At 47.0% G+C, this 1,118,071-nt stretch overlaps 45 protein-coding genes, 9 long non-coding RNA genes, 1 other non-coding gene and 2 pseudogenes across 154 annotated transcripts in view; 28 read left to right on the top strand and 29 right to left on the bottom strand.

Moving 5' to 3' along the window:
• The window catches only part of LOC116594000, a 34,295-nt gene extending 21,374 nt beyond the window's left edge, over window positions 1–12,921 (bottom strand). For both annotated transcript variants that reach the window (XR_004287026.1, XR_004287027.1), the window contains exons 1-2: window positions 12,862–12,921; window positions 12,348–12,430 (exon numbers count right to left, since the gene is read on the bottom strand). This is a non-coding gene — a long non-coding RNA (uncharacterized LOC116594000). The remainder of the gene's footprint in view (window positions 1–12,347; window positions 12,431–12,861) is intronic.
• Window positions 12,922–68,876: 55,955 nt separating this feature from the next.
• ATP23 (ATP23 metallopeptidase and ATP synthase assembly factor homolog) lies at window positions 68,877–84,480 on the bottom strand. 4 transcript variants are annotated; one of them, XM_032348816.1, is made up of 6 exons: window positions 84,044–84,480; window positions 80,607–80,652; window positions 79,853–79,934; window positions 76,176–76,313; window positions 73,536–73,619; window positions 68,877–69,518 (listed from the first exon to the last, which is right to left on the bottom strand). In XM_032348816.1, exons 1-6 carry the CDS (start codon window positions 84,255–84,257, stop codon window positions 69,315–69,317), a joined length of 768 nt encoding a protein of 255 aa, XP_032204707.1. In that variant the 5' UTR covers window positions 84,258–84,480; the 3' UTR covers window positions 68,877–69,314. The 4 variants fall into 4 exon arrangements, with proteins under 4 accessions (XP_032204707.1, XP_032204708.1, XP_032204706.1 ...); XM_032348817.1 differs by having other exon boundaries at window positions 84,071–84,480; XM_032348815.1 differs by lacking the exon at window positions 73,536–73,619 and having other exon boundaries at window positions 84,044–84,367.
• Window positions 84,481–88,457: 3,977 nt separating this feature from the next.
• Window positions 88,458–124,658, bottom strand: LOC116593999. Its single transcript, XR_004287025.1, has 3 exons — window positions 123,051–124,658; window positions 94,394–94,506; window positions 88,458–88,770 (listed from the first exon to the last, which is right to left on the bottom strand). It is a non-coding gene; the product is annotated as an uncharacterized LOC116593999 (long non-coding RNA).
• An 855-nt stretch (window positions 124,659–125,513) lies between these two features.
• On the bottom strand, window positions 125,514–131,537 carry LOC116593998. Its single transcript, XR_004287024.1, has 4 exons — window positions 131,084–131,537; window positions 129,625–129,698; window positions 127,751–127,906; window positions 125,514–125,583 (listed from the first exon to the last, which is right to left on the bottom strand). It is a non-coding gene; the product is annotated as an uncharacterized LOC116593998 (long non-coding RNA).
• An 8,186-nt stretch (window positions 131,538–139,723) lies between these two features.
• On the top strand, window positions 139,724–157,152 carry LOC116593598. The gene is made up of 3 exons (XM_032347880.1): window positions 139,724–139,744; window positions 155,663–156,210; window positions 156,918–157,152. The coding sequence occupies exons 1-3, from the start codon at window positions 139,724–139,726 to the stop codon at window positions 157,138–157,140; spliced, it is 792 nt and encodes a 263-aa protein (XP_032203771.1). The 3' UTR covers window positions 157,141–157,152.
• Window positions 157,153–173,191: 16,039 nt separating this feature from the next.
• Window positions 173,192–196,329, top strand: CTDSP2 (CTD small phosphatase 2). 2 transcript variants are annotated; one of them, XM_032348813.1, is made up of 8 exons: window positions 173,194–173,557; window positions 186,955–187,103; window positions 188,677–188,715; window positions 189,133–189,234; window positions 189,787–189,843; window positions 191,829–191,921; window positions 192,064–192,249; window positions 192,447–196,329. In XM_032348813.1, exons 1-8 carry the CDS (start codon window positions 173,494–173,496, stop codon window positions 192,570–192,572), a joined length of 816 nt encoding a protein of 271 aa, XP_032204704.1. In that variant the 5' UTR covers window positions 173,194–173,493; the 3' UTR covers window positions 192,573–196,329. The 2 variants fall into 2 exon arrangements, with proteins under 2 accessions (XP_032204705.1, XP_032204704.1); XM_032348814.1 differs by lacking the exon at window positions 189,133–189,234 and having other exon boundaries at window positions 173,192–173,557.
• A 367-nt stretch (window positions 196,330–196,696) lies between these two features.
• AVIL (advillin) lies at window positions 196,697–215,836 on the top strand. The gene is made up of 20 exons (XM_032348802.1): window positions 196,697–197,293; window positions 199,434–199,518; window positions 200,820–200,894; window positions 201,588–201,784; window positions 203,209–203,317; window positions 203,407–203,517; window positions 203,815–204,017; window positions 204,605–204,683; window positions 204,790–204,888; window positions 205,566–205,719; window positions 205,829–205,929; window positions 206,431–206,568; window positions 206,674–206,832; window positions 207,847–208,026; window positions 209,429–209,574; window positions 209,803–209,947; window positions 211,335–211,523; window positions 212,160–212,228; window positions 213,748–213,864; window positions 215,227–215,836. The coding sequence occupies exons 2-20, from the start codon at window positions 199,453–199,455 to the stop codon at window positions 215,338–215,340; spliced, it is 2,451 nt and encodes an 816-aa protein (XP_032204693.1). The 5' UTR covers window positions 196,697–197,293; window positions 199,434–199,452; the 3' UTR covers window positions 215,341–215,836.
• A 701-nt stretch (window positions 215,837–216,537) lies between these two features.
• On the bottom strand, window positions 216,538–228,915 carry TSFM (Ts translation elongation factor, mitochondrial). Its single transcript, XM_032348805.1, has 6 exons — window positions 228,786–228,915; window positions 228,318–228,491; window positions 227,566–227,694; window positions 226,065–226,187; window positions 219,120–219,207; window positions 216,538–217,116 (listed from the first exon to the last, which is right to left on the bottom strand). The coding sequence occupies exons 1-6, from the start codon at window positions 228,840–228,842 to the stop codon at window positions 216,710–216,712; spliced, it is 978 nt and encodes a 325-aa protein (XP_032204696.1). The 5' UTR covers window positions 228,843–228,915; the 3' UTR covers window positions 216,538–216,709.
• A 214-nt stretch (window positions 228,916–229,129) lies between these two features.
• On the bottom strand, window positions 229,130–236,390 carry EEF1AKMT3 (EEF1A lysine methyltransferase 3). 2 transcript variants are annotated; one of them, XR_004287022.1, is made up of 4 exons: window positions 236,104–236,390; window positions 235,869–235,980; window positions 230,561–231,034; window positions 229,130–230,230 (listed from the first exon to the last, which is right to left on the bottom strand). XR_004287022.1 is itself a non-coding variant. In XM_032348819.1 (3 exons), the coding sequence occupies exons 1-3, from the start codon at window positions 236,278–236,280 to the stop codon at window positions 230,643–230,645; spliced, it is 681 nt and encodes a 226-aa protein (XP_032204710.1). In that variant the 5' UTR covers window positions 236,281–236,390; the 3' UTR covers window positions 229,130–230,642. The 2 variants fall into 2 exon arrangements, 1 of the variants encoding a protein (XP_032204710.1); XM_032348819.1 differs by having other exon boundaries at window positions 229,130–231,034.
• A 49-nt stretch (window positions 236,391–236,439) lies between these two features.
• Window positions 236,440–240,161, top strand: METTL1 (methyltransferase like 1). 4 transcript variants are annotated; one of them, XM_032348811.1, is made up of 6 exons: window positions 236,440–236,529; window positions 237,747–237,910; window positions 238,868–239,052; window positions 239,143–239,256; window positions 239,427–239,528; window positions 239,692–240,161. In XM_032348811.1, the coding sequence occupies exons 2-6, from the start codon at window positions 237,766–237,768 to the stop codon at window positions 239,845–239,847; spliced, it is 702 nt and encodes a 233-aa protein (XP_032204702.1). In that variant the 5' UTR covers window positions 236,440–236,529; window positions 237,747–237,765; the 3' UTR covers window positions 239,848–240,161. The 4 variants fall into 4 exon arrangements, with proteins under 4 accessions (XP_032204702.1, XP_032204699.1, XP_032204700.1 ...); XM_032348808.1 differs by lacking the exon at window positions 236,440–236,529 and adding an exon at window positions 236,699–237,007; XM_032348810.1 differs by lacking the exon at window positions 236,440–236,529 and adding an exon at window positions 237,095–237,522.
• A 108-nt stretch (window positions 240,162–240,269) lies between these two features.
• Window positions 240,270–245,973, top strand: LOC116593989 (25-hydroxyvitamin D-1 alpha hydroxylase, mitochondrial). Its single transcript, XM_032348804.1, has 9 exons — window positions 240,270–241,540; window positions 242,187–242,377; window positions 242,894–243,096; window positions 243,175–243,375; window positions 243,462–243,634; window positions 243,841–244,013; window positions 244,215–244,293; window positions 244,577–244,774; window positions 245,092–245,973. The coding sequence occupies exons 1-9, from the start codon at window positions 241,325–241,327 to the stop codon at window positions 245,203–245,205; spliced, it is 1,548 nt and encodes a 515-aa protein (XP_032204695.1). The 5' UTR covers window positions 240,270–241,324; the 3' UTR covers window positions 245,206–245,973.
• Window positions 245,974–247,866: 1,893 nt separating this feature from the next.
• On the bottom strand, window positions 247,867–253,147 carry MARCHF9 (membrane associated ring-CH-type finger 9). Its single transcript, XM_032347879.1, has 4 exons — window positions 252,023–253,147; window positions 250,846–251,001; window positions 249,965–250,157; window positions 247,867–249,702 (listed from the first exon to the last, which is right to left on the bottom strand). Exons 1-4 carry the CDS (start codon window positions 253,145–253,147, stop codon window positions 249,368–249,370), a joined length of 1,809 nt encoding a protein of 602 aa, XP_032203770.1. The 3' UTR covers window positions 247,867–249,367.
• A 2,497-nt stretch (window positions 253,148–255,644) lies between these two features.
• CDK4 (cyclin dependent kinase 4) lies at window positions 255,645–258,577 on the top strand. 2 transcript variants are annotated; one of them, XM_032348806.1, is made up of 8 exons: window positions 255,645–255,864; window positions 256,316–256,552; window positions 256,703–256,838; window positions 256,955–257,122; window positions 257,257–257,366; window positions 257,613–257,663; window positions 257,799–257,934; window positions 258,181–258,577. In XM_032348806.1, exons 2-8 carry the CDS (start codon window positions 256,335–256,337, stop codon window positions 258,271–258,273), a joined length of 912 nt encoding a protein of 303 aa, XP_032204697.1. In that variant the 5' UTR covers window positions 255,645–255,864; window positions 256,316–256,334; the 3' UTR covers window positions 258,274–258,577. The 2 variants fall into 2 exon arrangements, with proteins under 2 accessions (XP_032204697.1, XP_032204698.1); XM_032348807.1 differs by having other exon boundaries at window positions 255,647–255,864; window positions 256,418–256,552.
• A 20-nt stretch (window positions 258,578–258,597) lies between these two features.
• On the bottom strand, window positions 258,598–261,505 carry TSPAN31 (tetraspanin 31). The gene is made up of 6 exons (XM_032348820.1): window positions 261,281–261,505; window positions 260,634–260,801; window positions 260,297–260,377; window positions 259,842–259,973; window positions 259,422–259,535; window positions 258,598–259,322 (listed from the first exon to the last, which is right to left on the bottom strand). Exons 1-6 carry the CDS (start codon window positions 261,341–261,343, stop codon window positions 259,248–259,250), a joined length of 633 nt encoding a protein of 210 aa, XP_032204711.1. The 5' UTR covers window positions 261,344–261,505; the 3' UTR covers window positions 258,598–259,247.
• Window positions 261,506–263,814: 2,309 nt separating this feature from the next.
• On the top strand, window positions 263,815–281,172 carry AGAP2 (ArfGAP with GTPase domain, ankyrin repeat and PH domain 2). 3 transcript variants are annotated; one of them, XM_032348799.1, is made up of 19 exons: window positions 267,022–268,953; window positions 270,601–270,659; window positions 271,239–271,326; window positions 271,507–271,592; window positions 271,742–271,889; window positions 272,873–273,007; window positions 273,285–273,394; window positions 273,822–273,980; window positions 274,146–274,232; window positions 274,494–274,598; window positions 275,263–275,425; window positions 275,611–275,730; window positions 276,967–277,095; window positions 278,022–278,081; window positions 278,313–278,461; window positions 278,569–278,659; window positions 278,781–279,003; window positions 279,126–279,381; window positions 279,564–281,172. In XM_032348799.1, exons 1-19 carry the CDS (start codon window positions 267,786–267,788, stop codon window positions 279,804–279,806), a joined length of 3,579 nt encoding a protein of 1,192 aa, XP_032204690.1. In that variant the 5' UTR covers window positions 267,022–267,785; the 3' UTR covers window positions 279,807–281,172. The 3 variants fall into 3 exon arrangements, with proteins under 3 accessions (XP_032204692.1, XP_032204690.1, XP_032204691.1); XM_032348801.1 differs by lacking the exons at window positions 267,022–268,953; window positions 278,022–278,081 and adding an exon at window positions 263,815–264,125; XM_032348800.1 differs by lacking the exon at window positions 278,022–278,081 and having other exon boundaries at window positions 267,023–268,953.
• Window positions 264,506–267,936, bottom strand: LOC116593997. Its single transcript, XR_004287023.1, has 3 exons — window positions 267,831–267,936; window positions 266,878–267,002; window positions 264,506–266,073 (listed from the first exon to the last, which is right to left on the bottom strand). It is a non-coding gene; the product is annotated as an uncharacterized LOC116593997 (long non-coding RNA).
• A 3,147-nt stretch (window positions 281,173–284,319) lies between the features above and the next one.
• On the bottom strand, window positions 284,320–317,440 carry OS9 (OS9 endoplasmic reticulum lectin). Of its 4 annotated transcripts, none has more exons than XM_032348795.1 (15): window positions 317,243–317,440; window positions 316,650–316,826; window positions 315,742–315,805; window positions 315,536–315,612; window positions 315,253–315,351; window positions 289,216–289,426; window positions 289,008–289,112; window positions 288,704–288,804; window positions 288,474–288,519; window positions 287,705–287,793; window positions 287,213–287,506; window positions 286,773–286,965; window positions 285,664–285,828; window positions 285,379–285,491; window positions 284,320–285,105 (listed from the first exon to the last, which is right to left on the bottom strand). In XM_032348795.1, exons 1-15 carry the CDS (start codon window positions 317,402–317,404, stop codon window positions 284,980–284,982), a joined length of 2,022 nt encoding a protein of 673 aa, XP_032204686.1. In that variant the 5' UTR covers window positions 317,405–317,440; the 3' UTR covers window positions 284,320–284,979. The 4 variants fall into 4 exon arrangements, with proteins under 4 accessions (XP_032204686.1, XP_032204687.1, XP_032204688.1 ...); XM_032348796.1 differs by having other exon boundaries at window positions 289,008–289,109; XM_032348797.1 differs by lacking the exon at window positions 285,664–285,828.
• A 38,294-nt stretch (window positions 317,441–355,734) lies between these two features.
• Window positions 355,735–362,115, top strand: B4GALNT1 (beta-1,4-N-acetyl-galactosaminyltransferase 1). Its single transcript, XM_032348789.1, has 11 exons — window positions 355,735–355,913; window positions 356,333–356,551; window positions 357,086–357,250; window positions 357,361–357,467; window positions 357,931–357,971; window positions 358,114–358,294; window positions 359,272–359,370; window positions 359,509–359,699; window positions 360,179–360,319; window positions 360,595–360,835; window positions 361,447–362,115. Exons 2-11 carry the CDS (start codon window positions 356,334–356,336, stop codon window positions 361,662–361,664), a joined length of 1,602 nt encoding a protein of 533 aa, XP_032204680.1. The 5' UTR covers window positions 355,735–355,913; window position 356,333; the 3' UTR covers window positions 361,665–362,115.
• A 101-nt stretch (window positions 362,116–362,216) lies between these two features.
• SLC26A10 (solute carrier family 26 member 10) lies at window positions 362,217–369,199 on the bottom strand. 7 transcript variants are annotated; one of them, XM_032348781.1, is made up of 18 exons: window positions 368,810–369,198; window positions 368,193–368,303; window positions 367,435–367,592; window positions 367,112–367,276; window positions 366,696–366,848; window positions 365,882–365,964; window positions 365,594–365,741; window positions 365,371–365,484; window positions 364,401–364,478; window positions 364,215–364,310; window positions 363,778–363,884; window positions 363,603–363,672; window positions 363,414–363,530; window positions 363,242–363,275; window positions 363,080–363,108; window positions 362,928–362,982; window positions 362,640–362,809; window positions 362,217–362,386 (listed from the first exon to the last, which is right to left on the bottom strand). In XM_032348781.1, exons 1-18 carry the CDS (start codon window positions 369,150–369,152, stop codon window positions 362,348–362,350), a joined length of 2,070 nt encoding a protein of 689 aa, XP_032204672.1. In that variant the 5' UTR covers window positions 369,153–369,198; the 3' UTR covers window positions 362,217–362,347. The 7 variants fall into 7 exon arrangements, 6 of the variants coding, with proteins under 6 accessions (XP_032204672.1, XP_032204670.1, XP_032204669.1 ...); XM_032348779.1 differs by having other exon boundaries at window positions 362,703–362,809; window positions 362,921–362,982; window positions 363,080–363,162; window positions 368,810–369,196; XM_032348778.1 differs by having other exon boundaries at window positions 363,080–363,162; window positions 368,810–369,196.
• On the top strand, window positions 363,157–364,705 carry LOC116593984. Its single transcript, XR_004287021.1, has 2 exons — window positions 363,157–363,437; window positions 364,410–364,705. It is a non-coding gene; the product is annotated as an uncharacterized LOC116593984 (long non-coding RNA).
• Window positions 369,200–371,116: 1,917 nt separating the features above from the next.
• On the bottom strand, window positions 371,117–378,692 carry ARHGEF25 (Rho guanine nucleotide exchange factor 25). 4 transcript variants are annotated; one of them, XM_032348785.1, is made up of 16 exons: window positions 378,313–378,521; window positions 377,914–378,028; window positions 375,445–375,659; window positions 375,218–375,313; window positions 375,068–375,144; window positions 374,359–374,425; window positions 374,061–374,164; window positions 373,807–373,876; window positions 373,603–373,692; window positions 373,426–373,518; window positions 373,233–373,283; window positions 372,963–373,040; window positions 372,569–372,769; window positions 372,244–372,424; window positions 371,798–372,009; window positions 371,117–371,493 (listed from the first exon to the last, which is right to left on the bottom strand). In XM_032348785.1, the coding sequence occupies exons 1-16, from the start codon at window positions 378,409–378,411 to the stop codon at window positions 371,383–371,385; spliced, it is 1,860 nt and encodes a 619-aa protein (XP_032204676.1). In that variant the 5' UTR covers window positions 378,412–378,521; the 3' UTR covers window positions 371,117–371,382. The 4 variants fall into 4 exon arrangements, with proteins under 4 accessions (XP_032204676.1, XP_032204679.1, XP_032204677.1 ...); XM_032348788.1 differs by lacking the exons at window positions 375,445–375,659; window positions 378,313–378,521 and adding an exon at window positions 378,612–378,692; XM_032348786.1 differs by lacking the exon at window positions 372,963–373,040.
• Window positions 378,693–378,805: 113 nt separating this feature from the next.
• DTX3 (deltex E3 ubiquitin ligase 3) lies at window positions 378,806–382,204 on the bottom strand. Of its 4 annotated transcripts, none has more exons than XM_032348794.1 (4): window positions 382,124–382,204; window positions 381,030–381,784; window positions 379,841–380,058; window positions 378,806–379,509 (listed from the first exon to the last, which is right to left on the bottom strand). In XM_032348794.1, coding segments are annotated over exons 1-4 (1,050 nt in total). In that variant the 5' UTR covers window positions 382,125–382,204; the 3' UTR covers window positions 378,806–379,433. The 4 variants fall into 4 exon arrangements, with proteins under 4 accessions (XP_032204685.1, XP_032204684.1, XP_032204683.1 ...); XM_032348793.1 differs by having other exon boundaries at window positions 381,030–381,765; XM_032348792.1 differs by having other exon boundaries at window positions 378,806–380,058.
• A 248-nt stretch (window positions 382,205–382,452) lies between these two features.
• LOC116593983 lies at window positions 382,453–384,899 on the top strand. 2 transcript variants are annotated; one of them, XR_004287019.1, is made up of 3 exons: window positions 382,453–383,697; window positions 384,419–384,465; window positions 384,809–384,899. It is a non-coding gene; the product is annotated as an uncharacterized LOC116593983 (long non-coding RNA). The 2 variants fall into 2 exon arrangements; XR_004287018.1 differs by lacking the exon at window positions 384,809–384,899 and adding an exon at window positions 384,647–384,732.
• Window positions 384,900–385,249: 350 nt separating this feature from the next.
• Window positions 385,250–396,790, bottom strand: PIP4K2C (phosphatidylinositol-5-phosphate 4-kinase type 2 gamma). Its single transcript, XM_032348790.1, has 10 exons — window positions 396,465–396,790; window positions 393,519–393,616; window positions 392,749–392,845; window positions 392,261–392,404; window positions 389,311–389,457; window positions 389,087–389,125; window positions 388,413–388,526; window positions 387,591–387,858; window positions 387,313–387,416; window positions 385,250–387,128 (listed from the first exon to the last, which is right to left on the bottom strand). The coding sequence occupies exons 1-10, from the start codon at window positions 396,636–396,638 to the stop codon at window positions 387,048–387,050; spliced, it is 1,266 nt and encodes a 421-aa protein (XP_032204681.1). The 5' UTR covers window positions 396,639–396,790; the 3' UTR covers window positions 385,250–387,047.
• Window positions 396,791–400,097: 3,307 nt separating this feature from the next.
• Window positions 400,098–431,290, bottom strand: KIF5A (kinesin family member 5A). The gene is made up of 29 exons (XM_032348777.1): window positions 430,835–431,290; window positions 418,318–418,405; window positions 418,134–418,207; window positions 417,621–417,725; window positions 417,332–417,380; window positions 416,619–416,674; window positions 416,289–416,376; window positions 415,884–416,008; window positions 415,289–415,393; window positions 414,987–415,135; window positions 414,732–414,880; window positions 414,228–414,403; window positions 412,862–412,930; window positions 412,295–412,501; window positions 411,852–411,998; window positions 410,890–411,078; window positions 410,422–410,539; window positions 410,009–410,073; window positions 409,808–409,917; window positions 409,342–409,443; window positions 408,557–408,617; window positions 408,248–408,319; window positions 407,972–408,076; window positions 405,236–405,452; window positions 404,821–404,974; window positions 404,430–404,512; window positions 403,994–404,021; window positions 403,443–403,557; window positions 400,098–402,373 (listed from the first exon to the last, which is right to left on the bottom strand). The coding sequence occupies exons 1-28, from the start codon at window positions 430,961–430,963 to the stop codon at window positions 403,479–403,481; spliced, it is 3,099 nt and encodes a 1,032-aa protein (XP_032204668.1). The 5' UTR covers window positions 430,964–431,290; the 3' UTR covers window positions 400,098–402,373; window positions 403,443–403,478.
• Window positions 431,291–434,445: 3,155 nt separating this feature from the next.
• On the top strand, window positions 434,446–448,415 carry DCTN2 (dynactin subunit 2). Of its 2 annotated transcripts, XM_032348773.1 has the most exons (15): window positions 434,446–434,650; window positions 435,586–435,654; window positions 437,544–437,549; window positions 443,837–443,933; window positions 444,107–444,168; window positions 444,490–444,588; window positions 445,066–445,226; window positions 445,420–445,570; window positions 445,893–445,958; window positions 446,172–446,210; window positions 446,374–446,451; window positions 446,541–446,612; window positions 446,833–446,935; window positions 447,053–447,144; window positions 447,962–448,415. In XM_032348773.1, exons 1-15 carry the CDS (start codon window positions 434,615–434,617, stop codon window positions 448,046–448,048), a joined length of 1,218 nt encoding a protein of 405 aa, XP_032204664.1. In that variant the 5' UTR covers window positions 434,446–434,614; the 3' UTR covers window positions 448,049–448,415. The 2 variants fall into 2 exon arrangements, with proteins under 2 accessions (XP_032204664.1, XP_032204665.1); XM_032348774.1 differs by lacking the exon at window positions 437,544–437,549 and having other exon boundaries at window positions 434,447–434,650.
• Window positions 448,416–448,571: 156 nt separating this feature from the next.
• Window positions 448,572–457,744, bottom strand: MBD6 (methyl-CpG binding domain protein 6). 9 transcript variants are annotated; one of them, XR_004287014.1, is made up of 15 exons: window positions 455,647–455,957; window positions 454,554–454,617; window positions 454,241–454,377; window positions 453,839–453,941; window positions 453,546–453,708; window positions 452,270–453,319; window positions 451,432–452,093; window positions 451,003–451,156; window positions 450,652–450,827; window positions 450,112–450,525; window positions 449,953–450,020; window positions 449,678–449,741; window positions 449,372–449,541; window positions 449,045–449,108; window positions 448,572–448,786 (listed from the first exon to the last, which is right to left on the bottom strand). XR_004287014.1 is itself a non-coding variant. In XM_032348760.1 (13 exons), the coding sequence occupies exons 3-13, from the start codon at window positions 454,351–454,353 to the stop codon at window positions 449,467–449,469; spliced, it is 3,042 nt and encodes a 1,013-aa protein (XP_032204651.1). In that variant the 5' UTR covers window positions 454,354–454,377; window positions 454,554–454,617; window positions 457,699–457,744; the 3' UTR covers window positions 448,572–449,466. The 9 variants fall into 9 exon arrangements, 5 of the variants coding, with proteins under 5 accessions (XP_032204651.1, XP_032204650.1, XP_032204654.1 ...); XR_004287013.1 differs by having other exon boundaries at window positions 449,045–449,541; XR_004287012.1 differs by having other exon boundaries at window positions 448,572–449,108.
• Window positions 457,745–457,903: 159 nt separating this feature from the next.
• On the top strand, window positions 457,904–461,915 carry DDIT3 (DNA damage inducible transcript 3). 2 transcript variants are annotated; one of them, XM_032348775.1, is made up of 4 exons: window positions 457,904–458,024; window positions 460,309–460,356; window positions 461,082–461,239; window positions 461,330–461,915. In XM_032348775.1, the coding sequence occupies exons 3-4, from the start codon at window positions 461,102–461,104 to the stop codon at window positions 461,696–461,698; spliced, it is 507 nt and encodes a 168-aa protein (XP_032204666.1). In that variant the 5' UTR covers window positions 457,904–458,024; window positions 460,309–460,356; window positions 461,082–461,101; the 3' UTR covers window positions 461,699–461,915. The 2 variants fall into 2 exon arrangements, with proteins under 2 accessions (XP_032204666.1, XP_032204667.1); XM_032348776.1 differs by lacking the exons at window positions 457,904–458,024; window positions 460,309–460,356 and having other exon boundaries at window positions 460,363–461,239.
• Window positions 461,856–479,348, bottom strand: MARS1 (methionyl-tRNA synthetase 1). Of its 2 annotated transcripts, XM_032348765.1 has the most exons (21): window positions 479,127–479,348; window positions 478,279–478,369; window positions 478,040–478,118; window positions 477,827–477,961; window positions 477,366–477,441; window positions 476,947–477,119; window positions 476,696–476,802; window positions 475,098–475,214; window positions 474,749–474,952; window positions 473,749–473,950; window positions 470,448–470,522; window positions 465,963–466,133; window positions 465,697–465,792; window positions 465,453–465,570; window positions 464,857–465,070; window positions 463,684–463,815; window positions 463,464–463,568; window positions 463,203–463,389; window positions 462,503–462,574; window positions 462,173–462,265; window positions 461,856–462,073 (listed from the first exon to the last, which is right to left on the bottom strand). In XM_032348765.1, exons 1-21 carry the CDS (start codon window positions 479,233–479,235, stop codon window positions 461,927–461,929), a joined length of 2,703 nt encoding a protein of 900 aa, XP_032204656.1. In that variant the 5' UTR covers window positions 479,236–479,348; the 3' UTR covers window positions 461,856–461,926. The 2 variants fall into 2 exon arrangements, with proteins under 2 accessions (XP_032204656.1, XP_032204657.1); XM_032348766.1 differs by lacking the exon at window positions 479,127–479,348 and having other exon boundaries at window positions 477,827–477,930.
• A 4,242-nt stretch (window positions 479,349–483,590) lies between these two features.
• Window positions 483,591–491,634, top strand: ARHGAP9 (Rho GTPase activating protein 9). Of its 5 annotated transcripts, XM_032348767.1 has the most exons (17): window positions 483,591–484,377; window positions 484,674–484,897; window positions 485,849–486,073; window positions 486,250–486,363; window positions 486,554–486,658; window positions 486,887–486,948; window positions 487,081–487,171; window positions 487,373–487,468; window positions 487,614–487,712; window positions 487,971–488,112; window positions 488,212–488,319; window positions 488,649–488,747; window positions 488,928–489,005; window positions 489,148–489,201; window positions 489,473–489,607; window positions 490,503–490,608; window positions 491,189–491,634. In XM_032348767.1, exons 1-17 carry the CDS (start codon window positions 484,062–484,064, stop codon window positions 491,358–491,360), a joined length of 2,226 nt encoding a protein of 741 aa, XP_032204658.1. In that variant the 5' UTR covers window positions 483,591–484,061; the 3' UTR covers window positions 491,361–491,634. The 5 variants fall into 5 exon arrangements, with proteins under 5 accessions (XP_032204658.1, XP_032204660.1, XP_032204659.1 ...); XM_032348769.1 differs by lacking the exon at window positions 486,250–486,363; XM_032348768.1 differs by lacking the exon at window positions 488,649–488,747.
• GLI1 (GLI family zinc finger 1) lies at window positions 491,616–502,340 on the bottom strand. Of its 9 annotated transcripts, none has more exons than XM_032348753.1 (14): window positions 501,952–502,340; window positions 501,516–501,737; window positions 498,752–498,875; window positions 498,428–498,520; window positions 497,940–498,135; window positions 497,548–497,692; window positions 497,127–497,216; window positions 496,902–497,039; window positions 496,417–496,566; window positions 495,591–495,755; window positions 494,885–495,115; window positions 494,396–494,548; window positions 493,996–494,263; window positions 491,616–493,583 (listed from the first exon to the last, which is right to left on the bottom strand). In XM_032348753.1, exons 3-14 carry the CDS (start codon window positions 498,846–498,848, stop codon window positions 491,839–491,841), a joined length of 3,471 nt encoding a protein of 1,156 aa, XP_032204644.1. In that variant the 5' UTR covers window positions 498,849–498,875; window positions 501,516–501,737; window positions 501,952–502,340; the 3' UTR covers window positions 491,616–491,838. The 9 variants fall into 9 exon arrangements, with proteins under 9 accessions (XP_032204644.1, XP_032204643.1, XP_032204645.1 ...); XM_032348752.1 differs by having other exon boundaries at window positions 501,588–501,737; XM_032348754.1 differs by having other exon boundaries at window positions 501,588–501,717.
• A 1,462-nt stretch (window positions 502,341–503,802) lies between these two features.
• INHBE (inhibin subunit beta E) lies at window positions 503,803–506,685 on the bottom strand. The gene is made up of 2 exons (XM_032348745.1): window positions 505,814–506,685; window positions 503,803–505,573 (listed from the first exon to the last, which is right to left on the bottom strand). The coding sequence occupies exons 1-2, from the start codon at window positions 506,109–506,111 to the stop codon at window positions 504,816–504,818; spliced, it is 1,056 nt and encodes a 351-aa protein (XP_032204636.1). The 5' UTR covers window positions 506,112–506,685; the 3' UTR covers window positions 503,803–504,815.
• On the bottom strand, window positions 505,862–524,742 carry INHBC (inhibin subunit beta C). Of its 2 annotated transcripts, none has more exons than XM_032348742.1 (4): window positions 524,524–524,742; window positions 520,405–521,111; window positions 506,696–511,388; window positions 505,862–505,904 (listed from the first exon to the last, which is right to left on the bottom strand). In XM_032348742.1, exons 2-3 carry the CDS (start codon window positions 520,718–520,720, stop codon window positions 510,643–510,645), a joined length of 1,062 nt encoding a protein of 353 aa, XP_032204633.1. In that variant the 5' UTR covers window positions 520,721–521,111; window positions 524,524–524,742; the 3' UTR covers window positions 505,862–505,904; window positions 506,696–510,642. The 2 variants fall into 2 exon arrangements, with proteins under 2 accessions (XP_032204633.1, XP_032204635.1); XM_032348744.1 differs by lacking the exon at window positions 524,524–524,742 and adding an exon at window positions 521,470–521,536.
• Window positions 523,848–687,032, top strand: R3HDM2 (R3H domain containing 2). Of its 31 annotated transcripts, none has more exons than XR_004287003.1 (30): window positions 523,848–524,166; window positions 568,176–568,241; window positions 641,252–641,451; window positions 643,988–644,011; window positions 646,231–646,272; window positions 648,882–648,968; window positions 649,727–649,853; window positions 650,759–650,837; window positions 651,493–651,552; window positions 652,112–652,252; window positions 652,653–652,761; window positions 655,521–655,598; window positions 658,494–658,525; window positions 658,624–658,677; window positions 662,888–663,120; window positions 665,250–665,425; window positions 669,229–669,330; window positions 671,892–672,134; window positions 672,676–672,802; window positions 673,056–673,216; window positions 673,691–673,845; window positions 675,349–675,449; window positions 680,728–680,897; window positions 681,509–681,656; window positions 682,594–682,691; window positions 683,030–683,114; window positions 683,898–684,163; window positions 685,841–685,951; window positions 686,356–686,480; window positions 686,854–687,032. XR_004287003.1 is itself a non-coding variant. In XM_032348724.1 (29 exons), exons 3-29 carry the CDS (start codon window positions 641,287–641,289, stop codon window positions 686,404–686,406), a joined length of 3,243 nt encoding a protein of 1,080 aa, XP_032204615.1. In that variant the 5' UTR covers window positions 523,849–524,166; window positions 568,176–568,241; window positions 641,252–641,286; the 3' UTR covers window positions 686,407–686,828. The 31 variants fall into 31 exon arrangements, 15 of the variants coding, with proteins under 15 accessions (XP_032204615.1, XP_032204617.1, XP_032204616.1 ...); XR_004287002.1 differs by having other exon boundaries at window positions 655,503–655,598; window positions 683,036–683,114; XR_004286995.1 differs by having other exon boundaries at window positions 523,849–524,166; window positions 655,503–655,598.
• Window positions 686,967–694,011, top strand: STAC3 (SH3 and cysteine rich domain 3). Its single transcript, XM_032348741.1, has 12 exons — window positions 686,967–687,055; window positions 687,777–687,843; window positions 688,107–688,374; window positions 689,019–689,116; window positions 689,329–689,401; window positions 690,300–690,397; window positions 692,007–692,073; window positions 692,258–692,307; window positions 692,595–692,680; window positions 692,857–692,908; window positions 692,998–693,135; window positions 693,567–694,011. Exons 2-12 carry the CDS (start codon window positions 687,778–687,780, stop codon window positions 693,663–693,665), a joined length of 1,095 nt encoding a protein of 364 aa, XP_032204632.1. The 5' UTR covers window positions 686,967–687,055; window position 687,777; the 3' UTR covers window positions 693,666–694,011.
• A 6,516-nt stretch (window positions 694,012–700,527) lies between these two features.
• On the top strand, window positions 700,528–702,798 carry NDUFA4L2 (NDUFA4 mitochondrial complex associated like 2). The gene is made up of 4 exons (XM_032348748.1): window positions 700,528–700,654; window positions 701,023–701,111; window positions 701,903–701,963; window positions 702,065–702,798. The coding sequence occupies exons 1-4, from the start codon at window positions 700,598–700,600 to the stop codon at window positions 702,119–702,121; spliced, it is 264 nt and encodes an 87-aa protein (XP_032204639.1). The 5' UTR covers window positions 700,528–700,597; the 3' UTR covers window positions 702,122–702,798.
• Window positions 702,799–702,978: 180 nt separating this feature from the next.
• Window positions 702,979–707,932, bottom strand: SHMT2 (serine hydroxymethyltransferase 2). The gene is made up of 12 exons (XM_032348740.1): window positions 707,827–707,932; window positions 706,634–706,831; window positions 706,054–706,133; window positions 705,675–705,875; window positions 705,321–705,402; window positions 705,063–705,185; window positions 704,796–704,935; window positions 704,284–704,449; window positions 703,996–704,095; window positions 703,751–703,906; window positions 703,562–703,669; window positions 702,979–703,448 (listed from the first exon to the last, which is right to left on the bottom strand). Exons 1-12 carry the CDS (start codon window positions 707,857–707,859, stop codon window positions 703,321–703,323), a joined length of 1,515 nt encoding a protein of 504 aa, XP_032204631.1. The 5' UTR covers window positions 707,860–707,932; the 3' UTR covers window positions 702,979–703,320.
• A 2,583-nt stretch (window positions 707,933–710,515) lies between these two features.
• Window positions 710,516–719,933, bottom strand: NXPH4 (neurexophilin 4). Its single transcript, XM_032348746.1, has 2 exons — window positions 719,710–719,933; window positions 710,516–712,103 (listed from the first exon to the last, which is right to left on the bottom strand). Exons 1-2 carry the CDS (start codon window positions 719,764–719,766, stop codon window positions 711,249–711,251), a joined length of 912 nt encoding a protein of 303 aa, XP_032204637.1. The 5' UTR covers window positions 719,767–719,933; the 3' UTR covers window positions 710,516–711,248.
• Window positions 719,934–724,125: 4,192 nt separating this feature from the next.
• Window positions 724,126–802,926, bottom strand: LRP1 (LDL receptor related protein 1). The gene is made up of 89 exons (XM_032348723.1): window positions 802,373–802,926; window positions 793,715–793,837; window positions 791,102–791,239; window positions 788,859–788,978; window positions 787,556–787,684; window positions 787,168–787,431; window positions 777,884–778,046; window positions 777,580–777,802; window positions 776,387–776,576; window positions 775,778–775,921; window positions 774,377–774,613; window positions 773,035–773,215; window positions 771,946–772,168; window positions 770,395–770,596; window positions 770,015–770,140; window positions 767,684–767,824; window positions 767,440–767,565; window positions 766,638–766,754; window positions 766,201–766,281; window positions 764,429–764,596; window positions 761,238–761,420; window positions 760,598–760,798; window positions 759,164–759,409; window positions 758,755–758,952; window positions 757,338–757,542; window positions 756,992–757,156; window positions 756,111–756,355; window positions 755,748–755,879; window positions 755,222–755,449; window positions 754,799–754,973; window positions 754,620–754,714; window positions 754,274–754,423; window positions 754,014–754,154; window positions 753,555–753,689; window positions 751,970–752,101; window positions 751,589–751,723; window positions 751,257–751,386; window positions 750,989–751,115; window positions 750,410–750,561; window positions 750,194–750,318; window positions 749,531–749,908; window positions 748,046–748,235; window positions 744,361–744,565; window positions 743,798–743,990; window positions 743,054–743,179; window positions 742,718–742,846; window positions 742,317–742,436; window positions 741,982–742,095; window positions 741,616–741,765; window positions 741,405–741,527; window positions 741,029–741,145; window positions 740,749–740,877; window positions 740,387–740,509; window positions 740,143–740,283; window positions 739,875–740,065; window positions 738,975–739,158; window positions 738,785–738,870; window positions 738,512–738,631; window positions 737,809–737,996; window positions 737,467–737,672; window positions 736,773–736,961; window positions 736,086–736,234; window positions 735,555–735,648; window positions 735,319–735,435; window positions 734,914–735,033; window positions 734,435–734,557; window positions 734,189–734,314; window positions 733,670–733,786; window positions 732,889–732,995; window positions 732,652–732,784; window positions 731,687–731,806; window positions 731,455–731,577; window positions 730,966–731,106; window positions 730,717–730,851; window positions 730,521–730,640; window positions 729,454–729,722; window positions 728,722–728,900; window positions 728,097–728,203; window positions 727,733–727,849; window positions 727,082–727,258; window positions 726,819–726,959; window positions 726,526–726,699; window positions 726,018–726,179; window positions 725,448–725,622; window positions 725,227–725,328; window positions 725,009–725,073; window positions 724,806–724,896; window positions 724,567–724,711; window positions 724,126–724,425 (listed from the first exon to the last, which is right to left on the bottom strand). Exons 1-89 carry the CDS (start codon window positions 802,437–802,439, stop codon window positions 724,285–724,287), a joined length of 13,635 nt encoding a protein of 4,544 aa, XP_032204614.1. The 5' UTR covers window positions 802,440–802,926; the 3' UTR covers window positions 724,126–724,284.
• Window positions 784,932–795,653, top strand: LOC116593961. The gene is made up of 3 exons (XR_004286994.1): window positions 784,932–785,234; window positions 792,760–792,910; window positions 794,617–795,653. It is a non-coding gene; the product is annotated as an uncharacterized LOC116593961 (long non-coding RNA).
• A 15,587-nt stretch (window positions 802,927–818,513) lies between the features above and the next one.
• Window positions 818,514–831,465, top strand: STAT6 (signal transducer and activator of transcription 6). 3 transcript variants are annotated; one of them, XM_032348718.1, is made up of 22 exons: window positions 818,514–818,605; window positions 821,470–821,609; window positions 822,006–822,144; window positions 822,450–822,533; window positions 822,971–823,109; window positions 823,236–823,288; window positions 823,499–823,647; window positions 824,511–824,642; window positions 824,768–824,956; window positions 825,283–825,370; window positions 825,488–825,610; window positions 826,179–826,271; window positions 826,618–826,824; window positions 828,029–828,123; window positions 828,218–828,354; window positions 828,684–828,830; window positions 829,045–829,108; window positions 829,214–829,324; window positions 829,519–829,602; window positions 830,580–830,645; window positions 830,737–830,865; window positions 830,956–831,465. In XM_032348718.1, the coding sequence occupies exons 2-22, from the start codon at window positions 821,494–821,496 to the stop codon at window positions 831,143–831,145; spliced, it is 2,535 nt and encodes an 844-aa protein (XP_032204609.1). In that variant the 5' UTR covers window positions 818,514–818,605; window positions 821,470–821,493; the 3' UTR covers window positions 831,146–831,465. The 3 variants fall into 3 exon arrangements, with proteins under 3 accessions (XP_032204609.1, XP_032204608.1, XP_032204610.1); XM_032348717.1 differs by lacking the exon at window positions 818,514–818,605 and adding an exon at window positions 818,625–818,792; XM_032348719.1 differs by lacking the exon at window positions 818,514–818,605 and adding an exon at window positions 819,526–819,550.
• Window positions 831,466–831,963: 498 nt separating this feature from the next.
• On the bottom strand, window positions 831,964–838,389 carry NAB2 (NGFI-A binding protein 2). Of its 2 annotated transcripts, XM_032348720.1 has the most exons (7): window positions 838,037–838,389; window positions 835,753–836,626; window positions 835,164–835,297; window positions 834,777–834,828; window positions 834,554–834,686; window positions 834,144–834,335; window positions 831,964–833,143 (listed from the first exon to the last, which is right to left on the bottom strand). In XM_032348720.1, exons 1-7 carry the CDS (start codon window positions 838,117–838,119, stop codon window positions 833,034–833,036), a joined length of 1,578 nt encoding a protein of 525 aa, XP_032204611.1. In that variant the 5' UTR covers window positions 838,120–838,389; the 3' UTR covers window positions 831,964–833,033. The 2 variants fall into 2 exon arrangements, with proteins under 2 accessions (XP_032204611.1, XP_032204612.1); XM_032348721.1 differs by lacking the exon at window positions 834,144–834,335.
• Window positions 838,390–838,485: 96 nt separating this feature from the next.
• On the top strand, window positions 838,486–840,576 carry LOC116593959. 2 transcript variants are annotated; one of them, XR_004286993.1, is made up of 2 exons: window positions 838,486–838,844; window positions 840,446–840,576. It is a non-coding gene; the product is annotated as an uncharacterized LOC116593959 (long non-coding RNA). The 2 variants fall into 2 exon arrangements; XR_004286992.1 differs by lacking the exon at window positions 838,486–838,844 and adding an exon at window positions 839,839–840,203.
• Window positions 840,577–847,093: 6,517 nt separating this feature from the next.
• NEMP1 (nuclear envelope integral membrane protein 1) lies at window positions 847,094–872,300 on the top strand. Of its 2 annotated transcripts, none has more exons than XM_032348716.1 (9): window positions 847,094–847,192; window positions 859,633–859,757; window positions 860,937–861,156; window positions 862,927–862,999; window positions 864,295–864,388; window positions 864,857–864,971; window positions 865,899–866,124; window positions 866,909–867,082; window positions 867,822–872,300. In XM_032348716.1, exons 2-9 carry the CDS (start codon window positions 859,656–859,658, stop codon window positions 867,997–867,999), a joined length of 1,182 nt encoding a protein of 393 aa, XP_032204607.1. In that variant the 5' UTR covers window positions 847,094–847,192; window positions 859,633–859,655; the 3' UTR covers window positions 868,000–872,300. The 2 variants fall into 2 exon arrangements, with proteins under 2 accessions (XP_032204607.1, XP_032204606.1); XM_032348715.1 differs by lacking the exon at window positions 847,094–847,192 and adding an exon at window positions 847,201–847,377.
• A 4,158-nt stretch (window positions 872,301–876,458) lies between these two features.
• MYO1A (myosin IA) lies at window positions 876,459–896,589 on the top strand. 2 transcript variants are annotated; one of them, XM_032348712.1, is made up of 28 exons: window positions 876,459–876,688; window positions 878,399–878,532; window positions 878,657–878,772; window positions 879,058–879,152; window positions 879,362–879,466; window positions 879,676–879,722; window positions 879,860–879,923; window positions 880,334–880,432; window positions 882,426–882,529; window positions 882,645–882,792; window positions 883,268–883,386; window positions 883,464–883,550; window positions 884,991–885,056; window positions 885,217–885,321; window positions 887,713–887,775; window positions 887,985–888,185; window positions 888,355–888,581; window positions 888,927–889,127; window positions 889,380–889,473; window positions 889,906–890,055; window positions 890,175–890,243; window positions 890,680–890,754; window positions 893,902–894,036; window positions 894,733–894,839; window positions 895,236–895,368; window positions 895,471–895,623; window positions 895,802–895,929; window positions 896,223–896,589. In XM_032348712.1, the coding sequence occupies exons 2-28, from the start codon at window positions 878,419–878,421 to the stop codon at window positions 896,344–896,346; spliced, it is 3,129 nt and encodes a 1,042-aa protein (XP_032204603.1). In that variant the 5' UTR covers window positions 876,459–876,688; window positions 878,399–878,418; the 3' UTR covers window positions 896,347–896,589. The 2 variants fall into 2 exon arrangements, with proteins under 2 accessions (XP_032204603.1, XP_032204604.1); XM_032348713.1 differs by lacking the exon at window positions 876,459–876,688 and having other exon boundaries at window positions 878,342–878,532.
• A 5,318-nt stretch (window positions 896,590–901,907) lies between these two features.
• TAC3 (tachykinin precursor 3) lies at window positions 901,908–909,667 on the top strand. Of its 2 annotated transcripts, none has more exons than XM_032345683.1 (7): window positions 901,908–902,131; window positions 902,689–902,807; window positions 905,895–906,000; window positions 906,189–906,218; window positions 906,711–906,764; window positions 907,158–907,232; window positions 909,399–909,667. In XM_032345683.1, exons 2-6 carry the CDS (start codon window positions 902,694–902,696, stop codon window positions 907,229–907,231), a joined length of 378 nt encoding a protein of 125 aa, XP_032201574.1. In that variant the 5' UTR covers window positions 901,908–902,131; window positions 902,689–902,693; the 3' UTR covers window position 907,232; window positions 909,399–909,667. The 2 variants fall into 2 exon arrangements, with proteins under 2 accessions (XP_032201574.1, XP_032201573.1); XM_032345682.1 differs by having other exon boundaries at window positions 901,912–902,131; window positions 905,892–906,000.
• Window positions 909,668–915,739: 6,072 nt separating this feature from the next.
• Window positions 915,740–922,729, top strand: ZBTB39 (zinc finger and BTB domain containing 39). The gene is made up of 2 exons (XM_032348711.1): window positions 915,740–915,868; window positions 917,365–922,729. The coding sequence occupies exon 2, from the start codon at window positions 917,409–917,411 to the stop codon at window positions 919,542–919,544; it is 2,136 nt and encodes a 711-aa protein (XP_032204602.1). The 5' UTR covers window positions 915,740–915,868; window positions 917,365–917,408; the 3' UTR covers window positions 919,545–922,729.
• A 2,200-nt stretch (window positions 922,730–924,929) lies between these two features.
• On the bottom strand, window positions 924,930–928,425 carry GPR182 (G protein-coupled receptor 182). The gene is made up of 2 exons (XM_032348710.1): window positions 928,217–928,425; window positions 924,930–927,671 (listed from the first exon to the last, which is right to left on the bottom strand). Exon 2 carries the CDS (start codon window positions 927,653–927,655, stop codon window positions 926,510–926,512), a length of 1,146 nt encoding a protein of 381 aa, XP_032204601.1. The 5' UTR covers window positions 927,656–927,671; window positions 928,217–928,425; the 3' UTR covers window positions 924,930–926,509.
• An 8,902-nt stretch (window positions 928,426–937,327) lies between these two features.
• Window positions 937,328–945,906, top strand: RDH16 (retinol dehydrogenase 16). Of its 2 annotated transcripts, none has more exons than XM_032348707.1 (7): window positions 937,328–937,427; window positions 938,171–938,269; window positions 940,443–940,777; window positions 942,584–942,842; window positions 944,328–944,491; window positions 945,024–945,259; window positions 945,637–945,906. In XM_032348707.1, the coding sequence occupies exons 1-6, from the start codon at window positions 937,369–937,371 to the stop codon at window positions 945,239–945,241; spliced, it is 1,134 nt and encodes a 377-aa protein (XP_032204598.1). In that variant the 5' UTR covers window positions 937,328–937,368; the 3' UTR covers window positions 945,242–945,259; window positions 945,637–945,906. The 2 variants fall into 2 exon arrangements, with proteins under 2 accessions (XP_032204598.1, XP_032204599.1); XM_032348708.1 differs by lacking the exons at window positions 937,328–937,427; window positions 938,171–938,269 and adding exons at window positions 939,380–939,580; window positions 939,926–939,984.
• Window positions 945,907–945,971: 65 nt separating this feature from the next.
• Window positions 945,972–958,854, top strand: SDR9C7 (short chain dehydrogenase/reductase family 9C member 7). The gene is made up of 4 exons (XM_032348706.1): window positions 945,972–949,268; window positions 952,582–952,840; window positions 953,505–953,668; window positions 956,828–958,854. The coding sequence occupies exons 1-4, from the start codon at window positions 948,968–948,970 to the stop codon at window positions 957,043–957,045; spliced, it is 942 nt and encodes a 313-aa protein (XP_032204597.1). The 5' UTR covers window positions 945,972–948,967; the 3' UTR covers window positions 957,046–958,854.
• On the bottom strand, window positions 954,772–956,280 carry LOC116593949 (annotated as a pseudogene).
• Window positions 958,855–963,467: 4,613 nt separating the features above from the next.
• LOC116593951 lies at window positions 963,468–995,075 on the top strand. 3 transcript variants are annotated; one of them, XR_004286990.1, is made up of 6 exons: window positions 963,468–963,600; window positions 963,988–964,089; window positions 980,950–981,104; window positions 984,715–985,401; window positions 993,075–993,253; window positions 994,478–995,075. It is a non-coding gene; the product is annotated as an uncharacterized LOC116593951 (long non-coding RNA). The 3 variants fall into 3 exon arrangements; XR_004286989.1 differs by lacking the exons at window positions 993,075–993,253; window positions 994,478–995,075 and having other exon boundaries at window positions 984,715–987,475; XR_004286988.1 differs by lacking the exons at window positions 984,715–985,401; window positions 993,075–993,253; window positions 994,478–995,075 and having other exon boundaries at window positions 980,950–981,311.
• A 15,412-nt stretch (window positions 995,076–1,010,487) lies between these two features.
• Window positions 1,010,488–1,011,775, bottom strand: LOC116593948 (annotated as a pseudogene).
• Window positions 1,011,776–1,035,674: 23,899 nt separating this feature from the next.
• HSD17B6 (hydroxysteroid 17-beta dehydrogenase 6) lies at window positions 1,035,675–1,070,838 on the bottom strand. Of its 3 annotated transcripts, none has more exons than XM_032348702.1 (5): window positions 1,070,712–1,070,838; window positions 1,046,210–1,046,542; window positions 1,044,358–1,044,616; window positions 1,039,277–1,039,440; window positions 1,035,675–1,036,115 (listed from the first exon to the last, which is right to left on the bottom strand). In XM_032348702.1, the coding sequence occupies exons 2-5, from the start codon at window positions 1,046,520–1,046,522 to the stop codon at window positions 1,035,898–1,035,900; spliced, it is 954 nt and encodes a 317-aa protein (XP_032204593.1). In that variant the 5' UTR covers window positions 1,046,523–1,046,542; window positions 1,070,712–1,070,838; the 3' UTR covers window positions 1,035,675–1,035,897. The 3 variants fall into 3 exon arrangements, with proteins under 3 accessions (XP_032204593.1, XP_032204594.1, XP_032204595.1); XM_032348703.1 differs by having other exon boundaries at window positions 1,046,210–1,046,539; XM_032348704.1 differs by lacking the exon at window positions 1,070,712–1,070,838 and adding an exon at window positions 1,060,128–1,060,132.
• LOC116594576 lies at window positions 1,062,665–1,062,769 on the bottom strand. The gene has a single exon (XR_004287290.1). It is a non-coding gene; the product is annotated as a U6 spliceosomal RNA (small nuclear RNA).
• A 25-nt stretch (window positions 1,070,839–1,070,863) lies between the features above and the next one.
• PRIM1 (DNA primase subunit 1) lies at window positions 1,070,864–1,093,973 on the top strand. 2 transcript variants are annotated; one of them, XM_032348701.1, is made up of 13 exons: window positions 1,070,864–1,071,066; window positions 1,071,725–1,071,882; window positions 1,076,715–1,076,821; window positions 1,076,893–1,076,966; window positions 1,078,529–1,078,665; window positions 1,079,034–1,079,092; window positions 1,080,075–1,080,184; window positions 1,080,899–1,080,987; window positions 1,081,153–1,081,294; window positions 1,083,918–1,083,987; window positions 1,085,343–1,085,434; window positions 1,091,758–1,091,856; window positions 1,093,780–1,093,973. In XM_032348701.1, exons 1-13 carry the CDS (start codon window positions 1,070,964–1,070,966, stop codon window positions 1,093,797–1,093,799), a joined length of 1,260 nt encoding a protein of 419 aa, XP_032204592.1. In that variant the 5' UTR covers window positions 1,070,864–1,070,963; the 3' UTR covers window positions 1,093,800–1,093,973. The 2 variants fall into 2 exon arrangements, 1 of the variants encoding a protein (XP_032204592.1); XR_004286987.1 differs by lacking the exon at window positions 1,083,918–1,083,987.
• Window positions 1,093,974–1,099,389: 5,416 nt separating this feature from the next.
• On the top strand, window positions 1,099,390–1,113,575 carry NACA (nascent polypeptide associated complex subunit alpha). 5 transcript variants are annotated; one of them, XM_032348698.1, is made up of 10 exons: window positions 1,099,390–1,099,502; window positions 1,100,379–1,100,450; window positions 1,103,478–1,106,960; window positions 1,107,330–1,109,381; window positions 1,110,594–1,110,679; window positions 1,110,861–1,110,938; window positions 1,112,027–1,112,173; window positions 1,112,599–1,112,727; window positions 1,113,140–1,113,262; window positions 1,113,450–1,113,575. In XM_032348698.1, exons 2-10 carry the CDS (start codon window positions 1,100,381–1,100,383, stop codon window positions 1,113,462–1,113,464), a joined length of 6,183 nt encoding a protein of 2,060 aa, XP_032204589.1. In that variant the 5' UTR covers window positions 1,099,390–1,099,502; window positions 1,100,379–1,100,380; the 3' UTR covers window positions 1,113,465–1,113,575. The 5 variants fall into 5 exon arrangements, with proteins under 5 accessions (XP_032204589.1, XP_032204587.1, XP_032204590.1 ...); XM_032348696.1 differs by having other exon boundaries at window positions 1,103,478–1,107,263; XM_032348697.1 differs by having other exon boundaries at window positions 1,099,394–1,099,502; window positions 1,100,289–1,100,450; window positions 1,103,478–1,107,263.
• The last annotated feature ends 4,496 nt before the right edge of the window (window positions 1,113,576–1,118,071 follow it).

Below are 1,118,071 nucleotides of genomic sequence, written 5' to 3'. Positions count from 1 at the left end.
CATTGAGGAAAGCATTATTGGGTTTCTATTGAGCTTTTTGTTTCCTGAGTTTGTTATGGTCTGTTTTTATGAGTTAAGACCTTCTGCCTTAATTGAATCTATTAAGAGAATAGATTCAAAAAATTCAAATTAAAATTAAAATTAAAAAAAAAAAATCTGAATTTTACATCAGGAAGCCAGAATTGGCAAGTATTTTAAGGCCTTCTACCACTGTGCCATTGGCATATGTGGCAACGAGAGATTCCCCCAAACTTCAAGGTAAGTCTGAACATGAAATTGCAATCAATCAACCAATAAAATAAAAGTTCAATAACTAAAATAAATTGTCAGAAAAGGTAACCCACCTTAACCAGTATTCTGAAACAAATGGCTGAGAAATTTGAGTACACCCAAATTCCAGTCATAATTTCAGAAGCAGGGAACTGTTAAAATTACTGTATTATAAATCTGAAAATAATGTAACCCTGCATGTTAACTAACTGGAATTAAGATAAAGACTTCAAATAAAAAGTAAATAAGCAAATAAATTAAAAGTTTAAAAAATTATTTATACCAAAAATACACCAGAAACCTACGATTCTATTTGCAGCACAATCAGTTGAATGGTGAAAGAAAATGTTAGTGGAAGAATGAGCCTGATGCTCAGAGAAAGTAAAGGACCAGACCCATACAGACACTTCCTCAGAGTCAAGATGGACTCATCAGGATCTCATGATTCAAAGACATCAGAAGCCAGAATCACCCAACCACCTCCCAGGCTCCAATTCTATTCTAGTACCACCTCCAGAGTATAATTTGTCTTCCCAGGTAAATTTTCAGCAGAAACACTGTTAAGCCATAGAGATAACATTCCAGTCCCCTTGGCATTCATTTATTCAACAAACAGTAATTGAGCAACTTCTGTGTATCAAACATCTTGCCAAGAACTGGGAGATATGGTAGTGAACTACTGCCCTGTGGATGAGAAGTCTAGCCAGAGAGCAGACATTAAATAAATTAACATACAAAGAAATGTATAGGGACAGCTGTGTGGCTCAGTTGGTTAAGTGTCTGCTTTCAGCTCAGGTCATGACCCCAGGGTGCTGGGATCCAGTTCCGTATCTGGCTCCTTCCTCAGCAGGGAGTCTGCTCCTCCCTCTGCCTCTGCCTGCTACTCCCCGTGCTTGTGCCCTCTGTCTCTCTCTCTCTCTCTCTGACAAATAAATGAACAAAATCTTAAAAAATATATATATATAATTATACATTTTATTAAGTGTTACAAAGAAAGGATAAGAAACAATAACTAGAAGGACATAATTTGATCTGAAGGTCAGGAAGTCCTTCTGTGCAGAAGAGATGTTTAATTGATATTTGAAACATGCAGTAACCTGGCAAAGGGTAGGAACACCACCCACAGAGGGACCAACAGGCCTGAGGACCTGGAGGCAAGAAGGGCTTGGAGCATGTGAGGATTTCCATCCAAGAAAACACCAGTGTGAATAAGGTGAAGGGGGATGGAGGGGCGTGGTGCCAAAGACAAAGCTGGAGAGGGAGAGAGGGCTCAGACCCTCAGACCAGGCAGGGCCAAACTCCTTAGAATTTGGACTTCATTCTGATAGTAGCCAGACACAGAAGGATTTCAAGCTTGAGAGGAACATGATCTAAATGATATTCCTTAAAGATCACTCCAGTCATCCTATGGAGCAAGAACTAGAAGGGATTGAGAGTGGTGGTGGGGAAACAAGTTGGGAGCTCTTGTGGAAATCCAGACAAGAGATGCACACTGTGACTAGGATGCAGCAAGTCCTCGTGAATTATAAATTACTAAAGTGGCATTCAATTTAACCATCAGTCTCTTCTTATTTTGGCCACAGGGTTTCCATGCTCGGCTCTGGCTACAATGCCAACATATAGATTCCACACCACACCTGGTTGATGGCTGCCCTCTGGTTCTGCTTCCCCAGACTGCGTCTGGGTCACCAGCTGGGCTCCTCCTTGGATGCCATCCTTATCTCCTCTCACCCCAGATGCAACATTTGAACAGGACAAGTCCTTCAGTAATGAACCTTGGGAACAAGGATGTATAAAGAACCTGAATTAGAGAGTTTGCCACTTGGTCTTCCTATGGTGAACAATGGCCCCCCTTTGTAGCTATAACAAATGACTAGGGTCAATGTTAAGAGCTCAAGAGCTCCATCTCCATTAGAAAATCAGTCATTCTTGACTGATAATAGCAGTTACTGAGCACTCAGCATGTGCCAAACCTATTCTAAGCACTTTACTTGAATCCACCCATCTCCATGCATTTAAACATTGGAATGTTCCAGGACTCAGCCCTCATCCTCTACTCTATCTGGACTCACTCCTTAAGTGAGCTCATCCATTTCCATGGTCTCAACGCCATCTATATACTGACAACTCCCAAGTTTCTGTCGCCTCTCGCTCTTGAACTCCAAATTGCTATACAGCTGTGTCCTCAACATCTCCACTAGGCTGGCCAGTTGTTATCCACCTTCCCGAACTGAACTCCTGATTCCTCCCTTCCAAAAGTAAAACATTTCCCATAGCATTCCCCACCTAAGTAAAAGGCAATCCATTTTTCCTATTGGAAATCTCTTGTGGAGAGAGAAGATGAGGTCTACCTTTGCTCTCTTGTTCCATCTCCTCACCAGGCTGGGCACACAAGGCAGATAAAGGTGGAGAAAAGGCCGTATGATGGGTATTCCTGTCTTTGGAGGCTGGTACCTTCTGATGGGCAGCACACATTGCTGTGTCTTTCTTTTAGGAGGCATATTTGGGGTCTTCCACTCCCTCTGCTCCAACAGCAGTTTCTGGAAATAGACCTCACAAAGACTCTCCCTATTGAAGGTATCTCATCTTCTTAGGTAGTGACCCCACCTTCTATAGAGTTCTCTCTAGCCCAAAGGACACCCTCTTGTCAAACTCGGGCTGCTCCCATTTTAGTGCTTTATCCTTGCTCTGTGGTCAGGGGCATCTCCAGCCAGTCTCTCCTTTTACATTTACCAAAGAGAGCCAAGCACCTATTTCTGAGTCTCACAAATTCAGAGAACATGTCACGTCCCAGGGCAGTCCTCCTGAATCCCCCTTTCCTTGACTTGAAGCAGGTGGGGGAAAGGGGAGAAATGGAGAGAATGTGGACAGCTCTCTCTAAAGAGATTCTCTTGCACCAATCCCTTTTCTCATCATTCACTTCTGTTTTAATATAGAGTCTGGGGGCACCTGGGTGGCTCAGTCGGTAAAGCGTCTGCCTTTGGCTCAGAACATGATCCCAAAATGCCAGAATCGAACCCTGCATCGGGATCCCTGCTCAGCAGAGAGACTTCCCCCACCCCTCACTCTACTTGTGCTCTCTCCCTCTCTCTACTGTTTGCTCGCTCTCTCTCTCTCTCTCTCAAATAAATAAACAAAATCTTTAAAAAAAAAAAACAGTCTGAAGGTAGGCTATGTAAGACTTTTGGGCCACTTATTAATACATCCTATATAGATACTCTTTCATAGAATATCTCCACTTCCAGAAAATTTTCTCATCTCTGCTTCTCTCTCACTCTCTCTCTCTCTCTCTCAATCTATACTGTCCAATACAATAGCCACAAGCCACATGTAGCTATTTTAATTAAAATTAATAAAATTTAAAATTCAGTTTCTTGGTTGTCCTAGCCACATTTCATCGCAAAAAGTTCTGTTAGATGGCCCTGCTCCAGATCCTGAGCTTGCGTGACTTCCCTCTAACATGGCTTCTGTAGATTGTCCATAACCCAACATGGCTGCTAACCCCAAGTCTGTGGGACTTTTCTCTAAAGAACAGCCCCTCAAATGCCAACAGGCAACAGGCACTGAATATCAAGGAGCAAATAAGGTCAAGTGTAAAGAACAACAGCTGTGGAAGTTAGAGAGTATCCACCATGTTTAAGGGGTAGGGACCCAGTACCAGCCGTTGTTGCCATGTGAAAATGTGAACCCAGCAATGCTGGCCCTTTCAAATTTCAACTGTAGCTAAAAATACAGAGATTTATATAAAATCCTAATGATTAAAATTAAAATAGTTTTTTTTTTCCTAGTTATATGTGCTCATTTTAAAATAGTCAAGAGACACATAAATCTATGTGGAATAATAGCTATCACCTGAAATGCCATTACTCGGTACTGACCACCACTAACATTTGGTGACCATATTGTTATGCACCAGCCCCTCCTTATACCTATGCACAAGCAAGTGTAATTATACCTACGTGGAACATTATACATGCTACTTTTTCTCATGGGCAACATTTTGTGATTTTTCCCCTTGTCTTTCCCATGCTTCTTTTTTGATTTTTCACTCTTGGTTCGGCCAAACAAAAAGGTACAGCTCAAAAATCGTCAATTTGTAATTTTTTGCCTTTCACATACCCTAACTCTTTTCATATTCTGTTTCTTGGCTTACATTTTCTAGAGGAAAAAAAATCTAATATTCTGCTGTGCAAACCACTGACCAGCCTACCACTAGTTTAATCAGTTTGAAGGAGACCTGAGTCCTACTCCTTAACATGCACTAGGGATGGAGGTAGCACCCAGCTTCTTCAGCTCTCAGGGCAGCTGAAAGCTGAAGAAGACTCAAAAATATTTCTGCTGCATACTGAGTAGTCTAGCACAGAAATTAAAAGCAAAATTTCTGAGAAAAACTAGATTTAAATTCTGAATTCACTACCTTACTGTGTAACCTTGAGTCATCTACTTAACCTCTCTGTGCTGAATTTTCCCTATCTCAGAATTAAGAATCATAATAGTACCTAACTCTTAGGGTTGATCTGAAGATATAAGTGTTAAAGGCTTAGAACAGTATTTGGCCAATGGTAAATATTAAATAAATGTTAGCTAATGATAATTTTTGGTTATTTTTCCCCTAATCTGAAGAGTGTACAGTTGTCAGAGCTTCCATTCAACAGGAACACTGAAGAGAAAGGCTCTTTTCTACATGATAGGTATTTCTGTAATTCAACAAGAATTTTTTTATATTTTAGGAAATCATAAAATCCAAAATATCTACTGTGCTTCTGTTTTCAGTGGTTTCAGACTAAACAAGTTTCTATCATTCATTTATAAGACCTTTAAAGAATGAGCTTTCCTCTCTCTCCCTTTCTTGACCATTGTGGTGTGTGCAGTTGACACTGCTCCTCACCATGTCTTCTCACAGACTTTCAGGATCAAGTGATTCTTGGCCAAGAAACAAAAGCAGAATCATCCCACTCCCCCAATGATCTCACTCCCCCAATCATCCCACTCCCTCTCTCCAATGAGAGGAGACACTGGAAAAGAATGAAGCCGGGTCTATATAAGGAATTATACATGAGATGCCACACATATGTCTGCTGTATCAAGGTCACCAATGTCTTACCATATCATGCTGAAAACACCACTACTTTCTGAACAACTGGACATGTTCTACTGGGAAATTGATTTTTCTCCTGTTTCTATGCTTCTGTACTAGTAGACTGGTTCACTAGTAACTATGTGAAACTTTGGAGTGCCTGGGTGGTTCAGTCAAGTGAGCAACCAACTCTTGGTTTCACTCAGGTCTTATGAGTCATGGGGTCGAGCCCCATGATGGGCTCCACATTCAGAGGGGAGTCTGCTTGAAAATTATCTCCCTCTGTCCCTCCACCGACTCACACACATATACACTCTCCTTCTCACTCTAATAAATTAATAAATCTTTTTAAAAAAATAACTTGTGAAACTTTTTTGGGGGAGGGAGAAGGAGTAAGTTTCATTCAAAAATGGAGACCTGCTTCTCATCTTCAAAGAATCTTCAACCTAGTAGAGGAAGTTATATACATCACCAATCACTATAATACAAGGAGAAAATAATAGGGTCATAAAAAGGGAGTAAGTAGGCCCTTAAATTATTGCAGAAACTTTGGCCACATGGTCCCCCTTTGTTTCGGAATTTAATCCAGCTGCTCTCTTCAGCAAATTACAGATAAATGGTGTTGTATAGACTATGTCTTGGGGATAAAATTTTCACACTGTGTATTGGTCAGAAAAGGCAGTGTATGTTGTAGTGACAAATAAGCCAAAAGTTGAATTAGAAGAATGTTTACTTCTTGCTCATCATAAATTGACAGGCTGCTCCGCTTATCATGGTTGCTGAGGAGTCCAGGCTAATGTGAGCTCCACCTCAACACATGCATCCACCATAGTAAAAGGTAGTTTGTTGGTTTGGGGTTTTGTGTTTTTTTTTTAAACATGTCCAGTTATGTTTCTTAGCATTTCTGCCTAGAAGAAACACTCTTCATTTCTGCTCACATTTTATTTACCAAAGCAAGTCACATAGCCTCACCAAGTTCACCAGGTGAAGGATGTCTAGTCTTCTCACCAGAAGGACCCCTGCATGCTTGTAAGCAGTGATCAGTCTCACCACTCTCTGACCCAAATATGCACACACACACACACACACACACACACACACACAAAGTATCTTTTTTTTCTGGGACTGATCTCAACTCCCTCTGTATCCTAACTCCCAGTGATGTGCAAGAATCCTGTTCAGGATTTCCCTACAGACCTTTGATTACTTCTAACCCCCATTCCCTAAAGCTTTCAAATGTAATGGGAGAAGTTGGATCAAGGCCCTCAGACCAGTCCTTTGCCTTGTCCTCTCCCAATGCCCTGCTCTTCCTGAGCTCTAAGCTCAGGCCTCCAAATTTGAGAGTTTTGTTATTTAAAGGAAAGCTTTGGCTACCCTACAACCCAGCAATTGCACTACTTGGTATTTATCCTAAAGATACAAATGTAGTGATCCAGAGGGGCACGTGCACCCAAATGTTTATAGCAACAATGTCCACAATAGCCAAACTATGGAAAGAACCTAGATGTCCATCAACAGATGAATGGTTAAAGAAGATGTGGTATATATATACAATGGAATACTATGCAGCCATCAAAAGAAATGAAACCTTGTCATTTGTGGCAACATGGATGGAACTAGAGGGTATTATGCTTAGCGAAATAAATAAATCAAAGAAAGACAATTATCATATGATCTCCCTGATGAGGAAGTTGAGAGGCAACGTGGGGGGTTGGGGGTAGGAAAGGAATAAATGAAACAAGATGGGATCAGGAGGGAGACAAACCCTCCTGAGAGGGTTTAGCATTAAAAGACTCTTAATCTCACAAAACAAACTGAGGGTTGCTGGGGGGAGCCGGTAGGGAGAGGGTGGTGGAGTTATGGACCTTGGGTAGGGTATGTATTATGGTGAGTGCTGTAAAGGGTGTAAACCTGGCGATTCACAGACCTGTACCCCTGGGGCTAATAATACATTATGTGTTAATAAAAAGAAAGAAAGAAAGAGAAAGAAAGAAAGAAAGAAAGAAAGAAAGAAAGAAAGAAAGAAAGAAAGAAAGAAAGAAAGAAGGAAGGAGAGGAAGGAAGAGAGGAAGGAAGGAAGGAAGCTTTGGGAATTCAGAAAGACATGTTCTTTTCAACAAAGCCTGGCTTTCAATAACTGCCTCACTGTAGATTTAACAAATCCACTATAAGTGGTATGAATTGGACAATGACAAATCAGCTATGTGAAAACGTGAAACTCTTTATTTTTATATCTGCACACACTTTTCTTTGACAAGCTTCCACTCTTGCTTGACAGTAAAAAAAAAAAAAAAGAAAGAAAAAAGAAAAAAAGAAAAAAAAAGAAATTTAGTCCAATCCACCAAAGTTGGCCCAGCCCAGAAGCATCTTTTGATTCACTTCAAGAATTACTATCTCAGTCAACATCATCCAAATCTCTTCCCAGCTTCCTTCTACTCCTTCCCTTTGACTCTACAGCTTGGGGGAAGGGCAGGGTTGCAAACCATACTGCTGCCCCACTCAATTCTACAGGTGGGTTCCGGGCACACAGGGAAACTCAGGCATCCTTGCCACGTCATGTGGTGAGGACCCAGATACACGCCATTCCTCTCAGCTGCACCACTCCATGGTTTTTTCATACCTAGTTGTGGTAAAGCACATCTGCCAGCCCCACAACTTCATGGGAATTCCTAAAGAAGGCACCAGCTTCATGTTCTAAAACTGCCTTTCAAGGACCCCTGAGGCTGGTGAAAGATGCAGAGAGAGCAGGTCAAGGACCCTTCATACCCCAAAAGGAGAAAGGGGAAAGGACCAGTAGCCTAATATAACACCTCATAAACTGGTCTTCTCTAAAGGTCCCTTCTCCTCTCCAAGATCGCTTTATATTTTCTCCTCTATGCAAGAAGATGTTGAACCAGTTCTGGGATCACAGTCATTTTCGTTCAACCATGACAAGCTGTCATTGGTTGTGGACTTGGTTAATGCAAGTATGAGTAGTCACCAAGAAAGGAAGCTGACCTTGTGGTCCAATGTTTTAAGTTATTTCCACATGTAAATACTTCATAATTGATCCCTCTACAACTTGATCATTGAAGGTCAAGCTTGTAACTTATCTTTTGTTCCCCCAAATGTGTAGTGCACAAAAGCCTAATTAATATTTTTAAATAGTGAACATACAATATGTAACCGATACTTTGAAAAAATTTTCACTATCATCCCCTCATATTTCTTCTGCCTCTTTGGTCACAGGTCCTTACATAGAAGAATCCATTGACACCTTCTGCCCAAAAGTCAGGAGTAATAGAACCTGGGGGTGGGTTAAGGTTCACAGGTGCTGGATTCAGACCAATTGGAGCACAAACTGGCTTTCCAAGGACAATAAATCAAGAATTGAAAAGAAGTTGGGGCGCCTGGGTGGCTCAGTGGGTTAAGCCTCTGCCTTCAGCTCAGGTCATGATCCCAAGGTCCTGGGATCGAGCCCCACATCGAGATCTCTCCTTGGTGGGGATCCTGCTTCTCCCTCTCTCTCTGCCTGCCTCTCTATCTACTTGTGATCTTTGTCTGTCAATTAAATAAATTTTTAAAATCTTAAAAAAAAAAATTTTAAAGAAGCCAAGAATTGCGTCAAGCCTAAAGAGTCAGAGTTGGGTTCTATTTCTTATTTTATTAGGAAAGATTATCTATTTATCTTCAGGTCAGTCGAAATGAAGGTCTTTCAAGTTTTTACACTTTTTATGTTGTTTCCACATACTGAGTAACAGGAATAGAACGTTCTATCACTCTCCCTTCCTCTCACTCCCTCTCAAACACACAAGTCTTACACATAGAGAGGGTATTCCCCAGTTATTTTAGTGGTCAGTGAACCAGTATGTGTAAAAAGTTTTGCAATCTGTAATAGGCTTTGAAACTGTAAGTTCGTTTTTGTAGAAAATGACCATTTTTATTATATCTTTTGAACAGCATTCATGGAGTGTTAAATCCATGGAGTTGCAACTCTTATCATTGCAACAATAAAACACGATAGACATGACTATAGCAACTGGCATCACAAAGACATGGTTTGAACATGACTTGGTCACCCACTAGCTGGGACCCTGAGCAAGGTTCTTACACTCACAGAGGGTTAACTACACCATCTGTAAAATGGAGATAATACCTCAGAGGAATATGGTCAGGATTAATGTATATTTAAAGCACTTAATGAATATGTAAAGAGCTCAGTAAAGAGTCTATTATTACTTTTCAGTACTTTATTTGATTTTTTTAATTTTTCCTACCTTTTTTTCACTTTTGTCAATGTTCACTTTGCTTCTCTTGGACTCTTACTTGATAGTGCAAGAGAATATACATTCCTGGGTCTGCCTTCGGCTCAGGTCATGATCCCAGAGTCCTAGGATCTAGTCCTGCATCAGGCTCCTTGCTCAGCAGGAAGACTGCTTCTCTCTCTCCCACTCCCCCTGCTTGTGTTCCCTCTCTCGCTGTCCCTCTCTCTGTCAAATAATAAATAAACAAAAAATTTTTTTAAAAAATACACATTCTTAGGAAGCTAAGAATAAATTTAAAAAATACACATTCTTAGGGCACTTTCCTTGGTGAGCATCCTTCCACAAGTGTTGTAGGAGGCTTACTTGGTAAATAGCAAAAACAGGGCCTCTCTAAATCTGAAGCATCTTATCTTATCTTGGAGAGCCATTAGAAGCTAAGCAAAAAGCAGAGGTAATTCTATTATGCCAGCTCACAAGGGGTCCCGAGCACCTTGAGCAACCTTTGCTTAAGTATTTGGCAGTTCCCAACCTTATTATACCCCCTGCATCATATCTGATGAACTACATAAAAGGGCTTTGGCACCGATGAAATATGTTGAAGATTATATACAATTCCCCCTTTTCCAGCTCTCTCTCATCCTCGAAGGTTCACAGAAATGCTTGAGTCCCATGTCCTTGGATGACCTCATTATACAGATCACTTAGAGTTTCCTCTAATTTCTGGTGAGTAATTCATTTTAAAACTTTGGTCACCACTAGTAATTACAAATTACTTGTGACACACCTCACAATGGACATATATCAATTAAGAACAGCTGCTCCTAGTGAGGGCTACTGGAATTAGTCAAAAAATACTGATGTGAAGTGACAGCTATTAGAATTTGCAGCAATCCAACCTATCTTATCATCTATATTCAGTTATATGTTAAATTTTATAATTCACTAAGAAAAGCTTTACTTCATTACTTATGTTTATTCTTCAATGATCCGAAGTGTTTAAAAGGACACCTGTTTTAGAAATGGTTGTTACATTTTCTTATCTCAAATATTCTTCATGAAGCTGCTCATGGTCACTTGGAATATCATGAATTGACTGTCACCCAACTTTTATTAAACCGATTTAATAATGCAAGACTTATAAAACAACTTGTGTTGAAACATGTTTCTATTTTTTTCATGTAGTATAATTAAGAATGAAATATTATATTTGTTCGCCAGCATGTGTACTCCTGTATAGTTCATAATTGTGACTGTTTCTAGAATAATTAGATGGAAAGCAAATAAAATTAAAGATACTTAATATAAATGTTTACCCTCAAGATACATGGCCCATATTAAAGTGTCTGTAGATCTGGTCCTTATCTCAATGGGCAACCAACAGATGGAGTGCTCTGTTTGTCACATTATTTTGGAGCTCCGAAATGTGCCTAGTGGGAATTCCATTACTTGTACCAGCTGTACAGGTGACCTCCTTGCCTTCCACTTGCCAGATTCAGAATATATGAGGCAGTTTTAAGCATGATTTTAAAATACAACATATGCAAATATGGCCATACTTGACATATTTACTCTGGTGCAAAAAAAGAAAAAAATTCTGTCCTTTCTGCTTTCACCCCTGGAATTATGGGATGTATAGTTTTCCATCTTCTGAATCTTTTTGCAAAAAGGTAATTTGACAGCCTTCTACATAAGGAGAAATTTTAAAGTCTTTTTTTTAAATACATACAGAAGGGAAATACGATTTCTCTTCTGTGGGAAAACTTTATAAAGAGTTCTTATTTTCTTATCAAAGAGAATTAAATAATTAAAAGAATCTGAGAGACATCTGGAAGGTACACTCAACCTGGAAATATCTTCTTTCCCAATGCCTGGAAGTTCTCCCTTAATGATGCATTATTTGCAATTCAGCAGTCTCTGTCCAGGCCCCCTTTTTATAACATGCAAAAAGCAGAGCCAAGATTGAAATCAAGTTTCACTAGCTACAGTGGTCTTTCAAGTCTCCCCTACAACATACTGCTTCCCTTGGAGAATAATCACTTACAAAGTCCAGTTGACCCTTGAAAAATATGGGGGTTAGGGATGCCAATGAACTTACACACTCAAAAATCCATGTATAACTTTTGACTCCCCCAAAACTAATACACTTCCTGAGCCTCAAATTCTGCCTCTATAAAATAGAAGTATTTATAGTTCCCAGGATCTAGACCTGCCTTTAGGTCTCAGAGTCTTTGGGGGTTTAAAAACAGACAAGAGGGGTGCCTGGGTGGCTCAGTGGGTTAAAGCCTCTGCCCTTCGGCTCAGGTCATGGTCTCAGGGTCCTGAGATCGAGCCCCACATTGGGTTCTCTGCTCAGCTCGGAGCCTGCTTCCTCCTCTCTCTGTGCCTGCCTTTCTGTCTACTTGTGATCTCTCCCTCTCTGTCTCTCTCTGTCAAATAAATAAATAAAATATTTTTAAAACAAAATAAATAAATAAAATAAAAACAGTCAAGAATGTTTGGTCAAGAAGAATCTTAGATTTTACTGGAGGAATGAGGTCCAACATTAGGAATAAGGTCATGTTCCAGTTCACACCTGACTCAGAGGTTTTATAAGCCAGAATGTTACCATATTTTCTCAGTCTTCTCTGAGAAAACACCCCCTGCAAACACCCACATACCAAGGGGTTATCTTGTCTGTGGACTGTATTTGTTATGATAGTCCATGATTTAAGAAAACCAACTCAGGTTCTCCATTGTTCTTTGAAGAAGGCACTTACCCGTGTTTTCGTATTAGTAAACCTGGTTCCTAACAGAGAAATGAGAGAATGAATCACCATTCTGCTGCGATCCTTAGGGGAAACTGGAGAAAATAAAAAAGAGAAACTTTCCATCTGTCAGGTTCACTTCCTATTTTAATTTCAAATTAAAATTCCTCATGATTAATAACTGTAATATTCATAGCTATAACAGGCGAAAAGGTTATTATAAGGATTACTACAATGACTTACAAGGCACCAAAATGTAGGAGATGCTCAATAAATGCTCAGTCCCTTCTTCCCTCAGTGCCCCAAAGTCAATTCCGTCTGCAAGTTTTTATATCCTTCAGCCTTCTCCTGTATATCCCTATACTTGCACGCGCACGTGCGCGCGCGCACACACACACACACACACACACACACGCCTCTTAACCTGGTGGTTTTGAAGAAAACAAATAAAAGAAGCCTCCACCAGGAAATTCTATGAGGTGAGGGATTTTCAAGGGGTGTGTCATTTCCCCACAAAGGAACTCACCAGAAATTGTGTTCTCTCCTTGGAGACCTAAATGGCTCTGTCTCTCTGGTCTAATGGCTAGATTTGGCTCAGCTGGGCTGTCCAGCACTCTTCCCTCTGAGGTCCCACCCCCTTAGGTCCTGACGTGAGCAAAACATCCTCAGGCACCCGGCCTGCACTGCATGTCCAGGTCCACAACGATATGATTTATTTCAACCTGTCTTCTTCACAATGCCTCTTCAGGAACACAGAAGCCATTGAGCCTGGATTCAAATCACATGGTTCAAACCCAAAATGACTTTAACATTTGTTTCTTTCAGAGAACTTGACAGAGTTTTATAAGCTGATGGTTTATAGAGAGCAGGATTTCAGACTCCATATCTTCTCCCTTTTTTCTCCTGGCAAGGAAAAGTTCTGGAAACAATATATATTTGTTCAGCCCAGGAAAAAGAGGGGGAATGGAAATATATTTATTTCACTTTAAAAAAAAAAAGGAAGAAACACTTAAACCCAGCGCTCAGTATACAGAGAGATGCCTCCAGAAACTGAAAAGGGATAAACCTGAGCACATTTAATGTTAGAATCTGGCCAACAGTTCTAAGGATTGGTTTCCAAATCTCAACCCTAGAATCATTTCTTTCTCTCAGCGCACAGATACCAGGGAGCCAGTGGACCAAAAAAGGTGGATGGATAATTGGGCAGCAGCACAACTCATTTCTCAGTTGGCAACCTTTTAAAGCCTTTTAAATCCTAAATAGCCTTTTCCTCCTTCTGGCTGATGCCTGTAACAGACTTTGCTGCCTCTGTTCTGATGGGCCTAAAAACTCTGTCTACTGCCTATATCAGGAAAAACACCCAATGCAAACCATCTGAAGATAAATAACCAGCCATTTAATAACACGGAATGTTTCCTGGTATCCAAGCTTCTGCCTAATAGTAAAATCCTGTTTTCAGCTCGGGCTACAAAAAGGGAAGTTGTTCATCTCGTGAAAGATGGTGAAATAAACAGTCTTTCCTTTGGTCAGCAAATATACAAAGAAAGCAGAACCTATAACCAAACCTCCAGCAGATCAGCACTGGGGAAAGGCAGAACTATGGTGCTACACAAACCAAGTAAGAATTCTCAGGTTCATAAGGATTTATAGCAAGCTCTTTGAAGAGCCATTTTGGGGGAAACAAATCTTAGCAACACCAAAATGAAAAATTTTGTATTTAGAACATTAATTCTCAACATGAGAATCAATCACCTGGGGAGATGTTTTTAAATATAAATGCTTGGGTCCCACCCCCAGAGATTTTGTACTCTTTAAAAGAGAAAAACAAAAACAAAAAAAAACACAACTTTACCAGGAATTCTGATGTGCAGCCAGGACTGGCAATCACTGACTTACAATGGAGAGAAACTTTATAAGCAGACACCAGAGATCAGAACTCTGGTTTCAGAAACATCCCAGAGCAGATCCACCTGACAGATGAAGATCAGCAGGACCTGGACAGCAAAGGCAAAGCAACCTGCATTACCTCCTCGACCTGCAATAGCCCCATATTGGAAAATTCAGTTTTTTTATCACGTAATATATAGTACGGTCATTGGTTAGTAGAGTGTCCAGCTGGGCCAAAACTGGAATGCAAAGTCTAGTTCCTCACTACTCAAAACATAGTCCTTAGACCAGCAGCGAAGGCATCACCTGGGAGCTTGTTAGAAATGACATTCTTGGGGATATCCATGGTGGCTCAGTCGGTTAAGCAGCTGTCTTTAGCTCAGGTCATGATCTCAGGGTCCTGGAATCGGGCCCCACATCAGACTTCTTGCTCCGTGGGTAGCCTGCTTCTCCCTCTCCCTCTCCTTCTGCCTGCCGCTCCTCCTGCTTATATGCTCTCTCTCTCTGGCTCTCTCTCTCTCTGTGTCAAATAAATGAACAAAATCTAGAAAGAAAGAAGGAAAGAAGGAGGGAAGGAAGGAAGACAGGGACATCCTCAGCCCCACCCCAGTCCTACTGCATCAGAATCTGCATTTTAGCAAGCTACTGTCAGGTAATAAATTCGTTCATTCAAGTTTGAGAAATAACGGTCTTGCTGTTTATGGAACTGACAAGTAAGTGATCCCTCCAGAGGCTTGTTTTTATGAAGTGATAGGAAGGATGGACCAACAATAAATAAATAAATAAACAAATAAATAAATAAATGGAAGAATGGATGGGAAGTTTGTTCTGTTTGTTTTGTTTCTGATTTGTTAAACTAGTTAAATAATAAGGGTTTTACAGTCCTCAAAAAGTTAAAAATAGAACTACACTACAACTTAGCAATTACACTGCCAGGTATTTAACTGAAGAATACAAAAATACTGATTCAAAAGGGTACATGCATCCTGATGTTTATGGCAGCATTATCAACAATAGCCAATTATGGAAGGAGCCCAAATATCTATTGACTGATGAATGGATAAAGAAAAGGTGGTATATTGGACTATTGGACTATTACTCAGCCACAAAAAAGAATGAAATCTTGCCATTTGCAACAATGTGGATGGAGCTAGGGAGTATTATGCTAAGTGAAATAAGTCAGTCAGAAAAAGACAAATATCATATGATTTCTCTCATATGTGGAAGTTAAGAAATGAAACAGATGAACATAGGGGAGGAAAAGAAAAAAGGCAAACCAGAAAATGGATTCTTTTTTTTTTTAAGATTTTATTTATTTATTTGACAGACAGAGATCACAAGTAGGCAGAGAAGCAGGCAGAGAGAGAGAGAGGGAAACAGGCCCCCCGCTGAGCAGAGACCCCCCCCCCCCGATGCGGGGCTCGATCCCAGGACCCTGAGATCATGACCTGAGCTGAAGGCAGAGGCTTTAACCCACCGAGCCACCCAGGCACCCCAGAAAATGGATTCTTAACTATAGAGAACAAACTGAGGGTTGCTGGAGGGGAGGTGGTTGGGGGGACAGGCTAGATGGGTGATGGGTATGAAGGAGGGAACTTGTGATGAACACTGTGTGTTATGCATGTGATGAATCACTAAATTCTACACCTGAAACTAATACTACACTGCATGCTAGCTAACTACAATTTGAATAAAAACTTGAAACAAAAAAGAAGAAGAAGAAGGAGGAGGAGGAGGAGGAGGAGGAGGAGAAGAAGAAGGGATTTAGTCCATGGGTGTTTGAAGAGAAAGGAGGAGACAAGGACAAAGGATGATGTGTTCTAAGACCCAGGAGAAAAATAATGATGATGATGATGAAGTCAACAGATAATGATGATGAAGTCAACAGATAAATAATGATGATGATGATGAAGTCAACAGATAAAGGAGTGCTTTTCCTAAAAGTCTCAGTGAGAACCTGGTCACAAAGGAGTACATTTCCAGAACCCAGATGACAAACCAAGACAGGAAGGAGAAATCTCCCCACTGCTGTCCATAACCCAGGACTGCGCTAATACAGCCATGATTGCTGGGTGGGAAGGACTGGCCAATAGCAGTCTTGGCACATGCACTGGCATTTTCAAGATGCATATCAATCTGAGAGGCAATGGTAAGGCTCCTTGTCAAGGCAGCCAGAGTACTACCAGAATGACTAGAATTGTTCATGAGTACATGTGCCGGGCATGTAGCAGGCATTCAATAAATATCTGTTGAAAAGATGGATGGATGCAAGATACTACCAGGAGACTTTAGAAATAATTAGAGGGGGAAACCTGCAGGGGAGCTGAGTACTACAGAAATGGAGATGGCACAAAGAATCATCCAAGTGTGAAGATGAATTTATGTGACCTCATTTGTACCTATAGACAGTGCAGTATACATGTCATTATGAGGTCCATATCGAAGAATTCCCAGAGGTATCATATCAAGAGATTCTTAGAGTAGGTGGACCCTCTCCCAACCATTACTACAAAAATAATGGTCCCCCAAACTTGTTGTTCTGAAAATTGGTAAAGAAAAAAATAATGAAACATTTATTCTGCCTGCCTGCTCTACATGTACAAGTAGCCAATTGGTCAATGAAAGGTCTATTAAGAAAATCCCAGTGTTGGGAAAACTAGGTTTCCACAGAGAGAAGAATGAAACTGGACCCCTCTCTCATACCACTTACAAAAATTAACTTGAAATGGATAAAGACTGAAATTTAAGGTCTGAAATCGTAAAGCCCCTAAAACAAAACAAGGAAAAATCTCTTTGAAATTGGTCTCGGCAATGATTTTTTGGATATGACACCATAAGCACAAGCAGCAAAAGCAAAACTAAATGGGTGAGACTACATCAAACTAAAAAGCTTCTGTATAGCTGAAGAAACCATCAACAAAATTAAAAGGCAACCTACCAAATGGAAGACAATATTTGTAAATCATATATCTAATAAGGGATTAATACCCAAAATATAGATAAGGAACAATCCAATTTTCAAATGGGAAAAAGACCTGACATTTTTCAAAGGAAGATACATAAATGGCTAACAAGTACATGAAAAGTTGTTCAACAACACTATCATCAGGGAAATGCAAGTCAAAACCACAATGAAGCATCACCTCACATCTGTCAGAATGACAATTCATCAAAAAGGTAAGAGATAACAAATGCTGACTCAGATGAGAGAAAAAGGAACACTTGCATACAAGTGTTACTGGGAATTTAACTGTTGCACCCACTATGGAAAACAATATGGAGGTTCCTCAAGAAATTAAAAATAGAACTATCATATGATCCAGTAATCCCATTTCTGGGTATTAATCCAAAGGAAAAAAAATCAGTTATCTCAAATAGACACCAGTACTCTCATGTTCATAGCAACATTATTCATAATAGCTAAGGCATGGAAACAACCTGTCAGCAGGTGAATGTCACACACACACACACACACACGCACACACAGTGGAATAGTCTTCAGCCTTGGGGGGAAAGAAAAGAAATCCTGCCATATACAACAACACAGATGAAAAACTGGGGTATTACAGAAGTGAAATAAGGCAGACAGAGAAAGACAAATACTGTATGCTCTCCATATACATAGAATCTAAAAAAAGAAAAGATAAAAGAACTCAGAAACAGAGAACAGGTTGGGGTTGCCAGGGGCAGGCGGAATGAGAGAAAGTGGTCAAAGGGTCAAACTTCCATCCTCAGATGAAAATGTTCTGGAGATGTATGGTAACTATATTTAACAATACTATTCTATATACTTGAAAGTTGCTAAAAGGGCAGATATTAAAAGTTCTTTCCACACACAGAACAGTAGCTATGTGAGGTGATGGGTGTGTCTAACCTTATTTCGGTAATCATTTCACAATATATATGTATATCAAATTTTCTTTAACACTTCAAACTTATGCAATGTTATATGTCCATTGCATCTCAGTTAATCTGGAAAAAAAGAAAGGCTCAGCTAAAACATAGTAAAAATAGCAGAATGTCACAATAAAGAATTTAAGCCAGCAGTTCTAAAGCTTGACTGCACTTGGGAATCACCTTTGGGAGCTTCAAACACACTAATGTTGTTGGGATCCCACCCCCAGAGATTCTGATTTAATTTACCTGAAGAGGGGCCTAGGAATGACACTGGGCAGGGTTAAAATCTATTAAAATCTATTAGAATCTCATGATTCTAATGAGCAGCCAAGGTTGAGACTATTGATACAGGCAATGAACATCAGTGGCCAACAATCAGGCAGAAGGCTGTTGGTCTACAATATACAGATCAGGTGGATAACAGCAGTTACCACTGGTCGGTCCTAACACCATTAAAAGATGTGATGCAAATGGAAATACCCAACACCTACTATGAAGGAATCTCATAAAAATGTCAATCTGCATCAGATCAAGTCTCTTAACTTTTACTTACAAGAAATATAAGAGACTTGTGGGAAATAAAGGACACCCTCAGGATGCAGTCAGCAAAACCCAGAATGCAGGAAGGTCTACAAGACAAATAACGAACCCCCTTTCTCCAACAAGTAAATTATAAGAAAATAAAGGACAGGGAATCTATAAAAGAGTCGTAAAAGACTTCTCAGCCAATGCAATATGTAGACCTGATCCGGATTTTGATTGGAATAAGCCAACAGTGAAAAAAACTATGAGACAATCAAAGAAGTCTGAATATTGCTTGATGTTTGTGCTGGGGTGCCTGGGTGGCACCATCGGTTAAGCATTGGACTCTTTGTTTCAACTCAGGTCCTGATCTCAGGGTTGTGAGATTGATCCCCAGATTGAGCCCCATGTGGGGCTCCACACTCAACGCAGAGTCTGCTTGGGATTCTCTCTCCCTCTCCCTCTGCCCCTCCCACTCCTGCTTTCTCTCTCTCTAAACATAAATAAGTCCTTTTAAAAAAGAAATTGCGTTAAACTTTTAGATCGGTACTTTTGTCTATAAAGGGTCAGATAAGTGTTTTAGGCTTTGTGCTTCTACAGTCTGTTGCAATGATTCAACTATGTCATTGTAGCCTGAGAATTATCAACAACACATATCACATGGCTATGCTGTATTCCAATAAAAGTTTACTTAGAGAAACGGACAACAGAATGGGTTTTGTCAACCTCTGCTTTAGAGATACATTCAGAAGAGCTTGTAGATGAAAGTATATGATGGATGGAATTTGCCTCTAAACTCTAAACCTTCCTCTGGAGAGGAGGGGAATGAGTGAGTGGTATAAATGAAAGAAGGTTGGTCATGTGTTGATAATTAGCTGAGGATGAGTACTTGGGACTTCATTATACCAGTGGTTCTCAAAGTGTGGTCCCTGGATGATCCATGTCCACATCATCTGAAAATTTGTTAAAATGCAAATTTTAGGTCCCACCTAAGACTTACTGAACCAGAAACTCTGAGGGTAGATCCCAGCAATCCATTTTAACAAGCCCTCCCAGTGATTGTAAAGCACACTAATGTTATTCTCACTCTCCTTGTGGTCTTCTGTATGTTTGAAATTTTTAATAGTAAAAAGTTTTTTTCATCTGATTCCCAAAATGGCCGTACCAGATAATCAGTCCCTTTTAGGAAATATCAGTTGTTTTAGATAGAGTATAAAACATTGCTGAAGCAGGGGAATTTAAAAATGCAAAAGAAACCACCTTTTTTGAAATGCTCATTAGACCTATTACCTAATTCAAAACAAAGAACACACATGGGCGCTCGCGCGCGCATGCACACACACTTTTTTACAGTCCTAGGCTTTTTTTTTTTTTTTTTTTAGTATTATTATTAAAACAGCTCACTAAAAGTTTATTTTATATGTACCATCAGCTAAACATCTACATCAACTTTTCAGGGAAAAAATAAGTTATTTGATCTGAAAACACCTCTATTATCAAGAGCATATTATGTTTCAGGGCGCCTGGGTAGCTCAGTCAGTTAAGCGACTGTCTTTGGCTCGGGTCATGATCCCAGGGTTCTGGGATCGAGCCCCATGAAGGGCTCCTTGTTAAGCGGGGAGCCCGCTTCTCCTCTTCCTCTGTGGATCCCTCTGTTTGTGCTTTCTCTCTCACTCTCTCTCTCTCTCTCTCTGTGTCAAATAAATAAATAAAATTTTTTTTTTAAAAAGAACATTATGTTTCAATATACACAGATCGCAAATCATTACATCATAAACCTGAAACTAATGTCATATGTCAATTATATCTTCATTAAAAAGAATATATTTTCCTAATACTCTACTATGTTTTTATCAGATATTATTTTCCAGATTTTGTGAGATTTTTACAGTATTTATTATTATGATGTCTTGAATTAATTTGAATGGAAAATGTGCCAGATTTCTCAACCTCATCATCAACGGATTTTTTTTTTTTTAACCTTGTGATTATGCCAGTAAATAGTTTGCTATTGTTTTGGAAATAAAGTATGCGGAGAATTTCTCCATTGTTCTTTAAAATTTATTCTAGCTATTATAGAATAAAGGTGCTCTCTGTATGGCAAAACAGTCTGCAATTTGCCATTTTGTTGTGTAAATTTACTACCTCTGTAATTCCTCTGTAAGTAAGCCCTTCTTTGCCAGCATCTAAATATATCAATTACAATTTCTGAAGCTATTGATGGGAACAAAGAATCTAGAGGAAGCATCTAAAATAAAATATGTTGTATCTAATATAATGTGAGCAGAGGTTACATCCTTTCTATTTCTTGATTTGATTTGCCTAAATACCTTTAGCCTATAAGAATTGAAATATATTGCCAGAAGTTGTCATTTTTATGTTATAGAGTCAGTATCTTAAAAAGCCTATTTCCTACAGAACAACTGATCCAGGCATATTGTATCCGACCCATACAAGATACAGATCCTACCCTCATGATAAAATAAATTATTTTATTAGTTAAGATGCTCTGGTTACAAGAAATAGAAACTGCCTAACTTAAGTAGAAAAAAAAAGAATGTGGGAAGAAGATAGAGTAACTCACACGACGAACAAAATGTGGACCAGACTCAGGAAGGGCAGAGACTAGAGCAACCCCAGAGAAAAAGAGAAGCAGGACCTACCTGATGAATGGTCAGTTGAGGGAGTGCTTGCAGAGATAAAGAGTGCTAGCCATGTGAGGTCTCTATATCACTCTTCCCATGAATATAAATGCCTTCCAGCCACCTGGCTTAGGTCAAGAGCCATCATGTCCCTGACTGGTAATCCCATCAAGGCAAAACTGGGGTGCTGTTAAGAAGGAGGCCAGCTGGGCACCTGGGTGGTTCAGTCCTTTAAGCATCTGCCTTAGGCTCAGGTTGTGATCCCAGGGTCCTAGGATCGAGTCCTGCATAGGACTCCCTGCTCAACGGGGAGTCTAGTTTTCCCACGCCCTTGGCTATTCCCCCTGCTTGTGCTTTCTCTCGCTGTCAAATAAATTTTAAAAAATCTTAGGAAGAAGGAGGAGAGGAGAAGGAAATAAAGGATAGCCGATGGGAGGTAAAAATGATACATTTCCACTGAAATTAATTTTGTTTTTTTAAAAGATTTTATTTATCCATTCGACAGAGATCACAAGTAGGCAGAGAGGCAGGCAGAGAGAGAGGGAGGGAAGCAGCCTCCCTGCAGAGCAGAGAGTCCAACGCGGGGCTCAATCCCAGGACCCTGGGATCATGACCTGAGCCAAAGGCAGAGGCTTTAACCCACTGAGCCACCCAGGCGCTCCCTGAAACTAATTTTAAAAAATGGGCAAAAAACCACTTAAAACATGTTAATTATAGGAATTCCTCATTCAAGACACAAAGGCAAACATCTCTTTAATTCTGGTCATGTAACTAGACACACACACACCCAAAAATATAAATTAAAATTTTGATAAGGTACATAAGCTTGATTTATATTCAGCCCTAGTTATATAAGGGGTTCATTCATTCTTTCATCCATAAGTATTTAAGCATTAGTCTAGATACAAAGGAGATAGCACTGAAAAAAATGTTCTCAATTCCTGACTCATGAAACGTATTTTAGTCAGAAAGTAACAAACAAGAGGCAAAATAAATGAACAAATTATGTAGCATCTTAGAAGGTGCTATGGAGAAGAATAAACAAGAGAAGACTGATAAGGGATAGGGAGTACAAGGTCAAGCTCACAAATTTAAAGAGAGTGATTACAGGAGGCCTCACTGAGGTGACAATGGAGCAAAGACCTATAGGGTACATCAGTCAGGCAGGTATATGGAAGAAAACCTTCCAGGAAGAAGGAGCAGTAGGTGCAAGGCATTGAGGCAGGCATATACCTGGGGTGGTCAAGGACATTAAAGAGGCCAGCGTGGCTGGAGCCCCTGAAGTGAGCAATGGGAGAGGGATTGGAAGTGAGGTCAGAGGTCAGAGGTCAGAGGCTGGTCAGGTCATGACAGGCCTTATAGGCTACTGTGAAGTCTCTAACTTTTTCCATAAGTGTGATGGGAAAACCACATTACAGAGAATTTTTTTAATTTAAATTCAATTAATTAACATATAGTGCATTATTAGTTTCAGAGGAAGAATTTAGTTATTCATCAGTTGCACAAAAGACCAGGTGCTCACTCCATCACATGTCCTCCTTAATGCCTATCACCCAATTGCCCCGCCCCCCACCCATCTCCCCTCCAGCAACCCTCACTTTGTTTCCTATGGTTAAGAGTCTTTTATGGGGGCGCCTGGGTGGCTCAGTGGGTTAAGCCGCTGCCTTCGGCTCAGGTCATGATCTCAGGGTCCTGGGATCGAGGCCCGCATCGGGCTCTCTGCTCGGCAGGGGGCCTGCTTCCCTCTCTCTCTCTCTGCCTGCCTCTCTGTCTACTTGTGATCTCTCTCTGTCAAGTAAATAAATAAAATCTTTAAAAAAAAAATTAAAAAAAGAGTCTTTTATGGTTTGTCTCCCTCTCTGTTTCATCTTATTTTTCCTTCCCCTTCCTTATGTTCATCTGTTTTGTTTCTTAAATTCCACATATCAGTGAAATCATATGATAACTGTCTTTCTCTGACTGACTTATTTCGCTTAGCATGATACACTCTAGTTCCATCCATCTCATTGCACGTAGCAAGATTTCATTCTTTTTGATGGCTGAGTAATGTTCCATTGTATATATATTCCACATCTTTTTTAATCCATTCATTTGTCGGTGGACATCTGGGTTCTTCCCATAGTTTGGCTATTGTGGACATTGCTGCTATAAACATTGGGGAATGCATGTGTCCCTACAGATCACTATGTTTGTATCCTTTGGATAAATACCTAATAGTGCAATTGCTGCGTCATAGGGTAGCTCTATTTTTAACTTTTTGAGGAACCTCCATGCTGTCTTCCAGAGTTGCTGCAGCAGTTTGCATTCCCATCAACAGAGTAAGAGGGTTCCCCTTTCTCCGCATCCTCACCAAAGTCATGTTGTTTCCTGACTTGTTAATTTTAGCCATTCTGACTGCATACCACAGAGAACTAATGCCCCACCTAAGAAGTCATCCTTCTCTTGAATCATCTTTCTATCCCAAAATCCATTAAATATCAACACATTCTTTTCCCTCTGTCTCTCCAGGCCTATCTGTACATTTCCTAGATGACTAAAGATGTCGGCAACTCCTAGGCATTGTCTAACTCCCAGGACATTACTGCTTAGCTGTATCAGTCAGTGTCCAACCAGGAGATAGAAATCACACAGCGAGGGGGCGCCTGGGTGGCTCAGTGGGTTAAAGCCTCTGCCCCTTCGGCTCAGGTCATGATCCCAGGGTCCTGGGATTGAGCCCCATGTCAGGCTCTCTGCTTGGCGGGGAACCTGCTTCCTCCTCTCTCTCTGCCTGCCTCCCTGCCTGCTTGTGATCTCTGTCTGTCAAATAAATAAAATAAAAAGAAAGAAAGAAAGAAAGAACAAAAGAAGGAAAGAAAGAAATCACACAGCGATTTCTTTTTTTACATTTTTTTTTTATAAACATATAATGTATTTTTATCCCCAGGGGTACAGGTCTGTGAATCACCAGGTTTACACACTTCACAGCACTCACCAAAGCACATACCCTCCCCAATGTCCATAATCCCACCCCCCTTCTCCAACCCCTCTTCCCCCAGCAACCCTCAGTTTGTTTTGTGAGATTAAGAGTCTCTTATGGTTTGTCTCCCTCCCAATCCCATCTTGTTTCATTGATTCTTCTCCTACCCCCTTAAGCCCCCATGTTGCATCACCACTTCCTCATATCAGGGAGATCATATGATAGTTGTCTTTCTCCGCTTGACTTATTTCGCTAAGCATGATACGCTCTAGTTCCATCCACGTTGTCGCAAATGGCAAGATCTCATTTCTTTTGATGGCTGCATAGTATTCCATTGTGTATATATACCACATCTTCTTGATCCATTCATCTGTTGATGGACATCTAGGTTCTTTCCATAGTTTGGCTATTGTGGACATTGCTGCTATAAACATTCGGGCGCACATGCCCCTTCGGATCACTATGTTTGTATCTTTAGGGTAAATACCCAGTAGTGCTATTGCTGGGTCATAGAGTAGTTCTATTTTCAGCATTTTGAGGAACTTCCATGTTGTTTTCCAGAGAGGTTGCACCAGCTTGCATTCCCACCAACAGTTTAGGAGGGTTCCCCTTTCTCCGCATCCTCGCCAGCATCTGTCATTTCCTGACTTGTTAATTTTAGCCATTCTGACTGGTGTGAGGTGATATCTCACTGTGGTTTTGATTTGTATTTCCCTGATGCCGAGTGATGTGGAGCACTTTTTCATGTGTCCATTGGCCGTCTTGGATGTCTTCTTTGCAGAAATGTCTGTTCATGTCCTCTGCCCATTTCTTGATTGGATTATTTGTTCTTTGGGTGTTGAGTTTGCTAAGTTCTTTATAGATTTTGGACACTAGCCCTTTATCTGATATGCCGTTTGCAAATATCTTCTCCCATTCTGTCAGTTGTCTTTTGGTTTTGTTAACTGTTTCCTTTGCTGCACAAAAGCTTATGATCTTGATAAAATCCCAATAGTTCATTTTTGCCCTTGCTTCCCTTGCCTTTGGTGATGTTCCTAGGAAGATGTTAATGTGGTTGAGGTCGAAGAGGTTGCTGCCTGTGTTCTCCTCAAGGATTTTGATGGATTCCTTTCTCACATTGAGGTCCTTCATCCATTTTGAGTCTATTTTTGTGTGTGGTGTAAGGAAATGGTCCAATTTCATTTTTCTGCATGTGGCTGTCCAATTTTCCCAACACCATTTATTGAAGAGGCTGTCTTTTTTCCATTGGACATTCTTTCCTGCTTTGTCTAAGATTAGTTGACCATAGAGTTGAGGGTCTATTTCTGGGTTTTCCATTCTGTTCCATTGATCTATGTGTCTGTTTTTGTGCCAGTACCATGCTGTCTTGATGATGACAGCTTTGTAATAGAGCTTGAAGTCTGGACTTGTGATGCCACCAACTTTGGCTTTCTTTTTCAATATTCCTTTGGCTATTCGAGGTCTTTTCTGGTTCCATGTAAATTTTAGGATTATAAGATGGATGGTACTTTGATAGGAATTGCATTAAATGTGTAGATTGCTTTAGGTAATATAGACATTTTCACAATATTTATTCTTCCAATCCAGGAGCATGGAACATTTTTCCATTTCTTTGTGTCTTCCTCAATTTCTTTCATGAGTACTTTTCACACAGTGATTTTAACAAAGTTTAACAGAAGATTCAATAATGGGGCATAATCCAGTAAGAAGTAAAGAAAACTCTAAAGAATATAATTAGCAGCTACTATCCCTGGGGCTGAGATTAAGACCCCAAGGCAGAGCTTCCCTCCTCCTAGTGCTGAGATCCATACCTTATTGGAAAGAGCACCATCATAGCTCAGTGATGGAACTTGCTGGAAATCCACCCTCCAGATGCAAGAGAAAGCCATTGACGGAGAGGTACCATGCCTTGGAACTGGCTGTTAGCTGCACAAGGGGTTACCAGAGGAAAGCTCTCTAGAGAGAGGCTGGATGCTATTGGTTGCCACGCACTGCAGGAGCCAAGCATTCACTAAAGAAGCCAGATGCTGGAGATACCACACACTGCAGAAGCCAAGTGGTAAAGAAAGCCGTGCCTTGCACTACCGGCAGTACAATGAGGCTGAAGTCACACTCAGAATGGGAGTTTGCCAAGAGAACACCCTGTAACCAGGACCAAAACCAAACCAAACCAAACTTTCTGCTCCAGTATCCCTCTAGACAAAGCTGACATCATGCCAGCTGGCAAAGGAGAAATGTTTCACGGGCCCAATTCTTATTTTCATAGAGCAGGAGATAATGGATGGACTTGAAGTGGAGAGGCAATAAATCGATCACTGGCATGGCAACGTTTCCTGTTTAGATGCAATATTCACAGCATAAACTGTTGATGAACTGCAAGATTATACTCTTCGTAGAGTTGCTACTTTCTAATGCAAGATGCACTCGTACCCTCCCCCCAGAATAACTGAAACCATGCCCAAGTGTGAAGATCCATGTTCTGAAAAATAAAATTTAGTCTATTCATTCCGTAAATTCTACACTTAGAAAATGCCTGAATATCTGTTTAGGGCACTGGAGAGTCCCCTTGTTAAATAATGCCCAGGGTAGGCCTGGGTGCATGCTGTTTTATGTAATGAAAAATTTAATTGATTTTATTCCACTTTAAATACTTGCCTCCTAGTATTTGCCTTTGTTTTTCCCAGAAGAAGCACACAATTGTTGTCTTCTTCTACTTGGATGTATTATGAATGAATGGCCCAGTAGATCATGATGGAAAGAGCATGGGCTCTCTGTCAGGCAAATGTGGTCTTAAATTCTGACTCCACCACTTTCTGGGTATGTGACCTTCAGCATACCACTTAATCTCTATGAAGTACAGCTTCCTCATCTCTAATTGGGACAATAGCAACCACTTGGCTATTCGAAGTGTTTGAAAGAGTTTGAAAAGACTGTCTGGAGCACCTGGTAGACTACTTGCCCCAGAGAAGTACCTAATTTTTTTTTTTTTTTTGAGAAGTACCTATTTTAAAAGATGGCCTGGATTTGTGAATCTCATTGCTCTTTTATCTGCTAGGAATTTTATTCCGTCGTCCATGGTGAAAACTGTAAGCACGCCAAGTTAATTCAAACTTCCATTCCAAAGACAGCCAGAGAAGCATAAAATAAAATTTCATAAAATGTTCCACTAATTACCATAGAACTTCTAAATAATATTCCAGTGTTGTTGGGTATAAAAACATTAATTGACACAGACCCCAAAGGTTAATAGAGATTCTCAGAGACATTAACTGTCCCCATTGCTGCCTCTTCCTGAATTTTGTCGTTCTTCATATTGAGAGGCCATTTTTTAAAAGTATAATTTTCTTTCCTCTTAGAAGTATCTTGCTATAATAATTCTATAATAATTGAAGTTCTAGCTGAACTTCAAAAGTTCAGATAGCTACCTATAAGAAAACAAAGCACAGGCTTACATAAAATGTGGCTGTTGATGACAGTTCACCAAACAGAATAAGAAACTACATTAAAGGATTGTAAAAATAAAACTCCAAAATATCAGAATGACCTCAGACTCAAGGTTCCCATCACAATAAACAAATTTCTAGAACTTTCATGTAGTCTAATCCCAATTTCCAAAAACTGATATGTACTTTCTAGACCATATGTTCCTTTGGTTCATTTCATATCACTAATGTTTTTCATATTCAAATTTTACCTGATGCCAAATATTTTTTTTTTCTACTTTGTAAAGCAGATGTAGCCAGAGAGGAAAGTAACTCTTCCTTGGCAAGAGGGTTCTGAAGTTTCCTGTAAGCCAGTTGAATTTTCAACACAGGATCAGACAGACAAGAATATAATGGAAACCAGGTGTTAGACTAATTACTAATTTAACCATAAATGAAGAAAAGGGAAATATTAATCCTTGATGTGGGTTGCTGTGTTAATACAGAATCCATCATTATGAAGGAATGACCTCACTTGGCTCCGAGGTTAACGGTATGAAAGGTGCTGTATTGACCGAATGTTAATCAGTTGTATGTGTGGCAGCAGGCAAGCAGGAGATAGCAGAAGGAAGCTATAGTGGTAGCTGTGTAATTACAATGGAAGTCGTGTCTTGGGTAATGAACACAATTCACATCACATCTTCTCGGTCACAGCACAATTCTCCAGCTCTGTTTATAGTAATCGGCGGGATTATTTGACAGCAAGATGACATTTTGACTTTGGAACAAATTTTTCTCATAGAAAGCACAATTACCCACTGATACTGTGATGTGTAATTAGACACAGCCATGCCAGGCAACTTAGATTTTTTTAAACATAACAGATAATGGATGTGTTGTTTGTCGGCACACGACAGTTTTCAATCCTTATACATGGGCTTCTTGGCCTAAATGTCTTGGTCATATGCAACGAATGCATTCTGAAATTTTTTAATTGCCTATTATTTAAATTAGAAGTTTCAAATTTTAAAATTTAGAAAGGCCCTGGCAGCTAAAACTAATACCTGTGATGGATCAGATCTTTATTGTATGGAGAGACTGTGTTTCAAGGAACATTATTTGGCTCATATTCTATCTTAAGGCATTTAACCAAAAAATCCATATTATAAAGGAATTTTATTACAGTATAAAATGTAATATGCTGGAAATATGTATGAATTCTTATGAGTCCAGTTGTTTTATTTAAACTCACTGAGGCATCAGTAATGCACCACACTGAGTATGGGAAAGAGAAAAATCTTCCTTTTGTAACCTTTCCACGTTTTGCCAAAATCAGAAAGGGAATTCTTTGTCTGAGGGTGTGTGTGTGTGTGTGTGTGTGTGTGTGTGTGTGTGTGTGTGTGCATTCACGTGCATTCATATTTGTCTACATTCCACCACCTCCCAATTACCCGCATTAAAAATGGCCAAGTTTTTCTACTTTCTGATATCCCCCGGCATCACTTCAAACCATCTTCTCTTTCCTCAAAGTGTATTCAGGAGAAAGCAGTATGTTTTAACATTAGCACAAACAAAACATACTTAAATGGAAGTGAAGTGTAAAGGAGCTATTTGTTGTATGTCATAATCAAATAAATTAGAATATGTTTGAAATCATGAAAAATAAGATAAACATATTTTCCTTCTGTGATATAAATGATATTTAAAATATACTCAGGAGGGGCACCTGGGTGGCTCAGTCAGCTAAGTGTCTGCCTCTATCTCGGGTTATGGTCCCAGAATCCTGGAATTGAGCCCCACGTTGGGCTCCCTACTCAGTAGGGAGTCTGCTTCTCCCTCTGCCTCTCCTTCTCTCTCTCTCTCTCTCTCTCTCATATAAATAAATAAATAATCTTTTAAAAAATAAAAATAAATAAAATACACTCAGGAAACATTGGAAACTGTATTGTTCTGTTATAGATTATGAACTGTCATTAGTCAAAAGCAAAAAAAATCACACTAACTTCTTGATGTGATATTATCCAATTGCCAAAGATTAGCAGAAATATCGTGGTTCCCCCCTTATCTGTGGGAAATAAGTTCTAAGACCCCCAGTGGATGCCTGAAACCACAGATAGTACTGAACCCTCTATGTACTTTTTTCCTATACATACATATCTATGGTAACATTTAATTTCTAAATTAGACATATAGATAATAATAACTAATAATAAAATGCAACAATTATAACAATATACTGTAATAAAAGTCATCAGAGAGGAGAAAAACCATGAGAGACTCTTTTTTATTTTTCCCAGAGGGCCCATGAGAAGGAATTTTTTTTAATTAACATATAATGTATTATTTGCACCAGGGGTACAGGTCTGTGAATCATCAGGCTTACACATTTCACAACATTCCCCATAGTACACACCCTCCCCAATATCCATCACCCAGCGACCCTATCCCTACCCCCGCACCCTCCAGCAACCCTCAGTTTGTTTCATAAGATTAAGAGTCTCTTATGGTTTGTCTCCTTCCTGATCCCATCTTGTTTCATTTTTTTCCCTACCTAGCCCCCACGACCCCCCACCCTGCCTTTCAAATTCCTCATATCAGAGAGGTCATATGATAATTGTCTGTCACCATGAGAGACTCTTAACTCTATGAAACAAACTGAGGGTTGCAGGAGGGGAGGTGGATGGGGGGGATGGGGTAATTAAGGGCATTAAGGAGGGTATGTGATGTGATGAGCACTGGCTGATAAATTATTGAACACTACATCTGAAACTAATGATGTTGGTTAATTTTAAAAAATTTAAAAAGCTATATGAATTGGGTTTCTCTCTCTCTCAAATAGCTTCTTGTACTATACTAACACTTCTTCTGATGATGATGTGAGATAGTAAAATGCCTATGTGATGAGATGCAGTAAGGTGGATGGGGTAGGCATGCGTCATAGCGTTAGGCTACTGTTCGCCTCTGACAATATGTCGAAAGGAGGATCATCTGCTTCCAGACCGTGGTTGACCACAGGTAACTGAGACCACAGAAGGCAAAACCACGGGTAAGGGGGGACTTCTGTACTAAACTTCTTCAGTATTCACCTGTAACATGGGATGATGTAACTACCTCATGAGGTAAACTGTGAAGACTTAATGTGATAAAGCAGGGATCAGCAAACTATGGAACATGAGCCAAATCTGGTCAACCACCTGTTTTCATTTTTGCTTTTGTTTTTTACATCCCACCACATAAGAAGAGTTTTCACATTTTTGAATGGTTTTTAGAAAGCAAAAGAATGAAGATACTTCATGACATGTGAAATTATGTAAAATTCAAATTTCTGAGTCCATAAATGCAGTGATATTGGAATACAGCTACACTCATTCATTTCGGTATTGTCTGCTTTTGTATTTGTATGGCTGATTTCACACAACTACAGCAGCATTGAGTAACTCAAGCAGAGCCTGCATATGACCTTCAGCACCTTAACTGTTTACTGTCTGGCCCTTAGTAGAAGAAATTTGCTGACCTCTGAAATAAGCATGAAAATCATTTAGCACAATGCCAAACATGTGGCAGGGGCTCAATAAATGATATTCATTTATATAAGTACAGCCTTAGCATATTCATATATATTACATGGACTAAAAATATTTGGTCCCTAAGTGCCATTCACAACTATAATATCATATATGGAGAGACCCATAGGGCCACACTGCACCACTAAAAGACTTTCTCCATCCCTCCCCAACTCCTCAGGACTTGCCTCCGAGCTCCTCCTGCTCAGGAGATCAGGAGATAAGGCTGACAGGCATCTTCTGTGTGCCTAACCCATTGCTTTCAATGTTGGTTTAGAATATTGCTCAGAAACACTCCTTTCCTTCTCCACCATCTCCATGGATGGAGTATACTTTGGGAATGACCAAATAACTTGCTTTGGAATGGAATATGAACAGACACATTATGATCTACTGGAGTCCTCATTACCAGAAGATTCATTCTAGACCTCAGTTACAAGGGAAGCAAAACTCATTAGAATTAGAAACAATCCACTAACAAACAGGTCACCTAAAAAATTAGTTCCCATTTCAAACTTTCATAGCCACTGGGGGCATGCCTGCCCATCTGATCAGAACCTTAATCTTCCCTTTCAAATGAAACAGTATATCTGCCTGATTAGACCCAAAGTCCACCCAGCTAGCCCAGATATCTGCAGCCCAAACAGTCGTTGAGGTTCCATTTTTGGTCTAAATAATACTGAAATGGATGATTCACAAATATTAAGCCTCAGTAAAATTTATTCTTTCTGCCAGCCACATGGAAAAGAAAAGTTCCAGTGCAAATATAAAACGCAGTCATCTGGGGTTACAGCTCATTTTTTGCGTGGGATCAGCTTCAGATTTTTATCTAGACTAGGTTGTTTCTAAATTCATATGTTTAAAAGTGAGAAATTGAGTTTGTGGTCATTTTAGCAGTAAAACGTCTATGGGCCACATTGACACCATCTTGAGACACTGAATCTCTCAGCTACTAAGTAATTTGGAAGAAAAAAAAAATGGATGAATGGGTCATCATTTATTGGCCCACTGAGGATTTGCACTAAGTAAAATATCTTCCAGGAGCAGGCCCAAAAAACATCACTCTGTGGGTTTCCTACTGGGCAGGATATGCTTCTCACTATCATTCTCTAACTGCATAAAGAAAGGATTCATGTCATCAAAGAAGCACAGGGACTCCGACTTAGCAAAGATCTTGCCTCTGAAGCCACACCAGTAGAATTCTTGGCTCGATTATGTAATGAAATTATCCAAATGCTTTTCTATTAATACAATCCACTCTGCCCAGATTTCCTTCATCCTGGGTTCATTATTTTAATAATGTTTTTAACTTTCAAAAAATTTCCTGGTTTTAAAAATCTTCTTATGTAAATATTCAAAGCCAATTCAAGTCCTATTTTAAAGTTACCTCTTGGGGAGAGGAGGACCTGCTTCTTTGCCAAGGGCACTTTGATTGCTATTTTCTATTTACAAGAAAGGGTATATTTCCATGTCTTAACAGTAAGACAGGCATAAATGAATAAATTACCATTTCCTACATTTAAATCTTATAACCTAAACTATTGGACAGCTGACTCCAATTGATTTATTATTGCTCAGAGTTATTGTCTGCCAAAAGAAGCCAAATGTTAAGGTAAAGGACAAGTTACTAACCAAAAAATGATGTGTTGGTGCCCTGGTTTTTTTAGTTCAGAACTCTTCCTGTGGCCCATGACTGAGGACTGGGAGGTCCTGATTTTCTTCTGCTGCATGCTTTTATATGTCTATTTGGTATGCACAGTCCATTCTCAGCCATCTATCTGAGGCCTTGGGCTTTCATAGATTGTGAGGTTGGGTCTTGACTCTAGTTTATCTCATTATCCAAAAACCAAATATACCTGAATACATTTAGCCAGTACCCAGAAGTCCCAGCAATGTTTCTGTGGTTTCTGGGAGTAAAAACCATCATCTCTCACATCACAGCCTCCACCTATAGGCAGAACCCCAGCAGCCTAAATATTTATGTTACTTTGATAGACATCATCCAACCTCATCCGTATATAGATTTACCTTTCTTACTAGATATTCAGAAAATTACATCACCCAGCACTCTTGCAGTTAGAAGGGGCCATATGACTGGTTCTAGCCAATGAAATTTGAGAAGTGATTTGCATCACTTGTAGGTTGAGGAGGTAAAAAGACACTATACAATTCTTCAGCCTTTCCCTAGTTTATCTCTTGCCCAGCAGGGACAGAGGCATTCCAGATGGTGGAGCTGCTGTCAGGCTGGTCCCTCAGTGACTATGTGGGCAGAAAGCCACCACCACCATACCTTACACTCTGTGCCTCACCACCTGCCCACTCAAATTAGATCTACAGCCTAAGCAAGAAAGGAAGCTTTAGGGTGTGGGCCCTGGAGATTCCAGGACAATATTTTCCTACAACATAGTATAGCTTATCCCGACTAACATGGTAGCAGTTGTCTCAATTAAGTGATGTATATCTCAGAGAAATTCCTTTTGCATGACTCCTATGTCACTGTTGCTGATTCTCACGGAAAAATCACCTTCATTTATTCCCTCCCATTCAGGAGTTGAGATTGACTTCAAAGGGTAAATAGGATTTGGTAAAATGAAGAAAGGGTAGAGAGCATCCCACACCAGAGAAATTGGTTGTTATTCCAACCATTACAGAAAATAGTATGACTTAATAAACACATTTCTTTGGTGAAAATAGTAGACAAACATGAAAGATGCTCAGTTCCAATTCAGCCCTCCCCTAGTGGGTGGGGGCATGAACAATCACAAAGGACAGGCCCAGTCTCTCTATAGATTTGTAAATTTAAAAGAATTCCTCCTGGGTGCCTAGATGGTTCAGATAGTTAAGGATTTAACTCTTGATTTCAGCTCAGGTCTCAATCTCAGGGTCATGAGGTCAAGCCCCATGCTGGGCCCCATGCTGGGTGTGGAGCCTACTTTTTAAAAAGTATTTAAAATAAAAAGAATGAGTTCTCCCTTCCCACACATGGGCATTGGCGCGACTATGTCAAGCCAGCTTCTTGAGTATTTGTGTGAATGCATAGTTCCCAAAGGGACTTGAGCTCAACCAAGAGCTGTTTCCAACTTGGATTGACCTGCCCCTGTGCCCCCACCACGAAAATTTCTGACACTTTTGAAAGTGGAACTAGCTTCCGTTGTAGTTACTGGAGAAAGAGGGAGTGTTAAGGGAGGAGTTAATGTGTCTTTGCAATTTTTATGTTTGTATTATGTGTGTGTACATGGTGGGTGGGTGTGAACATACATGTCTTGAGAAACATCATTTATATTTGCCACTGTCCAGAGAAGGACAATAGCAAGAAAGGTAACATAACTTCTGAATTCCCTTAGGGAAAACAATTACTCAAGGTAAGTTTTTTTAAAGTAGAAAAGTATTAGATTAGATAGAAATATAGAATTATGAATAGAAAAAAAAATACTTTTTAGCATTCTAGTATATTCCTAACACTACTGAAAGTATCTTAAATGAATTCCTCATAACAACCATGTGAGGTAGGAAAAATTACGTTTATTTTATAAATTTATAAAACTGAGACAAAGAGTGGTTAAAGAAGATCTCACAGCAAGTGGTAGAGCCAGGGTTTAAATACAGAAGCCCAGCTCCAAAGGTTATGCTGGTGTGGAGATTGATATATACATACTCTGAGTTTGATTAATACACAGGAACAATTGAGTTTCCCTTTGGTAACATCAAAACTCTGGAAATCCTCTTCCTTGGGCTTTGGTCAGCCTCTCTCCATCAGGCAAAGTCTTGAGTCTTCCAACCCACTAAGGGTTTCTGCTATTTCTATCATGTGTTCAATATTTTGGAGGAAGAGTAAAATGTTTTTTATACTTAATGATCTTTATTTAAGTCTTTCTTCTAAAAATTTTATTATGAAATTTTCAAACATCCAGAAAAGAAGGGAATAGTACAGTGAACTCCCATATACCCATCATCAACTATCTCTTCACAGTCCATTTACCCCCTTTAGTACACACACACACACACACACACACACACACACACACACAAAATTCTGGCTTCTGTGTCCACCATGCCACTGAAGCTCATCAAGTTACCATTGACCTCCTTTGAATCACAGTCTAAGGGATGTCTTCCAACTTTCTTTAATTCTTTGAGAACTTTCCCTATGCTAAGTACAATCCTGAGCACTTTTTATACATTATTCCATTTAATCTTTAAAACAATATTAAGATGGGTACTATTATAATCCCCATTTTCAAAATGAGGAAACAGACTGTCAAAACTTCTTCATTTCAAAGGAAGAAAATGAGGCATAGAGAGAGTAAGTAAATTTGACCTGGATCACACAATTGGTAAGGGGTAGAACTTGGACTGGAAACAAGGTCTGCCTGATCTGAAGCTCATATTATTTACTACTACCACCATATACCAGATCTCTCTCCTCTCTGGCTTTCAGTACACCACTATCTCCTAGAACTACTCATCTTCTCACCTTCCTTTTTCTCCTGTATCTATCTTCTTGTGTAAATGTGCTCTATGGTGTTGCCCTCGATGCTCTTCTCTCTTATACTCACTCCATCTGAAGGACCTCACTTGTGCCTGATGCTTCAGTTGTTATTTAATGCTAATGATCTCTGATCTGTGATTCTGACTCATATCTCTGACAAAGTTTCCAGTCCCAACATTCTCGCTACCTACTGGGCATTACCTCTTGACTGTACCACAGGAGCTCCCGCCTCAGCATGTCCATTCATCCTATTTCCCTTGAAATCTACTTCTCCTGTTGTTGTTGCTGTCACACAACTGTCCACCAAATCCTATATATTCTGTCCCTGAAATCTTCTATGAATCTCCCCCCTTCTCTCTGTCCTTGTTAGCTCCAGTCCATACCATTTTTCCTTGACATATGGCAAATATTTAATTATTACCCACCTTGTGTCCTCCGATTCATTCTCCAAAAATGTTTCAGATTGGATTCTTAATACAGATTTTATCACATTACCTTCTTGTTTAAAATGCTTCAATAATTTCCCATAACCTTCCAGATAAATTCCAAATTCCTTATGATGGTCTACAAGACCCTTCCTAATCTAGTCCGGTCCTAAAATATCTGTCAGATTTGCACCTCACCACAACTCATTTGCACTCAATTCTTTAGCCACATTGTATTTCCCTGAAATTATTCTTAAGTGCTTATAGTCTACTATATTTCCACTTCAACTACATAATGTCTAAATTGTCCTTCTACTCAACCGTTTCCTTGCCCCCTGCCACCATACACAAATGTAAGCTTACATATTTTCTACTTAGTTAATTCTAAGTCATCTTTAAAGACCTAGTTCAAGAGTCATCTTCAAGGACTTTCTCTGACCACCCCCTCACCAACCCAGTCCACATTTGGGGTCCCTCCTTCATGCTCCCCAGGGCTCTCTGGAGTTCAGAGGCAGAATCTGTAAGTTTTGTTTTGTTTTGTTTTTATTTTTTTATTTTTTATAAACATATATTTTTATCCCCAGGGGTACAGGTCTGTGAATCACCAGGTTTACACACTTCACAGCACTCACCAAAGCCCATACTCTCCCCAATGTCCATAATCCCACCCCCTTCTCCCAACCCCCTCCCCCCCAGAATCTGTAAGTTTTTTACTCAATTATCTTTCCCCCCTTCTTTCTTACTAACAGTACTCCAGTTCTGTTTAGTGTACAATGTGTCCAGTTAAAAAATACTCATTTTCCCAGGCTCCTTTGAGCCAAGGGAGAGCATGTGACTTACTTTGGTCAATGATATGTCAGTAGAATTCTGTTGGGTGGGTTTCTGGAAAACTATGATTTTCCTAATAAAAACAGATGGACTTAGCTGGCTCAGCCCTATCATTTACCCTTTCTCTGTCTTCCTGCCCAAAACATGGTCAGAGCAACCAGAACTAGAACAATCATTTCTATCTGTGAGGATGAAAGTCACACACAGAGGATGGAAGAACAGGAGTTGGAAAGAGCCTAGTATTCCACGACTTCCTTGAACATTTGGATGAGCCCTGGACTGCAGGGCTTGTTGTAAGAGAAAAATATACCTCTGGACTTGTTGTAAGAGAAAAATACACCTCCATTGGGTTGAGTTGGGTTTCTGTTGTCTGTAGTCCAACACAGTTCTGGCTGATAAACTCTCCCTTTTTCTTATCACTGATCACATTTAATTGTTTGCAATTACCTATTGTCTGAGTCTATCAGCAGATAATAAGATTCATGAACACATGGCTTTTTTTCATCAGACTCCTCTTCTGCCTTATCTCACATCCTCTTGGCCCACTTTTGAATCCAGCTTTGGCCATGCCAACCAGCAGATGAAAACTGACAGTGCATTCTCTTCTCTTTCTATGGGGGTTTCTTTGCCTCTGCTAGACAACTTCAGGAGTCAGCCAATCATTCTGATTCTTACACAAACTTAGAAGCAAAGGGAATTAACACCCTCAAAGATGATCCCTATTCAAGGGATTGAATATTACTCACTTACGTATTTCAAGGAGGTAATATTGAGGGTCCTCCCAGACAGTTCTCAGGGGGTCCCAGAGGGACTGAACCCTAGATAACCCAGGTCAATAACACGTAGATTCTTTCCCTATTTCATTATTTCTAGTTCCCACTTTTGTTTATTTCCAAACTAAACTTCCTACCAGCAAGCCCTTCTCAGTCTCTGCTTTTGGAGGGAACATGAACTAAAATAGCTGTGACTTTCATATCTTAGCACACCACTTAGTGTGATATCCAGTTCTCAACAAATATTTGTTCACTGATGCAAAACTAAATGAATGGACTTCTTTTCCAATTTTTGAAATTGTTTTTTTTCTTTGTGAAAGAAAAGTTTTCTTTTCTTTCTTTCAAAAAGAAAGTTTTCTTTGTGAGAAAACTGCTTTGTATTTCATTAAAACACTATAATCATTTGAAATGTTAGGGGTAGAGTTTAATAGCTGCTAACCTCTACATAAAATACTAGCCACAGAGGAGACAGAGAAACATAACAGCAGGATCTACCCAGATTTCAACCAGTGAGGTTTCACAGTTTATTTTGATCAACCAGGTAAGGATCCCTGAATTACAGATATGAAACGTATTGTCCCAAACACAATGAGCCTTAAGCCCTAAGCCTTGGCCTAATTAATGATATGAACATTTAAGTAGATAAAATTCTTAAAATATTATCAAAATTAAAAGATTTAGTTAGGAATACAGCAACAGCTATGACCATACAATCATGTTTTCCCAAATGATATGACCCCAGTCCCAAAATAAATCTTCAAATCTAAAACAGCTATAATAATGTGCCAACCAATCATTTTATATTATCATATAATCAGAAAAGAAGAAACTAGTTTTTAGGATAAAAAAAAATGTTAGTAATAAAGCATTATTAGAAAATATGGGGCAAGATTCTGCTACCATGGGCTTTGTTTTTAGATCGATGATTTAATAAAAATTCATGTGTCCCTTTCTATTTATTTTTAAAAAGAGATAAAAACCTACCACATAAAATGCCTCCAGGTCTATGCACAGTGCCTTAGAAATTTAAAAAAAAAATTATTATCAAAAGATGGCTATAGCCTCACATCATCCAAAGAGCTCCTCCTACTGTTTTTGTTTTTGTTTTTGTTTTTGTTTTTGTTTTCAAAATATAAAAGGAGTCTGAATTCAGAGAGGAGCTTTCACTGAAGAACCAGAGCATGACAAATCAAGGAGTAAGAACCAACAGAGTTAACACTTTCAAGTCAGAGCTGGGTCTCTGATGCCCTGAGCCAGATTAGTCAACGGCTACACTCTGGCACCAAAGGGCTTCCCGAGAGTCTCAGGGCTCTCCTTCCCCATAAACCGCCTTGCCCAGGAACTGTGCTTACTTGAAACTTTGCAGGGGCTTTCTGGCAATAATAGCTTAAGTTACAAACTTCAGCTCTATCCAGACAATAGCTTGGAATATAGTAGGAGAGAATTTTTGAAGAAGGCACCGTTTCTCCTTGTCTAAACACTCCTTGAAAGGCAGTCTCTTTACACACAAATCATCTTGAAAAGAAAACAAAAGGTTTAACTCAGGGGTAAAGCAATTGTTTAAATGAGTGGTTAGTAGCAAATTTCTAACTTAGAATCAATTTTAATTAATTTTAACTAATTTTTAATTACTTAAGTAATCTCTGACATTTTTGGTGAAGGGACAATAAATTTTCTTTTTCTTTTTTTTTTTATTTTATTTATTTATTTGACACACAGAGAGAGATCATAAGTAGGCAGAGAGGCAGGCAGAGAGAGAGAAGGAAGCAGGCTCCCCACCAAGCAGAGAGCCCGATACGGGGCTTGATTCCAGGACCCTGAGATCATGACCCAAGCCGAAGGCAGAGGCTTAACCCACTGAGCCACCCAGGTGCCCCTAAATTTTATTTTTCAATCTATGAACATGAGGACACACACCTGAGCCACCAAGAGGAAACTGTAGATGCAGAAAATAATAAAGGTTGGAAAGCTACGTACTAAATTTACTTGTAGTATATGTGAGGAAGTGATGAATTAGGGAAAGAGTGGGGACTTTTTTTTCTTCTTACTTGATAAAATTCTCTATTGTTTGGATCTCTTTTTTTTTTCCCAGATTTTATTTTTTAACTATTCTCCACACCCAATACACCCAATGTGGGGCTCAAACTTACAACCCCAAGATCAAGAGCAAGATCAAGATCATGCTCTACTAACTGAGCCAGCCAGACACCCCTATTTTTTAGATCTTTTACAAAAAGAATATTTTTATGTGTAACTTCTGAAATTTCATTCGTTTTAGTATTTTATTTGTGTGTTTGAGAGAGAGCAAGAGAGCATGAGGGAGTGTGGGGGCAGAGGGAGAAGCAGACTACACGTGGTTCAATCCCAAGAACCTGGAATCACAACCTGAGCCACCTAGCCCCTAGAAATTTTATTTTTTTAAAGATCATCTACAATAATATTATTATCTGTGCTTTATTTACCCATCTAGGCAGTAAGCCATGTTCTCTGTTTGGTCACTTTGTAGAGTCCTTCCAGACTAGCTCCCTTAGAGAGCCTACCCCCAAATCAGGCACTGCAGAGGCTTCAGAGACCATTCTCCCAATGACAGACATCTATGGAGTGCTGATTACAAGCCAGGCACTGCTCCAGAGTTTTATCAGAACTATTAATTTAATCCTCACTCAAATTTTTCAGTATCAGGATTACACCCATTTTTCAAATGAAGAAACAAGGCACAGAGAGATTAAGTAAATTGCCCAAGACCTGCCAGCTGAGATGGAGCTGAAAGTCAAACCCAAGCAATCTGGCTTCAAGCTACACCCCTAATCACTATGCTATTTTATCTTCCTGAAAATGAAAATACTTCCCAGTCTCCAAAGGTTTACAATCTTTTTATTTCTTAGAGAGAAATTAAGTGACCAGTCACAATGCCATGTGCTACATGGTAGGATGTAGGTACACACTAAGGAAAATAGAGGAATAAAACTTGTGTGATCAGGAGGAAAGGAGAATGTCAAGAAAGTTCCCCCAGAGGAAGCCCCCAGCCAAGCCAAGAGCTGGTCTCACCATGGAACTAGGGGAGGGAAGGGTCTTGAACATCTACTGTGCACCTGCTGTTTACCAGGCATTTGGTGAGTGTTTTACACAGACCATCTCATTCTGCCCCCATAATAACCCTATGAAATATGTGGTGTTGTCCCCCATTACTAATCAAGAGGCCAATACCCAAAAAGTAAACTAGTTTGCCTAAAACTGAACAGCTACAGGTGCCAGAGTCAAGATATGAACCTCTGTCTATCTAACTCAGAAGCCCATGCTCTTTCTACTCCCCACCACCTCCCCACCACCCCCAAACACACACAGTAGAAGGATAAAAGGGAGAAATAGCATGTAAAGACATACATTAAAAAATCCTGGCATGATAAACCTCCATGCCCTCAGAAACCAAAGCCATCCAACCAGAGACTGGACTCTCTTATAAGATGAAATTCCATCCCCAGAAATGTTCGTGCAAATGTTGACAATTGTCTGCACATTGAAGAAGGCCTAAGGTGAAAGTTTAGCCTACCTGACCTCTAGAGGCCCTTAAAGCTAGAGAGAGCAATAGTCCACAAACAACCTGGGTTTCCACAGTAACACAGGTACTCAGACGTTACATGTCACCACAGAATGGAGTGCTGCTTAGGACTAGTTTTGTTGTCTGTGACGGCATCATCAGTTCTTTAAAGAAAAAGATCAAGTCTCACTCTCTCTCTCATTCTGATCAAGGAAGGTCATGCATAACCTTTAAGAGACAAATGTAATGATCATTTCTCTTCCCTGTTGACCTCTTAATGTATCTCTCAGCATTAGTACACACTTCCTTCCTGAAACAATTTATCTTTTGGTTTCTATAACACCAGATTTCTGCAGCTTTCCACCTACCATGCTGGCTATGCTTTCTCCATCTCTTCTGCTGGCTCCTCCTTCTCTTCCCAACTTCTGAATTGCTGTGACAATTGGGATGCTGTTCTGGACCATCTTCTCTTGGATCCACACTGTCTCCTAAGGTCAGTTAGTCCAGCCCCTGGTTTTCACATACCATCCATATGCATATAATGCCCACAATTATATCTTCAGCTCTGACAGATCTGATTTTGACATCCAATAAACATGTGAAACTAACCACTTTTGAATCCAATTCTAAATTTTTACCCCCTAAAATCATTCTTTCCCACCTCAGTAGATTGCTTAGAACAAGTACCTACCTCTTTCCCTCCAATCCCCACATCTAATCCACCAATATATTCTATTATTTCTCCCTCCAGAGTATATTTTAGAATCAACCACTTTTCTTACACTTCCACTATTTCCACTTTAGTCCAAAGACCCTGGGCTTACCTGAAATATGCCAAATTGTCTTCCTGTTCCCACTCTTGCTCCTAGTCATTCTCCTCACAGTGGCTAAAACCATTCTTTTGACTCTTCAACAGTTTCTTGGCTACACATAGAATAAAATCCTGACTCCTCACCAGGGCTCTACAATATCTCACAGAGCCTATCCCTACTTGCCTCTCCTTCCTTATCTTTCATTCTCACACCTTTACATACTACACTCCAGCTTTAAGAGTTCCTTCCAGTGCCTTGAACATTCCAAATTTGCCACTGCCTCAGGGCATTTGCACTTGCTGTTTCCAGTGTTTAAGATGCTCTTCTCCTTTACCTTCTTATAACTGACTCCATCTTATTGAACACTCCCTCACAGAGGACTTTTCTTACCCACACCCCTCACTTTTTTTTTTTTTTAAGATTTCATTTATTTATTTGACAGATAGAGATCACAAGCAGGCAGAGAGGCAGGCAGAGAGAGAGAGAGGAGAAAACAGGCTCCCTGCCGAGCAGAGAGCCCAGCATGGGGCTCGATCCCAGGACCCTGGGATCAGGACCCGAGCCGAAGGCAGAGGCTTTAACCCACTGAGCCACCCAGGTGCCCCCCTCACTTTCAACCACATTACCTATTTTATCTTTTTTACAGACTCTATGTAAACTTACTTATTGTCATTATCCCCACTGAAAAGTAAGCTCTAAGATAACTGGGACTTTGTTCCTCATGTTCACCATATCCCAGTGCCCATAATGATGCCTAGCACAAAACAGGTACTCAATAAATACTTGTTGAAGAAACAAACACAAGTATTGGTTTTTGGTTAACTGAATCTAAGAATGATTTTATCCCACAACTAGAGTTATGGGTGTTGAAAACTTGACACAGACAAGTGATTACAGAGTCTTCAGTTGCTTACGTTGTCCTAACAAGTTTATATCAGATCTGTGACTTACCAGTGGTGCTAGGAGAGATTGCAGCCAATAACTCTCAGATGCAATTCCTTTTGTTTTGCATCCTCAATTTCTTAATGTAGGGAATTTTAATGTTTAAATGATGAACTGATCTGTTTCTTTCTGGCACAGTGTTCTTATATGAAACAGAGAGATATCAAGGCAGAAAGCCTGAAAATGATGACAATTTAGATCAAGACACGAATCATCCTATTTGTATTGTCAGATATGTGTCTTGTTCACCTAGGAAACTATCCAGAGTAATGTCATGAGCCACTTCCAGTTTCACGTGAAAAACACCCATGTGGACATTCTCTGCAATTCCAAGTGAGTTCATAGTTCCATTGCAAGCACGTTTCCTGAAATGTCCACTGTTATTCGATATTAAAGTGAAACTCATAAAGAGGATAAGATTAGGCATTATCAATATAAAGAGAAAATAATCATTCTTAATCACAACTGCATTATGTGGGGAAAAAAAAGACTTCTTTCGTTGGATTTTGGTTTAAAACGTTGTACTGAAATTGGCTTCTGAAAAGTTGTCTCAGGTAAGTTATTTACAGTCATGATGTGGAAAAACACAATTTGCCACCAGTATCCTATTATTTCTACACTGCTCGGTTATTTGTGACCTGAATAAATAAGGCCTGTTGGTTTAATAGGATGAGAAGGCTGCTAAGATATGTAGAAGAAAAGATAAAGCCTCTTGTCTATTCTCTCCAAGAAGATGAATTTGGCAGATGGAGGTCATAATAGTCAGAGGTCATAGGTTATGACCCAAAGCAGGGCTGTGTGGCCAGGGCCTTTCCTTGCAGAGTCCTACTTCAAAAGGACACATGGGGTGAAGTCAGGGGACTGGCTTACATAAGGTGACTCAGGAAGAAAAATCTATTTTTTGTTATAGGCATCTGAATGCCTCAGAAAAGTATATTTCAAGATAGAATTATCTGGATTGTATTTCATCATTTTCACATTTCCTTTTGCATATCTAATCACAACTGAATATTTCATTTCCAACTCCTCTATTAGTGGTATAACTATGAATTAATTTCATTTTCCCTGTTGGTAGCCTGCTACATTGCTTGATAAGGCTTTAAAAGGTTCTCAGAGAAGAGGTGCCAGGATCAGGTGAAATACCACATCTCTAGAGAAGAAAGGCTGCAGATTACTCTGGCTTAGTGAGAACTTCCCAGCCATCAGAATTACTGAAAAACACCTCCAATTCTTCATTCTTCAAACTCCAAATCCTTTGACCAATCCCTGACATAGATATCCACATCCTTCATTTGCTTTTGTTCATCTAACAAATGACATGAAGATATGATGCACTGATGAGATGAAATTGAGTGTGTGTGTGTGTGTGTGTGTGTGCGCGCGCACATGCAGTTGTGTGTGAAAAGGAAAACATCTGTTTTCCCAGGGTGTGTGAAAGATGTATGATTCTTAATGATTTCTATCTAGGATTTACTCATAATCAAATGTTGAAATTTCTCATCCTCCAAGTATCTGAGCCATGCTAAATTAATGGAAGAAAAAGGTAATTGTTCACTAGGGGGAACAAAACAGAATGCCGCATTAAGAAATCATTGGAAACTGTACTACCTGCTAACATCACCCAACCCTAAAAATTAGAGGAATGAGATTACAGGAATTAAAGTTACATTCCCATCCAAACAGCATTTTTACCTCTTCATTGGAACCTTAAAACTTCTACAGTAAGACCCGTGTCATACCTCTGGGTCCTAACCCAATTCCCGACAAACAGAAGGAGCTGAATACGTTTTGGGATGATGAGGATATTAATAATGAAACAATTTCCTTAATTCCTACATGAAATGTATTTCTTATATGTAGTCATCAGACCCATGTTTCTCAAACCATGTTCCACAAAATGTACAGCATGTCTCACAATACTGAGGGTGTTCTATTAAAGATGGAGAGAGGGGCGCCTGGGTGGCTCAGTGGGTTATGCTTCTGCCTTCGGCTCAGGTCATGGTCTCAGGGTCCTGGGATCGAGTCCTGCATCGGGCTCTCTGCTCAGCAGGGAGCCTGCTTCCCTTCCTCTCTCTTTCTGCCTGCCTCTCTGCCTACTTGTGATCTCTGTCTGTCAAATAAATAAATAAAATCTTTAAAAAAAAAAAAATGGAGAGAAGGCTCATTAGCCAATCAAGATTAAGAAACCTGAGTTGTACAAAGTTCAATGTTTCACTGCCACAGAATTTCTTAAGAAACTTTAGCACATTTTTGTGTGTTGTGAAATTCTAAAAGATGATTAAGGTTTGCAACATTTTGCAAAAATTATATAAGGAAAACTTAAGAAACCTTGAAGGGCATCAGTGTCTTTCAGAAGAAAGTTTGGGAAACATTGTATTGGACAAGTGTTAAAGCAATACACTGTTTGCAAGAACAGTGTCCATGGAAACATGTCCTTTCCCACAGCTTCAGGGTTTTTGTTTTGTTTTGTTTTTATCTGTAAACAGATGAAAATAACACCTACCTCACAGGGGTTGTCATGAGCCCAAAGTGAAATCAAACATAGAAGCTGCCGAGCCTTGCACAAAGCAGGCCACGACGAATGCTCCTTCTCTGTCCATACAGGCGTACTGTGGAGAAAATAAAATTGTCCTGCATTGAACTAGACCTATACATATCTTTGAGGACAGAACCATGGCACGTGACCCTCTGTTCTTTGGTTTAAGAGTCAAGTCAGGCCAGCCACAGTCTTCTCCCACCCAAATGGGATTTTTACTTCCTTCACGTGGTAAGACTCCACTGGCCAACGCCTTTGCTCATTGGACCTCTGATCCCTCCCACAGTTGCACCTACTTGCAGAGAGATCCAAGCATCCCAGACCAACCCAGAAGCACAGCGCTTCCAATGGCCAAAAGGGAGTAGGATCTTGGTTTGTAAAAGAAATCCATTGTTTGTGGCAATAGGAGTGCTCAACAGCACCCTGGAACTGTGTTTAGTTTCTGATCTGCTTTAACGACACTGCATGGTGAGGTCGACTTAATAAATATTTTAATAAAATCTAAGTCGCACAAAGCATTGCAAAAAGGAGGCGTTTGTGACTCAAAATTCATCAGTGATACATTGGCACCCTCTGCTGGCCAGATTTTCCAGCAGCTCAGATTGTTCAATTCTGCCTTTCCTTCTTCCCTTTGTTTTGTTTTTGTCTTAAGAGGCAGTGTTATGCTTTGGTTCCATTTTTTACACATAAATTAGTAATAATTATCAGTAGAATGGTCATCAGAATGCACAGAATTGTGTTTTAATCCTCACCTTGAAGAGGTGTTCTGGGTAAAAAAATGCAATTTTTCTATTGAGATGTAATAGGGAGCGTGTTATCACTCTTTAAATTGTAAAATATTCCACAAACGGCGTTTTACCTAAACATCCTGCAAGCAGAAAATATAGGTGCCAATTTTTACTAATTATAGATATAATTTACTCCTCATTTTACATGGTCTATTGTTAGAGTTGCCAGATTTAGCAAATAAAAGTATGTCTCAAGTATTTGCGTGGGATATACTCATACTAAATACTTATACAAAAAAATTACTAAACTATTGAATAAAAAAGCATCCACTGTTAATCTGAAATTCAAATTTAACCGGGTTTCCTATGTTTTATCTGGCAAACTTACCTATTTTCACTTGTACACTGAATTTTATAATCAAAGTTCTTTTCTCTTGTGATAGTCAGTGTTTACTCTACCAAAATAATAAATAAAGCAAAAACTCCTCTTTCTCTGTTTTCTATGTCTTCCCTCACATTTTGGGAGACACTGAATAGGTCTTACTATATCAAAGCTTAAAGCAAGATTGAAATAGCTGGGACAGCTAGGCATGAGATTTTAAAAACATCTTCTTTTAAAAAAAAAAGTTATTTAATTAATGAATGGATTGAATGAAAGAAATCCTGAGTTTCTAGGCTTCCTTTATGCAGCAACAAAGATATTATATGAAATATATTAAAACTGTTCTGTTTTGTCCTGTTTTGTTTTTAGGATGGTAAATTTGAAAATAAGGGCACCTAGACACATTCAGCTTTTAAGGCAGTGAATCTCAAGCTTGCAGAGTTGAGTCCCCAGCACAAGTTTTGAAACTCAAGGATCCCCAGGCTCCACCTGCAGGCCAATTAAATCAGAATCCCTGAGGTTGGAATCCCAAGGAACCTAAGGGCTTAAAAGCAGCCCAGGCAATTTAAATATGCAGCTGGGGTGGCCAACCACTGTCCTGAGGCCATCCAGTCCCTTCAGGGAATGCTTCTTGCTTTTGATGTGCCAGTGAATCAATATAGATTAATTTAGTAAAAATCTGGGCTTTTCTAAGTAGCTCTCAGTTGATACAGTTACTGGTGGGCAAAGGACCACCAGTCCTTTGCTTTGAGGAGCAAGATTTTATGAGAAGCCAGAAAAGAAAAGGCAATTTGGGGGTGCCTGGGTGGCTCAGTGGGTTAAGCCTCTGCCTTCAGCTCAGGTCATGATCCCAGGGTTCTAGGATTGAGCCCCGCATCGGGCTCTCTGCTCAGCGGGGAGCCAGCTTCCCTCTCTCTCTGCCTGCCTCTCCACCTACTTGTGATCTCTGTCTGTCAAATAAATTAAAAAAAAAAAGAAAGAAAAAGCAATTTGTTTCAATATGGGTGAAATGCAGCTCACTTACAACCACATTGCTATAATGAAAACTGCTGTAGAAACAAAGGAGGAGAGGGACAGTGAAGGAAGAACTTGTCTTAATGGGTTAAGAACTTGTCTGCAGTGGGTTACTCTCTCCTCTCCCATTATCTTACTGTTTTCTGCCACAATGTCTTTCAGAGGCCAAAAGGAATTAATATTTGCTCCCCGGCTACTTTTTCAAAAAACAGCCTGAGATTTGCATTAGATCATTTTAAATGCAGCATCTCAAATATGCCATAATTTAAAGCAGACACACTTAGATCGTATTAGAATTTAGTTCATAGTTCATTTCCATCAGACCTTTTTTAACCACTGTAGTCAGTCGGAGCTAAAGGCAACAATATGAGGACTGTGCAACCATGTGAAGCTGATCCAATCAAGCCTTGGAAGTGTAATTGGTAAACCTCCTCATGTGCTTTTGAAAAATTAATCAAGACAGGTTGGGTGAACCTTTGCTGAGAGAATCTCTTTAGGACTAATGATTTTGTTCCCAATGTATTGTCATAAAGGCAAACTCCAGCTGCAAATCCCAAGGTGACCCATTTATCTCGCTTGGTTGAAGCATAATGACTTCTTGAGCTCTGCAAATAATTCTGCAGGTTTAAAATCAATTTGGTTAATACAATTAAGTGAAACTATTTGATCCTTCAGGTTCAAAAACCATCCATTTGACTCATACATTAATATTTCAATGTGGAAACAGCCATCATAATCTTCCAATGTCTTCTAAAAATGTTCTATAGGGATATGTTCTAGAAAACAGTGCGTAGAGTGTCGTCTTTAAAATCTCTGCCGAATTAGACATGAGAATCAGTATTAAAATATTTATTCCTCCAGTACCCATAAAGCAACCAAAGCTAGTGCCTACCTAAGGCCTTTTGCATGTGTTCACCAGAGAAGGCAAAGGAGCTACAAGTGGGGCCTCAGTTCCATCAGGTGGTCAAGCTCCACCACTGCCAAAGATGCAAGGCCTCCTTGGAACACATGGTACGATCAATGGTATTTTCAGCTCTCAGTGTATTGACTCAGCCAATGGTACATAACACAGGTGGACCACTCCCCTCTTGGAACTCTCTTCTGCTTTTCTTACAGGACACCGCCCCTTCTGGACTCTCTGACAATATTTTCTCCATCTCTCTTTCTCTGACCAAACCTTAAATGCTGGTATTCCCCAATTTCTAATCCTCTGCCCTCTTCCCTTCCCATTTACTTATGCTCCTCTCTTTATGGCTTCAACTATCACCCATAAGGCAATAACTCCATCTGTAACTTCAGGCCTGGCCTCTCCTCCAAGGTCTAGTTCCATGCTGTTCAATAGAGGAACTACTAGTTACAGGTGGCTAAGAAATGTAGATAATTGTGTCAAAAAATGGGCAGAAGACATAAACAGAGACTTCTCCAAAGAAGACATACAAATGGCTAACAGACACATGAAAAAATGTTCATCATCATTAGCCATCAGGGAGATCCAAACCAAAACCACATTGAGATACCACCTTACACCAGTCAGAATGGCCAAAATCAACAAAACAGTACACAACAAGTGTGGGAGAAGATGTGGAGAAAGGGAACCCTCTTATACTGCTGGTGGGAGTGTAAGTTGGTGCAGCCACTTTGGAAAACAGTGTGGAGATTCCTAAAGAAATTAAAAGTAGAGCTACCCTATGACCCTGCCATTGCACTACTGGGTATGTATCCCAAAGATACAGATGTAGTGAAAAGAAGGGCCATATGTACCCCAATGTTCAGAGGAGCAATGGCTACAATCACCAAACTGTGGAAAGAACCAAGATTCCCTTCAACAGACGAATGGATAAAGAACATATAGTCCATATATACAATGGAGTATTATGCCTCCTCCATCAGAAAAGATGGATACCCGACTTTTGTATCAACATGGATGGGTCTGGAGGAGATTATGCTGAAATCAGTCAAGCAGAGAGAGTCAATTATCATATGGTTTCACTTACTTGTGGAGTATAAGGAATAATATGGAGGACATTAAGAGAAGGGAAGGAAGAGTGAATTGGGGGAGGAAACCAGAGGGGGAGATAAAGCATGAGAGACTGTGGACTCTGAGAAATGAACAGGGTTTTGGAGGTGAGGGGAGTGGGGGGTTGGATAAGCTTGGTGGTGGATATTAAGAAGTGCACATATTGCATGGAGAACTGGGTGTGGTGCATAAACAATGACTCTTGGAACATTTTTAATTTAAAAAATTAAATTAAATTTGAATGTCCTCAGTCACACTAACCACATTTCAATACTCCACCACATATGACTAGTGTACACTACATCGGGTGGTTCAGAGAAAGCACATATCCATCATCTCAGAGTTCTACTGTACAGTTAGATTTCAACCTCTAGTCATACATGTACCAGGTTCTCTGGCAGGTCTTTCACAGGTTAACTAATTTAATCCTCACATGGAATCCTGAGGTACTCACAGTCGTCAACATTATAGAGATAGGAGATAGATTGTAGGTTGCTGGGGGTGGTCGGGGGTGGAAATTGGGGAGTTACTATTTAATGAGTATATAGTTTCCATTCTGCAGGATAAAAATAGTTCCAGAGATGGAGGGTGATGACGTTGGCACAACACCACAAATATACCGAATACCACCAGACCGTACACCTAAAATGGTCAAGATGGGGAATTTTGTGTGTATGGTGGCACAATAACAAACAAACAGGAAGCACCTGGGTGGCTCAGTCATTAAGCATCTGCCTTCAGCTCAGGTCATGGTCCCCAGAGTCCTGGGATCAAACCCCACATTGGGCTCCCTGCTCGGTGGGAAGCCTGTTCTACCTCTCCCACTTCCCCAGCTTGTGTTCCTTCTCTTGCTGTCTCTCCCTCTTTGTCAAATAAATAAAATCTTCTAAAAATTTTTAAAAGAACAAATAAACAGGACAGATACAGTGTGCACTGCAGGAAAAGAGATATTTGAGACTCCTCACTATCCCAGCTTATGCCAGCACTGAGCCTTTTGAAAGAGAATCCAACTAAAATGGAAATTTAGGGTAGATAGTTAAAGGAAGGGGGGTGCTGGGTGGCTCAGTCTATTAAGCGTCTGCCTTCGTTTGTCAGGTCATGATCCAGGGGTCCTGGGATTAAGCAAATCCTGAGCCCCAGTGGCCTCCCCACTCAGCAAGGAGTCTGCTTCTCCATCTCTGTCTGCCTCTCCTCTGGCTTGTTGCACTCTCCCCTGCATGTGCTCTCTCTCAAATAAATAAATAAAATCTTAAAAAAAAAAAAAAAAAAAAAAAGATGTGTCCTGAACTATGGCTTGAAAAGCGAAACTAATCTGATGGAAATAAATTTATCGTATATTTAACAACATCCAGGTTAACACTGTAACTATTTGTTCAAACTTAGAACAAAGACTCATTGGTTATTTAATGCAACATTTTTGAAAAAACTATGAAGAAGAACAGTAAGTGTATGGAGTTTTTTGTTTGTTTTTTGAGTCCACATCCAAGTGAGATCAGACAGTATTTGTGGTTTTGGTCTGATTTATTTCACTTAGCATAATACCGTCAAGATGGATACATGTTGTTTCAAATAGCAAGATGTCATTCCTTTTATATGATTAAATAATACTCGTGTGTGTGTGTGTGTGTGTGTGTGTGTTATTCCCAATATACACCAATTACCCTAATTATGTTCCCACCAACAGTGAACAAGGTTGCCCTGTTCTCCATGTCCTAACACTTCTTATTTCTTGCCTTTTTGATGATAATAGCCATTCTCACAGGTATGAGGTGGACATCTCATTTAGTTTTGATTTTCTTTTCCCTGATAATTAGTGATATCAAGCATCTTTTCAAGTACCTGTTGGTCATCTATATGTCTCCTTTGGAAAATTGTCTATCCAAATCTTCTGCCCATTTTTTAAATTTTTAATCTGATTATTTGTGGGTTTTTGCTGTCGATTGTATGAGTTCTTTATATATTTTGAATTGAAAGTTAACCCCATATATATTTTTTTTCTCTCACTCAGGTTGCCTTTTTATTTTGTTGATAGTTTCTTTTTAGTTTAATGTACATTATGTTTTTGACTCTTGTAATCTCACAAGTGAAAACATAGTTTCATGGTTTACACATCTCTTATTCTAAGATCACATAAGGCTTATGTTTTAAGAGGTACCCATTTGTACTTTCTATTCATGTCATTTGTTCATTTTTCTGAGTTGGGTTTTATATAAATATAAAAAATTATAATCATCATTTTATTATGAATGACATCAAATCTTTCATGATATATTGTTGAAAACATTATCTTTTATTTAACTTTATTTTTTGAAGATTATAAAAATACCATTAAGGATATCAATATCATTTTTTATGGTGTCATGATTTTTGTGTTGCTTTAGGCTTTCCCATTCTACGATGATAAAAAATTCTCCCATGTCCTGGTATTTTTATGGCTTTCTTTTCTATTAACATCTTTGATATCTCTGGGATTTGTTTTGGTATAGGAATGATAGAGGGATTTAATTCAATTGTTTTCAGATGTCTCCAGTTTTCCCCAGACCATTTATAGAATATTTCATTCTTTTGCACTGTTTACCTTTTTGATTTGGCACTCGGGTCACATAGCTTCTCCTCTCCCTGGGAACTGGGTGCAAGTTTCCTTGGGGACCAGATACATTGTTCAGCATTATCCCTTTCTGTAGACCTTCTCCCATCTTCCCTGCTCCATTCTAAAGCCCTAACACAAAGGGTCTCCTCTTGCCTGGAAATCTCCTTCCCCACCTCCTTGACTTGATACCCCTCTTCATACTTCAGGCCTCAGTTATATGTCACTTTCTCTGACCTGGATGCCATGTTAAATATCCCCAAATAACCCCACATTTTTTTCTTTTGTGGTGCAGCTGTGCCCTGCCATGATAAAAGTCTAATCCGTGTTGGTCACCTCAGTGTCCCCACTGCTTACATGAGTGCATTATAAACAGTGAGTGTTCGATAAATGTTTACCGAATCAATGCGATGTTTATTTTTCTGCTCAGATTGATTCTCTTCTTCATGCAGTGGTTACAGAATGAGGAGCAGCTGTGGTTGCCTCCAGGGGCCCTGAGGCCAGCCTCTGGACTCTTCTGAGGCTCCTCAACACCTCCTACTGAAAAGAGGCCACTCCAGCAGTCTGCCTGACCCCTCCACACATGTCTGACTTTGACCTTACAGATCCATGTATGGAGGGTGCATACAGCTTTGGCTTTTGCACTAGGGGTCTGTGACTTACTAATTTCCAGAAAAAGAAACATATAGCAGGAGAGTTTTCTTGGCTCAGTTTGATCTTTTTCCTCTTATTTTACCACATTGAATGTGAGGCAATATGAATGCAGTTAGCACTCAGAAAAGCTGTCATTGGCCACTTGGGAGGTTATGTGATTTTTTTTCTTCCTTTAAACTTAACATTGGTACTTGCTGAATGAACACTGTTGTCCTTACAAGATCCCAAATATTCTACTTGGTGATTTCTATAGAACCAGATTCTGCTTTGGGAGATTCTAACACTCACATTATAAAACTTAGAAGCAGAAATCAGCAGGGAAGTGAAAGAAGAAAGAGAAAAATATAGGTTATTAGCAAAATGCTTGGCTCTTGCTTCTCAAATATTTTAAACCCAGAAAAAAAGTTTAAAAATTCAAGTGCAACAGTATCATCAACATAAATTAACATTTAATTAATTATACACTCAGGGTATTGCTCTGAAGTGAGTTTAATTAGCAAATAACTAGGATTGGTAATATGTTGGCTGGATATCTCTATCCCCTTGAGAAGGAGAGGTTGAATAGTTGAAATAGCAGGTCTGACTGCTGCAGACTAAGATTATCCTGTTTCATTCTTCAGTCTGCCCTTCCTTCTCTCTTCCAAGGGCAGAAATGTACAAAACAATGGCTTCCTAATTGTTTAGCATTCAGTTTTCTGCTATGTGGTTATACCAGTTCTCACATATTTTTAAGAAATGTTATTATATTTAGAATTCAGTGCATACTAATCTTTAACTTATTTCCTCCTTAAAAAAAAAAGACTTTATTGTAGAAAATTTTAAACAGTTACTAAATACGCAGAACAGTATAATGAATATCTTTGAACCCATCGCTCGGCCATGCTGCTTAATCTATCCCTCTACCAACTCTCCACCTGCCCAAATATTCACGGTACAACATTGACAATGACTATATCTATATAGCCCATATCAAAATGAAAATATAGAACATTTCCTCCACCCCAGAAAACTACTTCAGTCCTCCCATCAATTCTTTGTCCTTTCCCCAGTCCTCCAGGCAACCACTCTTCTGATTTTTTTTTCAAAAACATATTCGTTTTTGCTCATTCTATAATTTCAGGCACATAGAATCATTAAATATATACTATTTTGTATCTTATGTTTCTTTTAATTAGCAAAATGTCTGAGCTCCATTCACCTCATTACAGGTATCAGTAATGCATTCCTTTCTATTGCTGAGAAGTACGATGGTGTGAATATATCACAATTTGTTTTTTCATTCTCTTGTTGAGAGATAGTGGTTTCCCTTTTTCAGGCATTATAAATAAGGCTGCTAACGTTCTTATGCAAGTCTTTTTGAGGATTCTTTTTTCATTTCTTTTAAATAAAATGCTTAGCCTGGAATAGGAGAGTCAAAGGATAAGTGGATGTTTAACTTTATATAAAACTGCCAAACCTTTTTCCAAAGTGATTATAGTATTTTACATTCCTACCAGGAATACATTCCTACAGGAATACTGTTTGCTTCATGTCTTAACAAATATTGTTAGCAGCCTGTTAAATTTTTTTCTTTTCTGGAAGGTGTATAGTGGTTTCTCATTGTAGTTTTAATTTCCTTTTTTTTTTATGATTAATGATATTAGGCATTTTTACATATTTTTTGGCCAGTTATGTATCTTCCTTTGTAAAGTGTCTGTTCAAATTTTTTGTCTACTTTTTTTATTTGGTTGTTTGTCTTTTTATTATTGAGTTAGAGAAAGTCTTTGTATTTTCACATGAGAGTCCCTTGTCAGACAAATGAGTATTTTCTTCCAGTCTGATATTTGTCTATTCATTGTTTTAATATTTTTCAGTGAGAAGTCTTTAATTTTGAATGAAGTCTAATTTAGCAATTAAAAACATTTTATGATTTTTACGTCCTTTGTCTTTAACCCAGTTTGATTCAATTTGAGTTAGTTTTTGCATATAATATTAGGTAAAGGTCCAACCATTAGTTTGCATGTGGATATCTAGTTTTCTCAGCACCAAAAGGTCATCTTTTCCCCCATTACATGGTCTTGGCACTCATGTAAAAAATCATTTGAGCATATATATGAGTTAATTTCTGGGGTCCTTATTCTATCCCATTAGTCTGTAAGACCTCAGTTTTGTTTGTTCATTTTTTCCAAGATTATTTTGGCTATTCAGGTTGCCTTGAGATTCCATAAGAATTTTAAGAAAGGTTTTTCTAACTTCTTGCAAAATACAAGTCACTGGAATTTTTTAGACATTGCAATGAAGCTGTACATCGCTTTGGGTAATATTGACATCTTCAAAATATTAAATTCTTCCAGTCCGTGAGCCTGGGATGTGTTTCCATTTAGTTATGTCTTCTTTAGTATCTTTCAGCCATGATTTGTTGTTTTCATTGTACAAGTCTTTTACCTGCTTAGGTAAGTCAATTCCTGAGTATTTTATTCTTTATGATACTATTATAAATGGAATTGTTGTTTTTAATTTGGGGGGCTATACTTTTCAGATTGTTCATTCTTAGTGTACAGAAATGCACCTGATTAGTGTCAACCTCATATCCTACTACTTTGATGAATTTGTTTATTACTTTTAAGTGTGTGTGTGTGTAATCTTGAGAGTTTGTACATTCAAGATCTTATCATCTGCAAACAAAGTTAATTTTATTACTTCCTTTCTGATTTGGATGCCTTTTACTTCTTTTTCTTGCCTATTGCTCTGGCAAGGACTTCCACTTATATGTGAATAGAAGTGGGAAAAGTAAGCGTCCTTGCCTTGTTCCTAACAGTAAGGAAAGAGTGGTCAGTCTTTCGCTATTGAGTATGATGGTCACTGTAGGCTTTACAGATAGTAGCGTTTATTATGTTGAGGTAGTTTCCTTCTATTCTAGTTGTTTTATCCTGAAAGTGTGTTGAATTTCATCAAATGCTCTTTCTGCGTCCACTGAGATGACCATGTGGGATTTTCCCCTTTATTTTGTTGACGTAGTGTATTACATTGATCAAATTTCACACGTTAAACTATCCTGGCACTCCAGAAATAAATCCCATCTGGTCAGATATGTATTCCTTTTAATATACTGCTGAATCCAATTTGCATTTTTCTGAGGATCTTTTCAGCAATGTTCATAAGGAATCTTGGTATGTATTTTTCTTTTCTTGTCATGTCTTTATCTGGTTTTAGTATCAGGATAATTCTAGTCTCAGAATAAGTTGGGGACCATACTCTCTTCTTAAATTTTTTTGGAAAAGTTTAATAAGAAGAGGTATTAGTTCTTCTTTGAATGTTTGGTAGAATTCACTGGTGAAATCATCAGGTTCAGGGCTTTCCTTTGCCTGAAGTTTTTGGTTTTTGTTTTTTTTTTTTCACTCCAAAACTATCATTGTTTTAGCTTATTTATAACCATTTCTTTCAAGACAGCTATTTTAGTACTTCACACAATATTAAGAAACAAATCTTCTCTTAATTTATATAATATCTTTCATGGACTTGATGCAATTTATAAACAGTACTTTATAAGATGGTACGATAAAGGTATCTGCAAAAGCGAGGCAGGGGTGTGGTGCTCCTTGCTACATGTCGGAAGTTCAGCATCTTCATTGAAACAGCCATATTCATTTGAAAAACTAATGGTTGGGCAGAGATATGGAGAGATGGATGCTAATTCAAGTCTTCTTGGGCATCTTCTGCAATACTGTGGTAGACGATGTGGCTCAAATATTCCTGTTTATCTTTGTTCTTGGTCCTAGTCCATTTGAGCTCCTGTAACAAAACACCACTTTCAACTAACAGACATTTACTTCTCACAGTTCTGGATGCCAGAAGTTGGAGACCAGGGTATCAGCATGGCCAGGTTTTGCTGAACACTTTCTTCTAGGTGGTGACCTGCTGACTTCTCACTGTGTCTTCACAGTTAAGGGATCTTGTGCTCTCTAGCATATTGGCCAGAAGATCAGTCACAAAGTTTTCTTTCCAAGATAATTCTAATTCATGTTCACTTGTTATACCAGAACTTTGGGGAATATAATTATTATTTTTAATATTTTTCTTTGTTAATTTATAAGAGGTGGAAATGAAATATATAGTATTTAAATTGGACTGTAATTATTTATCTTGGTTCCAACTGATCTCTGCTCTAATTATCAACAGACAAGCAGCTCATGTTTGGTGTCCGTGTTGGTCTCCCACTTATACTCTGCACTCTTTCTGTGCGGCAGCCAGGGCCACCCAACCTGGGGTAGTTTGAGGACACATGTATCCCAGGCTGACAGAGTGGTGTCGGTGGGACAAATAAAACAGTAAGTCTCCAATTTTCACTTGTCTTGTATTAAGAAATAAGGAAGAAGTTATACCTCTGAACCTCTGATATTTACCTGGGAGAACAATCATACTGTTTATGTGTGAAATGTGCAGTATGCCAGGCTTAAAGAAAGAGTGGAAGTTCACTGTAATGTGCAAATTTTTTGAAGTGATCAAGAGAACATCAAGATTCGAATGTCTTCCATTCCACTTACATTAGCTCCATTATGACATAAAACAGGGGTCTAATCAGACCTGATGTATAATCTGCAAAAAAAAATTGAAATTGCCAAAGGCTATGTCATTATTACCACAGACTTCATAGTTCTGTGCATATTTTGTAACCTACATAATATGTCTGCATAGTGCTACATATGTATAATTTATGTATTTGTATAAATATATTGGATGTTTACTAAAACATGCCATTTTTAAATTTTTTTCACTTGTATTTTTGTATTTAAATTCAATTAATTAACATATAATGTATTACTAGTTTCAGAGGTAGTAGTCAGTGATTCATCAGTCTTATAGAATACCCAGTGCTCATTACATCATGTGCCCTCCTTAATGTGCATCACCTAGTTACCCCATCTCCCCACCACTCTCCGCTCCAGCAACCCTCAGTTTGTTTCCTATGATTAAGAGTCCCTTATGGTGGGGCACCTGGGTGGCTCAGTCATTGTCTTCCTTCAGCTCAGGTCATGATCCCAGGGTCCTGGAATCAAGCCCCACTTTCGGCTCCCTGCTCAACAGGAAGCCTACTTGTATTCCCTCTCTCACTGTTTCTCTCTCTGTCGAATAAATAAATAAATACAGGGGGAGGGGGCCTCTTATGGTTTCACTCCTTCTCTGATTTCTTCTTTCTATTGTTTGGCTATGGTGGACATCCTGCTATAAACATTCGGGTGCACGTGCCCCTTCAGATCACTACATTTGTAGCTTTGGGGTAAATACCCAGTAGTGCAATTGCTGGGTTGTAGGGTAGCTCTATTTTGGACTTCTTGAGGAACTTCCATGCTGTTTTCCAGAGTGGCTGGACCAGTTCACATTCCCACCAACAGTGTAAGATGGTTCTTTCCCCTTTCTTCACATCCTCACCAACATCTGTTGTTTCCTGATTTGTTAATTTTAGCCATTCTGGTGTGAGGTGGTATCTCATTGTGGTTTTGATTTGTATTTCCTTGATATCAAGTGATGTTAAACATTTTTTCATGTGTCTGTTGGCCACCTGGATGTCTTCTCTGGAGAAATGTCTGTTCATGTCTTCTGCCCATTTCTTGATCAGACTCTCTGTTCTCTGGGTGTTAAGCTGATAAGTTCTTTATAGATTTTGGAGACTAGCCTTTTATCTGATAAGATATTTGCAAATATCTTTTCCCATTCTGCCAGTTGTCTTTTGGTTTTTGAAGACTGTTTCCTTTGCTGTGCAAAAACTTTTTTATCTTGATAAAGTCCGAATAGTTCATTTTTGCCTTTGTTTCCCTTCCCTTGGAGACATGTCTAACAAAAAGTTGAAGTAGCCAAGGTCACAAAGGTTGTTGCCTGTGTTCTCCTCTAGAATTTTCATGGATTCCTAGCTCACATTTAGGTCTTTCATCCATTTTGAGTCTCTTTTTGTGTATGGTATAAGGAAATGGTCCAGTTTCATTCATCTGCATGTGACAGATGAATGCAGATAAATCTGCATGTCCAATTTACCCAACACCATTTGTTGGAGAGACTGTATTTTTTCCATTGGATAGTCTTTCCTGCTTTGTTGAAGATTAGTTGACCATAGAGTTAAGGGTCCATTTCTGGGTTCTCTATTCTGTTCCACTGATCTATGTGTCTGTTTTTATGCCAGTACCATACTATCTTGATGATTACAGCTTCGTAATAGAGCTTGAAGTCCAGAATTATGATACCACCAGGTCTGGTTTTCTTTTTCAACATGTCTTTGGCTATTTGGGGTCTTTTCTTGTTCCATATAGATTTTAGGATTATTTGTTCCAGCTCTGTGAAAAAAGTTGATATATTTTGATAGAGATTACGTTGAATGTATAGATTGCTCCAGGTAGCACAGACATTTTAACAATATTTGTCCCTCCAATCCCAAGCACAGAATGTTTTTCCATTTCTTTGTGTATTTCTCAATTTCTTTCATGAAAGCTCTATAGTTTTCTGAGTACACATCTTTAGCCTTTTTGGTCAGGTTTATTCCTAAGTATCTTATGGTTTTGGGCACAATTGTAAATGGGATCAACACCTTAATTTCTCTTTCTTCTGTCTCATTGTTAGTGTATAGAAATGCAACTTATTTCTGTGCATCGATTTTGTATCCTGTCCCTTTGCTGAATTCCTGTATATGTTCTAGTGATTTGGGGGTGGAATCTTCTGGGTTTTTCACATAAAGTATTATGTCACCTGTGAAGAGTGAGAGTTTGACTTCTTCTTTGCCTATTCGGATGCCTTTTATATCTTTTTGTTTGATTGCTGAAGCTAAGAGTTCTATTACCAGGTTGAACAACAGTGGTGATAGTAGATATCCCTGCTATGTTCTTGACCTTAAGGGAAATGTTTTCAGTTTTTGCCCATTGAGAATGACACTGTGAACTTTTCATATATGGCTTTTATCCCTACACTGTGAAGAGTTTTAATCAAGAAAAGATGCTGTACTTTCTCAAATACTTTTTCTGCATCTATTGAGAGGATCATATGGTTCTTGTCCTTTCTTTTATTAATGTATTGTATCACATGAATTGATTTGCAGATGTTGAACTGCACTTGCAGCCCAGAATAAATCCCACTTGGTCATGGTGAGTAATTCTTTTAATGTACTATTATATCCTATTGGCTAGTATATTGGTGAGAATTTTGGCATCTGTGCTCATCAGGAATATTGGTCTGTCATTCTACTTTTCAGTACAATCTTTGTCTGGTTTTGGGAATCAAAGCAATGCTGGCCTCTCAAGGAATTTGGAAGTTTTCCATCATTTCTATTTTTGGAAAAACCTTCAGAAGAGTAAGTATTAATTCTTCTTTAAATGTTTGGTAGAATTCTCATGGGAAGCCATCAGGCCCTGGACTCTAGTTTGTTGGGAGTTTTGGTTTTGTTTTTTTTTTTAAGATTTTATTTTTTTATTAGACAGACACAGATCACAAGTAGGCAGAGAGGCAGGCAGAGAGAGAGGAGGAAGCAGGCTCCCTGCTGAGCAGAGAGAGCCCTATGCAGGGCTCAATCCCAGGACTCTGGGATCATGACCTGAGCTGAAGGCAGAGGGTTTAACACACTGAGCCACCCAGGCACCCCATGTTGGGAGATTTTTGATTATCACTCCAATTTCCTTGATGGTTATGGGTCCGTTCAGGTTTTCTATTTCCTCCTGTTTCCATTTTGGTAGTTTATACATCTCTGGGAATGCATCCATTTCTTCCAAATTACCTAATTTGTTGGCATACAGTTGTTTGTAATATGTTCTTAAAATTGTTTGTATTTCTTTGGTGTTGGTTGTGATCTCTCCTCTTTCATGCAGGATTTTATTTATTTGGGTCCTTTCTCTTTTCTTTTTGATAAGTCTGGCCAGGGGGTTATCAATTTTATTAATTCTTTCAAAGAACCAGGTCTTAGTTTCATTGATCTCTTCTACTGTTCTTTTCCCTTCTATTTCATTGATTTCTGCTCTAATCTTTATTCTCTTCTCCTGCTGGGTTTAGGCTTTATTTGCTGCTCTTTCTCCAGATCCTTTAAGTGTAAGGTTAGGTTGTATATTTGAGACTTTTTGTTTCTTTTTTTTTTTTTAAGATTTTATTAATTTATTTGACAGACAGAGATCACAAGTAGGTATAGAGAGGAGGAGGGGAAGCAGGCTGCCTGCTGAGCAGAGAGCCGAATGCAGGGCTCAACCCCAGGACCCTGAGATTGTGACCTAAGCCAAAGGCAGAAGCTTAACCCACTGAGCCACCAAGGCACCCCACCTTATTTTTTGAGGACCCCCTACATTGCAATATACTTCCCTCTTAGGACCGCCTTTGCTATATCCCAAAAGTTTTTAATAGTTGTGTTTTCATTTTCATTTGTCTCCATGAATTTTTTTTAATTCTTTTTTAATTTCCTGGTTGATCCATTCACTCTTTAGGAGAATGCTCTTTAGCCTCCATGTACTCGAGTTCTTTCCACCTTTCCTCTTGTGATTGAGTTCCAGTTTCAAAGCATTGTGGTCCAGAAATATGCTGGGAATGATCCCAATCTTTTGGTACCCTTTGAGACCCAATTTGTGACCCAGTATGTGATCTATTCTGGACAATGTTCCATGTGCTCTTAAAAAGAATGTGTATTCTGTTGCTTTAGGATGGAGTGCTCTGAATATATTTGTGAAGTCTATCTGGTCCAGTGTGTCATTCAAACTGCTTGTTCCCTTTTGAATGATCTGCTTAGATGATCTGTCCATTGCAATGATTGGGTGTTAAGGTCCCCTATTATTATCATATTATTGATGTGTTTCTTTAATTTTGTTATGACTTGATTTATAGAATTGGCTGCTCCCATGTTCAGGGCATAAATATTTACAATTATTAGATCTTCTTGTTGGCTAGACCCTTTCATTATGATATATTGTCTTTTCTCATCTCTTATTACAGACTTTGGTTTAAAATCTAATTTGTCTGTTATAAGGATTACCACCCTAGCTTTCTTTTGATGTTCATTAGCATGATAAATGGTTTTCCACCCCCTCAGTTTAAATCTGGATGTGTCTTTGGGTCTAAAATGAGTCTCTTTCAGACAGCATATCAATATCAATGGGTCTTGCTTTTTTTATCCAATCTGATACCTTGGATCTTTTGATTGGAGCATTTAGCCCATTTACATTCAGAGTAACTATTGAAAGATATTAATTTAGTGCCATTGTATTACCTGTAAAGTCACTGTTTCTGTATATTGTCTCTGTTCTTTTCTGGTCTATGTTATTTTGGGGCTCTCTCTTCACTTAAAGGATCTCTTTTAACATTTCTTGCAGGGAAGGTTTAGTGATCCAAAATTCTTTTAGTTTCTGTTTTTCCTGGAAACTTTTTATCTCTCCTTCTATTCTGAATGACATCCTAGCTGGATAAAGTATTCTTGGCTGCATATTTTTCTCACTTAGCACCCTGAATATATCGTGCCAGTCCTCTCTGGCCTGCCAGATCTCTGTGGATATGTCTTCTGCCAGTCTAATTGTTCCTACCCTTTTAGGTTATAGACCTCTTGTCCTGAGATGCTTTCAAGTTTATTGCTTTGTCTCTGAGACTTGCAAGTTTCACTATGGATGTAATTGTCTACTTTTATTGATTTTGAGGGGGTTTCTCTGTGCCTCCTCACTTGAATGTCTGTTTCCTTCTCCAGATTAGGAAAGTTCTCCACTATAATATGTTCCAGTATACCTTCTGCCACTATCTCTCTCTTTCCTCTTCTTCTGGGATCCCAATTACTCTAATATTGTTTTGCTTTTGGTATTACTTATCTCCTGAATTCTCCCCTCATGATTCCAGTAGTTGTTTCTCTCCTCTTCTTAGCTTCTTTATTCTCCATCATTTGGTCCTATATATCACTAATTCTCTCTTCAGCCTCATCCTAACAGAGCCTCCATTCTTTATTGTATCTCATTAATAGCCTTTTTTTGTTTATCCTTGATTAAATTCTAGTTCTTTTATTTCTCCAAAAAGGGATTCCCCATTGTCTTCTGTGCTTTTTTCAAGCTGAGATATGATCTTTTTTTTTTAATATTTTATTTATTTATTTAACAGAGATCACAAGTAGGTTGTGGGGGGGCAGGCTCCTTGCTGAGCAGAGAGCCTGATGTGGTGCTCAATCCCAGGACCCTGAGATCATGACCTGAGCTGAAGGAAGAGGCTTAAGCCACTGAGCCACTCAGGTGCCCCACCCATATATTATCTTTATGATCATTATTCTGAACTCTAGTTCCAACATCTTACTTATATCCATACTTTCTAGATCTCTGGCAGTCAGCACTGCCTCTTGTTTTCTTATTTGAGATGAGTTTTTCTGTCTTGTCATTCTGTCCAGAAAAAAAAACAGTGAATGAGAGAACAAAATGCTAAAATGACAACAATGATCCCAGAGAAATATACATTAAACAAATCAGAAGAGACCCAAAACTGAAAAAAAAAAATTTATTTACATTAAAAAAGAGAGAGAGACTGTAATCAGACAGGTGAACAGAACAAAGCAATACATTGGAATCTCTGTGTATTTTGGTCTGTTTGTTAGAAAACTAGATCCCAAAATTGTAAAGAAAGAAAAACGTATACATATGTACAAAAATAAATTAAATACAATGAAAGGGTAGACTGTGACTGTAAAAATGAAAATTAAAAGATTTTTTAAAGGAGTTGATAAAATAAGAAATTCAATGAAAAAGGACAGAGCGGGGCACCTGGGTGGCTCAATGGGTTAAAGCCTCGCCTTCAGCTCAGGTCATGATCCCAGGGTCATGGGATCAAGCCCCAATTCAGGCTCTCTGTTCAGTGGAGAGCCTGCTTCCCCCTCTCTCTCTGCCTGCCTCTCTGCCTACTCGTGATCTCTGTTTGTCAAATAAATTTTTTAAATCTTAAAAAAAAAAAAAGAAAGAAAGAAAGAAAAGAAAAAGGAAAGAGAAAAAAATAAATTTGAAATACTAAAGAATTATGGGGGAAAAAACATGAATTCTATTTATATTTTTCCCTAGTGCTGGAGTTTTGCAGTTGTGTGCTTGGTAAACTTGGTCTTAGCTGGATGTTCTTGCTGGGAGGGAGGGGCATGTTGCACTGATTTTCAGGTGTCTTTGCCCCAGGCAGATGTGCACTGCCCTGGCTAGGGGGCCAGGTTAAGTAATCTGCTCTGGATTGATCTCTGTGGCTTTTGTTCCCTGAAGGCTTTGCGAGCTGCATTAGAGGATTAGAATGAAAATGGTGGCCTCCCAATCTCCAGCCCCAGAGCCAAAATCTCAGGGCCCCACTTCTCAGTGAGCCCCCAGGGAAAAGTGTTCAATCACTCCTCTCTCCCTGGTCTCTGTCCACACTCCATGCTCACCCAGCCTTTGACCAAGTGTTTCTATCTCAGGCATATAACCCCATTTTAAGTCTCCAAACCCTGCAGACTCCTGTGGTGTACTCCCATGCTGTCCTCTTGGGGGAAGAAGGGGAGTCTTGCTGCAGCTCTGCCACTTGCTGGGCCTCTGCCTGGAAAGCAGTCATATGACCATGCTGCAGTTTGAGGTATAGGGCAACCCCTAGATGAAAGCCCACTCTTGGGCTTGCTAGTTGCATCCAGCTTCCCCATTCCAATGCCTAGAACTCTGCTGTACTCAGGCACCCCCAGTCTTTCTGTGACCCTGGAGATCCTGACACCACATTGTCCCACCTAGGATTCTGCCCGACTTCACCACCTGAGCACCCCTCATGGAAGCAAACTTCTAAAAGTTCTGATTTTGTGCTTTTCTGCTTTATCACTTTCCAGTAGCCAGCCTACAGAGGCTCCGCCACCCCATGGTCCATCTTCCCATATATCACCTCAGATTCTCTTCTCCACACCTCCTACCTTGCAGAAAGTGGTCGCTTTTCTGTTTGTAGAGTTGCAGTTATTCTTTTCCTAGCTCTCTGGTTGAGTTTGCAGGTGTTCAGAATGATTTGATAACTATCTAGCAGAATTCCTGGGACTGGATGAAACTAAGATCTCCTACTCCTCTGCCAACTTGAACTATCTCCCCCAGAAGATTTTTTATTAGGGATTCAATCTCCCTATTAGTTTTAGTTCTTATAGATTTTCTATTCTTTATGGTTTGGTGCTGCATTTCTAGGAATTTGTCCATTTCATCTAGGTGATCTAATATGTGTGTGTACCTTTGTCCACAGTACTCTCATAATTTTTTTATTCCTATAGTTTGGTAGTAATGCTCCCACTTTCTGATTTTAGTAATTTGAGGTCTCTTTTTCTTAGTCCATCTAGCTGAAATTTTGTCAATTCTTTTGACCTTTTGGTTTTATAATTTTCTCTATTATTTTTCTATTCTCTATTTCACTGGTCTCTGCTCTAATGTTTATGGTTTCCTTCCTTCTGCTGGTTTTGGGTTTAGTTTTTTCTTCTTTGTCTAGCTCCTTACATTGTAAAGTTAGGTTGCTGATTTGAGATTTTTCTTGTTTTTTAATGTAAGTATTTACAGCTATAAATTTTTCCTTTAGCACCACTTTTGCTGTGCCCTATAATTTTTGGTACTTTGTGGTTGTTTTCATTTGTCTTAAGTATTTTCTAACTTCCCTGTGATTTCTTTTTTGATCATTTGTTGTGTATGTTTTTTAATTTCCACAAATTTGTAATTTTTCAATTGTCCTTCCGTTATCAATCTCTACTTTCATCCCTTTGTAGTCAGAGAAGATACTTTATATGATATCTTTTTAAATATATTGATATATTAGTTTGTAGCCTAACATATAATCTATATTAGAAAATATCCCATGTCACTTGAGAAAAATGTGTATGCTGTTGTTGTTGGTTAGAGTGTCCTGTGTATGTCTGTTAGATCCAGTTGGTTCATTTTGTGGTTCAAGTCCTCTGTTCACTTGGTTATCATCTGTCTTGTTGTTCTATCCATTATGGAGAGTGGGGTAGTGAAGTTTCCAACTATTGTTGTAGAACTATTTCTCCCTTTGATTCTCTCCCCTTTGCTTCACCTACTTCGGTGGTCTGTTATTATGTGTGTAAATGCTATGTCTTCTTGCTCTATTGAAGCTTTTTTTTAATATACAACATCCCTTTTTCTCTTATAAACTCTTTTGATTTAAAGTCTATCTTGTCCAGTGTTAGTGTAGTCTATCCTGCTCTCTTTTGGTTAGTATTTGCAGGGAATATCCTTTTCCATTGTTTCACTTTTAATCTATTTGTGTTTACATCTTAGCTGAGTCTTTTGTAGACATCTTATAGTTGGGTCATTTTTTTTTAATCCATTCTGCCAATCTTTTCCCAATCTTTTGTTTGGAGAGTTTAATCCATTTACATTTAAAATAATAACTGAGGGGCACCTGGATGGCTCCGTTGATTGAGCACATGACTCTTGATTTCAGCTCAGGTCATGGGATCAGGACTTGCCTTAGGCTCTGTGCTCAGCATGGAGTCTGCTTGAGAATTCTTGCTCCCTCTCCCTTTGCCCCCTCCCTGTTCATGCTCTCTTTCTCTTTTTAGAATAAAAAAATTAGTACGTTAAAATAATAAAATAATTACTGATAGGAGGACATTTACCTCAGGCATCTTGCTACATATTTTTCTATATACCTTACAGCTTTTTTGTCTCCCATGTACAGAGCCGTTCTCTTCTTTTGTGTTTACTTGATTTTTTGTAGTGAAATTTATATTCGTCATGTCCTTTTGTGTATATTCTATAACTATTTTCCTGTGGTTACCATGGAGATTACATTTAATATCAGAAAGTTTTAACACTCTGTTTTGAATTTAGACCAGTGTAACTTTAATAACATACAAAAATTCTGCTCCTTAAAAAAAAATTCTGCTGTCTTCTTTCTTTTCAGTTGTTGGTGCCACAGAATTACATATTTATATATGTGTGACCCCAAACATAAATTAATAACTTCTTTAATGTATTAAGTCTCTAAAATCATGTAGAAAATAAAATATGTAGTTACAAACCATTATTTCTTCAAATATTCTGTGTGTCCCTTTCTCTCTCTTCTCCTGGGACTTCCATAATGCATACACTGGCCAACTTGATTGTACCCCTCACATCCCTTAGCCTCTATTCCATTTTCTTTTATCTTTTTTTTTTCTGTCCTTTAGATTCAGTAATTTTCCTTTTCTTCAAGATTACCGATTCTTTCTTCTGCCTGGTCAAATCTGCATTTGAATCCCTCAAGTGGATTTTTGTCATTTGTCATTGTACTTTCCAAGTCTTTTTGGTTTTAAGTTTTTTATCTCTTTATTGATATTTCCATTTTGTTTGAACATAAGTTGTTGACTTTCTCCACATTTGCCTTTAGTTCTTTGAGCGTCTTTAAGGCAGTTGTTTTAAATTCTTTGTCTGCTAAACCCACCATCAGGTCTTTTCAGGGAAAATTTCTGTTAGTTTATTTTCTCCTTTGAATGGGCCACACTTTCTTGTGTATGTCTTGTGTATCCTTTGTATGCCTTGTGATTTGGGGGGTTGAAAACAGGACACTTGAATCTAATAACTTGGTAGCTCTGAAAATCAATCAGATTCTTCTGCTTCCTCAGGTTAATTAGTGTTAGTTTTTGTTTCTGCTTTTAATTGTTGCAGGCTGTCTCTGTGCCAAGGATCATCCTGAGGTGTAAACTTGGTCTTCTTGGGTTTTTCTGAGGCTATGCCTTTCCCTGAGCATGCCTGATGACTTTCTAATTCCCCCCTGCATAAGCCATTATTTTGGGGTTTTTTATTTGTTTTTTTAAGATTTTATTTATTTGAGAGAGAGCATGAAAGGGCACAAGCAGGGACAGTGGCAGAGGGAGTGAGAGAAGGAGGCTGCCCACTGAGCAGGGAGCCCAATGTGGGGCTCAATCCCTGTACCTTCAGACCTGATCTGAAGGCAGATGCTTTACCAACTGAGCTACCTAGGTACCCCTGCCATTGTTTTTGAATGGCCTAGTCTTCAAGGTCTAGATACCAAAAGGGGAAAATGAAGGACAACAAAAGGCACCAGCCCTTTGAAGACCCTTCAGCTGTTTGGGAAGCACTTTGCAAAAATGGTGCAACAATGCCACCATCTCTATCTCCAAACCTCTGTGTTCAGAAGCAGCAATCAGAGCAGGTCCCAAATATATGGAAGACAGGGTACTTCTTGCCACTGTAGCTCCACAATCTGTGTACAAGCTACTCCAGGAACACATATATAACTGTCTGCCACAGGGCAGAGTGGTGGGAGAAAAGGTAGCTACTACAACACTAAGAGCTGAAATTGATCAAAATTAACTGCAATTTACCATCCGTGCCTTTCCTTGGAAGTTAGGAGCCTTCAGACTCGAGTTTCAAAATATTTATATAAGATTCTGCCAGTGCAATTTTGTCTAGGTGGTGACACTGATTTCTGTTATTTCCTACTCTACCATCTTCCCAGAATCCTCAAACCTCTTTTTAATGTTTAATAAGTTATAAAGCTTGGGTATCACTTTATAATTAAATCAAATGTTAATTCACAAGAAATAATCCTAACTTCATTGTCTTTAAATTCTTAATTAGCCACATCTACATACAGGTATCACTGTCTTTAAGTCTGGACATAGGTCAAGAAACATTTGCCAGAGATAGGTGGAAAATGCAGCTACCAGTTAAGGGGAATAGACAAGATGACCTGTTTTCTGAATCTAAAACTCAAGACACAGGGCCTGACAAAAGATTTGAGAATAACTATATGAAAAATCTTATAAGTACATAAAAATTAAGTTCAGAAAAAAAATTAAATTTAGTTACATTATAAACTTAATGCACTGCCTTTACAAAAGAAAAATCTAATCAGAACTTATCCCTGGAAAGTTAAGCCAAATAGTTCCCACATACAGTTGAAAGAAGAAGAGGGAAAAGGAAGGCATTGACCATTGAATGACCATTCCCAACTTTAATTCTTTGCATATTTTGACCATGATAACATCTCAATAAATGTCTTTTAATAAAATCAGTACATTTTCTTTACATTTAATGTAAATACCAAGTGGTCACATATCAACTTCATACAAGGACACACTTCATGGGTTTCATAATCAGATTTTAAAATATTCACATGTAACAAAAACAAATCACAATCTAAAAATAACATAAATAATAAAAAACAAAAGTACAACATAAAAAATACAAAAATGTAATTTATTTACCTTACCTACCAAATGGTTAACTATAAAGTTACAATTTTTGCCTTGGAGTTTAAGGCAGTTTCACTTTTACCACAGTTACTTTTTCTGATCATATGCTAGAATCAGTACCTTCTCTCTTTTATCTGTATTTAATTGATCACATACATTTTACATTTATCCACTTAAGAACTATATTTTCTTCAGATCACAGAAGTTCCATTTATAAAATGTCTTCATATATTTGAGTAATACCGATCACGGTTTTGAAAGTCTCTATGAGCATATCTTGCATAGGTCTTGTTATGTGGGATCCTTCCAAAAGGTTCATGGTCATTGAAACAAGATTCAAAAACTTCATCAACAGCCTTTTGGGCTACCTCTTTGCTGATATTCCTAACAGCCAGGATAGAAAGAATGGCTCTGTCTCGCACACAAGTCTAAGGAGAAAGAAAAGTATATGGCTTTAATTTAAATGACAATTTAAATCATGAAATAATAACATTTTATATAATGTCTGACCACAGTCAGACTTAATTCCCTTTCAAACCCTCTTACCCTGTTGGTGGGAATGCCAGCTGGTGCAGCCACTCTGGAGAACACTATAGAGGTTCCTCAAAAAGCTGAGCCTTGGTGGCCTCTGCCTTTGGCTCAGGTCATGATCTCAGGGTCCTGGGATCAAGCCCCACATTGGGCTCTCTGCTCGGCAGGGAGCCTACTTCCCCCCCTCTCTCTGCCTGCCTCGATGCCTACTTATGATCTCTCTCTCTCTGCCAAATAAATAAATAAAATCTTTAGGAAAAAAAAAAGTTGAAAATAGAGCTATCCTACAACCCAGCAATTGCACTAATAGGTATTTACCACATTGATACAAATGTGATCTGAAGGGCCACCTGCACCCCAATGTTTATAGCAACAATGTCTACAATAGCCAAACTATGGAAAGAGCCCAAATGTCCATTAATAGATGAATGGACAAAGAAGATGTGGTATTCATATACAATGGAATACTGCTCGGCCATTAAAAAAAAAAAAAGAAATCTTGCCATTTGCAAGGACATGGATGGAACTAAAGGATCTTAAGTGTTGGGAGCCTCGTGCCTAGAAGGGGTTAACCCAATAGAGCAACAGTTCTTGGGAACCTCTTCAACCAAGGACTTCCACAGGTAGCGAGCTAGAGTGCCACTGTGTCTCCCTGGTGATTGTTATGAGAACATTGTAAGGTTTGGCTTGTTGCCATTGCAGCTGCTGTCTCAAGACTAAGCTAATAAGGCTCCTGTGTTTTGAGAATATTGAATTATGGCCTAAGTGTCCAAACCACGAAGGTCAAGGCTGTCTGATATCTCTGCATGGCCAGCTACTGTCAGGCCAAAAGAGAAAGTAGATGTACAGAAGGCGATTCTCTTACTGTGTGGTATAAATCAGAACTCTGCAAAATAAACTTTGGCACTTGCTTGATACGTTCGCCAGTGTCCCTCCTGTTCCCCACATTCCCTTTCTTGATTCTGCTACCCTTCAACCCTGCTCCCTCTTGTCGCGCCGGCGGCGACGCTTATGCTAAGTAAAATAGGTCAATCAGACAAAGATAATTACTCATATGTGGAATTTAAGAAAAAAACGGGATCATAGGGGAAGGGAGGGAAAAATAAAAGACAAAATCAGAGAGGGAAACAAATCATAAGAGACTTCTTTTTTGTTGTTTTTTTTAGGATTGATTGATTGATTGATTGATTTCAGAAAGGGAGAAAGAACACAAGCAGGGAGGAGGGGCAGAGGAAAAAGGAACAGAGGTCCGCCTGCTGAGCAGGGAGCCCAAGGCGGGACTCAGTCTCATGACCCTGGGATCATGACCTCAGCGGAAGGGAGAGGCTTAACCAACTGAGCCACTCAGGCGCCCCACCATAAGAGACTCGTAATCACAGGAAACAAACTGAGGGTTGCTGGAGGGGATGTCAGTGGGGGGATGTGGTTACTGGGTGATGGACATTAAGGAGGGCATGTGATGTAATGAGCACTGGGTATTATATAAGACTGATGAATCACTGACCTCTCCCTCTGAAACTAATAATACATTATGTGTTAATTACTTGAATTTAAGTTTTAAAAATTCATGGAAAAAGAAGAATTAATCCCCTTTCATATTATTTTATTCATTTCTATCATTCTAAAGTAGAAACATAACTCTTAAATTATGGAATATGTTTAGCTTGATCTAAAATTATTTAGGTATAAATAAGACCTCCTCCATTTTTTCATCTTTTCCAATAATACAACCAGATGTCATTCTCTGCAGTCCAACAAACAGTAACTCCCAATTTGCAAAAATCAAAAAAACTAACAAACAAACAAACAAAAATCTATAAATAAGGTTCTGGTTGGATTTTTGGTAAAATTTCAATAGATTTAAGATATACTTTACTTCTATGTCTTTCTCTTTCTTTACTTTCCAGTTGACTAATACTAGATAATCTTTCCTTCAAGAGGGGCATCTCCCATGGAGGTAATAGGAAGCTACACATATATATATACACAAAATTTGAAGGTGTCTCAATTTTTCAGGAGAAAAAAATCAAACAACTTTTTTTTTTCCTGAGCGTTCTTTGCATGGGTATTAAATTCTCTACTTAAGACAACAAATTATCTAATACATAGTAATAGGCTAGATTCTCTCAGTATTCTAAATATGTTACAAAACAGACGGTCCTGGGGCGCCTGGGTGGCTCAGTCGCTTAAGTGTCTGCTTTGGCTCAGGTCATGATCCCAAGGTCCTGGGATCGAGCCTCTCGTTGGACTCCCTGTTCAGCGGAGAATCTGCTTCTCCCTCTCCCTCTGCCTGCCGCTCTGCCTACTTGTGCTTTCCATCTCTCCGTCAAATAAATAAATAAAATCTTAAAAGAAAAAAGAAACAGAAGGTCCTGCCATTCCAATTCTTGGAGCACTTTAAATCCATTTATTTCTCCACATGCACAAAGTAAAGTTCAAAAGAATGGCACACTTCATGAAGAATAACCAGGGATGCCTGGGTGGCTCAGTAGGTTAAGCATCTGCCTTCAGCTCAGGTCATGATCCCAGGGTCCTGGGATGGAGTCCCATATTGGACTCCCTATTTGTTGGGGGCTTGCTTTTCCCTCTCCCTCTGCCTGCCACTTCCCCTGCTTTTACTCGCTCTCATTTTTTCTCTTTCTCTCTCTCAAATAAATAAAATCTTTAAAAAAAAAAAAAATACTGGTCCTTACAGCTGTGCAATATGTCAATCATTCATCTTCTGTGTTTATTCCTTGTTTTACTTCACCCTGGTCAGTATGCCTGAGCTGGAGATGCTCACTAGCATTAGAATATAAACCAGTGCTTCTCGACCTAAGTTACACTAAACACTGATTTAAAAATAAACCCCAGGCATAAAGGAAGAAGAAAGAAAGGATGAACCATATGGAGCTATGACAGCAACTGCCAGAAGAAGACATTTCTCCCTTCCAGGGGAAAAAAAGATAGCAAAAATTTGTCTCCTAGAGTTAAAGGTTTGGGAGGCACATGTATAGACCACAGTTCAGGTTTATCTTTCCAAATGTAATGCATTCCTGTTAAAACTGGCGATATTGCCACATTTTGCCATCGGTTACTGTCATCAATGTCAGTGTCTCTTGGGTACATGCTGTACAAACACAGGGACTCCACTCTCTAAGACTGCTCTCCCTCAACCAGGCTCCCACTACCTCCCTGAACTTTCCCTCCTGTTGCTAGTTTATTCATTTTCAGCGACTACTACCCAAGGGAAAAAGAGGAGAGAGAGCATTGTCAGGGCTGTGCTGATTCAAAGCTTTGCTATCATGGCCCACAGCCTGTAAAGATGCCCTACTACTCAGCCCTAACCTGTGCTGTGGGGCAGCCTCTGTTCCAAAAGGTATGACTGTTTTATCTCCAGAATACAAGTCCCAGACTCTGGAGAGCACAGTCCGATAGACTGTGATTTTGCATCCATTCTTCATCTACCTGCTTCCAAAAGGATCCCAAGAACAAGACTGTATGGTTCTTTTCACTATTAAAATCTCTCACTGAGTCACACAGCTTCCCATCATTAAAAAGTAGAATTCGGGTGCCTGGGTGGCTCAGTTGGTTAAGCAACTGCCTTTGGCTCAGGTTTTGATCCCAGAGTCCCGGAATCGAGTAGTGCATTGGGTTCCCAGCTCCACGGAGAGTCTGTTTCTCCCTCTGACCTTCTCCCCTCTCATGCTCTCTCTCACTGTCTCTCTCTCTCTCTAAAATAAATAAATAAAATAAAATAAAATAAAAAGTGGAACTCAACTCCATCCATTTGGCTTCCACGGGACACATTCTGTATTCTCCCCACAGAAGTAGTTCTTTCACATTTCAAATGCAAAATGTACTTCTCATTTCTTTGTGCGTTATTTCCACTCCTAGCACTCTGGAGGGTTAAGTGATTCATATGTTAGTTTTACCTGATGGTGTTGTTTCAGTCCAAAATGCAACCTGAATATTTCATTTATGAGTGAGCAGTCTCCACTAAGGTTAGCAGCTCGAACCTAACACAGAGACAGAGGCAAACAGAAAGAAAGTGAGTTCTCCTGCTCTATAAAAAGTTTTATAAAAGAATTTAAAATTAGCATGTCTTTCTGAGACTAGAGTATCCACTGGACCTTTTTCAAGAATGTCTTGAACTCTGACATAAGACTATTTTAAGTTATTCTTACATTAAGAAAAAGAGCAGATATCCATGAGCTGGGCTAGACAATGCAAAATAAACTGGGGGTTGGGGGAAGGCCAATCGTTTATCAAAGGAAATTTTCAAAACTTCACACCATAACCTTATTGAAAGAACTAATTTCTTTGGAAACCAGAAGCCAGAAAGTTGGACCTCAGAGTTAAAGTCCATGCTCTCCACAAAAAACAACATTTCTAGAAATTACCAAAAGGACTGCAAAATTGCATTCTTTCAAAGATCTACAAACTGAATTTCAACGTAAGCTTAAACTTAAATGCATCAGCATCTAAGATACTTTGAGAATAGGAACCTCCTGCCCTTGGCCCAAAACAATGAAACTCTCTTGGAACCTCCCTTAAACTTGTATAAACTCATGCCTTCCTCCAGGGCCTCAACTGTCCTTTGAAAACTTAAGTTGTGGAAACTGAAGCAAGAACATTCCAAGCACAAGAACACACTGGAGCTAGCTGACAGGCCTTCATTCCCCTAGCACCCAAGGGAGAGACCTATTTAAAAACTCGGGTTTCACCTCTACTCTCCAAAGAGTAGGAGGTGTAATTAGATGCAGTGGGACTGCTTACTAATTTCAAAGGAAAAAGAAAATAATCTAAGTTACAAAGTGTACACTTACATTTATATATATATATATATTTTTACTTCTCAGCACATTGCACTCTTCAATTACTGAAATGCAAGTATTAAATACATATGTCTCTCTAAGAGCATAAATATATTGCACTTCTGAGAGCAACCCAAAGTGCTTAGCAGTAAAAAAACTTTTTATGTCGTATTTTTGAGACTAAATGTTTTACTCGAGGGCAAGCAAGGCGCTCCGCCTATGGAAGGCAGCACAATAGGCCGGTTAAGAACCCTGGTTGTAATCCTGTCTCTGCCATGTACTAACCACGAATCTCAATCAATGCCTCCCTTTCAACACGTGTGACATGCTGATCATAACATCTACCTGGATGGACTGTTCAGTAGACTCAGGGAGAATGCACAAAAGGAACAGTGTTCGGCACACAGTCTTCAGCCAGAGTTAACTAGCATTAGTTTTTATATTATAGAGTTGATTCCACAGGGGAAAATGGTTATTTGGTTAAGTGGTTAAAAATTATTATTATATACCACATATAATAATATATGTCATATATTATTATATATGTAAGATATATATTGTTGGGTCAGTGGGCTCCGGGAGTGCAGGAGGAACAATAGAAATGACCGTCGGCTCCGGAGGTTCCGTGCAGGAAGAGCAATGGAAATGACCGCCACGGTGTCGCCACCAGACCCCCGCGGGGTCTCACCGCTGTCTTCTAGCCTACCCCCGCCTCCTTAACCCTTGACTCTCCCGCCAAAAGGATGTATGCCCAGGTCACGTCTCCATAGGTAACCCTATACCTATGCAGGAGACAGATAAAAGACCCCCGCCAACTCCCTCCCAGCGCAACTTCCACCACTGCTTTCCAGAGTCGTGGAACCTCCCCCGGGAGTGCCCACCTCCTCCCGGTGCAACTTTCTTGGCTCCCTGTCTTCTGAGCCCTGAAACTTCACCGAAGAGTGCCTTTAATAAACCTTGCCTTGATCATATGGTTTCACTTATTTGTGGAGCAAAACAAATAGCATGGAAGACATGGGGAGATAGAGAGGAGAAGGGAGTTGGGGGAAATTGGAAGGGAAGGTGAACCATGAGTGACCATGGACTCTGAAAAACAATCTGAGGGTTTTGAAGGGGGTGGGGGTCGGGGTACCAGGTTGTGGGTATTATAGAGGGCATGGACTGCATGGAGCACTGGGTGTGGTGAAAAAATAATGAATACTGTTATGCTGAAAATAAAAAATAAATGTTAAAAAAAGAAATTTTAAAAATAAATAAAAAATTTTAAAAGAAAGAAAAAAAATAAAAATAAAATTAATTAATTAAAAAAAAATAAACCTTGCCTTGCACCCACTTCGCCTGGCGTCATGTTTATCTCGCCTATAAAACCTTACATATATTATAAACTAATGTATATGAAATATATGTATTATATACTAAAAATGGTTATTATATAGAGTCATTACTATCACTAGGACTTAAAAGTTATCATTAAGATAATTCAAAGAAGATACTTAAAATATCTCTTGTTGTGTCTCAAAGCTGTGTTCAGGAATTAAAACTGGACATCTAAGAGTGACATGGAACCATGACGGGAGAAAAAGGAGTATGTTTAAGTAAATTATACTTCAACTAGTTTTTTTATTTGTTTTAAGATTTATTTATTTGAGGGGGGAGTGAGGGGCAGAAGAAGACAGAGTCTTAAACATTATACTTCAATTAAATGTTCAAACCCAGATGTTTCAGGGGGAGAAAGTATCTTTTTATAATAAAACTCACTTCAGAGCAGGCCAAATGTCTGACGTCAGTGAACCAGTTGACGTGAGCGCGACAGTGATCAAAGGCATGAATGAGCTCATGGGTGACCACTCTGTTCATATGGGCCTGATTACGGATGTTGTTCTGGCACAAAACAATCTAGGAGGGACCAAAATAAGAGAAGTTCCATTATGTCTAACACCTACTCACCTTCTGTAACTCCCATCTTCTCTCTGGTATGAGATGGCTCGGCAGCTTAGAGAGCCTCCACCCAGTATCCTCCCTCAACCCCACACCTACCCATCCATCAAGATCTGGTCCTAACGTACATGCTCCACTTAGCGCTCCCAGTAACCAACTTCTCCCTGTGCTCTCTGAACTACAGTAGCACTTAAATGCCATCCTTGGCGAGCTACTGGACTCCACAGCATCATACTAGGAGTGGGCTTTGGAATGAAGCAAATTCAAACACCAGCCCCACTCCTTACTAACTTGGTGACCTTGGGCAAGTTTTTTAACCACTATGCACCTCAGTTTCCTCAACTATAAAAAGGAGATAATTAGAGCACCTACCTCATAGAATTGTGAGAATTAAATGAGAATACATGTAAACTGCTTCTTACCAAGTTTCTGAATGAGCAATGAATCAAGAATGAATGACCACCACTGTCTCATTCTACTAGAATTGCCAGGGAAAATCCTCAGAAAAACCTTCAGAAAGAAGTGCAAAAAGCCAACAGCACACAGAGCAGGACCCTATAAGAGTAATAAAGACATGAGAGGGATCCTAATAATGACAGTTACCATTTATTGTGTACTTCCTATGAGCCAGACACAAGGATACGTGCCCACTATTTTATATACATTCATCCAACACTCATCTTTCAACTAATATTTCTTGAGACCTACTAGATTTATAATCTATAATTATAATTTCTAATGTATAATCTATAAATGGTGCTAGAAATTAATCAACTATTTACCAAAATCTTTAAATATATGACATGACAGCTGTCATGAAGAAGAATCCAGGATGTCATGAGGACATACAATAAGAATGCCTGACCTGGTCTAGAGGATTGGGAAAGGGATCTCTGCAGAAGGAATTTTTAAACTGGGATCTCATGGATGAACAGGAGTTAAATTTGAGAGGTGGGGAGGGGAGCATTCCAGACAGAGCAACCTTCTAGAAGGTCTGAGAAGCTGAAAAGCAGGCCTATACTGCTGTAGCACAGAGCTATAGGGGATAGGCACAGGATAAGCCTGGTGAGGTTGGCTAGAGCCAAATCACTCTTTATCCTGAGAACAGTGGAAGTCACAGAAAGGGAGGAGTGAAACAGGGTGGTGCTTTTGTTTATCCTTTTGACTACAGTGGGGAAAATAAGCAGAAGATGATCAAAACTGGATGCAGAGAGACTTTCTGAAGGTTAAAGAGGTATTCTAGGCAACAGGTAATGGTATTTGAGCAGGGATAGTGAGATGCCTCCCCAAAAAATACTTAGGAGATAAATAGGACAAAAAGTTGGTGATGGATGTAAAATATGGAAAAGGAATTGGAGATACAAAGATGATCTCTGTATTTCTGGCTTGGGTAAGAGGTTGGAAGGTAGTAAAATTCACTGAGATATGCAAAATTACAACACAAAGTTGGATGGGGATAGGGGATAGTATAAACCATCAATTTGGACTTGGGCAAATCTGTGAGGTCTCAGGTACCTTTAAGACATCCAAGTGTAGGTGTGAAGTGCCATTTGGATATATAGATGTTAAGTGCAAAAGAGAGCTCTGATCTAGGGAAATAAATGAGATCCCCTTGGCAAACTGTAGAGGAAGAAAAGAAGGGAGTCTAACATCAAGGATTAAGAGACTTCAACATTTAGCAGCTGATAGAGGAAGGTGAGCTAGCAAAAGAGCAACCAGAAGAGTGTCACATACCAGGAACCAGGGGAAGAGAGTGTCTGGCATTACCCACGAAAGCGTCTGGCATTACCCGTGAAAGCCAAGGGTACGCATGCTATATGACCCAGCAATTCTGCTTCTAGACAAATACCTAGGAGTAACTTCTGCACATGTGTCCCAGGAGAAAAGGTAAGAAATATTCACAGCAGCATTGTTCATAATAACAAAGTCAGAAACAATATTAAGTATGGCTAACTGCTGTATACAGATACAGTGGAGGACTATGTAACAGTCCAACTAAGGAAAAGAGAGCTGTGTACAACACGAAAGAATCTCAACAAAATAATGGTTACAGAAGACTCTGTGTTGTATGATTTCATCAAACTACAAAGTATTCCATGCATAAAACTTAAAAGCCAGGCAACTAAATAACATATTGTTTGACTGTACATGTCTATGATAAAACCATTGAGAAAAGCAGGAAATGACTATCACAAGAGCCAGAATAAGAAAGGGAGAGGAAATGTAATCCAAGAGTGGGGCGCATTCTCCTGAAGTCCTGGCAATGTCCTATTTCTCAAGTCTGGGTGGCAGTTACAAAGGTACTCATTTTATTACTACGACCAAAAGCATGCACACAGGTTTCTTACTCTTCTGTATGAATGAGACAGTTCATGATACAAATTAGAATTTTAAAAAAAATAAAAGGAGAAAGTACCCAACTATGCTCAACACTGCTGAGAAGTAAGCTAAAAGTTCAAAATGTCCACTCTATTTAGCCCCAAGGGAGAAATGAATTCATCAAGACCCATTTTGAGAGCTGCAAGTATTGTTATTATCATTTTACACATGAGGAAACTGAGAATAAGGCAAATAACTTGCCCAAGCCCCACAGCTAATAAGCAGGGGAAGTAGATTTGAACTCAACTCTACCAGACTCCAAAACCCAGACCTTTCACACTTATGTTATGTTTCTTTTTCTCATGATTACTACAAAATACCTATAAATAACCAAAATACATATAAAATTCCCCAGGGGGAAACAACTAAGTGTTATCAAACAGGGTTGTATCTTCAAGATGGAAGGTGTTACTTATAAAAACTTCATCTACCCTCATCACATGCCCTAATTCTTCTACCATCTCCAAGATGCTGTCAAAACCCTCTGATTACTTAAAACTTTTATTGAATGCTCTCTATGCCTACTATGATAAGCACCTTACACAAGGTATCTCATTTAATTCTCATAACTATACTACAAGATAGATACAATCACTACCCATATTTTCCAGATGAGAAAACTTACTCCCCTAGTCGCAAATGTTCTAAGATGTATCAGCTCAGCATTCAAAGCCTCCCACCATATGGTTTTCCTTTTCTTCCAATCCTATTTCCCTGTATTCTCCACACATTCCTGTCCCCCAGCTATGTTAGACAACATGCCACTCTCCAAATACACCTTGTCCTTTCCCAACACACCACCTTTGCTCATGCTTCCCCTTCTTTGGGTAAGAGTCTTCATCTTCTTTGCCACAGAAGCAGCTTTATACACTCTAGCTGAATCTGTAGGTGTCTTGCAATCACCTTACCATCCCATGGTGGTAATAACACCCCCCTAAAATAGTTTAACCTGCCTAACTTTATCATTGTCTTATCTCCCCTATGAGAGCATAAGCTCCTGAAGAGTAAGAACCATAACTATTCACTTTTTCAATCTTACATAAAGCCTACAGAATGGCCAGCATGCCAAGGTCCTTAGCAAATATCAGGAAAGAGAACAACTTGGCAATAATGCCTACCTGAGATGTTGACGCATCAAAGCCTCCGCTGACATTGCCATTACAATCTTCACAAGAAAAGTGTCTTTCTCTGTTAACAGCACTAAAAGGCAAGAAAGCATTAAAGATAAAATGTCCAAAAGCAGTGTGCACTCAGTGCAGGGTAAACAGCCCTGGGCAAGGAGTCAGGAGCCCCTTGTCATAAATCCCCTCTACCACTAACACACAGGAAACCTTGGGAAGCCTTCAGGACTAAACTGTCTCACCTATGATATAAGAAAATCATCCCTGCAAAATCTACCCTAGTTCAAATTCCATGACATGGTTCCATAAAGCATTTGGTCCACTGATTAAGACCATATTGGGAATACCCTGGAGTTGCTCCCCTCGGGCCAGAAAGTCACCTCCCTAATCTCCTCCAAGTTAAACAACCCCTGGAAGGCTCCTGCATAACAAGCTGAGATTTCTTCTCCAGGAAGGACAATGCTGGAGCTGGAAGAGAGGAAAAGCCAGGTTTGGCAATTACTTACAAGACTTTATGTGTGGTCTTTACTAAACAACGGAGATGAATGGTAAAGCCAGAGATGTACAGTTAGGCCAGAAGGTATATGCAGAGATCAAGACCTATCTGGAAACAATACAGCCCATCCCCACCACCTACCACATGGAAAAGGTTTTGTGGTCTGAAGTAAAAACCTATAAGTAGTTCTAGTATGGGGTTTTTATGTTTTTAGCAGCCTGAATAGAGACCAGCACTTTAAAAAGATTTACTTACCAACCTGAGTGCTTCATGGCATCAAGCAGAAGTTTGACATATGGATCTAAAAAGATATTGATTCAATTAAGCATGCTAATTGGAAAAAATAGCACCAATTAAATTATCCAAAAAGCAGTAAATTATCAAAAAGTAACTCACAAATCTTAATGAAATAATACTATCTTAAAAGTGGTACAAATGGATATGAAAAGACAAGCTTAAATTAACATAAAAACAAATCTTCAATGAGCTAAAACACTGATACAAATACCAAGATGGGTACTACTGAACATCTTCAATAATACCAAAAATGATTTGAAAGCTCTTTTTTTAGTTAAATGATCAAAAACAGCATACTAAAGCACATATCAAAAGAATGAGGGAGTTTGGGGCCACATCCATAGAAAGGAACAGTAGCACAGTGTCCAGATTAGAAGGTAGTTACAGAGCCCCACTGGCATCTTTCCTGGTCAGACCACAGGCTAACAGAATCCCATTCTGAGTACCACACTCTAATCAGGACCTGCCAACTGAAGCTCTCCACGAGAGAAGGCAGCCAGAACAGTACAGGACTTTGTTCAGTAAGAAGCAAGAAAGGAGTTGTGGATTTGGAAAGAATACAAAACTGAACTAGGACCACAATGGCTTCAGGTTTTGAATGAGTGCCACGTGGAAATAGATCCAATCAATAGTTCTCCAGAGGGCAGAACAAGGACCAAAGAGCTGAAGTTACAGTATGAGAAAGGATTTTTCCAACAATTAAAGCTGTTAATAAAAATACAAGTGGCCTCAAAGAGCCTCAAAGAATCGGTAACCTGTTCCAGCAGAGGTCTATAAGCTCTCTGGTCAGTGATGGCTCAGAGGTTTTCCTATATGGGGTGGAAAGGCCTAGATGACTCCCGAGGGCCCTTCTACGCAGCCATAAGCCTGTGATAATTGCAGGAAAGTACAACAAACCCAAATGCCTCTAATATTAACTTCTCACATAGGGGTCTCGACTGAGTGTACAAATGGGCAGAGTATTATATGAAGTAAGCGAAAAAATTTAAAAAGAAAAGAAATCAAGGTTGGTTTTTTTTTAAGGGTTGAAAGCAAAAACAAGTGAGTAAAAAAAAGTAATGAGAGATGAAAAAGGCATAGGTTACTACTTTAGTAACCTGCCCCCCTCTTAAGAGTGTTAACAGTAATACAATTATTAGTAATAAGAATTGTGTGTGTGTGTGTGTGTGTCGTGTGTCAGGAACCGTATCAAGTGCATTATTATTCAAGCAACTAAGAGAGCCTTACAAAGTTAAAGTGGATTCCAAAATCTATAGTCCTCTTACTAAAAAATAATCATAACAATAATAATTGTAGGGAGGGTGGGAGGGGTCTGATACTTAAAACAAGACCTGCAGTATTTAAAATGGATTTACGGGGCGCCTGGGTGGCTCAGTGGGTTAAAGCCTCTGCCTTCGGCTCGGGTCATGATCTCAGGGTCCTGGGATCGAACCCTGAGTCGGGCTCTCTGCTCAGCAGGGAGCCTGCTTCCCCCTCTCTCTCTGCCTGCCTCTCTGCCTGCCTCTCTGTGTACTTGTGATCTCTCTCTCTCTGTCAAATAAATAAATAAAATCTTTAAAATGGATTTACTGTGGGGCACCTGGATGGCTCAGTGGGTTAAAGCCTCTGCCTTCTGCTCAGGTCATGATCCCAGGGTCCTGGGATCGAGCCCCACATCGAGCTCTCTGCTCTGCAGCAAGCCTGCTTCTCTTCCTCTCTCTCTGCCTGCCTCTCTGCCTACTTGTGATCTGTCTGTCAAATAAATAAATAAAATCTTAAATAAAGTAAAATGGATTTACTTTAAAGAAAAAGGGAACAAAGATCTCCCTGAGGCTCAGTCCTAGGAACAGCATAGTTAAGTTACAGGTTGACGCTTTAATACCACTAACACTTCTCTCAACATCGCTTCAGGGGAGCATTGAGGCCTGTAAATTCCTCCTGGGGCTCATGGTCAGCCCACCACCACCTTCACATTCTACCTCCATATCTCCTCCACTGTTTGTCTCTTCCACTGTAAGCAGTTATCCATTACTCAGCTCCTGAGTATGCTCACACTTACCATTCATAAAACCTATTCCTCACAATCCTAAGAGAGGCTTTTTATCCCTACCCATTTGTGTGTGTGTGTGCAGATGAGGATAGAGGGGATCGGAGAGTTAAGTCAGTCTTCTACACCTGATAAGGAGAGGGACCAGGATTTGAACCCACGTCTAACTCTGCAGTCCATGTTCTTTCCACTATGTTCCACTTCACAAAAGGTACTGTCCTGGTCCCTACCCATCTTTGTATTTCCCCACACCAGAACCTAGGAGGCATTCAATATACATTTCCAAGTGAATACAACCTCATGATTCCATTACCACTCTTCTTCCCACCTCCCTGAGTCCCAAATAAGAAGACTGGAGAATCTTCAGGTGGTTGACTTTTGAACTATAATGGGCAGCTATGAGATAGTAACCTTGCTTTAGGACCAACAGGTTTAAGATTTTTTGTTTTCTAAATATACCTGAAGTAAACTTAGAAAATCCATATATCAATGTAAAGGAGTTAAGAAATCTCTAGTGCAATGTCCCTGGGACTAGAGAAATTGGTCAGCAGGTAGGTGTGTCCCCTATTTAACCCACAGCAGTAGTTCTTGACCCTTTGCGGGTCGGGCCTTTTTGAGAATATGATTAAGTTCCCCAGAAAAATGCATTCAGATGTATACACACAGGATTTCATAGCCTATTTCAGAGGTTTCCACACTCAAAAGCCCATCTATGTATGAAGGTTAAGAACCCCTCGCAATGAAAAACGGTTTGCAAAACTGCTTTTGTGCCCTCAGCAGTCATGCCTTAATTAACGTGACTCTTACAACTCTGCTTCACCAGGACTATGAAGTCCTCACACCACTGCATAATTTATATAAGAAATCGAAGGACCTGGGGCGCCTGAGTGGCTCAGTGGGTTAAGCCTCTGCCTCCGGCTCAGATCATGATCTCAGGGTCCTGGGATCGAGCCCCGCATCCAGCTCTCTGCTCAGTGGGGAGCCTGCTTCCGCCTCTCTCTCTGCCTGCCTCTCTGCCTACTTGTGATCTCTCTCTCTGTCAAATAAATAAATAAAAATTTTAAAAATTTCAAAAAAAAAATCAGAGGACCTGTCAGATCAGTGCCTGTGACTGAAAAAGGCAAACTCCCATCCAACTCCTTCCTCATTCCACAAGCAAGAGTAGGGCTGAACACGGCCTCAACACCTCCTCTAATAAGGGAAACTGAGGCCCAACCTGCTGCCCCCCGCCCCACGCCACCACTCCCGCTCCAAAACGCTGAATCTACCTAGACCCTACGCAGAGGTGCCTGAACTCTGCTCATGGGGCTGAACCCAGAGACCCCTGCCCTGCGGGTCTCAGACACCATCCGGGCCCACCCCCGCCAACCCCAAGCACCCGAGCCACGGCTCCTACTTGTCTCCAGAGTCTTCAGGAGCATAAGCTGGCACTTCTGGTTGTTGGTGAAGAAGCTGGAAAGGAACCCTTGCCCGGGCTTCCCCTCAGCCAGCCGCTCGGGTAGAACCTGGCACGCGACGTGTTGCTGCTGCAGCTGTTCCTCCGCCGCGGGACCCGGCGGGCGCTCGTCCGCAGCTCCTGCCATGCCGCCCGCGGACCTCGCTGCTGCCTCACCTCCCGCCTCGGGCGGCTGGGGATGAGATCCGGGAAAGGTAACAACCCTCCAGCCAACCTGGCCGCGCCGAACCTCCTTCCGCCCAGCCCACCCGGCCCCAGGTAGGGCGACGGCGGCAGAGCTCGCAGGAGGACGTTGGGGCGGCTGGGCCTCCGAGCCCTGCAATGGACGCGGGGCGGGGCGAGAGGAGCGGGGCGGGGCGAGAGCGCGGGTGGGGCGGGGCGAGAGGCGCGGGAAGGAATGGAGGCGGGGCTCCAAATCCCTACCGAAGGAGTCAAACCTGGGCGCTGCACTGGCTGGCGTCTATCTCCAGGGCTGCTGTGGGCTTCGCTGGGAACCCTCGGCGTGGTTGGCCGATCCTCATAAGCATAGTTCCGCAACCCACCTCCTCGTGGACACTCAATCCTCAGTACTGGCCACTAAAGTCCCCTCACGCTCCGAAGGTCTCAGGCATCCTCCCATTCCCTTACTTTTCCACCAGCAGGCCAGTTGCAATCTGGCCCACCCATCTGATGTCCCAAGCCATTTCGAAAGCAGTGCTTTTCAGAAACGTTTGAAAGCTGCCATTATAATTACTGGTCATATCAGTATCTTCAATTTTTTTTCTACCTCACCTGGGCCCAGTGGCCCACCCTGCACTCTTGTCACCCCAAATAACTTTATGCTAACAAAACACAACCAGTTTACTTCTACCTCCAACCCTTAATTCACTTCCATTTTCAAGCCCCTTTACTCAGTCCTTATAATCCAGGCCCTGATCAAATCTACCTATCCCACAGGGCTTTCCCAGATACCTTAATCAAAATTATTCTCTCCTGATCTCCCAAGGTACAAAGTACTCTGCATCTTTTATCATTTTCATCACAACCTGCCAGGTTTTAACTAATTTGTATTTCTCATTTTCCACTAAATTTTTTTAAGATTTTATTTACCTATTCAAGAGAGAGAAACAGAGAGAGACAGAGTGCACAAACACAGGGAAGGGCAGAGGGAGAGGGAGAAGCAGGCTTCCCACTGAGTGGGGGCTAGATCCCAGGTTCCTGTGCTCTCAACCGGAGCCAAAGGTACACAGTCAACCAACTGAGCCACCCAGGCGCCCCTCTTTTTCCACGAAATTACTCAGTTCAGCTCACGCATTTATTCAGCACCTACTAAGATGGCCCAAACATAATGGCAGAGACTGAGGAAACAATAATAAGAGAATTGATGAGGTTGAAGAGGAGCATATGATTTATGTGAGAAATGTATAGAAATAATACAGGCTCAAGAGACCTTGAGGATTATGAACAATGCTTTATGTGTCATGGATGCTTAATAAATATCTTGATTGAATGCAAATCAAAACCACAATGAGATATCACCTCACACCTGTGAGAATGGCTAATTATAAAAAAAGACAAGGGGGCGCCTGGGTGGCTCAGTGGGTAAAAGCCTCTGCCTTCGGCTCAGGTCATGATCCTGGGGTCCTGGGATCGAGCCCCACATCGGGCTCTCTGCTCTGTGGGGAGCCTGCTTCCTCCTCTCTCTCTGCTTGCCTCTCTGCCTACTTGTGATCTCTGTCTGTCAAATAAATAAATAAAATCTTTTAAAAAATTAAAAAAGACAAGAAATAACAAATGTTGGTGAATAGGTGGAGAATAGAGAACACTTGTGCACTATTGATGGGAAGGTAAATTAGGGAAGCCACTCTGAAATACAGTATAGAGATTCTTCAAAAAATTAAAAATAGGACTACCATATGATCTAGTAATTCCACTTCTGGGTATTTACCCAAAGAAAACAAAACACTAATTTGAAAAGATAACATCCAACTCATGTTCACTGCAGCATTGTTTACAATAGCTAAGATATGGAAGCAAACTAGGTGTCCATTGATGAATGAATGAAGAAACGGTGGTATAAAAAAAAAATGGAAAACTGTTCAGTCGTTAAAAAAAAAAAGAATGAAATCTTGCCACTTGCAACAACATGGCATTCGTATTGATCAGGAAGTGGTAAAAGCACTAATTTGTAGTGGACTTAATCAAGGATACATGCTGTAATCACAAGGATAACCATTAAAAGAACAGCATTAAAGGGCAAAACTAATGCATTAATGAGGGGGGAAATAAAAAATAAGCAAATTGGATGGGATGCTAGGATTATTCATCATTTGAAATTTGAAATATTACAAAACTACAAACACCTCCTACATACAGATTGCTAAAATTATAATAGTTTTCTTAAACCACTTTTTATTGAGTTACCTTGGATACATTACTTCTAACCTCCACTACAACCCTATAAGTATTAATATCACTATTTTGCTGATCAAAAAAAAAAAGTGGGTTTCAGCCATATTGAATAATTTATCCAGGACCACACAGCCAATTTTTAATCTATTTAAGGAACTAAAACATAAACATATAGAAAACTACACTATTACAGTTATTGTAATGGGTCCATAATACTCAGGAAAGGCTAGATGGAGAAGATGGGCCCTGACATTGACCATATCCTGTAAGCACATGAAATACTATTTGAAATATCATTCAGCTAAATGAATAAGAAAATAAATGCAAATTAAAAGCTGTAATTTTGGGGCGCCTGGGTGGCTCAGTGGGTTAAAGCCTCTGCCTTTGGCTCAGGTCATGATCCCAGGATCCTGGGATTGAACCCCGCATCGGGCTCTCTGCTCCGCAGGGAGCCTGCTTCCTCCCCTCTCTCTCTGCCTGCCTCTCTGCTTGCTTGTGATCTCTGTCTGTCAAATAAATAAATAAAATCTTTAAAAAAGAAAAAAAAATAAATAAAAGTTGTAATTTTGCCCTACCAAATTAACAAACTTTTTTTTCAATATTCATCACTGAAGGCAACAAAGAAAACTAGGGAAAAATATGCCAAAATATGATCAGTAGTTGCCTAGGTATTGGGATATTTTTATTATATTCTGAATTTTCCTAGTGTTCACAATAAGCATGTATTACCTTTGTATAAGAAAAGTAAACTTTAAAAAATTGAATAAGCTTTCAGCGCAATTTGTGTAACTTCATCCCTTTATAGTATAAAGACATAGAGTGGAATGGAAAGGTGTTAGGAGAGCTATAACGAAGTGCAAATACAAAGGACTAGGTTAAAAAGAGAAAAGTAATGACCACAAATAAGAGTATGGGCAAAGATTTAGCTAACGGGATTTTCATTTCTCCACGGCAGCACTAATTAAGAGCAAAAAGGATAGAAAATTTCAATGTCAGAGAGATACAATGGAATACATGAAACCGTGTTGTTGTAGCCTTTTTAGGTGTATTCATAAAAATTAAGTTACAAAACGACATAAATGTGATTCCATTTTTAAATCTCATTTACTATATGCATGGAAAGGGTCTAGAAGACTGCTCCAGTGTTCACAGTGGTTATTTCTATGTGGATGAGATTTGGGTGTTTTGTTTTCTTTTGTGCTTCTGTAAGTTTTCTAAAGCAAAAACTGTTGCTTTTTTATTGGAAGTTTTTAAAATATATCATAGCTATTCATGAAGTTGCTATCATTTTAAAGTGCTTTCCATCTTTCAGCTTTTTAATAACATTTAATCTATTATTCGAGGGCCAACAAAAATTCGGTAAGTTTCTAGCCTTTCCTCAGCTTTCCAGTCATTTTTGAATGTTGAGAAAGAAACAAAACAATCCCCACAGCCCTCGGCGGGAATACACGACACCGCCCGCGGCCGCCAGCGACTGACCGGAATCTACTTCCGGAAGGAGTCCGCCCCGCGAACCAGAAGCTAAAGACAGCCGGCGCGCAGCATTCTGGGAAGACCTGCGGGAGCTGGGGTGGGCGGGGCTGCGGTTGCTGGCTGTTACCAGGACAACTGGAAGCGATTGGCGGTTTTCCGAGGTTTGCAGCCGTTAAGCTGCAGAGGCTGAGATGCTCAGAGGTTGTTTGGGATGACGAAAAGGGCAAGAGGGCTTGTCTAAGAGAAGACTGTCCTATCAGGAGGTTTTCTAGTCGTGACCCGCAGCGGGAACACCTGCCCTGGGGCTGTGGGTCGTGCCCACCTGCTCTTGCCCCCTGCGGTGAAAGTAAGTGTGGTCCAGTGACTCCTGTCATTTCTCTGATTTTCTTCTGCCTTGTAGAAAATGAAACTCGGTAATTGCAGTATCACATCGCATTGTGTTTTAATAGCAAGGTAATTTTTTTTTCAGTTGAGGAAAATTACAAGAAAAGGAAAAAGAAAATTCACCAGTCATTCCAACTGTCTGGCAGTGACTTAAATTTTTCATTTTATTACCTATCACTTCTTTTCCCAGCATAAATGTTTTTTACACAGTTAACCTTATTTGAGGAAAATCATCTTGTATCCGGCTTTATATCATATATATATGATACAATTGTTGTTAAAATCTTAGCAACAAGGAAGGCTTTGAAGATCTTAATGTAAATCTATTTGTAGTGAAGAGACAGAGATGAAGGGAATGCAGCAGGTGAAGACAATTCTTTCAAGAAGTTTGGCTGTAAAGGAAGAGAGAAGGGTCAGTAACCAGAGAAGAATGGCAAATAAAAGAAAAAAGTTGGGGTTTTTCCTGAAGAAGAGGACATTTAGTGATATTTATTATTACAAGAGGAAAAACTAGTAGTCAGAGGTTAAACATACTGCCGAGAAAGCAAATAACTGAATAATTCCCTAAAGAAACAGAGGAGATAAGATCCACACTTCAAGTACATAAATTAGTTTAGGAGGTGGAACTGGGTAGGAGGATGTCAAGGTGGATTATGGATGTTAGTAATTTTAAAACTATTACAAGTTACAAGTTGGCAAGAGTAAGAAAGATCTAGATACAAATGGCCAACAATAGGTATGCTCAGCCACATTAGTAGTAATATAAATGGAATATTAAATACCTATTAAATTGGAAAAGATTAAAAAGCAGATAATATATGTGTTGGGCAAGGGCTCAGCTAAACAGGCACTGCAGGTGGGAATAGAAACTTGTACTTCTCTCCCCTCCCCCAGGCACTTTAGAACTACATAAACTTAAAATGTGTATATACTTTGTCTAAGCAAGTATACTTCTAGGAAGTTCTCAAAAGGAAATAATCACAACTGCATACATCTATTAAGCTAGATGGAGTTCACTTCAGCTTGTCCACTAATGAAAGACTGGTGAAATATATTACACCAGTACATACTTCTTAGGCATGGATAACATGGTTGCAGATAAGAGAGGTTCACTTATATTAGTTTCAGTAAGAACATCTTCAGGTTTTACTGCTTTTTGATGGAATCTCTGTTATGGAGGGGAGGCTCCTCAGAAAGTCAATCTCTTTAATTACCTTTCTCATTTGGAGGCAAACAGCACAGTGTGGGGCCCTGGATAAGCAGCAGGTGACACTCTGGCTTGAAGATAGGCATATAGAAGGGCTCTTGGGTGGCTCAGTCCCTGAGGTATGTGACTCTTAATCTCAGGATTGTAAGTTTGAGCTCCATGCAGGGTGTAGAGATTATGAAAAATAAAATCTTTTTTTAATATTTTAATATTCTAGAATATTAAAATAGAAAAATAGAAATAAAAATAAATTAATAATAATAAATAAATAAATAAAAATAGAAAATATTTTTTAAAAAGAAGAACATCTTCAGGTTTTATAGGAAGGGAATGTAGAGTTGCAGTCTGATTGGCTGGCCTGATACATAATCAGCGGGATGCTTTGAACCATTAAAAATTATTTAGAAGACTATTTAGTGATAAGGAAATATATGTAAAATACATTGTTATGAGAGAAAAGTGGGATATGAAAGCAGCAATATGTAGGTTCTTAACCACATGATGGTTTTTTTGTTGTTGTTCTTTAGGTATTCTGCTTTCTGCTTATCTGTATTATACATGATATATATTTTATAAGGACATATAAAATGTTGCTCATTTAAAGATGTGAATAACTTTACAAGTAAGGAAAGAAGTTGGGGAAGTTCTCGCCTGATAACCTTGAAGGTGATTATAACTCTCTGTGAAGTAGGAGATCAAAAGAAATTAGATGCTTTAAAAACCTGTAAGACCTGTTTTTAAAATATATTTTATAGATACTTATTATTTATCAATGCCCCACCAGTCTCAAAAAAGATTGAGCATGCTCAGAAAGAGATATATGCTATAGTAGAAGAAAATGACCAGAAGAGGCAAAAGATAACTGGAAAACAAACAAGATCAAAATAAAGGCAAGCATATGTTAATATCCAAAAAAATCATGCCAAAAGGTCCTTTGTAATTGCTAGAGGGGTGCCACCACAAATTAGTCTCTGATGTTCCTAGAAACTAAAACAAAAGGAAACGTAGTTCTAAGTGTCATATGATCTATTAGAGTTTTTCTTAAGTTGCTTAAAAGAAGTATAATTTGGTATAAAAACCTGAGAAAAAATTCCCCCTAAGCTCCCTATAAGGCAATAATATGAGATTCATCTATTACTATTTTTATTTGTGTTTATTCTGTTTTTATAGAATTTAGGAACATCTCAGAAAGGCCATACTCCTCTTTACTAATTCAGTAATTACAAGCATTCATTAAGTACTGTAAGATACAGAAACTATGTAAGACAAAGTACCTGCCCTCATCTATTGTGAAAGAATAAATATAATATATAATAGTATGTTTACAATATATAATGAATAACTAGTAAGATTAATAATGAGTATAATGAGTAATAGAATAATTAATGTGAGTAACTATAAATCAAGGCACTGTTTGAAGCAAAAAAGTGAGATCGGATTCCTGTAGTATATAGAAATACTTTCAACCAGTGAGAACATGTTTAACCATTTGTAAAAGGGAATGATATTCCCCCCCTTTTTACAGAGATTTGATAAATTGTCCAGGGTCACATGGCTAGTAAAGGACAGAGCCAGGATTTCAAACCAGACCTCTCCCATGCAAACCACCTTCTTAACTGCTGCACCTTATGGGAGAGGTAGCATTCAAATAAACTTTAAAGGATGAAAAAAGTTATGTCAGGCAGAGTCTGGGCAAAGAGAATCTAGGTGGAGAGAATAGCACTAAACAAAATCAGAAGGTTTGGAAAGCATAGGGTCTGTTTTGGATAATACACACATACACCCCAGACAAGGGAGATAAAAGTAGGTAAGCACTAGAAAAGACTAAAAAGGTTGGGACAGATTTTTTTAATTTTTAAAAATTAGGGCATAGCTTACCTGATAAGAGAGTCAGGTCTCGGGGCCTGATAAAGCAAGAATTTTAAGCACAGAGACCTTGAACCTGAAAATTCTATGTGAGGGCTCTGAATGGAAAATATGAGAGACATTAGGTCTAGGCTAAGGATTCTCCCCACCCAGGTGAGGAGCGGGTCTAAGGCAAATAATAGAATCCTGCTACACATTAACTGTGTAAAATTGCCCAGGAATGTAAGTTATTTGGACCTCAATTTTTTTTTAATTTCTTAAAAGAGGAGGAAGAAGACTGTCAGGATGATATCTTAATATCTCTTCTAGTACTAGCATCCTGTGATCACATATGCCAAAGATTGCAAATTCAAATGCCTAAATTAAGGATCAGGAAGGTTTGATAAATAAATAAATGAATTTGAAGTAAGAAAAATAAGGAATGGTAGAGATTAGAGTGGTAGTTTAGATGCCTCATCTAAAATTCAAGCCAATTTTTTCATGAATGGGGACCCAATGTTGCCAATTTTCTAATTTTTCATGAGAAACAAGAATACCATAATTTTAAGAATATGATACAGAACAAACAAAACACCTCTACTGGCTAAATACAGTCCATGAGTCACTAGTTTTCAACCTCTGCTACAGATAAAAGGGCCTAAACAAGAATACCAAGTGTTTGAATGAAAAGAAATAAATATGAAGAAAGAGGAAGGAATCAAGGAGAATACCAAAATTTCCCCTAGGTAATGAGGAGGAGGTGGGAGCATTAAGATAAATGTTAAAAATCAGTAGAAGGTTTGGAGAGAAGGTGCTTGGCGGTGATTTTTTTGAACACAGGACAGACTTCTCAGTCATAGGTGTCCACAGCACACAAACAAATTAAGCTGTTGAGTTTGAGAAATCTGTGGGATTTAGCAGGTCAAATGGGCACAAGAAATGTAAGACAGGAGTTTTGGGAGAGAGGATGAAACAGGAGTTAAAGGTAAAAGATTCATTCTCTCAAAGTTTTATTAAACATACATCAAAATATGTATTTGTTATTTCTTAAGATTCTATATTCTATGAGGGCAAAAATCACATTTTTTTCACCACTTATCCAGCACCTAACATAATGCATGGTAGATGCTTAATGTATGTAGATTTAAAAAATTAATAAATACACCATGTGCTTCACAGTATATAAGGTACAGTGTTGAATTAGGAAATGTTCTCAAGTTTATAGACTAGAAAGCAAGTCAACTCTTATATATATAATTAACTAATCTCAGTTTGAAAGCAGTACCATTAAAAAAAGGCACCATGGAATTCAGAAGACAAAAAAAATGTTTAGAAGAAGTTACACTGGGCTTTGATAATAGATAAGATTGGATCATGCAGATGTTGGGAGGAACTGGTCAGAAGCATCTAAGTTAAAGGTGCATACTTTTCTTCTGAAAGTAGGGAAGTGTTTGAGACTGCCAATATAGTGAATTAGAGAATCAGTTTGAAGCCAGAGCCTTGAGAATGTAAATGTAGCCACATGTAAAGGTAAGGAAGGAGAACCAACAAAGTAAACAGGGAAGAAGTCATCAGAAAGCTAAGAGAAGCATCAGGAGAATGAGTTACATAGAAACTAAAAATCCACATTTCGGGTGCCTGGGTAGCTCAGTAGGTTAAAACCTCTGCCTTCTGCTCAGGTCATGATCCCACAGTCCTGGGATGGAGGCCTGCATCAGACTCTCTGCTCAGCGGGGAGCCTGCTTCCCCCTCTCTCTGCCTACTTGTGATCTCTCTCTCTATCAAATAAACAAATCTTTTAAAAATTAAAATTAAAAAAATTAAAATCCACATTTCAAGAAAGAGAGGTCAGTCAGTATTGTCAAATACTACAGACAGCAGACCAGCAAGAAGGAGGATTTAAAGCCATTGGATTTAGTGATTAAGGAAATAATTGATGACTTTCAACTAAACAATTTCTTTATAGTTGACCAATGAATAAGAGGAGAGGAGCATAAAAGACCAGTAGAATTTTGATTTGCTGAGGGTGGAAGAGAATGGAGTTACTTAGGAGCAGGGGGGGGAATTAGAAGAGAAGAAGACTAGGGTGCAAAAAAGGATAAATTCATAAAGCAAAATTTTACAGGATCTAAACAGTAATGAGAAAAACTAGAAAGAGAAAAACTAAAAGAAAAAGGGAAAGAGTCCTTTGTCAAGAATCAGCATTATAATTCTAACAAATATATCTCAATAACAAAGATAATATTTTAAGTAATCTCTCAACATATTTTTCCTACTTGGTTACCTCATTTCTTTTTATCCTTATGGCCCAAAGTAACTTCTGATATACTGAAAAATAGTATTAGAACTTTAACTTAATAATATTTCTTTTTATTGGGGAGGGTATGTGCTATGATGAGTGCTGTGAAATGTGTAAACCTGGCGATTCACAGATCTGTACCCCTGGGGATAAAAATACATTATATGTTTATTAAAATAAATAAATAAATGTAATTTTAAAAAATAATAATAGTAATATTTCTTTTTTTTAATCTTTTTTTTAAAGACTTTTTTTATTTATTCATGGACAGAGAGAGATCACAAGTAGGCAGAGAAGCAGGCAGAGAGAGAGAGAGAGAGGAAGAAGCAGGCTCCCTGCTGAGCAGAGAGCCTGATGCGGGACTTGATCCCAGGACACCGAGATCATGACCTAAGCTGAAGGCAGAGGCTTAACCCACTGAGCCACCCAGGTGTCCCAACTTAATAATATTTCTTAATGATTTCTTAAAATCCTCTTTTTATAAGTGAATGGATATCACAGTACATAACTCCTGCATTTTTTGTTATTCACATCCCTTCAAGAATCCACTCCTCTACAAATGTAGCTTGTGTAGTTCAAGTGGGGCTGATTCCCAAATCCCCACCCAGCCCAGATTTGAGCCCAGATCTGGCCAATGACAACCATCACCAATACTTTCACTTACACTATAAGGAAAAAGACTGTCTTTCTCTGACGTTGCAGGAGCTAAGGACCATGTAAGCCTGGAGCAGATAGGCCACCTTTGCCACCACATGGAGGCTTGTGTAAAATTGGAACCTGGAAGATAGAAACCAAATCCTGATGATGTTATTTAGTCCAGCAATCCAGATATACCTCACGACTAGTTTGACCACTGGACTTTTCAGTTAAATGAGCCAATTAACTCTCTTTTATGCTTAAACTCGGGTTTTATCTGGACTTCTGTGATTTACTACTCAAAACATCCTAATACAGGTATCCTTCATTAGGTCAGCATCATTTCTGTTTCTTCTATGCCTTTATTTTTTTTAAGATTTTATTTGTTTATTTGACAGAGCAGGGGGGCCAGCAGGCAGAGGGAGAGGGAGATGCAGGCACGTCACTGAGCAGGGAGCCCAGTGTGGGGTTCAGATCCCAGGATTTGGGTATCATGACCTGATCCAAAGGCAGATACTTAACTGACTGAACTACCCAGGGGCCCCTCTATGCCTTATTTTAAATTTGTTACTCTAGAATGTACTCTGTAATGTATTCCACAGTTCTCACTAAATTAATCCACTAAATTTAGTATAATTTGTCCTATATTTAGTACAATCTCAATCTTAATCCCAGTGGTATTTTAAGAACTTCTTGTTGTTGTTTGCCTGTTTGGGAACTAGGCAGAATTACCCCCAAAGTTCACAGAGAGGGGGAAAAAAAGCATTTAAATACCAAGAAAAATAGGGGAATATAATCAATTACTGAAACATATTATAAAGCAAGAATAATAAACATAGGGTCGTGATAGAGTATGACTGAACAGTCATAGAACAGAATCCAAAACTTAAGTATATATATATATATTTAATATATTTGCCATATTTAATATATGGTAAATCAAGAAATGGTTAATTCAATAAAGTATTTAATATTTTAAGGTCAATGAGCCAGATTTAGGGGGAAAAATAATCAGATCTCTACCTTATTCATCACTCTAGAATAAATCTCAAATGGGTACATGACTTAAATGTGAAAATTAAAGCAAGACTGATTCTCAGTATATATTGGTTGGTGTATAGTTGATACAATCTTTAACAATATCTGCTAAATTTTTAAATGTGAATACCTTTTGACATAGCTTTTCAATTCTAGGTATTTATCCTAGAGAAACAAAATATATGTATAAAGATAAGGATGACAATAGAGCACTGGAATATCAAAAATAGTATACACATGTGGAATAATTAAGTTATGGAATATCTATACCATGCAACCTCAAAGAAGCAATATCACAACCAAGAGGTGAAAATTGATTCTGTGGAGGGGGGGACAAAAAAAAACTTATTTTTTACATACAAAGCACAAATATATACATAAAGTACAGTTTGTATGTGGTATCGAAATTTCATGGAAGGGATAATTAAGAAAAAAAATGTCTAAACAGGCTTCATGGAACAATAATGAAAAAAAAGACTGAGAATAACTGATCTATAAAATTCATTACAGTCTAACTGTTGAAAAGAATGAGGTAGATGTATATTGACAAAAGAGGATGCCCAAGATGCAGGATGTTTTAAATGAAAAAGAAAGAAACCAGTGTAGATAGCCTTGTGGTGAAAAACGACTTCTTAAACATGACTCTAAAGCCCAATACTATTAAAGTTTAGGTTAAACTACACAAAAGTAAAGATTGGGGGAAAAGATCATGGGGAAAAACCCTACCCACCCACTACACTACACACACACACACACACACACACACACACACACACGCACACATTAGAATTCAAGTTGAAACAACAACCCAAGATAAAGTATTTGCAAAATACATGAAAAAGTATATGCCATTAATAAACAAAGAGCTCTTGTATGTCAATAAAAAGGTTTAACACCCTAACAAACACATCTGCTAAAGACCATAAATAAGCAAATCACAGACACACCAAATAAGCATATGAAAATAGTTATATTCTTGCTAGTTAAGAAATACAAATAATCCCAGATTCCTGAGTGGCTCAGTCAGTTAAGCATTTGCCTTCAGCTCAGGTCATGAGCCCAAGGTCCTGGGATCAAGTCCGGAGACAGGCTCCTTGCTCAATGGGGAGCCCGCTTCTCCCTCTGCCTGCTGCTTCCCCTGCTTGAGCTCTCTCTTCTCTCTGACAAGTAAATAAATAAAACAATTTTTAAAAAATTTTTTAAAGAAATACAAATAATCCCAGCAATGAGATAACATGTTTTCATTGGATTAGACAGGTTTGCAAAGATTGGTGTCAGCAGAGATATGAGATAGGGCTCTGTCTGAGTATAAATAGGTTCAGCCCTTCTGAAGTACAGTTTGGCAACATGTATCAAAATGTTAAATACAAATACCTTTGAATCAGCAGTGATACTTCTAGGAATATATCTAAAAGTGATCATCAGATAGTCCAGAAAATATGCATGTGTAAGAATGCTCTTTATAATATTGATTAAAAATTGGAACCAACTTAAAATTTTATGAGTCTAAATGTACTTTTGAGTGAAAAGAGCTTGTTACAAAGCATCATGTTCATTGTAATGCTATTTATATAAGTTATGTATAAGTACACATAGAAACAATATTTTTTAAATGTTAGTGGAAATTTCTGTGGAATTTCAAGTGAGTTTCAAGCTTATGCAAAAATGAGAGAATAGTATGAACTCCTGTGTACCCTTCTACTCACCTTCAACTCTTATCAAATCTTAGTTCATCTATATTCCCACCCACTCCTTCACTCAACCCAGTTTTTGAGGTAAATCCAAAACATTTTATCTGTAAATGGTTTAATATATACCTCTAACAGATAAGGATGATTCTGAGACAATGTCAACGCTATTACTAACAATTCATTTATGAAATAAATTATATCCAATGTTCAAATTTTTTTAAAGATTTTATTTATTTGACAGACAGAGAGGCAGGCAGAGAAAGAGAGAAGGGGAAGCAGGCTCCCTGCTGAGCAGAGAGCCTGATGCCGGGCTTGATCCCAGGACCCTGAGATCACGACCTGAGCTGAAGGCAGAGGCTTTAACCCACTGAGCCACCCAGGCGCCCCAATTGTCAAATTTTTTATTCTTATGCATTGTTTTACAGTTAGATTGAGGTCCATACATTACAATTCATTCATATATTTCCTAAGCTATAGGTCTTTCTCCTTTCCTTCCTCCCTTCCTCTCTTTCTCTCTCTCTCTACCCACCCTCCCCAACCCCCAGCTCCCACCCCTAACCGTGGTTCCCTCTCCCAATTTACTTGGGTAAGTGACTGGGTTATTTGAGCTTAGGAGTTTTGAAAGTAGACCTGACCTTGACATTTATGGACCTGGGACAACAGTACAAATAGAGCTCAAATACCACAGTTAAGATAAAATAAAATGCACAAAACTTAACTGTTCAGTTAATTTTAACAATTATATACATCCATGTAGCTTGCTCCCAAAACAAGGTAAAGACTATTTTCATTACTTCAGAAAGTTTTCTCATGAGTCTTTACAGTTAGTTCCCCTCTACCCACTGAGCCTGGGGTTACTATGAATAAGGCTGCCATGAACTTTCTTGTACATGTTGTCTTGTGGGCATTTTCATTCTTCTGGGTGAATACTTAGGAATGAAAATGATAGTTTAGCTTTAAAAGAAACTACCAAACAGTTCTTCGAAGTGGTTTACTAGTTTACATGTCCAGAAAGAGTGTATGAAAGTTCCAGTTGCTTTTTGTGCTGTTAACAGATGTTGACTATCATTACTTAGACACATTAATTAGGGTTTACAAAATAGCGTTATTCTAGCATTTATTTATTTGCTGAAATGCTTCTTTAAAGAGAAAATTCCCTTAAAATGCATTTGGTTTCCCTGAAATACAACTCAAACAGGAAAGTCAGGATTAATGTGTAATTCTTTATTTACCAATTTTCAAAATGATGAGTTCTCTCACATTCATCAAAGACTGACAGATAGTGAAAAGGGTTTTTTTCAGAATTATTATTAACTCATTAACTTAAACATATTTGATGTGCTGAATCCATTTCAATTATCATCGTTACTGATGCTCATATTGTCCTATCTTTAGCCAGTGGGGAATCTCTTCAAATTAGCTTCTGTTTTCTTTCACACAATGCTCTAAGTCTTTGATAACTTCCTTCCCTTCGAAATGACAAGTCGTTCCAGACTGATCTTCAACCTTTCCTGCAGCAGACACAGAATCAGCCATCTTCCCAAGGAATCCTGGTTTTTTTTAATGGGAAATGGTATCTCAGAGGCCACAATCTGGTAGGGTGTTTATTGGTAGTGGATGTTCCTGGTTTCTAGACCTTTAGAGTGGGTGAAGTTATGAAATGTGTCATTGTCGTCATTGTTGTGTAAAGATTGTATTCATTTATTAAAGAGAGAAAGAGAGAACATGCATAAGTCAGGGAGGCGCAGAGGAAGAAGGAAAATCAGACTCCACGCTGAGCAGGGAGCCTGATGGCAGGGCTGCATCCCAGAACCCTGGGATCATGACCTGAGCCAAGGGTAGATGCTTAAACAACTGAGCCACCCAGGAGCCCTGAAATGTGTTGTTGTTTTAAAGACATAACCCATATGTCCAGTTGAAAGTTAGGACTACCCTCATAAGCCTCACATCTGTGTCTCCTTTTTCCCATGCCTAAAATCAACATAATTACTCATTTGCTTTATAACACCATGTACAAATAACAGTCTCAGAATACAATCTTGGCACTACAACCATAATATGATTACTGAAAACTGTTTTGTTTTTTGGTGTTGTTGGGCTAGGGGGGCCTTTCTTTAAGCCCTTTGTTATTAGGGTATATTTCCTTATGGATGTGTACTCTATTACTGTGTTTTAAAGCCACTTGGAAAGTTTCCACATGTGTGGTTATGTCACCAACTCAATACATAGTTAGATTAATTTGTTTAATCTTGATTGCAATTTTTAGAGATTGCATTTTTAATGTAGCTTTGCTTTATACAAACACAAAATATTTACATGGTTCTAAAGTGAAGTCTATAAAACAAGAGCTGTCAGAGAAAAATCTAGCTTCTACCCCTCTCCAGTCTGTGTTGTCCTTCCTTCACTATATAAATAACCATTTATTTTTATTATTTATCCTTCCATTTTTATATACATAAGCAATTATAATCTTCTAAAACAAATGATAGCATACTATGCACTCAGTTCACTCATTTAAAGTGTACAATTTAGGAGTGCCTGGCTGGCTCAGTTGTTTGAGCAACCGACTCTTGGTTTTGGCTCAGATCATGATCTCAGGGTTGTGGCATCAAGCCCTGCGTCAGGCTCCATGCTGAGGGCAGAGTCTGCTTGGAACTGTCTATTTCCCTCTCCCTCTGCCCTTCCCCACCTGCATGCGGGCTCTCGGGCTCTCTCTCTCTAACAAATAAATCTTTAAAAAATATATAGTATACAATTTAATGATTTTTAGTATATTCTCAAAATTATGCAACACGACTACAGGTTTAGACCATTTTCATAATCCCCAAATACCCTTCATGCTTTAATTATCTTCTTATGGCCCCCCAATTCTCCCTACCCATAGGCAACCACTAATCTACTTTCTGTCTCTATAGTATAAATTTGCCTGGTCTGGATATTTCATGTAAATGGAATCATACAACATGCAGTATTTGAGTCTGGCTTTTTTATTTACCAGATGTTTTCAAGTCCGTTCATGTTGTATATGTATTGGTACTTCATTACTTTCTATTGCTAAATATGTTCCATTATGTGGGTATACCACATGTTATTTATCCATTTATCAGTTGATGGACGTTTGGGTTGTTTCTACTCTTTAGCTAGTGAGAATCATGCTGTTATGAACATCTGTGTAGCATAGACTTACACTTCCATTTCTCTTGAGTGGAACAGCTAGGTCATATGGTATCTCCATGTTTAACACTTAGGGGAACTGTCAAACTGTTTTCCAAAGGAGCTTGCACTATTTTACATCCTTTCTCCCCAGCATTATGGTTTCCAGTTTCTCCACATTCTTGTCACCACTTGTTATTGTCCATCCTTTTTCTAATAGCTATCTTCATGGGAGTGAAGCGGTATCTCACTGTGAGTTTGGTTTGAATTTCCCTAATACTAATGATGTAGAGCATTTTTTCATGTGCTTATCAGCCACTGGTATATTTTTTTCAGAGAAATGTCTGTTCAAATCCTTCACCCATGTATCGATTGGGTCATTTGTCTTCAGTTGCTATTATAAGAGGTTTATTTTATATGTTCTGGGTACAAGTCCTTTATCAACTTGTGATTTGAGCATGTTCTCTCCCATTCTGCTTTCTTTTCATTTTCTTTTCTTTTTTTCTTTAAGATTTTGTTTCCTTATTTAGTTAACAGAGAGTAAGCACAAGCAGGTGAAGTGGGAGGCACAGGGAGAGGGAGAAGCAGGCTCTCCACTGAGCAGGGAACCCGACATGGGCCTCAATCCCAGGACCCCGGGATCATGACCTGAGCTGAAGGCAGATCCTTAACCCACTGATAAAACTATTCTATTTTTTTTTCTGATTTAATTGTGTTGGTACCCTTTCGAAAATCAATTGACTAGGGTCACCTGGGTGTCTCAGTCGTTAAGCGTCTGCCTTTGGCTTGGCCATGACCCCAGGGTCCTGGAAAGCCTCCTTCTCCCTCTCCCCCATCCCATGCTTGTGTTCTCTCTCATGCTGTCTCTCTCTTAGTCAAATAGATAAGTAAAATCTTTAAATTAAAATAAAATCAATTGACCATAAATGTAATAGTTTATTTCTAGATTCTCAATTTTATTCCATCGATCTATATATCTGTTCTTTTGCCAGTACCACAATGTCTTGATTACTATAACTTTACAGTAAGTATGAACGCAGGAAGTATGAGTCCTTCAACTTTGTCCTTCTTTTTCAAGATTATTTAGTTACTCTTAATCCCTTGCATTGCCATATGAATTGTCGATTTCTGAGAGAAAGCCAGCTGGGATTTTGATAAGTATTACATTGAATCTACAGATCAGTTGGAGAGTATTGTCATTCATCTTAGCAATATTAATTCTGCAATCCATCAGTATTAGATGTTTCTCTATTTACTTATGTCTTCTTTAATTTCTTTTAACAGCATTTTGTAGTTTTCAGAGTATAAGTTTTATACTTTTGCTAAATTTATTTCCAAGTATTCTTTTTGATGCTCTTGTAAAGGGAATTTTTTTTTAATTTCAAATTTCTCCTTGCTTTTTTTTCAGGATTTTATTTATTTATTTGAGAGAGAAAGAGAGACAGAGACAGAGCATGAGTCGGGGGGAGGAAGGAGTGGGAAAAGCAGACTCCCCACCGAGCAGGGAGCCCAACACAGGAACTCGGGTCTCAATCCCAGTACCCTGGGATCATAATCTGAGCTAAAAGCAGATGCTTAACCAACTGACCCACCCAGAAGCCCCTCCTCCTTGCTTTTTTAATTTACCAGTAGACCTGAATATCACTCCGTTGTAGTAAATATACATATTCTTCATTCCTCTTTACAACTGCAATTATTTTCTTAGTTTACGGTTTAAATTTTTCACAAGTATTGTATATGCATATAATATAACAAAAAATATTATTTATCAAATGAAATAAGTAAAATAATGTACCCATCAGATAATTACCGTCATCGCTAGTTAAGAAATGTGGCAAAATTAACATCTGAGAAATGCCAATAATTACTTGACAGCTCACGTCTTCTAAGAAAACTTGTTTTGTGCAGATTTCCTTTCCCTAAAAGGCTGTTTACTGGACAATATAACTACCTACTATCATAATCACTGATTGGGCCAAGGAATGTGGCAGTATATTCGATATCAGTCCCCTTTTCCCTTTTTTCATTCAAATGGAAAATTTATGTGTTTAGATATCTGTGTCCAACTACAATGAAAATTGTAGTTAGCCTTAAGCCTTAAGAGGATTAATCCTGATCAGTTCAAGTCAGTTGTGATAACTGCCATTTCCCTTGCCAACAGCAGCCAATGAGATACCAAAGGGTAGTCTGCTGAACGCCTTTTGTGAAAGTTGTTCCTTGCTCTTAGACAGGAACGCAAGATAGGATAGTTCATTTTCTGTCTCCTGGTCCTGTTATCCCCTGAAGCTGTGGCAGCTTTCATGACTCCAGAGGAAAAGCCAACATGCCGAGGATGACAGAACAAAAAGATGGAAGGAATCTGGGCCATTGATGAGGTCACTGAGGATATGCCCTATCTCCATTTTATTGTTACATAAGATAGCAAATGTTTAAATGACTTTGAACTGGATTTTCTATTACTTTCAGTCAAGAGTATCATGACAAAAGTACATGCCTGATTCAAGAGTAGCCAATCGCGGGGTGCCTGGGCGGCTCAGTGGGTTAAAGCCTCTGCCTTTGGCTCAGGTTATGATCCCAGAATCCTGGGATCGAGAAATCGGGCTTTCTCCTCAGCAGGGAGCCTGCTTCCCGGTCTCTATCTGGCTGCCTCTCTGCCTACTTGTGATCTCTCTCTCTCTGTCAAATAAATAAATAAAAATCTTTTAAAAAAAAAAAAAAAAAAGAGTAGCCCATCCCTAGGCTGACTAGTTGGACACAGATAAGTGTAAGGTATCACCCAATCACATTGATCCCAAGCACAGAGCTAAGGCCCACATATTTCTGCTTAAATCCACAGCCACTCTTCAGCTCTGGCCTCTCTGAGGCCTAATCCCAATATGTGTCCTATGTGTAGCATGCCAGGAAATTTTGTGTCCCTTGCTGCAATTATCACTTTAGCTTGAATGTCTCTCTCTCTCTCTCGTAACCAAGTGAGTCTGACTAGAGTCAGACTAGAGTCTGACTAACTTTGGAGAAGTTAGTACCTTGGAAAATGTCCCATTTCCTTAAAAAAGGATATAGACTTTATTACCTTTAGCCTAAAAAGTATAGTAGATGCATTATACTACATTTTACTTTTCTATCTACCCCTATAACTGAAGAAGAAGCCAAAGAAAATCCATTTGATGGGAAAATGTGGGGTCAGGCTTCAAACCTCCATAGAAATGTCTATAGTATTTTATATTTTTCAAGAAGAAATTATAGTCATTTGGAAATTTTCAGGTTTTATTTTGATTCGAGAGTTAGTTGCAGAAGTTTATGACCCTCTTTTCCAAGTACTTCAACATGTATCTCCTAAGAACAATGGCATCCTCAGGGTGCAGGCAGCTAAGTGGTCTGACTCTTGATCTCAGCTCAGGTCTTGATCTCAGGGTCGTGAGTTCAAAGCCTACATTGCGCTCCATGCTGGGTATGGAGACTATTTTTTAAAAAAGGGAAAAGAAAAGAGAAAAAAAAAAAACAGAATAATGGCATTCTCTTACCCAAACACAAAGCGATTATAAAAATCAGAAAATTCACATGTAGACAATGTTATTATCTAATGTCGTCCATACTCAAATTTTACTAATTTTTGCAGTATTGTCCTTTAGAGAAATCTTTTTTCCCATTCCAGAACCACATATTTCATGTAGTTATCACATCCCTTTTCTTTTTTTCTTTACTTTTCTTTATTTTGTTTGTTTGTTTTTTAATAACATCTTTGTGTGGAGTTTTTCCTTTTTTTTTTTTTTTTTTTTTTAAGGTAGGCTCTATACTTAGCATGGAGCCCAATGCAGGGCTCGAACTCATGACCCAGAGAACAAGACCTGAGCTGAAATCAAGTTGAGTGCTTAACTGACTGAGCCATCCAGGTGCCCTTGTTTGTTTTTTTATAACATCATTATCATGTCTCTTTAGTCTCTTTAAATCTGAAACCATTCCTCAGCCTTTCTTTGTCTTTCATGACAGTAACATTTTTAAAGAATACAGGACCACTGTTCTGTTCCCGTTACTTCCTCATGACTCCATTCAGATTATACATTTGGGGCAGAAACACTACACAAGCAATATATGTCCATCACTTCAAGAGACACCTCAGCTTGTATTATTTGTGATGATGTTTTCAATCTTGATCTCTCAGAGGAAGTGGTTTTCAGCTAGATTTGTCTTGTTTTTCTGTTTCTTTTTAATAAATAATGGTAGATATATACTTTGAGGCTATATAAATATCCTGTTCCCCAGTAAATTTTCTACAACCAACTTTTAGCACCCACTGATGATTCTTGCCTAAATAGATTATTACTATGCTAAACGCATAAATGGTGATTTTCTAACTCTTGCCGTTCCTCCTACATTGATTACTTGGCATTCTACCATAAAAAGCCTTCCTTCTCCCTGCCCTTTGTGATATTTACCTGCTTGTTTTCAATGTCAGTATGAATTCATGGAGTCTTTTTTGTTCAAGGAGATCTAGTCCGTTCACATTACTGCTTATTTTGATGCTCAAATTATCCCTGGTTTGGCCAGAGGAGGCCCATCAACTGGCTTCCTTACTTCCTGGCATAGCAAGTGCTCCAGGCCCTTGTTGCATTTCCTTGCCTTAGCCACAGAATAGTCAACACTTCAAGAAGCCCTCAGTTTCTTTTAGAAGGTAATGTTCTTAGAAGCCAAGGTTTAGGGGCACTTGGGTAGCTCAGCGGGTTAAAGCCTCTGCCTTCAGCTCATGGGGCTCTCTGCTCAGTGGGGAGCCTGCTTCCCCCGCCCCACCCCCCAGCCCCTGTCTGCCTGCCTCTGCCTACTTGTGATCTCTGTCAAATAAACAAAAAAATGTTTAAAAGGGGTGCCTGGGTGGCTCAGTAGGTTAAAGCCTCTGCCTTCAGCTCAGGTCATGATCCCAGGGTCCTGGGATGGAGCCCTGCATCGGTCTCTGTGTTCAGCAGGGAGCCTGCTTCCCTCTCTCTCTCTGCCTGCCTCCTGCCTACTTATGATCTCTGTCTGTCAAATAAATAAATAAAATCTTTTTTTAAAAATGTTTTAAAAAGAAAAAAAGAAACCAAGATTTAGGAAGCAGGTCTCTTCATTGCTCCACACTCTTTCACCAGATATACCTAGGAAGTAGCTTTCGTTTTGTTTTAAAGAAAGAAAAAAGCCGGAATTTTTACCAGTCCAGCACCTAAGTGTCCGTCCTCCTTCCCAAATTCCATATTGGTATATCCTCTCTCCAAAACTGAGAACTCTGGCTCCCAGCAGTGTCGGCATGGTTTCTTATTTGCTCGATACTATATTATATACAAAATAGTTCCAGAATTGCTACATCTGTGCCACTAATAGCAATAAACCTGTTAAGTGGAGTTCAGGATTTCTTTGCAGGTTTTTTCTGTATTTAGACTGAGGAAATATATATATAGATAGATATCTATATATATATATACTCAAGGTACTACATTCAAACATTACTTGAATAAGTTCTTTTTTATTCTATTTGATTATCCATTTGATGTGCAACTCAGTTTCCTTGTTTCTGTTTGTATTCAGTTTTAGAATTTCTCCCCCAAACTTATGGATTTTACTTTATTTTATAAGTATGTAAAATATTAGCATGGTTCCACAAGTCAAAGCTATATACAAATGCTTATCCAGAGAATCGTCATTCTCTCCTGTATCCCTTCCATTCTGTCCCCTCTCTCCTGTAGGCAAATTTCATTAATTTTTGGTTTATTCTTCCAGTATATATTTTTGTAAAAAGTGAGCAGATGCATGTATATTATTTATCCTTATTCCTTACCCAAAAGTTAGCATATGATACACTCTTCTGCTCTTTGCTTTTTTCACTGAGCAGTAAATCCTGAAAGTCACTCTATAAAAGCTGCCTAGTACTTTATTATGTGAATATTTCTCTATTATGAATATTCAGTCTCTCTCCAATGTGTACATATTTAGATGATCTCCAACATTTTGCAATTTACTCATTTAAAAAAAAATACAATCATAGGGGCACCTGGGTGGCTCAGTGGATGAAGCATCTAACTTCATCTCAGGTCATGATCCCAGAGTCCTGGAATTGAGCCCCACATCAGGCTCCTTGCTCAATAGGGAGCCTGCTTCTCCCCCTCCCTCTCCCTCTGCCTACTGCTCCCACTACTTGTGTGCTCTCTCTCTCGCTCGCTCTCTCTCTGTCAAACGAATAAATAAAATATTTAATAAAAAATAAAATCACAACCACCATATATATCCTAAAATTGACTCTTTTCCCAAAAGAAGTGTAGGTGAAAACACCCCTTGCATTTGTGGTTTTTATTATGTGGATTTTCTATTTGGCCTTTGCTGCCGCCCCCTTTTTTTGGCAGATATGCTTTGGAACAGTATGTTTGGTGGAACCTGAAAAAAGCATGATGCATGCCTAAAGCCTGTAGCTGGTCTGGCTGTCACTAAGTGGCAGGCCACAGCAGCAATATTCTGCCCTGAGGATAACCAAATCAGTGGCCACACACGTCTGTCCTTATCATTGTTTCAAAGACTGGTGTGGTGCTTATCTTCCCTGCAGAGTGTATCTTTGTGTCATTCACATGTTTTCATCCTGTAAGAAAATAATTTTCCACTTTGGGAAACTTTAGCACAAAGAAAAAGGAAAGGCTAAACCATGAGTATGAAACGAAACATCAGCAAGAGATATATGCAGGGAGAAGACAGCAGATCCCAGAGGTTTCTTGGGTCTGACTGAGTGTGTGCTGCAAATTGCAAGAGGCTCAAGGACGTTGCATGGACGGAGGGCACAAGCCTTTAGCCCTCACTTTATTCTTAGCATCCTCAGAGTCCCAGGCAGGAAAAACACATCAGGCAATGGGCAAAGATTATGTGACCAGCCATAACACCACTCTTAAAAGGAGTCAAGCACCTCACCAATGCCGTTCTCTTCCACCTCCTCAAAGCCCACTTGTCTGGCTGGCTGTCAAGGACGGGCATCTGAGCTGATGGAGGGGGAAGAAACCACCCTCTCAGCTCTAACATCTCATCTGACCACATTTCCTCGCTTGGGCCCCACCTCTCCTGTCTTTCCTCTGCTCTGTCTCTTACCCTTCAGCCCTCTGTCCCTTCACCCACGAGTACTTCGGACTTTGTGGTCCTCTCCTTCCCCACCCCGACAGAGGCTGCATGGCCTATTCGAAACCACAAGGGCTTTGGACTAAAAAAGAGTAGTTTTGCCTCTTGGCTCTGTAGTAATGAGTTTCCTGACCTTGGGCACATTACTATGAGACTTCTAGTTCTCTGTTTCCTCACCTGTAAATGAGGAAAATAAGATCTACTTTGTAAAGTTGTTGTAGGATTAATGATGATTTTAGTGTGACACATTAGTAGCTCAATAAATAATAACTAGAACATAAAAACCCCATGTAAGGAAGGCCAGAAAGTTATCTTTATTCTTTGTTTTTTTTTTCCATCTTCTAACCTGTGCTTCCTCACTTTATTTTTTTATTTTTCTTTTTAAATTTTTTTAAGGATTTTATTTATTTGACAGACAAATCACAAGTAGGCAGAGAAGCAGGCGGGGGGGGGGGGGGGTAGATAAGGGGTGAGGGGTAGGGGGAGGCAGGCCCACCGCCAAGCAGAGAGCCCCATGCGGGGCTCAATCCCTGGAGCCCGGGCCCATGACTGGAGCTGAAGGCAGAGGCTTTAACCCACTGAGCCACCCAGGTGCCCCATTTTTTAATTTTTTTAAAAGATTTTATTTATTTATTTGACAGAGATCGCAAGCAGAGAGGCAGGTGGGGGGTGGGGAGCGGCGCGGAGCAGGCTCCCTGCAGAGCAGAGAGACCCATGCCAGGCTTGATCCCAGGACCCTGAGATCACGACCTGAGCTGAAGGCAGAGGCTTAACCCACTGAGCCACCCAGGCTCCCCATGCTTCCTCACTTTAAAAAGTAAATGATTTTAGAAGTCTTTTCCTATACTAAAATTCTATTTTTAATGGAAAAAAATAACCATGTGTATTTAAGACCTGTTATGAACAGAGAAGGTCACATACTATTTCTTTGGGTCAACCAAATAAATGAAAATTTGCTGAAAAAATATTTCTTTTTCTTGCTTCATATATTATTGCCAGGTGGTGTCACTGTGTATAGATCAAAGGGAATAGCAAGTGACAATCATTCCTCTACTTAGTAAGAGTCTGAGGCTTCTCATATATATATATATACACATACACACACACACACACATATGTATATATATATATATTTAATTACATAATGTTTACACCTTAAAAATTCAATTTCAATGCTTCCTTATTCTCTGCCTGGGCCATCTAATATGGTCACCACTACTCATGTGTGGTCAGTAAGAATTTGAAATATGACTAGTCCCAGTTGAGGATGCACTGTAAATGTAATATCCACACTAGATTTCTAAGACTTAATTTGACCAAAAAAAAAAAAAAATGGAATATATGTCATTAACATTTTTATATTGATTGCATGTTGAAATAGTTTTTTAGATATATTAGCTTATATAAAATGTATTATTAAAATTAATTTCACCTTTTCTTGGGGCACCTGGGTGGCTCAGTGGGGTAAGCCTCTGCCTTCGGCTCAGGTCATGATCTCAGGGTCCTGAGATCGAGCCCCGTGTCGGGCTCTCTACTCAGTAGAAAGCCTGCTTCCCCCTCTCTCTCTGTCTACCTGTCTGCTTACTTGTGATCTCTGTCTGTCAAATAAATAAATATTTTTTTAATTAATTTCACCTTTTCCTTTTACCTTTTTTGATGTGACTATTGGAATTTCCTAAGTGGCTCACATTATATTTCCATTGGACAGGACTGCTCTAAACAAATGAGAAGTCTACATAACATTAATATTCTCCAAAACAGTGTTGTCACTGACTTTTAGTAAATTAAATTTACTAAGAACTATGGGGGTTTTTTCCTGTGCATATTCTCTGGGGAGAAAATCAATACCTACTCTTAGTGACTTTTACATTTTAATTTTTTGGAGTGATCTTCAAATCACTAGATATCAGTAGCTGTCTGGTGAAAACTGCCTGTCATACTCAGTGCTGTGACCTCATTTCATGGAGCCCATCAGTAAAAGATCAGGCTGAGATGATTCATTCAGTTTCACTATCTAGGAAATTCATATCATTAAAACTGAATTAGCTCAGTACAACCTAGCTAAGTGCTCTCCCAGGTTCGGGGATAGCTTTTGGTGGGAGATGATGAGACTTAACACTAGGAAGCCTCCTTTTACCCTGCTCGTCTCCTCTGAACATTATCATCTGCAAAGGGTTTTCACCTGGGTCCATAAGACGTGCTTTGGGGCATCCATGAACAGCTTGAAATTGTATTCAGTTTTGTGTGAAATTGTATTCAGTTTTCTCTCTCTTCTAGAGAGAAGATCTGTAGCTCTCCTCAGGTTCTCCTCAGGGGCCCATGGCGGTCCAAAAGTAAAGGGCCACAGACATGAGCAATTAAGTAGTGTCCTAGCTGCTGTAACAAATGACCATAAACTTAGTGAACTTAAACTTGTGTATTATCGTATAGCTCCATGGGTCAGAAGCCTGACACAGTCTCACCAATGTGTGGGCAGGGCTGCATCCCTTTCTCGAGGCTCTAGGGGCCACTTGTTTCCTTGCTCATTCAGGCTGTCAGAAAAATTCTGTTTCTTGCAGTTGTAGAGCAACAGGTCCCCACGTCCTTGCTGGCTGCCATCTGAGTGCTACCCCCTGCTTCCAGAGGCTGCCCACATTCCTTGGCTCATGGCCCCCTTCCTCTGACTTCAAAGCCAAGGTTTGAGTCCCTCTCAAGCTTCGTCTCCCTTGCCTCTTCAATCACATCTCTCTGACTCATTTTCCTGCCTCTCTCTTCCACTTTGAAAGGCTCATGTGATTACGATGGGATTACATTAAGCCCATCTGGATAATCCAGGATAATCTCCCTCTGTTAAGGTTCATAACTTTAATTCCCTCCACAAAGTCTTTTTTCACTGTATGATTTAACATACTCACAGATGCCAGGGATTAGGGAGCCATATTCTACCTGCCACAGCTTTCCACCCACGTTTGTGTGACTTGCTCCATTCTGAGCACAGAGAAGATGAGGCTGGTGACTAGCCCCCGTGCAAGGTGTCCCTCAGCAAAAAGTGTGGGAGTCCATATTTGTCAACAGCTTCCGCAGTCTTCCTTCTGTTACTCATTAGTCAAGTGCCACTCACGCTCCCCACTTAAAGGCTTGATGTACTTGGGCCGCAGCAGCACCTCACTTCTCCGGCTCCTCAAGCCAGACTGTCATCTCCCATCACTCTACCTTTCTCCCTTTTTAAAAAAAATTAAGTCCCACAGCTACCATCCAGAAGGGATCTAATAAAATAAGTTGCTCTAAGTTGCTGAAGTCTGATAGGTAACAACCTGCTGAAGTCTGATAAATACATTCACAAAATTGATTAAAACGTATAGATGTGTTACTCCATTTCTGTGAATTGCAAGTAAGCTGTGTCCAAGGCTTATTAAATTTGTCTGCTCACACATGTCTTCTGTTTTCTTATCATCAATCAACTCTGTTCATGACGTTTTATCAGGAGGACTATCATTCATCCCTCTCCCTTCTAAGGGATTTCCCCTTTTGTGCCAGACCTTCAGTTCCAGGCAGCTCACGGGTCTCCTAAGAGAATATCAGTCTGCCTATCATTAAACATAAAGACACGCAGGGAGGGAGGTTGCACTACAGAGGAAAAGGTTAGGCTTTTCTAGACCTAGACCACCTTAAACTGTCTGCTTTGTAAAGGCAACCTGCCCTAGATATTTCCTCATAACATCCTTGGCTTTTAGAGAAATAACCAAATATAAAATGGCTTTTAGAATAACTGTCTTCATCAGTATAGGTGATTTTTTTATATTTCGTTTAAAACAAGATTTAGCAGCCAACCTAAAAAGTTACAAGGAAAAAATTACTCAGATAGTGAACCCTGGCTTGCTTACAAGCTCTCTGTTCTCTCTCTCCCTCTGCCTCTGCCTCTCACAGGTACACAAATGACTTTTTCTTCTATGTGTTTGCAATAAAGAAAATTAAAAGAGTAAAACTGTTGCTAATAGACTAATTCATGTTCAAAACTCAGAGTTTCCAGGTATCCCTTTCATTAAACCATCTCTGTGACTCTGGAGACAAGATGGTGGGGCCTCTTCAGCCCAACACCTACTCAGCTACTTGAGCTCACCGTGGTGGGAAGGGAGACACCACGCTTAAGCACAGCTGTTTCGATGTAGTGTTTGTTGTTTGTTTGTTTGTTTTTTTACAAGATCTGAAAAATAAAACATCATATCTCCCCGTACTCTGCCCCCACTCCCTTTATTATTTATCCTTAGGCAATGTGTAGAATTCCTTCTTCCAATCCTTGTATCTCAACTCTGATCTGTACCGTACCATCACCCCACGCCCTAGTCACCTCCAAAGGTGATTCACAGGGAGGCTAACAAAGCTGCAGCCTTTGGACCCCTTACTTGCAGGCCCGTGGGAGGTGCCAGAAGCTGTAGAGGGATCTTGGTGGGGAGGTGAACCAGGTTCCAATCAGAAAGGATTTGTCCGTGAAGTTCTGGAAAACTGTCTGAAATTTATCAGAAGAAAATATTCTGAATCTCCAAAGCATTACGAATTGGTTGTGATTTAACAGGTATCTAAATGAGCAATTTTGTACATAACTTTGCATATTTTTTTCTTAAAGGATCCCCAAACTGTAAATGCTTCAGCCCCCAAAAACCTGGTTCTGCCTCTGCTCACCTCATCACAGTTCCTCATGGCGTCCCCAGGTCTCAGCCCACTCTTCATTCCCAACCCCCATCCCATGATCAAGTGGGATTTATTCCAGGGAGGCAAGAATGGTTCAACTTCTGTTAATCAATCAATGTGATATACCACATTAGCAAAATGAAGGGAAAAAATCATATGATCATCCCAATAGATCCAGAAAAAGCATTTGATAAAATTCTAATAAAAGTTTTATTCATGATAAAAACTCTTAACCAAGTGGATATAGAGGTCATGAACTTCAACATGATAAAGACTATCTATGACAAGCCCACAGCTAGCATTATACTCAATGATGAAAAGGTGAAACCTTTTCCCCAAGATCAGGAGCAAGACAAAGATGCCGCTCTTGCCACTTTTATTCAACATAGTACTGGAAGTCCTAGCTGAGCAATTAAGAAAGAAAAAGAAATAAAAGGCATCCAAATTGGAGAGGAAGAAGTAAAAGTAACCTCTATTTGAGGGTGACATGATATTCTATATAGAAAACTCTAAAGAATCCACCCAAAAAACCTGTTAGAACTAATAAACAAATTCAATAACGTTGCAGAATAAAAATCAATATACAAAAATCAGTTGTGTTTCTATACACTAATAAAAAACCAAAAGAAAGAGAAATTAAGAAAAGAATCCCATTTACAATTGCACCAAAAAGGATAAAACTCCTATATATAAATTTAACCAAAAAGATGAAAGATCTGAATGTTGAAAACTATTAGATACCGATGAAAGAAACTGAAGAAGAAACAAGCAAATGGAAAGATAGTCCATGCTTATGGATTGGAAGAATATTGTTAAAATGTCTATACTACCCAAAGCAATCTACAGACTCAGTGCAATCCTTATCAAAATTCTGATGGCTTTTTCCACTGAAATACAAAAAAAAAAAAAAAAAACTAAACTAAAATTTGTATGGAACCACAAAAGACCCTGAATACCCAAAGCAATCTTGAAAAAGAAGAACAAAACTGAAGGTTATCATACTTCCTGGTTTCAAGCCATAGTACAAAGTACCCAGTAATCAAAACAGTATGGAACTGGCATAAAAGCAGACACATAGAACAATGCAACAGAATAGAGAATCCAGAAGGAAACTCATGCACACTAAGTCAAGTAATTAATGGCAAAAGAACCCAAGAGTATACAATAGGGAAAGGATCTTCAGTGGTGTTGGAAAAACTGGACAGTCAGATGCCAAAGAATGAAACTGTACCACTTTCTTACACTATCCACAAAAATCAATTCAAAATGGACTTAAAACTTGAGTGTAAAACCTGAAACTACAAAACTCCTAAAAGAAAACATAGAGGGTATGCTCCTTGACTTCAGTTTTGGCAATGATTTCTTTGGATTTGACAATGAAAGGAAGGATGACAAAAGCAAAAATAATCCAAGTGGGAGCCCATCGAACTAAAAAATTTCTGCAAGGGAAGCCATCAACAAAATAAAAAGGCATCCCATGGAATTAGAGAAAATATTTGCAAACCATATATATCTAATAATATATATATCTAATAATATATATATCTAATATATAAAGAGTTCATATGACTAAGTAGCAAAAAAATTTTTCTCTTAAAAAATGGGCAGAGAGGGACGCCTGGGTGGCTCAGTTGGTTAAGCAGCTGCCTTCGGCTCAGGTCATGATCCCAGCGTCCTGGGATCGAGTCCCACATCGGGCTCCTTGCTCCGCAGGGAGCCTGCTTCTCCCTCTGACTCTGCCTGCCACTCTGCCTGTGCTCGCTCTTGCTCTCTCTCTCTCTGACAAATAAATAAATAAAATCTTAAAAAAAAAAAAATGGGCAGAGAAACTGAATAGACATTTTTTCCAGGGAAGATATATGAATGGCCAACAGGTACAAGAAAAGATGCTTAACATCACTAATCATCAGGAAAATGCAAATCAAAACCACAGTGAGATTTCGCCTCACACCTGTTAGAAAGACTATCATCAAAAATACAAGAGCTAACAAGTGTTGAGGATTGAGTAAAGGGAACACTTGTGCACTGCTGGTGAGAATGTAAAGTGGTACGGACACTGAGGAAAACAGTATGGAGGTTCTCCAAAAAATTAAGAAAAGAACTACCATGTGATCCAGCAAGTCCACTGTGGATATATACTGAAGGAAACAAAATCACAATCTCAAATATCTGCACCACAATGTTCATTGTAACATTATTCATAATAGCCAAGACATGGAAACAACCTAAGTATCACGGATGGATGGATGGATGAATGGATAAAGAAATTGTGATACACACACACACACATACACATACACAATGGAATATTATGTAGCCATACAAAGAAGAAAATTCTTGTTACTTGCAACAACATGCCCTGCAGGCATTATACTAAGTGAAATAAGTCAGGCAGAGAAAGACAAATACCATGTAATCTCACTTGCATGTGGAATCAAAAAAAAAAACCAAAACTCATAAAAACGAAGATTAGATTGGTGGTTGCTGGTGGGGGGGGGATGAGGGGGAGGGAATTAGGTGAAGGTGATCCAAAGCTACAGATTTCTAGTAATAAGATAAATAAGTTCTGGGCATGTAATGTACAGTATGATTGTAGTTAACAATGCTGTATTATATATTTGAAAGTTGCTAAAAGAATAGCTCTTAAAATTTCTTAACACAAGACCAAAAAATTGTACTGTGGAAGGTGATGGATATTAACTAGATTTATTGTAGTCACCATTTCATAGCATCTACACGAATTACTATGTTGTACACTTTAAACTAATATAAACTTATATGTCAATTATATTGCTATAAAACTGGAAAAATAAAAAATATAAATAATAAGTAGTACTCAAACCCATTCTTCCCTCAGTGTTTCCAATTCCACTGTCTTCAGTGCTCATCACGGTACACTGAATTATTATAGTAGCCCGCTAATTAGTTCTCTGCCTCCTTCTTACTTCTACCCAAATTCTTTTAAAACCAGAAGTCTGATCTTCTAACTTTGCTGCTTAAAACTTTTAGTGGCCCTCCAGCTCACCCTCCCTCAGCTCTCAGAGCCTCACGGTCCCATTCCTTAGTGTTATGACCTGCCCACCACCTAAGCTCGTCACCCTCCTCTCTCACCACGCCCACCACCACCATCATCATTCATGCATGCATTCACAGATTTAGGGAGCAGATACAGTGCACCTCGCACCATATGCTACAATCATATTTGCAAGTACCTGGACACCCAGCGCAACCCCACCTTCTTGGATGAGCTTTCCAAATGCCTAGGCCATCCCCATCCTCATCCAGCCTACCTGTAAAGCTCCCTATTCTGCAAGACGAAGATGAAGTGCTTCCACCTGTCTTTCAAGGCCTCACAGACTTCCAAGTAGAGGTGGCCATTCTGCATCTGTGTCCTCACAGCATGCGTGCTCTTCCACTGTTGTTGCACACTGCATGGCATTTACTTATTTAACTATCTTTATCATCAGACTTTTAACCCTTTAAGGACAAGGCTTACACATACCTAATTCATCTTCAGTCCCTAACATCACTAGTATAGAAACTAATAGAAAAAATTCAATAAAATTTTGCTGACTAATATCTAAAATGTTTTCCAGCTTTAAAGTTCTGTGATTCTGGCACAGGCTAAAGATCAAAAATTAATAATTGAGAATACATCATATATTCACACCCCATTTCACACAAAATTGTAAATTTGGATTTTCTGAGGGCAGTAGGCAGCAACCACGGATACCGTGCCAGTGCCAGTATTCTACTAGTTTACCTTTGAGCTCTGTCTGCATTATAGGTGTTACGTAAACTAACTGTTAACTCACTTCTTTCTGATCTTACCATCATTTCGCTAATCCTAAGGCAAGGGGAGGATTCTTATGGTGTCATACCAACTCTGGCCACAAGAGGGCAACAAGAAGACACGGCTTGTGGTAAGCCCTTCTGGCCACCAGATGGACCCCAAACACCAGTTTAACCGGGGCAAAGACTTAATTTAGATCAGGTGCACTTTAATATACATCAGTTTTCCTTTATTTCCTCTTCCTGAAAAGTAAAATCTCTCTGACAGGTGACTAGCCAAAAACCTGGAAATTGTCTAGAGCTATAAGTTACTTTGCTTATCAAGAGGAACTAGAGGGAAAAAGAAGAACCACTAAGATTTTTTTTAATGGTCAGAAAGAGAGGTCCTCTTCAAGCCCAAATAAAAGAACCAGCAATTTAACAGTGGATTGAGAATTTAGGTGAGACCAGAGAATTAGCGTTAATTTTTGTAGGTGTGTTGGTGATTTTTTTTTTTAAAGAAAATAATATATTTAGAAGCCAAGCACACTAAAAGTCCCCCCTCAAAATATCCCTGAAGATAGATGGGTGGTGAATCCTAACCATGATCATCAAATTACATTCTTGAAAGCCTGGCACTGTCATCATGGCACTAACAACCAAAATGAAAGTCTTGTGAATGAAGACAGTCCCTGCAGGAGACAGGTTTGCTGGACCAAGAAAACATTTATGCCATGTCCTCTTCCCTGGCCTTTGTCATTCATAGACGAGCATGTGGGCAGGGGAGTGGCAGGTGTGATATAGCAAGCAAACCCTCCAAACCCACTGAGGAAGCTGCTTTATCTTGAGGGGCAGCAAACTCAGGAGAGGGATTTTTCATGTTGGTTCTGGACAGACCTCTGGAATTTAAATTCTCCGTGAAGGCTTTCAGGCCCTCCCATTAAAGTTGAGTGGTAGTTATTTACCCCAAGTAAGAAATTTCCATCAAAAACCATGATTCCAGGGGTCGCCTGGGTGGCTCAGTGGGTTAAAGCCTCTGCCTTCCACTCAGGTCATGATCCTGGGGCCCTGAGATGGAGCCCCAGCATGGGGCTCTGCTCAACAGGGAGTCTGCTTCCCCCTCTCTCTCTGCCTGCCTCTCTGCCTACTTGTGATCTCTCTCTCTCTCTCTCAAATAAATAAATGAAATCTTTAAAAAAAAAAAAAAGAAAGAAAGAAAGAAAGAAAGAAATCATGATTCCGGGGGATTTGAGTGGCTCAGTTGGTTAAGCATCTGCCTTTGGCTCAGGGCATGATCCCAGGGTCCTGGGATTCAGTCCCACACCGAGTTCCTTGCTCAGCGGGGAGTCTGCTTCTCCCTCTCCTTCTGCTCCTCCCCTACTACTGTTCCTGCTCTCTCTTGTTCATTCTCTCTTGCTTGCTCTCTCTCTCAAATAGAATCTTTAAAAAACAAAAACAAAAAACAAAACAAAAAAGCATGGTTCACACCCAGACAGTATAAAAGACTGCATTAGGGGCATGTGGTACTTTCGTTCAGAAGAACTAAACAGGAGAGGCTGTCCAGGGAACTTCATCCTTATTTTAATTTTGTAGCCCCCAGAAGAGATAATTCCATGCCCTGCTTTTCTTCTTCATCGACTGGTGCTGTTTCTCCTGTGCTAAAAGAAAACTGTTTGGGGGCACCTGGGTGGCTCAGTCAGTTGAGCGTCTGACTTGATTTCAACTCAGGTCAGGATCTCGGGGTCCTGAAATCAAGTCCCACAACAACTCTGTGCTCAGCACAGAATCCGCTTGAGATCCTTTTCCCTCCGCTGCTCACCAAGCTCATACTGTGTCTTTCTCTCTCTCTCCCTAAGATAAATAAAATTTTTTTTAATTGTAAGGAGGCTGATTACAGGAGGTATTTTTAACCAAAAAATATATGTTAGTGCCCAATCATCCACAAAATGTATGTGACATTCCCTGACTCCCCCATCTAAAGTCAGTCTCCATATTCACAACACCTGTATATGTCCTCCATAGTACTTGGGACAGTTGGTGGGGGGTTTTTTGTTTGTTTGTTTATCAATTATCCTCTCTACTAGACCTTTGGCTCCATGAGGACAGGACCTGGTCTATTCTGTTCACTCTCTCAGCTCTTAGCAAAATGGCACAAAGTAGGCCTTTAGTGAATAGTCATTGAATGAAAAAATGAGTGAAGAGAAAGTTTAATGTCATCCAAATTCTACCAATCACAAAAGGAAGGAAAACAGAATCTTGGCTGGTTTCTATGTTGAACATTCTTTCAGGAATGAAGAGAACTATTAAGACTATTGCTCTTTTTCAGGGCGCCTGGGTGGCTCAGTGGGTTAAAGCCTCTGCCTTTGGCTTGGGTCATGATCCTGGAGTCCTGGGATTGAGCCCTGCATCGGGCTCTCTGCTTAGCAGGGAGCCTGCTTCCCTTCCTCTCTCTCTGCCTACTTGTGATCTTTGTCAAATAAAATAAAATTTAAAAAAAAAAAAGGCTATTGCTCTTTTTCAGTAGAGTCCAATTACAATTACTGTTCATTTACCTGTGTCCTCCTGGAAGGACTACTTAAGCCAATTACTAGCATTAAAACATAGAAATGTGACATTTCACTGTTGAGATGACAATCTATTTAAAATATGTCCTAATTTTACTCTCTTGTTAGAAGATTCTGACAAATCTCTTTATAAAATCCAAGTCCTCCCCTAATTGAGCCTAATCACAGTAGGACCATTAGTATACTGCCTAGCTGGACTGGGGAGTGAGCTGGTCCCGAGCTGGATTCTAGCTTGGCCGATTATTGCCATGTGACCCAGACCAGGGTAGCTTTCCAGAGCTTTCTCTACCCCACCTCATAATGCCTCCCCGGGACTGTGCCTGGCCCATGCTAGACCCCCAGAACTATTCAATTCCCTTACTTTCCCTACCAGCCCAGAGGAGTCACACTACCCAAAACACCTGGACTTACCCATCCAGGCATTAGCAACATTCAATTTGAGAAACAAGATTATAAGCCCCACCACAGATGCCCCAACTCAAACTTCCTCCCCAGTCTTCATATTTATTATGCTTCCCCATCAGATGAACACCCACAGGAGCACAAGCACACACACAAACACACACACACACACACACACACACACACACACACACACACACACTACCTCAGTCCTCCCTACTTAACACAGAACTGCACTGGCTTTGAGTCTCCAAAAACAGCTTTTTACTTTGTTGCTCAATATGGCCAAGTGTTCAAGGGCCAAAGATGGTAAATGTGTTATACAGGCCAAGGTTTCCCCAATTCGTCATCAAAAGGCTGCATGCAGTTGAGGGCACACAGCATCCAACCACACACTTGGCGGAACAGAGGCAAATTTCTTTAACATTCAGAAACTCCTACAAATCCATCAGGAACATCAATTAAGAAAAAGCAAACTACCCATTTGAAAAATGAAGACTAAAATGAGCAAAAGGCCAGTACCCCCCTGAAAATATACTCAGGTTCACTTAATTAAGACAAAGCAAAACAACCAGACACCAGATTAACAAATATTAAATAAATATCAGATTAACAAAAATTAAAACCAATAATATACCCAGTCATCAGAAGCGGGAAGAAACAGGCAGTCATGTACACTATTGACAGAAGTATAAATTGGGCGATTAACGATACTGAAAATCTAAATACAAAATTCAACTACATTAAGTCAATTTCTGCCCATCAAAAATCTCCATTTAAAAAGTGAGAAAACAATACATGTGTCTGGTTGGCTCAGCCAGTAAAGTGTAGGGCTCTTGATCTCGGGGTTGTGAGTTCGAGCTCCACAATGGATGTAGAGATTACTTTAAAATGGGGTCTTTGAGGGACGCCTGGGTGGCTCAGTTGGATAAACTTCTGCCTTCGGCTCAAGTCATGGTACCAGGGTCTTGGGATTGAGTCCCACGTGGGGCTCCCTGCTCAGTTGGGAGTCTACTTCTCCTTTTGCTCCTCCCCACCTCATGCATATGCACTCTCTCTCTCTCTCTCAAATAAGTAAAATCTTTTTTAAAAATGGGGTCTTCGAGAGGCACCTGGTTGACTCAGTCGGTTAAGCATTCGACTCCTGATTTCAGTTCAGGTCTCAGGGTCATGGGTTCAGGCCCCCAAGTTGGGCTCCATGCTTGGAATGGAGACTACTAAAAAGAAATGGGGGGGGTGGATCTTTGAAAAAAAAAAAAAGTGAAAAGACACATACTGGGAAAAAGATATTATTTAATTCATAACAGACCAGTAAGCACAACATATAATGAAACTCTAAGTCAACAAGGAAAGGACAAACACTCCGACAGCAAAAACTGGGCAAAAGCAACTTACAAAAGAGGAAACATGCACAGCCACAAAATATATGAAAGACGCCCAATCTCACTAGTAAACAGAGAAATATAAATGAAAACTATAGTTCACAGCTATCAAATATGCAAAAATTAAAAGGCTGGACAATACCAAGTGTTAGTGAACATGTGGAAAAACTGAAGACAAGGTTAAGAGTGTAAAACCATGTTGAAGAACAACTTCTGAAATCTTCGAAGATTCTATTCCCAGAACTAACCATTCCCTCCTAGGCAAATAAATACCCGACACAAGTCCCCACCTACTGACAACAGAGAGAGACACACAGGAATGTTCATAGTAGGGGCTCCCAGCTGGCTCATGGGTTGAGCACACCACTCTTGTTCTCGGGGTTGTAAGTTTGAGCCCTATGTTGGGTGGAGATTACTTAAAAATAAATGCCTAAAAAATGTTTATAGCAGGAAAAAAACTGATACAGCCTTACTGTCCATTAAGAAAATGGATACATCAGTTGCGGTATATTCATGTAATTTGAAGTTATTTGGTACTGAAAGGGAATTAACTCAAAAATGGTATACAGATGGAAGAATGTCAGAAATATAATACTGAGGAAAAGAAGCAAGTCTCAGAAGAATATATACAGCAAAGTACCTTTAATATACCGTGTAAAAACATTCCAATCATTGCATGAAAATAATAAATACCAATTCAGGATCCTGGTGTCCTTTTTGGCATCCTTTTTGGAAGGGATGACAAGCAGGACTGTACAAAGGAACATTTCCCTGTGAGGACAATGCTGTTTTTTAAGTTCTTTTTATTCTTTATGTCTTTTTCTTTGTTTATGTTTCAAGTAGTACAGAATAAATTTTTTTAATTTAATGTATATATATTTTCACTTAATTCCACTGCTAGGAATTTATCTTCCATATGTACTAGCACATGCACAAGTGTGCAACCATATATACAAAGATGCTTTTTGTAGCCGCTTATAAGGGGGTGAAATGGAAGCAACACAATTTGGGAATATTATATGCAATATTCAATGAAACACCAGAGCTAGACGATCATTAAAAATGAGATAGGCCTGTATGTCAACATATATATTTTACGTGAAAAAAAAAATGTAGGACTAAACAATTTGTGGAAAAATATTAGATTAGCTGTACACATACACACGTTTAACAAAAAATTTCTGGGTCACAAGAAACCATTAACTTCAATCATCTCAGGGGAATAAGAATGGGTAATGAGAGGGGACTTTTCGTTTTACACCCTTCAGAATGATTTCCATCTCTATTTTTACCATTAATGTGTATTACCTTTGTAATGCGAATAAATAGATAAAGCAGTGGGAAAAATAAATAACAGCATAAGATTAGGATGTTGGTTTGCTGAGATTTTATTTTAATGGTAAAAATCATACGAAATTCTTTTAATCATTTTTATAATGCTTATCTCCTGGGGAACTGATACCACTCAGAGAGATGACTCTTACCGGACTGGTGGCTGCTTTGTACAGGACAATAATTAGTATTGCAGTTAGAGTACATTATCTGTGGCTCTTTCACAGCTTTACATAACTATCTGCAGCTCATGTCACCAATATTTGATTTATTTCAAGTCAACATTCTAAAAACCATAAACTGTTGGGGTTTTTTTATACCAAAGAGTTTGCCTTTCAAGAAACACACTCAAAGAGGAAATAAAGACCCAAAGCACATTAGCAGAGCAGGCCAGTACACCCCAGCCAAGGTAGTTCCCAAGCCCTGGTGACATGGGATGCTGTTGTTAGGGTCTGACCAGAGAGGGCAAACTGGCCCTCTGCCTCGGAGCCGGAGCCGCGCTGGTCCTGCTAAGCTGGCCCACACCCCCAGCCTCCAAAACGAAGGCAGGGCCAAGCTGCCGGCATCGCCATCAGAGACTACATGTGGCTCACGTGATGAGCACAGCCACAGGTCCACAAAGCCTTCTTGGGCTCCAGCCTGGCCTCTGAAGTCAGGAAGTTTGTAGCTAAAAAGGAAGAGAAAGAAGCTGTGTGTAGAGAAAGAGGCTCTAAGTGCTTCTGGGTTGTCCTAGAAGCAAAGTCCCATTGCCCAGACAGGCCCAGGGGGCCAGGAGTGGGAGCAGAGCCGAGCCATGGACACTCAGAACCTCCCCCACTCCACTGAAGCCAGAACTCTAGTTTTTGTATCTGTTTTATTTGACTGCCAGGTAAAATCTACTTCCAAAAAGAAGAGCCTAAAAATAAAAGTTCGGAAATCTTTGACCTAACCGTATAGATAGACAGGTGTTTCTCTAACATAACGACAAAACTTTTAACAACCATTCTATTTTTTCAGCTACATGTGTGGGAAGGGACCTCATAATTCCTACCCTCCTGAAACTTGCAGGCTGCTGGAAAGATCAAATGAGCTAATAGTCATCTTCAGCTAAGAGGCCCTTAGGAAACAAATTTATTATTTCCTTCCTTTATTAATGGAAGGTATATCCGGTTCAAATAATTAGTCATGCAAGCAAAACTGTGTTTCTTCTAGAAGGAAAAGGAGAATCAGCAACAACCAGAGGACAAGGACAGGTGGTGGGGGGAGCAGAAGGGGGGCAAAGAAGAAGAAAAACAACAGCAACAGCAACCCAATTAAATTTTTTAAAGAGAGAACTATACTCTGTTCCAGTGCCTGCCACTTCAGGGAAATGAGGGAGGGGCCAAGAATGGAGAGAAGTGCAGAGGGCAGGATACTTGCTTTAAGCACTTGCAATGTGCCAAGCACATACCATGTGTGAGATGCTTCCTAAGTTTCCTTTAATCCAAACAGAATACGATGCAGGTATTATCATCCCCATTTTACAGATCAGAAAACTAAGGTTTAGAGAGAGTAAACAACCGAGTTCAGGTAGAACCTCTACTCACCCAGGTGAGGGCATATTCCCTCCACCGCCTGGCCACCGGCTCCTCCTCCCAAACGTGGGTGTTCCCGGGCCTCTTTCCCTTTTTCCCTTTCTGTTAGCTTCCTTTCAGATCTGTAGTAGCTCTTTCATCCTTTCGGTTATTTCCTCCGTGCTGTTCTTCTGTCCTGATTTCCAGCCCCCTGGACAGTTCCCAGTTAAGATCCCACTGTCCTTACAAATGATAGCTCTATAGAGCTATAGGGTAGCCTGTAGCTTCTCCCTGCCTCCCAAGCTCAAAATCGCCATCACTTTTGGTCATTTCTTTCCTTCCCAAATAAACAATCGCTCGACTACCTTCATTCCTTCTTAAAAATATCTCCTACCTCTCACTTTTCATTTCCACTTTTTCTCTTAACATCCTAGCACTGTGAACCTTTGTGTTTGCCTGGTTTCTGCAGAAGCTACCAGCTGGTTCCTTCAGGGCTTCCAGATTAGGCTGCCTACGCCTGGCACCATCTACCTGTCCTGCACCTTCAGAGGATCCCACAATGCCTTTGTCAAACCACATCTGCCCAGGCCTGCACTCCAGGCTGTCCGCATCTGACCCCTAGGGCTTTCCAGCCTCTGGCCCTACTTCTCCATTCTCCAGTTCCTCCCTTTATCCAAAGGGATTGGCCCCTGTGCGACATCCTAACACCACGCTCCTTTCCTCCCAGGCCCACCCATGGCCCCCCGGGCTCCCACAGGCTGCGCCTCTCCTTCCTCCTCCCTCCTGCTTTCTCCCAGCCCTCCCTGGAAGCCTGCACCACTCATTATCTGTACTATTCAAGGGGCAGTAATTGCCTACTGCCTGGAACAGCACTGAAATGGACCAGTGCTATTTCAAATCTCCCAAGTCTGTATCTCATCGCCCAAATAGTATACAGCACTTGAAGGTGAAGACTAACAGGTCTTGGTTTCTCCCTGCAGTGCCTAATACTTAGATAGTAGGTGCTTAATACCTGTGTTGATTTTTTTCCCCCACATATGTTAGCCTCAAACAAATAGCCAGGGCTGGTGAGAATAAAAAGCATCAGCCTTAGAAGCCTGATTATGGCCACACAGATCTCCCACAAGCCAGCTTCATCTTAACCCCTCGGCTCAAGATCCCTCACAGGCATCCTGGGCGTCAGCGCTCTCAGGACCAGCTGGTCTCCAGAGAGGTCTCTGACCGACCTCGCCCGCCCGGGACTGCCGGCTCATTGGGTGATCGAATTTCCAGGTCCTTCCCCGGTTTCCAGTTAAAACGACACGTCCTCGGGGTGGTGATGGATGGGGGGGTGCTCCCCAAACCGGGAGCCCTGGCACCCTCGCGGGTGAAGCCCCCTCCAGTGCATCTCAGGGGCCGGCAGAACCGCCTCCCGCCCCCCGCCCCGGGGCACCCGGCCCTGGGGAGAGAAAGAAGACACTGCACCTTTAAGTCTGCAGCCAGTGGAGAAAAACAAGCTGTGATTTATATAAGCGGGAAAATCATGTGATTTGCGGGAACGCTCCATCCTCCTCCGGCCCCCTCCCCGCGTCGTCTCCAGCCCTTCCCAGAGGGGCCCGGCCGCGGGACTCCCCCCCCCGGCGCTCCCTTCCCGCGGCGCTGCCCCGGGGGCCCCCCGACGCCCGGACTGACCGGCGTCTGGCCCGGCGGGGCGGGTCGCGTTGGGCAGCGCGGGCGGGAGGCGTCCCCGCCCACACTCCCGCCGCCCGCGCGTCCCCTCCCGGGGCCCCCTAGGCCTGCCACCCGCCGCCCAGAGCGTGCGTGGAGAAACTGAGGCTTCCCCACCAACTTCTCGCAGAGGGGGCAACGCCGGGTCCCCCACGGCCGGGCTTCTGCGTGCCGGAACGCCCAGCACGCGGGGGCGGGGGGCGGACGATTGAAGAAATAATTTGGTAGGGACGGCGGGAAGAAAATCAGCCATTTCTAGAGCGGAGAGGTGCTTGAGTTTAGCCCGGAGGACCTAGCTTTGGGGGGGTGGGGGTTACCGATGTGCCCTTTTCAGACAGAACCAAGGAAAATAAATACAAGATCTAGAGGCCGTAAGAACCAGCACAGATTTTTCAAATATTAGGAGGGTATGTAGCTACAAGGAGATCACGCCCACGCGGAGTTAACTCCGACTCCGACGGCCTCTGAAGAAAAGGAAATGTTTAGACCGTCCTGAGAAGCACTAACGGTGAAGAGGTCATCTCAGCCGTCCCTGTCTCTGGAAGACTGTACCAAGCCTTCCAGGAAGGGCTTATAGTGGGAGAATAAGGTTAAAGATCACTTCCAAAACCAAGCCCAGGAGAGGCTGGGGGGCTTTCTGGGGGCGAAGAGCTGGGAGTAGAGGTGAGATTTCTCTGGGCGAAGCACCCTTTCCACAACCAGGAAGACGGGCTCTGAAATTGTCCAAGGAAGGCAACCCGTAGCTTCCCGGAGTACCCAATTTCAAAGATTAAACCTTGTCAGGGGTACGGTTTCAGTTCCACTTTATTTCCCTCCATTGGTCATCTGCTGGGTTGGGACACAAGCCCCGAGCTGTCACCTAGAGGAAAAACCCAGTGCAGTTCAGGAGGTTACTAAGTATCCTCTCGTTCTGACCCCTGCCACAGTGGGCAGAGCTGGGCGAATTCCAGTCCACCCTCTACCCTCTGCATCCCACAGCCAGGTGGGCCCTCCTCCGGCCTCCCTTCCTCCCCAGATGGAGGGTCTTTATGCTGAGATCATTTCCAAAACAGTGCCTCAGTGCCCTGTGGTCACACCAACAGAAGATCCTTCCCATAGGGGAAAGCACAAGGTAGGCAAATATTCTCCATTAGTTTTAAATCCCAACGAAGAAAAATTTCAGATAACTTGGGGATTCAAGAGAAGAGCATTCCATGGGTTCATTCAGTTAAGTAATGAGTGCCTTCTGTGTGCCTGGTGCCCAGACAGGGAACTAGAGGCACGGAGGGAACAAGACAGACACTGCCCCCCACCCCACAACGAGCCGGAAGCCCTGACTGTCTTCTCCCCGACTCTGCCTCCCGGAGAGACCTGGGTCTCCTCCACCAGCATGTGTATGTCCCCTCCCCACTCCCCAATTAGCGTGTGCTGTCCCCAAGTCCAGCTGCATATGTCTCAAGAATCAAGAGCTGCTTCTATCAGAAGGCGCTAACTCTCTGGTGATTGGGTGGCGGGTTTAAGAAGTAACCCAAAGGCCTGTCCAGAAAATGAGATCAAAGTTGGCAGCGTCCTGGGCCCCTCCCCAAATTTATAACTTAATTCAGGCCCCACCTCAGTGCCACTTGCTTTCTCTCTCTGTCTCTCTGTCTGTCTCTCTGCTCCTTTTCTGCTAGGCTGGCTGACCCCTCTTCTAGGTCTGCTCTTCCCTAAGCTTCCAGAGCCCTCCCTGACGAGCCCAGGTGCCTTCGTCCTAAGGCAGCCTTAGCTGCTTCTACAGCGGGCCTGAGCCTTCCGGCAGCCCTGCCCAGACGCCCAGCCCAGGTCTTTCAGCAGTGAGGCTCCCTGTGCAGGGACTCAGACATTCACCCTTAACCACAGGCCTGTTGACCACGACCTCGACCTTCCAACCCTCCCAGACCACACCAGCCCCTGCCTTCGCACAGGCTTTTCCTGAGTTTTCCTGTTTCTGGCTTCCCTCAGCTATTCACAAGCCCAGCCTGATAACGTGCAAAGGGAAACCTGGCAATAAGCCTGTGGTGAGCGATCATTTTAGATGAACAAACAGAAATTATGGCTCCAAGCTGAAAACACCCTGCAAACCGCACGCTCTGTTACTTTCAAAGACGCCAGATGAGACCCCTGAGTTTTCTTTAAAACGCACCAAGGAGTGCAACGAGTGAATGGGTAAAATCGGACACTCTTTCAGGAAATGGGGCCTCTGAAGAAAAAAGGCATCCCAGCCCCAGCCAGATTCCATTCTGTTTCAAATTAGCCTTCCAGCAAAATGGGGGGGGGGGGGTTGCTAAACTAGCCCGTCTCTAAGATCCTCCACACGCTGAAGCTCTGAGCCTCTATGGTGCCCCCCCCCAACCCCAAACAACCTTTTAGAACACTCCACGTTCTTCTGAGTAGAAAATGCATTTGTACTCCAGGCCTAGGTCGGCAGCTGAAGCTCAGAATTGGGCTTTCACTGCCGCTTTTTTCAAGCCCGTTTCCTCTTTCTCCTTTCCCTGAAAGGGCCTCTGGTCTTTCCCAAGCTGCCAGAGGAGAAGAGAACACACAGCTCCCCCAGAGCAGAGGGGCCCGCCAGAGGGAAAGCTGGCCCAGCCCCAGCACAGGCTTGCCTCGGATTCTGCAGGGACCTTCCTCGCTCCCAGTGGGCAGGGAACTTCTGGAACTTCTAAAGAGCATATCCTCTGGCCAGCCCAAGCCCCATGGCATCCTGCACCCTAGTTTGCAAGCTTTTAGTGGCAACTAACACATTTGGCAAACATTCCTCAAGTGTGAGCCAAGCCAGGCCCTTTTCTCCAGGACCCACTGATGAAGGGTTACTGGGCTGGGGCTAAAATGAGGACCAGCCAGACAAGCAGTGAGCCTTGGTTCTCTGGGCCAAGACTGGAGAGGACCGGGGGGTGGGGGCGGGGGAATGTCCTCGGTCGGCCTCACCGCCACCACGCAGGCTGGTCCCAAGATCTCAGGGCGCATCACTAATTCCAGGCAGGGCTCCACCCCAGCCCACACTCAGCCCAGGACCCGGTTAGGAAAACTCCAAGCGTTCCCGGCAACATGAAGCTTGCTCTCCATGCCAGGCTTCTCTGGGGTCTCTGGGTGGGAGCAGCCAGACCCTCTCACTGGGCTCCTGCTGTGTCTAGGAGGTCCAGAAAGCATCCATCTCCATCAGAGCTGGTCGCAGCCCCAGCTCTCTGCTTTCAGATGAGTTTAAAGAGAATGGTGTTTTGAAAGCTCAAGACATGTTCTGGGCTGGGCTTTGGTTCTAATTCCATCTCCATCTTTCAAAATACAATAGCTTTCCCCATGCATACAGAAATCCCAAAGGCAGTGAGCTGAGCTGAGGGGGCCTCAGAGAGCCCCTGCTTCGTAAATTACCCAGCTGTGCCCTGGCTAGATCTTGCCACTAGGTTCCCAGGAAGAGAAGATCCACATCCACACCTTCCTTCCAGTTGTCTACCTGGAATGCCTGCCACCTAGTACTCAAGGAAATGACCTGAGCCCCACCCCACTTACTGTAGGGACTCCATCATTGTGTCCCCCCAACCTCGCGATCCTCCTAGCCTCCTGCTCCCAACACCATCTCTGTCCCCAGAGTTCGCAGAGGGTCTGTGCTTCCTCTGGTGACCTCTGGCTCTGATTCCCTGCTTTTTTGTCTCCATCTGCGTCTCACCTGCTGCAGCCACTGTCCCTCCCTCCCTCCTGGCACTGCCCCCTTGTTCCCTTCCTAATCCCACAGCTGCCCCTGGACCTGCAGAAGGCTGAAGGATGCAGAAGCAGATGTTGACTCAAAGTTTGGGGTAACGGAAGGGGACCACAGCAAGCACATTCGGATCCATGCATAAACATTACTCCCCTAAAACTTCATCAACCATTCCCCTGCCTCGAGATATTTCTCACTTCATCCCAAGTCCCAGCATATCCTATCTTCTCCAGCCTCTTCTCTTCCAGACCCTTCTACCCAAATTCCAAGATCCTGTGGATTTCTCCTGCAGAACCATTTGTATTGCCTTCTGCATGGTCAGAGGACCACACTGTTCTCACTGGAGTAGCTTCCCCATCAGGGTCCATCATAGCATAAACCTCAAAAAGGAGGCATCTACCTCCCAGGGACAACGCTACCCCTCCCCTGGGATGATAAAGCTCAGCACTCTGTTTTCTATGTAACACTTTCTTCCTATCCATCCGCCACCACCGCCCCCTTACATCTGGTACCCCTGACAGTCAAGAAATCCACCCCAAATCACTCCTGTTCTTTCTCTCCCTGTTTTGTTCTCTCAGTTTTGTTTTTGTTTTTTTACTCCTCTCTGGGCATGGGGTGCTACTCACCTGCACCACCTCTGTTGTCATTGAAAGTGATGAGCCAATTAAAAATAAGCATAAGGCAGACACAAAAGGGCAAATATAAGATTCCAATTACAATATTCCACTTACACAGATTCCTCTGGGTTCACATAATGAACCCAGAGGAGTCAAATTCCCAGAGACAGAAAGTAGAGTAGCGGTTCCTGGGGGCTAGGAAGAGGGGAGAATAGGAATGACTGTGTAGTGGGTATGGAGTTTCAGTTTAGGAAAATGAAAAAGGTTTTGAAGATGGGTAGTAGTGAGGTCGCCCAGTGTACTTACTGTCAATGTGAATGTACTTACTGTCCCTGAGCTACGTGCAGAATGGTACATTTCAGGTTACATATATTTTACCACAATGCCTTTGGCTTGGGTCATGGTCCCAGGGTCCTGGGATCAAATTCCGCATCGGGCTCCTTTGCTCAGCAGGGAGACTGCTTCTCTCTCCACCTGTCTGCCATTCTGCCTGCTTATGTGCGCGCACGCGCTCTCTCTCTCTCTCTCTGACAAATAAATAAATGGATATAATCTTTAAAAAACAATAAATAAATAAAGGGCGTGCCCTCACCTGCTCTCGGACTCAGTGGTCAGCGTCTCTGCTGACTCCGCCCATCTTGCTGGAGGCATACGCTTCCTTCTCAACTAGGGGGAAAACAGAAGAATCACAAAGGGGTTACCACTGGACCAGGAGGCTTTAGACTTTGGTTCTAAACCTAGTTCAATCATTCATTAGCTGTGCACTCTTGGGCAAGTTATTTCATCTGTCTCCATATCCTTAGAAAGAAAGTGGAGAAGACCAGAGCCAGCCTTGAGTGAGATAATGGATAGGAACACACCTTGAGAAGTGTGTGCAAGCTGGTCTCATCATCTCTCATTTCACGCCATCAGACTAAAAACACCTCAGACGTAAGAAGTTGCTACTTAAAATAAGGAGGTATACAGATAAGCCCAAAATACTTCGATTTTCAGTCAACATACCAAAATCATCATCCTCATTCAACGTACAATGGAGCAAATCCTTCATGGGCTGCTCGTCTGCTACGAAAGCCCCCTTTTACTGAAATAATGTATTTTCTCCATAACTGGCCTTTATTCCGAGCCAGCCTCCAGCTTTGCCCACAGGATGCGTGTAGCATTGCCTGGATGAAGCGTGGAATGGGGTTCCAAGTGGGCGCACAGCTGGGGCGGGGAGTAGGAGAGACGCCAGGGAGGAGAAGGTGTAGCCCATGAGCACACATTCGAAAATGGCACCTTTTATAATAATGTTCAAAACACTCTCGGTCCACTGACATGGCTGTCGAAAGACTGATGGAAAAGGGCCAAAACAAGTAGGACTACCACAGACCACAAACCCCATGAAGAAGGTGTTCCAAAGGTGGCCTCAGTTGGCCGAGCTGGCTGCCCCTCAGTCTGACCACCAGCTGGCTTCCCTGTGGCTAGAGGCCCCCCAGCCCTGGCTCGGCTTGCACCTGAGGTAAGAGGCAGCTTGCTCACCCTTTCTTCCTTTCCATCTTTCTTTCAATATTTTATTTTTTTAAGTAATCTCTACACCCAGCATGGGGCTCGAACCCACAATCCCAAGATCAAGAGTTGCTCACTCCACCGACTGACCCAGCCACGAGCCCCTAGCACTTCTTTCCAATAAATTCTCTCTTTCCCTCAGGCCTGAGGAGGACATTCAGGTCACCCACACCCCAGGTAAGGCCACACCTGACCTTCTCCCTTCCTTTTGCCACTCGGCCTCATACAACCCTTTCTGGTCCTCCTCTCAGCCTTCCCTTCCCTTTGAGAAGAGACTCAGGGCCCCTCCCCACCTCCATAGAACATCCTAAAGGGAGAGGTCCCAGGACTCCCGGTCTCCGGCCCCTGCCGTGCCTCAGGACCAGCTCCGGCGCTTCACAGGGACCCAGCTGAGCCCAGATGGAAGTCATCTGCTTAAGGCTTCATACTGATTTCACCAATAATTACGTTATGCTCATCCACACCCATTCCCACATCACCTCCTCCCGAGTCCCCTTCCCACTCACTCAGGCAGTGCCAAGAAGTGAAAATGGAATCAGGCCTGAAGGAACCCGGGCGGGCAATCCCGGGACACAAACAGAGCCCCGGGGTTAAAACCACGTCCAAGTGCAGGCTTCCCACCACACGCCACCCGGCCTCCTGTGCAGCCAGGGCGGCCCAGCTGCAGTATCTCTACCGCCAAAAAGCCAATGTTCCTTTAAAGCACAGGAAGGGGTGTGCAGAGGTTTCCGGGGAAGCCGATTCCCTCTGGAGTGGCCTGTTTCCCTTCCCTCCTCTGGGCCTTGTGGGCGCTTGGGGTGACTCTCCTTGCCGCTGGTCCGGAGCCCTCAACCCACAGCCAGCCAGAGGCATCTGCGGGTCTCCACCCCTCAGATCCAAGGACCCCAAGGGGCAGGGGGTTGTTGTGAGATGCTCAGAATGTCACCAGGAATGCCAAAATGATCTTTCCCATTTTTTGGCCTTTTACCTTTTCTTGTATCCAGGCAGAGCAGACTAGGGGGACTCTGATCCCAGTGGCACCTAGCAGAGTAAGTAGGGCCTCATCCCAGACTCCTCTCCACCCTTCCTCTCCAAGGTGGCCTGTGTGAGAGAGAGCTGCACCACAAGACCACACCTTCCTGGGAGCTCAGGAGCAGCCAGGGTGAGTGGGGAGAGGGGACCTGAGCAGACACTGAGCGAGGAGCTTTCTGGTGGGGGGAGGGAACTCAAGAACACCCCCACCCCCACCCCCCGCACGCCCCTTCCAGAAAGAGCTAGAGTGGTTCCTCACAAGAAACCGTGACGTGTTGACAACGTGACACTAGCCCAGCCTGAGATGTCTGAGCCACGGGCTGCCTCTCGACTCCTCCCTGGAGGCTCGGGGTGGCAGGTGCGGGCGGAGTACTGCCCACCCCACCAAGAAGCAGGCCCTTTCGCACCCCAGCCTCCTCTCCCGGGGCTTTGAGGAACCGCAGCTTCAGCTTCCCCCGTCTTTGCCCTCACAAAGGCACCCTCTGTCACAGCCTCCCCGAGAACAGGCCTCCCCCTCCTGCTACCCACTCGCGCCCACTCCCCCCACCACACACATGCACTTCCTCCAGGAGCAGATTCCAAGCTGAGTTAATGTCGGATACTGTCTCCCAACAACATGCTGGAACAAAGGCTGCACATGACTAACCGCGTTGGGGTGCTTGTCAGGGCTCAGGCAAACGTAATTATAGGGAGGGCAGAGCTGCTCTCCGCAGCCACACCTGGCCATACAGTAAACAGCACTTCTCCCTGTCGAGCTGGGGGGAGCTGAGAGACAGGGAGGCGACAAACCACAATTTGAATCATTTGGAGAGAAGCTATAAATATAATAATGAGTCATTTGTAAAATATAATTTCATCCAAAAGCCTGGAAAAAAAAAAATGGGAAAGAAGTTCTTATGCTATTTCAGTCTAAATTGTTCAAGGGTGTTCTGCCAGAACCTGGGGAGGGGCCCCAGCTGCCCACCAAGAGCGAGGCTGGGCTTCACATCCGGGCCTTTCCGAGCCCTCCTCCTGGCAGGGTGCTGCCTTCCCTTCCCCGGTTCTCACCTAATATTCTGGGATCGGAATGCTCGCCATTCAGAGCTCTCTGTCGGAGAGCTGATAAGAATCACCGACAAGCAGCCCAGCGTCCGGGCTGTGCAGCTGAGAACAGTTTAGGGAAGGCTTGCTGTTGTTTTTGGCAAACTCTCCCCCAGCCTTGGGGCCCGAACAGCCCTTCGTGCACAGGGTGGCTTTTCCAGCGTGGTTCCAAGGTCTCTTCCAGAGCACCAGGAAGCCTCCAGCCCTGAGCCCCAGCTGGCCTGCGGGGGAAAGGAAGAGGCCGCACAAAGCTCGGTCTGGGGAGTGGGCTGACAGTGGCCTTGCCCCAGGTCGTTGCCGCTGTTCAGGGGAGTGGCAAAGAGCGTGAGCTCTGGAACTAGATTTTCCCTAGGTTCAGTTACAACTGGGCCACTTTCTATCTGTGTGACCTCAAGTAATTGACTTCTCCTCTCTAGGCTGTTACCTCATCTCTCTGATGGGTTTAATAACAGTAACTTCCTCAGAGGGTTGTTGAGGAGATGAAATGAATATGTAAAACACCTAAAAGAGGGCCCGGCCTAATGAGTTACCATTAAGCTCATAAGATTCTTGTTGTCTCTCACTGAGCATGCGGTGCAACAGTGAACCACAGAACAGGGGCCCCTTGGTGTCTGTGGTCAACCCTGCGTGATCATGGGTAAGCCAGGGTCAGGTCCCCTGGCCTGTCCTTCAGGCATTTCATTACGTCAGCTTTCTTGTCAACCTAAGCAAACTCTGTAGTCTCAGTGGCCAGAGTGTCCCCTTTCTCCATCCTTTTTCAAAGCTTTGCCCTCCACCCAGCCTTCAGGCAGCATGAGAGGAGGAGGGCAGCATGCCCCTCAATGTTTAGAGCCTGAAGTCAAGCGGCACTTTGAAGGCCCCGAATGCACACTGAGCTCTAACCCCAGCCTTTGGGGCTCTCCTCCCTCCTTTCTTTCCTCTTCTTCTCTTTGCTCGGTCTCCCCATCTTGGTCTTCTCCCCCCGGGGCAGACCTGGGAGGTGGGGTTGAGGTTAGGGCTCTCAAAGCCTCTGTCCCACCCACGCTGCTCAGTCCTTGTCCCTTGTTGCTGAGAATGGCCTTGACAACCCTCAGGACTTCCTCTTAAGGCAGCCTCTACACCCAGGAGGCCAGAAAACATTGACATAAATAGTCTCCATGTCAATTACTCGGTCTTCTCCTAGCTCCAAAACCAGAGCAGCAGAGCCAGCCCGAGCCTAGAGGTAAGAGAAGACGTGTATGCAGCAGGAAGCTGACAGATTGCTCCCCGCTCACTAAGAGGGCACGCCTTGGCCCTTGCTGTCCCCACCCTCTGGAGTGAACTTCCTCCTCTCCTGGCCTGGCTCACTTTTTTTTTCCTCCAATAATTCCTTCATATACCTGTCAGTGTTCACATTCTCCTGAATGCCATCCAGTTTTTCCCTTTGCAGTTAGAATTAGGGATCTAAATAAGAACCACATATTGTGACCGACTGATATGTTACTTAAGTCCCTTGCTGTCTACAGATGCCCCTCCATGTAACTGTCACTCTCTCTCGTTCTCTCTATCTCCTTGCAAGTTTGTTTGTTTGTTTCCTTGTTTGTTTGTTTGTTTGTTTTGATGAAAAAAAAATCTGGTGGTTTATCCTACAGAATTTCCCAAATCTGGGTTTGTTTGTCTACTAAAACCAACTGGTGTCACTTAAATGTTTTCCTGCCACTTATACATCCTGTAAATTGGTAGTTAGATCTAGAATCAGGTTTGACTATTATGACCTCTTTTTTTCTGCTTTTTGGTCAAGGTTCTTTACGCAGATGGTGAAGTTTGTCTCTATTGATGCATGTGATATCTGGTTGTCTCCCTTTTTGTGATATTGTCAACCATTGTTCATGCTTGCCTAGATCCACTATTCTTTGGGGTTTCAAAATTGTAATACCCTAATGATACTACTCCTTCTTCATCTGTTAGATGAAACACCTCAATTCTAGTGCTCTTAATTGCCTCGTGTAGATCCAGACTTTGATCCAGTATAATTTTCCTTCTGCTTGAAAGATTTTGTCAACATTTCCTATAGTGTAAGTCTGATGATGATGAATTTTTTCACGTTTTGTTTGAAATTTCATTTTCATTTCTGAAAGTTATTTTTGTTGGGTATAAAATTCTAGAGTGACCTTTATTTCTTTCAGTACTTTAAAGATGTTGTTCCATTGACCCCTGGCTTTCATTATTTTTAAAAGAAGTCTGCTGTCATTTTTATCTTTGTTCCTTTATACGTGATGTCTTTTTCCCTGTGGTTGTTTGTAAGATATTCTATTTAGTATTGCTTTTAAGCAGTTTGATTATGATGGGCCTTTATACAGCTCAGTTTCTTGTGCTAGGGGTTCTTTGACCCTCTTGGGTTTATAGTTTTCATGACATTTGGAATATATTGGGTCATTTTTAAAATTTTTATTAACTTATTTACTTTTAAGTAATCTCTACACCCAACATGAGGCTCAGACTCACAACCCTGAGATGAGCAGTCTCATGCTCTTCCAACTTAACCATCCTTATTTTTTTTTTAAGATTTTATTTATTTATCAGAGGGAGAGAGGGGGAGAGAGCAAGCACAGGCAGACAGAATGGCAGGCAGAGGCAGAGGGAGAAGCAGGCTCCCTGCTGAGCAAGGAGCCCGATGTGGGACTCGATCCCAGGACGCTGGGATCATGACCTGAGCCGAAGGCAGCTGCTTACCATCATTATTTTTTTTATTATATTTTCTGCCCTCCTCCTTTTTCTGAAACTCCAATTACACATATGTTAGGTCCCAGGAGTCTTCTCAGAGATTATTGATGTTCTGTTTTGTTTTGTTTTGTTTTGTTTTTTTCCTTTCCTTAGTCTTTTTTCCCCCCTGTATTTCATTTTGGATAGTCTCTATAATTATGTCTTTACATTTACCAGTGTTTTCCTCCGCAGTGTCTAATTGATGTTAATCCCATCCAGGGTGTTTTTGCACTTCATATTGTTTTTCATCTCTAGAAGTTTGATTTGAATCTTTTTTTCTTTTTTTTTTTAAGATTTATTTATTTATTTGACAGACAGAGATCACAAGTAGACAGAGAGGCAGGCGGTGGGGGTGGGGAGCAGGCTTCCTGCTGAGTAGAGAGCCTGATGTGAGGCTCAATCCCAAGACCCTGGGATCATGACCTGAGCTGAAGGCAGAGGCTTTAACCCACTGAGCCACCCAGGCACCCCGATTTGGATCTTTTTTATATCTGCCATGCTTTTACTTAACATGTTTAATCTTTCTTTTACTTTCTTGAACATTATATGTCTTTGTCAACTAATGTCTACTGATGTCCTTATTCTAACATATATGTCATTTCTGGGTCTGCTTCCATTGATTGATTTCTTTCTTTTGTCACAGGTCATATTTTCTTGATTATTTGCATACCTAGTGATTTTGAACTGAATAGCAAACATTGTGAATTTTACCTTGTTAGATGCTGGACATGTTTGTCCTGTAAATTCCTATAAATACTCTTGAGCTTTGTTTTGGGACACAGTTAAGTTACTTGAAAGCAGTTTGATACTTTTAAGGCTTGTTTTTAAGTTTTGTTAGTTGGAACCAGCATATTCCTTAGTCAAGAGTTAATTTTGCCCCACGACTGAGGTAATCCCCTTCTGAGTATTCTGTCTGATGTCTTGTGATGTATGAGGTTTGCCATTCTGGCTAGTGAATACAAATTATTCTTTGCCTTGTGTGAGCTCCAGAGATTAATTCCTGTGTTCCTTTTCTCATGGTTGTTTCCCTCACTCAGGTGGTTTCCATATACACATGCTCTGACCAATACTCAGCAAAAGACTCAAAGGAACCCTCTGCAGATTTCTGGATATCTCCTTTCCTATCTCTTTCTCTATTTCCCTCTCTCCTCTCATCCTTCCCTCCTCTGTGCCTCACTCTTCTCTGGTATTCTGCCCTGAAAACTATAGCTGCCTTGGCCTCCCTAGATTCCCTGGTCCATCTCCTCAACTCTGAGAAACTGTTGAACTTCACCTGTGTCCTCCTTTTTGTGCTACACCCTAGGAACTCTCTCAAGACAGTAGGCTGAAACAATTTCAGGGCTCACCTGGGTTGTATTCCCTCTCCTGAGGACCATTGTCCTGTGCTAATGTCCAAAACCATTGTTTCACATATATTGTACAACTTTCTCATTGCTTCAGGTGGTAGGGTAAATTCCACCCCTGTTATTCCATCTTGGCCAGAAACTGAAGTTGGCCTGGTTAACTTACTTCAGTTTATATATTCAGCCCAAGACCCTACTCCCAGAAGATTTTCCTATGCCCTTCCATCATCTCCACCACTCCAAGTTGTATATCCTTCCTTAGTGAGCTTATAATACCCTGCCTGTGGGTGTGATTATTGTTCATGAGTCTCTGCAGGACCACTATGTTCCTTTCTGGTCTGTGAGCTCATTTGGGGTAAATTTGTGCCTACACATCTTTGTATCCTCCCTGGTGTCTGGCATACAGTAGGTGCTGAATTAAATGTTTAGGAGAATGAATAAAGAGAAATCTGTGGTCACTTGGCAATCACCAACTAGAACTAAATAACAACACAGCCATACCCATAACTGCTGCATGCTGTTAGACCTGCCATAAACTGTGGGCACTAACCCTGACAGCTGTCCTCTGGGCACGTCTCTCTTCCTGAGCTGAGCTGGCAGTGTCCAGAACACTCCCAAGAATGTGGTTTTAAATATCCTGACCTTGACAATTCCAAGGCCTTTGATGGTGTGTGAAGTTGAGACACAAGTCACCCAACATGCCAGAAATGTATAATTGCTTCACTGAGGCTCTCAGAACACTCCCTATCCTGAGGTGTGGTGGAAGGAAGAAAATAAACATGAGAAACCCAGTAAACACTCTCTCCAGTATTTGACACATTCCTCACCCCCACAGATGTATGCAGAGCTCTCTGCCTCCATAAGGGGCACTGAGAAAAGATACAAGATATATTCTCTGCCCACTTAGTGTCTGGATATGGCTGCCCCAATAGGTGCAAAGAAGAATCAAGGAGCAGGAGGCAGGAATTCAGGGAGATCAGTCTTTGGAGTCATAGTCTACACACTTCCCAAAACCACCTTGGCTCTGGAAACCCAGGCTTTTCAGGTTTAGTAGACAAGACCCTGCCAAGCTCCCATTCTGTGTGCCCTACACAGTGCAAGATACTGTGAAGACAAAAGAAGTCCTGCTGCCTGTCCATAAGGAATTTAATATTACCCTAAATGCAATGTCTCCCAAAGTGAGGTTCCCTCGTCACCTGCTGATGTGAATCATCAGGGACATTTATCAATAATGCTTATTCCTGAGACCAATCTCAGAGGAAAGGAATCATATTTGAGGGGGATGAAACCCAAAATTGACACCTTAGATAAAATTCATATGTACATATAAACTGTAAGAATTACAGTTCTTTAATGTTTTATTTCTATGAAGGTTGATTCACTGTGTTGGGGGATCTAAGAGTTGAAAAGTCTTTAGACACTCATCTGGGCATAGAGTTTCTTTGGCACTACAACTCCATTGATAGGCTTCTAGTCTATTTGCTTCTGACATATTCTATGAGCAAGTATATAAAACCAGAGATCTTGCTGAGACTAGTCTAGGTCTGGAGTCTGGTACGAAATGGGCCTTAGCGTTCCTCCAGACATTCAGCCTTACATTTAATTTTGAACTATACCTTAGAACAACTGGGAAGGCACCTTGAGTCTGGTCCTTACCTGTAGCCTGATATCCCACCTACATCTCTGATGGGATTGATAATTCCCTTTGGAGGTGTAGAAAACAGGAGGTGCTGAAGAAAGGGCTAGGGAGCCGGATTAATCCATATCCCAGTCTTATCTCATGCAATGTATTCCCCCACCCCTGTTTCTGCTTATCGTAATGTACCTGGAGGCAAAAGTTGGGGGATTTTCCAGTCCTGCCAGTTTCCAGAATCTCAGCTACAGCTACAGCAGGCACATGATCTGCCTCCCAAGATATAATAGGAAACCGTATAACTAGCTATATCAGATTACCAATTTCTCAACCCAAGATACAGGGGTTCTTACTGCTCTTCATCTTGCCTCCTTGGTTGAACCAACTTCACTTTGGCGGGGGGGAGCTCCTCCCTCTTGAAATGCCTCCACACTCGTGTTACTGATTTCTGTACTAGTGAGGACTCTTTAGGTGGCAAGAAACAAAAATCCAACTCAACCAGCTTAAGCAGTAAGGAGAAGGTATTGGTTCACATTACTCTGAAGTCCTGAGGAAGAGCTGGCTGTGAGCAATGCTTGATCCAAGAGTTCACACATGTCACCAAGGAATCTGTTTCCTCCCTGTGCCACACAGCCTTTCATGGTGGTTTCATCACCTTGTTTCCTATGGTGGCCTTCTAGCAGTTCCAGGTCCTCCCACGGGAGTCATCAAAGGGCTCAGCAATTCCAGACTCACATCTTCATACTCGTACCTGCTTTACAAGTCCCAAGACTCGTGTTCTCCCATTTCCTTAAAATGGGTCAAGTACCCATCCCTGAACCAGCCACTTAGGTCGATGTATTGATTAACTGAGGGATAGCTGGGGTCAGGAGTCCATCCTACCTGAATCCCTTCGCTGGGAATAAGTGAATCCTCTGAGGGAACCCGTGTACTGTGGCAAGGTGTAAGGAATAGCTACTGAGTAGACAACAAATAAGGAGTTTAGAAGCCACATACAGAGGGAAACATACACCTAAATGCTATTATCAAAATAAAGTCAGGACTGTCATAGAAATGGGGATAACATGAACCAGCGGAATAAAAGAAGGTGCACCTAAGTCTGCCTGGAGGAATATAGAAAGGCTTCTCACAGGAGGAATAGAAGCTTTCCAGATGCGTAGGGAGGCAAAGAGGGAAGGAGGGCATTCCAGGCAGAGAAAAAAGCACGCGTGAGGGTCTGGAGGCTGAGAAAGTGAGGCATATTCAGGGCACTCTGAGTCCTGCTGGAGAATAAAGGGGGAGAAGGTGGCTGGGACAGAGAGGAATGCCAGCAGACGGAGCTGGGCAGGTAGGCAAGTGCTAAGACCCTTGACCGCGCTATGGGTTTACACAGCTACCAGGTAGGGGAGTGGGATTTGGATTCTAAAGAGATTTGAAAAGAGAATGACATGAGACTTTTGTTTTGGGAAAAGGATTCTGGCCACAGAACGCAGGATGTGTTGGAGAGGTGCAGGATCCCAGAACTGGTCCTACCCATTTCCGCATCTCAGTGAATAGCGCCGTCACTCTCCATCCGTGGCAGTTCCTGGTGTCACTCACCTGACATGTCCAATTCCCCCCCTGCCAATCCCATGGTAGGACTGCATGTCCCTGCCCCCCTTGAAATGAGGGGAGGCCATGAGACTCGTTTTGGCTAAAGAACACTGAGTATTAAATTTTTTTTAAGATTTTATTTATTTGACAGTGAGCACAAGCAGGGGAAGCAGCAGGCAGAGGGAGAAGCAGGCTTCTCACTGAGCAGGAGCCCAACACAGGACTCAGTCCCAGAAACCTGAGATCATGACTTGAGTCTAAGGCAGATGCTTAACCAACTGAGCCACCGCGGCCCCACTGAGTTTTAATTTTAAAGGATTGGCCACATCCCCTTTTGCTGCCTTCAAGTGACTATGGAAGCATGTACTGAGACACAGCCTCTGTCACACTGGTCCCTGATAACAGGAAACTCTCTTTACAATCTGTGATGGCTACACAGCAAGAATGAGAAGTAAACCTTTGCTATATTAAGCTACTGAGATTGGGAGCATGTTTGTTGCTACCATAGAGCATAACCCATGCTAACTGATGCACCACCCATTTGCCAAGCCATAAACCTGGGCATCACCACAGACTTCTCCCATGCTCTCATTTCCCACCTCCATGTCCTTCTGAGCCTACCCCTAAATATCTCTACAATTCATCCATTTCTCTCCATCCCCACTGCCACTGCCCTAGTCTAGAACTCCATCCTCTACTGCGTGGTCAACGGCCACCCTCCCCCAACTGCTCTTTTCCTCTAATCTTGTGTGATGCACTTACTTCTTCCCATACTTAAAGTATTCTTACTAAAACTCCAACTCAGTCCCAACACTCTCCTGCTTCAATCCTTCAGGTTTCCCATTTTCTTTAGAATAAAGTCAATATTCTTAAATAAGGTTTTCCAGGTTCTGCATGATTTGGCCACTGTTTACCTCCAATCTATCTCGCTCTCTCTCTCTCTCTCTCCTTCATACTTGAAATGATCCAACCTCCCTTCAGTGTTTTAAATTTGCTTGGCTCTTCATGAATTTTCACACTTGCTCTTCCCTTTGTCTGAAACCTGTAAGCTTGGCTAATTCCTACCCAGTCCTCAGAGTCCAGCTTCTTCATCACTCCTTCCAGAAGTTTTCCCTGAGCCTCTGGTACTGGGGGGTGGGGGGGATTCCCTTCTGTGCGCTCCTTTGTGCTTACAGCACCGTGAACTTTTCATAACACATCATTTATCTGGTATCCCTGTACTTAATAAAAGGTGAAGAGGTCATCATCATGGTCCTCAAGGAATGACTATCTGTTCTAAGGGGGTGACGGTGGCAGCAAACAAGGACGAGGGTGCTAAGAGAAGCATTTAGAATGACTTCCAGGTTTCAGAACTCGGTAAGAGAGGGAGGCCAGTGTCACAATAAGGAGTTCAGATTCTGTTGTGCAGGTGGCAGGAGCTGCAGGAGACAACTTTAGACTAGCTCCACACTATGTGTCCGTGGCCCACCGTGGATTGGGCTGTGGCTGCAGCAAACAGACCCCCATGCACTGACAGCAGCCCCCCTCAGCAGCCACCGCATCTCCGGCTTTCTGCTGCATGAACCTGGTGCATTCCCTCAGCCAGCATGCAGAGCAGCCCAGAAATACAGGAGGGTGATGTTCCTGGCACAACCCTCCAGAAATGGGAGTGAGAGTCCACTGAATAGAAGGCCTAGCCTTCTGGGCTTCTGAGGGACAATTTGAGATACCTTCTACCTAGGAACTTCTCAGGTTATGGTCAGCCAGTTTGAGCCCCAGTTACCCACAGTGCTGACCAGCTCAGTAACACACTCTTCATGCTTTTGCTCCTTCCCTGCCTCACTCCCCTTGCTCCCCGATTACCCTCCAGATAAACTCCCTGAATGCCCCTATCATTCCCCAGATGAACTCCATGAACCCCTAATCACCCCCCAGATAAAACTCTCCAAACCCCTTGCTATCATTCCCCAGATAAACTCCCTGAACCCAGATCCAAACCTCATCCCCGGCTCTCATCCATACAGTAGCCACTGAAGATCGTCTGAAAGAGGAAACAGGGGACACAGGTTGAAGGGAAGCTGCCCGCACATAACCACCATGTTCGCTGTGTCACTGTGGGGTCCCCATGGATGGGGATGTATGACCCCTGCTAAGCATACACAACCTTTCTGCCTTAATTCCCCACTGATTACCTCTCTCTCTTTCTCTCTCTCTCTCTGACATGCTTCATGGACACAGCATTTCCCTGGTTTTCCTCCTTCCTTCCTGGCTACTACTTTCAGTTTGCTTTGTAAAATTAAGTTGATGGTGTTGAAGATGGGTGATGGGCATGTAAGAGGATGTGGTAGTATTTTAAACTTGTGTATGTTCTACACTTTCTAGAACCACTTTTTTTTTTTTTATTTCCAGCATAACAGTATTCATTATTTTTGCACCACACCCCGTGCTCCATGCAATCCGTGCCCTCTATAATACCCACCACCTGGTACCCCAACCTCCCACCCCCCGTCCCTTCAAAACCCTCAGATTGTTTTTCAGAGTCCATAGTCTCTCATGGTTCACCTCCCCTTCCAATTTCCCCCAACTCCCTTCTCCACTCTAAGTCCCCATGTCCTCCATGCTATTTGTTATGCTCCACAAATAAGTGAAAACATATGATAATTGACTCTCTCTGCTTGACTTATTTCACTCAGCATAATCTCTTCCAGTCCCATCCATGTTGCTACAAAAGTTGGGTATTCATCCTTTCTGATGGAGGCATAATACTCTATCCCCAGGGGTACAGGTCTGTGAATCACCAGGTTTACACACTTCACAGCACTCACCAAAGCACATACCCTCCCCAATGTCCATAATCCCACCCCCTTCTCCCAAACCCCCTCCCCCCAGCAACCCTCAGTTTGTTTTGTGAGATTAAAAGTCACTTATGGTTTGTCTAGAACCACTTTTTTAAGAATAACTTTGGGGTCTCCTGGGTGGCTCAGGTGGTTGAACATCTGCCTTCGGCCAGGTCATGATCCCAGGGTCCTGGGATCGAGCCCCACTTGAGCCCTGCATCCAGCTCCCTGCTCAGTGGGGGGGTCTGCTTCTCCTTCTCCCTCTCTCACTCCCTCTGCTTCTGCTTTCTCTCTGTGTCAAATAAATAAATAAAATCTTTTTTTTTTTAAAGATTTTATTTATTTATTTGACAGAGAGAAATCACAAGTAGATGGAGAGGCAGGCAGAGAGAGAGAGAGAGAGGGAAGCAGGCTCCCTGCTGAGCAGAGAGCCCGATGCGGGACTCGATCCCAGGACCCTGAGATCATGACCTGAGCCGAAGGCAGCGGCTTAACCCACTGAGCCACCCAGGCGCCCTAAATAAAATCTTTTTTAAAAAATAAAAGAAGAAGAACTTTGAAATGGAGTTTTTTTCCAATGCCAAGTTCTCTTTCTCCATCGTCCTCAGTTCTCAAATGTGTGCAAAAGCCTAAGTAAGCATCCCTTGGGGATTTGATGAAAACTTGCTCACGTTGCTGTACTTGACCTGGCTCCTGCCATTTTTCAGGTCTTCTCACACACACCAGGCTACCTTGTGCTGACCTTGCTCCCACCACACTGACCTTCCTTCTCATCCTCAAGCGCACTCGTAAGTTTGTGGCCTTCACACTTGCACAGCCGCAGATGACAGACACCACAACATGTGGACCTCATTTTATTGCACTTGGCTTTGCTGCACCTGGCTCAGATGGTTGTGGCGTTTTTTACAAATTGAAGGTTTGTGGCAAACCCACATCAAGCAAGCCTGTTGGTGTTGTTTATCCACTTCGTGTCTCTGTGTCACATTTTGGTTTGTCATGATGATCTGTGCTCAGTGATCTTGGATGTGTTATTGTGATTGTTCAGGGGTGTCATAAACTGCAACTATATAAGATGGCAAACTTGCAGCACCTGGGTGGCTCAGCCGTTAGGCATCTGCCTTCAGCTCGGTCATAATCCCAGGGTCCTGGGATCGAACCCTGTGGGCTCCATGCTCAGCAGGTAGCCTGCCTCTCCCTCTCCCACTATCCCTGCTTGTGTTCCCTCTCTCATGCTTGCTCTCTGTCAAATAAATAAATAAAATCTTAAAAAAAAAAAAAAAAGATGGCAAACTTAATCAATAAAAGTTGTGTGTGTTCTTGACTGCTCCACTGTCTGGCCGTTCTCCGGTCTCTCACCCTCTCCTCCAGCCTCCATATTCCCTGAGACACAACAATATTGAAATCAGACCAATGAATAACCCTGCAATGGCCTCGCGGTGTTCTAGTGCAAGAAAGAGTCACGTGTCTCTCACTTTACATCAAAAGCTAGAGATGACTGAGCTTAGTGAGGAAGTCTGGTCAAATGCCACGATGGGCTACAAGCTAGCCTCTTACTCTAAAGAGTTAGCTGAGTTGTGAAGGCAAGGAAAAGTCCCTGAGGGAAATTAGATGTGCTACTCCCGTGAATATACAAATGGTAGGAACGGGTAACAGCCTTATGGCTGATAATGGAGAAAGCTTGGTGGTTTAGATAGAAGATCAAACCGGCCACAACATTCCCTTAATCCAAAGCATAATTAAGAGCAAGGGCCTAAGTCTCGTCAATTCCATGAAGGCTGAGAGAGATAAGGAAGCTGCAGGAGAAGAGTTGGAAGCTAGCAGAGGTTGGTTCATGAGGTTCATGAGGCCCAAGGAAAGAAGCCGTCTCTGTAACATCAAAGCACAAGGTGAGGCGGCGAGTGCTGATGGGGAAGTTGCTGCAAGTTATCTAGAAGATCCACCTAAGACCATTAATGAAGGGGGCTACACTAAAGAACAGATTTTCAATGTAGATGAAACAGCCTTTATAAGAAGATGCTATCTAGACTTTCATAGCTCAAGAGGAAAAGTCAATGCCTGGCTTCAAAGGACAGAATGACTCTGGTTGGAGCCAATGCAGTTGATGACTTGAAGTTGAAGCCAGTGCTCCCTGACCGTTCTGAAAATTCCAGAGCCCTGAAGAGTTATGCTGAATCCACTCTGCCTGTGCTCTGTAAATGGAACAGCAAGGCCTAAATGACAGCACGCCTATTTATAACATGGTCTAGTGACTATTTTAAGCCCACTGTTGAGACTTACTTCTCAGAAAAGAAGATTCCTTTCAAAATATTACCCTCATTGACAATGCACCTGGTCACCCAGGAGCTCTGATGGGGATGCGCAATGAGGTTAATGTTGTTTTCGTGCCTGCTAACACAACGTACACTCTGCAGCCCACGGATCAAGGAGTCATCTGGGCTTTCAAGTCTTATTACTTGAGAAATACATTTGAGGTGTTTGTATTTTATTTATTTATTTGACAGAGAGACATACTGAGAGGGGGAACACAAGCAGGGGAAGCGGGAGAGAGAGAGGCAGGCTTCCTGTTGGGCAGGGAGCCCAATGCGGGGCTCTGTCCCAGAACCCTGGGATTATCACCTGAGCCAAAGGCAGACGCTTAATGACTGAGCCACCCAGGTGCCCCTAAGAAATACATTTTGAAAGGCTATAGTTCCCATAGATAGTGACTTCTCTCATGGATCTGGGCCAAGTAAATTGAAAACCTTCTGGAAAGGATTAATCACTCTAGATGCCATTAAGAACAGTCATGATGCATGAGAAGTCAAAATATCAACATGAACAGGAGTTTAGGAGAAGTTGGTTCCAGCTCTCAAGGAAAGCTTTGAGAGGTTCAAGACCAGTGGAGGAAGTCACTGCGGATGTGATGGAAATAGCAAGAGAACCAGAATTAGAAGTGGAGCCTGAAGATGGGACTGAGTTGTTGCAATTTCATGATAAAACTTCCCTGGATGAGGAATTGCTTCTTACAGATGAACTAAGAAAGTGGTTTCTTGAGATGGAATCTACTCCTGGTGAAGATGCTGTGAAGACTGTGGAATAAGATAGTTGAAGAGACTTAGAATATCGCATCAACTTGGTTGGTCAAGCAGTAGCAGGCTTGAGAGGATGGACTCAAACTTGGAAAGAAGTCTGACTTTGGGTAAAACGCTATCAAGCAGCATTACATGCTACAGAGAAATCATCCATAAAAGGAAAAGTCAAATGATGCAACAAACCTTATTATTGTCTCATTTTACCATTTCCCAAATTACCATAGCCATCCTAACCTTCAGCACTCACCAACCTGATCTGTCAGCAGCCATAAACATTAAAGCAAGACCCTCCACCAGCAAAAAGATTATGATTTGCCTAAAGTTCAGATGATGGCTAGCATTTTGTATCAATGAAGTAATTTCTTTAAAGATTTTGTGTATTTATTTGATAGAGAGAGACACAGCAAGAGAGGGAACACAACTAGTGGGAGTGGGAGAGGGAGAGGGAGAGGCAGGCTTCCAGCTGAATAGGGAACCCGATGCCAGGCTCAATCCCAGGGATCATGACCTGGGATCATGACCTGAGCTGAAGGCAGACAGTTAATGACTTGAGCCACCCAGGTACCCAGCAATAAAATATTTTTAATTAAGGTAAATACATCAGTTTTTTTAAAAACATAATCTTATTGCACACTTAATAGACTACAGTATAGTGTAAACACAACTTTAATATGCATGGGGAAATAAAATAATTCATTTGACTCACTTTATTGTGGTATTCCCTTTTTGCAATATTCTTTTTACTAAGGTGGTCTGGATCTGAACCAGCAATATCTCCGAGGTATGCCTGTACTAGATCTCTGCTCAAATGCTACCCCTGTAAGCAGTCACTGTAAAATAGTGCAAACACATGCACACACAAACTCTGTCACATTGACCTGTTTCATTGTCTGTGTAATGCTGATCACTATCTAAAATTATCTGGTTTACTTACCTATTTGAATTTTGCTTATTAGCTCTCCACGTTGTCTAGCACTCCTAGAAGGTGAGTTCCTATTTACTGCTTTATCCCAACTCCTGGCATATTCAAACTGCACAATAAATATTTGCTAGATAGATAAATAGATGTAAGCCTGCAGAACTCAGGAGAGAAAGTTGGGGGGTGGGGGTGGATTTGGGAGCTGGCATCACAATAGAAACAGATGAAACCATTTCATGAATTGATTTGCCCAGCAAGAGTGGGCAGAAGTGGGGAAGACCAGAATAGAATCCAGGAGACTATCCACAGAGTGGAAAAAGGAAAAGAAGCCTGGGAAGGAAATCAAAAAGACATGGTCAGAGAGGCTGCAGAGAAGTATTGGAAGGAGACCAGAAGAGAGTTCAGGAGCAGGAAGTAGGGGACAACACAGCAAAGAAGGAATTAGATGAAATGTGCCCAATTTCTGGCCATTGAGAAGTCACCGGTGAACATCCAGTTCCAATATAATTAGGGGCCACTGGCAACCAATGAAAGTCATTAGATAAATGCCCTGGCCTCCTGCCATTTGGAGGGACAATTCTGATGTCCCTCAGTGGACATCCAGCAGGATCGAGCCCCAGTGGAACAAGTTCAGAAATGCACCCTTTGTTGGCTTGTCTTTCTCTCCTGTTTCATCCTCTCTGCATTGTCTCTCCTGCTCCTTGGGGTCCCCTCCCACATAAACTATCAGCATTTGAGTCCTCTCTCAGTCTCTGCTTTTGGGGAGATCCAAATTAGGAGAGACTAGGTGCATTTCTCATCCCTCTCTGTTTTTCAGGGATGGATTGGGACTTCCCCTTACAGCTCATCATCTGGAACTAGACTGTGTGCCCACGTGTGAACTAATCATAACCACAAGGGAAGGGAATTATTGTGACTGCCTTAGACCAGTATTGATCCATCGCCTGGGGCTGGGCATACCATCCATTGAGAATATCCAAGCCAGATTCCAGCTCTATCTCCAAACCATCACAGTTTCATGACTAATGCATGTGGGGGCCCCCTCACAAGAATGGGACATCTTAACCCCTACACATCCCTGCCTATACCCATCCCAACCACAGACTGCCAGGTACTCAGTTCATGCCTCTGCTCTGCACGGCACCATGCCGAGTGCCAGGGACTGGAATGCAAAGACCATAAAATAGAATTCCTTACCCCCAGGGCTGTATTATCCAGACATGTTACTTATACAGGATGATAAGGCAAAACTATTCAGAGAATAATATTCAGAGAATAATAGCACAGTTGATTCCAAATCAGAGAGGGAAGCAGTATTAGTCAGGATAGACCAGGTTATGCTGAAGAAACAAATAACCCCTCAGACTAATTTATTCCACACTACATAGACCTCGTGGTGGACAGGAGTTTCTAGTCCGTGGCATCATGCTCAAGCCAGAACCCAGCCCGAGGGAGCAGCTGATATCTGGATATTGCTGAGCCAGAGAGAAGGAGAGCTCCAGAGGGTTTTGAATTAGCAACTGAATTCTTGGCCCAGGAATGAAATGTATGACTTCCATGTATAACTCATTGGCTGAAACTGGTCACATGGCCCCATCCATCCTCAGAAAGCCAGGAAGTGAGATTCTACCAGAAGATATGCCAGAAGGCAGAGAGGCAGAGATATCTGGTGAAGAGTGTAAAGACTTCCAGAAAGCATGAAGACGAATAACGTTTGAACTGAGCCTTGAAAAATACTTTGGTCTTCAAAAAATGAAGCTAGGGTCAAGGGAGAGGACCCACCGAATAGAGAGCCGTGTAAGAGAAGTTCCGGAGGTCAGAGAATGCCTGACCAGTGTGAGCACAGCCAGGCTTCATGAGAGGGTGACAACTATACCAGAATAGGAACTGGGCAGGAACGCTGAGTTTACTCAGTGAAATCATAAAATCATAAGGATTTTAGACTATAATAGATGACTGGCAATAAGGAGCTTCCAAAAGGTTTTTAAGCAAGGAGGTAACTTGATCTGATTCGTGTTTTAGGAAGGTAGCTTGGTGGCAGAATGGGAAGGAGATTGGAAGGGAGAGAGACCCAAGTCTGGGAGGCGATCGGAGGCTGTCGTCACAGACAGTCCAGGCACGGGTAAGGCGGCAGGAGCCGAGGGCGGGGCTGGGAGGATGCCGAGGAAGAAACAGATGGGAGAAGACACTTCCCGTCTAGAAAGGATCACTGCCTTTTTTTTTTTTAATGAAAATATTCAAACATATACAAGATGAGAGAAAGTAGTTTAACAAAACCCCATCTACCATTACCCAGCTTCAGTTGTTTATCCACATGGCCAATACCCACCCCCTCCTCGCTCTACTCCACAGCATGACTTTAAAGCAAATCCCAATCGCTGTTTCGCTTAATCTGTCATTTCTTCTGTATGTGTCCTAAAAGATAAAGACTTTTTAACTGCAATCACAATACCATTATTACAGCTAAAAAATAATGACAATTACTTCATGTTACCAAATACCCAGCCATTAGCCCCATTTCCGTACTAGTCTCTTAGTTTTTCCCAGTTGGTTTGTTCAAATCAGGATCCACACATTCCATTTGGTTCTCCCTCTTTCTCTCTCATGTCATTTACTCGTTGAAGATTCTGGGTCATCTCTCCTCTGGAATTTCCCCAATTCTGGATTTTGCCATCTCCCCTTGCCTGCTGACATTTGACATGCTTATCTTCCTCCTGCATTTCCGGTGAACTGGTGGCTGGATCTGAACCTTCCCTCTGAACAGAAGCAGAGGGAGGAGAAGGGAAGGGGAAAGAGGGCCATTACTGACACAACAACTACCATTTGCCAGGCACCATGTGGATTCTGAGTTAAGAGGATCTCATCAAGCCCTTACCACAACTCTTTGAGGCAAGAGCGCATGATCACTGTTTTGTCAGACGAGGAAACTGGGATGGAGGAAAAGCAACCTGCCCAAGCCAAAAGAAGAGGGAGATGGGGTCGGAACCTAGTTCTGTCTGACCCTAAGCCCCTTCTCTTTCCATGCTGTGGCGGGGAGAAGGGACATGGCCCATGAGTGGCCATGCCAGGAAGGAAACCAAGCTCTCCTGACTCCCAAGACAGCTTCAATATATTAATAATAGACATTGCTACTTCCCACGTGGCACACATCCCAAGGACAGTAAATGATGCATCATTGTCCCCATTTTACAGATGGGAACACCAAAGTCCAGAAAGGGTGAGTGGCTTGCCCCGGACCCTGCAGTTGGTGCACAGAGCCAGGATGCACCCCCAGGTCTGCCGGACACCAGAGCCCATGCCTTGCACCACTGCCCTACGTGGCCTCTCCTTGTGGGTGGCTGTCATCTTCCTGGTGGCCATGGGAGGATGGGGTTGGGTGCAGAGATGGGAAGGAGGAGGCTGGATTTTCTGGCTGGAGTTGGAAAAATGAGCTGTCACTGTTGACCCAGAGTGGATCTGTTTCTTCCTACCACATTCCCCAACCAAGCACAGTATCCACTCAACTCACAGCAGTGAGGCAGCGAGGGAGGGCCAGCCCACGCCCAGCCCCATCAATCTTGGTGGCAGGGACTCCCTCCTCTAGCTTTCTCAAGAGGCCGCACTCCCTGCTGCAACAGGGCAAGAATCCAGGAGGACCGCACTCTGAGGGGAGACAGAGGCAAGTCTCCCCCTGCTCGGAAGCCCTATAGCAGCTCTTCCTCCTCAGAGCCGCAGGGACAATTGCAGAGAAAAACCAGGACATTCCCCCCCACCAGGATATTTTGTATGCTTTGCACTTGCTGCTGTGTTTCCTTCATCTAAAAGCTCTAAAATTTCAAATAAAAAGGTACAATGAAAGCAGCAGCAGGATAAATAGCCCCAGTGATCTGAGCCGAAACCCTGGAAGCTTTATTCACATCTTTAGAAAAACTCTGAAGGCTCCTAGTAGCAGCTACAGTACAAAGCCTCACACTTTAATTCTAAGGCTGCCAGAAATAGGTCTGTCAGGCCTGAAATATCACTGCATTTCATTACTCTTAAATGTGCATTACCATCTCTGCCTCATTACCAGCTGGGGGGTATTCTCCAGACCAACTCCAGAGAGAACCGGGAAGCTAGGAGCCATGGGGAAGGGGAGAGGCTGAGCTGGGCCAAGAACACGGGAATGGGAGGGGAGACCGCGAAGTCTCCCGAGGCCTGGGGACTAGCAGGAGCCCCACAGACATGGGGGATCAGCTATTAATACGTCCCCAATGGGCAGGCCCTCAGGAGAGTCTGATGTCACCAGCTCAGGCAACGAAGCCAGAAAGAGACAAGGAAGAGGCAGGACTGCTGGGGTGGCGGGGAGGATAGTCTCTGAGCAAAGAATGGGGTCCGAAGAAGTGGTGGGTAAAGGGCACGAAGGCCTTCATGCCTGGCGGCAGGTAGGAACCAGTCAAAAGCAAATTAGGCCCGCAAGACCTGGGGAGTCTCGAGTCGCAGGCACAAAGCAGCCAGGGAAAGATCCTGGAAGGAGCTGGAGCTGGAGGGTTGGAAGTTTGGAGCCCAGAGCAATCTGCATGTTTACAATAAAACTGACACCCAGGGCAGCTCTGAATAATTCAGTAGGCGCTGTGATCTCCTTACAGTGCGTGTCCCTAGGGTACAAAGGGAAAGGGGCGGCTAGCCCAGGCCGGCTGCCTTCTCCTGGCGCTCTGAAAGGGCGTGACAGATGGGCCTGTGCTGGCCACCACCCAGTCACGCTTTGCACGGTGATTGGTTTTCAAAGGAGGACAGGGTTTGTGAATGGAGCCAGCTTGTTGCTTGCCGCCTTCAAATGGACGCTGCTGGGTCGCGTGGCCAGCCTGGGCCCCCTTGTGAATGGGGCATCACCAGTGGGTGGTGAACAAGCCAGCGGTAGCTTCCCATCCCCTCCCCCTGTCACGGCTGAGGCTGAGGTGAGGGGAAGAGGGAAAAGTGCCCCTGACCCTTCTCTAAGCTGACAGGTTTAACCCTCTGTTGGTCCTCCTCTGTGCTAGCCCTTTGCATCGGTTAGAATCAAATTCAGCTGCATAAAGTAAAAAAAAAAAAAAAAAAAACTGAAACAAGACGGCTGTTTACGTTTCCCTCATGTAAAGAAGTCTGAATACAATTGGCACAGACCTAGTTTGTAAGTTCCAGCAGTACCATCAGAGACAGGGACCTCCTGCATCTTGTGGCTCTGCCATCCTCAGTCTTCACGTGCCACTCCTGGCCCAACACGGCTGTTCACACTCCAATAGTATGTCCACATTCCAGCCATCAGGAAAAAAGAAAATGGGAAGAAGGAACCCAGGGTACATGCAAGCCATTTTTGGCAATCTCCCAGAAGCTGCCACACAAAAGCTTGCACTTCATAGACCACGACTTAGATGGTTACACCTAGCTGCCGGAGCAGCTGGGAAACGTATTGTTTGGTGTCCCTGGCCATGTGTTTGTCGGCAGAAAATTCTCCACGGTTCTAGTCCATTTCTTCACGTCTTACAATTGAAACACTGACTAGTCCTTAGTTCCAGCCCATCCTTTCCGGGATCGTCGACATCCACAGAAGGCATATGGTGCCTCCCTCCAGAGCAAAGGACAGGCATTCTGCCCATTATAAAAGATTCGGTTTCCCCACGCTTGCGTCCCTCACCTGAAATACAGCCCACGTGTGTACAGACCTCATCTGGGCCCCTCTGTGAAGCCTTCGGGGAACCGAGGCTGCCGCTGTTCTTCTGCTTCTGCTGAGAACAACAAAATGTCCCTCATCTCTGGCCCAGGAGCCTCAGCTCCTGCCAGCAACTAGGACGTGGGCCAGTTTGTTAGCTTATAAATAGGACAAAATCACAGATATTCACAATTCTTGACAGTGTCCAGCTACAAATCAGGGCTTCCGCCAGGATAGTTCCTAAAAGTTTGCCACAAGTCCCTTCCCAGCGACTTGAACTGTGCCCACAGGTGTTTTCTGGTGCCTCTGCCCCTCCCACAACCAGAGGGAGCGCTCTTCAGGCGAACTTCAGCCACTTCCAGAATCCCAGCAGGTCCTGAAATGCCCAAAGGCAGGGGAGCCACCGCACCTGCTCACCTCTTCACCTCTGAGTGTTTACTCCGGGCCCCATGGACCGCCCAGTCCCCACCTAGTCAGTCCCCACGTTAGAGGGTGCTGAGACCTCCTCCGGCTTCTCCATCTGGAGTGACTCGGTGACCTACTCCTCAGTTCCCGGAACCAAACCGCACCCCTTCTCTTTCCCCACCCATCTCTTCCAGATCCCCCCCTCTCCACTCCCCACTTTCCAACCAAGGTCTCCCAGGTCAGATCCCCCTAGTACAACAACCCTCAGCTGGCTCATTCTGCAACTGCCCCCGTGGCCCCAGACGGGCCTCCTCTGGGCAAGGAGGCCAGGGCCTGGCCAGGCCCACCCTCACCCTCACCCCCACTCGACACGCTCATGTGTGCGTGCACCTCCCACCACCCCGCCCCATCCCTCTCCTCTTCATCCTGCAAACCAGAACTCCTTCTAAATTCACCCTAACTCCTCTTACCCCTTACCCTACTCAACTATCCAATCACGGGCGGAGCCCTGCCTCTAAGTCTCTCTGGTGTCTGTCCCCTCCACCCCAACTCCACTGCCCTGTTTCAGACCCCGTTACCTCTCACCAAGAGTCCAGGCTCCAAAGAGGAACACAAGTGACCATTCTAAGAAGTAATGAGCTCCTAGCCCTCAATAGCCACCAAACCAAGTTTAAACTCCTAACTGCGGAACCTAAGACCTGATTGTTCTATTTATCCAGCTTGTCTCTCTCCTGCCACCTCCTACACACCCCCATGCTCCAGGCACACCGGGCTACTCCGCAGATCCAACAAGCTTAGAGGCATCTGCACTCTCACACCTGCTTTCACGTCTGCTGGGAGGGCCCTTCTCTCCTCTCCTCGACCCCTTCCTCAGCACCTACCAATTTCTATCCATCTTTCAAGACCCAACTCAAGCATGACCTCAGGAGTTGTCCCAATGTGCCTCCACCATCCAAGCGGCCAGGCTCTGTCCCTAAGTGTGTATGCACATTGTTGCTATAAAGACGTGTCCCCTGATTATTAGTTCACATTGCCTGCCTCTTCCTCGAGACCGTAAGATCTTAGAGAGCAAGGATCAGAACTGTTCAACTTTGTGACTCAACCAGGCTCGATAAATCCTTGTCAACTGAGTAAACGAATTGTCCCTCACTTCACTCATCTCCAGTCCCAAGGCTAGCTCATCGGTGTGCTGTGAGCAAGTAACATAGCCCCAAAGAGAATCCTCAGCTGCTTCCCTGAGGGTTTCAGGCTAGGAGAGGATTCCAGGATGGGGGAAAAGGAGAGGGAGGCTGTGCAGAAGTGAACGGGGTCTATCCCTCATGAAGACCAGCAATGAGGGGCACAGGGAAGAGACAGGTCCCAGAGGAAATACAGACCCGGGTCAGATCATCTGGAGCAGCATGTCCATCTCCTTTCTGGTATAAGCATGGTGGGGGTAGAGGGGCAGGACCCAGGGCAGGCCTCTGGGTCTAGATTTGTACCAGATGCTCCCAGAGCCAGCAAGCCGACTCAGAAGGAATCCCTTAATATCACTCTCAGGAAATCCAGGGCTCAAGGTGTTTCCTAGGCCCCCAAGACAAGAAGCTCAGTCCCGTGCCAGGGACTCTGCCTCCTGCATCATTGCCCTACATGACGAGAGGAGAGAGACCCTACATGATGAGATCTGGATTACACATTAAAAGGCTTCCAGCCCCCAATGCAAGGAGATATCCCAGACCGGGTCTTGGAACAGAAAAAGGATATGAGTGGAAAAACATGAAATCCAAGAAAAGTGTGTTGTCTGGTTAATAGTATGGCACCAATGTTAATTCATTTTTGACAAATGCACCAGGGTAATGTAAGATACTATCTTTGGGGGAAGCTGGGTGAAGAGTATATGGGAACTCTTTATACTATCTTTGCAACTTTTCTGTAAACCTAAAATTATTCCAAATGAACTAAAATAAAACACACACACACACACACACACACACAGAGACTTTAAAATGTAACCTCAAGTTTTAAGAAGCAGGAAGAGAAAGAAAGCATGAGTTTCAACGGAAGGTAAAGGAGCGAGAAGGAAGGATACATATTTCATTCTTAAGAATCTGAAGACCTGGACTATAGTCATTCATCCATTCAACAAATAATTACTGAGCATCTACTATGTACCAAGCATTGTTTTCAGAGCCCCGGATACTGCAGTAAACAAAACAGGCAAATCCCCACTGGAGCTTGTATTTAAGTGGGTTGAGAGCTTAATAGTATCTCCTCCCACTCTAGCTTCAGCACTCAGCATCTTAGTGGCGAAAGGTGAGCCAGTTCCTGGTCACATTACCGGACAGGAAGGGCTTTGCTTGACCTGAGAGCTCAGCAGACCTGAGGTGGCTCCCGAGAGGGTTCCCCATTGGGCTAAATCCTTCTGGGCTTCTAACTAGTCATGAAACTAGAAGTCTGGGCTTTCGAGTTCCTAAAATAAGAGAAATAGTAAGAAATCCCTGAAATACGTTGAAACTCAGTAGGCATGAGAGTGTATTTCAAGTGCCTGTACTAATACGACTGCTGTAAATATTCACATTCAGGCCAAGAACTGGGTTAGGACCTCTCTCTGTATTTACTCCAAACCCTCCTCTCTCCGTCGTCAAAGAATCCTCAGAATTGGAGCAGAAACTCGAAGCAAACTTTACTGTTCTCCGCGTGCAGGGTGCCAGACAGGGAGGTCAGCGGGCACCAGCAGTTCCACCATCAAGGCCAGGGTCAGCCTCCCCCCCCCCCCCCCCCCCCCCCCCCCCCCCCCCCCCCCCCCCGGAGCTCAGGCAATCCCGCCACAGCCGGCGGGAACTCGGAGCTGCACCCCGGGCCTGCGCCCCGCTCCTCCCACCCCGTAGCAGCCTCGTCTCCCGGGGCGGGGGCGAGGGGGCAAAGACTGGCGGCCCGCGCCTGGGGTGCCGCGGGAGGCACCGAGGCCCGGGCTGTGCCCCTTTGGCCGCCAGCCCAGCCGCCCTCGGAGGGAAAGTTGTTGCTCAACCTTGAGGAATGCGGAGCCCAAGCGGCGGCGAGAGGAAGTGGCGGGAGATTACGGCGACAGCCGCCGGGGACCGCGCTGGGGCGGCGCGCGGCGAACTTCGCCCAAGTGTAAACAGCCGACCGGGCAGGGGAAGCGGCGCCACCCGACGCCCGGGCCCGCCCGCAGCCGGGAGGTGACAACCACGCGGGCGGCCGCCTGCGCAGCGCGGGGCTGCGATGGCCTAAGCCGGGCGCCCGCCCCCAGGGCCGCTGGGGAACGCGGGGCAGAGGCAGGCCCCAGGACCCGGCAAGAGCCATCACCGTCCTCTGAAGGCGGCAGGGAGTTTTGGATTTTCTGTTCACGATCGGTCTCCCACGCCGAAGGGTGCCTCGTGAACATAGTAGGCGCTCAAGAAACATTTTGGAGAGAGTGAGCCAACTCCCATCCCCCACCCCAGCCTCAAGCTTCCTCCTATGTACCAGGAAAGGTGGGATCCCCGAGGCCCCTGGCCACTCTGAAATTCTAGGATGCTGAGATTAAATCCCATGTGTACTGCTGTGGTTTTGCTTTTAGTTTTTCAGGGACATTTTTAGTGCTACCCTTTATGATGTGCCAGGAGTGAATTTGACACCAGATGGCTTTTTTTTTTTTTTTTTAAATAAGAAAGAAGACAAAGGGAGGGAGAAAAATATTTTCCAACTGGCAGTGCTGACAGCATTTTGGAAGAGAATCCAGGGAGGCAAAGAGGAGCTGTTTCAGCTTGATTTTTTCCTCCTCCCGCACACTCTGCTACCCTGGACTCCACCATAGATGGGGTAGATCATACTGGAGCTTTTTATAGAAGAGGCAAAGGGAACATATCACAGGAAACTCCACCCGGAGTTGGTCCTTGCTTTGTCCTCCCTGGCTCTCCCAGAGGACAGACAGGTCTCTGAGCCACAGGGTTATGGACCGCAGCTATAGGCAGGGATCTGGTGGAGGCGGACTCTGGTGTTAATTAGAAGACCAGAGAGACACCTGCCAAATCAAAAGTCAGAGCTCCCTGCCTGGGGAGCATTAAGGGAAAAAAGCTGATATGGCAGTGTCTTTTCTGGATTTCCTCTTCTCTCGAATCCCAACTCCCTCTCTTCACACAGGGAGGAGAGGAACTGGTCCTCGAGCAGAATGGCCTCCCGCATGGTTCTTAATGTTGTGGCAAGAAGGGAAATTCCCAGAATGAGCCAGTTTGGCAGCACGGGCAACGGCGTCAATCGGGGATGCTGCAGACGGCTTGGGTTTGCACCAGTTACTAGCTGGTTGACTAGCTCACGTGACCTTACTTCTCTGCTCCTTAGTCTCTTCTACTGTTATGTGGAATAAAGTCCCCACCTACCAGGATTGTTGTGTACGTTTAATGAGATAATACAAAGAAAATGCTAGTGGTCTGCCTCTTCAACAGACCAACACTGCAAGCAATCAGCATTTTTCTTACTCGTTCAGCTACAGGACCCCCAAAACTAGGACCCAAAACCTCACTGGAGCAATGTCATGGGCAAAGGAGCCCTATAATCCAGCCGACTGGTCCCTCCCTCCTCCTCCTCCACATCCCCAGAAAACTAGAGGAAGGCCGCAGAGAATAAGCAGAAATCATGTGTCAGGCTCCAACGGGATGAATTACCCCTCAAGGGGCTTGGGGGGTGCTCAATCCCTTAGCCCTAGGGGAAGAAGGGAGCAGTGGGCCAGGAGAGGAGGGCTATTGGTGCTGGGCTGGGAGGTTGTAACCAAGTGAGGGGCTTGTGATGGCCACCCATGGTCTCTAACCCTATGGGGTATCTTGATTTTCTGCTGATAAATTCTTCTCTAATTGCTTCAGAGACAGTATTCTCTAATCCTTGACTGGTAAGCTCCATGAGGCCAGGTCTTTCTGTCGCGGTATCCATCCCACGCACGCTCCTAGCAGAAGCCACACAAAACACTCTGGAGGCGCTTATTGATCAGGTTGAGCTGTTTTTTATGGCCTGAAGGTGTCTCCATGAGATTCATATGTTGCAATCCTAAACCCCAGTGTGATAGTATTAGAAGTTGGGCCTTTGGGAGATGATTGGGTCATAAGCCCTCATGAATGCGGTTAGCGCTCTTATAAAAGGGACCCCATAGAGCTCTCTCACTCCTTCTGCGAGGATGCAACCTGAAGACAGCCCTCTCTGAACCGGGAAGCAACCCTCACCAGAATGAAACCGCTGGCACCTTGATCTTGGACTTCCCAGCCTAGAGAACTGTGAGAAATACATTTCTCACCTAGTCTATAGCATTCTCTTACAGCAGCCCAAATTAAGACATGTTAAAACAGGGGCCCCTGGGTGGCTCAGTGGGTTAAGCCTCTGCCTTTGACTCAGGCCATGATCTCAGGATCCTGGGATTGAGCCCTGGTATCGGGCTCTCTGTTCAGTGGGGTGCCTGCTTCCCCCTCTCTCTCTGCCTGCCTCTTTGCCTACTTGTGATCGCTCGCTCTCTCTCTCTCTCTCTGTCAAAGGAATGAATGAATCTTTTAAAAAATAATTTTTTTTTTTTTTAAAAAGGACATGTTAAAACAGGGGAACAGGCTGGAACTCCAGGCTGGATGGGCAAGGGGAGACAGAAAGTAACTAGGCCCTCAGAGACCAGAGGGTCATCTGCTAACCCAAAGTGTCTTTCCTTCAACCCACAGGCTCCAACCCTCCAGATACTCCATTCACACTTTTCAAGCCCCCAGAAAGTCAGTGACACTGAAGTTCCCAGCCTGTCCTGCCCCAGGGGAGGTCTCCAGCTACTCTGTCACTTCCAGCCCGCATGAGCCTCCAAGGCCAGCCCAACTGCCACCCCTTCCGTTTCTGGAATGGGCACTGAATTCTCAGCCAGGAGAGAGCCGACTGCTGCCCTGAAACATTCGGGAAATCTCTGTGTGGTTACTCATGCGTCTGGCTCATTGTCCCTTTGGGTCTCTTCTTCTGAGGGGAATTCCTTGACTGCCATCTATCAAAATTAACACCCTCCTGGAATTACCTTACATTATCTTATCCTGCTTATTTTGTTATTTGCCCGTTAGTGGTCTCCCCACCACACGTGGGCTGAAAGTTTCACAACAGCAGGGGATCTTGTCTTCTGCCTATCATTATGCTCATCCTCGCCCCTTTCACAGCACCCGGTATACAGCAAGTGTCTACTTGATGTGTGGTGACCTCCTTCCTGAGTGGTTCCCCTACTCTCGAGCATCATCCAGCCATTCTCAGCTGTTAGGTAATTCTTGTGTGTCTAAAAGATGCATCAGCCTCCTTTATTTTAAAATCTTATTAGTGCTACTCTTTGAACCAAAATCAGTTTCTTTTCCCTCAGTCACCCCACCAAATACCCAGGGAAGATACCTGGTATTTATGTGATAATTAGAACCTTTTGGTTGAAAGCCACAGAAGACCAACTAAAAGTGACTTAAACAATGAGCAAGTATACCATTTTTCGGAGGCAGAGAGGGTTAATTCCATCTTCAGTAAAGTCAAGGCTCCCCTCAAACTTCCAGACAGCTTGAGGCTCTGTCAGGACCCCAGCCTAGCTGGCTTCCCCTGTGTCTCATTGGTCAGAGCCACCCCACATGCCTGGGCCTAAGCCAGGGGCTGGGAGGAGGCAGAAGCACCCTGACTGGGTGCCTACACTTAACCTTCCTTTCCTGGGCTGATGGGGATCTCCTTCCCTGGGGACAGGGCTTTGTACATTCAGGAACAAAATCAAGGCTTACCAGCACAGAAAAAAAGATAGGGAGTGCTGTTGAATCCATGAACTGCCTGCTAACCTTCCACTCAACTGTCTTCCTGCTTCCGTTAGCCAGCATTGGTTTCTGAGGCCTGTGACCATGGGATTCTGACTGATGCAGATCTGGGGCCATGCAGCGACATGAGCATGTGACAGGAGCAGCATGTGTGGCCAGGAGGATCTCAGCACACGTCCGAGATATAGAATGGCCACACAGAAGAAGAGATGAAATGGCCCTAAGACCCTGGAAAATGCCTGGTGGGTTCTGAAAGCGAAAGCTCAGAGACAGAGGCCCAGACTACATGGGCACCCGCACTCTCTGTGACCTGGCCAAGGCGCTCCATGGATGTTCAGCATGTACTAAAGTAGACTAAAGTGATTGCCCTCCCTTTTTAGAATTCTCTCCTTCCTTGGTGTCCAGGGGGCCATGCCTCTAAATGACTGGCCTCTCCCACCCATTGCCTTTCCTTCGGAAGATGTGAGCAAGTGCACTGCTCAGCGGGAAGCCTGCTTCTCCCTCTCCCACTCCCCCTGCTTGTGTTCCTGCTCTTGCTGTGACTCTGTCAAATAAATAAATAAAATCTTAAAGAAGGAGGAGGAGGAGGAGAAGGAGGAGAGAGCTCAGACTTCTAGTCACAAAGTGGTGGAGTAAAGCTCTTTCCATCTCCTTTTTCTCCTCAAAAATCAACCCCCCAAAATCACATGGAGAATAAGAAATAGAAAAACAAACTCCATATTTAACCAAACTAGGAGACATTTAAAATCCTGAACTACATAATATGAAAACAGAAAGTGGATGCAAAAATGGCCAATAACTAAGAAAGGCAGGCCCACATTTGCAGCCACGTGGATGGAACCAGAGGGTATCATGCTTAGCGAAATAAGTCAATCAGAGAAAGACAATTATCATATGATCTCGCTGGTATGAGGAAGTTGAGAGGCAATATGAGGAGTCTGGGGGGTAGGGAAGGAATAAATGAAACAAGATGGGATCGGGAGGGAGACAAACATAAGAGACTCTTAATCTCACGAAACAAACTGAGGGTTGCCGGGGTGAGGGGGGTGGGGGGTGGGGGGGATAGGGAGAGGGTGGTTGGGTTATGGACATTGGGGAAGGAATGTGCTATGGTGAGTGCTGTGAAGTGTGTAAACCTGGCAATTCACAGACCTGTACCCCTGGGGCTAAAAATACATTATATGCTAATTAAAAAAATAATTTTTTTTTAAAAAGAGCAAAACTGCAAGTCAAAGTCCAATTTTATGTTTTACTGCTCAGTTTTACCATTATGTTAAAAAAAAAAAGTTTGTAAGCAGTTCAGATAAGTAATATTAGAAAAGGAAAATGGTGAAAATATGGGACAGAAGGATAAAGGTCATTATTATTTTATTAAATATGAGTAATACTTGTCTAAAAAAAAAAAAGGCAGGCCCAAAATGTCCAGAAGCACAAACCCATAAGAAGCAAGCTGCTAGAGTGCCTATGTGGCTCAGTCCTTCAGGCATCTGCCTTTGGCTCAGGTCATGATCTGGGATCGAGCCACATGTAGTGTCTTGTGTAGTGTCCTGTTGGACACTCTGGTCAGCGGGAAGTCTGCTTCTCCCTCCCTGTCTGCCCCTCCCCCCATCATACTGCCCCCACTTCAAGTAAATAAATAAATAACCTTTAAAACAAACAAACAAAAAAGGCAAGCTGACTCTTCCCTCAGAATCCCAGAGAAGCTTGGGAATTGGAAGTTGGAAGTAAACTAGAAGACAGGGGTTCTAAAAACCTGGGGGCCTCTTCAAAGATCTATTTAAAGAGCAATTCGATATTCAGGAAAGTCAGCTGTACCCAACACAATCAAGTGACTTATTGTGTCCCCTTCCCTACTCCTGCAGGAAACAGGAAGATGGATTCTGGAGATATTGAACTTTCCTGGGGGAGGCGGTGGAGAGAATGAGTGGGAACAAAAACTGAGTGAAAGTCAGCATTCTGAATTGTGTTACTCAGCCGGCTTGCCACACATGGCTCCCCACTTTCCATGCTACACCCAGCTCTAGGACTCTGGGCAAGCAGCCTTATACCCTTCTAGCTGGAGATTAGACTAAAGGATCCTATTCTGGAAAAACCAGACTGTGCCACTGCTACTGACAACTGGAGCTCCCCAATGAAAGAGTCCAGCCAGCCACCTGACTGCCCTACCAGGAGCCCACACTGAGACTTTCCAACTGCGCCCAGTGCCTCCTTTTCAACTATGAATGGATGGCCAAGGAAGAACAGACATCTGTGGAAAGTCTACAGTGTGATACATAGCAAAACAACAGAAAATGTGAAATTGGAGGAAACAAACAACATACAGAGAACATTTCAAATTAATATCTTCAAAGAGATGACACTGCATATGCATCCAGAGAACCAAGAACATGAAACCATTTGAAAGGAAAAGAAAAGAACAAGGAACATGAAAGCACTCTTGAAAATAGAAGAAGGAGGAACGCCTGGGTGGCTCAGTTGGTTGGACGACTGCCTTCGGCTCAGGTCATGATCTCGGAGTCCCGGGATCGAGTCCCGCATCAGGCTCCCAGCTCCACGGGGAGTCTGCTTCTCTCTCTGCCCTTCTCCTCGCTCATGCTCTCTCTCCCTGTCTCTCTCTCAAATAAATAAATAAAATCTTTAAAAAAGAAAATAGAAGAAGGAGGCGGAGGAGGAGAAGAGGAAGATGAAGGAGAAGGAGAGGGAGGGGGAGGGGAAGAAGGGAGAGAGGGAGAAAGGAAAGAAGGAAAATGTTCATGAGAACATAGTAAGTGGATTGGAATCTAAGATTAACAAAATCTCCCAGAAAATAGAAAAAAGAGACGGCCAATAAGAGAAATAATAAGAAAATTAAAGGATCACTCCAAGAGGTCCAGTATCTAAATAAGAATTATAGATGCTTCAAAGAAATAACAAAGAAATTCCCAGAAGTAAAGACATAAATTGATAAAACAGAGGTTCTTAAACCTTGGCAGGCACAAAAACACCTAGAGAGCTTATTAGCTTATTTTTTATATATATATATATATATATAAAATCTATGTTCTAATAAGCTTTCTAGTAAGCTCTCTCTAATAAGCTGTTCTATATAGCTTTCTATATATTTTATATATAATATATATAAATAATATATATTATTTATATATATTTTATATTTTAATATAATATATAATATTATATTTAAAAATATATATTTTATATATAATATATAATATATAGATATATATTTATATAATAATAGTAATATTTTATATTACTTAATTATATATTATATAATTATATATTTATATTTATATTATATTATTTTATATATTTTTATATTTATTAAAATATGCATATATTTTAATATATAATGTATATATATAAAATATTACTCGGTGATAAAAAAGAAGGAAATCTTGCCATCTGCAACAATGTAGATGCATCTTGAGGGTGTTCTGCTAAGTGAAATAAATCAGACAGAGAAAGACAAATACTGTCAGATCTCACTTATATGCAGAATCTAAAAAACAAACAAACAAACAAAAAACCAACCTCGTAGACACAGAGAACAGACTGATGTCTGCCAGAAGTAGCAGTAAGCCAAGTGGGTAAAGGGAGTCAGGAGGTACAGTCTTCCCAGGGATGCCATGTACAGCAGGGTGACTACAGTTAATGATACTGCATTGCATATTTGAAAGTTGCTAAGAAAGTAAAAGTAGATCTTAAAAGTTCTCATCCTAAAAAAAATGTGTCCCCCTGTATGGCGACAGATGTTAACCAGACTTAGTGCGGTGATCATTTCCTAGTGTGTACAAATGTCAAACCATTATGTTGTACACCTGCAACTAATACCATGATATATGTCAATTACCTCTCAATAAAGCAAACAACAAAACCCAGGCTGCAGGAGCGCCTGGGTGGTTCAGTTGGTTTAGCATCTGTCTTCAGCTCAGGTCATGATCCCAGGGTCCTGGGATTGAGCCCCACATCGGGCTCCCTGCTCAGCGGGGAGACTGCTTCTCCCTTTCCCTCCGCCTGCTGTTCTGCCTGCTTGTGCTCACTCTCTTTCCCCATCAAATAAATAAACAAAATCTTTTAAAAAACAACAACACAGGTTGCTGGGACCTAAGGAGAGTTTCTATTCATCAGATGTGGGGTGGGGCTCACGATGTGCATAGATACCTATCATGTTCCCACAGGTGATACTGATGTAGCTACCTGGGGACTACACTTTGAAAACCACTGTCAGATTAAAGCGTCCTAGCATGTGCCATGAAAAATGACCCATGCGGTTACATTATCATGGTTTCATATATCAGGGATAATAGAGAAAATCCTAAAAGTGGGGGTTGGGGAGGGAGATGAATTCAAAGTCTCAGGAATCAAAATAGCATGAAACTTCTCAACTGCAAAATTTTCAAAGCCGCAAGACAAAGGAGCGATGTCTTCAAAATTCTGATGGAAAATGATTTCAACCTAAAATTCTATACCCAGCCCAAAACTATGAAGCAAAAGCGAGGGTGGGAATGAAACCATTTCAGGTAGGCAAAATGTTATACCTCCGAGGCACTCTCTCAAGAAGCTCTTGGAGGATGTGTTTCATCCAAACAAAGAAATACAGAGAGAAAGAAAGACACTGAGTCTTTGAAAGAGGAACAGGGCAAAGGGAATCCTTTTTTTTTTTTTTTTTTAATTTTATTTACTTGCCAGAGAGAGAAAGAGAGAGCACAAGCAAGGGTAGGGGCAGAGGGAGAAGCAGGCTCCCAGCTGAGCAAGGAGCCCAATGTGAGACTTGATCCCAAGACCCTGGGATCATGATCAAAGCCAAAGGTAGATGCTTAACCAACTGAGCCACCCAGACATCCCAGGGCAAAGGGAATTCTTAACTACTGGCAATGAGAAGTCCCAGGGTGACAGATATGCCACAGACCTCAACCAGAGAGCAACGCACCCAGAGAAAAGCAGAAGGAGGCAGCTAGCTCCCCAGGACAAATGTCTCCTAGGAAAAACAAAAAAGAACCGGTAAGATTATATGACACGTTTGGCCATATGCAAAATTGTACTGAGAAGGCGTTTTATAGAACTGTTGAAGGGTGTGGGAAGACAGAGCCAGAGATTCAAAGAAATCCAAGCAAAGAAAAAAATGAGGCAATTAACTCCAGGAAAAACAAGAAAGTTGTACAAGAAAGGAAATGTAAACAGAGCATCCAACAAAAAGTTACATTAGAAGAGGAAATGTAATCCAGAATACTTGCCTCAAAAGTAAACAATATTTTCAAAGTCAATAATGAAATCACTGAACAAGGATTTAACCATAAATTATGATCTAAACATCAAGGGGGTGGAACTGGGGAAGAGGGGAGCAAGAATCAAAATCCCCATCCACCAAAACAAGTCAACAAATGAACTGGATGAATCCAGAATGGCAGTGCATAGATTATTTGGAAATAAGGAAGGAAATACCAGAAGAAATAGCTAAAACAGTTGAAAGTGGTTGCCCCTAGGGAGTAGGATAAAGATTGGGAAAAAGGCCAGGGGACTTCTGTTTTTGTTACAGCCCTTCAGAACTATTTGACTTTTTAAGCTGTGTGTATGTAGTATCTTGATAAAAATAAATATTGATTTTATAGAGCAACTATAAAAGGAGCTATCCCATCCTCTGTTACAGCTCTCCTGCAAGACCCTAGGTGGGACTCCAAGGGGCACCTTCCCGGGCGGTATTATTTATCAGCTCAGCCCTCTTCCTCTCCCAAATGCAATCTCTCCATCTCCTCCTGTTTTGTCAGCCAGCAACTGCGTGTGGCTCTGTGCCAACCCGACTTCACTGGCAGTTTCCAGAATGTGCCTCTGGGACTTTGCACACACTGTGCCTTGTACCTGGAAGGCTATTCATTCTTTCCTTCTCTACTGTCACTGGGCCCAACAGATTAAGGATGGTTTGTACTTCAGGCCTCTAACACTTTGTCTTTAGCCAGCCTCCTCCCCCACCTAATCTGGGCTAAGTGCTCCTCTTTCCCACAGCCCCCATGCCCCATGGGTGCTCTCAGCACTGTGAATGCCCCTTGCACGTTTGGCTTTCCTATGAGACTTCGAGCTCTATGAGGGCAGCAATCCTGTTTTACTCATGGGAGCCTCAGGACAGGCTAATGATTATGCAAGTCAATGATTACACAAATGACTGAATACACGAATGGCATTTAGTAAGGGCTCAATAAATGTTTGAATGAGTGAATTAATGATTCACCAAAAAATGCAGACCTCTCCCTCTATCCAAAATGTGGCTCCCTTCCGCCATCTCCATTCCATCATCTACTCTCCTTCCTACAGGGTCATACCTCTCAAGCAGGGTGGCTGTGGCTGGTACCGCCCCCCCTTTCAATCCGCTCAATCGCACCTCAACCGAAATAGAAGCCAAAGCTCCTTGGTGTGGCCAGGGTCAGCTCTCCAGTACAGGGCTTGCTAAGTATCTGAGTTGGCACCAGAATGGAGGAAGCCGTTTCAGGACCATGCCCGGCCCGGAGAGAAAGCAATCCCTTTAGCTTCCCTATCTCCAGCCGTAAAGTACAGCTATAAGAAGTCTAGAACCCAGGCTAACCAGAGGGAACATGGTTAGCTCTTGACTTGGCCTAGATAGAGTCCTGAACTAAGAGATGGGCTCTACCCAGTCCTCCCACCTCCTTGTCCACTTTGCAGGCAAGAGCAGAGATTCTAGCCCTCTGAGCTGCCTCGGTGACTCCCTGCTAGTGTCTGTCTTCCAGCAGGTAAAGGTATGCACCTGGCCTGGGGTGCAGAGGGAGCTGGAGGTAAGAAGCCTGAGTGTTCAGCATGAGCCAGACACACAGTAGGGGCCGGATGTTAAAAACCCGCCCGTGCATCACTCCCAGGGCTCCAGAATCCAAAGCGAATCTGGCCTACGCTGGGTCTGGCGAGAAGGGACCAAAATGTGCAACCCTGGAAAGCCTCTAGGTCGCCATCCTGGATCAGGGGCATCCTGCCGCTCCCCCACCCCCCACAAGGGCCGGGTTACCTCAAAGACCCGCCAGGGGTTTGGAAAGTGGTGACCCAAGCTGTGCCCCTATGGGGGCCCCGCAGATCGGTGGTGGAGGGAGGGGCCGCACCGGCCGGAATGACTGGAGGGCTGGGGGTGGGGCACAGGAGGGGCCCCTTCTTCCCTTTCCCAAGGCGCCAGCCGTTGGCGTTGGCGTTGGGGATGGTGGTGGAAGGGGGTGGAAGCAAGGGAAAGAGAAGGTTTGGCTTCATCTGAGGAACCTGGAAATGCGGCCCAGAAACTCGATCCACTCCAGTCGCTTATTTAGAAGGGCTGTAGCCCAGCGATTAGTGGCTGCTGGGGGGCGCAGATCACATGGCCACCTACGGCTAATTGGTGGGAAAAAGGAGGGGAGGCTGTGCATGGGAGGAACCCGGATTGAGGGTGGCGGGAGTCTGGGCACCCGCCCTAACAGCACCATTTGTCTTTATCTTACACACTGACTATGGGATGGGGAGGTCTAGGGTCTGCTCTGTTGCAGGTTCGTGCACGCAATGAGTCCTTTGGGAATGCCAGGGTGAGGCGTGTCAATTGGTTTCACCAAGCCTCTGTTGGCTTCAGCCTAGTTTCCAAAGCCCTGGGCAGAGAGGACTCCCCGGTTCCAGGCTGCCATGTTCATGCTGCCGGTTAGGCTCCCAGGTTCCACTCTGGGTCCAGGACTCCCACTTCTTGGGTGGTAGAGAAAGTGCCTAGGATGCTGGCATCCTGCCTCCCAGTCTTCCTGGCTCAGTGCCCCAGGAGTAGAGCAAGAAGGAAGATGCCTACTGGGACTGGCTTCTGACAGAGCCTACTATGTGCCAGGCTCAGCGAGGGGCATTAGCAGTCCGGAGGAAAAAAGATACAAACTGCCCTCAAGGAACTTATATGCCGGGGGGGGGGGGGGTGCACGCATCCAGAACAACCAGATATGAAAATAGGAACACAGAGAAGCATCTCAGAGAGACCTAGAAGGATTTGAGGAAGAAATGGCAATTGAAATGTATTTGATAGGATGAGGAGTCAGTCACAGAGAAGAAGCAAGGCATCCAGGCAGAAAGAACTGTGTGTGCAAAAGTATGGAGGCAAAGGGTGTCAAAGAACCACAGGTGTTTGGTTCCTCTGGACAGAAGCATGGGTGGATGTGTGGAAGGTGTGGGAGACGGGGTAGGTAAGCTAACAGGAGCCAGATCTTGGAGACCATCTGTGCCCAGCTAGACATCTGAGCTTCATCCTGAAAGTTCCACAAAGACAGGATGAGATCTGCATCTTCTAGGAGAGCTAGGATTTGAACTGGGGACCTAGAGAAGGAAAGAAGTTGGTTAGGAGTCTGTTGCCAGCCTCCCCTGAGGTAGCAGCAGGGAAGGTAAAGAAGGACAAGGCCTGACTAATAATACTTGGGAGGGGAAGAGTCCCTGGTCCTCAGGACTGATTGGGGGTGGGCATGTGAAGGAAGAGTCTTGGGCGACCTCAGGTTTCTAGCTTGGGGAACTGGACACACACGAAAGGAACAGTTCTGGAGGAAAGGCTGATGATGGTGAGAGGAATGTTTACTAAACACTCCCAGTGTTTCAGGCACTAACTCTTCATATATGATCTCAGTTAATTCTCACAATAACCTATAATGTGGGTACTAGTGTTCTTCCCATTTTACTAGGAGGAAGGTAGTCAAAAGGTTAAGAAACTAAGTGGTCGGGTTGGGGTGATCAGCATGCCTGCACCTCACAGAAAGCATCTTCCCAAATCTGAGGCCCCAATGAGATGTCCCAGGCAGATCTACAGAGAAGTTACACCCACTCCCATTAGCTCCTCCCCAGCCCCCAGTATCTGGCACCCCCACCCACAGTTCACTCACTGTAACTCATTCCCCCTTCCTCATTCGGACCCAACCTACCCCCGCCACCCCCTCAGCACCTTGCCCCAGGCAGCCAGGACAGGACTGAACAAGCCTTGTGACAAGAGGGCACAGGGCTCTGGAACCACGGCACTGAGACCCCACCTTCCCATTATAACACAAAACGGAACTGAGACTGTGAAGGGACAATCAGAGAAACCAAGAAAATGAATGTGTTCCATTTGTAATAAAAATAAATATTTTTTGGGTGCCTGGGTGGCTCAGTGGGTTGAGCCGCTGCCTTCGGCTTAGGTCATGATCTCAGGGTCTGGGGATCGAGTCCCACATGGGGCTCTCTGCTCAGCAGGGAGCCTGCTTCCTCCTCTCTCTCTCTGCCTGCCTCTCTGCCTACTTGTGATCTCTCTCTGTCAAATAAATAAATAAAATCTTTAATAAATAAATAAATAAATAAATAAAATATATATTTTTTTAAAAATGGAACATTTCAGTGACATCAGAAGGTCAAGGAAGGTGTCCCTTGGCCCAACCCTGTGTTTATTTTCTGTGGTGAAAGGGGCAGGATTCGGGAGCAGCATGCGTCTCCCTGAGTGGAGGCCCCTCCAGCTATTACCCTTTCCCAAAGCTTAGCTCAGGTACACCAGGTCCAGCTGGAGCAGCTGCGACAGACAGGGATAGCAGCTCCTTTGACCCCCCTACCCTCACCACCCCCATGTTCTGGCACTTGGTGGGGGAGGGAGGGTGCTTCTGTTTTCATACTGTCTCTCACCAACCCTCCAGGTGAGGTAAGGGTGAGGCAGGGGATGAAGCAAATAGGTAAGCTTTCCCTTGGCAGAGCTGTCAGGCCCAGAGAGCCCTGGCTTCAACGGTCACTTAAACCTCATTAAACAGCCCACCCGACGTCACACAGCCAGCAACTGGTCTGGGGCTTGGAGGCAAGAGGTTACTGAAGAGGCTGTTTTAGGCAGAAAAGGGAATGTCGACGTTCTTCCCACCTCCACCACCCCCATACCCCCCCATAGCTGGTGGAGACCTAGAATCTGGGAGAGGAAGGCAGAGCAGGAAGAGGCCTGTGGCCTGTCTGTGTTTGGGGGTTCCAGGCTCCAGTAAAGCTGGCATTACCTTTTAATTTCTGGAGGCACAAAGATTCCCACCAGGCTTCTCAGGGACCTTCCCTCCTTGTCTGTTGCCCCCCATCCTGGGTTCTATTTGCACCCTGTGCCTCCCTCTAGTCTTGGAAGGGTTCTATTTTTTTATACATAAGCCTTGCTTTCACCTCAGAACAGGTACTCGAGTGCCATCTTCTCTGCATCTCTTATGGCCAACTAGACAGAGAAGGCCTCTCCCACAGACAGGAGATTAAAGCAGTGTCCTTCCAACTATAAGTCACTACCTGTGGGTCATGAAATCAATGTAGGCAGTCATGGCCAACACCTTGAAAACATGAAATACAAGAGGAAATATCAGGTGGCTCAGTCAGTTAAGTCCAACTCTTGGTTTTTTGGCTCCAGTCATGATTTCATGGGTTGTGAGTTGGAGCCTGGGAGATGGGCTTCGCGCTCAGTGGGGAGTCTCCTTGAAGGGTCTCTCCTCTGCCCACAATCCCCACCCCCACCCACACACTTTCATGCCCTCCCTCTTTCTTTCTTTCCCTTGAATAAATAAGTCTAGGAAGAAAGAAAGAAAGAAAAAGCTTGTACACTTAAAAAAGAAAACATTGGAGTGCATGATAGCAAGGGTAAATACTGTCCTGTAAAACTTGTTTTAGTTATCCTACAATGTAAAATGTGTTTCTTGCTGTGACTCTCCAAACTCCTGGACAAAATAGCACTGGTTAAGATGTACAGTCAAGACTGATACCAGCAAACACAGAAGGCTGCCTGCCCTTTGGCAGGCAACACACTAGGTACAAGAGACACACTAATAAATAATACATAATTCATTAGACTCAATAATCTCAATCTATCTTCTGGTTGGGAAGCCGATAAGCAAACTGCCAGTTGCAGGGCAAAATGTTAAGTGCTTTAAGAGAGTGTGTAGGAGGCTATAAAGCCCTGATGTGAGACTGGATATTGGGAGGGCTTCCCAGAGGAGGTGATGCAATTAGACTTCTTAGCAAGAAAAGACGGTGACTAGATTCTAGTATTTCCTCCATTCTATACAGAGGAAAGGAACTACAGGAAAGGTTCAGTTCTAGTCTTAAAATTCTAAAGACAAATTCTAGTCCTGCCTCTTCCTCTTAATAAGCTAGTGAGAGAACTTAGGTAAGTCAATTAACTTTTCCAGACCCTCTTTCCTCATTGACAAAATGGGCATGAAACTGCTCTGTCGGTCTCAAAGAAATGAGAGATTAAATGAGACAGAGTGCATGTGAAAGTACTTTGTAAACTATAAATAGGGGAGGGATTGTCTCCATGGATAAGGAAACAGAAACAGAAACAGAGATGGAGTGTCCTGCCCACCGCTACAGAGCTGGGGGGAGCAGGTGTCTCTCAATCCTCAATTCTCAGCTCCTGCCTGCACTCTTCCTCCTGCCATCCCAACCCAACTTACCTGGCAAAGGGGCAGGGGGCAGGGCCCAAAAGGGCCCCCCCCACCCAGTTGAAGATTTACCTTAAGAATCCTATTGGTTTAGTGATTCTTTTAATAATGAGGGGAGGGGCGCCTGGGTGGCTCAGTGAGTGGGTTAAACCCTCTGCCTTTGGCTCAGGTCATGATCCCAGGATCCTGGATTCAAGTCCTGCTTCGGGCTCTCTGCTCAGCAGGGAGCCTGCTTCCTTTCCCCCCTCTCTGCCTGCCTCTCTGCCTACTTGTGATCTCTGTCTTTCAAATAAATAAATAAAATCTTTTAAAAAAAATAAAATAAAATAATGAAGGGAGAGATAAGTATGTAAAAATGCTTTCCTCGGGCTTGTGGGTGGCTCCATCCCTGAAGTGTCCCACTGAGTGTTCCTCTCTTGATCTTGGCTCAGGTCATGATCTCAGGTCGTGAGATCAAGCCCCTGCCTCAGGCTCCAAACTCAGCACAAAGCCTGTTCGTCCCTCTCCCTCTGTTCCTCACCCCACTGGTGTGCTCGTGCTCTCTCTCTCTCTCAAATAATCTTAAAAAAAGAACTCTTCCCTTTCCCCTTCCGTTAATGAATTAAGATCTACCCAAACTCAGTTTTTAAAGTTACATAAGCATCATTCAGATCTTCTGTAACAGCTTTCATTTTGGAAAAACAGCATTTCCATTAATATGGTGTTATATAAAAAGGTTCTGTGTATGTGTGTGTAAGAACAGAAGAACCAGTCACGCATGAGCACTATTAAGACACACAGCCTGATACACATCACAACCTCACCTCTCCTTGTGAAGGAGGGACTGGGGCGGGGGGCAGGTATTTGATGGTACCTGGAGATTTAAGATGTGACCCACTTGTCCTCCACCCCTCAGTGAGGCCTGGTGTAAGTTGGGCCATGGAAACTGCAGAGGGAAAGCCATCAGCTACTCCCACTTGCCAGGGACCATAGAAGTCCTGACCCGCTGGAAGGCCGTACCTTGGTAGGTGAGTTCCATTAAATCATTGACTGTTAGGGCTAGAAGCAGCTCAGAAATCAGCTGGTGCATTCTATATCACTCCTGCCAGCCTTGAACAGTTCCCTTCCTCTGAAGGCAGCCCATGTCACCTATGGACAGATGTAGCTCACTGGAAAGGGCCTGATATTGAGCTGAAACTTGACCTTCTGGAATTCTCACTTCTTGGAAGCAAATGTGTGTGTGTATATCCCTCACCCAAAGCCTTGAGTCCAGGAGCCATAGCCTGGGGACGGTGCCTGAGGCCTAAGAGCAAAGACGGAGGGGTGGGAGCATTGAGTCCACCAAGCAAAAGCTCTTCCCTTGGAGACCTCTATCCGTCTAATCTGAGGCTGGGACTATAGGGGAAGAGGGGGAGGAGATAAACCCTGAATGGGAATGAGTGAGTGGCTTTGAGGAAAGCCCTGCGACTCATGTCTCATTTGGACAGTAGGTCAGACCGTACCGAGGTCAGTTCCAGTTCTGATATTCTGGGGTCCCGAGTCCGCCCCCCACCCACATCCCTTTCGAAGATTCTGTGGTTGTACTTTTATGTGAAACTGTAGGCCCACGATTCCAGGGCCAAGCAGGAAGAAAACAGTCCCGAACCCTCCCATCCTGGCCGGACCTGGGTTAGGACTCGAGGCTTGCCCTGGTTATGTGAAGGGCGGAACCGTTTCACCTTACCCGAGAACAGACACACAGACGTGAACACACCAGCACCGAGTACAGAAACGTGAGCTTTGGAGTGTCTTTTTAAGTAGTTGGGAAGGGGGTGTGGCCGAGGAGACTGGGAGGCCTCAGCCGGACGAGGGGGGAGTGGCCCGGGGGCGTGGCCGTAGCGACTGGAATGTTGTTGGGTCCTCGCACCGCATAGTAAGGAGGGGCCACGCCCCCTTTCTCCGAGAGGGCCAATAGGAGCGCCGGAGCGGTTTCAAGTCTCCCCCGCCAGCCTGCCCACCCGCCACCCCACCCCCCTTGGGGATTCGCTTTTTCCGTAACAAAATAGGAAAGCTTGGGATGTTCCGCAGCCCCGGCGGCTCACGGGTGGAGGGTCCTGGGGCCTAGGAAGGTGCTCTGGAGAGGGAGGCGCTGGCGGGCCGTGGAGAGGCCGGGTCCGGAGCCGGGAGGCGCGCGGGGGTGGGCGCTGCAGCCGCGGGTTGTTTATCCGGAGTACGGAGGGGAGGGGGGAGCCTGGAAACCGCCCCGTGTCCCATTTCCTCCTCTTGTTTTCGCTCCGGATTCTCCATGTTGGACCCAAACTGAGGAGCCCGGAGCTGCTGCCGGGGGATCGGGGCCGGGGGCACCCGGGGGAGCCGCTGCCCGGGCCGCCTGCCCTCCGTATAGGCCGCCTCCCTTCCCGGCCCTGGGAGGAAACGAGAGCAGGGATGTGAACAGCTGTGGGAGTCCGAGTCTTGGGAGCCGGAGCCGGAGCGGGCCCCCGCCCAGGCCCCCCAGCCCAGCCCAGCCTGCGCGCCCGCCGGTCCTCCCGCCCAGCCAGCCCGGGTCCGTGGGATTGTTAGATGGAACACGGCTCCATCATCACCCAGGCGCGGAGGGAAGACGCCCTGGTGCTCACCAAGCAAGGTAGGGGCAGCAACTTCCCAAAACTTTGCGTCGCCCCCGGCCGGGTGCGGGGCTAGCACAGCCCGGAACCCGAGTCCGGGTCCCTGACCTCCCGGGGATCAGAGCCGGCGATTCCGACCCGACTCCCTGTTCCATCCGCCCCCGCGTCTCTGTCCGCACTCAGACCCCCGTTGGGGCTGCGCGGGGCCCGGGCTCCTGGCGCCCGAGGGGGAGGGGCGTCATCGCGCAGCTGTCACCCTGTCCTGCACACCCTCCCTCCGTACGGAGAGACTGAGGAGTAGCGCTCGAAGAGCGGGTCACCCGCGTCGGTCTTCCTCCTGAGTTGGGAGGTGGGGTCGTCACTTTCCCACACGACGGCGCGCAGCCGCCCCAGGGCCGTGGGGAGAGGGACGGAGGGGTCCCGAGCTGGAATGGAGCCCGAACTGGAGTCCAGCACTTCCCAGCGCCCCCCTCAAGCCCGAGGTCGCTCTGGCCGCGGGCGGTGACGGCGGTCCTGCGCGACTTGGGACCAAGTACACCTCCTGGAGGCGGGGGCGGCCGCGGTGGGGGAGGGGCCGAGCCTGGGGGGCCCAACTGGCCCGCGCGAGGCCCTGCGCTGGGCCGGGGACCTCGGCGGCTCGGCGCTCCGGCCCGGCTGCCTCCTGCCGCGTTCTCTGATCCTCCGAGCCGGACCCCGAGGCCCGGTCGCAGCCCCTCCCTGCCCCGGTGCGCTTCCCCGGGGCCGCGGCTGCACACACAGAGCCGCGTTTGTTTAGCCCGGGAGCGGTGTCCCTGGTTACATAATTCGCCGAATGGCATCAGACCCGGCGTGTTTCTGAATCGCGCAGCGAAAAAGTGCGAGTTCTCCGTGGGCAGCAGTTCGCGGCCCCCGCCTTCCTGAGGGTCAGGTGGAAACGCAAGGGGGTCGCGGGCCCACCCTGGGGTGGTCTTGGGAACCGGAGCGGGGTTAGGCCGAGGCCTTTGCCGAGGGCGGGGAAAGGTCTCGTGGCCCGAGGGTGGAATCTCTCTTAGTTTGGTCACTCGAAGCCCCAAACTCTTTTTCCCCCTCCCCCACGTTCCTCCTCGAGGCTTGAGGAATGTGTTTAAAATAGCGGACAGAATTTCCTCGGGGAGTAAGGACTAGGTCGGGTTTTTTCGTGTTTTTGTTTGTTTGTTTATCTGTTTTGGTTTTTGTCTTCTGGGTTTTTTTTTCCTGGAGAACTTCCCCGGGCTGGGGCTACCTGGCCCCCCTGCTCCTGGAGAGAGCACGCTCTGCGTACCAAATAGGAAGCATTCCTACCCTTCCCTCGACCACCCAGAATAGGACATGCAGGGCCACTACTGCACTTGAACATATTGAGGCCTAGACCCCAGTGGGGGGCCAGCTGTGGGTCCTCAGCGTTGGCCACATTACCCTGTTTGGAAACATTACTCAGCAGGTCACTTATTCCTGGGGTTTGCATTCCCTACTAACTCCCCCAACTTGCCTAGGGGCAAGCTGAGCTGCTGGTGTCAGCCTTTCCCTAATTCCTGGAGTGGAATGGGGTGGAGGAGCAATGTATGCTTCCTGCATTGAGGGTCCTTCCTTAAATAAGCGTGCCCTGAGGAGGGAGAGAGCTAGCTTTGCCTGATAGGATCCCAAGCCCCGCAAAGCCCCTGCTCCCTGTGCCCCTGGCCGCATCACTAAGAAGGCTGTGTGACCCCATGGGCCACTTCCCCTCTGCTGGCTGCCCAGCTGTGCTGAGGCCTGAAGAGGGGAGGCTTTCTGTGTTGAGAACTTAGCTCCTGCCTGTTCGCAGTCTCATCCCAGGAAAGGACTCCAGGAGGTAGCCAGAAGTGATGAAGAGATTTGGGTGTGGAAGGATTCCATAGGGGTCCCTTGTAATGACGAGTGAGAAGAACCATCCTGTGCTCCCTTCTCTGGTCCTGCTCTTGCAGAGGCTCTGGAGGGTGCCTTCCGGAGGTGAGGGAAACACCAGGAGTGAGAGGGAGCAGGACTGCTGAAGGGGCGGCTTACGTATCAGAGTTGCAAGTTTCAGCCACCAGGGCCAGTGGCAGGGAACAGAAGAGATGACAGCAGGAAGCAGAGCAGCTGGCTTCTTGACAGTGTTCAGTTGCTGAAGTTGGTTGGATTTTCTTGGAGTTAACGCTTTTTGTTTTCTTTTTTGTGTGTGGTTTGTCCTTCAGACTTATCCCTGGAGGAATCTGAATTCTCAAGCCAGGAGCCATGGCGCTCTCTCTTTCTCTCCATGTAATTTGACTGCATTCCGGAGAAGACATACTATTTTCCTGGGCTGCTTGGGCACCCAGCAACCAGCAAGCCAACTTTCTGAGTCTCTCATTATTTACAAATCCTGCATCCTTTTTTTTTTTTTTCCCCTCTTTTAAGCGGGGGTGGGGAGTAGATGTTTTAATGATATCCTTTAGGAATTCCTTGCTGTCCCCTCCCATCTCCCCAGCATCCCATCTCTGCCCTGCCTCCCTCTGGAAAAAGGGGAAGGGGTGTGATACAGGTTATTAATAAGTTAGTTTCTAGAAAAAAAAAATTGTTCCCAGTTTGGGTGGCTTTTTAGTGAAGTTGTTTGCCATTACGGGGTTGTTGGGGTTTTTTTTGTTTTGTTTTGGGTTTTGGGTTTTTTGTGTGTGTTTTTTTGTTGTTTTTCCTCTTTAGCATTCAGTTCTTGGAGCCTTAAGGCTGGCTGGGTGTGTTGATGATTCAAAAGTAATTACAGTAAAGGAAATAGAACAAAGTTACTGAAAGCATTGATGATAAAAGGACCAAAATTGGATCATCTTCCCAGACAGATGGGTGAAATGGCTTCCTGATGCAGTGGGGACAGGGTTGTGTGTAACATCAGAAGTCGAAAAGAAAAGTTGATATCATTTTGGCCAGAGAATGGCCATTTATTACAGCCCCGTATGAGGGTATAGCCCCACTACTGGGAGGTTATGCCCTGGGCTTTGGAGTTAGATGGGGGAAAGCCAAAAAAATGAGATCAAGCCAGAGTGAGGTGAGAGGGTGGAGGCAGTCTCTGTTGGAGTTTGTTGGGACCCATGGGTCCTGTGGGGTAGTCGGGACCTTTTTCTTTTTTCAGGAGACCTAGTGACCCTCTCAGTGAGAGATGGTGGTGTGGTGAGTTGTCTTCTCACTTGAGAAACTGCGCAGGTGCCAGTAGCTGACCCTCCGTAAGAGTGAGGATGCCAGTGAGGTTTTTCCAGCTCTCGGCTTTCTCCCCATAAGGAATATATTCTGCCTTATTTTCTCGTGGAAAAGCTCAAACACCTTTCCTTGTAGTTGTAGGAACAGGTGTTACCGGAGCTTTCCTCCTTGGTTGGCTCTATGTGGGCCTGGGGTGCACGTGTGCCGCCGACTCTTCCTGCCCTCCTCGTCACTCTCCTCTCCCTGCCCCAGCTCAGCCTTGACCTCTTTGTGGCTCTGAGGCTCCCCCCAAGTCTGCTTTGGAGATGCTTCCTCCATCTTGGAAGTCACCTGTTGTGGTGACTTAGAGGCTGGGTTTGCTCCCTCTGGAAGCCCCTAGGAGAGTGCTGCTAACTGAGCAACAAAGTTGGTGGATTTCTGTCCTCCCAAGCTGGGAGCTGGAGCTTCTGCTCCTTCCTGTGGGTTTCCAGTGGAGCATGACTTTGGAAGGGCCAGGAAAAGCCCCTCAGAGCGGGCACAGGGGCTAGTGTTCTGTCTCCTCCCTTCTCAGCCATCGAGGCCTTATAGAAGCTGGCAGTGGAGAGGCCATTGCATCCTCCGTGGGGACATCCACATCCATTATGGTCATGGACTTTGTCAAAATGGTGACTGCTGTCAAAGTCACACCTCTAGCCAGGGTGCATTGCTGCCTTTCCGTGGAGAATTAAATCACAGCAGTGGATGGGGTTGGGGGGGCAGGGAGGAAGGATGGCATGTAAATGTGTACATATGTATGTACAGATGTATATCCCTTCCTCTTCCTCCTGGGCCTTCTTCCAGCCAGCTTTTGGGTAATTTAGGCTAGTGTCTTCTATTCCCATCTTGGGAAGTTTGGTGTTTGATTGGGTGAAGTGGGAAGGGCTGGAGGGCCAGGCCGGGCAGCAGTTAAAGTGTTCCTTGTTTCAGAGAACTGTTCCAGGAGCAGTTAGTTGCTTCAGACCCGGATGCACATCCCTACTTTTCCTATTCACAGTGAGACTTGACAAATCACGTTAGTGTTTGGAGTGACTTCTTTGTAAAATAGAAATATTGGTATTTACACCTCCACAATGCCTCATACTTAGGAGGTGACTGAGAGATGTTAATGCCCTTCTTTTTTACAGGGCTGGACCACACTCTGTTAGTTCCTTCTCCTTTCCCCAAAGGACACGGTGCAAACAGCACGGGATCATGTTGGCTTTATTGTTAAAGACAGGTGGCTGGGGTCAGAGGGGACACTGATGTGGGGGCTTGGGCCTTCTGGAAGGATCAGCCTCCGAGCCTCGCAAACACTGTTGCTGCACAGACCCTGTCTTTGTACCCATGTGACTTGGGGTGGGATTTTATCTGCACTAACGGGAGCAGCCTGTGCCTTGGGGCATTTGCCGCTCTGCCTGGCGCCTGGGCATCTGGGGGTGGGAGGAGGGCGGGGGGGGGGGGGCATGCACCTCCTGGGAAGAGTCTCTGGAGTCTAAACCTTCTGAGCAGTACTCAGCCTCTCAGAAATGGTTATCGTGAACGCTTGAGACAACTGTGTGCTGTGTTCTGGCCCCGGCTGCGTTTGCTTTGAGAGTTAATGGACCCAGTGAGAATCACATTTCTTTTAGGGAATTCTGGTAATAAAGAGAGAAATAAAAAGCTGGGGTTTTGAAAAGAAATAGATGTTCTTAAGCTGTGTCTTTGCTGCCTTGGTTTTGGAGTACAACACTGAGAAAGCACAAAAGCAGCAAGAAAATTGTTTTTTGCCCTGTCTCAGGCCAGCCTGCTTGCAAAGCACAGAATTAACTCACTCCTCTTGGGGTCACGGGACTGGGTGTGGCCCTGACATGATCCCCTCCCTCTTCTGAAATGGAGGCATGGTTCCCAACTGGGATATAGATGAACTCGTTAACATGTAACTCTTATGAAGGAGCTAGAAATCAAAGTGGAGAAATTGACTTAGAACTGGAAGGCGCTCTGGACTAGAGGCCAACTAGAACAGGGTTTCTTTGTCTAGCAAAGTGCCCAGCCCCTTCAGGTTTGTGTGCCTGCCCTAGGTCTGTTGTAACAGAATGGGTACTCCAGGGAGCACCCAGCTTCCCTCTAGGCAGGAGCTGTGTATGTCTTGTTTTATGGGTCAGCTCTTCTAGGGGTTATCCTTGAACCTGATCTCTAAGTAGACTTCCTGACATTTCCTTTCCCTGTCCAGATGCTCTTGATCCTCCCCCTCTGCCCCGTAAAAATCAGACTTGCTCTTACTCTCATTTTATTCTATACCTTTTTTTCTTAATCTCTTGACGTATGAATAGCTTTTGCATCCTGTAGAATTTGCTCTTCCCCACCCACACTGTTCTCAAGGAACAAGTGTGGCCCCATTCCCAGTGACAGCCAAGCAGATTCATGGGAAGGTCCAAATCGCCTAACACAGGCTTGTGGAAATGCCTTCTCAGTGTGGTAGTTCCCAGCTCTTCTGTTTCTGTAGCAAAATGGGGCTGGGGCCCCTCCTTCACAGGAACAGGGGCCTGTTAGAAGAGACAGCAGGCTTGGGTCTTTTGATTCAGTGATAGAGCAAGTACTCCTAGAAAGGAAAACCAGACCCTCGGGTACAAGTCCTCCAGGACATGCAGAAACACTGAGCCAGTGAGATATGGTGGGGAAAGGGACCCAGGGGACACTGGCTGAAGCACTCTCCAGTCCTGGAAGGGTTAGTCAAGGACCACTGGCAACCTTTAGGCATTGGCCCTCAGCCAGGGACACACATCAGGATCTCCTGTGACACTTACTAAAAATATAGACCCCACCTGGATCCTGCCGAATCAGAGCATGAGCAGGTGGGCCAGGCATGTGTGTGTTCCAAATGCTCCCTATGATTCTGACAAGTGTCCCTGGAGAAGAGCCAGGTAAACACAGCAGTGGCCCCAACTGCCTACTTAGCCCTGAGCAGAAAGAGTCCCCTGGAGGGATCCAGTTTTGCTGTTTATTAAAGATCTTGTGGCTCCTAAAGGGGAGTCCTAAAGTTTTCTGAGTGTGAACGGATAGAATAATGATTCTCACCCAGTAATGATCACAGACTATAGAGCATTTACCATGGGCCAGGGAGTGTTCCTAGCATTTTATATCTAGTATCTTACTTAATCCTCACACTGACCTGTGAGGTAGAAGTTAAGCTGTATTTCACAAATGAGCAAAACCTCAGCTAAGAGCCAAAGTACCTCATCCAAGGCTACATGGCTGGTTAGTGTCAGCCAGGACTCCGACTCCAGGGTCCGGTCCTAACCGTGAACTGCATGGCCTCTCGTTTGCATTGTGCATCCCACTTTTTAAAGTAACCTGGAGCCACCTTGTAAGGGACCCTGTCAAGTAGACCTTTTCCCATTGACCTGTGAGGAAACTGAACCTCAGAGAGGTTGTGCCTCAGGTGAGACCACAGAGCTATTGGAGACGCTGAAGTGGGGGAAGCGCTGGGTTGCTTGACTTCTGCCTGGGTACTTTCTCAAGCCGACACACTGGTACCGGTTGGCTGGTCCCCGGAGCAACTGAAGGGTGTGGCCAGAGCAGGCGAGTTTCCATGGAGGTAGGACAGACTCTCTGGCAGACTCCTTCAGTCCTTCTGCAGAGGCCAGCCACTAGAAGAAGAAGGAGCTGGTTGGCCAACCTCCGTGAGTGAGAGAGAGGGAGAGGGAGAAAGTGTGTGTGTGTGACAGAGACACACTGTGATTGGTTTGTGGAGTTCCAGAAAAGGCCTATTTCCAGGCTTGGCCCTGCCACTACCTCTGTGTGACCTCCGGAATGAGAAGATAATCTCTGTGGTCTCCTCCAGTGGAACATTTTGAGATTGCGACTGAGATTAGGTTATGACAGTACCTTGTCCTTAATGACTAGCAGTTGACACCAGAGCCAGGACATACCCTGAGGTCCCTGTAAATCTCACAGCTCTGCAGAATAGGTAATGTTAGTTTTCCCATTTTACAGATGAAGAGACTGATACCCAAGACCACACCTTACATGTGGCAGAGCCAGATTTAAATCCAAGTCCATGGCACTCTGTGTGACCACTATATTGTTCACTGGTTGGAGGAGAGGTGGTTGAGGGTCCCTTTGTCCTGTGCCTCCACTGCCTCATCTGCATCTTACTCATGCATATGTCCCCAAAAGCAGGCTTACAGAGCTGGAGGGCAAAGAGGCACTGGATTCTTCATGATTTCCACCAAATCGGGCATTCCAGGAGTCAGCCACACAGCTAAAGCATGGCCAAAACAGCCACCGAGAAGGTGTTTGTGTCCTGCCTGCAGGTTTCCTTAGCCTCCCAGCCTCTAGCAGGGGCCTGCTCAGCACTTCCTCCCAGGGAGGTGGGCAGGTGTGGTTTCCAGTCCCCAACAAGGACAGCTCTGCCGTCGCTGGCATGTGTGGGGCAAGGCCTCCGGCAGACACAGGAACGGGATCCAGCCCTTCAGGTTCTCCGGTCTATCTCAGCTGCCACTGTGGGCCATCAATCACTTCCTGACATCTACTGAGAGCCCTCTGGCATGGGGCTGGGGGCCAAGCCTGCTGCTAACACTTGTGTGAGGAAACGGCCCCTCCATCCCAAGTCCAGGACCTGTTGCTCCTTCTAGGAGCCCTGCCCCCACCCCAGCATGTTTTTGAAGTATTATTTTGGTTTTTTTTTTTTTTCTTTTTAAGATTTATTTATTTATTAGAGCACAAGCAGGAGGGGCAGAGGGAGAGAATTACAAGCTGACTCCATGCTGATCATGGGGCCGATGGGGTGGCTTGATCTCAGAACCATGAGATCACGACCTGAGCTGAAACCAAGTCTGTCACTTACCTGACTATGCCACCAGGTGTCCTGAAGTAGGATTTTAAAGTATGTTAGAGTGACCTAGGAGGATGTTTTGACAATAACTTACATAAAGGCTGATGGATAAAGTATCTCGATCATGTTTTAGAAGTTGCCAGGAATCCCCTGCTCCCAAACCAGTCCTTCTCAAGGGAACATCCCTGAAATTGAAGCCATGTGTTGAGATCAGTGACCAGACTGCTGAGGGGACAGGGAAGGGGTAGGAGACAGGTAGCTAGTGACCTGTAACACACACGCGCGCACACAAACACACGCACACACACCGATACAGGCTGCATTTAAGACCCAGGACTGAGAAAAAACCTTCTGTCTTAGAAGAAAGGCAGATGCAAGGAGCCCTCCGGCCCAGAGGAGGGCTGTCAGAACACCCCTCGAGTAAAACAGCCTGGATGCCAGCCGCAGGAAGGGCCCCAGTAGAGAATGTGCTGGTGTGAGCTAAACAGCATGGCTAGAACTACTTTTAAAGGTCTGTGTGGTCAGATTCACAGCTGTGTTTGGGGAATTTTGGGAGCTGGTGCTGAGCTGATTGAGGACCTGTCTGTCTGCCTTGTCACCTGAAGAGAACAGTGTCAGCAGTTGGGCATTGTGGGAACTGGTATACCCTTCCCATTGTTTCCAATCTCTTCTGTGGGGAGGATGTCTAGGCATCTCTCAGCCTCTTGTACTCCTGCCGACTCACCTGCTGGTCCAAGGAGCCCTTCCGTCCACCTGGCGCTTCAGGGCTATCCTTAGCCAAGTCCCAGATGCCCCTTGCTGTGGACCTGGGAGGACTCCTCTCTGTGGGGAGCCCCAATCAGACGTGTCTTGGCTGCAGGGCCCAGGCAGCTGGCCAAGAAGGGCCGGAAATGCTCCAAATACTCTCCTTCCTCCAATTGCTAAGGGGAGGGAGGCCCCTGAGAGAGGCCATTTTACAATGATAGCCAGACTAAATCCTTTGCTATGGGGGGATGGGAAATGGTGGGGAAGGAAGTACTTCTGAGGGAATCAAGAAAGCATCCTTCTACGTGAATGGGCTTGTTAAAATCCAGTTGCCTGAGAGCTTGCCTTCTGCCGGCTCCCAGGCGGATGTGTGAGGAGTTCCTTCACTGGGATGCGAAGCTGTGTTGTTGGCAACAGTGATATCTGAACCTGACCTTCAGAAGAAGGTTAAAAATAGTGTTGTCCTGGCAAAGCCAGTCTCCGTGTGTGTTGGGGGGTGGGGTGTTGCGCGTGCGCAGCAGACCTGTACACGCACAAGTTTCTGCGTGATGGAAGCAAATACCGTCCTCATCTAGTGCTTCTTGGGGGCAGCAGTGGTCGACAGAAGGGGAGAGGGCACTGTTCATCTCAGGTGGAACAGCCTCACTTGCTTTCCTGTTCTTGAAGAATATCAGCCATGGTGTTTGCAAGCTGGAGAGCAACTTTCCTAGTGGGTTTAGAAGTAGGTATAGGGGTTGTTTTGACTTTTTGAAACCTGCTCATGATCAGAGTTCCTTTGACACCTTCCTCACATCTCCCGGGGCAGGAGGGCCCCCAGTGTCCAGTTGCAGGGCTCCTGCAGCGAGGTCCGGTGTTGCTCAGTGGTGGTCATCGCCCCTTAGATAATTCAAACGAGCACAGCACTGAACCTTAGAATCTGCACAGCAAGTTCTGTTTCTCTCCATTCAGGAGAGGTCTTGGTGTTGTCCCAGGTCATGGATGCAGAGACCAAGGCTCAAAGAGGCTGTGTGTCACAGTCAGTCACGGCAGAGTCTAGCCTAGACCCAGCCCAGGTGACCCTCAGAGCAAGGGGTATGTCCCGCGTCCCACCTCGTCTTCACCCCCTGGCTTGGTGGGAAGGCTTGCAGTAGTGAACTGGAGGTGAGGCCCGGCTTCCTTGTCCTCAGCCACCTGCTCACTTTCTCCTTAAGCCAGAGTTCCTGTCATTAGGTCTGTGCTGTTCTCTGACACTGAGCCCCGTACCAGATGTTTGGAGCAGAGAGAGCAGGTGTGCCTCAGCAGCTGGCCAGGAGAGGAGGAGGGCTTCCACAGAGCGTGGGGAGCAGGAAGGGTGAAGGAGAGAGAGCAGCTGGTCATAGGGCTGCATGGCACCCATTGGAATCCTGCCCTCCCTGGATGGGAAACTGTACAACGAAATCCCCAAGGGCCTGTAAATCCTCTTGTGCCTGGTGTTCCTGTCTGTGAGGGGGGACAGGTCCCCTCGCTGTCCCATGCAGAGGGGTTAGGGGTGGCCTGCCCCTGGCTGTCAGGGACACAATACTGAGTGCTGGCTTAAAGGGGACCTTTGAAAGGTTCTCTGACACAGGTTTCAGATCCCACTCGGATGAGTGTTCCCCCTCACCCTTAAACCCACTCACTGAACAAAGCAGGTTTGGGGCCAAAGCTCCTGTCTCCAGCCCCTCCCCCTCTCCTTCCCCCATTGTCCTCTTGATTTCCCAGAGGTATCTGTCAGTCAAAGCAGGTGCAGGGCTGGAATGGGGGTGAAGCAAGCCCTGCAGTGGAATCCCAGAGCCTTGTACTGTTCACTCCTTGCAACCTTTCACGGTCTGCACAAGGGAGCAGCTAAGAAGGGGGCTGGGCCCCAGACTAATCCTTTACCATCCTACCCTAGAGAGGAGTAGAACAAACCTTCTAAGAGACTGAGAGGGCCCCACCACCTGGCTGGTGTTGTAGGGATAATGCACGTGATACCCCTGAGCCCGTCAGGGTGAGGAGTGGGTAAGAACTCTGGCCCTGGGTTAAGGCAGGTCTAGCTTCAAATCCTGCCTCTGCTGTCCTTCTCCCTGTGTGATCTCTAGTGGTGTGACCTTTCTGCTTCAGTTTCCCTTCTGTAAAATGGGGAATTCGTGCCTACAGTTGGGTCTGTACTAAGGATTAAATGAGGTAATGGTGTCAGAGTTGGCACAGCATCTCAGTAAACATTCCCAGTAAACATGACTGAGGCCCAGAAAGACTAAGTGGCTTCCTGTAGGGGCTCAGCTCCTTCAGTGGCCACCTTCCTGTCATTCCTTAAAGGATGCTTTTTTGTTTGTTTGTTTCTGCCTCTTCTGGGCTGTTGCACACCAGTGAAGACTTCCACAGGTCCTGGCTCTGTACAGGGGACAGGGCCCTGGAGTTCTCAGAGTCATTCACTCCGCCAGTGACAGTCACTGAGCTCCTGCTGTACACAGAGCCAGAAGCTGGGGAATGTACTCAGCCAAGGCCATTGGAGGCCCCGTCAGGAGGCAGCCATGTTGAGGGGAGGCTGAAGAGGCTGTGATGGATTCTCAGAGACAGTGTTCATAAGGACAAGGAGGACAGAGAGCCTGGAGAAGGATTGAGGGCAGTGGGGCCCCAACAGAGGGACATGTGGAGTATTGACCTTGCTGCCATGGGCTTGGGGCACCCTCCACAGGCGCCACAGCTCTGTGCTCTGCTCAGAGCACCTGCCCCCAAGGTCAAGGCATTTGCGGTCTCTGAGGCCCAGGGGCTGCCTGGTTGCATTGTGTTTTTGAGAAGACCTCATCCCCTGCTGAGTCCAAACCAGGCTGAGGAACCCCTACCCCCACCCCGCCAGGCTCTGTGTCTGAGGCTGAAGTGCGTCTGCCTGTTGGGCCTCCCGCAGTGGGCACCAGCGAGGCCTCTGTTTGGCCCCAGCCAGCTGCCCCTTTCACCCCCCTGCCTCTCAGGATTACTTAGCCTTCACAGCGTCTGTCACTAAGATGCTGAGTGCGTTCTTGACGGCCTCTCTTCAGGAAAGGCCTGGGCTGTATGGCCTTTTAAAAAAGGCTCCAGGCCTGGGTTAAGCCTCTGATTGTGGTTCTGTGTGAAGAAACCATAAACCAAAGGAAGGGTGATGGTTCAGCTTTGGTCTTGGAGCTTTGTGTCAGCGTCTGCCTGCGTGCCCGGTCTCGGAATTGAAGGTGGGCCATGAAGGCAGGTGGAGAAGCCATCCTTTGCCTCTGGTTGCTGCCTAGATTATTAAAAGTCAGGAAAAGTCCAAGGAGCCTTTCTCATCCTGCTCTTTAGGAACTCGGCTCTGCTCTGAGGTGTGTCTCTTTGATACAGGGACCTTGCCAGGGGATGAGGGGGCCCCAGTACATCCGTTGGTTTTCTCTCCTTCACTCCAGGAGCACAGGCAGCCCGCACTTGGCTATTAAATGACCCTCTCCTCACCTCTTTTCAAGGACCTCTGGGCTCTGAGGACTGAGCCCTGCCTTGGTTCTGGGTGGGTCCCACCACATTGTCTTCCCCTTCCCTTCCTAAAGGGAACAACTCAAGGCAAGTCGTCCTTAGTGCCACATTGTTTGCCTTTTTAAGCCCCACAGTGACAGGTGTTTCCAGATTTATTTTCTATTTCCTGCGCTGTTAGCCTGCATTGTACGGTGAAGTGGGCGGGTTAAAACCTCAGGCCCCTCCCACCCAGGCTGAGTCCGGGGCTGGGGACCATTTGGGCTGCAGTTGCGTGGCGCCACCTCCTGGCCACAGTCCCCATCATTTCTCCCTACACTTGCTCCACAGTTGCCAGAACAGTTCCTGTAAAAGCAAAAGGCACTTAAAGATAACTCTGAAGTCCATTTCTGGTTGATCCCATAATGGCCATAGCTGTTTGTATCAGTTTGGCTTTTCTGGGGCTGCCTTACCAAGCCTCCTATTCAAATGGCTAAGTATTTCTGGAGCCTGAATTACCAAGGTAGGAATGAGCCCCTACAGTCTAGAAGCCGGGCCATCGGTCTAAAACCCAACACCAGGTGTGTTTCCCTAGGGTTTGGTGTTCCTGAGGTGTACAGGTTAGGCCTCCTGCCTGTGAGGGGAGAGAGTAGGAAGGATAGCGCTCTGGGGGAGTGGAGAGAGGGTGTAGCTTCTTCCTTGGGCTGCAGCTGTCTGTTTTCTCATCTGTTGGCTGCAGCCTGGGCTGTTCTGCTGCTGCTGCTGCTGACCTGGCCTCTGGGGACACTGACCCAGCACAGCCCCACAGCCCCACACTTAGCCCCAAAAGGGTCTAAGTGTCTCCCTTGTCTGGAGCAGCTAGTTCTTCTGCAAAGAAGAGAACCAACTAGGGCTGGTCAGGGACTGGGGGTTGGCCTTGGTAACGTTTACTGTTGAGGGGACCTTTGGCATGCTACCAGAGTGATGGGACCCCTGGATTCTGTGTCTAGCTCCATCTTTGGGTGCCTCTGCTCGAGTGCCTGTCCCCTGCCATGAAAGGAAGGCCAGCTTCTCTACATATCATTTCCCAGACCAGAGAGTGGTGATTCCTGCTATTTCTGCTCTAGAGAGATGCTGGACTAAAGCCGCACCCTCCACTGTGGACTGTACTTGGTGACCGGCCTGGCCTATGCTGTGGGGCCCTGCTGGGGTTTACAGCTTGGAGGGAGGTGGGTACAGGGTGCTTGTGGCCACAATGGCCCTGTAGCTAATGCCTCATCATTCCCTCTGCTCTAGGCCTGGTCTCCAAGTCCTCTCCTAAGAAACCTCGTGGACGGAACATCTTCAAGGCCTTTTTCTGCTGTTTTCGCGCCCAGCATGTTGGCCAGTCAAGCTCGTCCACTGAGCTCTCTGCATACAAGGAGGAAGCCAACACCATTGCTAAGGTAGCTAGAGGAGGGTGGCGTGGTGCCAGCAAGGAGGGGGCTACTCGTGGGGGCCCCTGCAACTGTGGCATGTGGGCAAGGTAATCTGCCCTGAAGTCTCAGAGATCTCTGGCTCAGAGGCCCCTCTCTGTCACTCCCAGACAGGCCATCTCCTTTCTCTTGGCTCTCGTTGTGATACAGGCTGTGTGACTCTCCTTGTAGTTTCTGAGGGCCCTTGCACTCCAGACCCTTCCAGGTGCCAGGAACATGCAAGGCGTTTGGTGTATATTGTCTCATGTGATCCGGAAGTTCATCAGTATTGCCACTTACGCACCTGGAAACTGAGATCCAGAGGGTGTGTGTAGCCCCCGAAGAGTTATTGGCTAATAAATAGAGTTGGATCTCCAAGTTCTGTGGCCATGTACCATACAAAGCTTGTCTTCCAAGTTACTTGACTCCCTGGGAAGCAAGGAATTGAAATTCTGCCACACTCTCGATATCCTTTTCTAGCTCTCTCACCTGTCCTGGGGAGGGGGGGTATTGGGAAATGTCTTTGAGCCTCACAAAGAGCAGAAGGTGTGTCTGGCATTCCAAGGGTGGGGACAGCCCAGACCAAAACCCCATCTGCCCCCAATGCCTTTGGTCACTTCTTTCAGGAACACCAAGGTCTAGCTGTTTTTCTCTCTCAAAATCAGGCTGAAGATACGTGCATCAGCGTGTTAGCCAGTGGGGGAATTGGTAAATAAAGTGCAATGTGACAGTATTACTTAGCAATTGACTTTTACAAAGTTCATGATAACACGGAAAAGTAATGAGTTGCAACATTAGGTTGAAAAGCAGAATGTGAAATTACATATTATGGAGGGGAACTGCTAAAACAGACTTGAAATACACTAAAATGCCAACGTTAAGATTTTCATTTTTCTTCAGGGTTTCTATTAAGAACAGATACCACTTTTTACAACCCTAACATTTTTATTACTGGCAGAAGGCCGGGGAAGCTTTCTGACCTCTCTATACTCCACTTCCCCTCATGTTTTCGGACTCGTAGTGTAGGTTCACATTGGCATACCTGATGTTTTATAGGGGCTCTGCTGCCCTCCCCACACGGTGTACCCCAACCACCCACCCACAACAGTGTCTAGAAAACACACCACAGGGGGGAGTTCCGATTTGGGTTCTGCCTCCGATTCCGTGTCCCGGCATCAGCAACTGGAGTTCCTGCTACTCCAGCTCAGAGGCAGTGGCAGCTGAGAACAGAGAGATACGGCCGCCTCCGTCCTTCATCACATCTGATGTCGAAAGGCAGCTCTGGCCTTTCCCCTTTCCTGTCCAGCTCTTAGGAAAAGTCACTTTTGGGGTTTCTGGCTGGCTCAGTCCGTAGAGCATGAGACCCTTAATCTCAGGGTCATGAGTTCAAGCCCCACATTGGGTTTAGAGCTTACTCTAAAAAAGTCACCGTTTTATGTCAGAACCTTCCCAGGGTCTGGGGTTTTGCTACAAAAATAACCCTCTGGGCCTGAGGCAGAAGCTGTGGGCTTGAGCTGGGATGGCGTTGGCTGGTGGGCACTGACTGCCTCCTTTTCCCCCACAGTCGGATCTGCTCCACTGTCTCCAGTACCAGTTTTATCAGGTAGGTGAATTGGATAGGGGACATGTTCAGAGGCCCCAGACCTGTGATCACATCGGGTGACACCCTCGTTCCTCAGTGCCTGGCTAGTGCCACTGCCTATGGAAGCCATTTGTCCCAGAGATTGCAGAGGGCCCACTCGGTACAAGGTATTAGGTTATGGGGAGATAGCTGACCTCCATCCCACACCAGCCCTAGCCTGCATCTCAATGTTCAGATCATTTCATAGTCCCATGGGAGGCTGGAGCTGAGGAGCCAACTCTCTTTCTCTATCTCTTGGCCTTCAAAGGGCACCTCTTCTGGGTTGAAGTTGAGGGTCTTCTGTGTCTTGCGATGACCCCAGTACTTCTCAGAATTCTGCTGAGAAGAACACTTGGGCTTTCTTGGTGGCAGACCTCAGCCATCTGGCTCTGGTTTCAGATCCCGGGGACCTGTCTGCTCCCAGAGGTGACAGAGGAAGATCAAGGAAGGATCTGCGTGGTCATTGACTTGGATGAAACACTTGTGCATAGCTCCTTTAAGGTAGTTCCCCATTTGGAGTTCTTCCTACATGCCACTCTGGCTGTCTTGTGTGCCTGACTGCAGGTGCTAGGGGGCAGCCTAAAGCTGAGGGCAGGCTGGGGGCCTCTGGCATTTTGGCCATACTGGCATCACAGATGCTCAAGAGGCCACACTGAAGAACGTGGAGTAGGAATCCCTGCTCCCCCCGGTCACTGCCCACAGTCTTCATCTGCCCCTAGTCACATAGCCCGGAATCCCACCAGGGCTCTAGACAGGACAGGCCTGTGAGAGGGTTGGATTCAGCCCAGCACCTGGCCTCCCTCCATTCTGTCAGGTCTGTTAACTCAGGCACTGAAGCTGTCTCAGCTTCAGTGCCTGAAGAATTGGGGTGGTGGTAAGTAGGGAAAACTAGGAGAGGCTATTGTGCCCCTTAATGGGGTGGTAGGAGCAGCTTCCTGGAGTGTCTGCGCTCCGTCCTTCCCCAGCTCTCCCATGGGATGGTGCAGCAGCTGTGGCAGAGGTTTCTTGTCTCCTTCCCCTTGTGCTGACCTCATTAACTTTTCTGCTTTCCAGCCAATCAACAACGCTGACTTCATAGTGCCTGTAGAGATTGAGGGGACCACTCACCAGGTGAGCTGCCTGCCAGGACGCAGCTGGCCCAGAGGCCTCGGGCTCCTCCGCCCCTCTGATGCGCACCATCACGGGGCCCTCTCCTGCAACTTCAGCCCCTCCTTTCTTGCTACCTCTCACCCTCTGGGCTTTCTGATCTTTGAAACGGTTCAGCCTCTCATCACCCTCTAGCTGTCAACTTTTTTTGCTTTGCAGCCAAGCTGTTTAAAATTAAATATTTCTCAATATGAGTAATAGGTGCTATTTACTGAACACCATCTCCCAGCCAAGGTAGCCAGTGCTGTTAAGTGGCGTCTTCTCTAATCCTGAAGAGCTGGTTGTCTGCCCCTTACAGGCAAGGAAGCCAGGGCTCTCCCTTTTATCTCCTCCCCATGCCCACTGACTCCCGTCTAGCAAGCGGATTTCTTCCTCCCCTGCCCCAGCATCTCGTCCTCCGTGACCTCCCTTCCCTGACGTCCCCACCCTGGATTTCGCCCCAGTAAATGCTGTCAGAGAGCACTTAAATCCAAGCAAGCCCAGCCTCTGGCCCTGCATAACCTGCTCAGTCCGGGCTCGTGCAGTGTTAGTAGTGAAAAAGCAGTTACTCTGAACACTTGCCCAGAAGGCCTGCCAGCCGGCCTGAGAGGCAGAACCATCAGGAACAAGGCCTTGTTAGCCCTGAAACTGTCCATACGGCCCGGTGGGATAGAAGACTTACCTGAGGCTTCCCTGGGGAGTCACCACTGTCCCGTGTCCCTTCGAAGCTTTCGTCCCCAACACCACCGGCCCTTTCATCTGAGGTGACATCAGGCCCAGCACAGCCCCTGCTCGGAACCAGGGTTGGCTCTGGACTGCCCAGCGTCTGCCCAGCTGAGCTTTACATCCATCTGAGGTCATGGAGATGCAGAGAACCTGCAGAGAGAAGAAGGCGTATTTTCAGACAGGCAGATCTGTACAATAAACTTGATTGACAGGGAGAACCCTGCCTCATGAGAAAGGGCTGAGATTAAAATTGGGCGGCTACCTCCGGAAGGCGGGTTTTCAGCAGAGAGCAGGGAGGGGATGCCAAGCTGGATGAACAGCCAGGAAGAGGGAGGGACCTGTTCGAGGTTGAAGAAGTGGCACCTGCACGGTTGCCAAGCTGTGGCTCCTCAGCACAGAGGGGTCCTGCTGCAGAGCCACCAGGGATCTGGTGAGTTGGTGGCCAGTTCAGGCCACCACCAAGTAGGGAGAGGCATGGCAGGCCTGTGCCAGTTGAGAAGGGAGTGACATGGATAACAAGCTTCAAAGGAATGCTTCTTGTAACATCAAGGCTGGCTGAGAGGGGGAGATCCTGGAGGCGGGGAGGCAGTTAGATGCGGAGTGGTGAGGGACATGTAGTTGACGAAACTTTGAGGCCAAAATGTGCAAGACTGTGAGAGGTGGACATGAGAGTGAGGGGTGGCCGGCTGGACCAGGCGCAAACGGTGGGACACAAGAGCAGGACACGCAGGGTATCTGACCCACAGTCCCTGAGGAGAAAGAGTCACTTCTCCCCGGCACATTCCCAAGAACTGTGTCACGGAGAGAGGTTTCACGAGTGTCTGCAACCTTGCCTGATGGTGACCTGGACACTGTCCCGCCAGAGCCAAGGACAGGAAGCTCCCACAGAGGCTGTGGCTGGATTCAAGTAATCCAGGATAGGCTGTTTCCGTCTGTGAGGCCTATTCTTGATTACTTGTTTCTGGAGGCAGCTGATGGTTCGCCGCCTGAAACCGAGATGCTTCTGGGACATAGGCTTGTGCGTTTTTGCCTTAGCAGGGTCATGGGTGGGCTGCCAAGCCCACAGAAGCCTTGTGAGGAGGGGGTAGCAGTCTGTGGGGCAGAAGGTTTCCAGGGTATAGGGGCCCGACAGAGTGAGGTGTGATCCAGTTGGCCATTCTTTGTGGAAATGGGGACAGTGACCCATGCTGCATGCTTCCTCACCAACGGGGATGCCTCCAACAGGCTTATCTGCTTTTCCTCAGGTGTATGTGCTCAAGAGGCCTTACGTGGATGAGTTCCTGAGACGAATGGGGGAACTCTTTGAATGTGTGCTCTTCACTGCCAGCCTAGCCAAGGTACGGGGGGGGAGGGGGGAAGCAAGAGCACCTGTGGTGGCTGCATGGGTAGGGGGGCGTCTAGCAGCTCCTTTCTGGTCCGCGGGCAGCCCCAAGGGGAGCCAGGACTGCATCTGGACAAAAGCATCTTCTCTGCTGCTAGTATGCCGACCCCGTGACGGATCTGCTGGACCGGTGTGGCGTGTTCCGGGCCCGCCTGTTCCGGGAATCCTGTGTGTTCCACCAGGGCTGCTACGTCAAGGACCTCAGCCGCCTGGGAAGGGACCTGAGGAAAACCCTCATTCTAGACAACTCGCCCGCCTCTTACATCTTCCACCCGGAGAATGCGGTGAGTGGTCCGGACACACCCACATGCAGGGACTGGGGAGTCTCTACCCCAGTGCGAGGGAGGGGCAGGGCAGTGGAAACCTGGGCTTTTCCAGAGGAGTGTACCACCCAGCTGCTCCCAGCTAGCCTCCTCAGGCTGGGGCCAGGGAGGGAAGAACTGGCGGTCGGGAGACTAACGCTGCCTTTTCCCCATCCCAGGTGCCCGTGCAGTCTTGGTTTGATGACATGGCAGACACTGAGCTGCTGAACCTGATCCCGATCTTTGAGGAATTGAGTGGAGCAGAGGATGTCTACACCAGCCTTGGGCAGTTGCGGGCCCCTTAGCCTTCCCTGCTTCCAAGCAGTGGCCATCCCAGTAGGGGACTTTCCTACACTGTGCCTTTATGATCAGCCTGACGGAGCAGAAGCTGAAGCATCTCACCAAGTGGGGCCTGGAGGAGAAGTGACTGGAAAGGGCTTTAGGACAGGATAAGGTGCCAAGTGGGCACGTAGCAGACCAACGACTCCCAGAGCTGCCTGCTCCCTGAGTTGGGTTCCCAAGTGAGAGAGAGAGAGAGAGAGAGAGAGAGAGTGTGTGTGTGTGTGTGTGTGTGTGTGTGTATGTCTGGTCTCTGTGTGTCTGTGTCTCACCCTGAACTGTGGCCCCACGATACATGTTCAGGTTAAGGGAAAAACTGAAAGATCAAGACTCCCCAGGTTAGTCTGCCTCCTCTCCAGCCCTGAGAGCCCCCGTGCTCGGTAGGGATGAAGACTGTTGAAGGCTCTGTTGCCAAACTCATGACCTTTCCTTGGTGTTAGAAGGCTCATGCCAAGGAGAAAGGGCAAATCAGAGGCTGCCTTCAGGTATCCCAGGCACACGCCTTTCTGATACTTTTCTCCAGCCAGCTACTGCAGACAGAACGACAACATTTCTGAAAAGAAAAGCTTGTTTCCAGAACCAGTAGCCCCAGCATCCATCAAGTCCTGTGGTGTGAGGGCTGCACATGCCTCCAGCCAAGTGCCTGGCATGGACCCTTTCTGTGTCTCCCCAAGGCTTGGGTGCTGGGCCTGCCTTCCTCATCGCCTAGCCATAGTCTTGAACCTTTGGGGAAGGAGGTCTTCTCCCTGGCCTGGAAGAGGACAAATAAGGTTTCCGTTCTTTTGACTCTCTTTTAAAATTCTCTTTCTAAACATGGGAGTGTTGGGCCTGTTTTGTTTCTGACAAAGCTGCAGTCCTGGGCCCGAGATGAATGTGGGAGGCCCTGGGGGTGCAGGGATGAGGAGAACCCCCAAACCATGAACGTGTGTGTCCCCTTGGCTTGTAGATCAGCTGAGCATGGGACCATGTCCCTAAGTCTGCTCTTCAGGGATTCTCTGCTGGTGCTGGTGTGAGGACTTCTATTCCAAAGTCTGGGAGGGTCGCTTGGAGCCCACGCCCGCCCTGCTTCCAGGGCTGTTTCCTGTGTCCCCCCCCACCCCCGCCCGCCCCCCGGGCCTGGCCTGTGCCTCTCACTCTCTGGTTCTGTCTCATCCCTCCTGTGCTGTTGCTTTTTTGCTCCAGGGCCTCAGAGGCACTCCTGCTTTCCCTAGCTGAGAAGAGGGGCATTCTCTTCATTCTCTTCATTTCCTTTGCCACCCTAATGCACATGCCTCCTGCCTCCCATGACAGGTGTGAGCGAGCCCTTGACACACCTCGGCTTTGCGTGTCTCTCGCTTTCCAAGTTTCTTAGTAGCGAATGCTTTTAAAAATTGCCACAAAATGGAAGTTTCCTGAGGATGGAGAAGGGGAAGTGCTGCTGTAATTGGGAGCACAAGGGTATCCCAAAAGGGAGCCCCACCCCAGCATCACTGCCTTAATTATGGCCTCCCCTGGGGCTGGCTGGGGTTGTCTCCTGTTCTCCCTTCCTCCTTCCGTCCCTCCCTCCTCCTGGGGCAGGAGGCAGTTCCTCTCCCCATCTCTGCTTTCCCTGGAGGCAGGGGGTCACAAAGCATTTGAGGACACCCCCCTCAGGACTCTTCCCTATTATCCTTTTCAGTGTCCACACACTGGGTTCAGCCTGAGGAATTGGCCAGTTTTGAGCCAGCCAGGTGGTGGGGCAGCAGCTTGGTCTTCTGAGAGGTAGTGGGCTGACTGGCATCATTCTCTAAGCATTTGGTATCAGCCCCCCTCCTTGTCCCAAGGTTGTATGGCCATGTCTTTCCTACTGGTGTCACAAAAGTGGAACAGAGTCCCTGGTGATGTGTGGTCATTTCCCCCAGTACCATTCCCCAGTGCCCTTGGGGTCCTACAGGTAAAGGAGGAGGGGTCCGGTGCTAGCCAGGAATGAGACCTCCTGAGGGGAAATGGGACTTTCTGATTCTAAGGCCCTCTCTGGGCCTTTATCCTAATACTGTGGAAGGGGCCTCTCTCCCAGGCCCCACCCTGAGGGTTAGCCTCTGGGCCAAATCTGCCACCAGGGCCCAGCCAAACTTTTCTAAGCAATAAGCAGCTCTAAGCTGATCCAGTTTTAGGACCCTTCCTGCCCTCCTTTGGGTCTCCCATGTTTTTGCCAGTGAGGGAAGAGCCTGTGCCCCCCCCCTTTCCTAACAGGCTCATCCAAATGCTCCAAGTGTGACTCATGATTACAGCCCAGGATATCTTGGTGAGGGGTGTCCCTGCCGCTTCTGCATGAAACCTCTGCTCTCTAGGCCTTGTTCCCATCAGAACCCTGCCCTGCCCTGCCCACCTGCAGGTCCTCAGCAGGAATATCCCATTCCCTCTTTCCCCCTTCTCCTGCTACTGGCAGAGAAGGAACTTGGCCAAATAAACCTAAACAGGGTCCATCCATGTGGACCAGAGCCAGCCTGAAGTCATTATTTACTGTCTGGTTTCCAGTTTCACAGTGTGTTAGGGGCGAGTGATGATTGATTGCCAAACGCTCCTCAGAGGGATCAGCCAGCCTCTGGGGGGGAGAAGGGCAAGATTGGGAGGGAAGCAGTTTAGCCCAGAATCTGTTCTGGGGCTTCCCGTCAGCCCTTCCTGTTGGAGGCTGTCCTCAAGAGGCAGTAGGCCACTGTGCCTGGTCAGCCCCAACTCGAGCCATACCCAGAATCTGCCCACCTGCCAGCTTCAGTTCTTCAAGGTGCCTCTTCAGGGACACAGTGTGTGTGTGTCTCTCTGATTGGGCTTCTAAATCAAAAGCCTGATGTTCGTGTCCCTCTCATAGGGGGAGCTTTGGACACAGGACCAGTCTGGAAACAGTCAAGGGAAGAGTTTCCACTCTGCACATTGTAGAGGGGATGCTCTGTAGGCCCGTGGGTCCTTTCCTCTAGAGAGGTTGAGTAAATTTGCCTTCAGTTAACCCAGGACCTTCTGTTTAGTTCCCTCCTGCCTCCCAAAGATTTTGACCATTTTGTTAAGTGTTTCAGCTCACCTCTGTGAACAGTGGCCAAGAAGCATCTTTGTGCTAAAAGCATGAGAAGTCTATAAAGGCAGTTGTTCCCTGGGAGACAGATCCTGTTCAGATCTGCTGCCCCTGCCCTGTTCTTGAGGCCTCCTTCAGGAGGGCAGCCCTCCATGTAGGGCTGTCCTAAATCCCATGTGCCAGCCAGGCCAAGTGTCTGTGGAAGGTAAGCCCCTTTTTCCCTTCAGGTCTTCTATTGGTTACCATTGCTATTCCTCAACCACTTTTTGTAAAATGGGGTTAGTTTTGTCTTTTTTTTTTTTTTTTTTTTAATGCCAATAATTACTTGCATTCAAGCAGAGGAGGGAAGGCGGGGTGACCTGCTGTCCTACGCCCTGCTCTAGGTCCTGCCCCTGGAGCAGACCATCCTCTTTGGGCCCTATGAGCTTCGCTTATAGTTATGCCAAGTTCAACACATTCCACGTCCTGCTGCTTTCCCCCTCAAGATGCCATGTGGAGGGCAGAGGATCTGCTTCCCACTGTGACTGGGCTGTGGGACTCTGACTACCTTGCTTACATATTCATGGTTTGATAAATTTGTTGTATTCAAAACTTGAAATGTAGAACGCCATTAAGTGTCTGTTTATATTTTTGGAATATTTGTATTACTTACAATTAATTAATAAAAGCGGGTTTTAAAAACCCATCCAGAAATGGGAGCTGCTTTCTGTCCCTGCTGTTGTTCATTTGGGCAGTCACCAGCACATGCTTCTTCCCTTGCCACCCCTGGCATCGGATAGAGTTGGCGCCCCCAGGCTGGGTGAGCCGTCGCCTCTGGCTGGGGACCAGCCACACACTCAGCACCTCAGTGCTGCTCTGCTCAAGGTTACAGAAGTTGGACTCTGTCTCGCCCTCGTTTGGAACCAATTCCTTTGCCATCCAGGTGCTTAATAAGCATACATTTGGTGTCCTATTGACTTCTGGGGGATGAACCAGAAGCCCTGAGAGACTTCATTCTCCCAAACCGGGATCCCCAGAACTGAGAGCCCATCAGGGATCTTGGCACATAGTAGACACTCAGATTTTGACAGGACTGCTGTATGGACCCCAAGGAAACCCTCAGGAGCAAAACAGGATGACACAATCCTGGCCACTCTCCTAGACTTCCCTCCTCTGAAAAATGCCCAGAAGCTTCTCAAGGAGGCACTTGCTGGCCTAGACATCCCAGGCACTTAGGGGCAGCTCCAGCCTCTGCCTCCTGTCATCAGCATAATGCATCCATAGCTATAATATGGCAAATTTCCTATCCTCCCACCCTCTTTCCTGCATTATTGATGGGCTATGCACTTTTAAAAAAAATCAATTAGATCAGGGCGTGGAGCTGGAGTCAAAAGAGAAAAGCCTTTAAAGGTTCGCTCTTCTTGTTTCTGTTGTTTTGGATAGTAGATAAAGCTTCCCCTCTGGTTTGAATAAGTCAAGCCCAGGGCTAGGTTGGCTGTGATTGGCCAGGACTGGGAAAATGAGGTTAAGATGCAAACACAAGCAAATATAACCCCGTGTCTGTGCAGCCATTACTAAGCTAAGGCAGCGGGACCTGGCGCCTCCCGACTTGGGGTGGTTCTCTGGTAGCCGCTGCTGCTCGCTGGAAAACAACTCGAAAGGCCCTGCGGGAGCGAAGACAAGGTACCGTGGGCTTGGTGGATGGGTGTGCATCAGTAGAGCAATCCTACTGAAGGAGGAAGGAAGGAAGAGGAGGTTGAAATTTCTGTGCCTTTGTCTTCTTGGATGATACTTTTAAAAGATTAAACCAGGAGTTTGTAACTAGTTTTGCAGACTTCCTGCTGAGCATTTAAGGCCCTTTTTAGAAACCACTGAGCAGATAGGGCACTTTTTCAAAAGCTGGGAAATAAGGAGACGGCCCCATTCACCTAGCTCAGAAAGATGGTGTGGGGTAAGATAGAACCAGCTTCCTCTGCTTGGGGTCCATTCGCAGAGCTGTCTATAAGAATTGAGGGCCACTGGCTTTTATTTAGCCTGGGATTTCAGAACCCCACCCCACCCCAAAGGTTTCTGGAGTGCCGGGGAATTAAATAAGGACTTGGGGAAGAGGGAGAGAGAAACAGCTTTGGGGGACTTCGATGTCACAAATGGAGTCACATTTTCCAGTGTTCCACTGAGGCAGGAAGTGCCGCCTTTGAGCGTGTCCTTTCCGATCCATCACTTAAGTCCAGTCCCTGCAGGGAAATGGGACTGCTTTTGGCCTCGGAGAGTCACAGCCCTCATTAATGCCAGCCGGTTGGGTTTTTAACCAGGTTGAAACTTCTCATTTTTAATAAATGAATTCATTGGCCCTTGTCCCCTTCCCCTGGTTGGGTCACAGCATTTGCCTTTAATGAATGAAATCTAGGGTCTGAGGAAAACCTGAACAAATATTTCCTGGCAGTTGGGAGCTGCACAGGGGAGGGTGGGGCAGCACAAGTTATCAAATTAAATCCTCAAACATTGGCTGCTCCGGAGTCACTGCCCTGCTTTAGTCTTGTTATGGTGGAACACAAAGGGAGTCTGGTTTTTTGTGTTTTGCCAAAGTCCATGCTAGATAATGGCACAAACTCTCCAGAACTGACTTCATCCACCAGGGCTCAAGGATCAATGGCCAGACAGGCTCCTCTTAAAAGCGCTTTATGCCTCTGGATAGCAAAACTCGGTGCAGCCCTTTCTGGGTGGGTTGTGTTTTGGGTTTTGTGTTTGCTTATTTACTTTATGTAAATCCACTAAGCACATCTTTTTTCCTATGCCTCTTGAGAGCCTTCATCAGTTATAGGTATTACCGGAATGCAAGCTCCTTGAGAGCAAGAACCAGGCAGGCATTTTGATGATACAAAGCCGCTCCGTGAGCATGAATGCGTAGAAGTCCTTGCTAAGCCTAGACACGCCTTGAACACAGATGGTGCCCCATCCTCCCGCACTTCTCTCCACTTCCTCCCTCTCCCCACCCTGCCTTGTGGGCGGCCATGGCCACCACCAGCTCCTGCAGGTCTATGTGGGAGGGGACCTAGGGGGTGCCCCAAACTCGGTCCCACACCCCACTCAGCCATGTTACTTTCCCTCTTCTGCGAGGCACAGGGAATATATTTGTCAGAGGACAAAAGCAAGATGGGCTATTTGACTTTTAGGACAGTTTCCTTAAAAGAGAAAGTCTGGAAAGTAAAAGCCTAAAGAGGAAATCAAAGAGTTGACAGCAGACCTGGTAAGTGAAGACCCTGGGCAGAGCTGGACTGGACGAATGAGAGAAGGCAGCCCCGCTTGGAGATACCCTGATACAAGCTTTTCTTCCCGCGTGCTACTGCAGGCAGACAAGTTTAGGAAGGGTTACACAACTTCAAAGTGACTAAAAGCGCAGGTTTTAGGGCCAGATACAGATTTCACTCTAGTGTGTGACGTCAGGCAAATTATTTAACCTCTCCAAACCTCAACTAGCCTATGATGTAAGCTGAAAATCTACTCAGTTTATAAGAATTAAATGACGTAACATAAAGTGAACTCGCACAGTAGATAACCATGGCTTTTACCAGAGCTCTTGACAACGGAAGTGGCAAGGGAGAAGCCGACCTTCTTTCTGGGAGGAGCGCCCCCCAGTGCAGTCAGACTTACTGTGGGAACTTGGACAAGTCATTTCCCCCACTGCCATGAAATGGTGCAGGGTGTCCCACAAGGATGTGGCAGGATGACTGACAAGAGACTAGGAAATGACTTAGGGGAAAAGCTGGAGGGATGCCTGATGCAAGAGGCATCATCTCCCGCCCCTCACTCTGTGATGTTGCAGTCCTGGAAAGACGCGCGCCATGTCTCTGAGCAGCGCCTTCAGGGCTGTGGGCAACGAGCCTGGGATCATCACCTGGAGAATAGAGGTGAGCTGGGCTGCAGTCACACTTTCCTGCTCACACAGGATCTGGGTGGGGGTGGTCTCTGGTCACCCCAGTCTGCTAAACGACAGCCCTGGTACTCCCTCAGTCTCCTGCCTTTGGAAACAGCAACGGAGCAACATCAGAGTCAACTTTTCCTATCCTTGACCCCTCCTGGGTACTTGAAGCAGGTGGTGACAGGTGGAGGAAATGCTTTTAGCCCTGGAAAGCAGGGCTCCAAGCAAAATGAAGCTTGCCCTTTATCCTGCCATCTGCTCAGTGAGTGAGTCTGCACTTCCAGTAAATGCCCTAGAGAAATGGGTGGGGCCTGGGCCCACCCAGGAGACCGAAGACTCCTGGCTGTTTCTGTCCAAAAAAGGGAAAACCTGTCTTTCACAGGGTACCCTGGCTCCTGCCAAGTGTTAGTGGGGGGGGGGGGGCATGGAGGTTACTGCATAGATCAGGGTGCCACTCATCGCTTCCCCCACCTGGGCTTGAGCTCCTCCTGCTGACCTCGAGTTCCCAGCAATCTAGCTGGGAACAGCCCTAGCCTGGGCAACTCCAGCTGTCAGATGTAAGAAACCCCTCTCCCCGCACCCCTCCTCTTTGCTCTGAGGCCAGGGATGGGTGGCTGCCTAAAACCCAGAGCCCTTAAGGCTCCCTGTTTATTTCAAAATAGGAACTAAAAGTTACTTATGGTATATTTAACATTGTTACATTTAACACACGTGTAGAATATACATAAGCAAGTATGACTACAGAAATCCCTGAGGCCATGTGAATGGCTCTCCTGAGACAAGCCATATGCGCAAGGGACGCATCAAGTCCTCACCCCCAGACTCCAATGCAGAATGCTGGGCATGGAGCCCCACACACCGCTGGCACTCACCTCTCCTAGCCCCCCAGAACTCCCACGTTCCATTTACAGCCATAACCCTTGCCCGGCTCTGGGAGGTCAGGGTTGGAGAACTGTGTTGGAGACACTGGTGCGCTGCTCAGAGTGGGATTTGACAAAGCTCTTCTCCCTGCAAAGGGCTGGAGGAGCTCACAAGGCTTCTCCCAGTATAGTGAGAGCAAGCAGGTGGTGGGGAGGGGGGTAGGGTGAAGACAGGGACCCAGATTCAGCCCTGGGGCCACGCAGGCCGAGCTCAGCAGAAGCTAGAGGGGTGGGCCCACTAATCCTGTGGCTGGCCACCATGCCCCATAGGATCAGCAGGGACATCTTCCCTACCTCTCCCCAGCCACCTGTGCCAAATGATGGAGGCTGGGGGGTGGGCAGTGGACTATCACAGCCCTTGTCCTTCCAGAAACTGGAGCTGGCGCTAGTACCCCTGAGCGCCCATGGCAACTTCTATGAGGGGGACTGCTACGTCATCCTCTCGGTGAGCCCCCCCACCCCTGGTTCCCATGAGCTTCTCCCCTGAGAGCCATTCCTGGGTTCCACCGAGGCCTGTTGCTGGTGCTAATCCGTTTCCTGGTATCGCTCTTGACTCTCCCTCGGTGTCGTACAGAACAAGCCCCTATTTTGACTATCAAAGGCCATTCTTAGGGCATGGGGCCCTTGGTCTAAACCTCAGGGAGGACTGGGCAAGCGGCACCTCTCCCTCCCGGGGCCCAGCCCCCACGGTAACGTGGTATGGAGGCCCACCAGGTAAATCCAAGGCCACGCCTCCAAATGCTCATTCTAGTAGAGGGAACAGTATCACCCAGGAACGGTGCCGGCAGAGCCAGGCAGAGGGACAGCTCGGCTCTGTCAGCACGGCAGTGCAGGGCGTGAAGGGCCAGCAAGGCCTGTCTGTGGCTCAGCTTGGAAAAGATGCCCATGGGTCTCCATGTAGTCGGAGAACAGTAAGCTGTCAACTCTCGCCAAATGTGGGAGGACATCTGGGCCCCTGCCAGAGCTTGAGCCACATACCAGGTCTGGACAGAAGTGCTGCAGAGAGGGAGAGAGACCCAGAGCCTGCCTGCGGTGGGCCACGAGCCACCATGGCCGTGTTCTTCCCACGCCTGGGGGCCAGCAGCAGAGCAGGGGCTAGGTGAGCTGGCTCCTGACCTCATCTCTCTGGACACCCCAGACACGGAGGGTGGGCAGCCTCCTGTCCCAGGACATCCACTTCTGGATCGGGAAGGACTCCTCCCAGGACGAGCAGGCCTGCGCAGCCATCTATACCACGCAGCTGGATGACTACCTGGGGGGCAGCCCCGTGCAGCACCGAGAGGTCCAGTACCATGAGTCTGACACCTTCCATGGCTACTTCAAGCAGGGCATCATGTGAGTAGTTCCATCAGAGCCCGGACATAAATGGCAGTTGACTAAAGAGGAAACCAAAAAGGCTAAGGTATACGAAGAATCAGAGAAACACAGATTGAAATAAAGCTATCACTTCACCTAGATCAGAGCAGGGCAGACTAGAGGGCAGGGCAGAGGCCAGCAGCGGCAAGGCTGTGGGGAAAGAGGAGCCTGAGTGCCCCTCAGGGCGGCAGGGGTGGGGGGCGGCCTGAGGTGGGTGGAGGGGTGGAGGATGATCACGGCCTGCTGTAGGGCAGTCTGCTGTCACTGAAGCCAGTCCCCCTCCAGTTATACACCCTCCAGGGTGTATAACTCAGGGGACCTCTCATGCACCCAGCTCCACAAGGGCTCATGAGCCAGAATGTTCACAGCGGTGTCAGGACTGGTCGTGTGAAGCCCTAAGGCCCCCTCACGGGGAGACAGGACGGGGAAAAGTACTGCATGGGTCCAGGCAGCAAAGGGAGGCCGTGAAGCAGATGCCCTGCTGAGTAGTGGACAGCCCTTAAAAACATGGTACTTAGTGACCAAAGTAAGAAACGGGCCTGAAATATAGAACAGTGCCAACTTCTGTTTTAAAAAAAATACACACCCACAAAACAACAGGAAACATTTATGCGAATGAAAATAAAAAGGCAGTTGTCCTATGGTTGGAGGGGGTGTCTGTGGCGGGGGGGGGGGGGGGGAATGGCAGAGTATACGCAGAGAAGAGGGAATGCATAAATACTGACAACAGGAGAGGGGTCTTGGAAAGGACAGTGATAATGTTCCACAAACTGAGGGGTTTAACTCCAAACTTTGCACGTGAGATTGAAAACAAAAAGGAATTCCAAGGAGCTCGAGAGATCTGAGGCTGGTCCGGGGCGCTTCTTGCCGGTTGGCAGTCTTACTGACTGAGGACCTGCTGGGCACAGCATGCCCCATGAGTCACCAGAGAGCTCACAGACCAATGTCCCACTGGATTTCTGCTCGTCCTGCAGGTGCAGGGCATTTGGGATGGATGCGGGGGTTGGGGGAAACTTGGGGGCCAGGAGATCAGACTCCCCAAGCAGGTTTGTCTTTAGGCCATAGTGTCATGACTGCTTCCCTGTGCCCCCTCTTTGTCCCATGCTGAGATTCAGACAGTTGCTAGAACCAACGAAGCCCATGCTACGGGGTCCTCACCCTGTAGTGCTGGAACACTAGTCCTCCTAATATGTTAGCTTGAATGTCAGTCCTCTGGAGAGGACTGCCCAGACCACTCTGTCAAAAAGGCTGTCATGGAGTCTCCTTCTGGGGTGGCAGTTACCACCTTCTCTGTTTCCCTTGCTTATTTACTGCTGCCCCAAGGGCAGAGGCTATGTCTATCTAACCAGTCTCCCCAGTCCCTAGCACCTAAGTAACTGGGGGTTATCTGGATATCCCCTCAGCTACAAGAAGGGGGGTGTGTCCTCTGGGATGAAGCATGTGGAGATTAACACCTATGATGTGAAGCGGCTCTTACATGTGAAGGGGAAAAGAAACATCAGGGCCACGGAGGTAAGCCCTGCCCACTGTCGGTCCTATGCTGGGAGCCTCCCCACCAGGTACTTCAGAATTCCTCCTGAATGATGTCTCCTTGTCCGCAGGTGGACATGAGCTGGGACAGTTTTAACCAAGGTGATGTCTTCTTGCTAGACCTTGGAAAGGTCATCATCCAGTGGAATGGCCCAGAGAGCAACAGCGGAGAGCGACTCAAGGTACTGTTCTTCCCAGTCTCGCCACCTTCTCTCCCTCAGGCCCACTCATGGGGCGTGCACTCTCTCAGTTGCCTCTTCCGTCATCCTTCCTTGCTGACTCCCATGAGAAGACAGACCCCTGCCTTGGAGCAGAATCTTTTTTAGAGACAGGCCAAGTGCCTAAGTCTGTGACTCACCCCGGGGTCTTAAGCGACAGAATAACTCCTGTGTCTGGGACCCAGGTCACTCCCCGACAAAGCCAGCAAGTGTCAGAGGGTACCCAGGGGGACTGAGTGCTTCCTTGGGCTTCTTTGACAGGCTATGCTTCTGGCAAAGGATATCCGCGACAGGGAACGAGGGGGCCGTGCTGAGATAGGTGTGATCGAGGGAGACAAGGAGGCAGCCAGTCCGGAGCTGATGAAGGTCCTTCAGGACACCCTCGGCCGGCGCTCTGTTATTAAGCCTGCCGTGCCTGATGAGATCATAGATCAGCAGCAGAAATCAAACATCATGTTGTATCAGTGAGTAACTAAACCTGGCTGCTGGCTGGAAGCTGGGGTAGCGGGTGCTTTGGCTCCTCACTTTGGGTACAGGCATCTGGCTTTATCTTAAGATTTTATGTATTTATTTGAGAGAGAGAGCATGCATGCACACACACGCAGGGAGGTGGCTTGATCCCAGAACCCTGAGATCCTGACCCAAGCAGAGCCGAAAGCAGACTGAGCTACCCAGGTATCCCCAGGCATCTGGTTTTCCTTTAATCCTTTTCAAATGCGGCTTTCAGAAGAAGCTCAGTGTTCCCTACTCAAGGAGGCAGCTATCTCCTGTTCTTGTCAGCAACCCTTCATGGTCTCTTGAGGACACTCTTCCTTTACTTGGGTCTATCCATGCCCAGGGATGTGGAGGAGATCATGTTCGGGAGAGAGATGCACCCAAGTGTCCTCCCAAGAACAGAATCCATCACACTCCTGTCTGCATTCAAGCCATGCCTGTCATAAGAAGTCAAACTTCATCCAGAAACTACTGAAATGAAGCCAACAAAATACCAAATTGACTGCAAGACGCTTTGCAGAAAAGAAGGCACAGGCTAATTTCTCCTCTTTTCCAGTGTCTCGGACTCTGCTGGGCAGCTGGCGGTCACAGAGGTAGCAACAAGGCCACTGGTCCAGGACTTACTGAACCATGACGTGAGTAGAGTGTGGGTGGGTGCGGCTTCTGCAGCCAGACCTGGCTTCAGAGATCTTCCTTACGGTCCTGATTGGCTGTAACCACCTCTACCCCTGCCCACTTCAGGACTGCTACATCTTAGACCAATGTGGAACCAAGATCTATGTGTGGAAGGGAAGAGGAGCCACAAAGACCGAGAAACAGACAGCCATGTCTAAAGCCCTGGTAGGAGCTACAAGCTGTGCGATATGTCCACAGAATTCTGTCAGGACCATATCATATGAGTTCAGAGAGCCAGACGAGGCACTTGGGCTTACAACCTCACCATTACATACACAGACTTCAGTCAGATCCACAACCTGGGGATAAATCCAGGTTTGAGAGACAACTCCTGGGTTGTTCTGAGGGGTCAGTAACGTTTGTGGGGCACTTAGAATGGTACCCGGCACCTACACCTGCTCAGTAGACATGGCTGCTGCTATCGAAGGGGATATCACCTCATGGGCAACAGCCCTGTCCTCAAGGGGCCCAGGACACTGTCCAGACCTACGCAGGTGAACCCAGCAGGATGCACTTACACAACAATAAATGAACAAATGGATGTGGCACAGAATCAATGGAGTGCATGAGGGCGGCAGGAACACAGTATAGAGGATCTTGCAAAAAATAATAATAATAATAATCATGACAGGCCAAGCCAGAGATAGGCAAATGTTCCCCTCAGTCCTTTCCCTGAGGCAGATAACTTGGTGCCTAGACATGAGTGAGTTAGCATCTGACTCTGGCTCCCACAAGGGGGCAGTCCCACCAACTGGCTTCCAAGGGGCGAGTCACCAGACAAGCAAAGAACCCAGTGCCTTCCCTGACTGACCTGCCTTTCGGGGTGTGGGGGGTGTCTTCAGCACTTCATCCAGATGAAGGGCTACCCCAGCAGCACCAACGTGGAGACGATCAACGACGGTGCTGAGTCGGCCATGTTCAAGCAGCTGTTCCAGAAGTGGTCAGGGAAGGACCAGACCGTGGGCCTGGGGAAAACTTTTGGTGTCGGTAAAATCGGTGAGACTGAGACTGCTCCCCTGGTGGCCTTCCCACGGCAGGGACTTTCTAGAAAGGCAGGCACAGACGCTCTTCACTCACCTGGCTTCTCCCAACCCCTCCTCTGCAGCGAAAGTTTTCCAGGATAAATTTGATGTGACTTTGCTGCACACCAAGCCCGAGGTCGCAGCCCAGGAAAGAATGGTGGACGATGGCAACGGGAAAGTTGAGGTAAGTCAGGGATGCGCATCTCAGGGCGGGCAGCTGCGGCCCTCCTAGCCGTGTTGCTGGAGAGGCCAGAGGAGCCGGTGACTCTGCTCCGCTTTGCTTTCGGTTTCACCTCTGGGAACTCAGGAGTCCTCTCTCAGGGGTGGCCACAGTCTGCCACGCTTTCCCACAACCCCTCAGGGAAGTGAGAGGCTGCCACCCGCCCCCCCCCTCCCCCTGCCACCGCAGGCTATCAATGACTCCACTGGCAGAAACAGTCAAATTACCTCAGAGCCACGGCAGGGATGCAACTGAGCTGGAATGACCCAGTTCTCCTCAGGATTCAAATCATGCAAACTGCAAACGGGAAAAGCCCTCACAACTGGGAAAGAAGAACCAGAGGGGGAAGCTGTGCTGTGGGTGGATGTTAGGGCCTCACCCGCCTGGATTCCCATTCCCTTCGGGCAGCCATCTCTTCAAATAGGGACCCCATCTCTGGGAAATTGTGTCTTCTTCTGTGTCCAGGTCTGGAGGATTGAAAACCTGGAGCTGGTCCCTGTGGAGCATCAGTGGTACGGCTTTTTTTATGGAGGAGACTGCTATCTGGTTCTCTACACGTACGAGATTCATGGGAAGCCACACTACATCCTGTATATCTGGCAGGTAGGCCTGATGCAGGCTCTGAACTTGGGATCTCCATGCTTCCTCCGGGCACCAGGCAGGGGCAAGGGGTAGCCGGGACCCACTACTCCCCTCTCACCCCTGCAGGGCCGCCACGCCTCAAAGGATGAGGTGACGGCCTCAGCATACCAGGCAGTGGAAGTGGATCAGCAGTTCGATGGGGCGCCTGTGCAGGTCCGAGTTGCCATGGGGAAGGAGCCCCGCCACTTCATGGCCATCTTCAAAGGGAAGCTGGTTATCTTTGAGGTGAGACCCCTCAGATAAAGTGATGCCAGGAGCAGAAATACTCAGATGAGTAAGTCAGTCTGCGTATAGGAGAGGAGGGACGGAGACCAGGGCCAGGGATAGACACAGACGAGAAGGTTAACCTCTCTGAGACATTCCCGGGAATCCCAGCTGCCCAGGGCTTCAAGTTCAAAATCTGCCTAGTTAACGTTCAAGTCTTTCACAGTCTGACCCGTATTACCCATGCAGGTGTGTTACTCTCAGAGCCCTAACGCACACTCCCCACCCTAGTGAAGGGGATCTCCCCATTAGTCCTCACGTGTGCCACAGCCCTGTCCAACCCTGCCCCTGGATGTGCCCCCTTTAAATTCAAGTCCCAGTTCTTCCATGGAGCCCCTTGCGGAAGCAATACCAGGAATATGTAATGTCATATGCTTGGTATCACACAGCCTGTGGGTAAGTCCTAGTCTTGTCATTTATTTACCAGGTTGCAAAGCCTCAGTTTTCCCATCTGTACCATAGGATAAAAAACACTTACTTCAGGGGTGCCTGGGTGGCTCAGTCAGTTAAGGGGTCTGACTCTCGATTTCAGCTCAGATCTTGATCTTGGTCCTGGGAGACTGAGCCCCACATCAGGCTCCACACTCATCAGGGAATCTGCTTGGAATTCTCTCTCTTTCCCTCTGCCCCTCCTCATGGTCAGGAGCACATGCACTATCTTTCCTGCTCTCTCTCTCAAATAAATAAATAAATCTTTAAAGATAAATACCTATTTCACAGTTATTATGAGGTTCCACAAAATGATATGGGTAAGGCACCAGCCACAGAGTCTAGTATACAATAAAAGTCTCAGAATGAGAGTTAATATTATTGGTACCATAATTCCAGCTCACCTGACCTCTCCCTGTTGGCATGGGAGCTCCCCAAGGTCAAAGGCAGGGTTAAATTCATCCATAATCTCTACAATGTCTAGCCCAGTGCTCTGTACACACGGTGCCCCTTAGAACAAGATTTGGCTTTTCTCCTTCTCTCTAGGGTGGGACTTCCAGAAAAGGAAATGCTGAGCCTGATCCACCAGTCAGGCTCTTCCAGATTCAAGGAAATGACAAATCTAACACCAAAGCTGTAGAGGTTCCAGCCTTTGCCTCCTCCCTAAACTCCAATGATGTCTTTCTGCTACAGACCCAGGCAGAGCACTACCTGTGGTATGGCAAGGTAAGACAGCTGGGCCTAGGGGACACATCAGTCCACTGGAGACCGGCCCTATGCCCACCTCCCTGTCAGCAAGGGTGAAGGAACTAAGGGCAGGCTGGAGCAGTCCTCAAGAAGATGAGTCTTTTCCTAAAGGATCTGCCAGCGTTCCCCAGGATTAGAAACTCCCTGACAGCATTGCTCATGCCCAGGAGGTGCTCCGTAAACTTCTACACAGAGGGAGGCTGGATAAGTCAATCTTCCACACCAGTTTGCTGGATTATAATGGGACAGGCATTAACATCGAACACAAACACTAAAAATGTGGTTTTTTTCCACTCAGAGTGCATCTGCACTAAACACCAGAATTGTTTTACCAAAATTGTCTTACAAAAGAGAACTGGACAGGGAAAATGCTCTGCACCATAGTCATCAGGTCAATGCTAGTGAAAACCACAGAGATGCTGTCATATGCCTAGCAGAATGTCTAAAAAAAAAAAAATTGACAATATCAAGTGCAGGTGAGGAGGCTGGGACTCGTGGGCATTGCTGGTAGGAACGCAGATCCAGCCTTTGGAAAACGATTTGATGGTTTCTTATAAAACACACACCTATGATCCAGCAATCCATGCTTAAGCATTTATTTACCCATGAGAAAGAAAAATCTACCTTCACACAGATATACATGGCACCTTTATTCATCATGACCCAAAATTGGAAGCAATCCAAATGAAGAATGAACAAAACAGTGGTATATTGCTGTGGTAGGCTACTACTCAACAACACAAAGAAAAGAGCTGTTGATCCTCACAAGGGTGAATCTCAAATGTCCTCTGCTAAGTGAAGGAAGCCAAACTCAGAGGCTATCTAGTGTATGATTCCAATTATAGCATTCCAGAAAACGCAGACTGCAGTGATGGAGAACAGATTGGTGGTTGCCAGAGGTTAAGGATTTGGGGAGGGTCTGAAGACAAAGGGGGAGTAGCCTGAGGGAATTTTGGCAGGGCTGAGGCAATGTTCTCTAGCTGCATTTTGATGGCGATAATGTGATTCTCTGTGTTGGTCAAGACTCGTAGAACCGTATACCAACAAGAGTGAATTATTTTTAATGTAACTTAAAGAATAAATTTAAATTTTTTCTCTTAAAAAAAAAAGTCAAAAGGAGGTGCTGAGATTCCAACCGAAGGTGAAACAAAGGGGCCTCTGACCAACATCCACTGTGGGTTTCAGAGTCCAGTCCTGTTCTTTGCCACCAAGCTCTTTTCCTCTCCCTATCGCTCCTTTCCCAGCACTAGACCAAACCCAGCTCCCTATCCTGAGCCACTGTGGCCTGGTAGCTGATCCAAGTACACTCAGGGTCCTCCCTCCCCAACATCAATGTGTCTGTGTGCGACTAACACGTGTGCTCTCCTCATCCCACTCTCAGGGGTCTAGTGGAGATGAGCGGGCAATGGCCAAGGAGCTGGCCAGCCTTCTCTGCGAGCGCACCGAGGACGCTGTGGCCGAGGGCCAGGAGCCGCCTGAGTTCTGGGACCTGCTGGGAGGGAAAACTGCATATGCTAACGACAAAAGGTATGGAAACGCAGGGTCACCTCCTACGGGCTCCCCCTGCCGCCCGGGTTTGTGAGCTGCACAAACTCTAGGATGCCTTAGAGTTTGAAAATCCTGACTTCTGGGTGAACCACCGAACGCTACCCCTGAAACCAATACTGAAGTGTGTGTCAACTAACTAGAATTTAAATTTTAAAGAAACACATGATTTCTCAGTAGCTCAGTTCCTCTAAACAGACTGTATTGCAGACTACAGCAGGAAATCCTGGACGTGCAGCCTCGTCTCTTTGAATGTTCCAATAAGACTGGGAGGTTCGTTGTCACGGAGATCACAGACTTCACCCAGGATGACCTGAACCCAGGTGATGTGATGCTCCTGGATACCTGGGACCAGGTAAGACACAGCCAGAGAGCTTGGAACAAGTGACAAACCAAACATCCGTCAGTGGTGACCGAAGGAAGAGCCCACTTTTTGCCAGGGATAGGGAGAACAGAGTGTTGTTTGAAACTGACCACCCTGGGGAAATCAGTCCATCTTCTCATCATGACTTCTTTTTCTTAGAAGAGACAGCGACAGGCTCCACACTCAGCGATGGGCCTCTTAGGGAATATAGGGGCCTAAAGGGGAGATCTCCAAGGCAATTGCTCCCTAACACCCTATTTTCCTCAGCTCAGCTCAGCAAACATACTCAGCACCTCCTTCGTGCTCCAGTGACCGTGGGTAGGGTCACCAAGGTGAAGGGGCCGTGCTCTCAGAGTCGACAGGCTGATGGAGGAGCTGGACAGAAAAATCTCATTTTGCTATGATGGAAGTATGGTGCCATGGGAGCACAAATTAGGGGCACTCAACATAGTTTAGGGGTTCAGAGAAGAGTTCCTGGAGGAGATGGCTTCCAGGCTGAATCTCAAAGGACAAGTGGGCATTAATCAGGTAGAGAGAGCATCCTGGGCAAAGGAAATCGCACAAGTAAAAAGCAAGGCATGGAATAGACTAGTATTCAGGAACTACCGACAATATCATCAGACCATAAGATAGAGTAAAAGAGTTCGAAATGAAGCTAAGAAGTACGTATAAGCCTTACCTACCATGTCAAGTTTGAATTTTATCGTGGCAAGCTATGGAAAGCAGGTGAATGACACGGTCCCTGTGCTTTCGACAGATCACCCTGCAAAGTGTGGGAGAGGAGGGACGGGGGGAAATGACAGAAGAATATGTACTGGGAGGCCAGTCAGGAGAGCACCGTGACAGTCGAGTAAGAGGAATAAGGGCCACCTCGGGCTGCACAGGGGCAGTGAGGCCAGGATGGAGGGAATGGTGATACATTGACAAATGTATAGGAGGGAAACAGCTAGCCTGGTGACTCACTGAGTACAGCGGCATCGAGGATAGCTCCCGGTTACTGCCCTCCGTGACTGGGTGGATAGCACGGACCAAGAATGGATGACACAGACACAAGTCTAGAAAAGAAGAGCTACATTTGGGGGTTCTGTTTGAACTTCCTAGAGACAGCCAGTAGTGGGGGGAGGTGGTATCTTGCAAGAAGCTGAGTTCAGGAAGCTGAAGTTCAACGAGAGCTCAGGACTGGACGTGTAGATTTAGGAGATACATGTTTAATGAACATCATGAACACCAAGCTGATTCTGGGAAAAACCTTTCTCTGCTGAACAAACGAGGCTGGGAAAGTTCTCTGAGGCTGTGGTTCACTGAGCAGGGAAAGGAAGGGCACTTAGTACTTAGTCCTTGCTAAAAGCCCATTAAGACGCCTCCTCTACCACAACAGGTGTTCCTGTGGATTGGGGCTGAGGCCAATGCCACAGAGAAGGAGAAAGCCCTTGCCACGGCCCAGGAGTACCTGCATACTCACCCCAGCGGCCGGGATGCCGACACACCGATCCTGATCATCAAACAGGGTTTTGAGCCTCCCATCTTCACAGGCTGGTTCTTGGCCTGGGACCCTCATGTTTGGAGCGTAAGAACAGAGAGAATGGGGGAGACTTCCCTACTGCCCGGGAGCTCAGCACGGATAGCTCAGTGGGAAGGCGGGGTACCTCCTCAAAGGCTGAATAAATCCAGGGCCACATTTCCCCCACCCTTCTCCACTCCCTTGATTTATACTTTTCCTTCTCTTTTCTGCCCACCACGGCACTAGGTCCAGTTAGAGAATTCCCAGCTTGTCTCAGGACTAAGCCATGTGCGGAAGTAACCAAAGCTTGAGAGAGTTTATCCACACACATCTCCTTTCTGAGCTTTACAACCACCCTGACAGCTGGGGCAAACATTGCTTCCCATGTTAAAAAGGTGGAAGCTTAAAGGAAAGGGGATTTGTCCAAAGTCACTATTAGGAAGAAGCCAGGTTTTCTGATTCCTATTCAACTGCTCTGTCTTCTTCGGTCTTGTATGGAGGATTAGGGAACACCAGCAAAGAATGCAGATCAGGTTGAAGGACCTGACCTGGTGTGGACCCAGAAAGGGGTATTTCTTTTCTGCTTAGCTCTGCAATGTCTTCTGATTCCCCAGCTACTTTGCTTTCCTCAAGGGTAGACGAGGCCCGAGATGTCCCTCCCCCTGAAAGCAGCACCTCGTCTTGTCTTGTCTCTTGTTTCAGGCAGGAAAATCCTATGAACAGTTAAAAGAAGAGCTGGGAGATGCTGCTGCTATCACGAGAATCACTGCTGTGAGTTGCATTTGCTCTTGGACAGAAGCAAGTCACACAGGCAGCTGGAGCCAGGGAGAAACTGTAAACGCTACAGACACAGCACAGGCGAAACCCTATCGTGTCCTCCTTAGTATCACTTTAGTGGGCTATTCGGATTTGAGGTCGTTTTAATCAATAGCAAAGCAGGCCTCAAAGCCAAATTCCTCATTTTACTGCCTTCCAGAATTTAGAACAGACTTGCTGCTTAAAAATATATATCTATCATATACATATATAAACATAAATATAAATAGTTATGTATCATATATATATTTAAACATAGATATAAATAATTATAACCTAGGAATCACCTGTTATTATGGACTGAATGATTTTTGTCTTCCAAAATTCATATGTTGAGCCCCTAACCCCTAATGTGATGGTATGAGGAGGTGGGGCCTTTAGGGCAGAATTAATGCCCTTAAAGGGAACGCTATGAGCACTTGCTGTCTTGCTCTCTGCTATTTGAGGACACATTGGGAAAATGCCACCCACAAGCCAGGAAGCAGACACCTTAATCTTGGGCTTCTAAGCCTTCAGAACTATGAGAAATGAATGTTTGTTGTTTAAGCTAAAAAACAAACAAACAAAAACTACAAAAACTAATTTTATTATTCAGTTCCATCATTCAGGACAGACTAAACTGACTAGTAGTATTTTTCATAAATAAGAAGCTTCTAGGGGTGACAGGCTGGCTCAGTGGGTTAAAGCCTCTGCCTTTGGCTCAGGTCATGATCTCAGGGTCCTGGGATCGAGCCCCAAGTTGGGTTCTCTGCTCGATGGGGAGCTTGCTTCCCCCTCACTCTTGCCTACCTCTCTGCCTACTTGTGATCTCTCTCTCTCTCTCTCTGTCAAATAAATAAATAAAATTGAAAAAAAAAAAAGAAGCTTCTAAGCCAAACGATGTGCTTACCAGTTTCTGACTGTGAAGTCCACAAAAACTCATGCCATTGCCCCTATTCCAATGGTGAAAAGAAGTGCAGCCTCTGGCCAGGAAGCCAACAGCTCTTTAGCGTTAGGATGAACGCATTGTAGTGGGCTCCAAGCCGTCTGCGGCTCCATCCTTTGTGCTCTACAAACTCCAGATTCCAAAGCTAATGGCCAGGTAGCATCTTTAAAATGCGTTTAACAACAGGATGACTTCTATTTGAAGTCATTTAAAGGCTGGAAATGGGAGAGCCTAAACACCAGGCCAAAAGAAGGTCTGTGATCACAGTACTGAAATGAGATTTAAGCACAGCGTTAAGCCCAACTGCTTATACAGGATTTACCCTAGACTCACTGAATTAGCTTTCCCAAGATCTGACCCCCAAATCTGAATATTTTAGATTCCGAGAGGATTCTGACAGGCAGCCAGCTTTAGGGAATCATTGCTCTAAAAGATGATCACAAAGGGGGCAGCGGTATCAGCTGAAATGTTAAATATTATGCACACAGAACTTGAACTGCACAGACCCTGAACAGTCTTTCATCCTGCCTACGTTCTTATCTTACCTAGGACATGAGGAATGCAACCCTCTCCCTGAATTGTGAGCCAAAATATTACCCTCTGGAAGTCCTATTGAAAAATCAAAATCAGGAGCTGCCTGAGGATGTGAACCCTGCCAAAAAGGAGGTGAGTGGCTAAAGGAATTGTGTCTACTGGGAGTGGAGCTCTCCACAAGGGAAGCACCCGTCTCAGCACATAGCCTAGGACAGCTCTGGCACATTGCTGGCCCCTCAACAGACATCTGAGCTACCCAGTAGCTCAAGACAAAAACCCAGGACTCCTTTTTTCCTCACCTCCCACATCAGTCCATCAGCTAGCCTCTGTCCATTCCTCCCCGTCTCTCTGCTGTCCAGCCATCACAGACTACTGCAGTAGTCCCCCAAGCAGCTTCGACCCCTGTCCCAACCATCAGTTCTCCCCCTGCATAACAGCCAATAGGCTCTTAAAGCAGACAAAACTGTTCTGTTCAAAACACCTCCAAAGGCTTCCCACTGCAAACAGAAAAGAATCTAGAATCCTTTCTGTGGCCTCTATGGCTCTACACAATCTGGCCCGCACCCACCTCTCTGATGTCATCTCAGACCACTGGCCTCTACTCGCCACCCTCTAGCCAGGGGCTCCCTTTGTCTTAAACACGCTCCATCCCAGCCTTTGAGCCTTTACACCACCTGAGACCCTTCTTCTCACAGATCATCACAGAGGTCAGGTCCTGGCTCCGAAGCTGCCTCCCTCCAGACAGCCCTCCCTGACCACCCTAACACTGCTTAAGAGCAAGGACCTTCTCTGTCTTGTTTACCTCCACGTTCTTTGCTTTTCAGCACCTGAAACAGTGCCTGGCATATAGTATGCTCTCTTGAAGTTTTGGTTAAATGAATTAGCACTTTGATATTGAATGAATGCACTAATTTTCCCCTTGAAGGAATTGATTTGGGAAGGATCTCTGGATTTTGTACAGTGTCTTAGCTAACCAAGTCTTAAGGATCTGGACTACAACTTTCTTGAAAACAGAAGCCATATCTTAATAATTTTACTCAGATAGCAACTATGCAGTAAGCTTCAGTAAATAAATGTTAGGAGAATTTTATGCTCTGAACAAGATCCACGTGATCATGCATTTAAAAATGTCTGAATAAAAAATGGTTAGATAAGGGCACAAGGCAAGGAAAACCAACTCTCAATTTAGTTCTCCATTCAACCAAAACCTGATGTCTAGGATTCATCATATATAACCCAATTCTTGTTGTTCTGGCAAAAAACGGGTACCAGGTGGGATACGAGAGCAACAAATCTGGTCAGCTTCTACTCAGGCCAAAATGGGACTCCACAACCCAAGAACCCTCCAGTGAATAATTTAAGTGCATTACCCCCTTTCTGAAAAATTCCTTCTCCTTCCCCCTTCAAAGATGGTCTCTTGGCTCCACCTTCCCCCACCCTGTTGTCATTGATGGGTGCCATGTCTTCCTAACTAGAGACTGTTTTCTCTCTTAGAATTACCTCTCTGAACAGGATTTTATTTCTGTGTTTGGCATCACAAGAGGGCAATTTGCTGCTCTGCCTGGCTGGAAGCAACTCCAAATGAAGAAAGAAAAGGGGCTTTTCTAAGGCAAGAAGGTATATGCCTATTGCAAGACCACAGAAGAGAGCAGAAAGAGCCAATAACAGGAAAGAATTCATCTACCAATTTCTGCCTAATAGCCAACTACTTAATTTAGATACAGTAAGGTCTGCAAATCACAGCATGTTCTCCATCTTTCTCACCGCTGCTTCTGTAGTCGTTATAGACCTAAAATGTTAACTACCCACTTTTTGATTTTTGTGGCCTTCCAGCTAAAGTCTCAGCAGAAAGCACCAAAACTGCAAGAATCCAGAGAAGTCAGAAAAGAAAAAGAAAAAAAAAAAGCTAAGTTTAAAGTGTTTAATAATGGGGCAAGGACATAAGGTTGTTTTAAATTGTTAAGATCGGTGTTTGCAAAATCTGTTTAACCCACGAATCACTGAAGGTATTTCTATCATCTACCCCAAGCGCAAAATCCAAATGCCCAAATCTGTATGTACCAGAGATTTTTAACTTTTCAAATAAAAATATCTGTATGAGCAACGTAGTTCAGTATTTGGGGTTTGCCTGTTATGGTAATTATTTGGTGATGCAGGGAGAAACGTCTCCATACTGGGGTAGGCAAGAGGCACTGCTGAGTGAGTTCTCTGGGTAATTGGACCACTGTGAAGTCCTGTTTCTGGCACAAGAATGCCAAAATCTGTCTTACAGCTGTCCAGGAAACCTCAGTCCCCACCCATCTCTACCCCATTATCCAAAAGAGAAATAGGGCCATGTGTTATTAATTTCAGTAACGAGGCCAGAACCAGTGTGCACACCACAGCAGAGAGCCTTCAAAGCACGCCATAGACAGCAACACATGAACCACATTTTCCAGACAGCTCAAAGTTTGAGTCAACAACTCCCAAGGAATCCATGTGGCAGAAGTAATGTACTGGGGAACACACCAGGAGAGAAGCGCTGTCCAGGGCATCACAAAGTGTGCAGGAGCACTAAGTGTACAGTGTACTGTACACTTAGTGTACTAGTGTACAGAAGCACTAAGATCAATGGGGTTCGACATTTTAGGGTTACCATAATAGGTCTTGGCTGAAGGAAGCAGCAGCCCAACGGCTTACATCTGTCCTTCCAGATACTGGCGGCCCCTTCAGTAAGGCCCCCCTGCTGTTTTCCACAACCTGGCACAAGTCAGGCACAAAAAAAGCTAAATCCAGCACTACACAAACAAGGAAAAGATTCTACTCTTCTTAATTATATAGCAATTTTATTTAAAGCTTTACTCATCGAGTCTATCATTTCTTTATAAACACCAATGAAAAACAACTTCTGGGTTTGAAGAGGCTTAGGAAATAACTTCTCTTCATAATGATGTCCAAAGCTGAGGAGAAACCTTTCCTCCAGCCAAGTCTTTGGAACCTATTCAGCTTCTGCTGCCTCTTCGCCTTCTCCACATTCAAACCGCACGAAGTCCACGACACACACCCCTTGAGGCTGCACATACTGTCCCAGCGTGATGGAGGGATCCAGCAAGTATGGCTGGGACAGCATCTTGGTTTCTGCCTCCCCACCAGGCTCATCATCCAAAGAGCCAACAGAGAGGGGGGCCATGCCCACCACATGCTGCCCCAGGCGGCGGCCCAGGTCCTCCAGGCCTGCTCTGCGCTCAGATGTCTCGCAGATGACCAAGGCCCCATACTTCCCCAGCACCAGGTTGTGGAGCGATGGGCTGTGTATTTCTCCATGGACGTAAGAGCCAACGTAGAACCCAGCTGGCACCTTCACCCAAGCGGCTCGTTTAAGAGTCATGTTTTCTCCCAGTTTCCCTATGAAAAAGAAAAAACAAGTAACACGCTTCTAGAACATGACACCCGTGGCAATTACCAAAATATGCATAGAAGTGGCCGAGTTTGGGAGACAGTCCTCTCTCCCCACATTTACACTATGAATATGGAGAGATACCATTTGCCATTTAAGAAAAGGTATGTGGGAGGAGTGGGCAGGGGTGGGAGAAATAAAGAACACCCTTATGGAACACCAACAACGTGCCAGACTGGTACTTAAAAACATAGGCTATGGTGTCCCACAGACCCTGAACTCGGGTCCCAGTTCCGCCCCTTACCAGCAAGTGACATAACCCCATTTATGAATTTATCAAGCCTTTGTTTCCTCTTCCACAACATGGAGATGACATCACTTAAAATAATCTGAAAGCAGGGTTCTTAGGAGACATAAATAAAGTAACATATGTAAATGCACTTAATTACATGATCTAGCACAGAGAGCACACAAATGCTGGCTATCATTACTATGTTTGATGTAGGCTTAGAAAGCTCAAGCTACCGCCCAAGCTTACACAGCTACTACATGCCAGAGCTGGAAGCAAAGCCTGCATCTCACTCCAAAGCAATTAGGTGTTTTCTTCCCCTGAAATTACCATCCCTCCCGAAAATCACCATAACTGACACAACTCTTCGTCATCCATGATAGCAGGAAAAAGTCCACAACTAAAAGCCCCAGAAAACCCAAACCCCATACCATCAGGTAGTTTCAACTTCCTCTCAGCAAAAATAAATTTTTTTTTTTTAAGATTTTATTTATTTGAGAGGGAGAGGGAGCAAGAGCAGGGGGAGGGGCAGAGGGAGAAGTAGGCTCCCCACTGAGCAGGGAGCCCGATGTAGGGCTCGACCCCAGCATCCTGGAATCATGACCTGAGTGGAAGGAACTTAACCCACTGAGCCACCCAGTTGCCCCCAGCATTATTTTTAAGAATCAAATATAATTCCAGGTTTCCCTGTCTCCTCAGGATGCTATTCTCTCTAACATAAGTCCAAATAAGCCAAAGGGTAGGAAAGAGGTTAGGAGACCCCAAAAGGTCTAGGTAAATATCCCTGCATTAGCCATAATTATATCTAAAAGTCTTAATAAGGAGAGAAATCAAAAGATATCTTAAAACAATTCAAAGCATTTGAACAGTAGTTAATTCTCAGAAATTGACAAGGCTGAAACACCCAGTTCTTCCAGAATTTCTTAATAAGTCCCATTCGCAGCTGTCTGCCTGGCTTCTCAGCCATGACTCACTAAAACATCATACATATTTCAAGATAACCTGATAAAAACAGAATTGATGCCTTGACTGGAAACGATGGATGAGCAGTAAATTCCCAGCAAGCTCCAACCCAGCCCTACTTCCCTCCTTCCATCAAGGACACGCAGGAAGAAAGCAAAATTCCCACTAGTTCTGGCACAATGATCCAGCTATGGTTCCTGTGCCCAGTGGTTCTGAAGAAATAAACCTTCACAAATTCAGGATCAGATTTTTCTTAAAAAGAGCTCAAATTCCTACATGATGCCCCCAAATATTCCTGGATCCCTTTATAAAGAAGGTGAGATGACTTCTGATGTAGTGTATCTCCCACAGCGTATAGAGAGGTAGTCAACTGGAAGAAGTCAAAAGCCATCCCTGCCTAAAGACATGCTTTGGTCAGCCCGCAGATTGAGGAAAATCATTTTAATCAGCTGCAAACATTAAAAACTGAAATTTTTAAACAGAAAGCTAAATTCTTTTGAAGGAATTTAAAAATTCTGACCACGCAAGGTAACAACTGGCTAGAGCCTGGTGGCAGTTTCCTTCACCAGTGTGAAAGTCTCAGGGACCCTACTGCTCACTAATGTCTAACGCACAACACAACCCACTTCTCACATTCATATATCCTGACCCTTGTGGGCACATGAACTTGCAATTCCCGATCAGGTGTGGAGGAATATCAAAGATACCAGGAGGTCCAGTTCATGATTTCCAGATCCCATAATCCTTACAAATACTCACCAATTGCTAAGGCTAGCTGATCCTTGAGACAACCTTCTCTCTCAGGCCCAGCTGGAAGTTCAGAAAGCTCAGAGGAATTCAAGAAGCCCTAAGTGCACACATACACAAAAAGAACAAATCTGTTCTGTCCCACTTAAATTACAAAGAGACTAGGCAAAAATAGTGTGTTTCTCAAAAAATGATTTAAGACAACTAAGTATAAGTGAATATTTCAGGTCTTTTTTTTTTTTTTAAGATTTATTTATTTGAGAGAGAAAAAGCATAAGCGAGCAAGCCTGCACAAGGGAATGGCAAAGGGAGAGGAAGAGACTCTCAAGAAGACTTCCTGCTGAGTGCAGAGCCCAACACAGGGCTTGATCCCAGGAACCTGACATCATGACCTGAGCTGAAACCAAGAGTCAGACACTTAACCCACAGAGCCACCCAGGGGCCCCCTAAATGAATGTTTTCTTTTTTTTTTTTTTTTTTTTTTTTTTTTAAAGATTTTATTTATTTATTTGACAGAGAGAGATCACAAGTAGGCACAGAGGCAGGCAGAGAGAGAGAGAGGGAAGCAGGCTCTCTGCTGAGCAGGGAGCCCGATGTGGGGCTCGATCCCAGGACTCTGAGATCATGACCTGAGCCGAAGGCAGCGGCTTAACCCACTGAGCCACCCAGGCGCCCAATGAATGTTTTCATTAAGCCAAAGATGTTACAAATTTATAAGAGTTCTATTTTTATCTCTATTATATTCTATCACTGTATCACCCCCAATTCTATCTCAATCCCATCCTCTGGCCTAACTTCTTTGACTGTAGTTTCCAAGAAATCAAGAACAGTATTTTCAAACAATCATAAAATGTTAAAGCTAAAAGACTGGTTGGATAAACCATGGCACAGCCACATAATGGAAAAACTATGCGCTGGTAAAAAGAAAAGATCTGCATGAGCTGCTACAAAGTATTTCCAGGTTATATTATTAAGTGGAAAAAAGCAAATTAAAAGACTATATATCTAGGGGCAGCTGCATCGGGCTCCACACTCAGTGAGGAGTCTGCTGAAGATTCTCTCTTTCTCCCTTTGCCACTTCCCGTGTGCGTGCACACTCTCTCTCTCAAATAATAAATCCTTAAAAAAAAAAAAAAGAGTATGTGGGTGTGTATATATATATATATATACCTTTAAAAAATCTTTAAAAAAAGTATATATATATACACACACATTTTTTTTAAAGATTTTATTTATTTATTTGACAGACAGAAATCACAAGTAGGCAGTGAGGCAGGCAGAGAGAGAGGAAGGGAGCCAGGCCCTCTGCTGAGCAGAGAGCCCGACACGGGGCTTGATCCCAGGACCCTGGGATCATGATCTGAGCTGAAAGCAGAGGCTTTAACCCACTGAGCCACCAGGTGCCCCAAGAGTATGTATATATTATGCCATCATTTGTGTAAGAAAGATTTATATAAACATGCTGTTTTTGCAAAAAAGACTTAAAGGATACCCAAAACCAATGAAACTAGTTATCTACTAGAGTGGACAAGAATAAGGTAGAAAGGAGAGAAAGAGGAGTGAGACTTCTTTGTGTGTACACGTGTGTGCATGTATATTACAGCTTTAACTTTCAGAATCTTGTTAATGTTTTACATTTTTTTTTAAAACTTATTTGACAGACAGAGATCACAAGTAGGCAGAAAAGCAGGCAGAGAGAGAGGAAGGGAAGCAGGCTCCCTGCTGAGCAGAGAGCCCAATGCAGGGCTCGATCCTGGGATCCTGGGATCATGACCTGAGCCAAAGGCAGAGCCACCCAGGTGCCCCAATGTTTTACAAATTTAAAAACAAAATTAGATTAACAAGAATTTGGGGGTAAAACCAAAATTAACTACACAGAAACACAAGACTCTAACTGTATTAATGTAACTTCACAGAAGGGGTAAAAACTAATCTAAGTAACTTTGAATATGGTCCTTTGACCATGTAACTCCAATGTAAAGACAAAAACAACATCCAAGGAATCTTAAACTCCTTAACAGGTTTGTTATTTGCAGCAGTCAGGTATAGTCACTAAAACGATTTAGTGTGTATTGGAATGATGAGAAAATAAGTAAACACTGAAGTTGCTAAGAGCCAGTGTACTGACAGTGCAAGAGGGAAGATACAAAAATAGAATAGGGGAAGGAAAGGAAAAACCTGGGATGCAGGATTAGAACTGGAACACACACACACTTCCTGCATCTGTCTGCTGAAGGAGCAGAGCAGCAGTAGAATGCCAACTAATAAAATGAACACAAGTAAAAGAAATTTTAAGAGATAGAAAAGTAACCATTATGTAAATATCAGTCATAACTGATAATTAACAGTCATAACTGAACCTGACAAAGAATCATGGATGGATGCTAATACTTTCAGGTAAAAGTTTTTTGATGAACTGGACACTTAAACAGTCTCAAAGAATCTCCCATACAGACTACTGGTTAATTATAAAGAGAAATAGAGTAACTTCACAGTGGAGAAACCTGGAAGATACTACCCTGACCAAGAAGAGACCAAAATTAACATCATCAGGGACAAAGGGTGACTCAGTTGGTTGAGCATCCAACTCCTTTTTTTTTTTTTTTAAAAGAATTACTTATTTATTTATTTATTTGACAGAGAGAGAGGGACAGAGAGAGGGAACACAAGCAGGGGGATTGGGAGAGGGAGAAGCAGGCTTCCCGCTGAGCAGGGAGCCCGATGCAGGCCTCGATCCCAGAACTCTGGGATCATGACCCAAGCCAAAGGCAGATGTTTATCGCCTGAGTCACCCAGATACCCCTAGTATCCAACTCTTGATTTCAGCTCAGGTCATGATCACAGGGTTGTGAGATCGAGTCCCAGGTCGTGCTACTCGCTCAGTGCAGAGTCTGCTTGAGATTCCCTCTCTCCTTCTCCCTCTGCCCCTCCCCTGCTTGCTCCAGCACAAGCTCACGCTCACTCTCCCTCTAAAATAAATAAATAAATAAATAAATAAAATCTTAAAACCTTAGTACCATCAGTGCTGCCTGGGTGGCTCAGAGGGTCAAGTGTCTGCCTGTGGCTCAGGTCGTGATCACGGGGTCCTGGAATCAAGCCCTGCATTGGGCTCCCTGCTCAGTGGGGAGCCTGCTTCTCCCTCTTCCTCTGTCCTTCCCCCTCCTTGTGTGCTCTCTCTCACTCTCCCTCTCAAATAAATAAAATCTTAAAAAATAATAAAAAAATTAAAATTAACATCATTAGTAATGAGACCAATGGTCATCACATACCTCCTGATGCACCATCCTGGGAAATATACAGGATAATTTATTTAATATTCATGCTAAAAACCCAAACTCTAACTATGATGAAATATCAGACAAACCCAATTAAAGGACTTTCTACAATACTGTCCTCTACTCTTCAAAAATGTCATTGTAGGGGGTGCCTGAGTGGCTCAGTGGGTTAAAGCCTCTGCCTTCAACTCCGGTCATGTTCCTGGAATCGATCCCCGCATCAGGCTCTCTGCTCAGCAGGGAGCCTGCTTGCCTGCCTCTCTGCCTACTTGTGATCTCTGTCAAATAAATAAATAAAATCTTTTAAAAAAAATTCAAAAGGAGCTTATTGAAAAAAAAAAAAAATGTCAGTGTGGGGTTCCTGACTGGCTCAGTCAGGAGAGCATGTAACTCTTGATCTTGGGACTGTATGTTCAAGTCCCACCTTGGGTGTGGAGATTATTTAAAAATAAAATCTTTTTAAAAAAGGTCATTGTGGGGCGCCTGGGTGGCTCAGTGGGTTAAAGCCTCTGCCTTCGGCTCAGGTCATGATCCCAGGGTCCTGGGATCGAGCCCCGCATTGGGCTCTCTGCTCAGCGGGAAGCCTGCTTCCTCCTCTCTCTGTCTGACTCTCTGCCTACTTGTGATCTCTGTCAAATAAATAAATAAATAAATCTTTAAAAAAAAAAAGGTCATTGTAATGAAAGACAAAGAAAGGCTGTGAAGCAAAGAAAGGACACTAAACAAACATGACAACTAATTACAACACATGATACCGGACTGGATCCTGGATCCGAAGAAAAAGTGCTAGCTGGCAAAATATGAATATATGTCCTATATTATATAAATTAAAATACTGTATCAGTGTTAAAATTCTTTATTGTGATTATTGTACTGTGGTTACATAGAAGAATGTCATTTTTAGGAAATAACCTATTCAAGGGAATAACGGTCCTGTTGTCTGCAACATACTTGCAAAAAATTTCTTTAAATAGTGATGGGACACCTGGCTAGCTCAGTTGGTTGAGCAAGAAATTCTTTTTTTTTTTTTTTTTTTTAATTTATTTGATAGAGAGAGACACAGTGAGAGATGGAACACAAGCATGGGGAGTGGGAGAGGGAGAAGCCGGCTTTCCGCTCAGCAAGGAGCCCAACACGGGGCTCGATCCCAGAACCCTAGGATCATGACCTGAGCTGAAGGCAGACACTTAATGACTGAGCCACCCAGGCGCCCCTTGAGCATGCAACTCTTGACCTTGGGGTTGTGAGTTCCAGCCTCAAGTTGGGGTGCAGAGGTTACTTTAAAATAAAATGAAAGAGTGATGGTAACAAAAAGTATATAAAAAGTAATACAACAAATGTGCCAAAATGTTAACAAATGGTGAATCTAGATAAAACTACAATGTAGCTTATTCCAGAACACTGGCAACTTTTCCATAAATTTGAATTTTTTTCAAAATAAAAGTTAAAAAAAAATTAAAGGCCAAAAGGGAAAAAATTAAATGAAGCTAAAATGAACCAATATTTGTTACAGATAATGAAACAGAGACAAAATAAGTGAATGGCTCAGGGTTACAGACTTATAGGCAGTCAAGATTAGAACTTCTAGGTGTCTATATGTTGACTAATTGAACATAATAAAAAAATTTAAATTAAAATTTAAAATTAAAAAAAGAAAAAAAAACTGGGTGTGCCTGGCAGGCTCAGTTGGTAGAGCATGCGACTCTTTAATCTTGGGGTCATGAGTTCAAGCACCCCTTGGGAGCAGAGTTTACTTAAAAAAGAAAGAAAATACATTAGAACTTCTAGTTTAAGTAGCTCATCTTTGAACATTTACCACAAGCTCTCAAGAGAAGGATACAAAGGAGAGAAAAGGTAGTAAAAACACACATAAAAAAATGAGTAGTTGGTTCATTTTTGTCTTGACCTTAAGGATGAACCAAAGGCAGACTAATATAATTCCATCCTGCTTCTCCTATGGACAAGAATATACTAGTTTTCCTAAACTGTGCCTTCTCCAATATCTGTATTTACAAATCCTTTCCTTAAAAAAGAAAGAGAAAGAAAGAAAGAAAAAAAGAAGAAATCCCTTCCTCAGGCTATTCTAGATTTCTGAATACAAAGAAACGTTCACCTGATTAGGGTGCCTGGGTGGCTCAGTCAGTTAAGTTTCTGGCTCTTGATTTCAGCTCAGGTCTTACTGTGGGATTGAACCCTGCACCCAGCTGTACCCCCATCCCCCACCCCAGGGGAGCCTGGAGCCCTCCATAGGCCTCCACCCTTGGCAGGGAGTCTGCTTGGGATTTTCTTCTGCTCCCTCGTCCCCTCCCCCCCCAATTCCGGATCCCACTCTCACTCTCTCTAGAATAGGTAGGTCTTTAAAAAAAAAAAAAGAAAGAAAGAAAAGGAAAGTGGGGCACCTGGGTGGCTCAGAGGGTTAAGCATCTGCCTTTGGCTCAGTCATGATCCCAGGGTCCTGGGATCGAGCCCCACATCAGGCTCCTTGATCAGCAAGGAGTCTGCTTCTCTGTCTCCCTCTGCCTCTCTCTCTGCCCGTGCTCTCTCTGTATCTCTCGGTATCAAATGATTAAAAAAAAAATCTTTAAAGAAAAAACGCTTCCGCTGATTTGAAGGACTCTACACCACTGGCATTCATTCATTCATTCAACATTTAATGAGCCCCAACCAAATGCTGGGCCCACTCCTCTTTCACCAAAGACACAGTAGTGAAAAGACAAATTCTCTGCCTCATGAAACTCACACATTCTATTGGGGAAGACAATCAATATATAAATAAATAAAAATATAATAAATACATAGTATTATAACAAAACTTTTTCAGTGAAGCAAAATAAGGGGCTAGAACAATAGGAAGGATGTTTCTCTCCAAAGAGATAACATTTAAGCAAGGACATGAAGTAAGAGAGTGAGCCATGAGGATGTCTGAAAAACAGGGAACAGCGAAGAGCCTAAGAAAGCAGTGTGTCATGGTGCCTGGGTGGCTCAGTTGGTTAAGCCTCTGCCTTAGGCTCTGGTCATGATCCCAGAGTCCTGGGATCAGGTCCCTTACCAGGCTCCCTGCTCCAAGGGGCGCCTGCTTCTCCCTCCTCCTCTGACTGCTGCTTCCCCTGCTTGCGTGCTCGCACTGTCAAATAAATAAAATCTTTAAAAATAAAAATAGAAAGGGCGCCTGGGTGGCTCAGTGGGTTAAGCCGCTGCCTTCGGCTCAGGTCATGATCTCAGAGTCCTGGGATCGAGTCCCGCGTCGGGCTCTCTGCTCAGCGGAGAGCCTGCTTCTCTCTCTCTCTCTCTCTGGCTGCCTCTCCGTCTACTTGTGATTTCTCTCTGTCAAATTAATAAATAAAATCTTAAAAAAAATAAAAAATAAAATAAAAAATAAAAATAGAAAGGGCGCCTGGGTGGCTCAGTGGGTTAAGCCGCTGCCTTCGGCTCAGGTCATGATCTCAGGGTCCTGGGATAGAGTCCCGCATCGGGCTCCCTGCTCAGCAGAGAGCCTGCTTCCCTCTCTCTCTCTCTGCCTGCCTCTCTGCCTACTTGTGATCTCTCTCTGTCAAATAAATAAATAAAATCTTTAAAAAAAAAAAATTAATTAATTAATTAATTAATTAAAAAAAAAAAATAGAAAAAAAGAAAGGGGTGTGTGCGCAAATCCAGCATATTGACAGATAATCCCAAAACTCACTTTACTGTACGTGGAAAGTTGATCCTTTAGGTTCTGACAATGCAACAGGGTTCCCAGGGCAACTTGCTGGACCAACTGTTGAAATTTCAAATTTCTGGAAACAAAATCTGTCTCACAGTTTACCTGGTGGGAACAAATTGATGTTGTTTATAGGCTGTTTATGGACAGTTTGCAAAAGTGCCATAAAATTGGAGAGTAAACCAAGGTACTGCAGAACAAGCTGCAGATTCAATAAAACAGAAATAAAAGACCCTAGAATTTTAAGGTTGCGGTTCCTCTCCTAGCTTGAGGCCAGAAACTGAATGAAGTGATTCCTGCTCCACCAATGAGTTGGCAATGACTCGCACTTTCAAAAGACGGTTCCATAATGTCCCCCAAAGGACTCACTACAAGTTCACCACTTGCCTGTGGCTGCAGGCCATGAACACATAATTCTCCAGGCTCCTCCAACACCAAGCCACTTTTGCTATCAGCATGCTTATCTCCTTTTCTCACTCTAAACCAACCCACATCTGATTCTTCACCAGCTGAGGCCCCTAAACCTCCTCTAAAACAGCTACATGCTATCCATCAACTAATATAATTCCTAGCTTTAAAATGTGTTCCAGGAGGGACGCCTGGGTGGCTCAGTTGGTTAAGCAGCTGCCTTCAGCTCAGGTCATGATCCCAGGGTCCTGGGATCGAGTCCCACATCGGGCTCCTTGCTCGGCAGGGAGCCTGCTTCTCCCTCTGCCTCTGCCTGCCTCTCTGTCTGCCTGTGCTCGCTCGCGCTCTCTCCCTCTGTCTCTGAAAAATAAATAAAATCTTTTAAAAAATAAATAAATAAATAAATAAAATGTGTTCCAGGAAACAATCAGTGGCAAGTTATAAGGCTATACGAGTCTCACATGTAGAAGCATAGGTTTGCTCCACCATCTCAAAGCAGAATATTCCTATGAAACCTTTTGTTGGCCGAAATGGCATAAAGCGAAAAATCAGTTATCATTCATTTAGATGGACGTGGGTGCACAAAATAAATCGACCTAAAATACAGATGCTCACAAAGTTCAAAGGTATGGCAGCTTGAGGCTGAGTGTAGTTTGGGCAGGGAGTAGTTTGGGGGCACAACTCTTGCTGTTAGGGTGCCCCTGCCTCTAAAGCAACTCAGGGCAAAACCAACAGGGAATGCTATTTTCACTTTTTGCCTTTTGTTTTTTTTTTCATAAAAGTGAAAGTACTCTTTGAATTTCTTTTGGTTAACCAAAAACAAAACAGGTACGAATGTAGGTCTTTTGTAAATGTAAAGTGCGTAACTCAAACTTTCGAAAAGTGGGGGATATCTGTAATCTTTTTGACTTCTAGGCCTTTATTCAAAAACATATCTGTGCATTTCTATACTTAAGTGAATTCATAACTGTGGTCTCACTAGTTTAATTTCAACAACCTTTTGCTGTTCTCAAACACCTCTTCTTTCCACCCAAGGGGCAGCTGTTCCTGGTTATCTGGAATTCTGACAACTCACCTCTACTAACACAGTTGTGTTTCCCTCCTGAAGTAGCCCAATCAGACCTTCTTTGGTCTTCCTGCCATGGAGTTTGGCAGCTCTGCTCCAGCCTTCCTTCTGGGCCTGTTTGTGGAGCCAGCTCTCTGCCTATAAATTAAAAATACAGCAGATGACAAAGTCATAGAATTTAGAACTGAACGGAGCTCTAAAATATGTTCAGGTTCCCTAATTCTTTCTGCTTCCCTTCAGTCCTATAATGGAAACGAAAGCATCTATCGTTTTCTGGCAGCCTACCACTGAATGCCAAATACCAGGCATTGTGCCTGGTGCTTTGGATAAATTTCATCTTCACAACAACCCCATGAAGCAGACAGTAGTATTTCTATTATACAGACAAGAACAATTCAACTCTGAAAGAGTAAGGTGTCCTAGATCACAGGGTTAGTGTGAGGGCACCACAGTTTGAGTCCTGATGGTTCTCATTCCCAAAGCCCACACGAGCCCTTTGGGCTCCAAGCAGCAGGGAAACAGCATAGAAGTGTGCTTGGAATAGAGTTTGCTAACCATGGGATCCTGAGTTAAGTGCTTCCAGAGTCAAAACACCGTCAAAGGGTGAGGTTGTCATTTAAGTCAGAATCCTACCCAGAGTTCTGCAGTTATGGGTCCCTGGGTAGCAGGTCTGATTCACTGCTCCCTAGCAGCACCTCCCTGAGAGACTGAGTTCGGGCCCTAGTACCCCGCCCCGCTCCCCTCGCCCTCCTCCCCCACACCTGTTTGAGATCCCCGCCACAAGTCTCCAGAGCTTTCTTGCAGTTTACAAAGGAGTAGCCTGTTTTTCGCCGCAGCTTCATGAGAAGCTCCTTGCTGGAGGCCGCAGAAGAGAGCCAGGGCCCAGTGTGAAATGTGTGCCACGGCTGAAGCGACTGAAGCCGAAGGGGTCCCGCCTGCAGAGGAAGAAGAAAGGGATGAGAAGCAGGAAGCAGCCAGGAACTCCGGCGAGTGGAGAGCACGTCGGTGGGAATGCCACCTTAGGAGGCCACCTTAGGAGACACCTCCTCCGGGGGTGGGGGAAGGCAGCCAACTGGGGACTGGACCCCACAGAGAAAATGAGGTTGGGGGCGTGGGGGGGCGGGGAGAGGAGGATGGAGTCGAACGGGGAACGGAAGGAAACACTGCGTTCCGAGCGCTCGGGAGATCTGCAAGGAAGGCGGGACGGTGGGAGGACCCAGACCCCTCACCGAACAGCTCCCGGCCCGCGCGACCAGGTGGAGACTCAACGACCGCAGCAGCGACATCTCCCTTGCCCCAGAGTACGCTGCCGCCGTCCGGCGCACCGGTGAGGCCACCAGCCTACGGCGCCGCGGCAGGGCCAAATCTCCTCACCACAACGCGCCGAGCGAGGACTGCGCCACCTGCTGACCGAGGTGGGCGCACTCGCCGCTTCTACCTTGCTTTTGGAGACGATTTCACAAGGGATATATCCCCCCCCATCTCCTCACTCCCACCATAGATAAAATAACAGAAACCATGGGACAAAGTTGTCGCAAAATAACAATTCAAGACATGTGGCAACATTTTATGTTTCTTTATTTCCGTTCATCTTTCAGAGTCATCCATTTAGGACTCACGACAAACTTGTGAGGTAGGTGGATAGGTTCAGAAATTTGGCCAAGGGCACCTGGGGAGGTAAGAGTGGAGTCCTTTCAACAAACCCTGTAAATATTTGTTGAATGAGCAAAGTCTTTATTGGACATCTACTGTACGCTGGGAGCTGTGCTAGACTTCAGGGAATTAGAGAAGAGTAAACCACAGCCCTATCCTCCAAAATAATCTAATGGTGAGAAAATAGGGAACAGGCAAGTAACCACGTAAGATCATGTAAGTCCCATAAGATGAACAAACAGTGAAAGGGTCTCCAGGGAGAAAGAAATCACACCCAAACAGGAGGCTCTGTAAAAGTTTTTTTCAGGAAAGAGGTGAAGAGTAATCAAGATTTTGACAAGTAGACATAGCCCTTCCAGGCAGAGAATCACCAAAAAGAATGAAGAAAACAAGGAATTTAGGTGTGGAAATAGGGAACAAAGAGTAGACATCTGGAATTTGTCCAGAGGTTGCAATACACATAGGAAACCAGTTGAAAATGAAAAGAGTAATTTGGGATCACTCAGGTTGGACTGAGTACCAAGCCAAGGGGTGTACTCTTGCTGTAGGCATCCGAAGCTAATCAGAGCTGATGTGGGAAGATCAACACAGTTTGATAAGTGGCTTGAATGGGAGGGAATGGAGGCCAGGAATCCAGAGGAGGTGATATGTGTGGCCCAAGGAGTAAAAGGGAGCCCCAAGTAGAGGTAGCTCAGTGGGAAGAAAAAAGAGAGGAAGACAAAACACATTAGCAAGGAAGGACCAACAGGGCTTGGAAACCTGAAGAAAACCCAAAGATGAGAAGAACCTAGTACTTAGTGATCCCGGTGCCAGCTCCAAAAAGGATGAAGAAGCCATAGTCCAAAGGACAGCTTGCTGCCTATTTCCCCAGCTTTAGGGCAGGCAGGATTTGACCTAGTTAGGGCCATGGTCCCACCAGACTCTGTCTCCAGAAGCAAGAAGTGGGTGGTCTGAGGTTCATTCCTTCCTAGTCCCCCAGCAAAAGCCTGAATTCTTTGGATGCAGAGATGATCTTCTTTCCCTTTAAAAAAAATAATTCCATTCAAATCTGGCAGAGAAAAAAATCCATTCTGTATTTAAAAAAAACAAAAAAAACAACACAGCAGGACTGGAAGGGTTCAGGGACAGTCTATCTGCAACCACTGTTCTCACCTCCCATTTGTCTCCCCTATCCCTAAAATTCTTCATTTCATCCTCTGGGAACAGGAACTGGGAACTTCCTTTGTGCTCTAACCCAGCGCTATGAGGGCTCTAAGATTCCTACCAAGCAGGCACCTCCCAGCACCAGCCCAAGAGTATCTAGGGGAACAAAGAGGGAAGGAGGAAAGAGAGAGGCAAAGGAAACCCATACTTCTCTTCCTCATGCTTATGGCTTTGGAGATATGGCAGTTCTTTTCTTAGGACAAGGGGTTCAGAGGAGCAGAAGGGTGTTGTCAAGCAGGTCTTGGTTCCCTTTGCCTGGCTCTATAGATGTTGACATTCTCATCCTCATCCCGCTGGGCCAGCTCCAGTTGGAAGTGCTGGGGCAGGAGGTGCTGAAAGAAGCTCTCTGTGCCGTGTTCCTCTCTCATCTTGGAGGCCAGATAGATGGTGCCATGGGGCCCGCATAGGTGTTGGAGGGTGCCCAGCAGCAGTGGGAAGGTGGGCTCCAGGTACACGATATCAGCCCCCAGCACCAGGTCATAGTCTCCAGGGAAAACATGCTGGTCAATCCCCCAGGACAATGCGCGGACCTGGGCCTGACCTCCAGCCGGCACATTGGCCTGGACGTTGGCCTGGATCTGCTCTAGGGCCAGGGGCAGGTCAGTGATGGTAACATTGCCCCCTGAGAGAGAGGAAGGAGGAGAAATGCAAGTCAGACAGACCAACCGAGGGGTCTCGGCTCCTACCCAGAAGGCCCAGAGACCGCAGGGCCTAGAGAACAGTGTCTTGCCAGCCCAGAGTGCACACTTGGGCTTTTAGTTACCCTAACCTCCATCTCACCTGCTGCTGTCCTCATTGCTTTACATTCTACAACATCAACATTGTCTTTGAGCTGATCTTCAACTTCTCTGTCCAACATACAACCACTGGCGTCACCAGAAGCCTGGGCAGGACCGAGCTGGAGAAGGGCTATGTATGCATCCAGCCCCTACTGACCCACACCAAACTTCACGGGTCTGGAAAGCTTCCCAGAAGACATGGCCTCAGCAAGCCCCAAAGGACAAGCAGGAGTTAGTTAGGTGGAGCTTCCCAGACAGAGAACAGAGAGTACAAAGGCCTGGGGATGAGAGCATCACAAGTTCAAGGAAGGCTGAACCTTAGGGCATGTGGAAGGAAAGAGAGAAGTATCAAGACCGGAGAATAACGATGACATGCTAAGAGACTCGGGTTTGATTCTGAGGGGGCTAGGTTTTATAGGTAGAAGCAGAGGGTGAGGATAATCAGATTAGCACCTCAGAAAGCTTCATTCATGCAAGAAATACATGTACTGAGCCCCTACTAAGTTCTGGCAGCACAGTGGTGAGCAAGATAAAACCTCAGCCTTCCTTGAGTGTTGTGAGAGAGGTAGAGACACACAAGATACTGCGAAACAGATCCTGACCGTGACAACTGTTACAGACAAAGGAAAAATTCCTTCCTTCATTCATATTTATTTTGTGCCTCTATGCCAGGTGCTGAGAATACACCAGTGAACCAATCAGACAAGAATCCCTCCCCTCAGAGGGATTCTGGTCTAGCGGCAAAAAATGGACAACAAACAAAACAAATCAAAGAAAATACACTGTACACCAGATGCTATGGCAAAGCATTAAGCAGAGAAGGGGGGTAAGAATTGCTTCAGGGATGGGGTGGGGCATGTAATTTTAAATTGAGTGGTTGGGAAATGGCTCGCTCAACAGATATGTTTGGGCAAAGACCTGGAGGAAATGATGGAACAAACCACATGGACCTCTCAGGCTAAATGTACCAAATAAGGGACTAATACGTGCCGAGACCTTGGGGCAGGAGTGTGTCAGTAAGTCTGGGGAAGAGCAGGAAGGCCAGTGGCTAGAGCAGAGTCTGTTGAGATGCTCTCTCTCCCTCTGCCCCTCCCCATGCTCTCTTAAATAAAAATTGAATAAGTTAATAAATAAATATCTTTCAAATAAACAAGTGAATAAAGGATCACTCTGACTGCTGTGATGAGAAAGGATGGCAGGGGGACAAGTTCAGAAGTGAAGAGACCAGTTAGGAGGCAGCTAACCCAGCTGAGAGGTGATGCTCATTTGAACCAGGGCGGTAGCCACATCTGAGAAATGGTCAGATCCTGAATGATTCTGAAGGTAGAGTCAGCAGGATGTGCTGAGAGGCTGGACATGAAATACTAGAGAGAGGGGTCGTTTGAGCTGACTGACTAGAAGACTGAACTGCTATTTACTAAAAGGTAGAAGGCTATAGGAGGAGCGGGACTGGAGAGGAAGATCATTAGTTCCTGTCTATGTGTGAGGTGCCCACCAGACAACCACATGAAGATGTTGGGTAGGTATGTTCCACAAACAAATCTGGAGATGGAAATGGGAGTTACAGGGTCATGAGCATAGAAACGGGATTTAAACCCATGAGGTGATGGGATTGCTTGGGAGTGGGGAGTATAGACAGAAAAGGGAAGCGGGCGTGGCACCCGGGGTTAAGCGTCTGCCTTTGGCTCGGGTTGTGATCTCAGGGTCCTGGGATGAAGCCCTGAATTGGGGTCCCTGCTTAACAGGAAGTCTACTTCTTCCTCTCCCGCTCCCCCTGCTTGTGTTCCCTCTCTCACTGTGTCTCTCTTTGTCAAATAATAAATAAAATCTCTAAAAATTAAAAAAGAAAAAAGAAAAAAAAAACAAAAGGGAAGGGGTCAAAGGACAACTCCAGTGCAAGTGAGGTGGGCAGAAAGCAGAAGTGTGGTACCCTGGAAATGAAAGGAAGCATTTCAAAGAGGAGGGAGAGTCAAATGCTGCAAAGTCAAGTCAAGTGGGCTCATAACCAACTCCTGTACTTACAAACATGGAGTTGGTTTGACTGCTGCAAATAAGGGCAGAAACGTGGAATGGGCAGAAACAGGAACTACAGATGAAGAAGATTAACTCTTTTGAGGAGTTTTGTTATAAAGCAGAACAGAAAAATGGGGTGGTAACAAAAGAATATGTAGGACCAACAGTTTTTTTCTAAGAGAAAATATGGCATATTTATATATGTAATACGTGTGTGTGTGAGTGTGTGCATGTGTGCGTGCGTGTGCACGTGTGTATAGAATGTTCCAGAGAAAAGGAAAAACTGGTAATGCAGGGGGGACAGGGGATGGGGAGGAGGTTTGCTGAACAATGTCTTTGAGTAGATAGAAAGTTTGGGGTCCTGTTGACAAGTGGAGAGCCTGACTTAGCTAGGAGCACAGTGTGTTTATGGATGGTAACAGGAGAGAAGGCAGCACTTAAAACGGACACAGTTAAGTGAGTAGACATTGTGACATGAACGTGGAAAATTTTCTATAACAAAATAGAAGCAATCAGAAGAGATGGGCAACAAAGCCATCAGCTGAGGGTGAAGATGGGATGGAGGCAAGTAGAGATTTGAAGGGAAAGAAGGTAAAACAGATGTTTGGGAGAACAGAAGAATACGTGCACAATGGAAGAACACGTGCACTGCCAGTAACAGACTAGCTGGGCAGTGCTTAAGGACTTAAGTTTAGTAATGACAAATTCAAAACGAAACCAGTCAGCACGGTTGTGTATATACTAGGAGGCCTAAGCTAGCCTGGAGAAGGGGATACCAAAGAGACTTTCCCTTGGAAGTGATGTTTGAGCTGAGCACTGAAGGATGCATCTGAATAAACCAGGTGGTTCAAGAGTACAGTCTGTATGAAGGCTCCATGGATGAGAACATCAGGACAGACTTAAGGCACTGAGAGAAGGGTAACTGACAGCATGAGGAGCACAAGGGAGGGAGAAGCACAGAAAGAGGCCAGAGAGGGAGGCAGGACCGTGGAAGCCATGCCAAAGTTATTGGTTTGATTTTGAAAGAACAAGAACTCATTGAAAGATGGGAGTGAGAGGTGATTACAGGTGCATCTTGAAAAGATCACTCTGCTGGGTAGAGTGGGCAGAGGTCTGGGAGGGGGCAAGGAGTCAAAGCAGGAAGACGAGGTGGCCTAAATGCAGCAGGGCAGGCAAGTGCCCATGGTGGCATGGACTGGAGAGACATCAGTGTCGATGGGAAAACGTGAGATTTGAGAGATTTTTAGAAAATAAAATCAGTAGGACTTGAGTAATGGCTGTGGGGGTGAAAAAAAGGGACATGTCAAAGGTGATATCTAGGTTTCCCATTGGGTAGATGATGCTTTGGTTCACTGAGATGGGGACACCTGAAGGAAAAACAGCCTGGGTGCAGGAAGAACACAAGATCTACTTTTGGCATGCTTACCTTCCCATGGGCAAGCTTGAAGACACCTGTGAAAACCCAAGGAAGAAACAACAGTGGCCTGAACTGGAGATGGTAGGAAGAGGAGCAGACAACTGGGGAACTATTAAGGACTTATGACCCACAGGTTTGACTGATTGCCGAGATGTGAGCAGGAGAGAGCAAAGGACAAGATGACACCTAGATTTCTTATTTGGCAGCTGGAAAGGGGCAAAGGAGGAGAACCCAGTCTTGGAGCAAGTGGAAGCAGGTGTTCCCATCCATATTACACACTTTTTTTCCATTTTAGCATAACTGTATATCTCTCCTCTGTTCTTCCTTCATGGAAAATTGCTTTTAACATCCCTTGGTTTTGTGAGCCTGCTGTGTTCGAACTGTTCACCTTCTCACTTCACAGTGCTTCTCTTTGAATTCCCAGGGATCAAGGGACACATAGCCAGAGCATGTCCACTGGCTCTGTGCATACATCACCATAATTCCAGTACCATAACATCTGCCCCCACCTTCCCCACTAGACCATAAGCTCCTCAAGAACAGGAAAGGTGTCTCACTCACTGTTATATCCCAGTACCTGGCACGATAGAAGGCTCCAAACAGATATTGACTGAATGAACACAAGAATGAATGCCTGTCTCTGGGAAGACTTCCCTGAATGTGACCTAGTTGTGTTCCCAAGAACAAAGACATTTGCATTACTAGGGAGATGACATCATAAGTGTTTTAAATGAGTGTTTTGGGTGTGAGGTTTTGCCTGCCCATTAGATTATAAACTTAGGAGCTGTTTCCTTTGTAGTTTTGGATCCTTGAAACACCCTAACCCTCAAGAATTCACGCTTATTTCTCCCAAGCAGTTAAAACCCTAAAAAACCTAATATCTGCTCTCCTTGGGTTTAATACAAGCAGATTGCTCCCCCTACAGAAAGCCCCCAAAGATGCATTTTGACAAAACACCATGTCAAAGCAAAGGCGGTTTTAAGTGACGGTATTATTCATGAAATCACAAAGAGCAAAAAAGTAGAAAAAAGTCCTACTCCTTCTAAGGCCTGCCCCCAAATCAACCATCCTGGGTGCTTTCTCTGGCACACAGAAAGAGGATGCGCGCACGCACACACACACCCCGTTTGTTAAAAAGAGACTGGTCGGGTCGCAAATCACTCCCCTCCCAAGAATCCAGGGAGTGACAAATTTCTCCACGACCCAGTCCCCACCCCCACTCCACTCGTATAACAAAGCTCACGCACCCTGCAGCGCGGCCAGGATTCCCACGATGCCCGTCCCTGCGCCTAGTTCGATCACTTTCTTGCCTCGGAAATCCACATTTTGACTTTCAAAATAGTTGCACAGGCTCAGAGCCTACGGGGGGAAAGAGGGAGAGAGAAAGAAAAAGGCTGTCGCGTGGATGGTTCCATATGGCAGAGGGAGAGTCCAGAGTCCTGACCTCCCGGGGGCCCTCGTCCAGAGCCGCCCACTCCTCACCGCGTCCCACACGCGCGCCGCCACCCCGAGGCGGGACCCGAAGTTCTGTGTGATGCTCAGCACGTGCCCACAGAAATAGAACCGGCTTTTCTCCGAGTACGAGTCCGCGAAAAGTCCGACTTCCCGCGGGAACACGTATTCGGAGTCTGATTCACGATCTGAGCAGGGGTCGGCCATCCGGATGAGAGCGCACGCGGACCCCCCCGGCCAGCGCTGGTATCCCGGATCTGGGACCGGCTGGGGGTGTGGGGCCGCGGATCGCCTGGGCTTCTCCGTGGCACCGAGCCCCGCCTCCCCGAGTTTGCCCTCCTCCGTCCAGTTTGACTTCCTGGAGATGGGATGAGAAGCTGCCCCTCCCGCTCCGGTCCCCAGCGCACACCCGACGGGGGCTCACGTCGGACTTCGTGGGGCAGACCGGGCAGACAGGTCTGAGACCCGGGGAGAGGGGAGAGGAGTGAGAATTTTACTGTAGGAAGAGGGAGTCCTGGGACTCCTCTCACCTGCGGGATGCACAGGTACCTGCAACTAGGAAAGAAACCCAGACCACGCAGAAGCGGGCTAACGAAAGGGGTAGGGTGCCAGGACTGACTTTGCCAGTCCAGCTGGAGACCCGCGCAGCGAACGCCCACCGCTCCGGCCGCCGCCCACCCTCGCCGCGCAGGTCCGCGGAGTATACTGTTGGGTCTTTAAGAGGCGGGGTTGATTCGCAACTTGCCTGATTGCGTCATTATCCTGCGCCTCGAGCCTCGGTCTCCACGTGTGTTCAGTGGAGAAACCCCGGACTGGGGATCATGGCGGGAGCTGAGAGTGGGGACGCGGCGGGAGCGGAGGCCCCGCAGCCCCAGAAGCGCTACTATCGGCAACGTGCTCACTCCAACCCCATGGCTGACCACACGCTGCGTTAGTGAGTGAGCAGGGCAGAGGGGCGGGAGCAGTGGGAGGCAAAGGAGGGCGGAATGTTTGCAGCATCCCGCAGCAATTCGGAAGGGCTGTTCCGGGACGGTCGGTAGGGTCACAGAGGCACCGGGAGGCTCGGCTGAGGCTCGGCTGGGTGACGTCAGCGTTAGAGGTGGATCGGGGAGATTTAGGAGAGGGCGGAGTTGGAGGGCTGAGTGGGGGCGTGGCGTTCTGCCCCAAGTTTCAGTTGTGGGGTAAGTCCGGAAAGAGTAACTTAGATTGGAGTGTTGCAGGCGGAATGTTGTTTCCATCTTTCGGTTTCGTTTATCGGATTTAATAAAAAGCCAAACATAAAAACACATCCCACCCACACCTTAATCCATCCTCTTCCCATAGAGCACATAAACAGAGTAAGGTCCCAGTGCCTTAGGCAGCCAATCTCTGGGGGAAGGGAACTTGTGACCCAAGAAGGAGAGCTGCCTGACCGGAGTCACATCAACTCCTAGAAGTGGAGATGGGCAGGTCAGCAATCATGAGCCTCATGATGGGCCTATGATTCACACTGGGGTTTAAGGGTGGTTTCCATTGTGTCTGCTAGAGACCACAGAGCCCAACGTTACAGAATTTTTGAGAATAGCTCTTCCCATTTACCTCCCACCCTTATCCATCTGCCCACACACATGTAGTACCACTTCCGCAATGGCTTGACCAACCTTCTCATGTCCCTCGTGTCTTCTCTCCAATAGCCCTGTGAAGCCTGAAGAGATGGACTGGTCCGAGCTATACCCAGAGTTCTTCACTCCACTGACTCAAAATAAGAGCCACGATGACCCAAAGGATAAGAAAGAAAAGAGAGCTCAAGCCCAAGTGGAGTTTGCAGACATAGGCTGTGGCTATGGTGGCCTGTTAGGTAACACTCTGGCCTTTTCTCTAGGACATGGAGAGGCAATGTCTAGGTTGTGCTACCTCAGCAGGTTTGGTGGGGGCCATAGTTGGCCTTTCCCCTTCGGACCAGACACCAGTGCTGTGACATCAGTGTGGAGAACCTCTGCTTTCCCCGTACTCTGGGTCTGTGGCCTTTGTCCTGGAGAAGGGAGGGTGTTGACTCAAATGCCTCTTAGAACTTGGGTTGTTCTGTCTGGCCCCAACCCTGGCCTCGGTCCCTCCTTGAGCCGTTTCACCTGCAAGGTGCCGGGTCAGTGAGCTGGTCAGCACAAGCGTCAGAGATAAGTCACTGTAGCCAGTGATCCTGAACTGTCTTTCTGAGGGATTCCACCACTCTCCCTCTCTGCCCCACTGCTTCACCAAAACTCATTATTTCTGTTCTACTCTCGTGTTTTCAAGTTCCTTCTGTATTGTCTGATTGTCTGTATTGTCCCAGCCCTGCATGCCAGGCCACTTCTCTATTTTTAGATCTTCCCATAGAGGTAACAGTATGACAGAGAGAGGAGAAACATGGTACTTGGGGGCAGAAGAGCTCGGTTCAAGTTCAAGTTCTGCCTCTTCTTAGCTCTGTGACCTTGGGCATTTCTGACCTCAGTATCCTCATCTTCTCAATTTACACAGAGTGTTAGGAGGATTAACTGAGTCAGTGTGTGAAAACACTGAAAACTTGGAAGCACTTGCAAATATACATGTATTCCCAGGCCCTCCCACTTCCAGTCTCGGTAATAGTCTTTGGATCTAAGCCTAACCCTAACCTTAACCCTCTTCTCCAGCATAGAACCAGCCATATACATATCTCTCCAACCACATTTGCCATTCGTGATTTTGGCAGTTGCAGATTGGCAGTTCCTTTCTTTTCTTGACCCCTTTGTACTTCCTGTAAGTATGAGGTTGACGATTCCATTCCTATTTCTGTGTCCAGTGGAACTGTCACCGTTGTTCCCGGACACACTGATCCTGGGTCTGGAGATCCGGGTGAAAGTCTCAGACTATGTACAAGACCGGATTCGGGCCCTTCGAGCAGCTCCTGGAGGTGGCTTCCAGAACATCGCCTGTCTCCGTAGCAATGCCATGAAACACCTTCCTAACTTCTTCCGCAAGGGCCAGGTGGGGAGGGGCTCCGGTGGGTAAGGCTGGTAGGCAGGTATGGCACTGAAGCCAGGCTCTCAACCCTGTCAATGCCTGTCTGTCTCACAGCTGACAAAGATGTTCTTCCTCTTCCCTGACCCACATTTCAAGCGGACGAAGCACAAGTGGCGAATCATCAGTCCCACACTGCTGGCAGAATATGCCTACGTGCTTAGAGTCGGGGTGAGTTGGGAGTGGGAGGGAGGGAGGGGTGAGCGGCCTATTCAGAGACCTTCCACTAAGAATTCCACTTAATTAATAAATTAAGCATTTAGGACTCACGCCACCACTCCCATCATCACCCTGCTCAGCTGCATGCAGCCCCCCATCTCGGGTGATTTTTGCCTCTGCAGGGGCTCGTATATACCATAACTGATGTGCTGGAGCTACATGACTGGATGTGCGCCCACTTTGAAAGGCACCCCCTTTTTGAGCGAGTGCCCCTGGAGGAACTGGTAGGTAGGGGCCCTGAGGGGAGTTGTGACAATGCAGGCCTTTTCCGGAGTGGTTCTGTATTCTTTGAACCCAGCTCAGTGCCGGGAGGATTGGGTGAGAGTCTCAGGGCCAGGGGCTGTCTGAAAGGTGGGCAAGGACTTATAGAATCCTTCTTTTTCCCAGAGTGAAGACCCCATTGTGGGACATCTGGGCACCTCAACTGAGGAGGGAAAGAAAGTCTTACGCAACGGAGGCAAGAATTTCCCAGCCATCTTCCGAAGAATACAGGATCCCACCCTCCAGCCAGTGACCCCCAGTCCTACCCCTCTTGGCCACTGACAGCCTACCTTGCCTTAGCTTGATCACAGGACCTTCCTAGCCGAGACTGCCAGGGCCAAGAGGGAACAGTTTTTCAAAGAAGTTGGGAGAACTTCCCAAGCCAGAAGCCTGACCTCTCATCTTCTTGCCTGTCTACCACCAGCAGAAAGCAAAAGAAGCTAACTGGGAAGGTCAAAAGACCTTGGACCAGATGGGATGTTTGGAAGGGTGTGGGGTCTTGCCCTTCCTTAGCACTCCCTTCTTGTGGGATCTCTCCTTCTCAGCGAAAGTGAGGAATGCAGTTCTCCACTATCCATCTAAACAGCTTGCTAGACTCAAATTGCCTGTCCACTTGTGTTTACTTTGCAGTCCTGGAGATAACGTGTGTGCATGTGCCCCTGCCCATGCTGCTATTTCTTGGGAAAGGCTAGAGCATGTATCACGTGCCTTCTCCCATTCCCAACCCCCAATCCTCTCCCTGCCTGAAACTTGACCTGAGGAATCTGCTGTCTTTATTGTTGCTGTCTCTGGAGAGTCCTGGGTCGGGGTGGTGGAGACCCTCTCCTTTTTCATGTTGACCTTCGATTCCAGAATTTCAGAGCTAACTGACTGGCACAGATCCCAGTGGCAGCAGGGTGGAGGAGTAAGGAGCAGAGAACTAAACTGTGCAGGATTCTGAGGCTAAAAGCAAAAATGGACTGCTGACTAGAAATCCCCCCTCCTCTCAAAGACGACTGAGTCAGCTGGAGATTCAGAGCACTCACGTAGCCCTTCTTCCATCTAGGAGCCCAGAGAAATCTCTCAACTTTTCTAATTTGTGAAAGGTTCCTTTGTTTCTGCTCCTGAAGCCCTAGGTTCCCATGGCTAGAAAGACAGGGTTTGTTGACCTAAAAGACTAACCCCTTCTCAAGGAGCAAAGATGAAGGCTCCTGGAGCCATTTTAACCCATTAACCTACCCACCATCTGCCCAGTGTCAGGTACAGGAGGTGGGAAAGCTGTGGGAGTGCCAGCAAGTTCTGCCTAGCTATGGAGAAGGCACAGCCGCATACACCAAGAATATGGAGACGGCTACAGCTGTGCCTCTTCCCTTCCCAAAGGCTGAAGGATGGGGAATTCCTGACAATGGTCCCAAGAGGGCCTGGCTCCCTGGGGAAGTAAGAATACTAGAGACTGACTCTGTACCTCAATATCCTAAACCTCACCAAAGAGCCTTTACCAGGAAGATATCTTTAGGCAACTGGACCAGGGCACCAGCCCAGAAAGGGGGAACCAAGGCAGACCTCCCTTCCCAAGAGGGTCATTAGGAACAAGAGATCCAAGAGAGCTGCAAGGTAACCCCAGCCCCGCCTACTGTGCCTGGGTGCTAATCTTCAGCTCAACCACTTAGGAGGGGATTGGCTGAGGAGCTTGAAGAGGGGGCGTTGCCACTCTCTCACCCAAAGATTAAATAGGGGCTCAGGAAAGCAAGCAAGATGCCTGGGAGAAGTCCTCTCCTTCATGGGTTCCCTGAACCAGACCATGACCCAGACCCTCAAGCTGGCCTCCAGAGTGTTCCAGCGCATCCACTGTGCTCCCAAGCTGGGCACCTCACTGGGTTCCAGAGGCTCCGACTCAGCGCCCCGGAGCTTGGCGGACATTCCAGGCCCCTCCATGCCAGTCTTCCTTGCTGAACTCTTCTGCAAGGGGGGTCTGTCACGCCTACACGAGCTGCAGGTAGAGGTGGACGTTCATGGGAATGGAATGCTGGGGAAACGGGCTTTGACAACACCAGAAAAGACGGACTAGTACGCAAAGTAGGAGGAGGGCCAGTGACAACAGATACCCATGAATTAGAAAAGTTGGAACTGCGGGTGGTGGTTGGACCTGCGTGGGGTCCAACCCCACACCCAGCAGAAGAGTGCGCTCAAAAAGCGCCTTCTCACGGTACTGAAGTGGAGGCCAGGTAGGTCTAGAACAAGTGCCGGGAGGTGGAAATGCACAGTACCTTCCCCGCGCATCGGACTTAAAGCTACAGGCGCTCCTCTTCAGTTACTAGGAGTTTGTTCTGAGATAGTCCACGTGAGGAGCCTTCAAGGATTTCTTCGCCTCGGCTCAGCCCGGGTGACCTAAGAGAAGTCCTGAGTATCTGCTTTGTGCAGAGTCCCTCCGTTTTGCCCATCGCACCCAAACTTCTAGGGATGGGAAGTGGGGGAAAGAAAAGGAGGAAGGGTTTGCAGCATCACGGCTATATACTAGCTGGGAGCCGGTGAAGAAACAAGCTCCCTCTTGCAAAACCCAGCCAACACCCTTGATGTTGACAGGGACCAAGCTGGAGGGCCCCGGCTGGGGTCTCCAGTGTCCTCCATGCCGGTTCTCCCAGGTGCAGGGCGTTTCGCGCTTTGGGCCGGTGTGGTTGGCCAGCTTCGGGACGGTGCGCACTGTGTACGTGGCAGCCCCCGCGCTCGTCGAGCAGCTCTTGCGACAGGAGGGGCCCCGGCCGGAGCGCTGCAGCTTCTCACCCTGGGCAGAGCACCGTCGCCGCCAGCAGCGGGGTCGCGGACTGCTCACCGCGTGAGTCTTCCCTGGCCCCAAAGCCCTAACGCCCGGCTGCTGCGTCCCTCTCCTGTAGCTGGTCTGGGAACAGTCTGTCTCGGGGTGTGGAAGGAGACTGGCCTCTCCCCCACAACCGTCTGGCACACTGTGCTTCCCACCCTAGCCTGTTTCCCTCAGGCTCAGGTAGAACCCCGCCTTGGTCCCCCACCCATCTCCTTGTCTTTGGAGTCCGGAATCCTGGAAATCTGTTGAAGGGGCGAAGGTACCAGGACCTAGATGGAATGTAAGATTCCGTGACTCAAGTTACCCAGGAACGCAGCCCTCCCTGCCCCCCAGCCAGGAAATGAGTAACGAGGAAGGGGGACGGAAAGCAGGCGCAGGCAGGAGCAGGGTTTTGTACCCCAAGGGAGCAGCTGCAATCCTTTTCCTGGCCACCCCAGCCGAATACGCTCCATCTTCACCGCAGCCAGCCCGGTCGGCCGCCTCCACACACCCCCATCCGCCCTGATGCGCCCCCTCTCTGCACACCCGCAGGGAAGGCGAAGAATGGCAGAAGCTCCGTAGCCTCCTGGCCCCGCTGCTCCTCCGGCCTCAGGCGGCCTCCCGATATGCCGGGACCCTGGACGACGTGGTCCATGACCTTGTGCGGCGACTGCGGCACCAACGGGGACGCGGTGCTGGGCCGCCCACCCTGGTTCGGGACGTGGCTGGAGAGTTTTACAAATTTGGACTAGAAGGTGAGTCCCAAGACCGGGCAAGCGTGGGAGGCTCCCGCCTGATCTCCGGGTGCCCTGACAGCGCCCCCTCCCGCCCAGGCATAGCGGCGGTGCTCCTGGGTTCCCGCCTGGGCTGCCTGGAGGCCGAAGTACCTCCCGACACAGAGACCTTCATCCGCGCGGTGGGATCGGTGTTTGTGTCCACGCTACTGACCATGGCGATGCCCAGCTGGCTTCACCGCCTCGTGCCCGGACCCTGGGACCGCCTCTGCCGAGACTGGGACCAGATGTTTGCATTTGGTAAGGCCCGGAAATGAAGTGGGGATAGGGCAACATAAAACTGTTTATGGATGGTGAGGCATCCCTGTACCTTCTCCCCCACACAGCCCAGCAGCACGTGGAGAGGCGGGAGGCTGAGGTAGCCTTGAGGAGCAAGGGAAAGCCTGAGGAGGACTTGGGATCTGGGACACACCTGACCTACTTCCTGTTCCGGGAAGAGTTGCCTGCTCCGTCCATCCTGGGCAATGTGACGGAGCTGCTACTGGCTGGAGTGGACACAGTGAGTTTCTTCTCCATGTTGGGAGCCCCACTTCCAGAGCTTAGCCTCTCCAGTTTCAGGGGCCACTTTGCCGCTGCAGGGGATCCACTGTGACCCTTTTGTCCAGCTTGGCTTAACATTTCCCGAACTCCAGACGGCCTCATATTCTGCCCCCTTTACTATCTGTCCACTCTCAAAACCTCTGAGACTCTCAGCTTTCCCCCCAGGTATCCAACACACTCTCCTGGGCTCTGTATGAACTCTCCCGGCACCCTGAAGTCCAGACAGCTCTCCACTCTGAGATCACAGCGGCCCTGGGCCCTGGCTCCAATTCCCACCCCTCTGCTACTGCTCTATCCCAGCTGCCCCTGATGAAGGCAGTAGTCAAGGAAGTGCTAAGGTGAGGGGACAGGAGAGGAGAAGCTAAAGAAAATGTTGGGAAGGGCTGGGGAAGGAGATGCTGAATGGGAGTGGGGAGGAAGTGCAAGGAAAATGCATACTCCTGACCAAGAATGGCTTTGGATGTCAAGGGCTTGGGGTCAAGAGGAAGGCTACAGCCCCCAGCCTCACCTTGCTATTCCCCTCTTGTTCTGCAATCCAGATTGTATCCTGTGGTACCTGGAAATTCCCGTGTCCCAGACAAAGACATTCGCGTGGGTGACTATATTATCCCCAAAAATGTGAGTAGAGCCTATGGGCCCCTTTTGTTAAGCCATCCCTCACAATCTTAGGCCCCATCTTGTTTTCAAACACTCCATATAAGCCCTTCACCTTCCCTTTGGCCTGAATGCCTCTCTCTGGAATATAATGGGGCAGTGGAGCAGTCATTCCAAAATTAGCCCCAGAAAACTTACCCCATCACCAACCAGCACCTGCCTTTTCTCCAATCCATATATCCTCTTTCTATGTCCCTCCCTGCTTCCGTGGGCCCAAACTGACAAGTTTATGTTCCTTCCCCATCAGACGCTGGTCACATTATGTCATTATGCCACTTCAAGGGACCCTACCCAGTTTCCAGAACCAAATTCTTTTCGTCCAGCTCGATGGCTGGGGGAAGGTCCAGGCCCCCACCCATTTGCCTCTCTTCCCTTTGGTTTCGGCAAGCGCAGCTGCATGGGGAGACGCCTGGCAGAGCTGGAGCTGCAGATGGCTTTGGCTCAGGTGAGTGATCTGGACATACCTTCCCCAGACATGAGAGACTCTGACCCTCTAAAGCTATGAGGTCTTCTGACAAGCATAGCAAAATGTATGAATTGGTAAACCTAATCCTCTGAAATTTAGCAATCCTGTTTTAAGTCTAGAGTGAGCAAGGATATTTGGACTATTTTTTTGCCCTGCCATAATCCCTTAAGAAATTCCCTACTGACCACGGGTGTCATTTCAGATTTGACCAACCTAACACTAATAATACCCTTTAGCAATCAAACCCACCATTATAGACCCCTCCCAAAGTGAGAGCCTTCTTCTTCTCTTTCCAGATCTTGACCCACTTTGAGGTAAAGCCTGAGCCAGGTGCTGCCCCAATCCGACCCATGACCCGGACTGTCCTGGTACCCGAGAGGAGCATCAACCTACAGTTTGTAGACAGATAGTCCTGTGGAAGGAGGCTATCACCATCAACCTTTCTCTCATTGTAGGGATTTATTAGCCACAAGACCAAGAGATATGGATTCCCCCTGAGACCTATTTGACTAGACTGGTTGGAAGGACCCTAGCAAACTGCTTGAGGCAGCCCTGACCAAGGTGTGAAATATGCCTTGACCTGACCCTTCGGGTCCTGAGAAAACCAGAGTCCCTTTGCCTACTCAGCTTTTCTCCTGGTCTCAATCATATGCATCCTTCAAGGGCCAGCTCAGATCTGAACTCATAGTGTTGGGTGGCCTGAGGAGGGATTCCACCACTGCCTTTTTGGGCTTCCACAGTGTTCAGGAGCTGCTGGGTAAGCACTTACCACGACATGAACTCAGTTATGCATCTGGTCTGTACCTGGTTGGTCTTTTCTTGTTGTATGTGAGCTCTTTGAGAGGAAGAATGAGACCTTATTCCATCTTTATATCCCCTGAGTGGGTGGTGCCATACAGGCTCTCAGACTGAATCTGGACCATGTGGCAGAAGGGATAAGCAGCTTACCAGGAACTGTCTACTCTCCTTTTTCTTCATCTTCTCTCTAGCAAGGTGAGTCAGCCCTCACCTGCTTTATGATGTTTTAAAACTCTCCTTGACTCTCTGGTCACCATTAGAGGTTGGCTTGTCCCACCACTTAGTTCCTGGGCAGAGACGCCTTTGGGCCTCTAAGCCTTCCTTTTATATATTGGTATTTTTTAATATTCACAGTTTTGAAATAAAAGAATCAAATGTTCCATCCTTGGTTCTGACTTACTTCTCTTCCATTTCTACTTCCTACAAGTCCAGGAGGCAAGACCCTCACCCAAATCCGCTGCTTTGATTTCTCTTGTCCTGGCAGTGACCTCCATAACAATGGGAGGTCTAGACACCTGGGAGAGTGGTTTGCCTCACAAACCCAATACGTTTCTGTCTGTACTGGGAAGAGCCAGAGTTTGGCTCCCTGTAAGAGATTAAGGGGGTGGTGGTGAAAAGTAATGCCAGGGTTAGCCTGTATAAATGGGTTGGGGAGCTAGGGATTTGCAAAGATGGCCAGAGGCAACTGACTCTGTTGGAAGTACTTCTGGAACCTGGACTGCTAGGACCAAAGAGTATCTGCCCTCTCTGGAAAAGTTGCTCTGAGGTAATTTTCTTCAGAGAAAGACAGGGATACATGCACAGAAGTGAAGTTAGACAGACAGGATGAAATCTGAGTGTGGAGGCATCCAGAAGCCCTGGGGCCCTGAGGCAGAAGCAGGTAGGGCAGAAGGATCCTCTGTTTCCCTGAGTCAGCATTCTCTGGCCCCCCCAGAGGCTGGGCACAGTTCTCCCCTTGCAATGTATACAGATTAACTCATCTTCCATACAAATAAATCTCTCAGCACACTCCCTGCTGCCCCTCTCTAGCCTAGATTACCCTCCCCATGTCAGGACTTGCCCCCCTGCCTCCTGCTCTTCTCCATTCCAATTAGCTGGATGGAGATGGAGACACTTCCTCCTCCACCAGCTTGGCCCCCTGCCCTAGACAGGGCTCCTTGACTACAGACACTGTTTGCCACTGGGCCTTCTGAGGGCATCTATCTTTGTAAGATCTAGAGAGGGGCACAGTTTACCCGAGGCCTTATGCAGAGACCAAGGTTTTTGTGCCTTCACTGCCCCACCTCTCGACTCTTCTACTGTATCTCTGTCCACCCCCACTCCCCTTGACTAAGCTTAAGTTGAACCTGAGTGCCCTTTTAGCAGATCTGAACTTTGAGGGAGAATAAGCCCAATTTCCTCTCACATTCTTTCCCCCTGGAATCAGTGATGAGAATTCTGTACACCCACATTCCTCATCGGGCAAGTATGACTGATTTACTTGAGGAGGATAGCAGTTCCCATCATCCCTTCGTGACAAGAATCTCTTTAGGTTGGAAAAAGGGAAGGAGAAGGGACCACCATACTGATTGCTGGTCCCAACCCCCATACCAAGCAAGACCTCCAATGGTACTGAAAGGGAGGGAAACATCCTATCTCGCTTGGCCCAGTTTTAGGACACAGAGTAGAATTGGAGAAGGTGTGTTTGTATTTGTGTGTTCTTCAGTACATCTAAGCTTCCATGGAGGGCCATCATGAGGGACAGTCTGGGCCTGGCACAAGAAACCCCACCTGTGGCATACCTACCAGTCATATTTGCCAGGATAGATTACTAGTAGTCACTCTGATTTGCTCTCTCCTTTCTGACCTCCACCAGCTATTTTGTGAACAGCAAATCAGGAAAGTCTGGCACTTCTGTCTTCCCAGGTGGAGAATATGGAAGGTTGTTTCTCTACAGAAATAATATCCCACTGGAAAAAAAATGGGGCAGTTGCCTCTGTCCCCTCTTTCTGATCTCCTCAGAGGTTAGAAGTGATATACCTCAATACTTCCAGGTGACTCAAACCTGAGTCTAGTTTCAATGAGAACATTCCCAGCTAAGTCTTGGTGCCAGCACCATGGACAGCAGCCAAGACCCTTTTAGGGAAGGACAGGGAAGACCATTTCCAAGGCAAGGATGTGTGACCTTTAGTAGAGAAGCATTTCCCCCAAAACATCCCCAGGGAGCAGGCAGAACAGAACCTTCCTGAGAAAAAGACCAATAATAGGAAAGGCGTCTGGATCTGACTTAACAATGTATGAAGTAATTTTTTTAATTGCTGATGAATAGTTCACTTAAAAGACACCATAATTCATATAATACACAGCCCCAAGGCCTCAGGAGAAAGGAAGCAGGCCTCAGGCTGACCCACATTTTAACCAGTCCTTCCCAAACCCTTTCTCTATAACAACAGCCCTCTACACTGCTGCCTCCAGGCACAACACCTTCCAGTGAATACCACTAGCTGGGGCACACGGTCAGACCTGTGACCCTGAACTGCCATAGAAGAAGCTTAAGCCAAGGTTGGAGATCCATAACATTGGGACATTCTGTCTCACTCCAAATAAGTCCAGATTCATTTCACACCACTTCCCTGGGTGGAACACATTATCTTGGAAGGACTGATAGAACCCACAAGATCCCCAGAGCAAGAAGGATACCTCCATCCTTCCCCAGCTCCCAGTGTTTAGGGTGTTGTGGGAGCTCTTATTTTTTTTTGCAAATAACCGCCATCCTTCATATTTGCAGTTTCTATTTCCCCCCATATTTCCATTTGTATTATGACAGTCAACACAAATTTCCAAGGCTCTGTGAGACTCCAGGTGAAAAACACATTCTGGAATTTGTTAACCAGCTACTATTTGAAACAAATGGACCACCAACTAGTCTAGAAATCTTTTTACGCCATCATTAATTTTCTTTGCAATGGCTTTCAACCTGTCCCTCATTTATCCTCATTCCAACCCTATGAGGTAGACAGGAAAGCCACGGTGGAGAGATTTTTTTTTTTTCCTAAATCATACAACTTGCAGGTGGCAGTTCCACCCCTTAGACACCTCTGAGCACTGCCACCTAGCAGCCACTGTGAATTATTCGCCAGCAAGTGGGAGTTACACCTCCAACTCAGAACCCACTGCTGCATTTAGGATTTGCAACCTCTGCAGAGAAACCTCCCCACACCTCCCAACCCTCCAGAAAAGCCCCAGATGAGAAAGGAGTCTCCACGTGCATATAAATGATTCTTTATGCCCTCCCCCCATGCAATGGGGGGGTGGAGCAGGGCGAGGTCCCCCCCCCCCCCGCCCTCATGCAGGGAACGGGAGGTCAATGTATACTAGTCTTATTGCCAGCTGCCCTGTGGCCATAGGGTGGGGAATAAGGGGTCTAAAACCCCTTTCTTCTGGCATTGGTCCCCCTTCACCAAGTCACCATGGTGGAGCTGGGGACTGGAGGCCCTAGGAGCTGAGGTAAGGACGGTTCTCTAGGGAAGAAAAGATGCTCTCCCCACCTGCCAACTGGCTGCCCCAAGATGAGTGTGAGGAGCTATGGGTGGGGGCTGGAATGTCATCCAGGTGTCTCTACCCAGTGGGTAGCACAGGCCAGACAATGTCTCCAGCTTGAGGTTGCCCCCAGAGATCCTCAGTGGTGGGGGCAGTGTGCCCTAAACACCTTGTCCAGGAGGTACCTCCAGCAGCCATGACAGCTCATCTCTGGCCAATGCATCGACTCAAGATCCCTGCTCCTGGAGTTCAGTTTCAGACTGTGGTGACTCTCATGACAACCTCTCGGCCAGAATGGGAACTGGAACGGGCATCTGGTGGCCGTAGCTGTCCAAGGAGGTGCAGGATTGTGTAACCACAGCGCTGAGGCAAGAGCGTCCGCATGCGCTGGGCAGCCGGGGGGCGGCTGGTGGCCCCAGAGGGGGGGCCCGTCCGTGAGGTCCTGGGGCCCGGCTTCCCTGCCGTCCCTCCCCCTGCATCTCCTCCAATGTCCTTGGTCTTGTCGTAATTCAGGACCTTCCACTGCTGGTTCACTGCCTGCCAGCGCTTAAAGATGCGGTAGACAGAGGAGCCTTCGTGGACGATGAGGCCTGAGCAAAAGGGATAAGAAATCCAGGGTCACCTGCTGCCCAGACCTAGGCTAGAGATACTAAAGCAACTATTTCTCCAGAGTAAGGAGATGGGGTCTGTAAAAGGCCTGAAGAAGCAGGGGAGGGAGGGGCACCAAGATAGCCCTCAAGGCTCCCAATGGTAGAAAATGTGGCTGTGGAGCTGAAGGAATGGGCAGGGAAAGTCAAGTATGTGAGTTGAAGGAAAACACTGAGCAGATAAGGGGGAGAGAGGTGCCCTCACCTATGCAGACGACATCCATGAAGCCATACATGCCGTAGCAGATCTGAAAGAGCAGATCCTGCCGTTGCCACTTGGCTGAAGGGCTGAGTGAGGACCAGATGAGCCAGGAGATGCTGGCAACGAGGAAGAGAGAGCCCAGAACTATGGCTGCAATCTGGACCTTCTCGATGACCGTCAGGGAGATGGCCTGCCACTGTGTGGGAGAAAGGGCTCCAAAAAGTCACAGAAAGAGAAGGAGGGCCAGGTGATGAGTGGCCCTAAAGAGGAAGATGCTGCAGAGCCCTCCTGACACCCCTTCAGGCAGGATTAGCAATCTGTCTCCTCTGCCCTGATCAGACCTAGTACGGAGCACTTTTCCCTTTGTTTGAGACCATTTCCCATCTTATTTTAGAAAGGCAGGTTCAGGCAAGTGCTCTGAACCCAGACCATCTAGGTCTGAATTCCAAATCCTAACTCCATCACTTACTGGCTGCGTAACTTTGGGCAAGCTTTTAAATCTCTTTGAACATCGTTGTCCTCATCTTTTAAATGGCATAATTTTATAACTAACAGGATTATTATGAAGATAATACTATACACCAAGAAAACCATAGAAAACACTACAGGTTTGCTATCATCATCACCATCTTCCGCTGCAGCTGCTTTTTTTTTTTTTTTTTCTATCTCAGTGCCTAAAACAGTGTCTGGAATATAGGTGGCACTCAATAAATGTGAATAAATGAAGGAAGGGAGGATTTACAGGCAGACAGGAGATTGTGGTAAGGGTGGGTAGGAGTAACTGAGGAAAGATGAAACAGATAAATAGGCTCCCTGGAGAGTCCCTGATTCTGACTACTCAAAGGCCTTTGCCCCCGTATGGAAGTTCTCTCCTCGCACCTCACCTGCAGTGGGTTCTTGGTGCTGATCGCCAGGACCTGGTACTTGAAGTAGCAGAGCTCACAGCTCCAGGAGCCCCTCTCACTGATCCAGCGGATGAGGCAGGGCTGGTGTGTGCAGCGCACTGAGCCGTCGCAGCGGCAGGGGCTCAGGAGCTCCCCCTGGAGGAAGAGTGAGGAGGGTCCTCGTCAGCTGTCACCACCCCACTCCTGTCCACTCTAAGAGAGGGAAACCTCTCCAGGTCAGTCATTCTCCAACGTTTAAAAAAACCTCAAACCTTTCACCCAAAACAGGGCAAGAGGCTAAGACCACAGCAAAAAAGAAACAACTTAGAGCTCAAGGTAAACTTCCCTGACCAAACAGACGAAGGATAAAAAGAAATGGGGTGGGAGAGTGACTGAGTCTCTTCCTCTCCTCAAATTTAGGGAGGGTGCTCTTTAAGGCTTCCCAAATGGAAAGCTACTCCTTAGGATCTGAAGGGACAGGAGGGTCAGAGCTTCTGAGCCATGCCTTTCTCCTCCTTCCCATCGCTGTAAAGTATTTCACACATGTGGTACAGACTGGGATGGGTTATTGTCGTCAGTTTCCAAGTATCAAAAGGGGGGGGGGTTCCGGGTGTGGGATTCCTTGATTCCTTTAATCAAGGAATATTTTTCATTAGGTAGGTACACTCCCAGCACTATCCCGGGACAACTTTGTCCATAACATTTAAACAAAGAGTACTCTTTGGAATGAGATGGAAAGTTACGGAATGGGAAGTGAAGAAAAGTGCCCCATGGAGAGAAATACTGAGTAAGGCAAGGGCGTTAGCAGGGCCCCTCCCTTCAAAGGGGGAACAGAAGCACTCTGCCCACTTCAGAGTGAATAGGCCCCTCAGCCTACAGGGACCCCGGGGTGAGAGAAGTTGGGCAAAAAGGCTCTCCCCGTTGATGGGTGAGAGGGATTTTGAGCCCTCCAGGAGAAAGCCCCACCCTTTCCCTGGGAACCCGGCCCCCTCCACCCCAAATGTGCGCTCCTCGACTCTCCAGCCAACACCCCCCAACCCCAGACGCACCCGGTACCCACTCTGGGTCCTGGGTCCCGCCCAGCCTCCTCAGGCCCCGCCCCCTGTTCCTGGTCGGCCGGGGCGCCCCAGGTGCGCGCCCCCACCCCTCCCCGCCCGGCCGGGTACCCAGGCCTGACCTGCTCCGGGCCCTGGAAGCAGATTCGGCACTGGGGGGTTCGGAGCCCGCTGTCCAGGCTGCTGCTGAGGGACAGGGCGTCCAGCGCTCCCGGGGGTGGCGGCGGCGGCGCGGGCGGCGGCGGGGGTCCGACCCGCGGCTCCTTGTCGCCGGCCAGGCCCCGGGCCCGCGGCTCCGACCCGTAGTACTCCTCTTCGTCGCCGTCGCCGTCCCGGGTCGAGCAGCCGGCGAAGGGCGCCCAGCCGCAGCCGCCTCCCCCGCCCCCCGGGGGCTGCGGCTCGGCCCGGGGCCGCCCCCCGCCCGTCAGCACCAGCAGCTTCAGCTCGTTCAGGAACATGCGGAGCCGAGACTTGAGCATCGTCCGGGCGCCGGGGGGCGGGAGGCGGCGTGCAAGGGGGGCTCTCGGGCGGCGGGGGAAGGGAGAGGACAGGGCCGGGAAGGGGGCGCGCGCTGGAGAGCCGAGCCCGGCTGGGGTCTTCGGGGCCTGAGAGCGCCGTTCACGGCTGCCACAGCCAGGGTTCCGGGGCTTGCGGGGCCGAGAGGGCTGGTGGCCCGGGGGCGGCGGGGCGGGCAGCCATGGTCGGGGCAGGGGGCGGGGAGGGGGGCTCAAGGTGCCGCGCCCCACGGGTCCGGGTCTGGAGCGGGCCGGGCCCCCGGGGTTACGCGCCCCAGTCCTTCTGCGGCGGGGCCGCCCCCCATCGCGGTCCTGCTGGCTCCAGTCCCGCTCCGGTTCCCGGCTCCGACTCGGCTCGGCCCGTGCGCTCGGCGGTGGCAAATGGCGGCTCCTTCCGGCGGCGGCGGCGGCGGCGGAGACCCCCCCGGAGCGGCGGGCGGGCGGGCGGGGCGGGCGGGGCGGGAGCCGGGGAGCCGGTGAGGGATGGAGGGAGGGGCGGGGCGGGGAGCGGGAGAGGAGAAGTGGCCGCGGCTGCGCATCCCCGCCCTGCCCCGCACGAGCAGGTGTCCCCAGAGGCGGGGGCGAGTGTGCGAGCCAGGGAGAGGGTGTAGGGAGGGGAGTGGCCAAGGAGGGGGGGTGTGCACACGGGTAAAGAATAGGTGTGTTAACGGGGGTCGGGGGAGGGGTGGGAGCGGCTGAGGATGGAAGGTGAGTGGTCAAAGACAGGTGCATCAAGGAGGGAGAAGCTTGTGCAAGATGGGAGTGTGCAAAGAAAGAGCTATGCAAATGTCTGAGGTGAGGAAGGTGAGCAAGAGATGGACTCAAGCAATAAACGCTTTTACACAGAAGACCGACGGCGGAAAATAGATGAGTGTGTAAGGGATGTAGTTGGATTGTATGAAAACAGAAGAGTGTAATTGTAATGTGTAATGAGTGAGCAAGCGAAACGAGTGCTTAAGGGATGAGAGTGTCTTTCCTGGTACTCTCCTGCCCCACCACCCTACACTGAAGTGAATACCACACACACACACCTACACACAAGCAGCTCTTTGGTTTTGCTTTTATGGAGGTCTTGACCCTGAGAACCAGTTTTTCCCCCTCATCACATTATTTCTGCCTTACACTGATATCCTTCCTCTCTAAGGCTGAGGGAAAAGGGATTCCAGAGTAGCCCTTTGGGTCAAACGCACTGGAAAAAAATTAATTAGTAAAAGAGTAATTAACAGGAGAAGGGAGGGTATGGAACCAGGGACAGACTGCCAAACTAAGTCTCCTCAATAAAAGTGATTAAGGAGAGTGATGCTTTAATGAAGTATTCACATGTTTTGGGTGGATGGATGAATGAATCACAAAGGGGGCTAGAACTCCAGGCAACATAGAGGATGACTTTTATTCTAAAGAATATTCTAAAGGTGAAGCCTAAGTAGACCTTGCAGGGGTAGGAAACCTGCCACAAGGTTTATAAACCAACCAGTCCCAGTAAAAGAGCCAATAAAACATTCACCTCAGGTCAGAAGCCCCTTAGCCAGTTTAGACCTTGAGGTTTTTCTTTCCAGTGTCCCAGCTGCACTTGCCTGCAAAGGCCCAGAGCTACAACTATCAGAATGCAGAGAAGGGGAATCTGTACTGACATGTATTCCATGTTGCCCTGGAGCGTGGTTTATAGTCATCTCAAGCCTGAGCTGTTACATCCTCCACTAGATGGTTAGGGAGAATAGAAGTTAAGGTGGAAGAAGTGGCCAGCGGAACCTGGGTAGCTCAGTCATTAAAATGTCTGCCTTTGGTTAAGGTCACGATCCCAGAGTCCTGGGATAGAGCCCTGTGCCAGGCTCCCTGCTCCCAGGGACTGCGCTTCTCCCTCTGCCCCACCCCCACCCCCATTGATCTCTCTCTCTCTATCTCAAATAAATAAAATATTTTTTTAAAAGGTGGAAAGTGGCAAATAGAGCTATAAAATGGTTTTAGATTTTAGACAATTTCTTGCAAATGAGATACTGATCCCTTTCTTCTTTATTCTCATTCCCATAAAGGGTTAGGAGATCAGAAAGGAAGCTGGAACCAGTAACCAGTAAGACAAAGAAAGTCAGAGAAACCTCTCTGTTGTCTATCTTAAGTGTCTGTGAACAGAAGCTATTTAGAAAAGTCTGTGTTCTGGGCAGGAGCAAGGGCTAAGAAAGCTTGCAATGGGGAAGAGAGAGAAGCAGAACCACCCCAGACGGGTTTGTAGAAGAGCACAAATGGTTCTCATGCAGTGCTAGGTTCTGAGGTGGTGGTGGAAGTAACTTTCTTGCACATGCTCACTCCCGTATCTATCCATCTACATATAATGTGTAAAATACACATATATACACATGTACAGATACACATATATCATAGAATCTTAGTGTTGGAAAGATCCTGAAAGGCTAAATATTCCTGTCTCTTGCTCATTGATACCTTCTCTGCCAGAAAGCGTTATTTTAACACTACCAGGAAGGGGTGGAAGTTAGAAGAGGGGAGGGCATTACCTTGACACTCTTCCTGTTGGATTACTGCATTAATCTACCGTCCATCAATCCTTTAATCCTAGTTTTGCCCTCAAATGGGTATTGTCTACTCTCTTATACGACCACACACACTGTTGGCTACATCTTTACAGACAGCCTCATCACTACTTTAAAGGGCTAGTGACTGAGACACCAAAAAAAAAAAAAAAAAAAAACACCCGCATGCACACAGGAAGCAAGCATTCAGTAAAAATTTATTGAATGAGTGAATGAATGAAACAAAGACACAAATGAGAATGTTTTCCCACGCAGTGAAGCACAGAGGCGACAGCAGCACCTCTGGCTCCCCGTCCCATCCTTCGGATCCCTAACCAGCATATAGAGAATGAGAGACGTGTAGTGTGTAGTGAGACTGGAGCAGCGCTCAGGATCGGCCTGCAGCCCTGAGTTGGGAATCTGGGTGGCCCAGGTTGCCATGGCACCGCATTGGACTCCACCCTCTCTCGTCTCCTCCGCGGCCCGCTCCCCCAACCCCGCCACGGTCTGGCAGTCAGTCACGTGTGCCGCCGCGTAACCACACCTCTGCTCCTCAGAACTAAGTCAAGGGGTCACGTGTGGTAGCAACAGATCACGTGGTTGCCATCTCCCCACTCCGCCCCCTTCCCCTCCCCGCCCCCTTCCCGGTCATAGCCTCTCCTGGGTACTCCTCTGCGCATGAGTGGCTTGTCACGTGCCCCGAACGTCCGGCTTTCGCCCCGCCCCGCCAGTTTCCGCGCGCCTCTCTGGCACCTGGTCACATGGTGAGGGTGGGGGTAAGGGGGCCGCTCTAGCTTGCGGCCTGTGTCTATGGTCGGGCCCGTAGCGTCCTGCTGACCCGTCCAGAGCTCGAGTGTATGGCGCTGCAGGATCTGGCTCCGCGGCCCCGATAACGGGCCGCCCCCGCAACTCCCGGCACGGAGTGAGGTAAGTATATCCCCTTCCCAGGAATGGAGACGGTTTTCGCTCTCCACGGCTGCCTACGCGGACAAGTTATGGAAGGGTCGCTCGACGGCGGGAAGTGGGGCAGGGTTGTAATTTGTTCCTTTGTGGTCATTTGGAGGTGTCATTTTGGGGCCTGGATGTCGGGTCTTCGATGCGGGGGGTGTGTCTTGTGAGATGGAACCCTGTGCGGGGCGCGATGGTCCGTCCCAAAGGAAAAGGAATTTTTTATTTTAGGGTTTTACGTGGCTGGAGGGGTTGGGGTTAGAGTCCTTGTGTTGCCTGAGGGGCTAGCCTCAAGGAAGATTGGAGAAGGGACGAGATGGTGGTGGGGTGTCTTTGTGATGTCTTTTGTGGGAGTCACTTTATTGCTGTAGGTTCATACCATCTGAACTCTGGAAGGGATTTTCGGTGGCAGGGGTCTTTGTGATTGTAGGGTCTTCTCTGTTCTGAGAATGGCTACTCCTCGATATGAGCCAGTGGCTGAGATTGGTGTTGGTGCCTATGGAACGGTATACAAGGCCCGTGATCCCCACAGTGGACACTTCGTGGCCCTCAAGAGCGTGAGAGTCCCTAATGGAGGAGGTGCTGGAGGGGGCCTTCCCATCAGCACAGTTCGTGAGGTGGCCTTATTGAGGCGGCTGGAGGCTTTTGAGCATCCCAACGTTGTCCGGTGAGATGGTGGAGGGTTAGAAGTGGGTAGTAAAGGGGAAAAGACAACTTTTGGTGGGGAGTGGTGGTCAGAAGAGAAATGGGGATCCTGAGAAAATAGGGGGTCTAAAAGGATTGATCAAGTAAATGAGTGACCATTTGTTCTGGCCAGGCTGATGGATGTCTGTGCCACCGCCCGAACTGATCGGGAGACCAAAGTGACCCTGGTGTTTGAGCACGTGGACCAAGACCTGAGGACATATCTGGACAAGGCACCCCCCCCGGGCTTGCCAGTGGAGACCATCAAGGTGAGTAGGGTGGGTAGACATAGAAGGTACATTGAGACCTTTGTAGTAGAACCTGTTCTGATTTCAGGTATGGTGCCTAGATTCCAGTTCCTCTGTTCCTTCCCCTTCCAAACCAGGATCTCATGCGCCAGTTTCTAAGAGGCCTAGATTTCCTTCATGCCAACTGCATTGTTCACCGAGACCTGAAGCCAGAGAACATTCTGGTGACCAGTGGTGGGACAGTGAAGCTGGCTGACTTTGGCCTGGCCAGAATCTACAGCTACCAGATGGCACTTACACCTGTGGTCAGTAGAAAGATGGGGGTAGGAGAGTGGTTGACCATAGCAGTTGAGAAGTCATGGGCTTTGTGATTTTAGTCAAGCCGTTGTGGTTCATCGTAACCCATAGGGTCCTCATGTACTTTTCCGATTCCTGTAAGGTTGTTACACTCTGGTACCGTGCTCCAGAAGTTCTTCTGCAGTCTACATATGCAACACCTGTGGACATGTGGAGCGTTGGCTGTATCTTCGCAGAGATGTTTCGTCGCAAGTATGAGACCCAAGTATCCTGAATTCTCTTGAGTTTCCTAAATCTCGTAATCATAAACCACATCCATTCCCTGCCTATTCTTTAAGTATCACTGACCATTTTCTTCCTAACCAGAAACTGAAATGTCCTGGATTAGGAACTTCACATCCCTCTCCTGTCTGTACCCTCCGTTTTGAGCCACTAGCAAAAATGACTCCACTACCATATCTTTGAGAATGACTGCTACCTGTGTTTTTCTTACTTTAGGCCTCTCTTCTGTGGAAACTCTGAAGCTGACCAGTTAGGCAAAATCTTTGAGTAAGTGACCAGCATGGGGAAAACTTTCTATTCTCAATCTTTTTTCTGCTGAGCCCTGGGTAGCAATTGGCTCTGCCTCTGGAGTTGTGGGCTGTAGAAGGACCCTCTTGACCAGAGCTTTCGTGTTACCTATAGCCTGATCGGGCTGCCTCCAGAGGATGACTGGCCCCGAGATGTATCTCTACCCCGAGGAGCCTTTTCCCCCAGAGGGCCCCGTCCGGTGCAGTCAGTGGTACCTGAGATGGAGGAGTCTGGAGCACAGCTAATGCTGGTACTGGGCCTGGGCATGGGCACAGGGTGAGGTTGGGGTGGGAATGAAGCAGTATAAAAAGGACCCAGATCGTCACGGTAACTAAGACTTGGTTGGTTCATGGGCGAGTTTTTACTGTTGCTGTGAATAGGCCACCAACAAAGAAGGATGTAGAAAACAGCCTATCCTGGGTATTGTTGGGAGTGAGCAAGTCTGTCTGTCTTTTTTTTGTCTTCATGGTCTTTGATCTTTGCCTCCCCTTCTCAGGAGATGCTGACTTTTAACCCACACAAGCGAATCTCTGCCTTCCGAGCCCTGCAGCACTCTTACCTACAAAAGCCAGAAGGTAACCCAGAGTGAGCAGTGGAGTGGCTGCGACAGGACTGAGAGAAGAGAAGCTGTCATTTCCCTTTCTTTGAACACTTGAGTGGAGAGCTCCCCAGTTGAGTAAGGCCATCTTGGCCATCATCTCTGAGGCTATGGAAACAACTCCTCCCACTTTTTACTGAGAATATTTGGCTGCCTTAATGACATTCCCCTCCTTCCCTGCCTTTTGTGGCTTATCCTTCTCCTCTCCCCTTATTTTCATACACCAAGGGGTATGTCCCTTGTTCTCCCCTTTCCTATCTTGATATTGGGATCTTTTTTTATACAGGAAAAACAACAAAACAAAGAAATACGGTCTTTTTTTTTTTAAATATTTCTTTCTCTGATGGGTTTTGCCATTTGGGGATTTAGAAAAACCATTTGGAAGATGGAATTTCATAGAATCTTGTAAGAGTCTCCCTAGGTCACAGGACCTATATAGGCAAGCAGAGAGCCCCTCAATTGGCAAGAGAAGAAAAGGCACTTAAGTTGTTTCTTTGAATATGGAGTTTAAATGGCTTTTATTTTTATATTCATTGAACTTCCCCAAACCGGGTCCTGCATATTGTAAGAAAGAGTTCTTGGTGGATTTTCCCCCTGGTTCCATCCCTGATTTACCCTGGAAGCCAGGCCAAGATATGTTGAGGTGGTCTGGCATGTGGAAGGGAAAGGAGGGGAAACAGAGCCAGGAATGACTCCAGACCTCATCCCATTTCATGCATTCCAGGAGCTTCCCATATTCTCTTAGGGAGAGAGGGAGGAAGTTGTTCTTTATTCTTTATGATCTTGTTCCTGCTAAACATGTCAAGGCATACAGCCTGGCTGTTCGATCATCTTTGGGGGATGTGGCAAAGGGTCTTTCCTTTTTCTCAAACAAAAAGGGCTACAGACCCTAGGTTTTCCCTAAGGGAGGAAGAAAAGCTTAGGGAGAATAGAGAGCAGGAGAGATGTCAAAAGGATCTAGAGTCTTATAGAAAGGCACTGGGGTTAGCTCGAGGATCCTTCTGATTCCGAAATCTCATTGCTAGCCAAACGCCAAGAACCTGTAAAAAGCAAAGGGAAAGAGATTATCAGCAATTCCAAATCTCTGGAGCAAAGCCAGACAGAGAAAGGGTATATATGAGAGAACTGAAGAATGTTACCTCTGTAAAGCTAAAGAAGAGTCCAACACCTCCCAGTATTTTCAGGGCTTCATCTGAATGCTTAAGAAACTTTTCTCCACACATCTGGCATGTGGAGCTCCGGCTCTTACAGATCTGAGGATAAAACACGTATGTGTGTTTAGAGGATGCTGAGTTGCTAGGCTGCCCTGTCCCAACACCCGTGGTGAAAGGTCCCAGAAATTATTTGCTAGTTTGTGATCAGTATCCTAAGACTGAAATCCCACTTGACAAATTCTCTAATATTTGTATCCATACCTCCCTCCCCCTACCAGCACGTGGCCTCAGGGCAAGAGAGCTGCTAAGGAGAGATAATCACATTCAAACTCTTAAGTCTCCCCATTTGGGCATTGTCCTTAACTAGCTTTCCTGCACCACCCCCCCATCTCTGCACCAACTCACTGCAGTGCAGAAAGCGTAATCCTGTTGATACAGGGTTGTAAGGTTGAACAAGCCACAACAATCAAAACTTCTTTCCAGTTCATCCCGGGTCTTGTTGCTCATGACCCACCAAGAAGCATTGATAACATCTGTCTGGAGAATATAGGCAGAGGGAAATCACTGGATGCTGCTGACCTTAAGAATGCTCGTACATCTTGCTCTTAGTTCTGTATCCCAGCAAAGTCAGCATCCCTCAGAAACAAAGGTGTATTATACAGAAAATGATAAGAATCTACCTTGGGTTCTTCTGGAAAATACTCATGGGAAATTGCCCAGGCTTCCCAGAGGAAGAAAACAACTGAAGAGTCTGGAAGCAGCGAGCCTACTAAGAGGTCCAGACTGGATGGGGGGCACGGAAGGGGGGGCAATTAAAAGGGTAGAGGGGAAAACAAGTACTTGAGAGGGCATGCACGTACCTGTTTGCTTCGGTTAATAGCCAGACATGAGCAAGAGATTCCAAACTGGAAGATGAAGACCAAACCAAGGATGATCATGTACTGAGAGGAAGTTATGGGAAAAAAAAAAAAAAAAGTCCTAGATTCCTTTATGTTGCACCTATAATAACCATCTGATGTCATCTGTTCATAGAACTTACAAAGCCATGTTAGTTGAAAACAAAACCATCAGCTCTGTTTCATGAAGTATGGTAAAGGGCAGGGCCAGGAGACATGTCCCCAAGATCCTCCAAGTCTACCTCTCAAACATTCCTAGCCAGTTCAGCCCTCCCAAGAGCCCCACTTAAGGTCAGGATACAAAGAATAGCAGTACTTGGTGGTGGTTGACAGCGCCCACCAGTCCAGCCACAGCGATGAGAAGAAGGAAGACTCCCACGGCAATGACTCCTCCGATGATGTGGATGCTGGATACCAGACCCAGACCCTTACCCCAAGCAGCCACTCCAATGAGCAACAAGCCTACCAGCTACAAGAAACAGAGTAGGTTATTTCTCCAAAGAACTCTAGCACAGCCAAAAGCCATACAGGGAGTCTTGGACAAAAAAGAACTGAGTGTGTGAAGGAGAGGAGGTGTATGCGCCCACCAGAGGTCGAAATGGCTGGGATGGGAGTGGGGGCAACAGGGATAGTAGAGTGTGTGAGCATAAAAAAGGAACCTTTAGCTTCATGCATCACTTCTATACTGGAGAAATAAATTCAGAGGAGGGCTGAATGGGGCTTTATTCCCTCAGCCCTCAGTTCATTCCCCCCGCCCCCAGACAAACCCTGTGGTCGCCGGAAGTCTCCCCTCTTCCCACGGAAGTCCCCTGGAATTCCCTCTTCGCCGGAAGTTCTCGGGAATCTTCCCGGAACCCCCAGTACACCCCTCTTCCCACCGGAAGTCCCCTAGAGATTCTCCCCACTCCTCTTTCCGCCCCGAACCTTCCCCCACCTCCAAAACCTCACCATGTAGACCACGTTGAGAGCGCACAGCGCATTCTTGGAGCAGGCAAAGCCACCGCAAACCATCTCCCCAGCTTTGGGGACCCAAGTGGTCCCAAGGACTTGGGGGGAGGGTCTTGGGGACTGCCTTCTTGGACCCCGACAGCTTCTGTCTCTTTAAATCGAGTCCAGCCAAACCCAATCCTCTGCGCCTGCACCGTCCCACCCCTGCCTGTGGATTGGCGAAACTCTGGGCTAATCCAGGACGTCGGTGGCCTGAATGCCAATCAGTCTGCATTGCGTCACTGACCCGCCTGCTGGCCCCTCCTTAAGATTCTTTATTGGCTGAAACTTAAAACTGGGGGTAGGGCTTCCATAGACTCTCCTAGGGACCTGAGCCTAAACTTCCAAACCCCGGATTGAAAGCTGAGCTTTCGGTTGTCGCCCCTGGGAGGGGGCTGATCCGAGGGAGGAGGCTCAGGAGATCGCTAGTGGAAAAGGGAGAAGGTGCCGCTTCCAGGGCAGGGTGAAAGGGCTCCTCCCCTCGAGGGAGCGCCCTTCCCCGCCCCTTTCCCCTTGTCCTGCAGTGATCTCATGATGACGCCATTGTTTGTTGTTATTGCATCACACTCAGGAACACCCGAGGAGCAAAACATCGAGCTTCTTAGCCCGGCCACGGAGGCCCCGGGTTGGGCACAATAACATCCAACAAATCGTCACTCATTTGCAGGTGTGTCCACTAGTACACACATCGTTTTTCATATCCCCTCCTAACTGGGTGTTGAATATGCTAGAAGTTCAGTGTGAAAAACAGCTGCCTCGAGCCAGGGCATTCCTATATGTGACAAAGCCACAAGCGCAGGTGCTCGGTATCTTCAGAGTTCGTACCTGATCCGGGGCTTGCAAAAAAAAAAAAAGTAAAAGGGAGGGTTCTGGAATATGAATAGGGGAAGGAAGAGTCTCCGCATTTTCACTCTGGGGATGGGCATAGAGGTTGATCAGTATGCTTATTATTGAATAAATGCTTTTCATGAAGATGGGAAAAGGCATAATTCCTCTTTCCCTCAAGAGAAACAGTCGCAATGGGAACAACAACAAAAAAAAAAACCCTCCCTTCAACCCCACAGGATGATTTCAGTTTAATTTTAGTTTCTATGACTGCCGAGGCAGGAGAGTCTGCCAGTCAGACTGCATGGGTTTCAACTCTGCCACTTACCTGCCGCCTAACCTTTGGCTCCTGGTGGCTGCTTCCTCATCTATAAATAGGGATAAATAACAATACACCTGCCTCTTGGGTTGTTGTGAGAATTGAATGAGTTGATACATGCAGAAAACTGAGGACAGAACCTGGCACACAGTCAACACTCAGTTATCTTTCATCAGGCTCTAAGTTCCAGTGGGTAATCCTAGCCTCCAATTCCTTTATCTCCAACTGTACGAAGAGTCACATAGGTATAATCCCCTATCCTTCATAAATTAGCATCAAGAACATATGCAGAAGAGACATTTGGCAGGGCCAGAAAGGTTTGAGTCCTGAAACAAAATGATTAGGTCAAATTAGCCACCCCCCCCCCCCCATATACACCCTGCATCTTCATTCTGTCCTTTAATTCCTCATTCACCCTCTTCTCTTTCAGGTCCTAAATCAAGGGCAAGACAATGGTATTAGGAATAAGGGGAACTGGTTGGCAGGCATCTTGGTTGGGTGGTATAGTGAAAAAGAGTATCAGAGTTGAAATCAGAAGATCTAGACTCAACAAGTGTGCCTGGAAGCTGGCTCAGTGAAGGGAGTGTGCAATGCTTGATCTCAGGGTGATGAGTTGGAGCCCCATGTTGGGTGTAGAGATTACTTAAAAATAAAATCTTAAAAAAACAAAACAAAAAAAGACCTTGACCCATAGATTTGTTTCACCTCTTATTGGCCTCTCTGAGCTTTGGTTTCCTTTCCTGTACCCCTTGGGCCTATCATAAAGACCATATATTTGAAAGTGTGTCATAAACTATTGTTATAGACAAATATTATGAAAGTAATTGAGAGAGCATGGTGGTTTTTTCAGGTTATAGTTGCTGTTCTCCTCCATAACCTGCTCTCCCCATAACTACCTGGCCTTTTGGAGCAGGAGGTGGTTACAGTGGGGCAACTGACTGAGGAAGTGTTATGGAGCAAGATGTAGGTACACGAGCTCTTTGGATGTGGTGGGTATAGAGTGGGTGGTGAGAGTACAATTGCAAGCTGAAATGCAGGACTGTTAGGGTGAGAGACCAAGTGTGTATACATTCCTGCCGGAGTTTGAGACTGAACAGAAATCCGTAGGTCACCAACAGTTTGGGATTGCACCCAAGAGATTGGGACCTGGCTTGGCACATTTTCCTAGCACCAACACCCATCTTAATTAGCCAACTCCCACAGGAGGCTCTAGGATGTTTGTTAAGGTCTCTCCAACCACCTGGCTGAGGAATCCTAGGGGCAGCCTGGCAGAGCTCATGGGCCAACGCTAGAGGGGGTGGGAGGTGCAGCAGGTAGTTGCTGTCCCAGGCTGTGGGTTTGAAACTCACCAGTCAGGAAGTGAGGCCGACAGACGGAAGGGCGGGCAGGAGCAGGGAGTTCTGGGGCACAGCAGAAGGGGCCTTCTGGTGTTTGGGGACTACGGGGTCATGGGCCTCAAGGCCAGAGGTTGCTGTTAGCCGGGCAAGACAGGTCTGGGCAACATGCATGCCCAGAGGCAGCTGGCTGTCGCTGCAGTGAGAGCAGAAGTCAGACGACACGAGGTGGCCAAGCAGTCTCTAAGCCGCCTCAGGAAGCTGGCAGAGAGGGTGGGCGATCCTGAACTTCGGGACAGCATCCAGGCCTCACTGGACAGTGTGCAAGGTAAGAGAAAGGTTAGCTGCCACCCTGGGAGTATTGAGGACCAGCAGGGGCATAGAAGGGTCTGCTGTATCACACATCACTTCCCAACCAGCCATTTCCTAGTCCTCTAGATGGAGCTGGGACTCGGGGGAAGAATATATTTGGACAGGATGGAAAAAAGATATGGGAGGTGTTGTTCTTCCTCTTTCCTCAACTCTGATCCTTCTCCCAGGGGATAAAAAAACAAGTCAGTGCTGAATTCAACTTCTTGGCAATGGAGAAGTGGGTGAGCATGGGGAAGAGAGGCCGTGACAGACCCATGGTAGACTTGGACCCTGCCTGGGGAGTCCAGGGCAGGAAGCAGTGTGGGGCAGGAGGTTCTGGGACTGGATAATGTGTTCATTCCCAGGACCCACAAAGGATCGGTGACCTCTTGTTCTCCAGCTGTAGAGAGAAACACACACACACTGAAATACACCATGCAGAGAATCCCAGGCTCTCAGGCACATGCTATCGCTCAGACTGTATGCTTTGCATAGCCAAAGTGTAAAGAAGTCCCTAAGACTCTTTTCGGTCCCCTCTCTTCCCCATGCTCCTGTTCCTGTCCTTCTCCCCACCCCCAACACATACACCTTCCGCTCTACCTCCTTAGTGCCATTAGAGCAAGTGATGACAACACAGGGAGGAAGTGCTGCCATGGCAACACCATCCGCCACATCCTCCTGCCCACCCCAGCCTTCAGCCCTGTGGTGGGGCCCCAGCAGGAACAGTTTCTCTCTATCCACAGGGCCCCAGCACTAAGGAACTGGTGGAACTGAAAGTCATCTCCAGCCTACTTTCCTCTCATTTACCTCTGAGGTGGCAAAGAGCTAACAAAAGCCAGCTATGTTGTTCCTGAAAGGTGTCTGGGAGAAATACATCCTTCATCATAGCCTGGTCTCCCAGCTGCTCCAGTCTTAGTTGCCTACCTGGGGTGTGGTGGTGGTTCAAGAGGCCATTCTCTCCAACAGGGACACCTCCTGCCAGACCTCTCTGAAGGTAGAGGCCCCCAGACCATAACTTGGGGAAGGAACATTTGGATTGGGATCCTAAGGGGACAGTCTGATCCCCTTCCCATTGCCTTTCTGAGGCTAGTGTCCTTCTCAACTCCTGTCCCCACCCTTTGCCAAGAACAATGGCTGACACCTTTCCTACAGCCTCAGTGGGAGGAAAGGCAGACCTAGGGGGAGTGGCCTTATGGGGCCTCCTAGGGAGGAACTCCAAGCCCCATCCCTGTAGGAAAAAAAAAAGAGGGGGAGGAAAAAGGTTTGGTCCCAGTGGAGGAGTTCTGCTTAGCTCTGGAGGAGGGCGTGAGGAGGGGGGAAGGCTGAAATCTCCCAGAAGACTCCAGTCTTCATAAGTGATTTGTTCCACTCCTTCTCTAAGAGTCAGGATTCTGTTCCCCCTGAACAGAAAGGAAAACTGAGGCCACCAAAGGAAGGAAGGAAAATTAAGGCAGAATTAGCAAATCTCCTTCACCTTCTCTTCCAGAAAATTCAGAAAAAGTTACTGAAGGGTCCCCTGTCCTGGGAATGGTCTTCCTTGAGTGGGGTGGAGAGGGGGCTGCTGACCTCAGGACAGGACCTGAGAGGGATTGGGTACGGGTCCCAGGGAAAACAAAGGGCATCCAGCATCCTGGTTCCACCCCCCCCCCTCACCCCCTACCAGGCCAGGCACACTGCGGGCTCCTGCCTCCAAGAGCCGCCCACGACAGCACTTATTATAGTCTCAGCTGCGTCAGGAGGGTGGGATGCCAAATTAGGGGAATGCTGAGACTCCCTGAGTCCAGGGAGGGGTCTCCAAGCCTGCGGGAAGCCCTCCCACCACTCTGGTCCCTCCCTGACAAGTCTCAGCCTCCATTCCCCATTGGCCTACCCCCTTCAACCTTCTCCCCAGGATAGAGGACAGTGAGCCTTGAATTCCAGGGTCCCTAGAAGGTGGTGAACACAGAGCAGACAGACGTTTTCCATTCTATCTCCTCTTTAACCTTCTAAAAGAGCTCCACCTGGAAAACCTCAGGAGACAGAATCGGAACCCAAAAGAGGCCGGCTCCCACCACAACTGAAGGGGTCCTTATATTCAGGGGTACTAAATACCCTACATGTGGCTAACTAGATGCGAGGATGGTGCCTCCATTAACCCCCAATACCCTGGCAGGTCCCTCCACCCACCATACACACCGATTCTCCTCTCTGCTTATCCCTGCTGATTCTGAGGCACTCTTGGAGCTACGGTTGCTATGGAGACTGGATGCATTTTGGTATGGGGGGTGTCAATCTGTAGACATATTTTTTCTCCTTCCACCTCAAGCTGGAGCCTTTGACTCACTTTTTGGCCTGGGCTCCTGGAGTTCTCGGATCTCTCCCCTCCTAAGACACCCCCCTCCTTCCTACCCTGCTAAGTTCCATGTTTGTCTCCATCCCCAGGGAACACTTTACAAGTTCACTTTGGGACAGTTGAGCTCAAGTCGTGGCCCCATCAATATACTGCGTGTGGGGGGTGGAGTGGGGTGGTCAGGGCGGCTGGGTGATGGGAAAAAGAATGCGTGCAATCACCTGGGGGAGACAAGGGGTCCTGGGAAAGGGATTTGAGGACTCCTCATTTCCTCACTTGAACTTCCCCATAATTGGCGGTGACCGCTAAAATCACGCCGTTTTCCCTGCGGACTGTCCATCCGTGTACGGATTTTTACCCTTATCCCTAAACGCCATACCCGACAGTCGCGTTCCCTAACCGTGGTGCGCTAGGGGAGGGGGCTAGATTGTTGGAGTAGGTGAGTCCAAGTTCTAGGAAATCCAGCCCAGGATTTGGGAGGGAAATCCAGTCCTGGATTTTGCACCGCCTTCTCAGACAGCCGAGCTGGTGGAGAGAAGGTGGGGGGGAGATAGGGTGGGGGGGGGCGGGGGGCCGCCTCCTCCTCAATGTGAGGGGAGCGCCCGGACACAGCGCGCATCCGGACCGAGCCGAGCCCTGGCGAGCCCCCCGGACCCTTCGCCCGGATCTCACGCCCCTTCCTTCCCAGACCCCAGACCCGTGGGTTCCCACCCCCTAAGGCTTCCCTCCTTCCTCCCCCGCTGGCGCCTGTATCTCCATCCCCAGCATCCTCCCCGCGCCCCTGCGAATCCCCCGCACGACCAGCCTATTAGCTTCCCACCTTCCTACAGACCCCCTCTCCGACCCCCACCCACAGCCCCTGTCCCCTGAGTCCCCATTCCCCGCCCCTGCCTCCCCCGCACCGGTTCTTCCTCTACCCCAGCCTCGGGTCCCTCTTTTCTGCCCCCTTTTCCTCCCTCTCCCCTATTTGCCCCCACTACTGTCCTCCCCGCCCTCCTCCGCCCATCTCGGCGCCCCCACCCAGGCCGGGGCGCAAGGTCCGGCGCGCCTCCCTGGAGCAGCACCAAGGTCCCGGGGCTCCAACGGGGTGGGGGCGCAGGGCGGGGAGCATGGGGAGGGGGCGCCCCGTGTGATGGGAGGGGGGCGCAAGCGGAGGCGGCGGAGGCGGCGGCGACAGCGGAGCCGGGCTGGGGGCTCAGCGGGGTCCGGGGGCTGGGGGCAGCGAGCAGGGCGGCCCCATGGCCGGGCCCCCCTGAGGCAGTCCAGGGGAGTCCCCTCCCCTCCCCAGCTCGGGGGTCTCGGGGCCCCATGAGCCGGGGCGCGGGCGCGCTTCAGCGCCGGACAACGACCTACCTCATCTCGCTGACCCTGGTCAAGCTCGAGTCGGTACCTCCGCCGCCGCCTTCTCCGTCTGCGGCCGCAGCCGGCGCCCCAGGGACCAGAGGTGCGGAGACCGGGGATCCTGGCAGCCCCCGAGGCGCGGAGGAGCCGGGCAAGAAGCGGCACGAGCGTCTCTTCCACCGGCAGGATGCGCTGTGGATCAGCACGAGCAGCGCGGGCGCCGGGGGCGCCGAGCCCCCCGCCCTGTCCCCGGCTCCGGCCAGTCCGGCCCACCCCGTCTCCCCCGCTCCCGGCCGCCGCCTCTCCCTTTGGGCCGCCCCTCCGGGGCCCCCGCTCTCCGGGGGGCTAAGCCCTGACCCCAAGCCCGGGGGCGCCCCCACCTCCCGGCGCCCCTTGCTCAGCAGCCCGAGCTGGGGGGGCCCGGAACCTGAAGGCCGGGCGGGCGGCGGCGTCCCGGGCTCGTCCTCCCCGCATCCTGGCACCGGCAGCCGGAGGCTCAAGGTGGCGCCTCCTCCGCCGGCCCCCAAGCCTTGCAAGACCGTAACCACGAGTGGCGCCAAAGCCGGCGGGGGCAAGGGCGCGGGTAGCCGCCTGTCATGGCCCGAAAGCGAAGGCAAGCCCAGGGTCAAGGGGTCAAAGAGCAGCGCCGGGACTGGAGCTTCTGCTGCTGCCGCCGCCGCCGCCGCTGCCGCCGCCGGGAGAGGAGGAGCGGCAGCCCCGACCTCTGGTGGGGTCGGGGCTGGGTCGGGAGCTCGAGGGAAGCTGTCCCCTCGGAAAGGCAAGAGTAAGACCTTGGACAACAGTGACTTGCACCCCGGACCGCCTGCTGGCTCTCCTCCTCCGCTAACCCTCCCAGCAACCCCGGCTCCTGCCGCTGCTGTCACCGCCGCCTCCACGCAGCCCACTGGGCCTGCACCTCCCATCACTCTGGAGCCTCCAGCTCCAGGGCTGAAACGGGGCCGGGAGGGGGGCCGAGCATCCACTCGAGATCGCAAGATGCTCAAGTTTATCAGCGGGATCTTCACCAAGAGCACAGGGGGGCCTCCTGGCTCCGGGCCCCCTCCTGTTCCCCCGGGCCTGTCTTCTGGCAGCGGGTCCAGGGAACTGCTGGGCGCAGAGCTCCGCGCCTCCCCTAGTGAGTAGGACCAGGGCCTGAGAACAGGGAGGGGAGGGCACGTGGAATGCTCAGCTTGGGGTGGAGGAGAGGTGTGCAGGGTTGAACTAGGGAAGCTTCTCTCTTGGGTGGGTGGATGAACCACAATCACTCTTCCGTCAAGGCCTAGGGCAAAGACTAAGCAGTCCTTAGTCCTTTTCACCTTAGGGTGAAAAGGGGGTGGGTAGCTACAACGTGCAACCTGAGAGATGACTTGATTTCAGGGGGAATGCCCTTGGCCAGAGTGACTATAGGAAATTACTCCCAGAGAAGCCCCAGACCCCACTTCTAGCCTCAGCTGGACTCTGGGATCAGGGGAACACAGCTTTGCCTTGCCTAGATAAACAGTGAAGGTGAAGAGGATGAGGAAGCCTCAGTTTCTCCTGAGCACTTGGAGCAGGTGGCATGAGAGTGACCTTGCAGGGGATAGTCTTCTCTGGGCTGAGACCAGGCTAGTGAGGCAGCGGGAAGGGACTCTTGTTTCTTTCCATGCAGTGAAGGTGGTTGGGCTGGACGGGAGTGCGCGGGGGCTGGAACGTGATGAATACTTGAATGTGAAGTGAGAGGGGGCGGATAGGAGGCTTCACTTCCCCCACTGCCCACCCCGGCCCCACAGCCAAGTTGAAACCCCCAGGGGGCTGCCCAGGAGTGACTCAGGGGGACGAAACTGCTGCAAAGGCAATTCTTAACCCCGGAGACTTGGGAGGGGGTACCGAGAAGGTAGTTTTTGGGGGGAGGGGGGAGGTGTCTTTTTTTTCTGGGAGAAAGAGTCTAGGGACTCTTGGTGCAGCTTACACTCCCCGGAGGGGAGGCGGGTTCGGAGCGGGGGCGGCCCCCGGGGTTTGGCTCTGGAGCGGGTGGGAGCAGATGGCTCCGGATCCCAGAGTTCCCGCCGCAGCTGCGGCGCCCCGGGAACGTCCGGCCAGTGTCAGGCGCGGGGGCTGGACCCGGCAGGCGGAAGGAGCATCATACCCCCCGCCCCCAGGCCTGTGGCTTCTCTCGGCCAAGGAATGGAGCCCTTCCCCACACTTGTTTCAGAGGGTGCTTGTGGGGAGGATATGGGAGAGGGAAGCTTAGGCAAGTCCAAGCTCCATTGCCTGGGCTGTGGAAAGCGGTCAGGGCCACCATGCTGTTGACCTTGAAAAGGGGGAGGGATATCCCTCACCTCAGTTTCTCTCATGTGAAATGGAGATTGAGGAAGACCCATTCCCTCCCCTGTCCCAGCCCCTTCTCCCAGGATCTGCCTCGGAATCCAAGTCAGACTGGTAGGAAAGAGACCCTCTCCCGTTCTTCCAGAGGGGAAAAACCCGCCACTGTCAGAACCCTGGTCCCTGGTCTGGGGCAGACTTACGTTTGGGGATGTGCTTTAAGGGAGATGCCAACTGAAGTATTTTTGTCTAGCTGGTTCCGTTGCTAAGCAACCGCTGAGCGGCAGCAACAGCTGTGGGGAGAGCGGCTAGGATGGGAAGACTGGGGACCACTCTCAAACCTCGCCTTTCCACACTGTTCTCCAGTCCAGGCAGAGTCCTGGGGGTTAAGGGAAGCTGCAAAAGGAGGAGGGGTGGCTGAGGGATGAGGGGTGCTCCTGGGCTGGGAGCATCCTCTCTTACGGCTCCTTTCCTATTGCAGAGGCTGTGGTCAATAGCCAGGAATGGACTTTGAGCCGCTCCATTCCTGAACTGCGCCTGGTAGGTAACCCAGTCCCCTGGTCTGTATGAAGGCTGAACTCCCACCCAATCGCACTCTCAACTCTCTCCCCTTCACCTCTTCCCTTCCCTCTCTTGTGGGAATGGGGGATGATTTTCTAGTACTACTGAGAGTCTATCTTCACAGCACATTCCTGGGGTTTGATAAATCCTTACCATTTTTCCTTCTGTTTTCCTGTTTGTTCATGGTCCTTGTCCGGGCTTCTCTTTATTTCTGGCATCTCCCCTTTAGTCTTTCATGTTCTATTGCCTAGAATTGAGTAAAACTTTCCAACCAGTGTCTAGGGCTCTGATGTTACGCCCCTCCCCCCCTCCCCCAAGCACGGACTGGGTTGCTAAGAATCTTCAGCCTGTGGTCCACTTTGAGCTTGGGATCATTTCTTACCCCACTCACCTGATCTTCCCAAATGCTCTCTTCTGACCAACCATCATCCAGTGCCTTCAGGATCCAGCTTGAATGATTTGACACTGCCAGTCTCTTTGAGTTCTCAGGAGTGTTCAAACCTAACCATTCGGCCTCCTTTTAATTCTCACAATCTCTGCTCCACAACCTGTTCTCAGGGTGTGCTGGGCGACGCCAGGAGTGGGAAGTCATCGCTCATCCACCGATTCTTGACAGGTTCCTACCAAGTGCTGGAGAAGACAGAAAGTGAGTTCTCGGGAGCCATAGTAAGCTAATGTTTTGGGTCGGGAGTCCAGGATCAATGACTAGGCAGCTGTGGAGAACAGAGGAAAGGATAAAGCCACAATAGTTTGAAATACAGGGAGCATAGGGAAAATTGGTGACCTGTGACCTCTGACCTACTACCACTTCCACCTCTCTGGACAGGTGAGCAGCACAAGAAAGAGATGTTGGTGGATGGACAGACTCATCTGGTGTTGATCCGAGAGGAAGCTGGGGCACCTGATGCCAAGGTGAGGAGTGAGATGTTGGGATAGGCAGGCTGGCTGGGGTCAGCGCTGGCCAGGGGAGAAAGCTCTGGTTTCCCAGAACTCCCTGGTCATAGTGTCCGGAGGAGTAGACTTGTCTGACCTCCCCCTTTTGCTCCCTCACCCCCCGCAAGTTCTCAGGCTGGGCAGATGCTGTCATCTTGGTCTTCAGCCTGGAGGATGAAAACAGTTTCCAGGCCGTGAGCCGTCTCCATGGGCAGCTGAGCTCCCTTCGGGGGGAAGGACGAGGAGGACTGGCACTGGCACTGGTGGGGACACAAGGTAAGGAGGGCCTGGGAAAGCACTGCTTTCAGGGGGAGTCCTTGAGCTGACTGCTCTCACCAACACAGGTGAGAGCTTGGTAAGGTGTGGAAATGGTCACTTGGATTGCAGGAACCCTCCGGAAGGAGCCTCTGTCTCCAACAAGGGAGTCATTAAACCAAAAAAACTTCCCAGGGTCTAAGCAGAGAAAAGAGGACCCTCCAGGAAGACGGGGACAGCTATAGGAGCAATCTCCATTCCTCGGAGATGTCACCTACCTTGCGTTCTCACACCGCTATTTCCTGTCACCACCATGGCAAACACAGAAAATCTCAGGCTCTAGTGTGGATAGAAAGCCTTCTATCTTCCCCTTGCTACAACTGGGTCAGGCTGACACCTTTCAAAGGAATGTATCTCAAAAAGAAAACACAAACGAAACGATGGAGAAAATACAGAGGGCAGAAAAGTTTGAGTTCTCAAGGAAGTGATTCAGGGGCTCTCAGATGCCACCAAGTCCAGGAGAAGCTTTTCCAGTACCCACCTGTATGGAGCTGGCTCGACTTTCTGTCTGGATGCCTATCCTGCAGGAGTCTGCTTCCCCACGCCACTTGCCTCCTGGCTCCTTGATGCGGAGTGGACAGTCCACCTGTTACCCGTGGACATTCAGCCTTTTCCAAGGTGAACTTCCACTCAGCTCAGGGGTCATTGGATTTGCAGGGCAAGGTGACGGGCCCTTGTGAGTCTCAGCCATTTCAGACCTGGTCAAGAAATTCTGCTCCCCTCTTGGGTATTCTCTGAGGACACATATGCAGAGCTCTCCCAGCCTACTCCTCCTGCAGCTGGACTTGTGAGCTGGGGCCCAGTCTTCAGAGAAGAGGGGGATATTCTCTCTTCGCTTGTCCTTGGTGTGCCCAGCCTGGGACTGGAGCCGGAGGGAAAAGCAAGTAGGAAGAGTTGGGGAAGTGACGTCCTTGTCCATTCCTGCCCCTCTCCTGTCCCCTCAGACAGGATTAGTGCTTCCTCCCCTCGAGTGGTGGGCGATGCCCGTGCCAGGGCTCTGTGCGCAGAAATGAAACGCTGCAGCTACTACGAGACGTGTGCAACCTATGGGCTCAATGTAGACCGTGTCTTCCAGGAGGGTGAGTATGGTGACTCCCTGCGTGTGTGGGGAGCAGGGAGCTAGGGGCCTGCCTGCGTGGGAGGGAGGAGACATCAGGGAGGTCAGAGAAGGTTTGCTTAATAACCCCGTGGTCTTTCTGGGCTGGATGAGCTGCCAAGACTCCAGGTGCACAAAGGCCACGGTGACAATGAAGTTGGGGCCATGTTATCTCCTGGGAAGTTCTCAAAATTGGGCAACAGAGGGTGGTCTTGGGTATCTGCCCTGTTCATGTGTCCTTCCCCTCCCCCTTCCTCCAGTGGCCCAGAAGGTGGTGACCTTGCGAAAGCAGCAACAGCTTCTGGCCGCCTGTAAGTCCCTGCCCAGCTCTCCAAGCCACTCGGCTGCTTCCACTCCTGTAGCTGGGCAGGTGAGTCAGGGTTTCAGGGTCCACAGAGGGGCTGGTAGGATGCAGAGGAGGGGCTGGTGATCCAGGAACAGGTATCGAGTACCAACCAAGGAGGTCGAGGGTGTGGGGCGGGGGGTGAGCAAAGGGAAAGGGCAGTGACACCATTTGTAGAAAGTTCATTGGACTGGAAGTCAACCAGGTTTGAAATGCTGTTCGGAATGTCCTCGAGCAAGTCACCTAAACCTCCCAAGGTTTCAGGAAAATTGTATGGCCTGATACTTGCAAAATGGAAAGCATATGACAGTGAGGAGTTTTATTATGAACGATAATGCAATCAAATCGCGATGAGATCAAGGAATGTCTGGAATTCCTCCTAACTAAATGTAACTATAGCTTGGTGGGGTGGGGGGATCTCAGCTGTTCTGCTGACTCCTTCATCTATCCCCAGGCTAGCAATGGGGGCCACACTAGCGACTACTCTTCTTCCCTCCCATCCTCACCCAATGTTGGTCACCGGGAGCTCCGAGCTGAGGCAGCGGCAGTGGCTGGATTGAGCACCCCAGGTTCCCTGCACCGGGCAGCCAAACGCAGGACCAGCCTCTTCGCGGTATTGGACATGATGACTCCCCCATCCTCTGGCTGGCTGTTACCTGCCCATCTTCCCCGGTCCCTAGACCCCACCGTTGGGCCCCTTTTCATTCATTGCCTTCCCTGTCCTTCCATCAGTAGATCCCTCTCCTCATTCTCTAACTGATGCCAATAACCATTCTAGAATCGTCGGGGCAGTGATTCTGAGAAGCGGAGTTTGGACAGTCGAGGAGAGACAACAGGGAGTGGACGAGCCATCCCCATCAAACAGGTGGGTGGTTCAGGGGCTGGGGGGCAGGCTGGACATACCTGGTCTTTTTTTTTTTTTTTAAAGATTTTATTTATTTATTTATTTGACAGAGAGAGATCACAGGTAGGCAGAGAGGCAGGCAGAGAGAAAGGAAGGGAAGCAGGCTCCCTGCTGAGCAGAGAGCCCGAAGCGGGGCTCGATCCCACAACCCTGGGATCATGACCCTGGACATACCTGGTCTTGACTGGGCTTTTCTCCCACATGTCTCTTTCCATCCTCCAGAGCTTCCTACTGAAGCGAAGTGGCAACTCCCTGAACAAAGAATGGAAGAAGAAATATGTGACCCTGTCCAGTAATGGCTTCCTACTCTACCACCCCAGCATTAATGTGAGTGGTCGAGATTGGCTGGGCCACACTGGCTGGCCTTGGACCCCCTTCCACCTATACCAGTCTGTGTCTCTGACAATATTTACCATCACTTCTGGGGAGCCCTAGTCCCATTTTCTTAGGTTCAGCAAACATGTGTTAGGCACCCACTATGTACCCATGCTGGAGAGGGGAAAATAGAGACATCCCCTGACAAACTTGCAGTCTAGTGGGAGAGAATGGAGGAAATGCTTTCTTCTTCTTCTTCTTCTCCTCCTCCTCCTCCTCCTCCTCCTCCTCCCTCTTCCTCTTCCTCTTCCTCTTCTTCGTCTTCTTCTAGATTTTATTTATTTATTTGACAGATCACAAGTAGACAGAGAAGCAGGCGGGGGAGGGGGAGCAGGCTCCCCACTGAGCAGAGAGCCTGATGCGGGGCTCGATCCCAGGACCCTGGGATCATGACCTGAGCCGAAGGCAGAGGCTTTAACCCACTGAGCCACCCAGGGGCCCCCAGGGAATGCTTTCTGGAGGAAATAGTACTGGGCCAAATCTGGGGAACCCATCCCCTAGAAGCTCATCTGAATTCAGTCCTCTCCATGTCCTCTCTAGCCCATACTACTGGCTGCTTCCCAACACCACCAAGGATCTCAGATTTCCCACACTCTCAACCTCTGTACCCCTCCAGGATTACATCCACAGTACCCATGGCAAGGAAATGGACTTGCTACGAACAACTGTCAAGGTCCCTGGCAAGAGGCCCCCAAGAGCCATCTCTGCTTTTGGTCCCTCAGCCAGCATCAACGGGTTGGTCAAGGACATGAGCACTGTGCAGATGGGTGAAGGTCCTGGTGAGTGGGGCTCATGGCAGAGAGGCAAAAGAGTTGCCAGAGCTGGGGGATGAGGTGGGGTAATAGGGAGGTGGGGGCTGGGACTGGATAAGTGGGAAGGTGGGTGATAAAGAGGGACTACATCAGAAGTGTGTCCCATAGACAGAGGGGCTCACTGAAGCTTTATCTTGTTCCCCTTCCAACAGAAGCCACCACACCCACCCCAAGCCCAAGCCCCAGCCCCAGTTCCCTGCAGCCACCACCAGACCAGACATCCAAGCACCTGCTGAAGCCAGACCGGAATTTGGCCCGAGCCCTCAGCACCGGTCAGTGAGGACCCACCCTCCATCTACTATCTTCCAGATGAGAATGGGATGTGGGTGGGAAAGGAACTTGTGGTACAAGCTTGGAGGCTGGAATCAGTGCATGAGCAGACACACTGAGCATCTACTGGGGGCCAGGCACTAAGCTCAGTCATACCGTGATTATCATAATGGTTAACACGAGTGGGTTTTAGAGCTAAATGGATAGAACTTAAATCCTGGCTTGCCACTGGGCAAGTTACTTGATCTCTCTGTGCCTCAGTTTCTTCCTCTGTAAAGTGGAGATAGAGGTTGCTTTGAGGATTAAACAAACTGAGAACACTGTCTAGCACATAGTCAGCCGTCAGTATTTGGAGTGTTTGAAGATATATATATATATGATATATACATACATATATATACACACACATACATAGATAGAATATGTATATACAGTTGCAATTTACAGTTTACTTACTGTAAATATTTATATACATATGTTTGTGTACATTTTAATGTTTATATACAATTATTTATTTATATACAATTCATATTTATATACAACTATAATTAAATGCAATTACTTTATATTTATATACGGTTTTATATTTATATATGATTTATATTAACATTACAGTATTTATATATAATTACAATTTACGGGGTGTCTGCGTGGTTCAGTGGGTTAAAGCCTCTGCCTTTGGCTCAGGTCATCATCCCAGGGTCCTGGGATCGAGCCCCGCATCAGACTTTCTGCTCAGCAGGGAGCCTGCTTCCCCCTCTCTCTGCCAGCCTCTCTGCCTACTTGTGATCTCTGTCTCTGTCAAATAAATAAATAAAATCTTTTTAAAAATTACAATTTACAGTATACTTATGCCAATATACTTATGCACACACACACATACACACACAAATAAACTGTAACAGCAATTCTCACTCACAGCAACCTAGAGATAGAATGGAGAGAACGTCACTACAACCACAGGTGTAGATTATTATCCCCATTCTAGGGATGAAGAAACTGAGGCTCAGAAGATTAAGTGACTTGCTCAAGGTCTCAAGGCCAGTTAGTGACAGAGCCAGGATCTGAGTGCAGATCTGACTCTAAACCACTCATCTGCCCACCTCCCCAGGCATGATCGAGGGGGACCTCCTGGAGAGGAGGGGAACCAGAGCTAGTTCAGGGGAGGAGACAGGCTTGGAGAAATCAGGAAATCTGTGGAGGGGGCAACTGAGGCAGCTGTGTCCCCCCTTCCTAAGACTGTACGCCATCTGGAGACCTGAGCCCCCTGAGTCGGGAACCCCCTCCTTCTCCCATGGTGAAGAAGCAGAGGAGGAAAAAATTGACAACACCGTCCAAGACTGAAGGCTCGGCTGGGCAGGCTGAAGGTGAGGCCCTGGTGGGCAGTTTCATTCCCACCCCGGACCCTCACCCCCAACTCCAGATCCCTGGCCCAGCTCCTGCAGGAGGAGGACAAGTGCCTGAGCTGAGTGCTTGACTATCATTATCATTCTGCACATAACTTAGTGAAAAATAAAAGAATCCCTCAGCTCCTGTCCTTCCTCCCATTCCCCAGGCAATGCTTTTTCCCCCAGTAGTTCCCAGTCCTGCCATTCCCACACCCAATGACTACCATTGGTCTGTAGCTCCTGCTTCCTCTCTTAATGACCCACTAGTTTCTCCTCTTGCCCTCAACCCCATTTATCATCCCAGGCCCTGCACCCAGAACCCCCTGTGGCCCTCAGTGACTCAGCACCTGACTTCAGTGTCACCCATTGACTCCTCAGCTCCGGGACCCGGTGACCACCAGGCCCCCATTCCCAATAGCTTCTCATGATCACCAAGCTCCCCCAACAGCCCTTGACCACAGTGATCCCCATTCCTGCCCTCAGTGACCTCCCCAGGCCCCTGAGACTCCTCTGGAACCCCACGACCCCCTTGTCCCAGGCCCCTGACTAAACTTCTGTCCCCTTTACCTGTGTTCACTCGGATCCTGACCATCCCTTCCCTAGCCAGAGACCTGGCTCCTCACTGGTCATGAAAACTGGTCCCCACACCCTGCTCTCTGCTGGGTGCTCAGACCCAGGTTCCAGATCTGCCTACTCTCATGGCTCTTGGCTTCCGCTCTACTCTGCTCCGGGGCCACTGACTTTAGTTCTGCTTTCTCTCCCCATCTGTCTGTCCTGCTTTGTCTCTGGCACTCTGTCACTATTTCTCTCCATCTCTCCATCTGCCTCTCTTTTTCTCCTTTCTTGGTCTCTTTCTCTGTTCTGCTCTCCATTCTATCTCTATCTCCTTCGCTTCGGGAAACCAGCCAAGCGCAAAATGTGGAAACTAAAATCCTTTGGTAGTTTAAGAAATATTTATAAAGCAGGTAACAAGCCGGGAGCTGGGAGGGGCGCTCAGCTGGGGTGCAGAGGGGTGGGGGTGCCCCTGCCTTCCCCTGCATGTGCTCGGGCTTCCTGCTCTCCCCCACCTTCTGCTTCCCCAACCCCTCTGCCCCACTCCCAGGGGCTTGGGATGGACATCAGGGGGGAAGGGTTTGGGGAAGGCCACCCCTGTTTGAACTCCATCCCTCATGACTCCATCCCATCCCCCCACCCAGAGGAAAACTTCGAATTCCTGATCGTGTCCAGCACTGGTCAGACGTGGCACTTTGAGGCCGCCAGTTTTGAGGAGCGAGATGCCTGGGTCCAGGCCATCGAAAGTCAGATCCTAGCCAGTCTGCAATGCTGTGAGAGCAGCAAAGTCAAGGTAATGGGTGGGGGGTGAGGGTCGCGGCGAGCAGAGGTGAGTGTCTTGAGTCTGGAGAAGGGCTCAATACAAGGGAGAGTCAATACAAACCCCAACCCTTTCTGCAGCTGCGCACAGACAGCCAAAGTGAAGCAGTGGCCATCCAGGCGATCCGGAACGCCAAGGGGAACTCTATCTGCGTGGACTGCGGGGCCCCCAGTGAGCGCAAGGGGGCAGTGGAGGGGTCTGGGAGGGAGTGTGGTTCGCTGGGGTTGGGGAAGCCTGGGGCGCCCATGCTGCCTGCACTGCAGGGAAGCTGACCTCTGCACTCCCTCCCCAGACCCCACGTGGGCCAGTTTGAACCTGGGCGCACTCATCTGCATCGAGTGTTCTGGCATTCACCGGAACTTGGGCACACACCTGTCCCGCGTTCGCTCGCTGGACTTGGACGACTGGCCTCGGGAGCTGACCCTGGTGCTGACGGCCATTGGCAACGACATGGCCAACCGCGTGTGGGAGAGCGACACGCGGGGCCGCACCAAACCCACGCGGGACTCTTCGCGGTACGTAGTAGGGAAGCGGGGCGTTTAGGGTGTGCGGATCCCGAGAGGTTACCCGAGTGAGGGGCAGAGGTCCTGGGGGGGGGGGCGTCTAGAGCCCTTCCTGTTCATCTCTGGTCTTGTAGGGAGGAGCGTGAATCATGGATTCGCGCCAAGTACGAGCAGCTGCTGTTCCTGGCACCGCTGGGCACTTCCGAGGAACCGCTGGGCCACCAGCTGTGGGCCGCGGTGCAGGCCCAGGACGTGGCCGCCGTTCTCCTGCTTCTGGCCCATGCGCGACACGGGCCGCTCGACACCAGCGTGGAGGACCCGCAGCTTCGCTCCCCCCTTCACCTGGCAGCCGAGCTCGCCCACGTTGTCATCACGCAGCTGCTGCTGTGGGTGCGTGAGTGAGGATTGGGGTAGGGGGTTTTGGAGGGCTCCCGCTGGGAAACAGCCAGGCGCGGGGGAGCCTGATGTCCCTAAAAGGACCCTGGAAGCGGGCCTGGAAATTCTGGGGAGACGGCGTGCGGGTGTCGGCCCTATGGGGAGTCTTGGTGACGCGGCCATCTCTGTCCTTCTAGTACGGCGCGGACGTGGCCGCCCGCGACGCACAGGGCCACACGGCGCTGTTCTACGCCCGCCAGGCTGGAAGCCAGCTATGCGCCGACATCCTTCTCCAGCACGGCTGCCCGGGTGAGGGCGGCAGCACCGCCACCACCCCCAGCGCAGCCACCACCCCCAGCATCACCGCCACGCCCAGCCCCCGCCGCCGGAGCAGCGCCGCCAGCATGGGTCGCGCCGACGCCCCCGTCGCGCTGGTATAGTTGCCCAGCGGGAGAGACTCCCCCACTCCCACACGGGCCGGGCACGACCACATCGGGCGGACCGCTGGACAGATGCACCCACTCACCTCTCCAATCCGCACCCCGGCCCACGGGAGCACTTCTTTCCCCCACGAGGGCACAGCCCCCACGCCTCCCAGAAGACACAAACTCACCTCCCTCTCCCCAACGAGGCATGGAGACCCCAGCTCAACACGCCCCCTCTCCACCGTTTCCACACTCGGATTGCTATGGGTCTACCCGCTGGGTGTCTGTGGAAGCAGACCCCCAGTCGCGGTACCGGCTCCTGGGAGCTTGGATTTACCCGCTTGCGCCCCCTAGGGGTGGAGTGGGGAAGACCCAGTCCTGCTTGTGCTCGACAATCCCAAGGCGGGAGCACATACCCAGGCTGGCTCCTGGGGCGACGCCACGCCAGAGGGAGGGGTTAGTACGTGGGAGAGCTAGCCCTGGGACTTGGGGCCAATACCGGGGACCCCACCCCTTCCATGCTAATCTCACTGCCCAGTGAAGGGGGAAGGGCAGCGAGGGGCAGGACCCCTGCTGCCCAAGGGGGTAGGGGGGTCCCCAACCCTTTCCGTGAAAGGGACCATGAGGAGTGGAAATCAGGACGTCCCCCCACACCCACCCATGGATGGAAGCTAAAGGGCCGGGGGAGCCAAGAGCCTGGGTCCCTCCTCACTATTATCTCGGGAAGGAGAAGAGATGGAGCAGAGCGGGCTAAGGGGACAGGGGAGGGACCTTGTAATTTATTGCTTTGTTCCCCAACAAGGGGGCGGGGGCGGGCAGGGACTCGGGGAGGGCGTTTCAGGGTAGGGGAAGCCAGGGGTGGGCAGAGGGTGGGGTGGGGTGGGGGTGCTCTCGGGTTGTGAGTGTCTGTGACCGTGACTGCGTACCTGTGACTGTGCAGCGCCCGTGGTGATCTGGGGTAGGGGGCACCCCTGCAATGGGACCCCTCCCCCACTATTCTTCCTGTCCAGCCCCTCCCTCCCACTGGAGCAGCTCCAGACCCTCAACCCCATGATCCCTCCCAGCCAGGGCTAAGAGGATGTGAGGTGGCTGGGAGGGTTTCCAGGCCTCCTTCCCCATCCCCAGGAAGGGGGTGGTGGGGTGGATTTACCTGGCCCAGCCCTGCCTCCTTTAATCAATCCAGCCCTTGGACCGTCTGTGTCAGTGGTTTCCGGTCTTTTTTTTTTTTTTTTTTTCTCAGCTAAAATATTTTGCAAAGGACCAGGTAATTGGGGAGGGGAGAGGGACGGGGGCAGAGGGAAATGCCCTCATCTCCTCTGAGGCAGATGGTGTGAATCTTCTTCAACAGCAATTAAAGAGGAAGTGATTTTTGTCTAGGGGGGAGCTGCTGGCTTTTTCTTGAAGAGGCGGGTCAGGGAATGGACTTGGTCAAGGTGGGAAACTGGAGGTGGGAGAGGGCTCGCAGGGGGTGCCCCTGCTGGGGCTGGTGGCAGGACATCAGCTGGTAGGTCAGATACTTCCCCCTGTAGTGAAAGGTCAGAGCAAAAGTAGGGATCCAGGGAGCTGAAAAGTCCATGACTCCCAACATGACCCCCTTTCTGGGAAGGAGCTGGGGTGTGAAACTTAGAGGAGATGACAGGGGAGGGGGCTGCTTGGAGAGGGGGAGAAGCTGGGCTAGCTTTGGTTGAGAGGAGGATCTTTGGAATCAGATCTGATTTTAAAGCCGGGCCTTCCACTTCATGGCTAGGTGGCCTTGGGCGGGTCACTTTGGTGGCACCTGTTTATTGGTAATCTGAACCATCTGTTCAGAGGGACCTGGTGAGGACTCCAGCACTGGCCATGAAGGACTGCCCTAGGGACCTGATACCAGAAGTAGAGCTCATTATGGTAGGAGCTGGGAAATCTCACAACCACACAGGTCCCTGGTGTTCACATACTTCATGCCCAGCTGATGGAGTAGACATCTGCCCCCCTCCATGTCCTCTAGGCCACTGAAACCAGTGGTGCCCCCAACAGCTGCAGTGCTTCCTGGTTCAGCATGAAGCCCATCCTGCTGTTTCTCGTGGGCAGCAGAAAGTGTTTGCTCCAATAGAGGGGCTGGCTGGAGTGGCACTGGCCAGCAGCCAAAGCAGGCTGGGCATAGCCACATGTCATTCAGTCAATGGCCCTGAGTCTTCTGGTAGAGCCTCTAGGAGAGGCTCAGAACCTCCCACCCCACAACGACAGACAGCTGCCGGTGTGCCATCAAGCTAACAAGGCGCGGTGGCAGCAGTGGGCCCAGGTCCCAATCACGTGGAGGCCCTCATTACCCAGGATTCTAGGATAGGGACCACCCAGCACAGCAGTCTGACATAGGGAAAGGTGAGCTCAGGGATGCAGGTGTAGTGACATGTACAGAGGCAGGTGTGTATTCTGGGAGGGCAAATCAAAAGAAAGGGGGAAGGGAGTGGGGGTGACACGCCTGGATGGCTCAGTCGATTGAGCGTCCGACTCTTGATTTCAGCTCAAGTCAGGATCTCAGGGTGGTAGGATTAAGGCCTGTGTGGTGCTCCTTGATGGGCATGCAGCCTGCTTGAGATTCTCTCCTCTCTCCTCCTGCTGCCCCTCCCCTGCTCCCTCTCTTTAAAGAAAAAAAAAAAAAAAAAAGGAAGAGAAGGAATTAACCTCAGGTGGAACACCTGGCTATTCCCTCTTTCAGCTCAGAGACCCTGGACTCCCGCAATCCATCTCCACTCTACTTCTTGGTGGCAAAAGTTCACTATCTTCCTCAGAAGCTCGAGTGTGAGAGAGTTTGTAGAGGAAGCAAGGGCCCCAGAGAGCACAGAATTACCACAGGGAACCGCACGCCAGTGGGGAGTTCCTTTCCTTTCAGCCAGTGAAGGGTGGTCAGGGTGTCAGCAACCCCATCGCAAATCCCAACACTAAGTTAATCCACTGGCTGTTTTTTTTTTTCTTTTTTTATCATTGGCTCCCTCTTGGGCTTTGTGGGAAATGTGAAGGGTGGAGTGTGTGGGATCACAAAACGCCACGCTCTCCGGGTTGTGCACAATAGGACTCTAGAAGGAGACTCCTGGCGAGGGCGGGGGAGTACTGAGGAGAGCTGCTGCCCTTTCACATCCATGCCACCTTCCCAGTTCACCTCAGGTGTCCTCACCTGGATTCCTGCTGCCCCGCCTCACCCCCACTCTTGCCACAAACCGTGGCCACACACCCTGCTCCCCTCTTTTTGTTTGCCTTAGCACAGCTGGGACAGACCAACTTTCTCCATGGGAGTTTCACTAAAAGCTAAAGGAAAGCAAAAAGGAATTTCCTATTGAAAGTACAAGATTATTCCACTTAGTGAGGTTTCCAGAACTCCATGTCTATCCTCATCAAATTCCAGTGTAGCTTCAGATCAGCTTTCGAGATGCCTTTAAGACTCTTGCCTCCAAGGACCATCTAGTGTCTTCAGAACTCAGGAGCTGGTTCGTGAGAACTTACCCAGTACTTTCTGTGGGCCTGGTGCTGTGCTAAGAGCATGAAACACACAGTAGGTTCCGCTCAGTACTCAAAACCACCATCGGAGACCAGCGTGATTATCCACAACTTACCCGAGAGGAAACAGCACTTGAAAAGATAAATAACTCTTCCACAGCCCCGCCAAGTAAAGAGAGGAGTGAGGATTTGAACCCAGCACCCCAATTACAGCTGCCCATGAGCCATGTCTCTTGCACTGGGGAAGCATTCCTTCCCTGCAAGACCCCCAAATGGACCTGAGGAAGCAGGGTTTCACAAGTCTTCCCATTTACAGTTCTCCATAAAATAATGTAAGCATAACATGCAAAATAAGCACCCACTGACATTCAGAAAGAAGAGGGCGGGTCTCAGACAACTTTCTTCAACAACAAATGAATCTCACTTTGACTTCTAGAGACCCAAGAGTTCAATGGGCTCCAGCTTACCTGTGAGTCGGTGCCATCTTCAGCAGAAAAACTGTACCTCTCAGAGATCGAGAGCAAGACGAGAAAAGGGGGAAGTGAGGGCCCCCGTGTCTGCATCTGGCAACAGGGAGGAGATGGAGAGACCTACCCAGACCCACCTGGCCTGGGCACAGTCACAGCTGGAGTAGACAGGCACTGGGCCTAGTGAAATGACTCCGTGTGGCAGGCAGGCATGGGTGCAGGAGGCCAACAGAAGCTGCAGCGCACTGTGGTGGGTGGCACACGAAAAGTTACTTTTCAAATGGGGTAACTCCATGCTGTGCACCCCACTTTCCGGATGTGAAGGGGGAAAGAAGGAATAGAAAGAGGAGGAAAAAGAGGGACAACGGAACTACAAGTGCTTCAGTCCTTGGCAGGTCAGTGGGCTTTGTTTCTCTGTCCTGGTCTCTTCCTGTGTGTCCCAGTCCCCGCTGGTGCCACCTGGCAGGGGTGGGGGTGGAGCACAGAATGGGATCAGAGAGTGTGCACCCCACCCTGAGGAGAACACGAAGCCTCAGGTCTACTAGAGCCCCGGCTCCACCCACCCCTCAGAAGAAAACACAGATTGATGGATTGATGGTCCAGTTCTTTATTGAGAAACCTGATTGTTCAAGAACATCGTGGGTGGTTCTGTACCCCACCCTTTCAGTGGGATCGTGTCAGAGGTGGTGGGCAACTTTCTCCCATTTCCTCAGAAACAGAGGTGAAGGCACCTCAAGTTGGAAGCCCGGATTGTAGGGAACAGTGTGGGAAGGGAAAGGAGTAGGGCATCCCGAGCCGATCCAAGGGTAGGTGGTGGCCCCAAAGAGCAGTTCAGGCAGGGTGTGGGGGGCCTGCTGGACTGCCCCACTCTTCTTGCTCTCCCCACCCTCCTTCACTCAAAAGATCTCATCAACTGTCCAGGGAGGGAGGGGAAAGGAACCGACAAGTTAGGGGACGGGTACCAGGGAGCCAGGAGAAAGTAAGGGGCTATAGGGAGAAGCCTGGGAGAGTAAACTCCACAGGGCCGCGAGGTCTTGGGTGGCTCTGAGCAGCAGCAGGGGTGGGGGGGCGTGCTCACGCCAGGGCCTCTCTATACTCCCCAGGAGGGAGGCAGCTGGAGGCCAGGTCCCCAGCTCAGCTCTACTCTGCTGTTTGGCCTTCAGAGCCCTGGGCGCGGGTGAGGGGAGGAGGCAGGGCCAGTCTAGGCAGGCTCTGGACTCCCTGGCCAGCCTATGGCAGAGGTGGTCTCAGAAGTCAAACTCCTCCAGGTCTCCTGTGCCCTCCCCACCTCGAGAGCCCCACACCCGGCGGTAATTGCTCTCCAGCTCCTTCTGCCGTTGCCGCTCTTTCTGCGCCTCCTCTGCTCCCTGCACCTGCGGGGAGGATGCGTGGTGAGGGGCTGCTGGTGGTGAGGCCAGGGCGCGCAGGGTACTAGAGCATCCGGGGACTGGCCATGTGGGGAGGGCAGGGACCTGGCACCCGCACTTCGCAAGGGAATATCCATCCAGTTGCCAGAAATTCCCGCAGCGCAGAAGGTGGTGAGGCTGGGGCTGGTCAGGATGCCCCTGGCCATGCTCTCCACTCCACTGCACCAGAGCGGGGTGAAGGCCTGGAGCTCCAGGGCTGGGGACTAGGCTGCCTCTCACCAAGATATTGAAGAAAATCTCCTTGAGGTTTCTCGTGTCCTCGTCGGTTAGCCAACGTGCGTCCTCCTCTGTCCCTTCAGCCCCTGGTCGCACGATTTTGATTTCAATTTTCCCTGGAAAGGAGCCGTGAGGGTAGTGAGGGGAAAGGACGGATGGGCGCTGCTGTGCAGGGCCCTCTGCCTCCCAGATCCCCAACGAGGTTTCCAGTCCGCCTTGACCCAGCCCCTCCACCTCGGGCAGCAGGCCCTGCCAACAGCTCTGAAGCCAGCCAGCCCCAGGGCCCACCTTCCGCTGTGAGCCCCTCCCTCTCCAGCAGCTCCTTCACCAGCCCCTCGATTTGTTTCAGCTGTGGGTTTTCCCGTTTCATCTCGAGGACAGTCAGATCCTGATTGGGGCCTCCGTGACGGAGCTTGGTGACCCGGACCCGGACTCTGTGCTCAGGATCCTCCTCTTAGAGGGGGAGACACACAGGGAGACACAAAGCAGAGCCGTGACTCCAGGTTAGGGGCGGTGGTGGTCACCTCACCCCCGGCCATCCACTGGTTTGGGCAGTTTTCCATCACAAACACAGAGAGGAACTGGGGCTCAGAATAAATTAATGCCCTCCCCTCGGGCCTCTACAGCTTGCTCCACCAGCGGCAGCCTCCCTTTCCCCTTCTGGACTGGGAAGTCTCTGCTTCTCCCCCACAGGAAAAATGACTGTGTTTTCTGAAGCAAAAATCAGGCCACCCAAGCCAACAAAGAAGTTTTGTTTCTTAAGAAGCAGGTTGGAAAACTGTGGTTTGGTACTCCACATGCTGCTACTCGAAAGACATTCCAATGTTTATAGAGATAGTGGGATGGACGGTTTGAAAAGAGAATATTCCATTTGGAATGTCTGATCTCATATGACCCTGTGGAAGGGAGATCAGGGAGTGCGAGAAGCAGCAGTAACTGCAAGTCTGTCCAGGAAGTCAGTTTAGGAATAACTGGGCTTGCGTGTTCACACCCCACCAGCTGGGGCCTCCCCCAGGACACAGGGCTCAGTGTGGGTAAGCTGCCTCCTTCCCCCATGTGTGGTCTTCAGCACACAGGCCTGCTTGCAGTCATTCCCTTACTGTCTCCTGACCACCCACTATGCGCCAGGGAAGTGTTAGGCGCTGGGTGCACAGAAGCAAGCCAGAAAACAAGACAGATACACTCCAGAAGCTGCTTCCCAAGAAGATGAATGAATAGGAGGTAACGAGGCAAAGGGATGGAGGCCGTGGGAAGGCAGGTGTGAAAACAGTGTTCCAGAAAGAGGGAAGGGAGTACGCTTTCTCTGAAGGGAAAGAACATGATGCCCTCCAGAGTCCACCAGCTGAGGGACAAAAGACAGTGGGCTTGACTGCCCCTCCCTGTCTGACAGCTCCTACCTGCTGTTTTGGGGGAGGGGGTAGGCTTTTGGGGGACAACCCTCCTTTTCCTGTGCTTCTTCTGTGCCAGCTCTGGACTCTGTTTTTCCTCCAGCCTTTTGATGAGTTTGTTGAGAGTGGATGTCAGGGCCAGCATTGCCCGATCGCGCTCGGATTCCTTCTTCAACCCGTCTGGGTCCAGCTCCTTCTCTGTCTGGAATGCCCAAAGCAGGAGTGGAGAGTCAAGGGTCTGGGGGGTCCAAGTCAGTGGTCCACGCTCTACAGGAGAGCACTAGTTAAGTTTCAGCCCTCTCTTGGGTCCCCCTTCCCTACTGTCCCCCTTTCATCAAGTAAACAACCTCCTGGAGGCTGCTCTGTGCTCCCTTTGGGCCCCTCTGCCCACCCCGCCTCAGCCCACAGGGCAGTGGGCTGGCGCACACGGGAGTGAGGGCCACGCGCACCTCCTGGATGATGTTCTCCAGTTCCCGCTCCATGCCAGCCTTCACCTCCGACCGGAGCCGCTCTCGGTCAGAAGGGAGCAGTATCCCTTCCAGTTCCTTCTCAAACTCTCCCAGTAACTGCTGTTCATCCTCATCTTCATCTTCCTCCTCCTCCTCTTCCTCCTCTTCCTCCACCTCGTTCTGATGGTCCGTGTTACTCTTTTCCTTCACCTCTGCTTCCCTCTGAGGGCCTTCAGCGGCATCCTCCGCATGCTGCTCTGGGCCTCCGTTTGGCCTCCCATGGGTGGACGGGGACTGGAAGAAAGAGGTGGACAGTTGCGGTTTCAGCAGAAACACAGTGGCCAGAGCGCAGTGGCGGGGGTCTCGGGAGAGGGAAAGAAAGGGAGTCACCCCCACTGGGCTCACTGCAGGCCCCAGTCAGGGGCAGTTGGCTAAATGCTCCCTACAGGGAGGTGAGGCGGGCTCTCTCCCTCCCTTAAGCAGGGCGCATACCTTTTTTGCGCCACCTTTCAGCTCCTCTATCAATCGAATCAAGTCCGCAGGACTCCGGATGACTTTGACCTGCACATTGTTCTGAAAATCTGCAATGAAAGAGCAGGAGTGATACCAGTTGTGTCCTAAATTCTATTTTGATTTCCTAAGGAGAGGAGAGGAGAAGACCATGGAAGGACACGGTCCCAGCCTTCAGGAGCCACCTGTCTGGTCAGTGAGCTAGGGGCCAATGTAACCCCCTGGAGAGCACTCTCCTAAGGGGGACCCACAGGTGAGAGAAGGAACACTAACAAGCTGCTGGCGAGTGCACCACTGAGCCCTGCTTGTAATGACTCCAGTTTTTAGGACTACAGAAGAGATTCTGAGGCCACAGGCTCCTCTTTCCTGGATACTGTTCTCCTTTTTCCACAAATATAAACTATTGTCGACTCTGTTCCAAGCACTGTGCTATGAGCTACAGACTCATTCTCATTTAATCTCACAACCACCCTGTAAGGTAGGGGTATTACCCACTGTTGGGAGTGAGGAAATTGAGGTTAAGTGAAATCACCCAGGATTACAAAGTTAGCAAGCTGTGAAACCACTGTGTCCTGCTATCTCCCTAGAACAGAACTGCTGTCTGCCAACAGTATTACCTCCTGTAAAAATGAATTTGATGATGGCCTGGCAGCCCAAACTCCCCAACCAATGTTTACCTCCACCCCACCCCCACTCCCGCCAACTTCAGAATACATGCAACCAGGAAAGGAGACAGGGACGGTTCGCTCACCTTGGGGAGGGCCGGGAGCTGGATCTGCTGTCTCAAGGTTGGGTTCCTGCTCCCGATGAGGAGAAAAGGGCAGAGTCAAGTACACAACCGTGTTTATGCCTACCACACTCTTAAGGTGGTGGTTCTGGGTAGATCCTGGCCTCCCTAGACCAGTATAGGTCATCTCATGATGACCGCAGCTTGCCCAGGGCCAGCCTCATCAGAGCAATGGCTGGGAAGCTGGCTCTCACCTCAGCCTGAGCTTCCTCCACCCCAGGGTTCTGCTCCTCTGGCTCATGAAGCATCTTCCAGAAATCTGATTCCTTACTCTCGTCCTTGGTGGGGTGTGCACCTGGGACACACAGAACAGGGAGGAATTGGGAAGGAAGGGAGAAATGGAAGGGACCAAGCAGAATAGGGTCCATTCTCCTTCACTATTGCTAAGGAATCAGGACCCACTTCCTCCCCACCCCCAACAGTCAGTCCAGGACAGTAAGACTGGGGAAGGGAAGGACCAGAGAGAGGTGTCATGGAACAGGGCTAACAAGGTCCTACCTGCTCTCTTTGAGGGCCCTGCTCCCAGCTGGACCTCGCTCCACATGTGCGGCTCCAGGTCTTGCAGCTCCTCGAGGACTTTATCCCCGTATTGCTTGGAGTCTACTGAGAAACAGCGTGTGGGCAGGACAAGGCCACAGGCCTCTGGGCTCTCAATCCCTTATCTTCTGCCGGTCCCTACCCTTATCTCACCCTTCTCATTACTCACCAGCTTGCCTCTGAACGTAGGCCATGTACTCCTCAGGCTGCAGAGCAGGGTGACAGAGAATGGCCTGGGGAGCGGCACTGGGTGGGGGCCGGAGCAGAGGGTGGGGGCACAGCCGAGGTGTCCGAATGGTCAGCACATAAGAGCAGGACAAGGGCTCATCCACACGATCAATGTAGTCCCCAGAAATACCAGCACCCTCGTCACAGAGGAACTGCCAGGACAGAGAATGTGGACAGACAGTAATGACCGCTACCCGTGAGCTTTTGTTCTTGCAGCAGCCGCTTGTTCCTGAGCACGAACTGTGTGTCTGGCGCTGTGCCTACACCGTGCGAATGACACTTTACAGACACCAGCTCTGTTAATCATCACAAAACCTAGCAAGGGACGGATTAGTATCTCAGGTTTGTGGCTCAAAAAACTGAGGTTTGACTCGGATAAGGGACTCGATCAGGCTGACTACTGGTAAGTGGTAAAAACGGGAATTGATTTCAGGCAGCTTCCCTGTGGATAACCAGCCAGTTTGTGTTTCCCATTCTTCCTCTATATAAATACAGTGTATATATCCTTGCATGCATTTGAGATACAGATACGATACAATTGACCCTTGAACAATGCAGGGGGTTAGAGACACTGACCTCCCGCTCCACAGTCAAACATCTGCCCCGAACTTCCCACACCGCCCCCCGCAGCTTCACTACTAAGAGCAAGAGCCATAAGAGCTCACTTTTTACTGCGATCTACAATTTACTGGAGACACACTGCTCCTGCAGACCGATGAGCATCCCAGAGTTTTGAGCAGACACCCGCAACACTTGAGCTCATCCCAACAGCAACAGGAGGTGGCTTTGAAAGCGTTACAGTCATCCAGTATGTCCTGTGGTTTTATGCTGTTATGATTTAATACTGCATCCTTGTTTGTTTACACCTCTCTATACTGTGGATGACACCATATATGGTCTGTAAGTTTGTGCATAAGTTTTGATAAATTTTAACTTCTGTAATAGATTCGTATATATTTTATGGTAGCAAATGGTAAAATAGACTACTACCTACATATATTTCATGCATTCATGACATACCTAACTTAATTTTTTCAATCCTTCTGAGATACATGGTTCATCTGGGAGTTTCTTCAAATTGTCACAAATCTCCAAAAAAAATTTCCAACATATTTACTGAAAGTAAATATAAGTATGCCCACACAGTTCAGACTTGTGTCTGGGTTGGTCAAGGGTCAACTGTACTTATATGTATTTAAAATATATATATTCTTTTTTTGTGTGTACTCATGTAATATGTGTGTGTAAATATATAAATGTATATATAAAAATATATATAAATAAATATATAAATGTAAATATATAAATGATTAAAATTTTCCCTGCAAAAGACAAGAAAGAAAAACAGACCTCAAATCAGTAACTTAACCTTCTACCTTAAATCACCAGAAAAAGAAAAGCAAACTAAACCTGAAGCAAGCAGAGGGAAGGAAGTAACACAGATTTGAACAAAAGTAAGTGAAATAGAGAATAGAAAAACAACAGAGAAAGATCAATGAAACTAAAAGTTGTTTTGAAAAGATCAGTAAGTGACAAAACTTCAGCTAGACTTACCAAGAAAAAAAGAGAAGACTCAAATTAGTATAACCAGGAATGAAAGAGGGGATACTACTATTTGCTTTACAGAAATAAAAAAAAGATTGTAAAGAAATACTATGAACATCTACATGCCAACGAATCAGATAACTTAGATGAAATGGACACATTTCTAGAAAGACACAACTACCAAAACTGATTCAAGAAGAAATAGACAACATGAATAGGCACATAACAAGTAAAGAGATTAAATTAGTAATCCAGAAACTAACCACACAGAAAAGCCTGGGCCAGATGGATCTACTGGTGAATTCTACCAAATATTTAAAAAACAATAAATACCAATCCCTACTCAAACTCTTCCAGAAAAAAAGGAGAGGAGGGAATATTCCCCCAACTCATACTACAAAGCCTGTATTATAACTGATACCAAATCTACACAATTATAACCCTGATACCAAATCTACACAAATATATCACAAGAAAAGGAAATTGTAAGCCAATATCTCTTATAAATGAAGACCCCCCAAATGGTCAACAAGATACTAATCAAATTTAGCAACATATAAAAAGGGTTACACACCAGACCACATGGATTTATCCCAAGAGTGCAAAGTTGGGCTAACATAAAAAAAAAATCCATTAATGTAATGAATACATCCTATCAACAGATTAGATGACAAAACCCACATGATCATCTCAATGGATGCAGAAAAAGCATCTGATAATATGCAACACAGTCTTCATGATTAAAACATTCAACAAACTTAAAATAGAAGAGAATTTCATCAACCATCTATGAAAAAAAAGCCATCTATGAAAAATCCAAAGCTAACATTATACTTAATAGTGAAAAACTGAATGTTTCTCCCTAAGATCAGAAATGAAACAAGGATGGAGCCTGGGTGGCTCAGTTGGCTAAGTGTCTAACTCTTGATTTTTCGGCTCAGGTCATGATCTTGGGGTCATGAGATCAAGCCCCTACTGGCTCCAAACTGGGAGTGGAGCCTGCTTGAGACTCTCTCTACCCCTTTCCTCTCCCCGTTCCTTCCACTCCCAGCTCTCTCTCATGCTCGAGCTCTTTCTCTCTCTCTCAAAAAAAAAAAAAAAAAAAAAAGGGAGGGGGAATAAGACAAAGGTGTCTGCTTGTGCCACTTCCATTCAGCACTGGGGTGGAGGTTTTGACCAGGCCAATAAGGCAAGAAAATGAAACAGAAGGCATCAATATTGGAAAGAAAAAATATAAAACTATCTCCATTTACAGATGATTTTATATACAGAAAATCCTAGGGGGCATCTGGGTGGCTCAGTCAGTTAAGCATCTGACTTTTTTTTTAAGATTTTATTAATCCATTTAAGAGAGAGACATAGCAAGAAGAGAGCAAGAGCAGGGTGGAGAGGGAGTAGCAGGCTCCCACTGAGCAGGAAGCCTGATGTAGGGCTCAGTCTCAGAACCCTGGGATCATGACCTGAGCCAAAGGTAGATGCCCAACTGACTGAGCCAAGCAGGTGCCCCAGCATTTGACTTTTTAGCTAATTCGGGTCTTGATCTCAGGGTCAGGAGTTCAAACCCCTCTTAATATTAATACTTAATATTAAGATACCAATCTTCCCTCAAACTGATCTTTACATTCAATGCAATCCCCACCAAAATTCTAGCTGGTTTCATTGTAGAAATTAACTAACTGATCCTAAAATTTATATGAAAATTCAAGGGACTCTAAATAGCCAAAATAATCTGGGAAAAGAACAAAGTTGGAGAACTTACCCTGATTTTTAAAACTTGCTACAAAACTACAATAATCCAGGGGCACCAGGGTGGCTCAGTGGGTTAAAGCTTCTGCCTTTGGCTCAGGTCATGATCCCAAGGTCCCAGGATCGAGCCTCACATCAGACTCTCTGCTCAGCGGAGAGCCTGCTTCCTCCTCTCTCTCTCTGCCTGCCTCTCTGCCTACTTGTGATCTCTGTCCAAAGGAAAAAAAAAAGACTACAATAATCCAGACAGTGTTAGTACTAATATAAAACAGATACAAGACCAATGAGATAGAATTTAGAGTCCAGAAATTTATTTACCTTTACTTTCATCATCTTTTTTTTTTAAGGTAAACAAGATAATTCAATGGGAATCATCTTTTCAACAAATGGTGGTCAACTGGATATCTATGTGCAAAAAAAAAAAAAAAAAAAAAAAGGAGTTGGACCCCTACCTCCTACTATATACAAAATTAACTCAAAATGGATCAAAGTCCTAAATATAAAACTATAACATTTTCAGGAAAAAATACAGGTGCAAGTCTTCATGGCCTTACATGAGCTAGCTAATGGTTTATTTGATAGGACATCAAAGGCACAAGCAACAACAACAACAAAAACAGGTAAACTGGAATTCATCAAAATTAAAAACTTTTGTGCTACAAAGGACACCATCAAGAATGTGAAATGACGGGGCACCTGGGTGGCTCAGAGGGTTAAAGCCTCTGCCTTTGGCTCGGGTCATGATCCCAGAGTCCTGGGATCGAGTCCCGCATCGGGCTCTCTGCTCAGCGGGGAACCTGCTTCCTCCTCTCTCTCTGCCTGCTTCTCTGCCTACTTGTGATCTCTGTCCGTCAAATAAATAAATAAATAAAATCTTAAAAAAAAAAAAAAAGAATGTGAAATGACAACTCAAAGAATGGGAGAAAATATTTGTAAATCATTTATCCGATAAAACTTGTATCCAGAATATACAAAGAAATCTTCCAACTCAATAACAAAAAAACACATAATGCAGCTTAAAAACAGACAAAAGATCTGTAGACAACTCTCCCAAGAAAACACACAACTTGCTAATAAAGCACATGAAAAGATGCACCACGTCTTTTACCATGGGGGAAATGCAAATCAAAACCACAATGAACTACCACTTCACACTCACTAGCATAGTTATAGTTTAAAAGAGAAAAAAAGCAAATATTGGGGTGTCTGGGGGGCTCAGTCAAGTTGAGAGGCTGCCTTTGGCTCAGGTCATGATCCCAGGGTCCTGAGGTCAAGCCCCGCATGTGGTTCCTTACTCGGCAGGGAGCCTACTTCTCCCTCTCCCTCTGCCTGCCGCTCCCCCTACTTGTGTTCTCTCTGTGTCAAATGAATGAATAAAATCTTAAAATAAATAAATAAATAATTTTAAAGAGAAATAAAAGCAAGTGTTGGTGAGGATGTAGAGAAACCCTCATATACTACTCAAGGGGCTGTAAGATGGTTGCTACTGCTTTGGAAAAAGTGTGGCAGTTTCTCCAAGAGTTTACCATATGATCCAGCAGCTCTACTCCTTGGTATCTACCAAGAGAAATGAAAAGCTATGTCCCCGCAAAATCTTGTCCACAAATGTTAAAAGCAGCATTGATTTTAACTAAAAAGGCAAATAACCCAAATGTCCACCAAGTGATGACTAGATGAACAGAACATGGAACAGTTCTTGGCAATAACACTTGAGAAAGTACTGGTGATGCTACCCATAGATGAAGTGAAAGAAGCCAGACACAAAGGTCACACACTGTATGGTTCAGTCACATGAAATATCTAGAAAAGGAAAATCTGTAGAGACAGAAAGATGAGACATTGTCTAGAGGTCTGGAGTGGAGGGTGTGGTCACGGGGACAGTTTGATGGAGAGTAACTGCCAATGAGTAGGACTTTCTTTTAGGGTAAGGAAGATGATCTGAAGGTAATTGTGGTAATGATGGCACAATTCTGAATATACCACACACCACTAAATCACACGCTGAATTGTATGGCATGTGACTTATATCTTTATAAAAACTCTTACTGAGAAAAATACTACTAACTTCTTACTCAAGTGAAAGAAAAGATGGCATGATTAAGACAAAATGAAAGAAAATAAAAGAAAGGAAAGAAAAAGAAAGAACAGATAAAACAAAAGAAAGCATAAAGTAAAATGTTAGATGTAAATCCAAATTTATATATATATATATTTATATATATACATATATTTATATATATAAAATAAATGGTTAAAATTTTCTAAAAACACAACTATATGCTGTTTACAGAACACATTTAAGACATAAGAATATAGAAAGGTAGGGCGCCTGGGTGGCTCAGTGGGTTAAGCCGCTGCCTTCGGCTCAGGTCATGATCTCAGGGTCCTGGGATCGAGTCCCGCATCGGGCTCTCTGCTCAGCAGGGAGCCTGCTTCCTCCTCTCTCTCTCTCTGCCTGCCTCTCTGCCTACTTGTGATGTCTCTCTGTCAAATAAATAAATAAAATCTTTAAAAAAAAAAAAAAAAAAAAAGAATATAGAAAGGCAAGGAGCACCTGGGTGGCTCAGTGGGTTAAAGCCTCTGCCTTTGATTTGGGTCATGATCCGAAGGTCCTAGGATTGAGCCCCTCATCAGGCTCTCTGCTAGTTGGGGAGCCTGCTTCCCCCCACCCCCCCTGCCTGCCTCTGTGCCTACTTGCAATCTCTGTCAGATAAATAAATAAAATCTTAAAAGAAAAGAATATAGAAAGGCTAAAAGTAAAAGGATGAAAAAATAGAGTAAACAACTCAATGAAAGCTGTTATATGGTTCTATTGCCACACAAGAGACTATAAGCAAAAAAAATTAAGATAGAAAAGGTCAATTCATAATTTTAAAAGTTCAACTTATGAGGAAGATAATCTAAATTGTATGTAATTCTTTATCTTCCTTATTGCCTGTCTCTCCCAACTAGAGCAGGAATTTCTGTCCTTTTTTGTTCACCAAAATATCCCTAGCAACTACAACAGTGCTGGCATGTAGAAGCCCTTAATAAACATTTGCTGAGGGTACCTGCATGGCTGTCATTGAGCATCTGCCTTTAGCTCAGGTCATGACCCCAGAGTCCTGGGATTGAGCCCCACATTGGGCTCCCTGCTCATAGGGAAACCTGCTTCTCCCTCTCCCACTCCTCCTGCCTGTGTTCCCTCTCCAGCTGTTTCTCTCTCTCTGTCAAATAAATAAGTAAAATCTTTAAAAACAAACAACAATTTGTTGAAGAAATTAATACATTGCCCCAATATACATAAAGCAATAATAGACAGAATAAAATGAATAAATTTAAATTATAAGGAATAACAGACAAATCAATAATTACAGCAAAAGACAAATCAGTAAAGATACAAATGACTGAACAGCACAATTAATAATCATGAACCTGAAAGACATACAGAAAACACTGTACCTAACAACAGAGTACACTTTCCTCTCCAGCACAAAGAAACATTTAGAGAAACTGACATATACTGGACCATTCAACAAGTCTCAGCAAATTTAAAGGACTCAAATGGTACAACTATCAAATCATCTACGTAATTTTGATATATATAAGAAAATCAGGGAAACCTGAAGATACTGAATATTTGATAATAATGAGGAGTTACTGTTAATCTTTAGTGTATTGTAGTTATGTTTTTAAAAGTGGGGTTTTTTTTAAAGATTTATTTATTTATTTGAGAGAGAAAGAGAGAATGAACATGTGAGAGGGGGTTGGGGCAGAGGGAGGAGAGAGAGAATCTCAAGCAGACTCCATGCTAAGCAGAGATCACGACACGACCTGAGCGGAAACCAAGAGTCGGACACTGAACTGACTGAGCCACTCAGGGGCCCCTAAAAGAGCTTTAACTTTACAGGGATAAATACAGAAATATTTATGGATGAAATGATATCTGTAATTTACTTCCAAGTAGTCTGAGAGTAGAGGAGGTAGTGAAGAGAGGTAGGCAAGAAGATAGATAAAATGAAACTGGTCCTATTTGTTGAAACTAGATGATCACAGGGGGTCATTGTACAATTTTCTATGATTTTATATGTTTCCAACTTTCCAAAATAAAGGTTTTACAAGGACAATCTTAAATACATTTAATCTGTACCCAGCACTTATATGTTTTCAAGATATATTTACACATGAATATATGTATAATGTAATAATCTGTTAATAACAACAAAAAGTGGATGGAAAACTATTTACTCAGTACAGCTATGATGACAAAATAATGGAACATTCATCCAGCCATACAATATGCATATGTAAAAATTTTTAAAAAGCTCTAGATATGGGGGCGCCTGGGTGGCTCAGTGGGTTAAGCCGCTGCCTTCGGCTCAGGTCATGATCTCAGGGTCCTGGGATCGAGTCCCGCATCGGGCTCTCTGCTCAGCAGGGAGCCTGCTTCCTCCTCTCTCTCTCTGCCTGCCTCTATTCCTACCTGTGATCTCTCTCTGTCAAATAAATAAATAAAATCTTTAAAAAAAAAAAAAAAAAAAAAAAAGCTCTAGATATGAGGCCATTGAAAGATCTCTAAGAATTATTGTCAAGATATGTAAAAACAAGGTGCAGAACATATGTTTAATATACTGTATGTTGTGTATAAAAAAAAGAGAAAAAGAAATAAGATTCTCTAGTCATAACTGCTTGTGAACCACGAAGAAAGGCTGGAAGTATGCATAAAACACTAAGAGCAAGGTGACCTGTGGGGAGTGGGTGGGCACTATGGGAACTGAGCAGGTGGGAGGTTAAGTTTGGGAGGGGGAGTTTTCCTACTACAAAAATTTCTATATTTTCTAAGTTTTGAATCATGGGAAAGTATTATCCGTTTAAAATTTAGATAAAGATACAAATCAAAACCAATGAGATACCACCTCACACCAGTCAGAATGGCTAAAATTAACAAGTCAGGAAACGACAGATGTTGGCGAGGCTGTGGAGAAAGGGAAACCCTCCTACACTGTTGGTGGGAATGAAATGCAAGCTGGTGCAGCCACTCCGGAAAACAGTATGGAGGCTCCTCAAAAAGTTGAAAATATAGCTACACTATGACCCAGCAATTGCACTACTGGGTATTTACCCCAAAGATACAATGAAGTGATTTGAAGGGGCACGTGCACCCCAATGTTTATAATAGCAATGTCCACAATAGCCAAACTATGGAAAGAGCCCAGATGTCTATTGACAGAAGAATAGATGAAGAAGATGAGGTATAGACATAGTATGGACTACTACTCAGCCATCAAAAACGGTGGCTCAGTGGGTTGGGCCGCTGCCTTCGGCTCGGGTCGTGGTCTCGGGTTCCTGGGATCGAGTCCCGCGTCGGGCTCTCTGCTCGGCGGGGAGCCTGCTTCCCTTCCTCTCTCTCTGCCTGCCTCTCTGCCTACTTGTGATTTCTCTCTGTCAAATAAATAAATAAATAAATAAAATCTTTAAAAAAAACGAAATCTTGCCATTTGCAACAACGTGGATGGAACTAGAAGGTATTGCACTAAGCAAAATAAGTCAAACAGAAAAAGACAATTATCATATGATCTCACTCTTATGTGGAATTTAAGATATGAAACAGAGGATCATAGGAGAAGAGAGGGAAAAATAAACCAAGATGAAATCAGAGAGGGAGACAAACCATGAGAGACTATTGATCATAGGAAATAAATTGAGTATTGCTGGAGCGGAGGGAGGTTGAAAAAAAAGAAATTTAGGTAAAGAAATTTAAAATAGCCATAAAAATTTATAATAACTAAAGTAGTGCTTGGAGAGAAACTTATAAGAAATGTTTAATAAAAAGGAAAAGCTGAGGGTGCCTGGGTGGCTCGGTGGGTTGGGCCGCTGCCTTCGGCTCAGGTCATGATCTCGGGGTCCTGGGATTGAGTCCCACATCGGGCTCTCTGCTCAGCGGGGAGCCTGCTTCCCTCTCTCTCTCTGCCTGCCTCTCTGTCTATTTGTGATCTCTCTCTGTAAAATAAATAATTAAAATTTTTAAAAAAAAAAAAAAGGAAAAGCTGAAAATGAAGGAGTTAAGCATTCATTTCAAGAAGTTAAAAATGGAATAGTAAAATAAACTCAAGAAAGCAGAAGGAAGGAAAATAAAGACTGGACATTAATAAAATAGGAAGCAAACGCAATACAGAAACTCAACAGAGCCAAAATAGTTGGTTCTCTAAAAAGAGTAATACAACTGACCAACCTCTGGTGAAACTGACCAGTAGCAAAACAGGCAAACAAAACAAAACAAAACTGCTGAGGAATGAAAAGTGGAACCTAATCACAGATGCCACAGGGATTAAAAAGATAATGGAAGGGTATCATGAACAACTTGATGACAATAAATCTGAAAAATCAGATGAAGTGGATAAATTCCTAAAAAATGCACATTACTATAACTGACACAAAGAAATAGAAAACTTTGAATATTCCTAAAATTATTAAAGAAAAACGAGTTGAAAGTCTTCCCACAATGACAATGTAGACCAACACGATTTTCCAGGTATATTCTAGCAAATGCTCAAGGATTAAAAGACTGCAATCTTGAGCCACCTGTATGGCTTAGCCAGTTAAGAGTCTGACTCTTGGGATGCCTGGGTGGCTCAGTTGGTTGGACAACTGCCTTCGGCTCAGGTCATGATCCCGGAGTCCCAGGATCAAATCCCACATTGGGCTCCCAGCTCCATGGGGAGTCTGCTTCTCCCTCTGACCTTCTCCTCGCTCATACTCTCTCTCACTGTCTCTCTCTCTCAAATAAATAAATAAAATCTTTAAAAAAAAAAAAAAAAAAGACTCTGACTCTTGATCTCAGCCCAGGTCTTGATTTCAGGGTCATGAGCTCAAGCCCCATGTTGGTGTGGGCCTACTTTAAAAAAAACTGCAATCTTATACATTCTTTGGAGTATAGAAAAAGTAGAACATTTTTTAACTCATCTCTTTTGAGGCGAGCATAACCTTGTTACCAAAACTTGATAAGGATGGAACTAGAAGGAAAAACTACAAGTCAGTCTCCCTCAAGAGATATATATACAGAGTCCTTTAAAAAGCAGCAAACTGAATCCAGCAAGTTTTTTTTAAAAATATTTTATTTATTTATTTCACAGAGAGAAATCACAAGTAGATGGAGAGGCAGGCAGAAAGAGAGAGAGGGAAGCAGGCTCCCTGCTGAGCAGAGAGCCCGATGCGGGACCCAATCCCAGGACCCTGAGATCATGACCTGAGCCGAAGGCAGCGGCTTAAACCACTGAGCCACCCAGGCGCCCCTGAATCCAGCAAGTTCTAAAAAGAATAGTCAAGAATAATATATATGACCAAACTGGGTTCATATCAGCAATGCAAAATTGGTTTGACATTAGAAAATCAACGGAGCATTTAATTTCAAATGAAGCTTTGGCTTAATATTAGGATATCAATTAAGTACACTAGTTTAAATCAGTTCCGTATTAATACATTCTTGAAAGAATGATCAGTTCTTAGGAACCAGTGAAAGGCGAATTAAATTCATCATGAGGTACCATGACACAGCCAATAAATCAGTAAAAATTTGAAAGTCCAGTAATAAAGATTGGCCAGGACGTGGAATGCTGGGAAGTCATACTGCAGTAAGAATATGAATGGGATGGGGTGCCTGGGTGGCCCAGTGGGTTAAGCCTCTGCCTTCGGCTCAGGTCATGATCTCAGGGTTCTGGGACCGAGCCCTGCATCAAGCTCTCTGCTCAGCAGGGAGCCTGCTTCCCCTTCTCTCTGCCTGCCTCTCTGCCTACTTGTGATCTTTCTCTCTATCAAATAAATAAATAAAACCTTAAAAAAAAAAAAAAGAATATGAATGGGAACCAAAACTCAGGAAAATATCCTGCAATGCCAAATAAAGTAGAATAGGGGCTCACCTTCATATCCTGTGACCCGGCAATGGTTCACCCAGACAAAATTCTCATTCAAGAGATCCTTGCACTTCATACTAGGAGACACTTAAAAGAATGTTGTACATAGCAGCAGGTTTTGGATAGCAGAAAACTGGGAAAAACCCAAATGTCTGTGAAAGGTAATCCGGATGAAAAGATAACGAACTACACAAAGGAATATGCTACAGGCCTGTGAGCGTGGGCACCGCAGCTCCCACCCTCGACGGGGCTGGATCTCAAACCCCAGATTTCCTTGTGTGCACTCTGCATGTTTTCATACAATATGATACCATTTATATAAAGTTCAGAAGAAGGAGGCTAAATTAAATGAGATGCATACACAGATGGCAAAACTCTAGAGAAAAGCAAAGGATTTCTCCTCACAAAATTAGGAGAGCTGTTAGCTCTGTGGTAAAGGGAGAGAGAGGGATGTGTTGTGTGGGGGCACAGGTGAACTTTTAAGGTGCTCTCAGCATTCTTTCATAATCTAAGGCGATTGGATGGGTATTTCCTTTATTCATCCAGACACGACAGATGCATGTTTTATACCATTTTATGTATTGTGGTATATTTCAGGTTTTTTTAATGTGATATGGAAAAAAATGACCACAACATTAAGGACAAATGACCACAACATTAAGGACAAGAAGAATAGAAAAGGAATAATTTACCATGAAGATATCACAATTCTGAATTTATATGCATCTACCACAGCCTCAAAATGGGGAAGGAAAATTTAACAAAATCGCCAAATCCACCATCACGGTGAAAATTTTAATATACCTCTTTCAATAACTGGCCACCAGAACAAAACAAAACTAGTAGAAAACTTGACCAAAACAATTAGTCTTGAACTGAACAGAGAAAACACATGGTTTCAAGTACACCAGGACAATTTTTTAAAGTTCACCAGAGGAAGTCAATAATCCCCAACGAATCACTGACACAACAGCATAAAATGAGAAATCAATAGCAATTATATAAAACAACAAAAATAAAACACAGCTGTTTAGAAATAGCAGCCTCTTTGGAGAACAGTGTGGAGATTCCTCAAGAAATTAAAAATAGAACTTCCCTATGACCCTGCCATTGCACTACTGGGTATTTACCCCAAAGATACAGATGTCATGAAAAGAAGCACCATCTGTACCCCAATGTTTATAGCAGCAATGGCCATGGTCGCCAAACTGTGGAAAGAACCAAGATGCCCTTCAACGGATGAATGGATAAGGAAGATGTGGTCCATATACACTATGGAGTATTATGCCTCCATCAGAAAGGATGAATACCCAACTTTTGTAGCAACATGGACGGGACATGGAAGAGATTATGCTGAGGGAAATAAGTCAAGCAGAGAGAGTCAATTATCATATGTTTTCACTTATTTGTGGAGCATAACAAATAGCATGGAGGACATGGGGAGTTAGAGAGGAGAAGGGAGTTGGGGGAAATTGGAAGGGGAGGTGAATCATGAGAGACTATGGACTCTGAAAAACAATCTGAGGGCTTTGAAGGGGCAGGGAGTGGGAGGTTGGGGTACCAGGTGGTGGGTATTATAGAGGGCATGGAGTGCATGGAGCACTGGGTGTGGTGCAAAAATAATGAATACTGTTATGCTGAAAATAAATAAAAAATAAATTAAAAAGATAAGCATAAATCTAAAATAAGTTCTCAAGCAAAGTGCAAGTAACAATGAAAATGGAAACACTAGATATGGACAGCTTTCTCCATGCATGATTAGGAAAAGAGAAAGTGAATGAAGCATCCTGCAATTTCTATTATACAAAGAGTTCTTATAAGTTTAGAAGAAAGAGAACAACAATCCATTAGGAAAATGAGCAAAGAAGTTGGGTGGTTGAAAGAAGAGTAAAGGCTGAAAGAGAAATGGCTCTTAAATAGGAGTAAGATTATTTACCTTTTCCTAAGATAAATGTAAGTTAAAATGATACCAAGAAAGCACTGCTTATCTGATGCCTATTTGATGACTGGCCAAAATCTACAAGTTTAAAAATACTCTGGGTTGGCAGAGCTGTAGGGGAACTGGCATTCTCATACATTGCTGGAGGCAGAGTAATTTACCTAAGCAGGGTAACTTGGCAGTATGTATCAGAATCACACACGTCTACTTCCAGGAATTTAACCTACATCTATTCTGTAGGTACAAGGTTATTCACTGTAGCACTTTTGTGTTAGTAAGACTCAAAACAACCTAAATGTCCATCAACAGGGAACTATTTAGTCAAATGAGAGCACAGTGTATAAGAGAATAATAGCAACTATAAAAAAGAACAAGAGTGGGGCGCCTGGGTGGCTCAGTCAGTTAAGCGTCCTCTTCTTAATTTCAGCTCAGATCATGATCCCAGGGTCCTGGGATTGAGCCCCAGATCCGGCTCCAGACCCTGCAGAGAGTCTGCTTGAGGACTCTCTCTCTCCCTCTTCCTCTGCCCCTCCCCCTTCTTGCACTTTTTTCCTCTCTCTCAAATAAATAAATAAATCTTTAAAAAAAAAATAAAAAGAACAAGGGAGTGATGGGCAAAATGGGTGAAGGGAGCTAAAAGGAACAAACGTCCAGTTATAAAATAAATAAGTCACAGGGATGTACAGCATGTGATTATATTTAATGATACCATATTACATATTTGGAAGTTGCCAAAAGAGTAGATCCTACAAGTTCTCATCACAAGAAAAAAAAAAATTGTAACTGTATGGTTGACAGATGTTAACTAGACTTATGGTGGTGATCATTTTGCAATACATAAAATACTGAAATATTATATCATATACCTGAAACTAATATAATGTTATATGTCAGTTATACCTCAATAAAAAGAAAAAAAGAAAAAAAAAAACAAGAAACAGGGAGGGAGGTAGGAAAGGAAGAAGAGGAAGCTATTTATATATGTATTTGGAAAGAGCTCGAAGATAAATGTTTGTATGAACATTGAAAAAAATCTCTGAGTCAGGGCACCTGGCTGGCTTAGTAGAGCATGTGACTCCCCATCATGGGGTCATGAATTTGAGCCCCACGTGGGGGGAGTTTACTTACAAATAAAATCTCTGAGGAGCACCTGGGTGACTTAGTTGGTTGAGTGCCCTAACTCATCCAGAAAAAGACAATCATCATTATGATCTCACTCATATGTAGAATTTAAAATAGTGGATCAAATAAATAAATAAATAAATAAAACAGAGGATCATAGGGGAAGAGAGGGAAAAACAAAACAAAATGAAATCAGAGAGGGAGACAAACCATGAGAGACTCTTGATCATAGCAAACGAACTGAGCGTTGCTGGAGGGGAGGAGGATGGGGGGATGTGGTAACTGGGTGATGGACATTAAGGAAGGCACATGATGCAATGAGCACTGGGTATTATATAAGACTGATGAATCACTGACCTCTACCTCTAAAACTAGTAATACATTATATGTTAATTAACTGAATTCAAATTAAAAAATACTGAAAAGAAAAAGAATTTTTTAAGTGTGGAAAAAAATTCAAGAAGCTTGGAAAAGAAACGAATAAACATAAGGAAAAAAGAAAGAAATAATAAAGATAAAATAATGATGTTATTGAAATAGTAAACAGAGTGGAAAAACAAAGTCAAAACGCAGCTCTTGGACTAACAGACAAATCTCTAGCAAGACAGATCAACAAAAAGAGAAAAGGCAAAGTCAATATTAGGAATTAAAAAGGGGACAGATCTATAAAAAGTGATTATTAAAAATAAAACATTATAATTTTATGTTAATATATTTGAAAATTTAGATAATTAAATAATGTCCTATGGAACTGTAACTTGTTAATGCTTCATGCATTAATACGAAAAATTCTTACCATTTAATAAATTAAATCAGTAGTAAAAACCATCCGCACAATACACAATATACAGTATTGTGGTATACTGGGACAAGGTGGTTTTAGAGAGTTCTCCCAAACTTTTAAAGAATAGATTAATTAAAAAAAAAAAAGAATGACTAATTCCTATCTCAGCAAACTGTTGCAGAGAACAAGGAAAGAGAGAAGCTTTTCAAGACATTTATGAAGCTAATATAACTTGATACAAAGACAAGACTAAAACAATACAAGAAAATTGTAGACCAATTCACTTATGAAAACAGCTATAAAAATCAATTAAAATATCAGGAAACTGAATATATCAAGGTATTAAGAATATTTCGAGGGGCACCTGACTGGCTCAGTTGGTAGAACACGGGATTCTTAATCTCAGGGTTGTCATTGGAATCCCATGTTGGGTGTAGAGATTACTTAAAAATAAAATCTTAAAAAAATACTTTATGACCATGAATTATTCCATAAATCTAAGGGTAAAAAAAAATTTAAGAAAATGAATTAGCTGAATTCACCATATTAAAAAATAAAGATGAAAAGCCATTTAACCATCTTGATACAGAAAAAACGTATTAAAATTCCACACCTACCCATGATGAAAATATTTCCCAAACTAGGAATAAAATGGATCTTTATTCACCTGATAAAGGGTGACTACAAAAAGCCTACAGGAAAACATCATTTTAATAGTGTAACTTCAGGAATACTCCCTTTAAAGTCAGAACAAGCCAAGGATGCCCACCATAGCCACTTCTATTGTACTGCAGGTATAAGAAAAATAAAATATATAAGGATTAGAAAGGAAGAAACCAAAGTCTTGCTATTTGCAGATGACATAATTATTCACAGAGAAAATCCATGAGAACCTGCAAACTATTAGGAATGAGAGTCCAGTAAAGCTGTGAACATAAGATCAATATATAAAATTAATAATGTGACCATACCCCAGCAATACTCAATCAGAAAATGCAATTTTCAAAAGATGCCATTTACAGGGCACCTGGGTGACCCAGTCAGTTGAGCATCTGACTCTTAATTTCAGCTCAGGTCATGATCTCAGGGTCCTGGGATTCAGGCCTACATCGGGTTCAATGCTCAATGAGAGGTCTGCTAGAGATTCTCTCTCTCTCTCTCTCTCTCTCACTGCCCCCCCTCAAATGGATAAATCTTATCCATTTAATAAATAAAAAATAAATAAAAATAAAAAAATAAAAGATGCCATTTATAATAGCATCAAAAACTATAAGGTACCTGTATGCTTGAAACATTTGCCTACACACAAGACACAAATAAAAGCTAAAAGATATCTAGAACTAACCTCACATGAGATATACAAAAGCTATCATAGAGAAAATTAAAGTCTTACTAAAGTACAAGGCAATAAGTAAATAGAAGTATACATTACGTTCATGGTGAATGAACAGTCAATATCATAAAATACCAATTCTCTCCAAATTAATATAAAATTCAGGGTAATTCCAATTAAAATCCCCAAGAGTTTTTTCACAGAACTTGTCCAACAATCTCAGTTTTGAAATCTGAAGGGAAAAAATGCCCATTATCAGATATCAAGACTTACTAAAAAGCTATAGTCCTTAAAACAATGTGGTATTGGTATAAGAATAGACAGACTAATGAAACAAAGGAGAAGCCAAGGAAATGCATATACACATATATGGCAACCTGATAAATGCCTGATGTGGCACTACAAAGTATGTGCTGCTCAATAAATGATGCTGCGACAGTCAGTTATCCAGATGAAAAATAGGTATATTTAGGTTCCAAGCTGACATGATAAATTAAATTAATTTATTGAATTAAAGTCCAACATATGAGAAGAAAACTTCTATAATTTGAAAAATATAAACAGGACCTTTCCTATTAACAAAAGACATAAAATATACAAACTTTAAAGAAAAAGATTGATATTTTTAATCATATTGGAATTTTTAAAATTTTAAATTAAAAGTACATTGGCAATACTATGAACAAAAGAAAAAGACAGCTAAGATAGAGAGAATGTAGATGACCAAGGAAATAAATCTGGAATACATAAAGAATGCCTTCCTAACTCATTCTGTAAGGCTAACACTACCCTGATTCCAAACCCAGACAAAGATATTACAAGAAAACTATAGACCAAGATCCCTTGTAAATACAAATGCAAAATTTCTCAGCAAAATACTAGCAAACCAAATTAAGTACCATATTGAAAGCAACATGCATCATGATTTATGTGGGTTTTATTCCAGGAATGCAAAGATGGCCCAATATACAAAAATCAATCTGCATGCCACAATACATCACATCAAGAGAATGAAGAAAAAAGCCTTATGATCATCTCAATTGATGTGAACAAAGCATTTGACAAGAGCCAACACACTTTCCTGATAAAAATCACTTCATAAACTAGGAATAGAAGATGATATCAACACAATAAAGGCCACGAAAGAAAACCCACAGCTAACATCATAATCAATGGTGAAAGACCAAAAGCTGTTCCACTAATAACAGGAACAAGATAAGGATGCTCACTTTATGCCACTTCTTTTTTTTTTTTTTTAAGATTTTATTTATTTATTTGACAGAGAGAAATCACAAGTAGACGGAGAGGCAGGCAGAGAGAGAGAGAGGGAAGCAGGCTCCCTGCTGAGCAGAGAGCCTGATGCGGGACTCAATCCCAGGACCCTGAGATCATGACCTGAGCCGAAGGCAGCGCTTAACCCACTGAGCCACCCAGGCGCCCCCACTTTATGCCACTTCTATTTTACACGGTACTGGAAGTTCTAAGCAGAGCAATTAGGCAAGAAAAAGAAATAAAGGGCATTCAAATTGGAAAGAATGAAGTAAAATAAAATCGTCTCTATTCATAGCGATATGATATTACACATAGAAAATCCAAAAGAACATACACACACAAAAAAACTGTTACAGCCAATAAATGGATTCAGCAAAGTTGCAGGATATAAAATCAACCTGCAGGGCGCCTGGGTGGCTCAGTGGGTTAAGCCGCTGCCTTCGGCTCAGGTCATGATCTCAGGGTCCTGAGATCGAGTCCCGCATCGGGCTCTCTGCTCAGCAGGGAGCCTGCTTCCTCCTCTCTCTCTCTCTGCCTGCCTCTCTGCCTACTTGTGATCTCTCTCTGTCAAATAAATAAATAAAATCTTAAAATAAAATAAAATAAAATAAAATCAACCTGCAAATATTAGTTGTATTTCTGTATATTTGTAATAAACAAGCTAAAAGAGAAATTTAAAAAAAATTTTCACTTACAATAGCATCAAAAAACAAACTACTTAGATAAATTTATCCAAGGAGGTGAAAGACTTGCATATGGAAAATTACAAAATATTACAGAAAGAAATTATAGAAGATACAAATAAATGAAAAGACATCCTATGTTCATGGATTAGAAAACTTAAGATGGCAGTACTATACAAAGTGATCTACATATTCAATATAATCTCTATCCAAATCCCAATGGCCTTTTTTATAGAGAAAAACCCATTTTAAATTCATATAGAATTTCAAGGGATCTCATACACAGAACAATCTCAAAAAAAGAACAAAGTTGGAAGACTCAACACTTCCTAAATTCAAAACTTACTGCAAAGCCACAGCAATCAAAACAGTCTGTTATTGTCATTGGCATAGACAAACAGACCAATGGAGTAGAACAGAGCTCAGAAATAAACCCTAACATACTTGCTCATTTGATTTTCAACAAGGGTACTAAGAACATTCAAAAGGACAAGGATAGATTTAACAAATGGTGCCAGAAAAACTGGATATTTACATGCAAGTGAATGAAGTTGGATCCTTATCTTACTTTGTATACAAAAATCAACTCAAGGGATGCCTTCCTGGCTCAGTTGGTTAAGCACCTGCCTTTGGCTCAGCTCATGATCTTGGGGTCTTGCAATTGAGCCCTGCATGCGGGTCCTTGCTCAGGGAGCAGCCTGCTTCTCCATCTCCCTCTGCCCCTGCCCCCTACTGGTGCATTCTCTCTCTCTCTCTCTCTCTCTCTCTCTCAAATAAAGTTAAAAAAAATTTTTTTAAATCAACTCAACCATGACCTTGAAATAGGTAATGATTTCTTAAATATGAGGCCAAAAGCACAGGCAATAAAAGAAAAAAACAGGCAAATTAGACCTCATCAGAACAGAAAATTGTTATGCATGAAAAAATACTATTAACAGAGTGAAAAAGCAGGGGGTGCCTGGTTGGCTCAATTGGTAGAGCATGTGACTCTTGATCTCAGGGTCATGAGCTCAAGCCCCACATTAGGCATGGAGCCTATTAAAAAAGAGAGAGAGTAAAAAAGAAACCCACAGAATGGGAAAAAAATACTTGCAAATCATGTATCTGACAAATGATTACTATCCAGACTATATAAAGAACTCCCCACAACAATTTTAAAAAAATAGCCCAATTAAAAAATGGGAAAGGATTTAAATGGACATTTCTCCAAAGATAAACAAATGGCCAATAAGTACATGGAAAGATGCTTAACATCATTTGTCATTAAGAAAATGAGAATCAAAACCACAATGAGATACCACTTCATACCCATTAGGATGGTTATTACAAAACACAGTAATAATAAGTATCAGAGAGGGTGTTGAAAAACTGGGAGTTTTTGTGCATTGTTAATGGGAATGTATAGTGCAGCTGCTGTGGAAAACAATTTGGCAATTCCTTAAAAAGCTACACAAAGAATTACCATGAGGTATATTTCTGTCCTAGGTATATACCCAAAAAGAATTTCGAGCAGGGACTCAAAACACATGCTTATACACCAATGTTCATTGCAACATCATTCACAATAGCCAAAAGGTGGAAGCACCAAAATATCTACCCACCGATAGATGAACAGATAGGCTAAATACCATATACACATACAATGGAATATTACCAAATGTTCCACAAAAGGAATATGCTATAAAAAGAAATAAGATTCTGATACATACCACAACATGGATGAACTTTGAAAACATTATGTTCAGTGAAATAAGCCAGACACACACAAAAGGGCTAATATTGTGTGATTCTACTTATATGAGGTACCCAGAACAAGCAAATTCATAGAGATAGAAAGCAGAACAGAGAGTGGGGAAGGGGGAGAAATGCAGAATTATTTCTTAATGGGTATAGAGTTTGGGATGATGAAAAAGTTACATAAATAGTGGTAATAGGTGTATAACATTGTTAATGCAGTTAATGCCACTGAATTGTACACCTAAAAATTGTTAAAATGGTAACTTCCATATCCATTTTGCCATAACCTAAAAAAATAATAAAAATAAATGAATACCTACACATTAAAAAGACATTGAAAAAATGGGCAATGCACCAAACTCACCAATAAAATATGCATTCCTGATAACTCCGTTATTCTACTTCTAGGTTTTTACCTCAGACAAACTCTTGCACACTCACAATGACCTACATTGCAGCACTGTGTGTAAGAGCATTTGAGTTGAAACCCAACCATTCCTTAGTAGAGGGATAGTAAGTAAACAATGAAACACAACACAGCCATCAAAATCATTGAACTAGATCTCCATGTCATGTCACAGAATAGCAAACATTGATTAGTGAAAAAGCAAGTTTATACCACTAACGTATAATTTTAAAATACAAAACAATATGTATTGTCTATGATATGTGTACAACTAATAAAAGTACAAAGCATGCATGGGGATGGTTGTGGTTGTTTCTGGCAAGGAGGGAGAGGAAAGAAATGAAAGGGAGGGCTTTAACTGTATCATTAGCATTTTGTTCCTTTCTGATGGCAAAATGTTAACATCTGTTTCCCTTGGCAGTGGATATATGGGTCTCTAGGACATTATTTTCTGTAAGTTTGAAATGTTTCATAATTAGAAATTAGAAAAGGAAACATCTTAGATCTCTGTGAAATCTTAACATAAGAATTGAGATGGGGATTCAAGTTTGTTTAATTCAAGGTGGCTAGTCATTCCCAAACTCCACCGGGACAGCACTTTTACCAAACACCATGCACACTACTCCTACCCAGGAGACATTGGGAAGCTGAACTTCACAGTGGTTGGCCTGGAGGGGGGAGGTTTACTCAATCACGAAGGCAATGAACTTGGGTGGTCTATCAGGATATAAGAACTAAAAAATGAGAAACAGCCAAACAGGAATGCCCTCAACTGTCTGCCACTAAAACCTCCAGATTCCCCAACAAGTCATTTCTGTGACGACCCTACATACGCTCAGGGTAACTGCTCCTGTGTTCCCTATCCCGGCCCTGCCCACATTCTCTTCCCTATCATTCTCCTGTGACTCAGTCTCTCCTTTCTGCCAGGTCCACCCAACAGCATTTACATATGCTCCCATCTTTAAGTGGTACTTAAAACAAAGTACCACTCTCCCCAACCTCATAATCCCTCTAACTAGGGCTCGCCTTTCACTTCCCCTTCACACTCAGACTTCTTCCACATCTTCACCTGAAAGTGCTGTAGCAAAGATCACCAATGACCTCTGCTCTGTAGCAAAGATCACCAACTGCTGTAGCAAAGATCACCAATGACCTCTGCTCTGTAGCAAAGATCAACAATGACTCTGGGAGTAGAGGACTTAAACTTTTCATCTGGTTCCCATGCCAATGGTCTGAATTTTCATTTCCTTGTGCATGCATACTTTGCTTTTATTAAAATTCCCATGATCACCTACAAGCAGTTTTTAATTCTCTTCCCTGAAGGTTCAGATGCAACTGTTGCCATGGACCAGTCCCTCCTTGGGTTGCATCGCTGTATCTCCTTTGTGACCCCTTCTTCTCGGCAGAGCCCCCCTTCGGCCCATGCTTTCAACAATGGCTTCCTTAACATTCTGTTCCACTTTTCTCACTATTTACTGTTTCTTTGGGAGGATTTTACCCAGACCCTGACTCCAATTATAGCCAGTATGTTGATGACTCCCAGCCCCCTGGGTTCAATTTGGATCTGTCTCCTGTGATCCAGACCCACAGATACAACAGCCTCCTCAGAAATCTCTTGAGTCTTCAGCCACCAAAATCATCATACTCAACACCAGAACCATCCTTTTCCTTCACCAGACCTATCCTCTTTCTACTATACCTAACTCAGTAACAGGAACCACCATCCAGTTGCACAAGCCAGAAACCCAAGAATCCTACTCTATTGACTCTGTCCTCTAAATCTCCTCTGGAGTTCACATTTCTTCATTCCTGGGCCACCTTCTTTTCTCACCTGGATTGCTGCAACCACCTCCTAACTGGCCTCCAACCATTTGCTACACTCCAGCCAGAGTGAACTTTCCAAACCAAAATTGGATATGTCATCATTCTGCTTCAAATATTTCCCTGGCTTACCCCTTGGTTCTCAGATTGTCCAAACTCTTCAACATAGCTACAGAAAGTCAGAGCTTTCTGACGTATAAACTGTCCCCTAACATTTGCTTAGCCTCACCTCCCACACTCCCTGCCTGCAATTCTCTCCAGTCACCGTGAATAGGAATCAATTGCCCCTTGCCTCCAGGCCTTTGGCACCTACCATACCTGCCACCTTCAATGCCCTCTTCCCTCTCCCACTCCTCTACCACTGCTAGACTAACTCCTTAGCCTTCAACTCTCAGTTCAAAGGTTACATTCTCCAGAAAGCTTCCCCTTTACCTAGACTTGGTCATTTCCTTTACTGTGTGGCCTCCTACGATATTTACTTCACCAGACAGTCTTTATCCTGCTTGTTGTGGCTGCTTATTTAATGTCTGTCTCCTGAGAGCAGGACTCGGTCTCTCAGTCACCATTTTATCCCCAGTTTCTATTACAGTGCTTGGCACAAGACATCTCTTCAATAAATGAGAGGAAAATGCAGTCTTTGCCCTTGGTTCTTAGCCTACTGAAGCTACAAATAATAATAAAGAAAGAGGGGAGCATGGGTGGCTCATTTAAGCATCTCACTCCTGATCTCAACTCAAGCCTTGATCTCAGGGTTGTGAGTTCAAGCCCCACACTGGGCTCCATGCTGGGAATGGAGCCTACTTAAAAACAATAATATAAAGTAAGTGCTATAATAGATTATATACGTGTGTAAATGCTTGTGGGTTGTATGGTCTGAATGTTTTTGTCCCCCTAAACATCTATGCCCAATGAAATGGTATTAGAAAGTAGAACCTTTGGGAAGTGCTTGGGTTATAAGGGTGGAACCTTCACGAATGGGATTAATGCTCTTATAAAAGAGTTCCCTAGCCCCTTTTACCTGTGAGAATAAACAAGTCTACAACCTGAAAGAGGGCCCTCACCACACCACAGTGGCACACCGATCTCTGACTTCCAGGTTCCAGAACTGTAAGAAAAAAATTTCTGCAGATAAGTTACTCAGTCTGCAGTATTTTCTTTTAGCAGCCCGAATAGATTAAGCCATGAATATATGTGGACGTAGATATATGTATATGAATGCTAACTAGAGGCGCCTGGGTGGCTCAGTCAGTTAAACGTCTGCCTCAGGCTCAGGTCATAATCCCAGAGTCCTGGGATCGAGCCCCGCATCAGGCTCCCAGCTCAGTGGGAGGCCTGCTTCTCCCTCTCCCACTCCCCCTGCTTGTGTTCCCTCTCTAGCCGTCACTCTCTCTATTAAATAAATAAAATCTTTTTTAAAAATGCTGAAGAAACCATCTGGATTAGCCAAAAAAGTTCACATGAGATAAATGACATTTGAACTGCCTTATCACTTGTTCAACAAATAATTTCTGGGCACCTTCTTGGTGCCAGGCACCGTTCCAGGCACCAAAGATATAGCAGAAAATAAGACAGACAAAAAAAATCTAAAAAAGTAAAGTCCCTGCCTTCCTGGAGCTTATTCCAGTTGGGAAGACTGAGAGAGATATTAAACTCAAACAAATAAGATAACTTCAGGAAATGATACATGCTTTCAAGAATATAAAACACTGGGGCGCCTGGGTGGCTCAGTGGGTTAAAGCCTCTGCCTTCGGCTCAGGTCATGATCCCAGGGTCCTGGGATCGAGCCCCGCGTTGGGCTCTCTGCTCAGCAGGGAGCCTGCTTCCCCTTCTCTCTCTGCCTGCCTCTCTGCCTACTTGTGACCTCTATCTGTCAAATAAATAAATAAAATCTTTAAAAAAAATTAAAAAAAGAATATAAAACCCTGTTAGGTGTTTACCAGTAAGGGGACAGAAGGATGGGTGTGTTCTGTGTGCCTACTTTAGGGCTCCCTGTGCAGGTGTCACAGAGATATATAACCTTAATGAGGGGATGGAACCAAGCACCTGCAGATCTGGAGGAAGCTTTAGGCAGAGGAAACAACAAGACCCATTGATTCACAGAACAGAAAGTAGGCCAGCGGGGCAGAAGCACAATGAGTATTTATAGCTCCAGCCCAGACCTCATCCCTGAACTCCAGAATCACAGAGCCAACTTCCAACTGGACATCACCACTGAAGGTTTATATCATTTTGACTTTTATATGTCTAACACCTACCTGCTTTCCCCTCCAAACCCATTCCTTCCCATTTTAGTAAATGACAGGTTGCATTGTTCCAGCTCCTCAAACTAAAAATCCTGGAGTCATACTTGATTCCACCCCATATCTAATCCATCAGCAAATCTTTTTTTTTTTTAAAGATTTTATTTATTCATTTGACACAGAGAGATCACAAGTAGGCAGAGAGAGAGAGAGGAGGAAGCAGGCTCCCCGCGGAGCAGAGAACCCGATGCGGGACTCGATCCCAGGACCCTGAGATCATGACCTGAGCCGAAGGCAGCGGCTTAACCCACTGAGCCACCCAGGTGCCCCTCCATCAGCAAATCTTATTGGCTCCACCTTCAAAATATATCCAGAATCTGAGGTCTGCCCACCACCTCCACGGCCACCCCAGTCTTGCTGAAGTATTTGGATGTTAGCCTTTGTGCAAGGCGGAATCACTGAAGGTTTCCCAAGACTGGACAGAGAAGTGACACTTGCCATAGAGGTGTTATGGGAGTCAACTCACACCAGTTCACAACAGCCAACTGGTAAATGTTTAGGATATGTTGCAAGATGGTTGACATCAGAGTGACAGCATGAATTTGGCCATGGTAGGAATATTTATACCACAGATATTGGCAAACCTGACAAATCAAGGCTCCCCCCTCCCCACCCCCAACTCTATCCTGGTGACCAGAGTCTTCAACAACTACCAGAACACAACTGCATGTGAAAATCTGTATTACAGAAAGATAATTCCTGTGTGGTCAGGTGCGTAATTCTGTTCTCTGTAGGTGGTTATGTTTGTGAATACACATTAGAAGCACCTGAAGAACCTTTCCCACCATACATCCACCTGCTTGCCTGAATTCAATTCAGGACCACTAGATCAGGAACACCTGTTAAGAGGCTGCTGGCAGTGATGCAGGTGAGAGATGAAGGTGCCAAGCACAGGAAAGAAGAAAGTGGTCAGTGAAATCTAAACAGAGAATGAACAGGCTTTGTCATTTATTCTGAGAAAACTAGATTCCTTTCCTTCACACTGCTCCTCAGTTTGTAGTTACAGACATTTCTGAAACTACATGTCTTAACATGTCTTCCTGTCTAGACTGAGGTCAGGGGCTGCATGTTTGCTGACCACTGTGTGCCCAGAGCAGAGCCCAGTGCCTACACCAGTACCACCTCACTGACAAGTCCCTCCAGGAAGAAAGGAAGAGTCAGAAATGACGCTTAGGTGATAAGGGAAGAAATATGGAAAAAACAAACAGGCGTGGCTAGGGGATCCAAGGGAAGGATTTGGGAAGTGTTGACTTTAAGTGCCTCAGACTATCCAGCTACCAGCTGGAAAAGGAGTCTTAAACTTAAGAGTTTTGGGTCTGGAGGAGACCTTCTGGAGTCTAACATGCAACCCTGCCCTCCTCCCTTAAAATCTAAATTGTCAACTTCCCTCCTGAGACTCACCCGAACCTCAGCCTCCCGTGGCCTCCCGTTGAGGTCGCACTTGGACCCATTGCCATAGGTCTGGCTGTGGTAGCGTTTCAGGCGATGCTGCTTGGAGGCCTGGGGAGGACATTAAGAAGGAGGGTGGGGGCAGAAGAAAGACCGCAAAGAGGAAGAATGGCACTTTGTCCTAATGGCCACCAAGCCCCAAGCAATATGTCAGCTAAGTCCGCCCCTCCTCTTCTGATCAGGGTTTAGTCTACAGCCAGGACCCCATTCTCTCCCAATCCCAGACCCCTGCCACCTTGGCTGTCTCATCATCCCAGTCGAAGGCCGATTGGTAATAGCCGAGATAGAGGACTTCACCTTTGATCTCTGAATCTACAAGAGAAATCACAGTGGAGCACCATTACTCCCTTCTAAGAGGACCAAGAGGGAAGGGGACTGGGAGGGCAGGTCACCTTCCATGACATGGTGCTGAGGGCTTAGGGAAAATGTAGCGTGAGTCACCTTCCATGTGGTACTGCTGGATGTGGCGTCCATAACAGAATTCATACGTCCACCAGTCCTTGGTCTGACAATAAAAAATGAACAATCAAGGGGATAGAGTGCAGATGTCTCTGCTTGGAACCTGAATCTCTCCTGGCTCCAAGACACATAACCTTACAACTACTTCTCCTCCCGCCTACTTCCGCACTCCATTCTCCAGATTCTCAGAGAGGAGCAAGGGCTGCTTTCCTTCTGTGACTGGAGAAATACCTCTAGGGTATGTTTTATACCTGTAGTCTTTCCACTCCCTTTCTAAAAATTTTTTTTAAATCCTCTTTCTTATCAAGATAAGAAATCGTGATATCCTTGAAGCACTCAGACCAGGAAAATACAGAATATTCAAATACTAATTGAACTTCTACAACATTCCTTGTGCTGTTCTAGCCACTGGGGATACAGCCATGAACAAGATAAATTCTCTGACCTCATGGACTCACATTACAGAGCAAAATTAAATGAACTGATGATTCAGTTGGTAAGATGATTTCAGATCATGAAAAATGCTATGATGAAAATAAAATAGGATACTGGGCAGAGAGTGACAGGGGCAGGGGGTGACTTTACCAGAAAGGCATCTCTAAGACAGTATCCTTACTACCCACACTGACTCTCCTCAGGCACCTCAGTCTTGGCTTAACTATTACTCTACAATCTTCTATCCTAACCCTCCTCTACATTCAGCAAAGTGTCATCAGTAGTTGCAAGATTCTTTGCTTCTTTCCTGTCTGTACAATATGTCTGCTCCCCTAATGGCCTTCTTAACTCTCCCGAGGTCCTCTCAATCCCTCTTCATTCATGGGCACTCTGGCTCCCAGATAGATAGCCAGCTCCCAAGCCCTCATTCCACCCCCGCCCCCACCCCCTTTCACCTTCAGCAGGCAAGGAGCATCTTTCATTGGGCTCAACAACTCAGGGATCCCAGGCCCTCGGTAAGCAGGTGCCTCCTCCTCCCTTTCACGCTGGAAGTGAATAGCTCCAGCTGGCAGGCGACATTCATAGCGCTGTTTGTACTTAGAGGAGACAATCACCACGTCGGAAGCTTGGCTCTGGGAAAGAAGGGAGGATGGGGGGTGGGCAGGGAGGCAAACAGAGGCTGGGATTAGAGAGAACAACGAGACCCCTCTTCGGATCCTGGGGAAGAGCCCAGTCAAGTCAGAATGAGCCACCAGTCCTCCAGCTGTGTTTGGCGGGTGAGGGGAGAGAGCCCTCCCACTTCTCGCGGGGCGGAGTCTGGGTGCTCTGATCAGGAACTGAAGCTGACAGCGGGAAGCCCCACCCCTCCCAGTCCCTAGCCCCAGGGGAATGGGTCTCAATCAATGAGCCTTAAGAGTCATCGTAAAACTCCTACCTACTCTTCCCGATTCTTCTTAGGCTACCGCTGCAGACTCCACAGCTGCCCTTCTTCCTCCACCTTTTCCCTCTTTCCCTTGCCCCAGACCCTGGCCACTCCACGCCTCCTCACCTGCCCTCCCATGACAGGCAATGGCAGGATCTCGATCCCATAACGCATCTCACTCAGCTCCTCTAGATTCAGGCTGCCGACACCGCCAGTCAGACTTGCGGGTAATAGGATCCCCAGAAGCAGCAGCCACAACAGACTGGACAGCAGCGTTTCCGCCGCCATCTTTCGTTCACCTTCTTACCCAGAGCAGCTCCTTCCGCCCTAAACCTGGCAGCGGCCTCACCCCGCCCATGAACGCCGCAAGGTCTCATTGGCTGGACAGCCTATCGCTCTCACCTACTCTGTTCCTATTTGTAAACAGGGTCACGAAGCCCAGGGGGAGGCGGACCACGACGGCAAGCAAAACCGCTTACTGCTCCTGATTGGTCAGAGAGGCCAACCAATTATCGCCGAGATCAGACCCCCTCCCGGCCTCTCCCGTAGCCTGAGAGGCGCGGGCTAATGCTCTGGCTCTTTGAAGTAATTTTTCTCTCTTCGCCCTACTGTCTTGCGCGTCTCTCTCTCTCTCTCTCTCTCTCCCTCTCCCTCTCCCTCTCCCTCTCCCTCTCCCTCTCCCTCTCCCTCTCCCTCTCCCTCTCTTTTTTTAGACGTTTCTTGCATTGTAGACTGCTTCCGCCAGGTGGAGGATTGAAGCCAATGGGTGAGAAGCCAATGGGTGAGTGCACGCAAAACCCATGAAAGTTACTTAATACTTGTTGCAAAACAATTATGTAAAAACATTCCTCTTTTCACATATGCATACAGCTTTAGGGCAGTCTGGTAATCAGTGTCAAAACCTTTCTACGCGATCCTATACTTGTCTTCCAAAAAAAATTACCCTAAAGAAATAACAGTGGCATCCAGTTAAAGACTGGGGTTGGGGTGGGGGGAAAATTCCCGTGTTATCCTCCAGGCCCAGAAAGGGAAAGGAGACGACAGCAGCAATATTTTAGAAACTAGAAAACAAATGGAGGAATGGTAACAGGCTTAGCAAACCCGAGAAATTTATTCCTAAACAAAGAGCATGAATATACTTTTGGAAAAACTCCTCTGGCGAATGTGACCAGTCCAAAAGACAAATCCCAAAGATACTTTCATCAGGGTTCTCTTAACGAAATAGACGAAAGAATCCTACAGTTAGGCCCTTGGCCCGCATGTCCCAGCTCTCATAGGTCTTACCAACTTTTTACTGTCCCCGCTCTAAAATAAAAGCAGGCTGCCAAGGATCATTAGACATTTAAGGAAATCCTTTTATATACAAGAAAAAAACCAAGCAGACAAGAAAAAAAAAAGCAATTTAAGATTTTATTTATTTTGACAGAGATCACAAGTAGGCAGAGAGGCAGACAGACAGAAAGGAGGAAGCAGGCTCCTTGCCGAGCAGAGAGCCTGATACGGGGCTGGATCCCAGGACCCAGAGATCATAACCTGAGCTGAAGGCAGAGGCTTTAACCCACTGAGCCACCCAGGCACCAAAAAAAAAAAAAAAAAAGCAATTTAGAAGAAACAGAAATTACAAGGGAAAAGGTCCTGGGTGGCTCAGGTGGTTAAGTGTCTGCCTTGCCTCAGGTCATGATCTCTGGGTCCTGGGATCAGGCCCCACATGGGGCTCTTTGCTCAGCAGGAGTCTGCTTCTCCCTCTCCTTCTCCCTCTCCTTCTGTGCACTCTCACTCTCACTTTTATTTATAAATAAATAAAATCTTGGGCGCCTGGGTGGCTCGGTGGGTTAGGCCGCTGCCTTGGGCTGGGTCGTGATCTCGGGGTCCTGGGATCGAGGCCCGCATCGGGCTCTCTGCTCGGCGGGGAGCCTGCTTCCCTCTCTCTCTCTCTGCCTGCCTCTCCGTCTACTTGTGATTTCTGTCTGTCAAGTAAATAAATAAAATCTTTAAAAAAATAAAAAATAAAATAAAATAAAATCTTAAAAAAGAAAGTGCAAGGGAGAAAAACTTTAAAATAAGACAAACCAAAAAAATGCATCATTAATATCCTCAGAGAAATAATATATTATATCCATAAAATAACAACAGGAAGCTATTTTATTTTTTTTAAGATTTTATTTATTTATTTGACAGAGAGAGATCACAAGTAGGCAGAGAGGCAGGCAGAGAGAGAGAGGAGGAAGCAGGCTCCCCGCGGAGCGGAGAGCCCGATGCGGGACTCGATCCCAGGACCCTGAGATCATGACCTGAGCCGAAGGCAGTGGCTTAACCCACTGAGCCACCCAGGCGCCCAACAGGAAGCTATTTTTAAAAGTAATTACTATGACCTGGTGATTCGTTGACCTGTACCCCTGGGGCTAATAATACATTATATGTTAATAAAAAAGAAAAAATTATTTTAAAAATGTAATTACTATGAAGATAAGCAAAAAGAGCTCTTGGAAATCAAAACTATGATAGCAGAAACAAAAATTCAATAGAAAGAATAGGGAGTAAAATTGAAAACAAATTTCCTCTACCTAAGGAAATCAATAAAAATTAGAGGATCAGCCCAGAAGGTTGAATATCTGAATAATGGGAGTTGTAGAAAGACAAAGAATCAGAAGGGAAGAAACAATTAAATCAGTTATTCAAAAGTATGCCCCTGAAATGAACAACTGAGACTCTAAATTATAAGGGCACACTATCCAGCAAAACAAATCAGACAAGACAAGACAAATCACTATTCAGCAAAACAAATCACACCAAGACACATCATTATAGAATTTCTGAACACTGGACACAGAGAAATAATTCTAAAAGCTTCCAAAGAGAAAGAACAAGTTGCATACAAGGATCAAAAATCAGAGCAGGGTGGTTTGCCTGAGTGTCTCAGTAGGTTAAGCATCTGCCTTCAGCTCAGTTCATGATCTCAGTGTCCTGGGATCAAGCCCTGCATTGGGCTCTCTGCTCAGCAGGGAGCCTCCTTCCCCCTCTCTCTCTGCCTGCCTCTCTGCCTACTTGTGATTTCTCTCTCTTTTGAGTAGATAAATAAAATCTTTAAAAAAAATCAGAATGGGGCACCTGCGTGGCTCAATCAGTTAAGCATCTGACTTCAGCTCAGGTCATGATCTCAGGGTTTGGGAATCAAGCCCCACATTGGATTTTGCCCTCAGCAGGGAGTCTACTTATCCCTCTATTCTTCCCCCCATCTCGTGCTCTTTCTCTCAAAAAAAATAAATAAAATATTTTTAAAAAGTCAGAACAGCATTAGGCTTACCAACTCAACCAAACTGTAAGGTAGAAGGCAATGGAAAAATGCCCTAAGGACTACAGATATTGTAATTGTCTGACACATATTATGAAATAATCATGCTTACTGAAAGAAATAAAAGAACACTGAAAGTACGTCAGAAAACAGAATGATCTAACATTTAAAATAGAGTTTCTAGAAATGAAAAGGCAAAGTTTTAAATTAAGAATTGAATAGATTAGGGCGCCTGGGTGGCTCAGTGGGTTAAGCCGCTGCCTTCGGCTCAGGTCATGATCTCAGGGTCCTGGGATCGAGTTCCGCATCGGGTTCTCTGCTCCGCGGGGAGCCTGCTTCCTCCTCTCTCTCTCTCTGCCTGCCTCTCTGCCTACTTGTGATCTCTCTGTGTCAAATGAATAAATAAAAATCTTTAAAAAAAAAAAGAATTGAATAGATTAGTAGTTTTAAGAAGCAATTATTCTTCATAGAAGAATTCCAGCTAATAAATGCAGAAGGAATAATAAACTGTCATTACGTTGCAGTTCTAATGAATTAATTTAGGCAATAGTCATTAATGACTGTCAGAAATATTATGTAAGAAGCTTATAGGTGAATCAAGCCCATACCATGTGCATACACTGATAACTTAACATCATGAAAAGAGAAACAATAAAACATTATGTGCTTTCTTAATGGGATACAATAGGAACCACAGAGCATTATCTAGGAAGGATTCTTGCAAAAAAAAAAAAAAACCCAAAACTGTAAATATAACTATCAGCTTACAGAAGTATAAGAAGTAGGAGATTATATTAAACAACACCATTAGGAATAAAATAGAATCAATGCCTCAGTTTCTTCAACAAAAACATGCAAGGAAAAATGGGGAGAGGGGAGAACTGTTATGGAATAAAAGAGGCTTAAGAAATATATCAACTAGGGGGCCTGGGTGTCTCAGTTGGTTAAGTGTCTGACTCTTGCTTTTGGTTAAGGTCATGATCTCAGGGTGATGAGACTGAGCACCATGTTGGACTCCACACTCAGCAGGGAGTCTGCTTGAGATTTTCTCCCTCTGCCTTTCTCCCTGAGCATACATCTCTGGCTCGCTCTCTCTCTGTCTAGTAAATGAATAAATCTTAAAAAAAAAAAGGAAATATATCAACCAAATGTAATATAGACTTTGTTTGTGTTCTGAATCAAATTATCTGTAGAAAAACTTTTATGAACTCATTAGGAAAATTTGGACACTTGTTGGATATTATATAATAGCAAGGTATCATTGTTAATTTGTTGGATGCAATAATGATGTTATGATTTTTTAACTTTTTTTTTATTAACATATAACATATTATTAGCCCCAGGAGTACAGGTCTGTGAATCGCCAAGTTTACACACTTCACAGCACTCACCATAGCAGATGTTATGGTTTTGTAAAAAAAAAAAAAAAAAATTGTCCTTATCTCTTAGAGATACATACTCATGTACTTACCAATGAAATGGTATAATGTCTAGCATTTGCATTAAAATAATTCTCTGGGAGTCTGAGAGAAACCGTTGGGGGAGACATGAAATAAATTGACCGTATTTTATAATAGTTGAAGCAGGATGATAAGTACATGGAGACTCATTTTACTTTACTTTTGATTGTATTTTAAATTTTTCATTTAAATTTTCTTTTAAAAAACTCAAAAAGCAGGCACCTGGGTGGCTCAATTGGTTAAGCAGCTGCCTTCGGTCAGGTCATGAACCTAGGGTCCTGGGACTGAGCCCCACATCGGGTTCCTTGTTCAGCAGGGAAAGTCTGAGATGTAAGAAAGAATGAAGTGGAGAATAGGTAAAAATCTTGCATGATCATTGGCAGTAAAAAACAATACTAAAATCTTCTGGGAGTATAATAACTATTAAGATAGAATGAAAACACATCAAAACAATAACCTATACATTGGGAGGTCAATGATTAAAATTAAATTGATCAGACAACAAAGAGAAATAAAAGGTATCCAAATTGACAATGAAGACGTCAAACTTCCTCTATTCGCAGATGACATGATTCTTTATATGGAAAACCCAAAAGACTCCACCCCCAAACTACTAGAACTCATACAGCAATTCAGCAATGTGGCAGGATACAAAGTCAATGTATCAGTGGCTTTCTTATACACTAACAATGAAAATACAGAAAGGGAAATTAGAGAATCAATTCCATTTACTATAGCACCAAGAACCATAAGATACCTGGGAATAAACCTACCCAAAGAAGTAAAGGATATGTACTCGAGGAACTACAGAACACTCATGAAAGAAATTGAAGAAGACACAAAAAGATGGAAGACCATTCCATGCTCTTGGATCGGAAGAATAAACATTGTTAAAATGTCTATACTGCCTAGAGCAATCTATACTTTTAATGCCATTCCGATCAAAATTCCACCGGTATTCTTCAAAGAGCTGGAGCAAATAATCCAAAAATTTGTATGGAATCAGAAGAGACCCCGAATGGCTAAGGAAATGTTGAAAAACAAAAATAAAACTGGGGGCATCATGTTACCTGATTTGAAGCTTTATTACAAAGCTGTGATCACCAAGACAGCATGGTACTGGCATAAAAACAGACACATAGACCAGTGGAACAGAGTAGAGAGCCCAGATATGGACCCTCACCTCTATGGTCGATTAATCTTCGACAAAACTGGAAAAAATATACAGTGGAAAAAAGACAGTCTCTTCAATAAGTGGTGCTGGGAAAACTGGACAGCTATATGTAGAAGAATGAAACTCGACCATTCCCTTACACCGTACACAAAGATAAACTCAAAATGGATAAAAGACCTCAACGTGAGACAGGAATCCATCAGAATCCTAGAGGAGAACATAGGCAGTAATCTCTCCCATATCAGCCACAGCAACTTCTTTCAAGATATGTCTCCAAAGGCAAAGGAAACAAAAGCGAAAATAAACTTTTGGGACTTCATCAAAATCAAAAGCTTCTGCACAGCAAAGGAAAGAGTCAAAAAAAAAAAAAACAAAGAGGCAACCCACAGAATGGGAGAAGATATTTGCAAATGACAGTACAGACAAAAGGTTGATATCCAGGATCTATAATGAACTGCTCAAACTCAACACACACAAAACAGACAATCATATCAAAAAGTGGGCAGAAGATATGAACAGACACTTCTCCAATGAAGACATACAAATGACTATCAGACACATGAAAAAATGTTCATCATCACTAGCCCTCAGGGAGATTCAAATTAAAACCACATTGAGATATCACCTTACACCAGTTAGAATGACCAAAATTAGCAAGACAGGAAACAACAAACAACACATGTTGTTTGTGGGGAAAGGGGAACCCTCTTACACTGTTGGTGGGAATGCAAGTTGGTGCAGCCTCTTTGGAGAACAGTGTGGAGATTCCTCAAAAAATTAAAAATAGAACTTCTCTATGACCCTGCCATTGCACTACTGGGTATTTACCCCAAAGATACAGATGTCATGAAGAGAAGGGCCATCTGTACCCCAATGTTTATAGCAGCAATGGCCACCGTCGCCAAACTGTGGAAGGAACCAAGATGCCCTTCAACGGACGAATGGATAAGGAAGATGTGGTCCATATACACTATGGAGTATTATGCCTCCATCAGAAAGGATGAATACCCAACTTTTGTAGCAACATGGATGGGACTGGAAGAGATTATGCTGAGGGAAATAAGTCAAGCAGAGAGAGTCAATTATCATATGGTTTCATTTATTTGTGGAGCATAACGAATAGCATGGAGGACATGGGGAGTTAGAGAGGAGAAGGGAGTTGGGGGAAATTGGAAGGGGAGGTGAATCATGAGAGACTATGGACTCTTAAATACAATCTGAGGGGAATGAAGTGGCGGGGGGGGTGGGAGGTTGGGGTACCAGGTGGTGGGTATTATAGAGGGCATGGATTGCATGGAGCACTGGGTGTGGTGAAAAAATAATGAATACTGTTATGCTGAAAATAAATAAAAAATAAATTAAAAATAAATTAAATTGTTCTAGTTTTCTTGTATTGTCTACAAGGAGGATGTGCTGATTATCCTATGTCTTCCAAGCTTCACATCCACCATTCTATCACAATCCACTGTGATTCTATATATCACAGTGATGCTGGAATTACTATTCTGAAAAATGTTTTATTTTTTTAAGTAGACTTTACTTTTTACAGAAGTTTTAGGTTCACTAAAAAATTGAACGTGAAGTACAGAGTTCCCATATAACCCCTGTTCTCACACGTGAACAGCCTACCCTACTATCAACATCCCACACCAGAGTGGTACACTTGTTACAGTGAACTCATCTGACACATCACTATCACTCAAAATTCACAGTTTACACTGGTGTTCACTCTTGGTGTTGTAAATTCTATGAATTTGGCAAATGAATAATGACATAAATTTACATTAATAGTCTCATGCAGAATAGATTCACTGTTCTAAAAATCCTCTGTGATCACTCTATTCATCCCTCCTTCCCTCCTAACCCCTAGTAAACCCTGATCTTTTATTGTTTTCCCAGTTTTGCTTTTTCACAATGTCACATAGTTGAAATCATACAGTTTGTAGCCTTTTCAAATTAGTGATATGCACTTAAGTTTTCTTCATGTCTTCTCATGACTTGATAGCTCATTTATTTTTACCCCTCAAAAATAGTCCATGTCTGGGTGTACCACAGTTTATTTATCCACTCACCTACTGAAGGACACCTTGGTTACTTCCAGGTTCTGGCAGTTATGAATAAAGCTGCTATAAACATCCATGTGCAGGTATTTGTGTGCACATAAGTTTTCAAGTCATTTGAGTAAATACCAAGGAGTGCAATTGCTGGTTTGTATGTTAAGAATACAATGTTTAACTTTATAAAAATATGCCAAAGTGTCTTCCAAAGTGACCATACCATTTTGCATTCCAATCAGCAATGAATGAAAATTCCCGTTGCTCCACATTGGCATTTGGTGTTGACAGTGTTCTGGATTTTGGCCATTCTAATAGGTTTGTAATGGTATCTGATTGCTGTTTTAATTTTCAATTCCTTTATGACATATGATGTGGAATATTTTTCATATACTTACTTGTCCTATATTTATCTTCTTTGGTGAAGTGTCTGTTCATGTCCTTTTCCCAATTTTTAATCAGGTGTTCATTTCTTATTGTTGAATTTAAGGGTTCTTTGTGTCATTTTGAGTAACATCCTTTTAATCAGATATGTCTTTTGCAAATATTTCTCCCAGTATATGACTTGTCTTCCTTTTCTCTTGATGTTGTCTTTCAAAGAGCAGAAATTTTTTATTTTAATGAAATACAGCTTATAATTATTTCTTTCATGGATGGTGTCTTTAGTGTTGTATCTAAAAAGTTATCGCCATACAAGATCACCTGGATTTTCTATGTTATTTTTTAAAGATTATTTATTTATTTATTTGGCAGAGAGAGAGAGAGAGATTACAAGTAGGCAGAGAGGCAGGCGGGGGGGGGGGAAGCAGGCTCCCCACCAAGTAGAGAGCCCTATGTGGGATTTGATCCCAGGACCCTAAGATCATGACCTGAGCCAAATGCAGAGACTCGATCCACTGAGCAACCCAGGCCCCCCCCCTTTTAAAGATTATTTACTTATTTATTTGGCAGAGAAAGAGATCACAAGTAAGCAGAGAGGCAGGCAGAGAGAGAGGGGGAAGCAGGCTCCCTGCTGAGCAGACAGCCCGATGCGGGGGCTCGATCCCAGGACCCTGGGATCATGACCTGAGCCGAAAGCAGAGGCTTTAACCCACTGAGCCACCCAGGCGCCCCTGTTGAAAATATTCTTGATTGTGTTGCCTTTTCTCCTTTCTCAAAGGTCTGTTTAACATATTCTTGTAGGTCTATTTCTGGGGTTTCTAGTCTGTTCCATTGATCTCTTTGTCCTTTCAGCATTATCACTACATTTTGATTACTATTCTTTTATAGGAAGTCTTAAGTAGTGTTAGTCGCTGACTTTGTGCTTCTACTCTAATATTGTGCTGGGCATTCTAGTCTTCTGCTTCTCCATGTAAACTTTAGTATCGGTTTGTCAATATCCACAAAATAACTTGTTGATATTTGGAGTGGGATTGTATTGAATCTATAGATTAAGTTGGGAAGAACTGACATCTTGAAAATACTGTGTCTTCTTATCTATGAACATGGACTATCTCTCCATTTATTTAGTTTTCATTGATTTCTTTCATCAGAGTTTTATAATTTCCTCATAAAGATATTATACACATTCTGTTAGATTTGTACCTAAGTATTTCATTTTGGAGAGTGGTAATATAATGGTACTGTGTTTTTAATTTCACATTTTACTTGTTCATTGCTGCTATGTAGGCAAGCAGTTGACTTTCTTTTTTTTTATTGTATTAAAATTCAGATAACATGAGACTCCTGGGTGGCTTAGTTGATTAAGTGGCTGCCTTCAGCTCAGGTCATGATCCCAGGGTCCTGGGATCGAGTCCCACATTGGGCTCCTTGGTCAGCAGGGAGCCTGCTTCTCTCTTTCCCTCTGCCTGCCACTCTGCCTGCTTCTGCTCTTTCTCTCTCTGTCAAATAAGTAAATAATATCTTTTTTAAAAAATCAGATAACATGCAATTTACCATCTTAACTATTTTTATGTATTTTTAAGATTTTAGTTATTTTATTCATTTTATTTATTTTTTAAGTTTTTATTTATTTAATTGTCAGAGAGAGAATGGGCAGAAGCAGGTAGAGTGGTAGGCAGAGAGAAGCAGACTCCCTGCTGAGCAAGGAGCCAGATGTGAGTCTTGATCCCAGAACCCTGGGATCATGATGTGAGCTGAAGGCAGACACTTAACCAAATGAACCACCCAGGGGCCCCTATCTTAACCATTTTTAAATGTACTGTTTAAATCAAAACCACAGTGAGATACCATCTCACACCAGTCAGAATGGCTAACAAGTTAGGAAATGACAGATGCTGGCAAGGATGCAGAGAAAGGGGAACCCTCCTACACTGTTGGTGGGAATGCAAGCTGGTGCAACCACTCTGGAAAACGGCAGGGAAGTTCCTCAAAAAGTTGAAAATAGAGCTACCCTACGACCCAGCAATTGCACTACTGGGTATTTACCCTAAAGATACAAATGTAGTGATCCAAAGGGGCACATGCACCCGAATGTTTATAGCAGCAATGTCCACAATAGCCAAACTATGGAAAGAACCTAGATGTCCATCAACAGATGAATGGATGAAGAAGATATGGTATATATATACAATGGAATACTATGCAGTCATCAAAAGAAATGAAATCTTGCTATTTGCGATGATGTGGATAGAACTAGAGGGTATTATGCTTAGCAAAATAAGTCAATCACAGAAAGACAACTATCATATGATCTCCCTGATAATGAGGAAGTGGGGATACAACATGGGGGGGTTTGGGGGGTAGGAAAAGAATAAATGATACAAGTTGGGATCAGGAGGGAGACAAACCATAAGAGGCTCTTAATCTCACAAAACAAACTGAGGGTTGCTGGGGAAAGGCGGGTAGGAAGAGAGTGGTAGGGTTATGGACATTAGGGAGGGTATGTGCTATGGTGAGTGCTGTGAACTGTGTAAACCTGGCGATTCACAGACCTGTACCCTTGGGGCTAATAATACATTATTAATATGTATTATGTATGTATGTTAATTAAAAATTTTTTTTTTAAATTTCTAAAAAGATAGGTACTCTGTAGCTTGCTTCCAGTAGGGATTTTCTTTTTGTTTTTCAATAGATTTTCTAGGTGTTTTCTCAGAAACACCTGCCTCATGCAAATCAGTTCCTTTGACTTCCAAAGCTATTGTTTCTATAGGGCCTTTGACAGCCTCTATTAAAAATCAAAAACTGAAAAAATAATGTACTGTTTAATGGCATTGAATACATTTCTATTGTGGTAAAGCCATCACCACCGTCCATCCCATAAACCCTTTTCAACTTGTAAAACTGAAACTCTATACAGTTTTCTCTGCTATCTGAAAGTAGAATGTTCTTATAAACCTTTCATAAACCAAAGCACTGTAAGGCGAAGAAGCAATTACCATTAATTTGTGTGGAAAACTTTTTGAGTGTTCCCAGATCCAAAAAATAACGTACCAAATCATACCAAATAACATGTGAAACCTAAAATAACACTAAAAATATAGCAACAGCAAGAATGATATGATAAATACACAGCCTATATAAGGTGGAAGTAATACATGTACAGTGTAGTTTTACTCAGAAGTAACGGGGAAGTCAGCAAGCACACTGGAAACTGAGAGGGGCTGATTATGGCTAAGTCATTTATTGTAGTCAGGATGGTGGAAGGTACAGGATCCTAGGGTATAGCAGAGCGAGAAAGAGGTTCATCTATGAATATCTTATCATTGTCTGAATACATCAGGGCAGGCAGATTACTATCATCTACACCTTCTTGTCTGTCTGCCTTGATGTCAAAGTTCAAGGTTTGTCATCTGCTGTGATTGATATGGCTGATGTGGAAGGCTTGAAATATGACTGTATGCTTCACTGCTTAGCCTACACATTTTTGTATCCTACAATTCTTGGTAGGCACTCAAAACATCCTACAAACCCGTCCTAAACCTATATGCCCTTTCAAAATGAAAGGTATATTTTTCTGCATTTATTGCAGCACTACCAATCATAGTGAAAATCTCACATGTGCTTCACTTTCAAATCCTGGATGACTTCACTTTCAGGCAGTTTGCTATTGCATTCACTTTGGAGTGGTATCCTTTCCTCTTATGGTTGTATCAGCTTTTCGTCTGTCAGCTCTCGGTCAGTGGATGCCAAAAGCTCTTATCACCTTCATTAACTTTCACAATATCACCATATTTATGGTTGGCTTGAAGGCCTTAAAATCATTGACCTCTTTGGGACACAGTTTTCTCCATATGCCATGTCTCATTGAGATGGCTGGCCTGTCCCTAGCATCTCCACGGTCGGCAATGGCCAATTTTATCCTGTAGTCTCCAGATCTCTCATAAAGATGCTTCAGAGTTGCCCTCCCTATCAGCGGCACTTGCAATAAAATGCATCACATTTTGCATATTGTAAGCAAAGCCTTAAGTGTGGCTGTCAGGCAGGTCACACAGTTGCAGCAGTGATGTCATATTCAGTGTAAGAACACAACACAAGTGTTGCCACAATACTCAGCAATGACAGGTGGATGAGCAGCATACCTAGCAACAGAAGACACTTATTATCAAGGTTATTTTCTCTATGGTATATGTCAACAAAAGGACTACTGTATGCACTCATGTACTCAGAAATACATCACCTGGGTATTACAACCATTTCAATGTGAACAAAACACAACAGAAAGTGTATTCTTATCAATGCCTTTAGGTGCCCTAGGATTTTCTGAATGCTACACTAGTAGAGGCCTGAGGACAGCATATCAGTGGTATTAATAATAGGCATCAGGGTCAGCCTGTCCTTTGATGCCTTGTGTCCCTTAGCCTGCTTTTCTTCCGTTTAAATACATGTCTTGCTCAGCAGTTTTTTCCTATACGTTGCATTTGTCACAGTTAAACATTTGCTTACACAAATAATCGCCTTGTAACTACCATCTTCAGTTCTTCTAGGAAATTTTTGGTGGCTTCAGTATCAGCTGAAGCACCATCTTCAGTGACCTTTAAGCTGGGAAACTGTCCTTGCCTCAAAAACCAATCAAACCACCTATGACTATCTTTAAATTCCACTTTCTTTTTTTAAAAATTCTATTTATTTATTTATTTGAGAGAGAGAGAGAGAGAGAGTGAGTGAACAGGGGTGGGGCAGGGAGAGGGGCAAAGGGAGAGGGAGAAGCAGACTCCCTGCTAAGCAGGGAGCCCAGCTTGTGTTGATCCCAGGACCCAAGATCATGACCTGGGCCTAAATCAGATGTTTAACCAACTGAGCCACCCAGGTGCCCCTAAATTCCACTTTCAAAACACTTTCATCACCATCATCTGTTGCTTTCTTTTTCAGTGCATAAGAAGACTGATTTATTTCTTCTTAAGTGTAAGATAACTGAATGCCACACTTTGTACACCCATCAATCCACTCAAGCAATAGATTCCATCTTATCCATTACTGGATGCTGACAAAAAGAGACCTTTGCTACTAAGAATCGATAGTAACTTTGGCACTTTTCAAGATTCTTTCTCTGTGTGTACATAGTATGGATGGTGGATGCATGTGAGTTCAACACATACACAGTGTGTTTATTTTGTTCGACATAACCAAAACTCTCTTGGATTTTATTTTTAAGTAATTTCCTTTTCTTAAGATTTTATTTATTTATTTGACAGACAGAGATTACAAGTAGGCAGAGAGGCAGGCAAAGAGGGGGGCGGAGAGGGGGACGGAGAAGCAGGCTCCCCACCAAGCAGAAAGCCCGATGTGGGGCTCGATCCCAGGACCTTGAGATCATGACCCAAGCCAAAGGCAGAGGCTCTAAACCACTGAGTCACCCAGGCACCCCTTTTTAAGTAATTTCTATACCCAGTGTGGGGCTTGAAATCTCAGCCCCAAGATCAAGAGTTGCACACTCCACTGACTGAGCCAGCCAGGCACCTCCCCATCCTTTTTAAAGGAATATTTATTTATTTATTTATTTATTTATTTAATAAGATTTTATTTATTTATTTGACAGAGATTACAAGTAGGCAGAGAGGCAGACAGAGAGAGAGGAAGGGAAGCAGGCTCCCTGCTGAGCAGAGAGCTCGATGCAGGGCTTGATGCGGGACTCGATCCCAGGACTCTGGGATCACGACCCAAGCTGAAGGCAGAGGCTTTAACCCATTGAGCCACCCAGGCGCCCCTTTTTATTTATTTTTTAAAGTAGACTTCATGCCTAACATGGGGCTTGAACTCATGACCTTGAGATCAAGTGCTGCAAGCTCCACTGACTGAGCCAACAAGGCTCCCCTCAAAACTCTTAATTACATCTAGTTCTATGCTAAGTGTAACACTCTTATGAGCTCTCTCAGGTTTTCCTGATACCTTAGGACACATCTTACTAACAGATGCATAAAATAAATTGAGATAAAGCACAGATACTCACAGACACAGTCCATGATATGACAGCTTGATGCTGAGATGCCGAGTGTAGTTCCTGAGGAAAGAGAGCTTGGTGGGGGCATTCTTGCTGCTAGGTTGCATCCTGCCTCTTTAACACCTTTCCGCAAAATGAACACTGAATGCTATTTTCACCTTTTGCCTTTTAACTTTCAAGAAGTGGGGGATGCCTGTACCTATTAAACAATAACTCCCTATTTTCCCTTCCCCCAGCCCCAGGAAACCACCGTTAAACTTTCTGTCTTTATGATTTGACTATTCTGAGTAACTCATATAAGTGACCTCATTCATAGTGTTTGTCCTTTTGTGGCTGGCTTATTTCATTTAGCATAACGTCCTCAGGGTTCATCTCTGTGGTGGCATATTTTAGGACTTCCTTCCTTTATGAGGCTAAATAATATTCCATTATGTGTGTATGCCACATTTTGCTTATCCATTTATCCTCCCATAGATACTTGGGTTGCTTCCACATTTTAGCTATTGTGAATAATACTTCTATAAACATGAGTGCACAAATATCTGTTTTCAATTCTCTGGGGTGTGTACCCAGACTTGGAATTCCTGGGTCTTATGATAATTCTATCTTTTATTTTTTCCTGGAACTGTTTTCCAGAGCAGCTGTAGCATTTAACATTCCTACCAACAGTGCACAAGGGTTCCAATTTCTCCACATCCTCACCAACACTTGTTGTTTTCTGTTTTTTTTTTTAATAGGCTTATTTTATTTTAAGATTTTACCTATTTGACAGAGAGAGAGCAAGAGCACAAGCAGGGGGAGTAGCAGGTAGAGGGAGAAGCAGACTCCGCACTGAGCAAGGAGCCCAATGAGGGACTCTATCCCAGGACCCTGGGATCGTGACCTGAGCCAATGGCAGATGCTTAACCAAATGAGCCACCTGGCCTCCCCAACACTGACATTTTAACAAAATTACTATCCATGAACGTGGGATGTGTTTTCATCTATTTACGTCTCCTTTAATCTATTTCAGCAATGTTTTGTACATTTCATTGCACAAGTCTTTCACCTTCTTGGCTAATTACTAAGTATTGTATTCTTTATTCTTTTTTATGTAATTGTGAATGAAATTGTTTTTCTAATTTCCCTTTCAGATTGTTCATTGTTCATTTATTGAAATGTAACTGGTTTTTGTGTGTTGACTTTGTATGCTGCTACTTTACTGAATTTGTTTATTAGGTCTAACAGCTTTCTTTATAGAGTCTTCAGGACTTTCTATATATAAAAATCATATCATCTGCAAACAGAGATAACTTTACTTCTTCTTTTCCAATGTTTATGCCTTTTACTTCTTTTTCTTACCTAATTGCTCTAGCTAGAACTTCCAGTACTGTGTTCAATAGAAGTGATGAAAGCAGGTATCTTTGTCTTGTTCCTGATCTTAGAGGAAAGGTTTTCAGTCTTTCACCATTAGGTATGAAGTTTACTGGGGTTTTTCATATATGACTTTTATTGTGTGGAGGCAGTTGCCTTCGATCCCTATTTTATTTAATGCTTTTATCATGAAAGGGTATTAAGTTTTGTCAAATTCTTTTTCTGTATCAATTGAGATGATCACTTTTCCCTTTATTTTGTTGATATGATGTATTACATTGATCAATTTTCACATGCTGAATCATCCTTACATTCCTGGAATAAATCCCACTTGGTCGTGGTGCATAATAATCCTTTTAATATGCTGCTGAATGCTGCTTGCTAGTGTTTTGTTGTGGATTTTTATATCATGTTTATAAGGAATATTTGCCTGTAATTTTCTTTTCTTATAGTGTCTTTGACTTTGGTATCAGGGTTAAGAGACTGGAAGTGGAGTGCTGCTGTTAAAAAAAAAAAATTGAAACATGTGGCATTCACATAGCAATCAGGTGGCAGGCAATGAGAAAATTATGTCAGAGGTTCAAAGGATGGCAATCTATTTGTGTTTAGTAAACAAGACAGTAAACATTGTTCTGGTAATAAAACAGCAACAATTCTGGGTATTTCAAATAGAAGGAATTTAATACAGATAATCATTTACAAAAGTGTCACAAAGGATGGAGTAGCAGAAAGAGGAAGCTAAGATTACTCAATGATTAGCAAATGCCGGAAGTCACTAACTCTAGGGCCAGTGGAGCAGAAGGGAACTGGTATTGCTAGGAGTCCACACTGCTTGGCTGCTGTGGCTGCTTCTCTTGAAACTATGCTGCCCCAGCAGGACTCAAGATCACATTGCTACCTCTGTCCCACTGTGTCTCCCTCTACCACCATCAGAACCTAACAAGAAACCAGGTGGTTAGCAAGTCTGAGACACATAGTTAAAATATTCCTTCTTGACATTAGAGAAGATGTTCTAAAAGGCTAAATGTGGAGTTCAGAGGCCAAAGACTATTGGAACATCATGTTATGCGATGACAAAATACTTGGTAAAATGTGCCTACAATAATGTGGACAGCGGGACGCCTGGGTGGCTCAGTTGGTTAAGCAGCTGCCTTCGGCTCAGGTCATGATCCCAGGGTCCTGGGATCGAGTCCCACATCGGGCTCCTTGCTCGGCAGGGAGCCTGCTTCTCCCTCTGCCTCTGCCTGCCTCTTTGTCTGTGCTCGCTCACTCTCTCTCCCTCTGTCTCTGACAAATAAATAAATAAAATCTTTAAAAAAAAAAAAAAAAAAATAATGTGGACAGCACAAGAAATATTATGAAGCTCTAAGAGAAGGAGTTGGAAAGAATCAAATGGCCAGCGTGCACTGGCAAATTCTGACTGTATTACAAGAAAGCAAGGAGCTCAGGAAAGAATTGGCCTTTTATTTTTGCAAGCAAATGGAAATGGAAATCATATGTCCAGAAAAATCAGGCCTTGAATTGCTGGAAGACTAATGCTTCATGACTCACTATTGTGAGAAATAGAATTGAGAAGGCCCTGACCAAAAAGGCTCCCTAATATCCAGCCTTGTGGCAAAAAGCAGCATATGTATGGGGATGCAAAGAAATAAGCAAGCTTAAGAACTATGACTAGGAGGGTGCCTGGGTGGCTCAGTGGGTTAAAGCCTCTGCCTTCAGCTCAGGTCATGATCCCAGGGTCCTGGGATTAAGCCCCGCATCAGACTCTCTGCTCTGCAGGGAGCCTGCTTTCTCCTCTCTCTCTGCCTGCCTCTCTGCCTACTTGTGATCTCTGTCTGTCAAATAAATAAATAAATAAATAAATAAATAAATAAATAAATATCTAAAAAACAAAAAAAGACTATGACTAGGAAAGAACTCTGAATATGATTACTAGGAGTAAAATGGAACTGACTCAAAGTATATAGGCCAGAAACTAAGGTTTGTTTATTTGTTTGGTTTGGTTTTGTGTGAATGCATCTGTGTGTGTATGCATGTGTTTTTACAATCTTTTGTAGGTATAATTAGCCTACAACAGACTAAACATACTTAATGTTTACCATTTGAATTTTAACATATGTATAAATTCATCACCACAATCAAGGGAATGAACAGATCCATCACTCCCAAAAATCTCCTTTAAATTTTTGAAGTACTGCATTTCAAAGAAACCACAAACTGTCTTTGACAGCTTAAATGTAAAATCACCATAAGGCTTCCAAATTTCTACATATTGGGAGTGGGCTCTAAAATTTGTACAGCACCAGGGAGGAAATGTTTTCCAAAGCCCATTTGAGATGTGATCATGCAGGATAGGGAAAAAGTAAGCTACCACCCACACCGAAGGTGGATCCAGAGGTCTTGGAGAAAATAGACAACAGTGTTCATTCAAGTAACAGAACCAGAGTCCAATCAGAGAAACTCTCCACGGAACAGCAGGAAACTTCACTCTGTCTGCCCTTCAGAACCACTGACTGCAGCTTTGGTTTTCTGAGTGTGAGCGTCTGTTGCAGCTTTCCCACACCTGTCCTACCACGTATGAGGTACGGTGGGGAGGAGGCAGAGAGACGTCACATCTGCAACTCAAGAAGAGGACTTGGTTTTTTAGAAAATTTGTGTTTATTTATTTATTTAGAGAGAGAGAGAGCAAGTGTGCCCAAGCGGGGGTGGGGGAGGGGCAGAGGGAGAGAGAGAGAATCCTAAGCAGGCTCCATTCACTACAGAGCCCAACCTGGGGCTCAATCTCCCAACCCCGAGATCATGACTGAGCCAAAATCAAGAGTCGGATGCCCAACTGGCCGAGCCACGCAGGTGCCCCTAAGGAAGAGGACTTCAAATAACTCTGAGGTTTGGGTTTGAACTTGATGCAAGGACTAAATGGGAATTTGAGTTCTCTCACTTGGCTGTGAGTGTGTTGTACCTGTGTGAGTAAAAGTAGAATGTCTATGATATGAACAAAAGGGTAGACTTCAGTAAAGGCCATATCATGTGTTCACCAAACTCATTTCATTTTCCTTCTGAACACACCTGCAGCTAAACTACACTTGCTAGTCTCTGCTGTGGTTAGCTGCAACTGTGTGTCAGTGCTTTGTCTAGCTGTGGGTGGAGTGATGTACAACTTTCAGGCCTGACCCTATAAATATTCTGTGTGATCATCCATGTTCCCTCTTATCATTCATTTGTGAACACCATGGGTCAAAGCAGAAATCATGATGTAGTTAGAAAACACAATTGATTGATAATGAAAACATTGTTATATCAAAATTTTTTTTTGTGGGATCAATGAAAAGAAAAAAAAATCCAAATTTAATCAAGATCTAACTACTGATTTACAGAAAACACAGAGGGACTGGAGCACCCAAGTGGCTCAGTCAGTTGGGTGTCTGACTCTTGATTTCAGCTCAGGTCATGATCTCAGGGGTCGTGAGATGTAAGCCTGCACCCTGCTCCATGCTCAGTGCAGTCTGCTTGTCCCTTTCCCTCTGCTTCTCCCCCAATTCATGCAAGCTCTCTCTTTCTCTATCTAAAATAAATAAATAGGGGCGTCTGGGTGGCTCAGTGGGTTAAAGCCTCTGCCTTTGGCTCAGGTCATGATCTCAGGGTCCTGGAATCGAGCTCCACATCTGGATCTCTGCTCCACAGGAAGCCTGCTTCCTCCTCTCTCTCTACCTGCCTCCCTGCCTACTTGTGGTCTCTGTCTGTCAAATAAATAAATAGAATCTTTAAAAATAAAATAAATAAAAAGAATAACACAGAGGTCCCAAGGAACACATTAAAAGACACCCTGAAGATGCAATCAGCAGACTATGGAAAACAAGGGGGCAATCATCTAGTTTCTTCAACTAAACTGTAAGGAAATAAAAAATGACAGTGAAACTGTCTATAGATTAAAGGAGGTTTAAAGAGCCATAATAATCTAACGGAATATATGGACATACGGACTTTATTTGGATTGTGATTCAAACAAACCAACCATAATTTTCTCATAAAAGAATTATGAGAGCCAGGGGTGCCTGGCTGGCTCAGTTGGTTAAGTATCTGACACTTGGTTTCAGCTAAGGTAATGATCTCAGGGTCATGAGATCGAGCCCCCCCTCCCAAGGGGCTCCACGCTCAGTGGGGAGTCTGCTTCAGATTCTCTCCCTCTCCCTTTGCCCCTTCCCCTGCTCTCTCTCTTTCTCTTTCAAATAGATAAATAAAATTGTCTTAAAAATCCTTTTCAAAAATTTTTTTTAAGATTTTATTTTTTTATTTGAAGGGGAAGAGAGACCAGGAAAGGAGGGGAGGGGCAGGGGGAAAGGGAAAATCAGGGAGTCCACCCTGGGGGCTCAATCCCAGGACCCTAAGATCATAACCAGAGCCAAAAGCAGACACTTAACCAACAGGGCCACCCAGTTGCCCCAATAAATGAATCTTTTTAAAAAGTTATGATATAATCAGGAGAATTTAAAAATACTGAATATTTGATAATACTAAGAATTATTGTTGTCTTTTTAGCATGATATGGTATACAGTTATGTTTCTAAAGAACCTTTATAAATATAGAAATACATTTCGTATATGAATGAAAAGATACAATGTCTAGGATTTGCCTCACTACCATTTATGAGTGATAGAATGGTAGTGCATGGAGATGAGCATGGGATAAATGAAACAGGTCTAGACATAACTGTTGAAGTTAGGTGATACAGAGGGAGTCATTATAATATTTCTAACTTTACATATGTTTTGAATTTTCCATAATAAGACACTTATTTATTTATTTATTCATTTATTTATATTTAGGTTTACTTATTTAAATAATCGCTACAACCAGCAAGGTTCTCAAACTCACAATCCTAAGATCAAGAGCTGCACACTCTTCCAACTGAACCAGCCAGGTGCCCCAATAAAATATATATTTTTCAAAGATTTTATTTATTTATTTGACAGAGAGAGACACAGTGAGAGAGGGAGCACAAGCAGGGGAAGTGGCAGGCAGAGGGAGAAGCAGGCTTGCTGCTGAGCAGGGAGCCCAATGAAGGGCTCCATTCTAGGATCCTGGGCTCATGACCTGAGTCGAAGGCAGACGCTTAATGACTGAGCCACCCAGGCACCCCCCTACAATAAAATATTTTTTAAAGCTATCTTTAAATAAATACAACTTTTGCCTAGCAATTATACTTGTATGGATATATTTACACATGCACACATGTATAATGTAATAGTCTTTTGTAATAACAAAGGATTGGAAGGAAATAATTTTAATCAGGACAGTGATAGTGAAAAAAAAATGATGTAATGTTCCTAGCTGAGATAATATGCAACCACAAAAACAAAGGCGAAAGTTCTATATTTGCTGCCATTGAAAAGTCTCTAAGGGGAATAGAATTCTCATTTATTAAGGGGAATAAAAACAAACTGCTGAACAGTGCATTTACTATCCTATATTTGCGTGTGAATAAAGGAAACAGGAAATAAGATTCTCTATCTAGTCTTGTGAACCACAAAGAAAGGCTGGAAGGACACACAAAAAAAACAAGAGCAAGGTTATGTATCGAGATGGGAGCAAGAGGGACGGAAGTTCAGGAAAGTGAATTTTCATTGTGCACCTTTTTATATTTCCTGGGTTTTGAATCATGAGGAAGTATTAACCATTTTGAAATTATATAAAGAATTTAAAGTAGCCATGAAAAACTTCTGATATCTAAAGTAGTACTTGGTGAGAGATTTATAAGAGATGCATTATGAAATAGGAAAAGCCAAAAATGAATGAGCTAAGCCTTATTTCAAAAAGTTGAATCCAGGGGCGCCTGGGTGGCTCAATGGGTTAAAAAGCCTCTGCCTTCAACTCAGGTCATGATCTCAGGGTCCTGGAATGGGCCCACATCAGGCTCTCTGCTCAGCAGGGAGCCTGCTTCCTCCTCTCTCTCTGCCAGCCTCTCTGCCTACTTGTGATCTCTGTCTTTCAAATAAATAAATAAAATCTTAAAAAAAAAAAAGTTGAATCCAGTTATAAAATAAGGAAGTCCAATAAATAAATAAATAAACAAGCAAGCAAACAAGCCCTGGGGATATAATGTACAGAAGGGGAAATATAGCTAATAATACTGTATTACATATTTGAAAGAAGCCACGAGAATATATCTTAAAATTCCCATCATAATAAAAAATTTGTAACTCTTTGTGTTGATAAATATTATAACTAGACTTGTGGTGGTCATTTCACAATACATACAAATATTAATTCATTTTGTTTCATACCTTAACTAATATGTTATATGTCAATTATATCTCAATTTAAAAAGTTGAATAAAGAAATCAAATCAAGCTGCCAAAAAAAAAAAAGTAGAAGGAAGGAAAATAAAGTTAGAGTGGAAATAACTCTAAAATGTGTATGGAACCATGAAAGGCCCTGAATAGCCAAAGCACTCGTAAAAAAAACCAAGCCAGAGGGGTCATGCTTTCTGCTCTCAAACTATATTGCAAAGCTATAGTAATCCAAACAGTTTGGCATAAAAATGGACACACAGATCAATGAAACAGAATATAGAGCCCAGAAATAAATTCACATATATATGGTCAATTAATTAATAACAAAGGAGCCAAGAATACACAATGGGATAGGACAGTCTCTTCAATAAATGGTGCTGGGAAAACTGGACAGCAACAAATAAAAGAATGAAACTAGGGACACCTGGGTGGCTCAGTCAGTTGGGCATCCAACTCTTGGTTTCTGCTTAGGTCTTGGTCTCAGGGTCATGGGATTGAATCCCACATTGGGCTCCGTACTCAGTGCAGAGTCAGCTTGTCCTTCTCTCTCTGCTCCTCCTCCTCCCCCTGCTCTCTCTCTCTCAAAGAAAGAAAGAAAGAAAGAAAATCCTTAAAAAAAAAGAATTAAACTAGATAATTATCTTACACCATTGTCTAATAGTTTAGACAATTATCTAAACTAGATAATTATCTTACACTTATCTTCCCTTGATAAAGTGGATGAAAGACTGGAACAGAACCTGAAATAGTGAAACTTCTAGAAAAAAGTTTGGGTGTTGAATTTTTGGATCTGACTCCAAAAGCAAAGACAACAAAAGTAAAACTAGGGATGCCTGGTAGCTCAGTTGGTTAAGAGTCTGCCCTACATTGTCTGGCCCCCTACTCAATGAGGAGTCTGCCTCTCCCTCTCCCTCTGCTTGCCGCTCCCCTTGCTTGTGCTCTTGCGCTCTCTCTCTCTCAATTTCTGTGTCAAATAAACAAAATCTTTAAAAAAATAAAATAAAATAAAATAAAGGTGGGGCGCCTGGGTGGCTCAGTGGTTTGAGCCTCTGCCTTTGGCTCAGGTCATGGTCCCAGGGTCCTGGGATCGAGCCCCGCATTGGGCTCTCTGCTTGGCGGGTAGCCTGTTTCCCTGTCTCTCTCTGCCTGCTTGTGCTCTCTCTCTGTCAAATAAATAAAAATCTTAAAAAAAAAAAAGTAAAGGTAAAGAAATGGGACATATCAAACTAAAAAGCTTCTACACAGCAAAGGAAACCATCAACAAAATGAAAAGACAACCTACTGGGTGAAAAAAATTGCAAATCATGTATCTGATAATATAAGGAGTGTTGACCTTACAAATAAAAGTCATTTTACCAGCAACAAATAAATAAATAGGCTTATTCAGGAGATAGCAGAGAATTGCAGTTCGGAACAAGAAAGCCATGGCATAAACTGTATGCTAATCCAACAAAGGAGAGAAATGTTATTTTATGGAGAAAAAGAAGGAAGTTGGGAGAGGTTGTTTTGAACAAAAATCCACTGGAGAAAGGCAAGAGTTCAAGATGATGCTGGTTTCTCATTGACTGAGCTTCTGGGGTGTCAATTTCTTGTAGGAGATACAATTTATATATGTTTCTGTTGGGTCCTGTAATTGATTTTTCTTTCCTAGTGGTTTCTGTTGGGATTCTATAATGGAGGTGCTTGAGGTTGACAGGTATGGCACGAGAGCTCCCCCTTCTGGTCTCCCAACTCCATTTTAAAGTTTCCCTTGATTAATTGTCACATTTCTCCCATTTGATCATTATCTTTCTCTAAACTCATCACTGATAAAGTCAGGTTTTCCTAGCTAAGTGGCCTGTTGCCCCTCAATGGCAGGAAGGGCCTTTCCTGCCTGTCATGTCCCACGGTAAAGGGAAACCGTACAGATATTTTTTTTTAAGATTTTATTTATTTATTTGACAGAGAGAAATCACAAGTAGGCAGAGAGGCAGGCAGAGAGAGAGAGAGGAGGAAGCAGGCTCTCCGCTGAGCAGAGAGCCCGATGCGGGACTCGATCCCGGGACCCCGAGACCATGACCCGTGCCGAAGGCAGCGGCTTAACCCACTGAGCCACCCAGGTGCCCCCAGATTGGAAACCTACTGAGGTCACATTCAGGTAACAAGCACAGGTAGGAGAGCGAACTCTCAGGCATTTCCCATCTATAGTCCATATACATCACAAGCCCTGGAAATCACCTCCTCATTGAGTACACCATTTCTACAGTGGCTTAACAGGCAGCAAGTACGGAATCGAGAGTAACACAATTCCAAATTGTATGATGGTTCTAAACCAGGAGCCTAGGACTAAAAGTAGCCAACCAGAAACATTTATTGGCATTTATTCCGACTTGGGGGACAAAAGCTCTCCCTACACAGGCAAAGTTGGAGTCCTGTATGCCTCCTGAAATTCCCTGCTGAACATGGCCACGAACACAGAAGAGTAAATATTTCGAGAGCACACTGAAAGAATTAACCCAGTGCATTTGGTGAGAGACAGTGTAGGTATACATATGAAGGAATAACTGATGAACTGTTTTTGCAAAACAGCAAACTTCAAAGATGTTTTAAACAGCATTGTTATCTCAAAAGAGTCCTTTGGAACCAAATGTGTTATCAGATAATGCAATCCCTAAAGTTGTAAATTCAGAAACCATGAAGTTGGTAAAGAATCCAGAATCAGCTCATGGTCTGGGTGAGAAAAAGAGGCTTCTGTGAATCCTGAATCTTCTAACTGGCCTGGTCCAGACATCTTGGGAAAGCTGTCATCCGATGCGGTCTGCTTCCATTCTAGGACATCTTTCCTTTCGGGTCACCAACTCACGCGCAGGACTGGTCAGAGTTTGGTGGTGCTTTCTTTAGATAATGTTACACGAGTCAAAGAGTCTGTTCCCTCAAGTTTGGTGGCACAAGGTTTGGTTAGCAGTCCCTGATAGGAGCCTTTCCATTGAGATTGAAGAGAATCTTTTTGGAGGCATCTTTTCCAATGACAAAATCTCCAGTTTGCAAGGTGTGGTGCTCAAGGTCTTTGTCTCCTGGGAGTGCACTGTGAAAAGGGTGCTCTACCAAAACATGGTTGTGGTTTTCTTTTTTCACACCATGGTTATTTTTAATAGAAGCAATTAGGCCTTTATAATATTAAAGTATATATCTTTTTTAAAGATTTTATTTATTTATTTGAGAGAGAGAGAGAAAGGATGAGCAGGGAGGAGAGGGAAAAGCACGCTCCCCTCTGAGCAGGGAGGCCAGGGAGCCCAGGGATTATGACCTGAGCCAAAGGCAGACACTTACCTGACTGAGCCACCCTGGTGCCCCTAAAGTAGATCTCTTTTTATCAACTGTGGGTCAAAGGAGGCAGAGGCCAAGTGCATTGGACATCCTGTGACCATATCAAAGGGTGAGAGTCTATAAATTCCAAAAGGGATTAGATCTGAGTGTTAGAAGAACCAATGGCAATGCTTCCAGCCAAGGTATTTGGAGGGTCTCTAAAAATGTTGCCAGTTAGATCTTAATAGTGTTGTTAATGTGTTTGACTGACCATGAGGACTGAAGATGGTCTCACAATGAAAGCGTTGTAAACCCAGCCAAGCAGCACAGACTTATCAAAGCACCTGACCAATAAAATGGATTCCCCAATCACTATGAAATTCAGGAGGGGTTCCCCAGGTAGACAGCATCTTTTCTAACAGAATTTTAGCTACAAAAGAAGTTGTGTGGCCTGTCTAAAAGGGAAAACTTCAGTCCTGTGAGAAAACATACAAAGTATGACTTAAATATATTTATAACCATGAGAAGGGGGAAGCTGTATGAGATCCATCTGCAAAAACTCAAATGGTCCATCGGGTGGTTCAAAAGATCTGGAAGCAGGGTAAAAAAACCAGTTTCCCTAGATTGTATTTTGGACAGGTGTGACAAATGAGGCAGACACATTTTCTGGCCTTATTAATATTTCCCCACCAATATTGGCTCATGAATGCTATCATTTTGTCAGTAAACATTAAGATATGTACAGTGGTAAATAGGGGGAATTTTAGATTTCTGGTGGGGCCTGATTATTATTTGATCCAAATCAGAGTTTTCTTTTTTTATCAAACCAACAATTCTTCTATTTCCAATATTGTTTTTCCTTTTCTAGTGGCAATCACTGGGCTTCTCTGGTCAATTTTTCTAAGTTATCATTTGGGAAAACATGCCTTTGGATCAGGACAGAGGTTTGGCTATTGGTTTCCTTGAGTACAGCATTTTTGGTAGAAATATCAGCAAGGTGGTTTCCCTTGACCTTCAAGGATTTGAGTCTGGAATTTCTGGGAAATTTAGTAATAGAGCAGCTGCAAAGGCATCTAATAAATTTTAGTCATAGGGCCCATTTTTAATTTTACCCCCATTGGATGTAAGGAGACCTTACTACTTCTGTAACATTTCAAAATCATGAGCTACCTCAAGGCATACTGACTATAGGTATAAATGTTTGCAATTTCATCCTTGGCTAAGGCACAAGCCCAAGTCAAGGTGTATAAGTCAGCTTTTTGAGCCAAAGTAGCCAGAGGTAAATGTGCTGCTTCAGTGACTTCCAAAGTAGTTACAATAGCATACCCAGCACGATGCTTACCATTTTCATCCTTTACTTAAGAACCAGCAGTAAAGGGACACCAGGGTGGCTCAGTCAGTTGCCTTGGGCTCAGGCCCTGATCCAGCCCCACATTGGGCTTCTCGCTCAGTGGGGAACCTGCTTCTCCCTTGGCCTGATGCTCCTCCTGCTTGTGTGTGCACTCTCTCTCTCTGACAAATAAATAAAATAAAATCTTAAAAAGAAGAAAAAGAGGGGCGCCAGGGTGGCTCAGTGGGTTAAAGCCTCTACTTTCGGCTCAGGTCATGATCCCAGGGTCCTGGGATCGAGCTGGGCTCTCTGCTCTTTGGAGAGCCTGCTTCCTCCTCTCTCTGCCTGCCTCCCTGCCTGCTTGTGATCGCTCTCTCTCTCTCTCTCGCTCTCTGTCAAATAAATAAATAAATAAAATCTTTTTTAAAAAAGAAGAAGAAGAAGAAGAAGAAGAAAAGGGAGGAGGCGGTGGAGGAGAAGAAGAAGGCGAGGAGGAGAGAGAAAAATAACCAGCCGTAAACCATGAAAAATCTGCCCGAGAGGAGTTTCCTGTAAGTTGTCCCAGGAAGTTGAAAGGCGATCTGTCAGCATTACCATTGGTAAAGGAGGGGAGAAGAGCAGAGTTAAGGTTATTGTGGCAAGAAAGAGTTTCACGAGGAGCTGTTGGCAGGAGGATGTCCCAGGAGGTGAGATGACAGAAGGGCTGGGTGTGAGGAGAATTCAGGACGGTCTCTACTGCATGAGGCACAAGGTTAAAGGGGACCCTGTGATGATTTCCTCAGTGATCTTAGCTGAAAGAACAGTGACAGGAATATCTCTGAGGCAAGGGAGATGTCCCTGAGCTGCAGGTCCCAGCTGTTGATTATGATACCCTCTGAAGCAATGACGGTCCCGTGTTTGGGGGTGAGTACCCCAAGAGCATGCCCTTCCCTCGCACACAGAAAGAAGGAAAAAGGGAAGTTGATAATTTAGGATGTCTGAGGGCAAGGAACTTTGTTAAGCTTTTATCAAAGTCCCAAAAGCTATGTCATTCTGGTCCTTCCAAATAATAAGGTCAGGTTTGTCTTTTTTTAGTAAAGCATATAGAGGTTGAGCCAGAAGAGAGAAGTTTGGAATTTGAGTTTGACAATAACCAGTCCAATGAAACTTCCTAATTGGTGCTTGGTTTTCGCTGTGGGGAAGTTCAGGATGTCATGAAGTCTACCTAGATCCTTGCTCAGGGAAAGATTAGATGCCCTAAGCATCCAATCTGAGTGTGAGGAAACTGATTTTTTCTTTCTAGACTTTATGTCTGTTGAAGGCCGAAAGTTTTAGCAGGTCAGTGCCGTCTCCTGTGAATAGGTTGGAGAGGGGCAACAGAGAAGAAAATAATCTATATATTATAGCAAAGTAGAGCCTACAGAAAACTTTGTATTGATCAAATCCCCACTTTGAAAAGTGAGCACTCTCTGTGTGACCCTGGGCCATCACCATCCAGGTGTACTGCTGTTCTTCCCAAGTGGAAGCAAAGACATGTCGCTATCCTTATCATTGGAATACTAAAAACTGCACTGCAGAGATCAATTATAATAAAAAATTGTGCTTCCAGGGGGGCTGGGTAGCTCAGTTGGTTAAGCATTTGCCTTTGACTCTGGTCATGATCCCAGGATTCTGAGATCAAGTCCCCCCCCACCCCTGCAACCTGAGTCAGACTCCCTGCTCAGTGGGGAGTCTGCTTCTCACTTTCCCTCTCCCTCTACCCCTCCCCCCATTCATTCTCTCTCACTCTCGCTCAAATAAATATAAAAAATTTTTCTTAAAATATTTTATTTAGGGGCACTTGGGTAGCTCAGTGAGTTAAGCTTCTGCCTTCAGATCAGGTCATGATCTCAGGGTACGGGGATTGAGTCCCGCATCGCTTCCTCCTCTTTCTCTGCCTGCCTCTCTGCCTACTTGTGATCTCTGTCTCTGTCAAATAAATAAATAAAATCTTTTTAAATATTTATTTATTTATTTGAGAGAGATAGGGCCAGAGAGCATAAGCAGGGGCAATGGCAGAGGGAGAAGGAGAACCAGGCTCCCCACTGAGCAAGGAGCCCAACTCAGGGCTCTATCCCAGAACCTGGGATCATGACCTGAGCCCAAGGAAGATGCTTAACTGAGCCACCCAGGCTCCCCATAAAAATCTTTCTTTAAGGGACGCCTGGGTGGCTCAGTTGGTTAAGCGGCTGCCTTCGGCTCAGGTCATGATCCCAGCGTCCTGGGATCGAGTCCCACCTTGGGCTCCTTGCTTGGCGGGGAGCCTGCTTCTCCCTCTGCCTCTGCCAGCCACTCTGTCTGCCTGTGCTTGCTCTTGCTTCTCTCTCTATGACAAATAAATAAATAAAATCTTTTAAAAAAAAAATCTTTCTTTAAAAATTTTGCTTCCAGGGGCGCCTGGGTGGCTCAGTGGGTTAAAGCCTCAGCCTTCGGCTCAGGTCATGATCCCAGTGTCCCGGGATCGAGCCCTGCATCGGGCTCTCTGCTCAGCAGGGAGCCTGCTTCCTCCTCTCTGCCTGCCTCTCTGCCTGCTTGTAATCTCTGTCTGTCAAATAAATAAATAAAATCTTTTTAAAAAATTTGCTTCCAGTGAGAATGGATGTCAGCAGTATGTGGGAGTTAGGAACAACAGGGTGTCATAGGGTAACAATGCAATTTATTGCTCCGAGGTCCTGGACTGACATCCATCATCAGCCCTTGCGCTTTCTCACAGGTAAAATGGGGGTATTATAGGGACGTATACCCCGTATAGAGAGGTCCTCAACCTTATAATCTTCCATTACAGGCTTGATGGCTGGAAGAGTTTCTTTATTTATAGGCTATTGATTTATTCTGGGGATAGGTTTTGAAGGATCTGTTTGAATCTTGATAGGGTGTGTACTATGGATTTTGCCAATTATCAGTTAAAGATTTGCCCATAAAAAGCACAGTAGCTGATCAGTGTCCCCAGACTCAGCTATAATGTTGACAGAGACAGAGCAAATAAAATATGTCAAAGAGTCACTTAATTTACCTAGTTGGCAATTTTGATTACTAGTGTTAAGTTCTAGAATTATTTCCCCTTTTGGGAGAAAGATATTCCAGCATGATATTTTTCTAAGAGATCTTGGCCCAATAAATAAATAAGGTTGGAGGAACTAAGAAGTAAAGAGTGGTTATCTCCCAAAAGGAGATCCCTAAAGAAAAGAGAAATAGGTTCAGAGACAGGAACCCATTGAGGCTTAATAGAGACCCTTCTCACCCACCCCCGTTTGAACTAGTTTAGTACTCCAAGGCAAGGGTTGCTTAGCAATACAGGTGAGCACGAAGAGTATAGCTCTAGTGTCATTAAGGGCAGAGAAAGATTTGTTCCTAACCTGGGGAATGGTTTCTCCAAGCCCACTAAGAGGGGGGATTGTGAAAAGCCCCAGTAGATCCTCAGAGCCCCATCATTAAGAATTAGGAGGACAAGGACACCTGGGTGGCTCACTCAGTGAAGCGTCTGCCTTTGGCCCAGGTCTTGTTGCCAGGGTCCTGGGATTGAGTTCTACATTAGGCTCCCTGCTTGGCGGGAAGACTGCTTCTCCATCTCCCTCTGCCATACCCACCACACACACACCTGCCTCCACTTGTGCTCTCTGGCTCTATCTCTCTGTCAAATAAATAAATAAAAACTTAAAAAAAAAATAGGAGGACATTGGATAGGCGGGCTAGAGGGCTAAAGCTACCCAGAGTGGTTAAGTTTGTAACAATATTCTTCCCAGTGCCTAGCTCTTTGCAATAATAACAGAGACTATGGGATTCTTGTCTTGCTTAAGAAACTTCATTTTCCAGAGTTGAGAATTAAGAATCTTTTTTTTTTTTAAGATTTTACTTATTTATTTGAGAGAGAGTGAGACAGAGCACGAGAGCAGGTTGAGGGGCAGAGGGAAAAGCAGACTCCCTGATAAGTCAGGGCCTGATGCAGGACTGAATCTTAGGACTCTGGGATCATGACCTGAACCCAAAGCACCTGAGAATTAAGAATCTTAAGTAGTTGGGGTGCCTTGGTGGCTCAGTGGGTTAAGCCTCTGCCTTCGGCTCAGGTCCTGATCCTAGGATCAAGCCCCACATCGGGCTCTACTCAGAGGGAGCCTGCTTCCCCTTCTCTCTCTGCCTACTTGTGATCTCTCTCTGTGTGTCAAATAAATAAATAAAATCTTAAAAAAAAAAAAAAGAATCTTAAGCAGTCTTCCTTTTAGATATCCAGGATGTGAGTGAGCTGGTGTGCTGAAGTAACTAAATCTGGAGTGGATACAGTTTCCCATTCCATTCTGATTCTTTTAACTGAACGCAAAAGTTCCAGGTTCAACCCACTATATAAATATGGCATTGGTGGCTACCAGAATGGATTCAATATCTAAAGGAAGACCAGAATTTTCTCTGAAAACAATCTGAAATTGATTTTTTTTTAAGATTTTATTTATTTATTTGACAGAGAGAGGTCACAAGTAGGCAGAGAGGCAGGCAGAGAGAGAGAGAGAGGAGGAAGCAGGCTTCCTGCTGAGCAGAGAGCCCGATGCGGGACTCGATCCCAGGACCCTGAGATCATGACCTGAGCCGAAGGCAGCGGCTTAACCCACTGAGCCACCCAGGCGCCCTGAAATTGATTTTAAAAGTCATAAACAGGTTCATCAGGTTTTGGAGTGCAGGCCTGAATTTTGTTCCAATCAATGGCCTTAGGAGAAACAACTGCAGTTGCTCAGTGGAGGTTTTCAGTGTATGTTCTAGCATTTTACGCAAAGTTAGGGTCTTGTTTTTCTACATCTTGTTCAGGGTTTTCCCATTGGGCAAGTTTTAGCCAGTGTTTAGGCCGGCCCTCACCAACAAGCCTATGGACTTAACTGATACAAATCTGAGAAACAGGGTTGGTAAGTCTGAGTAACTATGACGAATTCTTCAGCAAACATGTGAGGGTTCTCAGTCACTTAAAGAAACTCCTTGGGGGGTGCCTGGGTGGCTCAGTGGGTTAAGCCGCTGCCTTCAGCTCAGGTCATGTTCTCAGGGTCCTGGGATCGAGTCCCGCATCGGGCTCTCTGCTCAGCGGGGAGCCTGCTTCCCTCTCTCTCTCTCTGCCTGCCTCTCAGTGTACTTGTGATTTCTCTCTGTCAAATAAATAAATAAAATCTTTAAAAAAAAAAAAAAAGAAAGAAAGAAACTCCTTGGGCACCTGGGTGGCTCAGTTGGTTAAGCGACTGCCTTAGGCTCATGTCATGATCCCAGAGTCCTGGGATAGAGTCCATTAGACTCCCAGCTCCATGGGGTGTCTACTTCTCCCTCTGACCTCCCCTACCATGCTCTCTCACTCTGTCTCTCTCTCTCTCAAATAAATATATAAATACAATCTTTTTTTAAAAAGAAAGAAAGAAACTCCTTAACTACAGCTTGCAATTCGGCCTTAGTCCAGGGAAACATAAGAAATTGGGGGCTTATCTGGAACCTCAGAAGAGTTAACTTTAAAAGGACAGATTCTGATAAGTTCAGAGGAACAGGAAGGGGAAGAGTTCTTCAGGGAAGAGAAGAAGAAAGCTCGGTGAAATATCTGAATGGGGAAACCGAGTGTCTAGAGGAGGAGGCGGTGGTGGTGCGGACGGGAAGGTAGGTGACAGCACCTGCAGGGGGCCTGGGCACATGGTGGCTGCAGGGTGTTTGGAGATAAAGAAAATGAGACGTGGGGGGAAGACCTCAGAAGCCTTTGGTCTTTCTCCAAGTGTTTGCCTCAGTTAAATAGAAATGGTATTTTACAGAGAGGCGATTTTAGATTCCTGGTCACTATTGGAAGCTTCAAAAAAAAATCAAAGCAGGTGTCCCATTCAGTTTTGACCATTTTATTTTTAAAAAGATTTATTCATGTCTTCTGCCCATTTTTTGACGTGACTATCTGTTTTTTGAGTGTTCCATTTGAGGAGTTCTTTATTGGTCTTGGATATCATCCCTTTTGTCGGTACTGTCATTTGCAAATATCTTCTTCCATTCTGTGCGTTGCCTCTTTGTTTGTTGACTGTTTCCTTTGCTGTGCAGAAGCTTTTGATCTTGATGAAGTCCCAAAAGTTCATTTGTGCTTTTGTTTCCTTTGCCTTTGGTGACATGTCTTCAAAGAAGTTGCTATGGCCAATGTGGAAGAGGTTACTGCCTATGTTCTCCTCTAGGATTCTGATGGATTCCTGCCTCACGTTGAGGTCTTTTATCCATTTCGAGCTTATCTTTGTGTGTGGTGTAAGAGAATGGTCGAGTTTCATTCTTCTATACATAGCTGTCCAATTTTCCCAGCACCATTTATTGAAGAGACTTTTTTCCACTGTATATTTTTTCCTGCTTTGTTGAAGATTATTTGACCCTGGAGTTGAGGGTCCACATCTGGGCTCTCTACTCTGTTCCACTGGTCTATGTGTCTGTTTTTGTGCCAGTACCATGTTGTCTTGGTGATCACAGCTTTGTAGTAAAGCTTGAAATCAGGCAACGTGATGTCCCCAGTTTTGTTTTTCTTTTTCAACATATCCTTAGCAATTTGGGGTCTTTTCTGGTTCCATAAAAGTTGTAGGATTGTTTTTTCCAGACACTTCTCCAAAGAAGACATACAAATGGCTAACAGACACATGAAAAAATGTTCATCATCACTAGCCATCAGGGAGATCCAAATCAAAACCACATTGAGATACCACCTTATACCAGTTAGAATGGCCAAAATCAACAAGACAGTAAACAACAAGTGTTGGAGAGGATGTGGAGAAAGGGGAACCCTCTTACACTGTTGGTGGGAATGCAAGTTGGTGCAGCCATTTTGGAAAACAGTGTGGAGATTCCTTAAGAAATTAAAACTAGAGCTACCCTATGACTCTGCATTTGCACTGCTGGGTATTTACCCCAAAGATACAGATGTCGTGAAAAGAAGGGCCATCTGCACCCCTATGTTCATAGTAGCAATGGCCACAATAGCCAAACTGTGGGAAGAGCCAAGATACCCTTCAAGGGATGAATGGATAAAGAAGATATGGTCCATATATACAATGGAATATTATGCCTCCACCAAAATGATAAATACCCAACTTTTGTATCAACATGGATGGGTCTGGAAGAGATTGTGCTGAGTGAAATAAGCCAAGCAGAGAAAGTCAATTATCATATGGTCTCACTTACTTGTGGAGCATAAGGAATAACATGGAGGACATTGAGAAAAGAAGAGGAGAAGGGAGTTGGAAATCAGAGGGGGAGATGAACCATGAGAGGCTGTGGACTCTGAGAAACAAACTGAGAGTTTTGGAGGGGAGTGGGTGGTGGGTTGGGTGAGCCTGGTGGTGGGTATTAAGGAGGGCAGGTATTGCATGGAGCACTGGGTGTGGTTCATAAACAATGAATTCTGGAAAACTGAAAAAATAAAATAAAGTTTTTTTTAAAGATTTATTTATTTATTGAGAGACAGTACACAGAGGGAGAGGGAGAAGCAGACCTCCCACTGAGCAGGAAGCCCAATGTGGGACTCAATCCCAGGACCCTGGGATCATGACCTGAATGGAAAGCAGCTGCTTATCCAACTGAGCCACCCAGGTGCCCCCGGTTTTGACCATTTTAGAGCCACAGCTGTCCAATTCTGTTCTGAGAAAAGTAAGTTTAGGGAGATAAAAAGTTCCCCATAATGGCCATTGGTGTTCCTTAATTACTTTTAATTAAATTGGTCCATTTAGTTAAATTGGTCCATTTACTTTTAGTTAAATGTACATGAGGAAACACCAGGGTTTTCTCGGGGTTTTGATTTTTTTGTTGTTGTTGTTGTTTTTTAAGTAATCTCTGTGCCAAAATAGGGCTCCAACTCGTGATCCTGATATCAAGAGTCACATGCTCTTCCGACTGAGCCAGGCAGGTGCCCCAAAACACATTTTTAACATAAAAACAGCCAAGGACCAAGAACTGGGGGGGGGCCCTCAAAATATTTTGATGACTGGGATCTCTCATTTCTTAGAGGTTTTTCTGTAAAGCAAAAGGAAATATTCCTAAATAGTCCAGTTCCAGCTAAAAGAGTCAGACCAATGGACAAGAGTACTCTTAGAAAAGACAAAGCCCAAAAACACATCCAGAATAAAGCCTGAGAGATCAAAACACAAAAAGAGCAGAGTCTGAGATGCAGGAGAGACTCACCCTCAAACTCCAGGGTGGGCAAGAAAGCAGAGATCTCAGTTAGCTCTGGGGACACCTGTTTGCTCTCCCTCCTTGGACTTGTTGGGGTTCTTCTCTGGATCCCCCTTCTGGTCACCCAGTAATGTTGACCTTAAAAATAAAACAGTTATTTTACCAGTGAGGATGGGTTTATTCAGGAATAGCAGTGAAATGCAATTTGGGACAAGTAAGCTCTGGCAAAAGCCATAAGCTGGTCCAGCAAACAAAGGAGAGGAAAGTTATTTTATGGAAAGAAGGAGGAAGTTTATAAGTACAGTTTTTATAGAGTCACTTCCCATCATAGGACTGAGTGAACTCAAGAGAAAATCCTCCCTTCCCTCCAGATAAAAATGACAGATAATATATTCCCAATATGTAACAGAGATAATATGATAAAAGAGATAATATGTAAAAGAGAACCCATGATCAAAACCAAAAGAAGCATCTCCTCGAACTGGAAGTGGAAATATGAGGGCTGAGGGCTGACAGCATGGAAGAAAGAACTAGCAGCCCAGGAACCAGCTCCTTGGAGAATTCGCTGGATGTTCTGCCATATGACAGGTGGTTGTAGGAGGCTGTGACCCTGTCTGGGCTCTATCTGTTTTGAGCTGCTTGCCTGGAGTGACAGCAAAAAGACTTGGGCTAGCCAGCTCTCTAGGCTACCATGCTGAGTTAGACAAGGCCTGCCATTGGCTGGGGACAGGATCAGCAACACACCCTTGGATCAGATCCCTGTGTGTTCAGTATAAACCCTCATTCTGGACAGGGGAGACAGTCACAGAACCGCTCAGTATGGGGAGATGCCGCAGGGAGAGAGGAAAACTTACACCTCCAACCTGGTCTGGCGTATGGAGGGCCCATCACAGCCCCGTCCTACTGCATCTGGGCCTGCAGCAGAAGCTGGAGTGCTAAACACCATTCCTCTGCATTCTTTGCAGTTAGTGTTCCTTTATTAATCAAACGCCTGCCTAGGAAACATGAATTGAGATAGGCCTTAAACTGGAAGAGAAGGGATGACCCTGAATGGCAGGTGTCCACTTTGTGGGGTGTAAGTTGTAGTAGAGGCCAAGGGGTTCTAGTTTGTAGCTTCCTGTTTTCGGAAGTTTGTTGCAGCTGTGACCTCAGTTTTGCTGATAGCAAAAGAGTTGTATGATTCTGGAAGCCGGGAGGTGTTCCTAAAAGTTCTGCCTAAAGCAGTGCTTTCAACTGGGTTTCTATTGACATCTGGGGAAGGGCAAGCCTTTGTTACACAGACTTGTCCTATTCACTGTAGGACATTTAGCTTAGCTAACACCTGCCCACCAATTGCCTGCAGCCTCACCAGTCACTGAGACTGCCAAAAATGTCCCCACAGGGGCGCCTAACATATGCCTTTGGCTCAGGTCATGATCCCAGGGTATTGGGATCGAGCCCCACGTAGGGGCTTTTTGCTCAGCAGGGAGCCTGCTTCTCTCTCTCCCTCTGCCTGCTGCTCCCTCTGCTTGTGTGCTCTCTCTCTCTCTCACTCACTCTCTCTGTCAAATGAATAAGTAAAATCCTCTTAAAAAATGCCCCCACATATTTCCAAAAGCCTATGGAAGATACTATTACCCATACAGAAACCAACTCCCAAAACCATTTGTATGCCCCATTATTCCCAGTAAGAACCCCCTAGAGTAGTGTCTGTCATCCACAATGAATCCTAACCAAGACACACACATGAGAAAGAAACTCACAAAAGACAAACTAACAAGCTAAAACTTCAAATCTCATCCTGAAAAGTAACACTGTAACAGGTAATCAAGAAGCTCAAGAGAATTCACTCTAGAGTAAATGGAAATAGAGCAATCCCCCCCAAATTTTTTAAATAAATATATTTAATATCCTTCAAAGACAAGAAAACTAAAGAGGCATGAAAACTAAATCCTTAACTGGAATTATTTTAAAAGCTATAAAAGACATCATTGAGACAACTGGAGAAATTTCGACATGGACTGTGTATCAGACAAGGGTTTGTATCAGTGATAAATATCCTAACTTCGACAATCATATTGTTTATTTAGAAGAATACCTTTTCTTTCAGGAGATAGATACTTAAGTACTTAGGAGTAGAGAGTCACAATGTCTGCAATTAATTCAAATGGTTCAGCAAAAAGAATGTGTGTGCATGTGTGTGTGCGTGTGTGTGCTCGCACGCACGTGCGCATGCACACATGAGGTGCGTGTGCACAGTTGGAGAGAGAGAGAGAAAAATCAGCATTCGGCCAAGGCTAAATATCACCATCAAAGAAGGAAATGCTGCAGATACAAGAATTAGTATAAGTTCTGTTAGAAATTCTAGATTATGATTATAATTTCATTATTAAAATTTTTACTTGTCTATTTTTATAAATGTGACAGTAATGTGCTGAAACAATTTCTCAGACCATAACTGAGTTACTAAATAGATGCTTACTTTCCACTAAAGTAGTGGAGAAGCAAGACTTTTTCTTTTTAATTTTTACTTTGAAATAATGTCAAACTTCGGAACTTGGAAAACACAGTGCTCCCACATACCTTTTAACCAGCTTCACCAATTTTTGACATTTTGTCACATTTATCATTTTCTCTCTCCCTCTCTGTATATATGTGCATATAGACACATATAAGCCCTACAGTTCATATAAAGAGTGTTGTGACGAGTTATTAAATGAATAAAATACAAATTCTGTATTATGTATACCACATGTACCCATATATATACAACACGTACACATTGTATCATTGTATCATTTATTTTTTCCAAGCAACTTGGAAGTAGATTGCACACATCCAGCCACTTTATCCCTTAACACTTGAGGGTAGTCTAAGAACAAGAATACTGTCCTGAATCCTGCTGTAGGGAAGGGAGTCTATGGGTCAAAGGCTTGCATGCAGAATTACAGCCAACCTAGCCACTTCCTCCAGCATCTGCAAAAGGAACAGTTAGGGGAAGCAGGCCTTTGGATTACTTCCCGAGTGTTTGTTGGATGATTGGGATAGGGGTGCCACGGAGGAGGAGAGGATGGGAGGGAGGGTGTGAACCTGTCTTTGTTAGCCAGGCAAAATCTTATTTTTCAGGATCTAGTCTGGTTTCTTGTATCCCACTCTAACCACCCAAACCTTCCTTGGAATGGGGTTATAAGAAGCCCTCGCCCCATAGTCTCCCAAAGCCCTTATTCCCTATCCTCGTGTACCGCCTGGATGACAGGGAGGCTCCACACGACTAAGAAATACAATGGGACTGGGGCAGGCCCTTGAGATCCCAGGTTTGCTTGAGAAGGGCTGGGAGGGTCGGGAGAAGGACCTTCTCGAGGCGCCCCCGCAATGTCCTCTGCGCCCACCAGAAGGCGCCCGGGCGCTCGCTTTCCCCGCGCGGAGCTGGAGCCTCCGCCGCACCGAGCCCGGGAGCCGAGCCGCGCGGCGCCGCGATCTGAACAACCGGGCGGCGGCCTGAGCCCTCCCCTCCCGGCAAGTGGGACAGGGTGCCGGGGAGCCCAGGCTTCGTTTCTGGGGCTGGGATGCACCGTTTCTCAACTCCGTTCTCCACCCCCCACCCCACCCCCCCGCAGGAAACGCCCAGAACCACCCCGCGCCGCGGTCTACAAAGCCCCGAGCGTCCGAAGGCGGGAGGGGTTGGGCGAGCCCGGGAGGCAGGAGGATCCCCACGACACAGGCTCACGGCTGGCTCCGCGATCAGGCCGCCTCCAGCCCCATGAAGACCCCCAGGCCGGGGCTGAGAGCCTGGAGCAGCCCGGACGGAAATCTTGTGGCGGCCTTGGAGCGTTAGACAGGTCAGTGCCCGGGCGGGATGAGGGGGCCGAGCTGGAGGCGGGAGGCTGCGCGCTCGCGGGTCCCCCGGGTCCTCCTCACAGCTTCCCGAGGCCACTCGCGCGGTCACCTCCGCCGGGGGCACGCAACAGCGCGGGCGTGATTCTGCATTTTTCATGACAGGCAAGGTGTGGAGCCGCCCTGTGCAGCCCACCGGGGCCCAGGTGATGCTCGGACCGCGGGGTGGGGGACACGCGGGCGGGGGGCGGTGGGGGCGGGAATGGGGGAGTCCGCTGCTCTAAGAAAGCGATGCACTCCTACTTATTCGCGGCCCCGAGGAAAGCCCCGCATCCAGCGGTCTCTCGCATCAACATGCCGGGCCTGCGGGCGTGAGAGGAAACCGAGATGCGGGAGAAGGCTAGAAGAAAGGAGGCCGGGAGACCCGAGGCCCGGGGAGTGGAGGGAGGAGGGCCGGGGGAACGATTCGCTGTGCAAATGCTAGCGCGCCGAGATGTAGAGAGCGTCCTGGGGGCGGGGGGGGGGGGGTTGCTGGCAGGAGCCTCCAGAACCTCCCGGCTCTAGGGTCCCAGCCCACGCCCCCCCCCCGCACCTTTCTCACCCTCCCACTCCTACCGCCCACCAGGATGCGGCTGGGCCGCCGGGCCCTCTGTGTGCTGGTCCTGCTGCTCGCCTGCGCCTCGCTGGGGCTCCTGTACGCGAGCACCCGGGACGCGCCGGGCCTCGGGGCACCTCTTGCGCTGTGGGCGCCCCTGCAGGGCCCCCCCAGACCAGAACTGCCAGACCTGACGCCCGAGCCCCGCTATGCACACATCCCAGTCAGGATCAAGGAGCAAGTGGTGGGGTGAGTGCCAGGGGTGGTGGCGGCAGAGCGGCACTCGCTGGGGGTGGCTTGGGGAGCTTTTGTTTCCAGCACTGCTGAGCTCGGATCTCTGGGTTCTCCTGACTAGTTGGGGAGTGGGGGTAAGGCAGGGGGAGCTTCTGAGTCTTGGGCTGGCGGGGAGGGGGAATCTCTCCTCCCTGAACCTTGTCATGGTGATGGGGAGGAGAGGATGTGCAGGCATAGGAGGGCCCTAGAAAACTTCCCAATGTCCTGATGATTCTACTTGAAAGGGGAGTCCATGTGGGGTCCTAAATGGTGGGTAGACAACTCTGAAATTCTAGCAATTGACCCTATTCTAGGGCTCTGTAAAATCCAGATTTAGGGGACAAGTCATGGTGGTCTCTCCCCCTGGAGACCATCTGAAAAGCAATGTTTAAGGGGACAGACATTGGATGGGCAGGGTTGAAAGGCCAAGGTGTGGGGCACTGTGTACATGTTTCATGGGGTGAATGGAGTTGGATGGCTGGGCTCTGATGACCTTCGTCCCCCCTCCAGGCTGCTCTCTGGGAACAATTGTAGTTGTGAGTCCAGTGGAAGGAGCTTTTACCTCCCCTTCCAGAGGCAGGTCCGAGCCATCGACCTCACCAAAGCCTTTGACCCGGAGGAGCTGAGGGCTGCCTCTGCCTCCAGGGAGCAGGAGTTCCAGGCCTTCCTTTCAAGGTACTATCTTGAAATGAGGGTGTGTCTTTGCAGTGGGAGGCCTGGAGGGAGGGTGTGACTGGAAGGAGAGCTCCTCTGCCCGCGATTCCTTCTCTGTCCTCCACTGCCAGGAGCCATTCCGCTGCTGACCGGCTGCTCATAGCCCCTGCCAACTCCCCTCTTCAGTACCCACTGCAGGGTGTGGAAGTCCAGCCCCTCCGGAGCATCTTGGTACCAGGTGGGGAGAATGAGCCTCAGGGATGACCTAAGGCACTGTGGGGGTGTCAGAGCTCAAAGTTGGGTGAGGAAGAGTGAAGCAAGATTGGAATGGGAAGTGGGGAACTTCCAGTGAAAGGGGGACTTGAGGTCAGAAGGGGGCTCACGAGATGGGAGGTGAGGACAGAAGGGACTCTACGTTGTCAGGAATTGCAGAAGGCTGTAACTGGAGAGTTTTGGGGGAAAGAATCTATTCTTTGCTGACTGACCAAAGATTAGTGGGTAGGTGGGGCAGGCCATAAAGAGCCATTGCTTTGATGGAAAGGAGTAAAAAAATCAGTTACTCTAGGCTTAGTCCTAACAGGTACCCTGCCATGGCCTCAACAAAGAGGGATGGGTGAGAAGGTCCCTGCGGTGGTGAAGAGAGACGAAGTGCAGAAGAATCAAGGCTGGGTGTGATTCTGACTCTCTCTCCTTCCTCCTAGGGCTGAGCCTGCAGGCAGCTTCTGGTCAGGAGCTTTACCAGGTAAGAGGAAATGAGGCTGGGAAGGCCAGGTGGGCAGAGGATGCTGGAGGGAGGCCCCACTGCCAAAGGAGGGATGAAGCTACCAGGGAGGTAGGAGGTAGGTGTGAAGCCTAACCCTGTACTCTCCATCCTCCTCTCCCAGGTGAACCTGACAGCCTCCTTGGGCACCTGGGATGTGGCAGGGGAAGTGACTGGAGTGACTCTCACGGGAGAGGGGCAGCCAGATCTCACCCTCACCAGCCCTGGGCTAGACCAACTCAACCGGCAGCTTCAACTGGTCACTTACAGCAGCCGAAGCTACCAGGCAAACACAGCAGACACAGGTGTGAGGCCTGGGCGGAGGCAGTGGCTGGCTGGGTGAACAGAGAGCCCAGAAAGGCTGGAGCGGGCAAATGGCAGAGGGTGTGGGAGACACTAGGGCAATGGCCAGAGCTGCCCAGTCACACAATGGGCATTTCAGCTAGGCTAGCAGGACCAGGGAGAGAGAGAAGGGGCCTTTGTTCATCTGGGGCCAGAGCAGGCCAAAGGGAAACCCGAGCTTTGGGTGTGTCCCCCCTTCAGGCCAACCGTGGGGGCCCCAGGAAGTGACCTGCCCCAGGAGCCAGAAAACTCAAACTCTATTTCCAATCCACCACTTCCAGGAGGGCAAGGGGCTTTATCTCCCAGAGCTCCCATTTCTCTAGCAAAAAAGGCACAACACAGCCCTCCTGCTTCTCTCCAAGGCTTGGTACACCAAACCTGCTCCCACTCTGGGGCTTTTGCATTTGCTGTTCCCTCTGCCTAGAACGCTCTTCCCCTAGATTTTTGTACAGCTGGCTCCTTCTTGTCATTTGGATCTCAACTCAACTGGTTCCTCTTCACTATCACATTACTTGTTTTTTCTCTTCAAGGCTTACCAGTCTCTAAATTTCATTTACTTAGCCTGGAACGACTGACTAGGCTCCTAACTCAGTTTTGTTGCTTAAGAGTTCTGTAAATGAAGACAAGTTACTTAATTTCTCTGTCTTTTTCTGTAGTAGAAATCTACTTAATAGGACTTGTGAAGATTAAATGCGTTCCTATATTTAAGGTAACTGAAAAAGTACCTGCCACATAGTAAATGCCCAATAAACGTGTGCTTTTCATTAAATCTCCTTTTAAAATTAATTTCCCACCCATTAGAATGTTAGTGCCATGGCGGTAAAAATCTTAAATTCTTGTCCATCAGGGCCCAGAAAGAGTAGGCATTTAAATACTGATTTACTGAAAAATGAATATTATCCCAGCCTTAAGCACCACGGCTTGTGTCCTTTCTTCCCAGTCCGGTTCTCCACAGAGGGACATGAGGCTGCCTTTACCATCCGCATAAGACACCCCCCCAACCCTCGGCTGTACCCATCTGGGTCTCTACCCCAGGGAGGTGAGGCCGGTGCCTGCTGCGACCTAAAATCGAGGTCTAGTGGGGAGAAGGTGGAGGAGGGAAGCCTTGGGAGAAGATGTTTTCCTGCTCCTAATTTCCCATTCTCCTTCCTCTGCACCTAACCCTCCTCCTCCCCAGCCCAGTACAACATCAGTGCCCTGGTCACCATTGCTACTAAGACCTTCCTGCGTTACAATCGGCTACGGGCACTCATTGCCAGCATCCGTCGCTTCTACCCAACGGTCACCGTGGTCATCGCCGACGACAGCGACAAGCCAGAGAGCATTAGCGGTCCCCACATCGAGCACTATCTCATGCCTTTTGGCAAGGTGCGCAGCCAGCGAGGCTGAACCGCGCGCCAGAGCGCGCGGAGGAAGGCGCGCCCTCGGTCTGAAGTCTCCGGAGTAGTGATTCTCAGGACTACCTACCTGTAATCAGAATTACTGGGGTGCCTGTTAAGCATGGCAGTTCCTGGAACGTAAGCTCCATGGGACAGGAATCGTGCCTATGTTGTTCGTCCTGCGTTCTTAGAAAGTGCTGAGCACTTGGGGAGCGCTCAGTAAATAGGTGATGAATGAATGAATGATGAATGAATGGATGAATGGGGTGCACGGTTAGATGCGCTCTAACACCTTCTCCCAGAACACTGACTCAGAACCCCTCGCCGTGGAAAACTGCCTTTTTTACCCAGGCCTGAGCCATTCGTGGGCACTACTGTTAAGAGAGGCGTCAAGAAAGAGAAGGGAAGGCGGGAGAGGGGTTAGGTCCTCTCTCTCCAGCCTCACTGACCATACATACTCTCCCCCAGGGCTGGTTCGCAGGCCGGAACCTGGCCGTATCCCAGGTAACCACCAAGTACGTCCTGTGGGTGGACGACGACTTCGTGTTCACGGCGCGGACGCGGCTGGAGAGGCTTGTGGACGTGCTGGAGCGGACGCCGCTGGACCTGGTAGGGGAGGGCCTGCAGGATGCGGGGTGGGAGAAGGAGGGCCTCAGCAGGCTGAGGCAGCGGCGGGGGAGCCCCGGCCGAGCGCGAGCGCGGACGGTTCTGGGACTGACAGAAGACGCGGCGGAGCCTGGGAGACCCCCGGGTCCTGTAGGAGTGGAGCGGAGGAGGACCGGGCCCGGGAACCGAGCGGGGGAGAGGGAGCACAGATGTGGTACCCCCACCCCCAGCCCCGGCAGTCCCCGTCCCTCTTGGGGCTATCCTCCCACTTCCCGCAGGTCGGCGGCGCGGTGCGCGAGATCTCCGGCTTTGCCACCACCTACAGGCAGCTGCTGAGCGTGGAGCCTGGCGCGCCAGGCCGCGGGAACTGCCTCCGGCAAAGGCGCGGCTTCCACCACGAGCTCGTCGGCTTTCCAGGCTGCGTGGTGACCGACGGCGTGGTCAACTTCTTCCTGGCGCGCACTGACAAGGTGCGCGAGGTCGGTTTCGACCCGCGCCTCAGCCGCGTGGCGCATCTGGGTGAGTGACTCCCGCTCCCGGCCTGGCCCGGCCCGTCAGGGACCCGCGGGGCGCTGGGTGAGGATCCAAGGGCGCTGGCGACTCCTACGCCCACCCCACCCCCTCCCCCGTGAAACCCACGGATGGCACCCGGGGCTCTTGGGGCAGTTCTGCGAAGATTTACCAAGATGTGAACCTTGGCAAGACACAGAGCTCCCACCCTCCTGGCCCGCACACCATTTGAACCTCCAGACCCAGTACTGCCCCTGGGTCTACGTTTGACTTCCCCACCGCTGTCACCGCCACCTTTCCTCCACTCCCAGCCGCTCCCCCTGGTTCAGACCACACTCCTGGAGCAGCCCATTCAGTATCTGTTGAAACTTTAGGTGTTGGGGAGGGTGGACAGTTGTGGTATGTTATCCAAGCACAAGGTAAGTATGTTGACTTTATTTTACAGAAGAGTGAAACTGAGACCCTGGAGAATTAATTACTAGCCCAAGGCCCTCAGAAACGGGGTCCTTGCCTATGCACCCTCCATACCCCAAATCTTAGTTCTCCCTTAAGGGTTGGCCTTCTACACCCTTCAGACCCTTCAATGTGTACTCCCCTTCCCTCCATGCCCTCCCCCCCAGAATTCTTCCTGGATGGGCTTGGTTCCCTTCGAGTGGGCTCCTGCTCAGACGTCGTTGTGGATCACGCATCTAAGTTGAAGCTGCCTTGGACATCAAGGGATGTGGGGACAGAGACTTATGCCCGCTACCGCTACCCAGGATCACTGGATGAAAGTCAGGTGGCCAAACACCGCCTACTCTTCTTCAAACACCGGCTGCAGTGCATGACCTCTGAATGAGGGCCACTAGGGGCCTTCAAACTGTCAAGCTGGGCCTGCCTCCTTGTCCCTGCCAGGAATTTCTAGCAAACCCCAGCACCCAGTGACCGCTCCACTGACTCTCCCTGATCCCCTTCAGAAACTGATCCCAAGCAGGGGCTTGTCCTGGTGGCACTCCTCCTTTCTGCGAGTGCCCAGGGATGTGATGGAGCCATAACTGTCTCACAGCCAGTGCCAAGTCCTCCCGCCACCCCCTTTGTCATGGGACAGGAAGTGGGGGGGGGGTCACTTTCCAAGTGCCAAAGAGCCCATGGAGACTCTAAGAACCTAAAGTGGAAATACTCTCCTCTCATCTCCTTGGGACTGAGGGGGTGGGGAAGTCCCTGCGTGTATTCCCAGGGCTGTACCCCCTCCCCCATCTCTGGATCCAGGACTCTGTGCACAGGCTCCAGCCCCACCCCCCATGGAGAGAACTGGAGACTTCTGGAGTGGGGGGGCGCTGGTGAACACACAAGTGAAAGTCATCTTTAGTTGTGTCTGCAATGCTGTGAGCATGGAGAAGGGCACCAGGGATCAGTGTGCGGACACCCAGAGGTTCACTTCATGAACCCCAGAGGTGCTCAGCCTTGTTTTATTAATTATAAGAAGTAAGAGGACTCCTCACGCACATATTGTTGGGGCCCTCCACGCTGCTGATGACTGTGTCAGACCCACACTGTGCAAGTCTTCGGACCCGTAGTCTCCTGGAAAGAGAGAGGACATGTCAGGAATAGTTTCAGTGCCCTCCTCCCTCCCTCAGCATTTGGCAGTCTTCTGAGGGCACACCACTCCACTCCTTAGTTCTTAACTCCTTAGTTCTTCACACAGAGCTGGTCCCCGTCTCCCTGGCTTAGCCTTAAATTGACTCATCATTTCATCCCCCACTCTCCCTCCCCTAGTCTCTTTCTCAGGCCTTTTCCCAGAACCCTCTGCATAGATTCTCAGCCACGGACTCACATGTGATCTGCTATATAGCCCAGCACCTCCTGGGTTTCCCTCCTGTTGCTCCTGCCCCCTCACCAGTCTCTCCAGGGCATGAGCAGCTGCATCCTGGACACTGACGAACAGCTGTTCTGGGGTCACTCTGTTCAGGAGTCCTGCCTGGGTCAGTGTCCCCAGTACTGAGGCTGTGTAGAGAGGCAGGCCAGGCCTGTAGGTCTTAAATCCATACCACGTCCTTTTCCCTCCCCCACGTCTCTGGTCACTCCCCAGTCTCCAGGTCCCTCCAGCCTCCACACCTCTCACCATTACACTGAGCCAGGAGAAGGTGGATCCCAGCATCGAGGCATCGGCTGGCCAGCTGCGGAGAAGGAGAGGGGGGTCAAATCCTACGTCAGAGGGTATGCATGGGATGCTAACGGGACTTTCTCCTCGACCTACCTGCCCCAATCCCTCACCTGTACCACTTCTCTGGCTCCAGCAACATCTGCAAAGGTGAGACCACTGCAGTCTAAGACCACCACCCTGACGGGCTCAGCAACTAGGATGGGAGAAGGCAGGAGTGGCCAGATGCCCCACAGGGCACATGCCCAGTCTCCCTCCTCGTCATCCCATCTCACCTGCATCGGGTGGGCCATCTGTCTTTGGAGCCTCCTGTGAGTAGAGAAGGGCATTTACCACCTCCAAGACACCAGCATGAACGTGTGCCCTGTAAGCAGTGATCTCCTTCAGAAGACCCACCTGCCTCCCTCTCCCGGAGAAGCCACCCTCCCCTCTGACCAGGTCTCTCACCTTTCCTCCTTCTCCAAGCCCCAGGTGCCACTCCAGGGTGCGGCGAAACTGCCCACGGGTCCCAAAGTAGAGGGGTGCTGGGTAGCTCAGGATGCAGAGCCCCGGGACCTTGCAGAGCTAAGAAGGCAGAGGGTCAGAAAAACACCCGGGGCTGGTCTTCCCTTCCCTCGTTGTCCATAGTCAACCCACCTTGTGGCTCTCTCTGAGTGGCCTGTAGAGCTCCGTCCCCTCAGCAAGTCCAAGTGCCAGGCACTGCACCCTGGGTGGGAAGCTGGGGTCAGATTCCCAGCCTGGCCTGGCTGGAGAGTCACCCCAAGCACCTGTTCTCTCCCCACTGTGCTTCCCGGCTCATCTCCACTCGCACCTCTGGGTACGGCAGATCACAGTCATCATGGAGAAGACCACACCTATGGCCAGGCCTAGGTCCACACTCAGGATCACTACGGCCACCCATGTGACCATCCATACAGCCTGCGGGACAGGGGTGGGAGTGAAAGGCCAGGCCGTCACTGCTAGGGAAAGAGGTGTGGTGCCTGCCAAGGCAAATGATAGGAAGGGATGGCCCAGGAGAAGGTAGAAAGAATGACAAGAGGAAGGGACAGGATTGACTCAGCGGGGAAACCCCACCCTCCACCCTGTGTCTGGGTAATGGGATTAGGAGGTAGGCTTGTTGCAGTGGGGGGGGGCATGGGGGGGGGCTACAGAATGTAGGACCAGGACAATTAGCTTCAATCGAGGGCAGAGGCTGGGGATGCTGGGAAATGGGAGGGGGCAATCTGGAGTAATGTTGCCACTTCTCACAAAGTCCATGCGGCTGATGCGCCATAGCTGTGGCAGTTCCTGCATCTGGAAGAACATCTGGCGCATGCTGGAGATGTTGATGCAGGCCAGGACAGCCTTGGGGCAGAGAAGGCAAGCTGACTGCCTCAGTGTCCTGGAATATAGCCACCCCTCCTGGCTACCCCCAATAGCTCCTCTGTTCCTTACCTTGGGCAGATAATAGAAGAAGGGCCCCAGCCACAGCAGCACTGAGAGGACAACTATGCAGGAGAAGAGGCCTGCCAGCTAGAAAGGAGGAGGGATGGAAGCCGAGAAGCAAAGGGATCTCATGCACCACTGTGAGGGAGCTGGCCGCCCTGCCCACTTTACCTTGCCTTCCCTGGAACTCTCCCTCCTTCCAAATCCCTGTCCATGAAGATATTCCTCAGTCTTCCACTCTCTTCTTGCTACTTTGCATCTCACATCTACTTTTCCCCTCTCCCAATTAAATGCCTCTCATTTGCCGGTCTCTACGTAGATGTAGTTCAATTTCCCTATTTTTGAAGCCCATGTCCATCTTAAAAGCCACTGTTGGATGACCCTAAAAGCAGGCTCACCACATTCTTAGGGGACCAGCAAAGTAGGAAACCAGAAATATTAGGGGGAGACTTTCATGTGTGATATGTCCCATGGGGGGGGGGTGTGGAAATCAGAAGTTTGTCTCTCAATTTTATTTCACAGTTCAGTTTTGTTTTTATTTTGAGTTACATGTGGGCACTGTAAACTGAGTGCTTAGTGTCTACAAAGGTCTTTTTTTTGTTAAAGATTGTTATTTATTTGACACAGAAAGATCACAAGTAGGCAGAGAGGCAGGGGAAAGCAGGCTCCCCGCTGAGCAGAGAGCCCGATGGAGGGCTCCATCCCAGGACCCTGGAATCATGAGTGAGCTGAAGACAGATGCTTAACCCACTGAGCCACACAGGTGCCCCAAGTCTACAAAGGTCTTAATGGAACTTAGTTATCTTCTCTCCATCTCCTACCTAGAAATTCCCACCCCATCCCTCTCCCGCACAGACTCCTAACCGCCTCTCTATGGCTGCCCTCTGGGGAATCTACCCATCCTCCACCTGTTTGTTCACCACCACCCATCCCCCTGGATACCTTCCCGCCCTTCTCCTCATCCAAGACATGCTCTTACCTGTGTGTTCCCACCAGCATCCACTAGTAGGCTGGTGGTGGCCAATGTGGCGGAGTTGGGAAAGCAGGAGAAGAGGGAGGAGATGAGGTTGGAGACACCATGGGCCAAGAGCTCCTGGAGGGATGCAGTGAGATGAAGAGGAGAGAGACAAGGGCATAGGGAGGGCACATCAGATTAGGGGGTTGTGTCCTGAATGAATTGGGGTCCTCAGTCCGAGTCACACCTGGTTGGAGTCAATAGTGTAGCTATACTTGTCTGCATAGATGGAGGCCAGGGAGGCGGACACAGCAAAGGCAACCAGCGCGATGGGCAGCGAGTCAACCAGAATCCTGGGCAGCTCAGCCAGGTTAGGGAGGCGAGGTTGGGGGAATCTGGAGAGAGAGGGATCCAGGGTGAGGATGGGTTGGTCCTAAGAAGGATATGGGGAAGACAGAGAAAACAGGGTGGGGTGGGTCAAGGGGAAGTGCTGGGTGGGAGAAATGGGAGAAGAGCAGGCTCTCGATTCCCTTACCCTCCAGGCAGCAGCCCCACTATCTGGACGTTGTATCTTGTGTCCAGGGAAGAAGTGAAGCAGAGCACAGAGGCCAGAAGCACCTGGGAAAGAGAGCAAATTAGGGCATGACAGGAGATGGGCTTCCTGGCAGAGACTAGAAAGAGCCTCACGGAGAAAAAGGATTCTAAGGCAACTGTTAGTTGTTTTTGGAGGCCCAGCCCCTGGCGGCTCTGGGATGTGTTTGGGTTGGGTGCCTGGCCGCCCATTTAGAGTGCAGGACGGTGGGGATGGGAAAGAGGAATGATGTATATGCGAGGTTATAGAAAGAGATGGAAGAAGAGGGACTCCCAGGAGGAATGGTAGACATCAAGAAGTGTACCGAGCCATTCTAGGTAAGAGAGCTGGGATATGTCTCAGCATAGATGGCATATGGGTGGAGAGGCAGAACACTTATTTAGTCGGGGAGAGAGAGAAATGTAGGTGGGCGTGGGAAGGTAGAGAAACTGAACAGTGAACAGCGAAGGACCGGGTGAGGGCAGAGATGTGAGTGGAGAGTGCCGTGGCGAGCGACACCGCAAGGGAGCGCTGTAAGCAGGAAGAAGGCTTTGTAAGAGGTCCAGGAGAGGCTCCGTGCGAGAAGTGAGTGGGGGATTCCAGAGGGTCAAAGTGTTCTGGGAAGAGGCCTGGAAAGGGATACGGATGCGCAGGACTTCTCCTCTGTAAACTCGCTGCATTCCACGAGGGGGCGGCAGCGGCCAGCTCCTTCCCGATGGGCAAAGGGCTGTGTGGTGCAGGGTGCAGGGCGCACCCCCGACCCGGGAGCCATCCTCACCATGACGATTTCGCCTGGGATCGGGGTGGGTAGCTTGTCCCGGAATCTCACGTTCAATTCTTTGACGGGCACGAGCAGCGCCAGGCTGAGTGCCGAGATGGTCAGTTCTGCCGGACTGCTCCGGGGCAGCGCGGTCAGCACAGCGGCCAACGTCTGCGGGCAGGGGCGGTGAGCGAGGGCCGGGTGCCGGGTCTACTGTCCCCAGCGCGGACCCACCCGGCCGAGGCAAGGCCTCCCGGCTCCCATCGGGGCTTCCACCACCGCAGCGACCCTCTTTCAGCCAGTGGTTCTAACTTCCTTCCCTCCGCCCCCGTCACCCTCTATCCCTCCACTCGCCGTCCTTCCTTCCTTCCTTTCCGGGTTTCCCTCTTCCCAAGACCGCCAGAAGCCGCTTCTCCGCTGTTCTCCACCCCCACCTTGAAGAGAGCGAAGCAGCCAATCTGGCGCGGGAGGGGCAACCCTAAAAGGCTGGGCAACTGGGACACGAGCACGTGCAGCGCGGCCCCGCTGGTCAGCGCTTTGACCACAGGCTCCGACAAAAAGGTGGACAGGACGCCGAGCTGCAGCGCGAACATGCCCAGCTGCAGGGGAGGAGATGCACAATCACTACCGGAGTAGTAGCGGACCCGCGGGAGCGCACCTCTCCCGCCTACGCCCGCGCAGGACACGCGTCCCGCCCCCCTCTCCTGGCCCAGTTCCCCAGGGACCCCAGCGTGGATCCCGCAGGATCCTCCCTCACCATCAGCGCCCCGCTCCCGAAGGCTAAGGCTGCAGCCGCCCCAACCCGCTGAGCGTCCAACTGTTCCCTCTCGATTTCACTCAGGTTACCCCCGAGGGGTTCCGGCACCAGCCGCTCCACGGCCGAGCCCGTCATGAGGCTGAGTACCGCGAAAGTTCCTAGGGCCGGGGAATTCAAACGCAGAGATCACCAGCCCTGCCGCCTAGGGTGCGGCGACCGCTGAGGCTCCGCGTCCCCGGTCAGGCTGCTGCGGTCAGATCCCGCTCTCCTGGAAGGCTGCTGCGCAGGTGAAGGCCAGGGGGCCGAGAGCTAGTGCAGCAGCCCGGAACGTGCCCGGAGGGAGGCTAGGAGAGCGCGCCAGCCGGCAAATACTGCCCCCTAATGCATCACACTCCTCCTGCAAACGCCCCGCGGACCTCGCGCTCCTTTGGGTAACCGCGCATCTCTGTTCCCCTCTTCCATCTCCCGGAGATGTTCGTTTAAACCTAATCTCCTGGGGGTGAAGTAAAGTCCGAGGGCACTCCCTTCTCTTTGCACACACTCAGCACCAACCCCCACCCCCTACCCCCCAATCCCCGCAATGGCCCAGCAAACTTTGCTTAGGTCCCAAGTTCCCGGCAGGAAAACGGCAGAGGCTGGAAGGGAAGCAGGGGAGGGGAAGAGGGGAACAAGAGCTAAGGAGCTCACAGGAACCCAAGCCTCAAACCCCTGTCCACTGGCACCCCACAGAGAAGGAGAGGAGTCACCGGGTCGCTCACCAGTGGACAGATGTCTCCCAGTACCCAACAAGGTGTAAATGAGGACGGGGAAGAAAGAAGTGTAGAGTCCGAACACTGGAGGCACAGAGGTCAGGAGGGCAAAAGCCATGCCTAGGGGAGAAGTGGAAGGAAAGATCATCGGGGTGTGTGGTGTGGGGGAGGGGGTGGCTGGGGGAAGGTGACCAGCCTCCAGAACGCCACCCTTCCTGTGCACACTCTCAGAGGCTGGCATGGAGACGCTAAATCATGCCACATGAGGGAACCCAGGGGTTAACAGGCCTCCGTGGGAGGTCTTGGGGCGGACAAGGTCACAGATCCGTGTCGGCCTAGACGAGGGTGAGGGGGGTGGCGAGCGTGGGGGAAGCCAGTATTGTGCCTCTCCAGTTCCCTGACCCGGAACGTGTCAAAGACTTCTCGAAGGATTGCGCAAATGAAGGAAGCTGGGGGTAGGGATCTGATGCAGCTCGGCAGTCCTTACCCGGTACTTGGTCTCAGATCCTGTCTCCGAACCCTCAGCCACATTACCCAATCTCTCGCTCCTGGGTTTCCAGCCTCTGCACCTTCCCGACGCCCTCCAGAGCTCGGGCCCCAGACGGGCAGGTATTGGGGCCGCTCACCCTGGGGCACGTGCACGATGCCCACGGTCACTCCGGCCACGGCATCCCCGAGCAGCCAGGCCCGCCAGCGGTAGTGGGGCAGCCAGCGCAGAGGAGGCAGCCGCGCCAGCAGCAGGCGCCACGCCCCCGGTCCGGAGCAAGCGCCAGGCAGCCGCCTCCACTGTCTGCACAGCCGGGACCAGCGGGGCTCCGAGAGTAGGTCCGACTCCTGCTCTGCGTCCCCGAAGAGTTGCTGGAACCGAGCTTCGGTGAGAGGTTCCCTGAACTTGGCGCCCAGAGGGAACTTAAGGTCGGAGGCCTCTCCCAGGCCTGGGCAGGCCCTGGCGTCCGGTAGCCCACTCATTTTGCCCTTGGCCACCTCCAACCCCGCCTAGTCTTAAATACCCCTCCACCCTCTAGCCCTGAGTCCCGCCTCCCTGAAGCAGGGTCCAATCCCGCCCTGCAGGGCGCCCTCTCTTGGGGACCATCAACGGCCCAGAGACTGCAAAGACTTGGGGAGAGGGCGTCTCTATGTTAGGCGTTTCCTGAGACAACCTCGGCGGGATCGCTCACTCTTGAGCCTACTGGGGTGGGACGAGGGCGGGGTAGGGGTGGCGCGGGTGTATGGAAAGGTGTAGGGACTAAAGACAAAGGCCAAAAGACCAGCGCATTCTGAACACCCAGGTCGCACTTTTTCCCACTTCTAAGCCTTTTGATTCTGGCCATCCGGCTGCTGCTCCTTTCTGCGTTGGCCCTCTGGGAGGAGATAGCTTGCTCCTCTAGAGTGGCCCATCATTCCTAGAGCCTCTGCATTCTCCCCAAGAAAATTCAGCGTGCCCCCCTCAAAACACACACATGCCTCTCCGCCAGACCCAAATCTGCATGGGGTATACAGCTTGCCCCAAGGAAATGGAAGGGGCTCCATTGGCAGAGCAGCTTTGAAGCCTGCTAAGATGGGACTCGGCTACAGTAGAGCCCGGGGATGACGGAGAACTACCACCCACACCTCTGCTGGGAGCCGGGCCTAACTTCCCAGTTCAGGGCCTCAGGGGAAATACTGAACTGAGAGCAAATTTTGATTTTGCTTCTTAAAAGCCAAAAAACAAAACAAAACAACAACAACAAAAGAACTTGAAGTGCCATTTATTACATTCAAGTGCTATTTACAAAGTTGGCACTCAAAAACACATTTGTGGTTAAATTAAGTTCAAAAGGGTCATGCACCCACCTCATGAACCTCTGTGGTCCCTCAAGAGATACAAAAGTTCTGAGCTCCAGCATCCTGCTATTTTCCCCATCCCCTCCTCCATTTACAAGAATACTTGGCATCCCTCCCCATCACCCTCTGGTCCCCAGTCCCTGACCCCAAAGCCCTGGGTGTGGGGTATAGTGAGGGTGGGTCTCCCCTCTTCAATTCCTCCTATTGTTCCCCAGAAGTCTTATCTGGGCTGTACGTCCTGTCCCCCCCTGAAGAGGTCCCTCCCCCCATTGTCGGCCAGAGGGACCTCAGGCCCACAGGGAGGCTCCAGCTCCTCCTCACCCTCCCACACCAGCAGCCTATTGTCTGCTGAGGAAGCCCAAGTACACGTGACCAAGCCCAGGGGACGAGTGGACACGGTGGACACACCGATGCCCAAGGACCCAAGACAGGGTGTCTGGATACGGAACTCTGCATGTTTGGCTTTCTCCATCCCAGGGGCTATCCCAGAAATTGGGAGGGATGAAGACCCCTTTGAGCTGTCCACTCTTGGGTCTGTACTTGAAGAAGACTCCCTTCCTGCTCACTACGGATATGCCTTGTGACCTCGCAAACTGCAAAAAGAAGGAGATCCAGGGCCAAAGAGGGCCACAGACCCCAGCATCCTCTCCACATCTCCCTTCCCACTCAGCTGAGCATGGAGGCCTCAGAAGGAAAGGTACTCGGGCATTTAGTCCTTTAGAATCTGGATGTTGGGGGAATGGTGGGAAGTCACACTACACTGGGCTTTCCAGTGGAGACTAGAATGGAGGCCAGATGGGAGAGAAAGCAGCCTGGGAAAGAGGAGGATATATCACGGATCTAGGGTTTCCCAAGCTCCAGGTCCAGACTGCCAGATGGCGCAGCTGCAGGTGAGGGACAAAAACAGCGACACCTTTTGTCTTCCACCCTGTGTCCTCCTCTCACCAGACCATCCACAGGCCCAGCGGATTTCTCCCCATCACTTCACTCCTCTTCCCCTTCCCTCTGCCAAGACAGCAGCCTTAGTGGTATCACAAAACCTTTAATCTCAGAAAACTGGAAAAAAAATCAAAATCAAAACCAATCATTTTTACCTGGCCCCTGCCCCAGCCCTCCCACCCACCCACCCACATATCCTTCTTTGGGGGGGACCCATGACGCATGCATAGGGGTGGGAGCTGAAGGAACCCATGTTCCTTAAGCAGAAAGAAGTCTTTTTGAGTCTAGGTATCCTGCGCCAAGTCAACACCACTCCCAGCCTCGCTGCCCCCTCCAGGCACATCAAGAAGGAATTCCAAGGTGGTGCCAGAAGGACTGCCCTGAAGTTCTCAGGAAATAGGGTGGCTGGGTCAGCACCACCCCAGGCCTTCACCACTTAGAGCTCATCTTCATCCAGCTTGGCAAGTCTGGCTTGGCAGGGAGGGGTGTCTGGAATTGGTGGAGCTGGAGGAGAGTCACGAGGGGCTCGGGGGATGTCACTGTGGGCCTGAAGAAAGATTCATGTCAGAGGAGGAAAAAAGTCTAGGAATCCACCCTCACTCCTTTCTTTTCAGTGTATGCCCCTAGCTAAGCCACCTCCTCTTGCTAGCCATCTTAGATCATCTAAAACCATCAGCTTCTCCCAGGATTAAACTGGAGGGGGTAAGGTAAAAGCAGGGAAGTAGGAAAGGGCAGAAAAAAGGCATGGGGTAGAAGAAAGGACTGGTATAGGGAAGGGGGATTTAGGGATCCCAGAATAAAAGAGGCCCTCCCCATTCTGCCCCTATAACAGGGGACTCCGTTCCTCATACCTGTGTGTCCAGAGGCAGGGGGGCTCTGGCCACTTCCCCTTTGGGCAACAGCAGCAGGGAGGGGAGAGAGCCATTGATGGGTGTATGTGTGCTGACCTGGGCCCGGTTTCCAGGCCGAATTCTCCCAGGACTCCCCACCCCAAGGCCTCCTGGCCGCCCCAGGCTGTTGGTCTGGCTCTCTCGTCTCTGATACTCAATGGGTGACTGCAATGCTGGGGTAAGGAGAGGAACAGGAGGAGGGTTACAACAGGTTCTTTCCCTAAAGGCTCTACACAGACCATCCTCTCACTTTGCCCTCTTCCCATGAACTGTCAGCCATTGTAAATTGCTGGGGAGGGGGTGAGAAGCTGGGGTCAAGAGGACAGGGACTAAATTTTGGGCAGAGAGGGATTTGGGAGGTCAAAGGGCTGAAGGAGCATGTCAAGGAGGGAGGGTAAGAGCTTCACCATTGAGAAAGTCCCGCTGGCTTTCCAGGATCTGAGCCACTTGCTTGATCCAGGCCTGACTCACTGCGGGGTCTGCACTCTGCAGGACATAGCGCTGGATCCCACCCTCTGGCCCTCTGGAGGTCAGCGCAAAGCGGCAAGGGTCACCTTGGAGGTTCCCCTCCAGTCCTAGGCAGCTCACCTGGATTGGCAAGTAGGAGAGAGCCCCCAGATTCTTTAGGCTGTCTCTGGTTCCCATCCCTTCCAACAAATCCAGGAGCCAGGTGTTCTCTCAGAGGCCTCACCGCATCCCAGCCAGACCCCTCCCTTGTGGCCTCCTCCCCACCTTGATGCTGCTCTTGTACACGTATCCAGCCTGTGATCCTCCTCGGACTCCCCCTCCCAGGGCCTCACTGAAGATGACAATTTGCTCGAAAAGGAAGACACGTCGCTCTCGACCCCGGGAGGACAGCAGCCCCCCAGCCTCGGGCTCTGTGACCCAGAATGTGTCCTGGCCCAAGAGCTTCCCCTGAGCAGTCAATTTGCCCTAGAACCAAAGGGTAGTGATTTTGAGAAAAAACAAAAACAAAAACAAAAAGAGAAAAGGGACTTCCTCTGATTCTCCCAACAACCGTGGAGTTGGTCTCAGGGGAGGGACAGGTCCCCCATGAGGACCTCCCAAGTACTCAGACTGGGGCCAAAGAGCATTGGGCCTCCAATTGCCTGTTCTATCCCCATACCTCAAAGCCCCGAAGTCTCCCCAGGGTCATCATGTCATTGCAGCGCTTGGGTACAAAGCACATGACCTCCACAGCTTGCTGGGTCACAGGTGAAGAGAGGAGCATTGTCATTGTGGAGAAAGAGGCCTCTTCAGAGCATGTTTCAACTCTCAACCAGCCTCCCCCTAAAAACCAGACAGCTCAACACCACCCAAGTTGCTGGGGTATCCCAGGAGACCAAAAAAATAAGGGGTATGTGGTGTGTGTCCTAGCAGAGATGGAAGTCCTCACCTCCAGCTCTTCTGTATCCATTCCAGCTCTACTATAATATTTGAGAAAATCCTAAGATGTAGAAAAGAAATACTCAGGACAGATGAAGGTGCCCAGGAAGTCTGGGGGGAGCCTTAGGAACGCTGAGGAGAGGAACGAGACAAGCAAGGGCTGTCCCAGCCAGCGGAACCCTCAGGAAATAGGTGGTCCTGACCTTGAGCAGTAGCTGGTATTTCATGATCCTCTGCACTGGTTTGATGAGCAGGTCGCTGAGCTGCAGGCGGTGCCCTAGCTGCTGCCGGAGCTCCTGGCGACAAGGACGGGGTAGTTACGAAGTCTGGAGAGCCTGATGATTCTGTGCCCCTTCCCCCAAGGTACCTCAGCCACTGACCTCAAAGTAGCTGTCCCCAAATTCTGATACCACATGCTCTGACTTGGGCTTATTCTGACAGTACACCACGTACATATGCAGCCGGCGCTCCTAACAGGGGTCAAGTTTAAGGAGAACAGGACGGGTGAGGCGAGAGAATACTTCTGGGGAGCCCCGACCCACTCCCGAGCCCCCCTCCTTCCAGGCCGCCCCCTTAAGCCTCACGTGTTTGATGAAGAGCTGAGCCAGCCAATCAGGATCATTCAAACACCGCTGTAGCTCCTCCAGGAAATAGCTGGAGGGGTTGATGAAGAAAAGGCTGGTCAAATACCCCCACCCCACTCAACTGAGAGCTGTCTACCCTAGCTGGGCCATTAAACCACTCCAGACGTTGCTCAGGAGACTGCAAGCCCATGGCTAGGTTACAGAGACAACAGAGGTATGCCCTTCCAGCTCACTTTCGGGGATCCACCACTCACTCTCGATGCCACTCATAGATTTGCTGAACGTTCCCGAACACAATCCTGTCACGGCCTCGAAGACTCTCCGGGACCCCCTGAGCAGCCATGGTGGCCATGTAACCCTATGAGATGGGTGGGGTGGGAGCATGAGTGTGGGGGGGCCAGCCTTTACGGGGGGAACCCCCACCCCCAAGAAGTCCAGGATGTAGAGGGGACTGGGAAGGTGGGACAGAGGAGCACTAAGGCATCCCCTAAAATTAGCCTTGAGCATAGGAAAAGGGCTGGGCTTAGGGCTGGGGAGAGAAAAGGGAGCTACCTCCACAATCTGCCCCAAGTCCTCCACGTACATTTTCTCTGTCTCTACCAGTTCACTCAAGACATACCTGGGAAGAGAGCAGGAGTGCACATCCTTGGTTTAGCCACTACCTCTTTCCTGGACTAGAAGCTCCTTATTACCACAGCCAACCTCAGAGGAAATTCCAAGTATTTTTTTTTTAAGATTTTTTTTTAAATTTATTTATTTGACAGCGAGAGATCACAAGTAGGCAGAGAGGCAGGCAGAGAGAGAGGATGGGAAGCAGGCTCCCTGCTGAGCGGAGAGCCCGATGCGGGACTCTATCCCAGGACCCTGAGATCATGACCTGAGCCAAAGGCAGCGGCCCAACCCACTGAGTCACCCAGGCGCCTGGAAATTCCAAGTATTAAATCTAAAATGTGAGGGACAGGGGCGCCTTGGTGGCTCAGTGGGTTAAAGCCTCTGCCTTCCGCTCAGGTCATGATCCTAGGGTCCTGGAATCAAGCCCCACATCGGGCTCTCTGCTCAGCAGGGAGCCTGCTTCCTCCTCCTCCTCTCTCTTTCTCTCTGCCTGCCTCTCTGCCTGCTTGTGATCTCTGTCTGTCAAATAAATAAATAAATAAATAATCTCTAACAAATAAATAAATAAATAAAATGTGAGGGACAGTTCTCTGGAAGTTGCACAATGGTTGGGGAGGGCAAAGATGGGGGAGTGTGTGGGGACACTTACATACTCCTTTCCAGAGCCGCCTTCTTCTGTTCCTCCTCACTCTCAGGGGCTTGGGACAGAGTTTCCTCCTCAGGTGGCTGGAAGGACAGAACATCCTAGAGTCAGCACATGGATGCTTTTGGGAAGCCATACAGACCCGTTTCTTCATACCTGTGTCTTATCTCCAGGACCCTCCAACAATGTGGTCAGCAGGGTGAGTTCTGGAAGCTCCTCTCCTGTGGTGAGAGCTGGTTCCAGCATCCAGTTCTGGGAGCCAGAGGTCAAGTGTCAGAGGTCATGGGCTGTGTCTCCCCAGCAACCAGTGGCCCCCAACCTGCCCTCTCTCCCAGTGTCCTTCATGGATTGTCCTACATGCTTTTGTGGTGCCCCTTGCTCACCTCATATGGTCCAGCCTGGCCACCGTCTGCCTCAGTTTCCACACTGAGACAATGTTTGGAATGATCCAACCATCTTCTCAGGCCACTGACTGGCCCTGGGGGGCCCGGGGAACAGGGGCCAGAGCTGAGGCCAGAGCTGGGGCCAGAGGGGGCAGCCAGACCCGAAGCAGCTGAAGCTGAGATACTCCCCTCACTGCCAGCAATGGAATAGGACTCTAATGGGGAGTGGGGGAAGAAAAGGGGCCATAGATATTACTCCAGCTCTAGATTCAGGGCTCTAGGGAGCTCCCAGAGGCTCTTCTTCATAATGCTGAGCCCTCCCCCAGGGCCCACTCTCTTGTCATTCTCATTTGATTTGGCCAGGATAGAAAATTGCACCTGGGCACCCTTGGGAGGGAGGACAGTAAACACCCGGGCTCCCAAAGCTTGGAACCTCCAGTTTCATGTGGATGCTCCCCCATATTCAGAGCACGCCACAGATATGGTTGGGCAGGCATCTGGGCAGACAGGGGAAGCTGGGGGTGGCCATCTGCTCTCCTACAAGCCACCCCCTTCCAATGGGCACAGACCATTCCCTGAGAAGGTGGGGGGGGGGAGAGCTGAAAGGCCATCTGCCACCCCCAGACCCCTCCTGCACCAATTGCTGTAATCACTATAAAAAGAAAAGACTTCTGCAGCCCATCTCCCCAACACATGCACAAACCCAACTGGGAGGGGGGAGGCAAGTGAGGAGAACTCATTAGGGTTATCTTTGTCCTGGGTCAGGAACAGAGGATCAGAGATTTGTCATAAAGCCCCAGGTAGACCCTCATCCTCATTCCTCCTCTCTGGCCCTCTTCAGATCCTTAGTAGATTCTCAGCAAAAGGATTTAAGAATGATTGGTTGTAGGCCCAGGGGGATTGTGGATGGGTTTTTCTCAGAACCCAGTTGACTACAAGATGGAGAGAAGAGTTTGCTGCCCCTTCCCCAATTTCTTTAACTTGAACTGATTAAAAATTTGGAGGCAGAAGGGATCTTGGAGATCTACTAAGTCACTTTCCTGGAAAACACAGGTACAAGTCTCCAACCTCTGAATCCCTAGGACCAGGTCTGTCTGACGCCCTGAACCATCAGCCCGCCCCCCACTCAACGCTGGGCCCTTGCGACCTCGCACTCACCACGACCCCCCCGGGCGAAGCAGCAGCCGCATTTTGCCAGCACTTTTCGAATCACGTGGGGACAGGCACAGCGACCCCCCTTGTGCCCCCCCCGCATGGCGCCCGGGCCCCCCCGCACCCCCCACCCGGGCCGGCCATGCAGGGGGAATCACGGGGGGCGGGGCGGGGACGGCGCAGGGCGCACACCCCCCCTCCCTCCTACCCCGCTCCAGGCTGGGGGAGGAGGGGAGGGAGGGAACTGGGAAGGGGCGTCCAGGGGTAGGCGGAAGTCTGGTCTGGGGGAGGCCTGGGGGCTCCGCAGAGCGGGCGGCGCGAGGCCGGGCAGCCGAGCTGGGCGGGGAGGGTTTCCGGAACCCAGTCGGTGCGGGGCCCAGGGTCCAGATGTCCAGCGGGGCGGGGAGGGATGGTGGGGGAAGCTGGGCCGGGATGCGGCAGCCGCTCCAGCTCCGTCTCTGGCCTCTCGGGTTTGGGGTGGTTCTAGGCCCGGGCAGGGAGGAGGCGGGGGCCGACTCCCCGAGTCACTGGCGCTGCGCGGGTCCCGGCCGAACGGCGAGCCGAATAACAGGCCCGGCCGCGGTGCCGCCGCGGGGAGGGGCCTCTGCGGCCCAGCTCCGCCCTCTCCCTCTGGTTTCCCCCCTTCAGCCTGTGCCGGCTCCAGCCCCAATCCTCCTCCCCCAGGCACCACCACGTTCCCACTCCACGTCCCCACCGCCTCCGCCTCTCCTCTCCAGCCTCGGATCCCCGCCCCGGGTTCCCCTCCCTACTGCCTCTCGCGCTCGCGACTGCGGAGCGCTGGGGTCGGGGGCGGGATCTGCCCAGGTCGCCCCTCCGCCTCTGCAATGGGGAAGGGTGCGGACGGATGGGCCCGGGCCTGTGCGAAGACGTCCTGGGGGCTGGGACTGTCCTTAGCCGCGCAGGGTTAGACAAGCCCCCTACCCTTTGGGGACGCGTGAATGGGGAGCTCTGTGGGGAACACAGCCCAGGTGCCGCCCTCTCTCGCCAGACCCTTCTTTCCTCCAGGCCCCAGGACTCCAGCTGAGGCTAATCACCAATTAAGGCGAAGTCCGGGAGCCCGGGCTGGCGAGGAGCCAGGGGTGGGGCGCGGGGACACTCCGCCTGTGGGGGCTCAGGGCCGGCTGATGTGGGGTACACACAGTGCATTAGAGGGCGAGAAGCGTGGAGGTCTTGGCAATTAAATGGGTCTCATGCAGATTAGATGCAAGCCTTTATGCTAATAAGAGCAGCGTTATTTGAATTCGCCACTTTGCGCAGGAGGGCAAACCGTGCCCCACCCCACCCCCAGCGTCTTACCGGGCAGAGGAGCCCAGGCGAGGACCTCACGTTCGCGCTCCCCTTTCTGGTCCCCCTCGGTACAGTCAGACTCTGTCTCGGTCCCTCCTGGCTCTAGGGGGCTTCCCTTCGGGGGCTGTGGGGAAAGACTGGTGGTAAGGAAACCACACTCCACGCCCAGCCTTGACCTCCCGCTTCTCCTTCTTCCTCCTGTCAAATCCACATTGTTGTGAAAGGGTCGCCTAGGCTGGGTTGGAGGGACGGGTTCACCCAGACCAGGGCCTTGGCCCTCTTTTGGAACTCATGGAATCCTGCGACTGCCCTTCAGAATTCCTATTTGCTGGTAAATTGAGTTGTAGGGTGCAGACCACCTGAAGCCCCCTAAAGATTCCCAACCTCACCGTGGTCCCTCTTTCTTACCCACTCCTGCCCGGGGAGGGCGCATGCGCGCAGCATGCCCCCCATGACCCCCAGTATCCGGTCCGTGCGGCCAGGGGCGGGGCGGTCCGGGGGCTTCATGCTGGACCCCTACCCTGCTCCAAGTTTCAGGGCGGAGGGGGCACGGAAGCTTGGGGGCTCGAGGCCTGCTCTCGTCCGGGGAGTTGCTGCTGTCGAATCCGCCCCCTGCCCGGCTCCGCCCCCACTCCCACCCCAGCCAAACTTCTCAAAGGGGTAGGGTTTTTGCTTTCTCTACAACCAAAGTTCAATAACAAACAAACCTCTCTTAATCCCGATCCCGACGTGGATGCGTCAGGAGCCCACTAAATCGTGCCGTTTCCCCAGGCACTCTGAAGGCAGAGGCAGGGGAGACACACAGGGATTTCCCCGATCGCCACCCCCTTCCCCTTCTCAGCAGGTTCCGCTCCCCACCCCACCCCCACCCTGGTCCACAGAACAGAGCGGGTGTGGCAGAGAGAGTTGCATATTTTACTTTATTTTTATTAAATTAAAAGCTACAGTCTGGCGGCGATTCCAGAACAGGGTAAGGAGGCTCCTTATAGGGGGCAGAGAAGAGCGGGAGACTGACGGACAGAGAGGGAGACACAGGAGAGAAAGGACAAGGTTAAGGTAGAAGGGGGACTGTTTCTGAAGAACACAATAGGCCGGCTTCTCGGGGGCACACCTCGGCCCCATTCCTCCTCCCCTACAGCGAAGTTCAGCAGTGGAGCAGTCTGTGGGGGCAGGGGCTCAAGAGACCCTCCTTCCCCACCCAGGTCCTTTCTCAGCTTAGTCACTGGAGCACAGCACATACCAGAAAAAGCCAAGGGCAATGGAGGGGGTAGGGAAATTGGGAGTATGTACAGGGGGAGGAGGGGAGAAGAGCCTGGGAGATCCCTCCGCCAGAAGGGAGTGGCTCACTGCACTGAAGCGCTTGGCCTGTGGGGGACAGGGGAAGGGATTGCCCCCTCCCTCTCTGAACTCCTTCTCCAGTCAGACTGATCCCCTGTTTGTGTGGTGTGGGGGGCAGAGGGAGAGAGGAGAACAGAGGCTTCCGCTGGGTCCTATGGAGAAAGACAAGGGCTTGGCAAAGGGGATGTCCTTCAGTCATCTGTGATACCCTTGGCTCTCAGCTCTTCTTGCACCCGGGTCAGGTAGGTGGGGTCCGGGTACCCAAACCTGGGAGCAAAAAGGAATGAAGGATTAGCTGTTGCAGCTTACTCCTTATTAGCCTCAAGCTCACCCTCATTCTGGGTGCCCCATTCCAGCCCCTCCCCACCTCCCCTAAGGATATCCAAATGGGAGATAACTTAGCCCAGTTCTCCTTATTTTTGTAGGTTAAGCTGGGCATACTGGACCAGGCTGAATGTAGAGAAACTGGGATGGAAGAGGCGGTTGAATAGTTTGGGGGTGGTCCTCTGCAGTGAGGAAGTTCCCACAGAGAGAGGGGAATATTGGAAATGGAGAGAAGGGGAGGGGCCAAGGGAAAGGAAATGAAGGAGGGTCGCACAGCTGGGGTCCCCCTGTGCAGCTGGTCTTGTGGTGGATGTCGTTCCAGGTGATGACATTCGGTCTCCCTGTGGTCATGGACGTGCCGATAGTGAAGGTGAGACGCTGGTCAAATGCTTTGCGGAACAGGGTCAGCACCTTGTTGCCCTCAGGGCAGTCCGGGAGGTAGGCCACCCTTGTGGTGCCAGGATACCGAACTCCTGGGTTTGGGTGTTCAGCCTGGGAGGAGGGGGAAGCAGAGAGGACAATGAGCAGCTGGGCATCTGAAGGCCCATGATGCCCGTGGAGGGTCCCGCTGGCCAGCTGTCTGTCTGCGCACCCCTCGAGGATGCTGATGGGGCAGCAATAGGCTGACGGCCTCTCAAGGAAGGAGAGGCTTCTTTGAAGGGTTTGGACAGCAGGAGCCTGCTTTTGGACAAAATCCTTACAATTAAAGAAGTTTTTTCTGCTGCCTCAATCCTTCAAGCTTCAATGCCGCAGCGAATGGATTCTTAAAAGTGATGGAAAGTAGCTGGTCCTTACTCACCAGATAACTCAGCAGAAGCGTGAAGACTGAGAATAACCTATCTTCCAGCCTTCCCTTCTCCACCTGAAAACGCTCCCAGTGTTTCTCGGCCTGCCTAACCTGTCCCACTTTCCCATTACTCTTCGTCAGAGCTTCCGCAGCCCTCTGCAAACCAGGACCGAAAATTACTCTTGCTTCATCGAGCAGGAAGACACTGGATAGGCCCCTGACCTCTCCTGTTTTAACCTTCCACTGTCATCAAGGTTTTCCTCTCATCAGTCTGGACCGAAGTAACATTCAGTGCTCTGTGAGGAGGGTCGGATCCCTTCCTGCTATGCCTGCCTGCCCCCGGGCCACCCCCTCCACAGACCTCACCGCTGCCCAGAATAGTTGTCGATATCCAAGTTCACCACAGAAATAGTATGCAATTCCTTTCTCTCATACCTGATATTCCCGTGTACTTTGGAGTCTGGGACAGAAAAGCTGGGCCTGAAGGGCACCTCCTAGCTCGGGGGCCCTGAGTGGGAGGGTATACTGGGAGACAGCAAGACTCCCTCTTGTCTAACAAACACACTCCCGTTCACCCAGTTTCCCTAGGTCGGAGAACACACTCGGGGTGGGGCAGGGGTGCGGGGGCCAAAGTGGAGGAAACCAGAGGGCAAAGGCAGGCCGTAGGTCTTCTTACCCCCTGGACACCGGGCGGGAAGACGTACTGGATGACGATGGTGCCGTACTTCTCATAGCTGGGCAGTAGGAGTGTGGCGTCCTTAGAGACCAGCATCCGCCCATTCTGCGGCTGGTTTCCCACCAGCTGCCCATAGAAGCGGCCACACATGGGACAGGCCTTTTTCACCTGCAGGGCCCGGGTGATGCAGCCCTCACAGAATGAGTGCCGGCACTTCTCCAATGTCTTGGCATTCTGGATCTCCCCCAGACAGATGGGACAGGTGCTCTCCTGTTCTTCAGCCTCCTCCCGAAGACGGGGAGGAAGGGGAGGGGGGAGGGGAGGAGGAGGGGGAGGAAGCCCCCGAGCCCCAGGGGGCAGAAGGGGGGCTGCTCGCAGAGGGGGAGGGGGGGGCCCTGGGCGATGCAACTCAGGGTGCTCCCCACCACCCCCCAAAGCCAGGCAGCCCATAAGCTCGCCCTGCCTCTGAGCTTTCTTCAGCTCTTTCTCAGCCTCTTTTAGCAGCCCCTTGAGAGCCTTCCGGGCCAGGTAGAGCCCATTGGGAGGGGCCGGAGGAGGGCCCTGCGGGGAAAGCTGGAGGACATAGATGTCAGAGGTCTCGCCATCTATGAGGATTGACACACGGTGCTCCTCCCGAAGCCGGGCCAGCCGGGCTGGGGTCTCCTTGCTCAGGAAGTCCCACACAGGCTTGGAGACGGTCACTTTGTTCTTGCAGGTGCCTCCACAGGCTGCCATTCTGGACAGGACGAACGACACTGCCCCCAGGGTGAAAGGGACTCAGGGTAGGGGTTCCCCATTTGACAAAACCAGTGCCTCCTACTTCAGGTTCCTTTCCAACCCTCTATTACCTCTACTATCTTAAAGTCCAACCCCCAACTCCTCCCCAAGCTCATTTTCTGTCTCCTCTTATCTTTCAAAACCCAGCACCCACTGAAGAGCAAGAAAGTTTCTATAACTTTATTACTATCATCATCTGAGGCAAGCACCAGTCTTGGTTCTCTTTACACTCCTCCCAAGATCACAGAAACCATCCCGCCCTCCTCCCTCTGGGTGAAAACTGGCTTCTTTAAAGGAAAGGGAGAACTTTTGCTCACTTTGATCCTGAAGAGCTTAGAATTGGCATGCAGGCTCTCTCTCACTGTCCCTGCTCCCTACTTGTAGGTTGTGTAACCTGGTGGGTGGAAAGGAAAAGGAGGGAAAGTGAGAAACCCGTACCCCCTTCCCACATGCCCCAGCTCAGCAGCCCGTGTAACAGAAGACTGGGAACCTGGGTGTAAATTACTGGGAATGGGATTACTTGGCACACGGAATGGAGGAAACCAATTTAAAGGGGAAAGCTGAGTTTCCCTTGGGAGGCAGATACCTGGAAAGCCCATGGACAACGAGAGCAGCAGAAATCCCTCTAGTTCCACACTCAGCTGACCAGGGCTAGGGGGGAGGGGGAGAATAGAGGGTAGAAGCTCCTGATGAGAAATGTTACCATATCTGCCTCACCCCGACTCCACCAGCAGGCCAAAAACAAAACAAAAACTCCTCTTCCATTTCCTCTCCTCTTCTGGAGAACTGCCTCCCCAGCCTCTTCCAAGTTGCTAAGGAGGGAACTTCAACATGCTAACTTTTCTCTTTTCTTCCCCAGCTCTGAGGCTCTCAAGAAAGCCTAGGGCACAGATAAGAGAAGTCAGGAAGGGAAAAGCCCACACAGAAGGAGGTCTTTCTAGCCACCTCCCTCAGATCACATGAGTAAGACTGTTCCCTCTGATCCCCAACTCCTCACCCTACCCCATATTCCCAAATAATTCAGCCCCTATTTCTAGGGAGCTTTCTTTGAGAGCTAACCCAGTCCCTTCTGCTGAAGTCTGTTTGGAAAGCGAACAAAGTGGCCGCAGCCCCTAAATAACTTCCGGTCACCTTTTAAACCCTGCCCAGGAGCAAGCAGTAAGCCTGTCAGCAAGTCAGTCTGCATTTAGGGAGGGGTGGGGCTCAGCAGGGGCTCAGCTGGAGGAGACTTCTGTTTCCCCTGAATCTTACCATGTTCAGCTATAGAGCTATACCTACAACACCTCCAAATGTAGCTCAAATAGAAAGAGGGGCCATTAGTGTGACCTCAATTCCTTGACTGATCCAAAGGGGAGCGGCTCTCTGTTTGTGCCTCCATCATAGTCCCCTCAAGGCCAGATGCACCTCTAGATTCAGAAAGTGAAACGAAATCCTAGAACCTCAGCTCATTCCCTCTATCCAAGGTGGAACACCCCCTCTCCATCAGAGGGAACCCAGGACCTAGATGTCCTTAGCCTCAAGTCCTGCTGGCACAGAAGAGGTAGGCGGGGCCACAGCTTATGCTGGGTCTCTGATTCCTCTGGGGCTACCCAGGCCGGACACCGGGCCAGTCCCTCTCTCCAAACAGAGGCCAGACGGGGGCAGCCGGGAAGGGCGAGGGTCTCTGGGGGCATCAACTGAGTCAGCCCCACCCCATCCCCCATGACCTCCTGCAAGATCCAGAGCCAATCCCCACGTCCCCCTCTCGCCGGAGCCCCCAGAGCCCCACCACTGGGTGGGGGTGCATGTCGGCCGATCGCGGTCCCCAGAACCCCCAAATGGAGGCCAAGGCAGAAGGGTGATAGGAAGAGAATCGCCCAGGCGTGAAGGGGGTCCCCGGCGCCGCGCGCGGGTAAGGAGGCGGAGGAGGGGGCGCAGGGGTGCAGGGAGGGCGCGCGGGGGGTACGAGCGGGGTCCGGGGGGCGCGCGGTGGGTGTGGGGGGCGCCGGGCTCACCTACCTCCCGTCAGCGCCGCCATTGCCGGTCACATGACTGAGGCTGTTGCTGGGATGACGGTCTGGGCCTTAGCAACAAGGGGGGGGGAGACCCCGAGAAGGTGGGGGGGCAGTTTGCAGAGGGGGGTGCAGATTGAGAGAAAGGGTAGAAGAACGGTACCCGTTTGCCCCGTACAGGTGATAATCACCGTTTCCCTTGACCCCCTTCCATCCACGAGCCCCTGCCCTTCCGCCCCAAAACAAAAATGGAGGCGCCGTCCCAGTCTTTGGAGGGAGGGGGTGGCGTGTGGAACCGAGGGTAGGAGGTTAAATCTCTTAGAGACGCCACCCTTTTCGCTTCCCCCTCCCGGGAGGGGCCCTCTCCCTTTGCTTTTCCAGCCAGCTGCGTGGCAGCTTGTGCAAGCTGGTGGTGGATGGGTGGGCGAGGAGTGTCGGTTTAGGTAGGTGGGGAAGGGGACAATTTTTTTGTGATCCTTATGCTATTGCTAGAAGGACCTTTGAGGAATAATTTGGGATGGGAAGAAGAGTCATAGTAAGAAAAGCACTGGTTCTAAAAAATAAACATACCCCAGAACTAAACTATTTCAACCCCTTCCCTCCTTGCTTGCCTTTTCCTAGATTGTTACCTTCTGTGACCCCCACAACCTGCTCCCAGATGGGTGTTGGTAAGTGCCTCTGACTTTTGTTTCCACAAACAGGGATATTGAGGCTATTGCAAAGTGGGAAGTGAGTGCATCTTTCAAAAAACGCCTTGGGGTGGGGGCTGGGGGTATTAAGTCTATGGTTCCAATAGAGTTAAAAACTCAAATTAAAAGCGGCTCTGCACTGTTCTGCTTCCCACATCAGAGAAATCTCCGCCCCCAGTCCAATTCACTTCCCTGGGGCCACATCAAGCCAGGTTTTTCCACCAGCCAGAAGACCTCCTGGCCAAACAGTACTGGATCTCCCAGGCTGGCAACTCCCCACAACTCTGGGCTGGAGGATTGGTCTCTTTCTTCACTTTCCCAGGACCCTGCTGTACTCTTCCTGCTCTCCAGACAGAAGACATCTTTCCCAGGAAGCCTGGGGAAACACCCAGTTCCTTCTTTTAGCTCCTGCCAGTGTGCTCTGAGAGGTTCAGTCACCTCTCAGAATGGGTGTGTGACCAAGCCCAGAACCCTGGGGGAAAGGGGAGCATCACGTCAGCTGTTCTCCATGGCCCCCCAACAGAACTCCCACAAAGCTGGGAGTAAGTTTTCCATTCCCATGCACACCCCTCACAACCTTTTAAGTTCACAGCTATCTATCTAGAAACCCACATTCTTAGTTAGGGGTCCAACATCTTAAAGGTCGGATCTTGTCTCCACACCCGTAAGCACAGGGCTCCTCAGAAAGGGGGTGGGGGGAGGCACGTCTATGAAGGAATGTGGATTCAATAACTTATTTCCTATATAGTGACAGCAGTGGGAGTAAATACACAAGATCTTTATTAATTAATAAAACAAAAAAGAGGAAAACAGAAGCAACAAAAAAGACCATACTGCTCATGATACATCAGCCACATGGTCAGAAAACCAATTTCTAAAGAGCAACAGCTGCTGGTGTCATGGAGTTTTATTGCATTCAACAGGGGAAAGGTAGACAGTTGGAATGAAAAAGATGAGCAGGCCCCTGATGGGAAGATATTATAGGGGCTCTAATCCTTAACTGTGGACTCCTCTTGTTATTTCCTTTGGAGCAAAAGATGGAGAGGAGAGAGGAATTCTCCTTTATGACTATATGACTTCTTGTGAGACAGATCAGTCCACCTAGATACAAAGAATCCTTGCATCCCCAAAGGCCAGTTGCTAGTGCTCATCTTTATGTTAAAATAAAGTAAAATAAAGTGTGGAAGCCATAGAGGGGATAGAGAGTAGCAAGAATGGTTGCCTTAGCCCCAAAGGCATCAGGGGATGGGGAGGACACTATCTGGGTCACCAGAGTCATCTACATTCTGAGACTACCACATGGCACTTCAACTCTTTGGAGGGGGCTGGGTGATTGAGTTATGGCTCTGACTCCTCTCTGGGGGTGGAGAGTGAAGATGACAAAGAAGTCCATCTGTCCCCTGGGAGACACAGTTGCAGAGATGAGACAGAAAAGAACAGAATAACAAAATCCAACTAGAAAAAAGGGTCTGCGAAGGGCCTGGGAAGGCAGTATGCTAGGTGCACACCTCCAAGGAGTAGAGGAGAGGAGGGTCCCACACTTGAGTCCTTCATCCCCTTGAGATGACCAGAAATGACCCAGGGAGAGAGATTCCCTTCCGCTGGGAATAAAACCTCAGGGATGGCTAGACATGAAGAGAGGAAATTTAGCACTGGGATGAACCTTTTACCCTGGCCCATCATCCCAGCCTCCAAAACTGCCCACACCCCCACTGAAGGGTTCCAGCCCCAGGAGGGGTATGAGGTCCTGGTAGAGAGCAGCAACAGTCAAATGTCTTCACCCAGGCTTGAACACTTTGGCCATCTCTGGACTCCTGTGCCCAGTACAGGGGTGGGGGCTGAAAGGAGGGTGAGGGAAGAGATTGGAGAGTAGTCAGATCTTCACAGGCACCTTTTCCCATTCCCTGCATAATTTCAGGTGTCCTCCTGGGTCCCACCTCTGTGAGGTGTCAGCCGGTTTGCCCCTCCCCACCCCAGTAGTGTATAAGATGAGTCATATCCCATCACATGTGTGCACGCCAGCACCCACAGCTGTAGTATCTTGGAGGTCCTCCATCCCAGGGCCTACTGGGAAGGAAGCAGGCCACAGCGAGGTCTGTAAAGTTATCAGCAAAATTCAGGCCCTCCCAGTTCATTGCACACAGCACAGCGCATCTGGAGTAGCTGCCTAAGCCAGATCCATTCATGCAGTCGGGTCCTGAAGACAGCAAGTAACCCCCTGCCCCTGTCTCCTCCTATGTTCTAGAAGCAACAGGACATTTACAAAGATCAAGGCACTTGGGAGTGAGTCAACAGTAACACTCTAATGAAGCAAGCAGAATGGTTGGAAGGGAGGGAGAAAAGGAAGAAAACCGGACAGGGGGAGACAGGATAACGTATTTTTGAGGGTCAGGAGAGCCTACTCGACAAGATGGAGTGATCTGGATGCAGGGAGCCTGTAGCTAGGATTTAATAAAGGGGGAAAAGAAGTAGTGGTCAGCATATCCACAATTCCCCCAAGGCTCTCAGAACCTTGCCACCTTGAACAAAAAGCAGCAGTCAGCACAGAGTCAGGCAGTCTCTTAAGCGAAGATGTTGGTAATAAAATCCAGGAATCGCTTAGCATACTGCTCAGGATGGACAGTGGAGATCTCTGCCCCAGCCTGTGAGAGGAGGTATGGAACACCATGTCAGATCACCCCCCTACCCCACCCACCCCCATTCCACTACACACCACTTCCATACCCAGCCCTTCGTGCTTTTGCCACCCCACTGCTCTGGCACAGAGGGCTCCCTCTTCCCCAAGAGTCAAAAGACAGGATAGCAAAGGCTTTGGGGAACCCTCACCCCATGCTTGACAGTTTTGGCTGCATGAGCTGCTTTCTTCTTGGCATCATACTGTGTCAGGATGTCGATGAGGCCCATGAAATACACCTCCTTCTGGGGAGCCCCTGGGGACAGAAACCAGCAATGAAGAGCAAGTACAGTCCCAAGTCCCTTCCCCCAAGAACCATTCAGATCTGGTTTGAAAAGCTAACCAGCCTCTCTCCCACCACCCTGATTTCAGTCCCCCACGGCCAACCCTCGCCCCCCCCCACCATTAATATTCCCATGATCTCTCTTACCCTCAGCACTCCGAATGGCGTAGACGTCAATGAAGGACTCAAACTCTCCAGGGCCCAGGGGCCGATGAGAATGGATGTAGCCGCCGATACCCTCAGGGGAGGTACCATAGGAGCCCACCAGAGCAGGTGGTCCTGTCAGGCCACAGTCCCCATCCCCTTCCGACTCCTCCTCCCGTACAGGCCCCTCCTCCTCTGGGTCAGAGCCCCGAATGATGTCGTGGATGCCCAGCAGAAGGCTATAGTCCATGATCTTCAGCTGCACTAGGAACTGAGACCCCACTGACAAATCAGATCCCTCAGACCTCCTTTCCCACTCCCAGGCACCACCCTACGCCTCCACACCTGAGTTTCTGGGGCTCTCCTGGGGAAAGGAGGGATGAAATTGAGGGTTGGAGGGGTGCCTGGGTGGCTCAGTGGGTTAAAGCTTCCTGCCTTCGGCTCGGGTCATGATCCCAGGGTCCTGGGATCGAGCCCCACGTCGGGCTCTCTGCTCCGCAGGGAGCCTGCTTCCTCCCCCACCCTCTCTCTGCCTACTTGTGATTTCTCTGTCTGTCAAATAAATAAAATCTTTAAAAAAAAAAAACTGAGGGTTGGAAGGGAACCACTGCCCTTTAGTACATCAATGTCCTGGTATCTGAGGTCATCCTTTTAGCTGATTCTAGCCACTCCCTCCATGGGTCACCTCTAAGGGTTTTTCATGTCCCATACCCAACTCCCCTACCTGCAGAGAACCCAAAGAATAAAGGGAAAGGGAGAAGTTCCCTCAGACTAGGAATGGGGAGCCAAAGGAACACCCTGTTTCCCAAGCACCCTGATCATCACCTCCACATCTCTCTTTAGCTTCTCCAGAAATACTTTCTTCTCCTCTTCACCAATATAAACCTTCTGGTTCTTGTTGAGAAAATCCATATCTTTAAGGGTGGGCAGTTCTTTAACCTGAAAGTAAAGGGACATCTTAGGAACACATCCCTTCCCCCAAGGTCTCAGAGAAAAGAATGCTCTCTCTGGGGCTCTATGCCTAACTCAGTGGCCTTGAGGGGTGAGAGCTCTTCCAGCCCCTCTCTGCCTCCACACTGCCCCAGAGGCTGCTCTCAGTTCTAGCAGCTTCTCCAAACTCAGTCACGGCCATGGTACCCCACATCACATCCCACCACCTTCTACTTATGGTTTTCAGTCAAGACCCCTCCTGCTGACTTTTCTTTCTTCTCCTTAAGCAAAAATAGCTGCTTGAATACAAGAACCCAGAGTGAGAGCTAGAGGGTAAGCATTTCTCTCTTGAAGTCTGTCATCTTCAACCATCATCGAACCTTCCAGATGGGACAACCCACACCAGTGAGACAGCAGCTGACCCCTACCTCGGCACCAGTCCACACCTCTCTTCCCTTCGGTGGTTTCAGATTAAGAACAAATAGCTGGTGACTCCTACCTCTATCCTAAGGACATCCCTTCATCTGCCCTCCCTCACCCCTCACCCTATCACTTAATATCAGTATCACCTTTTCCTTATCGCTGGCTTCTCGGGATACTAGGGAGCCCTGTGGAGAGACCCAAAGACCAAGTCAGCACAGGTGGCTAAAAGAATAGTTAGGACCCAGCTCCAAAGATGAGTACTCAAACCCAGTCTTCTTTCCTTTGACATGAACTAAGTGCCCTCCCAGGCCCTTCCCCACTCTTGGGCCAGCAGGAGCCTCTCCCTCAGCTCTAGCTGACCTCTCCTTACCTTGAGGTCATACTTCCTATGCACAGGAAGACGGTGGCTAAACATGTTACGCATCACGAGCATGTAGCTGTCCTCGTTGTCCACGCTGACCCGGTACATCCCCAGGAACTGGGGCAGCAGTGTGCTGCCGTGGCATTTCACAATGTACTGGGGTAGAAGGGAGGAAGGAATGCGGAGAAGCTGAGGCCTAAATGCCCCAACAGCCCAGGGAGGGGAATGCAAATACCACCATTCCAGGGTAGGCCAGACAACTTCAGGGAGAAAGGTTAGCAGGTCAAAAGTGGTGGGGGAAGGGGGACATCTGGGTGGCACAGTCAGTTGAGCATCTGATTCCTGGTTTCCACTTGGGTCATGATCTCAGAGTTGCGAGATCAAGCCCCGCAGAGGGTGGAATCCACTTGGGATTCTTTCCCTCTTCCTCTCCCTGCCCTTCTCCCCCTCTCCAAATGTATCTCTGCATTCCTTCTCCCTCTCTCTTCCTCACATAAATCAATCAATCAATCAATCAATCAATCAATCTTTAAAAAAAAAAAGTGGTGGGGACTTGTTAAAGAGGGCTGTTTCTGAACCCTTCTCTACTCTGATTTATTCCATCTGTATAATGTCTCTCAATTTCAAAGGTTTTATTTGGAGGGGGCACAAGCATAAGGAGGGTGCAGAGGGAGAGGGATGAGCAGACTCCCTGATGAGTTCAGAGCCTGGCTCAATCCCAGGACCCTGAGCTGAAATTAAGAATCCACTGCTTGGGGCGCCTAGATGGCTCAGTGGGTTAAAGCCTCTGCCTTGAATTGAGTCCCGCATCGGGCTCTCTGCTCAGCAGGGAGCCTGTTTCCTCCTCTCTCTCTGCCTGCTCGTGATTTCTGTCTGTCAAATAAATAAATAAAATATTAAAAAAAAAAAAAAGAATCCACTGCTCAACCGAGCCCCCCAGGCACCCCTAGACCCTCTTTAAGTACAAGTGGTCACAGAACCGGGGTTAGAAATTACATCTGCTTACCAATGAAATGATTTTACCTAGACTAATGTTTCCTGGCGGGCTAGATTCCTATAGTAAAAATGTTTGCATGATGGCTTATAATTTGGATTCTTAAAAAACGATTCCTCTTTCAATGCAGCTGTCTCAGTACTGCTGCCTACTTCTCTCCAGAGCTAGCCTTCTCAGGAAAGCAGTCAATCCACTTTCTCTCCTTCACACCTCAAACCAGTGAAATCAGATTCAGACCCTTATTTTTCCTCTGAAATCTACATCCCCCTTTCTCAAATCCCTCAGTCACCAAATCCTATGGGCATTCATTATAGTTACTGTATTTCAACTTGGGGGCACTTGATAGTCCTGACCAGTCTCTCCCTAGAACTCTCTTCGCCCTGAGCTTACTTATTCCACTCTTCCAATTCTCCTCCCTTCTCTCCCCAAATCCCACACAGAACAAAGAAGGGCATCCAGTGACTCAGTCTCCTTTATGGGCTCTCCTCTCTCCTTGCTTTTTTCATTTCTTCTTCACATACTTCCCACCAATAATCTAGTCTATATTTCTGGTTTTAATCACTATCTATTCACCTGTGACTCTCAAACCTACACTTCTACTTGCCTGAACTCCATTCCCCAACCACTTACGGGACATCTGTATCTGGAGGAACTGCAGAAACCCCAAGTTCAACGTATGTAAATCACAACTACCTTCTCCCCAAACTGGTTTCTTTTTCTGCTTCCCCAATGTTCATGAATGGACACCCAGTTATCCCAAAGCAGGAATCTAGAGGCACCTTGGCCTCAACTCGCACAAATCTCCCACAGGTCTTCCTCTGCATCTCGGCCGCCAGGGCTCCTCCAGCCTTGGTCCTTGCTCACCGAGACTGTTCTCCTTCCCTCCTGCCTGCTCACTCTTCACTTCCGGGAGCTCCCTCTCCAGCCCAATCTCGAAAATACAGTCGTGGGGCTATTTCTAAATAACATACCTCTCTCACAGCTCTGTGCCTTTACAAGCTTTCCTTTGCCTAGAATGCTGTCTTCCACCTTGCCTAAGGAGTCCATACCAGTCTTTCAATCATCAATTCCTATGATACCCTCTCTATAAATCTCTCCATTTGTAAGAAAAAATAAAATAACAACAACAACTCTCCATGAACCTCCCAATGCACCCCTTTCCCAGGTAAGTTAGGACGCTCTTCCCCTGCACCCCCACAGCTCTCCGTCCGTGCCCCTGCTACTGCGCACACCCTGCTGTGTGCTAATGCTGCTCTCCTACCCTCTGCCATTGGACTGAGAGATCCTCCAGAGCCTCTTTCTCATCCACCTCTTTCTCTGCTGCCCACTGGAGGGCCTACTGGTAATGGACATTCAGTGTTTGTTGAATAAACCAGTCATTTTTCCAGCCATTTTCGAGTCTCATTTATTCCTTGCTCATTGACCTTGGGGAGATATATTTTTTTAGTAGGAAGATATTCAGGTTGTGTTTTTCTCACCAAAATATTCCAGAAACTCCACATTCCAAGTTAATCTGATCAGACAGAAGAGCCTCCCTGACCCCACTTTGGACTGGATTTGATCATGGCTTCTCCCCTCCGGTTTATCCCCAGTTGGGCACTTATCCCGATTTCCTCCTCAAAACCACATTAACTCCTGACAGTATATTTGGTGTTAACACTTCACCTAATTCTGGCTCAGTCTATAGTTCATACTTTACTCTACATGTGCCTTTATGTAACAATCCACAGCAGTTCTAGATTGTAAATACCAAATGAGAAGGAACACTACCATATCCCATTTAGTCAGACACAAAGAGGTATGCAGAGGCTTTTTCTGAAATTCCTAGTTTTAAAAAACATGATGTCAAGTGCTTCTTGGGCAGCAATATGGAGGAGAACAGATAGGAAGTTTCCTGACGTACTCTAGCAGCTAAGCTATGAATAGAGAGGAGAGGGCAAGAGTGAAGCTGGAGAGCCACCTGACCTGGTGGTAGTTGGAGAGGTTGCTATGCATGTCAGCAATGTCCTCACTGGATACTTCTTTGATGACCAGAGTTCGATCGTAGGAGATAAGGAAGCGACCATCACTGCCTTCACTTTCACTCGGGGGACTCCGGGTGAGGGACACCTGCAACACAGGCCAGAGGCTCTTTTCCTCTTTGTATGGAGATTCAAGTCATAGGATAACGGCCAAGTGACTGTGTCTGAAAGTGGATAAAACCCTTGCATAAAAGATTGAGCAGGGGTTCTTCATCTGGACTGAATGAAAGTGAAAGCAAAAATTTTAATGTAGCTACATGTTTCTCCAAGGACAGGGTTAACAGCTTTCATCCGATTTTTGAAGATGCCTGTGACCACAAACAGGTAAAGAATCAGACTCGCCAAAGCTCTCATTTCTCCAAACATGACTGGCCCAAGGATTCCCCGGATGACAGAGAGAAAGGACTCCCCTCACCCAAAAAGGACTCTCACCAGGTAGTCCTGGTCATCAATGCCAAATCGATCACGGAGGTTCCTGAAGACCTGGGGGCAATACTCCTTGAACTTGAAATGACTAGGCAGATTTTCTCTGAAATAGGGGTTTTCAAGGCAAGAAGACAAAGTTAACAATATTACATTTATGTAGGGTTTGACGGTTTATAGAGCACTTTCACACATTTTACCTTATTTGATTCTCATAAAACTCTTGTGAAGTCCTTTAAAGGTATATCATTCCCATTTTATAGTAAGGGAGACTGGGGCTCGGGGTGGTTCAGTGACCTCCTTCAAACACACAGCTGGTAAGTAGCTTAAGTAGGACCAGGATTTAATGCCCGTGTAAATAGCATTGTTTCCCAAATCTGAGGCAAGTTCGAGACATCCTAAAATAAGCAATAGGTGCCACTGTTTTGAATGGCATCTTCTGATACCAGAAGCACTAGGAGACTCAGATATTTCTTTCAGGGACTCTCTATCAGACATTAATGGTAAGGCCATCTAAATGTACTTACTCTGTGGTATCGCCAGGCTAGATTAGAAACAAACTATTACAAATATATGAAGGTGTACAGAGCACAGTAAGTTATTTTAATGGTTTCTTTGCACGGTGCTGAATTTCTGCACCAGGAATGGGGTTAGAACACACAACTTGTAAATTGTCTTCCAAATCTAAAACCTTCAATTCACTGAATCTTAACTCTTAAAATTATGTATTACTTTCTTCTAAGAAGGTTGACAGGAGAAGAGCAGGGATCTCCACATACCTGTGGAAAAGATGATTGTTGACCTTGATCTTGGAGCTAGCCTTAAAGTCGTCTGGCAGCAGCATCACGGGGGGAGGCACCTGGCTGAGCTCATTGATCTGATAAGCCAAAACAAGAATAGGGAGCTGAGGAGGGGTGTAGAGAGCTACTTCTACACTGTGTCCGGTAAGAGTCAGAGAATGGCAACTCAAACCTCATTCCTTTAAGAACACCATTATGCATCCACTTGCCAGGGGTGAGAGAATGGGTCAGACCTCTTCTGCTGCCCAGCAAGGACTGAAGTAAGCAGCCCCCACACACAGCCCCTCACACTCCACCCCCGTGGAACTTCATGCTCGCAACAGTCATTTTATATTAGGCAAACCCTGTGAGCAGCTCAGGGCTATTTTTAAAGCTGTGAGAAGTTCTAAAGAAAAAAAATATCTTCAGCAGACTTAAAACACTCAAGACAAGCAGTTCCATGCTCCCTGAAAAACAAAACAAAAGACTTTTTTTTTTTTTTTTTAAAGTAGACAAGAGAGGCACCTAGGTGGCTCAGTGGGTTAAAGCATCTGCTTGCGGCTCAGGTCATGTTCCCAGGGTCCTGGGATCGAGCCCCACATCGAGCCCCACATCAGGCTCTCTGCTCTGCGGGGAGCCTGCTTCCCCCTCTCTCTCTGCCTTCCTCTCTGCCTACTTGTGATCTCTCTGTCAAATAAATAAATAAATAAATCTTAAAAAAAAAAAATAAAGTAGACAAGAGAGTTAATGGGACTCTGAGGAGTCCACAGCAAGAATGAAATGTCCACCTCCTGCAGGAGGTGTCTCCTTACAAACACGACCAGGCCTTCCAGACCACCCTGACCCAGGTCTCTCGAGAAGGTCCCCACCTGCCTGGGTGTAAAGTTAAAGAAGAGCAGCTGATTTCAAAGGGAATGTAGGCAGGTAGGCAGAGGATATGAGCTCATTAGTTATCTGTTCCTGAAGTCAAGCCAACCCACAGCCCAAAGGATGCAAGCAACACATGCTCGCTTGGCCCCCCCCAGAATCAGCCATCTGCTAATTCTGGGTGGCAAGGGAGTTCCTGTATGAAGAAATCCCGAAGAGGTGTGTTTTCTCCTCAGCGTTGTCACAGTACTGCTCACCCACCTCTAACAGTACACTTATCATATGACTCTAATGGCTAGTTTATGTAAGTTCCCCATCTACACTGTGAGCTCTTCCGTGGCAAGAACCAGTTGTAGCTGTCTGTGTCTCTCAAGTTCAAAGCTAGCATTCAGAACAAGGGGTCCTGAGGTCTCACCGGAGACCTCACCACCACTAACTGAGGTGTTTCTTAACTGAATAAATGGATGCCTTCCCTATCTTTACTTGATCATTCAACAGAAGTTATGAAGTGCAGTTTAACCTAAATCCCACAGATTGCAGTGAAATTGTGCTCCTCTCACTCTCAGTAAAAAAGGAGGACAGACATATTCCTCCGGGGGGGGGAAAAAAAAAGTCACTTGAGATTCCCAGCCTACAATTCAGCTATAGTTCTTCATGCACCCTCCTCGCCACCTGCTGTTAAGCGGGCTGAATCATCACTAAGACATATGTTCAAGGAATTCTCCATTCTAGACACTTGAAGTAAATGTGGGTTGGCTGCAAGGTGGGGTGTTAAAGCTAAAGTATATATACCTAGGGAAGCTGAGGCAGCTCTCATGTGTAACTTCCTCAACCCTCACCAAAGAAAAATCCTCCCTGTTCGCTTCCCAAAGGGATGGAAGGGTCACCCGGAAAACTGACATGAGAGGCAGCTCTACCTCCATCAGTGTTGTCCATACCCAGCACCTTAGCATGGATACTATGGGAGCAGTCCCCAGAACCACAAATACAAATACAGACCCTCCCCCCAACGGCATTCTAAACCATATATTAAGGGGACAAAAAATTGTATTCTTCCTCACCCTCGTCCATCTCTACAACCCTGCCATGACTGTAACGATTCAAGGAAACTGTTTTATAAAATATTGCTTGTTACATTCAGGGTCACTGCATCCCTCCCACTCCAAATCTGAGGGAAGAGGAGCAATGGCTGTGCTTCCTTCACCTGAGGGAAGGAAAAGAGATGTACTGGTCTCTTTGGCCTCCTCCTGATTCCCAGGTCATACCCTCTACCTATTTCTAAAGTTCACCATCATAGTGTCCTCAGGACCAGAGCCGCTCAGCTATCTCTTTGGTCAAAGATGACCCCCCCACCCACCACACACACACCAAACACCATCACTCCAGCCAGCAATGGGAATGCAGTTAAGACCAAAGGCATATACCATACATAAGTCTTAATGAGGTTCAGGGTGGATGGCTTCTCTGAAATGCTGTACCTCTGGAAGGGAAAGGACGGAACAAGCAGGATTAGAAGGTCCAGGAAAGCCTGGAGCTTCCCCCAAAGCCAAGGTTCCAAAATCAAGGACAGCTGCTAGAAAGAAAAGTGAGCTAACTATCCCCCTCATTCAACTACCGTTTCTGCTCCCCTCCCCTTCCCACACATAAACTCTCACCGGAGACCTCACCACCACTAACCCCTTAGAGCCACTCCCACTAATGTCCTTCCAAGCGAAGCCGGGTCCCGGCCAGTCTCCGTGGCCTGCAGCAGAGGCCGGACCTGGCAGGAAGGAGGCTGCGAGCTGGATATCAGGTGGAGAAGGAGGAACTAGAGGGGTGGAAGAGGGGGCGGAGGGGGAAACAGAAGTCTACATTTCAAAAAAGAAACAATAACAACGTCTAGAGCGAGAAGATACGCCGGGAACACCGGAGGTTTGGTGGGCAGGGACCAGGACAGCCGCGGGGGGGGAAAGTGGCAGCGCAAGGGGCTCCGGACGCGGGAGCCTGGAAACAGGGACGCCCGGAGGAGCAAGAGCAGCGCCCAGCGGAGCAAGAGCAAGCTCGGACAGGGCTTCTGGGGAGGCTAGTGCCGGGTCTCACCGAGTGGGCTACGCCCCACAGGAACACGCCCACCAGCGGGTCGGCCGCCCGGAACACCTTCACCTTCTGCTGCACGAAATGCTTCTTCTTGGTTTTGGAGGCGAAGCCGAAACCCGGGCCCGGCGCCGCTGTCGCCGCCGGTACAGTGGCCGGCGGGACAGAGGAGGACGCCATAGTCTCCCTCTCCCGCGCACCCGACGGAGTGGAAGCCGGAGCCGGCGGCGAAGCAGGCTCCCGACCCCGGAAGCGCTGCTCACCTGGGCCGCCGTCACGTGACCGGAGGCTGGCCCGCAGGCGCGCGGCCGGACGGTGCGGGGCTGGCTCCGCCCCCTGGCGCCCGCCCGCCCTAACGCCCGCGCGGTGGGTGGGCTCACCTGGCGCAGGGGCGGGCGCACGCGAGCGGCGTTCCCTGCGGGCTGCGGGCGGTCGGCCGGGCGGGGACCTGCCACCGCGGCGGTGGGGGTGCGGCCTGGGCTGGCCCGGTTCACTCCCACGTCGGCGGCTCGTTTGCGGCAAAGTCGTTGCCTTCCGGTTTTGCCCGGTTTCTAGGAGTAACCTCTCGCCTGATGCTCACCCAAAAGCATTTCTTTACCGAGTAGGAGATCCCCGAAGTGGTTTCAGTGGATTAAATGGGCTTTTACAAGGACCACTCAGGCATCATTCTGGAGGGTGACTGGAGTATTCCCAAAGTGTAGGCATGAGGTGGTGAACTAAAACAGTGGCTGTTGGGATGGACAGAAGGGAATGGCATCTAAAGTTAGGGTTTGATGTCATTTTGGAAAATTCTTCATGGATGTGCGACTTGAGGGAAAGGGAGACCTTGGGATTGAATCCCTTGGGATTGGCTAAGGTGAGGAGACATGGTGGTGGTGACATGAAATGGGGCAGTTTGGTGAAAAGTTCAGTTTGGGTATGTGTTTGAGGTACCCGAGGGCAATTGAACATATGAACTCAGAGCTCAGAATAGTCTGGGCTGGGGATACAGACTAATTGTTACAGAATCTGGGGGAGTGGGTGGCACCTTCCAGAGAAAGCAAGAACCCTGGTATAGTCCAGCATTTAAGAGGCTAGTGGGAGGGCGCCTGGGTGGCTCAGTGGGTTAAGCCGCTGCCTTCGGCTCAGGTCATGATCTCAGGGTCCTGGGATCGAGTGCTGCATTGGGCTCTCTGCTCGGCAGGGAGCCTGCTTCCTCCTCTCTCTCTCTCTCTGCCTGCCTCTCTGCCTACTTGTGATCTCTCTCTGTCAAATAAATAAAAATTAAAAAAAAATACTTAAAAAAAAAAAAAAAGAAGAGGCTAGTGGGAGAGGGGCACCTGGGTGGCTCAGTGGGTTAAGCCTCTGCCTTCAGCTCTGGTTATGATCTCAGGGTCCTGGGATCCAGCCCCACATCGGGCTCTCTGCTCAGCGGGGAGTCTGCTTCCCACCTCCCCACCCCCACCCCCAACCCCGCCCCCCGCCAGCCTCTCCGCCTCCTTGTGTCTCTCTCTGTGTCAAATAAATAAATAAAAATTAAAAAAAAAAAAAAAGAGGCTAGTGGGAGAAAACTGAGAGGTAAAAGGAACCAGGAGAGCAGGGTCACAGAAACGAGGGAGTAGAGTTTCTAGAAGGAAGGAGTGTAGAGAAGTGTCACGTGTTGTGGAGAGGTGAAGCAAGACAAGGATGGAGAAGTGCCCATTGTATTTGGCAACTAGTGACCTTCAGAAAGCAGTTTCAGCAGAACAAGAGCCAGTTCACAAGGAACAAGGAATGAATGGGAGGTGAAGAAGTGGGGAGGGGAAGCTTGGGACTTTGTCAGGAAATTTGGCTATAAGAAAACAAGTTGGGGGGGGGGGACCTGGTTGGCTCAATGTTAAGGTTAAGCCTCTCCCTTCTGCTCAGGTCATGATCTCAGGATCCTGGGATGGAGCCCCGCATGGGGCTCTCTCTGCTCAGCAGGGAGCCTGCTTCCCCCCCCAACCCCCGCCTGCCTCTCTGCCTACTTGTGATCTCTGTCTGTCAAATAAATAAATAAAATCATTTAAAAAAAAACACAAGATGGTCTAGATGGGGAGTCACTTATAGAGAAACAGTAAAAATACACTTCTCAGGGCACACACTTGGCTGGCTCAATCAGTAGAGCATGTGATTCTTGATCTCAGGATTGTGAGTTTGGGCTCCACATTAAGCACAGAGATTACTTAAAAAAATAAAATAAAAAAATAAAAGAAACACACTTTTCAAGGAAACCTTACAAGGCAAAGGGGAATAATCACAAAGAAGATGCAAACAGCCTGTCTGCATCACTTTCAGATCTTATATTTTTGGGGTCTGTGTTAGTATCTCAAGAATGAAGGATCTAGAAGGGACTTGATTTAGTCTGGAGAAGAGAGATTTATCGCTTGTTAAGAGCAAGAAAGGAGAGGATCGGTGCAGATATAGGTAGGTGTGTAGGAATAGACGGCAGATGAAGAATTTCATGCTCAGTTGCCTTCATTGTTTGCCTAGGAGAGGAGGTGAGAAGGGATCTAGAGGAGTTTTGATCAGCTGCTCTGGGAAGCAAGGGAGGAAACCAGAGGGATACACAGAAGCGGGAGCAACACCAAAGAGCCAGTTAACTTCCTAGGCATTCATTTGCCCCAGTGTTTTGGTCATGCACTTTTCTCCATTCATCTCAGAAGCTCCAAGGTATGAGCGAAGAGGACACATAAGGGTATGCTCTAAAATGAGGGTCAGGGGTGCTTGACTGGCTCAGTTGGGAGAGCATGTGCCTCTTGATCTCTGGGTCATGAGTTCACAGCCCACATTGGGCATACCAGTTGCCTACATTAAAATTAAATTAAAATAAAATAATTAAATTAAATTAAAAAATAAAATAAAATGGTAGGGGTTAGAAGGGTGAATGTGGTAGACCATCTTGGGACAAGAGAACTGAGCTGTTGGCAAAGCAGCAGTGGAGTCCCACAGGAGAACAGAATTGTCACTGGGACTGAGGTGGGTCTGGGGGACAAAATGAAGAGAATGGCATACCATTTCTTGTTAAAAATTACAACCTAGGGGTGCCTGGGTGGTTGTTAAGCGCCTGCCTTTGGTTCAGGTCATCATCCCAGGGTCCTGGGATGGAGCCCTACATTGGGCTCCCTGCTCCTCAGGGAGCCTGCTTCTCCCTCTCCCACTTTTCCTGCTTGTGTTCCCTCTCTTGTTGTGTCTCTGTCAAGTAAATAAATAAAATCTTAAAAAAAAAACAACTACAACAACCTAGATTGATGTCTACCAGTAGTAGAATGGTTAAATAATAGGATAAGTTTATAAAAAATTATATCTATATTTTAATGAAGTAAATTTTTTAAAGACTCATGCTGAAAAGGCCATGCTGAGCGCAGTCCAACACAGGCTCTATCCCATGACCTTGAGATCATGACTGGAACCAAAATCAAGAATCAGATGCTTAATCTATTGAGCCGCCCAGGCACCCCTAATTTAATGAAGTATATCTATGTATAATGACATGAAAAGATCTCTAGAATAAATTGTCCAGTGGGGGGGGAACAAATGTGTAAATATATAGAAGAACATCTGGAAGGGTATGTACCACAGTATCAAATGCAAGTTAGGGAGCGGGACTGGGGAGGGATAAAGATTGACAACACCACAGAGTCATCATTGCATTTATTTTATTTTCAAGGTATCTATGTACATCAAGTAAATACACACTGGGGTTTGTGCGGTTTGGTTTGTCTTCCACGCTGGCATGCAACATTTTGGCAGATGTGAGTGGGCAGACCAGGTGCCCCTGGGAGTGACCCTGGCTCTCTGGAAAGGGATGCTGGGGTGGGGGGGATGTAGAGTGAAGTTTCTGGTGAAGGCCTTGTGTGTGTGTTCTTATTTATGTAAGTGAATTAGATTCCCCTTACATCTCTCTCCTCATCTGCCTGACACCTTCACGCTCTCTTATGTGTTTTAAAAGAATCATTTGGTGGCAAGATTACCTAAAGCCCACTGGCTTCTCAGGAGCCCTGCTGGCAAATCTTAGCTCAAGTCTACAGGTGCACAGGCGTCTTCCTTCTTCTCCCATTGGGCCTTTCCCTCTCTGCTCTGATTAGGGGTTTGGGGCAGGGGAGCCAGGCTGAACCCCTTTCCCTCAGAGCTGTGGTTTGCAAACTACTGTACAGAGCCCTCGGGTTCTGAACTCTTAGGACCATTCAAGAGCTCCTCCACTAATGAAGCATTTTTCCAGCAAATAAAGAAAATGTAAACTGCTCAGGTCTGCGTCACTTTGGGTTATATTTTTCTATCAGGATTCTATATACGATTTACTTTTAAAAAGGTTTGAATATCGCTGCCTTGGATTTACTCTACACCCTTCTGGTCGATTTTTTTCCCTGCATTTTTCCGTAATTGCTAGGAGGGGCCCAACAGGTAAAGGAAGAAGGAACTTTTTCCCTTGAAGGAGTCCCAGGCCAATACAGCCTGTATTTATAAGCTAGCACTCATCCCGAGCTTTCTTTCCTGCCTTCGAAGCTAGGTGATGGTTGCCCTGCTGCTGGGGGATGCTGTTCTTCCATCCTATGTAAGACTGGGTATGGGGACGCCAGACTTTCTTGACTTGGACTTTCTTGATTTTGGCCTCCACGCTCCATCCCTGTAGTTACCTAGAAAACCACCTTAGCACCATGTGGAAGGAAAGGATGTCTGAAACCAAAGTAACAGTCCTATCAATTACATGGGGCAGTGAGAGTGAGAGCGGCGGGAGAGAGCTCTCCTCTCACCACCCTCCCCCAGTCTGGGAACTCTGCTCTGCTCCTTTCTTTAAAGTGCACTTAAAACCAGATGGAGACATTATCAAAGGAATTCTGTCAAATAAAATTTGTTTTTTATGCATCATGGGGAAAAGTCAGGCTCCAGCCTGAAAGGAAGACATCTTGAGATAGATATTTTGCCAATGAACTGGAAGGTCCCAAACCAAAAGGTGGAGATGGGAAGAACATGCAGCCCAATATGGGACAGAAAAAGGAATCCAGCTCATCGCTGTGGCAAAAATACTTGGAATTTCCCAGCCTGTTCATCCCCGAACCCAAAGAAACAATCAGTTGACTACACTTGCCTACAACTATCACCTGATAGATGAGCAGCCATTGACAGACCGTTGGGAAGGGTCTGCCTCCTCAAATTTTCAAAATATTTTAAAGCAACTCTAGGTTTTGTTCACGAGTTCTGGGGCAGAGACTATCAAAAGGAGTTTTGAGGAAAAATGGATATGGTCCCTGGAATAATCCATGTCCTTGGTCATTGGGGTGGGGGATCAGGGCACAGGAAGAGGAAGGCAAAAGGTAGACTTTGGAGGGTGGAGTTGCACACCCACACTCCCTCGGTTCAGTTAAGGGATATATGAAGAAAATTCTATGCGTAATTTAGCAGTTCTTCCATGTTACCCTCCTCTGTGCTGTCTGTGAAAGAGGAGGGGGGAGGAGTCTATTTCTGTATCTTCTTATGATGCTAAGACATTCTTCTGCTTAAGGCTTTGTGTGCGTGTGTGTGCGTGTGCATGTGTGTGTGTGCATGCGTGTGAAGGATCACAGCCCTCTAGCTCCCATTTTTCCTTTTATCATCTCCATGACTAACACCACTCAGTGTGAGAGACGCATGTTTGAAAAAAGAAACATTCACCCTCCTCCCTATTGCCCCAAATGAGGAGAGTATACTATGCTTAGAAATTGCTAAATACATCATTAGATACTTAGAGAGTACGACAGAGAGAAGAGAGAGACATAGCAGCAGCTTTTGATATATAGATATAGAGTACAAAGGGATACAGAGTAAGAGAAGACATCAAACAGTACAGTTGAACAACGAGGGTTGGGAGGGAGTTGTTAGTGTCACAGACCACAGGTTTGCAGCATGCTGAGAGGAGAGGCCTCAGTCCCTCTTAGAAACTGGGGAAGAAAGAGAAAGAGCTTGTGAGGCACCACCTTCTCGCCCAGCCACTCAACAGGAACAGGGTGGCATTTGTACAAACTTTGGTTTACGGTCTTGTTCCTTTACTACCCAACAACCGGACAACACTCTCCGAGCGCCTGCTCCTCTACGCCAGCCCTTCCTCTTTCTTCCCCACCCCTCTTTCTTCGCTCTTCATGCCTTTTTGCCTATGGGTGTCTGGCCTACCATCCCGGAAAGCCCCAGAGAGGGCCTGGCTTGGATGCAGCCCAGCAAGCGATGGGCCATATTCTCTCATTTCTAGGTCTCCAGAGATGCAAAGGGGACAATAAGACAGGCTCCTAGTGTCCAGCTCTGGGTCCTCAAGCAAGTGAGAAGCCTGGGGACACACAGACACCAGGAAGGCACCTGGCCTGCTGGAAGAGAGGACCTGGGGACAGAGGTGGGATAAGGAGTCTGAGAGGGGAAACACAGCTATTTTCTGCCTCTGCCGAGCAAGGTGGCAGGGGGTGCTGATGCTGCAGTATAGAGACAAAAAGCGCTCCTGGGGCATTTCCTAATGCTTCTGGGTGACCTACACAGTTATGAGATGTATGGGACACAGGTACAGGAATGAAGACGACACCTCCTTTACTGGAAGCAAGTTGGTTAAGAAAATACCTATCCATCCTAAATTATTTTAGGGTGGAGGCAGAGAGGGGGTTGAGCTGATCTCTCTCAAGATCTCCTAAAATCCCCTACATTCCCGAAACTGGAACTGGGTGTGGCTCTAGACCCGCACCGCCTCTGCTCACCCTTTTTGACGTGTGGCAGTGACCCCTAGTGGCAGAAAGGCAGTACTGTGGCTACTGCTTTGGCCAAAAAGGAAGCATCAGCGGGGGAGGGGAGGTCAGTGTCCAGAGCCTGGGGGTCAGTAGGGACGTATCCCCCAGGCAGGGAAAGCAGGAGCTGAGGGACAACTATATAGTAAAAGTTTTGAGATGATGAGAGAAAGCAGGAGAAACACAGAGGCGGAGGGCAAGACAGGAGGCAACCGGAGGCTGGTCAGAGGAAGCAGCCTGAAGCTACCTGAAAGTGCAGGTTTGCGGCAGTCCATGAGGGAGATTAGCTGGCTGCCGTCTCTTGGTGGAGAGGGAAAAGCTTGGCCTGCTCCTCAGCCTCATAGCCGCATGGCAGGTCACTCCTAGAAGAACAGACCCAGCATGGTCAGCTTCATATAAAGGAAAACATTCCTGTCACTGTGTTCTCATAGCATCCCTATGAGACAACAAAAGGCAGGGACTACTTGAGGTTTACAGGAATACAAGGAAAACCGAAGGTGGAGAGATGGAGCCGACTCGCCCAAAGGAAGGAGAGAAAGCCAGGTCATCAGATGGTCATGCCATTCCCCCAGACCACAAAACAGAGTGGGGAGAAGCCCCAGGTGGGATTGGAGATGTGCTCTCTGCACCAAGAGGCAGGGAATGAATAGATCCTGGGGACAAGGTGATGGAGAGGAAGGTTCTCATTCCCTCCTTTCCCTGCAGGCTCCAGAGAACCTCTAAGTAGGGCACAGGGAAAACTTAATCATTTCTTCGGGTCCCACCCAGAGAACTCAAGAGCAACAGCGACTGGTGTACCTGTTGTCATTGATATCTGTGGCATTTCCTGAAGGCATCATCATCGAGAACATAGGATTAGGAGAAGAAAAAAGAATATGGCATGTTAGAAGCCATCTCCCCAAACCCTCTCTCATCCTGACCAATTAGAGAAAAAGGCAAGACTTCGGAGTATAGCTGCCACCTGGGTCTGTGGCTCTTTATTTTCAAATACCCCAAGCTGCCTGCTCATTTTGTTTGAGAAAGTTCTCCCTGATCCCTTCTGAAGGAAAGGAAAAGGGGAAAGGGAGGGGAGGGTGGGGACAGGCACGGCAATAGGAGGAATCCACTTCTAAGGTCCAAGACCCTGAAGTGATGGGCTGTGTTCAAGCTGTAGGTACAGCGTCACTGACTTTTCTTCTACTTTCCAACTTGCCCTGGGGATCCCAAAGGCTGGTCGCCCATATTTTTCACTCACCGTTGTCCATGTTGGCCTTCTGGTAGGAAGCCAGGGGCCCGCCAGAAGATGGGGCCGCACTGCTGGTACAGGAGTTTGCAAAGCTGGATGGAGCAGAGGAGAGAGATGCTGCCCCTGGCACCCACCCTCGAGGACCCAAAGGACCCAGAATCCCCAAGAGGAGGGAGCTGTACTCCCCTCCCATCCCCAGAGAACACAAGGCAACAAACAGGGCCACAGGCTGAGAGGGCAATGCCCACCTTCTAACTGTAGGTGTGAAGGTGAGAAAGGGTTCAAAATGAAGCTACTTAGGAAAGGAATTAAGTGTCAGCCAAAAACTGACCCAAACTATGCCCTGTGGAGAGCAGAGAGCCTTAGGTGGGGACTCCAGCCCATGCCCGGGGCCACTCACTACATGTCCGAGGTGGAGCTGGGCGCAGCCTGCAGGTACAGATTCTGGTAGTTCTGGAAGAGGCTGTTGGTGTAACTGATGCACTCAGGGCTCCGGGTGCCACAGGGGTTGGTGGGTGAAGACGCTGGGTAGTGGCCGGGCCGGACGGGTTTGGCTGTGGTAAAGCAAGGAAAAGGACCATGAGGACGCTGCTTCCTTGCAGTTATCCCAGTCCTGGAAGTCATGGAGCTGGAGCTGGACCAAGCTGCTCAGGACCTCACTCTCATTTTTATACACTTTTGGGGGGAGGGTAGTGGGGTGGTCCTCGGGGGGAGGTAGGCGAAAAAGCAATCATCTAGTTGCCTGACACTTAGGAATGTGCTGATCTCCCCCAGAGGTAATCCCAGCTCATCTATAGCCTCTTACCCCCACTCACCGATCTGAGCAGAGTGGCCCCGCTTGCCGGAGCTCTTGTATCGGACGGCCTCCTTGATGCGATCCACCTCCTGCTGGTACCGGCGCTTGTCCTTCATGGCGCCCTCCTTGGCCTCCTTCAGTGCACCCTCCAGGGCCTTAACTCTCTCAGCCGTAGCCCTAAGTCGTTTTTCCAATTTAGGAAGCTCACAACGCAGATCTGCATTGTCACGTACCAGCTGTGGGGTAAGCCCAAGGGAAGAGGCCAAGGCAAAGCCAGCGACCCAAGAGAGAGCCAGCAGTAGGGGTACGGGGGTGCAAGGCAGGGAGACAGAATAAAGAGAAATCAAGTCAGAGAAGATGGAGACCGCGCTTTTTCCTCAAAAGACCTCGTTGCCTTTACCTAATTGCTCCTCTGGCCTGCTTTTTCCTCCTCCCGGAGCAAAGTGGTCAGGCATGAAAAAGTTACATCATTTTCTGAGCAGCAAAATGTGCCAGCTCCACCACAGCCCCAAACTCTTGTGACAGTGCCCTGTCCCAGTCTTTTCCTGGCCTCAATACCCACGCCCCCAGACCTCACAGCTTGCGCCAGGCCTACAGCCCCAAGGCAACCATGTGGGTGAGGCAGCCCTCACCCAGAGATGGCTTTGTCGGCATGCATAGGGCAGGCAGCAGGAGACGAAGCACCGTCTGGAAGATGCGTATGGTTTTGAGTACTGGTTAGGTGCAGTGCAAAGCAGAAGCTGGAACGTGGGAGCCCCCGACTCACCACCCCCCCACCAGCACACATTCACACAGCACCCCATAGGAAGGAAAGAAAATGTTTGAGGGCTCACAAACATTTGGGCTCATTACCTTTACATTCAAGGATTTCCCGGACTGTCCCTCCCCCATTTAATTTAAGCAACCACCTTGCAGCCAGAGAAGACTTCCTGATCTTTTTTATAGGGTTCACACAATAACGGGGGGCCCTCCAGCCTGTGGGAGCCGGCTTTGAAAGATACCAGGTGAACTGGTAGAGCACATAACCCAGGAGAAAGGACAGAGCTTGGAAATAAATCTGTGCCCCTTCCACTTTGGGCAACTTAAAGATTATAAACAATGGTTTGCTGTGACAAGAGTCCAGCTTAGTTAGGAATAGGGCTCAAGGCCTGGCTATTTAAGATTCTGTGTAAGTTTCTACATCTCCCTCATTTCCCTATCTAGTCTTGTGTCTGCTGAAGTAGGACATTGTGAGGAGTCCTCCATCATTGAGGTGAGTTGTTTTTGGTGTTTGTGACTTCACACAGAGAGAAGCAGTGGCTTCAGCGAGGAAAAAGGAAACTAAGCCTGGAGGGTGTGATGCTACGTGCAATAGGCCAGGACAAACCTTGCAGGCTTCCACTTATAGGAGGTACTTTGAGGAGTCAGACTCATAGAGAACAAAAGAAGAATGGAGGTTGCCAGGGGCTGGGAGGGAGGGGGAATGGGAGTTACTGCGTAGTGGGTATAGAGGTGCGGTTTTACAAGACGACAGGGGTGGGGAAGGACGGTGGGGGAGTCACACAAAAGTAGGAATGCATTTAATACCACTGAACTTAAAGATCATTCTGGTGGCAAATTTTATGTGTATTTATCACACTAAAAATATTGGGGAAAAACAAGCAACAGGACACACATTTGGACAGGGAAGGAAAGTGAACACAGAAAGGAGAAGAGGATGGCAGAACAGATTGCAAATGTTTCTTCCCTGAACTTTCAACTTTTCCGGAATGTTGTTACATTGTTATACTGCTGTATGTATAATGAGCAAGGGGGGAAAGATAATAGTGCAGCCCTATGCAGGCCCAAATAAAATAAATATACCCTCCAGATTATCACTGGGCCACAGTTCTGGGATTTTTCCCCTCCCATTATATATGTTTAAAAAGAAAAAGTACCAAGTATTTGTTAAATATGCTGGGCATTGCGCTGAGAAATTTAAGCTCCAGGTTAGTGAGAAGATGAGTCTAAATCAAATGTCCAGGTGGGATTGAAAGAAAGGGCATGAAGTATAGATCAGGGTTTATTTCATGTGTCAGTTAGAAGAGCCGGTTGACACATTGGGGCACCTGTCCTCAAGGCTCAGATATTTGGTGCTGGCGAGGGTATTCCTGCCCTGTACGCACCAAACATTTCCTGTCCTGACTCCTTTGCACTGCCCCTTCCACTTCCCCACCCCATACCTTTGAAACCCAGTCAGCCACCTAAGGAGCCACAGCAGCAAGGAGGGGGACAGAGAGGCAGCAACTTAATACAATGGGTTCCAACCAGCCCCTGTGAGGGGCTGGTTGTGCCATCTGGAGGACACCTTTTTAAATTAATTACCCCGCCTGCCTGCCCCAGGCCTGGGCAGATGGAGTTCTCTCTATGAGAGAAAGCCCCACTTCCCTGGCTTTTTCCTCATCTCTGACCAGTACCCCTCGTCTGTAGTTACAGGCCCATACTTCTGAAACATCTACCAGTTTCAACCTCTCCCTCCAAATCCAGAGGCCTGGGGCATTTTTCCCTTTGAACGGGGGCAGGTTGGTAGCTTTGAGAGGGGAGAACAGGGATGGAACAAAGACCAGGGCAAAAGTGGAACCAAAATGGTAAGGAAGGGATCAGCAGGAAAAGTAAAACGGAAAAGGAAGGAAAACATGCAAAAGTCCATTTTCCTAAATCTGAGGGACCTTGAAGGATTTGGGTCTCCCAGGCACCTGGCCTCAAGAGTTCTCTTCACCCTGTCCCCTACTCTTACCTGTTTGTGAACCTTTGTAAGCTGTTCCAGGTTGTTCTCAAGAAAGGAAATCTTCTGCTTTTGGGAGTGAATCCCCCCACTGTCCTCGGGCTCCATTTCTGCACTCTGATGAAAGACGGGGGCGGGGCGGGGGGGGCGGAGATGTGGCTGTCCCAAGGTCAGAAAGGTCTCACCCACACCCATCCAAGCCAGCTCCACTGGCAGCCACAGGGGTTGGAGAAAGCTGTGGGCAGGGGACAGTATGGGGGCTGGGAAGTTTCCAAGGATGGAACTCACTTTCTTGACTCGAGTCGTGACGTCTTGAACGAACAGCTTGCGAAGGTTGTGGAGGGTCTGGAGTTCCCGGGCCTGGAAAGAATGATGACAGATTGGGGATAGCCAAATCCCAGGTTAGCCTCTTGGCTCCCAAATTATAGGAACCATCAGTCTATCTGGGCAGGTGAGTCACTGATCCTTTAGGAAAGGATATGTCCTGATTATGCCACAGACTGACTCTGTGTAAGGAAAGGGGTTATGGAGAAGTCAGGGAAAGAAATGAAGCCCCCACCTCACCCTGTTAACTTGGCCCAGAGGGAAACCACTCACAACTGTCTCCTCCAGACCCTTGAGGTCCTGCTTGGACTGTTCATGTCGCTCATACAGAAATCTGGGGCAAGAAGAAAACACAAGAGTCCCTCAGGACTTCCCGTCCTCCCTCTCTCCTCCCTCTCCACTCCCTTGATCCAGACTCTGTTGTAACTAATTATACAAGTTACCCATGTTTGCTGTGCAGAAATTAGAAAAGAAAAAGAAAGTATGATGAGTTTCATAAAAAGCCCATAATTTGGGGCACCTGGGTGGCTCAGTGGGTTAAAGCCTCTGCCTTCGGCTCAGGTCATGATCTCAGGGTCCTGGGATCAAGCCCTGCATCGGGCTCTCTGCTCAGCAGGGAGCCTGCTTCCTCCTCTCTCTCTGCCTGCCTCTCTGCCTACTTGTGATCTGTCTGTCAAATAAATAAATAAAAATCTTTAAAAAAAAAAAAAAGCCCATAATTTGACTACGTACAGATCAAACCACCATTAACATTCTGGTGTCTGTCTTTCTGCACTCTTACTTCTATGCAGGTATATCCCACTAAAATTGTATGGGATCGTACCATTCATACTGTTTTGCAGCCTGCTTTTCACCCTTAGCAGAACATCACCCACATCTTTCCAGGCCAGGGCAGCTAATATTCAATAGAGGTAATCTCTGAACGTCTTTTTTGGGGGGGTCCTTCCCCACACCATCTGATGATTCTTCCGAGGCATTTGCCGGCCGGGGGCCACCGTTTCCCACACGCATGGCACCCGGCTCTGCAGGTGTGAGTAGTGGGCTGGGCCAACACTCACGTCAGCTCCTGGAGCTTGCTGCTCTTCTCGTGTTCTTCATTCTTCAGCTTCTCGTAGTCGGCCTGGAGCTTCTCTAGCTCTAACTGCAGCTTCTGATTCAGGCTGCCGAGGGCAAGGAGGTGTGGGAGAGAACAAAAAGGTTATTAATGAGAGGAAAAGGGAAGACCAGCCCTGGAAACGTTTCCTTCTGGTACAAGTGGGTCTGGTTAGGACTGAGGGACGCTTCTACCTTCAGATTAGCAGAAGGAGATGCAGGCCTTGGCTTCCACAACAGCGTGAGGAGCCGTGGGCTATCTAATCATAAGAGCTCAAGGAGAAGAACTAGTCCTCACTGCTGTGCCTCCTGGAGTTCGGCTGCAAAGTTGTGGCATGGTTGTGGGGGGAAGTGGCCCATGGAAATGAATAAGCCAGACCCCGGGCCAAGAGGGAGCCTAGAGGCCAGAGCCGGCCAGGGGGGGACTCTTACTCTTTGAGCTCATCAATGGTCTTCTGCTTCTCGTTGATCTCGTCCCGGAGCCGGGCCAGCTGCCGGTGATGGGCCTCCCGGTGACTCTCCAGCTGCACCTCCAGGGCCTTCTGCGAAGACCCCCATCCCACGCTCAAAGCCAGACTCCCAGGCACCAGATGGGAGAGGGCCCCAGCTGTGCCCTGCCCCTTCCCCACTCACCTTCACATCATCTGCATCCTGGGTGTCCGGCTCCTTGTCCTTTAGGGCCACTTCATGCACAGTTTCTGAGGGAAAGACGGGAGAGCAGCTTACTTAGCACCCACCTCCTCTGGAAAGAACTCCACTTTGTGACCAGAGTTCCAGGAGGACAGAGGACAGTGACCCAGTGTGGGCCCCTGAGGATGTGCTGGGTTAGGACAGTGCAGTTTGATACGGCAGGGAAAGAGGTCCCTGGAGGGTTTATGGCTCGTGTACAATAAGCTATGGGCCCAAGCTTCCATGGTCTCAATCTCATGCGTGGGATGACCGTGCTGTTAGGAGGTGTATTTTGGTGTTCATGCCTTTTCCTCCCTGCCCCGCTCTGGGATCTCAGGTCCCAGGATGCGTGGTTTAGAGGTTGAAGAAGGCCTCACCCTGGGCCTGGAGCTTGGCCAGCTCATCGCTCAGGGAGTCATAGGACTCTTCCAGGTGCCGCTTCTTTAGCTCCACACTCTGCATATATTCTGTAAGTGAGCGGATCTTGGCCTCGTGCTAGTGGGGGGAGGGTTGGGGTGGGGAAGAAGAGGGATGGAGTCAAGGACACAGCTGGGCAACACTGACCTCTGCAGCTCTTCTCCCAGGGCCCCCCCTTATGCTGCACCGGCCTGTAGACAGTGGGCCATGGGCCATTTCTTTAAAGCCCCTTCCTTGAGACCCCATCAGCTCAGAGGGTGGTACCCCCTCTGAACCTTCCCTTCCCCTGCCCGGCCCCTCTCCGGCTAGCCCAGGTGCTTCTGTTCTAAACATTGGCTGACCCTAGGCCCTTGACATGAAGGGTGACATAGCTGCAGAGCCGTACTCCTTCCCATAGCATGCAAAGGCTCTCAGTGCCCGGTGCTCACCTGGGAGATGAGGAGCTGGCAGGATGAGAGTTCCCGCCCAGTCACCTCCATCTTGCGGTGACATTCGACCTGCAGGTTCTCCAGCTGCCGGCAGCGCTTGACCACTGACTTGACTTCCGACTTGATTTTGCTGATGTAGAGTCGGGCCACTGTGAACTCCTCCTCGATGGCTCCGCTGATCTCCACTGGCTACAGGGTGGGAGAGGGCAGGAAGAGGTGCTTCTGGGCTGCAGGGAAGCCTTTTCCCATTCCCAGGGATCCGGCCCATCCCCGCATACGCCCTCCCACATGGAGACTTGGGTGGCACCCGTATTTTCCAAACAACTTTCAGAGGCTATCACCTGACATTTCATACTAAATCCTTCTCCCTGCACTTAAAGATCCAGCTCTGACAGTCGCCCTCTTCCATCTTATAGAGCAAAGTGATTTGGAGTCGCACTGATCTGCTCGATGGGCACGGCCATGGACTTGCATATCTCATTCCCAGCTCTGGGCCTCACCCCTAACACCCGTTATCATATGCCCATCTCCAGGGCCTCTTTTTTAATTTTTTAAATTATTTTTTAAAGATTTCATTTATTTGACAGATACAGTGAAAGAGGGAACACAAGCAGGGGGAGTCGGAGAGGAAGAAGCAGGCTTCCCATAAAGCAGGGAGCCTGATGTGGGGCTCGATCCCAGTATCCTGGGATCGTGACCTGAGCTGAAGGCAGACACTTAACGACTGAGTCACCCAGGCGCCCCTCCGTGGCCTCTTTATTCAGCACCCTCTAGAAGGTGTATTTACGCAGAGTCTATGCAAAAGTCTACATGTTTTCCCGGGTCTAATTTAAAGGCGTGTTTCCTGGCTCTTTGGCCCACCTTCCTCAGTATCCCTGAGGGCCTGGTGCCCCGCTGCCTCTTCCACCAGTGCCCAGGGCAAGAATGACCAGAACAAGACTGCTGCCTCCAGTCCCACTCACCAGCTTAATCTCCCCGTTGCCGACGATGACACTGAACTCACTCAGGTCCTTCATCAGCCCGTTCAGCACCTCTGCAATTCGTTTCCGCTGGTGTCCACTGACCTCTTGTAGCCGCTGCAACTCAGACTCCAGAGCCAGCATGGTGGCCTGGGGACAGCCCCTCACGTCACCCCATGGCCATCTTCCCACTCCCCTCCCTAGCCCAGGCGGAGCCTCTGTCTCAGATGTGACCCCGAAGATGGCTACAGAGAGAACACAGGCCCTGCCAAAGGGTCTGGAAGAGATAGGGGTCAGGAGGGCGAAGGGTGGTGACAAGGCGGGAGAGGGTCCCCTTGCACACTGCACAGTGGGGCAAAGGCATGAGTGTGATGTGCCCCCCATATACAGAGGTCCCTGGTGGTGTCTGGAGGCCGGGGGCGCCTGGACCCCAGTCAACCACTCACCACCTTCTGAGACAGCTCATCCACCAGCAGCTGGTTCTGCTGGCTCTTCTCCTCCACCTCCTGGGACTTCTGGTCATAGTTCACGGCCAGCTCCTCCAGGGCCTGCAGCACCTCCTTCACCTCCTCCTTAGCAGCATCATTCTCCGACTGCAGGTGGCTCAGCTCCCGCTGGACCTTCTCATTGTCTCCCCGAGTGGACACCAGCAGCTGGGAGCAAGAGGCAAGGCACGTGAGGGGGTCTGCCACCAGTGACTGGCCCCCTGGTCAGGGGAAGCCAAGAGCACTGCCCCAGACGGGGCTTCTCTGCCCCCTAAGCCTGGAAGGCAGAGCTCAAGGAGAGGGGCAAGGGTCAAAGTGAGAGCAAGAGGGCTGTAGGCATCACAGAAGGAAGAAACACCCAAACTCCCAAACCTGTGTTTTACACACAGTCCCAGTTAAGTCCTGAGACTTGGAAAGTTTGGGGTTGGGGGGTGACCAAGTTCTTCTTCCATCTGGTTGTAAAAGGTCTTTTATGCCTTTTAGGGAACACACTGCCCTCCTCTCATGTCTGGTCCTCCTTCCCATTACCTCTTCCTGGTCCAGCATCTGCTGCTTAAGCTTCTCTATGAGCTGACTCTGCTGGTTGATCTCATCATCCTGTTGGAGGCAAGGGGGAATGGTCGGGTGAAGGGAATCTGCTCTGTCTAGTCAGGACTTACGGGGGTGTGGGCAGAGGAAGGATCCTGACAAAGCTCCAGACAGTTCAGGCTTTGAGTTAGAAACCCCATATCCTAAAAAGAAGTTTTTCCCTCAGTCTCTTGCCTCATTCCTGTCCTCACTTTCAAATTCCTTTCTCCCTAGAAGGTGGTATAACCTTGACAATACACCGCAAGAGCCTTTAGGTTAAAGCGCATATCCTCTAACCTAGAAATCCCACTTTGGGCTCCTGGGTGGCTCAGTGGGTTGGGCCGCTGCCTTCGGCTCAGGTCATGATCTCAGGGTGCTGGGATCGAGTCCTGCATCGGGCTCTCTGCTCAGCAGGGAGCCTGCTTCCCTTCCTCTCTCTCTGCCTGCCTCTCTGCCTACTTGTGATCTCTCTCTGTCAAATAAATAAATAAAATCTTTAAAAAAAAAAAAAGATTTTGGGATGCCTGGGTGGCTCAGTTGGTTAAGCAGCTGCCTTCGGCTCAGGTCATGATCCCAGCATCCTGGGATCGAGTCCCACATCCGGCTCCTTGCTCTGCAGGGAGCCTGCTTCTCCCTCTGCCTCTGCCTGCCATTCTGTCTGCCTGTGCTCGCTCTCTCCCTCTCTCTCTGATAAATAAATAAAATCTTTAAAAAAAAAAAAAAAAAAGAAATCCCACTTTAGTGCTCCACATTAATCAAATCACTCAAAAGCAAAAACACGTTACTAAAAACAGAGAAGACTAGAAGCCCTGTAATTAACAGTTCGATGCATTTCGATAAATGGACGGTTAGGTAGCCATTTAAAATAAAATACTTCTGTAAGGAATCGGTAACAAAGTGGGAAATTGTTCCTTATACGATGTGGAATGAAGGAATCAGATGCAAAATTACATATACAGTGTATCTCAATTCATGCTCTCTGTGTGGAGAAAAGCAGAATGCTAAAGGTACTATCTCTGAATGGTGGGATGATGGAGGACTTAAATTTTCTTCTGTATATTTTTAATCATCTTCTAAATTTCTTAATATAATTTTTATTAAGTTCAATTTTAATTCTGGGATAGTTAACACACAGTGTTATATTAGTTTAAGGTGAACGATGCAGTGATTCAATAGTTCTAAATGTTACTCAGGGCGACATTCCACATGTTCAATAACAAGCATATGTCCCTCTTAAAAAATTTAAAAAAAGAGGTAGTACAAGTGAGTTCCTTCATCCCTCACTTCTCATGCCACTGGCTGCCCCCTGTGCCCTGGGCATCCTCACCTTGTCATCAAGCTGCTTATAGAGGCGGCGGATCTCCTCCTCATATTTCTGCCGCTCCTCAGGGGCGATGCGCACCACAATGGAAGAGTTGTCATTCACAGGCGTCTCCTCACAGAGCTCAGTTCCCAGGGCCGCATCGTCCCCAGCCAGGCGCTCCGTCTCAGGCACATTCTCTCCTGGCCAAGGGGCAGAACAAGAACAGGGATGGGAGAAGATCCTTCAGGACTCCTTCCTGCCTCCATCCTCAACACTGAGACCTCCGGGCAGGTCTCCATCTCTGTTGCCAAGTGCATGCACCGCCAACCTTTTCTGGGGGGTGGTGGGATAAGGGCTGCCATCAGCCCCCTCTCCCCTTCCCTCATCACCGCTGGACTGCACCCCTCCAGAGATGCAACCCTCCTTGGAGGTTGGCCCGCCCTGAAGCCCCACACCAGACAGGGCCCCTCTGGTCCCCTCAGCCTCCTCCTCCTGCCGCCTCTCACACCAGCTCGAACCCTCTCTAACCATTGCGCCACCGGCTGAGCTCAGCCTCTAGCTTGGCAATTGTCTCCTTCTGAGCCTTTGTCTTCTCCTTCTCCTTCTCATATTTCTTCTTCCACTGCTCAGCAGTCAGCTCCAGATTCACCGAGGCAGTGTTCTTAATGGTCTTTGCCCTGGGGGAGGAGAACAAGGAGCTGAGACCTCCATGAAGGCTGGTGTGACACGGAGGGGTGAGAGAGCAACAGGGGCTGGTTCAGGAGTGGGGACCCTGCCACTGACCGCTGCCCGAACATCAGGGTGGACTTGGTCTCTGCGTCATTGTAGCTGGACGGTGAGCAGCAGATGAACATAGTCGTCCGGCAGTTTCCTCCCAGAGAGTCCTGGAGAATTCGTGTCATTTTGCTGTCGCGATACGGGACATAGCTTTTCTGGGGGAGGAGGGAGACCATGAATCAGAAAAATATTCAACAAGGAAATCAGAAAGGACAGTGATGCTGACAAGGGATTGCACACCCCATGGATCAAGCATGATGAGATGGCAGCAGTAGAAGAAGATGGGACAAGGCCTAAGGGACACTCACCGTGCCTTCAGCCAGCGCAGAGATCACGTTCCCAAGGGCTGACAGTGACTTGTTGATGTTCTTTGCCTCATCAAGCACAGCCCCCTCTGCTCCGGTCTTGCTGACCTACCAGAGCATTAAGGAAGGAGCATGTCACGAGAGCTGCAGGGGAAGAGAGGGCTCTCACGGCCTCTTCTCCACTCAGGAGGATTCAGTCCAAGGACGGGAGGGGACAGGGGAAGAGAACAGACAAGGCCCTTCCTCTATTACCCTAACCCTCTTGCCAAAGCCACCCCTTCCCACCCACGTATTGTACTACCCCATTTATAGGAAATGTCCAGAAAAGGCAAATCCACAGAAACAAAAAGTAGATTAGTGATTGCCAGGGGCTAGGGGAGAGGGGAATAGGGAATGACTGCTAACAGGTGATGAAAATGCTCTAGAATTAGTGGTGATGGGTGCACAACCTTCCAAGAATCCTAAAACCCATGGAGCTATATATTTCAAAATGGTGAAACTTTATGGTATGTGAATTATATCCTAAAGAAAAAGTTATTTTGATGAAACCAAGTCCCCAGACCTCCTCCCCTGCCCACCCCACCGCCAGGTCCCCAACCTTCTCACTCCCCGCCAGGTCCACAAGATACAGCTTCCCACTGAGCTTCTGCTCCGTCTCCATGTTCTCCTGCTTGATGTTGATGAGGAAGATGCTGTGGCTCCGAGAGCTGTGCTCGTTCATGTCTGCAGGGCCAAGGCAGAGGCAGTCCTTGTACCGATACCTGTGGAGCTGAAGCCCGAAGCCCCCAGTCTCACCTGACCGCTGGCCCACCCAGAGACAGAGGGCACCTGCTAGGACCAGCCCTGCCACTGCACCTCCCAGGCAGCTGGGTGGCACATCCAAGAGGGGCCCCTTCTTCTGGAGGACACAGTCCGTCCTTGCTCCCTTCCAGTCCCTCAGCCCCAGAGGACGCAGAGGAGTAGCAAACTCCCAGACTCAAGAGCCCCGTAGATCCCCACTCACTGGTGACAGCCACATGACGATTTGATTTCCCCTCATCAATCACATCTAAAATCTCCTCGGGACTGGACACAAAGCGTTCGGTACAACCCTGCAGGAGGCAAATGGACAGTGACCCACGAATGTTGATCTGCAGATTGTATTACCTGCATGCTGACCAGACGACCTTTCAAAACTGTCTTTTCCAAACCCTCAGACTTTCCCTAGCACTTGGCACATCTCACTTCTCTAAGACATCTGCCTTCCAACTTCCGGGTCTCTGGTCTACACTCCTGCCATGCCCCCACTCTCAGGACAGTGACCCCCGCCCAGATGCCCCATCCCCACTCTCACCTTGACAAATGGCACCCGATTCTTGTCCTCATGCACAGACAGATTTGTCTTGGTCACTGAATCAAGACAATGCAGGGTAAGCAAGGCCCGCAGTCCTTCCCCCAACCCTGTACCCTGCAGCCTGCTGAGACAGTAGTTTCTTCTAGGTGAAAAAATGAGGGGGTGTCTGGGTGGCTCAGTCGGTTAAGAGTCCATCTCTTAATTTTGGCTCAGGTCATGATCTCACAGTCATGAGATTGAGCCCTGCGTCGGGCTCTCTGTGATCAGTGAGAAGTCTGCTTGTCCCTCTCCCTCTGCTCCTCCCCCACTCCCGCCACCACTCACACTTGCTTGCTCTCTCAGATAAATAAATAAATAAATATATATATATATAAAAATATATATATAAATGCTAAAAAATAGAAATAAAAATAAAGGAGAAAGACTTCCCCGTGAAGTTTTAATTCCCTGCACACACTGAAAGCTTAGTTTCTTCTCTTCCAGGATTCTAGCCTCAAGGTTCCAGCTGGTCTCAGGCCATTTCTATATAGGCCTGGTTGTCCACACTCATCTTCTGACCCTTTTCACTTTTGGAAACTTTGGGGAATGGAGGGAAGGGACATGGGTATGAGTGTGTGTGTGTGTGTGTGTCCTCTGCACAAAAGCAATGTGATCTTTCTTTTCCTGGCCCTCCTCACACCCCCACCTGCCCAGTTGGGTTAAACACCACTCACCATCCAGAAGGTCGCGAATTTTGTCCAGGTAAATCTCAAAGTAAGAAACCTGGTCAGGGAGAAAGTGAAGAGGCCTATCTTAAATCTGACCCAGGGATCTCACGTGACTATGACCTGCTCAAATGGTAGGTGGAGGGGAGAAAGAGCAGATGAGAATATCTTAGCAGAGAAGAACTGAAGTAACCAGAGCAGAAAGTAAGTTGGGCTGCCCAGGTACTCAGCGGGTTCGAACTAGTTCTTCCCCTCCCAGGCCCCATTTGAGGATGCCCAGCTGTCATGCCGTGATCACCTTGATGTGGAACTCAAGGTTCTCATCCATGGAGTAGATGTGGTTGAAGATGTCTCGGGCAATTCGAGGAATGATTCCCATCAGCTGGGGGTCATGAAGCTTTCCCTGGGGAGGAAGGGTATTCCAGAATGAGGCTGAGAGTCCGAAAGAATGAGACAACTCAAGAAGTATGCAGGTGAACCCAGAGGTCAGAGTGGGTAAGAAGACCATCTTGAGGTAGGAGGCAGTCACTGCCATGTCTACCTTTAACTCGAACAATGACAGACCTGAGTGGCCCTCTGGACTTTTATGGCAGCTGCTTTTCCAAATCAAAAGAAGAAAACTAGAGTAGTGGAAAGGACGGAAAACTGCAGCAGGCTGGGGGGATTTCACTACACTTCCACTATCATCCTGCCCCTCCACTCATCCTCCAGACCAAGCAAGCTTGATTCCTAGGTCTTGCCCTACCGAGATTCCTGGGCCTCCCATTAACACTCCCAGCTCCTCACCCCTCATGGAAGTCAGAACCCTCACCTCCATGGTATGTGTTTTCCCTGAGGATGTCTGTCCATAAGCAAAAATGGTGCCATTGTAGCCAGCAAGGACATCTGGAAGAGACAGCAGAGAAAGAGCACTGGTGGAAAGAAGTGGGGTAAGGAATGGCAAACCTGAAAACATACATTCCAAAAATATATCTTACAAAGATAATACATGTTACCTTTGACAATCTGCATGGCACATGCATGATAAACTTGCTCCTGAGTCGTGTTTGGGGGGAACACACGGTCAAAGACATATGGCTTCCCCTAGAATGGGAATAAAACATGGCAGACATAGGCAGTCAGGATGTGAGGGAGAAGAAATACCACGGCTCCCTTCCATTAGCCTGAGAAGGTCCCTGTTTTTCAGCCATCTGTATCCACGGGTGGTTTGGGGGGATGACCCGGACTAGAGAAAGAGGAGCAAAAGTTAGTGCTGACAGCAGGAGCTGTTCCCATGTGCTAGAGAGTGCCATTGAAAAGTGTCACAGCATGAGACTGTGTGAGGGGATCTCAGTCTTGGTGTAATGATTTAGCACTCCACCACTCCAGGCCCCTCCCTGGGAAACCTAACAGGTAAAGACAGTAGGTCCACAGGCCATGGAGAGTGAAAAACAATTCATTAACATTAAAAATCTAGGGATGCCTGGGTGGCTCCGTCGGTTAAGTGTCAGCCTTCGGCTCAGATCAGGATCCCAGCGTCCTGGGATCAAGCCCCACATCCGGTTCCTTGCTCAGTGGGGAGCCTGCTTCTCCCTCTGCCTGCCACCCCCCTCCCACCCCACAGCTCTTGGTCTCTGTTTCTGACAAATAAATAAATAAAATCTTTAAACACATTAAAAATCTACCTCTAGGTTTAAAAATATCATCCTCAATAGATCCAGATCCATATGTCCTGATAAGGAAGGATCTTCAAGCTGCAACTAAGTGACAGACGCCAAGTTAGGGACATATGTATAGTGTGTTGCCTATTACGTAAATGAAATCCACACATAGCAAGCTGCTGAGCTGTTGTACAAACATTAGCACAAGTTCTCTCTCTGTGAAAGAAATATATGAAATCAGAATTGTGGGTTTCCTTTTAAGGAACCAACTTCAAATAAAGAGAAACTGAAACAAATCACAGACCGACAAGTACTTTGTTTCATTTACGTGGTATGTTACAATCATGAATGCTGATACCATGTTACAGATACAGAATATTTACAACCTGGGGAGCCAAAAAATGTATTCACTCTCTAAGGATACTAAAGAGAAAATCTCTGGTAAGATTAAATGGGAGAGCACCTGGGTGGCTCAGTGGGTTAAGCCTCTGCCTTCAGCTCAGGTAATGATCCCAGGGTCCTGGGATCAATCGGGTTCTTTGCTCAGCAGGGAGCCTGCTTCCTCCTCTCTCTTTCTCTGCCTTCCTCTCTGCCTACTTGTGATCTCTCTCTGTCAAATAAATAAATAAAATCTTAAAAAAAAAAAAGATTAAATGGGACTATGCTTGTTCTCCATCACAAGCGACGAATTTCTCAGTGGTGTTTTCCTGTCTTTCAGTATAAAGAACCTACTGACTTAGTTGTCAAATTGTTTTACTACAGAGCCCATCTTTATCCAGCTGAAATGTAAAACTCTAAGGTGATGGTCACCAGAGTTTGGGAGACATGTTTTAACTAACTAAGGAAAGTCATAAAACTTTTAATGGCCAGAACCAGAGACAGCGGCTCTAGGACTATTCACAATATTCCATCTATACATAGAATTTTTTTTCTAGATGAATTTTCTAGACAAAAATGTTAACAGTGGTTACTCTGAGGAGAGGCAAGTCTTTTATTTTCTCATTTTGTATCCTGGATTACATATATATATATATATTTTTTAATTTTTTAAATTTCGGGGGCACCTGGTTGGCTCAGTGGGTTAGACCTCTGCCTTCAGCTTAGGTCATGATCTCAGGATCCTGGAATCGAACCCCATATCAGGTTCTCTTCTCAGTGGGAAGCCTGCTTCCCCCACCTCTGCCTGCCTCTCTGCCTACTTGTGATCTCTCTCTCTCTCAAATAAATACATAAAATCTTTTTTAAAAACTCTTATTTAATTTTATTAGTAATCTCTACACCCAGTGTGGGGCTCAACCTCACAACCCTGAAATCAAGACTTGCATGCTCCTCTGACTGAGCCAGTCGGTGCCCCAGGATTGTTTATATCTTCAAACCATGTACAAGTGTTTTATTTTTAAAAGTTTTTACTTCTTAATGTCACAGAGAGTGGGACAGTAGTATATTATTTTGTTTCTTTTTTCTTCTTTGCATGAGGGAAAATTAATAAATATATCTTTTAATATTTAAAAGATTTGAAAAGTCTGGCATATGGGGGGGGAAAATCTACCTGAAATATTTACCTGATCTCTCTTTGGTGAAAGCGTTTGAAGCCCCCAAACCAGAATCCTCAAAGAGAAATAGGTTGTGAAGATGCTGTCTACAATGAAGGGAGTACTGTAAACTGATCAAGCCCCTCTGGAGGACAATTCTATTAAATATTTAAATGTCCATACTGTTTGTACTCTATATCAGGGATTCCAGTGTTAGGAATTCATTTTACAACACTTACTTAAGCACTTAAATATTTATGTAGAAGGATGTTCAGTGTAGCACATTGTATTAAAGTAAAACTAGAAACAATTCAAACATCCATCAACAAGATGTTTGTTATGATACCTCCATATTCTATTCCCCTTAAAATGAGTGAGGTTGGTTTACATATATTGACATGTTCAAGCTCAAGTGAGTAAAAAAATAAAAACAGTGTATGTAATGTGATTATATATATTTTTTAAAGCACATGGACAGAATAGCCTTAAAAAAAAAAGACATGGAAGACTTTCTGCAGACCTGCTAATGGTGATTATCACAGAAGGGCAGAATAACAGGCTTGCAACATTTTTTCTGTGATCTTTAAATGTTTTACAATGATAATATATTGCCTTTAAATTAAAATAGTAAAATATTATAGATGATGTTATAGAAAAATATGTAATCACATGACAAGGTATATACAAAATACTGTTAATAAAAATAGTATGCAAAAAATAAATACATAAAATAGTATGCAGTATAAAAAACAAGCACAAAGGGCGCCTGGGTGGCTCAGTGGTTTAAGCCTCTGCCTTCAGCTCGGGTCATGATCTCAGAGTCCTGGGATCGAGCCCCACATCGGGCTCTCTGCTCAGTGGGGAGCCTGCTTCCCCCTCTTTCTCTGCCTGCCTCTCTGTCTACTTGATCTCTCTCTGTCTATCAAATAAATAAGCCTCTGCCTTCAGCTCGGGTCATGATCTCAGAGTCCTGGGATCGAGCCCCACATCGGGCTCTCTGCTCAGTGGGGAGCCTGCTTCCCCCTCTTTCTCTGCCTGCCTCTCTGTCTACTTGATCTCTCTCTGTCTATCAAATAAATAAATAAATAAAAAATCAAAAAAAAAAAAAAAAACAAGCACAAAGGGACGCCTGGATGGCTTAGTGGGTTAAAGCCTCTGCCTTCGGCTCAAGTCATGGTCTCAGGATCCTGGGATGGAGCTCCGCATCAGGCTCTCTGCTCAGCGGGGAGCCTGTTTCCTCCTCTCTCTGTGCCTGCCTCTCTGCCTACTTGTGATCTCTGTCTGTCAAATAAATAAATAAATAAAACTTAAAAAAAAAACAAGTACAAAAAGTAGGTAAAAGATGATTCCATTTCTACAAAAAAATGTATATGTACATATGTACACCTTGCTTAGAAAAACAAGGTAAGGGGTATCTGGGTACCTCAGTTGGTTAATTGTCTGACTTCAGCTCAGGTCATGATCTCAGGGTCCTAAGATCAAGCGCCACCTCAAGCCTCCTGTGTCAGGTTCTGTGCTCAGCAAGGAGTCTGCTTGTCCCCTCTCCCTCATCCTCTGCCCCTCCCTCTGCTCAAGCTCTCTTTGTCTCTCTCTCTCAAATAAATAAAACCTTTAGCAAAAAAAAGAAACATGTTAATGGTAGTTATACTTGGACAGTGGAATTTTAGGAGTTTCTCTTCTTTTTTTTAGATTGAAGACTTTTCTGAAATTAAGGGCACCTGACTGGTTTGGTTGGAAGAACATGTAACTCTTGATCTCCGGGTTGTGAGTTTAAGCCCCACACTGGGTGCAGAGATTACTTAAATAAATAAACTAAAAAAACAAAAACAAACAAACAAACAAAAAAACCACACACACACAAAACACTTCAGAAATGAAAATGTGTAATTTTTAAATAAGAAAATTTTAAGTTTTTAAAAATTTTAAGTTTTTCATTCTTAGCATATAAAGAACTTTCATAAATTAGTAACAAAAAAGATAAACCTCAACAGAAAAAAAGTTGACAAGAGCTAGGTACTAACAACAGAAAAATAAACACAAATTCAAGCTAAAACAGTAATGTTGTTCGTCATTTATCAAACTGAAAAACACAAACTTAATTGGAATACCCGATGTAGATGAGCATTCAAGAAAGTATAATTTCCTTGAAATAAGCACCTTCATCCTTTTCTACTAGGAGAGTAAATTCATACAACTTTTATGGGAGCAATTCATAATACATAATCAAAAGTCGTGAATTGCACATATCTGTTGATTCAGATGTTCTACTTCTAAGAATTTATACCATGAAAATATTTGTAGCAAATATTTAGTTACAAGAATGTTTATTATCACACTGTCTTATAATAAATTGAAAACAACTGAAAGGAATAATATTTAGAGGACAGATTAACATAAGGAATTGATTAAATAATGGCATGTGTATATTTTTATTCTTTATTGCTATTTAAAATTATGTCATAATAGAGGCACCTAGGTGGCTCAGTCAGTTACATGTCTGACTCCTGATTTCAGCTCAAGTCTCAATCTCAGGATTATGAGATCAAGCCCCTCATTGGGCTCCAAGTAGGTATGGGGCCTACTTAAAGAAATAAAATAAGATAAAATAAAATAAAATGATGTCATGGGGAGCCTGGGTGGCTCAGTGGGTTAAAGCCTCTGCCTTTGGCTCAGGTCATGATCCCAGGGTTTTGGGATCGACCCCCACATCGGGCTCTCTACTCTGCAGGGAGCCTGCTTCCCCCTCTCTCTCTGCCTACCTCTCTGCCTAGTTGTGTTTTCTCTCTGTCAAATAAATAAAATATTTTTTTTAAATGATGTCATAATAGAACATCAATAAATCTCAAAAGTGTGATAGTAAAAGAACTCAAACACAAGACAGCACATACTATATTATCCCCTTTGTATGAAATTCAAGAAAGGACAAAATTTAGCTAGTGACAGAACTCAAAATGGTGGATGCCTGGAGTCATATTGAGAGGTGGAGGCAAAAGGGAGCTTTCAGGGGTGATGAAAATACTCCAAATTTCTATCTGGGTAGTGGTTACACAGGCGTCGAAATATGTTATAAAATTCATCAAATTGTTTGCATAAGATTTGTGCACTCAATGTAGGTGAAGTATACCTCAGTGCTCTCATAAAATAGAACATCATAAAATGATGTTATAATGGCACTTAAAAATGGCTGGTTGATGCACAACCTCATTATTAATAAGAGAAATGCATACTAAAACTATGAAATACCGGGGCACCTGGGTGGCTCAGTGGATTAAGCCACTGCCTTCGGCTCCGGTCATGATCTCAGTGTCCTGGGATCGAGCCCCGCATCGGGCTCTCTGCTCGGCGGGGAGCCTCCTTCCCCTTCTCTCTCTGCCTAACTCTCTACTTGTGCTCTCTGTCAAATAAACAAATAAAATCTTTAAAAAAAAACTATGAAATACCATTTTAATCTATCAAAGTGGGCAAAATAAAATATTTTGACAATGCATTGCATTGGAGAGGGCATATACAAACACGGGGCAACTCCATGAGAGGCAGTTTGGAACCAGTTCTTAAATTTTTAAATGCATATACTTTAAGACCTTAACTTCTAAAAATGTATCTTACAGACATATGCAATACACACACACACACACACACACAAGGTCATTCAATTGTTTGTAATAGCAACTTATTAGGATAATCCTAAAAGTCCATCAATAGGGACCTGGGTAAATAAATTATGTCATATCCCTACAACAAACTATACAGTTGTTAAATAGAATGAGATATATCTTCATGTGCTGATAAGGAAGACTCTCCTAGACTCAATGTTAAGTTTAAAAAAAAAAAAAAAAAAGCAAGGTACAGAACAGTATGTACACTATGCCACCATTCTTCTTAAAAAAAAAAGAGAGTATATGCCAGGCATCTGGCTGGCTCAGTGAGAAGAGCATGTGACTCTTGAACTGGAGATTATGAGTTCAAACCCCACATTAGGTATAGAGATTGCTTAAAGTAAATTGAAAAAAAAAATTAATATATGAACATATATATGTAATTGCTTATAAATATATGGTATGCTTTTAGAAAGACCCATAAGAAACTGGTGAAATGGCTGCCTTCTGAAAGGGGAACTGGATGGTTACAAAAGAAAAGTAGGGAAGAGGCTTACTACTCATCGTATACATTTCTATATATAATTTGAATTTTGTCACATGTGCATGTTAAGACATGCAAAAATTAAACATTTTTTAAAATACATAAAATTACATAATATTTAGTAATGGTAAATAGTAATGGTATTATATTAGTGAGAGAGCTAACCTACAAAACAATATATAGTTCATTATATACTTTTATTAAAATTTATATATATATATATATATGCAACAAAAACTCAGTGGAAACAAATATATTAAATTGTTAACAGTGTTTTTCTTGGGGTGGTAGCAATTTGAGTGATTTTTAGTTTCTCTTTGTTTCTAATTTTGTCAACAGTTAAAACATACTAGTATTGTTATCAGGATATGTTTAATAGTATTTTTTTTTAAATCTACTTTGAGGGGTGCCTGGGTGGCTCAGTGGGTTAAGCCTCTTGTCTTCAGCTCAAGTCATGATCCCAGGGTCCTGGGATCGAGCCCACATAGGGCTCTCTCCTCAGCAGGGAGCTACTTCCCCCCCTCTCTCTGCCTGCCTCTCTGCCTACCTGTGATCTCTGTCTGTCAAACAAATAAAATCTTTTAAAAAAATAAAAATAATAAAGATAAATAAAAATTAAAATCTACCTTGATTTTTTTTAAAGGTTTGAGTGAGTTTATGAGGTATTCATAGGGCTTTTGTGAATTTTTCATCTTTGTTATCTGAACGGTTCATCATTATACTGCATTATAAAAAACAATATCTTTCTTACATAGAATAAAATCACACAGTGTTAGAAGAAAAGAGCTTTAAAGTGGTATTGATACCTGTCCTCCTCAGTGGTAATACCTTTCTTTTTAAATTTGATTAATTTATTTTTTGTTGAAACTTGATTCTTGAATTGTAATCTAACTCAGTGTTGCCTCTATCCAGTGGCCAAGAAACAGAAACAAACAAAACACGTCTATCTCAGCCCAATGACTCCCGCCTCTTCTCCACCAGTGATGTCTATCTATGCTTCTTGAAGCCAGGAATGCAGCCAAAGGGGACTAAATATAACTCTCAAGCCAACTTTGCCCCTCCCTTCTTCCCTTCTGGGAACATGGGCACCAACTCCTTCTCTGCCTTTCCCTTGGTCTTTCTCCTCCTCTCTCTCTCACAAACATTCCCAGCGGTAGGATTCCAGAGAAGCCTCAGGAGGCATTAAGATGGAGGGCGCTATCCAAGTGCTGAAGGCAATTCTGGCCTGAGGAACTCAGCCTAGACTGGGGAGAAAGAAGAGACCAGAGAGAGTAAAAGGGTGTTCTCAGTACTGTGAGGATAAAAGATACCCAAGAACTAAAAATGGGTTAACTTTGTAAACTCGTGACCATGGAAAGCTACAGACACAGATGATAATTTCAGAGGTTCTGGAAAGTCCTGCTACCACTTCCTGACTCTTGACTAGGTCCTTAAATTCCAGCTCTATCTAGTTTGTTATTTCATCTTTTTATTTTTATTTCTGTTAAATTGTGAATTTCTTTTTAATTTTCCATTGATTATACTCAAGATGAATTTGTTCATCAGATCTTTTTTTTTTTTTTAAAGATTTTATTTATTTATTTGTCAGGCATAGAGGGAGAGCGAGCGAGTGAGCACAGGCAGACAGAGAGGCAGGCAGAGGCAGAGGGAGAAGCAGGCTCCCTGCCGAGCAAGGAGCCCGATGCGGGACTCGATCCCAGGACACTGGGATCATGACCTGAGCCGAAGGCAGCCGCTTAACCAACTGAGCCACCCAGGCATCCCTGTTCATCAGATCTTTTGATGAGAGTAACTAGACCAGTGGTTTTCTACTTTTTCTGCCTCTAGACTGCTCACATGGGAAATATCACCATTATTTATTTATTTCTCATGACACACAACTACTTTGAGTTGGACTGTCAGATGTTGTGGGAGATTTCCTACTAGAATCTGTGTGTGTATAGATTACAAAAGCCACTTTTTTTTTTTTAAGCTGTTTCTGATGCCCCTCCTGGGCCTCTGCCCAGACCACTCTATAGTCTGTATCACCAAGTAGACCAAGAGTTTCTTGAAGGCAGGGATTCCCTGTAAATCTCCAACATCAAGCACGTCCTTGGCCCACAGGATGTCCTTCATAAATATTTGTCAAAAACACAGACATTGATGGAGGAAGAGAGTAAGAAGATATTAGAACCCTGGGTGTTTGGATGAAACAACCAGTAAGAAGGGGAAAGGTTAACTCCTTCCCAGTGTGTCAAAGGCTAGCTTATGGAGAGACAGCATATATTAGAAATAATAATAACATCTAACTCTTACCAGGAGTTTATTACGCACCTGTCACTGTGCTAAGCAATTTACATGCATTATCTCAGTTAATGTTCACAGCAATTCTAGAAGGTACTATTGTTATACCATTTTATACCTGTGGAGACTGAGGTTCAGAGAGGTAAGGTAGCTTGCCCACAGACACACACCTGAGAAATGGTAGCACACAGTCTCAAACCCAAGCAATCTGAATCCAGATCCACAGTGCCACAGTAATCCAAGGACTGAAGTGCCTGAACACTGAACATGGTGTCAAATCCTTCTCATGGCTTTTTCCACATGACCCCCACCCCCATTTGGACATTTCTCCAAATGTTTTCTGACAGAACTGGAGCCCTCCATCACTCCCTTTTTTCAACCTCAACCCCATCTTCAGAAGCCTGCAGTTCTCCCACCCATTCTCTCCCAGGAACCCCCTCCCCACCATGCCAACGTCAGAGACTGGAAGACCAGTTTCATTAGAAACACTAAGGGAGACACACCACCTTTGAGGAACTTCCCCTGAGATCCACTCCCCCTTCCACCCACCGCAATCTAAGCCCTCCTCATAGCCTTCTCCAGAGAGTTCCCTTTCAGTGTCCTGCAGCCCAGGGCTCCAGTCTCCCTGAACCCACCCCAAGCCTCCTTGTTGTTCCCTTGTCCTTTTGTGCTTCCCAGCACCTTTCGGTAGTTTTCCATTATGCTAGCTGACTAAAGCTAATGGGAAGGCCAAAGACCAGGGTCCCAAGATGACCAACCTTTTCAACCCTCAGCAAAGCACTTGGTAGAGGCTGAACTTCTGAGCACCAGGCCTGATTTCCATGGTGACACCCCTGGGGATTGTTGCCATGGTAATGCTAGAGAGACACTGGCCATGGTATATACTCTCTGTTTTCCTTTATGAGACTCCCCCAAAGCTAAAGGGAGACCTGCTCCCCCTCTTCAGTTTTCAAAGGAATCCTGCACCACCCCACACAATATTGACTCTGGTCCAGTAATCCTGCAGGTCCCAACCTAGCTTTTCCTAATGAGGTATTTGACAGGCCTGGATTTTTACCTGCTCAAGAACCTGCTAACCCATTAGGAGATCTGAGGGAGGAAGAATAGTGGACACTTGAATGAATGAAGGAGAGGAACTGGGAAAGGGGGAGAGAATGTATGGGTCTTCCCTCACTGTCATCCCTCCCATGTCTGGTATAGAAGTAGCAACCCAGACAGCAGGCACCTGGGCACTCTGCCCACAAGACCAAGGCCGAGAGACACTTAAATGCATACAGTGAAAAAGTCACTCTGGATTCTAAGTGACATAAGAGCAAAACAAGGTACACAGCACACAGACAGTGACCCAGACACCCCTCCACTATGACTCAGGCCATTAACTTTGGCTAAACCCCATCCCCCAGATTCCTGGGAGAAGTCAGAGGAGTTGGGGAGGGATGAGGTTGAAAGAGCTGTCTTTCCAGCTTATTCTCCTACCCTCTGCCAGGCAGAAAAAGCCCAGGAACATCTGAGACTCTGAAGCCCTGGGGTAGCCGCAGTGCTGCAGAGGCAGAGAGGAGAGCCACCAGAGAAAGGAGCAGGGGCTAGGTTTGGAGAGACTATTGTCTGCCCCTTCCCTCTTCCCTCACCTTCCTGAAGCAGCTTTCTCCATTAATTCCTCAGATGCTGGGTCCCAAAGGGAACGGGAGGAGGAAAGAGGAGAAGGGGTAGGAGATTTCCTTCCCTTTACGGTACCCTCAAGGGTTGCCTCCAAATCCCTTCTCCTAGAGCCCTCCTCTTTCCAAATGAGCAATGAACAGTCAGGCTGGGAAGGCAAGTTCCAAGGACACTGCCTGAGACAAAATGGCCCCCCACAAGCATCTCTCTCAGCTGGAGAGATTGATAGGAAGGGCTGGGGCAAAGGAAGATACACAGAGAGACAAAGGTGCAGCCCCGCAAATATCAGGCAAGACAGGCAAGGAAGGACCAGCTGTGGAACTAAGATAGAATCTGAACTGGCAGGGGGACCTGGGCCTCTCTCTCCCTCTCTCCCTCTCCCCCTTCTATGGTGTCTTTCCTGTTTCACCAACTGGACAGATCAATACCACCACTCCTTCTCCCAACATCACCCCATCCCCCATGCCCATCACACCAGGATGGCCTGAGAACCTAAAGGAGTTTGTTCAGACTTACCTGAAAGAACTAAACCAAGGAAACTAGGCTTCAAAGTAGAAGCCTTTTGTGGATGTGCTCCCCTATGACCATCTCCCTCCTGTTTCTCAGCCTTCGTGTCTCAGGGGAACCTCAAGCTCCAATTCTCACAGCTAATGCTTGCTGTCCAGACTACTTGGAGAGGAGCCCCCAGGACCGATTATTTTAGCCAGGTGACACTGACCAGGGTGTAAGGTCTAAGGTCCTTGAGGCCAAAAGAGACAGGGATCCTCTAGATGTGGCGAACATGCACATATGTAAGCACCCACAGAAGGCAGAAGCACCCATTTGAGTTCAGTGGGTGAGAGCTCAGCACAGTGACAGACTGGGGCCCTTGGGGATGGGACATGTAAGCAGGCTCTTCTTAAGGCATGTTTACACAAAGTCCCATTCTCATTGATTCGGAGGCCCATGCTCCCTCCTCATCTTTCCTTCATTCGTTTAATAAGCATGCCTTATGTCAAGCACTATGGACCAAAGATATATAAACAGTGCCCCTGACCTTGAGGACAACCATCATATGTGCTGCTCCCTTCTCAAATTGGCTACAGTTTCCTGGCCAGCACCCCTCAAGCCCTATAGGACTCAACCTCAGGTCCTTTCACCCTATAGCCTAACAATCCCTACCAAACTGGAAAAGGAGGGTTGGGTGAAGAATTCCCTTTGGGCACAGATAATGGTCGAGAAGAGAAATCTGCAGAGGCAGTGTGATATAAAGGAAAAGCCATGAGCTTTGGAGTTAGAGATTTAGGTTCAGATCCATGAATTAACAGGGTGACCTTGAGAAAGTCATTCAACTTCTTTGGGCCTCAATTTCCTCATCTGTAAAATGGAAATATTAATACCTACTTCAGAGAGTGTTGTTTTGAGATTAAATAATACATGTCCAGTAATAAACACACAGTAAATACTAGTTCCCCTTCTTAATAAGATCTCCTCGTGGGTAGAGCTATCATGATGAGGTAGAAGCAGCTTGATACTTTTTACTAGATCATCAAAAGGAAGGATGAATAAGCAAGTACCTATTAAAACCTCAGGATTTGGTTATTTTTATTTATCAGGGGAAACTGGGGTGTCTGAAGCCTCTTCCTACTGTACCTGGGAGGGAAAGGCAGACATTTCCTTAGGACCCCAGAGCCCCCTTCCCAGACTGGGTGTGGCATCAATGCATTTCTTTCCCAGAAAACCCTTCATCAGACCTGTGCCCTCAGCCCAAGTCTAGGCTGTGACTACTTCAGGGGTTGATGGAGGGCTTGGTCTTAGAGCCCACTCTCATTCATACCTCCTCCCGCAGAGACCCTGGACTGCCCACCTCCCATCTAGCCGATCCACTAGTCTACCCCCTCCCGTCCTGAGAGGTCGGGGTAGAGATCTGAGCCAATAACAAAGGGAAGATGCGCTTTCCCTAGGGGAGAGGGAAAACATCAGAAAAACACGGGACTGGCTCTAAGGGGTGGGGACGCTGCAGCGAGCAGCAAAGGGGAGTTTGGTCCGTTGACTGCGAGGAAGTAGCCCCCTCCCACTCTGCGGAGACTTGGCCGCCTGCCAGGCCAGGCCACACCCAGCCATCCTGATGCAGGGGAGAGGAGGGGCTGCGGCGGGGAGGTTGGAGGCTGAGCGGCGGGGAGGGGGCGCAGAGTGACAGCCAGGGGCGAAGACACGGCGGGGGCGGGGAAGATTCATCTTTCCGATCCCTCCCCGAAATTCCCTCCCGGGGCGACACTCACCCCAATAACGACGCTGTCGTCCCCTTGGAAAATGGGGATGAACTTGTCTCCCCGCAGAATCTCGGCCTGGTTCAGGGGCCGAAATCGGCAGAGCACCTTGATGCTACACTCGTTGTTGGTCTCCGCCATGGTGGTCGCCGGCGACGGGCTGGGCACTTCTCGTGCTGCAGGGGCGGGTGTGCGCTCCGGAGGAGGGGTGCTCAGCCGGGGCCGAGGCGGAGGACAGGTGCTCGGTCTCTGGAGCCGAGAAAGCAGGTGGGGCGCCCGGGCGAGGGCTGGAGAGCGGGGCCGGGACGCGCTTGCTCGCTCCTGCGGCACGGGGATGCGGGCGACCTGGGCGTCTGGTCCTCTCTCCGTGCTCTGCCTCTCCGCCCCTCGCGCTGCAGCGCCGCGCTGCGGGCCTGGGCGGGGCGGCGGCCGCGGGTCGGGCGGGGCTTCCTTCGCGGGGGGCCTCCCGCTCGGCTTCCACCCGCTGGGGCACCTTTCCGTTCCTCTCGCCTCCTCCCCCACCCCTGACGCTCCTAGCTAACCTCGCCCTCACCCCTTCCCCACCCAAGTCCCTCTTCGCATCCCACCTCCCACCTCCACGGCCTGCCCCTCCCTCGGACTCCACCCCTCTGGAAGGGGTAAGCGGGCTGAGGTGGGCCAGTCGCCTGGGTAGGGAAGAGAGCCGACAGCGCTTCCACCCCTTTTATTCCGGGACACCCTCCTCCCCCACCCCCGCCCCGCCCCTGTCACCATCCTCTCCAAATTGAGAGCACACTTCTCATTCCCCATCCCCAACCCCCTCACACAGATTCCCAACCCACTCAACTTTCAAGGGCGGCTGCCAGCAGTGTCAGGGGAAAGGCTATAATTCCCTTCCCCTTTTAGGTCCAAAGGTGCACCATCTCCCCAGTATACACACCAGGTCCCCAATGTGAAGGAAGGCAAACTCGGATTCTGGGCTATCAGAATTCAGACACAGATAAAATTCTCATTTTGCCTGATGGGTCGGGGCTGCAGATGCAGGTGGGCAGGAGATTTTGCAAGAGAAAGGGAGTCAGAAAACAGTGAAGGGGAGTAATGGTGGGGATGGGGAAGGCCACAGGGGCTTTGAGAGAGAATCAGTAGGGCAGACATCTGCATTTAGGTTTAGGTTTCAGACAGGTTTCAGCGCCTAGGTAAGTGTGTTTCCTGTCCAAATTACCATTGGACAGAGTCCCAACACCCCAGCCCCTTTCTCAGGGCTTATTTTGCTTCTCCCTCTTCCCTAGCAAAAAAAAAAAAAAAAAAAAAAAAAAAGAAAGAAAGAAAGAAGAGAAAAGAAAAGAAAAAGCCAAGCCTTAGAGATTCTTTGTCCTTCCTCCCCTCAGGTCAGACTCCTGCTGCAGACCCTGGGCAGAACCACCCAGAAGCTGGCCAAATTGATTTTTTTCTTCACGTCACAGGCCTCTGCTGGCTAATAGAGAGTTGGACTGCAGAAGTTGAGGCTCTAGGCCAAAGGAAGAAGCATGATGATGGAAGAAGGGAGGAGGGGATGGAGGTTCTGCCTAGCAATTGTGTAAGGTCACTTGGACACTATGAGGCAAGAGTGAGAGAATGGTGGCCTGACCAGACAACTAACCACTCAGAACTCAGATGAGGGCTTCCACACATTGGGCCTATACCTCTTACCCACCTTGAGTTTTAAGGAAACTGAAGGAAACTTGTCCAGAATAAGAAACTGGATGGGAAGTGGTGCAGGGGTGCTTAACCCCTCAGTGGGTTAAGCCTCTGCCTTTGGCTCTGCTCAGCAAGGAGCTTCCTCCCTCTCTCTCTCTCTGCCTGCCTCTCTGCCTGCTTGTGATCTTTGTCTGTCAAATAAATAAAATCTTAAAAAAAGAAAAGAAACTGGTTGGGAAGGCAGTAAGACTCTATAGGAAGCTGGATAGAGGCTTGGGGAGGAGCCAGGGGAGTATGCATAGAATGACAATGAGTTCCAAACTCGGGAACGCAAGCATCTCTCCAGTCACTTGGTCTGGCACTATTTCTAAGTGTTGCAGCATCCTGCAAGCTCAGGAAACATTATGGAAAACATCCCAAACTCGGGCCCCCAGGGGCTCCAGGGTGGCAGCCCTAATGGACTTTCAAAATATGCTTGTCTTAAGAAAGAAAAGAAAGAAAAGAAAAAATCTTGCCTATGGAGGGTCAGGGAAAAAATCTTACTGGGTGTCCCCTCCTCTCAAAAACAAAAAATAAAAAAACAAACAAAAAACATCCATACACAATGTGGCAAGCTTTTCATAAAGCTAGATTTATTAAATTTCAAAAGATTGTCTTTCAATCTTGAGAGTATGTCCTTCTTACTTTTCTAGTGAGAAATGATGGCTATAGTAAACAGTAGGCTTTCTTTTTCTAATGCACTTAGTTGGCAAAAAAAAAATAAGATTTTATTTATTTATTTGTCAGAGAGAAAGAGAGAGAGAGAGTGAGCACTGGCAGAGGGAGGCAGAGGGAGAAGCAGGCTTCCTGCCAAGCAAGGAGCCCAATGTGGGACTCAATCCCAGGACGCTGGGATCATGACCCGAGCGGAAGGCAGCTGCTTAACCAACTGAGCCACCCAGGCGTCCCTTAGTTGGCAAAATTTAAAGGTAGCAGTTCTACGTCCATCCTCAAAAAGGGTTGCTGGGTTTGTTTGTTTATTTGTTTTGTTTTTAAGATTTTATTTATTTGAGAGTGAGAAAGAGAGCATGAGCAGGGGAGGGAAGGCACAGAGGGAGAAGCAGACTCCCTGCTCAGCAGGGAGCCCCAGGTGGGATTAGATCCCAGAGTCCTGGGATCAAGACCAGAGCTGAAGGCACAGGCTTTATCATCAGCCACCCAGGCGCCCTAGGGTTGCTGTTGTTTTCATTTTATTGAACTGTGTAATTCAGAAGCCTGAAAACTATTAGTGCGGTTGTTAAGAGCACAGAGGGTGTTCCAACAGATATACAGTCACCACTTACCTACTTTTGAGCTTGAAATAAGAGTGCCGGATTTGAAAAACAAAAACAGATGCCCCATTAAATTTAAATTTCAGATTAAAAAGCTAATAATGTGTGTGTGTGTGTGTGTGTGTCTTAGTATGTCCCACATATGATATGGGGCATACTTATACTAAAAAAACCTTATTAGTTGTTTCTTTGAAATTCAAATTTAACTAGGTGCTCTATATTTATTTGATAGCTCTAACTTGAAGATTACTTAACGTTACTTAACGTTTTCATTCCTAACATGACTAAGCCCTTACTAAATTTTACTTGCAATTATTGTTTTTGAATTTCTTTCTGTGCCACAGCACGACAGGCTGTATTATCTTTACCTAGTCATTTAATTTCTGGAAGCCCATACGTATTCACCTGAAAAACAGGAATTACAAGATATTTTTTATAGACTTGATGTAAAAATGAAAGAAAATAAGTTGTGTGAAGTAACTCCCAAGGCGCGTTGTTGTCGTTCTCCGTCCAAGCCGGAGTGGGCCAAGACTACACATCCCACAATCCCAGGCGGCGTCCCCCCAGCCATTACCTCATTCCCTGGCAGCAGTCTCGCCAATCCAGGCCTCTCCAGGGGTGTGGTAGCGGGGTGTTCTCGCGACTTTTGCCTTACCCTTCTCGCTCCTGTACGATTCCTGTCGCGAGACTTCCTGCTCCTCCACCTCCTCCGCCGCTCCCTTTGCCGCCGCCTAAGCCCGGGACCCGGACCCAGCCTCTCCCCTACCCGAACACCGGCCCCGGCTCCACCGAGGCCCCGGTCCCCCAACCCCGCCTCGCCGCCGCCATGGCGGACCCTAAATACGCCGACCTTCCCGGCATTGTGAGTACAGGGCCAACCCCGGCTCCCCAGGACCGCACCCCCGACCTACTAAGGACCCCCAACAGACACTAACCCTTGACCCCTCCCGCCTGCAGCTCCTCCTCCGCCTCAGGGCTCTAGCTTCTGGCTCCCCGACGGGCCACAGCATCCTCCGGATTCTTACGACCTGACTTAGCCCGGCCGCGGAATGACTTACCGGGCCTTTTTCCGGCAGTCGCCGTTTCTCCGCCCCAAAATCGTCTCTGGGCGCTTAGCTCTTTAGCCCGAGTGTTTCTACCATCCATGTCAGCACCACCCGTATCTCTCCTATCTCCCCATAAGGCCCCTCCCCCCACCATCCCAACCCCAAACACACATACCAGGCCACTTGGGGATGGCCTTCACCTTGCCAAAGAAGAGGTTACCATGGCAGAACCCTTCTAGTACCAGATAGAGAACTCTGCCCCCGGGAAACCCGCCTCCGCCCCCCTGTATCTCCCCCCCCCCCCCCCCGCCCCATACATGCCGGCCTGTACCCTCCTTTTGTGCTGCCTTGCCTGAATTCTCAAGGGTGGGGGTTGGGTCACAGGACCTTGTACTGAGTCACTCTCAACCTTTGTGCCAGGGTAGCGGTGTATAGGGCCTAATTGGAAGATAACGCTCTCCTACTTCGAGCATAATGATTGCCAAGAGCCCGCACCCTTTCAGATTCAGGGTCACATCTTTGTCATCACTTACAGTCACCACTTACCATGAGGTCCCAACTGTGCCCTCTGTCATTCTCACCCCTTTAAGACATGGGAACTATTATACAGTTCACTGGATAGGTAGAAGAGAAGCGACAGAATCCTGGCCTCACAACCTGTCTTCTCTGTTAGCTTACTGAAATGGAGTGGGTCAGGAGTATTGGTGGATGCTGGGTAATGAGGTAGGGTGGTCACTGCTTCTGTCTGCAGGCCAGGAACGAGCCAGATGTTTATGAAACCAGCGATCTGCCTGAGGATGATCAAGCCGAGTTTGATGCGGTAAGACTATGTGCTGCTTCAGTACTCTTACAGACCCTGACCTCTCTCCCCCAGGCTGACCCTTTCCCTTTACTGGGGAGCCACAACAATAAGCGGGTATGCCAACCCAGCCTGGGAGGTATGTAGGTTGCAGGCGTACAGCCACCAGTGAACAATGCTAGGAAGGAGAGCCCTGTCTGTGGAATCACAACTAACAAGACCTGACTTGGGTCTTTTTAAATAAAAGTTGAAATATCTCAAGACAGTCTTGTTTGGAGCCAGTGATTTAGGGAGGCCTCTGGGTACTAGTCTATAGTAATGAATCCTGAAGCCTGAGCACTTATAAACTCCTTGAGGTTAGGATGTAAGCCTTCAGTTTCATAAAATATTTCACTTGATGCATGTTCATCAGTATCCAGCAGGAGCTAGATTTTGAAGTATAGAGGAATAGTCTTTTTCCTGAATACCCAGTATCCGTTGAGCAAGGAGTGAGAAAGTGATGTGGAGATTTTAGAAAGATAAGGGATCCAGTCAGAGCAAAACAAATTTTTTTTTAAGATTTTATTTATTTATCAGAGAGAGAGAGCGAGCACAAGCAGGCAGAGAGGCAGGCAGAGGCAGAGAGAGAAGCAGGCTCCCCACTGAGCAAGGAGCCTGATGTGGGACTCGATCTCACGACCCTGGAATCATGACCCGAGCCAAAGGCAGTGGCTTAACCAACTGAGCCACCCAGGCGCCCCAGAGCAAAACGAATTTGAGGAAGAATGTAAATATTTCCTACAGCAAAAGAGAGTGAGTCCCTTAGCACTTCAGGACCTAAGAAGAACTCTAAGGAGGAAATGAGCTGTGGACACATTTTAACCATGAGGGGAACCACTGAGCATGTTGATTGAATGTGTTCATTCTATGTTGGTTTTTGTGCAATGCAGAGGAAGAAATGTCCCTGCCTTTAAGGATGCCCCAGTCTAATGGTGGAGTTAGGATACATACAGTTTAGGAAACATGGAATAAACAAAATGGAGTGAATAGAAATCAGCATGGTAAAAACTTGTATGTAAGTGTCAAGGGGAACAAAGGTCTGTTAGCATTTTTTACAAGATGTGTTATAGGTTCTATTCCAGAGAGAGCTGGGCTAAGATCACATTGATGAAGCAGGCTCCGTATGTGTGTCTCCAAGTCCTGTGGCTATGTCTGGTGGGGCTGGTTAGTCCTGGAGAATGCTGGCTGCTGGCTTCTAATGTATGGCTTGGCGTACTCACTTATTCCTTATTTGATTTCCCCCATGTGGAAGTGGTTCCTATTCTGTGGGAACACCTTCCCTGTCTCCTCTCTCAGTGGTGTGTTCCTTGTGGCTTCTGTACTTGCTGGCATGTCAGTCTGTCCCCCAGCTTGAATATCTGGAGATAATGCAGATGTTGTCATTGCTCGAGGACCTGGGAGTGCACCTGTCAGTCTAAGATGTATGTTACTAGGAAGCTGTCTTTGACCTCACAGAGCATGAGTGTAGAAGCTGAGGACTTCAGTCCTCTGACCCATTTCAGAGACTGTTCAACTCTGGCCTAGGCCTCTGCCCATAAAGTGTCACAACTTCATGGTGAGATAATTAACGGCAGGTTGTCTGTTTGTCACTGACTGTGATACGAATGGGCAGTATCACAGCAATCCCCCTCCCAAAAGAAAAAAATAACATGCGTAGTTTTCCTTTTGAAAGTCCTGGGATGTTTCTTAAGAAGAAGATGACAGGCATGGATGGGAGCACCTGAATGTGCAGCCCTGATTGGCTGTTTTTCCCTGCGGTGCCTGAGCAGCCTATTTCAGTAATACCTAGTGGGATGGCTGATAGGGAGGGATTCCAGAAGTGTTCATTTCCTGCAGCATATTGTTCAGGATGATGGTATAGCAGTGCATAGGAGCTGGTTGGTAAATACAAGAAGAGTCGAGTTTCCTCCATCACCTAAGACACAGCTAAATGAATCTTCATCACTAGGTGGGAGGGAGAAGGGTGGGGAGACCTTCAGCTGCTTCAGAAGGAGGGGGGCGCTGAGATATTTACTGATGTCAGCTAATGTCTCTGGCCTCTGGGTGTCCCTGTAGGCCTTAGGAAGGCAGCCTTCGGGAAGTCAGCTGAGTAATGGTCCTGTTCCTGCTCTTAATATTGATGTAAATGTGCAGCTTGAAGAGAAGTGGGTTGTACTTAGTCCAGAAACCTCATGTCTGTGAGGCCTGAATTCTCACTAGCAGCCTGTCCCCTCCCTTCCCAAGACGTAGCACTGATGACAACATGTAACCAGCATTGTGGCTGAACTGTGAGGTTTTCAGTCACCTTAACTCCTGGCAACAGAATGTTTTGCCTTAGTCTCCAGATTATTTTCAACTTTAATTTGATTCATTTCTACATAGATAATATATGTGCATAGAACAAAAGTCTCTTCCCACCCCTGCCTGCCACCACCCAGGTCCCTTCCCTGAAGACAAACAATATGATCATTTTCTAAAGGAACCTTTTGGGGGATCTCCAGATTTTTATTTAAAGGAATAATCAGAGTGTTGACCCTCACTGTCTTTTAACCTTCTTCCTCTGATTGCTCCACTGTGGAAAAAACTGAGCTGCTGAAGGAAATAATGTCCCTTAAAGATTGTCATTGCTAGTTTAATTTAATCATAAAAGCATTGCAGTTCCTATAGTGGAGGGGATGGTGGAGGAAAGTAGTATAAAAGGTTTTAGTTTTGCTAAAGATGATCCTGATTTTCCTACTATTCCTTTAAAACAATTTTAGCAGGAAGGAAAATACTCTAAGGTAAATGGGCCAGACAGCAGCACACGCTAGCCCTTTCCTCTTCAATGTAAGAGAATCTCGTCTCTGCATTTCAGACACTCCTAGGTTGATTTGGACGATGGGCTTACTTGGAGACTTTTCTTAAAATGTCTTGTCAGGAAAGCTAATTCCCGACTGGAATTTCCTCCCTGCTGGACCCCCAGTCTACCTTGGGTCTGTGAGGCATTCTGCTTCTGGCTTTTGAACTGCTGGAGCAAGGAGAGTAAATTTAGAAAATCTCCCTAGAAACAGGCTATAGTTTCTCCCTTGATGACTTACTGATCTCCAGTGCCATGTGAAAGGGGAGAAAATGACCTAGCCACAGTCTGACAGGGCCCTGGCAGAGGCTGTTCTCCAAAGGGAAGATACTGCTGGACACTCCACCAGCTTGAGATGAGAAACAGTATGTTGTCTTCCTTACAGTTTGAGATACCATAGAGTTTGCTTGATTGTGTTCATTGACTGTTGGCGCTCTTGAACTTACCTGAGTTTTTCCTAATGCTTCCCCCATCCTCCCTCCTCACCACCTTGCCTGGACACTAGTTTGCACAAGTAAGACCATTCGATGCTTCTTCTCTGCATGTTTTTTTTTTCATCTGCCATCTCGCATGCAATGCTCTGTCACTGTACTATTGTTGTAGCTAATCGTTTTGAATTCTGTCGAGTCCCTAGCTGGGTCATTAAGGGGCCTATTGACCTTATGTTTAAAAATCATTAATCAAGGTTTGGAAGTACAAGTCTGATTCATGAGTCATTGTCTCTTTTCCTTGTGAGGTCTGCAGAATAAAACTGTCCAATGGAGGATGGAATAGAAACATGGAGGCTAGGAATGCTTTTGCATATGAGGCATTTAGGGGCTGGAGTTAGAAGGGGTTGGCTTTCTCCTCCTCAGACTGAAATGAATTAAGAGAAAAGAAGTAACTGTTAGCCATTCTAGACAAGGGTAGAGAACAAGGGGGACAGTCACAGTCCTCACTTCTTAGCTGTGTGTAGACTATCCCTGGGAAATACTCATTTTAATGTTCCCTGTGTTAAGCCTTTAGATAAAAGTAAATGGGATGGGAAAGGAGTGTTACATGTAATTTTAAGGTAGTAACTTGGATTATTTGTGCTTTCACGAGTCTTTTTGTTTCTGTACCCCTCCTTTAGGAATGGGTGGATGGTCAGCATTATGTTGATCCATCCTGGACAGTTTTCTTCTACAGCATTCTCTAACTTCCTTGTCAGCATGGTTCTGAAGTCCCCCTGGCTGCAGTGTTGGCAAGGAGCCTTAACGGGCTCAGAGAGCAGCAGTGGCCTCTTTCCCTGTCTGATCTAGACCTCAGGTCTTGCCCTCTGAGGCACAGCCATTTAGCCAAACAGCCCTGGGGAGTCAGGGGGTCCATTAGTGAGAGGGACTGGGAGTCATGTACCAGGTAAACTGGTACCTGGGATCAGGGCACTTGGAATTTTTCAGTCAAGGTGGCTGGGTGGACTGTTTCTGTGATGACTGTTAATACTCCAGGTTATAGGAATTATGCCTAAAAGCTCATCATCCCACAGTGCCCCCAAAGGACAGACCTGGAGGTGGTGTATACGGTTTACAGACTAATATGCCACTTTTCCTTTTCTTTGGTTTTCTATCCTCCCCCACTCTGCTTGTTCCTCATGATTTGAATTTGAACTTACAGCTCATTGTCTCTCTCTCCTTGAGTTTCTCCCAGGCTGGTTTTAGCTTGGTGGGGCAAATAAGAGAAAGGTAGTGTGTGTGTGCCTCCCCTTGTGTGTTCGCCTGTGTGCACCTGTGAGTGCTTACACTCCCTCTGTGCAGAGACCTCCCAGTGTAGACCCACAGGGTCTGGATCTGCCTTGACCCTGATCTGAAGTAGGAGTCTTGGCTTAACTGGGCCCTAGCATCAGACAGGGGATGGAGAGGTGGAGGCTCAGGCGTTTCCAGGTGAAATCTCTGAGGCAGGAAGCACTTGTCTTTGTCCCACCGCGCATTGTCATATATACATAACCATCTTTAAGCTTCCACGATTCTGCGTGCCCATCAGTAGAGCTCCTGGAGAGGCAGGGCGTAACGCTAGATTTCCCTCCTGGTCGTTCTGTACTCGTCTTGCCTAAAAGCGAGAGCCTTGTCTGTGTATCTGGACTAAAAGAAGGCCTCTTTGGAGTACTCTCACCTTTCCCCCTTTTCCACGCTCTAACCTCTGTGAATCTTGTGAGCAGAAGGTGGAAGAAACATATTCTGCACATGGGCTGGGACCTATGAATCTTGGTATCCTCTGGGTTCTTTGTGCTCACACGTCATAGCAGAATTGCTCTGGTTCCCCTGGGGCTGTGGGGGTAGTACCAACTAATCAAGGTGGATGCAAACACACTGGACTTTCCGAGGGGCCGGGACGTGCCCTGCCTCTCCTCTGGCAGTGGAGAGCGAGAACGGGTGCTTCATGTTTCCTGACACTCACCATCTCCTGACATATTTTGTTCTGCTTAACCTAAAGTCCTGTCACGCTACCCTTACGGGCACCCTCATTGCAACCAGTTCCACCATCCAGACATCTCATTCTTCAAGACTAGAGAAGCCAAGAGACAGACTTGAACCATGAAGTCCCCCCTTGAGAAGGACTAAGAAGCCCCTCAGTCAGCTTCGTGTCCTTAGAATCACCACAGCCTCTGCTTCACATTCTGCCTTGTCTGCCCCCACCCCCACTTTCCTGTTCCTGCCACTAGCTTGCACCATCTCACTAGTTCTCAGATAATCTTACATTGCTTCTAATGGCAGAGTTTCATGACATTCTCACCACCAGAGAGGAAAGGGTCCCAAGGTCTTCTTTCTCTTGGGGTGTGTAGTGGCTCCAGCTGAAACTTCTGGGCCCCCAAATTTTGCTAGGCTCCCCTGGGCCCTATGGTGCAGTGTGTTTGAAGCTATCATATAGTGCATGTGACAATTTGCTAATAACAATTTTGTCTTTTTTTTCCCCCTCCCTCACCCCCATTTCCCCACTCCCTTTCCTTTTAACTCTTTTGATTTTCTCACCTCTGGGGAAAACCACCAGGAGCTGGTAAGAAGCCTGACCTTTCATCTGCTTTTTAATGGGGTGTGCTGTGATGGGCAGTTGTTTCTCTGTCCTTTTGTCTCTGCTAAATCTTTAATCCCTCTATCCAGCCCCACCCCCCGGCGACAGCCTTTTCCCATCTTATGAATCACTGTAGTGACACTGCCCCCAGCCCATGCCCCCAGATCTCTGAGGCACTGGTGGAATGGGTGCCACTGGAGGACAGAAGGGTGCTGGCCATCTGAGTCTCTGGGACCACATCCTTGGAGAGGCTCTAAGGGGATGCCAGTGTCGGGCAGCTCTCCTGACCCAGACCATGACCAAAGTGGAAAGAGTGAGATGAAAGTGCTATTAATTCCCGCCACTGTCCAGGACCTCTGAGGCCCACACTTTGTACATTGACCCTTTTCTACTCAACCAACCCCTTACCTACTTAGGAAAGTAGGTTCTCATCAGCAAAGTGCCTGGCCCATAATGAGGGTATTAATAGATGGCAGCCATGATTAATTTCCTTCCTTGGTCTATAGACTATGCTTCCCATTTGTCTTTTTAAGAGGATTTTTTAAAATGGATTTCTACCTCATTGGCCTTGACTGGGGCAGTCACAGGGAGGAGTGTGAACTTAAGAGAAGGTGGTCCTCTCTCCTCATTGGGAGTCCTCAGACACTTTGCAGAGGCCGGAGACCGCACAGTTATTTGGCCTGTGGGTGCTCTGGCCATACATTTCAGAGAAGATTAAAGACAGAATAATTTGGGGCTCAGTTGTTTCTTTACCCTTGCACATAGGATGTTGAGCCCTTTGGTTTTCCCTTAATCTTTAGCTGCTCAGCACTTCCCTGAAGAAGAGGTAAAGGTCAAAGTTGATGTTTTCTCCTTACTCCCTCCCTTCCCTATTTTTAAAGCTGCCACTCACACTGATTCCTTCTCTAATAGCAGATCAGAGATGAAGGATGGAGCTTCTGTCTGCTGCTCTTCATGATGCCTCTCCATTATCATTCCCTGCTCCCACCCTCAATGCCCACACACAGGCAGAGACTCTCTGACCAGTCTTGGCTGCATGTTAGAATCAGCTGGGTAGCTTTTCAGCCGGCCTACTCTCCTGACCCTACCCCAGAACAATAATGAAATCAAAATCTACAGAGAACCCAGGCCTTTTTTCCACTTTTTTTTTATTTTAATTTATTTTTAATTTACATTTTGTAAGTGGTGCAAATACATGGGCAGGGTTGAGAACTGTTGTTCTAGTTAAAGGCAAGAAGACTCACTTTGCCAGCTGCCTTCTATAGAAGGTGGAGCTGTCGTCCCCCAAGAGCACAAGATCCTCTGGCCTCCCTCCCCCTCTTTCACGAGGACAGTGAGAGCTGCCGGACTGCTGACAAGGGAAGGAGATGTGTAGTGTAAAGTGCCTGATCTTGGTGTAGTTACTGGAATCTGAACAGCCAGTCAGTATCTAGTAAGGAGGGAACCACTCTGCTAGGGTAAACTCTCTTTATTACACTCTTCCCCATGCTCCCTGCTAAGGAGAGAGCTTCAGTGCTTGATACAAGAGCAGAGGGCGCAGGGAGAAGAGGCGGGTGCTGTGGCTTCTCTTCGAGAGGCTTCTCTCTGAGAAGCTGCTGGGCTACTTCCATGTCAGGATATAGGCGTGGCCCTCACCCGGGCGTCCTTTTGGCAAGCAGGTAGTGCTTATGCTTATTGTTTCTAAGACATCCCTTAAAAAATATATAGTAATCTTTTGCCTCTTCTCTCTGCATCCTGAACTCCCCAGCCTAATGGCAGCCTTGGCACTGGACTGCTGGTCATGTCCTCTCCCAGCCTTACTTTTGTATCTCAGAGCTGGTATCTTCCCTTCAGCAGCATATTCACCGTCAGAGTTAGCAGCTGGAATGTCTGCCACCCTTCCTCTTTCCTCCCAGCAAGGATGGGAGGTTAGCTTGAAATGTCCGTCCTCAGCAACAGGGAGATTTACTTTTGGGAGGGGGGGTTCAAAGAGGTCAGGCTAGTTTCTTGGCCTGAGTGCATGGTGTGTGCTAGGTAACTGGGAGGGCCCCAGTGGGTGGGGTGGGGGTTGAGGGGGAGGCTTATGTACAGAGTGGGTGGGGAGGTTATGCTACCTCTGTTCCTTGAATCAGGGTGTTAATATTTATACAACTGAGACTTCCAATTTACCAGGAAGCTTCCGTTCCCTAGGTTGAGCCTGGGTCAGCAACTTGGAGTGGAGCCGCCCTTCTCTTCTCTTGGGAATGTGGGGCCCAATCTCCTCTAGTGGCTTGGGGGTTTTGTGGGGTCAGGGAAGTCTAGGGTGAGAATGAATCTGCCCCTGGCCTGAACTCCCTGTTCCTGCAGGAGGAGCTGACGAGCACAAGTGTGGAGCACATCATTGTCAATCCCAATGCCGCCTATGACAAGTTCAAAGACAAGAGAGTGGGGACAAAGGGACTTGGTGAGACTGGGCTGGAAACTGGATGGGGGGAGGTCTGTCCTTGGGCCATAGTGGCATGCTTTGGGGGAGAAGGTCTTCATGGAGATCTTTCATGGTAGCCCCGACAGTCACCTGAGACCGTGACTGCCCTGGGCCTAGATCAGGCCCTCAATTCCATCTTCTTTTCTTGGCAGATTTCTCAGATCGTATTGGAAAAACCAAGAGAACAGGATATGAATCTGGAGAATATGAGCTGGTTTGTTGTGTGTGTGTTGATGGTGATGGTGCCGTGAACCTGGTTAGGAGGGACATCAAGGGACACAGTCAGACTTCTGGGTTTTTCTCTCTTTGGGGTTCCCGGGAAATCCAACAGGACACAGTTGAGGATGCTTAGGCCCCCTGCTGTTTGCTCTGGAGAGTCTCCAGGCCTCCAGTTTTTCTGTACCAGGGTGTTCTGTACCAGGCATTCTGAGTTGGATGGGATATCCTTACAACCTAAGCTCAGGGTTTGGATAAATTCTTGAGGAGGCTCCCTGTACCAAGGGATTTAACTTCACTATATGTGCTTGCTGTCTAGCTTGGAGAGGGCCTGGGAGTGAAGGAGACACCGCAACAAAAGTACCAGCGACTATTGCACGAGGTCCAGGAGCTGACAACTGAAGTTGAGAAAATCAAGGTACTTGTAAACTCCCTTCTCTTCTTTGTGCCCTGACTTACATAGCAGAGTAGGACCTCACAGCAGGAGGAAAAAGGTTCCCAAGGCTCCTTGGTAAGGAAGCTGGGGTTCCTAGGTTTAGGGGTGTAAATAGATCTATATTCAGTACCATAGGTGGGTAAGAACCATCCAGTAACTTCCAGCCACAGCCATTCTTAAGGGCCTTGATCCTTTTTTCTGTTGTTGTTGTTGTTTTTAAGATTGTATTTATTTGAGAGAGAGTGAGAGAGCAAGTGCGCGCATGAGCAGAGGAAGGGGCGAAGGGAGAAGCAGACTCCCCACTGAGCAGGGAGCCAGGCTCGGAGGTCAGTCCCAGGACTCTGGGATCATGGCCTGAGCCGAAGGCGGACACTTAACTGACTGAGCCATCCAGGCACCCCCTTTTTCTGGTCTTGATTCCCCTGGCCACCCCTCATTGACTGCTTCTTCTCATACCAGGCAACGGTGAAGGAGTCCGCCACTGAAGAGAAGCTGACCCCCGTGGTGTTGGCTAAACAGCTGGCTGCCCTGAAGCAGCAGCTAGTTGCTTCCCACCTGGAGAAGCTGCTGGGACCAGATGCAGCCATCAACCTTACTGACCCTGATGGAGCTCTGGCTAAGTGGGTGTCCTGCTTTGTTGGGAAATCATTGCTGCCTGGGGCATAGGGACACTCAGCCAGGTATTGGCCGGGATACTAAGGGGAGAGGTACCCTAGCTGTTCCTTAATGCTGAGCGCAAGGCAGAAATGAGAGAGGGCTGGGCTTGCCCACATCCTTCAAGTTCTGGTCTTATTACTTGGTCTTCTGTCCCAGGCGCCTGCTTCTGCAGCTGGAGGCAACCAAAAACAGCAAAGGAACCTGTTCAGGGGGAAAGACCACCAGTGGAACTCTTGTAGATAGTAGCCTTGTCACTTACGAACTACATTCTCGGCCTGAACAGGACAAGTTCTCTCAAGCTGCCAAAGTAAGTATGTATGGTTGGTTGGGGGGCTGGGGTAGCATGGCCCTGAAGACTTTCCTACCTCCCTCCAGGGGATCAGATATCAGGGTGCTGGGAATGCTTCCGATTCCTCTTGATGTTTCATTCTCCATGTTTCCCTCACCCATCTACTTTGAAGATTTTAAGAATGTGATCAGGTTGTGTTCCAGAGAAAGTGGTCCCTTGGCAGAGTGGAGAGGAGGAGGGAGGGGAATGGCAAGCGGACAAGCAGAGAAGAGTGGGATGTTAGTGCCTGCTGCAGCGGCAGGCAGGCGGGTGGCGAGTTTCACTCCCTTCCTCATCCTAGGTTGCAGAACTTGAGAAGCGCCTGACAGAGCTGGAAGCAACTGTACGCTGTGATCAGGATGCTCAGGTTAGGTGCTCTCCTTTACTGAGTCTGACCTTGCATCCTGCGCCCTCTTCCCTGACACTCAGAGCATTCCACAGAACCCCGGGGAGAGTGGGAAGGTTTTCATTTATCAGATCAGCCAGTGGGTTGCTGGCTAGACCCGGGAAGGATGGGAGACGGTAGTAATTGTGAGGAGACACAAGAACCACTGATTTCTTTCCTCCTCTTCTCCGCCAGAATCCCCTTTCAGCAGGTGTTCAGGGAGCCTGTCTCATGGTGAGTATACAAGGAACCAGAGTGTTGGATTACAGAGGAGATAGTGAGGTTGGGTTTGTGGGTCCATAGCTGTATATTAATCACCTCCAGTGGAATACGTGGTGGTGTCTTCCTAGTCTGATCCTTTCCCCTCTATGAATTTTGTCCCAACCTCCACCCCCAGGAGACTGTAGAACTGTTGCAAGCAAAGGTGAATGCCCTGGACCTTGCAGTTTTGGACCAAGTGGAGGCTCGGCTACAGGTATTAAATGGAGGGCAAACTGGATTACAGGTAGCTTGGGACTTCAGAAACCCTGGGTGCCCTATCGACCTTGAAGTCTGTGTTTTCAGAGTGTCCTGGGAAAGGTGAATGAGATTGCCAAGCATAAAGCTTCTGTAGAAGATGCAGATACACAAAGCAAGGTCAGGAAGAGCCCTTCCCCCCAGTTCTGTATCCTTTCCTGTTCCCTCTTGTTTTCTGAGTCCTTCTGGTGGTCTTACCTGAGCTTGAGAGGTGCTGTCTTCGTAAGCTCTTACCAGCTGAGACAGTGAGGGGCCTGCCCTCACCCACCCCACCCTCGCCAGGTGGTCGTTGTGTACCTCACTTGGCCATCCCCTTAGGGCCCTGTCCTGTCCCCACCAGGTGCACCAGCTATACGACACCGTACAGCGCTGGAGCCCCATCGCCTCCACCCTTCCAGAGCTGGTGCAGAGACTTGTCACCATCAAGCAACTGCATGAGCAAGGTGGGAGGCCTGCTGCCGGGGGGTGGGGGGGGGGATTGGACAGTGGGCAGCTTTTGTTTCCTCCCCTCTTGTTGTGGATTCTGACGTCATCCATATCTTCTCTACCTTCTTTTGTAGCCATGCAGTTCGGTCAGCTCCTGACCCACTTGGACACCACACAGCAAATGATTGCTAGCTCCCTCAAGGACAACACCACCCTCCTGACCCAGGTGTGTGCCCCTTTATTGGTCTGTTGCTTCTGTTCTCTAGCAGCCTGGGTTCTGCCTTGGCCCAGGTCGTAACGGGACGTGGCAGGGGCTTGGTTTGAGTCTCTACTGTTTGTCAGTGGTTGTGGGACCTTTGACAACTTACTTAACCTGTGAACCTCCATCTTACCATCTGGAAAACTGTACCTACCTCAGGGTTGTATGGATTAGGTGAAATACTGTGAGTGAATTGTTAGAGTTCCAGTGAACCTGTTTTTCCTACAGCACCTACCCAGTCCCTCTACAGTCTCAGCTTAGCTTTCCCCTCCCTCCCTGGGTCCTCAGCCAGATGTGCTTGTATCCAGAGCACAGCACACTGGGAGGAGTATGGACTCTGAAATGAACAGCAGGCTCCAACCTTGTTTTGCCGCTTCCTCTTCTCTGACACTGGGCAGTAAACTTCACCTTCATTCTTAGCAGTGCCCAGCACATGGTCCTCAGTTTCTCTTGGAGGCACTGTTTTCAGTGCTGAGGGCAGAATTACAGCGGAGAGACCCAACACCACAGGACCATCAAGATGAATGAAGAAATATATAAAGTATAATATGTTCTGCCTCTAGAGCTGTTTTCTAAAGTTTTGAGCCAGTAAAACTCTCATTCCAGTAAAATCATACCTGTTCCTCATTATATAAAACAGACCAAAACAGCTACTATAACATGCCCACTCTGGGGCCCGTAAGCTATGCTTCCATTTCTTGTCTTCTCCAAAAGCATTTCTTCAAGTGCTCACCCAGGCAGGCACCTGGGCCTGATAGAGTAAAACATCTCTGTGACTTTCTAGGTGCAGAAAACCATGCGTGAGAACCTGTCCACGGTTGAGGGGAATTTTGCCAACATTGACGAACGGATGAAGAAGCTGGGAAAGTGAGCACCTTTAGGAGATGGAGAATGGGGGTAATCCCTACCCCCTTGAACTCTGTTAACAGCTTACATAGGGTTTCCCCTTAATTATAACTCTTGCATCCCCATACCATTTGACACTGGGGGCAAAGGGGTTCTTCTTGCATGTGGGGTTTACACCCCTCCTCCGAGGAATACAGAGTGGTAGCTGGGGGACATTAGATAGTGGTCTCCCCTCAGGCCCCGGGGATGTGGGCCTTGCCACATGCCAGCTCCTGTCCAGTACTGCTTTGCTTGGGGCGGGGCAGGATTGGGTCCTGTCCTCCAGCACAGCTCCCCTGGCTGGTTGCAGTTCTGTACAACTGTTTCTGACCATTAAATGCTGTTGTACTCTGTGTGGCCCCTGCTGTTGTTTCCTGGGGAAGAGGCAGCACTGAGACAGACCTCCACAGCCTAATAGGCAGCCTCAGCCCCTCTCTGCTACGAGAGGATTTAAACTGTAACCTGCTCTTACTAAAGAACTAAGGAAAAAATGAGTACAGAGTCAGAGCCAGAGTTTCAAAATATTCTCATCTGTTAAATTAAGAGTGTCTCCCATAGAAAAGCAGTGGAGGCCCCACAGGGCAAGTACAAAACAGAATTAAAACTCCCAAGGGTCTTGTCTTTACAAAAGAAAAGGCAGGAGGCAGCCCCTGGACAGCGGGTCGTGCTGGCCGCTCCGGTTGGACCACGTTGCATAATCCTCGGTCGCATCATCACAACGTCTCTGAGCATTCCGATGGGGGAGAAGGGGCAGTGTAGTGTGTGTGGGAGGAGAGGCCCAGTGGGCTCTCTGTGCCCCCTTACCCCCTTTTAGATCCCAGAGGAAAGTAGAGGGAAGCTGGCTACACCTTGAAATGAGGCTATGTGTTTCAAACCTGGGGACAGGGGTAAGAGGGGGATCTGTGCTTTGAGCAACCTGAGCCAGAGGCAGAGGGGTGTTGGAGGGGTGAGGGGGGAATGCATGATGCTTATTGCTTTGTACCTTTCACTGGGAAGGAGGGCAGCAGCCAACAGTAGCTCACAGGTTTGTAAACTGAGCCTGCTGGCTTCAAGAAGGGAGGCAATGAAGTCGAATTAAATATAAAAGAGTCATTTGTGCAAAAATAACTTAAACAAATAAAAGACCTGGGGAAGGGGGTGTTCCCCTTAGCCTGGTGGGGAGAGGGCCATATACCACCCCCCCAGGCCTTTTCAGTGACATGGCTTTGGGGGGGAGGGGGTGAGCTTCCCTACCCCCTGCAATGGCTCAGGATGGGATTGTAGGGGAAGGGCTTGCATTTGTGCTCTGAGTGGGGAGTAGTGCCCCCACCCACTGTCCACAGGTGCAGGTGGCTGGCAGGGGCTCCCAAGGCTCAGCACTCAGCTCTCCCCAATCAGGGTCAGATCCAGCTCCAGGTATGGCTGCTAAGGGGCCAGTTTCCTCCTCTTGTTTTTGGCAGGACGGCCAGGGCGGGCCCGGGGAGGCAGAGGGACAGCCGCCTATACAAGAGGGGAAGTTGAAAGAAGTGATCAAACAGCTAGGTATCAGGAAGTCTTTTATTTTCTCCCCACTCCCTCTACTCCTCTTCTGCCTCATCCCTTACAACGCCCCCCGCCAACCCTGACACACACTTACGCGGGTTGTAGGGCTGGGGTCCAAGGTAACGTCCTGGCGGGAGCTACTGCTGTTCCGGGTAGGGCTGCAGTAAGGGCACGGGTGATGAGGAACGCTTCCCAAGCACCACGTGAAGCTCAGAGTTTGGGTGGGAAACCTTCTACTTTTGGATAATAAAGGCATAATATCCCCATCCATATTTAAGTTTGTGCCTTTTTGAAAGTCAAGCCACTCTAAACATTTCTATAAACCATCAAATAGCAAAAGGCCGGGATTGGGGTAGGCCCAACACTCACTTGTATTTTCTCCTCCGGCCACGACGAGACTTTCTGACTACCCCTGGGGGCACCTGGGAAAACACAGACTGTATGTGTAGGAAAAATTAGGAAAAGGAACCGTGTTCCCAGCCTTTCCTCAGAACCCTTCAGCCCAAACCTCCATCACCCCACACTCACCTTAAGGTCCTCAGAATGGGGTCCAGGAGGGGATGGATCCTTGGGCTCAACACCCCCTTCAGCCAGCTCCCCATTATGCTGCCAGTGGTGGGTCCTTCTTGGGGACCGTTCCATTTGTCCATTGAAGCCACCACGTGCCCCCCATTTGAGGGCCAGTCGGCCAGGCTCTCGCCGGCTACCAGGCTTTCGGCCCCGGCCTGGCCTGGCCTCACCATTAATGCCCCTAAGACCCCCTCCTCCCCTCCGGCCCCGTTTCCCTGACCCCCTCCCAGTGAGCAGCTCAGGGACTGGGGGGTCAGGAGAACTGTGGGGTGGGGCTAAGGCACTGAGGGGAGGCCGGGCAGGCTCTGGTTCCAGGGCTGAGGTGGGGCTCTGAGGGGGCAGACAAGGGGCTTCTGGCTGCTCTGGAGGAATCTGCAGGCAAAAAATAAAATCTTAGTCCCAAATATGGTTCCTTGGCTACTGTATCTCAAAACATCCACTTCCAATTTGGGAAAAAATTCTGTCCGCAACACCCCACCCCCCACCCCCAACACATACCCTCACCTGGAGACTCTGTAGCAGGCAGGCTAGGGGACTAGAAGCCTCTGAGAGGGGTGGAGGAGCTCCCCCCCCAGGGAGGAGCTGCAGCCCCAACTGGCCAGAGAGAAGAGGGCCAGGAGGCTGCAACAGGCTGGGGAGGGCTCCAGGGCTGCTGGTCAGCGAAGACAGATCACCTATGGAGAAGCTGTAAGGTCAGGCATCTCCCCCCGCAACCCAACCCGGCTAGGCTGAACAGACCCTATTTACCTCTTAGGTTTAACCCCAGGATCAAAAACTCCTCCCCAAGTCATCCAGCTTCTCCTCTACTTCCTTTTTTTCTCTTTCACACCAGTTTTCCCTCAGACTCACCCAGCAGGCTGGCACTCAGCAGAGGGCTAAGGAGTTGGGGGGGTCTCCCTGAGTTGGAGGGGGCCTTGCCCAGAGAGGAGGCCCCCGGGTCAGTAGTTGCCGTGGTGACACTGGAGGTAGGTGGTCCAGGTTGGGGGGCACTCAGGACACAGGGCTAAGAACAAAGACCAATTATGACACTATGTGAAGTAGTTCATAAACATACACTACTTTCACATATACGATCTCACTGAAGCCTCACGTGAAGTAGGCCACGCTTATTAAATACAGACCCAGTTCCTGCAGCCATCCTACCCCCAGCCAAGAACTAAGCCCTCCCCAAAGGCCCTGAGGAAGAGCTCAGGCATGAAACCGAAAGCCTTTGATTCCCAGCTCCCATCCCTGATTCTACCTCTTGTTCTGTCCCACCCACTCACCCCCTATCCTCACCTGGGGGGGTGTCCCCGAGGGGGGATCCAGGCTGGCAGCCAGCAGCGCAGAATTTAAAGCTATGAGGGTGGGGGGTGCTGAAAGTGGGGGGAACAGTAGCGGGGGCAGGTCTCCCAAACCTGAAAATGTCTCCCCACTTGGACCCCCAGCTCCCTCTGCAGATCCCTCCCCATCCCCAGCTGTGGGGCCCAGGGCCAACAGGGGCAGGAAAGAGGCAAGGAGGTTGCTAGGAGGTGCAGAAGGGGGTGGAAGAAGGTCTGAAGGGGCTGGTGGAAGCAGTGAAGCCACCAAAAGCGAAGGCCCTTCAGGCTCGCCTGGGGCTAGGGGAGGGCCAGGTCCCCCTGGTGGGGGTAGCAGAGGCTCAGGGGGAGGTTGTCCCCCTCCCCCAGCCAGCACACCAAATAAACTGTGGCTGAGCAATGGAGAAGGTGGAGGCTGCCCCAGACTCAGAGGGAGAGGCAAGGCCCCTAGCATCCCAGGAAAGCCGGCTCCACTCAGCGCCAGGCCCTGCTCAGGACTAGGGAAAGGGAGAGCCTCCCCACCAGCTAGGGGAGGCAGAGGGCAGGCTGGGCCCGCCCCCATCCCAAGCCCTTCAGATGGGCTTTGAAGCACAGGGCTGGGGACCAGGGGGGCTTTGGAGGCAGCTGGTGGGGCAGGGGCACCTGCAAAGGAAAAGAGAAATTCAGCTCAAGGGAGGACCTTTCTCCCAGCATCCAAAGAACCCAACCTTCCTGCCTCCAACCCAGAAAACCACCAAAGAGCTCTCTAAACTCCCCTAAGTGCTTTGGCTGCCTTTTTCCACCGGGAGAGGAGGAAGAGCTCTACCACACTCACATACCTGGCACACTGCTGAGGCTGCCACTGGTGGTCCCAGGCAGGGAGGGTGGGATAGGGTGCCTGGGCTGGGGAGGGCTCCCTGAGGAGAGGGTTGGGGGAGGAGGAAGGTGTGCATCTGACCCCAAAAGGTTAAAGCTTCCATCAGAATGGGAAGGGCCAGGGGTGGGGAGTCCCAGCAGGGACAGCACAGAAGGGAGAATCGGTTGGGATGGCTCAGGGAGAGGAAAGGGTTGGGGGACAGGAGCAGGGGCCCGAGGACGGCTCCTTCTAGGGGCTTGAGGGCCTCCCCCTTCTAGCAATCGCAGTACAGTTGGGGGTCTGCGGGGACGACGCTGAGAGGGACGGGGTGATGAGGAGTGGGAAGCGGAGGGTGTCTGGGCACGGGGCCTTCGGCCCTGTAAAGTGCTGGGAGGGGGGAGCGGGGGATGCTGTGCCTTGGCCGCTGCAGAGAGTAGGCTGCTAGCAAGGAAGGGAGGTGCCCCGGGCCCCTCCACCGTGGGGGCCCCTCCTAGGGGTCCCAAGACCAGGGGCAGGTGCATAGTGGCTGAAGACACTGGTGGCTGAGTGGCAGGACCAGGGGGGCCAGGGGGACCAGGGAGATTATTGCTTGGGGGCAGAGGAGGGGGCGTTAAGGCATCACTACAGTGGAAGAGAGAAGGGTCCGAAGGTGGTGAGGAGGAGGCATGGGGGGCTGGAGAAGAGCCCAGGTCAGGGGGCACCAGGCTGGAGCGGAGGGCAGCTCCCCAGTTGTAGGAGGGAGCATTGAGGCTGATAGCAGGTTGAGGAGGTGGGGCTGGAGAGGGAGCATTGCCCCTTGGGAGGAAACAGGGGCTGCTGCCTCCAGAGGGGACTGGGTCAGGAAGCCTTGGTGGTGGGAAAAGCCCCCCAGGGCCTGCTAGAGGGGGGAAGGCCTGTGGAACTGAGGGTGGTTCTGGGGGAAGGGAGCCAGGACCCCCATTGAGTGGAGTTGGAGGAGGGACTCGACAGGGAGGGAGGGCAGAGGGGGGCCCTGGGGACACAGTGTGGAACATCTGGGGGCTCGCTCCCTCTCCTGCAATAAATGAGAAATGAAGGATCAGCCTGTGGCTACCCTTCCAACAACTTTCTTTTGTCTTCTCCATCCCATATCCCATAAACTCCCAACCTCCCTGTGCCTTCCTCTCAAGCAACTCCCCACTCCACCCTTCTCCTTGCTCCCTCTCATAGAGCTCCTCCCACCATCCCTCTTCCAGGCCCTTAAGCCTTCCTCAGTTATCCATAAAGTGAAGAAGCCTCACCAGGAGAAGAGTGTGAGCAGGTGGTCTCCATGCTGCGGTACAGAGTTGCCATGGCAACGGCTTTCCGCCGGTGGTTGCACAGCTTGGTCATGTCCTCCTCTGATGCGGGCCCCACCCCGGCCCCACCCGGGGTCACCGGGGCCAAAGGGTCAAAGTTGAAAACCTGTAAGGTGGGAGTCATGGGCAGGGCCCCTGAGAGAGTGGAAACTGGCAGAAGAGCTACCACGGTCGGTGACTTGTATTAAGTCTCTTGGCTTATCCCTGTATTCTCTGACACCCCTCACCACTCTGACCTTGGGGACATTGAGTGGACACTCCAGACCGCACTTGCAGGTCCCATCGCTGAGGAGGTAGCTCCGGGTTTGCTCCAAGGAAGACAGCTCTGTGCCACTGGGGCTGGGAGAGCACAGGGTCAGAAAAGACGGAGTTAGTTGACACTGAATCAGAAAACCATGCCTAAAGGACAGTTCCTTATTCAAAGACCTTCCTAAGAAGGACACAGGATAAAGAATGTGGAAAGAGAAAGAGGGAGAACATAGTTAAAGGGCCAGACATACACAGAGCAGAAAGGCTGAGGAAGGAAGAACAGAGGAGAGCAATAGGGTATCAGCTGGGCACTAAGAGGAGAAGCGGGAGAGAAAATGCAGGCACTGAAGGGCCTGGGGATAGAGCTCTGGAACTCTGAGGAGCCATACCTAATATAGCGCACAGCACCCTCTCGAACACAGCGCTGCCAGCCGATGGGGACAGATGTGGCCACAGGGCCCCCAGCTCTGTCTGCTCCACTGCTCTCATTGCCCCCATTCATTGTGTGTAATCAGCTCCCACGTGCCTGATAACACAGACATCCATGTGGGCATTAGGAGGATTAAACTGCACTGGGTACCTGAGGGAGTACTCCAGGAAGGCAAAGATTGTGGGGGGACCCAAAAGAACTCAGGGGCATGGAGAAACCCTTGGAGAGCTGGGAGAGAAATGAAGAATTCGCTGCCATCCCACTGTGGCTACCTGAACATCTCTGCAAACATTGTGGGGTCCAGTCTAAAGCCGGGGCCTCCGGCTTAGCCCACACCTGCAACACAGGAAAGAGAAGAGACTGTCAGAAACCTGCCCAACGCAGAAGAGAACCAAAGCCCAGGACACTCTCAAGGGTAAGATCCTTAACCCTCTGAGGTAAGTGCACACACAGATCTCAGGGATCTGCTGGCTGAGTCCACAACCATCCTTTCCATATACAGGCCCTAGGAAGCAGAGGATCAAAGCCTCAACTCCCAGGGACCAGGGAATCAGAGCCCAATCCCTAGACATAAAGGGCAAGGCCCCTTTGTCCCATCAGAGACAGAAGACTTCACCCTGGAGTATGGGCAAATTCCCATAACGCCAAGACACTAGGAAGTTTCCTAGAGTCTGGGCCCCTACTGTTCCCTACCCCCAGGAAGATCATATAAAAAGTACAGATTGCCCCACAGGTCACCAGGCAATTGCCCAACTGCCCTCTGGGGTGGTACCAACGGAACCCCCCATGCCTGCTCCATTAGACAATCACTGATCTAGTTCATTTGGATTTTCTTAAGAAAGGTTGGAATTATAGCTGTCTTCTCCCAGAGTCGAGAAGCTCCTGATTTCTCCCCAAGCCTCAGCAGGGGGATTCAGCACCTCCTACCCCACTGGCTTCAGACTGGCTCCCAAAGGGACTCTCCTCTGATATGTGGGGACGCCCCCCCCCAACCCTGCAAGTATCCTCTCCAACCTCACCATCGCTCCTACCCTACACAGGCGGCTTCTAAACTTTCCCTCTCATAACAAGGCGCCCTGTCACCCAGCCTGCTTCCCTCAGCTTGGGGAGGAGGGGAAGGCGCACGAAGTAGGAAGGAACTTGGGGAGAGGGCGGGCGGAGGGTGGGCGAAGCACTGTGGGGAGGGAGGTGAAGAAGGCAAAAGTCAAGCATTGAGAGGGAGAAACGGCGGGGGCAGGTGAGGGCGGGGGAGTGGGGATGAGGCCAGGGAAAGGGGCCGAGAGGACGCGGAGGGGGCAGAGGGTAGGGACTGGAGGGGAGGGGAGGGGGAGGGGCGGGGTGGGGGGGGCCGGGCCCTGCACTCACCGCGGCCCATGGTTCGGCCGGCCCCGCCCTGCGCAGTCGCGGCCCAGAGGGTGAGTGGGAGGGAGTGGGAGGAGGGTCGGTGGAGCCCGAGCCTCCGGTACGGCCCCGGCCGGTCCTAGCAGGAAGCGCCGCCGCCGCCGCCGCGGATCACCGAGCGGCCTCCCGCGCATGCGCCATGGGGGCCAGGGGCAGCCCTGGGGATTCCGTTCCCAGAAGGCACCGCGCAGGCTCCTGCCGCCGCCGCCGTCGCCGCCGCCGCCACCGCCGCAGCCGCCGCCGCCGCCGCCGCTGCCCGGACGGGAGAGGGGCGGGGCCGGGCCCCCGCCCAGCGGACAACGACGAGCCAACAGGAGGGGCCGCAGTGCGCATGCGGGAGCGCGCCTACCCCTCCCCCACAACCCCCCATTAATCCCCAAGAGAACAAACACCCCACGCGGCCCCCCCCTCCCTCCGCGGAAGGATCTGAGCCTCTTCCCAGGCCACTGGTGGCCAATCCTAGCCCTCCCCGGGGAGGGGCCCCTTCCAAAGCCACAGTCTGTTGGGGGAGCCAGGAATGTCAGGTCCGGGAGGGGCCGGCCCCAAAAGATGAAAGTCGCGACTTGCCCTGCCCCGCCCCAAAGGCTTCCCGGCTAGTGTGCTGGGACTTGACCCGCCTCCCCAGGTCAACATGTCACAACACGACCTCAGCCTGTCAAGTCACATGACCTTTGCCTGTCACTGACAACCTGGTCATGTCTTCGGGCCAGGAGAGACCATCTGGTCCAACACACCCCCCACCCCCATTTACAAAAGGGGAAATGGAGGTCTGGAGCAACGGAGCAGGCCTAGCCAAGGACCTGTCACTGTCACACCACCACCTAAACCTGCCTTCCAGCCACAACCGACCTTGTGACAGATACTATTTAATTCTGGCTGCCCCCACGAGGGTATGACAGTATATGTAACTGGCCGCCACATGGCATCTTTTTTCTACCTAATGGCTCAAGAAAAATACTTTGCATTTTTTTAATACTTTGCATTTTAAGTGGTGCTTTTCACTTTTGTTGAAGCACCCTCCAAGTTCATACTTCTCCCATTTTACCTTCACAACTCATTACTTTTATTTACAAACAAGAACGGCTGAGGCAGAGAGAAATTAGGTGGCTGGCCTAGGATGCCTGGGCAAGTGGGGGGGGGCAGGTGAGGCTAGAATCTGGGCTCCTGACAACCCAGTCCAAGGCAGTTGTGCGCGCAAGTGCACCCAATGTCCCAAGCAACAGGGCGCTAATGCAGCCCAAGCACCTAGGAGGCAGGAGGCTTGAGCACTGGCTCCTCACGGCAGGGAGTCACAGGAGTTGCGCGTCTGGTCCAGTGAAAAGGGCGGGTCTTGATCTTTTGGTGAAGAGCACCAGAGAACGCTGGGGTGGAGGGGATGACGCGTGGGGAAACAGTGCGAATCGCATCCACTGGGCAAGGGACATGAATTCTGGCATGCTGAGGGCGCATTAGAAACTTCACCAAGATAGAAGTTAAGGGTGCTTTTCTGCGAGGAGCTGAAAATGACTATCAAAAGTATTCAAGTTCCTCGGTCCCTCTGGGGGATTTAAGGGGCTAAAAGACCTCGAGATTCTCAAGAAGAATACTCGAGAAGACGTTAGGCAGTCCTGTGGCTGGATGCAAACTTTCAAAGGAGGCTGGTTTAAAAGACCTTGTGCCTATTAAATGGGAGGGAACCAAGCAAAATGGGAGTCCCTTATGGAGAAGGTGCAACAGGGGCTAATGCCAGGTGGGCGTAATAAGAACTCCTGAGCAAGACAAGCTGCCCTGAGGCTTCTTAGGCAGCAAAGGGGCAGCCGCGGTTGATAGCCGTTGAGGCCGTTGGGAGCCGGGCGCTGGCGCCCCGCCCTCTCCTCTCCCCTACACCACCACCACCCCCCGCGCCTCCCACCACCCTTGTAGTCCCCTGCGCGTGCGCGCGGAGACACCGGTTGCCAAACATTGCATCATCCCCGCCCCCCTTTCCTCCCCTCCCCCTCCTGCTCTCCCCTCCGCGCGCGCGCATGACTCACTCACCTCCTCCGCGAAGCCTCGTGACCCAAAGCCACTTCCGGGTCCAACACAACGTCTACCACCAAGCGGGAGGGAGCGTTGGGGGCGGTGCCGCGCGGGCTTCTGAGTGGCGGATGTAAGGGGTGAGGCGGGGCCAGCGCCGGCGTGCCGCGTTCTGACTGGTAAGCTTCTGGACCCACCCCTGAGAGGAGGGCAAGACCTTCTTAAAAGATCAGTGTTCGGCGCTACCGAGGTCAGAGGCTTGAGTCTGAGACCCAGTTAATATCATGTTGAAGATGAGCGGGTGGCAGCCACAGAGCCAGAATCAGATCCGGAACCTGAGGAGAGAGGCGAGTACTGATCCCCCATCTACTTTTTACCCTCCTATTCTTGGGGAACACTGGCTGGCCCCTCAAAGTTGGGGCATATGCTTTTTAGGATGTGGCCCCACCCCTTCCCCGATGAAGTCAGCGACAGTCCGAGGGAGGGATGGGGAGCATCCTTTATTTAGGAGTGGTGCTCACAGACCTCTCTTCCTTCGGACGGTAGTGTCACCCCCACCCCTGCCCGGAGCATGGGCCTTGCTCGGTGCCGTTGGGCCAAGGGGTCCGGATGCCCTCGGAAGGTTTATCATCTTCCGTTGCTGACCCCAGCCCTCCTCGTTGGGCCTGTCCGGTGGAAGGCGGAGCAACAGGACACTCCTCCACGCCGAGAGGCCTGGAAGACCATAGTTCATGACTCTGACTCCCGTTTACCACCACCAAATGCCACTACCCCTACCCCACCTCCAGTCCTGTCTCAGCCCTAGCGTCTCAGGGCCAGAGTGGCCACGTCGATAGCTGGGGCTCCTGGATCCTCCACAGGACAGCCATTCCACACCCTAATGAAGAAGAGAACCTTAAGGAGACTGACCCAAGACTGAGGGGAGGGGTGCCGATGGATAGGGAGCGGAGATGGGTTTTCCCATTCCCCCAGAGGTCCTTGGGCCTCCTGCACAAGAGAGCATCCTGAATTTCTTAAGTGTGGGAAGCCATTTGGGGTCTCCCCAGTGTACGGTCCTTCCCCTGAGATAGGTCCCTGCCTCTTTCCCCTTGTCCTGTCTCCAACTAATAATCTGTGTGTGTAACCATTGCATCAGGCCAGCCCCCTGTTTGGCTTTGCAGCCCTCTGGTCTGGGACTCCAGTGCTGATGAAAGCAGCATCCCACACACTGGAAGGCAAGGAGGGTTCCCCAGGGAGGACAGCCCTGAAGAGAAACACTCTGGGCGATATTGCATCTCCAGTCCCTAGGGATAAGCAGCTGCTGCTCTGGCTTCTGGGCTTCCTCCTCCCTTCCCTGTAAGAGACCAGGGAGAATTTGTCCGTGCTTTTCTTACAAATTACTTACCATGCACCTACTGTGTGCCATGCATTTCAGGCCCAGGATATATCCATGAACAAGAAAATCTCTGCTCTAGCAGAGCTTACATTTCAGTGGGAAAAGGTTCACGGTGAACAAATACAAGTGCAGTGGAGAAAACCAAAGCATGGAAGGGTAGCCAGTGCTCAGGGTGGGGTTACAGTTTTACCTTGGATGGCTAGGGATTCTCTCGCATTTAAATGAGGTGACATTTAAAAGATCTAAAAAGAGGCAAGGGAGTAAGCCGCGCAGGTATGTGAAAGGAAGAGCTTTCCAGGAGAAGGAACAGCAAGAACAGAGGTCCTAGGTTGGGAGCATGGGAATGGGAAGAAACAGGAGGCCAGGTGGCTGGACTAGAGTGAGTTAAGGGGGAAAGTGGTCAATGAGAAGAGTAGATTGTGTGAGGTCTGCGAAGCCATTTTAAGTACCTTAGCCTTTAATATTTGTGCAATTGGAAGTCATTGAAGGGTTTTGAACATGACAGGACCTGACAGGTTTTTAAAGGCTCATTCTGGCTTTTTGTTGGGAATGGACTTGGGGAGGTGTGGCAAGAGCAGAAACTGTGTAATCCAACGGAGAGGATAATAACTTGATCCAGATTGAAAACAATGCAACTGGGTTGTGGGTTTTTGAAGAATAAGTTTTAAAATTTAGCTGGTGGTTTGACTTGTGGGATGTGACTGAGGAATCAGGGACAGTGCTAAGGCTTTTGGCTTAAGCAAGTAGAGTTGCCATTTACTGATTTACTGACCTGGGGAAGACCATGGAAGGGAAGATGACCAGAATTTGTCTTTGGACATATTAAGTCTGAGACGCCTTTTTAGATACCCAGAAGGAGATTCAAATAAGCAATTATGTAACACAGTTGGAGGTCCCAGGAGACACCGAAACTGGAAATGTGCATTTAGAATATGTCAGGGTGTGAGTGGAATTAGAGAAATACCACTTGATTTTTTCCCTTCCCTGTAGTCCAGTCCTTACCCTGGCAGGTTTGAGGCCTACCTTGAAGCCATGGAGTTGGCCGTGACTTTTCTATTATGTAATTGGGACTACAAATGTCAGCCACTAAAAATAAAGGTCAGGCTCTCCTCTGTCCTTGGAAATGACTGCAAGGACCACTGACCGTCCACACCCTCAAAGACAGGAAGTAAGGAAAGACCAGCAGGAGGCTGGAAATAAAAAGAGCTGCCTCTCTCCTTCCAAAAATGGCTAACATCTGTCTTTGATCCCCACAGTGTTCCAGAAGGAAGTGTATCTTCATACATCACCACACTTGAGAGCAGGTAATTTTACCATCCCTTTCCCAAAACCAATTCTTAAGAGATGCTGCTTAGGGTCCCTGTACTGGGGCCCTACTAAGTTATGAAAACAGCTAAAGAAAACAGGAGAGGAGGATTTGAATCTGAGCAGACATTTGCTGACAGGCCACATCCATCTTCCTGGCCTGCCCCTATCTAGGTGACCAAATCACTATTCTTAGAGCATGTCCTAATTGAAAGCTGGCTGAGTGAGCAGTCATCCCCAGCAAAGTTAATTTTTTGGTCTTACCACACCTCAGCCCCCATCAAGATTAGACTCACCCAGAGGACTCCCCTCACAGGAGGAGAAAGGAACACAAGATGGTCTGATAATCGCCCCCTGAAAACTACCAACAGAGTTCCTCAAGGGAGGCTCAGGACTTTTACCAGGATCCCATAAGAATGTATGTGGTAGACCCATGCTTCTTCAAATGCCAGGCAAAAAGCAGCAAAGAGGGAATATTGATACAGACCAATTGATACATTTGACAGGGCCAAACAGTAAATATTTTGGATGCTGAGGTCTTCACTCTTACAGCATGAAGGCAGCCATAAACAATATGTAAATAAATGAATGTAGTTATGTTCCAGTAAAACTGTATCTGCAAACAGGTACCAGGCAAGTTTGCCAACCTATATAGACTATCTGATTGCTTTATGGAGTTGTTCCTCTCCCCCCAACCCCTCATCCTGAGTATGTCCTTTTCCAGAACGTGATCAAACTGCAGAGATGGCAGCTGAGTCCTTGCCTTTTTCCTTCGGGACACTGTCCAGCTGGGAGCTGGAAGCCTGGTATGAGGACCTGCAAGAAGTGCTGTCCTCAGATGAAAATGGGGGTACCTACATTTCCCCCTCTGGAAACAAGGAGGTGAGAATGTGATGACTAAAGCTAGGTGGGGGGCATTGCCCTTCGCTTCTCAACTAATACCTATCCTACCTTTTCCTCATTCCCTTGAAGGAAGAATCAGAAACCTTCACCACTCTTGACCCTGCCTCTCTGGCTTGGCTGACTGAGGAGCCAGGACCAGCAGAGGTCACAAACAGCTCCCAGAGCCCTCGCTCTCCAGATTCCAGTCAGAGCTCCCTGGCTCAGGAGGAAGAAGAGGAAGACCAGAGAAGACCCAGGAAGCGGAAACAGAGTGGTCAGTCCCCAGCTGTGGCTGGAAAGCAACGCATGAAGGAGAAAGAACAAGAGAATGAAAGGAAAGTGGCACAGCTAGCTGAAGAGAATGAACGACTCAAGCAGGAAATCGAGCGCCTGACCAGGGAGGTAGAGGCGACTCGCCGAGCTCTCATTGACCGAATGGTTAATCTGCACCAAGCATGAAGAGTTGGGACCATCATTTCCCCCTCGGGCCACCACCTACCTTTCGCAAAAGTGGCCGCTGACCATCTTTCTCCAGTGCCAATGATGTGACCCTCAACCCCATCTATTCAGGAGGCGGGAAAGCTTGGGGTAGACAACAGGAAAGGGTCTGAGCATGTATATAGAGATTGTAAATTTATTTATTACTGTCCATATCCATTAAAGTAACTTTCTATGAGCCAGCCTCTTTCACTTTTTCTTCTTGCCTTTAGGGGTTTCAAGGGGTTTCCCCTCAGCTAGAGCCAACTGTTTCTTCAGATCCAAGAGCTTAGCCACCTCAGCAGCAACCTGGTTCTTGTCTGCCTTCTGCGCTTTCAGTTCTCGGACAATGTTGCCCTAAGAGCAGAATAGGTGGGGGAAGAAGAGTAGTGAGACCAGAGAGAAGTTTTTGAGGAGTCCGTGTTTCCGCAATCCCTCGGGGCTTCTGCCGAGTACCTGTCTTGCCACTTCATCCATGAGCACTTGTACCTGCCGCGGAGCAGCTGTGGCCGCAGCCTCTACGACAACTGGCATGGGGGGCACTTGGGCCTGGAGAAGGACAACTGTTAGCACCTGCTCTGTAAACAGCCCTGGCCTCGAGTTTCACCTCACAGCCCAGGGGTGGGGGGTGGGGGGGGACAGTGATGACATTTCACTGCAAGGGCTCTTGCTGTTAACTCCCAGGAAGGAAGCAGCAGGCCCAGAAGAGGGAGAGTACTGAGAGCTACTTAGGGACCCAGACACTGTGGCTCTTGCTGGGGGGACAGCGCAGTCTGGCTTTCTCACCTGGCCTCCGCCAAAGCGCTGCCTCAAACTTTCAATCTGGTCATTTTCCAGTTTTTGGAATAAGGGACTGACCTGTGAAGAAAGAATTCCATAATCATTCACTGATGAGGGAGAAACCCTGCCAGACCATACAGAGGGCCTCTCTGTCCCCAATCACTGGCATTCTGAGACTCTACATATGTAGTTTTAGAAGAAACAAATGAGCAGATAGCTGCCGACTTGAGTAAAGAATCCAGATAAAGCACTGGCACGCACTCTGAAAGCCCAAACTATCAGCAAGGTCTAAGACTGAGGATGCTGGGATGACAAGGGTACAGAGGTGGACTTTCTCCTCTTGTATCAAAGGGGAAACGGCTATCCTGTATTTTCTCCCTGCTTACTGCCTATCGGCATTATGGAGACCAGGGGACTGTGATGTTTCTTCCAAACACCTACCGAAGACCAATTAGTTTACATGCCAGGTCCTGAGCTCTGGTGTGAAGAGCGATGATGGCACGTGGGCTAGCTGATACTGGGCTTGTGAGCAATACCAAGGACTTTCTATCAGAAACAAGCGTAAGTGCAGAGTGGGGAGGCGTGGGGTAAGGGTTCAGAGAACAGCTATGAGAGTCCTATGTCCAAGTTCTCTGACCTCAGCCCAAAGGCTGCACGGCAAAGGCAGGGATGCTCAGAGGCCAGCCCCTCCAGCCCTTGGACCTACTGTGCCAATCTGGTGTCCAGCTGGTAGGGTGCACAGGAAGTTTGTGAGCAGGATGCTGCAAGCCGGCAGTGGCAGCTGCAGCTGGGCCTGGATGGTGGCACTGACCGTGGGCATATAAGGCTGCAGCATGACGGACAGCAAGGCAGCTATGTTCACTGCCAGGCCTGTCACGGTCCCGGCCCGCTGCCTGCAGAAGAAGAGATGTTAGACTTTCCAGGAGGACATGGCCCACTGCCATGTTATTCCTGTAGCCAAACTTACCTGTCAGCCTCACTGCCTTTAATCCGCTTCCAAGGCTCATTCACCTGAATGTACTGGTTGCCATGGCGAGAGATGGTTAGGATACTGCGGAGGGCCTCCCGGATCCTGGGAAGGGAGGGGCCAGGCCACAGTGTAAAGCCTGAGAGTGACCAGCGGGGGGCTCTCACCGGCTGGCACAGCTCAGGGAAGATGAGTGAGACCCAAATGCCTCCTTGCTTACCGGACCTTCTCCAGCAGCTGGTGGTAGTGCTGGAGTTCCAGGGTGACATGTGCCACCAGGCGCCGATCATCCGAAGTAAGCACCATCTCTGGCACATAACCCCCAAAAAACTTAGACACAAACATCCCAGCTCTGGGAGGGGAGTAAGGAAAGGGAAGAGAAAAAAGGAATTACTGCCCAGTCTCCTCCTAGAAATCTGACCTGATTTTCCTAATTCTCCACTCTCCCAGGACGGACGCCTCTTGGCTCCCTCCAGTTAGAAAGCAAAGCTTAACAAATCCATTCCTTGTTCTCTCTCCCCACTAAGAATAAGAAACCTGATAAACTGAAGCAACGTCCATCTGATTTTTAAGAAAGTGATGCAAAGAACGATCAAGTTGAAATACAGGTAACTTGCTATCCAATACTCTCAGAGACGGTCTACGCAATACTGCTGACAGCCAGATGTGAGAGGGCGGGGGCCATAGAGAATGGGAACCAGCCAGCAGAAGAGTAGAGGTGGGGCTGCTGATGGAGTGTGAGCCTCGAGTAACAAAACCCCCAAAATACAGGAAGCGTCTCCCACCTCTACACTAAAATAACCCTTTTCTTCCGCCAAACTTGTCTAATGGTCTGCAAGTGAATTTTTTTGCTAGGAGAGAACACATTTCCAATTCTATAAAGAATATTAAAATGATACCAGTTTTCAAAAATTCACTTTATGGGGGCACCTGGGTGGCTCAGTGGGTTAAAGCCTCTGCCTTCAGCTCAGGTCATGATCCCAGGGTCCTGGGATCAAGCCCCAAATCAGGCTCTCTGCTCCACGGGGAGCCTGCTTCCTCTTCTCCCTCTGCCTGCCTCTCTGCCTACTTGTGATCTCGGTCTGTCAAATAAATAAATAAAATCTTTAAAAAAAAAAAAATTCACTTTATGACCAACTTTGCTAAAGCACACCCATACAACTGACTTCACCCAAGCAAACGTATCCTACTATGTTCCAGGATGGGGTACGATTTGCTAGAAATCCACTTTCCACATTGTCCACCCAATCCCTCACAGCTCCTGCTCATTCCCGCCTCGTCACCCCCATCTCTCCCATCTCTCCCGCCTAGTGGAGCAGAGCTAGCCACCACTCCACCCTGCTCTGCCCACAGTTCATCCACTAACTCTGACACACCCCCACCCAAGTCCCACCTGTTGATGAAGTTGCCCAGGTTGTTAAGCAGTTCAGAATTATTCTTGAGCAACATGTCTGTCCAAGAGAAGGCACTGTCCTGGCCCTCAGGCCGAATGTAGAGCAGATAGAAGCGCCAGATGTCAGCAGGGATCCCTGTGTCCTGGGCCATGTCACCAAACACTCCCACGCCCCGGCTCTTGGAGAATTTCCCATCCTCATAATTCAGGTACTCTGGACAGAGAAGTAGAATGAGAACCATGTGCTCAAATCACACCTTTCCCTCTCTGACCCATTAACTCCTCCTCTCCCTCAACCTCAACTACGGGTGTCCAGCAACATTTCTTGAGTAGCAGGCCTGCAAAGAACTTGGGGATCCCTTCCTCTCCATTTTCGACTTTTTTCCCTTTGCTTTTACTCACTACAGAATTTTAGCTTCAGACTTATGCTTTCTTTAGGTTCCTGTTCCCTTCTTTTGGGTTAAGTTCTCATGTTCTAACTTCCTGTATCATTTCACCTCCAAACTCAAGATCGAGGACCTCTCCAGGATCTTCATTCTGGAAGGCCTCAGCCCTCATTCCCTAGGAATCCCCCCATCTTCAGTCTTCCAGGGTACCTGTAGCAATGAGGTGGCTGACCAAGGTATAGTTGTCCTCAGCTCCTAAAGCTGAACATGGAAAAACTAAGCCGTGGAAGGGAACATTGTCTTTGGCCATGAACTGATACAGGTTCACCTACAGAATACAGTTGGGAAACAAAACTCCTGAGATCTTTTTCAAAGGCCCAAGAAAGATCAGATATCCACCCCTAACCACCCAATGCACACACCCTTCCCATGGACAGGCTAAACAAGAACTCACTTGTTCTGGGTTCTTCCACCATCTCTCCCACTGGTCTGTGTAGTTGGCTGTGATGGACAAGTAGCCAATAGTGGCATCAAACCAGACATAGAATACCTGGAGGGCCAGGAGGAAGGAGAGAGACTAGGATGAAGGAACACTGGGAGAACCTCACCAACCCAGTTTCCAACTGAAGCAAGACATAATCAACAGTCTATTCTGCTAGCTCAGGGTCTCAACCAAAAGGCAGAATAATAGGACATATGAATAAAGCATAGGGTTTTTACCTTGTCCTCAAAGCCTTCTAAGGGCACAGGGGTTCCCCATTTGAGATCTCGGGTTATGCAGCGTGGCTTGAGGCCATCCCGAAGCCAAGAACGAATAATGAACCGGGCATTGGGTGTCCAGTCACTGCCAGGTAATGTCTTCCCCAACCACTCCTCCAGTCGTTTTTCCAGCTGAGACGGCAGAGAAAGTCAGCTGATTTAGGAGAGTCTCATACTAGTTTGAGTAAGGATAAACATGTACCACCTCTCTGGAGTAGTTTAGCAATATAGAATTAAATCACTAGTGACTCTGACACAGCAATTCCACTGGTAGAAATTTTTGAAATAAAAATACACGAAAGTGAGGGCGCCTGGGTGGCTCAGTGGTTTAAGCCTCTGCCTTCAGTTCGGGTCATGATCTTAGGATCCTGGGATTGAGCTCCACATTGGGCTCTCTGCTCAGTGGGGAGCCTGCTTCCCCCCTCTCTCTCTGCCTGCCTCTCTGCCTACTTGTGATCTCTGTCTATCAAATAAATAAATAAAATCTTTAAAAAAAAATACACAAAAGTGCATGGATGCATATATAAGGAAGACACTATTCATCATAGCAAAAAAATTGCAATCAACTCCTATGGTTCAGTAGAGGTTTGAAGAAATATGGTGTATCAATACAACGAAACACATTTTTTTTTTTAAGAATTTTTTTTTTTTTAAAGATTTTATTTATTTATTTGACAGAGAGAGATTACAAGTAGGCAGAGAGGCAGGCAGAGAGAGAGAAGAGGAAGCAGGCTCCCTGCTGAGCAGAGAACCCGATGCGGGACTCGATCCCAGAACCCTGAGATCATGACCTGAGCCAAAGGCAGCGGCTTAACCCACTGAGCCACCCAGGCGCCCACGAAACACATTTTTTAAAAAAGATTTTATTTATTTATTTGACATACAGAGATCACAAGTAGACAAAGAGGCAGGCAGAGAGAGAGAAAGGAGGAAGCAGGCTCCTTGCTGAGCAGAGAGCCTGATGCGGGGCTCGATCCCAGGACCCTAAGATTAAGACCTGAGCCGAAGGCAGAGGTTTTAACCCATAAGCCACCCAGGTGCCCCAACAACGAAATACTTTTAAGGCCATTAAAGAGTGAGTTAGATCTGTACGTTCTGACGTGTAAAGATCTTCAAGACACGTTTATTAAGTAAAGCAAACCACAAAATACTAGAGAATATAAATTCTAAAAATAATAGCATACAGATGAACAGAAGCTCAGGAAAAACCGTGAAGAAAAATATGTATCAGATGGAATTACATGGGACATCCACTTTTATACAATATTTCTACCTGGAATTTTAGAAACAAGCTTATTTCACTTTTATAAGGAGAAAAACAAAGATAAATCTGTTGGAAGGAATGGTTCATGTGATTTATGCACATAAATACCATAGCTTCTGAAGCTTGACAAGACCTCTACTGGTGAGACTGTGGGGAAACAGGTGCACACAATGCTGGAAGGAAGGCAAAACAAAACACCTACAGAGGAAAATCTGGCAATAAACTACATATGCAAGTAATCACTTTCAAGGAATTGATCCTGCAGACACACTTCCAACAGTATAAAAATTCACAAGCACAAAGTTATCTGCTGCAGCATTATTTATAATCACAATTTACTGGAAACTATGAAGCAATTCTGAAATTATTTTTAGGTGTACTAAAGGATCAAGGAAAGGAGTAAAGGTCAGGAGCCAGGTACTTACTGTGTTAGAAGGGAGATACAAACACGAAATAAGGGAAGTGGGGAAAGACCTCTGTAGGGATGGACTAGAATCACCGGAGTTAGTGTGAACTTCAGATGAATGCCTAACACTTTTTGGGGGAAGGGACCAGAGCAAAGACATCCCACAATGACCACACGCCTCGATCTGGGTCTCTAATGCCGTTCTCTACTAAAATGAACCAGGGCTTTGTGGAGAAATGGTTGATTCTTAGGCTGTAATAGATGAACCTAGATACCTTGTTATGCCAGGAAATAAGGAAGCTCTTAGCTAAAAGGTGGGAGATGTCAAAAACACACAGAGAAATGATCTTAAAGAGGCTCCTGCCAGGGGTGCCTGGGTGGCTCAGTGGGTTAAAGCCTCTGCCTTCGGCTCAGGTCATGATCCCAGGGTCCTGGAATCGAGCCCCGCATTGGGCTCTCTGCTCAGCGGGGAGCCTGCTTCCCTTCCTCTCTCTCTGCCTGCCTCTCTGCCTGCCTGTGATCTCTGTATGTCAAATAAATAAATAAAATCTTAAAAAAAAAAATAAAAAAAGAGGCTCCCACCAGGGTGCCTGGGTGGCTCAGCTGGTTGGGCGGCTGCCTTCAGCTCGTGTCATGATCCTGGAGTCCCAGGACTGAGTCCCGCATCAGGCTCCCTGCTTGGTGGGGAGTCTACTTCTCCTGCTGACCTCTCTCCTCTCATGCTCTCTCTCTCATTCAAATAAATAAATAAATAAAATCATTTAAAAAAAAAAAAAAGACTCCCACCAGCCAAATGAGGGGACAATGTGAACATGAAAATTATTCATGACAGGAACCATTTGCAAACCACTGAAAACAACAGAAATCCATGAGCCCACACTGAAAATGGATAACTAATAAATGAGCAAAAGAGAAGGGTACATGTGTAGGAGTGGTAGAGTTGGAAAAGCTTCATGAAAAGCGGTTCAGGATATAAGATGATTAACTAAGGGGCACCTAGGTGGCTCAGTTGCTTAAGTGTCTGCTTTCAGCTCAGGTCATCATCCTGGGGTCCTGGGATCCAGCCCTGCAGAGGGCTCCTTGTTCAGTGGAAAACCTGCTTCTCTCTCTCCCTCTGCCCCTCCCCCTGCTTGTGCTTGCTCGCTCTCTCTTAATAAATAAAATCGCCCCCCAAAACAAAAAACAAAAACAAAAACAAAAAAGAATGACTAAATAAATGGATGCTAAATCTATAGAGCACCTTTTAATAATGAACGGGGTATCTGTATGTTTTAAAAATATACTCCCACAGATTGCTTATAGTTGCAAAGGGAAAAATGTTAATTGAATAGTAGAGGAAATGAGTAACACCTTGACTAGACAAATTAACATCACCAGTGAGGGGGAAATGGCCATCATGTACCTCTGGAAAGAACACAATCATTTAGGTAGTATTCCAACTAAGAATGCACAACCTGAATTCAATCATGAGGAAACAGGGAACAAACCAAAATAAGGAATATTCTATTGCGGGGGGAAGGGCAGAGACCACAGTCTTAAACACTGTGAAAAGGCAAAAGATAAAGAAAGGCTGAGGAACTGTTTCACATTAAAGGAAACTAAAGAGAAAAATTAAATGCAATACATGACCGTGAACTAGACTGTGTACTAAAAGAAAAAAAACTCTACAAAAGATATTATTGGGATAACTCACAAAACCGAAATATGGTAGATCAGACAACTGTATCAATGTTAAATTTCTTGCAGTTGTTTACTATGGCTATGCAAGAATGTCTTTTTTTCCTTAGGAAACATAATTAACTATTTAAGAGTAAAGATGACATGGAACACCTGGGTGGCAGGGTCCATTAAGCGTCTGGCTCAGACAGTGATCTCGGGATCATGGCATCAAGCCCGGCATTGGGCGCCACGCTCAGCGGAGTCAGCTTGAGACTCCCCTCTCTCTGCCCCTTTTCACTGAGTGTGTACATGCTCCCTTCTCTCAACAAATAAATAAATATTTAAAAAGAGAAAGATTAAAGAGGCTATGTATGCACACACATATGTGCAAAGAGCAAGGATGTGCTAAAAAGAGCAAAATCTGAACACCTAGTAAAGCAAGGTAATGGGCACACCAGGTTCTTTATGGCGCAACTGTTTATTCTTGCAGCTCTTTTTGTGAACTTGAAATTATTTCCAAACTTAATAAGGAGGCAAATTGGAGCGCCTGGGTGGCTCAGTCGTTGGGTGTCTGCCTTAGGCTCAGGTCATGATCCTGGGGTCCTGGGATAGAGCCCCCCGATCAGGCTCCCTGCTCGGTGGGAGACCTGCTTCTCCCTCTCCCACTCCCCCAGCTTGTGTTCCCTCTCTTACTCTCTCTCTCTGTCAAATAAATAAATAAAATCTTAAAAAAAAAAAAAAAAAAAAAGAAGGCAAACCTACTAATGCGGAAAATCCACTCAACACATTATAAAGTAAAAAAAGAGAGTGCAGAACCATATGAATGCCATGATCTAATTTATATTAGGAAAAAGAAAAAAACAGGAAAATAGTTTCATATGCATATGTTTACTTGCATAGACACAAAGGAAAATGAGCAGTAGTTAGTACCTCTGGGGAATGGGCCTGGGCCTTGCATTCTGTCCCCTTTAATCTGTTATGCCTTTTTTACAGTAAGCCTATATATTTTTAAAAGGGAAATTAAAAACATTCATGCATGGCCTGGTACAGATCTGTGGCTGAGGCAGAGGAAGCCAAAGAGGCTATGCAGACTAGCTTGAGGCAAAGGCCCACTTACCTTAGGCAGGTCCAGGAACAGGTGCCGAGAGGACTTCACCACAGGGCAGGACCGACAGACTTTACACTGAGGCTTCTGTAAAAGAAATTCAAGGGAAGGGGTTGTCCAAGGTGAGGTAGGATCAGGACTTCAGGCCAAAGGGAACTGTGCAGCAAGCAGGGACGCACAAAGGGATGAGCTCCCCAGTAAGCCATCTCACTGAGCTTCATGCTTTCTTGGGCCTTCTGTGAACTTGAAGACTCAAGTCCACAGAGCACAGCATTTGCTGCTCAGAGTTTCACGACTCTGTCCTGTCACTGCAAAGAACAGGAAAAAGCATTCTTTTGAGCACAGGCTAAGTAAAGAGCACTGCACTGTAAGCAGCTGCGTGAGGGAAGGAAGGAGTGGAGACACACAGTTCTTCTCCCCAAGGAACTTCTCATGAGAAACAAGTGCAGGCCTTTCCAAAGCAAAACGTCAAGAAATAGCTATTTGGGGATGCCTGGGTGGCTCAGTTGGTTAAGCACCTGCCTCTGGCTCAGGTCATGAACTCAGGGTCCTGGAATCAAGTCCCACATTGGGATCCCTACTCAGCAGGCAGTCTGCCTCTCTCTCTGCCTGCCACTCCCCCTGCTTGTGTGTGCACCCCCCCGGCAAATAAATAAATATTTCTTTAAAAAAAGTTATTTTCTGGGGCGCCTGGGTGGCTCAGTGGGTTAAGCCGCTGCCTTCGACTCAGGTCATGATCTCAGGGTCCTGGGATCGAGTCCCGCATCGGGCTCTCTGCTCAGCAGGGAGCCTGCTTCCCTCTCTCTCTCTCTGCCTGCTTCTCCATCTACTTGTGATTTCTCTCTGTCAAATAAATAAATAAAATCTTAAAAAAAAAAAAAAAAGTTATTTTCTCAGCACACGCTGACTATGCAAACACTGGCGGATGACGGCAAGAGGACTCAACAGTTTGGGGGAAGGGAGGGCCAATCAATGAAAGCTTCCCAGTGAGTTTTGATCTAGGCTTTTGAATCTTTTTCTTTTTTGAGTAGACTCCATGCCCAACGTGGGGCTTGTACTCAGGACCGACCCTGAGATCAAGAGGTGCAAGTTCTCCTGACTGAGCCAGCCAGGCTCCAGGCTTCTGAAGCTAGGTGATGAGAACTCTCTCGGGACCTTGTCCTGAACTCTCCAAGCCTATCTCCAACTGCTTACCTAATGCCTCTGTGTGGATGTCTGACAGGCACCACAAGGGGAACCCGGGTGTCTGTCCTTCATCCGAGCCTGCCCACATTCGTAGATGTTGCTGCTGTCCACAACAGAGGTGCATGCTAGAAACTTCCAAGTCACCGTTTTTGTGACGGCCCCTCAGCCTAAATTCACCTATCCAGTTCTACAGAGTTTGCCTCAGAAACCTGTGTCAAATCCTTTTTCCCTTCGCATTCCTGCTGTTACCAACCTAGGCCAACCTATCATCCCATTTCTGAGCTACCACTCTGGCCTCCAAACTTGTCTCTCCCCTTCTCTCCTGCTTCCCTCCCATCCATTTTCCATGGAACAGCCTACCATCCAGCTGCCACCCTGGCTTACTAGGTCATCTGGTCACCGCTGACCTCTCTGACCTCATCTCAATCCAGCCTCCCTCTCACTGTGCTACAGCTACGCTGGCCTTCTCCCTTCTGCCTTTTCAGCTGCTTGCTGCCTCGCACGCCTTCGCATTTCCTGCTCCTTCTTCTTGGAATGTTCTAAACCTCTCATCACCTGGCTTGCTCCTTCTCATTTTCTTCAGTTAAACTTTCAGTTCACGTGTTACGTCCTCTGACAAGCCTTCCCTAATCACCTGGCTAAAAACCTTTCCCCAGAAGCCACTGTCACAGCCTCCCAGCAGTTTGTCTTATATATACACTATTGTCTTTAGGGTTGGTCTCGTCCCCACACTAAAGATCTGTCTTATTCACTGCTACATCCCCAGCAGTCCCCAGTGACCACCCTATCATAGGGACTCAAAAAACATGTGCTGTATAAGTGAATGACTAAGTTAGCCAATGAGTAAGCACAGAAAAGAGGAGACTTGTTTATGGAAGAGAGAAAGAACTAATTAAAAAACGCAGATCAGGGGGCGCCTGGGTGGCTCAGTGGCGCCTGCCTTTGGCTCAGGTCATGATCTCAGGGTCCTAGGATCAAGCCCCGCATCAGGCTCTCTGCTTAGCAGGGAGCCTGCTTCCTCCTCTCTCTGCTGGCCTCTCTGCCTACTTGTGATCTCTGTCTGTCAAATAAATAAATAAATAAAGTCTTTAAAAAAAAACGCAGATCAGGTGGTCTGAAGCAGGAGCAAAGGTAAGGAAGCACGCCTTCATCTTGTCTATCACCTAGCACAATGCTGAGCACGTAGTAAATGCTCAGTAAGTGTCCAATGAACTGAGCGATGAGATGGGGTAAAAAGAGGCCCTGATGAGGGGTGCCTGGGTGGCTCAGCTGGTTGAGAAGCTGCCTTCAATGTGGTCCATATACACTATGGAGTATTATGCCTCCATCAGAAAGGATGAATACCCAACTTTTGTGGCAACATGGACGGGACTGGAAGAGATTATGCTGAGTGAAATAAGTCAAGCAGAGAGAGTCAATTATCATATGGTTTCACTTATTTGTGGAGCATAACAAATAGCATGGAGGACATGGGGTGTTAGAGAGGAGAAGGGAGTTGAGGGAGATTGGAAGGGGAGGTGAACCACGAGAGACTATGGACTCTGAAAAACAATCTGAGGGTTTTGAAGGGGCAGGGGGTGGGAGGTTGGGGGAACCAGGTGGTGGGTATTGGAGAGAGCACGGATTGCATAGAGCACTGGGTGTGGTGCAAAAACAATGAATACTGTTACGCTGAAAATAAATTTTAAAAATTTAAAAAAAAAATTACTAAAGATAAACATTAGAAGGGGGGGAATTCCCTGTCAATGGATGTTTGTTTGACACATAGCTCCCTCCTTGCACTACAGAAGTGCATTTCTGAGATGCAAATAAAAATCACAATAAACCTTAAAAAAAAAAAGAAGCTGCCTTCAGCTCAAGTCATGATTCCAGGGTCCTGGGATTAAGCCAGACCTTGGGCTCCCTGCTCAGTGGGGAATCTGCTTCTCCCGCTCCTCCTTCTGCTCATTCTCTCTAAAATAAATTTAAGTAATAAAATCTTAAAAAAAGGAAAAAAGAAAGAAAATAAAAAGGCACCAATGAAAGGACCTGAATGCTAAAATAAAACTCCAAATGGGACCTCTGAACAGTCTCTGAACAACAGAGACTGTTTCCCTCCTCCTTCTTCCACGAGACCCTCCTCTCACACCTTGAGCTCAATGGCATTGATGAGCTTGCCACACTTGTCACACTGGTCACCCCGGGCCTCCTCGTAGCCACAGAAGGGACACACGCCCTCCACGAAGCGGTCAGCCAGGAAGCGGGCACAGCGTTCACACCGCAGCTGCTCCACAGTGTCTTCCAGCACAAAACCTCGGGTCAACAACCGCTGGAAGATGTCCTGCGTGATTCTGGCAAGGTGAGACAGGCAGAGGGGAGGGCCAGGTCAGAGGCAGTCAGAGGAAGGAGTGCACCCCGCCCTCCTGCTACTCCACCCAGGCCCCACATCAGTCCCAGTGTCCCAAGAATCAAACAGAAGGCCCCTCAAGGCCAAGGCCATCTAGTCCTCTTTAGGGAGTCCTCATAGATGACCCAGACCCCTCATATGTACTCCCCAACTCCCCTACACAATCTCTTCCCTCATCACTCTAGAATTTAATTTATGTCTGTCAAATATAAACTTAACAGTTTTGTACTCTTCACTACCAAAAATCTCTAAAAGGACAGGATTGTACTCTTTCTTATTATGTCCCAGAATCAAAATTCATCAGTCCATCTGCTAAATTGCTTAACACTATTAAGCTGACAACCTGCCCACTACACAGTTTTTATTAAGGATGAGTATCAGGCAGAGGAAGAATGAGTGCATCTGCTATAAGCCCACATGGGAGTGGGAGGGAATGTCCCTCAAACTCCAAAGCAGCCAGGAAGAGCTGGGAGGTAGCAGAGGAAAGGCTCGTAGTTCCCACGAGTCTAAGTCCTGTCTCTTCCCTTCCTCACTACTCCTTCAGCCCCTGGGCAACTTCCGCATCTATGGAATCCCCATGCTTGGGATCCACTTCAGGGCATTATTCAGATCCTAAGTTTGGGGGCAGAGATGGGGGTGGATGTCTAAACAATACTTTTGGTTCCTTCTGTCTCCAGGACATTCTCACTGCCCCCAGACCCAGTGTTCACCCTCCATTCCTGCCTGATTACAGGAAACCTACTTGGTCTGCTGTGGAGTAGTGGTACGACCAAAAATATCAAACGAGATATTAAACCAGCGGTAGATGTTGGCATGTATGGCATGGTACTTGTCACAGATCTCCTGGGGGGTCAAACCCTCCTCCATAGCCTTGGTTTCTGTCGCCGTACCATACTCATCTGTCCCACACAGATAGAGGGTGTTCCACTGGCGGAGGCGGGAGTACCTGGAAGGGGATATGGTGATCACAGGGGTCCCATCTTGGCCCCCTCCATGTCCCCAGAATCCTCTGAACCCCCACCCTTGAGGCATTCTATTCCCTTGGGCCCATCATTCCTTCAAAAGGTCCCTCCCCCAGCAGCTGGATCCACCTGGCAAAGACGTCAGCACTCAGCACGCAACCAATGATGTTTCCAAGGTGTGGGACATTGTTGACATATGGGAGGGCGCTGGTGATGAGCACATTCCTCTCCCCAGCCACAGGCAGCCTGGTAGGGAAAGAAAAAGACAACAGTCCATGGAGAAGAAGCCAGAGGGACCAAGAGCACACAGAACACCCAGACACAGATCCGTTCTACCATTGCAGACTCAGGTATCTCGGAAGTTTTTCCTCACGGGAAACCACAGGATCATGAACTCCCCTAAAAGCCAAGAGAACCCCCCACCCCAAGTCAAAGTGCAGGGCCCTGCCACAGTAAGCAAAGCCAGGCACCTACATTCCACACTGACCTCTCACTTTGCTATCATGACTGCTTCTTTTTTGCCAGCTCATTCTCAGGGACCAACTCCCCTCTTCCTGGTTCTGTCCAACCACCACACCCCCCAGACTCCCAAAGCCACCCAAGCACACCTTCCCAGCACTGCCCTCTCCCCTTCTTCCCAGCTGGAAGCATGACCTTCAGTCACTGCTTCAAGTACTCGAAGGCTGCCACCGCATAATGTCTTCCCAGTCTTTCCCTACCCAACATCCCCCTCCGCAGCCCATGGCAGTCATCTCTGTGGCCCTACTCAAGCCCACAGCCATCAGCTACTGCCTTCCTAGCCATTGCCCCCACCCTTTCCCAGATCAGGCCCAGTCATGCCACTCAATCTGCTGTCTCCAGTCATTCATCCACTCCGCTCTTCCCCTGCTTCACACCCGACAGCTCGGCTGCACACACCCTGTATTCACCCCTCCTGGGCACTGACCCTTTGCCAGGGCTCCTTTGATCTTTCCAACCATTCTCAGCCTACAGTCACTCGCTCCCACCATTTACTGAGTCCTTCAACTTCGGCCAACCTGAGAGCTCACAGATTCCCGTGGTTTCCACTGTTAACAAAGACTCAGATGATTCTTCTTGTTAATCTCACTCCTCCAGTTACGAGTTCCAACTACTTCCTGGAATGTCTTCTAGATCATTTCCTTAGAAGAGAGCTCACTGATTTCTCCTGCATTCATTGACTTTACTCCCTGTAACTGAATGCCGTCACTTGCTCTGAAATCCAGCTGAGAAATCAGCCCCTTCATGAATGACCGGCCTTCCACCCAGTCATCCTTGTACCCCGAGGCCCTAAGCACTTCTGCAGCACCGCTGTGTGGTGCTCACTCTTCATCAGGAGTGTGCTTCCTACCACGGCAGACATAAATGGGAGCAGGCCTGGGGTTCTACCCTTGGGGGACTTACATTCTATTATATAACTATATAAGCGAGAGGTACAAAGTGCCAAAGGAAAAGATGGAAATTAAAGAGGTCAGTGAAGGGGGCTGTCAGACAGATATCGGCACTATCAGTAACTTCCACTTAAGAAACCAAGCCCCGGGGCCCCTGGGTGGCTCAGTAGCTTAAGCATCTGACTCTTAATATCAGCAGGTCTCAATCTCAGGGGTCGTGAGCTCGAGCCCGGTGTGGGACTCCATGCTGGTGTGGAGCCCACCTAAAAAACAAAACAGAACAAAACAAACAAAGCCTGCTCTTCAGTGCCTACTCACACAGGATTCTGCTGTGGCCGAAGTGGAGGCAAGCTTTCCAGGCCCTTCTCCCAAGCAGTTACAGCCATGGCGATCTCCTCCTCAGAGAGAGTAGCCAGCTCCTCCTCCTGTGAAGAGAGCAGACACAATCTCTCACCAGGTGAGGAAACTCACAGACTAAAGAAACTTTTCTTGGTCTCCAACAACTAAGAGTTAATGGTGATGCTCAAAGTCCCTCTCCAAGCCACCCCCATGCCACTGCTGTTCCAAACCTCAGGCTCATTGCTGACAGCCCTCCCCTCAAAGGAGCCAGGCTGGGGCTGCTTCTGGAGGTAGGGCCGGAGGGCCAGGACACCCTGCTGCTTCAGCACAGTCTCTGCAGCTCTCTGACATGGCTCCTGAGAACTCAGGGTCTGGAACCAGCTGTGCAGGGCACCCAATTCCTCTGTGGGCATGGGAGAAAAGAGGGAATCAGCCAGATCTGCAATGGGCAGGCAAGAATGGACCTCCTCCCTTCTTCATGAAGTGTCTCCAGTTCTCTTCCCCAGTTCCCTCAACCATCTTTATGCTGTAATTGCCCTGTCAAGCTACGCCTCAAAGTGGATCCTCAATTTTGTACTGCCCATTCTATAATTCCTCCACCAAGCTCCTGGGCTAGGGTAGGAGATGAAGTGATATGCAGAGTTCTCACCAGGGAGGTAGGCTGGGTCTTGAAGTAATGGGTAGAGAGCTCCCCACAAAACCACGTCAGCTAGAGATTCTGTCTCCTTTGTTGAGGAAAGAAAAGGAAAAGGTCTACAGGTAAAGTACTGTTTCTTCCCAGTGCATACATTAATATCCACCATTTCCTTTTTTTTTTTTTTTTTTGATCTTTTATTTTCTACGTTTTATCCACCATTTCCTAAACACTTACTACGTGTCAAGTACTTCATTAAGCCCCTTAAGTCACCTCACTTAATCCTCACAATAGCCCATTGAGGTACCTACTAATATTACCTCATTTCAAAAATGAAAAAACTTGAGGATTAGAGTCTGGTGATTTTTCAAGATTACACTGCTAACAAGCGGCAGTGTGGGTTTTGAATATAGCCTTCCATCTTAGTTCTTCTATCATATAATTTTCCCTGATCCCCATCTCAGAGCCCAACTCACCCCAGCTAGGAAAGGACAGCTCCGACGACTCAAGCTTTGGTCAATGTGAGTCAGGGCTCTCCGGACTAGGCCAAGAACATCTTCCCCCTTCTTGCCTTGGACCACTAAATAGTACAGGGCAGCAGACAAAGCTGGCTAAAATGTAGGGGACACAGATCAGGATGGCCATAAAGAGCAAGGGCCTGCCTGCCATCCCTCATGTCTCAGGCCCACCTGCAGCTCTGTAGCTTCCCATTCCAGCCACTGGTTCGTGAGGTCATCTTGCTCCCAGCCAGATAACAGAAAGAAGTATCTGCCCAGGAAGAGAGCAACAGAAGGTGGAATGAGAGGGGCCCATCTGTCTAGGCTATTTCCTTCCCACAGTGAAATAGTGCTTTCAAAGAAAGCCACACAGCGGACACTAAGCCCTGATTTTATTCATCCGCCTCCCTGCCTTAAGGACCAATACTGACCTGCAGATCGCACTAGTGGAGAAGAGGTAGTTGCCACTATCCAGTTGCAAAACAGGCACCTTAGGCCGTGTCAGGAACGGGACCACGCACTCTGATGCAGAAGAGGAAAGGGAGCAAAAAAACAAAGAAAACAAAAACTTTTTAACTTAGAAGAACATCTCATTGTTCAGGGAAAAGCAGAAGAAAGACACTGGAAAGATTTCTGGATAGGACTACTGCAAGGGGGTGGGTCCAGAATGAGCTGGACAGACTAGCAGGTGTTCAGCTGAGACCGCCAGTTGGAAGCAACAGATGGGCACTGCAGAGGGGCGGTGTTGGTGGTATTGGGACAGTGCAGCAGCCAAACACTGAAGCAACCGAGAGTAACAGTGATCTAAAGAATTGGAAGAACTGACAAGAAAACTACTTTTAAGAGGTACCAAAACAGATGGTTAGAAAGAAGAGGTAAACCGAAAGGAGTGAATGAGGGATGCCTGGGGGTTGTGATGAGTAACTAGAGAGAGTATGGGGGTCGGAGGTGCGCGACGGGTGTGGGAAAAGATGTAAAGGAGAGAGGTTCACTGGAGTGAGGTGGGATGCGGGAAAATTGGCGGAGGGGATGGAAGTAGAGGCTAGAGATGAGGGAAGGGGTATACCGAGGGTTAACTGAGGGAAGCCATTAATGAAAAGATGTGACGAGGAGGGTAGGGACGGGCTGACCAAGAATAATGGGGGGGGGAGCGGTTTGAGGTGGACGGGAGTGCATGGTCGCGGTGGAGGTTTGGAGAAGACAACTGCGGGATGGATGTCGAGCGTGTTTTTCGGTCCCGCCCCCCTCATCTACCGCCCACCAGCACCAGCCCGACTACCTTCGGGGCCTACGGTGCTGATAAGCAGCTCCGCTCTGCCCTGGGCCCTGCCCGCCGCGGCCAGCACCGGCAGGCTCCCCGGGGCGCCCTCGCTCACGAACAGTCTCATTTCGCCGTGGGTCCCACGCTGATGCAACCGGAACCGGCCTCCTGCCAGCGGGCTGAGAGTACGCAGCAATGCACGCCGGGAAATGGAGTTCTGAACTAGGTCGTTCCCTGGGCACCGCTGGAGGAAAGTAGACTATTTCTCCCGTCATGCAACATCAGGAAACAGGAAAAGAATATCATAGAGATGAAGAGGGCGCAGAGGCTGTGCTAGAGTGGTACTTTTTTGGTGGGCGGGCCAGAGGAAAGGATTCCGCGGAGGGCTCGGCACGCAGTTGAAGCTTCTACTGCAGCTGGGGGGTGGTGACGGAAACCCAGGCCGCCTCTCGTCTTGCTGAAGTGGCGTTGTCATAACAGGGGCTACTACCAAAGGCCGACTCTCGATTCGGGTTCACAAGAATAGGAATTATACAGTTGAGAATTATGATGAACTTACTTTAGTGATACAATGGAAATTAATGTAGATTTCTTATTAATAAAACATGTGACCATTAAATATTGATAAATATTTAATGCCTGTCTGCACTAAACAGTTTCCCTGAAGGTAAGGGAGCATGTGTAGGGAAAAGGTCAGATTGAAGGGAAGTAAGAAGGCTAAGAGTTTGGCAGTAAGTATTTATTTTACGAGGAGGTACATATCACTAATTGAGAAAAGAAGATTTCTTATTCACTTTCGCATCCCTTTAGCAATAATTAATACCTAGGCGCCTGGCTGCCTCAGTCAGAAGAGCATAGGACTGTTGATCTTGGAGTCATGTATTCCAGCCCTATGATGGATATAGAGATGACTTAAATAAATAAATTTAACATAAATAAACTAAAAAAAAGAATAACTAATAGTACTTATGAGTTAAGCACTGTTCTAAGTACTTTTAACTCTCAAAAAAACCCTCTGGAGATTCTGCACCTTTTGAAACTAGGCTTTGCAGGTTCTGCCCAGGCTTCTTGAACACTGGAAGCTCTGAGCAGTCAGGTAAGAAGTTTCACTACCTTGAGACTGCCATGCTGGAGGGGTCTCATGTTGACACTCTAGCTCACAGCTCCAGCTGATCCCAGCATTCCAATCATTCCCATCAAGGCGTCAGACATGGGAGTGAAGCCCTCCAAACCAACCCATCTGCCTGCTGAATATTACTAAATGAGCCTAGCCAATGCCACCGGGTTAGAAGAATCACGCACCTGAGTCCTATCCAAATTTCTGTCCCATAAAATTGTGAGCTATAAGAAAATTCAACAAAATGCAGAATATTCAACAAAATGCAAACAATGAGCTCAGTTCTCTCATTCTTGTTTTATAGATGAGGAAACTGAGGCCCAGAGAAATTACTTTGTGCCAGGCACTATACAAGGCATTAAAGATTCAATTATCAACAGAACAGAGAAAGGCTTCTTCCTTGGCAAAGCTCACAGACTTCCTCTGAAGTCAGAAAATAAACGAATCTTTAAAGTTTCATGAAAATCACAATAGGATGATGTAAAACTTGCTATGGAGCTCCTAGTTAGGGTCCCAGCCCAATTCTAAGTGCTTAAGAGAGACTTTCTTGTGCAAATGACCTTTCAGCTGAGATCAGAATGATAAGTAAGAGTTAGCTGGTGAAGATTGGTGGGATTGGAGAGGAAGTATCTCAGGCAGAGGCAGAAAAATACATATGCAAAGGACTGGAGACCTCAGTGCATTTTAAGAATCTGAGGAATTAGTGTGTGGTAAAAATATGGAGTTTGTGGTAGGGAGCATGAAAAGGCTAGGCTCAAGGGAGAAAGTCTCTGTAAACCATACTGTAAATTTTGGACTTGACTCTGAGGACAATGAGAAGACTTTGAAAATTTGTTTGTTTGTTTGTTTGTATTTTAAGATTTTATGTGTTTACTTGACAGAGAGAGATCACAAGTAGGCAGGGGGGGGCAGCAGGCTCCCTGCTGAGCAGAGAGCCTGATGCGATGCCATGCTGAATCCTAGGACCCCGAGATAAGGACCTGAGCCGAAGGCAGAGGCTTAACCCACTGAGCCATCCAGGCACCCCAAGCCTATGAAAGGTTAAGTCAGGGATATGGCAAGGCATTTCTGTGCTTTAGGAAGTTCACTCTGGGTGCTGTGCCAGGATGGACTGGAGATGAGGAGAACCATATGCAAGGAGACCAGTTAGGAGGCTATATCATCCAGACTAAGGATGATGATAGCTATAGAGATGAAAGGAAGTAGGTAGGTTGAAAAGATGTAGTAATTGGTTAAATAGGAGTGGTGAGAAAACAAAAGAAGTTACGGTTGGCCACCAGCCTTCTGGCATGCACAATTGGTACTGTATGTGTTTGAACAGATGATAGTATTTTCCCTATCATAATGGATATCACACTGTATTTGTTATGAGAGGGTGAGAGCCATATTTGTCCTCTTAATCAACAATGCCCAGCACATGTTTCCTGCCTGGCACATATGGTAGCAAGCATCCAATAAATATTTATTGAACTCAAATTTAACCAAATAGTGGTACTGAAGGAGAAACAGGCTTGTGGGGAAAGCTGACAATTTCAGTTTAGAACATACTACATTTGTGCTACTTCGGGTACTGTGAAATATCCAAGTACTTTTCAGTGGACAGTGGATTAAACTGGAACTCCAGAGAAAGTTCTGGATTGGAGATAATGTACTCAGCAGCACATGTCATTTAAGCTGGGGAGAAAATAAGACTATATATATATAGGGTGTATAGAGTTCAAAGGGCACAAAATCTATGACAGACCTCTGGGGTTTAAGGAACAAGCAAAGTCCTTCCTTCTGCAATGGAGAAGGGACTGGTAAGAAGGTAAGGACACCTTCTTTGTGTTTGTAGGAGAGAATAGTCAATTGTGTTGGCTGCTGCTGAGATGCCAAACAATATAAGGCCGGCAAAACATTCCTGTAAAGTCGGGGGAAGAGGAGCTTCGCAGAGGTGAGGGAGTGAGGGGAGAAGAAATGGAGACTCCTATATGTAGGCAACACTTTCAGGAAGTTTGACTGTAAAGAGGAATAGAAAAGGATAGGGTGGTAACCCAGGCGTATAGAAAAGGGGGGTTTGGCTAAAAATGGCTGAGACGTGAATATGTTTAAAAGCTTAGGGGGGGCGCCTGGGTGGCTCAGTGGGTTAAGCCGCTGCCTTCGGCTCAGGTCATGATCTCAGGGTCCTGGGATCGAGTCCCACATCGGGCTCTCTGCTCAGCATGGAGCCTGCTTCCTCCTCTCTCTCTCTGCTTGCCTCTCTGCCTACTTGTGATCTCTCTCTGTCAAATAAATAAATAAAATCTTTAAAAAAAAAAAAAAAAAGCTTAGGGGAAGGAGGCCATAAAGAGGGAGAGGATAAAGTGCAAGAGTTGGCAGAGAAGGCAGAAGAGGAGGAGATGTGAGGACTTAGCAAACACCAGATGAATGAATGAAGAACGAATGGGATGAAGTTGGGGACTACTGTGGAGGTGGGAAGGAATATTTGAGGGGTAGGGTTCTCTACATGGTAAATAAAAGTGGAGCCTTCTAAAAAGGAAGATCAATGAGGCCAAATCTGATGCTGGGAACCAGTCCTCGGATCACATCAGAGGAGGGGAGAGCTGGCTCTCGGATGTCGCCAAGGTGGAGGAGCAGTTCAAACCCGACCTCTCCAAAGCCAGACCCAGAGCCTCACATTGTGCAGTGGGGAAACTGAAAGAAGGGCAAAACAAGAGTGGTTAGGTAAGGGGCAAGCATCAGGGTATGTTTTAAAGGCCTGGCAATGGACAGTGGACGTCAGTTCCCACCTTCCACCAAGGAAAAGCCAACATCAGTCCCCCATCCACCCCTATGGGCGGTCACGGCACACTGTAATATTTGTCCAGAGTCCTTGATTCAATTGTAGTTAATACATGTATTGTGTCATTAGTTAAGATCTATCCTTAAGCTCCACAAGGGCAAGCAAGGGCTGTGTCTAACTCCTTCCCCTCTCTTATCTCCAGGACCTAACACCATTCCTTTCATGCAGGAGGTGCTCAGCCAATCCCTGTTAAGAGAATGAATGAAGGGACCCACACAATAAAGTAGGACTCCACCTCAGAGGCTCTGTACAGAGTATTGTTTCAAGACCTCTAGGCTCCCAAAACATACCCTGGATTGAGAGGATGGTGGTATTTTCACCTCTTCCTCTAACTTGGAACCCCTTTGTGTTTCTCCCAGCCACTTTCTCTTTCTCTCTACTTTGGTCTTACAGTTCTCTGGCTCTGGTTTCTCTGTCTCGGTGTCTCTCAGAGTCTGCACAGGAAGCACGCAGCTTTGGGTCTGAGGCTATTGGGGACGGAAACACTGGTGCCTGTGTACATTTAATAAAGGTCACAAGCTTTTTTTTTTTATCTTTGTCATTAATTCCTGTTTCTTTGCCTGTGTGTTGTCTCGGGCCTGATTCTCTCTCCTCATCTTCCTCTGTCCAGCTCAAAAATCCTACCACTACCCAGGACCCGCTCCTCCTGCCTGTGAATTTTGTGACTGGCCCCAGAAAGTTTCTTGGAGGACAATCACCGAGCTAGCCTCTCTCCCCTGATTTCCTGCCCTGCTTGCCTCTTAGCTCTGCTGACCACATCCTCTCTCACCTTACTTATATACTTCCTTACCAGTCATATCACTGGGGAGTTCTTAGTCCCCTAAACCTGTAGATGACCCCCACCCAGGCTCTCTGCTTTACCCTCTGCTCTCATTCTGAGATTCCTGTCCTTACGTTTCTCCCTATCTCCCTACGCTGCTCTTAGAACCATGTCTCTCTGCTTGGAAGCAGCCAGTCGCATCTTTTGCTGGATTTCCAACACCCCTTTTTTCCACAGGTGACAGTACTGACGACAATGCTGTCAGGCCGGTGGTGGTCGAGTACCTGGGGGAGCCTTGGGCTGGGGCCCCAAAGCCCTTCTCGGGGATCCCAGCTCTGTGCCCTCTATGCCTTCACTTACACTGGGGCAGATGGCCGGCAAGTGTCCCTAGCTGAAGGGGACAGGTTTCTACTGCTTCGAAAGACCAACTCAGACTGGTGGCTGGCAAGGCGCCTGGGAGCACCCCCCACTTCTCGACCCATCTTTGTCCCAGCTGCCTACATGACAGAGGAATCTATCCCATGCCAGAGCCCAACCACCATCGCCCCCAGCCAATCCCTCTGGACACCTGGTGAGTACTCCCTTCCCCTTCCCGCCTCCCTGGCTTCTAGGAATTATTGGAAGGCTCTCTCTCCCTCAAGGCATCTGCTGACCCCCTTCTCTTATTTCCCTCTGATCAGCCTACTCTTCATATCCGTCATAGTGTCCCCATTGCCTCTCCTTCTACTCTTACACTTTCTAGGTCTCATGAACTTTTGCACAGCCTCCCCCGCTCTTGCCTTCCTTGTGAATCCCCAGGATGAGGGATCCAGCCAAGATCACCCCTCTGATCACCTGCCCCCACTCTTCCCATTTCTCTGTTTCCAGGGCCAAAGGTGTTTCATGGCTCCACGGAGGAGCTGTGCCTGTCTCAGGAACCCCCAGGCAGGACCCAGACCACCTCTAAGCGGCCTCCTCCTCTTCCCCCCAAAATGTGTAGAAGCGTCAGTGTTACCAATTTGAGGCCTACCCTCCTGAAGCCCTTCCAGGAAGGAGCAAGTAGCAGATCCCTCTCTCAGGAAGACTTACTGCCAGAGGCCAGTGCCAACACGGTGAGTCACAGCCCTTCTGAGTGGAGTAAAGAGTAAACAGTTATTTATTATAGTTATTTACTGCTGGGCCCTGTTCTAGGCACAATGGTAAATAAGACAGGCAGAATCTCTGCCCTCAAGAGATTCCCATGGGGGTGACAAACACAGGAACTAGTAACTGTTGGTACTGGTAAGTGTTAGGGACAAGCATGAATGTAGAGAGTGATGGAGGTAATCTGGGAAAGCATCTCCCAGAAAATGATACGTAGTTGATCCGAATGAGGAGGAGGAAGAACTAGCCTGAACCCAACTAAGAAATGAGAAGGAATTCTAGCTGAGGGATAGTAAGTAGCAAAGAGCCTGAGGATACACAGAACCTGGCAGATGACAGAGGGACTGAGAGAAAGCCACAGAGCTATGTTTTTCTCTCTTTCTCCTGACTCCAGGCCCGGGGCAGGGCTTTTCCTGTGTCCCATCTTGCTGGCTCAGGTCACCAGCAAGTCCCACTCAGAGATGTAACTCCCTTGCTCTTGAAGACTCAGCTCCTCCCCTCTCTCTTACTTGCTGGTGGGTTAAAATGGCCCCTCCTCTCTCATACTCCCCCAGTAGGGGTCCCTGACCCCCTCTCCCTCTCTTTCTTTTCACTCTGGAGAATGTGTGGGTAGGGCGCTCTCCTCAACAACCCCCCCCCACCACACACACAAAAAGCCGGTTCCCCTTTCCTGAGGCCCTGGGGTAGGGGCGGGGTGGGGGAGGAGGGAAGTTGGCAACAGGAAGTGAGGAGGAGAAAAGCAATGACTGAAGGAGAGAGAAAAAAAAGCACCCAGCTGGGGACTGGAGTTTCTTCCCCAGTACCTGGGTTACCCCGGCCAGGAGCTGGGGGTGAGAAAACTGTGGGGGAGAGAGGAGGAGGTGGTTAGGTGAAGAGAACCGACAGAATTAACCACCTTTTTCTTCCCCCTTTCCTGTCAGGCAAGACCCCAGCCCCTCATGTCAGAGCACCCTGTGTACTGCAACCTAGTGGACCTTCGCCGCTGTCCCCGGTCTCCTCCCACAAGCCCTGCGTGCCCCCCACTACAGAGGCTGGACTCCTGGGAGCAACACTTGGACCCTAACTCCGGACGCTGCTTCTACATAAATTCGCTGACCGGCTGCAAGTCCTGGAAGCCTCCGCGCCGCACTCGAGTGCGGGAGAGGGTGAGACTTTACCTCCTGCCTGTTCCTGTGTCCCCTCCACCTCCTCCGTTCCCCTACTGAACCCCAAAGCGGCGTGTTTTCTCTCGGGACTGCCATCAGAAAATTGCCCAGAAGGGTGTTAAGAGCAGGTTGAGGTGGCAGCTGGCTGTAGCTTTGCTCCTCACCTCACTCCCCAGAACACTGGCTCCATGGAGGGGACGCAGACCCTGAATAGGGACAATGGTGTCCCGCAACCTCAGGCAAAGGGCTCAGAATCTGACAAGGTGACCCCGGAACTGCTTGGCCCCCAGGTGAGATTCCCCCCTCCTCCTGATCACATGCAGGAAGAGCTATCTTTTTACTACTTTATTTTATGCAAGACGTTCATCTGTTACCCATCCCACCCCCTGCCTCTCACCCACATCCGCACCCCTGTCCCCCCTATAGGGGGACTCCTAAGTTGATGTTTCCTCCACCTGTTTCTCCAATCCCCTCCCCCAGGGTTCACCCTACATCTGCCCCAACACCTTCCAGCTCCACCCCTCAGACCAGCCTTCAGCCTTGCAGCCCACTCGACCTCTGCCCCAGGTCCTGGACGACCCCCATGTAAGTCACTCACTTCCTTGTGCAGGCCAAGATCCTCACTGCCCCACCCCCCAATTCCTGCTCCTTTAGAAACATCTTCCTCTTTCTGAGTGTTCTCTGGGTATCCTCTCTTAGGCAGCCTACCCCCACCCCAACTGTAAAGGACCTCACTCCTGGGTCATCCCAGCCTTGGCGGCTGTGGGGGGCTCTGGGTGGCTTATAAATAATACCCCTCGCCCCATTCCCCAGGAGGTGGAAAAGTCGGGCCTGCTCAACGTGACCAAGATCGCCCAGGGGGGGCGGAAGCTCAGGTGAGGAGACCCGGGAATACCGCGGGGGGCCTGGGCGGCTGGATTCCGTAGAGCCGAGTGCGGGGAGAACGCCTGCCCCAGACGATTCCAACTGACTTTTGCACCACTTCCACTGCCCCCTCTGCCATGCAGGAAGAACTGGAGCTCGTCTTGGGTGGTATTAGCCGGTAACAGCTTGGTGTTCTACCGGGAGCCGCCGCCCACCGCGCCCTCCTCAATCTGGGTGAGTGTGAGGGAGGGGAGGAGGGGGCGTGCCGGAGGGGTTCAGGCCCGACTCCTACGGCCTCAGGCCAACTGTGGGGCGAAGGTGGAGCAGGGGGGAGTAGGGGAAGAAGCACAGCCTCCAGTGTCCTCGCGGTCCCCCGGGTGGGAGGGAGGCAACGAAGGGAACAGCGCCGTGTCCTCAGTTTCTCCCGATTGCCAGGGACCAGCGGGTAGCCGACCCGAGAGCAGCGTGGACCTGCGCGGAGCAGCCCTGGCCCACGGCCGCCACCTGTCCAGCCGCCGCAACGTCCTGCACGTGAGTGCCTCCCGCGCGTACCCAAAGCTACACCCGACCAGAAGGTGCGCCCGGTTTCCCCCGCACCGGTCTCCCGCTCCGCCTCCCAGCTTTTTGTGCTTCTCCCCGCTGACTCAAGCAAGCCCTGTCTCCGCTGGTCCCTCAGATCCGCACGGTCCCTGGCCACGAGTTCCTGCTGCAATCAGACCAGGAGATCGAGTGGCGAGCCTGGCACCGCGCGCTGCGGGCGGTCATCGAACGCCTGGTGAGATAGGTGGGAGACGGTGGGGCAGAGCCCGGAGAAAGGCTCGGCCCGGGCAGGGTAGAGGGAGTGGGGAAGGAACAGTAGGATTCTGGGGTGGTAGGGGGCAAGGTGGTCGCAGTGTAGACCACCCTGTGGTGGAGCTGGGACGTGGGAACCCAGCAGCCGGCTAGGCTCTCCTTGCGTCGAGCAGGGGGTGCAGATTTCTCTTCTTCTCTCTTCCAATCTTCGACTCGGCCCACCTCTCCCTTCCCGGTCTAGGATCGAGAGAACCCCCTGGAACTGCGTCAGTCAGGTTCGGGACCCGCAGAGCTGGAGGAGCTGAGCGGTGGGGAGGACGACGAAGAGGACTCGGAACCGGTGTCCAAGCCACTGCTGCGGATCGGCGGCCGCCGGAGCTCCAGTGAGGGGCGGGGCTCTGGTGGGCGGGGCCCGGGGGCGCGTCTCCCGGCTCCTTCCCCACCGCGACTCTTGCTTGCCCTCATTCCACCTGCTCTTACAGGTCGGTGTCCTGAAGGAACAGAGCAGAACCGCGTTCGGAACAAACTGAAGCGGCTTATCGCAAAGAGACCACCCTTGCAAAGCCTGCAGGAGCGTGGGCTGCTCCGAGGTGAGGTGGGCTGGGCCAGCGGGCCCCCTTCTCCTTAGTACCTGCTGTAGTATTTTTGCAAGCACCTTTATGTTCCTGATCTGGGCATTAGCCCACTTCGTGGATGAGAAAACTTAAGTGAGAATCACAGTAGAACTTCCCGTAACTAAATTAGCTGTCTTCTGCTCTTCTACTGCGTGGTCTGGGGGAGAAAGGGTGTACCTCCTGGCGGGGCTCTAGAAAAGGTGGTCGGGAGGGCCAGCTCAACTTTGGGGTGAAAACCTGTGCTGAGAAGACCTTTCATGGGTGAGGCTGCCTTTGGCTTTCCACCTTACCCTGTGCCTCTCCAGACCAGGTATTCGGCTGCCAGTTGGAATCACTGTGCCAGAGGGAAGGGGACACCGTGCCCAGCTTTGTGCGGCTCTGCATTGCTGCTGTGGATAAGAGAGGTCACTTTTCCAGAGACCCCACCATCTCCCCTTCCAACAGGCCAAGGCGGAGAATTCCCCACCTCCCCCACCCTAGTCTTCTTTCTGCCTTATTACCCTCCACCCCTGCATCTCTCACCAGTCCTCCCCTTACACAGTTTGGAGCAGGAATCCTTATTTGCTTCCTGCCTCATCTCCTAGGTCTAGATGTGGATGGCATTTACCGGGTGAGTGGAAACCTGGCGGTGGTCCAGAAGCTTCGCTTCCTGGTGGACAGAGGTGAGAAAGCTTGTGGGCATGTGGTGGGACTTCGAATTTCATGCTTCAGATCCAAGGTAGTCTCTTAGGGAACTGACATAACAGTGAGGTCTGGCTAGAGCTGCATGTCTTAGCTCTTGATCCCTTCTCATCCATGTTGCAGAGCGGGCGGTCACCTCCGATGGGAGGTATGTGTTCCCAGAACAGCCAGGACAAGGTACTTACATGGAAGTCCCCTCAGACCCTTAAACCATCTGACATCCTCTGTGCTCCTTCTGGATTCCTCTATGTCCTGCTCCTGGGTGGGTTGTCCCCATCCCCACTTCTGCTGCTTTGCCCCATGGTGGGTCTCCTAGGTGTTTCTGTGGTCTGCCTTAACTGGATCTCCTCCCAGGTTTCTGTGGTCTGCCTTAACTGACCTCTCAGTCTCTGGATCTTTCTGGCCCTTCATGAGCCCTGAGCCCCTCTGTACCTCCTTCTCTTCCCAGAAGGCCGATTAGATTTGGACAGTGCTGAGTGGGATGATATTCACGTGGTCACTGGTGCTCTGAAGCTTTTTCTCAGGGAGCTACCCCAGCCTCTGGTGCCCCCATTGCTGCTGCCCCATTTTCGTGCTGCCCTTGGTAAGGGATGAGAACTTTGGGCAATACCCTTGGTATGGAGGTGGGGCATGAAAGGTAAAAAATAGTTTCCCTTACACCCTTTTATCCCATCCTGAGCACGGAGATGGGAAACACCTTTCAACTCCAGTTATTCTTTTGACTGTGAATGTTCAGAAGGCTGACTAAAGAAGAATTCTAGAGCAGCAGTTGGGGGGTTCCTGGCTGGCTCAGTCAATAGAACATTCGACTCTTGATCTCAGGGTTGTGACTTTGAGCCTCATGTTGGGTGTAGAGATTACTTAAAAATAAAATCTTTTTTTAAAAGATTTTATTTGGGGCGCCTGGGTGGCTCAGTGGGTTAAGCCTCTGCCTTCGGCTCAGGTCATGATCCCAGGGGCCTGGGATCGAGTCCCGCACTGGGCTCTCTGCTCAGCAGGGAGCCTGGCTCTCCTCATCTCTCTCTCTGTCTGTCTCTCTGCCTATTTGTGATCTCTCTCTCTGTCAAATAAATAAATAAAATCTTAAAAATAAATAAATAAAATAAAAGATTTTATTTATTTATTTGACACACAGGGAGAGAGACAGCAAGAGAGGGAATACAAGCAGGGGGAGTGGGAGAGGGAGAAGCAGACTTCCCGCTTAGCAGGGAGCCTGATGTGGGCTCGACCCCAGGACCCTAGGATCATGACCTGAGCTGAAGGCAGATGCTTAATGACTGAGCCACCCAAGCATCCCTTAAAAATAAAACCTTAAAAAAATAATAATAAAGCTGCAGTTGGGCTCTGTGGGAAAGCAAGCTGTGGTACATTAATGGTGTCTTCCATGGCCCTGGAAAAGAGTAGCAAGTTTACCCACCCTGCCCTAGCATCTTCCCTAGCCTCACCCCCATGCCTTTCCCTTCCCTTTTTCTCTCTAGCACTCTCCGAATCAGAGCAGCGTGTCTCTCAAATACGAGAATTAATAGGCTCAATGCCCAAGCCCAACCGTGACACTCTGCAGTGCCTCCTGGAACATTTATGCAGGTCAGGGAGACTGGACCTCTCTGCATGGGGAGGGAGGGGGGAGTGGGGCATGCGCCGGGGACTGTGTTCAGGTGCTGGGAAGGTAGGGGACACCTACGTTTCTCTCCTGTTTAGTGGGCAGAGGGAGGAAACAGATTACCTCTGGGCAGGACATCAAGTGAGGAAAATGGAGATCAAGAGATGCCCAGGGATGCTGTGAGAGAAATGAGGGCCCTCCCACCGCTCCCTTCCCCAGGCCTCTTTGTCTCCTGTTGGGACTGTGCTCATGGCTTATTTGGCTGAACTGGGCCTGGGCAGTGACTTCTGAGAGAGGAAAGCTGTTTGAATTAGAGCCGCCCAACCTGGGAGCCAAGGAGACTAGGGGCAGTCTCTGAGGCTGGGAAGAGGCAGGCATCTCCTGGGTTGTCTCTCCCAAGTTGTATCCTGAAGGTTTCTCTGCTGGTCCCACCTTGCAGCTCTCTGCTAGGTTCCCTACAGCCACCACCTCAACTCTTTCCTGCTCATCCCTTCAAAGGGCTAGATTTATTTGAAGTGGGGAAGCTGCTACCTTATAGCTCTTCCTCTTGGTCTTTGTCTACAGGGTGATAGCACACTCGGATAAGAACCGCATGACCCCGCACAACCTGGGAATTGTGTTTGGGCCAACCCTGTTTCGGCCAGAGCAGGAGACATCTGACCCAGCCGCCCATGCCCTCTACCCTGGGCAGCTAGTGCAACTCATGCTCACTGACTTCGCCAGCCTTTTCCCATGACTGGGGCGAGGAAGAAGACAAAAACTTGTTTCCGCTGATCTCTGATGGCTACCCTTTGGTGGGGGTGGGAATAGTGGATGTTCTGTTTTGAGGACATCCCATTAAATCCTGTGTCTCCCAGATGACTGTCTCTGTGAGTATGATCTGAGGGGTTGGGATGGGGTGGGGGAACCTCCCAAAAAAGGGAAGTGGGTGGGTTAACCTCTACTTCTCTTCTTGTTCACTGTCACCACCACCACCCCCCACCCCCAAGACAGTAAAGTGTAAAGCAGGGTGCTTTCTGAAGCCGTTCCTTTATTATCCAGAAACAGTGTCATTATCAAATTCCTCCCCAGAACATATACAGAAGGTATACAGCCCCAACCCATACCTCCCATCTCTGGGGTATCCCACGGGGCTCTGGCTCCTCCTCCCAACTTCTCTGAGGGGATGGAAACCCCTTAGGAAATGGATCTGTGGTTGCTGGATTCCTCACTCTTCAGGCGCTAGAGTTGAGAAATTGTGACTCCCCAGGCAGGGATCCCAGTAAGATACTCATGTTGCCCACCGCCATGTTGGGGGGCCCAGAGGGAGGTGGGGTATGTTCAGAGCTGTCCCCCTGATCATGGGAAGGGGGAGGACTCAGCCCCTGGGCCTCATCCAGAATAGCCACAAAGTCCAACTGAGTGTTGTCAAGGTCAAGAGAGTCCAGAGGGTTACACACCTGCCCTTCAGGAGGAGCATACAAGGCAGGACCCCCTCCCAGCCTGCCTACCTCAGGATGACCACAACTGGGGTTGGTGCTCCCTGCCTTGAGGGTCCCATAGCAAGTGGGCAGTGGGGGCAGAAGTCGGGGTGGTGCTGTTGCCCTATGAGGGGTCTTGCTTGCCCCTACTGCAAAATTTTCATGGCAGGGTGGAGGGGCAGGGTAGGAGCCCGACTTGTGATTGGGCAAGTTAGGTGCAAAGCCAGGTCCATACGTGGCCATTGGTCCCTTGGCAGGGCTGGGGCTAAGCTGGGAAGCCCCTAGAAACTTGGGACTCTGGTAGAGAGTTTCCTGGACTGGGGGATCTCCCCTGCCCCCACCCTCCCAGAGCAGTTCCTGTTGAGACTGAACATAATTACACACCAGCTGAGCCTTGAGTTGTCCTGTGGAGTGAGTGGGGGAGTCAAAGTCCAGGCCAGGCCTGGGCTCTGAAGGAAGATAATCAGGGGGTGGCTGGGTGTAGGCACCTGACTGGGGATATTGGGGAGGGGGAGGCTGCGGATAGTGGGAGAACAGAGGCTGTGGGCGAGGAGGCCCGTCACTGGGGTGAGCACTGAGGCAGGGCGCCAGTCCTGTGGAGTCAGAACCCACTGGACACCCTTGTTCAGGCTTGACCTGCACTTGTCCATAATGTTCAAGATGAGGACACTGACTGTAGACTCCAGCTGGAGCCTTGGGACCTGGGTACAGCCCAGAGTGGGAAGGAAACTCACCCCATGGTTCAGGTGGGTGCTCAGGATAGGAGACCTGCTGGGGACAGGGGTTCAGCCCATAGTTGGTGGGTGGACCAGGCCCAAGAGGCAGGGAGCCTGGACCCCTAGCTCCATACGCTTCAGCTGCTGCCTCCTCAGGTCCCCCATATCCCAAAGTATCAGTAGGTGGGTAGTCCATATACGGGTTTAGACCATTGCTCATCATGGAGGTCCCACCTTCTGGCTCCTCCTGCAGCCCTCTGGTATCCATGGTGACATTCTCAGTGATGCTAGGGGGCTGTGGTGAGTAGACAGCGGTTGGGAGTTGGGGATCGAAGTTCCGTCCTCCCCCTGTCACAGTGGGGGGTGTGTGGACACAACCCAAGCTCTTGAACCGCTGGACTCGGGCTGGGGCAGGGCGGTCAACAGCCCGGGCCGGGTCACTGGCCCTCCGGGTGACCCCTGCGTTGGCATTGTATCCTGGGTATTCAGCTCGGCTTCTCCAGGGAGGTGCAGGAAGGCTCCCCATCCGGTCCAGGGTGGGTGCTGCCATTGGGGGGGTACCACCTCCCCTGGCTGAAGCATACCTTGCCCGGAGCAGGTAGTGCTGGGTTGGCGTGAGGCCAGGCAGAGAGGATGCCCCGTTCTCAGGTGGGGATCCAGGGGGGTAAGGGGAGGCCAGGGAGGAGCGGCGGCTGACGGTATAGGCTGAGCTGATGCTGCTGGAGCTGCTGCTGCGGCGGTCAAGAGAAACCGGGGGGCCCAGGCGGCGGGACACAGGGGTGCCTACAGGTGATAAGAAGAAAAAGCAAGGTGGTCAGGGAAACCTCTGAATCTCACCCTGCCTTCCCCATGGGACGCCCCTGTCCTGGAATCCCAGGGATAGGCTCCTTCACTCTGACCACTCAGTTCTGTCTCCTCCCATGCCCTTTCTACGTCTGCGTCACCAGGGGTTCAGAACTGCTGCCTGTGAACAGTTGTACACGTTGCACACTGCACAGCCCTAAGAAGCAGAATTCATGTTATACTTTGTATAGCACAGTTACCTCATAGGTGGAAGGCAAGTGTCTGAGGAAGGGGGGTCTTTCTCTAATTGTACAAAGGTGCTGTAGGCAACCCTTAGGAGGGAAGTCCTCCTTCCAACTTCAAAGAAGGTCCAGGTCTCAGCCCAACAACTATCCCCACACCCAGGTCTTACCAGTATGGGTCAGGCTGGGCAGTTTGAGGCCCCGGGGCCCTATCGGCCGAAGTTGATGTAGCTGGTCCAGTCTGAGGTTCTCAAGGCGGCGAAGAGTGGACAGACCAGTGCCAGCAATGCAAGGCCCCTCATCCAAGCTGGACAGATCCTCAGTGCTGCCCCCTGCATTTCCAGTCATTTCCACACCACTATCTGTGTTGGCTGCGCTGCCGGCTGGGGAGTGGTCGCTGCTGCAAGATGACTGGGCCCCAGGGCTGGGCTGTGGCTTCTGGTAGTGAAGGGTGGGGGATTGGAAAATGAGGGCTGAGGGCAGCCCCTCCCCACGGCCCCACAGTTCCCTGAACTGGTGAGTGGCTCAAGCCTGTGTCCCAGTGACTGCTGGGACCAAGGGGAAGCTTACAGATGTAGGGAGGGCTGAGCAGGTGCAGGTCGGGGGCAAACTGGAGCGATGTTGAAGAGAAGGGCCTAGGCTGGAGCACAGACTGCCTGGGCTCAAATTCGCACCCAGTCCTGTGACCTTGGACCGTTTGTCTATATGCCTGAGTTTCATCATCTGAAAATGTGGAGAGTAAGTTCCTTTTTCACGAACTTGTTGTGAGGAGTATATGAAATTATAATCATGCAGTGTAATCATACTATGTGTGAATTGTACATGTAAACTATACATAAATTAGGATAATACACTAAGCCCCATATAAGAGTTTGTTGAACCAGTTCAGTCATTAATTATACTAGAATCTCTCCATTTGGGGTAACCCAAGAAGCACCACTGGGATAAGAGACTGGAGGACTGGCCAGAGAGGAGGACCTGGAAGAATATGGAGGGGACTGGAAGGATGAAGGCGGGGCAGGCGGGGCACGGAGGCAGGGGTTGCCTGGGTCAGCTCACCACAGCGCCCTCCGGCACGGTCAGTCTGCTCTCCTCCCTGACGGGGCCTCCGTCCCGCTCCCTCTTGGGCTCCACTGTGGACAGGGATGGTGCCCTGGGCAGGGGGCCGTCTCCTCGGTGGCGCTTGGTCACATGGGCGTCAGGACCGTGAACCGTCTTGACGTGTTTCCGGAGCGAGCTAGGATCTGTGTAGCGTTTGGTGCAGCCCGGGAGCTTACACACATACGGCTTCTGTTGGGTGGACAGTGAAGACACCAGGCAAAGGAATCAGAGCAGGAGAGTGCAGAAGGAACGGGAAGAAGACATGGCATCCGTTGGGGATGAGGGGGCAGGGAGGAACACACAGCACCCAGGGAATTAAGGAGAGAGTGGGGCCCTTGGAGTAAAAAATGAGAGGATCAAGGGAAAGATTAGGAAAACTGACAGCCCAGGTCTGTGAGGCCTCATAAAGTCAGGGGTTAAGGGACTGCGGGTCCCCTCCAGGTCGAATGGGTCTATTTAGGTCTGTCCTTTGGCTGGTTCAAGGTAGGGAGTGTGGTGTTTACATGGAGGTTCATGGTTTCAGAACGCCCTTATCCGGGTGAGTTCGGTTGGGGCCAGGGACTCACCTCTGTGGAGTGGGTGCTGGGCTAAGGGATTTCTTATGGGGGAATCTCCCCAGTAGCTGGCTTCTCAAGTGGGGAGGGTCTCTTAGGTGGGGATTCACCTCATTGGAGTGGGTCCGATTCTGGTGCTTGGCTCGGTCACTGGCATTGCTGAAGGCTTTACTGCAGCCCTCGTGCTCACACATGTATGGCTTCTCACCCGTGTGTGACCGCAGGTGCGTCTTCAGATTTTCGAGGCGTGAGTATGACTTCCGGCACCCCTCAAACTAGGGGATGTTGGGGTCAAAAGAGAGCTCTCAGACAGAAGGACAGGGAGATCAGAAGAACTGTAAATCTCAAAAGGGACCATTCCATCAGAGACTGTAACTCAAGATGGGAGAGCAAGTCCCAAAATTCAGGGACAAGGGTAGGCAAGAGCTGGGCAAACCGAAAGCCAGAGGAGGTGTGGCAGCAAACATCTCCCCATCAAGCCAGAGCAGATCTCCCTGCATGGGGATCTTAGACTGGCTCAGGATGGGGTCAGTCTGGGAGTGTCTTATGTCCTTGACACCAAGTTTCTCCATTAGGTCGAGTAGCAGATGCAGTGTCTAGGGCCCAGAGTACTTTTGGATGCCCACAGACCCTGGGATTGTGACCTGAGCCTGAGCCAAAGGCAGAAGCTTTACCAACTGAGCCACCCAGGCATCCCAGAAATATCTCAATTTCTTTTAAAAGCAAGGGAAAAATAGCTTTTAGGGCCAAGAAAATGTCCTAATATACCACATCAATATGTTCATCTTTATACTAACCCAGTCATAAGATAGTTTTAAAATATTTGTTTATGGTGGCAAAAAGTGCCTAGGATCCATGAAAGTCAGGAGCTCTGCCTTGACCGTGGGGAGCCCCGGTTTAGGGAGGGACCCTGGGCTTGGGAAGCGGGCGCCTCACCGTGCACTTGTGTGGCTTCTCGCCCGTGTGTCTGCGCATGTGGACCACCAGCATATACTGGGCTTTGAAGGGCCTCAGCTCCCTGGAGCAGCCCCCCCAATGGCATACGAACTCCTTCCGCTCCCCATGGATGTGCTCACTGTTGATGTGCTGAAGGAGGAGACACAGAGGCTCTCTGAGATTCCCTTCTGCTCCCAAGTCCCAAACCAGACCTTCCCTGGACCTCTCTGCCACCCACGCCCCCAGATTCCTCCAAGTCTCCACCTCATAGGGGAAGAGGCGGCAGAAAGACCATCACAACCTGCCCCCCTGTTCTCCCGTGTTTCTAAAACAGAGCTAGCTCCCGAGTTTCTACCAACCCAACTGGCCACTCAGCTTCTGACTTCGGTATTCTGGGACCCCCTGCTCTTAGCCTCACTCCGCAGTGTCCCACCAGAATGTCCTATAAGATCCAGCCAGCATTCCTGTTACCCCCTGGGGCTCACGTGCACCAGCTGCTCCTGGGAGTCAAATTCTTGGCTGCAGCCATCCCAGCGGCAGTCAGTCTCATACACAGATTCAGGCTCCGGCTTCTCCTCTCTCTCCAGGTCCTCCCGCCCATCCAACATCCCCAGCAGGGGATCCTACGACAGAAGAGGCCTTCCTAGTGTCACTGGGGTGATAGCTTTTGTTTAGTTCAGGTTTCAGAGTTAAAGTCACCCCCCACTTACCTGTGTGCCTGTGGAGTTGGGGCTGGATATATCGCCCTCCAAAGACTCCTCTGGGCACTTGCTAACCAGCAGGTCCAGCTCAGACTTCAGCTTCCGCAAGGGAAGAGGTGAGGGTGATGAAGGTAGAAGTGGGCAGAAGGAAGAGAGAGCCCAGCCAGGTCTTCCTGCCCCGAGTGCCCCCACCCAAGCAGCTGGAACCCCTGAGTTTGGAAGAGACTTCCTCCTCAGACTGCACTGGGATGGGCATAAGGCAGTATCTCATTTGGAAGAGTCTGATTCAAACCCCAAGGAGTGAACCCCAGCAGCCATACCCCTTTATGTTTCTGCGGCTGAAAACTTTTAGATCCCCTGTCCTTTCCTCACCTTTCCCCATAAAATCCACCCTGAGCTGGGGGAAATTGGGGGGCAGTAGGACTCTCACCTGGCAAGTTGGGAGGGGTCCCCGGGACTGAGGATGTGGCATCATCCCACCTTGAGTGGGGTCATGGGGACCACAGGGCTGGCCCCCGAAGGAAGGTGAGGTCCCTTTTTGGTGATTCATCTGGGGTGGGAATCCCAGAGATGGGCTGAGGAGGAGGAGGAGGAGAGGCAGTTACTTAGGACTATCAACTCAAAGAATTCCAGGAGTCCTTGGGCTATTTTGGAGTGTTTCTGGAAGATGGTATGGGACGCGGTTGAGGCAGGCCCAGGAAACCACCAAAGGGGGTTTCAACACCTTTGAAATGATAAGGATTTGGATAGGGTCAGGTGCTTCGGAGGGCTTGAGGCTTTTAATGGGGTTTGGTCAGGTCTTTAGCCCAAGGCTCTCTGCACCTCATGGTGCCGATGGAGAGGTGCCCATAGGAGCCCCCAGGAGATGCACAGCGTGAGTTGATGAAGGCCACAAGGGAGCTGGGTGAGGTGCGGATGACTGTCTGCAGGTCCAGGCTGGCGTCTGACAGAGGTGAGATGGAGAGGGCCCGCTTCTTGGTCAACTTGACTGCACTTCGGGGAGGAGGGAAGAGTGGGGCTGGGGCAGGAAACAGGGGAGACAGCTATGGTAAATGGGGCCTGTCTCCATACACCCAACCCATGGGTCCTGATTCTCAACAACAAAAAAAATGACACTTGACTCTGCTTTGCCCTACCGACCCCATCTGTGACCTCCTGATCGTGCTCTGACCCCTTGCTCCAGTCTCCAAACATTTCCTCTTCCAAGTTAGATCCCCTGCCTTCCCCCCGCCCCACCTCCAACACAACTTTCTCTTTTAGAGCAAGTTCCAGAAGGGCAGGAAGGGAAGTAATGTTGCCTGAGGCCTCACCCTCAGTGCAGCTGTTGGTCTCTCTGGCTGGCCCATAACTGTGGGGGCCAGACATGAGGTTGGCCTGGTGGCAGAAGGGCAGACCTGGCAGTCCTAGAAAAGAGAGATAGCCAGAATGGGGAATGGGAATGAGGGACACATAAGACCAAACTTTGAACCACCAAGAGAGGCCCGATCCCATATTCCAACCCTATAAGACATAGAACCTCAAATCTTCTTGTGGACTAGAGACTGGCATGGGGTAGGAGATAGAAGAGGGATTCCCTGGGGTTAATTGAGACAGCTGCCAGTCCTCAAGGCCTGGAGATTGGAATTTGCACTGACCTTCTGTCCCCATGTTGGGGGCCTGACTGGGGAGGGGCCGGAGACAGCAGGGCTCGCCATAGCTACTGACCGGAGGTGGGGTCATCGAGTTGAACATGGTGTCTGAGAGGAGAGTGTGGGGACTCTGCAGGAGGGAAATAAGATGAGATAACTAATTCAGGTATAGAACCTCGAAGACATCTGCCATGGGAAATCAAAGTGAAGTGAGCATCACTCATCCAGGGTGAGGGAAAGGAGAGTCCCAAAGAGGCAGAGGCTGTTTCGAGGATCTTTGTGGGAATTGAGTGGGTTCTTTGCCTGGGTGGCCTAAGTGCCTGTGTGTGTGTGTGTGTGTGTGTGTGTTTAGGGGGGAGTGTTATGGACTAACTGAGCCAGTATGAGCCTCAAGTGATTTTATACCATAGCCCTCCATTTCTTCTGGCTTTGACCATGGGCCAGCTTTGAGGGGTAGGATGGGGGAACTCATGATGAGCCCCTTTGCCTTCATTCGTTCCTGCCCAGCAACAGGCCCTCTACAACCTCTCCAGTATCCAGCAGAGGGAGCTCTCGCCACAGCCCAGAAGGAGAGGCTGGCGGGGCCAGGAGCGAGCGCAGATGATCTTTTTCTAAGGCAGAAAACTGTATGAAATGGGATAAGGTTTCTGAGGGGAGCCTCCGGGTCTGTTGAGTACAAAGAGTGGAAACTGGTGTTATCCTGGGGTAGTTTGAATCTGGGCGCCCACCTTACTTGGTCTGTTTTGGGGGAGCAGGAAAGGACTGTAAGAGAAGGCTTTGAGAGAATGAAAAAACAAAGTCATCATCCATCAGAGAAGAGTTGTGAGGGAGAGGGTTCTGCCGTCCGCTTTCCTCCTCAAACTCCAGTTTTTGTTCCACCCCGGGTTTTCTGGTCTCCCGGGACTGAGGGTGGGGTGGGGCGGGGTAGGGTGGAGAACGACCGGGAGCGGGCCGGCCGGCGCGGTGGGTGATCCCGGGATGCTGGGATTTAGGGTGAGGGCGGGGTAAGATGGGGAGAGGAACCCGGACCCCATGACCCAGCCCAAGCCCCGCAGCCTGGATTGTACCCTTCCTAACTCCTCCTTTCCCAGCGGAGAGCTGGATCCTGCATCCAAGACCTCCCAACTCGACCTTGGCACTTTGTGTGTGTGTGGGGGGGGCACAGCTGGCTGGCAGCTGGATGGGGGGGGACACTTCTTCCTCCTCCTTCCTCTATGACTCACCCAGGGGAAAGAGGCAGGGGCTCGCAAACGACCCCCCAGACACTAAAGAGACCCCCAAACGTGCCTGCTCAGTCATCTTACTGTGCCACTGCCCAGCCGCAGGAGAGCCGCGATGTAAATGGGGCGACATCCCTCCTCGCCCACGCGTGCCACAGCCCACCCACGTCTCCCTGTCACACTAGTGACAGGAAAATTTCGCCAACTTTTCCAGCTTCAGTTAAGTTTTTCTGGAGTGTGGATGAGAGCGCAAGATGGGGCAGGGAGCCCTAGGGTTGCCCTGCTGGAGCCCTGAATCATCTTCTGTGTCTCCCTATTTTCCAGAGTCCCCCTCGCACCCCCGCTCCCCAACTCCCAGGCGTAGGCCCCGCCCCCTTCTCCCGGTCCCGCCTTCCCCGCCCCCGTGCCTCCTCGGCCCACCCAAGTCGCCGCCGCAGGCTCTGGCTGCAGACGGCTCCGCTTCCCCCGCCCGCCCCGGGAGCCCAGTCGAGCGAGCCGCGGTGGAGGGAGGGGTGGGTAGTTGAGAGGCGGGACACATTCTTCCCTCCTCCCCTCAGTGCATCCAGAAAGCTGGCAGTGGCGCCCGGGGGGCGGGGGGCACTGTTGAAGCGTAGAGGTGCCCATGGCGGGGTGGAAAAGAAAGAAGAATCCAGAAACTATAGGGACAGAGAGTGGCTGGGTAAATAAAATAAGGTGTGTATGGCCAGAGAAAGGGGTAAGGACACCTTAGGTTCCTGATAATCACAGCTGGCTTCCCAAGGGTTAACCCCTCCAGACCCCCGGGAACCCCTCAGTGACGTCAAGGGCGGGGTCTGTACCGCCTGGTTGGGGATTCCGGAGAGATAATTGGGGGGGGGTGTCTCCGGACCCCGCCTCCATAGGGAAAACCACCCTAATTCCGGCCCTTACAACTCCCCCGGGAAATTGCCCCGCCTTCTCTTTCCACTGGACAGTAAAGACCTATCGTATGAAGACCCCAGTTCTCTAGCCCCGAAAACCTTAAGTCCCCAGTCACTCTGGGATCCCCTTTCCCTAATCCTGTCCCCGAAGCTAGCTGCCCAGGGCGGATTGTTTCGGGGTCACCGGGCCTGAAAGAGGCTTCAGAGCGGGGAGCAAGGGCAGGCAGGGTGGTCTGAGCCAGAGGAGGGGCCTTGGCGCCCCCCCCCCCGCTCCCGTTGGGGAGGGGGTTCCAACGGGGATACACAGGCAGTCAGTGGCCAGTGGTCCCGCCCAGTCCCAGTAGGGGTCTCCCTGCGGCTGGCCCAGCTGTCCTGGTGGTCCTGAGGTCAGAGGGTCAAGACAAGGTCTCCGCTCCTCCTAAGCACCCTGACCACAGTCCTTGGGGACTCAGGAGTCCAGATTCCTTGAGGAGTCTTTCTAGGGCCTAAAGGAGACGCTGGCCCCTCCAGCCCCCTTCCTTATCCGGAAGACACTTCTTTCCCAGGGAACACATGCACCGGCAAGCTCATCTGTCACAAGACAGGTCAGGGGTTCAAGACTGCCCGTCCCCCACCGGTTTGTCGCCTCACACACACCCATCTCCACCCCACCTAGGGCTCTCTCCTTAGCTGTTCCCTCCTTGCAGAAACACTGACGTCTTCCTGCCGGCGCTCAGGACACACCTGGAGCTCCCTCTCTACCACGCAGACCTCCAGCTAGCAGTCCCTCCAGCCTCTTCATCCCAAACTCATGAAAGTGAGATGTTTCTAATAGATGGAAGAGGCGGAGACAGACAAAGAGATCCACGGTTGTCTGAGACAGAAACACAGAGACTGTCAGAAGAAAAAAAAAGATACAGAGAAAGGAAAATACAAATGAAAAAATTCTTCAAACTTTCTATATCTCACGCAGGCTCTCCCACCCCCTTTTTGCCTCTATGCCCCAGGTCTCCCTCTTGGCTGGGCAGAGTCCCTCGCATACAGGGCATCCCCTCGGGCCCCCTCCCCCACTGCTCCCAGGTGGTCCCCCGCCGGCCCCCCTTCTCACCTCCTTCTGGGCGCAGGGCTCGGGATGCGCGGTCCAGGGCTAGAGTCTGGGCTGGGGGGTGTGCGGTGGGGAGGGGGGGCGGACAGGGCCACGGCAGCGCAGCCTCAGTGCCACCCCCACCCCCCACTAACCTGGCCGCCAGCCCTCCCGCCGGCCCAGCCCGCCGGGCCGCGAGCCGGGACCACCCGCGAGAAGCGCAAACTTTTTTTTCCCTTTTGCAAAAACTTTTTCTCGCTCAAGCAGCTGGCGCGCCGCCGCTCTTCCCGCTCGCCTCTCACCTCCCTTCTACTTCCCTCCCTCTTGCCGTTCTGGAGGATGAGGCGGGGTAGCTAAAAGCAAGAGAGGGGGTGCCGGGCTTATTGCACCCCCAGGACCCCCAGGATCCTCCCCCTCCCTTGAGGGACCCTATACTGCCTACCCCCCCCCCCGACACGCTGCTGGTGGTGGGCAGTAAATCCCGGCATGGATCCTTGGATCGGCTGCCCACGAAGAGGCCCCCCCACACACACCCTACCCCCAATCCTCAAGCTAGGAAAAAAACTAAAAAAATATATTGGCAGGTGGGGGGCGACGAAGACGTTCATCCGAGAAAGATATTATTGGAGGTAGCGTCGTTGATTTTGGTTGGGGCTCTCTGAGCATTCCGCCATCCTTTAGTATATCACTGCTGGCCTCACTCTTTCAGTGGAACATGAAGGGGTTAGGACAGATTTGGGGTTTGGTGCAAAGAGGACTGGAACAGAGTTGACTTAGAAGTGAAGGGTCTATAGCGCATACAAGAGACGAGCCGTGGCTGAGGCTCTGGGTGCAGAGTATGCGGTTCACAAGGTTACTAAGGAACCTTGGGACGCGACCGAAAAGAAGCACTGTTCCGCGGAGAACCCCCGCTCTCCTTCATCTCTTAAGTTCTGGAGAATGCGGGCACCTCTGCACCTTGGTGCCGCCCGCTGTCTGCAATTCCAGGCTGTCTGCTCCCTCTGCTGGCCGTTCTGGCACATGACACGCTCGGAGTCTCCCAGAGACGGCCCTGGGAGCTGAAGTAGGAGGCTTTAAGGGTCACCACACCAAAGCCCAGTTAGGAGCCCAAGAAGGGGGTTGCATGAGCCCAAAGAAACGGAAAGCCTCACTAGAAGAGGCTGCTAGTACAGAACGGTAGTGTCTGAGAGGGGAGTGCCTTGCCCCTTCGGATTTGTGGATGCAGGGGAAGGGGCAGCTATTTCAGTCCATTTGATCTTTATGAGAAAGGGGAGAAAAAATGTGAGGAAAAGGAGTCCCCTCCTCTTCCTAGCTCTGCTAGGAAGACAGGCCTCTCCCATCCTAGCTCTGCTTCCAAGAACCACCTCCTCGGGCCTGGAGAGTTAGTAGGTTAACTAAGGGGAAAAGGTGAAAAGGTGAAATTAGGAAGAGGTCTGAGGCCCTACCAATATGGGTAGTAATTGTAGAGGAACAGTAAGGAGTCCTAGTTGACCCTCTCTCCCCCATATGACTTTGGCCTGGACACCAATTATACCCAGAAGGTCAGGCAAGACCAGTGGTCCTGTCCCAGCCATTTGCCCTTTCTTTTCAGAGAAGCTCTTTTAAAGCAGACTGGTTTTTCCTCCTCACCCAGGTCTCCAGATTAGTGATTCTGTGAGCGCAAGAGCAGGGGGGAGGGGCAGAGGAGGGAGAAACCGACTCCCCACCAAGCAGGGAGCCCAGTGCAATGTCCAGCTCCATCCCAGGATCCCAAGATCATGACCTGAGCCAAATGCAGACACCTAACTGACTGAGCCACCCAGGTGCCTTTTTTTTTTTTTTTTTTTTTAATAAGCTCCCTGCCCAAAGTGGGCTTGAACTAAGAATCCTGAGATTAAGAGTCAAATGCTCTACCCGCTGGGCCACCCAGTCACCCTGCCTTTACACTCTTAAAATTTATTGAATTTTTGTTTATGTGGTTCATGTCAATTTACTATTTTAGAAATTAAAACTGAAAACAGTTTGTAACACAATATACAAGCACATATCCCATCAACAGTGATGTCAAAAAGATGATGTAATCACATGCCACATAGCTTCTGGAAAACTCCACTGTATACTTTTGAGATAATGAAAATAAAAAAGGCAAATACCATCTTAGTATTATGAAAATAGTTTTGACCTTGTGAACACTCCTGAAAGGGGTCTCAGGGACCTCCCGAGGTCCTCAGACCTCACCTTGAAAACTATTCCTCCGGACTATCACCCCAGCACTTCTTTATGACTCATACTTGTTGATTTTCCCCCTTATTTTTAATTAGGAATATATAAACATTTGTCTCCCTCGTGGGTCCTGTCTCCAAAACTGGGAAAAACCAGGGAACTTCTTAGGCTCAGTACCCCTCTCACCCAGCTCCCATTTCTTGGGCTCTCCTAACCTACTTCCTCTTAGCCCCTTGCCCATCTCCTTCTTGACCCTCCCTGGAAGCTCTTCCATAGTTCCTAGCCTGGACATGCCTGCTTCCCCTGTCCCAAGCCTGCTTCCCTCACTTGAGGACTTTCTTTTCTTGTGAGAGACTAACTAATTTTTCTCTGCCTTCTCCTTTCCTCCACTCCTCCCTCACCTCTGCCGCCTTCTCAGAGGGCTTAGGGTAGGAAACCGTGCTTTCTGGGGAGACTCCTTTAGAGAACACACTTTCCCCATCTCCCTACACATCAGCTAGCCTGGAATAGGCAAGAGTCTGGACAAACAAGTGCCCATTTGGGTCCCCTAGGAATCACCCTGGTCATCTGACCACCAGCCTGTTAGGTGGGGGTGTGGATCAGGAATCTAATGTCTCCCGCCACAGACGCCCTCTGCCTGGGAACCCCTAACCGATCTCTTTACTCCAAATCCCCAGGTCCTCTCGCTAGCTGCAGCCACAGGCTTCTACCACCATATCTGGCACATCTGTCTTGACCACATTGCCATCCCGGTCCAGGTAGAGGAGAGACAGAGGCCTTCGGGCAGTAGGGACACAGCAGGAAGTACCCAAGGGCCAAGGGTTGTTGGCCTTGAGGAGGCTGAAGACAGCCGAATGGAAGGAGGCAGCAATGCCAGGGCTGCCAGCCAGGTGTGGGGGGCACTGTCCACTGCAGTAATTCAGCTTGTACCCCTCGGGCTGCAGGATCCAGTCCCGCCATCCTAGTTCCTGGAAGTCTACATAGTGGTCTCGCCGGCAGCATAAGGGGGTCTCAGGCTCACAGGTGGGGGTCCTCCTCCTGGCCCGGCCTGCTCCAGGCTCATTGGGCCGGATCTTAAGCTCCAGGAAGGGCCGCTGGTCTCCCGCCGTGTCCAGGAGCCGCAGAGGCTGCTGGGCAGAGGTGGCGTTGCCTTCTAGGCGTCCGCAGTTCAGTTGGAGCTTCAGGACGGTGGACTCCTCGGCCCTCAAGCCACTAGGGGGCAGAGTGAGGGCATGCCAGCCCGGGGCTGTCATCTGGTGCTCAGCCAGGAGTTTGCGGGACCCTGGGTGCCTGCTCCTTGGGCTCCATTGGAAGATCCTCAAGGAAAGCGTGCCAGGAAGGGTGGGGAGCACGTGCAGCCAAAGGCGAGCATGGTACAGGTGGTGGGACTGAGCTGTGGACAGGTGGAAGGTGAGCACGGAGCTGCAGGGTGAAGCGGAGGAATCTGCCGGAGAGATGGAGAAGGGATGGAGGAATGTGAGCAGCGATGAGCTCTCCTCTGAGACTCCTGCCACCCCCGCCCGCTGCTTTCCTGAGCCCCTTTAGAAGACACAGGGACTGCCTTGTGTGCTCCGTCCTGCATAACCAGTCAACTCCTCCTCCTCCCACACCCTGCCTTTTCTGTCGGTCTCCCCTTCCGCTTCCCTCTCCCTGTCTGCTCTCTGCCTGCCCCTCCCTCACCCACCTGTGATGGTAGCAAAGCTGATGACCTCCTCCCCTTTTGCAGGAGCCACACTTCCTGGCTGCAGTCTCCGGAGGGCTCTGGCCAGCGCTGCCTGGGGTGGAGGGTGAGTTATTCTGGGACGACTGGTCATGTGCAGCCCCTCCAAGATCTGCTGCTTGGCTAGCTCCAGTACCAAAGCGCGTTCTGCCTGGGGCACCAGCATGGGACCTCCACAGGAGGGACATACAGATCCTGCCCCCTGTGCCCACACCAGTGCCCACAGCAGCACCAGCTGGGGCTGGACATCAGGGAGCCCCATGCTCCCGGTGAATGGCCCTGGGTTGGGTCGGGAGCCTCGGATGGCAGGTGCTCCTTCTGTTGATCTAATTGCGTGGAAGCCAATGAGGGCACAGGGGCAGCAGCGGCTGTGCCACACCTAGCCTCGGCCAAGGGTAGAGCCACCTGCCTTCTATTGCCTGGGACTCAGGAAGGCAGTATGTGGATGGTCCTATGGGTGGCTGTGTTTAGCGCAGTCTGCCAGTTTGACCCTCACAGCTGACTGGGGCCTCTTTAGAGCCACAACCCGGGGCTCCCTCACTTAGTGGTCAGCCAGCTGACCTACCCTCTGAGCCCCGGGATTGGCTGGCTGTACTGCCCATCAGGGCCCTGCAGGGGGCGGAGGTCCCCCTCCACCCCCGGGGAGCTCGGGTTTCACCATCTGGCCTGGTCATTGAGTTTGAGGTATGGGTAAGGGGGTGGGGGTGCAGTGTTAACACGCATGATGCAAGAAAGAGAATGATTTCACATGCTCAGTCCCCAAGGTCTGGGGCTCGGGGGAGGGACTCATAGGGGCAAGGTGGGGAGGGCAATTTCCCCCCCATACCTCTAGTTGTTCTAGCTTACCCAGACACCTTTGCTGCAGCAGTTCTTAGAGGAAGCTGTTAGTTCCACTGGTCATTTCTCCATGGTCTCTGGGCCTGAAGAACTCTGGTCTCTCTCTTCCTAGCAATGGGGTTGGGACGGGGGGAGAGGAACGGAGTCCTCCTGCCCAGGCCAAGGTGGCAGTGCCACGGGGCACAGAAGTCACCTCCTGACCCTGCTTATGCTGGCTGCCCAGAGTCCAGCTGGACTGGAGCACGGCGTGGAGGAGGGCTGGAGCGTGGTGGGGGTAGGGAGGGCGTGTTCCTATGATGTCGGGGGAAACCCAGAGAGGTAGGGGCGGCAGGGATGCAGTCTTACAGCAGGACACAGTCTAGCAAGGTTGGCAGAAGGGCGCGGGACTTGGGAGCACCCATACCTACATACGGGGTCTCTTTAAGGGGACTGTGAGAGTTACGTAAATTCGGGACATCCTAGGAGTGGCTGGAGGCCTCCATGAAAGGGGGCAGGACATGGGAGGTTTAAGGACTTTGAAGAGCAAAGCAAGATAAGTGGGGTGACATTAGCTCCAATCCCAGCCCTTCCTCACTGACAAAATGGGAAGGCCATGGCCCCTCCACCTTGAACTTAAGATGGTAGACTTAATGCTGTCCTTTCTCCTTATGCCCGCAGTTTCTTCAAGAAGCTAGAAGACTGTGATTTGGACACAGGCCGCGACTCCATCTTATTAAGCTCCCACCTGTGTAGCCAGTGGGGGGGCTGCCAAGAGACTCCCAGATCTGGCACCAGGGGGAGAAAGGTGGCGCTTTGGGGACTGGGGATCAGTACTGGCGGTGTCCAGCATGTGGCAGTGTAGCGCCACTGGACAGCCGCTGGCTTAGTGCTGACCAGCAGGGAATGGGCTGCTCTGAGGAGTGGGGAGCGGCACAGGGCTTTCCAACCTCTCCCTCTGGGAACCCTGCCTCTCCCACAGAAAACAGAGAAGCCAGTCCCCGTGCTCTCCCCTCTCGCCACTACCAAAGAGCAGAGCTGTTGTCAGGCCCCAAATCACCGCTACCTTTGGTTTTAGACCTCGTCCCATTGACACGTGGCGATGGAGCTTGATGACAGGTGACAGGCACGTCCTAGAAACCCAGGGCACTGTGTGCTGGGGGGCGGGGGACGCTGGGGTAGAGAAGAGACAAGGAGACTTTTAAACCCTCCTGTCCTTCCTACATTTTTCCCCAGGCGGAAACATATTCAAGTTCTCTGTCCAGTCCTCTCCTTCCCCGTTCTGAGCAACCTCTCTGTTGATTGAGGCTGGTGAGAAGGAGTCCTCTACCCCTGGGGTCTGGAACATCAAACTGCAAAGAAGTTTCTGCCCATAGTGGTGTCTCAGAGAGCTTATCTGTTGGGGCCAGGAGACAGAGTCAAGGGAAGCAGCATCAAGTGCTTTCAGGAGTCACTGACTCCTCTTCTCCCCTACCCTCTATCAGGTGCCCCCAATTTTCGGCTCTTCCTACCCTCTTGTTGCTGTGCCTGGCCTGGCCCTACCTCCCCACTGACACTTACGTCAGAACCCAGCTATAAATATGCTCTTAGCATCTTAGTCACTTTCCCCAAGAAGTTCTCCCAGGTTATAAATACCCCAGCCATCTGCCTCACAGGCCCGCCCTACCAACCTGGTTGGGTGCTGGGGGGGAGGGACAGGCTCGGGGGACGGGTAAGAAGGGAGAAGAAGCCCGAGTGGTTATCTTGCCCACATGAGAGAAGCCTGACACAGTCTAGAGTTAGGGGCCAAGAGGCTCTGGAAGCCAAGGTTTGGAAGAAGACAGACCCACTCTTTCCCTTTTACAACAGGCAGAGCCAAAAAGAAAAAGAGTTAATACTGATTCTGTGTTTATTTTAAAATTTGTTGTTTTGCTCATGATGGATCTTTTTGGCATTCATTTTGCTGCTTTAAAAACATAGCATTGAGATATTATTTATCTCAGTTGATGAATTTCTTGGCATCCCCTTATAATTTGTCCCCCAAAGTGACTGCCTTACTTCACCTCACCTTAATCTTGGCCCTGGGGACTGAAGCTGGAGTTGGAGGGAGAGAGGTCAGATCTAGGGAAGAGGTGGCTTGTAAGGAGAGGAGACACCGTGGGAGGGGGAGGAAGGGGCACAGAAGACTTCCTTAGATGTTCTCCTTAGATGAAGATCTCCAGGCAAAGGTGGCATGACTTCTGTGGGTTGTTCAGGAAGTCCCACGTCTCAGATATGCAGGTCGCCTAAGAAGACCCCCTTCAGACTTTCTCCTCTATGGTTCCTCTTCCAGGGACCTCAGACCCTGGGAGGAGGGAGCTATACACTGAGCAAACACAGACATCATGTTACCCAAAGGACACGTGGGTTTTGCGCAAACTCGGCCTTGGGCTGCAGACAATATCGACCCCATGGTTCAGGGCTGTCCAACCAAAGGGAGGGGATGATGGGGAAAGAAGGGCAAAGGTCTAGAGGGGACCGAGTCTCAGAGCAAATACCGCCCCTCCTCATTCCATGCCTTCTTTTTCTTCTCCCTGTCCTATGCAAGTGACTCTTGGCCAGTTCCAGCTTCTGGGCAGGTCTCCTGGATGGAGGCCTGGGGGTCAGTGAGGGAAAGCCACCAGCCAACTCTGAGCCCTGCCTCTGCCTCCCCCAACATGTGTGCTCCTAGGATGTCAGCCTACTTGCTGACTGAGCAATGATCTGTTTCATCTCTTAGAGTGAGTATGGAGGGAAAAGAAGAGCAGATAAAACCTGTCTTTATTGGTTCTAAGACCAGCAAAGATGGTTCTGGGGCAGAGGAGGAGGCCTAAGAAAGAAGAGGAGGAAGCCTAGGAAAGGAAGAGGCATGAAATGTGGGATAGACATAATAGCTCGGCCCTGAGGAGCCTGGGTGAGAGAGAGCAGAAGTGGGCCAGGTGGGTAGACACTGGGTCATCCTCGGTTTCAGCCAGGGTCCCGGCAAGAGACAAAAGAACCATTCAGTTGTCTGTGTTTGCATCACTAAGAAGACTTAATGAAGACCTTATTTATGGATGTGGAGGCAGGGTTAAGAGAATGAAGGATGAATGTTGAGGCTCCCAGAGACTAGCAAGAGTGGAAAGCCCTTATAAGCCCCTAGTGCGGAAGCAGTGATATCAGAATCTAGGTAGAACTAGGGCCAGGGGGAGCCAGATAGGAGCTGTAGGGACAGACCACAACCACAGTCACACAGATACATGGCACCTAGGCAGAGGGAACAGGAATAAGAAATATCCTGACCTCTATCTCCCCTTATCCTTTGATCTCCTGCTTGTGTCAGCCCTTAGCCAAATTCAGCAGGAAGCCAGGGACCAAAGAAGCTGAGGTGAGTCAGCCCTTAAGGGCATAGAGTGGAGCAGAGAAGGACAAAGAATGGATGAGGGTGTGCCAAGAGAGCCTTAGCAACCCACCAGGGCCAATAAGGGGCTCGAAATACAGGGAAGAGTAACTTTGGACAGCAGGGATCTAATCTTCAGTGAATCTAAGAAAGGAGCTCTCTGGTAATCCAGAAAATCAGGGGAAGGAGCTGGGTCAACTCCTCCTGGAGTGACCGCCATCAAGTGGGAAGAGCAGGGAAGTACCGCGGATTATGGGATGGATTAAGGATGGGCTATGGATGGCTTTGCCTGGGATCTAGATGGCACTGCTCACGGTTGCAGATGGGATCAGAGTCCCTGGGGTGGCACTTGAGCCTGGGAGGCTTGCTGGATAGACTGTGCCCTAGGAGAGAAACTGGTGGTCACGAAGATGGTACAGTGACTCTCCTTAGATGAAGATCTCCTCAAGCCACAGATGGGATAATTTCCACAGTTTTCCCAGGAAGAGGGAGTCCTCCTTCTGGACAGAAGCAGTAATGGGGTCATTCCCTCCTCTCCAGGAACGGTACCTCTGTGAGGGCATGTTTGCTTACTCCCACCTTGGGCTGCCCATCCACACGCGGACTAACTACAGCCACAGGCCTCAACCACCATGTCAGGTATGTCAGTCTTGACAATGTTGCTGTCCCTGTCATAGTAGAGCAGAGACAGGGGGCGCCGGGCCGTGGGCACACAGCATGAGCCCCCTCCCGCAGTCCCTGATGCCGTGTTGGCCTTGAGGAGGTTGAGCACTGCGGTGTGGAAGGAGGCGGCAATGCCGGGCATGCCTGCCACGTGCAGTGGGCACTGCCCCGTGCAGAAGTTCATTGCATAGCCCTCGGGCTGAATGATCCAGTCGTGCCAGCCAATCTCACGGAAGTCCACAAAGAACTCTTGCCGACAACACATCCTGGACCCACCCTGACAGTTGATTCCTCGCCGGTGAAGCCGGTGCTTGCCCCCAACTTTGACCTTGGCTGTCACAAAAGGCCTATGGGCAGCCTCACCCAGTATGATGGAGCTCTGGGCTCCCTGGCTTTCAGGCACCAGCTCCAGGGTCAAGTGGCCTTGACTACAGGCAGCCTGAGCTTCAGGCCCCAGAAAGAGCCGCTGCCAGCCACTGGCATCCACCTCCAGCTGGTGCCAAGTGGCCAAGGTGAGGTTGGTGTCACGTAAGCCTACCACAAGGATCCTCAGCTTCAGAGTCCAGGTGGTATTGGGAGGGATCTGTACAAAGAACATGAGGCTGGCCTGCTGGATCTCCATGCCACTAGCAGTTCTGTCAGAGGAGAAGTGGAAATCAAGACGAGTTTGGTTGATGTTGGAGAGGCCTGTGAACACAAGAAGCCCCAGTCACCATGGCCTTCTGAGTGTCAATTCTATCAGCTACCTTGTTATTCTCAGCATACTGGAACTCTGCAGCCCTCGGTATTGTTGACCACCCTTTTTTTCTTGAAAATCTTCTCTTTCTTGGCTTCTATGACACAACTCTTATGATTATTCCTTGATTTTCTTTGTTGGCTTTTCTTTCTCTGGCCTTCCATTCAGTGCAAGAGTTCTCCAAAGTTTGTCTCTGACCTTCATTTCCTTTTGCTCTACACTGAAAGGAGTTCTTACCCACACTCATGGTCAGCCAACACACTTTCTATGGCAGTGATTCCCAAATCTGGATGTCTAGTCCAGACCATTTTGCACCTCTGGACTGGACATATAGATCTGGAAATCAACAAGCTTCAGGTGTAAATTTCTAACTACTTAATTTTGTCACATGAATGTCCTGCCGGCACATTCAAATCAATTTTTTCCTAAGTGGAAATCCTTTTCCTTGCTATCCGCCCCTCTTTCTGTTCTTAGAATTGGGGGCACCACTACCTTCCTTATCACCACTAGAAACTCTGTGAGCACCCTCTCACTGCCCATATCCAGTCTTTCACCACAATGAATCTATGTATGTCTCCTGTCACTATTACTCTTCTCCAATTTTCTCTCTTCATCCTTCTCCTGCCCCTACCGAAACACCTTAATTGGGTTTCTGTTCCCTCCACTCCACTGAAACTGCTCTTGTCAGGATCACCAACTCTTTCCATATTGCCGATTCCAATGGTTTCACCTCTTTATATTCATCTTATTTGATCTTTAAGCAGTGTTTGACACATTTATCATTCCCTCCTTGAAATATTTCCTTCTCTCGGTTTTTGTGACTCTGGCCACTTTATCTTAGTCTCTTGTTGACAGCTCCTCTTCCTCTGCCTGACCTCTGTATGTTGAAGATTCTGAACTCCCTTCTTTTCACTCTGTATATTCATTTCTAGAAGGCTATCGTCAGTTCCCATGGCTTTCTATTCCATCTGTATGCTGATGACTCCCAAATATATATATCCCTGGCCCTGACCTCTCCCTGATCCTCAGGGCTTCTATTTCCAGCTGCTGAGCTGATATTCTATTTGGTTATCTAGTGATATCTCAAAATTTTCATGTTCACAGATAAACTCTAGATTTATCTCCCCAACCCAAACCTATTCCTTCTCCAACCCAATTCCCTATAAATGCATTGCTTAAGCCAAAACCTTGATTACCCTCATCCCCCACTTTATTTATTTATTTATTTAAAAGATTTTATTTATTTATTTATTTATTTATTTGACAGAGAGAGATCACAAGTAGGCAGAGAGGCAGGCAGAGAGAGAGAGAGAGGAGGAAGCAGGCTCCCTGCTGAGCAGAGAGCCTGATGCGGGACTCGATCCCAGGACCCTGAGATCATCACCTGAGCCGAAGGCAGCGGCTTAACCCACTGAGCCACCCCGGTGCCCCATCATCCCCCACTTTAAAATTACCTGCAAGATCTGGGGCATCTGGGAGGCTCAGCTGGTTAAGCATCTGACTCTTGATTTCAGCTCATGTTATGACCTCAGGGTCATGAGATGGAGTCCTGCATTGGGATCCATGCTCAGCATGAAGTCTGCTTGAGATTCTTCCTCTCCCTCTGCCTCTGCCCCTCCCCTCCGCTTGTGCATACTCTCTCAAAATAAATAAATAAAATCTTCTAAAAAATAAAAAAATAAAATTATCTGCAAGATCTGCCAACTCTATCTCCAGTTCATAAAATAATTTCACTTATACCTGTCTCCTTTACTACATATTAGTTCAACCCACAATCACCTTTTTCTTGAATTATAACAATACCTTCCCAAGTGGTCCACTCTTGTCCTCCAAACCGTTCTCTCTACATCAGCCAGAGTGCATTTTATTACGTAAGTCTGATCAGCTTAATCTCTTCAGCTTCAGACTCTTCAAAGGCTTCCCATTGCTATTTGAATAAAATCTAAGCCTCTTAACACAGAAAACTTGTATGATTAGGCATTCTGCCATCTAATGACTATATTCTACCCATACTGTCTTTTTTCTGCTCCTTGAACTCACTAAACATGGACTCACCTCATGGCTTTTGCACTTGTGCTTCCCCCTGTCTGAAATGTCTTTCCAAGATCTTTGATTGACTGGCTTCTTTTTGGCATTCAGCTCAAATGTCTCCTTCTTGTGGAGGTTTCTCTGACAAATCTATCTAAAGCAGCCTTTAATTCCACCTCTGTCTCTCTAACGCATCATCCTGCTTAACTATTTTTATAGCTGCTATGACTCTCTGTAGTCATCTTGTTTTTTTGTTCATTTGTTTACTATGTGCTTCCCCTCCCCTCTTCTCCTCCCCGCTACCCCTCCATCTAGAACGTAAACTCCATGAAGGTAGAGATTATGCCTGTACGGTTTACCAGTTTCTCTAGTACCTAGTACATAATAAGCTCAATAAACAATTGCTGAATGAACAGAAAGTTCAACTAGGCTTCGTGTGAATTGGAAAGTCAGGAATAACGCTGCTCTTGACAGCTTTCAAACTCAACATGATGTCTCCCATCTTGATGTCTCTAAATAAGTCTATTCCATTCTTCTCTTCCTGTGGATCTACTTCTTCTGCTTGACAGTTTCTTCAGGTCCTAAAATGGTGGCCCCAGTTCCTGAGTCTACAGAATGTTTTACTCAGCTCCTTTAAACTAAAGTGACATAATCTTCCAGTGTCCCAATTTCCAAATCCTTGATGAAAAGTCTGATTGGCTCAACTTATCTTGTTATGTCACTAAGCACCCCACCATTAGAATCTCTCTCTCTTTTAAAGATTTGCTCATTTATTTTAGAGACAGAGACAAAGAGAGAGAGCACAAGCAGGAGGGGCAGAGGAAGAGGGAGAGAAACTCCTAAGTAGACTTTATGTTGAGCATGGCGTCAGACGCAGGGCTCAATCTCATGATCCTGAGATTACAACCTGAGTTCAACAATTAACCAACTGTGCCACCGAGGTGCCCCTACCATTAGAATTTCTTAAGTTACCCTAGTTATGGAAGGCAGAACAAATAAACATCAGGGGCTATGGTAGATTATTACATTGTTGGCCCCCAGTGAAGAACACCTCCCAATATTGATGGCTTTGTGCCATACCTTTCCATATTGTCTGGGCATGGTTATGTGACTTGACTTGGCCAATGAGACATAGGCAACCACAGTGCAAGCAGACACTTGATAAGTACTTACATAATGATGTTTCACCCTTATGGAAGCCAGTTACCATGTTTTAAAGAAACTTGGGCTAGACTAATGGATGATGAGGAGCCATGTGGAGAGAGACTTTGAGGATAAGAGACCATCTTAGATGTTCTAGCCCCATCTAAGCTCCTGATTGAAGGCAGTTACCTCAGTGCTCTCAGCTACTCCTCAGATGGACATAAAAAACTGTCCAGATAAGTCCAGTCAAAGCACAAAAATCATCAGAAATATCGAATTTCTTGTTTTAAGCCTCTATGTTTGTGCCGATTAGTTATATTAATAGGTAACTGAAACAGAAATAAGTAACAGAGTGCTTGGGTGCTCCATAGCAAAGACGTAAAATTTGTAGCCTTGGCCTTGGGACTGGGTGGCAGGCAGAGATTGGAAGGATGGTGAGGAGACTGTTAGTGAAGGTAGGAAGAGCAGTGAAGAAATTGCTATCAGATCCTGGAGAAAGGGGAACCTGTGTTATGTATTGGCTATCATCTGTGGTAACTTGGAAGCTAGAAATGGCATCTAACAAAGTTGTGAATTTAGCTAAAGATATTTCCAGGCAGAATGCTGAAAGTGCCAATTGGCTTATTTTAGCTGCCTATGATAAGGCATTTCAGGAGTGAGATGAACTAAAAAAGGAACTGTTCAATTTTCAAGCAGAATTTAGAGAAAATATTTCCAACAGGACTTGCTAGATTGAACAATAAGATATTTTTTCATTCCTCACCTCTTTGTCTGGCAAAAGATTCTTAAAGTAAGAAATGATCTTGAGGCAAAAATCAAATCCAGGGAATTGCCAGTAATATATGGCCTCAGAGTGAAGATCAAAACATTTAATAATGGGACAACTATAAGACCTTTTGTTAAGATCTAACACTTTGTCAAAAACTAAAAAAAAAATTAAGATGATGTTCTATAGATCCTGTCAACTAGACAAAAGGGTTTCTAAGAATCTTAAGAGTATCTATCAGTCCATAACACTTTGACTTGCAACCTAAAGAGGGGTCTGTCTTGATACCAAGTTGAGTGCCTTTTTGTCTAACTGAGTAGATTACAATTTGTTATTTAGAAGACCCACAGGGTTTTACAGAGAATTTTAGTAGCAAAAGCAGCACAAGTTTGGACTAAAAGGGCCAGAGATGATTCAAAGTGAAAAGAGGTCTCTGGGCCCCCAATCTCTTTGGCCTGGAAGCAGGCTGAGAAAACCGCTCAGCCACAGACACCCGTTATTTCCAATTTAAAAGGAAAGACACCTCAGAGGGTGGAGCCAAGGGCTGAAACAGTTCTAGAAGTCAAGGAGAACACTGGTGGGCTCTCTTTAAGAAGCGAGAAAAATCCTAGAAGTAGAACTAAGCCCTAACCAAGGGAATTCTGGATTTAGGGGAGACTTGAGATATGTGCCTGGCTGGATATCAGAACTTTCATGGATCAGTCACTGGTCTGTGTCCCCCACTCCCCGTCTCCCGTACTGAACAGGAGTATCTGTTATGGTGACCCTGTCCCTGTGTGAGCATTGTATGTTAGATGTGTGGGAGGCAGATAACTTGTAGTTTTAGGTCACAGGCAGTGGTATGCTGGTAAATGTTTAGCAACTGGATTCCAGAGGGAAATAAATCCCGATTCGTAGTGCTTGCCAATTTCTGTGGTTTAAATTCTCCCACCACGGCCAATTTCAAATTATTCATGTGACATCACTGGATGCGGAGCTGGGAGATGTTCATAATTTGTTCTCATGAGCCCGTATAAGTCACTTCCAGTACATTACTGAAGCCCCCACCCCCATTTCCCCAGAGCCCCCAGCTCTCTTACTTCCAGCAAGAACAATACTCAGGTCTTGCTTTCACACTATTGTGTGGATGATAGCTTAAATTGGAATAAAAACTTCAAGCTAGCATATCCAAATGCAAAAGGTAGAATCCAGGGGTGCCTGGGTGGCTCAGTAAGTTAAGCGTAGGTCAGGTCATGATCCCAGGGTCCCGAGATCGAGCCCTGCATTGGACTCTGTGCTCAGCAGGGAGTCTGCCCACTCCCTCTGCTGATCCCCCTGCTTGTGCTCTCTCTCTCAAATAAATAAGTAAAATATTAAAAAAAAAAAAAGAAAAGGTACAATCCAAGTGTCAGTCATTCTCATGATGTCATCTCAGATCGGGCCCCCTCAGTCTGAATGTTGTACTCATTCATTGATTAGCAAATATGTGGAAAGTGTATAGACTTTGAAGTCAGAGAGAACAGTATTTGAATTCTGCCCCTTGCAAGCTATATGACCTTGGCCATATAAATGATCTTCTTTGAGTGTCAGTCTGCTTTTCTGCAATGGGAATGATAAACTCCACTTTGTGGGGTGGTTATTGAAGATTAAGTGAGATGAGACAGGCATACTAAATACCAGGTAGCCATCATTATTGCCACAATGTTGCCAGGAACTGCTGTCAGAGATACAAAGGTGTAAGCACAAAAACAAAAACAAAATAAAACAAAAACCCAGAATCTGGGTGTTTAAAGAAGTCATGGTTCGTGTTCATCTGTCCACCTTGTACTCATCCAGTCCAAGCTACTTTTCAATTCCAAATGCAATTTACTCCTTCAGACTTTTATTTACATTTCCCCCCTCCGTATAGAATGTTGTTTACTGTTTTCTACCCATCGAAGCCAAACTTATTCTACAACACCAGTCCATTTGCAATCTTCTGAAAGACTTCCCTGTCTCACTAGGCCCGATGAATAATCCCTGGCCCAGCAAGCAATGCGCCCTCCTTTAGCATTATTTCATTCTGTTTTACCTTCTAATTATTTATTCCCAGCAACTACAACCCTCATGGCAGGAGCTCAGCCTTCAATTTCTTGCTCTCTCCCACCTTAACCTTCTAAGAACGTTACCTGTATTAGTTCATTTAATTCTCCCAACTACCCTCTCACTATCCCCATTTTTCAAATGAGAAAACTATTAACAACTCAGGTCATACAGTAATAAGCAACTGAGCAAGGATTTGAACCCAGGCTTATCTGGCTCCAAAGTTGGTGTTCTTATAGGCAGGGCGCCTGGGTGGCTCACTTGGTTAAGGGTCTACCTTCAGCTCAGGTCATGATCTCAGGGTCCTGGGATCGAGCAGTGCATCGGGCTCTCTGTTCAGCAGGGAGCCTGCTTCGCCACCCCCCCCCCCGCCCCCGCTTGCCTCTCTGCCTACTTGTGATCCCTCTCTCTCTCTCTCTCTGTCAAATAAATAAATAAAATCTTTAAAAAAAAAAAAAGCATCTGACTTGATTTTTTCTTAGGTCATGATCTCAGGTTCATGAGATGGAGCCTTGCATTGGGCTCTGTGCTGGGCGTGGAGCCTGCTTAAGTTTCTCTATCTCCCTCTTCCTCCTTCTCACCCCTCCCCCAACTCAAGTTTATGCTCTGCTCTTGCTCTCTCTCAAATAAATAAATAAATATTTGTCATAGGCAGAAGCCCCCTTTTGAATTACAATAGGGTCTCACACATCACTGGGGATTCTACACTGCATTCAAGCTGACTTACAGCATGGTTTGGTTGTTTAAAACAACCAATGCTTATTGAATATCTAGTATGTTCATGAGATGCTGAGTAGTGTAGCTACTCTGTAGCTACTCGGTAGCTAGGCTATCTTGCTCCACCACTTACCAGTCATATGACCTTGAAGAATTACTCAACTTTTTTTTTTTTTTTTTAAATAAGCTCTTTGCCCAATGTGGGGTTTGAACTCACCACCCCAAGATCAAAAGTTGCATGTTCTACCAGCTGAGCCAGTCAGGTGCCCCAAGTACTTAACCTCTTTGTGCCTCAGTTTCAATTACTGCTTTTATTTTATTTAATTTATTTATTTTATTAAGATTTTTATTTATTTATTTGATAGAGATCACAAGTAGGCAGAGAGGCAGACAGAGAGAGAGAAGGGAAGCAGGCTCCCCGCTGAGCAGAGAGCCCGATGTGAGGCTCCATCTGAGGATCCTGGGATCATGAACTGAGCTGAAAGCAGAAGCTTTAACCCACTGAGCCACCCAGGTGCCCCTCAGTAACTGTTTTTAAAGATTGATTGATTGATTCATTCATTCATTGACTCATTTATTTAGAGCACCTGAGGGGGCAGAGGGATAGAATTCCCAAGCAGAATCCCCACTGAACTTGAAACTCTGGGTTCAATTTCATGACTCTGAGATCATGACCTGAGCTGAAATCAGGAGTTGAATGTTTAACTGACTGAGCCACCTGGTGCCCCACAGTTTCAGTATCTTTTTTTTTAAATTAAAGATTTTATTTATTTATTTGACAGACAGAGATCACAAGTAGGCAGAGAGGCCGGCAGAGGGAGGTGGAGAGAGGGGGTAGGGGAAGCAGTCTCCCTGCTGAGCAGAGAGCCCGATGCAGGGGGGTGGGGGGGGCATGCGGGGCGCGACTCCAGGACCCTGAGATGACCTGAGCCAAAGGCAGAGGCTTTAAACCACTGAGCCACCCAGGTGCCCCAGTTTCAGTATCTTTAAAATGAGGATAACAATTATACTTGTCTCACTGGGTTGTTGCAAGGATCTTAAGGAGTTAGTGTATGTAAAAAACTTAGAGGGGCGCCTGGGTGGCTCAGTGGGTTAAGCCGCTGCCTTCGGCTCAGGTCATGATCTCGGGGTCCTGGGATCAAGTCCCGCATCAGCCTCTCTGCTCGGCAGGGAGCCTGCTTCTCTCTCTCTCTCTGCCTGCCTCTCCATTTACTTGTGATCTCTGTCTGTCAAATAAATAAAATCTTAAAAAAAAAAATCTTAGAATAATGTAAATAGATAAAAGTGTTAGTTATTTCTACTATACACTAGCTTCTGGTGATAACATGAGGAATAAATGATAGATCCTGACCTCAAGGGGTCAACATATATGGGAAGACAGACTTCACAGAAAACCTGGAAACAGTCATTTCCACACAGAATTCACGTTCTGGGTGAGGTTAGGGGAGCCGCCAGAGAGAAAGCCCCTCATCCTTATGTCAGGGTGGGTTTTTTGAGTATTGGAGTGCTGGCTCTTGAAGGGAAAGGGGAGTCGGTGCTGACCCAGGGAAAGGGGCCAGGAATGGGAAGGACCTTCCAGACCCAAGGAAGAGCTCCTAAGAAGCTCAGAGGCCAAAGAGATCACTTTGTGTTCTGTTCCTAGGGTCCTGTCTCCAAATTCTTGGCCTTCAGCTACCCACTAAATTCTCCAACTTCTCTTTCCTCTCTGGAAGTAACTTTCCCTGTAACTATCCCAAGTATCCCAAGTAACTATCTTCTTGCCTTTATCCATCTTTCTGAGTCCCATTTTGATGTTGTTCTGATGTGAGGACCCAAGGTATTAAGATGGGGGAGCAGGGGTAGGCTGGAGGAGTACTATCGTCCCGGTGTTTTACATTTTCCCTCTTTACTCAGATGAGGCATCTGAGTGTTGGGAGAGACAGGGGCCGGAAAAAGGACAGACTCCCTAGCTCCCAGCCTCAGGGGCCAGGCCCAGGAAGTGGATGAGCTCACACCACAGCCTGTGGAAATTTGGGGGAGCCAAAGGAGATGCAGGCAGGCAGTCTCAAAAGAAGTGAAATCTACCCACTTCCCTGCTGCCCATTGGTCAAGTTTAAATAAGAGAGAGCAGGGGTGGGGTGGGGTGGGGGAGCCTGGGATTAGGAGATTACTGGGAAGCAAGAGTTGGGAGGGTTTGGGGGAGGGAGTCAGGGGTTAGGCTAGGGAGGAGACTTTTCTATCCTTGGGGGAAGATGTACAGAGCAGGAACCCACCTGTGTCAGCAAAGCTGATGATCTCATATTCCTGTTCCCCATCAGCCTCTGGAAGCGTCCTCTGTGGGGGCCCATGGAGGCGCTGCAGCGCAGTCCTCAGAGCAGCTCTGGACACAGGCCGGTTCAGTGTCGGGCGCTGGCTGAGGTGCAGTTTGTCCAAGATGCGTCTCTTGGCCAGGTCAAGAAGCAGCTCCCGCTGGTGATCCAAGTCCACAGCGGGTCCTTTACATGCTGGACACTGGCTGTCAGAAGCTCTGGGAATGGCCACTGTAGCCGGAGCCAGGAATAGGAAGGCCAGGAGTAATGGAGAGATCATGGCTGGGGGAGGCCCTCTTTTAGTGATATGGTTGAGACAGAGCCGTAAAACTGGGGCTCAGGATCTCAACAGCTGTGGTCTCAACTCCAACCTGGCCGCCAGGGGCCCTGGAAGAAGAGTGTGTCCAGCTGGCATGACTCCTTGTGCAGGGGATAGAGCAGTCAAACATCTGACTTGAGAGATGAAGCTGGTAACAGGTAGAACTTGGCAGAAGGCTCCAACACATAGTCAGTGAAAGTACAGAGTGGGGGATGTGAGTTGTTTAGTTTGGGGAAAGAAATGTCCCTGGGCCAATGTTGGGAGACAGTGGGTTACCCATGTAAGCTGCCGGGCCTGGGGACAAAGGTTAGAGATGAAATTCCTCTTCAGATCAAAGGCCTTGCTGGGAAGCCTGGAGGTAAAGGGAGAGATGAGAGGTATTAAGACAGAGTGTTAAAGAGTGACTCTCAAACAAGAGGGGTCCTTGGCAGGGCACTTTATGTCATTGTCATGCAGATAGTTGAGAGTTTCATTTCCCTCTGCCAGGTACTTTTCAAAGTCTCGCTGCTCCCTTTCTTCCTCCCAGAGGCTCATAATGCAGACTCCTTTGTTAACCAACACCTCCTCCCCCCATCCCCACTCCACTCGGCTCAAAAGTAGCCAGTATGAAGGCTAAGGGAAAGGAAGGTAAGTGTTCTAAGCCTGGTCTTCTGCTTCCTCAGAGGGAAGTCTGAAGGAGGGAAAAGGACTTGAGAGCTAGATTTGCTCACCCTTTGGGGATTCTTCTACTTAGGAAAAGAAATTTTGAGATTTCTCAGAATCCCTGGTTTTCCAAAGGTCCTCACCAGTGGCTCTTCAGGGAAGGGCCTGGGCTCTCATAGCAGGGATGGTGGGTGGAGTTAGGAGGATAGTTCTTTTTTTTTTTTTTTTTAAAGACTTTATTTATTTAGTTTTAAAGATTTTATGTATTTATTTGACAGACAGAGATCACAAGTAGGCAGAGAGAGAGAAAAGGGGAAGCAGGCTTCCAGCTGAGCAGAGAGTCTGATGAGGGGTTCAATCCCAGGACCCTGAGATCATGACCTGAGCCTAAAGCAGAGGCTTAACCCACTGAGCCACTCAGGTGCCCCAGGAGGATAGGTTTTTAAATCAGATGACCTTGGTCAGAATTCTATCTCTTTCTTCTTATCAGCTGTGTGACTCTAGGCAAGTTACTTGACCTCTCGTGCTTTCATTTCTTCATTGGAGAAATAGTAAAAATGATTGCCCATGATTACAAAATCCAAAAAACCCCCATAGTCCACTTTGTTTTTTTGTAACTCTCATGGTGACCTGAACAGAGGGGAGGTTATCTATGATCTTTTAAAAAATTGTACTGAGACTATTTACACATTTTTATTCCAGAGATACAAATTATTTGATTATGGGATACCCCTGGAGGTATTATAAAATATACAGTATGTGTATCATTTTACCTTTCTAAAACTTGGAATTTTCTGAATTCTGAAATTTGGCTGGCCCGATGGACTTTGAATATGGGATTATAGATCTGTAATGATTATTTCACAGTTTTGAGATTTAAATAATTTTGTAAAGCACTGACAATGACTGGCACAGAGCAGGGGCTTAACAAAAGTTTATTATTTCTGGGGCACCTGGGTGGCTCAGTGGGTTAAGCCTCTGCCTTCGGCTCAGGTCATGATCTCAGGGTCCTAGGATGGAGCCCCACATCGGGCTGTTTGCTCAGCAGGGAGCCTGCTTCCCCCTCCCCCTCTGCCAGCCTCTCTGCCTACTTGTGATTTCTCTCTGTAACAAATAAATAAAATCTAAAAAAAAAAAAAAAGTTTATTATTTCTGCTACACAGGTTTGCTTGTGGGCCAGAGTACCTCCACCAGTATTTGCCCTTCTGGACTCTTCCTTCCTAGATGCCATGCCCACAATTTCTGTCTGCAGTGCAGTCACTTAGCCGGCCATCTTTGTTGCTTATATTATTATATTCCTAGCATCGCACACAGTGCCTGATCTATAATATAAGTGTTTAAAAGTGTGGGAATCCTCTCTCCCCCATTCTATTGAGAATTTACTGACATACATCACCATGTATATTTAAGGCACACAGCATATAACTTCTCCGTAGCTTACTCAGTCTCCCTTACCTCTAACAACCAATTGCTCCTTGTTTCCACAGCACATTGAACATATCTCTATTTATAGCACTTACATTGTACTGTAATTATTTATTTTTTTGCCTGTAGTTCTTGCAACATAGCAAATATTTAATAGCCAAATTCTATCAACGTAAGACTACAGTGCTTCTTTGAGGGAGGCAGTGAGTAAATGATCCAAATACATCTGGTCAATAACTAAATTGATTCTGCCTAGAACGGACAGAACGGGGGAAGTTGCAAACTCAAGTGACTCTTAAGGAAAAGAACTAGATCTTGGAAGGAGTTGGCAAGTGATTTATTTTTTTTTAAGATTTTATTTATTTATCAGAGAGAGATAGGGAGAGCAAGCACAGGTAGACAGAATGGCAGGCAGAGGCAGAGGGAGAAGCAGGCTCCCCGCCGAGCAAGGAGCCCGATGTGGGACTCAATCCCAGGACGCTGGAACCATGACTTGAGCCGAAGGCAGCTGCCCAACCAACTGAGCCACCCAGGTGTCCCGCAAGTGATTTTAATAAGATGGACTTAAACCTTTTTATAGAATTAAATTTTTACATCTGGAAAAATGGACATCCACCTACCACATGATCTTTGTCCAATTATACTACAAATATTTATTACAGGAGTTACCGTCCTGCGTGTAAGGCTATTTTGAATGTGCTCTGTATACTGAAATTACTCTATAGTAATTAGTATTATGTTTAAATCTTGGGTGACTCTGACAGGCCTGATGGACTTAAGGGGGACTGAGGGGATCGCAGTGGATCAGGGTTGCTGGCTTGAGGCACAAGTAACGCAGAGCGAGCGAGACATATAGAGTGTGGTGGCCCGTGCAAGTGCGCGGGGGAGGAGAACGTGTGGGTAGTCGGAGCGAGTGCGTGCCTAGATAGGGGGCGTCTGCAGCAGCCGAGAGAGACACAGGGGAAGCAGAGACGCGCGGGGCGCAGGACGCGCTGACGACTACGCCGGACGTGGTGACGTAGCGCGCAGGCCGCAGCGGGGGGCGGACTCAGGGCCTTTCTTCCCCTTCTGATTTTCCCCCTCCCCCCTTTTCTCCCTTTCCGGGTTTGGTTCCCCCCTTTTTTCCCCCTCTCCCCCTTCCTTCCCAAGCCCCTTTCCCCTCCCCCGCCCCAGTCCCCCCTGCTCCCCCGCCTGGGTCCGGGGGAAACCCCCGCCGAGAAGAGCCCGCCCCCAGAAGCGCGCCGCCGCCGGCCGTCGGGGCCGAGCCGCAGCCGAGCGGCCGTGGGCCCGGGCGGCGGGCGGAGACGCGGGCGCCGTCCCCGCTACGGCCCGCGCGTTAGGTGAGGCCACCTCCCGGCCAAGGGGGCGGGCGGCGCGGGCGGCCCGCGGGGAGGGGGCGTGGCGGCCGCGCGGGCTGGCGGGCGGCGGCCCCCAGACCCGGGTTCCCCGCGCTGGAGCTACCCGGGCCTGGGGATAGTGGGTCAGGGCCGGAACCCACCGTGAAGGACGGCCCCGAGGCCCGAGACGCCCCGAGTGTGTGCGGGGAGCGCAGGCGAGAAGCGGGGGAGTGGGGGCACGGGACAGAGGGCGGGGGGGCTGGCGCCACCTGTGGCCTGTGTGGTGGGACCTAAGAACTGTTGAGCTCTTGTAGTGCTTGGGGGTGACTAGCTCCATGTGTTTCTTGGGTTTCCGTTTACCTTGGAGCCCTGGAAAAACGGAGGGAAACGTGTTGAAGCGTTTCAAGTCGTGCTGGGATCCGAGTTGGAACATACAGGGAGATGTTTCTGGAGCTTAAAAGTTGGGCCTACATTAGGCTCATAACTCACACTTGAGCCTCTTAAAACTCTTACTTATTTTGGTGACTCCGCAGAATAATTATTCGTTCACTCAGTGAATTGTTCTTGGATAATGATGACACATGTTTTCCAGGTTTATTGAGAAGTAGTTGGCATACATTACTGTTTATGTTTCAGGCACACAGCGTGATGGTTTGATTTACATATTTTGTAAAATGATTGTTGAAATAGGTTCAGCTAATATCCATCGTTCTTGTATAGAAACAAAAAGAAAAAAAAAGGAAAGAAAAAAAATGTCTATGTGATGAGAACTCAGGATTTATTCTATCAACTTTCCTATAAATCACATAGCAGTGGCAACCCATAGTCATCATGTTGTACATTACATCCCTCGTACTTACTTACTTATAACAAAATTTGTGCCTTTTGTCCACCTTACTGCAGTTCCCCCTCACCTTACCCTCTGCCTCTGGTAAGGACAAGTCTGATCTCTTTTTCTATGAGCATGGCGTTTGTTTTTTCATTTGTTTATTTAGATGCCACACATAAGTGATATTGTATACTGTTTGTCTTTCTCTGACTTACATGCCTTCCAGGCCTATCCATGTTGTCACAAATGGTAGAATTTCCTCCTTTTTTATTGCTGACTAATATTCCATTATATGTGTGTTTTATATGTATACACCCCCCCCCCCCACACACAACTTTATCCATTCATTCATCCATGGACATTTAGGTTGTTTTCCTGTCTTTGCCAACGTCAGTAATGCTGTTATGAGCGTGGGTGTTCAGATCGCTTTCCGAGTCGTGTTTTGTTGGTGTGGGAAAATTTAAATTCAGATCCCAGTTGGATGAATGTTCTTGTATAAATCTTTTTCAAATAGACTTAACTGAAATAGAGAAGCCTGAGTTCTGTCTGATGTTGGTGGTCACATGGAGACTGGGGAAGAAGGAGGTGACGGGTTCTACTTCTGGAATATTACACATTCCTAGCATTTTATTGTATTTTTGGATAGTCAGATTGGCACTTGAATTAGTTGTTAGTGGCTCCTCTTTCTTCTCATGCTCCCTGCCTCCCCCATTTCCTTTCTCCAATATTTCCTTTTTCCCCCTTTGTGGAAGCTTCAAGACAAAAATGACTTAAATAGGGTGCCAGGTGGTAGGTTAGGTTAATTAGGTTCACTTTATAGTTGTATTTTTCTTCCTCCATTGCTGTTTACCATAGGGTTGAGAGGACAGAGAATCTTTGTGAAATGTCTGATGAACTGTCAGCAAAAGTTAAATTTCAGAGTTGCAGTTCCAGCTGTCTTTGCATTTACTGTGGATCTATATTGTAGATCTCTACAAATTATTTATTTTAAAGATTTTATTTATTTATTTAGGGAGAGAGAGAGCATGAGCCAGGGGGAGGAGCAGAGGGAGAGAGAGAAAAGCAGCATCCCCATTGAGTAGGGAGCCTGATCCACTGCGGGGCTCATGCATTGCAGGTCTCCATCCCAGGACCCTGAGATCATGACCTGAGCCAAAGGCAGACACTGAACTGACTAAGACACCCAGGCACCCCAATACCACAATTTAAAGCAAAAATTTTAAAAACTTGTGTATGTAAAAATGGGGTGCCTGATATTTTTTAATGGAAAAGAGTCTGAAGGAGAAATAGCTTCCTTGCTTTTTCAGAACAAAAACCAAAGACTTTACAATTGCCTTCAAAGCCCTAGATCTGTAACACCCTTTCCTCCTCCTCAACATACTCCTATGATCTCCTAGCCCTTCCTTGAGCATACCAGGCTCACTTCTGCCTCAGGGGCTATGCATTTACTCCCCAGATCTTCCTGGATTACTTTTTCATTATAAAAACGCATAACTTTGTCCCCTCATCTCTTTCAGTTCTTTATTCAACTGTCACTCAAACAGTGACATTTCCTTGGTTATTTAAATTGCAACCCCCCCTTTACATAATTCTCTATCCTACTTTTCTGCTTTATTTTTTTCCTTACCCTTAGCAACCTATAACATACCTATGTTTTTTTTTTTTTTTTAAAGATTTTATTTATTTATTTGACAGAGCGAGATTACAAGTAGGCAGAGAAGCAGGCAGAGAGAGAGAGAGGAGGAAGCAGGCTCCCTGCTGAGCAGAGAGCCCGATGCGGGACTCGATCCCAGGACCCTGAGATCATGACCTGAGCTGAAGGCAGCGGCTCAACCCACTGAGCCACCCAGGCGCCCTATAACATACCTATGTTTGGTGTCCCCCACTAGAAAGTAAGCCTAATGAGAATAAATAGGCTTGTTTGTTATTTGCTATGTCCTCAGCACCTAGCATAGAAGTTGCCATGCATTGGATGCTCAGCAGTTTTCTCCTTGTTATGAATTTTTGGTCATTATTGGTTGTCCTGGCAAGTGCGGAATGAATTATCACTAAGATTTTGTGAGGTACTCATTGGAAAAATTTGAGATTCTTTTTCTGTCATTTTTTGCCGCATTTCTCTTTTTGACAGAAGTCTTGTACTTTCAGTTCATTGAATGGAAGCACTTCTAAGGCAGAGGGGGTGAAGCACAGGGGATCTTTGGTGTTGGTGGTCCTAGACGAAGATTGTTGTAAACTCTCATGTGACTAGAATTTTTACCTCCTGCATCAGGCTCTTCCCTTGATGTGTGTTCATTTCCCTGATGAGACAGCTATTACCATCCTTACCTCTTTGGCCCCAAGGCACTGAACAGGCTAGTTCCCCTTTGAATTTTTCAGAGACTGAAGATGTTAATATTTACAGTGTGGGCTGTATGGGTTATATTCCGCCCCCCCCCATTCATGTGGAGCCAGTTGAGTTAAAAAAACTATGAGAATAGCTTTCTCTAATAATGATGGAGTGGTTCATTCTGGGAACATCTGATTCCCCCCCCCATCCATTTGGGGGGGGCATTTTTATTTTTTTTATTTTTTTTATTTTTTTATTTTTATTTTTTTTTAAGATTTTATTTATTTACTTGAGAGAGAGACAGTAAGAGAGAGCATTAACGAGGAGAAGGTCAGAGAGAGAAGCAGACTCCCCGTGGAGCTGGGAGCCTGATGCGGGACTCGATCCCAGGACTCCAGGATCATGACCTGAGCCGAAGGCAGTCGTCCAACCAACTGAGCCACCCAGGCGTCCCGGGGGGGGGGCATTTTTAGCAACTAAATTCTGTATTAAGTCTGAGGAAAAAAGGAGCAGGCCTGCCTGAGTTCTGTGGATTATCCCTCATTTATTTTTTCCTTTCTCATTTCTTGTTTGGTGCATTTGTTACCTTTGTTGACCTTTTGGCTAGAGTCGCCTAGATGAGGTTTCTCTTTGTGGCAGTCCTGGCCACTGTTCTCCAGCTTAGGAAGGTAAGGGTGTGAGATAGGGGTTTTAACACTTTGTGGAAATGCTGGTGGCAAAGCCTTAAGTTTTTCGTTAAACCTTTGCCAGGACATTGAAAGCTGCCAGGGCTATGAGAGAACAGTTTGTGGGAGGGTGGAAAAATTGGGGATCTTGTATCTGTTGGAGTGGATGTGGTTCTGATATTAGTGTAAAGAAGTGACAAAATCAGAGATATATTAGTAGTTCTTATTTTGTGAATAATTTCTGACGTAATATAGGTAGATTGATAAATACTTCTATTAAACTTCTGTTGTCCCCTTTTATTTTTTTATTAAGAGTAGATTTTTTTTTTTTTTTTTAAGATTTTATTTATTTATTTGACAGACAGAGATCACAAGTAGGCAGAGAGGCAGGCGGGGTGCGGGGGGGGAAGCAGGCTCCCCGAGGAGCAGAGAGCCCCATGTGTGGGGCTTGATCCCAGGATTCTGGGATCATGACCTGAGCAGAAGGCAGAGGCTTTAACCCACTGAGCCACCCAGGCACTCCTGTTGTCCCCTTTTAAATCCTTCCTCACAATTTCTAGGAAGTCTTTCTCATGCTCCAGAGATACTTAAACCACGTTCTCACCTCTGATAGATAAACCTGAATACTGACAAAATTACTACAAAGTGTAGGTAATGATTTCTGAATGATGCAGTGCTTATTCCTATGCCAGATCTTTTCATGAACTCAAGGAAAGTTTTCAGGAAAAAGCATATTTTGAAGAAGGGATTAAAAAGTGTTGCCTTTTGGTTGCATGATTTCAGGAAGTTCAGGAGGAGAGAATTTTGTGAAACTGTATGCTGTTGTTTGTTTGTTTTTTAAGGATTCTCTGTGCCTCCTTGGATAAGGGACTCCGAGTGTCCTTGTGTGAAATGTGCTCCCAATTTGCAAGTAGGAAAAATAACTGGACTCATGGCTTGAATGTGTGTGCATGAATACAGTTGGTGGGTCTAATTTTAGAGACCTTCATACACCATGGCCTCAGTATTTTCCTCCAGCTGTATCCTTACTCTCTGTGTAGAAAACATTTTTCTTTTTTTTTTTTTTTTTTTTTTTAAGATTTTATTTATTTATTTGACAGAGAGAAATCACAAGTAGTCAGAGAGGCAGGCATAGAGAGAGAGAGAGGGAAGCAGGCCCCCTGCCGAGCAGAGAGCCCGATGTGGGACTCGATCCCAGGACCCTGAGATCATGACCTGAGCCGAAGGCAGCGGCCCAACCCACTGAGCCACCCAGGCGCCCCGAAAACATTTTTCTTAATAGTCTTTTAGTGGTTGGTTAACTTTTGTTCTTACCACGATTGCTAGTTTTATTTATTTATTTATTTTCGTTATTTGAAAGAGAGAGCAAGAGCAAGAGAGAGAGAGAGAGAGCATGAGTGGGGTGAGGGGCAGCAGAAGACTCCAGGATCATGACCTGAGCTGAAGGCAGATACTTAACTGACTGAGCCATCTAGGTGCCCCCATGGTTGCTGATTTAGCAGTTTAGCACGTGTTCCATCTTTCCAGTGAAGTTTGTCCACTACTTCCTAGCTTTGAATTTATTTCTGAAAACAGAGATAGGAAAGATTTCTTAACCTTGATCTGTTTTAACTCCTTTCAGAGTTCCCTTAGATTTCCTTAGCATGTATCTGTTTTCTCCAACATTTAAAAGAAAATTGAGGTTGGGGTGTCTGGGTGGCTCAGTTGGTTAATCCTCTGCCTTCAGCTCAGGTCATGATCCCAGGGTCCTGGGATCGAGCCCCATATTGGGCTCCCTGCTCAATGGGTGTTTCCCTGTCCCCCATGGTTGCTCGCTCTCTCAAATAAATAAAATCTTAAAAGAAAATTGATGTTAATTGGGGTGCCTGGGTGGCTCAGTCGGTTAAGCGACTGCCTTCAGCTCGGGTGATGATCCTGGAGTCCCGGGATCGAATCCCACATAGGCTCCCTGCTCGGCAGGGAGTCAGCTTCTCCCTCTGACCTTCCCCCTTCTCATGCTCTCCCTATCTCTCATTCTTGCTCTCTCTCAAATAAATAAAAAAAGCTTAAAAAAAAAAAAGAAAATTGATGTTAAAAGCTCTTAATTACAATAGTCTGTGGTGATTTCATCATTTTCACTTGAGAAGTATGATAGGAAAGATTCTGGGATGCTTCCTAAATCCAGGTATTCTTTTGCTTTTCTTCAGGGTCTCTTGTGAGTTTTTCAGTTTGAGCCTATGCTGGGAAAGCTGTTTCTACTTTTCTAATTTTGAAAGTAAATTTCCCAGAGTACTTTCCTTTGCTTTAAAAAAAAAAAAGAACTTACCCAATTGGGAACCCCAGGAGAGATGAGAAAAAAGGTGCAAAATCCTCAGGTAGTCATGTCTCCAAAACACTTCTGGTATTTTTTAAGGACTCATTTTATTCTATTCCTCAGTTTGTTAACCACAAAAGCATCAAAAATCTTTCATTCCTTTTAATTGCTTGCTTACTTGTCACACTCTGAGTTTTCTAAATTGTCAGAGTTTTGTTTTTCCTGGAAAACAATTTGCTGTCATTTTGGGGTATTTTTTTGGGAAAAAAGTGAAACTTGTTAAGTGTTCTGTAACCTTTCTTCCCTGAGACCAATGTTCTGATTCTTCTATTTTTCTGATTCTCCCATTTTTCTATAGCTGTTAATACTATGTACAGCTATTTTTTTTTTCCCTATTGAATATCTCAAAAACTTCTTCAGGCAAGTTAAAAACTATAGTTTGGCACCTATACGATTCGTCAAAGGTTCTGAAAGATCTCAGCTTAAGTCCTTATCCTATAGAGCTAGAATATAAGAATAAATGAAGCATTAGCAGGTTTTAAAAGAACGTAGTTTTTTTTTTTTTTAAAGATTTTATTTATTTATTTATTTGACACAGAGATAGAGAGAGAGAGAGAACACAAGCAGGGGAAGTGGGAGAGGGAGAAGCAGGCTTCCCGCAGAGCAGGGAGCCCGATGCGGGGCTCGATCCCAGGACCCTGAGATTATGACCTGAGCTGAAGGCAGACGCCCAACGACTGAGCCACCCAGGTGCCCCGAACACAGTTTATTTCTAATTGGTATTTATTAATTGTGAGTCGGTAGTGGGAGAAGAAAAGCTGGTCAAGTTTTGGTCAGCTATTTAGCTGTCTATTCTACCTCTTCTATTTAGATTTTTTTAAAGATAATTTTGCTCTTGTTATTAGTCTTCTTTAAAACAAAAAAAAATTTTTTTTAAAGATTTTATTTGAGAGAGAGTGAGTGCAAGAGCAGGAGCTTAGTGTAGGGCAGAGGGAGAGGGAGAAGCAGCCTTCTCACAGAGCAGAGAGCCCAATGCGGGGCTTCCTGGGATCATGACCTGAGCTTAAGGCAGATGCTCAGGCGGCTGAAGCATCTAAGTGCCCCTGTCGATACTAGTCTTCTATGCAGTTCTTGTCTGATGTACAGAATACAGATAGACTGTTTTAAGTATATTAACTGGTTTGCTTTACCGCTTTGTTATCTTCCTTGTGTGGTTGCTTTTGGCCTATTTTATGTTGATAATATTTGTGCTGCAGTATTTATTACTACTAATAATCAAAATCATATTCATACCTGCAAAGTACTTTCTCTTTACTAAAAGCTCATTGGAATTAAAGTGGTGTCAACATTATATTAAATGACCAAATTTTCCAAGTTATATAGTTCATGTTTTTTGTGGAGGCAGTGTTTTTGTTGCATATGTCAGTTGTAAGAATTTATGCATGGTTTTGGCATGTGATCAGCCTTATGGGCATCAGGTTATTCTTTGTCCTTTGGAGAACTAGTTGGATTAGACTTGTGAAAGCTTCTATAAGTTTCATAACAGAGAATTAGGAGGAAAGTAATCAAGGCAGTGACAATTGAAATTTAATAATTAATATATTTGAAATACAATTTCTCCCTATATTCACAAATTGTTCTTTTTACTAACTCTTCCCTTGTGATTCTTTGGGAAAAGGGAAGAAGAAAATCTAGGACAGTAATCAGCTGATAACTTCTAGGAAATAATGTGGGTAGGTAGCAGGTGAATATATACCTGCACAAGGAGTGGGCACTTACTGTTTCTAATGCTGTTGGTGGAGGTGGCTCCCAGCAGCCATCAAAATCAGTGGGAAGAACATGGTAGACCTTGTTCATCCTTTTTATCCTTATTTTATTCAGTTTTTTTGCAGCATTTGTGTTGACCCCCCTCTCTTGAAATTGAAACGTTTCAGTGACACTAATTTCTTTTCCACTTGGATTCCTGGCTCCTTTTCTCCTTTTCATTTCTTAGTGTGTGTTTTCCTTAAGATTTCAGTTGAATTCTGCCTCTCTCTCATTCTTTTTTATTTTTTTTTTAAAGATTTTATTTATTTATTCGACAGAGAGAGAGATCACAAGTAGGCAGAGAGAGAGAGGAGGAAGCAGGCTCCCTGCTGAGCAGAGAGCCCGATGTGGGACTCGATCCCAGGACCCTGAGATCATGACCCGAGCCGAAGGCAGCGGCTTAACCCACTGAGCCACCCAGGCGCCCCCTCTCTCTCATTCTTAAACTTTATTTATTTTTTTAAAAAAGATTTATTTATTTATTTAACAGAGAGAGAGAGAGAGAGAGAATATATCACAAGTAGGCAGAGAGGCAGGCAGAAAGAGAGAGAGAAGCAGGCTCCCCGCCAAGCAGAGAGCCTGATGTGGGGCTCGATCCCAGGACCCTGGGATCGTGGCCTGAGCCTAAGGCAGAGGCTCAACCCACTGAGCCACCCAGGCGCCCCTCTCATTCTTAAACTTTAATGGCATAAACACTGCTTTGGAGAATTTGTTAAGAGTGTGGCTTACAAAAGTCTTCATGATCTGGCCCCGCTAACCTCTCTAACCTAACTTGTATTACACTTAACTGTTCTTACTACACTGTAGCCATAGTGGCTTTTTTCTGCCCCAAGGCCTTTGTACTTATAATTCCTTCTGCCTGAAATGTTATTCTCCCAGATCTTCACCTGCCTTACTTCTTATTTTTCAAGTCTTGGCTCACATGCTTCCTTCATAGACCTACCCTGACCACCTATACAAAATAATTAACCTCCCCCTTGTGCTTTATCACATTCTTCTGTTTATTATCTCCATAGCACTTACCACTGTCTTAAGTTATCTTGTTTGTTTTCTTGTCTGTAGTCTGCTTCACACCTAGAACTTAAGCCCTGTGAGAACAGGGACCTTTTTTATTTGGTTACTGCTGTGTTCCTAAGGCCTAGAATAGTCATGCAGTACATATATGTTGAATGAATGAAATGTGGATTCTTGGGTCTTATCTGCAGAAATTTTGGTTTAGTAGGTTTGGGATGGAATTCGTACGTTAGCAAACATTCCAAGTGTTTCTGATGTCTCTGGTCAGTTGTCTTGGATGATATTTAGAAAAACCTTGCTCTACACAGGCAGTCAGTCTCATAGACCCTGATGGCTTCATTTAGCATCTTTTACTATAAGCTGACAACTTGTGAGTCTGTGTCTCCAGTTCTGATGTCTTGCCTGAGCTCTAGGCTCATTTCTTCAGTAGTCTCTTCAGTATCTCCATTTGATTGCCACCTAGTTTCCTAGATTCAGCATAACTAAAGCAAAAATACTTTTACCATGGAAATTTTTTCCTCGGAGTTCTTCTTTCCTGTTAATGATACCACCCAGGTGCATAAGCCAAGAAACCTCGGTGTTAGACTTGAGTCCTTACTCTTTAACACCCAGTAATTTTAAGTTATGTAGACTTTTAACCTCCTCAGTCTGTCTTGAATCTTTCCATTTCTCTCCATCAGCGTCGCCACTTTCTTAGTTCAGGAGACCATTCTCTCTCATCCCAGAAACTGTGATGGGCTTTAACTGGCCTTCCTGTCCTAGTCTTGCTTTTCCTAATCTTTCATTTAGTTCTGTACCCTTCAGCTGAGAGAAGATTAAAATCTATTATTTTCTGCTGCTTATAACCTTTTAATGTCTTCTGTTTGCTCCCAGTACAGAGGTTGTTTTTTGTTTTGGTTTTTTTTAACCTGAGTGTTTTAACCTCATCTGCCTTATATTTTGCTGTCTGTCTTTTGCTTTCAGGCTTAGGCATCAGCTACAGATGAATTACTTGTTCTTTCACCCTCCCTGTTCTCTTACCTTGCTGCCTTGGCTAAAGCATTGTTTTCCCTGAATGCCTCTCTTCCCCAAAAGAGCAAAAACAAAAACCTTCACTGGTTTGGGTATCATGTTCTGGAACCCTTTCAAGGCATCCTAAAGCTCTTATTTTGTCTGTGTGTTTTGAACCAGTTTCCATAATGCTGGGTTCCCTTTTGTCTTTACCTTACCATATTTCTCTCTTTGTATTCCATTCTGAGTTTCTGCTCACACTGAAGTTAAATTTGCTAGGATCGTGATCTCTCTTGTGCCAAAAGAGCTCTCTAAAACATGTGATTTTTGTCTTATTCCTTTACTAACTGTAAGGAAGAGAAGGAAAGAAAGAAACTAGATGATTTGAGGCATATGCTCTAGAGGTATATGTTCTAGATTGTGCTGTTACCAGTTGTTTTGCCTCTCCTCGTTAATGCCATTCCCGAGAGAACATTGTTTGAGTCTAGATTTGGACCAGAGCTATTCTAAGACCAGTAACTGAAACCCCGAGCTACATTTTTACCCTTTTAGCTAGTAACATCAAAGTTTTACCTTTCGTATTATCATATATCTTCAGCCTTATATTACTTACCCCCTTTCCAGTCTTTTTATTTTCCCTTCAGAGTTACTTGGTTTAAAATTTATCTTTGTGTTTTACTCTCCATCCTGTCAGTATTTTTGTTTATGAAGTCAAAATAGGGTTTTATGCTTTGCAGTATTTTTCCTTTATGGTAAGGCAGAAATATTTTTTCTTTCTTTTTGAATGACTGTGATGGCTGAAAAATTATGTATATTTGACTAACAAGATAGGACTTTTTTATTTATCACAAGTAGGCAGAGAAGCAGGCAGAGAGAGAGGAGGAAGCAGGCTCCCCGCTGAGCAGAGAGCCCAATGCGATGCGGGGCTCCATCCTAGGACCCTGGGATCATGACCTGAGCTGAAGGCAGAGGCTTTAACCCACTGAGCCACCCAGGCGCCCCAGAGATAGGACTGTTGAAAGAACACAAATCTGTTTCATTTCTGTATAGGCTTTATGAGAAGTCAAATCAAAGCCACTGTTCAAAACTCTGAATTTTTAATCCTGTTTAAAGTTCTCTGACACTTTTCTGAGTTTAATCTCAATAATTGGACTGAATCATTGTCTTCGTATGTAGAATGGAGTTGATAGTCTGCTTCCTTTTAGGGTAGAGGAAAACTTAACTTTTGGAGGTATCTCTTAAGGTTAGGTACAATAATTCTTTGTGATAGATCTGATGATTTAAAATGTGGACACTTTGGTTAAGTGTCTGCTGCCTTCGGCACAGGTCATGATTTTACAGTCCTGGGATTGAGTGAGGTGTCGGGCTCCCTACTCCGAGGGAGTCTGCTTCTCCCTCTCCTCATGCTCTCTCTCACTATCTGTCTGTTCAACTCTCTCAAATAAATAAATAAAATCTTAAAAAAAAATATGGACACTTGAGACTGAAGCTCCATTTAATGGATTCTTAAGCTAGTTTCAGTATTTTACTTCACCTATATTTAGTTAATAATACAGGAAAGGGGGGTGCCTTGGTGGCTCAGTCAATTAAGTGCTGCCTTTGACTCAGGACATGATCCCAGGATCCTGGGATCAAGCCCCACATTGGGCTTCCTTGTCCATCAGGGAGTCTGCTCCTCCTTTTCTCTCTGACCCTCCCCCCTTCTCATGCTCTCAACATGCTTTCTCTCTCTCAGAATAATAAAAGGGAATCTTAACAATACAGAAGAGGGACAAAGAGGTATCTGTAGATATTGAGCACACTTTCCATGTAGCTGAGTTCTATTTATACCAGCTTGGTGGCCACAGTCAGCAAGCATAGCCTGTCTCATAGAAGGACAGTCTGTATTAAACGTGATCAAATTACTAGGTTCTAAATAATGTTCTCCAGTGCTGTTAAGTAACACAACAGCATTGAAGTTAATGTTGGCTCTGAAAAATGCTGCTTTATTCCTGTGAGCTCTATGTTCTTCCTTTTTTCTCTTTGGAATTAACATTGCTTTCATAACTGCTTTTCTGTGTCTTGGTTGGGAAATGGCAGTTGTCTTTTCAGTTTAGTGGACTGGCTGGAAACAGACATAGGATCTATTCAGATCCATAATGTGTTCTAGGCCACAAGATTCTGTTCTGTTTCATCTTATCCTTTATTGTTGACTTGTGTTTTGCTCAATGTCCACAGTAAAGGCATTCTGCCAAATGAGGCCCCCTGAAAAGATGGTAGATTTTCAGGGAGGAATTACAGAGAGGGGACACCCAGTTTGCTCAGTTGGTTGTATGTTTGCCTTTGGCTCAGGTTTGCTTTTCTCTATTCTTCTTCCTTATGCTCTCCTTCTCTTTATTTCTCTCTAAAATAAATCTTTTTTTTTTTTTTTAAGAATTTATTAATTTATTTGACAGAGATCACAAGTAGGCAGAGACAGGCAGAGAGAGAGAGAGGAGGAAGCAGGTTCCCCACTGAGCAGAGAGCCCGACATGGGACTCGATCCCAGGACCCTGAGATCATGACCCAAGCCGAAGGCAGAGGCTTAACCCACTTAGCCACTCAGGTGCCCCTAAAATAAATCTTTAAAAATAAGAAAAAAAAAATAAGAATTACGGGGAGAGGGGAGAAGGTAAAAAAAGAAGAAAAAAGAAAATAATTATAGGAACTCACTTACCACTGTTTGATTTTACCAGCCCAGCTTTTTTCACTTAACACAGATTGAGTTCTTTTTTTTTTTTTTTTTAAAGATTTTTATTTATTTATTTGACAGAAATCACAAGTAGTCGGAGAGGCAGGCAGAGAGAGAGAGAGGGAAGCAGGCTCCCTGCTGAGCAGAGAGCCCGATGCGGGACTCGATCCCAGGACCCTGATATCATGACCTGAGCCGAAGGCAGCGGCTTAACCCACTGAGCCACCCAGGCGCCCCCAGATTAAGTTCTTTTATTTAGGCTGCTTTGGTGTACTGCAAGCCTATCGTATAGTATTAGCTTAGAAATAAGGAAACTTATCTGTTTATTATTGGTCTGTGTTTAAAGTAAGTGTCACTTACATGTTTTCTTCCTAGAATGGGTCTCTGTTAGAAGATCTTCTCTTAGCTTCTTGTTCTTCTGTATTTTTATAATAGAAAGAGGGATCTTCAGGTGAGGTTTATAGAACTGCTTCCCAATTCCTAATATTAAGAAAATTTATGAAAAGACCCAACTCATTCATTCACTCAGCTGTTTATTAAGTGCCCATTTGTTAGATATTGTGTTATATGCCAAAGAAACTTAAAAAAAAAAAGTGACATTGTCCTTATCCTTAAAGAGTTCATGTTTTATTATACATTACAAAAAAATACAGTTAATCCTTGAACAACATGGGGGTTATGGGCCCACCCCGACTCCTCCCCCAGTAAAAAATCCAGGCTTGTTTGTTTCTTAAAGATTTTATTTATTTGAGAGAGAGAGAGGATGAACAGGGCGGGGTGGGAAGATGAGGGAGAAGCAGCCTCCCTGCTGAGCAAGGAGCCCAGTGCAGGACTCCATTCCAGGTACCTGGGATCATGACCAGAGCTGAAAGCGGATGCTAAACCGACTGAGGCACTTGCAGGGTGACTGGGTGGCTCAGTGGGTTAAGTCTCTGCCTTCGGCTCAGGTCATGATCTCAGGGTCCTGGGATCGAGCCCCACATCGGGCTCTCCACTCAGCGGGGAGCCTGCTTCCCGCCCCCCCAACCCCCTCCTGCCTCTCTGCCTACTTGTGATTTCTCTCTCTCTGTCAAATAAATGAATAAAATCTTTAAATAAATAAATAAATCCAAGATCCCTTGTGACAAATTGGGAACTGGATTGCAAAATAGACTGGAATCAGCGAGTCCAGTTTAAGGGCAGTCAATATAATCTAAGTAAGATGTAAGCTCTGAAATGGTCCTGCAAGTCACAGGGATGGACAGATTCAAGAGAAATTTAGCAGGAAGAACCACTTAGAATTTGAGGGGTGTGTGTGTGTGTGTGTGTGTGTGTGTGTGTGTACGTTCATGTGAGAGAGAAAGAGAGAGAGAGAGAGAGAGAGAATGAATAGTGCTGAGAGGGATGAGCTTTTGGATGACTCCTAGTTTTCTGGATTCCATACCAGGGTGGATGGTCATGTTATTGATGAGTTAGGGAATACAGAAAGTTGTGTGTTTGGAAATAAAGGTGAGGTGTTTGGTTCTAGGCTGGTTGAATTTGAAGTACCTATGGAACTACATAGGAAATGCCTGAAAGGATGTTTGGTGTATGAGGTTGGAATTGGAGAGAGAATTTGAGGCTGGAGAGACATTTGTGAATTAACAGTATATACGCTGTAGTTGAAGTAATGGATTGGGTCATCTGAGGATCATTTTGAAACTGAAAAATTGAAGCCTGAGGAGGGAGCCTTGAAGAACACTAACAGTTAAAGTTGTGACTAATGGCAGTGGAGTCTTGGAAGAAAATTGAGGAAGTGAGGAAGGTAAATGGACAACCAATAAAATATGTGGACAGGACCTTAGAGAAGAGAGTTTGAAGGCAGAGGGAGGAAATTATGTCAAGTGGGGTAGAAAGGTCAAGTGTGGTAAGGACAGAAAATAACTTACTGGATTTGGCACTCAGGTCATTGGTGACATCAGTGAAAGTAGGGTCACTGGAGTGATGAAGGCGGAGACCAAATTGTATTGGGTTGAGTAATAAATAGGAGGTGAGGAAAATAAAGGCAAATAAGCCCTGTTTTTCTTTTCTTTTCTTTTCTTTTTTTAAAGATTTTATTTATTTATTTGACAGACAAGAGATCACAAGTAGGCAGAGAGGCAGGCAGAGAGAGGAGGAAGCAGGCTCGCTTCTGAGCAGAGAGCCCGATGTGGGGCTCGATCCCAGGACCCTGTGATCATGACCTGAGCCGAAGGCAGAGGCTTTAACCCACTGAGCCACCCAGGCACCCCAAGCCCTGTTTTTCAAGATCATAACAAAAAGGTGGAGTCACGGGGCGCCTGGGCGGCTCAGTGGGTTGGACCTCTGCCTTTGGCTCAGGTTATGATCTCAGGGTCCTGGGATCGAGCCCCGCATTGGGCTCTCTGCTCAGTGGGGAGCCTGCTTCCTCCTCTCTTTCTACCTGCCTCTCTGCCTACTTGTGATCTCTCTGTCAAATAAATAAATAAAATCTTAAAAAAAAAAAAAGAGGTGGAGACAGAGGATAGTACTGAGGGATTGTGGGGTTCAAGGAAGAGCTTTTTTAAGATGAGAGACTTGATCATATTTATATATTTGGGGAATGAGCAAGACAATAGAGAGTGGTCATAATGGAGTGAAGTTTTGAAGCATGTAGAGAAGATGAAATCCAGAACAGAGGTAGAATTGTTACCTTCTTTATTAAGATAGAAGGAAAAGGTGAAGAAAGGGGTGGGGACAAATGTTTGATATCTGAACAAAGGAACTTGAAGGACTATTCCTTGTGTTGTAAGGAGACTTATACTTTGAGTTAGGGGCCTGATGTATTGAAAAGGGTTGTTAAAATAGGGGCCTTAGGGGCCTTGAGAAGAGAGCCAAATTTGAGTAGCTGTTGAGAGAATGGGAGGGATAGCTGACCAGCAGTCCTGTATAGGTAGGCAAGCAGAGTTGGGGGAGGTGGTGTGAGGGTAGGAAGGCAGTTCAAGTTGATAGAGTAGCCTGAGTGAAGACCTAGGAATATTAAAGAATATGGTATGTATGGAGATATAGCATTATTTTGAATAGCTGGAGAGGATATATAGAGAGCCTGATTTTATGGTAGACTTTAAGAGCTATATTAAGGAATGTGGAATATTTTGAGGCAAAGAGAAATCTCTGAAGGTTTTTTTTAAAAGGCTTTATTTATTCATTTGAGAGAGAGAGATAGGGAGAACATATGAAGGGGGGGCGGGGTGCAGAGGGAGAGAATCTTCAAGCAGATTCCCTGCTGAGCGCAGAGCCTGACATGGGGCCAATCCCACAATCCATGAGATCCTGACCTGAGTCAAAGCCAAGGAATCAGATGCTCAATCGACTGAGCTACCCAGGCATCCTGGAAGATTTTAGTCATAGAAATGTTTGTTTTACAAAAGTAGCTCTGGTAGCAATTTGGAGAAATATATTTATGTATTTTTAAAGGTTTTATTTATTTCTTTGACAGAGATACAGCAAGAGAGGAAACACAAGCAGTGGGAGTGGGAGAGGGAGAAGCAGGCTCCTTGCAGAACAGGGAGCCTGGTGTGGGGCTTGATCCCAGGACCCTGGGATCATGACCTGAGCTGAAGGCAGACGCTTAATGATTGAGCCACCCAGGTGCCCCTGGAGAAATACTTATAGGGGATATAGAGTAGAGGGGAAACACTAATTAGGAGGCTGGTGTTGTAGTCCATGCAGAAGAAGTTGAAATCCAGATAGACCAGGGTATGCTGGGTAAGAAACAAACCCACACTCTCAATAGCTGGAAACAACGATTTATTTCTCATTCGTGCTACACGTCCATCAAGGGTAGGTCAGATGCTTTTAGTTATTGAGTGATAGAGGCCAATAGAGCAGTTACCATTAGGAACATAGCCAGCTGCTCCGTGGGAGGCAAAAAAGAGCTCTGGAGGTCTTGCCCCTTTAACTAAATTCTTTGCTCAGAAATGATAGAAGCAGAGAAGAGGGGATAGGAGCTGAGATCAGAGGGATCAAGGAGATGGTGCATAATGTGAATAAATGACTCTCAATTTCTGTCTTGGGTAAATGGGTGGTATTGTTAACTGAAATAAGAAAGGGGTAGGTTTGGGAGCACCTAAATGTATAAAGCAAATATTAACAGAGAAAGGGAGAAGTAGCAATATAGTAATAGGGGACTTTAATACCCTAGTTTCATCAAGGGATAGAAATCCAAACAGAATCAGTAAGGAAGCATTCCCTTAAGTGACATGTTAGACCAGATGGACTTAACAGATATACACAGAACATTCTATCCAAAATCAAGAGAAAAAACATTCTCAAGTGCTCACAGAATATTCTTCAGGACAGATAATATGTTAAGCCACAAAACAAGTCTTAATAAATTTAAGAAGATAGAAATTATATCAGGAATCTTTCCCAACTACAATGGTATGAAACGAGAAATTAGTTACAAAAAACAACAACTGAGGGGCACCTGGATGACTTGGTTAAGGGAATCAAGCCCTGCACTGGGGTCCCTGTTCAGCAGAGAGCTTCCTTGTCCCTCTCCCTCTGCGGCTCGCCCTCTTGTGCGCTTGTGCGTGCTCTCCCCCTCTGTCTCTCTGTCAAATAAATAAAATCTTTAGAAAAAAGTTTATTAGAAAAAGAAGAGGGGCACCTGGGTGGCTCAGTGGGTTAAGCCTCTGCCTTCAGCTCAGGTCATGGTCTCAGGGTCCTGGGATCAAGGCCCGCATCAGGCTCTCTGCTCAGCCGAGAGCTGCTCCATCTGCTGCCTCTCTGCCTACTTGTGGTATCTCTCTCTCTGTCGAATAAATAAATAAAATCTAAAAAAAAAAAAAAAAAAAAGTAAAAGAAAAAGCAGAAAGCTGGGAAATCCACAAATATTTAGAGATTAAACAACATGCTCTTGTTTGAACAACAATTGGATCAGAGAAGCAATCAAGAAAAATAGAAAAATACCCAGAGACAAGTGAAAATGGAAATATAATATACAAAATACTAAACCTATGGGATGCTGCAAAAGCAGTTCTAAAAGGGAAGTTGATTGTGATAAATGCTTACATTAAGAAACAAGAGAGATGTCAAGTAATCTAACTTTATACCTCAAGAAACTAAAAAAAGGGTAACTCTCTTGGGTCCCCTCCCTCTTTGAGAGCTTTGTACTAATCACTTTACTATCGCTCAGTAAACTTTGGTGCCCACCAAAAGGAAGAAAAAAAGAAACTAGAAAAAGAAGAGGTTGAATTAAGCCCAAAGTTAGTGGAAGGAAGGAAATAACAAAGATCAGAGCAGAAGTAAATGAAGTAGAGACTAAAAAGGTGATAGAAAAGATAAATGAAACAGAGCTGGTTGTTTGAAAAGATAAACAAAATGGACAAATCTTTAGCTAGGCTTTCCAAGAAGAAAAGAGAGAAGCTTCAAATCAGAAATGAAAGAGAAGACATTACAACTGATTCCACAAAAAAATAAAGGATCCTAAGAAATACCATCAATGATTATATTCCAACAAATTGGACAACCTAGAAGAAATGGATAAATTCCTAGAAACATACAACCTAACAAGACTGAATCATGAAGTAAAAAATCTGAACAGACCCATTACTGGTAAGGAGATTGAACCAGTAATCAAAAGCCTCGCAAGAAACAAAAGCCCAGGACCAGATGGATTCACTGGTGAATTCTGTGAAATATTTAAGGAAGAATTAATACCAGTCTTTCTCAGACTATCCCAAAAAGTAGGAGGGAATACTTCCAAACTTATTTTCAGAGGCCAGGATAACCCTGATACCAAAGCCAGACAATGGAACTATAAGAAAAGAGAATTACAGGCCGATATCTCCAATGAATCCTCTTGTATGCAAAAATCCTCAACAAAATATTAGCAGACTGAATTCAGCAATACATTAAAAGGAACATAGGCTGTAATCAAGTCCAATTTATTCCAGGGATGCAAGGATGGTTCAGCATTTACAGGTCAGTCAGTCTGATAATACCTCTTTAACAAAATGAAAGCTAAAAAACATGATCACCTCAATAAATGCAGAAAAAGCATTTGACAAAGTTTGGCATCCATTTATGATAAAAACTCAGTAAATCACAAGCCCACAGCTTATGTTATACTCAACAGTGAATAACTGAAAGCTTTTATTTGCCACCTTTTAATTTTTTTTTTAAAGATTTTATTTATTTTAGAGAGAGAGCAAGAAAAGAACAGAGAGGGAGAGAAAGAGAATCTGAAGCAGACTCGGCCCTGAACACAGAGTGGTGTGGGGCTAGATCTCACAACTGCAAGATCATGATCTGGGCCAAACCAAGAGTCAGATGCTTAACCAGCTGTGCCTCTTCTTTGCCACTTTTATTCAGCATAGTGACTTCTGAAAGTTATAAGTGGAGCAGTTGAGCAAGAAAAAGAAGTAAATGGCATCCAAATCAGAAAGGAAGAAAGTAAAACTGTCTCTGCATGTAACATATGTAGAAGACCTTAAAACAAGTTAAAAAAAGTTAGAACTAATAATACATTCAGTAAAGTTGTAGGATATAAAATCAATATACAAAAGTCAGTTATATTTCTATATACTAATAATGAACTATCAGAAATACTAAGAAAATAGTACTATTTACAATTCTATCAAAAATAATAAAATACCTAGGAATAAATTTAACCAAGGAGATGAAGGACCATTACATTGAAAACTCTAAGACATTGATGAAATAAATTGAAGATACAAATAAATGGAGAGATAGTCTATTTTCATGGATTAGAAGAATTAATATCGTTAAAATGTCCATACTACGCAAAGCAATCTGTAGATTCAGTGTAATCCCTATCCACATTCCACTGGCATTTTTCACAGAGAGAGCAAACAATCCTAAAATTGTATGGAACTACAAAAGACCCTGAATAGCCAAAGAAGCTTGAGAACAAAACTAAAGGCATCCCATTTCTTGACTTTAAACTATGTTACAAAGTTGTAGTAATCAAAATGGTGTAATGGTGTGAAAACAGACACATAGATTGATGGAACAGAATAGAGCCCAGAAGCAAACTCAGGCATATATGGTCAATTAATTTATGATAAAGCAGCCAAGAATATACAGTGGGGAAAGGATAGTCTCTTCAGTAAATGAGGTTGGGTAGACTGGACAGCTATCTTACATCATACATAAAAATTAAAAAATGAATTAAAGATCCAGGAAACAGACCTGGATTCATAAAACTCCTAGAGGAGAACATTGTGTTTCCTTGCTATGTGCATTTTTGTGATGATTTTTTAAAATTTCACACCAAAAACAAAGGTAACAAAAGCAAAAATATGCAAGTGGAACTACATCAAACAAAACACTTTTCCATGGGGGTTGCTTGGCTGGCTCAGTAGAGCGTGTGACTCTTGATCTCCATCAAGTTTGAGCACCATGTTGGACATAGAAATTATTTTAAAAATAATTTTAAAAAGCTTTTGTACAGTAAAGGAAACTGTTAACAAAATGAACAACCTGAATGGAAGAAAAATTTTGCAAATCATATATCTAGTAAAGGGTTAATATCCTCAAATACATGAAGAATTCATACATCTCGGGTCCCTGGGTGGCTCAGTGGGTTAAGCCACTGCCTTCGGCTCAGGTCATGATCTCAGGGTCCTGGGATTGAGCCCCGCATCGGCAGGGGTCCTGCTTCCTCCTCTCTCTCTCTGCCTGCCTCTCTGCCTACTTGTGATCTCTCTCTGTCAAGTAAATAAATAAAATCTTAAAAAAAAAAAAAAAGAATTCATACATCTCAATAGAAAGAACACAACTTTTTTTTTTTTTTTTTTTTTAAAGATTTTATTTATTGGGGCGCCTGGGTGGCTCAATGGGTTAAAGCCTCTGCCTTCGGCTCAGGTCATGATCCCAGCATCCTGGGATCGAGCCCCGCATCCGGCTCTCTGCTCTGCGGAGAGCCTGCTTCCTCCTCTCTCTCCTGCCTCCCTACCTGCTTGTGATCTCTCTCTCTGTCAAATAAATAAATAAAATCTTAAAAAAAAAAGATTTTATTTATTTATTAGACAGAGATTACAAGCAGGCAGAGAGGCAGGCAGAGAGAGAGGAGGAAGCAGGCTCCCTGCTAAGCAGAGAGTCTGATGCAGGGCTCAGTCTCAGGACCCTGAGACCATGACCTGAGCTGAAGGCAGAGGCTTGACCCATTGAGCCACTCAGGCACCCCACACCTTTAAAAAAAAAAAAATTATTTATTTATTCAGTGAGACACAATGAGAGAGGGAACACAAGCAGGGAGAGTGGGTGAGGGAGAAGCAGGCTTCTTGTGGAGCAGGGAGCTCAATGTGGGGCTCGATCCCAGGACCCTGGGATCGTGACCTGAGCCGAAGGCTGATGCCCAGTGACTGAGCCACCCAGGTGCCTGAAAAAGCACAATCTGATTTTAAAATGGGCAGAGGAGCTGAATGGACATTGTTTTTAAAGCATACATGCAGATGGCCGATAGGTGCATGAAAAGGTGCTCAGCATCATTAATTACTGGGGGAATGCAAGTCAAAACCACAGATAATACTTCATACTGTAGTTAGAAGAGCTTTCATCAAAAAGATGAGCTAACAAGTGTTGGTAAGGATGTGGAGAAAAGGGGACTACTCTTTTTTTTTTTTTTTTTTTTTTAAGAGTGGGTGCAAGTGGCAGGGGGAAGGGCAAAGGGAGAGGGAGAATCCCAGGCAGATTCCATGCCCAGCACAGAGCCCAGTGTGGAGCTCAATCACATGACCTTGAGATCATGATCTGAGCTGAAATCAGGAGTTGGATGCTTAACTGACTGAGTCACCCGGGTGCCCCTGAAGTCAGTATCTTTAAGAGTATTGCTCTTACATGTTCATTGTATCGTTAACAACAGCCATGACATGGAAACAACCTAAGAGCCTGGCAACAAATGAATAGTAAAGAAAATGTTGTATGTATATACAGTGGAGTATAATATAGCTATAAAAAAGGAAATCTTGGGCAGGAGAGAGCCTGCTTCTCCTTCTCCCTCCGTCTCTCCCTCCCGGTTGTGGTCTCTCTCAACACCCTCTGCTTCACTCTCTCTGTCTCCCTCTCAAATAAATAAAAAATCATTAAAAAAAAAGGAAATCCTGCTATTTATAACAGTATGGATGGACCTTGAGGGCTAAGTGAAATAAGTTAATGAAAGACAAAATACTCTATGATCTCACTAATTACGTGGAATCTAAAAAAACCCACAGAACCTTACAGCTACAGAGCAGATTGGTGGTTGCAGGAGTGAGAGTGGGCAAAATGGGTTAAAATGGAGAAAAGGTACAAAAGGTATAGTTAATAGTTAATAATACTGTATTATGTGTTTGGACATTGTTAACGGTAGATCTTAACAGTTTTTATCATAAGAAAAAAATTGTATGTCTGGTGATGGATTTAATAAGACTGTGATCATTTTGCCACATAGACATACGTTGTCATGTTTTACACTAATAACTAATAACTAATGTTATATGTCAGTTATATCACTAAAAGGGGTTCTGGTTGGGGTTAGAAGAGTGTTGGTAGAGAGTTCACCTTTGGAAATGTGTGTTAGCTAATTTTGTAAATGAATCTGGAGCTCTAGAGAGAGGCGGGTTGTTTAGGATTTGCAACTGAAGGGGATTCAAGCCAGAATAGGATATAAGATCACCCGGGCAAACTTGTGGAGTAATGAGAGCTGAGATGAAGCTCCAGGAAATAGGAGTTGAAAGGCACTTCTGGCCTGATGGCTTTGGATTTGAATGTAAAGTTCAACATTTTTTGGACCAAGGCAAGCCTGTGAGTAGTATTTGGGTTAGGAGTAAATACAAGCTGTGAGAAGCTGTTGCTTAACCATTGATGGGTACTGGAGAGTATACTAGCTCTGTTATTTGTGCTAATGGTGGATTTATTTTTATTGGTCCTTAGGTGGAATGCATTTTAACTCTTTCATTTGAATTTGGATGTATTTGGCAGTTCACAATTTTTTTTTTTTAAAGATTTTATTTATTTGATGGAGAGAGATCACAAGTAGGCAGAGAGGCAGGTGGAGAGAGGGAAGCAGGGTCCCTGCTGAGCAGAGAGCCTGACTCAGGCCTTGATCCCAGGACCCCGAGATCATGACCAGAGCTGAAGGCAGAGGCTTTAACCCACTGAGCCACCCAGGCGCCCCTCACAAAATTTTAATAAAGTTACTGTTGATTGTAAACTCTTGCCAAGACACAGAAAGACTAAAAATTGGTCCAGTTTCCCCATACTTACAACAAAGAATGTGATATTATGTAAGTATAATAATAGCACTTATTGGATAATAAAATGCTGAGAGAAATAATCCTCATGGAGTAGTACTGTAATATCCCTGTTTTGTTTTATTTTTCAAAGATTTTATTTATTTATTTGACAGACAGAGATCACAAGTAGGCAGAGAGGCAAGCTGAGAGAGAGGAAGGGAAGCAGGCTTCCTGCTGAGCAGAGAGCCCGATGCGGGACTCGATCCCAGGACCCTGAGATCATGACCTGAGCCGAAGGCAGCGGCTTAACCCACTGAGCCACCCAGGCGCCCTGGGGTACATATGTTGAGGAATGTTTTAAAATTTGGATTTGTCATGATTAGATTCAGGTTAAACATTTTTGACAAGATGACTTTGTGTTTGTCTCTGTGCATAATGTCCTTTTGTCCTATTGTTGGTGATAGAAAGTTTGATCACTTAGTTGATGGCAGCTACATTTCTTTTTTGTTAAGGTACTTTTTTCCCTTTGTGGTTAAGAAACAGTCTGTGGATGATACTTTTAAAAAAATGTGTGACTTTTCTATTCCTTTATGTTTTACCCAGTTGTATTAACATGCACTTAAGATCCTTGGCTGAATTGGTTATGACATTGGTGGTTGGAAAATGTTGATTCTCTCATTACTTCTACATTTTCTCATTGATGGTGTTCTAAAAGGAAGAGCTTTCATTTTTCTCCTTTTTTTTTTTTTTTTTTGTTGTTGTTTTTGAGGATCACTGTTGATGGGGTATTAAAAAAAAAAAAAGGAGTATGTTACAGTTCATTGCTGTCAAAAATACTGATAATATTCAGTATTAAAAATACAATGGGGCACCTGACTGGCTTGGTCAGAAGAGTGAATGACTCTTGGGGTTGTGAGTTTGAGCCCTACATTGGTTGTAGAGGTTACTAAAATAAATAAACATAAAAAAATAGCAGTTGTAAATTTGGTCAGTGGGAGCTCCAGCAAACTGACTACTATGTCCTTTTAAAATGACCCAGTGAGGTCTTGAGCACTTCCTTACACTGTGCCACTACCAGGTATTTTGGGCTCACTTTGTGCTTTACTTGCTTCAGACCTAGAAGCAATCATTTCTGCAAGAAATCCTGATTTCTTTAGTGGCAAATGATTTCTTTAAAGGAGAACCACTTCTTTTCTTAATTATCCTTTGCTATCTTTATGATACTAGTTATTTCCAGTTAAAAAAAAAAAAAAGAGAGTGAATTCCAGATCTGAGACCCTTCTGTGTCTTCTCAGATGTACCTGATAAAAAAGTGTCTAAACGGAATTATTTCTCAGAATGAAGTCTGTGAGGGGCAGCTCTGATGACTTGCTATGGGAGGCAAAATATTGTGCAGAAAATTGGCATTGTATTGATTTTTTTTTCCTAACTTGGTGTGAAGGTGAAAATAAGTTTTCATATCCTTACTTTCATGTAATCCAGATCTTTTCTTCCTGTAGTACAGCCACTTAAAGAGTTGTTTCCCTTGTTCTGTCTTCTGCTGTCTGAATTAAAATGTCTTTGGATAGGGAAACTCCAAACCAGGTCTTTCATACTTAGTGCTTTGAACTTGAACTTGCATTCACCTGTATATTGGACTTTGAGTACAATCTAGGAAAACTGACATGGTTAGGGTCCTTACGAGGTTTAATGTTTTAGAGAATCCAAAATAGTTAGGCTTAGAATTGGGATCTGGTATGCCCCAATCGCTTATGGTCCAGGAGCTTAAGAACATCCTGCTCTAGGACTCTCCGTGAAACAAGATACGTCACTTCCTTCCACAAGAACATTTTATGTTAAAGATTAAACCGATTAAACCTATCTATATGTTCCCTTGGTGTGGAAACATAAACTGTAAGGAAAGTGATGATGTGCCATTAACATGTTCTGTTGAAATATTTAAAATCCTGTTTCCTTTGTGGAGGAAATACAGCCTGTTTTTTGGGGGAGGGGTGTGTTGGTCATTTCCAGAAGTTATAGATAATGTTTTAATTAACACCATTACTGGCCTATCAGTAATTATATGGCTTATGTATTTATTCTCTTATGTGGATGACTGCTCTAAGGTTACTTAAGAAATTAGCTGCCTGGCAACATAAAAGTTCAGATATTAAAATGAATTGCCTGCCTTCCAACTATTTCCATTACTTGTCTAAATTTAGAACCATGTAGAGCTCCTGCAGAACTGAAATCTCTGGGGATTTTAATAGTCAAGACAGACAATATTCAGCTTTTCAGAGTAAAGAAGAGGAAAGGTAGCTTCAAATTAATTTTTGCACTGTCACTCAGACTACTTAATTAAGACAGAGTCCAGTGAAAAGTCAGGACTGTTCTGAGAATTTTATTTGACTGTTGCTGAAAACTTGTTAGAGCCTAGGCTCTGGGTGTGGAGGGGATAATTTTTTCCCCTCTTGGCTGACTTGCTGGAAGCTACTCACTATTCTTTCTTACTGTCTCCCACATTATGCTTGATAAGTACAGTTCTTATACCTTACCTGGATGGATGGGGCATTACATCTGAGCTAGAGGTCAGGTGAGCATTGTATTTAGGTACTTGTGGGTGAATTTTAGGGCATGGAATTGTTTTGCATGTGTATGAATTCAGAATTTTGTGGAATATTTTGAGGAGAAACTAATTCCATGTATGTTTAACTGTACATGAAATGCAGAAATCTGTTGATGGAGTTGGTAGGACTTTAATAAAAGAAAAAAGAAATGAAAGGAATGGTTATTTTAAGTAACTAATTTAAATATAAGTTAAAATAGTAAAATTTTACATTTAGAGCGAATATGATGTTTACTACCTGATTTGGCGAGTGGAAATATAGGACTTTTTTGCTTCTAAAGTAAGACATTTTAAGGATGCTGGGAAAATGCCAATAAAATTTTTATTATTATTATTTTAAAAAGATTTTATTTATTTGACAGAGAGAGACACAGTGAGAGAGAAAACACAGCAGGGGGAGTGCGAGAGGGAGAAGCAAGCTTCCTGCCCGGCAGGGAGCCTGATGTGGGACTTGATCCCAGGTGCCTGGGATCATGACCTGAGCCAAAGGCAGATGCTTAATGACTGAGCCACCCAGGCACCCTGCCAATAAAATTATTGTGAACCTTGCCAATAAAACTATTGTAAACCCTGCCAATAAAATTATTGTAAACCAAGAAAAATCCATACAAATGGAATGTATGTTTTTTTCTGACCCTAGATTTATGAATATGGTGAAATGTAAAAAAAATTGACAACAAATCCATGTATTACTCTTGTTGAATTAAGCCTGTGTGCTTTTTTCCCCTTCCTTCCTGCTGGGGCTCCCATAGATGAATTCTAGAAGTTCCTTGGAGAATTCCTTGGAGAATTCTAGAATTCCTTGGAGAAATGAGCTGCCCTCAAAGAATTTACTATTATTTACTATTTACTATTTATTGAGACAAAATATTATGAAGGAGGTAACAGAATGGTTTTTCTTCCCTCCTTCCTCCCTCCCTTTCTCCCTCTCTCCCTCCTTTCTATCAAAGATTTTATTTGGGAGAGAGATTGAGCACAAGCAGGGGGGACAGACAGAGGGAGAGGGAGAAGCAGGCTCCCAGCTGAGCAGGGAGCCCCATGTAGGGCTCAATCCCAGGACCCCAGGATCAAGGCAGAGATGTACAACAGACTGAGCCACCCAGGCACCCCCAATAGATCTATTTTCTAGTGATTAGTCTCCAGTTAGGTAGTGAGTTGTTTTCTGGGCTTTGAGACTATTGTTTTGGGTAAGCTCTCTTTTTATATTGCAGCTGAAGTTTTATTAAATGACTTCAGCTCATTTAACGAATCACTTAACTAACAAAATTTGTATTTAGTTCTAGTAATATATAGCCACTGGGTGGCTCAGTTGGTTAAGTGTTTGCCTTTGGCTCAGATCATTACCTGATCTGAGATTACCTGACCTGGCTCAGATCATTACCTGATCCTGATATCAGGAATTACCTGAGTTGGGGTTCCCCTTGAGTGGGGAGTCTGCTTATTCCTCTTCCTCTGCCTCTCCCTTCCACGTGCTCTCTCTTTCTCAAATAAATAAATAAAATCTTTTAGAAAAAAACTAATAATATATAATTTTGTTTCTTTGAAGCCTTGTAAATATATGCCCATTTGAATTCTGGAAGGAAAAACTTGTGCTTAGTAGCTTGCCTAAACCTGCTAGAAACAGCATTTTGATGTCACAAAAGGGGATCCCTGTAAAATTTGAAGAAAATATTATGTGCTTTTACTAGAATAAAAACTTAATTTTACCACACAATGGCCCTTAGGTTGACAAAGAAGAGTATTACATTTTTCCGCAGGTCCTAGGGTTTTCCAGAGACAACTTAAGTGTCACATAAGGTACTTAGGATTATTAGAATGTTCAGTATCATTCTAGGGCTGTGGAGTCTAAATTTTTTTCTTTGTGTTAAAGGACCTTACTGGCTGGCCGTGGAGATAAAACATGAACATTTGATGATCAAAACAGTAGATATAATGGATTTTAGATTCTGTAGTATAAACAGAAGGCAGTATAATTTAGTTGAGTCTAATTGTTCAGTACAAAGAAACACAAAAGAGAGAAACCAATATAGAAAGGTAGGGAAAGAGGTAGGTATGGAACTGGGGTTCAATAGAAGATTACTATCCAAATACATTTTACTGGTTGTATTTCATATATATATATATATATATTGGGGGGGATTGGCTTTTTATTTTTTATTTAAAATTTTTTTTTTAAAGATTTATTTGAGGGGCTCCTGGGTGGCTTAGTTGGTTAAGCATCTGCCTTCGGCTTGGGTCATGATCTCAGGGTTCTGGGAACAAGCCCCACATCCAGCTCCCTGCTCTCCCTCTCCTTTTGCCCCTCCCCCTGCTTATGCACCCACACTCTCTCAAAAAAATCTTTTTTTTTTAAAGGTGATTTTTTTGAGTGGAGGAAAGGGCAGAGAGAGAGAATCCTTAGGCAGACTCCGCACTGAGTGTGGAGCCTGATGTGGGGCTCAATCCCACAACCCATGACTTGAGCTGAAACCAAGAGTTAGATGTTTAACTGACTGAGCCACCCAGGCACCCTGAGATTTGCTTTCTAAAGAACTTTATTATGGATGGGGCACCTGGGTGGCTCAGTGAGTCAAGCCTCTGCCGCCTTCGGCTCAGGTCGTGATCTCAGGGTCCTGGGATCGAGCCCCACATCAGGCTCTCTTCTCTGCGGGGAGCCTGTTTCCTCCTCTCTCTTCTGCCTGCCTCTCTGCCTACTTGTGATCTCTGTCTGTCAAAAAAAAAAAAAAAAAAAAAGAACTTTATTACGGAAAATTTCAAACATCCAAAAGCAGTGGTAATAGTAAAATGAACCCCCCATATACAGTTGTCAGCTTATTGCTAACATGGTTTTGTCTATGCTCCTACCCCTGCTTCCTGATTGTTTTGAAACAGATTTGTGACGTATTATTTCATCCATAAATATTTCAGTATATATTTCTAAAAAGTAAGGGCTTTTAAAAACACCACCAATACTATTTATACATCTAAAATAATAAACAATAATTTCTTAATACATATCTGGTGTTCCTATTTTCTTGATTATATCATAACTTTTTAAGACAGAGTATATGTTTAAAATAGGATCCAAATAGTCTGTACTTTGTAATTGGTCATTGTATTTTTAAAGTCTTGAGTCTGAAAGATTCCCCCCACCCCCTGCCCGCCCCCAACCTTTTTTCTTTGCAGTTTATTTTGTTGAAGGATTGAGTCATCTGCTCATTAGTTTCCCATAGATGGATTTGGTGATTAACATAATAGTGTCATTTAACATTTCCTTCAAATTGGGAGTTAAATCTAGAGACTTGGCCAGGTTCAGATTCAGTGTTTTTGGCTAGAATACTTTAGAATGCACTTCTATTAGGAGGAGGTGTATGATGTCTGTAGTCTAATTTTGTGATGTCAGCAGCCATTGATGATCCTTGTTGACATTTCCTTTACTTCATTGAACTTCATTAGGTGTTATAAATGGTGATTCTCAAATTCTATCATTTCTTAATTTGTTTTAGCTGGAATGTTTTTATAAAGAGATACCCTCTCCATCATCTGTTTGGTTACTGTGAGGTACATCTTGCACAGGAAAGGTGAGACAAATGCTTTAGTCTTTCTTTTAAATTAACAGTTATTACTGTTTTCAAGATAATGACTTTGTTCACTAACACCCTGCAAAGGTGACTGATAAGTGTTTTTTTTTTAACTGTTGTTATAAAATGCAATTTAATCCTATTTATGTGTCTCAGCCCATTTCAGTTTTATCTGTATTGATGTTTCATTGATTGCCTCATCTTGCACATGGCAGCTTCTCCAGCCTTTTTTTTTTTTTTTTTTGGACTCTATTATAGTCATTTTGATGTGCTCCTGATAGCTATGATACCTTCTCTGTTTTGTGGAAATGAAGTTTAGAGACAAATCTGTGTGTAAGAGGTACTGATTGCTTAGTGGGTTGGTCATTGTTTCTTTCTGTTTTCAGTGAACAAGGCTAGGAAATAAGGTGATGTTTTTGTTTTTGTTTTTTTTTTTAAGATTTTATTTATTTGACAGAGAAAGACACAATGAGAGAGGGAACACAAGCAGGAGGAGCGGGACAGGGAGAACATGCTTCCTGCTGATCAGGGAGCCTGATGTGGGACTTGATCCCAAGACACTGGGATCAGGACCTGAGCTGAAGGCAGGCACTTAATGACTAAGCCACCCAGGAGCCTGAAGGTAGCTTTTTTTTTAAACAATATTACAGGTTCATATTAATATTTCCAATTCAAACTCAGAACTATAGATTTTTTAATATAGCATCTTCAATCTTGACATTTTTCAAATTACAAAAGTAGTATGTACTCATTGTAAGAAATCTAAGTAATTCAGAAGTATATAAGGTAAAAGGTGAAGACTTTGACCTTCCCCCCAAATCACTAGTTAACCACTTAACACATTAATCCAAAGGCGTCATACTGGTAGCTTTTATTTTTATGTCAATTATAGTTACTTAGTTTAGGCAGCACTGAATATACAGTTAAAAATTAGGGGTCGAGGGGCGCCTGGGTGGCTCAGTGGGTTAAGCCGCTGCCTTTGGCTCAGGTCATGATCTCAGGGTCCTGGGATTGAGTCCCGCATTGGGCTCTCTGCTCAGCAGGGAGCCTGCTTCCTCCTCTCTCTCACTCTCTCTCTCTCTGCCTGCCTCTCTGCCTACTTGTGATCTCTGTCTGTCAAATAAAATAAATAAAATATTAAAAAAAATAAAATAAAAATAAAAATTAGGGGTCGATATTTTTTGAGGCTAGCAGAATAAAAGATAAGATGTTATTCCTTCTGTGAAATGAAGATTTTTGCATATTTTTATATTTACTTTTTAAATTGGTATTATACTTACATGGTTCAAAATTCTGAGGATAGAAAAAAGTGGAGTGAAGTTTTTTTCTTGTTCCTGTAACCCAAACTGGTGAGTTCCTCTTTCCAGAGGCAACTAATATTACCAGTTTTTTACCTGTTTTTGTGCATTCTGTATCCTTTTTTAAAAAATTTAATTTAAAAAAAGTTTTAGGGGGTGCCTGGGTGGCTCAGCAGGTTAAAGCCTCTGCCTTCAGCTCAGGTCATGATCTCAGGGTCCTGGGATTGAGCCGTGCATTGCAGGGAGCCTGCTTCCTCCTCTCTCTCTGCCTGCCTCTCTGCCTGCTTGTGATCTCTGTCTGTCAAATAAAGAAATAGAATCTTTTTTTTTTTTTTTTTAAAGATTTTATTTATTTATTTGACAGAGAGAAATCACAAGTAGATGGAGAGGCAGGCAGAGAGAGAGAGGGAGGAGGAAGCAGGCTCCCAGCTGAGCAGAGAGCCCGACGCGGGACTCGATCCCAGGACCCTGAGATCATGACCTGAGCCGAAGGCAGCGGCTTAACCCACTGAGCCACCCAGGCGCCCCAAGAAATAGAATCTTTAAAAAAATTTTTTTTAGATATTTTTGTTTATTTGAGAGAGAGAGAGCAGGAGCCAGGGGGAGGAGCAGAGGTAGAGAGAGAAGCAGACTCCCCACTGAGCAGGGAGCCCTATGCGGGGCTATCCCAGGACCCTGAGATCATGACCTGAGCCAAAGGCAGATGCTTAACGGACTGAGCCACCCAGGTGCCCTGCATCCCATGTTCTTATAAGCATAAAATATACTATATATGTAAATATATATATTTTGTTTCTCCCATTTTACAAAAATGGTTCTATGTCTTGCTTTTTTTACTTAGCAGTATAACTTATCAGAATTTCCTTATTCTTGAGTATGTCTAAAGAGTATTACAGGATATGTTTGTACTGCTTATTTTATAATTCTTCTATTTAAGAGAATTTTGATTTTTTTTCCCCCAGTCTTTGGCAATTACAAAGAGTGCTACATGAATAACCTTGTACATATGTCATTATCCATATTTGGAATAATAAACTGTTAAGGTAAATGTATACTTCTGCAATTTTTAAACATTGTGTAAAATTTCATTCTGAAAATGTAGGCATAAAAAATAAGAATGTAGGCAGTTTACTTTTTTTTTTTTTAAGAGGGGGCAAAGTTTATTTGTTTTTAAGATTTTATTTATTTATTTGACAGACAGAGATCACAAGTAGGCAGAGAGGCAGAGAGAGAGAGGGGTAAGCAGGTTCCCTGCTAAGCAGAGAACCCGATGAGGGGCTTGATTCCAGGACCCTGGGATCATGACCTGAGCCGAGGGCAGACACTTAAAGACTGAGCCACCCAGGCGCCCCCAATTTGAAATTTTTTTATCCATGTGTATTTATAGTGGAGCACTTGGCATAGGCATCAAATTACATTTAGCCTTCGTTTAACACACCATTAATTGAGTGCCTATGAAAGAGTGTAGTCTTTGCTCTCCACTATATGCAAATATAGCAGGTTAACTTTAACCTAAGCTCTGAGGGCCTTGAAGGATGAGAGTGGTAGGGGAAATTCTAAATTAGCAAACTTTTTGGTGTCTGACCTCTCAATTCTTTGAAAAATTATTATAGACTCCAAAGAGCTTTTATTTATGTGGGTTGTATTTGCCAGTGTTTACTGTATTGGATATCAAAACTAGGAAAATATTTAAATATTTATTAATTTATTAAAAAATAGTAAGTTCCTTACATATTAGTATATATAAAACACGTTTTTTAAATGAAAGAAAACCCCTTTTTTTTTTTTTTTTAAGATTTTACCTATATATTTGACAGAGCACAAGTAGGAAGAGCAGTAGACAGAGGGAGAGGGAGAAGCAGGCTCCCAACTGAGCAGAGAGCCCAGTGTGGATGCTGGGATCATGACCTGAGTCAAAGGCAGATGCTTAACCAACTGAGCCACCCAGGTGCCCTGAAAAACTTTCTTTAAAAAAAAGATTAAAAAAAAAAAAAGATTTTATTTATTTATTTGACAGACAGAAATCACAAGTACACAGAAAGGCAGGCAGAGAGAGAGGGAAGCAGGCTCCCCGCTGAGCAAAGAGCCCGATTCAGGGCCTGATCCCAGGACCCTGGACCATGACCTGAGTCAAAGGCCGAGGCTCCAACCCACTGAGCCACCCAGACGCCCCAAAACAAAAGATTTTGTGAGAAGAACAGACATGGTTTTACATTTTTGCGAATCTGTTTAATGTCTGGCTTAATAGAAGACAGCTGCATTCTCATCTGCATCAGCATTCAGTGTGTTGCAGTGTGTCATTTTAAGTTGAAGTATTTGAAAAAGAAGTCCGGGCTCCAAGATACGTAGTTGGAAAATAGAGAAGTATTTTAATATCTTTGGGTAATTGGATATTCTTTGGTACTATACCCTAACTCAACATGTAGTAGTTCCCTTAAAGGCCAATTGCAGTGTAGAATCTGAAAGTATATTAATGAACTTTTGTATTAGTGACTTTTGTACTTAGTGAAAAAATAAAAAATTCATTTATTTTGTACATTGAATGGATCTTTTACCCACGTATGATTTTGAATTATCATGAATTTGTCAGTTGGAAAATACGAGTCACTGAGTTATGCAGATCTTCCAAATGTTTGACACAGTTCATTATACAAGTAAAAAAAAAATCACACCCATGAATATCGCTGTCATTCATCAGAAAGTCTTTTTTTTTTTTTTAAGATTTTATTTATTTATTTGAGAGAGAGCGAGAATAAGAGAGAGAAAGCATGAGAGAGGCGTGGGGTTAGGGAGAAGCAGACTTCCCATGAGCAGGGAGCCTGATGTGGAACTCGATCCCAGGATTCCAGGATCATGACCTGAGCTGAAGGGAGTGCTTAACCAACTAAGCCACCTTGGTGCCCTCATCAGAAAAGTCTTAAGTATTAAGAAGGTATCAAGCTCGCAGAAGATACACTTTTTCAGAATTTTGATTTTAGCTGAAAAGCTTGAATTTTATCACTGACAACAAATGCTACCACTTATTTTCTTTGAAGGAACAGGCTCACTTTATTCATTTTGTGAAGAACATTGCTAGATAACCAAAGTTTGCCTGTCAGTTGCCTGCTCAGAAAGTAATAGTGTCTCATGAAAAAATTGGCTAGTTTAGCTTGCAGCTCAGTTGCTTTTCCTTGAGACAGTTATTATTTTTTTCTTTTCTTTTATTATTATTTTTTAATTTTTTATTTTTTATAAACATATATTTTTATCCCCAGGGGTACAGGTCTGTGAATCGCCAGGTTTACACACTTCACAGCACTCACCAAAGCACATACCCTCCCCAATGTCCATAACCCCACCCCACTTCTCCCAACCCCCTCCCCCCAGCAACCCTCAGTTTGTTTTGTGAGATTAAGAGTCACTTATGGTTTGTCTCCCTCCCAATCCCATCTTGTTTCATTGATTCTTCTCCTACTCACTTAAGCCCCCATGTTGCATCACCACTTCCTCATATCAGGGAGATCATATGATAGTTGTCTTTCTCCACTTGACTTATTTCGCTAAGCATGATACGCTCTAGTTCCATCCATGTTGTCGCAAATGGCAAGATTTCATTTCTTTTGATGGCTGCATAGTATTCCATTGTGCATATATACCACATCTTCTTGATCCATTCATCTGTTGATGGACATCTAGGTTCTTTCCATAGTTTGGCTATTGTGGACATTGCTGCTATAAACATTCGGGTGCACGTGCCCCTTTGGATCACTACGTTTGTATCTTTAGGGTAAATACCCAGTAGTGCAATTGCTGGGTCATAGGGCAGTTCTATTTTCAACATTTTGAGGAACCTCCATGCTGTTTTCCAGAGTGGTTGCACCAGCTTGCATTCCCACCAACAGTGTAGGAGGGTTCCCCTTTCTCCGCATCCTCACCAGCATCTGTCATTTCCTGACTTGTTGATTTTAGCCATTCTGACTGGTGTGAGGTGATATCTCATTGTGGTTTTGATTTGTATTTCCCTGATGCCGAGTGATATGGAGCACTTCTTCATGTGTCTGTTGGCCATCTGGATGTCTTCTTTGCAGAAATGTCTGTTCATGTCCTCTGCCCATTTCTTGATTGGATTATTTGTTCTTTGGGTGTTGAGTTTGCTAAGTTCTTTATAGATTTTGGACACTAGTCCTTTATCTGATATGTCGTTTGCAAATATCTTCTCCCATTCTGTCAGTTGTCTTTTGATTTTGTTAACTGTTTCCTTTGCTGTGCAAAAGCTTTTGATCTTGATGAAATCCCAATAGTTCATTTTTGCCCTTGCTTCCCTTGCCTTTGGCGATGTTCCTAGGAAGATGTTGCTGCGGCTGAGGTCGAAGAGGTTGCTGCCTGTGTTCTCCTCAAGGATTTTGATGGATTCCTTTCTCACATTGAGGTCCTTCATCCATTTTGAGTCTATTTTCGTGTGTGGTGTAAGGAAATGGTCCAATTTCATTTTTCTGCATGTGGCTGTCCAATTTTCCCAACACCATTTATTGAAGAGGCTGTCTTTTTTCCATTGGACATTCTTTCCTGCTTTGTCGAAGATTAGTTGACCATAGAGTTGAGGGTCTATTTCTGGGCTCTCTGTTCTGTTCCATTGATCTATGTGTCTGTTTTTGTGCCAGTACCATGCTGTCTTGATGATGACAGCTTTGTAATAGAGCTTGAAGTCTGGAATTGTGATGCCACCAACTTTGGCTTTGTTTTTCAATATCCCTTTGGCTATTCGAGGTCTTTTCTGGTTCCATATAAATTTTAGAATTATTTGTTCCATTTCTTTGAAAAAGATGGATGGTACTTTGATAGGAATTGCATTAAATGTGTAGATTGCTTTAGGTAGCAGAGACATTTTCACAATATTTATTTTTCCAATCCAGGAGCATGGAACATTTTTCCATTTCTTTGTGTCTTCCTCAGTTTCTTTCATGAGTACTTTATAGTTTTCTGAGTATAGATTCTGTGCCTCTTTGGTTAGGTTTATTCCTAGGTATCTTATGGTTTGGGGTGCAATTGTAAATGGATTGACTCCTTAATTTCTCTTTCTTCGGTCTTGTTGTTGGTGTAGAGAAATGCAACTGATTTCTGTGCGTTGATTTTATATCCTGACACTTTACTGAATTCCTGTACAAGTTCTAGCAGTTTTGGAGTGGAGTCTTTTGGGTTTTCCACATATAGTATCATATCATCTGCGAAGAGTGATAATTTGACTTCTTCTTTGCCGATTTGGATGCCTTTAATTTCCTTTTGTTGTCTGATTGCTGAGGCTAGGAATTCTAGTACTATGTTGAATAGCAGTGGTGATAATGGACATCCCTGCCATGTTCCTGACCTTAGTGGAAAAGCTTTTAGTTTTTCTCCATTGAGAATGATATTTACGGTGGGTTTTTCATAGATGGCTTTGATGATATTGAGGTATGTGCCCTCTATTCCTACACTTTGAGGAGTTTTGATCAGGAAGGGATGCTGTACTTTGTCAAATGCTTTTTCAGCATCTTATTTTTTTTTTATTGATACGCTACAGAACTGGTTTATACTTCCATTTTGCCATTCTGATTATTAAAAAGACATGTACTCAAGAGTGGAAAGCTAATAAAATTATTTTTACTGCTTTATTAAAGACACTTACAAGTAAAATTTTTCTTTTTTAAAGATCTTATTTGTTTATTTATTTGATAGAGAGAGAGCACACCAAGCAGGGGGAGCGGTAGAGGGAGAGGGAGAAGCAGGCTCTCCACTGAGCAGGGAACCTGATGCGGGACTCCATCTCAGGACTCTGGGATCATGACCTGAGCCAAAGGCAGATGCTTAATGACTGAGCCACCCAGGTGCCCCTAAAATTTTTCTTTTTTCTTTTTTTTTATTATTTTATTTTCATATATTTTATTTATTTGACAGAGAAATCACAAATAGGCAGAGAGGCAGGCAGAGAGAGAGGAGGAAGCAGGCTCCCCACTGAGCAGAGAGCCCAACGCAGGCCTCGATCCCAGGATCCTAAGACCATGACCTAGCCAAAGGCAGAGGCTTAACCCACTGATTCACCAGGTGCCCTAAAATTTTTCTTTTTTTAAACTGCAGGTGTGAGGTGGTGAAGAATATGATAGTTCTAGTACAGTTTGATACCCCTACCTTGATATATGCTAAGGCAGTGGCAGTTATACCTACCATTTCACCATGGTGAAAAAGGCAGTTAACCTCTTAGTGTTGTTATGAAAAATAAGATCTTGTTGTGAAACTGGTGGACCTCTTAGGCCTCCTGGGACCATACTTCGAGAACTGCTCTTCTAGGTAGAGCATGCATTACATAGCCAGAGATACTGAGGTGAGAAAAAACAGCTTTCAGGTCAACTGCAAGCATTTTGTTATGGAACTCAGGATATATGGAGAGAAAGAAAATAGGTAGTCAAGGGCCGGATCATAAAGGAACTTAAGTATCCTGCTAACGAGTGCTGAATTTATTGTAAAAGAAACGGAGAGTCTTTGAAGGATTTTAAGGAGGGGAGTGTGTGTATGGTAGGGGTGTGGGTGGATTATGCCCTCGTATTTTTTAAAGATCACTTTACCATAGTGTGTCTTGTAGTAAGGAGACCAGTGGAAAATGATGAGGTTTTTAACTAAGGCGCTGACTTGGTCATGGAACCACAGGAGGTCAGGCTGTACAAACCAGGGGAGGAGTTAGAATATTTCCTTCCTAAAGCAGAACTAAGCCTAGCAGCACCTCTTGGCTGGCTGGCTGTTCAGGTACATAACCAGCTGCATCCATCATCATGTCAGTTATAAGCTATCCCCTCAGATACTCTTGTATCCAAAGAATCAGTAATCTGACCTCTATTACCATAGATTAGTTTTAATCTGTTTCTGAATTTCATGTTGATAGAATTATATAGTATATAAGCTTGTGTCTTTTTTGCTTTACATTGTCTTTGAATTTCATGAATGTAGTTGCTTATAGCAGTGATTCTTTATCATTGCTAGATAATACACCATTTTCTGACTATATCATAAGTTTTCTATTGAGTCATTTATAGTTTGGGACTGTAATGCTGCTGTGAACACTTTGTGCATATCTTTTCATAGATGTAAGCACTCTGGTTATATGCCCAGGAATGGAATTGCTAGTTCATGGGGTATAAGTACTACCAGTTTTCCAAAGTGGTTATACTAATTTATTGTATGAGAGTTCTGGTTGTGCTGTGTCTTTGAGTATACTTAGTATTGTCATTCCTCTTAATTGTAGCTGTTGGGGATGTAGTGATGTCTTTTTGTGGCTTTAATTTGCATTTCCCTGATGACCACTGATTTGGAGTATCTTTATATGCATATTGGCCTTTTAAGGATCCTCTTTTGTGGAGTGCTTTCAGCTCTTTGTTTTTTTTTAAAGATTTTATTTATTTACTTGACAGACAGCAGAAGTAGGCAGAGAGGCAGGCAGAGAGAGAGGAGGAAGCAGGCACCCTGCCAAGCAGAGAGGCCAATGCGGGGCTCCATCCCAGGACCCTGGGACCATGACCTGAGCTGAAGGCAAAGGCTTTAACCCACTGAGCCACCCAGGTGCCCCTCAACTCTTTATTATTATTATTACTATTATTTTTAAAGATTTTGTTCATTTATTTATTTATTTATTTATTTTAAAAAGATTATTTATTTATTTATTTATTTGACAGAGAGAGAGAGAGAGAGAGAGAGAGAGATCACAAGCAGGCAGAGAGGCAGGCAGAGAGAGAGGAGGAAGCAGGCTCTCCGTTAAGCAGAGAGCCCGATGCGGGGCTCCATCCCAGAACCCTGAGATCATGACCCCAGCCGAAGGCAGCGGCTTAACCCACTGAGCCACCCAGGTGCCCCAAGATTTTGTTTATTTTTATGAGAGAGAGAATATATAAGCGGGGGTGGGGTGGGCGGGGAGCAGAGAGAGAGGGAGAAGCAGCAAGCTCCCTGCTGAGGAGAGAGCCCAGTATGGGGCTTGAACCTCAGACTCTGGGATCATGACCTGAGCCAAAGGCAGACACTCAACTGACTGAGCCACGCAGGGGCCCCAGTGCTTTCAGATCTTGTCCATTTAAAAAATTAAGTTGTCTTTTTCTTATTGATTTGTAGAAATTTTTTTTATATCTTATATATGAGTCCTTTGTGGGATGCATATATTTGTACATATCTTCTGCAGATGTTTATGTGTAGGATAGATGATGGAACAAATTTATTAATGAGTGTTTTGCTGGGATTCTGTGATATACATCTTATCTATAAAGAGTGATTATGTATATTATTATTTAGAGAGTCTAGTTCCCTTACATGATAGCAGTGCATATGGTGCTTTTGAGTGTGTCACTACTGATGTTTTGAATTAGACTCAGCTAATTGCAGGTGTTTCTGTTACCTGTTTTTTTTTTTAATTTATTTATTTGCCAGAGATCCCAAGTGGGCAGAGAGGAGGAAGCAGGCTCCCTGCTGAGCAGAGAGTTCGATGTGGGGCTCGATCCCAGGACCCTGGGATCATGACCTGAGCCAAAGGCAGAGGCTTTAACCTATTGAGCCACCCAGGCACCCCTTTCTGTTACCTATTGCTGTCGACCAAACCACTCCAAATCTTAGTGGCTTAAAACAACTATTTATTAGGGCACCTGGGTAGCTTAGTCGGTTAAGCGTCTGCCTTGGGTTCAGGTTGTGATCTCAAGGTCCTGGGATCGAGCCCCACACAGGGCTCCCTGCTTAGTGGGGATTCTGCTTCCCCCTCTCCCCCTGTCTTCCTCTCCCCCTGCTTGTGCTCTCTCTCTCTCTCTCTCTCTGTCAAATAAATAAAATCTTTAAAAAAATAAAAAACAAACCCCCCAGCTGTTTATTCGCTTATGATTAGGTGGGGTGGCAATTTGGACAGGGCTCATCTGGCTTGCCTCATTGCACATGGAATTTCTGGTCTTACTCATGTGTTTGTGGTCATTTGGTAGGTTGTTGAGGGGCTGGTTGTACTTGGATAGCCTCACTCTGGCATTATCCATCATTAGGCTGGAGCTGTCATCCAGGGTGCCTTGGCCTCTCCTGCTGTCTGTCTTGGCTACCTTGAATGGTGACTAGGTCCCAAGAGAGCGAAAGTGGAAGTTGCAAGGTTTCTTAAGACTTGGGCTCAGAAATTAGTGTCATTCATGCCATATTCTGTCGGACAAAACAAGTCCCAAGGCCAGCTCAGATTCGAGGGTGAGGAAATGAACTCCACTTTTTGATGGCAATTGCTGCAAATAATTTGTGGGCGTGTTTGATCTACAGCATTGGGCCTCATTGTTCTTCCTTGTTCCTTTCTTTCTCTTTTTCTCTCTCTTCCTCCCTTCTTTCCATCACTCCTTTTATTTTTTTATTTTTTAAAGGTTTTATTTATTTATTTATTTGACAGATCACAAGTAGGCATAGAGGCAGGCAGAGAGAGAAGGGGAAGCAGGCTCCCCGCCAAGCAGAGAGCCAGATATGGGGCTTGATCCCAGGACCCTGAGATCATGACCTGAGCTGAAGGCAGAGGCTTAACCCACTAAGCCACCCAGGTGCCCCCATCACTCCTTTTAAATGAAGTTTGTGGATTTTTTTATCATTGCCTGTATTTTTATCATTTGCCTGTAGTTTGTGTTAGAACAAGCTTACTTAAAGGATGTCTTCTGTGATTACTTGGTGTGGCCAAGGACCAGACATTTTCAGGTCCTGACTGTGACTTTCTCAATTATCATAATAATAACAACCATTTGTTAATGATGAAGAGATTAGTTTCTTCCCTAGTGATTTTGATCTTTTTTTACATCCTTTTTAAAAAAATTGATGACCCGAATGTTAGCATTGGTCCTTTTATGAGCTCTATTCCCATCTCTTCCATGCCTTGTTAGCCATCTAGAGTTACTAATATGAGCCTGAATTGACAACTGTTTTTCCAAGGTCTCAGTGAAGTCTGGAAGGGAAAGTCTCTGCAGCAGGAGAAGGGGTCTGGACTGCAGTTGTTGTGAGGAGACAGTGTTTCTATATGTGAAATAAACAAGAATCTTGGGAGAGGTGCAGATGTCAGTGACCTGTCAGCCCATCAGGATGAATCAGCTGAAGTCCTAGATGAGGTGACAGTGTCAGCACAATGAGCCCCTTACCCTGAATTTATTAGGCCTCTCATTAAGGTAGCTGTCATAGCTCTTATTTTAGAAAAAAAGTCAGAGTCATTGTTCAAGATTCACCTGACTTTAAACGTTATTTATTTTGGAGGGGGAAGGTCACTTTCAGTGTAGGAGTACTATTGGAAGTGACATGTGGCTGGTTTGCAGATTATAGCCATTTTGGTGTGCTCAAGTGTTAACAGTTTTTAGGATCTTTAAAACTTGTCTCCAGGTGGCTGGAGGCTATTTTTTCTGCTTTTCCTAGTAAGTTTAATTAATTGTCTTGGGTCCCAGACAAGTAGATTTGTTAAGTATAGTTTCTGATTTATCTGTTTCCCAAACCTGTGATAATTTGATGGGAATAGGAACTCTCGAGGTGGCATTTTATTGCAAAAGATGGATGTTGGCTGCTAAATGCAGCTGATTAGAAGGCTAAGGCTGATCTGTTTTCCTGGTGACAGGGTCATTACTAAGGCTTTAACAGAACACACCACCAGTCAGATGGCTGAACTGAATCTTCCTGCTCTTGTGAGGTTATCTCCAAGGCATTTGGAGTGCTTCACAGAACTCTTTATCAACTGTGTTCTCTCACAGGCATTTGCACCTTTTGTCAGTTTAACCTGGTTGTTCTGGGTTGTGAGGCACTCCTTAGTACAGTGCTGGTAACCAGATCTTTGTCATTAACTGTTGCCTGAGAACCTTGGGTTTGGGTCTCTCAGACCCAGAGAACATTGCTGCCAGATAAGGTTGCTGTCTTATTTTCTGAGTGCCTATTTTATCTTCAGAGAAAGAAGGGGAACCTGAATACAAGGCAGTTTGTTACAATGAGCACAAGAACACAGAGTTATGATGGCTAGGCCATCCTATTGGCTGTACAAATAAGTTTATTTTTTAATTTTAATTTTTAAAACATTTTTATAGTTACTTGAATTGAGAGAGAGAGTGAGAGAGATCATGAGCAGAAGGGGAGGGCAGAGTGTGAAGCAGACTCCCTGCTGAACCAGGAGCCCAGTGTGGGACTCGGTTTCCAGGACTCCTGGGATCATGATCCAAGCCAAAGGCAGACACTTAAATGACTGAGACACCAGGTGTCCTGGCTGTACAAATAAGTTTAAAATTTCTTTTAAAAACTGAAGTTTACCTCAGAGGTAGTACTTAGCTTTGTAAATTAATCAGACAATTAGAAAACATTACAGTGTTTATGTGTCAGGCACTATTTTACATTTGAGGTACAGGTAAGAATAAGACACAAGATTTCTGTCCTTGAAGAACTTACATTTTCATTTGAGAAGATAGTTTTCAAATAAATAAATAATTACAGATCATGAGTGAGTATGTGAGTGGTATGAAGAAGATAGATGTGATGTGACTGAGAGTAAGGGAGAGGGGTATAGTCAGATGGGATGGTCAGGAATACTTTTTTATAGTGGCGTGTGAACTTAAAGGGAGGCAGAACCAGCATTTCCTGATGGGAGAGGAGTGTTCTGGACAGAAGGAACAACAAATACTAAGGCCTCATTGGGAGTATGTGGTTTGTATTTTCAAGAATAGGCAGGGGCCAGATTTTGTAGGACTCCATAGACCTCACCTAGGATAATGGAGAACCATTGGTAGAAAGAAGCTGGTTGATAAAGAAAGCTAAATGATCTGATTTACAGTTTTAAAAGATAACTCATACTTCTCTGGGGAAAACAGATAGCAGAGTACCCAGAAAGGAAGTAGAGAGATTAGTTAAGAGACTATTGCATTTTATGAAAAACCTGCGAACTATTTGGGGGTTATGGAGGATGGACGGCAGAAAGGAATTGAACTTCTTCCAGAAAGTATTCCACTTTTAATTTTGGTAAAATTACTAATAGGGCAAGAAAACCATAACATCAATAAGCACTAATATGTGTTTTGAATTATGTTGCTCTTGATTCTCTAACTCCAAAATGGAGAGAGAACTCTTGGTATGACAGGGCTCTCAACATGAACTCACTCTGCCCACTTAAAAAGCAGGCACATCTGGGCATACCTTGAGGGCCTATGGGGAAAAGCAACTAGTAATTTCTTTGCAGAGGGGAGAATAAGGCATTTCCTGGGGGTGGGGGGATTACCATGCAGACAGTGTTTTAGGACAAGCTTGGTGGTGAAAAAGGGGAAGTGTGATTATCCTGGTCATGCTTCCCAAACCTAACCAAACTACCACACATCTCTAATGCCAGAACCCTAAGGTTCAGGGGCTATAAAGAAACCAGAGAGCTTTTTCATAGAAATATAGTATGATATTGGAAAGGCAGACTTTAGCGATGTGATACTCATGGGTAGAGTTGTAAAACAAAATGAAGAGTTAGGGATACTCTTCACTTCAGCATAGGACCTGGTGGGGCTTAGGTATTTTGAGGGTTCCAAGAACACAGACGGGCTTGGCATATGAAGGGTTCTAGAGGTGGCATTCAGCACTCAGTTTCTTTTGTGGATTAAGCAGCAGCCAGCTCTCAGAGTCCTGTAATAGCAACAACAACGACAAGAATAATAATATTGTAGTCAGGGAGGGGAGATATTAAATTATGTGTTTGTAATATTTATTTCTACTCACAGAAGAAAATTCTGTCTCTGGCTTCTCTATATTCTCATCTATTGAGAGAGATTACCTGTCTGCTAGTTCAGTTTAAAGGATAATGGGTAGAAGACAGCTGAAGAATTTCAAGGAGTAAGACTGGATGATTAACTTAGAAAGTGGACCGAGAACTGCTTAGAAGAAGAGGGTACCATTAGAGGAGACATAGCCAGATGAGTAGAGTATTGTATTGTGAATTGAAAATAGGAATAGGTAGGGGCGCTTGGGTAGCTCAGTTGGTAGAACATGTGACTCTTTCTTTTTTTTAGAGATTTTATATGTTTTAGAGAGTGTGAATGCTAGCTGGGGAGGGACAGAGGGAGGAGAGGAGAGAATCTCAAGCAGACTACTCACTGACCCTGGAGCCCGATGCAGGGCTTGATCCCAGGACCCCAAAACCATGACTTGAGTGGAAACCAAGAGTCGGTTGCTCAACAGACTGAGACACCCAGGCTCCCCAGAGCATGTGACTCTTGATCTTGTGGTTGTAAGTTCAAGGCCTCATGTTGGGTGTAGAGTTTACTTAAAAACAGCAACAACAACAACAACAACAACAAAACAGAAAAAACTGTGCATTAAAGCAATGGATGTAAAAAAAAAAAAAAAGAGGGAATGGATAGAGGGTTCAGGGCAAGTATAGGGTTATGAGAAACATTGTGAACAAAAGGAATTGGGAAAAAAGATACAAAGAAGCTGCTGTGGAGGGGCTTGGTCAGTGTAGTGTCTGTTTTCCGCTCAGGTCATGATCTTGGGATCCTGGGACCAAGCCCCAGTTTGGACTCCCTGGTCGGCAGGGAGTCTGTTTCTCCTTCTCCCCAACCCTGCTCACGTGTGCACTCTGTCTCCCAGTGTCTCTTAAATAAATAAAATCTTAAAAAACCAAAAAAAGAAGCTGCTGTGGATTTTGGAATGGATCTTTTTCTTTGGGAGTCTCCCTACATTAAGATTGAAATTGCTTTTAACTTTTTTTTTTTTTTTTTTTTTTGAGGTTAGACTTGTTTCTTACGTGATGCCATTCCAGCACTGGACTCATGGAGGCTGAACATTTATTCAGGTAATAATAGGTAACATTTATAGAGCACTTTCTATGTGCTAGACAACAAACTAAGTGCTATACCTATATTCTCTTAATTGTCATGCAACCTCATGAAGTTGGAAGTGTTATTGTATCCGTTTAATAGATGAAGAAACTGAGACTAGAGTGTATCAAGACTGAGTTCACCTGAATTAGGAAATAAAAAACACTACTGCTGTAGTCGAAGTGAGAGATGATGGTAGCTTGAATTAGATGATGTCATTCCTCACCTGTCATAAGTACATGAATATAAAGTGGTTTTAACTGAACTTCATCCTCATTTTCATAACTTTTCTCACTACTGAATACATCATACTTTTTGTTTGTCTTTGAAACAATGGACATACTTTTTGGTAAAGAAAAATCCAATTAGATTTTTCTTTAAAAATCAGATTAGATTAGTTAGAGTTTTAATTTTAAGGCTTTTCTAGCTTTTTAGAAAGATAATAAGTTTGAAATAGTTTAAATTTGAGTGAATATCTATAAAAGGTAAATAGATATTTACCTTACAAAATAGATATTTACTTTATCTTACAAAAGGTTAATAGATACTAATGGGGGCATTCTTAAAAGATTATTAGTATGGATAATAGGAATCTTTTGTGTTGTTTTTGTCACACATGAAATACTGTTCACAGGTGTTTTAGCTTTAAGGAACCTTATTATAAGGGCTTCTTGTAGGAGCTTTCTTGGTATGTCTAAATGTTTATTTACAGATCATGCTAATGGTAGTACTTGCTGGAACTGAGAGGGTTTTTAGCGGTACTTGAAAATCAGTCAAAAATGAAGATTCAGCATCTCTGATCTTATAATGTTGGTTGATAGAAGTATTTGTAAATTTACAAAAATTCAAATTTGTATGCTTGCTGTGAGTGGTTCTCCATGTATAGTTTTGCCAGGAGTTGTTTATACACTCATCAAAGTAAAGTAAAACTGTTTTACCACTCTCTTAAGAGCCGTTGGGTGGTCAGCATGAATACATTGTCCTATTAGCCTTTTCCCCATCTTTTTCAAAATAAATCTTGAGTTGTAATTGACATACAGTAAGCTGTACATGTTAAAAATATACAGTTTGTTAAGTTTTGATATATGTGTTGTTCACCCATGAAACTGTTACCACAGTAAAGATCATGAAAATATCACCTTCACAAGTTTCCTTATCCCCATTTTTAATACTTCCCCTCAACTTCTGTGGTTTCTTGGCAACCACTGATGAACTTTCTGTCACTATAGAACAGTTTGCATTGTCTAGAATTTTATATAAATGGAATTGTAAAGTATATACTCTTACATTTATTTATTTTTTTCTTGGGCTTTTTTTAAACTAAGCATAATTATTTTGAGATTCATCTATGTTGATGCATATATCAGTAGTTCATGTTTATTACTGAGTAGCAATCCATTGTATAGCTATAACACAATTTGTTTATCCATTTGTGTTTTGATGATGCACATTTGGGTTGTTTCCAGTTTTTGGCAGCTAAAAGTTATGCTGTAAACATTTGTGTATAAAACTTTGTATGGGCATATACTTTTTTCCTCCCTTAAGGAATTTCTTTTTTAAAAAATTGTGAAATTCATGTAACTTATAATTAACAATTTTAGTTTGTAGTTCAGTGGTATTTACTGTATTTATGATGTGCAACCACTAGCTCTCCCTAGTTTCAAAAGTTTTTCATCATCATGTGAACCATCTCATACTCGTTAAATAATCACGCCCCATTCCCCTGCCGCCACCCCCCCCAAATCACCTGGTGACCACTAATTTGCTTTCTGTCTCTGTGGATTTGCCTCTTCTGGATATATCTTATAAAAAGGATCAGCATTTGTGTCTGGCTTCTTTCATTTAGCATAATAATTTTAATATTCATACAAGTTGTAGCACGTATCAGTACTTTTATTCCGTTTTATGACCAAATAATAGTCCATCATGTAGGTATATCACGTTTAGCTAATACATTCATCAGTTGGTAGACGTTTGGGTTGTTTCCACTTCTTGGGTACTATGAATAATGCTGCTGTGAACGTTTATTTATTTATAAGTTTTTGTGTGGATATATATTTTCTTTGGGGTATATATCTAGGAGTGTAATTACTGGATCATATGGTAACTCCGTTTAGCTTTTTGAAGAACTGTCAAACCGCTTCCAAGGTGGCTACATAATTTTGCATTCCCCCTAGCAATATATGAGGGTCCCAGTTTGTCTCTCCTTACTAAACTGATTGTGTTTCTTTTGATTCTAGCCATCCTTGTGGGTGTCAAGTAATATGATTTTGATTTGCACTTCCCTGACAACTAATGATCTTGAATTTGAGCTTCTTTTTCTGTACTTATTGGTCATTTGTATATTTTATTTAAAGAAATGTATATTTAAATCGTTTGTAGTATTTTTGGATAACTTGTCTTTTTTTTTTAATTGAGTTGTAAGAGTTCTTTTGCCGATATTTTTTTCCTATTCTGAGTTGTCTTTTCACTCACTTGACAGTATTGTTTACAGACAAAAGTTCTAAATTTGATGAAGTCGGCTGATCTTTTTTTCTTTTGTTGCTTATGCTTTTAGTGTTATGTATAAGAAAGTTTTGCCTAACCAAAGGTCACGAAGATTTATTCCACTGTTTCATATTGAATTTTATAGCTTTAGCTCTATATTTAGGTCTGTGATCTATTTTGAGTTAATTTTTTTGTATAATATGAGATATGGTTCCAACTTTATTCATTTATGTTTAGCTCGCCACTTGTCATAGCACCTTTTGTTGAGAAGACTGTCCTTGGCCTGATTGTCTTGACCTCCTTTTTTGAAAATTAGTTGACCATAAATGTAAAGGTTTATTTCTGGGCTTTCAGTTCTATTCCATTGCAGTACTGTTCTGATTACTATCACTTTGTGTGGTAGGTTGAAATTAGGAAATGTGAGTCCTCCAATTTTGTTTTTCTTTTTCAAGATTATGTTGTTTGGTGGCCTGGGTAGCTCATTTGGTAGCACATGGGACTCTTGATCTCATAGTTGTGATTTGAGCCCCATGTTGGGTGTAGAGATTACTTTACAAAAAAAAAAAAAAAGAGGGCTTCTGGGTGGCTTAGTCATTAAGTGTCTGCCTTTGGCTCAGGTTGTGATTCCAGGGTCCTAGAATCGAGTCCTGTATCAGGCTCCCTTCTCCGCAGGAAGCCTGCTTCTCCCTCTCCTGCTCCTCCTGCTTATATTCCCTCCCTCACTGTCTCTCTCTCTCTCTGTCAAATAAATAAAATCTAAATTAAAAAAAAATTTTTTTTGTTGTTTATTTCAGGTCCCTTGCATTTCCATATGAATTTTAGGATCAGATTGTCATTGCCTTCAAAAAAGCCAGCAAGGATTTTCATAGGGATTACACTGAATCTGTAGGTCAATTTTGAGAGTGTTACCAGCTTAGCAATATTAAATCTTTCAGTCCATGAACATGGGACATCTTTCCCTTATTTAATAATAAGTTCTTTAATTTCTATCAGCGATTATTTATAATTTTTAATATATAAGCTTTACAGGTTTTTAAATCCTATTCTAGGGGCGCCTGGGTGGCTCAGTGGGTTAAAGCCTCTGCTTTTTTCTCAGGTCATGGTCCCAGGGTCCTGGGATCAAGCCCCACATCGGGCTCCGCTCAGTAGGGAGCCTGCTTCCCTCTCTCTCTGCCTGCCTCTTTGCCTACTTGTGATCTCTGTCTGTCAAATAAATAAAATCTTTAAAAAAAAAATCCTATTCTATTATACTTCCTTGTTAAAATTATACCTAAGTATTGTATTATTTTTGTTACTACTGTAAATGGACTTTTTCCCTTAATTTCATATTTGGAATATTCATTACCTGTGTATAGAAATATAATCAATTTTTGTATGTTGACCTTGTATTTTGCAACCTTGCTGAACTTGTTTATTAGTTTTTAGTGGATTCCTTAGGAATTTCTATATATAAGATCATGTCATCTACAAATAGAAAAAAATATTGGGGGTTGCCTGGGTGGCTCAGTCATTGCATGTCTGCCTTCAGCTCAGGTCATGACCCCAGGTCCTGGGTTCAAGTCCTGCATTGGGCTCCCTGCTTGGTGGGAAGCCTGCTTCTCCCTCTCCCACTCCCCCTACTTGTGTTCCCTCTCTTGCTGTGTCTCCTTCTATCAAATAAGTAAATAAAATCTTTAAATTTTTTTTTTTTTGTTTTTGAAGATTGATTTATTTATTAGAGAGCGAGAGAGCGAGTGAGCAAGTGAGCATGAGTGGGGGGAGGGGCAGAGGGAGAGGAAGAGAGAATCCTCAAGCAGATTCCCTGCTGAACAAGGGGCCTAACTTGGGGCTGGATCCCAGGACCTTGAGGTCATGACCTGAGCTGAAATCAAGGGTTGGCGGCTACCCAACCAACTGAGCTACGCAGCTGCCTCTGCAAATAGAAAAAAAGTTTTACTTCTCTTCCACACTGAATGCCTTTTCTTTCTTTTTATTGTCTCACTGCCCTAAGTTTTTTCCTTCTGTTCCTCAGACTGGATATTCTTTTCATTTGTTGTTTTAAAGTTTTTATTTAGTTATTTAAGTAATCTCTACACCCAGTGTGCAGCTGGAACTTACAACCCCAAGATAAAGGGTTTGCTTGTTCTTCTGAGTGAGCCAGCCAGGTGCCTGCAGACTAGATATTCTTTTTTTTTTTTTTTTAAGATTTTATTTATTTATTTGACAGATAGAGATCATATTAGACAGAAAGACAGGCAGAGAGAGGGAAGCAGACTCCCCACTGGGCAGAGAGCCTGATGCAGGGCTTGATCCCAGGACCCCGAGATCATGACCTGAGCCGAAGGCAGAGGCTTAACCCATTGAGCCACCCAGGTGTCCCCAGACTGGATATTCTTAATTGACTTAACTTCAAGTTTGTTGGTTCTTTCTTCTGCCTGCTCATATCTTGTATCAAACCCCTCTACTTATGTTTTTCATTTTTGTTATTGTACTTTCCAAATCCAGAATTTTTATTTGGTTCCTTTTTGTAATTTCTATCTTTCTATTAATATTCTAATTCTGAAATGTTACACTTTTCTTTTAATTGTTTAATCATAGTTTCCTTTTTTGATCTTATTTAAATTGGCTGATTTAAAGCCTAGTGTCTAGGATTCCTAACTGAGTTTCTGTTGATTGCCATTTTTCCAGCTATACATTCCACTTCATGGTAATGTTACAGTGTTTCATATGTAGTATAAGAACTTTACAATAGTATACTTCTTTTTTCCCCTCCTGGCCATTGCTCTGTTCTGGGTATACACTTTACTTGTGTGTGTGTGTGTGTGTGTGTGTGTGTATTTTGAAGATTTATTTATTTTATACACACATATATGTATATACACACATATACACATGCATTTATATACTTATATATATATAAATTACAATATAAAATTATTGCTCTGAATAGTTTATAATTTTGAAAAAATATTTAAATAATGAGTAAAAAAAGATTTTTATGATTACCCACATTGTAACCATTTTTGATGCTCTTCATTCATTTGTGCATATCCAGATTTCCATCTATTACCATATTTATTCATCCTGAAGGACTTGCACAGGTCTTCTGTTGGTGATTTTTAGCTTTTGTATGCATGAAAAAGTCTTTATTTTGCCTTCATTTTTGAAAGATATTTTCTGTGAGTATAGAATTTGTGGTTGACAGTGTTTTTCTTTCAGTCTTTTAAGATATGGAGTCTTCTGATTTGAATAGTTTCCATTGAGAATTCTGTTATTGTCTTCGTCTTTGTTCCTCTATATGTAATATATCCTTCTTCCTGGCTGCTTTTAAATTTACTCTGTATTACTGTAATATTACTGTTAGGTTGTTTGGTAATGGTGTGTCTTGGTTTGTTTTTTTCAGCTTGTTGGATCTTTGTATTTATAGTTTTATTATAATTTAGAAACCTGGAAATTATTATTTCTTTAAATATTTTTCCCCCATCTCTTATTCAGAAATTCCAGTGACACCTATTAGGTAATTGGAATTTGTCCCGCACAGTTCATGGATGCTTTGTTCATTTTATTTTAGTGGTTTTTTTTTTTTTAATTTCTGTGTTTTATTTTGGTTGACTTCTTTGCTGTGTTTTCATATTTTCTCACCCCGTTTGTTCTGTTGCAGTTTTTAATCTTCTACTAGTCATACATAGTGTTTTTTTATCTCTACCATTTTGGAGATTTTTTTTACTTCTTCTCCGGTCATGCTTCCTTTAGATTTTTACACATACGGAATATAGTTGTAATAAATTTTTAAATGCTGGCTCTTTACTTATTTTATAAGCTGTCACTTCCAGTCATTTGTTTTAATTTTTCATTGTGAAATAAGTATAATTTATAGGAAGTTGCCAAAAAAATGTACAGCAATTTTCCATCCCATGTGCCTTTCACCCAGTTTCTCCCAATTATGTCAGCTTGTGTAACTGTAGTACCATGTAAAAACCAGGAAATTAATATTATTACAATCCATAGAGTCTATTCAGATTTGACAATTGTACATGTACTCCTTTCTGTGCATGGGTATATGTGTTGGGGGAGTTCTGTGGAATTTTAATGTATATCCACAGCCACCATCAAGATACAGAACAGTTCCATTCCCATAAGAATTCTTCCTGTTGCCCTTTAATAACAACGTCCACCTACCTCCACCCCATTCATAAACCTATAACCATGGCTTTACCAGTCTGTTCTCCAGTTTTTTAATCTACCATGTCATAATGTTAATTAAATGGAATCATACCATGTATAACCTATTGAGATTGACTTTTTCTCCCACTCAGCATAATTCCCTTGAGGTCCATCCAAATTACTGCACGTGTCAATAGTTTGTATCCTTTCATTGCTGAGTAGTAGTCTGGTGTGGTTGTTCTAATTTTGTTTATGCATTCACTTTTTTTTTTTTTAAAGATTTTATTTATTTATTCGACAGATTGATCACAGGTAGATAGAGAGGCAGGCAGAGAGAGAGAGGGAAGCAGAGAGCTGAGCAGAGAGCCCGATGCGGGGCTTGATCCCAGGACCCTGAGATCATGACCTGAGCTGAAGGCAGTGGCTTAACCCACTGAGCCACCCAGGCACCCCTACGCATTCACTTTTTGAGGGACTTCCGTGTTGGTTCCAATTTTTGGCCATTGTGAATAAAGCTGCTATGAACATTTTTGTTCAGGTTTTTCTGTAAATGTAAGTTTTTAGTTGTATGGGATAAATGCCCAAGAGTAATTACATAAACCTGCCAAACTAGATAAAGTGGCTGTACCATTTTTACATTACCATCACTTATATATGAGTGATCCATGTTTTCTGAATTCTTGTCAATACTTGGCATTGTCAGTATTTTTTATTTTATTTCATTCTTTTTATTTATTTATTTGAGAGAGAGAGAGACAGAGAGGGAAAGTGCATGTGTGCACACGTGAGAGTGTCGGGGAAGGGCAGAGGGAAAGTCTTCAAGCAGACTCCTCCTGAGCATGGAGCCTGATGCAGGGCTTGATCTCATGACCCATGCCACCTATGAGAAAGATCATGACCTGAGCTGAAAGCAAGAGTCAGATGCTTAACGGACTGAATTACCTAGGTGCACCAGTATTTTTTATTTTAGCCATTATGGTAGATATATAGAGATAATTTATCTGTTTTGCATTTCCCTAATGGCTAATGATTTTGAACGTTTGCTTATGTCTTTTGCCCATTTCCTTTTTTTTTTTTTTAAGATTTTATTTATTTATTTGACAGAGAAAGACAGTGAGAGAGGGAACACAAGCAGGGAGAGTGGGAAAGGGTGAAGCAGGCTTTGTGCCAAACAGGGAGCCTGATGTGGGGCTTGATCCCAGGACTCTGGGATCATGTAACAACTGAGCTACCCAGACGTCCCTCTTTTGCCCATTGCCTAATGGTTTCTTTGAGTTTTGAGAGTTGCTTATATAACTAGGTACAATTCCTTTCTTAGATACGGTTTACAAATATTTTCCCCAGGAGTATACTCTCTTCTGTGAACTCTAGACTCTTTTGCTTTCTCAGATTTTCACTCCTGTGTTCTCCACTCAGGGAGCATGTTGGATTCGGCCTAGGTTTCTCCTGGACTTCTCCCTCTCACCTTTTTTTTTTTGACATTACTTGGAAGCAGTGTCTAGGCATTAAGCTTGGGTAATGTTAAGACTTACCTTATTTGTTTCCCATCTCTCAGGAATCCCTATTGGTTATTGCCTGATGTCCAGTGTCTTAAAAACCATGGTTTTACCCATTTTGTCTGGTTTTTTTAGTTGTTTCTGCCAGGAAGATAATATGATCCCTCTTACCTCATGTTAGTCAGAAATCAAATCTCCCTTGCCCCCTCCACTGCTGAAGCTTTCAATAACAATAGGAACAGCCATTGTTAATAACTACTGTCCAATAATTCCTTCCTGGATTGAGTTCTTTGTTGTTTTCTTTTTTTTTTTATAAAGATTTTATTTGTCAGAGAGAGCACACTCATGCACAAGCAGGGGAAGTGGCAGGCAGAGGGAGAAGCAGGCTCCCGGCTGAGCAAGGAACCTGATGCTGGACTCGATCCCAGCACCCTGGAATCATGACCTGAGCCAAAGGCAGACGCTCAACCAACTGAGCCACCCAGGTGTCCTCTTCCTCCGGTTCTTAAACAGAAAAGGAGTGGGAATAGAGGCTAAATATAACTCAGACAAAAAGATACTTCTAATGTTGGGTGTCAGTTGAAGCCCAGCTACTTCCAAAAGTTTGCAAATCAATCAGATACAGGCTTAGAGCTAGAAATAGGTTAGCTACCATAGCACAAGATGATGGTGTGAAAAGATTTTAGTGACAGCTTGTGTGTGATAATATATCCTTTCTTGTTCAGTGTTCTCGGATGTAATGCTAGATTCTGGCTTTCATATGCCTTTTCTCTATTCTTATCCATATAGTCCTTTTATCAAAAGAATGGCTATATTTATAAAATCACATTTTTCTGTATTTAAAGGGTAGAGTTGACCATTTAAAGCAGACTTTCCAGCCTAAGTGCATCTTGCTAGGTAATTCTTTAATTTTTTTTTATTAGTTTTGGAGCTTATATCAGCATTTATGATGATTTGATAAACATATGCTAGGATTTCTTAAAGATTATCTCTATATTGCAAAACTGTAGTTGTCTGTGTAAAAATTCAGAGAGATGGAGTATTGTATAGGACCATGTAGTTATCAAACACTTGAAGAAAATATTTCTTTGGAGTTATTTTGTGAAATTAGGACATATTTCAGTAATTGGGTGACTTTGAGCTCTGGGAATCTGGTAGAGCCACGTTTGGGATAGAGTGGCTCCTGCTTACGCCATTCTTAATCAGGAAAGTTTTATTTCTATTTCCAGTCTATCACTTCTGCTGATGAACAAAGGGCATAGTTTGTTACATTAGTCAGCTATTTAAAAAATTTTTTTAATTAAAACAATGTTTTTAAAAGGTTTGGGGTATCCGGGTGGTTCACTTGGTTAAGCAACTGCCTTCGGCTCAGGTCATGATCCTGGAGTCCCAGGATGGAGTCCCATAACAGGCTCCCTGCTCAGCAGGGAGTCTGCTTCTTCCTCTGACTACCGCCCCCCATGCTCTCTCTCCCTCATTCTCTCTCGCTCTCAATAAATAAAATCTTTAAAAGATTTTTTAAAAAAGATTTTATTTATTTATTTGTCAGAGAGAGACAACAGCGAGAGAGGGAACAGAAGCAGGGTGAGTGGGAGAGGGAGCAACTCCCTGCTAAGCAGGGAGTCTGATTTGGGGCTTAATCTTGGGACCCTGGGATCATGACCTGAGCAGATGCTTAATGACTGAGTCACCCAGGTGCCCCTGGTCAGCCAATTTTTCTTTTTAAGGTTTTATTTATTTATTTGACAGAAAGAGATCACAAGTGGGCAGAGAGCAGGCAGAGAGAGAAGCAGGCTCCCTGCTGAGCAGAGTCTGATGCGGGGCTCGATCCCAGGACCCTAAGATCATGACCTGATCCGAAGGCAGCTGCTTAACCCACTGAGCCACCCAGGTGCCCCTATTTTATTTTATTTTTTTATCATTTTATTACTATTATTTTTAAGGATTTTATTTTTGAAGATTTTATTTATTTATTTATTTATTTATTTATTTAAAAAAATATTTTATTTTATTTATTTGACAGATCACAAGTAGGCAGAGAGGCAGGCAGAGAGAGAGGAGGAAGCAGGCTTCCCACAGAGCAGAGAGCCTGATGCAGGGCTCGATCCCAGGACCCTGTGATCACAACCTGAGCTGAAGGCAGAGGCTTTAACCCACTGAGCCACCCAGGTGCCCCAATGATTTTATTTTTGAGTAATCTCTGCACCCAACATGAGGGTCAGGCTCCCAACCCCAAGGTCAAGAGTTGCATGCCCTACCAGTTGTACCAGCCAGGTGCCCCAAATGCTGTTGGTATTTTGATAGGGATTGGATTAAATGTGTAGATTTCTTTGGGTAGTATATATTTTAACAGTATTTGTTTTTCCAGTTCATGAGCTTCTTTGTATTGTCTTGAATTTCTTTCATCAGTGTTTTATAGATTTCAGAGTACAGGTCTTCTACCTTTTGTGTTAGGTTTATTCCTAGATATCTTGTTATTTTTGGTGCAATTGTTTTTTTTTTTTTTAAGATTTTATTTATTTATTTGACAGAGATCACAAGTAGGCAGAGAGGCAGAAAGAGAGAGTGAGAGGGAAGCAGGCTCCTTGCTGAGCAGAGAGCCCGATGCGGGACTCGATCCCAGGACCCTGAGATCATGACCTGAGCCGAAGGCAGCGGCTTAACCCACTGAGCCACCCAGGCGCCCCTTTTTGGTGCAATTGTAAATGGAATTATTTTCTTAATTTCTCTTTCTGCTGCTTCATTATTTGTATATAGAAATGCAACAGATTTCTGCACATTGATTTTTGTATCCTGTTCCTTAACTGAATTCATTTATCAGCTCTAGCAATATTTTGGTGGAGTCTTTTGGATTTTCTCTATATAGTATCATGTCACTTGCAAATAGTAAAAGTTTTTACTTCTTCCTTACCAGTTTGGATGTCTTTATTTTTGTTGCCTGATTGCTGTGGCTAGGACTTCAGCACTATGTTGAATAAAAGTGGGAAGAGTAGGGGTGCCTGGGTGGCTCAGTGGGTTAAAGCCTCTGCCTTCGGCTCAGGTCATGATCCCAGGGTCCTGGGATCCAGCCCCATGTCGGGCTCTCTGCTCCGCAGGGAGCCTGCTTCCTCCCCCCTCTCTCTCTCTGCCTGCCTCTCAGCCTACTTGTGATTTCTCTCTCTCTGTCAAATAAATAAAAATTAAAAAAAAAAAAAAGTGGGAAGAGTAGATACCCTTGTCTTGTTCCTGATCCTAGGCAAAAGGCTGTCAGTTTTTCCACATTGAGGATGATGCTAGCTGTCTGTTTTTCATATATGGTCTATTTTATGTTGGGGTACATTCCTTTTGAACCTAGTTGGTTGAGTGTTTTTATCATGAATGGCTGTTGTACTTTGTCAAATGCTTTTCCATGTCTATTGAAGTGATCATATAGTTCTTTTTCTTACTGATATGATGTATTGTGTTGATTGATTTATAAAAATTGAACAACCTTGCAACCCAGGAATAAATCCCATTTGATTGTGGTGAATGATGTTTTTAATGTATTGTTAGATTTGATTTGCTAGTATTTTGTTGAGGATTTTTGCATCTGTGTTCATCAGAGATAATGGCCTGTAGTTCTCTTTCTTTGTGCTGTCTTTGTCTGGTTTTGGTATTAGAGCATGCTGGCCTCATAGAATGAATTTGGAAGTTTTCCTTCCTCTTCTATTTTTTTGGATAGTTTGACAAGAATAGATATTAAATCTTCTTTAAATGTTTGGTAGAATTTGCTGTGAAGCCATCTGGTCCTGGACTTTTGTTTGTTGAGAGTTTGTTGATAGTGATTGAGTTCCTTTGCTGGTAGTTGGTCTGTTCAAATTTTCTATTTCTTCCTGTTTCGGTTTTGGTAGGTTATATGTTTGTAGGAATTTATCTATTTCTTCTAGGTTTTCCAATTTGTTGGCATATAGTTTTTCATAATTTTCTCTTACAATTGTCTGTATTTCTGTGGTGTGTTTGTTGTTATTTCTCCTCTCATTTGAGTTGTATTTATTTGGTTCCTTCCTCTTTTTCTTGATAAGTCTGGCTAGTGGTTTATCAGTTTTATTGATTTTTTCCAAAGAATCAGCTCCTGGTTTCACTGTTTTTATTTATTTAGTTTCTATATGATTTATTTCAGCTCTGATATATTTATAATTTCCTTCCTTCTGCTGGTTTTAGGGTTTGTTTGTTTTTCTAGGTCCTTTAGGTGTAAGTTAAGTTGTTTGAGATTTTACTTCTTGAAGTGGGCCTGTATTGCTATAAACTTCCCTTTTAGAACTGCTTTTGCTGTGTTGCAAGGTTTTTGAATCATTGTGTTTTTGTTTTCATTTGTTTCCACGTACTTTTAAAAATTTCTTCTTTTATTTCTTGGTTGGCCCATTCACTGTTTATTTTTTATTTATTTATTTTTTAAAGACTTTATTTATTTATTTGACAGAGAGTGAGAGAGGGAGTACAAGCAGGGGGAGTGGGAGAGGGAGAAGCAAGGTTCCCACAGAGCCGGGAGGCTGGCACAGGGCTCGATCCCATGTCCCTGGGATCATGACCTGGGCTGAAGGCAGATACTTAACAACTGAGCCACCCAGGTGCCCCTCATTCATTGTTTAGTAGTTACTTGATCTCCATATATTTGTGGTATTTACATATTTTTTTTGTGGTTGACTCCTAGTTTCATAGTGTGGTCAGAAAAGATGCATGGCACAACTTTGATCTTTTTGAATTTGTTGAAGCTTTTTTTGTGACCTAATATGTGATCTATTCTGGAGAATGTTCCATGCGCACTTGAAAAGAATGTATATTCTGCTGTTTAAGGATGGAATGTTCTTTTTTTTTTTTTTTTAACTTTTTAAGAATTTCCTTAAGTAATCTCTACAGCCAGTGTGGGGCTCAGACTCACAACCCGAAGATCAACAGTCCCATGCTTTATGGACTGAGCCAGCCAGGTGCCCCTAGGATGGAATGGTCTGAATATACGTCTTAAATCCATGTGGTCCAGTGTGTCATTCAAAACCATTGTTTCCTTCTGGATTTTCTGTTTAGATGATCTGTCCATTGATGTACATGGGGTATTACTATTACTGTATTATTATCAATTAGGTCCTTTATGTTTGTTAACTATTTTAATATATTTGGGTACTTACTTCCATGTTGGATGCATAAATATTTACAGTTGTTACATGTTCTTATTGGATTGTTCCCTTTATTATTGTATAGTGTCCTTTTAAAAAAGATTTTATTTATTTATTTATTAGAGAGAGCTTGAGCAGAGGGAGAGGGGGAGAATCAAAAGCAGACTCTGCTGAGTGGAGCCTGATGCTGGGCTTGATCTCAAGATCCTGAGATCATGACCTAAGCTGAAATCAAGAGTCAGACACTCAAAGGACTGAGCTATCCAGGTGCCCCTATAGTGTCCTTTGTCTTTTGTTACATTCTTTGTTTTAAAGTCTGTTTTAAAGTCTATTTTGATACAAATATTGCTACTCTGGTTTTCTTTTGACAACCATTTGCATGATAAATGTTTCTCCATCTCCTCAGTTTCAATCTGCAGGTGTCTTTAGGTGTAAAATGAGTCTCTTACAGGCAGTATATAGATGGCTCTTTTTTTTTTTTTAAATCCTTTTTGTCACTCTGTATCTTTTGACTAGAGTGTTTAATCCTTTTACATTTAAAGTAATTATAGATATGTATTTATTGTTATTACTTGTTCTGTGGTTGTTTCTGCAGATTTCCTGATTCTTTTCTTCTTTCATGGTTTGCTGGTTTTCTTTAGTGATATACTTGGATTACTTTCTCTATTCTTTGCATATTTATGAGCGGTTTTTGATTTGTGATTACCATTGTGTTTATGTATAACATCTTCTGCATATACTAGTCTATATTAAATTGAAGGTTAAGTTTGAATATATTCCTTACTCCTTCCCATATTGTAGGTATATGGTATCATATTTTATATCCTTTTATTTTGTCAGTTCCTTGACTGATTTTTAGAGAAATATTAATTTTTACTGTTTTTGTGTTTCCTAACTTCATACTGTCACTTTTGATATTTCCTTTAAACTCAGAGTCCCCTTTAATATTTCTTATAGGGGTGGTTTGGTGGTGATGAACTTCTTTTTTCTTTTTTAAGGATTTTATTTATTTATTTGACAGAGGGAGACACAGTGAGAGAGGAAACAGAAGCGGTGGGGAGAGGGAGAAGTAGGCTTCCCACTGAGCAGGGAGCCCAGAGCTGGGTTTGATCCCAGGACTCTGGGATATTGACCTGAGCTGAAGCCAGAAGCTTAATGACTGAGCCACCCAGGCACCCTCTTTTGTTTTTGTTTGTCTGATAATGGGGTTTCCTTTATGTGTAACTATCTATTTTTGTCTTACTGCCTTTTTTTTTAAAAAAAGATTTTATTTATTTATTTATTTAACAGAGAGAGAGAAAGACAGTGAGAGAGGGAATATAAGCAGGGGAAGTGGGAGAGGGAGAGCAAGAAGCCCAGTGCAGGGCTTGATCCCAGGACCCTGGGATCATGACTTAAGCTGAATGAAGGTAAGGCTTTAACCCTCTGAGCCACCCAGGCACAATGAGAACAATTTTTTTTTTAAGATTTTATTTATTTTTTAGACAGAGATTACAAGTAGGCAGAGAGGCAGTCAGAGAGAGGAGGAAGCAGGCTCCCTGCTGAGCAGAGAGCCCGATGTGGGGCTTGATCCGAGGACCCTGGGATCATGACCTGAACCAAAGGCAGAGGCTTTAACCCACTGAACCACCCAGGTGCCCAACAATGATTTTTTAATTTTTTAAATTTTTTTTAAAGATTTTATTTATTTATTTGACAGAGAGAGAGCACAAGTAGGCAGAGAGGCAGGCAGAGAGAGAGAGAGGAGGAAGCAGACTCCCTGCTGAGCAGAGAGCCTGACGCGGGACTCTATCCCAGGACCCTGAGATCATGACCTGAGCCGAAGGCAGCGGCTTAACCCACTGAGCCACCCAGGCGCCCCCCACAATGATTTTTATAAGAAGAGGTCTTATAGTGCCCAGCAGTGTAGTGTCCCCTGTTCACCAGGGCCTGGTGCTTCTGACAGTGTCTCCAATGTGTGCTTTGTGCACTCTGCTGTCGTGTCCTGGCTGCTTTATCTTATTCTTCAGGCCAGTTGTCTACAGAGGCTCTCTTTGCCTTTTGTGGGGAGTGGTTGGTTCCTGGCCTGAATGTGGCTTGTTTTAACTAGGTGTGTTCTGGTCTGCTTGTAAAATGAGTCTTGTTGCCACCACCACTGGAACTAAGGCCTCATAAATCTCCCTGGTCAGGAGATGAAGTGTTGGCAGGAGTTTGGGTTGGTTTTCTGGGGGAGAGGGCTTGTCAAGCTGGGACTGAGCCAAGTGTGACTGGGAAAGGTGGTTCCACCAGAGCGTAGGGAGTGGGGCTTGGCATAAGCAAGTTAGGGAGCAGGTGTCCATGCGGGGCTGGTTCCTGCAGGTGTCCTTGTGCCTATGCTGAGGGGTTGGGGAGGGAAGTGTCATCGGCCAGTTCTTTCGTTCTCCGTAAATGCTACTTCTCTGGGACATGCTCTGAGATGAGCAAGTAACCTACCCACTGTGTGTCCCTTGCCCTCTTCAGATCACTGTTTGTATGTTGTATGTCCATACAACATGTTTGCCCTGCCTTTTCTCCAAGAGTAGCCCCAGTGTCCTCTGAGCTCTATTAGAGCCAAGAACACTGGCCTTTAAAACTCCAGGCTTTAAGCCCCACCGGTTGCCAAAAGGCATGAAATTTTGCCCCTTTCACTTTCCATGCCATTTGCTAGGGGAATTTGTTTTCTGCTCTGTGTTAGTTTATCTCTTGCCTGTCTCCACAATGGCACCTCCCTCCCCACTGCAGCAACTACAGTCTGTTTCTCTCTGAAGCCACATATCCTTACTTCCGACCTTCTTCAATGTGTCCTCTTCTTTACCTTTGGTTGTGGGGTTTGTTCTGCCAATCTTCAGATCAATTTCTGGGTTATTTAGGATGATATGATAGTTCTCTAGTTGTATTCCTGGGTCAAGGTAGCCTAGGAGTCTCCTACTCTGCCACTGTCTTCCCCTCATTTCCACATTTACCATGTTTTAAACTGAACTTTATCTTCTTTCTGTCCGGACTTGCATACTAGTTTCTCCTTCAGGATTCTGATTTCAGTGGTAGAAATATCTACCCCAGTTCTCAAACTTTCTGGTATCAGAATTTCTTCACACTCTTAAAAATTATTGAGGCCTCCAAAAGAAGAGCTTTTGTTTATGTGGATTATATCTATCAGTATCAGTGTATTAGAAATTAAAACTGAGAAATTTAAAAACATTTATTAATTTTAAAATGATAATCTATTACATGTTAACATAAAAGCAAGTTTTTAATGAAATGAATTCTTCAAAATAGTTAACAATAGAATTTAGTGGGAATGTGTCATGTTTTTCATTTATACAAATCTAATTTAATGTTGGGGTTAATAGAACAGAGACAAATTCTTATATCTGCCTTTTCATTCAGTTGGTTGTGATATAACATGTTACATAGTTTTGGAAAATACTATCATATACCTGTGAGAGCATGAGAGTGAAAAGGGCAAACAAGGGCCTATTACTATATATTACATTTCATTTCATATATATAATATGTACCTAATGTTAATTCGTATATAATATATGTGAATATATATGTTAAGTATTATTATAAAAGTGGTTTTGATCTTGTAGAAAAAAGCCTTATAGATTCCCAGGCATATCAGGACCCACTTTGAGAAGCTGCTTTTCTATCCAGTCACTTGGATATCTTCCTCTTTTAATCATCATACACATCTCATATGTCACTAAGTCTTAACGATTCTACCTCCTAATGCCTCTAGGGTCCCAGTCCCTTTATTCTGTGGTTAGAATTCTCATCTCATCTTTTTCCTAGCTGTTGTGTCTGCCTCTATTTTATCTGTGTTCTAAGCCATCCACTTTGTAGCAAAAGTAATGTTTCTAAAATAGAAATATGATGATGTAACTCATTTTTGAAAATCCTTTACAAGTTTCTCATAGTTTTAGTTAGTATGCAAGATGTTTTATGATCCTGTTTCCACTCATCTCTAGCTTTTTCTCACTCACTTTTCTGTGAGTGCCTTACATTCTTGCTTTCTTTATGTAATAGTTTCTGTTCTGAGAAAGCATCAAAGTGATCCATATGTCTCTGTTAATGATACTATTGTTTGTTGGGTTCACACTGTGTTCCTGGCACTGTGTTCTAAGTACTTGATTATATTATCTCATTTAATCTTCACAGCCTTCTAAGAAAAGTGTTGTGATCATTCCATTTTATAGATAAGGAAACTGAGTTTTAGAGAGGTTAAGTAACTTTCCTCTTATCATCCACTTGGTGAATATGGAAGCTTGGTCTGTTTTTCCACTTTTCTGTTTGGCTACCTACTATTTGTCCGAAAAGATTAAGTTTCTTCTGGTATGATCTACATCTCCGCTCCCTTTATTCCCACTTAACCTTGTTAGCAGCTCTAGCTAGCACTTAACATAATAATGTAATAATGTAATTTACCTGTTTGTTTCCTGTACCATTGCTTTTTCTGGTAGGTGCAGAAAGGGAACTTCATTCCCCTGGCACAAGAATCTTAGATTGCATCCTACCATATTTGTCTGTAAGGAGAAAATGCATATTGAGGACCTTAAAACCTAACGTCACTCTGGGCCTGCTTAGTCTATAGCAGGTCCCGCAGTTTCAGAGGAACTATAAAAAACAGATAATATTATTTCTATATTAATTCTTCCAAGTTTTTTTAAAGAGGGGTAGGGCAGAGGGAGGAGAGAGAGAATCCCACATAGGCTCGGAGCAGAGCCTGACATTGGGCTCGATCTCAAAACCCTGAGATCATGACCTGAGCCTAAATCAGGAGTTGGACTCTTAACTGATTGAGCCACCCAGGCACCCCAATTCCTCCAAGTTTTAAAATAGTGACCCCAGTCTTCTTATATTTAGTTTAGAAAAAACTAAATAACAACAACATAAATGATAGCTAACATTTATTTAAATGCTTTCTATGTGTCTAAGCATTTTACCTGTATATTAACTCATTTAATCTTTATAACCCCATTAGATAGTTACTGTTACCTTTGTTTTACAGATAAGGGAAACTGAGGCACCAAGAGATTAAGTAACTTGCCCAAGATCACACAGCTTGTAAGTGGCAGAGCTGGGAATTCAGTCTCTTAAAAACTAACCATATAAAATACTGAATTTTCTTTGTCCAAGATCCCATAGTTGTATTCTTTGTTAGGGCAAAGGTAAGTGAGGATTAGAGGTAAAGTTACACAGCACAACTCTGGTGTGGTGATCTTATAGAATAAGATGACTTTAGTGTAGGTTGGTTTTTTTAAGTGTATTTTTTTTTTTTTTCAAAACAATATCTGTTTGGTTCAAATGAAAGGATCTTTCTTGTAATCTTTATTACAAAATCATCACAGTTCTGAGCTTCCGGCCCAGTTAATCCTCAGTTTCCCAGTGAATAACAGCAACAAAAAGTTTTGTATTTTATTTGACACTTATGAAGTTGATAATTTTTCTTCTCCCAGAAAGTTACATTAGTTAACTCCAGAATCCCGTTTTCTTTATTTATTAGACACATTTGAACTTTATCTTTTTGGTGGATTTGTTTGCCCTTATCTCTTTTCTGTGTCCCTAGTCCCTTGAGCATTGCAATGGATGTTTAATTTTGAGAATCCTAATTAGCTTCAGTAGTTATATACCTTGAGGCATTTCTAGACAACCAATACTATTAGACTTCTATGGAATCAATGACAGAAATCCCTAAAATGAGACCCACAGATAACAAATGGCTGTTCCATTGTACTTTTTCTGAAATTAGCCCTACTTTTTTGCCCATTTGCTCCCTTTTTTGCCCATACTAGGGAGAAGAGTGATGGCAGAGCATATATAATAATAACTTCAGTTTTTCTCAGATTTGCTGTTCATCAGGCACCATGCAAAATTATTTTGAAAATTATTTTATCCTACTAAAATTCTATGAAGGAGATTATTTTATGGGTCAGTAAAGTGAAGTTTACACAGGTGGTTACAAATCAGATCAGGTTAAAACAAAACAAAACAAAACAAAAGCAAACTAATCAGATCACATAGCTGGTATTTGATAGGACTAGATAGGCCTGCTCCTAACAATTTCAGGGCAAGAACATAAGTGGAAGCACAGTTTCTGTATATCTATATATTTAAATTGTAAGTCAAGATTTTAAAAAGTGTTAGAAAAAAATGCCCCTTATTACTTACATATATGTTTTCCTAGTGACCTAGAAGGCCAGAGTTCTTGGACTCCTCAAAGTTCTGATACAGGATGGGATAGTGTAGGGGTACCCTCTAAGTCTAGTCTCTATCCTCACCCTCATGATTTGTCCCCTGGCCACGATTCAGACCATGAAATGTGTACAACAGTGGGTATTGTCTATGGCAGGACAGAGTTTAAGGAGATCCATTGAAGTACTTGAAAGTGGGCTCTAAACTGCTTGGGCAGGGAATTCTGGGATCCAGACCATAGTTGGGGGTGGTAGAGTCAGGGGCTTTGGGGTAGTATGTCCATTTGGTCCCATGAACATCTAGCCCTAAAGGGATAGGCAGGTCAGAAGAGGGTTAGAGTGGATCTGTCTAAAATGTAAGACCCAGAGTAGTGTTTCTTTACTACAACCAAAGGTGGTACTAGCACCAGAACTCAAATCCAGGTCTATCTGACCATACTGTCTGTTGTCAACAGTAAGAAAGCCTTGATTTACAGAGAAAGGAAGTGTTGGCTTACTGTCTGGTGAGTGGAGCAGGGATGGAAAATAGCAGATTTGACCATATTATGTCATGCCTGGAGAAGTGGTTTTATGTATGTATGTATGTATATATGTATTTATTTTTAAGATTTTATTTATTTATTTATTTATTTGACAGAGAGAAAGAGATCACAGGTAGGCAGAGAGGCAGGCAGAGAGAGAGGGGGAAGCAGACTCCCTGCTCAGCAGAGAGCCCGATGCAGGGCTCTATCCCAGCACCCTGAGATCATGACCTGAGCCGAAGGCAGAGGCTTACCCCACTGAGCCACCCAGGTGCCCCTGGAGAAGTGTTTTAGGATGGACCATCTTTTGTATGAGCCAGTCTGGAGAGTATGTGCTATGGTGAATGCTGTGAAATGTTTAAGCCTGACGATTCACAGACCTGACGATTAACAGACCTGTACCCCTGGGGCAAATAATACATTATATGTTAATAAATGAGCCAGCCTATTTGCCTTTTGAAAATATTATTTAGTGTTTACACTTAGAAACTAGAGAATTTAAGAATTGAAAAAAACCCTTCATCTTATTACACATGCATTCTGGTCTTTGTGTAGTTTAAGTTGAATGGCATAGTTAGGAGGAGACATAGCCAATTTTTCTTCTAAAAAAGGGTGAGGCATAAGCATTTAGGTCTGTAATTTATACTGAAAAAGAATTTACGTAATAGTCTGTAGTTTATACTGAAATGGTCTGTAGTTTATACTGAAAAAGAGTTTCTTCAGTCCTGTTTCACCTAGTTAGGACAGAGCAGTATATAAAAGAACCAGATGATGGTTTATTTGGTATTTTATATCACACAGTATAGGTAGTATAGGCATCATTGTATGATCTTAAAATTTTCAGTTTTCTGAAATTGATCTCAAACATATGAAGAGACTGGCTATGGGGAAATGCAGTTTGGATACAAAATATTATATTTTCATTACATACATTATTGAGTATTTAGAGTACATCTGGGTTCTGGTCATTCTTAGGGTCCTCAGGACACCAGTCTTAAGATTGACAGTCCAGCCACACTATTGGTCAGATCCCCTACTTGAAGCATTCTTGAGTACATTGAAACCTTCACCATCTACATGAACCTAGGATCTTGGACTGTCTTCATCTAATTATAAACTCAGTCAATTCTGTCAGACTCAGAATTTAATTAAAATGTGGTGAGAACAGAGGTGCCTGGGTGGCTCATCAGTTGGGCATCTGTTTCAACTTGGGTCATGATCCCAGGGTGCTGGGATTGAGCTCTACATCAGGCTCCTTTCTCAGCGGGGAGTCTGCTTCTCCCTCTCCCTCTGTCCCTGCTCATGCTCTCTTGCTCATTCTTTCTCAAACAAATTAATAAAATCTTTAAAAAAATAAGTAATTCTGGTGAGAACATGATCATGGCTTCTGTTTAGTTTTCAAGTTACCCTTTTCATTACAGGTGAGAATCTTGTGTTTGCATGTATTGCATGATTGGATCTGTTAAAGGTGTAAAATGAATAGAAAAATCTTTAGTGCTATGTACTCTTGTTACTAGAGGCATGATTAGTAAGCCAAAGTCCAAATCGATTTTATTTATTTATTTATTTTAAAGATTTTATTTATTTATTTGACAGAGAGAGATCACAAGTAGGCAGAGAGGCAGGCAGAGAGAGAGGAAGGGAAGCAGGCTCCCTGCTGAGCAGAGAGCCCGATGCAGGACTCGATCCCAGGACCCTGAGATCATGACCTGAGCCGAAGGCGCCCCCAAATTGATTTTAGACCTAGACCTTGGTGGTACAGAAGATAGAATTTTAATCTCCTTCTAATTTTTAAAAAGGATTTTATGTGTTTATTTTTTATTTGAGAGAGAGAGAGAGAAAGCATGCACGTGCATGTGCAGGGGGAGGGGAAGAGGGAAAGGAGGAGAATCTCCAGCCGACTCCATGCTGAGCACAGAGCCTGACTTGTACTTAGTCTCATGACCCTGAGATCACGACCTGAGCCAATACCAAGAGTCATACATTGACACCCAGGCACCCCTAACCTCCTTATAATTTTTTCTTAAGAATATGTCTTCCGTGTGTCATTTTGATCTGCTTTTTCTGTGATACCTACTATTGCCAAATAATGCTATTGCTTATTAGTTTTCATTACCAAATTTGCCAAATTCCTGGAAAATACTTGTTTTTTTGAAAAAGCACACTAAAATACTGGCATCCATTTTGAGTGACAGTTTCAGTAGCATTCTGTACTGCAAGGGCTTGGGAATTTGTTGACATAAATCCATTTTCTCTGACTCCTGATTCCCCTACCTAGGTTCTGTAGCCTGTTGTCTATTTTTAAATCCTGCTGCTATGCTCTGTATGCAGCAGTTCTTTTCCTGAATTATTTATCATTGTTTGGAGCTGAATGGAGCAGTATGTTTTTCACCACTGCTCATTAGAACTTACATGTCTGTCTTCAGCTTGCCTGACAGATTTGGTTCATGATAAATCCCACTGGTCCATTCTGGGAAGGCTGCAAGGCAAGGAACAGGCCACAATCTGTGATATCCTTTAAGAGCATTCAGACTTTTGGTTATTGTTATTTTGTTTTGGCAGCAGTGAAAGATAGCTATCCCCTGTTCTTCCTTGAGACTTTCCTTAGACCCTGCTCAGAGATTGTGTTATGCTGGGTTTTGTGATAGTGTTTATGTTTTTATGATAATCGTTGCATTTTTAGGAGAGATGAGGGAATCCCTATGAAAGGCAAGCATTAAATCAGGATTCGGTTTCATTATAAATATAATCCATATACTTGGGGGCACTAAAAATCTCTGGTATTGGGATATGGGGCATTTGTTTATTTTGTTTGGGAATATTTGTTCTCATTGCATGTTCTCTTACCTTATAGAGGGTAGGCTTGGAAGAAGGATGGCAGAATCTAAAAGCGAGGCAATTATTTTGAATGATATTTCTTCCCTTTTCTGTTTTCTGGTATATCAGAACTAAGTTTCTCTTTTGTCTTCATCCTGTGTTTTTTTTCCCCTTGCATCCTATCTTTCATGAAAATATTTTTCATGACATTGCTGCTTTTTTTTCTCTTTGATAGATGAGCACACCACTACTTATGTATTCCTTCCATTTAAAGATGTTTTCCCTAGGGCACCTGGGTGGCTCAGTTGGTTGAGTCCCTGACTAATTTTTGGCTCAGGTTGTGATCTTGGGTGTGGGATTGAGCTCCAGGTCAGACTCCACACTGAGAGGAGGGGATTCTCTCTATCCCTCTGCCCCTCCCACTGCTCATGTACATGTTCTCTGTCTCCCTCAAATAGATAAATCTTAAAAAAAAGAAAAGAAGAATTTCACATTTGAAAAATGTATATTTTCCCTTTTCACATCACTATCGGTAGAAAGGGGGTAGCTGTCAATCATTTGGGCCACTGGGAAGGAAAAACCATGTTTATCCCCCAACCCTGTTGGCTATCCTGAGTTTGCTTGTACCTTTAAAAAAAAAAAAGTAATGGTATATGTTTGAGTCTTATTCTTGCACCAATGATGAAATACCTTAAAAAAAAAAAAAAAAGATTTTATTTATTTATTTATTTGTTAGAGAAAGAGAGAGAGAGAGCGCGTGCGCTCACAAGCAGGCAGAGGCGCAGAGAGAAGCAGACTCCCCACTGAGCAAGGAACCTGATGGAGGACTCGATTTCAGGACCCTGGGACCATGACCTGAGCCAGAGGCATCGGCTTAACCAACTGAGCCACCCAGGCATCCTGAAATAACTTTTTTTTTTTTTTTTAAAGATTTTTTTAATTTATTTGACAGAGAGAAATCACAAGTAGACGGAGAGGCAGGCAGAGAGAGAGGGAAGCAGGCTCCCTGCTGAGCAGAGAGCCCGATGCGGGACTCGATCCCAGGACCCTGAGATCATGACCTGAGCCGAAGGCAGCGGCTTAACCCACTGAGCCACCCAGGCGCCCCCGAAATAACTTTTTTTAAAAAGACTTTATTTATTTATTTTATAGAACTGAGAGCATGAGCAGAGGGAGGAACAGCAAGTGAGAGAGAGGGAGAGAAGTCTGCTTGAGAGCAGCCTCTCCACTGGGCAGGGAGTCTGACTAAGGGCTTGATCCATGACACTGACATGACCTGGGCCAAAACCTGAGCCACCCCGGGGGTCCCTGAAATACTTTTACATTCTGAACCAGAACAAGGATTTTGGCTTCTGTTGCTACTTTTGGTCAGTGCTACTAGCTGAGAAACTGGCCTCTCGCTGCTCAGAGATTCCAGTTATTATCGTCATCATCATTTCATTCCCCTGTGATAGTGGCTCTCAGTTGCATAAATCCCACATGTCTCAGCAGGATCTTAGGACAGCCCCACTCACTGATACTTCATTAAACTTGTTTCTTTGGACTGAGTCAGCCAGGTTGAACTAGACTGAGTAAATTATCTATCCCTTGTGCCTTTGCTCTCCTTCAAGTTATCGTCAGCTCTCTTTTGACTGCCCTTGAAAAATCCAGCGCAAACTTAACATCGTTTAGGAAACTCTCCATGATTCAAGCTACCCAGCTCTTATTAATTTGTACTCTTAATTTTTATATTTTTGAGCTTTCTACTTTTATATATTTATTTATTTGAGGAGAGGGAGAGAGCATGCATGTGTGAAAGAGTGTGGAGGGACAGAGGGAGAGAAGAAAGAATCTCAGGTAGTCTCTTCGCTGGGCAAGAAGCCGTTGTGGGCTTGATCTCATGACCCTGAGATCATGATCCGAGCTGAAATCAAGAGTTGGGCACTTACCCAGCCTCAGCCACCCAGGCGCCCTGAGCCTTCTGTTTTCAAGTTGCTGATGGTTTAAAGCACAATCCCTGCATTTAAGGAGGTCTAATCTTGGAGGAAAATCAGAGATAAATGAACTTGCTTTTCTCATTATTTTGAATTTCTGTTGGTTTTTTAATTTCACATATATATCTTTAAATTCCTGATTTCAGTTGTAAGGGCAGGAGCATTATCTTTCTTTCCTTTCTTTTTTTTTTTTTTTAAGATTTTACTAATTTATTTGAGATGGAGTCCAAATGAGCGGGGTTGTGTGGGAGAGGGAGAAGCAGGCTCTTCACTGAGCAGGGAGCCTGACTCGGGGCTTGATCCCAGGACCCTGTGATCATAACATGGGCCAAAGGCAAACACTTAACCAACTGAGCCACGGAGGCACCACAGTTATCTTCCTTTCTGTGAAATCTTGGGAACTGTTTCTACTGCTCTTGGCACATGGTAGGCAGCTGCCTACTTTACCACAGGGCAGATTCATTGGATAATAGGGTATCAGTGTAGGGAAAGAGGGATCCTAAGTATTGGGGATTCTCTGTTTTATATATTTTAGAGTGGTAAGAATGTTAAGACTTTATAGTCTTACTTGGAATTATACTTTGGAGACTAAAATGACACAGACTAAAAACTGAAAGTCCAAAATGACATACTTGGTTTTTGAAATAATCATCCAAATTTTGTCTGCCTAACAAAATTAGAGCATATTTCTTATTGGCATGTTGGGAGGATGGTTTACTTGAGCAAAGTCTATCCCTGACTGTCCAATGGTGGTGTTGTACACCCTTAATAAATTTTTTTTTTAAGATTTTATTTATTTAACAGAGAGAGATCACAAGTAGGCAGAGAGGCAGAGAGAGAGGAGGAAGCAGACTCCCCGCTGAGCAAAGAGCCCAATGCGCACCCTTAATAAATTTGAGTTCACCTTACTGTAAAAGTCTTTTAGATGATATTTAGAACCAAAATTGCATATTACCTGCAGGGCTGTTAACCTCACTTTCCAACCTCCCCTGACACTGCATTAGAGTTGAGTTTATCTTAGAGATTTAATTCAGAACTAGACTTTTGGGGTGCCTGGGTGGCTCAGTGGGTTAAGACTTTGCCTTCAGCTCAGGTCATGGTCTCAGGGTCTTGGGATCCAGTTCCGTATCCAGCTCCTTGCTCAGCAGACTGAAGAGAGCCTGCTTCTCCCTCTCCCCTGCCTGCCTCTCTGCCTACTTGTGATCTCTCTTTGTCAAATAAATAAATAAAATCTTTAAAAAAAAAAAAAAAGAGGGGTGCCTGGATGGCTCAGTGGGTTAAAGCCTCTTGCCTTTAGCTCAGGTCATGATCCCAGGGTCCTGGGATCTAGCCTCACATCGGGCTCTCTGCTCAGCAGGGAGCCTGCTTCCACCTCTCCTCTCTGCCTGCCTCTCTGCCTACTTGTGATCTCTGCCTGTCAAATAAATAAATAAATTCTTAAAAAAAAAAAAAGAACTAGACTTTTAAGAATAGAGCTATGTTTCATTTTTCTGACACTATTTAGATCACTTGGTGGTGTTAAGGTAAGGGTAAATAGCTTGAAAGTTCTTGAGGAAAGGCTAAGAGGAATGCTACTTGATACTGCTTATTTGCCCAATCCTTTTGTATGAAATCAGTCTCCTGACCACTTGTGTTGCCTTCTTTGTTCCTCCTCAGCCACACCCCTGAATCTTCAGTCCTAATGACACTGACTGTGCTAATTTAGGAAACAGTCCCTAAATCCAGCCTTACTTCTGTCACCATTGTAGAATTTGAGGATCCCCAAGAACACCTTTGGGTTCAGTACTTTGCTAGAAGGACTTATAGAACTTTTCTAAAAGTTGTTACACTCAAAGTTATTATTTATTTCAACAAAAGGAGACAGATTAAAATCAGCCAATGGAAGAGATGCTTGAGGCAGAGTCTAGTAGGGTCCCAAATCCCGAGCTTCGGTTTGTCCTCTCCTATTGGAGTCAGGGACAGCATTAACTCTTCCTGGCAGTGATGTGTGATAATACACATAGAGTATTGCCAACCAGAGAAGCTCACCTGAGCCTTGGTGTCAAGTTTTTTGGGGGGGACTCCATCATGTAGATGTGGTTGATTGCCAACGTAGCTGACCTCAGTTTCCAGCCCCCCCTGAAGTTGCACTGATCCTGTATGATTCACAGTCCCCATCATAAATCACATTGTTAGACCCTCTGGCACAGCTCAGAGCCCTCAGTAAACAAAAACTTTCAACAACAGGCATTTCTGCAGTTCAGGTTTATTTCCAGGGAGCTGAAGGCAAAGACCAGATCTGTCTTTGGCCAAGGTTAAATCTTTCACAACACACTGTGCTAGTTTAGTCTTTGGGCCCAACCAAGAGGAAGGGCAAGGGAACTAATTTAAAATTTTTTGAGCCATGCAAATTTATTTCTTGATCAGAAAGTTTAGTGTGTATAAATTGATTTTTTTTTTTTTTAAAGGTGGGGATCCAAGTTGATAGAACTCCCAGGCACTTCAGGGAAGCAAACTCAGATCATCCCTGGTGGAGCATACCTCAATCCTAGCTTCAGAGAATTCCTAATAATAGATTGCCAACAAATAAGAGCTAATAATAGTAATAGAAAAAATATCCCAAGTCACTACAAACAAGAATCAGCAGAAACAACTGATTCAGACCCACAGAAATAAAAATAACTATTATCAAAGTTAAAAAACTCAGGGAACTTATAGTTCTGGTCGTGGTGGAGTAACAAAAAGTTGATTTATGCCTCTGCCTTAAACAAATACAAACAAATGAATAATTGGACAAAATATATTTTTAAAACTGTTTTAGACATTGAACAAAGGGTAGTGCAGCACACCAGTGAAACCTTAGAGAAGGGAAACAGACAGGTTGAGCCCTATGATGGCCCCATCTGATGAAAGTTTCTACACATTTGGATGAGAAGAGATACCTAAACAGAGCTGGCAGTCTCCCACATTTGAGGAGACAGAAGTAAAAGTTCAGGGGAGCCAAGACAGCTAGAATTTGAGGCAGAGTATTTGATAGAAGAAAGCTTCAGACAAAAAAGAGAGCTCCGGAGATTTGTAGAATTTTCCCCTAATCCTGAACTGTCCAATACAGTAGCTACTAACCTCATGGGGATATTTAGGAATTCAGTTCTTCATTTGCACTGATGCATTTTCATGCTCAGTTGCCACAATTTGATCATTTCAGAAAGTCTGTTGGATTTCACTATCTTAGATTTATTAGTTGAGTGCTTATCAGTTTATGAATAGTGAAGAAATTGACCCAAGGCCAGAAAAAACCACTAGAAAGCATTAGGCAGAGCAGTCCCTGGAATACAGGGCCACAAATGTGTTGTGTTTCTACTAGCCAGAGCAGAAACACCTTCTAACACCTGGGATATTGAATGGAGGTCTTAGAAGGGCATTACCTCAGTGAAGGGGTCAAATTAGCCCTAATCTAAAGGATTTACCTTGAATTTACCTAACAGTGTAAAAACAAGCCCCAGAAGGATAAAATGGCTTCTAAGTCATGGATTCCTAGAACAGAGCTCAAAATTAAAGACTTAAGAAAAAAAAAAACACCAGCCAAGAATGCAAAATTGATGGCATTTGGCATCCAGGTACACAAATTATCAGGCATATTAAAGAAGCACAGAATACAGCTTGTATTAGGGAGAAAAACCAGTCAATAGAAGTAGGCCTAGAAATTACACAGATGATAGAATTAGTGGGCAATGACATTGCAAGAGTTACACTGTTCCAGATGTTCAAAAAACTTAAAGAAAGATTGAGAATGTTAAGTAGAGACATGGAAGATATAAAATGACCCAGATCAAACCTTAAGGGACAACTGGGTGGCTCAGTCATTTGAGTGTCTGCCTTTCGGCTCAGGTCGTGATCACAGGGTCCTGGGATTGGGATTGAGTCCTGCATCAGACTCCCTGCTCAGAGGGGAGCCTGCTTCTCCTTCTGCCTGCTGCTCCCCTGCTTGTGCTTTCTCTCTCTCTGAGAGATAGATAGATAGATAGATAGATAGATAATAAAAGAAACATCTGAAATGAAATATAAGTGGGGTACCTGGCCAGGTCAGTTGGTAGAGCATGCATCTCTTGATCTTGGTCTTTTTTTTTTTTTTTTTTTTTAAAGGTTTTATTTATTTATTTGACAGAGAGAGATCACAAGTAGGCAGAGAGGCAGGCAGAGAGAGAGGAGGAAGCAGGCTCCCTGCTGAGCAGAGAGCCCGATGCGGGACTCGATCCCAGGACCCTGAGATCATGACCTGAGCCGAAGGCAGCGGCCTAACCCACTGAGCCACCCAGGCGCCCCTTGATCTTGGTCTTGATCTTGATCAAGCTCCACATTGGTTATTGAGCTTACTTTAAAAAAAAAAAAAAAAAAGTAAAACAAAATAAAATATAAGAAAAAGATTGAAAATGTAAATATACAGAGATAAGTGAATAATAAGTGAACAGCGGGACAACATGAAGCAGTCTTAAGAATGCATATAATTGGAGTCTCAGGAATATGGGGGTGGGTACAGAAAAAAATATTTGAAGAAATAAAGGTTGAGTGCTTCTTTCTTTTTTTTTTTTAAGATTTTATTTATTTATTTATTTGAGAAAGAGCATGAGAGGGGAGAAAGTCAGAGGGAGAAGCAGACTCTCCAAGGAGCAGGGAGCCTGATGTGGGACTCGATCCCAGGACTCTGGGATCATGACCCAAGCTGAAGGCAGTCGCTTAACCAACTGAGCCACCCAGGCGCCCGGTTGAGTGCTTTCTAAATTTAATGAAAACTATAAACTCATAGATACAAAAAGCCCATTTAAGATTTTTTCTCCGTTATTGGTTTTAAGCAATTTGATTATGATATGTTTTGGTGTAGTTCTCTTCATGATTTTTTTCTGCTTTAGGTTTCTTGAGACGCTTAGATCCATGAGATTCCAAAGAGAACAGTCATGAAGAGAGCTATACCAAGATTCATCTTAATCAAGTTGCCTCATACTAGTGAAAAAAGAGAAAGTCCCCAAAGCTGACAGAGAAAAGAACCTACATTCTATACAGAGGGGTTATGGTCTGAATTGTGTCCCCCCAAATTTTTATGTTGAAATCCTAACCTCTAGTTATCTCAGAATGTGACTGTACATGGAGAAAAGTCTTTAAAGACGTGATTAAAATGAGTCTATTAAGGGGGAGCCTGGCTGGCTTACTCAGTAGAGTGTGCAACTCTTGATCTTGAGTTTGTAGGTTTGAGCCCTATGTGGGATGTAGAAATTACTTAAAAAAAGAAAATCTTAAAAAATGAGGCTGTTCGGGTGGGCCCTAATCCAGACTGGATTATAAGGACTGGTATCCTTATAAGAAGAGGAGGAGGAATCGTGAACATATAAAGGGACACTAGGGATATGGGTGCATAGAGACAAAACCATGTGAAGTCACAATGAGAAGGTGGCCATTTACAGACCAAGGAGAGGCCTCAGGAGAAACCAAACCTGTTAAACACTTTGCTCTTGGACTTCTAGCCTCCAGACTGTGAGAAAGTAGATTTCTGTTGTTAAAGCCATCTCATCTGTGGTATTTTGTTATGGCAGCCCTCACTAATATACAAGGTAAGAATTACGGCAGACTTTTCATCAGAATCATTGCAAGCCAGAAGATACTAGAGTGGTAACATTAAAGTGCTAAATGAGAAAGCCTATAAACCTAGAATTATATATGTAGTGAAAATGCGTTTAAAAATTGAAGAGGAAAATATGAGGGTATCTTTTAGGGGTAATGAAAGTGTTCTAAAATTGATTTTGGTGGTGGAAGCACAACTCTGAATATATTAAAAGCCAGTGAATTGTGGACTTCAAATGGGTGAATAATATGGTATATGAATTTTATCACAGTAAAAATAAGGAAGATGAAATAAAGCCTTTTAAAAAATATAAGAGCTGATAGCATTAATCACCATCAAGCTATGACTAAAGAAATGTTAATGGCAAGAAAAAATTACACCAGATGGAAACTTAGATCTACATTAAAAAAATGAAGAGAATCAGAAATCTATATAGAGGGCACATGGGTGCTGCTGTTGGTTAGGCATTAAGCTTTTGCTTTTGGCTCATCAGGGTTGTGAGATAAGCCTGAGTCAGGCTCTGTGCTCAATATGGAATCTGCTTATGATTCTCTCTCCCTCTACCCTACCCCTCTCTAAAATAAGTAAATAAACTTAAAAAAAAAAAAAGTCTATATAGAAACGGTTATGAGTCCTTTTATTTAGAAAAAGCCACTTAAAAAGATCACTGATTAAAACAAAAATAATAAAACTGTACTTGGGATTTATAAGATGTTATAAAAGTTAAGATGTATGATGGCCAATTGCTTAAAAGGTTGGGAGAGGTAAAATGGAAGTATACTGTTCTAAAGTTCTTTTTTAAATTAAATTAAATTTTTATACTTTTGAAGATTTTATTTATTTGAGAGAGTGAGAACAAGCAGGGGGAAAGGCAGGCAGAGATAAGCAGACTACCTGCTGATCAGGGAGCCTGATGCAGGGCTTAATCCTAGGACCCTATTTCAGGGTCCTGAGCCAAAGGCAGATGCTTACCTGAAACATTTATTTGAAGATAGACTGTGATATGTTAAAGATTTATACCTTAAATCCTAAAGAAACTACTTTTAAAAAAAAAGGCAAAGAGGTATAATTAATAAGCCCATGAAAGGAGATAATTGGATCATAAATTGGTTAATTAATCTAAAAGATATCCAAAAAGGAGAAGATGAACAGATTGGACAAGTAGAAATCAAATAGCAAGATGGTTGACTTAAATCCAACCATATAAATAATCACATTAAATGCAAATGTTCTAAACACTACAATTAATAGGTGGAAATTGTCAGATTGCACTTAAAAGGGATACCTAGTTTTGGTGCTATCTATGAGAAACCCACATTAAATACATTTAAAGACACAGATAGTCTAAAATAAAAGTACAAGGATGGAAAAAAATACACTATGTGAACACTAATCAGAAGAAAGCAGGAAGTACTATATTAATAGTAGACAAAGTAGATTTAACAGCAAGGAATATTACCATGGATATGGAGGGTGATTTCATGATGAAATGGGGTCAGTTCTTTAAGAAGACTAACAACCATAATGTTTATGCTTAAATTTAACAACAGAACTTCAAGATTTTTAAAGCAAAACTAATAAAAACTGAAATAGATAACCCATCAGTATAGTTGGAGACTTCAACAGTACTTTCTCAATATTTGATTGAACAATTAGACAAAAAAATCAGTAAATAACTTAACCTTGTTGACATTTGCTGACCACTCTACCCAACAATGGTATGATCGTATTCTTTGCTAGTATTCATAGAATATTAACCAAGATAGACCGTATCTGGGCTGTAAAAGAAACTTCAAAAAATTTAAATTTTACAAAGTATGTTCTTTTATCATAAAGGGATTACATTAGAAATCAGTAACAGAAAAATATCTGAAAACTCCCAAATATTTGGAAATGAAACATAATCTGTATTAGATATCAAAGAATGATAAGATAATTTTAGGAAACCAGGAAATATTTTTATTTATTTATTTAAAAGATTTATTGTTTATTTATTTGACAGACAGGGATCACAAGTAGGCAGAGAGGAAGGGAAGCAGGCTCCCAGAGAGCCCAATGCGGGGCTTGATCCTAGGATACTGGGATCATGACCTGAGCTGAAGGCAGAGGTTTTAACCCACTGAGCCACCCAGGCCCCCGTAGGAAATATTTTTAAAGAATGAAAATGAGAACATGATATAGCAGAATTTGTGGGCTTCAGTTAATGCAGTACTTAAAAGGAAATTTATAACATTAAATGCATATATTAGAAGTAGAAAGATTTCAAATTATTGAAATTAAGAAATGAGAAAAAGAAAAGGAAACTTAACTCCATAGAAGCAGAGGAAAAGAAACTGAAGATCAGAGCGAAAATCACTGAATTAAAAAGCAGAAAAATAGTAGATGTTATCAGTGAAACCAAAAGCTGATTTCTTTCTTTCTTTCTCTTTCTTCCTGTTTCTCTCTCTCCCTCCTTTCCTCCGTAAGCTTTACACCCAAACATAGGTCTTGAACTCACAAGCTCCCCCACAAGAGTCTCATGCTTTACTGAATGAGCCAACCCAAAGCTGTTGCTTTATTTTATTTTTTAAAAGATTTTATTTATTTATTTGAGAGAGAGAGAGACAGAGTGAGAGAGCATGAGAGGGGAGGTCAGAAGTAGAAGACTCCCTATGGAGCTGGGAGCCCGATGTGGGACTCCATCCCAGGACTCTGAGATCATGACCTGAGCCGAAGGCAGTCACTCAACCAACTGAGCTACCCAGGCACCCAAAGCTGCTGCTTTAAATTGATAAACAAAATTGATGAACTTTTAGCCAGGCTTAGGCAAGGAAGAGAGAACACATTACTGGTACCAGGAATGAGAAGTAGGACATGAGTGATGATTCTATAGCCATTATAAAGATAAGTACCACAAACCATTATAATGCCAGTAAATTTGACAATTTACGTTAAATACACAAGCTTCTTGAAAGATACAAACCCGTAACGCTCAATCAAAAAGAAACCGATAACCAGACTCCGTCTGTATCTATTAGGGAAATAGAATTATAGTTTAAAACTTTCCCACAGGGCGCTTGGGTGGCTTAGCCGTTATGCAGCTGCCTTCGGCTCTGGTCATGATCCCAGGGTCCTGGGATCGACCCCCACATCTGGCTCCCTGCTCAGCGGGAAGCCTGCTTCTCCCTCTCCCACTCCCCCTGCTTTTGTTCCCTCTCTCCCTGTATCTCTCTCTATCAAATAAATAAGTAAAATCTTAAACAAAAAAACTTTCCCACAGAGGAGACACCAGGCTTGGATGGCTTCACTGCTGGAGTCTACCAACAATTTAAGGAAGAATTAATGTACCATTTCGACAAAAATTTTTGAAGTACTTAGAAGAGGAGGGAACATTTCCCAACTCATTTTATGAGCCCAGCCTTGCCCTGATACCAAAATCAAAGACATAAGAAAATGACACGCTAATATTCAGTATGTACATAGATGCAAAAATATTTAACAAAATTTTGGTAAATTGAAATCAGTAATTTCTATAAAAGATAATACATCATGACCAAGTAGGATTTATCTCAACAATTCAAGGTTGGTTTAGGGTTTAAAATTCAAACAATCTAAGTCACACCTATTAACAGACTAGAAAACAAAGTAACATGATTATCTCGAGACTCAGAAGAGTATTTGGGAAAATTTAATTTCCATTCATGTTAAAAACCTTCAGCAAATTAGCAGGAAACTTCCTTTTTTTTAAGACTGTATTTTTAAGGGGCACCTGGGTGGCTCAGGTCATGATCCCAAATTAGCAGGAAACTTCCTTTTTTTTAAGACTGTATTTTTTTTTTTAAGATTTTATTTATTTATTTGACAGAGAGAAATCACAAGTAGATGGAGAGGCAGGCAGAGAGAGAGAGGGAAGCAGGCTCCCTGCTGAGCAGAAAGCCCGACGCGGGACTCGATCCCAGGACCCTGAGATCATGACCTGAGCCGAAGGCAGCGGCTTAACCCACTGAGCCACCCAGGCGCCCCAAGACTGTATTTTTAAGGGGCACCTGGGTGGCTCAGGTCATGATCCCAGGGTCCTGGGATTGAGCCCCGCATCAGGCTCTCTGCTCAGCCGGGAGCCTGCTTCCTCCTCTCTCAGCCTACTTGTGATCTCTGTCCTGTCAAATAAATAAATAAAATCTTTAAAAAAAAAAAAAAAAGACTGTATTTTTAAATACTGTCTACACCCAGTGTGGGGCTTGAACCTACAGCAATAAGAGCAAGAGTTGCATGCTCTACCAGCTGAGCCAGCCAGGCATCTCTATAAGGGAATGCCTTATAGAGCTTCTCTATAAGGTAACTTCCTCAGTCTGATAGAGGGCATCTTTGAAAAACCAATAGCAAATACTGCATGCAATGAAGAAAAAATTCTTTGCCCCTAAGAACAAGAACAAGGCACAGATACTTGCCTTTCTACTTCTTTTTAACATTGCATTGATGATTCTCACCAGTGTGGTGAGCTAAGAGGGGAAGAGGAGCAATTAAAGGCATAAGGTTGAAAAAGGGAAAAAGTAAAACTTACTACTACAGAGGACAGATTCATGTGTGTAGGAAAACATAAGGATTCTATAAAAGTAGATTATTTAAGTTTAGGAAGGTTGCAGGATACAAAGTCAGTATATAAAAATCATATGTATGTTTATATACTAGGAAGTGCTGTCTGAAATTGAGGTTAAGTACATCATTTACAAATAACAAAAATAAAGTCTAAGAGCTAACTTTGACCAGATACATGCAGTAGCTGTATACTGAAAACCATAAGACATGTGCTTTATTGAATTGGAAGATTCAATATTGGTAAAATTGTAATTCTTTCCAGATCTGTATATTCAGTGTGATCTCAGTCAGTCAACGAACTAACTAAAATTTACCTGGAAACACAAGGGTCTAGAATAGACAAACAAATTTGGAAACTAAGATCAAAATTGAAGGACTTAATATAACCTGATTTCCTTTTTTTTTTTCTAATTATTTGAGAGAAAGCGTGTGAGTCTGAATGAGTGGAAGGGGCAGAGGGAGAGGGAGCAAATGGTTTGGTAATTAAGATGGTGTGGTGTAAAAATAAACCTATATATATCAACGGAAAGGAATAGCAGTTCAGAAATAGATCCATGCATATATGGTCAGTTGATTTGTTTGAGTTTTGAAAGTTGCCAAGGTATTTCAGTGGGGAAAGGAAAACTTTTTAATAAGTAGTCCTTAAATAGATAAACCTTATAAGAGAAGAAAAACCTTTTTCATTCTATTCTTCTAGGTTCCCAGCTGGGTCTCTGTAACAAGGCAGATTAACAAGAGAAAAACAAGTTTATTGACATATATATTCCATATATGTATATATACGAGAGAAATGCCTAGATGAGTAACTCAAAAGTTTGGTTAGAAGTTAGGTTATATAGGGTGCCTGGGTGTCTCAGATGGTTGAGTGTCTGCCTTCAGCTCAGTCATGATCTCCAGATCCTGGGATCGAGCCCCATGTCCAGCTCCCAACTCAGTGGGGGGATTTGCTTCTCCCTCTCCCTCTGTCCCTGCTTGTGCTCTCTCTTTCTCTCTCAAATGAATAAGTAAAATCTAAAAAAAAAAAAAAGTTAGAGCCTAACAAATTTTTAAAGAAATGTTAAGACAAAGGAAAAGGACCTTGAGTGTCTGGTAGTGGCAAATTATGGGAAGGAAGACATATATTGAAACTAATGGTAGATAAAGACTAGCTAGTAAAGTTTGTCATGTAAAACACTCTGGTGCCATCTCCAGGCTGGTAAGGTTTGTCTCCTGTTAATTAACTTTTGTCCTTCCTAGTGAAGAAGGGAGGAGGACACCTTTGTAAATTTAAATATGTCCTGCTTTTAGGCAAATGGAGGGCAGAGAGCTTTTCTTTTATCTGCTTCTTAATTTCCTTATGCTCAAAATAACCCTATGCCAAAGTGCCATATGTGGGATGGCAAATTCTGCTATCCTTCACCACATTAAAAAAAAAAAACAACAAAAACCTCCAACCTTACTTCACATCATCAAAAATTAACTCACATGGATCATGGGCTTACATGTAAGAGCTAAAATTAAATTCCAGAAGAAAACATCTGAGAAAATCATTGTGATCATAGATTGGAGAAAGATTTTATAAGTTAAACAGAAAAAGCACAAAGTATAAAAAAATTGATGTTTGAGCTCATCAAAATAAACTTTTTTTTTTTTAAGATTTTATTTATTTATTTGACAGAGATCACAAGTGGGCAGAGAGAGAGGGGAAAGCAGGCTCCCCGCTGAGCAGAAAGCCCGATGCAGGGCTCTATCCCATGACCTGAGACCATGACCTGAGACGAAGGCAGAGGCCTTAACCCACTGAGCCACCCAGGTGCCCGAAAATAAAATTTCTCTTTTAAAGACAGAGTAGGGATGCCTGGCTTGCTCAGTCGGTGAAGCCTGTGACTCTTGATCCCAGGGTCATGAGCCTATGTTGGGCATAGAGCTTATTCTTTAAAAAAAAAAAAGACTGGCAGAAAATACAAGAACGTATTTGAATGTGGGATATATGAAGAATGCTCATAATTCAATAATAAGACAAATCAGTTTAAAAATGGGCAAGAGATGTGAACAGACTCTCTGCTACAGAAGATAATGTGCTTGGCAAAGTTATTCCACATTAGTTATTGGGGAAATGCAAATGAAAACCATAAGTACCACTACACAACTACTTAGCATGGCTGATCTTGAGAAAGTATGATGAAGTCAAATGCTGGTGAGGATATGGAGCAACTGGAGTTCATATATTACTGATAGTAATGTAAGATGGTGAAACCACTTTGAAACAGTTTGAGGTTTTGGTTTTTTTTTTTGGTATGAAATATACATTTATCATAATGACACAGCCATTTCACCTCTGAAATGCATCCATATGTCCATGTCAGGACTTGTACATTAATGTTTATACCAGCTCCATTTATAATAGCTAAAAAATTGGAAACCCATATAATCCAGGTATTATCAACAGTAAGTAGATAAATAAATTGTGGTTTATTTATACAATGGTGTAGTACTCGGCAACAAAAATAAACAATGTATTGGCATACCAGTATGGAGTATTGTAAAGCTGTTAATTTTTAAAATTGTTTTTAAGATTTTATTTGTTTTTGTGAGACAGAGAGAAAGCAAGGGCGAGAGGGGAGTTAGGGCAAAGGGAGAAGCAGACTCCCTGCTGAGTCCCTGATGAGCAGGGAGCCTGATATGGTGCTTGATCCCAGAACTCTGGGATCATGACCTGAATTGAAGGAAAGGCGATGCTTAATGGACTGAGCCACCCAGGCACCCATTAAATTTTCTGATAGTCTTTTGGATGTGACCTGGTATTTCCTCATCTTAGTTTGCATTTTCCTAATTACTAGTAGAAGATAAGCTTTTATTATTGGACTTTTGTGTTTCTACTTCTGAGTCTTTGCCAACTTTTCTATTGCATTATTTATCTTTTTGAATTATAATTCTTTGTATATACTGGGTACCAATTTGTCATATATGTATGTTTGAAAAATTTTTTTTCCTATCTATAGCTTATGTTTTAACTTTATAATTTTTTTTACAGATTTTTAATTTATTTTATTTATTTGAGAGAGAGCAGGGGGGAGGGGCAAAGGGAGAGGGAGCCTGACGCAGGGCTTAATCCCAGGACCCTATGCTTTTTACTGTATAGAAGTTTTAAGTTTTAAATCTTAAAGTCATCAGAAGTTAGTCTTTTTTTTTTTTTCCCTGGTTTCTGCTTCTGGTTCTTATTTAATAAGTCCTTCATTATCCTGAGGTCATAAAGAGTCTTGTGTATTTGCATCTGAAATTTTAAGAATTTGCTTTTCAAATGTAGATTTTTAATCCATATTGGAATTTATGTTTGTGTGGGATATGAATGGACTTTTTTTTCTCTATAGAGAATTAGTTGCTTCAAAACATTTGTTATTGAATATTAATTATGTCTCCTGATATGATCAAGTTTTTGGGTATGTAGGGGTCTGTTCTGTGATCTCTATTCTTTTCCATTGGTCTGCTCAATTTCTACATTTTAAAAAATAAAAACAAAAGCATTTATTTAGGGTCTCAGAATTGCAATTTGGGGAACATACATTTGGGGAAGCTGCCCAAGCTTCCCCTTAGGGAACAAAAATCAGGAGCTTATAAAGACAAAAAGGAATGCTTTTATATATTGTTCACAAAGAATTTTGTTTGGTGTTGGTGGCAGAAAGCTAATTTTGGCTGAAAATAATTGGTTCTTAAGCTATCAGTAGTCAGAGTCTCTTGCTGTACCAAGTTGCAGGTGTTTGGCCTGAGTCCTTAGAATATTTACAGTTTGTTTCAGTTCAAAGTTCATGGTTGCACCTGATAAGAACGTGATAAGGTCCACCTCCTAAATGGCCCCAGGCCATTTAAAAACCCATTGACAAAAGTGTCTGTTTCGTTTCACCTTTCAACAAATAATCAGTCAGTATTCATTCCACCTGTCATAATTACTATGCAAGAAGTCTCTACTAGTAGGGCAGTCTCCACATGTTCCTTTTATTCAGACTCCATTGATATTTTTGCTGTAAATTGCATTGAATTTTTAGATTAACATGGAGCATACTAACTTCTTGGCAATATTGAGTCTTAAAGCCAGAGTTATTTTCTCTTAACTCCATTTGTTTGGGGCTTTTTTTTTTTTTTTTAATTTTTTTTATTTATTTGTTTGACAGATAGAGATCACAGGTAGGCAGAGAGAGAGAGAGGAGGAGGAAGCAGGCTCCCTGCCAATCAGAAAGCCCGATATGGGGCTTGATCCCAGGACCCTGGGACCATGACCTGAGCCGAAGGCAGAGGCTTTAACCCACTGAGCCACCCAGGCGCCTCTGTTTGGGGATTTTTATCCTTCAATAGCGTTTTACAACCTTTTCATTAAAGATCTTTTTCTTTCGTTTGTCTCTAGGCAGTATCTTTTGTTACTGTGTATGGGTTCTCTTTTTCTATTTTTGCTGGAAATAGGTACATTGTTAATTTTAATACCTTGATTTTCATTTCAGCTGAGCTCTTTATTAAAGACATTTTATTTTAGGGTGCCTGGGTTGCTCAGTCTGTTAAGCAACTGCCTTTGGCTCAGGTCATGATCCCAGGGTCCTGGGATCGAGCCCCTCATTGGGCTCCCTGCTTCTTCTTCTGCCCCACCCCCAGCCTGCTCTTACTCCATCGCTCTCTTGGAAAAATAAGTAATATCTTTAAAAAAAATGAAGACATTTTAGAAAATGTGGATGAGTAAAACTGTATAAAGAAGAAAAAAAGTCACCTGTAATCTCATTCCTAGGAGAGATTCTTGTTAAATTTTTTTTTACATTTTGGGGGTGCCTGGGTGGCAGAGTGGTTAAGCGTCTGCCTTCGTCTCAGGTCATGATCCCAAGGTCCTGGGATCGAGCCCTGCATCAGGCTCCCTTTGTGGTGGGGAAGCCTGCTTTTCCCTCTCCCACTACCCCTGCTTCTGTTCTCTCTCCCGCTGTGTCTTTCTCTGTCAAATAAATAAAATCTTTAAAATAAAACAAATTTTTGTTATATTTTTAATCCATTATCTTTTCATATTTATAATTAATATCATAATATACATATAGTCTTGCATAAGACTGTATGGTCATTAAAAAATTATAAACACATCAGAATGACTTTACATTTATTTGTTTGAACTTGTCATCAATTATTGTTATTCCTGTTGGCTATTTATTCCCAGATTTTTCTCTGTTATAAATAATGCTTGTGAACATTTTTATATACAAATGTTTTATTCTTTGTGATTATTGAAGAATGAGATTCCAGTGAAAAGCATTTAAAATGCATAATAGTAGTACCTAGACCATAGAAAGTACTAAAAAAGATTTTGGTAAATGCAGCTTGCTTTTATCACTTAATGTGACTTGGTGGTCTTAACATACTTTATATGGATTTAGCTAATGATTCTTTAACAGAATAATTTTGTGAAGGAACATTCGGACTTAAATATAGTACAGTTTGTCCCATCTTATCCTCTTCTTGATCCTCTTTCTGCTCCATTTGTGCCTCATTTCTCTTGACAGCAAAATTATTTGAAAGAGTTATCTATTCTTGCTCTCACCAGTTTCTCTCCTTTTTACTCTCTTAAACCCACTTCATTTAGGCTTTTACCACCACTACTCTCTATTCCTAAATCCAGTAGTTAGTTGTAAATTCTCATCTTTACTGACCTATCAGTATTTGACATTGTTTCTTGCCTTTTCCTCTAAATGTTTTTTTCACTTGGCTTCTAAGACATCACACTTTCTGTTTTCACTGGCTGTTCCTTCTTAGTTTCCTTTGCTGGTTCTCCTGGCCTTTTTTCTTTTTTTAAATGAAAAAAATTTCAAAAATGCAGAAAAATACAATATTACAATGAATCTACCCCGTGTACTCTTCAGTAATCATCAGCATTCTACTATTCTACTATTCTTCTGAGCCACCCAGGTGCCTCGCCTCTTTTTCAATTGGGTTATTTTCTCATTGTTGAGTTTTGAGAGTCCTTTATCTATCCTAGATACGAGTCATTTTGGGGGGTATATAATTGGATATATATTCTTCCATCTGGTATGTTGTCTTTTTATCTTGGCTTTTGCTGAACACAAGCTTTTAATTTTGATCAAGACTAACTTGCCAAATTCTTTTCTTTTCTGGATTGTCTTTGGGTATCTTATTTAAGAACTCTTTGCCTCTGGGGTTGTCTGGGTGGCTTACTCGGTTAAGTGTCTGCCTTTGGCTCAGGTCATGATCCCAGGGTCCTGGGACTGAGTGCCATATCAGTCTCCCTGCTCAGTGGGGAGTCTGTTTCTCTCTCTCTCTCTCTCAAGTAAATAAAATCTTTTTAAAAAGGGACACCTGGGTGGCTCAGTGGGTTAAAGCCTCTGCCTTCCGCTCAGGTCATGATCCCAGGGTCTTGGGATCGAGCCCCGCATCGGGCTCTCTGCTCGGCAGGGAGCCTGCTTCCCTTCCTCTCTGTCAAATAAATAAATAAAATCCTAAAAAAAACAATCTTTAAAAAGAAGAAAGAACTCTTTGCCTAATCCCAAGTCACAAAGATTTACTCCTATATTTTCTTCCAAACATTTTATGGGTTTACATTTAGATCAACAATCTATTTTGAGTTAGTTTTTTAAAAAATTAATATATAATGTATTACTTGTTTCAGGGGTACAGGTCTGTGAATCCTGAGTTAGTTACTGTGTAATATTTAGGTTGATACTCATTTATTTTTGTATATGGATGTCCAGTGGTTTCTATGCCATTTGTTAAAAAGATTGTCTTTTCTCCATTAAATTGTTTTTGTACTTTTGTAAAATAAACCAGTATATTTATATGGATTTCTGGTTTTCTTATTCTATTCCATTGATCTGTATTCCTTCTCATCGCTGATTCTGTACTGTCTTGATTATTGTAACTTTATGCTAAGTCTTAAAATTGGGTACTATGATTTCTACAAATTATTCTTCAAAATTTGGCAATTTTGCTTTTTTGTCTCTCCATATAAATATTACAGTTAATTTGTCATATCTGCAAAAAATCCTACTGAGATTTTGAATAGAATTGTACCAAATCTACACATCAGTTTGGGGAAATTGATTTGGCAGTGTTGAATTTATGTCCTACAATCTTGCTAAACATACTTATTAGTTCTGGGGTTTTCTGGGGGTGGGGGGTGGTTCCTTAGTATTTTATATGTGTGCGATTATATTGTCTGTGAAGAGAAACGGTTTTTATTTCTTCCTCACCAATCTCTATGCCTTTTATTTCTTTCTCTTTGCTTATTCTACTGGCTAGGACTTTCACTATGATGTTGAATATTAGTGGTTTACAGTGGACAATCTTGTTTTATTTCTGATTTTAGGGAGAAGGCATCAGTCTTTTTTTTAAGATTTTATTATTTTAACTTTTAAAAAAGATTTATTTATTTGAGAGAAATAGAACATGAGTGGGGGGAGAGGCAAAGGGAGAGGGAGAGAAATCCTCAGACAAACTCCCCTCTGAGCACGGAGTCTGACATGGGGCTAGATCCCAGGACCTTGAGATCATGACCTGAGCCAAAATCAAGAGCTGGCCACCACCCTGGCACCCCTGTTCATTTTTTAAATTGTGAGTAGGATTCATGCCCAAGTTGGGGTTGAACTCATGACCCTAAAATCAAGAATCGATGTTCTACTGACTGAGCCAACCAGGCACCCCCAGAAGTCATCAGTCTTCAAGATTGTTAGAGTTACCCTTTATCAGACTCGGGAAATTTCCTTGTATTCATAGTTTGTTGAGCGTTTCTGTTGTGAGGGGGTGTTTAATTTTGCCAAATGCTTTTCCTGCAGTGGTTGAAATGGTCATGTGTTGTTTTTTCCCCCACTTTGGGTTCAATATGGTGGATTATTACATTGATTGCTTTCCAGAAATTGAATCAGCTTTGCATTCTCATGACAAACCCACTAGGTTGTAAAGCATTATCCTTTTTATATATTACTGATTTAATTTACTAATATTTTGTTGAAACATTTAATGTCTTTGTTTATGAGGTTATTGGTCTGTATTTTCTTGTAATATCTCTGCTGGTTTGGGTATCGGTAATATTGGTCTCATAAAATGAGTTGGGAAGTGTTTTCTTCTCTTCTGTTTTCTGAAGAGATTATACAGAATTGGTACTATTTCTTCTGTAAATGTGTGCCAAAATTTACCAGAGAAAATATCTGGGCCTGTAGATTTCCTTAATAGTTACAGGATTATTCAAATACCTGATTTATCTCTAATAACTTTTGATAATTTCTGGTTTTCAAGGAAGCAGTCTGTTTCAACTGAGTAGTTGAATCTGTGTGTTTAGAATTGTGTGTAATTCCCTCTTTTAAATGACCATGGGATCTGTTGTTTTACCTTTTTATTTTTTTTTTAATTCCTGTTATTATGTGTGTTTTCTCTCTTTTGTGTCAGTCTTGCTGGAGATTTATTAATTTTTTTATCTTTTCAAAGAACCAGCTTTCGGTTTCCTTGATTTTTTTTTCCTGTTTTTAATTTATTAATTTCTGCTTCTTATTATTTATCTTCCTTCTGGTTACATTGAGTTTATTTTGTTCTTTTTATTTTGTTCTTTTTTTGGATTCTTCTTTCTTTTTTTTAAAAGATTTTATTTATTTATTTGACAGAGATCACAAGTAGGCAGAGAGGCAGGCAGAGAGAGAGAGAGTGGAAGCAGGCTCCCTGCCGAGCAGAGAGCCCAATGCGGGGCTCGATGCCAGGACCCTGGGATCATGACCTGAGCAGAAGGCAGAGGCTTTAACCCACTGAGCCACCCAGGTGCCCCCTCTTTTGGTTTCTTAAGATAGAAGGTTAGATTAGTGATCGAGATCTCTCTACTTACATTAGTCTGCTCTGGCTGCCATAACAAAATACCAGAGAACGGGGAGATTATTTCTTACAGAAAATTATTTCTTGGAGTGCCTGGGTGGCTCAGTTAAGTGTCTGCCTTCAGCTCAGGTCGTGATCCCAGAGTGCTGGGATTGAGCCCTACATCAGTCTCCCTGCTCAGTGGGAAGCCTGCTTCTCCCTCTCCCACTCCCCCTGCTGTGTTCCTACTCTCACTCTCTCTCTCTGTCAAATAAATAAATAAAATCTTAAAAAAAAAAAAAAGAAAAGAAAAATTATTTCTTACAGGTCTCTAGGCATGGGAAATCTAAGATTAAGGTGCCAACAAAGTAGGTTTAATTCTGAAGCCTCTTTTGTTTTGTAGGCAGCTGCCCTTTGGCTGTATATTCATATGACCTCCTATACACATGGGGGAAGATGGAGAAAGAGCAAGTTCTGATACTTTTTCTTTTTCCTTTTTTTAAGATTTTATTTATTCATTTAACAGAGTGGGAGAGAGGGAGGGCCCAGGCAGGGGGACCAGCAGGCAGAAGGAGAGGGAGAAACAGGCTCAGGGAGCCCAATGTGGGGCTCAATCCCAGGACCCTGGGATCATGACCTGAGTAGAAGGCAGATGCTCAACTGAATCACCCACATGCCCCTGATGTCTCTTCTTTTTTTTTTTTTTTTGACAGATAGAGATCACAAGGAGGCAGAGCAGCAGGCAGAGAGAGAGGGGGGCGGGGTGGTGGGGGGAGGAAGCAGGCTCCCTGCTGAGCAGAGAGCCCAATGCAGGACTTGATTCCAGGACCCTGGGATCACACCCGAGCTGAAGGCAGAAGCTTAACCCACTGATCCACTCAGGTGCCCCATGATGTCTCTTTTTTTAAAAGATTTTATTTATTTATTTGACAGAGAGAGATCACAAGTAGGCAGAGAGGCAGGCAGAGAGGGTGGGGGGAAGCAGGCTCCCTGCTGAGCAGAGAGCCCGATGTGGGGCTCATTCCCAGGACCCTGGGATCATGACCTGAGCCGAAAGCAGAGGTTTTAACCCACTGAGCCACCCAGGCACCCCATGATGTCTCTTCTTATAAGGGCATTAATCCTATCAGATCAGCGCCCCATCTGTGTGACCTCATTTAACCTTAATTTCTTCCTGAAGGACCCCATTCCAAATACAGCCACACTGGGCTAAAGCTTCAATATATGAATTGTGGAGAGACACAGATATTTAGTACATGATACTACTTTTCTAATGTAAGCATTTAGCATTTCGTATCTATTTCCCCATTAGTATTTCTTTAGTTTGTATCCCACAGATTTTGATATATCTACATTTTTGTTTAGTTAAGAATATTTTCCAATTTTTCTTCAGATTGACCAGTGGATTATTTGGAAGTGTGTTGTTTAATTTCCAAGTGTTTGGAGGTTTTCCTGTATTTGTTATTGATTTCTTTCATTCCATTATGGTGAGAGAGTATACTTTGTATGATTTCAGTTCTTATAAATATGTTTATAAATATGTTGTTTATGACTCAGGATAGATGGTCTGTCTTTTTGAATGTCCCATGAGCACTTGAATGAGTATTCTATTTTTAGTTTGTGTTGTATATCAATTAGATCCTGTTTTTTGAGGATATTGTTCAGTTCTTCTACATCCTTGCTAATTTTTGGTATGTCTCGGGGCGCCTGGGTGGCTCAGTCAGTTAAGCGACTGCCTTTGGCTCAGGTCATGGTCCTAGGGTCCTGGGATCGAGCCCCATGTCAGGCTCCCTGCTCAGTGGTGAGCCTGCTTCTCCCTCTCCCTCTGCCTGCCCCTCTGCCTATTTGTGCTTTCTCTCTCTCTTTGTCAAATAAATAAATAAATAAAATCTTTAAAAAAAAAAAAATAGGTTTGTCTGTTCCCAGATGGGAAGGGGTCTTGAAAACTATTTGTCTATTTTTACTTTCATTTCTTAGATTTTGCTTTGTGAATTTTGAAGCTCTGTTGTTAGGGGTATAGATGTTTAGAACTGTCCTCTTGGTGAAGTTGCCCCTTTTATCATTATCTCACATTGTTCTTTATCCCTGGTAATTTCTTTGCCCTGACGTCTACTTTGTCTAATATTAATATAGCCATTCTGGCTTTTTTTGGTGACTGTACAGTGTATCATTTTTAACCTTTTAAAATGTAAATTAGTAAGGGCACCTGGGTGGCTCAGTTGGTTAAGTGACTCTTGGTTTCAGCTCAGGTCATGAACTCAGGGTTGTGAGATCAAGCCCCTGCATGGGGCTCCATGCTCAGTATGAAGTCTGCTTTAGATTCTCTCCCTCTCCCTCCCTCATTCATGCTCTGTCTCTCTCTCAAATAAATAAAATCTTTAAAAATTATATTAATAAACTTTATTTTTTAGAGCAGTTTTACATTTATAGAAAAGTTGAGCAGAAAATGCAGAGTTCCCATATACCATCCTCCCCCAAAACACACACAGTTTCTCTTAGTGTTTTGTGTTACTGTAGTACATGTGTTAAAATTGATGAACCAGGGGACACCTGGGTAGCTCACTGGTCAAGCATCCCATCCCTGATGGTCCTGGGATCGAGCCTCACTTTGGGCTCCCTGCTTAGTGGGGAGCCCGTTTCTTCCTCTCCTCTCTCACTATCTCTGTCACTGTCTCTTTCTCTCTCAAAGGAATAAATCTTTTAAAAAATTGATGAACCACTATTGACACTTTATTATTAAGTAAAATCTATTATTTATATTAGATTTCACTCTTTGTATTATATAGCTTTGTGGTTTTTTTTTTTTTTAAAGATTTTATTTATTTGAAAGAGAGCAAGGGAGAGAGAAAACACAAGTGAGGGGAGGGGCAGAGGGAGAGGCAGAAGCAGACTCCCTGCTGAGCGGGGAACCTACTGTGGGGCTCCATCCCAGGACCCTGGGATCATGACCAGAACTAAGGCAAATGCCTATCTGACTGAGCCACCCAGGCACCCCTCTACAATATTAATGTGTAAAGTCATGTATCCACTATTAAAGTACCATATTAAGTAGTTTATTCTGTTTGCCTTCAACCTTCCTAAGTATAAATCATTATATTTAAAGTTTCTAATATATTTGAGCAACTTTTTTTGGTAAGATTTTGTTTATTTGAGAGAGAGGGAGAGATTGCATGTGCATGAGCATGGGGGCAGGAGGGGCAGAGGGGAAAGGGAGAGACAGGGTCCCTGATGAGCAGGGAGCCAGAGCTGGGCTTGATTCCAGGACCGTCATTTCATGACCTGAGCCAAAGGCAGATGCCTAACCAACTGAGCCACCCCAGGCACTCTTCAACAACCTGTCTTTTAATTGGCATTGTTAGACCATTTACATTATATGTTATTATTGATATGTTTAGTGTTAAGTCTACCATCTTATTCTTTTTTCCTTTGTTCTTCCTATTTTTAATTCTGTAACAATATCCTTTTCCTGCCTTTTGAGACATTTGAACATTTTGTGATAGTCTATTTTAATTATTTAATTTTATCTATTAGGTTTTGACTATACATTTTTATGTAGATTTTATTGGCTGCTCTAGGAATCTCTTGTTTTGTTTTGTTTTGTTTTGTCAATATACACACCTAACTTTTAGTGGTCTACTTAGAATTAATACTTTGCCATTTTGGGTAGAATGTTGAAACCTTCCCACCATATAGGTTCCTGCCCTATTCCCCTTTAATATTGTAGTTGTCTTATCTATTACATTTATCGACACATAGTGAAAATTCCATTTGATCATCTTGCAATTTTTGTTTGCAAACATCAAACATTTCAAAGAACTCAAGAGGAGGAGAATAACCTATTATATGTAACCAGATATTTAGCATTTATATTTTTCGTTCTTTGTTCCTGGTGTTCCAAGATTAGTTGTATTATTTCCCATCTTTCTCAAGAACTTTTTTGGCCATTCTTTTAGAATAGGTCTGGTAGCAGTAAATTCTCTTGGCTTTCCTTTATCTGAGAATGTTTATGTCATCTTCATCCTCAAGGATATTTCCCCTGGATATAGAAACCTGTATTTCCTTTCAGCGCTTTAAAATGCTGTTTTATTTCCTTCTTGCCCCTTTCTGATGAGAACTATAGAGGCATTCAGATCATTTTTTCCTTAATAGGTAATAACATCATTTTTCCCTGGTTGCTTTCAAGATTTATTTTTTTTACTTTGTCTTTAGTTTTTAGCTTGAGATTATTGTGAATCCAGGAGTAGACTTTCGTTTTATCCTTTTTGGGGATTGCTGAGCTTCCTGACTCTATATATTTATGTCTTTTGTCAAATTTATGACTTTTTAACCATTATTTCTTCAAATATTACACCAGACTCTTGCTTCTCTCCTTTTGGGACACCGATGGCCCAAATATTAGACATTTTGGTATTGCCCTACAGATCATTGATAATCTGTTCTTTTTTCCTCAAGTCTTTTTTCTCTCTGTTGTTCAGATTTGATATTGATTCCTGTTTGATATTGCTATTAAGATTTGACCTGTCTTCAGGGCACCTGGGTGGATCAGTGGGTTGATCTATGCCTTAGGTGCAGGTCATGGTCTCAGGGTCCTGGGATCAAGGCCCAAGTTGGGCTCTCTGCTCAGTGGGGAGCCTGCTTCCCGCTCTCTATCTCTGCCTGCCTCTCTGCCTACTTGTGATCTCTATCAAATAAATAAATAAAATCTTTAAAAAAAAAATTTGACCTGTCTTCAAATTTATCTGTCTTCAGTTTGAATTTGATCTGTCTGAAAATTAACTGGATTCTTCTGTTGTTTCTGTTCTGCTGTTGAACCCATGAACTGAGTATGTATATTTTGGTTGTTAATATTTTTCAGTTCTAAAATTTCCTTTTGGTTCTTCTTTATATCCTCTATTTTTTCTTAAAATATTCTATCTTCCTATTGGTTTCAGGAATATTTCCCTAAATAAAAGAAATGTCATTATATTTTTTTAAGATTTTATTTGTTTGACAGAGAGACAGCGAGAGGTGGAGTATAATTGAGGGTGAGGAGAGGGAGAAGCAGGCTTCCTGCTCAGTAGGGAGTCCAATGCAGGGCTTGATCCCAGGGTCCTGGGATCATGACCTGAGCCAAAGGCAGATGCTTAATGACTGAGCCACCCAGGTGCCCAGGAAGGTTATTGTTTTAATCATGGATACGGATATTAGGTCAATCTAGGCATTTATCATGCTTAAACGTAATTCCAAGTGACAGATTATCTTTCTACCTCCACAGAAGTCTTTTTGAGTACCTTTTTTTAAGTATAGTTGACACACAGTGTTATATTAGTTGCAGGTGTACAACATAGTGATTAGACAAATCTACACATTATACTGTGCTGTTGGAGCATTTTAATAATAGCTGTTTTAATAGCTGTCAGATTTCCTATATCTGTGTTATCTCAATGTTGTATCTGGTCATCTCTTTTCCTATGCAAATTGAAATTATCTTGTTTTGTTTTTTTGGTTTTTTTTTTGTATGCCAAGAAATTTTTAGATTATATTTTAGAAATTATGAATATTATGTTAAAGGGTCTGGGTCTGATTTAAATGTCATGGTGAACATTGACTCTTATTTTAGCAGGCATTTGACCTGGTTAGGTTCAGCTTGCAAGTTCTGGCCAGCCTTTAGTGGATGGTGATTCCAAAGTCATTTGAGTTTTCTAAGCATTTGCAGTGCTATTTAGATTTTTTGGCAGGTACACCACCCAGTAACCCAACTGGGACTTGACAGGTGGTTATTTCATAGTTCAGAGTGGCTTTATTAAGAGATACAAGGGGATACATGCTGAATTATTATATGTGAAGGGTCATTATGAGAACATCTCAAATAGCCCTGAAAAGAATTTACACACATGGATGCATGCACACATACATACTAAATCCGAATATGAATCTAGTTGGCTGTTGTACTGTTCTTGCAAAATCTCTGTATGTTAGAAATTTCTCAAAAATTTGGAAGCAAAAAAGAAATAAAGGTCAGAAACATAACATTCCTCTGCTTAAGAACTCCCACTGGACTCTCATCTCAAGTGAGATTGCCTCTCTAAATGTAAAAGCCAGATTCCTGTCAGTGGTCTCTTTGGCCCTTTAGGATCAGCTTTTTACCCCTCTAGTCACTTCTCATCTCATTCAAAGTAAAAGCCAGACCCTTTCTTTTTTCCTTCTGTATGATCCTTAATGAATCTCTCTCATACTCCTAGAGTTTATCATAATGTTTGGCCCATAGTAAGAAGACAAGCTCACAATGAATATGAATATGAATGAACCTGTCTTTGTGACAGGTTTTATTGTTTTCCTCAGGATGCCTGAACCCCTACCCATGTATTGTTTTGTGCTACTGAAGAACTTGTGCCACTTATAATGTCCATTAGTTCCTATGGCAATGTAAATTATTACTACCTTTCCTTGGGCTTTTAAAAATCAGGACCAGGGACGCCTGGGTGGCTCAGTTGGTTAAGCAGCTGCCTTCGGCTCAGGTCATGATCCCAGCGTCCTGGGATCGAGTCCCACATCGGGCTCCTTGCTCAGCAGGGAGCCTGCTTCTCCCTCTGCCTCTGCCTGCCATTCTGTCTGCCTGTGCTCGCTCTCTCCCTGTCTCTCTCTGACAAATAAATAAAATCTTTAAAAAAAAAAAAATAAAAATAAAAAATAAAAATCAGGACCTGAGGTCACTTTTTTGTCTTCTGTCTGCGAGTCATGCAAATTTTTTTCTTTTTAAAGATTTTTATTTATTTATTTTAGAGAAGGAGAGAGAGTGCTGGTGAGGGGAGGGACAGAGGAAGAGGGACAAGCAGACTCCCCATTGAGCGCAGAACCTGAGCTGGAGAGTGGCTTCACCCCAGGACCCTGAGTTCATGACCCTGAATTCATGACCTGAGCCAAAGACAAGAATCATGCTTAACTGATTGAGCCATCCAGGTGCCCCAGACCCTGCATATTTTTAAGAACTGGGTGGCTCAGCTCAGGTCATGATCCCAGGGTCCTGGGATCGAGCCCTGCATTGGGCTCTCTGCTCAGCGATGAGCCTGCTTCCCTTCCTCTCTCTGCCTGCCTCTCTGCCTACTTGTGATCTCTGCCTGTCAAATAAATACATAAAATCTTTAAAAAAAAAGAACTATTACTCTTCCTCCTGTTGTCTTTTGTACTCTTTCTTTTTTAAAAATCTATTTATCCTCATCCACATACTTACACTCTTTTCTTGTCCTTTTTTATCAGTTTTATCAGTAAGAAGCCTTCATAGTTTCCCAATTCCCCCATTTTATAGCCAGAGTCTCTTCCCTATCCTTTTGGGACACACATGGAAGGAGGAACAGACAGCTACTAGTATTCTGGGTTGCCCACCTTCTTCCCCCAAGTGAAAAATGATTGCACTAAATATAGCTCACTGGAAAGAAAATTCTGTTTCTAGGTTTGGTCCTAATTTCTGAAGTCTAGCCTAGTAGCATTTAAGCAAAGATCATTCTTCTGTCCTCGGTTATTTCACAGGTGAGAAAAAGGCAAAGTAGATTTAAAAGTGAACTTTTAACTCCATACATATCTGCAACTCATTATTTTCTTATTTAATAAGCCCTTATTTTGGCATCTCTGTGTATGCAGCAGAAAGGAACTGCTGCTGTATCTTTAAAAGCTATCCTCAGAGCAGTGTGGGGGCAGGCATGTCACTGAAGTGCTTGAATGAGAACGCAAAGAGGAGTTGGGAGGGGGTGCTCTTGCAGCCTGTGTGTGTGTGTGTGTGTGTGTGTGTGTGAGAGAGAGAGAGAGAGAGAGAGAGAGAGACTGTTGGCAGAGCTCTAGGTGACATCTCTCTGAACAGCTGGGCCGTGGTCTGCTTCAGAGCTGCTTGTCAGAGCAATTAGCCTGCTGGAGACGCAGCAGCAAGGATCAGTAGCATTTCATTCAAGGGTGAAGGGGGTGGGAGGGGACCGTGGGTGGGGGAAGAGGCACAGGTTTCCCAGAAGGAATTTCTTCCTGCAAAATTCCGGCAGAACAGATTCTTACAATGAGGTCTCCATTAAAAATGTGAGCTTGCTGTTGGTTTAAGTGCAGATTCATCTGGGGTGAGTTTTGGATAATTTTCTTTCTTTATATAAATAGTCCTTGAACTCCATAGACTGGGTAAGGAAGAAGCTAGAAAAATAGATCCCTTTTTTATCTTGGCCAATTTAACTGTATAATACACAGTAGGAAAATTACAGAGTTATCAAATGTTGTTTTGTGGGCATTTTCATTTGCTGATTTTTACCTTTAAAATGTTTTAAAAATTAGGTTTGCTAGAACTTTTATTGTATTCAGATTCTACCTCTTCCATAGCTATTTCAAGTGATGCTTCATTCAGATTTAGCTTATGAGAATAGTGGTGATTTCTGTTCCTTTGGTGATGCTGTTGACGCACATTGCAGGAAGCAGGGAATCCCCTATAAATATCCTTCACTGTGTCATTCCACAGCTATCCACACCCGGCTGGTGAATATGTCTCTGTGTCCTGTGTCTTTATGTAACTGCCCCCTAGTCTTTAACTGTGATGATAAGAAATATGTCGCCTTTTCTGTGTCTGGGAAGCTTTTTTTAATTATGAACGTCTTAGGAAAATTTGTTCAGCTTTTTTACTGAAACACACTTTTTGACATATTGAGCTTTATCATAAGAATTTCCTGTGGATTTACTGCTGCTTATTTTGGATTACTTATTTGTTTCTTGTAATTGGCTTTTGTTTGCTGACCTTGGTATCTAAAGAGTGCAGGGATGGGATTCCCTCTGCCTCCAGTGACGTAGTGATTTTGTTTGCAGTCTTTTTTCTTCCGAGAGGGAGGGGACAGAGAGAAGGAAGAAGAAAATCCATCTGAAGCGGTGCGTTCTCCCATCTATGCCTTAATGATAACTGGGTTCCATTGAACAGAGCAGAAGCCAAAGTGGGATGTTGTTAATGATAGCGATGCTATTTTGTTTGTTTCTTTTTAGAATAGGTTGGGGCCAGAGCTGACTGCTGAAGCACAGTGCCTGAATTAACCCTGTATGTCTTGCTGCTTATGAATTTTACCTAATTGCTTTTTCTAAATATGGAAAGAGAAGGTGCTCACGAGCAGGTTTCTGGAACCTAGCATCCACGGGTAATTCTAGGTTGAGCTTTGGAATTTGGAATTATTTCTACCTTATTTGCACTGGTCCTGAGCAGGCAGTTTGTATGCTGTTTCTCAGACCTCAAAAATAGGTAGTTAGGTGAAATTCCTTGCCACTGTAGACTAAAACTCTCATTTTGAGTGTATGACGCTAGAGCAAAGCTTTAGGAAGAAATTGTTAGATACCCTCTTGGGTGTGAACCTAACTTACCCTTTCCTGGATTAAGTAAGTATATGGGCTTCCAGTTCTTTTTTATGAAACTCCATTTAATACCACTGATCTCTGGAGGGCTGCCTGCAGAGGTCAATGTGAAAAATTCAGTAGACTAGAGCCTAGGAAAATTTGAGGTTTTTGCCTGTCTGTGGATGTGTTTGGCTAGCATATGTGGAAAAGTACCTTTAAGAACTTGCTGGCTTTTCTGCCCTGACATTCTTTTCTGTTCTGTGCTCTCATTTATTCTAAGTTCTGTGTGTGAAGTGAAAAGAATATTATCTTCCAGGCTTAGATTCCAGTCCTATTTTTTATAGTAGTTCAATATATCAATATTATCAATTTATTACAGACAAAAATATTTCAAACTAACAAAATTACAATTTTATTTGGAGAGAAGTTGGAGGAGGAAAAGGAAGATAATCCTAGGGTAAACTGAGAGCATTCCAGAAGAATAACTTATTTTGAAACTTGCCAGAGACTGGAGCTATAAGGGTTAAGAGAAATTCCACCACATCCTTATATCTCAGTATTGCAGCAAATATGTGGACAATTTCTTGCTAGCTTTTCAGGAAACCCCTGTGGTGGACAGCCCTTATTAATCGTTGCTGGGAGACTGCTCTGACGTCATTGGGAGCAGTTCCCTGTCTGCAGTGAGGACAGGAATAGCCATAGAGGGGGAAGAAAACTGCTGTGAAATTAAAAGATGACGGTTTTAACTTGGTTTTCATTCCATTTGGGAGTGGGTGGGATCGACCTAAGTCTTTCTTAAATGTTTCAGTCATTAGCAGTGGAAAAATTACTAAGAGGTCTTTTTTATTTCAATTGAAAGTGCCTTCTTTTTTCATCTTTGTTTTCTAACTGTCAAGGTTTTGGAAAAGGTCAAGGCAAGAAAAGCTGTTGAAAGGTGTTGGAGAAGTAAGATTTCAGTTTCTTATCCTTCTTAATTTAATTTTTTTTTTTTTAAGGGGGAGGAAAAGGACAAGAACTGCTTTTGCAAAAGGTGTTTACCATCACCCTATTTGGGATAATTTAAAATGTGATATATGTTCAAAGAATTTTCTGGCAAAATTGCTAGAGACTATTTCTGTGCTACTATCGCCCTATTTGGGATAATTTAAAATTTGATATATGTTGAAAGAACTTTCTCGCAAAATTGCTTGAGACTATTTCTGTGCCTGAAACTTTTTTAAAAAGATTTATTTGTTTATTTATTTATTTGAGAAAGAGAGAGAGAGAATGAGCTAGGGGAGGGGCAGAGGCAGAGGGAGAAGCAGACTCCCTGCTGAGTAGGGGGACGGACCCAGGGCTTGATCCCAAGGTCCTGGGATCAGGACCTGAGCGGAAGGCAGACACTTAACTGTCTGAGCCACCCACATGCTCCTGTGCCTTAAGTTCTATACCTACTTTTCTCTGGTGTTCTCTCCTAGCCTACCCACTCCGATTGTCTATAGCCTGTTAGGAGCTTTTTTTTAAGTGTAGTGGCTAAATGCTTGGACTCTGGATTTGGACTGCCTGAACTCAAATCCCAGCTATGCCAATTGCTGGTTCTCTGACATTGGGCAAATTACTTAACCTCTCCATTTCTTCATGTGTAAAATATATGAAATGAAGGTAACAATGGTATCCACCTCCTAGAGTTGTTTGAGGACTAAAAGAATTAATGCATGTAAAGCCTTTAAGATAGTTCCTGGTCCTCTTAAAGGCTTACTTAGCATTAGCCACTATTGTTAATGTTTAGAAACTAAACAGAGATGGGGTGCCCGGGTGGCTCAGTCAGTTAAGTGTCTGCCTTCAGCTCAGCTCATGATCCCAGGGTCCTGGGATCCAGTCTTGCATTCGGCTCCCTGCTCAGCAGATGGCAGAGAGCCTGCTTCTCCCTTGGCTGCTCCCCCTGCATGTCCTCTCTTTCTCTCTCTGTCAAATAAATAAATAAAATCTTAAAAATATATATTAAACAGTAATTTTTGAGGAAGCCAGAAGTCATTTTAAAGCTATGTAGAATATTGAGTTTTTTAAAAGAATATAAGCATAATCTAAATATTTAAGGTTAAAATTGACACAGTTGATCCTTTTAGAAGTATCTTCTCTGGGCACCTGGGTGGCTTTGACCGTTAAGCATTTGCTTTCCACTCAGGTCGTGATCCCAGGGTGCTGTGATTGAGACCCATATTGGGCTCCCTGCTCAGCGAAGAGCCGGCTTCTCCCCCTCCCACTCCCCCTGCTTGTGTTCTCTCTCTCCCTGTCTCTCTGTCAAATAATAAATAAATAAAAATCTTTTAAAAATAAAAATAAATAAAGAAATATCTTCTTTAATCTGATGCTTATTACTTGAGGCCAAATTGGGGAACACATTAAGTCAGATTAATAGCTCTCGTTTTATTTCCTTGGCCATCATTCATCTTTTGACTTCTGTAGATGATGGTTGTTTGTTTTTTTGTTTGTTTGTTTGTTTTATGTTTTACTTTGTAGCATTGGTTCTGATATACTTTAAAATCTTAGGACACTTGTCTTTATTGTCTACCTCTGAAACTTTGTATCCTCTCCTTTTCTCTCTGAGTTGATGAGGTGGTATTCTTTCTCCACATATTTGTGAGTGTGGGATTTATATGAACCATTATATAGAAAGACTCCTTCATTTCACAAGCTTAAAAAACTCTAGGTGCCTGGCTGGCTCAGTTGGTAGAACATGTGACTGTTGAACTCGGGGTTGTGAGTTTAAGCCCCATCTTGGGCATCGAACTCACTTCAGAAAAAATCTAGGGTCTTGGGAGACCTTGGTGGCTTAGTTGTTAAGCATTTGCCTTCGGCTCAGGTCATGATCGCAGATTTCTGGGATCAAGCCCTGGCATCGGGCTCCCTACTCATCGGGAAGCCTGCTTCTCCCACTCCCATTTCCCCTGCTTGTGTTCCCTCTCTCGCTGTCTCTCTCTCTCTGTCAAATAAGTAAAATCTTACAACAACAACAACAACAACAAAAAAAAAAACACTTAAAAAAAAATCTACGATCTTAAATAGACCAAATGTCAAATCACAAATATCGAAATATTCAATATCTCCATGCCCTTTTATTTTCTTACAGTTTCATATTAAAGACTTAGAGTGTTTTTCTTTTGTGTTTTTTGAGGCTTCATTCTTTGGACTGCTGTCTAATATCGAGGTATACTCACAAGAGTTAGTAGATGGTATGTAACATTAATGTCAAAGAGAATATTTCCATGTGTGACTTTATATCCTTTCCTTCCCCCTATTTTTTTTTTTTTTTGAGGAGGGGAGGGGCCGAGGGAGAAATATTTTTTTTTTTTTTAAAGATTTTATTTATGTATTTGACAGAGACACACAGCAAGAGAGGGAACACAAGCAGGGGGAGTGGGAGAGAGAGAAGCAGGCTTCCTGCTGAACAGGGAGCCTGATGTGGGGCTCCATCCCAGCCCCCTGAGATCATGACCTGAGCTGAAGGCAGACGCTTAATGACTGAGCCACCCACGTGCCCCAAGACAGAGAATCTTAAGCAGACTCCACACCCAGCACAGAGCTGACACAGGGCTCCATCTCACAATCCTGTGATCAGAGCTGAAATCAAGTCAGACCCTTAACCAGCTGAGCTATCCAGATGCCCCCTTTCCTCCCTATTAATTTTCTTAGGTCAGTCAGTCTAAAGGAGTACAGCGTATATATCTCTTCTAGTGATATATAAGAAAGGAGAGTTAATATTACTAAAACGGCAGGGCATGAATTGAATAAAAGTAAGAAGTACACTGCCTGGGTGAATATCTAACTTTTAAAGTCTAGGCACTGTCATGGGATGTGCTTAAGTGGACATTATGTGTTTCTGAGGGAACAGTTGAAAAATACCATAATTAGGTAGTGTGGCTCTCCTTTTTTCTATTTACTGGGGTGAACTAAGGGAGAAATTTTTTTATCTCCAAAACTCTTAAATGTTGATGAGAAATATGAATAAAGATCTAAGTTCAAAGATACTCATCACAACATTATTTTGTTGTAAAAATTAACAGCTTCCCTGGGGGCGCCTGGGCGGCTCAGTGAGTTAAAGCCTTTGTCTTCAGCTCAGGTCATGATCTCAGGGTCCTGGGATCAAGCCCCGCATCAGGCTCTCTGCTTGGCTGGCGAGGAGCCTGCTTCCCTTCCTCTCTCTCTGCCTTGCCTCTCTGCCTACTTGTAATCTCTGTCTGTCAAACAAATAAATAAAATCTTCAAAAAAAATTTTTTTTTCAAAAATAATTTAACCACTTACTAACTATACAATAATAAGGAAATAGTTAAAAATTATGGTACATGTGGGGTTCCTGGTTGGCTTAATCAGTAGAACATGCCACTCTTAATCTTGGGGTTGTGAGTTCAAGCCCCACTTTGGGTATAGAGATTACTTAAAAATAATTTTTTTTAAAGATTTTATTTATTTGACAGAAACACAGTGAGAGAGGGAACACAAGCAGGGGGAGAGGGAATAACAGGCTTCCTGCCGAACAGAGAGCCTGATGTGGGGCTCAATCCCAGTACCATGGGATCATGACCCGAGCTGCAGACACTTAATGACTGAGCCACTCAGGTGCCCCTTAAAAATAAAATCTTTAAAAAAAAAATTATGGTACATTATGTAGTAGAATATTAGATAGGTATTAAAGTGACTGGTAAAAGTAATAATGGAGAAAATGGCCACAGGTTTTTTTTTTTTTTAAATCACATTTTAGTAGTAGAAAAAACATGGTATAAAGATGTTCTGTATAATGTATACTACATAAAAATTATTAGGTATGGAAATACATGCAATGTGGATACAAATTCCATAGATATATGGAAACAGAATTTAGAAAAATTTATCTGAAAACACTGTGCTGTTAATAGCAGTTATCTCTTAGTTATGGATTATGGCTCATTTTTCTTTTCTTTTGTGTGTATGTGTTTTCTGTAAGTATAAAGAAGCCTATCAAGGACTTTTTCTGGTCTTGTTAACAAGGATGAAGGGGATGCCTAGCTGGCTCATTCAGTTAAGCATCTGCCTTTGGCCCAGTTCATGATCTCAGGGTCCTGGGATTGAGCCCCACATCAGGCCCCGTGCTTAGCAGGAAGTCTGCTTCTCTGCCCACTGCTCTCCCTCCTTGTGCTGTCTCTTTCTCTCTGACAGATAAATAAATAAAATCTTTAAAAACAAAAGAAAAAGAATGAAAAAAATTTTAATCCTTTATTTGAAGGCAGATTTCCAGAATATATTAAAGTGAAGATAAATGTGGTAACTTCTATAAATTCTTGAGTATGGTGTTTGGAATACAGTAGGTGTGTAATAAATGAGAGCTGCTGTGGCTGTAGTTGGTACTTGAGGAAGATGACCTCCTCTGACCAGAGCCCAGGGTGGGTATCCTGAGAAAATAGCCTATTCAGGCAACTTCCTGTGCTTCTTGGGTCAGTAAATATGCTGTGTTTCTATATGTACTGGCCCAGGATCTCAAAAAAAGGCGGCGGGCGGGGTCGGGGCGGGGGTTGCTGCGCTGTAGGACCAGAGCAAAATGTTTGGGTTTTCTGCTATGAAGGTATAAAGGAAATTGATGTAGAGAGTGGCCTAGGAGTGATTCCCCCTCTCCCCCATAGTGACTTTTTTTTTTTTTTTTTTAGTTTTGATATTATTTATGATTCCCACTACAAGTTACATTTTACCTTTTTTTTGGGTTGTCTCCTTAACAACCTTCATTCTCCTTAATATCTCCTTAATTCTTGGGAAATTTGAAACCGTGTAACAGGGAGCATTTCTCTGTTCTAGGAATTTCTGGAACTCTGTCTATTGCTTCTCATGTTAGTCTGGTCTTACGGGTCCCTTGGAACTCAGTGCTGACAAAAGAGATGTAGACTTCCATCTACTTTGGACTTATTTGGGACCTGAGATGTGCATGTAAGAAACTGTATTCAGCATATGAAAAACATACTGGAAATAGACATGTGGGTGGCTGTTTTTAGCGAGCATTAGTGTCAGATCTTAACATCTGAATGTTCTTCATAAGCTATACTTCTTAATAGTAAGTGACTTGCATAATAAATACATGTTCTAGTAAATAGTCCTAGAAAGAATGATTGTAGTTTCTTACCATGGCTTTTGTGTCTGAAACGATGTTCTCTTCTACAATGCAGGAAAATGTGAATGTACTTAATGCTACTACTGAACTGTATTCTTAAAAATGAATAAAATGGTAATTTTTATATTATGTCTGTTTAGCACAATTAAAACAAAACAGAAATGAGCCAGATGCAAATGTACAGTTTCCAAGCTAATTTTGACCCTGTCCATTCAGATTCTGTCTGCTTCTTAGCATTCACTTACCATCATGTACCACAAGGTGGGGACCAAAGTTTCTTGTTGCATCCAAAGATATTATATCAGTTATTGGCGAAAACCATGCCAGGGAAGCAGGATACCTTGTAATATGTCAGGTGGATTTTAGAATGTCAGTGAGTATCACTGGGGAGAATGATGGTTGTTTCATTCTAGTTTCCTTGTCTAGTTTGTAATTATCTTGTTTCCTCTTTGCTTCAAGAATGTCTACAGCTGAGGGAGAAGGAATGGGGGCATATGGTATGTGAAGAGCAAATATATTATTTCCTCATTTGGACATGGCAGTTTTTTCCTAAGCATAGTGAGGGTGCTGGGGAGGGGAATGTAGAGAAGACAGACTTAGAATTCGAAGGACATATAACTGTGGTTTGCAAGATATGGAGAAATAAGAACCTGAGATCTGTGAGTTTTGAGGCTTATTTTAACAGTTCAAAAAAAATTGTGGGAAAAGGTTAGCTGTCTTAAATTAAAGCTTTTTGCTCTCCCTGTATATTGTGGCATGGGAAGCTTCAATACCATAACTTAAGCGGGGAAGGCAACACTCCCTAATTACTAATCCTCAATTTATATTGGTGTTGGTTTTTCACAATTCAAGGGTTCCCGAATTTCTCTACTGAAATTAAACAGGGTCAAATCTCTGGAGTTTTTGGGATCCCTTGTTATTTGCATAGATTCATTGTCATTGCTATCCACTCTTTCTCCCCAGTATTCATTTTTAGTATATCAGAGTGGCAGGATTTCTTATTTGTCTGTAGAGACTATTTTTTGACAGTATTTGCAGCAGTTTCTGTGAAAAATGCATATTTAAAAAAAAAAGAAGAAGAAGGAGGAGGAGGAGGAGGAGGAGGAGGACAGAAAAGGCAGAGGGAATCTTGTCTTGTAGCTCTTAGTGATAGAGCCTGTTGCCATGGAGTCCTGGATCAGATTGGCTGACCTGGGGGCCAATGAGCAGATAGAACATATACATATCATCATTTAACCTTGCAGAATTCATTTACTCAATGATATGCGACAGTAATACCATAATGCTATTTAAAGCTGTGAAATAAAATGTTTTAAGAATGGTATAAGATGTTTTTCTCTTCTCTTTGAAAAATTTGCAGTTTAATATAAACACTGTAATGATACATCATCTTCTTAATGTGATTTGATTGGAAGAAGATATGGTGGGAAACACCTATCACCTGTTTGTGAATCAGGCTGCTGGGATAGTCAGTTGAGCTTATGCCAAACTCTGGCCTTATAGACCAGAAGAGATTTGTCATTATATCTAGGTGCCTTGCTTATTTTGGTAACTTTAAATCTGAGTCAGAAATTGGCACCTTGTGTCTGACTTGTTTTTCTTGTTTCTCTTCCACTCTAACTCCATTTGTCTGGTGTTAGAAAATAAGCTGGAGGGGCACCTGGGTGGCTCAGTGGGTTAAAGCCTCTGCCTTCGGCTCAGGTCATGATCCCAGGGTCCTGGGATCGAGCCCCACATCGGGCTCTCTGCCCAGCAGGGAGACTGCTTCCTTTCCTCTCTCTCTGCCTGCCTCTCAGCCTACTTGTGATCTCTGTCAAATAAATAAATAAATAAATAAAATATTTTTTAAAAAGAAGAAGAAAGAAAATAAGCTGGAGGTTTCATCTGTGTTTTCCATTTTCACTTTCCTAGCCTGTTCATATTTATTAGGGTAGGTCTGGGAAATTTCACTCAGCTCAGTGTTAGTTCCTTGTCATCGGAGATCATGGCATGTATTTTCTTCTGTACTTATTGCTTTAGAGATTGAGAATGAGTCATTCATACCAAGAAACCTACCCGCCTAGATTTTTGTAAGTGAAATCAAGAGTATTATGTTTCTCTTCTTATATTTTACATCATAGATAGAAATTATGGTGGGTCGTGTTCTCCTTTTTACAGTGCTCCCATACTTGACTATTTACAGATTTGAAGGACTGAAAGAGACCTCAAGAAGTCCATGAATTTGTTCTCCCCTTTTGAAGTATTTGCATCTCTATGAGTGAGATGTGAACTTTTCATTATACCATCACTTTCTGTCTCAGAGGAAGAAAACCATCAGATTTATCTGTTAAGCAAAGAAAAGCAAAAAGTCTGTTTGGAATCTAATTAAATAACTTTTTGTTAGGGGAGGCCTTGGAGTAGGATAGGAAGTATTTGGGGTTTTATAATTTTAGTTATTATGACCAGAGGAAGGCTTACTGAGATAGCATTTCAGTAAAGACTTGAAGAGGTGAAGTAAGCATGCTGTTATCTGGAAAATGATTGCTCTGGGCAGAAGGAGGGAACAGCAAAAATAATCACTATAAAGTGGGCTTAGAGCATAGCGGGGAGCCAGTATGACTGGACCTGCAGTAGGTTGGGGGCGGCATAGTAAGAGATAGGATCAGAGGGCAAACTGGTATGAGATTATTTAAGTTTTGTAGGTCATTTTAAGAACTTCGGCTTTTGCTCTGATTGAGATGGGAGCCATTGGATGGTTTTGAGCAAATGTGTAACATGATCTGAACATGTTTTTTCACAGTCACTGTGGCTACCATGTTTAGAAAATACTGGAGAGAAGCGAGGTTGGAAGCCAGAAACTAGTTAGTAGCTTATTATATCATTCCACCAAGAAAGATGGCGGCTTGGATTAGGGTGGTACCAGTGGAAGTGTGGGAAATCATCAGATTTTTGATGTACTTTGAAATTAGAGTGAATGAGTTTTGCCTTCTGATCACTTTGATCTTCAGTTTATTCTTCCATAAAAAAGGAACGATAATGCCTACTTTGTGTCTAACTCTGTGCACATAACAGAGTGAGTAGTTCTAGAAGTAATTCTAGAAGTGAGGGCTCCTTAGGATCTGAACCATCAAACATTAGGTATTCTTTACACATCTGACCATACATCGTGGGTAACAGAGTCTCAAGACCTTGTCACTCTTCAGTGATTGATCTCTTGCCTTGGGCCTGTGCTTACAGCTATATCAAACATTGGAATTCTTTCTTTTGGAAGAAGCATTTACCTGAATTGACTTAAAAAAAAAAAACCCAGATAATTCTTAAAATACCAAAGTACTAAGAAAAAGTAGAAGCTAACAGGAAGGGGTAAATAAAATTCTCTTTTCTATTTCTTGTAGTCTTTTACTGTCCGCTTATCATTGAAATAGGTAAGAGTCTCACCTATGCAGGATAACATGGCTTCTACACTGATTGGGAAAAGGGTATATACAAGATACCAATTCTGAATGGAAATGTGTTCATTCATAAGAGAAAAACAGTACCAGTGAGCAGCAAGGGAAAGGGGTCTCTCAGTCATTGTTCTTTCCCTTCTTACTGTGGAATGACATTCTGAGCATCTACTGTGTGCAAGCACATTGCACTTGTTATCTCACATGTTTTTTCAGTGACTCTGTGAGGTGGGTCTGATGCCTGATCTTACAAATGAGGAGGCCCAGGCTTAGTTACCTGATTGCTAAGTTGTAGAAACCAGACTCTTCTAGCCAAATTCACATCAAATTATAGAGTTCATAAAATTTATCCACTACAACATGCTTGCTGCCTCCCATACTCTGGAGCTTGAATGTTCTTTATTTTGATGGGTGCTACCCCTAACTCACCCTATTACTATGTTCAGTCTTTTCCTTATAGCAGAGGTGGTACTAGAGCACAAGGGTGATGCTCTTATATTCTCCATAAAATGCCAACTTTTGGGGTCTCTGGCTGGGTCAGTTGGTAGAGCATGCGATTCTTAATCTTGGGTTTGTGAGTTTGAGCCCCATGTTAAAAAAAAAACTTTTTAAAAAAATACCAACTTAAAAAAAAAAATACCAACTTTTCTTTATTTTAACTTTTTCTCTCCCAAGTACATATAAGCTCCAGAATGTTGCTGCTTGATTTTTGCTTGTAGGAATTGAGGAATTATTACTGGTTTTATCAGAATTACTTTGTGTCTGTGTATATGCACATGCACACACATGTATCTAGTATCTTAGTTAGGAGTGAAGTGTATTTTTCTCACATTCAGGAAATCTAGAGGTAGTCAGTCTAGTCTGGAACTGCTCTAGTCAAGGATCCAGGTTTCTTTTGTCTGTTTCCTCATGATCTGTGGTTTTCAATCTTAGTATCATCTCACAATCCCAGATGGCTGTTTCTACATTTAAGCCAGTAGGAATTAGGGTAAGTTAAAGAAGGTCTACCCACTTCCTCTAAGGGTACTTCATAGAGGTTGTATTTACTGCTTGTATTTACTGTATTTATTTCGTAGGGCTGCCATAATAAAATACGACAGACTGGATGGCTTAAGGAACAGAAATTTATTTTCTCAGTTCTGGAGGCTGGAAGTCCAAGATCGAAGTGTTGGCGGATTTGGTTTCTCTAGAAACCTTTCTCCTGGACTTGCAAATGGCTGCCTTCTCACTGTCATCTCACAGTTTTTCCTCTGCCCATGTATTTCTCATGTCTCTTTGTGTGTCTGGATTTCCTCTTCTTATAAAGATATCAGTCAGATTAGATTAGGGCCCCACCTCACTCATTTTAACTTAATCACCTCCTTAAAGATCCCTATCTCAGGATGCCTGGGTGGCTCAGTGGGTTAAAGCCTCTGCCTTTGGCTCAGGAAATGATCCCAGGGTCCTGGGATTGAGTTCCGCATCAGGCTCTCTGCTCCTCAGGGAGCCTTCTTCCTTTCCTCTCCCTCTCTGCCTACTTGTGATCTCTTTCAAATAAATAAATAAAATCTTAAAAAAAAAAAAAAAAGACTCCCATCTCCAAATAATAGTCACATTCTGAGATACAGGAGGTTAGGGATTCAACATGCAAGTTTGGAGGGGGACATAGTTTAATTCCTAACACTACTTCTTATATCTCATGGACTAGAACTTAGTCATGTCCTCGTATTTAGCTACAATGGAGGTTGGGATATGTGTAGCTTTTTTCCAGGCAGCCATATGCCCAACCTAAAACCAGTGGTTCTGCTAAGGAAGAGGTAATTGGATATTGCAGAATAAATAGTGGACTCTCCTTTGCAGCAGAGGCTTAAGGAATAGCGATTCTTAAAGGTTTTTAGTTCCTTCATATGAACTTAGATTCTTCTTTCATTTCTCTAGCAATCTCACATTTCATTTTATATTTTGAAAATATTCTTTTAATACTACATTGTTGGCTTAGGTGTCCTCTCTACCTAACAAGCAGTGACATTGACTTCTAAAGTCATCACAGTAGGGCAAGGTAGACTTATCCACATAGCATTTAAGTTAGTAATAGAAGGCATCCTGAAATGCCATGAACAGTAGGTAAGTTGTAATTTTTTATTCTCTTTGCCAGAATGTCTTCTCTGGATTCAGCTGGGAGCACTTTTGCCAGGGCGTGGGAGAATACAGTATGAACTTTCAAGGTCCTGTGCCTCCCTAAGATTCTGTGATATTTTCTACATAGTGGCATTACTATGATAAAACTAAAGAAAATGGAAGCAGCAGAAGGAAAGGCACCCACCCACTGGTGCTCTTTGCTTAAAAGAGGAGGAAATTTGATTTGTTCTGTTTTGCTCACAGAAGTAAAATGGGCATTTTTTGGCCAGAAATGTAGAGAAGCTAATAGAAACTATAATGATGCCCAACATTTTAGTCCATCGATTAAAAGCACCTGTAGTTCTCATTTCAGGACAAGTACAGCCGTAACAGATATTGAACAAAGAAAGAAGGTACATGTCCAGAACATTTTAGTCTTGTTCCTTTCTTTAGTTTGCCTAAGAAATTGCTCTAGACATCAGCCAACTCCTGTGGCTTTCTTTATACACCAGTAAATCCTTTTGCATTTATAGAGCAGAGTGATTTTCTTAACACTTTCCTGATCTAAAAATTGGTAAAATTGTTGTCATTATTGTTATTTTTATTGGCCTAGTACTAGTGAAACCTGTGACTGTTGACTTGTGAAGTCCTTAAAGGACTTAGTAACTGTCACATAACTGTAGCCTTACATGTTCCAGAAGTACTTTACTCTCTAGTCCCCCATATTCTGCTTTCTCTCTTTGAAGAAAAGGGAGTATTGGACCCATGTCTCTTATTTATAACTCAGTAGGGTCTTTTATCATACCTACCCAGGGCGGTTGAGCCAATTACCTCTTCAAGCATGCAGTTATCATACTGTTCTCGGTTTTCGTCCTTTGAGCACTGTAGTGAAAAGAACATGGGATTTTGTAATCAAGAAGACCTGGGTTTGAATTCTACCTCCTTATACATATTGTGTGGCCCTGAACAATTCATTTACTATTTCTTACTGTTAATATTTCATTCAAAAATTGAGATAATTTTTTATACCTTGAGAAGATCGATTAAGATATTATCTGTAAACTGTAAAAAATCTAAAGTCATGCGGGTGACCCAGATTGAGGAAAAAGATGGGAGAATGTAGAAACCCAATTTTTGAACCCTCAAATTTGTCCCCCACCAACACTCTGTAGAGAGACTTCGGTTCTAGGCACCCCTTTCATCCCACACTTCATGCCCCAGAACACTCTTGAATGTCTACCTTGGAACACCTACAACTTTGGCTTTGGGATTAGATTCAGCTAGGTTGGAATCCTGCCCTTGCTCCTCTTATATTAACTTGAGAAAGTTATTTAATTCCTCTGAGCTTTAGTTTCTTCCTTTCTTTTTTTTTTTTTTTAAGATTTTATTTATTTGTCAGAGGGAGAGAGAGAGAGAACACAAGCAAGGGGAGCAGCAGGCAGAGGGAGAAGCAGGCTTCCCACTGAGCAAGGAGCCCAGTGAGGGACTTGATCCCAGGACCCTGGAATCATGACCTGAGCCTAAGGCAGACGCTTAATTGACTGAGCCACCCAGGCATCCCTGAGCTCAGTTTCTTCATCTGAAAATACCCTGACAAGAGTTTTGTTTGGATTAAATAAAGTAATGTGTAGGAAAAATAAATCAGAGTCAAAGAAAGCATGTAGACTTTGGAATCAGACAACACCAGTGTTCTCATGTGGTTCTGTTATTTAGTAGTGGTATGACCTTGGGCAAGGTGATTAACTTCTCTTGGTGATCATGAGTTGAAGTGCAAAAAGCACCAGGTTCATAATTGTGCTCAGTGAACATTAGTGCTTTTTCCTTTTCTCCCAACTCCAGACAAATGTAGGAATAGACTTGCCCTGCATGAGCACAGACTTGTTTTGTTTTTACCGTGCCATTTTAACTATAAGGATGTTTTGTCCCCATTGTCTTGACTCCTAAGGGCATTTGTGTGTGTGGTTTGTGTGTGTTTATGTGTGTGTGTATGTTTAAATAACATACAATAAAATGCACAGATCTTAGGCATTCAGTTCATAACTTTTGATAGTTGCATACACCCATGTAACCACATCCCTCAGTAAGACAGAATATTTCCATCACTTGAAGGATCCCTTTTACCCATATTTTACCCCCATTCCTAAGCAGGCACTTCCTGATTTAAATCGTTGTAGTTTAGTTTTCTGTGTCCATTAACTTCTTGTAAATGCAATTATGTTTTTTTTTTTAAAGGAAGTTCTGCTTTCTTTTACCTACCATAAAAGTTTGAGATCCATCCATGTTTTTGTGTATTTCAGTATATTCCCAGCAAAGTCCCCTAGTCTTTCTGATAATGATCAAATCACTGGTCCCTTCCCAAACCAGTCACAAAAAGGAAACAATTACCATAATTGGTGTACCTAATTAAGGTCCACCTCCTAGGGTTCAGAATAGGGTCAGTTTCTCTGATCATGTGTCTTCAGAACAAGGTAAACACCAAAAGTTCTTTCTTTTTTATTGTGGCACAGTGTTCTATGAACGTATAGTAATTTGTTTATCTATTCTCTTGAGCCTCTAGATTTTGAACAGTTTAAAATCTATTTTTTCAATTGAGAGTCATTTATTCTTGCTATACAAATTGGCAGAGGAATGGTAAGTTTACAAGAATTTTGCCACAGGGTAGGTCAGAATTTTTGACCTCTAGCTATTGTCTTCTTGTTTACATTCTGTCTACTTGACCATAGATTAAAAGGGAGAAAATGCCCTTCTGTCTCTGAGTGTCCCCTATATAATATATTCTTTTTGGCCTCATGCCTAGAAAGTTGTTTATGAGTTGATGGAAGGATATATAGTTTCACTGTGCTCTGGAAGGTACTTACCTTGGCAGTCAAAAAATTTATGGGGAATATGCAGTTTTCTCCCTGAAAAAATTGCCAGATCTTGGCTCCCAATCATCTTCCCTGTATCATCCTATTTCCTCACTCCATCTCCTTGCCCCCCACTTCTGACAGTCCCCTCTGTGCAGCTTTGAGCCACTGAGTGTCCTCAGGAGACATTCTGGCTTAAAGTTATACTGTTTGCCTGGACGAAATGTACAATGTGCAGAGAGAGTTTGTAGGGAAGCACGTATCTTGGCTCTCCTGGGATGTTAATGTCTTTGCTTTGTTCTAGTCAAGTTATATATGAAATAGTTCTTTTCTTCTTTACCAAATAAACCATCAAGAGTAGAAATTACTTCTCTGCTTTTAACCCTTTTCTACTAGCTTTATTCTTGCTCCTTAAGACTTTTAAAAAAGTTATTAAATTGTCTTTGTCTTGTCCCTCAGCTGGAACCTTCACTTTTTGCATTGAAAAATTTGCTTCCAGAAATTTTTTGCCATAAGAAAAAGGAGAGACTTCCACATAGGACTGGAAATGGACTTAGTTAAAGTTTATTTTGTAGAACAAAAGAGAGCCTCAGCTCAAGAAATACAATTTTGAGCTCATTGTGTCTTCCAGTGGATCTTGACTCTGAATGGTAACACTCTGACCTCTCTTAACTAGCTGTTGTTAAGTTGAAGGTAGCTTTTTTTATCCTGAAGCAAAATGGTGAGGAAATAAAGCCATGTGATTTAAAGACCTGCCTTAAGAAGCTGGAAGTGTTTAGAGAAAGGAGGAAGATAAAGTTGTCTCCTGTAAGGGGCTAACTTGGAAGGGAGATTAAGCTTGTTCTTTATGACTTGCACAGAGAACTAAACTGAGGCCAGTGACAGGAAGTAACTGGAAAGGAAGTTTTGCCTCTTTATACTTTCCCCCGAAAAAAGGTTTGTATATGGAAGAGATGACTTCCTTCCACTAGATGTATACAAACAGGGTCAAGCCAACAATTTTTCAGAGTTATTGATGATTCAGGAACGTGACTGAGAAGGTCCGTGGATATAAAAGGATGAAACTAAATGAGAAAGCTTCTGCATCCCTTTCCAGTTGTGAATTCCATGATTCCGTTGTATCTTTGGTAGACCTTCTGTTTTCTGCCTAGTCTTTGAACATCTGTCCCCTTAATTAGTGGAAGTATTGCATAAAGGTTAATAAAGCAAGTGCTAGAGCCATATTTCCTGGCTTTGAGTCCTGCTCTGCTGTGTACCAGTTGTATGACCTTAAAGTATTTAATTGCTCTGTACTTAAGCTTACTTACCTATAAAATAGTGATGATAATAAAATATATATCTAATACAATTGATGTAAGATTAAATGAGACACTTAAAACACTTTAGGATAGTGCCTGACACAACATAAGCACTCCAAAAATTTTAGCTGATACCATCAATTCTCTATTGCTCGCTCTCTGTCAGTTCTTTCTACTTATAAAGCTAGGCTTGTCTGTCTGGTCCAAATAGTCCCTCTCTTCACCTACAGTTTCTGATTATCTCAGGATGCTTCTGGCTAGAAGGAATGGTAAACTCAACTCAAAATAGCTTAAGTGAGGGCACCTGGGTGGCTCAGTGGGTTAAGCCTCTGCCTTCGGCTCAGGTCATGATCTCGGGGTCCTGGGATCTAGTCCCACATCGGGCTCTCTGCTCGGCAGGGAGCCTGCTTCCCTCTCTCTCTCTCTGCCTGCCTCTCCATCTACTTGTGATTTCTCTCTGTCAAATAAATAAATAAAATCTTTAAAAAAAAATAGCTTAAGTGATAATGGAATTTATGACTTCATGTATCAAGAGGTACAAAGCTAGGAGGATCCAGGCTGACTAATACAGTCTGCCTCATAGCATCAAGGATCTAGGCTTATTCTCTCTGCTCCACCATCCTCCTTGAGTTAATAGAATATTGCAATCCAGGCATCATCTGTATACAAGACTACCTTCAGTAAAAGATAACAACCATTTTTTTCCCAGTGGCTTTTTTTTTTTTTAATAGAATGAATTTCTTTGAAGCTACTCACCTGGCAAAGTACCCTCGTATTTCACTGGGTTTAATTGAGTCACTTGCCCCTTCCTAAATCAATCACAATTACTGATCTAGCTACTTAGGATCTTAGTGAAGTGTCCTAGTCTCTCTGATAATGATCAAATCATGGTCTCTTCCCAAACCAGTCACAAAAAGGAAACAATTACCATTATTGGTGTACCTAATTAAGGTCCACCTCCTAGGTCTCAGAATAGGGTCACTTTCCCTTAAATGAAGGCAAACACCAGAAGAAAGTCTGGGCTAGATTGGTATGTATGGAAAAGGGGGAAGATTTGGGTAGTGTGCTAGTGTGCTAGTGTACCTTTTCCTCTGCTGTTGCATTTTCCTTGGAGTAAGAATTTTTCCCTTAGTGCTGTGACTGAGAAGCAGTGTTTAGACACTGTGAAGTTAGTCTAGGTATCCAGATAGTTGAGTCTTTTCTGACTTATGTGTGAAAAGGAGCTGCAAAGTTGTTATTCTCATTTGAAGAAATATACCTATTTGGTAATTGAAACCTGGAAAAAGAAGCACCCAGCTGCTTTATAGTTTTCCATAGCACCTTCCCCCCTTTTTAAAATTGAGATATAATTAACATATAGCTAGGTGTAAGTTTAAGGTGTACTACATAATGACTTGACATACATATATACTGAAAATGATTCCCACAGGACCGCCTGGGTGGTTCAGTTGGTTGAGTGTCTACCTTCAGTGCAGGTCATGATCCCAGGTACCTGGGATGGAGTGCCGAATTGGGCTCCCTGCTCAGCGGGGAGCCTGCTTTTCCCTCTGCCCGTTGCTTCTCTCTTTGCCCGCTGCTTCTCCCTCTGCCTGCTGCTTCTCTCTGCGTGTGTTCTCTCACTCTGACAAGTAAATAAAATCTTTTTAGAAAAGAAAAGAAAATGATTACCACAATAAGTTTAGTTAACATTCATCTCCTTATATAGCTACAAATTTTTTTTTCCTTGTGATGAGAACTTTTAGGATCTACTTCCTTCACAACTTTCAAATATACCATACAGCAGTGTTAACTGTAGTCATCATGTGGTACGTTGCATCCCTACTAGGTATTTGTCTTCTAATTAGAAACTGGTATCTTTTGACCACCTTCATCCAATTTCCCCATTTGCCAGCCCTCACATTCTCTTTCGGACAGAAAAATCTCTTGGAGATTTTAAGCCTCAAAAAGAAAATACTGAAGGTCTGTTATGTGGTAAAAGAAGTAAACCTAATTTTGTGTGACTGGACAGCAGATTTAGCATCAAGATTGAAACAGTACATAGCTTATTATAGGGAGTAGCTCTGTAGCAGTAAGACTGTTTAAAAAATAGTGGGATGATCCCTTGCCTGGAGTTTCCTAGGAGAGGCTTGCAGGAAGTTACAGAAAGGAAGTTCTGATGTGGGGAGATTGGCAGAGGGGTGGTGTTGCATGAAGGTATATTTAAGAACTCTTACAATTCTCTATTGAAAACATCTCTATTGATGTTTCCCAGCTAAGAGATATGGAAAAGGCATGTGCTGAGTTTTATTACACTTCAGACTGAAGAGAATGGGTGCTTGATTTACCTATGGGAGAAAAAATCGCAAGTGTGTATATGCAGTCTCCATGAACAGCCTAAGATCCATAAAGCTCCATAGGTTATAACTCTTTTATAGAACCCTCTAGGTACTAGATCCAGTTAATTAAAAAATAGAATATTGGCCATTTTCTTGTATAGTCAGTTTCTTCCAGTATTTGTCATCTTAAATTCAACTGTATGACTATGACTATATGAATGACTCTCTGGCCTTTTAAAGGCCTTTGTCCAGCCCTCTACAAACTGTCCAGGCACCTGCAAAAGAGTTACCACAAGGTGAACAAAGCAGTAATCTTGGGAACTAATTTACACCAGGATGAGATTACCTGTGCTTCTTAAGGAGCCTTCAGGGTCTCATCTTTTTAACTGATTAGAAGGAGGAAAAAATGACAGTGTGACAGTTTTCTTGAATGATTGCTATATGTTTGTTTGGCTCAATTTCTAGGGCCACGTGAAATAAACATGATGTCTGGGAGCGTTTCTAGTCTTATTTTTTTAAAGATGGGAAAGAGAAGTATTCAGGATTGAAAGGCAGTCTGTAATCTATAGTAAGGAGGAACCTCTACAAACTTCTGTTTCTTTGTGCTTGGATTACTGTGTTCACTTGCTCACAGGATTTCCCGGGTATCCAGAGTGAGTGATAAAGAGCTGGTTACCCTGCAAGACAGAAGCTCTGTGCCCTGGGAGGCAGGGGAATGACTGAACCCAAATAGGGAATAACAAGGCAAAGATTCTTACGTCCTCATTGCTTAAGATAAAGGAAAGAATTTAAGAATCTATAACCAACATCTGATTTTGCTGCCTTTTGAAGAGGGAGATACTTGAAGTTGGTAACATTGTTGTGGCTTGTGGTAGCTGTGGAAGTTCTCCCTTAGGAAGGGAGAGTGATCCTCGCTGGTAGTGAATAGAACTTTATAATATACTTTTCTTTCTGGAGAGAGTCTAGTGCTCAAGCTGAAAATGTGAGCAAATTTCTGTAGGAAAGGAGACAGGGCAAATAAAGTGCTAAGAGGACTCATACTACATTGCTTTAGAACTGGATCCTGGTGAATCTCAGCATAATTACCCAAGTAGAAGAATCCAGATAATATATGATGTGAAATGCTAGCAAATAGAGACTAATCTATAGTGACAGAAAGCAGATCAGTTATAGACTTGGGGATGGTGGAGTGGGGAGGGGCCTACAAAAGAGCAGGAGGAACCTTGAATGTGCTCGTTATCTCGACTGTGATGATGGTTTCACAGGCAAGTGCATGTTCTTAATTCATTATCTTGTACATTTTAAATATATGCAGTTTATTGTATGTCAGTTTTATCTCAGTAAAGCTTTTATTATTTTTTTAAAAGATTCTATTTTTAAGTAATCTCTACACCCATCATGGGGGTTAAACTCACAACCCCAAGATCGAGTCACGCACTCCACTGACAGAGCCAACCAGGCGCTACTACCTCAATAAAGCATTAAAAAAAAGAAAGAAAGTGGGGCGCCTGGGTGGCTCAGCCGGTAAATGTCTGCCTTTGGCTCAGGTCATGATCCCAGGGCTCTGGGATCGAGCCCCACATTGGGCTCCCTGCTCAGCAAGAAGGCTGCTTCTCCCTCTTCTACTCCCCCTGCTTGTGTTCCTGCTCTCTCTCTAGCAAATAAATAAAATCTTTTTAAAAAATAGAAAGAAAGAAAGCAGTCAGTCAATCAATCCTGGATCACCATTTATCCAAGGACCCTTTGTGGGTTACAGGGTGGCTGCTGCAGACTAGTATGTGAAGTGCAAGTCTTGTGTGTATGTGAAGTATGGATAAATACCTCCTGTTTAATGCATTTGACATTTCTTTAGGAGTCCATAGAGCCCACTGTATTATATTGAAGAAGATGTCTAACAGTAACACTATTCAAGAGACCCTGGAAATAATGAAAGAATCAGAAAAAAAACTGGTGGAAGAATCTGTAAGCAAAAACAAGTTTATATCTAAGACTCCAAGTAAAGAAGAAACTGAGAAAGAGAGTGAAGATACTGGTTTGCGTCCAGAGACACAGGTAAGGATTAGAAGTGCATCATAGGCACACTTATTATGCCTTAATAGAAATGTCATTGTAATTGGCATTGGGAATCTGTAAGAAACTAGTCACTTGATTCTCCCTAAAAACCCAATTTTCAGCTTTCAAGAACTGTCTCCTTCCCTTTTTGTCATAGAATCCCCAGTGAAGTCTAGAGAAGACAATAGTAATTTCCTAATCCATTTGGACCTGCATTACACTGGGTTCTTGCTACATTTGATATTTTTTAACTATCAAAAAATGAACTGTATACAAACACATATTTAACAAGTCATAATATGGTTCATATAATAAATTCTTAAAACTACAGCTGCCTGGCTTTAGACACAGTATTAAATTCATATCCTGGTTGTATTAAAGCAGTCAGGATTTTTCGGGTCAGAAATAACCTGTGAACTTGCTACTTGATGAGTGAGAAGAATTTCACTCTTTGGTTGCCATGTTGCTTTCCATCCAAATTCATAGTGCAGTGCAGATGTGATGGCAGTAGGTAGCCAGCCAAGCTTCCTCCAGGGCTCCTGTTTGGTACCCAAGCAGTTCATACTCTGAGCCTCCTCTGGTTTACCTGTTCTGGTCCTTCTCTTCTCTGTGGTCAGTGCTAGTCTCCTCCGTTAACCAGACCCAAGTTATGTAAATCCTTTCTTTCATGCCCAGGGGTTGGACTGGTCGTTCTTACATGCTTAGGAGATAGACTAATGGTAGTAAGTTAGTTTAAAAAGCAGTGGTGGCAGCATTTTGGAAGGTTTCGAAAGTTGAAGCATCATTTCTCTTGACAACCCAATTCATTTAGGCCTTTTTTTCTTGAAAGACTAAAACAACAACAACAAAGGGACAAATTAAAATCAGACAGCTCCCTGAAATATTTTGTTCTCTGGCTGCCTGCTTTTCTGCTGTCTTTCCTCTCGCAGTTTGCCATATCTCTGTACTAGTTGCTTTTCTTTCCATTATCCTTTGCGTGTAAGTTGTCATTCCCCACCCATCCTTCCAGAGTTTGTAGAGACAATCTGCCACTGTTCCAGCTATACTTCCAGCCTCCACTGATACCAATAATGAATTTTAAATCCTCAAGACAGATAAGTGATGAATGTTTAATTATATGCTGTCATGTTATATGGAAGATGATAATTAGATGAACTTTTGGGTCCAAGTTATACTCAGGAGACTATTTGAAGTGGTGTTCTGAACTCCTGTTGTGTGTACCCCTTGAAGATAAGCAGAAAAGGATATGTGTAAGTGTTATATACCTTATGGACACTCAATTCAGGAGTGTCTTCATCTGGATATACAAATAGGTCATATGGGAAGTTGGAAGGGGACGACGGACTTTTTGTAGCTGCTAGAACAGGGGGATCTGCTGCTGCCATCTACTGGAGCTCCTACTCATTCTACCAAGTCTTCAGTTTTGTCCCCCACTTCAGAAGCCCTCTCCCCTCTACCATTTCCCAGCAGATCATGTGCCCCTTCAACAACACTAAAAATTCTGCTCTTTATCTTACCTTCCCCCACCTCAACTCATACCCCAGAAGTCTCCCCAGGGTTCTTACTGATGCTATCAAGGGAGTGCCTGTTATAAATTGGAGCTGGAAAATTTGCAAAAAGGGGAGTTTCCTTGCTTATACTATGTGAGACATATTCTTAGAATCAGCAGTTGGAACTCAGAACATCTTTCACATGGAAACAGTGCTATAAAAGGCAGGTTCTGAGATTCAGTTTAGAATGGGCAAATTAACCCTGACCTACCGAACTTAGGGGGGGTCCTTCAACTAACCCATAACAACTGGGAATGACCTCCTAACTGGGCTTTCTGCCTTTAAACTTGCGATCCTTTTGGATTCCTCTACTGTACTGATTTAGAAAGATCACCATGAAATAAAGATCTGATTATGTTCAATCTCTTCAAACTTTCTGTATGTTTCATTGTCCTAGGCTAAGACCCAGATTTATCAGCATGACATATTGTGACCTAATCCCTTGCCTGACAGCCACCCGCCTCTGGCATCCTGCGCTTCAGCATTGTCTGATTCCTTGGGCCTTGTTACAAGAGCTGGAAAGTGTGGAGAAAGCATGCTTTTGTACATGCTTTCTCTGCCTAGAGTGCCTTCCTTGGTATTCTTTCCTTGGCTTCCCCCAACCCCTGAACCTCCCTTGCCAACATCTGCCTGAAACTCAAAACTCAATTCAGATGTGTCTTTCTCTAGTATGCCTTCCTTGACAGCCTTACTCACCCATTGCAGGTCTACCCTGTATAATTCTTAGAGTAATGTCTGTCTCCATCTCTACGGAACTATAAGCTCAGTGAGGCCCAGGATTAGGTCAGTTTGGGCTCACTGTTGTTTCTCAAAAGCTTGACACAGTTCTTTGCAGGTACTCAATGTCTGTGAATGTATGAATCTGTGAGTTGCTAGGTCTGGGTTAGACGCTTGTGCTGTGTGCTCCTATAGCACTATGTGACTACTTCTGTAATGCATTTAACCTACTGTATTGTAATTGTCTATTTGTCTGTCTTCTCCAACAGGATTATGAGTCCCTTTTGGATAAGGTTTGTGGTTTTTATCTCTGTATCCTCCAGTAATTAGCATGGTGCCTGGTAGATATTAGATTTTCAATATGTCTTTGGCTATTACACGAAAACTATCCATTCTGGTAAATAAGCAGATTCATAAATTGCTTGAAGGGCTATAAATTGGTATAACCTCTTTGAAGGTCACTTTGGCAATAATTTTATTAAGAATTAAATTTTAAAAATTTTAAAATGGACTGCAGATAAACAGTATTTGCAGATACACTTGATTTGGTCATTGAACCATTGTTTATACTAACAAAAGATCAGAAACATCCTAAATGTTGCTGTTTAAGGGACTGATAAGATAATTTATAGTACAGCCCCAAGTAGAATACCATATTAGACATTGAGAAAAATGGTAGATCTTCTGTAGAATAATATCTGTGGAAAAAAAGTTTAAAGGCAAGGTGTGTAAAATATACATCTGTTTGTTTTTGTTTTGGGGGTTTTTGTGGGTTTTTTTTTTAAGTTTTTATTTATTTATTTGATAGATCACAAGTAGGCAGAGAGGCAGGCAGAGAGAGAGAAAGAAGCAGGCTCCCCACTGAGCAGAAAGCCCGATGCGGGGTTCAATCCCAGGACCCTGGGACCATGACCTGAGCCAAAGGCAGAGACTTAACCCACTGAGCCACCCAGGTGCCCCTGTTGTTGTTGTTGTTGTTGTTGTTGTTTTTTAAAGATATCTTTCTTCCTTTATTTGAGAGAGAAAGTGCATGAGCAGGGGGAAGGAGCAGACTTACCACTGAGCAGGGAGCCGGACTTGGGGCTCAATCCCAGGACACAGATCATGACCTGAGCCCAAGGCAGATGCTTAACAGACTGAGCCACCCAGGCACCCCCATCTGTTTGGTTTTTTTAAAAAAAGAAGAAAAAAACCTATGTGTACATATGTACAGTGAGCTTATAAAAGACCTATAGAAAGATTATAAGAAAGACAGTACTACTTGATCCTCTAGGAGAGAACCAGGTAGCTGGGGGACAGATATGAAAGGAGACTTACTGTTGTGTATACCCTCGTTACACCTCCTGAATGTTTGTGTTCTGTGTGTGTTACTGCCTTTTTGAAAAAAACAGTGAAATACTATTTCATATTCCCACACTATGGCTTTTCCGTACTGTAACATCTCCTTACATTGACCAGATCCATCGTCATTTCTTACTCTTTCCATCCACCTTCCTGTTTCTCCATTTTGCATTGTGGCAGTGTTTGGTAACTAGTGAAGAGGACAAAGGAAAGAGAAATCCTCATCTACCCAGGACCATGCTGGTATTCTGCCTCTGTCTTGTTTTCCCTTCCCCACTCACCAACCTCAGTTCTCCCCACACCCCAATGGGCAGTGAGTTCCATTCCAGACATCTGAGAATCCCCAGGTGCTTCCTCCCATACAAAACCCTACCTCCACCTCTTCCTCAAAGCCCTCATTTTGACTTATTAGCTGTTCAGAAACCCTACCAGTGAATTAGTCTTTTCTTACCTCATCCTGCCATAGGCCTTCATTTTTTCATCTTCTTCAGCTTCTATTCTGCTCCTTACCCACTTTTTTTTACCCTCCATTTGCTCTGAAAGTCTTGTCCATATCTTCCATGCTCACTTATTTTTATCCTGTCCCAGACAGGCTATAAGAGCTACTACCAGGAGCTTAGAACTAGGAGAATTCTTATCTTCAGGAAAGGAGGCAGTTGGCAAGAAGAGTCTTCATTCCATTTCAACAGCCATTGGGATAGGTGCTTTGGGTCTCTCAAGTTAGAACTCTGTACATGTTATCCTGTAAAGATGTTATTATAAGTGATGATTAAGGGCCATATTGCATGTCCGTTTTGGGTTAAATAGGCTCCTGTGATCATGCTTGGGTAAAAACACTCTGTCATGCTATGGTAGTGACATTTCCAGAAGCTGTCTAATCAGGAGATGATTCGTGGTTTATCCAAAAGTAATTTTTATTAACCTGTGAAGTAGGCCAACCAGTCAGTGTCTTCCTGTTCATTTTCTTCATGGTAAGTGGCCTGTGGTCCTTTATGTGTCACAATTACTAGAGTTGTAGCAAAGAGGAGACAACCACTCCAAGTGGGTCTCATTATTGTTTAGCTATTGTAATGGTTTTACAGTTAGTGCTTTCTCTTTGTAAACTTGTATTGTTTTTAACCTAAATGTTGATTTTCTATACCTTTAATATTTTCTAATCCCCTTCTAACAGAGGCGGACATCCAACCATGGTCATGCCAGGAAAAGAGCCAAGGTGAGAGCCCTTTCCGTATACTGTAGTCCCCCCACCCTTATCTGAGGTTTCGCTTTCCATGGTTTCACTTACTCCTGGTCAACTACAGTCCAGGAGTAGATGATCCTGCTTTTGACATATTGTCAGGTCAGTAGTAGCCTAATGCTCTGTCACAGTGCCCACATCATTCACCTCGCTTCACCTCATCCGCAGGCATTTTATCATCTCACATCATCCCAAGAAGAAGAGTGAGTACAGTGTAGTAAGATACTTTGAAAAAGAGAGAGAAGGACCACATTGATACAAGTTTCTTACAGTATTTTAATTGTTCTGTTTTATTGTTGTCGTTACTGTTGTTAATCTCTTACTGTGCCTAATTTATAAATTAAACTTTATCTTAGGTATGTATGTCTAGGAAAAAACATAGTGTATGTAGCATTCGGTACTATCCATAGTTTCAGGACCCCACTGGGGGTCTGGGGAAGTATCCCAGGGGATAAGTGGGGACTACTGTAGTTTCTTTTCTACTGTTATTAGTAATATGTTTCACAGATGCACTTATCACTAGTGTCTAATTTATTTAGATTATATGCAAGCAAAGTTTTTCTGCCTGCACTTTATACTCTAATTGTCAATATACGTACACACACACATTTCATGTTAGAAAGTTTGGCTGTATTTTTCTGTTATCTCTAATTCTGTCACAGTCTGTTTCTGATATCCAGCCAGAGCCTCTCACAAAGCCTGAGCAAATTGGTACTGGTTCTGCTGTAAAGCTAGTTTCTCTGTGCACTTTTGGTTTCTCTAGGAGTACTATGTGAGTGTTATCTTTTCCGCCAACATTTTTTCCCCATTTATCCTTTAGGAATTTATCCTTTATAAATCCTGCCCCATTAGTAGAAATGACTCAACACTTTTGGACATCCTAAAAATAAAACCTTTTTTGGTGGTGGTGGGGTTACTTTTTAAGTTGGGGCAGGAAGGAGGAGGAGGATTTTGTTTTTAATCATTTTATGATAAAATTAGCACATCACGGATTTTTTTTTAAGATTTTATTTATTTATTCAACAGACAGAGATCACAAGTAGGCAGAGAGGCAGGCAGAGAGAGAGGAGAGAGGAGGAAACAGGCTCCCTGCTGAGCAGAGAGCCCGACACGGGGCTCGATCCCAGGACCCTGGGATCATGACCTGAGCCAAAAGCAGAGGCTTTAACCCACTGAGCCACCCAGGCGCCCCTTTCACGAATTATTTTAAGCAGTGTTATCAGAGAGGACTATATGTGTCAGTATGTGATGGTTTTTTAAATTTTAGTTGGGGGAACAGTAAAATATTAAACCTTTCTTGCAGTGAGAATAGTTATCACCAGAGTAATTATTAAGTGTATCTACCTATTCCCCCCCAAAAGACAATGGCAGAATTTGGGAGTGGCTCAGCCAGTAGGTAGCCTGGGTTTGAAGGAGAACACAACATCAGATAAATGAACTCTGTGTCTTGCCTGACATGACCTAATTTTCAGTGATGGGCTTGATGTTAAAGTTCACATCAGAGGGTGTTCACCTTTACTTCACTTCCACCTATACTTTTTGAGATAAATAAGACAGTTATTATGTCCATTTTATAGATGAGGAAAGTTGGGTTTATAGAGATGGAGTGAACTTGACAGAATATTCACTAGTAAGTGGCAGGGCTCCACAGGAAGTCAGTTCTTCAGACTTGCAAGTTCTCTTCACTGTACTGCACAACCAGGAACACATTCCATGTTTTGTGCTGTTGTATTCATGGAAAATCTAGATTTTGTTATAAGAACTCTTAGTAAATGTTTATAGGTAGGTTTCTATCATTTTTGGCTTTGGGGATCCCTAGGAGAGCAATGATTTATAAAGTGAATTTCAGATTTTTTTGGTATTCTCCAGCCAGCAAAAGTAAACCAAGCTTCTTAATTAGCTTGGTTTACTTTTACCATTAGCTTCTTAATCACATTAAATCCCCAATGTTGGGAAGTTTTCTTTCTCTTTACTCTTTTTTTAGACGCTTCTTTCCATACTCTTGCCACCTCGGGTTTAGAGTCATTTAGCATTTATCGTCTGCTGTGCTCTAGGCACTATTTATGATATATTTGTTTATGTACTTTATGTCACCTAATTCTCACAAGTCATCATTAAGTGTTTTTATCCCTGTTTTATTGAGGAAAAACAGAGACCTAGAGAGGCCAAGTAATTTGCTCAGGGTCTCTCATAGCTCATAAGTACAAAAGCAGGAGTTGAAGCAGGGACTTCTGGCTCTTAAATTCAGTGTCTACTAAGCTCTTCAACTGTGTATTTTCAGTAAACTTCTGAGTCTGAAATTGGAGCATAAGCTAGAGAAAGGGGTGAGAGCTAAGTGAAGTGCTTTTCATATCATCTGTTCAAAGTAGCCATTTTGTTTTTATAAGTTTATTAATGGAAGTAGGGAAATTATCTTTGAAGTAAATCAGGAACTGGTGAGTAAGTCCACTTTGGGCAAAAAAAAAAAGAACAACACAAAAACCCTACTTAATGGAAGCAGCAACTGACAGAGGCAAAGAGGATACCCTTCATTCAGCGAAAAGCAGCTTTCTGAATGTCCATATATATATTTGGGCTTTTTTCAGTCTAATTCCAAGCTGAAGTTGGTGCGCAGCCTAGCAGTGTGTGAGGAGTCCTCTGCCCCATTTGCTGATGGACCACTAGAAACCCAGGTAGGTCCTTTATCAGAGTAGTGTAACTTTTTTTTTTTTTAAGATTTTATTTATTTATTTGTCAGGGATAGAGGGAGAGAGAGCGAGCGAGCACAGGCAGACAGAGAGGCAGGCAGAGGCAGAGGGAGAAGCAGGCTCCCTGCCGAGCAAAGAGCCCAATGTGGGACTCGATCCCAGGACGCTGGGGTCATGACCTGAGCCGAAGGCAGCTGCTCAACCAACTGAGCCACCCAGGCGTCCCAGAGTAGTGTAATTTTTGAGATTGGCAGTTGTTTGGTAAACTGTAGCGTAACAACCACAGCATCAACAGTAGGCTTGGAAATCAGGGTAGAAGGAACTTCAAAGCAAGTGGTTGCTGTAAAGCAGGGCATGGCTGCAAGCATGAAGTACAGGTCTTCACACCTGGACCACCCGGGATGAGGCAGACAAGAAGATCCCAGGGCTGCATCTTGTTTTCCCACCCACACTTTCCCTCTGGCAGTTAGACCCATTTCCATCTAGTTCCTGTGCCAAGAACAGCCAGTGTAACTTGAGCTCTCCATTTGGTGGTTGTGATTGTTGGCAGAAAAGGCTTGGCCTTCTACCCTTTTGGAAGAACGCAAGCTTAAACAATTGAATTAACAAAATACTCTCTTCTGTAAGAGAATGCTGCCACCCAAGATTTCCCTTCTTTGAGATTTCAAGGGAGAGTCAAGTCCTGTGGGAGAATTAAAATCCTTTTTCCCTTTTGATTGTATTCCTCTTTCCCCTTAATCAAGGATATAATTCAGTTGCACATCAGCTGCCCCTCTGACAAGGAGGAAGAAAAATCCACGAAGGATGTCTCTGAAAAGGAAGACAAGGACAAAAACAAAGAAAAGGTCCCAAGGAAGATGCTTTCTAGGGGTGAGAACTCTCGCCACCCCTCGTGTCCTAGGGTCTGGCTCTGCGGTGCCCTTTCCTTCCATCTTGGAGCCTGACACCCACTAACCTTACTGGCTCAGCAGTTCCTAGTGTTCTGTTGACTTCATGGTTGCTTGGTGGGGAGGGGGTGCCTAATTAGGTTACTTTCCTTGCTGCTTTAGTTAACCCTTCCTTAGGGGCTCACTTGCTGCAGAAAGCTACTCCGTTAACACTGGCACTACCTATAAGAGGACATTGTAGTTAATTCCGATTTTATTTCTCCTCTGGAATAAGTAGTGACATGAATCACCACTAGTAGCAGATCCTCCATATATCATTTATATTTTGGTTTTGGGATGCTTGGAGTGATTTTTTTAAAAATCAGATTTGCACTAATTATTAAGCTCTCTTCGGTTTTAAACTCTTGAGCTGGTAGCAAAAGACCTGGTCCATAAAAATTATAGTTGACAGGAAAAAGGCAACCTTGGGATTAAGATTTTATAAATAAATTGTAAATAATCAATATTTGAACCTGTTTGCTGAGATTCTGGAAAATTCAGCTCTGATTGCTCTTACCTGGAATTTATTTTCCTTAACTTGAATAAAATCTGCTTTGTTTTGGTCAGGACATTCAGCAAATACTTAATTATGGTAAGGTAGCGTCTCAGTGTAATACTGATGCAGCACTATGACCCAGATTCTACCTTCCATCATTGTCATGGGGAATCTGGCAGGAGGAAGGGACCTGGCAAATCAAGCGTCATTCTGGTTTTTAAGCTAAAACCCCTAAAGTTTGATTTTACTTTGCTGTGATCCCTCCTGATTGGGTTGTGGGCTTCTGCTTGGGATTAGATTTCACGTAAGGCAGTTTCATTTATTTTAAATTTCTTTTGTTGTGATGGTTCTAGATTCCAGCCAAGAATATACAGACTCCACTGGAATAGACCTACATGAATTTCTTGTAAATACACTGAAAAAGAACCCAAGGTAAAAACATTATTTGATGGAAGGGGGACAGTAGGGTCCAGCCAGGATACTGAAAAGGACAAGTAGCTTTTCAGGATTTTTCCATTAGTCAGATCTATGCTATTGACCCTCCACCACCTTTCCCTCTAGTATAGTTTTATATTCTGTGAGGGATCCAGAATACCCTTGTGTTGAGGTGTCTTCTTTCAGAAGAGCTGAGAAAAATCTGTGGAAGGAGAATGCAAAAACAAAAAAATGTGAAGTCTTGGGAGAACTATTTAAAAGCAAGAAGGAAAAATAATTGATACATACATATGCTAAATCATAATTGTTTTAAAATTGTATAAATAACAAGATGGAATGTAGACTACTGACTAGATTTATTTTAAATATAAAGTATGTGTTTAAATGAATATGGCTGCCAACAGAGAGGTTTCTGATTAGGAAAACAAAGTATTGATTAGGAGGATCTGCATAATGTATACTTGATTGTTTTTCTCTTTTTAAAGTAGTGTAAGACAGGCCAGTGAGGCTCAGCAGCCTCTGTGTTTTTGTCCACTGTTGGGGTTTGGATCTGTCCCTCCCTCCAGCTTCTATAGGGTGCAGGTTTCAATGCTTTTAATGTCTATGGGAGGGCTGCTTTTTGTTTTGTTTTGTTTTAATCTTTTTTAAACAGGGACAGAATGATGCTGCTAAAATTAGAACAGGAGATTCTGGAATTTATTAATGACAACAAGTAAGTTACTTGAATGAAATATACATTTAGAGGTGGGAGGGGGCACTGAAAAGAAATTCAGGTACAATTTTAGGATATTCCTCTTAAATCTTTCCCTTAAAGTTTGAATTTTGAAGTAATTACTCACTGGGAACCAAAAGGAGTTGAGGAGAAATAATAAGAATGTATTAAAAAGTACATGTGACCAAGTGAGTTTTAAGTTATTGCACAGACTTTAGTTGAAAAGAATTAATATCTTTTCAGCAGCTACCCTTGTCCCATATTTAGTTATTCTTAAATTTCTCCCTTTTTTCCTTGTAGAGTATCATCCAGGTGGGGGAGACCTGGAGCTTAAGGACTAATCTTAAATGAGGGTAGTAGATCAAAGGAATATACAAAATGCTATAGAAAAAGAAGCTGAGAGAACCTTTTTGGTTCTCATTTGAGTAAGGATCTATCTTCCTTATAACATGTCTGTTTCTCCTAAGAAATTCTCCACTTTAGACACAAGAAAAGTTACAGTTGGCTATTACTGCTATTGTTTATCCTTATTTCACTTTTTCCCCTGGTTTCCCTTCAGTAACCAGTTCAAGAAGTTCCCTCAGATGACCTCATATCACCGGATGCTATTACACCGGGTGGCTGCCTATTTTGGGATGGACCACAATGTTGATCAAACTGGAAAAGCTGTCATCATCAACAAAACCAGTAACACAAGAATGTAAGGGAAGAAACCACAAATTGGGAAACTTCCCTGGAATAGTCTATGGGGAGAAGAGGAAGGTGTAGGACCAATATATTCCTTTCTGGGGAGGAGATAGTATGGAAGTTACGTGATCAATTCCTATGCTTTGTGAGGACTTGGAGATAGATTCCGGAGGCAGTGATGTTTTGTGAAGACTGGCGCCTGGCCTCTCTTCACCTTTACTGATGATACAGGTATAGCTTTAGGAGAAGACAACTTATTTATATGTATAAAGAATAGACCTTGAAGATTTCTTTGTGACGTTTGGATGCCTGACTCCAGTAATTTCCTGAAGGGATATAAGAATGCTTTATTATGAGGCCTGCTTCCTAACAAAAGCATCCTTACTTCCTTCTACATTCTCCCCCAATCCCAGCCCCGAACAGAGATTCTCAGAACACATAAAGGATGAGAAGAATACAGAATTTCAACAGAGATTCATTCTCAAGAGAGATGACGCCAGTATGGACCGAGATGATAACCAGGTGAAGAATGGAAAGGGGTTGGGCCTGTATGGAGAGATTGCAGTAAGAGAAACTGGGAGGGGAGGAGAATTTTTGTGGGATAAAACTCTAAAACATATTAGTGTGGAAAAATGTACTGAGTTATGCTGAGTTGGCTTTGGCTTAATGTTGAGGACTGACTACACTTGTTGAGCTGAATGCCGCCCTCTTAGCCCCAGAGAGACATGGTGCTGAGTTTTGCTGGGTTTTCTCATTTGGCCTAGAACTCCCTGGTTCTGCCACTGACTTCTAACTCTACGTCGTTTTGGGACAAATCAAGGTCCCTCCCTGCTTCAGCCTTGATTCAGCTGATGGCTTCATTCTTTTTTTCTTGAATAGTTAGGAATTTCTTTGGGAACCACCAAAAGCTACTTTATCCCACTTCTGTCTTATCCTAGCTCAGGGCTAGCCTTGGACTGGCAAAGTTGTGATGTAATATACCCACCTATAAAGATGTTTCTGATCCCTTTCTGCAAACTCCTTATTCTTTTCCCAACTCCTTCCACCAAGGTGAGTGAGTTAATTTGACATTTGATGCTGGGAGTCTCAGGCAGTATCCCCTTTTTAATCCGTTCCTGTGGGAATAAGAAGTGAACAGTCTGTCCCATTCCTTCACTCATGGGCCTGGCTGTTGCCCTGACTTCTAGCCTGCCCTTCAGATAGTAAGTTTTCGTTTGGGGATTAGTTTTCTCAGCCACGTACAGGGTTTAGATCCAGCCTGCTCTGCTTGACCTCCAAAGGAGGTTAGGTGGAGAACCAGGATTAAGGTTTGAAGAACGTGGTTGAGTAGAGCCAATATTAGTCTTGCTAATTAATGATAACTGTAATAATATCTTACCTCTAGAGTCAAAATTCGTTTTCTTGGGATATTGTATGGTCTTGAGACCAGGACTTTTCCTGCTTGCTACTTGAGTATTTGAGGGAGTCCTTTTGAGAAAAATGCCATTATCTTTTGTGGACAAACACACTGGGTCTGATTGAAAAGAATGAAACATAAAAAAAGACAAAATTTAAAAAACAAGAAAGAGCCTTTCCATCCTGATGCCCTTCTCTCCATTTTCCCAGAACCCTTTTTCTGTGGATCAGGAATTATTCAGGCCTAGAGACACATTGGGGCAAATTGGAATCTGTCCATATTATGAACTTTCCATCTCTCAGCTTCAGGCTTGATCCATAGTAGGGGAGCCTTTATGCATTTTCTGTCTATGATATTAATAATAAATACAATGATTGTTACTTCTGTTGAGTGTTTTCCCTGAACTAGACTCTGTTCTAAGCACATTATGTACATTATCTCTTTGAATCATCTCTACAACCCAGTGTAGGTGGGGTTATTAGCTCCACTTTAAATATAAGAAAGCTGAGGCTAAGAGTGTTAAGTTACTTGCCTGAAATAACTTTACACAGAATGGAGAGCTGAGATTCTAGCCGGGACCTCAAAGCACATTATGCTCTTTCTACTCTGTCGCTGGTTCACCAGTGTTAGGGGTCCCTGAGGTCCTACATCTTATTGGAGTGGGATTTATAAATGGACTGTTTAGTAGGATTTAGGTTCTTAAGGCTAGTGAGAATTAAATCTAGTCAAAAGTTTATACTCCTGAAGTTATGCCTACCTCTGGTGACGATCAGGAAGATCAGCCTAGAGTAGCAGCCTCCTTGGTTGCTTTATCTGAAGCTTTCAGAGACTCTGGATTGAAGGTCAGAATCTTTCATACCTGATGACATTCATTTGATGGGCTGTCTCTCTCAGAGCATCTTGCCTTCAAGAGCAGTATGGAAAAAGACACTGTGTACACCCTACCTGGGACAGTGCTCACAACTCACAGTCCAGGAGAGGAAAAACAATGATGGAGAACTGGGCGGTAGGCTAGCCAGAGGTGGTGATTTGCCCAGCCCTCCCTCTTCACCTCTCTGTATTTTTCAGAGAATTTAAGGCTCTCTATCCTGCAGTTCCTTCTTTTCCGTTTCTGTCACTCTCTCTCTCTCTCTCCTCCTTCCACCATACCTTATTTGTCTCTTCCTTTTCCTGTCCATCCTTCTTTCTGTTCTGTTCTCCTTTTCTTTCTCTTCTCTTTGTGTTGCTATGTTCTCTTTTCTATTTTTGTAGTTTCTATCTCTTTCCCTCCCTCCAGTGGCTGTAGTTAAGATGAGAAAAAGTGCTTAAGCTTTTAGGTTAGCTTCACTTCGATTTCATTCCCAGGGCCCTCTTCGCTGAGCTGAGTGTGACTTGGGTCTTCAGGCCATGGCATTAGTGAGTAAAGAAAGGATAATATCAGGTGCTAGTTCTGTAAAACTCTTCTCTACATTCAGCTCTGCTAAATACTTGTTTCTTCTCCCTCTCTAGTTTCCTCCTATCCCTTTCTTTCCCTCCAAAGCAATGTTGTTTATTCCCTGGGCTTTTCTCTTGATCCTTAGGATCTCAATACTATAAGGAAGTAACCCAGTCCTTATAAATAGTTGTTGTTCTTGTCACTCTGGGTGGGGATGGGGAAATGAAGAGGCTCCAATCATCCAGAAAACCTGATCTCCCAAACTGCATGGTCAGATGTACCCAGTGAAACCTGTCCGACACTGGAAATTTTATTTCTTTTTTTTTTTTTTTTTTTTTTTTCTATTTTTTTGATGGCAACTATAAACTCTCCCGGTTTCTCTTCCTTGCTGGTGTGCAGTGAGCTTGCAGTACGAGGAGAACTTAACTAGCTTAATTCTGCTCATCGATCTAGATCAGAGTTCCATTGCAGGATGGAAGGAGGAGCAAGTCAATAGAAGAGAGAGAGGAGGAATATCAAAGGGTCCGAGAGAGAATATTTGCCCGAGAGGTAAGTGTAGCTTCTGAGAGTTGTCAGCCCATAGCTTTTAGCTCTTAATCTTTGGAACTGTGATTGGAATGAACCCTCCGTAAATGTTTTGTTGTTGTCTTTTTTTTTTAACCAACATCAGCCAGCCCCAATTTGTCTCTCATATTAAATGTGGCTTACTGGGAAACTGCAGATTTTTATATGTATTATTTTAATACATTTTGCTGTATGGCAGACAAAGAGCACAAATGGAATGGCTGAATTTGGTAGGTATGATTAGACTGAAAATAGAAATGGTTTTAGCAGGGCTTATGGAAGGGCCCTGACTCTGGCCTGTCAGTCCCTTTTCCCACTTACCCTTTTTCACTTCCATTATTCATTTTAGGCATCTTTGCTTCTAGGTGGAAGACTTAGTGTCCACACAGCCTATATACATCCATCTTGTTTGGCCAGCCTCGTTTTTAGGATATGTTGGTGGTTGTTAGAGCACAGGTCTGCCATCCATTCTCTGAGATCCACATTCCACATGCACAGAGGGTACCACTTACTATTCCCTTCAGTCTCTATCTGAATAGGAAGTCTCTTTCTTCCTATATTTCCTACCTCGTTTCTTAGAGTAGGATGGACTTATGGGCCAAAAGGCAACATGATCATTTTAGGCAACTTTATTCTTAAGAATTGTGGGCCATATTAAATATACTTGGTACCCCTGTATTTGGTGGCCTTTGCCTATAAGACTAAAGAGAAGTATTTCAGAAATTCAGGAAAGACTGTAGATAAGCAATAGAGGAACAGATCTTCAGAAAAACGTAGGGGATCTGGATAACGGCACTATCTTAAAGTCAAATTAGCAAACAAAGTAGAAAGAGCCAGCCTCCCTTTGTAGTCAAAAGATGGCCAGTTCTAATCAGTATACTTTGATGAACACTACTCTCCTCTCATTTCCCCACTCTCCCCTCCATCAGCAAGACAAAAAATACATTTATCTTTCCATCGTCACCTAGCTCAGAGAAATATTATCTCTGACTTCAAGAAAATTGAACTCCTCTATGAACTTGTTCTGTTGTCTCAGGAGACCCAAATGTTCCAAGAATCCTCATGGGGACAGATGCACAACAAATGTGGCCCAAAGTCCAAGGAAAAGGAATCATCTTACCTTCTGTTATATGGACTTCAATTCTGAGTCAGAAAAAGAAAAAGTCCATCCTCCAAATTATCCAATCATAGCCCAAAGAGGGTTCTTTACCTTTACCTGCAAACCATTTGTGTGGAATGAGAGGAGAGAGGTCACTTGTACATGGCTGTGGCCGGCAATGACCTTGAGCTGTAGATGAGCAGGTTGGTGGATAATAACAGAGATTTACATACTGCTTACTATCTTTCAGACACTATTCTTAGTATTTTGCATAAATTAATTTATTTAATCCTCACATTAGGTCTGTGAGGTAGGTTGCATTGTTTTCCTCGTTTTATAAATGAGGGACTGAGGCATAGAAAGGTTAAGTCACCTTAGATAACACCTCTAGTTAGTGAAAGGGTTGTTATATGAACTCAAGCAAAGCAGTCTGGCTCCAGAGACCATATCCTTGACCCCTAAAGTAAACCACCTCGCCATAGCTTGCTCTACTCTGGGATCTTTAGATTAGGAAGTACCAGTGTCATCCTGGCATAGCCATCTGTGATGTGCTGCTCTGCTTCACTGAGACATGGTAAATGACTCTCCCACCATGCCAACCATTATTAGTAGAGCCCTGGACACTGAAAGCACAAGTAACTTTTAATAAGGTATTGTGGCTAATGAGGACCAACACTGGAACATACCTGTGTACAGCTGTGCAGCTGTAATAAAATCACATTCGCTCTTCTCTCCTTTTTTCTCCTGATTGCTCGTCTCTCCAGCCTCTACTAATATATTTATTCTTTGTTAAATTCTTGTGGATTTACCACTTTTCATTTCAGCACTTCCTAACTCTTGCTGTGTTAGAGGCTTCAGGAATCTCAGAAGGTCTAGACAAGGAAATGTGGCCAAAGCCCACCAAAATCCTGAGATTCCTATGTGGAGAGGAGCCTGGCCAGTCAGAGGGAGCTGGTGAAGGGTAGAGCTGTAGGTTGGGTCGGACGGGAGGAAGAGGCAGGCCAACAAGAAAGGGAAGTGGCAAGAAGGGTGTTTGGATGGAAATGCTGCCACCGCAGCCTTCTCTGGAGCCTGAGCTGCCCCTTATAGGCTCTGCTCCATGTGGAGCCCACTCTGCTCAGCAGTGGGACACTCTTGGTGCCTTTTCCTAAGGCTTGGGAGTGCATCACAGTGCTCACTTCACTCAGCTCAGTGGCTTTGTCAGGAAATGATCCCCCAAATGTTTCGGGCTTTTAATTCTTTCATTTTTTCTAGGCTCCGAAAAGTACCTGCTTCCCCAATTCCTTATTCTCCTTGGGTCTCAGGTCAGGTCAGAATGTCTTTCATTTTGGCCAGTGTGGAGGATAGAAACAGAATAGTCGTGGAGGATGACTTCCAAAAAAACTAAATTTCTTTCTCTTGTCTCCCTTTGCCTTTCCCTTGTTCGTACTCTCCACCAATTATTATGCTCAGCTTACCTCTAGAGAGAATAAATTTAGAACTAAAAAGGAAATAATAGCTTAAAACTTTCCTCTTCCTCCTTTCCATACTCCCACGTTTATCAGCGTCTCTTTTTAAGCACTCTGTGGGAAGGCTAAAAACACTGAATGCTCTTTCCCACTAAAGGTGAGAAGTCAGATTGGGTGTGTGGGTGTGGGTCATCTATCCCTGCTCCCTCTCTCCCTGTTGGGGGGTGAGCTTGGTTTGAGGACCTCGGGTATTCATAGCATCACGGACACCCTTTTCGGTTATGCCATGCTGTTTTCTTATAAGTTATTTTCCGTTTTCTCCCCTTCACCTAGACTGGCCAGAACGGATATCTAAATGACATCAGGTTAGTACCACTTAGCATGTTCCCTGCTTCTCATTGAGCTTTGTCAGTGAGGTTAATATAATCCTGTAATGATGCTTTTCTTTGATGTTAACCAACAGACTCTCCAAAGAAGCCTTTTCTTCTAGCTCTCACAAGAGAAGGCAGATTTTTAGGTACCTCTGTGTGATCTATATCTCTCCTTGTTTTTGTTTTGTTTCGTTTTGGTTTTTTTTTTTTTTTTTTTTTTTTTTTTTGTTTTGCTGTAATCTTTTCAGCGGAGTGAGTTTGCTCCATGCATGGCTGCTTGTGGAATAATTCAATTTGTGGTTTTTGCAACGTTGGATATTTTTCCCCATTAAAAAAGAAATGGCTCCTGCTCAATGACTTTATTTTTATTGTTGCTGATTTCATTTTAAGTCGTGGATAGGTGGTGAAGGGGACCAGATAGGTGTGTCTGGGATAGGTACTGCTCCTTTCCAAAAGTTTGCTGGAATTGGGCATTTGGGGAAGATTTTAACATACATTTATATTAAGGTAAAAGAATGGGTGTCTTCTGGCTACCTTTTCTGAATCTATGAAAGATGTGAAAAGCTTATCCCTGACCCAGCATAGGGAATGTTTTATAGCTTTAAGAAAGAATAGCACGTGCACACACACATATAAAAACACAGACATCTCTGTCTATGTAGTTTTCTCTTTGGGACAATGTAATCTGTAAGGTGGCCTCAGAAAAAGACTTTTCTGCCTTAGCATGGACATATAGCACATCTTTTTTATGGCTGTTCATGATTTGCTGTTAACATTGGTGAAAGCTGCTGTATTAACTTCTTCAGGCCTAATAGTCTCCATGTTCCACAAAGCAGTCATGAGACTCTCCCTTCCATTTGATTTTCTCAGTCCCCCTCCAGAGGATTACTGAAGGCAGTGAGAGAAGCACTTCATTAGGACCCTGTCTGGCACCAACTCATTTTAGATACGTTCTTCCCATTTTACTAATAGAAAAACTATGGAGAAGAGAAAACCTGAGCACTCAATAGTAGGATTCGGGTCCAATCCTTTCTGAAGGGCTTATGGGTTTTTCAATCCTAAGCTTGATAGGAACTAATTAACTCAAATTAGTAAGAGCTCTCTTTCCCAGTATCTCAGTTGTCTCTTCCCCCTTGTCCTTTCTAAAGCTAGTCAAACCACATAGAAATTTGGGTTGTAAAATTTCTCATTCTTGGAAAGGGGCATTATCTCCTCTTCCATATCTGAACTCTTCTAGACCATCCCACCCTGAAATCTGTCTGAAAGCCCTTAGGCAGTGAGGACTCTGCCTTTTTCATGATAGTTGAGGTAGAGTTCCCCTTTAAAAAAAAATTCCCTGTTCTCTATTGTATACTTCAAGATCATAAATCATCCTAGAATCCTGTAATAAACAGTTTTAAACTAACTTCTCTGCATATGCTAATGCACAGGGCTTTCCTGTTGCCAGAGTATACTGTATACTCTGTATCCTTCATATCTCTCAGCATCCTGATTTGGTAAACTGGTTTACATGTAAGAAAACAAAAACAGAGAAATTAAGTAGCTAGCCCAAGTTGACATGGCTGTTAGTGGCAAAACTGGGACTGACTCTCTGGTGTTCTTTCACTGTACACCAGACCAGACCAGCTCTCTATAAACGTCACCCTTCCTCTCTGAGTAGTGTTCCATTCAGAGCCCTAATTCGCGTACACTGATAGAAGCAATGCCCACTAGTGCTATGGAGCATCAGATTACATCCAGCTGTGCAGGTAACAGCTCTAAAGATCCAGTGAGCAGGTGCAGCCCTCTCCTACCCAGACCTTTTAAGCTGCTGCTTTCCATACTAAGTGTTGGCTCAAGATCTAGGTCATCTAAAATGCAGTACCATGGACCCTCAAGGGGGCAACTTCTTCTGTTTTGGTACTAGTCCAGAATCCTAGTGATGAGAAGCTGGTCTTCTCTAACTGCTTTTTCTTTTCTTCCCAAATGTTTGAAACAAATACTGTTACACCACATTCCATCATCCACACTGGCAATTACTAGGGCAACTTCCCAGTTCTTTGGAAGATTCTGCTCCATTGACAAATAAGCCATTACTGGCATTTATTGTCACTTCTTACACAGGCCAGCCTACCCACTCCCCAGAACCAGTAAACTGAACTTTTCACCAGCATAAATCTACTTGTGAGAGCTAAGTCAGCTTTGACTTTATAGGAATTTAAAGTGTGAATATCTCTGTCCCGCATCCCCTTCTCTCCAACACACATACATACCCCAGTCCAGTGCTTAGAACTGAGTCTGGGTGCTTTCCCTGGTTGCCATATGGTTTAGTAAAGTGGAAAGACATGGCTAGAGATTAGGTTTAGTTGTAGTGCAGAAAATTGATCTCTTTCCTGGCCAAGACTCAACTTAGATTCTCTAACTCTTGGAGGTTTAGTGTGCTAACTACGGTTAGATCGTCAGACTAGCCACATTTTCAACATTTGGCCCTCACTGTCTTGGGGGAATTTGTGGAGTACAGAAGCGCTGCCACTTTGGCTCAAGCTTCCCAGGGTGTTTGGTTTAAAGTTGACTCATTCACTGTTTACCTCCAGTAGAAAGACAAAGTAAATGGCAGAATTGTCCTAATAGATAGTGCTGTGTCTGATTTAGGTATAAAAGTCCATTAGGACTTGTCTTGTAAAATTCAGGTTCTAACACCTAATGAGCAGCTCCATTCATTGCCACTACTCTGTCCCCTGCCCCAGCGACAGACACATCTTTATCGAGTTCTCTCAGTAGACTTGCCTTTGGCTATCGAGTTAGAGCTCTTGGCTCTCACTTCAGGTCTGGTTCTGTTTCTGGAGAGTCCCTGATTTTCATTTCTTTCTTTGTTTCCCATTCCACTTTTGACATTTCCAAGAGAAAGGGATAAGGTTTTAGGGAGACAGAAATATTTTCCAGTTCTCTTACCTATATAAAGAGGGAAGCACTGAGGTTATATATACATCTGCTTGGGATTCCAAGAAGAATTGGCATGTCCCTAACCAGCTGTGCCAGTTTGTTTTTCGGCCCACCATGTTTGGCTTGACTAAAAACTAAAATAGTGACCCTAGCTTTTATTTTGCCCATTTTTCCCTACAGTAACCTTAGGAGCAGATATCCTCCAATAAAGAAAGGTATTTCTTTAATATTACCCTCATGGGAAAACTACCTTTCTTTTTTAGAATAACTCTGAGCCTTTTATCTTTGAAGCTAAAGGGATTGGGATGGGGTTTTCTCTTTGCTTTAGGCGGGATGGTGGTGAAAGGGAGGGAGCCCAAGCTACTATGATTTTTGCTCACCTGCATCCCAATGTATATATCAAAATCTTTGTAATTGTTGTCATTTAGTTTCTTTAGGTCAGTAGTTGTTGGTTGTGGAAGATATGAAAGGAAAATTCCTGGTTCTTGTTTGTTGATTGAAAGCTGTAAGGGCTCAATAAGACTTAACGGGTTTTAGGTCAACCCCATCTATCTTAAGTACAAGTGTTTATAATCATAGGCAGTAATGATGACATCAGGATAACCCCGATATTTCCAGAGCAAAATAAGAGAGAAGTCCCTTGTGCTTTGCCTAGGGCAATAGGTTGTTAATATGGCGGCAGCTAGGCACAGCCAGCCCCCTGCTCCTTGCCATCCTGGGTCCCAAGGGCATATTTGCTTGATCATGTTGAACACTTTAGCCCTTAGAGACCCTGGGACCAGTTGTTCCCAGATACCAATGCAGAATTTCCACAAACAGGTTGGATCAATTTCAGACTGTCAGACTGAGTTTTCCAGAGGGCCCCGTTAATCTGTTGTACTCCTCTTCCCACCTCTGGAAAAGTGGTACCTCCATTGGCTTTGACACATGTTATGTAGAAGACCTTTTATATTTATCCATGTCTTGGCTACCCCTGCCTTCTAGCAATAGTAACTTCTAGGAGTCCTTTTGTTTTAAGAACTCCTAGAAGGGGAAAAAAAAAAAAAAAAAGAACAACTCCTAGAAGGAGGCGATACCCCTCTGCTCCTACTATCTCCTGCATGTGTGGGATCCCTGCGGGGGCAGGGGAAAAGACTACAGCCAATCTCAGCATCATGTATATGGTTTCCTGTCCACCTCTGGTCTGATGTATTGAATTAGTTGCCAGTGCACTGTCTTCCAGATTTGCCTCTGTGTTCTTTGTTACTGTACTGGATCTTGTTCTGTCTGCTCCCGGCAAGTCTTGGTGGCCAGCCAACTAACAAGAAATCAGTGTCCATCCTCCTCCCAGCCCTCACCCCTTCTTTGTTATTGAAAGAATAGAAATGAACTCTCTCCTAGCTCTTCTGCTGAAGTGGTAGGTGGGGGGTGCTCTGACCACTGTGGTCTCTGCAGGGGGAACCGTGAGGGGCTGAGCCGAACCTCAAGCAGCCGCCAAAGCAGCACAGACAGCGAACTCAAATCCCTGGAGCCACGGCCTTGGAGCAGCACAGACTCCGATGGCTCTGTCCGGAGTATGCGGCCCCCTGTCACCAAAGCCAGCAGCTTCAGTGGAATCTCTATCCTCACCCGAGGGGACAGCATCGGGAGCAGTAAAGGTGGCAGTGCAGGAAGGATCTCCAGGCCAGGTAGTACTGCTTCTGTCCTTCAATGTCATGATCATCACTTCTTCTTCGCCTCAGCAAAACGTCACTGATGTTTACTTTTAAAGTAAACTGATGTTTACTTTTAAAACCCCTGTCCCAATATAGTGTCCTGGAAAACTAACACAATCAGATGAGGAGAAATTTGATTTCTTGGATCCATTGTTCTTTTGAGTCCCCTTTCTGATTTTCTTTCAGACTTTCTTCCCTAATTGGAAACGAACAAACAAAAGATTAGGATTCAGTTATTTTATCTTCTTTCCGACCAAGGTTAGGCATCCCTATCAGCCCAAGTTCAAGTTACATACTAAGATGAGACTGATGTGCTTTCATTCTGTTTTTATAGAGGGGTGTTTCATTCTGAGTTTATAGAGGGGTGGTAGAGCAGAGAAACCCTTGGCGTCCAGCTGTTTATAATCAGTTGGTAGCGGCCAGTAAGCCAGAACTGCATGCTTTGGCTGCTTCTCTGGAGCCCAGCCACTGTGGAGGAGCCTGTGTTCTCCATGCCAGCCTTGGAGCCACCCTCCAGCTCTCCTGACGTGCTATGTAAGCTTCTCCACCTATTCCTGTTGTGCTCTTAGCAGGGGGTGTTTAGCTCTTTATACCCAGTGGGCCTCTGTTTCACCCTCCTCCCACCTCTAAAGAATTCTTGCCTCTCATCCCAGAAGTTCTATAGTCTTGTCCTCAGAAGACCTCAGTAGTCGTGAAGATTTTGCCTCTGTTAGGTCTCTGCTGTCCTTCTCTGTTACCTCCTCTCTAACTCCACTGCCTCTGCCTTTATCTGGGCTTTGTCTTCTTTGGTTCATTATGACACTAGCCCCCAAGCTGGTTTCCCTGCTCCATCCTCAGCCCTTTTTAGCACCGGTTTTTAAGTTCAAAATATAGATCTAATCATGGCAGTCCTCCCTTTAAAAATGTCCATGTTTCTGCATCCCCTGCATAATAAAAACCAGATGACTTAATGCAGCATTTTTTCCTGACCCCAGTTTGCTACTTTGGCCTTACTTCGGGATATCCTCCTTCCTCTTGCCCTCTAGCCATTGGCTGGATATGGTATTAGCTTCATCCCCTCTTGGTCTGAGAAGCCTTCTCCTCACCCTTCAAATCCATTTCTCGGGGCGCCTGGGTGGCTCAGTGGGTTAAAGCCTCTGCCTTGGCTCAGGTCATGATCCCAGGGTCCTGGGATCGAGCCCCACATGGGGCTCTCTGCTCAGCAGGGAGCCTGCTTCCTCCTCTCTCTCTGCCTGCCTCTCCGCCTACTTGTGATCTCTGCCTGTCAAATAAATAAAATCTTTAAAAAAATTAAAAATAACAAAATAAAAACAAATCCATTTCTCTTTCCACTTCCTCCTTAAGTGAATTACTGCTTCTTCAACCTTGCGGCCATACAACTTTGTTCGTATCACGGATGCATCCCTTATCCTTATCAGATTGTAATCATTGTGTGTGTGTCCAGCTCCTGTTGGAAGATCCTGTGCTGCTTAAGGGCAAGGACTGTGTTCTCTTCACCTTTGTGCTCTCAGTTCATTGTACAATGCCCAACACATAGCAGATAGTCAGTAAAAGTATTTTATGTGAATGCGTGGCTTGGAGAGGCTGAAAATGGGGAGAATAGTTGGGTGACAGTTGTGCTTGTGTGTGTACACAGGCGAGTGCTTGGAGAGGCAAGGTTGCCTTCTCAGCAACTTTTATGAAATACAGCAAGTTGAAAAGAAATCAGAGAGAAGATAAGTCTATCAAGGGATCAGGAATCTGCACCTTCCCAGGAAGCAGACATTCATGTTTTCAACTGTCTAGTCATGATGGACAGATTCTAGCCCCCTCAGGGGAGGTGCCTTGGCAGCCTCACATTTCGTTCAGTTCTGAAATCCAACATCGATGGGCAAGGTATTTACTGTCCCTGGGGAGGAGAAACCTGCTAAGATGAGGACTGCCATCAGCAGGGCAGCTGAAATGCATCAGTGCTCATGAGCGGATCTTCCCAAGACAGTGGGGGAATGGACAGAAGGGAAGTGAGGAGAAGCAGCAGGGAAGGAGTAGAGCCCTGCATCTCCAAGGATGGCATGATCACGGCTGGTGCTTACAACTCTTGGTGGGTCTCCTCTTTGCCTTAGGTATGGCACTAGGTGCCCCAGAAGTGTGCAGCCCAGTCACCTCATCCCAGTCTGTCCGGGGCCTTCTCCCTTGTACTGCCCAGCAGCAGCCACAGCAGCCGCCACAGCCGCAGCTTCCTGCTCTCCCACCCACGCCTCAGCAACAACCACCCTTGAATAATCACATGATCTCACAGGTGAGTCAACAAGCAGTGCCAGAGCCCCCTCCCCTCGGATCCTAGAAGGACAGTTGTGTGTTTTGTGCTGTGGGTGGCAGGAAAGATCTGTTGGACACCTGCCACTCCCTCCACTGTGTCTTGTTTGTTAGTTGTGGGGAGAGAGGAGTGAGGGCAGGGGTTTGGCCCAAGTGCTTTTAGAGTCAGTCTGGGAGCTTTTTGCTTCCTGTTTCTTCCTCTTGCTGAGAACTACCAGTGGGATCTTTTACCCCATTCCACATTTCTGCTGTACCGCATCTCCCTCTGTGTCCTGTGTAATTAGCAAGGCGATTTTGTTCACTGTGTCCACAGATGGAGCTTGAAGAGATCACAGCTCCCACCATAACTGACTGAATATGTTCATGGGACTGTTGAGCCCTAAACACGTATTTATGAGTCGGGGTTTGAAGAAAGGAAATATACTCAGGACTCCTGCCATACATATGCTGTGAGGCTCAGAGCTCCCCCAAATTGTCTTTGTTTCCCCTGTCATGAAAGAGCTCTTTCTCCTTCTGTTGCTGGACTGATAGAGGTTGATTCCAAGTAGGATTTGAGTGAAGTTTTGTTTCCGTGGAGATCATGCAAGTCATCGGCATCAGAATCAGTCCCTATTCCAGACTGGAACGTTCATGTTCTGGTTTAAGTCTCCTTAATACTCTGAGGAGAGCTGCACTAAAGGCTTCACTTTCACTCTTCTCCCTGTGAGTAGAGCTTCCCGGGAGTGGAGCCCATCCTGTGTCCTGGCGTGTCTCTGGTGGCACTGTCTACTAGTGGGAAGCCCATGTCTGCACTCCGCTGCCACAGTGTTTCTCATTTCAGCTCCCAGGCTCCCTCACCTCCTTGCTCACTTAGTCCCGCTTGGCCTCAGATCTGTCTCTTCCATAGGTAAAGCAAGCAAATCACAGACACTCATTCCCCAAAAACTGGAAAATAGACTGGAAGGAGCCCAGGATGGCCCAGTAGTACCGCATTCTGATATTGTGATGATCTGGGAACCCTGCTTTGTATCTTAATGTGACCCACATGCAGATCATCCCGGGCCTTTCTCTTGGTCCCTAAATCATTTTCTCTGTAGTCCTGACGTCCATTCTTGCTCTACCACCATCTACCTCATTAAGTCCCATTCTTACCAGCTTACCTTCCTCCATACTGAAGTGTGCTGTGTGTGTGCTTTCCCTGACAGGTCTTCATTCAGACCTGGAAGTGGGTGCGCCTCTCTCTGGCTATCTCCTACTGCATTTCTGTGTGTGTGTGTCTCTTGTCTAAGGTCGCAATATTTGCATTTTCTGAAATGTTGTAGTTTAATACAGCCTTGCTCCCTTTTCTCCTTCTTTTGGTCTTCATCTGCCGCCTCCTTCCACCCATATGTAGAAACAGCCAACAAAAGAGGGAGGAGATTAAAGAGACTAGAGAATAACCATTTGGGGCTGAAAGAACTTTAGAGTGTCTAGGTGACTGGCCCTAAATCCCAAACTTTTACTTATTCTGGCCCTGCTTCTGGATCATGAGGGCCAATGGGTCAGTCATGGGTATTGACTGGTCTCCTGCAGGATGTCCAGTACTAGTAAGGACCTGAAGGTTGGAGACAGGGGAGCATTATTTGTTACAGAGATTCTGTTCCCTCAGAAATTTGTAGCAAGAGGCATTTGCACCAGGCCTTTGCACAGTGCTGGCTGAACTATGCTAAACTTTCCATTCTTGGCAGGCTTCTGCTGTCAGAACAGACCTCCCTGTCATGTGTCAGTAGAACACATGAAACCAAGCAGTGAGGCCGAGTATTAAAGGACCAGTGGCTACCTTTTGCCTTCTTCACCTAAGGTGGCGCGGGACCTCTTGAGGAAGAGTCCTCTGGGAGTCTAGTCAGGCAGCCAGGAGCCAGTGATCTAACCCAGAATTCACCAGCAGGTGGCAGTCTTAGCCCTCAGGGCCAATCTTTGGCTTCCCCGTGGTTTTTTGGAAGTTCCCTAGACCTGGAGTTTGAGATTCTCTGAGAATCTGTAGCTCTGTAGCTGAGGATAATGGTGGAAAAACTTAAAAATAGCACCGAGACCCATACCTTTACCACTACCCTTTCTCAGTCAGAAGAGGCCTAAGAGAGAGCATCATTTCTTCCTTTTTTCTTTTTTTTAAACTCAGAACTCACAAATGTGAAGAAACAGGCAGCTATACCTACGGCCACCTCTCTGCTCCCAGAGGATATGAGGCCTGAAGCACAATAGATCCTCTCCTGAGAGAAAGAAGAGGATTAGGGTAATAGAAAATGGGCTTAAAAGCCACCAGCACAAGTAGCTCATGCTGAGCAGCCTGTTATATTTGAAATGGCTCTGGCTTACAGGCATGAGGGATGCTGGGAAAGCTGGGAGTCTATCACAGGGCCTGCAGCATCTCCCCCAGGTCACACAGTGGATTCTCAGTAGCTTTTTCCTAACCAAGATGATTTAGATTTTATTAATCCAGGTAACAGGAGCATTCTCTATTTTGGAGGTCTTCTAATTCCTGGATTCTGCCTCCAGAACTATTAGTCCCCTTTGTGAAATAGTCTCCCCTGAGGTATATGTCAGGAGATGATATTGATACCTTGGGCCCCCATACTTCTAAATTTGAAAGGAGGGTAGAGAATCATACAAACAAAAAAAGTTTGTATAATAATATTTAACTTCTTCCTTCACCTGCTCCCTACTGTTAGAGTGGACTGGAAAGAATACATGTCAGGCCAGACTAGGTTCCCATCCACCTCTGCTGCATTAGCTGTGTGATCCTGGATGTGTGATTAAATTCCTCTGAGTCTTACTATCTTAACTGCAGATACAAGTTATCACATCTGCCTGTGGATTATTATGAGTCTGTAATGATACTACGTATGTAAATGAGACTGTATATAAAGGTTACTTCCCCCACCCCTTCCTAGCCTCTCTCCTTTCTCCCACCCCATTTTCCACCAAGGGCTAAGGCTGGAGAACTGATTCTCCAGGAGAGGTGATTGAAATGGCTGGAGGGAAAGAAGAGAAAGAAAAAAGAACTTCCCATTAGTTGGTTTAGAACACATCATGTTCCTCATAAACAAATCTTCCTGCTTGAGGCTAGTGAAGGGACTGAAGGAACAAAATCTACAGTAAAGCTATTTATATTTTATTCCAAATCCCTCCCCATTTTCTTACGCGGGCATTTTTCATACTGCCCTCACAGCCTGGAGGAGCACAGAACAATGGCAGAGCAGGAGGAAGTAGCTGGAACCAGGCATGAGCTGGCTGTTTTTTCCTTCCCTGCCCTTGGGAGGGACACGATCCCTTGTGAATGAGCACTTCCTCTTGGAGTGCTGTGGTGTGAAATCAGGGGCTTGGCTGGGAAAGCTGAACCAGACCTTGGATAACCTTTCCTACAAAAGCAGGAATCCCTTCTCAAGTGGGCATTCAAGGAGGGTTAGGATCATGCTCCCCAGGAATCGTGTGTTCAGAAAAAGTGCTTTGGGAAAAGCTGTGTTTGGAATCCTAAGATTGCTCACAACAGCTGCAGAGTTCTGAGCAGCTAACGGGGTGCAGCATGCCCTGCCACGGGTGTCTCCAGAAGGAGAGATTGCTTGTTTGCCAGAGATGCCAAAGCCGTCAGCTATCCTGGGCTTGCTCTCCAGTCTGCTCAGCGGCCTCGCTATTCACGTGACATTTTTTTTTATGATTAACCTTGTTGTTCCTCCCCTTTCCCTCCCTGCCTCTGCTCCCCTCCCCCTACCTCTCCCTGTACCTCCCTTTTCTCTTTCCTGTTCCACATGCCTCTCTGCTGGTCCACAGCCAGTCCCGGCTCTGCAGCCCTCTCCGCAGCCTGTTCAGTTCTCTCCAGGCTCCTGTCCCCAAGTCCTTCTGCCAGTCTCTCCGCCCCAGCAGTACAACATGGTATAAACTCTGTTCCCCTCTATGTCATGTCCATGTGTAGCCTGTATCTGTGGTACGTCTGTGGGGTCCATCTGGGACAAAGTAATTGCGCTTTCTGGAGGGCCATGTTAAAAGGCGTTTCTTCTTAAGCAAAGGACTAGCACAGGCTGAGCTATATTTTATTGTCGTGGCCTCATCACAGCACTTTAGGCATCAGAAGATGCCTAAGTGTAAGACAGATAGGAGCACTGAGTTTCAGGCGGGGGACAGAATGGGATATTGCTCTAACCTGGGCTTCTTATCACTCTCCTGTATGCATCCTCATCTCACCCCCTCTCTGGACATGTATGAACTCGCAGAACCCAGTTTATCTTGTATAGGCTGGTTTTCTGTAATTTCTTTTGAAGATAAAAGCACAATTGCAGATTTCTCTGGCATCACTGGTTAAAAACCTAAAATGTTCCTCTACCTTACTGTGTTATTTTATATTAAAAAATAGCCACTTCCAGTGCATAGCACATGCTGTTTTAATTGTTTGTACCCTCACTACAAATCCTGTGAAGGCCTAATTTACTTCATAGTTGTTAACTTCTATCATGATTATGAGAACCCTGGTTTTGTGTGTGTGTGTGTGTGTGTGTGTGTGTGTGTGTGTGTGAATCACATGGTCTGATTTTTCACTAGAATCCCCTCTTTCCTTCCATCTCTCATCTCCATTCTGAAAAGTTCAGGAATATGGTCCTCAAAAAAAGCTGCAGTCCAGTCCTCTTACCTATCCCTGCCCACTAACGTAGTGAAACAGCTAACTTGAAGATCAGATTCCTAAAAATTAAGTGAAACCATAGGAAAGCATTGTCATTTATTTCTACTAGTTTGTTTTTCAAAAGAAGTCCTGTTCTTACGCTTGCATGCGTGTGTGTGCATGTGCCTCTGCGTGCGTGTGTGTGTGTGTGTGTGTGTGTGTGTGAATTACTGTCCAGGAAGCAGAAGGAACAGGGAAGTTAACAAATTCTGACCTGTCATCATATAAGTGAGAGGTGGAACACCGTCCTTCCCTCTTGCTGCTTAGAGAAGAAGGCTGAGAGAGGAGGCAATTACAGACTAGCCTGTCAGTCTCCTTGCCCTCCAGCTCAGCCACTCAGCCTGGCCTCCTTTCAGAGGTGAGAATTGGAAGTCGTTCCTGAAGGGCAGGAGAACTCTAGGCAAGTGTCAGAGAACAGAGGTGGAAATGACCTCGAGAGGAGGGAGGAAGGAGATAAACAGCAGGAGAGGGAGCCCACTAGTCCTTTGACTGGATAGGCAAAGCTGAGTAGCCACATGAACCTAGCCATCCCTAGTCCACTCAAAGTGTTATTTAGGTCCTTCATTGTAAAAACAGGATCTATGGCAACATAAAGCCTTTTGTATGGTTAGAGACATGAGGGAGGCACAGGAAATGGAGGACTTAACAATCTTTTTTTTTTTTTAAGATTTTATTTATTTATTTGACAGACAGAGATCACAAGTAGGCAGAGAGACAGGAGGAAGCAGGCTCCCCGCTGAGCAGAGAGCCCGATGCGGGGCTCGATCCCAGGACCCTGGGATCATGACCTGAGCCCAAGGCAGAGGCTTTAACCCACTGAGCCACCCAGGTGCCCCAACAGTCTTTTTTTTAACCCGAATTAGTTTGTCCTATCTTTTCTATATATATAGAAAGTTGTGTTTTTGCTCCCATCTCTCCAGGACTAATTCTGATTAAAGTCATAGTGAGATTGGCCATTGTCATCTCACATGTGGTAAGGAGTCTTATTCTGGAGTTGGGCCTCAGACACCCGTTCAGTTAATAGTAGGGTTGGTTTTTTTGGTTTTTTTTTTAAGATTTTATTTATTTATTTGACAGAGAGGGAGATCACAAGTAGGCAGACAGGCAGGTAGAGAGAGAAGGGGAAGCAGGCTTCCTGCTGAGCAGAGAGAGCCTGATGCGGGGCTCTATCCCAGGACCCTGAGATCATGACCTGACCCAAAGGCAGAGACTTTAACCCACTGAGCCACCCAGGCACCCCTAATAGCAGTTTTTTTTTTAAAGAGTTTATTTTTAAATATCTCTACACCCAGTGTGGGGCTTGAACTCACAACTCTTAGATCAAGAGACTGAGCCAGTCAGGCATCCCTGCTCACAGCAGTTTATTTTTTTTATTTTTTATTTTTTTTTTTTTAAAGATTTTATTTATTTATTTGACAGAGAGAAATCACAAGTAGATGGAGAGGCAGGCAGAGAGAGAGAGGGAAGCAGGCTCTCTGCTGAGCAGAGAGCCCGATGCGGGACTCGATCCCAGGACTCTGAGATCATGACCTGAGCCGAAGGCAGCGGCTTAACCCACTGAGCCACCCAGGCGCCCCTCACAGCAGTTTAAAAACACCACATGACAGAGGCTTAGGGCTAAAAACTGCCTCCCAGGGAATGGAGACAGGAGTATCCCAAATTGGTGTAAATAAAGAAGGCTATAGAGAGGGTTGCTCTGTCTGTCTGTCTTTGTGTTGAAGCCAAATACAGGGGGCTTAATATGACTTGAGTCCTCAAGTCTCCCTTGCTGTCTCAACAGGCAGAGGACCTCAGCAACCCCTTTGGACAAATGAGCCTTAGCCGCCAAGGTTCTACTGAAGCAGCTGACCCATCCTCAGCTCTGTTCCAGCCCCCACTTATCTCCCAGCACCCCCAGCAGACTGGCTTCATTATGGCTTCTACGGGACAGCCCCTCCCCACGTCCAGCTATTCCCCTTCTAGTCATGCGCCACCTACTCAGCAAGTTCTGCCGCCCCAGGGCTACATGCAGCCCCCTCAACAGGTGAGCAGCACGGGCTCCCACCTTAAACCACTAAGTCAGTTTGTCCACTATTAATAATCTTTCTTTCCTCATCTAGTTTACGAAGATCAGAGGGGATACTTGTTCCCACTTCAGTTTTCCCACCTTGCACTTGAGTGTTGTGTTCTAGGCAGAAGGTCATCCTTCTGTATAACATAAGTCATTCCTGTTCTGTTTCAAACTTGTTTATTAATGTTGCAGTTGCAGGTCCAAAAACATCTCTATTTACAGATTTCTCGCCATTGACGCTGAAGCATTTATTGATTTATTGGTTTAAAGATTTTTTTTATTTGGGGGCTGGGGTGGGACAGAGGGAGAGAAAGAATCTCAAGCAGGTGCTGTGCTGAGTGCAGAGCCCAACTCAGGCTTGATCTCACGACCCTGAGATTATAACTTGGCTGAAATCAAGAGTCAGGTGTTTAACTGACTAAGCCACCTAGGCGCCCAGACCCTGATGCATAGTTGGTGATGTTGGGGTTGAATTTAAGGAAGCATCTCACATATCTGTTTCCTTTCACCATAGATCCAGGTTTCTTACTATCCCCCTGGACAGTATCCTAATTCCAACCAGCAATACCGACCTCTGTCTCACCCGGTGGCCTACAGCCCCCAACGTGGTCAGCAGCTGCCTCAGCCATCCCAGCAGCCTGGTAAGAGGAACTGCTGGGGTAGGGGAGCAGTAAATAGGGGAAGGGCAGAGACTGGGACAAAGACAAGAAGTACCTTCCTTGGTTTTGTTTTTGTTTTTAAAAAGGCACAGGAATGATTAGTCCCAAGAGGGACCTAGGAGCTCCAGAAAAAGAAAAGGTGAAATAGACAGGAGAAAGAAAATCACTGAGCAAGTGTGACCTCCTAAACATTGTTGAGACATGCTAATGTCTTCTCTGCCTTGCCTGTCCCTAGGTTTACAGCCCATGATGCCTAACCAGCAGCAGGCGGCTTACCAAGGCATGATTGGGGTCCAGCAGCCACAGAACCAGGGCCTGCTCAGCAACCAGAGGAGCAGCATGGGGGGCCAGATGCAAGGCCTGGTGGTTCAGTACACTCCACTGCCTTCTTACCAAGTGGGTGCATTCAGCACTGGGAAAGATCACCCAGTCCTTGGGATGAGGAAAAGGAGGACAGTCTCCCATGTCATCCAGTGTGACAACTCCGACACTAAAATACTGTTCACTTTCCCCCTAGATTTTGTAGGTGTTTTTCCTCTGAGAGCCCAAAAAGTCTGAGAAGGTGGTCTTTATTTAAATTGTTTGGTCTTTATTATACAGCCGTGCAAATGAGTATATAGCCCAGAAAACTAGGATCTAAAGGAAGTCAGGCTCCTTTCTCTACATCAGATGCCCAAGGGAGGTGTTTGGAAAAGAAGGAAGTGCAGAAAGCTCTGTACACATTTCCTTTAGGCAGATGAAGAGAGTAGGAGGAGTCTGTAAAGGTAGGGAAGGAAGTCAGTGTCCTGGTCTGGTGATGACTTACTTGGCCATTCTCTGGATGAGCTCATTAGGAGTACAAGTGGTCATTCTCTTCTTATCTCTACCCAGGTCCCAGTGGGTAATGACTCGCAAAATGTGGTCCAGCCGCCTTTCCAGCAACCCATGCTGGTCTCTGCGAGCCAGTCTGTGCAAGGGGGCCTCCCAGCAGGGGGCGTACCAGTGTACTACAGCGTGATCCCCCCCGCTCAGCAGAACGGTACAAGGTGAGGACTCCCAGAGAGTTGGGGCACATCTCCCATAGACCTTCCGCAACTTTCCAGTGACCCAAGAAAAGAAGGGCAGGGGTTAAGATTCCAGTGGTGCCCTAAAGCAGGTAGACTATGAGGGAGTTCATTCTTCTTTTCTCTTTACTGTTTTGACATTTGAATAAGACCTGATCAGCAGAAAAAAAAATTCCTGCTTCAGAGACAAAGGCTTTATGATGTCCCCAGTTTTTTTGTTTTTCTTACCAGTTTTTCAAATCAGTGGGATTTAGAACTATGGTATAGAGACTGCTCATCATTAAAAGAGGCAATTTGGAGTATATATATATGTAAATTTTTCTGTGTACCTCTATTTATATCCATGGATGAATCTCAGTCTTTTTCTGTGTGTCTGCTTATGTGTGTGTGTGTGTATGTGTGTATCATAGTATAGGTTATAGCTGATAGAATTTTAGAGGTCAAAGCCACCTTAGAAATATTTAGTCCAGGGGCCCCTGGGTGGCTCAGTGGGTTGAGCCTCTGCCTTCAGCTCAGATCATGGTCTCAGGGTCCTGCGATTGAGCCCCACATTGGGCTCACTCCACAGTGGGGATCCTGCTTCCCCCCCACCTGCCTGCCTCTCTGCCTACTTGTGATCTCTCTCTCTCTCTGTCAAATAAATAGATAGAAATATTTTTATTTTTATGTTTTATTCTAATATTAGAATAAAATATTTATTTTATATTATTTTTAAATATATTTATTATATAAACTAAATAAAATATTTTATTTTTTTACTCTTTTTATTTTATTTCCACTCCCCCTTTTTAAATTTTTCTCCCTTTTATAAATGAGAATATTCCAGCTAGGTAAGAAACTTACTCAAAGTCAACCAGCTAGTTAGAAGTAGAGCTGGTTAGAAGAAGAGCTAGTTAGAAATAGAGCTAGTTAGAACTAGAAGTCAAGTCTGGGCCTACCTATATGTATGTCTGTGTTTCTCACAGTGTGTATGTTCACTTCTCTTTTTGTGTGTATGTTTCCATGTTATCATGAGTACTGGGGGGGAATTCCCCATTTGTCTTTAGGTAACTCTGTTTGCCATTGTGTAAATAACCTCAATCAGACACCTTCTTAGTTCTTTTTCACCCATCTCGCTCTGGCACTGTATGTCTGTTTCTGGCACTTTGTGTTTTAGAGAATGTGTGTGTGTGTGTGTGTGTGTGTGTGTGTGTGTGCATGTGTATGTGTCTGGTGTTTCCACACTGTTGGGAAGAGCATGTGTCACTAACATTCCATCTGTAGCACTGATTAGCAGCTTCCTAATTGAAAGATGATCAAGTACAAATATATATAATTAACTTTGAACTGATGAGTGATTTTAGAAATTGCCTGGCAAATTGGTCTGGGAATGACTGGCTGCTGCCTGTGCTTCCCACAGGGGAGGCCCGGAAAGCAGCAGCTGTTTGCCAGGAGCTATGCTCCTCCCTCTCCCACTTTAACCCTACTCTCTTTTCCACCCCTCAGCCCTTCTGTGGGTTTTCTGCAACCTCCCGGCACTGAGCAGTACCAGATGCCTCAGTCTCCCTCTCCCTGCAGTCCACCACAGATGCCACAGCAGTACTCAGGTAAGAGGGTAAAGAACTGGAGGTCTTGGGTACCAGCCAGAGCAAACAGTGCTAAAGGGATTGTGCTCTAGAGCCAGGAACGACAAGACAGTTCAGGGGGTGCCTCTGTTCCCAGTGTAGCGTCACCATGAGGAAAGACCAGGGTCCTTACTGGTGTTTTCCAGGGGTGCTGAAGTTGACCTCTTGAGAGGTAAGGCTGGTTGCCCTGTCTCCATCCCCGGGAAGCCACATCCTTGATTGGGTTCCTTGTTTTCTTTCTTTCTTAATTTTTTTTTCCTCCTTGAATCCAGCATTACACTCACTGCTCTCATGCCTTTGAGACATGAAGTATTTACTTTTGTCTGTTGCACTCATTCTTCCTATAGACAGCTTTACTTTTCTGTTGGGAGTGTGAGGGAGGCTGATAAAATGCTTTTTAAGTCATATCTTAGATTTGTTTGGCAATTTTTCATACATGCTCACATACATTGTGTCATTTTAATTCTCACCACAACTCTGTGAAGACGAGATTTAAGACTTGAAGAGGATAAATGACTTGCCTGAAGTCAAAATCCTAGACCTTGAACTTGGGTCTTTTGCTTCTTCATAACCCATCCTGCACCCTCAATATCACACCTTCAACAGGTCTCTGTACTCTTTTCCTTCCCCTCCACTGGGAAAGAAATGACTATCATGTCAATAGCTAAAGACCATCTTTGAAGCAGCCACTGTCAGGTGAATAGGCTGATGCCACGCAGCCTCTCACTTTCCGCCTTTGCCAGGAATTCTCCCAACACCCTTGTTTGTAGCCCTTTCACCCCACTCTGGCATAGCATTACACTGCAGCTAAAGCAGCTTTAGAGGTTCTCCAGCCCAGCTAGGGGAGAGGGTTGAGAGGTGGTATCTTTTTTTTTTTTTAAAGATTTATTTGACAGACAGAGATCACAAGCGAGGCTTGATCCCAGGACCCTGAGATCATGACCTGAGCCAAAGGCAGAGGCTTTAACTCACTGAGCCACCCAGACGCCCCGATAGGTCTTAATGCAGTCTCCAGACATCCCCATTTCCCTCTGTTGTGGGAATATTAGAGTGCCCTCTTCTGGTGAGAAGGAAGTATTTTGACAGTTTTCCCCATTTTAGAAATAAGGTTTTCACCTAAGAGTTTTTGCACTCTGGTGTTAAATGCTGTGAAGTGGATTCCAGAATTAGTCTTGTTCATAAGACATGATCAGTTCTTACCTTCAAGGAGCAATGACTTCTCCCTTCATTCAGACCAAATATGGCTGTCTCACAGGCTGAGAGGTTTTAAATTCAACAGCCTTTCCCCTTTTATTACGTTACTGGTCTCTCTAGCTTTTTCTCCTAGTGTCCGCCAGGGGCACTTGATCTTGAAATTCCCAGCGGGATATGGAAATTGTAGAAACCAGCTCCAAGAAACCCTGTAGCCTCTGGTGGTGGTTGCTACTCCAGGGCATTTTCTCTCTTGTTTGTTAAAACAAGTGTGGGCATGTGCATATGGGTATATTTGTATGTGCATTTTTATGTGAATCCTTAGTGGTATCTCAGTGTATGTATTGGGTCTCTGTGGTTGTATCTCTTCATCTTCAAATACAAGGTCTTCAAATCCAAAACAAAGCAAGTAAGAAGAATTTTTCACCACTTACTCCGGACTTAATGCTGGGTTAAGCAAACTGGAACAGCTCTTTTTCTGAAAGTTGGCAGCACTAGAGGTCTGGGCTGGGATTGAAAGGAGGTCATCTCTGCTCTTCCCAAATCAATAGAAACGGATGAAGCCCTCTTCATCTTCTAGTTCCCTTACTTCAGAATCTTCTGTTATATGTCCTTTCTTCCAAACTGCCCTGATTGATGGATCTTAGGCTCCTCTGACTGATCCCTTGTTCTTTTCCTAGGTGATGGGACCCTCTGTTCCACCCATGTCACCTAAGAGACCATATTCACCATATCATTGATTTTAAAAGTCTTCAGTCTCTGCTTTTGGAATTATAAGAGGAGCTGGAAGAAAAAAACAAGTGCTGCTTCTTCCTTCCTTTCCAGTTTACCCTTTACTGGGAAGATAGAAAGCCAGCATAGCCCACAAGGGCTGCTATGTCACCTTCAGAGGACATTCACCCGCCCTTCTCCCATGTAGCAACATGGTCACTTTTCCAAAAATAAAGGCAGGGATTAAGATTGGCTGTTCCTGGAACAACTGTTCAGGCTTATTAATACATTTTTGTAGTTGTCCATTGTACCCCCAGGCCTAGACCTTAATTCCTCCACTGTGATATTAGACAGCACTATAACCCCAGGAAACACTTTTCTTCCCACTGAAATGATGGCCCATGGCCCCTTGAGGTTTCTCCAGAGGAGCTTGTCTGCGGAGGAGGCACACAGACATGAAATGGCAGTGATAACACACAGACTCCCTGCTCACAGTAACACAGCGCCTTGGCCGGAGTGACATATGTACAGAGATAGCCTCTCACAGACTTACTGCTCATTTTGTAGCGGAGGGAATTCCAAAGCAAGACAAACACTTTCCTCTCCCACTCACTGAAGATATTCCTTTCCTTCCCCAAAAAAGGAGAAAAACACTAAGATACTATTGGATTGTATCCTGTAATATGGGAAAGATGCCTGTGGATATTACTTTTCTGGACATTCCTTTCCATAGATTTGATTCCTCATGGTAAGGAAGAAGCCTTATCAGTCTTCTATCTCAGTGATTTAGGAAAAAAAAAAAAAAAACAACTAAACAAAAACCAATTCTGCTAGACATAAATGTCATCTGTTTGTATTTATGCGGTTTGCTCTGCCCAATCGACCTTTCTGCCCAGGTTTAATGATGCCACTTAAAAAGCCATTCACACGTCCCCTCTCCTTTCAGAGCTTTCAGGCTGAAATTGATTTCCTTATTCAACCCCCTTCTCCCCCTTCCTGCTTCAACCCAGGCTCCTTCCCCCAACCTGATTACATGGAAGTGCTGTCACTAGGTAGTGGGGTGGTTTTTCTCTTCTTTCTTTCTTTCTTTTTTTTTTTTTATTGCCACGTCCATTAAGAAGTAGCGACAGTTCATCTGTTAACGGATGCCACCTGCTTTTGGCTTGAGGAAGAGAAGCATAAAAATCAGCTCATGGGCGGTGTAATGCTATGTGTCCCGGCTCAGTGAAAGAACAATGCTCCAGGCCAGCGGGGGAGGGCTTAGTGTGAGGAGGACCAAGGCTGGGACTGAAACCCTAGCTTTGGTTTTGTCGGGATCAGAGAAAATAATATGAAGACTTTGTTCTCTTTCCCCCTCCCCTTGAGCCCTCTAATAGCTCCTTATGGCTACATGTTGGTATTAGAAAGAGCTTCCACTGCCTTGCTTATGCCCATACCCTACACACTCACATGTTCCCCCCCACCCTTTCTTGGCCTGAGGCACTAGGCTCAGATTATGAGCTGCCTTCTAGAAAGCTGTAGATTTGATTATTTTTGCGTTGGCCCCCTCAAGTAGCAATGAGGTGTTTGAATAAGGTCAATTGCAATTTTGTTGGTAGAGGATGTTGGAGCAGGTGGGGCTCTTTGGATGGGGAAAGAAAATGCCCAGAGCAACTATAGTAAGGGGGGAGTTGTTAAATGTATGACACTCCACAACTATTCGATTTTCTGGTGGCCCTTCTACAAGCCATGCTGATGAATACCCTGTCCCCTGTGGCAGAGGATGGGGAGAGGCGAGCCTGTCGCTCTGAGTATTTGTGCTCTCTGATTAGATGAACCCAGAGGGTGGGGGCCACAAATTGACTAGAGAATAGGGCACGACAGATGCTGTGTCTCCAGAGCTGCTCTCTCAGGCCTCCCGCTGCTTCTTTTCCTTCCCTTTGACCAATGCTACCTGAGAAAAGCAATCATGCTCACTTCTCAGCATGACTGGTGCCCAGGGCAGAGGCTGCAGCATTTTCCGTCCCAGGAAGCAGTGTGACAACGGCAGCAGTGGCAACCTCAGAGCACTGAGCCATGACAGTGGCAGCACTGCGGCAGGTTTTCAGGCTAGCCACCCAGTCCCATTTCTCTTCTGCCACACACACATGGACTTATCCTGTCCCCCATCAGAGATCTCACCTCAGAGGTCAAGAGCAGATGCTCTGGCTGGACAGTCCCCTGTGGGGAAGCAGAGCTCCTGTCCGTCCCTTCCAGCAGGGACTGTCATTCAGACTGCTTCTCCCTGGTCCCATACCTTGCTTTTCACCGTGAAGATGATTCAGGACTTAATGTTCTTTTACACTGAGCTCTTTGCTTCCCCCAGCTTGTGACAGGGTAAGGCTATCCATGGTTGTCTGTGCTAAAACCTCAGGATCACATCCAGTCGTCTGAGCCTGCCAGCGAAACCTTCAGAGAGTCTGACCCTCCCACTCAGTTGCCGCCATCACAGCTCTAATTCAGAACATCATCTTTCTTTTTTCTGTGGCTTTCTAATCCGTCTTCCTGCCTCTGGTCCCTCCACCCTTCAGCCGTTTTCCATCCAGCCACTTGAGTTAGCTTTATGGAGTTCTGTTTCCAACACCTACAGGATAAAGATCCTTACTAGAAAGTGCTTCAAACTCTGACACTAGCTGTTGGCTTAACGTGTGACTCCCTGATAGACTGCCCTGTAAGGGCAAGGGCACTTTTGTTTGTTGTACTCCGAGTACCCAGCGTAGGAACTGGCACATAATAAATGTTCAGTAAATGCTGAGTAAATGAATGAACATATCTCATCTCCTACTTCCCCTACACAATCCCTATGCCTCAGCACCTTGAATTATTTTGTCCTTTCCCAAATATGACATACAGCCATTCCCACTTCAAGCAGTTATTGGCCTGGCTTAGGGTAGCGGTGTGCACTCATCTTCTCCAGAGCAACCAGAGATCACTGACCTATCTGCAGCCATTACCAGAAAAGCCTACACATGCCTGCAGCCCTGGCCCAAGCCCCAGGCTGGGACCTATACCTTGCCCAGACATTTAAGCAATCTGACCTGGGCATTTGGTAATACCCAACTTTGACAGAATGAAGTAGTTTTCTGCCAAGCATACCAAAGTGCCCCTCACCAGGTGAAGGCCATGGGACACATGTCTCTTCCACTTACACTTTTCACTGGTTTGGGGAGAGGGGAGTCAGACACTAAATCAGCAACTATCTCAGATTCCTGACAAGACACAGTTTAAGTGATCCTGAGGCGATTGGGTAGATTGCTTACTGGCTTTCACACTCAGGGTTAGTCGGAAGGTCAAAATACAGTTTGAATTGACAACTAATTCCTTTCTTCCTGCGACTCAGGAGTGTCACCTTCTGGACCAGGCGTGGTGGTCATGCAGCTGAATGTCCCTAATGGACCCCAGCCTCCCCAGAACCCATCCATGGTCCAGTGGAGTCACTGTAAATATTACAGCATGGACCAGCGTGGGCAGAAACCTGCAGACCTATACAATCCTGAGAGTAACCCCCAGGTGAGTCCTGCAGCCCAGCATTGTCTTGGCAAGGAGAAGACCAGATTCTTCTCGGAGAATAATCTTTGCCATTGAGTGAGCAGCCTCTTCTACTTGCGTTTCCCTGGGTACTCTTCGGGGGGAATCATTAGAAATAGAGGAGAGCATCTGCTTGCAAGGAACCTAAGCTCTAAGGGACACATACTTAAAACACTGTCAAAAAATGGATATTAAAATAATACAGATCGGGGCACCGGCATGACTCAGTCCATTAAGTATCCGACTCTTGATTTTGGCTGAGGTCATGATCTCAGGACCGTGGGGCTCTGAGTTCAGCAGAGTCTACTTGAGATTCTGTACTTCTCTCCCTCTCCTCCTCCCTCTGCTCCTCCCTACTCCACACTCACTGCCCCTCTCTCTCACAAATAAATAAAAAAAAATTTAACAAAATACATTAATTATTAATACACATTAATTAGGGACTATGGGGGCTGTTGGAAGGAGCAATCTGACTTTGACAAAGCTCTGCAAGAGAAGTTTTCTGAGTGAGATGAATTTTAAGCCAAGCCATAGGAATATCCAGAGGGTCATATTTGCTGTATGTATGATATGTGTGCCTCTCTCTTCCACAGGCCAGCACTCAAATGAGCAGCAGCCCTGTCACATCTCCTACCCAGTCTCCAGCACCCTCTCCTGTCACCAGTCTCAGCAATGTCTGCACAGGACTCAGTCCCCTTCCTGTCCTCACACAGTTCCCCCGGCCTGGGGGTCCAGCACAGGGTAAGGGGTTAGAATAGGGCTGGCTGCTGCCCTTCACAGCCCATTCCCAAGTGGGAAGACCCAGGTGATAGTGTGGTACTTAAGCTTGGAAGCAGACCTCAGTTTCCTAATCTATAAAATGGGATTGATCCAAATAAGATGGAAATAATTTTATCTGTTTCTGTCTTGGCTGTTGCAGCAGTAGTGAAAACCAGATGAGAATATGGTTTAAAAACTTCAGAGTGCTCTGAAATCTAGCATTTATCAACAATAAAGTAACACTTATGGTGCTTACTGTGTACAAAGCATGACTGTAAGTGCTTTGCGTGTCTTGTATTCACTCACCCTTGAACACTGATGAATAGAAAAGGTACCCAAGCTCTCATTTCCAGTCACAGAGCCAGGATTTGAACCTAGGCGGTTTGGCTCCAAGCCTGTGTTCTTATCCACTCACTGTATTGCCACTCAACAGAAGTCAGACACTTGAGCCCTGGATTTGGGGTTGGAGGATCTATATAAGAAATTCGGGGCACTGGGCTGGCTCAGGCGGTAGTGCATATGACTCTTGATCTCAGGGTTGTGAGCTCAAGCTCCACGTTGGACATAGAGATTACTTTTTTAAAAAAGGGGGAGGGAGGAGGGAGGAAGAAAGGAAGGAAAGAAGGAAAGACATTCATAAGGGTCTGTAGGTTTCCCCCAGGGTCTTTTGTCTGCAGTGGACAGAGCCCTTCTTCAAGGGTGAGGGAACTTAAAAGCCTCCTTTGCCTGCGATACAGCTGACAGCTGTGGGGTTTAGGAAGAGAGACAACTCTTTAGTCAGTCACCTGGGCACTCCTATCACAGAAAAAGTAGGAAAAGTATGCATTGTTGTCATCTATCTCCAAAACCCCCTGAAGTCTCATGAAAGTTATATCATGAAGTTCTAACTCCCAGAAAACCATCTGTCCTTTCTCCCTAGGTGATGGGCGCTACTCCCTCTTGGGCCAGCCATTGCAGTACAATCTGTCTATCTGCCCTCCCTTGCTCCATGGCCAGTCAACTTACACGGTACACCAGGTAAGGGTGTCCACCATCAAATCCCTCTTCTCATCCAGGCCCCTATCTCTGAGCCGTCCACCTCAACCAGTGGCATGGACCCAGGCGATAGATAGCACATTGAGAATGAATAAAGTGGGAGGGAACTTACCCCTCTCCCATACTCATTCTTCCCACCTGACCCCAGTGCCAAGGGGGAAGGACTCTGTTTCTCAGTGGCCACTCTGGCCAGTCTGCCTGCCTGGTTGGGCAAGATCCTCAGGGTCAGGTGCTGCTCCTTAATCTTTCAGACAGACATTAGGATGCAAGGCAGTCAGTGTTGTATACCTGGGGTAAGAGTTATCTTTGAAATGTTGAAGGGACAGAGCGGATTGAAGCATGGAAACCGGAGCAAAAGACAAGCACTCAAATCTGCCTCCACTGACCTGGGGACAACAGATGTCGGTGAGTGACAAAATGCTGAATCCCCAAGTGAAGGTGCTCATCCCTCCAGCCTGCATTACTAGCCTAGGATGAGTGAGAAAAGCCAGTTTAGGATGTGGAGTAGAAATAGGACCCTTTTGTACTCAAGAGCAAGGAGAAACTGGAGAACTAAAGTGTCTCAGTACTTATCAGGCCATTTCAGGTCTTGGAAAAGGTGATGGTAAAAACTGAGTATAATACAATGGCTGGGGGTGCTGAGCCTATTAACAGGAGAGTCTTGTGGGAGTGGTCCTGACCCCAATCTAGGATGTCTGCCTTGGTAGTTCTCCTAGTCCTTCAGCAGAAGCTCGACAAGAGAATGTGGGAGAGTAACCAACCCCCTGCAGGCCTTCCCCACTAGGCATACAAGATCTCTCAGGTTACCCCTATTTGGAGGGGTTTGCTAAACAAGGAAAGGCAGGGAAATGGACTTCCCTAGATGATAAGGAAGAGGGATCTCTGGGAAGGGGATGTCTGGGATATATTTCAGATTGGGCTACTGACTTGGCACAAGAAATGAGATGTAGGTCTCCAGATCTGAAGAAATCTGGGATTCTGACCCCCAGTTTCTTCTTGGTCTAAGAGAAGAAAAGTTTTCTTTGTTTCTCCTAGATGCCTAGATGGTGGGGTGTTACACTGGTTTGGGGAAGGTGGGTGAGGCCAGGCTCTTGAGGACACTGTCAATAGACTTGATTCGGCTGCAGAATTCTCTGCAGGGAGCTCACTAGTCCTCTCATAACCATGTCATTTCTCCTCCCCTTTTAGTCTTGGGCCGGGTGCTGGAGGTGACAGATCTCCCTGAGGGTATCACTCGGACCGAAGCGGACAAACTCTTCACTCAGCTTGCCATGTCTGGCGCCAAGATCCAGTGGCTCAAGGATGCTCAGGGGCTGCCTGGCGGGGGTGGGGGGGACAACGGTGGGACTGCTGAGAACGGCCGCCATGCAGACCTCGCTGCCTTGTACACCATCGTGGCTGTGTTTCCCAGCCCCCTGGCTGCCCAGAATGCCTCCCTTCGCCTCAACAACTCTGTGAGTCGCTTCAAACTTCGAGTGGCCAAAAAGAACTATGACCTGAGGATCCTGGAGCGAGCCAGCTCCCAATAAACAGAGGAGGGGAAGGCACCAGCGCAGTGGGGGCATGGGGGAGGGGGCCGAGGGATCCTGACAGACCACGGACAGAGGCAGAAAGGAAGGTGACAGACACTGAACTGGAGCCTAAGACAGTGGGGATGAAGATGGAACAGACACACTGGCACTGGACTCCTTCTCGCTCCCCTGCCATGGGTCCCCTCTTTTTCCCCGGTTGGCCCCTCCTTGCTTCCCTCTCCTTCCCGTCCTCTTCTGCCATTTTTTATCTCTTCTCCCACCATGAAATTAATTTTTTTCATATTTTTTTGGTCAGGTAGATTTGGGAGGGTCCCACACTCCCCTATTCGATCTCCTTACCATCCCAAGCTCCCTTTTCATTTCTGGTCTTTATGAATATATTTATATGGACAGAATTAAGAAAAGCAAAATTGATTTCCCCTTTCTCTCACTTCCCCCATCTTGTCTCCCCAAACCCCAAAGAGTTAAAACTTAGGCCTCCCCCCACCTCCCAGAACACTTGTATATTGTTTGTTTGAGGTTTGTGCCACAGTAACAGACAGTATTTAATTGCACATACAGATGTTTGCTGGGTATATTCACTGTAAATTTTATTTAATCTGATTTTTTGTTTGTTTGGGGGGTTACTTGGGGGGGAGGTTGATTTTGTTTTTAAATATAAAAAAAAAAAAATCTGTCACTGGACGTCAGTCCCTGTTTCTCTGTTGCTGCCCTGGTGTGGGTAGGGGTTGGAGGTCCTGGGTATGTACAGTTCCACAGCTATTAGAGGGATCGCATATAGGTTGGGATGGCTTTCCCTAGCTGGCATATGTACACGGACCTTGCTAACAGTATTCCCTCATCCCATTCTCCTCCTTGCCCATAATATTTGGAGAGATGGCTGGGTCACCAGTGGGACCTTTGTTCTGGGCTCCCCCCGACTCTTTCAATAAGTGTGGTTTCATCAAGCACATCAGTTCTCAACTCCAGACCTCTGAGTCCTTATTAGTAAAATAAGAGACTTGGACTAACTAGCTTACCTCTGAGGTTCCTTCACTGTGTTAATTCTGTGATACTCATGTAGGGTCCTCCTGTCTGGAGAGGGGTGAGTGAGGTCCAAAACTGGGTTGAGATGGTGGCTTCATACATGTCCAGAATCTGATCTTTTGGAAACTCTTCAGGGCTGGAGGAGTTGGGCCTTTCTTTAAAACGAAAGCCATTGTGTTCTGCATGGCAGGACAGAAGTGGGTGTTTTTTAGGGTAAAAGGTCCATCAATTGAACTTGCAGTGCCAAGATGCCATATTATCCAGGCACGCTCAGCAGTCCCTGTCCTGTACAACTGAAGAAAGGTGAAAAGCAGACATTCCCCCACTCTGCATGGATGGAGCTTTTCCTCTCTCTGCCCTCTTGTTGCACAGCCTGTCAGACCGGAGCCATTAGGAGCCATCCAGCAACCCCTATTCAATCTCACCCACCCCTTAAGGAAAAAAAGAGCAGTGACAGAAATGACAAAGCACATTACCCTGGAAATCTCTTGGGTCTGGGTAGCAGTATCTCTAGCCAGGCTCCTCTGAGGCTTGTCTGACCCAACCTCCAACGTAATCCTTTACTTCTTACAGATACAAGGGATAAAGCAGCACTACATGACTACATCCAAATGGCTGTCCTCTGAGATGGGAGTATCTTCTCTTTCAGCCATGTCACAGCCCAGAGTAGAAGGCTGCATCCCTGTGAGATAAGAATGCTAGATACCTCACTGACCCATAAGTTCATATACCGGGGCATCAGATGAGGGAGACGGAATCAGGGAATCAGAATGATTTCAGAAGTGTGGGGCATAGCTGTCTTACCTCAAAAGTTTTCAGTCCTCGCGGGGGGGCAGACATTACTTAGAGAAGATAAAACCCCTCTGTGTGGTAACTGCCTTCTGTCCAGTGGGAATGATACCATCTCTACCTGACCATCATTGCACTCCCCCAGAGCCTCTCAGAAATCCCAGGCTGGATTTTTTTCACTAGCTCTTAGATTTCTCTTTACCCTGAGGACAAGATTTTAGAATGGGGGATGGGAGGATGTTCCTGGGCACACTGGAGGGAATAAAGCAGTGCTATGCATGTTCTTCACTCCCTTTCAGGATGGCAGCGAGGTACCCTTTCAGCTACCCGTGGATAAGGATGCAATCTAGTCTGGCTGATAGGAAACCTCGGAGAATTGAAATTTTCCTTTCTTCACCAGTTCCTGGCCCTTGGCTTCCTAAAGGTTTGAAGTAGAGGTAGATCAGTGTTTGTGGGTATGAAAACACAGGGCCACGGGAAGACAGCGGCTGAAAAAATCAAAAGCTAGCTCCTAAAGTAGGTCCAGGGAAGGTAGAATTGGAGAGGTGTTTGGACCTTGGGGAAAACTGTACAATTTGATCCATACCTTCCGTCATCCACAATCACCTGAATGAGTATGCGGCATAAACACTGTCCCTTCTTGAATTCAGCCAGGACTGACCTGTATACCATAGATAAAAAACCAGGGCGTAGCAGCTCTGGGGGATGGGAGGAGTTAGGGTCCAGCCCAGCCCAGACCTCCCCGTGTCCAATTTCTCTGTGTCAGCTGTGTCACTCAGCTGTCCACTTTCCTCCAGCCCTGTCATTTCAGCTCTGACACCAAGGCGAGAGACTGGGAGGTCTACAAATAACGTCTGGGTAGCCGGTGTGAGTACAGAGGGTATTGGGGGGGCTTAGCCCCCAAGGAAGAGGACCAGTCCTCCCCCAGCACCACCATCAAGACCCCAGGGGCTCCCTCTTCCCTCCACAGACTGTGGACTGACTTAGGGAATCCCAAACGTAAGTTGCCTCTTCATCCTCTGTCCATTGCCAGAACTGCTCCCCGCAACTTCCCCAATCTGTAGCCTTCAGTGTCTTCAGTTTGGCCTGTGAGTAGTTAGGGTTTTAGGAGTGAAAGTATGACTCCAGGACGAGCGCGAGGATTGGAGGGTGGGGTGGGGGTGGGGTCAAGGGAATGGAGTAGTAAGGGAAGGAAAGGCTCATATTACTCTGAAAACTTAAAATAGCCAAGGACTGAAGCAGGCTGGGAACTAGGCCCTGGGCCCCTGGGACTCAAGAAAGGGGTAGGGGTGAACAAATGTCCCCAGCCCATCCCTCCAAGCATGCTTCTGGACACACACATTGAACCTCTTCAAGAAAGGGAATCTGGAAGGGTGTATGTCACCTCTCCCTTGCCCACTGATTCCCAGGAGAAACAAACTAGGCAAATCTCTAAACCATGTAGCTTTGAGCACTATATTGGGGCTGGAAACTCAGGTTACCCCTCAGGGTGGGGAAGGTTTGGTATCAGTTTGAGGAACCAGTTGGGAAGTTCTTTAGTCTGTTGCGCTTTTCTCTGGACCTCCATGGAATCTTTCTGTCCATAAGCCTGTGAAAGGATTTCTGTTTAACCAAATTTCTCCCAAAGGCCACTCAAGGACCACCCTGCAATGAGGGACAGGAATTAGGACAGGAAGAGTGACAGGGATTAGATTTAATAGTGGGGTCCAACCTCTTGCAGGATGACAGAAAAGGAGGTGCTGGAGTCCCCTAAGCCCTCCCTGCCAGGAGAGACTCGGCAAAGTGGGGTGAGTCTGGGCCTGGGACCCCCGGGTGTGGGGAGCTGGGAAGCCACCACAGCCCTTGAAGAATGCTTGAATTGATCTCACTTGAATGTGACTCCTCCGTCATCAGCCAGCACCTGCAGCCCCCAATACTCCTAATCCTGGGGGGTGCCCCTTGCCCACACTAGAAAAATGTTTAGTTAGCTTCAGCCTTACCTGCTCTAGAGAGCATGACAGTTCTTTTAATTTTGGGTTTCCTCCCCTCCCCCATCCTCTTCCTCCCTCAGCTACAGCGGCTGAAGCAGTTATTCAGGAAGGAGTCTCGGGGAACAAAGGAAATGGAGCTTCCCCCAGAGCCCCAGGCCAATGGGGAGGCAGTGGGAGCTGGTGGGGGGCCCATCTACTACATCTATGAGGAAGAAGAGGAAGAAGAAGAGGAGGAGGAGGAGCCCCCCCCAGAACCTCCTAAACTTGTCAATGACAAGCCTCACAAATTCAAAGATCATTTCTTCAAGAAGCCCAAGTTCTGTGATGTCTGTGCCCGGATGATTGTGCGTGAGTCACGAAGGGAAGTGGAGAGAGCGTGATGTTGAAGACAGGAGGTGGGGGAACAGGCACAGGAGAGGAGCATTTGTATGGCAGACAGGCTGTGGCAAGAGGTGGCTTTAAGAAAACACTATCAGTGGGGCACCTGGGGGCTCCCTGGGTTAAAGTTCTGCCCTCGGCTCAGGTCATGGTCTCAGGGTCCGGGAGAATCAAGTCCGGAGTCAGGCTTTCTACTCAGCAGGTAGTCTGCTTCTCTCTCCCTCTCCCTCTGTGATCTCTAGCTCTCAAATAAATATATAAAATCTTAAAAAGAAAACACTATTGAAGGGGCACCTGGGGGGCTCAGTTGGTTAGTATCCAACTCTTGATTTCAGCTCAGGTCTTGATCTCAGGGTCTTGAGTCCGAGCCCCAAATGGGGCACCGTGCTCAGCAGGGAGTCAGCTTGTCCTTCTCCCTCTGCTCCTCCCCCACTTGTGGGCACTCACTCTCTCTCAAATAAATAAATAATCTTTAAAAAATAAAAACAACACTATTAGAAACTGATAGTGTTGGGTCCTAGAAAGAAAAGGGACCTGAGAGCTAGAGCAGCAGCACTGCTACAAAGGGAAGGGGAGATCAAGAACCTCACCCAAATGTTCTTCCCTCTCCCAAGTCAACAACAAATTTGGGCTCCGCTGTAAGAACTGCAAAACTAACATTCACGAGCACTGTCAGTCCTACGTGGAGATGCAGAGATGTTTCGGCAAGATCGTGAGTAGGCTCTGGGAAGTGAGGAAGTAGAAAGGAGAGAACGCATAGCCAAGCTCCCCTCTTCCAGTCCCTCCCAAGTCATCACATCCATTTCCCTGCTTTTTCCTTCTCAACCCGTTTCTTACTCTAAGAAGGGATTGCGCTCATGGGAGAGATGGGGTTCTGGGTCATACCCTGCTGTCTCTAATGCTTTCTTCCATCCCATCCTACAGCCCCCTGGTTTCCATCGGGCCTATAGCTCCCCACTCTACAGCAACCAGCAGTACGCTTGTGTCAAAGATCTCTGTAAGTGCTCCATGTGGGACCCGAGGGCAAGGGCAAGCTAGACATGGCTCCAGCACCACTTCTAGATTTGGAAGCCAAATTCTGAAACAGAAAGATTCTGTTTCCCATGGTTTTCTCTCAACCTAATATTTTAGCCAACTTGAATACAGAGTCAATATTCCTGTTTGATAGCTGAGGGAGATAAGATTTAGTGAGGGCTCCACACAGCTAGCAAGAGGCAGAGAGCCAAGACTGAAACTTTCATCTGCCTAGCTTCAAAATCTGGGCTCTTCATATGTAAAACTATTTCTAAGCAAGAACGAGGATTCTTGACTGTCCTCATCCTTGATACAGAGTAATACCAGCCTCAGGGCTAGACCAAGAGCTGTGGGCATCCTGGGCAGATTCATAATTTGGTGCCCCTTACAAACAAATTCTTTGACAATTTACTCAACATTTATTTGGAGGAGAGGCTGAACTTTATGAGGAGCATGGGTGGGAAAAAGAAGAACCCACTGGTGGCAGCCCCCAGCTTGCACATGCCACTCAATGGGACAAAAGCCAACAGTTGAAGGACCACTCTGCTTAGAAGGAGAATAGTGATTGTGAGCATTCCCCAACTCCCAGACAACTTAGTCGCACAGTTGTCTTTCCAACAAGTGCTCTGCCTGGAAGGAGTGCTGTTAAGTATTTTTCTCCATCACATGACATTTCCAGTGATGTTTTTAGAGCTCTTTATAGATTGATGACTTAGATATGCCCAGCTGACCCTATCCTAATTCTACACACACACACACACACACACACACGTATCCATCTACTCCATCCCACCTCTCCCTTATTTAGAAGGTCTCTGTTTCCTCCAGGTCTTTCTCTGCTTCCACAGTAATGGCTTCTTTCTTCTTCCCATTCCCACTAGCTGCTGCTAATCACAATGATCCTGTGTTTGAAACCCTGCGCACTGGGGTGATCATGGCAAACAAGGAACGGAAGAAGGGCCAGGCAGATAAGAAAAATGTGAGCACCATATTTTCCTTCTGAGGTCCCTCTGAGAGATTCCCTGGAGCAGCAAGTCCTCTCTCCTCTCTGGAAAGCTGACAGAAGCCAGGGATTCTCTTTCCCTAAAGTGAAACATAACTCAACAGACAATTTTTGCATATAATATCAGAGGGCCTCAGATTGAGAACTCCTGCCATAGCATGTACTTTCTCCAGAAACTCCCTTCTGAAATTGTCAGATTAAGTACCGTAATCCACTGAAGCCTAGGTCCCAGACTGCCAGCATTGCTGAAAAGAGGCAAGAGCCATACTTTTGGATTTGGGGAAGCAAATTTATCATGCCAAGTAATTAGAATTCTAGAGCCATGAAGGGACCATGAAGATCCATGAAGGATCCATGAATATCATCTTGTCTGACTCACTTATCCTACAGACAAGGAAACTGAGGCACCAGACTAGCAGCCAAAAGTAACTTCATTTCCTTTTGTATTAGGGTTACTAGATTGGTAATGCCATAGACTTGCATTCAGTTTGGCAAAGAATTTTTTAGCATATCGTTACAGCTTTCTGGACAACCAGGATGGACTGATGTGGATAACAGTTAGATGGAGCCCTAAAATTGGATGAATGACTGTGCCTGAAGGATTCAGGTCCTTTAGGGAGTGTCTAGCTAGACGGAGATTTCTGATACCTTATAACATGATTTGGTCCTCGGTCCTCACCTATGGAGATTTTTCTCACTGATACAAATGAAAATATAAATGGTATTATCCCTGAAGTTTGTGGGAAACCTAGGAGGGAAAACCTATATGCAAAAAAAAAAAAAAAAAAAAGTATATTTAAATATCTTACAGACTAGAAGAAAAGCCCAAAATCAGTCATTTGAAATTTTGTAAGGAAAAATGTATATGCCTGTTCTTGGATCAAAAAAAATCAACTGCACAAAAACAGAACTAGGGATTGGCCTCAGAGTCATTGATATGGAGGTTGGGTGCAAATTAGAGATTTCTGTAGAATGAACTATGATTTACAAGGCCCTGGCAGTGTGACTTGACTGCTTCCAGAAAGGCAAGCACACTAAGGTTCTATTCTCTTAAGGGAATTATAAAAACTGTGCTGCCCATTTTTTTTTTTTTCTTATACACTAGAGTATTTTTAAGAATGGACATAGTGAAAATTCTGGAAACAGCATCATGAGGGAGGGGGTGATTTGAAGGGACTAATTAGGGAAGAAGAGACAGAAGGGACTGATCAGCTATCCTCAGATCTTCAAGGGGACTATGTTTGTTCTATGTTGCTCCAGAGGCCAAATCCGGACCAATTACTAAAAGTTACAGGGAGACCGAATAGGTTTAATTTAGGGAATTACCCTCAGATGGCATGGGCTTACTTTGTAAGGTCGTGAGCTCTTGTCATTAGCTACATTCAAGCACAATATGGATGGTCCACCTACCAAGATGTTTTACAGGAAGCTCAGGCATTAGGCTGGTGGTTGAACTAGGTGTTTCCTCCAAGGGTTCTTCCAACCCTGAGATCCTATCATTCTGTAGTTGGCTGGCCTGGCTGGAGAGCCAGGGCAATCATGGGTTCCCAAGAGAGCATCTTCCTAACTCTGGTACCCCCTCCAGCCTCTAGCAGCCATGATGGAAGAAGAGCCAGAGTCTGCCAGACCAGAGGAAGGCAAAACCCAGGATGGTGAGTGTTACCTACCTCCATCCCTAGAGATGGAGTAGGGTCAGGGGCTTGGTTGTGATATAGGATGGAGGGCCAAAAGGCATGCCGGGTTTGGAGATCAAAGAGGCTCTGCAACAGAAGAGTAAAAGAATGAGGGGCTACCCTCCAGTAGCTAGAGACAACTTGTTGGTGTTTCCCATCCCAGGAAACCCTGAAGGGAATAAGAAGGCTGAAAAGAAGACACCTGATGACAAAGTGAGATTCCTTTTCCCTGCAGGGACCCCAGTCCTCTCCCCAACCCAGGTCTGACACCACTCATGGCCTCAGCAGAAGCTCACACTTACTGCATGGGTTCCCATCACCCTTAACCTGCCTTCTCCACCACTTCACACACATGCATGCACGCAACAGAATCCTCATAGTTCAGGGACCTGGAAGAGAGTTGTAATGTAATGTGTCTGGAGAATTCCCCTGCCCTGGACTCCTGCCCCTCAGTGTGGGACAGAGGAGCCCAGAGACTCATCACCTTCTTTCACCCCCAGCACAAGCAGCCTGGCTTCCAGCAGTCTCATTACTTTGTGGCTCTTTATCGGTTCAAAGCCCTGGAGAAGGACGATCTGGATTTCCCGTGAGAGGCCGTAGGACTGGGATGGGCGTGCACCGGGAGTGGAGAGGGGAGAGCCTAGCTCCCAATGGGAAAGGAAAGCGGGGGCACTCAGGGCTTGGAGCCTGTTGGGGCTGGACCTGGGCCAGATAGGTAAGTAAGCCCCCTACATCTCAGAGGCCTCTCCCTTCCTCTCGCAGGCCTGGAGAGAAGATCACAGTCATTGATGACTCCAATGAGGAGTGGTGGCGAGTAAGAGAAATGGCTCAGGCTAGGGTGGGACATCACTTGACTTTAGAATCTGAGACTGAACGACTGACTCGCCCTACCATCTCCTCTAGGGGAAAATAGGGGAGAAGGTTGGATTCTTCCCTCCAAACTTCATCATTCGGGTCCGGTCTGGAGAGCGTGTGCACCGCGTGACCAGATCCTTCGTGGGAAACCGGGAAATTGGGCAGATCACTCTCAAGAAGGACCAGGTAGGGGCTCCTGGGTGGCACAGTGGGTTCAGCAACCACCTCTAGCTTTCTGCTCAGGTCGTGATCTCAGGGTGGGAAGATTGAACCCTGTGTGGACTCTGCTTAGGGTGGAGTCACCTGAGATTCTTTCTCTCTCTCCCTCTGCCCCTCCTGCTTGTGCTCTTTCTCTAAAATAAATAAATAAAATCTTTTAAAAATAGAAAATAAATATAGATAGATGATAGGTAGGTAGGTAGGTAGAACTGACCAGGTAGCTCTGGTGCCCCAATCCAACCCCAGGCCCCAAGGTTCCTCGGCAAACCATACTCCTTGCAGATCTTAAGCCATTAATGGGGCTAGGATAGGCCTGCATATATCCAGGCTCCCCTACTCTCCTCTTCCACCTTTTCCCTGGATCACTCTCCTCCCTAAACCTTTAATCCTTCCTTCAGATCGTGGTCCAGAAAGGAGATGAAGCCGGCGGCTACGTCAAGGTCTACACCGGCCGCAAGGTGGGGCTGTTTCCCACCGACTTCCTGGAGGAGATTTAGGCGTGCCGGCGCCTGCGGACGGGATATACCCAGGCCCCATTCTGGGCAGGCCCAGTGGAGGTTGGGGAGGAAAGGGGCGAAAGCAACTATGCTGGATGGGGGAGGGGAGGGAAAGCCCGCCGGAGCTAGACGGGGCTTCGGGTTAGGGACTGGTTCCTGCCCACCCACCCCCTCCCCGGCCTCGGGCTTTGGATACCTGGCGGGCAGAGCCGCCTCACCGGCAACTCCTCAGGCCCAGCCCTTGAGAGCTGGAAGAAGAAGAACGCGTCTCCAACAGGAGGCGCCCCGGGGGTGTGGGAGGAGAACTGTCGAACGCTGCGACTGTATTAAAGTTTTGAAAAAAGTTTGAAAAGTTTGTTCTTTAACTGGGGGCCGAGTCGAGGGCATAGGAGGCCGTGGAGAATCCTCCCCAGCTGTGTCAGCTCACTACCATCGGGTAACCGGACATCCACCTGGGTCGAGGCCGGTGGGAGATGGGGAGACAGGTGCGTCCGCCAGGCGAGGTCTCTGTTGTCAGTGAAGAAAGGGGAGCCTGACTGGAGTCACTGCCCCCCCCACCCCCCGCCACGGCGGCTAGAAGGACCTGGCACCAGGGTAGTTCCCCTAGCTCTCGGCGATTTAGCCGCGGGCAGCCCCCTTGCGTTTCAGAACCTGGCTCAGTGCCGAGCTAGGCCGCCAGGGGGCGATGCAAGATCTCCGTTGGAGAGCGAGGGACGGGGTGGGAGAAGGCGGGGTGGGGGGGTACGGAAGGAGAGAACCTGAGACACCGTGCCGGAGACCCTGGGCCTGGGAGGGGGTGGGGTGCGTGCCGTCTCCATGGCAACACTTCCTCAAGTCCTCTGGGAACCAAGAGAGCGAGGCCGGGGGGCCTAACCCCTCCCGCGCGGCCCCCGCCCCAGCCCTTTGCGACAGGTACCGAGTGAGAGGGCGGCGGGCAGACAGCAAACCGGCTCACGCGGAGACCCCCCTGCGGCGCGCCGTATGCAAATGTTATTGTTTGCATATGCAAATATGCAAATGTGCCGGCCCCGGTCAGGGTGGCAGGTGGCGGGGAGCGGGAAGGTGTGGGGAAGGGAGCTGAAGGATACGAGGAGTTTGGGGACCTGGGAGCGGACCAGTGAGAGGCAGCCTGGGGTGGTCCCTGGAGTAGGGCAGGCCGAGGGTCTGGAGCTTGATGGCGGATGGGGGAGGGTCAGCCCCGGCAGTCAGGAGATCCTCTTCTGCCCGTTGTCTGCCAGGCCTGAGGTTGGCACCGCCTAGCAAGGTTGGCAGCGGGAGCCCGGGCACCATCTGCTGCTGGCGGGGGGAGGGCAGAGGCTCAGCTGGGCTGGAGAAGAGAAGGGCCCGGGACGGATGCGCCCCCCTTCCTTCCAGAAGGCTGAGGTGTGGAGGGGGTAGGGAAGCACACAGGAAAACTCTATGCGGAACCGGGTTCGGTTTCCTGTTCCCTTTGCCCTTGACTGTCTTGCCAGGGGGCCGGCGGCAGGGTCATAGAGGAAAACTCAGGCAGCCCCCCTGTAATCACGCTTGGGCTGGAATAGGAGCAGATCACAAGCAGCCCCCCTCCACCACCACACACAAATACAGCCTTTTGCCCCCATCCCTCCTCGGGATCCGCCTACCAAGAAAGGCGTGGTGGGGATGGGGGGGTCGGAGGCCCAGTGCGGGGACTCGGTCGCATCTCTTCATCAAGAGATCCGAGAGATCCGAGGGACTCAAAACTGAGATCCTCGAGAGGGCCCCCCCACAATGCAGAAGCAAAACCAATTTACTGGCTCATTGGGCGGTGATGCTGGTGTGGGGGTGCCGAGAAGCAGAGAGAGCTGCTGTTCTCCCCGCTCTACACTCGGGGGGCACCCCCCTCCCCTGCCTCGCGGAGCCGGCAGCTGTCCCTAATTAGAGCGGCGGTTTAATTGGATTTATCAGCAGTTAATAGGAAATTAAGCAAAGGGCCCGAGAGAGGGAGGGCGGGAGGAGCGGGGAGGCCGGCTGCGCGGAGCTCGGAGGACGGGGGCTTGGGGTGCCAGGGGTGAGGACTCCGGCCCAGTATCGCGATTGAGCCCCATGATCAACGCCCTCCCCCCAACACTTGCCCGCTGGTTGAGCCCAGGCCTGCCACTGGAGAGCAAGACTCATGAAGGAGGCAGGAGCGACAGCGACCCTGTGTGAGCCCCGAACGCCCCTCACTCCCACAAACGGCCGCCTAGGTGATGGATGATGTTGCCACAGGCAGCAAAGGTCATAAGTCTGGGCCAAGGAATGGACTGAATTGAAAACAGACTGGAGGAGGGGCCAGGTTACCCTGGTCCAGGACACAACCCACACCCTACCCCTCTGCAGTGCCCACTCCGCTCTTAGCGAAGAAAGTACCCCCTTACAAGTGGGGAGATTGGGCAACACGGGGGAATGACGGGGAAGCAGAGCGATCGTCCCTTAAACATCTGCCTCCCAGCTGTGTGGGTAATCCTGGCAGTCCCTATACAACCACCAATGTCCCTCGGTGGCTCCCTGACCCTCCCCAAGTGCTGGGGTTGGGACCAGCTGGCTTGGTTGCTGTCTGAGAGGCCCAAGGTCTGTACCACCCACCCTGGGCTAGAAGGAAGCTAGCAGGCTGTCAAGCAGGATAGCAGGGTCCACAGCCCCAGGCACCTCCTGTCACTACTACCTCATTATGTGGGTAGGCTAATAAGGCCTGCTTCTAGGACCCGGGCAACCTCTGCCACACTTTACCACGAGGCGGGGTGGGGGGTGGGGGGTGGGGAGGGGGCACAGACAGCAGTTCCTGTGTGGGTGTGAACCTCTGAATGTGTAGGGGTTGGTGGGGGGTCCCTCTGTGTCCCTGGAGATTATGGGTGTCACTCAGCTGTGCCGCTGGTGTGTGTGCCTGTGCCCCAAGTGTGTGAGATGTGTATATCAGCACAAGATGTGAGTGTAAGTTGGTATGTGTGACCCTGGTGTGTGTCTGTGCCCTTAAGTATGTATTGGTCAGACTTGTCCCCATTCTCCATCCCCCCCAACCTCTATAATTTTTGTCTGGCTTAGCCCCCGAGTGTCTAGGTGTGCATACGTGCTTTGGCGTGTCTATGTGTGCGATCTTCACACTTGGGTGTGCCCCGAGTGTGAGCATTTACGCGTGTCTCTGCCTGCAGGACTGCCTATCTGAGTATCAGGAAGAGCCACCCCTGTGAGTGTGTGTTGCTCTGGCGTCTCTGCCTGCAGGTGTATGTATCTCCGTGACAGTGCGGGGGCGTGTGCCTGGGTGTGAGCCGCGCGACAGCGTGTATTCGAATGACAGTGTGACGCACACGCGCACTCGTGTGTGTGTGTGCGTGTGCGTGTGTGTGTGTGTGTGCGCGCGCGCGCGCGCGCGGGAGCGCCTGGGTGAGTCTCCCGCACCCGCCCCTTCCTCTCCCTATTTCTATTCCTCTCTCCTCTCCGGGCGGGCTTGGCTCCGCCGTCCGCATCATCTCCATCCATTATTGAAGAAACAGCCGCGTCCGCTCCAATCACATCAACACCCCCTGCCCCCCTCCGTTCCGTTCGCCCCACAGCCCCTCTGGGTGCTGGGAAGGGGGGAGCCGCGGCGCAGCGGGGGCGCCGGGCAGGAGCGGGCTCATGAACCCGGTGCCCCGAGCCGGGCGAGGCACCGGGACTCCGGGGTCCCCGGCGGGGAGCGCTTTGCATAAACAGATGGCGCGGGCGTCTTTGTCTCGCTCGTTCGCTCGCTGCGCGGCTCCCGGCTCCACGGCTGTCTGGCTGATGCAATCATGATCATCTCTCAGAGCCTCGGGACCCGGCGCCCTTAATAGCTGCAGAGGGGGTCAGGGGCTCCGGGGCTCCCGAGCAGATGCTGGGCACCGTGTCTTCCCTCCCGGGCGCCCCCTCCCTGCCCCACAGCTGCAGAGGGAGGACGGAGTCCACACCGAGGTGACGGGCATATGGAGGTGACCGGGAAGTAGACCCGGGGCAGTGCCCTGAGGTGTCTCTAGGCTGTCTCGTTGGACTGCTACAGCCCCCCAGGGACAGCAAGCTGGAGAATAGGAATAGAATGGGGGATGGGAGAGGGGGAGAAAGAGATAAAGACAGAGACAGGCATTTGTAAAGAGAGACACAGAGGGTAGAGAGATGTAGACGGAAGGAGAGACAAACAGAGAGAGACACAGAAACAGATACAGAGGGACAAAGCCTGGTAGAGCTGCAGAGGGAGAGACAGACAGACACAGCCAGAATGTTAAGGAACAGAGAGACACAGACATACACAGAGACACAGAGAGACAGAGGTAGACAGAAAGGACTGGAAGAAGAAAGAAGCAGAAAGGGCAACCAGAGACTGGGGCAGGCAGGGGCAGAGGGCAGTGGGTAGGTAGTCTTAGGGCAGAGACCCAGCCCCGGGCATCTGGAGCCCACCAGCCCCGAGAGAGGAACCCGCCTGAACCTCTGGGTGCCTTCCACAGCTGGCGAGGTGGGAGATCCCTCGTGCCCTCTCCTTTCTTGACCCCCGCCCCACCTCAAACCAGAAGAGGGGAAGCTGCGGGACCCAGTGCCTTGGCGGTGGGAGTGGCAGGAGAGGCAGGCGGGTCTTGTACCGACGCTCCAGGCACAGACTTAACCTGCCCCAAACTGTGGGGCGCAGAGCCTGCAGGACCCGACAGGGGGCGCCCGAGGCATCGCCCCTAAGAGCTTGGGAGCATCTTAACCTCCAGGGGGCGCCCGCGCCCACAACCCCAGCAGCCAGCTCGCTCCGCCCAGTCCAGCTGCTTTAGACGAGCGGCGCCAGCGCGAGGATTAGTATCGCGGTGCGATTTGGCGTTTGGAATCTGGTCCCCACGGGACCCCGCACGCCCCAGGCCACCCCTAATCCGCAGCAAAAGACTTCTGCCGTCCCTCACGCGGCTTGGACGGGTGGCCTTAGTCTTTCAGATGGGAGAGTGCGCGAGGGTGGGGAGAGATGGGATCCGGAACTCACGGAGTTCCGCGTCCCAGCTCAGCCCCAGAGATCACGATCCAGAGATGAGTGGGGACTTAGAAGTAGGATCTCTGGCAAGGGATCAGAGACTGGCACCAGAAATAGGTGCAGGGTCAAGGCCCCCCGGAGAGGCCAGAACAGAAGTAATAACGTAATAAGGCTCTTGGGAAGTGGGGGCGGAGGCCAGAGGCAGGAGGAACAACCGCGGCTCTAGGAAAGGAGCGGGGCGGAAAGTTCGGAACGCGCCAGTCCTTCGTCACCAGAAGTCATAAGAAATAGTACAAGAGCCCGGGCGAGGGCCCGAGAAGCCAAAGGGCGCGGCAAGGGGGCCAGACGTCCCTGTCTGCGTCCTGGCGCCCCAGCTGTGCCATGCAGAACCAGATGTGCAGCCCAGATGTGCAGCCCCTGGAGCTCGAGCTCTGGGGTTGATTGCTAATCCGGGAGACTGGAGGGCTGGGGGGCATGAGTGACAGAACATTCCACTCCCCGGCGGGTCCTTGAGGTGCGGGTGTTCAGGGAGGACCCGGCTCTGCGCTCCAGGTTCTGACATCCTGTCAGTCCCCCCTTCTCCGCTCCCCCCCCCACCCCGACACACATCGCAGCGAGTCTCTGTCTCTTTGTTCTCGCCGTGTCTCTGACACTTTATCTCATTATCCGCCGGAGGGAGGCGGAGAGCCTGGGACCCCGCAGCCTAATTACAGCCGCGCTTGTCAGCGCAGGGGGCGGGGGAGGTATCAGCGCCAGGAAAGGGAGGGGGCCCCCAGAAGGGTAGCTTCCTTCCCAGTTCAGCCCCCCCCCCCCACCGCGCAAGCCCAGTGGTGGGTGCACAACTCACCCCTGTCCATGCCACCACCACCACTGGGCTCTGGGCTGGAGAGGTGGTGGAGCTCCGTGGGATTTGCCCGTGGGGTGGGAGGGAGGAGGATGGGAGGGTGAAGTTAGCATGGCAGTGGGGAGAGGTGGTTAGGACTAGGCTCCTGGGTGCCTAGGCCCCCAACTCCCCAAAGACGATGGCAGTGAGCTTTCCCACCCTAGCAGCATAGCAGACACCTAAGTTGGCTGCGGAAAGGGAGGCAATTGCTCGGAACATGTATCTCTGTATGTGTTGTTCTCTTTCCTCCTTCACCATCTTTTCTGTCTTTCTTGGCTATTTTCCTTACCCCATTCCCTTCCTCTCCATCACAGTCAGAAACAGCCTCCTTAGGGGGCTCCAACTTCATCTGGAGGGGACTGGACGTAGGCAGAGCAAGCAAGTCTATCAAAGCCCCAAACTTCGACAACTGACTTAACTCTATCCTGAACCAGGTTTAAAATACACCCGGCTCCCCTGACCTCTAAACACTATTCCAAGCCAACCACAATACAACTTGGAGCACTACCCAGGGCTAGAGGAGCTGGGGCTGCTTTAGTGCTGTGGCTCTTTCTGTCCCTCTCCTTCTCCCACTACACTTTGTAGGGAGACAGAACTGGGGCCTTATCTGTGAGCTCTAGAGCTGTCCGGGAAGTGCTTCCGATGCCATCACTGGTCCCCAGGACCCTCCAGGTCCCACCCGTGAACACCACCCCTGCACCTGGCTTGCAAGTCTCTCTGTCCGGCTGCCTGTCCCATGGTGAGTTCCTCCTTCTACCTCTGGATCCTCCCTCAATCAGTCTCTTGCTCAAAGCCTGTATTGCCTTTCTCTGAAACCAGTTCAAAGCGCCAGGTGTGATGGTGTCCCCCAGACCAGGGTGCGGCCATTGGGAGGAGTGCCGGATCAGAAAGCCCTCTGCTTACCGACACTTCTCTGGCTCTGAGCTGGGAACTGCGGGAGGAAGAGATGAGTGGGGGTGGGGTGAGCCTGCTGAAGCGGGCCCGGCTGGGCCGGGCCGGGCTGGGCTGGGCTGACCCCTCCCCATTCGGGGGCGGGACCCCAGGAAGTGCGAGGGAGCAGAACCGCTGGGGAGCATCAGATGGTGGAGAGGCGCTATGGCGGGAACGAATCCCGGGGCCCGCTTCTACCGGCAGATCAAGAGACATCCCGCGGTGAGTTCGGTCCCCAGAGCCACTGTACTAACTCCTAACTCTCTCGCTTCCCTGGCTGCTCCTAAATCTCTCAGTATCCTGTCCCTTGCCCAGTTCCCCAGTGCTCCTGGTCTTTCTCCAGCGTGCCCTCAGTCTATCCCTGCAATATGCCCCGCGTCTCTTGAATCCACCTGGGACCCACTCGCTGTGGGACGAGGGAGACGAAGCCTTGAGATGTGGTGTGGGAGATTCCAGGTCCTCTCTCCCAGACAGGAGGGAGTGCCAGACCTGGGCTGGGGTGGGGGCGGGGGCGGGTGCTGGCAGAGAAGATTGTAAAGGGACTGCGGGGAGGGTGCTGATCCCTAAAGTGTCCTCCGTCTTCCCCGCAGCTCATCCCGATGATCGGCTTCATTGGCCTGGGAATGGGCAGCGCCGCGCTGTACCTCCTGAGACTCGCCCTGCGCAGCCCCGACGTCTGGTAAAGGCCGGGTCTGGGACGCAAGCAGGGGGCCTGGGTGAAGCAAGGGTAGGGCAGGAACGCTAGGGCCTCTCAGGAACCGTGCCATTGGGTGGTCTCATCAGGGATCCCCAGGGCGGCGCATCTGCGTGTGCGCCGCGCGGCAACTCCAGGCTGGAGCCTCCTCCTGCCCCAGGCGGCCCCGGCCTGCCCTCCCATCCGACCGGCCGACCACTCACTCCTGGGGCCCCAGACTCGACCCGCTTCGGGCTGCGGAACCCGCACCGCTCCCTGCCCGGTTGCCATGGCGACGTGCTCAGCCGGCGGGCAGCCTTTGGGTACCTCCACCTCCCCGCCTGAGTGCTGGGGGTGTGGCCGGGTGAACTGCTAGGGGAGCCTTTGGGGCTAGAGGGGAGCAGAGAGTCCCAGCTCCACCGAGGTCGGTGGGGGTGGGCCATGGGGGCTCTCCAGCCAGCGCCACAAGCACCTCAGGGGTAGAATTGCAGGCGCATCAGGAAACCCCAGCCCCTCTGGATCTCATTCCCAGCGCTCTGCTCTGGGGGGTGAACCTAGAGCGGCAAGGAACAGGTGGGAGGCCCTGGGCTGGGTTGTCAGTCTCCCACCTGGCCCGAGCCTTCCTGTTTCACTTGTCAGCACCCCTGTCAGTCCCTGGGAAGTAGCGCCCCCCCCCCTCCCCGCCCCAGGATAGGACGGGTGTGTTGGGGGTGGGGCAGAGACTCTTTTGTCACTTTAGGCTCCTGGGTCCTAGCTTTCAGAGAGGAAACCCTCACCTTCCCCCTCTTTCTCTGTAGCTGGGACAGAAAGAACAACCCAGAGCCCTGGAACCGCCTGAGCCCCAATGACCAATACAAGGTACCTCCTCCATCTGTTCATCTTGGTCCCAGGACCACCCTCCCCACCCCCAGGCCACGAAGGGATGTCTGGGGCACTCAGTGCCCCTTTCCCTCCTATAGTTTCTTGCAGTTTCCACTGACTATAAGAAGCTGAAGAAGGACCGGCCAGACTTCTAAGCTGGCTGGGGTGCCTGTAAGAAGTAAACCACCATCAGCCAGCCGACTCATTTCTTCCACTCTCTGCCCCCTGCCCCCAGGGCGCCACTCTAGCCACCCTGTCCAGCTGCTGCTTACACAGGCTTGGTTCCCACAGGAGGGGAGACGGCACCCCACCCCCTTCCTGTGCTCCCTCAGCGGAAGCGCCTCTGACCCTCCGCTGGAGTCCCACGCGGGGGGAGGAGTTAGGAGGGCGGGCAGTGTGTTGACCCAAAAGGCTCCAACCAGCCCCTCTGCCCCCCTACCCGGGCCTTGCAGGGTGTGGCTCAGGCTACGTGTTGAGCGTGGCCAACGTGAGCCAAGAGCAAGCGAGGGCCTCTCGGTGCCAAGTGACGTGGCGGGCCCCACGTTAGCCCAGGCTCTGGGCTCCCGTGCAGGGGCGGTGCTGCTCTGGCTCGACTGGGCTCGTCCCCTGCCGCCCAGCCCGCCCTGGATGAGGCACCTTCGCCCGAGGAAGCTCAGCGAGAGCTCCTCCCCGCGCCTAAGCCCACTGCTTCCCCAGCCAACAGGCATCCCCTCCCTGCAGCCTTGCACCTGGGCCTCCCCCTGCCATCCTGCCCCTCCCTTGCTCCCCTCAGTCCCCTGGGATCAAACAGAAGCAGCCGTGGGCAAAATACAATTTCATTTAACAAATTGAATTTGCTGCGCCTGCTAATCACGTCTGGTGTCGGCTCTGATCAGAGACAGAAAAAGGAGGCTGCGGTGGGGGGTGGGGGGGACGGTCCTTGTGGTGGTGGGAGGGAAGGGAGGAACACGTGGAGGGCGACAAGTCAGCACCGGCCCAAGGGACCCCTCCCACAGTAAAAGGACAGCTCAAGGCAGGTTAGCATTTTATTAGATTAAAAACAGAAAGATGGGTGCCTACCCACCCTTTCCTCTGGCTCACAAGGGCAACTGGCCTCTCTTCAAGTAAAAGCAAGGAGTCTGTAACACTGAGATAATGGGAGAGCTCAGGGCAGAAAGCCCCAGGCCTCCTCCTTCTAAGTTTAGCAAAAAGAAATCTTCTCAGCTACAAAGTTCAGAGTATAGCTGGGTCTTTCCCTAAATAAGAACCCTTCGCTCCTCCAGCAAAAAATGGAAAGAGAGTCACACTCCTCTCCATTGGTCCCAGTAGGCAGAACAATAAACTTCAGTCTGTGGGCCTCATTTCCTAAGGGCTCTCAGCGCTCATCAAAACCAGGCATGGGGAAGGCCCTGGCAAACTGCTCCACTCGTTGCCTGAGGTCGGCCAGCCGATGACTTGTTTCTGGGTCCTTGAGCAGGAAGGATTTGAAATCCTGAAGTTTGGCTAGAGGGGGAATAAGGAAAAAAGCGGTCAGAACTCCAGAGAAGCCTGTTTGATCAGCCAGCAGGACGGACGGATAGCGAAAGGCTGGCTCAGCCAGGGTCGTGCCTACTCACCAGTCTTGCTCTTCACCTCCAAGCCAATGCTGACACCTTCATCTATGAAGTCCACAACTCTCCGAAAGTCATCTTCGCGGAACTGTCGAGAGGTCAAGGCTGGGGCCCCTGGGAGAGACACAGAAGAGGGTCAGCACAGTCCAAGCCCACCTGGTAGCCATCCTTCCTCCCTCAAAGCCCAGGTCTCACCGAGCCGCAGGCCCCCGGGTGTGATGGCACTTCGGTCTCCCGGACAGGTGTTCTTGTTGGCTGTGATGGAGACCAGTTCCAGCACCCGCTCAGCCCGAGCTCCATCCAGGCCCTTGGGCCGCAGATCCACGAGCACCAGGTGGTTGTCGGTGCCACCTGAGGGGAGGGACGGCCAGCGGGGGGGGGGCGTGAGTTCTAGGCCTCTGTCTGAAGCTGCAGAGGCTCTCACCCACCCGCTGGCTCACCAGACACGAGCGAGTAGCCTCGCTCTAGCAGGGCATCAGCCATGGCCCGAGCATTCTTCAGGACCTGCAGGGCATACTCCCGGAACATGGGGGTGCAGGCCTGCAGGACAAGACAGGAGCACCTGGAACCCCAAGGGCCACCCCTCTGCCCTGCCCCCTTCAGCACACTTGTGACTCCATTCTTGACCCCACCTGGGCTTCCCTGCTCTCAGCTCCGATTTCCTTAGCATGGAGCAGGGTCTAAGGCCCCAGGCCCAATGCCCTCCCCACAAGAGTCAGCTCCCCAACCTGCTTTAGGGCCACAGCCACTGCAGCAATGGCATGGTTGTGGGGTCCTCCCTGCAGGGATGGGAACACAGCAAAGTTGATTCGGTCCTCAAATGTGTAAGGGATCTCCCGGCCAGTCTTGGGATCCACAGCCCGAGTCCCCTTCCGGTAGAAGATGAGTCCTGACCTATGTGGGAAGTGGGTGATCAGAATCAAAGCTGAGAAGAAAGGACAAGGGGTGGGGAAAGCAGAGGAAGCTGGCTGGCCTGGGCCCCCTGTGCTCTGAGAGTCTACCTCAGCTGAGCTGGTGTGCAGCTGAGCCCAGTGGTCAAGGAGAGCAGCCCTTCGGGCTCACTCCCAAATCCCCCAGCAGAGAACCACCACTAAGGACAAGACAAGGAGAGTCATCACACACTGAGGAGTCTCTGGGGCTTCAGGTGGGAATGAACCTCTTTGGGATGCAGCCCAGCCATGCCCTGGGAAAAGGGCGTGAAGACAGGGAAAGACGAGGCCTGACTTCAAGGAAGCCTGACCTGGCACCTCGCAGGGTCTTGTGAGTGGTGGTGGTGACAACATCTGCATGCTCGAAAGGCGAGGGGATCACTTTGGCCGCCACCAGGCCACTGATGTGGGCCATGTCTGCCAGTAGGTGCGCCTTGACCTCATCACACACCTAGGCAGGTACAGAGACATGGCTCAGCCTGGGGAGGGCCCACACAGGTCTCCCCCAGGTGGCCCCCCTTCCAGAAGCTCCCCACTGCCTCCCTGGGATGTGGCCAGCATGCCAGCCCTCCGCCAACCTCTCTCATTCGGGCGTAGTCGATGAGGCGTGCGTACGCACTGGTACCAGCTATGATGAGTCGTGGGCGGAAAAGTCGGGCTGTCAGTGCCAGCTGGTCATAGTCGATAAGGCCAGTTTTAGGCTGCGTGGACAAACGAAAAGCTGAAGCCCTGAGAAGGAAGCAGGGCAGCTCACTCTTCTCCTTGACCCTGGAGGCTGCCCAGGACTCCCACCCCTCCCCATCCCCAGGAGAGGGCCACCAGGGCCCAGCACTCACATTTAGCTTATAGGGCATGGACTCAAAGAAAATGGATGTGGCTGAGACCCGCTTGACATCAGACATGTAGCCATGAGTGAGACTAGGAGCAGATGAGAGAGATCAGAGAGCTTCAGAGACGAGTAACTCCCAGACTTCACCACACCCTGCCTGCCCAGCTCCAGAGGACCCTGTCCCTGGAACGCTGCTCCAAGCAGGCACGATCCTCCCTGCTCGGTCCACTCTGTGCTGAGCACTGGTGATTGGGGTCTTCTCGTCCTCATCCACTGACTTGCACGGCAGGACACATGGAAGATGTTCAGTAACTCTTTCCCTATGCTCACCAAAGCCAACACCCATCCCATCCATACTCACTGGCCCCCGTCGGGCAAGTCTAGCCCCATGATTCGGTCATGAGGCTGCAGAAGGGCTGTGTAGGCGGCCAGATTAGCCGGAGAGCCCGAGTACGGCTGGACATTGACTCCCCACTGCACAGGATCCAGGTCAAAGGCCTCCAAGGCTCGGCGCTGACACAGCAGCTCGATTTCATCCACTACCTCTGCTCCTCCATAGTATCTGCCACAAGATGGGGATGTATCAGGGCACACAGAAAGGGTCCTGGTATCCCCTGCAACCAGAGGCAAAGGGCTGGGAAGGCCGCTCCTCTACACACGCTGGGAGGGTACAGGCAGGTGTCCCCCACAGGGAGCACCATCCCTGAGGCTGCCTTCAGCCCTCTGGCGCCAGCCCTCACCTCTTGCCAGGATAACCCTCCGAGTACTTGTTGTTGAGACAGGACCCCAAGGCCTCCAGCGCAGCTCGGCTGCAGAAGTTCTGGGGTGGGGGGGATTGGGGGAGTTAATGTCAGAAGGTACTGAGCCCCTTTCCCTGGAGCCCCCCGCAGCCCTTTCCTGCCAGAGCCCCAGGCCGCAGGGAGGGAGCTGGGTTCTAGAGAAAGCTCTGTTTTTTCATTCAGCGTTCCTTGTCAGGCCTGAAGAAAGCAACCTGAGAAACCCGGCTGCTGGGATGGATGTCCCCTGCAAGGCCACCTGTCTACTCGAACCTGTACTTCCAGGTTCCTCTTCCCTCTTGGGAAGGGGAAGGGACCACACTAGATTGCAGGGGCCCTGGACAGTTCTGAAAGCTAATGTCCCCAACCCCTAATCCAGACTGGCCCTGCCTTCTCTTCAGAGGACAGTAAGAAGAGGAGGAGATAAGGCCCAGCAGGAAGGCCTTGAGTCTGAAAGGAAAATCTGGAGAAAGAGCAGTATGATGACCTATTACTTCCTGCGCCCACTGTGGTCCATGCCGTGGTCCCTCTCCCCAAGCCCCACCTCTGAGGCAATGAGCTCCAGGCCACGACACTGCCTGTCCTTCTCCCTCTGCAGCAGCTTCCACATCTCAGGGTCACTGTCTGACAGACGCTCCTGGCCTGTCCAGCCCCTGGCTGCTTCTCCAGTGTGGGTCTGGGCCACCTCACTGTGCTGGCACCGGACGGCCATCCTGACCAGCTGACCACATCTCTGCAGAGGCTAGGAGAGGAAAAACCAGAGTCAAAAAAACAAAAACAAAAAAACACAATCATCCAAATAGTCTCCCAGCAACCCTCAGCCATGCTTATCAGGCTTTCTGGCTCAAAATCCAGCAGCCAGTGGTCCAGCAGCCTTTTCCAATTCTTGCCACCCACACCTCCGCCTTCAAACTCCAGTTCCAGAGCCAAGGTTGAGTTCAATGTCCAGGGGGTGGTTCTGATTTGGTCCATTTAATTCACCTCAGAATTTCCCTCCAGCTTTACCCATGAACCACTCTGCAAAGCCAGAGGGCAAAGTTTGTCTCCCAGAAGCCTATGCCTCTGGAACTCAGAGGCAGTCCACTAAGGTTCCAGAACCTCCCCAACCCACAGGAACAAAAAGGTCTTCCTGCAGGACCTCCATGGCAGTCAGAGGGTTGGAGGCTGAGTTGGCAAGGATTTAGGCAATAGGCTGCAGAGGTTTTCCAGAGCAAGAGAGGTGGCAGACACCTTTAGCAGTCTCTGGGGGATGGGGGGAGCCTACTGTCAGGAAAGCCAAAACCCACATCCTACCCTCTGTGCCCTCCATTCTTCCATGTCCTTCCAGCCCACAGAGTCAAGGGACTCCTGATGTAAGTAGTGGGGCCGGGTTGCATCATCTGCAAGGCTGGAAGCTAGCAGGAAGAGACTGGGCTCGCCGGTCCAGTCCAGGAACCCGCTCATTCACCAAGGGTCCACGGGGCATCTGGTGCGGTTCTCTCCCCTAATGCCACGTGAAATGGGTGATCGCAGGCCCTGGGGCGTCTGGTTGCCGGAATGGCGAGGGGCCCCAGATGCTCCGCGGGCACTGGGGTCGGAGGAGTTCTCAAGGATTCCCTAGTTGCAAGTCCGTTCCCCGAGGACCAAAACCACGTGCATGGAAAACCCAGGAGAACCCCAGAGTTTGTGAATGGGAACTCGGGTAGGAGGAGCGCTCGCTTCCTATTGGTCACCCAGTATCCGAAGCCCCGTTCTTACCCGAGTCGCCCAGAGCAAAGAGAAGGGCAGCATCGCAACCGGAGGTCGCAGGAAGTCCAGCCACCAACTCTGGCGGGGGCAAAGCAAAGGGTCGGAAGAAGACTGATCCGAGAGCGCGTGCGCGAGAACGGCCCGAGAAACCACCGGATTAAGGGAAAGGAACTACGCATGCGTGAGGCCGCCCCTTTATGCTCTGTTGGGAATTGTAGTTTTTTTTTTTTTCCCCTCCTTCTTCAGTTCCCCACTTGCAGCCCATAGTCAAGGCTCTTGCCTGAAAGAAAAGAGATCCAGTGCCGCACCACCTCCTCGTTGTCCTCCAACTTAGTGGGGGTATATCCCCGCCCCGTTGTTCAAACAGCAGCCATTTATTGGGTGCCTCCTGAATACCTACATTATTAGGTTCTTCGAAAATATAAAGATTCCTCTTTGAGCTAGAGAGCGGCCGTGCCCTGGAAAGCTCCCTGGCTTGGAAGGGTGAGACCTGAGTTCAAGTTCCACCTTTGGGACAAACTAGCAAATTAGCCTCTCTGGCCCTCAGTTTCCTCACTTGTAATTCAAAAACAACATGTAGTGAGGATTGAGTGAGACTCTGTATGTAAACATGCTCCCCAGAGCTCTGGAATGAATCACCGTCCCCTCATCCTCTGGCTACTCCATGATTATCTCCCTCGCCTGCGACATCCTGGAGCTGAGTGAGGCGCCCCCTCCTGTTGTTGCCACTTGTTGAATCTTGCTATCTGTTGACCTCCTGCCGCTGGCTCCAGCAGTCAGTGAGCTCTCTTTTATCCCTGGGGCTCTAGATCCTCAGAACCAGATAGGATCTTCCTTTCAGCCTGACTTCGTCTGGACTCATCCTTTGGGAGAGGGAATCACTGACCCCTCTAGAAGTAGGTCCCCGAACCTCGGGATCAGAATTGGCTGGGAAATGTAATATAAATATATGAGTGGGAGACTTCTCTTCCCTGGTTCTAATTCAGTGGATCTTAACGAGCAGACATTTGCCCACTCATGGTGACAGTAAAACCTCTCCTCAGTGATTCTAATAAGCAGTGATTTTGAGAACCATCTTCTTACTTAACAAAATGACACATTCATTCATTCATTCACTCATTCACTCATTCAGCAGACATGTTGCACTCCTACTCTGTGCCAGACATGGCCTAACCTTGGAGATACAAGAAGAGATCACTGACTGCCGGGACATCAAGAGGTGAACAAGTAATAAAATGCAACAAGTGCAGTGATGGGCAGGGGCAACTCAGCTCCCAGAGGTCCAGATGTCCCAGGGGGATTGCGGGGAGGAGGAGAAGAGGATGGCTGCAGAGGAGGCAGTTTGTGAGTCAGAGGAAGAGGAGAAGGACAGTCCGTCACAGAACATGTTGACATGCAAAGTCTCATTTAATCTCCAGGACATGCTATTTTATTATTGCCTTACAAGTGAGGAAACTGAGACCCAGATGGGCTAACTTGCTTATTCTGAACATTCCCACTTGGCTCTCCTACCAGGCCTCAGAAGTCCCTGCTTTGCTCTAACCTTCCCTCCCACTCAAACTTCAGGTGTTCTCAGGTTTTCCAGCAATAAGCCCTTGGTTAGGGTTCTTCCTCCAGTCTCTGACCTAGAACCACCTCCCACCTCCCTCTTCCTTTCAGCTTGAGTTCTGTTATTCCCCCATCCACCCATCCACCCACCCATCCCTCCATCCATCCATGATTTATTTTCCCCTCAGCGACTTCTCACTCCCAGGCACGTCTAGGTCAGACTCACCTCTGACTCAGTTTCCTGCTGGAACCAGTGGGCAATTCCCTGGGGAGTACTGCACTAGCTGAGCCGGTATTTTGGCCCAGGACTCAAAAAGAAGGAAGGCAGAAGACCAAGTGTCCAAGTGTCGAGGTGTGTTCTGTGCCTCAGCTTGTCCTACCCCCTCCCTCGCCCCAGTCAGGGGTCCCCAGGGGAGGGGGGCGGCTGAGCTCGAGAACTGCTAATGAAGCCGCAGCCAATTAACGCCCGGGCCAGAGTTGGGGGCGGATAAAATTAGCAGCGGCGGCGGCAGGAGGGAGCTGGAGGCGGGGGTGGGGAGGGTGGGCAGCTGGCTGAAGGGGGCCTTGTTTGCAGGCGGCGAGCGGCGACGACGCGGCCGGGCTCTCCAAATTCGCGCTCGTCCCTTCCCCCACCCCCTCGTCTCCGGCCTCCCTCCCTGTCTCAGCCGTCTGCAAACTCAGCGCCCACGAAATTAGGAAGGAAAAGGAAGATCGATGACTCCAGATGCCGCAAACACCGTTCCCCCTCCCCCCCACACCTGCCACCTCCCTCCAGCCCCTCGGAGCTTAGCAGGTTGTCGGCGCTCTGCCTACGCTGTCCCCGCGACTTCATCCCATTTCAAGGCCTTATACCTCCTGCCCCAGGTCATCTCCAGCAGTCCGCTGGTAGTCCCCTCTCAGGTCTCCTCCCCACTCGATCTGCTGCGGCTTCCCTGCGTCCACCTCGGGAGAAAATCCTCACCTTAGTCAGAGCTCCCACAGCAAGGGTCGCCCTCATCTCTCCCTCATCTGGTCTTGGATGACCTCCAAGGTGCTAGCTCCATCAATATTTGCCTCAGTTTCCACGAGCCTGCCGAGGGAGGAGGTCCTGGCCAGGACGCTGCTCCCCCATAAACCCACACCACCACCCCTTCCCTACAAAGGTCTCTCACACAGACACGTATTGGATTTCACTTTATTTTGTTCCCTTTCCCGTCTGTTGGGGCATAGAAAAAATATCACCAAGAGGAAGCAGCTGGAAGGGGGCAGGTGGAGCAGGACTGCAGGGATGGAAGGGAAGTGGGCAGAGGGCAGGGGCCCAGTCCATCGCCTAGGCCCAGGAGTTCTGCTTCCCCTACCCTAATTAGAGTTTCGGGGGGAAAGGCAGACAGGCATACCGGCAGGCAGAAGGGGTTGGGGATAGGCCGCAATTTTTAGGCCTCACAGTCTTTACGTGGGGACAGGGTGGAACAGGAGGACAAGCGCCTGGGGGTAAGAAAGGGTGCGACCAGGGTGCCAGGCCAGACGTCATTAAAGATGAGGACAAAGGGAATGTCCAACCCAGCGCCCAGGGGCATGAGGGGGACCCACTGCAGACATGAGGGACGCTGGGACCTCCTTCAAGCCCCATCTATTCTAGACCTGTGCTCTTGCCTCTCCACTTTGGGAGGCAGCGGAAGGGCTACCTCTCCCCCCAGGCCCCCACCCCTGCCTCGTGGGCACTCCCCATAAGGAAAGGGTGGACCTATGGCGGGTGGCTGACTGTCCCCGGGAGGGCTGTTCCTTCGCCCTCAGAATGGAAGGGGTGGACACGGCCACAGGAGCTGCGGGGCACAGGGAGGGGTCTCACTTAGGGAAGCCGGGGTTTGGCGCGAAGCTTAGGGCCCGGGGGAGGGCGAGGCTAGCTACCCAAAGTAAGGGTGCTCACTCTGGAAGTTATAGTCTGGGCACACCTTCTGCACCAGTTTGTAGTCAAAGCTGAGGAAAGAGACGAAGATGCAGATGACTTTGAAGGGCTTGGCGCAGAGCCAGGCAGCCTGGCTCTGCGTGTGCTCGGTGAAGCACACCTGCGATGGGTCGTACAGGCACGGGCGGTGCTTGCGCGCGCGGTTTGTCTTCTCATACTCCACGTGGCAGTTGAAAGCGCGAGACTCTTTGGCCCCGGGCACTCCCAGCGCGCCCCCGAATGGGCCCGCCAGCGCGCCCCCGAGGGTACCCCCTAGCCCCGGTCCCGCGGCCGCTATTCCCAGCGGGGGCCCCAGCCCAGGGAGAACCCCTTCCAGGGCCAGCGTAGACTGCAGCGGGTGGGGGGCCGGCCCTGGCAGCCAGACGCCCCCGAACTCGACCCGCTTGGAGGGCGGCACGATACTGACGCTGAGGTTGCCCAGGCTAGACGAATTGTGGCGGAAATACACGCTGAAGGTGCCGTTCACGTGGTCCACGATCTTGCCGGTCACCAGCAGCGAGAACTTGAGGGTGTGTACCCGGAAGTAGAAGTCCCCCCAGCCAAAGATCTTTTTGGCGCGGGCCGCTTTGATGGACGGCTTCCTCTTGGTGCGCGGCGCCGGCAGCGCCCCCGCCCGCGCCAGTGCCCCGGTGTGATTAGCTGGCCAGGCCCAGCTCCAGGCGCGGGCGGTGCCCAGGCTGTGGGAAGACCTGGGCACCGGGAGCTGTTGGCCAGGGGCGCCCCCTCTGGCCGCGGCGGGGCGCAGCTCCAGGTACTGCGGCCTCCGGGACTCTGGTATCTGGGCATTGACAACCTGTGGGCGAAGGGAGAGCAGAAAAGAGAGGCGCTGGGGTTTTCCTTGGCCATCCCAGGATCCTACCACTCCCTACCCTACCCGGCCAGCCCCTTTTCCCAGCCGCTGCGAGCCCAAAGGGAACTGGGCGGTCCACGGTCAGTGGTTCCGGGCTGTGTACTGGTGTAGGCCTGCAGCCCTTTCAACCTCTGTGCTCTTGGCCAAGTCACTGACCCGTTCTCAGTTCCCACATCTGTGAAATGACTTGGGAATCCTTGTGTTCCGGAGAACTCCAGTGCGAGCTGAGGAAGGCAAAAAAGCCAAAGCCCTCGGGGCTGGATTAGGGAATGGAGCTGTGGACGCCACCGGCTGGGTCTCCCCTGGCCTGGAACCTCCTTGGTTCCAAGTAATGGTGGACCGGGGAGGAGCTGGACTCAGGAAGGCCAGGCCGTGGGGGCTGTCAACATCCAGCATCAAGAAAGAAGTGAAGACCTCCCAACTTGACCTCTGCCAAGGCTTTAGTCTCTGCCCAGACCTCAGCCTCTACTCCCTTGTAGGGAGGGGCCCGGGAAACTGGCGGGGCAAGAGCCCTGGAGGGTCTCACGGCTGTGGGTTGAGGCTGGGGGGCTACACGGGCCCCCCTCTTCTCCTCTGACACTCTTACTGTGGGAGAGGCCGCCTAGCGGCCCTTTCCTGGGCTTGGAGGGGGCTGGAGGACCGCCCGTGCCCGCCCTCACCCGTCCCTGCCTGTCTCAGGTGGCCGCTGATCTGGGAGACAGCGCGGGCGCGAATACAAGATGGATCGAGAGGCGGGAGCGGCCGGGCCAGGCCCCGGCCATCAATTATCCGGGGCGGGTGGGGTGGGGTGGGGGCTGGCCAGGAGAGAAGGAGACGTTTGAGAGCCGGAGGAGGAAGAAATATGGAGCCGCTGCTCCAGCGAGGGCAGCGGGAGGGAGAGGAGCCGGGAGTGTCAGAGTGTGTCAGTCAGACTGTTAGCTGTGGCCAGTTTGTGTGGCCCTTGCTGCGGAGGTTCAGATTGCTGGGAGGGAGTAGTGCGGGCATCATCCTGGAGTGGTGGTATGTCTGGCAGCCCTGGGATGGTTGTGTGCGACCGTGTACCTGGAGTGATGGTGTGTGGGAGAGTATGTGTACGCGTGCACGCTCACACTCTGTCTCAACCTGTGGTTGTGTGTGTGTGTGTGTGTGTGTGTGTGTGTGCCTGCTTGTGGTGCTGGCTGGTTGTTGTGTCAGCCTGTGAGGGCTCCGTATATATGCATGGATTGTATGTGCCTGGGTTGGCTGTGTGTGTCTGTGTGTTGAACTGAATGAGGCTGTCTATCAGTTTGTGGTGGTTCTGTCTGTGTGACTGGTGTGGTTGTGTGTCTGGGTTAGCTGTGTCCAGAGGTGTTACTTCTCCTGTGTGAGCTCCTATCACCCTCTGTCTATGAGTTAAGCTCTTTCTCAAGGGTGTGTATCAGTATGTCCACAATAATAGAACAAGTGCGGTGTGTTCTGGGGGGGGGGTGCATCTGTGTGAGTTGTATATGAATGGTCTCTGGCGGGTTCCTCACTGGCCTACAGGCTGAGCTTTGGGTAGGTAAAGAGGCCTGGCAGCATGGGTGCCCCCTGTGTTTGCACATACCCTGTGTACACAGCATGAGTCCACAAGGGACAGGAATGCCAGAGTCAAGCTGCTGGGCTAGAATCTCCACCGCCTGGTCCCCATCCCCGCAGCACTGCGATCCCGGGTTATTAATGCTGCCGCCACCCGCTCGTCATACATATTTATCGCCCCCCTCATTCCTCCTCCCGTCCATCCCTCCTCCCAGCTCAGGTGAGGGGGGCGGGGGCGGCAAGAGTGATTGACTCAGACAGACAAGCTTGAGCTGGCAGCTAACACCGGGAGGGTGGGCTGGAGAGGGATGGTGGGAAGGGTCCCAGGCCACACTGTTGAGGGGGCAAGACAGACCTCCAAGGAGGTGGGCTTGGAGAGGGCAGGGCCTGAGCCTCAGGTCGGTCACTGGAGGAAGGGGGTGCATAAAGCTTCCAGGGAAGGTGGGGGGGGGAGTCATTTGAACTCTGACTCCTAATCTCCTCACCCCTCTAGGTCCAACACTGCCTTTCCAGGGGCATCCATCAGTCCCCAGTCACCTGCTCTTATGACCCTGAATACCTCTGAGACACCCCCTCCCAGTGCACCCCTGCAGCACTCATAGTCCTGCACCCAGCCCAGGACTTGTCAGAGGCCGCTTCAGACCTACGACCCCTCACAGGCAGGGGCTGGGAGAGGAAAAGAGGTTTGGCTGGGTGGTGAGGGGTGTGGGGGTTTCCCCCTCCCCCACGGCCCTGTGATCCCAGACAAATTGCTGTCTGCGCTTCTCTGATCCTGGCAAATCCCTGGGCTTTGGGCACCCACACCCCCACCCGCTGCAGGAGACTGCCAAGATAAAAGGGAAGAGTTGGGGGGGCGGCCAAAGCGACCTTGGGGGGAGCTCGGACAGAGAGGGGGTGAGAGTCTGTGAGGAAACGAGCCGAGAAATGGGAACATGGAATAAAATAAAATCAAATCCTCCCTCTGGCTTCCTCGCTTGCACGCTCTCTCTCACTCTCTCTCTCTCTTCCTCTTTCACTGTTTTTCCATCTCTCTCAGAGACTCTTCTCTGAGTCCCTCACTCTGTCTCGAATTTTCTCCTTCCGTGATTCTGTTTTGCTCCATTTCTGTCTGTCTCTGGGAAGAAGGAAAGCAGGGTGATAAAGGAGCCCCTATTTCCCCAGATCCATGGTGCTGTCCCCCTCCCCCTCCCTGACTGAGAGTGGGAGCAGGGTGTTGTCCGAGGAGGGGTCCCCCTCGCTCCAGAGCTGGTTTAATTAAGCTAATTGGGCGCGGTGACATTTGCCGAGGGGAGAGGCTAGTCTGGCTGTTGGCGCAGGGGCGGAGGTGCTTGGTGGCGGGCGGGGGTGTGGGTGTGGGTGGGGGGTGCTCCTCACCGGGCGCCTCCAGGCCCATGCGGGGCGGGAGCCAGCCAGGAGCGCTTTGCCCCTAAGGCAGTAAGCCCACGCAATGGAGGGGAGTTGAGGCTGCCTCTTGCTGCTGAACAAATTCCAGTGTGTGTGTGTGTGGGGGGGGGCTCTTTCGGGATGGGACTGGGGGGGAGGGGGGAGATTCAGGCTGTCGGCCCCCCAGCCGCATTGCAGGGCGCACCTCCCCCAGGCCTCCAGACCAGTCCCTGGCTTCTTTCCGCCAGCATGGGTCAGGTGGCGCCGCTCAGGATTCCGGACCCAGGAAGGGAACGGCACCCTGTGGTTGGGGAAGGAACAGTGCTCCTCCAGGCCCGGGTTGGGGAAGGGCAGCGAATTGCATATTAAGCCCTTGTACCTAGCAAGGGGTGGGGGTGGGGGCCACTGCAGACAGGGCGGGGTGGAATAGACAGGGTCCAGTTGGGAACCAGGGACAGAGAGGGGGGTAAGGACAGAGGTGGGTGGATAGGATAGGCTGGGGTGAGGGCTGGGATGGGGGGACTGGGGTTTGGGACTTGGCAGGCACAGGTATATGGTGCAGCAGTAAGGATGAACAAGGATAGGCATGGAAACAGGGATGGAGAGGTGATCATACGTGGTGGACAGGCACTGGGCAGAGACAGGGTATGCAGACGGGGAATGACGGCAGGCGAAGAATGGAATGGAAACCAAAATGGGGATGAAGGAGAACAGGGATGGTGGTTGAGGAATGGGCACTGGGGATGGCAAGCGGGGCTGAGATGGGGTAGGAACTGGAAGATGGGGATGGCGAGCAGATGGGGGCAGGAACAGAAATGGGGGATGGGGAATGGTTACTAGGCAGGAACAGGGGTGCTGAGGGATGAAAAGGCCCAGGAAATGAGGATGGCAAATGTGAATGGGGACTGGAATGGGCAATGGGGGACAAGGAAGGAGACAGGGGACAGGGACGGAGACAGAGCTGAGGACAGGTATGGGGGACAAGTCAGAGGAAAAAGCAGAAGACGGGCAGGACTAGGTTATGGGAGGGGGCCAGGCAGGTAGAAGCGATGATAGCTCCTTCCAGACCCCACTATAGCGTGAGGGGGCGGGGACCGCTGGTGGGGCGGGCTCTGCCCTTGGGCCGGGCACCCCCTCCCCCTCAGCCCCGCCTGCCCGCCTGCTCCAGGCCTGCAGCGCAAGGCTCACCGTTATCTGAATTTTGATTTTATTTTATTTTATTTTATTTCCCTGCTTCCTAGAGCCGGCGCGGTCCCCCCGGGAACGGCCGCCCCCCGCCCCCCGCCCCGCGCCTCACTTTATTATTGCAATAAATGTGCCTATAAAGGCGCGGGCTCCGGGGCGCGGTGGTGGTGGTGGGGGGAGAGCCGCGGAGCGGGGATGTAATTTCCCGAAGCCGGAGCCGGAGGGGGAGTGGGCGGGGTGGAGGTGGAGGAGGGGCAGGAGAGGGAGAGGGGGAGACTCGCCAATTTCTAGCGCTCAAGGCAGCGCTCCCTGCTCCCCATTCCCATCCCTCAGCTCGCTTTGACCCCACACGCCGCTACTCGCCGCTGCACCCAGCCGTGCTTGAGCCCTGGGACCCCTACCCCATCTCTCCGCGGGAAATGCCCTCTCTCTGTTACCCTGGTCCCTTCCGGGCCCCACCCATGTGGAGTTGCAGGGCTCTGTTCAAAGTTCCCCATCTCCTTGACAATGACTTCATCTCTTGAGCCCTGGGATGCCCCCTTACCTGGTCTCTATCAACGTTTATGTCTCCCCTTCCCAGTGACCCCGCCTCTGACCCCAGTGACACTTCATTACCTTGTTTCTGTCTCCCAATTACTTCACCTCTTCCCCAGTTACCCAGTCCTGGATCTCCAGTTCCTTCTGCACCCTCAACCCCATGACCCTCTAAATTCTCCTTTCCAATGGGTACCTCTCTCATATGTGCAGGCTCTGGCCCAAGGGAGATGTCACAGCGCCCCCCTTCTCCTGTGCCCCTGGCCCAGCTGCGTCCCTTGATTACCCCCAAATCCCCGACAAGGCTCTGGGCCCTCACCCAGGCTGCGCGTGCCTAAGTGGCCCAGGCAGAGATTAGGTGGGGGGCTGGAGAGGGGTATGAGGCAGGAGCCGGTGGCTAGAAGCAGGTCTGGGGCCCGCCAGCGCTGAGAGAGGCTCACTTGGGCCTAATCCTTCCCCGAGGCAGGATAGAACTGGAAAGATCCCACAGGGCCCCGCCCCTGCCCTCCCCTAGCTAATTAGTAATTAGTGATTAGTGATTAGTGACTATTGATCGCCTGCTGCTTCTCCCAGTAGGCAGCTGCTTTGGCAAGGGGTGGGAAGACAAGAGATGGATGGAGAGAGGAGTCAGAGACCTTATCAGAAAGATCCTGAAGAAGGTCTGGCCAAGAGGCCTCAGTCCCAGGGGCAGCAGAAGCCTGGGGTCAGAGTCAGAGTCCCAGGCTCCAGAAGGGGAGGCAGGTGGCAGGGCAGGGGCTGGGGGGGGCAGGGTTAGTGTTGGACAATTAGGGTTTTCCAAAGAGCTACCTTGTCATCTGTCCCCCACCAGCCCCTTACCATGTCAATATACTCCCAGCCCCCGCACTTAGACAGCCCTGAGCGAGAGAGAGAGCACGCGTGCGTGTACACGCGCGCGCACACACACACACACACACACACACGCCACACTCAGATACATGAACACATCCTGAGGCTCACAATCCCACACCCACACTCAAAGGCACTCAAAACCACAAGCACACAGACATTCACAAAGCCCAGAGACTTACCTCCAGGCAACACATGCACCTCAGCACACAGATGCACTTGGAGATCCACGTTGGGCTATGCACCTGTGCCCACACTGTACCCACAAGTGCACACAAGCACACAGATAGGTACCTGGACACACAAACACTTCTCTACACACACTCTGCCATGCAATTACACATACATACACACCCACAGTCCTTCCATGTGTGTAAACACTGATTCTCACACGCACACAAACTGGACTAAAAGGCAGATACACTCGCCCCCACTGCCTCCAACACGGAGGCCCACAGCTGCAGCTCTGAGCTAGATCCCCATCGTTCACATCCTCACGCTTACTCTCCTTCAAGTCTCTACCAGATGTTTCATTCCCCTTCAGGGGGCAAAGGAAATTAAACCAGATCTGTCCACAGGGGAGTTTATTTGATGGGGAGAATGGAGAGAAGAGTGGGGAGGAAGTACAAAGAAGGGGCAGGGGACTGGGATCCTTACCTCCATTCCCCGCAGGCCTTCACATACACAACTGGCTTGTGGGGCCCAGGGCCCCAGCTGTAGTAGTCTAAGGGCAGGGCTGGGCAGCCAGTGCAAAGGGAGTTCCTGCCAGGGGAAGCAGTCTTTGTGGAGGGGACCCCTCTTCCTATATTCCAGCCCCTCAAGGTCACCAGGCGCATTTGGGAGAATCAGGAAGCTCAATCACCAGCTCCTCTAGGACAGTGCCTACCCTGCTGGAGTTGCTGAGTTTGATTTGGCTGAGCAGGTGGGGCCCAAGTGTGGGCAGGGGAAAGGCAGGGGGACTATACCCCTTCCAGACTCCACAGGGGTTAAGGGCTGGGCTGCAAGAAGTAGGGGTTTAGGAAGCTATCTGCCTACCCCCCAAGCTAGGTAAGTCACAGTTAGGGTGCAGGAAACAGAAAAGTCACAGGCAAGGAGACGATGAAAGGAGTCGGGGTCCAGGGCCTATGCCCCCACTGTGGGGCACAGAGAGGGCACTGTGAAGCAGGCTGTCATACTCACCCCTTCAAAGCCAACACCACACACCACAGTAGCTTACACACGCACTCTGGACTGGGTGTCCCAGACACATGCACGCACACAGGTGCACACGCTGACCCCCACACTCCACACCAGCACATATGAGCACACCGTGTTCAGGAGTTGAAGCCTTCAAGTTGGGAGGGAGGCAGATCAAATCGGGGCCTCCTCAGCCTCGGTCCTCGCCCCAGAGCCTCGGGAAAGAGGCAGCCGTGAGATGTGGAAGCCAGAAGAGCACAGGAAGAGAGACTCCCCTTCCAGACAGCCCCCACCCTCATCAGCTGGGCGCGAGAGAGGGGTGTGTCTGTGAGGTTTGTGCAGGGGAGAAGGTGTCTCCGCGGGAAATGTGATGGGAGATTGTAGCCAAGTTCGGCCGAATCTGTGTGCGCGCGTGTGTCGGGTCGTGTATGCTCACCTGGCATTGTGACAAGTGCGGAGAAGAGAGATGGGAAGGCGAGGTGGAGGGGTGGAAGGACAGACAGCGAGGAAGGCGAGCGACGTTGGCGCGGAAAGACGGCAAGGCTGACACCCTGCTGGCTTGTCTGTCTGTCTCGCACTCCCGCTCAGTCTGGCGCACTCGCGGGTCGGGCTTCGTCCCCTCCCCCGCCAAGCAGGGAGCCAGATCCAAGTCGGGCCTCCACCCCGGCACCCACCCCCAACCCTCAGCCAACTTGGGCCCGGAGAGCGCCCGTCCTAGGTCGGGGAGTCTGTCTGTCCGCATCCGCCGCGCGGCGCAAAGTTGGGACTCTCCGCGCTAGAGGCGGGGCGAGCGCACGGAGCCCCTCGCACTCTGGGACCTTTGCGTTCCGGACCCCCGCGCTCCCGCTCCAGCCCGGCTTGCCCTTACCTTCCTCAGGAGCCACGGACCAAAGAGCAAGAGAAGCCATTCCGGGAGCAGCCGCATCTTCCCGGGCGGCTGAGCGGGGCGAGCGGGACGGGTCCCGGGCAGGCCGGAGCCGGGCCTGGGGGCGAGGGACCCTGGGCTGACGCGCCGTGGGGTGGCTGCCGGAGCGGCGGGAGCAGGCGGCGCGGCCCGCGCGGACTGAGCGAGAGGAACCGATCTCGGCGCTGGGGGCGGGGCGCGGGCGGGGGAGAAAGTTGGGTCGGACTCGGGCGGGCGGGCGGGGGGGCGGGGCTCCGCGTCGCTCCAATCCCCGCCGCGCCCCGCGCGCCCCCTCCCGCCCAGCTGGGGGCACCGAAGGTGACTTTCACCCCGACACGCCCCGGACACGCCCCCGGCCCAGGTGCGAAGCGCAGAGGGCTGCGGGGCCTAGGGGTCGTGTACCCGAGAGGCTAGGTCTGTGCCCTGATGAGGAATGGGGCAGGGTGTGGGGCCCGAGGCTCCGGGACCGTGTCCTCGAAGGGGTGCACGGCGGAGCCGGAGCCCGGAGAGGCTCAGCGGCCCCACAAGACCTGGGTCCCTCGGCGCTCCGGGCCCCTTCTAGGTTCCAAGCTAAGGTGGGTCCGGGGCAGGAGTAGGGCAGGGGCCTCGGTGAGGGCGGGCGGGGCCTCGGGCGGCTGCCGCCGCGCGGCGCTGACGGGGATGGATGGGCGCCCCGCGGCTCATTCGGCCCGGAGATGAGAATCATTGATCACGGACGGAAACCCCATCACGTCTGTCAATAGGGCTGACAAACGGCGCCCGCTGCCCCCACCTCCGCCCCCAAGGCACCTCCGAAGGCTCCGGACCCCTCTGCTGGACCGGCCGTTCACTTTTGCCCCTCGCCTCCCACCTCTGACCCCCACGCATCCCAGAGAGTCCCTGCGGGGGGGTGGGGTGGGGCAGGAAGTCCCCTCAGCGCCGCCTGCCCAGCCTCTTGGTTCAGTCTCTATCCCTTCCCTTCCACTGTCCCATCTTTCACCATCAGCTCCTCTCGGTCCTTGTCCCTTTCCTTTTCCGTCTCTGCCCTTGTCTCTGTCCCCAGCCCCAGCCTTGTCTCTGTCCCTATCCTCTTGGCTGTTTCTTCACCAGCTTGGCTCCCTCCTCCCCCTAGTCTCGCTCTCTTCCCTGCCCAGGGAGTCTTCAGCTGTCAGCTGTTGCTATGCACTGAGGCTGTGGCTGAGGTTGTGGTACGACCGACACCTAGACAGTGAGAGATGGGGACAAGCAAAGAGATAGAGAGACAGACGCATATCGTGAGACACCAACACCCCCCCTCCCAGGCATGCACGCAGATGCATTCACAGGGACAGGTCACACCACAGAGGTGAGCACACAGGCGGAGTGAGACATGGTCATGCAGAGCCCAGCACAAACACACAGGCAGGTGCACACCTAGAGAGGCACACTGACACACACAGATGGACACACTCAATTCACACACACACACACAGGAGCGCAGGTGCGCGCACGCACACACACACACACACACAGATGCACACTCACGACAAAGACGCACACTCGAGCACACCCAGCCAGGTACTTGGACCTCAACCCCCTTCTTCGCCTTGGCAGAGAGGCAACCCCCCCACAGACAGAGACGGACACGCACTCAGGTATACGCTGGCCCTGGCAGTCCAAAAGGCAAGCCCGGCCACATACAAAGAGAGACTCAGATACAAAGATGTGACAGACAGCGGGAAAGATCAGCGATGCTGAGAAAATGAGGCAGACACGGAGACACCCAGAGAGAGAAGCCAGGAGGCGGGGGCCTGGGTGCAGATGGGGCCGAGAGGAGAGACGCCGGAAGGGGCAGGAATGGCCAGGCCTGAAGCCCCAAGCTCCAACCAGAATCCCGAGCCCAGGTGCCAAGCGCAGGGGCTGCTGTGAGGGAGTGGACGGGGCCAGCGGATACTCCTGGGCCTAGGACACCCAGCTTGTCACTCGGATCTTGATCTTCTGGAGTCCTGACCCACGTCATCTCTTCACCTTTTGCTAGTCTTAGGTCACCTCCTTCTGTCTCCAGCTACACACACACACACCATTCCTGTTTTTGGGTCTTTGCCTCTGCCCTTGCATCTCTCCATCTGATATCTCTGTCTCTTATTCTGTCTGTATCAGCCTCAGCCCCTGTCTGTTCTCCATCTCTGTCTCAGGCCCATTGTCCTCTCCAGGTCAGGAGTTCGAGGACTGCCTCCTGGTAGACCCTTTCCTGGCAGGTCCTGATGGGCAGAGGGAGGAAGCTGACAGGAGGGGTGTGTGTTCCAAGCCGCAGCTGGGGGCCCCTCTCGCTCTGCCCGGGATCTTGAGGCGACAGGCAGAGAATCAGTGGCTCCCCGGGGGCGCCAGATGCACGGCTGGCAGAGGGAGGGAGCGAGGGGGTGGGGCTGGTAGTGGTCGGGAGCAGGCTGGCGCTGGGGGAGGGAGGGAGCTGGCTGGCGGAGGGTGGAGGGGGTGTGGCAGAATAGCCCGAGGGAAGGAAGTGAGAGGCTAGGCTGGGGTCCGCCTGCAGGTGCATAATTAGCATCGCGGAGGGGGCTGTGCTGGGCTTAAGGGTGAGCGGCGCTGCAGGAGTGCGTGCGCCACCTGGTGGACAGATGAGGCCACAAACCTTCCCAAGAAGCAGTGGAGGATGCCTCTTCCCCAGCAGGGTGGCTCTGCCCTGGGGCTCCGGGGGTGCCCCAGACAGAGCACGATCTGAGAACTGACTTGGAGGTTGAGGCCGAGTTGGAATCTCTGGGCTAAGAGGGAAGGGGGGGGTTCTTGTTTCTAGAGGTGCCTAGACTCAGAGGTTCCTCAAGAAAGGAATAAGCTGAGGAAGTTGAGGCAGGGAGGGAGGCAGAAAGCATAGCAGTGGCCTCCTTTGGGAGAGGGGTAAGGGTTCTTCGGCTGTTTGCAGATGCCCTCCCTGAGCTCAAATTTGCTTTTAAGCGTAGTGCTCTAACTCTCTCTCAGTCTTGGACAGTGTAAAGCTGTGTGACTTTCTGCAAGAGGTTCCCCTCTCTAGGTGAGGGTCGAGGCAGACCTGGGACCCCTTTGATTGTGGCAGTCCTTACCTTTAACCCCTGGGATGGCTAAAATGATTGGTTAGCTGGATCTGTTGGTGGCCAGTGGGGCCTGGCAAACTGGTCTTCCTAGCTCTCCTTCAGTCTAGGGTGCCCCCCTCCCTCCTTCTCCTGAATCTAGAGTTCTAACTTGGCATCTGATTAATTAGTCTCCAGGAGGATGTTAGCGCTTCAAGAGCAAACTCGGGCGGAGAGAGCTGTATGGAACACCCTGAAGGACTGATTAGAAATCGTTTCACAACCCCACTGTGTTCAGTTCTTATGGTGGGATTTCTCACTGTGGGAGATCGTTTCTTGGGGAGGGCTGGTGGTGATGTCCCACAAGTGACAATGGAGAGAAACAGATTTTGGAGTTACTGTCCTAGAGCCAGAGAGGATATGCGATCCACAAAGGTGAAATCACTGGCTCAAGGTCACACAGCCAGGAGAAGCTGGTCTTCCTCGTGAAGTCCATTGCCACCCTCCCCCCCACCCCCAGCAGCCAGATGGAGAGGGAGAGAGCTCAGGAAGAAGGGCACTGAAGACCAGACTCCCCAGCCCACCTCTAGCTCAGGGCAGGCCTCCCTCTGGTGGCTGAGGCAGGCAAGCACAGCCCAGCTCCCAGAGTCTCACACTCACAGGTAGACACAAGTGGCATTTTTTCTTTTTTTTACAATTTTATTTATAACAATATCTGTGTTATTTAGTTGTAAAGGAATTCAGCAAAAATTATTAAAACGTTCATGTCCCCAAAGCGGGGCTGCCCGCTTGCCCTTTCTGGTTGTGCCCCACCTTCTCCTCATCCCCAGGGGAGGGCGGGGGAGGCCGGGGGACCGGTTACCAAAGAAAGTCTCCAGCCCTGGGAGCCATGGTGGGGGCACTGGAGAGGGGGAGGGCCTGTCTGGGGGAGTTATTGAGCATGGCCATCTCAGAGGTGCCCCAGAGTGGGGGCTGGCGCATGGAACGGCCTCCCCCAGGAAGAACTAAAAGATTCCATCCTTTCCTTGCTGCCTCAGCCAGAGCCAAGTCTTTCAGACAGGGGCAGCAAAGCACTCTTCCCTCCCCAGAATAAGCCCTGGGGAGCTGGGAGGGATGAGAGTGGGGTGGGAAGAGAAGGGGGAGAGCCTTGACAAAGTGTCTCGTACAGGGAGGGGAAAGGCAGCACCACCAGCTCTCCCAGTGGGGGTGCATTTTGGTGGAAGGTGGGAGGCAGGTACCTGTGAGCCGCAGGAGCTCCCAGAGCCCTCCCTGCCCCCCTCCCTGAAGGCAGCATGAGGGGGTTGCTGAGGAGCAGGCAGGAAGGAGGAGAACGGAAAGAGATAATACTGTGCTCGCTTGCTCACTTGCTCACTCACATATAAAAAGTAATTCCTTCATTTTTACATTTATACACCCCGGCAGGGCCGGGAAAGGGCTAGCTGGGCAGGAGGGGGCTCATCAAAGGACTTCTCTGGCAGGGGGCAGGAGGCTCTCTGGGGTGAGTCCAGTGGTCAGGGCCCTATGCCAAGGGGTCCCCTATCTCGTCCTCGGGGCCCCGGCCCAGGAGTTCTCGCTTCTCGTCCGTGCTGGCCAGGGAGTGGCGGCTGCCATGGCCACCCATGTAGAGCGTGGCGTACACGGGGTTGGTGAAGTTGGTGGGCTGCAAGGTGACAGTTCAAGTGGGGCTCAGGATGGGGTCGTTGGCCCGGTTGCCCAGCCCCCACCTCCATTCCATCATCCAACCCGGGGCCCTTCATCACCCCACCCTCACACAGCCTCCTCCCCTGTCCTCCCGGCCCACCTTGTCAGGGTCCAGTGCAAAGTCAGCATCCAGTAAGCCCCCTACATCATCAGGCTCCCCGCCTTCATACATCTTATAGGTGGGGTTCCCAATCTCCACATTCATGGCCCCGTTGGTCATCCGCTGGTGCTGGAAGCCCTTAGCCCTGGGGGAAGCAGGATTTTAGGGTGCAGGGATTCTAGGAGGGCAAGGCTAGGATGGTAAACTAACAGAATTTTCCAGAATTCTCCTTAACTCACCCTCGGACTCGCCGCTTATACCAGAATACCACTCCAGCTACCAGAAGCATCAGAAGCAGCAACAGCAGAGGGATGAGGATAGAGGCCATATCTGGAAGGGAGAAGGCGGGAAATGGAGTCAGAGAGGTTCAGGGAAAATGAGAGACCAAAATCTCCCTGCTCCAGAGCCCTGAAGCTCTGTCTTCCCATTCCCAGCCACCTACGTCCAGGCTGCTGTTGGCTGACCACCTGCTCCTCACACCGGGGTCCTGCCATGTGGGGCGGGCACCTGTAGACAGAAGGGGCAGACCTGAGCAGGCGGGACCTCCACAGCCACGGCTACCAGGGAACTGGGAGGGGCCACAGGGTCCCAGTGTCCTTGCACAGCTGTGGGGAGGGGAGGGGATGAGCTGGGTCTCAGGAAGGCTCAGGTCCCACTCACTGGCACTCAGGCATCATTTTGCTGTTCATGGTGCAGGAACCACCGTTGCTGCAGTGGCCGACGCAGGTCAGACAGCTGGGGGCCACGCGGCCATCAGAGCAGCTGCAGGAAGGAGTGACAGGCTGGGTGGGCTTGGTGGGGGGCTGGGGTGGGGGTGGGGTGGCTGAGGCGCTGAGGAAGGGGCGGGGCGGGGGCGGAGCTGTGGGGCAGGCCCCACTCACTTGCAGGTGACGTCCCCAGTCTGCTTGTTGACCACGCAGGCTCCCTCCAGGCAGCGGCTGCACTTGTTTACCTCACACCTAGGGCCCTCAAAGTAGGCAGTGCAGCGGCACTGCCGGGAGCCATCAGCGGCCATCTGGCATGTGCCGAAGTTCTCACAGTAGCCGGAGCACTGCCCTGGGGTTGGGGGGCGGGAAAGGAGCTGCCTCAAGCCCCACCCTCAGGAGGCTCCTCCACAGGCTGTGGGGGGAGGTGGCTGGACACCTGAGAGGACCCCTGGGTCTCTTAGGTGACTCCCACCTCCTCCCGAGCCCCCACCATCACGGACTCAGAGCAAATGTATGTCCCCAAACAGCCTGACAGGGCACTGCTTTCATTTGAATGATCCTGATGCCAGAGGGCTCATCACCTTGTGGGAAGTGTGCACACCTCTCTGGGTGAGCCCCCTGAACATGCTTGAGCTGCCAATGGCCTCCCTCCCTAAGGCAGACCCCTGGGACTGTCAGCCTGGGCTCTAGCTGCTCCAGTGTACCCCCTCACCCCACCCCGGGGCCCACGAATGGCTCACTCACGGTATTGGCAGCGATCCCCCAGGAAGCCGGGTAGACATCGGCACTGGGGCTGGTTGCCCTGGTTGACAGTGCAGGTGCTGTTGTTGGCACAGTAGCCCGCACACACCTGCTGGGTGCATTTGGGGCCCGTGAATCCCGTGGGGCACCGGCACGTGGGCATGCCTGGCGGGAGAGGAAATGTGAGTGGGGCTGAGACCCACTGAGGCCCCAGCCCTGCTGCATGGGGAGCAGGGCCCGGAGGACCCAGTTGGAGGGCCTCGGCAGAGGGAGGGATAAGGGATGCTGGGGCCATGGGTGGGAGGCGGGAGGCATGGAAGGGGGCAGCGGAGGGAGGGACACTGAGGCCGTGGGTTGGGGCCGTGAGCAGGAGGCAGGGGTTGACAGAGTGGGGGGCAGAGGTGAAGCCAGGGAGGAGGGGAGCCAGGTATCGGGGAGCTGGGGATTTGCCCGGGGTGGGGCGCCAAGGAGCTGGGAGCAGGCGTGGCCTCTGGAGAACTGAAGGCTGTACCGGAGGGGGAGGCGGCGCATGTGCCCCCATTGCGGCAGTACTCCCAGCACTGGTCCAGCTCGCACTTGTCGCCCGTGTACCGGGGCTGGCAGCGGCACTTCGGCTGCCTCCGCGCGTTGAGGAAGCAGCTGCCGCCATTGAAGCACTGCAGGTTACAGGTTCCGGGTCGAGGAGCTGCGGGAAGGACCATCAGGGCACAGAGCCAGGGAAAGAGGGGAGCTCAGGGCTCATGGGGCAGAGAGTCTGGGGCGGGAGAGGGGGGCTGGGGACATGGAGTAGGGGCATGAGCATACCATCTGGTGGGGGTGTTGGCGAGGGCACAGCCACACAGGTGCCATTGTCCAGCCGCTTCCCATTGGGACAGGTGCAGACAGGCCCACTGGGGCTCAGCAGGCAGAGCCATTCACACTTCTTGCGGTCACAGGGGTTGGTCACTGTGGGTGTGGGCAGGGGTGGAAGGATGCTGAGCCTCGGGGACCCAGGATCTTCCCGCACCCACTGAGACCTGAGGTGACAGCCTGGAGACTCTGCCTCCAGACCTGCCCTCTTTGCCTACCTTCAGGCTGCTTGTGTTGGTGGTACAGGACCACATCAGAGGCGTGGCTCAGGCCCCCTGTCAGGTTGATCAAGGGGCTGTGTCCAAACTTATGGATCTTGAAGACACGATTATTAATGTAGGTAACGCCATAGATGTAATCCTCAAAGACATCAATGCTGAAGGGGTGACTTAGGCCTGGGGGAGAAGGTAAACTCAGAGGGGACTCAGGCCCTGGTCACTCCCAAGGACACTGGCTCCCATGGCTCCCAGGCATCCCAAACTCAACATGTCCCAAACAAAACTACCCCCAACCTGTTCCTCCTCCTGTAGCCACTACTGGCAAAAGGTCCATTAGCCCTTGACTTCTGGGATCAGGACCGACTTCTGCTCTCTCTCCCTACATTTACTAAGCTCCTCCTGCCACCTCTGTTGCCTCCATACAGCTCAAAACTCGGTGTAATGAATGAATGGACAAGTGGGCCAGAGGATGCAGGGCTGGTACAGAGGGAGTCCAGTGCCGGGGAGGAGGGAGGTGAGGCCGGGAAGGCACTGCAGGACTGCTGGGCACCAGGATGAGGAGGTGGCAGATGCTGGGCAAGGCCTTGGACTCGGTGAGGAAGATAAGAGGCCCGAGGGCAGGGCTGGCTGAGGCTGCTCTCAGAGGCTGACCTCGTTTGCTGTCAGCAGCCACGATGGGGTCCGTGCCATTGAGCCGGATGCTGCCGATGACTGAGAGCTTGGCGTCTGCCCAGTACAGTCGTTCATTGTGATAGTCCACAGCCAAGCCTAGGGAAAGGCAGAGAGCATTGTGAAGGCCCAGCCTCGCCCACCCTAGACTCAAGAAAAGCAGACCTGTCTCCATGCTTGGGACAGCTCCGTCCTGTCCCCATGACCACTCCTAGTCACGTCTGGGAAAAGCTTCCATGACTCGCTGTCCATCCCAGACCAAGCCCCTTCCCCCCTCAGCTTTTATGTGACCTCAGGCTCAGCAAGTCCACCCCTCCCACATCCCCTGCCCCCTGCTGCCACGGACCTGTGGGCCATTGGATGTTGTCCTGTACCAGTGTCTCCCGAAGGGTCCCATCCATTGCTGCTGTTTCAATTTTGGGGTGATTCCCCCAGTCTGACCAGTACATGGTGCTGGGGAAGAAGAAAAAGTCAGTGTGGGTAGGACCTGGGGCTCCCAGAGGAGGCTGAGCAACGTGTGCCACCAGGTCATGGCCTGGGCACAGGGACTGCTGGGTAGTGGAAGGAGGGTGTCCTGTTTCCCTCCTCCGGAGAAAACCAGGGGAGTCAGCTCCCTGCTCAAGTTAAAGATCTTTTACTCTAAAGTCACACTGTGCTGATCCAGAGTCATCAAAGTGGGCAGAACTGCCCCCTGGAGCAAAGGAGGAACTGGAAGTTGGCTGCACATGACAGCCAGCCACGTGGAGGTCAGGCCCCTACCCAGCAGGCCAGCTGGGAGTTCTGGCAAAGGCAGCCCATGGGGAGGGCCAGAGCTGGGTACGGGCCTGAAGACGCTAGGGTTGGAGGAAGACTGATCTCAGGATGATCTGGAAGGGGAAGGACAGGCTTGGGGATGCTAGGTACCCGCCCCCCTCCCAGAAGCTTCCTAGCACCGGCTCGGATGCCTTCCCCCCGGGAGGACCCCTGCACACCCCCTCAGCGGGTCCACCACGATGGCATGGGGCTCGTCGATCATGCCCGAGATGAGTGTCTTGCGGTTCTCGCCCTTCATTTGTGCCACCTCAATCACATCTCGGCCCGAGTCTGTCCAGTACACGTTCCCAGCCACCCAGTCGATGGCAATACCCCTTGGCATCTTGAGCCCTGAAATCTGAATGCAGGGGTGACAATTTCAGGGGCCACCACCCTTTGTCTTCCTGCCCATTATCCCCACCGCCACCTGCCAGCTTGTCCCTGCTAAAAAGTCAGCCTAGGAAGAGAGCCAGTTCTCTGATTTTGAAGAAATTCCCTGACACTTACCTTATGAGTCATAAGAGCTTTCCCATGTTTTGCTGAATTAGGCATTATTACCTTGCTCTATTGAGGAAAGAAGCGAGGTCCTAAGAGGTCAAATGGGTGCCCATGCCCCACAGAGTGGGTGGCCGTGACAATCAGGAGCTGAATTTGGTTCTGAGGCTCAAGGCCAGTGTGCTCACTGTACCCTGCCACCTTGGGCTGCCATGTGGCAGAGCCAGCTACCACTGCTGGCATCGCTTTGCCCACCTGTCATGCCCACAACGACCTTGACTGCCCTGCCTGCCAGCCTCACCCTCTACCCCCTTCCACTGGCCTTTTCAAACTCTGCTCTGAACCATCTGCTCTTTGCCATCTTTCCATCCAATCTGTGTGGGTCCCATCCCCGGAGTTGGGGGGGGGCTACTCACATTGAGGTGGGTGACACCCCGGTCAATCTGTCGCCGGTGGCGGTTGGATGTGGTGGGGGGGGCAGCAGGTGGCAGGCTGCGATAGGAGATGGTCCCTGTGTGCCAGTTTGTCCAATAGACACGGCCGGCCTTGACATGGACATCCATGGCATCGATGCGGACACTCTCGTCACCCTGGAAGGCCTGCTCGTAAGCCGAATGGGGGTGACTGGGGAACAGGCTGCGGATCTCATTGTCATCGGCGATGTAGAGGACCTGATACTCGGAGCCTGGACGGGTGAGAGGCCAGGTGTTGGGTGCAGTAAATGGTAGAGATGGGAGGCCAGGCTGGGGGGTGCTGGGCCTGAAGCTGGGATGGGCTCCCTCCTCTCCTTCCCTGAGCTAATCTGGTGTGACCTGGCACTCCAGAAAACCCTCTGGGCCTCTCCAGCCCCAGAAACTTCTGCTGCTCCACGGTCTTGGGGCTGGCATCCCTACACTCTGCCACATGCTGTCTGATACCTGCTTGTGGGCACATGCGGTGGGATTGTGTGTGTACACGTGCCCTCGTGGGTGCGTGGGTGTGTGTGTGGCCGACTGGGGGTGTCTGTACTCAGGCAGGTGCAGGTAAGCACCAAAGGATATGGAAGAGTAGAGCTTACTTGTTCTCAGTGCCCCCCAAGAAAGTAAATATGAGATGATGGTTTGTGTTAACTCAATGAAAGGAACCCTTTCATAAGGTATATGTGTATCAAACCATCCCCTGTGCACACTAACTATCTGACAGCTGAAAATGAAAAGCAAACGCGGTACAGGTGATTGCCTGCTGATGCATACCTGTGCGCTCTGTGGGTGAGCGGTGGGTGAGGAAGCAAGCACGTATGGGATTTAGGTGTACTGCCCACACTGCAGGCTTCCTCCGATGAGCCAACCCCCAAACTAGCACCCTCTGTGCCACGGCCGGCCTGTGGCTCTGGGGTTCCTTGCTTAGAGCGGGAAGGGAAGCATCCCTTCTACATGTCAGCCGGGTTTGTACCAAGGTGTCTGTAGCCCCACCCACTCCTGCAGTCTGCGGGCTGCGGCGGTACCTTCCGCCTTGCAGGTGTTGTGCGTCTTCATGAAGTTGCGGGCGCAGCTGCAGAGATGGCCACCCTTGGTGTTGTTGCAGAGCTGGGAGCAGGTGCCGAAGCGCAGGCACTCGTTGATGTCTGGGGGTTACACGGGGGAGGGGGGTCATGAAGAGTCTGGGTATCTGCCCGCCCCCTCCGAGTCCCGCCTTCCTACCCTGGCATCCAGGCTGGCCCGGCACGGTGTGGAAGCCAGAGCGACAGGCACAGTAGGCGGCTTTCTCCGTGCGCACGCAGCGGGCCTCATCCCCGCAGATGCTGGCGTTGGTGGCGCAGCTGGTCAGCTTGGGGTCTGCGGAGGACAGAGCGGGTCCCCTGCCCTGAGCCACCCTGTGCCCAGGCGGCGGTTCTCTGCCCAACCGCCCCAGGGTGGGCCCCCGCCCACCCCTGCCGGCGCGGGGCTTACCGATGCTGCAGTCCTCCTCATCGGAGCCGTCCCCGCAGTCATCCAGCATGTTGCAGCGCAGCGAGGAGGACAGGCAGCGCTGGTTCCGGCACAGAAACTCCTTCTTGTCTTTGCAGTGGGGGGTCTGGGCCGTGGGGGGCTCTGAAGAAGGCGGGGGCTTCAGATCTGGCTATTGGCCACCCCACAGCCTCCAGGTCCACAGGGACGCCCTGCGGCTCTCTGTCAAGCTTCGGGGGATGCGGGCTAAACATTCAGAGTCCCAGTCTCCATCTCAAGACCTAGGCGCCAGAAAGCCTCCCGGGCTTTCTCCAGGGGCTTCTCTCTTACAAGGAAGGGCCCTTGGGCTCCCGGCAACGGATCTGCACCCCCCGCGGATGAAGTCCGCACTTGGCCCACTCCCCTCCACCTCCTGTGCAGCACCCAAAATATGGCGTGCCCCTCCTCCCCAGCCCGCCGGCGCCAGGCTCCCTCCACCAGCTCCCTGCTCACCACAGTCCTCCTCGTCAGTCCCATCCCCACAGTTGTCAGTGCCGTCGCACTGGCGCCCGATCCACAGGCAGACGCGGTCGTTCTTGCAACGGAAGGGCCGGTTAGGAGGGCACACGAACCGGGCTGCAGCGGTGGGAGCGGATGGAGCAAGAAATCAGCCAGAGGGGCGGGCCTGGAGCCCCGGGAGAGCAAGAAAGCCCCGCCCTGTCCCAGCCCGGCTCCTCCAGCTCACCGCACTCCTCCGGGTTTTCGTCGGAGTTGTCCCCGCAGTCGTCCTCGCCGTCGCACTTCCACGCCAGCGGCTTGCACAGGGTATTGTTGCACTGGAACTCGTCCAGGGGGCAGGTCCGCACTGGGCACCACGGCCAACAAAGAGCCAAGAATGAGCTCTGAGCCCCAGGTTGACTGTAAGGGGCGGGGTCTTGCCCCCATCCTTCCCTCCACAGGTGTAGGCCCAGAGGAATAACGGGGCAAGTAGTGGCGGGGTTGGAATGAACCCAGGCCTCCTAATTTTATACCAGCCAGGCAGCTGAGCAGAACTGCCTCCTCTGGTTATTTCGGGGAGAAGAAGCCTTTCAGGGGAAGCTTGTACAGAAAGGTATGGAGGGCCCTCTTTGGTGGTTGTGGCAGGGCATCTGGGCCTACTCTAGTTTAACTGCAGGCACAAAGGAGGAACACTGGGCTGGGAGTCAGGAGACTTAGGCTTCCCTGACCAACCAGGGCAGAGCCAGAGTGTCTGTCCTTGGCTATCTGGATGGGGTTGTGGAATCTCTGCTCCAAGCCCCAGACTTCTCTTACCCAAGCTTCGCAATGAGGCCTTGGGCCACTGAGCCCAGGCAGTCCGGCCAGAGACAGGCACTGCTTCCTGGCCCCGGGAAAGGGAGAGGAGAGTGAGTGGGGACTGCCCTGTGGGACCGGTGGCTTGGAGCCTGGATGGACACAGCCAAGAGGTTTCTGCTGGATTTGGGCCCAATAGGCCGCTTGACTATGTGCTGCTGTGGAGGGCACACCCCACACAGAAATGTCCCCAGAGGCCCTGGGTCTGGCTCAGAGCTCTCTCCCCGATGCCTAGGATAGTGCCTGGTACACGGTATGTGCTTCAGAATGACTTTTTTCCTGAGCAGTGACTATAGGATAGGACGCAGGAGTGACCGGGTGGCGGGGGTGGGGGGTGGAGGGGTAGCGGGATAGGCTTACCGCCGGTGCCACAGGCTTCCTCGTCACTGCCGTCCATGCAGTCAGCGTCTGCGTCACAGCGCCAACGCAGGGGGATGCAGTGGCCACTCTTGCACTGGAACTGGTCCATGTCACACCGGGGACTGCAGTCTTTCTGTGGGGACACGTGCGGGCATCCTGGTCAGAGCAGGGCACCCCGGTAGCCCAGCCCTGATCCCTCCGAGGCCATCCTTCCCTTGGGCTGGTCTCCCTTCCCACCTCGTCAGACCCATCTGCACAGTCGTGGTCCCCATCGCATTTCCAGCGCCCAGCAATGCAGCGGCCATTGGCACACGAGAACTCACTCTCAGAGCAGGGCCGAGGGGCTGGAGGAAGGATAGGGGAGAGACAGGCCCCAGGAGGGTGGGCACAGGGACTCAGCCCTCGGCCAAGCAAGACCACCCATCCCCATGTCCCTGAGAGCCACAGGTGATGATCAAGATGCTCAACCAATCCTGAGCAAGCCAGCTGACTGCCCTCATGGGATTAGCTGGGTCCAGCGCAGGCTCACACTTACCCCTTTGGGGTGGACACACATGAGAGAGGGCACGGGTCCCTGGCTCTGCCCTCAGGATGGACTGTGTACGGGGGGTCGAGGGGAACAGGAGAGGAACGACACCACTAAGACAAGCACCAGGGTTTAGGGAGAGGCCAGTAAAGGATGATGGGCTGAGGCACAGGGATGGGTGGGCTCTGGGGCAGTGGCAGGGGGTATGGTGGGAGCACGGGCACATCGGAGACACCTACCTCTGCAACCCCGAGAGGACAGTGTGAAAATGGAGAGAAACATGAGATGAGGTGAAATGGCACAAACTCAAATACACGACATGGAGCGGGGTGGGGTGGGGTGAGCAGGGAGGGGGCACCTGACCCCCAGCCCTGGGAGGTGGCCACCTGCCCCGATGCCACCTGGTGGGGGCAGGGGTGCTGAGAGGGGAGGTGCCCCAACTCTCTTGCAGCAGGGTGCCTGCAGTGTGGGGTGGGGGGGGCGGGGACATACTGCAGCTCTCCTCATCCGAGTTGTCCCCACAGTCGTTGTCATAATCGCACTGCCAGCGGCCTGGCACGCAACGGTTGTTCTTGCAGCGGAACTGGTAGGGCTCGCAGGTACGCTCATCTAGTGGAGGCAAGATCGGGGGGCAAATGTCGGGGCCATCAGGCACGGAGTGAGGGCAGGCATGAGGGTTTCGGACAAGCACTGGCAGGATGGCCAGGAGTGGGAGCGAGAGCAGCAAGGGGGAGGCCATGCTGCATTCTGGCTGAGATGCAGGGTCCGCAAGGAGGTTATGAGGTGGGAGAGGCTCGAGCAGGAGGAGCTGCCCAGGGGCGGGCGAACAGAGCCTTGGGTGTGGGGGGGTGGGCCAGGAAGATTCTACCCAGGTGTGTGCTGCTGAGGTGCCAGTGGGTGGGGATGGGGAATCCAAAGGGAGGTGGTGGGCGTGGGAGGTGGGGCCGTGGACGGCCCGAGTTCTGCCCAGGCCGGATGCCCTCCCCCGAGAGCGGGTCTGGGGAGGCTCACCACACTCTTCCTTGGGCTCGTCGGAGCCGTCCCCACAGTCGTCCTCTCCATCACACTTCCAGCGTGCCGGGATGCAGCGGCCTGAGTCCTTGCAGCGGAACTCATCCACTCCGCAGGTCATCTGGGCTGCAGGGGGCGACAGTGGTGAGGCGGAGGCTCCTTGCTGGGGTGTGTTGGGGGGATTGTGCTCCAGAGCAGCAGACGCTGCGGAGGGGAGGTGGGTGCCAGGGGTGCCAGGCCACTCACTGCAATTGGCGGGCTCATCGCTGCCGTCCACACAGTCATTGTCCCGGTCACAGACCCAGACTCGGGGGATGCAGCGCTTGGTGATGGAGCACTGGAACTGGTTGGGAGCGCAGGTCACTTCAGCTGCAGTGGGGGAGAGTGAGGACCTGCCTATTCCACCAGTACCACAGCACCACAGCTCGAGATCACCACCTTCTCCCTCTTCCAAGCTCTAGCTGCAGTTCCACCAGCAATTTCTTCAGAGAAAGGGACCATTTAGCTCCAGTTTTGGTGCTTTTTGTATGCACATCTCTATGCCGAGCATGATGTTTTTATGAGCAAGCCAAGTCACACCCAATACAAATTACGTTGCCCATCTAATAACGTTCCCGGAGAGCGGCGCGGCCCCTAGACAAAGCGGTGGGTAGATCTCACTGTGGACTGTTTCCATGCCTGTCTGCCCACCAGCCCGCTCCCCGCCCACAGCTTCGGGCACTCACGGCAGTCCCTCTCGTCCTCCCCGTCCCCACAGTTGTCTTGCCCGTTGCAGCGGAAGATGCCGGGTATACAGCGGTTGGTGTTGGTGCACTTGAATTGGCTGGGCAAGCAGACATGGATATCTGTGGGAGGGGGAGAGGAGGGGAGGGTAACTAATGGAGGGCGGAGGGTTCAGGTGCAGGGAGGGCCTGCCCCGCCCCCGCTTCCGCCCCACCCCCTCCCCGGCAGTGAGCAGTGCAGCTTCAGGGCCCAGAGCAGTTGGAGTCCAGCCCAGAGAAGAGGCTGCTGTGGGCTGAGCTCCCTCGCCCTTGGAGTGCTGTGTGAAACCTCCAAATCCCAGGGAGGGAAAAGGCGGGGGGTGGGGGGGGGTGGGGAGGAGGGCAGCCGGTGTCTGGGCAGCCCTTTACCGCAGTTGGCCTCGTCACTGTTGTCTTGGCAGTCGTTGTCCCCATCACAGATGAAGGCAGGGTTGGTGCAGATACCGGTTGAGCACTGGAACTGTCCAGGGCGGCACTTGAACTCGGCTGCCAGGAAGGGAGCCTCAGAGTCAGAAGGACTGGGGCTGGGCATGGCCACTGGGAGCCTCGGAAGTCAGCTTGTTCCCACGAAGGACCTCCTTGCCACCCCTGCTCTGGGCACTTACGACAGTCCGGGGGCTCGTCTGAGTGGTCCCCACAATCATCCTCCGTGTCACACTTCCACCAGAAGGGGATGCACTTGTCGTTCTTGCACACAAACTGGAGGGCAGGTGGGGGCAAGAGGGGTTGGTGGGGATCTGGGGAACTTGGGAGGTTTTTGTTTGAGGGGCTGGGATGTTTCAAAGAAGTGGGAGGGTCAGGACATTTGGTGGGGGGCCTGAGCTGGATGGATGGAGGGGATGTGAGGTGTGCAGGAGGGCTGGGTGATGGGGTATCTGTGGGGGGGTCAGGGTGGAGGGTATTGGTGAGGGAGGGCCAGAGTTAGGGTGTAGGGGTGTTTGTGTGAGGTAACAGGTATAAAAGTATTGCTGTGGGGAGACAAGAGGTAGGCAAGAAATGTGGGGGCGTTAGCGTGGAAAAACCAGATGCGTGAGGACATTAGAGCAGGTGCTGGGGTCGAGGAGGAGTGGGGGCACTGGTGTGGGGGGTTGGGGAGCAAGGCGTTGGTGATTGGGGGTCATGGGGAGGAGCCTCACCTGGCTTGCTGTGCAGTTGGACACACAGGTGCGCCCGTCGCTGCCCAGGTAGAAGTTGGTGGGACAGGCACACTTGTGGCCCCCTCCGGGGGACAGGAGGCACAGGTTGCTGCAGCCACCATTGTTGACCTTGCAGGGGTGATTGGGCACTGCCGGAGAGAAAGGGGCTAGAGTACAGCCGACTGGGCCCAGCGTATGGGCCACGCTCCCGGAGCCTCGGGCCTCCGGCAGAGCGTGGCCAACTCTCCCTCGTGCCACGCTTTCTGGTCTGCTGAAGGCTGCCCAGCCTACTGTATCCTGGCAAACGGCTCCAAATCCTACTCGCTTAGGAGGAGGGTGAAGCCAGAGAAGGGAGAGGTCCCTTCTAGAGGTCCCGGGATCAGGCCAACCCTGAAGCCTCGTATGCTGCCTCCCCTGCCTTTGGGGTCCCACCTCGGCGGTCTGCACCCTCAGGGGCTTGCTACTGCAAGACTCCGGGGCTGACTGGCCCCGGGCTGGGCTGCAGCTCCCAAGAGCCCGACCACGGCCTGTCTCCAGCCCCCCAGTTTTTCAGTGTCTGACAAGCAAGTCTCAGGTGATGCTGGAGATGGGGCAGAAGGCAACCAGCCCTGCTGGGCCCCATCCCTCCCACAGGGGCCCCTGGTGCCAGGCTCCTCCTTCATCTGCTCCCACCCCTCAGCCACTCACCATCTGGTTGGCGCAGGGCGTGGAACACATGCAGGTCCATGGGCCGGTGCAGGGTGCTGATGAGGAGTGTCTTGTTGGTGCCCGTGGTCTTGTGGGCTCGGTTGATGGACTTGGTCTCCCAGTCGGTCCAGTAGACATAGTCCTCGAACAGGGTCAGTGCAAAGATGTGCGGGATATCCTGGCTCAGCACTGCAGGCCGGGGAGGGAACAGGCCCAGCAGCCAGTCGGCACCTTTCCTACCAGATGCCCTTAACCCATAGCAACCCCGTGAGGTGGGCGCTTGCCCTGCTTCCAGATGGTTTGGTGGCTCCCCAAGGTCGCACAACTAGTAAGTGGCAGACCTGGAACTCGAACTTGGGCCTCTGACAGCAGGTTTCTGGTCCATAATATTATAGGATTCCTGGTGCTGAAGTATCCCGACCCCAGACCTCCCACCCCTGCCTTTCTCAGGGCCCCGAGCTGTGCATAAGAAGGGACCTCTCTTTCTCCTTCCTGAGGTAGCAGATGGCAGCCTCATGCCGGGGCTTGGCCAGGGGCCATAAATTGGGGTGCTCTGGACCCCCATGCCCCTGGTGGGTGGTGTCCTCAAACCATGCCCTCAGACTTTTAATTCTACACTCTGACCCGAGGCCTGATCCACGGACTCTCAGACCCCCCTCCCCCAGGTCCGCTGTAGGCAGGCAGCCTCACTGACCGACATGGCGATTAGAGCCGTCCAGGCTGGCAAACTCAATGTAGTCCTCACGGGCATCAGCCCAGTAGATGCGCTCGGTGACATAGTCCAGTGTCAGGCCGTTGGGCCACGTGATCTTGGTGTCCACGATGACACTGCGGCCAGACCCATCCATGCCTATCCGGCCGATCAGTGAGTGGTCACCCCAGTCTGTCCAGTACAGGTACCTGGCAGGTGGGCGGGCAGTGAGCCCCAAGAGATCCTGTGGCTGGTCCCCCCGGGAGCCCGCAGGGAGGCTGGGCCTCGATGCCTGAGCACACTTCTGGCTTTCAGGGGCTCCCCCAACCCTCCTTGCCTGCGTACCCATTCTGGACGTCCACCACCAGAGCCCTGGGCTCACGGAGGCCAGAGCTGACCAGCACCGTCCGGTAGGCCCCGTTGAGCTTGGACACTTCGATGGTGTCCCGGCCTTTGTCACACCAGTACAGGTTGCCACCCACCCAGTCCACAGCCAGTCCGTCAGGGTTGCTGAGGCCTGTCCGATGCAGCACCTGTGTCAGGGGCAGGGAAGGAAGAGCTCTGGGTGACCTGGGCCATAACCCTCAGTCTCTCTGGGGCCCAGCTTCCTCCAGTGTGAAGTGAAGCAGAGCTCTGTCCCACAGCTTGGCCAGGAGGACAACAGACAGAAAGCTCCCAGCCCTGGGCCTAAGGTCATCGGAGGCTCTAGGACAGGGGTCTTCAGGTGAGAGAGACCGCATCCCAAGCCCCACAGTGCCTGGGGGCGAGCATTTAAGAGAGGTTTGTTCTGAGGGAAAAAGACTAAGATGACTAGGAAAAGAGCAGGAGGAATCTCCTAGATTTTACTCTCTGAGCCTGGGGGGAGGGAGAAGCCCGGACAAGCAGAGCTGTGCAGAGACTCCGTCGGGAAGGGGGAGGAAGGAAGAATTCAGTGGGATGCGTGGGGTGAAGGGGAGATGGCCTTGAAACAGAGAGAGCTCTCTGGGGAGAGACACCGGGACTCCCCCATCGCCCTGGTCTGCGGAGGAGTGGGCTGCCCTGGCCTCACCTGCACGTTACTCCCGTTAAGGTGCATTCTTCGGATCATGCTGCCCTGGGTCGTCACATCCGTCCAGTAAATCATTTGTTCTCGGTAGTCGAAGTCCAAGGCGACGGCGTTGTTTAGGCCCTGGATGTGGGGGGTAGGGGAGAAGAAGGATGACAGAATCAGGACACGGGTGGCTGGAGGAGTCAGCAGGGGAGAAGGAGGGGGCTGTGCAGGGCAGGGAACATAGCTCCGGGCCTGGGGAGACGGGTGGGCTGAGGTGGGCCAGCGCGGCACCTGTTTCAGCAGCGTGTAGTTGGAGCCGTCCAGGTTGAGCCTGCGCAGGTAGTAGCGGTTGGCGAAGATCAGGAAGGGCTCCTCATCTGCAGACAGATCACCCTGGCTCAGCTGCCGGCCGGGGCATGCCCCCACAGCCCCGGTCCCCAGCAGTCCCAGGCATCTGACGCCCGCCAAGTGCCCATCTTACCAGTCACGGCTTTGCAGCTGTGGGGGTCGCCCCCACGGGGGGCGTAGCCCTCCACACACAGACACTTATAGCTGCCGTGCGTGTTGATGCAGCGCTGACTGCAGGGGAATGTGGAACTGCACTCGTCCACGTCAGCACACGTGCGGCCGTCGTCCTTCAGGCGGAAGCCTGGGCGGCAGCGGCACTGTGGGCACAGGAAGCCTCGGGCTGGGGTTGGGCAGGGCTCGGGGCCTCCCACCCCAGAGACTGGGGCTTCAGCTCCCCCCACCCCAGGCAGCTGGCTCGGCGGGCAGGCAGCAAGCAGGTGCTGAGTTGACCCGTGCCAGGCCTCTGCCTCTAGCCCCACATGACCGGCGACCGCCCTGTTTCTACGACCGGTGAGCGTTATCTGACAGAGCGGCTTGTGCTTCACTTCTGAGGCTTTCTTCACTTGGCTGTTCTCCCCCCACAGCAGCTGCCCCTTCTCAGGACCCCTTGCCAGTACCCCCGCACCCCCTGGCCCTCCGGGTGTCTGAGTGCAGGGCTCAGGCCTTGGACTTCCCCTCTTTTCCAACTATACTCACTCCCTTGGGGATCTCCAGACTCATGGATTTTAAATGCTGTCTCTACAGTGAAAAGCTGCCCAGAGTCTGTGCTCCCTTGAGCTGGGTAGCCCACTTTCCGGTGCCTCCCTGACATCTGCTCGTCCCTCCTAACCATGGCCCTTGCCAGCTCTACCTTCCACAGAGCGGCAGAGCCCCACCAAGCACGGGTTTTGGTTCTGTTCCCCACTGGGCCCTCAGTGCCTGGAACACTGCCCAGCAGACTAGGAGCTAACTGAGCCCTTGGTGAAGGAAGGGATGAAGGAGCCAGTGAATGAATGAAGAGGGGCCAGCAGCTCCCACCCTGGGCGGGGCTCACCTTGAAGCCGATCTTGAGGTCCTCGCAGTCCTGGCTGCAGCCACTGAGCTTGCGGCTGAGACACTCGTTGACGTGGCAGCCGTGCTCATCCGAGCCATCCCCGCAGTCGTCCTGGCCGTTGCAAAGCAGCACCTCGGCCACACAGCGCCCGCTGCTGCACAGGAACTGCGACGAGGCGTTGCACTTGTGCTCTGTGGGGACGGAGGCGTGGGTCAGTGGGGCACGGGGACACGGAGGGGGGTCCCCCCGAGGCCAGGGCGGGGCCCACCTGAGCTGGTGCAATGCGGGTTCTTGGGGGCCTCATCACTCTGGTCGTGGCAGTCGTTTTCACCGTCGCACACCCACTGGCGGGAGCTCAGACAGCGCCCGTTGGCGCAGCGGAACTCGTTGGGGCCACAGGTGGGGTACTCTGGGGGTGGAGGGGTGGGGTGAGGGGGTGAGGCTGGGGCTCCGGTTGGGCCCAGGGTGGAGCCCGCCCCTGCCACCACCCTGGCTTAGCTTGCCCAGCTCACCGCATTCAGGGGACTCGTCGGATCCATCCGCGCAGTCCCGGTCGTGGTCACACACAAAGTGCTTGGGGATGCACTGGCGATTCTGGCACATGAACTCGCGGTCATCGCAGGTGCTGTTGTACACTGTAGACGGAGACGGACAAGGTCCCTCAACCCCCGCCTGGCCCATTGCTGCCCGTCCCTGGGACCTTCGAGCGGTCCGAGAGGTGGGATGTGCAGAGACACCCATCTGGGCTGTAGACAGGGCTCTGCCACTAGCCACCTGGGTGACCCTGGCTGAAGCACTGCCTCTCCTTGGCCTCAGTTTCCCCTTCTGTAGAGTGAGACAGTGGCCCCACTCCTCATGCGCCCCTGCCACTTACAGCAGCCAGCAGTGACGCTCTCGTCGGCACCATCAGCACAGTCCTTGTCACCATCACAGAGCCAGCGCTCGGGGACACACACGTGGGTGCCAGGGCAGGAGAAGGAGGAGGGTCCACATGTCTTGCCTTCTGTTGGGGAAACCAGGAGCCCCGGAGAGATTCAGGAGCAGGCACAGCGGGCTGGGCATCATGCTGCCCCTCCTACAGGAGGGAGTAGGGGTGGGGTGGGGTCTGTCCCTCCCGGATGCCCCTCCCTGAGCCGGCCATAGCCACTCCTCACCGCAGTGTGCCGCCTCGTCTGAGCCGTCCCCGCAGTCATCACTGCCGTCACACAGCCACTGCTTGGAGATGCAGCGATGGTTCTGACACTCAAACTGGGCCTCTGAGCAGAACTTGTCTGGGGCGGTTGGAAACCAAAGTGAGACGGGGGAGGGGATGGCAAGTCACTCCGCTGGGCAGGCAGGTGGAGGACAGATGGGAGAGACCCCAGGCATCCCTTTGTGTGCGGGGGGGTCAGCCTGAGCTAGAGAGATGCCCCCTCAGGGGCTCTAGGGGCTCTTCTCCCAAGGGCACACTTCCTGGGGAGGAACTGAAAGGTCGGGCATGGACTGGGACTCCGTGGCCACGGTGGGCGGGCGCTGGAGTTGGTCACTCACTGCAATGGGTCTCATCCTCGCCGTGTTCACAGTCGTCCTCCTTGTCGCACGTCCAGCTCATGGGGATGCAGCGCCCACTAGGGCAGGCGAAGTAATTCAGGGGGCATCTGGGGCGCTTCACTCCTGGAGGGAGAGAGGGAGGCATGAGAGCGCTGGCTCCCTGGGGTGCCTGCCGCCTGCCGCCCGCTACACACCCGGCCCGCGGTGGGACCTGGGCAGTCACGCTCGTCGCTGTAGTCCCCGCAGTCGTTGGCACCGTCACACACCCAGCTGGGGGCGTAGCAGAGGGAGGTCCGCTCACAGGGCTGGAAGCGCACCCCTTTCACCCCCAGGCGGAAGTAGCTGCTGCAGTCGGTGGCGCCTGGTGGGGGCAGGGAAGCAGGTGACACACGATTCCCTCCACACTCCCTCCCCCGAGCTGCCCTCACACGGCATCCTTCCGGGGAGGAGATGCTGTCCACCCCTTCCACTCACACTGCCCCGGGCAGGGGCCTGGGGGCAGGGGGCAGGAGCACACAGGCTGTGAGTGGGCCAGAGGGTGGGCAGAGAGGAGGAATGAGGGAGGGGCGTCACTCACTGCAGTTCATCTCGTCAGAGGCGTCCTCACAGTCCACAAACTGGTTGCAGCGGCTGGAGTTCCCAACACAGGTGCCATCCCGGCAGCGGAACTCGCCCACGCCGCAGGCCGTCTCTAGAACAGCCCCCACCCCGTGAACATCAGGCCAGAGTCTTCCCCGCAGAGACCAGGAGACCCCAGCCGGAACTCCTGGCCCAAAGTACTGGCCCAGCAACCCCCCCCAACCCATCCACTGTACCCCCAACCCCGGCTCCCACCAGAGCACTGCAGCAGATGCCCTGGGGCCTGGGGAGGCAGGGCGGGGCGGAGGTGGGCAGGCCCTGTGTGGCACTCACTGTTGCAGGGGATCTCGTCTGAGCCATCTCCACAGTCATCTGCCCCATTGCACCACAGCATGTTGGACACACAGCGCCCGTTGTTGCACTGGCGGAAGGTCTTCTTGCAGCGGCGGGAGTCTGGGGAGGGGAGCGGGCCACCAGTCAGCAGCAGCTCTGGGAAGGTAGCCTCCTGAGGCCTTGACAACCCGCTCAGCCCGGCTCTGGGCTTGGCCCAGGGTTGGCCATGGCTCTGCCCTTCACGACCACCCTAGACTCCTCAGCCACAGTGGGTCAGGGAGATGGGTCAGGGAGATTTTGCAGCCCTCACTTGCACGCCTGGTCCTGCTGGGGGCTGGAGATCCTGGAGGGCCGGAGGAAGGGAGGTGGGCTGGGGCACTGGGGCTGGAGGAGGCACTTACTGCAGTAGGATGGCTTCTCGTCAGATTTGTCCTTGCAGTGGGAGACGCCGTCACAAGTCAGGCTGAAGTTGATGCATTCACCATTGGCACACTCGAACTCATCTTGTGCCCGGCAAGAGGAGTTCACGGCTGGCGAGAATGTGGGGCGAGTGTCCTGAGCCAGGGCCCTGGGGCCTGGAACGCCTCTACCCATCAGCCCCCGGAACTGAGGTCATCCTGAGTCCCTCCTTGGTAAAAGGTTTCGGAGGGTCGGGCTTTTGGGAGTCTGGGTGGAGATGGCGCCAGTATGTGCCCAGGGTCCCCCACCAGTGTCCCCTCCTTCATCCCCTCTCTCACCGCGGCAGGTGAGGTCCTCTTGGAGGATGCGGCCTCCTCGGCAAGAACAGTTGACGTGGCCTTGGTGAGTGAGTAGACACAGGTCCTGGCAGCCACCGTTGTTGACGCGGCAAGGGGAGAGCTCGCCTGAAACAGGGACAGACGACAGTGGGCTAGGAGTGTTCGCAGCTGTGCACACACAGGAGGCCCCCACCCACTCACACAGCTTCATGGAGCTTCCTAGCCCCGGGCCTGTGGCATAGCGGCACGTGGCTGGGGGAGCAGAAAAGGCGCTACAGGTGGGCCAGGGGGAGTGTCTGGGGTGGGCCTGGGGCAGAGGGGGTGTGTGCTCTCAGGAGTAAGAGTGAGAGGCCTGGGAAAGCTACGGATCTGGGTGAGGGCCGCTGGGCAAGGCAGGGGCACGGGCACACACATGTAGAGCATGAGGTAGGCAGAGCCTGGGATGCGTGTGACTAGGCTCTGGGGCATGTGTGGTCCTGGGGGTGGAGAAGGACTAGGGCATGCGCTGGGGTGTCCAACGATTCAGGTGAAACCATTGTGGGGTGGTATGAATGTGTGTAGGTGTGTGTGTGTGTGTGTGTGCACAGATGTCTTGAGGGAGCTGGAGTAGAGGGGTGTTAGGTGTCTTGGAGTTTCTTGGGGACTGTGTGTACAAGGTGTGTGTACAAGTGGATGTCTGCATGTGTGTGTACGTGCTGGCACCATGGGCGGGAGAGCAAGGCTGGTGGCAGCGGCCCCACTCACAGCTGTTGGTGTCATTGGCCACGGCGATGATGCCCATGGGCTGCTGGGGGATGTCCACGCGCAGCAGCTTCATGTCGCTGCCCACGTACTTGTTGGCACGCTGCACGGCTCGCCGCACCCAGTCAGTCCAGAAGATGTGCTCCCCATACACAGCCAGCCCAAAGGGGTGGACTGGCTCCGACTTCAGGATCACCTGTGGCACCAGCACCAGGCCCATCACAGGTGGGCTCAGGTCTCCTGCCCCAACTCCACCCCATGGCAGCTGGCCCAAGGGGCGAGGGCGTCTGGCCTTGGCCCAGATCCCTGGATGCAGCTGGGAAGGGGAAGGACCCACAGAGACATCTTGCCTTTTCCTCCCTAAACCGATGAGGAAGCCAAGCCTGGACAGGATGGGGGCCGCACGAGGCCACACAGCTAAGGGGCCGTGTCATTGCCTCATTCTCCCCCCAAATCTTCCCACTCTGCAGCCTGACCTCCTGCCGGGGCAATCCCTTTCTTGGCTGACCCGCTGCCCCCTGGGCCCAGCCCACCTCGAGCCCCATTCCGCCGGCCCCCCGACTCACATAGCGGTGAGAGCCGTCATACTCGCACCGCTCGATCTTGTCCAGGGTGGCATCGGAGAAGTAGAGCTTCTCGGCCCGGTGGTCAATGGCCAGGCCGTTGGGAGTACGGATGTCCTTCTCGATGAGAGTCAGGACGTTGGCTCCCGACAGGGCTGCCCGCATGATGCTGGGGTGCTGCTCGTTCCAGTTGGTCCAGAACATCAGGCTGGGGGAAGGGAAGGCCCCGGGGGTCAGGAGTCAAATCCAGGGAGTCTGCCACAGAGGGCTCGGTCGAGGGCCAAGAGTTGACCAGAACCCAAGGGTCAGCCAGGGTGTGAGGCAGACGCCCACAACCCAGGCGGCCTCATAGTCACCAAGGCCAACATGGCCCGGGTCCCAGAGGGCCAGGCTGCCACAGGGTCGCTGTGTGGGTGTGTGTGCACACGGATTTCTCGGTGTCTGGGAAGTGACCGTCTGCGTTTACTGAGAGACGATGGCGTAGCAAGTAAGGCAGGCTCTGGGCTCCCATCCAAGCTCTGCCACTTACCAGTGAGGAACCTCAGCAAGTGACTTAACTTCTCTGTGCCTCAGTTTCCTTCTCCAGGAGGCAGGAATAATACTACACCTGCCTCATAGGTGGTTTAAGGATTCAGAGTTAATGTTTACCTAATGACAGCTGGTAAAATGCCACATGACTATTTCCCATTAGGTTCTTAACTGCTGTTTGCCTGGCATCCGGGAAACACTTGTGAGTGTCTCATATATGCCCATGCTGGGGACACATGGACCCCACCCTCAAGGAGTTCTTGAAAATCACCCTCTCTGTCATTTCAGGCTTTTGCCTATCTGGAGTCTGAGCCCCAGTTCTGCCCCTTACTAGCTCTGACCTTGAACCAGCCTCTTGTCTTTGCACATTTGCTTCCTCTGGGTAAAGGAGGTGGTGGGATTTGGCCATGCTCAGTTCCCTTTGGGGGTGGGGAGGCTCTGGAGCTGGGAGTGCCTCACTTCCAGACTGCTCAGCCACTGTGCTAGGTGTGACAGTGTGATCCTCTGACCACCTGCTTTGGATCTTGACCCCTGGGTCCTCTGTCCTGGAGATTCACACTCAGTTAGGCCTGGGGCCGGGCTGAGGAACCGCACTTCCCTGCATTTCCCAGACAAGCTGCATGCACCCTGGAGTTGGAGAACCATCTAGCAGCAGAGTCAGTTCTGTTTCCCAGCTTCCTCACGGCAACTGCCCCTGCCTCCCGGCCTGAGGGTTCCACATTGTCCGCCCTCTGCTGCTCAGGACGCAAGGCGTCTGCTGCTCGTGGACTTGTCTCCTCAAACCTCTCCAGGCTTGTCTCTTTTTTTTCAAGTAATGTCTACACCCCATGTGGGGCTTGGACTCGCAACCCCAAGATCAATTTTAGTATATGTGCTGCCGAAGCGAGCACACAACCCCAAGATCAAGAGTCGCGTGCTTTACCGACTGAACTGGCCAGGTGTCCCCAGGGTCTCTCTCTTTTTAACACACCCTCCCCACTCAGTTTGAGCTGAGGCCTCCTGCTGCTATGCTCCAGTGGGAACAGGACACCCGTTTCCACTTAGGAGGTGCTGGCTGCTCCCAAGCCCTGGGACCTAAGGAGGCTGAGGCTCTGCTTTAAAGGTGCTCATCCTGGGGCAAGTGGGTAGGGGCTCTGGATGGCTCTCGGAGTTCAGGGTGGGAGTGTGGACAGTGGCCCGATGCCATCAAGGATGGTGGCATCTCTCTCCGGCCTCCACAGGGGAATGTGTTGTCCCAGGCCCAGCTGCAAGAGTCAGCCTCCTGGCCTTGTTGGTCCCACACCCTCAGGTAGGGACTTCCACACCCTCAGGTAGGGCCCTCGGGGACTTCCACACCACACCCTCAGGTAGGGCACATCAGACTCTGTGGTAGGAAGTGGCTTTCCTCTTACCATGACAAACTACCACATGTGGAAGGACATGTCCCACAACTGAGGATTCTGGGGTTGGGGGGGAGGGCTAGGAGGAGGGGCTTTCCTGAGGGGCAGCTGTAGGGTAGGCTCAGCAGGAGGGCAGGGGGTCCCTGTCCCCTTCATCTGGCTGCACACTCCCCCCAACCCCGACCTCAAAGTATTTGCTCCTTCTGGCCAAGAGAGGGCCTCTCCCAGACAACTCAACTCTTTCTCCTGCACCCTGCCCTGGCTTCAGTACCCCCGCCTCCCCACCTTCAGACCCCAGCTGAGGGGCTGCCTCCTGGAGGACACATCCCTTGGTATCCAGCTGGGTCAGGTCCTTGTTACACACTCATAAAGCCCCCTGAAGCCTCATGGCTAACAGCAAATAGGCCCGAGGTAGAGCCAAGGTCCATCTCACCCTCCCCTGGCTCCTCAGCACATTGTTGGTTCTCAAAAGCCATTTGCTGAGTGAACAATGGAATTCCCTGGGCTCAGAGCAAAGGAACCTGCTGGACAGCCATGAAGGAGCTTCAGGAAGCCACAGTGCTCCATCACCTCTGGACTGGAGGTGGGAGGCAGACAGGGGTGTCCGGCAGCATCCCCCGCCCATGGAGGTTCCAGGCCCATAAGGGACAGCTGCTGGGGCCAAGGGTCACAGAGGGAAGACAGAATCTTTGTCGTGAGCCATGGACACGCAGGCCAGGGTGAGGCAGACCAGGGAGAGGGTCCTTGTGCTGGTCTGCAGGGCCAGGAGGCCGGGCTGGGGCTGGATTTGAGTGACATCAGGGTAAGGAATCTAGGTTCTGTACACTCACTGTTTCTAAGTAGTTGCTTTTGGGTTTTGTTTGTCCCTTCGTTTCCTAGCAAAGCTTTGGGAAAATATTCCAAGTGTTGCCGAGTTCCGGGGAAAACAGTTTTGCTTTCATGTGGGTCAGGATTTCTAAGGTGAGCGGGTGGCTCAGCAGCAGCCCACACAGTGAAAATTGTGGGGGCGGGGGGAGGGTGTTGCTGGCCCTGCAGGGAAGCACAGCGCGTGGAGACCAGGGGCGTGCAGCACCCCTAGGGCTATTTCCTCCCAATTTCTCCAGATTTGTGCTCTGGCCTCCCTTGCAACCTGAGCCCAACCTCCTGGGCCATCCTCAGGCCTGCCCTGCATGTGGGAGCCCCTCGACTGGGCATGGGGGAGGCCCCCACAGTCCTTCCTGCCCAGAGCACTCCTTCCTCTGGTTGTCACATAAAGCACTACCCTGTGTCCGGGCTGCCCTTCCCTGGCCTGCTGACATCTAGGCCCAGTGCCAAAGCAGGGCCTCTGGGATGACTCCTGGTCATTACATACAGTCCTGTACTTGTCTCAGCCTTTCCCACCACTGTGATTTCTCTCCTCCGGGCTAGGTGGTTCAGCAAGTGTTCAGTGAACAATCTTTGCCTGAAGCTTGGAGGGCCAGAAACACAGAGGACCTACTACGTGCCTCGACCATGGCTCTCTGATGAAAGAATCAATTCATCACTGAGCCAGAACTGTCCTTCAGAGTTCCCCGGTCCTCCCCTTGGTTCAGGTACCTGAAATATTATTGTCATATTACAGATGAGGAAACTAAAGCTCAGAGAGCTCCCACAGCTGGCCCAAGGTCACAAAGCAAAGAAGTAGCTGATCTCAGGGGACAGCCAGCCCCTCCTGCGGCTGCACCCCCCACCCAGGGCTGCCTGGGGGAGCTTCTACCACCCTGTGGCCTGTCCCTGTCCACTCCCTGTACCCAGCAGCTCACTTCTGGCACTCGTCCAGCACAAAGGCCCGTGGGTGGTCGTCTCCAGACATGGTAATGACCGTCTCACGCTCGAAGGCCCCTGGGCGGGTCTGATCGACTGTGTGGCGGGTGATGGTCGATGTTGTGTAACTTGTCCAGTAAAGGGTGTCCCAGCCACGGTGATAGGCCAGGCCTTCCACGGAGCCCACATCTACAAGGGGAGAGAAGTAGTCGTGGGTTGGGATGGGGCCAGAGAGCAGAGCCAAAGGGGGTTGGCCCACAGCACCCAGTCCTCTGGCATATGTGGGGCTGTCAAGGGATGTGTGCGAACACAGCCCTTGGCACCCCCAACCCCTCCCGTCCGTCCCTATTTTCTAAACGAATAGTCCATGGTCCATCTCCCGACCCATCTTCCCATCTTCCCCACAGCCGAGTAGAAACACTTTATGGATTTTGGTAAATCACATCCAACTTGGGCTGTCCCGGGAGCTTCCAAATGAACAAGACCCAAACTGGATTGTTCATAAACATCCTAAACTCCGGTTAAAGAATTAAGTGCACAATGAGTAGTGGAACCATAGCTTAAGAGAAAAAGACTTGGGCTTTTGTGGCTTCTAGCTGTATGACGCTGTGCTTGCCAGAAGGCTGCATTATGAGAAGTACTGTAGCTTAAACAACGGGCCGAAGACAGGGGACAGTTCTTGCCAGTCTCTCCTGGTCAAGCTATGGTTGCAGGGTATCTGGCTTAGCTCTGGACACGTTTTTAGGCAGGCATGTTCTGCATGGAGCAGATTGTGTCCAAAGGAGGTTCAAAGGACAGATGCTTGTTTACCACTGCTGGATACCAGGACCTCATTCAGTGTTGGGTAGGTCTTTGTGGACAGGATGAATGAAAGAAATGAGCAAAGGAGTGAGTCAAGGGACCAGGGCTTACCCAGCCCGCAGAAGAGGAAACCGTAGCACAATGAAATAACTTTGCTCTTTGCAAAGAGCCGAAAGGCCATTCTAGGACGCTGTGTCTAGCCCCTAGCACTCTCTGTGGAACGTGTACACGTGTCCTGTGCTGAGCTAAGCTGTCACACCTGCCCTTCAGGTGACCCTGCCTCCCTACACATGTGAAACACCTGAGGCCTGGACAGCAGAGAGTACTTGCCCAAGTGCCTGAAACCCCGTGGCTGGGGCTGAACCAGCCTCTCTGCAGCCTGTGCCGTGAATACCGGCCACACAGAGTAGAGCTTTGTGGCCCCTGGGGGCAAACTAGGGCTGGAGGGGGAAGGAAGAAGAGTCGACTCTGACTTCAAATGAGGAGAAACTTTCAAGTAACTATGACGGGTGCAGTGTGATTCGCTGGCGAATTGTCAGAGACGTGGTCATAGCAGGGATTGGGATCCAGGACGCAGGGGGTTGGCTGAGGGTGGAGGGCTCCTCTCCCCGGAGGCGGGGCTGGTCCTGCCCCACAGCCCCCGACCCTCCCCTCCCGGGGGGAAGATCGGGGTATGGGCTCACTCTCCACGATGGTGGTCCTCCAGGAGCCATCATCATTGATCTGCTGGATGTTCCCGAAGTGGATGTCGCTGAAGAAGATACGATTGGGGGTGCCCGGGGAGGTGCCTGCTCGGTAGTCAAAGGCCAGTGCGATGACATTCTTCATGTGCTCAGGATCCTCGAAGGGCTGGACGGGTGCGTTGAGGTTGCGCTCATCAGACAAGTGGATGCTCTTGAGGATAGTGCGTTCGGAGTACAGCAGGTAGCCGGCGTACTCGCGGCACGACGCCCCATCTTCAGCCAGCATCCCGTGCGCGCAGGCACAGGCCCGCTGCCCGCCGCCCCGGTACAGGCACAGCTGCTGGCACCCGCCATTAGCCACCGCGCACACGTTGGTGCCTGCCAGGGATGGGGGGAGGGGAAGGAGATGGCTGCAGAGGGTGGCCTCGGACATCTCTGCCACCGTGGGGACCCTGGCTGGGCCACCACTCTGCCTCAGCACAGACAAGCCTCCGGGCCTGCGCACACAGAACCTGGATTAGTCCCAGAGCTCCCCAGCCTCTCCTCCCCTCTCTCGGCTCTCTGGAGCCGCTGGAATGTGTCCCTGTGGGTCCAGCCCCTATCCCAGCCCCTCCCACTACAGGGGAGTCATTCCCAGGCCAGGGGGCCCCCCGTGAGCCTCACCTTTCTGCCGGTCCCGGTTGAAGACTTTGATGTCTTTTAGCTGGACGCCGATGCCCGTTCTCAGGGCCACGGAGTCTGTAGCATTGTCCTTACTCCCACGTTTGATGGAGCCATTGGCATGAGTCCTGGGGGAAGGGAAGGGCTAGGCCGTGAGCAGGGCGTTGACAGAGGGCGGGAACAGACGGCAGAGGAGAAGACCAGGGCAGAAGACCTCACCTGTCACTCCAGTAGATGAAATCCTCAAACACGGACACGGAGAACATGTCCATGTTGTTGCTGGACAGAACCACCTCACGGTTCTCACCCGTCTCCAGGTCAATCCGCTCAATCTTGTCTGTCCGGGCATCACACCAGTAGAGCTTTCCATCCTACAAGCCAGAGGCACCCACCTCACCTCTAATGCCCAGTGCTTCTAATCAGCCCCAGGGTCCTGGACCACAGGACGGGTCCCGGACCACAGGACGGGTCCCACTCACTCCTGCCTCCCGTGTCTTTCTCCTGCTTCTTCCATATCCTTCCCGCCCTCTGACCTGCCAGTCTGACAAGCTCTAGGCATGCCTTCCATCCTCACTTCTGAGTGATGGCCCTGTACTCCTCTGGGGTGGCAGGAGTCCCATTCTGGGTCAGGAGCTGGGTCAGAAGACCCCATGACTACCCTAGGTCCACATCTTCCCACCAAATGGGGCCTCATCACAGGGAGAGTCAATGGGAAGAAAGCATAGGGTAAGGGGAGCCTCCCCCAGAGCATAGGGTCTGGATAGCCCATGGGCTCCAGGGCCCAGCCTGCACCCAAACCTCATAGTCCACTGAGATGCCGTTGGGCCAGCTGATGCTGACGTTAACCAGCACGACCCGCTCAGTACCATCTAGCCGAGACCGCTCAATACGTGGGTACTGGCCCCACTCAGTCCAGAACAGATACCTGTGGGGTGGAGGAGGGAGAAGTTGGGGGTCAGTCCCCAGACCACCGAGAAGAGAAGGTCTCGTCAGTGTGGGCTGTGGGGAGTGACCAGGCCAGACCCGAGCCAGGGCTGGGACCTGGACAGCCTGTCCAGCTTCTCACCCCTTCTCTGGGTGAACAGTGATGGCCCGGGGTTTATCCAGACCCTGGGAGATGACCACATAGCGGAAAGAGCCATTGAGCCGGGCGACCTCAATGACATCGAAGCCCTGGTCGGTCCAGTAGATGTTGCCTGAGGAGAGAGTGGGTGGAGAGGAGGAGGAATGGGTGGGAGCGCTTGTACCTGGTCCCTTTTCAGCCTCTAGATCCCTGCTGCTCCCCATCTGTTCTGGCCTACTCCTCCTCAGACTTCTCCTGAGATCCCACATCTCCCCTGCCGGGCCTCTACCTCACCTGGAGGCCCCCAGCCCACCCAGGACCCTCTCACGGCTCACCTGCGATCCAGTCCACGGCAATGCCCTCCACGCGGCCAATGCCATTGGTCACCACATCCTCACGCCATGTCTGGTCTCGCTTAGCCCGGCTGATGGTGCTTAGGCCCATGTCCACCCAGTAAATGGTGTCGTTTTCTGGAGGTAGAGGAGCCAACATGGGGATATCCCACAAGACAGGGGAAAGGTTGGAGGGTGGGCAGAATCAAATGGCAGTCAAGGTGGAGGTCAGTGCTGGGATAGGGGCAGGAAGCTTGGAAGGGAAGACAGAGTAGGGTGGGGGTGCTGTGTTGTCTCCCCCTCCACCTGTGGTCGGGCAGCCTCTTACAGAGCACACCATCCCCAAAGTAATGTCCCACTCCCTCCTGCCACCAAATCACTCACCAGCATGGAAGTCGATGCCGACAGCCAGGGACGTCCCCGACACTGGGACCAGGGCATCTGACTTGTCATTGGGATCCAGGGGGATTCCGCGGATTCCCTCATGCACAGAGTACAGGAGAAAGGAACCCACACCTGAAACACAAGGACACTCAGGCCCAGGCCTCAGTGACACACCTTTATGCTTGGGGTCTGTCACTCTCAAACCTATTATTGTTTTCTGCTTCTTTTTGATATCTTCTCACAGCTATCACTCCTCCCCATTCAACACACAGAAACACACACTTTACTTAGTCTGAGGCCTGCAGCTTGGGCTGGGAATGTGGGGAATAGGAAAGGAGAGCACCTCTGGTGAAGCGCCTGCAAGACTGCTAGTCCCCACTAGAGGGCAGAAGAGACCTGGATTTCTCTCTCCCAAAGGGGGCCCATGACCTGAGCTGAAGGCAGACACTTAATAGACTGAGCTACCCAGGCCCCTCTCTGCTTTCCCATTTCTTACAAGGTGCCACCATCAACATGAGCCAGAACCCTCCACTGCCTTTATCCCTTGATACAGTGTGTACCCAGATCAATCCCCCAGCAGGCTCTGGTTTCTCAGGCTCCATGAAAAAAAAGGACTCATGGTCAAAGGAGTTTGGGGCAACCCCAAACATTAGAGTCTTCTCTTGAGAAAAATTCTCAGTGCAGATGAACATATTCAAGACTCTGAGAAGTTCTGCAGCAAAAAACACTTAAACTTTGTTCAACCCAGTGCTTCTTTCTGTAACATCTACCCACATCAAAGAGGAAGGTTCCCAGAGCGCACTTTGGGAAGTGCTGTCCTGGGGCAAATTCATAAATCAGTCAGCAAGTTCTTGTGAAATGTTTGAGTCTCAACCCTTCTCTTCAACCCAGCTGCTAAGCCCCATCTCTTAACACGGGGCTCACGCTAATAGCCTCCTAACTGGTCTAACCGCCTGGGTTTGGTTTCTCCCTCCCCCACCGGCCGGCTCTCTGCCGCCAGGTTAATCTGCCCCAAACACCACCTTCCAGGCACTCCTTGCTGAGAACACACCAGAGGCCTGACTTACCCCACAGCCAATCACCTATGATCCCTCCCATACTCTGCCCACCTATGGGCTTGGTGCCTTGAGGGCCCTTGCACACTTCCTCCTCTTGCTCTGGACCCTGTGCCTCACTTGTTCTTCCTCCTTTGAGCCATGCACTCAAATCCTCCTTGCCCTGTAGAACTAGGCTCACAGCACACCTCTTCCATGAGGCCAGCCCTGGCACTGCCTGCCGACATCTCTTTCTCCAAAACCCTCCTGCAGGGCCCGGAGAGCACCTCACCATCCCATTTCCCCTCTGGGTTAGCCCCATCTCTGGCTAAGACTGCGGCATGGGAACAGGACAGGGACTTCTATTCCCGGGGTTCCCCACCAGCTCCCAGCATGGTGGGGGCTTACCAAACATCTCATTCAGGAGGCACTTAGTAATACGAGATCCATGCAGTCCTGTCCGCAGGGTGACAGGGGGCAGGTGGGGGGCAGGGGGCAGGAGGGGTCAGGGCTTGGGTGGGGGGGGTCCCTGGGCGGTGTTGGGCACGGACCTTCGCAGGCCTGCTGGCCGCTCCGGAGGCTGTAGCCGGCGGTGCACATGCAGGAGCGGGTGGACTCAGACGTGGGCAGGCAGAGCTGGGAGCAGTCCCCGTTGTTGACGCTGCAGGGGTTGGTGCCCTCGTGGTCTGGGGTGGGTGGGAGGCACAGAGAAAGAAAGGGATGAGGTGGCCCTCCTCGGGACCTCACAGTCAGGCTTGCAGTGCCCAGGGACAGGATGGGCACTGCCTTCACCCTGGACCTTGGGTGGGGGTCACCACCCAACCCACGCCCGGTCTTTTTTCTCGCAGACCCCCAGCTCTTGCAACTGGTGTGGCTGTTAGCACGTACGGCACCTTCGCGAGAATGAGAAAGAGGAGCCCCTCTGGGTGCAGAGTGGTGTGGAGCCCGTGCTCATCCCCGTTCACCTCCCTGCCCACGGAGCCCCTCTGCAGCCTGGCTGCAGGCCTCACCCAGCTGGATGCTCTCGTCGTACACTTTCATGTGCATCACCAGAGTGGTGCTGTTCCGCAGGACCACGGGCTCTGAGCCGTCCGCCTTGTTGCACGTGCCCATCTTCTCTGACACCTGATCTGCCCACCACAGCTTGTCCCCTGGGAAGGCAGGAGGGGATGAGATCCCGGGGAGGGCCCCACCCGGGAGGGCCCCACCCCCAGCCCGGACAGGCCCAGCCTCTCTGCTCCTGTCCCTGCCCCCAGCCAGCAGCCCTCACCCATGATGGCCAGGGCCGTGGCCTTTCCCAGCTGGCTCCGCATGGCGTCGATGACCTCCAGTCCGCTCCCATCCAGGTTGCAGCGGCTGATGGTGTGGTTGCCAGAGCTGATCCAGTAGAGTTTGCTTTCGGGGAAGTCGATAGCCAGGCCTGGAAGAGATGGGTGTCATTGCCAGGGAGCGTGGCTCCTGGGCAGGGGGCTGAGGGATATATGGTCTTGAGGGAGGATGGTGAGGACACACACTAAGCTAGGAGTTTGGCAGACAGAGGGGCAATCAGTGGACCCCGAGGATCTCCTGACTGAGGAATTAGGGCAAGCTGCAGTTCGGGAAAGGCAAGCTCGTACCCACAGGGCCCTTCTGGCCACTGAAGAGCAGGGTCCGGTTGCTGCCGTCCATGTTGGCCATGCTGATGTTATCCCCATCGGTCCAGTAGAGCTTCCTGGGAAGGTGCGGGAAGATGAAGTCAGACCTCTCTGTTCCTGCCCCACATCCCACGACCCCCAACCCTGGGTCCCGGACTGACCCACGCAGCGGGTGGACCACCAGTCCGTGGGGCTGCTCCAGGCCCTGCACCACCGCGTTCTTGAAGGAGCCGTCCAGCCGGGCCACGTTGATCTGCTTCTTGTTAGTGTCGTAGCTTGTCCAGAACAGGTTTCGGGACACCCAGTCCACAGCCAGCCCGTGGGCATTTGGCAAGTCTGGGGAGCACAGTGGGGACTTGGAGGATGGGTATTTGCGGGGGTATAGGTCGGGAGGCTGGAGGAGGTGGGGGACTGGTCTGGTTTTGGCGGGGGGGTGGCTGGGGATCGGGAATCCAGGGTTGGAGCACTGAGAAGGGGGGAGATTTGGAAAAGGAATATTGGGACCGAGAGCACCAGGGATGGGAAGGAGAGCCGGATGGGGGGGCGCCCACGCCCACTGCGGGGGTCCAGGGCGAGGGCAGAACCTGCAGAGACGATGGTCTCCACGCCCGTGCCGTTGATGAAGGCCCGTTTGATGGCCTGTGTCCTCACATCGGACCAGTAGACACGCTGCTCGCGGGCATCGTAGTCCAGCACGGTGACGTTGTCAATATCAGGGACCGTGAAGGAGATGATGTAGTTGTAGTAGGGGGCCTCTAGGTCCACCCCCCGGATCTCCATCTGACGTGCGTACAGCAGGAACTTCTTAAACTCTGTGGGGCACGGGCCGGGTCACCGAGGGCAGTCCCTTCCCTTCATGCTTCCCGCCCACCCACATGAGGGTCCCTCCTTCTTCTGGTTCCTTCCATTCACAGCTGGCCATTGGCTATCAGGAAGTGATAGCATGGGCGTCACATCCCTGCCCGAGTTCCTGCCTCTTCTTCCAGTGGCTGTCTCTGCAGCCTCTCCGACTGGGACGGTCTACCCTCGCTTCCAGTCATGAGCCTGGGGTCCTGACACCTTCCCCTTGGGCTTCAGTTTACCCGTGGCCTTGAGGGAGCGGCCTCCTACCATAGCAGGTGGTGTTGTCCTTGTGGAGCTTCATGAGGTGGGGGCAGGCGCAGGAGACCGTCCGGTTGTAGTTGATGAGACACAGGTGGGAGCAGGGGCCCCGGCCCCCATTGGCCTCACAAGGATTGGGAGCTGGCGCAGGGGGAGAGGAGAAGTGAGGGCATCCTGTGATCTGCCAGCACCTACCTGGCCCTTCTCACCTGGACCAACCCCTCTTCACCCGCTCTCCCCCTCCCCATTTCAGCATCGCCAGACCCTCCTCCATCAACAGGCTGGCCTGTCCCACCATCTCAGCACAGCCCCTCATGCTTTCACGGTGCCCTCTCTCCTGGAGGGCTTCTGCCGAGGCTGCTGGCCCCTTACCCATGGGCTGCCGGGAGGGGTGGTACACCTGCAGATCAAAGGGCTGGGTGTTGGTCCTCTGCACCACGGTGACATTATGGCCGGTCCACTTGTTGGCCTTAGCCAGCGTGTTTGTCCGCCAGTCCGTCCAGTACACCTCCCCCCCATACAGCGTCACTGCAAACGGGTGCGACAGGAACTCGTGTCCCCGAAGCACCTCCATGTGGCCGGAGCCGTCGTAACGGGCTGAGTAAATGGCATCTGACCTGAGAGCGTGGTCGGGGCAGAGTGAGGATGCTGGCGGGGGCCAGACCCTGGCCCCCTGGCCCCCGCCCCCCACAGCCCTCGCACACTGGAGCAGTTCTTCCTCCCAGGCCTTGCCGGCCGGGAGAAACCAACATGACAATGTGGAGTGAGAACCAGAATGGTTTGACCTCTAGGACCCCGGCTCTTGGATCCCAAATCCCATGCCCTGGATCTCTTGGCTCTCTTTTCCATAGGGCCACAGTGAGCACACACGGGGCTTGCAGGAGGTTGGAAAAAGGCACCCCCTCTGAGCAGACCAATTAGAAGGTGCCCCTTCCCCTGGGCAGATAAAGCCCACTGGCAGGGGGCAGAGATCCGTGAATGAGGACGAGAGGTTGCATTTCTGCCTTGCCCAAGCCTGGGCCAGGCCCCCAGTGCAGACCTGCTTCCAGCCTCTTCTTCCCACACCTCCTCCCCCAGCCTGGCCTCACCCGTCATCTTTGTCCTCCCACTGGGCCCAGCCCTTGGCCGCCCCAGTTTGGGTTCCAGCTGCCCAGGCCTTTTCACTACCAAGTCCTGAGGATCCCAACCCCACCCTGTCCCTGGAGGGGAGGGGAGAGATGGGAGCCTCTGGGGTCATGGTGGGGGGCGCTGACCTGGCGTCGATCCAGAGGATGCGCTTCTCCAGGTAGTCCACAGTGAGCCCGTTGGGCCAGCCCCCTGAGCCCGTCTCCCGGTGGATGGTGCGGCGCCCAGCCCCACTCATGGAAGCGGCCTCGATGCGTGGCAGGCTAGCATCCCAGTCCGTCCAAAACAGGATCCTGGGGAAGGGGGAGGGGGTCGGGGTGCCAAGGTCAAGGGCCTGGCATGGGGCTATTATAGGATCTTTGGTAAAGGGCAGAGGGGGTAAATAGCCTTTGAAGAGACAGGTGTCCCCGACCCAGCTGAATGAGGCTTCAGAGGGGACCATGGGGCCATAACAGGGCTGGGCAGGGTCCTCACCCATCTCGTGGATCTAGCGCGATTGCCCTCGGGTGCTCGATGTCACCAGCCAGGAGGGTGGTCCGAAGGGTCCCGTCTAGCTTGGCCACCTCAATCTGGTCCAGGTTACTCTCTACCCAGTAGATATTGCCTGCAATCCAGTCTACAGCCAGACCCTCGGGGGTGGCCAAGCCATACTGAATCACCACCTCGAAGCTGGTCAGGGCTGGTGAAGAGAAGGTCATGAGCGTGAAATCACAGTAGACTAGGAAGTCTAGATGACTCACCCTCAGCCTTGACACCTCTGCCAATATGTCTGACAAACCCCAGCTTCAGCTGGGGTTCACAGACACCCCCCACTCACCTCACCCAGACCCTCCACCCCACCAGGAAGTCAAATAGGAGAGGAGAGGCCTAGTTTCCAGAACCCTGAAGAAGGGAAAGTCACACCTTTCCTCTGAAGGGCTAACCCATGGAAGGAGGTCAGAGTAGAGGGTGGAGGCTTTGGGGGGGTGGTGTGGGCAAACACAGAGTCAATATGAGAACTTTCTAGAAGTCACTTCATAAACTATCTTGAAGATTTTTCCACAGGGGAAAAATATATATACACATACACACATATATATATGTATGTATACATGTATGTATGTATATACGTATGTATACATACATATATATATATATATTTTTTTAACTGTTGCATAGTGTGAATATTATCACAATCTGCTTAGCCATCCCCTTGCTGATGAACATGTAGAATGGCTCCAAGTTTTTTTCTATCACAAACAATACAAACTCCTTTAGTAAAATGTGCTTTCATGTTTTTGCTCAGATGTTGCCTCTTAGAGGCCCTTCCTTGACCACCCAGTTTAGAATGTCAATCCCCGTTCTCCCTACCTGACCCCGACCTCCTTTCTTTATACCCACAGCACTATCCCTTCTGCTATATTCCACGTTGTACTCGTTTGTTTTGCTCATATCTGATGTTTCCCTGGTGTGTAAGCTCCACGAGGGCAGCCATCGCAGCCTGCTCTGATCACTGCTGTCTCCCCAGGCCCCATGTGTACGCAGGTGCTCAGTACGTGTGTTACTAATGAGAGAAGTTTGTGAAGGGAGGATTCAGGTACCCCATCCCTAAATGGCTTTTTCCTTTTAAGCCTGCTGTTCGAGGATTCGGGGAGCTCCAGGCCATTCCAAAGAAAGGCTGATCATTTTGTTAATTATCAGGCTGCCGGCTCTGCTGACGATAATTACGGGGCGTCAGGAACTGAGACCCACAGCAAAATCTAACCCAATTAATGAAAGTGTGGGGGATGGGGGAGCTAGGCCTTGGCTTCGGGACGGCCTGGATCTGGGTCCGCAGCTCTGAGTCCCCAGGTGCCCCTTCTGTGTGTGGGCCACCCGCGACAGTCCTGGGTCAGTAGGAGGGGGCGGTCACCTCCGTTGTCCAGCAGCTTCCCACGGTAGATCTTGTCCTCCACCACATCAGTCCAGTAGAGGGCGCTCTGGCTGAGGTGGAAGTCCAGGGCGATGGTGTTGCGCAGGCCAGGCACCAGAACGCTGTAGTCCCCTTTGTGAAGATCAATGCGCCGGATCTCGTGGCGGTTGGAGAAGATTATGAATGGCTTGAAGGGGTCTGGGGAGGGGTGGAATACAGGGGTCAGCGTAGGGCTTGCTGCCTCAGAGCCACCCGGTCCCAGAGCAGGCAGGGTCCCCGCTGGCCCCGGGCCTGGTCACGGGTGGAAACCGCAGCCTTTGGCATCCGGCAGCCAAACCCAGCCAACGGCGGCTCGAGGGCCTGCCCCAGCCTGCCCAGCCTTCCCCACCACCTTTCACCCGCATGTCACCTAGGCTGCGGCAGCTCTCGCCATCAGGCTCCAGCACCCAGCCCTCGTAGCAGGAGCACTTCACGCTGAACTTGTTCTGGTCGCACTTCTGGCTGCACTTGAGGTGCTTGGCACAGTAGCTCTGGATCTGGCAGGTGTGGTTGTCGGGCCCCAGCTCCATGCCCAGCGGGCACGAGCACACGATGCCTTCACCAGGTGCCACCGAGCAGTTGTGGCTGCAGCCTCCGTTATTCAGAGAGCACTGGTCTGCAGGGTGGCCAGCAGGGGACAGGACCGGGGACAGGGTCAGAAGCTGGGACAAGGCAGGACCATGGCCTGACCGGGCCCCAAGTCCTGGGTGGCTCAGACAGAACCCTGGCTCCCTGCCCATGGCATCCTTCTTTTCCATTTCTGGCCAAGTCTCTGCCCCTCCACTTGCCAGGCTCCCTCAGGACCAGGGTTAAGACCCCAGTACCCAGCACCAGGACCAGGAGGAGTGCCCCCACATCACAGCAGCATGGGGTCTCCGTTTCCCTGTCCCTTCTTGAGCCCATGGTGGGTGGGGTGGGGGTGCAGCTTTTCACCTCTCTTGGAGGGCTGCCCTTTCCTCGGTCTCCCCTGACTTGGGCATGACCGAGGTGGGGTGTGGTAGGGAACATCCTGCCGGGGTTCTCTGACACACCCTGAGATCCGCCAGCCCTGACTGATGACCCGTCAGCATTTCTCTGGGCCAGTCCCAGCCTGCCTCCTCTCCCACTCCTCTCCCCCAGAAACAGATGCCCTGCCTGCCCGGAGGAGACAGGCGCCTCTGCTCCACTCCTCATCCCCCCATCCACCAGGTGGTCCTCCCTGACCCCTATTTGTTCTGACCCTTGAATGCACAGACTCCTCGCCCCCGCTTCTCACTGTGTAAGATCTAAGCATCATCTTTGGGAACCCAGTTAAATCCCTGCCTCCTCTGGGAAGGCTGTCCTGACCGTATCAACACGCAACCCTGGCGTCTTTGTTTTTAAAGGCAGCTCTGTGCTGTTCCACCATCTGGGTGTGGGGGAGGAGATGCGCCTGCAGGAAGGGGTTGCACCAGGCACTCTCCACAACAGTTTAGGAGCCATGTGACTTTGGACCAGTTATTTAACCCCTCCACCTCAGTTTTCTCATCTGTAAGATGGAGACAATAGTTCCATCTGCCTCACAGGGCCAATGGAGGGATTAATATGCTCTAACAGTGTGGCGTGCTCGGCTCAGCCTCTTGCCCAGCTGAGTCTGAACTCAACAAAGGCTGTTGGTAATTGCTCTGGGGATGTCCTCCCCAGCAGCCTGAGCTGCTCCTTCCCACTCAGAGACCTCTCCCCACAGAGCTTGTCCTGCTCCACAAGCGCTGGCCCCGGCCCAGGCTCCTTCCCCAGCCGCCCTCCCCACTCCTATCCTGGGGCCTCTCCTAGGCTTGGGCCTCACCGCACAGCTCTCCCTCATCCGAGCCATCTCCACAGTCATCGTTGCCATCACACAGCTTGTCGAGGGGCAGGCAGACTGAGGTGTTGTTGGCACAGGGGTGCGAGGGTGGCCTGCAGGCCAGGGACTCACAGTTCTCTTCATCCGAGTTATCTTCACAATCACTGTCGCCATCACACACCCATGCTTTGCTGATGCATCGAGCTGAGGGATGGATATAGTGTGAGGCGCCAGGCCTGGGCACGAAGGCTCTCTCCATGTCTTTCTTCCCAGACCCAGTGGGCTTCTCTAATAGGGCCGTGATTGTAATGCCTTGGGGTCCACTAGGAACCTTGAGGCCTTCTCTGTCAGATTCACATGGGCAACAGAGAAAGCAAGAATCTGCAAGAGTTGTGCTGAAGCTCAACATTGACGGTGATGGTTTTGGTTCCCAGGGCCCTTAGTGCAGGCCCTGGACCCTCCACTACTTCCCCCAGGCGTCACCCGCAAGCTTCTGTGCAGCCCTTTGCCTCCCAGTGTCCCCCGCCCCCTGCCCCTCCGCCACTAGCATAGTGCTATCTCCCTTGCCACTCCCCTGCTCCCAGTATGGTCTCCCCCTGTCCCGATCACCCTAGTCCAAGCTCCCGCCCATTCTTCTTTTTACCAGAATCTTTGCAGCCAAACTTGACATTGGGGTCACAGACGTGGGTCACTCCCTCGCAGCTCTTTTCATCGCTGGAGTCCATGCAATCAGTGTCCCCATCACAGCGCCACCGTAGGGGGATGCACAGACTATCCAGCCGGCACTGGAACTCATCATTGTGGCAGCCGCCAGGAGGCCTCGTGGCTGCAGGGGGCAGAGGGGGGCATGGGGGTAGGGGCTCTAGGTCAGCCATTCTCATGTCTGCCTTCCCAACCCCCCTCCTGTTCTCCCCAGTCTGGAGTATGAGCTGAGGCAGGGGTGGAGAGTTCTCTGAGCCTGGCTGACACTTCTCAGAAGCTAACATGGAGGCAGGAAGGTCACACCTCCCAGGACCCCAGCAACTGGTTAGTCAAGAGTCTCTCTATTTTACACACGAGTGGTCTATTGGTTAAGCAATTTGCCAGGCCAGAGCTCAAAGACCCGCCACCTTCACCTAGCCTCTGCTTTACCCAGGAAGGCCATAAACACTTATCAAGCACCTTTGGTGTGTCAGGCACTATTCCTGGTACCAGTGTGAGCAAGACCAAGTGTCTACCCTCACGGAGCTGACATTCTAGTGGGGAGCGATCAAAGCCATGGAGATGAAGCTGTGTCAATGGCACTGGGTAAGATGGCCAAGGAAGGCTTCTGAGTGGGAGAAGTCTGAACAGAGGCCTGAATGACATGAGCCATGAGCATCCCGAGAGGTGCAGCCCACGCAGAGGGAATAGCTTGTGCAAAGTCGCGGAGACGGGACCAGGCGGGCATATAAGTAAAATGCCCAAGGTGTATTTGAGGCTGTCCGGCTGCAGGAAAGGAGCAGCAGGAACACAAGTCAGCGAGGTGGTGGGAGCCCTGCAGGCCGTGGAGTGGGGCTGGGCCTCCATGCAAGCATGTGGGGAGCCAGTGCAGGCTGCAGGGCAGGGCCCGGCTGTGGTGTGACTCATGGGTTGCAGGTGCACTCCAGCTGCTGGGTCGAGGTCTGACTCAGGAGGTCAGGAAGCTGTGGGAGCGGCACCCAGAGGCCCCCACCGCTGACGGGGCAGGAGCCCCACGCAGGAGCCCCATCTTGCTCTCACACTGCTGCCCGCTCCTCCGTGTTGCCCGGCCACCAATCCGGTCAATGCTCTCATCTCAATGCCTGCCTCTCGGCAGCGGCCTCCGAGCTGAGCTTCCTTCCTCGGGGGGCCCCTCTGATTGGATCCCCTTCTAGGACTGTCCTCTGAAAGCACCTCCTCCATCTTATCACCTCCAGCTTCAAAGTCCTTCAGGGGTCCCAGGGCCTGACTTTCCCCTGCTAATGTCATCTGTCCCTTCTGGGCGCAGCTTCATTCCCGGCTGACCGCTCCGGCCTGAGCAGTCCCAACAGGCAGAGATGGAAGTGCCCAGTTTCACTCTCTAAATCTTGCTACTGTGTTCTCCACCCCTACCCACCTTCCATCTGAGGACCCTCCCTCTTGTCCATTTGGCCACTGTCCAAGCCCTCATCAGGGCCCAGTTCAGGCCCCACATCATCCTAAATAACCCCAGACCACTTTAGCTCACCACCGCCATTAACAGTTCCTACCAGTCATGACAAGCCTGCTCTCATGGGCCAGGACCCCCACATCCCCTCTCATTTCATGGAGCAGGAAGCCAAGGCTCAGAGGAAATGATTTGTCCAAGTTCAGCCAGCTTGTAGGTGAGGGGCAGAGTGCTTTCTCTGCCACACCGCAGGCCTCTGGGGACACCCTTCTCAGAATCCCAAGGCACTATTACCTGTCCCACTCGTACTTCTGAGATGGCCCTTGAGACTCAGTGGCTGTTTCCTGGGCCTCAGGTGACCCTTCCTGCCCTCCGTCTCAGTCCTGGGCCCCTGGTGGGAGCTTGTGTGACCGTACTGCTCTCACTCTATGTGCCTTCACTCTATAGGGCACAGGTTGGAAGCTGGAAGTCCAGGGCCCAGATAAGGCCCGCAGGAAGATTTTGGCCTACAGCATTTTTCCAACTTTTAAAGTCCACTGCCAGTTGTTATGGGTTGATTTGTGTTCCCTAAAAAGATACTGATGTCCTAACTCCTGGTGTGCGAATGTGATCTTCTTTGGAAAGAGGTCTTTGCAAACGATTGAGTTAAGATGAAGTCACTGGGGTAGGCCTTAATCCAATATGACTGTGTCCTTATAGAAAGAGGAAATCCAGACACAAAGACAAGCATACACACAGGGAGAACACCATGAGAGGATGAAGGCAGAGACTGGGGTGAAGCCCATACAAGCCAAGGAATCCCAAAGATGGCCTGCCAACACCACAAGCTGGAGGGATTCTCCCTCACAGCCCTCAGAAGGAACCAACCCCGCCAACATTGTGGACTTGGGTTTCTAATTTCTAGAACTGACACGATGAATGTCTGCTGTTTAAGCCGCTCAGTCTGTGGTACTCTGCTGTGGCAGACACAGGAAGCTAATACACCAGTGTTTGGAAATGGGCAGGATTCACACAGAACTCTGCCTGTCTAACTTCTCTTAAAGCCTGGACTGCCCTGGGTCTGCAGTCTTCCATGGAAACAATGGGCCAGAGCCAAGAAACAAACCGTCCTTCAGAGGGTCTGTACCTTCCAGAACACTCGGTCCCCATTGCCCCCTAACTGGGCCCTGGAGGCTTCGGCACGGAGAACCCTCACAGAGCCCACGCCTCACTCCTTGGGTCCCCACTGTGCTCATTCACCCTCACCCATCACCCCGCCCAGCATCGTTGTTTTCAAGCTCCCAGCTTGCAAGCACAGGCTGTATGCTGAATGCTTTTTGTGCACGATCTCAGCGAACCCCCACATCAGCACCGTGATGTGGGTGCTATTATTATCCCCACTTTGCAGATGACACTCACAGAGGCCCACAGGAATGAAGGAACTTGCTCAAGGCCACCCAGATAGTAAGTGGCCGAGCTGGAGCTCAAACCCAAGGCCACCCAGCTGCAAAGCCCGTCATCTTAACAGCGTGTGACGAGGGTTTGTCGACAATCTCCCTCCCACCCTCACGCCAGGCAGCTCCTGAGGATAAGAGCCGGGTCTGGGTTATCTCTGGTTCCCAGATGTCTGCGGCGCACAAAGTTGGGGGGGGTGGAGGGGGACGGAGGGATGGTTGAGTGTGACCGGCACGGGACGGCTACGCTGCACCTGCCGGCCCCCAGGCTCTCACCCTGGTTGGTGCAGTTGGCGTGGGTCTCATCGCTGTAGTCCCCGCAGTCATTGTCCCCGTCGCAGGTCCAGTGCTCGGGGATGCAGCGCCCGCTGTTACACTTGAACTGCGTGCTGGAGCAGGAGTGGCTGCAGCCGGCCTCGTCACTGTTGTCCCCACAGTCATTGTCTGGGGGGAGGCAAGAATGGCAGAAGCGAGGAGCAGGTCAGCCCGCTGCCTCCTCTGTGACCCCAGCTTGGGGCCCCCACACCCACCGCCCCATTCCCACCTCCCCACGCCCCCACTGAGAAAATAACAAACAGAAAAGACACAGAAACTGCATAGACTGCAGCATGCACCATGGCCCACGTGGGGGGTGGGGAGAAGTGGGGGGGGGGCACGACAGCCCTTCCCGGAGTCCCGGAAGGCAGTGAGTAGGGGACTGGACACACTCCTTTCCCTTTTTCCTTTTGGCCGGGTGTGGGAACAGGGGTCACCTTGCTTTGGGGAAAGGCAGAGGCTTCTCTGGTTTGGGTGGGAGTAAGGTGGGTGGAGAGTAGGTAAGGCGCCCTGCTCGGGAGGGAGGGGACTAATCAGTCCCCCCCGCCCCCCGTCCCCTGCCCCGAGCTTGGGCACTGGTGGAGGCCAGGCTCTGCGCGCCCTGCTCACGGGTGAGGGGGTACTGCCTGCAGCTGGGGAGGATTGGGGGCCACTTCTGGAAGGCGTCTGAGGGTGACTGAATGAATGTCCTGCTTTTGAGGTCCAGTGGGTGGGGGCTATAGGACTTCCCTCCACGTTTTCAGGACACTTGGAAGGACTGGGTATGGCTTTCCCTCGTGGGGTGTGTCCCTGCCTCTTTTCCAACTGGGTTTGTTTGTCTATCCTGCCCTCTGTGTCTTGCTCTTCTTGTCCCCACCTCTGTCACCTCCTCTCCTCTGCCCTCTCTGCTTCTTGCCCTTCTGCTGTCTTTCTCTCTCTGTTGCCTCGTCTCTCCCTATCTCTTTCCCTTCGTGTCCTAGCTGCTCTCTGGAGAGCGGAGCTGCTGGGGGTCCTGAGAGGCAGCCCGAGGCCAGCCGGGGCCCTGGGGTGATGGTGCATGTGCTTCTATGCACTGACCGGCAGGCTCAGGACAGGTCTTTTCGTCAGAGCCGTCCCCACAATCCTTCTCTGAAACACAGAAACCGCCAGGGCAACCATTGGCACGCGAGACACAGCACAGATGAGGGGCAACGTGGCGTTGGCCTCATACATCCTCTCACAATCAGCCAGGGCTGGAGCCACTGGTACAACACGTCACAACACACAGACACCACCAGAGCCGCGACATGGCACACACATGACGAGCCACTGGCCCCCGTGGCTCAGGACTGACATCACGTGGTCCGTGGCCGACCGCCAGTTGGGCTCCCAAGCCTGAAGCCAGAGCCTGGAGGGTGCAGCAAGGACCCCAGGAGCTGGGGTTTGCAGGGAGAAGGGAACGGGGCACTGGGCTCCCCTTGCTCTGCCCCTCCAGCCTTTCCCCCTCATTTCTCCCCAGCCCCCAATCCTCTACCAGAGAACGGGCCGCTCAGGCCCGGTGCTAATGGGCAACCAGGAGGGTCTCCCCTCGGTCCATACTGGTTTCTCCCATGGGATTTCTGGCGTGGACTCACCACTCCCAGCCAACCCAGTGGGGCTTTAGTGAACTGGGAGGAGACCCCAGCTTGATTCTAAGACCCCTTTGTCTCCCACCCAGGACCTGGCTGCGGCTTCGAGCTTTCCTCGGAACCAGGGCAGGTTAAGGGAGCTCTTACCATTGTCACATCGCCAATTAATGTTGATGCATCTGCCATTGTTGCAGGTAAACTGAGTCAGGGGGAAACAGGTGGGGTAGGCTGTCAGGGAAAAGGAACAGCCCAGTCAGCGGTGGGAAGCGGCAGGGGCGCAGCCTAAAGGCCTGCTCGTTCATCTCCATCCTTTTGAGCTTCCCTTTTTCAAGCTTCTAGTTACCAACCACTTGCCCTAAGCTGAGTACTTTTCATGCATGATTTCACTGACTCCCCATGTCAGCACAGTGATTATCCCCGTTTTGCAGACAAAACTCACAGAGGCCATGGAGATGCAGTAACTCGCTCATGGCCCCCCAGGGACACGGTTCAGGGGCCCTCCAGCACCCACCCCTACCCCCAAGCACATTCTTCTGGGCTCCCCCTTCCCAGTGCCAGCCTCGCTTCCCTGCTGCTCCTCTTACCACATGAGGCGGACTCATCGGAGCGGTCCCCACAGTCATCATCCAGATCACACGTCCAGGAGATGGGGATGCAGCGGCCACTGGCGCAGGAGAACTGGTTGGGTGGGCAGGTGCGAGCTAGGGACAGGGTGGGCGCAATTGTTCATAGTCCTGTCCCCCTCTCCATTTCCTCTTCTTTCCTACCATCCTCTGCCTATCAGGAAGTCTTCCCAAGGGTCTCAAAACCATTTCTCTTAGAGAAGCTCAAAACCATCTGTGCGTGAGGCGCGTGGGTGGCTGGGTCTTTAAGTGTCCGAGTCTTGGTTGTGGCTCAGGTCATGCTCTCGGGGTCGTGGGATCGAGCCCCAGGCTGGGCTCTGTGCTGAGCACGGAGTCGGCTTGGGATTCTCTCCTTCCCTTGCCCTGTCCCTCTGTCCCTCCACCCGCTCACACTTGCTCTTTCTCTCTCTCAAACAAATAAATTAAATAAAAACTTAAAAACCCAGCCATGTGGTCTGACACCCGATCTGCTTCACCCCATTTCTCAAGGCGTCTCTGGTGTCCTCCGAGAAGATCTACCCTCCTTGCTCCTGTCTCCAATCTGAAGCCATGCTCTGTTCCTCACAAGCTCAGTCCTCAGAGCCAACAAAGCCAACCCCATTCTCCTGGGCAGGGGACAGTACTTCTCTCCTCCTGCTCGCAGCCCCGCCCCTCAGCCCTAACAATCTGAGCTCCTCTCCTGGCGGAGGTCACCCTGTCCCCTGCCCCCACCTCCCCCTCCCTGCCTGAGGGGTGCCCCCTGCGGTCCACCCCGACCCCGCACCTGAGCAAGTGGCGTTGGACTCGTCCTCACTGTTCCCACAGTCGTTGTCCCCGTCGCAGAGCCAGCGGTTGGGAATGCACCGGTTGTTCTCACACTTGAAGCGGTCGGAGGGGCAGGTGTGCTGATCTGGGGAGGGAAGAGGCCCGGGCTCCGTGAGTGGGCGGGACCCAGCCCTGCCATCCCCTTACCCTGCCGCGGGGGTGGGGGGTGAGGGGTGGGGATCGGGGATGGGGCGAGGACTCACGGCAGAGGGCCGGGGCCTCATCGCTGTTGTCCAGGCAGTCGTTGTCCCCGTCGCATTTCCACCGCTCCTGGATGCAGCGGCTGTTGGCACAGGCAAACTCGCCCGGCTGGCACTGGGGTGGGGGCACGTAGGATGGGTTCGCTGCAGGTACCAGAGGGGTGTGGGGGGAGAGTCAGACCCAGCTCGTGGGACAGGTGCTCCCCTATCTGCACTACACTCGTCTGCTGTCGCATTTTAAATAATATCCCCAGAGTCATTTTCCCTAGGGTGTCATTCTTCATGACCAAATAATCTGGATGGATACCACAGCTCTTTCTCAAGTCACGGGGGTGACGACACTTCTAGTACTTCCGTATGACCTGAAACCACCTGCTTCTAAGAGGGCCTGGAGCCCCCAGCCCCTCCCCACTACTTTTTTCCCTCCTGAGAAGACCACTCCTCACCTGCTTCCTCCACAAACTGCCTCCTGGAAGTCACCTCTGGGACCCCGAGGTCCCCATCCTGGTCCATGGGCTTTTTCCTTCACAGAGGCACTGCCCCCACTGGCAGTGAACACGGGGCCCAGAACTCTGAGGGCTGCGGCCTTCTGCCCCCAATACTTCCACCTCATCACCCCTGTCTGCCTTGAGCTCTCAGCGGTGAAATCACCATGTCCTTGGTCTGCATTTGCACGGGTAACATCAAGAAGCCCAGCGCCCCCATGTCGGCCCCTGTCCCTACACACTGAGCTCTGCTGGATGTTTTTCTGACCCACCCTTCGCTCATTCCCACTCTAAGCCCTGAAACTTCTGTATGTCCTGTGGGTGCCTCCTGTCTCTCTTGTGGCCCTGGACCACCGGGACCTGGTATGTGTCACCTTGTTCCTCACTACTGCTTCCCGACAATTCTCTCCGTCCTGAAAAATCAGCGCTGACTTTCATGCTATTCGACTACACCAAGCCCTACTTCCACGGGGCCCCGGGACACTCCGGGGCATCTTAAGGGTTTTAGCTCCTGGTTTGGTGTCACTTTCCCCCAATTCTCTCTTACTCTAATTCGTGGAGACTTCAGTGTCAGTGTGGATCCCTCCATCACCCTGGCCACTCAGGTTCCCTCTCTGCCAATGCTCTTGCCTTCCACCTGACCTCAGTCTCTCCTTCTTAGCCGTCTGCTAAGGTTCCAATGACTCATTATAATTTCTGGGATTCTATCTTAAGGTAACCATCCAGAATATGGGAAGGCAGGAAGGTGTGGGAAATAGCGGAGCAAATGATGAAGAAAAAAAAACCAAACAGGTTCTGGGTCCGACTCCCTGGGTTCAAATCACTATTTGGACTTCGGGCCTCAATTTCTTCATCTGTATACTGGGGATAATCAAATACACGCTCCCTACAGGAATATTTTAAAGAGTAAACAAATTACTGCATGGGAAGGGCTTACAACCCTGTCTCAGTACCTATCTGTGCTCAAGAAATTGATGTTAGCTGTGACTCTACCAAAAGAGAGAAACAACCTGATCATCCTGGAGTGGGGAGAAATAGTGAAATATATTTCAGTCATTAAAAATTCTGCTGACGTATCTATGACCCACTGTCGGGTGACAAAAAGCAGAGAACAGAATAATCGGCGGAGTGCGATTCTGTTTAAGTAAAGGTAAAGGCGTAAAGAAGTGTGTGGAAGGGTGACCCCCCCCCATGTTAACTGTGACATCCATGAGGGGTGGTATTTGGGGTGACTTGTACTTTCTCCTTGTGTTTTTCTATACTGCTCATTTATTTCTTTCTTTTACAACGAGCATGACCTACTTTGATCTAAGAAGAGCCTGTTTCAAATAACGCAACAATGACACAGAAACTGCTGTGACGTGTACAAGCCCAAGAGGGTGGAAGGCACTTAACGTGTCATGTGTCGTGTGATCTCAGCTACGTAAATGCAGCCTCGGAGCCCAGCTGGCCATAGAGAGACGCTGTTCACTTGCCACACTGCTAACAACACACGGGTTGGTGTCTGTTGGGGGAATTGGGGCTTTTTTACCCTTCTCTCATTTCCAGTATTTAGAGCTGTTGTTGTATTACTTTGATCAAGGGAAGACAAATGTAAAGGAATGTGTTCCTCTTTCCAAAGCCGTCCCAATCATCACTCAGTTTCCCCTCATCTTTGTGTTCTCCCAAATTCCCCCCATCCCCGGTCCTCCCTAAAACCCCTCCAGCCCCCGGGGTCTTCTCTCACTCATCCCTTGCCTCCTGTTGTCCCCACGGGGCCCTCTTTGCCTCTTTCATCTGACTGGACCCTTCGGCCCCCTCCCACTGAGGACTGCTCCCAGGCCTCCCACCCTGGCTAGGCCCCTCATACCCAAGCAGGTGACACCATCTGTGTCCAGCACCTGGTCCTCGGCGCACGCACACTGGCGGCTCCCAGGGGTTGCCAGGCACAGGCTGCTGCAGCCACCGTTGTTCACGCGGCATTTGTTGGTCCCCACTGCAAAGGCATGGCCGAGGGGACAGGGAGAAGTCACATTCAGAAAGGGAGGCAGCGGCGACAGGACGATAATCATGTTGAAGAAGAGGACATGGAAGCATGGGACAGGGAGGGAGACGGGGAAGACAGTCAAACTCTTCTCCAAGGGCCTCAAAAATCAGAGCCTATAATCCCTGGGGAGTCCCTTCACCCCTGAGTAGCCTCACCCCCCACCCAGGCCCCACCCCATCACTGGCTCCAGCCCCAGAGGGTACCTTGCTGCTGCTGGGCATCATACATGCGGATTTCAAAGATGGGGGGCCGCTCGCTGCGCAGAAGGGTCACGGTGGGGGGCGCACCGCCTGTGCCCCGTTCTAAGCGGTAAACACTGCCACTCCGGTACTCAGTCCAGAAGAGATAGTTGCCATGGTGACACAGGCCAAAGGCGTGGTTCAGCTCGGGACCCTCGTATACAATCTAAGAACGGAGAGGAGTTACCAAGGAGCTGAGGACAAATGGGGTGCCTGAGGAAGGCCCGGGAGGTTACGGTTTTGTTCATTTACATGTCCATGTCCTGGGTGTGGGTCGTTTCCCCCATTAGCCTGGGTGACCCTGAGGGTGACAGCTTGGTACACAGTGAGGTGCCCGACCCTGGGCCCAGCGGGATGCTGATGTGGAACTTGTCCACACTACCCTCCCTTGGATACATTCATCTTCGTTCACATCCCCCAACATGCGTGTATGTGCACGCGTGCACACACACATATACACACAGTGCTTAGCACACAGCCAGAATCCATCCATTCATTTCTTCAGTCAACAAACACTTGCCAGGATCTATTAAGGGCCGAGCTATGGTATGAAAGACACAGCCCCTGCCATAAAATCACTGCTGTCCCATGGAGGGTGCACACAGTAGTCCAGGCTGGCGGGGGTTCTGGAGACAAGATCCAGGGGAAGGTGGCTCCTGAGCAGTGGGACAGGGAGGAGGGGGGCGGTGGAGGCAGGAAACTACATTGGCAACAGCACAGGGCCAGCTGTGCGCCGGGAATTCTGAGCAGTCTAGTGTCGTTTGCTCACATGTCGGGGTACAGGGAACAAGGGGAGGAATAAGACCCCAGAGAGAGTCCAGGGGCCAGACCACCAAGGGCCTTATCTACCAGGAAAGGGTTCAGTCCACATGCTTAAATAGGCATGCGTCTCAGAGGCCTACAGCCGCACCAGGGACAGAACCTCTGTCCATGGCATCTCCAGCCGTCCTGCACATGGGCAGAGGCTGACACGGCAGGCATACACCAAAATGTGCTGTGTGTACGTGCACAAATGTGCGGAGGTGCACACGCGCTGTGTGCTCAGGTACGCACACGCTTGCTCCAGCCCACAGACAACACGCAGCCCCAGACGCACTCTGACAGAGGAGCCCTTCAGATGATCTGACACACACCACACACAGCACAGGGAGGCGCGTGCCCACAGACACGTAGGTGAGCATGCATGAAGCCCGTGGGCCTGGACACACAGACGCCCACGCGGTCACACACAAAAAGCCCCACCCAGGGGCGTCTGGCTGGCTCAGTCAGTTAAGCATCTGCCTTCAGCTCAGGTCATGATCCCACGGTCCTGGGATCGAGTCCCGCATCAGGCTCCTTGCTCAGTGGGGAGACTGCATCTGCCTCTCCCTCTCCCTCTGCCCCCAGCCCTGCTCGTTCTCTCTCTCTCTCTCTCTCTCAAATACAATCTTAAAAAAAAAAAAAAAAAAGCCCCCTCCACACACAAGCCTAGCGACACACACATGAATGCCCGCACACAGGTGCGTGCCCGCCCACCTTCCGGTCTGTGCCATTGAGCAGTATGGTCTCGATGCGGTCATAGAAAGCATCCACCCAGTAGAGGCGCCCTGCTGGGATGTCCAGGCTCAGCCCATTGGGCCAAAGCACTGTCTTGGAGGTGACAAAGATGTCTCGGTGTGAGCCGTCCATCCAGGCCCTCTCTAGCCGCCCTCGCCGACTGTCCTTGGGGTCCTCCTCCCAGTCTGTCCAGTACATCCACCTGTGGGCAGTGACTGGTCAGGACACTGGTGTGCACCTCCACACGGGCCACCACTGCCTTTGGCCGCCTCCTGTGTGATCCCAATCCATGTACGCAATGCCAGAGCTCCTCCCGGGGGCTTCCTGCCTGCTCACCCCTTGCTCCCATATTTCATTCCTTCCTGCACTCAGCAAGCATTTGTCGAGTGCTGAGAGCTGGGCACAGTTTTGGCACTCGGGGACCCCGTGGAGACAAGGCCCCTGCTCTCCTGGAGGTCCTATCCCACCCCGGGGTACAGACAAGAAATAAGTCAACTGGAAAGGGACGCACTTTGGAGGCTGAGGAAAACCAGGCAGGACACGAAGCAGGGTGAAGGTACAGAGAGCGGACTGGGCAGCAGCTGGGGAAGGCCTCTCTGAGGAGGCGGCATTTGAGCCTAGGTGTGAATGCGGACAAGAGGCTAGAGTGCAAATGTCTGGGAGCTCTGGGCAAAGCAAGTCCCAGAGCAAAAGCCTGGAGGCAGGAAGAGCTGGGGTGTCTGAGGAACAGATGGCGGGCAGTGGGAACAGAGCTTCCGAGGGCAGGAGAGAGCTGCAGATGAGGCCAAGGGGACGCAGGCAGATCCTGCAGGAGCCCAGGCCTGATAAAGACATGGTTCTCACTCCCAGGGCAAGGGGAGCCCGTGAGGGCCCCAAGATGGGAGTGACAGGACCAGAACTGTATGTGCGTAAGGCATCACTCCCATTGTCCTGAAGATGGGGCACCTTTCCCCCATTTGGCCTCTGATTCCTGCCTCAGCGCTGCACTTGGGCCGCTCTCCCCTGTTCGCTCCTTGTCTCACCTCCCCGTTCTGGCTCCTCCTGCCCGCAGGCCCTGGACAGACTCACCCATTGAGTGGGTCCACCACGATGGCCCGGGGGTGTGTCATTTTGCCCTCGATTAACGTCTTGCGGGTCTGAGCAGCCTTCTCCAGCCTGGCCACACTGATGGTCTTCTTGGGTCCGTCATCCGTCCAATACAAATTGTCCCCCATCCAGTCCACAGCTACCCCCTCCACATTGTGGATTCCTGCAAGGAGTGAAGGGGGCCATGACAGAAGGCCTCGAAGGAACATTAGCATGGCCTGGCTCAGAGTGAGCCGGCGCCCAGTGGGGCAGGGAGTACCCTGTGCCCACAACAGTGGGAGGGATGGGCTGGGAGGCTGGAAAAGGATCTGGGGACACGGTATTGAGGCTTAGGGGCTCTCAGAACTCTGGCCCGCACCCCGTGAAACCCGTGCAGCCAATGCAAGCTCTCGCGGGAGGGCCGACCTGGGCCTGAGCTCCGGGGAGCTGAAGCAACGTACGTGTGGCTCTGGGCACCCGTGTGACACAACATCCCACGCCCAAAAGTCCTGAGCTAACAAAACGAATAAATCAGGAAGTGATTTTCCACTTAGCCAAGGGTTCGTCTCCAGTTTCCATAGCAGCTCCCCGGGTATAGGGAACCCCAATCTCTTCCTGATGAGTGACTTTTGATTTCCCTAAAGTCTTATGATTGCTGACTGCTGAGGTTCTATGAGCAGGACTGGGGCTGGGGGGTGAGGAGCAGTAACGCATCAGCCAGATTCCTGGTTTAGGGAACCCTGTCCTGGGGGCCCAAGGGCAGGTTTGGGAATTCCTGATGCCTGGCAGGAAATGGACAGAACTCAGGAGCTCAGAGGCTCCACACAGATTCAGATCACGTACTGTTGCTTTGCCCGAGCAGCTCGGACGGAAAAACTGGGTTCAGCTCCCAAAACAGACTCTTCCCAGAACAAGTGAGCAAGCAGCTTCTGGTGGCTGTGCGGGCTGCTGCACAGGCCCTCTGTGAGCACCCGTGGGCTGGTATGGCTACTCTATTCAAGGTCTCGGGCCTCTCCTGGGCTGTGTCCTGCGTGCAGCTCCAGGGAGCAGAGCCAATGGCAGAGAGACCCCGAGTTTTCCCATGCACTGGCAGAGACAGCCCACACTGCCTAACCCATCCATCCTCCAGCCTCTTTTCGGCTCAGCCAAGAAGGGGGTCACACAGGGGTCAATCTGTCTGTCCCCTCATCTCCATGCCAACCGGCCCAGCCAGCCAGTGAGTGGGGGACGCTCCATGCTGAGAGGGTACTGAGAAGGCAATGCCCAGGCCTCACATCGCTTCCTGTCCCAAGTGGGCATCCCTTGGGTATCCCACCTGCATGCCCCTCACTTTGGGGGCCCTTACCGTCCTTCAGGATGGTCTCCCGCTCAGTGCCATCGATCTTTTGGCGGCCAATGAGGTAGCTGGTGGTGTCAGCAAAGTAGATGAAGCCAGTCTCAGCGTGGAAGTCCAAGGCTCGGGGGTTCATGAGGTTCTCAATGGGGATCATGTGTTCATCTGGGACCTTGGCCCCCATATCCATGCCCCGGATAATGCCTGGCCGGCCCTTGCCGTAGACAAGGAACAGCTCGTGTTCTGGCTCTAGGGCAGGTGCAAGGAGTGGCACAAGTCAGGTGCACACATGTACACACACACACACACACTACCACCCTGCCTCCGGGGCCATGGCCCAAGGGGCTGCAATGCCCCAGCTCTCCTGGGTCAGGGGAGATGGGGGTCACAGGGGGTCTGGGTCACACAGACAGATGTATAAACAGGAAAGCCCAGGACAGCACCCTGGGTGGGGTGGGGTCTGCCAATGGGGCAGGAGCAACAAGGATCAGGTTTTCAATTAGGTGCTCACTGCTCAGTGAGTCAAATAAGTGGCTTAGATACACTGGAATCTGGTCACGTTGAACCACTCCTGCTGCTCCCCTCCTTCTCTAAGCCACATCACCCCTCGCTTACACCCCAGGAGCCTCCCGCCACTCCCTGCTGTCCTCTACCCAGTGGCCAGCCAGCATGATCTTTTGCCACACGCGAAGCACATCACATCACTTCTCTCCTGGAAAGTCATCAAGAGCTCCTCATCCCATTTCGGATGCATCTGGCTTCTCCTTCCTGTCTCCCCTCACTCATGCTGTGCCCTTCTCAGCCTTGAAGCTGGCTCTGTCAATCCCCTCTGCCAGAGGGGCCCTGCCTTTCTGGTGGTCACGACTCAGCTCCTCACTTCATGGAGAGCTCGGCTCAAATCCCCCCTCCATGAAGAAGCCTTCCCTGACCACTCTGACCCAGCAGGAGCCCTCACTGTCACCAGCAGGTCTAGGTGCCTCTCTGTTTTTCTCCTAACACCAGGTACCACCTGAAGTTATTTTTACCCGTCTGTCTGCCCTGCCAGACTCTACGCTCCGCTCCGTAAAGCAGAGATGACAACTGTCTTGTCACTGCAGAATTCTCATGGCCAGGACAGCGCCAGATGCAGAGTCCACGCTCATGAGATATTTGTTGAGTGAATGAATGAATGAATGAATGAATTGAATGGGCCAGTGGACAGTCTGTTATGGAGCCCAAGTAGGATAACGGGAAAAGCCTTGTTCTTGGATGTGGGTTCAAATTCTGTCTCGGCCCCTCACTCGAGGCAAAATGTTGGGTAAATCCCTTCATTTCTCTGCATCTCAGACAGAAAGGGCCAGGCTGTGGGGAGGCAGACAAGGACAGGGTCCCGCCCCATGCCAGCAGACACGCACGCCCTGCCCGCTCACTCACTCTTGCATGACTTCCCATCGCTGCCCAGGCTGAAGCCAGAGCGGCAGCGGCAGGTCCGTGCCTTGTGGCTGTTGGCCAGCAGGCAGATGTCAGAGCAGCCGCCCGGCTTCCCGAACTGGTCGTTCTCGCAGGCGTGGCTCCTCACTGCAGGCAGGGGAGAGAGCTAGTCAGGCCCCTCCAGAGCCCCCGTGCCGAGACTTTAAGAAGGCTTCCTGGAGTCTGACTGCACTCCTTCCTGCTGTGGCCTTTATGCCTGTTAGAAGCCACACGACTGGGATCTCTCCGCCCCACCGCGACCTAGCCTTCAGACTCTGAGGGGACAGTTTCTGCAGTCAGTGGAGACAGTCACACCACTGCCCGTGGGCAGGTGCTGCGACTTTGGAGCAGCCAGGGACCTGGGAGGCGCAACCTGTGTCCTGAGCAGAATTGGGTGCGGGGGCTCCATGGAGGTGGGATCTAGAGAGGCTGAGTGGCAGAAGGGGCTGGCAGGGGAAGCTGGGGGGCCAGGGGAGCTAGTCGGGGATGGATCGCTACAAGAAGCAGTCATGGTATGAGAGAACGAGCCATTCCCACAGGAGGTCCACGGAGGGGCTGCGGGGCCCCACTCACCCCGGGGCTGACGCCGCTGGTGGTAGATATGGAGGGCACCACCCTTGTCTACACGGGTGACCACCTGGTAGTCAGTGCTGTTGAATCGATTCACTCGGATCACGCTCGTCTTCTGTTGGGCATTAGCGTTGTCCGAGTTCGTGGCATAGAGATAATTCTCAAACACGGTCAGGCCGTACAGGTGCTCAATCTGAGACGGGCAGGCAAGAAAGGTCAGCATGAGAGAAGGGAATCCTCCCTCTGCCCCTGGAGAGCCCCTCGCCGTCCCATCCAAATTTCAATATTTGCACTCCCCAGTTCATTCCATAGCTGTCTAACTCCATGCTTTCCCCCGGTCTCCTCTGTCTCTTGAGATCTTTACTTGTCAAAATCCTGCTGGTCCTTCACAAGGCATCTTCTCTCTGAAGAACTTTGGGGGTGTTGTAACCAGATGCAGGCTCTCTTTTCACACTCCATCTCTCTGGCTATTATCCACTGACCGGTGATTTGTGGTCTCACCCCATCCACTCTGCTCAAACCCCTAGAGGGCAGGAACCATGGCCCCTACAGGCTCAGGCACTCCGTGGGGGATGGAACCCCTTTTGGACTGAATAGGAGTTGGGCCCTAAACTCTGTCCATAGGAGGACATTCTTAGCCCAATCCTAGCCCCCAGCTTTGGGAAGGTTCAGGGGACAGACTGGTCCCAAGCAAGCCAGGTAGCAGCCCTCGCTACCCACAAAACCTATCCAAGGGAACTGACTGTTCCAGCTTGTGCAAGATAAAGGGATTTGCTGGTTTATGGCACGTCCAGGGCTAACAGGGACAGGTGGGTACCTTAATGGTCCCAAAAGGGAGGTGCCATCTCCGAGTTGGAAGGGCTTCTAGACTTGGTCCCAGTGCTATTTCCCAGGTGTGTAACCTCAGGCAAATCTCTTAACCTCTTTGGACCCTGCTTCTTCTCATGCCAAAAGGGAATTGAGCCATCTGCCCACTTCTCTCCCAGTGGTTATTGTAAGGATCAAGTGAGAAAAGGGAAGTACAAGGTGTCTCTAATATGATCTGTTTCCATCAGAGTAGAAGCTATATCCACTCCCTTCCTTGAAGGGCTCACGCCCGCCCCACTTCCCACGAGAAGGCAAACGTATTCCCATGTCAGCCTCCCTTTCACTGGGAGGCCTAAGGGATGGCAGCCCGGCACAAGCTACGCCCTCACCAGAATGCCCTGGATGATGGTCTGCCGGCCTTTGCCCTCGTAGTCCACCACCTCAATGTAGTCCAGGTAGGCATCAGCCCAGTAGACGAGGCGGCTGACCAGGTCCAGCGTGATGCCATGAGGAAACACGATCTTGCTATCCACCAGCTTGGTGCGGTTCTGCCCGTCCATGTCACAGCGCTCCACCTTTGGGATCTGCCCATAGTCAGTGAAGAACACCTTCCTGTGGGCAGAGGGCACGTTAACTGGGTTCTGAGCACCGGGCACTCTCCCTTCCCCCACAGCCTCGCCCTGCCCCTCTTACCCCATGGCAGGGTCCAATGCAATGCCTTTGGGGTTGTAGAGCTCCAGGTCCAGCAAAGTGACACATGTGTCCCCGTTTCGGTTGCAGACAAAGATCCTATCATCGATGTCATCCACAAAGTAGAAGTTGCCCGTCAGCCAGTCGATGGCCATCTGTTCCACGTCTGGAAAGTGTGAGTGAAAGAGCTATGGGGGAAGGTCCTCCTGCAGACATGTCCACCTTTGTTGGTGCAGAACCCACCCCTGGAAGTCCACCTCCTCTGGGGTGACCTCCTTCACCACGGAGGCTACAAACCATCTCTCCTCTCTGAGCTCCTATAGGAGTTCCTGGCAAAGGCACATTTTACCTTGTATTCTTTGCCATCTTTCCTATCTGGTTTCTATCTGGTTTCTCCAAAGACAAGTGTCTGAGAAACCTATTTGGTTTCTCCAGGGAAAAGTGTCTGACTGCCCCCCCCACAGAGCCCTGCTCCACACACAGAGCTCAGGGCCAGCACACAGGAGACACTGGGTCTGTGATGGCTGCTTAGTTGATGGACAGGCTTCCCCAGCTCTAGCCGTTCCCTGAGTGGGACCGTCTTCTTGGAATCCCAAAAGGCAGGGAGGACAGGTCCCCTAGCTTATTCCAGTATTTTTAAATATGCTTTTACTTGAGATACCAGCACTCAGGCTAACTAAAACATCACACATGTTTGATGTTGGCTGGATGTGCCTCAACATTATATGGTAAGTCAGTTTATCTCATGCCAGACTAGTATGTGCTGCGTGACTCTTAAAAATGGAAAACAGGGGCGCCTGAGTGGCTCAGTGGGTTAAAGCCTCTGCCTTCGGCTCAGGTCATGATCCCAGGGTCCTGGGATTAAGCCCCGCATCGGGCTCTCTGCTCAGCGGGAAGCCTGCCTCCTCCTCTCTCTATCTCTCTCTCTCTGCCTACTTGTGATCTCTGTCTGTCAAATAAATATATAAAATCTTAAAAAAAAAAAAAAAAAAGGAAAGCAAGGTACACCATCAATAAATTCAATCTGAGAGAAAAGTATGTCAAACACGGCGCCCATAGACAGGGAAAAGGGAAGGCCCATGGTATCCAGTGACATGGGCCAGACTTCCTCCACTCACCCCCGTTCCCACTTCTTCAGTGTCCCTCTTGCTCAATTTCCTATCCTAGGGAGGGTGGGAAGGAGCAGAAAATAAGATATAAGGCTGGTGGACCGAGAACATAGGAGGAGGGCCATAAAAGGACTCTGAAGGTAAACTGAGGCATGGTTCACAAAGAAGGGGAGCTTCAGAAAAGTGAAGACGAGAGGAGAATGGAGACCAGGTGCCTACACTCAGTCTATGCCAGCTCTGGGGGAGATGGAAGAGGCTAAAAAGGCCTGAAGAGGGAAGGGAGAGGGCATGGACAGTGTTTGAAATCTGGGGACAGGGACCCCTGCTGGCCTCCTCTGTGTGGGAACCAAGACCCCTTGGTTCCCATCCATACTCCGCCCCCTCCAACTTCCACCACCAGGGGTAATGCCTCTTGCAAACTGGGAATCTCCTAAGACATGACTCCTCGGGACCCCTGCCTTGCACTCCAGGTAAAGAGATCTGTGGACCACCTGCCTTTGGCTGCAACTTACTCCCACACACTACCCACGCTCAAACCCAGTGGGGATGATTCTGCCCCCACAGAGCTGTACGTATAGTAACAACGAGGCGCTCTACTCCACCCCTCTCTAATCCTCCCCCCTCCCCACAGGGATTCAGGGGCTGTTTCCTAACAGTGGGTGGGGGTGGGGGCAAAGGGAACAGGAACATGGCTCCCCAGGAACTTGGCTAGGCCCCGACACTGACTCACAGTCACAGGACTTAGGCCGCGGGAGGAAGGGCAAGAGCCAATTCGGGGCTCTCATCAAATTAGTTTCCTCTTCAGGTCCCCCCTGTTAAGCCTCCCTTCAAGGTGACCGGAGAAGGAGGTCACAGGGAAGAGGCAACGCCCCTGTGGTTGCTGACGCACCCCCAAGCCCAACCACTGTCTCCTCTGGGCTCCTAGTACTGGCCCATCTTGCTGACAGTGGAAGAGAGGGGCAGAGCAGCCTGGGAAATGTGGGTCCCGGGCCACGTAGGAAGAGGGCTCCGTGTTGGGATAAGGCGATCACACTGCCCCACACTGCTGTGACCACAGAGAAGACAGATTAAAATGAATGTGGCTAGGCCGCCTCTAGAGGAAGCCCAAACTCCCCAAAGGCGAGGGTTGGGGGTGACCTGCCCCAGGCGTCGCGCCTCTAGCAGGCAAGTAGGTGGGAAGGCAAACAGGTTGAAAGGCAAATCGGGCCCGCGTGCCCTTTACTTGGTGGGCACACTGGGGGGCTGCTGGCATGCCAGGCAACTTCACTGGAAGCCGTTTTCCCAGCACCAGCTGGTGTAGCAGTGTCCTTCTCTCTAACTTCCTGAGGCTTCCTTGAGTCACTGCCCAGCTCAGGGCTGGCAACACTCTGGGCCTGCTCCCCATGCACCCTTCCCTCAGCAAGAAGGAAGGAGGAAGAAATCTGAAGACATCAAATGCCTCCCATCCCAGGAGCAGCTCCACAATTGCCCCCCACGCCCCCAGGACGTCGTTGACCTTTGAGACTCCTTCCTGGCCGGGATTCCCTGCCAATTTCAGAAGAGAAGGCAGAGGGTTTGTCCTTGCTCTAGATTATTTACCCTTGGCCGGTCTCCCCTTCCACCTCCCAAAGGCCAGGCAGGGCCCCACTCAGCAGGCCGGTGAGGAGTTGGCAAGAACGGGAGTCCCCAGCCCAGCCTGGCCTCCACTTTGGTATTTTTGCAGCTGGAGACTATTAGTCGCAAGCAAAAATCCTTTGTTATCCAACCCCCCTCCACATTATTTTCCTCTCTCCTAAAGTCCAGATTCCTCTGCCCGCCCCACCACACACACACACACACACACACACACACACACACACACACGGCCACTCACACCTATCCAAGGCCAGTGTACACAGATAGGCTCAGATTAAGAGAGGGCACCTTCCCTCCTGGGCTCCACTATGGGCAGTGTCTGGGCCACTGGCCTATCTCATGGCATGGGGGGCAAGTTGACTCCCGGGTTTGACCCCAGAAGACCTAAACATTCTGGCAACCACTCATTCAGAGGGCAGCTGTCCCCTGAGCCCCAGCCTCCTCAGGGCTGACCCCAGAGCATGCTCCAGAGGGGCTCTTGAAGACAGGAGAATCTCAAGTAAGCCTAAGGGGAAGAATGCTATGGGGTGGGAAGGGTCTGGGGTGGTCTGGGGTAACACTGTTGGGGGATTCCAGCATAGAGAAGGAGGCCAGGAAACTAGGAGGACAGTTAGAGAGTCAGAGGACAGACCACAGCTTGCCAGTGATGTCACAAAAGACTTTCACTTCCAGGCTCCAGAATAGACCTGGGGTGTGTATTTATAACTGATAGTCCTCCCTGCACTCCCCCCACCACCAATGCTCAGCACTCTGCACCCCTATAACTCTAATTTTTCTCGACTTCTCTACTATTCACATTGTTCAAGAGGCATTTCCCTAAACAGTGGCTCCTTTTCCAAAAACAATCCCCTGCCCCACCATTCCCAAGAAGGCCCTCACTTCAGCTGCAGGACTCCAGTCACTCTCCCTAAAATAAATCTGGGGGAGGAAGGGGGCCTCTGTGTCCAGAGGAAATACCCTGCAATGCATCCATATGCCCAAAGATTATAGGACAGGGCTTGAGGTCCCTAGATGAGGAAGGATGAGCAAGGATGAACCCCATTCCCACTTTAACCACATCCCCAGTGAACACACCACATTCTGGTCCTTATTCCAGGAACCTCCCCACTTCTCCCGTCACTCTGCTCTGTTCTGGACCCAACCAGGTCCAGACACTAACAGTGGGTTTGAATCCTGGGTATATCGCCTTCAACTGTGGGACTATGGGAAAGGAACTTAACGTCTGAGTCTCAGTTTGCTCATTTGTAAAATGGGACTATGGGAGAGTTACTTAATGTCTGAGTCTCAGTTTGCTCATCTGTAAAATGGGACTATGGGAAAGTTGCTTAATGTCTGGGTCTCAGTTTGCTCATCTGTAAAATGGGACTATGGGAAAGTTACTTAATGTCTGAGTCTCAGTTTGCTCATCTGTAAAATGGGATGGTACATTAATAGCACTTAGCACAGGGCCTGGCACATAATTAACACTCCACAAATGGGAGCTGTGGTTCATTCCATCATTCTCCCTCACCTCGACCCCATTCTTCCCTACCTTCTCCACCAAGTTACCATTTGTGCCTTCAGCTAGAGCCCTGTGGCCTCCCAACTACAGGCGGCCCCTCCAGGTGGGCAGTGTGGGGCTAACACCTACTATTCTTCAAGACTCAGCTCAGGCCCCCAGAAGAAAGCTTTCTGTATTTCAAACTCCCATAAGCCCCAGTCACTCCTTTTATCACAGCCTGTTTACCTGACTACAAATATTGTGAGGGCAAGGTGCTATCTTTCATCTCTGTCCCCGGTGTCTGACACACATACACTGATTCATTCAACAAATATTTGTTGAGCACTGAGTCCTCACTCTGTTGTCCTAGCGCTGGGACATCACTTTTTCCCTTCCTTTCGACTGCCAGGATCTTCATTCTCCAGCCTTGGGACGCCCCAAGATGGTGGGGGAGCACATCTGTCTGGTAACCCTCTTCCTTCTTAGAGCCACTCAGGGGCTCTTGTCCTGAGGGCTGGTGGGGAGAGAGAGGCCCGGGGAAGATGACCAGGAGTCTGGGGACTTTGCAAGTAGGTAAGAGATAGCCAGGCAGGCCTGGTGGAAGTTCTGCCAAATGGCACGTCCTCATGCTCCTGTTTTCCTGCCGAGTCCTGACATTAGCTCCTCTTGTTTCCAGCAAGGCCAGGGCACATCATCTCTGTCTCCGGGGCTCCCTTCCTGCCCTGCTTGCACTTCTGGCCTCAGGCTTATGCCCTGCTCCTTCCCTTGGCTGGCCCAGGTCCACAAAGGCGGTCCGTCCTGGTCCCGGGGATGAGATGCCCAGATTCTGCAGCTCTGATTCAGAATCGGAACCAGGGTTTTCCCACTATTGAGAAACCCTTGCTGGGCTCTAAAACGCATATCTCTTGCTTAAGTTACTTCCTGTGGCTTGAAAACAGGGAGGGGGGGTGCTGTGTTGGGAGCAGGCTGGGTGGAGAGGCAGCTTCAAGGAGACAGCGGGGGAGGAGAGGCCAGGCTGGAGCTGAGCCGGGAGACACGGGGCTGGCCGCCGGGCTGGCCCCGGCCAGGGAGAGGAGAGAAGGGCTGTGAAATGATTTGGAAACTTGGGGCAGGAGCAGGGAGAAGAAGCACCGGGGCATGGGCGGCGCAAGGCCAAAGGGTGTGCTGGCGAGAGCCCCCCAGGATTCTGACACCCTGAGGGTGAGGAAGGCCAAGGGGGGGGGGTGGCTGGCTTTCACACATAAAATCTGGAAGGGTTCCATATGCATAGGGGGGAATGCTGAGAGGGCCTGGGCCGCCCAGCTCCGGAGGAAGACGGCTCCCCTTCCAGCCGCGGAAGTCAGTTCATCGCAGACTCAGGGGGCTACTCTCTGCCTACCCCTGCCTTCCCTCTAGACACATCACTACCCATTTCCTGTTGTGATTTTAAGCACACACGTACACACAGGCACACAAAGAAAGAGGGAGGGCTAAGTGAAGCTGGCCAGCTGGACTTGGGGACTCATTTCGCAACTTTGCTGCTTGTAGCCTCGGGGGCCTTTTCTGCCTCCCCGCTCCTTCCCACATGCGGCATGATGCAGGGAAGAGACCAGAGGACCCCAGAGGGCCCTTCCAAAGCATCCCCTCACACCCTAAGTGATTTCAGCAAAACTTCCTTCCTTTAAGGCCTCTACATGCAGCGTCAGAACCTTCCCTCCCCACACACACTCTTTCCCAGGGCCCCATTTCTGCAGGCTGCCCTCATTCTTTTTATGGGGAAAACATCCTCAAAGCCAGGGGAAGACAGGTCAGAGGAGCACAGCTAAGGCAATGCAGGGATGGGGTTGGCGGGGTTGGGAGGGTGGGTCAGTCTACTGACCTGACCCGCAGCCCTGCCCAGGGGCAGCCCTGCAGGGGGCTGGGCAGAACCTACGGTTTCCTGAGCCAGTGGTCAGTGGTGAGAGGCACAGGAGGCAGGCCGGGCCTGGCTCTGCTACTATCAGGGCTACTGAACCCTCTGGGTCTCAGTTTCCACAACTTCAGTCTTCTGTGTATCACTTTCAAAATGCTTGCCATGGTTATATACAGCTGATACTATCATTTACCTACTGTTACCGTACGTCAGCTCACGTCTCTTATTTTGCTGCATCTTAAGCCATCTATGAAATTATAGATTTGATGTGCTAGTTATAGGAGTCTCCTAATGGGTATTACATAAAAACATAACCATAACAATAAAAACATGCATGTCCATATACCACCGAAAATCAAGGCATCCCTGCTTTGGGAAAGCCAGTACCAGACTGAGGGGTCAGTCTCAGTCCTCCTTAAGGGTCTTCGGGCTCTCACTACCATGTTTCCAGAATCAGAATCCACAGAGACCTCCTCATGCTGCTGGGACAGTGGCAGAAAGGAGGATGGGCCCTGGGAATGCATCCCAGGAGGGAGGAGGAGGGGTGAGGACGTAGCCCCCAAAGCTCCCCTCTTCACCCGCCCCGGTCCAGGCCAGTGAAAGTCACAGACAGAGGAAGAAGTGTTGGCAGCCGGGGCTCAGTTAAGGGAGGAAAGCACGTGCACACGCACGCACACACGCACACCCCCTTCCAGAACATGTGAGGAAGTGGGTCAGAAAGTGTTCCCCAACTCTTGAGTAGAAACAGAGAGAAGGAGCTGGGATCAAGACAGGAAAAGGCAGGAGCTTCAACCCCATGCTAGCTCCACGGAGCCTCTCCTGGAGGCTGCATCGACCATTGAGCGTGGCAGGGTCTTGGAGGGGCCTTCTGAGGGCTCTCAGGACTCCGAGCGGGTCTGGAGCACACATGCCCTAGGACCCATGTGAAACAGGCTCACTTCCTGGCCTCCTTCCTTTTTTCTATTCTATTTCTGTTACCAGAGTTTTCTCTGGGGCAGGCTCCCCTTTCTTCCCACACCAGCAAGTAGGCTCTCTCTGCCTCTTGGCCTCTGGGGCCCAGCACCTCTCAATTGTCAGACTCCTCCCTCCTGCATGGGGCTCCCTCCCAGAGGGGCAGTGGAGGTCATGGTCATAGCCAGGAACGGGATGATTGCAGGGAGAGCTCCCCTAGGAGGCAGAGAGAAAGCAGGAGAAAGCAGCAGCCTTTCTTCTTCATCCCCCCTTGGGGAGCTAATTACAGGCCAGCAGCCCACTGCACAGGTGAGTGCCTGGGATCAGCCACCCGCACACCCCAGGACAGCCCACTCAGCTTCTCCTGGGAAGGGGCTGAACAAGGGATGGGGGAGGGTGCTAGGGGAGAGACACTTCCGACATCCTCATCCCAGGGCCCATAATTAGTCTGTGGGATGAGAGCAAAACAACTATCCTCAGGGTGACAGCCAGACAACCAGGCGGCAAGGGGGTTGGGGTGGGGGCGGGGAGGAGGGACAGAGGCTGGGGCAATGGGAACCCACTCATCTACCCGACTAATCTCCCTCCCCAGAACCTTGGTCTGTCCCTGCCTCCTGGACTCTGCCCCAGAGGGGCCCAATGAATCTAGCCGACTGGGAGGCAAGGCTCTATTTGCCAAGGGAGGGGTACCCTCCTGAGCTTATTTCCTGCTTCTCCTTTGGCAGAAGGCAGGAGAAGGGGCCAGGCCAGAGCAAAAGCCGAGAAGTTTCCCATCAGGGTGCCCTCGCCAGCCGCCTACCCACGAGCCCATCGTCTGGCCCTGAGGCAGGGCCAAAGAGGGAGCTGCCAGAGCTGTTTGCCCAGACAGGCCTGTTGGGTGGGGCCAACAACAAGGAGCAGGGAGAGGGCAGCTGTCTCATGGGGTCTCGCCCTGTGCTACCCTAGCTGCCACTGGGGTCCCTGATCTGCCCAACCAAGCGTGGCAGCCCCCAGCCTGGCATTCCAAGAAAGACATGTCTAGTCACATGTGAGCTCTGGTGACCAACAGCCCAGAGACACCCCTGGGACGCTCTGGAGGAGATGGACCAGACGATGAGGCCACAGAGGGCTCTCAGGAACCACTGCTAGTCCAGAACTAAGCCTGTGTGTCCTCCTGGGATCTGTTTTCCTGTGGTGATCATCATACAGGGAGGCAATGAAGAACTTCAAGATCTTCTAGCAGGCCCAAGGTTCACAATTCTAAACCTTATGGGTTACCTCTTGCTTTCACTTCAACTGATCTGCTCTGGACAGGCAAGGTCAAAGCCATGATGCAGATGAGGAAATCAAAGCAGGCACACCTTGATTTACTCAAGGTCACAGATCAAGTTACCCTCCTTCCCAGGGGGTCAGGTCAACCAAGGCCAGATGTTCCCCCTCATCTCTGCAGTGTGCTTCCTGGAACCGTGATGGTGCCAGATGTTTTGTTCATTTATGTAATAGCATCGGACATGAGCAGGGCTGCCTCAGGCAGTGGTCTATGCCCTGGTCCCATCCCTAGGTGTACCCCTGCTTCCACCCCTAAGATAGCAAAGTACAGCCCAGGGAGAGAGTTTGAATGGAAACATCCCAGAGGTCCTAAAATATCCTATGGTCCCAGTGCTCTCTGCTCCTCTCCTGGTCTCAGTCACTGCCACAAAGCCCCCCAAACAGCCTGAGGACCCCCACCCCCACACGCACCCTGCAGCAGTGGGTCCATTCTGATGATGTCCCCAAGGAAAATAACAGAGCCAGGGGACAGACCCGGCCAGCCCCTGGCATTTTTGCCCTCAGCCACAACCTAGCAAGGCTCTGCCTGGGCTCCAGGCCCTTTCTTTCCCTTACCCTGGCTCCTGATTCATGGGAAAGCCCCTCTGTGGTCTAATGAACACTCTTCCCTCTGAGAGGGGACAGTCCCTGGTCTCTGGAGACTGACCATTTGTGGCTCCCTTAGCCCTCTTCCTTGGCTCTGGCCCAAAAATCAGGAGCCATCTAGAGACCTGGCTCAGAGAGAGGGAAGGAAGCAGAGCCATCAGTCTGCCCCTGACACCCAAATAGGTGTCATTTTGTGCAGCCCCTTGCCTTGGTCTCGGTCAAGGGCTTTTTATTTAGACTCCTGCCCCAGACAGGGGTCATCCCATCTAATCTCTGTCTCAGGCAGGCTCCAGCTTGCCCTATCTTGCCTGCCCTCCCCTGCTCTCCAGACCGGGAGCAAGCGACTCACGGTGCAGACTGAGGGAGATGTTGATGGTGTGCTCATCCACGAAGCCCTTCAGGCCAGGCATGCGGGCACACTTGAGCTGCGTCTGGGCAGCACTGTCCCCAACATGCACCCAACACACAGTCTCGTTGGCGTAGCTGAAGTCCATGGCTGTGGTCTGCCGCGTACTAGTGGGTGTGATGGTAGACACTTGGGCCCCACTCAGGTACGTGGCCAGGATGTTCTGGGAGTTGGCAATCAGCAGCACGGGGGGCCGGTCTACTGGCTCTGCAGATGAAGGAGAGAAGGGGCTATGTGGCCAGGGACTCTTCTAGGACATCTCAGACCGCCCCCCTCCCCGGGAACAACTTGGGGGCCATCTATCGCTGTGGCCGCAGGGGACTCCACCTACCGTTCTTGGCCTTGCAGGAGCGGTTGTCTGGCTGCAGGAGGTACCCTTCCACACAGCCACACGTAAAGGAGCCGTCTGTGTTGGTGCAGAGCTGGCTGCAAGTGCCGTATATTGAGCATTCGTCAAAGTCTGCGGGGAGGGGGCAAAAGTGCGGTCATCTCCAGTGTAATGAGGGCAGGGAAGTGAGTGCCCTCAGACCTCACCAGTGGGGCTGTCCATCCTTATGGCTACTTTGGAGGACAATTTGGCAGCATCTATCACAAGGAGAGATGTGCAAACTTCATCACCTAGCAAGTCCAGACTTGGAATTGGTCCCTAGAGAAACACCCACACACACGCACGTCACCCATTCATTCAGAAAAAGACTTCTTGAGGACCTGCTCGATGCCAGGTACCGTCCTAGGCTCTGAGAATACAGCCATGAATAAAATATATTCAAACTCCTGAAATTTAAATTCTGATAATAAATGAAATATTGGCATTTCCATAATAAATGAAACAAAAAAGTAAACTATATGTTAGAGGGGCTAGTGTAGTGGGAAGTGGCTGGTGGGAAAACTGTTAAGCAGAGATGGGGGAGAGAATGCAGGTGGTGGGTTGTGATTTTAGGGCTGGCCTCCCTGAGAAAGTGGTATTTGTGCAAAGAGCCCAGGGAGGTAAATTTAAAACAGAAGAGGACGAACTGTTCGTGACAGAGAGAAATTGGGACATCTCACTCACCAACAGGGAGATGGCCAAGCAAACTGTGGTAACAGTCATACTTCATAGTGGTTTCTAAAAGACCGAGGTAGATCTCTGCGTATTAATATGGGAAACTCTCTAGAACTCACTGAGTGAAAAAAACTTAGGAAAGGAATGTACAGTGTGATATTTACGTGAAAAGAGCACACGCAGGTAAACAGTGCTTTCAATTCCATTATTTGCAAATACGTGCATACCAACGTGCAGAAAAAGGCCTGGAGACAGAGGCAGCAACCTGATAACAGAGCTGATGGCCAGAGATGGGAAAGGGAGCAGAACTGAAGAGGATTGGTCAAAGGGGACTTTGGTTTTACCTACAATGCTTTAAGGTTTTTACAAGAAAACTCACATACACCACGTACGAAATTTGAAGAGGAATTCAGAAATCTGGTGACAGCAAGGGGTTAGGGCTCACAGCCACGCCCCCCGTGCCGCAGGCCTGAGAGCGGTGCCTCCTTCTCTCATCCCTTCTGCCTCATTTCCCTCCTCCGCGCTGGCCCCGCCCCATGCCCGCCCCCAGCCACGCCCCTCAGCAGGTCCAGCGGGCACAGGGCTCACATACCTTTGCAGGTCTTGCCATCCGCCTGCAGCTGAAAGCTGCTGTTGCAGTAGCAGGTGGGCCCGTTGAGTGTGGGGACACAGTGGTGCTGGCAGCCGAGCTGAGAACAGGGTCCTTGGAGCTCTGTCGGGGGGCAGGCAAGACGCACTCAGGCCCCCAGACTGCCACAGTCCCCCAACTCCAGTCAACTCTTGGGAAACCACTTCCAAGGCCCGCAGGGTGGGAGACAGAAGAGGCTTCAGGAATCATCTAATATATTTTGCAAGTGAGGAAACTGAGAGCCAGGGAGGGTATATGATGGGCCCAATATATATATTTTACATATATAATATAGTGAATTATGGCTTAGAAGCTGTATCTCCCTGCTCCGGTTGCTCTGGACTCCTTCCGTCCCCTAAGAGAAGGTTCTGGCACTTGCTGGGGTCAGCAGGGAGGGAGGACAGTGAGTCTCAGTCCCTTCATTTGCCTCTTATCTGCACTGCCCAGGAACTACAGTGCTGGCTTCGGGGTTGGCGGTGAGGAGTGGGCATGGGAAGGGGTCTCTGCCCTCAGGAACCCAGCTCTGGTCTGGAAGCACCCCTCCAGCCCATCCCTGGAGGCCTCAGAGAGAAGGTCCAAGGTCCAGGTGGAAAATGGGAGGAGGAGAAAATTGGTTCCCTCAGGACCTTTCTCTAATCTTCCTCCTGCCACTGACCCACTTCCACAGGGGAGACAGAAGGGAATGAAACAGGAGGGGGAAGAGGTGGGAGAGCGGCTGCCCCCCCAGACCAGCGACCCAATTAATGGCCTTGCGTGGGGCCAGGCGGCCTGGCCACAAAGATCCCTTTGTCCGGTTGCCTCACACCCCCACTCCCCCCCCCCCCCCCACCTAGGAGAGAGAGCTGCCCGAGATGCTAAGATGTTTAGAGGCACTAAGCCTGCCAGGAGGAGCTGGGATGGGGGGCCAGGCCCCAGTTATTTCCTCTCCTCTTTGCCTCTACCCGAAGAGCCCAAAGGTGCTGCCTGGCCAGCCTTTCCCCACACAGTGGGGTGGAGGAGTGAGGGTGGGGGCGGGGACAATATTGTTTGTTCAAGAAAATCTAGAAAAGAATTTCTCTTCTGGACATATGGCAGGAGGATAAGGAGGCCCAACCTCTCTAATAGCAGAGAAGGGAGTTCAAACCCTACGTTCTTGAGGTTCTTTGTTGTTTTTGATGCTGACAAAGTATTAAAAGGAAACAAACCTGAACCCATACCATGCGATAAGATTCGATGGGCATGGTTATTAAAGTCAGCCCCTAGGCCCAAACTCTGCGTCCTATCCCTAACATGTCAACTCGACCCAAGGAAAGGATACAAATCTCCCACGAACTCTTTGCTCTGCACTCCCTGCCCTCGGTGAACAGGGTCCAGATGTGTCCCCTCCCACAGGCAGATGTTTCTGACAGGCGTACCAGCGCAGGACGCCACCCACCTGGCAGCTTGCTCGGGTTCTGGAGGCCTTGAGCTCAGCAGAAGGGGGAAGTCGTCATTCCCTGGTCCCTGCCTCGCAGGCCTGAGGCTCTGTCTTCACGACAAAACCTCTCCTGTTGCTCAGGAATGACCCAGGTTCTCCCTGGCCCACAGGGGCCTTCAGGGGAAGAACAGTAGAGCTGGTGACCTGAGCTGCAGAGGGGAAGGGACCTATCCTCCTAAAGTCCCCTCCTCAGTCTGGGTGACCTTCCCATTAGGCCGCTTGAGAGTGTCTCAAAGATCTGCACTTCCTGTGGCCTGAGCCGGACAGGGGTGGGGGTGGGGAATGCCTTCGGGGGCACTGGCCAGGAGGCAGGTGATCCAAGCACCATATCCCCACCACCAGCACCAATGCCGGCATCTGCCCTTCCCTATTCATACTCAGCTTTCATGTAAGAAACCATCTGAAGCCAGGATCCCACTATTTACAACAACAACAAAGGATGAAACAAAGGATGCCAAACTCTCATTTTACAGGCAAGATCCTGGGGTCCAGAGGGAGAAGGAGTGACTTGCTCAGGCACACACAGCTGGAAGAGAAGTGCCCAGGCCAGACTGATCCCTGAGGGCTGCTGACCCAGCAGCCCCAAGCCCAAAGGCCCAGTGATTTGGGAGAACCAGAGCAGGACAAGGTCCTCATCCCCACTGCAGGTATGAGGACAGTCCTCAGATGCTGGGCCTCCAAACCCACCAAGTGCACAGCTGAGAACTCCCGGCATCCATCTCCAGGGCAGGAGAGGCAGAAGGGCCCTTACCTCGGCAGTGGGGCCCCTCGTCTGACCCATCTGCGCAGTCCTGGACCCCATTGCAGAGGCGGGACATGAGAACACACAGCTCGGTGCCCAGGCAGTTGTGCTCGTTTGGCTGACATCGCTGGGCCTTACTCTGTGGACCTGCGGGCACACAGAAAGGCCAGATGAGCAAGTCGGCTACGCGGTCTGGCCGGCTGTCCCCCCGGGGGTGGGGATGAGGACACAGAGAGTGTCGCTTCGGACACCTGCACTTCTTCCTTCTCAGGAGGCCTCAGGGGCCTAGAGCTTTTCTACACCATTCCCGATGGGAGCCGTGCAGCCAGGGGAGGGGAGAACTGGGCCTTCTGCAGAGTCCACTCCCCATGCACCCGGTCCCCATGGAGCCCAACACCTCCATGTTGTACACTCAGGAGACAGGATGAGGTTTAGAAGTGAGAGGGCTGGCATTGGGACGCCTGGATGGCTCAGTTGGTTGGACGACTGCCTTCGGCTCAGGTCATGATCCCAGAGTCCTGGGATCGAGTGCCGCATCGGGCTCCCAGCTCCATGGGGAGTCTGCTTCTCCCTTTGATTTCTCCTCGCTCATGCTCTCTCTCACTACCTCTCTCTCAATAAATAAATAAATAAAATCTTTAAAAAAAAAAAAAAAAAAGAAGTGAGAGGGCTGGAAGAGCCGAGGAAAACAGAGTCCATGGCGGGGAGGCACTCATGTTAGAGAACACCGCCTCCCCAGAGTTCCCCAGGGTTGGGAGCATGGGGCTGAAAGCCAGACCAAGTTACCTAGAACCACACTGTCCAACACATAGCAACAGCCATATGTGGCTCTCGAGTACCTGATTGTGACCAGTTCGAACTGAATATAAAATACACCCCGGCTTTGGAGGACTTAATACCACACACACACAAGAACACAAAAGATCTCATTACCAATATTCCATGATTAAAATACGGAAATAATAGTATTTCAGATACATTGGGTCACATACAGTTAAAATTAACTTCACCTACCTACTTTTACCTTTTCTGGTTTTTGTTTATTTTTATTTTTATTAAGTAGGCTCTCTTCCCCCAACCCCCAGGACAGAGCCCAAGGTGGGGGCCCAAACCCACGACTCAGAGACCAAGACCTGAGTCGATACCAAGAGTCAGATGTCCAACTGCCTGAGCCACCCAGGTGCCTCTACTTTTACCGTTTGTAATGTAGCTACTAGAAAATTTCAAAATTGCATGCATGGCTTGCATTACACTTCTACTGGACGGCACCACTCTAGATGACCGACCCCAGAGCCTCCCCGATAGTAGGATCTGGGAAGCATCAGAGGTTGTGGCCCACTGATGATGGGCCTGGGGTGGCAGGATAGAGCTCCTCAGGGAAGCCTAAGGAGGCCATGCAGACTAGGATGCTGGCTAAGCCCGGGGGGCTGGGGGACAGACCACGACCTATGGACCCCCACATAGGGGTCCATATGTGAGAGAGTGTGTGAGAGTGAAAGTGTGTGTGAGAGAGAAAGTGTCTGCATGTGCGTGCGTCTACCCACGTGTGCGTGCGTCTACCCACGTGTGCCTGGGGAGGAGTGTGCAGCTGGAGTCTGAGTCTGAGCTTGCTCCTGAGTGTCTGGGGTCATCTGTCTGAGGTTGGGCTTCTGCATCCCCATTTGTAGGGCATAACGGTGGCATCAGTCAAGAAGACTCCAGGCTGCACTTGAACTTAGCCCAAAGCGAGAAGCGATGAGACTCCAGGCTGAACCACCTTCACCATAGAAACGCTTGCAGAATATCTCTGGCCCCACCCTTCGAAGGCAGGGTATGGGGGTGAGGCAGAGAGAACTGGTGGCTCCCTTTCTGGCCCTAAAATTACCCCTGATAATTGCGGGTGAGGGTATGGGGAGAGGACAGGGGACGGAGCTGGAGCAGGATAAAGCTATGAGAGGGAACAGGGACAGACCTAGGAACGCAGGGTCTTCTAGATCATGGCCCAGAAGAGCCAAGCAGGGAGAGGCTGAAGGTGGAGACCCCAGGACTCTACCGGCTGCCCAGGACTCTGGGGTCCGGCCAGCAAGTCCTCCACCCCCCACTGGCAGGGTAAAGGCTGGGTGGGGACCTTTCTCCCAGTTTAAACAGCTGCCTCTGATTACACCACTTACTGGGGCAGGGGAAGGCGGGGGTGGCGGGAAACGCACAGGGGTGGAGCTTCTGGTACAGAGACTAAGCAAAGCCAGTGGCCTTTGGCCTGGGAGCGTAAGGATAGGAAGGGGACGCAGCAAGACCTGGGGGGCACTTATCAAAAGTCAGAAGTCTCCGAGATGGGAAGAAGAGGACTGAGCCAAAGGGCAGGGAAGTCAGGCTTTCTCCTTCTGGCAAAGCTGTCAGCCCAGACAACAAAGTCCCTGGCAGGCTTGGGGGTGCAGCCATTAACAAAGCAATCCGAGGTGCCATTTCTGAGCATGTCAGGCACCATGCCGGGCACTTTGAAGAGGGGTAGAGTTTTAGCTGTGTCATGGGCAAACAATCACTGAGCAAGGTCCACGCCGGGCTAGAGGTCAACTGTCCTTATCCCAAACTGCCTGGGCCAAAAGGAAAAGGTGTTTAGGGGGAGGGATGAGAAAAGGTACTTACAAATCTCAGGGGCCTCGTCAGAGCCATCCGGGCAGTCCCTTTCACCATCACACCGCCAGCCCTTTGAGATACAGGTGATCTGGTCTCTGCAGGCAAACTGCTTTGGGCTGCAAGTCTTAGGGGCTAGGAGTAAGGAAAGAAAATGAGGGTGGAAGTGAAGGATGGAGGCCTTAAAGTCCCCTAGAGCTCCTATTCCTTCCCCAGCATCAGTCTCCATGTGGCCCAGACTCTGAGCTGCAGTCCAGGGGCCCAGGGGTGGCAGGGGGCTGGGGGTCGATCCTGAACATTGTGTGCTTGTGGTAGGGGGAGGGGAAGGAGGCAGGGAACACATTTTACAGCCCCTGATCCAGCCCCATATGCTGCCTGTCCAGTGTGTCCCTCCTTCAGTCATCAGGGTCAAAGCCCTTACTGTTCTGCGTGGCTCTGGTCAGACACCAGCAGCCCCAGCTTTGCCGACAGGGTGACGGTGAAGAAGGTGCATTTAGGCCTTTGACATGTTTCCTCTTTATCTTCCCTTCTCTCCAACTAGAAACCCAGAACTGCCTTTTTGTTTTGTTTTGTTTTGTTTGAGTAAGTTCTACACCCAACATGGTGCTCGAACTCATGACCCTGAGATCAAAAGTTGCACGCTCAACTGACTGAGCCAATCAGGCATTCCAAGAGCTGCTCTTTTTTAATCTCTCTGCTCAGTGCGCCCTCTGGGACGCTCCTAGTCCCTGAAATCCATCACCCTGCCCATCTCCAAGTCCTAACCACCAGGCCCCCAGACAGGAAGTGTTGGGGGGTGGGCAGTGCCCTTGGCACAGCAGTGACTTGGAGATTGTATCAGCAGAGGTACAGGAGGGCATGGTGGGGTGGGGCGGAGGGGGGAAAAGCCCAGCCTCCACCTCTGTTCTCTAAAGACACAGCTTCCCTTGCTGGTGAAACCTCAGGGAGGACTTTCAACAGATGGCGTGCAAGATAAGAGGCACCTAAGACGGCTCAGGAGGCCACAGCTGGAGATCCAAGGAAGGAGAACGACCAGGGTAACCTATAAGAGCTGGTTTCAGCCCAGGATGTCTTCGCCCCAGCCTTCACCCCTACCAGCCTTCCTCTGCTCCTACTCGGATTTCCTACCTCCTTCCTCAAGGAGGAATTAAGAATGGTAACACTAACTCTTATTGTGGGCTCAGCATGTGCTGGAACTGTGGTAAACCAGTTCTTTCCATGTATCATCTCTTTTAATCTTCTCCACAATATGACAAAATAGGTAATACTAATAATGCCATTTCATAGATGAGGAAACTGAGCCCCAGAGAGGGTAGGGTCACATGGCAGGCAAGTGACAAAACTAGGACTGAAACAAGTGAGTCAAGTCTACACTTTTGATCAGTGCGGTCCCCATCAGTCTTCCCACTCGGAGGTATTCCTTCCAACCCCATCACCATGGCCTACATGGGAAGAAAAGTCCTCTGCTCTCCTTCGTCCCCACCCAGGGCTGGGTTCCCAGTCTCCCAGCCCATCATCACCTTTTCCTCAGCCCGTGGACGATTCCAGCTCTATTCAGCTGGTGTGCACTGAAGACCAACTCTGTGTTAGGTGCTGCACTGGGCACTGGGGTGCTGAGAAGGAGTGAGCTGCCCCCTTGGGGTCCCCAGCCCCCCCCGGGAAGACAACTGTACACAACTAACTCAAATGCAGGGCAGAATGAGCTCAGGGCTGGGACAGAGCATAAATAAAGTATGTCAGGGCTCTGAGCAGGGAGGGATAGAGTCCGAGGAGGGCCACACGGAGACGATGGCCTCCCTCCCTAACCCCCAGCTCTGGCAGAGGGGACTGCACTCAGGCCCCTGGCCAGGATGAGAGCCGAGTTCAGGAAACACATCAGGGATGGCCTGGCCAGGCTCACCCCCCCTCCCCTACCTCCCACCCTGAGCAGGGAATAAAGGCCCCTTGAGGAGGTGGATAATGCTGAGTTCATTGCCCCACTGGGCCAGCTGTGAGGTCTTCCCGGGAAACAGCCCGCCAGCCTAGTTAGCATGCCGGAGACTGGTCCTCTTCCCCTGGCCAGCCGAGACTGGCTGGGGGGAGCTGGTGGGGGGGCGTAGAAGGGGCTGGAATGGGACTAAAGGCAGATGGGCTGTTTGGAGCCCAGAAATGGCCCCCATGCCACCCCCACCCCTTCACATGGACTTAGTCCATGCCCCCACTCCTCCCCAAGGCAGAACTCATAGCCCCGTGAGGTCACTGGTTGGCCACTCCAACCTCCCCTCCATTCCATGTCCCTGCCACGATCTCCCCTCCATTGGCCTTCACTTTGCTCCCCCCCCAGCTGTCCCCCACCCCCACTTTTGGCCTAAACTCAGCAGAGGAAACAGCAGCTGGCAAACTCCGAAAGCTGGAATGAGAGAGATTCACAAACCAGATGTGCTCTTGTGGAGGGAGGGGAGTGGGGGATGGGGGGAGGGAAAGGGAGAGGAGCACTCGGGCCCTTGTCCCACAGCAGCACCTCTTCAAGCCCAGGGCAGAGGGACTTGGGGGTGCTGCACTGCTCCCAAGGGACGGGACAGCCCAAGAATCTCGGAGAGATATGTGAAAGCACTTCCTTCCTGTCCGGGATGGTGGAGAAAGCCCCAGGAATCTGGAGTTTGAAGGCTGAGGCCTGTCTTTGATTTCCTTCAGGGGGAGTGGAGGAAAGAAACAACTAACCTACTTTGGGGCAGTCTACACAGCCAAGGAAGCCTCCCTCAGAGGTGGGAGGGAGCTGCAAAGGGGGGTGGGGTAGGGCACTTGCAACCTGCTCAGAAATCCCAGCCAACCCCACTCCCCTGGGCTGAGCCTTCTGCCTCTGACATCAGAAAACCCACCTCTGTGGCTTGCCGCTTAGGTGAGGGAAACATGCGGTCCCAAATTCAGGAGCAAACCAGCCACCAGCCTCCCCTGCCTGACCCCCTCACAAAAACCGGGGCTCCCTAATGATGGGAGCTAACACTTTTCAACCTGGTCACTATGCGTCAGACATTGAACTGAAACACTGGTACATGTGAACTCACTTAAATTCTCACAACCCTGGGAGGTGGGTACCGTTGCGATCTCCCTCGTACCGTTGAGGAAACTGAGGCACAGAGCGATTTAGTAACTGAACAAACAGGTGGTTTCCTCACTGGCCGCGAGAATGGCGCCAGATGAAAAAGGATGAAGGAAAGGAACCAACAGGGAGAATATTTTGGTTCTCTGGCACTAGGAGTAGAGAAAGAGAGTGTAGGGGGTGGCAGTGACCTTCAGGGCTCCTTGGAGAGGAGCGAGTGGTGGAGGAGGCAGAGAGGGACAAGAACAGAACAGTGAGGGAAGACAGAGGAAGAAGAAGGAGGAGAGGACTGGAAAGGGAGGAGAGGGAGCGAGGTTGCAGCGAGAACGCCAGGACACAGGGGCCGTCTGTTCTCAGCTTTGCCTGGAGTTGAATGTGACCGCCATGCTAAGTCTGGCCAACACCCCTGCTCCCCCCTCAAACCCAGGCACCCAGCCCAGCCATGGCCCCCAGGGCCACCAAGCTGGAGCCAGGACAGGAGGTGTAGGCTTGGGTGTGTGTCCAGACACAACACGGACCCCACTGCCCTGCTTGAGCCTTGGCTGTCGTCCTCTGTCCCATTCTGGGACCTTGGGGGTGGGGTGGGGAAGAGAGGGTAAGAGTGCCTGGCCAGAGAAGGGAGGATGACAGGAAAGAACAGACCCTGAGGGAGTCTTCTCCAGAGCAGGAGACCCAGCCATTGATCCCTTTGGGAGCAGTGAGGGTGAGGAAGGAAGCTGAGGCCTCAGATGGCACTTCTTCCTATAAGACCAGGAGACTTGAGGCCAGGAAAGCGTGAAACAGACCCTGAGGCCCTGTTCAAGAGCACACGCAGCAGAAGGAGAGATAGGCCCTTGGCTGGGGGGATATTCTCTAAAGGGAACTGAGGAGCCTGGGGGGAGGTCAGGAGCTGGGGGGCAGAGCCTGCAGGAATCTAAGCTTCCAAACACACGGGGTGGGGCAGCAGGGCCTCACAGACCCAAACCGAGAGCTTTTCACTGAATTTTATGTATTTTGGGTGTTACCCGGTGGCTCCTTCCCCGCAGCTCAGTGAGGCTCAGACGCATTTTTGTCATTCCTGAGTCTGGGCCTCTGCTTTGCGGCCTGGACGGACGTACAGACGGGATGGCTTGGATTGCCAGGGAAGGGGAAGGGTCTCCCCCTCCATCCTGAGTCAATATTGACTCAGCAGGACATTAGTCTGACCAGTGACCTCCCCACCATCTTTTCCTTTCCCCATAAGTAAAATTCGGAGCCCTTGAAGGCCTCCGGAGTTCATCCTATATCTCTCACCAGGGCTTTACGAGCCCGCTCCACCTATCCCCCAACACACACACACACACACATCGTTTATGCTCAGCAGAAGGAGAAGCTCTGAGCCCCCGACTTATTTCCCACACCTTTCTCCAGTTCTCAGGTCATAAGGAAGTTCTGCCAGAAGTCTAACCTCCCCCTTTCCTCTGACAGATCTCCTTTCCCCGGTTACTCAGCCCACGAAGGGTATCAAGTTCCCTTCCTCCAGAAACATTCTCTCCAAAACCCATTCCTAAACTTAGTGGAGGGGGAAGAAGAGAGAACAGTTTGGAGGAAAGCAGAGAGGGAACTGCAGAATGGGACACTCGGACTCCAACCTGGGAGGGGAGAAGGACTCCAAAACGACGAGGGGCGAACTGCAGAGCATGTGGGAAAGCCCAGGAAAGACGCCAGTTCCCAGGTACTTTTGGGGACTCCCACAGGCCTGGATGGAGGTAGATAAAGACAGAGACAAATCAAGCAAGGGAGACCAAAAGGGATAAGAGAATGCCACAAAGGGTAGGCAACAGAGAGAGATGAACGGAGAGGATGAGAGACAGTGAGAGGTCCCAAGGAGCCAAGACAGCACAAACGAATGACAGCAGATGGGGGAAAAATAGACAGGAAGGGGTCTCAGCCCAGAAGTTGCCACGATAATGGCACCGTTGTCTTGGGATGAACCCAGAAAATAATAAGCCCCCTGAGACTCAGAGTAGGGTGGGGACAGCATATATCCTGACTTAGGGAGACAGAGTCCCTGTCCTAGCAGTGTGTGACCCAAGGGATACCCAGAACAGGGGTTAATGCCTCCCACAGAATAGGGAGGTGGGGGAAGAAGACCGGAGCGCTTCAGCCAGGGAAGCCAAGGCCTGGGAGAGGTTCTCCTCTCTCCTGAGGGAGGAAGAGGTACAAATAAATACCTCTCCCCCACCACTATCCCGCACCTCTTTCCTGGGGAGGTTTTCCACTGGTGCCGGGGGTCACGGCACCGGAAGCACTCCAGAGCCCAACTGCTTCCTTCTCCAAACAATGCAGGATCCTGCTAACTGGGCTAAAATCTGGGACTGAACACAGTGGGGTAGGACTAAGTTCTCCAAATGTTCACCCACAGAGCCCAGCTCCACTGGGTCAAGGACCTTGTATGGGCCCAATCAACTGCACCCAGATTCCCCCCAGTCCAGAGCCAGAAGGCTTAAAGGCTGGCGAGTCCACAGAGTGAGGGAACCCTGGCAAGAGATGACTGAAGGGCAATAAGCTTGGGGTTCTGATGTGGAAAGGCTAAGACGGCAGCAGGAGGAAAGAAAGTTAGACTTGCGTAAAGAAGGGCTTCCACGAGGGAGTTGTTTGGAAGAGTTGAGGGGGATGCGGACCAGGGCTGGTTCTGGCCAGGACCCCAGCTGCATCCTTAAGAAGCTCAGTGATGGTAGAGAGGTTGAGGGGGGGAAATTATATATATATGGAGAAAATGGAGGAAGGGGGAGCAAGACTGGACGAAAAGGAAGTCTTGTGAAGTAGCCTCAAACATCAAAATACCCCTCCCATCCCCAAATCAATGCACTACACATTCCCACTTTGAAAGACCAGGAGGAAGGGAAGTGTTCAAGGATCTGGGTCTGGCTGGGGAAAAAAGGAGTTTGGAACCTTCTCTCAGAGAGCCAGGAGGCAAACACCTCAGCCTCATAACTCACTTCAGCCGTGCCGCTTGTCTGATAACTGGTAATACACTGGCTCAAGGGGGTGTGGAGAGAGGGGTGTGGAGAGAAGATGGAGAGGGGTGTGGAGAGAAGGAGGGAGTCTGCCTTCCCTGAGCCTGGTCTGCCGGGGGCTGCCCTTCCCACACCAAGATAATCCTAGTCTCAGCACGGTCCTCAATAACTCCCTTGCCCATCCCCCACCTCATCTGTGTCCCCATCCTCCCTGGTAGCAACCCCACTCAATTCTGCTTACTAGCGGGGTGACACTGCTCCCCCAAAAGAAGGGAACCCCGTGTGAGTTCAGGCATAGCCGACAAAGCAGAAGAGGTGGGGAAGGCCCCTAGGGCTGCTCTTGTAGGGGGGAAAGCAGCAAGGCCTGTGATAGCAGCAGAAAGAAAGGTTCAACACTAAGGTATCTGGGGTCAGGAGGTTTCCTTCTTTGGAAAGCAAAGAACGTTCCGTGTCTGTGGGCCCAAGGCATGAGGGCAGGGGTAGAGATAAGAGAATCCTCTAGGCCGGGCTGGATAGCACTGGCCCTACAGGTCTGTGCAATTCCCCTTTCCCACCCTTCAGAGTGGGGCGGAACCAATGGTTCATATTCCCATTCCCAAGGGAAGAGTAGTAGAGTGTGCCTGGGGAGGGGTCCTCTTCCCGGGACTTTGGATACAATTTAGTTTGAGCTGGGTTACAGATGTGGGCACAGTGGAAATTTTAAGAAAGGGCTGGGAGACAGTTAAGGAGAACATGACCAGTATCTCCCACTTCCACCCACCACCAACCAACCTAGAGCGTGGTAAATAGAACCATGCTTAGAACCTTGGGTGTGAGGCAACCTGGTGCCCTTCCTGGGTGGGCTGGGAACCTTTTCTGCTTTCCACAGAGACCCCTCTTGCTTTTGCCTAACTCCATCCACCCTCCATCCTGGGGTTCCAGGGGGGGACTCTTAAAATTTTTTTTTCTATTCCTCCTAGAAGTCATGCACCTGAACCTTTCTGCCTTAGTTTCCCCTTCCACCTCACTGGGTTGAGAAAAAGAGGAAAGAACATGTATAACAAGGAAATCATGGGCTAGGGCTGCCTGTGAGGGCTGGTCTAGAGAATACTCAGGAGAGCGCCTCTTTCCTCCTCTTGGGCAGATAATTGAGGTAGTGGTGGGGAAGGGGACAGACATTCCCCCAAGATGGCATCTTGTTGGGGGGGGGGTGTCACGGAAAATACTGTCTTTCTGGGCACAGTTACTTCCTAACCCTCTAACCTCTCTCCTCAAACTGGAGCAAGTTGGGGGGAGGGGAGGGCAGGAGGAGAGATAATCTGATTTCAGAGAAAAACTTTCCCAATTCCAACCTGGCAAAATTTAGAAGATGGAGGAGGGGTGCATGATGGTATTGGACCCAGTTTTTTCCCCGGGATGGATGGATTAAAATGAGAGGAAGGGATGAGATTCCACCCTCCTCAAATCAGGGGCCCAGCCCAGCCCAACCCCATGATCCCAGCTCAAAGCTTAGGCAAGACTTGAACCAGTGACTCACAAGGAAAAGAAAAATAGCTGACATAAAGGGGGACAGGGGGCACCTCATTTCCCCAAAAGGACTATGTCCTAGCCAAAGCCCAACTACAGTATACAAAGTGTGTGTGTTGGGGCGGGGGCTGGGGGGTGGGAAATGGGGAAATGATGGAGATAAATAAACACATTTACTAAAGGAGCAGGGAATTGAGGGGCAGGGGCATAGCCATAACCCCCATCCAACCTCCAACTCTCCTTCCAGTCTAAACTGTGATCAAGCCAGAAGTCAGGGAGAAAGCAGCCTTCCTCCTCCCTCCCACCTCAGCATTCCAGGCCATTCTCCAGTCCCCTTCCCCAATGATGACATCTGACGTTTTTTCATCTCAAAGCTCCCAGGAATTAAGAAGGAAAATTCAAAGTCACATAGCATCGCTGCCCCCCACCCCCAACAGCCCTATCCAGGCTACTGACAGAGGCCCTGAGAGGGGGAAGTGCCCACTTTGGAACCCAGGCGGGCAGCCCCGCTGGATCCTGGACCCAGGCCTCCAAAGCCTGGTCTCCAGGGCCCAGATTCCACACCCAAGCAGGGGGCCCTCCCCGCGGCCCTCCCTCTCCCCACCCACAGCCTTCCCCGGCCTGCCTGCCCTCTGCCCAGCGGGGCAACCCTGACCCAGCTTCCCTTCCAGATTCAGAGGCCACTGCAAAGCGCCCCCCCCTCCCGCCCCCTTTTGCAGCCGTACATTGCAAATCCGGATTCCTTCACATTTCAGATGGGGGGGGGGCGGGTGGAGGATGTAGGGGAGGAGGAGGCCCTCCCCAACCAGATATAGGAAGAGAAGGCCTCTCGATCCCAGAATCAGAAAAAAGGGGAGCCCTCTTCTCCCTTCCCAGGCCTCTGGTCTTTGTTTGGGCTGGGGGGTCCCGGAAGCATCATTTGCCCAGGGCCCCCATCCTCCAAATCAGACCCCCATCCCCGCCCCCAGTCGGGCCGCTGCTGTGTCAGCTGGACTGGGATAACAAAAGGCACCCCCTCCCGCGTCTCCCTTCCCCATCTGAGCGCAGGAGTGGGGGCTGGGGGTGGGTGTCCCCAGGGGTCCAAGGGGGCCGCGGAATCTCACTCACCGTCGATAGCGGCCGCGACGAGAGCTGAGAGCAGGGGCAGCAACAGCAGCCGCGGCGGGGTCAGCATGGTGTGGGCTGATGCAAGCAGCAGCCCCCTCCCCTCTGGGCCTGCTACTTCTTGCCGTCGCCCCCCCCACTTGGGGGGTCCCCCTTTTTCCTCCTTCTCCCCTCCTCCTCCTCTATTCTTATCTTATCCTTAAGCAAAGAGCATCAGGGGCGTGGGTGAAGAGGTAGAGTTCAGAGCCCCTTGGGGAGGGCCTGCTGACGGGGGTGCGCCCGACCCCTGCTCCCAAATCCAAACCCTTCACCCCCAGCTTTTCTCTTCTCCCCTCTTTCCCCCTCCCCGAGCGAAGCTCACAGCCCCATCTCCGAGCCGCCTCCGGCTGCAAAAATGCACAATTGGGAGGAGGCGGGGTAGGGGGTGGGGGGCGTGGACCGGGTGGGGGAGCCTTTGGAAGGGGCCTGATGGAGCTCTGGGGGCTCCCCCGGTTTCCGCCTCCTCAGTGCACGGGCCTGGAGCTCGCACCACTGTTCCCCGGACTGAGGTGCCGCGACGGGGGGGGGGGGGGGGGATGAGGGGGGTAGAGGGAGGGGACGGGCAAAGGAGGGAGGGAGAGAAGGGGCGGGGAAAGAAAGGGGTGGGGGAGAAAGAGCTACGCGGCAATCCTGTGAGTGCGCATGCGCCGATTTGGCGCGCTGCCCTGAGGAGGGGGAGTCGGAGGAGCGACAATATTTGGAGCTCTGGCCAGCGGTCCGGGAGTGGAGGTCCCCGGGCCCCCTCTAGCCAGTTTGGGGCCTGGAGCGCCTTCTCCCCTGACTGGGCCTTTCTCCCTCGTGCCTCAGAGAGCTAAAGGGCCGAGGGGAGATTGGGCAGTGGGCGAGGGCTGAGGGGCTCCTCTTTGAAACTCTGTGTCATGCCGTGGGAGTTCAGGCTCCGTCTAGGGATCTGAGACCCCGGGATTCGGGCTGAGGCCTGATTTCCTCGGGGAACCCTGACTGTGCCTCTCCTCCCCGGAGTGGGGTAGAGGCCGCCAGTCCGCGAGGAAGATACGGAGAAAAGCTGAGGTTTGATTTGGAGACTTTGTAAAACCAAGACCGGGATTGGGGCTTTTGGAGAAGGGGGGCGGGGTGGGGGAGGGGCTGCTAGGGCCCGCCCCCACCTTGCTCCGGGGCTTAGAGTAAACAGGGACACCCGCGGGGACACGCCGGAGCTTGTCCGTCCGCCCAGGGCTTGGGGATGGAGCCCACCTTAGTACCCGCCCCACCCTGTTCGCCTGGCACCGGGCGCGGGAGGGGCGAGCCCTGGTTTGGAGGGAGGTGAGTCACCAGCGGGTGGGGTTGAGAAAGGGCCACCCCTCTTCACCCCAAGAGGTCTGGGTTCATTTATTATGTTTTGTTTGGTGTTTTGGTTTTTCTTTACCTTCAGATTGACTTCCCACCAAATCGGGGTATTAGATTCCGAGCAACAGGGCTTTGGAATAAGACGCGGGACTGTGACCCCCTGCTTCCAGGCCTCGGGTTCTGAGATGGCTGCTGAGTGTCGGACCTTTGTCCGGGCCTGGAGCCCGCACGGGGAGTGCTCCCTTGAGTCGTGAAGGCGCCGGGCGGTTCCCAGAGCCGGGTGGATGTGGTTCTGGCCACTGCCCCCTTCCGGGCGGTGTTTTAAGGTTGGACCTTGGGTGTCTGACTTTCTGGTGTCTGGAAATCAGAGTTCAGGGAGGCAGTAGGCAAGGTTGACTGCCGGACAGAAATTGACGTTAGAGATGAGAGAGGATTGCACCACCCTTCTTGCTTTTTAAATTCTACTTGAGGAATGGGAAGGACCCCAAGTCCTCACACCAGTCTGTCCCTGGCAAAAAGCAGAGCAGCATGGAGGACTTGTCCCACTGATGACAATGAAAGCGAGAATCCAGAAGGAACTGGACCTTTCCCCCGAACAGAACATCCTCTGGGCTCACTTTGCTCAGGGCCAAGGTCACTTGCTTTTAGTCTCCTGGGCTAGAAACTTTTTTAAAAAGGTTTTATTTATTTGAGATAGAAACAGATAGTGACAGAGATAGTGAGAAAGCACAAGCAGGGAGGAGAGGGAGAAGCAGGCTCTCACCAAGTAGGGAGCCTGACCAGGTATTTGATCCCAGGATCATGACCTGAGCCGAAAGCAGATGCTTAACCGACTGAGCCACCCAGGTGCCCCCCCGGGATAGAAACTTAAGACATTTTTGCCAGTTCCTCATCAGGCCTTTCTCTTCTACATCCAATCCTGCAAGCCTGTGCTCAAGGCATGTCATTTTGTCCTTTGAAATATAGCTCAGATTTTCTCCATTACCATTGCCAGAGAAATTCTCTGGGCAGGGTTGGGGTCATATTCATCTTTTAATCCAGCCCTCATGAGCTAACACCGTAATGGGCTCACTGTTTTTAATGAATGTCTACTAGCTTCCTTCCTTTCCAAAGACCCCCCACCCTCCCCCCACACCCCTAATATTGTGGTCCAAGTGAAACAGACTTCTGGCAGCTCTGAAAGGAAAAAGCAATCCGGAGTCACCACATGTATAGCCCAACAGAGCTGTGAAGGACATCTCATTCTTTTTTCTCTGGTATCTAATCTACCACAAGAGAATCTTCCTGAAACTGTTTTCTCTGTGTCTCGTCCTGGGTGGCGAAACTCTGCTGGTTATCTGTAGTCCACTGAATCAAATGTGAATTCTTTACCTGTTAGACATGGTAATACTTAGTTAAAAAAAATCAAGGAGTATAGAAAGGTACAGGAAGAGTGTAGGAAGTATAGGAAGGTGAAAGTAAACTTGCTATACTCCAAGATCTTACTCTTCAGTCCCACTCTCACAGTGACCACTATTAAGAGTTCCTCAGGAGTGGCACCTGGGTTGCTCAGTGGGTTAAAGCCTCTGCCTTCAGCTCAGGTCATGATCCCAGGGTCCTGGGATTGAGCCCATGGGCTCTGCTCGGCAGGGAGCATGCTTCCCGGTCTCTCTGTGCCTGCCTTCCTGCCTACTTGTGATTTTTGTCTGTCAAATAAATAAATTAAATCTTAAAAAAAAAGTTCCTTGGGCCTCCTTCAGAAGGTGTTTTTTTTTTAATTTATTTATAATTTTTAAAAATTTATATGTCAGAAAGAGAGGGAGAGAGAGCACATGTGTGGGCGGAGGGCGGCAGGAAGACGGAGAAGCAGGATCCTAGCTGAGCAGGGAGCCGAACGTGGGACTTGATCCCAGGTCCCCAGGATCATGACCTGAGCCAAAGGCAGACGCGTAACTGACTGAGCCACCCAGGCATCCCATTTTATTTATAAAATTTTTAAAAGATTTTATTTATTTCAGAGAGCCCGATGTGGGGCTCGATCCCAGGACCTTGAGATCATGACCTGAGCCAAAGGCAGAGGCTTAACCCACTGAGCCACCCAGGTACCCCTATTTATAATTAATTTTATTTTTTAGGGGGAGAAGGGCAGAGGGAGAGATAGAAAATATTAAGTGGGGGCGCGGGTGGCTCAGTGGGTTAAAGCCTCTGCCTTCGGCTCAGATCATGATCTCAGGGTCCTGGGATCGAGTCCCGCATCGGGCTCCCTGCTCCTCTCTCTCTCTCTCTCTCTCTCTGCCTGCCTGCTCGTGATCTCTCTCTGTCAAATAAATACATTTAAAAAAAAAATCTTAAAAAAAAAAAATCTTAAGCGGAGTCCACACCCAGCAGGGAGCCTGAGGTGGGGCTTGATCTCACAAACCCCAAGATCATGACCTGAGTCAAAATCAAGAGTCAGACACTTAACTGAGTGAGCCACCCAGGCACCCCTAAAGTTCTTTCTAATGACAAAAAATATATAAATAAACATCTTTCATCCCTTTTTACTTATTTTTTTAAAAATTTTATTTATTCATTTGTCAAAGAGAGGGAGAAAGTGCACAAGCAATGGGCAGTGGCAGGCAGAGGGAGAAGCAGGCTCCCCACTGAGCATGGAGCCTGATGCAAGACTCGATTCCAGGACTTTGGGATCATGACCAGAGCTGAAGGCAGACACCTAACTGACTGAGCCACCCAGGCATCCCATCCTTCATCCTTTGAAACCACAAATGATTTCATACAATTCTACTGTTCTGGAAATTGCTTTTTTCAATTAACTTACCTTGATCTCTTGCCACATTAAACACACATATCTAGCTTGCTCTCTAGATCAGCTACTTGGACTCTCCTGACTTGGCTACTCCACAGTCTACTGGGATTGTTGCACTCTTGGGTTATTTCCAGTATGCAAACTGCTGAGAGTATCTCTGTAAAATGAGAGAGTGCTTATTTCCACCTGAGCCTTTAATTATACTGTTCTCCCACCTTCTCTTTTCCCTCCCCAGAAAAGCTCTCCTATCCTCTTCCAAACTTGCACTCAAGATAGCCTCAATACCTAGAATTTAGCACTCAGTTTGGGAGTTCTGTGCCCACCAGGAGACCATAAACTCCTTAAGGGCAAAGATCATAACTTTTACTTCTTTATATCCATCCAGTATGGAGGAGGCTAATAGGAGTGTTGGAGAGACTAATAGGAGTGTTAGGACTAGGGGTACCTGCCCTGGGAGAAGAGACAATCTAATTATTCACTGTCAAAGGAGATATGACTATAAACACTTGCCTCAGCTTCTTATCATCCCACCTCTATATTTTTTCTTTACATTTTAAATATATACAATGTTTTAAATATTTTTTTATTTGACAGAGAGAGATCACAAGTAAGCAGAGAGGCAGGCAGAGAGAGGGGGAAGCAGGCTCCCTGCTGAGCAGAGAGCCCGATGTGGGGCTTCATCCCAGGACCCTGAGATCATGACCTGAGCCCAGAGGCTTAACCCACTGAGGCACCTACATGCCCCAAACATATACAATTTTTATTTAGCAAGTATACATCAGTTAAGCTTGACCCACTTTTATATTTTTTTAAAGGCTTTGTATTTTAAAATAATCTCTACTCCCAACATAGGGCTTGAATTTACAGTCCCAAGATTTAGAGTCACATGCTCTACTGACTGAACCAGCCAGGGGCCCCACCCCCCTTTTGTTCTTAAGAAGTTTCTTCCTTTAAATCCTTGGGTTGGAATTATAACCCAAATAGTGGGAAATCAAGGAGGAATGCTCTGCAATCCGTATTTGGGATACCTAGAATGGTGACAGTGGGCAAAAAAGTTGGTACAGAAAGAGGGTATCTTCTTTTTGGATCTCCCAGCAAATTATGAAATATCTCCCTTACCTGTCTAAGTATAACCTGCCCTGGGATGGGGTATTGAGGCCGTCGCTCTGGGACTGAATGTCAGGCCTGAGACTGATACCACCTAGTGGCTAGTTGAAGAAGTGTGACTAGGAAAGATGTCTTGGAAGGGTCAGGTGGAAGGTGGGAAGTGAATCAAGATTTCTTTTTATTTTTTAAGGACTTACTTATTTTATAGTGAGAGAGAGAGAGAGGAAGAGCGAGAGCTTATGAGCAGGGGGAGGCAGAGAGGGAGGGAAGCACGGAGCTGGATCGTGGGCTAGATCCCTGAGATGACCCTGAGATGACCTGAGATTATGACCTGAGCAGAAACGGAGTGGGACGCTTAACTGATTGAGCCCAAGAACCAAGATTTATTGAACGGTTACCTTGTACCAAGCCCACGCAATGGATTTTACATGGATTAGCTCACTTATGTCTCACAACCACCTTGTGGCATAGGTGTTCTTTCCGGTTTGCAGAGAAAACAATGGAGGCTCAGGGAATCACAGTGCAGATTGGAGCCCAGTTTTCATTCACTTAATCAACATTTATTGGGTACCTCATATGTGCTGGACATGTTTCTAGGTGTGTACTGGGGACAAGAGGTGGAAACACAGTCTCAGCCTTGGTGGGATTGCTCAGCCTGATGACTGACAATCACAACACAGTGCCTAATGCCTGTGATAAAGGTAAAGAACAGACGGAACCAGAGCAGGATAACTCTTCCAGATAAAGGGATCAAAGCAGAGCTGGGAGGATGATGCCAAACTACATGCTAACAGAGGAAGAAGATGACAAGCAGTGAATGACAGGAGGAAAGTGTGTTTTAGGCTGGAGGATAGGCAAAGACATAGAGGCATGAGGAAGTTTAAAACAAAAAAATGGCAAATATGATATGGCTGAAGTTCAATAAATTTATTGGGAATGGTAATGGATGAAATACCAGGGATCCTAATCATGAAGGGTGATTTTGGCCACACTAAGTAGGTAGAATTTCTTTTTTCTAGAAGTAGTGGGGAGCCAGGGTGAGAAATTGATGCAGTCCCAATGCATCAGCCATACAGTTGAAGGGGAAGAGGATTCCAGACTAAGGAGTTAGGATCAAGTACATTAGTTGTTCTGTCATGTCAGCCTAGAGGATAGTGACAGAGAAAGCTAGTACTGGAGACTTCCTCTCATCGGGACGCTGTCAAAGTTCGCAAATTTTGTCTGCACAATAGGATCACCTGAAGAGCTCCTGAAATCCCAATGTTAGAAGACTTGTATTACTTGACTTCAAGACTTATAAGCGTCAGTAATCAAGACAATGCAGTACTGGCATTAAGCGTTGACAAACAGATCCATGGAACAGAATAAGAGAGGCCAGAAATAGACCCACACTTAAAGGTCATTTGATTTTGACAAAGGTGTCAAAGCAATCCACTGGGGAAAGGAATGTCTTTTCAACAAATGCTGCAGGAACCACTGAATATCCATAAGGAAGAAATAAGTGAAACTTGATCCCCACTTCATACTATATGCAAAAATTAATTCAAGATGGATCAAAGGACTAAGGCATAACAGCTAGAATTACAAACTTGTAGAATATCTTCATGACTTGGAGGTTAAAAAAAATGTCTTGAAGAAAGCAATAACCATAAAAGAAACATCAAGATTTAAAACTTTTCTTTATCAAAAGAGGCCATTAAGAAAATGAATAAGCAAGCCAAATGGGTAAGCAAAATTTGATATGACAAAGGACTGGTATCCAGGATATGAAAAAAAAAAAAAATTCTACAATACGGTAATAAAAAGACAACCCAATATTTTTAAATGGACAAGAGATTTGAACATATAATTCACACAAGAACATGTGTGAATGGCCAATAAGCACATGAAAAGTGTTCAATATCTTTAGTCATCAAAAAAATGCAAATTAAAACCATAATGACATAATTTGCCACACTCACCAAAATGGTTAAAGTTTTAAGAACTCATGATACCAAATGCTGGTGAGAAGTAGAGTAACCAGAACTCACGCACAGTATTAGGAATATAAAATGTACTATCAGTTTGAAACAATATGTAGCACTTCTTATAAAACTACGCATATACCTATGACCCAACAATTATACTCCTAGTTATTTATTCAAGAGAAATGAAAACAGAGATTTGAAAAAGAATGTTCATAGCAGTCTTCTATATAATAGCGAAAAACTGGCTACAGCTCAGGTGTCTATCATTAAAAACAAAAAAAGAAGATAAGCTATTGTTTATCTCTACAGTGGGATACTACCTAGTAGTAAAAATGGACAAAGTACAGATACACACAACAACGTGTATGCGTCTCAAAACACTCATCGGTGATTAAAAAGCAGCCAAACAGAAAAAGCACTTCCTGTTTTAGCCCATTTACATGAATTCCAGAACAAACTAATCCACTTTGGGGAGGGTGTGGGGTAGATCAGAACAGTGGCTCCCCCTGGAGGGTGGGGTGAGGATAACAATCTATATCTTTTTTTTTTTTTTTTTTTTAAAGATTGTATTTATTTATTTGACAGAGAGAGATCACAAGTAGGCAGAGAGGCAGGCAGAGAGAGAGAGAGGAGGAAGCAGGCTCCCTGCTGAGCAGAGAGCCCAATGCGGGACTCGATCCCAGGACCCTGAGATCATGACCTGAGCTGAAGGCAGCGGCTTAACCCACTGAGCCACCCAGGCGCCCAACAATCTATATCTTAAACGGGGGTTTGGATGTCATACAGCAATGGAGTGGCAGGGTAGGGATTTGAACCCAGGAGCCCCGGCCCTAGAGGCCATGGTTTTAACCACCACATTACATTGCTGCTGGGATGCTTCAGCCTTGGGTGTGGATGAGATGACACAGCCTGTGGAGACAGGAGACTGAGAAGGAGCACCCAGAGGGGTAGGAGGAAGACTAGAAGAAAGGGTCGGGGAAAACCAATGAGGGGAGAGCTTACTGAAGAATAGCTGACAGTCGGGGCGCCTGGGTGACTTGGTGGGTTAAGCCTCTGCCTCCTGCTCAGGTCATGATTTCAGGGTCCTGGGATGGAGCCCCGCATGGGGCTATCTGCTCAGCAGGGGGCCTGCTTCCCCCACCCCCCACACCTGCTTCTCTGCCTACTTGTGATGTCTCTCTCTCTGTCAAATAAATAAAATCTTAAAAAAAAAAAAAAAAAAAAAGAATGGCTGACAATGTTGAATACTGCTGAGAGGTCCAGCAAGAGAAAGACAGGGATGGGTCACTGTCCCCAGCATGTAGATGGACGTGTGTGACATGGGCCAGAGCAGTTTCATTGATCTTGACTGTTGGGGGCAGCCACTCGGTGGCAGTGTCCTGAGGAGGTGAGGAAGGGAAGACGGTGAATGTGAATAACTTTCCCAAGAAGCTTGGTTATACAGGGGAAGAGAGACAGAGAGGCAAGACAGTAATTAGAGGGCCAGCTGAGGGCTGGAATTTTCTTGCAGAGGCTCAATCCTGACCACAGTTGACTCCATCCAGAGATGCTTACCCACCCACCAAGGTTGCCACTTGTCCTTCTGTGAGGTGAAGATCTATTGGCCACAGTAAGCCTTTGACAGCCCCAGGGCTCCATTCAGAACCTTGAGATCAGCTGACCCCGCCATTGCTCACATCCTGTCATCCTTGGCAGGCCTCATTGGGCGTCCACCCTTCTCCACTAAGCTTCCTCTTCCTGACCACCCTTGCACTGCTCCCTACCCCCCTCCTTGCAGAAAACCCTAATCCACCCTTGGTTCAGACCGTCCTTGGCCCTCTTTGCTTGTCTGAAACCTGGCTCTTCCCTGAGGACACTCTTCCATTATGAGCTATCACTTATCTTCTCACAGCGTGGGAGCATGGGCAGTCCAACGTTGGGACTCTCCATTTCCAAGAGTCAGTATAGCTCCACCCAGGTCTCAGTTAGGAATACATCTAGCAGCAAGTAACACAAAACCCATTAAAAAAAGAAAATTCTATTTATTCGTTTGAGAGTGATTGAGAGAGAGTGCACAAGCACATACTCAGAGACAGAGAGAGAAGCAGGCTCCCCACTGAGCCAGGAGCTGGAGGCAGGACTTGATCCCAGGACCCCAGGATTATGACCTGAGCCAAGGGCAGACGCTTAACCAACAGAGCCACCCAGGCACCACAGCATGAAACCCCATTAAAGTAAATTGAACATGGAGGAGTTCTAGAATAGATCCAGGGCTGATCGATTCATCAAGACTTTTCTACCTCTTCACGCTTGTACTCTATCCTAAGTGCCATCCATGGTTACCACTTTTCCAGTCCTTATAAATGAACTTAGCATTGAAGAACAGAATCTTTCCCAAGAACCCCCTAAGGTCCTACTGGTGAGGGGAAGGGCTACACTGAGATTGGCTAGACCAGTAAGAATCATCCCTGAATGCGTGGGAGGGGAACACCTGTACCAAATCCAGACTTCGTCAGCCAGGGAGAAAGGTTTGCTGCTGAGTAGATGCCATCAAGAGCTCACCTTGGGAGTCCTATAAATTCCCTACCTTTTAAGGGCCACCTGTTTCATTCCATGAAACATTGAGAAGATGCGTAGCCTACCACTTCAGGGCAATGGTGATCACACCAGACTCACTGGGTTCAAATTCCAGCTCGCTCATTTGCCCGGTCTTTGGCTTTGGGCAGGTTACTTCACCTTTCCACATTGTAGTTTCCTTCTCTGTAAAATGAGGGCTATCAGCGCTATCACGTAGGACTTTCTGTGATGATGATAATGACTCATGTCTGTGCTAATATAGTAGCCATTAGCTATATGTGGCTACTGAGTGTTTGAAATGTGGCTAGTTATCTGATAAATTAAATTTTTAAATTAAAATTAAACAGTCACAGGACGCCTGGGTGGCTTAGTCAGTTAAGGGACTGACTCCTGGTTTTGGCTCAGGCTGTGATCTCAGAGTCATGAGACGGAGCTTTGCGTCACGCTCCGTGCTCCGTCCTCAGGGCAGAGTCTGCTTGAGTTTCTGTCTCCCTCTCCCTCAGCCCCTCCCCCTCTCTAAAATAAATAAATTAATTTAAAAAAATTGAACAGCCACATGTGGTTGGTGGTTGTCCTCTTGGGCACATAGTTTTACCTCATAGTGTCACTGTTAAGGAAAATGCACAGTGTTTAGATTTTCAGGTAGGAATTGAAGAGACACATAAACCTTCACTAAATGTGAATTCTATTTTTGCTGTCATCCACTGTTGTCCTGGTCACTTGCCCACACTCCCTGAAGACCTTGGCATCTCATCCACTGTATTCCTGTCCACCCCAGGTCTTTTGCAAACCCAGATACTCATGTAGTAGTCCAGCCAGCACTCTGGTCTCTCGGTCCCTTGCCCTCCTCATCTCCAAGGACTCACTGTCATGTTGCCATAGCCACTCACTCCCAGGGCCACGACCTACACCGTGTCCTCCCAGGAAAGCAGGACTGGAATCTCATCCCTTAGTCTCCAAATACAAGATTCCAGCCCTCCAGCTCTTTTTTCCTTTGCTCGCAGGAAGGCTGGTCTTTAGGTCCGGGGAGACTTCCAGTTCCTTGACTCTTTCCCTACCCACCAGTTCCTCATGTCTTTACTTCTCTTCCTAACCAGCCTTGATTCTACAATGCTTTACTCCTGCTCCTCCACGAAATGGTCTCTTCCTCCATTATTACTAACCTTTGGAACTGTTCTCCTGGCTTCAGACTTAGACTTAAAATCCATTCTCTACACAGTCGCAAGAGTGATCTCTCTGCAAACTGCATCATATTACTCACCTGTCTAAATTTTCTAATGCTTCCCGTTGCCACCTACTACCCACTTCCAGAAGGTACCATGCTCCCACAGATCTATACTCCTGCACATGCTGGATCCTCTCCCTGGTTTAACTCTCCTTTTATTCTTTGGCAGAATAACTCCCATTTTTCCTTCAAGATTTAGTTCAGGCATCACCTCTTATAGGAAGCCCTCCCTGATCTCCCCTATCTCCTACCTAGTTTAGATGCCTCTCCTATGGGCCCACATGGCACCCAGTCATTCACTGGAGTCACAGCCCTGATTATCCCATATCACTATTTGCTAACTAATCTGACTCCCCGTCAACTGTAAGAAACTGAGAACAGACACCAAACAAATTTTTGTTGACTTAACATATATTCTGGGAGGATTGGCTTTCTATGTTTGTTATCAGTTTGATTTTATTTTTTTAAAGATGGGGGGGGTTTGAACATGTTTATATACTGAGAGTAAAGAGCTGTAATAATGAGAGAATGCGAGTTTGGAGATTTGGAGGATTGAGGGGACAATGAATTGAGCAGTGCCTGAGGAAGCAGAGGGAGGGGTCCCTCAGGTGGAGAACAGTCCTCAGGCCAGGGCAGGCACAGAGACTCCCTTTCTCCCCAGCCTACAGGAAAGGGGCAGGTGCTGATGAATATATGTGTTTGCTGGGGGGAGGAAACTGGGGGAGTTTCCAATTTATGGCCTCTGTTTCATCTAATCTAAGTGTTGAGTTGGTGTTAAGGTGGATGAAAATTTGGGGAAGAATGGCAAAGGCCTGGAAGACTGAGCTGGCTAGGGATCCACAGCAGCTTCCCATACTTCTTCTGTGACCTTTCCTTCTACCCCTCAATCCTCCACGAATCCCAGGACACTACCCAGTGCTCCTGAACATGGCACCCACTCATCTTGTCTGTGAAATGCACTGAGCTCCTGCCATCAATCCATAACTAAGTGTAGTCTTTATATAAGAGAGTGATTGTAAAACACGTGGCCCAGCACCAGGTACCTAGTAAAGAATCAGTAAATGGTAGTCCTTGAATTCACTAGCAGTAATGCATGTTGTCTTACCTAGCTGCAGAGGAGTGTGGACAGTGAGATGTGAATCCCCGCCCCCTGGGAGCTTATGTTCTTGTCAAAGAAGGAAACACCCATACAATAATTTAAAAGCAATGCAAAATGATACATGGTGGTTACCAACAAACAACTGGTTCTTTGCTTTGTGATCACAGCCCCCAATAAAAAGTATCTGTTATATCAAGACCTAGAACTCAGATACTTAGATGTAACAGAAACAAAAGTTTCATTAAACAATACTTACCTTTTCTTTGTGTGATGCATTCTGATATTTTCTATTCTATTCTACTTTGTTTTTAAAAAGTGATGGTCAAGGCTGTTGTGATGGACTGAACTGTGTCTCTGAAAAATTCATATTTTCAGGGAGCCTAGCTGGCTCAGTCAGTACAACATGTGATTCTTGATCTCAGGGTCATGAGTTCAAATCCCACATTGGGTGTAGAACTTATTTTAATCACTTTAAAACAATGTTTTATTTTTTAAAATTTTAAAAAGATTTTATTTTTTTATTTGACAGAGAGAGAGATCACAAGTAGGCAGAGAGGCAGGCAGAGGGAGAGGGGGAAGAGGCTCCCCGCTGAGCAGAGAGCCTGAGGCGGGACTCCAACCCAGGACCCTGAGATCACGACCCGAGCCGAAGGCAGAGGTTTAACCCACTGAGCCACCCAGGCACCCCTAAAACAATTTAAAAAATTATTTATTTATTTTAAAGAAAGAGAGTACAAAGGGATGAGCGGAGGGAGAGGGACAAGCAGACTTCACACAGAGTGCCGAGTCTGACGTGGGGTGTGATCTCGGGACCCTGAGATCATGACCTAAGCCAAGACTAAATGTCAGACATTTAACCGACTGAGCTACCCAGGTGCCCCTAAAAATTGTTTTTAATTCATATTTTCATATGTTGAACTCCTATGCCCTTAAAAATTCATATTCATTTGAGGTTCACCCAGTACATCAGAATGAACCTTATTTGGGGATAGGGACTTTACAGAGGTAATCCAGGTAAAATGAGGGCCCTGAGCCAATATGGCTGGTGTCCTTATGAAAAGGGGAAATTTTTTTTTTAAAGATTTTATTTATTTATTTGACAGACAGAGATCAAAAGTAGGCAGAGAGGCAGGCCGGGGTGGGGGGGAGCAGGCTCCCTGCCAAGCAGAGAGCCCAACGCGGGGCTTGATCCCAGAACCCTGGGATCATGACCTGAGCTGAAGGCAGAGGCTTTAACCCACTGAGCCACGCAGGCGCCCCGAAAAGGGGAAATTTGAAGATAGGCTCAAATATAGGGAGAACACCATGAGAACCTGAAGACAGCCATCTACAAGCCAAGGAATGATTCCTAGAACAGATTTTCCCTCTCAGCTCTCTGAAGGGACACCCTGCCAACACCTTGATCTGGGACTTCTAGCCCCCCGAACTGTGAGACAATACGCTTCTGTTGTTTAAGCCAAGCCAAGTTGGGGTGTTTTGTGATGGCAGTCCCAGCAAACTAATATATCCTTCAAACTTATTTTCTGACTCACTGTTAGCTTATTAAACTTCCCTTTACAGATTACAAATTTTTTTCCTTTTTAAAGATTCTATTTATTTATTTGACACAGAGAGAGAGTACAAGTAGGGGGGAGTGGCAGGCAGAGGAAGAGGGAGAAAGACTCCCTGCTGAGCAAGGAGCCCAACGACATGGCGCTCAATTCCAGGATCCTGGGATCGTGACCCAAGCTGAAGGCAGATGCTTAACCAATGGAGCCACCCAGGAGCCCCAGACCACAAATTTCTTCTTTCCTATGTTTACTCTCATATAATCTTCATGACCCGTTGGGGGATGGTAGGGCTGGGAGGAGGGTGAGGCAAGCAAGGCCCTCACTCCCAGAGTCACACAAGTGGGGATATCATCACTGAAAGTCTAGCTGACCCTACGATTGTACAACCTGAAGATGAGTGCCTCCTTTAGTTTTACTAAGTGGTTGCTAAACTGTTAGTTTTGCTAAACTCTATTTGAGGGGTTGACACACAGCCACAAAGCTCTTAAGTGGAGTCAGATCTAAGCTAGGTTTGCCTCTAAATTCTGGGTCCTCAATTAATTAATTAGTTCATTAATTAATTCTAGGTTCTTTCTGTGACACCACAGTGTCCCCAATGGTGCAATCAGTTAGAGAGGATGGCAATAAATATTGTTTTCCAACCAGCCCTTGGTCCTCATCTTTCTACCCTGCAAAGGAGCCAAAGTTAGAGACTACATTCAATCCTCTCCTTCTCTTGCCAACATTCGGGGAAACTTAGGGCTTCTGAGACCCTCATTAATTTAGCTACTCTCTGTGGAAGTCTGCAGGCAAAGTGCACCCCTGAGAACATGTGTCTTGAGCACTTGTGTGCATACACTGCTATCCCAGCACTGCTGGTCATACAAACCCATGGACTAGGTTCCCTACCTGTCATCTCCACACTTGGACGACAGCCTCTCCACTCCACTGCCTTCCAGACCCAGCAAACCCATAAACACACTTACCTCTGATATCTCATCTTTGTGGCACTATTTTTACCCCCACATCAGGGGTCCCCAATATGGGATGGAAGTCCTTCTGCCTTCCTCCTACCTGCCTTAGTCCAGCCTGTAAAAATAATGCCTAACATTTACTGTGTGCCAGGCATTGTTCTAAGCCTATACATAATATTACCGTATCTCTCTCCCACAACCTTATGAGTGAAGACTTACTTGCTCCATTTTACAGATGGCAAAACTGAAACTCAAAGAGTAACTCTCTCAGAGTTGTTCAGTTAGCAGCACTGGCAGGATTAGAACCCAAGCAGCCTGTCTCTAGAATCCCAGTTCTTAGCTGCTATCCTCTGCTGCCTGGCTGGGGACCCCATGCACACATGCACTCATGCAAACACATCCCGGCCACATGGGGAGGGCGGGGAAGGAGCTGGGTTCTAGAAATCAGTTCAAGCACTAGGGGGCAGCATAGGCCTGGCTTTGGCCCCTCAGCCCGCCCTGCTGGGAGAGAGAAGAGGGGAGTAGAAACTTCCTCCCACCTCCACCACCCCCTGGAGACCACCCTTTTTATACACCTTGTCTCCCAGGTTTGGGGATGTAGGGGCCTCTCTAGGCCGCTTGTCCTCCTTCAGCTCCTCCGCCAGCAAAAGCTGCAAAAACCATCCACTAGTTACAACGATGACTCAGAAGCTGAGCAAGCCTAGTGTTTTTGAGTTTGTGTCTCATTGTGACTGCTTGTGGCTCTGAGGGCTGACATGACTGTGAGCCTGCCCGCACATGTGTAAGCGTGTGTGTGTGTGTGTGTGTGTGTGGTCTGATGGCCAGGGAAGTTGCACATGTATGTGTTTGTTTCTGGGTGTGTCTCCGTGTTTACCACAGAAACAGGAACTTGGCCAAGGCCGCACAGCAGATTCCTAGTCAAACTTGTCCCTTGGGAATCTGCAGGCAGCAACTCCAGGTTGTGCTGGCTCCCACAAGTGTCTGAAGAGTAGTGCTCTGTAAGGAGGGGGCCGAGATGGTTTTCAGTACAAGAGAGTCCTTCTGGAGTCTTCCAGAATTCTGAGCTCTGGGGTCCCCTCCCCCACTCCCTCCCATCAGTGGTCATGCAACCTCTAAGTCTCCCGGGCCAAGAAGGGAGGAGGATCTAGGAGTTCCAGACAGCCTGGAGCTCCCTGGCTGCTTTCAGGGTCCTCCACTGGAGGGAGCACAGAGCCCAGAGGGATTTAGCTTTTTCAGAGGTCCCGGCGTGGGGGGTGGGGGTGCCCAGTTCTTCCTGTGCCCAAATCACAGGCCCCAGCAAAATTCTGAGTATGGGAGAGGCAGTTTGGAGCCACAGGTCTCCGCTTGGTTTTAGGTGACTTTCTGGAGAAAAGTTGATCGCTTTTGAAGGGGCACAGTAAGTGGGGGTCAGGCTCCCCTCCAGTCTGGCCCCAGGGTCGGGAGCCCCAGTCCTTGCTCCTTGGAACCCATGATCCCCCACTCGGCACAGGAGGCACACACGCTCACCCTACTTTCTTCCTCTTCCTCCTCCAGCCCACTTTCTCTTCTCTGTGTCGTCAGAGCTCCAGGGAGGGACCTGGTTAGACGGAGAAGCCGGAAACAGCGGGCTGGGGCAGCCAGTGCTTACACTGAGGAGGAAAGACGGGAGAGGTTTTGTGTGTGTGTGTGTGTGTGTGTGTGTGTGTGTGTGTGTGTGTTGTTTTTGGTGGTGGTGGTGGTGGAGGGAGGGGGGGAGTGCCCGCAGGGCCAGGCCTGAACTCGCTGGATAGAGCTACGGACTCATGGGGCCTGGCAGTGCCCGCTGAGAGAGGGAGAAGACAGCGGAGGGGTTGCCAAGGTGAGGGGATGCCTCCGAGGAGGGGGAGGGGGAAGTGCTGACTTTAAGTGTGTGTAGGGGGGGTGTGGATTAGCAGGGGTACTCTTGGGACCCTACCCTGGGCGGAGTGTATGGTTCCCGGGAAATTGTTTCATTTGGTGTTGGGAGCTGGTGGTCCTGGGTTTGGGCACTTTTGAATTCTCAGAGGAATCTGGTCTGGGCAAGGCCTGGCACTCCTACCTCCCCGCGTGGGTCACTTTTTCCACACCCCCGCCCCCGCACCTCCAGGGGCAAGTAAAGGCACGGAAAGGAGAGCAAGGAGGTGCCCCTCTGCCCTAGAGGGGGGGAGGGGAGGTGGTGCCCCTCCCTAGAAGGTTGATGCCCGAGGGAGGTGGGTCCTTGACAAGCCCCTATCCTGTCCCCCCATAAATGCTGTCGTTCAAGGGTGTGGCTTGGGGGGATGAGCGAGCCCCAGATGTAGACCTCATGGTGCCCCGGAGAAGGGGGAATTTCCCCCTCAAAAGTGCTCCACGCTTGGCTGCTGTAGACGCCGAGATTTCCCGGTGGCGGCGCAGGGTTAACCCTCCTCGTGCTGAACTGGCTCCACCTTCCCGCCCCCACTGCCACAGACACATATTGGGCAACTCAGAGAAGCTCTTTTGACTTTTGATCCTGTGGTTCCGCGGTCAGAGGGCTCGCGAATGCAGGGACAGAGGTGATCGGATTTAGGCCAGGAAGCAGGCTGCGGAGCATGGTGGACGTCCGGGCTTTCCTTCCAGGTTGGAAAGTGCTGGGGAACGCTGGCCCCGCCCCCCCGCGCCGTGGCTCCTCCTCCCCGCCAGTCTTCTGGGGGGCTTAAAACTTAAGGTGCGGGCAGTCCACAGTCTGTGCAAGCCCCTGGGCTCAGCTTCGTTATAGTGTGGCCCTCTGAGGTTTGGGGATGGATTAGGGGAGGAGATTTGAAGCCTGGGCCTTGCCGGGAGGCTGGTCGCTTGACAAGGGTTTATAGAAGAAAGTGGGGAGCAAGTGGGGGGGCTGCCTTCTGCTTAAGGATTACCTGTCTCCACTTGGGTAGGGATAGAGGATCAAAGGTCTGAGCACCATGAGAAACAAGAGAGGAAGAGAGAAGAGAGGAATGGAGTCCTCTCTTGAATTTGAAACATAGACCAATAGGTGCCCCACTCCAGGGTGGGAGGTGGTAGAGAAAGGCCTGTTGGGAGATCCTGAGCAGACGGGAGGATTATGCCTTTCAGAGAAAAGAGCTAGAGGGTATAGAAGCTGGTGGGTGGGGGGAGCAAGAAGGCTTGGAACCAAGAATCTCCAGAGAAGGGGTCCCTCTCTTTTCTGTCCCTTTGGAAGTCTTGGGAGAGAGGAATAGTCAAAAGCCCAGCAAGAGGGCTTGCGGTTACTGGGTTGGGGGAGACTCAGGGAATTTCCACCGCCATCCTCTCCATTCTCTCATCTCTAGGAGAGGGGCACTATGGGACACAGGCTCTGAGAGACCCCTGGGAAAACACTGGTTGACCCTCCCCACCCTGCAGCCCACCCAGAAATGGGGATGCAACCCTCTCCCCTACTCCTTCCATCTCCTCCTTTCCTCTCTCCTTTTCTCCTCTGCCCTTGGCCTCTAGCCCAGCCTCTAGCTTCCTCTTCCCAGCTTCTAGGCTCTTCACTCCAGGCTTGCTAACACTACTTTTTCTCCAATCTCTCCCACCTTCTTTCCAAGTTCTCTCTGCTTCACCCTTTCCTCCATCTCCGCCTCCCTTCGTCAGCTCTCCTCCCACAGCCCCACCTCTTAGGATATTGGGGTCTGGATGTGGAAGGGGCCCTCACAGAACGGTGTCACTTACCTCTTGGAATCAGATCCTGATTTCCGAACTCACTGGCTCAGTGGCCTTGGCAAGCTAGAGAACCTCCTTTAGACTCAGTTTCTTCATCTATGAAAGGGCATAGTTCCATATTTTAAAAAATCACTGCAAAGCTCTGAGATAATGAGCTTCATGTAATGCCTCAAACATAGTAAATTCTCAATAAATGGTAGCTGTTAATGCTTTCCCGTTCTCTTCATCATCGTCCAGCCTGGTCGTTTTCAAATTATCTCATGGAGCCCCAGGATTTTGAGAGGTGTCCTTAGTGACATCTTTGCGGTCAGGAGGTAGGGAGAGGGAAGTAGAAGCCGTAGGATTTTGGGCCTACCACACTTGCTTTCAACAGAGAAACTCTAGTGTTATACCTTTTATATAATTGGGATTCCACAGATTAAACACTAAAATTGTCTACTACTTTAGAAATTTTTGGAAAGTTCTGCATGTATCCAAGTCTCATATTTTATGAGATGAGAAGATCAAGCCTCACAGTGGGGAGGTTCCTTGCCCACAGAACCAGAGCCAGCTCAGAGCTGCAGTCCAAGTCCTCTGCCTTCTCTCAGAGAGCTTTCTGTACTCTGCCCACCTGTCCTGTCCTTCCAGCCCTCTGGCTGCAATTCAGCTCTTCCTACCCCATCATCCCTTTGTTTACAACTGGAGGGATTACCTTGTTTGGGGCATTGACCAATGATGTCCCCCGTTTGAGGTGTCAGGCTGTGAGTTGTGATGGGGATGGTCTCTGGGATCTGGGATCTGTAGGAGGTTGCTGGCTGCCCCCGGAACGTAAGCCAACTTTCTTGGGTGCCTCTCAGAGTGGCCTTGTTCCTTTCCAGAAGGCACCCTCCAAACCCCAGATCATGTCTCTGTGGGGTCTGGTCTCCAAGATGCCTCCGGAAAAACTGCAGCGGCTCTATGTCGACTTTCCCCAACACCTACGGCATCTCCTGAGTGACTGGCTGGAGAACCAGCCCTGGTAAGTCCTAGCTGCCCTGTTCTGGTCTCCTCCAGGTCTTCCCTCTCCCACCTTCCCTCTCCTTAGATTGCTCTGTCCCATGTCGGGACTCGGGATGCGTTATTCCCTGTGTGGTGGCCAAGATTTAGCGGGGACCAGATTATGCACATTGACACATGGGGTCCCCCACACCCTGAGGAGCCCCAGTCAAAGAGGAAGAAGGTCAGGACTGGGGCAAGGGGACATCCCATAGCAGCTGGAAAATTGGGGAACAAAGGGCACATGGATGAGGCTGTACAGGGCATGGATGGAGACTAGGACTGGGAAGGAGCTGCTGAGCTGTTTGTTGAAGGGCGGAAGATCAGTAGAGCTGAAGAAACCCTGACCCAAGGCCACCTCATTTTGATCTTCCCACAGGGAGTTCCTGGTCGGCTCAGACACCTTCTGCTGCAACATGGCTAGTGCCCTCCTTTCTGCCACTGTCCAGCGCCTTCAGACTTCCGCTGGAAAGCAGGGGGAGGGGAGCGCCATCTTGCAACATATCAGCACCCTGGAGGTAGGGACAGGGAGGGGAGGGGATGAGGCTGGAGTGGGGCTGGAGTGGAGCTGGGATGAGACCTGGAACACCTGAAGAAATTGGATGCGAGAGCAAATTGGTGTTCCTGTAGTTAGCTGTTAGCTAGCATGCAAATGAGGTTTTAAAAGCATGCAAATGCATGAAAACTTCTGAAGTCCACAGTTGTGCTGCCTTTCTGTGTGCTTAGGAATGGGGCGGGGGCGGGGGGGTGGCGTGGATTGGAGGGGGAGAATAACATGGGTGAGAGCCAGGCTAACCCAGTCTGCCACTCTTCATTTCTCTAGAGCATATATCAAAGGGACCCCCTGAAGCTGGTGGCCACTTTTAGACAAATCCTTCAAGGGGAGAAAAAAGCTGTTATGGAACAGGTATTGTTAATACCCCACCTCCCACCCCACGTCAACTCCCTGGGATGTTAGCTTGAGCCATGAGAAACTAGAAGGGATTTGAACTTCAGGAGAGACTCAATGTTTTAGGCCCAGGATAACCAAAGGAGGTTCCAGGGGTCAGAGTGCTCCCCAAGCCAAGCTCAGGGAAGCTTCAAAATGAGGGACTGAGGGTAGTGAGGCCTGGGGAGGAGAGAGCAAGGGGTAAGAAGCTGTTTCTGCCAAGAGAGAGATTTTTATCCCTGGGAGATTCCAAAAGGTCAGGGAGAACCTTCAAAGCGGAAAAGGAGCCAGACAAGGGAAGTGGTTTGTTTCCTTTCGGCAGAGCATGGCGGCAGGCAGCCCTTTAGGAAGCAGAGGCCTAGTGTAGAGGGATGAACGGAGTATCTCACCTCTTGGTGTCTGTCCCTCCCGTGCAGTTTCGCCACCTGCCAATGCCCTTCCACTGGAAGCAGGAGGAACTGAAGTTTACCACAGCCCTGCAAAGGCTGCAGCACCGGGTGGGGGAAACTCGCCTTCTCCGAGAGGCCCTGCAGCCGGGGGCTGAGGCTGGCCAAGGTGGGAGCGTGGGTCCGGCGCTCCAAGAGGGTTCTGGGGAGTGGGTGGGAGTGACACCCTCTTGGACCTCACCCTTGACCGAACCTCAGATTTATGTGTACCCCTTATTTCTGCCCTCACCCTCAGTGTCTCTGCACAACTTGTTAGATGCTCCTGCCAACGGGAAGGGGCCAAGTGAGGTAATTGATGGATTGGGAGGTGGAGTTTGGACTCAAAAGTACAGTCCGGAAGGGATCTCAGCTCTGTGGAGGGATGGAGATTAGGCCTCAGAGGGATACACACTGTGGCGGAGAAGGGGCAGGACTGAGAGGGGAAAGAGAGAGTGGCCTGTCCTCTGGCGCTGGAGGAGGAGCCAGGCTGGCCCCTGCTCAGGCCGACCCTGCCTGCAGGCCCTGGCCACGTTGCTGCAGGAGACTGTTGGGGAGCTGGAAGCTGCCCAGGCCCTGGTGCTGAAGAGGATCCAGATTTGGAAACGGCAGCAGCAGCTGGCAGGGAACGGCGCACCCTTTGAAGAGAGCTTGGCACCATTGCAGGAGAGGTCGGGGCAAGACTGATGGGACTGAGGGAGGGCCAGGGATGGGTGTCTGCTGTCCTGGCTGGAGGACAGGTGAGAGACCGAGGTGTCTCTCTGTGACACAGGTGTGAGAAAGAGACCCAGCAGGCCAATTCCAGCAGGGCTGCGCACTTGCGCTGTTGTCAGGTCCCATCCTGTCCTGTCTGAGCACGCCCTGCCGAGGGGGGTGGGAGCGGGAGTTCACTTGGCCCATGCTTGTCTTTCTCTTCCTTTCTTTCTTTCTTTCTTCCCTTCTTCCTTCCTTCCTTCCTTCCTTCCTTTCTTTTTCTTTCTTTTTCTTTCTTTCTCTTTCTTTTTAAAAAGATCTTATTTATTTATTTGTCAAGACAGAAAGAGAGAGTGCACACAAGCAAGGGGAGCAGCAGGCAGAGGGAGAAGCAGGCTCCATGCTGAGCAAGGAGCCCCATGTGGGACTCAATCCCAGGACCCTGGGATCATGACCTGAGCTGAAGGCAGATGCTTAACCAACTGAGCCACCCAGGCCTCCCTTGGCCCGTGCTTTTCTCTTCGAGCCCCTTGCCCAGCGGATTGGGCAGTCTTTTCCTATTTGGTCTGTTGGGCGGAGGCTCCTTTCAATTTGCGCCAAAGTGCCATGCGTGTTGGCAGCTGACGTGGGCATCAGAGTCCTGGGGAAGAGGCAGCCGGGTTTCCACAGGGGTCCAGGCGCAGAGAAGGAGCCTCACACCCAGAGTCAAGGCAGGTCCCACAGCCCCTTCACCCCAGGCATCTTGCAGCCATACACACTCTCCTGCTTTCGTTCTGGGTCTAGGGGTAGGGAGTTTGGGCCGCCCGAATTGTGTGTCCCCTGACCACTGTCCTGGCCCCAGGTGTGAGAGCCTGGTGGACATTTATTCCCAGCTGCAGCAGGAAGTGGGGGCAGCTGGCGGGGAGCTGGAGCCCAAGGCCCGGGCAGTGCTGATCAGCCGGTTGGATGAAGTCCTGCGAACCCTTGTCACTAGGTATGCCCCCTGAGCCCTCAACCCGGCCTAGAGCAGACCCTGAGGAAGGAAGAGGCTTAGAGCAGTGGGAAGGGTGCCAGAAGGGACCCAGCCACTAAACTCCCCTGTGTCTTCACTCCTCTCAGCTCCTTCCTGGTGGAGAAGCAGCCCCCTCAGGTTCTGAAGACTCAGACCAAGTTCCAGGCTGGGGTTCGATTCTTACTGGGCCTACGGTTCCTGGGGGCCCCAGCCAAGCCTCCGCTGGTCAGGGCTGACATGGTGACTGAGAAGCAAGCCAGGGAGCTGAGCATGCCCCAGGGGCCTGGGGCTGGAGCGTAAGCCAGGGCTGGTGAAGGCCTGCTGGGCTGGTGGAGGCCAGGGGAGCCTGGGCGACTGGCACCCCAAAAGAGCAGGGTGGTGAGGAGGGAGGGCTGTGAGGTATGTGGACCCTGAATGGTCATGGCAGAGGAAGGGAGGGGACACATCAGGGCTGGAACAGGATGGAGAATTGTGATTTGGCATAGGGACCTCCTTGAGAATCCAAGCAGGGAGATGGAGATTTGGGGCCGGTCGCCCTTGCCATCCACCCCTGGACTCAAGCTTCTCCCTACCCCTGGCCCTGCTGGGATGCACCCACTCAGTGTCCAACCTCCCCTGGCAGAGAAAGCACTGGGGAAATCATCAACAACACCGTGGCCCTGGAGAACAGCATTCCTGGCAACTGCTGTTCTGCCCTGTTCAAGAACCTGGTGAGGGCTTTGGGGAGCCACTGGGAAGAGTGGGGGTGGGGGGTCTTCAGACTGAGGGACTGTCCTTGGAGAGGGTGTTGGGAAGCCTCACCCCTGCTCCCCCTCCCACTCCTGCAGCTTCTGAAGAAAATCAAGCGCTGTGAGCGGAAGGGCACTGAGTCCGTCACCGAGGAGAAGTGTGCGGTGCTCTTCTCCACCAGCTTCACACTTGGCCCCAACAAACTCCCCATCCAGCTCCAGGTGAACTGAGCCTCAGGCTGCCCAGTCTAGGGCACCGGCTCCCCACCATGCTACATGCTGGGGCCCTGGCTCCTCACTCCTCATGATGGCTCCGTAGCCCGTGCCTCTGGGATCCGTGTGCACTGGGATCAGGGCGAGAGCGGGAGGCGCAAGAGTGTGCCTACCTGGGAATCGTGTGGTGGCGACTAGCTTTTATTTTACATTTCGTGTAGACCAGGGCACTGTTTTAAGTCACACATACACACACACAGAGGTAAGTACTATCATTAGCCCCATTTCACAGATGAGTCCACTAAGATACAGAGAGACTGAGGAATTTGCCCAGGTCACACAGCTATGAAGTGCTGGAGCTGGCATTGGAAACCCAGAGGTCTGGCTCTAAACCACTGACTCATAATCACTTGTCTACAGTTAGGCCTTAATGGAGCTTCAGAAAACATTGGATAACACACCAGGAACATTTGACTATGTTGTGTGACTCCTAGAGCGTCCCTGCATTCTCAGAGCCAAACCCCTGAGGAAGCCCCTTGCTCCAGTAAGAAGATCCCCCTCTTCTCGCCCCTGTCAGGCTCTGTCTCTGCCGCTAGTGGTCATTGTCCACGGCAACCAGGACAACAATGCCAAAGCCACCATCTTGTGGGACAATGCCTTCTCTGAGATGGTGAGGAAAGACCTGGAGTGGCCATGGAGGGAGAGAGGGGAGGAACAGGGGCAAGCAACATGGGCAGTCATGTTGGGGGAGGCAGGGAGCAGACATGTTCAAATGGGAGTGGCCATAACTCCTTTCATCAAGCTCTTATACTTCTGACCTCTTTTCGTGCTGGTCTTAACAGCTACCATGTTGTAGCACCCTAAACTATTTTCGGAAAAGCACCATCTTTGTGAGCGAGCTCAGGGGGATAATGGCTGGGAAGGGCAGCACTGGGGAGGTGGGAGGGAGGAAGGCCCCTCCTGAGGAAGAAGGAGAATGATAGTCTGAAGTGTCCTGTCCTTCCACTTCACCCCAGGACCGTGTCCCCTTTGTGGTGGCTGAGCGCGTGCCCTGGGAGAAGATGTGTGAAACTCTCAACCTCAAGTTCATGGCTGAAGTGGGGACCAATCGGGGGCTGCTCCCAGAGCACTTCCTCTTCCTAGCCCAGAAGATCTTCAATGATAACAGCCTCAGCATGGAGGCCTTCCAGCACCGTTCCGTGTCCTGGTCACAGTTCAATAAGGTCATTCCCCTACTTTTTGGACCTCCCACCCCTAAGCTCTTCATCCATGAGGCACTCAGGATCTTCCCAACCTCTGTCCAGAGACTGACCTCTGGGGTCTTTGTGGTGCCCCATCATGGGGATCAGGGAAGCCTCCGTCACAGCCCAGGCAGGAAAACCCTTCAGTCGGGCGGGTAAGCCCAGAGGAAGGATTCCCCAGCGTCCCTCATGTTTTGGACTGGGGGCCCTCTGTCCTCACTCTCTACCAGTGACTCGCATGACTCATCCAGATTGTGTGTAAACACAGCTCTGATTCAAAATGACTTTGACCCATTGGGAAAATAGTTCCTATTTCAAAAACCAGGATGAAATCCCCCAGGGACACACACAGTGATACCAGCAACCTTGCCCTGACACCTTACTATGTGGCAGAAACTGTGTTTAGCGCATTGGGTATGTCATCTACTTACCCCTCCCAACATCCCTTTGAGGTAGTTGCTATTATCCGAATTTTACAGGTGAGGAACGTGATGCTCAGAGGGGTTAAGTCGTTTCTCCAGCAGGTGAGGAGGGTGGGATATAATCCCCTATTTCTCGTTCTTAGCCACCGTATTTTTAACTGCCCTCAAGGGGAGGTGGCTCAGAACTGGACCTGTTACAAGAATGGGGGAAAAGGTCTGGATGTCTTGGTTGAGAACCAGCTGGGTAAATGCAGTCATGTACTGTTCTCTTAGCAAAAAAGAAAGAGAAGTCTACATGACGAAAGGATGTGTTAGCAGAGGGAACAGGACACTCGCACCTGGCAATCTGCATTGTCTGGACTCCGCTGCCCTTGTTCTAATCAAGGATCGGTGGAGCGCAGTTGTTAGGAGGGACTCTGGTCTGGACTTCCTGGGCTACATCCCAGCTCTGCCTCTCACCAGCTGTGTAGACCTGGGCAAGTTACTTGACCTTTCTGGGCTTTGACTTCTTCATCTGTAAGATGGGATACTTAGAGGCTTGTAAAGATCCGGTAAGCGAATTTATGGAAAGGACGTGCAATACTGCCTGGCACCTGGTCAGTGTGAGGGTTGGCCGTTGTCCTTGATGAGATCTCAGATTCTGTTTTGTCCTTCAGCCCTGTGACTCTGTTGTGTGGGCACTCACACACAAAGCTAGGGCCTGTCCTAACCAGGCCCTAGCTCTGGCCCTCCTGTGTTCACACTAGCTCCTCCTTATTCCCCAGGAGATCCTGCTGGGTCGTGGCTTCACCTTTTGGCAGTGGTTCGACGGTGTCCTGGACCTCACCAAGCGCTGTCTCCGGAGCTACTGGTCAGATCGGTGAGTCCTTGTCCCAGTGGCCTGAGCACTTGTACCCCTAGCTCCTTCTCCACAGCCAGTGCCCCAACCCCATCCTCTCCTTCATCCTGGCCAGGTTGATCATTGGCTTCATTAGCAAACAGTACGTCACTAGCCTTCTTCTCAACGAGCCTGATGGAACATTCCTCCTTCGCTTCAGCGACTCAGAGATTGGGGGCATCACCATTGCCCATGTCATCCGGGGCCAGGATGGTGAGGTCACCCCAGCCAGTTCTCTGTTTCTGTGCCTGTGCCCTCTGGGGTTTCTTCTGGGAAGGAAATGTCTTGGCCTTCCTTGATGCCAAGCCTGATCTTCAGGGAGTCCTTCCTTAGGTCCAACTTCCCTCCACCCTTCTGCAGTCTACCTTCTCATTGTGAGCTCTGTCGGAACAGAGACTGGTTGGTCTCCCTCCCCCAGGACTCTCACCCTAACTCCTCTCCCCCTCACCTTGGTAGACTGAGAGTGGATCCTGTGTTGGGGCTGGATGGAGAGGGGGAGAATGTCTGGACAGAGGGGACTCAGGGTCTCATTCCTATTGTAGGCTCCCCACAGATAGAGAACATCCAGCCATTCTCTGCCAAAGACCTATCCATTCGTTCACTGGGAGATCGAATCCGGGACCTTGCTCAGCTCAAAAACCTCTACCCCAAGAAACCCAAGGATGAAGCTTTCCGGAGCCACTACAAGCGTAAGCTGGAGCTCGCAGTTTGAACCCTTCTTTTGCCCATCTCTTCCATCATCCCAGTTGCCCCCTTCCTACACAGTGTATGTCATCCCTGACTCTCTCTCCATTTTCAAAGCCCCATTTCTCTTACTTGCCCATCAGCTATGCCCACTTTTGCACATCCCTTCCTCCCCAATCCTGGGGCACTCCATGGCTCTCCTTTCCTCCCCCACAACAGCTGAACAAATGGGTAAGGACGGCAGGGGTTATGTCCCAGCTACCATCAAGATGACTGTGGAAAGGTGAGTGTGGCGTTGTGAACGGTGGGCGGGCCTGGTACTCCTCGCTGGAAAAAGTGGTGGCATCAGCCTTTGGTCAGTCACACGGACCTTCCCTCCCTCCTCCAGGGACCAGCCACTTCCTACCTTGGAGGCCCAAATGCCTACCATGGTGCCAGCTTACGACCTTGGAATGGCCGCTGATTCCCCCATGAATATGCAGCTCAGCCCAGACATGGTGTAAGGAGCTTGAGAGGCAGGAATGGGAGTGGTCTGTGGGGACAGGTGTTTAAGCCTGGGCAGCTGGGAGAGCTGGCATTAGGGACTGAAGTAGGGGAGTTCCCTTTCCAGGAGAGGGATTCCCATCTTGGGGCAGGAGGTGGGGGTGTCCAGCAGAAGGGCTGGCCTCAGAGGGGTCTGCACTCTTTCCCCAGGTCCCAAGTGTACCCACCGCACTCTCACTCCATCGCCTCGTACCAAGCCCTCTCCCGGGAAGACACGTTGACAACCTTCCCAGAGTAAGTGGAAGGGACACGGACACCCACCTGTAAGGGGGATGGGCATTTACCATTTGTTAGGAGAGGCTCCGCTGTGAGAAAGGGGCAGCAAAAGGCTGACACTCTGTCTCTTCTGTCTACTCCATTGAGAGGTTAGTGGTTAAGATCCAGACTTAGCCAGGTTCAAATTTCAGCTCCGCCACCTACTGACTTTGGGCAGGTTGCTTCATACTGGTGCCTGAGAATAGGGAGTATTGATAATAATACTAATAATACCTTCCTCGGGGGATTATTATGAAGGTTAATTGAATTAGTAATACCTGTAAAGCTCATAGCAAAAACTATGTTAAGAACTAAGATTACCTCTCCTGCCACTGTCATTTATCTGCTGCCTGGATTTTTATTTATTCATCTGTTTTGGCCTTGAAGTGGCCTAGACATTTTTCCTCCCTAAGTAACACTCTTATTATAATAACTGCAGGTGCTTATTGACTCTTAGACAAGGTACAACATCTCCGCTCCCAGGAGTTGAGGTAGGGTAGAGACTGGGGGGCTTAGAACCACGAGAGTCCAGAGAAACATTAGAAATTAGCTAATTCAAGGGCTCCTGGGTGATTGAGTCGGTTAAGCATCTGACACTTGGTTTCAGCTCAGGTCATGATCTCAGGGTCATGATCTTAGGGGCCCGGGGATAAAGCCTCCCTCCAAATCCCTGGCACTTGTGTTGTTGGGAGTCTGTTTCTCTCCCCATTTCTTTGCTCCCCCCCTCCCAAATAAATAAAGAGATCAGCTAGCTCAGCCCTTCTCTCCTCCCCCAGCCCAATCCCCAACACATACACATTTTACAGATGAGAAGGCTGAGCCCACGGCTTACCCAAGACTATGTGTTTGGGAAAAGGAGCTGGAAATTGTTTCCTCATTCAACGACCTTGACTTTGGAACATGGTGCCCTTGTCTAGCCTTCCTTTCTCTGACTGTGCCCTCCTTCCTGTTTCCAGATCTCACCTGCAGATGCCCCCCAACCTGAACCCGATGAACCTGTCCTTTGACCAAACTCACCCTCAGTGAGTGACAGCACCCCTCCCGATCCCATGCTCCCCATTCCTTCCCATCCTTATCCCACCCCCATCTTACTGACTTTTCTGGTCTTGGCAGGGGCCTGCTCCCATGCCCATCTCAGGAGCATGCCGTGTCCACTCCTGAGCCCCTGCTCTGCTCAGATGTGACCATGGCTGAAGACAGCTGCATGAGCCAGTCGGTGGGAGGGTTCCCTCAGGCAACCTGGTGAGTGGCGGCCTGGGGGTGATGGCTGGGCAAGGGCTGGAGGAGCGGGTGCCATAGCTACCCTACTGTTTCTCCCCTTCCTTCTTACAGGGTTGGTGAAGACATGTTCCCACCCTTGCTGCCTCCTACTGAACAGGACCTCACCAAGCTTCTCTTGGAGGGGCAAGGGGAATCGGGGGGAGGAGCCTTGGGCACCCAGCCCCTCTTGCAGCCCTCTCATTATGGGCAGTCTGGGATCTCAATGTCCCACCTGGACCTAAGGGCCAACCCTAGTTGGTGATCCCAGCTGGAACGGAAGCCCCGAGAAAGACCGCTCTTCTACCCTGCCGGACCTGCTCTGGACACTTGCCCACGCTCCTGCCAAGCGGCAGATGGGGAGAGTGTCCTCCTATCCCCATCTACTCCCTGGTCAGGAGGAAAAGACTGCCAGGAAAATGCACAGTGGGTGCAGCCTATCCACTCCTTCCTCCTACCACACACCCCTGTCCTCCCCCTTCCAATGCTGGAAGGGAAATTCAGGTTCCAAAGTAAGACACGGCCCAACACGCCTGCACACACAGAAAACACACACACACACACCTCTCCCTGGAAGATGGGGCTGAGTGGGAAGGGGGCTGGGCAACAGCACAGGTTAGGGCATAGAGGTCTTCTCTGCCCATCTTGAGCCCGAGCCCAGGACACACACGTAGAAACATGCAGATATGTGCACACGTTTGTACAGGAGGCTGGGAACTGAGGGATAGGCTTGGGTCCCAGCCCTGGGGTAGATGGAGAAGCAGTTCAGGAGACCCTGGGTGGGAGGAGGTGGGAAAATATGTACAGTTGGGTTACTGAGGTGGGTTATGCCCAGATTAAAAAACAAATTTTCAATAGCCCCACATTCCTGTCAGTCAGATGGAGATTTTTGGTTACGTGTAGGAGACCGTGCAGGTCAAGGGCTGCGTTTTATGGGCAGCTGTGTGAAAGTGTGCATCCCTGAGATGTGTGAATATACAGGTGTCACACACAGTCACTGTTATGGCCACAAAAATACATGTATCTTTCTGATCTTGCCTCTGTGACAAGTTCAGAAGTGTGAAACACTGCACAAAAAACACCAGCGAATGCGCTAGCTTCTCTAATGCACGCTAACCCAGATGTACTCAGCTTTTGTAGGACCGTGGCCCCCGTGGGTCTGTGTGGCTGTGACATCTGTATGTGGCTCTAGCTTTGGTGGCTCAACCCTGCCAATCTTGCCCAAAGGCCAGGGGTGAGTCTGGGACCCAGGCCCGGGCATGAGGTCCTCTGAGTGAATTAGGGGGCCTTCCCTGCTGCTGCTTTTCTCTTTGCCCATTCACTGCCAGCTTCCCTCCACTGCCCCATTCCCGTGCCACCCTTTCTCCCTCTTGGGGGGGGGGGTCATCGATCCTAAGCCATAAAATAAATTTTATTCCAAAATAACAAAATAAATAATCTACTGTACATGATCTGAAAAGAAAGACGCTCTAACTGCTCAGACAGGTGCTGCGGTCCAGCCCCCAGCTGAGGGAGACCCTGAGTCCAACCCAGGCCTCCTGAGGGGGCCGGTTGAGGGGACCCCACATTCACCCTCCCCCCTACCCCCCAAGAGGGCAGGAGGGAAAAAGTTGCTGAGGACTTGGGGGAAAGATGGGGATAGGTGGGCAAACTGCAGCACTTGTTAAATTAAAGAAACAAACTAGAAGCACAAAAATGGGGGGGCAGAGGGGAGGAGGAGGTCCAGTGTTCCCAGGCCCCCAGTTCTGGGGGGAAACATTGCCATTTTTAGCTGTTGGACCTTCCCAGGGAAGTCCCCTTTCCCCCATGTCCAAACTGAATCCAACTGCTCATACCACTGGTTCAAGCTACAGAGAATGGGAGTGTGTTGTGTAAGGGAGGGGAGAACCCCAGATACCCTGGAGACAGAGTCCTTGCCCCCTTGCTCTAGGCAAGGGTGAAGGGGCACCACGCACCCTCCTTGTGTCCTCTTGCCAGGCCCCTGCTCGTTATTGCTTGAAGCCCCATAGTTCTATGCCCATGGAGCAGGTGGGGAGGCAGGAGAAGGGCAGCTGAAGGATCCAGGGTTGTGACTAGATGCCAGGGACGGAGAATGTCAGAGTCCATGTGAGCCAGAAGCCCGAGTCCTGGGTCTGAGGACACCAGCGCACCCCTCACTGCCTGCTGGCCTCCGCCTCCACTTTGACGCTGCTCCTGCGACCTTCCACCAGGGCAGGATGGGGTCCTGGGGCGGGGCATCGGTCCAGCAGCCCTTCTTCAAACTCTGTAGGGAGAAAAGGAGTAAGTTAGGAGGCCGTGGGGTGGACGATGCAAGGAGGTGGCTGGACAGGAGGCAGGAGTCGGGAGACTGCAAAGATGAGCTGGATTTGATAGGCTGCCTCCTGCCCACTGCACGTTTATAGGTGTGTGTATGGGGGGTGTTCCATACCCAAGTGTGTGCGTCCCCCTCCCCTTTCTGGCTGTGTGTAGCGCTCTCTCTGTATGTGTCTCTCTCCTCTGTCTCTCCCGCCTCCGTTCTGCTGGAATTTCTGGTTCTGTCAGGAGCTGTGGGGGTGGCTTGGCTCTGACCTCTCCCCCTCCCCCCCCCCCAGGCTCTGCCGCCCCCACTCATCCCTGGCCCCCTCCCAGGCCCCACCTACCCTACCATGCCCCTCCAGTTTCTTAGAAGCCAAATCAGGGGGAACACAGGAAGCCAGCCTCCCAACTCCTCCCCCAAAAAGAGCCCCCCCTTCCAGTCCCCACCCCCACTTCCCACCCACGCACAGTTTAAAAATACCAAGCCAGGGTTGGTGGCTTTGTCTGCTGCATCACTCTCAGCCCAGCCGCTCTGGCCCTCTGGCGGACTACTCCCTTCCCCCATACACACACAAAGCATCCCCCTTTGGGCTTCTCTACTTCCCAGCTAGGCAACCCCACTGCAACTCCTAGCCTACCCTACCCTTCTACCTTGGTGGCAGCTCTGTCTCTGCTTCCTTTCTTGGTGACCCTCCCTTCCTGTTCCTCTAGTCCCCCTCTGTCCCCTTGCTCACTGCAGCGCCCCTTTCACAGATCTCCATTAGGATCAGATCTTCCTAGTGGAAACAACCCTGTAGGATCCCCCTTTCCTCAGCCCAAGGCCTGGATGGCTGGAGCCCCAGCACCCTACAGGCTGCCCTCTCTGGTGACTACATCCCTCTCCCTCCCACCTGGCCCCAGGACGCCAGGACTGCTGGGTGGGGCCTGGGTGGCAGGGGTGCTTGGGGACAGCGCTGCTGCTGCCTCACCTGCGAGAGGCGGCTTCGCAGGCACACAGGGGCTGAGGCGCCCCACGCGGTCGTGGGAGACGAGGCGGGCTAGCCGCAGCCCCTCATCCATCAGTGTCTGCTGCAGGATGTGGCGGCTCCACAGCCCATGGGCTGGCAATGCCAGCGGCAGGTCAGCAGGGGGCGGCGTCAGCCTTGGGCATGACCCCACAGCTGTGGGCATGGGCACGGATCAGGTAAGGGACTACAGTCAACGGAACCCCGCCCCGCCCCCCCCAACCTCAAACGCAAAGCAGACCCATAGGCCCAGACCCCTTTGCCCCCATCCAGCCAGGCCTCCCAACCCTGCTCCAGGCAGAGGCCTCCTAGCTCCTTCCTCCCACCTATTCCACGCCCAGAGCTCGAAGAAAAGTATTCTGATGGACACTCACCCTGCAAGTGTCCGTCAAGACTCTCCCCAGACAGGCTGGCGCTGTCCTCCTCCAGGCTGGGCCGGTATGGGGGTGCATAGGACTCAGGGCCTGGTGGAGGCTGCTGGAGTTCCGAGTGACTTTGCTCTCCAACCTGTGGATGCCCCAAAGGGGAAGATGAGGACCTAACAAGGGAGGGGTTGGGGAGGGGCGCTAACACCGTGTGTCCACCCTAGAAACCTACCTCCTGTTTTAACTTCTTCAGTGGAGGGCCTCCCAGTTCTTCAGGGTGAAGCCTGCGAAGATGAGAGCAGTAAGGAAGGTGAAGCTGGGGAGGGCAGCATGGTGGGGCAGAACATAATCTGGGGAAGAGCGTGTGCGCTTTCAAGATCAGAAAGCAGCTGACTGAGCAGAAGTGTCTAGCTCTGGTACTGCTGTTGTGGGTGAGCAGACAAAACCCGAGATGGACAGGAGGAGGGCCCAGGCCCAGACAAGTGGGCTTGGCGCGAAGCAGGACACGCACGTGGGCAGGAAGCAGGCTTAGAGGCCCCTGCCTGGGAAGTCTGGCCCAGGACCCAGCTCCTTGGCAGGATTCTCTAATCTAGGAGGGACCTGGAGAAGGAAGTCTCACCTGGAGCCCTTCAACGAGGACAAGTAGGTGCTCTCTCGGGCCACTTGGCGCGACAGGGAGAAGAGCTCCACCCTCCGCAGTAAAAGTGTGTTGTCCCGCATGCAGAACTGTGCAGCAGCTTCGTTGATGGTCAGCTGTGGAGAGGGCCGCCCGAGCGGGCACAGTCCTCAGGCCCCGCTGCCTTGCCCAGACCTCCTCCCACCCTTCGCCATCAGACACATAAAGCCTGTGCATTAGACGCTTGCTTAGGATCTGATGCTATGGAGTTCTCTGGAGGTGGAAGACAAAGGCCAACATCCCTGGCTGCCGAGGGAGGCTGGAGTCCCCTCGGCCAGAGCAGTCCCGAGCGGCACTGAGCGCGACTGCCCGGCACTGGCCTGTACCTCTGCTTCGCCCTCAGCTGAGGAGGGAAGCACTGCAGTGGCCAGGACCGGGCTGTGTGTGGGGGTGTGGGTGTGTGTGTGGGTGACTGGGGCATGGGGTCCTGGTCAGGAGGCAAGGAAACAGGTTGGGGAGGGCGAAGGTTCTCCACGGTGAGGAGGGTGAGGCCTGGGAGCCAAGTGCAATCCTAGGAGAATGGGGTCCTCACCTCGTGCAGGCTGAGCTGCTTGCCCTCCCGCCGCTTGGAGTCAAAACGGCCGTAAATGATGCTGTATTTGCGGATCTCCTCCTCCTTCTGGCTGTCGCTGTCGTCCATCTCAAAGATGTGCCCCACGCTCCGCGCCAGCTTCTTGTTCAGCTTCAGCAGGGACGTCACCTCCCCAGCATCCCCCCTTGGGAAGCTCCGGAAGATCCTCTCCACACTCTCCACCACCATGCGCACCATCTCTGGTTCCAGGCGATCCGGACCACCCCCAGCCCCAGCTGCTGCCAGCCCCCCAGCCCCGGTCCCCTCCGGGACTCCTCCCCCTGCAGGTGGGGAGAAGGGGGGAGAGCCTGCCTCCTCTTCTCCTCCCGCGCCAACGTCGGACTCTGGAGTGCTCCGTCCTGGCCAGATCCGGGGGTCTCCGGCCCCAGGTCCCCCAGGCAGTGGTGACAGCTTTTCTCCAAGTTCAAGGGGGCTCTTGGGGCTAAAACTGCGGGCACTGCCTGCCTTTTCCCCTGGGCTGCTATGCCCATTGCTCATGCTTCCTTTCCGGGTGCCTGCAGTCTCAGAGATCTTGAAAAGTGGGATACTGGAGACAGGCACAGCAGGCACTGGCTGACTGAAGAGCCCTGGATTGGTGGCCCATTCTCTCAGTGCCTTCTGCAGGCGGCGGACATGGAGGGGCTTGGTGGCCATGCCCACGAGTGCCATGATCTCCAGGAACTCTTCCTCGCCAGCCTCACACAGTTGCTGCACGTCGTCCCCTCCCTGCTGGATGAAGGTTTCATAGTAGGAAAGGAGATTGGCGCGCTGCAGGACCCGGTAAAGCTGCAGCTCCCCCAGTGTCCGAGGCAGTGCCATGGCTCGGGCACTGGGCCTGAAGAGGAGTGCAGTAGAGAGAAAGGCAGGCAGTCAGTATGGGTCCTCCTGCTGAGTACCAACCCACACTCGCAATTGTCCTCTCTTTCCTGCTTGCTTCTCTTCCCCTCCTCTAATGCGCTCTCTGCCCAAGACCCAAGCCTGAGCACAGACTCAGAACTAGGCATTACCAGGAGACATAAACACAGCAGTGCCATCCCAGACTGGCCACAAGTACCAAAAGGCAGCTCAGTCTCTCTGCCAAAATCAAAGGCTCTTCACCCCCATTCTCAGCTTTTACTTTTCTGGCCTGGGGCAAGGAGACCTGAGCAGTGAGGCCAGCCAGCACCCCCCTGGGATGGCTGGGCTTCCTTTTCCCCCAGAACAGTCTTCACCCTCCACCCTAAATGCCCAACAGTCTCAGCCTTACTCAAGGTGACTTTCTACACTGAGGTGCATGTAGGACCCCTGTCCTCCCCACAGTTGATGCCTGGGACCTACTGCTGGCCAGTTTCACTCCGTGGTGGCGTCCTACCCAGGCAGCTGCAAGGGAGGGGTGTGGCCCTTTCTCACTCAGCAAGCCTGGCGGACCCCTGCTCTGCTCAGCTCCCCTGAGCTGTTCCGCAGGACCTCCCCTCTCCTCCCGACTGCCCAGTGCCCCTTAAGTTGGCCCCTCTCCCAGCAGTGACCTTCCCCACCTGCTGGGTAGGTAGGCCGATCCCTTCAGCTCAGGCGCCAGCAGGGAGGAGTGCCTCAATTGTTCTGCTCTGGGGCCTGTTCCGCCCACACACACTCCTACAGCGGCAGCGTGAGTGGGCGAAAACCGCCTGGGGGCTCCCACCTACCTCCTCTCCCTCATTTTCCACCCACACCTCCAAGTGGAGCGGAGGAGCGGCTCAAAGCCTCTTGAGGGAGGGGCTGCACACCGAAACTCCCCTCCGCGTGCCGTAAATATAGCTACAGAAAAGAGAAGGGAAGCCTAAAGCTTCTCTACAGCTCTGCTGATGCTCTCCCCTGGCTCCGAGGCGCCGGCTTCTCCCGGACCCCGGGGATCGCGTACTCCGTATCAACCGAAGACTGAAACAGCGCAGCAGCCCTCCCCCAGCCCTATTACCAGCCAGAGCTCCAGGGCTTCCCCTGGCGTTTGGGGGCCCCCACATTCTTTGCAGGGGGTTCACATGCCAGATCACATCGGCTGAGTAAACGAGGGATGGAAAATTAAGTACTACTCTTTCATATCCAGCTTCATCCACTCCCTACCTGCTCCCAGGGCCCCTAATTCAAAGACGCACCCCCTTTTCAATCTGTCTCCACCCCCCACCCCCGTCCCGCTTCCCCTCGTTCTCTCCTCGACCTCCGCCCTCCGGACCCCTTTACTGAGTCCAGCTCCACCCATTCCACTCCCCGCCGCTTCCCTCTGCCCACTAACTTGGGTCTGGGCTGCGGGGTCCGGCGGGCGCAGTCCCCTCCGCCCGGCGGCTGCTCGGCTGTGGGGGAGGGCGCTCTGTGCATGGACGGCCGGAGGCCACAGGGGCTGCCCCTCTCGGTGCCCAGCGCTCGGCGCCTGGCGCGCGCTGCCGTGTCCGCCGCTGTCCGGGCTCCGTCCCTCCCTCCACGTCTCCTCTCTCCGAGCCTCCGCGCCTCTGTCTGTGCCTCTGCCCCCCACTCCCCGGCTGCGCTTGCCGCCTCTCCGCGCCGCCGCCCCCGCAGGACGCACGGGGAGCGAGGCCCGGCGCGGCGCTGGCTGCCGGGCGGGCGGAGGGCGTGGGCAGCGCCGGGGGCGGGGGCCGGGGGCGGGGGGCGGGCGCCAGGGCCTTGGGGCCGGCGGTGGAGGCGCCGCGGCCGAGCGTCGGAGAGAGGCGGAGACTAGGGGGAGGGGGCGTGGAGCGGGAGGCGGAGGCGGGGACTCGGAGCTGCGGCGCCGAGCTTGGGACTGAGGTGACCGAGGCCGAGCTGCCGGAGGTCGGGCTTGGGGACCCGGCGGGCGGGGCGAGGTCGCTCCGCGCCGCCCACGCCGGATGCACAGCCGGCCCTCTTCGCGCCCACGTACCCACGTGAGCGCCCAGCCGGCGACATTCCTACATCCCCCTCCCCGCCCGCTCCTACCCCTCCGAGCGGAGAGCGGAGTTTCACAACCACGCGCGGGTACACAAAAACACGGAGAAGCGCACGAACGTGCACACGCGCCTCAACAACTACGCGAACGCCCGCTGCCCACACTCCGGCCTCGCGATGCTGTACGTGGGATTGCTAGGAATGAGCCGGGAAAAAGTTGGCGGAGTCTTGGGGTGCGCGGCTTCTCTCGGGCGTGCATCCGACTCCCCTTGAGTGTGCGCTTAGGGCAGGTCTGCGAGCGCGGGTCTCTGCAGGAATTCCTCGGATATCCCAGCACTCTTACTCTGCTGCAAAAGGAGTCATTTGAAGGCCCCTGCTCAGAAACCCAGGCCTGCATCCCTGCCTCGAGTCCCTGTCGAAGTTTGGGGTACAGGAATGGGAGGGTTATGGTAGAAGCTAACGCGTCGATCAGTCGCGTCGGGCTGTTAGAGCATTGGTCAGGCGGGGATGGAAGGAGGTACCCCTCTTTCCTCTACTCGTCGCACCCTGTTTGTTAAGGATGAGAACCTGCTCCTCGGGAATTCTGTGGCAAAGCTGGGGTAGGGCGAACATCCATTCTGCGGACGTTTTTAGGGACCTGCGCTCTAGAGAGTCTAATGGAAGATGGGCGGGAGGCCGGAGAGTCCGACGTGGCTCCCTGCGGAGGAGTTGGAGGGAGGAGCTCCCTCAAGGAGCCTAGCCCCCCTCCGCAACCCACCCTCCCCGTTTGTTTCTCCTAGCCCCATCTGGTTCCCATTACACTCCCGCCCACGGCTGGGAGGTCGGGGTGGGGGTGGGGGTGGGGGTGGGGGGCCAGCAGGGGCTCTGAGGGCCGGTCCTGGCTCGAGGCCCCGACAAAATGAAGGCACGGTGGATGGGGAACCGAGCGGACCGGCCGGGGGTCAGGTTCTCCTTGGTCCGAAACCTCAGCCCCGCCCCGCCATTCCGCACTTCTGAGTGGCTCGCGGCCTGGCTAGGCGTGGGCGGCGTGGGCCGGGACTAGTTCTACATTCCGGCTCAGCAGGGGGACCTTTCCGTCTCCGGTGGGGGCAGAAGAGGGGGAGTGCATCCCGGGGTGGGATTTCGGTACCTAAGATTCACTTCTCCTTCAGCCCCAATCGCAGTGAGGAGGTAATAGGAAAGCGCAGATCCCTCCTCCCCCAACTCCCCATCCCCAGTTCTGCAACTGGAAGGCGCGGCTAGACGGGCTCCCTCCCGGGACTCTCCCCGACCCTCTCTGAAGTGTGTGGGCACCCCCTCCCCCACTCTTCTCTGGTTATTTTGGAGCCTGGGCTGCCAGCCGCTGGCCCCGGGTTTCCACGTGCCTCCTCCCTCCCCCTGCCCACGCGCCCCGTGACGCACATCCTCCGCCCACGCAGCCTCTGTTTCAGGCGCCCCCCTCCCTCCCACCCGGGCCCCTTTGGGGCGGTGCTGAGCCCCCGGGTCCGGAGAGAGACGCAGGCCCAGGAAAGAGGGCGGAGTAGCGAGTGAGGCCGGCGAGGGTAACCAGCTGGGCGCTGGGCCCTTGGGTCCCAGCCCGGGAAAGGGGACGAGGGAGGAGCCGATTCCGGGTCCTCCACTTTTTTATTCTGGGGGCGGATATTCGGCCAGAGAGGGAGAAAGGGAGACCAGCCCCAAGACCTGGGCTTGCCCAGTCCCCTAGGGGAGTAAGTAGGGGGTCTCCCTGGGTGTGAACCTGTGTGGGAGAGTGGAACTCCTGAGGGTTTGTATCTTTGTTTTTCAGGGTTGTCGTGAGGTTCAAATGAGAAGATGTGTATGAAGACTCTGTAAAGTGCCAAGCAAATTTAAGACGTTATTGCTAGTTTGTGCCTCTGTATCCTCAGATAATGTATTTATATGTTTCTTTACATCGAATTGTGTATCTGTGTCTCTGTCTCTCTCTAGGTTTGTATGTGAGCCCCTATGTGTGGATTTAAAAATATGTACATTTAAAAAAAATCATTGACTTGTGAAGCCCCGCAAGAGGCCCAGAGCGCCCCCGCAGCCGGAGCTGCTGAGACGTCTGTTCTTCGCTTCCCTCCCACTCCTGCCACCCCCAACTCCCCTCCTACTCCCTTCCGTTGAGAACTAGGAATTTCCAGCCTTTTGCAATTGGAGAGAGACAGAGACAAAGAGACCGAGACTATGAGAAGCTACAGAAAAACAAAGATAAAAGGTGGCATGGGGGGGGGGGGAATGATAAAAGGTGTTGCACAAATACAAAAATTTTATTTCTCCTTTTTTTCTCCGTGAGCCCTATTCTCCCCAGTGTGGATCAGGACCCCTCCCTACCTGACTCACCTGCTTCCCCCTCCCCCATCCGAGTGTTCTCAGAGTTTACGCATAGCATAGCAAGGGATCCCATTTAATCAAGGATTAATTTATTGTCTACACCGGTCTCTTCCAGGAAGGGAAACAGTATCCCCAGTCCCAATTTTCCAAGAACAGGGGGAAAGAGTGTGAAGAAGTGGGTGGAAGAGGAGTGAGGAAATTGCTAACCAGAAGGATTGTCATTCCTGGGCACGTGCAGATTTTCATCTAGCAGATTGCACTGCTCACATTCCCCTCCACTACGTTTTTACCAGGCCAAATCAAGTTCGCTCAGCAGGGTCTGGCTCAAATGTCATCTTCCCTCATGCCCCACTCCCCCACCAGGCAGAATTAATTCCTTCCATCCCTCAGAGGCCTCAAGGCTCTTTGTAAGCCTTTCAATTATACTTGCTTGTCTCTCCCTCAGCTCAAGACTTCTCTAGCGCTGGTCTGCTCTCTGGTGGGCCCTTTGAAATGAATGCATTAATGATGCTATTTCCTGGTCTGAAAAGGGCGATTGACACATTTTGCTCCAAAAGGGGCCAAACCTGGGCTAAACTATTAAGTGAAGAGGTCTCCTTTACTTAAAGTTTCCAGTGAATCTCGCAAGTGTGGCCCCTTGGTCTTCGAAAATGTCCACTGTTGTGGGGCATGTGACTGGCTCAGTCAGTATAGCATGTGACTCTTGATCTTGGGGTGGTGAGCTGCAGCGACAGGTTGGGCGCAGAGTTTACTTAAATTAAAAAAATAAAATGTCCAGAGTTCTGGTAAATTAATTCATACCCAGATGGGAAAGGTAGGAGACTGAAATCTTTGCTAGTAACAGAAAAATATGAATATAAAATAAAGATCCTCATTTTTTTCTCTTTGTAACATGTTATAATTGTGGTCTAAGGAGTGTTCTCCTTCAGTTAGTCATTTTACAAGAGATGCTTCACCAGGCGAAGACAAATAATCCTAACCTCTGCCTTGAAGGAGGTAGGGAGATAGTGCAACAAAAGGGGTACCCAATAATGACAGAAGAATAGGGGGCAACTGATGTCTTCTGGTGTTGTAGGAAACTGGTTTAGACAGGCATCCAAAGTACTTGATGTAGCCTAGGATATTGATGTATGAATATTTCTAGGGCCAGTCAAGTCAGATTAGAATGGAAACTTACATGGAGATATGAAACAATATATTTCAGAAACTAGAAATTATTCATTATTGGGGCACCTGGGTGGCTCAGTGGGTTAAGCCTCTGCCTTCGGCTCAGGTCTCTCTTGCTCTGTCAAATAAATAAAAATCTTTAAAAAAATAAAGAAATTATTCATTATTGCTGGATAGGCCGCCCAGGGAGGGGCACCTGATTGGCTCAGTCAGTTACAGTGTCCTACTCTTGGTTTCGGCTTAGGTCATGATCTCAGGATTGTGGGATTTGTCTCCAGTACCAGCTCAGTGCTCAGCATGGAGTCAAGTTGTCCTCCCTCTGGTCCTCCGCCCCCTCCCCTTGCATGCCTATGTGTGCGCTTTCTCTTTCTGTCTCAAATAAATAAATAAATAAGGGATTCATGGGTGGCTCAGTGGGTTAAAGCCTCTGCCTTCCACTCAGGTCATGATCCCAGGGTCCTGGGATCAAGCCCCACATCAAGCCCCGCATCGGGCTCTCCCCTCAGCAGGGAGCCTGCTTCCCTGCCTCTCTGCCTACTTGCGATCTCTATCTGTCAAATAAATAAATAAAAATTTTAAAAATAAATATATATATTTTTTTACTTTTTCTAATATTTAAATTCAATTAATTAACATATAATGTCTTACTTGTTTCAGGGGGTAAGATCTGTGATTCATCAGTCTTACATAATACCTAGTGCTCATTACAACACATACCCTACTAAATAAAATCTTTAGAAGAAAACCAGCCCAGGGAGGTGTACAAGTCCATTTTATTAAGTGTATTTTAGACTTGTGCTTTCTCAAACTATGGCAAAGGACCAATTAAAAAAATTCCAGGGTGCCTGGTTGGCTCAGTTGGTTAAGTGTCTGCCTTCAGCTCAGGTCATGATCCCAGGGTCCTGGGACTGAGCCCTGCATTGGGCTCCCTGCTCAGCAGGGAGCCTGCTTCTCTCTCTCCTGCTTCCCCTGCTTGTGCTCTCTCTCTCTCTCTCTTAAGTAAATAAATAAAACCTTTTAAAAATTCTAATCTATTGTTCCCTACTTCTGTAAAATACACCAAACATGAATTGTTAGAAAAGTAAAACAAAGTCCATATTTTTATTAGATTCAACAAATACAAAAATTCTCTGTCAAACTGCAAGAAAAGTTTCTAAATGCTTACACTTAATTTCTGAAATACTTCCATTGCAGATTGGTAACAAACTTTGAACAGCCCAGTTGTAGTTAGTTTCTTTACATCTATGTTTTAGATCATAGTCAAGACCCAGGGCTTCATCACTGGAGAAACTAGGGAATCATAAGGACTTTGTAATATGGAAGTGACACAGGCAGATCTGCATTTAAGAGTAGTGTGGATGAAGGGTTTCATGGTTGCAAAAACCACAAGGAAACCAGCTTGGAGAAAATTAAAGTGGTTCAAGTGGTAAGATGTATGCAAATAGCTCAAGTAGCTGGGATTCTAGCTTGGGCGACTGAAGAGTTGAAATGGAGTGTCTTCATCAAATTTTTATGGTCTGTAATCCTCCTAGATTAAAAAAATAATAATTGTGAAAACGAAAACTTTTTCTTAACTCATTTGACACCACAACCTAATCTGACCCGAACTTACTTGTGGCACACCTCCGAAATTTATATCAAGTTGTTTATAGTTTCATTTATCCCACTTTTGTTTATCCCAGTGTGAATAATTATGTCTCAATGCAGAAAAATTAATTTGTTTCATTACAGGGTGCTGTCCTAGGCCCCATTGGGATTGTTGCCCTATATGTTGTATATGCACCATATTACCTTTCTAAAATCCAAAAATATTCTAAAACACATTTACTATCCAGATTTTCCACTCCATTTACTCAACAGTCTTGGCCTGAGTTTTTGGCTATTTGCATACATCAGATCCACCTGCAGATAATGAATATTCATTGCATTGTGTGCTATAGACTCTGAAAATGACTCCTTTTTAAAAGATTTTGTTTATTTTATTTATTTTTAAAGATTGTATTTATTCGTTTGAGAGAGAGACAGAGAGCACAGGCAGAGGGAGAGGCAGGGAGAGAGGGAGAAGCAGACTCCCCATGGATTTGGGGGGCTCTATCCTTAGGACCCTGAGATCATGACCTGAGCTAGGAGAGATGTTTAACCATCTGAATCATGCAGATGTCCCTTAAGATTTTATTTTTAAGTAATCTCTGCATCCAATGCGGGGCTCAAATTTACAACCCCAAGATCAAGAGTCACATGCTTTACTGATCCAGACTGGCACCCCCAGAAGCAGATTCTTTAAAGTGTTTTGAGCAGTGTCCTCATGGTAAAATAAAGCTAAAAGCTTCTTTTGTGACTACCTTGAAGTGTCAGAACTTTTTTGGATGGTAAGGTGGAATGTTTTTATGGGCAATACAGTCTCATTATTGTATATCTCCTTTGCAAAAGTCAATGGTCAGTGATCTTCTGGAATTAGTTCCCAAATCTGGAATTAGTTCCTCTGTTCTCTGGCCTTTATTCAAAACCAAAGAGTGAGCTCTGAATGGTGACAATTTGGGGCCTAGTAGAAAATGAGATGTGTGTGTGTGTGTGTGTGTGTGTGTGTGTGTGTGTGTTTGTTTGTGTGTGTGCATGTGTGTGTATGCATGTTTGTTTTTTAAAACTTTTGAATTTACACGGGGCACCAAGATAGCTCAGTGGGTTAAGCCTCTGCCTTTCCCTCAGGTCATGATCTCAGGGTCCTGGAATCAAGCCCACATAGGGCTCTCTGCTCAGCGGGGAACCTGCTTCCCCTTCCCCCTCTGCCTGCATCTCTGCCTTCTTGTGATCTCTCTCTCTGTGTCAAATAAATAAAATCTTTTTAAAAAGAACTTTTGAGGGGCACCTGGGTGGCTCAGTGGTTTAAAGCCTCTGCCTTTGGCTCAGGTCATGATCCTAGGGTCCTGGGATTGAGCCCCACATCGGGCTCTCTGCTCAGCAGGGAACCTGCTTCCTCCTCTCTCACTCTCTGCCTGCCTCTCTGCCTACTTGTGATCTGTCAAATAAATAAATAAAATCTTAAAAAAAAAAAAACTTTTGAATTTACAGAAAAATTGAGAAGATAATATAGAGAGTTCCCCTATACCATATATTCAGTTTCACTATTGTTGCCTTTTACCAGTGTGGTGCATTTGCCAACATTAATGGACCAGTATTCTTATGTTATTATTAATGAAAAGTCTACAGTTTATTCAGATTTTCTGAGTTTTACCTAATATTTTTTCTATCCAGAAATAGCTGGCTGTTACAAGTTCTCAGTCTTTCCTTGTTTTTGATGAACTTGATAGTTTTGAGGAGTACTTGTCAGGTATTTTTTAGTTTGACCCTCTATTGGAATTTATTTTTTTCTCAAGATTAGGTTAGTTTTATGGGTTTGGGGGAGGAAAACCACAGACACTAAATGCCATTTTCATTGCATACATCAGGCATACATAGTATCTGTGTGATTTAGTACTGTTGATACTGACCTCTCCAGGTCAGCCGAGGGAATGTGCGTGAGAGAGACACGATGACTACTGCAGCAGGGGTAACCTAGACTTTTCTCTTTGAGGATGAAATTTCTTCTCCTGAGCATAGCTCAGACCCATTTTGACTTTTTAAAAATACTTTGTATTTGAAAGCTTGAAACTTCCCCATCAGTAACCTCCTTCCCAGAACTTCCTCTCAGCTCACTGGGCTCCACAATCTCTAGTGCTCCCACCGACCACTCTCAGATCCTCTAAAAAAGTCAGATGCTTCAATTTCTACTAACATTAACTGAATATCTATTTATGTGCTAGACATTTTTCTAGGCCCTCATTGTGTTAAATCATTTAACGGGAAGCAGCCTGATGCATAGAAAGAACTTGGGCTTTTGGGTAAGACTTGGGTTCAAACCTTAGCCCAGATCAATTAACTATGCAATCTTGGGCAGGTTCTGTGTCCTAGCCTTGGCTTCTTAAATGGAGATATTTGTTTCGCATCTTGCTGCAAGGAATAAAAAATTTTCTCCTAATCCTCACATTCATTTCACTTCCAATCCTCTCATCTTCATGGGTACCTGGCTGAATCTAAAGAGCATGCCACTCTTGATCTCAAGGTGCAGTTCAAGCCCCACGTGGACTGTAGAGATTAAAAATAATAATAATAAAATAACCCCCAAAACCCTATACCTACATTTTTAAAAAAATTACTGTTTTTTTTTTTAGTAATCACTACACCCAATGTGGGGCTCCAACTCACGACCCGAAATCAAGAGGGGCGGAATCAGCCAGGCACCGCCCTAGTCCTACATTTTTTTTTTTAAAGATTTTATTTATTTATTTGACAGAGATCACAAGTAGGCAGAGAAGCAGGCAGAGAGAGAGAGGAAGGGAAGCAGGCTCCCTGCTGAGCAGAGAGCCGGATGCGGGGCTGTATTCCAGGACCCTGAGACCGTGACCGAGCCGAAGGCAGAGGCTTAAACCACTGAGCCACCCAGGCGCCCCTCTAGTCCTACATTTTTAAATGCTAATGTTTTTTGCCATAAAACACTGACACAATTTTTTCTGTGTGACTTGTTTTAAATCACATAGGACTTTGGAGGATAGGTAGTCTTTAAAAAATTGTCCCGTCTGGGACTCCTACTTATAAAGAGGTCTCAAGGGTAAGTCTCCCATAACAAGCAGATCGTGGTTAAAAAGGAAAGAGAAGAAAAGAAACTTCAGTTTCGATGGAAATATCAAATTCGGTCAAGAGGGCCTCGCCCGTTTTGATTTTCTATTGGCTAAGCTTACCATCAATCTCACCAGTTGTAAATAAACTGGATACGGAAGCATGTTGTTAAGGGGTGGGACCTTCCTGTCGCCATTGCTAAGGTGGAGGGTCCGTTCTCTAATAGGCTGGAAGCTGCTTTTCCCGCCCTCTCGCAGCAGTTGCTAAGAGGCGGGATTATAGAGTTCGTAAAGGACTGAGGGCTCGAAGCTCCACCCATCCGATTGGTGGGTAGGGGGCAGGTCTTGCAGTGGATAGGCTGCTGGCCCTGCCTGTTCCGGTTAGTTGCCGGGGAGAGGCACGTGAAGAGGAGGCGGCGTGAGGCGACCACGGCGGGAGGAATGAAAGTGGCGGTCTCCCCGGCAGTTGGTGCCGGGCCCTGGGGCTGGAGGGCTGGGGGCCGTGAGGGCGGCGGGGTAGTGCGGCTGCTCCTGATCATCTTTGGCTGCTTGGCCTGCGGCTCAGGTACCGCCGGGGCAGCCGCCGCCTTGGGGGCGGGTGCTGAGAGGGTTATATTTAGAAAAGTGGGGGAGTGTCCCCAGGGTGCGGACCGTTTTTCCGCAGTGGGGTGCGGACGTGGTGCGGAAAAAGCAGCTTCGTCGTCGTCACTGAGGGATCTGGGCTATGGGATGGCCTGGGGGAGCTACTAGAGTGGGGAGGAGCCTGGAGCCTTTTGGCAGAGACTGGAAGGGAGGCCTGGACTGGGTGAGATGCGGTCCTGAGGGCTGCGTCGCGCTTTCTGGGCCTCCTTGGTTTTCCTGGTTAAAAGTGAGGGGACCCGAGTTCCATTGCTGGCGGGCAAGAGTTGCCACTGGAATGGGGGCATCCCATTCATTGAGCAAGTTAGCAACACCTTCTGAGCGTCTGTTCTGTCCAGACTCTGGGCATGGGTGTGGCTGAAAGGATCATTTTAATTCACTGAAATGGAGTGAGTTCTATCTAATGTCTTCTGTCCTTGTAAGATCCTGGCACTGTTAAATTCGCGTTTCCAAAAAAACAAAAAACAAAAAACCACCACCAACAACAAAAAGCATCATTTCTCAAGCAAACTTACTGCTATCTGCCTATTGGTGGATGATTGGCTTTGGACTGAAATGAAACTGTTTCCCCTTAACGCTCTAACTCATAAAACCTAGAATGTTTCTAAAAACCTCCTACCCTCTTATCAAATGCACAACACAAAAATAAGTGAGGTTTCCAAGTTCTGCTGGAGAGAGTTTGAAACGTGAGGTTCGGGATAATCGTATCTTGGAAACACAGTATGCTGTCACCTCTCCCATCCTTTGCTGCCTATCTCATGCTGTCACTTAAGATTATCCGTAGCTGCAGCTTTAAGTTTGTCTCAGGATCCATAGATCTAGTTCCAAGGGTAACGTCCTCCGGCAATGGTTTGGGTCCCTCCACCCCCACCCCGGAGTGGGGGTGTGGGGCAGGGGAGAGAACGTAGTAGGTCTGCAGGAAGGTACTTTTCCAGAGGAGAGGGCCAGAGTAACATTGAAGGGTACTTACGGTCTGAATGAACTTGGGCCAGATGGTTAACCTCTAAAATGGGGTAGTGGATTGTGGGGTTGAAAGAGAAAAATAAATGCAAAAATGTCTCTGTCTAGTCAGTGCTCAATCAGCAGACACTTTAATGAGAAACTTTTATGAGAGGAACAGGGACTTCTTAGCTTGGAGGAGAGTAGACTTAGGTTGATGTTCTGTGTGACTAGGTAGATCATGTGTGTGGCAGCTACAAACAGCTGATCATGTAGTACAGAAGAACTTTCTAAAAGCCAGATGTACCTAAAAAAAAAAAATGCAGTACTTCAAAAGGTAGGTAGTATTTTCTCATTGGAAGTTTTTCATTATAAAAATGATGTGAGTTTATTTTAGACTATTTGGGAAGCACAATTAAGTATAAAGAAGTAGAAAAAACCCTCACTGTTTATTCTTTTAAGAGACAATCCATTGTAGCACACTTTCTCCTGGTCTTTTTTTTTAATGTGTTGCTAATAAAAAAATTTGGAGGGGCGCCTGGGTGGCTCAGTGAGTTAAGGCCTCTGCCTTTGGTTCAGGTCATGGTCCCAGCATCCTGAGATCGAGCCCCCGAATTGGACTCTCTGCTCAGCAGGGAGCCTGCTTCCTCCTCTCTCTCTGCCTGCTTCTCTGCCTGCTTGTGTTCTCTGTCCGTCAGATAAATAAATAAAATCTTAAAAAAAAAAAAATTGGAGGGTGCCTGGAGGGCTGGCTCAGTTGGTGCAGCGTGTGACTCTTGATCTTATGGTTGTGAGTTCAAGCCCCACATAGGGTGTAGAGATTACTTAAAAATAAAATCTTAAAAAAAATTTTTTTTTATTGATAATACATTCATAGACCTGTCAGCAAGCCAGTTCTCCTTATAAGCCACCCATTATTTGATTTGGTAACATAAGCATTTTCTTTCTTTTTTTTTTTTCCATTTATTTATCTGACAGACAGAGATCACAAGTAGGCAGAGAGGCAGGCAGAGAGAGAGGAGGAAGCAGGCTCCTTGCTGAGCAGAGAGCCTGATGCGGGGCTCTATCTGAGGACTCTGGGATAATGACCTGAGCCTAAGGCAGAGGCTTTAACCCACTGAGCCACCCAGACGCCCCCATAAGCATTTTCTTATATCATTTAAAATTCTTCTTAAATGTTATTTTTATTTGTATTCTATTTTTTGGACAGACCATTTAATGTTTCTGAAGTAAATGTGTGGTGTTTCTATTGTTGGTTGGACACTTGTTGTGTTTCTAGTTTTTCATTGTAGATAACACTTTGTGAACTTTTTGTGTATAATTTTTTTTTTTTAAAGATTTTATTTATTTGTCAGAGAGAGAGAGGAGTGAGAGTGAGCACAAGCAGACAGAGTGGTAGGCAGAGGCAGAGGGAGAAGCAGGCTCCCTGCTGAGCAAGGAGCCCAATGTGGGACTCCATCCGAGGACGCTAGGATCATGACCTGAGCCGAAGGCAGCCGCTTAACCAGCTGAGCCACCCAGGCGTCCCTGTGTATAATTTTTTTTTTTTTTTTACTGCATTTAGATTATATTTTTAGAATAGATTCTCAGAAATAGATTTATTAGATCAAAAACCAAAACATATTTAAGACCCTTGAAACACCTTGCTGAAATATTTTCCTGAAAAGATGTGCTTGTTTACACCACTAACAGCACTATTTGCTTGTGACCCATATGCATGCCAGTATTGGATATTTCAGCATTGGATATATACACCTTTGTTAATTTGATAGACCAAAAGTAGTGTTTTAACATGGCATTTCTTTACATTTGCACTATTTTGAAGGAGCATCTCCTTTAGTAGCTATTTAATTTTTCTTTAGACTAAGATTTTTTGGAATGTGTGTGTTTTTTGTTCTTGGTGTACTTGTAATTACTCTTTATTGGAGTTTTTCTTTTAAGATTTTATTTATTTGACAGAGAGAGAAGGAGAGCACACGAAGCAGGGGGAGGGGCAGACAGAGGGAGAGGGAGAAGCAGGCTCCTGCTATCAGGCAGCCTGATGGGGCTGGATCCCAGGACTCCAGGATCATGACCTGAGCCCAAGGCAGATGCTTAACTGACTGAGCCACCCAGATGGCCCTGGAATTTTTATGTATTTTAAAAATCAATTTGTATGAATGTTCTAATATATTAAGGGTATATATATTTTATAATCTGTTTATTTATTGAAAATTTTTCTTTAATTTGTTTACCCTCTTACTTTTTTTTTTTTTAAGGTTTTATTTATTTATTTGACACAGAGAGAGAGATCACAAGCAGGCATAGGCAGACAGAGAGAGGGGGAAGCAGGCTCCCCGCTAAGCAGAGAATCTGATGCAGGGATTGATCCCGTGACCCTGAGATCATGACCCAAGCCAAAGGCAGAGGTTTAACATACTGAGCCACCCAGGCACCCTTCTTTTACCTTTTTTAAAAAAAGATTTTATTTATTTGAGAGGGAGAGAGAGAGCCAGAGAGAGCACACATTGGGGGAGGGGTAGAGGGAGCAGGGATCCCCAAGGACAGTGATAGGACCAAGCTGGCTTGGCACTTCTGAGCTGACTTGGGGCTCAATCCAGGACTCTGGGATCATGACCTGAGCTGAAGACTGAGGCTTTAACCCATGGAGCCATCCAGGTGCCCCTATTTATTATTATTTTTATTTATTTATTATTATTATTTATTATTATTATTTTTAAGATTTTATTTATTTATTTGACAGAGAGAGATCACAAGTAGGCAGAGAGGCAGGCAGAGAGAGAGGGAAGCAGGCTCCCCGCTGAGCTGAGAGCCCGATGCGGGGCTCGATCCCAGGACCCTGGGATCATGACCTGAGCTGAAAACAGAGGCTTTAACCCACTGAGCCACCCAGGCACCCCTATTATTATTTTTAAAAGATTTTACTTATTTAGGGTAGAGAGAGAGTACGAGGGGGGAGGGGCAGAGGAGGAGGGAGAAAGAATCCAAAGCAGACTCCACACCGAGTGTGAGCCCCAAGTTGGGCTTGATCTCGCCACCACGAGATCACGATCATGACCTGAGCCAAAACCAAGAGTCAGTCGTCAACTGGTTGAGCCACCCAGGCACCCTCCTTTTTATTTTTTAATTAATTAATTAATTAATTAATTTTGAAAATATTTTATTTATTTATTTGACACAGAGAGAGAGAGATAGTGAGAGAGGGAATACAAGCACAGGGAATGGGAGAGGGAGAAGCAGACTTACCGCTGAGCAGGGAGACTGATGTGGGGCTTGATCCCAGGACCCTGGGATTGTGATCTGAGCTGAAGGCAGAAGCTTAACCGACTGAGCCGCCCAGGTGCCCCTTTTTTGATTTTTTAAATATATATATATATATATATATATATATATATATGTATATAAATATATATTTTAAAGATCTTATTTATTTATTTGACAGAGATCACAAGTAGGCAGAGAGGCAGGCAGAGAGAGAGAGGAAGGGAAGCAGGCTTCCTGCTGAGCAGAGAGCCCTATGCGGGGCTCGATTCCAGGACCCTGGGATCACTACCTGAGCCGAAGGCAGAGGCTTTAACCCACTGAGCCACCCAGGCGCCCCAAATAGATTTATATTTTTATGTAGTCACTTAATTTTATTCTCTAGGAGTTATTTCCATAACTTTATGCTTAGAGAGCTTTCAAAAATTGAATTTCTATCATTTTTATGCTACTCTTTAATTTTTTTATTTTACTTTTTAATCTATAATTAATGTTAGTATTTGGTGTAAGGTGAGGATCTACATAGGTCTTATTTTCCAAATAACCAGTCAGTTGTCCCAGCATCCCATCAAATGATGCTTTGCTAAGTGCACTGTTTAAGATGTTATTTTTTTTTATAATTTTTTTGAAATTTCTTCTCTTTATTTATTTTTATTTTTTAAAAGATTTTATTTATTTGTTTGACAGAGAGAAAGATCACAAGTAGGCAGAGAGGCAGGCAGAGAGAGGGGGAAGCAGGCTCCCCGCTGAGCAGAGAGCCTGATTCGGGACTCGATCCCAGAACCCTGAGATCATGACCTGAGTGGAAGGCAAAGGCTTAACCCACTAGGCCACCCAGGTGCCCCACGATGTTATTTTTTTAAGAAGACTTTTAAGTATGAGCTGAATTACCTCTTGAAAGAAATGAACAGAGGCTATTTAAGAGGTTGTTTTTAATGACTTTAGGGTTTCTTCCTGTCCTCAGATAGTTTGAATCATTTTTATTAATTCTACCTGTAGATGTTAAGTGATTAGTGCTATTGATTAGTTTGTAATGTCTGTAAGCAAGTATGAAGTTATTGACCTTTGAAGAACTGCTTTATGGGTAAATGTGATAAGCAAGTTATGATTCACTACATTCCTTGAAGGCATTTTCTAAAATCTTTGGGCTCAGAAGGCATTTTCTCGAATGTTTAATCTGTTCTGCTTTTTAACATGCTGGCTTTTGAGGGGAGAGGAAGAAAGGTGGTATATATCCTTTTGCTACAGGAAGCACAAATTTTAAGTGAGCATTTTGACAACTTGTATATGTTTAAGGTCACTTGGTTTAGTTCTGTGTTGTTAACAATTTAACCTAGAGCTGGAGTGGTGATTGTTTCACAGAGTATCCCTTTTGACTGAATTGGTGTATTTGACCGCTCAGTAACTTTCCAAAGATGTGGCTGGCCAAGGTGCTGATTTCCATAGGGGGTTGCTACTAAGGACATTCGTTTATTTATTTATTTATTTATTTACTTGAAATTGTTTCCCTAGAGTGTTCTGTAACTTGAGAAAATGATGAACTAGATTTTATTTATTTATTTATTTGACAGACAGAGATCACAAGTAGGCAGAGAGGCAAGCAAGAGAGAGGAAGGGAAGCAGTCTCCCTGCTGAGCAGAGAGCCTGATGCAGGGCTCGATCCCAGGATTCTGGGATCATGACCTGAGTGGAAGGCAGAGGCTTTAACCCACGGAGCCACCCAGGGGCCCCGACAAACTAGATTTTAAAAATGTTGCTTATTATAGAGCCATTTTATTTCTTTAAGAAAATGGTATCAGAGAATTTTAAAATTAGTTTTAAAACAGTGATGCCTTTTCTTGGCATTAAGTTTTTTAAATGCCTTGTACTATTGACATTATTTGTATCTTTCTATCTTCTTGAAAATAACAGTGGGCTTAAAAATGTGTAGTTTTCTATTACTTGGTGCTGTGGGAGAGAAGGAGTTACCAAGTGTGACTCTTTTTTTTTTTTATTGAACAAGTGTATGTTTTTACTTTGGGCTTTGTTGTTTGTTTGTTTGTTCAAGATTTTATTTATTTATTTAATTGACAGAGAGTGAGAGCTAGCAAGAGAGGGAACACAAATAGGGGGAGTGGAAGAGGGAGAGACAGGCTGCTGCCAAGCAGGGAGCTGGATAGAGGTGTCAATTCCAGGCCCCAGGAATCATGACCTAAGCAGAAGGCAGACACTTAACGACTGAGCTACCCAGGTGCCCCTACTTAGGGCTTTGTACACAGACTGGATGTTCTTTTAAGGAAGTGATAGATTCTGTACAACATCTTTTTTTTAATACATCCAGTGCCTTTATATACCTCAGTGAATTTTTCAGTATAGTAGCTTTAGCATACACATAACCTTACTCTCTCTCTGTCTCTCTCTCTCTTTTTTTTTAAAGATTTTGTTCATTTGACACAGAGAGGTAGAGATCACAAGTAGGCAGAGAGGCAAGCAGAGAAGGGTGGGGTGGGGCGGGGGTGGGAAGCATGCTACCTGCCAAGCCCAGAGTCCATCAAGCTCAATCCCAGGACCCTCAGATCATGGCTTGAGCTGAAGGCAGTGGCTTAACCGACTGAGCCACCCAAGCATCCCAATAAGCCTTTTTTAAAAAAGTTCTATTTATTTAAGTAGTCTCTGTACCCAACATAGGGCTTGAACTCACAACCCCGAGATCAGGATTTGCATGCTCTTCCACTGAGTCAGCCAGGTGCTCCAAGAAAAATAAACTCTTGAGCCATATTTATGAGTGGGTATTTTATCAGTACATTTGTGGGCTTCCTAGTGAGACCTCTTTAAAAAGTTTCATTTTATAAAAGATAGTCTAGGAGGAAATCCTAATTACTACTGGACTAAACCCTAGTGAGAAGCTGATAGATGGCGGGGGTGGGAATCAGGGCATGCTACCTCAAAATACAGCATCTTGGCATATTGAATGTTTTAAGCTGAGGGAGTTTAAGAAAACAGTAGAAACAGGAAGGTCTCTCTGATCTCCCCACCTCACCCTTCTTCTGTGAAACAGACAGTAAAATCCTGTGAGAGGCCCCTCCCTCCCTCTACCTGAGGAAATGCAGATAAGGGGATGGCAAGAGGAATCCAAGCAAACAAGCCTCACTCAGTTTCCCCCAGCTTACTACCATTAGCACAGTTTTCTTTACCCCATCACACTCTTTCCCAAGTGTCTACTCTTCATGAAATGAAGCAAACTGTTTCTTTGGGTCTGCATTTCCTTATGAAGGCTTTCATGTCATGTAAAACTTCTATTAAATGTGTATGGTTTTCTGTTGTTAATCTTTGTCAGTTTAAATTTTCCGACCCAGCCAGGGATCCTAAGAGGATAGAGGAAAACTTTTTCTTCCCCTACAATATGAAGGCTGAATTTCCTCCCCTTTCCCTTTCTTTTTTCCCTCTTCCTTCCCCCAATATGAAGGCTGAATTTCCTCCCCTTTCCCTTTCTTTTTCCCTCTTCCTTCCCCTTTCCCTTTTCTTTTCTCTCTTTTTTAAAGATTTTATTTATTTCTTGGAGAGAGAGTGCCAGAGCGAGCATGAATGGGGAGAGGGGCAGAGGGAGAGGGACAAGCAGACTCCCTGCTGAGCAGAGAGCCCATAGGGCTCCAGCCCAGGACCCTGGGATCCATGACCTGAGCTGAACAGATGCTTTTTTTTTTAAAGATTTTTATTTATTTATTTGACAGAGAGAGTGAGAGACACAAGCAGGGGGAGCAGAGGGAGAGGGAGAAGCAGGCTCCCCATCGAGCAAGGAGCCTGAACAGGGAGCCTGATGCAGAGCTCTGCGGGACTCGATCCCAGGAGTGCAAGATCATGACCTGAGCCGAAGGCAGATGCTCAACAACTAAGCCACCCAGGCGCCCCCGAAGGCAGATGCTTAACCAACTGAACCACCCAGGTTCCCTAAGACTGAATTTTTTAAAAAATTAAAATATAATTCATGTATAATAAAATTCATCCTTTCAGTGGTTTTTAGTATATTCACAAGGTTGTGCATCCATCACCACCAATTTCAGAGTATTTTTATCACTCCAAAATGAAACCCCATGTGTTTTAGCAGTCACTCACCATTCACTTCTCCCAGTGAGGAGAAATCTTTCTGTCTCTCTGGATTTGTGTATTCAGGACATTTCATATAAATGGAATCACTCGATATGGTCTTTTGGACTGGCTTCTTTCATTGAGAATGTTTTAAAGGTTCATCCACATTGGAGTATGTGTTAGTACTTCCTTTTTTTTTTTTTTTTAAGGATTTTAAAAGTTTTATTTATTTTTTTATTACTATTTTTTAAATTAATTGTTTTTATTAACATATAATGTATTATTTGCCCCAGGGGTACTAGTCTTGAATCATCAGGCTTACACATTTCACAGCACTCACCATATCACATGTCCTCCCCAATGTCCATAACCCAACCACCCTCTCCCTACCCCACCTCCCCCCAGCTACCCCCAGTTTGTTTTTGAGATAAAGAGTCTCTTATGGTTTTTCTCCCTCCCAATCCCACCCTACAACCCAGCAATCACACTACTGGGTATTTACCCTAAAGATACAAATGTAGTGATCTGAAGGGGCACGTGCACCTGAATGTTTATAGCAGCAATGTCAACAATAGCCAAACTATGGAAAGAACCTAGATGTCCATCAACAGATGAATGGATAAAGAAGATGTGGCATACACACACACATACACACACTGGAATACTATGTAGCCATCAAAAGGAATGAAATCTTGCCATTTGTGACTATGTGGATGGAACTAGAGGGTATTATGCTGGGTGAAATAAGTCAATCAGAGAAAGACAATTATATGATCTCTCTGATGTGAGGAATTTGAAAGGCAGGACTGGGGGCTTGGGGGTTAGGAAAAATGGAACAAGTACTTCTTTTTATGGTTGAACAATATTCCACTGTATAGATGGGTATATCACATTTTGTTTTATCCATTAGTTCATCAGTTGGTGGATGTTTGAGTTTCTACTTTCTAGTTATTGTGGATGTTGCTGTTATGAACATTCATGTACAAGTTTTTGGGTGAGCTTGTTTTGTTTTCTTGGGTATATACGTAAAGTGGAATTGCTGGGTCATATGATAACTCGATGTTTAACTTTTTGAGAAATTGACAAACTGTTTTCCAAAGAGGCTGCACCATCTTACATACCCAGCAGCCCTTTATGAGGGTTCTAGTTTCTCACATCCTGGCCAGCTCCTGTTACTGTCCTCTTTTTGATTTTAGCCTTCCTAATGGATATAAGGTAGTATTTCCTGGTGGTTTTGATTTGTATTTCCCTGAGGACTAAAGATGTTGAACATCTTTTCATGTCTCTTGGTCATTGTGTATCTTCTTTGGAGAAATACCTATTCAGATCCTTTGCCTATTTTTACAGTTGAATTATTTCTCCTCTTATCGTTGAATTGTAGTGCTTTATATATTCTGGCTAGTAGACCCTTCTCAGATATATGATTTGCAAATATTTTTTCCCATTCTGTGCATTTTACTGTTTTCCATTTTGTGCATTTTACTGTCTGTTTACTTTCTTAATAAGGTCCTTTTTTTTTTTTAAGATTTTATTTATTTATTTGACAGAGATCACAAGTAGGCAGAGAGGCAGGCAGAGAGAGAGAGAGAGGATGAAGCAGGCTCTCTGCTCAGTGAAGGCAGAGGCTCCCCAATGACTGAGCAGAGAGCCTGATTCAGGGCTCGGTGTCAGGACCCTGAGATCACAACCCCAGCTGAAGGCAGAGGCTTTAACCCACTGAGCCACCCAGGTGTCCCGATAAGATTCTTTGAAACACAAAAGTTTTAGATACTTATGAACTCTGATTCGTCTGTTTTTTTCCCTTTGGTTGCGTGTGCTTTTGTGTCATATCTAAGACACTATCGCCTAACCCGTGGTCAGGAAGACTCAACTTGTGTTTTCTTCTAAGAGTTTTGTAGTTTTTGCTCTCCTGGTTAGGTTTAAGGCAGAAATTAACTTCTAAATTAGTCATTGCTTCACAAAGCCATTTTGGACTGGCAAGTGTCCTTGCCTTTTTTGTGTGTGTAACTTTGGTATTTTAAGGTTTGGTTGAGAGTTTTTTTGTGTTTTGTGTTTTGTTTATTTTATTATATTCAGTTTATTTATTTGTTTATTTATTATTTAGTATATTTAGTTTATTTAGTTTAAATTTACCTATTTTTGTACCTAGACCAGAGTGATAACTTAATTTCCACTTACAATAGCATTTAATAAGTTAGTACAATATAGAACTCAAGGAAAAAGTTATTAAACTATTTTGTGGTAAAGAATGTAGCTTGTGGGGGCATCTGGGTGGCTCAGTGGGTTAAAGCCTCTGGGATCCCAGGATCCTGGGATCAAGCCCCACATCGGGCTCTCTGCTGGGTAGGGAGACTGCCTCCTCCTCTCTCTGTGTCTGCCTCTCTGCCCACTTGTGATTTCTGTCTGTCAAATAAATAAATAAAATCTTAAAAGGAAAAAAAATGTAGCTTGTGCAAACTTGGGTGGGAAGGTATGAGAGGGGTCACTTTTAAGCCTTGCATTGGCTGGGATTGAATATAGACTTCTGAATAGAGGCTCATCTGTCTTGGCAAAAATCAAAGGAGTGCATGTATTAAATGACTGCTCTGAAAACCTGAAACAAAGCAGCTGGAAAAAAGGAACTTTGTGATATTTTAGTATCTTCTTAAAGTACTGTATATGCAAAAACATTGCTAAGTCTGTTCATCCTACTCAGAAAAAGGGTAGAGGAAATAAGTAGATGGCATTTCTTTGGCTGTGCCTTTATAAGAGAAGCAGGACCTGGATGTAAATCTCAGTTAAGTTATTCACTAGCTGTGTGACTTTGGGCAAGTTGCTTAATCCTCCTTAAGCATCAGTTTTTGTTGTTATTGTTGTTGTTGTTTAGATTTTATTTATTTATTTGACAGAGAGAGACCGTGAGAACAGGAACACAAGCAGGGGGTGTGGGAGAGGGAGAAATAGGCTTCCCACTGAGCAGGGAGCGTGATGCGGGGCTCAATCCCCAGGACCCTGAGCCTAAGGCAGATGCTTAACCACTGACCCACCCAGGCGCCCCTTAAGCATCATTTTTTTAAAATTTGTAAAACAGGGATTATGAGAGTCCCTGCCTCATAGCACTGTTGGAGAGTGAAATGAAAGCATACTGTCTTAATAAGCACTTACTAGCTTGTGGGGGCACCTGGGTGGCTCAGTGCGTTAAGCCTCTGCCTTCAGCTCAGTTCATGGTCTTAGGTCCTGGAATCGAGGCCCACATTGGGTTTTCTGCTCAATGGAGAGCCTGCTTCATCCTCTTTCTCTGCCTGCCTTTCTGCCTACTTGTGATCTCTCTCTCTCTGTCAAATAAATAAATAAAATTTTTTAAAAAATAAGCACTTACTAGTAGCTTTTATTATTGCTTATTCAGGGTTAGTGCCTATAATATCTAATTTCTTCTCTCATTTCAGTTTTCTTGTTTCTTAGTCCTTCACATTTTAACCCCAATTTTAGGAAAGTGGTCAGTGGACAGTATTGTAACAGCATTGCCTGGTAACAGGTGGTAGCTACACTTGTGAGCACAGCATAAGGGATAGACTTGATGAATTCACTGTATCGTGCACCTGATACTAACATAACATTGTGTGTCTACTCTACTTGAATTAAAAAAAGAAAACATTGGTGCTTCTGGGTGGCTCAGTGGGTTAAAGTGCCTTTGGCTCAGGTTATGATCCCAAGGTCCTGGGATTGAGCCCCACAGGGAGCCTGCTTCCCATCCACTCCCCCACCTGCCTCCTGCCTGCCTCTCTGCCTACTTGTGATCTCTCTCTCAAAAAAAAAAAAATTCTTTAAAAAAAAGAAAACAAAAACAGTGGTCAGGTTAATTCTTTTTTATGGAATGAATTGTAGCTATTAACTTGTTCTGTTATACTCAGTTCTTGTTTCTTTTCTTTGCATAAAGCCGGAATCAATGCAAGCGTGGTCATGCTTCAGGAATCCGAAGTTCATAATTCGAATCACAGGCAACAGTTCTGTTATAAAAATGTGCTTATCCCAAAGTGGCATGATGTGTGGACACGGATACAGGTAATAATTTGGAGGCCCCTGACTGGGGCAGCTTCTGTGAGTCTTGTCTGTATGTGATTAGTGAGTACTTTGATACATTGTCCCCTATCAGCAACCTTGGTGTAGGGTTCAGATTATTCTGAATTGGATTTTCATCAGTTAGCATTTATACTTTTTTTCCCTCTCTGTCTCTGTTCCTTTAAGTGGCTTATAATACTTGACCCTGAGGTAACCTTCCTTCCTCTTTTTCCCAAAGAAGCTTCCTTCTTGTCCTTTCTCTCCTTGCGCGCGTGCACTCGCGCACACACACACACACACACACACACATACATGTACATGCGTACATGAACACACATGCATGCCCCACCCGCCGTCAGGCCTTATGCCTCCTTTGGCCTGGAAACTGTTGCATACCTGTCAGGATGTAAACTCTTGCCTTGCTGTTCTTACTCTATTTTGATTCAACACGAAATGTTTCGTAAACCCCATGCCTGAAGTTTTCCCTTGATAGAATGGCTTTGGTTTCATTTATTTCATAACACTATTAAGCCACCTGGCAAGCGAGAACGTCTGGCTATAATAATAATAGAACAAAATGAGTTCTTTTGGAAATGCCGCTGCTGCTGTAAGCATAGTTACTGATAAGAGCGTTTGTTGTTCACATCAGAAACCTAAGGGTGGGCTTGTGGGTTTTTAAAATTTTCTTTATTTTATTGTCTGATATAAAGATCATATTCCATCTGAGACACATTATAACCAGCATTTACCCATAATCAGTGATTTGTGACAAAGGGTTGAACTTCTCAGTCTGTCATTACGGGAAACATTTTCAGTGTTCTGGGGCTGTTTCTGCCTGGCAATTTTCTTAATATTCTAGAGCCTTGTTTTGTATGATTTCTCATAAATAGCTATAGGGCTAACTCAGCTCAGAAGTCTTTTTTCCTCCTGTGTTGTTCTGCTTAATAGTAGATTCAGATCATGTTAACAACAAGACATTCTAACAGCTGCCTCTGTGTGCTATGTGCAATGTTATTTGCCCAATTATTTTTGAGCCATTGCATCTCTATATTTCTTGTAAGCCTTGTGGAAAACTGGCATTATTACTGATTTAGCTATTTACTCTAAAGGTTTTTTAAATTTGTATTTATGAAAATTTAAAGTTCCTACTTCTTTCTCATGCTGGTTTTACTTGTGTTACAGATCCGGGTAAATAGTTCCAAACTGGTACGAGTCACCCAGGTGGAGAATGAAGAGAAACTGAAAGAGTTAGAGCAGTTTAGTATCTGGAACTTTTTTTCCTCCTTTTTAAAAGAGAAATTGAATGACACCTATGTAAACGTGGGTCTATACAGCCCAAAAACCTGCCTCAAAGTTGAGATTATAGAGGAAGACACCCAGTACAATGTCACTGTGACTCGGAGTAAGTCTTTCCTCTTTTTCTGGTGGATTCTATCGTGAAAAGGGCTTTGGAGAGTGTAATTAGCGAGACAGAGAAGTTAGCTCAAGACAGCTCCCTTTTGATTCTGATCATAACCTGAGTATACCACTGTTCCAAACAGTTAAGAGAGTCTCTCTCCCACATACAACCCTTTAGGCTTAGAATAAAGACCTCACTTAGGTGGTTCGGAGGACCTCCTTACCTAGGTTTGTGAAGACTTGTGTCCTAATACTTCCAGAGGCCCTGAGCTGATATGCTTAGTGTTCTTCAGGGTAAGACACGTTTATTCCTGCTCTCTGGGCACTCCTAGACAAAGTTAGGTGTCCTGGATATAAAGACCTATATTTGAAGACCTGAGTTGTTATAATAAAAACTGAAGGCAAGCAGAACTGAATATAATATTTCACAAGTAAAAAGGTTTTGTGGAACCATAAGAAACTATAAAAATCACTGCAGTTGAAGCCTTATTCAGTGGAACCGGGAGAAGTTTTCCCTTTTCTGAATATGTATGAGAAGGTTTCACAGAGGACTAGAATAAGTATCCTGTTGAACTTTCTGACTTTTGGTCTCTCCTTGGTTATTACCGAGGGTCCTGGGATGTTGTGAATAGCAGAAACATCCCTGGGTTTTGCTACAAAATAGGTTGTGCTCTTTTAACTGCCCTATGGTTCCACAGGCTTTTTTGCTTGTATAGAATTTGCCTTTTGGGGTTTTTTGTTTGTTTGTTTTGTTTGTTTGTTTTTGTGCCCCTTTTACATGTACTGATTCTTCTTGCTCCAGCTCTGTTTGAGGGCCTCCCTGAGACTCAGAGCTCTTGAATGTGAATGCTGTGGGAGTGTCTGGTATGCCACTGAGAGGCCTCTGCTTGGGGGCGCCCCCTGGTCCTGGGTGAGATGTGTTTGAGTGTAGGCTTTTCCAACACAGTGCTTGTGTAGCAGAAGGAAGTAGGTGGTGGTATTGGGCAAGAAAAGCAGCCAGTTAGAGAACAACAGAGGGCCCAGACCCAAAGTTCTAGGCAAATCTGCTGAATCGGAACCCGAGAGACTTTTGAGTGAAAGCCGGAGTGGTAGAGACCCCTTGTGGGCGATTGCATGAAGTGCTGAGAGCATTAGGCCTAGCTCTATCTGAAGCAAAGCCCTAGTTTCTTTTTAGCCTTAGCACAGGTAACCCAAAAAAAAAAAAAAAAAAAAAAGATTTCCAAAAAAGTAGAGGTTAGACAGAGACCTACTTATATTTCCTCTTTGGAAGGATTCCCAGGCTTTGTGTGGCATTTACAATGCTGTTTAGGTAGGTTGTTTATGTTTATAGTTAACCCCTGAATTGTATGGGGTTGAGATGCTGGCTGATTTACTCTACTCCATCAGTCAAAGATCTGCATATAACTTTTGACTCCCCAAAACGTCATTATTAATAGCCTACTGTTGACAGGAAGACTCACTGATAACATAAACAGTCAATTAACTCCTATTTTATATGTTATACATATTATATGCTGTATTCTTACTATGAAGTAAGAGAAAAGAAAATGTTACTAAGAAGCCACAGGAAGAGAAAATGCATTTACAGTACTGTGATGTATTTGTCAGAAAAAGTCTGTATTGTATGTAAGTGGACCTGTGCGATTCAAACCCATGTTGTTCAAGGGTCAATTGTACTTTATTTTGTCTTTCATTCTATAATCATTGTCTTTCATTCTATAATCCTTTATACCGTTTGTTTTCCCAATCAAACAGAAGTCTTTATTTGTTTCAGGATTTGACCCCAAACTCTTCTTCATTTTCCTCCTTGGACTTGTGCTATTTTTTTGTGGAGATTTGCTGAGCAGGTAGGTTCCAAGGTTGGAGTGCAGAATGACGAGGCTTAGACCCACCCTGCTTCACTTTTATCATGGGGAAAGAGCTGCCCTTCCCTTTTCCATGAGCTTTATGGCTAGGCCTTTCCCTGCTTGGGAAAAAAAAAATCTTTAAATACTTTAATACATGTTACAATTTTTGCTTTTTTCTTATATTGAATAAGATTGGCAAGAATAAAAGTCTCCTTTTAGGTTGAGCCATCATGTGATGGGATTTAGCCAATACATCACCACTTTTTCCACCATTTGGAATAACATGTTAAGTCCTCCTTTTTCCAGGGCCATGTGTTGGTGAGTTTCATGCCATTCAGAGGTAGAGGAACAAACACCAACCACTTATGCATTTCCTGTTTTTAGGAACCTCCCAGCTAAGCTAGGTAAAACTGGCATGTACAAACAAGAAGAAAACACAGGTAACTGAACATTGAACAAATGTAGAATCGACATTAACTTTGTACAAAAGTAAAAAGAATATTTGTGGAATAATGAATGAAAGCTACCTGTCGGAGTTTGAAGTTGGGCTGGAGTGAGATTGGTAGAAGTGGTTCCTTATTTTGGGGATCCTGAGAGAAACTCACAGTGAGGGAGGAATGCCTGGCAGGAAGAGCCCGGCGTAGGAGTTGGAGCTCTCTATTCTAGGCCCTGTGTCTGGCCTGGAAAGACATTTATCTTTCTGGGCAGTCAGTCCAGTTCCAGTTTCCAGTGTCCACTCAGGCAGTGTCCTTGTACCTTCTTTTTCCCCAGTGAAGCCGGGCAGTTCCTTAGAAGAAAGATTCTCCTTAAAACTGGGTTGGGAGAGATGCTGTGATGGGATTGCGCAGCTAGGCCGAGGCTTATTGTCGGCATATGTTTGAGGGGTCTTACTGATACCCATCCTCCTGAGCCGGCAGCAACCGCATTGTACCAGTCCCGTCAGTGTTCAGAGCTCAAGATTTAGACATACACCTGCTCTCGTCTGATAGCTTTTTTCTGTCTTTCGGCTGGGTTTCTTGTTCTTTTTTTAAAAATATTTTATTTATTTATTTGACAGAGAGAGAGATCACAAGTAGGCAGAGAGGCAGGCAGAGAGAAAGGGGGAGGCAGGCTCCCCGCTGAGCAGAGAGCCCGAAGGGGGCTCCATCCCAGAACCCTGAGATCATGACCTGAGCCAAGGGCAGAGACCCAACTCACTGAGCCACCCAGGCGCCCCTGGGTTACTTGTTCTTGTTCGAACAATGCCGTGTGTGAAGACCGCGTACATGGTCATGAAGTAATGTTTCTCTCTGCAGAAGCCAAATTTTCTACTATTCCACTGGGATGAGTGTGGGAATTGCGGCCTCTCTACTAATCGTCATTTTCGTACTGTCCAAGTTCATGCCCAAGGTAAGTAGCAGAATCCTCACCTGCAGTCAGGAGGAACTTGGAAAGTTGAGGGACTGTTTTCTTGGATAATCTTATAGCTCTGAGAATTTGCATTTGTGGCTGATAAGTTAATGTCCTTTTTCACTGATCTTTTCCTTGATTCAGAAAGGTACTTTCCATGATGAAACTTGGAGTCTGATTGCATACAAACTCCCCTTTCTTATTGAAAATCCTATGCACAGTGGGGAATTAAAGTCTCCTTCCTGTTTGCTAATTACATAGCCAGGCTTTTAAGTTATTTAGCACCTCGTTTTCCCAGTGGTCTTTGCACACTGTACCATTTTAAATATAAAGGATGTCTTCTTAAGGGATGTGGTTTTTGTGCATTTTCAGTAGGTTGAATTTTTTAAAAATCGTAGTTCCATTTTGCTGCTTTTATGTATGGAAAGCCTGTTGTAACTTTTTGTTTTCACTTCTACTCTGTCTTAGAAAAGTCCCATTTACGTCATCCTGGTGGGAGGCTGGTCCTTTTCTCTGTACCTCATTCAGCTAGTTTTAAAAAATTTACAAGAGATCTGGAGGTGTTACTGGCAGTATCTTTTAAGTAAGTGTTGTCGGTTTTGCTTTCCTTTTTATATGTTTATAGGTTGTTTTAGTTCATTTGATCCTGAAAAGATGTTGCCTGCTTCTAGTCCATGCCCTTTTATTAATCTTTAAGAATCATAGTTCTTTGCTTTATTTCTAACCCTGTGTAGTCGACACATTAAATGAAAATGGTGCTGCCAGGGAAAAGACTTTAATTGGTTGGTGTTTATAAGTATACCTCTCTTTACACAATAGGCATCTTTCTGAAAAGTTATAAATTGACTTTATTAATAGTGTCTTATTTTATTTATTTATTTATTTTTTTTAAAGATTTTTTATTTATTTATTTGACAGAGAACACAAGTAGGCAGAGAGGCAGGCAGAGAGAGAGAGACAGAGAGAGAGAGAGAAGCAGGCTCTGCACTGAGCAGAGAGCCCGATGCGGGGCTCGATCCCAGGACCCTGGGATCATGACCTGGGCCGAAGGCAGAGGCTTTAACCCGCTGAGCCACCCAGGCGCCCCAAATAGTGTCTTATTTTAAATGCACTTGAAGACCTTAAGAAGCAAAGGACTCTGCCATGAATTTTTCTATGAAGTGAAGATCCTTTGGTTATATAGTTGATAACCCTTAATCTATCTTTTGAGAGGTGATTAATCTGGATTTTCATATATTAGGCTTTTTTAAACAGACTGTTCTAGCGTTGTTCAACATGTAGCTTTAATCCTCCATTTGAACCAGATAAATTTGGAAACAACAGAAAGAGTAGACACTTCAAGAGATAAATATGTTTGAGTAGTGAAAAAAGCGTGAATCCTGGGTAAAGATCTTATCCATTTTCCTAGTTCAGTAGGCACCATATAGCGAATGCACTGCTGCTTCCCGCAAAAATTATTTTTACCAGTTATAGATCAGAAAGAATGTTTTTCTGATAACTCTTCTCTTAGGCTATGTCCTTACAGTTGGATTCATAAGTTTCGCAGTCTGTTACAAGTACGGGCCCTTGGAGAATGAGCGGAGCATCAACCTGCTGACTTGGACCTTGCAGCTGATGGGCCTATTTTTCATGTATTCCGGTATCCAGATACCACATATTGCCCTTGCCATTATCATCATTGCACTGTGTACTAAGAACCTGGAGTACCCTATTCAGTGGCTGTTCATCACCTACAGGTGACCGAAACACAATATAACTTTGTATTGAAACACACCGTGTGGGATGCAGTTGCGGCAAAAGGGTACAGAGGCGTTGACCTGGGAGCCTGTTTGTTCATGGAAATTGATCTTATTATGCTTCTGCTTTTGTTCCTTCCAAGTCTTTCTTTTTAGACTCTCTCAAGGCATTTTTCTCATTTTATTTTCGTCATTTTATCTAAAATAAAAGCATCCAGTAAAGTGTCATGTGTTCCTGTTACCACTAGGTGGTGCAAAGCATAGACTTTTATACCACATGCCTCTGGTCACCTGGTTCTGGATTATTTCACACTGGCTCTCAGATTGCTTCAAGAGTTCTAGTCTTAAAAATGTAGTTCAAAGTGTGTTATCGTCTTGCACAGTGAACATGGAGTGGTCATAGATTCTGAGGTTGTCAGTGGTGGTTCTGTTATACATAGTCAAGGTGATGCCATCAGTTTGGGGAATCTCAAGTTAATGGACCACAATCTTATACCATTTTTCTTGTCATTTTTCCACTTTCCAAATATTTTGTCTATCATTTATAGGAAAATAAGTGAATTTATTCACATTAGTGAATACTATTGATTACTCTGACTTGTCATTCCTAGTCTAACATGTCAGGAGTATGTTATAGGTAAAGATGTCTCTAGAAGAAAGGTGGGGTGATGACTCTTAATGTCCAGGCTCTCTGCTGTATACTTGGCACACTGAAGGAAGCTAGAGGGCAGGCTGGATAGAAATTACTGATTAATGATTCATGATGTTATTTTGGTGAGCACAGAAAGATGTGTAAGGCAGCGGAAAAGACTGTCCCCCCTCGTCTCCTGACAGAAGAAGAATATCGGATACAAGGAGAAGTGGAGACGCGAAAGGCTTTAGAGGAGCTTCGAGAATATTGTAACAGTCCAGACTGCTCTGCTTGGAAGACTGTTTCTCGAATCCAGTCTCCAAAGAGGTAAACTCTTGGCCATCTATGCCAGGAATCTATCAGGGTGATTGTGACCTTGAGTTTTAACAGAGATCATACTTCTAGATAAACATTTTGTATTCATAGCTTAGTTTTCCTGCTCGTCGAGGGGTAGTTGGGAAAAAGATAAATGTATCATCATATGTTAAGCAGTAGCCTGTTTTCTGCTTCCTCAAGGAACCATCTACTCTAGATTTGATGGCAGCATTGAGAGGAGAAGACTCCAGTACCATATTAAGTTTCCCATGTGATAGTTTTACATTGCTCTCTGGGTGGTTTTTTTTGTTTTGTTTTTTGTTTTTGGTGGGGTGGGGGGGGTGTTCCCTTTTTACTTGGGCACCACCGTACTGGTGAGTATGTGAAGCTTCAATTTGGAATCCTGATGGCATAAAGTTTATAAGGCCATAAACGTGAATAAATGTGTAATGCCCCATAATCTTCTCTTATCAGGATTACAGATGACTAAAGGAACCTTAGCACTTTCCTAACTAAAAGCATAGGCTAGTGCTTATTAAGCAGGATAGGGTTTCATGGGATGTTGGCCTCTGACCCCAGCTTTCCTTTTCTCCTTATTTCTTGCTTTTAGTCTGCTTCCCTGTCAGAGTAAGGCAGGCTCTGTATAATTTGAGCTGTGAGTATATGGAGGGTTTCACTTCGTTCTTATTTTGAAAGAAAACCAGAAAGGACAGAAGCAGGTTCTTAATGAGTATTATCTTCTCTCTTCCAGATTTGCTGACTTTGTGGAAGGTTCTTCTCACCTCACACCAAATGAGGTTTCTGTCCATGAGCAGGAATATGGATTAGGGAGCATCATTGCTGAGGATGAAATCTATGAGGAGACATCCACTGAGGAGGAGGACTCAGATTTTCCGTATCCTGCTATCACACAACAGATCACCTCCTGACTTAGGTGGTGGTTCGTTATTTTTATATGGACTGGCTGGGCACCTCAGTGGTCCATGTTGCATGTGTGCACATTGCTTCTCAACTCCTTGAAACAGGGTGAGATAGTGCAAAACTTCTCCCACTGAAATTAGAAGCCGAAGTAGGCCTCCCTCTGGAAATGGTCTTGGTGGTCTCCGTGGGATCTCTGAGGGAGAATGGGTAAAGCAGTGAATGCTTTCAATGCTTCCCATGTTTATGTTTCAAAAACAAAAAACCAGATGACCACAGCTAGCATGGTGTTCTAGCTCCTCTTAAAGATTGACTCGGTGGTGGCGTTTCTGCCACCACAGCTGGCACTCAAAAGTGAGAACTGTGTTACATGTGTGGTAACTCTTTGTGGACCTTAGGATGCGTCTTCCAGAGAGAAATCCACAAATCTGAGCCTCCTTCACGTCTGCTTTTCTTTCAGTGACTTTAGAATAATCCTTGTTTTAGCTGTTTTAAGAGGAATATAGATTTTTATTTCTGTCTTGCTTTTGAAATGAATATATTTTTTTAAATGTCACAAATTCATGTTCCAGAACCAGGGAGTACTCCAGATTGACAAGCCCATGGGCCCCTACGTGTTTGTTAGTATGGGTCAGCCATTAAAGCCCCAGAATTGTTGTGTGGGGTTTGAATTAGTTCACACATATGATATTCTAAGTCTTGCTTGTTTTCAGAAACATGCCTGTGCACTCTTCTGTAGGGGAGGTCTGTCAGGCTTTTATTATATTCAAGTTTTAATTCTATCTTAAGACATTTGCGTTCTTTCCTTGTCATTCCTCCAGCCCCCTTTGCCCTTCCAGGAAGTGTCTATTTCCTCAGCTGTGAAGTATGTACAATTTTGAGTTCGTTTCATTTCTTATTCTCTTCCCCTTCATTTGTAGTATTATTCCTGCAAGTTGGGAGAAGTGATCATTTTTGAGAGAATTTTTTGCGCGTCCTCCATTTTTCCTGTCAGTGGGACACATATCTTTGAGTTGCTGTGGAATCAAGAAACTCTCCTTTTCCTTTCTCTTCCTTTGTCTACCCATTCTACCTGTTCTTTTCAGCCTCTCCTTACCACCTGTACTCCGCTCCCCCGGCCATAATCTGGCTAATTTGCAAGCCCTGAGACTGTCTGTGAAATTTCCTTAATATAACATAAAACTGTAGCTATGTAGCGGCCACAAGTTGTATTGCCACGAAATAGTCCTCCAGGTCACCTTTATGCCTCCGGATGTTCATTCACCTCTCGGAATCAGACACAGTTTTCCATGAACTTAGTATACTTACTTGCAGTTCCATTTCTGATCAGAGATTCATGCTGCCTTTTATTACAGTGGCATTACTTTCAGATTCTTTTGCCATTGGAAAGTACTCTTATAAACCAGCAATGTCATTTATGAGGGAGCAAATTCCCAAGTCTCTGTCATTTGGTTGGTTCTGGCTCAGTGATCTTCAGCCCCATACCTTGGAAGAGGCCATAATGACTCTAGCCAGGAATATGGGCAATGACGGCCGGAGCACAGCCACAGGTGCCCTGGTCCACCAGGATCCCTGAGAAGGCAGGTGATTTTTTAAAAAAACTGTAATGACTCCTTCAGGCTAGCCATTTAGCAGATAATCTTGTCGGGCCCTGGGCTCAGTGCTGACTTCCAAAATGTCAGCTCTGAGACTCCCATCCAGGTGGCCAGTTGATTATTACCACCAGTGTTTTCCATAGCTTTACACTGTCCTAAAGTGACAACTACCTCAATTGGCAGCAAATACAGTGGAAAGTGAAAGGGCAGGATTTGAGAAGATGCTGTGGGTTAAAGTTGCCGGGCAAAGGAGCTTTATACTGGGAAACCTTAATGCCTTTGTAAATTATGTACATGGTAAAATTTTATCCCTCTGCAGAGAACTGTTAGGGCCTCTGGAATATACTATTTTTTGCTCTGTATTTATAGAAATCAGGATCCAGCATATTTGAGCAGCTGTTAATTTGAAAAAATAATTCATCTGTACAAGTGGTCTCAGGATTACCTGGAGACTTTGGTGCCTTCCCCCAGAGAGCCTGTTCCGGAGGCGGTGGCTTGCCTCCAGGGTGACTTTCCCTGCCCCGCCTCTTATCTTTATCTTGATGAGAAAGCGCTAAGAAACATTTTTTCTGTTTTATTGAAATCTCGTTTCCATCTCCAAATCACTTTTTTTCACCGACTTTGAACTTGGGGGTAGTATAGTCAAACCCAGTTTATTACTCTGTGTGTGTGTGTGCGTGTGCGTGTGCGTGTGTGTGTGTGTGTGTGTGTGTAGTCGGAAACCGGAGCTGCAGGCAGAGGAGGTGACCGTGGGTCCCGCAGCGTGACAGCTGCTCTGAGACTGGGAAGGACAACGGTGCCTTTGGTGTGCTGTGTGTCCTTGCTCTGCCTGCCCGTGTGGCCCTGCCCCAGATGCTTTAGTGCCTCCTTGTGCCCACAGATTGCTTGACTCCATAAGCCCTTTTCGGAAGCCGCTCTTGTCTCCCTCTTGGCCACTTAGTCTGCTGGCTCCGTCACTACTTGAAGCCCCCACTTAATTTTCTCTGGCAGTTACAGCTCTTGCAATTCAGCATAGTTTTGTCTCTCAGACTGATCTCATGCAAAAGGATTGAGGGGATAACCATGGAGTGAACTGACACTGGAGCCACATCTCCTGCCACGTCAGCGTCAGCTTCTTGCTTGCAAATACCAAGCTGTAAATTGGCCCCAGGGCTGAGGGTCTCTTCAGCATCGGAAATCTATCACCCCTAATTGATCTGACCAAGTTATGGAGAGCACAACTGCCATTAATGGGAATATGAGAGCCAGCTGGCCTAAAACCTTGCCCCCTTCACTTTCCCACTCAGATTGCTTTCACCAGACCTGCAGAGCCAATTACCAAAAATAAGGACAAGTTTAGCAACTTGGATGTCTTCTAATAAGGAAGTCCTACCAGCCACTTCATCCCACCAAAACTAGTTTATTTTCTCCCCCAGATTCATGACTTTCCTGTCTGTAACAAAGGGAGTTTTGCTGATCACAGGCTTTGGGTTCCAGTGTTCTATTTTGTGCAGATACATCCCATCTGGGGCCTAGCCCTCTCTCCACCGACTGTGTTCCCTTCAGTCTATTCCCAACTGGCATATACATTAGAGATTTGATGAATGAAAGGACCCAAATAGGCCAGATAGTCCTCCCCGGCCCTGATATCCATAAAAAGCTTGGAAATGGATTATGCAATTGCCCTCAATCTTTTTCTTCCAGAAAAAAAGATGGGCTCAGATGGATGCCTGCGTAAAAATGGTTCTTAGCTGTGTACTCATAACTTTTCTCTGAATTGAGTAGTGAAAGTTGAAGTAGGAGGAAAGGAAATTAAATGTCCTTCTAGTATTCCTTTGGACTCAGGTCTGACATATGAGATAATAACCTATATTGAAATGCCAAGAACTTTATCTCAACCAATGAGAGGACTGTTTGACAGATTTATTATGCCTTCATGTTACATAGGCACTGAAACCAAGTAATAAACATATAAAATAGCCATTTGCACAAGGCAGATGCACCTAAAACCTCTTGTTTATGTTTTGATGTAGCAGAAATTGATGATTATGTTTAAGGAAACCTATGCAGTATGGTAAGCCAGTAGTATCTCTTGGTAACGTAGCTTATGGCCCCAGTTGCTGTTGAGTTAGATTCTAGGTGGTTACTACCTTGAAAAGGTGTGTGGTGCCTTATGTGATGGGAGCCAGAGCCTGCTAGGAATAGACAAGGCAGATTCATGTCCACATCAACACTCAGCTTTAGTGGGGGGTGGGAATGGCATACAGCCTCCCCCACATTTGGGACTTTGGGCTCCCATATTCCCTGCCTGCGTGTGTCATCTTCCTCTTCACGCTCTTGACAGTAACTTGAAAATGGTGAAATCATCTTCTGTGAACTCTCCTACAGTATGGGCAACATTCGTGTCATGTTAGCATACTAGGTAGCTCGTAATGTGAGTGTTAGAACTGTTAGAGCCTGCCATGGTCTCTGCTTCCCATGTTTGTAGACTTGGTGGTAAAATAGCAGGGCTGAGGAATTCCTAGGTAAGTTTTAACCTGTGGGTAATGCCTTAGTGTTGTTTTAAAAGATTTGCCATTTATATTTAAAATAAATGTTCATGAATGTTTCAAAAGAACAAAACGATCAGGGATGGCTCTTTGCCATGGGTCTCATTTTCACTCTTTTCTGTAAGAAAAAATAACAATGTCTTATTATATATTTTTCATTTTTATTTTACAAGTTTGTAAGTAATGCCAATTTTAATAAAGTTTTATAGACTATGTAGTAGTCTGTCTTAATGAACGTGTACTTTTCTTACTTGGATCTCTTGAGGCAATTAGCTTCTAAGTTTCTTCTTTCTGATGAGATGGTGTTGCAAGCCATCTGTTTTCCTTTTTTTCTTACCCACCACTGCCCACCCTGGGTCTGCCTTGGTCTGCTTCCATCCTTGGACTAGATGATTTCTCAGCATGCCCGATCTCAAGGGGGAATTATTCCTGCAGGAGTCATGGGGTGTGACCATGCAGTCTCACAGGCAAAAAACATGTATAGGCTATTCCTAGTTCAGGGAGCTACTCCGATTGTATTTTAGTTCTTCTTCTTTTCTTTCTTTTTTTTTTTTAAATTTTTTATTTTTTATAAACATATATTTTTATCCCCAGGGGTACAGGTCGGTCTTCTTTTCTTTTTAAATAAGATTTATTTATTTTTATTTGAGAGCGAGAGCGAGAGAGAGAGAGAGAGAGAGAAAGCCTGAGCAGGGGGGAGGGGCAAAGGGAGAGGGAGCATCTCCAGCAGATTCCCTGCTGAGGGCAGAGCCCTATTTGCGGCTCGATGTCACAATCCTGAGATCATGACCTGAGCGGAAACCAAGAATCAGACACTCTTGGTCAACTTAGTCAACTGACTGAACTTGGGTCAACTTGGTCACTTGGTCAACTGACTGAAACACCCAGGCATCCTTACTTCTTTCTTTTTAAAAAGTATCTTTTGTGGGGTGCCTGGGTGGCTCAAATGGTTAAGCGTCTGCCTTCAGCTCAGGTCATCATCTCCAGGTCCTGGGATTGAGCCCCACTTAGGGCTCCTGACTCAGCAGGGAGTCTGCTTCTCCCTCTCCTGCCTCTCCCCCTGCTCATGCTTTATCTGTCTCAAAAGAATAAATAAAATCTTTAAAAAATAAAAATAAAAAATATCCTTTGTTTCTCCGCTGGGATGAGAGATGGACCCGCAGATCCAGCTGTGGGATGTCTGCCAAGAGCTTTGTGTAGGGAGAGAGGGGGCAGGGCTGCAGTGAGTATTAGGGCCATGGAATAAAAACTTCAATTATGTGTAGGCCCAGCTTCTGTGGGAGGAGTCTGGTACCTTCCATTTTCTTTTATGTTTTAGCTATTTCCTTTGCTCTGGGGATCCTTTGGAGCATTTGCATTAATTCTCTGCCTGTGTCCTCTCTTCCCAGTTATTTAGGCTACATGGAAATCTATTGTCCGTTTTTCAAAGACCATAAAATAGGAAGAACCAGGGTGGAGACCATATGTAAATTTATGTAGATGAACACAATAATGGCATCTTCTCTCCCTTCTATAACTATACTAGGTAAACAAGATATGGAGGTGATTATTAATCATTGAATTAATAAAAGAGCATTATTGCTAGGTATGCAACACCATAGGGTTTTAGTAAGGACAGAAAAGATAAAGTATGTAAAGAAGTTCTTCTCAAACTTGAACATGCATAGTATTGTCTGGGAAGTTTGTTAAAATGCAGATTTCTAGGGGCACCTGGATGGCTCAGATGGTTAAGCATCTGCCTTCAGCTCAGGTCGTGATATCCAGCCCTGGATCGAACCCCATATCCGGCTTCCTGCACACTGGGGAGTCTGCTTCTCCCTCTTGTCTGCCTCTCTTCCTGCTTGTGCTCTATCTCTCAAATAGATAAATAAAATCTTTTAAAAAATTGCAGACTGGGGCGCCTGGGTGGCTCAGTGGGTTAAAGCCTCTGCCTTCGGCTCAGGTCATGATCTCAGGGTCCTGGGATCGAGCCCCGCATTGGGCTCTCTGCTTAGTGGGGAGCATGCTTCCTCCTCTCTCTCTGCCTGCCTCTCTGCCTACTTGTGATCTGTCTGTCAAATAAATAAATAAAATCTTAAAAAAAAAAAATTGCAGACTTCTGATACAGGCCCAGGATTCTGCATTTCTAATAAGCTCCCCTGCGATTCAGATGTGGGGTGGACCTCATTTTGAATAGCAAGGGTGTAAAACACTTAGCTTGTTGCCTGCACACAGTAAGTATTTAGTCAATGTTACTGACCCCACATAATTTGTGAGAGTCAAGAAGACCTTTTACCACCAAGCATCTTCACTATATCTGAAAACTTCTGTGTTTTTATTGTGTAGCACCTTTTAAAAATGAATATCCTTGGGAGGACTTCTGTGTATGAATTAGTTTAATCAGATTACTGCCTTCCCAGCCCTGCCAGTAATCAGTGCTAAAGGATCTAGAATTGTTTCTTTTTTTTTCTTTTTGCCAGCTCTATTGAAATATCATTTATATATAATAAAATTCGGTTTAGGTTTTGCTGGCTTTTGACAAAAGGAGTTAATTGACAGTTGTGTAACCACTACCGTAGTCTTGATATAGAGCTTTTCCATCGCCCCCAGAGTTCCCTCATGCCCCTTATACAGACTAGAAATGTTAATGGAGAGAAGAGGAAGGGGGTTTCAGAATTGTGGTGGAGGAAAACCAGCAGCTCCATTTACTTGAATTTTGCCTGGAGATCAGATCCCAGTCCTGCATCCCCCAGGCCGCCTCCTCTCCATCACCCCAGGAATGCTTTGACAGATTTTGAAATCCCCACGGATTTGGAAGTGTATTCATACTTCATCCATTTAAAGTGACCCATTCATCCCAGTGTGGCCAGAACCTTCCTAGTTTTAGTTTTCAAGTTCCCATGTTTAAAGGACTCGCCGTAGGTCCCAGACAAACTAGGGTGGTTGGTCACCCCAGCTGTGATGTTGATGCCGTTGTGTGATGCCTTCTGTCATGGAGCACATAAGAGGCACTCAGAAAATGAGTCAGTGGGTGGACACACAGATAAACCCTTCACTGTGGGCAGCTGCAGATTCCTGGCCTGGAGAACAGAGACCTGGATTCCAGACTGAGGTTGCTGGGATCACACCATGGGAAAGTGGCTTCTCATCCTAGCTCTGTTTCCTCCACAGAAAAGAGGGGGTCTGTGGTCCACATACACCTGGGTTAGTGTGCTGATGGCACTTCCGCTTGGCTTGCTCACTCTCTCCCTTGCCTTTTTCTCCTTTTGGGTATATCTAGTAGATCAATAAATCATGTACGGGGAGGCTGATAATGGAACTGCTGATGGGCCTGGCGTATGCAGAATGCTTCTGTGAGAGCAGTAGAGTTTGGACCTTGAACCAAGCAGCTGTGCCTGGGAGTTGGAGGATCGAGTCTCTCTCCAGCTAAGTGTGTGTAATGACCCATTTGCTCTTTTTGCATGCCTGGGAGAGAGGATGGTGGGCAGACGGAGCCTATTGTTGAGGAATTTTCCTGGGTGGCTGATAGGGTACCCAGGAAAATTGTGTAAGCCTCTTACCTATTGGAGGCAGCTGTTTACAGCTGGGCTAGTGCTGGGAAGCAGCGTCTCAGGGTCTCATTCAGGTTCCAGAAGGTTAAAAATCAGAAATACCAAAACTTGGGCTGAACCCTATGGGTGACTTAGGGTCAGGGAGCTGTATTCTATTCCTGGTTCTGCCACATATTGTCTGGGGGACCTCAGTATTTGCCTCTAATTTTCATTTTCAATGGAGTGAGTAGCTGTGCTGCCTAACTGACAGGGTGATGTGATTCCTGGAGATGACTGGTACATGTGGGAGTCCATGAAACTGACATGTACACAAATGCCAGGTGGTATCACTACCTGTAGCCTTTGGGTCTGTTTGTGGGGGGCTGACTCAGCGGGAAGGGAATTTGGGGATTTTGTCTGCTTAGTTCCCCAAGTAATGTCCTTAATACCCTCTGACTCCCAATAAGATAGGTAGGTTTGAGAGAAGTACTGTTTCTTTGCTAGGGAAGACACTCCAGCCTGCCTTCCTCTTTGACAAAATTCCTGACTTTTGGAGAAGTTTTCCTTGGCTATAAATTCCACTCCTGCTCTTATTTCCAAATTTGGGGTGAGGGTGGGGCAAGAGCTCTACCTGAGCCCTTCAGCTAAGCCCAGCCAGATACCCTTTCCTACCTACAGTATATGTATGCGTGTGAGGGGGGGCTTTCTCATGTGACTGAGCATCTCCCTCTAGGGCTCCAGGCCTGGGAAGAGTTAATCGAACCACACCCTCAGCAGGAACGGCCTCGGACTTTGTGCTGAGCAGCCGTCTCTGGCCTCTCCTGGCTTGACTGGCATAGGGAGCCTTGGCGAGAGGAGGCAGCACTGTAGAAGGTCAGAGGAGTGGACACTGGCAAGAGGAGGGCAACCTCTTTCCTGGCCTCTCCGACACCATGGACAGCTCCCGTTAACGAACGCACCTCTCTACCCTTGGGGCCTTGGGACTCCTATGCCCCCATCCCGTCCAACTGGGATTTCATTCAGCATTCTCCAAGAGACACTGAAGTTATACCCTAGTTCCAGTGTTCGGTGAGTCTTGCTTTGGCTTGTCACTGCTCTGCCCATCTAGGGGTGCCCTATCTGGGGACAGCTTCCTCCCGCCCCCCATCACATTCCCACTCCCCTCCAATCCAAATCCAAAGAAGATGCTTTCCTCCAGCCCCACTTCTCCTGCTCACCCCTGCCTGCCAAGTTACTTAAAAACTTATTTTTTTAATGTGGGATAATAATAGTACCTATTTCATGGGGATATTGTTTGTAAGCGTCAAATGAATTCGTGGTATGTAGGGTTTGGAGCCCTGCCTGGCTTGCGGTATCTGATTGTTAGAGATTGATTTTGTCATGATTACTGCTCTCTTGCAGTTGTGTCCTTCCAGGAAGTGACAAGCGCTCTCATTTTCTGAAACTTGGGGAAAGCAGAGCGAAGGCTGAAGGCCGCCTGCATTCTCCTCCCGCCCCACCTTCCATCTCTGCCTCCCTTCCCTCCCCCACCCAGGTTCAGCATTGCTGGAGACTAGGAGGATGTGGCTTTTTTATTCCTGTTGGGGAGTAGCCCTGACCATTATACTAATGATTCTGTCCTGCACCAGGCCACCCCACCTACTTGCCCCGGCAGGAAAGACCCAGGAGGGCCGGGCTTCCTCCCGAGGTTGCCCCTGCCATGTGCTCACTGTGTGCAGAGCCCCACAATAACTCTGCTCCTCCTTGCCCACTCCTACCGCTACTAAAAGGCTGGGAGTGTCCCTCTGGGGCAAAGTCCATGCCGGAAGGTTACAGCAATGGGTGTAAAAGCTGGAGATGGAAACAGGGATAGCCATGGAGGCACATGGAGGGATTATGACAGCTAATTGATGTGGGAGAAACCAACCTCACTTTTATTTAGGGTATTCTAATCTTTGCTGGAGGAACTCCTCTAAGTCATGTCCTCTAACTCACCAATCATCTCATCTGGCCCCCATTTAGAAGGTGAATCTCAGGGCGCCTGGGTGGCTCAGTGGGTTAAAGCTTCTGCCTTTAGCTCAGGTCATGATCCCAGGGTCCTGGGATCTAGCCCTGCATTGGGCTCTCTGCTCAGCAGGGAGCCTGCTTCCCCCCATCTCTCTGTCTGCCTCTCTGCCTATTTGTGATCTCTATCTGTCAAATAAATAAATAAAATCTGAAAGAAAAAAAAAAAAAAAGAAGAAGGAGGTGAATCTCACCGTCGCCATGAGAGGGACCTGCGCAAGGATGTTTGCATTAAGTGTGGGTGGGCTGGGTGACTGAACTAGAGGTTGCAAGATTAGGAGGTGAGAAGGAGAACTGGGGGCAGAGGGTCAGGGAGGCTGGACCCTGGCCAGGGCCTCCGTGCTGGGGGTGGACAGGCAGGGAGTGAGCTTTCAGAGCCTACCATTCCTCCCCAGGCTGCTCTCCTGGAAGCACAGCCGTGCTCCCCTGGGGTTGGTTGCTGCCTGCTGGGTGCCTTCCTTACCCCAGTCAAAGGCAGGTGGTCCTGTCCCACCCCTGCCGCACCCCCACCAGCCCTGGCCCAGGGAGCAGGGGATTCTCCCCACTTGGCGAGCGTTCTCACAGCTTCCCACAGTTAGCTTGGCCTAGTCCAGAGGCCTCCCTGGGTTGAGGACGGTCTCTATGGCCAGGAGCTGGAGGGGAGGCTCTCTTAGCTCCTTCTGCCCTCTTCCCCTCACACAGTTACTGGCCCCTAAAACTGAGCAGACTTCAGCCAACTGTTTCCCTTATTCCCAGGACCAGCAGCCCCTCTAGACATGACTCTACTGGAAGGCTCTGTGGGGGTGGAGGACCTGGTGCTCCTGGAACCCCTGGAACAGGAGCCTCTGCTCAGGAACCTCCAGCTGCGCTATGAAAAGAAGGAGATTTATGTGAGTGCGTGTGGGTGCCCCTGGCTGCAGGGGTGTGGCTAGAACTGTCCTGTGCTCCCACCACCCCTCCCAGCATCCCCTACCCCAGCCCTGCTCATCCTCTTTCCTTTTTTTTTGCCTCCAGACCTACATTGGTAATGTGTTGATCTCAGTGAATCCCTACCAACAGCTGCCCATCTATGGCCTGGAGTTCATTGCCAAATACCGGGACTATACCTTCTATGAGCTGAAGCCCCATATGTAAGTAAAGGGACCGAGGGAAGGCTGACAGGGCCCCCACTTCCTGAGAGCAAGACACCCTGATTTCCTCTATCCTTTCTCCTGAAGGAGGCTCTCCAGCTTCCCCACCCCCCACCCACCCTGGTCCCAGGAAGCCCCTTCCTAGACCTATCCCTTGCTCAGTCTAATCCAAGTGAGTAGGGCAGATGACTGTGGGGGCTGGAGATGGAGAGAAAGATCTCTCCATCTTTCTTGGGTCTTGGATTAGCCCCACCTTAGTCATCACCTGCTTCCTCCCCCCCGAAGCTATGCTTTGGCAAACGTGGCATACCAGTCACTGAGGGACCGAGACCGAGACCAGTGCATCCTCATCACCGGCGAGAGTGGATCCGGCAAGACGGGTGAGGGCCTTGGCTGGGGGCTGGGGGCGGGGGGAGGGGGCGTGGAGTCACTGCTCCAGCTCCCCGCTCATCTCTTTCCCAGCCAGGCCAGGCCCTGCCCCACCCCAGGAATCCCTCCCCGGCTTTTCTGCTTGTGAGGGGTGTGAGGTGCTGGACTTGAGGGGAGTTAAGGGGGGGTGGGGATCCATGTGAAGGTTTCCCTCACACAGAGGCTAGCAAGCTGGTGATGTCCTATGTGGCGGCTGTCTGTGGGAAAGGGGAGCAGGTGAACTCTGTGAAGGAGCAGCTGCTTCAGTCAAACCCGGTGCTGGAGGGTGAGGATTCCGGTCTCTGCCTTCTCTGCCCCCGCACCCCCTCCCCACGGGCCCCAGAGACACTTGGACCTACACCCTCTTACCCCGTTCTTGTTCACCCTGAAAAGTCCGGGATTGGCATGATGGCTGGAAGACCTTCCTCCTTCCCCTTCTCAAGAGCCCCTCTCCTCCCCTCAGTCACCTCCCCTCCCCTCTCCCCATCTCTGCAGCTTTTGGCAATGCCAAGACCATTCGCAACAACAACTCCTCTCGATTTGTGAGTGACCATCTCCCTGGCCTGGGAGGAGAGGGTGTGGGGGCTTGAGATGGAGGAATGAGGCACAGACCCCTGCCGGACAGGGTGGTGAGAAGAGGAGGAAGCCAAGTCTCTCTCTCTCTCTCTGGTCTCTGAAGGGAAAATACATGGATATCGAGTTCGACTTCAAGGGATCCCCCCTTGGTGGCGTCATCACAAACTGTACGTGTCTCCCCATTCTTTTTTTTCTTTTTTAAGATTTTATTTTTTTTATTTGAGAGAGAGAGAGAGAATGCACAAGCTGGGGGCAGGGGCAGAGGGAGAGAGAGAAGCAGACTCCTTGCTGAGCAGGTGGGACTCGATCCCAAGACCCTGAGATTACGCCCTGAGTTGAAGGCAGCCTCTTAACTGACTGAACCCAGGCTCCCCGAACATGTATCCCCATTCTGCTCACCACCTCTCTTTCCTCCCCACCCCGTGGTGTCCCTTTCTGCTGATTTGCTACCTTAGGAAGGAATAGTTGGCCACTGAGACTGCCCAAGTCCTCAGAACACCAGTGATGAGGGTCGACCTAGAGGGAAGCTGTGGTATCTCCCAGCCCCTCAGGATGTTATTTTCTAATCTGCTGCCAGATCTTCTGGAGAAATCCCGAGTGGTGAAGCAGCTTGAAGGAGAAAGGAACTTCCACATCTTCTATCAGCTACTGGCCGGAGCAGATGCCCATTTGTTGAGTATGTGTCTGTCCCAGAGACAAGGCCAAAGAGCCCAACTTCCGTTCCATCTCCTCTGGGCTCCTGCAGCCCTCAGGCTTCTTCTCCCTGCGTTCCTCGCTCTGAATCTCAGCCATTCGTTCGTTGCTGGGAGCAATCTCCTGACCTCTGTGTTCTCTTCTTTTTCTGGGATTGTATTGCTAGGAATAAACCTTCTGGCCTCTTATTCCTCTGTCCTGCTTGGGTTCCTGCTTCCCCAGGCTGGCTTCAAAAATGGAACACTTATTTCCATCTATCATCCTTTCCTATCTTCAGTGTAAAGGGCTTTATCGATAGCTCAGCAGAAAATCTGGCAAGATATTCTAAGTGTTCAAGAATGTTTGATGAGCTGTAGTAGAAGCTGTTCTGGGTCTACATCTGCCTCACCCAGGCCCTGTCCTTGATTTACTCTTCTTAGATGGTTTTATGGAGGTTTCACTTATTCATTCATCAAACATCTCTTGAATACCTACTGTGCTCGAACACGGTGCTGGCTTCTAGTGGTGCAGAGTTGAGTAAGATGACATGGACCCTGTCCTCCAGAACTTACAGTCTCCCAGGGATGACAGCTATTTGAACAGGAACACAGCAAAATATAGTGTGATCAGTGTCACAGGCCTGTGCTGGAGGCTGTCAGAGCACTAGTCATGGAGTACCCTGCCTTGTCCAGGGGAGCCCTGGTTGCTAGATCGACCCGAGGTGGCTCTGGGTGGGGAGCACCATGGAGTCTGGTGGGACTTCAGGCCTTGCCAGTGTTTGCCTCCCAATCCAGCCTCTAGCTGTGAGCATTGTGGGTGTCTGGCCCCCAAGGACCTACCCTTTTGGTTTCTGGTTGTTCTCCACTCGACTTGTGACTCTCTCCTTACCCCTTGTGGAGGTCTCCCTGGTTCAAGAGCCCCTATAGCTCACATACTTCCTTCCTGGCTCCATAGTTTTGGTTGTGTTCGGGTTGTCTGAATCATAGGCACTAGTGTCCTGTTCTGGTTGGTTCAACGATTGATTGAAGCCAAGGCTGGATAGGGCCTCCCTGGTGTCATTATCCCAGGGCCTTTCTGACTCATTCTTTGTCCAGACACCCCTCTTTAGCAGGTTCCTGTTTCAAAATTTGTATCTCAGGGGAAGTTGCCCTTACACTCTGGTTTGAGGGATATTCCCTGATTCTCAGATCGGGTAAATAATAGCTAATTGGTATCTTTCAAGCTCCATGCCTAACCTACTCCTTCCCGCCTCAGGTGAACAGCTTTGACCATTCCCTTGATTCATTTCTTCTTAAGAAAAAAGTTTGTATATGGCAGCCAGGCACACAGGATATGAAGATGAAAAACACAGTCCCAACGCACAAGTTGTTCATTTGTGGGCGAGACAGAAGAAAACAAAACCTAGCCCATATGTTGTGGGCTGGAATAGAGGCTCACCATGGGGGGAACACAAGAGAGACTTTTGGCTCAGCCCCACGTCAGAGAGAAGCGTCCAGAAGAGGGGTCAGGTTTGGGGAACAGAGCATCTGACACTTTGTTCGTGCTGAATGAACAAATAATGAATGGGCCAACTCGGGCCTAGGTGAGGTGTTGAGGCTTGGAGTGGGTGGGACATAGGTGCTCACCCTTCTTTCCTCACCTTTGCCCTCTCAGAGACACTGAGAACTGACAGGATGGAGAGTTTGCTTGTTTTCATTGTTTAGAACCCTGAGGGTGAGACGAGGAAGGGAGTGAGTCTTTTCTTTCATAAAAGTTGGAAAGAAATAAAATCATAAAAGTTGGATTAAGAACAAACCCTAAATACTGCTTAAAATTTTCATCTGTTCTCATGGGAATTAGTGATCCCCAAACAAAGGAGGCAGGGGAAAAGTCTAAAACAAAAATGGCTCCTTTGAATTAATGAGTATACCAAGCTAGGTCAGGGGCTGTGAGAGTCAAGGCCAGAGCCTCCTGGGAGCCTGCGTACTAACCCTCTTCCCTCGCACTGGCCCTCCCAGAGGCCCTGAAGCTCGAGCGGGACACAAGTGGCTACACCTACCTAAACCAGAAAGTGTCCAGAGTGGACGGCATGGACGACACCTCCAACTTCAAGGCCGTACAGGTGGGTGCCCGGGGCGGGCCCTTAGGTCAGCCCCTGAGCCCGGGCTTTGGCTTTGAGAAGGGATGCATTGAACTGCCACCACCGTTCAGCTTCTGATTTCTGCTCTCTCCTCAAGAGTGCAATGGCTGTGATTGGGTTCTCGGAGGAGGAGATTCATCAGGTGCTTGAGGTGACGGCCCTCGTGCTGAAGCTGGGGAATGTGGAGCTGGCAGATGAGTTCCAGGCCAATGGGATATCAGCAAGTGGCATTCGGGATGGGAGAGGTCTGCATCACCCTGCTGGTAACCCCAAGCAGCTCCCAAATCTTCTACTACGATTTCTGTTCTTCCATCAACTTCCATGTCACTGACTTCACTCTGATTCTGTCCCACTCCGCCCATTCCCGAGCTCTTCCCTAAACACACTGTTGGAGATTCCCAGTGAGACACTTTGGAATGAGGTTATGAAGTTCAATAGTTCTAGATTCTGGGACCTCTCTGAATCTCAGTGGAGTTTTTACAAAGCATTTCGGGAGATTGTCCTACTGAAGTAAAGAATGCATTCCAAGTGTCCAGAGCTCCCTCTGTCCTCCTCCTCCTCCCCAGAAATTCCTCCTGGGCTGTGTTCTGGATGGGCTATAAGGATATCCCCAGCAAGACCCAGGGACCCCTGTCTCCCAGCAGTGTCACTTCTCAGCCCTCTTCCCCTGGGAGGAAAGCCCTCTTTTCAGGCCATGTTGTGTTTTCCTCCTCACTCTAGGAATTCAGGAGATTGGGGAAATGATGGGTTTGAAATCAGAGGAACTAGAGAAAGCTTTGTGCTCAAGGACCATGAAAACAGCCAAAGAAAAGGTGGTCACTGCACTGAATGTCATCCAGGTAAGGGCCCTATGGGGTGAGTCTGATCTGGGGACTCTTCTGTGGCTACTCCCCTAACCAGCTGGCCCTGCCCGCAGGCTCAGTATGCTCGCGATGCTCTGGCCAAGAATATCTACAGCCGCCTCTTCAACTGGATCGTGAATCGAATCAATGAGAGCATCAAGGTGAGAGGTGGCTCTCTGCTCCCAACACTCTCCTGTCTGCCTCACCTTTCTTGCCCTGGTCACCATCCCCATACTTTAGGTTCTGAGATGAGCAGAGGAAGAAGGACAAAGTGTAGGGTCCAGTTCCTTCCAGTAGTGTGTTGTTGTGGAAACATCTCTAGTTTTTGGGTTTGACTCTCTGGATCCCCTATTTACTGCCTGCGTGGCCTTTTTGTTTCACAGAGATTCTGAGCCTCAGTTTCCTGATCTGGAAAATTGGACACTAACGGCTACCTGCTTCACAGGGCTTAGTGAGGACTGGATAAAATTACGTACATGGTTACCATATAACCCAGAAATTCCACTCCCAGATATAGATCCAAGAGATTTGAAAACAGATGTCCACATAAAAACTTGTACCCAAAAGTTCAGAGAGGCATTATTCATACTACCCCAAAAGTGGAAACGACTCCAATGTCCATCAGTTGATGAGTGGATAAACAAAATGTGGTATATTCATCCAGTGGGAGATTAAGAAGGAACGAAGTACTGATTCATGCTCAGCATGGACAAATCTTGAAAACATTCAAGTGGAAGAAGCCAGACACAAAAGGTCACATTTTGTATGATTCCATTTATACGAAATGTCTAGAATAGGCAAATCCATGGATATGGGATACGAAATGTCCAGAATAGGCAAATCCATGGATATGGGAAGCAGATTGATGTTTAGCAGGGGCTTGGGGTGGACAGAGGAGAAGGGGGGAGTGTCTGCTAATGGGTGTGGGGACAAGATTCCTCTTGGGGCTGATGAAAATGTTCTGGAATGAGATAGTGGGGATGGTCATATACCTTTTGAATATACCCAAAAAAAAAAAAAAAAAAAGCACTGAATCATACACCTTTAAAGGGTAAATTTTATGGAATGTGAATTAGATCAAAATGGAGCTAGTATTCAAAGTTTTTTGTACAGGAAATGCCATCAATTCAGAAGCTATTACTGAAAGGCAGCTGAGAAAAATAGGATTTAAATCTAGGTTTGGGTAAATGCTTAGCTCTTTTGAAATTTGAGTTGTTCATCTGTAAAATGGGAATAATCACACCTTCTAGGGTTATTGTGAGGTTTCTTGAAGTAAGAACATAGACTTTTTTTGTAAAATGCCCTACAAATCTAAGAGATGGCTATTGTCCAGAGAGGATCTTACCGTCTTCCTGCCTCATTCCCTGGGAGCACCAGCCTAGAATCTGTTCACCTCTCCCTTCCTCCCTCCCTTCCTCCCTCTACTTGTCCTCTACCATGCAGAGGAGGAAGGAGGATAAAATCACAGCAGTCCTCTCCCAGCATGGTCAAGCTCACCTGAGTTCTGTTCACCCTCTGCTCCAGTTGCCTCTGCCCCAGAAGGGCCTGGCCTGGTTTGCAGAGGAGGCCCGTCCTCAGACTTCTCTTTTCCTCCTCTTCAGGTGGGCACTGGGGAGAAGAAGAAGGTAATGGGGGTCCTGGATATCTATGGCTTTGAAATTTTAGAGGTGAGCGAGTTTTGCCCAACTACAGCACCCTGCTTCCCCGGGGTTGGGGCACGTAGACTCGGGGCTGGGGAGGGGGTGGTGAGAGAGGGGAGGCGTAGGGCAGAGGCAGAAAGGGACTTGGGCTGAGTGGCTCCCTTTCTGCCCGGGGCCCCTCCCTCAGGATAATAGCTTCGAGCAGTTTGTGATCAACTACTGCAACGAAAAGCTGCAGCAGGTGTTCATCGAGATGACGCTGAAAGAGGAGCAAGAGGAGTATGAGAGGGAGGTATGCCGAGCCTTCCCCTGCTTACCCTCTCGGAAATTGCTTCTGGGCACGTGCCCGATCTGTCCTTTTCCCCCATCACAATTTCCTCTCACTTGTCCCCAGATGGGAACACAAAGGACAACAAGTTTCCCTTGCACAGGTGCAGTCCAGCATTACTGAGAAGCCCTGGTTTTTGCTCTCCATCCCCCAGGCCCCCTGCGCCCCACCCCAGGCCATGCAGGGAAGGGGCAGAGGGATGGAGGGGTGTGTGTGGGGAGACCTCACGCGGGTGCGGTGACAACTGTGCTTGGCCTGCAGCGCACTGTGAACCAGATTTAGAAGGGCCATTTCTCCTGCCCTCATCACCCTACCACATCCCTTTTGGTGCTTTTCTTTAACATCTCAGAATTCTTTGTCTCCTGGGGCCCTGGCTGATGTCACTCTCCCCTCTTGTGGCACTCTGATCCCAGACTTCCTCCCCAGAAGTGCCCCATGGCTCAACATTTCCACACTCCTTCCCCTGTTTGCCCAGAACCCTTGTTTTCTGTGGCTAGGTGTGAGAAAAGCTATCTGATTGAGCTAACCCACCCCAGAGTGTGAATGGCTGAGAGTCTCACTCGTCAAAACCCTCCCAGGGATGCTGCCCGGGAGCCGTCAGGGATCCGCTGTGGCAGAATTTCAGGCAATGTGGCCACAATGTGTGGGAAAGGTTTTATTTTTTTTCTTAGTTGTTTTGTATATTTTTATTTTAAAAATTTAATGATCAAATGGAGAACACATTCCCATGCTTCGAAATTCAAAAACTTCTTTAAAAAGCTCATAAAGAAGAGCTCAGCTCCCTCCCAGCTTGTCCCCAGCCTTCTAGAACTCCTACCATCTAGAGCCAACTGAAGGGGCCCTCTTTTCACAGGTGTTTTATATGTAATCAAGCAAATCCATAAGTACATTTGCCCACAGAATTTATTCAAATGGCAGTGAATACAATCTGCTGCACATCGTGCTCTCATCAGTTGACAAGAGATCTTTCTGTATCGGTAAACAAAGAAGCATCTTTATTGCTACTAGGATTGTAAGGATCTCATACTTCATTTAACTAGTTGAGGAAGGCATATTGGCGATGAAGTACGAGGGCAACTCTACTTAATTCTACTACGCGTTCCCTAAAGATCTGTGATTCCCTAAGGATCCCTAAAAAGAGAGAGAGGCTTGTGTTCCTCTGCCACATGCCCATACCCGGGAATGGCCTGAGCCTGGGAGGTGTGGTCCTGGAATCAGGAGCCACACCTGATGGGTGGGGAGCAATTATCAAGTGGGGAGCAATTATCTTTGGGTCTTCTTTTGTACCATTCTTGCCTTTGTTAAAAAAAGATTTATTTACTGGTGCGCCTAGGTGGCTCAGTCGATTGGGTGTCTGCCTTTGGCGCAGGTCATGATCAAGCCCCGTGTTGGGCTCCCTGCTCAATAGGGAGTCTGCTTCTCCTTCTCCCTCTGCCCTATTCCTGCTCTCACTTTCTCTCTCTCTCAAATAAACAAATCTTTTTTAAAAAAGATTTTATTTATTTATTTGAGAGAAAGAGTGCGCATGTGTGTGGGGGGCTGTGGGGAGGAGGGCAGAGGGAGAGAGAATCTCGAGCAGACTTCACACTGAGCACAGAACAAGTGACCCTGAAATCAAGACCTGAGCTGAAATCAAGAGTCAGAAGCTTAACTGACGGAGCCACCGAGGCACCCCCATTCTTGCTTTAAAAAACAAAAACAAAAACAAAAACTACCCAATCCCAAAGTATCAGGTAGATTAGTGGTTCTCAAACTAGGAGCATCAGGTGTTAGAAAGGCAGATTCCTGGGCTCTGTCCCAGACATGCTAAGTCAGAAAGCCTGGGAGTGGGGTCCAGCAGTCTGTTTTCCCAAGCTCTCCAGATGACTGCGATCCAAGTTCGGGAAGCACTGATGTAAGTCTTTGAAGATGTATTAAGTTAGGTCTGCTATTTGATGAAGTTGGCTTGTGCACTTTGGCTTATAGGTTTTTGTGAGAGCAGCGTAGCCATTCCCTCTTCCACATACTCGGGGACCCTTCCCTACTGCCACAGTGGGGTAACCCCTAGCCCAGCCTTCACTCAACATATGACACCTCCCTCTCCAGCCCACAGTGCCTATAGGGCACTCTGAAGCATTTCCCTGTCCCTCACAGCTGCTTTGGGTCTTCCCACGTGTCCAGCTACCCACCCCACAAATTCTCCATCAAAACCTTGGAGGGATGGGGACCTAAACAGAAATCACACCAGGCACCCCCTTAACTATGGGGCTTTCTGAGTCCTTTGTGGGGTGGGTTGAAGGGAGCCTGAGTCCCATGAGTTCTTCGGAGACTTGTCTTGGACCTGCTCCTATGACCTGTCGCATTACCTCTTGCCAGGGCATACCGTGGACAAAGGTGGACTACTTTGATAATGGCATTATCTGCAACCTCATTGAGCATGTGAGTTATTCTTCTCTCATCTCTGAGACCTCCTTCCTCTTCCAGACTGCCTGAATGTCCTTGCCCTGTGTCTCCCACCTGCCTTTCCCTGCCCCACTTGGTAAAGATGGTAAACAAGACAAAGGATGAGGGGCAGAGGGACAGCAGTGAGGATGTGGACATATTGGAGGCCCTGGCCTAGGTTGGGCTGATCTTGTTTCCCTGACCAGAATCAGCGAGGCATCCTGGCCATGCTGGACGAGGAGTGCCTACGGCCTGGGGTGGTCAGTGACACCACTTTCCTAGCGAAGCTGAACCAGCTCTTCTCCAAGCACAATCACTATGAGAGCAAAGTCACCCAGAACGCCCAGCGCCAGTATGACCACACCATGGGCCTCAGCAGTTTCCGTATCTGCCACTATGCGGGCAAGGTGACATGGCAGGGCTGGAGGGTAGAGACCAGGGCTGGGCGTGGGTGAAAGGCAATGGGGGAGAAACTACGGGGAGATGAGATCTGGGAATACATCATGCTGAGACTGGGAGCACCAGTTGCTGGGACAAGGTCATGGGCCCTCCAGACCAACAGCTGCTTCTCTACAGGTGACTTACAACGTGAACAGCTTCATTGATAAGAACAATGACCTACTCTTCCGGGACTTGTCCGAGGCCATGTGGAAGGCCCGGCACCCCCTCCTTCGGTCCTTGTTCCCTGAGGGAGATCCCAAGCAGACATCTCTCAAACGCCCCCCAACTGCTGGGGCCCAGTTCAAGAATTCTGTGGCCATACTCATGAAGAACCTGTATTCCAAAAACCCCAACTACATCAGGTGACATGCTGGGCACATAGGGAAATGCACTGTATGTGATGACACATGCAGTGTCCATGCACAATGTCCTTTTGGGGTTATCTCCGGAATAGGGCTGTCAGAGGCCCCTCCCTCATAAAAAACAAAGTCAGATGAGTTGCTGAGAGTCCTGGAGCAGGGAGAGCATCAGACTTTGGTAGGAATTGTGCTTCAGTGAGTGAAGCTGGGAAGGCCAGTGTGTTCACTTCCTCTGAAATGTTTCTACTTGGGGGAATGTGTGCAGAACAGGGTTCTGGAGACCAGAATGGGTCACACTTGCAAAGGTGAAGCTCCTGAAGCCTGTGCCTTGCACCCCTCCACCCCAAGGTGTATAAAGCCCAATGAGCATCAGCAGCAAGGTCAGTTCTCATCGGAGCTGGTGGCCGTCCAGACTCGGTACCTGGGACTGCTAGAGAACGTGCGGGTGCGACGGGCGGGTTACGCCTACCGCCAGAGGTACGGGCCCTTCCTGGAAAGATACCGATTGCTGAGCCGGAGCACCTGGCCTCGCTGGAATGGGGAAGACCGGTAAGACCCCTGGGGGAGACAGGGGAGCAGGGAAGGGCAGCCAAGGACCATCTGGGCCAGGGAGGGAGCAGACAGTGGAAATCCCCAAAGGTCCATGAATGGATACTTGGGGAAATGAATTCTCACTTTTCAGGGGCTCTGAAATCTGTGCAAGCCCGAAGCTCCTCTCCCTGGGTAGAGGGAGTTGGGGAAAGGTAAAAGAAGACCCTCCCTGGGATGCGCCTGGGCAGCTTTCCCCATCTGTTCCTGTAGGGAGGGGGTTGAGAAGGTCGTGGAGGAGCTGAGCTTGTCCTCAGAGGAGCTGGCCTTTGGGAAGACGAAGATCTTCATTAGAAGCCCCAAGACTGTGAGTAGGAGGAGGCACTTGTGTTTGGCAGGGGGTGGGAGGCAGCCGGGTTGGAGAGCCCCCCAGTGAGAGGCTGGGCTTTAGGGAAGCATCCCTAACTAGGGACGGATGGTGGGTGAGGTAGTCTGTTCTCAGCCGGGACTTCATGCCTGGGACCTGAATCCTTGGGCTACGCCCCTGTCCTGAGCCCTGGCAGATAGGGGCCTGCACAGCCCACTCCGAGTGCCTCTGGCTGGGGTGGGACTCCTGGGGGTCCTGGGGATGTGCCCCTTGTGTCCAATCGTCCAAACCTAGCATAGGCCTGAGACAGAGTTCAGTAGGTGCTCGGGGAGTGACTGAGCAATGAGGACACCACTGGCTGGGAAGGCCAGGTGCCCTGGGTGCCACCAGGCCAGCCTTTTGCCACCCACCCCCCCCTTCCACTCTCCACAGCTGTTCTTCCTGGAGGAGCAGCGGCGCCTGCGCCTGCAGCAGCTCGCTACGCTCATCCAGAAGACCTACCGGGGCTGGCGCTGCCGGGCCCACTACCAGCTCATGCGCAAGAGTCAGATCGTCATCTCCGCCTGGTTTCGGGGCAGCAGGGTACCGCTTACCACCACCCTCCCCAGGGGTCACCCCCTGGCTCTTATAAGAGACTGGGAAGCGGGACAGCTGGTTCAGGAGATGGAGTTTCTTTCTAACAGTCCTGTTGTTTTCTGCAGCAAAAGAAACAATACGGGAAGATAAAGGCATCGGTATTGCTGATCCAGGCTTTTGTGAGAGGGTGGAAGGTAACCAGGAAGGGCAGAGGGGCCTCCTCCCCACACACAGGTCCTTCCCCACATGCTTTCTCCCTGATTGTGCCAAGCACAGGGCAGAAAGTGGAGCAGGGAGTGCGTTGTGAGGTCAGGTCTGCACCTGCGCGGTTGTGCGGTCTGCTGCCGTGGGTCTGGGAGGGTGGCCGCGGTGGCGGGGCGGGGGGGGGGGGGGGGATGTGTCTGTGTGCAGGGGTGTGTCCCTGACTTAGTAACAGAGCTATGACTGTTGCTTGGAGGGCCCTCCTCTTGGCCAACCCGTCTGCCTCTCCCTGCAGCACAGTCGCAGCTCTATCTTACTGTGTTCTTTGTGTGGGAGAAAAATATAGAACCTCTTCTAGATCTGTCTTCTGTCATCTAGGTCTAACTGTCTCTCTTTTACTTTGACTCCTTTCTCCTATGTCCCTGCCAGGCCCGCAAGGATTATCGAAAGTACTTCCGGTCAGGGGCTGCCCTCACGTTGTCAAATTTCATCTATAAGAGCATAGTAAGTGGTGGGTTCGGGAGTGGAAGGTGGAGGGTTGTGGGGAGGGCACAGGTTTGGAAAAGGAAGATGAGTGGTTTGAGAAGCGGTGACTCAAGGCTTGCCCCCCAACGGGCTTCTTCCATCTGCTCCTACTTAGTGTTGAAGTCGGGGGGTAAAAGACAGTGGGGCAGCCACCAGCAGGAAGCAGGCTCCAGCGTCCCAGGGCCCAGGGACAGAATGGGAGGGTGTTCTGGCCTGAGCGGACACGGCTGGCAACCTTGTGGCCAGAAGGACTCCCAGCACACTCACTGACTGATCCGTGGTGAATAGGCTTAGGAACAGATGGGCTGGGTGGTTAACAGCCGTGGAAGAGGCTGAGCCTTCTGGAAGAGCACCATGAGGACACACATAGGGCTAACTAACTCAGCCTTCCAAGATCCATCTTAGGGTTGGGGTGAAAGTGGAGGAATCCTCCCTTCCACCTCTTCTGAAACCATAGCAAGTGAGTCCAAAATTAAATCTCAGGAGAGATCTTAATTCTGGAGGATCTGGGTCCAGGTGGCAGGAAGAAGCCAGGACATTCAAGCTCTGGGCAGCTTCCAGGGAGAGGAAAGTGAACAGAGGAGAGTGTTTCCCAGAGACGTCCATCCAACAGCAATGGGCCTTCTGAGGAGCGGCAAGGGAAATCAGACAGGGAGAGAGTAGCACTTCCAGAGACACCTTGCAAAAGCAGGCGTCCAACAGGACATGTTGGACAGAGGGCTGGGGTAAAGCAGAGTTGACCTCTGCTGATTCCATTTTTGACAGTTAGGACTCTTACTAATTATGCTTCTGGGATACACTCATTGGAGCTCCCCTTTGTTGTTGGAGAGGTGGGATCCTTACTGGGCCTCTTCACTGTCTCCCTGAGCCTTTGCTGTATCCCCCTTCTCCTGCCCTAGAGGGGCTCCATCACGATGGCCCCAGACTGTCTGCTTTCCTAGAGTACGTGCTCTCTCGCTGCATCCCTGAGGCCAGTAATCTGATTCAACTCTTATCTCCTGACTGGCCCCTCTTCTACCTTTTCTTTTATCTGCATATTATCAGGCATCTGCTGAATGTCACCCCAGCAGCTGCTGGGTTTAGACCAGTATTTCAGTGAACCACAGCCCCTACAGAAGCATGTGTACAGGGCCAGATGGCATGGATTCCTTCAGTGTTTCTGACGAGTTTGTATTTTGCTATTGCTTTGCCTGTAACTAATGTGAATACCTACTATTTTTTGAATACTTACTATGCCCTAGGCCCTTTACATGAATTGACTCTAATGCTGTCAAAATTCTTGAGGTAGACCCTTTTCTTTCCTGTGTTTGGTAGGCCCAGTAAGGTTGACTAACTTGTGAGGGGTCCTGCAGGTGGTAAGGGCAAGAGAGCTGGGATACACACTGTTTGACTCCAGAGTTTCAATGCCTGCCTAAGACTGTCTCCCCACATGGTCCCCGGCCTACCCAGGGCAGGAGGGCTGTAAGGGGAAAGGCAAGACTTTCTAGATCTAGAGAAAAATAATTAAAAAGAGAAAATACTCAGAGATTCCACATCAGTTAGAACATGGGGGATTGTGGGAAATGCTTAGGAACGTTCATTGAATTAAATCAAACTAGACCTGACCAAGGACCGGGAACTTAACGGTTAGACCAAGGCTGCTAGACCTTTGTGGTGGAAATATCAAAGAGCTGGGATAATTCCTGCAGAGTTACAGCAATATACTGAGTACACTGCCTTTTCCTATTTTAATTTTTCTAACCTAATGTCTTAATAAAAATTTTCCATAAAAATTCTGAAAACTGGGACACCTGAGTAGCTCAGTGGGTTAAAGCCTCTGCCTTAGGCTCCAGTCATGATCCCAAGGTCCTGGGATCGAGCCCTGCATCCGGCTCTTTGCTTGGCAGGGAGTCTCTTCTTCCTCTCTCTCTCTCTCTGCCTACTTGTGATATCTCTCTGTCAAATAAATAAATAAAATCTTTAAAAAAATATTCTGAAAACTTAGAAGTGCTCAAAATCAAGCTAATCTTTTTAAAGAGATTCATTTATTTTAGAAGAAGAGAGTGCGAACAAGTGAGGTGGAGGGGGGCAGGGGAGGTACAGAAGGAGAGAGAGAGAGAGAGAATATCCTGAAGCCGACTCCAAGCTGAGCAAGGAACCCGATGTGGGGCTTGATCTCAAGGCCCTGAGATCATGACCTGAGCTGGAGTCAGCTGCTTCACCAATGGCGCCATCTGGGCACCCCAACATCAAGCCATTCTCCATATCTTCAATAATTCTACCCCACAAACAAACAGGGTGCTCAGTGCTCCCTCGGATATAAAGACTTGAGAATCTTTGTTCTTTATTTGGGGAGAGTAAACAGATGCCATGGGTGAAACTTGATTGGATCCCAGAACAGGAAAAATAAAAGCAAAGCTAAAAAGAACATTTTTAGAAGTTTATAAAGGACGTTAGGAGAAATTTGAGTATGCATCACTGTTGGATGAGTGTATCTAATTAATGTTAGTCTTTTTAGGTATGGAGGTGCATCTCAAAGGATGGGTAGGGTCTGAGTGGGCAGAACTGAGCCGAGACCAGCATGGACTAAGGCACAGAGAGCTAACACGTGGGATGGGCAGAGGGCGTGACAAGGAGTCCTGTCTGAGAGGTGTGCCAGCAGAGTGCAGGGATCCTGTGGCACGAGCTTGGGCTCTAAGTGGAAGACTTTGAATGCCAAGTGGAGGTGTTGGGCTGGACTGATCAGAGAGGAGGGGAGGCGGCCCCCGCTGATAGTGGTGGCCAACGGTAGGCAGTTGTGAACCAAGACAACAGGAAGGTACAGGACCGAACTGTCAAAACATGGAGGCCAGTTTTCACCTTGGTTCCTCTCACCTCTCCTACCCTGGGCAGCAAATCTCTGCTTGGAACCAACCCTTCCCTCCCTTCAGTCTCCCGGTCACACTCTTACTGGCCAGCCTCCAGCCTACACTTGACACCAAAAGAGATCGGGGAGGGGACTCCCTTCCATCTCCTCACTCCACTTGGTGCTTCTTGCTCTGGGGGGGCCTCCCTCCTCTTGTGTGGCAGGATCTAGGGGAGAGTTTGCCTCTTGGGAGAACTTCCTTCTTATCAGTCCACTCCCAACCTCGCCCCCTTCCCACGTAGACACAGAAGTTCCTGCTGGGGCTGAAGGACAATTTGCCATCAACCAACGTCCTGGACAGCACGTGGCCGGCTGCCCCTTACAGGTGCTTCCACGCAGCTAACCAGGAGCTGCGGCAGCTCTTCTACCGCTGGAAGGTGAGCGGGGCCCGGCGCGGCACCTCTCATTTCTCTTTCCCTCCTCCTCCTGATTTTCCTCGTCTGCCTCCCTCTTCCACTCCCCGTCACCGCCCCCCCGCTTTTTTTTAATTGTGAAAAAGCATACATAACAAAATTGGCCGTTTAAACCATTTTTAAAGTACAGTTCGGCGGCATTAAGCACATTCACATCGTTGTAAGACCATCACCCCTGTCCATCTCCACACTTTTTTCATCATCCCAAACTGAACCTCTGTACACATTAAGCAATAACTCCCCGCTCCCCACTCCTCCAGCCCCGGAATGTCCACTCCACTTTCCCTGTGAATTTGACTGTGCTAGGGGCCTCATATAAGTAGAGTCATACGTTTGTCCTTTTATGTCTGGCTTATTTCACTTAGCACAGTGTTCTTCCGTTCAGGAAATACCTACTGAGCACCTGTCTAGACTAGGCCTTGCGCTGTGTGCTGGGCATATAGCCCTCCCTCCCAGGGCTGGCATTTGATTGTTTCCAACCCTCTCCCCCAGAGGCCCTCAGGCCCCAGGGCTCCTCCAGCCCCTGCCCTCTCTGAAGTGCCTCCAGCCTGTTCTGTTTGCTGTCTCTCTGCTTCTCCACTTCTCAGTGTTCTTCCCATCCACCCTCCCCAGGCCTGCCCCCTGCCTCCGGGAGCTTAGCCCCTGCCCCTCCCCCCACAGTGCAAGAAATTCCGGGACCGGCTGTCCCCGAAGCAGGTAGAGATTCTGAGGGAGAAGCTTTGCGCCAGTGAACTGTTCAAGGGCAAGAAGGCTTCCTACCCCCAGAGGTGAGGGCCCCTCAGACCCCGCACAGTCAGTCTCATCATGAGCAAAGGAGCATCCCCCAGGTGGGATAGGGCAGTGGTTCCCAAACTTGGGTGTGCGTAGGCACCACCTGGCAGGCTTGATAACACCCAGATATGGCTGCACCCTGTTCTCAGAGTTTCTGATTCAGCAGGTCTGGGGCTGTGGGCCCAAGAATTTGCCTTTCTGACAAGTACCCAGGGGACGCTGCTGCTGGTCGTGGCCCACGCTCTGAGAACCACTGAGAGAGAAGATATGGTGGAGGATGGGGAAAGGGGCATGGGAGGACTAAGAGGGGAACTCACTGTGGGGAGGCCCAGGGCCTTGGGGGTCAGTGATAAGGACCTGGTCTCCACCATGTACCTCCTATGTGTCCTCAGTGTCCCCATCCCATTCCGTGGTGACTACATTGGGCTGCAAGGGAACCCCAAGCTGCAGAAGCTGACGAACGGATCGGATGGGCCTGTTCTGATGGCAGAGACTGTGAAGAAGGTCAATCGTGGCAATGGCAAGGTGAAGGCCCGCATCCTGAACCCCTCCCCGGAGCTTGCTCCAGAGTTGGAAGGGTGGGGGTTCATCCTTGCCTTTCCTCACACTTTCCTCTTCTGTCCCTAGATTTCCTCCCGAATTCTTCTCTTGACCAAGGGGCATGTGATTCTCATAGACACCAAGAAGTCCCAGCCCAAAATTGTCATTGGGCTGGACAGTGTGGCCGGGGTGTCAGTCACCAGCTTCAAGGATGGGCTTTTCAGCTTACATCTGAGTGAGGTATCAGAGCTCCCTGGCTGCAGGCCCTTAGGCTGGAGAAGGCGGTGGGCATCATGGAGTTGGGGTGGGCTGGGGGCGATGGGGCCCAGACCTCTCACTCTGGGCCTTCCATGCCTCTCAGGCTGCTCCCATGGAGGAAAAAGGAATCCCGTCCTCACTCTTTCTCCCCCTTCCTAAGGTATCATCAGTGGGCTCCAAGGGGGACTTCCTGCTGGTCAGCGAACATGTGATTGAACTGCTAACCAGAATGTCCCGGGCTGTGCTGCATGCCACACAGAAGCAGCTTCCAGTCACCGTGACTGAGAAGTAAGGCCATGAGCTGGGGCTGAGGGCCATCTTGGGGGCAGATGACCAAGCTATTGGTCATTGTGACCGGAAAAATCCGTGTAGTCAGAAACCGAAGCACACTCTGTCAGGGCAAGCCTCGAAGGTCTTCTTAGTCTCCCCACCCAAGTTGTCTGGGGCCCTGAGTCTTCTGATCCAAGGGGAAGAGAGATGCGCTTCCTTCAAGAAGGGGAGGGGAGGCCATCATGAAAATACGGGAGTAGGGTGAGGGGATGGGGGTACTAGCTCTGTCCCTCTGCCTGCTCCCCCTCCAGTTTCTCAGTGAGGTTCAAGGAGAGCAGTGTGACTGTCAAGGTCATCCAGGGCCCTGAGGGCGGTAGAAATGGCAAGCTAAGCTGCAAGAAGAAAGGCAGCCGTGGCCTGGAAGTGACCGTATAGTGAGGAGGTGGGGGCCGAAGGCGGAGACAGCAGCTTCTTCTCCTGGACCAGTGCCCATCCTGCCCACCCGTGTTTGTGAGAGAATCTCCTGTCCAACCCCTCTGATCCCGGGGATGGGGCTCAGAGACTGAAGAGCCCTTGAAGAGAACCTTTCTCCCACACTCTTCCAGTCTCCTCTCCCCCTTGGAACTTAGCTTCCTCCCACCCTCAGGCTCTTTGACCACTAATAAAACAAGTGACTTTCCAAACATTTGCTCAGTGTGGGTGAGTCCCTGTTTCCTGGCCTTCACAGGACTCGTACTTTGACTGCCCTCGCCCCCTTCCCCCTCCTCAGGCTCCTTGGAGCTAGCAAATGCAGATAATAAGAATAGAAAAGAAGGGAAATTGTCTCTGGCCTCCTTGACCGGCTGAGCTCTGGCGGGGTTTGGAGAGACTGGGGTGGAGGTGGGGCAGCCAGCGATGGGGCTCAGGTCCCAGGTGGCCAACGGGCTGATTCATTAAGTGTGTCCCTGGAGGGAAGAAGTGAGGATCCCTGTCTTGTCGGAAACTAGGATCCTTTGGAGATTTAGCCTGAAAAGAGGCCCAAGGCTGGAGGGCTCATGTGAGCTGAGGTGAGCTTGGGAATGCAGGGTCCCCTACACCCAGGAGTTGCCCCCTCCATCCCCCCAGCTCATCACTGGGCCCCCCAGCACATGTGCCCCCCAGCATCCTCTTCCTTTCTGTACACCAGAGATGCTAGGCTTCTGCCAACAGTTTTCTTGCTAATCACTGCCCAGCAGCTGGGGCCTGCAGCTGGTGGCACTTGCGGGGGTGGGGAGGCTCCCGATCCCAGACTCTCCCACCCCTAGGACTGCCCCCCCTTCATTTATTTCCCTTGGGTCACTGCCATTATTTTTTTCTTAATTTTCAACTGTCTCGCACCATCTCGTCCCCTTTTCTCTCACTAATATCAATACGTAATCTTTTGTATAATGCTCTGAATATCTCCCCTTTTCCTTAATATCTGTTTCCTTATAGACTCTGCTTGTCTCAGCCTCTCCCACCCCCGTCTCTACCTTTAGGGAACAAGCAGCTCCTGTGTTTGCCATAAAATGTAGATGTGTGCTCTGTGAGAGTGGACAAATGGCTGCCTTTGTTCCTGTCTCTGGATGTCTCTCCCTCATTTCACCATCCCTACCTTCCTTGCCTCTTGCCTGTCTCCACCACTGAGCTCCCTGTGCCTTGAGGCTGGGGTTTCCCTCCACCTCGAGCTTCCAGAGCTTCCATCATCAGCAGGCGGCTCACGGCCCCAGGTAATCATGCCTGCGGGAGCCCTGATTAACTTCTCTTCTTGCCTGTAGATTAATCTCGCTCTCTGAGCATCAGTCCTGTTCCGGCACACCCCGCTCTGGGCTGGGAGAGGGCACAGGGAGTCTGCTTTTCCTGGGCACATGGGGGGCTGTGTTCTGAGAGAGGTGAGCTCAGGCTCCCAATCTGCTTCCCGCTGGCCCCCCCCTCCCGCCTCAGCTCGCCCCATCCTTGACTTCTCAGAATCAGGCCGAGGAGGAGATCGTGTCTGGCGAGAGGGGGCTGGTTACCAGAGCCTGGCCGCCCCCGCTCTCCGCCTCATCTCCTGCTCCCAGGGCCCAAATTGTCGTCACTTTCCTAGTGAAGTGTCTGGTCATTTTCAGAAGCAATTTCAGGAGAATATGCAGCTGCTGCTCCCCATCCTGCTCTCCTTCCCCAGGGCTGAAGGCACTGTCTGCTCTCTGGACTGGGGAGAGGTGGGGGGGAAGGGCTGCAGTCCCTGCCACCGTCCTGTCCTCCCTCCAGCTCTCATGTGGACTGATGCTAGTCTGAGGAAGGGTGCGGGCTCATCTCCTTTATTCTCCCATCCCTCCCTCCCCTGCTTCCCATCTCTGCCTCTCTTCTGGGGTCAAGGAGTGTGGGTTTTCATCCCCTGAAGCCTCTAGGGGGGCTCTGTTGTCCCACCTGTGCGATAGGGCTTGAACTGGCTCCACCGTGCCGGGAGAAGCTGCCGTTCTGCTGTCTTCCTGCTCGGCCAGTCCAGCATTCTTGAAGTCTGGGTGGTTTCTCTGAGAGCTCGAGCGGGGGGGCCTGGAGGCCCCTAGGCCCCGTGAGGAGCCATCCGAGTGCCTCAGCTCACAGCAGCTCTGGCGCCTTGTTCCTGGCTCAGCCCATCCCCTCCAGTTCCTTGTTGAGGGCCATCCGCCAGCTGTCGCCCGGCTGCAGGACTTGGCAGGACACAGAGCTGCCATCCTCCTGTTCTTTTCTGGTATCTCTGCCAAGGGTCTGGGCCCTCCCTTGCCACCCTGCAGCACCCCTCCGGGAGGCTGGGGGAGTTGCCGTGTTGCGCCCGAGCCCTGCACGTGGCGGACACATGTCGGTCATCGTGCATCACAATGCACGCTCGTCGGTCCCCTCTTCTACCAAACACCATGTCGGCTCCACAGAACACATACTGTCCTGGCCTCATCTCCAAACCACCCCAGCAACAAAGAGGGGGAGCTCCAGTGGGAGGATCTGCTAGGGACCCTGCTCCTCTAGGCTGGTGATGGCTGTCCAAGACGTGGCTCCAGTGAAAAGTGTGTAAGGGAAAACCACCTAGGGGCTCGGGAGCTGCAACACTCACTCCACAGGGCATTTGCACACGGCATGTGGGGGCAACATGAAGCCTTGCCTGCCCCAGCCCTTCAAAGCCTCCCTCCTTCCTCACCTTTCTGGCTTCATTTAGCATCAGCTCTTTCAAGTCTCTGCTCATCCCAGAGATCAAGAGGAGATCAGTTCTCCTGTTCTCCCTGCCATGCCCTCGCTTCCCCCGTCCTCGGCTCCTGCCATCCTCTGTGAGAGGCTGCATCATCAAAGGACATTATTCATTGTGGACCTTTGCTGAAGCCCTGTTTCCCTGCTGCTGGGGTGCAGAGGCAGGGATGGAGGGGTGGGCAGATGGAGAGAGGCTGCCTCAGAGATGGGACCCAGGAGCCTTCAGTTCTCAGCCCTCGGTCTAACACGCCTCCTACTGCTCTCCACCCCATCTCCCACCACCCTGGGTCCCTCCAGCCTGCCTAGCCTGGACTCCCTTCTCCAGAACTGGTATGGGGAGGAGAAAAGGTAGGGGATGGCTGCAATTAGAATCAGCACCTGAGCTTCTCCAAGGCATGAACCCGCCATGACACTTACATGTAAACAGGCTCCAGCTTCTACCCCTCATCCCACTAAAGGCTCCTAAGCCTGGGTCCCGGCCCATGGTTGGCCCATAAAGCACTGTAATTACCTGGATAATGGGAAGCTTTAAGTGAGGCCCCACTAGCCTCTCACATTATAAAGGGGCCTTAAGACCCAGCTGCTGCCCTCACCAGGGGTGAGCGTGGGGCCATGTGCTGGCAGAGTGACTTCTGTCAGTGTGGCCCGAGTCCCAGGGTGGGTGGCTATTGGGGGTGTGGAGTAGAGAGGAGAGCATCTCAGCACTAGCAGCACTGAGAAACTCTGTGCGGGATCCACACTGTGGGCTGCAGTCAAGAAGGAAGCTCAGGCTTCCTTTTCTGTTTTCTGAGTAAATTTTTATTGAGCACTTATTATATCCCAAACACTACAGAGCTAAGGATCCAGTAGTAAAGAGAACAGACAAAAGTTCTTGCCAATGGAACGCGGACATTCTGGTGGGGTAGACAGGCTGTAAGTGAAGCATTTAGGATATGGGATGTAATTAGTGATGAAGAGAAGAAACAGAAGGGGGATATGGAGTGTGAAAGGGCGGTTGTTTGAAGTAGGGTGACTGGGGAAGACGTTGGTGAGCGGAACATCTTTGGAGTACATACACAACGGCTGTAGTTCTCCTCACTGCCCCAGAAGGAGAAGAGAGCAAGGTCCCAAATCTCCAGGTCTTTCAGAGAGGGGGAGCACCACTTCCTCTGGGAGAATTAATGGCTCCCTTACTGGTCAAAGTTCGTACCAGTGCAGTAAAACAAAGGGGAGGTTTGGAGTGAAAAACACACAAACAAAACCTGAATTTATGGCTCTTCTCTGGTAGCTGTATGTCCTGGAGCACGGGACTGACTTTTTTTTTTAAAGATTTTTTAATTTTTATTTTTAAGTAATCTCTACACCCAAAGTGGGGATTGAACTCAAGACCCCAAGATCAAGAGTCATCTGTTCTCCCTATTGAGCCAGCCAGGTGCCCCAGGACTAAACTTTTTGAGCCTCAGTTTCCTCCCCTGAAAAATAGGAAATGCTAAGAGTGACAATGGCTCTGAAGCTGCTTTCACTTTGCTGTCTCCCCACCCCACCCCCGCCTGGTTCCCTTGAGCAGCATCTTCTCTTTCCAGTCCTCCTTCCATCCCAGCCCAGCTCTGACTCTGACTCTCCCCTGGGGCTCCACCTCAGGTATGAAATGAACAGCATGAGGGGCACCTGGGTGGCTCAGTGGGTTGAAGCCTCTGCCTTCGGCTCAGGTCACGATCCCAGGGTCCTGGGATCGAGCCCCGCATCAGGCTCTCTGCTCAGTGGGGAGCCTGCTTCCTCCTCTCTCTCTCTGCCTGCCTCTCTGCCTACTTGTGATCTCTGCCTGTCAAATAAATAAATAAAATCTTAAAAAAAAAAAAAAAAAAGAAATGAACAGCATGAGCTCCTTCAACAGAGTGGGAAAGGAAGGAGAGGCTTGAAATGTCCAGGGAGAAGATGCCTGGCTGCAGGGAGGCCGATCAGAGAGGGGGAAACATGTAACTGTGAGAAAATAGAAGCAGTTAAGAGATCAATGCTGAGCTGGGCTGGGCCGGACTGGGCCGGGCCGGGCCAGGGAGAGGAATGGGGGGGTGGTGGTGGTGACAGCTCCGCCACCGTGTTCTTTTCCTCCTTCCTGAGATTCTAGCAAGAGGAATAGAAGTTAGAACTCTGGAAGAATGCAGCAAAATCAGGCTGATTATGGGCTGGGGAGGGAGTGGTGTAGGGAGAGGCATTTGCCCTGGTGAAGAGGGAGGCAGACACTGGAAGTTTCTGCATTATACAGCAGGGGAGAAGCGCTGACCCATCACTTGGTCCTCGGCTTGGTCAGCTGCAGCTGGAAGGAGGACAGGGGGAGAAATGAGAAGGGGAAGGGATGCCAGACTCACCTCCCAGTGCTCAGGGGCCTGTGTCTGGTTGTCCCGGGAGTGTGGGAGGGCCAGAGAAGCGCCTGCCTGAAATGCTTCTGGTCTGGCAGTTGAGCCTGAAGGTTTAAAGGGCAAGGAGCTGGTGGGTGAACAATGAGGAGAAGGAGACTCCAGGACCACACCTACTGAGCTATACCCAGCATGGACATTTTGGTACAAAACATACACGACATCATTCCTTAGTGCGCCCAGCTCCGGAGCTGTTGGAAAGTGAGCACACTGCAGGGCCTGTGTGCGCGCGCGCGCGCGTGTGTATGTGTGTGTGTGTGTTCTGTGTGTGTGTGTGTGTGTGTATGTGTGTGTGCGTGCGCGCGCGCCTGCAGCCTATAGCCTCCTTTTTCTCCACCAGCCTCCCCCCTCCCCACCAGCCACCCTGGGATTGGTGATTCGCAGTCCCTCCCCCGGCTCCCCCAGACCCTCCCAGCCTTTATCTGTGAGCTGGGCAGGAGTTCCTGCCACATCCTCAGATCCCCTCCACTCCCAGCTTCTCTCTTCACGGAGGCAGCAATACCACCAGCCTGTGTGTGTGTGTGTGTGTGTGTGTGTGTGTGTGTGTGTGGTAGGGGAGTGGGCAGTGCTCCTGGCCAGCTCCCTGATCCTCTTAGACCACCTGCCCCAAGCTCAAAGCTGTTCCACAGGTAGGCACGAGTGGGAGAATGTTGGAGGGACTGGAGCTGGCACCAAAGGACAGAGGCCAGGGTTAGGAGGCAATAGAGGTGGCAGCTTATGATCTCGGCACTGGGTCTAGGGAAGGGAAGCAGAAAGCGCTGATATGGGTTGAGAACCAGTAATGTTTGGAGACTGTGGGTTCAGACTGATTCTTCTAATACTAGAAAGTTTTGCCGAAGTCTTGGGTTATCTGGTGCTAGAAACTAGAATCCAGGATCCCTCCTTAAGCTGACTAAGAAGGCAGACCTGTGCATGTGCTACGAATCTATCATCTTCCTTGGGGGACTATTGCCACACAGCTCATTGCCAGGTGCTCGTGTGGGGAGATGTGTGATGGGGGAGCAGGGACACCGAGCCCAAGGGCTGGCCATCCTGCTCAGAGATACTCTCCTTGGACCAGGGCTTAGATGGGAGAATGGAGGCTGGGGAAGCAAGACAGATTGTCTCAGAATGTCTCCTGCCCCTGCACACATGCTGTATCCTCCCTCTGCTCCCCCATTCCTGTCCTGTCTCTCTGTCCTCTTAGGCACCATGCGGAGGGCCCTACTGTTTGCAGCCATTCTGGCCATCAGCCTGGCTTACAGTCTGGGGGCTGTCTGTGAGGACTCACAGGAGCAGGTGGTGCCTGCTGGGGGGCACAACAAGGTAAGACACCCCTTCTAGCTGTGCCCGCCCCGGCGGAGCTCGGACCGACATCATGAGAGCCCACACTCTGCCTGTTCCACAGCTGTTGAGAGGAAAGTGGGACGGGTGAGATTGTGAGCTCCCTGGGTGACGCACCAGAGGGTGGGTTTCCCTGCCTCTCCGGGAGTGTCATGTTCTCACTGTCTCTAGCTATGTGGTCTAGGCGGCGGGGGGGTGGGGGGGGTCTCAGTCCCTCTGTGTGTCTTTGATAACCCTGTACCTAAAAAGTGCCCTACTAGTATGTTGTGCGGTTGGTTGATTGACTGGCAACCTGGGAGTTGGATCCCAGGGCGGGGGGTCAGCTAGGGTGGTCTCGCTCAGTTTCTGTCCTTTGCAGGGGTCAGATACTGTCCACTCCCTAGATGGGAGTACACGCAGTCAGAAATTCTCTCCCAAATGGTCATTTTTAAGCCATTTTACCTATCAGCTATGTACAGCATTTTGTTTCCAAAATTCAAATAAATTCTATTGTCCCCTGCTCATCCACCCCCAGTTGATGTCAGGTGTTCCCAAGACCCCCAACGCCTTCTTTCCTTTCTCTTGCCCCCACTCTAGCCTCTGCTTGGGATAGGGGGCAAAATCCCTACAACACAGACTTGGGCCTGATTTCCAAAGTTTCTCTGAAAAAGAGAACAGGAGTTGACAGTGAAGGGGTACAGGCAGAGAGCAGGGAGGAAGTCTTTTCAAGGTTTTGAAATGACAGCAATTACATTGATACCCATGCTTTTAAGATGACTATAGATGGAACTTATTACAAATTCAGTGTGTGAAGTCTAACTGCTTCTCCAGCTCAGATCTGTTTAGCATCTCATTACAGGAGGTGGGCAGAATATTTGAACAATCTGGGGAAAGCGGCTGCCTAGGAAGCCATGTGCTGGGCAGAGAGAGAAATCAGTCTTCAACTGTACATGTCCCAGGGCACAATAGGCTGGTGGTGGCTGCTGCACCAGATCCAAAAGATCAGAACCAATTCAAAAATACAAAAAACAGGCACGCCTGGGTGGCTCAGTTGATTAAGTGTCTGCCTTTGTCTCAGGTCATGATCCCAGGGTCCTGGATCGAGTCCCTCATCGGGCTCCTTACACAGTGGGGAGCCTGCTTCTCCCTCTTCCAGTGTACTCACTCTCTGGCAAATAAGTAAATAAAATCTTTTTAAAAATATGGGTGCCCCGCTGGCTCAGTCGGTAGGACACATTACTCTTGATCTCAGGATTGTAAGTTCAAGCCCCACATTGGGTATAGAGATTACTCAAAAATAAAGTCTTTTAAAAAACACATAAGGAGTGCCAAATATGGGCTGGCCCTTATGTTTGGAGCCCAAAGTTCCAGCTGGAGATAGAATATCTGGATATATTTTTCTAAGACAAGCTTGCTTCAAGGTCTTTTCCTCTTGGTTAATGAAAGGGAGAGATTGCCATTTCACCTTCCCTCCGACGGTCTGAGAGGATGAGGGAAGTTGGGGTGAGGTAGGGTAGGATCTGTGTGTGCCTAGGCAAGTGGGTTGGTATGCGCAGGGGTACATTCCATATAAATGTGCTGCTTGCGTGCTCAGCAACCCAAGGACATCTGGGCTCGAGAGAGAGAGAGGCACCGCTGAGACTCAAGGTAGAATCTCCAGACATGATCACGGTCACTGTTTCTCTGCAGCTGTAATTAACTGGCTATGTGGTGTGTGCCCACTAACCATCTAGCTGTGCCCAGGTTGCTAAAAAAAATCACCAAGGAAATGAGGAGCCCCTGCCTGGCAGCAGATCCAGAATAGGGTTCATTTGTGGAGGAGAAGAAGAGTCATTCCGAACACATAGACTTCCAGAAATTCCAAATTCTGTGTAGAAAGCGATGGAAGCGGGGGCGCCTGAGTGGCTCAGTGGGTTAAAGCTTCTGCCTTTGTCTCGGGTCATGATCCCAGGGTCCTGGGATCAAGCCCCACATCGGGCTCTCTGCTCAGCAGGAAGCCTGCTTCCCCCTCTCTCTGCCTGCCTCTCTGCCTACTTGTGATCTCTCTCTCTGTCAAATAAATAAAATCTTAAAAAAAGAAAGAAAGAAAGAGACGGAGGGACAGTCAGAGGCTGAAAACTATGGAAAAGAAAAGAGAGTGAGAGGTGGTGAGAAGCTTAGCCAGAGAAGCATGCACCACGAACACAGTGCAGGGTGGGGGGATTTGGGGATCGCAGCTGGGTGCTGGCTCTGTCTGATAGAGCTTTCTTGGGATTCATGGCTCACTCACACAGTGGGGCAACGATATCCTGGAGCAAACTGGTTCCCCATGTGCCAAGGAGAACAGAACACAAAATCTTTATGTTCTAATGGCCCTTCTCACTGAGATGTGGTGGTAGTTGGGAGAGAGGCCCAAGAGACAATCCCTTTTGAGCTTGGGAGATAGAGTGTGACCAACTGTCCCAGTGTTCCCAGACCACCAGCTTAAGCACTAAAGTTCCCGCATCCCAGGAAAGCTCTCAGTCCCATGCAAACCGGGACAGCTGGTCTGCCTCTGAGGATGCCCAAAGCGCTCCCTTCTCCAGGCCTTCTCAAACCTTGCTGGGCACACCTGTCACCTGGGGCTCTGGTTACAATGCAGGTTGTCGAAGTAGGTCCGGGATAGGACCAAGATTGAGATAATGTATTTCTTTTTTTTTTTAATATATATTTTTTAAAGATTCCATTTATTTGAGAGTGAGATAGAGCATGAGCAGCGGTAGGGGTAGAGGGCAAGGAAGGAGCATACTCCCTGGAGCCTGATGCGGGACTCGATCCCAGGATGCTGGGATCACGGCCTGAGCTGAAATTAGACACTCCACTGACTGAGCCACCCAGGCGCCCTGAGATACTGTATTTCTAATAAGCCTACAGTAGTGATGATCCTGGTCTGTGGACCACACTTTCAGAGCCCACTTCTCTTCCAGTGTAAGCCAGAAGAAATTCTGAAAGTTACAGGATGTCAGGTTCAGCTGTGATGGTCTCAGGAAGAAGCTGTCCTTTGTGGGGAGGGGCAAGTGGATTAAGTGCAAACCTCCTGCCTCAGCCCTCTTTGTTTCTGTCTCTTAGAAGGACTCGGACCTCTACCACTTGCCTTCATCCTTGCTCCGGAAACTCTATGACAGCCGCTCTGTCTCTCTGGATGGATTGCTCAAAATGCTTAGCAAGGCTAGCGTGGGTAGGAAGCAGCCCTGGGGAGACGGGGTTGGGGGGCAGGATTCTGATGATTAAAGAGGCTTGGGAGGAAACTTCGGGTGGGACGGAGACTGAAGATAGCTTGGTGAGTAATTGAGGGTTGTGCTCTGAACCCCCTCTGTCACTTTCCAGATTCCATTCCCCACCAACTCACTGTTCTTGCTTTCACAGATCCTAAAGAATCGTCACTTCCCCAGAAACGTGAGTAGTGCCTTCTCCCTCCCTGTCTCTGCTGACCGCTTGCTACAGCTCCATGGGCACGGGTCCCAGTGTCTACTCTGGCTGGCCCCATCTCAGCTGGCCCAAACAATATGGTGGCTGGAACAGCTCGACCAGCCTTTCCTGGACATGAGAGGTCACTGGGAACCAGAGGGAACAGGTGTGAGAAGAGTGATGGACGCTCCCTCCATCAGCTGGTCATTAGGCACCAAGAGAATCTCATGGTGGCTATGAAGACTCTACACCAGGCATCTGTGGGGGCAGAGAATTCTTGAAATGTGGAGGAGGGAGAGGTGGGCAGAGAGGGTGAGCTTAGGGGATACCCTGATAATGAGGGAGTCATGCTGTGGCATGATAAAGAACCAAAGATCAGAAACCCAATTGCAAAAGTCTTGATACACGTCTGGGGGAACGCATCCTCATTCCCCACCTACCCCATGATCACTGTTGGCAATGTTGGCCCTTTCTCTATAGGTGACATGCATGACTTCTTCGTGGGACTTATGGGCAAGAGGAACATCCAGCCAGGTAGGTGTGGGTGGAGGTACAGTGGGAGGGCTTAAGGCACTAATAAAGATATGGCAAAAGTCAAGGGCCTCATATTTCTCACCTGAGGGAAAGACAGGATTTCTCTTAGCTATAGTGAGGGTTCCTTGGCCCTTCTACCCAATCAGGTTGGATACACAGTCCAGATCTCCCTGGGAACACAGTGGGGAGACCTTTATAAGCTAGTCCTGCTGTAGCCGGGAAGGAGTTGGAGGGGGGCCTGTCCTTCCTCCCCATCTCCCAAACACAGTGTGCCTCTTCTTTCCAACTCTATCTTCCAACACTACCCTTAGTGGCTAGCACTTTGCTTTTGGGTCAGGGTGAAGGTCACATTCAGAAAAATCCCTCCTAATTACACTATTTACTTTAACCCAGACACTTCTATTGATGTAAACCAAGAGAACGTTCCCAGCTTTGGCACCCTCAAGTATCCCCCCAGTGTGGAATGAGGTAAGGATTGTTGGTCAGGAGAGGGAACTCTGTGTGTATGTTGGAACTCTGTGTGAGGTTGGGGGGTGGTTGCCAGAGAGGCATTTACTCTGACACCACAGGCATTAATACTCATAATTTTGCCCTAAAATGCACTGTCAGTGCCCAGTGCACTGTCTGTCAAACATACCGTCACTCAGGGGGCATGCTTGTCTGAAGAACATGTGCACACACACGCACACATGTACATACACACCTGCCCCACTTGCCCTCTCTTGCCCCAGTATCATGGACCCTGGCTGGCGCTCGAGCAGGCATGAGTCGTGGGACATGGGGAGCGAGAGGTTTTCCTTGTGGCTTCTCCGATGGTCAACTTCGTTTGTTCGGGTTCCGTTCTCTCATTATCTGTATACACGACGGAGAGACCGTCATCTGATAATTGCAGGCACCACAGCCAACTCCCGGGTGAAGTGTTCTGCCTCCTAGGTAGGCACAAGCCATTCAGATCTTGACGAGGTCTGCTGTGTAATTCTTCACAAGGGTGATTTAGGAAGAAATGCAACAAACTCTGAAATTTTAGGGGGAGTAACTAGAAACTGTATCTGAGTTGCTCTGTGTGGTGTAATGGCTAAGAGCATAGCCTGCGTTTGACTCCTGATCTGTAGCTCACTGGCTGTGTCCCCTTGGCGAAGTTACATAACTGTTCCGTGCCTCAGTTTCCTCATCTGAAAAATGGGGGTGATAATATTATTTCACAGGGTTGTGGTTTTGAGGATTGGGCATAGGTAAAGTGTTCGGAATAGTGCCTGGCACAGCGTACACAGTGTTGTGTGTTATGATGATTGTGGTCTGGAAGGTATGGGTCATGTCCCAATGTCCCTCCTGGCTGACTCTGGTCTGTCTGTTCTAGAGCTGTCTGGGCTGGACCCTGGGCTTGAGTGGGCTGACAGATCTCTCACTTGCTATGCGAGCATGAGAGTCCCCAGGGGAGTGTCTAGTCAAAACATGGAAATTTCCGTCTCAACCCCATCTTCCCCCACATAGCAATAGCAGCCTGAGGGATGGCTTTCTTTGCACTACCTTCTGAAGAAAGAAGGTGTGGGGGGAGAAATAGAGAGGGATTGGAAAGCCCATGTTCCCACAGAGAGACTCCTGCCCCTCTCCCTGTGTCTCTGTTACCCACGGTCATTGCTCTCAAGGGAGACCAAAGGAGCAAGAGCTCTCGATGGAAGATGAAGCTTCCCGTGCAGGGCTCCTTGGGCCCGGAGACTAGGTCTAGCCCCCCATTCAGTGCTGGGTGAGAGGGCACAAAGAGCCGTAATGACCGTAACTCGCTGATTACATGGTCCTTACCGTATCATTTTGCTCTCATTAGATGGTTATTTCAGTCCTGCCGACCGCCAGATAATTATACGGGCAGCTCTATCTGGATGACATACTTTCCCCCAGTGCTATGCATCGGCCATAAAGATAATTACAGTGCAATTTTGCCATAGTATTTTATACAAATGGTGGAAACAAGTGCATTGTGGAAATCTACTTTTAATGTTCGCCCGGTGAATCCAGGCTCTTTCAGAAGGGCCAGTCGCATAATTGCAGCCTTCGTAATCTCACCACTGATGGAGCATTCAACCTGTTAGGAGCCAGGAAGAACAGCACATAAAGTCCCTGGGGGCTGGCATTTAAAGGAGATTAGATGAGATGGATCAACACAGTTCATTGGGTCATCTTATTTCATTCATGTGAATCTGTTGACAAAGGACGTTATCCCTGGGCCTGAGCTTCCTCTGGGAGGTTTCTGGGAAGAGGAGGAGGGCATGGGTGAACCTGGGGGAGCATTAGCATCGGGACACAATGAATGGGGCTTTGTGTGGGCCTGAATCATGGGGATTCGAGGACGATAGATAGGGACCCTGTCACTACACCGTCCTGCAGGTGTTTGCAAGTAGCATGGTAAACATGCGACCAGAAAGAGCATGCTCCTGTGGCTAGGATTTGGTCCTCTAGTTTAAAGGCTACACAGAGAGCTGAGGGCTAAGACTTCTATTCTCTTTCTTCCTCCCTTACATACTCCACCCCCCCCCCCCCCCCCCCCCCCGCCAACCCACACATCCCTACTTCCCCAGCTGGTGGCCGGTGTGAGTTTTATGAGACAGAAGATGTGATTTCATATTTTCTGGTCCCCAGCACTCCACTTCTGGACCCCGGGGCTGCAACATGAAGACACCTGTCACCCCCTCCCAACCCCCAGCTGCACGATTTCCCTTTCTTTCCTCCAGCCTTGTAACATCCCCGCACTTGGACTCCTTCCCCATCCCTCTACTCCACAGTGATGTAGAAACCACAGACTGAGCACCCTCAGTCCCCGTGGGCATTGACTATAGATTCCCCTGAGGTTTCTGAAGCGTCCTCCATCAAAAATATGATGTCTCTCTCTACTCCCCAACAATAAAGGATTTTCACATATGACCCAGAGTGTTGTATTTGTTTCACTGCTTGGCAGGGGAGGGGAGTGGTTCTCTTCCTTGACTCTTCCAGCTACATCATGCACACCTACACGATATGCGTACATACATGTATCATAAATCAATGGAAGCATCTTTATTTTGTACATACATTGATTTTCCCAAAAGTGCCTTAGTCAGTGCTTCAAATAATTAGTATTGGAAGATTTATTTAGTAATTTAAAAATAAATGAACGAGGGGCACCTGGGTGGCTCAAGCCTCTGCCTTCGGCTCAGGTTATGATCTCAGGTCCTGGGATCGAGCCCTGCATCAGGCTCTCTGCTCAGGAGGGAGCCTGCTTCCCCCTCTCTCTCTGCCTGCCTCTCTGCCTATTTGTGATCTCTCTCTCTCTCAAATAAATAAATAAAATCTTAAAAAAAAAATAAATGAATGAATTTGGAAGATGGCTTCTAGCACTCACAGTCTTTCACAGACTAACTTCAGGTAAAGGAAAAGCGTACCCTGAACGGCTTGTCCATATTTTGAGGATGAACCTAGGAGATGTCAATCCCTGAATCTGACTACTTAGAGAGGGGCGGGGGGTGGGGGTGGGGGTGGTAGGCAGGGCTGTGCAAGGACCCAGTCCCAGAGGAGGACGAATCCATAGAGACGCACCATTTCTGGGTCTGCAAATGTCGAGCAGGGGTCCTGTAACAGGCCACAGGAGGAGAGGGTGACCCATATACAGTGTTTATTGTGTAGCAGGGCTGCAGACAAGCCAACAAAACTTGGTCTTGCCAGGATGGGGTGTGATTGGGAAAGTTCCCGCAAAAACCAGGAAGGGAGCTGCGAGCTTCAGTGTTAACGGGCTATCTTAGTAATTTTAAAGGGAAAACATTTGTTTCCGATTCCTCTGCCATGCAACCCATACTAGACCTTGCAAGGTTGGTCTAGCAGTCCACAGAATCTTGAAGGCTCTGAGATGAGGTGTGTGAGTGTCTTTTATTTATCTGATGTGCCAACTATCATAGACCAGGGATCCCAAGGGGTGTTCTGTATCCTAAAGGAATAGCCTGAGAAATCCTCAGATTCCTTAGTTCAGCTTAGTGCAGAGCTAGTGCGGAACCTGGCCGTCCCCTTAAACTCATACTCCACTGTCCCAAGGCAATGTAGAGACAGCATCATGGAGCCAGAGGTGGCCTCCTACAGGTCCTTCACCCCTGCAAAAACTCTCTCTTCCCAGAACCCGCATGGGGCAACTTTGGACCCACAGCTGCATCGAGGGGATGAGGGAAGAGAGAAAGCTCAACTCAGTGTCCCTTGAGTCAGGTTTTATCGCTAGAGGTCAAAGAATGTTCTTACCCGAGCCTCAAGCCTTCCTTCAGGGAGTCATCGTGTTGGCTTTTCAAAACTATCTATCTAGAGGGTTTTAAAGTAGGGTAACACTTGCAGAGTCTGAGGCATGTATTTGGGTCATGAAAGCTTCAAGAGTTGGCTCTGCTCAGACTTGGGGGATGGGCAAGCCTGCGGAGATGACTCAGGGGCTTTGCCAAGTAGGAGTATAAATGCAGAAAGGTTGCTCTCTGGTGGGACAGACAAAAATTGCAGGCCTGGGGCTCACAAGAAAAATGAAGCCCAATTTTAAGCCACAGTCCTGTTTTTGTGCTTGAAGAATGTGTAAAGGAATCCCTGCTCTCCTCTTCCTGCTGTAAAGAGGGGCCTAAGGAGACCTAGCCAAAAAGACCTTGACCAAATTTCTGGCCCTTGTGCATTTAGCTGTGTGTGTGTGTGTGTGTGTGTGTGTGTGTGTGTGTGTATTACTGGGATTGCATGGCGATTTACTTTATTTATTTATTTAAAAATATTTTATTTATTTGACAGAGAGACAGAGAGACAGAGAGAGAGCAGAGGCAGAGGGAAAGGGACAAGCAGACCTCCCACTGAGCGAGGAGCAGGATGTGAAGGCAGGGCCTTGATCCCAGGGCCCTGAGACCAGGACCTGAGCCAAAGTTAGACAACTGAGTCCCCCAGGAGGCCTGCACAGTGATTTACTTTAAAAAGATTTCCATCTTAGAAGTTCTGGACTAATTCTAATGTGTGCGGAGGGGTGGTTTCACCACTCAAACAAGCAATTCCGTGATACTATCTACCCAGAGATGCTATCAGACTCCACAGGTGAAGGACTCAGTCCTGTGAGGCCGCGCCTCACACTTCAGACGCCATCTCAAGTCCAGATTATTTCCTGTGCTTCCGACCTACTGCTTACAGACTGGAGGTTCCCATGCCTCCCCCTTTAGGTTTGATTAATTTGTGAGAGTGGCTCACAGAACTCAGGAAACCTGCTTACTTCCTAAATGACCAGTTTATTATAAAAGAACACAACCCCAGAACAGCCAGATGGAAGAGATGCGTAGGGTAAGCCACAGGCAGAGGGGTGTGGAGTTTGTACATTCTCTTTGAGGGGACCACTCTCCTTTCCCCAACTCAGCACGTGTTCATCAACCCAGAAAACTCTGAGAATTCCATCCTTTTGGGTTTTTATGGAGGCTTCATGACATAGTTGGGATTGATTAAACCATTGGCCATTGGCAATTGATTCAACCTCCAACCCCAATCCTTTGCTGCTACCCCACGGCTACCCAACAACATGACAAAGGACACCTTTGTGAGAGTCCTCACTTAGGACATGCCACTGATTTTAAGAACTCTTTGTCAGAAATGGAGATGAAGACCAAATATATATTTCTTATTGTAAATCACGTCACACGCAGAAATGTATGAATTTTACACCGTTAGAGGGGTTTCTTAGCACCTGAAGTACACGTGGTGGGGTCATCACTCCAGAGATGTTTAAGACAGTTGGCTAGGGGGGCGCCTGGGTGGCTCAGTGGGTTAAAGCCTCTGCCTTCGGCTCAGGTCATGATCCCAGGGTCCTGGGATCAAGCCCCACATCAGGCTCTCTGCTCAGCAGGGAGCCTGCTTCCTCCTCTCTCTCTGCCTGCCTCTCTGCCTACTTGTGATTTCTGTCTGTCAAATAAATAAATAAAATCTTAAAAAAAAAAAAAGACAGTTGGCTAGGAAGGTGGGGAGGCCCACGACTCCTGTAGCCTCACGTCGTGGAGTCATGTTGGAGGTTTTGAGTCTACTGGTTGTGTGAGGGTCCACTTTGGGGCACACACGGTCACCTCTTCCAGCTGTGGGGATTGGGCCTGCCATTGGAACACGTATCAGCTTCTAAATGACCCTTTCATGAGAGCGCTAAGGGAGATCACCTGTCCCCCAAACTACAAGAAAGTCTGGCTTTGTATTTCCTTGTTAATAAATATTACATGATCGGCACCCTTTGGTGTAACGCTTGCTTTCACTCTAACCTACCACCTGTTAGTGAGGTTGTAAAACCGGGGACACACAATCTCCCAAATGCATCAAGATAACTGATGATTGCCAAATTGGCAAACTGTCTTAGATCAGCTGGCAACATCCTGTGTGTCCTCTTCCCATTCTCCGGTCAAGGAATTACTGAACACTACCGTGTGCCTGCCTTGAGGATTTGTGCCTGGCCATCTTCTATCACCCAGCAGGGGACAGAATGTGATGGGAGAGAGGCTGAAGCAGAAGGGTCCCAGAGCCTGGGGGGTTCCTACGATTGAGAAGGGAGAGTGGGGTGACCGTGACTTCTGACGTCTTTGGTGGCCGTGGTGGTGGTGGTGGGTTGCAGGTAGGGCCCGTAATTGTAATTTGATGACAATCCTTGGGCAGGAGCACCTGAGGATAGGATCTGGAGGGTCACTGCAATGCTACAGGAGAAGGGTGGGGAGAAGCAGCACAACCGAGCTCTAGAAACACTTGGTGATGTAAGGAAGGAAAAATAATTTTCCCTCTATCCTTCTTTTTTGAATTAATTTATTTATTAATTAATTTGACAGAGAGAGAGAGAGAGAGAGCAAGTGCACAAGCAGGGGGAGCAGCAAACAGAGGGAAAGGGAGAACCAGGCTTCCCACTGAGCCTGAACCCAGGCGCCCCTACACTTTTTTTCCCCTCCCTTCCTTCCTTCCTTCTTTCTTTCTTTCTTAAGATTTATTTATCTATTTAAGAGAGAGTATGAGTGGGGGGAGGAGCAGAGGGAAAGGAAGAGAGAGGACCTCAAGCAGACTCCCTGACCATCATGAGTGTGGAACCCTATGTGGGGCTGGGCCCCAGGACCTGAGATCGTGACGGAGTCAAAACTGAAACCAAGAGTCACACGCTTAACTGACCGAGACACCCTGGTGACCCCCCTCGACCCTTCTAAGTTCTTGGCTGTGACCAAGCCATCATAAAAGACAGATTAACTGGAGAAAAATAAACATAATTTCAGTAACAAGTATACTTCCTGTAAACATGGGAGAAGCTCAGGAGGACCGAGTAACTCCCTAAAACAGCCTGAGCCACCGCCTTAAATACCATCCCCAGCTAAAGACAAAAGAGGATATTGGGGGTGGGGAGCCAGTTATGGGGGGTTTTCAGGCCAAGCCCTATAAATAAGGGGGTGATTGTTAAGCATATTGAGGTCCCTGCCTTCTCCACTGATGAGAGTTTCTGGAGACTTAAGTCATTCTTGCCTTCCTAGTACAGAAAGAGACACCCATGCAGATAAAGGTTTCCCTTATAAATGTAACTTCTGTGTTCCCAGAGCTTCTCCCGCATCTGCCATTTAAAAAAAAATAAGTAGCCGAGGGGGTGCCTAGGTGGCTCAGTGGGTTAAACATCTGCCTCTGGCTCCGGTCACGATCATAGAGTCCCAGGATGCAGCTGGAGTCATGGGACTCCTTGTTCAGTGGGGTGTCTGCTTCTCCCTCTGCCCCTCACCCCACTCTTATACTCTTTCTCTCAAATAAATAAATAAAATCCTTTAAAAAAAAAAAAAGTCAACCTAAAATAATCCTTATGCCAAAGGATTTTGGGGGTGGTAAATTCTGCTCCCCTTCAGGGATGACAGGCTGTAGGAAACAGGATGGGCTCTCAAGGTGCAGTGGGAGCCTGTGAATTCCTCCCTCTGGCCACCCAGGTGGGTGGAGGGTCAGCAGCGATTTTTCAGACACGGAGTGTAGGGGAGGCGCAGACCTCAAGTACTTGTTTATTCATTTGTTCATTCAGTCAAGCAGGCTTTTTTTTTTTTTTTTTTTTTTTTTTCATTAAGCACCTGTCACAGGACCAGGTAGTGTGTGGTGAGCCATGCCAGGAGTTGAATCAAGAACCACAGAGCCCTGTCTTCAGGAAGCTCTCAGCCTACCGTGCTCAGAAGTTCACAAACAACCTGACTTCATTTTTACCTTTTTCTGCAACGTTTGGAGAAGCTTCCGGGACGATGAGATGTAGGACAGGGTAGAGGATGACAGTTTAGAGTCGGGATGCCATGCCCCAGGGTGAGGAGGGGATGGCCCTCCACCCGGTTGATGAGGGCAATTCAGAAAAACCGGGTCTGTGGGGGTTGGGAACGTCCCTGCAGCTGCTGCGCTGTGGCCGCTGTGGCTGGGGGCGGGCAGTCCCCGGGCCGCGTGGGAGTGGTATGAAGGCCGAGAAAAATTAAGGCCATCCCACCTCAGGTTTAGTCTTAGCATGCCTTAGCATAAGTACAGCCATCCTAGTTCCGGCAGCCATCTCAGACCCCTGTGCCCAAGGGCTGAACTTTCCCCTACTTTACTTTAGTTCTAAGGACCCCCCCCACCCTGCTTTAGTAACAAGAACCCCCACCCTGCTTTGGTTCCAGAGACCCCCACCCTGCTTTAGTAACAGGAACTCATAAATACCCCTGCCTTAACTAAGCTCAGTGGTGGCTCCTTGGTGGTCTCTCCGACGCGAAAACTGGGGTATAACAGTGGGAGGTGGGGCCTGGGCAGGGGTCCCCAGGGGCGCTGGAGGAGAGCGGAGTCTCCCCTGGGCTCTGGTCCAGCCCATCCGGCTCCCGGCCCCGCCGTTGGGGGGCGCTGCCTCCTCCCGGGCGGCTGGGGGCGCTGCGGCCAAGCGGCGGGGGGCGCTGCCTCCTCCGGGACGGCGGGGGGCGCTGCGGGCCGGGCGGCGGGGGCGGCCCGGGCCGGCGCGGCGAGTGGCGCGGCGGATGGAGAGTCTGGCCGCGGCCGGCGGCGCCGCCTCCTTGTCGGGCCGGGCACGGCGGGCCGGGGCCTTTGTGTGAGGCGGCGGTGGCGATGGTGCTCGGGCCCCGCGGAGCCGGGTAAGCGCGGCCGGGCCGAGGGCTGACCCGGGTGGAGGCCAGACCCCCGTCCCGGCCTTTCTCTCGCTCTCGCGGGGCTCCCTCCTGCCCGCTCCCGTCGCCGGACCCATCATACCCGGCCGCGCGCCGACCCCGGCCGGTCCCGCCGCCCATCCTTTCGTTCCCGTCCGGCCCGGCGCCCCCGGAGCCGCCCCGGGGGGATCCCCTGCCGCTTGGGGCGCGACCGAGGTGCTCCGTGGCCCCCGGATGGAGCACCCTGGCCCGATCCAACCCCGTTCTTGCTGGGTTTGACCCTCCAGAGGGGAGACTGCGGCACCACGGGATTGTTGGGGTGCCTTCTCGGAAGTTCCCAGTGTGCCCCCCTTCCCACCCTCCACTCAGGCTTGCCAGTGCCCCGACCTGATGTGTGGCCGCCAGGGCCCGGGAGACGCTTCCCTGTATCCCAACAAAGCGCAGAAGCTTCTTGGATTCCAGAAAAAGTTGGGAGTTTGTAGAGGTGGTGAGGTGGAGAAAGGGGCTGTGTTGCGCGGGGCGAGTGCTGAAATTGAAGGAGAATGCAGCTAGCTTGGCTTCCTCACGCATGCAGGACTTGAAGGGGGTGGGGGGAGTGGGATCCAGCAAGCTTTTAGGAGTCTTGCTAGTATAATTAGATGCCCTCTTAGGGCATCAAGTCTTTTCGTTCTGATCAGCATATGCATAGATCCCAAAAAGGGTGGTTGAAAAAAAAAAGGCATATATAAGTAATAGTAAATGCTACAGTGTATTCTATTTTGCTTTATTTCTTTGGGTCTTGAGTGTTTTAGCTTAATCTTAAGCATGCAGAGGAGGAGACAACAATATCTGGATGGCTCTGGTTATGGTAAGACAAGAGACTAGGCAGGTAGGTGGTCTAGGGAGGGAGAGATCAGAACTCATGAATGAGTAAGAGGTCTATTTAGGGACTGGAAGGACAGAGCACTGATAAGAAAATAAAAGAGCAACCTTCTCTTGCCCTCAGCAGCTAATGGAACTTTGGTAATTATGTTCAAGTACTTTTACGGCGTTTGGCGTTTGGTGTTGTAAGAGAAATGAAAGCACTGAACGAGATAGGAAAGCGTGTATTGGGGAAGAAGTTAGGAGATCCATTTGAGCCCTCCATCTAATAATGAAGTGAGGGATTGTGTCCAAGAGGTTGCCTCTGACTTGACCCTAAGGTATTAGCTTCTGTCCCACCAGGCCTACCCCCTCTCTTACTGACTCTCACAGATGGCGCTATCAGATTTTTTTCAATACTTTCGGGTTTTGTTGTGACCGTTCTGTGTTTGGGAACATGCAGGGAGAGAGGTCATTGTCCCGTCACTTGTCCTTGCCCCCGGCAGCATGGAGCAGCACTGTGACCCTTGGCTCCTCCCCGCCCAGGGCTCACAAACGCTCAGACTGGTGGTATTTTCTTCGGCAGAGCTCCTTGCATGCAGGGATGTGTTTGGCCATCCATCTGTTCCTTTTACTGTCCACAGGTGAACCGTGCTGATACAGAGGCTACGTCCTAGGAGCTGCTAAGATGGGCATGAGGATCAAACTGCAAAGCACCAACCACCCCAACAACCTGCTGAAGGAACTCAACAAGTGCCGGCTCTCGGAGACCATGTGCGATGTCACCATTGTGGTGGGGAGCCGCTCCTTCCCGGCCCACAAGGCCGTGCTGGCCTGTGCGGCGGGCTACTTCCAGAACCTCTTCCTGAATACAGGGCTGGATGCTGCCAGGACCTACGTGGTGGACTTCATCACCCCTGCCAACTTCGAGAAGATTCTGAGCTTTGTCTACACGTCGGAGCTCTTCACAGACCTGATCAATGTTGGGGTCATCTATGAGGTGGCCGAGCGCCTGGGCATGGAGGATCTTCTCCGGGCCTGTCACTCCACCTTTCCTGACTTGGAGAGCACTGCCATGGCCAAGCCCCTGACCAGCAGCGGGGAGAGCCACTCCGGTACCCAGAGTTGTAGCTCGGCAGACCCTGCCTATCCGCTTGGAGACTTCCGGGGGGGCGGGGAGCACTTTGGTCCTGATAGGAACTATGTGTTACCTAGTGATGCTGGAGGAAGCTGTAAAGAGGAAGAGAGAAATGTCACCAGTGACACTAACCATAGCTTGCCTCTGTCGCAGCAGCCCATGCCACCAAAGACAGAAGACCACGACGGCCCTGCTCCTTTCACTCCCGTCCCTAATCTGGTGACTCAGCCAGTCCTAGGCGCCGTCAGCATGGGCATCCAGACCAACACGACTTCCTGCCAGCCGTATAAGGTTCAGAGCAATGGAGACTTCAGCAAAAACAGCTTCTTCCCCACTGACCGTGCAATTGACATTACCCCTGGGACCAACTCGTGTCTGAGCAATAGCGACCACTCCAAAGATCCGGGCTTCGGGCAGATGGATGAGCTCCAGCTGGACGAGCTGGGGGATGATGACTTGCAGTTTGAAGACCCCACCGAGGAGATAGGCACAGCCGAGGAGGTGATTGAGTTGAGTGACGACAGCGAGGATGAGCTGACTTTTGGCGAGAGTGACAACCGGGAGAATAAGGCCATGCCCTGCCAGGTGTGCAAAAAAGTTTTAGAGCCCAACATCCAGCTCATCCGACAGCATGCTCGGGACCATGTGGACCTGCTGACAGGCAACTGCAAGGTCTGCGAAACCCACTTCCAGGACCGAAACTCCAGGGTGACCCACGTTCTGTCCCATATCGGCATTTTCCTCTTCTCCTGCGACATGTGTGAAACTAAGTTCTTTACCCAGTGGCAGCTTACCCTCCACCGACGGGATGGGATATTTGAGAACAACATCATCGTCCACCCCAACGACCCCCTCTCTGGGAAGCTGGCTCTCTTTTCTGGGGCAGCCACTGCAGAGTTGAAGTGTGCTGCCTGTGGGAAGGCACTGGCCAGAGATTTCCATGCAGTCCGAGGACACATCCTTGACCATCTGCACCTGAAGGGCCAGGCCTGCAGTGTCTGTGACCAGCGCCACCTCAACCTCTGCAGCCTCATGTGGCACACGCTGTCCCACCTGGGCATTTCCGTCTTCTCCTGCTCCGTCTGTGCAAACAGTTTTGTGGACTGGCACCTTCTAGAGAAGCACATGGCCGTGCACCAAAGCCTGGAGGATGCCCTCTTCCGCTGCCACCTGTGTGGCCAGAGCTTCAAGTCGGAGGCCGCCTACCGCTACCACGTGAGCCAGCACAAATGCGGCAGTGGCCTTGATACCCGGCCCACCGCGGGGCTGCAGCACCCCGTTCTCCAGAAGCGGAAGCTGCCAGCAGAGGAGTTCCTGAGCGAGGAACTGGCTCTGCAGGGCCAGCCCGGGAACAGCAAGTACAGCTGCAAGGTCTGCGGCAAAAGGTTTGCCCACACGAGTGAGTTCAACTACCACCGGCGCATCCACACGGGCGAGAAGCCGTACCAGTGTAAGGTGTGCCACAAGTTCTTCCGAGGCCGCTCAACCATCAAGTGCCACCTGAAGACGCACTCGGGGGCCCTCATGTACCGTTGCACGGTCTGTGGCCACTACAGCTCCACGCTCAACCTCATGAGCAAGCACGTGGGTGTGCACAAAGGCAGCCTCCCACCCGACTTCACCATTGAGCAGACCTTCATGTACATTATCCATTCCAAAGAGGCAGAGAAGAACCCGGACAGCTGACTGGGTCCCCGCGGAGCCAAGGGCAGCTTCTAGGCAGCAGCCAGGACGTTGATTTTCTAATGGCTCTTGGGCCCTCTGCAGTTTCAGTTTGGCCTTGCTAGGAAATTCTGTTCTGTCTTGTGTTGAAAGAAGAAGAAAGAGCACACGAGCTGTTACTGTTTTTGAGAAGCAATGGCCCTATCATGTTTACCTCCTTACCTGTTCTTGCCCATGGTGGGCTTTGTTTTTGAGTCTTCGGAGGCCGGGCTTGGGATCTGGTCTGGCAGTTGATGTCAACTAGATCCCCTGACTAGATCCTCTCTTCGCGCCTCTCAAGTTTTAGTTTACTGATAGGTATTTATGCTGCTAAGAATCCAACCAACAGCCTCACTGAATAGAGGAGGTGGAGAGAGGTTTTCACTGTGGGTATTATTGCCAGATTTCCAACCGGAATGCCCAGCTGTGAGAGAGATTTGGGGAATGTGGTCTTTCAGAAAAGACTAGTCTGCAGGGCAGCTCACTTCAGGTGCCAGGCCCGGCCCTCAGCAGGGAAAAGGCGGATGGGACGGCGGTGCCTGCTCGTTTCCACGCTCTGATCTGCTGGGGGGACAGGAAAATCTTTTGGCAGCTAGATCCAAACTGGGGGCAGAGCTTTCTGTTTAGATCAGAAAGCTTTGGGATGAATCCTTGCTGGTCAGAAGAGGTGTCCTCCAGGGCCACTGCAAGTGGCAGCCTGGATGGACAGGAAGGGAGGCTTCTCTTTTCTCCTCGATTCCAAAGAAATATGATTTTATGGAGTTGTAGCCCAGGTGGTTGGTTAGGCCTTCCCTGTGGGGCAAAGAGGACAGGGAGCCCTTTGATACAGTCATCTGTCATCAGGCTACCTCCGTCGACCTTGAGTTTTCTGGTGGAGAGGTGGGGATGTCTCTGACAGCAGCAACCTTGCCTTAATTTATATCCAGTCTCCCACCTAGAAGTGTGTTTGACCTGTGGTGTAGATGAGAAGACCCCACGGGGTGGCGGAGTGATGGACTGTGAGCCCTTCAGGATCGAAGGGACCCGAGTGTGTAGCAGGATGTGCGGTCTGTCTGTCCCAGTCGGGTAACCTGTTGTTTACTTTGTGCTAACTGCCCAGGAGCTTTGGCAGCTCACCTTTGACCTGCTGGAATTTATCCTGATCTGTCATTGCATCGCCACCAGGGGGCATTATTGGACGGCAGCTGGTGCAGGCCTGCCCCAGCTGGCTGGGATGGAGTCTGCCCAGTCCTTGGGGCTGGTTGCTCCATTCTTTGTGGCTTTTGAGGGGTTCTTGCCCAAAGAAGGCTTGAGGGAGAGGGCCTTCGGATCCCGCATATTCACAAGGTAGCACCTCAGTAACTCATACTACCTCAGCCTGCTCAGGCGAGCTCTGGGAGTCCCTGGCCTAGGCCCTGACACTGCCCTTGTGGGGACTCAGCAGCACCCGGGCTGTTTCACAAGCGAGTGGTTTTAATTAACTCACAGAGCCTTTTCGAACATTGATATTTATTTATTTTTGCTTTTATATACATAGTACCCAGCATCTCTTTTGGATAAGTGACTTAAGGAAAATGAGTTTCTCCCCAGCGAGTAGCCATAGTCCAGGGGATAGTCCCGGCCAGAGGTTTGGAAACGGGGGCTTGGACTCAGGGAGGAGGTGTCTAGCCTTTAAACAAGCGACTCCTTTTCTTTCTGTCCAGATAGTCTCTTGCAGAATAAGCCCAGGGAACCCTTTAGGTAATGGATGTGAGTTCTAGAAAGTTGGGGCTTATTAAATTCCTCGGCCTTTCCTGCATGTGCTTGAGTAGATAGGGAACCGGATTGAGGGGAACAAGTTAAATGAAGGAACTTTTTGCACATTTTCTCATCCTTCCTAAACTTGGAAAGCTATATTAAGACACACAGGCAAGCCAAAGTTCGTCCCTGTTGGACTTGCTGCCCCTCTCTCTAGCCCTAAATTGGTAAAGCCTCCCAGTTGGGGTGCCTGGCTCTCTGGTGGGGTGACTTTTACATGAAGGGATTTGTACCAGTGGCCGCTTTTCGCCATTGAACTTGTTATTCATCCCCTCAGGTCATTCTTGTCAAGAAAGCAGTGCTGCGACTTTCTGTCCCTGACTGGCTTTTCCCTTTCTTTTCCCCCCCGCACTGACTGTTGGAAATTTAAGAAGGCGAATGTGCGGAAGACCGCCGTCAAGTATCTGCTAAGCTGTTTTGAAGGCTGAGTGGTCCCTCCTAGACTGTCAATGAGGACCAATTTTTGAATGGTCAGATTTGAGAGAGGTGGTACTTACTGGAACCCAGCCAGCTGGCCAAGCATGGATCACTGTGCTGGAGAAACCCTTTTCCTTAACGGAGGGCATCGTGGATGCTGGGTAGTCTGTATACTTAACCTGAAACTGTGAAGTTTTCCCTTTTCGCCAGTAAACCAAAAAGCAAATCCTTGAACCTTGCCCCTGAAACACTAAACAAAAAGCTGCATCCCCTGATCATCCTGAGGCCAAGCGCTTGATTGGGGGGTGGGGTGGTTGGTGGGGCTGGTTGGTTGTGGTCAGACTTGTAGCAGGGGTCAGTAGCTCGTGAGGCTCACTGACCAAACCCCATTCTTCTGCTTGTCCCATATTCACACCTGACCCCTCCCCCTGTTTAGAGTCATGTTTGCTGCCTCCACCTCCAGCTCTCCCTTTTCCGAACTGTTTTACTTGAAACTCTATGTTGTGGCAGAGGGCACTCTGGGATCCCTGGTCGAAGGTATTCATTTTATTTTGAGTTTTTAAAACTTTTTTTCCAGGCTTCTGTTTTGCCCCTCTGCCTTGGAGCCCAGTTTAGCAGTCTGCTGTAATGTTCTGAGGTTCTCTCTGACCCCTGAATGTCTTTTCTCCTCTCCCTTCTTCTCTGTTGTTCCGTACTCAGGACCAGCTACATAATTTGCAGAGTCCTTTGTTTAAAAATGAAGATTTTCAAGATGGCGACTGTAGAGCATTAAATCAGGCACGAGGCTATTCCTGACCTGTTTCTTAAGGGAAGAACGTAATACTTGGATAGCACATCAGAATAAACAGCAGAGGCTGCTTTTGGCCGCAGGAAGGGGTCCGTCTCCCACCTCTCCTGTGAGCCAGTGCTGGCTTGCTGATGCCGTAGTGCCTGCTGGGAAGCTCTGCTACATTTTGGTATTTGGTCCTACATTTTAAGACCCCAGGGAGTCTCTATAGTTTATGGCTAGGTGGAAAGAAAGGAGGTGGGGGTTGGGCCCGGGTGACCCCTAAGAACCAGGAAATGGGTAAAAGTTTTTTTTTTTTACTTTATTCCCTTCTGATCCATCAGCACCCCTTTGTCTCCAGGACAAACCTTTGGGCCTAAATACCTTCTCCCCAGTCAGGTTTTGCTACTGATGAATTTTCTTCGTCTTCTGGCCTCTTACTGTGCCCTGTTCCTGAGACTACTCAACTTTGGAAGTGAATTTAAATCCTTTTCTAGGTGGACACTGATTTTGTTGGTGTGGGAGTGGGCTGTGGAGAAGTCTGCCTGTCCGAATGTCCCCTCCCATCCTTTTGCTTCAGTCCTGCCCTGAGTGGGTCAGGAAGCCGGGGGCACACAGCATTCATTTCACTGTCATCACTCATCAGCAAACTTAACATCAGAATGAAAATGAAACTGTTTTGATTTTGCTGTTTCTTTAACACCCGTCCCCTGTCCAGTCCACCCTTCCCTCCCACCTCTGCTAGTGAAAGTCTCTTATGAAACCGAGAAGAGTTGTTGACGCCTAACTTCCTTCCATTAAATTAATAAGTACTGACCTCCTAATATTTAAGTGTTTACTATCTATTGCTGTAAAGTTTTGTATATTTTGTAAACTTCTTTTCCCAAATAGTAGATGTCTAAAATCGTTGTACATCTGATTCTTTTATATTCCATTGTTCGGCACAAAGTGTGGTTTTTATTTAGAATAAAAAAAGGAAACTTGAAACAGGAATTCTTTTCCTCTTGACTGGGGTTACTCTGTCCCTTGAGTTCAGAAGTTTGGGGCCCAACACCCGGTAGTGGTAGCATTGTGCTCAGCAGATGCCAGGATTCTTTTTAAAGGATTTTCTTTATTAGGGCATGAGCAGAGGGGAGGGGCAGAGGGAGAGGGAGAAGCAGACTCCCCACTGAACCGAGAGCCCAACTTGGGGCTCAGTCCCAGGACCCTGAGATCATGACCTGAGCCAAAGGCAGAAGCTTAACCAACTGAGTCCACCCAGGCACGCCTGATGCCTGGATTCTTTCGGGTAGCAGTTTCTTTTCCTTTTTTTTTTTTTTTTTTTTAAGATTTCATTTATTTGAGAGAAAAAGCACAAGCTGGGAGGGAGGCAGAGGGAGAGAGAGAAGCAAGCTCCCTGCTGAGCAGGGAGCCCGACACAGGGCTCAATCCCAGGACCCTGAGATTATGACCTGAGCTGAAGACAGATGCTTAACCAACTGAGCCACCCAGGCACCCCCACAGGTTTCCTTTCCTGTAGCTGGAATTCCCCGGGGTTAACCTGTTGACCTGTTTTTAGTGGCAAACTAAGTCAGTAGCCTAGCCTTTCCAGGGGAAACCTCCCCCAGGGGATCTGTTGGCCTAGAGAGTAGTGAACTCTGCTCATGTCTAGTTGGGCTAGAGGTTCAGCCTCGGATTGTCCTGCCAGTGCCATCTGATTCACTGATGTGGCATGTCCAGGCGGACAGAAGCAGACTCAGTGGAGGTGGAAGTTTGGCCCAGTCTCATGGGGTCGTTAACAAACGTACCTCCACAAGGAAGGAGCTAGACATCAGAAGTTGGGGCGTGACATGGTCCATCTGGTCTCCACACGTGGGTCAGTTGTGGCGCCGGTCAGGGCTCAAAGCAGTCTTGCTGCTGTCAGCACACCCTGGGCTCTGGCCTCCCAAGCCCCTAAGGAGGTATTCCTGCCACCCCAGGTGACAACGCGTTGCCAAAGAAATCCTTGAGAAGATTGAGCTCCTGGGGGGGGCTGGTGTCCCAGGTAACCCAGGAGGTGACAGATGTGACATTGGGTTCCCTTTAGGAAACTTTTGGAGCTGCAAGTCAGCAGAGGCACTGATAAGGGCATCAGATTTGGGCTTGGTTTTTATTTTTATTTACTTATTTTTTTATTTTTTATTTTATTTTATTTTTTTTTAAGATTTTTTTTATTTATTTGAAAGACAGAGATCACAAGTAGGCAGAGAGGCAGGCAGAGAGAGAGGAGGAAGCAGGCTCCCCACCAAGCAGAGAGCCTGATGTGGGGCTCCATCCCAGGACCCTGAGATCATGATCTGAGCTAAAGGCAAAGGCTTAACCCACTGAGTCACCCAGTGCCCCTGGGCTTGGTTTTTATATGGGCACAAAGGAGGTAAGTCTTTTTTAATTCATTTTGTGTATTGTTAGGTTAATGCCTTCCTGCAACCCCAAGTCACAATCCGGACTGTCCTGGCTGAAAAAGCCTTCAGCTCTGTGCCACGGAGCAGCTCTCTGTCACTTAAGACCCTTTTGGATTTGGGTCCGGTGAGCAGGACTGCAGCTGCATTTCCCTCTGTGCCCCTGACAGACGGGTACATACACTATCGGAGCACATGTTTAGTGCATCAGATAAATGCAGTTCTCAGATTTCTAAAAGCGGGATGGTGCTCCAGGTCAGTGAATGGTTATTCCAAGTGAAATATTCCAGCAATACTGAGCTCTTGAGCAGAGCAGAGGCCGTCAGTGCTTATATTCACAAGCCCTTTATTCTGCTCCGGTGGAGTTAGGACACCAAGCACTTGGAACTAGTGGGCTGGGGACTGATTCTTAGACTTTTCCTTCATGGACATGGTCCTAGATTCCCAAACTGATAAATGAGTCTTTTCCAGAAGACCTACTTGCCAACAAGAAGGCTTCTTTTCCTATTTATAGGACAAACGTGAATAGAAGTAAGTTGTTGGACAGGAAAATTAATGGAAGACCTGGCCAGGGAGAATGAAGTTTAAGGGTGAGGACTGACTTAGAATACCAGAGCTGTGCCTTGTGACAGATTTGGAAAATTTCTACTTTCCCATCCCCTGCTCAGGGGACAAGGGCTGAGGGACAGAGCCTCCGGGAGCGTCTGCCGCTGACTCTCCCGAGGTCTGCTGTCAGAATGGATGTCCCTTGATATTTTCCCATGATCTAGAGAGAAAGGGAGGGATGGGGGTGGATTTCTGATAGAATCTCTTCCTAGAAGTCTGGAAATGTCCTACATCTGAAGGCGGGAGCAGGTGGGCTCCGAGGAACATTGATTCTGGGATGGTTCCTCTGCTTTGTGGGGAGGGAAGCAGGATGGATGAAGGGGAGAGTATCAGCAAGGAAATGGAGCCACTTCCTGGATGGTGGGGGTGGGGCACCAGACCTCTGCTTCACCCCCTCCATCCATCATATCACCGACGATGCTAGGAAACTGCTGAGGCCTCCTGGTTCCTTGGCCTCTGACCGCTTGTCCTCACAGCCTGCACAGTGTGGTGGTGGGGGGGGTGGGGGGTGGGGAGGGGAATCAGCAAGCACACAAGCACAGAAGGAAAGTTGTGTGAGGTCCCCGCGGAACACACTCTTTCCGGCCAGGGTGATTGTTGAAATGAGTGTGTCGAGTTTCTGCTGAGCCTCTCTTTAGCCTATCCCAGCTGGAAGTACAGATTTTGGAAAGAGCCAGAGTCACGGCTGTCTGTGTTACTTATTTCACCATTTTTCCCAAGTCTCTTCTTGAGTCCCGAGGATTGAAATGAACAGGACACCACCAAAGACCTATTCTCTGCCCCTCCCTGCCCCACCTCCTCCCCATCTCACTTTTATAAGACATACTCAAAATCGACCATGAGCATTTTGGCTCTTCCTCCCCTCCCCCCAAATCTCTCACCTACACCCGCAGCTTTCTTCTTCACTGATGGAGAGTAGGATCTACACTGAGGGACGGAGAGGGGTGAGGTCCTTGGCGCCTACCGGTTCAGGCTTGGTGGTCCTGGGGGACTGCCGCAGCAGGCTGGGCGCCCTCCTTGGTGATGATGATGGAATGCTGAGTGGAGGAGGAGGAGGACAAGGAAGCCTGTCTGTCTGCCCTGGTCCGGGCCTTGGGAAGGTAATGGACCACGGCACTCAGCAGCTGGTCCCGGAATCTCGGGCTGAGGAAGTTGTAAAGGATAGGGTTGACCACACAGTGGAGCATGGCGAAGCAGTCAATGACGTCGTAGAAGAAGTACAGCAGGTGGACCAGGTAGCAGTGGAGGACGATGTGGGTCCCGTGAAGTGTGAGCAGGAGCAGGGTCACGTGGTAGGGCAGCCAGCAGATGGCGAAGATGACCACGTAGGCACACACCAGGAGGCAGTGGCGCCGGCCCTCAGGCCATCCCGCCTGCCGAAGCCGGCAGGCCGTCAGCACGTTGAAGACCACCATGAGCGGGAAGGGCAGTAGGAAGCCCAGGATGGTGGTACACATGGCCACGGCCAGGGCCCACGTGCTGTAGGTTTCAAAGGGCGCCATGAAGAGGCACATGGGCTCGGAGCTCTCTACCAGCTGGATGTGCACCACCTCGGGCAGTGGGATGATGGCCGAGAGGACCCAAACTCCTGCACACACGGCCCGCCGCATTCGGTGCTGGTGGCGCTGCCAGGAGTGTGACGTGCTGGTGAGGGTGACGTAGCGGTCGATGCTGAGGCACACCAGGAAGAAGATGCTGCTGTACATGTTGGCAAAGTAGAAGTAGTGCGTGAAGCGGCAGGAGAAGCTGCCCCAGAGCCAGGTGTAGTCCAGCATGACCTCCAGCATCCACACGGGCAGAGACAGGACGATGCCCAGGTCTGCGATGGCCATGTTGAGGACGTAGAGGTTCAGCAGCCCCGCCCGGCCCAAGCAGCGCCAGCTGACCCATATCACCAGGAGGTTCTCCACCAGGCCCACCACAAAGATGGCCAGGTAGAGGACAAAGAGGATCACCTGCTTGGTGTCCTCTCGGAGCTCCATGTGGCACTCGGGCAAGGTGTGGTTGAAGAAGGAGAGCAGCTCATTCCAGTTGTGGATCTCTCCGAAGTCACTAGCAGGTGTCGTGGTGAAGCCTTCTGTGGGGGCAGGTGCCATGTTGTCCTTGACCGACATTAGGACTGGTGCACGCCTGGTGGGGAGAAGAGAGGGTTGGAAGAGAGCAGAGACCTCAAAAGCAGCCTTAGGTCTCAAGTTAGCGGGCCACAGGGACCAGGAGGCTTTGGGAAAGGATTCTGGGTCTGAAGAGGCAAGAGAGAGAGTTTTAACATTCAGACTGTGGAGAACTAGTACGCAGCTCACTTGCCGGACTTGACCTGCGAGCCAAGATGTTTTGTTAGGACTCGGTGGCTCGAGAGACAAAAGCTATTTGTGCCCAGCCAGATTCCTTCCCAGCCTGGGGGGGCCCCACCATAGCTCGGGCCACAGGCTGGCTCCGACCTCTACTTCTCTCCTGGAATCTCACCTTTTAGCCCTTTCACCTGGGCCTTCCTTAGGAAGTCTACTCTGTCTCACCTTCGGGCTATGGATGTGGGACACACACACACACACACACACACACACACACACACACACACACCCCTCTCATTTATCCCCGGGGACATCTGTGGGTCATGCACAAAAGTCAGTTTGTCTTCAAGCCCTGATTCCCTTCTTTCCTAAGAGGGAGATACCCACCTGCGTTTCTGTCGGGAGCGCTTCTGGTCTGGGCTGTTGCAGAGCCGTGAGGAGACTGGAGGGCCGGTGGCCGTGGGGCTGGCTTCGCTGTGGGCTTCAGGGCCGTCCTTCTCATCCGGGAAGCAGTATCACTGGCTGAGGCTCCGTGGGAGAGGGTCAGGGTTTTTCCTGCCTTCCCCCAATGCAGATAGAGGGGAAGTCACAGCAGATGACCCGTGTGCCAGTGGCAGGGAGGAGTCAGGCTGCAAGCACGAAGATCCCGACTCCTAACTCACCAGCTGTGTGAATTTACCTCTTTAAGCCTCAGTTGTCTCCTCTGCAAAATGGGACAATACTGTCTACTAATAGGGGTGTTGTGGGAATTCAGTGAGCCCACAAGGTGAAGTGTTTAGCACAGGGCCAGGCCTGTGGTAAATGCTTTACCTACGTTTGTGTTTTCCACTCTGAGTGGGTTTGGAATCCCGCTCTCCCCTGTCTGTTGATTCCTACTAAAGCAAAACTGGATGGGGGTGGGCAGGTGAAAATAAATCCGAAAATCAGCCAGACTTTCAGTCATGCTGCCTTTCCCCACTGCCTTGCACCCACCCTGCATTTGGGCTCTGAGGGGGAGAATCTGGAGAGAGAGGGAAGACTGAACAGGGGATGGGGGGTGGAAAGGGGGCTGCATTGAACTTCAGGGAGTTTCCTGGGTAGGGGGGCGGGGAGAGCAGCATCCTTCCCCTGCTGCTTCACACGTCTCACGAAGTGTGGCCAAGGATGAGTCAGGAGAGGCAGGTAGACACCACGCTTCTCTCCTTCTGAGCCATGGGCGAAGGCTCAGAGCCCGTGGGTTTGTGTTGTCTGGTGCCAGCAGAGCTTCCGGCTTCTCCGAGCATTTTCACTGCTATTAAGCATTTGATCTCTGAGATACCCTGTGGTACCCCCTGTGGGGATGAAGGGTGGCCTTCCTTATCCTCTGTTTGTTAAGCACAGAGAGGTCACCTGTCACACCTAGCCCCCTCCCCCAACCACCCAGTGCAGAGGGCAGAGCCCCCTGGAGCCAGGCCCAGGCTCTGTGGCCTGTAGGGCCAAGGGTGTGCTGGCCTGAGGGGTCTAGGTGTGCGTATGTAATCAGAGCGAAGTTCCCATACCAATGTCAACCAAGAGTACAGTTCAGCAGCACTCAGTACATTCACGCTGTTGGGTAACCACCACCTCTCTGTAGGTCCTCACGTTTTTCCAAAACATGCTCCCTGTTTCCCTCTTCCCCCAAGCCCCTGACAGCAACCATTCTGCTTTCTGTCTCTGCAAATTTACCTGTTATGGATATTTGATAGAAATAGAATCATACAACATGCGACCTTGGTATCTGTTTCGTTTCTCACTTGGCAGTGCTGGGGAACTTCATCCACGCTGTGGCAGGTATCCGCACCTCCTTACTCTCTGGTGTGGCTGAGTAATACTCCATGGCGAGGCTACACCACATTTTGTTTATCCATTCAAGGAGGGGATTTCTTTTTCAGTTTAATAATTAATTTTATATGGTGGTGAAATAAACATAACATCAAATTTACCATTTTAGCTATTTTTAAAATGATTTTATTTATTTATTTGTTTATTTATTTATTTGAGAGAGAGCAGAAGCAGAGGGAGAGGGAGAAGCAGGCCCCCATTGTTAGCTATTTTTTTTTTTTAAGATTTTATTTATTTATTTGACAGAGAGAAATCACAAGTAGATAGAGAAGCAGGCAGAGAGAGAGAGAGGGAAGCAGGCTCCCTGCTGAGCAGAGAGCCCGATGCAGGACTCGATCCCAGGACCCTGAGATCATGACCTGAGCCGAAGGCAGCGGCTTAACCCACTGAGCCACCCAGGTGCCCCATTAGCTATTTTTAATTATACAGTTCAGTAGCCTTAAGTATAAGGGGTGCCTGACTGGCTCAGTTGGTAAAACATGCAAATTTTGATCTTGGGGTGTGATGAGTTCAAGCCCCACCACTGGGCATAGAGATTACTTAAATAAATAATAAAATATCTATGTTCAGGGCGCCTGGGTGACTCAGTCATTAAGCGTCTGTCTTTGGCTCAATTCATGATCAGGGTTGTGGGATCAAGCCCTGCATCAAGCTCCCTGCTCAGCGGGGAGCCTGCTTTCCCTCTCCCATTCCCTGTGCTCGTGTTCCTGCTCTTGCTGTATCTCTCTTGCTGTCAAATTAAAAAAAAAAAAATCTTAAAAAAAATACGTATGTTCACACTGTTGTACAACCATCACCACCAATGATCGCCATGAGAGGGGATATTTTTAATTTTGCAGTTTTCCTAAAGCCTCCTATAGAAAAACTGGTTCTCTACGCACAACACTTCTGACACCAAACATGTAGGGGTAATCACTTTTCCAACCCCCTCCCCCGGACACCAAGTGGGTATCCTGAAATTTATCATTTCTGACACCAACCTGAAGTTAGTGTCAGACTCCACAAGTTCAAGGGCTCAGTCCCACACAACTGTTCTCACTTCAGAGGCCAGTGACAAATCACTGGTCCCTAAGGTACTCACAAGTCTGTCCAACATGGTTACAAAGTTCCCGCAATCCCTCCCCACCTCAGTGTCAATAATTGGCTGGAGTTTTTCACAAAACTCAGAGAAGCATTCACTGTGTTTACTGGTTTATTATAAAGGATACAAATGAACAGCCAAATAAAGAGATATATAGTATGAGGTTGGGAAGGGTCCTGAGCTTTGTCCCCGTGGAGTTGGGGTATGCTGCCCTCCTGGCATGTAGATATGTTCATCAACACAGAAGCTCTCTGAACCTCATAGTTCAGGCATTTTTGTGGCTACTTCACCACATAGGTGCGATCTGTTATTAATTTAATATCTAGTCTCTGACCTCTTCCCAGAGGATGAGAGGTGAGGTTGGAAGTTCTAAGCTTCTAATCAAGTTTTGGTCTTTCTGGGAACCAGTCCCCATCCTGAAGCTATCTAGGAAATTTCCTAAGGGATTTAGGAGCTCAGGAATTGGGGGCAGATACATTTCTTATTATGTCACACTTCTCCCACATCAGATGGCCCCTAGACCAAGAATTCTGTCATGATGAGCTCTGATGATCTAAAATGTGGTTTATTTTGATTTTTTCCCTGACAGTTCTACTTTTTCTTTCTCTCTCTCTCTCTTTCTTCCTCTCTCTCTCTAAGATCTCAATTTCTATCCCATGGATATCATTTTTCAATAGGGAGCCTTCTGAGGATTCTCCTGTCCTCCCCCATACCTTTGACCCATGCAGAGGGAGGCTCTATAGACCAACCCTCCGGGGATACCCTAGTTCTTGTCTCTGCTCTCTCTACACATTCTGACTCATTGTCATTTCCAGTCCTCTCAAGACTACATTTTAGTGGCTCATGTCTCCGGGGTCTCAGAATCTTCCAACCCCTGACCTTTTCCCTCCCATACAGAGACATCACTCCCCTGCAGCCTCACCTCCACCTGCTCCCAGGCCCCTGCCCTCACATCACTGACTATGTATTTGCAGCAGGAGGAAATGCTGGTGGTGCCTTCTGGCAGAGGCTCAGAGGGAAAGCTGCTCCCTCAGGAAGAGATAAGTGACAGCTCTGCAGTTTTCACGGGGCTGTTTTTCTTTGGAGGGAGGAGGTGTGCAGCTGGAGAGAGAGAGATTGGAAGGAAGGGAAAGACAGAGGGGGAGGACCCAGGCTTTTTGCCAACCTGAGTAGGAGGGGGGTGGCAAACAGCTTTGCTCCAAGTAACAGGAACAGCAGCAGCAAAACAATTCCTGGAAATTTGCTCTTTCTCCTTCCTACCCACCCCCCACCCCCCAGTATTTTTTTTTTTTCTTCAAAAAATGTAGACAAGACATTGTAATCAACAATCAGAAAGGAAGGAAGGTACCAGGGAGGAGTTATTGGAGACAGAGATAAAAGCGGGCAGCTTCCCAGGGTCAGGTGGGGGCCAAGGGCTTGTGCCTGGACCCCAGAGGAAGGGGCTGGGCAGGGAAGCCCAGCCATCGCCCCATTTGGCTGGCTTGTGTAGCTGAGAACCCCACTTCAGATGGATTGTGGATTGGTCCAGGCTGAGGAGTTTGGCCAGCTTCCTGGAAGTCCCCGCGTGCAGAAGCCCAGCCCAGCCGCAGAAGCCCTTCTGCCCTCCTCCCACAGCTTCCCCATGCCAGAGAGGCAGCCTTGTCTGCCCAACAGCATCAGATAAGGAGCTAGCTCCCCAAGGTTCCCCAAAGAAGGATGTGGTCCGGTGGCCCTGTCCTTGGTTCTGCTCAGGTCCTTTCTGCTTACTCACTCTTCACTGAGACACGGCGGACATAACACTTTCTTGGGGCCAGACCTGGCTTTGACAACGGTTTCTCACAAAGTCACAAAGTCACTCTCACAAAGCCATGTGACTTTGCACAACCACTTTACCTTTCTTTTTTTTCTCTCTCTCTCTTTTATTAAAGATTTTGTTTTTGGGGCGCCTGGGTGGCTCAGTGGGTTAAAGCCTCTGCCTTCAGCTCAGGTCATGATCCCAAGGTCCTGGGATCAAGCCCCTCATAGGGCTGTCTGCTCAGCAGGGAGCTTGCTTCCCCCTTTCTTTCTGCCTGCCTCTCTGCCTACTTGTGCTCTCTGTCTGTCAAATAAATAAATTTAATTTAAAAAAAAGATTTTGTTTTTATTTATTTGACACACAGAGAGAGCACACAAGCAGGGGGAATGGCAGAGGGAGAGGGAGAAGCAGACTCCCCGCTGAGCAAAGAGCCTGATGTGGGGCTTGATCCCAGGACCCTGAGATCATGACCCAAGCCGAAGGCAGATGCTTAAGCAACTGGGCCACCCAGGCACCCCCACTTTACCTTTCTGAGTCTCAGTTCCTTTATATGAAGTGAGGATAAATGTTATTGTATGGGATGCCAGAGATGAGATATGTACAATTTGTGGCATAATCATGTCCCTTACCCGCTTTCTAGGGGTGAGGAAGAGGAGATCCCTTCTTGTGGAATTACCTTGAGATACCTCTCCTTGGTCCCACCACCATTTTTCTTTGCACTGGGTCAACACCAGCTTCCTCTTTTATTTAGTTGTCTGGTGTTGTGTTTCTTACATAGAAGGTCAAGAACATCCCCAATGGTGCTATGAACTACCACAAAAGAGATGTAGTAATAGTAACAGTTAACATTTATTGAATACTTACCATTTACCAGGCATGATTGCGAGGTGCTTGACATCGCCAGGTGCCTCATTTAATCCCCATAACAACTTAAGGAGGTGGCTACTATGAGAGACAAAGATTCTACCATAGCGAGAGGCACAGGGAGGTCAGACAACTTGCCCGAGTCCCACTGCTGTAGTATTTCAGTAAACCCGTATTGCAAGGATTCTTGACCTAGATTCCTGGCACCTAATGGCTTTAGGTGATCTGTGAACCCCCTGAAAAGTATATTCAAAATCCCATATATTTTGTTAAGTCATTTTTATGGGGCTTAGAGTCTTCTTGGATTCTCAAAAAGATCCATCATGCCAAAAATGACTGCCCTGAAGCACCTCTCATGGGTGGGGCTGGGAAAAAAAAATAAGTGGAGAATGCTATAGGCTTCTGTGGAGGCGACTCAGCCTGTGGAATTCTGGGAAATTTCTTGAGTGAGGGTGAACTCCCCTTCATGGGATGACCTGGGGAGGGGTTGAGAAAGGGGAGGAGAATTGTCTTTGCTTTCACAGGATGAAGAACAACCATTTCCTCGCTGTGGTTTCCCAAGAGAGTGTATGTGGAGGTGAGTAAGGTTAGTGCAAGAAAGAGGAGAGACTGAAGGCTGGGAGGCCCCCAGGGAACTGGCATCCCCCAGCAGCTCCAGGTATGCCTCAGCTCTTCCCTGCTCTGCAGTTTCCTATCCATCTCCTGGCTTCTGTTCCTCCCGTAGAATCCCCCCACTTCCTGATCTCCAGCACCTCCCCTGGGAGGTTCTGTAGATGTCCTAACAGTCCCTTGCTGACTCCAGATTTCTTCTGTCGTGCCCACTTTGGTTGAGCGCCGGATGGGTGCTGGGCAGAAATGCCCCTTGAATTCTCCAGAGTTTCCAGAGGCCTCGACTTCCTAGGGTTCCGTCTTGATGACAACATAGGGGTTCTTAAACTCCCCAGGAGCTGGAATTGAGAGGACTCGTGAGACCCTCCTGATCCTCCTCCCTCGTTATAAAGAAGAGGGGATGGAGGCCCTGCAGACTCTCACGTGGTTGGACACTGTGAGAAACGCACTGTGAAAATGGAGCACGAGGCAGGGTGCGGCAGTCACCTAGCTCTGCACACACTCCTCTTGCAGGATGTGGGGCACTGCTGGGGGCTAGACCCGTCCCTGCCCCCGAGAGGCTGCAGTCCTCAATGCTCTAGGGGTTTAGCACAATGGGGTGCACCCCACCTTGCCTCATTCACATGAAATCATTGTGTCAGACTGCACCTGGAGCTTCCGGATTTCTACTATCTCTCTCCCCCTCAAACAATGATCATCCAGCCATTTTGTGGCCCCTTGGGAAAGGACGTTCAAGAGGTTTGGGACCACATCTAGATGTCCTTTCCAGAGTGTCAGGGAGCTGTACACTGGCTAGGGGTCTTATTTCTGCTAGTGCTTCCTGAAGGACACGAACACTGAAGCTTGCTAAAGGGCCCTGCACAGGGTTACAGCTCAAGGGTCCGCCATGATGACAGGACAGCTGTGAGGACAAAGATGGCCAAAATGAGCCAGGCTCAGTATCGTTCTGAGCTTCCACATGACTCACCTCCCTCCCAGGCCTCTTTTCTGGGAGAAGGTGGCTGGTGTAGTCCAGTGGATGTAGGCATGGACCTGAGCCCAATCCTGTCAGAGGCTACTGGGGTGCCCTGAGGAAGCTGCTCCAGCCCCAGCTTTGTCCACCCTCCTTTTGTGGATGTGGGTCTTCTGCCTCACCCTGAATCCTCTCTATGGACAGCTGTTCTGTCTGGTCTCCAGTCCCTTCTTTAGTCTGCTGAGGGGGCAGCCATCACCTCTTCCCACCATCACCCAGACACACACCAAACGAACATCTTTGCAGTTACATGGGATTAAAGCCCTGCCTGCTTCGGTGGGGTTTAGGACACCCCCTCCCTCAGCCCCTGTGCAAACAGGTCTTTTCTGCCTTTGGAGTCTGTGTCTGGGCTGGATTCTGGCTGTGGGAGGGCAGAGCACAAGGCAAGCTGGCGCCCCGGGCCGGGGATGGGGCATCTCCATGAAGTGAGACCTACTTGGCCCAAGTGCTTCCTTTCCACCCTCCCAGCACCTGGGAGCCATGTCTCTCCTGAGTGTGCCCACCCCCATTCCCTTCTCCCCTTTCCTTGCCTCTGAGGTCAGATTCCCCTTCAGGCTCCTGAACATCTGTCTGCCTCAGAGAACTAGTGCAGCAAGAAGGCACTAGTGCAGTGCCTTCTTCTAACTCTGGAGAGGCTGAGATTGACTTAGATTTCTGAGGACTGAGTTCTGTATCCTGAGCCCAAGGAGGAAACCCAGGCTCAGGGAACATGTTGAAGGCAAATTTTTTTTTTTTTTAAGATTTTATTCATTTATTTGACAGACAGAGCTCACAAGTAGGCAGAGAGGAAGGCAGAGAGAGAGAGAGGAGGAAGCAGGCTCCCCACTGAGCAGAGAGCTTGATGTGGGGCTCGATCCCAGGACCCTGGGATCATGAGCAGAGCCAAAGGCAGAGGCTTAACCTACTGAGCCACCCAGGTGCTCCGGCAAATATGTCTTGAATCAAAGTGTAGCTTCCTTACATTATATGTTAATTTAACACCCCCCCTCCCCCGGCAAAAGGTGTATCTTCCTAGTAAGAACCTTCCTGAGCTGGGGAATCTCTAGGTCCTACATGTCAGCAGACAAGTGAAACTCTTCTAAAGCTGGAAGCCAGAGCAAAGTGGTCCGTGTCACTCAGTGTGGCCACATGGACCCGAGAGCAGAGTGCAGTGAAGGGGTGAGGGGGCACTGCACTAGCCATGTTTCCTTTCTGGGCAGGACTGGGGCTTTTCAAGGGCATGTGTCAGCATTTATAAAAGTAGTCCAAAGAGCAGACAAGTTGGGGGTAGGAAAAAATGTTCCAGAAAGACAGTGATCAGGAGGGAAATGAAAGACTTCAAGATGCCAGAGAGCCAGGAGGCCCGACTGTCTTCACAGCTATCTGGATTGAGGAGGCCAGACTTCTGAGCAGAGCTTGTCCATCTGTTCCCTGCAAAGCTGTGTGATTGTACCTGGCAGCCCAGGTGGGCCTCAACTACCTCCTGGGCTTGTATCTCCAAGACAAGTACATCGTCATCACGGGCTGTGACTTGGGCTTAGGGAACCTGCTGGCCCAGCAGCTGGACCTGTGAGGCTTGAGGGTGCTCGCCTTGTGTCTGACAGAAGAGGCAGCCCAGCCTCTGAGAGGCCAGACGTCAGACAGGCTGGGGACGGTGATCCTGGACATCACCAAGACAGAGAGCATCTCTGCGGCTGCCCAGTGGGTGAAGGAGCGTGTGGGGAACAGAGGTAACACCCAGATTCATTTGTGTCCCTTCATTGCTTCTCTCTGTGCAAGAAAGACCTCTCTTCTGCTAACTGGGATGATTCCCAGGATGTTTTCCAGAACTTGAAGTCATACTAGCTTTCTTCACCTCACCCAGCTTATCAGAAGAACCTCTTCTCTCCCTGCTGCCCGCCAACGTCGAGACCTTGGAGCTCTGGACTTTTGGGGAGAGTGTGACCTGGTGAGGATTTGCCTTCCCAGAATTCCCCTTTACGGTGCCCTCTCTCAGCAGAAGTTCTGGATTTCTTGATGCTGAGTGTCTCGGGAGGCTCACTTCCTGGAGGAGTTGCTGAGACAGGGGACCTGGCCTAAAGGTTGGCATCGCTGGCTGGGGACATTGCCGGGGCTGGGTCCTGCTCTCAGCACTTCAACAGTACCTCGTGGTATGCTGTGTAATTGTTTCCGACATTGTATTCATCTCATTCAATATACGTAATGTCTTGGTAAACTTCTTTGTTGTGCTTGTCCCCAAGGCTTCCCAAGTCCTTGCCCCTCTGCCTGTCTGCTTTGCAGGAGGGAGCTCTCCTACTTCGGAGTGAAGATGTGATTGAGCCTGGTTACTTCAAAACTAATATCAGCAGCCCTGAAAAGATTTCTGGGGCCACCCAGGAGGCATGGGATCAGGCCAGCCTGGAGGTGAAGGAGATCTATGGGGAGAAGTTCCTGGCATCTGGTGAGTGAACTGTGGTCTGGGGAGAGTGAAGCAAACCTTTGTGTGGTGTCCTGGGCCCATCTTAGCGCCTCCTACAGACCCAGGGCCCTCCTCCAAGCTCAGAGTCCCCCACACAGAAAGTACATGGTCCCATGTGGATACCTGGTGACCTCAGGAAGACACAGACTTGTTAGGCCTGTGACCGCTGTTTCCTCTAATGCCCTAGTTGTTTGGGGAGGAACCTGAAGCCAAGTGAGGGAAGAAGACAGACATGGATTCCTGGCAAGCCGGCATGAGAACCGCTGGTTTTCAGGTGCTCAGATGGCTAGTGTTTATAGGGACCTTGGTTTCTGCAGAGCACACGTTCCCATGATGGAGCCAGAGGGGGCTTAGAGTGGAGAGTGTTCCTGTGGTAGGAGGTGGGACAGGCTCCACTGAAATCCATGCGCTCGATCCTCACACTGAAGGCAGAGTTGTGTCTCTAGAGTTTGGGGCTCCCACTCCGGGGGGCGGAGGGGACATTCCTATAGAGCTGGAAACACGCTTGCACAGCTAGTACTCATGCCTTGCCCTTTCCAGCTCCCTTTCCCATCACCTGTGGCTCCCCTTTTCAGAAGAGCCACACTGGATGGAAAAAAGGGAACGGGGTTGGGGGTCGCGCCGCCCGGAAGGTCGTCCCGCTGAGCCTCCAGCAGGGCACCACCAGGGGGCGCGCGCCTCTGTCCCAGCGCGCACTTGGCTTGAGCCGGACTCCCCCTCCGCAGGGCGCCACTGGAGATCTCAGTGCAGAGATTCGCAGCGACCAGTCTCCATCCCCCTGGGGCCTCTGCAGGCTTTCTTGTTCGAGCCCCCACAGCTCCCAGGTAAGTGAGGGGCACCCCAGCCTCTTTTCTCTTACTGCCCTCTCTGACCTTCCTGCGGTTCTTCCCACCTGAGATGGACTCTGAAGCTCCTCGCAGCCCCAGAGAGCTGCGGCAAGCGTTCACATTGCTTTGAGGATTTCCAAGAGTGCAGCAGCGCGCCTTGAGGGCTGGGAGATGTCTCTGCTCTCTGGTCCCCTTGAAAACTGGTGGGGAAGGCACTTGTGGTCACTGAGGAAGAAACCCTCTGGTTCCTTGCAAGTAAAGGAATATGGTCTGCTCCCTTAGTGGGGTTTGGTGTCCAGTTAGGATGTGCATGTTGCCTTGCACCCCTGAGCGTTTCCAGGGCTCCTTCCTTTCTTCTTCCTCTAGCCTTTGGGCAGCACGTTAGGAGGGTCCTGGTGGTGACCCCAGGAAGCAGGGACGGTTTCATTTCTGCAGCCCTGTCCATGCTGCCACTGCCTCCCACCTTGAGACACAAACACTTTAAGACTAGTCAGCTCCCCACACAAAACAACTAAAGGCTTAATCGGTGCCCCTTCATGTCTTTTTCACCTGCTGGGGGAAACTTGGGGGCAGGTGAGCCTCTGGTTCCTGTGGGGCAGTCTCTCTGCCGCTCTCCCCACCCCGTGCCTCTCCTATTTCTCATTTACCAGGTGGAGCTGTATAAATGCGGATAGTGCAGGAGATACCCAGAGCAGTCCAAATGACTTCTGTTCTTGTCCCAGCCCCAGCTCCGTCCACTCTCCTTTTGTAGAAGTGGCGTCCTCTGCCTCACCCTGAATCCCCTCCATGGATAGCCATTCTCCAGTCCTTTCTTTAGTCTGCTAAGGGGGCAGCTCCTGCCTCCTCCCACCATCACCCAAACACACACGGAACCAACGTCTTTGCAGTTACATGGTATTACAACCCTGCCTGCTCGGATGGGGTTTAGGACACCCCCTAACTTGGCCCCTGAGCAAATCGGTCTTTTCGGCTTTTGGAGTCTTGTCTGGGCTGGATTCCAGTCTTTTCTGCCTTTGGAGTCTGTGTCTGGGCTGGATTCTGGCTGTGGGAGGGCAGAGTGCAAGGCAAGCAGGCGCCTGGGCCCAGGGACCGGGCATCTCCACGGAGTGAGACCCCCTTGGGCCAAGTGCTTCCTTTCCACCTTCCCAGCAACTGGGAGCCGTGTCTCTCCTGCGTGTCTCTCCCATTCCCTTCTCCCCTTTCCTTTCTTCTGAGGTCAGATTCCCCTTCAGGCTCCTGAACATCTGTCTGCCTCAGAGAACTACTGCAGCGGGAGGAGACCTTCTACTCAGTGCCTTCTCCTTCTAACCCCTGGAGAGGCTGACAGTGGCTTAGATTTCTGAGGACTGAGTTCTGTATCCTGAGCCCAAGGAAGAAACCCCGGCCAAAGTGTAAGCCAGCAGGCCCAGGTCACACAGCTGGTTGGTAGCAAAGCTGGGTTTTAAAACCATGTGTGCCTTTTTTTTTTTTTTTTAAAGATTTTATTTATTATTTGAGAGAGAGAACGAGAGAGAGAGAGCATGGAGGGGAGGGGTCAGAGGGAAAAGCAGACTCCCTGCAGAGCAGGGAGCCCAATGAGGGACTCGATCCTGGGACTCCAGGATCATGACCTGGGCTGAAGGCAGTCGCTTAACCAGCTGAGCCACCCAGGCGCCCCCAAACCACATGCGTCTTGATTCATGGTGTATCTGTCATCTTTATAAGAATCTCCAGTAAGTCAGGGAGACCAGGGTTCCAGCCTTGAATAAGAACGAAGAAGACAGTTCTGAAGCATGAGATCTAGGACATAGGGGACCCCAGTGTGTGTGTGTGTGTGTGTGTGTGTGTGTGTGTGAGAGAGAGAGAGAGAGAGAGAGAGAGAGAAAGAGAGAGAGAGAGAGAAGGTGAGCAGAGGGAAATGGGAGGAGCACAAGAACTGGAAGAAGGTAAAGCATCTGGGAAAATCATCTCTGTGTCAAACGATTCTGGGTGAAATCCGATGGCATCTGGTAGAAAGGGCATAAGTGTACCAAAGAGCATGGAAGATGGCACCGGAATCAATAATACCCACTGAAGATGGCGACCGGGAAAAGCTCAGGGACGCTCTGTCAGACAGCCTGGAGGCTGGCCAGTTGCATGTGTTCTTAAGTCGTCCTGCCTGATCACTGGCCACACTCTTGTTTCATTTCAGCCTGTGCGTTACCTGCAAAGCCATGTGGCTATGCCTGGTGGCACTTGTGGGCCTCTACTTCCTCCTGCGCTGGTACCGGGAGAGGCAGGTGGTGAGCCACCTCCAAGACAAGTTCGTCTTCATCACAGGCTGTGACTCGGGCTTTGGGAACCTGCTGGCCCGGCAACTGGACCTGCGAGGCTTGAGGGTGCTGGCCGCGTGTCTGACGGAGGAGGGGGCCCAGCAGCTGAGAGGCCAGACGTCAGACAGGCTGGAGACGGTGATCCTGGACGTCACCAAGACAGAGAGCATCTCGGCGGCCGCCCAGTGGGTGAAGGAGCGAGTGGGGGACAGAGGTAAGGCCCGATTCCTGTTTGTGTCTCTTTGCTTCTTCTCTCTGCACCAGGGAGACCTCTCTTTTCTGAAACTGGGGAGGTTCCTGAGATGTTCTGACTTTCAAAGACTCAAGCTCTGGAGTTTCCAGAGCAGAAGGCCTGCAGTGCCTGGGTCTGAGCTCACGGTTAGATGAGCCCAGCCTAAGTTTAGGGCCAAAAGTCTGGAGGAGGTGTTGGGCCCTCGAGGCTTGTGATGGGGCAGCACAGGGCCAGGCCAGGCTGGACCCAGACTCCTGGTCTCAGCAGGTGCACTGTTTCTGGATGGGGCCTTCACACCCGGGCCTCTAGGGTGTTAAGATCAGCCGTGCTTGACTTAGGAGGACACTGAGGCTCGGAGAACTGAAGGGACTTCTAATCAAACATGGGTGAGGGGTCCTGCTCTTTCTCCTCTATTATGCTGCCTGCTCTTCTCGGGAAAGAGGACATCACTGATGTCTTTTTTTGTGATTAAAAGTGTAAAACACACTCGTAGAAAACATAGACGAGTATTAAGATAAAAGAACATTTCCCAAAGCCCGGTTTCCATAGTCACTCTCTATATTATTATGTATCTCTGATCAGCATTTTCATCATCAAATCTTTTCCAAAACGTAATATTCAATGTCTGTATATCCAGGCATGCTACGAGACCACCATTCATTGGAGCCATCCTATAGCGTTGTCTGCTGACATTTGTTTTCCACTTTTGCTGGCAGAAATAATGTCTCAGTGGAGATTTCTGTACGAAAGCTTTGTTTCCATTCTCAGTAGTGTTAAGTAAAATACAAGAACTGGATCAGAGAGCATGCATTTCTTTAAGGCCGGAGAAGGTTTCTGAGCAAGGGAGGGATGAGTATCACAGGGGGCCTTCTTCCCTATCCAGTATCCCCAGGGTCAAACCCTGTCCCTCCTCCCCACGCCCCACCTCTCCCTACCACCAGCCCTTTGTCACTGAGGACTATTTCAAATCCTTTGTGTGTCTCTTCTCCCCATCTCTCTCCGGGGAGCTTTCCTGAAAGCTGAGGCAGCGGGGGACTTAGGAGGAGGGGGTGAGAGTGACCTTTTGGGAGGGTGAAGGAGAGGGCGACCCTTCCTGGGGCTAAGGTAAGACCTTCAGTCTCACCTCCTCCAGAAGCCTGGCCCAGGCTCACCGTGGGGGGGACTTTGGAATTCCCTAGCACAAAGGCCGGCCTTGGCTTCCTGACACAGACAGCCTTGGATATGGTGCAGGCTGTTGCAAAGCCTGTCCCCAGGTGTCCAGGGCAGGCCTGTTCTCTAGATTACCCTGATGCTGGAATTTCAGGTCTGTCTTTCCCAACAGAGATTGGGCAATCAGTTTTCATGTGTTTTTTTCTTCCTTTCACTTATTTTTAAATTTTCTTTTCCCTTCTTCGCTGGTTTCCTCTTCATTTTTGTCACTTAGCCATTCCTGTCTACCTCTTGCTGTCTCTTTCCTATGAGAGTTGTGAACCCCATGCTATTATCTGGAACTCTGAGCACGCTCTTCACAAAAAGGGGTTTATTACCTCCTGTATGCCAGGTCCATAGGAGCAGGAAGACGGGAAGGAGCGTTCAGTTCATTTTAGCTCAGTGGGCATCCAGAAGATCAGTGTACGTGTAGACCCTGGCCCTCTCGTCCCCAGTTCCTCTCCTGAACGCTTGTCCTTTGTACCATGTAGGCATTGTTGTTGGTTCTGTAAAAAAGTGAATCGGGAGGTGACTTGGGACTATAGCTGCATCTCACTCAGGCACACAGACAATGTTGCTCTCTCCCTGTCCTGTGCCCAGGACTCTGGGGCCTGGTGAATAACGCTGGCGTCTCTGTGCCCACGGCACCCAATGAGTGGCTGACCAAGCATGACTTCATGAAGATACTCGACGTGAACCTGTTGGGCTTGTTGGAGGTGACCCTGAGCCTGCTGTCGCTAGTGAGGAAGGCGAGGGGCCGCGTGGTCAATGTCTCCAGCGTCATGGGCCGGCTCTCCGTTTTGGGTGGGGGCTACTGCATCTCCAAGTATGGCGTTGAGGCCTTCTCAGACTCCCTCAGGTATTGGACTAGGACGGAGGCCCTCCCTCAGTCCTCCTGCTTCTGTGGAGGATTTTCTGGGCTTCATTTCCTCACAGCCTCAGAGGCTCTTCCTTCTGGATGCTTCTTTCTTGCTTTGTGCCAGACATTCCCTGGGAAGCACCGTCCTGTGTTCTGGGTGTTGGAATGGGCCCCAGGTGTATAGAACTGGTTTCACCCACCACTGCCCCGGGGGGAGGACCCACGGTAGGGAAGTGTCTGAGGCAGCATTGGACCTGAGATCGTTTGGCTACAGAGCTCATGTCCATAATTCCTATAATGTTCAGCTTTGGGGGGCCTTTCACGTGAGGGATTCAGCATTTGACTTCGTTCAGTAATTACTTCTTGGCACTTCTGTGAGTATACAAGATATGTGTCTGATCTAAAAAGTCTGACAGCAGAGGGGCAACTGGGTGGCTCAGTTGGTTAAGCATCTGCCTTCAGCTCAGGTCATGATCTCAAGGGTCTTGGGATCGAGTCCCACTTTGGGCTCCCGGCTCAGTGCAGAGTCTGCTTCTCCCTCTCCTTCTGCCCACTCTTCGTGCTCTCCCTCTCTCTTTCTCTCTCTTTCTCAAATAAATAGATAAAATATTGAAGAAAAAAAAAATCTGACGGCTGAGAAAAGGGACAAGAGAGACACAGATACTGTGACCATCTCTCATGATGGTTGTGACCAAGCCAGTTAGCCATGGTGGTGGTGGTGGCTAGCGGAATGAGGGGAGGGTCCTGGAGAAGGGCCAGAGCTGAGGACTGAAGAAATGGATTTGGCACCCAGGCAAAGTTGAGTGGGAAGGCCTGCTGTGTGAGGGAACCACTTGAGCCCAAGCCCAAGCCCAGGGTGAGTCATGGCTGCCTCCCTACGCTGCCGGGTCCTCCAGGCTACTGGACAAAGCCCGGCTGGACAGGGGGCCTGCTGGGCACATGGGTATGGGGACAGGGTGGGAGTGGGGGTCCAGACAGGTTGCAAACCTTCATGCTGCTGGCAGCAGGACTCCGTGAAAGGTGTTTACTCAGGTTTGTCAAATCAGCCTCTGGTGAACCAGGCAGAAGTTGGCTCTGGGTCTGAGGGAGCTGAGATGCAGGCTAAGGTGTTCCTCAGAGAACCGAAGACAGAAGAGGAAGGGAGGGGGTCTGAGGAGGGGTGAGCTGGAGTAAAATGGGCCAAGGGAGATGGATTGGATGTGTGGGGAAACAGGAGGAGATGGCCCGTGAACAGTGTCCTGCGGCAGCTGAGGTGGGATGTGAGCTCAGGAGTGCAGACAGTGCTGGGAAACACACACACGTTATATACGGACTACGCCGATCATTATTTTCTCCCCTTGGCCGCTGCTCTTGGAACCTTCCCAAGCTTTTGGGTTGCTCCCACCCCAATGCTGAGTTCAGTGTATACCAAGTTTGTTTGTTTGTTGTGTTTGTCCCCGGGGCCTCCCAAGTCCTTGCTTGCCCCTCTGCCTGTCTGCCTTGCAGGAGGGAGCTCTCCTACTTTGGAGTGAAGGTAGCTGTGATCGAGCCTGGTTACTTCAGCACTAACATCAGCAGCCCTGAGAAAATTTCTAGGGCCACCCAGGAGGCATGGGATCAGGCCAGCCCAGAGGTGAAGGAGATCTATGGGGAGAAGTTCCTGGCGTCTGGTGAGTGAGCTGTGGGCTGGGGAGAGGGAAGTAAAGCCCATCCCTAGTGCCTCCTATAGACCTGGGCCCCTCCTCCAGGCTCCGAGTCCCCCACACAGAGGGGACATTTCCTTCCATCTCCATGGTGACCTCAGGGAAGACCCAGGCTTGTTAGACCTGGGACCACTGTTTCATCTGATGCCCTTGTTGTTTGGGGAGGAAACCGAAGCCAGAGAGGGAAGACAGACATGGATTCCTGGCAAGCCAGCATGAGAACTGCTGGTTTTCAGGTGCTCAGATGGCTAGCGTTTGCAGAGACCTACCTCAGTTTCTGCAGAACAGACGTTCCCACGATGGAGCCAGAGGGGGCTTAGTGAGGAAAGTGTTCCTGTGGTAGGAGGTGGGACAGGCTCCGCTGAACTCCATGGAGTCAACCTCCATGGAGGTGACCTGGGAGAGGTGGGGTGGTGGGGTGCTTTTCGTAACTCTTTCCTTCAGTTGATCCTGAAGCAAGAAAACTGGAATGTGAGACTATGTCGTTCTTTTTGGACAGTCAAGAAATCAATCGAAAAGCTGGAGTCATTGTGTTGCAACAACCTGTACTTGGTGACAGACTGCATGGAACACGCACTGACGGCCCGCCACCCCCGTACCCGGTACTCCCCAGGCTGGGACGCCAAGCTCTTCTACCTCCCCATGAGCTACATGCCCACCGTGCTGGTGGATGCCATCATTTCCTGGAGCTCCCTGAAGCCCCTTAAGGCTCTGTAACCCAAGCTGCAGTGCATGGTAAGAGGGAGTTGGGTCCAATGTGAGGGCGGGGATGCCTCCGGGGGCGAGAGAGAGATGGAGAGAGGGGGGAATCTCATGTCACCAAGGACGCCTGCCTCACCTTCCTCCCCACCTCCTCCCCAGGCTTCCCTGGGACATTACTCAGGACTCTGGAGCTATAAGGAGGAAAGAATCAAGTTTTGTGGCTGAGGAATAGGGATTCCAAAGCACACACCCATGTCTGGTTCCTTGAATGGCTTCTCAAGGCTCTGAGAATCTTTGGCCCTCCTGCCACCTTGAGGAATCCATACTCTTGGCAGTGTCAGCAGCAGGGGGGTCTCAGCCCCCACCTGCTCTGCCTCTGTCCCCCTACTCAGGGTGTCCCTCTCCCACAGGATGGACACAGCCTGGGGGAGTTAATGTCCCTCTCCACTGAAGATACCTGTGATAGAATGGAGATGTGTATGATGACCCCAGCCTGCGCCATTAGCCTGAGGTGCCAGCTCCCAGACCTTGGCTGAAAGGACATGTCTATAATTGGGATCATGACACAGGACACAGAAACCAGTTACCGGCTTTCAGTTGGTTGGCTCAATCGGTTAAGTGTCTGCCTTTGACTCAGGTCATGATCCCAGAGTCCTGAGATCAAGCCTCCTGGTTGGGCACTCTGCTCAGCGGGGAGTCTGCTTCTCCCTCTCCCTCTGGTTGCCACTCCCCCTGCTTGTGTGCTCTCTGTCTCTCAAGCAAATAAATAAAAAGAAAGAAAGAATGGAAGGAAGGAAGGAACGAACAAATGAACAAACCAGCTGTTGAGTTGTTTTGAAACCTTGATGTCCATTGATTATTTTTGACTCAAAAGTTGAAACTTTGCCTAGGTCCAGTGATGGGAACTGTGGCCTTGGGGAGCAGTGGGGTGTGAGTCCACGAAAGGAGGAGCCCGGTGCCTTTATGGAGATCAAGGGAGCAGGGGGATAACCTGAGGGGGATTTCAAGAGGGGAGTTAGATCACCCCCTTCCTTCCACAGAAGTGGGGGGCCAATGTTTCCTTTCCAGGATTTATCAAGTAACGTGGGGTCACAGGAGACCCAGGGGTGGACAGACAAGGAGAAGTCACTAAAGCACTGGCAGGCCCCAGTCCCTTTCCCAGGGACATCAAGCCTCTTTCCTCAGCAGCATCCTCTCTGCAGCCCTCTGTCCCCTCCTTTAGATTTATGCCCCCAACTGCGGCCCTCCCCAGCTTCCGCAGCCCAGGTCTCCCTTCCCCCATCCTCCAGGGGAGGAGAATGGGAGTCACTTGTGGACCCCAGTCTTTCGTTTCCTGCTAACCTTTGCTGAGCACCTACTGTGTGCCGGCCAGGAATTTCCTCAGTTACCCAGCCCTTCCTGCAACCGCGGACTCTCTATGTCCCCACTTCTCTGAAGATGTTCTGAGTAGGGACTGAAAAGAGAAAGCATTTGCAGAGAGTGGTGTTGGTTCCTGAGCTGAGGACAAATGAGCTGGGAGCTGTCTCATCAGGTGTCTAAGTTTTCTTCCCTCAGTTTCAGACCAAGGCCATGGAGCCTTTAGGGGGATCTAATACTACAGAATGACATTAGTGTTCTTGGTGAAAACAAAACGAGGTCAGATGTTGGTGTGTCATTCATTCTGACCCATGCAGTAGATGCTAGAAATGGTCTGAAGGAGCTCTAGGCCCCTCTCTGCTGACCACACTAGTGAGCAGAGGTGTGGATGGAGCCCAACCACCAGCCTGACCTGTCAGCCTCAGGTGCCTACTCAGCAGGGGGACTTGTCATCAGAGAGTGGGGCATTTCAAGCCCTAGGAAAAGAGCCCTTCTCCGTGGTTCCCATTCCCCACTGCATGACCTGCTTTTCATAGCTGTTGGGAGTCTGAACCCAGGGGAGCACTGCCGTAATCATCCGTCAGCACAGAGGCCCATGAAATGGTGAGTCAGGCCAGGTCCTGTGTTGGAGTCGTTCCAAGTCATCCTTTTCTAAATCCAGAGACAGCCCCTGGATGTCACCTGTCTTCTCAAGAACTAGGATACTCCTGGGACTACTCAGCCCTTGAGCGACATTGTCGGACTTCCCTTAGCCAAGATTGCTCTATTCACCTACCCGGGAGTCAGGGTTGGGACATACCTCCCCAGCTGAGCGTGGGAGTTGTGCCTTGGGCTGGGTGTGCCATGGGTAAGGTTTGCCTCCACCACTTCCCAACTCTGTCCCACACAGGGTTTGGATCTGCCCCCCAGGGGTGTGCCCGTGATCTGACCTCTCGCTCCCACCATCCTTGCTATAGAATGGCTGAGCTCTCTGGTTTTTCCTGAGGCAACATGTACGTTATTTGATTCTGAAGCTCACTAACCTTCATGGGTAGTGGCGCATAGAGATGCTTCTTTGGCTCTTCACCTTAGGAAATTTGTGGCTCCGCTTCTGTCAGAGCTTTTGGACCCGGAAGATGTGGGTGAGTGGCCCCCAGTCCCTCAGGATGAGCTGGTGGCCAGGGTCATCTTGGGGAATCGTGTTTCTAGAGGTTTATTCTAAGAGCTGCCATAGACTCCAACATCCTTCTGTCCCTGCATCTCAGGGTCCTAGGTGTGGCTCCTCTCTCTCATCTCTTACTTCTTTTTCTTTATCAGCTTCCCTCCTAATTTTGGTGAGTTCTTTGCTCCCCTTGATTCCTGGTCTCCCCTGCCTCTGTACATCCGATTAGCCACTGTGTCAGCTGACTTCATCATCCCTTCCTTCCACTGTCACACAACCCCCACCAGGCTTCTCAGCTCACCAGATCACCTAGTGTGTGCCTAGTCCTAGAGGTGGAAGGAAACGCCCACTGGGGGCCCTGCCCTGGGGTAGTAGCTATTGTGTCTTCTGTCCGTAACTTTGTGTATTTACCTGGTCACTGGTTCAGGAGAGCTGGGCCTGCCTGGAGTGCTGTGAGGTTCCTCGTTGGTATCAACTCCTAAGGACCCAGTCCTGGAGCTTCTCCTCTTTCCAGTTTTCAGAAATAGCCTCCCTGTAGGTGGGCCCTGCTACCTCTGGCCTCAGGACCTTGGAGGCACATCTACTCTGGGGGTGACGCTTTCTTTTTCTTCTTATCATGGAGATTCACCTAAGGGCAGAGAATTCCAAAGAGCTAGGAACCTCAAACTCATTTCTTTGTGGGTTTGGGGGGGAGGGGCGTGGGCAAAACCAATTCTGCTTGTTTTACATTAATGAATTTGTCTTAACTTTTTCCCCTAAAAATAAAAATTAAGCTTATCGACGTGTCTGCCCTCATGACAAACGATTTCGGTCCCTGGGCCGGAGGTGGGGATTTCCAGGAAGTCTCTCTGGGCGGAGTCCTCCTTTCTCACCGGCACTGCTCAGACCACCCAGGACAAGCCCCGTCTCAGCATCGACCTCACCAGCAAGGTCTTTCCCATCCTTGGCAGCTTCCCCCATCAGGGCTGGGGGAGAGCGAGAGGCAGCCACCAGGACTGTCTGAGGTCACACAACTTCAGGTTGGACTTGAATTTCTTGCATCTAGGCTAATTGGTGTGTTGATGCATCCACCTCTAGAAATTATAAAGTGGCTCACCCGGGAGCCCTGGGTCTGTTGCCAGTGGTAGAGGGAGGAGAGCTCTTCTCAGTGGGTTCCAGCAGACTGCCAGCCGGGGCTCAGAGGACCAGCCTCTCCCACTGTCTCCTGAGCCCAGGCTTCTTGGCCGTTACCTTCCCCCTGCTCCATGGCAGCTATCACGGATCTCTCCTTTATGTACCGCTGGTTTAAGAACTGCAATCTGGTGCGCAACCTTTCAGACAAGTACGTCTTCATCACGGGCTGTGACTCGGGCTTCGGGAACCTGCTGGCCCGGCAGCTGGTCGATCGGGGCATGCGGGTGCTGGCTGCTTGCTTCACAGAGGAGGGTGCCCAGAAGCTTCGGCAGGATACCTCTTACCGGCTGCAGACCATCCTCTTGGATGTCACCAAGACCGAGAGCATACAGGCAGCGACCCAGTGGGTGAGAGACCAAGTGGGCGAGCAAGGTGGGGCAAATCGCATTCTTCAGCTCTCTCGGTGTTTTCTTCTCTCTTTCTCCCCCAGACATCTGACAGTGATCAGGGACACTGTTGTTCAGATGCGGTGGGAGAGGGGATGGAGAGAAGGAGGCTGGGGCTCCGGCTCAGCGGGATTGGAAACCGTTGTGTGGTTTGGTCAGTTCATATGAAGGGGGTGATTTCCCAAGGAAGTTTTCAGAGGGGTGGGGGGAGGCTGCCACAGGAGGCGGGAGAAGGAAGATGTGTTCTGTACGTCCAAGGCGCTAAAGATGGAGTTGCCTTTCCAGGACCTGGGAAGTCCCAGCCATCAGCTCCTATGGCAATGTGAGCACGTTTCTTCTTGGGATTGGACTGGGGGAAGGGGAAAGAGAACACGAGGTTGGACTCCCTGAGTGGGGGTGTTTGCTGTCCTTGACTTTGTCAGGCTAGAAGGCAGGAGAGAGAGAGAGAGATCTGTCCTCTTCCCCACATCATGGTGGATGTTGGGTTGACTTCAGGTTAAATGCTGACATCAGAGTGACCACTCCTTCTGGGAAGAGAGACTGTGGGCTGGCTGGGCTGGGCTGCCCGGGCTGGGCTGCCCAGGAAGCTTCCTGCACGAAGGGCATGGGCACAGGAACAGGAGGAACGGGATGGCTCTGGTGTGGAACAGCAGCCCGAGGGAAGTTCTGACTCCTAAGGGGACTAGTCTGGGGGCCCCCACAATGGGTGGGGGCCAGAGAGCCCTGGGGCCCAGGAGGGGCCAAACAGTAACTCCTTTCTTTACTTTTCTCCTTAGCATTTACCACTATCCAATATACAACTTACTTATTACAACTTACTTATTTTTCTTATTTATTGTCTGTTTTCCCCTGTTAGAATAAAGCTTCCCGGGCAGGGTCAGGGGCGGGAGGGGGAGGGGGAGGGGCTTTTTGTCTCTTTTCCTTATCTATCCTTAGTACCCAGACAGTGTCTGGCATCTAGTAAGGTGCTCAGTAAATTTTTGTTGAATGAACTAATTGATGAATAATTGAGTGAGAGTCAGTCTCTTTCTTCAATAGGCTGCCTTGCCCAGTGCCCTACATTCAGCCTTGAGCCACTTGTGTTCATGAGTCATTGGGTATATTAGGTTCTTATTCCTGCTGTAATAAATTAAAGCAGTAACTTAGTGGCTTAAAACAACACAAATTTCGGGGTGCCTGGGTGGCTCAGTTAGTTAAGCATCTGCCTTTGGCTCAGGTCATGATCCCAGAGTCCTAAGACCGAGCTCCCCCACCCTCAGGCTTCTTGCTCAGCGGGGAGCCTGCTTCTGCCTCTGCATCTTCCCTACCCTCCCCGCATTGGTTGCTCTTTCTCTCTCTCTCTCAAATAAATGAATAAAATCTTTAAAAATATATAAAACAACACAAATTTATTAACTTATACTTCTAGAGTTCAGAAGTCCAAAATGGGTCTCACTGAGCTGGAATCAAGGTGTCAACAGAGGTGCATTGCTTCTGGAGGCCCTAGAGGAGAGTCCATCTCATTGCCTCTCCCAGTTTCTAGAGGTTTCCTGCATTTCTTAGCTCATGACCCTGTTCCCCCATTTTCAAGACCAACAAGGTAGGGCCAAGTCCTTCTCTCTCTAGTTCTGTCTCCTGCCTCCTTCTTCCACCTAAAAAACCCTCTGATTATATTGGGTTCACCAGGCTAGTCCAGAATAATCTTCCCATTTTAAGGTCCGGTGATTAACAATTTGACTTCCATGTGCTTTCTTAATTCCTTTTTCCCATGTAACCCACCCTGTTCATAGGTTCTAGGGACTAGTATGGGGACATGTTGGAGGGGCTGTTATTCTGCCTACCCCAATGGGCAACATCCTTGGTCTAAAAAGTGCTGGGAAAGCGAGGGGGCAGGGTTTCTGGCATGCTTTCTTGTTGCCCCTGAGATGTCTGGGCATCACAGGTCGGCACAGCCTTAGAGCTATTCACACTGCTCTGATGGTTTTCTAGTTATTCTTTGCAGGAAAAAAATGAAGGTAGTCCTGGTTGGCCAGCGGGCAGAGCTATTGGCCAGGGTGATCACAGGTCGTCGCAAGTGTGTATCCCTTCTCCACAGACAGAGGCCACTTGGGTTTTATAGTCTTTGGGTCCCAGGAGCCTCATTGCCTCATCTGTAAGATGAAAGAGTCTCCTGTGGCTGGGAAGGTCCGAGTCCTACCAGGCAGCCGGTCTCCTGGCATCTCTTTAGTTAGAGGAAGGCAGGAAGGTATGGTGGGAGCATGGCTTGTGTGTGGACCCCAGGCCTAAAATGAGCAGTGGACCACGAGTGGTGTTTACATCTAGACCTGCCATTGGAAGAGTGGAGTTTTGCTGGGAGGGGAATCTTGAGGCTGCAGCTGTCAAGGGGGCTGGTGGAATGAAGGGAGGGGAAGGGAAGGGAAGAAGTCAGGACAGTGGGGTTTATGGAATCTTTGAATGAAAGAGCTGGAAAGTGTCCTTAGGTATCATTTAGAGACTTTCCAACATGTTTTTAGCATCAAACACCCTCCTCCAAGTGGAATTTCACTTGGAAGTTCAGTGTGTAAAACAAATGAAAGTGAGGCCTCCCCTGCAGGTTCTGGGGTTTAGCCTGGAAGGGTCTCCAGATTGCAGGCTACAGGCTGGAAGCAGATGTTCTGCCCAGGCGATGAAGGACCTGAGGCCCTTCATCGAGAGAAGAAGTGACTTGTCAGGAGCTGGAGGTAGAACCAGGACTAGAACTTAAGGTCCTTCAAGCGTGGGTCCTTGCAGAGTTGAATGACAATACTCAGCATTATTTCTCTCCATTTACACCAACTCAAATTAAAATCTGAAAGAGAGCTCTTATTACATTTTTTTCATGTTTTAATTAATGTTTCATGTTTTATTTAAATGTGTTACATATTTACTTATGAATATTATTAATGTCCTCTCTGGTTTGTGAGCTCCTTGAGGGATAAGACCCTGTCTTGTTCACTTCATGTTTCTATCACCTTCCCCTGTAACTGACCAAGACTAGATAACGGAGGGATGAATGGATGAATGTGGGAGTGGATGAACGGAGTTGGTAATGTGCAAAATGGAGTGGCTTTCTTACACTTAGGTGAATAGAGAGGAGGAAGCATGAGGGCTGAAGGACTTCAGGAAAACTAATTAGTAAAAGGTATATCTTCCTCTGGCCCATCACAACGCCCCACCACAAGCCACCAGCCGGGCCATCTTGTGCCCTGGCAGCCCTGGGCTGGTGGGTGGGGGACTCTGATGCCTTTCCGGAGACACGAATGATTTCTGTGTGGTTCTCTCTCCCTCCGTCACACCCCCAGGCCTCTGGGCCCTGGTGAACAATGCTGGTGTAGGCCTGCCCAGTGGACCCAATGAATGGCTGATGAAGGAGGACTTCGTGAAGGTGATCAATGTGAACCTGGTAGGACTGATCGAAGTGACCCTCCATATGCTACCCCTGGTCAAAAAAGCTCGGGGCAGGATCGTCAACATGTCCAGCTCTGGAGGTCGTGTGGCTGTCATTGGTGGCGGCTACTGTGTCTCCAAGTTTGGTGTCGAGGCCTTCTCTGACAGCATCAGGTGACTGGGCCCCGGGACAAAACCACTCTGGGTGGGAGTCCTGCAGGTTTCACCTCAGGAAGAGAGGGCTAGGGAGGATAGCATGTGGGCAGGGGAGTTCTGGAGGTGGGGAGCTAACAGTAGCAGGAAGAAGCCTCGTCCTCAGGGGCCTTCCCCAAGGACCAGGAGAAGGAATGAGGAGAAGAGGAGGCTGGTGATGGGGGCTGTCTTCCTGCCCTTCCCTTGAGCTGTCCCAAAGCGACTGAAACTATGTTTGGGCTTATGGGAGCAGGAGGGGGAGTCTCTCATGCAGACAGAGAAGTCTGGGGGCAGATAGGCCCAAGGGAGACCCTCAGAGGAGGATTTAGGCCTTGCCCAGACGCCTCATTCCCTTTGCCGTGTGGCTGTCAGGTCTGGGGCCGAGTGGGAGGAACCTGGTAGGAGGCAGAGCTTTGGTCTAGATTCACCAGTGACTTCTTTCCTGCTGCGTTTGCCTAATGCAGATTGCTTGGGAAAGGGCTGAGGCCCTTATTTGCATGAAGGCAGTGCCAACCTGGTACAGGAGTGGGGGAGCGGCTCTAGGTTCCTGGGGAGGTAAGCCCCTGTAGAGGCGTCAGAAGTGACTCTCCCAGACGATCCTTTGTCATTTTGGGGCCCCAGACTGAATCCAACTCTTCTTTCCCAGGCGTGAGCTCTACTACTTTGGGGTGAAAGTCAGCATCATTGAGCCCGGGAACTATCGAACATCCATCCTGGGCAAGGAGGGCCTGGTGTCCCGCATGCAAAGGCTGTGGGAGCGGCTGCCTCAGGAGACCCGGGATAGCTATGGGGAGGAGTACTTCCGCAACTGTGAGTTCTCTGGGGGGGGAGGGGGTCTCTGAGAGGAACAGCAAGACCTTGGGGATCATTGACTCATTTTCATTGCAGAGTTAAGGGCATGGAGGCTCAGAAGGGTTAAGGACCCAAGGTCACAAAACTAGTGGCAGGGCTGGGATTTGAGAATTGAGACCAGGGGGCAACTGCTCAGAGTGGCAGAACCATAGCCTTCATGGGGAGAGGAGTGTTAGGGGAGATGCTGCCCACTCCTGACCCCTGGTATTCATTATTCTGTAAGCAAACAGGTGAAAATGCACTGCCATGAGTGCAGAGAAGTTATTCAGAGCACAGTTGGTTCATTGCAGTAGTTTTCTCTTTAGGAAACTAAGAGGGGGTTCATTGGCATTGGGGGGTGAAGCGTACTTAAACTACACTGTCCTGCCCTCATCAACCACTCACCCGGGTCTTGCCCAGAAGAGGTGAATTCTCTATCTTCCCAGACCATCTCCCAAGTTGGGCCAGCTATTGTTTCTGTGGTTTTCAAGTTTTAATCCCTTATTGGAAAGTCTGACTCTCAGGCACCATTTCCTCCGGAGTTCTTGGGGCTCTCATTGAAGCAGTCCCAGTGGCTTGCCAGTGTCCCAGGCAAAGGTGTACATCAGGGACCCATAAGTGTGCCATGTGGCTTGTTTCCTATTTGTGTTGTGAGCTTTGGCAGACTTGGACCACTCAGATGCCTTGCTCCCATCCTTATAGCCTCAGGCTTGTGCACAAGATGCAAACAGAATAGCCCCTCATGTTTGTTAGAGCCTTACAACAGACCAGTCTGTGCCTTAGATCATTTGAGCCACACAATGGTCTCATGACAAAGGCCAGGGCCTTAAAAAAAAAAATGTAAAAAAATCTTTAAATTTTTTTAAATTAAAATTTTTAACATTTTAAAAAATTAATTAAGTTATTTATTTCAGGGAGAGAGAGAGAGAGAGTGCCTGCATGTGCACAAGCATAGGGGGAGGGGCAGAGGGAGAAGCAGACACCCCTCTGAGCAGGGAGCCCCACCCCAGGGCTCCGAAATCATGACCTGAGTTAAAGACAGATGCTTAACTGACTGAGCCACCGAGGCACCCCTGTTACTATTTTTTTTTTTTTTGAAAAGTTAAAAATTCCTTAATTTTTTATTCCTGGTACCACTACCACAATTTACAGGGCAATATACCTGATGTAATGAAAAGAAAAAGAAAAAGACAAAGCTACAACAGATAAAAGACCTCAGGAATGTACATCTAATTGACACTACATTGCATTAATCAATAGCTGCACTTTTTGCAAACTGTGGCTATGACAGTCCTGAACAAGAAGGGTTTCCTGTTTAAGCTGCAGTAACTTTTCTGACTATGGATCATCGTTCCTTCTGTGGCAGATTTTTACAGTTCCTCTAATGCATTTGGGACGACTGTCTCAAAGTAACCTGCAGCTTTCCTGACAACTCCTCGCTCTCTCTCCTGCTAAGAACTGTAGCCCTTTTCTTCTGAAAATTTTTTAGAACCTTCTGCTACCATATCCACCACTTCCACCACCAGAGCCATAACCACCACCATAGGGACTGCCCGAGCTTCTTCCACCAAAACTGCCCCCCTTCATGGGTCCATAATTTGATTGCTGTTGTCCACTATAATTTCCAAAATCATTATAGTTCCCACCACCACCATAGTTACCACCTCCAAAATTTCCTCCTTCATTGTAACCATCATATCCTCCACCACCACCTCCATATCCACCTCCTTGGTTTCCATATCCTGGTCCACCACCACCATAGCCTCCTCTACTACTATAACCAGGACCACCACCATAGTTGCCACCATCACCTCCAAATCCATTATATCCACCATCACCTCCTCCATAACTACCTCTGCTGCCACCACCACCACCACCGTAGCCTCCTCTTCCACCAAAGTTTCCACCACGGCCAAAGTTACCACCACCTCCAAAGTTCCCTCCACGACCCATGAAGTTGCCAGATCCACCTCCACGACCTCTTTGTGATCCAGCAGACTGCATTTCTTGTTTAGAAAGGGCCTTTTTTCACTTCACAATTATGCCCATTAATAGTGTGGTATTTCTGAACAACAATTTTATCAACTGTATCATGATCATCAAAAGTTACAAAAGCAAATCCTCTCTTTTTTCCACTCTGCCTGTCTTCCATAACTTCTATGGTTTCAATCTTGCCATACTTTTCAAAGTAGTCTCTCAAATTATACTCTTCTGTATCTTCTTTAATACCACCAACAAAAATTTTCTTCACTGTTAGATGGGCACCAGGCTTTACAGAATCCTCTCTAGAAACAGCTCTCTTTGGTTCCACTACACGCCCATCAACCTTGTGTGGTCGGGCACACATTGCTGCATCCACCTCTTCAACACAAGAGTAAGTCACAAAACCAAAACCCCTGGAACGTTTTGTTTGGGGGTCTCTCATCACCACACAATCTGTAAGTGTACCCCATTTTTCAAAATGTTCTCTTAAACTATCATCTGTAGTTTCAAAGCTCAAACCACCAATAAACAGTTTTCTCAACTGCTCTGGTTCCTTTGGATCATGGCCCTCCATTTTGAGACCGGACTCGCCTCTTCCAACTCGAGTTCAATATCCCTGTTACTATTTTTTAATAACATTTTTTTTTCTTGCATGCTTTTGTAGAAAATCTGGGAACTCTAGGACCTATATAGGAGAAAAAAAGAGCCTCCGGTGACTAGGAATCCCACCAGCCAGACAGTATTTTTACTTATTTTCTTCCAATTTTTCCCATGCACTTGTATACACTTGTTTTCTATTCTGTCCTCCCACATCGTCTACCCTTCATCTTTATTATTCTCTAGAGCAGATATTATTATCCTCGTTTTACAGATGATGGAAGTTTAAGCTCCAAGTCACACAACTAATAAGTGGCAGAACTGGGCACAGTTCTTCTCATTGCTAATTCAACACACAGTTCTTGAGTCCAGGAAGAGAAGTAAGATTATTTACAGGGCATTTGCCTAAGGGACAACCTGCAGGGTGTGGTAGATCGGCCTGACACACGGGATCAGGGATCTGATGGAAAGGGAGTTTGGATAGAATGCAGAAGAAACCATGTCTTATGAAGAGTAACAGAGCTGTTGACCTTCCTTCCCTCTTGCGCCTTCAAACAGATACTGACAAGTTAAAAAACATGATGCAGCTGGCAGAGCCAAGGATCAGGGAGGTCACCAACAGCATGGAGCACGCCATCATTTCCCGGAGCCCCCGCATCCGCTATAACCCGGGCCTGGACGCCAAACTCCTCTACATCCCATTGGCTAAGTTGCCCACCCCTGTGACAGATTTCATCCTGAGCCGGTACCTTCCAAAGCCAGCAGACAGTGTCTGAGCTGGGGAAGTCCAGGGATGGTCAGTAGAGTGTGGAGGAGGGAGGGGGGTGGGAGAAGAGACTGTAGGGTCCCAAGAGGTGGTATCAGACATTCTGAGGGACGCTTTGCTTGGCTGACACCCACTGCCGGAGAATTTATGGATAACTTCTAGCAGAAGACAACTGCCTCTTCCCACTTACTGGGACTCTGCAGAAACCCCAGCTGGCCTTTGCAGATGCAAAGACCTACAGCATGGCCCCAAGAACATCTGTGACTCATTAGGGATACGGGTTTTTCTGGACGTGAAAATGTCAAGGGGAGGAAACCGAGCTCCTGCTGAATCATGAGCCTCTGTCAGTTATCACCAGCACTGGGAAATACTGCAGGATAGTCGAGCCCACAGAAGCATCTCAACGACTTTCCTACTGAGTCTCTAAATATGCATTAACCTCATTCCCACAACCCATTATTTAAAATATGTAGTAGAGCAGACAGGGAGTGCAAGATTATATCAAGTAAAAGTTTATGATGTTTTCTTTCTATACAGATCTCTCTGTTCATAGATGATTGGGATCCACATAAAATAACATTCATTTATTTAATCACCATTGATTAATTTTTCAAGTATTTATTGAGTGCCTGCAACATACCAGGCACTATGTAAGTGCTGGAAGGATGTAATGAGGATTAAATCATGGTCTTGGGTTTTTTTGTTTTTTATTTTGTGGTTCTGTTTTTTAACACAATATCTAGTAGCAGAGATAGGACAAACAGTGACAGAAGAAACAGAAATCAGAAAATCACATTTTTAGCTACGAGGAACCCAGAGGCCATCTAATCCAGTAGCTCCCTGTACATCATAAATCGCCTGGTTAGTTAAAAATACAGATTCCTGGCCCCAATGTTAGATTATCTGATTCAGTAGCTTGGGACGGGGCCCAGGAATCTGTGTTTGTAACAAGGTGATGATTCTGATGTCCTTGGGTGCATGGGAACCACCGATATAGCTCCACAGTAGTACCGAATGCTCAGAGGAGGAAGTGACCTATCTAAGGCCTCCCAAGGTGATGGCCAAGACAAAACTCAGTGTTCAGATTCCCAGAGTTACAGTTACAGAGAATACATTTTTGACATTAGTAACATTGTCAAATAAGTCATGAAACTAAATTAAAAAAAAAAAACACCAAACTTCTAAGTCATGTGAAGTTCTATTGAAAAGACGTTTTTGCTCTTGAGAGTGGTCATGTAATAAAAGTCAAATGTGAATTTTTAAAATTAAAATTTCTTTATTGGTGTCTCTTCAACATCCAACTGAACTGGAAAATGACAAAATGAATGTTTAATTACCTCTGCAGAGACCTTTTCTCCAAATAAGTTCACATTCATGGGTTCCAGGAATTATGGCTTTAGTAATAAAGAAAGGACAGGATTCAGTGTTTGAATAATAGCATCGAGGATGCAGATTCTTTCTACTTTGCTCTGCCACCCAGTTTTGGCTTTATCCCACTTATCTTTAGTTGTGGTGTGACTGCCAATGGCACTGGGAACTCTGTGCTTTTCCATTCACAATTTACTGGAGAAGAAAGGGCCTGTCTTTCCATGGCATTAAAGATTAAGAAGTCTATTTCCCAGAGCCCTCACCAAGACTCTCCTTGAGACACAAATTTGTCCCCAGTTGGCTTAGATTTGTCCATCCCTGAACAAATCATGGGCAAGGGGGTAAGTTGCCATGAATAGTTTAGATTAATTGGGACATGGTGGGGAGTGAGTCATAATGCCTACTGCCCAGGAAAATTCAAAACTTAGACTCTGTTATTAAGAGAGTTGAATCTAGGTCAAAAACAAATTTTCTTTCCTGAAGGCACAATACTTGGGATAGACCATGACTAGGTAATATTTTGAGATATTAATTTCTACATGTTCATTGTTCCCTGTTTTCCCATTTCTCCTTTCCCTACTCAGGCAGGAAGATAATTTAGTAGTGCTTTACCTAGGGTAAGATATTTGAACAAATACATTTCCTGCATCTTCTCCCCACTTTAGTTTTTTCCTCCTACCTTAATATTTTTAGAGAAAACACTGGAATTGGGGAAATAAACAAAAGGGAATGTGACTTGTGGATGTACACAGTGTCTCAAAGAAGCAGGCCCTTTTCCTCAAGACAAGGAGATTCATTCTGGCTGATAAGCGAATGAGGTTTGGCTCTTCCAGAGGAGGAAAGGCCATTCACTTTGTGGAAGAACCTCGGGGAGGTGGCAAGACTCGAAAGAGTGACGGCTTCATTGTATGTTTAGGTAGATGAGACCCTGGGTGACTTCATGTAAGACATCTGTGTCCCACCATAACAGGAAGGCAGTAGAGATTCACCAGATATAAAGAGCATATAAAGACTGGGATGGCAGACACTTAAGTGGTAAACCATGCATACAGAAGACTTGATTTTTTGCTCTAAGGGCTATCCCTGCCTCCCACCCTATCATTAATGGTTAAGGTGTTTGTTGGCTTTTTAAAAATTTGTGGGCTGAGATTAAAATCTGCTCCAGGGGCACCTGGGTGGCTCAGTGGGTTAAAGCCTCTGCCTTTGGCTCAGGTCATGATCTCAGGGTCCTGGGATCGAGCCCCACATCGGGCTCTCTGCTCAGTGGGGAGTCTGCTTCTCCCTCTCTCTCTGCCTGCTTGTGATCTCTGTCTGTCAAATAAATAAATAAAATCTTTATAAAAAATAAAATAAAATCTTCTCCAGTATTACAGTCTAGTTTCTTTCATATTAGGATTATAACTTTTGTATAGCTTTTTGTATTTTCCTGAAGTTTTAAGTTACCTTTTTTTATGCACTTACTCAACTTCTTAATCAAATTATCTCCACATGTTTTTGTTTTGTTTTGTTTGGATTTCAAGCATAGAAGTAATATGATCTGATTTACATTTTGGAAAGTGCTCTGTGGAGACTGAAATGAGGGAGCAATGGTGGAAACAAAGGGACCATTGCATAGTCCAAGAAAGAAATAATGGGACTATAGGTTAAAGTGGTGGTCATGGGGATAATGAGAATGAATGAAATCAGTATATAATTTGGAGGCAGAACCACTGAAGGATTTTAATCAGTTACTCTGTCAAAAAAGAATTTATTATGCTCCTACTATGTGCCAGGTGTAGTTCTAGATGCTGGAGTTAGAGCGGTAGACAAGACTGAGTCCTTGCCTCCAAGCAGTTTGTATCCTGATGGCGTGGAAGTGCTGGGCAATACACAAATAAAAAAATAAATGAAATAATCTTATATACTGATAAATGCCATTAAGCAGAGAAAATTTAGTAATGTAATAGATGACCAAGGAGGTTGTTTACCTTTTTTTAACCAATGTTATTGAGATAAAATTTATATTAAACAAAATGCATCCTTTTGACTATAAAGTTTGATGAGTTTTGACTTAGAAATACATCTGTGCAACCACCATGCCAAGATATAGGACATTTATCTCATCCCAAAAAGCTCACTGGTGCCTCTTTGAGGTAAATCTTCCCTCCTTTCAATAACACTGGTTTCTGCCAAGTCTCTAGACAACCATTGATGAGCCTGCTGTCTCTATAGATTTCTTTTGAGGCTACTTATTTTTATTCATTTCCTTAAAAAAAAATTTTTAATTTACATTCAATTTAGTTAACATATAGTGTATTATTAGTTTCCAGGGTAGAATTTAGTGATTCATCAGTTGCATGTAACACCCATGCTCATTACATCAAGTGCCCTCTCAAATAAATAAAATCTTAAAATAAATATAAATAAAAAATAAAATAAAATCTTTAAAAAATTAATGCCCATCGCCCAGTTACCACACCCTCCACCCACCATCCCCTCCCCTCAATTTGTTTCCTATACTTAAAAGTCTCTTATGGTTTGCCTCCCTCTGTTTTTATCTTATTTCTTCTTCCCCCTCCCCTATGTTCATTTGTTTTGTTTCTTCAGTTCCACATATGAATGAAATCATATGATAATTGTCTTTCTTTGACTTATTTCTCTTTTTTTATTATTTGAGATAGAGTGAGAGAGGGAGAGCATGAGAGGGGGGAGGGTCAGAGAGAGAAGCAGACTCTCCTCTGAGCAGAGAGCCCAGTGTGGGCTCCGTCCCAGGACTCCGGGATCATGACCTGAGCCTAAGGCAGACAACAACTGAGTCACCCAGGCACCCCTTCTCTGACTTATTTCACTCTGCATAATACCCTCTAGTTCCATCCACATCATTGCAAATGGCAAGATTTTTTTTTCTTTTGCTTTTGCTTTTTTTTTTAAGATTTTACTCACTTGGGATGCCTAGGTGGCTCAGCCAGTTAAGCGTCTGCCTTCAGCTCAGGTCATGATCCCATTGGGCTCAATCCAGCATTGGGCTCCCTGCTCAGTGGGGAGCCTGCTTCTCCTTCTCACTCTGCCTGCTGTTCCCCCTACTTGTGCTCTCTCTCTTTGGCAAATGAATAAATAAAATCTTTAAAAAAACTATCTTTAAAAAAGAGGATTTTATTTATTTTTGGGGGGGCGCTTGTGAGAGAGAGAACAGAGGCAGAGGGAGAAGAAGACTTCCTGTTGAGCAGAGAACCCTATTACGGGCTTGATCCCAGGACCCCGGGATCATGACCTGAGCAGAAGGGAGGAGGCTTAACTGACTGAACCACTGCAAATGGCAAGATTTCATTCTTTCTGTTGGCTGAGTAATATTCCATTGTGTATGTATACACATCTTCTCTATCTGTTGATGGACATATATGCTCTTTCCATATTTTAGCTATTTGGGACATTGCTGCTATAAACATTGGGATGCATGGGTCCCTTTGAATCATTATATTTGTATCCTTCGGATAAACACCTAGCAGTGCAATTGCTGGGTCATGAGGTAGTTCTATTTTTAACGTTATGAGGAACCAACATACTGTTTTCCACAGTGACTGCATCAGTTTGCATTCCCACCAACCATGTAAGAGGGTTCCCCTTGAGGCTATTTATTTTTAAAGAAGATCATTTTTGCTGCCATTGGGGAATTAGTTGGAATGAATCTGGTTGGAGGGATACAGGAGGAGCAAGAGTAGATATGATGAGAGAAATATACCAATAAAATAATAGAAATAGAAATAATTAACATTTATCAGACATTACTCAATCCCAAGCACTCAGTGCTTTAAGTGCTTAGTGTTTTAATTTTAATCTTCCTAACAAGCCCTTTGATGTTACCCCTATTTTATGGAGGAGGAAACTAAGGTTTGGAGAGATTAAGTCATTTGCACAAGATTATATAGCTAACAAGTGGTAGTCAGGATTCCAGCCCCCACACAAGAGCATACACTTATATAGTGCTTCCTACCTGCCAAGCACTGTTCTAGGCACTTTAATCTTCACAAGAAGCTTCATAGATATTATTCCAGTTTTAATGAGGAAACTAGAGGCTCAGAGAGAATAATTACATACCCTATAAGCAACTGGCAGAACAGGTCCTTCTAGTTCTAAATCCTATCTTTGAATGTGTCATTGTTTATTCATCCCAGGGAACATTTCTGTGCTCACACATTTGGAGCAGGGTTTTCTAGCCAGGAGTTGTGATGTGGCTTGCTTCTGTTCCCATGAACCTTTGGAAACCTCTCCTAACCTCTTCTAAGCAGCCTTGCTTGAGCCTCTCTTCCAGGATTTTCCCTGTGAAGGCAGAGGAACCTCTGTCATCCATAGGTCTCCTCTTCTGCAGGACTTTCCCCTGAGGATTGGCAAGCTCTCTGATGTCCAGTGAACCTCAACCCAGAAGCTGGGGGAGGTGGGAGGAGAGAGCACCATCCAGAGTATCATGGGGCTGGCCTGGTCACTGAACTATCACCTGGCCAGAATGTCTGAGACATTCTTGAACAACAAAAGTGTAAATACTGCATCTGGACCAGAACAAATGGATACAGAGAATTTTAATGTCAAACTTGGAACAACAAACAAAATGTTCCTTTGGCAATATCCAACAGAGGAGCAGGAGGTATAAGGATCTTTAAAATTGTTTGTGTGTGTGTGTTTTTAATAGTCAGGGGCAAGTTTCAACCAGGATATGAAAATGAACTGGAAGTAAACAGTTTCAAAGGCAGAATTGAGACTCTCCTTAGAAATCTTGTGAAATCTCCTGTCTTGTGCAATTTCAAGAGCCTTTCAAAATAAGGACAGAAATGCCACCTCTTCTAAGTTTGCCAGAGAAGGAGAGGTCTGAATTTCTCCTTCTACTGAAGAATGAGGAGCACCCTCCCCACACACTCCACCCCCCATGCCCCCATAGGGTTCTACCACCTTCCATACCAGTACCAGAAGAGGCAGGTGATGGGTTGGCCACATCCAAGACAACAATGGCTTAATTATTATGTGTGACTCGTGCTTCAGGAACCTGTTGGCCAGGCAACTGGACCTGTGAGGCTTGAGGGCGCTGGCTGTGTGTCAGAAGGAGAAGAAGGTCCAGCAGCTGGGAGGCCAGACGTCAGAGAGGCTGGAGTCGGTTGTCCTGGGCCTCCCTAAGACAGAGAGCATCTCTGCAGCCACCCAGTGGGGGAAGGAGTATGTGAGGGCGGAGGTATGACATAGATATATTTCTCTTAATCTAGATGTCCTCTTATTCCAAATACTGGTCCCATGTAAGATGACACCAGCCTGCTAAATAACAGAGAGACACTATTAAATTGTAAAATTTGCTCTTAATTACCTACTTTGGCAGAAAAGAACAATGATTTGGATCCAAGACAGCAGCTAATTCTACTTAGTCATAGTCTATGGTATGTAGCCATAGGTATATAAACATGCTTCCTATTAGTAAAAACTATTTAATAACAAGTAATCTTTGTATAGTACTTCATAATTTTATAAAAAATTTTTATATACCCTACGTCCTGTTTAAAAAAGTTTTCTTTCACCTCAGATCATGGGAACATTTTTTAATGGGTCTTGCTTGTCCACATGCAAGGTCTTTGCCCAGAGCTCCTGCACATGCTGGTACAATGGAGCATATGGGAGTTGGAGTCTGGATACCTGCAAAATATTCCAGCTCCACTCTGTGTGACCTCAGGTAAGTCATCTAACTTCTCAGTGATCCAGTGTTTTTTCCCAGTGAAGTAGGACTGTGATAAAGCATCCCTGAGATATTGTACGTGAAAAACTTTGAAATGGAGAGATAGAGTCAGATAATGGACCTGGTGAGTGAGTCACAGGTCAAGCTAGAGAATGAGTATTCTGTCTCTGTGCAATGGGGAGCCATAGCAGTTTCTGGAAAAAGGCGGTTCTTCTCCTGATCTTTCCCAAATTTCATTTGTCCATTCTGAATCCACCTAATTTCTTGGACTTTGGACCTCTATCTACTGCAGTGTCTAGCAGTCTTACTGTGAACTCAAAAAAGAAGGAAAGTGTTGGCAAGTAGCTGCAGGAATTGGGGTCCTGGGAAAACCAGGAGAGAGGTTAAGTTCCCAAAAGACAGAAGAAGAGGACCTAGGGTGCCTCTTTATAGGGGCTTCTCATGAGCTCTGTGCTAAGATCTGGAACTGGGAGCCTGAAGGAACCTCCCCTCCCATGGTAGAGTGGCTTCAGTAGTTGCTGGGATTTCTCACATTGGCTTCTGTTGTCCTTTACATGAAGAAAGAGAAGTTTACCAATCATAACCGTCTTCCCTAAGTATATAGTGGGCTCCTTGTTGCTCAGCAAGAAAATGCTTCAGACGGCAATGTTGGATAGAAATCTCTGCCCCGCCTCCACTCTCTCCTTCTTTTCGCTCCTCCCTCTCCCATTCTTCTTTACTTCTGAATGGTTAATGGATACATTTGAAAATAACTGACACACTCGATAGCCTCTGGATTGTATACAAAGATCATATTCTTATTGCAGACACCCAAATTAAGAGCGGATTACACAAGACAGGTATTTCTTTCTTCCCTCATGGAAAAACCTGGCATGGTGTGGCATCTTCTCTCTATTGATTTGTCAGGGGCTCCAAGTTTTTCAGTCTTCCCGCTCTGCTATCCAGCAGTCCAGGATGGCTCTAGCCAGCTGGAATGGGGAAAAGAAGGACAGGGCTCTATCCTGTAAGGGTACAGCACAGATATTTTGCACATCTTGCTTGTGCTCAAGTACATTGGCCAGAATTTAGTCACATTGTCAGACCTAACTGCAAGGGAGGTGGTTCTCATTCTGAGTAGCCATGGATTCAGCTAAAAATCCAATTATGGTGGATAAAGGAGAGAATGCATATTGTGGGAAAGCTGGCAGTCTCTGCCACACAGAGTAAGTCGATTCTTTTGGGGGATCTTTAGCAATAGCTTCTTCCTTTCTAGTCTTTGGTATTTGACAGGTTTAATAATTATACTTCTGAATCTTTAGGTCAGATGATAGGGACGTGTCTATGAAGACTCCAGGAATTCTCCTTTTCTTAGGAACCCAGGCCTCTCTTAACAGCAGAGAATTGAGAAGAGTTTGGAGACATTTCTAAGAATCAATCAGCTTTGGTCTTTGGGTTGTTTCCTTTGCAGGATAGAGATACTTACCTTTGTTTTAAAATAGTTTTGTTGAGATATAATTTAGAGTTCACTTACTGAATTTTATGTAACTGTATAACTCAATAATTTTTTTTTACTAAATTTATACAATTTGTGCAACCATCACACAATCCAGTACTGAAAAAATTTTCTTCATCCAAAATGTTCTCTTGTGCATGAAATCAGTTCCCACTTTCATGGATTTGTTTTCTGTCTCTATAGATTTACCTTTTCTAGAAATTCTATATAAGTGGAATCCTACAACATGTAGTCTTTTGTGTCTGGCTTTTTTTTCTACTTAGAATAATGTTTTTGGGTTTATCCATGTTGCTGCATAACTCAAGAGTTCATTCTTTTTTATCGCTGAATTGTATTCTATAAATATGGATATACCACATTTTCTCCATTCACCAGTGATGGCCGTTTGGAACTAATATAAAGAATGCTACTGAGAAATTCAAACAGCCTTTATGTGAACACATGCTTTCATTTCTCTTGAGTAGATACCTTGGAGGGGAGCTGCTGTATCATATGATATGTTTAACCTTTTAAGAGACTGCCAAACTGTTTTCCAAAGACACTTTATCATCATACATTCCCATCAGCAATGTGCAATATGTGAGAGTTCTGTTTTCTCCATACCCTCAACAGCCCTTAGCATTGTCAGTTTTTTGGGTTATAGCCACACCGCTATGCATGCAGTAGTATCCCTTTATGGTTTTAATTTGCATTTTCCTAAAAAAAAAATTGTCCTTCCCTGTTATTAATAATACTGAGCACATGAAATGTTATAAAACTTCCTATAAGCACAACTTTAGTGGCACCCTATAAATTTTGTTTTCATTTCACTCAACTCAAGATCCTTTCTGATTTCCCATGTGATTTTTTCCTTTGCCCTAAGGATTATTCAGATGTGTCTTAATTTCCAAATATTTGGGGTGCTTTCAAATTTTTTCTTGTTGAATTCCAATTTAATTCCTCTCTTTTGTATGACTTCAGTCTTTTAAATTTTACTGAGATTTGTTTATGGCCTCATATATTATTTACTCTAGAGAATGTTTCATGTGTGCTTGAAAAGAAAGTTATTCTAGGGACGCCTGGATGGCTCAGTCAGGTAAGCATCTGTTTTCAGCTCAGGTCATGATCTGAGGGTCCTGCAGTTGAACCCCACCTAAGCCTCCTTGCTCACTGGGGAGCCTGCTTCTCTATCTGCCTGATGCTACCCCTGCTTGTGTTCTCTCCCTCTGACCAACAAATAAATAAACTCTTTGTTTGTTTGTTTGTTTTAAGAAAGTTATTCTGTTAGTTGAGTAGAGTGTTCTATAGCTATTGGTTAGGTCAAGTTGGTTGATAATGTTCAAGTCTCCTTATCTTACTAATTTTCTGTTTTATCAATACTCAAGAGAGAAACACTGAAATCTACAGCTATAATTCTTGAGTGGTCTGTTTTTTCTTCCAGTTCTGTTCATTTTTCTTCCTGTTATTTTGGGGGTCAGTTGTTAGGTGCATGTACATTATAAATTTTATCCTTCTAAAGGTATAATGACATTATACAATGTCTCTATCTCCAGTAATATTTGTATTGTTAAAGTTGGTTAATACAGCTATTTAACTTCCCTTACAATTACTATTTGTATGGCAAAACTTTTTTGATCTTCATCTTTTCAATCTGTTTGTGTTTGGGGATCTAAAATATGTCTCTTCTAGGGCCACCTGGCTGGCTTAGTTGGTAGAGTGTGCAACTCTTGATGCCGGAGTAGTGAGCTTAAGCCCCACAATTGGGTGTAGAGCTTACTTAAAAACAAACAAACAAACAAACAAATAAAATATGTCTCTTACTGGGCACCTGGGTGGCTCAGTGGGTTAAGCCGCTGCCTTCGGCTCAGGTCATGATCCCAGGGTCCTAGGAGTGAGGCCCGCATCGGGCTCTCTTCTCAGCAGGGAGCCTGCTTCCCCCACCCTCTCTCTGCCTGTCTCTCTGCCTGCTTGTGATCTCTCTGTCAAATAAATAAATAAAATCTTAAAAAAAAAACATATCTCTTATAGACTGTATAGTTAGGTCTTATTTTTTATACAGTCTCACAATTTCTACCTTTGATTGGAAAGTTTAGTTCACTTACAATAATGTAGTTATTAATGTTGTTTGTTGTGTTTTTTTTTTGAGCAAGCAAGAATGCACATGAGTGGGGGAAGGGGCAGAGGGAGAGGGAGCAGACCTTAAGCAGACTCTGCCCTGAGTCCAGTACAGGGTTCAACCCCATGGTCCTGAGATCATGAGTCAGATGCTTAACCGACTGAATCAACCAGGCACCTTAATGTTACTGGATTTGTATTTGTCACTTTGCTATTTATTTTCTTTTCTATTTTGCTATTTCTATTATCATTTAATTTATAATATTTTCTTATTAATTTATTTTCTTGAGGTCTTATATCATTTTTCCTCTGTTCCTCCTTTACTGCCATCTCTTACGTTAAAAAGTTTCTAGTAGACCATTTTAATTCCACTCTTCATTTTTAAGGCTTTTTTAAAAATGTTATTTCCTTAATAATTGGAGCAGTGGTTCTCAACTGTGAGCAATATTCCTCCCCCATTCCTGCTAAAGGGTATCTGGAAATGTCTGGAGTCATTTGTCACTGTCACAGCCTGGGAAGGCATTCAGAGTTCGGTCAGTTCTCGAATGAGCCGGACTTTAGCTTTCGGCTGGGCTCGCACCGTTCACCGTTCTTCCCATGCATGTGAAGAGCGCTCTAGGCAGAGACCTATGTATGAAAAGCTTTTTCCAGCCTTTCAGTGGCTCTTTTGTTTCCAGGACGTCACATCTAAATTTCTGGTGGGCCTTCTGCTTGCCCCAACTGGGTCCATAAACTGAGGCTAGAAGAGCTTTGAGTTTTCCCCTGTCTCCATCCTACTGATGAGGGAGCAGAACACAAGCTGAGGGCAAAGCACGAGATGACACTCTGTAACCCCCCTTCACCACTGGGTGGGATACATGTGATATTCCTGCAGGCAACTCACAACCCTCTTAATGTTAATGCCTGACTAGGGGTGCCTGGGTGGCTCAGTGGGTTAAAGCCTCTGCCTTCGGCTCAGGTCATGATCCCAGGGTCCTGGGATCGAGCCCCACATCGGGTTCTCTGCTCTGTGTGGAGCCTGCTTCCCTCCCTCTCTGCCTGCCTCTATGCTTGCTTGTGATCTCTGTCAAATAAATAAATAAAATCTTTTAAAAAAAAAGTTAATGCCTGACTAGAGAGGAAAACTACCTTAAAAATGGCAAGGCCCCTGGTATCCTTGAGTGTTTTAACAAGAAAATCCTTTGGAAACCTCCCTTTTCCTTACCTCCCTCAGCTCCCAAGTATATCATCATTTGTCTCTCACAGCCCAGTGCAGCAGCTCTTTCTGCTCATGGGTGCTGTCCCTGTGGTTTAATAAAATCACCATTGTGCACCAAGGACATCTCAAGAATCTTTCTTGATGGTTGGCTCCAGACCTCACCCACCAAGACTCACCTACGTTCCAAAACTACATCACTAAGTTTGCTGCTCTTACTGATAAGGCTGTCGTGTGTTCCCATCTTCTGCCTGAAATTAAGCCTGCCCCCTCGGGCACAAAGATGCTAATTTTTCCAAGAAGCTCTGCTCTTCTTGCCTGTTAAACTCCAGTGGGGATAGGGGAATGACCCCAGTCAAGGAGATCACAGTTTCCTGCTGATCTCATTTGAAGAGCTTGCAGTTTTTCATGACTAAATGATTCTCAATTCATTATTTACCTTTGGTTAATTTCCAGAGAACTTAAACCATTGCTTCTGACAGTTCTGTCCAATTTTATATTTGCTTTTGGACAAAAGGATTTGCTGATCTCTTCATCCCATAGTTGGAAGTTCCCTCACTACCTTGGAGTTAAAGTTTGCATCATAAAACCTGGCAACCAGAACACCTGGGTGGCTGTGGGTCAAGCCTCTGCCTTCGGCTCAGGTCATGATCCCAGGGCTCTGGGATCGAGCCCCACACTGGGCTCTCTGTTCAGCAGGGAGCCTGCTTCCCCCTCTCTCTCTTTGCCTGCCTCTTTGCCTACTTATGATCTCTCTCTGTCAAATAAATAATAAAATTTAAAAAAGAAAATCTTTTAAAAAATAAATTAGATAAACAAATAAATAAATAAAATCAAACCTGGCAACCGTTGGGTAGCCCTTTCACCCCCAAAGGGTAAACAGCACTCTTGGGGGGGGAAGGAAGTCTGGGTCCATGTTTCTCCAGAAGGCAGAGAAAACTAAACATAGAAGTTCTTTGAAAACTGTAGGCCGTCTCCTACCAGCAATCAAGTATTTTTTTTTTTTTTTAGAGGAGGGGAGGGGCAAAGGGAGAGGGAGATAGATAACCTTAAGCAGGGGCTCCATCTCACAACTCTGAGATCAGGACCTGAGCTGAAATCCAGCTGGGACACTTAAGTGACTGAGCCACCCAGGTGCCCCACTCAAGTATTTTTGACCTTTGGTTCAAAAGAACTGATTCTGAGCCCCAGCCAGGGCTCTAATCCATATGGTATGTTTTTTTGAGGAGCAGTGTTGTTGGGGTCTGGAGCCAACTTGAGATGTCTTTGGTGCAGAAAGGTGGTTTTATTCAAGCATGGGAACAGGCCCCCTGGGTAGGAAGAGCTGCAACTGTACCCCCAGATTGTGAGGAGTAGCTGATTATATATTTGGGGGTTGGGAAAGTAAAGATAAGGGAAGTTCCAAAAAGATTTTCATAGGCTAAACAAGACTCACAGGATATTGGAGGCCTTGCTATTGTCAAAACTAAGGTGGTTTCTCCCTCTAGCAAGGCATTAACATGAAGACGGATGTGAGCATCCTGAAGAACTGTACTCTGACTGATTCAAGTATTTGTCAGTGGGAGGCAGGTTATAAGGACTTTTCATTCTCTCTATATTTCCTTCTGCCTTTGTTTCCTACACCACAGGTAGCCTAAGACTCTCAACGGGCTGGTTTAGTCTCCAGAGAACCAGCTTCCTAAGGTCTGACACTGTGGTAGTTGCTCTCCTTAACGTGCTAGTTTCCCGCATTAGCCTATCTTTCCCACGGGACCACAGAGGGGTGCAGGACGTTAACATACCAAGCGCAAGGTCAGTCTGTGCGTGCAGCTGAGATAAGGCCAAGGTCTGGTCTGGGTCAGCTCTCAGCATTTACTGCGTCTGACACTGAAGCAGCAAAGGATCTTGGTTCTGTTTGAAGATCTCTTGGGCAGAGCCTGGGGTGGCAGCTGCCTTTTTCAAGTTCAGACACAGGTGGATCAGGTCCGAAGAGTCTGACAGTTTGCTCCCTAAATTCTCCCCTTTTTAAAGTGATTTCATCAGTTTTGGCGTCTTTGTCAACCTCACCTTGTTCTGCTTGTTATCACTCTGGGGTGTCAGCTGACGTGGGTCCTGGCGATATCCCCTAGCTGCAGTGTCCGAACTGCTTGACATTCCTTGACACAGGCCCCTGCTGGACATCAGAGACTCCATTTTGCCTTCTGCGCCGAACCAAGTCTGAAGAATGCGTCGGTTAGGCAGGCAGCCAAGTTGACACTGTGGATTAATCACCAGCATTCCTATCGAGGCAGGTTTAACTCAGCCTCCCACCCCATCTTCTTTCTTCTAGTTCACCCTCAGCCTCCTTGCTCCACCCTGCCTCTGTAATTTGCTTCGGGTTCTTCCAGGATTGCCAACTTATTTTAATATTTATTCAAGCCAGGTAGATTTGGAAAGATCCATATGCAGCAGTTACAACCATCTTTGACCTGACAGTTGAGAAACAAAAGCCCAAATTTCCTGGCAGCCCTGAGCATGTGATGTAAAACCAACTGAGCATCTAAAGAAGAGATTTGTGCCCCCGATGGGCGTTGGGCAAGAGAACCCTGAAGTTCTAGTTCTGATCTACCACTGATTGGGTGATATTGGGCAAGTTTCTTAACATCTCTAGGCTCCCTTGGGTTTAGGTTTTTGTTTTTGTTTTTTGTTTTTTTTAATTAGTACAAAGAGAAGGGTTAGTCAGTCCCCAGTTGCCTTCCTCCTCTCAGATGAAATGAATCAGGTTATTTTACAAAGCTAACTAGAAATTATCTAGAATGCGTGGTATCATAAAAAGCAAGCTGAAGTCCCTACTCAAAGGAGGAAGCGTCTACCTACAGTGCCAGGCTGAGGTTTAGGAATGAAACTCCAGGGCCTGTAGTCACCCCAGCAGCTCTCAGGCTTACCCCACACTTTCCCCAGAGGTCTCTTTCCTGCACGTTGTTGAAGAAGGCGTCCATTGCATCCCTTGTACCTATTTTCAAATGTTATTGATTGAAGAAAATCTGTCTGTAGGGACAGACAGCAAGGGGCCTATATTGACTTTTCATATCCCCACCTTCACTACTCTACCAAGTTATGCTATATCACTCTCTTGTACTAGCGTTCTCGGAAGAACCCCTGTGTCCAACTGGAACTAGGAAAAACCTATAGTAAATGAGTAGACCCACTCTATGGTCCCTCTGGGGGCCATATATGGCAGTTTAGGCTAAATGCACTGGTAACACTAATTCCAATACAATGTCAAGTCCTGACAAATCCCACAACAGACAGGATTCAGAAAACTGACTGAGTATGAAGGTCGTAGGTAAGCTTGAAGACTCGACCCAACATTTCCAGTTTCCAATTTCTAGTTTTAGAATTCAATGGCTTCCCTTTTAACACTCCTGCTGGGAGTGAAAAATGGTAGACAACCTTTTCATTCAGTGTAAGCTCAGAGGTCCGATATGATCCAGGGAGCCGGGGTGGGGTAGCCCGAGGATGTGAGACATCCATAGCCAATAATATGTGTTTGGGGATGGAAGGAACAGACAGGCAATGTCAGGTCAGTTTTCCTTTCATTTGGGGAAGATTAAACGTGAAAGACTGAGCTGTTCATAAGTGACAAAGGTACGAGGGAAATGTTTACCACAGACCCATTCTAACCTGCCAGTGGGGGTGTCTTTTTGACCCTCCAGTAGGAAAGAAGGATACCTTAAAGTTAGTGTCGGGTCACCAGCTCTTTCAAAGTAGGAGACTCCTACTGTCCTAGGTTTGAAAGTCTTCAATAAGATAGGAGAAAAAGAAAATAATACCAGGAACAAACATTTGTTGAGCCCTTTCTATGTGCCAGCTGCTGGGGTAAGCATTTACATACATATGTTTACATACATTATCCCCTTTAGACTTAGAAAGATTTATTTCTCCTGTTTTGGAGGAGAGGAAACAGACTCAGGTTACATAACTTGTTCAGAGTCGTGCAGACAGTAGTCCTGGTCAGAGTCAAGTTTGTTGGAATGGCACTCTGCCCTTTGATGGTGAGCAAAAACAGGGGTCACTGTCCTCTCAGGGCTGGAACACCCCATTGCTCAAGCGGCCACTTCCACCTTTCATGAGGGCTCATGACACCTCCTCTTTGCAGACCGTGTCCCACACGTCACCGTGACTACAGTGAGGATAATTATATCTTGCTTCTCAGAGTCATTTAGAGGGTGAAGAGAGATCATGTTAGCAGAGTTGTCCTCAGAGCAGAGCGTCATAAGCTTGGGCTAAACGGTAGTTTTAAACACAACCAGTCATATTCCTGATTCCTTGAGGCCTCTGCTACCTGTGTTTATTTCTGTCTCTACTTCTTTTTTTTTTTTTTTTTAAGATTTTATTTATTTATTTGATGAGAGAGACACAGCGAGAGAGGGAACACAAGCAGGGGGTGTGGGAGAAGCAGAAGCAGGTTCCCTGCTGAGCAGGGAGCCTAATGTGAGGCTTGATCCCGGGACCCCAGGATCATGTCCGGACCCAAAGGCAGATGCTTAAAGACTGAACCACCCAGGTGACCCTCTGTCTTTTCTTTTCTCTAAGCCAATTCCCCATGGAAGTTAAGATATCAGGTTTTTTTTAAGTAAGGGAAAGTGGGAGAGGGGCCGAGGGAGAGAGAGAATCTTAAGCAGGCTCTATACCCACCTCAGAGCTCAATTTCACAAATCTGAGATCATGGCCTCAGCCAAAATCAAGAGTGGGGCACTTAAACTACTGAGCCACCCAGACGCCCACCCTCCCTCCCCATCATTTATTTTAATTGGCCTTTGGAGCAGGCTTTTAAAAGTCCAGTTGTGGGGCGCCTGGGTGGCTCAGTGGGTTAAGCCTCTGCCTTCGGCTCAGGTCATGATCCCAGGGTGTTGGGATCGAGCCCCGCGTCGGGCTCTCTGCTCGGCGGGGAGCCTGCTTCCTCCTCTCTCTCTGCCTGCCTCTCTGCCTCCTTGTGATCTCTCTCTCTGTCCAATAATAAATAAAATCTTTAAAAAAATAAAATAAATAAATAAATAAATAAAAATAAAAGTCCAGTTGTCTGGGAGTGCCTGGCTGGCTCCGTTGGTGGAGCATGTGGCTCTTTAACTCTGGGTCGTAAGTTCAAACCCCATGCTGAGTATAGAGATTACTTTAAAAAATCCAATTGCTGGGGGGCCTGGTTGGCTCAGTCATTAAGCATCTGCCTTCAGCTCAAGTCATGATCCTAGGGTCCTGGGATCCAGCCCTGCATCGGGTTCCCTGCTCTGCAGGAAGCCTGCTTTCCTTCTCCCACTCCCTTTGCCTGTGTTCCTGCTCTTGCTGTTTCACTCTCTTGAAAATAAATTTTTTTTTTGCTTTAAAATGTTTTATTAGAATCTTTTATTAAAGAAGTCTTATTGATCTAAAAATATTTAAGCATCTCAAAATTCCTGGGCAGTTTCATTTTTCCAGTAAGTTGACAGCTGCTGCTCATACAGGTCAATGCAAGGAGGTTAGATGGAAGTTCCTAGGATCTGCCCAACACCAGATAGGAGATAATCCTCTGCGTTAACACCATAGTAACCAGAAAGAAACAATGTGGCTCTTCTCATCACAGCCTGCAGGTTCAAGTGGCAGGAGCCATTACCTAGGCATTACAGACATCTCTCCACAGCATCTCTCCAAGAGGGCGAATTCAAAAGACTTCAGCCCTTCAGCCGCCACCAGACCGGTGCCTAATCTGAAAGGGAGCAACCCCAGCTAGGCTTCCAGAATAATCACGCTTTTTTCAACGGTTAACACTCTGGCGGACATCTTAAGAAACCTTGTGGAGAAAACACAGGCATTTGTTACTAGCACAGGTTCTCGGCCCTGAGTTTCTCCCCAGCCCAACCCTTGGGAAAACCCTTGAAAATAAATTTTTAAAAATCTTTAAAAAAAAAAAAGTCCAATTGTTTAACAGCTCACTGCACTCCTCTCATTCCCATTTAACCAAAACGGCTTGCAAAGGCACAAATGTGACAGGATCTCCATTGCCTCTGTTTCATTCATTTGCTTTTAGAAAAGTTGTTGATGGGAACCTGGGGAGGCAAAGAGTCCTATTTCCATAAGACAGATCTGCAGATCAGATTAGAATCAACCTCACCTTTCAGTCTATTCTGGAGATTGAAAACTATTCTAGGCAACATTTCTAGAAGGGAAAAGCATGTCCCAGAATGTCTTCTACACCCAAGCCATTCCCACTAGTCATTCGAGGGTTTCTTCAAGCATCATCTCCTCTGGGAAGACTTCCCCAGATCCCTCCCCTGTGAGGTGACTCTTCTGTCCATCCCCACAGCTGCATGCTTGCCATGCTTTATTGATATGCCTGAAGCTCTTCCTCCATAGACTCTGAGCTCTTTGAGGTCAAGGGCATTGTTTTCATTTCTGCACTCCACCCATAGCACCGTGTCCTGCTCAGAGGAAGTTTTCAGTCATGTTTGCTTTTCACATTTAGGTTGCTTTCTGAGGAAAAGGTGCATTTTTCAGGTGTATTTCCCCCTTTCAGCAATGTTCGTGTTGTTTTTGGACAGATTACAAAGTGAGTGCTCGATTATACATATAGTAAACCTTCCCTGTGCTTTAGGTCCTGACCTCTCATCTGTTTCTCCCTTTTTTTTTTTTTTTTTTTGTTTCTCCCTTTTTAACTTGAGTTTTGCTCATACCTTGACACGAATGAACAAACAAGCCAAACATATACACAGTTTTATTGTTTTTCCTTATTATATAAGCAATATAGGCTGGTCATAAGACATTATAACACATGAAAAACACAAAAGGAGGAAATGATAATGAACGTAATTCTACCACTGAGAGATAACCAGTCTTCATTTTTTTTGGACCACACATGCAGACTTTTATGTATTTATATCCTTTTAAAATGGGTCATAGTGTTTATATGATACTTTTTTCTTTTCATATACACTGAAGTGCTACATATGTTTTATGTCATATTTAGATCATATCACTTTTATTCTGTTAACATGTCACATTTTATTTATTCTTGGCTGGCTGTATTCTCTCCAGTTCTTAGCAATTATCCACAACACTGCAAGGAGGTTAAATATGTAAGTTGTTATTTTATTATTACCTTAAGATAAATTTTTGAGAATAAACATACTGGTCCATACATAATACCATCCCTATGGGCATACATAATTTATGTGGGTTTTAAAATTTTTTAATGAGCTACCAAATTCCCCTTAGGCCTCAGTGCCTAAGTACCCAGGTAACCTGAGTTCTTGTTAACCTTGGACACCCACATTAAAAATAAACCAAAACAAACAAGATACTTGGTCATTGCAAAGTCATTCTTGTTTTACTTGGTATTTCTTTAACCACTGGGGAGGTTACATTTCTTTTCATATGTTTATTGATGTTTTCCTGATTTGTAAAGTGAGTGTTTTCATCTTCCATTTTTCTATTGAGTAATCTGAATGCCTTGTTTCACAAAGGAGTTAGATTACTACCCAGGAACCCATAGACTCAAAGCCCATTTTGTAAAGATAGGTGTTACGTGAGGTTTTGCAGAAAAGACTTTTCTGGGATTATTTTTGATGCAGGCAGGTTGGGTCCAAGCACCCAGAAGGGATTTCCACTGGACCAGCCTAAGAGGGTCCTTGGCTTCTCCCAGGTTAGAAATCCAATGTGAGCCGAAGAAGTGAAAGCAGAGTTTATTGAAGAGCGTGAGTGACAGAGAACAGCAGATAGAGTGTCTGAGAGAGTCAGAAAGGAAAGGAGATTGAGTCTTGTCATCGCTTGAGGTTAGGGGTTTATATTGGAAAGGGGTCTAGAGCACAAGTTCCTTTAGGAATCCAGGGTAGGGTCCAATCAAAGGCAAGTGTCAAGTGTCAGACAGGTGTTATCTCATGAATCACTGAAGGCTGGGGGAGGGGTTGATGCCAGCATCAGCCAAGATTTTTTCAAAGCTAATGTCCTGGAACATGCCTGGGATCAAGTTCTTCTTGGTTGGTTGATTGATTGATAAATGTTGTTATCAGGTGTTTGGGGCATAGGACAAAACTCAGAGAATGACGAACTTTCTTGCTTCTGCTTTGAAGTGGGTACACAGATTCTTTGGCTTCTTTGGAGGCTAAGTATAGAACAAGAGTAAATGGGGCCTAGCAGAAAACTGGCAGAGATGGAGTCTTTCTAAAACAGAGTCCCTTCAGCTTCCCCACTTCACTTTGATTATTAAAATTAATGTCTGATTTATTAAAGTTGTAATAAAAGACACTATTCTTTAATAATCTGTTCAACTTATAAACCTTATTTTATCCATACAATTTAGCAGATTTTATCAGTTTTTAAGGGGGAGTTCAATTAATATTCGGTTATGCTATTTAAACTCCCTTGAGAAACTTAGACTTTATTAATAAACTTAATGTATTTAGGGTCACATGGGTGGTTTGGCCAGGTGAGTGTCCAACACGTGATCACAGCTCAGGTCTTAATCTCAGGGTCCTGAGTTCAAACCCTGTATTGGGCTCCACACTGGGCATGGGGCCTACTTAAAAATAATAATAATAATAACATATTTAATTTTCTCTTTAAAGTACATCAATTTTGTGACTGACAAACAAACCTTAAATAAGCCTTATAAATCAAATAGAAACAAATAAATATAGAGAAGTCAAATTATCTTAATTTTCTCACATGTCTTAGGTACTTAAAATACTATATAGCTATGGAGTATTCCCAGAGCATTTTAGTTCAGAACAGTAATAACTCAGGGTTTGGTTTATTTGACCATCTTTAGACTTAATTCTAAGTCTCTTCAGACATTTACCCATAAAGGAGTAAATCATTTCCTCCAAAGTAATTTGACATTGTCCTTTTAGGTAGCTGAGGTTGCATATAGACCTGAGACTTCGGTTTGGGTAAAAATGTTTATGCTGGTAGACATTGTCAAATGACAAAACTAACAAGTCCGATGTTCTTTCTTCAAGGGAACACAATCCATGGATTGAGGGAATACAGCGCCTCACAAGAAGTGAAAGTTCTTCATATGACATCTTGGGAAAGAGTGAGAGCTTTAAGAGGATTAAAATTTCCAGCTCCAAAATAGGGCATGGTTGGTTAAGGTTGCATATCTGACCTGATTTAGAAAGATCAAGGAACAAAGAAATAAGTATAGAGTCCAGAGTTGGCCTGGCATTTAGAGATTGGCTGACTGGATACACTGCATTTCTGGTAAAGCAGAGCATTTAAGAGCACGCAAGCAGGTTTTGCTGACGGGGCACCAGGGGTTGGAGCGGCTCCATCCTGGGCCTCCAAGTTTATTTCAACATGTAAGATGTGTTTTCTCACAATGATGGGAGACAAGTACTACTAGAAGTCTCTTTCCATATCTCTATGCCAGTTAAGGGGATCTTGTACAATCCACTAACCCTGCATTTGAGGGTATGATCCCTAATTTTCACATCTGACTTAATTCTGCCACCCCACCCACATTGATTCACCAACTGAGTGGACCCAATAGATTATTGCCAGTTATATTCCAAGCTGTATTATTTTCATATTTTCCCTATAAGTAGTGCTACAGTTCTTACAGATATTCAAATGACATCTGTTTGGATTCTGTTAACTTGACCTCTGCCTTACTCAAGGGTAACAATTCCAAAGTCATTCTTGTAACAAGAGAACAACAAATTAGTGTTGCAAGGCAGATAAAACAAGGCAAGTAAAAAGCTTTAAAGTTAGTGGACTAAATAATCATGAGCAACTACACAGGTTTAACTCAACCAGTGTCCTTTCTCCTTCTTTTCCTCTCCCTTGGGCAAATCACCACAATCACATTTTATCACTTGATTTACAAAGGTTGAATCCCCAGTTGCTGCATCAGGAAGCTATTAGCTCTAAGTGGGGCAATTTCTCAGAAAGTTAGAAATAGTGTCACTCTGGATGTGAGATGAGTCATTTCAGATGCAACCCTACCCAAGAGATGGTTTGCTAATGTCATGCTGAGTAGTCATGAGAACCTCCTGAGTTTCTGTGGGGCAAGATAGGTCACCAGAAAAGCCTGGACTGTGCTGTGTGCACGTGACATGCATTCCACTTGGCACACTGCCACAAGTGTGAATATGGTAGGACTCTGACAGAGGGGTGGTGGGTGGAGCCTCAGAGAAGCCAGAGAGGAAAGCCCGGCCAGATGGTCTGCAGCCCTGTGCAGGAGAGCAGCTATTCTGGACCTGAGGACCCCTGCCAAGCCCCAGGACACCATACTTCTGGATAGAAGGCAGTTCACTCATGGCACTAACTGATTGGAAATATTCTTTAAAAGCATCTCATTTCTTGGCTGGCAATGTGTCCTCACCACACAATACCTTGATCTATGATCCAGATGTTCTCCATCTCACCCAGTTAGTCTTCCCTTTTGTCTCACAAGACCTCATAGTTAGTATCCTATGAAAATGCTCTAGATAGGTTTTACACTCAGGAGTAGCTTCCCTGTAAACTGGGCTCTTGGTTTGTACATCAGCCTCTTCCCAGAGTTGATCTTCTGGGATAATGGTTAAAACTGGATATAAGGACTTGCAATGCTGAAATACAGAATTGGCTGAGCATTACTTTACCATAATGGCCCATGCCAGTCCCCATCTCGCAAGTCCCCTAGTGGATGCCTGAAACTGGATGGTGTCAAACTTTACGTCTACTGTTTTTTCCTATACATACGTACCTGTGATAAAGTTTAACTTATGAATTAGGCACAGTAAGAGATTAGCAATAATACCATAATAAAATAGAACAATTATATCAGTATGCTGTAGTAAAAGCTATATCAATGTGGTCCCTCTCTTCAAAGTAACTTACTGTGCTGTACTCACCCTTCCTGTGATGACATGAGACGATAAAGTGCCTATGTGATGTGAAGTGAGGGGAATGACGTAGGCACTGTGACGTAGGGCTAGGCTACCCTGACCTGACGATGCTCAGAAGGAAGACCACCTGCTTTCAGACAGAGGTTGACCAGGGTAACTGAATCCACAGAAAGTGATGGTCGCCTGGGTGGTTCAGTCGGTTAAGTGTCTGCCTTTGGCTCAGGTCATGGTCCTGCTGTCCTGGGATCCAGCCCTGCATCGGGTTTTCTGCTCAGCAGAGGAGTCTGCTTCTCTTTCTTCCTCTGCCTCTTCCCTTGCGTGAGCTCTCTCTCTCTCTTTCTCTCATTCATTCTCTTTCTCTTGAATAAATAAATAAAATCTTTTAAAAAAGAAAGAAAGAAGGAAACCACAGTAAGTGAAGCCATGGATAAGAGGGTCTACTGTAATGGGGTTCCCTCTGAGGCAAGAGCCCGGTTGACCTGCTGACTTATCTTTTCCTCTACTTTGACTATGAATGTAGCAAATATAAATGAGTTTTGATAGAAATGGAAAGAAAAATTCAGAGAGGTTAGAAGCTGGGTGGTTGTGCGGCCCATTGGAGCACCATCACATCAGGAACTGGGGAGCCTTGTTGAGGCTTGGGGAATGACTGGTTTCTACCAATAGCAGAGGCAAAAGGGAAGATCAGGAGCGTTTAAAATTGCATGTTCTTCCCAGCAGAACATGCTCTCTGAGGGGCAGTCCATTGTCACGGTGAAGCTCATGATCCCGGGAGCCAGCTTTTCTAGGACTTAATGCTGGCTCTACCATTAACCACCTATGTGAGCTTAGGCACAGAACTTAGCTTTTCTGTGATTGGTTTTATTGACTGGGAAGGTCAAATGAGATAATGTACACAAAATGCTTAAAGCTGTGTCTGACATTGGCTAAGATACACTACTACCATCTAAAGCTAATTGTGGAATGCCTTACTTCTCATGACGTAGATGGGAAAGAAAACCTACCAGCCACTTGGGAAGAAGCCAGACTAAAGAATGGAAAAAGGGTCACCTGATTCTCATGTCTATAATCTTTTTTGAGTAGTAAAGAGCGTCACCTTTTTTTTAGTCCATTCAGACAGGGTTTATTTCAAATGATCAGGAAATGCTTACATAGCTCCTATCAGGTGCGGAATACTGGTCTATGTGGGTTACAAATATGAACTCATTTAATCTTCTCTGACAACCTTCGCTGTTATTAACATGCCCATTCTACAGATGAGGAACCCCAGCAGTCAGGCTCTGGAGACCTGTGCTACACTGCCGTGGAATGCTGTAGGATGTTGTGGGATGCTGCCCATGTCCCCCTTCAGACAGGACTGTGACTGCCAAGCAAGTGACCTACATAAGCTGGAACCCAGCAACAACCAACGGTGCGGGCCAAACATTCGCTCACCTGCTTGGCTGGTTTAATTTTTCCCCTCATCAGATGAGCATTAGAGAAGTGATGGATTCCTTGCCCAAATTGGGTTTAAAGTGCACAGAAACTGATTTTCTTCTTCGGATTAGAAAGCTGGGAGAGGGGCACATGGGTGGCTCAGTGGGTAAAGCCTCTGCCTTCTGCTCAGGTCATCATCTCAGGGTCCTAGGATCGAGCCCCACATCTGGCTTTCTGCTCAGCAAGGAGTGTGCTTCCCCCTCTCTTTCTGCCTGCCTCTCTGCCTACTTGTGTTCTCTCTCCATGTTAAATAAATAAATAAAATCTTTAAAAAAATATTTTAAAAAAATAATTTTTTTAAAAAGAAAGATGGGAGAAAGAAAACATGGGGACCATCAGGCCACTGCTCTGCCCCACTTCTCAGCTGAAATCACATTGTGGTGTAGGTCACTCTTAGTTACATTGGACAAATTATAAACATTGACTGCACCTGACATTTTTTTTTTCTGGTAGCAAACGTAGAATAAGAATTAAATTTGGTAAACTCCTGCGTAGCCCATAGTGTATTTCATTTTTAATGTATATTACCAGCCTTGGCAAAGTTTCTCCTCTTTCTGGAACTTCTGGATCTACAAAGATTAAGTTTAATAAGGGTGGTGTTGGGGGATGCCTGGGTGGCTCCGTCATTAAGTGTCTGCCTTTGGCTCAGGTCATGATCCCAGGATCCTGGAACTGAGTCCCACATCAGGCTTCCTGCTCAGTGTGAAGCCTGCTTCTCTCTCCCACTCCCCCTGCTTGTGTTCCCTCTCTCACTGAGTCTTTCTCTATCAAATAAACAAATAAAATCTTTAAAAAAACAAGTGTGGTATTGATTTGTTAATAAGAAAGGAAGGAGAGGGACTTCCCTAGGCAATTAAAACCCCATGTTGCTTTTGGCTCTTTTTGGAGTAACTCTAACCCATAACGGAATTGAAACAAACAGTCTGTGTCTTTGTCTGTATGTTCTTAGCATCTTACACATAGTAGGTGCTCAGCTCGTGCTTGCTCCATTCAATTAAACCTACAGGGTAAAAAGAAATGTGCTAGGTCAAACACTCAACTGGGAAGAAACACACTGAATCTTAAAGCTGAATTTTTTTTTTAAGATTTTATTTATTTGACAGACAGAAATCATAAGAGGCAGGGGGTGGGGGAAGCAGGCTTTCCACTGAGCAGAGAGCCCAATGCGGGGCTCAATCCCAGGACTCTGAAATCATGAACTGAGCTGAAGGCAGAGGCTTTAACCCACTGAGCCACCCAGGCGCGCCACAGCTGAACTCTTCTTCTTCTTTTTTTTTCTTTTAAGATTTTATTTATTTGTCAGAGAGAGGGAGAGAGAGCACACAGGCAGAGTGGCAGGTAGAGGCAGAGAGAGAAGCAGGCTCTCCGCTGTGAAAGGAGCCCGATGCGGGACTCGATCCCACGATTCTGGGATCGTGACCTGAGCCGAAGGCAGCCACTTAACCGACTGAGCCACCCATGCATCCCATCCCACAGCTGAGCTCTTAACAGCAGTTATCTTTGGGAGGTGAGATTCGAGTGCTCTTTGTTTTCTTCTTTGATATTTTCTTCTTTGATATTTCCCCCCAGTCACAGCATATGTCCGGCTGCCTCCATTCTGGTTGCCAAATACAGAAAGAAGACTGAGCTCAGGGTTTCAGACTGACTATGTACATTTTCACTTCATCCCATTTTCAGAACAATATCCGTGCCCCCCACTCTTATCTAAATACTCATTGTTTTTACCCCCTCTTCCCTGGTGTGAGAGGGATAGTTGCTGTACTCATCTGGGAGGAGGTCTGCTGGTCAGTTTCTTAAATAAGTTTTCAAGCAATCCTTCTTTTCTCAGGCCTTAGCCAATATCCACTTCCAGAGATGTCTAGGGCCCTAATTCTTTAGCCCTCTGGGAGTTCCTCAATTAAATTGAGATGCCCAGTGGTGACGGACGTGTTCAGTATTTTCAATTCTGCTAAGTCATTTGCCACTTGCCACTTGCTTTCTCCTAAAATTTCATTGCTATGAGTCTTCTCTTCTTCCTTATGGGTTTATAGTCTTTATTTTAAAAGGTATCTTACTGGGGTACCTGGGTAGCTCAGTGGGTTAAAGTTTCTGCCTTCGGCTGGGGTCATGATCCCAGGGTCCTGGGATCGAGCCCTACATGGGGATCTCTGCTCAGCAGGGACCCTGCTTCCCTTCCTCTCTCTCTGCCTGCCTCTTTGCCAACTTGTGATCTCTGTCAAATAAATAAATAAAATCTTTTAAAAAAATAAAAAATAAAAGGCATCGTACTGTTATTTTAGGGGATTTTCAGTGGAGAATAGATACAAATCTGTGTGCTAGAGCTGCCAATATGTATTGTTTTTCTTATTACCCGATTATAAAAGTCACAACATGTATACAAACAACTTCTGACAAACTGCTTTTAAAGGTGTTCATGACATCTACCCTCAATATGCTGAAAAGTAGGGAGAGGCTGCTTATCACAGTCTAGAACCTTGCTATTCAAAACATGTTATGTAGACCAGCATCATTGTCATTACCTGGGAATTTATTTTAAAATGCAAAATCCCGGATTCTGCAACAGACTTCCTAAATCAAAATCCACATTTTAACAAGATGACCAGTTAATTCATAGCCAAATGAAAAGTTGAGAAGTAGTGGACCATTACAATAGCCCTTATCATTCCATTCAACAGGGTTTTTTTTTTAACTTTTTTAAAAGATTTTATTTATTTATTTGACAGAGAGACCCACAGTGAGAGAACACAAGCAAGGGGAGTGGGAGAGGGAGAAGCAGGCTTCCCGCTGAGCAGGGAGCCCGATCGGGGGCTCAATCCCAGGACCCTGGGATCATGCTCTGAGCCAAAGGCAGAGGCTTAATGACTGAGCCACCCAGGCACCCCCATTCAACAGTTTTAGATTATGTTTGAAAATCAATTGCCCAGGATCTTTTTTTTTTTTTTTTAAGATTTTATTTATTTGACAGAGAGCGGTCACAAGTAGGCAGTGAGGCAAGCAGAGAGAGAGAAGGAAGCAGGCTCCCTGCCGAGCAGAGAGCCTGATGCAGAACTCGATCCCAGAACCCCAAGATCATGACCTGAGTGGAAGGCAGAGGCTTAACCCAGTGAGCCACCCAGGTGCCCCTGCCCAGGATCTTTTGACTTAAATTCACACATCTTTAGGGATATGACCTAACGGAAATAATGGTTAGTCACAAAAACTGAATGATGATCTAAAATAGGTCCAGAGACTTCGAGCTCTGACCATAATTATGCCAATTATCAGGGTAAAGACTGTCTACGTTAATCAAAAAGAATGCCAAACATGGACAGAGTTTACACTAGTGGAAAAAGTGTAAAGGTATATATGTCTTATCCATCTTATTGAGAATCAAATTTTTTTTAAAAAAGGATTGGTTCTTATTATAAGAGATGGATAAATAAGTGAAATTGACAAAGATTAGAATAGTCAATCCACCCTTGTCTTTGCCAACACTTTGACTTCTAAGAATTAGAAGGAAGCACCTCCTGCCATGAAAATAAATTTGTGTATTCTCTCAAATCCAGGTTCCATCCAGATCCAGGAGGTCAAACCTCAGAAGAGGAGCTCATAGACTGAAATCTGGTCATTCAGGGCAAGGAGGGGAAGGAAGTACGCTCCAGGAAATCTCCCTGAGCTGGAAGAATGCAGCTGTTAGCTCCATACCACTTAGGAATAAAGGATAATAGCTACAAAATGAATGCATTGACCTTAGATGAGCAAAGCTGGCCCCAGTGAGCTAAAGACTAGTAAGATTAGCCGGTTCTCTGGGATAAGGGAGACTGTCAGGTTTGCAAGACAAGTTAATGCTATGTGGGTTAGAACTCATGAGTCAGCTGGCTGAGCTGGATCACTGGCCACCACAAGTGCAGTCGAGAGTAAAGAACTTGCGTAGAATTGGTTTGGAAAAGGCAAGCAGGGAGAGTGTGTGGCCAGAAGTCTCACTGTGCAGTTACGTACGGACATGGTCAGTGCCCAGTCCTGCTGCACCCGCTGGAAGAGTTCTGGGCTGAGCTCTGCAAGAGGGGCTTTTCCTTGAGCCAGCGGAGAGTCCATGAACAGAAAGAGAGCCATGTGATGGCAGAAGCATGCCGAGGTTGGTGCTTCTGGGAACTGTTGGTCAGAAACCCGACGCCAGGGTGCAGCCGGGTAGATGAGGAAAGGACAGCAGTGGCAGCCCATGGGCGAGGGACGTTGGAGACATGCTGGACCAGGTATGTGGAGATGGGGGAGAGGGGCACAGAACAAAGACCAGAAGGGGTTTCCCTTGGTTCCTGTGAACTCGATGGTAGCTACTTTAAAGAGCTGCCTGGGGTCAGATCATCAGCTGATGGGCATTTCCACCGGACAAGTTCCAGAGAAGGAGGGAATGCCTTTTGCAGACAGGGTCTCTAACTGGGAAAATGGACATTTGGTCAACAGAGCATTACACGTAATCACCGTGAGCTAGCACCCGAAGCATACCAAAGGTCTTCTGCAGAGTCAAACCTGTTCCAAATGGAATCCTTTTCTCCCTTGGAAAATGGAAAATAAGTTGAGTCCTCGCTTTAACAAAGCAGAGCATAGGGGTGAAGGGGCATTTTCTTCCAGGGAAGGATCTGGTACCCATCACCCAGTGATGGAGGCAGTCAGCACTAGGACCATGTGTTAAGGCGAGAAAGCGAGAATGTCTTCATTTGTACAAAGGAAGTTTCTGCTTGTCCTCCAAAGCATAGTTATTTTGTTATTTTATAGAAGCTCAATATACACAGAAGAATTGAGAGGGGCTGAGCAGCTGAAGGGGCGGAACACGCTGGTTATGACCTACGTTCCCTAATCTTCCACCCTTTTGTGTCGGTTTATATCGCTGTGCCTGGAACTCTGCAAACCAGATTTCTCTTCTGCCAGCTCGCCCTGTTAGGATCTTCTCACAGAGGCTCTATAGGGCAGCCAGAAGGCTGGAGAGGCGAGGGATTTCTTCCTTCCTGTTTGCTTTCTGGAACAGTCATTAGCTAAAAAAGAGCTTCGGTAAACCGTGCTAGCTCACGGTGATTACGGCACCCGTTAAAAAAACATCCGTTTTCCCAGTTAGAGACCCTGTCCTCAGAAAGTATTCCCTCCTCTGGAACTTGTCCAGGAGAAATCCCCATCAGCTGATGATGTCAGCGCCAGCCTAGCAACCATTCTTCCTGTGACATCAATACTTGACTTCAGCAGCAATGGTGACTGCAGTTTGTAGCTCTTTCCTACACTCCCCCTTGATGTGCCCAATGATGTCCTTAGAGAAAACCACCGCCAGCCAGCTGACACCTCCTGAGAGGTCCCGGGCTCTGTGCCGCTGTAGACCTCCTCAGAGCTGCGACCACACCAGCACCAGCCAGCCAGTGCCCCGTCCACCAGGGTCTGGCTTCCAGCTCCCCGCGCGTCTCTCCTTGGAGCAAAAACTCCACATTATCCCAACGACTTTTCCCTCCCAGCCCTGGGAGAGGCAGTGGCTTGCTGCAGTTTCTGTCCAGGAAAATTGCAGTGTTCCCTTTCAACTTTTCCGTCTCTCAATCATTGGTTAACGATTCCATATGCTAAATTCTCTCTCTTAGAATAACTATGGTTGTTTCTATTTTTTCTACTCAGGTCCTAACTGTTACTTACACCACTGGCTTTTCGGACATCCTCACACACTCTTTTAGGAGATTAAGCCCTCCCCCCAGCTGAAAAATCACTGCTATAATTGGGGTGCTCACATGTCCCAGTGTCCCTGAAACAATACTGGTTCGTGCGTGTTGTCTTAGCATAATTAGTAATAGCGTCCTGAAATACAAAGTTCCCTTGGATCATGGGAGCCACTGTTATTCACAGGAATGTTGGCTATCCCTCAAGTATATTGTGGGGCAAGAAAATAAGAACCACTGCTATAAAGGTATAGTCATCAAAACAGTATGCTACTGACATAAAAACGGACTCATAGACCAATGGAACAGAACTGAGAGTCCAGGAATAATTTCATGTGTGAACAGTCAAATATTTGACAGGGGAGTCAAGAACACTCAATGGGGAGAGGATAGTCTCTTCCATAAGTGGCCTTGGGAAAACTAGATATTCACATGCAAAAGAATGAAATTGGACTCCTGTCTTATGCCAGTCAAAGAAATTAACTTGAAATGCATTAAAGACTTAAATGTAAGACCTGAAAACTTAAAAGCTTCTCGACATTCGTCTTGGCCACAATTTCTTGGCTATGATACCAAAAGAAACAAAAGCAAAAACAGGGGGCGCCTGGGTGGCTCAGTGGGTTAGGCCTCTGCCTTCTGCTCCGGTCATGGTCTGAGGGTCCTGGGATTGAGCCCTGCGTCGGGCTCTCTGTTCAGCAGGAAGCCTGCTTCCCTCTCTCTCTCTGCCTACTTGTGATCTCTCTCTGTCAAATAAATAAATAAAATCTTTAAAATAAAAAAAATAAAAAGCAAAAATAAGACACTACAATACCAGCAGGAGAGGGATAAGTGTTCACTGCCAAAGGACTTGGCAGAGAGGTTACACCCAGAGCTGAGCCTCTGTGAGCAGCCCAGACATACTATAAGGCTGTAATGGGCAGGAGAAGCTCCTGGTTGGTGAGGAGACTAGCTTGCAAAGATACCTCTGTGCTTTTTCATCTCCAGAAATAAGTTCAAAGGTTGCTTAGGCAAAAATCAGTTACAGAAAAAAAATTACGATGATTATTTTTAAATGTTTGACAGGGCCTGTTTTATAATTGTATTAAAGGAAAAATGAGTTTAAAGTCCACTATAGAAATTACATAATGGAGAGAGCAAACCACCGAAAAAATGAAGGGCAGGAAAAATGTCTCTCAAACACAGCATTTAATGCAAATGGATTAACTCTCATGTACAAAAAGGAAAAGTTAAAAATAATTTTTTTTTAAAAGGAAGAGCTAGGGATATTTTTAAGTGATCCAATTATTTGCTGGCAACAAGATTCACAACTTAGAAAGACACTAACGACAATTAGAAGGTCTAAGATCTATCATGTTGGTATAATTTAGGAAAATCAGGTGTTACTTCATAAATGTTCTGTCTTTGAACAGAATACTACGTGCCAAGATCTTTAGGGTTTCATCTGTGATTTCTCCATTATCTACACTGGAATGTTCCTGGACAGAGCTGGGAATCCAACCTTTCAATGTGTCACTTAGAATTGCACAATGAGGTAGCCTTACTCAGCAAACCAAAAACTCGTTCTGTGGGATACTAACGAGAATTTGCAAAATCTCTTCTTAATAAATGTTTATCACATCCTCCCTCCATGTGATTGTATGTTGTCAGTGTGTGGATGTCTTGCTGCCACAGCTCTTCCACTCCCACAGCTCTGGGTGGAGTTGTACTGACTGCTGGCCTAGATACACATGATTATTGGTCTGTGTCTTTGCTGTCTGCCCAGTGTCCTTATACCCTGAATTTCCCAATGAAATCTGCCAATACATTTTCTTTTTGCCTATGCTCTTTGAGTTGGATTTCTGTCACTGGCAAATAAAGAGTCCTGACTAATGTTCCTGGTAAGCCTTGTTCAAGGTCTCTGGCTTTTCTTAAAATGGAGAGAGTAAAATCTTAAAAATTAACATATATTTTTTTCCCTTGGGGAACATATGTATGAATGTGAAATTCCTTTCTTTTTAGTTTTTTAAAAAATATTTTACCTATTTATTTGACACAGAAAGAAACAGCTAGAGAGGGAACAGAAGTTGGAGGAGTAGGAATGGGAGAAGCAGGCTTCCTGCTGAGCGGGGAGCCCAGGGCGGTGCTCTATCCCAGGATCCAGGGATCATGACCTGAGCCGAAGGCAGATGCTTAACGAGTAAGCCACCCAGGTGCCCCTATTTTTTATTATTATTATTATTTAGAAGGATACACATCAAACTAATAATAGTGGGTTACTTCTGGAGACAGAGTTAGCGGAAAAAGCCTTTGGTTTTTTCCTGCAATGTTCCATTTAAAGAAATAAGAATGTAAATGTAGTTGTGACTTTTCAATTAGTAATAAAATAACCATTTTCAAAAGCAAGGTTCATTTTCCCTCTTCTGTACCAGCCCATTCCTGAATCATTCCATCCTAAAAGAAGGTTAAGCCTGCACATTGGGTGGAGATGGTGGCATAGAGCAGGATCCACAGCGGCCAGAAAGGAATGTCAGGATCTAAACTGGTTAGAGAGGGAATCCATGAAGGTAGGCTGCCTGGTGTGAGGTACTGGAGCCCAAAGAGGAATGTGAAAGGAATACACACGTAAGAGGGGACACAGAGAAACATGTTATATAGAAGGAGTTTGCTCAAATAAGTAAGTCTACTAAGGGAAACAAAAACAAGAGTTCTCCCTGAGAAGGGAGTAGGAAATATGGAAAAGGAGGAAACTAGAAGGAACTCTGAGACATTGGACTATAACTGAAGGTATCTGAGTGAAGTCAAGTTTTCCTATAGTGATAGGTGATAGATGATGATAGATAGATAGATGGATGATAGGGATTTTCAAATGAGTATTTTGTGTGTGTGTCTGTGTGTGTGTGTGTACATATGCCTCTGTTCCCTAACTATCTCCCCGAGAGATCCTGGGAGCAGCAACATCCCAATAACCATGAAACACCTGGCACCCAGATCCTGGCTCTAAATACCGTTCACCAAAAAGAAACAAGTTACTGATTTCAGGGCTGATGCTGGAAAGTACAAGATAAGCCTGGAGTACATTTTTGTGCCAGAAAGTAAGGAAGTGCTCAAAGAATGACGGGGACATGACAATTGGGCACTGAAAGTGGTCTGAAGGGAGTGGGGCTCACTGGTTAAACAGGTGATAAAATTGAGCATCAAAATAAATATTGGGGCGCCTGGATGGCTCAGTGGGTTAAAGCCTCTGCCTACGGCTCGGGTCATGATCCCAGGGTCCTGGGATTGAGCCCCGCATCGGGCTCTCTGCTCAGTGGGGAGCCTGCTTCCTCCTCTCTCTGTCTGCCTCTCTGCCTACTTGTGATCTCTGTCTGTCAAATAAATAAATAAAATATTTTTTAAAAAATAATAAAAAAATAAAATTTAAAAAAAAATAAATAAATATTAAAGTTAATAAAAAAGAACCAATGGAATAAAATAGGAAACCACAGGGCACCTGGCTGCCCTAAAAGAAAAACAAATGGTTAACTTGCAGAAATCACAATCCTTCAACACAGGAGTCTCCCTCGGTTTACAAAGGTCCTACTGATTTGTAACAAAAAAACTATCTTATTAATAGCCCAACTTCCAGAGACAAGTAACTCAGTTCCCTCAAGCCCTAACATTGCCCTCTGCTCCATAAAACTGAAGGAGGCTGAGGGAAAGGAAATGGAAACGAAGTTAAATTTCTTCTAAACCTAAAACTCACTGACAAGGATGTTTGATAGGAGGAATGTGACATTCCACCAGGAAACTCCCAATTGTCTTCATGTTAGTACCTCATAAGAGGGAAAGATAGCCTTGGCTTCATAATAACCAGGCCTCCAATATCCTGACAGTCTTCTTCACTGTGACAGCCCTTCTTAACATCCCCTTAGTCCTCACCTACCCAACTCCTATATATATAACCAGCCGCTCCTCAGGTTATCAGGGCAGCATCTCCTCCTACCCACAGGTCCTGTCCCTATGCTTTGAAGTTGTAGAAGGTTTGTGAAGGGAAATCATTCAGGAACCCAATGAAAACTGGGCCATGTTGCTTAACCGACTTACTGAGGCACTGACTCAATACACTCACCTAGACACGGCCTCTCCGGCAGGGGTGACTGTTTTAGTTACGCACTTCATTTCTCAATTGGCCGCCAATTCGGAAAAAAATTTTAAAAAGCAGAGGAGGACCCTCAAACTCCCATTTCTGATCTGGTGAAAATGGCATTTAAAGTCTTTAACTCCCTAGAGGAGGCAGCAGAACTTAAGCACCACGCCAGACTCCAACAGAAGGACCAAATGCAGACCCAAGCCCTGGTAGCAGCCCTGAGGCCAGCAGGTTCTGGGGATCAACAAAAGGGAGCACCTAACTGCATCCCTCCAGGGGCCTGTTTCAAGTGCGGAGCCAAGGGACACTGGGTCCGTCAATGCCCCAATCCAAAAGCGCCTACTAGGCCGTGCCCTCAATGCCGCATGATGGGCCACTGGAAATCGGACTGCCCCAGCCTCAGGGCATTCCTGGCGCCTCCACGTGGGGGAGACCCTGAGATGTAAGTCCTGCCTTCCAACTTCTCGGATTGGAGGATGACTGACAGAGCCCAGACTCAGACACCCCTCTCACCCATGCCGAGCCCAGGGTCATACTCCAGGGAGCGGGTAACTCCATTTCCTTTCTGTTGGATACGGGGCCTACCTATTCCATCCTGCCTTCCTACTCGGATCCTACTCATCCCTCACCAGTTGCAGTTATGGGAATTGATGGTACTTCCTCCACTCCAAAGGCCACCCCACCCCTTATGTGCAGCCTGGATGGGTTCCCCTTCTCACATTCCTTCCTCATCATCCCTTCCTGCCCTGTTCCCCTACAAGGCAGGGACATCCTCCACAAACTTCAGGCCACCATTTGTCTCTCTCCCTCTCCCTCGACTTCTGCTCACCTCGTCCTCCCTCTACTCCCCTGTGACTCGTCCTCTATCCCGAACTCTCTCCCCTCCGTGGACCCACAGGTATGGGACATTTCCAGACCTATAGTAGCAACTCACTGGCGAGGACTTAAGCCCATCATCGACCGCCTCCTGGCAGCAGGGTCTCCTTATCCCCATTAACTCTCCAAGCAACTAGATGTCACCACCCAGGGATGGCAGCCCTGCCTCGGGGCCCTAGCAGCAGCCACTTCTCTTACAAAGCAGGCCCTCAAACTTACCTTAGGACAGCCCCTCATGGTCTTCTCCCCCCACCAACTGATGGACTTAGTCAGCCACAAATCCTTGGCACAACTCACTCCTTCTGTCTCCAACTCTACCACCTGCTGTTCACAGAAAACCCTCAGGTCACACTCTCTGTCTTCCCTCGCCTAACTCCCGCCACTCTCTTGCTGACACCTTCGTCTACCCCCACTCCTTCCCACTCCTACTTTCAACTCCTGGAAGAACTCTCTCCCTCCCATCCAGGACTTTCAGACCGGCCGCTGCCTGACCCCGAACACACTCTGTTCATGGATGGGAGCTCCCTCATAGCGCCAGATGAACGGCGACACGCGGCCTAGGCAGTGATCACCCTGGATGCTGTCATAAAAGCGGTCCTCCTTCCCACTGGGACTACTTCTCAAAAGGCAAAACTCGTGGCTTTCACCAGGGCCCTTCACTTATCTGAGGGCCAACGGGTCACTCTTTATACTGACTCCAAATATGCTTTCCTTATTACCCACACTCACTCTGTCCTATGGTGAGAAAGGGGATTTCTCATGACCAAGGGAACCCCTATAGTCAATGGGCCTCTCACTGCCAAACTCCTCAAGGCTCTCAATTACCTTAACGAGGTGGCTATTGTCCACTGCCATGGCCATCGGGCCTCCAAGGACCTCATCTCTTTGGGGAACAACAAGGCGACTCTAATGCCCTCCCGAACAGCCTAACCCAAACCCTCATTACTGACATTCACCAGTCCCTCCACATTGGTCTAAAGGCCCTATACCAATTTCTCCAACCTCTCTTTCACCACCCCCGTCTCCAAAAAAAAACCATTAAGGAGGTACACCAGGCCTGCAAAATCTGTTCTGTGGTCAAGGCCCAGGGCAACCTCTGCAGATGAGGACCCACCCACCAGCTCCTCGAGCATCAGCCAGGCAAGGACTGGCAACTTGACTTCACTCACATGCCTCCACACAAAACCTTCAGATACCTCCTAACTCTCGTGGACACCTTCACGGATCAAAGGTGGATCAAAGCATTTCCCACCGCTAGGGAAGCAGCAGACATGGTCGCCATGGTTCCCACTGGGCACATCATCCCGAGATTTGGACTCCCTCAAACTCTACAATCGGACAACAGACCAGCCTTCATCTCCAGCATCACACAGCAGACCTCTGAGAGCCTCAACATCACCTGGAAACTCCATATCCCCTATCACCCCCAATCCTCGGGTAAGGTCAAGAGGGCCAACGGCCTCCTCAAGGAACAACTCACCAAACTCGCTCTTGAAACCCGCCTCTCTCGGCCAACCCTTCTCCAACTAACACTCACCCACCTTAGCGCCTCTCCTCTCGGCCCGTCAGGACTCAGCCCCTTTGAACTCCTCCTGTACGGCAGGCCCTTCCTACTCAGTCACAACCTGCCTACCTCTCCTCCACCCCTCCTATCTTATCTGTCCTATCTGAACCTCTTACGAGCCCTCCTAAGGGCTTGTGCATATGCAACCATCCCCACTCCCGACAGCCCAGATGGAGACCTCCCCCAGGCCATAAATCCCAGGGACCAAGTTCTCCTACGAGAACTTCACCCAAAGTCCTTACAGCCCAGGTGGACCAGCCCCCATACTGTTATTCTCACAACTCCCACAGCGGCAAAACTCCTAGGACACCACCCGTGGGTACATATCTCCAATCTAAAACCAGCCCCACCACAGGATGGCTGGACTTCCCAAACCCTGGGGACTACACGGTTGTGGATTTCCCGCACTACTTCTCCTCACTCTCCCCTTCCTCCTAACCCTCCCTAGCCACTCGTCCATCACACCCGGGTTCAGGTGGCACTTCTTCCTAGTGGAAACTTGGACCCATGGGGACACCACACGGTCTAGTCAGCTGGTCACCACAGATTACCAGCCCGGATGGTGCCAGCCCTAGCGGAAATGGCCGTCCTCTCCACCCCTGTGACAGAAAAGGGCCGTGTTTCTTCCTCTGGTTATTGGGGTCTCATTGGCGTCTTCCCTAGTGGCCACCTGGCTGGGCACCGGGGCCCTAGCTCCCTCCATAGACGCTACCTGAGATTTACCCAAACAGCTCCAAATAGCCGTGGAGGCCTCAGCTAAGTCCTTGACATCCCTACAATGACAGATTACCTCAGTGGTCCAGGTAGCCCTACAGAACCAACGAGCCCTGGACCTGCTCACCGCAGACAAGGGAGAAACCTATGTATTCCTCAATGAAGAATGCTGCTATTATATCAACAAATCCAGTATAGTCGAAACCAATATCGATGCCCTGGCAAAAATCCATGACTCCCTCCATGGCCAGCACCGCCCTGAAACAAGCCCCTCTCAATGGTGGCTCTCCCCCTTAACAACCCGGCTCCTCCTGATCCTAAGTCCTCTCATTCTCCTTTGCCTGTCATTACTAATCGCCCCTTGCGTTCTTCCCTTCATTCAGGATCGCATCCATGAGGTTTCCAGGGCCACTGTCAACCAACTCCTGCATCCCTATACCTGCCTACCCACATCCGAAGGACCCTATAACGATGCCCCTTCACCAGCAGGAAGTAACCACATCTGAATCGCTGCCCCTATTACACCAGAAAGGTCGTAATGTTGGGTCAGTGGCTCCGGGAACGCAGGAGAAACAATAGAAATGACCGCCGGGCTGCAATCTTCCAGGCGCCCCCCCTTCCTAACCTTTGACTCTCCCGCCATAAGGATGTATGCCCAGGTCACATCTCCACAAGTAACCCGATACCTATGCAAGAAACCAGAACATCAGGACTCCCCCAACCCTCCAATCCCCAAATACCATACCTTATATGGCTGTGAACCTATTCCCTGTCTTAACCCAGATAAAAGACCCACTTGACCCCCTCCTGGTGCGACTTCCCCGACTCTCCTTTCCGGAATCATAGAACCTCACCCAAGGGTGCCCACCTCCTCCCAGCGCTACTTTCCTGGCTCCCCTTCTCCTGAGCCCTGAAACTTGGCTGGAGAGCGCCTTTAATAAATCTTGCCTTGTGCCTACCTTGCCTGGTGTCGTGTTTATCTCACCTGTAAAACCTTACACATAACATATCCAAACTGAGGTGCGTTCTACAGCAGAAATGGTTTGGAATCTTCAAAAGTGTTCAGGTCATGGAAATCAAGGAAAGACCGAGGAACTGTTTCAGATGGGAGTCTAAGATTACATGGTGGTAATGCAACGATGTTAATTTCCTGATCCTGATGGCTTATGTAGAATGATGTTCTTGGTACAAAATACAACTGAAGTATTCCAGGATGATGAGGCATCATGTTAGCAATTTACTCACAAATAACTCAAGAAAAAAAATAGTTTTTTATACAGTGTTTGGAGGTTTTCTGTATGTTTGAGATATTTAAAAAAAAAAAAAAAAACAAGGTACATAACAGAATGTACCACAAAACAATATTTATATTATCAAAGAAATTAGTAACACTGACTGTTTCTAGGGAAGAGAACTAGCAGACGGTTCTGAGGGGAAAACTTTCTTATCATTGTACATTTCTTTTATTGAATTCTTCTTTTTTTAAAAAACCATGTGCATGTATTTTCCGTGAAGTTTTTAAAATTAAAAATTTAAAGTTAATCAATAATAAAAACACGGGGTGGGGTGGGGGGGAGTGTGATCAGAAATTCCATTTCTAGGTGTGTACTTTTTTAAGTAATTGCTATGCTCAACATGGGGCTTGAACTCATAACCTGGAGATCAAGAGTTGCATGTTCTACCAACTGAGCCAATCAGACAGCCCTTTTTAAAAATTAAATTATTTTTCATTTCTAGGTATGTACTAGAGAATCATTTGCGCATATACACAATGAGGCTTATAGAAGGATGTTCACTCTAGTATTGTTTATAATAATGGAAAATAGGAAACAAGTTCCATTGACCTAAAAAAATTGCAAGTTAATTTAATGACAAACTATGCAGAAGTTAAAAAAGACACAGTGGATCTACATGTATTAATATAGGTAGAATGATAAAGCTATATTGTTGAATAAAAGTGTCATGCTGCAGAATATGAACCACATGATACAATATCAATTGTATCAAATCAACATATTCAGAGTGTATGTATTTGTGAATGTGTATATAAATAAAGAGCAAAGTTTTGACAGTAATGGTGTTTGTCTGACAAAAGAGTGGCCAAGGGGCCTTGCTTTAGCCTTGTTACTTACTGCCAAATTGTTTTACAGAAACAGCAAGTCAACCTATTATCACAACAGTGTAATCCTGAAAACTGGGCAAAGAAGGACAGAAGCCTGCCTGGTAGGAGGAAGGGAAGAAATTAGTGAAAAAGTACAAAACCATCTGTATAAGAAAGACCTTGGGGTGGAGAGTGGGAATAAGGAATGAGAGGGGATGTAGGAGGTGATTTGAAATAGCAGATTGGAAGATGGAAGAAGTATCAATGAGAGAGGAGAAAACTGATCAGTCAGGGTCATTGAGGAGCCTGAAAAGTTGGGCTCTGTGTCTAGGGATAGATGAGAGAGCCTGTTCTCCTTTTCCGTGGAAAGCCAGTAAGTGTGAGGAGCTGCTAACAAGTCGGTGGGATACGGAGAGGGAAACTGAGAGATCCGGACAAATGGCTCTGATTCCTCAGTGAATTAGAAGACAAAATTGTCTCCTGAAAAAGAAGAGAAATGGTGGGAGTTGAGAAGAAGGCAGGAGAGTGAACACGTGAGACATGTGTTTGGGAATGTGATAGGAGCCTAACTAGGGACATGGAGTAGTATTGTACAGCTGAGGTCCCAACCATGAACTTCTAGTGACATTGACCCCCACATACAATAGTCCTCTGTCAGAGCTCGGCAGTCAGGATTATAGGAGAGATGAGGGCTACTGGGTTAAATTGGAATTGAGGTTTTCCTTGGCAAGTGACTCCAGGATGTGAAAGATTTTTGCTGGAGGATTTTCAGAATGATACAGCCTTTTGGTATGGGAAGGGGCCATTCAACTGGTCAGGGAAGGGCCAGGAGAAAACTAAGGGCCCATTCAGGTTAAGGTCTTTAATTAATTGCCAGTGAATCAGAGATAGACTGGTATAATTAAACTCAACGGGCAGTGTAAATTAGTACAATCCTTTTAAGAAAATATTTTGAGAACACCCATCAAGATCTTTCATGTTTTACCATTTGTATTAGCATTTTTTACCTTCTGTTATTCAAACTTTGAAAGTATACAGATGGACAAAATATACAATTGCAGAAAGTGTTCATTAAACCATTATGTATTTCCTAAGTGGTCTACAGTACTTTAAAAAATATATTTATGTAGGTGCACCTGGGTGGCTCAGTCCATTGCGCACTGGACTCTTGATTTCGGCTCAGGTCGTGATCTCAGGGTTGTAAAATCTGTACCTGCACTGGGATCTTGTGGGGCATGGAGCCTGCTTAAGATTCTCTCTCTTCCTCTCCCTCTGCCCACCTTCCCACCAAGTGTATAAGCATGTGCTCTCTCTCTCTAAATAAAAAGAAAAAACAAAAAATTATTAATAGATTATTACACAGCTATTAAATTCATGGTATGAAAAATAGCTATTAAAATAGGAAATTGCTTTTGTTAACAGAAAAACAGCAGGTTATAGAACTGTGTATTCAGTATGAGTTCAACTCATAAACATAAGCATTATAAGGAAATCTGGAAAGAATATACCAAAATTTAAATTATAATTATCTCAGGGCACCTGGCTGGCTCAGTCAGTAGAGCATGCAATGCTCAATCTCGGGGTTATGAGTCAAGCCCCTTGGTGAGTGTAGATTACTTAAAATTAAAAAAAAAAAAAACAGTAAATAAATAAAATACATCCCAACATTTTTTAAAAATAAAAAAATCATAATTACCTTTTGCTAATAGGATTGCAGATTATTTTCGTCATATTTTGTATTTTTGGTAATGCACATAGAAAATCTCATACATACTTTATAATATAAGATATACTTTCATTTTAATTTTAAGATTTTATTTTATTTATTTGTCAGACAGAGAGTGAGAGAGAGAGAGAGAACAAGCAGGGGGAGTAGCAGACAGAGGGAGAAGCAGACTCCCCAAAGAGCCTGATGTGGGACTCGATCCCAGGACCCTGGAAACATGACCTGAGCCAAAGGAAGATGTTTAACCAGCTGAACAACCCAGGCATTTCAAGATACACTTCATTTTAAAATAAAACAATTTCAACTTTTCACTTAAAAAAAAATACAACTAGTTCTGCTATTAACACTTGTTCTGAAAATGTTAATTTATTCCAATGAGATTAATATGTTGTGGGATAATTAGAACAAAATCCAAATTTCTCATTTGCTAATACACAACGTCCTGTGCCAGAAACAGCAAGTGAGCACTGAAGCTGCGTCCAGCTGAGCCCAGCCATGTAGGAATACCAATGCCCACAGGCACAAAAATAGCAGTCGTGAACACCTTTCCAAAAATCAAAGAGAAAGCATTATCTATTAAGAACTGCCGAAACGGCTCCTCTGTGTGGCTGGTTTAGTGGGTACAGACACCAGACGACTTCCATCCAACTGCCAGACAAAACCAAAAATGCAGAGGAGAGGGGCGCCTGGGTGGCTCAGTGGCTTGGGCCTCTGCCTTCAGTTCAGGTCATGATCTCAGGGTCCTGGGATCGAGCCCCGAATTGGCCTCCCCTCCACCCCCGCCTGGGGCTCTGCCTACTTGTGATCTCTTTTCTGAAAAATAAATAAAATCTTTAAAAATAAAATAAATAAAATAAAATCAAGCTTCACTGAAGCTTAATGCAGCCATTAAAAAAAAAAAAAAAATGCAGAGGAGAAAGCCACAAAAGGATTTCCGGCAGTGATGCAGAAGCTAACGGAAGACCAAGTTTATACATTGGATCAGAAGTTCAATTCCTATGAAACAGCTATTTATTAGAAATGCACGCCTCAAAGAACCTACATGCCAAGGTCAGAAAATCACGTCTCAGGATTTAAGTCTAGGAAAGATGGCTTAACCATATCGTTTAACCTCCGTGCCCAACCAAGGGGCATGAGCCACACTGCTCCATATCTGGTGTTAGAACTTTCCATCATATTTCAGAAAATCCTCCTTCTATCACTTACCATACCTCACAAGCCCCGATTCTTCTACAGCAAACTTCAGATCTTTCTCCAGGTGAGGTGCCCTATTGATTGGAGTGTTTATGTATTCTTAACCATTCCACATGTGTTAAACTGTGTTAGTGTTTTCATTAGATTCCTCTTTTTAAGAAGTGTGTTCTAAAAAAGATTTTCAGTGTTGTCCCTAAACCCATTTCCCAATAGCCCTGTGGATTACACCACGGACTTCTGCATAGTACAGCAATTTTTAAGGAGCATGTATTGAGTTACTGCAGAACTGAACATACCTGGATGGGAAGACACGCAGTTATCATCCTGCCAAAGTGAACACACAAAGATAATGCAATCCCACTCACAATTCAAATTTATTTCGGATCTTGATAAATTGGTAAGAAAGTTAATCTATAAGGCTTTCTCAGCCTTGCCACAATTGACATTTGGGGCCAGATAATTCTTTGTTGTAGGAGGCTGTCCTGTACGTTATAGGATTTTTACAGCACCGGTGGCCTCTACCGACCAAATATCAGGAGCCATCCCCTCTCCTTTGTGACAACCCAAAATGCCCCAGACGGTGCCAAAAATCCTTCGGTGGACAAAATTACCTCCTTAAGAACTACTGGTTGATTGATATCTTGAGTGATTGATGGGTGAGACTATTTATTCATTTTATTTAACTTTAATTAATTAACATATTGTGTGTTATTAGTTTCAGAGGTAGATATCAGTTGTATATAAAACCCAGTGAAGAACTACTGATTTAAAGGAACAAATTTGAGGGCCCTGATAGCTCAGTCTGTTGAATATCCAACTCTTGATTCCAGCTCAGGTCATGGTCATAGGATCGAGCTCTGTGTCCAGCTCCATGCTCAGCCTGGAGTCTTGTCCCTCTCCCTCTGCTTCTCCCCTCCCACCTCATTAAAAAAAAAAAAGAAAAAAGTTTTTTAAAAAATAAAAATACATGAAATTAAAGCACAGATTTGGCAAGAAGGAAAGGGGGAGGATTGCCTTATTAAATCAAAACTGTAAGACTACGGGGGCACGTCGGTGGCCCAGTCAATGGAGCATCTGCCTTTGGCTCAGATCACGATCCCAGGGATCATGGGATAGAGTCCTGCATCCAGCTCCCTGCCCAGCCAGGAGTCTGCTTCGCTCTCTGCCCTTTACCCTCCTTGTGTGCTCTCTTGCTCTCTCTCAAATAAATAAATAAAATCTTTAAAAAAAGAAACCACTCAGGTGCAAATGCATGCTAACTTTTATGAAAAAACAAGAGATGACTCACAGGGTGGGCTGCAGGGTCCAGAGCGTGGTACCAAGACCACAGAGTGTGAAGAGCTCAGAGGATTTTTCACGGGCCTTGAAACCTAAGGGAGTTTGCCTGTCTGCATTTCAAAACGACTTTGTCCTGGTGACCCCCCGGCCTTTTTTAAAAGATTATTTATTTATTTATTTGACAGACAGAGATCACAAGTAGGCAGAGAAGCAGGCAGAGAGAGAGAGAGAGGAGGAAGCAGGCTTCCCGCCAAGGAGAGAGCCCGATGCAGGAGCCCAATAAGGGGCTCGATTCTAGGACCCTGGGATCATGACCTGAGCTGAAGGCAGAGGCTTAACCCACTGAGCCACCCTGGCCCTCCCTGGTGGCCCCCTTTTAACCTTCCACTTTCTCTCTCTTGGGAGTCAGAATTTCTGTAACTTTACCTTATGCCTGTACCATCATTCACTATGCATTGGGAACAGATAACTTCTTTAACTACCCAAGTCCACAGACAGAGAAGAATTGTGACCAGTCATCTCACCCATACCTGATTCCATGAGATAAAAATGTCACGAGATTTGGGATTTTGGAGCTGCCAAAATTTAGATGCGATCTTGTGCCTTTTTTTTTTTTTTAAGATTTTCTTTATTTATTTGAGAGAGTGAGAGAGAGCATGAGAGGAGAGAAGGTCAGAGGGAGAAGCAGACTCCCCGTGGAGCTGGAGCCCAGTGCAGGACTCGACCCTGGGATCATGAAATCACTCAATCCTGGGATTATGACCTGAACCTGAAGGCAGTCACTTAACCAACTGAGCCACCCAGGCACCTGATTTTGTGCTTTTCAATGGAGACTGTGACGGGATGCTACTTTGGAGACCTTGGGATTGGGTTGCATGAGTCTAGCCTGTGGGATGGACACAAAACCACAGTGATGGAAAACAAATCAGTGCTTGCCCCTGGTGTGGGTGGGTGAAGGTGTGACTCTAAAGGGAGTTTTGAGTGTGATGGAACTGCTCTATTTCCTGACTGTAGTGATTTGTTTTGTATCCTGATCTGTAGGATACGAGAATCTGCTCATGTGTTAAAATCCATGGAGCTGTATACCAACAAAAAATTATACTAAATGGTAATTTAAATCATTAAAAAAGAGAAAAGAAACAGAAGGACTAGAGAGCTCCATTAATTCCATTTATGAAGTCCTATTATCTGTGAGAAATAAATATTGGAATCATCTAGAGAAAGGAAAGCTAGAATTGGGTCCCAGCCTCTTATTCTTTGCTTGCTTTTAGCAGTTAATTTCTGTCTATTCAATGTGAGCTCTCTGAGGGCAAACTTACTCTCGCCTTTTCCTATGGTCCCAGGTCCGTGGTATCTGGGCTTATCAGTTGATAGAGCATATCTCCTTTGGTAATGCAAAGTCCTCAAGGAAAAGGTCATAGGAAGGCACCCGGAGCCCAGTGGCTCTTCTCGGATTGCTGGCTTTGGCCATCCACTGGACAGGGAGAAGGAACGGGGCAGTGAATGGGTTTTGCCCACTAGGAGGAAGTGTGGAATGAAGCAAGACAACTGTTGGTTATGTGTGTGTGTTTAAGATTTTATTTATTTATTCATTTATTTAAGAGAGAGAGAGAGAGAGCCAGAGCCATGGGAAAGAGAGCATGGGGTGGGGGGCGGGGAAGCAGACTCCCCATTGAGCAGAGAGCAAAGGTCAGGGGATCAAGACTTGAAGCAGACCCTCAACTGACTGAGCCACACAGGCGCCCCCTATTGGTTGGTTTTACAGAAAGGCGGGAGTTCAGGGTCCTGATTTTAGATAATTGAGTTAACTTCCTTATGGCTCAGATTCCTCCTCAGAGGTAACATCTGGTTTGTTTACCCTAGGGTGGTTGTCAGAAGGAGGTGGAATATTTGCCAGAAAGCTAGTGACACAGACTTCTCTCACTCTTGGGGTACTTAACTTGGTTGGAATAATCACCAGGGCATCATTCCCTTGTCCCATTACAGCTTCTAGCACAAGCAGTTTTAAATCTCTTGAGAGAAGGATCGATGTCTCAGAGACACTTACACACGATTATTTCCACACACGCTCTCCTGAGGGGCCAGTGACATCGCACGGAGATGCAGCCTGCATTCCCTGGGTCCTGTCCACCAACACAACCCTGGCACCGTCCCTTACCCTCTTCCTCTGGAGATAAGGTTCTCTTATTGGGGAGCGCTTCTGTGTGGCAGCCAGCCAGGCAAGGGCACAAACACACACTCTCACACACACACACACAGCTCTAAGGAGTGAGGATAAAGGGCACCATTGTTACAAAAGGAAAGGTAAGACCAGTGCTGAGGAGTAGTGTCCTGACCTCCCCTCTCACAGAGCAGCGATGACAATTCAGTAGTTTTGGGTCACGACGCTGGGGACCAGAGGACCCAGCACTGTGAGGTGAGCAATGTGTGTGGAAATTAAGACCCTTCCCCTTTGTTCCAGTGTGTAAATGACGATCTGTTTTCCTGGAGACTTTTTCCCTGCATCACTGTCTAGGGACAGGACCCTGTCTTCAGGGCCAGTTCACTCTGCACATTGCCCTACACCAGCAATCCTCAGTCGGGGGCTTGTGAAGGCACCAAGATGTGTCAAAAGTCACGGGGAGGGGCGCCTGGGTAGCTCAGTGGGTTAGAGCCTCTGCCTTCAGCTCAGGTCATGATCTCAGGGTCCTGGGATCAAGCCCCGCATCAGGCTCTCTGCTCAGCAGGGAGCCTGCTTCCTCCTCTCTCCCTCTTGGCCTGCCTTTCTGCCTAACGGTGATCTCTCTCTGTCAAATAAATAAATAAAATCTTTAAAAAAAAAAAAAAAGTCATGGGGAGATGCAGCAATTTATTACTTAACAAGTAATATTTGAGTGGAAAGGCTATCCAGGCTGTCCCTCCAAAAATACACTGAAAAAAAAAAAATACTTAATACATTGAAAAAAAAATACTTCAGAAGGGATTTGAGGTTTCCTAGGATGTCACTCTCTGTAGGTCCCTCACATTCCAGTAGTTATAAGTTTTATTTATTTGTTTATTTTAGATATGTATAGAGAGAGGGTATGTGAATGGGCAGAGGAGCAGAAAGAGAGGGAGAGAGAAAATCTCAAGCAGACTGAGCTCCATGTGGGGCTCGATCTCATGACCCATGAGCTCATAACCTGAGCAGAAACCAAGAGTCCGATCCTTAACCCACTGAGCCAGCCAGGCACTCCTGCAATGGAGTTTTCAAGTAGAAAGGGAGGGGAGAGTCCCCATTACGACCGCCAGGGCTGCACATTGATGGTACTATCACCTACCAGGTGGGAGAGGGTGAAAATTAATATTGGAAGCAGGATGACATTCTTTTGGATATTGCCCCCAAGGCTGAACGGTTTTCCAGATAAACCATTCCTCGTTCCTGTCGGTAAAGGAGCTCTGCAGAGTTTCCAAAGCAAAGCCCAGGCAACAGGGCTGGGGGACTAGCTTCCCAGAAGACTGAGGCCCATCAGGTGCAAGCATTCCATCCCTGCAGCCCTACCCCTGCTCCTTCCAGCTCATTCCATCTCTCCCCGGCATCCCCAGTATCCTTGAGCCCACCAGGACTCCAGTGCCACTGACCCAAAGCCCCTTTTCACTAAGCCCCAGCCCTTGCTAGTCCTTCTTCAATCCCACCTACACTCCCCAATCTATTACTATGATGCCCCCCACTGGCCTGGCCATGCCTGGGACTCATTCCCACTGCCCCATCCCTCCCACCCACCCCCCACACACACACCCCTCCCCCGTCTCTCCCTTAGTGGTACTCAATTGGCCAAACCACAAGCCAGGGTCATAGCCACTCTCTCTGCCCCGGGCCTGCCCTTGAGGATGCATGGAGAGAATGGAGCTCAGAGGCTGACTGGTATCAGGAGAAATCCGTGACCACGGATCTCCAGTGGGCTACATGCTCTTGGCCATGGCCATTCTCCATTCATTCTCCCCATTCCCAGACAACCTTTCCAAACCCCTCCTCTCTCCTCCATCCTCCAACTTGTCCTCTCCTGTCCTGGCTCTGAGCTGATGAGCAACTTGACTGAGAAACACTGAAGCACTGGAGAAGCATTTCCACAGAGTCCTCCCACACCCTCGCAGCCAACAGGGCCTGCAGCCGCCAAGCCTGCCCTCCTCCCTCTGAGACCTGACCCTGCGGCCTGCAGTAGACAACTGAAGTAAGAGACCCTGGGTCCACTTTGCGGTTCAGGCCTGAGGTAGACCGCTTTTCACATAGCCCTGCTTTGCTTGGAGCCTATCAACACATTGCTTCACTCCTAAATCCTGTACGAACTCTTCCTTTGTTTGGTGAAATGACCCATGGGTCTTCTGGTGTGCAGTCTCCTTTGTGGCATTAGGTCAAAAGACCTGACTGTGTTGGACTACAAGTTGGTTTGGATCTCAGGCTGTTTGCGCTAGGACACCTTTAATTTAAAAAAATTTTTTTAAGAGTTTATTTTTAAGTAATCTCTACACCCAAGGCTGGCCTCTAAGTCACCACCTTAAGATCAAGAGCCACACACTCTACCCTGTGAGCCAGCCAGACACCCCTAGGACATCTTTTAGCTTCAAGGCTCTCTCCGTGGTTTTCTATCCTTCTCACCTCAGAGCATTTGTCTAAGGTGCCAGCAGGTTCTCAGGTCTATGCTAGGTTGGTGCAAGGAGGAAGGAGTCATGGGAATGTGTAAAATTGCATGTAGAGCTCCTGACTGCAACTGGTCCTGCTGGTGCGTTCTCTTCCCCTCAGAGGGCATCACATATGTGAAAAGCGGTCTACCTCAGGCCTGAACCGCAAAGTGGACCCAGGGTCTCTTACTTCAGAAAATATAGTTGAGGGGCACCTGGGTGGCTCAGTTGCTGAGCGTCTGCCTTCGGCTCAGGTCATACTCCCAGGGTCCTGGGATCGAGCTCTGCGTTAAGCTCCCTGTTCCACGGAAAGCCTGCTTCTCCCTCTCCCACTCTTTGTGTTCCTTCTCTCACTGTCTCTCTCTCTATCAAGTAAGTAAATAAAATCTTTAAAAAAAAAAAAAGAAAGAAAGAAAGCATAGTTGACCTTTGAACAACATAAGGGCTTAGGGGTGCTGACCCCCTGCATAGTTGAAAATTTGCATGTAAGTTTTGATACCCTAAAAATGTAACTATAAATAGTCTACTGTCACCTAGATACATTACTGATAACATAAGCAGTTGATTGACACATATTTTGTATGTTATATGTATTATATGCTGTATTCTTACAATAAAATAAGCTAGAGAAAAGAAAATGTTATTAAGAAAATCATAAGAAGGGGCACCCGAGTGGCTCAGTGGGTAAGCCTCTGCCTTCGACTCAGGTCATGATCTCGGGGTCCTGGGATCGAGCCCTCCGTTGGGCTCTCTGCTCAGCAGGGAGCCTGCGTCCCCCCTCTCTGCCTGCCTCTCTGCCTACTCATGATCTCTCTGTCAAATAAATAAATAAAATCTTTTTTAAAAAGAAAGAAAGAAAGAGGGACGCCTGGGTGGCTCAGTTGGTTAAGCAGCTGCCTTCGGCTCAGGTCATGATCCCAGGGTTCTGGGATCGAGTCCCGCATCGGGCTCCTTGCTCGGCAGGGAGCCTGCTTCTCCCTCTGCCTCTGCCTGCCTCTCTGTCTGCCTGTGCTCACTCGCTCTCTCTCCCTCTGTCTCTGACAGATAAATAAATAAAATCTTTGAAAAAAAAAAAGAAAGAAAGAAAGAAAAAAATCATAAGGAGGGCCGCCTGGGTGACTCAGTCATCAGGCATCTGCCTTCAGCTCAGGTCATGATCTCCGCTCCCCTCTGCTGGTGTTCCCTCTCTTGTCTCTTTGTATCAAATAAATAAATTAAATCATTTTTAAAAAGAAAGAAAGAAAAGAAAATCATAAGGAAAGTGCAGGAAATGATAGAAGAGAAGTCAGGGAAACTTCCATGGTGAAGACATTTGAAGTGCTGTCGATGGTTCTGAGACATGAGGCCCGTACCATTAATTACTGGAGAAGCTTCCAGGACTTTCTCCAAATCATAAGGATGCACACAGACAGGCTCTAGGAGCAAAGACTGGTTCCTGAAAGATAGCCAGCCAGAAACTGAAGATCTTAATCCTATAACCACAAGAAAGTGAATTGGGCCAACAGAGTAAAAAGGCTTAGAAACAGATTCATACCTAGAGCCTGCAGTGATCCTATGATGGGTTCATAAATATTTTAAATGTAATATCCTTATGTCATATCCTTATCCTGACCAGCAGACATAATATATATTTTTTAAATTTTTTGGTTATAGTTGACACACAATGTTATATTAGTTTCAGGTGTACAATACAGTGATTTATCACCTCCCTACTTTGTTATGTGCACCACAAATATAGCCACCATCAGCTACCATCTGTCACTACACAACCCAAGTACAATATCATTGACTATATACCCAAGTACAATATCATTGACTATATTCCCTCTGCTCTGTTTTTTATTCCCATGACTTATTCACTCCATAACTGGACACCTGGACCATACATAATATTGCATTAGTTAAGGGGACCACCTTCTTTTCTCTGAGGTTCACAATAATGCCTCGTCCCAGCTTTAGGGAAGAACCTTCTCCTATAAATGAAGATACCATAATTTCAAACAGAATATTTAGCCTTAGGTACAGAGAGGTCCCTGCTACATCCACTCACAAGGCCATTTGGTACACCAAGTTCCAGCAGCCAAGCTGAAGGTCTGGTTTGAGTTCCCCTGGAAAATAATCACATTACAGGTAGTGTCGTGGAACAAGCAGAACTTCCCACCTCCAGACATCTGGTCAGTTCAAATCAGGCATCCATCTCAAATCCTGGGTTCTGTTATGCAAATTCAAGGATCTGATTTCAATGGCAGGTGTGTTTTCCAGATGTGCTTTGCTCTAATTTCCAAGAATAGCGCATATTTGAATAGAGTCTATATATTGCAAAAAAAAAAGAAAAGAAAATCATAAGAGAAAATACATTTACAGTACCATATTATATTTATCAAATTAAAAAAAAATCTGTATGTAAATAGACCATGAAGTTCAAACCCATGTATTTCAAGGGTCAAGCGTACAGTTAAGACTGTGTCTAGCACCCATTATCTAAAGCTCTGTATCTGAGTTGTGTATTGAAGCTGCTTCTGTGTCAGAGTGACTCAGAGGCAAGAATGGGATATCCATTCTTACTGACACAATTTTAAACAGCAAAGTTTTGGATGAGTGATACTTTCTGAAAACGAGGTTTCTCAGTAAGTGAAAACACAATAGTCACGCAAACAAAGGGGTTGTTAAAACACTTCACGGTTGTAGCAGATCCTTTGGAGGAAGAGTGGGCCAGAATTTTGGCAAAAATTTACTTTCTCAGCTCAAGTTAGTGTTTGCTTTCTCAAGGACCAGAACAGGACATGGCAGATGTGGGCAAGCAGGTGATATGTGACACAAGGACTTGGTTAAACTTTTGCCTTCTTTGCAATTCACTCTGTAGCTGTCTTGCATTTTCCTTCCATGCATCCCTTCTACTCCGGATCTTGAAAAGAAAACAGGGTATTAATATTCTCTGCCTGACCCTACAATCCTTTCATGCCCAGAAGCCCCGTGCCCCAAGCCTGACGGAGGAAGTGAACATGTCAACTTGGGGGTTGTATCTGTTTGAGGCAAGTAAAAGATCTTCCTTTGAGACTTGGCAGCAAAGTCTTTTCAAAGCTGTTGACAGCCTGTCCTATAAACGCCGCCTTCTCCTCGGCTGCCTCTCGGGTGGCTTGGGCCTACAACCCTGTTCAAGACCCTTTCATAGTTACTGTCTAGCAATTAACATGTTTGTACTTGTTTAATATGCCTGTTATTTCAAGCAAGTGAGAGAAGGAATGTTGCCATAAATATGTGTGTGCACTTAATACACATAAGCAATCTTTTGGTCTTTCTCAGGAGCCCTTGGTAGTGCTGGGCACAGAAGAATCATCAAATACCCTCCTATCCAGCTTGGTGCTGGCACCAAGACAAGACCCCTTGTCCTTTCCCATTTGGAAAGAAAATTCAGGAACAGGTAGGAGGATAGGGAGAGTGTAGACCCAAGAGGTTATCCTCTTGCCCTATGAATTTTTAACTCTTAAAAAATGAAAATAGGAGGGGCACCTGGGTGGCTCAGTGGGTTAAAGCCTCTGCCTTCGGTTCAGGTCATGATCTCAGGGTCCTGGGATCGAGCCCCACATGGTGCTCTCTGCTCAGCAGGGAGCCTGCTTCCCTTCTTCTCTGCCTGCCTCTCTGCCTGCCTCTCTGCCTACTTGTGATCTCTCTCTCTCTCTCTGTCAAATAAATAAATAAAATCTTTTAAAAAAATGAAAATAGGAAAAAAATTTAAAAATTAAAAAAAATGAAAATAGGGAAGGGTCATGAATTTTAAAAGCAAAGCAAGTATGGTAGTTAATTTTAAAATCAAAGCAGGCTGAGAACCTCCTCAGCCTAAGCACGAGTGACCAGATGACCATAGAGGGGTACAAGGCAAGACACCCCACGGAGGTCACTCTGGCATAAAGATTATTTCAAGTTAAAAGTAACAAAAACCCAGCAGAGGCAGGAAAGTCTCTCTGCCTCCCATGTAACTGCCTAAATTCATGGTGGAAAGGAGAGTCTGCATTAGGAAAGGAAGTACTAACAGAAACCCCCGTTTACCAAAGGAACTCAGCAGCATGAGAAAACAATCTCGTTTTTTCCAAACATCTCCTTCTACCTTCTCACTAAGGACTTTTCTCGTCTTTGAGTCCTCAGGTCCTCAGCTTTGTCCAGAGCTCACACGAGCTTCCTGTTGCCCCACTGCCTTCAGAGTGTCATGTCTGTGTGGATTCCCCATAGGTCCGCACCTTAAATTTGATTTGCTCCTGTTAATCTGTCTCATGTCAATCTGGTCCCAAGTCCAGCTGGAAAGACCATGGGGCAGAGGAAGTTCTTCCTCCCTGAACATCCCCTACTTGTTGGTCCTGAGGAGATCAGATACCATTGGCTGGTGGCATGGACGGGAGGATTAGGATCTGATGGATCCCCTTTTGTGTCGTTCTTCATTTCCTCTTCCTCCTTCTTTGCCTTCTCTTCCCCCTCTTCTGCTTGTTCCTTTCTGCTTCATCCACTCCTTCCTCTTCTTTCTCTCTCTTCTATTTTTCTCTCCCATCTTTGTGGAAATGGCAAAGCGTTTCCCAGACCCACTGCCCAGCTGCAGTGTCACCTCATACCACCCCCACCCTGTGTCCGGGTGTGAGGGTGGGGACCAGGAACCAGTGACATCTGTCCATGCAGATACGCTCCAAGAGGCACCTCTCAAATCTCGACCTGTGCCGCACCTCATAGCTGGATTCTCAAGACATTGGTTAATAAAAAGCAGTTGTGGTATCACAATTTACAAAAGGTTTAATTACAAAGCTACAGGAGGAGGCTGACTTATCTCACCAACAACATAACCCTCATTTGCTTATAATCTAGCTTGTTTGTTTGGGATTTAAAAAATAGGAGAGGGGTACAGATTACACAGCTAGGAAGTCCATGAATATAGGTAACACACATGACCGTCACCTCTTAGAGAGAAAAGTGAAGATCCAAGGCGCATACTGCCCCAGGAACGTTGCCCCCAACAATGACTTTAAAAGCAAATCATCTACCAGCATTAATTAAAGTTTCAACTAATGGTTTTTCTCTGTATGGGTTCAGAACCAATATACTCGGAATTGGGATGGCTTTGGGGAGGATGAGGGCTGGGGCACGCCAGCCGTGTGCCTCTGATAGGGGTGATGTCCCACAATTTACTGAGCTCAGCAAGATTCCCACAGGATCTGCCACATGCTAGGCAGTGAACACAGGTGCCCTGGAACCATTTCTTCCTGGCCTAGAGAAGTCCCTGCAATCTCCCGTCCATGAATCCTACTCCTATCTTTCCAGCTCACTCCATCCAGTAAGTAAATATCCTTAGATCCCACCAGAATAACACTCAGATTGGGTCTACCACCTCCTCACTGGCTCCGTACCGCAATGTATTCACTTTGATCTTCATCCAGCTTAAGTTCCATGGACAATCTTTTTTTTTTTTTTTAATTTAATGACTGAAACAAAACAGATCTAAAACCGCAGCTTTGGGAAGAACCATTTGTTCTTGCCGGTCCTGTACCTCTCCTTGAACTTGACCTCCGCCTCTCTTCAAGCCTTGTGTTTAAGAGCAGAATCTCTGAAGACATCGTTTTTGAGGACAGTTTTGTCAAAGAGGATATCCACAGAATACCTTGTGGGCATGAGATGACTGTAGTTGTAAACTTTCATGAAAGACTTGATCTTTGACTTCTTGGTGATTTTCTTCTTGCCCATGGCCGCTGTCACTTTGTATGGTGGTGGGGGGAGCAGTCAATCCCAGCCACCAGAGCATGGCTGTAGGGACCGTCTGAGGTGCCATGGTCAGTGATCTTCATAGTGACCGGTTTGTACCAGGAGTGGCATCCGGCCAGGACCAGCACCACCTTCCCAGCTGTCATGAACTTGCCCATCTCAACACAAGCCGTGTGAGCTTACAGCAGAAAGGAAATAATGGCACCTCCACTTGGAAAATCATTTTAATGACTCCTTTGTTTATCCTCAACTCACTGCCTATCTTCGGGAAAAGTGTCTTCACTCAGCCAAACCACAGCTCTGGTTGAATCCAACTCTACCTGCTCCACACACTGAACATGGCTGAGGAACAGTTAAGCTGATGCGTATTTAAGCTGACAAACTTCCACTGGGCCCTGACCGCTGCCCCACTAGCATATTATCCTTCCATAGCCCACTCTCTCCCACACTCCTAGGCAAGTACTTCACACCTTGTCCTCTTCAAACTCCATGTCTTCCTCAGCTTGTTTTGAGGAAGTGATCTTGCTTCCTACTTTACTGAGTGAGTTGAAGCACTTTAAGAGAACTTCCAGCACTCCCAGGACCTCAGACTCTCAGTGTCTTCCAGCATATATGCAGTCTTACCCATCACCAGAGACCATCTCTCCATGTGCCTGTCAGCCAGTCCTTCCCAGGTCCTCTCGCCATGACACCCACTTCATCCTCTCCAACCCACGCCAGCCAAGTCAGCACACAAACACAGTTGTTTCTCTCACCTTAAGTTCTGCCTATAAAAAGGGCTCATGTTTTTTCCTATAAAAGAAACCGTCCAGTCTGAAGTTCTGTCAGTCAGGATTTTCTAGAAGCATAATTACCGAGGCAAAATTCTCCTGCCAAAATTCTCGAATACCCATGTTATGTGGATATCACTACAATGGAGGTGGGGACAGTATTTCCACACGTGTTGTTTACACACTCACTCTTCACACTCCTTTCCACACTGTGCAGTGACTTGGGCTCTGTCATTCCCCCATCAGTCTGAACCTTAGTTTCTGACATACACACACATCTCATGACCATCTTAGAAGAAAGTTTCTATGGAACAAGAACTTCAGACATCAGACACCTTTCCACTGTTGTTGCACTGGGCTCCATGCTGGTCCATACACCAGGTATTCCAGGGTCATTTGGAGAGTGAGTCCTATGCATTTGAGGAGTTCAAGTGGGTTAAGAGACAAGCAGGTCAATGATTAATAATTGTGCAACAAGCCCACGCTCTCTGAATCCAGCTGGGCCCTGAGCTCAGAGAATCAGCGGCTCAGAAGGTAAACAAACCATGTGACCTCTGGCTTATGAGTCATGAAATCATCTCCTTAAGAGTGTGTTCATAAATTTTCTAGACACTGGCCCAAGGCCCAGAATAGAGGTGTACAATTATTTGTTGAAGAAACATACGTACACATATCAGCTCCTTGGAGAAACAATGAGAAAGACACTTAATATCCCTTGGGGCAATAGGGCAAAGGACTCACAGGGAAGTTGAGCTCTAAACTGAGAAGCAGGCAAGGGGCTGAAAGGTATTCTGGGCAGAGGGAACTGCCTGTGCAAAGACATGGAAAGAAGGTTTAAAAGAGCTCATGACAGGGTGCCTGGTGGCTCAGTCCGACTCTTGATTTTAGCTCAGGTTGTGATCTCTGGGTCATAAGATCGAGCCCTGCACTGGGCTCCACACTCAGCCTGGAGTCTGTCTGTCCTCCCTCTGCTCATTCCCCTCCTCACCAAGCCCCCCACCTTTTACATTTTCTTGCCCTTTCTCCAATAAATAAATAAAATCTTTTTAAAAAGAAAAGAAAAGAAAGAGCTCGCGATGCCTGCGTGGCTCAGTTGTTTAAGCGTCTGCTTTCCGCTCTGGGCATGATCCCAGGGTCCTGGGATTGAGTTCCACATCGGGCTCCTTGCTCAGTGGGAAGGAAGCCTGTTTCTCTCTCTGCCTGCCCTGCCTGCTGCTCTGCTTAGGTTCTCTCCCTCTTTCTCTCTCTGGCAAACAAATAAATAAAATCTTTAATAAAAAAGGAAGGACGGAAGGAAGGAAGGAAGGAAGGAAAGAGCGAGCTCATGAATCTAGGAAACCATGTGGTGTTCATCTTGGCTGTCTCAGGGGCGGGGGGCGGTCCATGAGAGAGGTGTGAGACTGGGCTAGTAAGAGGCAGCACTAATCCTCTCTCTGCCTCAAGTACCTTCAGATCTGACAAGGAAACTCATTTCCACCTCAGGCCTTCGAGTTGACTTCTTCCCCAGCTGCCTGGGGTTTCTCTTTTCCTATTCTTCCCAAAGCACTTTGCCTTGAGCATCTGTGGGAGGACAAGGCAGCATTTTTCATGGATATTCCTAGGTTTCCCTTGGTTCACACTCTCTTGCCTCACAAAATTTAGAAGAGAGGGCAGTCCTTTTCAGATTCGTGCAGCTATCCTAGAACTAGACAACTCCAGATCAGGTCTCTCAAACCCGGACTATCTATAGGATATTCCGGGGCTGCTGGATCCAGTCGTCTCCAGAGGCAAAGGAAAGCTCAGAGAAAAATTCTCCGAAGACTATGGATTCCCTCCTCAATTCACCAAGATGAGGTGGCAAACGTGTTTGTTCAGACAATATTTATTGAGTATTGTTTCCAGGCTCACTTGCTGCCTCTCCTTCATGCTTTGATGGATCTCTTTTCCCTGTATCTCAACACCCAATACACTTGGGCTATGTGTCAGGCCCATTCTAACCACTTTATAAGAATAACTCAGTACATTTTCACAACAACCCACTAAGGTAGGCGGTGTAATTATTCCCCTTTTGTAGATGAGAAAACTGAGGTAAGAAATGTCAAGATCACCTAGCAAGTCAGTGGCGGAGTCAGGAATAGGATCCAAACAATCCATGTAGAACCTGTGCTTATAACCCCTTCTGGGCAGCCACCATGCAGCCATCACACCTGCAACAGAGATAAATTTCCTTTCTCCCTACTACAGGGAATACATTTTTGTTTTGTTTCTTAGCATTTTTTCGTATGTGCTTTCATATGCACGTGTTAACACATCTCTTCTAACACTTTCTTTATATAACAGCTTACACAGTGTGAGCAAGTTCATTTCTAAAATCTAATCTCTGTGGAAGATTTGTTCCTCAGAGCTGAGCTGGAAAGAGTTGGTTCGAATCAACTGATGTGTAACCTCTCCCTGGGGTAACCGTGCAGGACGTTCGTCTTCCTCCTGAGAGCACGACCCCGCCTGCAAGCTCACACCTCAGAAGTCACAAGCCCCTGGACTTGTATTTGAAACAGGTCGAAGAGTGAAACTTGAAGTAGTAGCATAAACAGAGCAGTCAGGAACACAAACTCCAGATTCAAACTCCAGCCAACTTCATCTCTCAGCAACTCCATGACATTGGACAAACTCTAAGCTTTAGTCTCTTTATCGCTGAAAGAGAGACAATAATATTCTTACCCCAAAGACTCTTGGAAGCATCAATCTAACCGATCCATGTGAAGAGCTTCGTATAATGCCTGACACAATAAGTACTCAAAAAAAAAGTTCTTTAAAAAAACTATTCTCCACTCGACAAACTAGGAATAGAAGGAAATCACTTCCACGTGATAGAGATCATATGTGACAAGCCCACCGCAAATGTCATACTTGACGGTGAAATGCTGGAAGCTTTTCCGCTAAGATCAGGAACAAGACAAGGATGTGCACTCTCACCATTTCTATTCAACATGGTGTTGGAAGCTCTAGCCAGAGCAATCAGTCAAAAAGAAATAAAAGGCATCCAAATTAGAAAAGAAGAAGTAAGATTATCTCTGTTCACAGATGACATGATTTTATATGGAGAAAATCCTAAAGACTATACACACACACACACACACACACACACACCATTAGCACTAATGAACAAATTCAGAAAAGTTTCAGGATACAAGCCCAAAACCGAAGTGTTGTGTTTCTATACACTAACAATAAACAACCCAAGAAGGAAATTAAGGTAGCAGTTCCATTTACAATAGTATCAGAAAGAATAAAATAAGGGTGCCTGGGTGGCTCAGTCATTAAGCGTCTGCCTTCAGCTCAGGTCATGATCCCAGAGTCCAGGGATCGAGCCCCACATCCTGCTCCCTGCTCAGCTGGAAGCCTGCTTCTCCCCCTCCCACTCCCCCTGCTTGTGTTCCCTCTCTCTCTGTCAGAAAGAAAGAGAGAGAAAGAAAGAACAAAAGGAAGGAAGGAAGGAAGGAAGGAAGGAAGGAAGAAAGAAGAGAAAAGATACTTTATTAAGGTACCTGGATGGTTTAGTCAGTTAAGTGGCTGACTCTTGATTTTGGCTCAGGTCATGTTCTCAGGGTGCTGGGATTGAGCCCTGCATCTAGCACCACACTCAGCTGGGGGTCTGCTTGTCTCTCTCCCTGTCCTTCCCCCTTCTTGTGCTCTCTCTCTCTCTCTAATAAATAAACAGGTTTTTAATTTATTAGATAAATAAATAAACCTGGGTGGTGCCGTTGGTTACTCATCCGACTCTTGGTTCTAGTTCAAGTCATGATCTCAGGGTCGGGAGATGGAGCCTGGCATCAAGTTCCACAAGGAACACAGAGTCTGGTTGGGTTTCTCTCTCCCTCTTCCTTTGTCCCTCTCCCCCCACCCAAATAAATAGATAATAAATTTTAAAATAAATAAATAAAACCTTTTTTAATAAAAAAGACTAAAATACTTAGAAACAAACTTAAGCAGAGAAGCAAAACACTTGTACACTAGAAACTACAAAATGGTACTGAAAGAAACTAACGGCAACATAAATAAAAGGAAGGACATCCAGTGTTCATGGACTGGAAGGTGTTAATTCTACCCAAAGAGATCTACAGTATCAGTGCAATCCCTATTAAAATCCCAGTGATGTTTTTTCACAGAAATTTTTTAAAAAATCTATCCCAAATTCAGTTGGAATTTCAATGGACCCTGAATAGCCAAAACGATCTTAACAAAGAACAAATTGGAGTTCTCACACTTCCTGATTTCAAACCTTGTTACAAAGCTATGGTAGTTAAAATAGTGTGGTATCGGCATATAGATAGACATATAGACCAATGGAATGGAATAGAAGGTCCAGAAATAAAACACTGCATATATGGTCAAATGATTTTTTAAAACATTTTATTTATTTATTGAGAGAGAGAGAGTGTGGGTGTGTGCATGTGCACATAAGCTGGGGGAAGGATAGAGGCAGAGGAAGAGAGAGAGGGAGAGGAGCAGACTCCCCGGTGAGCATAGAGACTGATGTAGGGCTCTGTCCCACAACCCTGAGATGATAACCTAAGCTGAAATCAAGAGTTAATGCTGAACTGAATGAGCCATCCTGGCATCCTATGGTAAAGTGATTTCTGATGAAGGTTACCAAAACTATTCAAAGGAGAAAGGACAATCTTTTCAACAAATGGGGCTTAGAAAACTAAATATCCACATGCAAAAGAATGAAGGTCGACCTTTACCTTATACCATACACAAAAGTTAACTCAAAATGAATCAAAGGCTTAGAGACATAATCATAAAACTCTTAGAAGAAAAGACAGGGGGAAAGCTTCCTGACATTGGATTTGGCAATGATTTCTTGGATATGACACCAAAAGCACAGACAACAAAAGAAAAGAACAGATATATCATAATTAAAAACTTTTTTGCACTCCTAACTTTTTGATAATACGTTTTGCTATGGAAATAATGGGTTTGAGGGCTTAGTCACTGATAGTGGGGTTATGTTGGTAGCTGCTTATGTCCATCACAAACACATGCTTCCCTCTGCATAAAAAGATGAAATTGTAGGGGCGCCTGGGTGGCTCAGTGGGTTAAGCCTCTGCCTTCAGCTCAGGTCATGATCCCAGGGTCAGGGAACGAACCCTGCATCAGGCTCTCTGCTCAGCAGGGAGCCTGCTTCCTCCTCTCTCTCTGCCTGCCTCTCTGCTTACTTGTGATCTCTGTCAAATAAATAAATAAAATCTTAAAAAAAAGATGAAATTGTACAACCAGTTATCTGCAGATGGCATGAACTCCTTCCTCAAAATTTCTCTCTCAGATTTTCAGGAAAGCTTCTTTATTTGTTTACTTAATAATAAACCAACTTTATGACTAATAGTATAATTAAAGGCAAATATATATTTTTTTTTTAAGATTTTATTTATTTATTTGACAGACAGAGATCACAAGCAGGCAGAGAAGCAGGCAGAGAGAGAGGAGGAAGCAGGCTCCCCGCTGAGCAGAGAGCCCGATGCGGGGCTCGATCCCAGGACCCTGGGACCATGACCTGAGCCGAAGGCAGAGGCTTTCACCCACTGAGCCACCCAGGCGCCCTTAAAGGCAAATATCTTAAAGCACTCCTGCAATGTATTAGCCAAATAGCATTTGATCAAAAGCGTAAATGGAAGTTGATGATCCAAGGTCTTCATGTGGAGAAATTATTTTTCCAGACATTATCCAATAGTCTAGACAAAATTCAATTTCCCTACAATGTGGTCAACTTACTTAGATGTAGTTAACTACTAAGTTAAGTACTTAACTACTTAGATGTAGTTAAAATAGTGATGATTAATATTATTGCTTTTAATGTCCGAGTACATTTTCCCATGTTCCAAATACAGATCTCCATATTCTCTCAGTTCATGCTTATCCTCCTAGCCTCCCCCATCTCATTTAAACAACCAGATAAAAAAAGGTTATGACTTTATCTATGATTATCCAGGTGAGGCAAATTGTTTTCCGATCTTCCATTGTTAAAAAACAAAATTCATCTGAGTAAATTTGAAGATCTAATTGGTTTTACTAAATGTGTCATGAATCAGACAGCATCTCATCTAGCAAATACAGGGGAGCTCCATGGAACTGTACCAAATGGAGGATTTTTAAAAGCAGAGAAGAGATGTAAAAAAGTAATATATTACCAAGGAAGCACTGCTCTAGGCATGTCACCCTCCTAAGGGAAATCAAAGGGGTGGGCTAGGAAATTACCTCCTAGTATCTACTGGAAAATTCAGTTTGGCTGCTAAAAGGTTACATTCAGGTGGGGGTGGGGGTGGTTGAAACTGCAGTTAGATTTGGGATTAAGTCTTCATTTTGTGACATGGGGCCTTAACGTGACACCGTTTGGGGACTATGGTTTTCTTTTTAACACCATCAAGTTTTAATTCTATCGAAGAATCATAATCACAATCCTCTTAAAAGCCCATCCCAAGTAGTCATTTTTCTATCATGAACTTATCAATTACCCAGTCATCTCAAGGGTTAATCAGCACAAACATCTTTGACTCATTCTTATTTGTATTTAATGAAAAGTCATGTTATTCCGTTTCTGAATATTGATAGGAGCTGGGACCAGGCTCCTTTGAAGGTCATGGATGGTAGAACTGGTTGGCCCTGAAAGACGTGTAAGCTCCATCGGGAAGGCCTATAAAAGCAGGCCCAAGGCGATCCCTGAACAGCCTGTACCTTGGAGCAGATGAGTCAATAGATTGTATACATAGGTGGTTCTGGGCAAAACAGTCACTTCCCCAGGGGAGATTTTCTTCCTCTGACCATTTTAGTTTAGGCCCCAGTGCTTCAAACAGAATGTAAGATTTAACAGGACAATATAAGTCAATTACCACCTGAATTCAAAACCACACAGATCAAAGATAGAAAGGACTTGCACTTGAGAAACCCAGGCAGAAACAACTGAACATCCAAGATGAGTTTGGCATCACCAAGAAGGGAGAGGTAGAGAGAAAGAGCCCAAGCTCGAACTCTTCATCCTGAGACAAATTGGAAAAATTAGTGAATAAATTTAATATATAACCTGTGGTTACCCTATGCTTAATCATATTGAAACTTTGGAATATTTCTTTCTCAAATCCATTCCTTCTTTGTTTCTTAAATACGTTAATCTGACATTTTGTGAAAACATTAATTCTGAACATTAACCCGTCCACCCAAGAAAAATATCTGACATTAAAGGAATCTCTTTAATTCAAATGATGCCTTGTGATATCTCTGCCCAGAGCAATATGACTTCCATGACTAAAGGCGCCAAAATCATCTACTTTAATACATCTGTCAATACGTCATGTTTGCAAAAATGTGTCAGTGTTCTGTGTTACATAAGTTGAGCTAGATAGTTTCCTGGCTGGATTTACTGAGTTTCGTCAGATAGTTAACATTTCAGCCTAACCTCAAATTATTTTCTCTTTAAAGAAATAGAAGCAAAGAAATTGGTTCTCATATATATATATTAAATAATTTACAAAAGTCCAGAATTCATACGTGTAAAATGAGAATCATGACATTGGTAAAAAGAAACACCCTTTCATCAAAAAGTTATGGTAGGGGTTTCTGGGTGGCTCAGTGGGTTAAGCCTCTGCCTTTGGCTCAGGTCATGATCTCAGGGTCCTGGGATCGAGTCCCACATCAGGCTGTCTGCTCAATAGAGAGCCTGTCCCCTCCCCCCCACTTGTGATCTCTCTCTGTCAAAAAAATAAATAAAATCTTTCAAAAAAAAAAAACCACAGTATATGATAGGGATGCCTGGGTGGCTCAGTCAGTTAAGTGGCCAACTACACAAATAAAATCTTTAAAAAAATAAAAATAAAAAGCTAGGGAGATAGATCAAATCGCCAGGACATACACTTTAAATATCTTATAATTTTATGTCAATTATAACTCAATGAATCTTTTAAAAAAGCTAGTAGAATATAAATATGAGAGAGTGAAACTAACATTCACTGACTACCTACTACTTGCCAATGTACTTGGATCTCTCTACATTCATGCACAAACACACACACACACACACACACAATCTCATGTAATCTTCAAGCAGTTCCTGCTGCTGATACGTCCCAACTTTTCCATCAACCTGATCTCCCACCAGGGTTCCCCAGCACAAATGCTCTCTTTAAGGATAGTCCTGCCCACACACACCCATGCCTAAGACTGCTGGTACACTTTGACTCACGTTGTCCAATTTGACATCCTTATGGATGTTAAGGTGCTTTCTTTGAGGCATATGAATACCTTCTAGTTTCTCTCCACAAAATCTTCAATAAAACCTAGGCTGCCCATCACTACTCTTTTGTAAATGGATATTTTGGGGGAAAGTGGAGAGATTGAGTTCTGCTTTTGGGTTGATGTGGGAGCAAAAACAGACATGGCTACCTGAGCTAGAGCACAAGAGACCACCGCACCAGGGTTCATCAATCAAAACAACTCCTTGAGTGTATCCTATATGTTAAACCCTAGAGGCTTTATATACTTTTTCTTTTCTTTTTTTTTTTTTTTTAAGATTTTACTTATTTACTTGACAGAGAGAGAGAGAGAAGGCACAAGCAGGAAGAGTGGCAAAAGGAGAAGGAAATGCAGGCTCCCCACTAAGCAGGGAGCCAGACACAGAACTCCATCCCAGCATCCCGGGGTCACGACCAGAGCCTAAGGCAGACATTTAACTGACTGAGCCTCCCAGGCGCCCTGCATTTTCATTCATCTTTAACAAGATTTAATCCTGTGCGATGTGAAAGTGTGTGGTAAAGACTGATTCTCCTTGCCTCTGTGACCTCACTGCCTGGTTCAAAGGAGTACATGTGTATTACATGGATGCCAGTTTGAAAAATAAAAGAAGGGGCACCTGGGTGGTTCAGTGGGTTAAAGCCTCTGCTTTGGGCTCAGGTCATGATCCCAGGGTCCTGGGATCGAGCCCCGCATCAGGCTCTTTACTCAGCAGGAGGCCTGCTTCTCTTCCTCTCTCTCTGCCTGCCTCTCTGCCTACTTGTGATCTCTGTCTGTCAAATAAATAAATTAAATTTTAAATAAATAAATAAAAGCAAAAAGAAAGTTTAGGGGACATCAGATTTCCTTGGATCTCAACTAAAGAGACCTCAGCTCTGGGCAACTTTTTAACATAATCACATTAGAAGTATTTCATGGCACTATTTTCTATTCATTTGCCTCTATGCCCTAGATGTTCCATATAAAACCACCGTCTTCTTACCACTTCCACCCACACCAAAACCCTGCAGCATAGCTCCATGAACAACTCTTCGTATCTGTAAAGTTCTAAAGTGTCTGTCTCTGCTTTCTCATTCAATGAATATTTATTAAGTGACTATTGTGTTCAAGGAACAATGTCTTCTGACGTCCCCCGCAGCCCCCTTGAGACCCAACGCAAGAAATAAACAAGGCGCTATTACAAATGCACACCCAGACTCTGCATAATGATGGGTGAGGGTGCTTCCAGCTCTGCTTCTGCAACTTCTGCTTTCAAAATGATTACAGCCTGTACTTCCCGCATCCCGACTTTCCCTGTGCCTTTTAAACTCTTATAACTTGGGCTTTCAGCATGATCAAGGCAGCTAGAAACAGCATTTAAAAGTCAGGTTATTAAAGTTTAGGAAAACTTTGTTATTCTTGATATGTCCTCATTCCAGGTTCTTTGGCTAGTGAGAAGTGACTACAGTACGTGAGAAGTAAAATGTGTCCTCGGACCAGCAGAACCGAGGAACTTGACCGCTGTGACAAGTTGCATTAGAAATAGAAGTTCAGTTTCCAACTCAATGAGGAAGTTTACAGAGTTGGTTCGGTGTAGAGAAGAGGGCTGGTGTGAGGTGGGGGAGCCTGGGGACACACAGGGTTGGAGCCCTCCTCCGAGGAGACGTAGGAAGGTGTGGTGTTAAGGAGAAGTCTCAAGAAAGAGGGATTGGTCAAAAGGCAAATACTACAGTGAGGTCAGTCTATGTCAGAGCTGACTAGCATCCATTAACTTTTTTATATGGAGGATAACAGGAGCCGGCAAAGAAAAGAGCTAGGTTGCACTATATTGAACAGGGCAGGAAGGTAAAGAAGTGGAGATTGGGGGCGCCTGGGCAGCTCAGTGGGCTTCAGTCTCTGCCTTCCGCTTAGGTCATGATCCTTAGGCAGGATCCTGGGATCAAGCCCTGCTTTGGGCTTCCTGCTCAGTGGGGAGCTTGCTTCTCCCTCTCCCCCACTCCCTGCTGCTGCGCTCTCTCTCGTCCTCTCAAATAAATAATCTTTTTTAAAAAAAGAATAAAATGGAATCATCAAAAATATTTATTAAAAAAAAGTGGAGAGTGGAATATAAACTACTCTTTTTGAAGAATTTGAACTATAAGGGAAGACCAAGACAGGACAATACCTAGAAAGAGATGCTAGGATGAGAGGAAGTCTTTTCAAGATGGCAGATGTCAGGGCGCCTGGGTGGCTCAGCGGGTTAAGCCACTGCCTTCAGCTCAGGTCATGATCTCAGGGTCCCGGGATTGAGTCCCGCATGGGGCTCTCTGCTCAGCAGGGAGCCTGCTTCCCCCTCTCTCTCTGCCTGCCTCTCTGCCTACTTGTGATCTCTCTCTTTCTCTCTGTAAAATAAATAAATAAAATCTTTAAAAAAAAAAAAAAGGTAGCAGATGTCTCTAGGTTTGAGGAAAGAGCCTATGGACAGAAGAGGTTGAGGACACAGGCTAGGGAAGGCGTAACTGTGAGGGTAAGATACAGGAAGGGATTGGATTCAGAACAGGGGAAAGAATTAGCCTTACAAGAGGAGGGACTATTCCATAAAACTACAGGGAAGGACATTATGTTGGTCAGTGGGAAACACGGGGAATGGAGGGTTTCCTCATTTGGTGCTTTCAATTTTCAAGATAATTAGTAGATTGTGGGGTTGGAGCATTGAGAATAATGGTGAATGTTTAAATGAATCCCTGGGGAAATGGGTTAGGGATATAGGCGATGCTACAGTAAGCTAGCTCAGTGTAAGACCGCAAGCTCAATATTACAGTGGCAAGACTGACTGCTACAATGGGTTATGTGTCTGTCCTCTCCTAGGAAGAAAGTGAAGGCAACAGCCAGTTGATAGATTGGGGGAAGTGAAGGAAAGTGTCAGTGGACCTACAGAATACATGAGGCCAAAGAACAGGGATTTAGGAGGACAAAATTGAGAGACCTAGAAATATCATGTAAAAGAAAAAAAGAAACAAGGCTTCAGAGAAGGAATGTTAAAAGTCCAGTCTGAGTTAATGACCTGTGGCTGCCTGAAACAGAAACAGTCATGGAAGCTGGGGAGATCAAGAAAGTTCAGGGGTTCCTGGGTGGCTCCATCAGTTAAGTGACTGACACTTGGTTTCGGCTCAGGTCAAGAACTCACGGTTCTGAGATCGAGCCCTATATCAGCCTCTGCACTGAGCATGGGGCCTGCTTGGGATTCTCTCTCTCTCTCTCTCTGCCCCTTCCTTTCTCTCTCTTCCCTCCCTACCTCTCTCTCCCTCTCAAAAAAAAAAAAAAAAGAGGGGCGCCTGGGTGGCTCAGTGGGTTAAGCCTCTGCCTTCAGCTCAGGTCATGATCTCAGGGTCCTGGGATCGAGCCCTACATCGGGCTCTCTGCTCAGCAGGGAGCCTGCTTCCTCCTCTCTCTCTGCCTGCCTCTCTGCCTACTTGTGATCTCTGTATGTCAAATAAATAAATAAAAATCTTTAAAAAAAAAATCCAACATTAAAGATAAAATTATTTTTGGCAGTAATAATTACAAGTACAAAAGTAGAGAGAGTTCAGTGTCATGATGAGAACAATGTTTTCACTAAATTAAAAATCTGCGGTGGAGAAACGCACTTGGTCTTGGTTGTGGGACATATATCATTAATGATTGCTTCCCAACAAGCTGTGATCTGCTACCAACTAATGTAAAAGTTCTATCTGTCGGGCGCCTGGGTGGCTCAGCGGGTTAAGCCACTGCCTTCAGCTCAGGTCATGATCTCAGGGTCCCGGGATTGAGTCCCGCATGGGGCTCTCTGCTCAGCAGGGAGCCTGCTTCCTTCTCTCTCTCTCTGCCTGCCTCTCCAACTACTTGTGATTTCTCTCTGTCAAATAAATAAATAAAATCTTTAAAAAAAAAAAAGTTCTGTCAACTTTTACAAATATTTTGATTTATATACAGAGTAACTGAACTAAACTACTGAAATTTGTTGTGCCAAAACTGATGTTAAAAGTAAATACCCATGGAGCACTGGGTGTGGTGCATAAACAATGAATTCTGGAACACTGAAAAGAAATTTTAAAAATTTTTAAAAATTAAAAAATTAAAACTAATTTAAAAAGTAAATACCTTAGGGGCACCTGGGTGGCTCAGTCGGTTGAGCGTCTATCTTCAGCTCGGGTCGTGATCCCAGGGTCCTAGGATCAAGCCCCACATCAGGCTCCCTGCTCAGCGGGAAGCCTGCTTCTCCCTCTCCCACTCCCGCTGCTTGTATTCCCTCTCTCGCTGTCTCTCTCTCTCTCTGTCTGTCAAATAAATAAATAAAATCTTAAAAAAGAAAAAAAAGTAAATACTTTGTTCTAGTAATTCCATTACAGAGTATTTTACCCAAAGGATACAAAAACACTATTTCAAAAAGATATATTCACCCTATGTTTATTGCAACTTTACTTACAACAGCCAAATTATGGAAGCACCCAAAAGTCCATCAATAGATGAATGGATAAAGAAGATATGGTATACTGTAAGATGGACTATTATTCAGCCATTTAAGGAACAATGAAATCTTGCCTTTTGTAACAACATAGATGGAACTAGAGAGTATAATGCTGAATGAAATAGTCAGAGAGAGACAAATACCATATGCTTTCACTCATACGTGGAATTTAAGAAGTAAAACAAAGGAGGAATAAATGCAAACCAAAAAGCAGGCTCTTGACTGCAGAGAATAATGGTTCTCAGAGGGGAGGTATGTGGGGGATAGGTGAAATAGGTGAAGGGGATTAGGAGTAGATGTATCACAATGAGCACTGAGTAGTATATAGAACTGAATCACTGTACTGTACACCTGAAACTAATATACGTCTGTATGCTAACTATGCTGGAATTAAAAATTTTTTAAATAATTTTAAAAAGAAGTAAAATAAATGCATGCTTTGTGTAAAACTTGACCATATATATAGTATGCCATGAAGCAAGTCTCAACAAATATCAAGTCCTCTGCTGACAGTTCTCTCATCAAAAGATAGTTGTTTCACAAATGAATAACCAAATGGTTGCTAGAAAATCCTCATGAGTTGGAACACACAGTAATAAAAATGAAGAAACTACTTCCATGTACAACACTACAGGCAAATTGTATAAGCATAATGCTGGGTAAGAGAAGCAAGATGTGGGAGAATTAAAATAGGTGAAACAAGACTCTATTTTTTAGGAATACAATCAAAAATAGTTCTATAAGATCTCACCTGCACGTGGAATCTTAAAAACAAAAACAAAAACCAAGCTTATAGATACAGAGAACGAACTGGTGGTTGCCCGGTGTGGTGGGTGTCCCGGCGGGGGTGCACAGAGAAGCGGATGAAGGGAGGCAAAAGGTGCAAACTTCTAGTTATAAAATGAGTAAGTCCTGGAGATGTAACGTACAGCAGGGTGACTATAGTTAAGACGGTGCAATAATACGGTATCACATATTTGGATGTTGCTAAGAGAGATCTTAAAAGTTCTCATCACAAGAAAAAATTTTTGTAATCATATATGGAGAGGAATGTTAACTGGATTTACTGTGGTGATTATTTCACAATACATACAAATATCAGATCATTATGTGGTACACCTGAAACGTCTAATACGTGTCATTTACATCTTAATTTTTAGAAAGGAAAGAAAATCGGGAGTAGTTCAACTAAAAACTAAAAAGAAAACCAAGGAAATTATTTTGACAAAAGTCTGGGTAGTGTGTCCCTCTAGATGGTCAAATGAGGATAGTATGCATTGGGTAGCAGTGCTCCGAATGTTGACCAAAGTGAGAGTTCCAGGGGTATTCACTTTATAGTTATTTATTAAATCATACATATACTTAAAAATTATATATATGCATATATGTATGTATTTCTTTGTATGTACATTGTATTTCACAGTAAAAAATGTTAAAATTAAAGGAAACAAAGAAATAAATACTTTGGGTACAGGATTTCCTTTGAGGGAGATGAAAATGTTCTGAAATTAGACACTGGTTGCACACCTCTATAAACATACTAAGCACCACTAAATTGTACACTTCAAATGAGTGATTTTTATGGTATGTGAATTATATGTCATTGAAAAGACATGACCACCAGTTGACCCGTGAGGTGGGCCCCAGTGATCACAGGATCCTCGCCCCCTCCCCTGTGCTTGGAATGTGGGTTCCCCTTGACTTTCCCGCTCCCAGGGGCTGCTCCGAGGACACAGCCTTGAGATAGCGATGTGGTGTTGAAAACACATGCACCGTATACGTGACTGAACCCAGCGTGGGCCTCTTTATAAACTCTTAAGATGCAGTGAGCTGATTCAGGGATCCATTCGTCTTGCTGCCGCCTAAGACAAGCCTCATATGGAAGTTCTTTTTGCTTATTAAAACTGCCACCCACCCCCCTGAAGTGGCCTGCCTCTTTCTTCAGTCTCTCCCCTGCGCTCGGGGCCAGTTTTAGATTTCACCTGGGAAGCTCCCAAAAGGGTTTCAAATCAATAAAAAATCATATAATTTTAAGTATTTCAGCACCAACTTTCATTCCCAATTATGTCCCGGTTTCAACAATAAATTATTTGGCCACCCTATATTTGGAACTATATACCATTTCACATGTATTTTCTTTTTCCCATCGACATTATATCCTTAACATTTTTCTATGTTCAAAACCTTGAAAACATCCCACGGAGTTTTCCACTGAAGATGTGCACACCCACCATTCTGCCCTTGTCCCTGTCCTTCCTTGACAGGAGTTTAAAACAAACAGCTTATCTTGAAAGTCAAAGACAAAGATTTAATATGCTGTGTCATGTTAAGATTTGTTCAACTGACGTATTGGTGCCTGAAAATTGTTTATATCCAACCCATTGCACAAATATTTACTGTATTTGTATGTGGCTAGACCCAGGGCCACGTGCCCTGTGTACCAGGTACCTGGTCCCTCTCCAGAATGTTATAATCCACTGTGAGAGAGAAGGTGGTGGCTAGAAAACAGTAAGCAGCTCAGGAATAGTAACAGTGTTGATGAAGTGCCACAGGAATTTTCAAGAGGGAGAGGCCACTTGGGCAGATCATTCCAGATGGGAGAGATAGCATGCACTAAGGGACAGGATTTGGGATCTTATTTAAAACCATAATACAAGTGATGCCTGGGTGGCTTAGTTGGTTGGACGACTGCCTTCGGCTCAGGTCATGATCCCGGAGTTCCGGGATCGAGTCCCGCATTGGGCTCCCAGCTCCACGGGGAGTCTGCTTCTCTCTCCGACCTTCTCCTCACTCATGCTCTCTCTCACTGTCTCTCTCTTAAATAAATAAATAAAATCTTAAAAGAAAAAAAAAGATTAAAAAAAAACATAATACAACTCCAAACCCTTATTTAATGTAGGTGTAAGGAGAGAACCAGATCTGTGGTGTTCTTCCATTTTGTAGACTTTTCTTTATCTGTGTGAGTGTATGTGTGCTCTTGTGTATCCCTTTCTATTTATTTTTTACTTTTAGGGAGAGAGTGATGGGGGAGGGGCAGAGGGAGATGGAGAAAAAAAATCTCAGGCAGACTCCCAGCTGATCATGGAGCCTGATAAAGGGCTTGATCCCTTGACCCTGAGATCATGACCTCAGCAGAAATCAGAAGTTGGATACTCAACCAACTGAGCCACCCAGATATTCCACACGAGTATCTTCTTTTTTTTAAGATTTTTTTTTTTTTTTGACAGAGATCACAAGCAGAGAGAGAGCAGGAAGCAGGCTCCCCGCTGAGCAGAGAGCCGAATGTGGGGCTCGATCCCAGGACCCCGGGATCATGACCTGAGCAGAGGCTTTAACCCACTGAGCCACCCAGGCACCCCATGAGTATCCTTTTTTAAAATCAAAAGTAGGGGTGCCTGGGTGGCTCAGTGAGTTAAAGCCTCTGCTTTCGGCTCAGGTCACAGTCTCAGGGTCCTGGGAACAAGCCCCACATTGGGCTCTTTGCTCAGTGGGGAGCCTGCTTCCCGCTTTCTCTCTCTGCCTGCCTCTCTGCCTACTTGTGATCTCTGTCAAATAAATAAATAAAATATTTTTAAAAATAAAATAAAATAAAAAGTAGACCACAATATTCAGACTGTTTTATAGTCTTCTTTTACTTATGAAGAATTTTGTGAATATATTTATGAAATTATTATACTAAATATAAAGGGTTTTTTTGTTTTTTAATTTATTTACTGGAGAGAGACAGAGACAGAGATAGTGAGAGAGGGCAGGAGCGGGGAGGAGAAGGGAAAAAGCAGGCTACCCGCTGAGCAGGGAGCCCAATGCGGGACTTGATCCCTGCACCCCAGAATCGTGACCTGAGCTGAAGGCAGTCACTTAACCAACTGAGCCACCCAGGCACCCAGGGTTTTTTTGTTTTTTTAAACACTTTATTTATTTTTTTTGACAGAGACAGCAAGAGAGGGAACACAAGCAGGGGAAGTGGGAGAGGGAGAACAGGACTTCCGAGGAGCAGGGAGCCCGATGCACGGCTCGATCCCAGGACTCTGGGATCATGACCTGAGCTGAAGGCAGACGCTTAACTACTGAGTCACCCAGGCACCCCTAAATATAAAGTTTTGATCATTTTATTTAATAATATTAATATATTTACTTTATACTATATAAATATAAATTAAATATTCTTAAACCTGTGAAATATTTAATATTATTAAATATATTGGGAATATATATATTAAATAGTATATGATATAGTTGCTTCATTTTTCTTATAGCTTTTCAGCATTTTTGGAAATTAAAATTATTTCTCATTTGTTCTTGCTTATATTTTTAAAATGCAGCTGCAAGCATTCCTTGTAGCTAAGTCATTGCTTGGCCCATACTTTATACCCACAGACTAAAGTCTTGGTTAAATTGCTGAACGTAAGAGTATTTAAAACATTACAAATTCTAATGATGTGTAATCAAACGCCCCCAACAGGCTTGAAGCAATGTACATTCCCACGAGCAACAGGTGAAAGTGCCCTAAGTGGGGACTTGAGACTTTCTTACCGACGGGCTGCCTCCACTTGGAGAGTGGTAGTTAACTGCAGGGCTCAGGGGTGAATAGTCCAGATCAAGAGAAACCCTGAAAAACATTCCAGGGCTTGGCTTCCTTTAACTGGAAGTGAAAAGTATGAAAACATCTAGACCTTTCTACTTTGTCCTCTTGCAATGAGAAGCTATACAGGTGGTAAGAGCATCAGCTTGGCCCTTAAATTATTGCAGAAGTTTTGGGTAATGCTCTCCCCAACTCCCACCCTATCATCAACCCCGAGTAAAAAGCACCTCAGTGCTTTGTCCTACTCCCTAAGAACCAGAACCTCACCACACTGATTAATAGATTGGTTTTCGAGGCACCTGGGTGGCTCAGTAGTTTAAGCCTCTGCCTTCAGCTCAGGTCATGATCTCAGGGTCCTGAGATGGAGTCCCGAATCAGGCTCTCTGCTCAGCTGGGAGCATGCTTCCCCCTCTCTCTGCCTATTTATGATCTCTCTCTGTCAAATAAATAAATAAAATCTTTTTAAAAAATAGACTGGTTTTCTGGCCTGCCAGAAATAGAAATATAAAATATCCCCATCATAAACACAACATAAATTATAGAAAATTCAAATATTACAAAAGTGTGCAATGCAGAAAGCTTAGCTCCAACCCCCATCCTGCCTCTGAGACAAACCAACAATTGGGATTATTTCTCTCTCTCTCTCTCTCCCACACAAACTACATGCTTGCATGTATGTATATATACATGTATAAATTTATTTTTTATGTGTAAATTTATTATAACAGAGCTTTCATAATATACATGCTATTTTCTTTTTTAATTGATAATGTTCTTGGACACAGCTTTCTATGTAGATAAGAAGTTAATGACTTAGAGGTTTTGCTTAAGCCTTTCATTAACAGAAAGATCAATGTTTTGTTTATCCTGCCCAGCGCACCTAAATGAATGTCAGCTGTGCAAAATAGTGTAGCCATGGGAAAACTCCTAAACCTGCAGAGAGTGCTCACTCTTTCGAGTTCCAGTCAGCAATTAAATGGATTTTTATTCCCACAACTGCTAACTTCTCAAAAAAAGTTTCCCCTCAAAGCATCAGAAAAACAGCCTTTACACTTCACATAATATTATACTTCCTGTATTTGCTTCATTCAACAAATATTTATTTAATGACTACTAGATGCAAGGTCCTAGAGGTTAAAATTTTACTGTCACATTTATTGATTGGTTTCCTCAGCAAGGACTATTTTGTAATGCTTTACTAAACCAATCGAGAAGATAAATAGGAGTTTCTGTTAATGATCTACTTAAACATATTTTTTAAAACCATATTTGGGCACGATAAAATTTCCAATATGGTATCTACTAAAAGGAGAACCTAGAAAAGTAGATTCAAATTATTACTCCCTGTTGAAAAAATGTGGTTTGTTTTTTACATTCAAGATGTGCTTTTTGACTGTTTATTATACACAAGGTATGGTAATGGGTAAAGATGTAGTTCCTACAGTTTGAGATTATACAGACTATGACTTCTTTAAATTTCATTTTTGTTACTAAATATTTGTGCCCTACAAAATAGTAAAAAGAGTATTAATTAGGGATGCCTGGGTGGCTCAGTCAGTTGAGCAGCTCAGGTCATGATCTCAGGGACCTGGGACCCAGCCCTGCATCGGGCTCCATGCTCAGTAGGGACTCTGCTTGGGATTTTCCTTCCCCTCTCCCTCTGCCCTTCCCTACCCCATGCTCTCTCAATCTTAAATAAATAAATCTTTAAAAAAAGAATATTAACACCTATGCCTATATATCTAACATGTAGTTTAAGAAATATAATGTTAGTTCAATTGACATCTCCAACATACCCTTCCTCAATCCACAAAGGTAACTAAAACCAGGAATTTAGTGTTTATTATTCTCATAAACATACTAGTTCTTCTACTATATATATTTATATCCATAAGCAAGATATAGGACTTTCTGCAAGTTTTAACACTTTAAACAAAAGATATACTACTGTTCAGATCTTCTGCAACTTATTTTTATCACTCATTATGTTTTTAAATTTTACCCACATTGATATATATAGCTTAAGATTCATGTTAACAATCACATGGATGGATGGATGGTTGGAGAGATAGATAGGTGGATGACAGGTAGATCAACCAACCATTGTATGAACATACTACAATTTATCCATTATCCTGTAAATTGACAGATAAGTTATTTCCAATTTATCATGATTCAAACAATAGAATACTCAAGATTTTTGTACAGGTCTTCTTGTGTAAATGTATGATATTTATGATTTGTATCTAGAAGTGAAATTGTTGATTCATAGGGCAAATGCACTTCAACGTTATCAGGTATTTCCCAAATTGTTCACCAAAATGGCTCTATAAATTAATCTTGCATAGAAGTGTAGAATCTTCTCTCCTAATATTGGCTGACTTTCATTTTTGGCAGTATTATGGATGTGGAACTATATCTCTCTGTGGTTTTGCTTTTCATTTCTCTGAGTACTAGTGAAAATGAATATATTTTATATATTTATTAGTCATTCAGCTTTTCGTTTCCTCTGTCCATTTTTCTTTTTTCTTTTCTTCACTTTTTTAGAGAATTAACAATTGAGTCTTCTGACCCCTGAGAATTAATATTGAGTCTTCTGACCCACCTGTAAACATGGTATATCTCTTCATTTATATTTAGGCCTTTATTTTTTTTAATTTTTAATTCCATTATAGTTAACATACAGTGTCAAGTTAGTTTCAGGTATATAAGACAGTGATTCAACAATCTTCTATGTTACTCAGTGCTCATCAAGGTAAGTGCACTCTTAATCCCCTTCACCTGTTTCACCCATCCCCCACACCCACCTCCCCTCTGGTAACTGTTTGTTCTCCGTAGTTAAGAAGAGTCTGTTTTTTGGTTTGTCTCTTTTTTTTTTTTCTCTTCTTCCCCTGTCTACTTTCTATTATTTTTTCTTTTCCTTTTCTTTTTTTAAAGTAATTTCTATACCCAATGTGAGACTCAGACTCACAACCTTGAAATCAAGTCACATGTTGTACCAGCTGAACCAGCCAAGAACCCCATCATTGTTTCTCTTGCTTATAAACTTCAAGTTCTTTCCATTTAACAATAAAACTTTGTGATATATATGGAACTACAAAAGACCCCTAATAGCCAAAGAAATCCCAAGAAAACAAAGCAGGAGGCATCATACTTCCTGATTTCAAGCTACACTATAAAGCTATAGTGATTAAAACATTATGGTAGACATAAAAACAGTCAGCTAGACCAATGGAAAAGAATCAAGAACCCAAAGATAAACCCAAGCATATACAATCAGCTTATATTTGACAAGAGAGCCAAGAATACTTACTGGAAAAAAGATAGTCTCTTCAATAAATAGTGCTGGGAAAATTTATTATTCATATGTAAAAAATAAAACTGGACCTTTATCTAACACCCCCCACAAAAATTAACTTGAGGGGCGCCTGGGTGGCTCAGTGGGTTAAAGCCTCTGCCTTCGGCTCAGGTCATGATCCCAGGGTCCTGGGATCAAGCCCCGCATCGCATAGGGCTTTCTGCTCAGCAGGGAGCCTGCTTCCCTTCCTCTCTCTCTGCCTGCCTCTCTGCCTACTTGTGATCTCCCTCTGTCAAATAGATAAATAAAATCTTAAAAAAAAAAAAAACCACACACACACACACACACACACACAGTGAGGTATCACCTCACATCCATTCAAATGGTCATCATCAAAAAGACAAGAGATAACAAATGCTAGTACTGATGTGGAGAAAAGGGAATCTTTGTGCCCTGCTGGTGAAAGTTCCACAAAAAATTAAAAAATAAGATAAAGCCACGATATGACCCAGCAATTCCACTTTTGGTAATATATCCAGAGGAAATAAAAACACTAACTCTGAAAGATATCTGGACTCCCATGTTCATAGCAACATTACTGATATTGCTCAAGACAGAGAAACAACCTAAGTGTCTGTGGATGGATGAATGGATAAAGTTGTGGTGTGTATATATAATGGAATATTAGCAGCAATAAAAAAATGAGGAAATTCTACCATTTGTGACAACATGGATAGACCTCGAAGGCATGTCAGAAAAAGACAAATACTGTATGATCTCACTTATATGTGAGACCAAACTCATAGAAAAGAGTTTAGATACATGGTTATCACAGGCAGGGGTGGAGGGTGGAGGAACTGGAGGAAGGAGTGTGTGTGTGTGTGTGTTTCTCCTTGCCTGAGTTGGAGAATGTTGGGAACTTGCCAGTGTGTGGCAGGTTCTAACTGGGTGTGCTTTGGTCTGCTTGTTAAAAGAGGTTAGACTCTATTTCCTATTTGCCCCAGAGCTGAAGCTTTGCAGCACTCTATGGTCAGTAGACTTGGTGCGTGTGGGGGGTTTGTGCTGGTCTTCTGGGGGAGGGCCCACTGCTACTCTGACTCTCAGACACACTTGCCCTAGCAGGGGGCTGTGGCTTGGTATAATCGGCTCAAGCCTCCACTGTGGGCACTGGGCTGATAGGGGGCGGGGGGCGGGGGCAGGCAAAGTTCACACCACCACTGTTTAGGAAGCCCTCACAGAAGAGTGAACAATAACCCCTCATGTGTCCCAGGCACATGATCCCCTTAGATCCCTGCCTTCACCCTGTCTTTGCCCAAGCCATCTGCTCACCCAGCAGGGCAGTGCTCCTATATTTTATCTGAGGTCCACTAGCTGGGTTTCAAAACTCCAAATTTTAGGAAGCCAGCGAGGCACGGACCCATGCTGATCCTCTGGGGGAGAGTCTTGCCACACTGTGGCTGGTGCCAATTTGTCCTAGAAGGGCACACGAATGCACAGGCACTTGGAGTTAATGGTAAAGCACAGCCAAAAGCAGTTGGTTAAGCAACTGACTCTTGATTACAGCTTGGGTCATAATCTTAGCCTTGTGAGATCCAGCCCCACATCAGCTCCACGCTCAGCATGGAGTCTGCTTGAGATTCACTCTCCCTCTCCCTCTTTCCCCCTCTCACACTCTCTCAAATAAATAATCTTTAAAAAAAAAAAAAAGTTGTACAGATATAAGAATTCTAAAAATACGAAATACATAATGACAGAAATGGCTTATAACTAATTAAACTAATAATCCATGAGTCCATTCCTTTTTTTTTTTTAAGATTTTATTAATTTATTTGCGGGGAGAGTGAGCAAGGGAGAGAGAGCACAAGCTGGGTGAGAGGCAGAGGGAGAAGCAGACTCCCCACTGAGCAGGGAGCCCAACGTGGGGCTCAATCCCAGGTCTCTAGGATCATTACTTGAACCGAAGGCAGAGGCTCAACTGCCTGTGCCACCCAGGTGACCCCATGAGTCCATTCTTACAATAAATAAAAAAATAAAGGAGATGGAAATTTCAACTTGTAAATGTAGATGGAATGAGGGAGTTAAAAATCATTCATAATCATCATAGTAATAACTGATTTTAAAAAGAATCATTAATAATTCTAAAATTAGTAGGTAAAAGTTTGATGAGGAACAGGACATTTAGATAATCTCAAAATATCCTCACAAATTATTTATTAGTTACAAAAGAAAAAAATTAACTTTACAGTGGAGAGACTCCATTTTTTTAAAAAAAGATTTTTATTTATTTGAGAGAGAGAGAGAGACAGCACAAGCCAGAGGAGAGGAAGAAGTAGATGTCCCGCTGAGCTGAGAGCCCAATGTGGAGCTCAATCTCAGGATGCTAGGAGCACAACCTAAGCTGAAGGCAGACAATCAACTGAGCCACCCAGGTGCTCCTTGGCAGACTCTATTTTAACCAAAGGTTCAAACTTAAAAACATCACCAATAATGAAATAAACTGACATCTATGCCCACTGATATGATGCATTGAGAGGGACTCCGTATTACTTCTGTGGCATTTCTGCCAAAATGCATAACCCAGATCTGATCATGAGGACATGCTTTACAAAATAACTAATACTTTTCAAAAATGTCCGTATTATAAAAGATTCTTTTTTGAAGTGAAGAAAATATTATAGGTTAAATCAGAGAACAGGGACATAACAACTAAATCAAAGTGTGATCCTTTATTGGATCAGATGAAATGGAATGATAATCTGTTTAACTATCTAAAAATACTACTGATAGTGTTCTGACATCTGCAAGAACCAAAAAAAATTAAAGTAAATTTAAAATACTGCAAGTAAAAAAGCAAGGCAATAATTAACTCTAAGAAAAACAAAAAGATGGTATTATAAAGGAAAAATATTTGACTGAACAGTAAGCAATATTCACATACTTAACAATGCAAACACTATTAATTACTGAAAATAAGATAAAATTTTATTTAAAATATTGGGATACAGGAAATGGTCAGGAAAGTGGTATAAATAAACTAATAGGAAAATCAACAGGATTTTTCTTAGTGGGAAATCAATTGAGAATGTCTAAACTTAATAAATCAAGAAATAACGGTATATTACTTAGAAATATAGAGGTTGATACCAGAAGAAATAGGTAAAAGTTGAAAGCATTTACCTCTGAGGAGCAGCAATGAAGCGTGGGAAACTGTTGTTTTTTATTTTTAAGCTTTTGAGTATTAATGGAACATTTAACTGTGTGTGTGCGTGTGTGTGTGTGTGTGTGTATTATTTTCATTTACAAAATTAAAAATCTTTTATTTTTAAACAAGAAGAAACATCATCAAAAATAGCTGGCAAACAGAGAAGAAAGCAAAATGAAATATTTATTAAAAGTACCAGAGTAGAAAAAAAAAGTACCATAGTAAAATAAGGATAAAGAAGCCCATATATTTCTAAATAGTCCTCAAGCAATAGTGTTATCATAGCCCAGAACTATTCATTAACATAAAGAAATAATACCAAAACAAGTTGAATTATTTTCTGTTTATTCTGTTTAACAGGCAAAGAAGAATGATGTATTTTGGAAATATTCTCATCAAAAAATTCTTAAAATAGTAAAAATTCCTCAAGGAATAAGCTTTGGATATCTGGACTATAAACATGTTAGTTCCTAATAAGGAGTACTGAGACACTAATTATCAATTTCGGACTTTCGTCTTCTTCATTTCAAGAGCAATCAAACCAGTTTTCTTTAGACAGCCTGGGCTGGTTTGGGCCAGGACCTAGTCAGTATGTAGTCTGACAGTGATGTAGGTAAATAGGAGAGAGGAATGAAAAAAAACTGAGAATCCCAACCAGCTGAGTATCGAGTGCGGGGATACACAGACGTCAAAGCATGTTCCATGCAGTCAGTGACCAGGTTCAGGTTTGTGCTACATTTCAACAGCTCTTGTTTGACGCCATTGTAATCTGTATACAAACAGAGAAATGGTGGTCAGCCATCTTATTCCTTGCGGTTTTTTTTTAACAAGATCTTATTTATTTATTTGAGAGAGAAAGAGAGCATGAGCGGGGAAGAGGGGCAGAGAGAGATGGAGAATCAGGCTGCCCACTGAGCAGGGAGCCTGACACAAGGGCTCAATCCCAAGACCCTGAGATCATGCCCTGAGCCAAAGGCAAACACTTCACCAACTGAGCCACGCAGGTGCACCAATCTTATTCCTTGTATTTTAGGGGTGCCTAGATAGCTCAATGGGTTAAAGCCTCTGCCTTCGGCTCAGGTCATGATCCCAGCAGGGCCCTGGGATGAGCCCTGCATTGGGCTCTCTGCTCAGCAGGGAGCCTGCTTCCTCCTCTCTCTCTGCCTGCTTCTCTGACTACCTGTGATCTCTGTCTGTCAAATAAATAAATAAAATCTTTATTCCTTATATTTTAAGGTTAAGACCCTGCTATACAGCCACAGAAATCTAACGACATTTGATTTCTACAAGGATTAGGCTGTAGATCTATGCTTCCCAGTGACAGCCATTAGCCAAATGTAGCTATTGAAGACCTAAAATATAGCTAGTATGACTAAAAACTGAATTTTTAAATTTTAATTAATTTTCATTTTAAAACTCAAATCTATTTCTGGAAAACATTTTAGTATTTTTGGAGTTGTCCATGGATCAGAATAATCTACAGTGTTATCCAATAGAAATAATAATGAGACCCACATATGTAATCTTAAATTTTCTAGTTGCCACTTAAAAAAAAAAGAAAACGGGGGCACCTGGGTGGTTCAGATGGTTGGGCAGCTGCCTTCAGTTTGGGTCATAATCCCAGTGTCCTGGGATGGAGACTCAAATCAGGCTTCCTGCTCAGCAGGAAGCTTGCTTCTCCCTCTCCCACTCCCCCCCCTTGGATTCCTCTCTCGCTGTTTCTTTTTCTGTCCAATAAATTAATAAATAAAAATCTTTTCAAAAAATAAATTTAAAAAAATTTAAAAGTTAAAAATATTTTAAAAAGGAAACACACGAGGAGCGCCTGGGTGGGTCAGTGGATTAAAGCCTCTGCCTTCGGCTCAGGTCATGGTCCCAGGGTCCTAGGATGGAGCCCCGCATCTGGCTCTATGCTCCGCGGCCAGCCTGCTCCCCCCTCTCTCTTTGCCTGCCTCTCTGCCGACTTATGGACTCCGTCTGTCAAATAATTAAATCAAATCCTCAAAAAAAAAACCACATGAAATTAATTTTAATAATATAGTTATTTGGGGCGCCTGGGTGGCTCATTGGGTTAAAGCCTCTGCCTTTGGCTCAGGTCATGGCCTCAGGATCCTGGAGCCCCGCATCTGGTTCTCTGCTCAGCGGGGAACCTGCTTCCTCCTCTCTCTCTGCCTGACTCTCTGCCTACTTGTAATCTCTGTCTGCCAAATAAATAAATAAAATCTTTAAAAAAAAATAGTTATTTAATCCTCCATATCCAAAATACTACCATTTCAGTATTTGTTATCATTGTGAAATTGTTAATAAGGTAATTTATATTCTTATAAATAATGCTCCAGTGACTCTAAATTTTCTTAATCTACAGATGAAGTATTTCCTAGGAAAATTTAGCATCCAAGTTAAGATATGCTATAAGTATAAAATATACACCAATTTTAAAGGACCAATAAGAAAAAGAATAAAAAATACCTTATTAACAACTTTATATTGATAATAACTCTTTGAACAATTCCAATTCCTTTTATATTCTTTTTTTAAAAGATTTTATTTATTTGTCAGAGAGAGAGCATGACAGAGCGTGACCACAAGCAGTAGGAGCAGCAAGCCAACTCGGGACTCAGACCCTAGGATCATGACCTGAGCTGAAGGCAGACACTTAACTGATGAGCCACCCAGGCATCCTGTAACTACTTTTAAATCATGACAGACATATATATATATATATATATATCTCCTTTTATATCTATATGTACTTTTATGTATAGTCACTGCAATAAATTCTATTTTCCTCTTAATTTCTATTGTCAAACTCTATGTATCCAGATGGGAAAAAAAATTCCCTAATACAGTTTAAAACCTTAGACAGGGAAGAGTTTATAACTACAGCTGGCCCTCTGCCATGTTGGGAACGATATTTCCCTAGCTTGCTATGAGTTCTGAGAGGCTCAAGCACTGTTTTGTGACAGCTTTTTTCTTGATTCAATTTTCCCCCCCTCTGCTAATCGTGACCCTCTTGGGCCTGATGCACCCAGAATGTCTGTGAATGACAGAATGACAGTGCTGGAGGTCGGAGTCTTCTGTCTGCACCTCTGTCTGCCTTCTTTTCTCCGGACTACAGTATCACTCAAAGCCAGTGCCTGGGCTGCTGGGACCCACCCATCACAGGGTACCTTTTTGAAAGGCGAGCTGCTCCCTTTGGCCTTGGCAAGCTGCTGACTCCTTTGTGTGAAGAAAAACCATCGCTTCCCCCAGGAAGATGGAACCCCACACCAAGGTGAATGACTTACTCCTATGAAGAAGGCTGCTTTACCTCTACCCCCAAACTGCCTCCTCTTTTAGTCATAAGAATGCCATTCTTACAGACATTGAACCATCTCACTCCCAGGAGGCTCCTGAAGACTGCACTGCACGTGGGGTCCAGTCTCTGGCCTCGGCCAATAAAGCCTTGCAAAGCTGGCCTTCACCTAGTCCTCTCTACCCACACCCCTCCCTCCCCCAACAATAAGGCATGGAGTTTGTGCCTGGGCCCTTTATTACTAAAGGGGTAGACAATACTGAAGGCTGTACTTCAGTTGTGCAGGCCTCCCACACCAGTCCTGCCAGACTACAGAAGCGCACACCCCTCTCAAGACCCAGAGGTTCCAGGCCTCTAGCCTGCCTCCCTAGTACGTAGATGGCCCAGCCCATACGTAACAGGGCAGAATGAGCATTGGCCCTAGGCTGTCCATACAACCTCTTCTCAGCCATGAAAGCCATCACCAAGCCAACGATGAGGGCCATGGGACCTTACCCAACACCTCCTATCCTGCGAAGGCTTTGTTTAAGGAGCTTTGTTCTCAGAGGACCTGCCCATCTTCACCATTCTTCACCAACCCTCTTTTCCCCTTCTCAGGCAAGGTTAGCCATTATCTTAGGAAAAGAAAAGCTCACGGGCATCAAAAAACTTCTGTCCATAGGCTTCTTTAACATGTTCAGGGACTTCTTCCCAGGCTTGCTTGAGTTTCTCCAGGCACCGCTGCAACTCTGTCATTCCAGTTCTGAAGTAGCCAGGCTCAACTATGCTAATTTTCACCCCAAAATGTTGAAGCTCACGCCTGAAAATACAAACCCTGGAGTTAACTCTTTTTTTTTTTTTTTAAGATTTTATTTATTTCTTTGACACACAGAGAGAGATCACAAGTAGACAGAGAGGCAGGCAGAGAGAGAGGGAGAAGCAGGCTCCCCGCTGAGCAGAGAGCCCGATGTGGAGCTTGATCCCAGGACCCCAAGATCATGACCTGAGCTAAGGCAGAGGCTTAAACCACTGAGCCACCCAGGCGCCCCAGGAGTTAACTCTTTTGATTGAAAGACATGACTTCAGTGCCCTCATGGAGGAAAACAAAACAAGTTTTTAAAAACATCTCTACTGAATATTTTGAAGGATAAAGAAACAGAGAGGAAAAGGAAAAAAAAATGTTTTTAATTTCCTAGGTCCAACAATGGGGACATGATTATACAAACTACCAGAACCATTCAATTCTACATCCATTTTTTTCACAGAGTCATGAAGTCCCTACCCTGTTTTAGACAGGGGATCCATGAAGGACACAAGGAAGAACAAAGAAAGTCAGCATTTTTATGGCAGCTACTGCGCTAAGCATCTTACATGCACAATCTCAGAAAATTAAGACTCAGTTGCTTGCCTCAGAAGCTCACAATGAGGGGCACCTGGGTGGCTCAGTGGGTTAAAGCCTCTGCCTTCGGCTCAGGTTATGATCCCAGGATCCTGGGATCAAGCCTCTTATTGGGCTTCCTGCTCGGCAGGGAGCCTGCTTCCTCCCCTCTCCCTCTCTGCCTGCCTCTCTGCCTACTTGTGATCTGTCTGTCAAATAAATAAATTTTTTAAAAATCTTAAAAAAAAAAAAAAGCTCACAGTGAGTGAGTCTGACAAGTAAGCAAATCATTGTTAACACAACTCAAAAGAATTACAGGGGCGCCTGGGTGATTCAGAGGGTCGAGCATCTGCCTTCAGCTCGGGTGGTGATCCCAGCAGAGCAGGGAGCCTGCTTCTCCCTCTTCCTCTGCTGCTACCCCTGCTTGTGCTCTCTTCTCTCTCTCTCTGTCAAATCAATAAACAAATAACCTTTAAAAAAAAAAAAAAAAGAATTATAGGGGCGCCTGGGTGGCTCAGTGGGTTTAGCCTCTGCCTTCGGGTTAGGTCATGATCTCAGCCGCATTGGGCTCTCTGCTCAGCAGGGAGCCTGCTTCCTCCTCTCTCTCTGCCTGCCTCTCTGTCTACTTGTGATCTCTCTCTCTGTCAAATAAATAAATAAATAATCTTTTTAAATAAATAAGAAGAATTATAAAGGAGAGATATTCAAGGGGCTACATAAGTAGAGAGGAGGAGGCAGAGAGTTTCTGAGGGAGTCAAGGAAGGCTTCAATGAGGAGAGACTGTTTCACTTGAGCCTTGAAGGATAAAGAGGACATTTCTGCGTGATGAAAGGGGAAGAACAGAATACCAGATAGTGGGAACTGGACCTGCAGAAGCATGGAATTACTATATATTCAAAGACTACAAAAGACCATTAATGGAATCTGAGGTGGGCACGAAAATTACAAGTCATTGGTCATTCCAGAATATTCAGGTTAGTTCAACAAAGAGTTCCAGAATCCTTACCGGGAGCTGGGTATGTACCAGGCACTGTGCTAAGTACTGCCTTCACCAAGTGAAATAAGATGGCATTGTGTACCATGGGAGAGGTATAGTCTAGGTGTTTGGGGACAGTGATGAGGGGTGTTCCCTAATCTGGAGGCTGAAGTGGCCTCACTGAAAAAGGTGAAGCCCAAGCTGATTTCAAGGAGAAATGTTTGTAATAATTGGTCCATAAGAAGGTAAAACACATAGCATCATGACCCCCTAAAGCTCTGAATGGTTCTCAAAGTGTGGTCCCCAGATAAATGGCAACATCTGGGAGCCTGTTAGAAATACAAATTACTGGGCTCTAGTCCAGATTTATTAAGTCAGGAACTCTGGGGATGAGACCTGACAATCTGTGTGAATAAGCCATCCAGGCTTTGAGGCAACCTAGAGGTTAAAAACGACTTTTCTAAAGGAAAAGCCTCCCTTATCAAAGCAAAATCTAAAACTTTCCATGGTAGGGCCTCAGAGAAAAACTGTCAATGGCTGTGTGTGCTGGAAAAGAGAGAGGGCTGTGTAAGGCCATGGTGCTTCTGCCCTAGAATTTCACTTCCCCTAGCGGCTTCCTCACTGTGATTCCCATCACACCGTGAGATCTGCATTCCCTCTTAAAGTCCAGCTCATGTGTGGGCCAGAACTTCCTTTCCCTGTTTGGCCTTAGCACAATTAGAGCACACTGGAATTTTCTAAAAAAAAATCATGATTTGAACATTGGAAGGCCATTCTTTGCTCTTGGTCTGAGAATGAGTCAAGGGGTCTGAGACACCAGTGAAACACAGGCAGCAGCCCCGTGGAGGCAGACAGAAGGTAAGTTAGGCTGGAAGCCAAGCAAGGCACCTGTCCCATGGTGACAACTCGCATGACTTCAATTATTTCCCTATTCCCTTCCTAGGCAGATAATACAATATGCGTATTATGAGAGAAACCTACCGGTCATGGCACGTGATAAGCTAAATAATGGCCCCCAAAGATACTGGGTCCTAATCCCTGGAACCCATGTGGTACCCTGAAGTTGTGATTAAATTAAGGATCTTGAGACAGGGAGATTATACTAGATAATATGGGTGTGCAATCACAACTACCTTTTTTTTAAATATTTTATTTATTTATTTGAGAGAGAGAGATAGCAAAAGAGAGCATAAGCAAGGAGGAAAGGGAGAAGCAGACTCCCTGCTGAGCAGAGAGACTGATGTGGATTCTGATCCCAGGACCCTGCAATCATGACCTGAGCCAAAGGCAGATGCTTAACCGACTGAGCCACCAGGTGCCCACAATCACAACTATCTTTATAAGAGAGACAGAGGCAGAGTTGAAGGCCCACAGAGGAACAGAAGGCAATGTGACCTTGGAGGCAGAGACTGGAGTGATGTAGCAACAAGCCAAGGAATACTGACAGCCCATAGATGCTGGAAGAGGCATGGAACAGATTCTCCCCTAGAGCCTTCAGAAGGAACCTGGCCCTGTCAACAACTTGATTTGGGCCCAGTAACACTGATTTCAGACTTCAGCCTCCAGAACTGTGAGGGAATAAATATGTGTTGTTTTCAGACACTCCAAATTATAGCAGCCACAGGACACCTGGCTGGCTCAGTCGGCAGAGCATGTGACTCTTGATCTTGGGGCTGTGAGTTCAAGCCCCACGTTGGGTGTGGAAATTACTTAAAAAAATAAAATCTTAAAAAAGAAAAGAGGGGCGCCTGGGTAGCTCAGTGGGTTAAAGCCTCTGCCTTCAGCTCCGGTCATGATCCCAGGATCACGGGATCGAGCCCCAAGCCCCGCACCAGGCTCTCTGCTCAGTGGGGAGCCTGCTTCCCTTCCTCTCTCTCTGCCTGCCTCTCTGCCTACTTGTGATCTCTCTGTGTCAAATAAATAAATAAAATCTTTAAAAAATTTTTTAAAATTAAAAAAAAAAAAATTACAGCAGCCATAGGAAGCTAATACATGGTGCCTAAAATACTCACAGCTCATTTCCAAGAATGAAACTGCCCTAAAGTCAGTTCCTGCTTAACAGAGAGTATGTGTGGCAATATTTTGTGCCATGTGACTACCCCATCGTGTCCCCAGCTAACTGGACCAGGGAGGGTACCTGCTGGGAGGAGAGAGCCCTGCTTAGCCTTGGAGAGTGGCTCTGTCTATTACTACCTGTGTTATGACCATAGCGACCTACTAATCTCTGCCCCTGTTTCCTCACACACACACTAAGGATAAAAATAAGACCTTCCTCGGGGACGCCTGGGTGGCTCAGTTGGTTAAGCAGCTGCCTTCGGCTCAGGTCATGATCCCAGCGTCCTGGGATCGAGTCCCACATCGGGCTCCTTGCTCCGCAGGGAGCCTGCTTCTCCCTCTGACTCTGCCTGCCTCTCTGTCTGCCTGTGCTCGCTCTCGCTCGCTGTCTCTCTGACAAATAAATAAATAAAATCTTTAAAAAAAAAAAAAAATAAGACCTTCCTCATTGGGTTGCTATGAAAATTAAATGACCTGTTAGATGTGAAGTACTCACAACAGTGCCTGGCACATAATAAAGCACACGAAAATGTCACAGAATAGGTCACCTGGCACACACAGAAAATAAACAAAGCTAACAGAGTCCTCCCTCTTAGGAATGAAAAGGTAAAGGGAAATATAAAAAGGAAGCAGCTGACAGAGCAACACATGCCTGAAACAGTGCCTGAAAAAAAGCCAGGAGGTAAACCCAGGGCCATAATGGGCCATGGAGGACGAACGGAAGGTCTAAGAAAAGAAGTGCTTAGATAAAGAAAAGAGATACAGAGTAAAGCAGATGAGTGCCCAGAGACAAAGAGAGTCACCATGGAGAGACAAGGACAGGCTCACTGTAAAGAGGAAAGAAGACAGTCATCTTCTCTTCAGAAATGAAATTTTTTTTAAAAATTTTATGTATTTACTTGACACAGAGAGTACAAGGCGGGGAGAAGCAGGCAGAGAGAGAAGCAGACTCCCCGCTGAGCAGGGAGGCCGATGTGGGGCTTGATCCCAGGACCCTGGGATATGACGCTTGCTTAACCGTGTGAATTACCCAGGTGCCCTGAGAAATGAAATTTTATCAAGGTTAAATCTTGAGAATCAAAGTGTGATGTGGTGGAAGGAAACAAAGACCTACAGCCAAAACACGGTTCTGCCAAATCTGAGTTGCGGCCAGTGAACTTTGGGAAAGAGACTTAAATCGGAGCCTCAGTTTCCTATATAAAACAAACTAGTAATAATATCTATAAATCAAGATTTTTGGAGTAATGAAATAAAATAATGTAGGCAAAAGCAATTAGCACAGTGCCTATGACATATTTGTTGCTTTTGTTTTAACTTAAGAGCGTTACCTCAGAATATCTGAAAAGGCTTCTACTCCATACTTGGAGCTACAGTAGATTCCTCCAAAGGAAGCAATTCTTCCCAGAATGCTGGAGACATTAACAATCCTCCCACGTGCTCTCCTCACCAAGGGAAGCATGCTCAAGGTCAACTCAATCAAACCAATGAGGTTCACTTTGAAGACTTCCATATAGGTTTCCATCTTCAGCCATTCGATGTAGCAGTGTGGGTGGAAGATGCCTGCATTGTTGACCATGCCCCAGAGTCCTAAAACAAAGTCAAAGCAGAAGTTCAGTTTCAGACAAAACCGACAGACTATTTACCTTAATTCGTCTTCGGGCTGACAGCAACTAAAAATGTTAGAAAAAATATAATTTTTTAATGTTCTTTTTTTTTTTTTAAAGATTATTTACTTATTTATTTATTTGACAGAGAGAGGGAATACAAGCAGGGGAGCAGCAGAGGGAGAGGGAGAAGCAGGCTTCCTGCCGAGCAGGGAACCCAATGCGTGGCTCAATCCCAGGACCCTGGGATCATGACCTGAGCCAAAGGTGACACTTAACGACTGAGCCACCCAGGCGCCGCTATTTTTTTTAATGTTCTTAAATCCATCAGTTAACAAGAAAGTAGAGGATGGTCAGGGCAAAAACTAAGAAAAGGCAGGAATCCAGAGACAATAAAGAGAACATTGGTGCTGGCTTTTGATTTGAGGGAATTTGCCAACCAGTGTGAACTTGAATTTCAATATTTATAGCCTCAAAAAAATACACAATAAGATATGAAGTCCAGGACCCACCTAAGGTAGGTATTCTAATAAAAAATACTTTCTTCATTAAACTGGGATCTTTAATGGCTATGCTATCCATATAAGGGTGAGATAGAAAGTCCTTCCAAAGGACTGAGAGTAACACTGTCCACCTTGAACTTTGCCATTGTGGGGAGGGAGCAAGAATCATCCCTACCAACCCTGAGGAATCATTATTACAAGCCATTTCTCATTAGAGTTTGCAGCCCAATTCCCACTATCTGGATGGTCCAAAAATGTCAAGCCAAGAATTAAGTTCAAGGTGGTCAAGGCTTCTGAGCACCCCTGGCACATGATAGAAGCAAACATGGATCCTCTCTGGAAAAATCTTTATATCAGGCGTCAGGGAATCACCAGAGTTACTAAGAAAAATTGTAGTTCATGGTCATAAATCAAAATACAGAAGGAAACAAAACACCAAATGCAAGAACCAACAGAATCAAAAGAAGCAAAAAAAGACTCACAAAGACATTAGATACCAGAAGTATAAGAATTATCATATAAAATATGTATGCTAAATATAACTTAATTTTTTTTAAAGATTTCATTTATTTATATATTTGTCAGAAAGAGAGGGCACAAAAGCAGGGAGAGTGGCAGGGGGAGAGGGAGAAGCAGACTCCCCGCTGAACAGGGACCCTCCTTCCTCTGCCCCTCCATGTAGGACTCAATTCCAGGACCCTGGGATCAGGACCTGAGCTAAAAGACAGACGCTTAACCAACTGAGCCACCCAGGTGCCCAGGAATGACTCTATTTTAAACGGTAGCCAAGGGGAGAAGATCAGTTTCTTAAGAATACCTTGAAAATTCTTTAAACATAAACATAAAGAACTATGGTTATAAATACCCACTGGCAAGGTGAGATAATAGCTTCAGATCTATTTGGCTCATTTTTCAAGGTAAACATTGTTAAGGAAATGAACCACCACTGAAGATCACCTCTATCCTTCAAATGAGAAAGCCTTTTAGGCCCTACTTTGGGGTATTACATGTAGAGAGAAAACTTTAACAACTTCATACCCAAGTAAATGAAAGGAGAAACTACTTCTCCTTACCTCTGTCCCCGACACGCTCCCTCACCCACTGAGTGGCTGCCGATATGCTCTCTGTCTTGGTGACGTCCAGGATCACCGTCTCCAGCCTGTCTGACGTCTGGCCTCTCAGCTGCTGGGCCCCCTCCTCTGTCAGACACGCGGCCAGCACCCTCAAGCCTCGCAGGTCCAGCTGCCGGGCCAGCAGGTTCCCGAAGCCCGAGTCACAGCCCGTGATGAAGACGTACTTGTCTCGGAGGTGGCTCACCACCTGCCTCTCCCGGTACCAGCGCAGGAGGAAGTAGAGGCCCACGAGGGCCGCCAGGCACAGCCACATGGTGAGGGGACTCCCTTCTGCTTCAAAAGAAAGAGACCAGCTTTCATTCCCTTCTGTCCTTTTCTCTTTAACCAGTTATCTACTGAGGATATGCTATGTGCCAGACACTGCTCCTGGGGCTGGGGACTCCACAGTCACCAATACTCCGGAAGCCACAGTCCAGAGAGGGCATCGGAGGTAACAGGACGAGTGCCATGCAGTGTGGCCGGTGTCATAACAACAAACAAACAGTCTGACAAGGCTGCAAATGAGTGGGACTTGAGGCCTAACAAGTTAGAAATGGCTTCACAGGGGGCAGTGTTTTGGCAACTACTTCCTGCAAGATAGCTAAGAGTTCAAGAAGCAGACCCAGATGAAAAACATTACAGGCAGCCACAGCGTGTATTTGAAGGAAGTGGTGGGCAGCATGCCTTCCTGATGCCTACAAGCACTTCAGCATGGTGTGCCACAGAGCATACAGAGGACCCAGATGCCCAGACCAGAGCGTTCCTTCTGGGCCACACTAAGGAATCTGGACGTTATCTTACAGGCAACCAGAGTGTGCTGTTATCGGGAGGTATTACACTGAGGAGTAGGATGGGCAGATTTAGCTTGAGAGATCTGTACCACAGCGTGAGTGGAAGGTATATTTAACAGGGCTGTGAGGAAGGCAAAGACGTGGGTTAAGAGACCCAACTGTCTAGGGGAGATACTGCAGCCAAGGCAGTTTGTAAATAAAGACCAATCAGATGCATTGTTGAAATGAATGTTCAGAGAGGCCTACATTTCTTCATGTAGTTCTAGAGAAACAGCCACCATTTGGGGGCAACCTATAGTGTTGGGTGCAGTACCATATGATTCGTAAGGACGTAAGACACCATCACAGATGGGCGTGAGCCCACCAGCACATCATAAGCACATGACACCTGCGTGAGGTGAATCTATGCCATTCACACTCTTTGGCTTGGCATTCAGGCCATCGAGGTGCTCTGACCCTTGACTTACTCCTTAGGCTTCTTTTTTTGCCACATCCCTCTTGCATGCACTCTTTAGTCATAGCAGCTTCCAGTACCCCACACAGTACAGGCCTTTCATGGCCCAGTACACAATTCTCTCAACAATCCCTTCTTTCCCAGTCCTCATCCATTTGGCCAATAACACTCATCCATTAATACTCAACTCAACGATCATTTTGACTCAACAAACACCAATTCAACACCTACTATGAGTCAGACACAATGTTAGGCACGGATAAACAACAGTAAACCCAACAAGGTTCCATTATTCATTGAATTTACCATCTAAGGGTGAAGGCCAACAAGAAAACAAAGCAATGGAACAGAATTAAGGACAAGATGCTGCTGGAGCACTCTAGGAGAGCTGAGGTTTCTGGAGAGAGAGTAAATAGAATTTGAGATCTAAAGGGTAATAAAATAATCGTAACAATAGCTAACAACAACAACAGCCTAACACTTGCTGTGTACCAGGCTCTTTTCTAAGCAGTCCCCATATACGAACTCACTGAATTCTCACAACAGCACTCTAAGGCAGGTCCTGTCGTATCCCTGTGTCAGGTTCAAATGCCAAAACATTCAGGCATGTGAGTGATTTGGTGGGGAAAATACACGAGAGGATAATGGGGAGAGTGCAGGAGTAGGTGGTGGTGCAGGTCTGAGAGCCTCTGAAAGGAGAAAGAGGAGGGAGGAGTTGAGAGGAGGCTCCTTAACGTATAGGACCCTCAGAAAGTCTCAGCCGGGCAAATGGGGGGCCTTTGAGCTGAGACTGTCCAGTAGAACCCTGCACTGGGCAGAACTGGCTGGGCTCCATTGCTGCCACCATGCTCCGTCACTAGCTGGGGGTGCCCAGGAGAAGCGTGCCTCAGTATACAGGCCATCGCAGATCCAAAAACAATAGCTGGGGGCTGTGAGTCAACCTGACTCCTCAAAGCAGATTCTCTTGAAAAGACATCTGAGCAATACACCTCCACAACCGCCGCATTATTTTATAGATGAGCACTGAGAGATGAAGTATAGCTCAGGGCAAAGGAGGGGGAGAGGGGTCCAGGCAGAAGACTTTTGGACCCCTCTTAACCCGACCCCTGATCAAACAAAAGGGACCACTCCCCCCCCACACCCCACATCCCAGCTGCAGCCTGTACTTGAGCATATCATGACGTCACACTGCTTCCTCCGACTTGTAGACTATGAAGCCCTTGCAAGCTCCGGCTATAGATTCCTCTGCAGCTGGCACAGTGAAGGGTATACAGCCGGGGCTGTGTGGTTGGATAAATGCTGTTAGATAGATAAATGAAACAAAGGGGCGCCTGGGTGGCTCAGTGGGTTAAAGCTGCCTCTGCCTTCGGCTCAGGTCATGATCCCAGGGTCCTGGGATCGAGCCCCGCATCGGGCTCTCTGCTTGGCGGGGAGCCTGCTTCCTCCTCTCTCTCTCTCTCTCTCTCTCTCTCTCTCTCTCTCTGCCTGCTTGTGATCTCTGTCTGTCAAATAAACAAATAAAAAATCTTAAAAAAAAAAAAAATACCCTGGGGGTGGGGGGGACAAAGGGAGAAAAGAGCAACAGGACGAATGAGCCAGAGAAGTAGTAGAAAGAAAGTCAAAGGAAGCTAAGGGAAGAGGGGCTTAATGAGGATCAGCTCTCAACACGGAGCTCCACTGAATACTGGCAGGTTACTGGTGATTTAAACAGGACTCTTAGGGAATTAGTAAAAACCAGCCAACAGTGGGCCAATGAATGGACTGGAGGGCAGAAGTAGAACCAAGTAGAGACTCCTGTTAAAAGAGTCTGGGAAGGAGAGAAAAGAAGGCAGTAGCCACAAGAGAATGAAGGGTTGTGATGCTGTGATTTATAAATAAAAATATATATGTGGTCTTCGTCCATTTCCCTGAACAATGCTTAAAACACTTAGAATTTCCTAAGGGAGGACAACAAAGCTGTCTTATTATGTTAATGAGGCTACCTAGGGGCCTAAGGATGAGGGAACCAACAATGTGATCAGAGAGTTGGAATGAGTCCCACCCACCCCTCTACCTCTGGGAAGGGGAGAGGGACTGGAGATTGAGTCCAATCATTAAAGGTCAATGATTTAAATCAATCATGCCTAGCTTCCATAAAAACTTCCATAAAAAAAGCTTCCACAAAAACACAAAAGAATGGGGTCCAGAGAGCTTCCAGGTTGGTGAACACAGGGAGACTAAGGGAGAGCCACATGCTTAGAGGGGGCTTGCAAGCTCTGTGTCCCTTCCCCACATCTTGCCCTGCGCATCTCTTCCATCTGGCTGTTCCTGAGTTATATCCTTTTATAATAAACCAGAAATGTAGCACAAAAAATATTTCTGTGAGTTGATGTTTTTAAAATTCCAGTAGAGTTAACATATAGTGGTACATCAGTTTCAGGTGTACAGTATAGTGATTTGACAATTCTACACATTACTCAGTGCTCATCATGATAAATGTGCTCTTAGCCCCCTTCACTCCTTCCGCCCACCCACCCACCCCTCTCCCCTGGAGACCTCCAGTTTGTTCTGTAGAGTTAAGCATTTCTGTGAGTTCTGTGAGGGCCTTTAGCAAATTAATAGAACCCAAAAAGGGAATCATTGGAACTTCCAATGTGTAGCCTGTCAGTCAGAAGTACTGGTGATAAGCTGGGCTGGTGGCTGGCATCTGCAGTAGGGGCTGGGGATGGCGTGGGGGGTGGGGGAGGGGGGCAGTCTTGCAGGATTGAACCTTTCACCTGTGGGATCTGATGCTATCTCCGGTAGATAGTGTTGACATAGGAAACAAAGGCAGAAGGAAAATTATTAAATTTCCTTACTACTTACAGCCCATTGACAGGCGGAGTGACATTCCTCTAGGAACTCAGCTGCCTGGATGCTGACAGTTCATTAAGGCCAAAAGGCAATTTCAGCCCGACCCACAGGACCCTGTAAGTCCACTTAAACATATAAAAATTCTGGGGCGTCTGGGTGGCTCAGTTGGTTGGGCGACTGCCTTCGGCTCGGGTCATGGTCCTGGAGTCCCGGAGTCATGGGATCGAGTTCCGCATTGGGCTCCCAGCTCCACAGGGAGTCTGCTTCTCCCTCTGACCTTCTCCCCTCTCATGCTCTCTCTCCCTCTCTCTCTCTCAAATAAATAAATAAATAAAATCTTTAAAAAAAAAATTTTCTTTCAGAAACTTCCCTTATCTCTGCTCCCCAAGATACATGTTGGCAATCATCCCCCAAGCCTATGACCCACTGACAAACATCTAAAGGGTCTCATAACTAAGGTTTTACTAGACAGTAATAAATGACCTTTTCCCAACAATAGCTATTGCCCCTCAAGGTCCTGGAAACCCTGCTTCCAAAATTCCTTAGACTTACACTATCCCTAGCCCCCTCCCAACTTTAGTATTCCCTCCCTCTCCCCACTTCCTTTTTTCCCCTCTCCCTCCACCTCCCCATGATCTCTCTCCCATTCCCAACTTTCTCTCTCCAACCTGAGAGCTTTCCATTCTCTAGCCAGATGCTTCTGGCTCTCCTGTACACCTGCATTCTGCATTCTCCAGTGTGCTATAGTAACAGGGCTTCCTCCCGCCTGTTCATTGACTAAGACTCACTTCCTGATGTTAATCAAAGATGAAAATCCATTTCCCCCATCAGAGAGCAGTTCAGGCCGCACAGCCTTCCGGGGTCTTACTCTTCAACCGCATAGCCAGCAGCGAGAGGACTGCACTCATAGAAGAGACATGCCAGGCCAGAGAGACTCTCCGGGCACCAAACCTGAACATGAATCAAATTCCCTAAATACGCCTTGAGTACTTCAAAGATCAAACCCCAAGTGGCCTGCTTGGTTTTATAACCATTTGTCTGCAAAAGCCATGCAATCACTTATGTTTCTGCCTTTGACCCAGGAGATTTATATGTTTATACTACTATTTCTTGATTTAGCACCTCTAGACATTTTCTCACTTCCTGTCCATCAACTGAACTTAGCTTTCTCACACCGTATTGTCTCTTTCCTTCTCATCCAAAGGACACCACCTGGTTAATTTTCTTTAAGGAGTTTTAAAGTTGAACTCAGAAAACACCTTCATAACCGTAATGCACAAATTAAGATTACTCTTTACTTCAGGCCGGACCCTCGCCATCCTTGGTCTTCATCATCGTTTGAAACTGCTCTTCCACAAAGATCTTGAAAGCTGAAACTGCCCTCTCTGACTACAGCCCCTTCCTATCTCTCCCCCTCCTTCCCTCACCTCCCCCTGTCTCCCTCCTCTTACAGCGCCCTCCCTTTGCTCAGTCTCATATTATTACGGTCCTCTTATGGCTTCATTTGCCTCCTTATTCAGTGTAGGTCCTGGGGCCAGCCACTTGCGGGGTGTTTTACTGGTGTCCCAAAGCCTTTACTATCCACATTCCCTCGTTGCCAGCTGCCAAGTGGCACTAGAGAAAGGCTAGAAAACAAACCAGCGATTTCCACAGCAAATCAATAATATCCCATCTCCGCTGGACTTTGCTGACACAAGGCAGACCTTCTGTTTGCCTCCATCTGACCCTCCCCTTGTGTGTTCCCAATAAGACCCATTCCAAATCTCCAACCTTCTCAATTTCCCAGCCTCATGTTCATCGGGCTCTCCTTCCACAGATGAGCTGACCTCTTGCCTCCCTGCCAAAATCCAGATAAGCTCTACTGTTGGGTCCCCCAATAATGGGTCCGTGATTAAAGGAGCGAGACTGATACAAAGCGAAGGTCAAGCAAAGCTTTATTTCACGCCAAGCATCAAGAATCAAACCAAGGGCGCCTGGATGGCTCAGTGGGTTAAGCCTCTGCCTTCAGCTCAGGTCATGATCTCAGGGTTCTGGGATCAAGTCCCGCATTGGGCTCTCTGCTCGGCAGGGAGCCTGCTTCCTCCTGTCTCTCTCTCTGCTTGCCTCTCTGCCTACTTGTCAAATAAATAAAATCTTTAAAAAAAAAAAAAGAATCAAACCGAACGTTCGGGGCCGCACCTCTTACAAGAGAGGGCGACCCCTCTCTCCCTTACAGACTAACTTTTATAGAGCAAAGGCCATGTGGTTGGGCCTGGCCACTCACGGGTGGCCAATGAAATTGTAACACACAGAGAAAGCTGCACAGTCATGCTAGGTGACCAACTGAATTACAGTTTACCCTAGTAGACATTTGAACCAGCCTATCACCTAGTTCAGAATTGGCACCCAAAAGGTGCCCAAAGGGTGGGGCCCATACTCCTTGGTAGCTAGGAGACAGTATGTGCCCCCACTGATTGAATACCTCCACCTGGCCTGACCCACCCTTGTACTTGGACTTTGTTACCGGGGACTGGTTTCTGGGACTTGTTTTTAAGTAAGTTGGGGGGGGGGCAGGACCAATTTAAGTTTTATTGCATAAACAACAAAATGGCAGTTCAACCGGGGTGGGGCCGCTCTGGCTAAATAGGCCCTTACACTACCTTATCATCCTCATTTCTAAACCAACAGCCTGCACAGTCTAATTCATACCCACATTTTGTCTCTCATTTCAGGAGCTGCCATGTCCACTGAGGACATCCTTGCTTTAAATGTCTCTATATTTTCTGTACTCTGGACTGCTCTTTTGTCTTTCCTCCTCCCTAAGACCATGCTATCCTGCCACCCTCCAAATGACAACCTCTCTTACTCCATATGGTCAAAATATTCATGCACAGGCCCCCTATTGTCTCCCTGTCCATGCGTTCCCAACCCCTTGTACTCCACCTCCCATCCCCATCCCTCTCCGGAAACTCAGGGCTCACCAAGGACCAAGGAGACAATCCTTAAGGCCTTTTATCTCTCCTCCTTCTCAGATATCACTACAATAGCTAGCACTTTCTTTTTTCTAGTAATTGTATCTGGTTCCCAAATTCCAACTGGATCTTGGATGAAGGAGAAGATTGCTTTCTGACCATACCATGCCCTTGCTGAAGCCTATCCATGACCCCATCACCCACAGATAAAGTCAAAACTCCTCAGCTTGGCATATAATCATAATAGTGAACAGTAATTTAGAACTTTCCTTGTACCAGGCACTGTTCAAAACAACATACACACACATACAACCTCACAACGTACATGCAGGCATTATGCCTACTTTTCAGATGAGGACACTGAGGCACAAATTAAGGCAAAAATGAAATGAAATGCCCAAAGTCAAACAGAGAGTGAGTAGTAGAGACTGGATCAAATCACCATGCCATACTATCTCTCCCCTAGAAGACTTCCCATGGTCCGGCTCCGGCCTACTTTTTCCACCTAAGCTCCCTGCTCTCACAGTCAGAAGCCATCACCTGCTTCATTTCGACCACCCAATTCTGGGAACACGTTCCTCCCTTGACTTCTGAGATACTCCACTCTCCTGGTACTCCTGCTTCCATCACAGCGCCCCTTCCCTTCTGTAAGGGCCTATTCAGCCAAGCGGCCCCACCCTGGTTGAACTGCCATTTTATTGTAAAACTTAAATTGACTCCCCCCCACAACCCCCCAGGGGAACTTACTTAAAAGCAAGTTTCGGGAAACCAGTACAAGGGTGGGTCAGGCCAGGTGGAGGTATTCAATCAGTGGGGGCACATACTATCTCCTAGCTACCAAGGAGTATGGGCCCTGCCCTTTGGGCACCTTTTGGGCGCCAATTCTGAACTAGGTGATAGGCTGGTTCAAATGTCTACTAGGGTAAATTGTAATTCAGTTGGTCGCCTAGCATGACTGTGCATCTTTCTCTGTGTGTTACAATTTCACTGGCCACCTGTGTGTGGCCAGGCCCAACCACATGGCCTTTGCTCTATAAAAGTTAGTCTGGAAAACAGGGAGGGGTTGTCCTCTCTGTAGGGGCCACCGAGACCGGTCTGTTTGACCGTCGGGTTTGATTCCTGATGCTTGGCGTGAAATAAAGCTTTGCTTGACTTTCCCTTTTTATCAGTCTCGCTCCTTTAATCACAGACCCATTATTGGGGTACCCAATTTTGTGGGGACCCAACACTTCCACCTAGTCTGCTCCTCCTCTCCTTCCTACACCCTAAGTACAAAGATTCCCCAGTGTTCTGTCCCAGAATCCTTCCCTGCCTGTTCCTCACTCTCTCCTTGGCCATCTTGTCTCCTCTTAAGGTTCCAACTCTCACCTCCACAGAGCTGCCCAGATCTGTATCCCCAACCTGACCATTTCCTGAGGCTTTGTCCTATAGTTTTTTAATTTCCTGAATTACTCTCCAGCCAGACATTTAGCTAGACACTCAGTATACCCACGGCAGACTCATCATCTTATCTCCTAAAAGTGCTTCTCCTCTAGTATTCCCAATTTCTATTTGTATTACATTTTAGTCTTAACGCTCTGACACTTCCTCTTCCTGGCCCAATGCATTCTTTGAGGAAATGAGGCTGTAGAGTCAGGCTTGGTTGTGTCCAGAGCACCTGTCCCCTCCTCTTCATTCCTACGGTCACATTCATTGTTCAATCAAGCCTTCAACACTCAGTGCCTGTTGCCTGGCCTATCATATAAGCCTTCTCACTATCCCTACGGGATCAGTCCCTTCCCCTCTCATCTACATGGTGCTGTCTGCTTAATTTTCCCAAAGCACAGCTCTGCTGATGTTACTACCTGAAAAGCATTGGACCTACTAAAAATAATCTAAAACTTCAGTTGGGTGTACAAGGCCCTCCATTATTCCTAGTGTGTCATATTCTCTCAAAAGTTTTACAGGCACATTCGCAGCCACTAACCACCAAACAAATGACCTCCCTAAGACTAGAACATCAAAAAAAAAGCACAAAGAGGATTACTAACTCAAAAATCGTGAACCTGAGATTGTAACCTGTGGATATCTCAGAGATTAAGGAAAAAAAGTCATGACCAGTGAATACCAAACAAAGGATCAACAAAAGCTATGAAACCACAGACCCAGAACTGTGCATTTAGTTAAGGCCCCACACCAGGGCTTAATACCTAATTTAACTACAGTTTCAACATAGCCCATAAATATAATCTTAATCAGGAATTTGTTGATGGGCACCTATTAGTTGGCCACATGGGCCCTCTCCATCCTCCAAAGACAGGATGATCTTCAAGGTAAGACCCCCAGCTTTCCCCCTAAGCGAAAGCAACCTTGCCTAGAATAATCCTTTTCTTTTGCTAATAACTTTCCTGCCCCACCCTCCTTCCTATAAAAACCTTCCATTTTGCACGGCTCTTCTGAGCTCCCCTCTAGATGGGATGATGCCTGATTCATGAATCATTTAATAAAGCCAATTAGATCTTTAAATTTATTTATTGAATTTTGTTTGTTAACAGCTGCAAAAACTACAGAATAGTAGCTGAGTGGCGCTGATGCCTTAATTTTTAGGACATCTCAAAAAAAAAAAAAACTTTTTTTTTTATAACATCTCTCACTTAAACTGAGGGTCTGATCGGAAGGGGGGAATGTTAAAAAGAAAACCACAGGCCCCAAATGGAGTCACTTATGTTAAGGCCCCATGTCAGTAAACCATGATTTAATATCTAAGCTAACTACAATTTCAACTTCTCCAGGAATGTAACCTTTCAGCAGCCAAAATGGAATTTCCTGGTCAACACTAGGAGATAATCCTCCATAGACTCTATCTCCCTTAGGAAGGCAACCTTGCCTAAAGAATGCATTCCTTGTTAACAAATTTCTTCTTCTTCTTTTTTTTTAACACCCTCCTTGTGCCTTTAAAAACCTTTCTTTTTCCAAGCTTAGTGCAGCTCCCTCTCCTTGCAAGATGGGATACTGCCCAATCCATGAATCATTTAACAGAGTCAATTAGATCCTCAAATTTACTCAGTTGAGTTTTGTTTTTTAACACAATCCAGTTGGAAAACTCACTGTTTTCTCAAACCTGCCGGTGGATTTCTTGGTCTGGGGTTTTGCTCTTGTGATTTCCTCTACTTGTTCACCGAAACAGACATTTATGAAATAGCAACCATGTGCCAAGCCCTGGGTAAGTGCAGAGGATACAAAGATGAATAGAGGGGCACCTGGGTGGCTCAGTGGGTTAAAGCCTCTGCCTTCGGCTTAGGTCATGATCCCAGGGTCTTGGGATTGAGCCCTGCATTGGGCTCTCTGCTCGGTGGGGAGCCTGCTTCCTCCTCTCTCTGTCTCTGCCTGCCTCTCTGCCTACTTGTCTGTCAAATAAATAAATAAAATCTTAAAAAAAAAAAAAAGATGAATAGAACAGTGACAGTCCTCAAGAAGCTCACAGAACTAGGAGGGGAAATAGAAATAAAATTATTAAGAAAATGTGGAGAGGGTGCCTGTGTGGCTGTTGGTTAAGGGACTGCCTTTGGCTCAGGTCATGATCCTTGAGTCCTGGGATCGAGTCCCACATCGGGCTCCCTGCTTGGCAGGGAGTCTGCTTCTCATGTTCTCGCTCTCTCTCTCAAACTAATCAATTAATTAATTAATTAATTTTTTAAAAAAAGAAAATGTGGAGAGAACAGCAAGAGAAAGCACCTATTATGCCAAAGGTTTAAGGGCAGAGTAGTATTCGAGGTGAACAAAAGCTCAGCACACTAAGCAGAAGGACAAGAAGTATACCTCAGGCTGCCAGAATAGGATGGGAGAAGGCAGAGAGGTCTGTAAGGCTAGAGGCCATGGAGTAGCCACAGATGATGCTGGGAAAATAGGTTAAGGACCTGATCAGGAAAGTCCTTGGATGGCATGCTAAACAATGTAGATTGTACCCTACATTTTCTCATCCATACATTTAATAAACATTTAGCTTATTAAACTAAACATAAACTAATTAAACATTTAGTTTAATTAATGCAGTGTCAGCCACTGCATTAGGTGATCACCCCTCATTCACTGCTGGTGAAAATGTAAAATGGTGCAGTTCCTTTGGCACCTTGAAAACATTACACTCAGTGAAAGAAGTCTGTTGCAAAAGACCACACACTGTATGATTCAATTTATAAGAAATTTCCGGAATAGGCAAATCTATAGAAACAAAGAGTAGGTGAGTAGTTGCCTAGGGTTGGGTTCAAGGAGTTGAGGGAAAATGGGAGGTGATGGCTAAAGAGTAAGAGAAGTCTTTTTAGGGTAATAAAAATATTCTAAAATTGATTTTGGTGATGATCCCACAACTTGTGAATATATTAGGAGTTACTGAATTATAAACTTTAAATGTATGAATTGTATATGTGAATTATATTTTAAGAAAACTTTTTAAAAAGTAAAATAAACAATAGATATAATAAATATGTTAGAAGAGGATATGCACTTTGGAAAAAAGAAAAAGTAGAATAGGGGGGATCAAGAGGGCTGGAGGGAGGACGGTTTACAGCATTAAATATAGTTGTCAGAGTAGGCCTCGTTGAGAAACAAACATCTAAACAAAGACATGCAGGAGGTAAAAGAGTTGATCATGCAGTGGGTATGAGGAAGAAGGGAGCAATTAGAAATATACAAGAGGCAGATGCCCTAGGACCTAGTGATTGGATGGGGTGGGGGGTCCTAGGATGATTTCCAGTTTCAAATCCCTGAAATGCAAGGATGGTTTAACATATATAGAAAATTCTAGAGGTGGGTATGGAGCTAAGGGGAAAAAAAGAAAGAAAATCCTAGATTCCACCAAGAAACCCTTGGAATAAACAAATTCAGTAAAACTGCAGCATACAAAAATCAACCTACAAAAATCAGTTACATTTCAACATAATAATAATGAACTACCTGAAAAAGAAATAAAGAAAGCAAACCCACTTACAGTAGCATCAAAGACAACAAAATACTTAGGAATAAATTTAACCAAAGAGGTGAAAGATCTGTACAATGAAAGCTATAAGACTTTGATGAAAAAAAATAGTAGAATACACAAATAAATGGAAAGATATCCCATGTTTATGGATCAGAAGAATTAATATTATCAGGGCTCAGTTGGAAGAGCATGCAACTCTTAGTCTCTGGGTCAGGAGTACAAACCCCACATTGGGTGCAGAGATTACTTAAATCAAAAAATGTTTTTAAAAAAGGACGCATATTGTTAAATGTTCATACTACCCAGAGCCACCTGCAGCTCAAATGCAATCCTATCAAAATTCCAATGGCATTTTTCATGAAGTAGAAAAAACAACCCTAACATTCTTAGGGAAGCACAAGAGACCCTAAATAGTCAATTTAATACCAAGAAAGAACAACAAAGCTGGAGGCATCACACATCCTGATTTCAAACTATACTACACAGCTATAATAATTAAAGAAGTATGTTACTGGCATAAACACACACACACACACACACACACACACACACACACATACACACACACACCCCAAGGGAACAGAATCAAGAGCCTAGAAACAAACCCACATATACAGTCAACGTACATATAGGAGCCAGAAAAGACAAGAAATAATAAATGCTGGCAAGAATGGGGAACAACCTGAAGGAGACTGGAAGGAGAAAAGGGAAAGCCTGGGAGAAGTTTCAGGGAGATGAGCGGTACTGAGGGCTGGGCTCTGCTTAGGAAGTATCTTCACTGAGCTACCTCCTTGGGCAGGAGATACTTAAGTCCAAACATGACTCTGTATGAAACACCTACAGAGCCTTTTCTTTACCAACAGTGCAGTCATTGGCCCATTCTGCCTTTGGAGACTTGGTCCTGAGATTATCTCCATGAACTACACAGGTCATCTGGCCATTTCCCAGCCTGAGATTTCCTTCCTCCTTTCCCCGTTTAGAGTGAGCTCTTTTCCAAGGGAAGGTTATTTATATTTGTGGATGGGGCAATGTAAGTACAAGGGGAAAAGGAGAAGCTACGGGAATAGGAAACAAAGGTATAAAGGGGTGTAGGGAATTGGAACACGTCTAGGGCCTCCAAGAGGAAGTAAAGATGGTTTAATCTCCACCTAAGCACCCACTAGGGTATCCCTCCTTTGTTCCTCCCTCCCCATTATCAGTCTCCAGATCCCACCCTCCAGCCCAGGTCTCAGTGACAGGGCCCTTTTGGAGCCCCAGGAATTGACCTCTCTGGTTGTCTCAGAATCTGGGGCAAATACAGGGTCCCTAGCCACTGGCATGGGTATTAGAAATATAAATCATATATAATATGATTTAGTATCATAATATATGAACTACTGTCCCTGATTGGTTTCTCTACAACCAGGAAACACAAAAGAAACTAGCTATGATACTTATCATCTATCCCTCAGTAGAGCAATCAGAAACACCTGACACAGGTGTGAGAAGGAGGGAAGACTGGCAATCCTCAATGTTAGGCTCTCTCTGCTAAACTGGGCTTCCCTACTCAGCCATTGTGCTTGCTGTGTGCTGAAGACTCTAATATCCAAATCTGGAGATGTTTCAGGCTTCCACGGTTTTCCCCTTCATCAACAGTGCAAATGTATTCCGTTTGTCAGAACACGTTTTTGGGAGCCTGTTAGTTGATACCAGTGAGACTACCCGGCTAACTCCTGCCTACTTTTCCTTTTCTTCCTTTCCAAGAATCTGTCTGCATGAGTTCCCCTGCTCCCAACCCTAATTCAGTGGATAGCATCAATTCCTGAGCCTGGATTCGGAGGCCAGATTACCTGGGTTCAAAATCAGACTTGATTTATCACTTACTTGTAGTGTGGCCTTGGGTAAGTGAATTAACCTCTCTGTACCTGGGAGCTCATCTTTAAATGGGAAAAGAACACCTCGGTCATTTGTTAAGAAAGTTAAATGAGTTAACATACATAAAACACTATAAAATTATTAGATATTATTAGCATTATTTTGGTGGTCGTTGTTTTATCAGTGCCATTCTAGGCCTTTCTCTATGAGCCCTACCTCTTCCTGCAGGCTATAACAGAAGGAAATTTCATCATGAGAACTCAAACTATCTGGCGCATTCAGAAGTCAAACTCCATGCATGGCAACATCCTTCAGCACTTCTACCAGCTCTTTGTCACCATACTGGGCAATGCTAATTCACCCTGACTTTCTTCAGCCTCAAGCAGAGGACCCATCTCTCTGCAGTATAGTGCATTGCAAAATAAGGAATAGCCTTTATTCCCTCTTTTCAAATCTTCAGACCTGAGTTTGTCTATCACTGATCCTAAGAGCTAGTCTATGATCAGCACATGGGTAGGGGGAGGACCTGGGTGACTCAGTCAGTTAAGCATCTGCCTTTGGCTCAGGTCATGATCCTGGGTCCTGGGATCAAGCCCCTCATCAGGCTCCTTGCTCAACAGAAACCTTCTTCTCCCTCTACCTCTGCCCCTCCCTCTTCTCATGCATGCTCTCTCTCAAATAAATAAATAAATAATCTTTTTTTTTTTTTTAAATCCTCTCTCCCTCTGCCCCTCCCTACTATGCTCACATGCTCTCTCTCTCTCGAATAAATAAAATTATATATATATACACTCAGCACAATTCATGGACCAATCCACCACAACACTCTTTGTTCCCATACTGGACATACAGGTGGTACTCAAGTCAATAATCATTCATCATAATCAGATGCCACTAGGCACCTACCATTATGTTTTAACTGAAAAATGGTTGGCAATGTCAAGTGCTGGCAAGAATATGGAACAATCTAGCATGCACACTGAAAGAGTTAATTGAGTCAATCAATTTGAAAAATGGTTTGTCCTTATCTACCAAAGATAAAAACCCACCTTCCTTAAAATAATTGATTCTACTTTTAGATCTATAACAACGACAAAATATGTGCACATGTGCATCATAAGATGTGTTTGTAGCAGCACCAAAAAGCTGAAAACAGCCCAAATACACAACAGTTGAATAAATAAAGAAGTTGAAATGTGTGCACACAATGTAACGCTATACAGTAACAAAAATGAACTACACCTACACACAACTGGATGTATGAATCTCACAAACATAATATTATGACACAAAAGAACTTTGTGTAGATTCCACCTATACAAAGTTACAAAGAGGCAAAACTGATCTATGTTGCTACAAATCAGATTGGTGGTTACCCTTGGGGAGGCAGGCGGGGTCAAAGACCCAGGGAGGTATTAGAAGGTTGTCTGTGGTACTGGTAATGTTCTATTTCTTGACCTGTGTGATTGCAATGTAAGTATTAATTTTGTGAAAATTCACTGAACTGTCCACTTAAGATTTATACGTGTTTGACTCAAATTAGAAAAAGAAGAAGAAAAAAAGAAAAAGAAAAATAGATCTTTGATTAAAAAAAAAAAGAAGAAGAAGAAAAATTGTCTGAAAAACTCTGCATTTGCTTATGAAATTCTTATCAAGAACAATATGAATCCATACACTGTGCAAGACTCCACACAATAAATCCTGTCATGGGGCTCCTGGGTGGCTCAGATGGTTAAATGTCTGCCTTCAGCTCAGGTCATGATCTCCAGGTTCTGGGATCGAGCCCCACATCAGGCTCCATGCTCAACAGGGAGTCTGCTTCTCCCTCTTCCTCTGCCTCTCCCCCTGCTCACGCTCTCTCTCTGCATCTGTCTCAAATGAATAAAGGAAATCTTTTTAAATAAATAAATAAATCCTGTCATTCATTCAGCACCAGGAGAGATTTTATCTTTCTTTTTTTTTTTCTTTTTTGAGACTTCATCTAAGTAAATAGTATGCTACTGATTTTTTTTTAAAGATTTTATCTATTTATTTCAGATAGAGCAAGTGAGAGAGCAGGAGCAGGAAAGTAGAGAGAGAGGGAGAAGCAGGCTCCCCGGTGAGCAGGGAGCTGGACGTGGGGCTCAAACACAGGACTCTGGAATCATAACCTACCAAAAGCAGATGCTTGACTGAGCCACCCAGGCAGAGCGCTGATTATTTTTAAATTACCTAGTTCTGGGCCTGGGTGGCCCAGTCGTTTGCATCAGCCTTCGGCTCAGGTCATGATCTCAGGGTCCTGGAATGGAGCCTCGTATCTGGCTCCCTGGTCAGCAGGAAGCCTGCTTCTCCCTCTGCCATCTCCCCTGCTTGTGTTCCCTCTCTCACCATCTCTCTGTCAAATAAATAAATAAAATGTTTTTAAAAAACACTTTTAAAAAGTTCTTCATATTATCTTACAAATTCAAAGCCAAATTTAATGTTCAATCAGAGTAATTCTCTTAGGCTTTGTAAACAGCATTTTTCTTTGCTCTTCTATCACTTTGATTTTCTTTTTTCTTTTTCTTTTTGTACTCCATTTGCATTTTATTTATTTTTTTAAATATGGAACACTTCATGAATTTGCATGCCATCCTTGCACAGAGGCCAAGCTAATCTTCTCTATCGTTCCAATTTTAGTATATGTGCTGCCAAAGCAAGCACTCAATTTGCATTTTATTATCCTTAATGTCTATGTGTCTTTTACTTTAGGTTACCTCAAACTCTTTTTAAAGATGCTGCATCTGTCCAAGAATAAAACTTAACAGATTCTCCAATCTCAGCCTCATTCCAACAACTGACTTCACCTCTGCCAAGTGGGGAAAAATAAGTGAATACTCCAGCAACTGCTGCCTTGTGCGGACAGTTTTTGGTTATATCACACTTTATCTCCTATCAGCATATAAGATTCCACAAAGAGAAAGGAAAAATGTTACCTGAGGAATTCCTGTTTGGGACTGACTATATGTCGGATTTCAAACATTTCTTGTTTAACCGCCTTTGGAATTTTACTTCTTTGTTCGCCACAGAATTAGAAATTTAACAAGTGGGAAGGAATAATGGGACTATTAAACTGTGTTCAGTGGCCAAGTGAGTAAAAAATAAAAAGAAAAAAAATTTTTTCACCACTGCCACTGCAAAGAGCTTGCCAGCCACAGGAGGGGGTGGTATTGGTGGGGGTCAGTTTAGGGCAAGACCCAAATGAGACTACCAAGCTTCAGCAACACAATTCTCATGACTTAATTAAAGAAGCCTCCTTTTGCTTACCCACAGTTTCACGAACTTACCCCACAGCTATCAGCATGAACTACAGAGAGCTGATTTTCCCCAACGTCAAGAATCTCAATTTATAGGCATACCCAGGGGATCTTATTTGCAAGGATAAAATCACTCCCAAACTTTCCCAAGTTTCCCATACTTTCCCAAACTCCAAAGGAGTGCAGATTTAAAAAGCAGAAGAAACAATGGTGATGAAATTTCTTTCAGGAATCAAAGTTGAAAGATCTTTTGAGAAAATAAAAAGAATCATTACCAAGACCTCTCTCCATACAGACCTTATCTCCTCCCTGTCCTCAACCCAACACACACACACTACCGGCTCAGGCAAAGTCCAGTCCTAGAGGCTAGAAAGGACTTCATGAATCTAGGGGCTGGGGCCAGAGAGGGGGATGCTGGGGGGTGCAGCGCAGCACCTTCTGCCCTGCTTGCACAACATCTCCCTCTTGTGGTAAGGGGGGGCACTACATGCCCTTGGACCAAGTTCACAATCCTCACCCATGTCATCCTTGCTCAGCTGAAGAACCAGACCTGTTATAATAAAATAAAAAGCAGAAAGAAAAGAGCTGCCCTGGCCAACCAGAGCAATTTCCACACCTTCGGCCCCCATCCTCTGATTTAAGTTGGAATACTAAAATATGAAACCCCTGCTGGAGTATGGAGTAAGGAGGTCAGCTAATTTAAGGAGAGCCCACCCAGACTGCCAATCTGAGATCAGCTGCACAAACCTGGGATCTCAGCCTTCATGGAGTCAGACACCTTTACTGACACAGTTCACACACCAAACAATTAACCCTTTCAAAGTATACAGTTCACTGCATTTTAGTATATTCACAGGGTATCTCGTTTCAGAACACTTTCTTCACCCCAAAAAGAAACCCTGTACTCCTTAGCAGTCACCACTCTTCCCTTCTCTAGCCCTAGGCAACCTCTTATCTACTTCCATGTCTCTGGATTTGCTTCTTCTGGACATTTCACATACATGGAATCCCACAATATGAGGCCTTTTAAGACTGACTCCTTTTGTTTAACATAACGTTTTCAAGGTTCATCCATAATGTAGCATATATCAGCATGCAATATTGTGAATTCTAAGGAATATATATTTGGGCTTTCAGATGACCGAATATTTATTTTTCATGTATGTTTGGTCTTTGTCCATGTTTCTGGCTCGCAGCTCCCAAAGCCCTTGGAACTGCCTGATGGATAAAGAGCAATGGAAAGGATGCCTGGGTAGCTCAGTTGGTTAAGCGTCTGCCTTCAGCTTAGGTCATGACCCCAGGGTCCTGGGATTGAGTCCAGCATCAGGCTCCTTGCTCAGCATGGAGCCTGCTTCTCCCTCTGTCTGCTGCTACCCCTGCTTGTACACACTCTCTCTCTCTCTCTCTCTCTCTGAAAAATACATAAATAAAATCTTAAAAAAGAAAAGAAAAGAAAAAAAGCAACAGGAGCATCTTTCCTTATAATGTTTGGCCTTTTGTCCTCAGTCCCTGAAATCACTTCAGACCCATGAAGGTAAAATGATGTACTGTTATTCCTAACGAGCCCCTTTCTACCACAACTGGGCTTATGTTAATGAGGTGATTTTTGGAAAGCACTTCATTGGCTGCCAGGGAAACCAACCAGGAACAGAAGTTGGAATTTTCAGTCCCACCCCAGACCTCAGGGAGAGAGAGGGGCTAGAGATAGTTTAATCACCAATGGCCAATGATTTACTCTATTGTGCCTATGTAATAAAGCCACCATAAAACCCGAAAGGGCAAGGTTCAGAGAGCTTCCAGGTTGGTGAACACATGTAGATTAGATTCAGGAAGAATCTGGAGAGAGCTTGGGAGCTCCAAGCCCTTTCTCATACACCTTGCCTTTTGTATCTCCTCATCCGGTGGTTGTTTCACTTCCTTTGTAAAAATTGGTAATCTACTGAGTAAATGGGCTTCCTGAGGTCTGTGAGCAGTTCTAGAAAAGTAATCCAACACAAGGAGCGATGTGTGGGACACTCTGGTTTGTAGCCAGTTGGTCAGAAGCACAAGTGACAAGCTGGGCTTACGATCACCATCTGAAGTGGGGCAGTCTTGTGTGGTTGAATCCTTAACCTATGGAATCTGAGGCTGTCTCCAGGTAGCTAATGTCAGAATCAAGTTGAATTGTAGGACACCCAGCTGGTGTTTGAAGAATTGGTTTGGATGTGTGGGAAACACTCTCCACCCACCCTGGAACTGGTATCAGCATCCTTTCACAACTCTCCCCCCTTGGCACTTATGAAATGACCCTTCCCAGCTCTTCTTCTGTTTATACTCCTATTCATTTACACTGTCCTTTGCTGGCTCCCCTTTCTCTCCCCAGTTTTTAAAGTCAGTATCTTTTAAGAGTTCTATCCTAGTCTTTCTTCTCTTCTGACTGTCTATATCCTCAGTCATCACCAGCTTCCACCCTGATCTGAGTGCTAATGACTTGCAAATCTCTGTCTTTAGTCCAGATCATTCCTGAGATCCAGCTCCTCAGATCCAACTACCTGCCAGACATCTCCCACCTGGTTTCACCCATATCTTCCATAAACAGAGTCCCAACTATGCACTAGGTCCTATCAAGTTACTGGACATAGTAGAGGTGAATAAAGTAGACATGATATTTGAAATCTTTGTCTTAGCAGGAAAGGTAGACATTAAATATATATTCCCACAAATAAATACATCATTACATATTGATGGGAACTACGAAAGAAATACATAGGGTCGCGGCGCCTGGGTGGCTCAGTGGGTTAAAGCCTCTGCCTTCAGCTCAGGTCATGATCCCAGGGTCCTGGAATCAGGCCCCCTACCCCTGCTCAGCAGGGAGCCTGCTTCCCTTCCTCTCTCTCTGCCTCTCTGCCTGCTTGTGATCTCTGTCTGCCAAACAAATAAATAAAAATCTTTTTTAAAAAGAGGAAAACAACTAGCAGAAAAGTATTTCAAATTTCCTACTTACTTGTTTCAACAAGATTATTTACTCCCAAGACGTCTCATCAAATACTGATATGATCAATATTTTATCTTAATTTTAACCAAAGCGGAATAAAATGGAAGATGAGTAATTTTTATTTCCACACTCCTTAGCTTGGCATGCAATGCTCTGGCCATGGCTTGCCCCTTAGCCCCATCTCTCCCAGGCCTTCCCTTCAAGTCCGAGCTCTGTCCATATGGAACTATTAGCAATTTCCGGAAAGTGCCATGCCATTTACTATTTTTGTGGCTGTGCTTCCTGTACCAATCTTACCCAAGTCTTAAGGAAAATGATGCCAAAAGACAGCTGGTTATAAATGCATCTATAACCCTTTTTTATCACTTTTTGATTTGTGTCCATTGCTCCAACTAGGTTATAACTTTCTCAGAAACAGAAACCATGTCTTTATTTTTTTTCCTCCCCAGAACCTAGCTAAGTGCCCAACATAAATGTTCATTAACTATCTGTGGATCTATCATATGGATCACCTTTTACATGCTAAAAACATCCAGAATAACAATAGGAGTTTGAACTGGAAGGGAAGTCCATGAGGTAAGTATCCAAGTCTGCAAAAAACTTGGGGAGACCTAGGACTGATGGATTACCCAAAGAGGATGACAGTAGATGTATATAGGAAATGTAAAGAGGATGGCATACAGTATAAGGCTTGAGGGACAAAGGGGTTTTGCACCCAGGTGGATGAAAGCTGAATGGCAATACTGCCTCCCAGTGGCACGTAGGATAACAGCCTCCATACCAGAGCATGTGTACAGAATTCTATAGCTTACTGCCACAGTGTGCTTGTGGCCTGTGAACTGTGCTAGGGACCTCTCACTTTACCTCATTTAATTCTCATGACAACCGCTTGGAGAGACACAGCATGTAGCTTAGGGGTTAACTGTAGAGACTTACTAGCTGGTGTGACCTTGGACAAAGTATTTAAATTCTCCACATATTTCCCCATCTATAAAATAGGATAATATTAGTATCTACCATATAGGGTTCTTATAAGGGATAAATTTTTTTTAAGTAGGATCCACGCCTACCACAGAGCCCAACATGGGGCCTGAACTCACGACCCGGAGATTAAAACCCGAGCTGAGATCAACAGTCGGATGCTCAATGGACTGAGCCACCCATGTGTCCCCCAAAATTCTTTTTTTTTTTTTTTAACAATTCTATACATTACTCAGGGTTTACCAGGGTAAGTCTTGTCACCATCTGTCACCAGTGTTATTACAATCTTATTGAGTATATTCCCTATGCTGTACTTTTCATTTACTTTTTTTTTTTAAGATTTATTTATTTATTTATTTGACAGACAGAGATCACAAGTAGGCAGAGAGGCAGGCAGAGAGAGAAGGGGAGCAGGCTCCCTTCTGAGCAGAGAACCCGATGCGGGGCTCAATCCCTGGACCCTGAGATCATGACCCGAGCTGGATGCAGAGGCTTTAACCCACTGAGCTACCCAGGCGCCCCTACTTTTTTTTTTTTTTTTCATTTACTTTTCATTTACATTTCATGTCACCGCCAACAACCACCATTTTGTTCTCTGTATTTAAGAGTCTGGGTTTTTTGTTTGTCTTTGTTTCTTAGATTCCACATATGAGTGAAATCGTAAGATATCTATCTGTTTTTCTCTGTCTCACTTATTTCACCTAGCATAATACTCTCTAAGTCCATTCATGTTGTTGCAAATGGCCAGATCTCATTCTCTGTTATGGCTGAGTAATATTCCATAGTGTGTTTTTATTTATATATACATATATATTTATATAAATATATATATTTATATATCACGTCGTTGCCCATTCATCAATTGGTGGATATTTGGGTTGCCTACATATCTTTGCTACTGTAAATAATGCTACAATAAACACAAGGGTGCACATATCTTTTTTAATTAGTGCTTCCATTTTCTTTTTTTTTAATTTTTATAAAGATTTTATTTATTTGAGAGAGAGAGAACACAGAGAGAGAGAGCACATAAGGAGAGGGAAAAGCAGATGCCCCACTGAGCAGGGTGCCCAATGTGGGGCTTGATCCCAAGACCCTGAGATCATGACCCAAGCCAAAGGCAGATACCTAACCAACTGAGTCACCCAGGCACCCCAGTGCTTTCATCTTCTTTGGGTAAATAGCCAGTAGTGGAATTACTGAATCATATGATATTTTTATTTTTAATTTATTGAGGAAACTCCATACTATTTTCCACAGTAGCTGCACCAATTTACATTTCCCTCCATGAGGGTTCTTTTTTCTCTACATCCTCACCAATACCTGTTATTTCTTGGTTTGTTTGTTTTTATTTTAGCCATTCTGACAGGTAGAAAGTGGAAGAATAAATTCTCAAAAGGGTACCTGACAGCACAGCAAATGCTATATAAACATTAGCTATTATTATTCCCTTTTTCCTGATGAGAAAACTAATGTTAAATAAATCGAGCACACAGTAGGAACTCAAAAAATATAACTTCCTTTGCTTTCTCCCCTTTCATCTTCGCTCCTTCAGGAGTTGCCCTCCTTAGTGGTCCTGAAATTCAAAATGGATTCCCAAATATCCCAAAGAAGTCAGTTCTGGGGCATCTGGGTGCCTCAGTCAGTTGAGCATCTGACTTCAGCTCAGGTCATGATCCCACAGTCCTGGAATCAAGCCCCATGTTGGACTTCCTGCTCATCGGGAAGTCTGCTTCTCCCTCTCCTGCCCCTCCCCACCCACGCTCATGCTCTCTCTCACTCTCTCTCTGTCTGAAATAAATAAAATCTTAAAAAAAAAAAAAAAAGGCAGTTCCTAAATGCAGCAATGAGAAAACTGAGAAACCTCCATTAAACAGTCCAGAGGGATATGGTTCTGCAAAAGAGCACTCTCTAGGGCACTCTTGTCATCATTATTAGAGTGAAGACATTCTCAGTTATGAAATTCATGCTACCCAACACAAGATGCCTATGGACTGTGAATATCAACTAAGATCTGTGCAGGAAACCAGATTTCAAGGAATATTCAAATAAGCATGATCTGCCCAGAGCCCAATTTTGACCAGTTTGCCCAGAGGAGCTGAGAGACCCTGACCATTTTTGAGATTAAGCTAATAATAACTTCCTAGAGACTCTGTTCTCTCCCTGCTCTCTTACTGTTACTGCAAACATAAAATTCATGAAAATGATGGTTTTCGAATGACATGATATCTTTGTGATTATAGACTGTCCACCCCAGTCCACATTTGCAATGAGGTTTATCTTTACCAGGTTAGAGTGATGGGCAGATCTGCACATTAGCAGCAAACAGCCTCCTTTTATACTCGTAAATCTCTCCGTACTTCTGCAAGATTTCTATAATTCAGATTTTAGCATTCCTGGGTGTTCTATTTGAGAGACTGAATATACAAACCGTGGCCAGACCATATATAAAAACAGAACTCTGAGGGCTGCTGGCAGGCTCAGCTCACAGGGCATGCAACTCAGGGTTGTGAGTTCAGCCCAATGTTGGGTGTAGAGTTTACTTACAAACAAAAACAAAACAGAACTCCAACCTACAACCTTTAGAAGCCAAACCCCTTATCCATAATAAACAGCTCAGGAAGTCAGCCTGCTTATAGGTCAGACTTGCAAAAGTCAGACCATTGTCTCTAGTGATATTTCAGGAAGCCAGACCATAACCCCAAATGGCCAGGACTTGATTAATAAATATCAGCTTCCTTAGATTTTGTGGTTACTTCCAATTTAGGACCAATCAGAGAAAGCCAAATTAGCGCTCCTAACCAATCACACAGAATGCCCCTATGCCAGTTAGCCCAGCTACAGCTTTCCCATGTAAACAGCCTTTGAATCTAGGTACACCTGAAACCTCCTGTTCACCCAGTATATAAAGCTTACCGATTCCTCTGCCTGCGTTTGACTCTCTGCTAGAACCCAAGTGTCTGCAGCTGACCCCCTTGCTATATAGCAAGCTCTGAATAAAAAGCCTTTGACCTTATTTGGTTGGTCTTCGTTTATTTCCACATAGTGGACCTAGTAATTCTATGAAGAATTAATTTTCAGACCCTCTTAAAAAGACACTGGCGCTTGGGTGGCTCACTCTTTTAAGTGCCTCGGGCTTGGGTCATGATCCCAGCGTCCTAGGATAGAGCACAGCATCAGGCTCTTTGCCCAGCGGGGAACCTGCTTCTCCCTCTCCCTTTCCCTCTGCCTGCAGCTCTGCCTGCTGGTGCTCGCGCTCTCAATCTCTCTGAAATAAAATCTTTTTTTTAATGGCTTACATTGTTTAAATGCGTTTCCAAAACATTCATAAAGTTAAGGGGGAACATCATTTTTTACGTCATCTTAACCTAAGTCAACACGCTCAAGAGCTCACCTCTCTGTATGACACCTTCCTTCCTGAAACAGCAGCGGCTTTCTTCTACCCACGAGAGCAGAGGTCTTAGTGAGAACGCTGATAGGCCGAGACCAAGCGGCGCCCAAGCCAACCCCTAAGTGGGAACTACAATTCCCAGCGGCCCGTCGAGACGTCCGGTTGCGGCCACAGCGCGCCTGCGCAATGTCCGGGGATCCTGCTGTGTGATTCCCGCCAATTTTTGCGGTTCTACGACAGTGAGTCGAGCCTTCCATGGAGACGTTTGACCCTGCCGAGCTGCCCGAACTGCTTAAGCTTTATTACCGGAGGCTTTTTCCCTACGCCCAGTACTACCGTTGGCTCAACTATGGCGGAGGTGATAAAGCCGGGAGCGGAGTGGGTAGTGGTTCGGTGGGGAGGGTGAGGAGGTACTGGGAGCGTTCCTCGGAACGACAATATGAAGTACCTCCTGTGCGCCAGGCATTGTGCCAGCGCCTTTTCGTATTATCTCGAGCCTTCCCCCCAGCTCAGAGATGTAAAGGGGCCGAGAGAGGTTACGGTAAGCAGGCACACAGAGGAAGAAAGAGCCGCTGCTCCTACCATCACGTGGTGGGACTCCCCATTCAGCTCATTTACCTGCCGCGCGCCTGAGCCCAGGACATTACTGGGTCGTACCCGGAAGGGGCAGAGGCGTGTTCTGTATCGGGGACAGCGGGGCATCTCCCGGAAGATGAGAGGTACTGAGCTCTTCGCAGCTGAACTTAGTAGTGCTCGCCGAGGAGAGACAGCTGACATTACATCTTTAGAATATGTCTGCATCTTTTTCCTCATTTTTACTTTTTCCTATCAGAGGCAGGATGGTATGCACCTTCAGAGTAGGAACTAGTTTTGTGTTTTGTTTTGTTTTTTAAACATGTAGCACAGCGTTGAGCACAGAGGGCTCATTAAAAATATCTTATCATTGGTTAATGTTTTAATGCCCTGAGCCGAATCGAGTGTCAAATTAACTTTAAAATGGTATATTTATTTTGCAGTAATAAAGAATTACTTTCAACACCGTGAATTTTCATTCACATTGAAAGATGATATTTACATTCGCTACCAATCCTTCAACAACCAGAGTGAGCTGGAAAAGGAGATGCAGAAAATGAATCCATACAAGATTGATATAGGCGCGGTATATTCCCACAGAGTAAGAAATCGGTTTTTTAATGTATTTTGTAGTTTTGTTTTTTAAACCAAGAATGGATTGGTGTTCTCATTGTTTTGAGGTTAAATTTTTATAATTGATTCTAGTTGAGTCCCACTTTAACTTTTTTGCAAGTAGATTGTAATATTTTGTTGTTCTTTCATACTCCACATTACTGATTGGAAATCATTTGGAAGTGAATTGGTTGTATTCTTACTAGGACAGAAAAATTGAATATCTGGCCAAAAGTGTAAACAAGGAAGTCAGCGTGGTTTAAAGGAAGGTATTTTAAAACAATTACATTGTCTTCCAGCATTGGAGGTGTTTTGTTTGTTTATTTGTTTTTAAGTAATCTCTATATCCAATGTGACCCCAATATTTAGAGTCACGTGCTCTACGGACTGAGCCAGACCAGGACCCCTTCAAGATATGCTTGATTCCTTTATTTCTCTCCCACTCATATATCTATTCCATTAGGAAATCTCTTCAGCTCTACCAGAATATTATCTGAAATCCAGCCACTGGTACCAGTACTACTACCATCCTTATCATCTTTCATCTGAATTACTGTAAAAACTTCCTAACAGTTTGCTCCTATAGACTCTAGAGTGTATTCTCAAAACAGTTGCCAGAGCAATCCTTTTAAAACAAGTTAGATTCTGTGATTCCTCTGCTCAAAACCGTTCTCTAGTGGCTCCCCATTTTGCTCAAAGTAAAAGCCCCTCTCTCCCCCTCACTCCTTCCACTCATGCCACACTGCCCCTGCTCAAGCAGTTTCCGCTGCCGAGAACCCATTTCCCCAGATAGCTCCTTGGTTCCTTCCCTCACCTCCTCAAGTCTTCACTTTGAGGCCTTCTGCAACCTGCCACTCCTCCTACCCATTGCCACTGATACAGTCTAAATGTCTAGATTAGTGCCTGCCCGAGAGAGTATATCGTATTTGTTGAATGAATGAACATACCAAAATTGCCTTTCTTTCCTTAAAAATACACACATGGGGAGGGTCACCTGGGTGGCTAGTCAGTTAAGCATCTGCCTTCTTCCTTCAGCTTGGGTCATGGTTCCAGGGTCCTGAGATCAGGCCTGGTGTCAGGCTCCGTGCTCGGTAGGGAGTCTGCTTCTCTCTCTCCCTCTGACCCTCTCCTCTGCTTGTGCTCTCTTTTAAAAGAAAATATATATATATATACATGGGAGAAACACACTCATGGGATGATAGCTTTTGTATGGAACTATTTCTTTTTCTTTTTTTTTCCCCCAAGATTTATATATTTATTTTAGAGAGAGAGCAAGCGCCCAGCAGGGCAAGAGGCAGAGGGAAAGAATCTCAAGCAGACTCTGCAGACATGGAGCCCAAGGCCAGGCTCAATCCTGTAACCCTGAGATCATGACCTAAGCCACAATCAGAAGTCAGATACTTAACTGACTGAACCATGAGGTGGTTCAGTCAACTGAGGTGCCCATGGGTTTTTTTGGTGGTTTTTTTTTTAGATTTTATTTATTGGGGTGCCTCGGTGGCTCAGTGGGTTAAGCCTCTGCCTTTGGCTCAGGTCATGATCTCAGGGTCCTGGGATCAAGCCCTACATCGGGCTCTCTGCTCAGCAGGGAGCCTATTTCCCCCTCCCTCTCTATGCCTGCTGCTCTGCCAACTTGTGATCTATCTCTCTCTGTCAAATAAGTAAATAAAATCTCAAAAAAAAAAAAAGATTTTATTTATTTATCTGGTCAGTTTCATCCTGAAGAAATTTCACTTGCAGCTTCCTGACCTCCAAGCTAGACTAATTGCTCTCTCTAAGCCTCATGGATAAATATAATCTTGTAATCACCCTGATTTCCTTTCACCTCCTATTTTGGATCCTGTGTTCCCTGAATCCTTTGTTCTCTTTTTGGTTTACTTTTCTTTACGTAGAGAATGTCCTCCATGAGCTTCCTGAGAAAAGGTGCATGGAAAAGGAAATATTGGACACTTTCTGTATCTGGAAAATGACTTCATTCTACCTTTGTACTTAACTAGTGGTTGTTTGTAAATCAGTTTCTCTTAGAATTTTGCATTATCTGCTAGCTTCCAGTGTTGCTGTTAAGAAGACTAATGCCAGGGGTGCCTGGGTGGCTCAGTGGGTTAAAGCCTCTGCCTTTGGCTCAGGTCATGATTCCAGGGTTCTGGGATTGAGCCCCGCATCGGGCTCTCTGCTCAGCAGGGAGCCTGCTTCCTCCTCTCTCTCTGCCTGCCTCTCTGCCTACTTGTGATCTCTGTCTGTCAAATAAATAAATAAAATCTTTTAAAAAAAAAAAAAGAAGAAGAAGAAGACTAATGCCATTCTGTTTCTTATTTCACTGTGTTGGAACTGAAAGCTCTTAGGATTTTCTGCCTAGCCCCCCTGTCCCTAATGTACTAAAGTTTCACAATGATGTGCCTTGGTGTCCATCTTTTTTGCACCTATTATGCTAGATACATGATGGGCTCTTGTGATCATGAACTCATGTCCTTCACTTCTGGGAAATTTTCCTTTTATTTTTTAAGATTTTATTTTGAAGTTTAAAAAAAAAAGATTTTATTTTTAAGTAATCTCTCTCCCCAACATGGGGCTTGAACTTAAAACCCAGAGATCCAGTATCTCATGCTCTACTGACTGAACCAGCCAGGCTCCCCTTTTTTCCTTAAATATAATTTTTTCTATCTATAATTTTTCTCTGGTCTCTCTACAAATCCTAAAGTCAGATGTTATGTGTCTTGGACTGATCCACTAATTTTTTTTCCCTCTTATTTTTATTTTGCTCTACTTTCTGGGGAATTTCCTAAGAGGTTTTCATTTCTGCTATTATAATTTACAAGAATTTTTTTTTAGAGCATCCTGTACTTTTTCCATTGATATGTCTTATCTTTTTAAGAGTATCAGTGATAGTTTATGTGTTCTGCTATACAATGTTTTCTCCCCTTTTTTTCCCTGTTTTTTTTCTCCTCTTTCATATTAGAGGCTGTCCTCATAAGTCTGATAATTTCTTGCATGTTATTTATATTTAAAAATAAAGCACTAAAAAAGCTGATTGGAAGTTGTGTATACATGGCTGGGATTTCTTTATTACAGGGTGATCTGGCTAGGCCATTTTTTGGGGAGGAAGCTCTGATGTCAGTTTCTCTAGATCTTTGCTTGAATAAAAACTTCACTTGCACAGGGATCTTTGTTTTGATCACAAATCTTCTATTCCTAAAGCCTATAATAGTGCCTGACACTCCTGATCAGATTCTTCAGTGAGGAATCTTCTGGTTTCCTGCATAGGATGGCAGTAATAGGGTATAAAAGTTGGGGAGAGGGCTGGGTCTCAACTTTCCACATGTAAATGTTTGTCCACTTAATCCGCTATATATCAATACAATACACTTTTTTCAACTGTGCCTATTGTTCCTGCCCCCCATCCCAGTCCAGAGAGACCCACTATTTGAGGTTCTCCAGATAATAATTCAGGTGTCTTTGCCAGGGAAATGAAAGTGCAGTTACCTAGCTCTGCAGAGTAAATGGAAGAATCTGGGGAATTAACTGCTTCATAAATAGATTTTTAACTGATTCTCCTGTTTTTAATCTTAGCTTCACCACTGCCACACACACTCCCTCTCTCACTCTAGGGATACCCATTATCACCTGAGTTTGGGAGATGCTGAGGTGTAAATTGGATTGCTTATCTTTCCTTACTGAGAGTTTAAAATTCAGCCCTTATGGTTATCCTTATAAAAATTTTAGTGGTATTTTCTCCTCTCTGGTACTTTTTAATTTTTCCCCCACTCTGATCCATTTTTAAAGATTTATGCCTTTCTTAAGAAAACCTTTACTATCATTTTTGTGCAGGTTTGGAAAGAGCAAGATAAGTATCTGTATTCAGTCTGCTTTTTTTCTTCTGGTGGCCCATAGTCTCAAAAGAGGCTACTTAAAGGGGTGCCTGGGTGGCTCAGTGGGTTAAAGCCTCTGCCTTCAGCTCAGGTCATGATCCCAGGGTCCTGGGATCGAGCCCTGCATCGGGCTCTCTGCTCAGTGGGGAGCCTGCTTCCCTTCCTCTCTCTCTGCCGGCCTTTCTGCCTACTTGTGATATCTGTCAAATAAATAAATAAACTCTTACAAAATTTAAAAAAAAAAAAAAAAGAGGCTACTTACAGCTTGAGCCAAAGGCTCAGTTCAAACTAAATTGAGATATTTTGAATTATTGAAAAATTTTAAATACCTTTTTGTTACTTATATGTCCAGTAATAATTAAAAGTCTTTAAAACAGTTTGCAATAGGGCATTAATTATTTGTATGTACTTTTCTTTATGAGAAAACTAAAAAAGCCTTACTGGGATTTCTGTTGATTAACAAATTTTTTAAAAGATTTTCTTTATTTATTTGACAGAGAGACATAGTGAGAGAGGGAACACAAGCAGGGGTAGTGAGAGAGGGGGAAACAGGCAGAGCAGGAAGCCCAATGTGGGGCTGAATCCTAGGACCCTGGGATCATGACCTGAACCGAAGGCAGACTCTTAACGAACTAAGCCACCCGAGCGCCCCAGTTAACAAATATTTATTATTCAATGTTACATATCAATTATATCTCAGTAGAACTGGTAAAAAACAAATATCTATGGTAATATGTATATACCAAAACCTTTTCTAAGTAGATGAACTTTATATTGTCATCCATTCTGGATGTATAAAATCCAAACTAGTGAACTTTAACTGAGTAGAGTTGGCATTATATTATGGTTTTTTTGTTTTTTTTCTCTTTGGCCACTTTCTTTGTGTGGTTAGAAAATAGCATAATTGGCAGCATGACAGCTCTTACAGAAGCTGATTAATATTTTCTCCTTGTAGCCCAATCAGCACAATACAGTGAAGCTAGGAGCTTTCCAGGCTCAAGAAAAAGAACTGGTGTTTGACATTGATATGACAGACTATGACGATGTGAGGAGATGTTGTAGGTAAGCACTGCATGCCTTGCTGGTAGGTTGGATGATATCACTGACAGTGAGTAATGATGCCTCTACTCCAGTTCTGCAGACATATGTTCTAAGTGCTGGACCCTCATGACGATGGCCATACGCATAATCGACCGAGCACTGAAGGGCAAGTATTGGCAGTGTCTGAGTGGGGTCAAATGTAAGAGTCTGTTTTCCTCTGAATATTTGTCTATGTATACCATTTTATAATCAAATCTCATAGGTTTCTAACATGTTTCCTTGAAACATATATCTGGAAAATAAAAGGAGATTAGAATAAAGTTGTAGTTGAAACGCTAATAAAGCTGTTGATCAAACCAGTGAGTTTTTATCCAGTTCAGTCTGTGTGCTACCCAGAGCACCTCTGTGTGCTAAAAACTGTCCTAGATGAGGGAAATATGAAAGATAATGATTGCCTCAAGTAGGTTGTACAGTCTAAGAAAGTGACAAATAAAATTGAGGATTACATTTAGTTTAGTAATATACATGAGGTACCATGGAGATAGAGAACAGAAGCAGTACATATTGGAATAGAAAGAAATTAGATCAGAAAAGGTGATGATAAGGATGACAATGATATTAAAAAGAGGGGCACCTGGGTGGCTCAGTCAGTTGATTGTCTGCCTTCAGTTCAGGTCATTATCCCAGGGGTCTTGGGATCGAGCCCCACATCGGACTCCCTACGCAGTGGGGAGCCTGCTTCTCCCTCTGTCTCTGACTTTCCCCATGCCTTGTGCTCTCTCTCTCTCTCCTCTCAAATAAGTAAATAAATAAAATAAATACCTTAAAAAAAAAAAAAAGCTAACTCTTGGGATGCCTGGGTAGCTCATTTGGTTAAGCCTTTAACTCTTGATTTCAGCTCAGCTCATGACCCCAGGGTCCTGGGATACAGGCCCACATCGGGCTCCTGGGCAAGGAGCCTGCTTGGGATTCTCTCTCCTTCTGCCACTCCTTGCCCCAATGCATGCACGCTCACTCACTCTCTCTATCAAAAAATTAAAAAAAATAGCTAACTGTTGTCCTCGCTTCAGCAATGCATATACTAAAAAGAGCTCTTTCTGGGGGACACCTGGGTGGCTCGGTTAAACATCAGCCTTTAGCTCAGGTCATGATCCCAGGTTCCTGGGATCGAGTTCCACATCAGGCTCCCTGCTCAGCTGGGAGTCTGCTTCTCCCTCTGCCTGCTGCTCTCCTTGCTTGTGCTCTCTCACTCTCTGACAAATAAACAAAATCTTGAAAGAAAAAAAAAAGCTTGAGAGGGAAAAAAGGGCATGAAGAAATTCTTGGCAGAGAGAACAGGATAGGTATAGACATGAAGGCAAGACCATGGGAGACAGGAAACTACACATAATTTAGTATAGTTAAGGTGAGTACACGTGGATAAGAGGTAAAAATGAAGCCAAGGAAGTAAGCAAGAACCAGGAGTTTATAAATTTATTTATAGATTTTAAATTTTTTTTTTTAAAGATTTTATTTATTTATTTGTCAGGGATAGAGGGAGAGAGCGCGAGCGAGCACAGGCAGACAGAGAGGCAGGCAGAGGCAGAGGGCCGAGCAAGGAGCCGGATGTGGGACTCGATCCCAGGACCCTGGGATCATGACCTGAGCCGAAGGCAGCGCTTAACCAACTGAGCCACCCAGGCGTCCCTATTTATAGATTTTAAAACATACTATTTCTTCCCTCCTCAGAGGACTTTGGATTTAAGCATCGTCTCTGGGTATATTCTGGAAGGAGAGGTGTTCATTGTTGGGTCTGTGATGAATCGGTTAGAAAACTGTCCTCTGCAGTACGTTCTGGGATAGTTGAGTATTTGAGTCTTGTAAAGGTAAGATCTGAGTAATACTTTACATTTCTTTGTTTGTTAGATGTTACCAAGCCTGAAATGTTTAGTGAAAAAAATGAAACTATCTTTTATAGCTTCCATATTCCAGAGTAAATGACCTTACTAGCAGATCAAATAATCACAGTAGCTACATTTTTTAAGATCTTTCATATTTTGCTGTAAGTATCCTCCTTGTAGCAAGAGGAAAATGACTTTTCTGGTTCAATTATGTCGATTAATATTGACATAATTAAAAGAATTAAATTCTATATTTTGACAATTTAATCTATATTTAGAGTACATTAAAAAAATTTTAATTATTTCACTTGGGTCTTATACATGAAGTTCTTTTTTGATGGTTTATTTTTCAGGGTGGTCAAGATGTTAAAAAGAAAGTCCATCTAAGTGAAAAAATTCACCCTTTTGTCAGGTCTGTTGGAAAAGATTCCATGTGGTTTAAGCTGTGTCTGATTTACGTACATGTGCTTTTAGAATTACATTGTTACCAATTTCTCTATTGGGGTACCATTTTACTGATAATAAGGCTAGAGTTAATTGAATGACTGTCTTATGCTACAGTATTCATGATAGGTGTTTTACAGATGTTCTTATTGGTCTTAATAGTAACTTCATGAGGGACATGATAGTATCTCCATTTATAGTTGAAGTAGAACTTAGATAGTATAATTTCTTTGGTACCACAAAAGTAATTGTTAAATTTAGGAAGCATGTCATAGTCTGCCTAATTTCAAAACTCAGACTCTTTCCACTAAATTCACTACTTCTCTAGATGTAAAGAGCATTGCATTAAGAGTAAGAGTTTCTATTCTGTGGCTTTCTAAAACCCTGATAAAATATTAGAAACTCTATCTCCTTATAAGTATAAGATGGGGAAAACAACATCTGCTCCATCTATCTCAGAGTTGTGGCAAAGATTAAATGAAACGATAGATGTGAGGTCTGTTTGCAAATTGCTAAGCACTATGTAATTGTTGAGACATTAATGCAAGTACTTCGGAGTAGAAACTGTAGACTCTATCCCACATTACTATTGATGTATTATTATGTTGTCCTGGCCTGTTTCTACCCTTGTTACATATTTATGATGCTATTCATCTGTAAGTTGTGGAATTTTAGAAGTAAACATTTCTTGAATAGCTATTCTAAGCCAGGTGCTATATTAGGTTCTTCCCCCTTAGAATGTCTTAGTTAATTCTCATAACCCTGTGAAGGCATATTATTCCCATTTTACATAGCTAATTTGTTTGTTAGCTAATTCTGTTTGTCTTCTTATTAGACTAATGTATGCTCACTAAAAAAAAAAAAGATCAATAGAAGCAAGCACTAGCCTCCCTTCTTGGCATGTATGTGTTGCTAATAGTATTAGGACTGTGCTATTGTTGTTCCTACAGCAAATCTATAAACATAATAAAAAAATACTTCCAAGAATATGCCTTAGTTGATCAAGATATTCTTGAAAATAAAGAAAGCTGGGATAAGATTTTAGCCCTTGTTCCTGAAAATATCCTTTCCCAAGGCCATTTCTATGTGAGCTATATGATGTATTGATCTATATTATAAATGTGTTCTGCCTACATATTTTCATATACTTACTCTTATAAGTTTAATCTTTTTATACAAAAACATCTCCTGTTTTTCTGCATTTTAGTATATCTAGTCTGGAATACAGTAAGAAATGAGACCATTTTGGAAATAAATGTCCTTATTTTGGAAGTTGATCCTCATAGAATTAATGGATACTTAAAGAATGCTGAATCATTTTGTCAAAATATGTACAGACCAGGGAAAGGTTTTACATTAAACTATATAGAGGGGACGCCTGGGTGGCTCAGTTGGTTAAGTGACTGCCTTTGGCTCAGGTTATTATCTTGGAGTTTCAGGATCGAGTCCCACCTCAGGCTCCCTGCTCAGCAGGGGTGTCTGCTTCCCCCTCTGACCCTCCCCACTCTCGTGCTTTCTCTCTCTCCCAAATAAATAAGTAAAATCTTTAAAAAAAAAAAAAACAACTATATGGTTATTTTGGCATTCTTTCTGTCATATCTGTATATATTTTTACAGGGGACTTTTTTAAGGAAATGTATTTAATTAATATTTGCATTTTTGAAAACAATAATTACTTTCTAGTAAACTTTTGGTATCCTTGTGAGTAATACATACTGAAAATAAGTTGTTCATCAGTGGCTGTAAATGACTGTGTTCCTTAATGACTCATCACCAATTCATGAGACACTTCAGCAAAACTTCCCGAAGTATCACAATTCACTTCAGCGTTGGGAATATTTGATGAAAGCCATCAGCTTGCAGGTATATTCCATTGAAATCTCTATTATAAATAAAATGTCATTCTTAGTTAAATTCTAATTTTTTTGCTTAGTAAGTTAAAGATCACTGAAAGCCATTTTTTAACCTCTTAAAGAAATCCTCAAAAGTTCCTACTGATCCTCATGCTAGAGTTTTATCTCCTTTTAGGATAGTACCAAAAATGACAAATGTGGACCCTACCTGGAATGGGAGATCATGCTCCAGTACTGTTTCCCACGGCTGGACATCAATGTTAGCAAAGGAATCAATCATTTGCTGAAGAGCCCCTTTAGTGTTCATCCTAAAACAGGTACAATGTAAAGAAAGCAAAGAAAACTAGAAGAAAAATGAGTTATTTTTTGTTTGAGTAAGCATGTCACTGGGTATGAATACGTATGATAACTGAGTTATTTTTTAATTGTCGACTAGTAGCTACCAGATCAGTTTCCACTACATAAATAATTTTCCTCTGGGTTTCTGAGGTTTAGTGTTGGAACTATAGAGGAACTTAGAAATCCAAGGACAACAGCTCTCATTGTACAGATGAGAAAACCGTGGTCCAAGAGGTTGAAGTGACTTGTTCACAGTCTTAAAACAAATTGTGTCAGAGCTAGGAAGAGAATTCAGTTCTTAAAACGTGAAAGTTCTGTGGTTTTCCCACTATGCCTCCTCCCTCAGTTCTTTTTCCATAGTTTAGCTTTCCTCCTTCACATTTCTCTTAGATATGTGTTTTGATGGACTGAAACTGACTTTAAAATAAATATAATGGTTGCTATATTGATATAAACTTTGCTTCATCCAACCAGGAGACATACACAGTTGTATGTAGTTGTCCTTTTTCGTCTAACTCTACCACTCACTGTGGGATGTTAGGCTAATTACTCTCTGTGTCTTGGTTTCCTCATCTGTAAATGGAAATGATATAGTACTTACCTCACAGGGTTATTGTGAAGATCTAAAGTGTAAAGTGCTGGGGTGCCTTGCTGGCTCAGATGTTTGGGTGTCTGTGTTTGGCTCAGGTCGTGGTCTCGAGATCCTGGGATCAAGCCCCAAGTCAGATTCTGGGCTCAGCGGGGAGTCTGCTTCTCCCTCTTCCTCTGCTTCACCCCCTGCTTGTGCTCGCTCTGTCTCTGTCTCTCTCAAATGAATAAATCTTTTTTTTTTTTTTTAAGATTTTTTTTTATTTATTTATTTGATAGAGAACACAAGTAGGCAGAGAGGCAGGCAGAGAGAGAGAGAAGCAGGCTCTGCACTGAGCCCGATGCGGAGCTCGATCCCAGGACCCTGGGATCATGACCTGGGCTGAAGGCAGAGGCTTTTAACCCGCTGAGCCACCCAGGCGCCCCTCAAATGAATAAATCTTTAAAAAAATAAATAAAAAATAATAATTAGATGTAAAGTACTTAGAAAAGGATCTGTCACACATTCAATTCTCCCAAGTTGCCTAGTTTCCTTTAATAATCTGTGATGATTCTCTAGTGCATATATTTGAATAGCCCCTTTCTAAACCTATCAACTATGTGTTTTTAGTTTTTTTTTTATAATAAGCTTAGTATTTCTTTTTTTAATTTGTCTTATTAGTTTCAGAGGTAGAGTTCAGTGATTCATCAGTTCCATATCATACCCAGTGCTCATTATATATTTCTTTTTTAAGTTTTTGAATTAATTTTTAATTTTTTTTTAATTTGATTTGATTATTATTTTAAAATTATGTTCAGGTAGCCAGTGGCTGAAAAGTTTTGGGTTTATTTATTTATTTTATTTATTTATCACCATAAAATCTATCATTAGTTGCTTTTGGGGTTTTTTTTTTTAGATTTTATTTATTTATTTGACAGAGAGAGAGGTCCCAAGTAGGCAGAGAGACAGGCAGAGAGAGAGGGGGAAGCAATCTCCTTGCAGAGCAGAGAGCCCGATTTGGGGCTCAATCCCAGGACCCTGAGATCATAACCTGAGCTGAAGGCAGAGGCTTAACCCACTGAGCCACCCAGTTGCCCCACATCATTAGTTTTTGATGCAGTGTGCATTATATATTTCTTATTATTTTTTAAACCTAACTCTAAAGCTATAGTGGGTATCCCCTTATTCTAATACTCAGAGTTTGGGTAAATAATTATGTTCATAAGTATACACATTTGATTATATTCTTTTCCCATAAGTAGCTGTAGTCTTTTTACTCTGTCTTCAAACAACAACTCCAAACAACAATTCTCTTGATTATTTTACTTGTTATTTACCTGGCATCCTTTAGATTGATTATCTCATTTTTGAGATGTAATGAATTTTATGAGGTATCCCAGTTGTGGATATTGTGAAAGGGGAAGTATAATGCTGTCTATTTTATTTCCAAAATGCTTTCTAAGGATGCCCAACATATAGGTGTCTGTTCTAATCTCAGCAAATAAACCAAGTTAATGAAATGAACTGTATCTATGTTATTTCATTTTTCAGGACTCACTAAATTTGATATCATTCTGTCCTTACGTATAAGGATATTAGGAAGAAGGAGATAGAAATAAAAGTGGAAATAAGAGCACTAGATTAAAGCTCAACATTCTTTCATACCTATTTTTTTTTTTGTTTTTAGGAAAAAATAAAAACAGCTAATGTGGAAGTAATTTCTAGGTATTGTTTTTAACAGATAAGGGGCACCTGGGTGGCTCAGTGGGTTAAGCCACTGCCTTCGGCTCGGGTCATGATCTCAGGATCCTGAGATCGGGCTTTCTGCTCAGCAGGGAAACTGCTTCCCTCTCACTCTCTCTGCCTGTCTCTCTGCCTACTTGTGATCTCTGTCAAATGAATAAATAAAATCTTAAAAAAAAAAAAAAAAGATAAGTCTAACCCTTTTTCTAAGCCTTCGATTAAAATTTGGCCAAAATAACAAACAGGATTGTATTTTACAATCATCAGTTTATAACTTTTGGTTCTTACAGGTCGTATTTCTGTGCCTATTGATTTACAGAAAGTGGAACAGTTTGATCCATTTACTGTTCCAACCATAAGGTATGTTCCACATCATTGATCATTCATTTTTTGTTTGTGATTTTTACTCTGAATTTGAAGTAGGTTGAATTAGAGCCCTTTCAGAGAGGCAGCTGCTCTGAGGCTATATGACAATGCCTTTGTAAAGCAACATTTCCTAGTGAGTTCCACAGAACACAAGCTGCTATTCTCTTATAAAAAAAAAAAAAATTGTAAGTTCAAATAAGTTTGAGAAATAACAATTTTAACAGATAAAATGTTCTTTACTGCAAGATTTCCTAATTTTTATTATGCTCTTATGCATGGAAAACTCCCAAGATGCAATTGTGACTTTTAGAATATCCCAAATTTAGTTAGTCACACAGTGTTTTCACAGAAAATTTTGGGGGATTCTTGTGCTATCATACATTGGGTAATGTTGACCAAGAACCAACTTTAAAATTCTTATTCTGGGGGTGCCTGGGTGGCTCAGTAGGTTAAGCCTCTACCTTCAGCTCAGGTCATGATCTCAGGGTCCTGGGATCGAGCCCCACATTGGGCTCTCTGCTCAGCAGGGAGCCTGCTTCCCCCTCTCTCTCTGCCTGCTTCTCTGCCTACTTGTGATCTCTCCCTCTATCAAATAAATAAAATCTTAAAATTCTTATTCTGGGGTGCTTGAGTGACTGAGTTGGTTAAGCGTCCAACTCTTTATCTCAGCTCAGGTCTTGATCTGTGGGCTATAAGTTTATGCCCTGAATTGGGCTCCACACTGGGCACAGAGACGACTTTTATTTTTTTTTTTTTTTTTTTTTTTTTTTTTTTTAAGATTTTTTTTATTTATTTATCAGAGAGAGAGAGGGGGAGAGAGCAAGCACAGGCAGACAGAATGGCAGGCAGAGGCAGGGGGAGAAGCAGGCTCCCTGCTGAGCAAGGAGCCCGATGTGGGACTCGATCCCAGGATGCTGGGATCGTGACCTGAGCCGAAGGCAGCTGCTTAACCAACTGAGCCACCCAGGCGTCCCCAGAGACGACTTTTAAAAAACAGAATAAAATTCTCTTATTCTGGAGCACGTGGCTGGTTCACTTGGTAGGGCATGTGACTCTTGATTTTGGGGTCATGAGTTTGAGCCTGACATCAAGTATAGAGTTAAAAAATTAAAAAAAAAAAAAAATTCTCGGGACGCCTGGGTGGCTCAGTTGGTTAAGCAGCTGCCTTCGGCTCAGATCATGATCCCAGCGTCCTGGGATCGAGTCCCACATCGGGCTCCTTGCTCAGCAGGGAGCCTGCTTCTGCCTCTGCCTGCCATTCTGTCTGCCTGTGCTCACTCTCCCTCTCTCTCTCTGATAAATAAATAAAATCTTTTTTTTAAAAAATTGTCTTATTCTATTATTTGTAGCTCTCTCTGCCATGAATTGGATGCCATTTCCACTAATGATGAGGGAAAAGAAGGAAATGAAGCCGAATCTGATATCAAACGTAGAACCAGAGGTATGTTAATATGTTGAAGTCTCCCTTTAATATAAGTTTCTTTCAGGAAATCCTCTGTCAGTCCAATAATTAATTCTCCTTGGATTCAGCCCAGAATGGATCAATGTTTATCATGAAACCAGCTCAGTTACAAATAATATCATAGCAATGCTTCTGTCCTTTCTTCATCAGTTCCCCAAATGCTGTTGAAGCCAATCTGAGTCAACAGATATTTACTAAGCAACATCTAAATGCTAGGATTTATGGGGCGCCTGGGTGGCTCAGTGGGTTAAAGCCTCTGCCTTTGGCTCGGGTCATGATCCTGGAGTCCTGGGATCGAGCCCCACATCAGGCTCTCTGCTCAGGAGGGAGGTTGCTTCCTCCTCTCTCTCTGCCTATTTTTCTGCCTACCTGTGATCTCTATCAAATAAATAAATAAATAAATCTCTTCTTTAAATAAATAAATAAATAAATGCTAGGATTTATACTATAAGATTAAATTGTCATTTTGTGTTGATAGTTGTTTGACTCTCACAATTTTAGATTCAACGCCTACTTATTTAACAACTAGTATATATGCATGCTTTTGTTCTTTGTTCTTGATGTATCCAGAGAATGTTATGGTAAATATGTATCTAAACTGTGGTTGAATTGTATATTCAAGAATTGGATGAAGCTGGGAAACTTATAAATCTTCCTGCTAAGAGAAGCCAAATCTTCATATACCAACACCCAAAAGACACTCTATAGCTACAGAACCAATAGAACTTCTTGTGTGGTAGAAATGTAAGGCACTGCCCAGTGTGGTACTCACTAGCCACATGCGGCACATTCCACTTGAATTGTGAGAAACCTGATTTTCAATTTCATTTAATTTTAAGTAGCCATCTGTGGCTAGTGACTATTGTAACACAGTGCAGATCTGTGCTATCTAACTGACCTTTCTCTGTCAAACGTTGCCACCTTCTGTCAAAACCCAAGTTCAAATATCACTCCATAAAACAAAAACAAAACAAACAAAATCACTTCATCTGTTCCAGCTCTAACATAATACCTAACCATAGTATATTCCACTATTAATGATTATAGTGATTACAAGCTCTCTGCCTAAGGTGTTTTTTTTTTGGTTTTTTTTTTTGTTTTTTTTATTTATTCTTCAGAGAGAGAGGGAGAGAGAACGAGCACAGGCAGACAGAATGGCAGGCAGAGGCTGAGGGAGAAGCAGGCTCCCTGCTGAGCAAGGAGCCCGATGTGGGACTCGATCCCAGGACGCTGGGATCATGACCTGAGCCGAAGGCAGCTGCTTAACCAACTGAGCCACCCAGGCCTCCCTCTGCCTAAGGTATTTGAGGGGCTTCTGGGTCACTCAGTCAGTTGGGCATCTGATTATTGGTTTTGGCTAAGGTCATGATCTCAGAGTCATGAGATCGAGCCCTCCATCTGGCTCTGTGCTCCGCATGGTGTCTGCTCGTCCCTCTCCCTCTGCCCCTCCCCCCCATCTCTCTCAAATAAATAAGTAAATAAAATATTTTTTAAAAATAAAGTATTGGGGGGGGCACCTGGGTGGCTCAGTGGGTTAAGCCTCTGCCTTCGGCTCAGGTCATGATCCCAGGGTCCTGGGATCGAGCCCCACATCGGGCTCTCTGCTCAGCAGGGAGCCTGCTTCCCCCTTCTCTCTGCCTGCCTCTCTGCCTACTTGTGATCTCTGTCTGTCAAATAAATAAATAAAATCTTTTAAAAATAAATAAATAAAGTATTGGGGGTACCTGCATGGCTCAGTGGGTTAAGCCGCTGCCCTTGGCTCAGGTCATGATCTCACAGTCCTGGGATCAAGCCCTGCATCAGGCTCTCTGCTCAGCGGGGAGCCTGCTTCTCCCTCTCTCTCTGCCTGCCTTTCTGCCTACTTGTGATCCCCTCCTCTCTCTCTCTGTCAAATAAATGAATAAAATCTAAAATAAATAAATAAATAATTTGAAGAACATCTCCAACATGAAAAATCAGAATAAACTGGAAAAAGGAACTCAGAGAAAACAGATAATGCAAGGAACAAAGAAAACCCTTTTTTTCCCTCTTTTTTTCTTAAGCAATCTCTGCCCAGCATGGGACTCAAACTCACATACCAGAGAAGAAAAGTCACATGTGCTACTAACCGAGCCAGCCAGGAACCCTGAAGACCTTTTTTTAAAAAATTATCCTCAGAGAATATGAGAAGATAGTGTATCCGTGAAGCAATAGCAGAATGCTATGAAAAGAAACATTCAGAATAAGAAAGAGGTCTTAGAAATCAGAAACATAATCATTAGAATACAAAATTCAGTGGAAAGGCTAGAAAAGTTAAGATTTTCCAGAAAGTACTATCAAAAAAGATAAATTTTTTTTTTAAGATTTTATTTATTTGACAGACAGAGATCACAAGTAGGCAGAGAGGCAGGCAGAGAGAGAGGAGGAAGCAGGCTCCCCGCCGAGCAGAGAGCCCAATGCGGGGCTTGATCCCAGGACACTGGGAACACGACCTGAGCTGAAGGCAGAGGATTTAACCCACTGAGCCACCCAGGTGCCCTGTTTTTATTTTAAGGAAGAAAATGATAAAATTAGAAGAATGGTTCAGGGGATGCCTGGGTGGCTCAGTCAGTTAAGCGTCTGCCTTTGGCTCAGGTCATGATCCCAGGGACCTGGGATCGAGTCCACATTGGCTCCTTGCTCAGCCAGGAAACTGATTCTCCCTCTGCCTGCCATTCCCCCAGTTTGTGCTCACTGTCTCTGTCTCTGACAAATAAATAAAATTAAAAAAAAAAAAAAAAAGAATTGTTCAGGAGGTCTAATACCTAACTATGGGAGTTTCAGAAAAACAACAAAGAGAGGTAAAAAATATATATATCAAAAAAAAATTATATATATATATCAAAATTATATAGGAAGCCATTGCAGAAATGAGCCCTTTATTGAAAAGGCTCAGCATAATAGGAAAACAGACTGGCACCAAGGCACATCATTTTGAAATTTCAACGCACTGAGAATTAAGAAAAAATCTTAGTCTTCTGACCCTTTCCTATTTCTCCTCCCCCCAAAAAAGCCACAGTCCTAGGAAGAATGGCTTTGGATTTCTAAACATTGGAAGTGTTCATCTGTTAAAAGTAGGTGCTAGAAAGAAAAAGTGGTTGCCATTCAAGAGGATGGAGAGGTCAGAATTAGGGCAGAAAGCTATTTTTTCCAACCTGTTAGTACTATTTTATTCTTTTTAACAACATGTATACCTTACTTCACAATTTTTTAAAAATATTTTCTCTTGATGAACATCTTTTCCTTTTGTTCAGGGATTTTTTTTTTTTTTTAAAGATTTTATTTATTTGATAGAGAGAGAGAAAGCACAAGCAGGGGGAGCTGGAGAGGGAGAAGCAGGCTCCCCACTGAGCAGGGCTCTATCCCAGGACCTGAGCCAACGGCAGTCACTTAAACAACTGAATCACCCGGTTGCCCCTGTTCAAAGATTTTTTTTTTTTAAGATTTTATTTATTTATTTGACAGAGAGAAATCACAAGTAGATGGAGAGGCAGGCAGAGAGAGAGAGAGGGAAGCAGGCTCCCTGTTGAGCAGAGAGCCCAATGTGGGACTCGATCCCAGGACCCTGAGATCATGACCTGAGCCGAAGGCAGCGGCTTAACCCACTGAGCCACCCAGGCGCCCCCTGTGCAAAGATTTTAAAGAGAAATTTTCTAATATAACTATTCAAAAATAAACTAAACTGCCTGTCATTTCAAGTATTCATAAATAGCCTAATAACCATCAGTCAGAGGTGCTTTAGAGATGGTGGGGAGTTGGAATGAGTGATGTGTAAGTTCCCTACTATTGCTTTAGTTTCTGTAATTTTAAGCCTTTGTCCTTTATCATACTAGTACCATGTTCCCCTCTTCTTCTTTTTTTTTTTTTTAAGATTTTATTTATTTATTTGACAGAGATCACAAGTAGGCAGAGAGGCAGGCAAAGAGAGTGAGGGTGGGGAAACAGGCTCCCCGATGAGCAGAGAGCCCCATGTGGGGCTTGATCCCAGGACACTGAGATCACAACCTGAGCCGAAGGCAGAGGCTTTACCCACTAAGCCACCCAGGAGCCCCTGTTCCCACACTTCTTCAAGAATCCTGGAATGTTCTATCTACTAATATCTTTTTTCTTTTTCTTTTTTAAAGATTTTATTTACTTATTTGAGAGAGAGAGTGCAAGCATGAGCAGGGAGAGAGGCAGAAGAGGAAAAGGCAGAGAATCTCAAGCAGACTCCACACAGAGCATGGAGCCCAGTGCAGGGCTCAGTCTTACTACCCTGAGATCATGACCTGAGTGGAAACCAAGAGTCAGATGTTTAACTTACTGAGCCACCCAGGCACCCCTAATTATATCTTTTTTCTAAGACCCACCTCACAGCCACCTCACTCAACACTGACAGGTGGATCCTTTGGCCTTATAATTATCCATGTGCCTCTTTGGTCTTTTAATTATATATTGTTTTCTATTACTACATATAGGACTTGTTTTACCAGTTCATTTAAAAACTTCTTAAAACCAGAGTTTGGCTTATACTTTTTTTAGAATTTAGCAGAGTACTTAATATATAATAGGTAGTTAGTAAATATTTAAGTGATTATTGAATGCCTGTTACATATTCCAAAATGGTGAAATAAACATACAGACTTACAAGCAAGGAGGGGCACCTGGGTGGCTCAGTGGGTTAAAGCCTCTGCCTTCGGCTCAGGTCATGATCCCAGGGTCCTGGAATCGAGCCACGCATCGGGCTTTCTGCTCAGTGGGGAGCCTGCTTCCCCTCATCTCTCTCTCTCTCTCTCTCTCTGCCTGCCTCTCTGTCTACTTGTGATCTCTGTCTGTCAAATAAATAAATAAAATCTTTTAAAAAAAAAAAGACTTACAAGCAAGGAGCTTAGAATCTTGAATTAAAGATTCTAAGTACTATGGGGCTGATCCCAAACTAAACTGTTTCCTTGGTGTATATTTTATATTATTATAAGAAAATTCATAAAAGTTTAGAACAAAATACACAGTACTGGGGCGCTGGGTGGCTCAGTGGGTTAAAGCCTCTGCCTTCGGCTCAGGTCATGATCCCAGGGTCCTGGGATCGAGCCCCACATCGGGCTCTCTGCTCCGCAGGGAGCCTGCTTCCTCCTCTCTCTGCCTGCCTCTCCGCCTACTTGTTATCTCTGTCTGTCAAATAAATAAATAAAATCTTTTTAAAAAAATCTTTTTAAATATTTTTAAATAAATAATTTTTTAATGTTTGGGTTTTTTTTTTTTTTTTAAGATTTTTATTTATTTGACAGAGAGAGAGACCACAAGTAGGCAGAGAGAGGGGAAGCAGGCTCCCTGCTGAGCAGAGAGTCCGATGTAGGACTCGATTCCAGGACCCTGGGATCATGACCCGAGCCAAAGGCAGAGGCTCAACCCACTGAGCCACCCAGGAGCCCCAGTAGATAAATTTTAAAACTGATATTTGATTCAATTATTAGAAAACATTTAAGTATGTTTAGGAAATTTGGATATGTGAACCTACTTTTACACTGTCTATAATTCAAATCTAAATGTAGATCAAGGGCGCCTGGGTGGCTCAGTGGGTTAAGCCACTGCCTTCGGCTCAGGTCATGATCTCAGGGTCCTGGGATCGAGTCCCGCATCGGGCTCTCTGCTCAGCAGGGAGCCTGCTTCCCTTCCTCTCTCTCTGCCTGCCTCCCTGCCTACTTGTGATTTCTGTCAAATAAATAAATAAAATCTTAAAAATAAATAAATAAATATAGATCAAGTATTTCTCATGATAATGTATCATCTAAATTGAGATGTATTTTAAGTACAAAATGCTAAATTTCAAACAGTATGAAAAAAATAAAATATTTCAATTTTTATTATGTATTAATATTTTAGATACACTGAATTAAAATTAGTCTTAACTTTTTAATGTAGCTACTAGAGTATTTATTTATTTTAAGATTTTTATATATTTATTTGACAGAGAGAGAGAGAGCACACAAGCAGAGGGAGTGGCAGGCAGAGGGAGAAGAAGAAGCAGGCTTCCTACACAGTGGGGAACCCAATGTGGGGCTCCATCCCAGGACTTTGGGATCATGACCTGAGTGGAGGGCAGATGCTTAACCAACTAAGCCACACAGGCGCTCCACTAGTAGAGTATTTAAACTATATATTTCTCATTATATTGGACAGCACTGTTCTAGAGAATTCTTTTTCTTATTGTTGTTCTAGAGAATTTTTTTTTAAAAAACTTAAAGTTATACTCTCATGTTATTCTGCTTCCAAAATGCTAATTATAATGCATGGCCTTCATAATTTAGATTATAAGAAGACCAGTCTAGCTCCTTATATAAAAGTTTTTGAACAATTTCTTGAAAACCTGGATAAATCCCGAAAAGGAGAACTTCTCAAGAAGAGTGGTAAGACTCTATGCCTTTCCTTTTTAGCTATTTAGATCTTAGTGTAGGAAGTTTAATCATCTAGTACATGAGAAATTTTAGAGCTCTAGCTTTTGCCCTCCTAAAACAAGTTATTGATTTAGCTTACTATCCTTAGTGTTTTAAAAATTGAGCTCCCTTAATTCAATTCAGCAGATACTCATTAGACACCTTCGTGGATCAGGTACTATGAGGGAAACAAAGATTAATTATACAAAGATGAATTCCACACCATGCCCCTCTGCCCTTAGGAAGTACTACTGATACAAAACAAAGAAGTATAAAATGCTAAAGAAAGAGATCTCATCTGACTGAGAAAACCTAAGAAGATTTAGTATGAAAAGAGTGGTATTTGAACTCTTTACAATGAGGGGCTATACAGATTCTAGTTCCCAATACCAATATACCATGCCTTGAGGTATGCATAGGATTTCTACAAGCAGAAATTTGATAAGGGTACAGGAATGGGAAAAGGGGATAGGTTATTCATTCTTGAAGGAATGGCAAAGGCATTAGATAGGAAAGCATCAGGTCACTCCAGAGGCCGTCGAGTAATTCAGCTAATCTGGAAAAAGATGCGTCAGGCGTGGATGGAACTAGAGGGTATTATGCTTAGCAAAATAAGTCAATTGGAGAAAGACAACTATCATATGATCTCCCTGTTATGAGGAAGTGGAGATGCAACATGAGGGGTGTGGGGGTAGGAAAAGAATAAATGAAACAAGATGGGATCAGGAGGGAGACAAACCATAAGAGACTCTTAATCTCACAAAACAAACTGAGGGTTGCCCAGGGGGAGAGGGGAGGGAGAGGGTGGTAGGGTTATGGACATAGGGGAGGGTATGTGCTATGGTGAGTGCTGTGAGGTTGTAAACCTGGCGATTCACAGATCTGTACCCCTAGGGCTAATAACACATTATATGTTAATAAAAAATATATATAAATTATTTAAAAAAAAAAAAAAAGATGCGGCATAAATTGATGGGATAGAAATCTGAAGAAGCAGACTGAATTCAGGGTATAGATGGCCTTTGAAGTCCAGTCTTGAGAATCTGGGCTTAATTCAGTAGGGACAGGTAATCTAGTAAAGGTTTTTGAGAAATGGAGTACCATGATTTATGGTTTTATCTAGCAAAATAAAACTAGCAACAATGTGTCAGGGGAGAGGTTAGGGACAAAATAGACCAAGAGGCCAGTCGGCCTATTACCATTAGGACACTGGTACTGGATATCTCCAAAAGGAGCAAATACTAGAGCCATCCTTGAGAGTTGGTAATGATTTGGAAGTGGAGAGATGAAAAAGGAAATTAAAAGTGTCACAGAAGCCGGGGAAAGGAAATGTTCAAGGAGATTATCAAGTGTCAAATGCAGTAGAGAACTGATAAAATCATGTTGCATATTGGGACTAAAGGGAGATACTGAGAGGACAGCAGTGTCTCTGAATAAGAGACCCAAACATATGTGTAAGCCAAAATGAAAGAAATCAGCAGTGAATATTATTCAGGAGATCGATCAATACCATAGAAAACTGTAGTAGTGTTATAGAAATACAAACTTCCTTCCCACTTTGTTTTTTAATAATACGCATGATGGTTAAACAGTAGTGCCCAAGATAATGCTGAACTCATAGTAGACACTCAAATATGTGCTTATTGAATGAACAATGATGACTCTGAACTTGGAAAGCCTCAATGAACCTGCCATTCCAACTGGCTATATTAAGTCCTTTGTACTTTTGTTCTGTACTAGCTCACCCTATAATGTGGGCTTCAGCAAAAGTGAAAGCAAATCTTTATGCATGATGTGAATTTAATAGAAGCATTAAGCAAATCAGAATGTGAAAATAAATGGGATTTGTCTTGTCTTCCTTTACTATGCCTTTGACAACAATCTATTCTATTCCAGATTTACAGAAAGACTTCTGAAGATAACAGCTCTCCTCAAACCTATGTAGATATCTTCTAGCTTCAAGAATCAAATACTTCAGGCGCCTGGGTCGCTTAGTCGGCTGGGTGTCTGCGTTCGGCTAGGGTCATGATCCCAGGGCCCTGAGATCAAGTCCCAGGTCAGGCTCCCTGCTCAGTGGGGAGTCTGCATCTCCCTCTTCCTCTGCCCCTCCACCCAACTCATGCTCTCTCTCTCTCTCTCTCTCTCTCTTTTAAATAAATAAATAAAAATAAAATCTTCTAAAAACCAAATACATCAAGAGCAATTTAATATATATTACAGAACCATAATGTGTCTTAATACTCAAAGCAAAATTTCCTTTCCTTTCCTTTTCTTTCTTTTTTTTTACTTGACAGAGAGAGCACAAGTAGCCAGAGCAGCGGGCAGAGGGAGAGAGAGAAGCAGGCTCCTCGCTGAGCAGGGAGCCCCATGAGGGGCTCAATCCCAGGACTCTGGGATCATGACCTGAGCCAAAGGCTGACACTCAACAGACTGAGCTACCCAGGCGCCCCCAAAATTTCCTTTACTTAAAAAATTATTATGTTGAAAAGATTTCTGAGGCCACCAAAGGAGAATGTCCAGGCTTCTGGAAGCAGCAATAATGGGAGGAATAAGTGAATAGCAGATATATTTTGTAAAAGTTAATATTATATGGGCTCCTGGGTGGCTCAGTCAGTTAAGCGGCTGCCATCAGTTCAGGTCATAATCCCAGGGTCCTGGGTTCGCTGCTCAGTGGAGAGCCTATTTCTCGCTCTCTGCCTGCTGCTCCCCTACTTGTGGGTGCTCTCTGTCAAAAATAAGTAAAATCTTAAAAAAAAAACCTAATAGGGGCGCCTGGGTGGCTCAGTGGGTTAAAGCCTCTGCCTTCAGCTCAGGTCATGATCTCAGGGTCCTAGGATCAAGCCCAGCATCAGGCTCTGCCCAGTAGGGAGCCTGCTTCCCCCTCTTTCTCTGCCTACCTCTCTGCCTACTTGTGATCTCTCTCTCTCTGTGTCAAATAAATAAATAAAATCTTTTTTAAAAATTTTAAAATAATGAAAAAATTAAAAAACTAATTATATAAAGATAATTCTAAGATTTTTGATATACCTTTTACCAGTTGCCATATATATTTTGGTATACTTCTACCAGTTGCCATATGTAGAGGCAAGTGAGCAATAATAATATGCTCAAAACTTTAATCTCAGCTCACTGGATATAGCCTTATTTCTGGACTGAATATTGTAGGTACATGAGAGCTTTGTCCTTAAGTCTTAGACATTTATGCCTGGAGTGTGTATTCTGACACTTCTAATTTTACTTACTGATATTTTTATTGGTCAGGCCACACCCCACTGCCTATCTTTTAAAAATCTTTTTTTTTTTTTTTTTTTTTTTTGACAGAGTTCACAAGTAGGCAAAGAGGCAGGGGGGATGGGGGTAGGGGGAAGGAAAAAGGCTTCCTGCTGAGCAGAAAGCCTGATGCAGGGCTCAATCCCAAGACCCTGGGATCATGACCTGAGCTGAAGGCAGAGGCTTTAACCCACTGAGCCACCCAAGCACCCCTTAAAAATATTTTTTTAATATTTTATTTATTCATTTAACAGAGAGAGAGATCACAACCAGGCAGAGAGAAAGGGGGAAACAGGCTCCCTGCTTAGCAGAGAGCCCAATGCGGGTGCTCCATCCCAGGACCCTGGGATCATGCATGACCTGAGCCAAAGGCAGAGGCTTAACCCACTGAGCCACCCACCCAGGCGCCCTTTAAAAATCATTTTAAACTGGGCATCTAAACATACCAAACTTCAATTCAAAACATATGAGTTACTAGATTACAGTAGGGGATAGTAGAGTACTTTTTTTTTTTTTAATGGTGTTTTAACTTTTTTTTTTTTAAAGATTTTATTTATTTGACAGGCAGAGAGGCAGGCAGAGAGAGAGAAGCAGGCTCTCTGTGGAGCAGAGAGCCCGATGTAGGGCTCTATCCCAGGACCCTGGGATCATGACCTGAGCTGAAGGCAGAGGCTTTAATCCACTGAGCCACCCAGGAGCCCCAGTAGAGTACTTTTTTTTTTTTTTTTTTTAATTATTTGACAAAGAGAGATCACAAGTAGGCAGAGAGAGTGAGAGAGAGAGGAGGAAGCAGGCTCCCTGCTGAGCAGAGAGCCAGATGAGGGCCTCGATCCCAGAACCCTGAGATCATGACCTGAGCTGAAGGAAGAGGCTTAACCCACTGCGCCACCCAGGCGCCCCGCCAGTAGAGTACTTTTTAACAAGTGTTGCATTTGTAGCTCCTGACTTTTTTCCTCAGAGAACAATTGGGTTAGTCTGCACCATAAAGCAGCAGCTTAGAATAACCAATTTCACCAACATAAAACCTGTTTTATTCGTCAAAACACTTCCCTTTCTACATTTCCAGATACTTAATTTTAAAGGTTTTGTTTCTTCCATAGGTTGGTTTTAGTTTTTGTTTTTTCTGAAAGTGTCAGATTTCTTTTGCCTGGTTTTACAACCAGTCTAAACAAAACAGTCATTCTGGAATATAGTTCATCTTCTGAGAAACACTGAGAAGTCAAGCTATCAGGTTGGTGTTTTCTATGACTTTATTTTCTTTCCTTTGCGTTTCCTTTAACATTGTTTTCTCTTTAGCCATACAGTCTTTTCTTTTTTTTTAATCTTTTGGTTTATATATATAAAACACTTTACAATGCAGTCAACACACGGCAATGCCTCGCATTTCCTTCTCTTTTCTAATTGTTTAAGAAAAAATATTAAAGACCATTGTGCAAAATTGCTCATTTGAGTCTCTATTTACTATGTATTGTTCAGTTTTTAGGTTTGGAAAACAGTGGGTCAGTTAAAATTCCTGGATACAAAATTACTAAAGACTCAGTCTACCTTAAGAACTCAAAACCAGAATATAAAGACTGGTATTATGCTTTCAAAAAGAGATGTTTCGGGGCGCCTGGGTGGCTCAGTCATTGAGTGTCTGCCTTCAGATCTGGTCATGATCCCAGGGTTCTGGGATTGAGCCCCAAGTCGGGCTTCTTGCTCAGTGGAAAGCCTGCTTCTCCCTCTCCCACTATGCCTGCTTGTGTTCCCTCTCTCGCTGTCTCTCTGTAAAATAAATAAAATATTTTTTAAAAAATAAATAAATGGGGACGCCTACTTGGCTCAATTGGTTAAGTGATTGCCTTCGGCTCAGGTCATGATCCTGGAGTCCCAGGATCGAGTCCCACATCAGGCTCCCCGCTCAGCAGGGAGTCTGCTTCTCTCGTTGACTCTTCCCCTTCTCATGCTCTCTCAAATAAATAAATAAAATCTTTAAAAAAATAAAAAACTAAAAATTAAATAAATAAATAAATGGGGGCGCCTGGGTGGCTCAGTGGGTTAAAGCCTCTGCCTTCGGCTCAGGTCATGATCCCAGGGTCCTGGGATCGAGCCCCACATTGGGCTCTCTGCTCAGCAGGGAACTTGCTTCCCCCCCTCAACCGCCTGCCTCTCTGCCTGCTTGTCTTATCTGTCAAATAAATAAATAAAATCTTTTTAAAATATAAATAAATAAATGTTTTTGCACTGTACGCTAACTGGAATTTAAATAAAAACTTAATTTTAAAAAAATTAAGTCTTGGGGCGCCTGGGTGGCTCAGTGGGTTAAGCCGCTGCCTTCGGCTCAGGTCATGATCCCAGTGTCCTGGGATCGAGTCCCACATCCGGCTCTCTGCTCAGCGGGGAGCCTGCTTCCTCCTCTCTCTCTGCCTGCCTCTCCGTCTACATGTGATTTCTCTCTGTCAAATAAATAAATAAAATCTTTAAAAAAAAAAAAAATTAAGTCTTTTTTTTTTCCAAAATAAATATTTGGTTCTTGAAGACAGCAGAAACATGCTCAAAGACCACTGACTTCCCTATTCTCTGATTTTAGCAACTCATCCATTCGTGAGAATTGTAGAAACAAAGGTCACAGAACTGACTTCCATCTCCAAACTTGCCCAATTTATAAAAAAAAAAAATCCAAAGAAAGAAAATACATCCTTCCTTAGTCATTAACAACAGAGAGAAGAGTCAGTGGGCTTGATGGAAAAGAAAGTGAAATGGTCAAAATAGCTTTACTTGTCTATGAAGATGATTGGCTATTGCTGGCTCTTTCTTCTGAAGTTAAATGGACTGTGCTGACAAATCTTCCAAATCACACATTTACTTAGAAAAAATAATAGTTTGCACTTTCCAAGTAATGTACATATATTACCAATCTTCCTAACAATCCTATCAAGTAGCTACTATATCCCCATTTTTAGATGGGGAAACTGAGGCACAAAGGGGTTAATTAAATTGCCCAAGGTCACTATGAGGTGACAAAGCTGTGATTCAGACAAGTATAGCTAGAGTCCAGGTTCTGTGTGTATGTGTTTTAAGTTTATTTAAGTGATCTCTACACCCAGCATAGGACTTGAACTCATGAACCTGAGATCAAGAATTGCATGCACTTCCAACTAAGCAAGCCAGGCACCCTTACAGAGTTCATGTTTTTTTTTTTTTTTTAAGATTTTATTTATTTATTTGACAGACAGAGATCACAAGTAGAAGAGAGGCAGGCAGAGAGGGAGAGGAGGAAGCAGGCTCCCTGCTGAGCAGAGAGGCCGATGTGGGGCTCCATCCCAGGACCCCGGGAACATGACCTGAGCCGAAGGCAGAGGCTTTAACCCACTGAGCCACCCAGGCGCCCCCAGAGTTCATGTTCTTAATCATTCCACAATATTACCTCCCCTATCTGAAAAAATTTTCAGAATTTCTCATTCCTGGTAAACTCTACTATTTCATTTAATCCTAATTCACTAATCCTCACTTCAAAATAGTTTTTAGAGCATAACGTCACTGCTTCCCTTAAAAGGCAGCCACAGTTGTCCTAAAGCCTTTAGTTCAAATAGTTTTGCTGGTTTAGGTAATGTATTTGTTGAGTCTTTTTGCAGGGCTGAGAAGGCAAGGGGATCAGGACCCATGGCCTTTTCATTAACAAACCACTGAATTTACATTCTACTCAGGAATATTACAGTGTAAAACAAGAGTTCTTAACTTGGGGTCTGGGACTACTAGCATGGATGAGTTTCAGGATATCTATTTGCCCAAAACAGCAGACAAAAAGAATTGTATATATGCCTATGTGCTTTTCTCTGAGGAGTGTAATCTAATAGTTTCAACATCGATCTAAATTGTGTATTCCAAAAATAAAATAATTGAGGGTTAACCTCAGTCACTGCTATTTTACAAAGATGTGACTACAATCTGTGGCGTTCAATATTATTTAGTATCTCCTATTTCCCTGCATTAGTTGAAAAAGGGAAATCAAATAGTCACTATAATACCGCTGTGCCTACTTTACTGACCAGAGGGCAGTGGCTGCTTCTCTCACTACCCTTTCCTTTCGGGTATCAAAAATGCCTCGACTCAGGGGACGGAAAGGGGTCGGCTATCTAAGGAGTGCACGGCTCGAGGTTGAGGTTTCTTACCCTTATTTAGACCTCGTCACCACCCCCGTCCGGGAACAGTAGGACGGGTCACTCAAAGGAAGTGACTGTCGGCAGCTCCTGACCCGGAATCGGATTCTGGTCCCGCCCCCTCCGCCAGGCTTCCTTCTGCAACAGGCGTGGGTCACGCTCTCGCTCGCTCTCTTTCTGCCGCCATCTTGGTTCCGCGTCCCCCGCACAGTAAGTCCTGTCTTCGCCGCAACTCTCTATCCGCAGCCATCCTCCTTTCTTGCGGACTAAGCCGCCCCAGAGACTAGGAGCTAAGGGGAGTTGGAGGCTTTATGGGGCTGCTGGGTTCCTACTTGGCCCTGGGAAGTGTGGCCTTGGGGCCTCCGGACAAAATGGGGTCTGCGGTTGATGTCCTGGCAAAAGCAGGGCAGAAGGGCCGCCTGCCGCGCCTGAAGGACAAGGCTGGCGACATAGAGCCGTTGCGGTGTGGGGGGGGAAGCGGAGTGTGTGTGGCGTTGGGAACGGCTTCACGAGAACCCAAAGGAGGTTAAGGGGGTCACAGCCTTGGAACACCCCCACCCCCGCGCGCGCGCACACACACACACGCCGTTCTTAATTGTGACAAGCGAGTGTTGGGACTTTAGGCACTCTCTTTCCCCTCCTGGTTCCCGAAAGTCCGGCAAACGGGAGACCTGGTGGTCCCAGCCCAGGCGGCGTGAGTGTAGGAGGTGGTGCAGGCTAGCGTCTGAAGTCACCCGCGGTCGGGAGCCAAACCGGGATCCTCTCCCTGGGGTTGAGAACGCAGTGCTGAGTGTTGCCTCTGTGGGATTTGGAGTGTAGAATAAAAGGAACCCCTTGGCCACTGAAGGTTCGTTCTCTGCGGAGTGAAGAGAGGTAGAAGGTGATTCGCTTGATGCGAGATTTGAGAGTCACGTCTTATTTCTTACCTATTCCAGTTGCTTTGGGGAGGATTGTCCTGAAACATCCTCGTAATTTTTTTTTTTTTTTCCTTAACAGCCCTTCGCAGAGTTTTTAAGAATATTTGACTCTGGGTTGGGCAGCAGAACGGATCCCAGTCAATTCAGGCCTCCTTTTTATTCCCTTCAGAAATGCCTGGTGAAGCCACAGAAACCGTCCCTGCTACAGAGCAGGAGTTGCCACAGCCCCAGGCTGAGACAGGTAGGTTCCCCTAGTCCCCTTACTGTTCATTAAAATTTTAAGACTGACCCTAAGACCATTTGGTGGGTAAAATGGCACATGGAATACCCTGGGTTTTTTCAGAGTTAACTCATTAAAGATGGCTGTAGCTTTACCAGGGAGGAGAATCCGTGATACTAACTGCTGTCCTGGAGGGACTTCATTAAGGAATGGACTATAAAGAGTATATTTAAGATGGGAGAGCATAAAAAGCTCCCAGGCCTGCATTGTAGGTTATGGCAACTACCTCATAGGTCATACCGGAGAGCCCTCAACTCACAGTAAAACTGAGCAGGGAGGGGGCTTGGTGATTCTTAGCTATTGGAACTGGATGAGACACTTGCAGGCCAAGGAGACCTGAGCTTTGTGAAGATGCAGCCAGCAAGTTGCATCAAGGTTTTAGATGACAGAGCTTGGCATTGTGCCTTCGTCACATGTCTGGATGAGATGTGTGCTGGTGGTAAATGTGTCCTCCTGGGCCGCGGGGCCCTGCTGGGTTGGTTCACTTATTTTATCGGTTGGTACTAAGATGTTTATAGTGTGCTGGAATCAACAGCTTGCCCGGAACCGAAGATTGAAATAAAGTTTTCCTTTGACTGCTCTTCAGCTTTGAAATTAATGGACATAAACATAGTATAAGGGCAGGTTTCAAATTCTCATTAAAATACTTCTCTAGAAAACTTGAGAGGGTATAGTGAAAAAAAATTTAATGATGTTCTTGCTGTGTCAGTTGTGCTGAAATAAATGAAGAGAATCTTCAGGCCGTAACTTCCATCCTCACTTTTTCTTACTATAAACTTTTTTTTTTTTTTTTTAAACCCCACCTGTCACTTAAGCAATTTCTTTCGCCTTCTGGACTTAAAATAGAGTTGTTTATAGTTGAAAGCATTGAGGTTCTCTCTCCCCACCTGTCTGATTTTAGCAGCTGAGGGGATTAATACAGCTGCTAGAAAAGAAAAAAGGAAGGGGCCTCTAAGCTAGTGAACAAGCTATACAAAATCCTTGAGGTACAGGGGACTTAATGGAAAGAGGGAATAAAGGACTGATCTCTAAAAGATCCTATAATTCAATACTAATCAAAACCTTATTGAACAACTTGATTTTACAAATGTGGAGACTGAAATTTAGATGAATATGTTTCAAGCTTCATGCCATTTCCTTCTGAAGTTATCCTTAGTGCTGTTAAGCTTATTTCTGAATAGTTAGAGCTTGCACAGTAGGTTTAGTAATATTAAGGGAGGGCCAGTGGTAAAACGCTGAATTTTTTCTTAATTAGGTAGTTCTTATAACGAATGTGAAAACGAGCCCAAGGAGTTGGTTATGGTGTCTAAAGCATGTAAATTGGGCTTTAACTAACCATCTTGGAAGTCCAGTCAGAGGAAAACATTCTAAGTTTCAGATTCTGATTCATATGTTTGGAGGCATTTGCCCTTTAATCATGAGATTTTGACCTAGCAACTCTCCAGGAAAACCTGGTTGAGCCACCTGTCCTTTCTGGAGTTGGATACTCTAACTAGAATTAGTGGTTGAATAAATTTTGAATTTTTTTTTTTTAAGATTTTATTTATTTATTTGACAGACAGATCACAAGTAGGCAGAGAGGCAGGTAGAGAGAGATGGGGAAGCAGGCTCCCTGCTGAGCAGAGAGCCCGATGCGGGGCTCGATCCCAGAACCCTGGAATCATGACCTGAGCCGAAGGCAGAGGCTTTAACCCACTGAGCCACCCAGGCGCCCCTAAATTGTGAATTTTTATCATTCAGGAAATCTTACTGAGCTTTACTGTAGTGCTGAACATTGGTCTATTTTGGCAGAATGACATACTTATCCAGATTAAGGGATGGAAAGCCAGTGTATTCTCCACTCCAATTCCCTACTTCCAGAATAGAACCACAGTCGGGTTTAACAAGTTGGCCTACAGTTTCATAATACAGCCCCTACCCTTGTGACTAAGCTCTCTCCCTAGCAGTGTAATTCATCTTAAATTGATGTCTGAAGAGCTAACAATACCTAGGAAGGTGTGTGGACTTTATGAAGTACAACCCATTTGTGGTTGGTTTTTTGTTTGTTTGGGGTCAGTAGGTGAACTGAGGCATAGAGTGGCAAAGTGACTTAGTATTTAATACTTCACACAGAATTGTATGTCAACACCACCTTCGTAAAACTTGATTCTTTTTTTTTTTTTTTTTTTTTTTAATTTAACAGAGACCACAAGTAGGCAGAGAGGCAGGCAGAGAGTGAGCCGGGGAAACGGGCTCCCTGCTGAGCAGAGAGCCCGATGTGGGGCTCCATCCTAGGACCCTGGGATCATGACCTGAGCTGAAGGCAGAGGCTTTGACCCACTGAGCCACCCAAATGCCCCCTAAAACTTTATTCTAAGAGTCAGGTTTTTCTTGACCTAGTGAAAGCCTGAGCATAAAAAGACTTGGTTTGTTGCAAGGGTGAGGGGAGGGTTGTTTTTTGTTTTTGTTTTTCATTCAGTTCCGGCTCCCCATTATTATCACCATCACTGCCTGCCTTGTTCCAATTTTCAGTATCTGTTTCAGTTAGTTCGTGATCCTTGACAGTAGAACATCTATTCTACTGGTATTCTATGGCCTGTAAGAAAGACTTTGGGTTCATTCAAGGAGGGAAGGGAGGGCACATCTGGGAAAGGGTGGAAGCATGCTGTTCCCAACCCACTCCTAGGCCTGTGCTCCCCATTTAGAGACTAATAGGCTGCTTAGACTATTATCTCTACCTTAAAATAGTTTGCTTGTGGTGGGGGGTAGAACTTGGGAAATGTGGGAGATGGGGAGAGGGATGTATTCTTAATCGACCACTGAAGTATATTTGGGGAAGGTTGCTGTTGCCTGTCACCTTTGTCTAATCCTGTGCGGTGACTTTCATCCTCGGATTAAAAATTCAGTGTTTCCTGTGAGGCATGTTGTACAAACTTGGGCTGCATAACTCACCTTTGTTTTTTTCCTTCCCTTTCCTTCTTTATCCCCTTTTTTGCTTTTCTCCTCCAGCTGTGCTTCCTGTGTCTTCAGCCTTGAGTGTCACTGCTGCCTTAAGGCAGCCTGAATCTACCCTACCCCCTCCTTGCTCCATGGCCCCCCAACAATGCCCTCTGGCGACCCCTAACCAGGCTTCCCCATTCCTTCCTCCCTCTAGTGTTGTCTCAACCCCCTTTGAAGCTCCTTTTCCTCAATCACCCTCTGGAACAATCCTTCCTTTGGGAGTTGCCCCTTCCCCCACTGACACCCCAGTTTTCCTACCAAACCTAATAGGACCTCCCATCTCCCCGGCTGCCTTAGCTCTGGCCTCTCCCATGATAACTCCAGCTGTGAAAGATGCCCATTCCTCTTCAGCTCCCTTGGCTCTGGTGGCCTTGGCTCCCCACTCAGTTCAGAAGAGCTCTGCTTATCCACTTAACCCTCTTAATTCACCTCCTTTGATTGCTGGGGCTGAGTCAGGGTCAGTAACATCTCTGTCAACTCCCATTGTTTCCTCAGAACCAAAGACCTCTTCTATTCAAATTCCCATGCAAGTAGGCCCTAATCTAAAAGGTACCCCTATCCCTCCAGGTATAGTCAGTGCTGTTCCTTCCCATCTTGGAACTCCCTTGGCCTCTATTCAGTCTGGAGCAGCCACATGTCCTCAAATGCCACCCACCACTCCCCCAGCCATCACTCCCCCTCAGTTCAAAGGCATCCCTGTTTCCTCAGCTCTGACTTCTCCACAAAACCCTGAAAGCCTCAGCATAAAGGGGCCCCTTAATTCACCTGCTACATTACCTCTTTCAACCCAGTCTATATCTGTGGCTCCCAGTGTCACTCCAGTTTTCCTCACTTCTCTGGGCTCTCATCTAGCACCTTTACATCAGGGTTCTCTTGATTCTCCTGTTCGACCCTTAGGTCAAACAGGTCCTAATGTTCTGTCACATCCTAAAGTGGATGCCATTTCTGCAGCTCATTCTCCCATTGGGGCCTCTTACCCTTCTCAGAGATCTGTAATTCCTCCACTTTCTTCCAGAAATGAGGTGGCTCCTACTTCGGGGGCTCCAGCTTCCCCTCTGGCTCTTTCTATTGAGAAAGACCCCCCTGCTGTCACTGGCATAGCTTCCTTCAGTCCTGGCTCATCAAACGTAGCCACCTCTTCTCCATTATCTCCTACAGCCTGTCTCATTCTGAAAGGCTCTTCTAATGCCACTCCTCGTCAGCCTTTGGTGACCCAAATTCCTCCTCCTCCAGGGAGTCCGAGCTTAAAAGAAGCTCCTGTTTCTTCTGTTGGAACCATCCCATTCGTTTTGACTAACCCCTCCACAATTTCTGCGACACCTACTACCCTTGAGGTAGCTACTTGCATGTCTCCTCCAGTTTCATCAGATCCCATAAGTAGTAAGGACTCAGCTTCCCGCACTGCCTCAGTTACGGCTCCTGGGGCTCCCAAAGAGCTTTCTACTCCTCAAGTAACCCCTCTGGGAATACCAGTCCCCCCTCCTCTCTCAGTCTCTGAGAACTCCAAAGGTCTCCCTACATCAGCATTGGTAAAGTTACCAAAACAAGGAAATATCCAAACTGAACTTCCTTCTCCTCTTGGAGTCCCTGTGTCACCAGAACAGGCAGGACTCCCTACCAAGAAAGACTCGACTCTAATACCATTAGTACTGGCAACTCCCAAAAATCCCCCCTCTCCCCAAAGTATATCATCATCTCTGGAGATAGCTCTTTCTCCTGAAGCCTCCTTAGCAAAGGTAAGCCTTGTAGAGCCTCTCCCTGTAGTTATGTCAGCAAGTACTGCTTCTTCTCCTCTGGGTGTTAACTCCCCAGCCTCTGTAATCGAGACAGACCCCAGTAGTCTGCCTCTCAAAAGTTCTCTCACCACCCCAAGCATAGCTACATTTCCTCTGGAACATGTTGCTACTGCGGAAGTGGCTCCTGCAGTTACCAAAGGTACCTCCACTACAGCCAGTACTTTTCTAGATGTCTCTTTATCTCATAAAAGCCATCCAGGTAAGAAGGGTAGTTCCACTCTTACTTTACCTGTGGTTCCTCCAGTCTCTGAAAGTTGCCCTGTGGCTCCAGCTGTGACTCTATCCCCCCAGAATGTTTCTGCTTTTCCAGCTGCCATAGCACTAGCCCCAGAAATTCCCAAGTCTGAGCCCTTTCCCTCTCTTCATCCTCAAGGTGCAAAGAAAGTTCACGGTATTTCTCATACCTCAGCATTGGCACCTGTGGCTTCCTCTCCTGAAGGGCACCCAACCAAGGACTCTGGTGCTTGTGCTTCTGTTAATGCATCTTCGAAAGGGACTTACTTAGCTGACTCTCCATCTCCTTTAGGGACTAGTGTGTCTCCTCAAACTAAAAGACGTCCAACCAAGAAGGGTTCAGCTCCTCCTACTACCTTAACTCTTTCTCCTCATTCGAAAAGTGTTCCTGCTATCCCTGATATTTCTGCTGGAAATCACTCCTCCCCTATTTCTCCAGTTGAAGTGTCCTTTCTTCCAGAGGCCAGTCTTTCTTCTCAAGTCCCTAAAGGGTCACTGGCCAAGAAGCATTCCCCCACTCTTTGCCCCAAAGAGACCCCAGATACCCCACCTCCCAAAGAGGCCTTCACTCCCCCAGCTATGGTTCCTTCCTCCCCCAAAGGAGCCCCAGGAACTTCATCCTCCAAAAAGTCACAAGCAGCTCCAGCCCCCAAAAGAGCCCCAGCTACTCCATCTCCCAAAGGGACCCCCACTGCCTCAGCTGTGGCTCCTTCATTCCCCAAAGGGGACCCAGCAGCTCCATCTCCTAAAGAGTCCTCCACTCCAGCAGTGACTCCTTCCTCCCCCAGAGGGACCCCCAACCCCCAAGCTGTGGCCCCTCCCTCTCCCAAAGAGTCCCAAGCAACTCCAGCCCCCAAAAGAGCCCCAGCTGCTCCATCTCCCAAAGGGCCCCCCACTACCCCACCTGTGGCTCCTCCCTCCCCCAAAGGAGGCCAAGCAACCCCATCCCCTAAAGAGACCTCCACTCCCCCAGCTGTGACTCCTCCCTCCCCCAAAGGGTCTCAGGCAACTCCAGCCCCCAAAAGAACCCCAATGACTCCACCTCCCAAAGGGGACACAGCAACCCCATCCCCTAAAGAGGCCTCCACTCCCCCAACTTTGACTCCTTCCTCTCCCAAAAAGTCCCCACCTACCCAGCCTCCCAGAGAGGCCCCCACCTCCCAAGCTCCCAAGGAGTCTCAAGCAACTCCAGCCCCCAAAGGGACCCCCACTGCCCCAGCTGTGGCTCCTCCCACTCCCAAAGGGGGCCCAGCAACTCCATCCCCTAAGGAAACCTCTGCTCCCCCAGCTGTGACTCCTCCCTCTCTCAAAGGGGGCCCAGCAACCCCATCCCCTAAAGAGACCTCCACTCCCCCAGCTGTGGCTTCTTCCTCCCAGAAAGAGTGCCCAGCTACCCAGTCTCCCAAAAGAGCCCTAACTACTCCATCTCCCAAAGGGGCCCCCACTGCCCCACCTGTAGCTCCTCCTTCCCCCAAAGGGAGCCCAGCAACCCCATCCCCTAAAGAGACCTCCACTCCCCCAGCTGTGGCTTCTTCCTCCCAGAAAGAGTGCCCAGCTACCCAGTCTCCCAAAGGGGCCCCCACTGCCCCACCTGTAGCTCCTCCTTCCCCCAAAGGGAGCCCAGCAACCCCATCCCCTAAAGAAACCTCCACTCCCCCAGCTGTGGCTTCTTCCTCCCAGAAAGAGTGCCCAGCTACCCAGTCTCCCAAAAGAGCCCTAACTACTCCATCTCCCAAAGGGGCCCCCACTGCCCCACCTGTAGCTCCTCCTTCCCCCAAAGGGAGCCCAGCAACCCCATCCCCTAAAGAGACCTCCACTCCCCCAGCTGTGGCTCCTTCCTCCCTTAAAGGGCCTCAGGCAACTCCCATAGAGTGCCCAGCTACCCAGTCTCCCAAAAGAGCCTCAACCACTCCATTCCCCAAAGGGGGCCCAACAACCCCATCCCCTAAAGAGAACTCCACTCCCCCAGCTGTGGCTCCTTCCTCCCGCAAAGAGTGCCCACCTACCCAATCTCCCAAAAGAGCCCCAACTACTCCATCTCCCAAAGGGCCCCCCACTGCCCTATCTGCGGCTCCTCCCTCCCCCAAAGGGGCCCCAGCTACCCTATCTGCTAAAGAGACCATTCCCCCAGCTGTGACTCCTTCCTCTCCCAAAGGGCCCCCCACTGCCCCATCTATGTCTCCTCCCTCCCCCAAAGGGGGCCCAGCAACCCCATCTGCTGAAGAGACCTCCATTCCCCCAGGTATGACTCCCTCCTCCCCCAAAGACTCCCCAGCTACCCAACCTCCCAGAGGGGCCTCCACCCCCCAAGTTACAGCTCCTTCCTCTTCCAAAGAGTCCCAAGCAACTCCATCTCCCAAAGGGGGCCAAGCAACTTCCTCACCCAAAGAGTCTGAAGCAACTTCAGTCCCCAAAAGAGTTCCAGCTACCCCACCTCCCAGAGGGGTCTCCACTCCCCCAGCTGTGGCTCCTCCCTCTCCCAAAAAGTCCCAAGCAGCTCCAGGCCCCAGAAGAGCTCCAGCAACTCGATCTCCTAAAGGGGGCCAAGCAACCCCATCCCCTAAAGAGACTTCCACTCCCCCAACCAGGGCCCCTTCCTCCCCCAGAGAGTCCCCAGCTACCCAGCCTCCGAAAGGGACCCTCACTGTAGCTCCTCCCTCCCCTAAAGAGTCTCAAGCAACTCCAGCCCCCAAAAGAGCCCCAGCTACTCCACCTCCTAAAGGGCCCCCCACTGCCCCACCTGTGGCTCCTCCCTCCCCCAAAGGGGGCCCAGCAACCCTATCCCCTAAAGAGACTTCCACTCCCCCAGCTGTTGCTCCTTCCTCAAAAAAAGCCCCAGGTGCCCCATCTCTCAAAGGGTCCCTTACACCCTCAGCTGTGACTCCTTCCCCCAAAGAGTCTCCGGAAACCCCAGCCCCCAAAGGGGCTCCAGGAACCCCATCTCCCAAGGGGCCATCCACTCCCCCAGCTGTGACTCCTTCCTCCAAAGAGTCTCCGGCAGCTCCAGCCCCGAAAGGGACCTCAGCAACTTCATCCTCCAAAAGAATCCCAGGAGGAACTCCATCCCCCAAGAGAGCCCAGGCTACCCCATCCAAAGGCGCCCCCACTCCCTCATCTGAGAGTCCTCCCTCCCCCAGAGAGGCCCCTACCTCTCCAGTTTCAGTCACATGTGCCCTGGGGTCCATTGCCCCTCTGGCTTCTAAAGGCCTACCAGTAAAGAAAGGCTCCACAGCTCTCAAAACAGGACTTGTTGCCCCAGCTCCAGAAAGTATACCAGTTGTCACAGCTCCTTCTGAGAAAGGTCCACTGGCCAAGAAGAGTTCTGCTACTTCACCTCCTGTGTGCCCCGATCCTTCAGCTAAGAATGGTACTAAAGGACCCCTTCCTACAATGGCTCCAGCCCCCCTGACAGTCTCTGCTCAGAAAGTCTCTTCAAAGGCTCCCAAAACGCTCCCTGTTTCTCCATTAAAAAGCAAAGATTCTGCCCATTTCCCAAAGAGCCCTTTGACTCTTCCTCTTGGGTCTGTGACATCTACTCCTCCAGCAACAGTTTGCTCTGAGAAGGTCCTTCCTAAAGCTGGATCAGCATCTATCCCTCCAGCACCCACCCCATCAGTCTCTCTGCCTCTCACTCCCTCCCCAGTTCCCCCTCTGCTTCCTAAACAGCAATTTCTGCCGTCCTCACCTGGGCTGGTGCTGGAATCACCCTGTAAGCCCTCAGCCCCTGCTGATGAGGATGAGCTGCCGCCTCTGATTCCCCCGGAACCAATCTCGGGGGGACTGCCTTTCCAGTCGGTCCTCGTCAACATGCCCACCCCCAAACCTGCTGGGATCCCTGCCCCAACCCCCTCTGCCAAGCAGCCTGTTCTGAAGAACAACAAGGGTATTTGCCTTGGTTTGCTGTGTGCATGGTGTGTCGCCCACACCCCTCCTGGGGCTACCCACCGTACTAACCCTAGGATGCGCCGCTTTCTCCAGTGTATCTGCTTGTGTTTGGACATAGAACATAGAACAATAGTTTTAAATGCAAAAGCTCTAGGAATGTGAATCAATCTTGGTTTTCATCACCTCAGAAGGTCTGTTTTGTATCATCTTGTATAATATGGTCCAAGCTAACCCTGGATCTGCTGTCTTTTTACCTGAATAATCTGACATTGAAAACCAAGACCGACCTATTAGACCTTTTAATTTGCTCTAATCTCTACCACATAACTAACCTTGTCCCTGGGCCTGGGATTTGCTAAAATGTTGGGAAATACAGAAGTATTTTAATTTCTTTTCATGATTTAGATTCAGTAATGACCAGTGCCCAGGGGACTCCCTTTTCAAAACTCTTTTCCTAGCCTGAGAATGGTGCAGGTGTCTGCTTTTTTCTCTCAGTAGTCTTTATTGATTCTTGGCCTTTTGATTGAGGTGAACTTAAAATATGTGAATTATATTTGGAAGAAAGGGGAGAGGTCACAGGACAGGCTCTAACAGAGGTGACTATTAGAACTATAGGTTGGCAATCTTTGAGAATCTTCAGGCTATGCTGATGAAACCAAATTGCTAGGGTAAGTGGTTTGAAAACAAGGCTAAATGTGTGTACACAACTGCTTCTGGCCTTCCCCAACTCAGTGTAAGGATGAGGGGAAAGTGTCCTCCTTGGTCTGCCTCCACAGTGTGATCTTACTGGGTTTTTTTTTGTTTTTGTTTTTGTTTTTTTCCATTTAAATGTATCTGGAGATAATCTGTCTGCCATAACCTTGTGGAGATGGTTGGGCTATCGGGTAGAATTTGGAGTTACGTAGGTCCTTGGTGTTGGCCTGCGCCAAGTGGAGACCTTAAGAGAAAGGAAACAGTTACTCTTTATAAACTGTTTGGCTATAACTAGTAATTACCTCTTATTTCTGGGGCTGGGTCTTTAATGGATGTGTACACACTAGTTTATGGCTGAGTTGGAGGCTGTCAAGCTGACTTCATACAAATCAGTTGGTTTACATTTAACTTTGTGAGGTCTAGCATAAGCCAGTGACCTCTATTCCACATAGGCTGTGGTGAGGTGTCTTCCTTATAATCTCCTGTAAAATAGTAAAAGTTAAATTTGTCATCTCAGGGTCTGGAACAGAATCTGACAGTGATGAATCAGTACCAGAGCTTGAGGAACAGGATTCCACACAGGCAACCACACAACAAGCCCAGGTAGGTGTTCTACTTGCTGGTCAGAGTACTTGAGTCAAAGAAGCATTGAAGAACAAAGGTTGATCAGAGAAGCTGACTTCAGTATTTGGAACTGTGAACCTTCATAAAGGGAAAACCTCATGGGGATTGTGGTATCTGGGCCTTATATTCCAGTTTACTCATAGCTGTTTTTTTTCTTCAGCTGGCAGCAGCCGCTGAAATTGACGAAGAACCAGTCAGTAAAGCAAAACAGAGCCGGAGTGAAAAGAAGGCACGGAAGGTAAGTTTTTAAGTTATGAACAAAGATTAAAGGTTCTGATGAAGCAGCTTTAGAGAGGGGGAACTGTAATGGTAGAATCATATTTATAGTGATAGAAATTACTATGGCAGGGCGCCTGGGTGGCTCAGTGGGTTAGGCCGCTGCCTTCGGCTCAGGTCATGATCTCAGGGTCCTGGGATCGAGTCCCGCATCGGGCTCTCTGCTCGGCAGGGAGTCTGCTTCCTCCTCTCCCTCTCTCTGCCTACTTGTGATCTCTCTCTCTCTCTCTGTCAAATAAATAAATAAATAAAGTCTTAAAAAAAAAAGAAGAAGAAGAAATTACTATGGCAAAAAAAAAAAAATCAGGAGTCCTGGAAGCCAATTCTGTAATATCAGGTTAGCCTAGGAAAAGGCTTTGCTTTGTTTTCATTTGTTTTGTTACTTTTTTTCATTTAAATTTAATTAACATTTAATGTATTACTGGTGTCAGTAGTAGAGGTCAGTGATTCATCAGTCTTTTTTTTTTTTTTTTTTTTTTTTTTTTTTTTTTTTTTTTTTAATCTGTTTGAGACCACACAAGCCGGGAGGAGGGTCAGAGGGAGAGGGAAAAGCAGACTCAGGGAGCCCGATATGGGGCCCGATCCTGTCCTAGGATCGCAACCTGAGCCAAAGGCAGACGTCCAACCAACTAAGCCACCCAGGCGCCCCAATTCATCAGTCTACTCTAATACCCAGTGCTCATTACATCATGTACCCTCCTTAATGTCAACCCAGTTACCCCGTCTCCCTACCCCCCTTCCCTTCCAGCAACCCTCAGTTAAGGCTTTACTTTGGATATAGTTATTACTATGTCCTTTACTTCCTAAAGCTACTTTTTTTAAGATATTATTTATTGGGGTGAGAGAATATGTGCAGGAGCAGGGGAAGAGGTAAAGGGAGAAGCAGAATCCCTGCTAAGTGCAGAGCCTGATGTGTAGGGCTCAATCTCACAACACTGAGATAAGAGCCAAAATCAAGAGTTGGACATTCAACTGACTGAGCCACCTAGGTTCCCCTGTGAAGCTGCTTCTAGAGAAGTTGAAAACCTCATGTTCTTTTCTATTCCTTAGGCTATGTCCAAACTGGGTCTTCGACAGGTTACAGGAGTTACAAGAGTCACTATCAGGAAATCTAAGAATATTCTCTTTGTCATCACAAAACCAGATGTCTACAAGAGCCCAGCTTCAGATACCTACATAGTTTTTGGGGAAGCCAAGGTAAAGTTTTCTTGGGCGCACTCTAGACCAGGGTTTCTCAACCTCAGCACTATTGATAGTCAAGAGTTAGCTAATTCTTTGGTGTGTAATTTGAGGTCAGTTAATCCTTGTTGTGGGAGCTGCTTTCCTGAGTGTGAGAGATGTTTAGCAGCATCCTGCCCAGATGCGATAATCAAAAAAATCTCCAGACATTTGGTAGATGTCCCTGGATGACAAAATTACCTCCCAGTTGAGAATCATTGCTTTAGATCTAAACTAGTTCTCTCTGTACAGTGATAACATAATCTTAGGGCAAATAATATAAAGCTATATAGTAAGCTAACCTGAAGTAGCTTTAGAGTGAGAGTTTGGAAGAGATATAAATGATTTATTTCACTTACTGCAGATTGATCTTGTCACATAAATCTGTATTTTCTGCCCTGCAGATCGAGGATTTATCTCAGCAAGCACAACTGGCAGCTGCTGAGAAATTCAAAGTTCAAGGTGAAGCTGTCTCAAACATTCAAGAAAACACACAGACTCCAACTGTACAAGAGGAGAGTGAAGAGGAAGAGGTATATAGGGAAATCTTTTATACTTTTAATCCTCTCCAGATAGTATTTTGTGTTTAAGATTTTATTTATAATAGTACATATAATATATTATTATTTGTAATACAAATTTGTTATTTATCCATGAGAGAGAGGCAGAGGGAGAAGCAGCTTGGGGCTGCTTGGGGTTCAATTCTAGGACCCCAGGAGCGTGACCTGAGCCAAAGGCAGATGCTTAACCAACTGAGCCACCCAGGCACCCAGTATTACCTCGTATTGATGGGTGCGTTCTACATTGCTTTAGGCTCTCGAACTCAATTGACTTAAATAGTTTCTGAGTTATATTAAGAACTAGATTTAAGAGACTCCTGTCTCCAAAGAACTACCAGAATTTTTCTTGGCCTTTGGGTTATTGTGTTTTTCTTCCTTCTCTTAGGTTGATGAAACCGGTGTAGAGGTTAAGGACATAGAATTGGTCATGTCACAAGCAAATGTGTCAAGAGCAAAGGCAGTCCGAGCCCTGAAGAACAACAGTAATGATATTGTAAATGCTATTATGGTAAGTGTTAAAGCCTTTATTCCTTGACTTCTTCGGCCCTGACCAGTTCGGGGTGACTTTATTTTCTGTACTTAAGATCAACCAGTTTAGGAAGCTTCATTCCAAAGCCTATTCTGAATTACCTCATATTTAGGGACCTGAATTCCAGTTTGCCTTTAACTACTTCTAATGATCTCTTTTCTTACAGGAATTAACAATGTAACCATCTGAAAACGAGGACCTTTTTTTGGTGTTTCAAAAGAATAACTGCAGCTTGGTTTGAAATTTGTACTGTTTCTATCATTAATAAAGTTATGGCTTCTTGTTGGATGAACTCAGTGGGTGCTTGGTCTCTTTTCCCTCCTTCCACCCACCTGCCCCCCCCCCCCCAAAAAAACCATGAAGTCTCTAGAAATGAAAACATGTAATTTACCTTAAGGCCTCAGCTTGAGTTTGAGAAGGTTTAGTGCCGCAGATTCCTCACTTAAGATGTCAGTCTTTCATCTCTTAAAGATACTATACTAGGCTGTCTGTTAGAACTTCCTTGTCTTAAGAGAATACAACTTACATGTAAAGTTTCTCCTTTCCATATTCTTTCCCACATGTTAACTGTTAGCAAATCGTCTTCTATATTTAATAATCATCAGCCTCTTTTCTGGCCTACAGTCCTTGAAAAAAAAATATATATATATATCATCTGGCCTCTGGGAAGCAAGCAGTTCACAGTGGTTACATCTTGATATGTAGGAGCTTGGTACAGGGTTGGAGAGGGTAGGGTGCATAATTAATATGGATGAAAAGACTGCACTTTGTACAAAATGCAGAGGTATGTCATGAAAGGAGTTTTTGACTGTTGTATACAGTATAAACACTCTGCTGTCAGGCATACACTATAGCAACATTTTAATGTACAAAATAAATTATGATTAGGGTAGCCATAATTATGCTAGGACAGTAAGTGGAAAATGAGGCAAACTAATAAACAATGATTAGCCAGTGAATGAAAAATACACATAACTCCATAGAAGTCCTAAGAGAAGAGTAAAGCGTCTGAGTTTGGGTTGTTAGAAAATGGTTTGGAGGAAAAGCAGAAGACTAAAATTTGGAAATGGGAAGGCTAAAAGTAAACGTAGAGGTAAGAATCCTAAAACAAATAAGTGTTAATACACCTGGAAGGAATGTTAAGATGGGAATGGATCAGACTAACATGGTAGAAGGCATTGGAGACCAAAGAAGTTTATCCATTTCTATTACTGAATTCAGGTTTTTTTGGGTTTATTTAATCTCTTCACCCAACATGAGGCTCAAACTCAAAACCCCTAGGTCAACAGTGATACGCTGCTCTGACTGAGCCAGCCAGGTGCCCTTGAATAGTGTTCTAACAGATGTGAGTGAAAGTTGAGGACCAAAAAAATTAAACGACTTCCTCCAAAGACAACTACTCTCTAAGTAGAGTCTTTTCATTGTGGTAGGCTGTATTAGTAAGAAGTGGTAGACTACCTGGAGAACCACAAGTTGACATCTGGCTGAGATTAATGACCTTCCATTTTACCAGGGTAGAACAGTTCAGTTGCTGAACAGAACTTCTCAAGGCTGGGATTCCTGGGTGGCTCTGTTGGTTAGGCATCTGCCTTCAGCACAGGTCATGATCCCAGGGTCCTGGGATCAACTTACATGTCAGGCTCCTTGCTCAACAGGAAACTTGCTTCTCTGCCTGCTGCTCCCCCTGCTTGTGCATGCTCTCTCACTCACTTGCTTTCTCTGACAAAATACTTAAAAAGTTTTTTTAAAAAAGGAATGTACAACTAACTTTCTCTGTCACAGAATGATAAAAATCTTGGTTCTCAAATTAGGGAATGTATGGGATGAGCAAAATTTTTGAATTACTTTCCTGATTCTTAAAATGATTAAGTCTCTATTCAAATACTCAGTAGACTTTTTTTTTTTTGAAAGATTTTATTTATTTGAGAGCAGAGGCAAAGAGAGGACCAGTGGAGGGGAAGGTCAGAGGGAGAGAGAGAAGCAGACTTGGTGCTGAGCAGGGAGCCTTGATCCCAGGAGCCCAAGATTATGACCTGAGCCGTAGGCAGATGCTAAACCAACTGAGCCACCCAGGCACCCCTAAATAGACTATTTAACAATGATATTTTAAGTAATCTCTGACCTCATCTGTTAAAAAAAAGTGGGGGGCACCTGGGTGGCTCAGTGGGCTAATGCCTCTGCCTTAAGCTCAGGCTGTAATCCCAGGGTCCTGGGATCAAGCCCCACATCTGGCTCTCTGCTCAGCAGGGAGCCTGCTTCCCCCTCTCTCTGTCTGCCTCTCTTGCCTACTTGTGATCTATCAAATAAATAAATAAAATCTTAAAAAAAAAAAAAAAAAACCTGATAACCCCAAAACATATAGGTCTGTTAGAAGCATTTTGCTAAGAATCTGCGAAACTGGCACTGGTTATTTACTGAAAGACCATTCTGATTTCTAAAGGGGAAAGAAAACAGTAGGCCAATTTAGTTAGCCCCTCTGTCTCTCCATGTTTCTCCATTAGCAGATTTACTTTTTATTTGGGAAGTAAACTTCAGACATGCAGGTAAGAACTGTATGTGTACCTGTCATTCAGCTGTTTTATTTTTTAGAAATTAAACCATACAGATAGGTGCAGAGACCCCTTTATATCCTTCCTCAGACCGATTCCCTCCCTCAGAGATACCACTGTCATGAACTAGTGTTTCATAATTTCTGTATGTAAGTTGATATTCTCTCAATACATATTTATGTACCCAAAGCATTTAGTGATCTACAGACTTTGAAAACTTTAAGCAAAACTGTACACTCTGTATCATCCTGCAAATTTCTTTTCACTCCAACTTTGTTCCCATGATTTATCTATGAAAGAGGTAGCTCTGTTCATTCTCTTTCCAGACCACAGTAGTATGGCTTTCCACGAAATGGCTCTCAAGTTACCTAGTTGATAACTCCAGTGGGCATTCATGCATAGTCACATTTGTCCTTTAGTCTCCTTAACATCCCTTTGGTTTCTCTTAAATTTGTTTGATCTTTTTTCAAGATCCACAAAATTACTTCCATTATCTGTCTGCCTTGTCAAAATTTTCCTTTGTGTTTTCCCGGTTAACACAGCTCATGAATGACACAGTTGCCAATTTGGCTCTATAAAAAAGAAACCTAGTCTGCAACAGATGGTGCTGGGAAGACTGGATATCCACATGGAATAGAATGAAGTTGGATTCTTAGTGGATACCAAATATAGAAATTAACTACAAAAGAATGTAAGACCTAAAACCATAAAACTCTAAGAAGAAAACAGGAGAAAAGCTTCATGCTTTTGATTTTCCGATGATTTTATGTGATACCAGAAGCATAGGCAACAAAGTATGGAGGAGTGCCTGGCTGGCTCAGTCAGAAGAGCATATGACTCTTGATCGAAGGGTGGTAAATTCAAGCCCCATGTTGTATATAGATATTACTTGGAAAAAAAAAAAAAAAAAAAAAGGTAGTGTGGCTCAGTCTGCCTTCGGCTCAGGTCATGATCCTGGAGTCCTGGGATTGAGCCCCACATTGTGCTTCTTGCTCAGCAAATGACCTCACCCTTTCTTTCACAAATAGGTAAAATCTTACTAAAAAAGAAAAGGACAACTTACAGATTGTGAGGAAATATTTGTAAAGGATCTATCTTGATGAGGGGATAGTATCCAAAATATATAAAGAACCTATAGGGGCGCCTGGGTGGCTCAGCTGTTAAGCGTCTGCCTTTGGCTCAGGTTGTGATCCCGGGGTCCTGGGATCCAGCCCCACATCGGGCTCCCCGCTCAGTGGGGAGCCTGCTTCTCCCTCTCACACACCCCTTGCTTGTGTTCCCTCTTTCTATGTCAAATAAATAAAATCCTTAAAAAAAAACTATAGATCAACAACAAAATAAGGACATTAAGCTATATAAAATAAGCTATATAAAAATAAGCCAGTCACAAAAAGATAAGGATTGTATGATTCCACTTATATAAAGTATCTAGATTAGTCAGATTCATAGAGACAGAAATAGAATGGTGTTTGCGAGGGGTCGGAGGAGGAAGAGGAAGAATTAATGTTTAATGGGGACAGAATTTAAGTTGGGGAAGATGAAAAAGTTCTGAAGATAGATGGTGAGGGTTACACAACAATGTGGATATACTTAATCTCACCAAACTATAGACTTAAAAAATGGTTAGGATGGTAACCATTTATGATAAATGCCTAGTTGGGGTTTTTTTAGATTTTTTTATTTTTGGGTAATCTGGACACACAACATGGAGATTGAACTCAACGACCCTAAGATCAAGAGTCGCACACTCTACTGACTGGGCCAGCCAGGTGCCTCTATGTTAATTGTATTTTTAAAAAATTATTTTTTTTTAAGATTTTATTTATTTATTTGACAGAGAGATCACAAGCAGATGGAGAGGCAGGCAGAGAGGGAGATAGAGGGAAGCAGGCTCCCTGCTGAGCAGAGAGCCCGATGTGGGACTCGATCCCAGGACCCCGAGATCATGACCTGAGCCGAAGGCAGCAGCTTAACCCACTGAGCCACTCAGGCGCCCTAAAAAATTATTTTAAGGGAAGAAAAGAAACCTCAGTGTCAAACTAATCCTGTCACAGGCTCCCTTCACAGCTGTTCCCTACAATTTTTACTTTCTAAATATTCTCTGTCTCTTCCCCCTCTTCATTCCTAATGCAACTGCCTTAATTGAAAACCACGTGAGGGGTGGGCACCAGGGTGGCTCAGTGGGTTAAGGCCTCTGCTTTGGGTTCAGGTCATGACCCCAGGGTCCTGGGATCAAGCC

This window comes from Mustela erminea, chromosome 6, assembly GCF_009829155.1.
Source record: "Mustela erminea isolate mMusErm1 chromosome 6, mMusErm1.Pri, whole genome shotgun sequence".
NCBI lineage: Eukaryota > Metazoa > Chordata > Mammalia > Carnivora > Mustelidae > Mustela > Mustela erminea.
This window is presented reverse-complemented; position numbering and strand designations above follow the sequence as displayed.

What these genes read in the sequence shown, in the direction of transcription:
- B4GALNT1 (XM_032348789.1), top strand. Translation starts at nt 356,334, where the DNA reads ATGCGGCTGGGCCGCCGGGCCCTCTGTGTGCTGGTCCTGCTGCTCGCC. An exon ending in AGCGGACGCCGCTGGACCTG is followed by an intron (nt 360,320 to 360,594) that starts GTAGGGGAGGGC and finishes CACTTCCCGCAG; the next exon opens with GTCGGCGGCGCGGTGCGCGA. An exon ending in CAGCCGCGTGGCGCATCTGG is followed by an intron (nt 360,836 to 361,446) that starts GTGAGTGACTCC and finishes CCTCCCCCCCAG; the next exon opens with AATTCTTCCTGGATGGGCTT.
- ZBTB39 (XM_032348711.1), top strand. Translation starts at nt 917,409, where the DNA reads ATGGGCATGAGGATCAAACTGCAAAGCACCAACCACCCCAACAACCTG.
- STAC3 (XM_032348741.1), top strand. Translation starts at nt 687,778, where the DNA reads ATGACAGAAAAGGAGGTGCTGGAGTCCCCTAAGCCCTCCCTGCCAGGA. An exon ending in GAGAGACTCGGCAAAGTGGG is followed by an intron (nt 687,844 to 688,106) that starts GTGAGTCTGGGC and finishes TTCCTCCCTCAG; the next exon opens with CTACAGCGGCTGAAGCAGTT. An exon ending in GCCAGGCAGATAAGAAAAAT is followed by an intron (nt 690,398 to 692,006) that starts GTGAGCACCATA and finishes TACCCCCTCCAG; the next exon opens with CCTCTAGCAGCCATGATGGA.
- MARS1 (XM_032348765.1), bottom strand. Translation starts at nt 479,235, where the DNA reads ATGAGACTGTTCGTGAGCGAGGGCGCCCCGGGGAGCCTGCCGGTGCTG. An exon ending in TCAATGCCATTGAGCTCAAG is followed by an intron (nt 470,523 to 473,748) that starts GTGTGAGAGGAG and finishes TTTCTTTTACAG; the next exon opens with AAGCCTCAGTGTAAAGTCTG. An exon ending in GGTGGAAGAACCCAGAACAA is followed by an intron (nt 465,571 to 465,696) that starts GTGAGTTCTTGT and finishes TGTATTCTGTAG; the next exon opens with GTGAACCTGTATCAGTTCAT.
- GLI1 (XM_032348753.1), bottom strand. Translation starts at nt 498,848, where the DNA reads ATGTTCAACTCGATGACCCCACCTCCGGTCAGTAGCTATGGCGAGCCC. An exon ending in CTCTCCATCGGCACCATGAG is followed by an intron (nt 497,693 to 497,939) that starts GTGCAGAGAGCC and finishes CCTCCTCCTCAG; the next exon opens with CCCATCTCTGGGATTCCCAC. An exon ending in CCGTGCCGGAGGGCGCTGTG is followed by an intron (nt 494,549 to 494,884) that starts GTGAGCTGACCC and finishes CCACATTTTCAG; the next exon opens with ATGATGAAACTCAGGCATAT.
- EEF1AKMT3 (XM_032348819.1), bottom strand. Translation starts at nt 236,280, where the DNA reads ATGGCCGACCCCTGCTCAGATCGTGAATCAGACTCCGAATACGTGTTC. An exon ending in CGGCGCGCGTGTGGGACGCG is followed by an intron (nt 235,981 to 236,103) that starts GTGAGGAGTGGG and finishes TTCCCCCCGTAG; the next exon opens with GCTCTGAGCCTGTGCAACTA. An exon ending in AATCCTGGCCGCGCTGCAGG is followed by an intron (nt 231,035 to 235,868) that starts GTGCGTGAGCTT and finishes CCTCTCTCTCAG; the next exon opens with GGGGCAATGTTACCATCACT.
- AGAP2 (XM_032348799.1), top strand. Translation starts at nt 267,786, where the DNA reads ATGAGCCGGGGCGCGGGCGCGCTTCAGCGCCGGACAACGACCTACCTC. An exon ending in CCACTCCTGTAGCTGGGCAG is followed by an intron (nt 273,395 to 273,821) that starts GTGAGTCAGGGT and finishes ATCTATCCCCAG; the next exon opens with GCTAGCAATGGGGGCCACAC. An exon ending in TCACGCAGCTGCTGCTGTGG is followed by an intron (nt 279,382 to 279,563) that starts GTGCGTGAGTGA and finishes CTGTCCTTCTAG; the next exon opens with TACGGCGCGGACGTGGCCGC.
- ATP23 (XM_032348816.1), bottom strand. Translation starts at nt 84,257, where the DNA reads ATGGCAGGAGCTGCGGACGAGCGCCCGCCGGGTCCCGCGGCGGAGGAA. An exon ending in CCGTGGCTCGGGTGCTTGGG is followed by an intron (nt 80,653 to 84,043) that starts GTTGGCGGGGGT and finishes ATATCTTTTTAG; the next exon opens with ATCCATATGTCAAACTTCTG. An exon ending in GACATTTGGCCTGCTCTGAA is followed by an intron (nt 73,620 to 76,175) that starts GTGAGTTTTATT and finishes TCTCTGTGTTAG; the next exon opens with GTTCGAGCTGCTAACCTTAG.
- PIP4K2C (XM_032348790.1), bottom strand. Translation starts at nt 396,638, where the DNA reads ATGGCGTCCTCCTCTGTCCCGCCGGCCACTGTACCGGCGGCGACAGCG. An exon ending in ACCTCTCCAACTACCACCAG is followed by an intron (nt 389,458 to 392,260) that starts GTCAGGTGGCTC and finishes CTTCTACCCCAG; the next exon opens with TACATTGTGAAATGCCACGG. An exon ending in ATAGGAAGTATGACCTCAAG is followed by an intron (nt 389,126 to 389,310) that starts GTAAGGAGAGGT and finishes GTCTCTCCACAG; the next exon opens with GGCTCCCTAGTATCCCGAGA.
- TSFM (XM_032348805.1), bottom strand. Translation starts at nt 228,842, where the DNA reads ATGTCGCTGCTGCGGTCGTTGAGTCTCCACCTGGTCGCGCGGGCCGGG. An exon ending in CGCGGGCCGGGAGCTGTTCG is followed by an intron (nt 228,492 to 228,785) that starts GTGAGGGGTCTG and finishes CTTCCTCTGCAG; the next exon opens with GCGGGACCCCTTCGGCTTCA. An exon ending in GTGGCGGGGATCTCAAACAG is followed by an intron (nt 227,695 to 228,317) that starts GTGTGGGGGAGG and finishes TTTAATTTATAG; the next exon opens with GCAGAGAGCTGGCTCCACAA.
- TAC3 (XM_032345682.1), top strand. Translation starts at nt 902,694, where the DNA reads ATGCGGAGGGCCCTACTGTTTGCAGCCATTCTGGCCATCAGCCTGGCT. An exon ending in GCTTAGCAAGGCTAGCGTGG is followed by an intron (nt 906,001 to 906,188) that starts GTAGGAAGCAGC and finishes TTGCTTTCACAG; the next exon opens with ATCCTAAAGAATCGTCACTT. An exon ending in CAAGAGGAACATCCAGCCAG is followed by an intron (nt 906,765 to 907,157) that starts GTAGGTGTGGGT and finishes ACTTTAACCCAG; the next exon opens with ACACTTCTATTGATGTAAAC.
- LOC116593598 (XM_032347880.1), top strand. Translation starts at nt 139,724, where the DNA reads ATGGGTTTACACAGCTACCAG. An exon ending in TGGGTTTACACAGCTACCAG is followed by an intron (nt 139,745 to 155,662) that starts GTAGGGGAGTGG and finishes CCCACCCCGTAG; the next exon opens with CAGCCTCGTCTCCCGGGGCG. An exon ending in CAAGAAACATTTTGGAGAGA is followed by an intron (nt 156,211 to 156,917) that starts GTGAGCCAACTC and finishes CTCTTCACACAG; the next exon opens with GGAGGAGAGGAACTGGTCCT.
- SDR9C7 (XM_032348706.1), top strand. Translation starts at nt 948,968, where the DNA reads ATGGCAGCTATCACGGATCTCTCCTTTATGTACCGCTGGTTTAAGAAC. An exon ending in AGACCAAGTGGGCGAGCAAG is followed by an intron (nt 949,269 to 952,581) that starts GTGGGGCAAATC and finishes TCACACCCCCAG; the next exon opens with GCCTCTGGGCCCTGGTGAAC. An exon ending in GGAGGAGTACTTCCGCAACT is followed by an intron (nt 953,669 to 956,827) that starts GTGAGTTCTCTG and finishes GCCTTCAAACAG; the next exon opens with ATACTGACAAGTTAAAAAAC.
- CDK4 (XM_032348806.1), top strand. Translation starts at nt 256,335, where the DNA reads ATGGCTACTCCTCGATATGAGCCAGTGGCTGAGATTGGTGTTGGTGCC. An exon ending in GAGCATCCCAACGTTGTCCG is followed by an intron (nt 256,553 to 256,702) that starts GTGAGATGGTGG and finishes TGTTCTGGCCAG; the next exon opens with GCTGATGGATGTCTGTGCCA. An exon ending in AGATGGCACTTACACCTGTG is followed by an intron (nt 257,123 to 257,256) that starts GTCAGTAGAAAG and finishes GATTCCTGTAAG; the next exon opens with GTTGTTACACTCTGGTACCG.
- LOC116593989 (XM_032348804.1), top strand. Translation starts at nt 241,325, where the DNA reads ATGGGTTCCCTGAACCAGACCATGACCCAGACCCTCAAGCTGGCCTCC. An exon ending in CACGCCTACACGAGCTGCAG is followed by an intron (nt 241,541 to 242,186) that starts GTAGAGGTGGAC and finishes CGGTTCTCCCAG; the next exon opens with GTGCAGGGCGTTTCGCGCTT. An exon ending in TACTGGCTGGAGTGGACACA is followed by an intron (nt 243,635 to 243,840) that starts GTGAGTTTCTTC and finishes CTTTCCCCCCAG; the next exon opens with GTATCCAACACACTCTCCTG.
- NAB2 (XM_032348720.1), bottom strand. Translation starts at nt 838,119, where the DNA reads ATGCACAGAGCGCCCTCCCCCACAGCCGAGCAGCCGCCGGGCGGAGGG. An exon ending in TGAAGAAGTTAAAACAGGAG is followed by an intron (nt 834,687 to 834,776) that starts GTAGGTTTCTAG and finishes GGGCATCCACAG; the next exon opens with GTTGGAGAGCAAAGTCACTC. An exon ending in TGCGAAGCCGCCTCTCGCAG is followed by an intron (nt 833,144 to 834,143) that starts GTGAGGCAGCAG and finishes TTCTCCCTACAG; the next exon opens with AGTTTGAAGAAGGGCTGCTG.
- NACA (XM_032348696.1), top strand. Translation starts at nt 1,100,381, where the DNA reads ATGCCTGGTGAAGCCACAGAAACCGTCCCTGCTACAGAGCAGGAGTTG. An exon ending in ACAGCCCCAGGCTGAGACAG is followed by an intron (nt 1,100,451 to 1,103,477) that starts GTAGGTTCCCCT and finishes TTTCTCCTCCAG; the next exon opens with CTGTGCTTCCTGTGTCTTCA. An exon ending in TGTTCTGAAGAACAACAAGG is followed by an intron (nt 1,109,382 to 1,110,593) that starts GTATTTGCCTTG and finishes TTGTCATCTCAG; the next exon opens with GGTCTGGAACAGAATCTGAC.
- KIF5A (XM_032348777.1), bottom strand. Translation starts at nt 430,963, where the DNA reads ATGGCGGAGACCAACAACGAGTGTAGCATCAAGGTGCTCTGCCGATTT. An exon ending in AGATGCTGGACCAGGAAGAG is followed by an intron (nt 412,502 to 412,861) that starts GTAATGGGAAGG and finishes TCTTGCTCCCAG; the next exon opens with CTGCTGGTGTCCACTCGGGG. An exon ending in ATGAGCTGTCTCAGAAGGTG is followed by an intron (nt 411,999 to 412,294) that starts GTGAGTGGTTGA and finishes GGCTGTCCCCAG; the next exon opens with GCCACCATGCTGGCTCTGGA.
- ARHGAP9 (XM_032348767.1), top strand. Translation starts at nt 484,062, where the DNA reads ATGCTGTCAGGCCGGTGGTGGTCGAGTACCTGGGGGAGCCTTGGGCTG. An exon ending in CGGCGGCCGCCGGAGCTCCA is followed by an intron (nt 488,113 to 488,211) that starts GTGAGGGGCGGG and finishes CTGCTCTTACAG; the next exon opens with GTCGGTGTCCTGAAGGAACA. An exon ending in TGCTGCTGTGGATAAGAGAG is followed by an intron (nt 488,748 to 488,927) that starts GTCACTTTTCCA and finishes CTCATCTCCTAG; the next exon opens with GTCTAGATGTGGATGGCATT.
- NXPH4 (XM_032348746.1), bottom strand. Translation starts at nt 719,766, where the DNA reads ATGCGGCTGCTCCCGGAATGGCTTCTCTTGCTCTTTGGTCCGTGGCTC. An exon ending in GTCCGTGGCTCCTGAGGAAG is followed by an intron (nt 712,104 to 719,709) that starts GTAAGGGCAAGC and finishes CTTCGCCCACAG; the next exon opens with GTTGTCAATGCCCAGATACC.
- DCTN2 (XM_032348773.1), top strand. Translation starts at nt 434,615, where the DNA reads ATGGCGGACCCTAAATACGCCGACCTTCCCGGCATT. An exon ending in AATCTGGAGAATATGAGCTG is followed by an intron (nt 444,169 to 444,489) that starts GTTTGTTGTGTG and finishes CTTGCTGTCTAG; the next exon opens with CTTGGAGAGGGCCTGGGAGT. An exon ending in GCTGTGATCAGGATGCTCAG is followed by an intron (nt 445,959 to 446,171) that starts GTTAGGTGCTCT and finishes CTTCTCCGCCAG; the next exon opens with AATCCCCTTTCAGCAGGTGT.
- RDH16 (XM_032348707.1), top strand. Translation starts at nt 937,369, where the DNA reads ATGGGATCAGGCCAGCCTGGAGGTGAAGGAGATCTATGGGGAGAAGTT. An exon ending in GGAGAAGTTCCTGGCATCTG is followed by an intron (nt 937,428 to 938,170) that starts GTGAGTGAACTG and finishes CCCCCTCCGCAG; the next exon opens with GGCGCCACTGGAGATCTCAG. An exon ending in GCCTTCTCAGACTCCCTCAG is followed by an intron (nt 942,843 to 944,327) that starts GTATTGGACTAG and finishes TCTGCCTTGCAG; the next exon opens with GAGGGAGCTCTCCTACTTTG.
- LRP1 (XM_032348723.1), bottom strand. Translation starts at nt 802,439, where the DNA reads ATGCTGACCCCGCCGCGGCTGCTGTTGCTGCCCCTGCTCTCAGCTCTC. An exon ending in GGATGAGGGAGAGCTGTGCG is followed by an intron (nt 759,410 to 760,597) that starts GTGAGGCCCAAG and finishes GCCACCCTGCAG; the next exon opens with ACCAGTGCTCTCTGAATAAC. An exon ending in CAACCGGGACCGGCAGAAAG is followed by an intron (nt 749,909 to 750,193) that starts GTGAGGCTCACG and finishes CATCCCTGGCAG; the next exon opens with GCACCAACGTGTGCGCGGTG.
- DTX3 (XM_032348791.1), bottom strand. Translation starts at nt 382,152, where the DNA reads ATGCCAATTCTAAGCTCTTCAGGATCAAA. An exon ending in CTAAGCTCTTCAGGATCAAA is followed by an intron (nt 381,766 to 382,123) that starts GTGAGCAAAAGT and finishes CGTCCTGTCCAG; the next exon opens with AATGGCAGCCTGTGGAGGCA. An exon ending in TCCCGCCCGGTGTCCAGGGG is followed by an intron (nt 380,059 to 381,029) that starts GTAAGAAGACCT and finishes CCCTCCTCCCAG; the next exon opens with GCTGAACACCCAAACCCAGG.
- NEMP1 (XM_032348715.1), top strand. Translation starts at nt 847,254, where the DNA reads ATGAAAGTGGCGGTCTCCCCGGCAGTTGGTGCCGGGCCCTGGGGCTGG. An exon ending in CTGCTTGGCCTGCGGCTCAG is followed by an intron (nt 847,378 to 859,632) that starts GTACCGCCGGGG and finishes CTTTGCATAAAG; the next exon opens with CCGGAATCAATGCAAGCGTG. An exon ending in TGTCCAAGTTCATGCCCAAG is followed by an intron (nt 864,389 to 864,856) that starts GTAAGTAGCAGA and finishes ACTCTGTCTTAG; the next exon opens with AAAAGTCCCATTTACGTCAT.
- CTDSP2 (XM_032348813.1), top strand. Translation starts at nt 173,494, where the DNA reads ATGGAACACGGCTCCATCATCACCCAGGCGCGGAGGGAAGACGCCCTG. An exon ending in TTGAGGGGACCACTCACCAG is followed by an intron (nt 189,844 to 191,828) that starts GTGAGCTGCCTG and finishes GCTTTTCCTCAG; the next exon opens with GTGTATGTGCTCAAGAGGCC. An exon ending in TCTTCCACCCGGAGAATGCG is followed by an intron (nt 192,250 to 192,446) that starts GTGAGTGGTCCG and finishes TCCCCATCCCAG; the next exon opens with GTGCCCGTGCAGTCTTGGTT.
- SHMT2 (XM_032348740.1), bottom strand. Translation starts at nt 707,859, where the DNA reads ATGCTGCCCTTCTCTTTGCTCTGGGCGACTCGG. An exon ending in GACTTGCCCGACGGGGGCCA is followed by an intron (nt 705,403 to 705,674) that starts GTGAGTATGGAT and finishes ATCTGCTCCTAG; the next exon opens with TCTCACTCATGGCTACATGT. An exon ending in CCATGCCCTATAAGCTAAAT is followed by an intron (nt 705,186 to 705,320) that starts GTGAGTGCTGGG and finishes TTGTCCACGCAG; the next exon opens with CCTAAAACTGGCCTTATCGA.
- OS9 (XM_032348795.1), bottom strand. Translation starts at nt 317,404, where the DNA reads ATGGCGGCGGAAACGCTGCTGTCCAGTCTGTTGTGGCTGCTGCTTCTG. An exon ending in TGGAGGAAGCTCAGGCTGAG is followed by an intron (nt 288,520 to 288,703) that starts GTGAGAGCCAGC and finishes CATCGGGAGCAG; the next exon opens with GAACCCAACCTTGAGACAGC. An exon ending in AGCTCCCGGCCCTCCCCAAG is followed by an intron (nt 287,794 to 288,473) that starts GTGAGCGAACCG and finishes CTTTCATTGCAG; the next exon opens with ATTTTCAGAACAATGTGCAG.
- ARHGEF25 (XM_032348785.1), bottom strand. Translation starts at nt 378,411, where the DNA reads ATGAAGCCCCCGGACCGCCCCGCCCCTGGCCGCACGGACCGGATACTG. An exon ending in CCCTCCCCGGGCAGGAGTGG is followed by an intron (nt 378,029 to 378,312) that starts GTAAGAAAGAGG and finishes CTTTCCCCACAG; the next exon opens with CCCCCGAAGGGAAGCCCCCT. An exon ending in ATCTATGAGTGGCATCGAGA is followed by an intron (nt 373,877 to 374,060) that starts GTGAGTGGTGGA and finishes CAACCCCTCCAG; the next exon opens with CTATTTCCTGGAGGAGCTAC.
- MYO1A (XM_032348712.1), top strand. Translation starts at nt 878,419, where the DNA reads ATGACTCTACTGGAAGGCTCTGTGGGGGTGGAGGACCTGGTGCTCCTG. An exon ending in CTGCACTGAATGTCATCCAG is followed by an intron (nt 883,387 to 883,463) that starts GTAAGGGCCCTA and finishes CCCTGCCCGCAG; the next exon opens with GCTCAGTATGCTCGCGATGC. An exon ending in TCTGCCACTATGCGGGCAAG is followed by an intron (nt 888,186 to 888,354) that starts GTGACATGGCAG and finishes GCTTCTCTACAG; the next exon opens with GTGACTTACAACGTGAACAG.
- MARCHF9 (XM_032347879.1), bottom strand. Translation starts at nt 253,147, where the DNA reads ATGCACCTGTCTTTGACCACTCACCTTCCATCCTCAGCCGCTCCCACC. An exon ending in GCACCAAGAACCCACTGCAG is followed by an intron (nt 250,158 to 250,845) that starts GTGAGGTGCGAG and finishes TCTCCCACACAG; the next exon opens with TGGCAGGCCATCTCCCTGAC. An exon ending in CATGGATGTCGTCTGCATAG is followed by an intron (nt 249,703 to 249,964) that starts GTGAGGGCACCT and finishes CCTTTTGCTCAG; the next exon opens with GCCTCATCGTCCACGAAGGC.
- INHBE (XM_032348745.1), bottom strand. Translation starts at nt 506,111, where the DNA reads ATGGGGCTCCCTGATGTCCAGCCCCAGCTGGTGCTGCTGTGGGCACTG. An exon ending in CAGCTTTGCTACCATCACAG is followed by an intron (nt 505,574 to 505,813) that starts GTGGGTGAGGGA and finishes TCTCTCCGGCAG; the next exon opens with ATTCCTCCGCTTCACCCTGC.
- SLC26A10 (XM_032348778.1), bottom strand. Translation starts at nt 369,152, where the DNA reads ATGAGTGGGCTACCGGACGCCAGGGCCTGCCCAGGCCTGGGAGAGGCC. An exon ending in TGGGAGACATCTGTCCACTG is followed by an intron (nt 367,593 to 368,192) that starts GTGAGCGACCCG and finishes CCCCGGCCCTAG; the next exon opens with GAACTTTCGCGGTACTCAGC. An exon ending in GGCTATATAGCAGATCACAT is followed by an intron (nt 362,387 to 362,639) that starts GTGAGTCCGTGG and finishes CTCTCTTTCCAG; the next exon opens with GAGACTACGGGTCCGAAGAC.
- R3HDM2 (XM_032348724.1), top strand. Translation starts at nt 641,287, where the DNA reads ATGTCTAACAGTAACACTATTCAAGAGACCCTGGAAATAATGAAAGAA. An exon ending in AAAACCAGTAACACAAGAAT is followed by an intron (nt 652,253 to 652,652) that starts GTAAGGGAAGAA and finishes CCCCAATCCCAG; the next exon opens with CCCCGAACAGAGATTCTCAG. An exon ending in GCTCAGCAGAACGGTACAAG is followed by an intron (nt 673,846 to 675,348) that starts GTGAGGACTCCC and finishes TCCACCCCTCAG; the next exon opens with CCCTTCTGTGGGTTTTCTGC.
- METTL1 (XM_032348808.1), top strand. Translation starts at nt 236,895, where the DNA reads ATGGCGGGAGCTGAGAGTGGGGACGCGGCGGGAGCGGAGGCCCCGCAG. An exon ending in ACTTCTTCCGCAAGGGCCAG is followed by an intron (nt 239,053 to 239,142) that starts GTGGGGAGGGGC and finishes TCTGTCTCACAG; the next exon opens with CTGACAAAGATGTTCTTCCT. An exon ending in GAGTGCCCCTGGAGGAACTG is followed by an intron (nt 239,529 to 239,691) that starts GTAGGTAGGGGC and finishes TCTTTTTCCCAG; the next exon opens with AGTGAAGACCCCATTGTGGG.
- TSPAN31 (XM_032348820.1), bottom strand. Translation starts at nt 261,343, where the DNA reads ATGGTTTGCGGTGGCTTTGCCTGCTCCAAGAATGCGCTGTGCGCTCTC. An exon ending in ACCAAGTACTGCTATTCTTT is followed by an intron (nt 260,378 to 260,633) that starts GTATCCTGACCT and finishes ACTTCCTCTCAG; the next exon opens with TACATGATCATCCTTGGTTT. An exon ending in TCTTCTTTAGCTTTACAGAG is followed by an intron (nt 259,323 to 259,421) that starts GTAACATTCTTC and finishes TGCTTTTTACAG; the next exon opens with GTTCTTGGCGTTTGGCTAGC.
- HSD17B6 (XM_032348702.1), bottom strand. Translation starts at nt 1,046,522, where the DNA reads ATGTGGCTGTGCCTGGCGGCCCTCGTGGGCCTCTACTTCCTCCTGCGC. An exon ending in GGAGCGTGTCGGGGACAGAG is followed by an intron (nt 1,044,617 to 1,046,209) that starts GTAAGGAGAAGT and finishes ACTTTGTTTTAG; the next exon opens with GACTCTGGGGCATGGTCAAC. An exon ending in GCCTTTTCAGATATTCTGAG is followed by an intron (nt 1,039,441 to 1,044,357) that starts GTAACGCTCTTA and finishes TTGTATTTTCAG; the next exon opens with GCGTGAGCTTCAACATTTTG.
- DDIT3 (XM_032348775.1), top strand. Translation starts at nt 461,102, where the DNA reads ATGGCAGCTGAGTCCTTGCCTTTTTCCTTCGGGACACTGTCCAGCTGG. An exon ending in CCCCCTCTGGAAACAAGGAG is followed by an intron (nt 461,240 to 461,329) that starts GTGAGAATGTGA and finishes ATTCCCTTGAAG; the next exon opens with GAAGAATCAGAAACCTTCAC.
- INHBC (XM_032348742.1), bottom strand. Translation starts at nt 520,720, where the DNA reads ATGATCTCTCCATTACTCCTGGCCTTCCTATTCCTGGCTCCGGCTACA. An exon ending in CATCAGCTTTGCTGACACAG is followed by an intron (nt 511,389 to 520,404) that starts GTGGGTTCCTGC and finishes TTGTGTTCACAG; the next exon opens with GCCTCTCCAACATCAACCAA.
- AVIL (XM_032348802.1), top strand. Translation starts at nt 199,453, where the DNA reads ATGTCTCTGAGCAGCGCCTTCAGGGCTGTGGGCAACGAGCCTGGGATC. An exon ending in TTTTGGTGTCGGTAAAATCG is followed by an intron (nt 205,720 to 205,828) that starts GTGAGACTGAGA and finishes CCTCCTCTGCAG; the next exon opens with CGAAAGTTTTCCAGGATAAA. An exon ending in GGGACCCTCATGTTTGGAGC is followed by an intron (nt 211,524 to 212,159) that starts GTAAGAACAGAG and finishes CTCTTGTTTCAG; the next exon opens with GCAGGAAAATCCTATGAACA.
- GPR182 (XM_032348710.1), bottom strand. Translation starts at nt 927,655, where the DNA reads ATGTCGGTCAAGGACAACATGGCACCTGCCCCCACAGAAGGCTTCACC.
- PRIM1 (XM_032348701.1), top strand. Translation starts at nt 1,070,964, where the DNA reads ATGGAGACGTTTGACCCTGCCGAGCTGCCCGAACTGCTTAAGCTTTAT. An exon ending in AATCGACCGAGCACTGAAGG is followed by an intron (nt 1,076,967 to 1,078,528) that starts GCAAGTATTGGC and finishes TTCCCTCCTCAG; the next exon opens with AGGACTTTGGATTTAAGCAT. An exon ending in TATCAAACGTAGAACCAGAG is followed by an intron (nt 1,085,435 to 1,091,757) that starts GTATGTTAATAT and finishes TTCATAATTTAG; the next exon opens with ATTATAAGAAGACCAGTCTA.
- STAT6 (XM_032348718.1), top strand. Translation starts at nt 821,494, where the DNA reads ATGTCTCTGTGGGGTCTGGTCTCCAAGATGCCTCCGGAAAAACTGCAG. An exon ending in TTTCCGGAGCCACTACAAGC is followed by an intron (nt 828,831 to 829,044) that starts GTAAGCTGGAGC and finishes CCCCCACAACAG; the next exon opens with CTGAACAAATGGGTAAGGAC. An exon ending in TTTGACCAAACTCACCCTCA is followed by an intron (nt 830,646 to 830,736) that starts GTGAGTGACAGC and finishes TGGTCTTGGCAG; the next exon opens with GGGCCTGCTCCCATGCCCAT.
- NDUFA4L2 (XM_032348748.1), top strand. Translation starts at nt 700,598, where the DNA reads ATGGCGGGAACGAATCCCGGGGCCCGCTTCTACCGGCAGATCAAGAGA. An exon ending in AGATCAAGAGACATCCCGCG is followed by an intron (nt 700,655 to 701,022) that starts GTGAGTTCGGTC and finishes TCTTCCCCGCAG; the next exon opens with CTCATCCCGATGATCGGCTT. An exon ending in GCCCCAATGACCAATACAAG is followed by an intron (nt 701,964 to 702,064) that starts GTACCTCCTCCA and finishes TCCCTCCTATAG; the next exon opens with TTTCTTGCAGTTTCCACTGA.
- MBD6 (XM_032348760.1), bottom strand. Translation starts at nt 454,353, where the DNA reads ATGAATGGGGGCAATGAGAGCAGTGGAGCAGACAGAGCTGGGGGCCCT. An exon ending in CAGCCTCAGCAGTGTGCCAG is followed by an intron (nt 452,094 to 452,269) that starts GTATGTGAGTGT and finishes TTTCCTTTGCAG; the next exon opens with GTGCCCCTGCCCCACCAGCT. An exon ending in ACCCCAGCCCTACAACCCGC is followed by an intron (nt 449,542 to 449,677) that starts GTAAGTGTGTGT and finishes CCTCTTGTATAG; the next exon opens with GCGGCTGTCCCTCTGCCTCC.